The sequence below is a fragment of the Rhinatrema bivittatum genome, chromosome 3 (genome assembly GCF_901001135.1).
Source record: "Rhinatrema bivittatum chromosome 3, aRhiBiv1.1, whole genome shotgun sequence".
In the NCBI taxonomy this organism is placed as follows: domain Eukaryota; kingdom Metazoa; phylum Chordata; class Amphibia; order Gymnophiona; family Rhinatrematidae; genus Rhinatrema; species Rhinatrema bivittatum.
This window is the reverse complement of record NC_042617.1, coordinates 107,880,247-109,033,679: the sequence shown is the minus strand read 5'-3', so window position 1 is coordinate 109,033,679 and position 1,153,433 is coordinate 107,880,247. Positions and strand designations below refer to the sequence as shown.

General features: G+C 42.7%; 2 protein-coding genes, 1 long non-coding RNA gene and 1 pseudogene across 5 annotated transcripts; 2 read left to right on the top strand and 2 right to left on the bottom strand.

Annotated features, from left to right (window-relative positions):
- Nucleotides 1–95,951: 95,951 nt before the first annotated feature.
- Nucleotides 95,952–126,881, bottom strand: SNRPB2 (small nuclear ribonucleoprotein polypeptide B2). Of its 2 annotated transcripts, none has more exons than XM_029593576.1 (7): nt 126,729–126,881; nt 124,371–124,457; nt 120,179–120,351; nt 116,525–116,665; nt 106,689–106,736; nt 101,796–101,884; nt 95,952–96,336 (listed from the first exon to the last, which is right to left on the bottom strand). In XM_029593576.1, exons 2-7 carry the CDS (start codon nt 124,432–124,434, stop codon nt 96,177–96,179), a joined length of 675 nt encoding a protein of 224 aa, XP_029449436.1. In that variant the 5' UTR covers nt 124,435–124,457; nt 126,729–126,881; the 3' UTR covers nt 95,952–96,176. The 2 variants fall into 2 exon arrangements, with proteins under 2 accessions (XP_029449436.1, XP_029449435.1); XM_029593575.1 differs by having other exon boundaries at nt 126,642–126,865.
- LOC115086995 lies at nt 126,882–204,607 on the top strand. 2 transcript variants are annotated; one of them, XR_003855386.1, is made up of 5 exons: nt 126,882–127,325; nt 136,110–136,135; nt 136,280–136,448; nt 194,994–195,009; nt 203,291–204,607. It is a non-coding gene; the product is annotated as an uncharacterized LOC115086995 (long non-coding RNA). The 2 variants fall into 2 exon arrangements; XR_003855385.1 differs by lacking the exons at nt 194,994–195,009; nt 203,291–204,607 and adding an exon at nt 145,242–145,548.
- A 130,196-nt stretch (nt 204,608–334,803) lies between these two features.
- Nucleotides 334,804–1,076,864, top strand: KIF16B (kinesin family member 16B). Its single transcript, XM_029596778.1, is given in 29 exon segments — nt 334,804–335,171; nt 414,310–414,379; nt 430,507–430,620; nt 454,745–454,861; nt 483,659–483,756; nt 518,836–518,945; nt 539,073–539,215; nt 544,724–544,892; nt 545,018–545,149; nt 549,277–549,452; nt 560,666–560,731; nt 585,653–585,712; nt 609,119–609,299; nt 609,564–609,573; nt 729,877–729,973; nt 729,975–729,998; nt 739,022–739,073; nt 749,577–749,714; nt 792,083–792,165; nt 815,966–816,054; nt 882,370–882,423; nt 893,529–894,881; nt 906,050–906,208; nt 912,077–912,170; nt 921,182–921,232; nt 960,097–960,219; nt 966,604–966,693; nt 996,970–997,053; nt 1,072,506–1,076,864. Coding segments are annotated over 29 exon segments (4,143 nt in total). The 5' UTR covers nt 334,804–335,124; the 3' UTR covers nt 1,072,665–1,076,864.
- Nucleotides 564,694–566,654, bottom strand: LOC115088449 (annotated as a pseudogene).
- Nucleotides 1,076,865–1,153,433: the final 76,569 nt, after the last annotated feature.

Here is a 1,153,433-nt window from a genome sequence, read left to right as displayed (position 1 = left end):
TATTATTCATTTGTATATCTCTTTATAACCCATAATAAGGGGGAGAACACTAGAAATATAAAGATTACTCAGATATTAACATTCTGAATATAATATAGGAGGAGGAGTTATCATTATCTTTTTTTAGGCTTCAGTCTCTGATCTTGATACTTGATTTTTATCTAAAAGGAAAGTCTCTAACTGTAAAGGATCAATAAAACCAAATTTTTTTCCTTGGTAATTAATTAAACAGAGACAAGGGAACTTCAAAAAAAAAGTTGCACCCAATGCTAGAACTTTACTTTTCAGGGACAAAAAGCTTCTCCTCCTTACCTGAGTGGTCCTAGCCACATCAGGAAAGATTTGTACTTTGTGACCACAAAATAGTAAATCCTTAACAGCAAAGAATTTTTTAAACAATTTCTCTTTATCCTGTTCTGAAACACAAGAAATAATTAAAGTTGCTCTGTTATTAATCTGGTCCATCGACTCTTCTAAGAAGGTCGAAATACCAGGAGAGGAAGGGTTTTCCTGATCATTTACATTCCCTACTATTCTAGAGGGTTTTTTAGGTAAATAATATATCTTAGAAAGATTAGGTATCTCTTCCTCTTCATATGATAAATTTTCCTTTAAAAATTTCTTAAATAATTCCCAGGATGAGAGAAGTCTAGTTTGAGGAAAATTTATAATTCTCAAATTCCTTGCCCTAAACAAGTTCTCAATATATTCCATATCTTTATGTATACCCAAACTATCTCGAATAAATGCATTTTCTGAGTTTTGTACTAAATGTACTCTATTAGTCACAGCTATTAAATCTTTTTCACATTTCTCAATTTTTTTCCCCTGCTCTTCGATCATATTTCTATTTGACTTGATAACTGTTAACAGTGATTCATTCATTTTCAATATATTTCTATCAAGTTTCAAGATCATTTTCCCAAGATCACTTAAGGTGTAGTGGGGCTGTATTGCTACAGTACTACATGCACCTTTATCCCCTAGTGGTTGTATATCCTCCAAAATTGATATATAAGGTTTCTCAGTCCATTGAGATTCAGTCTGTATTTGCAGATCTAAGTCTCCATGGACTTCTCCTACCAGGTTCCTTGCCGCATCTGGTGTTGTAAATCCAGTCGGCTGTTGGGGAGACTTTGGGCCGTTGCCAGGACTAATGGAGGCATAGGATGTAGCCCCCAAACTGTCCTCTTTTGGCTCTTCCATCACTCTAATAACGTGATGGTCCATCGGTCCTAGATGTTGTTGTTGCGAGGGTGATGATGTAAACATCCTCGCCTTCCTTTTCCTGCCCATAGAAAACTTTTTCAAACACAAAACTCAAAATATCCTGCCGGCCAACGGCCTAACCGGTCTAAGCCGGTCCAAGCCGTGCACCCCTTCGACGTGCATGGCTTAGACGTGGCGCCGGCGGCAGCGGGGCGCCACCCCACCGCGGATTTAGTATCAGTGGGGGCGGGGTTTCCGTGATGTCACAGCTCTGCGACAGAGCTACTCACGAGTCCCAGGTGTTCCTCGAACCGGCAAGCAGCGAAACGGCAGGGTGAGTGGACCTCCTCCTCTCTCCTTCCTCACTCCCCGTTCTGCTTCAGTCCCACCGCGGATTTAGTAGTCAGTGGGGGCGGGGTTTCCGTGATGTCACAGCTCTGCGACAGAGCTACTCACGAGTCCCAGGTGTTCCTCGAACCAGCAAGCAGCGAAACAGCAGGGTGAGTGGACCTCCTCCTCTCTCCTTCCTCACTCCCCGTTCTGCTTCAGTCCCACCGCGGATTTAGTAGTCAGTGGGGGCGGGGTTTCCATGATGTCACAGCTCTGCAACAGAGCTACTCACGAGTCCCAGGTGTTCCTCGAACTGGCAAGCAGCGAAACGGCAGGGTGAGTGGACCTCATCCTCTCTCCTTCCTCACTCCCCGTTCTGCTTCAGACCCACCACGGATTTAGTAGTCAGTGGGGGCGGGGTTTCCATGATGTCACAGCTCTGCGACAGAGCTACTCACGAATCCCAGGTGTTCCTCGAACCGGCAAGCAGCGAAACGGCAGGGTGAGTGTACCTCCTCCTCTCTCCTTCCTCACTCCCCCTGCAGCATTTTCTATGTTGCAAATAAAGTGTTTCAGTGACTGAATACTAAATTAACTTGCAAAAATACCCAAAAACCACCATTGTTTAACATAGACTGAGATGCCGGCATCCATTATGAACACTGTTTAGAGAGATAAATAACTTTATCATGCCTTGCCCCTGAAGCAGTTGTCACAAATGAAACATTAGCTGATGTTGGGCTTTTGGATTTTGGGGTATTTTTGCAAATTTAGGGGTGGATTTATCAAAATGCGGTAAGTACTGCATGTGATAGCAAAAGGGGCCTGTTTTATGCTAATATAGCATTTATTGCAATTTGCACTAATTACCTGTGTGAAGAGCTAAGTTAGTGTGATACCATTTTCAGATTCTGTGATAAGTGCTGGACCTATGGTATTTCCTTCATTCAACTACCAGGGGACTATTGTTAATGGTCTGAGAGAGAGAGCAAGAGTGAGAGTGAGAGCCTGGCCATAATAGCATGGTCCATAGGTAGGTATTTGTATCCCTATGGTAGGCCCACCTAGTAACTCGAGGTGAGGATTAGGTAGAAGTGTAGGGGGTTAGGGGCCACTTTCACATTCTACGTGACACCTACGAACAGAACAGTGGTCTCTTGTGAAGATTTGCTGGCCTTCGGAGTGAGGAAACTCACTCCAAGATGAGATTTGGGCAAGGTTCTCTCAACCTAGCTTGATGTTACCCAGGTAGAGAGTCCATCAAGCTAGGTTGAGAGAACCTTGCCCAAATCTCATCTTGGAGTGAGTTTCCTCACTCCGAAGGCCAGCAAATCTTCACAAGAGACCACTGTTCTGTTCGTAGGTGTCACGTAGAATGTCAAAGTGGCCCCTAACCCCCTACACTCTTACCTAATCCCCACCTCGAGTTACTAGATGGGCCTACTATAGGGATACAAATACCTACCTATGGGCCATGATATTATGGCCACTCTCTCACTTTCTCTCACCTTACAGGAGACATCACAAATAGCAATGAAGTATAGTTAAAATCAGCATTATAGCTGTGCAATAGCCCTTCACAGACAGACTAACCCAGCCCACTCCCTGCCCCTAACTCCTCCTATTTTCTGAATTTGCATCGCACCATACTATGGTGCAATCACGTGCGTTAAACACATTTTCGCATGCATGAAAACGCCTTATCGCAATTTGATAAATGACCCCCTTATTTAGTATTCAGTCACTGAGATACTTTATTTGCAACATAGAAAACACTTCAAAAATTAGTATATGGGTGTATGATTGAGAAGACAGGCGGCAGCCAATGAAGGTCACACGTCTACTGGCTTGCTGACACCCTTCCATTATATACTAGTATGACATTGTAGATGTGTTTGAAGTTTGTATATCTGCAGCTCTTTTTGCCAAGAGATTTGATTGTATTGAGCTCAGTGCCAGCACTTTGTTTTCTAAGTGAATTATCTTTAATATATACAGATAGAAAATATACAGTATTTGCCTATTATAAATATTTGTTTTCTCACTGAAAAGGAATGAGGGAAAGTGTTTTATTTTACCTCATGATTTGCAAAGAAATGTTTTAACTGTTGACATCCCTCTCCTCACCCCAGAGGATAAACAGAGAATATACGGTATTATCTAGCTCAAAACAATTATATCTTACCTGCGCATCCAAAAATGTTTTTCTTTTTTTTTTCATTTCCATTTTTTTTCTTTTGATTGTGTCATCTCATTTTAGTGCATGTTAAACTGGGTTAATGTGCAATAAAATGATTTTAGTATTCATTAAAACCATTTAGTGTGCTTTAAAAGTTTTAACACATTCTAAAACTTTTAGGGATGAGTTTTCAAAGCACTTATGCACATAAAATTAGCATATTCATGCGTAAGTAGCCTATATACTCACATAACCGCTATTTTATAAACATTGAAAGTAAGAGTGCACATTACATTTCTCACACATATATAAATGCAACAAAAAAAAAGGGTGGTTTAGAGGCTTTCTGGGCAAGTTGCTATTTTATAAGAGATGTGCGTTCATTTGGCAATGAACGCACATAATTTTACACCTGCTGATTATCTTGCATTATTGATATCAGACTGGTTTATAGTGTATTATTGGCTGAATGGGTGGTCTGGGTGAACTGGAGGGGGAGTTCAGGCTGAAAAACCAAGAGGGTTTCAATGGCTTGGAGGAGGACTGGGAAAACTGGTGGAAGAATTGGAAAACTGGTAATTTCAATTACGTACATATGTTGTAAAATATGCCGACTTACCCACATAGATCAGGTTTTACACGAGAAAGCCCTACTTTAGTTTCACGCATAAAATATATGCATGCATATTTTTTTAAATTGGTAGAAAAAAATCCATGTGTTCAATGCATTGAAATATTTATTTATTTATTTGTTTATTTATTTATTTAAAGGCTTTTATATACCGATGTTCATGTACTAGTACATATCGCGTCAGTTTACATAGAACCAAAGTTGGAAATACTTGCTTTCGATGAATTGTATGTATTCACACATAAGCTTATATATGTGCATATGCTGCAGAGTAGACATTTGTGTATTTTATAACATGCACATATCTAATATGCACGAGTTACAAAATACTTTCATAGATCCCTGCACATCCATATATGCATGTATAGAGAGGCTCGTGAAATTGTTTGACAGTTACCCTCATTGTGAACACTAAATGGAACTAAAGAAATGACAGAACATCCCTATTATGAGTTTTATTTATGCCATACATAAATATCATATTGCTTAGTATTAAGTGAACTCCTAATGTGGTTTCAGACTGCAACTGACAAAGTGCAGTTGTAATGAACTGATACACTATCTGGAATAATAAGTGCCAATTTAGTTTCAAGTTCTCTGTGAAATAACAATATGTTTTAATTAGAGCTGATTAAAAGCAGGCTTACAAGACAACCAGATGAGTTTTCAGTCTGTGCTGCTAAAAGCAAGCTGATAGATTATGAGCCTGATATATCAAGGTAGGCACAGAATGGAAGAATACCTATGACAATTTAGACCCTACAGTGCCAGCCTCTAAAAGAAGCCAAAAATTCCTTGAGATTACTGCAGCAACCCACAGCAGCCTCACTGGTTTTGATAATGCCTGCCAAAATTGCTATAGCATTTTTAAGTAGCTGGCATATTATATTAGAAATAAACTAAAAAAAAAAAAAAAGCTGAAAGAAACCTAAATCTGTGGAGAAACTGACTGCCTCTGAACAGGGGCTGCATTAATATAACATCTGCCCTAATTCCTTAAGGTGCCATGCTACAGGAATGATAGCAGAGTGACAGCTGCAAGACTTGCTTAAAAAGGTGTCTACAGTAAGACGCAGTCGGTTTTAGCTTCTCCAAAGAAATCAGAGACGGTAAGATAAAGCAGTATGATGTGCAGCAGACTTGATTAACAGGGCAAGTATGATGCAAGTACTAGTACCATTTATTAAAAGGACATAATTTCCAAACTGCAATGGAATTAGATTATGATGCAAATAATTGCAATAACTAACTGATTATTATTATTTTGTAAGACAACGCAGATTGAAATGATACAGGGATCAATTCAACCTGTTATTTTGAGCCGCCACTTGGTGAAAAACACTGGATATTCTAGTTCTTCCGAATATTAATTGTTATGAAATGGTTCATTTCAGAAGATATTCAAGTATTGATAAAAAATATATGCAATATAACCAGAAAAAAAATTGCTGCTTTAGATACTCCTCCACTAATCCTCTGTTCTCTGTTCCTAGCTTGCCCACTGGGGTTAATCAACTTCACTCTTATGCACCATAATCACCCACTGGAGGTCTTCTCAGAGCAGGAGTAACATTTTGGGCTTCCATTTTGCTATGAAAGGAAAAAACCATGGAAGCTTTGCTATATAGCCATTTTTCTTTTACTCTACCATATTACATTGAAATGGAATACAAAAAAAAAAGTTAGGAATGAAATCTTAAATGTTCTGTTTTAAGGCCAGTTCTCAATGGGGTAGATTTTTTTTTTTTTTTAATTTATGCAGTTTACAATAATTACAAGAACAAATCTTGATGGGGAAAAAAAGAGGAGATTACACTTATTCAATACCATAATACACAATATTAATCTAAGAAATCAATAACAATTTCAATATCTCTTCATTTTTTAAAGTCCTCAGAGAGGGGGGTGGATCTCCATACCTTAAAGTAAAAGTATTTTTATAACTTATTAAAGAAATATACCGAATATAACAGCGACATATTGTTTATTTATGAGAGACTTATTGGAGCATCTAAACAGGATGTTTCAGTAGTTATGGGGACTTTCCCCACTAAGAATTGGGTTAACTGGGATGGATAAAAAAAAAACGTAAGTATTCTGAAGGTATTTAACCACGCATTTGCATGGGAATTTAAGGAAATATCTTGCCCCAATTAATAAGACCTGTGGTCTCAGCAGGAGGAAAGCTTTTCTCTTCCTCTGGGTCTCACGAGAGACATCCGGGAAAGCTCTTATGAGACTTCCCAAAAATCTTTCATTTCTATGCCTTATACTTAATTTCAACAACCATTCTCTATCAGTCTCTAATGCCAAAGTCATGATCAATGTTGCAGGTACTGCAAGATCCGTATTAGATGTTTCCAAAATTGCAGTTATGTTAAGAGGCTGGTCTCTCACTGGTCTCAAAGTCTCTAATTCACCTTCTTGATTAGAGGCCTCTCTTCTGGACTTAGGTAGATAGAATATCTTTATAATCGATGGTATCATTTCCTCTGAAACCTTGAGTATATCAGTCAGATACTTTTTAAAGACCTCTCTCGAGGATCTTAACGGTAATTGAGGAAAATTTATGAATCTTAGGTTTCTGCTTTTAACAGTGTTCTCGAGATTTTCTATCTTCAAAGCAGTGTTATTCTAATCTTTCAGCAACATTGCTTGTGATTGTTGAAACGTTTTTATCTCAGTCCTTATAGTAGCAACTTGCTGTTCCAACTCTAAATTCATATTTGAAAGCACTTCTATTTTCTCATCATGCCGTCTAACTTGCTCCATTGCTGGAGTTAGTTGCTGCAATATAGACAGTCTCATCTCATTAATAGCCTCCCAAATCGTCTCAAATGAGAAAACTTGCGGTCTTACCAATGATGGTATTTCTATAGCGTGGATTCCCCCAACAGCTCCCAAAACTTCTCCTTTTAATGCTCCTTTCTCGCCACTGCCTTGCCCCAGTTTTTCAAATGGGCTAGAAGTTGCCAACAATGCTGCTCCGGACCCCGTTGGGCTGAAATCCTTCACACTTTGGTCTCGGGTTTCTTCCCCCGGAGTAAACGCTGTTCTGCTGGCAGCCAGATTAAGCGGTGGGGTTCTCTCAGTGGGACTAAACGGTGAAACTGAGGCTGGTAGAGAGAGAAGATTAAATTCTCCTCCTCCTCTCTGCAGCAGCTGGTCTTCTGCTCCTCTGTCACTGCGCGTGACATGAGCGTCCATCGGACCGGTCAGAGTGCTCACCGAAGTTACTGCGGGGTACGGGGTCCTCGGCTTGCGCTTCCTCCCCATCAACAAAGGTAATCTTTCCGCAAGAAATCCAAAATTAAGAACTAGTCAGGAATGCTCAAACCACGCTAGAACATCCGGCGGCCATCTTGGATCCACCCCCACGCACGCCTGGGGTAGATTTTAAGATCTGCGCGCAGGCGTACATGTGTGCATGCTACCCGGCGAGCACTAGGGATGTGCATTCGTTGTGAACGAATGCGCAATCCGCAACGTATAGGTCCCTATTTGTTGCGTTCGTGGGTTCGCAAAACGTTTAGTTAACCCCCATGAATTCAACAAATCCTGAACAAATAAACCCCCCACCCTCCTGACCCCCCCAAGACTTGCCTAAAGTACCTGGTGGTCCAGCGGGGGTCCTGGATCAATCTCCTGCACTCGTGCCATCGGCTGCTGGTATTCAAAATGGCGCCGATAGCCTTTGACCTTACTATGTCACAGGGGATACCGGTGCCATTAGTCGGCCCCTATCACATGGTAGGAGCACAAGATGGCGCCGGCCGTCCATTGCTCCTACCATGTGACAGAGGCCGACCAATGGCACCGGTAGCCCCTGTGACATAGTAAGGTCAAAGGCTATCGGCGCCATTTTGAATACCGGCAGCTGACGGCGCGAGTGCAGGAGATGATCCAAGACCCCCGCTGGACCACCAGGGACCTTTCGCAAGACTTGGGGGGGTCAAGAGGGTTGGGGGTTGTAGTTAATTAAAATTTAAAGGGAACGAATGCCGAATTCAATGTATTAATGGATCGGACTGTTACGCTTGGGCTCCGGTCAGGAGTCGTGAACACCACCCAGCAGGGTGGCTCCAGGTGGAGAGAGACAGGAAGCTAGAAACAGTGTCAGGTTCCAGGCTGGGTCAGGGCAGGCAGCAAGTATCAGAGTCTGGGTTCAGGCTGGGTCAGGGCAGGCGGCAAGTAGCAGTGTCTAAGTACAGGCTGGGTCAGGGCAGGCGGCAGTCAGCAGTGTCTGGGTCCAGGCTGGGTCAAGGCACAGTAAGCAGGGCAAGGCAGGTCAGAAGGCCCGTAGGCCACACACACACACACACAGAAGGCCCGTAGGCCACACACTAATAGCGGGGCAAGGCAGGTCAGAAGGCCCGTAGGCCACACACACACAGAAGGCCCGTAGGCCACACACCATAAGCGGGGCAAGGCAGGTCAGAAGGCCCGTAGGCCACACACACACAGAAGGCCCGTAGGTCACACACCATAAGCGGGGCAAGGCAGGTCAGAAGGCCCGTAGGCCACACACACACAGAAGGCCCGTAGGCCACACACCATAAGCGGGGCAAGGCAGGTCAGAAGGCCCGTAGGCCACACACACACAGACAGAAGGCCCGTAGGCCACACACCGTAAGCAGAGCAGGCAGGTCAGAAGGCCCGTAGGCCACACATACACAGAAGGCCCGTAGGCCACACACCGTAGTCAGGGCAAGTAGGTCAGAAGGCCCGTAGGCCACACATACACAGAAGGCCCATAGGCCACACACCGTAAGCAGAGCAGGCAGGTCGGAAGGCCCGTAGGCCAGGTAAGAAAAGCGAGGAAGAAGGCCTGAAGGCCGTGCAGGGCAAGGCAAGGAAAGGCCCGAAGGCTGCGCAGGGCTAGAGCAGGGAGCCCAGGTGAGCTCAATGCCGAAGCACCGAGGCAACTGTCAGGCAGGGTTATAAGGGCACACCCAGAGCATAGAGTGGACAGAGGAGATGGACTGGGCCTGTCAGGAAAGCCAGCACTAGAGGGACCCCTGGTGGTGAGGCCGTTGCACAGCAGCCAAAACTGTAACAGTACCCCCTCCTCAAGGCCTCCCCCTCCTCCTGGGTCCAATCTTAGCAGGGGGTACTCAAAAATGAAATCCGACCCCTCCGAGGGCAGCAACAGCTGGAGCAATTCAACAGGCTCAGATGGCTGAGTCAGAAAGTCTTTTAGTGGTACCAGTTTGAGCCCCTCCGGGGGTGGCAGCAGGACTGGTTTAAGCCCCTCCGGGGGCGGCAGCAGGACCGGTTCAGCAGGCTCTTCTCGGGGTAGTGCAGCAGGCTCGGAGCCCTCTCGGGGTGAAACGGTAGGCTGGAACACCTGCCCGGGCGTTGTAGTAGGCTCGGACCCTTCTCGGGGCGTTGTAGTAGGCTCGGACACTTCTCGGGGCGATGAAGCAGGTTCGGACCCCTCTCGGGGCGATGAAGCAGGCTTGGACCCCTCTCGGGGCGATGAAGCAGGCTCGAACCCCTCTCGGGGCGATGAAGCAGGCTCGGACCCCTCTTGGGGCGATGAAGCAGGCTCGGACCCTTCTCGGGGCGTTGTAGTAGGCTCGGACACTTCTCGGGGCGATGAAGCAGGTTCGGACCCCTCTCGGGGCGATGAAGCAGGCTCGAACCCTTCTCGGGGCGATGAAGCAGGCTCGAACCCTTCTCGGGGCAATGAAGCAGACTCGAACCCCTTTCGGGGCGATGAAGCAGGCTCGGACCCCTCTCGGGGTGATGAAGCAGGCTCGGACCCCTCTCGGGGCGTTGTAGTAGGCTCGGACCCTTCTCGGGGCGTTGTAGCAGGTTCGGACCCCTCTCGGGGCGATGAAGCAGGTTCGGACCCCTCTCGGGGCGATGAAGCAGGCTCGGACCCTTCTTGGGGTGATGTAGCGGGCTCGGCCCCCTCTTGGGGTGATGTAGCGGGCTCGGCCCCCTCTTGTGGTGATGCAGCAGGCTTGGCCCCCTCTTGGGGTGATGAAACAGGCTCAGATGGCAGAGCAGCAAGGTTAGAAGCAGTGCACATAGAAGACACAGATTGCACTGCTGTGGGCTTGATACCCCGAGCCAAACTCTGAGGCTCCTTATTTTGTTTCTGGAGGAGCAGTTTAGAGAAGGCACAGGCAGTTCTAGGACGTCTAGGGAATGTGCTCGTTAGTGTCTCAACAGCAGCTGTGGGAAGCAGAGCCCTGCTAGAGTTAATCAACTCTCTCCGTTTGAGAGAAACCTGTTCCTGAGGCTCTAGCACTGGTGTCACAGAAACCTTCTTGGCCAGGTAAGTCCTGGGTTTTTCTATCCACAAACTGCCAGCTAAAATGTCTGTTTTAGTGGAGCCAGAAGCAGAATACCGGTTAGGAGAGCTGATTGTTTTTTCTAATGGAACAGCTGATCCTAAAGCAGAACAACGGGGGCAGGGTTTGCCTGGTGGTAACAGACACGGAAGACAGGAGCATTTCCACCACCCTGGTTTAGGATTTAAACAATTTAAACATTCCTGATAGACTGAGACGTTCCTCTTATGACAACCACTGCATACCCAGTGTTCTTGGTCTGAGAGTTGACATGCAAGACAGTTCTTGTAACTGAGATAGTTCAAAGTCTGGCAACAAGCACAGACATAAAAACTTGGAGGCTGAGGCATAATGTGAGTAGAGGTAAAAGAAAAATTGGCTCACCGGTAGTACCAAGACCTAGCTCTTCCCCTGGAAAATTGATGGCTTCGGCATACTGTTACGCTTGGGCTCCAGTCAGGAGTCGTGAACACCACCCAGCAGGGTGGCTCCAGGTGGAGAGAGACAGGAAGCTAGAAACAGTGTCAGGTTCCAGGCTGGGTCAGGGCAGGCAGCAAGTATCAGAGTCTGGGTTCAGGCTGGGTCAGGGCAGGCGGCAATCAGCAGTGTCTAAGTACAGGCTGGGTCAGGGCAGGCGGCAGTCAGCAGTGTCTGGGTCCAGGCTGGGTCAGGGCACAGTAAGCAGGGCAAGGCAGGTCAGAAGGCCCGTAGGCCACACACACACACACAGAAGGCCCGTAGGCCACACACCAATAGCGGGGCAAGGCAGGTCAGAAGGCCCGTAGGCCACACACACACAGAAGGCCCGTAGGCCACACACCATAAGCGGGGCAAGGCAGGTCAGAAGGCCCGTAGGCCACACACACACAGAAGGCCCGTAGGCCACACACCATAAGCGGGGCAAGGCAGGTCAGAAGGCCCGTAGGCCACACACACACAGAAGGCCCGTAGGCCACACACCATAAGCGGGGCAAGGCAGGTCAGAAGGCCCATAGGCCACACACACACAGACAGAAGGCCCGTAGGCCACACACCGTAAGCAGAGCAGGCAGGTCAGAAGGCCCGTAGGCCACACATACACAGAAGGCCCGTAGGCCACACACCGTAGTCAGGGCAAGTAGGTCAGAAGGCCCGTAGGCCACACATACACAGAAGGCCCGTAGGCCACACACCGTAAGCAGAGCAGGCAGGTCGGAAGGCCCGTAGGCCAGGTAAGAAAAGCGAGGAAGAAGGCCCGAAGGCCGCGCAGGGCAAGGCAAGGAAAGGCCCGAAGGCCGCGCAGGGCTAGAGCAGGGAGCCCAGGTGAGCTCGATGCCGAAGCACCGAGGCAACTGTCAGGCAGGGTTATAAGGGCACACCCAGAGCATAGAGTGGACAGAGAAGATGGACTGGGCCTGTCAGGAAAGCCAGCACTAGAGGGACCCCTGGTGGTGAGGCGGTTGCACAGCAGCCAAAACTGTAACACGGGCTTTCCCCCCCTTGACGAATGCAACGTATCTGGGCCCCGACGAATACGTATCCCGAATCCAATGTATACTTTCCGGCTGCACATCCCTAGCACACACACATTTACATCCGATTTTATAACTTGCATGTGCAGGCACGCGCAAGTTATAAAATCAGTGGTCGGTGTGTGACAGGGGGTGCACAGTTGTGTACCTTGCGTGCGCCGACGCCCACGAGCTTCCCCTGTTGACTTCCCCCTAACCTAACCTTCCCACCCACTGGATTTACATGTGTAGAGCTTTTAAAATCCGGCCCACAATGTACAATGCATCCGCATACCTGAACTACATGTTGCGTCCATCGCTGCTCGACGCCCTCACTCCACCCTCTTTACCTCTGTGGCGACTCCCTCCGGGTCTGATGGACGGTTAGCTGCAACAGCGTCTTCTTGCTGTCTCCCTCCGGTGTCCCCAGACCGGCTCGATGCTACGGATCCGCCATGTTCCTGATGATGTAGGGCATGCGCGTGCTCCGATTGATGTACCAGCAAGGGCGTGAACCTCGGGGGCATCACCCTGAGATGACATCATTCGCTTCCAATATAAAAGGTCTCAGTATTCGCTAAACGAATCGAGTTAGCAAAGGGGGATTGCTTCGGCTTTACTCCCAAGCTACTCTGCCTCCTCGGACTTACCAGGGGTACCCGCTCCTCGGGGGCCTTGCTCTCTTTTCTTTATTTCAGATTGCAGATAGGAACCAGTACTCACTCCTCGAGGGCCCATGTTCATGACCACTAGATTCTCTACTGCCTGGAAGCTATTGCAGATACAGACATTTGTGAGTTACCATCGCTCTCTCAGAGCTTTCCCTGGAACCAGGTACTCTCTCCTCGAGGGCCTAACCCTTTCCAGCTACTGAGCTTCATAAGGACCTTATGTGAGTTTTGTCATCCAGTTCTGGCTATGAACACAGCATACCCTGTCTACTCACTATCTATAGTTTCTCTACAGCTCAGCAATCCTGGGATCGCTGTTCCAGTACCTGAGGGACTTCAGCCCTGCCGGGCATATCAGCTCACTACTGCCACCTCTGGTGGTTCTACTAACCTGTCTAATAAAATAATTATTTGTGTCTGTCTCCGTACTCAAGCCTAGCCGGTGGTCCCTCTCAGGATATCCTCCTGGGGGCGCAGTCATCTGCCATCAGCCCAAGGATCCACCTATCTACATTCCTCTACAGCTGTGTGCCCTCTCCAAGCACTCCACTGGTAACAGATTGCTACTCCTTCCCCATCAGGAGTCTTCAGCAACAGATTCATAGCAGATTGCTACTCCGCAGTCTAAACCCTAACAGATTCTTTACTACTCCCTCTACAGGAGCTGAGCATATCAGATTGCTAACTCCTCCTTCCACAGGAGCAGATTCATTACAGATGGCTAACTCCTCCCTTCTTGAGGAGTAGATCATAACAGATTGCTAACTCCTCCCTTTCTCAGGTGTCGAAGCATAACAGATTGCTAACTCCTCCCTTCCTCAGGAGTCGAAGCATAACACTACAACTATAGCCTATGCAAAAAAACACCAAAGTTATCAAAAACCTATATTTTTTTTACTGGTTATAAAAAAGAATATAGAATGTCTTCTGCCTCTTCATAGTCAGTAAGTCCTTTCCACCTCTTTTTGTTATTTAAAGCTTCTTTCTCCTAAGGGACACAGATTCCTGGTACTCCTTGCTTCCTGAGCTAGAGGAGAGACATGTTGTGCTGGTTCTGAAAGAAAAAAAATATGCCAGTTAGTCAAGTTATGGAACATAGAATACACAAAGCAGAAAGAGCAAAAGAAGAAAGAAGACAGCTCATACAGCTGCATGCACTGGTTGGAAGCCTGATCAGGAGGACATTTAAATAAGCTGCTACACGCTCTGGGCAGTCGAGATGAAGAATAAGATATAAAAAATGTAATATGCAAGAGGAAAACAGTTACGCATGTGAGCATACAAAAGTAGTAAAAAGGGAGCATGCACAGGAAAAAAAGAAATTTAAGCTAACAAAAGAAAAAAACAGCTTGTAGCCTCAGGACAAACACTAGTGAGTAAACACAGAACAAGGAAGTGCTTTTTCTTTTGCACACAAATGAAATAGCACCAGAGCTCACACAGGCATGCACAGAGGACAGACACAAAAGCTGGGGGTATGAACTATGAAGAATCTGGACTAAATGGCACACAGAAAGAAATCACAGGAACACAGCACAGTTGCAGACACTACATGAAAATACAAGAAGCCACTCGAGCCGCCATGCTAGACAGTGAGAGACATATTAAGAGAAATACAGGTGAGGTAGCTTTCCAGCTCTTTCTCCTTTGATTGTTGAATGGCCTGGGCTCCCCCCCCCCCACTAACCCAAAGATTTAAAATGTTATTTTCCCCACCATTCATGTGGTCAGAAAGGGGCATTAGAGTTGGACATGACCAGGGTAACTTTTAAACAACCCACATAAAAAAGTACCAGCAGAGTTTAGCTTTAGTTCAGAATTTTTGAAGCAGATTAATGCGCATAAATCCACTTTGATAATTTGCAGGAGTGCATTGCACGCAGAAAGATATGCCTGCTCGAAAGTGCTAGGGAGCTGCCTTCGACGCAGTAACTTCCCATGGACTCTGTGTTGGGGACCCTAAAATTGAAAGCAGGCATGTAAATCCCAATCCCGCTCTAGCCCATCCCCCACAAAGTCATGTTCCACATGCTCTTTTATGCCCATATCCTCTGGGCCTATTTTCAAAGAGCCACTTACATGCATAAAAACAGATTTTATGTACCTGCATTTGAAAATTACCCCCAAATCAACTTTCTAGCTATTATTGCTACATCTGGATATTTTTAAATCCTGAATGTGAAGTTAGCAAGATGTTAGAAATTCAGAAAAATGATTCATAATGGGAAGCCCCCAATTCTTCCAACTTGAAATTGTTCTCATCCTCTTATGAAAGGACAGAAATATATGAATTGATAACAGTAATATACATAACATTACTTATATGATGTTCTTTTTGCTACTTCTTTTAGGTCTGTTGCATAATAACAAGTTGCCAAGGTACAAATATAGACCTGTAGTTTAGAGCTAATAACAATCAGTCTAATAACAAACTGATTTCAAGTGTGAAGATGATGTTCTAATATGTTAGATTTGAGGACACAGAGTTAGCTCATTGGCAGGTAAATAATTATTACTTAGAGGGGTCAATACACCAAGGTGCAATGAAGTGTTTATTATGCAGTAAACACTCCACCTTCTGCAATAACAATTTATTGTGTTTCTTTAGATGCTATCACAGCTGTGATAGATATTATCATGGTTGCCCAAATAAACAAGGAAATGGTCATGCTAATGAAGAATAATTTGTTCAACGGGCATTCCACTGGTATGTACTAAAATGTAATAAGTAGTATAGTATTTATCATGCGATATTTAAGTCAGAAAAAACCTGAAGGGTGGTATTCCGTGAAGATTACATGAGGGGAAAAATGCCTACACCTGATAGAATGGTTTGTTTTATTCTCAAGGAGCCTCTTTTAGTGTTTTGGCTACAGCAGCAGAGGCAAAGGGAGGAAAGGAACAGGGGAAAAAAAACAACACAAGGGGAAAGAGAGACAGAGAGACAGGGAGAGAGGACCACAGCAGCACCTGGATTTTTCTGGGCCATTCTTTTGGGCCTATTGGTTAATAAGTATGTTTTGGGGAAAGTCATGGTTTGCAGTCAGCTAAGTCAAGCCATAACTAATGAAGACCTCATGTTAACCAGGTATATGGAATAGAGGAGGTGTGAGTATTCATTCATATCTCCCAAACCCAAGAACAATCAGACAATATATAACCTTTCAAAAACATTATTTTGTTGCACAACATAGATGAAAAATTGTGGCAAAAGTCATACAAATAAAACAGATGCTAGAAAGTAAATTTTCAGTAGGGCATGTAATTGGGAATGTACTTTTCAGCCTGCACAAACTTAGCTGATTTTCTAGCACAGGGAACTTGCATACATTGAGTTTGAATATTGGCTTATTATACACATAAAAGCAGAAGTATACACTTACACAGTGTTAAGTAATGGCATAAGATACCCTTGTTAGTAGCATGATGCATTTCATAAGAAAAGAAAAGGGAAAAAAGGAAAATCCTAATTAATTCTTACTTGAATGTATTTTTCTAAACTAAAAATACTCTCGTGCTTTCTAAACATGCTTCTGAAACATTCATTGAACATCTATTTTCTATGCAGGTATAAAACTACATCTGTATTTTCTGCTGGCCAAAAATTCACTTAGTTGACTCATTTAAGCCAGTTAACTCTATGTTTATCCACATGAAAGGTGCCAACATCTTTGTAAATTTTCTCTGAAGTGTAAGAAATAAGGCATAGAAAAGCATGCATAAAGCACAATCAATAGGCATGGAATGATTGGGTTCTGTTTTCAGGAACCACTGATACAGGAAACACAACACATAATTTTCTAAGGATGGACATGGCAATGCATGGTATCAGAGCTCCATGCCAAGTAATTCTGAATTCTGAGAGGAAGATTCCCCAACACATACTCCATGGGAATTAACTCCATGTAAGGCAGGAAAAAGTGCTCCCTCATGGACCTGACCTTTTGTAGGATTGCTGACCCACCCAAGCCATCTCTGGTTTGTGGCAGATGGTGTCATGGCCTGATTCTTGGAATGGAAAGCATTTGGGTGGATTCACTAGAGTGTCTAGAAGGAGATTTCAGTGACATGTATGCTATACATTGCTTTATTGTTGATTTGGGCAAATGGATTTGTAAACCATTTTGAGCAAATTTCTGGGGGAAAAGGTCAAAAAAATGAAATAAATAAATAAATATGTGCCAGATCTTGAATGGATGAGATAATGTTTCCCCCGATGGTTTGAAGGTGGTCAAACATCTGGGGCTGGGTCATTTTGATTTAAATTCCTCATTTATTTTAGCAGATTGCAGATGTTTCTCCATTCTTTAGAGCCCACTTTTCCCCTAATCTGATGTTGTTCTGTGAGAATTTCATGCTTCTGGATATAACCTGGATATAACCCAGAAGGATTCCTCTTCTGCCTTTCTGGAGTCTTGTTCTCCTTCCTTTCTTCCACACCATGTGCCTTCCATTCTGCCCTTGTTAGAGCCATTAAAGTAGCTATCAGGAAGCACGGAGCAATACAAAGACAGACAGAAAGCAACCAGTAGCAAAGGTTTCAAAATGGTTCCAGAGGCAAGCCCTAGCAAGACCCAGCTCAGCCCAGTCAGCTAGGCCCAGGTCCCATAATTTTCTGTCAGGGACAGGAGGGTGTCGAGGAACTTAGGGAGGCCCAACAGAATGCCCAAATCCGCCCAGACATGTAGGCCCAGGTCCTGAAGCTTTCTTGGGACGTGAGAGAAGGGTTGGACAGCCTCATACAGGCCCATTTTGTTTTGTTTGGTTTTTTTTAATGTTTTTTCAGTTCAAGAAACAAAATGAACCAAAACAAAAAATGAAAAATCAACCCTGAAATGAAAAACAAGCTAAACTGAAATATTTTATGCTGCACATCAATATTTGTTTTCTAAGATATAAAGATGTAAAATTTAACTAGGAGTCAAGATATGAAGATTCAGAGGATTAGACACAGGAGCAACATCAGGGCATTTTTTTTTTAAAGAGGGTGTGGATGCTTAGAATGCCCTCCTAGAAGAGATGAAGGTAAGAATGGTAATGGTAATTGTATTCAAAAGGGAGTGGGATAAAAATGGAGATTCCCTAGTGGCTAGAGGATGGAAATGAAGAACTGGGGTAACCTATAGTAAATTTTGATTACACATTTCTGAATGCAGGCAATCTGCAAGGAGTGGCAGTTACATCCAGATGGGGCTTTCAAGTGATCTATCTGGGCATATCTTACCGTAAACATATAACTTTGCTTTCTGGCTTTTTACCTTACTTCAACAAAGTTTGATCAAGTTTATTCATGATGGCAGAGGGCAGGGGCAGTTCACTCTTCTGCTTCTACGGCTAGGGCAACGCAAGAAAAAATGAATAAATAAAGTTTGGAGGGGAATGCCTGGCCATCATCTGCTTTTATGGCTTGGGTGGGGCCTCCTTATCTTTAGAGTAACCTGTACAGACTGCAGTTACAATCCTAATCACTTTACTGGGAAAACTGGATGGACTATTTTTGTCTTTATCTGATGACATTTATTATGTTATTATGTTTATGGGGAAAGAGAGAGGTCTAAAAAAGGGTTAGAAAACTGAGGAAGACAAACAAAAATAGCAGAATTTAGGAACACTACAAAGAGCAGAGCCTTGATTATCATCTCCAGCCGAGTTTACCTGGGCAGCGATATGGTTCTTCTTTCACATGTTCCAAGCCTTCCGCTTGGACATTCGGGCTCCACAAGGCACAACTTTCATGCTTGTGGTCATAACGGGACCACAGGCAGCCTCCCGCCTTGTTCTGGAGTAGCTTTGGTTCATCCCACTTTTGGGGATTGACATGCCTGAGTGCAGAGGAAGGAGAACTTACTACTTACTTGATAATTTCCTTTCCTCTAAGGAAGGCAGGCCAATCCCTGACCCATCCTTGGTTGCCAATTGTTTGCCTTTGGTTCACTCTTTGGGTGCGAAAATTGCAAGGTGTTGTTCCTGCTACTCGTTGGAGGTCTGGTAAATGTTTTAACCGGGTCCTTGGTTTAGTGAACGTTAATTCTTTGATCTGCATGCAGTGTTCTCTATTGGTTGGAAGCATGAGTGATTGATTGTTAATAATCATTTTCAAGAATAATCAGTTTGTCCACAGTTTGGCTTTTCCAGAGAATACTGGTGGGTTGATGTGGGGGCAGAGCTATATATCCATGACATCAGCTTTCACTCCATCTCCTCCTACTGGATCGTCATGTAGAATGGATCCTTGTGTAATAGATCTGGCCAGGGTGGCCGTTTGAGAAGACTACCAACCAGTAGTCTCCACAGATCGACATACCACGGCCTCTGGGCCAAGCCTGATACATAAGTGCAGGTCTGTCTTGCAATCATTCGCATGACACTGCCAATAGCTGCACATCCAATGGTCCCTCTGGAATGAGAGCATCGGTATGCAGAGCTTCAGATCCTGCCTGCGACTGAAGGACCTTGGAACCTCGTATTGGCTGAAGTCACTAGCAAAGCCAAAAGAGTGACCCCAGCGTGCCACCATGAGTGGAAAGGCCTTGGCTGACACTGCTCATATCATGAGCGCATTCATTTGCTCTGACACCTCAGGGTTCTCAGTTCTGGCTTGAGGAAAGAAGTACACCACCATGGGTACATTGTCCGATATTATCCCGACCATCTGAACCTCTAGAAGCTCGATGATTCACAAGCATGCAAGCCAAACTGCATGTGTTTCCAATCGATTGAAGCTCCTTGGCGCTTCAGCTACCCATACTACCATTCCATCATCTCCAAGGAAACTCCCTTCCTGAGAAGATCTGCTTGCAACCACCACTTCAAGTGAACGCTCACTTCCAAAAGAAGCCTTACCCATGTAGTCCTGAGACTGAGGACCCCACCGGGAAGTTCCACTGAAGAGGCCGCATGTGCGCCCTTGCCCGGGGGAAACTCCCAACATGGCTGCCATCGGGCGCAGGACCTGTTAATAAGTTCACACAGTCGGGTGAATAGATCTTCCCAGGGTATGAACCTGAGCAATCAACTTTGGAATGTGATTCCCTGGCTGAAACAGCCCTGCTAGGAAATGACATGGTCACCAAGATACTCCAGTGTCAGAGGTGGCTATAAGGAGCTCCTGGCCAAGTTCACCACTGAGCCTAGCTCTTGCCATGCGAGAAGCCAATACAGATATGGGAAGCCAAGATATTGTCCCTGTGGAAAGACGCTGCTTTCACCAGTATCATCTTAGTGAAGGTCCTGGGCGCAGTGGCCATCCGGAACTGCAGGGCCTTAAACTGGTAAGGACATTCTAAAACAGCACATCTCACGAACATTTGATGTTCCAGATGAATGGGAATATGTAGAAATGCCTCCATCAGCTCTAGAGACAGAAGAATTCACCTGATTGCACAACCATTTTACGGTGCATAGGGTTTCCATACAGAAATGAGTCACCTGCAAATTTCACTTGTGGAACAGCATCCCGTATTTTCTTGTGATCTGAGAACAGGAATTACGACCCTCAAGTCCAACAGCCTCATTAAGGAAATCTCCACTGTCACCCTGTTCTGCAGGGAGTTGCAAGGTGAGACCACAAGGCATCTGTAGGAATATGAAGAAAACTGCAGAGCATAACCTTTTCATAACACTTCCAGGACCCATTGGACTGATTTAGCTCTGATAACAATGAGATAAATGAGGTGCTCCACTCGTGGAGCCAACCTTCTTCCCAGGTTTTCTGGATAAAAAGGACTGAGACTTACCAAGAGGACAAGAACTCTGAGTAATCACTCCCCTACAGCACTGCCTCTTTTCCAAAAGGATGTGATGCTGACTTCTTAGCCTCTGGCAAACAAGGGACCTGGATTCCCCTCAGGGACACCCACAATGAGTCGCTTTCAGCTCCATTTCCCCCTGATTGAGGTGATGGACCAGCAGTCACACAACACTGGAATAAATTTGCAGAAATTCTTGGCTGTATTGCCCTTATATGGCAAGCAGCACAGATTGCTAGGTGCTTAGACTTATTTGTCACTGGCAACTTAATACCTCGCTCAAATGAAACGTCAAAACCTTTTCGGCAACAAAAGGTACCATCTAGAACTGCTTTGCCCCTGGATAAGGAGCAAGGAAGCCAATGTCTCTAAGTCACTTTACTTAAATATATTAACTAGCAACTCTACCCATTCTACGCCTTGGTGGCGAGCCTTTTTATTGACACATCTGCTCTTGTTTTGAGCAGAATTTCCCTGGAAATTCACTGTAAGAGTGTCCCTTCCACATACACACACCCTCATACAGGCTCCCTCACTCTCTGGCACACACACACATCCCCTCATATAGGCTCCCTCTCTGAAACCCACACTCAAGCATCCCGTGCACTCCCCCTCTTACCAACCAAGCTGTCTCTCGCACTCCCCAACACCCCCTCTCCTCTCTCACACACACACATTCTCTCCCACCGGCATCCCCCTCGCCTCATATAGGCTCCCTGTCTCTGAAATCTACACTCAAGCATCCCCCCACCCACCCTCTCTTACCTTCCATGCTCTCTCTCACACCCTCCCCACCCCCCTCTCACTAACCATGCTCTCTGTCACCCCCCCTCTCTCACACACACATTCTCTCTCACCGGCATCCCCCCATGCTCTCTCTCACACCCCCCTGCTCTCTCTTACCCTCTCCTCCCCGAAACACATTCTCTCTCACCGACATGCCACGGGACCCGCACTGTTCGCGGCACTTGGGGGCCGCGAACAGTGAATGGAAGGCCTGGCGCACCGTTCGCGGCACTTGGGGGCCTTCCATTTTCACCGTGAGCAGAAAATAGCAGCGGAGACCCCGGCATGCCACAAACGGAGTGCATCCCGTGGCACATGCTCCGATTGCGGTGAAGATGAAGGCCCAGGTGCGCCGATCGCTGCACGCGGGGGCCTTCACTTTTCACCGCGAACGGTACACCGGGCCTTCATCCTCACCGTGAACGGAGCGTGTGCTGCGGGAAGCTCTCCGTTCGCGGCATGCCAGGGTCTCCTCTGCTATATTCTGCCTGTCCCGCGATGGCCGCTGTCCTTCATACGTGTTGTAGCTGGTGTTGTCACGTGGCCGCTGTACGGTGTGTTTGAGCCTCCAAGGCGGCCAGGGAACTGCCTGCACCATCTATCAGCAGGCTGAGGAACATGCGCGAGCACTGAAGGACACACTACCAAGCCCGATATATTATGGATATGCGATCATGCATTTACTACACTGGAAACACATCTATAAATAGGGCTATTTCGGTAGCTATAACTTTTATTGTACTTGCCATTGTAAATATTTTAATGGGAATGCTAATCATTCAGCATTCCATTGAGATATATATAAAGAAAACAAACAAATCAGGCAATATATAGACTAACCCGTGCTTAATAATTACAACAAAATACACTCTAACAAGAGTAGGAAACAGTGTTCTTCTTTTTTTGCTGTAATAATATCCCAATCATGGTTCATGGTTGTTAAAGAACAATACAAAGCTATTGTATTGTGGGGACATTATAATAGTAAAAAAAGAAGAACACCGTTTCCATGTCATGTTCGTTAAAGAATGATATTATAGTTATTGCATTGTGAGACATCACTGTGTTGACACAGTTTGAACAAGGGTTATTATATGTAAACTGGGAGTAATAGGTCAATGTGTAAGTTGGGCTAATTGATAGTATGTTTGGTACAGTGTGGGTTATGAATGGAGTCATGTATGAGTATGAATGAATTTTTTTGTAATACTACACAGTTATGAATATGTGTTTTTAGGTAAATTGCAATTTCTTGTATTGATAAGAGAATGGTGAATGTAAGTTATGTGTAATCTTGTGATATGATGTAATTACAAAGTTCTTTTGTAATTTTGGGGTAATATTTTTTGTAATAAAACAATCATTTGTGATAAATGTTTGTGTCATAATAATTCTTCATAACATGTAATGTGCTTGTATCCCACTCTTGTTAGAGTGTCTTTTGTTGTGTGTATATATATATATATATATATATATATATATATATATATATATATACTAAAATGCAATAAGTGATATTATCTTGCAATAATAAGCCAACCAAAAATCCCTCACGTGAAGGATGGTATTAATTGCAGATTGCATAACAGCACATACAAAGCAACTCTGTGGCAGTAACATGGAATATTTCGTTAAACAGTTGCTGCAACTGAAGAGGGAAAAACACAGGAAGAAAAGGAAAGGAAATAGACAGAGTGGAAGGACAGAAAGGATAAAGTGACAGGCAAAGACTGGAAGGAGACAGTGTGGAAAGAGCCCAGGAACAGCATGAGAGAGAGAAGAGACCACAGCAAGCACCATTTCAGAAATGCCATGCACACAGCTCAGAACTACCCACTGGGCTTTTCTGAAGTAAAGGTAGTCTCAGGTACAAATCAAACTCAACTACCTGATCTTATATGAGGAAATTAAAGATGACATAGATCTCCTGACAGCCAGGTTTCATGTCATAATTGGCCTTTTCAAGCTCTTGAACTCATTACATTTCCTGGTCTCCGGACCTTTTCAGTTGATTATGACTATAGTTGATGGAAGAGAGCAGTCTACCATCACCAGGTGTTATAAGTCCCGCTAAAACTAATTAGGGATTTTATCATTTTTCCTAATCAGAGGACAGAATGGTATGACCTCATAAGGGATTTCTTTGTAATGGATGCTATTGATTACACATGTGTGTTAAGATTTGTGACTCGCGGGTCAGTCCCACAAGCCACTGCATTTTTTCCTCTGACGCAACCATGACCATACAGGCCCCAGACTCCAATGCGACTCAGATGCTGCCAGCATGTCGTAATGTTGCTCCCCTCTGAGGCCCCATAGGTGCAAGTGCACACTGCACACTAGTACCAAAAGGGGCCGTGGCAGGAAAAGACCTTGCAACACCCTTTGATGACATCACAGGCTCTCAGTATATAAAGCTCCCCAGAACACTGCCTCAATGCCTCATCCAAGGGTCTCCTGCTATAGTAGTGTGGGCCTGATTTTTAAAAGGTTAAGCACGTAAATCCGGAGGGGCAGGGGCGGGATCAGCTCCTGGCACAGCGGCCATTTGCCAGCCTTCCTTGTCGAGCCTTGCATTGTCCCATCCATCTCATCCAGTGTTGTCTGTGCATCTTCGTCCTCCCTTGACCTGACTTTTGGATTCTGACCTCTTACTTGGACCTGACTACGAGTGCCTGCCACTGAGACCTGATCTCTTGGCTGCCCCTTGATCCAACTTTGATCTGTCTCCAACTCCTTCAGTCTGCTTCCTGCCCTGATCACGGTATGTCCTCAGATTCTTGCTCACCAGACTGCCCTAGGGACCCACCTAATCCTACTGGCTGCCAGAACCCAAGGGCTCATCCTGGGGGGAGGCGGTTGGCATAGATGAAGCTCTAGCCTTTTCCCCTATAGGGAGCATTTGCCAGCTGTCAGCATAGGCCTCGTAGGTTTGCCTACAAGGCTGCATCAGCTACTCCAGAGGAACAAGGGCTCACATCCATGCCACCCATCACAATGTCTTGTACTGGTACCACCTCATGAAATGGAAATGGCCAATCATAATTGGAAACATGATTTTTCTGAATGTGCAAGTGGTTTGGAATATACACATGAAAATTTGAAAGTGATGGCCAAGTTTCCTGGATTCTGCCATGATTTTTATATCCTGTGTCATTCTGCCTTGCCCAGGAAGGCATATATGGCCAAGGATGGCTACTAAGAGAGTACACTTCAAGGTCTATTTTCAAAAGCCATTTAGATGGATAATGTAATCGTTATCCGTCTAAATAGCTTACCCAGCTATAATCAGCCTTTATTTGGTTAAATTCTAGCTGTTTAATAAATTATGAAGCTAGAATTTAGCCGGATAAGTTAGGGGCAGTCCAGGGGCATAACTGAGAGGAGTTAAATTAGCCGGCTAAGTTAACCAGCCCACTCCAATATTCAGAGTTAGCCGGATGACTTAGCTGGTTAAGTCTGGTTGAGATAAACAGCTGCCTATAGGTAGCCAGCTAGTTAATAGGGTCATTTATCAAATTGCAATAGGGCCCTAACACCCACGAGAATGCCATAACATGTGCAATAAATACTGCATCACAAAATGCATATGCAAATTTAAAATTAGTATTTGAGTGGGCGGAGTAAATGGAAATGAGGTTGGTTAACATGTTGTTCGATAAAGTAATGCAGGTTTTAATGCCAGAAATAACTACACCTTTTTTCTGTTCATTATGTCTGCGTTAGCAGCTGAAACGAACAAGAAAGAGAGAGAGTGCCTCTGTGGATGCTCACATGTTAACTTTTTATACCACTGTAAGAGGGGGCATTATGAACTTGGGGTGAGGTTTGGGGGAGTGGGGTAGGTTTTGGAGGTTTAGCACAGTCATAGGTACAAACAGCACAGTTGCCATTAGTGAAGATGTTATGTGATTTGGAATGATGAATGGTAAAAGAAGAGTAGATTTGTACAATGTACTCTCTACCTAGCTTGATGCACTCTCTACCTAGCCTGTGGAAAATACCTATGTGATGCAGAAGCAGTTAAATTAGCCTAGCCACACCCCCTTTTTATCACGGGAACTCTTTCTGTGATATTTATAGCAATTTGATAAATCTAGGTCTAAGATAGCTGTCTATATTCAATAGTGTAGCTGCACTGTTGAATATGCCTCCAAAATTAGCCAGATAAGTTTATCCGGCTAAGGGGTGGATTTATCAAAATGCGGTAAGTACCGCATGCGATAGCAAAAGGGGTGTGTTTTATGCTAATATAGCATTTATCATAATTTGCACTAATTACCTGTGTGAAGAGCTAAGTTAGTGCAAATTGTGATACCATTTCAGATTCTGCAATAAGTGCCAGACCTGTTGTATTTCCATCATTCAACCACCAGGGGACCATTGTTGTGAGAGTGAGAGAGTGGCCATAATATCATGGCCCATAGGTAGGTATTTGTATCCCTATGGTAGGCCCACCTAGTAACTCGAGGTGGGGTTTAGGTAAGAGTGTAGGGGGTTAGGGGCCACTTTGACATTCTATGTGACACCTACGAACAGAACAGTGGTCTCTTGTGAAGATTTGCTGGCCTTTGGAGTGAGGAAACTCACTCCAAGATGAGATTTGGGCAATGTTCTCTCAACCTAGCTTGATGTTGAAGCTAGGTTGAGAGAACATTGCCCAAATCTCATCTTGGAGTGAGTTTCCTCACTCCAAAGGCCAGCAAATCTTCACAAGAGACCACTGTTCTGTTCGTAGGTGTCACGTAGAATGTCAAAGTGGCCCCTAACCCCCTACACTAATACTTAACCCTCACCTCGAGTTACTAGGTGGGCCTACCATAGGGATACAAATACCTACCTATGGGCCATGATATTATGGCCAGTCTCTCTCTCTCTCTCTCTCTCTCTCTCTCTCTCTCTCTCTCTCTCTCTCTCTCTCTCTCTCTCTCTCTCTCTCTCCCCACCTGAAATAGGAGAAACAAATGGCAATGAAACCTTACCACACAATCCAAAGAGGTATAGTTAAAATCAGCATTATGGCTGTGTGATAGCTCTTTGCTAACCTAGCCCTAACTCCATTGCACCATATGATATGGTGCAATTGCATGCAGTAAACACATTTTCGCATGTGTTAAGGGCTTATCGCATGCGAAAATGCCCTCATTTCTATTAGCACTTTACCTATAAACATGGTGAGAAACAGCTCTGAAATGGGACTTGTCCTCAACTCTTTCCTGACACATTTTTCCAATAGAATCGGATAATCTAAAAGAAAAAGGGTATCATGGATCAGCCCCCATGATTTTCCATAGCAGAAAATAAAGTCAAAATCAAAATAACATTTTTCTTCCATGGGAAATTATGAGAGCTGTGTGGGCAAAAGTGAGGCTACCAGGACTTACCCCTGCTTTGAAAAAGAGTAAATGTATTTGGAGTAGAAGCCTTAGGGAGGCAAATATCTAGGTGAGTACAGATTACTCCACCCTATTCTTCTTCTTCTATCAGTCATCTAAATTTAAGGATTAGAAAAAGAGCCATATCATTTCTGCACCATATTGTTTTTACACAAGCTTTCACTTGTTCAGGGTTTTTCCTTCCAAAAGTTACAGTATACTGTAATAAAATTTTGGAGAAAAGATATGCTATTTTCAAATTGTGCAAACAAAATCATTTGCAAAACTTTTGCCCTTCATAAATATGGCCATGAATCTGATCTGGTTTGCCCCTTCCCTTCAAAATTTGGCAATGTATTCAGGTTATATATTTTAATACATTGAAAATTGAATTTTGATATAAAAACATATTTAAACTTAAGTCCTAGCCATTATGGGCAACCTGAATCTAGCCGATAACTCCTTCCTCTTGTGCACATCAAGCAATAAAATCCAAAAGTAAATAAGACATATTTCCTTTACAAATTAAAAGGTTTTACTTGCAAACACAAGAAAAACAGACAACTGTATTTTTCAAAAATGTTTCGCAATAATTGTTGCTTTGATATTGAGCACTATAAGATATATCAACCATAAATATATTCATTTCAAAACTCTGATGTGAAGTTTTACCACTAGATGTCATTACAGCTCCATGAACCATCTGGAAAATTAAAATATTAAACTACTAGCATTAAATATAATCCCAGGAACAAACTCCTTAATAGGTGAAAGATGAATACCTATGTTATTTTCCTTCCTTGCTTCATATTCATCCGATATCAACAGCATTAGATCATTACTAACCATTTCTGAATAGAGGCCCTCAGCTGATAAGTCGTCTGTCATGCATGGTTTCGCCAGAAAACAGCATATAAGCAGTAAGGCATCATTTGTTCTTTAGTACAGACCCATTTAGTAGGGGTGTGCATTCGGATTGACCGCATTAGTAAAACGCAACTCATATTTTTTTTTAACTTAAAAAATTGATTCGACATAAACGATCGGATTTCCCACATATCGAACATAGATATGTTCGATATGTGGGAAATCGCGATTGTTGAGCCAAAATAAAAATATAAACCCCCTCACCCTCCTTAATCCCCCCCCCCCCGACTTACCACAACTCCCTGGTGATGGAGCGAGGAGTGAGGACGCCATTTCTGCAATCCTTGGCGAGAAGCATGTGACGGCGGCACGTCGAGTGACGCCGGCGTCACGTGATTCCCGGCTCGTTCGCGCCGGACGGCTCGTTCGGCCCAAAAAGAACTTTTGGCCAGCTTGGGGGGGTCAGGAGGCCCCCCCAAGCTGGCCAAAAGTTCTTTTTGGGCCGAACGAGCCGTCCGGCGCGAACGAGCCGGGAATCACGTGGCGCCGCGTCACTCAGACGCGACGTCACGTGATTCCCGGCAAGTTCACGCCGGACGGCTCGTTCGGCCCAAAAAGAACTTTTGGCCAGCTTGGGGGGGTCAGGAGGCCCCCCCAAGCTGGCCAAAAGTTCTTTTTGGGCCGAACGAGCCGTCCGGCGCGAACGAGCCGGGAATCACGTGGCGCCGCGTCACTCAGACGCGACGTCACGTGATTCCCGGCAAGTTCGCGCCAGACGGCTCGTTCGGCCCAAAAAGAACTTTTGGCCAGCTTGGGGGGGTCAGGAGGCCCCCCCAAGCTGGCCAAAAGTTCTTTTTGGGCCGAACGAGCCGTCCGGCGCGAACTCGCCGGGAATCACGTGACGCCGCGTCACTCGACGTGCCGCCGACGTCACATGCTTCTCGCCAAGGATTGCAGAAATGACGTCCTCACTCCTCGCTCGATCACCAGGGAGTTGTGGTAAGTCTGGGGGGGGGGATTAAGGAGGGTGAGGGGGTTTAAATTTTTTTTTTGCACATATGTACATATACCCAACTCATTGGATTTTTTTTATGTCCATATTGGCCGCAAGTGGGACCCCCTTTCGGACATAAGAAATATGAACATAAAATTTTGCTCTGCACATCCCTGCCATTTAGTGTTCTGGACCAGAATGGCATAGCCCCATGTCTTGAGTGCTAGTCTACAAAAATAGACATATTTAATTATATGTGGGCAGTTCAAACATTACCGTACTGCCCATGTTGTTTGATTCTAGTGGCAGATATTCACCTGCCTAGGCCCGCAGTCCCATCTCAATATCCTTTTGTGCTGCCTGAAATTGCATTTTCCAGAGTTCAAGTTGCATAAGCAAAATGATTTGGTATAGACGAGGAAACATGTGCAGGATTTCAGTAGTGTGTTGATGAGTACGGAGTGGAGAAGTAGCCTCGTGGTTAGAGCAGTGGGTTGTAAACCAGGGAAGCTAGAATTCAAATCCCACTGCCACTCCTTGTGATCTTGGGCAAATTACTTCACCCCAGTGATGTTACCTGAACTGATTTTTTGGGTTGGGGTCAAGGTTCACATGCGTGGGCACTAGGCATACAGTTCTGAGCCATGGCAGTTACACTCTTATTGATAAGTAATTCTTTAGAATGCACCTGAGAACAGATTTCTAGACAGTCAGCAACTGCTGTCATATTTCATAGGTGATACTTTAAATATTCTGAGGATAATTTTCAAACAAACTATATAGGATAAAATGTGTGGGTTCCTTTTACCACTGACTTTAGCCAGAATTTTCAAAGTGGATTTATGTGGCCTTGTTCCCTCTAGCTTCAATACCTCTTAAAAAATTTATCGTCCCGTGAGACCTTTAAGGTCTGCATCTCAGAATTTGTTGGAAGTCCCTTCTTTTAGTTTAGTAAGGATGGATGAATCCTGCTTTTACTTCTCACAAGCTTTTACTGAAGACTAAATTAGAGAATGAGGCATGTGCTAATTTGAATTTTGTTTTTAATCTGACTGATTTCATTTGTTTCTTGTTTTTATTTGGTAAAAGATTTTTATCTATTTCTTCTGTGAAACACCTGACTTGAGTTCCTGTTATCTGAGAGTTTATGGAAGGGGGAGGGAATGAACTGAAGACACAATATGCGATAATTTTGCAGAAACAAGATAGGCAGTTTTTATTTACCGCATGTTGCCGCTGTTTGGAGTATATTTGGAGGTAATGAAGACCCAACTGATTATATGAGTAGAGAAGGGATGCCAATATGTGATTGCTTGAATATTTGAACAAGAAAAGGAAGGTAATTAGTATCTTATGCAGGCAGGTAATGCTTTTTTTTAATGATTTTAACCAGCTATGGGCCAGATTCACTATGAATCTTTCCCATAGACACAGAATGGGAGAAAAGCCTTCATGAATAAGCCCCAAAATTTGTTTGGTTCTATGGATTGTATGAATGTTTTATTGTAAATGACATAGAAATTTTTGATCTGCAGTATATACTTTTTATATAAATAAATAAATGTCTGCGTAACTGCCACAAAGTTACACCTCCCCAGGAGCAGGTGTAACTTTGTGTATGTAAATTTATGTCTTTACTAAATAGTGTGTGTTTTGGCATGTTAACACAACACCTCTTTTTGAATAGAAGCTATAGTATTTGCTGTGAATTTTGCATTTTTATGACCTTAGGGATACACAAGACATCTAAAAATCTTGAAAGAAGTACAGTAGTCATGAAAGGTTGAGAATCACTTCCTTGTAACATAGAACACCCTCCAGATTAGAAAATCCCTACACGGAAACAACATACTAGCAGATTACTTCTCCTCACACATGCAGAACACAGACCCTCACCAAATGCAGAATGTATGACCACAAAGTAGAAATAGAAATATACAGACAAAAGTCAAACTGGAAACCCCAAGAAGCCAGAATGCCTGCAGTGCAACACAGGAAAAACAGAAATGCATTTCTTCCATACTGAACAAAATACAAAGGTATCAGAGATGTACATTTCCCAGAGCTGGTGGAGAAAGACAAATACTTCCCACAAATGAAAGAGCAGGAAAGGTTCCTGAGAGAATATAACATTCACATTTGTATATGCCTTCCTCACCTAAATGAAACCCTGGGGGATTTACAACAAGAACATAAGTAGAATAACAAGTATAAAACATCTAAAATTACATCATCAAAAAATAATCTAAGATACCATCCTCAATCTAAAAGTTAATTCCTTCCTCTACTGCAAAAACAGAGGAACAGCAGCTACAGCAACAAAAGTATGTTGTATCCTGCCACTAGTCTAGGCCAGAAACGTAATCTGACAAGGTGCAATATGGACCTTTATCAGAAATGGAGAATTTTCTTGCTATTGTTCCTGTTCTAAATTGTAATTTTATTTTACTGTTATCACAAAATGTAATTTGATCACATGTATTCCTTTTGTTTTTACCACTTGAATCTGTTATTTTGGTACAAGTTGTGAGAACAAGAATGTTTCCTGAATTGGAATCTCTAAATCTAAACCCTGTGCCCAGCAGTCTCCCTCTCTCTCTCTCTCTCTCTCTCTCTCAACACTTCTTCACCAGGGTCTCTCTCTCAGTGCCTGTCCTCCCATAATGAGAGAAAGAGAGAACCTGGTGGGGAGTAGGGGCAATGAAAGTAATAGATGATGAGGGGGTGAGAATTGAGAGACTACTGGAGTGCTGGGGATAGGGAGGGCATGGAGGACGAGAGTTTCATACTTGTCTCTTTTCTCCCCCTCCCTCAGCAATCTCCCCCTCGCCCTTCTTCTACCCTTCCATTCCTAACATTCTCACACTTGCCCTTATATTCCTCTCCTCCATCACCAGTAGTCTGATACTCATCCCTTTCCTCCTCCCCATCCCAGTATTCTCACACTCACCCCTCTGCCCGTACCCACCTGTCCTTGATAGTCTTTCAGTCACCTCTTGCAACCCATCTCGGGCAGTATCACACTTACCCCATATCTTCTCCTCCCCCATCCCCGGTAGTCTCACATTCACCTCTCTCCCCTTTCCCACCTATCCTTAACAGTCTCACACTCACCCCCTTCCCCTCGTCACTTGTCCCTGGCAGTATCGCACTCATCCGTCTCCTTCTTCCCCCCGGCCCCCACATCCCCAGCAGTCTATACTCAACCCACTCCCCCTCCCCATCTGTTCCCAGCAGTCTCACATGTATTCCTCTCCTCCCCCCCCTCCCATCCATTCTCAGCAATTTCTCACTCACCCCTCTCTTCCTCCCCCTGTTCCCAGTCTCCCACACTCAGCCCTTCACGCCTCCTCAAGCTGTCTTACATTGACCTTCCTGCTCCAACAGCCTAGTCTCCCACTTGGACTATCTTCTTGTTCTAACCAACAGCCGCATCTTCTTCACAATGATCACCTGTGGCAGGCCTCGGTTCCAGTATAAACAGCAGCACTGTTCAGATGAGCAACCTATGGTCAGGCTGCCTTTCCTCTGCAACGATGGGGAAGCCTGTTTTGCTGATCATCCTGCTAACGCTAGCTGGAAAAGCTCCCATGAGCTCCCATGAGCTTCTCTGATTCAGCTTTGGCCCCTGAGTGCAAGGATTCAACCTTCTGCCCTGTGGTGCTGAGTCCACCTCCTGGCTCCTTGCAATCGATCCCTCACTGATGCTAACAGCATTCGCTGGGGCCATGATGCTGCTTGCTGAAGCCACCACCAGGCACCCTGTTTGGCTGTATCATAATGCTGTCTGTTTGCCATTGGCCCCACAGCAAAACAATAGAAAAATTTGGATAAACCTGAGAAAAAGTGGGTGGGCCATGGCCTACCTGGGCCCACCTGTGGTTATGCCACTGCTTCATCCTCCATTGCCTCAAATGGCTTAACACAGGGATAACATGAGGTATTCTCCCGCTGGTACTGCATGTATTATATTGAGCTTATTAGCATACAAATACACGCTAATCAGCTCCTTAGTACCCTAAACCATGTAAATCAAATAACGTGGCTTCCTTCAAAAATAGCAAGATGCATTATTTGAATTGACGTCAACTACAACTCAAAAGTTATATCTAACTTCCCTTGGGAGCATCGGGACGCTAGCATATATCCTGATGTACCAAGGTCCATGTGTAAAATTGATTGACAGCCCCGAATAACCCCTCCAGGTTGAATAAAACCCTGGAAATTTCTATAGACCCCCATCACACCCTCCATCCCTGGAGGTGGCTGTAGCAAATAAAAAGATAATAAAATGTTTACAGGTCCAAGCCAGACCCTACACCTGACCCCAACCCCTCCTCTTCAAGTTAAAATTCAGCCCCACCTCCAAGCCCAAATAGCCTAGCTTACATAAATCCCCAGCACTTACATTTGAGCTTGGCAGTAGCCATTTTTCAAAATGGCACTGGCCGTCCGAGTCAGGCCTTTGCCCCAATCACGTAATAGGTCAGCGAACACCATTTTGCAAAATGGCTGCCACTGAGCCCAGAGCTTAGGGATTGCTCTAGCCCTCAGTACACCACTAGAGCTTCAAATGTAAGTTCTATGGGGATCTAGAAGCTGGAGGGTTTTGGTCTCAGGAGGCTGAATTTTAACTTAAAGAGGAGGAGTTGGGGGCTTAGGGGTGGGGACCTGTAAAAATTGTATTTTTTTTTTAACCACAGCCACCTCCAGGGGAAGCAAGGGAAGGTGGGACAGGTAATCTATGGAGACCCCCAAGTGTTTTTTCCACCTTGGGAGTATTCAGGATCATCAACTCTTTAACACATTGTGGACCCATTGCACAATGTTTTTGGGCCATATACTGCTGTGGTATTTTTCCCAGTAGTAGTTTTCCGCCAGAGAAAATTCTGTGGGATTCACAAAGCGGCAGTGTCATTTACTACCATTATGGAAATTCCACAGTATTTTCCCCTCCAGCAATATCACAGCTATATAAATGAGGGCCTTAGTTTATAAGCCCTCTGGGAACAGGGAAGAACCTACAGTGCCTCAATGTAATCTGATTCGAAGTGCCTGGAAGTTGGAATATAAATCAAATAAATGAAGAAAGAGTAGATGTTTTGGTTTCATGATTTAGCCAGTGTCATAGCCACGGGTGGGCCTGGGTGGGCAGCTGCCCACCTAATTTGGACCCAGGCCCACCCAACTGGAACCGGAAGTGGAGCACCAGACCTGCAAAGCCGTCATGGGATCCCATCTCTGCACGGTGAAGAGGAGGACCCAGGGCCAGTACGCCATTCCATGCATTTGCATGGCACACATAGGGAAGCGATCCTGTGGCTGTATGGCACACCAATCTTCCTATTTTTGGGGGGGAGGGAGCAGAAGCGCCACACACAGCTTCTGCTTCCTACCCCTCCCCCCCCCCTCAAGCAGAACGATCGGTGAGCTGTACGGCCCAAAGATAGCAGGAGGCTGATGGCAGCAGGAGAGGCCAACTGATCTTCCTGTTTGGGAGGGGGAGGAAGTGGAAGCTGTGGGCGAGCTTGAATATGTATTTGTGGGTGAGAATGGGAGCCTGGGTGTGTGTGTGTATGTGTGAGAATGGGAGCTTGAATATGTAGGTGAGAATGGGAGCCTGGGTTTGTGGGTGGGTGAGAATAGGTGAGAATGGGTGCTTGAAAGTGTGTATATATGGGTGAGAATGGGAGCCTGGGTTTGTGTGTGGGTGAGAATGGGAGCCTGGGTTTGTGTATGGGTGAGAATGGAACCTTGAATATGTGGGTAAGAATGGGTGCTTGAATGTGTGTATATGTGGGTGAGAATGGGACCTTAAATGTGTGTATGTGTGGGTGAGAATGGGAGTCTGGCTTTGTGAGTGGGTGAGAATGGGAGCTTGAATAAGTGTATGTGTGGGTGAGAATAGGAGTCTGGGTTTGTGGGTGTGGGTGAGAATGGGTGCTTGAATGTGTGTATATGTGGGTGAGAATGGGACTTTAAATGTGTGTATGTGTGGGTGAGAATGGGAGTCTGGCTTTGTGAGTGGGTGAGAATGGGTGCTTGAATGTTTGTATGTGTGGGTGAGAATAGGAGCATCAGTTTGTGGGTGAGAATGGGAGTCTGGGTTTGAGTGTTTGGGTGAGAATGGGTGCCTGGATGTGCGTCTGTGCATAAGTATGTAAGCCTGGGGAGGGGTGAGAAAGTGAGAGCTTGTATGTATGTCTGCAGAGAATGTGAGCTTGTGTGTAAGGGGGGGAGAGCATATGAGAGTGAGAGCTTGAGTGTGTGAGGGAGACTGTGAGAGAAAACATGTATGTGTGTGTGTGTGGAAGGGAAGAAGACAGCAGTAGAAGAAAGACACTGAAAAGGAATTAGGAAATGAGCGACAAGGGAAAAAATAGGAAAAAGAGAATAGGAACAACTGATTAGAAAAATACAAAGATCAGACGACAAACGTATAAAAATTATTTTGAGATGTTAGATATGCCATCTTTGAGAATGTGCATTTCTTATATTTTTGTATTTTGATCTTTCTTCAGTATTCCACTGTTCAGAGACTTTAGTTTCTCAGGCTTTCTATTTTGGATTTATCTGCATGTTTCTGTTTCTAATTTGTGGTCTCTTATTTCTATATTAGGTAAAGATCGGTCTCTGTTTTGCCTGTGTGTGTGACTGAAATGCAGTATTTCTGCTAGCGTGTAATTTCTCTGTAGAAGTAGTCCAGCTTGTTCTGTTATTCCCATAGGTGATGTATTAATGTTCTAGGGCCTGGTGTAGTATTTGCATTGCTGCTTTTTCATAAGGTTGCTGTTATTTGAATCCTGAGAGTCGGTGCTGTGACTGAATGGCAAGGTTCTAGATGCCTCTTTCTTTGCAAGAGTTTATGTTACTTCACAATATAGCAGTGGAGGGTTATTTTTTGCTGAGGTGACACCAGAATTTGAAATTTTTTTTTCATGTTAGTTGTAATGTTAATTGCCCTAGCTCTATGCTGCACCTGTTCTGATGAGTAATTATATTTTATTGTATTTATGAAGATTTCTGGTTTTCTGCAAAGATGGTTCATGAAAGAATACATTAATTTTTGTTTTATTACATGATTGGATCTGATTGTTTTCTATACTTGTGCATTTATAAACTGCAATAAATATAAAATAAATTCTGATTAATAAAGAATTTTTAATGCTGGTATGTGCATGAAATAATTGAGGTAAAATGTTTTAAAGTTTCATACATGATGCATAATGGCTGTTGCAAATTACTTAGAAAGCCATTCTAGGGTGCAGTATATGGCATTATTTATCAATAAGAAAACAACTAGTAGACCCGCATGCCTACAGCCCACCCATGTTAACCTTGAGTCCACCCAAAAAATCAATTCTGGCTACATCACTGGATTTAGCATAATCATTCTGCAATGTTGACCATGGTTCTTCAGATATCTGGGGCCAAAATACCAGCCAAAAGATAGAGGCTGTCTGAATTAGTGGTATCACTAATGACTATGCTCTATTCATTTAATAGTGGATTCATCTTTTTAGCAGTTATGAACCTTTCCTGTACTGGGCATTTGTACACTGCTGCTGCTTAGTAGAAAGCTAGCATAAATAATTTGAGTAAGGATGTTTTTTATTCCATACTTTGTGAAAGATGCTATATGAGCTCACCTTGGCCTTTGTCGTTTAAATAAATCATTCATTTTGATATTTTTTAATATGTCAGTGATTTATTGAAAGTAAATATAAAATAGATATGGTATGAGCAATCAGACAATTTTAAGGCATTCAAAATGTAGCTGAATCTAAACATCATTGGTATGCATGTTAAACAGCATATATGTCAGCATTTTGCTTTGATTGTGAAAAGCTATTCTTTAGTCAATGCCAGAAACTCCATTTCCCATTCCATTGGAATTTGGATGAAGTCAGATAGGTGTGAATAAGAATATTTGATCAAATCCAGGAACTCTGAGAGTAGCTTGCAGTGATAAATCACGTAGTAGGCTGCCAAAAGATCTATGAGCATAACTCCTGTTACAATGCCTTTCTCAAATCCATCTTAAATATGCTGTGCAAGACGGCGTATTTGGGGAAAATAAAGTTCCCAACACTTAGATGATCAGTAGAAAAACATCTGTCGAAAAGATAATGGATATAGTCACATGACTAGGTTAAATGACGTGTTCTAGGAACTCTCTCGTATTTACTACACATGGGAGATAGAAGTAATTCCATTTTAAATAATCTGTCAAGGGAAAAATATACTCCATTCAAAAATGTATAATGAATTAACCTTAGATTTTTGTTTATAGATATGGATTTAAATGATCACATACGTTTCAATTTATTCTCAGTCATGCCATCATTATTTCATTTCTCACTCACCTTCATTAGGAGCATATCCTTTAGAATATTACGGGTATAATAGAACATAAGGATAATTATATTTATTTTCACAATGCTGTCTATAATTTAACCAGCTGTAATTATACAAAAACCCCCACTGCTCTCATTACACCTCCTTTTGGCGACTCACTCCTTACATGACCTTCATAATAGGCATCATTGTGCAGCAACTAGTACCATTTTTTCACTCTGCCTTATTTTTAATCATCGGTCAGTCCATCTTTTTTTATGTTTTTCTGTGCTTAATAATTAAAGTGCTCCGTGCTTTTTCAACTGTTTCAACGAAGTAATATTCCTCATTAAATAATTAAATATCACTTAACTTGTAGTTCCAGTATGTAATGCTGTTAATGCCCAAGTTACACGACACTGTACGGTGTTTCGGACGGGATCGTCCTTCTTCAACATTGAAGAAGGACGATCCCGTTGAACATTGAAGAAGGTACTAGTCATGTAAGGTGCCTGCACAATGATGCCTATTATGAAGGTCATCGTCCTTCTTCAACATTGAAGAAGGACGATCCCGTCCGAAACACCGTACAGTGTCGTGTAACTTGGGCATTAACAGCATTACATACTGGAACTACAAGTTAAGTGATATTTAATTATTTAATGAGGAATATTACTTCGTTGAAACAGTTGAAAAAGCACGGAGCACTTTAATTATTAAGCACAGAAAAACATAAAAAAAGATGGACTGACCGATGATTAAAAATAAGGCAGAGTGAAAAAATGGTACTAGTTGCCGCACAATGATGCCTATTATGAAGGTCATGTAAGGAGTGAGTCGCCAAAAGGAGGTGTAATGAGAGCAGTGGGGGTTTTTGTATAATTACAGTGCGATGATCGATCCCTAGCTCGAACAGGAATTGTGTGTCGGTTGAAGGTCTTACGTCTGTTTGCACAATATAATTTAACCAGGCCAGAGGTATCAAACTGCAGTCCTGAAGGGCCATAGATAAGTCTGGCTTTTGAGATATCTTCAGGATATACAAACCAGGTAGATCTCTTTGCTTCTCCCAATGAGGTCTGCTGATTGTTGCCTCAATTCACCAAGCGCAACTATTAGACATGATAGATCAGGCTTTTTCTATAGCTGCAGCTGCATTATGGAACACATTACCTTATGACCTATGGCTCATGGAATGCACAAAAACGTTTAGGTATATGGCCAAAACATTCTTTTTCCAACATGAGCTGATTGTTGCGTTGACATCAATTATCTTTAATTTAAGTATCAACTTCATGGCTCAAGGTTTGCTGGAATGGACCACCTAGGCATTTGTTCTTTTTGTTATGTATGTATTTTTCTTTTTATCTATTTACTAATATTATTGTGTATGTTTTATTGTGCTCTGTTTAAGGCTTTGTGTAAGCAGTATATCAATAAATAAATATACCCAATGAATATTCATGGATATATTTGCATGCAATGGAGGCAGTGCATATAAAAATATTTCATGCATATTAATTGGGGATGTCCTGAAAGACTGATAGGTTTGTGGCCCTCCAGGATTGTAGTTTGACACTCCTGATATGTCTGAACTGTAAATATTTGAAAAAAATTAGACTTATGTAGTTGGAACTCCACTTTTAGTTGTTCAAATTTGCTAACAAAGAAGAGTTGAATAGGGTTATTAAAAGCTCTTTTCTTCCACAAAACAAAACCTTCCAAGTTTAAAAATTTCTGTGAAGAAATTATTGTTCCAGAAAGTAGTTTTTAAAGATAACTTTTAATTCCAACTTTTTTCAAGTTCCATTCCATTGGGCAATGTGGCATCTGGTGTTATTTCCCTTGTATTGCAACTTCTGACCTTTTTACAATAGTTATTTTCTCTTCTAAGTGTATACTACAGGGGTGGCCAACTCTGGTCTTCAAGAGCCTCAAATAGGTATGGTTTTCAGGGTATCCACAATGTTACACGCGCTGCCCATGGCAGCCCCGCAGTGCGGCCCTCTTACCTTGCTAAGCAGGTTCCAGCTTCCAGCTCCCCGTCGCTGGCGGCGGTGGGACGCCAGCCCTGACCTCGGACTCCCACCAGCGCCTCTGGCCCTGCCTCATTGCTGGGAACCTCCAACCAGGATGCCTCCATCCGTCGGGCCTCTCCGCGTCGATCACTCTTTTAAAGGGCTGCGGCGGGAACCTGGCCGCAAACCCGGATGCTGACGTCAGACCCTTCAGCTTTTAAAAGCTCAGGCCTCACTCTATAGCGTTGCCTTTGCAACAGATCTCCTCGTACTCCTCGTACTTATTGTTACCCTCGTTTGCCTTGCTCCGTGTTCCTGATTCTCCTTGTCCTGTTCTTCTGTTCATCTCATCTCTGTGTTGGATTGACTCTCCAGATTTGACCACTGCTACTCCTGACCTCGCCTGCCTTCTCCAAGCCTGACCTCTGCTACGTCTGACCTCGCCTGCCTTCTCCAAGCCTGACCATTGCTTCACCTGACCACGCCTGCTATCTGCGTGCCCTGACCATTGCTTTGCCTGACCATGCCTGCTATCTCCGTGCCCTGACCACTGCTACGAGTGACTATGACATAGACTTTTCCGAGTTGCTTGCTACAGCTTCCATTTGCCATCAGCCTTGACTCTTGTTCTTCAGTGACATCTCCGTTCCTATCCTCTGGACGTGGACTGCTAAGGCTCTAGCCTTTCATTGCTTGGGCACCCTCAGTCTCCTCTTGTTCCTTGGTGCCCGAGTTTCATTACTGAATCCCGTCCAGGATAGAACTATGCCATCTACCAGCTGCTGTCTCTGGGCTGAATCACCCACTATCTCCAACTAACCTTGAGGCCCGCCTAAGTCCTGCCGGCCCCGACACCCAAAGGCTCAACCCGAGGGGAATATGGGCTGGTATAGGTGAAGCTCCAGTGGCCTCTAGCTTCAGCTCACTCCACCAGCTGACAGTGGGGACCCATAGGTCTTCACCTATGGATTGTGTCAACCCCACCTCAGCCCAGGGGTGCACCTCATTCAGCCCAGAGTCAGCAGCCAGTAGATGGCGTAGTTCTATCCTGGATGGGATTTGGTATGGAAACCCGGGCACCAAGGAACAAGAGGAGACTGAGTATGCCTGAGCAATGAAAGGCTGGAGCCTTAGCAGTCCACGTCCAGAGGATAGGGACAGAGCGTCGCTGAAGAACAAGAGTCAAGGCTAACGGCTAATGAAAGCTGTAGCAAGCAACGAAAAACTGTGGACTTGGAAAAGTCTATGTCGTAGTCGCTCGTAGCAATGGTCAGGGCACAGAGATAGCAAACATAGTCAGGCAAAGCAATGGTCAGGGCACAGAGATAGCAGGTGTGGTCAGGCAAAGCAGAGGTCAGGCTTTGAGAAGGCAGGCGAGGTCAGACGTAGCAGAGGTCAGGCTTGGAGAAGGCAGGCGAAGCAGAGGTCAGGCTTGGAGAAGGCAGGCGAGGTCAGACGTAGCGGAGGTCAGGCTTGAAGCAGGCAGGCGAGTCAGACGTAGCAGAGGTCAGGCTTGAAGAAGGCAGGTGAGTTCAGACGTAGCAGAGGTCAAATCCGGGAAGTCAATCCAATACAGAGACGAGACGAACTGAGGAATAGGAACCAGGGACAAGGAGAATCAGGAGCTCAGAGCAAGGCAAACGAGGGTAGCAATGAGTATGAGGAGTACGAGAAGACCTGTTGCAAAGGCAACGTTATGGAGCGAGGCCTGAGCTTTTATATGGTGAAGGATCTGACGTCATCATCCAGGTCCATGGCCAGGTTCCCGCCGTGGGCCCTTTAAAGGAGTCATTGATGCGTGCACGTGTGCCTAGAGAGGGGCGCGGCGCTGCTGGTGGCGTCTCTCCGCGGCCCACACAGAGAGGCCCGATGGATGGAGGCATCCTGGCTGGAGGTCCCCGGCAATGAGGCAGGGCCAGAGGCACTGGCAGGAGTCTGAGGTTGGGGCTGGCAGCCCACCGCTGCCAGCGATGGAGAGCTGGAAGCTGGAATCTGCATTGCAAGGTGAGAGGGCCGTGCTGCGGGGCTGCCGCGGGCGGCAGGTGAAATACATTATTACCACATGAATCAATACTGCTGGAGCTTGATAGTAAATTAAAATATCAGCATACACTAAGATTTTTGTTTGTGCGGTACCATAATTATACCTTACTACATTATTATTCTTGATAATGTTTGCTAAAGGTTCCAGCACTAAAGAAAATAGTTAAGGTGGTAAGACACTCTCTATAAGTTTCTCTTTCTATTTTTAATTCCTCTGATAACAATCCATTTGTTTTGATCCTGGTTATCAGAGATCTATATAATAGTCTGATTCAGTGAACGAAATTGGGTGCAGAATTAAATGTTCTTACCACTTCATATAGATAAGAGCACTCAATTGAGTTAACAACATTTTGGCATTTAATATAAAAATTCCAATGGATTTTGTTCTCTCATCTGTCTTGTCCATCACATTCCATACTGAAATTTGTACTTCTGTGGTATAAATTGGGTATAATCTGGGTGAACTAGGTAGTCTATGAATTAGTTTGCCAATACCCTGGCCAAAATTTTAAGAACTGTATTTAATAGAGATATTGGATCATGTGATCTGTACTAATACTTGCTTACCTGGTTTAAATATTAATTATGCACATCTCATGAATACCAGAAGATCCCCTTTTTCAAAACAGTAATTAAACATTTCTTATCATTTGAGACTAGAAACTATTTTTTGTATAGTTCTATGGGTATTCTATCCAATCTGGGTAACTTTTCCTCATTAAGAAGATAAAGATACCTATGCAATAAACCTTCCAGTAAAAAGGTTTTAGCATGCAACACAATACAATTTTAATGTACATATTGACTTGGGATTTAACTTGCTATGCAATACATTTTACTGAGGGCATAAAAAACGTACCCTCAATAGTGTGACTTTAACACAGAAAAATGAAATGTCCACACAACCTGCCAGAAAATCTCCAGCGCTTACTGCCTTTTCTATTGTGGGATTCCTTCTCCCCTCTCCCCTTTGCAATGAAAACCTGCCTAGCCACCCCCCTCTAAGTACCATCACCCCACCCCTGCAGCTATCATACCCCTCCGAAAGGCGCTATCGCTCTGCCACCAGAATCTAATGAGCAAAAGGTCCCCCACCATAGCCATCAGCGCCCACAAATGAAAAGCAGCGGCACTCCTACTAGTAGCCATTACCTCCTAAGGCACATGGTCTTCCCAAGCCATCTCCGACCACCCATCCCAACATGAAGCACCCACTCACCCTTCTAGAATCAGGGCTTATCATTCCAGAAGGTCTGGAACAGGCAAGAGAGACATCAAAGCCCTTCTTCCCTTATTGCTGCTGCTAACTAGGCACACTATAACCATCACTTAAGCCATTATCCAGAAGGTTGGGGAGCTTAATGTAGAGGTGTGGATGAGAGGGAACTCAGGGAGTCTATCTGCTTTGGAGGATTTGGACTGAGGGTGAAAGTGTGTGCTCCTATCTCTCAGGTGGTTAGGAGTTAATGACTACCAATAAGGAGGAATGTTCTTTTGCCTATCAGAAGGATGTGATGGCTACTAGGAGGTGATGGTACCCTATTAGGGGAATGTGATTGCTACTGGTGGATGAGATACATGGGGGACGTTGGGGAGATGGGAAGGTTCTCATCACCAGGATTCAGAGGGAGAGGAAATCCTCTGTGTTAACCAGCCAAAAGTGAAAGGGCATGTTAGCATGGGGGATTTTGAGTCTCTCAGCTGTTCCTTTTGGCTTTCTTGAGCCCATGGTAAATAGCAAATAGAGGCCAGCATGTATTGTTATTTACTATGAGCTTGGTAAAGCCCCATTTGCATATGACACTCCTTTTACATTGATCTCACTGTTAGAGGTTTATCTATTTATTTGTTTATTTATTTAAAAACCCAGGTGGGAGGCACGGCTAATGGGGCCACAATGGCCCCCAGTGTAGCAAGTCTTTATGTTGGTCATTTTGAGACACAGTGGATTAAGAACTCTCCATATAAGAACAATATAGTGGTATGGTGCCGTTTTATCGATGACATCATTATTGTGTGGTGTGGGCATGAAAAAAATATTTTGGAGTTCATGGAGTGGCTGAATGCTTGTGATCCAGCGCTGCAGTTCACCCACACTTTCAGGCATTTATCTGTCTCATTTCTAGATATTCATGTCTCAATAATAGCAAGTAAATTCTTTTTTACCATTTATCAAAAACCAACTGATAGAAATACTATATTGAATAATAAGAGTTGCCATCCATTAAATCTAAGGAATAGTATTCCATCCTTTTGGACAATTCTTACCTTTAAGAAAATTGTGCTCAACGGTAGCAGAATATAAAGTGAAAGCTAGAGAAATGAGCCAGAAGTTTGTTGATAGAGATTATCCAGAGAATGTTGTGAGAAAGGCAAGTAAACGAGCGAGATGGAATCACAGAGAACATTTGTTAACACCGAGGCAAAGAGATCCTGCAAAGAGGTTAACATGCATATTGCCATTCTCCACAGGAGTGAATGAAGTTGTCCACAGTATTAGGAGACACTGGAATGTATTGCAGGTTCATGCAGTGTTTGCAGAACAACCTCTGATAGCATTCAAAAGAGGGACTAACATTAAAGATCAAGTCGTACATTCATGTTTTAAGGAGAGAATTAGGAGAGTTGAAGAAGATGCGGGGCATTTTCCATGTGATTCTTGTGTGATGTGCCTGCAAGCTTGTTCTAATATCAATTTACCGTTAAATAAATTTAAAAGATATAAACCGAATGTGAAAAAGACATGTACGTCAAAAAATGTAGTTTATGTGATAAGGTGTCTTTGCAGATTGTTGTACATAGGGAAGACAACGAGGCAACTGAAAACGCGCTTGATTGAACACAAGAACGCACTTAAACAGAATAAAATGGAAGCGCCATTAGTCCAACACTGTGTTGAACAAGCCCATTCGTTTGAGAGTTTATGCTGTACTGTCTTGGAAATCGTGGAACAGGATAAACAGGGAGGAGATTTAAATTTGAGGTTGTTACAACGCGAGCAAAATGGATTTTTAAATTGGATATGGTTGCTCCTGCGAGGCTGAACAAGGAAGTGGATTGGTCTGTGTATATGTAGGTTTAAGTTGATTGGACAACCTGGCATCCCTGACAAACATATAAATGTTAAGCTTCTGGTTAAGGTGGAGGTAAGCGTTTGGGCGCCATCTTTTCACCTGTGTGAGTTGCTGGGTAAAGCTGGGATCAGCTAAGACGTAAGTTCCTTGCGAGTGGCTTATTAAAAAGTTTTTTCTCTAATATTAATAAGAGAATTTAAAGTGTTTCTCATTGTAGGAATATCGCAAAGTGCCCCTGAAGCAGGCATGAGTTTCACGCCGAAACATTGCCAATGTCGGGCAGGCAATAAACAAGGAACAGCAAAAAAAAGACAGCGACAGCAAAACATAAGATAAGTTGGAAAAATTATCTAAGATCATTAAGAAGAGTTCAAATGTGACAAGCAGTCTTAAAATGGCAAATAGAGACAAAATTGTCTGAGATTATTAAGAGAATCACTGTAGGATATTTTAAAAGGGTGTTTTAAAAGGGTAACTTTCGAAGTAGTTTTCATTCACTATAAAAAAGAAAAAAATATTGAACAGGAAGAGGTAGATGACGTAAAAAAAGTGCAAATAAAGGAGAGGGGTTGCAACTCTTTGTGGGCAAGAGCCCATAAGACTGAAGCACTGAGTATTCTTATACTGATTCCCAGGATTTTAAGAAGTTTGAGAGTATAATTAACACTGTATTATACAGTTTCCCTCAAAAAACAAAAAAAAGTTTTTTGGTATTGAATATTGAGGGGGTATAGCCATTGACTTTTAATATATTCTATAATTAAAACATAAGGTTCTGGCTATTGGTGCTAATTTTTTTCTCTAAGTACCCGTGTAAGTGTCTTATAATATATAAAAAAAACAGTTTGTGTTTATGGATCCTCTTTATTTGGAGACATTTATTAAGGATAAGGCTAATGGGCAATATGCTGGGTAACATGTAAAAATTATGTTATGCTCAGGCTTGTGAACCCTTGGGCCGACGGGAGGATGGTATACCTTAGGAGGAAGATCCGTAGGTTTCCCGTTGGGTGGCGAGGCAGGAGCAGAAGATGTGACCAGCTGACCCTCGGCATTGGAGACTAAGGCGACTGTGGACGCAGATGAGGAGTCATGATGTCGAGGAACGGAACTGTGTCTTCGCCACTGGAAGCCTGCGGTCCCCCCAGGAGGAGCCCATAGGGACCCGGACCGCTGGGACTTAGGGTGGGCCCTTGGAGACGATGGTCAAGAAGAAGTCCAAGGTCAAGTGCCAGAGGGTCATCGCTTACCAGTCCGAGGTCACACTCTGTTGCAGATCTTAGTGTCATCCGCAAAAAGACAAATCTTACCTTCTATCCCGTCCGCAATGTCGCTCACAAAGATATTGAACAGGACTGGTCCCAACACCGATCCTTGCGGTACACCACTTAAAACCGCTCTCTCTTCAGAGAAAGTTCCATTTACCATCACACATTGTCTTCTGTCCGTCAACCAGTTTGCAATCCAGGTCACCAACTCAGCACTCACTCCTAAGCTTCTCGTTTTATTCACCAGTCTCCTATGCGGAACCGTATCAAAAGCTTTGCTGAAATCTAAGTAGATGACATCGAGCGCTCTTCCTCGATCCAATTCCTTGGTTACCCAGTCAAAAAGGTCAATCAGATTTGTCTGACAGGATCTTCCCCTGGTGAATCCATGCTGCCTCAGGTCCAGTAATTCTCCGGACTGTAGATAGTTCACTATTCTCACTTTCAACAATGACTCCATTACTTTTCCCACCACCGAAGTGAGGCTAACCGGTCTGTAGTTACCAGCCTCCTCTCTGTTCCCACTCTTGTGAAGCGGGACCACCACCGTTCTTCTCCAATCACTCGGCACCACTCCCGTTTCTAGGGATCTATTGAACAGGTCACACAGCGGACCCGCCAGCACATCTCTGAACTCCCTCAGTATCCTTGGATGAATCCCATCAGGTCCCATGGCTTTGTCCACTTTCAGATTCTTTAGCTCTTCCCATACATTTTCTACTGTAAAATGGTTTTCGTCTATTCCACTTCCTTCCAGTTTCTTGTTGTGAACACAGAACTGAAGTATTTGTTTAATATATCTGCCATTTCTTCATCTCTCTCCACGCATTGATCATTTCCACCTTTCAATTTCACTATACCGCTTTGAACTTTTCTCTTTTCACTGATGTATCTGAAAAATGTTTTGTTACCATTCTTTATCTCCTTGGCAATCCTCTCTTCCGCTTGACTTTTTCCGACTTGATTAATTTATTTGTCTCCCTCAGTTGAATCAAATATTGTTCTTTGTGCTCCTCCCTTTGGGATCTTTTATATTTCTTGAATGCTGTTCTTTTAGCCTTAATTTTGTCAGCCACCTCCTTTGAGAACCAGATAGGTTTCATTTTTCTTTTGCTTTTCTTTACACTTCTAACATATAGAGTAGTTGCCTTGGTAATTGCTCCTTTTAGATTGGTCCACTGCTGATCCACATCTCTCTCGTTCTCCCAGCCTTTTAGTTCTTCCTCTAGGTATTTCCCCATTTCTTCAAAGTCCGTGTTTTTGAACTGTAAAACTCGGGTCTTTGTGCTTCTTTTCCATATTCTTTTAGTGATACTCGACCTTCTTCACTCGACCTTCTCCACTCTTAATTCTCCAATTCAATTACATATAGGTCTCCCTGTTATCCTTCACACCCAGGTCCTTCATGGGGCACTCCTCCTTTCAGAATAACTTCCTCTATCCTTTCTCTCAGTCTTTGCCCTCTTGGGAAGAAAATGCTTCTTTTCCACACTTAGCTCCTGGATCTTTCCTTAGGAGCAAAACCTCCTACTCCATGGTCTCAGGCCTTTTCCTTTGAGGGGAAAAGCCCCTCCAGGGCCCCACACCATACTGGCATGGTCCCTGAGCCCACCAGCCCACAGGCTGGCTACTGCAGGCCATTACATCCTGGAGGTCCCTTTCTCTGCCAGCTCCATCTCAGAAAGAGCAAAAAAGAAGGGCCAGATACCAACAAATCCTCCTAAGTTTATACCTCCAGCTTAACCATTTCTCACCAATCACATACTCCAGATTCTTAAGGGGACCAACACACTACTCCTTAATCCAACCCATATTATCACATTACGTTGCAATGTTCTCCTTTTTCAATATGCTATCCAATGGTCACATACTATTACTAGAAGTTCAAATATTCAACAAATTCCCCAGATAGATCAACCATGATAAATCCCAGGTTTCCCCCACTCAAAATATCGTATGCTACTAGAAACCAAAGGCTTCAACTTAGAGGTCTTCCTATATTATCAAGATGCTCTCACCAGTTCTGGTCCACTTAGTGCGACATTCCTTGTTTTCACAAAATTATCTAACCCTCCACCACCTATTTCCAGATAACAAAATAAATTGTACATAGAACATATGTGTTATGGTTATTGATGTTTGGGTGGATCCTTGGACACTGTGGCAGCTGACCACACCCACAGGGGGCAGTCCCATGAGGGACCACAGTGTCAGGCTAGACTCTGGACACACAAATACAAATTTGAATCTTTTATTAAACAGTTTTGGAAACCATCAGAGGTGGCAGTAGTGAGTAGTGGATGTTGATCCCGGTTGGGCAGATCTCCCACATAATGCTGGAACAGCAAATCCTCTGCTAGGCTGTGCTGTAGTGTGAAGAGACTGAGAGTTATGAGTACATAATGGGAAGCATTCAGAGTCCCAGGTAGAATTAGGAAAAGCTCCAACACAGGTAGAGCAGGCCCTCGAGGAGCGAGTACCTGATCTCTTAGAGCAGAGAGACTCAGTTGTATTGTACTCATGTAGCAGCACAGAGATTCCACTAGACAAGAGGTCTGGCACCGGAACAGAGGGCAGGCCCTCGAGGAGCGAGTACCTGGTTCCAGTGAAGCAGTACTGTGGAATAGATGGTAGTTGTATTCACAGATGGAAACTGTTAGTGAAGTCGTCCAAGTAGTAAGGTTTGAAGATGCAGGCAGCAACTCAGGGAACATGGGCCCTCGAGGAGCGAGTACCGGTTTCCCGATAGCACCTGAAAGAAGCAGAAGAGGCCCCCAAGGAACGGGTACCCCGTTAGTAACCCCGAAGGGTGTAAGAGTTCCAGATAGCACTGGAGTGGCAGAGCAGCTTCGGTACGGAGAGCAAATCCCATCCATAATGTTACCGTTGCTAACTCGATGAGCTAGCAAATACTGTAGGCTTAAATATCTGGGCAGTGTGACGACATATCAGGAGGATGCCCCTGAGGTTTGCGCCAACATGGAAATAAAGATGAGGGCGGCGTGCGCACACGCGCCCTAAGGTACCTTGGAGGAGCATGGCGGGAAGCAGCACCAAAGCCGGTCCAGGGATGCCGGAGAGAATGGCAGACAGATGCCGCGGCAGCCAGTAGTCCGAGGTGAGCGGAAGGAGCCGCAACTAGTGAGAGGTAGACGGGGGAAAGCCGTCGAAGACCGACGGTCGCAACAATATGATATTCAAAAAAAGCAGCGTCTCTATATTTAGGCACCTAAATTAGGAGTTTCAGTTGTGTCTATTTTCAGCTGAACTTAAGGACCTAAGTTTTCAGCTGAAATTTCATCTAAATGTAGGACCCTAAACTTTAGTTACCTGAATTTGTCTAGATTTAATAGATTAGGTAAAGTGCACTGCCTAGTGCTGAAAATCAGCATTAAGCATCTAACCTTTTCCTCCCCTTAATTCTGCCCTTATAGCCACCCAATTTTTAGGTTCCTAAATTTAGGCACCTATTGAAACTAGGAGCCAAAAATTAGGAACTCAGGCCTAGTAAATTTTCAAGAGGGCCAATTTAAGAGACTATGGCCCAAAGTTAAGATCCTAAATCCTTTGAAAATTTGCCTCTAAGTTTTCAGCTGAAAATTCAGATACATTTAGAAGCTGAAAACTTAAGAATATAAGAACATAAGAACATGCCATACTGGGTCAGACCAATGGTCCATCAAGCCTAGCATCCTGTTTCCAACAGTGGCCAATCCAGGCCATAAGAACCTGGCAAGTACCCAAAAACTAAGTCTATCCCATGTAGATTTAGGCCTGCTATTTATTTTCCTAGATTTAGGACCCTAAGTTAAGTGCCTAGTACTGAAAATCAACAATTGGCTAGGCACACTTAAATTATTGTCAGAAGTGAGGTCTTTAGGCATATTATTTGATGCTGATTTGGACTTGGAATCTCAAGTCTCTCACATCGTTAAATTGTCTTTGCTAAATTGAAATGTAGGGAGCTACAACTGTTCCTACTCAGACAACTATGTAGAACACAGGTTCAGTCTTTGAGATTTCACATCTAGACTAATACAATTGCCTGTATGTGGACCTCCCTTTAAGGCTCACATGCAGGTTATAAAAAGTCCAAAACATTGCTCCAAGAACTATTTTTGAATACTTTAGTGGCACTTCTTCTGCTCCTTTGCTTAAATCATTCCATTGGTTTATGGTAGATCATTGAGCCTAGTTTAAGCTTTTTTGCCTCATCTTTTTCTCATTAAGAACAAATGGTCCATCTTATTTAAACAAAAGCTGAAACGGTACAATCCATGTAGCCTCCTTTGCTCAAGCCAAGTACCATTGCTTTCTATTCCATCTTTTAAAGAAATGGGAGTATCCCATATGCTTTTTGAGGTTGGTCTCAAACTCTAGAATCATCTGCTAGAGGTCCTTAGGCAAAAGTTGTCATTAGGGCTCTTCAGAAACACAGCAGCACAGTAAACAATGGCAATAAAGATCAAAATCAAGCATCCAGTCTGCCCAGCAAGGTGTTCATGGTTGTGACTGTAGCTCCATGCAGGTTACCCCCATTCCAGCTGAAAACATGTTTTCCATTCTTATTACAGGTCCTGGTTTTCTTTCACTGAGTTTTTTTTATTTCATTCTGTTACGGCAGAACCTTTTTGTGACTAGGTCAGCAGCTAGCCATTAGTCTGTTTATATGTTTTTTATGATATTGTTGTTTTTATGTCTTAATGGTTTGTACACTTCTTCGGACAACCTTTCAAAGGCTAAGGAAGCAGTATATAATGATAAGAATAAATAAATAAATAGATAAATAAATGCTAAGTATTTAACTTTTTTTCCCACCCTAACTCTACCCCCTGTATCCATACTGTTTTTAGGGTCCTAAATTTAGGAAGCTAGTGAAACCAAGGGCCTAAATTTAGAAACCAATCCCTAGTAAATTTTCAAAAAGGTCAATTTAGGAGCCAAACTCCCAAAATTAGGCACCTAAATTCTTTGAAAATCAGCCTCATAATAAATTAATACTGAAAATACATTTTCTAATCATGGGATTCTTGGAAGAATATGAAACCTTTTACTAGATTAGCATAAGAATTACCTAAAAATATTGTACATAAGCTTTAAAATAATATTCAGTGGGTCACTTTTTCAGATGTCACATCAGAAACATTTTTCACATCTGAAGACAGGACCTGTATTGTCTCGATAGCTGTTGTACAAACCTTTTGGATACAGCTTAGACAGATCCAATAAAAGCTATTGAAGGCTGCAGAGAATCAAGTTTACCCCAGGAGCCATGCAGCTACAAGATCTCTCTGTTATATATTTCAATCAGTAAACTAAAAATAAAATGCTCCCATGAAATTTCCAATACTGTAAAAGAGTGATAATATTATACTGATTGTATATTATCATTGTTCAATTTGTTCCACAGTTTTCACACAATATGTACTAGAAAAAAATGCAGATTAGAATATTACTTTACAAGTTTTCAGTTTAGCAAATGTAGAAACGTGTTTCTTCAAGTCAATGTTTGGTACAATTTCATGTTCTGTTGACAAGCACAACAAGTCTTTCTTGCATCATTGAGGACAAATATGTATTTTGATCAACTTTAACTGGAAAAGCTTCATTCACCATTGGCCACGGAAAATAGTAATACAGTAATGATGGCAGATTAAAGACCAAATGGTTCATCCAGTCTGCACAGCAATTTGCTTATGGTAGTAACTACCATGCCATTCAAGTTACCCCATGCATTCTGTTAAGGTTAGTAACAATCACTCTATGCAGGTTACCCCATGCAAAATGTTATACCACCCCCATTGTTCATTTTCAACCTCAAGCCTTTAGGGATCTGCAGTGTTTGCCTCATGCCCTTTTAAATTCATTTACTGTTCTCGTCTTCACCACCTCTTCTGGGAGGGTATTCCAGGCATCCACCACTCTTCTCTGTGAAGGCAGGGTCAAAAGGATGCGGAGAACAGGAAATGTGTTAGGGAAACTCTCCAGCTTAATTTTGCATAAAAAGTTCAATATATCCTGTAGTGATGCACGTTCTGGAACTCTTCTTGCAATGGATCACAATATACTGCGCCAAAACAACACTAACTGCCAGGACTCAAAGACCAACAAACCTACCTATGAAAAAGCAACACACTGGACTCTACAAAACTAATGTACTGTAACTCCTATTGAAAAAAATAAAAAAAAAGAATAAGCCAGACTGCTGTATGATAACAGAATACCTCACCTCTGTCATTTGCAGAACACTGATATTCACCTCACAAAATATAGAATAAGGGACTACAAATTAAAAAGAGAAATGTGCAGACAAAAATTAAATATCATAGGACCCCACAATTAACATGGGAAAGACATTCAACATAAGAGAACACTATTCATGCTCCTCTAATACGCTATATAATAGTGATATACATTAATTTGAAACAAATAGGTAAAATATGACAAATGAGTCCATTTTCAGTTTGGTTCATTGTTCCTGAAACAAATGAATGGTTAGTCCAAAATCTTTCATGTCTTTCATTTTCAGACACATTAAAGCATATGAGGCAAGGAAAACTGCTTTTTTTTTCTCTGTAAGTTAGATAGAGCAGAGCCAAAGAGGGAAGGGACAATGGAGGAGTAAGACCAATGAAATGGATGCATTGTTACGATTTTAGCTGCTATGCAGCCTTGCTGTACCCTAACGGGGTCTCCTCCCTACCAGCAGAGGCCTCCGGTAAGCCCCACTCAGAACTGTTCTCACCATCACGTCCCAGGTCTCATGCCTCAACCTGTCTTGCAGTCTCCACTCCACCAGAAGACGTCCATAAACATACTGGCCAGGCTCCTCCTTCCTGCCTGCACCACACCCAAACCTCAGCCGTACATAACCCTGCCTTGTCAGTCCTAAGATGCTTCCAAATTGAGTCACTCTTGGCTCCTTGCCTTAGCCACTTTTGCCTTGAGGCCTATCCTTGCCTTGCTTCATGGCCTCTGGGCCTTCCCACTCTTTGTTTTGCCTTGTGGTCTCCGGACCTTCTCACTCATTGTCTTGTCTTGTGGCTATTCAGCCTTCTGCTCCTAGCCTTGTGGCTATCTGGCCTTCTGCTCCTAGTCTTGCTTTGTGGCCTATGGGCCTTCCTGCTCTTTACCTTGCTCTGTGGCTTATCTAGGCCTCTTCCTGTCTTGCCCCTCAGGTTTCCTGTATCTCTGCCTTCGGGCTTTTTGTTCCATGTTCTGTGTTGTCCTTGTCTCGCCCTGCCTGTCTTATCATAGTCTGTTCCTGCCTAAGCCTCAGTTCCAGCCTTACCTGCACACTTTTCCAGTCCAGGCCTCAGTTCCATCCTCATTTGCATGCTATTCCTGTCTAAGCCTCAGTTCTAGTCTCATCTGCATACTGTTCCTGTCTAAGCCTCAATTCCAGCCTTACTTGCATGGTGTTCCTGTTTAAGCCTCAGTTACAATCCAAGACTTGGTTCTAGCCTTACCTGTGCTCTAGTCCAGTCCAAGCCTTGGTTCCTGTATTACCTATGCTCTATTCCAGTCCGAGCCTTGCACCAGCCTTACCAACATGTCCAAGCCTTGCTTCCGCTATACTAGTCTGTCCAGGTCTTGCTCCAGCTTTGCCAGACTGTCTAAGCCTTGCTCCAACTTTACCAGACTATCCAAGCCTTGCTCCAGCCTTACCAGACTGCCCAAGCCTTGCTTCAGCCTCTCCCGATCGCCCCATGTTACTCCAGGAGTAGTGTTCCCCAGGCTCCGCCCAGACCGGAGTCAAAACAAGCACTTTTTCAACCTATCCCAATGAGACTTCTTTAATATTTTAAGCCTGAAACTGAAAGCAAATTGTAATTTTGCGCAGTCACCATTTTATGCTGCAACTTTTCTCTGTTTAATTTCTGAAACACTTTCTAAAGTTCTTGTTTAGAAGTTAGAGTGAAAGGAAGTTTACAAAAACATAGAAAGAAAAAAGTAAACTATTGCCTCTTTATATCAACTTGTCACTCTGTCACTATAATCTCCCTGTTGACTACTACAGTGTTACTGTGTAATTTCACAGGCATAAGAGTTTGTCTATGTCTGTCTGTACTACAGCACAAAGAGATCTGTGTTTCACAGCAGTGATATAAAGCTGCAATGACTCTGTGACTGTCAGCTAGGAACAGAAGCCTTTTCTTTGATCTCTGACTTTCTGTATGGGAGAAAAAGGAGTCAGTGTTGTATTCAGTGTGTGTGTTTGACTCAAGCTATGTCATGAAGTAATTTACTAGTGTAAATTTATATTGTCAGCAAGCAGATAGTGTGTGGTATGCTTTGAAAGTGACTGTGTCGGTTTACTCTCTGAGTGTGTCTATCCACACTAGTATTAAAACCCCTAGCCACTACTAGAGACTTAGTGTTCAAATTCAATCATGCTACGGGAAGCAAAATGTAAATGTGGTACTGGCAACAATGGTAGAAGAAAAGTAAAAAAACAATTTTTCTTCAGAGGGACCCAGGGCAGGCACAAGTAGCACTACTGATGATAGTAGTGATAAGACCAGGAGCCATGTGCCCAGGATAAAGATATATTTTTTAGCAGGAAGAAACCAGCTAGAGAGCCAGGATCAGGCAAGGAGCTCAAAATGGGACAGCAGATGCTGCTTGCTCTCATCTCTGTTCCTATGGTGCAGGGGCAGAAGAAGGAAGAGTCAGTGGAGGGTGTTATCAGCAGTGGAAGGGCAAGGGCACTAGGAGAGGAGTATCTAAAAGCAGCACAGCACTCCCCCCCCCAATTCCTCCTGAGCAGTGTCTGCAGCAAATATTTAGAAAATGCACTGATTCAAATTAATGATGAGGGGTTGGCAGAATCTGAGAATACTGAACTTCTGGTAGCTCAGGATATTTTGAGGAGTCTAGTTACTAGTGTGCTATCTAGTGAGAAACTGCAGGAGGCAGCAAATGATACTGCCTGGGCCAAAAGCATCACTCAGGAAGAGCAGGTAGTGGAAAGCATGAGAGATACCCCTGGCCTTTTCCCCTCCTGCTCCATCTTCATCCCAGTCTTAGTAGTTGCACTCAGTGAGAGGGAGAAAGGATCCCAAAAAGAGGCATAGAGGCACTTTAGAGTTATAAATAAATGGCCAATATTTTGCAGAATGCATTTACTGTCAGAAGGCCAACAATAGTGCAAAGGTACTGGGCCATCTTTCAAGCAGTAGTATACTGCATCAATTACAAAAATACCGCCTATTAGTGCTGGTTTCAAGTGAGGCCACTGTACTTGTTTGGGGACACCATCTTCCACTCAAAGCAGCAGCAGCAGCAGGAATGCCAGAGAAAAGGAGAAGTCTGTGCCTGAAGTCAAGCCCCCAGCCCCTTCCCTCAGTGAAGTGGTAGGCAAGCAGCCCCCTTGTCCATGTCAGGGGCAAGCCACCATGGAGCAGATAGAATGGTGATCTGCATCAGTGTCCTGGGGTAAGAGGTAGGCAGCATCAAAGGTGTTAACATGGTTCACTGGGGAAATTACTGACCTGATGACTAGCTCCAGCAGGTGGTGGAGAATGTGGGATTTAAGCGGCTGCTGTACCTCTTATCCCCTAATTATAAAGTACTATCCAAGACAATATTCAGTAGGTGAGGGACCTTTACTCTGTAAACTTGGTGCCATACTGGGATGTATGCACAGCTGGCCAATGCCATCTATTTCACCAATGTCACCGGGACCAGCAAGAATGTTACGTATGCCTACCTCTCACTGATGGCGCATTGGTGGCAGCTGGATGAGGCAGAGGCAAGCAGCAACTCTAGTAGGAGCAGACTAGCAGCATACCAAAACTTGGACTATATCTTAATAGCAATAACTAGAACACAGAGGCACCACCTGGCAATAAGGGACACAGCCCTTATAATAAGGGCTGTGTCATGGTTTTGCCTGCTATGTAGCCTTCCTGTGCCATTGTTTTGCCTGCTGTGCAGTCTCCCTTCTACCAGAGATCCTCAGCGAACACCACTCTCAGCTGTACAAGTCACCACTTCACTGATCACATGATGCCTCAGCCCCAGGCCTACTTAACCCAGCCTGTCCAGTCTCTCGGTGACCCTTCATTGAGTCACCTCGGTTCCTTGACCTGGTCATCTCCTTCTCACTATTCTACCTTACCTTGTGGCCTACCCAGGCCTCCTGCCTTGCCTAATAGCCTCTCTTGGCCTCTTACCTTGCTCTGTGGCCTCTCTTGGCCTCTTGCCTTGCCCTGTGACCTATAATGACTCCCTGTCCTACTTTTTAGCCTTCAAGGCTTCCTTGCCTTGCTCTGTGGCTTTCTGGGCTTCTCTGTCTTCCCTTGCAAACTCCAGGCCTACTAGAGTTTCCTTGCCCATTTTCATGCCCTGTTGGGCTTTCTTGTTCCTTGTTGTCTGTCCAGACCTTTCCTTGTTTAATCCAGTCCTTGTCCATTCCTGTCCTTGTATGTTTTCCCAGGCCATGCCCTTGCCTCTGGTCCTGGCCTTGCCCTCAGCTCCAGCCTTGCCTCCAGCCCAGCCAGTACCTGGTTCCAGCTCACTACTAGTACCTGGATCCAACTCCCAGCCTGTACTTAGACCAAGCTTCTGGCCTATGCCTGACACCAGCTCTCAGCCTGTGCTTGATTCTGGCTATGATGTTCAACAGGCAATAAGTCCTACTGGCCTCCAGAACCCAAAGGTTCAACCTGTGGGGAAGGGGGCTGGTTAAGCAGGTGACCAGCTCCAGTCCTGCCCTGCTGTCCTATAACCACTTCTATAGCGGTGCTCCCTGACTCCAGCTTGCCAGACTGTGACAGGCTGGGGCCAAAGAATATATCATCTTAGTCCTGAAGGAACTGATAGAGAGGTGCAGGTAAATAGCAGGACACTTCACCAGAGCATGAAGAGTAGGCAGCAGTTCTGTGAAAAGCAGTATGCTGTGGGGATGCCCTATTCCAGTTTATTCATGATGTAGGCACCAGGTGAAATTCCACTTATCTGATGCTGCAGAGGTTAGTGAAGCAACAAACATTCCTTCATGAGTTGTCTCTAGAAACTGAGATAGGTGTGACTTGCCCAATGGTGCATCAAGATTGGTTACACATGATGCAGATAGTGCAAGTCCTGTGCCTTCAAGGATGCAACAAAGGATGTAAGTTCAACAAGAGTCACCCTGGACAAGGTCTCCCCATAGTGAATGTTTATTTATTTATTTATTTATTTGCCTTTTTTTTTTTTAATTTGGTTTCATTTTATTACCTTCTCTACTACAGAGTATCAGATCAAATTCCAACCTCACCCTAGTAAAGACTAGGGATGTGCAGAGCAAACGTTTATGTTCATAAGTCCATAAGTCGAAAGGGGGGGTCAATTTCGGTCAATATGGACATATGGAGAATTCCATAAGTTGAGTCTATGTCCATACGTCAGGGTCAGGAGGCCCCCCCAAGCTGGCCAAAAGTTCCTTTTGGGTGCAACAAGGGTCCCGGAGCGAACGCGCGGGGAATCACGTGACGCCGCGTCACTCCGACGTGACGCCGACGTCACGTGCTCCTCGCAAAGGAGTTCAGAAATGGCGTCCTGACTCCCTGCTGGACTACCAGGGAGTTTTGGTAAGTCTTGGGGGGGGGATTAAGGAGGGTGAGGGGTTTAAATTTTTATTTAGGATCAACAATCGTGATTTCCAACATATTCAACATAGCTATGTTGAATAAGTTGGAAATCCGATCGTTTTCGCCTCATCACTTTTTTAAGTTAAAAAACAAAAATAAGTTGCGTTTTACATTTAAGTTCAAAATGAATGCACACCCCTAGTAAAGACTGCAACTAGCAATCCAGTCCGTGCAAGCATAAAAAACATAATATACGTAACAGCACTGCAAGGCAGAAGACTGGCTGCTGAGGCAAGGAAGAGCAGAGTGGCTGGGTCTTAAATAGGGCGCCAGGTGAAGTCATCACTAGATGCCATGAAGTGGCTTTCCCATCGCAGGGCCTTTAAGGTGCACATGGTCGTGTGCGCTCGCAGCTAAAGTTGGTGCTGGAAGGAGGAGTAGCAGCGTCCTGGTGGTGACCCTGCTGTGCGACACTCTTGGGCAGCATCCAGTGCATCGGCATGCATGTGGTAAATGCGGCTGATTGTGGGGCCTATTTGCAGTCAGCCAAACGTAACAAGAAGGCTGAGGATATGCCCCCACCTGGAGAGCAGCTTGGAATTGCCATGCCTGAGAAGCTGATCAATATAGATCAGATCTAGAACTGTCACCACCATTCAAGGTTGAAGGTGTTAGGCACTGCCTATTGTCTGATGAGAAGAAGATGCAATAATGAGACTGGCAGTGCTTATCATGTGGCTTCCCTAGGCATTTCCGGCAAAATTGCTCCAGTCAACCGCAGACTGGGAACTGCTTCCTAATAGGGAAGCAGAAGTCCCTGACCCCTTTAGAGGGAAGGGGTCAAGATACTAATACCCTTCTAACTGTGAACATTTCTTGTGGACTTCGGTCTTCTCACCTTACCATTATGTTACAGCTTTTCTGAAGGATCGCTGAATTATCCACCATAGCTATTATTAATTTTGGTGCCTCCTCCTTTACTTTGCTAAACAACAGCAGGTTTTCATTTGCCAGAAAGGGGCAGGAGTTATAGTCAAGACAATTGACAGCTCCTGCCACCTGGCATCAAGTCCTGGATTTCTGAGACAGGACCCCTAGTTTTGACAATGGTTCATGGCCCTTAAGAGCTCATCCGGTTTGATTATATTCAAGCTCTGCACTTTTCTGTTATTTTGGGGCTACCTTGGTTAGACTGGCATGAGCCCCAAATCATATGGAAGTCCCAACACCTTACCTTTTCCTCAGTGTTCTTTCTGAAACAATATATGCCTAACATCAGACTCCAGGAGTTAGACTCTGGAGAAAGCCCTTAATAAGGAGCAGGTTCTCTTGCCCAAAAAGTACCGGAAATATTGGAATGTTGATTTCAAAGTGGCAGCCAATGTCTTACCTCTGCACAGATTATATGACTACCCAACTGACCTCCATCCTGGGGATGGATTTACTCCTTATCTGAATGTGAACTTCGAACTTTATGGGATTACTTACAGGACAATCTGAAAAAGGGTTCATTGGGCACTCCATTTTGCCAGAGGGTGCCTCCATAATTTTTCTGTAAAAAAGGATAGATCTCTTTCCCCCTGTATTGATTATCAGGTGCTGAATGTGGTAACAATCCTGAATCATTATGCCCTCTCTCTGAGCAGTGAGCTTTGAAGTACCTGCAGTAGTCCAGATCTTCACCAAACTGGATCTTTTGGGGCCCTTTAATCTCATCGTGAATGTTATTCATTTAAAACAGATTTTTGCATCTGCTATAGCCATGTTGAGTATTTAGTAATGCTTTTTGGATTGTGGACTACACCTGCAACTTTCCAAAATTTGGTAAATTAAATGTTTGGGACATGCTTGATCAGATTCTGGTCATTTATTTGGATGATATCCTAATTTTCTCAGAGGACCTAGCCTAGCATGATCTTACTTGTTTTGGACTCGTTCCTGAAAATGGCTCACTTGGTGCCCATCACCAGTCTTTCTTCCTCCTGAAAGACAATGGAACTCCTTGTCAAGAAAGTAATTCGGTTACATGGACTGCCATCCCATATTGTCTCAGATTGAGGATCACAATTTGTGGCCAAATTTTGGAGGGAAATCACCAGGCTCTAGGCATTCAACCTCACTTGTCATTGACCTACCACCTGCAATCTATGGGACAAATGGAGCACCTAAACCAAACCTTTAACAGCATCTGCATTGCTTTTGCAATTACCAGCAAACAAACTGGTTGTAAATGCTTCCTATGGCAGAGTTCATATACAACTCCAAACACTCATCCACTATAACCTTCACTAAGCAAGGTTTGCATCCACAATTCCATTCAGGAGAAACCAGTTAATTTCCAGTTTCTGCAGCAGCCAACTAGGAAAATAGCTTGGGCAATTTGCATATCCAAATTTGCAGGGAACTAGAAAAGGCTAAAGAAGTCCAGACAAGGTTTCCAGATAGGTGACAGAGACAGGCTTCATAGTTTGCGACTGGGGACAAAATCTGGATCGCCATTCACAGTGTACTTATCCCGCTAAGTGGCAGCTGCTGAACAGGACCAGATATTCAGCCACCGCCACTTAACCAACTAAGTAGCACCGAATATCGACCTCTGTGTTTTTATTTCTATTCTGACTCCTGGCGGCTGCCTCCAGAGTAACTGTAGCAATGTAAGCTCAGTGCATATTGTAAATTCTGAAAGAATCCAGCAAATTGGTTGTAATGACATTTTCTTTGGTTTCAAGCAGAGCCTGCTCCAGGTTAACTGGCACCTTTTACAAAAACTGATATTGGTACATTTCTCTTCACCCTTTTGGTGGAGGCAGCTCTGGCACCACCTGCCCTAATTCAGTAGTGGTGGTGGTGGTGGCGGCTCCAGGGCAGCATCCCCCCCCCCCCCCCCTTTCTCTTCTCCTACCCAGCCTCCCCAGCTGCCCCTTTGGACCTCCAGCTCAAATAAAACAAGCTTCTATTGGCCCCATGAGCCTTAATTTACAACTATCCTAACTATTTTCTCCTATTTTATAACAGCCGCCATGAAGCCCAGCAATTGCAGGAACAGACCTTGGACAAGGACCGCAGACTGCAGCTCCATTCCAGAGCTTGCTGGTATGTGTGCACTCTGAACGGGTTCCCCCAAGAGGCAGCCCCAACAGCCCAGAAAATAGAAGACTGACCCCAGGTCCGCTGCATGGCAGCATGCAGCACTGCAACTGAGCCTACAGACCAGCCCTCTTTTACTGCTTACATTCCCATACTTTTGAGCTGCAGCAGAAGGCGTGCACCTTCTGCTGCAGCTACATCCTGTTTGCAAACATTACCTTCCACAGCTATAGTGTTCAGCTGTTCATGCCTGATTCAGCTTTTACATAATGATGGGAATGGCACAGTTAGGGGCACTTTCAAATCTTAGAAGCCGATCTCCTTGGGAATGAAATGTACATCGTAAAGAAAAAAGGAGATCTTAACATTTCTATTTAATCGGCAACTTCTCTGTAAATTGCTGCCAATGCTGCAAAAGAAACTATCTCACAGGGTATCCTCCAGAATCAGATCTCTAAAGGAGCTATCCAAGTAAAATATCAAGTACAGTCACTATGAAGAAGCATTAAAGTTGCTAAAAGTTATTACTACTTATGCAGTCAATGTCCTTATGTTTATGACTGCTTTAAAGATGAAAACTTGGGCCTGCCTCTTGTTTTGTTTCTGCAGCTTATAGACCCTCCAAACCCAAACAGACCAAGTCTCCCAGCCTTTTTTTTTGGCTAAAATAGCTTCTTTTACCTCAACTTTTAACCATACCAGTAATTGTTTTGCCTTCCTTTCACCTTTCTTTATATATAAGGCTGCTAGATTTCCCTGAGCAGCAACAGCAGTAGGAGAAGTGGTGCTGCAATACATAAGAGCAGGGAGCATGTGTTATTGGTGTGGACTCTTGAACCAAGACAAGGTTGACGATACCTGCAGGGAGGAGCCTTGCAGGTTCTCGTTGATGGCAGGCGGAACTGGCCGGTGCAAACCCAACAAGACCTTCACCAATACCAGCCCTCGTTCCCCACAGGTTGATCCCATTGGTGTCCGGGCCAGCTGGACTTAGGTGTAGGTCTCCGATGATAAGGAATCCCATGATGGGCAGCAGGCGGAAACAGTCAAGACGTTCCAAGGGTCGGGGCAGGCAGCCAACAGCGGAGTCGAGAAGACGTACCAAGGGTTGAAGTGGGCAACGATCCAGCAAAGTCCGGAAAACGTGCCAAGGGTCAAGGTGGGCGGTGATCAAGCAAAGTCCAGAGGAGGTCCAAGATCAAGGCCAAAGAATCAATCCAAGGAAAGACAAGACGAAGGCCAAGAGTCAGGAACACGGAGTCAGGCAATCAACTACTCTTTAGGAGCTCGGCCTGTTGCTGAGGAACCAATAGCTAGTCTGGCCCGGCCTTATATAGGAAGGCCATGATGACATCATCAGGAGGCGCCACGGGAACCTTCTCGCCATGGGCCCTTTAATTTGGCTTGTTGCGCTCACATGTGCGCCTAAAGCCACTCGCTCAGCAGAGCAGCATTCCCTGCGCGGCGCGGCCTGCAGCATCTGCAGTCAGGGCACCCTTGCAGTGCCGGGCGATCCTTCCAGCAGTCCAGCATCTCAGGTAAGCGTTCCAGGACCGTTCCAGGACCGTTCCATGGCCAGCCAAGTACAACAGCATGCAATGCAAGGACATTGAAAGAACATGTACTAGTTGTCTCTCTTCTTCCTCTACCCACAATGTGTTTTTCTGGTTTCAAAAGGAAGTTTGTACTTGCTCTGAGATGATGAACAAAAAGGGCCTTTCTGGGGACAGCATGCATGTGCTTTCTCCATGCCCTCTTATTGTATGTTTCACAACACTGTACCTCCTACTGCTTTATTCAAGGCAGAAATAATAGTGAAAATGGAAGGCTGAGGTGCAGGCAGGATGTAGAACTGAGTAAGCCCTTTTAGGTTTGAGCCAAGCATCTTCCTCAGCTTGTCATCAACAAAGGTGATGAGTGAAGAGTGAGCTGAACCAGATAATTACACATATCCACTCATTCCTACTACCTCTCCCCCCCCAAAAAAAAACCCAACAACATTATGTATCTAATTTTCAGATTTTTATTATTTTCAAATCTAATGCTTCAATTTGAACTGAAAGTACAAATATTGCCTCTAACTCACAGGTGAAAAGATAAAAAATATAGCAGCCACTTTTTCTGATAGTGTCCACCCTCAAAGTCCTGCTTCAGCTGCGTAAGTGTAACTACATTTTGGATATGTTGAGATGACAGCACATATTTCTGATAATGAACGGTACAGCAGCATACTGAAATAGCATGCATTAACACAAAACAGCATGTGCTCTTTTGTTTTTAATGTGCACTATTTTGTTTTGGTGCTCATTATTACGAAATAGTGCACAATAAAACAAAACATGAAATGAAACGAAGCAAAGGAAAAAAAAAAAGGAACACAAGAAATGAAACAAAACAACATTTTTCTGCCTGCACAACCCTATCTTCCCAGCAGCCAGATTTTTAAAATCTTAACCTCTTTGCCTCACAAAGTACTTTTGCCACCCCCACCCCACCACTTTCTGGTTTTCTCTCCCCAGTCTTGTACTTGCCTGGGAAGAGTATTCTTTAAGTAGCACAAAAGATCAAGCGAAGAGCAGGTCATTAAGGTGGAGAGTGTTATGAGAATTTTTATCTCTGACCCAAAATAAATATGATTCATTCAATTACTTCTTACAGGCAATCTCAAATCCTCTCAGAATGTAAAGAAAACATCTGCTGAGATAAGTATACAAAAAAAACCCAAAACCAAACAATAGTAAGTTCATACTGTGCACTCTGTGCTATATAGGCTTTTTTTTAATGTTTTACAGAAGACAACCCATTAAATTGCACCTTTGGAAGAGGAACACAAAAGTCATGAGATGTAAATCCCAGCCCATGGGGATTCCTTTGATTATGCTGGATGGAATGCAGCCCTATTTATGTTCATACAGCATATGGAAATTAGGGAAACTGGAGCCACAGGTTTTGCCTGTGAGGCAGTCTGGGGAACTTGAATACAAAAGCATTACTAAGCAGGGATTTTAACCATAGGTACAACATGGGAAAAACTCATTGCTGAATAAGGCTTTTGCTATCGAACCTTCTTGTAAATAGGGTCCTATATTGTAGATCCTCAGCACAAAAGCTCCAATTCTAATGCTTTTGGCTAGTCAGTATTGTTCCTTGCAGAGGGGCTTTATACCCCTGCCCAAAGGTTTAAACAGGCGTCTGGAGGTTTGGGCAGACATACAGAATGAAGTGCAATTTATATTTAGATAACTAACAATTATGTTTTATTCATTGAGTGAATAAAGACAGCTATTCTTTAGTAAAGTGTTTGTAGAACAATGTAACAAAGATAAATCATCTTAATTTTTATGTAACACTCTTTATAGAGATATGAATTCTATTGTATATTGGATACAAAGAAGAGATTATTACTTGCAGAATAAGGAAAGAAACTGAATATCTAAGGGATTTTTTTTTAAGTGACAATGAAATTTTAAATACTACTTCTATGAAAAGCAACAATGACTTATCTAAAAAAAAACCACAACAATTACTGTTACACGAATGATCATTTTTTAATTTTGCTAAGCTTTTCAACTAACCAGTAACTAAAATGTATTGCAAAAATGGAAAAAGAGAAAGCACTACACTTTCAAAATGTGTAATAAGAATATATGAAATAGCCAGAATAAAATATACATCTGATTTTTTTATATTTTTTTTCTTCTTTTTAATCCTGTGGTTTGGTCTTTTCAATGACTGTCATCGATTTATTATGATATTATTCAAAGAAGAAGTCAATGTCCTAAAAAGAACAACAAATAAAGGTTATGTCTCATCCATGGAAACACCTTAGAATAAGAAGAGTCTTCCAGAAAAGCTTCAATGTATCCTAAAGTCCATTTGCTTTTGATGGAAAACATTTTGATATTTTTACATAAGCCACAAGAATTCACTTTAAATATTACTATAGAAACATAGAATATGACAGCTACAGGGCTCATCTAATCTGCCCATGTTCCCTTCCTATTGTAATACTACAGATTCTATATGATCTCAGTTCCCCATAGCTAAGCTTTCTGTGAGCTCATCCAATGCTCTCTTGAATTTTGATACTGCCTTGACTTCTTCTATGTCCATTGGGAGGCTATTCCATGTAGCAACCACCCTTTCTGTGAAGAAATATTTTCTTATGTTATCACTTTAACAGCTAACTACTTACCTATAACTCACCGCTCTATAATGAATTCAAGGCATCTGCATCACCATATAAATCTACAGGCTTACACTCTCTTTGTCACTTCACAATCTTTCAGGAAGGTTAAAAATTCCACAGAGGAGTGTGAAAGCATGAAATATACTCAAAATTTGTTTAAAAAAAAAAAAAGAAGCTACCCATATGCCTGCCTTATCTTCAAAAGACTAAACACTTGAACATGTTATCAAACACCCTGGATTTTCACTTTTACAAAAGTGTTATAAGGTATTTCAGTCATCAACTATTCACACTTCTTAACTATGGCATGAATTAGCATGACAGGCAGCATACATACATTTAAACATCTAAAATGTTTACTTCTTCACTCCATTTTTATAACACTATACAGGTCAGGCTTCTAACAAAAATGAGAGATTGCCTGATAAATAAAACCAGACAGTATTGTACAATCAAAAAAGGTTTTTATGTTTTTTTTAACAGATGGAATATTCTGGGTGCAAATGAGCTCTGGAAGCTTAAGTTACTAGTCATTAGACTCCAGAAAGAAAGCAAAAGCTACTGAAAGGCAATTTGAGTGTGGTGATTTTATTATCACTGCTAGAGCTGACATAGTACTTGTGAATGTCTGTCTCTGTCAAACTCACTCGTAACAAAACTATCTGCTAACAAAGTTTATTGTGTTAATAAATCTCACCCTCCCTCTCCCCCATCCCCAGTCTGTTCAAAACATTGAAAATAGAGTTAAAATGTACAACCCACTTTCCCCTACTGCCTACAGATGTCATCCAAATTATCTGATAGCACCTTAGCCACCACACCACATTAATTTGATCACAGTAACCCATGGGTGTAGCCAATATTTATTGGACCAACTGTATATACTGTAATTATTTATTTATTTATTTATTTACATTCTTTTAATATACCGATGCTCAAGACCAGGTCTTATCGTACCGGTTTACAATAAACTAGGGGGTAAACCAGTTAACAGAGAAAGCAAAAGTTACATTATAACAGGGAACGTGGAACTAGGCTGTTAGAGAAAAGATAGGTTAAACAAATTCTAACTGGAGAGAAGGGCAAAAAGCAGGAGAGGGTGCTTACGGGATAAGAATTATGTACACATTTACATAGTGTATATGTAAATTAAATGTGTATCTGTGTATTTATCTCACTCTTACCTTTCTATGATAAAATGATGGATTTTATATGTTACTCATTTCTTAAAGAAAAAGATATATAGATATATATATATATATATATATAAAGAAAGGTGAAAGGAAGGCAAAACAATTACTGGTATGGTTAAAAGTTGAGGTAAAAGAGGCTATTTTAGCCAAAAAAAAAATCCTTCAAAAATTGGAAGACGGATCCATCTGAAGAAAATAGGTAAAAAAACATAAGCATTGTCAAGTTAAGTGTTAAACATTGATAAGGCAGGTTAAGAGCGAATTTGAAATGAAGTTAGCTGAAGAGGCAAAAATTCATAATAAAAACTTTCTTAAGTATATCCAAAGCAAGAAATCTGTGAGAGAGTCAGTTGGACTGTTAGATTACCAAGGGGTTAAAGGGGCTCTTAGGGAAGATAAGGCCATTAAAGAAAGACTAAATGAATTCTTTGCTTCAGTGTTTACTAATTAGGATGTTGGGGAGATACCGGTTTCAAGGGAGATGAGTCAGATGAACTGAACCAAATCACTGTGAAACTGGAAGATGTAGTAGGCCAGATTGATAAACTAAGGAGTAGCAAATCACCTGGACTGGATGGTATGCACCTCAGGTTTCAGAAGGAACTTAAAATTAAATTTCAGATCTATTAGTTAAAGTTTGTAACCTATCATTAAAATTATCCATTATACCTGAAGACTGGAGGCTGGCCAATGTAAAGTCAATATTTAAAAAGGGCTCTGGGGAGATCCGGGAAACTATAGACCAGTGAGCCTGACTTCAGTGCTGGAAAAAATAGTGGAAACTATTCTAAAGATCAAAATCACAGAGCATATAGAAAGGCATGGTTTAATGGAACACAGTCAGCATGGATTCACCCAAGGAAAGTCTTACCTCAAAAATCTGTTTCTTTTTTTTTAAGGGGTTAATAAACATGTTGAAGGGTTAATAAACATGTGGATAAAGTGTATTTGGATTTTCAGAAGGTATTTGACAGAATCCCTCATGAGAGACTTCTAAGAAAACTAAAAAGTCATGGGATAGGAGATGTCTTTCAATGACTTTAAATTATAATCCCATAGACTGCCAACTTTCACTATTCCCCTTGGACAATCTCTCCTGATTCAAGCTACTGATGCCTCCTTTTATGAAGAACTCAGTTATCTCTGTCTATCTATTCAGTGTACCTACCCTGTGTACACCATGTTTCTGTTCATACTTCTTCTTTTTTATGCCATTTCTCACTATTGTTAAATTTAAAGTTTAAAAAATCTTTCAATGTAACAAGTTGTTCTATATGTAAACCGGAGTGAAGGCAACTATGCTATACCTCGGTATATAAAAAATGCTAAATAAATAAAATAAATAAATGATGTCCTTTCATGGATTACAAACTGGTTAAAAGACAGGAAACAAAGAGTAGGATTAAATGGTCAATTTTCTTAGTGGAAAAGAGTAAACAGTGGAGTGCCTCAGGGATCTGTACTTGGACCAGTGCTTTTCAATATATTTATAAATGATCTGGTAAGAAATACTTTGAACAAAACAATCAAATTTGCAGATGACAAAAAACTATTCAGAGTAGTTAAATAAAAAGGAGATTATGATAAATTGCAGGAGGACCTTGTGAGACAGGAATATTGGGCAACCAAATGGCAGATGAAATTTAATGTGGACAAGTGTAAGGTGATGCATATGAGGAAAAATAACCCATGCTATAGTTGCACGATGTTAGGTTCCATATTAGAAGCTACCAGCCAGAGAAAAGATCAAGGCGTCATAGTGGATAATACATTGAAATCGTTGATTCAGTGTGCTATGGCAGTCAAAAAAGCAAACAGAACGTTAGGAATTATTAGGAAGGGAATGGTGAATAAAATGGAAAATGTCATAATGCCTCAAAAGCAATCTACAAGCAAGTTTTTAACTGTATTGAATCTCTGTGCACAGCTAAAGCTGAGACCGACTATGGGACAGATTTTCAAAGCCCTACGCACGTAAATCCAGGAGGATTTACATGCGTAGGGGGGTTATGCGCACTGGGCCTATTTTCAAAAGGCCCGGTGGTACGCGGGAAAACCCGACTGCTCTGCCTTACCTCTTTTCTTCCCTTTTCCTCCTCCTTGGGCAAGATGGCTGCCTCCGGTGCTGAGTGCTGAGGGCCTCGGCGTCTCCAGCTCAGCATGGGCATCCCAGTCAGCCATGCTCATTTCCGTGGCCTCCTAGGGCGCATGCGAACACGTTGCCTACGCTCAAATACACGTCATGGCAGGAACCTCAGGGGCGTCCCCACTGCATGATGTCAATACTTTTAGGTATTTAAAGCCTCCACTTTGCTACCATCATTGAGTTAGCAAGGACTTTGGTTTAGCTACTCTGACCGCTCTAAGCTGCATGCTTAGATGCCTCGCTACCCTCCGGGGATCTCACGCCTTACGAAGCTCTAGGCACCCGCTCTTCGGGGGCCTTTCGCTTACAACCACCCTTCGGGGTTTCTACTAACTAGACAACTGCTCCTCGGGGGTCTCTCTCTCTTTCTATTTTATTCAGGATCTCCTGGACTCCTCGAGGGCCTATCAGTCTGTGTATCCTCCACCACGGACCTTCGGTCCTACCATCTCTACCGATTCCAAAACCGATAAACTCACCCGACACCTAAAATCATATTCTATAGGATCCCCCCACCCTCCTGGTGGTCCAGCAGCCCTCTTGACCCCCCCCCCCCAAACCTTTGTAAAGTATCTGGTGGTCTAGCGGGGATCCCGGGATCGATCTCCCACTCTCGGGCTGTCGACTGCCAGTAAACAAAATGGCGCCGATGGCCCTTTGCCCTTACCATGTGACAGGGGCTACCGGTTCCATTGGCCGGCCCTGTCACATGGTAGGAGCTATGGACGGCTGGCGCCATCTTTAAACATGGCACGGGCCATCCATTGCTCCTACCATGTGACAGGGGCCGGCCAATGGCACCTGTAGCCCCTGTCACATGGTAAGGGCAAAGAGCCATCGGCACCATTTTGTTTACTGGCAGTCGACAGCCCGAGAGTGGGAGATCGATCCCGGGATCCCCGCTAGACCACCAGGTACTTTAAAAAGGTTTTGGGGGGGTCAGGAGGGCTGCTGGACCACCAGGAGGGTGGGGGGATTCTATAGAATTTGATTTTAGGGGTCGGGTGACTTTATCGGTTTTGGGATCGGTCGCAGCCGATAAAAAAATGGCTACGATTCCGATTCCGATCACACGATTCCGATTGCGGACACGATTCACATCCCTATTTTCTTTATTTACAACCTCTAGCTTTTAGGGATCCAGTGTTTATCCCATGCCCCTTTGAATTCCTTGACTGTTTTCGTCTTCACCATCTCTTCCAAAAGGGGATTCTAGGCATTCACCACCCTCTCCATTAAGAAATGTTTCCTGACTTTGGTCCTGAATTGTGCTCCTTGGAGTTTCATTTCATGACCCCTAGTTCTATTGATTTCTTTCCAATGGAAAGGTTTGACGAATGTGCATCATTAAAACCGTTCAGATATCTGAAGGTCAGTATCATATCTCCCCTGCACCTTTCTTCCAGGGTGTACATATTCAGATCCTTCAGCCTCTCCTCATAAGTCTTCCAATGCTGACCTCTCACCATTTTGGTTACTCTTCTTTGGACTACCTCTATCCTGACGTTATCCTTTTTGAGATACTGGCACCAGTAATAAATGCAGTACTCCAGGTGAGGCCTCACCACAGACCTGTACAAGGGCATTATCTCCTCTTTTTTCTTACTGGTTATTCCTCTCTCTATGTAGCCCAGCATTCTTCTGGCTTTAGCTATCACCTTGTTGCATTGCTTCGCCATCTTCAGATCATCAGAAACTATCACACCAAGGTCCCTCTCTCAGTCCATGCACTTTAGCCTTTCACTGCCCATCACATTAAGCTCTTTTAGAATGCCGCATCCCAGATGCATAACTCTGCACTTCTTGGCATTGAATCCCAGCTGCCAAATCTTTGACCATTCTTCAAGTTTTCTTTAATCACTTTTCATTCTCTCTACTCCTCACAAAGATATTGAACAGAATCAGTCCCAAAACTGATCCCTGTGGCACTCCACTTAACAACTTTCTTTCTTCAGAGTAGGTTCTATTTACCATTACACACTGTCTCCTGTTGATCAACCAGTTTGCAATCCACGCTACTACTTAGGCACCCAATCCCAAGCTTCTCATTTTGTTCACGAGTCTCCTATATGGGATTGTATCAAAAGCTTTACTAAAATCCAAGTAAATCACATCGAGCACTCTTCCCTGATCCAATTCTCTAGCCACTCAATCAAAAAATCAATCAGATTTGTCTGACAGAACCTTCCCCTGGTGAATCCATGCTGCCTCGGGTTGCACAACTCACTGGATTGTACATAGTTCACAGTCCTTTCCTTCAGCAGAGTCTTCATTAATTTTACCACCACCAAAGTGAAGCTAATCGGCCTGTAGTTTCCAGCCTCCTCTCTGCTCCTACTCTTGTGAAGCGGGACCACCACCGCTCTTCTCCAATCTTGCAACACCACTCCCGTTTCCAGGGATTTATTGAACAGGTCCTTCAGAGGACCCACCAATACATCTCTGAGCTCCCTCCATATCCTGGGTTGTAACTTATCCAGCCCCATGGTCTTGTCCACTTTCAGTTTTTCAACTCTTCCCATACAGTTTCTTCTGTAAAGAGTGTTCTCTACTCCACCCCCATCCACAGTCTTGTTAACTAACACCAAACTGAAGCATTTGTTTAATATTTTGGTCATTTCTTCATCTCTCTCCACACATTGATCTTTATCACCTTTCAATTTCACTATATCACTTCGGACCGTTCTCCTTTCTCTGATATAGCTGAAAAATATATTTTGTCACCTCGCTTTACCTCTTTGGAAATCCTTTCTTCAGCCTGATTTTTTGCTTTCTTGATTTCTTTCTTTGTCTCCCTCAAGTTCACCAGATATTCTTCCCTGTGTTCCTCTTTTTGGGATCCTTTATATTTCTTGAACGCTGTTTTTTGCTTTGATTTTATCAACCACCTCCTTTGAGAACCAGATCGGTTTCTTATTTCTCTCACTTTTATTTACTTTTCTAACATATAGATTTGTTGCCTTTGTAATTGGGCCTTTTAGTTTGGCCCACTGTTGTTCTACCTCTCTCATTTTCTCCCAGTCTTCTAGTTCTACCTCCAGGTATGACCCCATTTCGACAAAGTCCGTATTTTTGAAATTCAAAACTCAGGTTTTCGTGTGACTTCTCTGTATCTTACTTGCAATATCAAACCATACCATGGAGAGTTACAGAGGCATTGTGACATCCTCCATTTTATTTGCCTTTCCCTTCCTAATAATTCCTAACATTTTGTTTGCTTTTTTGACTGCCACAGCACACTGAACCGACAATTTCAATGTAATATCAACTATGACACCCAGATCTTTTTCCTGGGTGGTAACTCCTAATAAGGAACTTAACATCGTTTAACTACAGCAAGGGTTATTTTGCCCTATATGCATCACCTTGCACTTGACCACATTAAATTTCATCTGCCATATGGATGCCCAATTTTCCAGTCTCACAAGGTCTTCCTGAATTTTATCACAATCCGCTTGTGATTTAACTACTCTGAAGAATTTTGTGTCATCTGCAAATTTGATCATCTCACTCTTCATACCCCTTTCAGATCATTTATAAATATATTAAAGCACCAGTCCAAGTACAGATCCCTGAGGCACTCCATTGTTTACCTTCTTCCACTGTGAAAACAGACCATATAACCCAACGATTCACATCCCTACAACAAGGGTGCGGATAGCTCAGCTCAGAGACAGCAGCCAGCAGGTGGTGTAGTATTATCCTGGATTGGTCCCAGTACAGGAACCTAAGCACCAAGGAACGAGGCTTGACTGAAGGTGCTTGAACAGAGAAAAGCTGGAGCCTTAGGAGTCCAAGTCCAGAGGATAGGGCAGAGGCATCACTGTCAAACTTGAATGAAGGCTGGTGGCAAATGGAAGATGTAGCAAGCAACGTAGAACTCTGGACACAAAGGAGTCTATAGCGTCGTCATCTGTAGTAATGGTCAGGGCACTGAGAAGGCAAGCATAGTCAGATGTAACAATGGTCAAGGCACGGAGAAGGCAAGCGTGGTCAGGCTTGGAGAAGGCAGGCAATGATTGGACATAGCAGAAGTCGGTACCAGGAGATCAGTCAAAGTATAGACAAGACGAACAAAGACACGGGAACTGGAAGACACTCAGGAACAAGGAACGAGGAAGCACGGAGGCATTGAGTACTCAGAACCAACAGGGAACCAAGGAGACCTGTTGCAAAGGCATAGCTTCAGTGCAGGGCTTGGGCTTTTATATGCTGAAGGATCTTACGTCAGCATACGGGTCCATGGCCAGGTTCCTGCCGCGGGCCCTTTAAAGGTTTTACTGATGCGCGCGCGCATGCCTAGGGAGGGACGCGGCGCTGCTGGCAGCGTCTCTCCGTGAACCCCGCGGAGAGGCCCGACGGATGGAGGCATCTTGATTGGAAGTCCCGGGAAGTGGAGCAGGGCCGGAGGCGCTGGCAGGAGCCCGAGGTCGGAGCCGGTGGCCCACTGCCGCAAGCGACGGGGAGCTGGAGGTTGCTTGGAAAGGTGAGCGGGCTGCACGGTGAGAGGGCTGCACCATGGGGCTGCTGCGGGCGGCGAGAGTAACAATTCTTAGTGGAGCACAAGATTTGGTGAGAGAGGTTACGCTGGTGGGGCTGCTTGGCAATAGTAATCATAACATGATCAAATTTGAATTAATGACTGGAAGGGAGACAACAAGTAAATCCACAGCACTAAACTTTCAAAAGTGAAACTTTGATAAAATGAGAAAAATAGAAAAGAAATTGAAAAGTACAGCTATAAAGGTTAAGGGACAGATTTCCAAAGGGGTACATGTGTAAGATACGCGCGTACCCCCCAAAAAACTGCCCCAAGCTCCCCCTGCGCATGCCAAGCTTATGTTGAATAGGCTTGGCAGCGCACGCCCAGGTATCTCTCCAACATCCTCATCAATGAACACAAAAGCAAAGAATTAATTTAGTCTTTCCGCGGTGGACTTATATTCCTTTAGTGTCCCCTTAATTCCTAGATCATCTAATGGTCCAACCAATTCACCTGCAGGCTTTCTGCTTCAGATATATTTTTTTTAAAAATGATTATGAGTTTTTGGCCAAATTATTTTTCAAATTCTCTCTTAGCCTGTTTTATCAATCTTTTACATTTAACTTATCTATGCTTATGCTTTTTCCTATTTTCTTCAGATGGATCCTTCTTCCAATTTTTGAAAGAAGATCTTTTGGTTAAACTAGTCTCTTCCACCGATGTTACCGATGCCTAGGAACAGATCACAATCGAGAAGATTGTGAATTTTGCTCAAAGATGTCACCCAGTGTTGCGATCCCCCCTGTTGCTGCGCTACAGGAGGTATCTTACCTTCCCTCCGGAGGCCGCTTCGAAGCCAGGGCCTCGCCTGTGCACCATCCGGGACTTGCTCCAGGGCCTGGGAGGCCTAGCTGTTCCTGAGGCCTGCCTGTGGCTTGCATGGCTGTTTGGACTTCCTGGTTTCCGGCCACGCCCTTTTCCCTAGGGGCTGACCCGCAGCTCTCCACCTTAGTTATAGGACCAGCGAGGGGCGGTCCAGGTAAACTCCTCCCAGGGAGTTACCCACTTTAGCTGTATAAAAGGACTTTATTGTCAGTTCCTGCTTGCCTTTGGATTGAGCACTACAGTCGTCTGTACCTCTGCCTTGATCCAGGTCCTCCGTGGTCGCCTATGCCTTGATGGCTCCCTGTCCAGTGTCTCTTCCTTGATGTCTGTTCCGGATGTGCCATGATGTCTGTTCCTGAACCCATGCCTGATCCAGTTCCCGCCGTTCCTACCTACTTGAGGCTGCCAGGAGTGCAGCAACCTTTCCTGCTTGAGGCTGCCAGGAGTGCAGCAACCCACCACTTCCTCTTCCCTGCGCGTGTCACGCTCCCGCGTTTGTGGGACAGGGTGGTCCATGACCAGTTCAGCTGTGCTGGCTGTGTAGGGCACCTTGAGAGACAGTGCCCATGTCTTGCTTCAGCCCTTGCCCTGATGTCTTCAATGTCTTGCTTCAGCCTGTCTTGGATGTCTTGCTTCAGCCCCCGTCTGTCATCTTCTGTGTAAGGACTCTGTCTGCCCTCGCCTCTGTCCGGCCTGCCGCCCATTGCCGTACCCAGTGGCAGGTCCGAAAGGGCCGGGAACAGTCGGAGGACCGTTCATCAATCAACATCCCCGTGTTGGTTGCCATGGGCGTGCAGGTCCGGCTTAGGGTCAGACTCCACTCCTTACTCCCTGCTTCTGTACCCGCCTGGCTCACCATGCCTGCTCGGCTCACCTCCCACAGTGTGGCTTGGGGCTCCCTAAGTCTTGCCGTGGCCCAAGGGCTCACCACCTGCTTGAGACGACCGTGCTCATAACACCCAGAACACTGAAGCAAAGGGCCTACAGGCTTCAGGAACGTTTTGCCTCAACAGAGCCATCGGAGGCTCATTCGTCGCCTGGCCCTGAGATTTTATCAGCTCCCTCAAAAAAGAGGGCATCATCGTAGGATTCTCAATCCTCCAATCTTGGAGGAAAGCAGGTGGCAAGCCGACAAAGGCCATCAGATTTCCAGAAATCCAAAGAGCCAGAATCACCGGCGCTGAACACAACGGCGCCAAAAATCTCGGCGCCTAAAACTTCTGGGCCTAAGGTGCCTTATGCGCACACAAAAGGATCGGCACCTCAAGAAATATCGGCGCACAACATTTCTATGCGCATGGCGCTGAAGACAATTGTGCGCACGACGCCGAAGGACCCTGCACGCACGGTGCAGAAGATTTCTGTGCACAGGGTGCCGAAGATGTCTGAGCGCACAACTAAAGAAAACTCTACGCGCACAGCGCCGTCTACATCTGCACGCATGGCACCGACACCACCTGTGCGCCTGGCACCAACCATATCTATGCGCACGGCACCGGAGACATCGGAGCCGATCAATCTTGCGCGTACAGAAACAGAAAGATATGCGCACAAGTCTAGATCCGCACATAAATCCAAATCCGCGCATAAGACACATGAGCACCTTTCTCATGAATTACAAAATGAGTTGAAACGAAGACGTGGAACCTCACACAGGTCTTCTTCAGCCTCTCCATCAATAACCTCACCTCGTTCGGGTACTTCCCTTTCTTCGAGAGATAATTCGACAGAGTTTATAATAAAACATAGAAAACTATCACCGTCTTCATGGAAAAGTCATACAGACGCGTCGTCCCACTATTATCATAAGCACTCACAACACTCCCACCACAAAAAGTCAGCAAAGAGGAGTGCTACATGGGAAGTAAGCCCTTCCACTTCAAAATCATCTTATAAACCAACTTCAAATACCTTCTCTCACAGAGAGGTAATACAAGTTGCTTCCTCTACTGCTTCTACAGCTTCAGAGGATTCGAGGGACATCACATTAGATGAGAAACAGAAGGACCATAAAGTATACACTACTTTACCTCAGAACACACCAATGAACCCTAAAGCATGTGGGTCACAAGAACCAGATGGTCGTACAATAATGCCCCCTCGTACAAAAGAGGCATTTTATCAGTTGTCCCAATCCTTAGCAGGTTTTTATGAAACTCTTCACTCATCATTCAAAATGACTAATATTGCTGCTGACAGTTCTCCGGAACATAAGCCGCAGACTAATAGGGAACTGTCGGTGGAGCCTCCGACATCTCCCATACCAAACCGACGAGCCTCAACAAATTATTAACAGGATACATCATTTGATGCTCCTTCACCGCAAACATCCCTATCATCATCTATGGGATTCCCATCGGATCCACAGGAACAGCCTCAGGAGCCGTATTCCCCTCCAGAAGACCTTACATACCCAAACTTTCTGGAAAAATTGGATATAATACTGCATCTAGAGGTCCAAAAAAAGACAGACCCTAGGTCAGAAACCCTTGGTCTCCTAAAAATGTTTGACACTCCAGGGGAACCAACATCTTTTCCACCACAAGAGCTCCTGCATGCAGTCTTACAGAAATCCTGGGAAACACCTTACGCAATTGCAGCAGTTTCCAGGAAAACGGACATAAAATTCCCTATGAGGAAAATATCACCGTACTCTGTACCACAATTACCTCATGCTTCAATTGTAGTAGAGTCGGCGATGCAAAGATTTAAGAAAACAAAGTCACATTCCTCATACTCACCAGGCAAAGACAACAAATATTTGGATGAGTTTGGAAGGAAAATATATCATAACCCAATGTTGAATGCCCGGATTATGCACCATCAATTCTACATGGTACAATACCTGTATGAGTGCATACAAGCCATAAAGGATATGCTTCCTTGACTGCGGATCAGATACCCCCGCCTCTTCATGACATGGAAGAGTGTTCTCGTCACCTTTTGAGGTCAATCTATGAAGCATATGAAACATCATCTAGGGCATCGGCAACAGCCATTGCAGCCTGCAGACTAGCATGGTTACGCTCAAGTTCCATACGTGAAGATTTACACGAGAAACTAACGAACCTCCCATGTACAGGAGATAACCTGTTCGGAAAACGATTTCAGGACACAGTGGGTAAACTAAAGGAAGAAGCTCTAGCAGTACAATCATTAACATCACATCCTAACTATTCGACCACACGTCATTATATTGGATCTACTCGTAGGCAATCCTATGCCAGGAGACCCTACAGATCTTACCAGTCCTTTCGTACACAGACTTACCCTGCATACCAGCGTCCTGCTTCACAACAGAATACCTCAAACCAACGTAGAGGTAAACCACGTAATCAGAGACAGCAGGCACAACAACCAGCTACTGCAGTGAAAGTGACTTCATCTTTTTAGTTACCCAGCCACCACCACAACATCAAGCACCACCCGGCAGGATTTATTCCTGCCTGACAGCTTGGGAAAGGATAACATCCGATCAATGGGTTTTGGAGATAGTACGTCACGGCTACCAACTCCAATTTGTCACAAAACCCATATTACCTCATTTTTCCACTTTCTAGATTCACACCTTTCAACCACAACTGGGGGAGGAAATTGCGTTGCTTCGCAAACAACAAGCAGTTTGACAAATTTACCCAGGGACCCAATCAGTAGGATTTTATTCCCCATACTTCCTCATACCCAAGAAGTCGGGTGGCCTTTGCCCCATCCTAGACCTAAGGGAATTGAACAAATTTCTCACCAAAGAGAAATTCAAAATGGTATCGTTGAAATCAATCCTTCCTCTGATCCAAACCAATGATTGGATGTGTTCCATCGACCTGAAGGATGCTTATATACACATTCCAATCCATCCATCCTCGTGGTGTTACCTATGCTTTCGCTACAGGCAACAACACTACCAGTACAAAGTTCTCCCCTTTGGACTATCGGCTGCACCCAGGGTATTCACCAAATGCATGGTAGTGGTGGTGGCTCATCTCAGACAACAAGGTATAACCATCTTTCCATATCTGGACGATTGGCTCATAATTGGCCCAACTCCAAACATCTTAATCGAACACCTCCATCGAGTGATACAATGCTTGCAAGAATTAGGATTGGTGATGAATTTTCAGAAATCACACCTACAACCAACACAACAGTTACAGTTCATAGGAGCATGCCTGGACACTACGTGCAACAGGGCATACCTACCAAGCGACAGAATATCACAATTCCGTCTTCTGTTACATACCTTGAACCATACTCAGAGACCTTCAGCGAGACAGGTTTTAGTAGTCCTCAGCCACATGGCAGCGGCGAATTTCATGGTTCCCAACACCAGGCTACACATGAGATGCCTGCAATGGGGCTTGAAACATCAGTGGAAACAACACTCACAACCATTGACACAGAAGGTATCGCTGACCGCCGAAATGAGGAAAGATTTAACATGGTGGCTTCTAAACTCCACCCTATTCAAGGGAGCATTGTTCAGTTCCCCTCCTCACAACGCAGTATTAACCACAGATGCATCTCGCAAGGGCTGGGGTGCACACCTCGAGATTTACAAAACACAAGGGTTATGGACAATCTCGGAACACAAACTGCAAATAAATTTATTGGAACTCAGAGCGATTCACAATGCATTACGAGTGCTCCAAGACCACCTGAAAGGACGTAGGGTCATGATCTACACAGACAACCAAGTCACGATGTTTTACATCAACAAACAAGGAGGGTCCGGTTCATGGTCCCTTTGCAAGGAGACCTTGACAATCGTCAAACATGCTCACCGAAATTGCATACATCTCCAGGCAACTTACCTACCAGGAGTTGCAAACACAAGAGCAGACAAGCTAAGCCGCATCTTTCATCCTCACGAATGGGCACTCAATACAGAAATAGCCCAAGACATATTCATGCAGTGGGGGACATCTTTGATAGATCTCTTTGCAACAGAGATCAATGCTCAAGTCCCCAAATTCTGCTCGATAAGACCAAGCCAATTCAGGATCGCTCAAGATGCCTTCCTCATCCCATGGACGACAGGCCTCTTATATGCCTTTCCTCCCATACCACTCATAACAAGGACAATTCAGAAATGCATAGCAGACAAAGCTCAACTGATACTCATCCCCCCGGCCTGGCCGAGGCAACCATGGTACAGTTTCCTTCTCCGACTATCCATCATGGATCCAATTCGATTACCGAATCGCCAGGATCTTCTCTGCCAAGATCAAGGGATGCTTCTACACCCGCTACACTCATCTGTCCACTTGACAGCATGGAGATTGAGAGGCTCCTTCTAACAGAACAAGGAGTTTCCACCTCAGCACAATTCATCTTGTTAGAATCCAGGAAACTCTCCACAAGGAAAATCACAGCTATAAATTGAAACGTTACTCTACCTGGTACACTTCCAAAGGTGTACCACCATTGGACTGCTCCCCTGAATTGCTCATTGATTATCTTCATAAACTATATGCAGCTGGTCTAGCAACATCATCCATCAGAGTTCATCTCAGTGCCATTTGGGCATATCATAGACCAGTTAATAATATCCCTATATCCAATCACCCCTTACTATCTTGCTTCATTAAGGGGCTAACTCACATTCGTCCTCCGATCTCTAAGCCTCCAGTTCCATGGAACCTCAACATAGTTCTAGAACAGCTCATGCTTTCCCCATTTAAACCCATGGACTCGGCACATATTAAATACCTCACATGGAAAGTTGTATTCCTGGTTGCAGTAACATCGGCACGAAGAGTTAGTGAATTACAGGCCTTGGTCCATTATTCTCCATATTTACAATTTCATCACCAAAAGGTAGTTCTCCGAACTCACCCATCCTTCCCACCAAAAGTGGTTTCCCAATTCCACCTCAATCAGACCATGGAATTACCCACCTTTTTCCCTAAACCTCATGCAAACGATAGCGAAAAATTACTGCACACACTAGATTGCAAAAGAGCTTTAGCATACTACAAAGAAAGGACAAACTCGGACTCCCGTGTTTCTCAACTTTTTGTCTCTTTTGACCCAAAGGCACCTGGACTACCAGTAGCTAAACGCACTGGGGTGGATTTTCAGAGCCCTGCTCGCGTAAATCCGCCCAAAATCGGGCGGATTTACGCGAGCAGGGCCCTGCGCGCCGGGAAGCCTATTTTACATAGGCCTACCGGCGCGCGCAGAGCCCCGGGACTCGCGTAAGTCCCGGGGTTTTCGGAGGGGGCGTGCCGGGGGGCATGTCGGGGGCGGGCCCGAACCGCGCGGCGTTTTCGGGGCGTTTCGGGAGCGTTCCGGGGGCGTGGCTACGGCCCGGGGCGGCCCGGGGGCGTGGCCGCGCCCTCCGGACCCGCCCCCAGGTCGCGTCCCGGCGCGCAGGAGGCCCGCTGACGCGCGGGGATTTACGCCTCTCTCCGGGAGGCGTAAATCCCCCGACAAAGGTAAGGGGGGGGGTTTAGACAGGGCCGGGCGGGGGGGTTAGGTAGGGGAAGGGAGGGGAAGGTGAGGGGAGGGCAAAGGAAAGTTCCCTCCGAGGCCGCTCCGATTTCGGAGCGGCCTCGGAGGGAACGGGGGTAGGCTGCGTGGCTCGGCGCGCGCCGGCTATACGAAATCGATAGCCTTGCGCGCGCCGATCCAGGATTTTAGCGGATACGCGCGGCTCCGCGCGTATCTACTAAAATCCAGCGTACTTTTGTTTGCGCCTGGAGCGCAAACAAAAGTAGGCTATTCGCGCTCGTTTTAAAATCCGCCCCACTATCTCTAGCTGAATAGCACAGTGCATCACATTCTGTTATGATAAACAGAATTTACAGCTACACTCTCATCCTAGAGCTCACAAAGTCAGAGCAGTGGCGGCCTCCTTGGCACATCTTAAGAATGTACAACCCATAGACATTTGTAAGGCAGCAACATGGTCATCGCTCCATACCTTCACATCTCACTACTGCCTTGATCAACAAGTAGCCATGGATGCGAAGATAGGGCAGGCAATCCTGCAGTCTCTATCCTCCTGTATACGGTGACTGCCACACTGTCAAAGATCACGTACAGACATATATATCAAAACAAGTGATCGGGAGCTTGGGACTCCCATGACAGCATAGCTAACTCAGTCCTGCTATCAACGGGAAAAACAAGTTTGCTGACCGTAAACAGTGTTTCCATAGATAGCAGGATGAATTAGCCATGCTGACCCACCCTCCTCCCTGACAGTCACCAAGTCTTCGACTACACAAAGGCTTAATCGCAGACTGAGGAGATTCCGTTACTTTCCTGCGCGGGAACACACGCACAGCCGCAGAGAGCAAAGCTCTGATCTCTGCTTTGACAAGCTCCGCCTCCCGGACCTGATTGACAGATCCCATGACAACATAGCTAATTCATCCTGCTATCTACGGAAACACCGTTTACGGTAAGCAAACTTGCTTTTCTGAGCCTGAAAATCCCTGTCATGATTCATCTGAATCGGTGCTCTCTCTAAATATCTGCTGTAAATTCTATAGTATTCAGAAGGAATCCAGGGTGAGGGCTGTGCTGCTTCTGAATGTTCCACTTCTGGTGCCCTTTCACTATCACTGCTGCTATCACCCTCCACCAACTCTGCCTTCTGCTGCCCTGGCACCAGTGCAGATGCAAGCAGACAGGTACTCTCCCAATCTTGGCTCTGATTTTCTCCTGCTAAAGGCTCAGTCTTAGGGGTGGGGCTCCTGGCATATCAGTAGTGCTGCTTGTTCTGGCTCTAGGTGCTGCTTTCCTCTTTGTTGCCAGTACCACATTTACCCTTTCCTCCCAATGGCATAATGGAATTTAAAATGCTCATTCACCAATAGGGGCTGGGGGGGGGGGGGGTTAGAATTACAATGTAGTGTACTGTATACCCAGTGCTAATGTGGACACACACACAGATAGAACAGACGCACTCATTTGCAAAGTATGCCATGCGCTGTCTGCTTGCTGAATATGTAGACACACTAATAACTAAGTAATACAGTTTATGGAAACTGTACACGGACTCCTTTTTCCGCAGACCGAGCATCAGAGAGAACAGAGAAGGCTGCTGTTGTATCTGGTCAGAGTCACTGCAGCTGTATACCACTGCTGTAAAATTAAGCTCTCTCTCTCTCTCTCTCTGTACTGCAGACAGATACGTACTCACACTCTTAGCCCTGCCTGCTGAATGAAACAGTAATTCTATAACATTCATACGGTGACACTGTGACAACAGGCAGCAGCCCAGCTCATCTTGCTTTTGCCTTCCTTTTCAAATCTTTTTTTTTTTAAACATTTTCTTTGATTCTGAGAAAGAGCTTCAGAATCAGAACCTGGCAGTCTGAAGTCCAAAAGTGAAATGAGGGAACACAATGGTGACTGCTGAAAATGTACACATTGCTTTTAGTTTCAGGTTTAAAACAATGAGGAAGAGGAGGAAGTCCTCGTCAATCCACGCAGCTGCAGGCTAGGAAGTGCTTGACCTTGACAAGTCCTCCTCCTTCCTTGTCCTTTCCCTTCCTGCTATCTACTGACTGGCTTGAAGAGAATTAAAAGGGCAGTTTTCCTTGGCTCAGAGACGGGGCTGAAAATGAATGTAAAGAACATTTTTGTTCATGTTCAGAAAAACCATCCATTCATGTCAGAAACAATGAACCCTACCTAAAATGAGCTCATTCATCATGTTGTACTCATTAGTTTCAAACGAATGCACATCTCTAATATCACGACCTGGGCCAAAAATTGCTTTTTCAGTAGAGACAATTACATCCCCTCTATAACTATTTTAATACACCTGATTTTACCAAGTTGGTCTATGCTTTAGTCATCTCCAAGCTAGTTCACATGTTGGACTGCCCTGTAAGTTCATGCTGCTGCTAGTGTACTTGCAAGAACCAGTTGGAGGGACAGCATCACTACCATGCTGAAATCCCTCCCCTGGCTCCCACTCATTTTCCAAGCATAATATTTAAAGCAATGCATGGGCAGGACTTTCAGTCCTTACAAGAGTTTTAATTAAATACATACCTGCTTAGGCTCTGTGATCCTCTGTCTGGTTTTTGCTAAAATATATATATATATATTCCTTCAGCTAAAGAGACTAAACTCACTAGAAATCACAATCGAGTGTTTTTCTCATGTGCATCAGTAAAATTCTGAAATGATCTGACCCTTGAAATACATGCATTGAAGGAATATAGGGTTGATTTTTGGACAATGGTAAAGATGGGACTTTTTAACCAAGCTTGTATAGGTTAATTTTTGGGCAGTTGTTTTGCTGTATCAGTTTTATCTGTTATTCTCATGTTATTTTTTTTTTCTGTATATACTAGAGTATTTAATTATTGTTGTTTTAATATGATTTTATTGCTATGGAATTTAAACTGTTGTACCATGCTTTCAGCATCAGATGGAAAAGCATGGAATTAAATAAAGTGCATTAGTAGTAGTAGTAGTAGTAAAATAACCTAAGCTGCAAGGGATTGCCACAGTCACTTTAAACAATAATTGTGACTTGAGGAAATGGTCACTTTATCAAGAAATATCAAGAAATTCACTGTAAGGAAAATAAGAATAGGAAACAGTATTTTTGTAGGCAGCTATACAGTCTTGTATAAACTTACTGTTGTAGGCAGTTCTTTTTTTGCTTTTTGGTAGACATAGTACTCCATAACTATACTGCTACAGAAATACCCAATAATGCCCATCTGGTCCATATACTGGTCACTCTAAACCTGTCCAGCATAATTATACTTAAAATGAATACAGCCTATATCCAGTTTAAACTAATCCACCTACTAGTGAAATCCAATCATTAGATCAATTCTTTTTTTTTTTTTTACATTTTCCTTTAAGCTTTAAGGGGGTACTTTTGTAACTGCCCACATTGGTATAAAATCTGTGGATACATTTTACCTTGTAGACTACACTAATTTTCAAAGTATGCACATGCTTTGCCTTTAAAAATGATCCCACCAAAACTATCTGCACACAATTACACCTGCTAATGTGTGGGGCTAGTTTGCTTGGGGAAAAATTACACACATACTTTTGAAAAAGCAAACCCCAGCCTCAGGAACACCTCCTTGCATTGCAAGTAAAAGTGCACATTTACAGGCCCTATGTGCATGTACTTTTATCTGCAGTAAGGGCAGGCAATTTTTTAAAAGCCCATTTACCCACAGAAATAGTTTTGAAAATTACCTCTCAGTGTTCTACCTAAATAACCAAATTACGATTGACAAATATGGCTGTTAGGCTACTAGTAGCACTAGACCACAATTCTATACACACTTTCAATGATGCACAAATTGCATCTAAACAGATTTCCAGACATGTTAGGTTAAAAATGCAACCATTCCTTATTTTATGAAACCTTAATCCAAAAGCCCTAATGTAATCAAAGGTTAATGCTTTCCTCAGACTACATGCATTTCAAAATCCTAATCATTACTGTATAGACAAATGTGAAGGGTTTTTAATATTGTACATATGTACATATTTTATGTTCTGTTTATGTTAATGTTATTTACAATATAATTGACTAGATTTAAATTTGCTATCCCTGTGGACAGAGCTAGCTGGCTAAGTCCTCTCTCACGTCCCTTGATCCAATCACGACTCTTGGCAATACCTGTTTTTTGAGCATTTATGTTTATCAGTTCTGTAGGGAGAAATTTTCACTAATTAGCCAACTAGATCGATTGGAAAATTGACTCCTAAATTGAGAAGTATTCTGCTTTCAAAAGACTTTTAACTAGAACTGCAAATGTTAAAGTGTCTGACAGTCAATAAAACTACTGAAATGTGCTCTAACGCTATGAAATTAATCTCTTCTTGTTGTATGTAACTTGCATTGTATGTTTTGTGTTATAAGACTTCAATAACAATGTTTTAAAAAAATGTGCAATTTGATTACATTTTAAAACAAAATCAAAAGACTGGTTGTTTTTTTAAATAAGATAGAAATGTGGATGAGGCAGGAAAATAAATGATATAGCGACTCATTCCCTTTGCTGCATGCAGCAGAAATTCATCTTGTTCTTCCAGCCCAGAATTCTCAGCTTCACTTTCCGCCACTAGTTTTGAACAAACATAGACCTGCTGACCCCTTTCAATGTTAATAAATCTGAAGTCTGGAGCATTGTAATCATCTTTAGCTCTGGCTAGGGAAACAGAGCCTGAAAAAAAGAAAGAAGTGGGTGTATTTAGAATCATGTACATTAGCACCTCTCAACAGACAACCAAGCAGCACAAAAAATAATAGCAGCAGAACCTGTCAACGATTCATTCTGTGGTGTTAGAAAATAATTTGGATAACATTTTGATTAAACTTTACTTGATAAAAAGAGAACCCTGCATTGTATTAGAGAGGGAAATGTCAAAAGATATTTAGCTTCATCATATTGATTTGTTAGAAAAGTTAATTTGCAATCACTGTTCTGCACATAACCTGCTCTTTGATATATTATAAAAATTCCAAACATGCTTTCTAGAGATCACATTTTTCTTGTATTTAAAAAATATACTTACAACAAGTAAAAGTCATAATACAAAGCTTTTTCACAGACTTTATCTAGATGAAGTCCACTAACAGCACCGCATATAATGTCAAGGCAGAAGCAAGGCACTGCAAAATAAAGAACTTATACCATTTTGGATGTTTATGTTGCAACAAGTTACAGTAGATTCTCAGTCTTTAATATTTGATGTCTTCCCCAATAGCAGATCAATATCTGAATTAAAATTATTTCTGCACATATTGATCCTTTCTCCACTTAGTCAACTGTAATACTGATAAAACAACAACCAAAATAACATAAAATTTGGTCTGAGGATAGAAAAGGAAAATCAGTCCCTGCTTAGCAAAAACTTGACTTGCAATACAAACTCTCTGAAGAAAATTCTTTAGATGAAAAACATTTTGGGAAAAAAAAACAAAAACCACCATGGGTCCAATTTAATAAAGCACAAAAACCCTTTAAGGTGAATTTTAAAAGCCCTGTACGCACATCAATTTGGGGATATGCACACAGGTCGGGTTCGCACTTGCCAAGCAAATTTTAAAAGCTGCCCAGATGCATGCGTATCTCCTGCTGGGCGCAGCTCTCAAACGTTTTCATAAAGGGGCAGAACACGGGCATGGTCTGGGTGGGACATGGGCTTTTCAGGGAATGGCCAAGAGATGTACGTGTAAATGCTTACGTGCCTGGGCGCACACCCAGATCCCCTGCGGCGTAAATTTATTTCTGCTAGGGATGAAGTATAAGTTGAAAAAAATAGAAAACTAGCCGTACCCGAGGGGTTTTTATGGGTCTGGGGTAACCGGGAGGAGTATAAGCTCAATCACACACACATGTCCATATGCTCAATGATGCACACACATACAGGCTCATATGCACTCTCACAGGCTTAATCACAAACACTCAAATGTTCTCCCTCACGTGTTCAAACACACACGTCATTGCTCATACTCTCTCACATTCTCAATCATACGCTCATATGCTCGCTTTCACGTGCTCAATCAGACACAAACACACACACAACCTTTATTTTCCCTCTCTAGAAGCATGAGGGGCAGTAGCAGCAGCAGCAGCGGTCTCCTCCTTCAGCCCCCAGAGACCATCAGACGCTTCAGCTTTCTTCTAGCCTTCATTTGTGCAGTGCTGCTCCTGCTTCTGACTTGGGGAGAGGGGTGGGGGTGGGGCTGGAGCATGCGGAGGGAGCCAATGCTTCTTGAACCCTATGGGCCGTGCTGCTTCTCACTGACAAAGCAGGGTGAGAGGGAGGAGGAGGCTAATGCATCTTGCGGCCCCCATGGGCCATGCTGCTCATACTGCCAGGGCGATGAGAGAGGCGGCAGCTGATAAATTTCACAGCCCATTTGGCTGCAACTGCACTGTTTCTCACTGCCGGGGTGGAGGAAGGAAAATGAACCTGCTGTTTTTTGTGGCCCTATGCTCCTCACTGCCAGGGCGGGGGGAGAGGGAGGAGGAGTCAGATACCTCTAACTGTCCTGTGGGCCACATTATTTCTCGCAGTGGAGGGAGGATACTGCCGATGCTTCAGCCCGATGATGCCTATGGCCGCAGCCATATCAGCCATAGGCTAACTATGGCTCTGAATTAGAAGAGGCCTCCCCTGAAACCAATGGCCTTTCAATAGTGAATGCATTCTGCAAACTGCTGATCCTCCCCAACTCTAAAGTGCCTCCACACTGTAAATGTCTTACAGGATCCCTTCTCTGGATCCCTGGATGCTGCTGGAGCTGGGGTTGAAAGGGATCAGAAGATATAAAGAAGGAATAGGCCAGTGGAATCTCTCACAGTTTACACTACCTGCTCATCATGAGGGGTGGAGGGAAAGGGGGAGGAGGCAGGGTCCTATTGGCCTAGTAGTATCACTTGCTGCCTCCAGCCACTGCTCACTAGTAGGTAGACTCCCAAAACACTCCTGAATTACTAGAAGTTCAGTGTCCTCTGATGCTGCCACATCCGCTCGCATGAATCATCTGAATCAGTGCTCTCTAAAAAATATCTGCTGCAGACACTGCTCAGGAGGAATGAGGAGGTGGAGTGGGGGTGGGGGTGGGGGTGGGTGCTGTACTGATCTGGAGGCTCCACTTCTAGTGCCCCTGCTAGTAATTCCTTCCACTAACTCAGCCTTCTTCTGCCCCTCCACTAATCTGAGCAGCTTTTTTCCTGGCGACTGTAGCTATCTTGTTGGGAGATTTCTGTTCCAATCAACTAGTATCATCTATGCTGCTTATACTGACACTTGTTCCCTCTACAGGAACAGGCTATCCCCTTACATCTTTTCCTGTCCCATTCTGTCACAGGCAATGGCATAATGCTATTTTATGTAGATAAATAGCAGCACAGACAGATCCCTAGGGTGAGAATGGCAATGTGGACAGACAATCACTTTTATTATGAAACAACACAGACTGCTGTATTGTGTACTCAGTACTTCCACTAAGCGACACACAAATGCTGAGCTAGGACAGACTATAGCATTGTCTACCTCCAAGTCAATTTTAAAAAAATGCACATCTCTCCTCTTATCTGCTGGAGATACTGAAGCACTCCCTTGCCCCAGCCCTCTACCATCTATTGATCTGACTGTAAATCAGAGAGATTATCACATCTCTTATCACACACTAACAAGCAGCAACAGCCTATACCTACTTTCCTCTCTCTCATCTAAATATTTTATTATTTATCATTGAATCACACATATCTACAAAAATTAGCTCCTCTCTCAATGAAATCCAATAGAAAAACAATTCAAAATGTGCACTGGCTCAAAGTTGTTTGCAATTTCAAAGGAAAAGAAGCCATGGTCAGCTAGAAGAGGCTTATTGAAAAGCAGAACCAATCAAGATTTACTTAAAAGCATTTATTTAAACATTCTTATATTCTGCTACTTCCTAGAATCTGTTCAGCGTGGATTAGGTGAAGTGCTATTTTTTCATCCCTTCCCATCCCAGTTCCTTTCAACTTGAATAGAAAAAAAATTGCAGATTTGTTTGCCCCATAGACTTTAAGGCAGGGCTACCCAAACTTTTAAGCAGATTTCAAATCACTAAAAAGGGCCAGGTGCAGGGTTGTCCCTTGGAGTCTTGCCGTTTCAGTGATTTGAAATGCTGCAGAAGAGGGAAGGTAGGCGGCATGGCTCCCACAGAAATAGAGCAGATTGGGTAAAAATATTCCTAGGAAGCTGGCAACCCCTAGCACTTGCCTCCTCCTTCTCTTTACCATCTCTGTCCCTACCCTGGAAATGGAGATAAATGGTAGGCACATAGATACATTTGTGGTATACTCTCTCCCACACACACTGCTTTTACACACTTACTTTCTTCTTCCCTCCCTTCCTCTTATACCCAACACACCCACCCCCAGGCTCTTGCTCAAGCAGACAGCCGGCCCCCCCAGGCTTTCACTCATATATACACACACACACACACACACACACACCAGTCACCGCCACCCCCCGTTCCTGCTTACGAACATATACGGACTCTCAGGGTCTAGGTTTCTTCTTCAGCCGCAAGCAGGAAAGAGTATACTGCTTCGCAGTGGCATGCCCAGCCTCTCTTCAATCACAAGGATGGGGATCTGCTACCAGCCACACCGTGCCCTCTCTTCAACCTGCTGGGTTCTGGTGTGGGCAGCAGGCTCTGCGTCAGCCAGAGATGATGTTCACTTCAACATGATGCCCACCTGCCGAGAAAAGGAAGGTTGATCACTTCTCCCGTTGGTGGGGGTTAGGGACCCCGTCCGCACTTCCAGCTTCCATTGGCATACATAGTTAAAAATAAAAAAAAAATAAAAAATGTAAACCAGTCACAGGCAGGAAAGTCTTTGGCAGGCCAGGCAAAACTGGCCATGGGCCATATTTAGGAGCTCTTGCTTTAATGGATCCAAATACAAATGAAAATTTTCATGGGCTTCGCAGCCCCTCTCCATTTATTTTATGTATAATTAAGCAAAAATCATCCAATTCAGTTTCCCATTTTTTTCCAGACACAAGCTTATCCCTAATGTCAACCAATAGCAGAGCTGCTTTAACAATGCTCGGCGACATCACAATGTGCTCTAATCTACCTGAAATTTGAATAAATCACTTGTTTCCCTGTAGGAAACAGAAGAGACTGTGTGTCAGAGGCAGTAAAGGAACATGGAAACAGTAAGTTGGGTGCCATGGAATACTCTTAGCTGTAGCAGAAATCTCAAAAGTTATTTTGGGAGGGGCAAGAAATATTAGAAGACAACTTTCCCTTAAAAAAAAAAAAAGGTTACTTATTCACTCCTTTGCAGAGGGAGTATGTGACAAACATTTACCACATATGAATATTCTTGTAACTTTAACAGCTCAGAGGCACACAATGCACTTTTCCACAGAGGTGAAAATCAGCATTATGAATTATTGAAACTTTGCTCAACTACATCAGAATTGGATTACCAAAATAACATGATCAGGGATTTTACAGTTTATTGCATTTGCTTTACATAAAAGCAGTTAAAATCAGTCTTTTATAGGTGCAGTCTAAATTAATGGTGAATTCAAATATATTGCTTCCTTAGGTGGGCATTTTCTTTGACATTGTAAAAGCCTGAATGTATCTAAGCAATATGGTGTGAGATGCTTGTATTATAAAAATCCTGGACATTACTAGCTAATTCTAATTTAGAAGTGCTGCTCTTTGTTGGAAAGTGATACTATTATTCACATTTCTTACTTACCCAACCATCCAGTTTACTAGTTAAAGGAGGGACAATTATTCTAAAAGGTAGATGAATATTTTAAACGTGTATTAAAGTGCTTTCGGATTTTCACCACATTTAGTTTTACCTCATCCCACTCGAGGAGCAAGTACCTGGTTCCAGGGAACAGCTCTGAGGTGAAGATGGTAGTACTCACTGGTGTTGAAGATAGCGAATCCTTCCAGGCAGAAGAGAAGGTAGGAGCAGGCAGTGAGTCAGGGACAATTGGTGCTACTGCTGAGATTTCAAATTTGTACCAATTCAAACTTTTTTGGGTGTTGCCATGTGTCTAATATATGTGCCTGTATATTACTTACCACAATCTGTAATTTATTGTAAAAGCAAAATAAATTTAACAATGAATGGCAGCGTAGCAGATATGCAGTAGCTCACAAAAAAAAAAAAAAGGGTGGGGGGGAACTAGCCATCATTTTTTAATAGGACATGGCCACCATCACCACCAGCTTATAAGTTATTTTCAGTACTCGGACCAGGAGTAAATATTAGAGAAATCTCTCAAAACAGCCAAAAAAAAAAAAATTATATTTGGCTGTTTTACTCCAAAATTTTCAACCAGAAATGTTCAGTATTTCTCTAATTACTGTTAACATTTTTATCCCATTATTACCAAAAACAGTTTAGCATTGCTCAGGTGACCTGCTCCACAACAGCTATACATTTTAAAATTGAACAAAAGTGGAAACAGTTTTATTATGTTAATTACTTAACAGAAAGCATAGTGTTCTGAATGTTACGGTGGACCCTTGGGTCGGCCTGACGGAGACAATGGAAGGGTGTCTCCGTGAGTGAGATACAGGCCGGGGGGGGCGAAACGAAGTGCAGGCTCTTCACCCTGGAAGCCCACAGTCCCCCAGGAGAAGCCTGTAGGAGTCGGACCGCTGGGACTTAAGAGATTGGAGGAGATGACTTCACCCTGGAAGCCCGAGACTCCCCTGGGAGCCCGGGCCGCTAGGACTTAGGCAAACGGCGATGGCAGTAGAGGTGATCCGGGGGTCGAGGCAGGTGACAAGCAAGAGACGTCAATAGCAGGCAAAGGTCAGGGCCGGAGAAGCAATACCTGGACAGGCAGGAAGGGTCTGAACTGGAACAAGGACGGAACTGAGCTACGGGGTTCAGGAACCTGGGCTGGAACTGAAGCAGGAGCTGAAGACAGGAATCCAGGAACCAGGACCGGAACTGAAGACAGTGACCAAGAGCCAAGCGAACACCAGGACACACAGCAACTAAGCACCCTGAGGTAACCTTGTTGCAAGGCATCTATCGGGGGCAGACGCCGGCCTTAAATATCTGCCGGCCGCTGAAAGGCCCTTTAAATTCAGCCCCTTCGCGCACGCGCCTAGGAGGGGAGTAGCTACCTTCAGCGACCCGGCGGCATCTCCCTCGTGGAGACGCCACTGCCAAACAGGCCGTGCCGGCCTGCCCGACCACCGCAACTGCCACCAGAGATCCGGCTCGGGACCCCGGCGGACCACCATGGAGCTCCCGGCCCTGAACCCCGGAGGAACGAAGTAAGGTCCCGGTCGCGAGTGCCGCAACCAGGGCCGCAACACATAGAGACACTTAAGGAATCTCTATAAATTACAATGCCGGTGTATTAGATGTTTCCTTGTTGCCCGATAGAGTGCAAACAACAGCAACAGCTATAAAGGATCATTAAATAAAAAGCTGTGTTTTCAGTACAGATACCTGCGCACGGCGTATTTACTGGCCCCTAATGAGAGACGTGACCAGTTAAGTCTTACTCTTTGTCTTTTAACCAGTTTGCAATCTGCAACAGTAGAGTACCCACAGGTGGGCCTGGGTGAGCCATGACCCACCTACTCAGAGCTCAGGCTCAAGCAATCTGGGCTACTCAACCCCAGAGGAAGAAGCCTGCAGGATGGCCACCGCAGTTACGATTCCATGGCACCAAAGAAGGAGAGTACTGCCATAGGACCCCCATCCTACCACAGCCAAAGGAGAAGGCCACTGCAGACCACATCCTGCGGTAGCTGAAGAAAGGATCTGGCGGTGCCTAAAGACGTGTACGTGTGTGTGCGTATCAGAGCATATTAGTGAAAAATACCCACCGTTCCTCAGGTTGTCTGACTCATAACTGATGTACATTTTCAAAACTAAAACAAAAAAGTAGAAAAGATAAATATTCTTTTAACGCATCGACCAATAAAGAGAAGAGCCTGAGAGGGGGCTTTGCAGACACTGTTCAGAGCACTACCTGGTGGCCATAGCCAGACATGACACTGTGACAGACCAACACAAGCTTTTTAAATATAGATAAATGGAAAAACAAACATTGTATTATAGCAGATCATGTCTTGGACTCATGATAATCCTCTTACCATTGTCTTAAATTATATAAAATTACACTTACATATTCTGACAATTCTTCATATTAAATAATGGTACAGGACTTTGAATAAAAGCATTTCACGTAAAAACATTTAAGCAAGTGCTTCGGGTTTTTTTTCTCTTTTTTACATACAAAGTATGAATCAAATAAGAAATATTATATAAGCCAAATATTAAGAAAAAACAATCACAAGAAGGGAAAAATACAATAAATTGGCTTAAAACAGTTAATAATTCAGCAAAGAGAGGAGGCAATTCTGAGGAGAAATAAGAAAAACAAAATTAGAAGAAAAGGCATAGTCCCGAAACAGAGCTACAAACCTATAATGACTAGAACATAAGACCTCTATGAATGCTATGGCTAAGTTAAAGAATCAAGAAAAGCTCTTAACTGTTCTGGAGCAAAAAAATATATAACAATGGTTTTTTTTGACAAGGGTATCTTAAAAAAAAAAAAAAAAAGTTGCACTTGAGGTAAGTTTCCTGTCTCATAGAAAGAATCCTTTTCTCCTTTCCTGAGTTATCTTAGAAATATCAGGAAACATATGAACATTGGAACCATGAAAAGGAGAATTGAGATGACAAAAGTAATGAGACATTAACTTACTGATATCTTGTTCAGATATCAGTGAAACAAGTAAAGTAGGACGATCGCTGTTTTCAAAACCAGAAGATTCAAGAAGAGTAGTGAGTTTCTGCCTATCCAAAAGAAGTCCCCCAGAATCCACAGGTGGATGTCTTTCAACTGAAGAAATAGGCAAAAATTACACTTTATTTATCAAAGGGAATTCAGTCTCAGGAATAAGAAGCACCTCCCGAAGATATCTTTTAAATATGGATAAAGGAAGTTCTCCCATAATTCTAGGAAAGTTGATTAATCTAAAGGTTCAGGCGACAATTCCAGTTCTCCAATAACTCAAGCCTTCTGGATAAAGCATTTCTATCTTGATAGTTGCCTCATTAAACCCATTAATTTGCTGAATGTCTCCTTCCAGCTTAACAATAGAGGACTTTAAAGATTGTAAGGTTTCCTCATGAGCTTTAATTTTGGAATCTAAAAGAGTTCGTAAATAAATCCATCTTGCTATTGCAAGATTTAATGGTGACTGACAAACTAGTGGTAAGCTCCCTCAGTGTACCTAATGTTACCACCGCGGGTTTAATCGGAGAGAAATTTAACTCACCCGGTGTTGGGGGGGGAGGGTCTCCATCAGGAATAGAGGACAAATGCAGAGGCGTCTCCTTCTTTCCCCAGCTGCAAAGATGCTGGCTCCTGAAACGCTCCAGGTGCCCCCTCCTGCAGTGACAAGACACTGACATCTTCATTCAGCGACATCAGCGTGCCCAAAGCCGAATCTCTCCAAGCAATCTGTCTAGTGCCAGGGGGACTGAGGGAAACCTCACCCCCAGGTGAAGATGGCTCTCATCCAAGCAGCTCCACAACAGGGTTCAGCCAACCAACCAATGTAACTCTGGGGGCCATGAAGGTAGTAATCAGCAGCTGCTCCACAAAGTGAGTAGGGATAGAGGAGAAAATCCTCACTTTGCCCTTGCGTTTAGGTAGCATAATAGTAGTGGAAACTCAGCACTAAGTAGAAAGGTTTAAGGAGCAGTGCTCAAACGTGGCTCCCATCAGGACGCCATCTTGCCTCCCTTGCTTAAAATGTTTTTAATTAAAAATCAGGAAGTAGAATTCTAACTCATAAATGAATAATAAATATTATGATTACTTTACTGCACAAATGCTATTATGAGTTTGTGAACTCAAATGCTATAAATACATAAAAACTGACAATTAAGCCCAAAGTACAGAGCAATGAAACCAGAAATCCCAAATCTTCCTAGTTACCTAACATTTGACCATGAGAAAGTCACTCTCTCTTTTTTTTTTTTTTTATTTATTATTATTATTTTTTGTTTCTTTTGCTTACTTAGGGGCAATTTTCAAACTGTTTACATTGGTGCAAAAGTCATACAGACTTTTTACTCACAACTTATACCAGTTCTCAAAGTGAAAGTACGTTCACTTTGAAACTTGTCACTGGTACAAAATGCACATGGTCACTTGCACCTGATTTTTCTGTGTGCAGAATTTTCCCTCTGAAGCTCCTTCTCGGAGATTGCTGATCTGAAAGTCAATGAGGATTTAGCAGGACAGCAGTCTTTCTTTAGGGTGTCTTGAGGCAACCTGAAAGCTCGAAGTTGGCCTTAGAGATCACTGTGATGAACATGTTTGATGGGAGATAAAGCTTCCCTCTGGGTAAAGCCACTTAGGTGGTGGGATCACACGCTCGTTTCCCCTTGGTCTGATACCAATTTCCTTCAACAGGTTCTTTGCACTGTTTCTCCTTGGATCTGTGCTTGAGTCCTCAGAGCCCAGTCTTTTCCTTTGGACATCAACATATCTGGGCCTCCAGTGGTCAACTTGTCTCCATTATCCATGTACTTCTTTGACGCCAACTCAAAGGAATCTGATATCTTCAAGATGTAACAGTCATATTGTAGATCTTAATGGCCCTCAGCAACCTCTAGAGTACATGTTGCAGTAGGCCACATCATGATTCTCACACAGACATTTCTAGCATGTCTTTAGTCTGCAAACTGGGCATGTCTTGAAGCTAGTCTGCCAAGTCCATGCCACTGACCATGTAAAATAACACATTTTTAAACAGATAGATGGCCCAAGCAGGAAAACAATGGGTCTAACAAGGCATGTCCAAAACTACCACAAAAGGGGCCTGATGGATAAAAAGAAAGAAAACGTTAAATCAAAAAAGTTGATAAACAAAAAGGAGTAAACTTGAAGGGAATAATGATCACAGCACACTCAGAAATGCAACCATCAACTCCAATCAAAAAAGATGAATCGAGGAATACCACAGAATTGCCACACATGCCCAGAGGGATCTTTGCTGGAAAGCTCTGGAATTATACTGCTGGTTTCCAAAGAAACTATAGCCACTTGAGTTTACTTCAGAGTGACAATGTTATTTTATTTATTTAAAAACATTTATATACCAGCATTAGTTTTGAACATCATGTCGGTTTACAGTAAACAGCTTAAGTTTGGAAAGTTACATTTTAACAGGGATATTTTAACATTTTAACATGTTATGCCTTTAGGTTATCAAAATAAGAATTTCTGGTTGTTGGAGTCATTTTTTTGTTACTTTTGCTGAGGATGCATATAGAGGATAGACCAAATGGATTCAGAGTTTTCACCCAGACACAAACTAGTTTGAAGCCAATGGCCAACCTTAGAGTGAACGCCTGTTTCCTGTCTTGCACTGTGAAATGTTTGCAAATAGGCAAGAGTTTATTTAGTTATTCCACTAAGTCTATGATGAGAAAACTAGCAATTAACTTTTACTAAATCCTGAGAGAGAGAATGAAGGCCACACAGCTGTGTCTGAAATCTGATAAGAGCTCCAAGGGAGGGAGCACCGCTGCTTTCACAAGCTTTTGTGGTGATTAAGAAGAGACAGTGAGAAAGAGAGGGGAGAGAGAAACCTGGACATGATGGTATGGCTGATCCTTTGGAAATGTAAGCTTTTTATATCTATGTAGCAATTATTTACCATAACTACTTCTATATGATCTGATTTTGTTTTATCCTCTTACTGCTCAAACTTTCTTTCTTGTACTGAATCAAAGTTTGTGTGTGGCCATTTGTGTAGGGAATAAGCTCCTGGGTTCAAGCCCCCAGATATAATTCCAGTAATTGTGTGTGGCCATTTGTGTAGGGGATAAGCTCCTGGGTTCAAGCCCCCAGATATAATTCCAGTAATTGTGTGTGGCCATTTGTGTAGGGGATAAGCTCCTGGGTTCAAGCCCCCAGATATAATTCCAGTAATTGTCTGTGTTTGTATGAGATTAGCTCCCCAGGTCAGAGCCCCTGGGCAGGTTACCAGTGTGCATGGTCTGAACCCATAACACTGTTGCAACAAGCAGCTTACATTGTATAAACACACGATCGCTATATATAGTGTGCAGCAAGTGCGACTTTTCTACCCTATTCTTATCCATGCATTCCCATTATGCTCATTGGCCTCCAGTTAATAAACCATTCTATTTCTCTCCAAGTACTTATCTTCCATTTGTAGCACTAGGAGGCAACATTTTTTCCCAGATCAAGACAATTGCCAGTTCATAGCTGAGAAGAACCAAGGTAGTCAATGTTTGGCAGAGCAGAATGGGCTCCCTAAAGTGGGTAGACATTTGAGTTTTCTGTTTGTTGATCATCATGGAAAATGTAGTTTAGAAACAATTTACCTGTAGTTTAAATCGGGCCCAAAATGTTCATATCTATTTGGGATATCTACCTCAATTGCTAGAACATGAATCAAGCCCATATTAGTTACGTATCCAGTTCATTAAACATGAATGCAAAATTGCTTAAGGCTTAAGCTAATTTTCCTAAATTAAATTCAGATGAATCAGACAAGCCAGAGCAGATGATTTGAATATTTATTGTACAAAACGAAAGACCACTGCATTAAAAATTATGAAATCAGCTGTGTAGTAATTCCACAGCATACTAAAACAAGACTTACTGCATCAGTCTTTTGACTCTTCTAGAAACAAAAATTACATTTTTCCAAAAGGAAAATATTAGGTAACAAAAAAATGCAAACATATAATTTCACAGAAGTACTCCTAAGAATATCTGTAAATGTTATTTCTTGGCATATGTGATTTTCATAGCATGGGATGGAGTGATCTTGAATCCCTGTAGGGCATCACGAGCAGTACCTGCTTGCCCCTCAGCTTCAAACTCCACAAAGGCAATGTCATGTCTTCCAGGTACCAAACGTACCTCTTTAAAGCCGGGAAACCTTAGAAAGGAGGGAGAAAAGAAGCAAAATTACAAGGAAAACTCAGTCAACTATTGATGTAAATCTACAGTTAAAATATATCGACACTGATTCGCTGGGGTAGACAAAGAGGAATCTAAGGATGTATTTCTTTACAGAAAGGATGGTGAATGCATGGAACAACCTCTCACTGGAGGTGGTGAAGACAAGGACAGTATCTGAATTCAAGAAAGCACAGGACAAGTGCAGGGGATCTCCTAGGGTGTGGTAGGGACTGTAGAGGTGAGCAGTTGTGTGGATGGGCAGAGTAGATAGGTCATGATCTTTCTGCCATCATGTTTCTATACAAAAAAACAAAACAAATACTCTTGGCAATTAAAGGTCAGTTATTCTGCATTGTTTCCAAACACAGAGAAAAAAATCACTAACAATAATAAAAGTAATAATATGAATCACTACTTTTGCTGTGTTCAGTAGTTCAAACAGACTCTACAGACATAAAATGAGTAATTCTCAACAATCTGTTGTCACTTTGCTAAAACTATAAAGAACATCTGAATCAGCACTACCTCTGAGCTGTCTGCACATTTATATAAAATTAAAAAAAAAAAAGAAAAACCATCCACCTTGCAGTTTTAAAGTTGTAGTCCAAAAAAAAAATCTAACAGAACTCATGCACTAGCTGAAATGAGAAAATGTTTTTGCCAGGTAAATTATAACACAGAGCCTCTGGTTTCCCACAATTTTGCGACCAATCCCACTATAAAATCAGCCACAGAACTGCAAGAAACGGGAACTTTGTTGTTGTCGTCGTTTTCTGCTGGACGGCTGCATAGTTTTCCTCTCCCGCTGAGCCTCTACTTGGCTACCTTTTCATTTCTCTACAGCTGTTTGTCACCTCATTTCTTCCATTCCCCCTCAGCTTCTTCACTCTCTCTTCTGCCCTACCCGAGTACTTCATTTTCTTGTGCATTGTTTTGCCAGATCATATGGCCCCATTGCCACAGTGGAACCACTTCACTTTTCTGATCTCTGCCAGACTGCCTTGATCTCATACTTTCCCCAGACTGCCTCCCTCATTCCCACTGTTGCCAGATCACTTGCTCTCTCCTAATCAGCTTTCTGCCACATTCTTTATCCTATTCAAATCGCCTTCTTTTCTCACTCTTCAACCCCGCCAACCTGCCTCCTCGCCTCATTCTTTCCCACTGCCAGCAATATCAAATTGTAAATCTCCCCCACCACGCCTCTTGCCAGACTCTCACTTGTCCCCAGCTATGGGGAATAAGACGTGAGCTTAGCAAATGAAAACTGCAAGGTGGAGGTGGATAATGGGAAATGGAATGCTGAGAGAAGCAGAGGGGGTAGAGGAGGAGGTGGTGTGGTTAGCTTGGTTCTACAAAACTGATGCACCAAATATAATACAAGGGACATGATTTCAGACAATTCTATAGGCTACATACATAGGCAAACTTCAGTGAACCAAGATGGAACGCTACAAAATAGCTGCTGCTAATGAAAAAGCCAAGATCAATATATTTGCTAAAACTGCTGAGAACTGTTTATAGCTCCTATGTGCATGCAATCACTGCAAGGCCTTCAGCCTGTTATTCATTAGTCTCCCAAAACACACCGGAGACCGCTGCTGCTGGCAAAGACATTCCCTCACAATGCACAATGCATATCCTGGGTGGAAAGTTACAGTGTCTCTCTGCCACAGTGCACACAATATGAGCCATTATTTGGCAGCTTCAGGAACGGTATAAGGCATGAAACAAGACAAGCCAGATTTGGATTCATCGTCATGAAGCAAATTTGGGTGCAGTCTGATCATCTGACCTCCCCACCCATCTAATCTACAGGAAGTACTTTGGACAACTCCCACTAAATCCTATTGTATTGCTTGCAAGGATAATAGGTAGCAGGCCACATGCCCCCACCTCAGAGAGAGACCCACACTCACTAACATACATACACCCATACAATCTCACACTACATTCTGTTCTCATTCTCAAAGATGCAAGTTTTCTTCTCAACCACAGTATGTCTCCTCTCCCATTTTCTTATTTTTGCCTCACCTCCAATGTCGTACTCCTTGTTCTCTCACTTTTACAATCCTCCCTTTTCTTATTCCATCTATCCTAAGAATCTTGTCCACTCACTGAGACAAATATCCATATCACCCACCCACCCAACCAACCAAACACATTAAGCTCCAGTTTTGGATGTCTTAAGGGACTGAGGTCCTCTGTTGTATTTACTGTTTCCTCTGTGCTGTGTACATGTGCACATGCACAAGTCGTGAAACGTGCAAACACAATAAAATGGCATAAAAACACATATGCACATATACAACCTACAAAAATACACCCCTCTACTACATAATTATGATTAACAATAAAAAAATAGGAAAGCAAATTTTATATTTTCTATTCAAAACAAATATGCTAAAACAATAATGCAGAATTATTTTTATTAAAACAATTACTGAAATAACACTTTCAATATCCTAATATTAGCATCATACTTGCTCAGGTGCATAAGTCTGAATTCAACTTATAAAAAGATGTACAAAAGAAAATATCTGCACACAGTGACAAAAATTGGAGAAAGCACTGGGGGGAGGAACCCTTTAGTATATAAGGGATACTACTGATGGTTTTGCAGAGTTGAGGTGTGTATTAGGCGTGGGGAGGCCTTACTGGCTGATAATGTTCAATGTGCATATAGGCAAGGGAAGAAAACCTTTCCAAACTGAAGGTACATGTTTTAAGGCCATTTGAGCCTCATTAATTTTGACAGACTTCTCTACTAGTATTAAAATATTAGCCTATTTGGGTGACATCTTGGTCTCCAAGATTTATCTGGATTAATTTGCAAGCCCAATGGCATATTTTGGCATTGTTAGCAAACTTACAACTAAATTTCCCTCATAAAACTGGTAACAAAGGAACTGAGCGTGCTATTGTGCTAAAGTCAGAAGATGGGAGAAGCAGAAGATAATACAGTGCTGAGCAGGGATATAGGGTAACTTCTGAAGTTGGTGGTGCATCAGAAAATGTGCTGCTGCCATGTAATTGACCCTCTGAGCTGCCTCCCTAAGCCTGACATCAACAGCAAAGGCTGGGTTGGAAATGTGTCTTTTGATATGCTAACGTGCAGCATTGAGCCAGCCTTTGATAAAGACATCAGGCTGTGGAGATAGTTCAGAGTGTCCTCAGCCCAAAGCAGGAGCAGAGCTTTACTTTATCTGTAACTGGTGCTTACAGTCAGGCACAGCAGTAACTGTACCTGGGAAGAGACAGCACTACACATATTACTAGGGGCCCTAGAACACCAATACACCTTCCACTGGAAAAACAAAACAATCCAGACACTATATGCCAGCAGAATCTCTCATCTCATTCACACGAACGGAACACCAACTGACCCTTGGCCAATACAAAATAAGGGACCACAAATTAAAAACAGAAAAATGCAGACAAAAACTGAAATGAAAACCCTGAGAAGGCCAACTCTGCATAGTTCTAATAGCAGATGTTTGAACCATGCTGTCCTCTGTAGATACAGAAGCCCATGTTTGAACAAAGAACGTTTTCACCACGGGGCTGCAGGAGGGTGAATGTGCCTGTATTTAAGCTGCAATGCGATGACTTAGAGATGCTGACTGGGATAGGGAAAAGCAGTGGATGAATGAGACTTGGGAGAGCACACAGAGGAAAACAGGATGCAGGGAACTGGCAACAGTATCTAGAGTTGGTAGTGCTCAGCACACCCCTTTTTAAAGCTGGTGGTGCCTGTGCCCCTGGTGCTGAGGGCGGAGGTGAGAGTGGTGCGATGCTGAAAGTGGAGGAAGGGGAAAGGACAAATGAACTGGAAAAGCAGTGCAGTGAGATGAAAAGGAGGGATAGCATGGGAGGTTGATATATGAACGAAAGGTAGTGAGCAGAGGTGTCATTAAATCTAAGGGATATCATTGGGAGAAAAATGAATCGATGAGAAGGGGATAGCTAGGGATTAAGATGGGGGTAAGAAATGTGTGAGATGAAATACTGTGGGAAATGGAGACAAGAAAATAAGATATTTGGGACAGATGAAATAAGGAAAGGGAGGGATGTAAAAATGAAAGAACAACAAGGAGTAAATACAAACACTGGAGGCGAAGGCAAAAAGAAAAAATGGGAGAGAAGATGTAACTGAGAGGAATGCTAGCATCTTTGAGAATGAGAAACCAAATGTACTGTGCACAAGACTGTAAAGTTAAGCAATAAGAAAACAGAAAAACCCCCCTAAAAATGCAAAAAAAAAAACCACACAAAAAAAAAACAAAAACTGCAAAAGGAAGAATACTATGATTCAGAAATATTTCAGTTTAAGAACATTTTTAAAATTCAAATGTTCCACAGAATTGCTGTGGATCTTTAAGATGGTCTCATAGAATTTACCCTGCCTTATCAGCAGAAACTGGGGATTGTGTTAGTGACTGACAAAGCTAGTATTACAAGTGTGTCTACATTTCCATTAATAGCACAGCTCTTCTAGCACCTTCTTTATGTTATTCTTCATCTTATATGCTGTCTGTCTGTCACAGCAGGTACAAATTTCATATAATAGAAATTGCACTAATATCTAATATATGTAATTTGTACCTGCTGTGAGGGGAGCTCAAGTGCCTTACATAGCTCTAACAAAAATGCTCCCTCCCAAATATCCCAAATTGTATTAAATCACATTTTAAGCTGTAGTCATAATTGTAGGTAGTTAGTCCATGCAAGTACAAAATAAAATGCAGATGCAAGGTGGGGGGTGGACCTCAACACCGAGTAAGAGGAGGAAATCAAATACAACAACTTTAGAGCTTCAAAAATGTCACTTAAACCAGCATTTCCCTCAGTTTCGTCTTTGCTGCAGTGAGACACTGCAGGACGTGTTTAATTAGGCTATCTAAACACTTCTCCAGTGATTGAATTCACTCTGTTTCCCACTTCCTGCCTAACAACACACATTCAAATAACTCGAAATTCACCCATCATGTTTTATTTCTTAATTAGTTGGCACATTAACTTTAAAGTGAATGCGATTCAACTTCAAGAAAAAATATATAATACCACTTCCTCTAACATGCACTTTAAAAGCTGAGCCTTCACAAACAAACCTCTCGTTAATTTAAGGCTAAGAAACTATTTCCACTCAATACGATGGAAGCACTCTGGCTGGCATATACATTTTAAATATTGAATGTTTCAGAGGCCAAGATATTTACTCCTCAGATGATTTGGAGGAATCTCTCTTAGGGTTTTCAAAACTGAACCATTAACCTGCAGAGTCATCTTTCCATTCTCTTTAAACAATATGGTTACTTAACCTTTTTTCTTGGCTTTCACTTCCTAGTCAAAGAAAATCAAGCATTTCACACAGAGGGAAAAGTCATCAGTAAAGCAGTCTGCTTGACAGATGTTTTCATGGGAAGTCTAACTTACTGGTTAAAGAGCATAGATAACATCATCTCATTGGTCTCTTCAGGCAAGTTATTTAGGAAAAGAATATAGTTGGGTGGATTATCAGGCACCTGCAATTTAAAAAAAAAAGTCAAGATTTATGTGCAAGCTACAGACAGCTGATCTGAAGAAACTGAGTAGGCAGATGCCCTTTTCAAAATCTGTTTAATTGGGTAGATACGTAAAGGTGTTGATTGGCTACTACATATATCATTTAGAGTACTTTATCCCACTTGTACCACTTGTAGTCATTTCAATTGAACTACAGAAATACCATGATGTGAATGCATATTAAACCTTCAATTTAGCATACTCAAAAGCTAAACAGAGTAAAATGTTGCCTGCAGGTGCCTAACACTAAAATATCTCACTATGTATCCAAAAATGAATCAAATAAGTTAAAAGAAAGCTGTGCTTATTGCACTCTTTCACAGGCAATGCTCCAACCATGTATAAAGCTCATCAGGGATTCACAGCTTCCTGATAGAGCCAACAGTGAGCTGCAAACAGAAGAAAACCTAAAGTAAGAAAGATTTTAAGTTTAAAAAGATGATTTTGTCCTTTTGCATGTGTTTAACACTACAATTTATCCATATACAGCCATGGGTGATATTTCAACCTGACAGTTTGCTGACTTGAAGCAGATGATGGGCACTGTAATCCCCCATTACAGTGTACTGTACAACATACCAGAATAGTGGGGGCAAACATGTTGGGAGAAAAGAAGAATTTTATGCACTGCAAATTACAAATGTCAGAGAAATGAAGAACAAAGGGAATAAGAAAAATCAATACTTGAATTATTCACATCTAATAATTAAACGTGAATAATGCAAGTTTAATTCTGTGAAAAATGTATCCCTATCCAGATTACTTATCTAAAAATCTAATCAGTAGTCCCTCTAAAACGTACGGAGAGGTACCACCACTTGGATACGAGTTTGGGGAAAAGGTGAAATTACTTCTTACCTGACATTTTCTTTCCTCTAGCACACTGAGGCCAGTCCATACAACTGGGTTTATGCACACCGACCAGCAGATGGAGACGGAGATCAACAGACTTGCTGATGTCACTCCCATATACTGATATCAGCCAGCATTCTTGGAAAAGCTAACTATGGACAACTGAACAAAAACTTCAACTGTTAAAACTTCAACCAGAACAATTTTTTTTTAAACACTTCCAATAGAACAAGATGCTCTTGACCAAGGAAGGAAGGAATTATAGAGGGGAATGGAAGGCACCAACGTACCATGTCCTCAAATGACCCAGGAATCACCACCAGCCTCCATCCCACATCTGAAAACATCTCTGCAAAAGGAATACAGATTAGGAATTCTGACAATGTATGCCAGTCACCAGACGCTCTCTCTCAGCAATATGCGCATAGAGAGCCCAGGGCAGGAGTGTGGACTGGCCTGCTTGTCCTAGAGGCAAGGAAGTTATCAGGTAAATAGTAATTTCACCTTCTCATCATCCTGGCAGGCCAGTCCACGTAACTGGGATGTACCAAAGTTACTTCCTCTTAGGGTAGAAGGCTGCCTGAGCTCCTGTCAACACAGCTTTCACAAGATGCATCCTCCCCAATCCTAACATCCAGACGACAATGTCTGGAAAAAAAAGTTTGCAAGGATGTCCACGTCGCTGCTTTACTTATCTCAGTCGCAGACACCACTTGCAATTCCACCTGCGCTCTCACAGAATGAGTTCTAATCTGTTTTGGCAACAGCATATCCACATCCATATAAGCCACTGTTACTTTCTCCTTAATCCAATGCGCCCTTCTCCTCACTTCTGTGAATGACAAAAAGATGATCCATCCTCAAACTCCTTAACCTTAAGGTATCACAAAAGATGCCACCTCGCATTCAAAGGCCATAACCTCACAAATTCCTGCTCATTCATACCCCTTATTTATACCGACATTTGATCTGAGATATCAACAATCTAAGTTTGTACCCGAGGCAATGGAGGGTTAAGTGACTTGCTCAAGGTCACAAGGAGCGACAGCAGGACTCGAACCCTGGTCTCCTGGTTTGTAGCCCACTGCTCTAACCACTGGGCTATTGCTCCTCCCTCCCTCCTCCAGCCAGAGATGGCAATGATATGGACTGATTCAAGTGAAACTCTGAAACAATCTTTGGTAAAAAGGAAGGTACCATTCTAATCTGCCTTCTATCCAGAGTAATCACTAGAAAAGGCTCTCTTGAAATCCACCGCACTGACCACATGGTGACTAGAAATACAGTCTCCATTGTTAAACACAAGGTAAGTTACTTGAGAGGAAGAAAGGTAGGGCCTGATAAAAATGCCAGTACCAAAATTAAGATTCAATAGAAGTAGGATATCCACAGAGGTTGTTGAATATGTTTAACACCCTTCAAGAACTTACAAACATCTGGATGTGAGGACAGAGTTCGACCATGAATGTGTCCCCTATAGCAAACCACAGCCACTACCTATACTTTCAGAGTATTACGGGTTAATCCCTTAATCAAGCCTTCTTGTAAAAATTCCAGAATGAAAGGAAAAGATGCCCAAGTGGGCTGACATGTCCACTCTAAGCATGAATTCTCAAAAATTCTCCAGGCCCGTACGTAAGCCAAGGAGGAAGAAAACTTTCAGGCTCATAAAGTGCTCACTACTGTCGAGGAATACCCAGTTTCAACAATTGAGCCCTTTCAAGGGCCAAACAGTAAGACAAAACTGATCAGGATTCTCAGGGAGGCTCAGACCCCAACATAGCTAATCCTTGCACATTGGCAGCCACTGAAGATCTACATACCAAGACCACCGAGGCCAATCCGGAGCCACCAAAAGAACCACTCCCGGGTGTTGAGCTATATCATTGTCCACTGAGGAAATATGTATATCCTGTCCTCTGGCCATGGGAGCATGAGAATGTTGATCCTGATTGCCCAAGGATTCAGTCTGTGATTGTAAAAGAGATGTACTTTTGCAATCACGTCGTTTGCCATAATAGGCCGACCCCATCAGGAGACAATGAGTTAGAAAATATTGTTTGCCAATTCCCTGGATCCAGAGCGTGGCGACAGATAATCTGCTTGTCTATGCCTGCTACGTGAGACACTGATACGGCCTGAAGAAACTGCTCTGCCCATGACAGAAGTAGATCCATTTCCAGAGAAACCTAATGACTCCAGTTTCCATCCTGATGATTTATGTAAGACATCACTCTCACCACCCTCCTTAAATACCGATCCATAAATCTCAAGAATGCCAGCTGAATCGCTCAAACCTCCAGCTAATTGATGGACCAACCCATATCCTCAGGAGACCACTGGCCTTGTGCTACCAGTTCCTGGCAGTGAGCTCCCTATCCTTGGAGGCTTGCATCTATGGTCATAGTTACCACTATCCAGTTGGGAACCTCCAAATCCATTCCCCCCCCCCACCGACTAGTAAAATGTTGGCAGTGAAAACTTGTGCCGCTGTATTCATCAGCACAGCTCTGTACTTCTCAGAGCTTCATGCAGTTGTGCAGTCAAGTCTTTTTTTTTCTTTTTAATTGATCCCCCTATCAGGGCACACATTTAAAGAAATACACTCCCCGATGCCTGACGAGCACAAGGGAAATAAACAGAGGAGGAGAAGAGATAAAACAGGAAATAAGTTGGAGGAGGCAGGACAGGAGATAGATCAAGGCTGCCTTACCCCTCTGGAAGTCTGCCCAGCTCCTTTCAGAAGGAGAGGGACCCTACCTTCACCTCATTAAACTTTCACAGCAAAGTTTCTCTTATCACTGGGTGCAGCTCAACTGAGGGAAGGAGACTCAACTGTCATCTCAGGAGTTCTCAAACCCATCCCAAACCTGACAGACCTATGTTCACAGAACCAAATGCATGTCCACCATCTGTTGGAGTCTGAAAAAGTGGCTGGCTGATATCAGTATATGGGAATATAGGAGTGACATCAGTGAATCTGTTGATCTGACTCCATTTGCTGGTTGGTATGCATAAACCCAGTTGTGTGGACTGGCCTGCCTGGATGAAAAGAAACAGGAAGTTAAAGTTATACAGAAATAAAAAAACTGTGTGGGGAAATAAGGCTTATTTAACCCTATGATCACTTGTAAATGTTCAATTAGATTGTAAACCCTCTGGGGATAGGGAAATACCTATACTATCTGAATGTAATCCACTTTGAAGTATCAAAAAGCAGAATACAAATCAAATAAATAAAAAAATTCCCAGAGAGGTACAGTTTTAAAATGAAAAAGGACAATTTAGGATTACATCCCCCTCATACTTATTAATCTTTATGCTAATAGTGATTGTGACTTCTAGCCAAAGTACTTAAACCAAGTTAGAGTTAAGACTAAAAAAGCTGTCAGGGAGAAAAATATCCAGAATGTGACATTTAATATTACTACATGTAATCTTTCATATGAAGACAAAAGCAAAAGGTCGGAAGGCTTTCTTATAGCATAGAAAGGAATACCAATGATGTCAAACCTTTTAAAAATTATACATCACAGTAATCAGATTAGAACAATCAAATCAGCTAGTTTAATCAGCAAGAAAAGTGCATGATGAGATTTGCATGCAAATCTCAAGTAACTGTTAAACAAGTTTCCAGTCAAATTAAAAAAATAATAATAATAATAATAATTTTAACTGTACAAGCATCCTTTTCAAATGAAAGGTGGTAGTTGAGCTGTTCAGTCTGTTTTGCATTTTTAAAATGTTAAGTTATAGGCCTTCCTGAACAAACAATTTTGCCACTGGCTTAACACAGTGGGGAAAACCTTTGCTGTACAAACTTTTAAAAAGAGATATTTACAAGTCAGAATTCCTAAATCAGTTAATTTGTGTGTTTTGTTTTTTTAAAACTTAATAGGAAAAAGGAATTACCTGTGGACTTGGTGAAGAACCTGCCTGGATAGGTAAATTCTGTATTGTCTAATAGATGAAAACACACAAAAACAGTGAAAGTCTGTTAGGAAACTCTGCATTTTCAGTAGTAACACACACACACACAGCTAGTTCACTTTTTATAAGCAAACAAATCTCATATCACTTACAAAAGCTGATGGGTTTTTAGCCTATTATTCAAAGGGAAAGCAACATATGAGATCATCATGTCTTTGTATCATGAGTCCTTGTCCTTCTCTCAATACTTTGTGTTTTGTACACAAATTGCCATGCTGGGTCAGGCAAAGTCCATCATGCCCAGCATCCTGTCCCCGACAGTGGCTAGTCCAGATCACAAGTATCCAGCAGATCTATTTCTTGTACCTCACTCCCAGGAATAAGTGCTGGCTTTTTTAAGTCTACCAGGCTAATAATTATTTCTGGACATTTCCTTCAGGAACTTGTCTAGCCCTCTTTTGAACTCCACATCCTTTGGCAAAAGATTCCATAGCTCAACTATGCATAGAATGAAAAATACTTCCTACAATTTGTTTTAAATCTACCAGTTGCTAGTTTCATGATACGTCCCCTACTCCTCAAATTGTTCGAAAGGGTAAATTACTGTTCCCCTATAGCAAGTTTGCTCACAGTAAAACTGGAGTTCTCCATAGAGAACAGGATTATTAAGCCATACACATGTGGGTGGTGTCATCCAATGGCACCAAACGGACCACTCTCTGAGCTCAGGAGAGCCCAAAGATCGAAGGCTCGGTGAGTCTGCAGCACAACCCATACCTCCGCAGCCTGAAGTTGTGAGGCCTGGCTGGGCCGTGGTGGAACCCATCCCATCATAGCCCAAAGAGAAGCCCTGTAGGTTGCTGCAGACCCATCCTGCAATGCCCAAAGAAGAGAGAGAGGGGCCCTGAGAGAAAGCAGAGTTGCTTACCTGTAACAGATGTTCTCCCAGGACAGTAGGATGTTAGTCCTCACAAATGGGTAACATCATCAGATGGAGCCCAGCATACAATACTTTTGTCAAAGTTTCTGGAAACTTTGACTGGCACACTGAGCATGCTCCAAGGTGGTAGTAGACAACTGGCGCAGGGTCTCATGGTCATCTTTTTGCTGGGCCACTGCATCCCAGATTTTGTCCCTAAACAGGTTCTCTCCTGTATAAGGGAGGTCAGCCAGTTTGTCTTGCACCTCCGGACAGAGGTTGGAGGCTTTCAGCCAAGCCCATCGTCAGGACCCATGCCTGCTGCTGAGACCCTTGCCGCCGATTCAAATATGTCGTAGGCTGCCCTCACTTCATGCTTATCAGCCTCAAATCCTTTTTGGACAATAGATTCCAGGCCCTCCTGGAACTGTTACGGGAGGCCCTTAGAGAATTCCTGGACCTGTTTCCCGAGGTTTCGATTGTACTGGTTCATGCATAACTGGTATGCCTCTATTCAGGCGATAAGAATGGCCCCTTGGAAAACTTTCTGGCCTAGAGCGTCTATGGCTCTGTGGTCCTTCCCCGGAGGGGCGGAGGAGTGAGGGCAGGCCCTCTTCATCTTTTTCTGGGCTGATTCTACTATCACTGACTGGTGAGGCAAGTGGCTCTTCTGGAAGCCCAGGTCCTGTTGCACTAAATAGATGGCATCCGTCTTTCTGTCGACCAGAGTCATGGAACCTGGATGCTCCCAGAGTTGGTAGAGGAGGTCTAGGAGAACCTCATGTACCGGGATGGCCACCATCTCCTTAGGGACATCCACAATTTAGAAAACCTCCAACATCTTGCGGCGAGCATCCTCTTCTGTTAAAAGTTGGAAGGGAATGGTTTCTGCCATTGCCCACAAAAAGCTCGTGAAAGATAAGTTCTCAGGAGGCAAGCACAGTCTCTCGCCTGGAGGAGAAGGCTCTGAAAAAAGGTCTTTGGAGGCCTCCAAGGAATGCTCGGAGGAGGCATCTCCCCACAGGTTGAAAGGGGCTTCCTCCTCACCACTAAACTGTCTGGGTCGAAGAGGAAAGCCAAAACCCAAATCACGGGGCGAAGGCACCAATGGTTGGCAAGAGGGAACCGACAGCGGTTGCGCCAGCATGGAGGGCACCGGGACCTGCGATGGATGGCGGGGACCCGGGAGGCCAGAGGGTCCAGGAACAGGATCTGGCACAGGCGGTACTGCTCATGGAGGTGGGCGTGGAGTCGCATCTTCCTTCTCCAAGGATCCCAGAATCAGGATCGTAATGGGGGGGGGGGGGGGGAGGGAGCCCGCCGGTATGGGCTGCATCGGTAAGGCACCGAGCAGCACATCCAGCCTTTCCAGCAGAGGTGCCAACATGGAGGGCACTGGTTCCAGTGCAGGTATGGGGGCCAGCGTCAGTGGTTGCTGGAGGGCATTTAGCACTGCCTGTTGAACCATGCAATCCAACTCCTCTCTAAATGCAGGTGTAGTGAACACAGACCCAGGAGGAGGAAGCAGGCTGGGCATCACCAAGTGTCCACGGGGGTCCACGACGACTCGGTGCCCGAGACTGAAAGCGGTGGGGTCGCCCTGGGATCCTGGGCTTGGAGGAGGACAAGGCCTCTTTGGAGGGGGTTCAGCTGAGGCCGATGTCCCTCCAGTGTCTGCCAGCACTGGACGGTGAAGACAGTCTGTGCTGGTGTCTATGCTTCCCACGGTGCTCGGCCTGGTCCTTCTCTGGCGCCGAGGAAGACAATCCAGAAGCCTTCAAATGTCCTGATGCCGGTGAGGGGCGATCTCCTGTCCCTTGATCATCGCGGCGGGGCACTGAAGGTGAAGGTCCCAAGTCAGATCGATCCCCGCAACTCGATGTACCCGGTACTGGAGTCGATGGAGATTGCTTGGAACCAAACAAGTGCTCCATCTTGTCCAGGTGGGCGCACCGGTCTTTGGGGGTCATCTAAGCACAGCTGGGACACCGACTGACATCGTAGGAAAGTCCTAGACACAGGACGCAAACGTCGTGTGAGTCCGTGAGACATAGTCCATGGACACTCGGGGCACTTCCTAAAACCGGTCGCCATTGAAAAAAAAAAAAATGCAGCGCGCGGACGGTGGCCGCTGGGAGGTAGACACTCGGGAACAGACCGTAACAACGCAAAAAAGTAGCTACCAAATTCCGGAGGAATCAATTTGCGATGAGGGACTCAGAGGCAGGGGAAAAAACCAAATTCTTCTGTGAGGGAAAAATGAGAGTTCCACAAACTGCAAGGCAACAGCACCGTGGAAAAAAGGAGATTGAAGGGGGACCCAGTGTGGCTGCGGGGTTAGTGCCATGCTCAGTGTGCCAATCAAAGTTTCTAGAAACTTTGACAAAAGTATTCCGTGCCGGGCTCCATCTGATGATGTCACCCATCTATGCATCTGCTTGACCTGGGAGAAAGTGTATAAGGGAGAGTGTGAGTGTATGTGTGTGTGTGTGTGTGAGCTTTTGCTTTACTGATCATGTGTGGAGGTTCCCACTGGAATGCTGCCTCATGAGCCCCTTAGTCAACTGTAGAGCTTAAGTCTAGTGAAGCAGTCATCTCTCCAGGGAGGTAGGTAGGAATTAAAAACAGTTAATTCATCTCATCCACGGAGATCCCCATCTACAGTAAGAATACTTGCTTTCTCTGTCGACAAGCAAAGATGAAGAGGAGAGAAGGCCCTTCATTCTTTGTACTGTAAGAGGGGCATATCTACAGTGTAACCTTCAGATTGTGAATCCCAATCTAAGGATCGCATCACAAAGCACTTACTGAATACACAATTCAGCTCCCTTGTGGAGACTACTGGCTGCACAAAACTATTTGTACAAAGTTACTGCCATTCCTTGAGAATTGCCCAGATGGAGTAGGACAAAAGGTACACAGTTAATCACATCGCAGCTTTGCAGAGGTCTTCAATCGAAACAGCTCTTAAATAAGCAATTAAAGTAGCCATAGCTCAAACTTTATGAGCTTTGACAGTCTGATTTGGAGGCCAGCACATAAAAAGTGTGAAATACTAGCCAATTGGAAATTATATATTTATCAACTACTATTCCCATTCTGTTAAGGTCATAGGAGACAAACAACTGGGAAGCTTGTCAATGCAGTTGAGTTCTTCACAAAACAGTAAGTAATGGCCTTCTTACAGTCCAAAGAATGAAGGGCCTTCTCACCTCTGTGCACATGTGGCTTTGGAAAAAATTCAGGCAAGACTGACTTCATTAATAAGAAACGCAGAGACAACTTTTTGTAGAAATTTCGGCTGAGTATGAAGCACCATCCTGTTGTGGAAAAACTACAGATAGGGTGAGTAAGAGACCAAGGCTTGTAATATGTTCACTCTATTCTTGCCAAAGTGATTGCCAGCAGAAATACCACTTTCCAGGTGATGAATTTCAATGAAAGAGTCCAATAGTTCAATTGGAGGTTTCATTAACTATGCAAGGACAATACAGAGATCCCAGGGCACAGCAGGCTTCAAGGCTGAAGGTTTTGTATACCACAACCACTTCCTGAATCTGGAAACCAGAGGATGAATATAGATTGGTTTCCTTCTACATGAGGGTAGTGCACTATAATGGCATTCAAATGTACCTTTACAGAAGTGGTGCAAAGACCCGACAAAAGGGCCGATTCAGTAAAGTCTGCGGGAGAGCGGACGAATGCCCGCGATACAGTATTTAAATTAGGTGGTGCGATAGAAACAGGAAAAAGGAGGCACTAGGGACACTAGTGCGTCCCTAGCACCTCCTTTTGACCCGGAGCAGCGGCTGTCAGCGGGTTTGACAGCCGACGCTCAATTTTGCCGGCGTCGGTTCTCGAGCCCGCTGACAGTCATGGGCTCGGAAACCGGACGCCGGCAAAATTGAGCGTCCGGTTTTCGGCCCATTTAAAAATTTTTTTTTTTAACTTTTTTTTACTCATCGGGACCTCCGACTTAATATCGCCATGATATTAAGTCGGAGGGTGCACAGAAAAGCAGTTTTTACTGCTTCTCTGTGCACTTTCCCGGTGCCAGCAGAAACTAGCGCCTACCTTTGGGTAGGCGCTAATTTCTTAAAGTAAAATGTGCGGCTTGGCTGCACATTTTACTTACTGTATCGCACGGGCATACCTAATAGGGCCATCAACATGCATTTGCATGTTGAGGGCACCATTAGGTGCATTGGATTGGATGCGCGTTTTCCTCCCCTTACTGAATAAGGGGTAAGGGAAAACATGCATCCAAAGGCAGGTTAACAGTGCGCTCCGTCGCAGGTTAACCTCTTTCAGGCCGATACAGTATACTGTATCGGCCTGAAAGAGAGGAAGAATACTTATTTTAGAAGATTCTTAGGGTGGCAAGCAGACAGAGCCAATGATACTGAATGGCACCAAGCTGAACTTCTTTTCCACTTAACTGCACATGATTTCCTAGTACATAGGTTTCTTGCAAAAGCTATCTTCCACTTACTTAGGCAGTGCCCAAGGAGATATTAATGAGCATTCAATCTCCAAGCAGTCAGGTTGAGAGGTGGCAGATTGAGATGGTATAGTCATCCTCTCTCTTGGGTGAGGAGGGAACAGCGAGGTCCCCAGCAGAATTGAAGGATCTACAGAGAGCTGAATGAGGTAGAAGTACCATACTTATTTCAGCCATGCTGGGGCAATGAGGAACATATCTGCTTAATTATGTATTACCTTTTCAACTGTCCTGGCTACCAGTGGTAGTCTTAGAAACACACAGTAGATTGTCATCCCAATTCAGCAGAAAAGCATCTTTTGCTAATCTGAAATCACTTGGAAGAATGTAGCAAAACTCTGATTGGCTTCAAAGCAAAACGTTCTATTGACAGTCAATCCACCTGAAGAATAGTTCATCTGCAACTCTCTGATCCAACTACTATTCCTGGAGTTGGAAAATCCAACTGAGATAATACACCAGCATGTTGGATAATCGTGGAAGGGTTGATGCTTGAAGGTAGGCTCCATGGCCGACAGCCCACCACCATAGGGATTTTTTCATCTTCTGGGTTACTTCAATAGGATTGACAGAGGTTGCCAAAGTTTATCCCACTGTGACCAAAATTCCCACTGAAGAGATTTGAGACAGCCGTGTGACGGAGGTTGAGCAGAGCTGAATGGGCTATGAACAGCTCAGGTTCATCATGCCTTGCAGTTGAACTCAAACATGCCCTGACCTCCAGCAGGGTTACCTTTGCCTTTATAGAGCCTTTCTAGGCTCCAATAAACTGGATTCTCTGAGTTGGTACTAGACGTGCCTTGGAAAAGTTAATGACAAACCCTAAAGACTGAAACAGTTGTAAAATTTAGTTCTGGGAATTCAAGACCCTGGCCTTGAAGAGTGCCTTAACTAGTCATCTACGTAGGGAAATACATATACCCTACTGATGAAGATATGTTGCTGCTACTGCCTGGGATTTCGTGAAAACCTTCAGAGCAGAACCTTGTATTGGTACTGCTGATCTACTATGAAACATATTTCCAATGGCTTGGGTGGTTAGTGCCTTGGGTATATGCATCATTCAGGTCCAAAATGCACATCCAGGGTCCCATCTGAATGAAAGGGAAGATGGTGTGGAGGGAATTTTTAATTTCTCTCTCTCCAGATGTTTGTTCAGCTTTCATATGGCCAAAATTAATCTCTACCAGCCCCCCCCCCCCAAATTACTTGGGGATAAATAAATACCACAATAAAAACTTCCATCATGCCCCAATAGATTAACTCGTTCTATAACCGAAAGGTAAAGTAAAATGTCTACTTCAAGATGGAGTTGGGATGAGCAAATGATCCAAATTGAAGACCAAACAGCTGTGTTGTACTGGTAGATGAAAGAAATGCATGCTGTAATCGCATTCCACAATCTTTAGCATCTACCAGCCTCTAGTGATAGCCTTCCATGTAGAGAGAAACTGCTGGATCCTCCATCCTCATAGGAGGCCTTACCTCCATCAAGAACTGGACCCCGCTTTTGCCTGGGGCTGTTTTGATGTTTCTCCCTTGGGTGTCCTCTGGCTGGATGCTGCTGTTGCGAAAGCGAGGCTCTGTACCATTGATAAGCATGGAAGGAGCATCACTGGAAGTGTGCCCTCATAGGTGAAGAAACCACGCCACTGAGCAAGGAGCTGGTTAGTAGCAGTTGACAACAACTGCAGCACCACATGCTGTTACTTGATCTGCTATGTCCCCTGGACCGGTGCTGGTAAAGAAACATCTTAGTTTGAAAACAGCATAGGGTCATCACTCTGGCATGCCTCCTCCAAACTCCATGAAAGAGCTCTGGCCATCCTAGCCTATACCACTGTGGAAAGTAATATCTGCACTATTAAGGAACTTAATGATCTCTGTATCGCCACCTGCAGGCTATGTATTGATAAACACCAGATCTAAATACTGCTCTGGCATCAAGAAAAATCAATACATCAATGATGCCTGGCCCTTCCATGCTGGCTTCTTGTGCTTCAATGGCACTGACCATGCCAGGTCTTCATGTTTCAAATGCGCTGACCGTGCCAGGCTCTTGCACTTTGCTAAAGACCCAAAGACCTTGCCTTCAGTAGATACGTCAGGGTCCTGCACCTGTGGCACTGAGGAAAGCCATGCCTGCTTACTTAAAACCCCGGAATCATAGCAGTTGGCAGTTATAAATAGGGGCCCAGATACTTGTAACAGATGTCGTGGCCATCAGTAGACATTTTGCATCTGCAGATGCCACAGACTGGCTTTTTCAGCTCTGGCAGCAAGACACAAAAACAATTAAGAGAGATGTGCACATCTGGACCTTAGCATGGACGCAAACTGATAGAGGCTCACGAGACATCATTCCAGTGGAACTCCTGCATATTCATCAGGGTGAAATCTGTGCCGAGTCAGACAGTGGTCCATTTAGCCCCATCAGATGACATCAGCTCTACTTGCTGATTAAGAATTCTCACGCCACCCACTCATGATTTTATAAATCTCAATCATAACCCCTCTTGTCATCTCTTCTCCAAGCTAAAAGGTCCCCAATCTGTTAGGCCTTTCTCCATAAGGGAGCTTTTCCATCCCCCTTTATCATTTTTCTCTGTACTTCTTGCCCTTCTCTGTACTTTTTCTATGTCCACTATGACTTTTGAGAAAGGGCGACCAGGACTGGGCAAAATACTCAAGATAAAGAAGCAACATGGATCTATACAAAGGCATTATGATATACTGTTTTATTCTCCAATATTCTATTTGTCTTTTTGATCACCACCACACATCGAGCTGAAGATTTCAAAGTATTGTCCACAAGGACTCAGAGGTCATTTTCCTGAGTGGTGACTCCCAACACGGAACACAGAATCGTATTACTTTGCACTTGTCCATGTTAAATTGCATCTTGCTTTCAGATGCGCAGTCTCTTAGTCTCATAAGGACCTTCTGCAGTTCCTCACAATCTGCTGCTGTTTTAACAAAACAAACAATTGTGCTCATCTTCAAATCTGGTCACCTCACTCGCTGTTCTCTTTTCCAGATCACTTATGAATATGCTAAACAGCACAAGTCTCACTACAGACTGTAAAGAGCAGCATGAAAGTGAGCCCTTTGTGCTGCAGTGTAGTTTATGCAGCCTCATAGGAGAACCTACAAGGACTACACTGGCAGCTGGCAAACGCACCCTGTAGTGGGACAGTCTGGAGCTTCACCTATACCAGCCACCTCCCCCATAGGTTCAGCCCTTGGGATCTAGCGGCTGGCAGGATTTAGAAGGGTCCCTGGGACGGTGAAGAGAGCAGGAATCCAGGGCTCGCCAAGGTCAAGACAGGCAGCAGACTGAGGAAGTCAGAGACAGGCCAAGGTCAGGGCAGGCTGCGGATAAAACATGGTCAGGTCCAAGCAAGAGGTCAAAATCCAGAGAAGTCAGACCAAGGGTAGACAAAGACCCACAGAAGACACTGAACGAGGCAAGGCTAGGCTCACTTATATAGCCCGATCGGGCTGATGTCAAAGGGTACTGCTCTGCTTTTCCTGCTGTGGAGCCTATAATATCCGCACCCTTGATGCACGTGCGCCTAGGGGCAGGCCTGAGAGTCAGAGAGTGTTGGGGGAAGGTTGGGGATGTCATGGAAGTACTCTGTTGGGGAGTGCTGCTCTTGGCGAGATCTGATGGCAACTCTCTGCCGCAGGAGGGATTGGTGGTGCCGGTCGCAGGCATCATGACAAAGTTTATTTTCAAAGGTTAATTCCAAAATGTCAAATTAGATTTGTCCCAAAGTCATGAAACTTTTAATCTAAAACTAGCTATTATTGACTTTCTGATGAAGTTAATGAGCATTTTCTGAGCCAGGTTTCACTAAAGAGAGTAATCCTCAACACTTCTGCAGTCAAGCAGCAGAAATATTTATGAAGTCAATTTCATGTAATATGAGAGCGTAATATGAGATAAATAATACCCAATATTCGCGACCACAATAAACAGACAAAGATGGAACAAACATTTCATCTACCAGTAAACCTTTGACTAAAATGTCAGAGAAAAGATTAAAAGTCAGCTGCATTTTTGGCACATTTTAGTGCTCCGATTGAATCTCCTTTTAATGGAATTATGGAGACCACATGACTCAGATTTTTTTCAAAAGTCATTCAGTTACAGACTTGCTGCATGTAGATAAACTGGTGTCTCGAAATATCTTTGTAATGTGAGAAACAAGTATGGCACAAGGCACTAGGACCATGAAAATTAAGTCATAAATCTTTCTTCTCAAGATGCCAGTGTTTGTTCTTAAATAAATAGGACAAAGAAAATTTCAGTCTACAGAGTTCAGTAAAAAGGACCACCACATTTCTAACCGAGCTCCCTTTTGAACATGAAAAAGACTCATTTAGCCAGCTTACCTGCCCAGGCTTTTTATTTGCTGCATTAGGAGCTTGCTCTTGAGCTTTTGCCTTCTTCTTGTCTTTTTTCTTCTCCTTGTCAGCAAAGGTGCCACGCATTTTGGAGATTACGTCAGAGTCTGTTTTTGCATACTGGATACGCTGTTTGAAATTAACATTTGATATTTCATTATGCTCTGCAAAGTATATTAGACCCATTACACCATTAAGTCAATAGTAGTAGGTAGATAGGTGAAATCCCTCATTTTGGACACAAAAATGCATTTCACACCAAAATGACTGTTCCAGATCTTTCAAATATGTTGCCTAGATTTTGTAAGGGAAAATTCTACTTTTGTGCAGAATGTGTCAAAGCGGAAGAACAAAATATCACGAAAATAAACTACAATGTATCTCTGGGGTTCTTCATGCTCCAGTCCCTACCTCTTATCCAACACAAGTGCACCTGCTGCACTGGTAGATTTCTCCTATCAGCCCTCGTTATGCATCAGAGGATATGTGTAGGGAAACTACAGTACTTTGAGACCTTTTAGTGTGAATCAGAATATACAAGGCCTTATGTGGCCAATGTAATGCAAGACTTATTGGGGGATGGTGCAGAAGCTCTGCAAAAAGCATTTTGTTTCAAGATGTAGTAGCTATGGTATCAGAAAACAGCTTTTATTCAAGCCTAACCTACAACAAAAACTGGACCCTTAATTCGCTAAATGCCAGTTTTAAAAAAAAGTTAGCATACGTTTCATGGAAGGGAGAGAGAATCTACTGCACAGAACTCCAGGTCTCTAAGATATTAAGTTGTTTTTAAATTAGTTTGACAGCTTTAAACCATCCATCTGCCCAAGTCCAAGTTAGGCACATTCATTAGGCAACCAAATTGCATCCAATACCACTTTGATTCTCACCTATAGGCTGGATATTATAAAGCACTGGCTCCCATGACTCTAGGTGGTCCTTCATGCAATATGTGAGGTTCCTGCCCTCTGCTCTGAGAAGCAGCTGACTTCAGGGGAGGGGAAAGCGGTGAAAATCTGTACTAAAATCAGACCATTGCACAGATGCATGCAAAATATGCAAATAGAGCAACAATGAGCTCACTAGCTCTTATCACTCAGTCATAAATCCCTACTAAAACTCATCAAGGTCATTAGGTCATGGTAAATTTAGCACCTATTTACATCTTAGTGTGCCACCAGGACCAGCATACTAACAGCATGAGAATTAGGTCTTGCCCTTGGAGCCACCCTTAAAAAAAAAAAAAACTTCAGACCTTCCAACCCCCAAACAATGTGAGTCTCCTCTCACTCCAACACTTAACCAAATGGTTCCTTCCCTCACCACTCTAAACCTGACCAGTAGGCTAAGAAAATGGGAAGGACTAATGAAAAACAGCAGACTGAGCTGTTTCCAGATCTTACCAAAAGCCCAAGAGTGGTATTTTGTCCTCGGCCTAGTTTTCTACAGGTGATTGGCTTCTTTTCACCTTCCCCCACTCCCAACTGCTTTTTTTGAGCCTAGAACTAGTAGGCTAACTGGGTACAAGGCAATTGTTATAATGCCTGCCCTTAGTCTAGACTAGCACACGTCTTTGGAACTAATACATTTGTGGTTTTGATGCAGCAAGGAGCATGACTGCTTTCAGATCTTGGGCAAAGTTACACCGTTATGGACTGTGTTGTGCTGTCCTTGAGTTGCAGCAGTTTCTGCCGCTCAACTCTTTTTTATGGATCAAATTGGTTTTATATTTCTGTGTAAGTGACCATTTTACAAACGTTACATGGTTACCTACCTAGATAGTTATTTATAAAATTTATATCCTGGCCTTTCACCACTTTCATCTGACCTCTTTTTGCATCTTATTACAACATGTCTTCTTCCCCTTGCTTGCCACCGTCTTCACCCTTCTATTCTCTATACTAATTTAATCCTCCCTCCAGTCTCTCAGCCCTATGCCTCCCTGTTCCACCTCCTGCCTTTCTTCCCATGCAGCCTCACCACCCAAAAATTCTCATCCCCCCCCCCCCCCACTGCTTTTCCATCATGCCAAGCGCCTCTCCCACCAATCCTCTCTCTCCATCCTCTCCCCCTTCTCCGTACCAATTATTTCCTTCCCTTCCCCCAAGATGGGGGAGAGCAGCGATTCATACCACCCCTCCTGGGACTAGGGAATTCTGTAACAAAAGCTGGATTTTCCAGCCTTTTCTGTGGCCACAGAAATGTAGGAGACCAACCAGAGGCCCTGGTTATAGCACAGCTAGCTAAGAGACAGCTCAGTGGGTTTTTGAAAAATTCTCCTAACAGCTGGGAAAATTATTAAAAGTTGTGAAAAAAAAGTTGTATTGGAACACAAGTAAAAGTAGTGGAAATAATGGTGCATGGTATAACGCAATGACTATGGGGAAGCAGTATTTAGAGAAAACTTTCAAGAACTTCAATCATCTAATAGCAACTGCTCAAACTTTATTTGCATGATATGCTGAAGTTATTCTCCAGATAGCCACCCGTGCCTCAAATACACCTCCCTCTGACCACGGCTATGCCAAAAGGCACACACTGCTCTAGGACAGGTACTGTATGAGTAGGGAGCACAGCTGGCAAGAGAATGCACTAAGCCTCTAAATCCTGTACTTCATTTATGGATATAAAGAATATTTTGGCATCTCAACCCTCAATGCATTCAGTTGCACTGACTGAATCGGTTCATTTTATTGACTTCTAAACTAGGTTTCCCAAGTGCCCAGATGGGTGTCTTCCACATATCTGCCCGTCACGGACAGGGGTAGGAAAAAATGTTTAAGCTTGGACACTAGCCAGGGATAAACTATGCCTTTATTTATAATGTACTGTTTTTGCTCTATTTGTTCATTTTAGGGAGACGTTCTTGTTTTTCATTTCAGTTTTTTTGCTCTTCTTCCACCCTACAGCTCCTCTATCCTTCCCTCCTCCAGCATCTTCTCCCACCCCCAACTCTTCTCCTTTCTCCATGTAACCTGGTCTCTTATCTGGGCCAGGCATGAAAATGGTTCTCTTTCCCCAGCTCAGTAACAGTGGCCTGCCCTGGACCACTATAGCAGAGGATCCCTCTCCTACCAGCCTGACACCAGAGGGCTGTCCTGGGCTGCAACAACAGCAACGCTTCCTCTTACCAGCAAGTTTTTCCCCATCTGCAAAACCATAAATGCTGCTCACATTTAAACAAGTTAGGGAGTGGGCTTCTCAAGGATTGTTTAGAGAGAATTATCTGGAGCCTACCATGTTGCTCTTTCCATGGACCAATTCTCTGGACAAGACAAAACTGGCCAGAATAAATAGGACATCAGTCCCATATTCAGTCTGACAAATGAGCCCCTGTTCCCACAAAGGATCCCAAAAATGAAGAGCAGACAGATTATGGAAGGGTCAGGTAGGATACAGAAAGTGACAGCATACCCCAAAGTAGTTCAGCAAATACTTTCAGTTCATAAATCTTAGAATTAGTGTAAACTGTCCCCTTAAATTTATATAGCAGCATATATATATAGCCACACACAAACATATACAGGCATATTATGTGTGTGTGTGTTTTTATATAGAAGATCTAATTTAAATAAAACTGTCAGATTACTGTTCAGATTGATCTAATTTGTACAGTTCCAAGACTTGTGTACAATCACTTACCATTGGCTTAGCATAAAATGGGAAACCTTGTAATTGTCTCAAAGCGTTAGTTGCAGAACCAAGCTCTTTAAATATGACAAAGGCCTGTCCTCTCATCTTCATGGTCTTTAATGCCACAATGCCCATAACATGACCAAACTGAGAGAACAGTGCATACAGAGATCTCTTCAGTTCTGTAGAAACAAATGGCAAAAGATTAGTACAGCAGGTTTGCATTTTTTTGGCCAGGCAATTTCCTTCTGATTTATCAGACCTCCAGCTCAATGAAAACCACCCTCCTATGGGGCTACGGTGCCACAAGTTTTCATTTGTAACTATCCAAGGTGCTCCTCCCCATTTTTAAATCTTCTCCTCACGTTCATTTAGCCCAGCCATTGCAGCCACAGTGCTCAGCCAGGGGCCATAGACTGCAGCTCCTGAATGAACCTGGTAAGCAGTCATCCTTAAATATGGCCACTAAGAGTTACTATTGTGCAATGTTCAAGACACCCTCCCCCAAAAGGGGTAGAGTGTTCCACATCTGAGCATTTCCAGCCCTGCTTAGCCCAGGAAACTAACCAAGATCTCCAGCATGACAGCATTGCTATTGAGTCAGTGGACCAACCCTAGTGCAATATATTATCAGATTACTTTTATCTGATCTCTAATCATGATTAATTTAACCCCACTTGGTAGGAAATATCCAGATCATGAAAAGGGTTTGCATTATGATCTCAGATAATCATATTCTGGCTCATTTCTGATTCAGGTTTCTATATTACTATAACCACACAAAAATATGAAATCAGATAAGGACCATAAGACATCTGATCTAGCCAACCAAGATGATTTCTGGTTTTCCCCCATGCTTTCTTGAATTCTATTATTGTTTTGGTTTCAACCACCTCCACTGGGAGATTGTTTCATGCACTCACCATGGTTTCTGTGAAAAATTACTTTCTTCTTTTTAAATGTATTTTGAAATATGTTCATAAAAAGAAATCACAAAAGAAGTTTTATAATATGTATTATACTGAAGAGCAATAAAAAAGTAGAAAGTTAGGAAAAATAAAACCCATATTGTAAATGTCCCAAGTCCACCAAACTGGTGAGGGTGGGGGAGAGGGGGAGTCACCTTAGGTTAATAAATTTGTAATGTTACCAAGAAAAATAAGATGATATCAATATAACTAATAAAACATTCATCTTAAAATCAACCTCCAACCACACCAATTCACTTAGTAGTGACTGGAACATCAGCAGAGATATTGATATACTTATCCTGAAGAAAGGCAAAAGCTCAAGATTAAAACTTTTTTTTTTTAATTCCATGAGATCAGCAAACATTTAGCAGGAAATTTAAGAAAATATTCAGCTCCAATATCTAAAGCTGGTTGACATTTCTAACAATTTTCTATGGATAACTTGAGCTGCTTTAGAAAGATCTGAAAACTTATTCTGGCCATGAAACAAGGAGACGGTTTTTGAAAAATAAACCCAAATCTGAATCCACATCTACAGCAAACAAAACCCATAAAATTATTCAGAAACCACCTCCTCTTGTAGTGTTTTCAATAAGCCCAATACATCTTGATCCCTGCAGACAAGGTATCCATATACCCTCAGCAATTTGATCAATTTGATGCTTGAGGAAGAACATAATAAATATTGGGTATGGAAACTAGAGAGATCTTAAGTACAGCCAACACATATTTTGTTGTAAAATGTATTTAATCTAAGGAAAATCAATGAACAGATTCTTGTAATGGGAAATGTTTTCCAAAGTCAGTTTTGAGGTGTAGCCATAGACTACAGTCCTTAATCAAAGGTATATTGGAAACTTGCAGAGCAGAAATCTTGATTTTGCCAATAAGTCAGTTTATAATTTTGTTCCAGTATCGATATATCCCAAGAATGGAACTTTTTAGTCAGCTTCAATTGTGAAATTACACAGCTGAGTAACTCAACCAGCCAACACAGTCAACTCAGGCCATCGTTTGCCATAGTTCCTTGAATGAAATACTCTCAGAACTGGTAAATGGCTCATTATGTACTTTGTCTTCCTATCATCCTACCTGTTTTTTTCTATTCCTTTCTCTCTATTCACTCTCCAACCTTCTCACCCTTGCTCCTGTTGTTACTTCTTCCACCACAATCCTTATTCCCACACTGAACTCTTCTCAAGTCCCCCATGCCCTTCTCTCCTCCACTTCTGCCTCCCTCATATCCCTCTTCCCCCACCTCTGCAGTCATCGTTCAACCACCACCACCACCATCCCTACTCTTCCTGGGCAAACCGTGGGCACATGGATATGATTTATAGCAAGTTGGTGCCTAGATTAGGAAACCAAAACATAAAACAATTAAGAATTTTAGGAAGATATCGTTCTATGGCTGGCAGATTGGCAACTGGGATATCTTAGGCAACATGGGCAGGAATGGCTGAGCAGATTGGATAGGCCTAGTGGTCTTTTTCTGTCATGCTACTATGTAATATAACAAAGTATAAATACATCCCAGGAGCTAACACTGCTACGGTACACAATTTCTGGAATGTGTGTAATTTTCTTGTATCTAACTGCTAAACTATGACACATAATATGATGCAGATGCTAGCACAACTCAAACAGCTAGCTAACAAGGGGTATGCTAACATTTTAAACTACTGCACCAGATGGTAGAATGGCCTGTAGCAAATGAATGCCAACCACCACTGGTGCTCCCATACCTCTAAACTTCAATCCATCATGGACTATGGAACTAGCTCTGATTTTTAAAAATCCATGCCTCTGCATATCCTGCTTTACTATATATGAGAAAACATTTGGTATTAGAAGTTGAAAAAATAGACAAGATATCTAGCAAGCATCTGCATCAGCTATTTATTGATTATTATCTATTCCATTAATCAAAATACATGTATATGGCTCATCTCCCCTCAAACAAATAACTAGTAAACTATAAACAGTGAAGTCACACGACTCCAAACACAGTACCACAAATGTTATGGCAATACCATTTGTACACCAAGTGCAGTACATATCAAATTATACTCATTTCAGGGCTGGAAATTTTCCAGAAACATGACCACCCTAGTGCCTAAAATTTTGTTGCTAGCATCCAAAGCTTTTCAGTCTAGTACTCTCCATTTTATGCTTGTAAGAAGTGTGTGTCTGGTAGAGTTCTCACATTAAGGCTCTTCTTTTGCAGCCACTGCTACCTTAGGATCTTCTCTTCCCCACTTGCCTCTTTATCAGGCTGCCACAGAAGTGAGTCAACAGTGCAGAAGACACAGCTTGAGTCCCCACAGCTGCTTCTCCTCCTGTCACTCCTATATACCGTACTTCCATTCTAAACAGGAAGTGTGTGGGGGGGGGGGGAGGAGGAAGAGGTACACCATATGGAAAGACAGAATAGGAATGTGGAGGGAGGAAGACGACAGTTTATCACAGGCTCAGAAACAGTGAACTCTGGTCCTCAAGTGCTGCAAAAAAAAGGCTGGCTTTTATGATTTCCACAATTAATATTTAAGATATTTACATTTATTTGAGCTAGGATCCAGGCTTATCTGTATAAGCTGGCTATCCTGAAATCAAAATATCCTTGCAGCAATTGACGACCAGAATTCACCACTCCTGCCTGGCTCTTAAAAATTACCTGCTGGCACCTAGAATTTTGTAATTTTTCAGCTTTGGTTCATTTACACAGAGTACTACACCTGTATACAGCTGGCCATTTTTTTTCCAGAGGGTTCTATCCTTCAATCACTACTTATGCAAAATAAATTCTTTAGAAAGTTAAGATTACCTGCACCATTACTGCTAAACATAATAAAAGGCATCAAGAAGCTGCAAGTCACTGTTATACACACTGTCTTATGATATTAGGGCCAGAGATATTTAAGTATTTTGCCCCATAGAAACAAAAAAGGGAAAACTCCTTAGCACAGGGGTGGTCAACTCCAGTTCTCAAGAGCCACCAACAAGCTTGGTTTTCAGGATATCCACATTGAATATGCATGAGACAAATCTGCACACAATGGACACAGTGCATGCAAAGCTATCATATTCATTATGGATATCCTGAAAACCAAGACTGTTTGTGGCTCTTGAGGACATTAGTTTTAGCACATCTGCCCTGGGGGAGATGAGAAAAGTATACATCACATTATCCCATATTCCCTAATGTATTCTAACACTTATAATGTACTTACCATCTTTTTTAATTTTGTCATTAATATTGTTGATGTAAATGGTATGGTTTGGCCGAATATCCATTTTAAAACATTCATAAAAAAAACCTGAAAAGCAATACAAAAAAAACTTAAGTATCCAAGTACAGACATGCTTACCCCAACTTCAACCTTTCCCGAAAATGTTACTAAGTATTGCAGCCAATTAATAATTTCATCCACCAAATATTAAAGAAAATCTCAGTAATAAAAACAATCATGACTAAATCAGAAACAAGAAAGTAAAAAGTATGTATATCCATAGATTTTCTAATTTTTTCAACTTGGAATGTATTGAAAATGATCTTACCCTTACTGGATGAAGGTCATTTTCCAAAGGGTAAGAACCAGGTCCACAAACTTCCCCCTGCCCCCTCCCAAATTTGGGCTCAACTGTTGAATTTTCACAGACATTATATAAGAGTTGCCAACCCTGAAAATTAAAAATGTCCCCTCCCCCAACTTCAGCTTTCCCTCTCCTTTACAACCAATTCTCCCACCCTTTTCCCCGTGGACCTTTGTGGTAACAGTACTGACAGATTGTGAAAGCATGTGGGCCAAGACAAAAGCATAAGAACATAAGAAATTGTCATGCTGGGTCAGACCAAGGGTCCATCAAGCCCAGCATCCTGTTCCCAAAGGAGGCCAAACCAGGCCACAAGAACCTGGCAATTACCCAAACACCAAAAAGATCCCATGCTACTGGTGCAATTAATAGCAGTGGCTATTCCCTAAGTAAACTTGATTAATAGCTGTTAATGCACTATGCTCCCAGGTCCTGTGGTGGCTCTGCTCCCTCTTGCTTTCCATGTTAGAGGCAAAGCCTGGAAACAGTATAATCTGTCCCTGCCACCACCATAGAAGAAAAGGGCCATGGGGAAAGGAAAGGAAAAGTATATGTGTATTATAATACTTAAGGGACTACTAGAAATTATTTGTAGTGTCAGTGTATCTCATCTGGATTGTAAACTCTATGGAGAAAGAACAAGAGAACAGCAATGGAATTCAAAAGGGCATGGGATAAATACAGAGAATGAAGAAACAGGGTAACCTCTTAAGATATACATATTTCTGCATTGGGGGGGGGGGGGGGCATTCAGCATGACAACAGTTACAACCAAACAAAATTTACTGGGCAGACTGGATGGCTCAGTTAGGTCTTTATCCATCATTATTTACTATATGTATCTATATACTACTGCATACCTCTACAACAGAAGTAGCAGTAATGAGAATTTCTGAGGGGATGGGCATACCTGGGAACTCTCCAGATTTGGACCAGAGACTCTAGAATTCTAAAAGAATTACCGGGACTCCAGGCCAATACCGGAAATCTCCAAGTGCTGCAGCAAAACCAATCTGCTTGGATTGGGAAAGAAGAAAGGAACGTCACTGGTGATGTCTACTATCTCTGGACCTTTTTAACTCTTAACTTCACTTCCTCGTGACAACACCTACTCCTGCACAGTCTGTTTCTTGTGTCCAGCCACTTGCCCACCCCATCATGTTTGCCTTGGCAGGTCAACATTGCGATTTTCTGCCCATGCATCAAACAAGGAGTAAGAAACAGGCAGCATCCACTTCCGCAGCACAGGAGAAGGAAGAGGCTGCTGCTGCTGCTCCAGGAGCCCAAGTTAGAGTTTGCTGTTGTTAGTGTGTTTTGAAAAGGGGGGGGGGGGGGGGGAGAGAATGAATGAGCATGTCTGTGAGAGTGAATGAGTGTGTATTTGTGTAGGAAGAAGAGATCTGAGAGTGTATGTATGTGAGTAGGAGAGAGCTGAGTACAAGTGAGTATGGGTGTGAAAGTGAGTGGGCATGTGTGTATGGAAGAGGGAGAGACATGTGTGTGTGTTGGAAGGAGTATGGCAGAAGTAAAAGTGTAAATGGACATGTGAGAGAATAAGCAGTGAAAGTATGAACATGTAAGAGTGTTTATGAGAGCAAATTTGTGAGCATCCGGTCCCACTGTACAGTTGCCCTCCCCTCCCCCTAATCCATGGTAATCTCAGGGTGACTGGAGTCAAAAGTTCCCAGGCACGGGAATGGGATGGATGTGGCTTTGCTGCTGCTAAGCCCATCAGCAGAATACCAACAATTGCGTTGCTGGTATAAAGCTCCTACAGCTGCCAGCCTCCCTTAATAAAAACCAGCCAGACGGGTCGGTAACATCTCCCTGGACTAACTGAATCATTGCACCAGTGCTTTCAACACTAGTTGCAAAGCGCTAAAAGTGGGACTCTTCTTTTCTCTTACCTCGCCTAACATATACACAAAGCATCAACTCTCCTGGTGTCATCTCATTTCTCAACAGTCACCCGCACAGCCCGCCCGGCATCTTACCTCTCGATTCACGGGAAAGGTAGAGATGCAGCCCCACCACCCACCACTTCACTTCTTTAAACACACTTCTCCTCCAAGAGACCTGAGCCGGAAGCCAGCGTCGTGCAACCAACCCAGGGCCACCCGATCGCGCTTTACGGCTACGGCACAGCACACGCACCCCCGCCTTTCCTTACAACCGTAAGTAAGCGCCTCCCCATCTGTCTATGACAGCGTTGCCAAGTGAGCGGTTTCCCGTTAGATTGGCCTGCTTTTTACATTTCTATGTGTTTTACTTTCTGGTGCTCCGACAACGAGCCACAACTTTCTTCTTCCACATTCAGCTCCCGTTAACTGGGGAGAAAGCGGGGGGAAATGACTACGCCGGACTTCCGAGACGTCATAGTCAGCCTACGGACCAGAGCCTGCCTGCAGCGATTCAACTACAGCTTCAGTCACGCAGCGACTAATGCTGCGCACGCACCTTGGAGGCTGCTGCTGCCGCTGCCGCCGCCGCTCTTATCAACGGTGCTGCATGCTGTAAATGCTGACAGCAAACAAGATTTGTGTTTTCAGACAACGTCGGGCTCAGATAAAATAACTTGAGGGTGGTAAAAGGTATTTAGCTATCTTTATTGCAGAAAAAATATATATATATATATATATTTTTTTTTTTTTTTTAAGTACACTATAGTTTGTCATGGTGTGACTGTGCGAACGAATTTGTTAGAAAGCGAAGGGGTGGGGCGGCTGACTGAGGCCGGTCGGAGATAGAAGGCCCGAGTACAGCGGGGTCAAGTCTGAGCGCTGTATCCGGGGTGGAAACCACTGTTCGGTTCTTGGCGCTGAGGATGATGGAAGGAACAGATCTCTACAGGGCTAGTGCCCTGCGGTTGTCATGGGAATTTGAAGCCCGATCATGCGCATTTGGCTCTTTGAGTCTAGCGGCACTGAAAATGTATGATGAAGGTACTGAACCTCAAAGAGGGCAGACGTAATAAACTCAGGTCCAGTACAAGCGCCTTTCACAATGCCTCCCACCGCCCCCCCCCCCCCCCCCAGCCCTCTGTACACACACACAAGAGTTATGCATTTATAATAACATTTTATATGAAAAACATTAAAGTACCATATTCTGAGGTAAAAATATCATGTACATTATATTTATATGCTCTGCTGTGATACTAATGAGAAATCCTGTAAAAACACACTTGGAACCCATATGGTGTTAGGCCTTTTGTAACATCTTGTGTATGTTTGAGCTTGACCCGTTAAAAGCCCCAAAACACTAATACACTTCCTATTATTTTTTTTTATTTTATTTGGTTTTTTTTATACTGACATTCAAAAAGGAATATCACATCCGTTTACATGATAACTTGTGGGATAATGTGACCACAGGCCATATTATCTTTACATTGCAGCAACAATGGTGTTGTATTATCTTAACAATATAACAGTTAACATTAATAAACAGTTTGGAAATTCAATTGGACTGTTATGTAGTACAGTAACAGCATTAGATCATTGAGGTGGTTGTGAGCTCTGGGTTTGAGGTATGCAGCTATTCTGGGGGGCAAGGGGACTTATTAGGATAATACCTCACCTCAGTCACACCTTTAGAACATAAATAGAACCTCACCAATACAGAATAGAGCAACCATAAAGTAGAAATATAAATGTGACCAAACCTGAACTGGAAACCACAAGAAGCCAGACTTTCTATGCAGTGGAACAATAAAAACCAGACGCATCACCATTCCTCAAACATCAAACAAAATAAATACATAATAATAATAGTAAAGACATGCTAATATTATTGCTATTACAGATGAGAAATAAAAGATCAAATTAATTAAAAACTCACAATTTTTTTAAATGCCTGAAACACCAATAAAATATTTCAAAACAACAGACACAATGAATAACAGCTACAAAATAAAACAAAAGTCTTGCAAAAATTCATGCTATCCATACCTGGGAACTTTTGATTCCCAGTCACCCTGATATTGACACAGACACACACACACACTCACACTCACACTCCATTCCCTATACATACCCAGATCAATTCCAGACTCCTGGGTGTGCCTCCCTACCAGCAAATGGACACAGATAAAGTTTTGCTGACACTGCTTTATAACCTGGTGTGCCACCTGCAGTCCTTCAGTATTGCTCTGTCTCCAGCAGATGGTAGATGTGTCAAACCTGCAGTCTGGAACTTAGTTTAAAAAAAGTTTCTTTTTCTTTGTTAGTGTCGGTCGACCTGGGGGGGGGGGGCAAAGCGGAAAGGCCGTCTTGCAGGGGCATGGCTATGGCGGCTCTTGCGTCGCTTGGAGTCTTCTGGGCGGTTGTCGGTGCATGTGGTTGAGCAGGCAGGAGTCGTGCCGCACGGCAGTAGGTGTTCCGCATGCGGTGATAACACGTTTGTTCCCGTTGTCTCTCTAGGGGAGAGGGTGGCTCGGTAACCGTGGAATAAAGGTTGGGGAGGCAGCTTGGAGGGCTCATGGGTGATGCAAGTGCAGCAGTGGGCCCCTTCCTGGTTAGCATGGGAACAGTGGCCATTTTGAATTCACTCTTGGCTGCTTCTGAGACCACAGGAAGGGAGGAGGATCTCCCTCCGCCACAGTTCCCAACTGATTAAAGCTCTGTGGAGGAACAGAGAGCCCAGGGGACTCTGTCGGGAAGGATGAGGCGCTCCTGGGGAAGGATCCTGATGATCCTGCAGTTTTTTTTTCTTTTTATTTTTATTAGACATTTTCATATTCCAAAGGATCTTACACAGCTTTATCGAAAATTCTTATTACAAGACAACTTATATAAGGCAAAACCTTAACAGATAATCGCTGTAAAACCTAGAATAATATCTTATTTAGAAATTAAAGATTCTGGTAGAATGAAAAAAAAGAGCAGATTGCTATAGGAATTCAAATATACAAGCATTTGTGTCCTGAACCATAAACTTCCATTCCTCCCCCTATTATTTACTAAGGAGACGGCTGGAGTTAGGAATCCAAATATGAGCGCAGTTGATCGGGCAAATTAAAGACATATCTCACATTTTGATGTAGTATTATACAACGACATGGAAAGCGCAAAATGAACTTAGCCCCTCGTTGTGTGACTCTATCTCTTATCGAAAGTATTGAAAGATATATCAGGGAAGATTCTAATAGGGTGACCATGAAAATTAACATTTTGATACTTAAAATATAATCTAAGTACTGAATCTCTCTGAGACATATATACTTAAATTGCACAATTAAAGTAGCCCTCATCTTAATCTCCATATCAGATGACTTCTCTAATAATTCTGATAAATTTGTATCTTCTTTTTGATCTCCCTGATTCTGATCTTCAATACCTGTAGAAATTGCAGGGTTAGAAATATAATACATCCTAGCTATTAGTGGTATTTGTGTTTCCGTATATTTCAATACATTAATAAGGTAGCTCCTAAGTAATTCCTTGAGGGATAGTAAATGAGTTTTAGTAAAGTTTAAAATCCTCAGATTAACTCTTCTGATTTGATTTTCTAATTGTTCTATTTTATCAGTATGTATCTTTTCTGATTTAATTAAGTTGACCTGGACATTTTCTATCTCATTAGTTTTAACTCCCAAGGTAGTTACTGAGCCCTCTATCTGTTCTATTTTTGTTTGCATTACTTTGTTATTACTCAAGCCATCCTGAACGAGTTTGGCTAATTCGTTAATGGATTTCTGCATGGAAAAAATCATGCTTCCAATTTCTTCTAAAGTGAATTTAGTGGGAGTAATTAATACAATATCCTGCTTTGCTCCTACTTGGGCTCCTTCTCCTTAGAAGCCATAACGAGATTGACTTCCCTCATTTGGTCTCTAAGAGACTGCAGATCTGGGTCAATCGGCAGGCAATCAAAACTGCCTGTTCCCCCTTGATCGCTAGATATTAAAGGGGTCAAGTCCAATTTGGGTTCCTCGAAGATAAAATCTGCTCCCCCTTTCCTCGTAAGCGGCTCAGGTGTTATTGGGGCACCAGGGCTCAATGATGTTTCCAAAGTCAAAGAGCTTGGGCCCTGCTCCTGGCCCAAGTCTCTAGCGACTTGATCTCCTGGTATTAATGTGGTTCTTACAAAGTGATCCGATATCCGTGGTTGATTGTTATTGGAAACTGGTGTAGAAGTAGATATTTTCCCTTTTCTCTTGGTGTGTGGCATCACCAAGAAAATTAAGACCAACAAAATTTAAAGAAAAAGTATAAAGTACCTCTAAATTAGGATCCTTTGTTACACAGTCATTAACTTCTGCCAGTGTCAAATGGCCGCTGAATCTTCAATAAAAATCCGGCTTCCAGCAGGCTCCAGTGAATCCCGGCGAAGCCCAGCAAAGCCGCGCGCCCCTTAGGCGCGCGGCTTTGGCGACGCGCCGACGGCGATTGCGCCATCAGGACGCCGATGATAAGGGCATCTGAAGTCGCTCCTCCCACTGACGTCAGAGCCCAGTGGGCCGGCGGGGAGACCAGGAAGTAATAGCAATGAGGCAGTGTCAGCCGCTCCAGCAAGTGGAAAACGCTTAAGTAAACACAGCAGGAAAAGTTCTCAAAGCGGAGCAGCGTCTGCTACCTCCCACAGGTAATTCCAACAGCGGCCCAGTTTTTTTTTTTTCTTCGGAATTTGTTCTTTTAATGCACAAAGCGTATCTCGCCAGGAATGCTACAGGGAGGCATTTTTCCAGGCCTTGGAGGATTCAGACGACAGGGAGCCTCCAGTGCAAGACCCTCCGGAGGTGAATTCTTCTCCAGAAGGACAGGCTATGGAGAAGGGGTGGGGACAAGCCCCAACTGTTGAGGGGCATGACCCGATAGCTGTTCTTCTTTTCCCTGTGGAAATAAGCTAGGTAGAGAGAGTACATTGTACAAATCAACTCCTCTTGAACCTTTCATCAATTGAAATGACAAGAAATCTTCAGTGATGTGTACTTTCCTGTTCGTACCTCCTACTGTTTACATAAAACCTACTCCCCCAAACCCCACTCTGAGTTAAAAATGCCCCCTCTTATAGTGGTATAAATAGTAGAGTGACATATTGATCTCTACAGAGTCTCTCTCTCTCTCATTTAATGCACATGTTAAGCATTATCACGTGTGTTAGGGAGTTAACACGTGCATTAAGGCCCTAACGCAAAATGATAAATGACCTAGAATGTTTGCTGCCCTAGGCACAGTTACAATGGGTGCCTATTGACTTATCCAGGGCTGATTTTTTAACTGGGACTTTTGATGATTCTCCTCAGTCTGTAAATTTTCCCCTACCTTGGCATCCAAGACGCTTTTGCCCTTGAATCTTCCAAAAGTGGCAGTTAACCCCATTTGAAATGAAAAGATTGTTGTGGCAATTTTTAAACAGCTCAATGTACTTGCAGGCTTGCAAATTTATTTTCAAAGGGAAAACCTATGCATGATTTCTCTTTGATCATGCAAGTCATTGGGGAACATGCACTCCGAGCATGTACATTTGCATTTGCTTTGAAGTAGGTGCAAGTGTACCCCTGAAAAATGTATTTATTTATTTAACGTGTTTTATATACCATCATTCGGTTTCGCCATCAGAACAGTTTACAGTAATCGTGAAATAGGTTAGTTAAACATCATCACAGCAAATTGTCGTGAAGTAGGATTATATTTTCGGGATCTTGTGTGTTTGTTGATTACATATAAAATTGTTATTCCATATAAGAATTATTATTACATATAACAAGTTATTACATACAAAAATGTTGCTACATATAGTATGGGGTTAAAAGTGAGGTAGAAAAGGAATGTGTATAGGTTGGATGAGTTATACAGTTAGGCTAGTAACAACAGGTGTTTAGAGGTTCAGGATATACTTTTATCTGCTGCCTTCGATACGGTCAATCACTCCATACTACTGGAACACTTAGCAGATATTGGCATTCTAGGAGAGGCACATGATTGGTTCAAATTGTTCCTTGAAGATAGGTACTATAAGGTCAAAATTAATAACAAAGAATCTCTCCCAATCAAATCAAACCGGGGAGTCCCACAAGGTTCATCCCTCTCTCCTACACTCTCTTCAACATTTATCTACTACCTCTCTGCCATCTACTCTCCAACCTCAAACTAACATACTACATTTTCGCTGATGACGTTCAAATTCTTCTTCCAATCACCAAATCCCTGCAAAAAACCTGGGCACACTGGAATTGCTGTTTACAATCCATCACTAACCTACTTAGCAGCCTGAACCTCATCCTTAACTCAAATAAGACCGAAATCCTCATCATCTCTCCAGATGAAAAACACAATCTCCTCAATTCACAAAGCGCATCCCAATTCGCAAACACATTCATCAAACACACCCCCTCCATCAGAGACCTTGGGGTTCGGCTCGACAACCTATTCAACTTAAAATCGTTCGTCCATAACACAACTAAGGAATGTTTTTTCAAACTACAAGTCCTAAAAAACCTGAAACCCCTTCTACACTTCAGTGACTTCCGGCTAGTAGTCCAATCTATCATCCTTACAAAGTTAGACTACTGCAATTCTCTCCTCCTAGGCCTCCCTGCAATAACCACCAAACCTTTACAGATGGTCCAGAATGCTGTGGCTAGGTTACTCACCAACTCAAACAAAAGAGCGCACATTACACCAATACTCCACGGTCTACACTGGCTTCCCATAAAATACAGGATCACCTTCAAAACACTAATGATGATTCACAAGGACATCCACGGCATCGCCCACCTCAAACTAAGGGGGTCATTTTTCAAAATGCGGTAAGGTGTTTTCGCATGCGTTAAGGGCTTATCGCATGCGAAAAGCCCCGTTTTCGCATGCGATAGGCCTTTAACGCATGCGAAAACGTGTTTACTGCATGCGATCGCACCATATCGTATGGTGCAATGCAAATTCCAAAAATGGGAGGAGTAGGGGCGGAGAGTGGGCTGGGTTAGGCTCCCTGCGAAGAGTATCGCACAGCCATAACGCAGCGTTTTAGCTACACCTTTTTCAAATGCATTAGGTGGTGCGATAGCGGCTGTGACCATGCGGAAAGGGTTTATCTCCATTTGCGATGTGTCCCGTACGGCGTATTTCAGAGGATTTGAAGGCCCCAGGGGAGGGAGAGAGAGAGAGAGACTGGCCATAATAGCATGGACCATACATAGGTATTTGTATCCCAACTCCGCACTCAAACATCAGCTAGACCAATCAGAAATGCCTATAAAGGATCCCTATACGCACCTCCGACCAAACCCACTTTAAGAAAATGTGCTATCTCCACAGCCGGGCCCAGCCTTTGGAACTCGCTACCACCCGAGCTTCGCCAAGAACCCTCTCTCCAAATTTTTAAAAAACACCTCAAAACATGGCTTTTCAGACAAGCCTTTCCAGAATCTCAACATTACTCGGACACTGGTCAATAGACTTAACAGGCCACCAGGGAACCCCCGGACTTAAGACATATCAGGACTCTAAAGAGATACTTGAGCACCCATTACTTCCTTAACAGAGTCCTCTGATCATGACTCTTTGCCCCATCTCCATCTCCTTCCCCCTCCCTTCCCCCCTTCCCCCCTTCCCTCTTTCCTCCACTCAAATTCCTCTTTGCACGCTATGCCTTAAGCTCCCGCCACGCCCTACCTATGAAGCAGTCCCACAATGATATTCCATTAAAAGTATTATAGTATGTTACGCCCACAGCCGCCCCAGTTGCTGTGGCTCTATAAATTATATTATTATATGGCTCTATTTATTATGTTATTCATTGAAGAATTATTTTACTGTTGCTTGTTATTGCTGATTTGTTCTATGTTCATTGCCCAGATGTTCTATGTAACGCCTTAGCCGCGACTGTTCCGTTATATGGAAACCGATATGATTTGATATTTGGTTCAAGAATGTCGGTATAGAAAAATCATAAATAAATAAATACTTAAGAGGTAGTTATATATACGATGTGGGGTCAATTGCACATTGTCTTAGGTATTCGAGTAGTATGCGTTATTTTGTTGATCGAGGGATGGAGAATTCTTCTTGCTGTTAGGTTGTGTGGGTATGGGTATGGGTATTGAGTGAGTTTGCGTAGGCTCTGGTGAACAGCCAGGTTTTCAGCTCTTTTTTGAAGGTTTTAGTGTTTGGTTGAGTTCTTATTTCAATTGGTTTTGAGTTCCATAGTGTGGGGCTGGTGATGGATATGGCCTCACATGGGTTGTGTTCAGTTGTGTGGTTCTGGCGTGAGGGATTTTGAGGAGGGCTTTATTCGTTGAGCGTAGGTTCCGTTTAGGAGTGTGAATTTCGATGGATTTGCTTAGTCAGTTGTTTTGATGTCCTATGATGATTTTATGCAGGATTGTAAGTACTTTGTAGTCTATTCGGTATTTTATTGGGAGCCAGTGTAATGAGATGAGGTTGGAGTGATGTGCTCATGGTTTTTTTGTTCCAGTCAGAATTCTAGCGGCTGTGTTCTGTAGGATTTGGAGAGGACGGATGGTAGCAAGTGGTATGCCAAGGCGTAGGGCGTTGCAGTAGTCTAGGTTTGAGAAGATGAGTAGTTGCAGGACTGTTCTGAAATCGTCCTGTGCAAGGAAAGGTTTGAGACGTAAGTAGTTTGTGATATCCTTCCTTTATCTGGTTGGTTATGTGGATTTTGAATGATAGTTCTTTGTCTATGGTGATTCCTAGATTTCGAGTATGGGTGACAAGGGAGATTAATGTTTTTGGGTTTTCTGTTTTGAGTGGTTTCGTGGGTGAGGTGATGTGTTTTTTTTTTTGTCGAATAAATTAATTCAGTTTTATCTATGTTTATTATGAGTTTCAAGTCGGTTAGTTGCTGTTTGATTTCTGTCTTTCCATCCTCTGACCTAGTCCTGTCCTTTTTACACTGTGAAAAGCATGGATAGTTTTACCTGCGGTGCAGGAAGAGCACTTTTAATGGGGGGCTTTTTCCATAAGTTATACAGCTGTTTACCTGCAGGAAAACATTTGAAAATATGCCCTCTGACTGTTTTCAATTATGATACCCTGTTTCTTACTGTCACTCAGTAGGAAACAGGGTATCAAAAAGTTTCCCCTTATTTGGTGCTATAGTATTAGTTTGTTCTATTTCCAGTCCTGTTAACCTGTTCTTAAGCAAGTAAGTTCATAAGACATTTCCACTCTGTGAAGTTATAATTTGCTTCACAATAGGTTTCCCCAGATACAGGGACAAGAGGAAGGCACATAAAAGAAACATTTTAAAATTAAACTTTCAATTAACAGTTGAGTTGAAGGAAGAATCATACTAATATAAAATAGTTTTATTAAAATTTAAAAAATTAAGCTGGTAAATAAGAGAAATTAGAAACATATTAACAGTTTTAAAAAAACAATACTTAACTGAATAATCTCTTCTCTCTACAGGGAAAATTCTCAAGAAATTTCAACAGGTAATTATTCACTTTTACTTTTTCCTGGTTTTTTGTTGTTTTTTTTTTGTCTTTATTTACAGGTTTCTTAAACAGATTTCTAGAACCTATCAGAAAGCTCAGCCTTTAAGCTTACATCTAATTATCTTTTTCTTTCTATTTCAGGATATCTGGAATTTTGGTTCACTTATTTTTATCAGATAAGTAAATATTCTACCAATGTTCAGAAATTGAAAATCACATTTTTCTTAAATGAGAATTTGATCTTTTTCTTAAATTATCTCCTCATTTTGTGTTTTTCAGAGGATTACTTACTTTATGACAACTTTTCCAGGTAAATAACTCTTGTTAAACTTATCTTCAGTTTGGATTATCCAGTGACTGTTATATGTATTTTAAAAATTCTGCTTTAGTGTGTGAATGTGTTCTCCATCAACAAGCAGGGCTGAATTAGCAATGACATGTGGATGATGTCATCCGACGGTGCTGAACAGAGTATACACATGCACACCATCTGTTTTAGCGCACCTACTATCCATTTATGAGATATGTGCATACCACTTAAACGAATGGAGCAATGAATGCATATCCTAGAACAGACCTATCTGTCTAGCTCAGTAAGGGCCAGATTTAAAAAACTTACGTGTGTAAAACCCAGGCCTTACGTGCGCCGGGCCAATTTTCAAAGGGCCCAGCCACACGCGTAAACCCCCGGGATGCATATAAGTCTCAGGGCTAGCCAAAGGAGCAGTCGGGGGACGGGGTGGACCGGGGGCAGGGCTAGAGGCGCCCGGCACAGCAGCCATTTGCTGCTGTACCAGGGGATCGCGCGCCAGCAGGGTGCCGGCGCGCTCAACTTGCTTCTGCTCGGAAGCAGGAGCAAAAGGTAAGACAAGAAATTTGGGGGTATTTAGGATAGGGATAGGGGGAGGGCAGGGAAGGGAGGTTAGGGTAGGGGGTTGGGAAGTTCCCTTCCAATCCGCTCCTTAATTGGAACATACTGGGAGGGAACTGGGGAAGGCCCCGATATGTTGCCCCGCATACTTGCATTAGACTACCCCCTTTGCGCACACCAATCCGAAATTTTATAACATGTGTGCGCGCATACAACGTTTTAAAATCTACCCCTAAGGTTTTTATTACTGAACATGTGCAGGAATTCCCCTGTGCAAGCTGCTTCGTGAGCCCCTCAGTCTTGTCTCTGTTTCAGTTTATACTCTGCCTTACTGTCTCAACATTCTGTTCTCTGTCAGTACCTTTTTAAAAACAGACTTTAAGTGACAGTTTATAATCTCAGTGTTGGTTCTGCTTAAATATTGACAGTCACTTTTCTCGCTATCATAATTCTAAATAAGAGCTGATTTTAAATATTTCCCGAGTTTCTGCTTAGTTTTTCCTTCAGAAATATTTTCCTTACCATTCTCTAAAGGTTCTCTTCTTAATCAAGACATTACCACTTTAAATATGATTTTGTCATAATACCCAATCTCAAATTGGAAACACACACATTCAGACAAATATAAAACTTAAATTTCAGGAGCTCTGGCAGCTCCCTGTTTCATCGCCTTCTGTGAGCTACTGACAGTTTTTTGTTCTTCTCCCGTAAAAGAAAACATTCCCTTCACATTCAGCTGTCAGCTTCAATCCCCTCTGAGTTTCAACTGTCAACTCAAATGGTCCCTTCAGAATTTCTGGAGCTTGAACCAGCTGGTTTGAGCCTCTCACTGCACTTCTCATACTAAAATGTATTTCCTTTAAATAGTTTCCCCCACTATGCCTGGAGCTTCCAGCTCCACATCTGTTCATCTGTTTCCAGGGGGGACCGGAAACATGGGAACCCCAGTAGCAGCCCTGGTATATCCAGGTGTATTCCTAGACTCTTGCACTCCCACTTTTACCTGTATGTGGGAGCCTAGTTAGGAATTTCCTGCTTCTTGCAGTGTCTCTGGTGCTCTTCCCATGGAGGCAGCCTCAGCAGTGCTACAACTCGGTCTCCACTTCTGGGTTTTCAGAGGTTACTAGTTTAAACACCCTGCTCTCCACATCCTCAGTGCAGCGGTAAGGGACAGCAGAACTGCTCCCTGCTGTCTCTTCAGACTGGTCCAAAGTTTCTTACAGCAGCCAGAAGCACTCCTGCCACCTCTTCTCTTCACTTCTGGCTCCGTCTTTTGTCTCCCTGCCACCATTGATCTGTTTGAAGTCTTTTGCTGCAGCAGAAATTAAAAAAAAAAAAAAAAAAAAAAAAGCAAAATAAATATAATATCCAGGCAACTTCAACCCCAAATGGCAGACCCTGCACTTAATTGCAGCCCTGACTTTCTGCTCCCCAGAGCCGTGACAGCCTCCCAGAAACATTCCAACTAAGGGGCACTAGTTCCCTGGCCACCTGGACTCCCTAAGGACACTACTCCCAAACAGCAAGTTGTAGAAACATATAAATATTTAGTTATCTGGGTACATATTGTTTATTGCACAGATAAGTAATTATCTTAAAAAACAGTATTGCAAGGTATATACCCAGGGACCATGGAACATCTTAAGAACAGCTTAGCTGTCTGGACCCAGTCTACCTTAAGACAGGGGATTCTGGGTACAGGCTGTCTCCTCTAACCCAGGGATATAATGTAGACTGAGAGGACAGCAAGGGAGGCCCCAGGACTCAGGAATATGAATAAGAAGGAAAAGGCAGCCCTGTGAGACTAGCTGACCTGTTTGATATGTAATATAGGAGAAGGCAGCCCCCCTGCGTAGCTGGCCAGTGTTCAGTGAGCTATGAACATTGATGTTTTTGTTGCACTATAAAATAAAGCACTTAAAAGAAGAAAAAGCTTTAACCGCTCATATCTATACCTCAAGCAAGTCATACCTTCTTTGCCATATCAAGAGGCTGTAATGCATAGCCTCTGACAATTTTTCTAGTTTCTCCAATACTCAACTTTCACATGCAGGTTGAGTGTGTCAACTCACATGAGTATGCCCCTAAAATAGATACTTGAGAAATATCTCTTGAAAAGATTTCAGTATTCCTCCTACTGTTAATTGATCCTGCAGCTGGTGCTCTGCAATCCACATGTGGTAGATTTAAGTTCCCCATTGATGGCACTTCTCCTTTGCATGATATCCACTGGCTGTCCATATCTATCATTTTCTCTTGTGATAGTGATATATAGATTCCACTGACATTAGACCCCTTAGATTTCTTCAAGGCATCCTACAGCAATTTAGCTGCTTCTTGTTATATGTTGGTGTTTATGTTTATCTCAATGACTTTTATTTTGACGCTAATATATAAAGCTACTCTTTCCTTTTTTTTTTTAACTGTCTTGCCCTTTCTGAAAAGATAATATCCTAGTATAATTAAGTGACTACAACTTTATTAGTGTCCTCTTCTACCATGGTAGCTTCTAGGTCAGTGGTTTTGTTAGATTAAAGGAGCTATGTAGACTTAATGCTGCATTTACTATATGTTATTGTTATAACCAATATATGTTATATATATCATATGTTATATCATATGTATATCGTATGTTATATATATATATATCATATGTATGTTACGACTATAGCTGCTATGCAGCCGCCTCACCACCAGAGGTCCCCCATGAGCATGTTCTCCTGGCTGGCCCAGTTCGCCCTCCTTGTCTACTCTATGTTACTGACTTCCTTTATAACCCTGTCTAGCATTTCCCTCAGTGCTTCGGCATCGAGCTCGTCTGGGCTCCCTGCTCTAGCCTACTGCCTCTATGTGGCCTTCGGGCCTTCTGTCTGCCTCTGTGTGGCCTTCGGGCTTCTGCCTTGCCCTTCTGCCTTTGGGTTTCTACCTTGCTCTGTTGCCTTCGGGCATTCAGCTTAGTTGTGCTGCCTTCGGGCTTGTGTGTTTTATGTTTAGTGTTGTAATGTTTGGTTAGTCTGTCTGGTCATTGTCAGTCTTGTTTTCCCCAAGTTCCCTTAGTCCAGTCACTCATACCAACAGTCAGTATTACCTTTAATTGCACGCAACCCTGAGTCCATCCTTACCAGCACCCAGCTCTAGTATTCTCATCACCTCTACATGCATTCACTTCCACACATACCTCCATGCTGTTCCTGTGTTTAAGTTCACCCTTACCTCCACACACCTTGTATTAGACTCCCTCCAGCCAACTCTCACTACCACAGGCACCCTTCTGTTAGTATTCAGCTCCATAAGCCCCAGCCAGTACCCAGCCTTACACACTCCTGCCTGCACCAGATTCTACTCCAGTCAGTATCAGAGGCTTTCCTGCAACCCCTGTCTCTCTCCACCTGAAGTCACCCCTGCAGGTGGTGTTTACCACACCTAACCGGTGCCCATTCGTAACAATGTATAACTATATCTTATGTTATATATATATATATATCATATGTATAACTATATCTTATAGTTATTGTTATAACCAATATCATTTATCTGTTCCTCTTACATCTGTTCAATATATACTACTACTCAATTGTTCCTTTCACCCCTTACCTTCTTCCTTCCTCCTAGTTCTAGTAACCCTCGTTTCATTGTAACTTACCTCTTCTCTTAACTCTACCAGTACCTTCCTAGCTACGACTACGATTAAGTTAATGTTAATATACCCTTGTTCGATGAAAACCGATGTAATATGATGTGCGTCATGAACGTCGGTATAGAAAAGAATTTAATGTGCCTTTAACTTGTGCATTGCCTTATGCTCATGTATAAGGTATATTATTTGCGTATGTGCTGGCATTACCGTGCAGTAAATTAACATCCATGTAAATAATGACCCCCAAAAATGTATTGTGCTAACAGACTTATTACAGGCTTACCATTCTTTGCTTAGGTATGCACACATGCAGTGCTCTCCTTTGGCTTCTGAGATATTTTGTTCTTATTTCAAAGAAGTATATCAATGTATTTTGTTTCTTGCAGATTTGTCATTTATTTTTTACGCCAGTGGTTCTCAACCTTTTTCCCATCGTGACACACTTGACAGACCACGCTCACATGTGTGACACACTGCTCATTACAATTCATGGCAGAAATAAAAAAAAATAAAGGTCCAGTATTATTTTTATTATTAAGAATGACATAAGGGAAAGACAAGTACTCTTTCTGAACAGAAATTGAATAAATAATAAACATCCCATACCAAAACACCAATTTCCAGCACTCAAACAGTAACCACCTTACCTAAGAAAAGGCAACACTGAAAATATTACACCAGGCCTTAAGACATCAATACATCTCCTATTAGGAAAATGGACCAAGTTCAAGCTGTTATAGAGCCCTACACAGAAACTACACGCCAGCAGAAAACCTCACCTGAATCACAAAAACTGAATTGGAAACCGCAACAAGCCAGGGTATCTGTATGCAGTGTAACAAAGGAAAAAAAAATCACCACCCATCCTTATAAAACAAATCAAGAAATATAAAATCAGTAGCAGTAAAACCATACTAACAAAAAGAACAGATTATTTCAAAACAGCTGATGAGTGGAATATCCAATAATCAAAAACTCATCAAAAATTTCTAGATACCAATAAAATATTTCAAAATAGCAGACACAAAGACCCAATAATGAAAAATAAGGATTAAAAAAATGCTTTGCTCTGCATACCTGGTAACATTTGATGTCCAGGTGCCCTGAGATTGTTTTGAATTCGCAAGAGGAGGGATGGTTTGCATGCAGCTTTCTCCTCTCTCTGTCACACACAAGGCTCTCTCTCTCACACTGGCTCTCGCACACATATACACATGCTCGCTCGCTCTCACTTACATAGGCTCTCAATCATACACATACACACATGCTTTTTCTCTCACTAGGCTCTTAATCACACATTTACACGCATGCTGTTTTGTCTTTTCACACTTAAACACACACAGGCTTTCAATCACACACATACATGCTGTCTTTCTATCACTTACACACAGGCTCTCTCACATACACTGGCTCTCAGTCACATACAGACACACATGCTCTCTCTCTTATACACAAATGAGCTTAATCATACATACACGTGATCTCTCTCACACCAAAGGATCTCAGTTACACACACACACGTACTCAAACAGGTTTTCAATCACACACTTACACATACAGGCTTTCATTCACTCACTTACATACATGCTATCACACACACAGAGACATGATCTCAAACACATGCTTACTCACTCACTCTCTCCCCATACCAAATTAGCGATGGCAGCAGCCACCTCCACTTCCAGCCCTCGCGACCTCGAGAAAGGACTCCCATCTGTTGCGGGGGTTGACATTGCTCCTCTTTTGCTCCACTCCGCGCTGCTCTTTTTCAGGCTGCGCCTCTCCGGCCTATGCTGCACGCACTAGCATGATCTCTTCTTCACGCGTGTGCAGCCGCTGCATATCACTTCCTCTTCTGGGCTGCTGGGGGCGGGAAGAAGAGACCCTGCTAGTGCCACTGACTCCAGCTTTCCTGCCGCATTCCGCCCGGGCTATCAGCATTTTAAGCCCGGGTGGAGGAAGAGTTCCATTCCGCTGGGGCAGGGGGAGCAGCTGGTTCAGTGGGGACCGGGAAGTGTGGTGAGACACCTGCTTGTGCTTGGCGACACACTGGTGTGTCGCTAGACACCGGTTGAGAACTGCTGGTTTACACTATTTCAGGGCTTCCCAAACTTTTAGCCAGTGTGACCCCCATGTTAGTGCTTGAAAATTTGACATGATCCCAGAGAACGACCAAAACAAATTAGCAGGGGGTTTGGTCCCCCTCTAACAATCATTCCCTTATCATCCTCACTGCACTCCAGCTGATCCCTTTTCAACCTTCACCTTCTATGATTGATAATTTTACTTAACCTCCACCCCCTCCAGAAGATCTTCTCTCTTAACCTTCTCCCCTCCAGCTGATCCCCTCTTACATCCCCCAGCTCTTCTTAGCTCCCCAGCTCCTCCTCTTCATCTCCTCTCACCCTTTTTGCATTCCCCCAACTGATCTTCCCTCATCCCAAGCTCCTCTTATAACCCAAAACCAATTCTTTCTCATTTCCTACTTCTCATCCCATCTCCTGTTCCCACATTACTCTCATCCCCTTTCCCTCAATCTCACCTCCCCCAATCCTTCTTTCACACACTCTCAACTGATCCTCTCACCCTAGCTCCTTTCTTGTATCTTCACTCAACCTTCTGTCATTTCCCCTCTCTCACGCTCCAGTCCCTTATCCACTTTATACAACCCTCAAGTCCCTCCTGCGTCTGATTCTTTTCTTCAAACAACCCCTCCTCAAAACATCCTCCTGGTTGGGGACAGCAGCTACATTATCCTTTGAACCCTTGGTCAAAGGTGGATGATAACTGGTGGGATGAGAGGGCAGGTTGTTGACAAGGGCAATATATTTCTCTTGGGTAGCTTCATTGGTGGGTGTGCACACTCATCCCTTTCCCTCATGGTGATCCCATGCCTGACAGTAATCTGCAAGCGGCAGTAGCATTAGTAATAAAAGTCAGAACAGGGCCTGTCAGGTATTGTAAGTGCCCTGTTCCTTCCTTATGCATGGCTTCCTGTTACCACAAACTCATGGAAGGGCAGTGCCACTGCAGGGCCTGTGAATGGATAATGCTCACAGGCCTCATGCTGACTTCCATTACAAATGCAGCTACTGCTGGCACCTGAAGAATGCAGCCATTAGATGCATCTGTGACCCCAACTGAAGATTTTGTGACCCCATTTAGGGTCCCAACCCACAGTTTGGGAAGCCTCGTACTGGGCATATATCTTGATGCAAACCTAGTTGCCAAAACATGGGCATGACTGGTTTAAATTGTTTTATGGTATACTTTCACTTTTATGTGATATTTATAATTGATATTTTTTCTGATATGTTTTCTTATAGTAAAGATTTGATTTTCTTACCCCAAATGTTTTTGTAATTACATTTTTAGTTTATATTTACACATTTAACTCCCACTCTTGTAATATTCACTAAAAACTATATAAAAATCAGTTCCCAGCATTGATGAAAATTATCTACAATAGTCTCACATGAACCTAATAAAAAAGAGGTTTATTGTCCAGTGATATTTATGGAACAGTGTTTGATCCTCTGAACTGAGTGCAAACAGTACACTGCATCCTGAAGAGGAATGGTTTCTTGGAGTTCATACTTTAAAATACTCAAGGAGATCTTTCTCTATTTGCGGATGATACTAAGATCAGCAGCAGAGTGGACACTGTGGATCCCTAAAGGTTAGAGATGGAAATGAAGAAAAGAGTGCTTGGGGATAACTTGCTGGTATGGGCGGGTACTACCCTTAACCAAGCCTGATACTTCTGATGCAACTCCAACATTGCTCTCTGCAAGAGGGAATGGGAAATTGGACTCAGACAGCAGCCAACAAGGGCCCTGACTTTGACGTTTTGGGAAACTAAATATGGGGGTGATCTGTATGGCACGGCAGATGCTAACATAAGGTTGAAGGGCAGACTGGATGGACCCATTGGTATTTTTCTGCCGTCATTGTTTGTGTTTCTATGTAGTGTACATAAAACAGGAGCATCGGACTTTCTCTTGAAATTGGGAAGTTTCTGTTGTCTTTTGATAATTTGTAGTTTATGAGGATTAAGAAGTATGTTTGATTTTTTTTTAATACTCACATTTATTGCAATTTATTATATAGCAACTCAGCTTAAGTGAAAATTTCAACTTGCTCAACTCCTAAATTTAGGTGCCTATTTTTGCTAGGTGCCCAGTGGGCAGGGCCTGAGGAAAGTCCTTTAAAGGCTGCACTGATGTCTAGCACTAGGCCCCTTCATTTAGGGAAAAAATAGCATGCTTGACAAATTTTCAGCCTAAAAATCTTAAGCGCCTTAACTACAGCTGAAATTTTCCAAAACTGAGGAGCCTAGGTCAGGTGCTCGACTTCCTTTAAAAATCAGCCTTCATCGACCAGGCAAACTTATAGAAACAGTCTTTCTTTATTCTATTTGTGTGTGTTACTGCACAGATAACAGTTCCTTCCTTGAGATAAAGACATATTTAATTCTTTTGAAGAAACTCATTTATTTTATGGTCAAGATAGCACTATTGTCCAAAATCATTTCATGCAATTTATTGAAAAAATATGACAAAAAAGGCTAAAGCTTCTGGAACTTTTTCTCTTAGAAACCCTAGGATTGGAAGTAACATTGTTCTCATTGCCACGGAAACATCAGAATTAGCTTATACATGCAACTGAAATCCTGAGTCACTTGTGAGGAAATCAAAGCCTTCTTGACACATTGTATGTGATATTTCTCCTTTTGATTGTATTCTGCTGGGATTTTTCCTTATTCATAATCATGAGTGAATTTTCTTTGGATGCACTTTTGTTAATGCTTTCATGCTTGCATGGTCAGTGTAAACTTTAAGAGTGTTTTGTTTTCGTGATTGATTTCCATGAACAATTAAAAGTCCTTACTCCTTTTTTACAGTTCGGTTTCACAATATGAAGGTTGAAATATATGGAAGAACAATATTATTTTAGATGTTTTAAGTTCAATTTTGTTATAAGTAATTTGGGTGGGGAGTTTCCTCCTCCCCTGTGCTGCTTTTCTCTTTCGGTCCCTTTTTTCCCTCCTCAGGCTGCCTGGGCCAGGGGTCATTAAGTAAGTTACTTTAACTTCTGACCAACTAATAAAATCTACTGTTAGTAAAGGTGGGCCTGGTACTTGTGTGCATGTGAAAAGTGCTTCTGGGTGAACTGCATAAAGCCATTTTATCCCAGGACAAGCAGGATGATAGTCCTCACATATGGGTGACATCATCAGATGGAGCCCTGATACGGAAAACTTCTGTCAAGAGTTTCTAGAAACCTTTGGCTGGCACTGTGGGCTTACTGAGCATGCCATGATATTCTCAGCCACAGGGGTCTCCCTTCAGTCTCTTTTTTTCCGCCTTGCTGTAGCAAAGCACATCAGGAGCTCTGGAAAAACAATTCCTTCACATTTATGAGGGAAGAAAACTTTCCAGTCACAATTTTCTCATAATTGGGTCTCCTTTCCACATAGTCTCGGTGAGTACCTTTTTCAGATACTTTTTGATCGATTCCGGTCACCTTAACGTCGATTTCCGCCGGTCATTGACCGTTATTAGGCCAAAGTTTCATCATGGCCTCGGGTTTCAAAAAGTGTCCGGATTGTAACCGGACTATGTCTATCACTGACCCACATTATGTTTGTGTTCTCAGGCCACGACGTCCGGGCTTGCCCAACTTGTGCCCAGATGACACCGAAGGGCAGACGTGCTCGGTTAGATAAGATGGAAGAGTTGTTTAAAAAGATTCCATCGTCATCACCGAGGATAACTCCTCCCTCGAACACTAAACACAGAGGTGAAAAAAGACCCAATGACCGTCCGTCACCGGCACCGTCCACAACCTCGATAGCATAGTCTTCGGCAAAGAAGAGCCATCAAGAAAAGAAGAGACATCGATCTGTAGTTCTAACGGATGATCAGGCATTGACATCAGGATCCAGATCCATCAGATCGATGCCAATGAAAGTCCGTGTACTAGAACCAACTCCACCGTCTGTACACGTGGAACCGTGGCACACTCCACCGGGCTCGGTGTCTGAGGAAGTGCCAACACGACTTATCGTGGAAGTGCCTATAGCGCCAGCAGTACCTTCCCCGGTGGCAGTGGATACTGTCCCGATTTCAAGGGAGGAAGTGACTTTTTTAGTCCAACAGGCGGTCGTCAAGGCTTTACGGAACCTGCAGCCTCCGACAATGACACCGGCATCGTTACCGGTACTAGTAGGGGATCAATCCATTTTTCAGCCTTTGCTGAATAGGCTCGATACCTTAATAGAGGCATTTCCTACGACACTGATTCCATCGACACAGCCATCGATGCCGCCGATGACGCCAACCATTCCGGTCCACAGATCATCGGAGGAGGAAGGAGGAGACTCCGATTCTGCCCCAGGTCCATCGGGACTCCATCGACCCAGATTTCCAAAGGAACCATCGATGCCTCCCTCGAGACCATCGAGGCCTATCGATTCCCCATCGATGCCCTCAGTGCCAAATCTTCCAAAAAACATTCCAGCAAAAGCCATGTTTAAGGCAAAACACCATCTGCCTTCAGATGTTCCTAACTCTCCTTATCATCCTGCATACACACCTTGGAAGGAATTGGATACAGTCACAGTCAGAGGAAATGCAATTGGAACTCTCTCCACCAAATGGGAGAAAGAAACCCCCGCCTGAAGATCTGTCATTTTCCAGTTTTATTAAAGAAATGGCAGAGACAATACCATTCCAATTACTAACAGAGGAAGACACCAGGCATAAAGCATTATAAGTACTACAGTTTGTAGATGCACCTAAGGAAATTATGGCTATTCCAATCCATGAAATTCTTTTGGAATTGCAGCAGCGAATGTGGAAACACCCCTGCTCAGTTCCTGCAGTAAATAAAAGAACAGATGCCACTTTTATATATTGCAGCACGCTCCAGGGTATCAAAAACCCCAACTACCTCACCAATCCGTAGCTGTGGAATCTGCTCAAAAGAGAGCCAGAAAACTGAAGCCTCATTCCTCTGTCCCACCAGGAAAGGACCAATGCTTCCTGGATACATTGGGGGAAAAGATTTACCAAGGTTCCATGCTGGTAGCACGCATAGCAGCATACCAGCTATATATTTTATTTATTTATTTATTTATTTATTTAACATTTTTCTATACCGACCTTCATGGTTAAATACCATATCAGGTCGGTTTACATCGAACAGGGGTAAAACTAAGGTAAAGGAAAAAAAACAAAGTTACATTAAACGAGGACCGTGAACTTGGAAGCTTAGGTAGCTGGAAGAAGAAAGATTAAGTTAAGTTAAAGGGAGACATAACAAATTCCAGACTAGAGTTAGTCCAGACTAGACTTAGTCCACATGTTAGAGTCATATGACACAATACCAGAGAAACTTGTGGAAACAAGTACAGGGTATTGTAGACAACCTTCCACAACAACATCAACAACCTTTGACGACGTTGGTGGACAAAGGACTAGAATCAGGGAAACACGAGGTAAGAGCAGCGTATGACGTATTTGAGACTTCAACTCGTCTCTCTGACTCTGCAATCAATGCAAGACATTGAGCCTGGCTCAAAGCCTCAGATCTCAGACAAGAAGTCCAAGAATGTCTAGCAGATCTACCTTGCGATGGAGACAACCTTTTTGGTGAAAAAATTCAAGCTATGGTATCTCAATTGAAAGACCACCATGAGACCCTTCGTCAGCTCTCCAAACTGCCAACGGATCAATCATCCTCTCTAAGGTGACCAGCCCGCAGAGATACGAGGTGCCCTTTCTACAGACCTAGGAGGTATTATCCACCTACCTCTTCAGGACGTCAATACCGTCCCTCGCAAAGAGGACGCCCACGTCAAACCAAGCAGCAGAAAACCCAGCCACCACCCCAAACTGGACCAGCAGCGGGTTTTTGAACCAAAGCAGAGAACAGAAGCCTCTTTCTCTAAATCCTATACCCTCCCTACCAGTCGGTGGTCGACTTCATTATTTTCAACACCAATGGAGTTGCATCACAACAGACCAATGGGTATTAGCCATACTAAATCAGGGTTATCGCTTAAAATTCAAAACAAAACCCCTGCATTCTCATCCCATTCCATTCTGGACAAACATAGTCATCACACCTCAACTCCAAGTAGAACTCTCTACTTTGCTGACCGCCAGGGCCATCGAACCAGTTCCCCGGTCTCAACAAGGGACACGGTTCTACTCCCGCTATTTCCTCATTCCAAAGAAAACAGGTGGCCTTCTCCTATCTTAGACCTCCGCAATCTCAACAAATTTCTTCACAAAGAAAAATTTCGGATGGTATCCCTGGGATCCATCATCCCATTGTTTCAAAAGGGAGATTGGCTCTGTTCTCTGGACCTTCAAGATGCTTATGCTCATATACCAATTTCCATACAACACCGCAAATACCTACGATTCGTGGTGGGAAGAAACCACTACCAGTATCGAGTTCTTCCATTCGGGCTGGCCTCTGCACCTAAAGTATTCACAAAATGTCTGGAGGTGGTAGCCGCACATCTAAGGAAACACTGTATTCACGTTTTTCCATACCTAGACGATTGGCTCATCAGACATCCATCCAAACAGGGAGTTCTCTCTGCCTTGGAAACCACTATAACCCTATTGCACCACCTAGGATTTCTCATCAGCTATCAAAAATCCCACATCGAACCGTCTCAACTCCTCACATTCATCGGAGCAGACCTTGACACCACAATAGGAAAAGCTTCCCTCCCAGGCGACCGTGCAGACAATCTAGCTCGCCTGGCAAACATCACAATTCATCACTAGTTTGCATCTGCTCATCAAATTCTGGTACTACTAGGACACATGGCCTCCACAGTACATGTTACTCCTATGGCGAAGTTAGCCATGAGAAGAACTCAGTGGACTTTGAAATCTCAATGGCTACAAGCTTTCCAACCATTGTCAAAAAACATTCAAATCACCCACCAGCTACGCCAATCACTTCACTGGTGGACAAATCAGACAGCATTGAAAACTGGTCTCCCATTCCAACCGGCAACTCCGCAGGTCATCCTGACTACAGATGCCTCCAACCTGGGATGGGGAGCTCACATCAACGATCTTCAAACACAAGGGACGTGGACCACGCTCGAGAAACAGTTTCAAATAAACTTCTTGGAACTTCAAGCGATACGATATGCCCTTTATGCCTTCAAAGACTGCCTCTCAAACAAGACTGTGCTGATTCAAACAGACAACACAGTAGCATTGTGGTACATAAACAAACAAGGAGGCACAGGCTCTTATCTCCTCTGCCAAGAAGCAATACAGATTTGGGCTTGGGCTCTAGAGCACTCAATACAGCTCCAAGCAAGTTATCTGGCGGGCATCAAAAACATCCTAGCGGACGATCTCAATCGACATTTCAATCCCCATGAATGGTCGCTGGACCCACGTGTAGCGAGCAAAATCTTTCAACGATAGGGTCGCCCAACCATAGACCTCTTTGCGTCCACACTGAACCACAAAGTAGAAAGGTTCTGCTCCCTCCACGGACGTCGACAAACAGTCCCCAGGGACGCATTTACTCGCCCCTGGAACACAGGACTTCTATATGCATATCCTCCAATTCCGCTCATAGCGAAAACTCTCGTGAAGCTACAACAAGACAGAGGGACAATGATCCTCATAGCCCCATACTGGCCCCGTCAAGTATGGTTTCCCATACTTCTCGACCTCTCGATCTCACAACCAATCAGACTGGGCATAGAGCCTACTCTCATGACCCAGAATCAAGGCAAGTTGCGTCATCCCAACCTGACAACTCTTCCCTAACAGCTTGGATGTTGAAAGCTTAATTTTCCAACCACTTAAATCTTTCAGCACAAGTCTCTCAAGTTCTAGTAGCTTCACGAAAGCCTTTCACACGTAAATCGTATTACTCTAAGTGGACCAGATTTACAAAATGGTGCCTTCAAAAGGGTATAGATCCTTTTTCCTGCCCCACTTCTTCCTTATTAGATTACCTATGCCACCTATCGGATTCTAGTCTCCAGACATCCTCTGTTAGGGTACACCTAAGTGCCATAGCGGCTTACCACAAGGGTGAACGCAATGCGCCTATAATGGCACAACCATTAGTAAGTAGATTCATGAGAGGTTTTCTTCACCTTAAACCTCCCATTAAACCACCGGTCACTGAATGGGACCTCAATTTACTACTAAAAAGGCTCATGCGTGCACCGTTTGAGCCTCTATTCGCTTGTGAAGAAGAATTCCTCACATGCGGGCCGATACAGTAAAGTCCGCGGGAGAGCGGATGAATGCCTGCTCTCCCAGCGCACGCACCGGCCCCTCACCGGTGCGTGCGATTCACTATGCAAATTAGGCGGCGCGGTAGAAACGGGGAAAAGGAGGCGCTAGGGACGCGATAGTGTCCCTAGCGCCTCCTTTTTGACAGGAGCAGCGGCTGTCAGCGGGTTTGACAGCTGACGCTTAATTTTGCCGGCATCTGTTCTCGAGCCCGCTGACAGCTACGGGCTCAGAAACCGGACGCCGGCAAAATTGAGCATCCGGTTTTCGGCCCAACAGCCACGGGCCGAATTCAAAATTTTTTTTTTTTTTTACTTTTTTTACTCTTCGGGACCTCCGACTTAATATCGCCATGATATTAAGTCGGAGGGTACACAGAAAAGCAGTTTTTACTGCTTTTCTGTGAACTTTCCCGGTGCTGGAAGAAATTAGCGCCGACCTTTGGTTCGGCGCTAATTTCTGAAAGTAAAATGTGCGGCTTGTCTGCACATTTTACTTTCTGTATCCCGCGCGCATACCTAATAGGGCCATCAACATGCATTTGCATATTGAGGGCGCTATTAGGTGCCGCGGGTTGGACGCGCGTTTTCCTCCCCTTACTGAATAAGGGGTAAGGGAAAACGCACATCCAATAGCAGGCTAACAGTGCGCTCGTTCGGAGCGCACTGTACTGTATTGGCCTGATGGAAAGTACTTTTCTTAGTAGCCATTACATCGGCTAGGAGGGTCAGTGAGTTGCAGGCTCTCGTCACATACTCACCTTACCACGATTCCTACATGACAGAGTAGTCCTTCGCACTCACCCAAAGTTCTTACCAAAAGTGGTTACAGACTTTCATATCAATCAGTCAATAGTCTTGCCTACTTTCTTTCCAAGACCATACGCTCATCCGGGAGAGAGAGTTTTACACACTTTAGACTGTAAACGTGCGCTAGCTTTCTACCTTGACCGCACAGAGGTCCATAGAAAATCCACCCAACTCTTTGTTTCCTTTGACAAAAATAAACCAGGAGTTGCGGTAGGGAACAGACTCTATCCAACTGGTTAGCAGACACTATAGAATTCTGTTACGAAAAAGCTAATATTTCTCTCCAGGGGCGAGTAAAAGCACACTCAGTAAGGGCCATGTCCACCTCAGTAGCACACTATTGGTCAGTGCCTATCCTTGACATCTGTAAAGCTGCAACATGGAGTTCCCTTCACACTTTTGCAGCTCATTATTGTCTAGATAAAGAAGGACGACGAGATTCAACCTTTGGACAATCTGTTTTAAAGAACTTATTTCCAGTATAACTCCAACTCCTTCTACATCCATCCTGCTGTGATTCAGGTTGCCTCATTCTTTCCAGCAGTACACCAGTTGTTGTGCTCGTTGCACAAGTTGTATGCTGTTGGTACAATATAAGAATGCCTCAGCCTGTAGCTTGCTAATCACCCATATGTGAGGGCTATCATCCTGCTTGTCCTGGGATAAAGCAAAATTGCTTTCCTTGTAATAGGTGTTATCCCAGGACAGCAGGATGTAGTCCTCACAGAACCCACCCACCTCCCCGCGGAGTTGGGTCAGATACGTTTTATTATTTTATTTTTTTAGCTCACGCAAATTGCTACAAACGAGACGGAAGGGAGACCCCCTGTGGCTGAGAATATCATGGCATGCTGGGCATGCTCAGTAGGCCCACAGTGCCAGCCAAAAGTTTCTAGAAACTCTTGACAGAAGTTTTCCCATACCAGGGCTCCATCTGATGATGTCATCCATATGTGAGGACTACATCCTGCTGTCCTGGGATAACACCTATTACAAGGTAAGCAATTTTGCTTTCTTTTCTGACATTTTCAGTATTTTCTGAAATTTCTTTGGCTAGTTAATTTAAAGAACAAAAAACATGGGATCTTAGAGGTTTGGTACTGAGGGGAAGGAATTTGGAGATGGTAAGAGAAAGAAAAAGGGGATCTCAGAAGAGTGAAACGAAAAATGTAGGAAGGGTAGAGGTAAAAGGGAAAGGAAGATAGAGATGGAGGGAGAAGAAGGAAAGGAGATCAAGGAAGGGGGGGATCTAGGGTCAGGCGAGGAAGGAATGATCTGCTCACACCTCTGCCTCAGACATCACTCCTCTCTCACATTCAACATCCCTTCTAGACCTCTCTGACTTTATTTTATTTATTTTAAAAATGTGTATGCTGTGGCTGAGATAAACAATAAGAAAACTAAAACATGCCAACATGAAAATTATTAAAATTAATCAAACACAGATAAGACAAGCAAAGCTAACAAAAGTACCGCCATAAAATTTAAACAATAATTGTACAATAAAATGCTAAACTTACATCTACAAAACAACATAAAAACAGTAAAATAAAAGAGACAAGCGCATCTAACAGTTGCTATCAATCATCAGAATTTTAACCTTCATAGAATGCCATCTCAAAAAATTAGTTTACATTGTTTCTTAAACGTTTTGCTGCCTGCTTGCTTATGCAACATTACAGGTTGTTTATTCCACAAGATTGTGCCAGTTACCACCAGAAGTCTGTCACACATCTCTGCTAGTCTGATTGACCGGTGACTAGCTATGTGTAAAAGGCTTTGACTTTCAGGCCTCAGGTTTCTTGTTGGGCAGTGAATTTTTGAAAGAGAATTAATGCAAAGTGGGGTGTTGTCACTTAAAGCATTATGGATAAGAAACTGCTATTAATCAATAGGGAATAGCCACTGCTTGTTGCCGGCATTAGTGGCATGGGATCTATTTAATGTTTGGGTACTTATTTAGAAACAGAAATGATGGCAGAAAAGGACCAAATGGTCCATCCAGTCTGCCCAGCAAGCTTATGATAGCATCAGCCGTGCCATACAGGTCCCAGATAATTGTGACTTGGATTGGCCAGATAACACATTGAAATTGTCTGTTCTGTGTGCTGCGGCAATCAAAAAAGCAAATAGAATGTTGGGAATTATTAGAAAGGAAAATTGGTTCTTACCTGCTAATTTTCGTTCCTGTAATACCACAGATCAGTCTAGACCAGTGGGTTATGCACTCCCCCAGTACCTGAAAATCAGGTTTGAACCATGGTTCATAACAAAAACCAAGAGGTGAGGGAAATTGGAGCTTAGAGGTCTCTCACTTTGCTGATGGCGATTGAGTGATCAGTGGTTTGAGGCCCTTTTTATTAGTGCCAGGTAGGTATTGGTGGTGGTTGGGAATTGGACCTCAGAGGCCCCTATTGTGCAAGGGCAATGTTGGGCCATCCTGTGTTAACCACCCTTTTCAATTTGGACCTGCTAGCACATGGGATTTTCTGGTACTTTAACACCTGGTCTGAAGCAGATGTTAAATTTTTGGTGTTAACAAACAATGGTAAATGCCATATGAAGAAAGCATACCCCACTATGTACCTTGCATATGTTATGGTTTCATTAGCATATGGCACTCCCTCATTTTACATTTGGTTATGCACGAATGTTAGCGTATATCTGTTATTGTATTAAGGGACCATCTTAATGTACACATTAAGTCAGAATCCATATGTGCGAGCATTTGTCTCACCCACATCCATTTTATAACATGCGCGCGTGTATACACCATGTTATAAAATTGGCTGGACACATGGACATGTGCATGCAATTTTAAAAGGACGCGTATATGTGCACGCAAATCTCATCTACCGCATAAGTTGGGAAATTTTACAGTTTAGGAGCAGGACTTGTACAATTGCCCCCCCCCCCCCCCCCCCCCAAATTTAATAGCCGTCCCTTAAAATCCCACTGAATTGTCTAAATTTTTTTGTTTTAAAAGCCATCAGTAGTAGAAGAAAATTTATGTGGCAGGGGACCCCAGCACACACAAGAACACACATGTATTTACGCGCACATTTCATGGCCAGGCCCTGACATGCACACGCCCCACCCAGACCATCCTGTTTCCTGTGGACCTCTTAATGCTACTTTTTACTTGTGCACACAGCGTGTGAGACACATGCATCCTCAGGGGTCTTTTAAAATCTGCTTGGCACTCAACAGCCCAACTTGTGCACATATCTCCCGATTTTGGTGCACGCAGGGCTTTTAAAATTTGCCTATAAAGAATTATGGCATACCATGCTGTTTTTAGCATGCATAAAAGGCATTTAACATTTTCATTTTTTATTTTATTTGTTCCTGGGAATTTATCAGTATTTATTATGAACAAAACAGTGGGAAAAAAATCAGTGGAAAAAAATTAACGGCTTGTTGAAAATGATATACATTTCAATCAGTTAAGTAACTTGAAAAGTATACAACATGAATCTTAATGGAAGAAACTTCCTGTGATTTTTTTTTTTTTTTTTGTCTGCAGGAGCCATCTATTGAAAGATGCAATTAGAAGAGTGAATGGTATTTCATTATATTTTGCTTATTCATTGTGTTGCTTTGCTCCCCGCCACCTGATTGAAATGACCAAAAACATGCCTTACACAGCTGTGAAAGCACGTTTTAATTTTGAAAGCTAATTCAGATTATAACTGACTTGGTTACAGGCGGTATATCCCCTTATCCATAGGCATATTAACTCTGAATTGACAGCTGTTTCAACATTCTCAGCTGGGAACCATGCCCAGAACCCCAAAAATTGATTCATATAGATAGTCTCTTGGCTACCAGAGCTCATGACCCATCTGTTCAGGTGGCATAATGCCTACTCACAAGTATGTTAGACCAAGCAATGACAGGGTTAGATGGACAACCAACACAACAATGCAAATTAAATCTCCTCTAGGAACTCATTTGTGTTGCATGCTGTGAAACATTAACACCATTGTTTCCTTACATTTATTCACACCAGTCAACACTTTTTTATAGCAGGTAGAAAAGTAGAACATGGGTTTCATAGATCCTCTAGTTGCTAACAAAACAGGCTTTATTGAATCATTGGCTTGCTTTGTGCATCAGGTGACACCAACTGAAGAGGGTGACATTTGGTTGTAAACTAGAATTTCAAGCTCATTATACATGTTCTGTGATTTGAGATGAAAAAAAAATAGCTGGCCAAAAAATACCACCTGGATTCATGGTAGGGTATTGAACTGTATGTATGTAGGAAATTGTTTATACACATAGGACCTGATTTAAAAAAGCATTTACCAGTACATGCTTAAAATTGGGTTTTACACTTGTTAATATACTTTACCCATGTAAGTGGGCTTTTGGAAATTTCTACAGTATATATCATTGAATTGTCTATAGGTTATACACATGTAAGTGCACGTTACACAGATAAATGGCTTTTTAAAATTGCTACGATAGTATGTTACATTTACACGTGTAATTCCTTTTAAAATTATCTCCATAATGAGAGCAGTGTTTTACCTGCAGAAATGGCCTTTTACAAAATTGCATGCCCAATATGCAAGCAAACATAGGGATGGTAACTTTCAAAGGAGAGCACAGACACACATTTGTATACGTGTGTGCATCAGCACAAGTCCAGGGACGAGCAATTTTATAACATACGTGCATATGTTCTAAAGTAGCCTGGGAACACGTATGTACGTGCCCAGTTTTGCAAGTGGATGCGCACAGCCATGAAAAGCTGTGCAAGTTGGGGAACTTTATAACAGGTGTGCAAACATGCCATGACCAGTTTCACCAGTTCTCCCAGTGTAGAGCTAGGTCCTCCAAACCCCCTAGTTCTTTAGCCTGCATCCCACCCCACCCCCTCCCCAGTTATCCCAGACCCCTTAAACCACTTGGTGATTTGTTTGTTTTTTAAGCTTTCCCTCCTCCATAACAGAAGTAAAATTAGGCAACATTGGGCCTGGGCATGCACCCAGGTGTGTAATTATTTCAGCGCACTTCTTTTGGTAACGTCCTGGAACTGCCATACCCTACCCACACCACACCCCCTTTTTCATCTGATGTGAGATATGCACGCATTGGCACATGCACGCACATCCCCCCCACTTTATAAAATCTAGTGGACATGCGCATCTCGTACATGCGCACATATCTCCCAATTTTTGGCATGCACCTGGCTTTTAAAATTCACTTCAATGTGCATATTGCCTGTTTGCGAGTAAGTTTACTGGACTCAGCGGAGGCATTTCCCGTCGATAGCAGGACTGAATTATCTATGCTGTCTAGGAAGCGTTGTGACCCCAAGTAGGCGGAGTTTCCTCAGCTAATCACAGAGCTTTGACTCTGTGCAGCTGCAGGGTGGTGTTCCCGCGCGGTTCCCTACCTCTTCAGTTTCTTTTTTTCCGCGAGCCGATCGCACACAGGGTTTTTCCTCTAGCTACTTTTTTCCTGACAGGAATTTTTTCGGTGATTTTTTTTTTTCATGCTTTTTTTCTCTCAAATTTTGATTCCAAGATGGCTCCGAAGCCATCCGGCTTCAAATACTGCCAATGTGGCAAAATTATGTCCATCACTGATGGACATAATTACTGCTACATTTGCTTGGGCCCAGATCTCGGCCAAGCGTCATGTAGAGACTGCGGCCGCATGTCTCCGTGGGCCCAATGTCAGCGGGCTGCCAAGATGGAGCGCCTAAGGATGGGCTCATATGCCCCACCGAAGTAGCGCACTCTTCGCCGGGACCGGTGAAGAAGGGTAAGGCCCACGCAAAACTGGCTTCCTCTTTGGGCCCCTCTGAATTGAAACGGGTCATCCCCAGTACCGGGCCAGGGTTTCACACACTCTTAGGGCCTTCTAAACAAGCTGGGGCTCCGGCGGCAGTACTACTGAAGGAAGGATCGGGAACTGCGTAGTCTGGCTCTCTGGCTTCAGGGTCCATTCGACCCCCATCCTTCAGCGTCGACAAAGCGGATACCCAACGCATCTAAGACGGACGGCACATCCACGGCACGTGGCTCGGTGCATGTTGCATGGCTTGGCGCATACATTTCCACACGAAGCATCATCGGCGCATGGCGCAAAAAATAAGCACAGTGCGCCACCGAAGCAAGGTGTTAGAGAAAAGGTCACCATCATACGACGCATCAAGCACATTCTTCGACGCACACCTCAGGGAAAAGAGCAGAAAAGAGAAAATATTCTCAGGATTCCCCACAAGTCTCCAATATCAGCCCGGATGTTGATGTGGAACATCTATCTGCACCAGAATCCCACTCCTCAGGTCAGACACCAGTGAGTGAGCGCTCCTTTTCTAGTCTCTCCTCCGTATCTCGGTCCAAGAGACACTCTCCATCATTACAGATCCCATTAACCAAACGTTTTTGTCCGTCTCCGATCATTCAACAACAGTGCCAGCTCAAAAGGACATCGCCTGAGGACATCTTGTTGGCTGCTATTCCAACTAAAGCCTCAAAGACTAGGCTGCACATCCCTCCGCAAGGTACCCTAGCAGCATCAGCGATGACTTAAGATTTCTGAAGTCTTAAGCTCCTTCTTTAAGGATCTAGAACAGTCAAAACAGTTACCACCAACATGGTCTCTTCAAGATTCCCCACCTCCATCACCGGGCATTGAACTACTGGACCTAAACATTGAACATAAGCCGATCCGACCAATAAGCCCTGTTTCTCAGATATCGACCTATTCCTCAAACTCTTCAACAGGAATGCCATTTGACCCGCCTACCGGAGCCATATTCTCCCCCAGAGGACCTGACCTATGCAAAATTTATTGAAAAAGTAGGTAACCTCCTTCAAGTTGAAACGGGGAAGGTTCCTGATCCCAGGGCGGAAATGATGGGGATCCTAAAGATCTTTGAAGCTCCCCCTGAGCCGACTGCTTTACCACCGCATTCAATCTTAGAGAACGTTCTGTTAAAAATCTGGAAAACACTTTTTTCGACACCGGCAACATCCAGGAAAATAGATATCAAATATAAAATGCGCAACTCAACCATTTATGAGACTTCTCAGCTTCCTCATCACTCCATTGTGGTTGAGTCAGCTTTATCAAAGGCAAAGCGTACTAAATTACATTCAAACGCCCCGCCGGGCCGTGAAAATAAATGCCTAGAGGACTCTAGATAATACTGCTGCTCTAAGAAGACATTATAGTGGGAAGGCTTGATCAGTCCATGGGCATATATGCTCTTCTACCATTACCCATCCATTGTATATTTACTTTTGATTGTTATGAAATATGTTTAGGATGGAAATCTATATTAGCATTTTGCAGTCATTTCATTTTTTTTTTTTTTTTTTTTTACAATTTGCTTCCCCCCCCCCCCCCCCCCAAGGATCTCTTTGTGGTTATTACTTCAGCTTTTCGCTCTTTATTATTATATCATTAGTTTGTATCTCTTGATAGCAGGCAGTTGCTGCTTTGTTACAAAATGAATGTAATTACTGTGGTTAAATGAACTGGAATTAATTAGTGTGGCTACTTGATATTCTGTAGTTAATTAGTCATATATCATAAGATGTAAACTAAGACCTTTTATTGTCTCTTTACCAATCCTGCTTAAAAGTAACATAGTTTTTACAGGTGCCATTATTTAGCAAGTGTGATACAACAGCTGATGAAAAACATGCTTAGACGCTCCTATAAAGGAATAAAATTAACAACACCTTTTTTTTTTCCTTTCCTTTTCAATTTCATTCTTTAAGAAAGGATAGAAGACATGCTTTAACTTTTATATCTAGTAGCTAAAACGTTTTGAGATGATATTTCAAAGACTTACACAGATATGTGCGTGTAAAATTGGCATATACATGTGTAAGTAACCTCTGCAGAGTAAGCACATTTTTGGAAGGGAAGGAGTATGTGCATGTTGTTGCCTTCTGGAAAAGTATGCATGCACAAAGAGGGTGTTGCAAGAGTGTTCAGGTTATGGCTAGAATGTATGCACACATTCACATATTTTTATAAGCAGTGTATGCGCATACGTCATCAAATGTGCGCATGCTTTTACATCTGCTAATCAAGTTATGGATATTAAATTTGACTTCTTGTCTGCAGTTTTTAGGGGAGGGTCTGGAGCAAGTGGTGGAGGTCTCAGTAAACTGGTGCTTGAAACTATGTGCCCAAGTACTGTATATTCATAATGAGATATACGTATGCATCAGCCCACTTTCTAAAATACCTGCCTCCATGCATAAACTGAGAATTATTACGTGCACGTTACAATTATTTAGCACATAAAATATATTTATTTATTAACCTTATATTCTGAAAATTCCAATCAAAAACTGTTCATCACAGATTTAAATTTCACATCCATAAAATAGATAAATGAATAGATATACATAAAAACCTAAAATATTAAAATACATGTGTGTATGTTTATTAAAAAATAGGTTTATGAACTATCCGGATCCCTGCATGACATGCGCGCACTTCCCGGCGCGCGCACATGGACGCGCCAATTTTATAACGTGCACACTGGCGCGCACATGGTGTTAAATCGGCGGGCCGCACGCAAGGGAAGGAGGACTTAGGCAATTCCTGTGCGGCGACACATCCCGGCCTTCCCCAGTTCCCTACCCCCTACCTCTCCTTCCCTACCCTTCCCCTCTCCTCCCCACCCCCTAAATCCGATATATTTTTTTTTTCTTCATTTGTTGAGCAACTTACTTCAGCTCCCAGCCTTTACTCGCATGGCCGGGCCTCTTAGAAAATTCACCTGTTGTGCGTAAGGCCCAGCCAAGTGCGTAAAGGCCGGAATTTACACATACCAGGCCTTTAAAATCTGCCCATATCTGCATATACCGAAACATACATAAATCTCTTTGGTGTGGATATACGTGTTATTTTATAGACTGTGCAACTGCCACTGCACAGTTTTTAAAATATAGGCATAACTTTAAGTATGTCTCCTTATGCATGTATATGTTGAGTTATACATACTATTGAAAATTACCACATTTATGCTGGAAAACCAAAACATGCTAAAATACTTGGTCATATATGTATTTGGGGGACCCATGTACAAAAAACATAGCATACCATGCACTAATAGGTTAGTATGCTGAAATGAGCGCATACCTTCGTGTAAAAGAAGGGATGTGATGTGCAAATTAGTATGTAATGGGCATATGGGAAATACCAAAGTATGTTCTCCATCTGCTACTTCGCATTTGCTCAATAGGGGCTGAAATGTTACACCTACCTCGGACCAGTTATTAATTGTTTAGTATGCATTCTATTTAAAGGCCTCAGCTTACAGCAGACGTTGTGGCTGAAATATAATGGTGATATACAAGCGAAGACACTGTAAAGTTTTTCCCACTTGCCCTTTTGAAAAAGACCATTACAACACACTCCTGAGTACTTCAAAACTAAATCTGCATGTATTTACACAATCCAAATCAATTTTCAAGCAAAAGGTTCACAGAAGACGACCAGTTTTGTAACATTGTTGTACCCTTCAAAATGTCTAAGGCACAGGGCTGTCACAAATTGAAATAAAGGGCAATTCCACAAGTTAGTCATTGCTATGATTGGGCACAAATATTTCACAGCATGTATTCCATGTCCTTCATGGTATCAAATCGTCTCTACAGACTGCATGACAGATGTCACAGCAGAGATATACCTGCAGCAGGTGATGGGTATGTTCCTTACAGAAGGCATAAAGGACGAATTATGAGAGATGGCTAGAAGGCATTCTGCACCCACCACAACTTGGATGTCTCTTTCTAAACTTTTGAATGGTTTCTGGGGCCCTCTAACAGGGTCATTCATTAAAGTGCTTTATGGTGTTAACGCCTGCGATAATTCCATAATTCATGTGATTAGTTATCACAGCGAGTGTGGGGATTGGGGAGGGGTTTGGGCAGGATTAATGACAATGAGGGGCATTATTGCACCATGCGATATGCTATTGCACGCTTTTAACACCAGAAATAACTACACCTTTTTTCCTGGCTTTAAGCTGTGTGATATGCCCAAAACGGCCGTAACGCAATTTGCAATAAATATTGCAAATTCCATTTCGGGCATTTTTGGGCATGGAGAGTAAGTGAGAGAGAGTGCACCTCTGGGCAGCATACATACTAGTCATCTGTTTATACTTAGGAGGGCCAATTAGAATCTTGAGGTGGTTGTATAGGGTTTGGGGGCCAGTTTCACATGCATAGTGAGTCGTATGAACAGCACAGTGTAGACCTCAGTGAAGATTTATCATCATTTGGAGTGAGGAAAGTCTCACAAAGATGAGATTTCTACAATGTTCTCTTGCCCTAGCTTGATTGATTCTCTCCAGGGTTCTATCAAGCTACCACCACCAGAACCTCACCTCAAGTTACTAGCTGGCTCTCCTATAGCAGTATAAATAGGTTACCAATATGAAGGCCTCATAAACAGTCTCTCTCTCTCTCCCCCCCCCCCCCCCAAAGAAAGGAAATGCGGGTACTTCGTGAGTAGCAAAGTACAAGTATCGCAGGGTGTGAAAACTTTAACGCATGTTGCTATAAACTACCTATGTGAAGCGCTAAGATAGCGTATGGTGCGGAAATTCTAAAGTTATAGCCACGCCCCTTTTATCCATGTGAAAATTATAGCATTTTGATGAATCTAGGGCTATCATGGTTACTCCTGCATGGCATGGATGAAGAAGACACTGCAGAAGGGGAAAGTAGCTTTAGGGGATGGGGCATGCATTTTATAACAATAGAAGCTCTTGTGCACAAAATTATAAATAGTCATACAAATAAACATCACATAACAACCTAATCATAAATCCAAAAATTAATATATAAAATTAAACATTTAAATAAAATCTGAAATATTGAAAACAAATCAGAAGGTTTTTCAGCAGAATATAACAAAGAAGCATCTATAAACCATTATTGGCCTAAATTAAAAGCCTGTTTGAAAAGCCATGCCTTTATGTGCTTCCTCAAAACTATTTGGTCCATATTCAAATGCTGGCCATTTAATAAACATATCTGGCTAACTTTGCTGGTATATTCAGTGGCACATCCATGCCACTGAATATACCCAGCTATATCAGAATTACCTAGATAAGTTTATCTGGCTAGCTTTAGGATTGTTTTTCTGCAGTCCTAAACTTATCTGGCTATGTAAGGTAGATAAAACTGAAAATAAGCTTTTATCTGGCTAATTTAGCCAGCTTAACCCCTCCTCGAACTAGCTGGATACCTTTATCAAATCCCACTGTTTGTCTTGCTAAGTCTGAACATAACCAAACAAATGGCTCTGAATGTGGACCTCCACATAGTCTGACATCAGTCTAAGATTTCTAGGCAGCATGTTCCAAAAAGAGGCCAGCAGCAGAAAAAAAGCCTTCCTCAGTTTATCAACTAGTTTAGTGTCTGCAAGCGTTGTGATCTGAAGAAGACAGTCTAAACTGTAAATTCCTAGTGGAATATAAAAAGATAAACGACTGTTCAAATATTTTGGCTTTCGCTTTGACTACCTTGTGAATCAAGGTTAGAATTTTGAATCTAATTCTACAGTCGTTGGTAACCAGTGAAGGCTTTCTAGGGAGCAAAGACATAATGTCTCATTTTTAGCCCTAGCAGCAAGTCACACAGCAGTGTTGTCTTCTAGCTGAAGACAATTGAACTGCTTTTGTGGCAATCCCACAAACCAGAGTTAAAATAATCACATATGGTCACTAAGGCATGAATTACTGTGGCCAGATCATTTTGTGTCAAGAATGGTCATAAGCTCCTAATAAACTTAAGCTGATAATAAGCTGCTTTGATGGTTGCTGAAAGATGACAGGCAGGTTTTCATATTTACCACCAAAATTTTTATTTCTGTTTGTAACTGGATGGGGAGTCATATTTAAAGGAAGGCCTAAATCTTTGAAGACAAAATTATAAACTTATATACCAAGGCAATCATTGAGATCTGAGGGAGTAAATTGGTTGTATGTTTCATCTATAGAAAGATACAAGTTCAAAACCACACAAGCATAAGCCTTTACTTATGCAGGGCCTGACCTGTGGAACAGACTTCTGGAGGAGATACATAGGGAAACAGATAGTAAAGTCTTTTCAAAAAAGCTTAAAGCATTTTCACTGAGGCATTTGTTTAATATTATACTATTGTTAATCCTGTACTTTAATGTGTTTTGCATTTTTTAATAAGTGTTTTATTCTTATTTTATTGTGAATGTTACGATTACAATCTGCCCTGTACATAAGATATGGAAGAGGTGGAATATAAAATGTTTTAAATAAAATAATCCATAAGGCCTTTGCCTTCATAGGATTTAACAATAATCGATTATGCCATCCAGTTGCTATCATCTATCCAACATGTCTCCATTTTCTCTAATTGCTTTTGGCAGCTGGTAGTCTGTATATATATAACTGTATTATTTGGTATCTGGTTTTTATGTTGGATTTCAAGTGTGTTAAATCTGTAAACCACTTCTACTGTAAATTTTACTGGATATGCAGTATATACATTTTTTTAAATAAATGCCAGTAAATCTGGATATCACCTCCATATATTTGGTATTTTAAGCCGGAATTTTTAATCACGTGTGTCAATGGCTACATGTAAATATTAAAAAAGAAAAGAAAATAGACCCCTGTAGAACTCCACATCTAACCTCCCAAGGATCTTAGAAAATTAATACACACACAGGGGTAGATTTTAAAACGTGCGCACAAACAGTTTCCAGCGCACGCACATAGATGCGGGTATTTTATAACATGCGCATGTCAGCGCGTGCCTGTTATAAAATATGGTTTTCGCACTCGTGCAGGCGAGTCAGGATTCACGCGCGCATGGGGGAAATTTAAATAGCTACACGCAGCGATGCGAGTAGGGCTTCCCCAGTTCCCTCCCAGTCCGCTCCAATTCAGGAGCGAACTGGGAAGGAACTTCTCTATACCCCTACCTAACCTTCCTATCCTTTCCCCTCTCCTTCCCGACCCCTAACCCCTTCCTAGCTATTATAATTTTTTTATTTACCTTGCTGCTCCTTTGTAGCAGCAGTAGACTCCGAATGCCGGCTGGCTGCCGACACGCGCTTCCCTGGTACAGCGGCTAATGGCGCTATCCTGTCCCGCCCCTTTCAGACAGGCTGGCACTTCGGCACATAACCCTTTATAAAATGTGTGCGGCACACGCAAGGCCTGGCAACGCGCGAAACCCCCGAAATTTATACACGCAGCCTTTTTAAAATCATGGCGAAAGGGTTCTATCTTGAAGAAAGAGTTCTGCCTTGGATCTCTAGGAGTAATTCTCTTAAGATACCTCTATAATGGCTGGTGTAGAAATACCTGTGAAGGTAATGATTAAAATTATAGGGGTCAAGCTTGACAGTGAATTTTATGTCTGGTCATATTTTATTTCATGTTCTCTCTTTTTACTGTAACAAACCCTACGGTTACATTACCCTAGGTAATTCCTGGTTCAGGTAGTCTTTATAAGCTAGTGCGTGAGGGAAGGCACCATTCTTTACAGCTCCTCTGAGGGTGCTGGAATGGCCATCCCCTTTAGAAGACTTTATAAGCAGTTCTGTCTTGGGAGCTCCAGAGGGCAGTGTGAGTTGCTAGTTGGAGTTTTGCCTGTGTTAGGTTTCTGGGCCTTAGGGCTAAAGCAAACCCTGCTTGGAGTCTATGAGACGGTCAGGGATCTGCCCTGCTTATACTCTCCTTAGTGGGTAGGGGCTGCATCCTGTGTTGATTTTTGAGTTTAAGACTTAAATTTGTAAAAAGTCTGGTGGAACCCCTGGAACCAGCCTGGGGAAGAGAGCACAGGGATCCTTCTCTCTGGGAATCCCAGGCTAGGGAAGATCTGCCCTCCTGCACCCTAAGAGAACAGGTTTCTGGTGGTGATCCGATGCCAGGACTTTCTGGTGTGTTCCTCATTTTTTGAGGAAGAATGATTCAGTTAAAATATCTGGAAGGAAGTGTTTGCTGCCTATGGGAAGGAACAAATCCTTTCGAAAAAACTTAAAAACCTGGCTATTTAAGCAAGCCTATCAAAGAGAGTAGGTGAGTAGTGAAGCCAGCAAAGTGCGAGGTAGGAACAAATGAAAATGAAAATCAAACTCACACACCATCACAATCAATACGTGTGTAGCTGTATTTTATTTTTATATTACTTTGTTTTATCATACATCACTATAAGATAAAGTAACACTTATAAAGTTAGCATTGCTTTTAATTCTGAAAAAAATACAATACTGTTCGGAGTTTTTTTTATCACATTCCAATTATTTTATTTTTAAAAAACTATGTACCGGACCGATATGGCATTTGTGTAAATTAATGTCTCAGCATCCTTATTTTTATGTGCCTGTTGTAAACCGTTGTGACGGAAGCTACTTAACGACGGTATAGAAAAGACTTAAATAAATAAATACTTGCTCCAGAATGGATCCCTTCCATCAGGGATTCATTTGAGAAAAAGTGAATAAGGAAGATCAACTAACAGTGATTAAAGAACCACTTTTAAAACCATTGAGGACATCCCTCCATAGTCTTCACCCCTGGGGACAGAGAAGAGTTGTGTAGGGTAATGGAGTAGTTGATTCTTGTGTTTGTTTGTTGTATTGACAATGCAAATATTGAAAATGACTGTTCAATAACAAAAAAGGGATGAAGACTTTTATTGAAGTTTCTGTATTTTTTTTTTTTTAAATACTCTACAATGGGCAGTGGTATGCTGAGATTGACAAGAACTGCTGAGGATATGAAATAGCATGCAATATGCTGTTTTTCATCAAAGAAGCAGTCAGTGACTATTTAAAAATACTGCAGATGGACATCTGTTGCTATGTACTACAAAGTAGCCATGCCTATAGCTATGATGTGGCCAGCATCATATGGCCTGACTCTTCTTATAGGATGTTGTACATGAAGTCCTTTTGTGAGAGAGAGAATTAGAACATACATCCAATCAGAAAGAGACATACATTATCAACTGCATTTTCAAGGCATTGAGAAATGATAAAAGGTGCTGTTAATATTGCCTCATCGGAGACAAAGAGAAGATCAATAAAATCAAAAGAAGATGACATCTCTGCATCCTGTCTCTCCATCAGGATGATTTGGAGTAAGTGTCAATGTAGAGATGAAAGACAGGAATTTAGAATTGCACCACATTACTACTATTTTACCCTTAAAAATCACTAGACAATATTATGAGAGAAGCTATTTATACAGCATACATTATGTAAACTATAATAATAATATAAGATTTGTTTACCACTTGGCATCTGTTATCCAGTTTGTTTAACAATATATTATCTAATGTCCAAATTGATAATTTTTTTTTAATTTTTATAATCAGAATACATCTAAATTTTTATATACAGAGTTACAAGTGGCTTCTTTCATTGTTATATTCCCTATAACAGTTGAACTCTCTGTGCAGCGACTGAGCATTACATTTTTTACCTGTCCAGCTAAACGATATCTTGCCCACCTGGGAATGCCACTTTGCCAAGCCCTGGAGGGTGGATGTTTCCCATCCCCTGGTAACAAACACTTGCACAGACAGAGGAAAAAGGATTGTAACAAAAGAGAAATTATGTGGTGCTGAGGACATTTTTGTGCCATATTTCATCTGATTTTCTAGCAGTAAAGACTTTTTTTTTTTTTTTTTGGACACTAAAGTCTCCAGTATATTTCTTTGGCACTTATAGCACACAGAACGAGTGAGATACAACCCTTCCCAAGGAACACAGAGAAAGAGGTAGAATGTGCAAAAAAAAGTCACCCCTGTTGCTCTGGGTCAAGAAAGGGAAACCTTCCCCCATCAGCCAACAAAGGATCTAGGGAAAGAAACAGTAAAAGAGCTAGCCTGGTGTGGTTCCAGCTCTGAAAACTTCTATGTCCCCATCGGAGTGCAGTCAGCTCCCTGGGATGGGGTTACATTACTATTTATGCCTCATTTCTAGTTTTACTATTTACACTATATTAGAAGCCTTGGACCATTTTTTAAGAAATGTGACTTATAAATCATAGCTCCTGCTTTCATACTTAGCAGATTACACTATTGTAACAGTTTATTACTTGGTCTCCCATTAACTTCATAGAGAAAATTATAAAATACAGATGCCAGAATTCTTTATGGACTAAAGAAATATGATGATGTAGCTCCTTGTCAGCTCGATACAGTAACATTCAGTTGAAGTTTTCTCGTCTGTAACGAGCTCCCTGCGCACAATTCGGACGCGTAAGGCAAATCAGCGATACAGTTTCCAGTTTCGCGCGTCCGTAGCGCTTCTTAAAACAGACGCGTAACCCTTCCCGCACCCGGCATGTAAATGAACGAATTAGCTGTATAATGAAGGAATTAGCTATTCCCCTCCGATACCGTAACGCGCGCTCAAGTTATCTCATTAGTAACGCACTGTTTTGCCGCGGCCGTAACGTGTTAGTTTACCGCCTCCCCCTAGTAGGAGTTAGGACTGTGAGTCTAGTAACAAATCCATCGACACCGCTTAAGACACTCAAAAACAATAAAACACAATTAAAAAAAAAAGCGATACAGAGATGATCGAGAAAATGTAATGATGGTGGGACACATAAAACCTGTCAGAAGAAAAAAAAAATTTTAAATACCTGTCTGAGGGCCGCGTCGGTCCAGGCTGCCGGCGGGATCCGGGGGGCCGGTGGTCGCGTGTTAAATCTAGGCCGCGGGCGGGTGGGCGCCTGTTCCAGGCGGCAGCGGGCGGCGGGGGGACACGCGTTAGTTCGAGACGGCCGGCGGGCGGTCGCGTGTTAAATCTAGGCCGGGTCGCACAGGCGCGCATTCATTCATTCACTGCCGGTGGGGGCTGCCGGAGAGGCAACCCCCACCTGCAGTGAATGAATTCATTCATCCAGGCGGAGGAGCCGGATGCTTTCGCCACCGGCTCCTCCGCCTGGATGAATGAATGCGCGCCTGTGCGACCCCTGCGTTTCGGCGCTCAAGGCAGTCACATGCCGTGACGTCACGCCTTGAGCGCCGAAACGCAGGGGTCGCACAGGCGCGCATTCATTCACTGCCGGTGGGGGCTGCCGGAGAGGCAACCCCCACTGGCAGTGAATGAATTCATTCATCCAGGCGGAGGAGCCGGCTGCTTTCGCCACCGGCTCCTCCGCCTGGATGAATGAATGCGCGCCTGTGCGACCCCTGCGTTTCGGCGCTCAAGGCAGTCACATGCCGTGACGTCACGCCTTGAGCGCCGAAACGCAGGGGTCGCACAGGCGCGCATTCATTCATTCACTGCCGGTGGGGGCTGCCGGAGAGGCAACCCCCACCGGCAGTGAATGAATTCATTCATCCAGGCGGAGGAGCCGGCTGCTTTCGCCACCGGCTCCTCCGCCTGGATGAATGAATGCGCGCCTGTGCGACCCCTGTGTTTCGGCGCTCAAGGCAGTCACATGCCGTAATGTCACGCCTTGAGCGCCGAAACGCAGGGGTCGCACAGGCGCGCATTCATTCATCCAGGCGGAGGAGCCGGTGGCGAAAGCATCCGGCTCCTCCGCCTGGATGAATGAATTCATTCACTGCAGGTGGGGGTTGCCTCTCCGGCAGCCCCCACCGGCAGTGAATGAATGAATGCGCGCCTGTGCGGACCCGGCCTAGATTTAACACGCGACCCGCCCGCCGGCCGTCTCGAACTAACGCGTGTCCCCCCGCCGCCGCTGCGCCCACCCGCCCGCGGCCTAGATTTAACACGCGACCACCGGCCCCCCGGATCCCGCCGGCCGCCTGGACCCAGGCGGCCCTCCGACAGGTATTTACAAATTTTGATTTTTACACTTCCTGGTGCCTGTCATTTCAAATGTCATTTGAAATGACAGGTGCCAGCGCACCCAGGTTACTGTATAGGCGCTGTATTAAGCGCCTATACAGTAAAATGGGTTACGCGGCCATAACCCTTCCCTACCGCTTTAAAGCCGCGGCATGCATTTGCATGCGATTAGAGGAGAGTATCGGGGAGTTAGTGAAGAGAACTGTGCGTGCGGGGAGGAAGGGTGCGCCTGACACTACCGCACTGTTTTTACCGCGGCCTTACTGGATCGAGCCGTGTGTGAGAGAACTTCATTGGGTTCTTGTTTCATATGGGGTTTGTTTTAATGTTCTCTAGACTAGTTGCCCAATATTGTATAAGTAACAGAACTTCCAGTACCTTGTTGTGCTGCTAAGATCTTACAATTATATTAGCGGGACCTGTTGGACCTTCCCGGACCTGGTTAAATGAATCTTAAATGAACACAAGTAGCTTGTAGCTACCAAGGCCTTTTCTTTTGGAATTCTTTTAGCATAGAGATCTGTAAGGAATTAAATACGCTAGAATTTTTAAGGCTGTTAAAGTGTGGCTTTTTAAATCTGCCTTTAATGTGAAGTTACTAATGATTTGAATGATAGCTATACTTATCTAATTTCAGCTTATTTTTTTTTTATTTATATTGTTTTAGCTCCATTTTATTGTTTTGTTTTATATGATTAAATTTGGCTTTATTTTACTTATTTAAGATTGACTGATATGTGTGGTTTTTTTTTATAATCTATGTTATTGTAAACCACTTTGATTTTCTCTGAAAGGTGATATAACAAATTGATAAACTAAAGTAACAGAACCAAATCAAGCCAGCATTTTGTCCAGCACCTAAGGCATCCAGCCTTTCTAATAAAATGTTGTCCACGGTGTCAAAGAGTAAATTTGGCATGCCTCCAGTTTTCCTACCATTTCCCGTAGGAGGAACATTTTATATTTGTTTTCCTTCCCATGGAAAATCATGGGAACCAGTCTCTGACTTAACTATTTTCTTTCACATTATCTAATTACAGTGAAGTAGAATCAGAAAAAACTATCTCAGGAAATTATTGGGAAAAAAAAGACCTGTCGAGTTATTTTTCAATATATTGAAATATACAATTCCACAATGGCTGCAGCACATCACAGGACTGTTGAATAAACCTCATAATTCCATTTCCAAATAGTACAAACAATGCCATTAATCCTTTATGTTGCTTCTCAGTGAAAGCAAAGGAAACAAAGATCTTTCCAGCAGGAGAAATCTTTACTATACTCATGGCCGGTGTCCACCGATATGTTTCATTTAATTTCCTTTATATTCCAAAATGCATCAAAACATATTTTGCTCGAAGTGAATTATAAGCAAATTTCCTACTAGGATTTCATCACACCAGAAACCTTTCTGCATCCAATGGCAAGAAGGCAATGTGTAGGGCCTATACTATCCATCTTCACTATGGCAAACATTTATCTGCGAAATGCAAAAGTCAGCTGTTGCATAACAAGGATATGTTTACAGCTGTATACAAAGGAGGTCAAACTTTTAGCTACAGCATGCTTAACATCTGCTCTCAGATATCTACCATGCATGATACAACACAACTTAGCTACCAATACAGGCCACTCAATAAATCCTTGGCATTACCTTATATTCAATGCATGAACTATCTGAAACAAATGAAAGTGAATGCACATCACTACTTCAGCATCAATTATAACTTCTTCTATTCCACTATCATAATGAATATGTCCTAAACAGATTATGAAATAAAACAAGTATCAGTCTCTATCATAAATTCAATTAAGGTTCTGAAAAGTTGCAGCCTCCTCATGTGCTACTCCCCCCCCCCCCCCCCCCCTTAGTACGCCTCTGAAGGAGACCCCAGCTGCACGGGGGAATTCTGCGCAGGTCCTGTGTTGTTTTGGCAGCAGTGTGAAGAAGCCGCTAAAGGAGTTTGGGTGGTTAACTTTTGCCGCTTCCAAAGTTTGCCGCCTGAATTGGCCGCCTCACCTAGCCTCATGATAGAACCGCCCCTGGCAGGAAGAATGCATTATTCTATTGCCATTCAAATGGTGATCCAGTATCTGGCACATGCTACTCAAATGTTATTCGAGCCACAATGAATATGCATATATTGAGTCTCCAATACATGCAAACATCAGGTGTTTCGAGGACCAGGTTAAGAACCACTGCTCTAGATGAGCCTGTTAATGTGCATCGCATCTCCTTTCTAGATCCAACAACTGTTACAGATTAAAGTATAGGACTACCTATTGCACAGGAGCCTCCTTAGGTTGTTGCCTGTCTCCTTGGACTAAAACAGGAGGAGAGAGTAGAGTTGTGAGCAAAAAGAGAGCCTGCCACTTAATAGAGAAGTGCATAGGCTGAACTACAGCTTCTCCATCTAGTAGCTGTGGTGGGGATGTCTTCCCTTGGACCCATATCTTTAATCCCATCATCTACTATCTGGGGTGTGAAAAAAAATGAATGCAAAGTAGAGGACACGTCTTATGCAGTAGATTAGTGATATTTAGAGAAAGAAGGAAGTAATCACAAAATAAGAGGACTCATTAACCATCCTGATGTCTTTTGTGGCCTCCTCCAAGTCAGGTGCACTAGTGATGTCCTCAGTGATTTGTTCATCAGTGTTATCTAGAAAGAAAAACACCTTTTATGCAGACCCTAGTTATACACCATTCAAATGTATGCTGGCAATTTGTCACAATCATAGACCTCTTTAATGTGACACTGTTACTTCCAGTGTGCTGTGCCTATCTCATGCTCCAAATTTCTTAGCCGTACAAGTAGATGTAAAGAATGCTTACCTCCATAATTCCTTATGGCTGTTGGAAATCTCACTGGAGATAGAACTATTGTAGTAGAGGTACTGGAAAATGGGATGGGTTCTGTGCTTCAGAGATTGGTGGTCTCAAAATTGCATGCTTGCAGAAGAAGAGGCCACCATTGTGAAAATTCTGACCCCAGTTGAGAGGTATGTGTATGGACAGATCTCTTTGCTGCTTTGCCTGTGGGTATCTGGTGGTGGAGCTAAATTACATGTTTAGTTCAGTTGTAGACTAGTACACTGTAAGGTTGCAATTATATATCTTCCGTCCTTGAATGCTTGTCTCATTGTTGATGGTTTTAGCAATCAGCTCTTCTAAGGTTGTGAGCAGTAAGGGAGGGATAAGCCCCCTCTAGTGTCTTTGGTATTCTTTCTGATACTATAGAGCTTACAGATCACTTATGCTCTTTTTCTTTTCACTTGTGTTAAAATTTCTCCACTTTTCTGGGTTCGTACTCTAGTGCTTTTGACAACAGGATGAATTTGGCTTCATCTGCTGTTTGATTGCATTATCAGTAGTTCAAAAGTGCTACCCTTAACAGAATGCATGGGAGTAATCTGGAAGGAGCGGCAGTTACTACCCTTAACAGAATGCATGGGAGTAATCTGGAAGGAGCGGCAGTTACTACCCTTAACAGAATGCATGGGGGTAATCTGGAAGGAGCAGCAGTTACTACCCTTAACAGAATGCATGGGGGTAATCTGGAAGCAGCGGCAGTTACTACCCTTAACAGAATGCATGGGGGTAATCTGGAAGGAGCGGCAGTTACTACCCTTAACAGAATGCATGGGGGTAATCTGGAAGCAGCAGCAGTTACTACCCTTAACAGAATGCATGGGGGTAATCTGGAAGCAGCAGCAGTTACTACCCTTAACAGAATGCATGGGGGTAATCTGGAAGGAGCGGCAGTTGCTATCATAAGCAAATTGCTGGGTAGATTAGATGGACCATTTGGCTTTTTTTTGCCATCATTACTATGTTACTATGCTAGCCATAGACCTATTGGAAACATGAAATCACTTTTTTCACCAAGACTTCCATTTCCCTAGGATGAAAATTTGGCTTGCAGGCATTTCTTTCCTTTCTATACTTGGAGGGTGAAATGATGGTCTTTGTTGCCTCAGTATTCCTCTGGTCCCTACAGCTTAAGGGTTTTTGTGGTCCTGGCTAGTGCAAGCAGTGGACCATTTTTGAAAGGCTGAGATTCCTGCATCCTAGAAGTGGGTTTTTGGTTTGCAGCATTATATTTTTGCCCATTGTTTAATGCATTGGAAAAAGGTGGGATATTTTAGTCCGCCAGCGCAGAATTTGGCAGGACCCAGTGTGCCGCGAGCGGACGGGCCGCCAATCGTGGTATGCCAGGGCCTGTTCCTTCTTCACTGCGTGTGGAAGCTGTCCTGCTCATGGCAAAAATGAAGCAGGCCCAGGCGTGCTGCGAGCAGAGGCCGCCCTGCTTGCGGCAAATAATGAGCAGGCTCAGGCATGCCATGAGGGGATGGCCTCTGCTCACAGCGAAGAAGGAGCAGTCCCCGGCATGTCGCAAATGGAGGCTGTCCTGCTCGTGACAAAGAAGGAGCAAGCCCAGGCGTTCCGTGAGCAGAGGCTGTCCCTCTCGCAGCGAAAATGGAGCAGGCCTTGTTGAGAGTGAGTGTGTGAGTGTAAGACTGCGAGCCTGGGGGGATGAGAGAGCATGTGTGAGGGTGCGTGGGTATGGGTGTCAGAGAGAGGGAGCCTATGTGAGGGGATTGTGAATGACTGTGTATGTGTATGCGAGATTGGGAGCTGGTGTGTGTGAAAACTGGATTGTGTATATGTGAGCATACTTGTTTGTGACGGAGCCTGTGTGAAGAGATCTGTGTGAGAGAGAGAAAAGGAGCCTTTGTGAAGGGATGTGTGTGTGAGAGAGAGAGGGAGCCTACGTTATAGGGGTGAGCAAGACAGGGAGCCAGTATGCATGGGTGTGTGAGCGAGAGACATAGGTAGCCTGTGGTGAGGGTGTATGCATGAGAGAGAAAGGGAGCCTGTGCAGGGGTGTATGCATGAGTGAGAAGAGTCTGTGTGGCGAAATGTGCAAGAGAGGGAGCCTGAATGAGGGTGTATGTATGTGTACAAGAGAGAGATAGGGAGTCCATATGTGTGTGAGAGAGAGGGGGAGTCTGTATGAGGGAATGTGTGCATGAGAGAGACTAAGGACTGTATGAGGGGGATGTGTGTGTGTGAGAGAGAGGGAGTCTGTATGAGGGGGTATGTGCAGTAGAGAGGGGGAGCCTATGTGTGAGACAGAGAGAGGGACAGGGAGCTTGTGTGAGGGGCAGTATTGAGAGGTGTCAAACTCTGGGAGTGGAGATAGAATGGAAGGGATTGAGCCTACAGGGGGAGGGGAGAGATAGTAGCAGGTGGAGGAGTTTGGGCCTGAGAAGGCAACGTGAAAGGAGATTAGCCAGGGAAGTAGGGAGAGGGGGTGGAAAAGACACTCTTACAGTGAACTTCTAGGGAAATTCTGCTCAAACTATTTAAAATTCTGCATCTTTAAGTGATGCAGAATTTTTCTGTATTTTCTGGCCTGTTTTTCCTCTCTTTGCTCGTTCTTTCTATCTTCCTAGCTGCTCCTCTCCCCCCACCTTGGTTTTTTGTACTTTCCTTCTTCAGTTATATTGTAAACCGACATGATGTACCCACGAATGTTGGTATAAAAAAGCTAATAAAATAAATAACATTTTCAATTAAGAACATAAGAAATTGCCATTCTGGGTCAGACCAAGGGTCCATCAAGCCCAGCATCCTGTTTCCAACAGTGGCCAATCCAGGCTGCAAGTACCCAAAAACTAATTATATCCCAAGCTACTGATGCTAGTAATAGCCATGGCTATTTTCTAAGTCAACTTGATTAATAGTAGGTAATGGACTTCTCCAAGAACTTATCCAAACCTTTTTTAAACCCAGCTATACTAACTGCACTAACCACATCCCCTGGCAACAAATTCCAGAGGTTAATTGAGCGTTGACTGAAAAAGAATTTTCTCCAATTAGTTTTAAATGGGCTACATGCTAACTTCATGGAGTTGCCCCCTAGTCCTTCTGTTATCCGAAAGAGTAAATAACCGATTCACATTTACCCATTCTAGACCTCTCATGATTTTAAAGACCTTTATCATATCCCCCCTCAGCCGTCTCTTCTCCAAGCTTGAACAGTCCTAATCTCTTTAGTCTTTCCTCATAGGGGAGCTGTTTCATCCCGTTTTTCATTTTGGTCGCCCTTCTCTTTACCTTCTCCATTGCAACTATATCTTTTTTGAGATGCGATGACCAGAATTGTACACAGTATTCAAGGTGACGTCTCATTATGGAGCGATACAGAGGCATTATGACATCCTCCGTTTTATTCACCATTCCCTTCCTAATAATTCCTAACATTCTGTATGCTTTTTTAACTGCCGCAGCACTTAAAGACAGTCATGTATATTGTGTTATTTTGACCAATATAAAGTATGCAGAATTTGTTTTTGTGTGCAGAATTTTAATTTTTTTGTGCAGAATTCCCCCAGGAGAAATATATGGAAGATCCTGTTATATACAGTCAGCATGCAGATTATGTGCTGAAATGTGTAAATTGTATTATGAGATACAGGTGCTCTTATCTGTGCAATTCTCCATCATTGCCATGTTGCTGCGCTATATGTCTAAAATAGCTTTCCTGAATCAGTGCATTATGGCCCTTCCCTGGCCATATTCAAATCCCATCTAAAAACCCACATTTTTTAGGCTACTTTTAAATCTTAAATCCTGATTAGGACTTTATTGATTTTTTAACCATATTTTCTATAACATAGTTCCTAAAATATCTTATTTGTAATGTCTGTGTATCTTGACTAGACTATAAGCACTATAGAGCAGGGACTATCTCTTATCTGTGTCTGTTCAATACTGGATACATCTGGTAGCACTACAGATTGCTAGTAGTAGCAGTAGTAGGATGTCCTGGCAGAGAGGCTGTGTTCCATGAAAGGTTTTCTAGAAGGGCCAGCAAAGAGAGGGGTCTGATATCAGCAGATATTCAGATGACAGTGAACAGAGAAAACAGCTAAAAATCACAGCCATAACAACTTTTTCTGTTAGTTATTATTTTATTGCTATAGCTCTAAAACGTATGTAGAACTACACATCACAATTACAAAATGCACTCATTGAGCATTTCATCATAGATCATTGTTGGCTATATAAAAATGACTACTGTGATACAACATACTTTTAAGATTTTACTTTCTGCAACTGTTGCTGTTCACCAGATCCTGCTGGTTTCTGGTTTGGAGTTTGAAAACATATGCTAAGCAAAGTACCAGATGTCCTTGATTAACATTCATAACCATTAGGTGCCTAGACTCATGAATTGTTCCTAAGCTCAGCTCCTAAATTTAGGTGCCTTTAATGGGGCATAATCAGGAAGGCAAGGTGAGGGTACAATTTTAGGAACTCTGTGCTAATTTCTAGGACCTAAACTTAGGAGAGACAACAATTTTAGGCAACTTAAAATCCATTTAAGCCACTTAAATGGCTGAATATAGGCAGCTAAATAGGGCTTCCAATTAAGGCTCCTTAAATCAGGCACTGAGCCCTCTTTGAATATTGTCCTCTATGCTGCTGCTACTACTACTACTACTTATTTCTATGGTAGATGTATACAGCGATAAAACAAGCAATTATTATGGTCCATACTATATGCTACTTGCTTCCTTTCTGTAAATGCATATGTGAAACTTGATTAAACATGGGAACACAGTAATTTTTATATCTGTTATTCATCTACTTAGTATTCTTGTCTAGTATAGTAGAATTCAATTGGGAAAATGATTATTACAGATATACTGTACTGCACAGTGTCAGCAATACCACATGCCCAGGAAGATGTCAAATAGGATGCATTCCCTTGAAGATTATCAGAGGCACTGAGTTATGGTGTTTACTGGAAAAATGCTGGATCTAACTGACTGCACACCCATATAAAACCACAGAGTTTGACGTTTTAAATCAGAATAGTGCATCTATGCACATACTTTGCTGTAATTTATTTCCTTTGCCATCCATAACCAGATGTCTCTGGACTTGTTAGAACTATTAATTTTAAAAGCATACTTAAAAAGCTTTTTGACTAGCAGTCCCATAACATAGGTATCAAACAACAAATAGCATAGATTGTTAAAGGAGCTGTTTCTGCTTTTCCAGAACCATTAAAATGATTTACAGAATCCTGGTGCCATCTAAATGGTACATAATGATTTAGAACTGCAAGTTTTGGATTCATCAATCTATCTGAACCATAAGTCCTTCGTTACAACAAAAGATAGACAAACTAGTTCAGATTACGAGGCTTATATGCTAAATTTCACCCTAAAATGTTTTAGCATTCATATTGCTAAAAATTTAACATCCACCATATGATAGTGTGGGGGCAGCACATAGCTTCAGAGAGGGTGCCAGAGGACAGAAAAACCAATATGGACTCCAGCATTTCTCATAAAAACTATTCTAATTATTTACAGAAAGAAAACAAAAGTCTGCTTACCTCAGCAGTTTGTGTTTCAAAAGTCATGGTATTCAGATATATAAGGTTTTAGCATAGTGTCTGGTGCTTTCTCCTTCTGTCATGGGCCTGTTTGTTTTCTCCTGGGCCTTGGCTTTTATTTTCCTCCCTGGGGAAATGCCCTGTGGCTAAGGTTTCCACTCTGGGGTTTAAGGTAGGCTGGGCTAGATAGATAATCTCAGTCTTTTAAGGGATTCCAGGGGTCTACCCTATATACCCCTTCACATACCCCCCCTCTTTTTTTTTTTCTCAACCTTCTTTGGTTGACTACTTACCTCTACAATATATACTTCCTGGTAAACGAAGTCAGCATTCCTAATTTCCCTTCCTGTGTAGTGGTGTAGCTGGTAGGTGAAGTGTTAGGACCATTACATTACCTGGGCATTCTTTGCCTTATTTCTAGCTATCCAGACCAGGAGTTGGTGGTCAGTCATTAAGTTGAATTTTTTTTCTAGTAAATAGTACTGGCATGCTTCTGAGGCTCATTTTACTGCCAGTACCTCCTCATTCACTGAGTAGAGTCTGTCCTTAAGCAGTAGCTTTCTACTGATGAAGGCATTGAATGTTCTTTTCCTTTTACTTGGGCAAAGGCTGCTCCCAAGCCAAATTTTGAGGTGTTTATCTCTTTAAATAACGGCCTATTAAAGTCAGGGCTCCTTAGAACTGGTTCCAAACATATAAATTCTTCATATTCTGGAAGGCTTATTGTGCCTCCAAGGACCAACTAACTATCTCCAGGGCTCTTTTTTTTTTTTTTTTTTTGCAGCAAATGGATCAGGCCTTCTCTACAAGGTTCAGGATAAACTTCCAATAGTCTCTGATGAAGCCTAAAAGATCTTTGTCTGAGGATCTGGCACGTATGAGATAGCTTCTGTTTCTGTGACTTGGGGTTGATCTACCCATTTCCAAAGGAGTATCCTAAGTACTGTATTTCTTGGCTCCTAGTAGGCATTTCTTAAAATTTTCCATCAGCTTGGCCTTTGTAGGCTTGTAAGAACTGTATGCAGTTGGGTTAAGTGGGTTCTCCAGTCCCCTCCACAGTTCATGATATCAGAGCCATAGCCTGGCCATTTAACATCTATGGCTTAGAGAAAAATGCATCCTCACACCAAACACAACATATAACAGCACAAGCCAGGAGACTCTGCTAAATGTAGAGGGCTTTGATTTTTATTTTGACCCAGCTATTTACTCCTGCTCCTTTGGGCCTCCAGCTCAGTTGGAACCAGTATAGAGATCCTGGTGCCATGAACGTTCATTCACAAATACTGAGAATCTTTTTTCCCCTTATTTTATATAAGGTACAAACTTGGATTGTGAGCTCTCTGGGGACAGAGAAATAACTACAGTACCTGAATATAATCCGCTTTGAAGTGCTGAAAAGCAGAATATAAATAAATGTTCAAATCAAATCAGATCTCCTCACAAGTTATTTACCTCAGTGACTGCAGTGTCAGCCTAGGCTGGGAATATACACCAGAGCTCCCTTCAGAACCCTGCAATCATTGGCCACTAGGTGCCAGCCCCCTCCCAGCCATGCCTTCCCAACACACAATTATAAATTATGCATTCATAATACCAGATTTTACATGAAAAAGGACATTCTGAGGTAAAAATAACAAAATGTATATTATATTTGCATGCAGAAAACCCTGCAAAAAATGTTAAAGAAAAAAGGCATTTGGAACCCATATGAAATTATGCCTATGGTAACACATGTTAGGTGTAGGCTTGGCCCTCAGAAAGCCAAGAGTAAACTGAATTACAATATAATAAATCTCCCATACCAAAACAATAGTACATGCCAGCTCTCAAACAGTAACAATCCTACCTACGAAAAGGCAACACTGTAAATATTACACCAGCCCCTAAAACTCCAATACACCTATTAGGAATAAAGAACAAGCCAAGCTACTATAGGCCCTAGACAAAACTATAAGAAATATGTTATATTAAAACCATGCTAATAAAATTGTATTAAAAAACTGACAAATAGAGCATCCAGTAATTAAAAATTAATATAAAACTTTTCCAAATGTCAATAAAGTATTTCAAAACAGCTGATACATACAATAACACTCAATAATTAAAACTAATAAGGATAAAATCAATCCTTTGCTTTCATACCTGGAAACTTGTGATTTCCAAATGCCCTGAGATTATCATGGATTAGCAGTTGGGGTGGGAAGGGGGTTTGTTGCACACAAACTTTCTCCATGTGCTCTATCTCACATGATCAATCATACACATACACTTACTCATGCGCGCTCTCCTACATGCTCAATCATATATACACAAACCATGCCCATTTGCACTTTCTCTCATGCTCAACTATATGCTTACACACATTTTTCCCCCCTCTGTTTCATATGCTGAACTATATACACACTCTCTCATGTTCTAACATAATACACATGTTCGGACATTTCCTTTTTCATGCTCAACCATAAACACATGCCCATTCACTCTCTCTCTCACATGCTCAATCACGCACATGCTCATATGCTCTTTCTCTCTCACATGTTCACACACACACAGGCTCATTTGTTCTGTCTCTCACTTGCTCAGTCTCACATGTTTCATATACACTTTCTCACATGCTCAATCACACACACACACTCATATGCTCTTGTTCACATGCTCACACACAAGATTTATATGCTCTCTCTCATTTGCTCAATCACACACACACTCCTATGCTTTCTTATGTGCTCAATAAAGCATACACCCCATTGCAGCCTTATTCTAGCCTTCATTTGTACAGTGCTGCTCCTGCTTCTGACTTGGAGAGAGGGCTGGGGGGCTGGAGTTTGCAGAAGGAGCCAATGCTTCTTGAATCCTATGGGCCATACTGCTTCTCAATGGCAAAGCAGGGTGAAGGAGAAGGAGGCCAATGCGTTTTGTGCATCATGGGACATGCTGCTCATACTGCCCGGGCAATTAGAGAGAGGAGGAGACTGATACTTTTCACAGCCCTGTGGGCTTCAGCTGCACTGTTTTTCACTGCCAGAGCAGGGGAAGAAAAATGAACCTGCTGCTTCTTGTAGTCCAATGCTCCTCACTGCCAGGGTAGAGAGAGGGAGGAAGAGTCCAATACTTGTAAGTGCCCCGTGAGCCGTGCTACTTCTCACTGCAGAAGGGAGGAGGAGGATACTGCCGATGCTTCAGCATGATGGTGCCCCTGTTAAATGGCGTCTATTGGACATAGGCTAGCTACAGATGTGCATGATGTCATCCAGTACACAGCTACATAACTGTTGTGAAAGTGCACGAGGCAATTGACTGCTGGAATGTGGCAAGTGCTAAATGTAGTCCAAATGGGAGGATAGTGATTAGAAAAAGTTATTTGTGGGTAGAGAAGGCTGTATTCTCTTTTGCTGCAAGAGTAGGGGCCACTGCTCTTCAACCTGCCATTGTGGATATAAATTGGGTGGCCTTCAGCATTTCAATAAGCTCATCCATTTGAGGCATCTGATACATCTCCAACTTTGAGACTTCATTGACTTTTTGTAAGTCGGTAAAAAAGCGGAGACTGACATCGGGTTTAGGAGCTAGCATGATGGAGTATGATAAGTTGCTGCTGGATTATTCAATCACACCTAGCTAGAGCATCTCCTTCACATTTGCCTCCACAGCATGATGCTTGTCTTCCAGTAAATGGTAAGGCAATTGTCGGACAACGATTCCCAGGGGGGTGTAATAATGTTGTGGCAGGTTAAGTGGGTCTATCCCGGTACACTAGAAAATATATCCTTATTTCAGCTCACCAAATAGTCCAAATACATCTTCTTTGAGGTGATTAGCTGATCATGGAAAAGGGACTCATAGCAGTTCTTAGGCACTCATAATTTCTTTGCAAAAATCTTCTCCCTGAAAGAGGATGCAGTTTGGGGTGACCCATGTCTTTAAACGATTTACATGAACCTTCTTCAATAAGTCTGGCTGGGCTGCCTTATAGGCTACAAAACCAACCTTTTCTATGGCCTCATAAGGGACTTGTCATTGGACTAGCAACTTGCTCTCAGAGGACAATAGATGCAGTCTCCTGGCTAGAAGACTTGGTGAACAGTAAATTGATTATACTCCTGAGCATGGACCTTCTCTAAACATAGGCAGGTGGCTTCTCTAGGCTTATGCAATCATTCCTGCATCTGGATTACATACTTGATCAGGTTCTGTTTTGAGCCAGGCCACATCTAGGAATCCTTGATATCTTCTCCCAAATAGTTCAGATGGGGAGAAGCTGGTCGCACTTTGAAGAACTTATCAGATCGCAAACAATCCATAGGGCAACAATGATTATCAGTTCTTGCGTCTGCTATAACTAACTTCCTCAGCATCTGATGGTGCAAGGAAGAGGGATTCAGTTTTATAAGGAACTGGGGAACCTTTTGGGAAAGGGGGAGTCTTTTTTTTCTGAAGGGATGGGCTCCACCTTAACCAGGGTGGAACCAGACTGCTGGCGCTAAACTTAAAAAGGAGATAGAGCAGCTTTTAAACTTATGTATGGCCTTGGAGGCCTTGAGAATGGTGTTTTTCGTGTGCCCATGGGCCTTAGCCCAACCCAGACCTTCAGGGCCGAGCCAAGGGTAGATGGTAGCCCCGCATGGCTGAACAATCTGCCCTCAGCCAGGCCGGCAAGCTCCCAAGGCCAACATCCGAGGATGTTGGAAGGTAAATGGTCGGAGGACCATTCCGGGCCCTTTCGGACCTGCTGCGAGCAGCATGGAGCAGCAGGCCTGGCCTGAGGTTGAGGGCAGATGGGCCTTGACATGAAGACATGACTGTGGAGTGATGCGACGGCATCTAGACGAAGTGGCTGATGCAACGGCCTCCAGGGACGAAGACACATGGCTGATGCAACGGCATCCAGGGACGAAGACACATGGCTGATGCAACGGCATCAATGGCGAAGACTTGGGTTGATGCGACGGCATCACATGGCACAAAGACTCTTGACATCCACAAAGGCAACACGAGGCATGGACATTGGCACTGTCTCTCAGGGCGCCCTACTCAGGCCACCCGCGGGACTGAGTCGCGGACCACCCTGTCCCAGCACACGCCCTACACAGCCCTTGCAGACTGGTCACGGACCACGAGGGGAGCGGGACAGCACAGGAACACACATCCGGGACATGACGGCTCAGGAGCACAGGACGACCGTCCACCGGCAGGCTAGTCCACCCAGGAGTACTGCATCTGAGGGACCCCCGGCCTACCGGACCAGAAGGCTCGAGAGCGAAGACAAGGCATGGCGTAGGAAAGAACATCAAGGAAGGCAGGAACACCAGGACGAAGGAGATCACGAAGACACCTGGACATGGTCCTCAGGCAACAAGACTTGGACATGGAACAGCTGAACGAAACAAGGAGCTCCTAGAAGACTGGAAGACCTTACAAGGACTCTGGCAGGCCGGAGCCTCCAGAGCAAAGACTCACAATGATGCAAGGCCTGGAACGACAGACGGAGCAGCCCTTTATAGGGCTGAGCAGGAAACAGTCATCAAGGTGGGGCTCAGACACTTCCTGTGTCTGGCCCTTTAAATACAGAAGAAAGACGTGGCCGCGCACCTAGGGAGAGTGCAGGAAGCTGTGCAGGACCGCGGATAGCGGCCTGCACCAACGTAGTTGCGTATGAGCGTAAACAGAGGCAGGACTGAGCCTGGACGCAGGCTCTAACGTTGGCAGCGGCTCCAGCCACTGCAGGAGGCCCCAGGGGCGGCTCCAGCCGCTACTCCAGCCCAGGGCTGCGGCCTGGACGCCGCGAAGAGGCAGATGACGTCGGGGGCACTCCCAGCCCCGAAGAGAAGCAGAAGGGCTGCGGCTCCGACCGCGGAGCAGAAGAGGATCGCAGGCGGCCTCCGGGCCGCGTGGGCAGGCCGACGGCGGCGTCCTGCCGCGTCAGTGAAGATAGCGTGGGGTGAGTGACCTGCTCGCGGGGGGACCCGCAGGCAGCGCAATTCATGACATAAACTAGAAAAAAGGGGAACGCCAACAGTCACTCAGCAGCACATGGTTTGGAGGGAGGTATCTTCAAAGGATACTAATGATGCATTAGAATTAAGGCATCCCAACAATGAGGTTCCAATAATAAGAAAAGTAGTCCAAGTGCCTGTAATTAAAAACTCACCTGAGCTAAAAAAAATTCCAATTTATCCCTATCTATTAAAAAGCAGAATGAAAATACAAACAAAAAAACAAACTTTGAAATGTTTGTATGCTAACGCCAGAAGTCTAAGAAGTAAAATGGGAGAATTAGAATGTATAACATTGAATGATGACATAGATTTAATTGGCATCTCAGAGACATGGTGGAATGAGGACAACCAATGGGACAGTGCTATACTGTGGTACAAATTATATCGCAATGACAGAGAGGAGCATGTGGGAGGTGGGGTGGTGCTTTATATCCAGGATGGCATAGAGTCCAACAGGATAAAGATCCTGCATAAGACTAAATGCACAAGCAAATCTATGAGTAGAAATCCCTTGTGTGTTGGAGAAGAATATAGTGATAGGAATATACTACCGTCCAGCTGGCCAAGATGGTGAGATGGACAGTGAAATGCTAAGAGAAATTAGGGAAGCTAACCAAATTGGTAGTGCAGTAATAGTGGGAGATTTTAAATACCCCAATATTGACTGGGTAAATGTAACATCGGGACATGCTAGAGAGATAAAGTTCCTGGATGGAATAAATGACAGTTTTATGGAGCAATTGGTTCAGGAACAGATGAGAGAGGGAGCAATTTTAGATCTAATTCTCAGTGGAACACAGGATTTCGAGAGAGTGGTAAAGGTGGTGGGGGCCGCTTGGCAATAGTGATCATAATAGGATCAAATTTGAATTAATGACTGGAAGGGGGACAATAAGCAAATCCATGGCTCTAGTGCTAAACTTTCAAAAGGGAAACTGTCAAAATGAGAAAAATAGAAAAAACTGAAAGGAGCAGCTATAAATGTAAAAAGCGTGCAAGAGGCTTGGACATTGTTAAAAAAAATACCATCCTAGAAGCACAGTCCAGATGTATTCCACACATTAAGAAAGATGGAAGGAAGGCAAAATGATTACCAGCATGGTTAAAAGGGGAGGTGAAAGAAGCTATTTTAGCCAAAAGATCTTCATTCAAAAATTGGAAGAAGGATCCAACAGAAGAAAATAGGATAATGCATAAGCTTTGGGAAGTTCAATGTAAGACATTGATAAGACAGGCTAAGAGAGAATTTGAAAAGAAGTTGGCCGAAGAGGCAAAAACTCACAGTAAAAACTGTTTTAAATATATCCAAAGCAGAAAGTCTGCGAATGAGTCAGACCGTTAGATGATCGAGAGTTTAAAGGGGCACTTAGAGAACATAAGGCCATCGCGGTAAGATTAAACGATTTCTTTGCTTCAGTGTTTACTGAAGAGGATGTTGGAGAGATACCTGTTCCGGAGAAGGTTTTCATGGGTAATGATTCAGATGGACTGAACCAAATCAAGGTAAACCTAGAAGATATGGTAGGCCTGATTGACCCACTGAAGAGTAGTAAATCACCTGGACTGGATGGTATACACCCTAGGGTTTTGTAGGAACTAAAAAATAAAATTTCAGATCTATTAGTAAAATTTTGTAACCTATCATTAAAATCATCCATTGTACCTGAAGACTAGAGGGTGACAAATGTAACCCCAATATTTAAAAAGGGCTCCAGGGGTGATCTGGGAAACTACAGACCAGTTAGCTGACTTCAGTGTCAGGAAAAATAGTGGAAAGTGTTCTAAAGATCAAAATCACAGAACATATAGAAAGGTATGGTTTAATGGAACAAAGTCAGCATGGCTTTACCCAGGGCAAGTCTTGCCTCACAAATCTGCTTCACTTTTTTGATGGGGTTATTATATATTTTTTTTTTTTAGATTTTTTTTTTTATATTCTGCTTTTTACACTTTTTTTTTTTTTTAGCTCTTCAAAGCAGGTATTTCCCTATCCCAAAATGGCTCACAGTGAGACAATGGAGGGCGAATTGACTTGCCCAAGGTCACAAGGAGCGTCAGTGGGACTTGAACCCTGGGTCTTCATATTTTCAGAGGCATTTGACAAAGTTCCTCATGAGAGGCTTCTAGCAAAAGTAAAACGTCATGAGATAGGTGGCAATGTCCTTTTGTGTATTACAAACTGGTTAAAAGACAGGAAACAGAGAGTTAGATTAAATGGACAATTTTCTCAGTGGAGGGGATGGGCAGTGGAGTGCCTCAGGGATCTGTACTGGGATCTGTGCTTTTCAATATATTTATAAATGATCTGGAAAGGAATAAGACGAGGTAATCATATTTGCAGATGATACAAAATTATTCAGAGTAGTTAAATCACAAGCATATTGTGATAAATTGCAGGAGGACCTTGTGAGACTGGAAAATTTGGCATCCAAATGGCAGATAAAATTTAATGTGAATAAGTGCAAGGTGATGCATATAGGGAAAAATAACCCAAGCTATAGTCACACGATGTTAATTCCATATTAGGAGCTACCACCCAGGAAAGAGATCTAGGCGTCATAGTGGATGATACATTGAAATCGTCGGCTCAGTGTGCTGTGGCAGTCAAAAAAGCAAACAGAATGTTAGGAATTATTAGGAAGGGAATGGTGAATAAAACAGAACATGTCATAATGCCTCTGTATTGCTCCATGGCAGGGGTGGGCAATTCCAGTCCTCGAGGGCCACAAACCTGTCGAGGTTTTAGGATATCCTAATGAATATGCATGACACAGATTTGCATACAACTGAGGCAGAGTGCATGCAAATCTCTCTCTTGCATATTCATTAGGGATATCCTGAAAACCAGACTGGTTTGTGGCCCTCGAGGACCGGAACTTCCCACCCCTGCTCCATGGTGAGACTGCACCTTGAATACTGTATATAATTCTGGTTGCCGCATCTCACAAAAGATATAGTTGCAATGGAGAAGGTACAGAGAAGGGCGGCCAAAATGATAAAGGGGATTAAATAGCACCCCTATGAGGAAAGACTAAAGAGGTTAGAACTGTTCAGCTTGGAGAAGAGACGGCTGAGGGGGGATATAATAGAGATGTTTAAAATCATGAGAGGTCTAGAACGGGAAAATGTGAATCGGTTATTTACTCTTTCGGATAATAGAAGTACTAGGGAGCACTCCATGAAGTTAGGATGTAGCACATTTAAAACTAATTGGAGAAAGTTCTTTTTCACTCAACGCGCAATTAAACTCTGGAATTTGTTGCCAAGGGATGTGGTTAGTGCAGTTAGCGCAGCTGGGTTTACAAAAGGTTTGGATAGGTTCTTGGAGGAGAAGTCCATTACCTGTTATTAATCAAGTTTACTTAGAAAATAGCCACTGCTATTACTAGCATCAGTAATATGGAATAGACTTAGATTTTGGGTACTTGCCAGGTACTTATAGCCTGTATTGGCCACTGTTGAAAACGGGATGCTGGGCTTGATGGACCCTTGGTCTGACCCAGTATGGCATGTTCTTATTTTCTTATGAGGCTTTTGAAGTGTTCCATGAGCTCTTGTGTTTGCAGGTGATAGACTGAACTCCAGAGGGTTTTTAGTCCCAGTAAGGCAAAAACTTGTTTCATTAGTCAGGACCTAAATGAGGTCCCATGGTTGGTCGACACCTCCTTGGGCAATCTGACCTGTGAGAAGACCTTCATCAAGGCAGTTACTACCATCTGGGTCTTCATATTTCATCGGGGTACAGCTTCTGCATATTAGGTGGCATAATTCAGGATGACTAAGATATATTTATTTCCACAGGTGAACCTCCAAAGGTTCCACCAAGTCCATAACAAGTCTTTCAAAGGGAGTCTCTCTGATGGGCTTTGGAACCGAGGGAGCTGCTCTAACCCTGTTGGGTTTGATTAACTATCATGTAGGTCAGAACTGACAATAGAATTGGCCAGGATATTCTCCTGGGTTTTGTCTTCCCCTAAGTGACCACCTAGAAGGTGACTGTAAGCTAACTGAAGTATTGATGGTGGTAAGGCTGGGGTACTAGTTATTGTTCATAGGTTTCCACTTTGAAATTTCCCTTTGACACCCAATACACTGGAATGGTAGCTTTCAAAACAGCGCGTGTGTGCATATATGCGCACACATGCCAGCACATGCCAAGATATGTGTTCATTTTTTTTAACATACGCATGCATATGTTATAAAACAGCATGGTCACGTGCACATGCGCACCAAATTTTAAGAAGACGCTTCCATATGCATATAAATCTCACTTCTACTGCGTAAGGCGGGAAATTTTAAAAGGGGCATGCGGCCATGCTATTGCCAGTTTAACCATTTTGTCCACCTGTTCACCCAGTTAACAGCTAGGTCCTCCAAACTCCTCTGGTTTGATAGCCTACACTCCCCCAGTTACCCCAGACCCTTTAAACCCCTCAGAAATGGCTCAATCCTTTAATTTTATTACTTACACATCCTTCATAGCAGAAGTAAAGTTACACAGCAGGAGACCTTGGTGCACGCCAGGGCACATAAGACTTTCTTTTTTTTTTTTTTTTAATTTATATTTTTTGGTGTTCCACTGTAACAATAGATTATACATAACAGTAAAAGAATACAAAGGTCATATTACATGGAATACCATAACAGTACATGTTATACATAATAAATGCATATAATTGGGTTGCAAACTATTTATTTTATTTATTTATTTATTTAGAGTTTTTATATACCGGCAATCATGAAAACATATCTTGCTGGTTTACATCGAACAGGAGTGCATTATAAACAAAAACTAGAACTGTGGTGTCCGAAAGTACAGTTACATTTAACAAGGGTAGCCGAACTTGGAGAAGGAAGAAGAGAGGAGAGAAAAGAGATGGTTAAACAATATACAATTTAAATATAGTATACAGAATAAATGTTATATACAAGAGGAGTGGTGTTTTAGGAGTCATTGGAATGTGTCATTGGGTTGTGTCCGGAAATGCTTGTTTGAATAGCCAAGTCTTAAGTTTTTTCCTAAAAGTTGGGAGGCAGGGCTCCTGTCTGAGGTCTGTAGGAATGGAATTCCACAAAAGAGGGCCAGCTGTGGAGGTGGCGCGATCTCTTATGGTGATGTGTCTGGTCGTTTTCGCTGGGGGAACTTGGAGGGAGCCTCTATAAGCATCTCTAGTAGGTCTGGTAGAATTATGTGTTTGGAGAGGAAATTGAAGATCGAGAGTGGTAAGTTGATGTATAGTTTTGTAGGTGATGGTTATGGCTTTGTGCATGATGCGGAAGTAGACTGGTAACCAGTGAAGCTCTTTCAGGACGGGGGATATGTGGTCTCTTTTCCTTGCGCCTGTCAAGATTCGGGCTGCTGAATTTTGAACCATCTGTAGGGGTTTGGAGTATGATGATGGTAGACCTAGCAATAGGGAATTGCAATAGTCTAGTTTCGAAAAAATGACTGCTTGGATGATCGTTCTGAAGTCTTGAGCGTGGAAAAGAGGTCTTATCCTTTTCAGGACCTGAAGTTTATAGAAGCAGTCTTTGGTTGTTTTGTTGATGTGTGCCTTGAAGTTCAGCCGGTTGTCTATTATTACTCCTAGGTCTCTAGCTTGTGTGGTAGGCAGATTGGTAGGAAGAGAACTGTTGGAGGTGTTGTTCTCAGGAGAGATGAGTAGGATTTCAGTCTTAGAGGAATTTAAGATGAGGTGTAGGCTGTTGAGTAGTTGTTTGATTTTTTTGTGGCATGATTCCCAGTAGTCAAGAGTATTAGAGTATGTGTCTTTGATAGGGATGATGATTTGAATATCATCTGCGTATAGGAAAAACTTTAGATTGAGGTCGGTGAGAAGTTGGCAGAGAGGAAGAAGGTAAATATTGAATAGAGTCGGAGATAAAGACGAACCTTGTGGGACTCCTATGGCAGAGTTGAATCTTGAGGATTCCTTGTTTTGGAGTTTAACTTTGTAACCTCTATTGTTGAGAAAGGTTTTAAACCAGGAAAGGACGGTGCCGCTGATTCCTATGGATGACAACTGGTTAAGGAGGATAGCGTGGTTGACCGTGTCGAACGCTGCGGACAGGTCCAGCAAGATCAATAGGTATGAATTTCCTTTGTCAAGGCCCAGTAGGATATGGTCTGTCAAAGAGATAAGGAGGGATTCTGTGCCTCGATTTTTTCGGAATCCGTGTTGTGGGGCGAAGAGAAGATTGTTGTCTTCGATGTAGTTTGAAAGTTGAGAGTTGACTAGTCTTTCCATGATCTTGGCGATGAATGGAAGGTTAGCTATGGGGCGGAAGTTGTTAGGGTCCTTCGGATCAAGGTTGGGTTTCTTTAGGAGTGGTGAGATTGAAGCCATTTTGAGATCATCTGGGAAGGATCCTTGGGCTAGAGAGCAGTTAATGATGTTTGTCAATGATGTGGCTATTGTGTCTGGAATAGATAGAAGTAGTTTGGTAGGGATGTGGTCTGCGGGGTGAGACGAAGGTTTCATTCTTCTCAAGATGGCATGTATCTCAGTGGAAGAGACGGGCTCAAAAGTGTTTAGGCTGGAGTTTTTGAAGGTTGGGTGTTGATATAATGGAAAGGCGTCAGCGGTATTGGAAGGCAGTTGAGTTAAAAGATTGTTGATTTTATTTTGGAAAAACTGAGCGAGTTCATCAGCTTTAGACTGTGCCATGTCGCAGGGGATTTCTCGCGGTATGGTTTGAGTGAGGCTGGAGACATAAGCGAAGAGAGCTTTAGCATCAAAGACCAGGTTGTGAATCTTAGATGCAAAATAATCTTTTTTTGATTTTGAGGTGAGGGCTTTGTACTGATATAGTGTGGATTTGTATGAAGAAATGGTGCTGTCACAAGGGGTTTTACGCCAAGTCGCTTCTTTCTTTCTTAAGCTTTGTTTTAGTTTTCTAAGTTCATTGGTGAACCAAGGCTGTCTGTTGGAGGCGTTGGTGTGAGATTTTTTTATAGTTGAAGGGCAGAGCTAGTTAGCTATGTTTTCTGTTATGTTGTTCCAGGAACGAATGGCAGTGTTCGGGTCGGTGAAATCTAATAGAGGGAGCTGTGAATCCAGCTGGTTGTGAAGGTCTTCTGGGGGGCATCGCCTCCTGTATTGGAATGAAGGTGAGCGGATATTAGGAGAGTTGGTTTCTTTCAGAGCGAAAGAGGTAGAGATGAGAGTGTGATCCGACCATGGGACCTTTATGTTCTTCAAATTGGATGTAGTAGTAATGCCTTTGTTGATGAAAATCAAGTCCAGAGTGTGACCCGCTTTGTGTGTGGGTTCGTTGACTAGTTGTTGGAATCCCATTGCTGACAGGGCTGTGAGGAGGGTTACGCAGCTGTTAGAAGGTGAAGGATTGTCTATGTGCAGATTGAAATCTCCTAAGATGATTGCTGGAGAATCCAGGTTGATGAGCGTAGTGGTGATTTCAAGGATGGGGGAGACATCGGATTCTAGGAGCCCTGGGGGGGCGTAGACAAGAAGGATTTGAAGATGTTGTGATGTGAAGAGACCGACTTCCAGTTTTGTGTTAGAACTGAATGGGTGTTGGGAGAAGTTAAGGCTTTTTTTGGTAGCCAGAAGGATTCCCCCTCCTCTTTTTTTCAGTCTTGGGAGTGAGAAGAAGTCATAGGTCAGCGTAGGGAGTTGGTTTATTAAAGCTGTATCTGAGGGCTTGAGCCATGTTTCGGTTACAGCGCAAATATCTGGCTTGGCGTCGGTGAGGTAATCATTGAAAATTAGAGATTTTTTAGTTAGGGATTGTGCATTGAAGAGTGAAAGTGAAAAGAGGGTGAGGCCTAAAAGCTGGGTGATTGGTGCAATCAGAATAGGGGTGAGTGTTTTCAAGTTGTAGTGAAGGGCTTGTCTGGCAGATGGTCTTTTAGGTAGGAGGTGGTGTTGCAAAATTGGTATTGGAAGAGCTGGATACATTTTGGATGGTTAGCTGGGTGGTTGCTAGCAGGCTGAGCGCTGGGTGGTTGCTGCAGGATGAGCGCTGGATGGTTGTTGCAGGATGAGCGCTGGGTGGTTGTTGCAGGATGAGCGCTGGGTGGTTGTTGCAGGATGAGCGCTGGGTGGTTGCTGCAGGATGAGTGCTGGGTGGCACCAAACCAAGGCACCCAGGATGAGCGCTGGGTGGCACCAAACCAAGGCACCCAGGATGAGCGCTGGGTGGCACCAAACCAAGGCATAAACTATCCTGTCCAGGTCTATGGAAGCTTAAGACTTTCTGTGCACTTTTATTGGCCCAGTCCCAAAATGCCCATGCGCCACCCCTTTTGGAAACTTTTCAAATGTGCATGCAGTGGGTTTTACATGCATATCTGGGTGATTTTTAAAATAGGATCAGCATATGTAAGCTTGATTTACTCGCACATTCCCTATTGATACACACGCCAGGCTTTTAAAATCCACCTTTAAGTCTCTCCACATTATAAAGAAGGGTGGGGCGAAGACTACAGGTCTGTAAATCCAGGACTAGCCTTCCATCTATCATCTGGACATGTTCCCTGGAAAATCTAGGTTACTCATCTTCATTTTGAACACGTCTACAATTCTCAGGATTATCCTTCTCGTCTTACTCCAGGAGAAAAACTAAAAGTTCTTAGGGTTTTTCCCTAGGGGGAAGACTTCCAGGAATACCGCCTCATCATGTGCCAAGCTGGCCACTCCAGCAATAATCTGGACCCAGAGAGTCCCAAAATTCAGACAATCACATCCCAGGATTAAAGCATGGAAATACTCCTATGTTGGTTTGTCCAGCCAGGGTCTTCAGTGATACCTGGCTAGTCAGATATTACTGCTGGTCTCAATGAATATAGATGAGTGTCACTGTCTTCTCATAATCAAACTGTATTCTCTTGACCAGTTCTATCCATATAGTAGTCTGTATGTTTCCTTAGTCTACTAGAGCTTGCATAGGGGAGCCATCCAGTTCCACCAAAACCTTGAAAGTGGTGAATCCCATGCAAGGAGTATCCACAAAGCTGCAAAAGTGTGGGGTCATCAGCTTGACATCCAATGGTTTGTTTTCTGTCCAGTGAAATTCACAGGTGAAATGGCCTTTCTCTCCACATCTGAAGCAGGGCAGAGGGCCTGGGTCCATGGCTGAGCTGGTCCTTCCCTGAGATCCATGGTGGGCATTTTGCTTTTGAAATGCAGCATCTGGTATAGAGTGATGACTATCTCTCTGGCAGTCTGATGTGCTCTGGCATCGACTGGGCTTGGTGGAAGGCATTGACCACTTCCAAGGCAGCCTCCAGGGTGAACTTCAGGTGTTGGCATACTGACTGTTGCATAGGTTCTAAGGTATTGTGTTGGTTCGTAAATGATTTTTAGATACATACGATATCACTATTGTATATAAAACATTATATTAATTTATGGTTTACTGTCTGTTCTGCCTGTTATCATACATACCTGTTATCTGTAAAGCCTGTTGCTAATTATTGTTTATTGTAAACCGCGGTGATGTATCTTTTTACGTACTGCGGTATATAAAAATCCCTAAATAAATAAATAAATAAATAAATAAATAAATAGGTAGCAAAGACTCTGTGGACTTTCTCCAGGCTGCAGAATTCCCAGCCAGAACTTCTGCCAGTATACTTCTGGGATACACCCAGTCTGTTCAAGGATAGTGGCTCAAATCTCCATGTAGCTGGCCCTTCCATCTGGATTTGCAGCCTGGAAGGCAGCCTGTCAGCAAGTAGTCTAGACAGGTGCTTCATGTGGACTCTGGCCATCCTGCCAACTGGGTGGGTCATTCAAAGTTGAAAACAGTTTGGGTCCTCAACTTAAGCCAGCTTGGGTAACACAGGAACTAGTAAAGTAGGCCAAATTGTAGTATCTGTATCAGTGAAGTTTGTTGTTGGTCAATATGCTCCTGTAGCACTTGCTGCCCAGCTCACTGGCCCCCTCTGTGAGGGCCTGAAGTAAACACTTCGAGGAGGGTGAGTAAGTGCTCAGGTGTAGCTAGTGCCTTTCTGCTCCCATCCTGTTCAAAAATATATACAAAAGAACCCTCTCTTCTTTTTTTTTTTTCTTTGGGGAAAAAGGAAAATGAAAAACCTAGGCTGTATGCCTGTGACTCATTATACTTCCTTCTCTATTCGGGCAGGGCTAGGCCCTTTAGCCCAGTTGATTCAACTCATGGGGCTGCCACAGTAGCTAGATCTAGAAGCCAAAAATCAGTAGCGTGGGTCCCTGGTCAGTGCTGGGCTTAGACCAGAAAATCCCACCATTACTATCATATGTGATAACATGGGAGTGGCCATTGGCTTCAGGTCAGGTACTGAAGGACAGAAAAACCACTCTGTAGTTGTCTTTCTCATAAAATTATTAATGATAGAAAATAAAAGCAGCAAAAATATGATTACCTCAGCAGTTTCTGTCTCGAGTTAGGGTATTTAGACATATAAGATTTTAACATAGTATCTGTTGCTTCCTCCTCCTGTCCAAGGTCTGTTTGTTCTCTCCTGGGCGTGGAAAAATGTCCTGTGGCCAGGATTCTCACTCTAGGTGTTAATATGGACAGGGCTAGATAGTCTCAGTCTTTTAAGGGGTTCCAAGGTTCAACCCTATATACCTCTTCATTCGGTTGGGGACACAAGTTAATGAGCAATGCATTAAATATTAGCAAATATGCACAAAAAAATTACCTCGATAGCATATACACATTATTAGCATGCAAGTAAACCCCAAAATATAAAGCATCTAATTACTTTATCTGCCTGAGTGCTAAATAGTTTATGGAAGCTAAAGATAATATGCATGCATCAAACTGAGCATGCACAGCCCTTTTTTTCAACATTCCTCCTCCTGCTTACTTTAAAATTTTATGAAAAGAAGCCCACCATGGGAATGATTGTCAGTGCTGATTGTAGGAGAGAAAGTGTACCTCAGGTCAATGTAAAGAGATTTGAAAAGCCAGAGAGCAAAAAAATCCCATCCGAATGGCTTGTCTTTGTTTTTTACACTTTTTGTGTAATACTTTTCTATTGTTTATGCTTTGTTACAGGTCTGTGGTTGAGAAGGTAAGTGAGTGAAGGACTGAGTGTGTGCATAACACTTTTTTAAAGGATTTCACTATATCCTGAGAGTCCATAAAAATAATTTATTTCTGGGGCTAACTCATCTGCCACTTCCCCAAACTGTTAGGGTCTCAAGGAGTGGGTTCTTTAAATGGGGGGAGGGAAGGCTTCTAGGTCCAGGCATTAGGAGATTTTCCTTTCCTCTATGTGTTAGTACTATATTAATTGATAGTGTTGCAGGAACAGGCAGGACACGGTGTTCAACATAAATTTTATTTGGATTATTCAGATTTAAATAAATGTCCAATCATGAAGATAACTGCTCCACTGTTCTTTGTGTATGTGACCCTGGTACTACTCTCTGGGAGGCTGCTTACCCACTCCTGCATGTAAATGGGCAAGAGTTCCAGCATGACATTAAGAGTTCTTAATGTTTTATCTCTTAATGTTTTATGCAATTTAATTTAATTCAATTAATTATTCACCCAGTTCTTCATTTCCTTGTTCTATGTAAGACATTTGTGTTATGTCATCCCAAAGTTATATGTAAACCGAAGTGATTGGTAACATTGTTACCAGAACCTCGGTATATAAAAAATGTTAAATAAAATAAATGGCACAGAAATCCTATATGGGAGAATTCCCAAAATTCGTACCCTAATTCCAACAGAGTCCAGATCGTCTTTGCCTATGTCATGGGTTCCCAAAAGTAGAGATCCAGTTATGAATCTCTCATATGCTACTTCTTCTATTTTGGACTCCTCTGAGTGTGACCTCTCTTGAGGAGGGGTATGAGGTTAACCAGGAACCTGGCTATTACAGCCCAGTTCCCAACGTAAGGAGGGGTGATACAAAAACCTCCTCACAACCAAAAAGGGAGAACACTTCCACAGACTCAGCTCTTTCACTGATGGTGAAAGCAGTCACTGTAACCCCGTCACTGGAATGGAGAAGAACTCTCAGATTTTCTACTCCCTTGCCTCTGGATCCAAGTCATGTCCCTCACCAGGGATGAGCCAAGGTCTCACTCTCAGTCAAAATCAGAAACTAACCTAAGTCCAAACAAAAAGCTCTTCTCAAAACTGGAGGCAGAAGCTCACAGGCAGGGAGTGCACTGCAAAGATTCTCCTCTTTGTCAAAACACCAAGTTAGGTTGTTATGCCTTAACATAGACAGGGATGACCAAACCCAGCTCCTCACTCTCTGAAAGCCAACTCAAAAGACCATCCCGTTCCCTGACCTATCCCTCTCTTCTAGGTAGGTATCCAACCATCTCAGACACTCCTCAGGGAGAGGTGCTGCTCTCTGTCTAAGACAAGGATCTAGGGCCACCTAGTAGAGACCCAGGGTACTGTGTACTGTGTAAGTTTGAATCTTTAAAGAGCAAAGTGAAAGGATGTAATTGGGGTAGAATAGAGAGTGGAAGGATTTGAGCAACTATGTTCGCATGGGGAATGGAAAGCATGTGAAAGTTGAATATGTAGATAGGTCTAGTAGGGAGGAGAGAGGAAGCCACAAGAAGGTCTACATTGCAATAGTGAAGGGAGAATCAGAGGAGGGAATGCTGAGGCAGGGGTTGTAACCATTACAGTCAGGCCATAGTGGTTATTAGGTCAGAGCCAGTGGTGGCCTCCATTCCATTCAGACATAGGAAGCATCACCAGGACAGTGTACAAAAGAGAGGTCCTGCTTATCAATAACTTCAGTCTACTTGATATGGACTGGAGCCTACCTGCTGTGAGAGACATGAAGTTCTGAAGGGCTTACAATGGGTTGGGGGTTCCTCAGGGACAGTGGAAGAGCCCATAATAGGGGATATACTAAAGCAGTAGTAATTTGGAAGTCATTTAAAATACTAGATGGAAATTGAAAGACTGGGAATTGGGGAAAACAAGTGAAGGCTGGTCAAATGGTAAGTGATGCAGTTTCTAATAAAGAACAGATAAGATGTAAGAGAATGGGAGTTATAAAAACAACTTGAAAGTCATGGGCCAGTATTCAATGCTGCCTGGATAAGTAACTTAGCCGAATATACCTTATCCAGCTAAGTTACAAGGGATATTCAGCATGGCTATGCTGTTGAATATCTGCATATATCTCACTACTTAGCTGGATAAGTTATATCCAGCTAAATTAGACCAGCTCTATAGCTGGTCTAACTTAACCAGATAAGAGTGAATATCGCTACTTATCCGGGTAATTTAACTGGATAAGGAGCACTGCCCTGATCTGCACACTGCCCGCCCACAAATTGACTGGCTAAAAAGATAGCCAGAGAAGTGACTTATCCGGCTACCTAGTGGCCGCTGAATATAACTGGATTTTCAGCAGCCCGCTAGAAAGCCAAATACGGTAAGTCCTTCTTATCAGACTATCGCGCACTGAACGCGGTTTGAATATTGGGACCATATATGCAAATGCTCATAGTCTGCCCAATATTATCATTGACCTACAAACATTCATGATAGAAGAAGACATTGATGTGATTGCAGTCACTGAATTACGATTCACAGATAACCAGGACTGGGAATGAACGTACCATACTCTTCCCCCTTCTTCAGTCAGTGCATATTGCAATGTACTACCAGAATGGTCCAAGCAAAGAAACCAGCTCTTTAATATGCGAAACTATGATCAGTAAAGTGTGCTACAAATCGTGCACTTATATGCAAATAAGCATGTCAATGACTTCTAAAACACAAATTAGGTATTTCTGATGCAGAAACGTGTTAAAACTTGCTTATGTTAACAGTAACACACAGGGGGAAGAGGAGGTGTGCAACATGCATGCAATTGATGGCACCCATCACATTTGGTATGCTGGCAATGTTAAAAAAAAAAAAAAAAAGCTTCAGGTCTGCCCATTGTGTCCTCCATTTAAGGCAAAGTTTCACAACCCTCTCCTGGAGGCACATCTATCCTATCAGGTTTTCAGGATTGCCACAATGAATATGCTTAAGATCAGTTTGTAAATATTGGATACAAATCTCTCTCATGCATATTCATTACAGATATCCTGAAAATCCAACTGGCTAGATGTTCCTCCAGGAAAGGGATGGGAAGCACTGGCTTACGGTATTGCATGTACTTCCTTATATGTTTTTCTATGGTCTGTACAACCTAGATGACATATCTTGAGAAAGTTGAAAAGTTGACTAGTCCATTTTATCAACCCTAACCACTGAATTATGAAATGATTCTAAGGTCAATGTAACGAGCTAAATAACTTCACTAGCCCAGGTGTGGAAGGTCCTACAAGCTGCCAGAAGATCTATGTAATTTGAATGTCCTCATAGAAGACCAGAATTATTCTGGAACTCATTCCGAATCTGTACAGGGCATTCACATCTGTATTATTTCACTGGGCCAAAATTTGCACTGCCTGCATGGCCTCATGACAGTTAGAGCTCAGGCAGCCTAACCTTCTCTGCCTTGTTGCACTTCATTGGCCCTTTCTATTTTTTTTCTCACTATCAAGTAGTACCATGAAGACTTGTAAGTAAAACATTCTGGCACAAAGCAGCTGCAAACATGACACAACAGTCTAACATCTCCTTGTACTGTAAACTGTTCTGCCAAACGCAAACATTTAACAGAAGCAAACACCTCTCAAATAGTCACTCACACAGCAAAGTGTAACACTCTAGAGAGGGAAATAGTCTTATAGCTATTTACCACCAAAACATATCAAAGACTAGACTAGAGACAATATCATAGGCATTTGCTCACGGTAAACCTTTAATCCGCTGTCTCTCGCCCTCAATGGGCCGCAGGCAGTAGTCAGCCTGTGAGCTCGAAGGTTTTTAATCATCTATTGTCTCATGTCTACCCAACCAACAATCCAAACTTTTTTTTGATAATTTTATATATGTGAAACATTAAAGTACAAATTGTTAAAGCATCTCTTCAAAAATCACTCGACCGGCTGGTAACCCACAATTATTAATCAAAAATACTTAGCTACAAAATGGTCAATCAATCATTTGGAGTAATTCAGTTATTCAACCCCGACATGGTCCATGTTTCGACTCTAAACGAGTCTTTTTCAAGGTGAATGAATGTCACGGCTCTCTGTATCACCGGTAAGGAAAAATTTTTCATTTAGTTCCGGGACGCCAGAAAAATTTTTAATTTAGTTCCAGGACGCCAGAATCACATTTCTCCGGTTTGCAACATGGCGATTCACGCCTTTGACGTGAATCGCCATGTTGCAAACCGGAGAAATGTGATTCTGGCGTCCTGGAACTAAATTAAAAATTTTTCCTTACCGGTGATACAGAGAGCCGTGACATTCATTCCCCTTGAAAAAGACTCGTTTAGAGTCGAAACATGGACCATGTCGGGGTTGAATAACTGAATTACTCCAAATGATTGATTGACCATTTTGTGGCTAAGTATTTTTGATTAATAATTGTGGGTTACGAGCCGGTCGAGTGATTTTTGAAGAGATGCTTTAACAATTTGTACTTTAATGTTTCACATATATAAAATTATCAAAAAAAAGTTTGGATTGTTGGTTGGGTAGACATGAGACAATAGATGATTAAAAACCTTCGAGCTCACAGGCTGACTACTGCCTGCGGCCCATTGAGGGCGAGAGACAGCGAATTAAAGGTTTACCGTGAGCAAATGCCTATGATATTGGGGTAGATTTTCAAACAAGGCGCGTTGGCGTACTTTTGTTGGCGCTCCAGGCGCAAACAAAAGTACGCGGGATTTTAGTAGATACGTGCGGAGCCGCGCGTATCCGCTAAAATCCTGGATCGGCGTGCGCAAGGCTATCAATTACGTATAGCCAGCGCGCGCCGAGCCGCGCAGCCTACCCCCGTTCCCTCCAAGGCCGCTTCGAAATCGGAGCGGCCTCGGAGGGAATCCTCTAACGCCCTCCCCTCACCTTCCCCTCCCTTCCTCTACCTAACCCACCCCCCCGGCCCTGTCTAAACCCCCCCTTACCTTTGTCGGGGGATTTACGCCTCCCGGAGGGAGACGTAAATCCCCGCGCGCCAGCGGGCCGCTAGCGCGCCGGGACGCGACCTGGGGGCGGGTACGGAGGGCGCGGCCACGCCCCCGGACCGCCTTGGGCCGTAACCATGCCCCCGGACCCGCCCCCAAAATGCTGCAGACACGCCCCTAAACGCCGTGACGACCGGGCCCGCCCCCTGACACGCCCCCGACACGCCCCCCTCGGAGAACCCAGGACTTACGTGAGTCCCGGGGTCTGCGCGCGCCAGTGAGCCTATGTAAAATAGGCTCACCGGCGCGCAGGGCCCTGCTCGCCTAAATCCGCCCGGATTTGGGCGGATTTAGGTGAGCAGGTCTCTTAAAATCCGCCCCATTGTCTCTAGTCTAGTCTTTGATATGTTTTGGTGGTAAATAGCTATAAGACTATTTCCCTCTCTAGAGTGTTACACTTTGCTGTGTGAGAAACGCAAATATTTGCCATAGTACAGTAAGCTAACATTATTTCACCTCTAATCCTGAAATTAAATTTTCTATGTAATGACCCTTTGGGAATCATTATGAAATGGCCCTAGTTCTAAAATGCTTTTGAGTTAGGAGTAAGAAGTTAGGTAGTAGAGAGAGGGATGTGCCAATGTGGAATCGCTCCTCCAGTGAGATTGCTGGAATGGCCAGCCCCCCTGCTGTTATAAAAGCAACTTACAGTATAGCTAGGAGTGGGATTTTTTTAATAGAAGTTGAAGGTGAAGGAGCTATTTTCTGAATTAAAATGTGTTTCCCTACTTTTTGTACTAGGCCTCATGGCTCAGAACACTATCTGGAGTAAGAAGGGTTCCAGTATCCCTTTTGGTAATAGTTTTCAGGGGTTATTTAAAGATTTTGGACTTATTATTTTGGAATGTTCTTCCTACAAGAGCCCTGGTAACCCTGGCTGGAGGATTTCAGAGAGTCCACTGGCTAGGTTAGATCAGGAAGTAGGGAAGATTCTGCTGCTTTATATCCCACATAAAGTGGACTGGATCAGGGATGACTCACTGCCGGAGATTTCCAGATTTTTGCCATTTTTGTGGAGTTTTTGCTTTGAGTGTCCTGGGGGGGAGTTTACTGCCACCCTTCCTGCTCTGAAGAGGGGACATCTAAGACAGCTGCAGTGTTCCCTCTATCTAGACCTTTCCAAAGAAAGACCTTATTTGTCATCTGAAGAAGAGAACTGTAAGTAAAATCTTTTTGATATACTTGGAGGCCCCCCCCATCCTGGGGAGAGGAGATAAAAGTGGGAGTTTGTGCAAGAGACTGTTAACTTGCATTTCTGTCCTCAGTAATTTTGAAGGGGATTTTTCCACCCAACTAGAATATCCCTGTCCACCTGGGAATCTTGCTTGTTCAAAACCTGGAGGGTGAGTGTTTTCCCTGGCCCAACTACTGAGAGACACTTGAACAGATAGGGAAAATTTGGAGATCTGTGATTTCCAGCTGATTGTATCAAGAACTGATGTGAAAAATGCCATTTTTGCCAGCCAATAATTTTTACAGTAAAGTTTAGAATAATTGTTGATCTTTAAGTAATACCCCAGGTTAAAGGAATTGAGAATCACCCCTGCCATCTTAAGCTTTGGAAGATTTATTCCTCTCAAACCCCTCCTCTACTCTGTCAGATATAACCTGACCCCCAGGGCCTTGAACAGCGAATGAAAGAGAGAGAGACGTGGCAAGGTGGCCCTGGGACCCTTATGTGCCCCTGCCTTCTAGGCTCACAAACCAAAACGGGTTATATCTACATTTAAAAAAACTGTTAACATAAGTAGGGTTTAATGTGCTCTATATCAGAAGTGATACCCAATTTATGTGTTAGAAGTCATTAATATGTTCATTTGCATGTAAGTATACTATTTTAACACTAAAACCCAATATTACATTAAGAATTAATTTAGTACACATTAAAAATGTGTGCTAAGCATATGCTAAAAAATGCACTGTTAAAATAATTTATTGGCATTTCTTTTTTTTCAGCAGGAATAAAGCCTGAAAATATACATTTGCATTCCTAAGTGGGGGTAGTTATGTCAGATCTACCAATAAATTAGTTATTAGAAAGAAAACAACTGGGGCATATGGCCCAACAAAAGCAAGAGAATAACTACCTACTGAATGTAATCCATTTTGAAATGCAGAAAAGCAAAATAACAATAAAAAGGAATTTGAGGTACAGCTAAAAACAAGAAAAGAGATGTGATTGGTACATGGTATCCATTCCGTCTAATATGGAAAAAATTGACTTGAAGCCAAAGGCCTTCTATAAGGCCTTTCTATAAGGTCATTCATGAACCTCTTCTAAAGAGGTTTGTACATCTCTAGTTATCTCTACTGCCCATCTTAAGGGCCTCTGTTCCCACTGCTATTACTGTTATAGGTCATCTGAAATCCTGGTTAGGAGATGAAGGTCCAAAGACTCAGATTCAACTAAGGAACTGAGGTTAAATTAGCAATTTTGACACCACTAGTAAATTAAGAATGTAGGGCAATGATAAAACAGAAAGAACAGTGAGCTAGAGAAGGAGGGGCAGGGATGAGCCCAGAAAGATAGAAGGGTGAAGGATTCTAAAGGGGCAGGAAGGAAACGGGATGAGGGAAGGAAAAATGTTTAAGAAGGGACAGAAAGCTGAGGAGAGGAAAAGGAAACTGGGGAGGGGGAAATATCGGGGTGTTGAAGAAGGGGCAGAGTTGAGAGAGGAAAAGGCAAGCAAGGAGAGAGCAGATCAGAGGAAATGATCCAAAGCAAACAAAAATAAGAAGAGGGATAGGAACAGCAGTGAGGTTACCAGGAATTAGGACAGGTGACAAAAATGAAAAAGAGGAAGAGTAGAAACTGAAAAATATAGTAAAACAGAAAATCATAGAGAGAAAGACAAATTCAGACTGTGATAACCCATGTGGGGAAAAAAACAAATTTTCTGATGAGTAGAAACAAAGCTTAAGTATCTATTATAAAAAAAATTGTTTTATGAATTTATGTATTATATGGATTGTCCTTACTGATTTATACTATGCATTATTTATATTGGTTGCCACTTTAAGCCTGATTGGAAATTGTTGCATATAAATCAAAATAAATCAAAATAAGTAAATGAATGAATGAATAAATAAACAAAAAATGTTAAAGAAGTCAAGGGCAAGAGTCTGCTTCTGCTTCTCCTCTTCTGCCCTGCAGGCTGGGTGTGTAATATGGCCCATGGGCTGAGGAATTAGGAAAATGCAAATAGAAAGTGAAAGAACTCACCCTTGGTTCAAAAAGGTCATAATGCTTTCATTTTGTTTGTGCTTTCAGCCTCCAGTTTAACGTCCCTCACTTCAAAATTTTGAAATCTGTTATACCCCCAACTCTCCAGACCAGGACATAAACCTGCATCCAAGAAGGTTAATTTCTATTGGAATATTCTGCCCAGCTCTTATATAGAGAGAAATAGCTGTTTGTTCTCTAGCTGTCGTCTTACTGGAAATAATTAGATCAAATGGCTATATAAACCACAGGAGAAAATATATAAATTCAGGAAGCCTTGGTGCTTTCTGTATCTTCTTTCTAGTCACATACAGCTGATAGCATTGGATCTTTTTGAATGCAAATTTGCTGCTGACACTGGGTTTCCGATTTTTTTGTCGTCCTGATAAGGTCTGTGTAAAAGATAAATGTATCTCATTTATTGTGTTCGTTGATACATCATTTACCATACAATCCCTGAAAATGCAGCAGAGCTGTAACTCACTGTTAAAAAGATAGATCATTCTTTCTCAGCTTGATTAATTTTATCTAGTGAAAAAAGGCTGCCAAAACTTGCAGCTTCTAACTCAATCTGCATAATTATTCATTTCAGCATTACAATGATGTGATACCTCTTATCAGACCAGTATAAAAATAATCCAAATATGATATACATGATTTTTTGAGAACATAAAGGTCCCATTTTCAGATGTGATAGAACTATGAAAAGATAAATAAGACTGAATATAAGAGCTTCCTGAACAGAAGGTATTTTATTCCAGACTAGAAGATTTAGTCAGTCTGTATGAATTATCAACAAAGGGCAAACTGACCCAAAGAGTCTTGGTTTGGATTTGATAGAATTAATAGTGCAAACCCGGTGGAAGAATGGGTAAGGGATGAATTGCATTTTGGAAAAAGAAAGATGGAGATTGCAATTCCAAGAGGCTATCAAATAGCAAAGATTCTCTTTTCTAAATCGATATCTGGAGCCTTAGGGCCTGATCCATTAAGAGGTACATATTAAACAACAAAAAGCTGAGCTAAATTTAGACACTTATTTTTACCCTAAATTAGGAGCCTCAGTTGAAAATTTGCTTTCATTTAGGATTCTAATATTTAGAGCCCTAATTTTAAGCTGGCTATTCATGTGTTTAGATTTAGGACCCTAAGATGTCGATACTGAGCAGTATTCCAATTGAACAAGTTAGATGGATAAATATATCTGGCTAACTTGTCTGGGAAATTCAGTAGTAAAACCGTACTGCTGATTAAACCCAAATAATTTTGAGTTAGCCAGATAAACTTATCTAGCTAACTTTAGACCTGCTCAACAGCAGATCTAACTTATCTGGCTATTGGCTAACATAGCCAAATAAGTCTGAATATCGCCATTTATCCAGCTAAGTTAGCCATATAAGTGTCCCTCACAGAACACCTCATCCCACCCACCACTTAGACAGTTAACTACTTAGCTGGAAAACTGTCCAACTAAATAGCAGCAGCTGACTGTGGCTGAATATTCAAATGCCGCCACTTAGCCAGATAAGTCCCAACTTATCTGGCTACGAGGCGCTGAATATCATGCCCTAACCCAGGAGCCTCATGCTGAAAAACAGTGCTAAACACCTATCTTTTTTCCCCTGCTTTAAATTTAGCAATTCAGCCCTAGTCAGTTTTCAAAGGAGCCAATTTAGGCCTCTAACTCCCAAAGTTAGGCTCCTAAACTGTTTGAAAATTGGCTTATAAGGCTTTTCTCCTATCCTGTGTCGATGGCAAAAGATTTTGATGAATCAGGTCCTTAGTAGGTTATGATTGCTTTAAAAGCACCAGCAAAAAAAATATTGTAATATTTTGAGCTTGCAAGATCACACAGCTCCTTTCTTCAGATATCACATAATTCCAAGCATTCCCAACCTAGTCATGTTTTGGCACATAATGGTGCTTCAAGGAGGAATACATTTTTGTCAGCTTGATGAATTAATAGCTTCAATACATGCAAATCCTCTATTGTACTATCCAACCTCTGCCAATATCTATGGCTACGTTTTCAGATTAATTTGGTACCTTGTTGCAGGAAAACGTATGATGGAACCTTGTGGATCATAATGGGAAAACTCTTTGAAAGCTAAGTGCTAATAATTTTTGTCTACAAACTATTAGCATCTGCATTTAGGGGGATCCCTGTTTTTGGTTCAATATATGAAGATGTGCCTTGAATTAACTTAATTTATGCATTTGTTTTGCAGATCAACGGGATATAAATGCTTTTAAATAAATAAGTAAATACATACATTTGTCTGAAAGTGTTTTTAATATAAAATGAAATTGATTGAAAATTGATTTTTGAAACAATAAAGAAAGGAATTTGTGCAGGAGATTATATGATTATTTATTTATTTATTTATTTTATTTATTTAGCATTTTTTATATACCGAGGTAGAGCAGAGTAGCCTTCACTCCGGTTTACAGATTATAACAACATGTTACATAAAACTAATTGAAGACATTGAAGAGAAAACAACAATTAACAATCTGAGAACTGTCATGTCAAACATAAGAACAGGGCAAGATATCCCAAAGGATAAACACATTGAGCATAGCAGATAAGATGTACCAAAGGATAGGTACATTAAATAGACTGAGTTCAAGTATAATGAAAAAATAGACTTAGATATCTGTAGGAAACAGGGAGATTAGACAGAGGGGGGAATAAATGACAAAATATGGGAAGCTGTGGGATTAAGTTTTGAGATTGTTGTGCAGGCTGTCAGTATGAGATTGGCAGAGGAGCCAGGCTTTTAGTTCTTTCTTAAAAGATTTTGGGTTTTCTTGGGAGGTGAGGAACTGAGGTAAGGAGTTCCATAGTTTTGGGCCGATGATAGAAATGGCTCTGTTTCTGGTGGACGAGAGTTTAGCATGAGGGAGTGATGGAATCACTAGCTGTAGTTTACTAGTTGATCTTGTTGTGCGTGGAGAGTACTGGATATGAATGATGTCATCATTATAAGTTGTCACAGTGATCAACCCAATATGATGTCCCCCTTATTATACTTGAAAGGGATCCAAAGGTTCCTTACCAGGATACACTTGTCCCAACCAGAGTGCACGTATGGTAGGAGGTGAGGTGCTGTGGGAACAACCCAATGAGCAATGCTTGGGAAGTTGAGGAGTAATAAAAGCAGGCACTCAGAATGTTCTAGGGCTCTTTAACCCATTATGTCCCAAATTTTTAAAGAAGCTGTCCTCTAAATAGGACACTGGGATACAATGGGTTAAGGTTGGTTCCATATTTCCAGGAGGGAACCACAGAGTTTATCAAAGCATAAGTTACTGAAACACCCATGAAGGGGTTTTGGGTGGAATATTGAAGCATTCCTGGAGAGAGGGAGTGTACGAGGCTCCTTGCTGTGTTGGGGGTTTGTCTTTTCAAGTGAATTGTGTAAATGGAAGGGACACAAGGGATCTGTGTGTATCCAGTGTGTCTTGGACAAGGCATTAGAACTCTTTTCCAGTCAGTGTTTCTGCATTTCAAGTGCGAAAAAGAATCATGTAGAAAAGAGTCAAGGAGATTCAGAGAAAAGGGAATCCAAAGGTGTCAAAGATAGATCCCTGGAGTAGCCTGAAGGGATATTGAGAGTCAGGAAAGGCCCCTATATGTTTAATATGTGTATGTGACTTTGTAAATATGCTTCATGTATATCACAAAAAGTGTATATTTTTGGCAACTTATCACTTTTCCCTAAGCCAAACATCAGAAAACTCGACATACTTTTGGAATAACAAATTCTTGTGTGGCTTATCCTTATTGCAAAACCATTGAAGTGTCACAAAATCCCAAAGGACCCTAACCCTTCCTTCCTCCCCCCCCCCCCCCCACTCCACCGCTGGAGGAATCCCAGAGAGTTCCAAGGGTTGCACCATGGCCCAGCAGTTATCAGATGTGCCCCCTTCTCCAGTGAGAATTTGGAAGGTGATTACATTATTATGTTTTATTTTTCTTATAGAGTTGACTCTTGTAAAATTATTTTTGAACTACATAGGATCACTGTACATATCCATATGACTTTTGGTGATTCATATCCTCCTTCTGTTTACTTTGAATTATATGGTGACCTTAGTAACTGGCACTACATCACTCAGAGTAAATTGATCCAAATGATGGCAACTTGGGGGGGGGGGGGCCAACACAGGCGGCAGTGGCAACCAGTAGCTGGAGGGGGAGGTATGAGATGTGGCTGCAGTTAGTGCCTGAGATTACAGATAAAAGTGGTAATAACAGTTGGCTGGAGGAAGGTGCAGGAGGCAGTGGCCAGGAAATGGAAAAGACAGAGGAAGAAGCAGGCATCATTGAGCAGAAATGGCAGTAGAGTGGGTTTTCACGTAGATAAGCAGCTGAATTAGCCATGCTGTCTGGGATGTTCTCCCGTCCTGTAGGTGGTGGAGCTCTCAAAGCCAAGTTCTAAGTCTTGCTACAGTGTGTGCCTGCTTGGCACCTCCCCCTCCCCTGTGTAGAGTCTCCTCAGTCCGTTTTTTTCCGCAAGCCTGACAGCACGCAGAGTTCTCGGTCTCCTCGAGCTTTTTTCTCTGAGAGAAAAGTTTGTTTTTCAAAAGAAGATTTCTGAAGTTTTAATTACTTCTTAGTAGTTAGGCTTAACTACTTTTCAACATTTTCTTTAAATCACTTCAAAAATGCCTCGTCCAGGATCCAAATTCTGTGACTGTAGAAAAATAATGTCTGTCACAGCCAGACATCTTAAATGTTATATTTGTCTGGGGCCCCAGCATGAACAGAGTGCAGACACATGTCCCCTAGAGCACAACGTCAAAGAAAAGCCAAAATGGAGGAGTTGAGAAAATTAAGGGTAGGATATGCCCCCTCAGAGGAATCAGCAAAATCCTCCCCAGGGCCGCAGTGCACCCCGAAAGAGTCAGAACGGCTGCGTGCAGCATCGCTGAGTCATGCTGCGTCGATTGCTCCGCATAAAACATCATACTCCGGAACGGGCGACGCACCCAGACCAAAGCCTTCAGCTGCGTCGACCGGAGCGAGTGTATCGACCGGAGCAAGTGCATCGATCGACACAGGAGAGTCGACCATCATCTCATCGATGCAACCCAGACGCTCCAGCGCATCTGGCACATTGAAGCACCGGCGCCTCGATGCACCTCATACATCTAAGTCAAGCCATGCTTCGGGCTAGAAGCAGCTTCAGCATTCCTCGACGCATAGACACAGTTTAGAGCCAATGCACCGCAAAAAACATGTGCATTCGACTCAAGCGACTCATAAGGCCTCTCAATCCCCCAAAAAGCACATATCAGGACATAAAAGGAGAAGTAAACCTTCCCCACTCCTAGTTTTGGAGGATGACCTCGCATTCTCTCCTCCAGGACACTCTTCCTCATCAATTCAGTCTGAACTAGAGGAATCATTGCCAAAGAAACTGCATAAATCATCAAAAGATAGACCCAGTCTGGCTGGACACCTTGTACCGACCCCTGTGGAAACACCGCCGACTACTTCCACACAACAGGTACTAGCATCTCAGGTAATGTCTGAAATTTCCATGATCTTAGCAAATTGTTTAGCATCTTTGGCTAATCCGGAGCAACCTACTGGTCACCATTAGAGACACCCCAGTTGCCTTCAGGTAACCCTATTCTGGACACTGAACCATCTCTCCCTTCTCTACCACCACTGGCATTTTTGCCACTAACATCCTCCCCTGGATCTTCTATGGGATACCCATCTGACCAGCCAGAGCCAATTTCACCTCCGGAAGATCTTACATATTCGAAATTCCTGGAGAAGGTAGGAAACATCCTGGGAATAGAAACCAGAAAATTACCAGATCCCAGATCAGAGGTCCTTGGACTACTGAAGGTTTTCGAGACACCATCAGAACCAATAGCTCTGCCTTCCCATGAGGTACTTGACACCTCATGAAAAGAGCTTGGGAAACACCTCTCACAGGACTGGTTACTTCAAGAAAATCTGAGCTAAAGTACAGGATGCGAAAATCTTCCTGCTACACCCATCTACAACTACCACACACATCAGTGGTGGTAGAATCCGCCATGCAAAAGGCGCACAAAACACGACTTCAAGCCAACACCCCTCCAGGTCATGAAAACAAGCTTATGGATGACTTCGGAAAAAGAGCCTTTCAATCAGGCATGTTAAATGCCCGAATTCAACAGCTTCAATTCGCAATAACCCAATACCTGTTTGAATGCTTACAATAATTAAAACCAAAACTACAGGAATCATCTGATGCTCAGCTGCCAACCAAATTCCACAATATGGAGGAGGGACTGCACCACCTTATACGCACAGTTTATGAAGGCTTTGAAACTTCATCAAAGTCTACAGCTAATGCGATTGCCACAAGAAGACTTGCTTGGTTAAGAGCTAGTGTGATAAGGGAAGACATACAGGAAAAACTAGTGAATCTCCCTTGTCTCCCAGACAATTTATTCGGAAATCATTTCAAAGACACCGTATCGCAACTAAAAGAACAAAAGCTGGCGGTCCAATCTTTGACCACTCCAACTACCTTCCAATATTATAGAGGATATTTCCCCTCTTACAGGCGATTTCAATATCAACGGTGACATTTCAGACCTTATCCACCTTCCAGGCCGGCCTATTATACTCCACACGCTTCTTTGTCGCAAACTCAAACATCCCATCAGCGACAAAGAACTCCTAGGCAGACAAAAACCCCTCAGGATCAGGCACAGCTTGCGACTTCTAAAAGTTTTTAGACCATCGGAAACCACCGCTACATCCTTTAGTCGGCGGCAGATTAACTCAATTCTTGTCTGCATGGACATCCGTAACAACAGACAGCTGGATATTAAGCATTATAAAACAGGATTATGCATTAAATTTCAAAACCCCTCCCATACTACCACATTGGATACCCAAAAGAAATCAACACAAGCATTCTTAAAACTTACACCTAGAGATCAATAACCTCCTACAACAACAATGCAAACAGGAACTCCTGGTGTTGCATCCCCGCACCGGTTTCTATTCCCCATACTTCCTCATTCTAAAGAAATCAGGAGGACTTTATCCAATCCTTGATCTCAGGTCACTCAACAAACATCTCAAAACAGAGAAATTCAACATGACTTCTCTCAAGTCTATTCTGCCCTTCATTTAACCCGGAGACTGGATGTGTTCCATCGTACTCAAAACGCATATTCACACATACCGATGCACAAAGCCTCCTGGCGGTACCTTTGTTTCACGGCAATGAATCATCATTTCCAATACAAGGTCCTTCCATTTGGCCTCTCATCGGCACCCAGAGTGTTTACAAAATGCCTAGCGATAGCGGTGGCCCATCTACGTCGTCAGGATATTCAAATATTCCCTTACATGGAAGACTGGCTTCTAGTAGCACCCAGCCCCTCCATCCTACAGAACAATCTTCTAAAGACAATCCAATGTCTAGACACGTTAGGACTACTAGTCAACTATGAAAAATCAAATCTACACCTAACACAGGTGTTACAATTCATAGGTGCCATCATAGACTCTACAAAAGACCAGGCTTTCCTTCCTCAACCAAGAGCAATAGCTCTAACAACTCTGGCACAACATCTATCCCACTCATTAAAGGCACAAGCCCATCAGATTTTGATCATACTTGGCCATATGGCGGCTTCGTTATATGTAGTCCCACAAACACGACTACACATGAGATGATTGCAGTGGGGCTTAAAAGCCCAATGGAAACAATACTCCAACCATCTCTCCACTCCAGTTTCAGTGACAAACAGCATGAAACAGGATTTGAATTGGTGACTGCACTCACCAGCCCTTACTATGGGAGCTTCCTTAAGACCTCCGGTTCATCAGATAATACTCACAACAGATGCCTCCCCAAAAGGCTGGGGAGCCCATCTTACCGCCTAGAAACTCAGGGCCTCTGGAACGCATGGGAGAGGAAGCAACAAATAAGCCTCTTAGAACTTCGCACGATTCGGAACGCACTCCAAGCCTTCCTTCCTCAACTACAAGGAAAAATAGTCATGATTCACACCAACAACCAGGTAGCGATGTTCTACATCAACAAAGAAGGCGGGTCAGGTTCCTGGACACTGTGCCAGGAAGCGGTATCAATTTGGGAATGGGCAACAGCCAACTCCATCATTCTGCAATCAACATACCTCCCAGGGATAGACAACACCAGAGCAGACAAACTCAGCAGAATTTTTCCATCCCCACAATTGGGAACTCCAAAACAATGTGACATTACAAATCTTCCGTGCCTGAGGATGGCCACAAGTGGACCTATTCGCCACGGAATACAATTGGAAAGTCCACCATTTTTGTTCCATTTATCCCAGCCCACATCGGATGTCACAAGATGCATTCCTCATGGACTGGTCAAATGACCTACTTTACGCTTTTCCCCCTATACCACTAATTTCACGCACAGTACAGAAATGCATCAGGGACAAAGCAAATCTCATTCTCATAGCTCCAGCATGGCCCAGACAGCCACGGTAGGCATATCTAGTTCAACTTTCGATAGACACTCCAATGCCACTGGGAAACAACCCTCATCTACTTACACAAGCTGGAGGAACGCTTCTCCATCCACTCCATTCTGCGTTGAAACTAACAGCATGGAGGTTGAGCGGCTGCTATTTCAAGACCTAAACCTCCCATCTCAAGTAGAAGATATCCTACTTTCCTCCAGAAAACTTTCCACCAGGAGAAATTATAGAAGAAAGTGGTTTAACTATGCTTCATGTTGCTCCGTTGTGAATATCGACCCATTCACTTGCCCACCGGACACCCTGCTCACGTATCTCCACATACTGTATCAGAAAGGATTAGTGATGGCTTCCCTCAATCCACCTCAGTGCCATAGCTGCTTTTCATGCACTGCACGATAATGCACCAATTTCCACTCATCTTCTCATCTCTAGATTTATGAAGGGCGTTTTAAGACTCCACCCACCGGTCTCAAAACCACCTGTACCATGGCACTTAAATTTAGTTTTGGAGCAACTAATGCTTCCCCCTTTCGAACCATTAGACAACTGTTACCCCAGATACCTGGCGTGGAAAGTACTCTTTCTCACAGTCCTCACCTCAGCAAGACATGTCAGCAAGATACTAGGGGTGTGCATTCGGATTGACCGCATTAGTGAAACGCAACTCATTTTTTTTTTTTACTTAAAAAATTGATTCGACATAAACGATCGGATTTCCCACATATCGAACATAGATATGTTCGATATGTGGGAAATCGCGATTGTTGAGCCAAAATAAAAATATAAACCCCCTCACCCTCCTTAACCCCCCCCCCCCCCCCGACTTACCACAACTCCATGGTGATGGAGCGGAGTGAGGACGCCATTTCTGCAATCCTTGGCGAGAAGCATGTGACGGCGGCACGTCGAGTGACGCCGGCGTCACGTGATTCCCGGCTCGTTCGCGCCGGACGGCTCGTTCGGCCCAAAAAGAACTTTTGGCCAGCTTGGGGGGGCCTCCTGACCCCCTCAAGCTGGCCAAAAGTTCTTTTTGGGCCGAACGAGCCGTCCGGCGCGAACTTGCCGGGAATCACGTGACGTCGCGTCTGAGTGACGCGGCGCCACGTGATTCCCGGCGAGTTCGCGCCGGACGGCTCGTTCGGCCCAAAAAGAACTTTTGGCCAGCTTGGGGGGGTCAGGAGGCCCCCCCAAGCTGGCCAAAAGTTCTTTTTGGGCCGAACGAGCCGTCCGGCGCGAACTCGCCGGGAATCACGTGACGCCGCGTCACTCGACGTGCCACCGACGTCACATGCTTCTCGCCAAGGATTGCAGAAATGACGTCCTCACTCCTCGCTCGATCACCAGGGAGTTGTGGTAAGTCTGGGGGGGGGATTAAGGAGGGTGAGGGGGTTTACATTTTTTTTTTGCACATATGTACATATACCCAACTCATTGGATTTTTTTTATGTCCATATTGGCCGCAAGTGGGACCCCCTTTCGGTCATAAAAAATATGAACATAAAATTTTGCTCTGCACATCCCTACAAGATACAAGCGCTAGCCCATTACCCACCTTACCTAATATTTCATCTCGACAAAGTGGTTCTACGACCACACCCATCTTTCCTTCCCAAGGTGGTTTCATCGTTTCAGCTCAATCAATCCATCACTCTACCAACCTTCCACCCTCGTCCTCACACGGATGAAGCTCAACGATGTTTGCACACGTTAGACTGTAAGCGAGCGCTGGCATATTATAAACAATGAACGGCCTCTCCTTCAAGACCTTTGCAACTATTTATATCATTTAATCTGAATGCACCAGGAGTACCAGTCTCCAAAAGAACTTTGTCAACCTGGATAACAAATTGCATCCATTTCTGCTATGAGACGAAGTAGGCACAACTTTCGTCCAACCCTAAAGCACACCAAGTCAGAGCAGTAGCAGCTTCTGTTGACCATCTGCGTGAGGTTCCAATCCTGGACAAGGCGGCCACTTGGTCCTCACTGCATACTTTTACCACTCACTACTGTTAAACAAATGCACATCTCTAGTTTGTCTAATCACGAATTAGGCAATTTCATTGAAATTTGTCGTGGTTCAGGGGACGCAAACCACGAAACAGATTTTCCTCAAACTTCAGGGAAGATTCATTTTTCGGGTTAGTGTGGGGGGGCACATTTATTAAAAAAAAACAACCCACCCCAACCCTTCACATTTACTGTATTACAACCCCCCCCCCCCCACCATCCCGATCCCTCCCCAAGGCTTCCTAAAAGCCCTGGTGGTCCAGTGGGGTCCCTCAAGCAATCTTTCCCTCCGGGCCGTCGGGCTGTTGGCCCTGCTACAAATCAAAATGTTGCCGATGGCCCTTTGCCCTTACGATGTCACAGGGGCTACCGGTGCCATTGGTTGGCCCCTGTCACATGGTAGGAGCAATGGACGACCGGCGCCATCTTGTGCTCCTACCATGTGACAGGGGCGGACCAATGGCACCGGTAGCCCCTGTGACATAGTAAGGGCAAAGGCTATCGGTGCCATTTTGAATACTGGCAGCCGACGGCCCGAGAGCAGGAGATCGCTCCAGGACCCCCACTGGACCACCAGGGATTCAGATTTTTTTTTTTATTATTCGTTTTTTCGGGTTCGGGTTCTACTTTGTCCGCACTCTACCTCAGCTTTGTTTTTGCTGAAAAAGGATCCATGGGAAAACGAGTTTTCCCACGAAGTGCCCGAACTGAAACCCGACCTGAGCCAGAAAAACAAAGCTCATCTCTAAGACAAACTGGCTTCATCAGATGCTTCCATGGGTAAACAGATTTTGCAAGCGGGCACCTCAAACACCACAAGAGACTGTCCGCACTCTACCTCAGCAATTTGAGCACCCACATTAAGAACAACAACAAACAGCTCAAATTGCTAGCTGGGGACTCCCAGACAGCATGGCTAATTCAGCTGCTTATCTACGTGAAAAGAGCAAGTTTGCTTATCGTAAACGGTGTTTTCCGTAGATTACAGATGAATTAGCCATGCTGACCCTCCCGCCTCCCCGGACAGTCTTGCACTATATACTTGCTTAATTACGAACTGAAGAGACTCTACACAGGAGAGGGGGAGGTGCCAAGTAGGCACACATTGTAGCAAGACTTAGAACTTTGCTTTGAGAGCTCTGCCAGCTACAGGTCGGGAGGACGTCCCAGACAGCATGGCTAATTCATCTGCTATCTACAGAAAACACCGTTTACAGTAAGCAAACTTCCTCTTCCTGTGACTCCACAAAAAGAAAATTCTGCAGCAGTTTCCAGGCCTGTGGAATCATGGAAAACTTTGGGTTCTGCTCATATTTGTTCTGGCATACATAGCGCTACACAAAACAAGTCATACAAAAACTGATAATGTACACTATATTTATAAACAATATAAAACATTTATGAACCTAACATTGAACAAATGGCATCCTCAGCTTTAATCTTGCAGATTTGTGTTGCCTAAGGACTACTAATTTGACACAGCAAAGTCACATTTCCTCTGGAAATGTGTGAACAATAAAATTGCATTTTCCCTGTAAGTGCTATTTTGCATAAGACAAGGCAATTTGACGAGCCACTTAGATTCAAACCACATGCAGGCATCCCAAATATTTTTTCAATACAGATGTCTGTTCATGTTCTCATGAGAAGTAATTAATCAAGTACACTGCTGAAACATCATGTTTACAGATCGTGATACAGAAGGATAGTATGTAAGTATTAGTTTTAAAAATATATATATTCTTGTGGGAGCAGTTAGTCAAAACTTATAGACAAAAATATTTTGCTTGTACAGTAGGTGCATTTTGAGTTTCATCTTCTGGGAGCTTCTAATGGGATTCTAGTATTTCCAGCAGCAGATTGTGTTTGCTAAAGGATTTTTTTTTTTTTTTTTACAGGGGGGACCAGAAAGAGAGGGTGTTTTGTTTTAGCATTTAATTGCTTCTCATGCAGCTACAGTGCAGGTTTAACCTTGACATTTATGTTCTTGATGAAAACACCAAACAAACCGCTAGAGGGAGAAGTAGGTTGCAAATTTATCTTTGAAATATATTTTCTGCCTTTCTCTTCCTGCAGTTATTGGCAAGTGCAAACTGTATTTTAGGGATTTGAGTGATCTCCAATTGTTTTTCTATTGTTGAAGATCCACACTGCATATGAAGATAGAAATATACAATTTCCAATCTCTAATGTTGAAACAAATGCATAGATTATTTTCTGTTAGAAGCATCATTAAAGTACACAAACATTAATGTGGTTTTTTTTTTCATGTGCAGCTGTGCTTTTGACAGTTGTTAGAGCTTGGCAGTGGGAAATAGCATTACATTCTGCCATTTGATATATGGAATCGGTGATTGAATCTTATTTCAGGCAGCATCAGGGTTGAAATTTAAAACAATGACTATAGGGAGAGCAGTTTGGATAGCCATTTAAAAAGGTAAACAGGGATTTGCCTGCATGAATTGGGTGTTTGAAAGTTGCCTTACCTCAATTTACCTAAAGGTATGTATGTTTATAGCTGGATTTCGCAAAGGCATTTCCAGGGACATTTTGTGTGTGTGTATGTGGCAGGATGGGAAAAATAATGCCTGTTCATTGAATTTTCAAATGCTACGTGTTTTGTTTTCCATGGAAAATCTACTCACAAAAAGCAGGTTCACGAGTCCATGGATTCTGTGTACCCATAGCAAGTTTCACAGGGAAAGCAGTCAGTGTGTGAATATTTCCCCCAGTATCTTTAGAGGGAGAGTAACTTCAAAAGCATTTCCATGGATTAAACAGTGTTTTACCCACAGAAATGGTTTTTTACAAAATGGGCTTTCTGGTATGCGGTAAACTTTCATGCATTCTGCTCATTTGCATGTACATGCACCCAAACGGAATGGAGGTGCTCCCAGGATTGGAGTCGGGGAGGGGTTTGGACTTGCACACAAACAAGTGAATTTTCAAAGGAATTACATATCTAAATGTAACATACTATCGTATAAATTTTCAAAAGCCATTTACTCATGTAAAGTTTACATATGTGGGTAAATCCTATAGACAATTCAATTGCATATTTTGTAGCTATTTTCAAAAGTCCACTTACTTGGGTAAAGTGCATTTACACGTGTAAATCCCAGTTTTGAGTGTGTAATGCTTTTGAAAATCAGGCCCATAGTTTGGGATTTTCAAAAGTATGAGTGTAAATTTTCTTTAAAATATTCTGCGCACATAATAGCAATGATTATTTTCAAAGTCATTTTATATTAAATCTGCTTTGAAAATTGGCGTAACTTGCGTGCCTATTTGCCTCAGGTTGTTATAAACCCTCCCCTAAAAGACACATAATAATCAAGGTCAACAAAAATGTTATAAACAATAACATTTTATTGGACTAACTTAATCTGTTTCTGACTAGCTTTTGAGAGCTACAGTATACGCTCTTCATCAGATCAAAGCAAAATGAGCATAAAATGGGACACAAAAGAAACCACTCAGAAAAAAGGGATGCAAGCTTCCCCAAAAAATGTTTACAGTTTAAACTCAAAAAGGATCTAATATGTCTGTGGAAGTACAAATTATTTTACCTCAGAGCTTCTGTTCTAATTCTTGCTCTAGATCAGAGGTGATTAGAAGTCATTACCATCTGACGTTAAGCCAGTAGAAAATCTGTAAAGTGAGTTCATATTGAGCAGGTGTCTACACCTCTAAAGTAAAAGAAGGGATTATCACACAGACTCCACTTTTGGCAGAAAAAGAAGAGAGAATTTTGGTGAAAAGAAAAGCTACAAGCTGGCAGATGGTGACTGCGCAGATGCAGACTTCCAAAACAAAAGAAGTCCAGAGAACTGCAGATGGAAGATGAGCATGCACAAAACTCTCAAACTTGAACTGAATTGAAACATTAATAAGAATGGCTTGCTATTTTAAAGTGAAGCCAATTAGTAACTTTATGGAACCTGAACATAATTCAGTAGATAAGCTGTATATTATGATTATAATTTAGAGGGTTAAACAGTAAGACAGTCATTTTAAAACAAGTGTGTGGGCTTCTGTATATGTGTGTCTGCATGCGCGATCACATACACGCTGGAATTTTAAATCGTGCATGCAATTACGTGCCCAAGATTTTAAATACACCCATTGCACATATGCGTGCTTCTAATTATAAGTGGTTACATGAGCTAACATAGTTCATGCATCGCTCTTAGGACTTTGTCAGCTTTAATGAGCTCAGGTAAGCGAATTTTAAAATATGTTCACGAGAAAGATGGTCCCAGTTTTAACTGTTAGTCCACCAGTTTGCCTAGCCTCCCTGAAGGTCATCCAAGCCCCTCTGTTTCAGCTTCACTCCCCTCTATTTACCCAGACTCCTCACTCAGTAGTTTTTATCCTAAAACAAGTTCTCTTCAGACTTACACCTCTTCAAGAGTACAAGTAAATATGCGCAGCTAACAGCCCACCGTGGACTGCGGCTCTGGATTTAAAATATGGATTTGTAGGCGTAAATGTTGGCCTCACCCCGTTTTTGTTGCTAACACACGTACACGTGTGCACATAATTGGGCCGTTATACGAGTCCCTTGCAGTCAGCCCAGATACTTGCATATATGGGCCTTTTAATGTGAGGCAACTCTTTTAAAATTCACCCTTAAGAATTTAGTATGGTATTAAAATATGTAAATAGGCAAGTTGCTTTTCAGGATTAAAATATGGCTTTAAGTTTAGTAATTTTAAACAAGTTAAAATTTTGAGAGGACAGAATGTGATGTAGTTGGCCTTGAACCAAGGTCTGCTCAGTTCATTGCTGATGGGCTGTAAGTAGAGCCACATAATGGCTCCAAGAAACCCACCCCCAGATTACAGATTGATCCTCATCGGATTCAAAAAGTATGCTGAGACACCTGGAAGGTACTCCTGGTATTTAGATGGCTTGGAGGCCATGTGACAATCAAGGCCAGTATAAATATTTGGCACCCTAAGTGAACCTTTGGTCATGTACCCCCTCCAACTTTAGGGTTGCCAATTGGCTCCAGATTTTCAGGACAGGTTGATCTAGACCTGCTTTTACCCCATTGCATGGCATGCAGGGATGTGCAGTCTTGCTTTTCTAAAGAGCTGGAATAGGGAAGTCAGAACTACAAGTCCCTGCATGCAATGGGGTAAAAGGAGGATTGCATCAACCTGTTCTGAAAACCTGGAGCCAGTTGGCAACCCTATCCAACTTACCTCTAGCACAGTGCTCCATTTTGCCAGTGGCAGTGGCTCCAGAACAGTGTTCCCTGGCAGTGTTAGCTCTAGCACAGCACCCCTCTGGCTCTCTTGCTAGCAGGATTTTGCTGCCCCCTAAACTTTGGCACTCTAGGTGACTAATGGAAGTACTGTCCCTGGTGACAGTGTGGGACCCCAGTAAAAGACTCATGAATCCTAAGTATATTGATGTTATGTGAAACTCTGTATTAGTCCTGTCAATAGAAGCTATGCTTCAAATAGTTACTGTCTGTCCCTGGAAAGGAATTAACAGTGGGAAATGACCTGGATTACATAAGTAGATTGGATTTAAGTGTAGCCCCAATCATTAATATTGTGCATTTCATGACTGATCAGCCACTTCAAACAGGATTACATTCAGATACCATAGCTATTTCCTTGTCTCCAGAGTGCACTCTATTTAATAAGCACTTTTCCCATAGTCACAAAATTGAAGAAAACCTTTCGAGGCCAATATTTATTTATTTGATTTATTTGTTTAATGTATATCCTCCTTTCAAACTGGATTACATTAAGGTACTGTAGGTATTCAAAGCAATGAACTAATCATGGCAACTATTTTTAGTTGAACTTAGGAGCCAAAGGAGTGAATTTTCAAAGGAGTTATGTGCGTAACAGTAATTTTCAAAAGACCATTTCTGCCTGTAAAATCTTTTGAAAATTCAATGAAATTTCAAAGGAGTTACATACATAAAAGTAGCAATTTTCAAAACTAATTTATGTGCATAAAACTCAGTTTTATAAACATAAATCCTTTTGAAAATTGCCTCCATAATTTTCATTGAAAATTCACATAAATTTAGGTACCTAAATTTTATGTACCTAAATTTAAATCTGTTATTCAGTTGCCTAGGTTTAGGCCCTACATTAGGTGCCTAGTTCTGAAAATCTGTACTAAGTTCCTAACTTTGTTTCCCCACTCTAATTCCATCCACTGTTGTAGACACCTACTTTTTAGGTTCTTAAATTTAGGGGCCTAGTGAAACTAGGAGCATAAATTATGTAACTCAGTGCTGGTCAATTTTCAAAAGTGCCTAACCCATTTGAAAACTGACCCCTAAGTTTGTACTTGAGGCAATGGAGGGTGAACTAATTTACCCAAGGTCACACACAGTGTCAGCAGGATTTGAACCATAGCTTCCTTGGTTTGTAGCTTACTGCTTTACCTACTAGGCTGCTATTTCACTGAGCTGTAACCTGTTTGAGTTTGACTGCAGAACATCTTAGGTCAGTGAATATTTATGTTCTCTAATATCTAATTAATATCTCAATGTGGTTTGTACTGCAGGGGCTTGCACCCTATTAAATTTATGTAGATGAGACTGACCCAATGGTTCAGTGCTATGTACTACCAAGGAGAAAGTCCCGGGTTCAATCCCTGACTTGGGCCTTTTGCTTCCAGGGTCAGCTGGAGCTGAGGAGGCAGAGTTCACAGTCCTTAGGTGCCGAGAGGGTCATAATTATTATTCAAGAATGGCACCTAGTGGCCAGATTTAGGGGTAGATTTTTAAACCTACATGTCGATTTTATAACATGTGCACAAATGTTATAAAATCCGGGGGCCGCACACACATGCACACCAGATTTTATAATCCATGCGTGAATGTGCGGGCGGTGCGCACAAGGGGGGGTATTTATGCAATTTTCACGCGGCAACGCATCCCGGCCTTCCCCAGTTCACTACCCCCCTACCTAACCTCCCTTACCCTTACCCTCTCCTATCCTCCCCACCCCTAAACCCTTTCTCCTACCTTTTTTTTCTATTTATTTATTTATTTATTTATTTGATGAGTTTTATATACTGTTATTCGGTAGAGCCATCATAACGGTTTACAAAGTGAATATTATTTTCTTAACAGTATTGAAACATTATAACAGAATGACCATATATAGAAATAAGCAAGTCAGGTCAAATAACTATTCTTGGGTTGGAAGTTGGGTTGTTGCTTACTGCTCCATTGGAGCAGTAGCAACTTTTGCGCGCCAGCAGTCCCTTCCCTGGTGCAGCGGCAAATGCCCACACACATAACCTCCATTTTTTATGCATGCAACTGATTTAAAATCTACCCGTTAGTTGGCCTTGAACCCGTTAGGGCTTAGGAGGTGGGTCATCTTTGTCCTTTCTTTATAGGGGGAGAGAGGTAACTCAGGAAGTAGGTTTTGTCAGGGCCGGTGGAAGCACTAGGCGAACTAGGCCTGGGCTTAGGGTACCGAGCATTAGGGGGCACCGAGCAGTGGTATACAGAGGGGAGGTCAAGGGGAGGCAATGCGGCCGCCGGTGGACCTCATCCCACTGGCAGCTGAGCAGTGAACTACCGCTGTGCTGTGCTGTGTGCCGGACACACACAGCAGGAAGATTGGCAGGGCCGTGGTGGAGCTCATGTCACCACGGCCAGAAGAAAAAGATCACGTCCAAACCTACAAGTGCTCCTCCTCCTTCCTGCCGCGCGGCCCCGGAAGAAAAATTTGCCGGAGCTGCACAGGCAGGAAGGAGGAGGAGCAGCATTTATAGTCATCTGCAAATCTCAAGATGCAGCAGGCTGAGAAGAGGAGGAGGCCTGGTAGCAGGGCTGCCGCCATGGATCCCACATTGCGAGCTGCCCGAGAAGATCAGGGCCGCTGCAGAGTCCATCCTGCGACGACCTGTGAAGAGGCCCAGAGGCAAGAGAGAGGCTGAGGGCCTGTAGAGTGTGTGTGTGTGTGTGTGTGTGTGTGAGATGAGTTGAGAGATTGTGTGTGTGTGAAAGTGAGTTAAGAGACTGTGTGAGGGAGTGAGGACCTGAATGTTTGCAGAGACAGCTGTTGCGTCCTTCGGTGCTAGACGGCTTCGCCCCGTTTGCCTCACCTTGTTCACGGCTCCTCCCACTTACCTAGGAAAGATGGCTACCGCCACATCTACAAGCCGACCTCTCTGGCATCCCTGGAACGGCTATGGTGCAGCCTCCCGCCATGCTCCTCCCAGGTACCTACTAGGGTGCGCGCGCGCCACCCACGTCTTTATTCCAACCTTGGCGCGAACCTCCAGGGGCATTCCCCTTTGCTAACGTCACACCATCCAGGTATATAACCTATTCTAATTTGCTAGCTCGTTGAGTTAGCAAGGACTCGAATCCGTTCCTGTCTACGATACTGCTGGAAGCTCTCTCTCTGCCCTTCAGGGTAACTGCTAACCTAGGTACCCACTCCTTGGGGGCCCTCTTCTTTATTTCAGATGCCTTACAGGAAACAGGTTCTCTCTCCTCGAGGGCCTGCTCTCTCTGCCTCGGTGCCTGCACTATCTTCTTCAACCTGGTGGAATTGCATACCTACAGCAAACACCTACATTACTACCTTGCTAGGAAACCTGCTTCAGAACCTCCCTATACCAACGGGGTGAGAAGGGCTCCCTCTGCCAAGGTCCCTGAGACTGCTACTACCAGACTGCCTCACTACTGCCACCTCTGGTGGTACTCTTCGTATAATAAAGAACTAACTGTTTGTGCGTTCTGAGTCTAGCCCAGTACTGTGGCTCCTCACGGGGCTCCTCCCTGTGGCTGTGGTCATCTGCCACGGTGCCCAAGGATCCACCCAAAAACAGCTTAACCACAACAACAGCATGTGAGAGCCTCTGTGTGTGTGAGAGACAGCATGTGACAATGAGAGCCTGTGCTTGAGCAGACAGCTTGTGGGAGTGAGAGAGAGCCTGTGTGTGTGAGAGTCAGACAGCATGTGCCAGTGAGAGACTGTGTGTATGAGAGAGAGCATGTGACAGTAAGAGCCTGTGCTTGAGCAGACAACTTGTGGGAGTGAGAGAGAGCCTGTGTGTGTAAGACTCAGACAGCATGTGCAAGAGAGAGACTGTGTGTATGGATGATTGAGAGAGAGCATGTGAGAGTGAGAGCCTGTGTGTGTGTGAGAGAGAGAAAGCATGTGAGAATGAGAACCTGATTGTGTGTTTGAGGGAAGAAGATAGATGGAGAGAAAAGAAATAGAAAAAAAGACAATATAAAAGGAATTGGCAAAAAAATAAAAAAGGGAAGGTGGAACAAAAAAGCCTGTGACCAACTGATTAGAAAACTAAGATCAGACAGCAAAGGTAAAAAAAAAAAAAATACTTTTTACTGATTGGCACATGTAATCTTTGATAATGTGCAAGAGTAGCACTTTCTCTATGCGGTTCTCACAATGTACGAGATCAGCATGGAGGAAATGGAAACCCACGGGGCCTGCACAGAGGAGGCAGCAGAATGGGCTTCAGTGCCAGTAGCAGCAATCAGCGCCACCCAAATAGCCATGCAGCAGCAGTTGCAGTGGCAGCAGAGGAATGAGAGAGGCTCTGAGGCTGCTGGCAAAAGAAAGAGAGGGGGGTTTGCCTTTAGTGTGGGCATGTGTATGAATGGGAGTCTACCTGGGGGGTGTATGTGTGTGAATGCATAGGGGCCTGCCTGAGGGTGTGTCTGTGTATGAGAATAAATGGGTGTCTTCCTGGGGTTTGTATGTGTGAGAATAGGTGTCTGCTGGTGTGTGGTGTATGTGTGTGTGTGAGAATGAATGTGTGCATGCCTGGGGAATGGTGAGGGAGTGGTATGAAAATTAATGGGAGCCTGCCTGGGGGTCAGTGTGTGTGTGTGTGTGTGAGAATGACTGGGAGCTTGCCTGAGTGTGTGTGTTTGTGTGTATGTAAGGGAGCCAGTGAGAGTGAGGAGAGCATGAGTGTGTAAGAAAATCCAGGGGAGTTAGAGTTTGTGTGGAGGGGTGTGTGTGTTACGAATGAGCTCCGGTCAGGAGCCGTGAACACCACTAACAGGGGTGTCTTAGGGTGGAGAAAGGCAGAACTGCAGGAGAGTCTAGATCAGCGGTTCTTAACCTGTGGGTCGCGACCCCGGCGGGGGTCGAACGACCAAAACACAGGGGTCGCCTGTGTTTTGGTCGAACGACCTGTGTTTTGGTCGACCAAAACACAGGTCGTTTGACCAAAACTGATCTGCGGACCGACCCCAACGGCCCGGTCCGCAGACCAGTACCGGGCCGTTGGGGTTTTTTGCCGGTCCGTGGCGCCGCGGCTGCTGCGGGGAGGCGGGGCGAAGCTGGAGACCTGCCTCCTCCAACCCCAAAAGGGAGCGCGTCGCGGTGCTCCTCCTACTTACTTCCTGCCCGCCCTGCCCCGGAAGACAAATGTTGCCGGAGCCGCACGGGCAGGAAGGAGGAGGCGCGTCAGCCGCGTGCAGAAGAGGAGCAGCGGGGCCGGGAAGACTAGGGCCGCTGCAGAGCCCATCCTGTGGTAACCCGTAAAGAAGAGGCCCAGAGGTGAGAGAGAGGTGTGTGCGAGTATGAGATGAGTTGAGAGATTGTGTGTGAGAGTGAATTGAGAGACTGTGTGTGTTTGCAGAGACAGCATGTGAGAGCCTCTGTGTGTGTGTGAAAGAGACAGCATGTGACAGTGAGAGCCTGTGCTTGAGCAAGGCAGCATGTGGGGGTGTGAGAGAGCCTGTGTGTGAGACTCAGACAGCCTGTGCCAGTGAGAGACTGTGTGTATGAATGATTGCATGACAGAAAGAGCATGTGACAGTGAGATCCTGTGTGTGTATGTGTGTTTGAGAGAGAAATGCATGTGAGAATGAGATCCTGACTGTGTGTTTGAGGGAAGAAGACAGGTGGAGAGAAAAGAAACAGAAAAAAAGGCAATATAAAAGGAAATGGAAAAAAAATAAAGGGAAGCAGATGTAAAAAAAAATAAATTACTTTTTACTGATTGGTACATGTAATCTTTGGGAATGTGCAAGAGTAGCACTTTCTCTATGGCGGATCTCACAATGTACGAGATCAACATGGAGGAAGTGGAAACCCAGGGGGCCTGCACAGAGGAGGCAGCAGAATGGGCTTCAGTGCCAATAGCAGCAATCAGCGCCTCCCCAATAGCCACGTGGCAGCAGTGGCAGTAATTAGATTAATTGTTTGACTCAGCTGGAGGTGACAAAGTATGAAATGGGATGTGAAATCACCTTGATCTGGTGGAGAATTAGGATTGCTGTTACACATGAACTGTATTTGGCAAACATTAAATTAAAGGGAGCCAGGATAATCAATTGAAGCCTGCAGCTGAGGACTGATTCATTATGACTCATGTAGAAATTAGTGCATTTTCCAGATTAGTCTGCATAACACAATTCTCAACATTCAGCATTATTTCTGCTGCATAGAGTTTTATCTGAGAGGCTCTGAGGTTGTGAGGGAGCCAGTAAGAGTGAGAGCATGAGTGTGTATGAGAAAATCCAGGGGAGTAAGAGTGTGTGTGAGTGGGGGGGGGGGGGGGGGGTGGGGGGGGAGAGTGTCTTACACCCTGAGAGTGTATCAGTGTCTGTGAGAGCGAGAGGTTATGGTTGGGTATAAGAGCATGAATGTGTATGTATGTGACAGTGTATGTGTGAGAGAGAATGGACATGTGAGAGTATGTGTGAGAGAGAGAGGATAACCTCCTAATCCTCGACAATATCAGGGTGACTGGAAATCAAGAGCTCCCATGTATGGACAGCAGGGGCTTTTTAAAATCCTTATTAGTTTTAATTATTGTGTGTTATTTGATATATGTGCTGTTTTGAAATATTTTATTGGTGTTTGGGAAATTATAAAAATGTATATGATTTTAATTAATAGAAATTCTATTTATCAGTAATTTTAAAATATTCTTTTATTAGTATGGTTTTACTATTATAACTGATGCTTTATGTTTCTTAATTTTATTGTTTTATGAGGAATGGTGGTTCTGTTTATAAATGTCATAATAAATAAGTATGCACTAAAATCCAACCCCATCCATAACCCCGCCCCATATGACCAAAGCCCCGCCCTCGCCCCGCCCTCGCAGGGTGAGGGCGGGGCGAGGGGTCACCGCAACATGAGGAACTGTATTACGGGGTCACGGCATTAGAAAGGTTGAGAACCACTGGTCTAGATGCTGGCTGGTGCAGGCAGGAATGAGTAAACCCTATGGGCAAGTGGGAAGGTGGAATAGGCAGACTGAGTCTAATACTGGCTGGAGATACCTGATACCAGATGCATGAAGGTAAGGGTGAACTTGAATGCTGGAACAGCATGGAGGTATGTGTGAGCGTGAATGTAGGTAAAGGTGTACAGGAAACTGGAACTGGGTGCTGGTAAGGATGAATTCAGGAAGCGTGCAGGTAAGAGTGATACTGGCTAGAGGTATAAGTGACTGGTTTGAGGAAACAAGACTGACAGAGAACTGAACAGACAAACCAGGACAGCACTAACATTGAACATGAAACACATAAGCCCGAAGGCAGCAGAGTGGAGAAAGCCCGTAGGCCACAGACAGCAGGCAGAGAGCCCGTAGGCCACAGACGGCAGGCAGAGAGCCCATAGGCCACACACACACAGAAGGCAGAGGGCCCGTAGGCCACACACACACAGTAGGCAGAGGGCCCGTAGGCCACACACACACAGTAAGCAGGGTGCCGTAGGCCAGACACACAATAGCAAGGCAAGGCAGGTCAGAAGGCCCGTAGGCCACACACACACAGAAGGCCCGTAGGCCAGATACACAATAGCAAGGCAAGGCAGGTCAGAAGGCCCGTAGGCCAGATACACAATAGCAAGGCAAGGCAGGTCAGAAGGCCCATAGGCCACACACACACAGAAGGCCTGTAGGCCAGATACACAATAGCAAGGCAGGTCAGAAGGCCCGTAGGCCACACACACACAGAAGGCCCGTAGGCCAGATTACACAATAGCAAGGCAGGTCAGAAGGCCCGTAGGCCACACACACACAGAATGCCCGTAGGCCAGATACACAATAGCAAGGCAGGTCAGAAGGCCCGTAGGCCACACACACCCAGAAGGCCCGTAGGCCAGATACACAAGCACGGAAGGCTAGAGCAGAGAGCCCAGGCGAGCTCGATGCTGAAGCCCCGATGGAACTGCTAGGCAGGGTTATAAAGGAAATTCTGGGGTATAGAGTAGACAGGAAAGAAGGAGTGGGCCAGCCAGAAGAACATGCTCGTGGGGGACTCTGGTGGTGAGGCGGCTGCATAGAAGCCATGGTCGTAACAGTGTGGAGGGGGAGAGAGTGTCTTAGAGTCTGAGAGTGTGTCAGTGTCTGTGAGAGCAAGAGGTTATGGTAGGTATCAGATCATGAATGTGTATATGTGACAGTGTATGTGTGAGAGAGATTGGACATGTGAGTATGTGAGAGAGAGAGGATAACCTCCTAATCCTCAACAATATCAAGGTGACTGGAAATCAAGAGCTCCCATGTATGGATAGCAAGGGCTTTTTAAAATCCTTATTAGTTTTAATTATTGGGTGTTATTTGATATATGCACTGTTTTGAAATATTTTATTGGTGTTTGGGAAATTGTAAAAAATGTATATGATTTTAATTAATAGAAATTCTATTTATCAGTAGTTTTAAAATATTCTTTTATTAGTATGGTTTTACTATTATAACTGATGCTTTCTGTTTCTTGATTTTATTTGTTTTATGAAGAATGGTGGTTCTGGTTTTCTGTTTTTCCATTGTTAATACACAGAGTCTGGCTTCTTGGGGTTTCCATTTCAGTTTTTGTCTAATTTGTGCTCCTTTATTTTGTATTCTGTATTTGGTGAGAGTCTGTCTCTGCACTGTGTGTGTGACCGTGATGAGAGATTCTGCTAGCATATAGTGTCTGTATAGGGATCTATAGCAATCGGGTTTGTTTTGTTTCCTCAGTAGGTGGTATATTAGTATTTCCCGTCAATAGCAGGGCTAAATTAGCCATGCTGTCATGGGATCTGTCAATCAAGTCCGGGAGGCGGAGCTTTACCAAGCAGAGATTTAGATTTTAGCTCTCTGCGGCTGCACGTGTGTTACCGCGCAGGAAAGTAACAGATTGTCCTCAGTCTGTTCTTTCCGCGAGTGGGATCACACGAGGGGCTGATATCTCCTCAGCGTTTTATTATTTTTTTCTTACAATGTCAAAAAAGTCGGGGTTTAAACCCGATGTTACCGATGCCTGGGGCCAGAGCATAATTTAAAAAATTGTGAATTTTGTGCCAGAATGTCCCCAAGAGCCCAAAAGCAGTGGGCTTATAAGATACGGGAACTTTTCAGTTTTTCGGAGCCATTGGAGGCTCATTCTTTGCCTGGCCCCTCGACAATCACAGCTCCATCTCAAAAACGAGCGTCGTCATGGGATCTCAACCCTCCAAGCTTGGAGGTAAGGACTTGCTGAGTCAACATAGGCCATCGGATCCGATAGGACCGAGAGAGCCTCAACGATTGGCGCAGGAAACAACGGCGCCTGCAACATCTGCGCCTACAACTTATGCGCCCAAAGTACCTTCTGTGCCCAAATCACCGTTGGCGCATAAAAGTTCTGTGCCCAAAACGACATCGGCACACAAGACATCGGCGCACACAGCACCGAACACATCCGCGCACAAGGCGCCGAAGACATCTGCGTGCATGGCACCGAAGATGTCTGCGCATATGGCGCCGAAGACATCTGCACGCACATCGCCGGACACTTCTGTGTGCTCGGCGCCGGAAACAACGGCGCCGAAGACATCTGCATGTACAGCGCCAAAGACTTATGCGCACAAGTCACCATATGCGCACAACTTACAGAAAACATCGGCGCACATGACACTGAAGACATCGGCGCACACGGCAATAAAGAAATCGACGCATAGTGGACTACAACAGTCCACTCATATCATTCAATACCACATGATTTAAAATGAAGACATCAGTCTCCAGATGTACCTAATTCCACCTCTTCAGATTCCAATTCTACAGAGATGAAATCAAAACGTATGAAACGATCACCATCGGGACTTGGAATCCATACAGGATCATCATCACGCCATCACCATAAGCGATCACGTCACTCATATCAAAAGGCGGTGAAGAAGAGAGACACATGGGAAGTGAGCCCTTCTACTTCTAGGTCATCTCACCCACGAAGTGCAAACAACTTATCTCATAGAGACATAATACAAATCACTTCCTCTGCTGCATCTATATCCTCAGACAATTCTGTTAGGACCACAGAGGGCAAGATAGGGAAGAAGCATGATGTGACAATTGCTTCCCCTCAAATTCCTCCGGTGCAACCTAAAGCATGTGGGTTACCAAAACAATCCGGTCATTCAACAATGCCTCCTCAAACAAAAGAGGCATTTTTTCAATTATCTCAATCGTTGGCAGGGTTTTACGAAACCCTTCAATCATCCTTTAAGATGTCTAACGAGCTATCTGTGAGTTCCCCAGAACACAGTATACATACCTCTAGAGAACAGTCAGTGGAGCCTCCGGCACCCCCGATAGCAAAACGACCAATTTCACCAATTCAACAGCCAGATACACCTATCGATTCTCTGTCTCCGCAAACATCCCCATCGTCATCTATCGGATTTTTATTGGATCCACAGGAACAACCGCACGAACCGTATTCCCCTCCAGAGGACATGACATACCCAAAATGTTTAGAAAAATTGGGCAAGATATTACACCTGGAGGTACAAAAGGAGACAGACCTTAGATCAGAAACCTTTGGTCTCCTAAAGATTTTCGATACTCCGGGAGAACCAACATCTCTCCCACCACAGGATCTATTACATACCATCTTACAGAAATCTTGGGAAACACCTTACTCTCTGTCAGCAGTTTCAAAGAAAACGGATATAAAATTTCGCATACAGAAAACATCGCCTTACTCTACGCCACAACTACCACATGCTTCAATTGTGGTAGAGTCTGCAATGCAAAGATTCAAAAAAGCAAAGTCGCATACCTCATATCCACCAGGCAAAGACAATCGATTTTTAGATGAGTTTGGCAAAAAGATGTACCACAACTCAATGTTGAATGCCCGCATTATGCACCATCAATTCTACATGGTACAATACCTATATGAGTGCATACAAGCCAAAAAAGGTATGCTTTCCTCAACGGCAGATCAGATACCACCGCCTCTTCATGACATGGAGGAGTGTTGTCGAAACTTTCTGCGATCAATATATGAGGGATTTGAAACATCTTCTAGAGCATCTGTAACAGCCATCGCGGCCCGTAGAATGGCATGGTTATGTTCTAGTACGATACGAGAAGATTTACACGAGAAATTAATGAACCTCCCGTGTACAGGAGACAACCTGTTCAGAGAACGATTTCAAGACACAGTCGGCAAATTAAAAGAGGAAGCTCTAGTAGTCCAATCCTTAACATCACAACCTCACGCGTCGTTATGTAGCATCTACTAGTAGACAATCCTATGCCCGTAGGCCTTACAGGTCTTATCAATCCTTTCGTACACAGACGTATCCATCTTACCAGTGTCCTCCACCGCAGCAACACAACCCAACTCAATGTAGGGGTAAACCACAAAACCAAAGACAGCAGACACAGTAACCAGCTGCTGCAGTAAAATCAATGCCATCTTTTTAATAACCCAGCCACTACCACTACATCAAGCACCACCGGGCAGAATTCATTCTTGCCTGGCAGCCTGGGAGAGAATAACAACCGATCAATGGGTTTTAGAGATAGTACGACATGGCTACCAACTCCAATTTACTACAAAACCCATACTACCTCACCTTTCCACTCTAAAAAGTCAAAGCTTCCAACCACAACTGGAGGAGGAAATTGCTTTGCTTCGCAAACTTCCTCTCACTAGCACTAACTCGTATGCAATAATGGAATGTAAACACGAATCAACCATCCTCAAACCCTCTCTCACTAATTCCTGCTGAATATTTATCATACTATTACCATTCACAACTGTGTCATATTTATTCATTTGATTACCTATGTACCATTTTATAGTCTTATTTTTTCACTTGCTATTCTAATGTATCAATAGGCTGAAATGTAAATATTGTGCTGTTCAATTTCTCCCCTTCCATCCCAAGTTTATTTTCCTTGTTTTTTGTAACTTTCCCTCTCCCTTTTTCTGATTCACTGTATTTAAAGTTCAAGGTTCTTATTGAAAATATTGTTTTTTTACGTTACGTTATGCTTTACACTCCTTGTTATTTGTAAACCGGGTTGATGTGATGCCTATCATGAAACTCGGTATAACAAAAACAATAAATAATTAAAATAAATAAATAAACAGCAGGTCATTCGACGGATTTTCCTGAAAACCCGACAGACAGGGTTTTATTCCCCATACTTCCTCATACCCAAAATGTCGGGTGTCCTTTGCCCCATATTAGATCTACGGGAATTAAACAAATTCCTGACCAAAGAGAAATTCAAAATCGTATCATTGAAATCGATCCTACCTCTGATTCATCCCAACGACTGGATGTGTTCCATCGATCTGAAGGATGCCTACACACATATTCCAATCCATCCATCCTCTTGGTGTTACCTATGCTTTTGCTACGGCCATCAACACTACCAGTACAAGGTTCTTTGCTTTGGACTATCAGCTGCACCCAGGGTTTTCACCAATTGCATGGTTGTGGTGGTGGCTCATCTCAGACAACAGGGTATGGCCATCTTTCCATATCTGGACGTTGGCTAATAATAGCCTCGACCCCGGACATCTTACTCAATCACCTTCGACGGGTGATACAGTGTTTACACAAATTGGGGCTAGTGATCAATTTTCAGAAATCACATCTCCAACCAACACAAAGACTACAGTTTATAGGAGCAGGCCTGGACACCATTCACAACCTGGCATATCTACCAACAGAAAGAATAACACAACTACGTCAACTTCTCTACTTGTTGAACAACACTCAAAGGCCATCGGCGAGACAAATTTTGGTAGTCCTCGGCCACATGGCGGCGGCTATTTTCACGGTTCCCAATACCAGGCTACACATGAGACGCTTGCAATGGGGACTAAAACGTCAATGGAAACAACACTCACAACCATTGACACAGAAGTTATCGTTAACCTCCGAGATGAAACAGGACATAACATGGTGGCTCCTAGACTCCACCCTGTCCAAAGGAGCATTATTCAGTCCTCCTCCTCACAACACAGTCTTTACCACAGATGCGTCTCACAAGGGATGGGGAGCACATCTCGAGATTTACGAAATCCAAGGGTTATGGACAATCTCTGAGCAGACCCTACAGATAAATTTATTGGAGCTCAGAGCAATTCGAAATGCGTTACAAGTGTTTCAAGATCACTTAAAGGGCCACAGGGTCATGATCTACACAGACAATCAAGTGGCAATGTTTTATATCAATAAGCAAGGAGGGTCCGGTTCATGGTCCCTTTGCAAGGAGACCCTGACAATCTTCAAACATGCTCACCAACATTGCATACATCTGCAAGCAACTTACCTACCAGGAGTAGCAAATACAAGAGCGGACAGGCTAAGTCGCATCTTTCATCCTCATGAATGGACACTCAATTCGGAGGTAGCCCAAGACATCTTCATTCAGTGGGGGAACCTGCAATAGATCTCTTTGCAACAGAGATCAATGCTCAAGTTCCCAAATTCTGCTCGATAAGACCAAGTCAGTTCAGGATCGCTCAGGATGCCTTCCTCATTCCGTGGACGACAGGCCTTCTGTATGCCTTTCCTCGCATAACACTCATAATAAGGACAATTCAAAAGTGCATAGCAGACAAGGCTCCACTGATACTCGTAGCTCCAGCCTGGCCAAGGCAACCGTGGTACAGTTTCCTTCTCCAACTGTCCAACTCGGACCCAATTCGGTTACCAAATCACCCAGATCTTCTCTTCCAAGATCAAGGAACGCTTCTACACCTGCTACACTCACCTCTCTATTTGACAGCATGGAGATTGAGAGGCTTCTTTTAACAGAACAGGGAGTTTCCACTTCGGCACAGTCCATTTTGTTAGAATCCAGGAAACTCTCAACAAGGAAAAACTATAGCTATGAATGGAAATGATACTCGACCTGGTGCACTTCTAACGGTGTACCACCATTAGACTGTTCATCTGAGTTACTCATGGATTATCTACATACACTGTACACAGCTGGTCTTGCAACATCATCCATTAGGGTTCATCTCAGTGCCATAGCGGCATATCACAGACCACTTAACAATATTCCTATTTCTAATCACCCCTTACTATCTCATTTCATCAAGGGGTTAAATCATCTTTGTCCTCCGATCTCCAAACCTCCAGTTCCATGGAACCTCAACATAGTTCTTGAACAGCTTATGCTTCCCCCGTTTGAGCCCATGGACTCAGCACACATTAAATACCTCACTTGGAAGGTGGTATTACTGGTTGCAGTAACATCAGCACGATGAGTCAATGAATTACAGGCCTTGGTCCATTATTCTCCATATTTACAGTTTCATCACCAAAAGGTGGTTCTCCGAATTCACCCGTCCTTCCTACCAAAAGTGGTTTCTCAATTCCATCTCAATCAGAGCATAGAATTACCCATCTTTTTCCCTAAGCCTCATACAAATGACAGGGAAAAATTACTGCATACACTAGATTGCAAAAGAGCTTTAGCATACTACAAAGAAAGAACAAACTCGGACTTCTGAGTTTCTCAACTCTTTGTCTCTTTCGACCCGAAGGCGCATGGACTACCGGTGGTTAAATGCACCATCTCCAGCTGGATAGCACAGTACATCAAATTTTGTTATGACAAACAGAAGCTACAGCTGCATTCTGTTCCCAAAGCTCATCAAGTTAGAGCAGTGGCGGCCTCTTTGGCACACCTTAAACATGTACAACCCATAGACATTTGTAAGGCAGCTACATGGCTTCGCTCCATACCTTCACATCGCACTACTGCCTTAATCAACAAGCAGCCGCTGATGCAAAGATAGGGCACACAATCTTCCACTCTCTATCCTCTGGTACACAGTGACTGCCACACTGTTCATGATCACGTACAAACATACATAGCATAACCAACGTGATCGGGAGCTTGGGACTCCCATGACAACATGGCTAATTCAGCCCTGCTATCGACGGGAAAAAGCAAGTTTGCTTACCATAAACAGTGTTTCCGTAGATAGCAGGATGAATTAGCCATGCTGACCCACCCTCCTCCCTGGCAGTCACTGTCTTTCGACTACAATACAGCTTAATCACAGACTGAGGAGAATCTGTTACTTTCCTGCGCGGGAACACACGCACAGCCGCAGAGAGCTAAAATCTAAATCTCTGCTTGGTAAAGCTCTGCCTCTCGGACCTGATTGACAGATCCCATGACAGCATGGCTAATTCATCCTGCTATCTACGGAAACACCATTTACGGTAAGCAAACTTGCTTTCCTAGGACCCAGTGTAATATTTACCCTTGCTTTTTCACAGGTAGGGTTATTATTTTTTGAGTCCTTGGTGTTATTACTGTTATGTAACGATGGGATTGCAATATAGATTTTGAGTGTCTTTTTTGCGGGGTTTTGTGTTAGTTCACAATGTGTCTGGCAGTGGAGAGTGGCCTAAGCAAATTAGGGCCTGCGGTAAAATGAGGCGCTAGGGACACTAGCATGTCCCTAGTGCCTCCTTTTTGACAGGAGCGGCAGCTGTCAGTGAGTTTGACAGCCGACGCTCAATTTTGCCGGCATCGGTTCTCAAACCCGCTGACAGCCACGGGTTCGGAAACCGATTTACATTTTTTTTTTTTTTACTATTTTTAACTTTTGGGACCTCCGATTTAATATCGCCATGATATTAATTTGGAGGGTGCACAGAAAAGCAGTTTTTACTGCTTTTCTGTGCACTTTCCTGGTGCCGGCAGAAATTAGGGCCTACCTTTGGGTAGGCCCTAATTTCTGAAAGTAAAATGTGCGGCTTGGCTGCACATTTTACTTTCTGTATCGCGTGGGAATGACTAATAGGGCCATCAACATGCATTTGCTTGTTGCGGGCGCTATTAGTCTCGGGGGGGGGGGGTTGGACGTGTGTTTACTGAATAAGGGGTAAAGCTAGCACGTCGAAAATGCGCGTCCGGTGGAGCGCACTGTACTATATCGGCCTGATTGGGAGGGAAGACTCTGCACTCGATTCCCATCCAGGTACGTCCCAATAAATACATGACTATCTGTTGGCTTTTAAAACAGGCTGCAGTTTAATAAGAAACTAACCCAAGCCCTTACATCAACTTTAACTATAACAAAATCCCCTCCTTCACACACCCTCTTCCTCCACCCTTTCCATGTCCTCCATCACCTTAAACCCCAATGGTGGAGCTCCCTTCCCCCCTTTCCACTTGCTTCGCCTCATACCAGCGAGAGCAAGCTATACCGGGAACCTTAGCCCCACGGTTCTCCGGTCCTTCCGTGTAGCAGCCCCCCCAACTACACGAGGCATATCCCCCCTTCCACCAACCAAATCCCCCCCCCCCCCCCCCCCCGCACATTACAACATAACATGGGCTCGGGTTTTATGCCACTGCAGCCTACCTACCATTCGCTAACTTCTTTACTAAACCCTCTTCTATCGCATTGTTAAACAAGTCCATTCCCATCTCGGAGAGGTGAACACCAACCCCGCAAAATAATCCCACCTCTATTTCCCAAGACCATGAGTGTCTTACCCTGAATCCCTCTGTCCATCCTGTCCACTTCCCCATTTGTTGGTTTAATTGTTTAACCTCGAATTCCAAAGTACCTCATCCCTATTCTTTAAACGGACTATAATGTCCAACCACCCTATATGTATCCGAAGCCACCTAATCAAGACTTGCACCAAATCCTTCTTAATACATGTCAAATTAACAACAGATCATCCCAATGTATGCCTCTGCGACTGAACCACTCCAGCCACCAGCCCAGTCGATCCAATTCCAGATGTGTCCCATAAGGACGTTTTAAGGCTCTTCTCTGGGCTCTGTGTATAAACGAATGGCCCACGATCCAGGCGCATCCTGCCCAACAGTTCTGAAACAAAAGGTATAACATTAGTTTTGTGATTCCTCTCTACCCCCCGTCCTCCATCCTATGCCCCCCTTTTTTTTTTTTATTGTCCTTTCCCATCCGAATGTACTCCCTAAAAGCCTCTGACCTCCGTCTTCCTATGCTTTGAATGCCGGTGGCCAGGAGACCAGCCTCTGCTGCTGAAGTCGCTGCCCCTATACGAAAGGAATGCAAATTCTACCTTAATGTATCCCTGCCGTCCGCCCTCACCACCCTACTCAAAACCTGGCATCTTGTCAATGTTGCACCATCGGCTTGCACTAAGAAAGTGCCTTTTGCCGGTCTTATCCGTGAGCAATGTATCACAGTCCATGCTGTACTTGCTACCTCACTGTCTACTAGTAACAGTGTGATGAACAAGCCATTCCCTGATTGTTCCATCTTAGATTTTGGGAGGAACAAAGTTACCACCTCTGCTGTAATCTGAGTTCCTTGTGATGTGATTCCCTTGTCCTTCGTGCTCCTGCGGGACTGGGCTATTAGCTAGCTGCTTCTCATGACGCCAAGGCAGGTCCTCGAGAAAGCCAACTGCAATAACACTACCTCAAACCCCAACCAACATACCTGTACTAACATTACCGAAAATCTTTTTTTTTGTGTGCGTCTTCCCGCCTTTTTTTTTTTTTTTTTGCCATCCCCAAGAACTTTACGTAACAAAAAACCTTGCATCGAATTTCCCCAACCCTTTAACTTTTGAAAAAATGAGGAATCCGCCAAGTGCGTTGGAACTGTGGTGACTGAATAACTGGCTTGTTATACCCAAATGACAATACTAACGAACCGTCAGGCACCTTCCCCCCCTACCCAACCTCCATAGTGCAAATAATTTGCCAGTGCTGCGCTTCCTTTTAAATACGCTGGCCATGTACTAGGGGCTACTAAACCCTGAATTAACGCCCATTCATCTTCGTCCCGTGTCTCCCGTAAGTATTCTTCATCAATCCTGTACAGTGAGTCTAGGCGACCTTCATGGAAAAGAAATCATCAACCACCGTATTACGTGCCATACCTCATCCTCCCCAACCTGTTTCCCTTATAAGCTTGCCTCAAACTCTTTATCCCTGGGTTCCCCCTTTTTTTTTTGTTGTGGGGGCCACTAAACTCTTACCTTTGCCTGTGACCGCACCCACTCGCACCCCCCAGGCAATCTGTGCCCCATCACTTGGTGCCCCGCTTCCATTCGACCCCCACCCCTTATTGAATGCTCCTCTTCCTCCCAGCTACAGATCTCCCTCCTCAGCCCCCATTGCTATCCCCCTCCCTATTCTTGCTTATTATTATTATTATTATAGGTTGGGGTTTTTTTGGTATATCCCTCCCCTTTTAGGGTTTACCGCCCTTTATGGGTACTTTAGCATTGCCTGTAGAACACTTAATACTAGGATGGGCTCCGGTGCATGTCGAGCAAGCGTGTCTAAACTTACACTCCGAAAATAGGCAAGTGGCCCTGTTAATTTCCAAAAGACTTCACTGCTGGCCACTCCCGCAGCTGGCTCTCTACTCTACTTACTACCACCTCACGCTCCCTGGTCCCCCAACGCTGTGCCTCTGGAAATTCCCCCCCCCCCCCCCCGCTGTCCCCTCACCGACCTTTCCTGACCTGGCGCTCTTGTTGGTCATCTGGGTAAGCCATAAATTGATGTCCTGAGGGCACCAAGACATGAATTTATTCCCTCCATCTTTTCCCTAAATTTTTCATCCTAGTTAAACCATGTTCCAACCTTCGTAATCCTTAAATGCACCCAGAATACTGTCACAATACGTTAACAAGCCGCATGGTGTTCCAGCACGAAATGTCCCACCACTCTAGCTAAGTGGAGGAGACCCCTCGTCCAATTTAAATATTCTTAGGTGCTTTGGACCCTTTCTCCCCTAAACTCCACTTTTTGCCTCCCTTTCTCCTTTGTCTCTAACCTCCCCTCCTGCCATCCAGAAGTTGAAAAATGTTAAATATCTTATGCGCCCAATTCTCTTACGCAGTTTGCTGGGTACCCCAATTCTGTTAAAGATGCCAGTGCCAGGTGTCCCTTGCCCTGACTCGGATCTGTGCTGCTATACCTGGCTACCCTCTCTCATTCACTAGAATCCATAGAGGACTCCGTATAGGAACTGCTATCTGTGGAGCAGGCACCCTTTCTTTCCCCGCAGAGTTTCTCCTTTGATGATGAGGGCCTTCACTCCGACCGTGTCCTGCAGCTCTTCGCTCCATGCCTGCAAAACCACTCACCTGCAGCTCTCCCCTCCCCCGGTTGGTGCTGAGCTCTCGCCGCAGTGCAGGCCCCCTCCCACGCTGTTCGGTTTTTCAGCCTCCTTGTTCCGCCTCCCTCGACCTCCCTCACTGGCGCGACTGTTCGGGCGCCCCCTGTCTGCGACGCTGTTCCTGGATCCTCGGCCCCCACCAGGCCTGACTCCCTCCCTGCCGCACCGGGCCCTAGCCCCTCCCGCTCCCACCATATCGCTGCTTCCATTACAGATTCTGAGGCGTGCAGGGACAAACCCAGGGGACGGACCCCACTTCCCTCCAGTGGCCCACTCCGCATCCCAACCGGCTCCCGCACTCGCCTCAGGACCGCGCTCTCCACAGCTGGCTGCAGAAGGCCCGGCTGCTGGCGCTATGTGTGCGGGGGAAGGGGGGAGGGGTGCTACCCCTCTCCACAGCTGACCGTATGAATCGCGCTGCAACGGCGTCTTGACGGCCATTCCCTTCCATGGCTCTCCCACTCATCCCCGACCTGCAATCACGCTCTCCGCTCCCCTCATGTCGCGAAAATCACTTACGAAAGGCCCTTAATGGAAGCTGTTCTGTGGAACAAATTCTGGTGCTCCTCTCTCCTTGCTTGCCGCCCGATTCTGGTGCCTGCCTCCTGACGTCATCAGCTGCAGCCCAATCAGTGCCTCCTATTCAATACTTTGCTCCCAACTACCTGTCTCCCTTCCCCCCCCTCCCTTCCCCTTCCTTGCTCGTTCTTCCCGCCTTTCCTAATCTTACTTTCCCCTCCCCCTTTAACTCCTTCCCATCCTTCTCGCGCGCCTCCCCCATGTTATACTCGCTGCGCTGCATACGCAGCACAGCTTGTCTTTTGTCATAAAGATATTCGTACACACAAAGCTACCTTGGCAGCTTAATTTGGAAATGAGATATGAAGTATCTTGTATTTAGCTGTTTGTTTTAGTAAATTGGCATCATCATCAGTTTGATAGCTGTGCTAGAATTATACTGATTATTAAACAGGCCTTGAAGGAGGAGACAAGAAAGGAATTCTCTGGATAAGCAAAATTATGGAGGCAACTGGGAGGAGGGGGAGGGGGAACCGACAATGATTTGAGGATTAATCAGAATCGTTACATATGCTCATTTAATCAATATCTAGTAATAAAAAAAAAGTGAAGATCATGTTAATTAATGTTAAGGATTTAAATTTGCCATGCAAAAGAAACATTTTGCTAAATGAAGCAAAAAATACAAAAACAGACATAATCTTTATGCAAGACAGACACCTAAGGTGAATTGATAGAAAATTACTTAAGCATAAAACATTTCCTCAGATCTTTCTTGCTTCAGTTGAACAAAATAAAAAAGTAGCAAGAGTGGGAGTTCTGATCTCTTCACAAATATCATTTCAACTAGAAATTATTAAATATGACAAGCTATGGAGATATATATTTGTTAAGAGAACACTTCAAGGATAAAAAGTTACTTTGGTATCTGTTTGTGAACCAAACCAAAATCAAGCAACTTTTCTGGATAAGATTTCCTCAACATTAGCTGAATGTGCAGAGGGACATCTCATTTCTGCAGACGAGTTCAATACAGTGATTCATCCACACTTGATTTGTTCTTAACTGTGTGGACGATCGAAAAAAGAGAGTGAAATTGACACTTCAGTGATATTTAAAAGAAATAGGTTTAACTAATGTATGGAGATCAGTTATCCCCAAGCCAAAGAATATTCCTTTTATTTGCACCCACATTGATTTTATTTGGATCCAGAGGGAAGCTAGAGGGAATTTACTCAAGACACATATTGAATCAATAACACAGTTGGGTCATGTCCTGGTATGGATTGAACTCTGTAGTTGCCAAGGAAACAGAGTTCAAAAGCTTTGGACATTGAATGATAACGTATTTACGGACCAAATGGTGACAAAAGGTTATTAGGAAGAAAACATCTGATTACTTTGTTCTAAACAATAATGGGGAGGTATTACAGGGCCTTGTATGTGAATCATTTAAAACAGTGATTGGGAGCCGTGACTGAACCTTCATTTAGAAAGAAAGAATTGCCACAAATGGCTATAGAAGAGTTATAAATTGTAATAAAAAAAAATTTTAGAATCAGATTACAAAGTATGTAACAGCAAGAAAGTGCTGAAAGAATAAATAGCTACTAGATGGAAATAGCAGAGCCTAGAGATGGACAAAATTCAATGTACATTATTAAAATGGTAAAAAAAAAAAAACTTTTATGAAAAAATGAAATAAGGCCAACAGATTGCTAGCCTTACGTTTGAAAATTAAATACATAAAGATAATATTCTGGGAATTAAAGTGGAAGAGGGAGAGTGTTGTATTTGAGTAAAAAATCCCTCAGAAATTTGTAGAGCTTTATAAACAATTCTGTACCCCTGCAGAGGGCGCCAAGAAGGAACAAAAGAGGGTCTACCTGAGAAAGGTAAAAGTTCTAAAAATAAGTCAATAATTATTAGTTTGCAATGAGATATAGCAACTCAAGAAGAACTATTTGCTTTTGATTTGTTTAAAATGTGTAAATCTCCTGGACCAGACAAATTGACAGCTAAGTTTTATAAAATGCTTAAAGGTGAAATAATGGATCATTCGGTAAATTTGGGGGTTTGGGACTAAAAATAGAGAAAGTTTGCCAGAACAATTGAAAAAAGTTGTAATTAAGATCAGTACAAAACCAGAAAAAGATATTACTGTTTCTGGGGTTTATAGACCTATTTTTTAAAAATGGAACACTGTTAAGAATCTATGCAAAACTTCTAGCACATAAATGGAATAATATTTTTCCTAGTTTAATCCATATTATTATTACTTTACATTTCTATAGTGCTACATGATGTATGCAGCACTATACAAACAACATACAAAAAAGACAGTCTTTGCTCAATAGAGCTTTCAGTCTAATAATACAAACATACAGGGTGAAAGACTTGGGGCATTTCATGAAATATAGGGATGTGAATCGTTTTTTGATGATTTAAAATATCGTCCGATATATTTTAAATCGTTAAAAATCGTTAGAGCCACGATACAATAACAATTCCCCCGATTTATCGTCAAAAAATCGTAAATCGGGGGAAGGGGGAGGGGAAGGGGGAGGGCGGGAAAACCGGCACACTAAAACACCCTAAAACCCACCCCGACCCTTTCAAATAAATCCCCCACCCTCCCGAACCCCCCCCAAATGCCTTAAATTACCTGGGGGTCCAGCGGGGGTCCGGAACGACCTCCTGCAATCGAATCATGTTGTCTTCATCCGGCGCCATTTTGCGCCGCCATTTTGCAAAATGGCGCCGGCTGAAGACAACACGATTCGATTGCAGGAGGTCGTTCCGGACCCCCGCTGAACCCCCAGGTAATTTAAGGCATTTTGGGGGGGTTCGGGAGGGTGGGGGATTTATTTGAAAGGGTCGGGGTGGGTTTTAGGGTGTTTTAGTGTGCCGGTTCACAATTTTAACGATTTTCACGATAATTTAAACTTCCAAACGGCGACAATACGATTCCCTCCCCCTCCCAGCCGAAATCGATCGTTAAGACGATCGATGACACGATTCACATCTCTATGAAATAAGGCATTGGTTAAAAAGTTAGTTAATGAGGCTAAAAGCAGACAATCAGACCTAACATTTAAAAGAAGCCTCAAAAAAGTGTTTTTAGATGGGATTTAAACAAGGTGAGAAAGAGAGCATGACGCACCTGTTCAGGAAGTCTATTCTCAGCTCATGGTGCAGCCAGGTGGAAAGCACAGAGTCGGGAATTGGTGGTTGAGGAGAAGGGCATAGATAGGAGTGACTTTTCTCATGAGCGGAATGCACAAGGAGGGATGTAAAGAGAAGTAAGGGAGAAGAGGTAGTGAGATACTGCAGAGTAAAGGCACTTGTAGATGAGAAAGAGGAACTTGAATTGTATGTAGGAGCAGATAAAGAGCCAATGCAGTGACTTCAGAAGAGGGGTTATACAGGTGTAGTGGCTTTAACAAAAGATACATTGTGCAGCTGAATTAGGTTAGATTGTAGTGGAGAGATGGCTCGCTGGGATGAGGAGCAGGTTTATTTATTTAAGCAGGAGGTTATGAGAGAGTGGATAAGGGTTCTGGTAGTGTGGTACCAGGATTTTGGCGATGTTATAGAAAAAAAGAGAGCATGTTTTAGCAGAGTTTTCAATATGTGCAGAAAAGGAGAGGGAGAAGTCAAAGATAACTCCTAGGTTATGGGTTGAAGGGACTGGAGGATGATCATGTTATCCACAGAAATTAATAAAAAAAGAAGGGAAGTGGGCTTGGGGGAAAATATAAGGAGCTCTGTCTTGGGCCATATTGAGTATAAGGTGACGATGGGGCATCCAGGCAGCAATGTCAGACAAGAAGGATGAGATCTTGGATTGGATTTCTGATTAAATGTCTGGTGTAGAGAGGTAAATCTGGGTGTCATCAGAATAAAAATGGTATTGAAAGCCATGAGAGGAAATCTGAGTACCAAAGGAATTAGTATATAGAGACAAGAGAAAAGGGCCCAGGACAGAACCCTGACAGACTCCAGTTGATAGTGGAATGGCAGTAGAGAAAGAACAGCCAGAGGAAACACTAAAAGTGCAATGGAAGAGGTGAGAAGAGAACCAAGACAAGATAGAGTCCCAATAGTAAGTGAGGACAGAGTTTCAAGGAGTAAATGGTGATCAACAGTGTCAAAATTAGCAGATAGCTCAAGGAGGATAAGAACTGAGTAAAAGCCTTTGGCTTTAGCCACAAACAGGTCACTGGATAATTTGGCAATCACTATTTCATTGAATGTAAAGGGCGAAAACCAAACTAGAGTGGCTTCAGATGTAAGAAAGTCAAGACTGTGGTGATGAACAGCCACGTTCAGGTAACTTGGAGACAAAAGGGAGGAGGGAGATGGGACCATAGTTTGCAGGACAGGTAGGGTCCAGTGAGGGTTTTTTAGAGTGGTATGATCACTGCATGTTTAAAGGCAGCAGGAACAGTAGCAGTGAAGAGTGATAGATTAAGAATGTGACAGATGGAAGGGATGACTGCAGTGGAGATAGAGCTGAGGAATTGGATGGGAATAGGGTCAGAGGAACAAACTGTGAGTTTGGAGGGAGAGAGAAGATGGGCAATTTCCTCCACTGTGACTTCAGGAAAGGAGGAGAGAGTAGTGGAGGCTAGGGAATGGGTAGAGGAAAGAAGTGGAGGAGAGGCAGGTAAAAGTGCTCTGGTTGAGAACTCAAGACTGATTTTGTAAATCTTGCAATGGAAGTAGTCAGTCATAGTCTGGGCAGAAAATGAAGGGGAGGAGGGAGATGAGAGAAATTTAAAGAAGGAAGTGAGTCCATAATGACCAGACAGGCTCTATTATAGGAAGACATACCCAAGACAATATATGGAAGCTTTTAAATGTAAGTAGTCCAGCAGCAAGAGGGGGGCTTCCCAGTCTTTTGCATCGAGTGACACATGTATGATTTTTTTGCCTTCCGGTGAGAAATTGTACATGTGCATGCAATGCAAAGAGCTCCTGGCTCTCAGAGAATGAGTCTGATCTCTGGAGGCTAGAGTGGAAGACCTGGAAAAGCTGAGGCAGACAGAGAGGTATATAGATGAGACCTTCTGGGACATAGTAGCCAAGTCCCAACTTCAGACTGGCAGCCTGGTGCTGCCTTGGAGGAAGAAGGTCTCATGATTGGAGATCATCAACCTGGTGCAGCAGGAAAGGATCCTGTAGCAAGGACCTGCTCTCCAGGTGGTGCATTGTCTTTTCGTACCGAGGATGTCTCCCCAAGGCCTACTGCCCAGGAGGGAAGGGTTAGGTCAGCTGTCATAGTTGGTGATTCAATTATTAGGAATGTAGACAGCCGGGTGGCTGGTGGGCATGAGGATCACCTGGTAACATGCCTACCTGGTGTGAAGGTGGTGGACCTCATGTGTCACCTAGATAGGATTTTATACAGTGCTGGGGAGAAGCCGGCTGTCGTGGTACATGTGGGCACCAACAACATAGGTGGGAGGGAGGTTCTGAAAGCCAAATTTAGACTCTTAGGTAGAAAGCTTAAATCCAGAACCTCCAGGATAGCATTCTCTGAAATGCTCCCTGTTCCACGTGCAAGTCCCCAGAGGCAGACAGAGCTCTGGAGTCTCAATGCGTGGATGATGGTGCAAGGAAGAGGGATTCAGTTTTGTAAGGAACTGGGGAACCTTTTGGGGAAGCGGGAGTCTCTTCTGAAGGGATGGGCTCCACCTTAACAAGGGTGGAACCAGACTGCTGGCGCTAACCTTTATAAAGGAGATAGAGCAGCTTTTAAACTAGAACAAAGGGGAAAGCCGACAGTCGCTCAGCAGCGCATGGTTCTGAGATACTAATGATGTATTAGAATTAGGGCATCCCGACAGTGAGGTTCCAATAATAAGAATAGTAGTCCAAGTGTCTGTAACTAAAAACTCACCTGAGCTCAAAAATTCTAACTTATCCCTATCAATTAAAAAGCAGAATGAAAATACAAACAAAAAACAAACTTTGAAATGTTTGTATGTTAATGGCAAAAGTCTAAGAAGTAAGATGGGAGAATTAGAATGTATAGCAGTGAAGGATGACATAAACTTAATTGGCATCTCAGAGACATGGTGGAAGGAGGACAACCAATGTGTTATGATTATGATGTAAGTTGTAAACCCCGGGCCGAGATGAGAGATGTCTCCACCCAGAGGGAGGAGCCCCATGGGCCTCACCGTTGGTGGGCGTGGTTGCAGCGACGTAGAACACAGCTGTGAGAAAGACTTTATTAGGGAGAAAAGATAATGCATAACTCGAGGAGCGGGAAATGCAATAACTCAGTCTTTGAGCAAATACTTAGTCAAGATGGTATTGTAGATGAGAAGATCCGGTAGTGGCCCGCAGCGCGGGGTACACCAGGAGACTCCTGCAGGCTGATGGAAATACCTCTTAGTGCAGATCCGGTAGTAGCCCGCAGCACGGGGTATGCCGAGGAAACTGTACTGTAGATGCCTAGGAGGCAGAGGTCTATGATACAGGAATCAGGCAGAGGATCTTGTGTAGACGGAGTGATACCCTGTAGCACAGGATGTGTAGAGTAGATATGCTGAAAAGCGGTAGTGGCCCAAGGCATGGGATACACCGTGGAGACTTCAGCAGTGTTAAAGGAAATAGATGAATGTACTCAAACAGGGCAGTTCCAGCAGATATACAGGATAAGTCCAAGGCAGAAGGCCCTGCAAGGAGTAGATAGCCAAGACGGGGAAGGGCCCCCAAGGAGCAGGTACCCAGAGCGTCCGAATGCCGAAAAGAGAATCTGGAACAGAAGATCCAAGGTAGAGTAGATTTAACAACAAGAGAACTCCTTGCTAACTCGTCTTAGCAATGGGCCAGTCGGTTTAAGTACACCAGCAGGCTGACGTCATCGGGAGGGGATGCCCCCGAGGTTCATGCCACGAAGTATACATAAGGAGGCCCTGTGGGGTAGATTTTAAAAAAAAAGCGCGTTCACGTACTTTTGTTTGCGCACCAGGCGCAAACAAAAGTACGCTGGATTTTATAAGATACATAGCTGCACGTATCTTCTAAAATCCTGGATCGGCGCGCGCAAGGCTGCCGATTTTGGGCAGCCGGCACGTGCCGAGCCGCGCAGCCTGTTTCCGTTCCCTGCGAGGCCCTCTTTCGCCCTCCCCTCACCTTCCCTTCCCTTCCTCTACCTAACCCACCCCCCCTTACCTTTGTCCGTAGATTTACACCTGCGAGAAGCAGATGTAAATCTACGTGCGCCAGCGGAGTGCTGGTGCGCCGTGCTCCGACCCGGGGGCTGGTCCGAAGGCCTGGACCACGCCCCCGGGCCGGCGCCATGCCCCTGGTCCCGCCCCCGAAATGCAGCACCCTGCCCCCGAAACGCCGTGTCATCGGGTCCCGCCCCCCGACATGCCCCCGACACACCCCCTTCCGAAAACCCCGGGACCTACGGGACCTACGCGCGTCCTGGGGTTCTGTGCGCGCCAGCAGCCTATGGAAAATTGGTGCGCCAGCGCGCAAGGCCCTGCTCGCGTAAATCCGGGCGGATTTACGCGAGCAGGGCTTTGAAAATCCGCCTGTGTGCGCGCACCTATGTGATGTCAGAAGTAAGATGGTGGTTGGCAGCACCCATGCCATCCTGCGGACGCCGGGGAGGTCGGCGTTGGATGGCGGAGGCTGGCATTCTCCCAATGATTGACGGTGCAGGGGAAAAAAAGGTGAGCATAAGAGGTTGCAGCCATCTGTGACTGACGGACGCACACAATGGGACAGTGCTAAACCAGGGTACAAATTATATCTCAATGACAGGGAGGAGCACCCAGGAGGCGGTGTAGCGCTTTATGTCCGGGATGGCATAGAGTCCAACAGGATAAAGATCCTGCTTAAGACTAAATGCACAATCAAATCTTTATGGGTAGAAATCCTTTGTCTTTTGGGGAAGACTGTAGTGATAGGAGTATACTACCGTCCACCTGGTCAAGGAGGTGAGACAGACAGAGAAATGCTAAGAGAAATTAGGGAAGCTAACCAAATTGGTAGTGTGGTAATAATGGGAGATTTCAATTACCCTCCAAATCTCGGCAGATCCGTCCCTACTGTGGCCATAGACAGACCTCAATAGAAAAGGTTCCACTCAATTTCTTTATTAAGACCATGGGGGGCCACCGTGTTGAGCATGAAGATCCATTCTGCTCCCTGCGGGAGGATCGAGGGGTAGTCCCCGCCCCGGGAAGGGCGGCCCACCACCTCGAGAACCGTGAAGCAGAGCTCAGAAATGGAGTGGCCACATTCTGTCCAGTGGGTGACTAAGGGCTCATCTACTCTATGTAACGGATGTTAGAACAATGTTCTATCATGCGAGTTTTTCAGCATACGCGTGGTTTTACCCACAAGAGTAGAGGGCAAGGACATTTCACAGCATATACCACGCCTTTAGTAAGGCAATCTGATGTTGCCCGTAATTGAAAACAGGCACCCTGTATTGGGATTGTACAAAAGATGATGTTCTTTCCATGTGACTTGCACATCGTGCAGTGGCACAAGGGCCGTGTGTACCCTTGCTGTATATTGAGTCAGCCGGTGAAGATGAATGTACCAGATGATCACGCAGATTTCTGCCGCGTTTAAAAGTAAAACGCAGCGGGCTGTGTAAGAGGTCCGTGAGTGCGAGAGCTGCCCAGTGTCATCTTATCATCGAGGGAGATGGCTCCCCCCCACAATTGAGAAAGGTAGTATACAATTGTTAGTCTCATCCTCCGAGTGCACAGTGGGTAAGAATAGCCAATCCTATGAGTGTACAATGCCCTTTTAAAGGCTCTCTTGACCACTCTGTACGGATAGCCACGCTCCAGGAACCGGTTCATCATAATCCGTGCTTGCATTAAAAATTCTGGACGGGAGGAGCACAGGCGACGCAAGCGTAAAAACTGCCCAGTGGGGATATTATCTCGTAATGCACGGGGATGGCAGCTCTGATACTGCAAGAGTGTATTACGATCAGTTTCCTTACGGTAAAGCGTGGTTTCAAACCTGCCATCCCCCGCTATGATCATAATGTCCAAAAATGCTATTGCTCGGGGGTGAATACAAAAATTAAATTGAATATGTGCATTCAAAGAATTAAGCCAGTCAAGAAAACAGTAAAATTGTATGTCAGTCCCGGTCCAAATTAAAAGGACATCATCAATATAGCGGCGCCAGACATGGATGAATCTAGACCATTCCGAAGGGTAGATAGACTGGGTCTCAAAATTATCCATAAATAGGCAAGCCAAGCTGGGGGCCATAGTTGCCCCCATGGCTGTGCCTTTAATCTGTTGAAAATATGTGTTCTGAAATTGGAAAAATTTTTTGGTAAGTGGCTAATTCTGACAAACCTAGTGATAAACGTAGTAGACACCCGATGTGGGCGGGGGCGCTTGTCCAAGGTGCGTGAAATAACCTGCAAGCCTCATCTTGATATATATTTGAATATAGCGAGACAACATCTAGCGTAAAAGAAAAAATGGGTGTGAAGGGAAAAGCCAATCTCGGAGAGAAGAGAGATCAAATGCATCGAATCCCTACGTCAATATTGACTGGATAAATGTATCATCGGGACATGCTAGGGAGATAAAGTTCCTAGATGGAATAAATGATATTTTTTGGAGCAATTGGTTCAGGAACCGACAAGAGAGGGAGCAATTTTAGATCTAATTCTCAGTGTTGCACAGGATTTGGTGAGAGAGGTAACAGTGGTTGGGGCCGCTTGGCAATAGTGATCATAATATGATCAAATTTGAATTAATGACTGGAAGGGGGACAGTAAGCAAATCTACGGCTCTCATGCTAAACTTTCAAAAGGGAAACTTTGATAAAATGAGAAAAATAGAAAAAAACTGAAAGGAGCAGCTACAAAGATAAAAAGTGTGCAAGAGGTGTGGTCGTTGTTAAAAAATAACATCCTAGAAGCACAGTCCAGATGTATTCCACACATTAAGAAAGATGGAAAGAAGGCAAAATGATTATCGGCATGGTTAAAAGGGGAGGTGAAAGAAGCTATTTTAGCCAAAAGATCTTCATTCAAAAATTGGAAGAAGGATCCAACAGAAGAAAATAGGATAATGCATAAGCGTTGGGAAGTTCAATGTAAGACATTGATAAGACAGGCTAAGAGAAAAGAAGTTGGCCGAAGAGGCAAAAACTCACAGTAAAAACTGTTTTAAATATATCCAAAGCAGAAAGTCTGTGAGGGAGTCAGTTGGACCGTTAGATGATCGAGAGGTCACTTTGAAAAGATAAGGCCATCGCGGAAAGATTAAATGATTTCTTTGCTTCTGTGTTTACTGAAGAGGATGTTGGGAAGGTACCCGTACCGGAGAAGGTTTTCATGGGTAATGATTCAGATGGACTGAACCAAATCACGGTGAACCTAGAAGATGTGGTAGGCCTGACTGACAAACTGAAGAGTAGTAAATCACCTGGACCAGATCGTATACACCCCAGTGTTCTAAAGGAACTAAAAAATGAAATTTCAGACCTATTAGTAAAGGTTTGTAACCTATCATTAAAATCATCCATTGTAACTGAAAACTGGAGGGTGACTAATGTAACCCCAATATTTAAAAAGGGCTCCAGGGGTGATCCGGGAAATACAGACCAGTTAGCCTGACTTCAGTGCCAGGAAAAATAGTGGAAAGTGTTCTAAACATCAAAATCACAGAACATATAGAAAGACATGGTTTAATGGAACAAAGCCAGCATGGCTTTACCCAGGGTAAGTCTTGCCTCACAAATCTGCTTCACTTTTTTGAAGGAGTTAATAAACATGTGGATAAAGGTGAACCAGTAGATGTAGTATACTTGGATTTTCAGAAGGCATTTGACAAAGTTCCTCATGAGAGGCTTCTAGGAAAAGTAAAAAGTCATGGGATAGGTGGCGATGTCCTTTCATGGATTGCAAACTGGCTAAAAGACAGGAAACAGAGAGTAGGATTAAATGGACAATTTTCTCAGTGGAAGGGAGTGGACAGTGGAGTGCCTCGGTGATCTGTATTGGGACCCTTACTTTTCAATATATTTATAAATGATCTGGAAAGAAATACGATGAGTGAGATAATCAAATTTGCAGATGACACAAAATTGTTCAGAGTAGTTAAATCACAAGCAGATTGTGATAAATTGCAGGAAGAACTTGTGAGACTGGAAAATTGGGCATCCAAATGGCAGATGAAATTTAATGTGGATAAGTGCAAGGTGATGCATATAGGGAAAAATAACCCATGCTATAATTACACAATGTTGGGTTCCATATTAGGTGCTACAACCCAAGAAAGAGATCTAGGTGTCATAGTGGATAACACATTGAAATCGTCGGTTCAGTGTGCTGCGGCAGTCAAAAAAGCAAACAGAATGTTGGGAATTATTAGAAAGGGAATGGTGAATAAAACGGAAAATGTCATAATGCCTCTGTATCGCTCCATGGTGAGACCACACCTTGAATACTATGTACAATTCTGGTCGCCGCATCGCAAAAAAGATATAATTGTGATGGAGAAGGTACAGAGAAGGGCTACCAAAATGATATGGGGAAATGAACAACTCCCCTATGAGGAAAGACTAAAGAGGTTAGGACTTTTCAGCTTGGAGAAGAGACGACTGAGGGGGGATATGATAGAGGTGTTTAAAATCATGAGAGGTCTAGAACGGGTAGATGTGAATTGGTTATTTACTCTTTCGGATAGTAGAAAGACTAGGGGGCACTCCATGAAGTTAGCATGGGGCACATTTAAAACTAATCGGAGAAAGTTCTTTTTTACTCAACGCACAATTAAACTCTGGAATTTGTTGCCAGAGGATGTGGTTAGTGCAGTTAGTATAGCTGTGTTTAAAAAAGGATTGGATAAGTTCTTGGAGGAGAAGTCCATTACCTGCTATTAAGTTCACCTAGAGAATAGTCACTGCCATTAGCAATGGTAACATGGAATAGACTTAGTTTTTGGGTACTTGCCAGGTTCTTGTGGCCTGGATTGGCCACTGTTGGAAGCTGTATGCTGGGCTTGATGGACCCTTGGTCTGACCCAGTATGGCATTTTCTTATGTTCTTATGTTCTTACTGGATAGTAATTGGGATATATCAGTTTATACTGGGGTTATCTGAAACAGATGGGGGGACAGGGTCATTCAGGTCATTAAAGGGGGGATGGGAGTGTGTGTTACTCGGATATACCTGGGAAAGAAAGTAAATAGTGGAGAGTTTCCTTTTCAAGATGACTCTAATGGCCCTATGGATACTCAGGTCACAACAGCTGAGAGAACAGAGGAGGAGAAAGAGGAAGGGGAATCCTAGGATACAGTTATGGGATCTGAGGAGCAAGTAATGTGCAGGTTCAGGTGCTACAAGAAAACCATACTGTACCTATGCCAGCAGTTAAAGCAGGACCTACAACCAATCACCCACAGGAGCCATGACTTGCCAGTACATATCAAGGTCACTACCAGCCAGGCATTTGTTATCACTAACACCTCCCAAACACCTCTAAGGATCACATCTGGAACCTATGTGTAAAGATCAGGTCCTGGCTGCATTCCATAGGAAAAAACAACACTATATTTCCTTCCCTTGGAGAACACAACAACAACATGAAATAATGACTGATTTCTATCAAATAGCATGTTTCCCCTCTGTCTTGGGGCTATCAATTGCACTCACATTCCTGTAAGAGAACCAGAGGCCAATGAGGCCACCTACTGCAAATGTAAGGGCTTCCACACCCTCAATATGCAGGTGGTCTGCAACACCAAAGGCATCATCCTGGATGCTGAGCCCAAGTTTCTGGGATCCAATCACAATGCCTACATTCTCTCACAGACTTGAATTCATGACCACTTCCAGGAAGGCCACATCACCTGTGGCTGGCTTCTATGTAGGAATACACTATCACTACACTGCTACTAACCTCCTATAACTGTCTCCCTCATAGCTAGGTGAACTGACAGCATTAGACCAAGAGGACCACTCTAACTTTGCCCTGTCAAATGCCCTGCTGCCCACTCCAAAATAATATCTAACTCTGATCTTCTCTGCATTCTTTCCTACAGGTCAAAGAGGTTATCCACTAAAAAACCTGGCTCATGATCCTGCTGGCTAACCCACAGACCACTGCAGATGCTTGAATCAGCAGGGCCCACCAACAGACCAGAGAAGTCATCGAGAGAATCTTTGGCTTACTCAAAACACGTTTCCACTGTCTGAATAGATCTAGGGGATGCCTTCTCTACAACCCACCTAAAGTCTGTGAGATCTTTCTAGCCTTCCAGAGGGACTGGAAGATAATTCAGATGAAGAGGAAGAGGAGCCGAGACAATAGGACTTGCAAGAGATACGTACATCGCATGCGTCAATGACCTGTTATAGAGGAAAGGAACACTCTGATACAAAGATTGGGCATCCAAATGCCAGATGAAATTTAATGTGGACAAGTGCAAGGTGATGCATATAGGAAAATATAACCCATGCTGTAGTTACACAATGTTAGGTTTCATATTAGGAGTGAACACCCAGGAAAAAGATCTAGGCGTCATAATAGATAATACATAGAAATTGTTGGCTAAGTGTGCTGCTGCAGTCAAAAAAGCAAACAGAATGTTAGGAATTATTAAGGGAATGGCGAATAAAATGGAAAATGTCATAATGGTGAGACTGCACCTTGAGTAATGTATACAATTCTGGTCACCGCATCTCAAAAAATATATAATTGCACTGGAGAAGGTACAGAGTAGGGCGAACAAAATGAAAAAGGGGATGGAACAGCTCCCCTATGAGGAAAGGCTAAAAAGGTTAGGGCTGTTCAACTTGGAGAAGAGATGGCTGAGGGGGGATATGATAGAGGTCTTTAAAATCATGGGAGGTCTAGAATAGGTAGATGTGAATCAGTTATTTACTCTTGCGGATAATAGAAGGAGTAGGGGGCATTCCATGAAGTTAGCAAGTAGCATATTTAAAATTAATCAGAGAAAATTCTTTTTCACTCAACATACAATTAAGCTCTGGAATTTGTTGCCAGAAGATGTGGATAGTGCGGTTAGTGTAGCTGGGTTTAAAAAAGGTTTGGATAAGTTCCTGGAGAAGAAGTCCATTAACTGCTATTAATCAAGTTGACTAAGGGAATAGCCACTGCTATCACTGGCATCAGTGGCATGGGATCCACTTAGTGTTTGGGTATTTACCAGGTACTTGTAGCCTGGATGGCCACTGTTGGAAACAGAATGTTGGGTTTGATGGACCCTTAGTGTTATGGTTTCGAGGTATTTGAGTGGATTCTTGGGTACTGTGGGAGATGACCACGCCCAATCTTGTAGTGTCTCAGATATCATCTTGTTAAGGAGTAGTAATCTGTAATGAATCTGATATAGTAGTAGGAGAGTCCCTGGGCTATGGCAGATGACCACGCCCCCGGGAGGATATCCCGAGCGGGACCATCGGCTAGGCTTGAGTATGGAGACAGACACACATTAGTTCTTTTATTAAACAGGTTTTTGAAACCACCAGAGGTGGCAGTAGTGAGCTGATATGCCTGGTAGGGCTGTAGTCCCACAAGTACTAAAACAGCAATCCAGAATGGCTGAGCTGTTGAGAAACTGTAGAAAGTGAGTAGGCAGAGTAGGCAGAGTTTATGAACAGAACTAGATGACAAAACTCACATAAGGTCTCAAGGAAGCTCAGGAGCTGGAAAGGTTTAGGCCCTCGAGGAGCGAGTACCTGGTTCCATAGAAAGCTCTGAGAGAGCGATGGTAACTCACAATTGTTTGTAGCAGTGATAGCTTCCAAGCAGTAGAGAATCTTCAGAGTGTCCAGGAACATGGGCTCTCGAGGAGCGAGTACTGGTTCCTATCTGTAATCTGAAAAAAAGAAAAAGAGCGAGGCTCCCGAGGAGCGGGTACCTCTGGTAAGTTCGAGGAGGCAGAGTAGCTTGGGAGGTGTAGCCGAAGCAATCCCCCACCTTGCTAACTCAGTTAGATGTTGAAATAGAGTCCTTTAAATATTGGAAGCGGATGACGTCATCTCAGGAGGATGCCCCTGAGGTTCGCGCTCTTGCTGGTACTTCAATCAGAGCACGCACGCATGCCCTAGGTTCAGCTTCAGGTAACATGGCGGATCTGCAATGTCGAGCCGGTCCGGGGACGCCAGAGGGAGACGGCATGGAGTTGCCACAGCAGCCAGCTGTCCATCAGACCTGGAGGGAGTCGCCACAGAGGTAAAGAGGGCGGAGTGAGAACGTCAAGCAGCGACGGTCGCAACAGTCACCAGGCTGGAATTCTGGAGCCTGCAGTGATGAGCATCATAGCCTTTCTTTGCTCATTGTCCTGCTCTATGGAGCATCTCTTTAGTTTTAGTCCCTAGTTGTTGGATATCTTTGGAAGTAGATTGGGCTGCCTGGGACGACACTGAAAGTGGAAGTGGTAAGGGTGGTAATGGTAGTCGTTCATAGACTACTTCAAATAGTGTTGATCTAGTTGATGTTGCTGGATGAGAGTTGATGGCGAATTCAGCCCAGGGCAACAGTTCAGCTCAGTCATTTTGATGAGTACCTACATAGGCACGAATGAACTGCTTGGGTCTCCTTTTCATTCTCTCCGTTTTCCCGTTAGACTGAGGATGGTATGCAGAGGTGAAATCGAGAAAGATATCAACCATTGATCCAACCAAAGATCCAACCATTGTAGGGTGTCACGAATAGCTTGACACTTAACTTCTTACACGTACTTGCTTATTCGCAATGCCTATTTAACATTTAACTATTTAAAATTGCCTACTTAACAGTCATTTAACAGAGGACATATTATATAACCGTTGCAGTCGATATACGCTACTAAAGTCCATTGTAAAAAGGGGAACACACACATACTATTCAAAACACGAACAAGGTTATTTATTATTTGTTAAATATTATTGATATTTCACTGTTCCTTGTAATAATGTTCATTGGTTGATTGTTATTGTTCAATGTTCTATGTAAAAAACCCTGGTCTAACCTCCCAGACCAGGGCAACCTTTTTGTTACTTGTAAACCGGATTGATTTGTATTGCATACAGGAATTCCGGTATATAAAAATTAAAAATAAATAAATAATAAATATCAAACTTCTTGCACAGTGCTTTCCAGAACTGGCTTCCTCTGTGAGAGACGATATGCTTTGGCATGCCGTGTAGGCAAAATATGTGGGTGATGAAAAGCTTTGCAAGCTCCATGGCTGAGAGCAACCCAGGGAGAGTCATGAAGTGAGCCATCTTCGAGAAACGATCCACTGTTACCCAGATGGTGTTGTTACCTCCCGAGAGTGGTAAGTCTACCACAAAGTCTGTAGCGATGTGTGTCCAGGCTCATCTGGCACTGGCAAGGGTTGGAGAAGGCCCCAAGGATGACCAGATGGCGGTTTCTGTCTGGCACAATTGGAACAAGAAGCAACGTAGGAGAACGTGTCTTCCTTCATGGTGGGCCACCAGTAGTACTTCTATAGTTTTGCCAGAGTTCTGCGTTAACCAGGGTGTTCAGCCAGTTTAGAATCGTGAGACCATGCTAACAGCTTTTTCCTTAGGTTCTTGGGTACAACGGTCTTACCCGCAGGTACTGGGTGAGTAGCTGTCAAGGTAACTCTTTTCGGGTCGATGATATGTTGGGGTTCATCAGGTACGTCCTCAGAGAGAAATGAGTGAGATAGGGCATCTGCTCTAACTTTCTTATATCCAGGGCGGTATTTCAGCACAAAGTCAAATCTGTTAAAGAACAGGGACCATCTTGCCTGCCTATGGTTTAGGCGCTGTGCATGGCAGGGGTTCTCCAGATTTTTATGATCTGTAAAAACTATGATCTGATGTTGTGCACCTTCAAACCAGGGGCGCCACTCCTTGAATGCCATCTTTATTGCCAGGAGTTCTTTATCCCCATGCCGTAGTTCTTCTCTGCTGGCGAGAAGCGACGGGAGAAAAATGAGCATGGGTGTAAGGTCTTAGAGTCACCTATCTGGCTTAGCACGGCCCCTATACCTACGTCTGAGGCATCGACCTCAACGAGGAAGGGCCTGGTTGGATCCGGATGTCGGAGGCATGGCTTGCTCTAGAAGGCGTCTTTAAGTTTCTGAAATGCTGTTACTGCCTTCGTAGACCAATTGGCGACGTTGGCATCTTTCTTAGTCATTGCTGTAAGCGAAACAGTTAGTGAGGAATAGTTCTTGATGAATGTTCTGTAGTAGTTAGTAAATCCCAGAAATTGTCTAAGAGCCATTTCTGAATGCTCTCCAGCTTCTGTGGGTCCATCTGGAAACCTTGGTTGGAAACAATGTACCCTAAGAAAGGCACTGATTCCTTGTGGAACTTGGATTTTGACAACTTGGCATATAGACGGTTCTCGCGGAGTCTAAGCAGTACTCTTTTGACATCTTCCAGATGAGTGTTCAAGTCCTGGGAAAATATCAAGATGTCATCCAAATACACGACGACACATTTGTACAGTAGATCATGCAGAATGTCGTTCATCATGGTTTGGAAGACAGCCAGGGCATTGCACAAGCCGAAGGGCATCACTAGATATTCAAAATGCCCATCCCGGGTATTGAAGGCTGTCTTCCATTCATCATCAGCGCGAATGCGAACTAGATTGTAGGCTCCCTTGAGGTCAAGCTTGGAGAATATCTTGGCTCCCTATAGTCTATCAAATAGCTCTGAGATGAGTATTAAGGGATAGAAGTCTTTCACAGTGATCTCATTTAGACCTCTGTAGTCAATGCATGGACGCAATGTCCCATCTTTCTTCTCCACAAAGAAGAAGTCTGCGCCAGCAGGAGACTTGGAGGGTCTTATGAAGTCTTTCTGAAGATTCTCATGTATGTATTCAGACATAGCTTTATTTCTACCATGGAGAGAGGGTAAACCCTGCCTTTAGATGGTTCAGTGTTAGGCTTCAAATTGATGGCGCAGTCATAGGATCTGTGTGGAGGGAGTATGTCCGCGGCTTCTTTGGAAAATACCTTGAAAAGATGCATACTGAGGCAGCAACCCAGGCATCAATGGGGTAGTTGGAATGCAGGGTATAGGAAAGACCTCCATCAGACATTTACCATGGCAATCTGGACCCCAACGTGAATACTATGCTATAGGGTGCATGGCCTTCTCTAGGACAAAGAATGGAGAGCACCGGTCCTTAAATTCATGGGTTCGGTGAGCTAGGTAACTTCGCCCAGTAAGGGCTCCCCGTGAATTGAAGACAGGAGTAGTGGAGTTGTCATAGTGGTGGTAGGGATCCGCAAGTGCTCCACTAATCATTTCAAAATAAAATTGCCTCCTGCCCCCGAATCCACTAGGACAAGAGTCTGGTGTTCTAAGGGTCCGCAGATCAAGGATACAGGAAGAGAGAGTAGAGGAGAGGGTGCAGTTAGACCTAGTCCCGCAGGACTTAGGTATGCCAGTTTCCCGGACATATAGGGCATGTTTGTACAGCATGGCCAGCTTGTCCACATTACATACATAGGCCCAACCTCTTCCACATTCTTCTCTCTTTTGACATCAGGTGACTGTGGCCTAATTGCATAGGTTCTTCTTTGCCAGCAACTGGACCCAAGGAAACAGATCTGGGTGTAGTTTTAACTCGGGTTTCACCCAGACGGGGTCTTCTGGGAGTCTTGGTCTCTTGAACCTTGTCACTAAGTCGGCAATCAATCCTTGTTGCCAACTTCTCCAGTTCAGCCAAGGTCTCAGGCATCTCGCGAGCTGCCAGCTCATCTTTCAAATGAGAGTTCAATCCCTCAAAGAAGAGGGTCCTCAGGCATTTTGGGTCCCAATGTAATTCAGACGCCAGTGTCTTGAATTCTATGGCAAAGTCTGATAAAGTTTTACTACCTTGCTTCAGGTGAACCAACGAAGATCCTGCAGTAGTATGCCGGGCAGGGTCATCAAAAACTGTTCTGAACAGTTCAAGGAATCCGGCAAGATCATGTAGAATAGGATCATCGCGCTCCCACAGCGAAGAGGTCCAAGCCAATGCTCTTCCGTGCCAAGGCCACCTACAAGATGTAGGTGGCCTTGGCATTTCCAAACTTCCCCGGAGAAGTTAGTTGGAGCAGATAGAGGAACAATGGTCTTGACAGTCATTTCTGGCGGTGTGACTTCTTTACCTGTGGTGGTTGGTGAATTCATCTGTGCGTGCAGCTGGTTAAATGCAGCAGTCAAATTCTCCAGCACGTTCTGCTGTTCGGAGATTCGCTAGGCCAGGCCTGGAATGGCCTGCAATGTGGTGACCTGAACCAAATCCAGGAGTTAGCAATCTGTTATGGTTTCGAGGTGTTTGGAGTGGATTCTTGGGTACTGTGGGAGATGGCCACGCCCATGGAGAGCAGCCCCATGGGGAGCCACAGTACTGGGCTAGACTCAGGACGCACAAACACAGAGTTTAGACTTTTATTGTACAGCTTGTGTAAACCACCAGAGGTGGCAGTAGTGAGTTGATCCAGAGGTAGCAGTCTAGGGACCCTCAGCAGAGGGAACCCGTTTCAACAAGATGGTATAGGGATATCCAGGTGTAGGTTTCCCAGCACAGAAGAGCTGTTGATGAGACAGACTGAGAATTAGATTACTCACTAGATGGTAGCTGTAAAGTTGATGATTCCACCAGGCAGAAGTTGATGGTAACAGGGACCGAGACAGGGAGAGCAGGCCCTCGAGGAGTGAGTACCTGATCCCAGTAAGGCACTTGAAAGAAAGCAGAGGGCCCCCGAGGAGCAGGTACCCAAGTTAGAGTATACCCCGAAGGGCAGAGAGGGCTTCCAGCGGCAGCAAGGAAGCGGCAGAGTAGCTTAGACCGGACTAGTCCAATCCAATCCAATCCTTGCTAACTCAACGAGCTAGCAAACAAGTGTAGGCTAAATACCCGGATGGCATGACGTCACTCGAGGGCGACGTCCCCAAGGTTCCCACCATGATGTGGATAAAGACGTGGGTGGCATGCGTGCGCCCTCCTAGGTGGCCCTTAGGAGAAACATGGCATGAGGCTTTGCCATAGCTGTTCCAGGGACGCTGAAGGATGCAGTTTGCTGACGCTGCGGCAGCCATCTTCCCAAGGCTAATGGGGAGAGCAGAGAAAAAGGTGAGGCACAAGGGTTGAAGCCATCTGAGACCAACGGACGCAACACTTGGTCTGACCCAGTATGGTAATTTCTTATATTTATTTATTGAAATATAGTGCTCTATGTGATGATATTAGGTAACAGAAATTTATTGCTTCTTTGGCTGCCCTCTTTTTTGGGTTGGGAAAGCTCAGCAGTCTTTGTCTGTACAAATCTGGAGCTCCTTCTCAGTGGTGTCCTGTCATTGCTGATGCTGTCTCAGGGGGTACGGGACCAAGGAGCAGTGGTATATCTACATGGCTGCTGGAGGGACCTGCTCGGCTTTCCATTAGCTGGGAAGAGTGGCTTCCAGCTGTGTTGGGCCTTGTCGCCTCTGCCACTTGTTCCATCAGCAAGGTGGGACCATTTCTCGGTGGTTGTGGCTGTGGTGATGCTGCAGAATGAATGAGTGGAGGTTGTCATGGTAGCATTAGAGGTCCTGGTAGCATAATGGGTGCTTATGAAGGACCAGATGGAGCCTGCAATGGTGCAGATAGAGCTCTGGCCTGGGGAGGGCCATCCAGCCTGGTAGTGGCTGAATCCAGTGAGCCATCCTGTAGTAAGGAGCTGGTGGGTGCAGCAGCTGCCAGGGAAGCATCCTCTGCAGCTCCGTCCACACTGCATTCTGTGCATCCACTGTCTGGGAAAAGCCCTTAGCTCTAGCTGCATGTCATGCATCTCCTCCCTCACTACCTCCCAGATGCCTTGCACTTCCTTTCTTATCACATCCTAGACCCCATGCATTTCTGTTCAGAGTGCAGCTATCTCCTCCACTAACCTGGCATGCATATCTATGATTTGCCTCTTTCCTGGAGTGGCCTGCATCATCTCCTCTTGAGGAGAGACTAGCTACTCCTCTGACGAGTTGGTCTCCTGCTGGCTACCTGTAAGCTGCCTAATATCAGGTGTCTCTGAAAGAGGAGCAGCTGCTGGTACTCCGCTTCCTATTTCTCCTCTTCCTATTCTTCCTCCATTACAACATATTGTTGCTCCTCTGTGGGTCCCTCTGCTACCTCCGTATCCTTCTTCAAGCTATTTGTCAGCACCCTGGAGCACTGCCATGCCCTTCGGTGACCACTTGGTCCAGGCCCATCAGCATCTTCAATACCTTGCTACACTGCAACAACATAGAATTGTGTGCATACTTTAAATAGACATGGTATTTTGGGCTTCACAGTTGACCTTCCTTTCTGTCTATTAGAGCAGCTCTTTGATCCCTCTTGGAGTACCTCCTGATACATCACAAACTGTATAGAAAGAATTCCAATGGTACTGAGCTATATTTTGGAATCACTTGTTAAGCACCAGCATGCAAAGGCATACCGAGGACTCAGTAAATGATGTGGATATTGCAAAGAGTTACTGGCTGTAGGTGTGGAGAACTGAAAGATCCGATCCTGGAATGTAGTCATAGGGTGGAAGTGGTTCCTGTCTAAAAGACTGATCCAGTGTGGTGGCTCTGGAGGTGACAGGAAAGTGATTTCTAGTAGGTACTGTATTCATACAGATACTGAGGCAACATGAAACAGAAAGGGTGCCTGGCCAAACATTCATTTTCAAGACATCTGTCAATAAAGTTTCATCCCTGCTATAGATGTGTAGATTGTTTATTGGGAGAATTTAACTAAGTAGGAGGAAAAGACTCATAGCTACAAGTGCATTATAGCTATTATAATACTCTGCTTTTTATCCTGTCCAGAAATCCCAGGCGATCAGGAGGTCTAGCATGCTCGTTGGCAATCCCTGTGTGCTAAAGTGCACAGGACCTTCAAAGGATGATGACGGGGTATATCAGAAAATGGTACAATACATATTAGTAATTACCGTATTTCATACACACACTATTTCAGATTTTCCTATATACAGTGCTCTCCTTGCTGGTGTTCAGGTTGGAGGGTGTCCAATCAGCCAACCCCTCCCACAACAGTTTCCAAAATGGTGCTCAGCACTAACATTTCAGCTAAAGTAAAGCTGATTTGGCTGTCAGGCTGTTGTGATTCTGCTCGTGGGAGGGCTCCATGAGCGGCTCATTCACCTCCCTGGATATGGCTGATGCTGCCAAGCATGCTGCTGCTCCCAAGCAATGCTGATTCTCCTCTATTGGCTCTGCTCCTGTGCGACCCCCATCCTCCACACTGCCGCTGTCACTGCAGACCCATGCTTTCACTCTGCAGCAGGAGAGACGCCACCTCTACCTTCTTCACGGCCTGAGAGCCGCCAACTTCTGCCTCGCCTTTGCTCCTGCCCCAGCGTTCTTCTAGGTGCGCATGCACCCACCTCTCTTGAACATTTAAAGGGACAGCAGTGGGAAAAGCCCCGTGACCTTTCCTGATGATGTCATCCAACCAGCCCTATAAAGGACTCTTTGGTCAGTTCCTCATTGCCTTTGTAATGGTTTGATAGTACCTTCAAATTCTTCCTGGTCCATGTTCTTCGTTCCATATTCCTGGTCTCTCATCGGTTCCTGGTTGCTGTCTTCAGTGACTTTGTTCCTGAATCCAAGTCTTCACCTTGTTCTGGAATCCATATCTTTCTTCCTGGTCTCATCATGTTCCTGGTTCTTGAGTTTTTGGAGTCCTGTTCATAGTCCATGTCCTGTTCAGAGTCTTCATTGCTGGTTCAAACCTTTGGAAGTCCTTCCTTGTTTTTAAAGCTTGAGTCTAAATCTGAGTTCCTGAATCCTCCTCCCAGTCTTCAGAGTCTTGTTCCAGCTTCTGCCTTGTTGTTGAGACTAGTGCCTGCACTGCTATTGTCGTTATCCGCGACCAGCCCATGGGTTGTGTAAGGCGTGCAGCAGTGCAGGGCTCACCCAGTGCCTTCGTCTAGTCCCAAGTCTTCAGTGCCTTCATCTAGTTCCAAGTCTTCAGAACCTTCATCTTTTCCAAGCCTTCAGAGCCTTTGTCATGTCCTCGTCTCAAGTCAACAGTCCTTGCCTTCATCTGTCCTGACACTCAAGCCATTCTCAAGTGGAAAGTCTGAAATGGCTTTTGAGTGGCCAGAGGGCTACCCCAGAGACCAGCATTGCATTTCTGGGTCTCACTTCCTATGTGTGAAGGTTCAGCAAGGCCTTCAAGCCTTGTTCCAAGACAAGAGTGCTCCATTTCCAGTCAGCCTTTGCCCAGTTGCGTTCGGCTGTCAGCAGCAAGGATCGCAGCCAGCCCTCAGGTTGAGCAGGCTGTGCCATGGCTCACACTCTTGAGCATCTGTCCATGCTCACAACACAGGCCCGTCAGATAGCATCCTGATTTGCTTCTTCTTCACTAGTTGTCAAAGGTCCTGCCATTTATGGCTCGGTTCATTGATATTATGGTTGTTGTGAAATACTGTATTCACCTTCTGGTGGATCTTCTCTCACATGATCTCTGATCTCCTTCCTGTAGGATCCTACTCTCCTGGACCAGGAGCCATACAGGAGATGCTGGACCTTCATCATTTGATGGACCAGAATGTCCACCTCCCTGATTAGGAAGTCAGGCTCTCTGATAAGTGTTCCACTCTATCAGTCCATGCCACAGGAAATCCTGGGAACTGGCCCTATAAAGCTGGTGAGTTGCTATGGGCTTTACTCAGAGCAGCAAGATGCAGCAGAGGAGCAGGATGCTGGGAGCCATGGGAGGTTCCAGCAGATCACAGGACACAGCACTGGGCCCATGATCATAAGGTACAGGATGCTGACTGCGTTGTAGCACCCCGTGGTCAGCAGCATGTTACACATCATCAGAGGTCTCTTTGAAAGCTATAATAGACTTGCCTTTATTCCCTGTGAACCAGTATTTCACACCATCTGGAAATGAACCTTATGTTTGGCTATATGTATCGCATAGTCTTTTATCTGTATCATGTGTCTTACAATATATCCTGATTAGATTTACTTTAGACCCTCAGTTTTTTCTTCTAGCCTTTGAACCCTTTGTGCTGTGAAATGAGTATGAATGTGAAATTGCTGATGAAAAGTATGCTTCAGATCAAGCTCCAGGTGCTAGACCAGATCTGATGATTGTCTTAAATTTGTTCAGTGTTTTAGTACATGCCAATTACCTGGGGAAGAAGTGGGTGAGGGAGGCCAGCTAATTTAATCATCAAGGACTGATTGACTACTCTCAGCTTGGGCCTTTGGTCTATGAATTCTCTAAAAGCACTGGATCCTAGAATTCCTGTACAACAAAAGGAGAGCAGCCTTTGAGCAGGCAGAGTACCTTTGAAAGATACTGTGGGTAAGTCTTAGAAGGTCTTGATAGACAGGAGCTGGGTGGCAGCTGAAAAAAATCATGGCTCTACCTGTAATGATAGCCATTATATGCATGAAGGATAGGCTGAGTGTTGGCCATAAATCAGACATCAATTTTAAGGCTGTTACATCTCTGTAGTTTTTGATTTATTGATTCTTTTTTCTGTTATATCAGAAGTCTGTGGGACATGGAGGTAACTTTATAGACCTTTAAGCAGCAGCCTACTTTACGTTAATACAGCTCCTCGCCAGAACACCTATATCATAAATCTTCTCTGTTCTCAAATGTTAGGATTCTGAAAGGAACACCTCATGTGTGCTCCTAATCATCCTATGCTGAGATTTTATTTAAGGAGATACCTCAAATACTAGAAACGTTATACACATAACTCCTACTTGTGGCTTGGTTGCGCTCAAATCAGGTTCCCTTAGGGGAGATCAGTGATTCCTGTGGATATATACCTTTTGATTACTAGTCTCCTTTACTGTTAGTTTTAGGGGTACAAGGTTCACATAACTAAACCAACTACATAGGCTGATATAAGGTTGGATAAGAGCAATCTAAGAAATATTAGATAAACCAACATGGTAATGTTGTTATTACCTGTGTTTTAGTGGATCCTTGGGTGCTGTGGAGATGACCACGTCCACGGGAAGGAGCCCCATGAGGAGCCACAGCACTGGGCTAGACTCTATGCACAAAAACACCGGTTATTGAACTCTTTATTTATACAGCTTGAAGTAGCCACCAGGTGGCAGTGGTGAGTTGTAGTCTCACGGACCTCGGCAGAGGGAGCCTTTCTCTCCAAGATGACGCCAGGAGGTTCCACAGCAGGAACTACTGTGGATGAGACAGACAAGATGTTAATGTACTCACTTAGTGTTAGCTATTATGGTTGCGATTCCACCAGATAGTCGTAAATGGTACAGGCACTGAGGCAGGGAGAGCAGGCCCTCGAGGAGCGAGTGCCTGATCCCTGAAAATAGAAAAGAGGGCCCCCGAGGAGTGGGTACCCAAGTTAGTAGTCAAACCCCGAAGGGCAGAAGGAGAGCTTCCCACAGGCAGCAGGGAAGTGGCAGAGTAGCGCAGTTTTACCTGTTTCATCAGACTATTTGAGCCTTTGCCAACTCAATGAGCTAGCAATCTTGAGAAGTGGATATACCCGGATGGGCGTGACGTCAGATGAGGGAACGCCCTCAACATTCGCGCCACTGGGCGTACTTAGACTGGGTTGCGCGCGCGCGAGCGAGCGCACCCTAGCAGGTACCTGGGAGAAGCAATGGCGTACGGCTGCACCATAGCCATTCCGGGGACGCCAGAGAAGTTGGCTTGATGACGCTGTGGTAGCCATCTTGCTCAGGTAAGCGGGAGGAGCTGAGATAGGGGTGCAACAAGCGAGGCAAAGCCATCGAAGACCGACGGACGAAACAGGTAAATGGCATGCAAGGCTATGTGTGAGGTAGAACTATGTCTAAATATCCTTAAAGGGTCTTGACTGTTGTACAAAACCAACCATAGTATGTAGAGAATAAATGAGACACACACCTATAGTTTGGAGAAACATAGAAAACTTTTATAACAATTAAGATAAATTTAAATTTTCCAAAACTATTTACAATTTGTAAAAATAAAAGGGGATGGGGGTGGGGTAAACTAGGGAGCAAACTTTTTGCACAAACAAAAAAAGGCCCAGGGAAGTAGTGAGGCCAGGTCCTGCAGACTTAGGATTCTGGATGATATAGTGGGAGGTGGAAGCCTCTTGGGTATGAGCTGGGCTGCCACAGTGAGGCATCCCACCATACCGAGCCTACTCCTGAGGTCTGCTTGGATCCCTCTCATCTCCTCCACCAGTGTCTACATATCCTCCCCAAAAAGGAACTGAGATACAAGCTCATTGTCTGGAGCGGGTGCTCCAGACAATGATCCTGGCTTATGAGCCCTTGGCAGGGCAGCAGATGATGATGGGAGAGGTAGAAGGGAATATGGGGATCCAAGCCTCCTTCACACAGCAAGAGCTGCCCAGTCTACGTTCCGGCATTTCTACATACCTGGGCAGAATGAAGAGGAGGCTGAACTGGGATGGGAAGAGGGAGCTCTGGTTCTTTGGGCCTGGGGCCCACCTGTTGGTGGTGGAGGAGCTGTACTGCCATCGCTGAGTCCCATGGTGGTAGGAGGGGTGGGGAGGAGCATACTGCTTTTCCGAAGCAGTGGCATCAGCTGGGACCAGGGGTTCATCACCATCTCCTCCTCCTCTTCTCCTCAAACGATGGTGAGTTGTCACCTGTGAAGAGAACAACAATTGTGTTTCATGTCATGTAGTCACATGCTGCAGTGGATGATCATAGAGGCAGTTAGAGGACATTCCTTTTCTGAGAGAGATGTAGGCATAGGGAAGTGCTCCTAGCTATGGAACATCCATATCATATAGATGATGGCAAGGCCAAGAATGATACTTTGACATACAAAAGTTTATTTTCAGTGGTATTTTATTTGATGGTGACTTGCTTGTGATATAGGCTCAAAGTTAGATTTACTGTCAGGGTTAGAAGCATTAGTAGCCTACATAGCAAGGCATCTAGGGGCATGAGGCAGTAAATAGTTGTACATATACTTTCAATGGGAATAAATATAGGAGTGGGTGCGAAGCCCCTGAAGAGTTTACAACTAGGCCTGAGAATGTCTTCCAAGTAAAGCTTCATGACAATGCTGCCCATGTCCCAGATAATTGCCAAGGTGTAACTTTGTTTGCATGAGGGTTTGTTTAATCTCAAGGCAGAGACAAGGTCAAACTGAGTAGTCAGCCTATAGTGTGACTGGTGAAACAGGACATAGACAGACATTGTGAAAATGTCCCTGATTGTCATGTCATGAACTTACATCCAGCCACATCCTGCCTAGCTTTCAGTTGGAAATAGGATGACAAAGCTGACTGTACACTGTAGCTGTTAATGTGACCTCCATACTATTATGTATCAATGTATTCTGATGTCTGAAGTAAGTAGCGTGCTTCTTTGTACTACCTTAATGCACCTAAAGTGGTGATCTGCCACCAGGCCCAAAAGTACCTCTGAACAGGGACACTCCACGAATCGCCATTGTACACCTTTTCATGAGGGAACAAGCTGGACAGTCTAGACAGTGGGAATGAGCTGTTGTGATGGAAAATCATGCAAAGCATTTCATTAGAGAGTGAATTTGCAAAAATGTGTAGGTGAATAAGGCTTTCCTAGGCCATTTTTTGCAAAAAAAAAACCCCGAAAAACCCTCAAAGATATATAATTTTTTTGTCAGCCCAAGAGGAGTGTGGTTCTGTACGAAATGGTGTGCAACCATAAATAGGGTATGTGGTCCATGTGAGCAGGGCCTGTGGAAGCACTAGGCAAGCTAGGTCTGGGCCTAGGGCGCTGACCATTAGGGGGCATGAGTGGCTTGCAAAAGGTAGGAGTTGGGGCTATGACTGGGGAAGAAGTTGCGACCCGGGGGGGGGGGGGGGGGGGGGGGATTGTCAGCGTGACCGGGGGGTGGCATAAGGTAGAAGGTGTCTAGGGCGCTTAATCCCCTTGCACCGGCCCTGCATGTAAGGCCCTCCCTGGTGGATCAGTGGCTTCTCCCACCTGATTTAAAAGTCCCATAATGGTAGGCTTTTAGAAGCCCTGCCATCAAGCCCTGCCCCCTGTGGTCCTTTAAATAATATTTGCTATAAATGCAGCCTTCCCAAACGTATACAATAGCTGGGGATGTGATAGTTGAACTTGGATAACAGTTTCAGAGGCCATATCTCACACTTTATTTTTAGACACTGTTACTATACACAAGATGTCAAGTTTCCTTTCAGGGCCCTTACATTACTCTTGCATTTCTCACTTTCAAGTCCTTGTACACAGCACAGATATTCACAGTTAAAGAATAATGCAGTCACTAATCAATGAATCACAAGGAGAGTTGTTTGGTGGCTTCCAACATTTCTCTTTTTCTGATAAGATGTAAGTGATGATTTACAGCTGTGTGATACCTTTACAGCTGTGTGATACCTTTTTCTCCTCATCTCTCAATCATTAGTAGAAATTCATGGGCCATTGATGTGGTCCATCTCTTCTCCTTCCCACCCCTTTTCTCCTTTTTCCTCTAACAGGATGGCTGGAAGTCATTCTCTCCTTGGATATTGATGATCTCAGATTCCTCTTGCTGGAAGGGAACCTCTCCCATCTGAAGAGCAAAATTAAGTAAGCTTAACAAAATCCAAAAGGATTTGGCACTCCAAACTGAAATACTTAACAAAAATTAAAGAATGGAATGAGAGCATGGAAAGAAACTCTCATCCAAAATAAAGAACTCCATGGAGGTTTAAATTAAGTCAGAGATCAGCACAAAACATGGTAATGCCTCCAAAGCAAAAGGGATCCACATGGGTAAAATGGTGCTCTCTCAATATAAGCAATAGGATAGTTCCATTGCAAGCATTCCACAGGGGGAAACTACAAACTCTTTATCCCTAAATTGTCTCTCCTCACACCAATTGGTATATTCTTTTACCAAACGCCAGTAGGGGGACTAACAGGATCCATACATGTATTTCTTTCTGAATCCAATGTATAATAAGATCTGATATACTCAAATTTAATGTAGCTTTTGTTTTTGATTGCAAAAGTTTTATTCTTATTTAAAATATGAAACAAAGAGAATATTAAAAAAAAAAAAAGAAAAGAAATGCCATATTGGATCACACCAATGGTTCACTGAGCCCAACATCATGTCTCTGACAATGGCCAATCTGTATCACTTAAAGAAGTACCCAGCACAACCTAATTGGGTGATCCATTCCCTGTTGTTCAATCCTAGTTAGAAATGGTGTTCCTCAAACTTACCTGGAAATAGTTATTAATGCAAGGGACCTGTCTTTTAGAGACTTGTCAAAACCTTTTATTAAACTCAACAAATATGTTTTCTAGTGACAGCTAGATTGTAAGCCACATTGATCATTTTTTAATTTGCCAGCAATCAAGATGAAAATAAACTAGACTAGACTAGCTGAAAATAATTTGTTTCATTGAAATTATTATAATTTATTATTGAACCTGTATAATGGACTATGTCTGATTAATCTTGTTGCCATGTGCCCTGGATATAGATGTCCTATAATTAGTTAATTAATCATACACATTTAACATTTTCAAAGAAAGAAACATTTTTAAAGGGTAGATGCTTTACATTTTTATAAAAACCAGGATGAAGAGATAAAACACTAATAAATGCATGATATAAAGTGAACTTTATATAATGTGTGTTTAGTTCATTTTATTTACATAACAGTTACAGATAATGACAATATTATATTAGCTGTACAAAAATAGGGAAAGTACATCATGATAACAGAAAAAGAGAGAAAAGCAGGATGAAAACAGATAAAATGTCAACATTGTGCTTGACAGAAACATTAGTTTATCAGTAGTGAATATAAATCAGCAAGATCCCAGACCCTGCAAAATTGTTTGGCTTTTTCAGCTTCTGTCACCTCATATCTTTAAGTAATCATACAATGTTCCACCATAGGTGAATATCAATTAGACTCTCACTTTTCCAGTTACTTAAGATAATTTGCTGAGCAAACAAAAGTAGCAAATTCAAAAGTTTCTTTGAATATTTTGAAAAGGAGTTCAGCAAGCAAGTTGATGTAAAAACAACAAAAGAAAAGAAAAGGACAAGAACAATAGATAAGCTAATTCTTACTCTTGCCCATACATTAACCAAGAATCTCTCTGTATAACATGCTTAGGCTTTAGAAGTGGTGTCTGTCTGTCGGGGTCAGCACTGTGCACATATGCACCAATGTGACTCTGATGGGTGCATGGCTGGACAAAGGCTCCCCACAGTGAAAAAGCATTGAGCCTCACAGGCTGGTTGGAGGCCTATTGCAGTCAGCAGTAAACGGGCCACGCTGGCAGGAAGGAGTCTCCTACAGTTGGTGAAGATGGGGAAAGTTTCACCAGCAACAGCTCTACATTTATAATTCATCAGTAAAATATCACTTGACCAAAATAGCCAGTAGGATTCTTTTAAAACCAATATTTATTTGAATTCCTTGCTTCAATTTTAAACCATTTAATAGGGGGGATCTAGATTGCTCTGTGTGCAATATAATGAAAAGACTATGTAAAAAATACCAACAGAAAGAGGGATTCTAAGATGGCATCGGAGTGGATGGATGTACTTGGACCCGTCTCCCTTGTTAAGACTACTTTTCCTTAATTACTTACTTTGTGCTCCTATTCTTTTGGAACTGACCATAAGAAAAGGGAAAGTTCTTGTATTCTCAAACGAGGATTCTCAAGTCAGTACCATTGTCACCTTTCTGGTATGGGGGGCAACTTGCTGGGAATTCAATGTAACAATCCAGATGTGATGAGTGGCATTGGAGTGAGCCCTTAATGCTATGGCATAGTTGTCACTGCCTTGTAGGTGAGCCTATGAGGCCTACACCAACAGCTGGCGAATGTGCCCTTAAGCAAGATAGACTAGAGCTTCACCTATACCGGCTGTCTCCCCTGCAGGTTGAGCCTTTGGGTTCTGATGGCTGACAGGGTTTAGGTGGGTTTCTATGGAGGTAGCAAAAGAAAAAGTTCAAGGGCATGCTGGAGTCAAGTCAGGCAGCGGGCAGGTGATAATGGGCACAGGCCAGAGGTCAGGGCATGAGGAAAGCAAAATGGTCTGGTCCAGGCAAGAGGTCAGGTCCAGGCAGCAGGCAAACATGGTCAGGTCCAACCCAAGAGGTCAATACCAGAAGATCAGGCCAGAGGTGGATGAAGACACACGAAGAGACACTGGATGAGACTGGAAGGACAAGACGAGGCAGGCAGGGCAAGGCAAGGCTGGATGAGACAAGACTGAGCAAAGAAGGCAAGACAAGTCTAGGCAGGAACCAGGAACACAGAAGTAACATACACTGAACACCAAAGGCTGAGGTATCTGATGCTCCTCCACAGGAGCCTTAAATAGGAAAATGCTGGTGATGTCATCATAGGACACTGTGGCTGCCTTCCCACCACTTTCCCTTTAAGAATGTGGGCGTTGGGCACATGTACATCTAGAGAATGCTGGAAGAGACAGTAGCAAGTCATCGTGGGGACCGCACGAAGCAGCTTGCACAGTCTGAAGTGGCGTCCCGGCCACAGGAGGCCTCAGGTGACACCAGGGGTGAGTGAGTCAGCTTGCGTGACTGTCCCGCAAGCCGGCAATTCTACATCAGAGGTATAGGCCTCAGATTCTGTCCAGACTCCCAGCCTCTAGTTTACCTTGCAATAGAAGATCTCTCAGCAATTTTCTCTCAGTCATCATGTGTAGTGTAGAATTAGTCCTGAGGATATGGCAAGTTTGAGTGTGTTGGGAGTGTCTGTAGCTGCAGGCAGTCATTTGGATTCACTGAGGCTTAAGCGTTGCCTCGCAGTATCAGCGTAAAGGAAGTGCTAGCCTTGTGATTTTTGAATACCGCAGGGCTGGCACAGGAAAAGAAGCAGCAGCTGAACAGGCTCTCTCCTGCTCCTGGTCAGATCATGCAGGGGCCTCTTCTTGTCTTCACCACCGGTGGGATGGGGTCCATGGGCGGCCCTCTTCTTTCTTTTTTGGACCATCATCGCCCCCCCAGGTGTGCTTTCCCACTGCAATTACATGGTCTGCACACCTGCAAACACCAGGCCTGGGCAGGAGGAAGAAAAAGGCTTCATGGCCGCCAGTGGAGCACAGCCCACTGGTGGCAGGAGGAAAGAAGAGGCCTAGCAGTGGCAGAAGAAAATAAGAGGCCACCGTCTACCTGTTGAGCTCATCCCTCTCTCCACCACAACAGAAAAGGAAGACTGAGCCTGATGGACAGCATATGTGGGTGTGTATATGACAGAGCATGGATTTGTGTAAGCAAGAGCATCTCTATGTGTATGAATGAGAGAGCATCTGTGAGTGTGTGTGTGTGTGTGTGTGTGCATGTGTGTATGAGAGCATGTGCATGTGTGAGCATGTGTGAGAGCATCTATTTGTGTGGTGAAAGCAAGTGTATGTATATGTATGAGAGAACATCTGTGTGTGCATGAGAGAGTGTCTATTCATGTACCTGAGAAAATGTGTATGTATGAGAGGGCATGTGTTATGTGTGTGAAAGAGCAAGTGTTAGAGCATTGTGTGTGTGACAGCATCTGTGTGTGTGTTTGAAAGAACAAGTGTGAGAGCGGGTGTGTGGGTGAGAGCCATGTGTATGTATGAGAGAGCATGTATTAGAGCATCTATGTGTATGTGAGCACATGTATGAACATGAAAGAACTCATGTGAGAGAGAGGAAGGAGAAAGTTCCCCTGATTATATAGGGCAGTGTTGGTGAAATCATAACTAGAGGCCGTGGGGACATTCCTGCCGCAGTCCCTTTAAATAGGCCGACGTCGGGGGTGCATGCGCCTAAAGAGAGGTGCAGCATATTGAGGCTGGTGGCATTTTGCCGCGTGGTGTTTGGCACCGTGTCCGCGGTGTATTGCCGCATTAGGAGGCAGAGTAGCCAGCCTGGCCATAAAAGTAAAGGCGACGGTTTGCGGGGGCAGTCTGCGATCTGCCGAACACAACAGAAACATGTAACACCTAGTACCCCACCAACTTTGGCCACGACAATGGGAGAAGGTCTCTGCCACAGGAAGGTTCTGTTTAGAGTAAGATCAAAAATTCAGAAAATATTTTGTAAAATAAAAATTTGTTAGATTAATTTTTTTACATTGGCAAATAACTCTCATTTAGATATGTTTAAAAGTTACCTGAAGAAAATAGATTTGATTCTGAAATCTTTTTTGCATCCAATTGTTAAAGCATTTTATTTATTTTATTTATTGTATAGACTGAAATTGCAATTCTCAGCAAATTTCCTTTGCGGGATGTTCCCAATAGGTTTCATTTTCAAAATAACATCATTTCTATCAGTCAACAGGTCTAGAACCTGGGCATGACATCGACACTCACCTCTCTTTGATCCCACAAATTAAAGCTTCAGTAAAATCTTCTTTTTTCAAACTTCGGATAGTTAGAGGTTTATGCCCCTTCCTTGATCCATATGAATTTCATATTGTCAAAATTAGGCTACTGCAATGCACTTTATAATGGGCTTCTACTCAGTACATTACAGCCCATGCAATTAGTGTAGAGAATACTGCAGCTCACATAATAACAGGCACTTCACTCTAAGAGCATATTCCACTAGCACTACCTGCATTACACTGGCTTCCAATAAAATACAAGTGTAAATTCAAATTAGCATCATTAATACACAAAAGATTGGCTTGTGAATTCAGTGTTGTGGGTTTATAAACCATCTTGCTTTCTAAGATCAGAGAATAAAATGTATGCTGCAAATTCCATCAGATAAAAATTGCACACCATGAAATTACAAGAGAAAGAACATTCCCTGTCACTGGACCATTATTCTGGAATTCTTTACCAGATCAGATAAGATCTAGTACGGAGTGCCATAGCTCTTTCAAAAAGATGTTGAAAACGTTCCTGTTCAATCTAGCATTTAATCATGGCACTTATGCCTAAGTTTCTGGATTCAGCTGCTTTAGAACTTCAGGTTACCCCTGCAGCATTTATGAATATGCTTCTAGGTGTTTCTCTATTTATGTTCTTAATTTTATATATGCTTTGTAATCCACCTCAAACTCTTGCTGCTGTGACGAAGCAGACAATAAATTTGAATACATTCAAATTAAAAATTCACGTAGAAGCTTTATTTATTTATTTTTTGTTGAAGATAAAACCTTTTGGAAGAATCTACCAAGTCTAGTATTGGAAGGAGTTAGCGACTCTTTGAGTGAATTATCTGGGGGTTTATAGTTTGGGTCTTTGAATAAAGGCTACATTGTTTGTTTCTTTCCTTTTAGAAAGCTCATGATTGAACTTTGAAATTATTTTTTCGAATGCAGACAAGAAATGTATGGATCTGTCTATAAGAATTTATCCTGATATTGTGCGTTCAACCCAGTTGCAGAGATGGAAATTTCTGTCCTTTAGACAAGAAGTGCTTGATATGCGAGCTATCTTCCATCTCAATTACCCTTGTAAGTGGAAGGTTATTTACAATTATAAATCTTACTTTTTTATTTGTTACCTTGTCAAAAATGTTTTTTTTTAAATCATGATGAAGTCAACTTGCATTAGTCTGTGCTGTGTCTTTGTTCTCTTCATACCCCTCCTATTATTAAAATCTACTTCTGTTAAGAGGCTTTTCTGTTCATGATTTTGTAATTTTTTCCTCAGTTTGAGTTGGAATTTTAGTCCAAATAATTCCATTTGCTTTATGCCTAATGAATAATTTTGATAATAGTTTTTGCAGTTTTCCTGGTAGAGATATGCATTTGTTTTGAAACGACATGAAAACTGCAATGAAACAAGCAATTTCATATTGTATCATTTCAAAACAAATTAAAAAAAAAATCAACAACGAAATTTGTTTTTATATTGTTTCATTTTGTCTCTCATTTTTGTGCTATTTTCATTTAGTGTGCGCTAGTTTCAAATAGTGCACTCTGAAATGGAAAATAAAATGAAATAAAATTAATAAAAAAATGGAATCCCACCGCAAAATGAGATAAAAAATATATATATGCACATCCCTATTCCTTTGTGAATCCCCTTTATTTTTATGATCCACACTTTATTGGGAAATGTGGTAGTTGGTATTCTAATGTTGTAGTACATTTTCATGAATATTATTTTTGTTTTTCCTGTACAGGAAGCTATCAACATAAGGCATTTTAGGTTACAATAAATCATTGTTAAATGTTTCGAAATTTACACCCATCATCCAATTTACAATACTTGTTTCAACTTTAAGACACCCAAGCATCATCCAATAGGCATACATTGGTGTGCTGATGACTATGAGGCTTGGCGAGGTAACTTCAGTGAGATGAGTACCATGGACTTTCTCTCCTCAAAACAGTATCAATTAATGTCCTGTAGGCATGTCTTAGCATGTTCTTCATACAAAAAAGTAGTGCTTTAAATGTGTCTATACTTTTCATAGTAGTATATATTAATAAATTCCGGGTTATTTTAGTGAAACTAGGGCATTGAGCCCTGATGCTGGAACCAGTCCCTCACTTATAGCATTGCTCTTATGGAACAATAAGTTTTGACTTGCAATGTTTTTTCTTAGGACACAGTGTTTAGGAACCAATTGTGTCTTAAGTCTGAGGACTTTCTATATATTAAAAATAAGACTTTCAACAAGGAGGGAAAGCATGCAGAGGAATGGCTTTGGGATCTCCTTACAGATGGGATTTGTTCTCCGTACCTAGCTACTCTGCCTCTCCAACTTTTGGACTTATCCTAACGGGGTACCCGCTCCTCGGGGGCCTCTCTCATTTCTTTCAGGTCGCTATCAGGAACCGGTACTCACTCCTCAAGGGCCCATGTTCCCTGACTCGCTGCCTGAACTTCTCTTCCGCTTGGAAGAAATCGCTGCCTACATCATCAGTGAGTTACCAACTTTATTTCCTTAGAGCTGTTCCCTGGAACCAGGTACTCACTCCTCGAGGGCTTGCCTCTATTCCAGCTTCTGTGTCACCTTCCGGGAGAAACCACTGTGTGAGTAACTTTACCATCGAGGCTCAATACCAGAACTCTGTGTATGTTCCACTGTACTCACTATCTCAGTTTTCTCCACCACAGCACAGCCATAGATGGAATCGCTGTTCCAGTATCCTGAGGAACCCTAGCCCAGCCGGGCTTCATCTCTACTCTCTACTGCCTAATAAAATATATAACTCTGTGTTTGTGTGTTCCAAAGCTGAGCCTGACCTGTGGCCCTCACGAGACTTCCCCCCGTGGGCATGGTCAGCTGCCACAGTGTCCAAGGGTCCACCCATAACCTTACAAACAATAAGATCTTGTTATGGTTGAGGACCCAGTAAGGCTGGGGAACCCCCACAGGAACAGTCCAGGGCTACAGGGCAAGACGGAACTAAGCTAGGGAATCTTCTGCCTATGCCAGCCACCTCCCCTGCAGGTTGAGCCCTTGGGTTCTGGTGGCTGGCGGAACTTAGACAGGGACTGAATTCTGAGGTCAGGCTGAACTGGAGACTGGAGCTGAGGCAAGGCTGGAACCAAAGGCAGGTGTAGAACTGGAGTCTCAAACCAGGTGCAGGGAAGCGTGATGTACTGAAGCAGACTGGAACACTGGGGCAGGCTGGACTGGAGATACAGGCTGAGGCTAGGCAGGACTGGAGACAGAGGCTGAGGCTGAACAGGACTGAAGAAAGAGGCTGAAGCTGAGTAGGACTGTAACTGAAACAAGACTGGCTGAGGAACAATAGCTGAATACTGGCACAGGACAAGACAGATAAGACAAAGACTAGACCAGACAGATAACATAAAAGGCCTAGGGAGGCCCCTGAGCAAGGCAAAAGCAGAAGCCCTAAGGAGGCCGCTGAGCAAAACCAGAGCAGAAGGCTTAGGGAGGCCAGTGAGCAATACTAGAGCAGAAGGCTTTGGAAAGCCACAGAGCATTCAGAAACATGGGGCCAAGCAGAGATCCAAGTAGACTCAATGACAAGGTCCTGAGCATAACAAGAGGTAGGGTTAAATAGTTTGTACCCTGCTGAGTCATGGAATCACGGTGCCTATAACTGGAGAAAAGGGTAAGAGTAGCTCCCCAAGGGCCTCTGGTGGTTGGGAGGCTGCATAACATGCAGAATCTCAACATCTTTACATCTATAAAATCACAAAGCCTCAGATTTTCTGGGGTTGACTTTGAATCTGTGAAAGGAAAGTCAATTGGAGACTTCGGTCAAACAGTCATTAAAACTGGACAAAGATTTCATAGACTTATAATCAAAGGAAGCTAAAATCTGTATATCATTTGCATAAAAATATCACCCAAAGCCCATGCTTTGTATCAAAGTAGCCAGAAGGACAAAATACTGTAGATATTAAAAAACATGGGAGATAAAATATCTCCCTCTGGGACACCACAGGACAAATGATGTGTCAAGGACAGTTTAGCATCCCAGTATACATGAAAAGTTCTATTGGAAAAAAATGAAATAAACCAATTTAAAACCTCATATTTAATACAAATACCAGCCAGATGTTGAAGTAAAAGAATGCAGATGACATGTCAGGAAAGACAGCTAAAACATCCCTATATTTGTCCAAATTAAGACTAATCTCATTTAAAAAGGCAGTGAGTGCTGCATCCATACTAAATGGTATTGTACTGAATGTTTTCCTCTCTATAATTTCCTGTTCTGTGTTCCATTTCTTTCTCTTAGTCTGGAAATGGTGTAGTCCCAAAATCTTGTGTACCGTAACATGTACTCTATGTACTTTATTTATATAAGGCTACTAAAATATATCACAATCTCCAACAAATATAATTTCATTAAAACAATTATACAAAATTGTAAGTGATAATAGAATAAAACATAAAAAGCGTAAGCAGATGTTCTTTTGTCCTTTGAGTCAGCTTTTAGTGAAGGATATGAAGAAATTATAGGAAGCTTGGGTTTCAAACAGTTACCCAGTTCATTTTTTACAGTAACAATTTGTACCATTAATAATAGGCATTGTACACTTGGTGTTTGTTGGCAGTGTGGCAGACTGTGCATGTATGGCCTGCACGTAGTGCATACTATTGCATGCAGTCTGCAACTCCAACACATAGCAACACTTGGAGCACTGAGTGATATAGCTTGGAGGGGTGAGGAGGTCCTGAGCAGCTGAAGACAAGCAGCAGGTACTGATTGCCAATGAGGGTCTTTGACAAATTTATTTATTTTATTTATTTAAAATCTTTTCTATACCGTCATTAAGCTAGTTGCCATCACAACGGTTCACAATAAGGCACATAATTTAAAACTTAAATGAGTTGAGTTATATTAAACAGGTGCCATCAAATACTGTAACATAGTTTCATATTAAATAGTATTCAGTGGTTGTGATAAGTCATGTCTACTTTAAGTATATCAGCTGTAATATAAATTAACACTTAAGTCTGGTCCTCTGTTGTTGCAATCTAATAGAGGTAAAGTAAAATAAAAATATACACACACACACCATTCGAATAAGCTGATGTGTGTGTGTGTGGGAGTTCTTCGGACTGCATCGTACAATTCCCTGGATTCTACTCTTCATTCCCTTTGTGGTATGCTTGCTTAAATAGCCATGTTTTAAAACTTTTTTTGAATGCTTTGATGTCTCTTTGTGTTCTGATTTCTAAAGGCATTGTGTTCCATATTATAGGTCCAGCCAGGGATAGGGCCCTATCCCTCACTTGAGTTAGTCTGGCTGTTTTTACTGAGGGAATAGTTAGTAGGGCTTTGTTTGCTGATCTCAAGTTTCTATTAGGGACGTGTACGTGAAGGGCTGTGTTCAGCCATTCTGCCTTTTCGTCGTGTATTAATTTATGTATGGTGCAAAGAGTCTTGTATTGAATTCTTTGTTCAATGGGTAGCCAGTGTAGTTCAATCAGGGTTTTGGTGATATGGTCTCTTTTACTTTTACCAGTTAAAATTCTTGCGGCTGTGTTTTGTAATACCTGTAGTGGTCTTATCTTGGTGTGGGGTAATCCTAGTAGAAGGGCAGTACAGTAATCAGTGCTTGAAAAAATTAATGCTTGTAGTACTGACCGGAAGTCATTTGGTGTTAGTAGTGGTTTAAGTCTTCTGAGAGTCATAAGTTTGGCGTAACCTTCTCAGAACTTAGCTGAGAGGAACAGGGGGCTTCCTTCACTAGATGGCTTAGGAAGCCACCTCATTACTGGAAACAACTTCCTGGTTCACAGTAACCTGTTTTAACTAAGCTTTGGCCATTCTAGCTCACCAAAGGGAGTGCCCAGCAGGCTCACATTTGGTCTCTCATGATCCCTGGCCTTGTTTGCTTTTGACTTGCTGGTTAGCTCTGTCACTAGGGCTTCTTCATTTCCAGAACTGCCCACAGTTCAAATCCAATGACACCATTCATTGACAAAGATTTCCTGTTGGCCAACAAATGGCACTGAGTGTGCATATCAGTGGAGATGCCCTTTGAGCTGGGAAGACTCCCCGAATTATTTAGGCATTCTTGCTGAAGATTGCAGATCAAACATGAAAGTCATAGAGGGGAAAATACAAAAAAATTCCAAAGCATATATGCTATTTTTGTATATGTGATGCCCTTTGAAAAAAAATTCCTCACATCTATAGGAAGAAAAAATTGAGCTGTTATATCAGACAAAAAAGGAAAGAATAAGAAGCAATATTAAAGAGTGACAGTCAAAAAAGAATTAAATGTGGAGCATAGAGACACATTATTTGATAAGGTGTGCTCATAAGAAAAGGATGTAAAAGAACCTCTTGTATTTCTAGAAAAGTATGAAATAGACTGAGCCAAGGATTTACATCTGTAACCACTTCATATCCTATAAGGTGGAAATGGAAATGGCCTTAAAGACATAACACTGCCATTCCACTTTCAATTTCTAGTATTTCTTTAAAATTACAAACTATTTAAAAATTGCCAAAATTGTTCAAGCAATTGACAAACTGTCAGACCATGCATTATAAATTGCAACTGCTCAAGGAAGAATACAAAAATGTTCATTTAAAGTGGTGAATCCTTGCTATACAAGCACAGAGCCCCGAGAAGTTTCCTTTTTAGGCTTACACATCATAAATGAGCAGTCTGGGACAGGCTGTCAGGATGTATTAATCAAAGTTAATGTGCATTTTTTCCTATTCACTTTGTAGGCAGATGCATTAGTAGTCTCCTTAGCAGGAAACTTTCATTAATTCACATATATGGGAACTAAGAGTAATTGTAAATTTAATTTAGAAATTATTTTATACTGCTAGTTTGCTTTTTCATTGTTCTTGCTATAATTACATGAAAACAGAGACTTAAAAAGAATATTGTATTTGAGTGAACATATATTGATCTTTTAGACAAAAGGTATGTGCTATAGCGCCAACTCTAAAACATGTAAAAGGATAATTCTAGTAGCAGGAGGCTAAACAAGGTTTGCTTCCCCTGCTTTGAGACCAGCTACAGTAACAGAGTAATGTGGCAGGAAGGAGGAGCCAGCAGCCTTTAAGAGTTTGTCTCCCAGAAGCATAGAGCAATGAGTGTGGAGGAAGATGCAAGCAGAAGAGATGGAAGTTTCTACTGGAAAAATAAATTTGCAATGAACTATTTAAAGAGCTATACTGAATGGCCCCTGGGCCACAAAATAAACAGTGAAAAATAAACCTTCACTGATATTTGGATACCAAAGCAATGCATTGCAAAGTGTTCCTTGGCCATTTCAAAGTGTCTCCAGTGACCACAGAAAATGGAAGCTGAAGCAGTCAGAAAGGAATCCCATCACATTATTCATCTTATTCCCACTAACTGAGTTTGGTGTTCAATAAAGAACTAACCTCATCCAGTATAAGGTTGAAAATCTATTGTTTAAAACAGGAAACATGCCTGAATGTCTGAGAATATAATTTACTAGATGTTTAAAGTCCTTCAGTTTATACAAGTTGTGAATTCTGAGAAATAATGACTTTGCACATAAACTGAAAGTATTATTATTAATAAAAGTCAGTAAAAATTAAAAAATATATCTGTAGACTATAAAACAAAGGGGAACAATAAAACATGTTTGATTACAAACAGCTGAAATATATTTCTGTGATTGGAGGATATCTATTGGTCAAAATAAATATACTTTTACAGCAGCTAAACTGAACAACAAGTTTGTATCTATTTGCATATATAGGTATTCAGAGTAATTTGAACTATGGTAAAGTATGAAGCTATTTTATATGCTAATTTGCTTTTTAGTATTATATTTTATATTTACATTTGTGATTAGGTATTTCAAAGGTTTTTAAATGTAAAAAGGTTTTACATTTTAAAATGGTTCTTGGTTTCAAGATGGCTACATGATAGTTGGATGTGGCCAGACTGCTCCATCATGTTGGAGTTTAAAACTAGTGCCTTTCCTGCACTTTTGGTATATGGAATGTTATTTTGCTGAAGAATGAATAAGAGGAAAGGGAAGACATGTATCCCATGGATGACTTGCAATCATCTCCCTTTTGTATTTTAGCTAAGGGAGTTATTCCAGGAATGAAGTGCTGGTCCTTCCATTCCAGCATCCAAACTGTATAAAACTCCCAGAACAGAAATTGCATTGCCACCAAAGATGTCTAGACAGTTCTCCCCAGATATTTTGTTGCAGTCTGATGCTGATTTTGAAATAACAGTAGATCTACCTGTTATTGCAATCTGTAAGGAGGTTCCAGGAGGTTTGGTAGATACCAATGGAGCTACAGTATTGCCAGAGGACCTGAGAAACAAGGAAGTGCCACTGCTTATATTGGGACCCCTCACATGAGTGCATTTTCTTAGCTAGCTGTGTCCACAGTTTCTCCAAGACCTCTGCTGTTGGGTGCAGGAGTCCCCCATACAATATTTCAAGTTCGCTCATTTGCAAAGGTTAATCAGGCCACACTCAATCAACTAGCAACCTAGGAGGATTTAAAGCGACTTGCAAGTACCTCTTCTGAGGGAAAGATGTCTGCTTTAAGTAACACAAGAGCTGCGGTTTTAGAAAAAGGTGGTGAGTCTACAGATTGGGTTGCCAGGAAGAACTCTGCTATTTTGGGAAGAAAAATTGACATTTATAGTGAGGGATGCTCCTAGGGAAGTTACATTGGAACTGCTATGGAAAGCATTTTCAAGATTAGAGATAGTGATATTAACTAAAATTGAATTGCAACACTAAAACTCAGTCCAAATACAAGAAAGTGTCTGAAAATCTGATGTTTCAGGCTTATATAAAAAGTAACCATGACTCCCTCTTGCTTAGGGGGGCTGTAAATACTATCTTCACAACTTACCCAACCCAGAAGAAGACTTGAGTTGAAGGTCATACCAGGGACCTTCTACATGGCTATGCACAGTACTGGGCTGGCGCCTGTTGATATTTCATTCAATTTAGTATCAGAATCACTAGTGAAAGCCAGTTTATTAGTTACCTTTGCATTACAAATAGATTGGGATTCGATTCTGAAATGTTTTTCTTTCAGACAGGGATAAGAGGTTTCTTAAGCATAAAATTAGAACTTATCCCAATTTTGTTCAAGCAAAATTCTGACATAGATGGAACGTTTTGGATTTCAATCGAGATGTTCTTGTCCTGGGATACTCTTTTCTAATTACCTTTGTAAATGTAAGTGTGAGGGAATCTCTAGGAAACTCCCTCAGACCATCTTAAGGGACCAGGCACAGATATCTTGTCTGGTCTTCCTTGAGATCCAGAACTACATGGAATCCTGGGTGAAGGAAGAACTCCTCACCAGTGTACAATAACTCAGGGCCTAGAAGGGAGTAGACAGGAACCAGTGGTGTATGATCAGGGCCTTCAAGAGATTCAGTGAAACTCCAGCCCATAGGTGTCGCTACAGTGTGGCAAGTGCCACCCCAAATTTATACATCGGATTGGGCAGGGATAAACCAAACCCCTGCCTGATCCGATCATTGGCATCACACCTCACTACATTCCCCACCCCTCCCCCACCCCAAATGGGCAGCAGGAGTAGCATTTATCCAAACATCATCTCCTGCTACCATCAAGCCAGTCTCACAGCTCTTACCATGAGACCAGCCCCGCAACAGCAGGAGATGACATTTGAATAGACGTGATTCCTGCTCCTACACACCCCACAGCTTGGCAGGCCACTGCAGAGCCTGTCCCGCTGGCAGCCAAAGAGAGGAGAAAGGCGCAATGGCCTCCAGTGGATCCTATGCCACTGATGGCTACAAAGAGAGATTGGATGCAGTGGCCGCCAGTGGACCCCATCCCGCTGGCAGCTGAAGAGAGAATGATGTTGTGGTTCCCAACAGACCCCATCTGGCTGGTGGCCGAAGAAAGAAGGACACGGTGGCCACCAGTGGACCTCGTGCCACTGGTGGCCAAAGAGAGAAGAGGGACATGTTGGCCACCAGCAGACCCTATCCCATTGACGGCTGAGGAAGAGACCCAGGCCCTATGTGTATGTGTGGCTGGGTGTATGGGTGACTGCCTATGTATGTGTGGAGGGGTGACAGCTTGTGTGGGTGGGTGGGTGGTTGGATGAGTGCGGCTGGGTGAGAGCCTGTATGTGGGGGTGGGGGTGTTTGTGTATATATGACTGCCTGTGTGTGTGTGTGACTACCTGGGTGGGTGAGAGAGAATCTGGGTGTGTATGAGTGGATGAGATCTGTGAATGTGTGGGTAAGCCGCTATGTGGTTGTGTGTGTGAGAGCGGCTGTATGTGTAGGGATGGGTGGGTGACTGCTTGTGTGGGTGACTACCTGTGTGATTGTGTGGGTAACTGCTTTTGTGTGGGTGGGGGATGAGGCCTAGGTGGGTGAGAGGCTGAGTGCGTGTGTGTGGCTGGGTGAGAGGCTGAGTGTGTGTGTGTATGTGTGACTGTGTGGGTATGGGTGTGGGTGGGTGACTGCTTGTGTGTGTTTGTGGATGACTACCTAGGTGGGTGGGTGAGAGCCTGCATGCATGTTTGTGGGTGAGATCCTGTGTATGTGTGGATGAAAGTCTCTGTGGGTGAAGTTGAAAGCCTGTGGGGGGGGGGGGGAGGTGTGAGTGGATGACAGCATGGGTGTATGGGGAATGGGAAAGAGCCTGTGTGTGCATTTGTGACTGCCAGTGGTGGGTGTGGGTAGATAACTCTGTGTGTGTGTGTGGGGGGGGGGGGGTTGTGTGTGGGTGGGTGTCTGCCTATGTGGTTATGGGAGTGAGAACCCATGCATGTGTGTGGGGGGAGTGAGAGCCAGTGTGTGTGTGTGACTGTGTGCGTGTGTGTGTGTATGTGTGGGGAGACTGTGTGTGGATGTATGCGTGTGAGTGAGCGAATAAAGTTTATATAGCTCTCCATTCCCCAATCCACAATAGTTTCACAGTGGTTGGAAATCAAAACATCCCAGGTATGAAGAGAGGGAGATGTTTTTTAATCCTTATTAGTTTAATTATTGGATGTTGTTTGATATGTTTGCTCTTTAGAAATATTGTATTGGTATTTTGGGGAATTTTATAAACATTTTTTATGAGGTTTAAATTATTGGATGTTCTATTCATCAGTTTTTAAATATTTATTCCCTTTATTAGTATGGTTTTACTTTTATGATTGTTTATTTATTTATTTATTTATTTATTTATTTATAGATTCTTTTATACCGAGGTACGTATAGCTATACATCACCTCGGTTTACAGGGAAACAATAAATTAGCAACAGGCTTTACATATAACAGTTGTTTTATATTTCTTTATTTTGTTGTTTGTTGGTCTCTTATTTTGCCTTTGGTAAGGGTCTATCGGTGTTCTGTATGGTGATTGAGATGAGGGATTCCGCTAGTTTATAGTTTCTAGGTTCTATAGCAGTCTGTCTTGTTCTGTTTTCAATAGAAGTGTAGTGGTCTTCTAGAGCCTGTTGTAATGTTTGCAATGCTGCTCTTTCCAGGGTAGGGTTGTTGCTGTTGAGTCCTGGGAGTTAGTGTTGTGTTAAAATGGCAGATTTGTCTCTTGGGGTAAACTGTATTCTTGGCTGGCTATGATAGTTTATTTATTTATTTATTTATTTGATGAGTTTTATATACCGTTATTCGGTTGAGCCATCATAACGGTTTACAAAAGTGTACAATATCTTGTAACAGAGCATTAGAAAGAACAGTACTTAACAGATGGGTAGCAGTACAGAACCATTTGAACTATTAAACAATATCAGAGAAATAGATATCAAGTCCAGAAAGATTTAAGATTATTGGAGCTATGTAAGTATTTTCCAGAAATACTGTATGTGAGTTACCGAGACAATATAAGAGCCATCTTTAGATGTGAATGTCTCTGATATGACATCTGAAGAAGGGACATATGTAGTTTTAAATATGTTTGTACAATATTTTTAGGTATATGTGTTTTTTTATTTTACAGGTATTTTAGGCAGTCTGGCTTGTTTTGTTTTCTAAATTGGAGGTATATTGGTGTTTTAGAGCCTGATATAATATTTGTAGTGTTGCCTTTTCATAGGTAAGATTATAGTTTGATTGCTGACATTTAGTGCTGTTTTTTTTATATTTAGAAGGTTTACTATATTGTAACTGTTTATTCATAGCTTTCTGAGGGCCAAGCCCACACCCGTTATGTTACAACAGGCCTAATGCCATATGGGTTCCATGTGTCTTTTGGATCTATGAGAGAGGGGATTGAGGGAGTGAGACTGCTGTAGACCAGGGAGGGAGGGAGGACAGACAGGTGGAATGTGAGGGAGGGGAGAGGGAACTGAGGGAGCGAGACTGTATCCCCTGATAAAAATGTCACTGCACACCACTGACAAGAACCCATTCAATGCAAAGACATGCTATGTGTGATATCTGTATGCTACCTGAACTTAAGGTGAGCTGTATTTGTTTGTTTGACTTTTCTTTCACTGTAAATAAATTGCACATAAAAGAAACAGCCAGAGTCTGTCTCCTTATTCCTTATGGCTGTTTCCTAAGCCGCTATCGCCAAGCTATCAGATATGGTGACAGTAGTAGGATCTCCTGCATTAGCGGGAAGCACAGGCTGTGTCCCAATCCGCTATCACCAAGTTACAACAGTAAGACTGTATTTAAGAAAAACGTGTATTTTTTTGAGCCAAAACATCCAAGGTTTCCTTGCCATCCTTGTAAGCTCCACAACAGATGTAGAAGTTCTATAGGTGTAATTTATAGTTATTACATTATAGGGGTGAAATTCTTCTAAGCACGAAAAAAGAGCAGGATCTGCAGGTATCTGATGATCTTAAGATAGACAAACAGATGGATAAGGCAGCAGCAAAAGCCAGAAAGATACCAGGCTGCATAGGGAGAGAATGGTCAGCAGAAAAAAGGAGGTGATATTGTACCTGTATAGGTCCCTAGTGAGATTTAATTTGGAATATTTATTATTTATTTGGCATTTATATGCTGGCCTGCACCAAGGCTGTAGGCGGGTACAATACAATGTACATAATCATAAATACTGTATATAATTCTGGAGTCAACATCTTCAAAAGGATATAAACCAATTGGAGTTAGTCTTGAGTGTGGCTACTGAAATGATCAGTGGTCTTTATCCTAAAGCATATGAGACAGATTTAAAGATCTGAACATGTATACCCTATAGATGATAGGGGAGATGTTTAAATACCTCCAAGGTTTCCATGGAAACCACTTTCAACACAAGGAGACTCTAGAATGAGGGTCCATGGATGATTGTGAAAGGAGGTACACATAGGAGTAATATAAGGAAATATTTCTTTACAGTCAGGCAGATGAATGTTCAATTCGGAGTTAGCAGTTCGCTTGGAGATTAGCAATCTGTTCAATTCGGAGTTAACAGTCTGCTTGAGATTAGCAATCTGTTGTTATTTAGGAGAGTTGTGGGTGGATCCTTGCACCAGTGGCAGATGACCACGCCCCCAGGGGAAGATCCCGAGAGGGACTACCGGTCAGGCTCAGAGTTAGGAGACAGACACACACTCGTTCTTTTATTAGACAGTATACTGAACCACCAGAGGTGGCAGTAGTGAGCTGGAATGCCCGGCTGGGCTGTAGTCCCTCAGATACTGGAACAGCGATCCCTGGAGGCTGAGCTGTAGAGAAACTGAAATATAGTGAGGTGGCAGGGTATGCAGAGTTCATGTACTGAACCAGATGGTAACACTCACACAATGTCTCATAGAAGTCCAGGAGCTGGAATGTATAGGCCCTCGAGGAGCGAGTACCTGGTTCCAGGGAAAGCTCTGAGAGAGCGATGGTAACTCACTGATGTAGTTGGCAGTGATGACTTCCAGGCAGAAGAGAGTACCAAGTAAGTCTGGGAACGAGGGCCCTCAAGGAGCGAGTACCGGTTCCAGACTGTCACCTGAAAAACAAAGAAGAGAGCGAGGCCCCCGAGGAATGGGTACCCCTAGTAAGTCCAAGGAGGCAGAGTAGCTTGGAAAGTCGAAGCGAGTCCGTAGACCATCCCATTCCTTGCTAATTCGATCTGTTAGCAAATTCCAAGACCTTATATATCCGTCGCGGGTGACGTCATCTTCGGGGGACACCCCCGAGGTTCGCGCCATCGCCGGTACTTCAGTCGGGGCTGCGCCGCGCGCGCTCCCCTAGACCTCCAGGAAACATGGCAGGTTGCAGCATCTAGCCGGTCCGGGGACGCCGGAGGACCTCGGCAGAAGGACGCCACGGCAGCCAATCTTCCCGCGGACGACGAGGGAGGTGCCAAAGAGGTAAGGAGGGCGGAGAGAGGGCATCAGGAACCGACGGACACAACAATGAAATATAGTGTGCTCGGCTGAGCGCATGGATTTGCACATGCTTGGCACATGTTTTGGACATGCATGTTGTTATGATCCTGTCCGCGGACCCCATCCCACGGACAGGCCCTCCATCTACCGCTTCATGCAGCCCTGCCAGCCCGACACTGCTACCTCCTTCGCGGCCTGGTCACCGCTGCTGCAGCCAGTGACCCTCCTTTGCGGCTGGGTCCGCCGCTGCACTCAGCATTTCTCATTCACGGCTGCAATCTGCGCTGCTGACTCCGCCCTCAGTACCGGGGAAATCCCCGCTGGGATCCTCGTCTGTGACATGGAGCTGCTGCCATCTTCTCCTCCTCTTCGGAACTAGAACCGCCCTCAGCGAGGCTCCTCTTCGTGGCAGGAAGCCGCTGCCAGCCTGTCCTTTCACCTCCATGCGGCAGGACACCGCCGCAGGCCTCAGCTCCGCCTTCCTTTGTCCAGGGTACCTCTAGGCGTGGACGCGCGCCTCTTTATCTCTTTTAAAGGGCCAGTAGCAGGAAGCACTCCTCGGCCCCACCAGATGATGTCTTCTGAGCACTTCCTGGACCTGCCCTATATAAAGGCCCTGCTTCAGTTCCTCAGGGCCTTCGAATAGAGTTCCAACACTCCTAGAGTTCCAATGGAGTTACACCAGCTTCCAATGTGTTCCACAGAGTTCCATCGGGTTCCATCTAGCTGCTCCTGACCAGATGACTTAATGTACAATGTTCTTCTTGTTCCTGATGTCTCCATCCGATGTTCTGGGTCTCGTCCCTCGTCGGACCTTCTTCGTGGTATGTTCCAGTCCTCGGCTTTCCCTTCCTGAAACCCTTGAATTTCCTCATTTATACCTAGATGTCCCAGATATCCCCGATGTCCCCGATGTTCTTGCGTTCGTAGGTACCATTCTCTTGTGTACCGATGTCCTTCGTTCCTATTCCGATCCTGAAGAACCCGCTAGCAGCTTTGCCACCCACTGGTCTTCATCTCCAGCTGACCTTCATGGGAGTAAATCTGTCTCATTTGGTGTCCATCTTCGGGTGACTGAAGTCCCCGTCCGGCTGGGTCTCCCTTCAAGCGTTGTCTGGATCCATTACTCCATCCTGTGCATGTCCTGCTCTCTGCGTGGTCCACAATCAGCCTCTCAGGTTGTGTAGCACATGCAGTGGGACAGGGTGATCTGTGACCAGTCCACGTCGGGCTGTTTAGGGCGCCCTGAGGGACAGTGCCTTCCAAGTTCCAAGAGTCTCGTCTCTTCCATGTCCCAAGAGTCTCGTCTCTTCCAAGTCTCCAGTGTCTCGTCTCGTCCAAGTCCCCAGAGTCTTGTCTCGTCCAAGTTCCAGGAGTTCTCGTTCCCTCTATGTATTCTGACTCTTTTCATGTTTTCTAGGATCCGGAGTCTTCATTTCCAGCCCTCTGCCTCCGTCTGACCTCACCGTACATGGTGGCTCAGCGGGGGGCTGACCCTGTTTCATCCCAGCTCTTGTGTACTTGCTCCGCCCGTGTCTGTACTCACTCACCTCCCTCGAGGCGTGTCTTGGGGCTCCTCCCTGAGTTACTCCATGGGCCAAGGGTTCACTCTCTCCCAGGAGTAGGCGATCGCGCCTCTCTGTCCCTTCTCAGGGCCCGCTGGGTGCGTTCGTAACACATCCAAAACCCCTCATGCAATAAGGGGATTAGTGCAGGCAAAACGTGTGTCCAAACGAGCATGTAGCCTATAACACTCATCACATGTAAATTCATGTTCATGAGGATATTAGCTATTACCCCCGATACAAAAAAATTGCCGCGCGGCTACAGTGCCCATTTTAATGCTGGAAATTTAGGGGTAGATTTTAAAAAGAGTGCACATGCGTTCATGTGTGCAAGGTTCCTGGTGCGAGCACATGGACGTGCCAATTTTATAATATGCGTGCGCTGGCACACACATGTTATAAAATCTGTTGGCTGCGCACACATACGTGCCAGATTTTAAAATTCGCACATGCATTTGTGGGGGTTGCACATGGGGGGGGTGAATTTTAGTAAATTACACGCAGTGACGCAATCGAGCTTTCCCCTGTTCCCTATCCCCCTACCTAAACTCCCTCCCTCTTCCCTTCTCCTCCCCACCCCTTAAACCCTTCTTTTGAATTTACGTAGTTTTTGGTTTATTATTTACTGCTCCTCTGGAGCTGAAGTAACCTGCGCACACCAGCCGGCTGCCAGCACATGATTCCCCGGGACAGCAGCTAATGGCCACTGTCCCGGCTGGCCTCCATCCTGCACCGCCCAGACCATGTCCCCAGCCCACCCCTTTTTCAGGGCCTGGCACTTATGCACATATCGAGACTTATGAGTGTGGCCGGGTCCTTTTATAAAACCGCACAGCGTGCATAGGGCCTGGCCACGCATGTCAGTCCTGATTTTCATGTGCGTGGCTGTTTGAAAATTCAGCCTTTAATGAATGCTCGGGAGAAGGTGTTAAAGCATGCACGCTCAAGGGCTGACAAAAAAAAAAATCCTGCTTTCTGTAATTCCTCCTATTTAGTATCCTAGCGCAGTGGTTCTCAACCTTTTTTCTGTAGGGACACACCTGACAGATGGTTCTCACATGCGTGACACACTGACCCATGATCATCACGGGGCTAGATGTAAAAGTACAGTTTGCATCCACGGGAACCCCCCTGACCCACAATAATGGATGTAAAGCAGAATTATGACATTCCCCATATAACTCACCCTACAAAAAAGATATTCTGGTTCTGGTGTCATCTCAGTAACAGCAACTCAAACTCCTTCTACTTCCAGGCTCAATAGCCCTACTTATGAAAAGACAGTAGTTTACCACCAATGCATGTCCTGTTGAGAAAATACAACAAATAAGACTGATAAAACTCTTACATGCTAGTAAAATATCTCATCTCGGTAACAGACACAGAACCGACCTAACATACTCCCAGGATCTGTAGTAATGCACATAAACTAATCCGCACACAGTTACACCTGTATTATGGAATACACTCAAACAGGAGCAACCATATCTATGAAATGGCAACACTATAAATATTAAATTAGGCCCTAAAAACCAATACACCTCTTATTAGGAAACAGAACTAGCAAGCAGCTATAGATCCCCACACAGAAATAATTGTAAAACTATACTAATAAGCAGAATAAATGTTTCAAAACAGCTATGAACAGAATAACATCCAACAATTAAAAACTCATAAAAACTATTTAAAAATTTCCAAACACCAATAAAATATTTCAAAAAAAGCAGACACATCACATAATATTAAATAATTAAAATGGCAGTCAATCAAGAAAAATAAACTTAAAAAGCCACCTTTACTTACCCCCTCCAGCAGCTCTCCTACTCCTCTTCCATGCAGGCCGTAGCACACAGCAGAAGCAGCAGTAGAGGCTAAGCTCTATACTCATGGTCCTCTTCCTTAGTGCCCATGTCTCTCACACACACACCATACCAGTCATGCCCCCATGACCAGTTTCTGTCTCTCACACACCAATCATCTCCCAGTCTTTGACACACACACTAGTCACCTTCCTGAACAGTTTCTCTCATGCCATACACACACACAGGCTTCCCACTCCCGTGTTCTACTTACATATACGGGCTTCTCACTCTCATAATCACTTTCTCTATCTCACACACACTCACCAGTCTCTCACTCCTATGCTTGTTCTCTCCACATGCACAGGCTTCTCATTCCCATAATCACTTTCTTTCTCTCACACACACACACACACACACACACACACACAAACACACACCAGTCACCTGATCTCTCTCATGCATACACACACACACAGGCTTCCCACTCCCATGTTCTTTCAGATATACAGGCTTCTCACTACCATGCTGTGTCTCACACACACCCAGGTTTCTCACTCCCATACTCACTCTTCACATGCACAAGCTTCTCATTCCCATAATCACTTTCTTTCTCACACACACACACCAGTCACCTGATCTCTCTCATGCATACATACACAGACACACACACACAGGCTTCCCACTCCCATGTTCTGTCTTACATATACAAGCTTCTCCCTCACATGCTGTGTCTCACACACACTGAGGTTTCTCACTCCCATGCTCACTCTCTCCACATGCACAGGCTTCTCATTCCCATAATCACTTTCTCTCTGTTACACACACACATACATACACATACACCAGTCTCTCTCTCATTTCCATGCTCGCTCTCCACTGCACAGGCTTCTCATTTCCTGAATCACATTCTTTCTCTCACATTCACACACACCAGTCTCTTTCTCTCACACTCACCGTCACCTTACCAACCAGTCTCTTGCTCTCATGCATGCACACATGCACACACACACAGGCTTCCCACTCCCATGCTCTCTCTCTCTCACATAATCAGGCTTCTCACTCCCATGCTTTCTTTCACACACATCCCCCCCCACACACATCCCACACAACACCAGGCTTCTTACGCCCATGCTTTCTCACATACCCAGATTTCTCACTTCCATGCATTTTCTCTCTCTCACACACACACATCAGTCACCTCCCTGACTAATGTCTCACACTCTCACATACACATCAGTCATCTCCTTGAGCAGTCACTTTCATTGTCTCTCACATATACACACACATCAGCTCTCTGACCAGTTTCTCTCAATCACACACATGCTCTCAATCACACCCAGGCAGGCAGGCTGCTTCTCTCGCTTTCTCTCACTCACTTCCTCTCCCCCCCCACCGCACAAATGGTAGCTGCAGCAGCCTCCTCCTCCAGCCCCCGCAAGCCAAGAAAGTAGAATCCCATCGGCCGCGGGAGGCTCAAGCTGCTGTCTCCTTTCCCGATTACCGTCTGCTTCAATTGCGCGGGGGCAGATGCTGAAGCCGCTGCTGCTATTTTATCACGCGGCACGGCTCTTTCTCCTTCCCGCGCATCACGTATCACTTCCTGTTCCGGGTCACGGGGAGGGGGGGGGGGGGGTGAGGCGCGGGTAGAAGAAAAGGCCAGCCACGGGTGCCACAGCTTTTTTTAGCACTGCTGCCATTTCCACTGGGCTTGAACGTGTTGATAGCCCGGCGGCAACGGTAGCAGGGAAGAAAGAGCAGTGGGAGAGACAGGGATCACGCAACACACCTGCTGGTGCTTGGCGACACACTAGTGTGTCGTGACACACCGGTTGAGAACCGCTGTCCTAGCGATGCTAAATAGGAGAAACCACAGAAAGCAGACTCATGTCCTGCTCAAATGCTCAACAAAAAAAAAATTCTGCTTTTGGTGGTTCCTCATAGGGGGAACCTCAGAAAGCGGCATCCCCAAGGTATGGTCCAATCGGAACACCTGCCAGCAGTGAGTGAAGGAGTGAATACATTAGGTGTCGGACACTTGATATTAATTTATTCACTCCTTCACTGGTCCGTTCACTGTCACATGTCAATGAAAGGACCAATCCTCTTTCAGAAGGCTGTGCTGAAAGGGGATTGATCCTTTCACTGACAAGTGCCACTGAAAAGGTCCAATTAGGAGCAGCCCTGCTGGTGGTGGGGAGGGAGCTCTGGCCAGGCTGTTTTAGACATACAGCCACTTCTCCTGGGCACCTGATGCAGAGCACTAGGGACGCATAAATTACCCATTGTGCGTCCTTTTAGCGCGGCAGCTCATTTGCTTATTGCATCAAGCGCCCAGGACAGGTGGATGTGCACACATTCAAAAAACGTGCACCCAGGTTGGGCGCGCTTTTTTTACACGCTGATAGTGCATCGGCCTGAGAGAGAGTAGTGGATGCATGAAACAGCCTCCCCGTGGAGTGATGGAGCCTTGAACAGTTTCTGAATTCAAAAAAGCATGTGATAAACACAGGGATCTTTGAGGGAGTGGTAGTGATTGTGACATAGAATTAGTTGGTGTGGATGATCAGACTAGATAGACTGTATGGTCTTTTATTGCCGTTACGTTTCTGTTTCTACGTTACAACAATATTATATTTTATCACCCCTGTGCTGAAACCAATAATGGTACAGTCCATGTGGTTGATGTACTTATCTGTTACTCTTGGCCCTTAGTAACCTTTTGGTTCTATTTCCCTTCCATCCCCACCATTAATGTAGAGAGCAGTGTTGGAAATGCATCTACGTGAAATATCTAGCTTAATTAGTTAGGGGTAGTAACCACCGCAATAAGCAAGCTACACCCATTCTTATTTGTTTACCCAGACTATGTAATTCAGTCCTTGTTGGTTGTTGTCTGTATATAGATCCACTTTTCTTCATTTCCCCCTGCCATTGAAGCAGAGTGCTATGCTGGATATGCATTGAAAGTGAAGTATCAGGCTTATTTGGTTTGGGGTAGTAACCGCCGTAACAAGCAAGCTACTCCCCACTTTTTTGTGAATGCAAATCCTTTTTTCCACATTTTCTCTTGCCGTTGAAGCTTAGAGCAATGTTGGAGTTGCATTAATCGTGTGTATGTTTATTGAATAAGGGTATTATCTCCAGGTAGTAGCCGTCCTTCCCATGAGCCACCCACTCTTCATTCACGTCCTCTAGACTTTATGGATCCACAGTGTTTATCCCACGCCCCTTTGAAGTCCTTCCCAGTTCTGGTCTTCACCAGTTCCTCTGGAAGGGCATTCCAGGCATCTACCACCCTCTCCGTGAAGAAATACTTCCTGATATTGGTTCTGAGTCTTCCTCCCTGGAGCCTCAAATCGTGGCCCCTGGTTCTGCTGATTTTTTTCCGACGGAAAAGGTTTGTCATTGACTTTGGATTCATTAAAACCCCAGACTACTGGGGATGATGTGGTAGTGGCCTGAGGCATGGGGTACACCGAAGAGGATCCCACAATGAGGCTTGAATAGGTGAAATCCGAAGTAGAATGGACTCACAGGAGATGGTTCCAGGAGCGGTCCCGGGGAGCGGGATAGGTAGTAGTCCAAGGCAGGAAGGCCCTCCAAGGAGCGGATAGCCAGAGATGGAAAAGGCTCCCGAGGAGTGGATACCCAGAGAGTCTCACGCCGAGAGTAGGTTCTGGAACCGGAAGAGCAATGGTAGAGCGGAACTCAGCAATGAGGAGACTCCTTGCTAACTCACTGGAGAGAAGCAGAAGAGAGTTTAAATAGCCCACCCTGTAGTGACATCATCAATAGTGCTGGCCCAGGGTTCCCGCCCTGAGCCCTTTAAATAGTTTCCTGGTGGTGCATGCGCGCGCCTATGGAGGTCCAGGGGGCAGAGCTTAGCGTGCAGCAATGTCCCTGCCGTGAATCAAGGCCTCTTGCCCGCGGTGTAGGCCGCAAAATGGAGCGGTGAGTTGAGAGCCACTCTGACAGCCCGCGACAGAGCTAGGAGTTGGCCCAGCTGGGAGGTGAGCGAGGTCGGCTGCGGCTTCCTCGGTCGACCGGCATAACAATTGAGTGTTTCTATAGAGGAAATTTTCTCAGTAGAGAGAGAGTTTTCCAGTTCATATAAAAGAAGGATGTGCTGCCTTTACTCTAACATCATGCAGAGCAAATATATGACATAGAGTAAGTGTAAACTCCAGGAAGATTATGACAGAAATCCCCAATTGGATTCCTCCTGAGTTGGAGATCTTTAGTCAAAATGCCTGAAATGAATACTATGTTGGGAATTAATGTGTTAATAAGGAACCTTAGCAAATGAGATTGCCTGGGGCCAGTAGAGCTTAAGCCCCAGGGATGATTTCTATCTAACCAGGGTATTGACTGTAAATAATTTAATTGGTGGACTCTCATAAGAACATAAGAAATTGCCATGCTGGGTCTGACCAAGGGTCCTTCAAGCCCAGCATCCTGTTTCCAACAGAGGCCAAACCAGGCCACAAGAACCTGACAAGTACCAAACACCAAGAATATCACATGCTACTGATGCAATTAATAGCAGTGGTTATTCCCTAAGTCTCCCCTGCTGTCCTTCTGTTATTATGTTTGATTGTGGTCAATAAGCAAGATGATTTGGTATCACCTAGAATGGCCTACATGATTAATGGAAGCACACACATGTACTGTATGTGAGGTACATAGTTGACAGGGAGAGGGAGATCACCTGAGATCCACCCCTTGAACGCTGCGAGCCCTAATGAAAATAGAGAGTTGTGCAGGTTACATAATCTGGCTTGTTCTGGATAGTCATTATTTCTATTTTTTTTATTTTGGATTGAGTTTTAAGTAGTATTTGCTATATTAATTCTGTTTTTGGTGTATTTTGTATACATATATCTCATCATTAATAAAAGCCAGGCGTTTATGCACTGGTATTTGTTGATGGCATGGTGGACTATGCATGTACAACCCTCACATAACATACATCATCACCTACACATAGTAACACCAGGGGCTGCTGTGAACCATGTAGCTACTGGAGAGCCAGGAGCACACTAGCTGACATGAAGACAATGCCAGCAGAGAGGCCAGGCCCTGCAAGCTGAGCATGCAGTGGTGCAGCTGGCAGAGAGCAGAGGCCCTACTAGTCAACGTGGAGACATTGACAGAGGACTAGAGCAGAACAACTTGCAGAGAGGCCAGGCTCTGCCAGCCAGGGAAGAGGAGAAGCTATCACTGGACCAAGTGGAAATATACATGAGTGGAGAAGGCATGGAAGAAGAGATGGGAAGCAGTTTCCACTTTCCACTACATATTATGCAGTCATTTGTTACAAACTCTTTTACTCTTTTATTATATTTGTGACTTCTTAGACCCTGTTGTAGAATTACCAGATAGCAAATTGCTGAGTTTTTCCCTTTCTTAATTTGTATTATACAGTTTCTGCATATTCCTTTTTTCCTTTTTAAAATTTAGAAATACATTACTAAAAAAAAACAAACTTAAATGGTTAAGGTTTTAAATTTAAAAAATAAACATGTATCTTATCCTGTTTTGGGTTTGTTTTGTTTTTTTGCTGTGGAATAAAAAGTCATGCTTAGTCAACATGAGGTCCTGCAGAGCTATCCTTGCTGCCTCCTTTATAATAAATAGCTAAAATGATACATGTACTTTAAAGGACCGCGGCAGGATCAACAGGAGCCAGCCAGAACTGAGTGGTGTATTCCTCCTTGGTTTATTCTTCCTACTGGTAGATCTACTTGGATCCTGCTTCATATCACTTTTATTTATTTATTTATTTATTATTTATTTATTTACTTATTTATTTATTTAAGTGTTTTTATATACCGGTATTCGTACATACATCATATCGGTTTACATCGAACTTAACAAGGTACAATGAAACAGGGTGGAACATATTTAGAACAATATAAGAGAACTTAAGACGGTTTAAAAAACCAGGGAAAATAACAAGGTACAGGGAAACAGGTTGGAACATGTTTAGAACAATTTAAGGCAGTATAATACAATTTAATACAATTTAAAGTCGTTTAAAACAATTTGAATAGATATCACTTACTTTATTCTGATTCCAGTTCCAGTTTTCTTTGATCCCTTCTTGTTTTTGTCCTCATTCTGTTCTTGCTTTTTTTCCTGCCGGCCCTTGTCTGCTTCTGACAGGTTAACTCCCTAGTTCTGATCTTCACCCTGAGCCAAAACATGTGTTAGGTCTCTGTCTGTATGACTGTCTGTGGTAATTGATTTGTTTTAGTGGCATTCTGTGAATTAAAGCTGGACTGATGATTAACGTTCAGCACATGATCTAATTTTAGATGTGGGGGAGTGTATTATATGATGGTCTATTTAATTATGTTTTCTTAACCTGTCTTGTCCTAATTATATGCTGTTTGATATAAATATTTAGCTTATTTCAAAGGCTTTTTTTTTTTACCTGCATACCATAGCTTGACTCTATGGAGACAATTTTCAAAGATTTTACATGAGTAAATGTCCTCCCTGAATGCATGTAAAATAATGCTCTCTGTAAAATAGTGAGTGAAAACTTTTAGCTGTGCTGAAAAGGGGTTGGTAAGGGGTGGAGTTGGAGTAGACATCGTATTTTACACACAGAAATTTCATTTTCAAATCTTCACAAGTGCTTTACCCAGCATACTTTGCACCTGCAAAATATGTGACTATATTTGAAAATTACATCCTAAACTCAGAAGTATGTGTATTTTTTCAAAATTTGATCTAGCTTTGCTAATCTCTAATACAATCAACTGGGCTGTGTGAAGCTATATTCATGTTGTAATGCCCAAGTAAAACCACTGCTTTGACATAAACTTAAAATTAGCAAGCATTATCTGTGTTCTAATTGCATTAAGATAAAATATGAAATACTTTGCTTGATTTTTATGCCATATCTTTGCTTTTGACCTTGAACTCCCATAACTTATTCTACAGGTTAGCCCATTTAAGCTTCATTGTGTAACCGTCTCTTTTTAGTCAGTAAGGAGGTCCAGACAACTGATCCGTAAAGATAGACTTTTATTGCCAGCAAGATGCAGCTAAGACAAAGGCTCAGTACAACTGCATGCCCCTCCCCTCCAGGAGCAGACTCTTATGCACTTTACAGTTCTTATCTTTTACACATGCGTTCTAAGCATTGCTGAGCAAGCATATTCCGGCTGAAGGGGCTACTGACCCCCTCCCTAGACACCCTGGAACTTTCGTGAAACTTCTCCCATGTTCTGCAGGAGAGGCTGCTGGGACTTGCAGTTCTGGAAAGGAATTTGCGAGTCTGCAGTAATACAGCCCATCACATAATACATCCATTGTTCTAATCTAGGTTACAGCAGTGAAAGCTTATCAGAGAATAAGAGCAGCGAAGCCAAAAAATGAAAATGTGCAATGTGCTGACAGAGAGTTTCTCAATGTCCTAATTACAGCTGTATTGCAGACTGTAAGTAAACCCGTCATGAAGCAGGGAATTCTGGTACATGAAGTCCTTTGTCAGGTTGAAGTGTTCAGACCCCTTCATTCCCCCCTTTGATACTTATCATTCTTTATGAAAAGTATCACACCATCACAACGCAACTGTGGAGCTGAAAGAAACAGAAACAAGAAAAATTAGCAATTTGAGTTCTCAGGGGGCCCTAATTTCCCAAACAGTCCGATGGTTTCTTCACGGGTTTGAGACGGATGGGCCCTATTGGCTCCACCCCCCTTTGTAGCCCGAACTTGTCATGTATGGGAAGATGGCCCAGGATAAAACATGAGGATGGTTAAACAGGTTCTATAGGCTCAGAGGAATACATGTACAGTGACAGAAGCTGCGTGGCTGTTTTGCGTTCAGCAATGTCCTTCATCACCTGACGAAGGCGGTTTGAGCAAGAAAGGAATAATTCAGGGTCCTAAAAAACAAAACAGAATTAAACTGGCTGGGATAACAAACAAGCTCTTAAATCCACCGATCATGGAAAACCAACCACGGAATCCATTGGTCCAGTCCCAAGCACTATTCCATTGCTGGACAGGGACGTGTGCCATCTTGACCATGCGATCAGTGATGTCTTGGATAACCTTGTTTTGGTCATCTACCTGTAAACAACAATTGGAGAGGTTAAATGTTCCACAAACCCTCCTTCCTGGGCCAGAGGGTAATCTAAAACCAATCTATTCTGGTACACTGCAGTCATAATTTTGGTATTTTGTTTTGCCCAGAGTTTAAGAGCGAAAGCAGTCGTTGGTGATGAGCTCCAGGACTGCCTGAAGCCTGATGATTCGATGCAATTAATACTGCTTGGAAGGGTTCCCGAGTTGCCCCTTTTTGCTGCTTCATCTGCTCTCTGATTTCCTTGACAATAGGGTTTGATTTCCTGGTGTGTGCTTTGCAATGCATTACAGCCACCTTGCGAGGCAGCCAAACTGCGTCTAGTAATTCACGTACTTCTGATGCATTGTTCAATTGTTTTCCCTCTATAATGCTCCATGCACTTGAATTGTAAGGAAGGCATATTTAGAGTCTGTATAGATATTTACAGTTTGTCCTTCTGCCAACTGCAGAGCTCGAGTAAGGGCAATTAGTTCAGCTTTTTGTGCAGACGTTCCTGGGGGAAGAGGTTGAGCCTCAATGATTTCATCTTCGGATACAACAGCATATCCAGCAGAACGTATCTCATGAATGATTTGGCTGCTCCCATCAGTGAATAAAGTCCAAGCTCCTTGCCAGGGTTGATCCCTCAGGTCTGGTCTACTGGAATGTATTGTCATGACTTCTTCACAGTCATGGGCAACTGGTTCAGGTGCCGGCATAAGAGTGGCCGGGTTCAAGTTTTTGCTGTCTTGTATTTGAATTTCAGGAGTTTCACATAACAGAGCTTGATACTTTACAAGACGTGAATTAGTCATCCATTTTGGCCCATGAGTTTCTAGTAGTCCTTGGATAGTATGAGGAGTTGTTACGTTCAAGGTTTGTCCAAAAGTTAATTTGACTGCTTCTGGAATTAGTAAGCATGCAGCCGCAATGCTTCGAAGACAACCTGGCCATCCTTTTGACACATTGTCCATTCCTTTTGACAGATATGCAACAGGTCGTTCCTATGATTCTAGAGTTTGAGTCAATACCCCAATGGCCATTCCTTTCTTTTCATCGACGAATAGATGGAATGGTTTCATTACATCTGGCAATCCTAAAGCAGGTGGTTCAATTAAGGCTTCTTTTAGTCGACGTAAGCTTGCCAGCTCGTTTCCTTCCCACTGGAAGGGTTGAGATTCTGCTTCTTTACCCCGCAGCTTGTCGTATAGGGGTTGGGCAATAACTGCATAGTTAGCAATCCACAGCCTACAGTATCCTGCAGCTCCAAGGAACACCCGGAGCTCTTTCTTGCAAGTGGGTACAGGTTGATCTCTTATAGAACTGGTGCGAGAAATCCCCAGACATCGGGTTCCTCCACGTATTTGGAAGCCTAAATACTCTACTTCCAATTCACAGATTTGCGCTTTCTTTTTACTTGCACGATACCCTTTTGAGTACAACGTCTTTAGCAGCTGAAGAGTGGATACCGCACATTCGAGGTACGTCTCTCGAAACAACAGAAGGTCATCCACGTATTGTATGACTGGCCCATACTTTACTTGATACATCTTTAAGTCTTTTGCCAGTTGCTCACCGAACAGCGTAGGTGAGTGCCTAAACCCTTGAGGCAACCGAGTCCATGTGTACTGCTGCTTTACTCCAGTATCTGCATCTTCCCATGTGAAAGCAAAAATCTTCTGACATTCCTCCGCCACCGGGACGGAGAAGAAGGCATCTTTGAGATCAATGACACTGTACCACTTTGATGCAGGAGAGACTTGAGCCAAGATTGAATATGAATTTGGCACGAGGGCTACTAGATCTTCTACTTGACTATTCACTTTTCTTAAGTCTTGTACTGGTCGATAGTCATTAGATCCAGGCTTCTTTACTGGCAACAAAGGGGTGTTCCAAGCAGATCAGATTCGCCGAAGAATGCCCAAATCATACAGTCTTTGCAGGTGTATCTGGATTCCTTGTCTGGCCATATATGGAATGGGGTATTGAGGTTGATTAATCACCTGTGCATTCTGTTTCATCTCTATCCATATGGGGGTAGCGTCGATAGCTATTCCTCCCGGGTTCTGTTCGGACCATACTTGGGGTACACTATCCATCAGTTGTCTTCGTTTTTCGTTGAGGGGGGTGTTGTTTTCATATCGATGTTCGATGGTTCGTTCGACTATGGGAAGATGTAGTCTCCATTCTTCTTGGAGGGGACAGATGAGTATCACTGGATGGTCCCCGAAGGAGGCTTTAACTTCCCCTGTTGGTTGAAATCTCAATGTGGTCTGAGGCTTACACAGCAGGTTCCATCCGATAAGGGATACCATGGTCCCGCCTACTTGTATACTTCATTCTTTCTGCAGAGGGGCAGTGAGTACCTGACCTGAGGCACCCACTATAGAAACAGTCTCTTTCGTCGGGGGGGCCGATTGGTGCAGTCATGACAGATCGTTGGCCTCTGAGTCCAACAGGCCCCTGATTTTTGTTGTGTTACCTCGTGGATCTCCACCAGAGGGTCAGTGGGGATTCTTCCCTCCCGGTCTCTTCAGGCTGTATGCTCCTTGTCGCCTCCCCCGCCATCTGCCAGTGGGGGTTGTCCGATCTCCTTCCTCCTCGGCCCCTTTGTGTCGGTGCAGGTCCATTTTTGTCGTTAGTATTCACTGCAGGGCTCCCGTATTTCTTTTGCCATTCTTCACAGTCTCTCTTCCAATGGCCTTCATTTTTGCAGTACGCACACTGATTCTTTCCCAAAGGGGGTCTTGTTCCCCCTCCTCTTCGCGGTCTGCCATTGTCTTGGCTCCTTCCCGTCCGCGTGTCCTCGAGAGCGGCGGCTAACAGTCACTTTCTCCTTCATGTCTCTACTTGCTTCTCTCTTTTCTCTTCCACTTCTCTATTTCCACATACCTGGTCTGCTATAGCTTTTAACTGGCTGAGGCTCATGCCCTCAAAGCCTTCGGCCTTCTGCAGCTTCTTTCGGATGTCGGGTCTCTATTATTAAGTTCCTGGTTGCAGGGACGGGCCCTTTTCTTCTCTTCCTGATCCCTGTTCCCATACATCTCAAAATACGATGAAAAGATCACAGTCCATCTGGAAATTGAATAGGTGACTTGCGCCTGGAGGCAAATCAGTTCTGACGAGGCTGAGAAGCTGCAAAACATTGCTTCCTTCATACTTGTAAGTTTGGCATTGGGTTAATTCAATAAAGTAAACCTGGATCTGCAGGCAAGGATCCAAGGGGGGCGCTTTAGGTGTGCAGGAGTGATGATCAAACCCTTGGAAGCCTTGTATCAATTACATTGCAAACACTAAGAACATATGGTAATAGCCAGAGCCCAGCCCCCACCAGTGGTAAAAGAACATAATTGCAATATATATATATATGTGTGTGGGGGCCACTACTTTATCATTTGGGCCGACTCATATTTGCTCTTGTTCCTAATCTTGCATAGTGGCCCCTTCTCTTGCCCACAACTTCCAATAATCCTTATCTTGCGCCTGCCACTGAATCAAAATTTTTAATATTAAGTCTTTGTTTTCTCCGGTTTTTTTTTTTTTTTTTTTTTTACAAACGGCATCCTGTAATTCTCACAGTCAGCGCTGCACATGCTTGGCTGTCTTATCTTGCCAGTTCCTTAAAACAGGGAGTAGCTCTGCATATTTAACTACTGCTAGCCAAAGAAGCAACAAGAAAAACTTTAACAAAGAACCCATTCTTAATCATTTCTCTAAATTTCCCAGAGACAGCTTCAAAATAAACTGCGTCAGCAAAAGAGAGTTCATACTTTATCATGCGTTCCAATGTAACTTTTAAATAACAGATAATATATAGGAGACAAGTAAGAACAATAATTAACATGGTATTAGAGAATAGAAAGATAAGCATAGGGAGGACACTGGGATAGAAGATATGAGAAAACTGAAAGCTTCTGATTAATAACGTCAGCATTGAAACGCACAGCCATATTGAATGCACTACGCACTGGCTCAACGTCTTTTTTTTTTTTTTTCCTCTGGCTCGATTCCCTCCTCTCTCCTGTAATTATCTCTGCCGTTAACCCTTAACTGCCATCAAGTTCTAAACTTCAACACCAGTAAATGCATTCTCCAGCAATCAAATCAGTATTTTAACTTAACACTGTAAATTAATTTGTTGTATAGTAGTCTTGTGCAGCATCTGTAAACCAAAATCTCTTCTTATTAGGGTTTAAAACAATTAAAACAATAAAAAAAATCCCTGGTACATGTGCTTGCAATTCACAGATAGCAGTTACATACATTACAATCCTTAATTAATAATGGGGACTTCCAGTTCCCCATTTTGTGCGCCTGAGCCACCATTACGAGGGCAGCTCCCTCCACTAACTTCTTTGCCCACGACGGAGGATTCTCAATGACTGCAATCCAAGCAGTTATGTACGGTATATCCTCAGGGCAACCCGGATTCCCTTCTTCACTAACTATTTTCTGGACCCTCGTGGCCGTTTGGAAATCGAAAGTTCCTACCGGAGGCCAATTTACACACAAACTGGGCCACCTATGGGTGCATCGTTGAATCATTCCGGGTTTAGTACATTTATGTCTATCGAACACTTCCCTATAGTGTTCCGTCATGACTTTTAATGGAGTCGAACCGCCCCCTCCCATCAGGATAGAATTCACAGACAAAGGAGGGAAGGGAAGACGGATAGGTAAGGGGTCCGTATCCGTCAGACACAAAAGGGTCACTTTCACACAACAAGAAACCTATTCCCACTATCGTATGCGTTACTTCTTTTTCCTCTTTTTATGCGCGTGGCTTTCGGAATGCAATTCCTACCAAACCACCGCTTGGGGTGTGATCAAAGCCCCCTCGGTCCCCTCACGGATGGACCGGTTATTTGCTACTCTTTTAGCTATTCTTCACTTTTCCCATCATTCCCATAATACTCGCCTGCAGGGTTCTTCCGAACGTCATGAAAGCCTTCTTCCCGGATCACCAGCCCAAAGGTCTCAGAGGATCTCCGTGGAATGACCCCCTCAGATACCTGATCACTGAACTCAGCGGTGGCCACTCACCAGGCAAGTCTGGGGGATCACTCCGCCACAAAATCCCCTGGACCAACTGGGGGGCTAAAATAGCGTCCCCGGTACCTCCTGGCTGGCTCGCCAAATGTAACCGTCTCTTTTTAGTCAGTAAGGAGGTCCAGACAACTGATCCGTAAAGATAGACTTTTATTGCCAGCAAGATGCAGCTAAGACAAAGGCTCAGTACAACTGCATGCCCCTCCCCTCCAGGAGCAGACTCTTATGCACTTTACAGTTCTTATCTTTTACACATGCGTTCTAAGCATTGCTGAGCAAGCATATTCCGGCTGAAGGGGCTACTGACCCCCTCCCTAGACACCCTGGAACTTTCGTGAAACTTCTCCCATGTTCTGCAGGAGAGGCTGCTGGGACTTGCAGTTCTGGAAAGGAATTCGCGAGTCTGCAGTAATACAGCCCATCACATAATACATCCATTGTTCTAATCTAGGTTACAGCAGTGAAAGCTTATCAGAGAATAAGAGCAGCGAAGCCAAAAAATGAAAATGTGCAATGTGCTGACAGAGAGTTTCTCAATGTCCTAATTACAGCTGTATTGCAGACTGTAAGTAAACCCGTCATGAAGCAGGGAATTCTGGTACATGAAGTCCTTTGTCAGGTTGAAGTGTTCAGACCCCTTCAATTGTATTGTGTTCTAATTAAGGAGGAGGAATAGCCTAATGGCTAGAGCAGTGGGCTTCAAACCAGGAGAGCAGGGTTCAAGTCCCACTGTCGCTCCTTGTGACCTTGGGCAAGTCACTTTACCCTCCATTGCCTCAGGTACAAAACTTAGTTCGTAAGCCCTCTGGGGATAGGGAAATACCTACAGTACCTGAATGTGATATCTCAGATGGAATGTCGGTATATAAAAATAATAAATAATTATCTGCATTTGACTAGAAAAGCCAGATTAAGACAAAAGTCTGGGGTCCTGGCATTTAGGAGGGTAAGTAATTTGAATCATCATCAAGTTGTCACAATATGTTTCTAAATCATTATAGAAAAATAATGGACTGAGGCGGAGTTGGCACAACTTGCAAGGATGAGCCCTGCAGGTACCCACCATTGGCTAGTAGAGCTGGCTGTGGCAAATGCCCAACTAAAGCTTCACCTATACCAGCTCTCGTTCCCCTTAGCTTGAGCCCTCAGTGCTGGGGTTGGCAGATCTTAAGTGGGGGCCTCTGCTGATGAGTTGGATCTCCATGGAGATGATTGGGTCACAGGCCAATTGATGAGTTGGATCTCCATGGAGATGATTGGGTCACAGGCCAGTGTCTGGGGCAGGCTGGGTTCAAGTGTAGTCAGAAGCAGATGATGGTCAAGGTAGGCAGCATTCAGACATGGCCAGGAGTCCGGCAGTGGTTGGTGGCAGGTGGAATTCAAGAATCGTCGAGAGTCAGGCAGGGGTCAGTGGCAGATGGAGTTCAAGTGCAATTGAGTGTCCAGCAAGCCAAAGTTAGAACCAGAGATCAATCTGAGGGAAGGCGGGACGGATAGGCAGACAGGGAGGGAAGGAATGGCACAGGCAGGCAGGAATACACAGAAAACACTGAAGAACTGAAGACTGACCACAAGATGAAGACAAAGACCAGGGACTGCCAAAAGAAAGACCAGGAACTCAGGAACGAAGATTAGGAATACAGGAACATGCTGAGGGCTACTTGTTCTACTCAAGGTAGTGGACCTATTGCCAAGGCATCATGCTGCAGGGTTGCTGCCCTTAAATAGGGCAGCATTGATGACATCATCAGCAGGGGCTGCAGAGACTTCACGCTACAGCCCCTTTAAGTTCCCTGAAGTGGCGCGCACGCCTAGGAATGGCGCTGCACGTGAGGGACGGTGTTGCAGGCAAGTTGAGCATGGTGGCCTGCTGCACGTTCTTTTGGGGCCTTCCTCGGCATCAGCGCTCTTTCCCTCGGGCTCAGTGCTGGAGGTAAGTGTGGCGGTCCGCAGTCCTGTCCCGTGGACTGCCGAATACAAGGACTCATTTCTTTAGTCTTGTATTCAAGAAAGTTGTTTTTTAGTTTCTAAAGAATTTCCTATTAGTCAATGCAGCTGTACTCTTCTCTTGCTATAATTAAACCGATTTAAAAGTCAAAACATTTCAAAATTAAAATAATAATTTAAAGCTCTAAGTCAGCATAATTAACAATGTATTTCTGATTAGATTTTTACATATGTTGGAATAAAAATGTAAAACTGAAGAGGGTTATTTTCACGATTTTGGTTGTCAGTTTTCTGTTTGATGAATTCATTTATGTCATTGGTTTGTAAGCAAATAAAATCTTGATTCTTTCATTTTTATGACTTTATGAAACTTAAAATTGTCAGTTTGACCTCATTATTTTTGTTGTAAGTCTTCATGCATTGATCAGTGCTGTTACTTGGTCAAATCTATCAAATGTTGTCTCCCGCTTGTTCTTGTGAAAAAATCCTTAGGGGCCAATTCATATCCTTCCAGCCTGCAAGTATCCTCTACATAAAGAGGATTTATGCATCAGAAAAGGTCAAGTCAGTCAATCCAATAGGCTAAATCAGTTATGTAGAGGATAAATCTCTACATGTGGGTGAGTGAGACAACAAGGTTAAATGCAGTCCACTAAGCATTCAAGGCCCTGCTATTTTTTGCATCCTTTAATCTGTGGTATTATTGTGGTATTATTTGAAAAGTGTGTGAACAGAACTTTCTTCACACCTGCTTTCTTTACCAATGTCACCTGCTAAACCAATATAGAATGCAATAATAGTCTGTATCTAAGAAGCAATATTTTCAAGGATCCCTCAACCCTTTTCCAGAGTCAAATTTCATTACACTCAATTTTAACTTAGCATTTGTCGGAAATAAAGATGAAAACGCTGAAGAAAACTTTATTTATTTAAATAATACAGCAGGCAGTTAGAAAGCACTGAAATCACACCCTTTTCTAAATGATTTTTAATTAATGCCAGCAGAGAAACTAGTGTTCATAAATGTACACAACGCTTTTGCTACTTAGCCACTCACATCGTTTTTGTTTTTTTTACAGCCATGCCCCAATCTGGTCCTGGGTAAGGGGGCACACAGGGAGGTCCACGCAAAGCCCCATGACTGTTCCGAGTTTCCTGCATGGGGGTGGGCGTGGGGGTTGGGGGGAGCAAGTCTTTTCAAGGCCAATAGGGTTTGGCACATCAGTAAGACAAAATTTCACTCTTCACTCTCAACCTGTTGTTCAAAATAAAGTCTTTACTGAAAGGAACTGGAGGCAAAACACAAATCCAAGCAGCACACATAGAAGGACAGTGCACCAATAATGTAACAAAATTCCACAGCACAAAAACAATAATCACAGTTCTTTCCACCTCTCCTTCAAACCGGTCAGCAGCACATCAAGAATAGTATTCTTCTCCACCTTGGGCCTTTCCCAGTACCTTTTTGGCAGATGAAATCTGTTTCTCCAATGTCCTTTTCTCTTCCTCTCACTCTCCTGTGAGCCTTGGGCTGATTTCAGCTCTGATTCTGGTAAACTTTCCTAGGCAGGTTGCCCTTGCCCCTGGCACCTCCCAGAACACTGGTCCGTCAACTGTTCCAATCTCTCTCTCTCTTTCTCTTCTGGAACTCCCAAGAGCTTTCACCCTGGCCTTCTTCTCCCCACCATCCTCTTGGGACCTGTCTTGGGAGACAGATTCTATGGAGGCCCTAAGTGGGAGACGGCTCTATGAAATAGTTTGACTCCAGAGCTTGGAATCCGATTTCTGCTCACTCTCAGTAATCCACTCTTGATAACTCCGCCCACTCACATGGGAGCAAGGCTGTTTATACCACTATTTTGCCCCTCCTAGTGGGGAGTGGTGCTCCTCGGTGGCACACTGACACTCACCTAACATCACCAACAGGCAGGGTCTGTCATGCTGAGGGCATTCAGAGCAGCTGAAGCCACTTACTGCATGCTTGTAAAGGGCAGAGACACTTTCCTGAGGCCAAAAGGGGCACCCCTTTACAATGTATATTGGGGAGCTCTTGTCCTGATGCCGGTCAACACTTGTATGCAGACTGTTAAATGTAAAGCATGACTGCTTCATAAACCATCATTTACACTTAGGCCATTATTTTAAAAAGGGAGTTTGGCCATAATAAATAGGATACATATTTTGTTCCAAAAATGTGTAAATCTATGGAATTAAATATATAAGAACAATATAAAAGGGCATTTAGAAATAAGACCAAAAGAGGAAACAATACAGGTAAAAAGCATGCAAGCTATTTTTATTGCCTTTATGATGCAGCACAATCTGCTGGAGTAAAATTATAATTTGCTGCAGGCAGAAAAGAAGTCCCTACTGTGGTAAAACTAAAGAACTTCCAAAACTTTTATTATTATTTTAGATCCAAATGTGATTTTAGGGGATTTAAATGAAAACCAAGATATAGCCTCTAACTGGCAAATGTGTGTGGCTTCAAAATTGTAACAAATTATAAATTGTGAATTAACCCTCTACCCCTGGTATTTCTGAATGGCTTCAAAGTGCTCATCCCAAGAATGCTGAACAGGGGGCCATTTAGGACTCATATGTCCTCTAGGAATTTTAATAAATACTATCCAACCCTTCCTATAGCATCGAAACAACCCTAAAATAGAATAAACCCCAAGAACAACATTATCCTCCAATCCTTTCTCAAAGAGAGACACAGATATATAATATCAAACCTCCCACACAAACCTAAACAATATCCTTCACTCTCAGTAACTCCCAAAGAGGTGAATCCCCTTTGGACCAGAGGTGAGCAGCCTTCTCAACGGACTGCAGTTAAGTCGGTCTTCCGGTGTTGTCACGGGGCAGGGCCAATCAAGCCTCCAGTCTTTGGCTGGAATAAGGACATCAGAGGCTCAGAAACAGCAACAGGGCTGTGACTGCAGGCAGAAAGCTGCTCAGTTCAGTTGCATTCATCTAACCAGTCCTGTCCTGGACAGGGGAAGACTCGTTGACATAATGTCTTCGGGTTCCATTTTCTGGCCTCCCCCGGCACCAGTGCACCACATCCAAAAGCAACATCACAACCAGCACCATCTCTGAACACCATCACATTCCCCTGCCATCCTGCATTTCCAAAGGGAAACTCTTTGGGGCCAGCAAGAACATAAGAACATAAGAAAATGCCATACTGGGTTAGACCAAGGGTCCATCAAGCCCAGCATCCTGTTTCCAACAGTGGCCAATCCAGGCCATAAGAACCTGGCAAGTACCCAAAAACTAAGTCTATTCCATGTAACCATTGCTAATAGCAGTGGCTATTCTCTAAGTGAACTTAATAGCAGGTAATGGACTTCTCCTCCAAGAACTTATCCAATCCTTTTTTAAACACAGCTATACTAACTGCACTAACCACATTCTCTGGCAACAAATTCCAGAGTTTAATTGTGCGTTGAGTAAAAAAGAACTTTCTCTGATTAGTTTTAAATGTGCCCCATGCTAACTTCATGGAGTGCCCTCTAGTCTTTCTACTATCCGAAAGAGTAAATAACCGATTCACATCTACCCGTTCTACACCTCTCATGATTTTAAACACCTCTATCATATCCCCCCTCAGTCGTCTCTTCTAGAAGCTGAAAAGTCCTAACCTCTTTAGTCTTTCCTCATAGGGGAGTTGTTCCATTCCCCTTATCATTTTGGTAGCCCTTCTCTGTACCTTCTCCATCGCAATTATATCTTTTTTGAGATGCGGCGGCCAGAATTGTACACAGTATTCAAGGTGTGGTCTCACCATGGAGCGATACAGAGGCATTATGACATTTTCCGTTTTATTCACCATTCCTTTTCTAATAATTCCCAACATTCTGTTTGCTTTTTTGACTGCCGCAGCACACTGTACCGACGATTTCAATGTGTTATCCACTATGACACCTAGATCTCTTTCTTGGGTTGTAGCACCTAATATGGAACCCAACATTGTGTAATTATAGCATGGGTTATTTTTCCCTATATGCATCACCTTGCACTTATCCACATTAAATTTAATCTGCCATTTGGATGCCCAATTTTCCAGTCTCACAAGGTCTTTCTGCAATTTATCACAATCTGCTTGTGATTTAACTACTCTGAACAATTTTGTGTCATCTGCAAATTTGATTATCTCACTCGTTGTATTTCTTTCCAGATCATTTATAAATATATTGAACAGTAAGGGTCCCAATACAGATCCCTGAGGCACTCCACTGTCCACTCCCTTCCACTGAGAAAATTGCCCATTTAATCCTACTCTCTGTTTCCTGTCTTTTAGCCAGTTTGCAATCCACAAAAGGACATCGCCACCTATCCCATGACTTTTTACTTTTCCTAGAAGCCTCTCATGAGGAACTTTGTCAAACGCCTTCTGAAAATCCAAGTATACTATATCTACCGGTTCACCTTTATCCACATGTTTATTAACTCCTTCAAAAAAGTGAAGCAGATTTGTGAGGCAAGACTTGCCCTGGGTAAAGCCATGCTGACTTTGTTCTATTAAACCATGTCTTTCTATATGTTCTGTGATTTTGATGTTTAGAACACTTTCCACTATTTTTCCTGGCACTGAAGTCAGGCTAACCAGTCTGTAGTTTCCCGGATCGCCCCTGGAGCCCTTTTTAAATATTGGGGTTACATTTGCTATCCTCCAGTCTTCAGGTACAATGGATGATTTTAATGATAAGTTACAAATTTTTACTAATAGGTCTGAAATTTCATTTTTTAGTTCCTTCAGAACTCTGGGGTGTATACCATCCGGTCCAGGTGATTTACTACTCTTCAGTTTGTCAATCAGGCCTACCACATCTTCTAGGTTCACCGTGATTTGATTCAGTCCATCTGAATCATTACCCATGAAAACCTTCTCCATTACGGGTACCTTCCCATCATCCTCTTCAGTAAACACTAAAGCAAAGAAATCATTTAATCTTTCCACAATGGCCTTATCTTCTCTAAGTGCCCCTTTAACCCCTCGATCATCTAACGGTCCAACTGATTCCCTCACAGGCTTTCTGCTTCGGATATATTTTAAAAAGTTTTTACTGTGAGTTTTTGCCTCTACAGCCAACTTCTTTTCAAATTCTCTCTTAGCCTGTCTTATCAATGTCTTACATTTAACTTGCCAATGTTTATGCTTTATCCTATTTTCTTCTGTTGGATCCTTCTTCCAATTTTTGAATGAAGATCTTTTGGCTAAAATAGCTTCTTTCACCTCCCCTTTTAACCATGCCGGTAATCGTTTTGCCTTCTTTCCACCTTTCTTAATGTGTGGAATACATCTGGATTGTGCTTCTAGGACGGTATTTTTTAACAATGACCACGCCTCTTGGCAGAGTATTTCTGAGCATGCAACCTTGGAAGTTCAGGATTTCAATTTCCTTCTGTAAAGTCTGTTTGACTTCCATAACTTCCCTTCTGTACCTCTTGTCATTAGTATCCACATGTACCATGGCAGCTGATTCTTCCCCAGAACTCTAACATACTATCTTTATCTTGATGATGTGTGGAGTCTGCTGCCTCAACACCAGGTGGGCAAGCTACCAAGCAATCCTCAAGCCTATGAACCACCCAGCTAGCTACATTTTTAATGATCAAATTGCCAATTACAACAGTAGTCCTAACCCTTCCCTCCTGAAGACAGAACTTTGGCGTGAGAGTATAATGTATATCAGGGAGGGCAGGACCTAATCACGGAATCACTTCTGCCCTAGTAAGTTGGTGCTTTCTTTCCAGTTGAACACACCTGTTGAGAACCGCTGTGTTAGATTATTGAAAGCCTCTAGAAACATGGATGAAAGAGCTGTACTATTTCCTGGAGCTGGATATCTCTTGGATCCTCTCTTATTGCCATGCTTCCTTTCACAAGCTGCTAGGAATGCCTAAGCTGTGGCATGGGCAGTGGAAGGAGTATGCACAGAAATACACCTGATGTAGGATACAAACCTTCCTCAACAAACATGGGGGTAGCTCAAATGCTCTTTATAGTCACCTGTAGCTCCCAGACACTTTAACCTGTACTGAGGCACTGTGCTTATTTTCCCAGAATGAGAAGTTAAGCCTTAAATATATTGTAGGCCAATTTTTCCCAACCAGTGTACCATGACACACTACCTGATCAGATGTGCCTTGGAAAAGTCACTGCTGCCTGATGCACAGATCCAGGCCAGCACTTGGGCTCTACTCTGACCATCTCGCAGCAAAGATGGAAGGCCCCGGTTAGAGAGAATGTGTGAGTGTGTGTGTGTGTATGAGAGGAGAGGGAGAGGAGTGTGAGAAAGGGGAGGGGGTGTGAGAGAGGAGAGGGGAGGGGGTGTGAGAGAGGTTGAGAGCTGGGAGAGGGGTGTGAGAAAGGAGAGGGGGTGTGAGGGAGAAGAGGGGAGGGGAGGGAGGGGGGTGTGGGGGAGGGGAATGTGAGAGCAGGGAGAGGGGTGTAAGAGAGGGGAGGGTGAGAGAGAGCATGGGTGTAAGAGAGCGCTGGGGGATGCTTGAGTGTGGGTTTCAGAGAGAGGAAGCCTATATGAGGAGATTGTGAGGGAGTGTGTATGTGTGTGAGAGATTGGAGCTCGTGTGTATGAAAAAGGGATCGTGTTTATGTGAGGGTGCAAGCCTGTGTGAAGGGATTGTGTATGTGTGAGACAGAGCCTGTGTGAAGGGCTGCTTGAGAGAGAGACTTAGGTACCCTGTGTGAGGATGTATGTTTGAGAGAGAAAGGGAGCTTGTGTGGGTGTGTATGCAAGAGAGAGGGCCCTGTATGAGGGGATGTGTGTGTGTGCGAGAGAGTGAGGGAGCCTGTATGAGGGTGTGTGTATGTGTACTAGAGAGAGGGAGCCTGTGTGAGGGGCAGTACTGAGAATGGGGTCAAACTCTGGGACTGGCGATAGAGTGGAAGGGGTTGAGCCTAGAGGTGGAGGGGAAAGATACTGGCAGGTGGAGGAGTTGGGGCCTGAGAGGGCAAAGTGGCCAGGGAAGTAGGGAGAGCGAGTGGAAGGGACACTCTTACAATGAATTTCTAAGGAAATTCTTCTCAAAATATTTAAAATTCTGCATCTTTAAGTAATAACTTTTTTTCTGTATTAATTTAAAATGTAAATACTTAAAGACTGTCATGTAAATTGTGTTATTTTGACCAATATAAAGTTTGCAGAATTTTACAGAATTTTAATTTTTTTTGCGCAGAATTCCCCAAGGAGTAAACACCAGTGGTGGTTGTGAAACATGCAGGAGCTCCTGTCTGAAAATCTGTAATTATGCATGCTAGCTACAGCAGGAGTCTCAGAGTGAGGTAATTAATGGGAAGCATGTGAGGCATGGATAGCTGGGCACACCTCACTTCCTCATCTTCCAATTCCTGAGCCATCTCCTCTGATTCCTTCCAGACTGTGTCCTATCCCGAGGCTGAACTAGATAGGGAGAGCGGGAAGTGAGCACTGGATGTGACTTGCTCTGAGTGTTAAGAGCAGCAGTAGTGAAGGAGCTCTAGCAGTCACATTTGGCAGCCAAGGTAACTGACTGAGCCAGCTGGCCGCACCACACCAACCTTTCCCTTATCTGCACTTGTATGGCCCATTTTGATGGGTTCATATGTGTTTCCAACCCCTCTCTTTCTTTATTTTAAAATTTAGAAGAGAGACTGCTCGTGTTTTCTTTCAGTGCGTCCCTAGCTCTTCTTTTGGTCATATGAGTCCTCTCCATGTCTGCACGGCCTGCTCCAGGGAGGCTGGTGTGCCACATAACATTTTTGCTAATACAGGTGTGCTTTGGGCTTGAAAAGATTGAGAAACACTGCCGTGGGCTGCTCAGAGAGACATAAGCCTTTATTTTTAAAATGTATTTAAAATATTTTTTACCCGCACCCTCCAGCATACATATACAAGGCCTTGTGGTCCATATCTTACCTAGTCTGCCCAAGTTCCTTCTGTTGCTGTGCCATAGAGCACAAATGATCGCTGTCTTTCTCTTTGCTTTTCTCCAAATAAGGACCCTCTGCATCCCATGCTCTCTTGAATCTTGTTACCGTTCTTGCCTTACTCTCCACTGTTCATGCATCCATAACTCATTCTGTGGAAAATCTTTCCTCTTGTTACTCCGGCGTCCTACCCTCCAAAGCTCTCATATGACCTGTGTGTAGAACTTGCTTTCCGCTGAAAGGTTTGCTTCTTGTGCCTTATTTTATACCTTTGAGTTATTTGAATGTCTTTACCATGCTGCACTCTGTCCTCTCCTCTCCTTTGGGGAGCACATATTTAGGCCCCTATGTCTCATTGCATTGGTCTTTTGGTGCAGGCTGTGCACCAATTTATTAGCTCTTTTCTGGTCTTCTTATTGCTAATTACTGTTCTTTTATACTATACAAGCCGTTAAGCCCGTTAAAACGGGCAACATTAATTTTTTTTTCAGTCCATTTTCGAACACAGCACCCTTCTACACTTTTTCTCCCTCACTCCCCCTTCCCCTCGTTCACTCACCCCCTTCCCTCCACTCAGTCTTACTCACCCTCTGTCTCCCACTGCCTCCCTCCCCTCACTCTCACCTCCCTCCCCTTCCCTCAGTCACTCCCCACCCTCTCTCAATCCCATCCCCTCTCCCTCAGCCCTCCTCCACTCCCTTTTTCTCTGCTCCACAACTTCTTACCCTTCCACTTACTCACATCCCTCTCTCACCTCCCCCTCATTCTCCCCCCTCTTCCCCCTCATACCTCGATCCCTCTCACTCTCTCCTTCCTCGCTACTGGCCGCCGTTCCTCATCGCCGCCGCCATGTTGATATCCAGCTGACACTCGCCGATGCCGCTCCTCGTCGCTGCCGCTCGACGCCGCCATGTTGATATCCAGCTGACGCTCGCTGAGACCGACGCGCTTGCCCGCATATGCGCAGTAGAGCTGTTCTCTACTGCGCATTTGCGGCACATCGGTCAAGCTTCGTTTATTAGGATAGATTCCCTGTTATCTTCCCTTTCCTTTCCCTGTCACCTTATCCACATCCACTTCCGTCTCCCTCAGTCCTACTCCTCTTCCTTTTTTTTTTCTTCAGCAAAACTTCTGAGTCATTCCACTTCCATTCACTGTCATCTTCTGTTTCTTTCCTCTGAGACCTAATCCACAACCCCTTCCCGCTTTCTCAACCCTTCTAAACTGTTTTTGTTTTGACTATCACCCAGGGGCATGCGCGGAGGGGGGGGGGGGAAGGGGACTAAAGCAGTGCATAAACTTAATTACTTGCAGGGATCCCGGTTCTCGCTGTGGCTGTCATTTTTTTCCAGCCTTCTGATGCATGTGCTGGCGGCAGTGGTGTCATTTAGGGCCACAGAATGCAGAAACAGATCGCGCGAGGCAGCAGCGTAACTCAGGAAGAGTCAGAGCAGGGAGAGATTGAACACGCAACGCGGGCACAGAGTCAGAGCAGGAATTTCTCCCTGCGAGAACCGGGATCCCTGCAAGTAAGTATGTTTATGCACTGCTTTAGTCCCCTTCCCCCCCCCCCCCCCCGCGCATGCCCCTGGGTGATAGTCAAAACAAAAACAGTTTAGAAGGGTTGAGAAAGCGGGAAGGGGTTGTGGATTAGGTCTCAGAGGAATTTCTCCCTGCTCTGACTCTGTGCCCGCGTCGCGCGTTCAATTTCTCCCTGCTCTGACTCTTTCTGAGTTATGCTGCTGCCTCGCGCGATGAGAGACCTCTGGCTGATGTGCCCTGCCTGAGCTCTCTATGCCACACATGCGCAGTAGAGCTGCTCTCTACTGCGCATTTGCGGCACGTCGGTCAAGCTTCGCTTATTAGGATAGATTTTAAAAGAGTTTCTTTATTTTCTCCAGTTCAAACTTTTTTATTTTAATATTATACAAAAAAAAAGGGAAACAAAGAAATTAGAGCTTCTGTTACGCGCCCCGCCCATGGCCGTCCCACACACGGGACCGTTCACTGCATAGTTCCTCGGCGGGTCCTGGGCAAACCTCCCTCGCAGTATTTGCTAGCCCAGCTATGCCCCGGCATCCCAAGGTCGCCGAGCCTTCTACTGTGCGCCAAGCCTCACGCCGAGATTCGGCGTCTCTCTCCATGCTAGCCATGTCCATACGCGCGCGCGTGTGGCCTGCCCCGACCCTTTTAGGGCCGAGGGCGGGCCTGGGTTCCGCACCGCGCCCTGATTGATCTACAATATAAGGACGTTCCTGACTTCACTTCTTGCCTTGGCAATCGAGTTGGCTTATGCTAGATTGTCTCCGCATTTGTTACTGTTTGTTCCTAGTCTTGTTCCAGGATCCTTCTGTTCCAGATCTGTTCCTGACTTGTTCCTGCATCCTCGTTCCTGATTCCTGCCTGTTTCTGTGTTCGTCTAACTGCCTTCCCAGGTAGTACCCTTGGACTGTCTTACCGGTATTGACCTTGGCTTGTTCCTGACCTGCCTGCCTGTCTGCCGCCTGTCTATGATCCCAGTTAGTTCCTGACTTGTACGTCTGTCTGCCACCTGCCTCAAAGACCTCAGCCTGTTCCTGACCTGCTCATCTGTCTGCCGCCTGCCTCAAGACCTCATATAGAAAGACATGGTTTAATGGAACAAAGTCAGCATGGCTTTACCCAAGGCAAGTCTTGCCTCACAAATTGCTTCACTTTTTTAAAAGGGGTTAATACACATGCAGATATAGGTGAACCGGTAGATGTAATGTATTTGAATTTTCAGAAGGCATTTGACAAATTTCCTTATGAGAGGTTTCTAAGAAAAGTAAAAAGTCATGGAATAGATGATGATGTCCTTTCATGGATTTCAAACTGGCTAAAAGACAAAAAACAGATAGTAGGATTAAATGGACAATTTTCTCAGTATTGGGAGCTGGGCAATGGAGTGCCTCAGGGATCTGTATTGGGACCCATTCTTTTCAATCTATTTATAAATGATCTGGAAAGGAATACGATGAGTGAGGTTATCAAATTTGCAGATAATACAAAATTATTCAGAGTAGTTAAATCACAAGCATATTGTGATAAATTGCAGGAGGACCTTGTGAGATTGGAAAATTGGGCATCCAAATGGTAGATGAAATTTAATATGGATAAGTGCAAGGTGATGCATATAGGGAAAAAGAACCCTTGCTGTGGATACACGATGTTAGGTTCCATATTAGGAGCTACCACCCAGGAAAGAGATCTAGGCGTCATATTGGATAATACATTGAAGTCAGCTCAGTGTGCTGCAGCAGTCAAAAAAGCAAACAGAATGTTAGGAATTGTTAGGAAGAGAATGGTTGCCGCATCTCAAAAAATATATAGTTGCGATGGAGAATGTACAGAGAAGAGCGACCAAAATGATAAAGGGGATGGAACAGCTCACTTTTGAGGAAAGACTAAAGAGGGTAGGGCTGTTCAGCTTGGAGAAGAGATGGTTGAGGGGGGATATGATAGAGGTGTTTAAAATCATGAGAGGTCTAGAACGGGTAAATATGAATCGGTTATTTATTCTTTCGGATAATAGAAGGACTAGGGGGCACTCCATGAAGTTAGCAAGTAGCACATTTAAAACTAATCGGAGAAAATTCTTTTTTCACTCAACGCACAATTAAACTCTGGAATTTGTTGCCAGGGGATGTGGTTAGTGCAGTTAGTGTAGCTGGGTTCAAAAAAGGTTTGGATAAGTTCTTGGTGGAGAAGTCCATTACCTGTTATTAATCAAGTTGACTTAGAAAATAGCCACTGCTATTACTAGCATCAGTAGCATAGGATATACTTTGTTTTTGGGTACTTGCCAGGTACTTGTAGCCTGGATTGGCCATTGTTGGAAACAGGATGTTGAGCTTGATGGATCCTTGGTCTGACCCAGTATGGCATGTTCATATGTACTAAACAGATTTTCAATGACTGTCATTCCCCCGTCCCCTACCCAGTTACCTGCAACTTGTTAGTGCTTGTGGAATTTGAATATATATTTATATTGTAAATTGTAAGAGGGAAGGTCTTATTTCTGCTCCTCATGCATTGTTTGGAAAGTTTTTGTGGTTGCAGAGTGTTTACATTGTTATAAAAACATGTGTTTTGTGGTTCCTTGGGTGCTGTGGAGATGACCACGCCCACGGGGAGAAGCCCCATGAGGAGCCACAGCACTGTGCTAGACTCGTACACACGAAACACAAAATAGTTCTTTATTGTACAGCTTGAAGATCTCCACCAGAGGTGGCAGTAGTGAGGTAGTCTGTGGTTGTATTCTCAGGGACTGCGGCAGAGGGAGCCCTTCTCTCCTTGGTGACGTCAGGAGGTTCCACAGCAGGTCTCCCAGTGAGGAGATACCGTGGATGAGATAGAGTGAGAGTTAGGGTACTCACTAGATGTAGCTGTTGGTATGTGATTCCACCAGGTCTATTGTAGAATGTACAGGCACCGAAGCAGGGAGAGTAGGCCCTCGAGGAGCGAGTACCTGTTCCCTGTAAGGCACCTGAAATAAAGCAGAGGGCCCCCGAGGAGCGGGTACCCAGGTTAGCGATTACCCCGAAGGGCAGAGAAAGAGCTTCCTCTGGTAGCATGGAAGCGGAAGAGTAGCGTAGACAGGAACGGATTCGAGTTCTTGCTAACTCAGGGAGCTAGCAAATGAATGAAGGTAATATACTCGGATGGCGTGACGTCAGCATGAGGGAACGCCCTCGAGGTTCGCGCCAAGGGTGGTACAAAGACGTGGGTTGCGCGCACACGCGCACCCTAGTAGGTACCTGGGTGGAACAAAGGTGGGAGGCTGCACCATAGCCATACTGGGGACGCCAGAGAAGTCGGCTTGTCGACGCTGCAGTAGCCAGCAGCAGCAGGAGCCAGCAGCAGCAGGAGCTGAGAATAAGGTGAGGCAAGCGGGGCAAAGCCGTCGAAGACCAACGGACGCAACATACATAAGTAGATGCAATTGTTTTATATTGAGATTCTGTCCCATCCTGACTTCACTTTCATCTAGAATTTGTTGCACTGGAGATGGACCCTTGGCCTGTTGCAGGATTGGTATGACCCTCTGGTCGGACCCAGAGAGCGCCGCCACCAGGAGGCGGAGCACACAAGGAGACAGAGCCTAACTGGAGCTTCACCAATAACAGTCCGGGGTTTCCGCAGGTTGAGCCCTTGGGTACCCAGTCCGCCTGGATTTAGGTGGGCCTCGGGTGGTCTCCTGGAGAGATAGCGGAGGGATGTGCCCACCACGAGCAAGGGTGCGTGGTTGATGCAGAATGGATGGACTAAACCTGAACTGGAAGCTCCGGAGGCCTCAGGGAGATAGCAGTTCAGGGAGGTTCTCTGGGCGAGACAGGCAGCACCTGCGGGTCTAGTCAAGTGGAAGCTGCAGTTAGTTTCCAAGCAGGTTGGTCTGGCAGTCACAGTAGGCCAGAAGAGAGTGTCCGAGTGAAGCGCAAGGGTCAGAGCCAGAATATCAGTCCAAGAATAGTCAGCCAAAGCAAGGGTCAATACCAGAGTCAGTTCCAGGTGGCTGACAGGAAAATGGTCAGCAGGCAGTGGTCAGATCCAGGCAGCAGACAGAAGAATGGTCAGGCAGGCAGAGGTCAGTACCAGAGGTCAGTCCGAGGAGGTACTACCTGAGAAGGATACAGGAACACACAGAGAAACAGGGAACGAAGAGACGCTGGAACGAGGAGACGCTGGAACAGGAGACACTGGAACGATGGAACACACGAGGCAAACTTGTACACCAACGGTGTTGACCCGATTGCCAAGGCGAGGCTTTGGGGACTGGGCCTCGCCTTATATACTGATATCATGTGAGGTCATCAGCGGGCGCCGTAGACTGGCTTCCTGCGCTGGGCCCTTTAAACAGCTGCGTGGTCCGCGTGCCCAAGGAGTGGGGGACGACATCATGGAGGACGCCGAACACCGACGTGAGGAGCGTTGTGAGACTGAAGGCCTCGATGGGCCTGGAGATGCCCAGGGGTGCCGTGGATGAGAGGCACTGGCGGTGGCTGCGAGTGAGGGGGAACCGGAGCTGGTAGACAGAAGCGCTAGGTAAGCAGGCCCGGTCGCAGCACCAAAGTGGCCGGGATGCGCAACAGTAGCCCCCCCCCCCCCTTCTAGGCCTCCCCCTTACCGGTTTGGGCTTCTCAGGATGGTCATGATGGAAGTTTTGTAGGAGAGTCTTGTCATAGATGTGGTGAGAAGGCTCCCAGGAGTTTTCTTCGGGGCTGAAGCCCTCCCATGACAGGAGGTACTCCCAGTGGCCTCGACGGCATCGCACGTCTAGGACCTCCTTAACATGCAGGGTGTTTTCAGGTTCTGCGGTATGCTGTGTAGGAGGAGGAAGCCTACGGTTAGGCCAAGACAGAACCAAAGGCTTAAGTAACGACACGTGGAACGTGTTGTGAATTCCCATGGAGGCTGGGAGTTGTAGCTGGAGGTGACTGTTCCTATGCTTTGAAGGATGGGAAATGGACTGATGAATCTAGGGGCTAGCCGTTGAGATGGAAATCGTAGTCGGATATGCTTTGTACTGAGCCAGACTTTCTGGCCAGGCCGGAATAATGGTGTGGCTCGACGATGTATGTCTATGAAGCATTTGGCCCGATCAGCTGCTTGGCAGAGTCTTTCCTTTAACTGATTCCAGAGCCTGCGTATGGTTTGTGCTGTAGACTAAGCTGCAGGTGAGGATACACTGAGTGGAACTAGTAGAGGTAAGCGTAATTAGCGGCCAAAGACTACCACAAAGGGCAAAACATCAGTGGCAGAGGCGATATGGGTGTTATGGGATAACTCTGCCCACAGCAGAAGGTTGGCCCAGTTATCTTGCTGGTCATTGACATATGATCGCAGGAATGTTTTCAAGGCGCGATTAGTCCTTTTGGCTTGGCCATTTGCTTGCGGTTGGTAGGCTGATGTTAAGTTTAACGCAATATTGAACTTTTTACAAAGAGACCTCCAATATTTAGCAGCAAATTGAGATCTACGATCGGAGACGATTTCTTGTGGTAGTCCATGTAAACGAAATACGTTGGTCAAGAAGAGTCTAGCTAGTTCTGGAGCTGAAGGGAGACCAGGTAATGCGACAAAGTGGGCCATTTTTGGGAAGCGGTCAATGATGACCTAGATTACAGTATTTCCTTTTGAAGGAGGCAGATCCATGATAAAATCAGTGGAAAGGCTTGATCAGAGTTCAGTGGGTGTAGGAAGCGGTTGGAGAAGCCCCCATGGGTGGCCAGTCGGGGTTTTTTTGCTGTGCGCAAACTGGACAGGAGTCCATGTATTCGCAGGAGTCCTTTATCATACTGGGCCACCAATAGTGCCTTCGAAGCATTTCGAGAGTCCGGGCTCGACCGGGATGGCCAGCCAGCTTAGAGTCGTGAGCCCAACGAAGCACGTCCTCACGGAGATGGCGGGGGACCACCATCTTCCCAGCTGGTACTGTGGTGGTGACTGCAACCGATATGCAAACTGGATTGATGATGTGCTTAGGAGTCTCGGGTGTGTCTTCTGGCTCGATGGAGCGAGAGAGTACATCTGCATGGAGGTTTTTAGCTGCAGGGTGATAGCGGAGCTCGAAGTTGAAGCATTCAAAGAGCAGGGCCCAGTGGGCTTGTCTTGGGTTAAGTAATTGGGCTTCCTTTAGGTGTTCTAGATTCTTGTGGTCAGTAAATATTGTGAATTTGTTTTGCGCTCCTTCCAGCCAGGGATGCCATTCCTGGAGGGCAAGTTTTATTGCTAGGAGTTCACGATCCCCTATAGTATAATTTTGTTCTGTGGAGGAGAATTTATGTGAGTAGAAGGAACATGGTACTAGAGTTCCCTTAGTGGAGTATTGGCTCAAGACTGCCCCTGCTCCGATGGTGGATGCATCGACCTTGACGATAAAGGGGTGGTTAGGATCCGGATGTCGTAGACATGGTCTGGTATAGAAGGCTTCTTTCAAGGCGTGAAATGCTGACTGGGCCTTGGGGCTCCACACTCAAAGGTCACATCCCTTCCTAGTCATGGCGGTGGGTGGAGTGGCCAGAGTGGAGTAATTAGCGATGAAGCTTCGATAGTAATTTGTGAATCCAAGGAATCTTTGTAGGGCGCGGAGGCCCACTGGTTGAGGCCAATCTCGAATACCCTGGAGTTTGTCGGAGTCCATGGTGAAGCCACGGTTGGAAATGATTAGCCTAAGAATGGAAGACTGGGTGCATCTTACTGCGAAGCTCAGCGTGGCGCAGGTCAAACATCGGCTGTTTGAACCGCGTGCGCTACGGAGTCTCCTCCAGTTCAAACAGCTCCCTGTTGGTCTGCTGTTCCCGGGGTGCCGCGGGGTGCATCTTACTGTGAAGGTCGGCGGTACCCTGGGAACAGCAGACCGGCAGGGAGCTGTTTGAACTGGAGGGGCCTCCGTAGTGCACACGGTTCAAACAGCTGTTTGACCTGCGCCATACTGATTGGGCTGAGTTGGGAGGAGGAGGAGGGGGACGGCGCGCGCGAGAGAGAGAGATGCTACATTTGCTCCATAAGATGCACAGACATTTTTCCCCCACTTTTGGGGAAAAAAAAGTGCATCTTATGGAGCGAAAAATACGGTATATGTTTTTTCAGGCTTCCTCTCGGAAGGGTTATGCAATCATATATGCTCAGTTTAATTATCAACATCTCAGAATGGGAGGGAGGGGGAGATCCAATAGGCCCATGCTCCTGTTTTTTTAAGTACCTACAAATGGCTCTGGCTCAACTGAGTGCTGGGCAGCCAAGTTTCTCTGTCCCTCCATTCTCTTGACATACTTGCTACATTCTCCACATCCACCTCAGTAAACTCATCTAATGGTAATATCAAGGAATATCTCAGACTGCCCTTTCTCTGGACTCCCGAACTGAAGCTAAGGAAAAGAAGGGCTGGAGATTAGATTGGTCAGAGATGGGTGAAGCTTTTGCCTCTAGAAGGAAGTAGAACTTCAGGTCTAAGATTTCATCTTTGCAAAGACGAGCTTTCCAGCTGAGGAGCAACAATAAGGGCCAATTTACTAGAGATTAAAGTTGTGTATAGGCCGCTTCACATGCTAAAGGGGCTAACAGTGCACATTATTTGCAATAGTGCACACTATTTGCCCTTGTGGTGTGCAAAATTAACTATTTGCTTAGCAAAAAGTTATTTTTTATATTTAGTTTTATGAATGCAAAATTCTATTCATAGAATGATTACAATACAAATTATGCAAAGCAGCTCATTAGCTATGAACACATGAAATTACGCATGAAAACAGCATTGCAAATCCATTTTTTACAAAAAAGATGAACTATTAGTCAAAAGGTTTTGCAAAAGTTCCATAGAAAAAATATGTGCGCTATTTTGCTACCAAGCTTATTTGCATATAAGTCCCAGTAGCAAAATAGTGGATGCTATACAAAAAGTAGCATGTGAAATTAGGTACATATTAGTGCACTGGTCTCTAAGACTGAAATAACTTTGCTAACTCAGAAAAAAACATTAAATATCCAACATTCTCTGAAATTAATCAGTGATTTTTCTGCTCAGAAAGAGACTCTCTTTCCAGTTGAGTTCCTGAAACCCTGCTTAGTTTTAAATAACGAAAATGATTATTTTTGGCACTAGGAATTACTTTACATGGAATGATTCATAACTCCAAAAAAACTCCCTAATGAACTGGTAACAAAGCGATGAAGTCTTATGTACATATATTTCTTTTTTTTTTTTTACACTGAAGGAATTAAAAGGATATTAGAGTGATTTTGCACGCAAGTAAGAATTTTAGAAATACGCACCATAAATATATATCTCCCAGGAAGCATTTTAATCAGCATAATTTTTGAAAATTAAGAAAGTGACTTGTATTAGTTATGTGAAATTATTTGGCTTCCATTAATTTTCATGCAAAAAAGTTATGCATATAGAAATTGAACTTAAATTTAGTTCGCCCCCTGAATGTTAAACCTCATAATTTAATTTTACTGTCTTGCAGTAGGGTGATATTACATTTTGAAACATTCTTTAACTTGTTCAGAAATTATAGCTAGAAACACAACAGTTCTTGTAATTTGCTTTTAAAGGGTGGCCCTGATTTGCTTATTGGTGCCTGATGTACATTAAGTGCTTTTTCCATAATTCATTTCATTGCAGTGACTTGTGACAAAGAAAGAGAAGGCTTGAGGTACATTAATTTGCATATGCTAATACATTTTCTTGGTTCTGCAGTACATGTCACTGCTACTGGCTGGCCAGTAATTTACTCTCTTCAACAGATTAAAGAAGCAACATTAGCTAGATTACTTGTACACTTGCTTCTTTCTTCACTCTTATGTCTTCTTCTTGTCTCAATTCTTAGGTATTCTTCCTTTTAAGTCCAAATGCATTTTTCCAATTGTTTGAAATAAAAGGTGCACATGTTATAGGCACATTCCCTGCTTTAAAAAAGGTCATTTACTCAGACTTTCTTTTTAATTTGTCCCTGCTATATTTATATTTAAAAAATATTGGCATATCTGGGAACTGTTTGGTTTTCACCTGAAGACTCTTGGATTTTCTCGAAATTGCCAGGTCTGGACGGTTGCACCTGCAGCTGATCGATTGTGTGGACTGCAAAAGGCGGAGGCATTGACCCACATGAAAGAAAATGGAGTCACTAGCCTGTGCAGGTTGGAAGATGGAGGAAGCAAAGGATCAAGGAGCAAATGACAGCTATAAATCAGCAAAGGTGGGACAGAGGAAATGATGGAGGTGGCAGCTAAATCAGCCTGTGATAGCCACAGCATCAGAAGTGGGAGGGTTAGAGGTTGATGGGATCAGGTGTGTGTGTGTGTGTGTGTGTGTGTGTGTGTGTGTGTGTGTGTGAGAGAGAGAGAGAGAGAGAGAGAGAGAGAGGGTCTGCTGGTGGAGGGAAGAGAGAAAGTTCCTATGCGCTCATTCCCCACCCCTATTCCACATTAATCTGAGAGATCCGAACTCACAAGTTTGCTAGTGTGTGTATATCTGATATGCATGCAGCAGGCAGGGCTGGCACAAGAAAATTTGGAGCCCTAGGCAAACCTTTGGTGATGCACTCCCTCCCCCAACTTACCTCTAGCACTCTCTCCTACAAGCAGAAGTGACTACAGAACAGTGCTCCTTTCTTTGGCACAGTAGCTCTCTGGGCCTCGTACTGCCAGGATTTGCTGCCCCCAAAACTTTGGTGCTCTAAGGGCCAGATTTTAAAAACTTTGCGCGGGCGTAATTTGTGTGCGCAACCCGGCGCGCACAAATCTACGCCCGATTTTATAACATGCACGCGCAGGGGAGTGAACAATTGTGCAATAAGCGTGCGTCGAGCCGCGCAGCCTTCCTCCGTACCCTCCGAGGCCGCTCCAAAATTGGAACGGCCTCGGAGGGAACTTTCCTTCCGCTCCCACCACCTTCCCCTCCCTTCCCCTACCTAACTTGCCCTCCAGCCCTACCTAAAACACCCACCCTTATCTTTAACTTTTAAGTTGCGCCTGCCTCTGGGCAGGTTAAGGTTGCGCGTGCTGGCAATGGCCGGTGCGCAATCCCGGGAACAGCAGCAAATGGCTGCTGTGCCTGTAGGCTCCGGCCCTGCCCTGCCCCGGACCGCGTGTAACCCTTTGAAAATCCGCCTCTTCGCGTTTACCTAGTTTGCCTAATGGAAACACCAGTCCTGGCAGCAAAGGGTGCTCTAGTTGTAAGTATAACCTCAATTGCTGAACTTTGCTGGAGCCAGAATAAAACCTAGGGCTAAATCGTTTTGCCCTGGGTGTGGGTGCTTGGTCTCAGGGGGGAGGGGGGATGGGGGATGGGGGGGGAGGGAAGGGAGGAAGGGGGGAGGCTGTCCAAGGTAGTCCTAGGCCCAGGGCATTTAAGTGGAGTCCATGTGTTACTCTCAGCTGTTTGGGAAGAGTACACCATACAGTGGACTCATTGGTGGGGTATTTCAAATTAAGTTTACTGTGATTTGGTTCAAAATGATCAATTAAAATAAAAACCGTGAATTCCAGGTACATCTATGTTCAAAGTGTTCGCTTGAATCAAAGGTTTTTCCTCTCTCTGTCTCTCTGTGGAGGTGTCTCTTGGTATTGTGCCTTGAGATTGTCTTACCCTGCCAAAAGTGAATAGATAAGCATCCTAGGTGGGTTTGGGGGGGATCCAAGATGTGCGGGATCCCTTCCCCAAAAGTATCTGAGGTCCAAATGAAATCCAGATCTTCATAAAACAGTCGGTGTCCCATGGCCCGAGTGAAGACTCCAGTGGGGTCGTAGAGATTGTTCTTAAACATAAGAACATAAGAAATTGCTGTACTGGGTCAGACCAAGGGTCCATCAAGCCCAGCATCCTATTGCCAACACTGGCTAATCCAGGCTGCAAGTACCTGGCAAGTACCCAAACACTAAGTAGATCCCATGCTACTGATGCCAGTAACAGCAGTGGCTATTCCCTAAGACCACGATTCACAGCAGTTAATTGACTTCTCCTCCATGAACTTATCCAAACCTTTTTTAAACCCAGCCACTCTAACTGCAGTAACCACATCCTCTGGCAACAAATTCCAGAACTTAACTGTGCATTGAGTGAAAAAGAATTTTCTCCAATTAGTTTTAAATTTGCTACTTGCTAACTTTATGGAGTACCCCCTAGTCCTTCTATTATCCGAAGGAGTAAATAACCAATTCACATTTACCCGTTCTAGAGCTCTCATGATTTTAAAGACCTCTATCATATCTCCCCTCAGCCGTCTCTTCTCCAGGCTGAACAGCCCTTACCTCTTTAGCATTTCCTCAGAGGGGAGCTGTTCCATCCCCTTTGTCATTTTGGTCACCCTTCTCTGTACCTTCTCCATCGCAACTATATGTTTTTTCAGATGAGGCGACCAGAACTGTACACAGTACTGAAGTTGCGGTCTCACCATGAAGCAATACAGAGGCATTATGACATTTTCTGTTTTATTCACCATTCCCTTCCTAATAATTCCTAACATTCTGTTTGATTTTTTGACTGCTGCAGCAAACTTTGCTGACGATTTCATTATCCACTATGACGCCTAGATCTTTTTCCTGGGAGGTTGCTCCTAATATGGAACCTAAGATAGTGTAACTACAGCATGGATTATTTTCCCTATATGCATCACCTTGCACTTATCCACATTAAATTTCATCTGCCATTTGGATGCCAAATCTTCCAGTCTCACAAGATCCTCCTGCAATTTATTATAATCTGCTTGTGATTTAACTACCGGTACTCTGAATAATTTTGTATCATCTGCAAATTTGATTACCTCACTCGTCATATTCCTTTCCAGATCATTTATATATATATTGAAAAGCACTGGTCCAATTACAGATCCCAGAAGCACTCTACTGTTTATTCTTTTCCACTGAGAAAATTGACCATTTAATACTACTCTCTGTTTCCTGGCTTTCAACCAGTTTGTAATTCACGAAAGGACACTGCCTCCTATCCCATGACTTTTTAGTTTCCTCAGAAGCCTTTCATGAGGGACTTTCTCAAAAGCCTTCTGAAAATACAAATGCACTACATCTACTGGCTCACTTTTATCCACATGTTTATTAACCCCTTCAAAAAAAAAAATGAAGCAGATTTGTGAGGCAAGAATTCCCTTGGGTAAATTCATGTTGAATGTATTCCATTAAACCATATCTTTATATATGCTCTGTGATTTTGATCTTTAGAATAGCTTCCACTATTTTTCCTGGCACTGAGTTCAGGCTCATTGGTCTATAGTTTCCTGGATCACCCCCAGGGCCCTTTTTAAATATTGGGGCTATATTGGCCACCCTCCAGTCTTCATGGGCAATGGATGATTTTAATGATACATCTGAAATTTCATTTTTTAGTTCCTTCTGAATCCTGTGGTATATAACATCTGGTCCAGGTGATTTGCTGTTCTTTATTTTGTCAATCTGGCCTACTACATCTTCCAGGTTCACAGTGATTTGGTTCAGTTCATCTGAATCATCACCCTTGAAAACCATCTCTGGAACGGGTATCTCCCCATCATCCTCATTAGTAAACACAGAAGCAAAGAATTCATTTAATCTTTCTGCCATGGCCTTATCTTCCCTAAGAGCCCCTTTAACCCCTCGATCATCTAACGGTCCAACTGACGCCCTCACAGGCTTTCTACATCTCCCCTTAGACAACAGGGAAATTTCCAAATTCTCTCTCCCCTGCCTTTCTCTGAAAGCTTAAAAAACACCCCTTCTTGAGTCAGTCCTTCCTGGAGTTAGTGAGTCAGGAGAAGGGGCATACCAGTCTGAACAGCACCTCTCCTGAGGCTTGCTGGAGTGGTGAGCTCCTGTGTAACTAAGGGAGGGGGAGCAGAAGGAGTAGTGAGGCAGTCTTGAGTTGCTGTTGGGAGATTCAGGATTGTTTTTGTGTGCTCACCATGTATCGGCCTGAACCAAATCACGGTGAACCTAGAAGATGTGGTAGGCTGGTTGACAAATTGAAGAGTAGTAATTCACCTGGACCAGATGGTATACACCCCAGGGTTCTGAAGGAACTAAAAAATGAAATTTCAAATCTGTTAGTAAAAATTTGTAAACTATCATTCAAATCATCCATTGTACCTGAAGACTGGAGAGTGGCTAATGTAACACCAATATTTAAAAAGGGCTCCAGGGGCGATCCGGGAAACTACAGCCCAGTTAGCCCGACTTCAGTGCCAGGAAAAATAGTGGAAAGTGTTCTAAATATCAAAATCACAGAACATATAGAAAGACATGGTTTAATGGAACACAGTCAGCATGGCTTTACCCAAGGCAAGTCTTGCCTCACAAATCTGCTTCACTTTTTTGAAGGAGTTAAACATGTAGATAAAGCTGAACCGGTAGATGTAGTGTATTTGGATTTTTAGAAGGCTTTAGACAAAGTTCCTTATGAGAGGCTTCTAGGAAAAGTAAAAAGTTATGGGATAGGTGGCGATGTCCTTTTGTGGATTACAAACTGGCTCCAAGACAGGAAACAGAGAGTAGGATTAAATGGACAATTTTCTCAATGGAAGGGAGTGGGCAGTGGAGTGCCTCAAGGATCTGTATTGGGACCCATACTTTTCAATATATTTATAAATGATCTGGAAAGAAATAGGATGAGTGAGGTAATCAAATTTGCAGATGATACAAAATTGTTCAGAGTAGTTAAATCACAAGCAGATTGTGATAAATTGCAGGAAGACCTTGTGAGACTGGAAAACTGTGCATCAAAATGGCAGATTAAATTTAATGTGGATAAGTGCAAGGTGATGCATATAGGGAAAAATAACCCTTGCTAAAGTTATTTATTTATTTATTTAACAATTTTATATACCGACCTTCATAGTAGATTACCATATCGGATCGGTTTACAGTTTAACAAAGGGAAAAAACTAGAGTAACAAATTCACGTAAACGAAAGATAACCAAAGCAGGAATAAGTCAAAGTTACAATCAACAGGGGGCGAGAACTTGGAAGCTTGCAACAAGCTGGAAAGAAGAAAAGGCCAGTAAAGTAATTTTACCGTAGAGTGTACAAGTTACAAACTTAAGAACGGTGCTTTAATCTGAAGTCTAAGAGTCCATTTATTTTTTTTCTTTGAGAAACGGAGTGACAGACTGGGTAAGAAAGAAGGCCAGCTAGTGATTGTCTGGTGGTTCAGGGAAGGCTTGGAGAAAGAGCCAGGTTTTAAGATTTTTCCTGAAAGTTAATAGGCATGGCTCCAGTCTGAGGTTTGATGGGATACTATTCCAGATGGAAGGGCCTGCTGTCGAAAAGGCTCTGTCTTTGGTCGTAGCGAGGCGTGTAGCTTTAGTGGGTGGAACATTAAGAGTGCCTTTGTAAATGTCTCTAGTTGGTCTGTTAGAGGAGTAAAGTTTGAAAGGTATTTCTAGGTCAAGTTGAAGTTGATGATGGATGGTTTTATGGATTAAGGTGATTGATTTGTATAGAATTCTGTAATTTACTGGTAACCAGTGTAGGTTCCTGAGAATTGGTGATATGTGTTCATAGCGGCTGGTGCTGGTCAACAATCTTGCTGCCGCATTTTGAATCATCTGAAGAGGTTTGGTAGTGGATTTGGGGAGTCCTAGTAGAAGGGCGCTGCAGTAGTCTATTTTGGCGAACAGTAGCGCTTGGAGGACTGTCCTGAAGTCGTGGAAGAATAAGAGAGGTTTAAGTCGTTTTAAGACCTGTAATCTGTAAAAGCAATCTTTCGTTGTTGAATTGACCATTTTCCTTAGGTTTAGACGATTGTCTAGAATCACCCCAAGATCTCTAACCTGCTTACATGTGATGTGGGGGTTGAGTGGTGTTGGTTGGTGGATATTGATATCATTTGAGGAGATGAGGAGAAGCTCTGTCTTAGAAGCGTTGAGGACCAAGTTTAAGCTGTTGAGTAGGTTGGTGATGGATAAAAGGCAGTTATTCCAATGGGTGAGCGCTTTTGAGAGTGATTCTGTTATGGGGATTAGAATCTGTACGTCGTCTGCGTACAGATAATGAGTTAGATTGAGATCTGTTAACAATTGGCTGAGGGGGAGGAGGTATATGTTAAAGAGGGTTGGGGATAAAGAAGATCCTTGTGGTACGCCCAGATTAGATTTTGTTAGAGGTGACTCTTTATTATTGATTTTGACTTTGTAAGTCCTATTGCTGAGGAAGGACTTGAACCAGTTGTACACAGTACCAGAGATGCCAATATCTGCTAGGCGATCCAACAAGATGGAGTGATTGACGGTGTCGAAAGCCGCCGAGATGTCTAATAAGACTAGTAAGAAGGAGTGTCCTTTATCTAACCCTATAATAATATGGTCTGTTAGTGAGATGAGGAGGGTTTCAGTATTGCGTGATTTACGGAAACCATATTGCGAAGAGTGTAAGATCTTGTGGTCTTCCAGATAGTCAGAAAGCTGTGTGTTTACCAGTTTCTCCGTTAGTTTAGCGACGAATGGGAGGTTAGAGATGGGTCTGAAATTTGCTGGTACATTTGGGTCTAGATTGTGTTTCTTGAGGAGGGGCTTGAGTGAAGCTGTTTTTAGGATGTCTGGGTAGCTTCCTTGGGATAGGAGGCTGTTTATTATGTTGGTCAGGGGTCCTGAGATCAAGTTTGGGATGAGAAGCAGGAGTCTCGATGGGATATTGTCAGCTGGATGGCTAGAAGGTTTCTGTCTTTTTAGAAGAGATTCAATCTCTTTGGTGGAGATTGATTCGAAACAGTCAAATTTGGGTCTGTTTAGAGAATTGGAATTCTCACCTGACTTGATGGGAGTTGTATTTGTAGGAAGGAGGGCGAGGGTATTTAAGATCTTCTGTTGGAAGTAGGAAGCAAGTTCTATGGCTTTGGTGAGAGCTTGTTCATCAGGAATAGGTGGTGGGGTTGATTTGGTGATTTGTGATACGTAAGAGAAAAGGGCCTGCGCATCATATTGAAAGTGGTGTATTTTGTTTGCATAGTATTCCTTTTTTTTCTGTAGAATGGCGGTCCTGTAATGATTTAAGAAACCCTTGTATGATGCGAGGGTTGTATTGTTTGGGGTTTTGCACCATCTATTTTCTTTCTGGCGTAAATCCTGTTTCATTTGTTTCAGTTCTGAGCATAACCAAGGTTGGTTTCCCTTTTTTGTTGGGTTGAGTGACTTGGAGATTATTGGGCACCATTTGTTTGCGACTGTTTCTGTAATCTTTTGCCAGGAGGATAGGGCTGAGTCAGGATTAGCTAGGTCTAGGTTGGAGAGTTCTTTGGATAGCTGATCGCCGAGTATGTCGGAAGGACATGTTTTCCTGAATTGAATGGTAGATGTGTGAGGAGAGGTGTGTGTCTGTCTGTGAGTGGAAAATGAAGATTCTATTAAGAAATGATCTGACCAAGGGATTGGGGTACAGGAAGGTTCTGATGTGCAGGTGAAGTTAGCATTAATGAATATTTGATCCAGGGTGTGACCAGCTTTATGCGTGGGGCTGTTTATGGTCTGAGTGAATCCCATCGCGCCAAGAGTGGTGAGGAGAGTTTCACAGTTGGTAGAGCGAGGTATTGCGTTTGTGTGGAGGTTGAAATCCCCCATAATTATTGTTGGAAGGTCTGAATTAATATGTTTCACGATGGATTCTACGAGGGGTGATGGGTCCGTTTCTAGAACTCCCGGGGGAGCGTAGACTAACAGAATTTGTAAGTGTTTCGATTTGACTAGACCCAGTTCTAATTTGGATTCTGTCTTGATAGAATGTGCGGTCAGTCTGAGTTCTTTCTTAGTGGCTAGGAGAAGTCCGCCTCCTCTTTTTTTGAGTCTATGAAAAGTGAAGATGTCGTATGTCTGAATTGGTAGTTGATTGGTTAAGGCAATGTCAGAGTTTTTGAACCAGGTTTCTGTGATGGCACAGATGTCTGGGTTGCTATCCAAGAGGTAATCGTTGAGGATGTGTGTCTTCTTAGTTAAGGATTGCGCATTGATAAGGGTTACTGAGAGTAGCGTGAGGCCTAGAAGTTGGTTCAATGGTGATGTTGTGATAGGGATGATTCTTTTTTGTATGACATTGGTGAAGTTAGATATGGGGGTTCTCCTAAGGTTGTGGATGATTGGGATGTTATATGTGAGCATGGTGAGGATGGTTTTGGTGGAGGTTTATTTTGAGATGCGCTTGAATGGGTCTGGGTTTGGAAGCCCAATGGTGTGCGTCTGTATGAATTCAAGAGGTGACTGAGGATGGGTGAGAGAGGGTGTCTGTCTGTATGAGTTAATTTGGATGAATTGCTGAAGGTGTTAGTAATTTAGTTGGTTCGGCTGGATAGGTGCTCTGTCCTCTGTAAGCTTGATTGGTTGTCTGAGTGGTTGCTGGGATGATTCTGGTCACAGCAGTTATATCGAGGACTATTATATTTCTGGGCTCCGATGATTGGGTTGAAAGATAACATGCTAGAATGGTGGTTAGGTAGCATCGGTTCCTTTGCTCTGTTAAAGGTCTCCCGTTGGGGGATTGGGTCCCGGGCGGGTTCCACAAATAGGGAGTGCACTAAGGAGCGCACAAAGGAGCAGGCTCCTTTGTCGAGCTCCTTAGGCACGCGACGCTAGGCGCGCGACGCCTGGGTGTCTCTCAATTTAAATTAGGAGGCCAAATCAGGGCTGTCCCCTGATTGGCTGAAGGTGTTCGGCGTGCCCCTCGGAGGCGGAGGAAGGTGAGCCGGATGTCGTCAGCGTCTCGCTTCGAAGGAGGCCGGCAGGGGCTGCCTCGTGGTCGGGGTCGGAGGCGGCCGTGGGTAAGTGAAAAATATCGGGCCTTACCCCGGCGGGTCTCCGGCGCCGATCGCGCAGGCCCTGCTTCTCTGCTCCGCCGTGCTGCGTCCGGAGGAAGAGGGCTCAGTCCGGGAGATCTTCAGATTTAAAGGCCAATCAGGGCTGTCCCCTGATTGGCTGAAGGTGTTCGGCGTGCCCCTCGGAGGCGGAGGAAGGTGAGCCGGATGTCGTCAGCGTCTCGCTTCGAAGGAGGCCGGCAGGGGCTGCCTCGTGGTCGGGGTCGGAGGCGGCCGTGGGTAAGTGAAAAATATCGGGCCTTACCCCGGCGGGTCTCCGGCGCCGATCGCGCAGGCCCTGCTTCTCTGCTCCGCCGTGCTGCGTCCGTGAGCTACCACCCAAGAAAGATCTAGCCGACATAGTGGATAACACATTGAAATCATTGGTTCAGTGTGCTGCGGCAATCAAAAAAGCAAACAGAATGTTGGGAATTATTAGAAAGGGAATGGTGAATAAAACAGAAAATGTCATAATGCCTCTGTATTGCTCCATGGTGAGACCTCACCTTGAAAACTGTGTACAATTCTGGTCACCGCATCTCAAAAAAGATATAGTTGTGATGGAGAAGGTATAGAGAAGGGCAACCAAAATGATAACGGGAATGGAACAGCTCCCCTATGAGGAAAGACTAGAGGTTGGGACTTTTCAGCTTGGAGAAGAGACGGCTGAGGGGGGATATGATAGAGGTGTTTAAAATCATGAGAGGTCTAGAATGGGTAAATGTGAATTTGTTATTTACTTTTTCGGATAATATAAAGACTAGGGGGCACTCCATGAAGTTAGCATGTGGCACATTTAACACTAATTGGAGAAATTTCTTTTTCACTCAATGCACAATTAAAGTCTGGAATTTGTTGCCAGAGGATGTGGTTAGTGCAGTTAGTGTAGCTGGGTTTAAAAAAGGATTGGATAAGTTCTTGGAGAATTCTATTACCTGCTATTAATTAAGTTGACTTAGAAAATAGCCACTGCTATTACTAGCAACAGTAACATGGAATAGACTTAGTTGTTGGGTACTTGCCAGGTTCTTATAGCCTGGATTGGCCACTGTTGGAAACAGGATGCTGGGCTTGATGGAGCCCTGGTCTGACCCAGTATGGCATGTTCTTATGTTCTTAAGGTAGCATAGCAATTGTTTTCTGCTTTGCTGTATCTGCTGCAGTCTCACCCCTCCCCTCCTGCCTGACTCCATGCCAAAAGACAGCATGTGGGGAGAAACAGGAGGGGAGGGGGCTGGAGAAAGAAGCAGAGAAATGTTCTGCCCTACTGTATCCCACTCCAACCACACCCTCTCCTCTCTTGTTGTTTTGTCAGTAGGTATCATGGGGGGGGAAAGGAGGAGATGGGTTGGTGCAGCAATCTGGAAACCTAGGACTAAGACTTAGTTGAGGGCAGTATGAGAGATAAGAAATGAGACTCCTGGGAGCAAAAGTCAAAAGATTATGACTGATTTATGGGGAGGAAGAGGAGGAAGTAAACGCTGAAAGGGGGAGAGTGCTTGAGGGAGGGGGGATTCTGCGAGAGGGGATGAATGTTGAGGAAGGTGAAGACAGGCTGAATTCTTGGGAGTGGGGGTAGCACAAAAAGGGGTGAATTTTGGGAGCTGAGGAGGGTTTTAAATGCATGAGAAAGGGGTGAATTTCATCTCCTTCCCAATCTTCCTGAAGTCAGCAAAGCAAACATGGCACCTCTTTCCTTCCCCCCAATGTCTGTTGTGTCATGTGTTTTCCAGCAGATGAGAGAAGACTAGGGCTAGGGTGGGGGGAATAGAGGGGTGAAGAGAGTCGGAGTAGAAGGCTGCATAAGAATCATGGGGGAGTTATTGGTGGAGAGGTAGTGTCAATTGCTCTAGGATTGGGGTATATGTGAATTGCTCCAGGGTGTGTGTGTGTGTGTTGCTGGGAGTGGGGTTGTATTTTTCTGAAATGCCCAGGGTTGAGAGAGGAGTTCTGTGTGTAGAATGAAAGTCTGCCTCATAAATATTGCTTCCCCTTGGCAGCTTTGGGAGAGGAGATACAGGGAGTACAGGAATAAAAATATCTCAAAGGTATAAATAATGCACAAGAAACAAACCTTTTTCACAGAAAAGAATGTTAGAACAAAAGCTCTACAGTATGAGGCATCAGGGGAGTAAACTCAGGAGCAACATCATAAAATATTTCTTCACAGAAAGGGAGGTGAATGCATAGAATGGCTTCTCATGGGAGGTGCAGTGGAAGAGACCAGAACAGAGAAATTCAGGAAGGCACGGGATAAACACAGGGGTCTCTTCTTGCCAAGAAGTGAGAGGAAAATCATAGATCAACTGGAGTTCATTATACTGCCTCGCGTGAAATAAGGACATCTAGATTCATCATGAAGTCCTTATGTGCCATCATATGCTGTTTTTATGTTAAATGAAATTCATACTCATATATGAAATCCCATTGATTATTTTTAGTTGCCTACTAAATGACAGGCGCTTTTTTTTTTTTTTTAATAGTGTGGCTGCTAGAGGTAAGTAAGCTGCTTTGGTCACGTCTAGACTATCAGGACACCTTATAAATGTGGGCCTACACAGTAAAACTACGATACACGACAACATTATTTTCTTGGTTTTCTTTCATGAGTATTCACGTTTTCTTTTTGGTACTTAACGTGAAGATCACAAGCCAACATTTGTGCTGATGAAAAATGTTGACATTTTGATTTTTTCATGTTTATGTTTTGAGAGGAGATGGTAGTTAGAAGAAAGGAAAAAAATGGGTCAGAGCAGCGGTCGCACTAATCGCTTTGCTCGCATAAGTCCGAGGCACAAGGCGTTGCTGCTGGCTAGTGTTGGCGAGGTTGTTTGTCCCCGGGCAGCCGCCGTCCAGGACGCTTCCTCGACTGACGAGGTGACAGGAGGAAGCTCCCCGTGCCGGGAAGGCTGCGTGTCCGGGTCTCCGACTCCCAGGCTCCCCCTCTCCTCCGCGAGCCGCGGAACCACGCCCACGTGCCCGCTTCTCCTTTCTCTGGGCGGCCACAGCGCCCCCCCCCCCCCCCCCCCAGTATGAGCTAACAGGAGAATTCCCGAGGAAGGGGAGGGACAGAAAGTGAGGTCCCCAGCCGGGGCTGCAGGTAGAGAGCACCTGAGCCGGGCGGGCCGAGCATGAGTCATGGCATCCGTAAAGGTGGCGGTGAGAGTCCGGCCCATGAACCGCAGGTAAGGTGGCGCTTCCTCCGCGGCCACAAGACACACGGGCGTGTGTCTTCCTGCCTTCCGAAAAAACTTAGCCGCTCAGTTGTCCGCTCTCCCGTCGCAGGCAGGGAGTCGGTCCCTCCACGGGGTTTCAGTTTTAACACTGTTCTTTCTTCAGAGCTTGCCTGTGGCTCTGTCAGTCCTCTGAGCACTTGAAGTTTTCGTATGGAGTGGGATAGTGAACTATTAGATGGGATGCCTTTAGGGATATATAGTGCAACCTTTGCTGTTTATCCTTTTTATTTTTTATTATTGGGCTGCACCCTTTGTTTTTATGCTCTCTGCTTATGAGCATCATAATAAACATCGTTCTCCTAGCCAACAGGGATCTTACGTACATGATTTCAGACAGTTTTTCATTTTTAATACTTGATCATGAGCTGTATTTGTATTGCAGCGTACTTTGCTTATGCCTTAAAGTCTAAACATTCACAGAGTAAAAGTGGTGGGCCATATTTAAGTTGTAGACAAAAGTATGCGAAAATTATGAAAAACTTGTAAATCAGTTTGTTTGTACAGTTTTCAAATAGCTTATCTTTTCCCCAAGTTAATTTCATGTAACTTCAGAAAGGAAAAGAAAGCCAGTGAAATATTGGGCTAGTATATTATGGGGCTTTATGGCTTTTATGTACCCAGGTTTTGACTTTACATTGCTTTTTGCATAAGATTTTCACGTGTGACTATCATAGCTATTCATAATTTGAAAATACTCTAATACTCAATGTGACAAAGAAGCTGGAATATATCTCTGATACATCAGTTCCATAGGTGATTAAGTAGGTATGTGGTGGAAATATTAGTAGTGTAGGGATTTAGGATGACAGCTTCTGGAGCAGTATGTATGTTTATAGGATCAGTGACTTTGCCATTTGTTGTGAATCTCATTATGCTCTAGTAAACCTCACATGCAGGAAAATCTCAGTGATTATAAATGGGGGTTTATGGTATGCTATTTACTTTATATCCACATACACATTTACTTATGAGTAGGTTGTGTTTGAAGAAACTTGGACTTGGTGACAACATCTGCTAGCCAATTGTGTATTTATTTACACCTAATTGGTTTGGATCTGGTTTTTACAGTTGCATATAATTTCTATGGACTAGATGCACTAACCCCGATTTATATGTGAGGCAAGTATTTTATAAAGTGAAATGAATTGAGCAATAAAGAAAGAGCCTGGCGAAAAACCCCATCCCCAGCTCACGCAGCTGCCTACAAATCTTCTCTTCACTCATACAGACAATCCACCCTAAAAGCAAAATGAGACTACCATTCCCCCAAAATACACAACTACCAATTCAACTCCAATGCGCTCTTCTCTTATGTCTCTGAACTTACCACTCCCTCCCCCCTCCCTCCACTGAAGAAAATGCCAGCGCTAAATGCAAGGAACTTGCCATGTTTTCTAGAAACAAAATCACTAATATCCTTCAGTGCTTCCCTGGTAAGCCCTCCCCAGTCAATCCCCTCCCCAAAAACTCGAGCGCTAACCTTGAGTCCCTTGAACTCACCTCTCCTAAACAGATTGAACGAATCCTCCAAAAGGCTAAACCCGCCACACATTCATCCGATATAATCCCCACTAAGACTCTTCTTTCCATCCCCGCCACCATTTCAAAACTACTAGCTGACATAATAAACTGCTCCCTCTCACATAGCAAAGTACCCGACCCCCTTAAACATGCAGTTGTCAAACCCCTCCTAAAAAAACCTAACCTCGACCCCAGTATCCCAGCTAACTATCGCCCTATTTCTAACTTGCCTTTCATACAAAAATAATGGAGAAAATAAGAGCACAACACCCTTCACCCGGCTCAATTTGGCTTTCGTAAAGCCCGTAACACTGAAAGCCTCCTTCTTACCCATTCTGACACTATATTCAAGGGATTGGACCATGGTCAATCATACATACTGGCCCTACTTGATATATCTGCTGCCTTTGACACCGTCAATCATACCATTCTCCTCACCCGCCTAGCAGAAATAGGTGTCACAGGTTCTGCACTGCAATGGTTCACTTCTTATCTCGACAACAGAAATTACACCGTAAAAATAGCCAATTGCGAATCATCCCACATTCCCCTCTCTCAGGGCGTCCCGCAGGGCTCCTCCCTCTCTTCCATGCTCTTCAATATCTATCTCCTCCCCCTCTGCTATCTCCTCTCTGATCTTGACCTAAAGTTCTTCATGTATGCTGACGACGTTCAAATCCTCATCCCGCTTCAAGAATCCCTCCCGAAAACATTACAGTTTTGGGATTCCTGCCTTACTTCAATTAACACCCTCCTCTCAAACCTACATCTTGCTTTAAATGTAACAAAATCGGAGCTCCTCACAATCACCAGTCCACCAGCTCGCTTGCTCCCTGCCTTAAGCAACACCAACCCTCCACCTGATACATTCACCTGAAATGTGAGAGATCTCGGCGTCTATCTTGACCAACATTTAAATTTCAAATCTCACATCCACAATACCATAAAAACAGTCTTCTTCAAATTGCACATCCTAAAGAAACTTAAACCCCTGCTATATACCCAAGACCTTCGCACAGTCCTACAGGCAACTATTTTAACTAAACTGGACTATTGCAATTCTTTATTGCTGGGCCTCCCTCTCTCCACTATCAAACACCTCCGACTTTTACAGAATGCCATGGCCAGAATCCTAACAAACGCACGTAAATCGGATCACATTACCCCTATCCTAAAAGACCTCCACTGGTTACCCATAACCTCACACATAAAATACAAAACACTCACCATCCTCCACAATTTATTGTACAATCATAATCACACTTGGCTCGAGAATGCACCTCTTTTCCGATCATCTACCCACCCCTCCAGATCCAACCTTGCTGGTACCCTATACACCCCCTCCCTAAAAACTGCTCACCACACCTCAACCAGAGAAAGGGCTTTATCTATTGCCGGCCCTTCCCTATGGAACACCTTGCCCACGGCCCTCCGTCTAGAACCTAACCTGTCTAAATTTAAAAAAGGGCTCAAAACCTGGCTCTTTACATTAGCATACACAGATGTTGACCAAACTTAGCTTGCACTCTAACCCCGCAGCCCACCCTTTCTCCTCTCCTCCTCTCTGCCTCTCCTTTTCTCCCCCTTTCTTCACCCCAAGCAAAGACTCCAAAATATAGTGTTTCTCCCCCCTAAGCAATGACGCCTAAATTCTGTTATTAGTTTCCCTTCACCCTCCTTTAAGCCTACCCTACCGTTCCCTCCCCCCCACCTCTCCCTATCACTGGTCTGGTACCTACCAGCCCACCTGTACATAGTGTCTATTGTTAATTCTATTTTCTTCAAATGTTCCTATCAAATTTCTCTCTTTCCCTATCCTTCCTACTGCTGTCTTCTCTTCTTTTTCATTACTGCTCCCCGCTTCCCTTATTGTATTTCTCTCTCTTGTTAATTTGTTACAATTTATTTATTTATTTATTTATTTATTGTTTTTGTTATACCGAGTTTCATGACTGGCATCACATCAACCCGGTTTACAATTAACAATGTGTGAAACGCATAAGGTAACGTGATAACAATATTCCCAATAGAACTGTGAACTTTAAATACAGAGAATCAATTGAAGGGTGTGAGAAAGTTACAATAAAACAGGGAAAATTAACTTGGAGCTGGAAGAGGGGAGAGATTGAACAATGCAATATTTACATTTCAGCCAATTAGTGTAGTAGTATAGCGGAGTGAATAAATAAGCCTATGTGAATAAATGAGACGGTACATAAATATGAAACGGTAAAATAAGTAACCAAGAGAATAAATATGACACAGTAATGAATGATAATGATATGATAAAACTCAGCAGGTAATGATGTGCGTAAGTTTATGGTAGTTGGATTCTTATTTAGATCCAGTTATTGCATGCGAGTTTGTGTTGAAGAGTGGAGGTTTTATTCAAGGCTTGGAAATGCTTTTTTGAAAAGCCAAGTTTTTAGTCTTTTTCTAAATGTTAGAGAGCATGGTTCCTGTCTCAAATCCGGTGGGATAGAGTTCCAAAGAGATGGACCTGCTGAAGAGAAGGCTCTGAGACTCAAGGATTTATGTTGGAAGGTTTTGGCATTTGGAATTTGGAGTGACTCTTTGTAGTATTCCCTGATGGGTCTGGCGGAAGTGTATTTTTTAAGTGGTATTTGTAGATCGAGTTGTGTGTGTTGGTTAATGGTCTTGTATATGATGTTGATGGATTTGTACATGATTCTATAGTGGATCGGTAACCAATGGAGGTTTTTGAGGTTGGGGGAGATGTGGTCAATTTTCCTGGAATTTGTAAGCACTCTGGCTGCAGAGTTCTGAACCATTTGAAGGGGTTTGGTATAAGAAGCTGGGAGGCCTAGTAGTAATGAGTTGCAATAATCTAGTTTAGAAAAGATTATTGCTTGCAAGATTGTTCTAAAGTCTTGAGCGTGGAAAAGTGGTTTAATTCTTTTCAGAATATGTAATTTGTAGAAGCAATCTTTGGTGGTTTGGTTAATGAATGTTTTGAGGTTGAGACGATTGTCTAAGATAGCTCCTAGATCTCTTACGTGGGTTGTTTGAAGGAGTGTGGGTGGTTTTGGAAGTGAGTTATTGTTTTCCGGTGATATGAGCAGGAATTCCGTTTTCGAAGCATTGAGTACGAGGTTTAGGCTGGTGAGGAGAAGTTTAATTTCTAATAAGCAACTGTCCCAGAATTCCATTGTTTTTGAGATTGTTTCTTTTATGGGAATCACGATCTGTACATCGTCTGCGAACAGGAAGTGTTTCAGGCTTAATTTTGTAAGAAGTTGACATAGTGGTAACAGGTAGACATTAAAGAGCGTGGGTGAAAGTGATGAACCTTGCGGCACTCCTCTGTTAGAAGGGTGGTATTGGGATTCTTTATTGTGGATTTTGACTCTATATCCTCTGTTTTCTAGGAATGTTTTGAACCAGTTTAGTGTAGCACCTGTCAATCCAATGTTTGCCAGTTGTTTTAGAAGGAGGGCGTGATTGACGGTGTCGAAGGCCGCCGAGAAGTCAAGGAGGATTAGTAAAAATGTTTGGCCTTTATCAATTCCAGAAATGAGGTAGTCCGATGTAATGTAAACAATGTAAACCGGCTTGATGTTCCGATGAATGTTGGTATATAAAAATCAACAAATAAATAAATAAATAAAGTTTGTGCATATACTGTTTTGAAAATAGTTGCATGCATACTCGAAATCACTTGCTGATACCTCTACTAGTTCACCCAGTCCCTCTCCAGTTCACCAAGACCTTCTAGCACTTCACCCTGATTCCCCCCCCCTACCAGTTCACTAGGTCTCCTAGCCAAAAAAATTGCAGACAACAGACAACTCTGATTCACTTGTGCTAGTCAATAAGCAGGTGTAAAATTGCACAAATAAATGTGATCATTTATATGCATATCTCCCTTTTAAAATAGCAACTTCTATGCATACTTCTTGATCCCACCCTGGAATGTCTCTAGATAGCTCCTTTTTTCCACCGGTAAAATATGCTCAAAACAAAAAATACATATGTATTTTGGATGTATTAATAGCATATATACAAATGCATGATACATGTGAATATGTTGCTTTTCTGCATGGAACGCTTTTGAAAATTACTCATAAGTTTGTTCCTCAGGCAGTGGAGGGTGAAGTGACTTGCCCAAGGTCACAAGAATTGTCAGTGGGATTTGAACCCCTGGCTTTCCTGGTTCTCAGCTTGCTGTTCTAACCACTAAGAACATAAGAACATGCCATACTGGGTCAGACTAAGGGTTCATCAAGCCTAGCATCCTATTTCCAACAGTGGCCAATCCACTAGAGCAGTAAAAGGTGTTTTTTTTTTTCTCCCATTTTTTATCTGTGGGAAAAGTGCTTAGTATATGTGGAAAGGAATTATATACAACTGTGAAAACTCAATCCGAACACAATAGTTGTCAATATGCACACAAATAGGTCAGGAGATTTTGTCAGTCAGTTAGTCCCTAATGTAGTGGAGGAGTCAAACTAGTCCTTGGGCACCCTATAGACTGGGGTGGCCAACTCCAGAAATCAGAAGCCACAAACGGGCATGGTTTTCAGGATATACATAATGAATATGATTAATACATATGATTCATAGGTTCAAAAGGATTATATAAAGTGCAAAAACTAGATTCAAACTGAACAATTACAAGTATGTGCTCAAATAGGTCCTTGGGGCCTCTCTTCCTCACCAGCCAGTTGGGTTATCAGAATATACCTGATGAATCTGCATGAAATATATTTTCATTAGGGATATCCTGAAAACCTGACTGCCTAGCACAGGGGTGGCCAACTCTGATCCTAAAGAGCCACAAACAAGCCTAGTTTTTAGGATATCAGCAATGAATATGCATGAGCTTTATTTGCATACAATAGAGGTAGTGCTTGCAAATCGTATCTCATGCATTTTTCCCTTAAAAACAAGATGGGAGAAAACTCTGTATGTGGCCCACAGTTTGTTTTGTGATTAAGCCGTGAAAGGAGGAAGAGGTGAAGGTTCATTTCAACACTTAGATATTACAGTTTAGGGCTAAGGTAATTAATTTACTCTTCAGCAAAATCATAAACTATATAGCAGTGGAAAACTGTTTAGAGGCAGCTTCACATTTAAAGGTGGCTTTAGATTCTGCTCTTAAGATTTGTAGGGAGTAATAATCAAACCAATTTATATGAATACAGTTATGCACTGATTATTGCCCTTCCCTTCTCCCCACTCTCTATGGGTTAAAATACCTTTGCACAGTTTAACCCATTAAAATAAATGGGTGGAGACAGGCCGAGGAAGGGGAAATTCCATGCAGTCATTGTATAATCCAATCTCTGCATGCAATTTCTGGCGCAAACTCTGATCTCTTTCAATGCATGCACAAAGTATGCAGGTACTTTGCACTTGCATGTCTACATCAGCCAGTTTTTCAAAGGGAAACTCCGCAGGGAGATTTCCTTTCAAGAGGAGTTTTCAGTGCTGCGGTCACTTTTATTATTGCCCTCATTAATTCCTAAGACTCTGAGCTCTAAGAGAAGTGGAACTACATGTCTTTTACCTCCATTCTCAGGCTGAAGATGTAGGGCTTTTGGGTCTCAAAGTTTCTAGGAGTTTGAAAACTTGACTACATTCAGATCAGGGCCCCTCGATCTCCTAATGCTGTGGCAACTGCTGCAGAATTGGCGTTGGCCAATTTCCCGTGATGCTGCAGCCTGTGATCAGTTGTTGCTGTTTCAGGGTTACATATTTCTCTCCCTCTTTCCCTCTCTCCCATTGCTGCTGCAGACTGGGCTTCTTTCTGTTCCTACTTGTGGATCAGGCTGTCTCTTTCCTGCCACAGAACAGGTCACTTCTCTCCTTCCCTTCCTACTATCCCTACCATCCTTCTTTCCACCTCCTTCATTATTCCTGCAGCTGCTAGCATGAGATGAACTATCTTTCTCTGTATTGCTGCTGCTGCTGCTTTTGTGGGCTGGGCTGCTGTCTTCATTGTTATTCCTGCAGCTGCTAGCATGAGATGAACTATCTTTCTCTGTGCTACTGCTGCTGCTGCTTTTGTGGGCTGGGCTGCTGTCTTCATTGTTATTCCTGCAGCTGCTTCTCTCTGTCCTTTTACTTCTACCACTACCTCAGATGGTTGGCCTCTCTTCTTTCCTTCCTCCTGTCACAGATGTGAACTGTGCCACACTGGCATTAATGCTTATAAATAAAATTTAGGAACAGTTTAAAGTACGCAAACGTTTAATTATTCTGAACTGCTTAGATATGACTTCAAATGTTTTTTTTTTCTCCATAAAATGTACCAAACTTCTGTGATTCTCCACTCCCAGTTAGCCTCTTACCTTTGATGGATTCTGCTGAAGAAATTGATGCCAGTGACGTATTTTCTAATAGAGGTACAATGAGGGGGATGAATGGGGGGTGTCAGTGAGTCACAGGGGTGATAGAACTGAAATGTCAGAGTATACTAAAGCAACAGCTATGATGAAAATAACTTAAAATGACTTCAAAGCTTCATTATGACACATTTATACATCTACAAACTATTTCTTTCTTAAAGCAGCAGAACCTCCTACCCGCAGCAAAGTTAAAATTGCCACAAGCAGGAGGACAGTACTTAATATAACCAAAGTGTATGAGCTATGGGGAATGCTAAACCAAGGATTGTTCTACTACTTACATCAGATTTTAATATTGCACAAGTATAAGGCATTGCTGCTTTTAGAATCAATTTATACCTGTTCAGCTTTTGATTTTATAAGAAGTATTTTCATTTTGTTGTCCTGCCATTTGTTTGATAATTTGTTTGATAATTTGCCTGATAATTTGTTTTCCAATATTCTTATTCTAGCAATTGTATGTTCTATTTCAAAGAAATTTTAAATTTGATTAGAACAGGAGTGGAAAATTCCTGAGCACCAGATTGCCCAGATATCTAGAAACTGGTGCCTGGTGTTCGTCACTAGCTTTGGCCCCAGAAGAGTTGCCTCCTTTGCAGTGGGTTAGACCGGAAGAGTAACTGCTATTGGCTTTTGGCCAGAAGAAGAAATGTCATCGGGCCTACAAAGAGCAGTCGCCACCATGGAAAAGAAGCTAGAAGGGAGAAAAAAACTAAATAAAAGAAGCAAAATATATACCAGACAAACAAAATTAAAAAAATTCAAGCAGAAAATAAATCCTAAAGTAACAAAACTAACTAAAAAGCACGGAAGTGAAAAAATAAAAGAGCAAAACTGAAAAAAAATACTGATACGGCAACAAAAAGACCCAAAAAAATAGGATCAAAAAAAGAGCTAAAAGGGTTACAAGTTAAAATATACATTTTGACCTTGGTACCTAAAACTAATTTTGACTGGTACCTAAGTTCTAAATATGGCTTTGGTGTGAATTTTACCCATATGTAAATATGAAAGATGAGTAAAACTGTATTGTATTTTGAATTTATTGAAATGATACTTTGATTGGAATGGTAGTTAATTTTATAACATTTTTCTGAAGGTAGTAGATTTCAAGACATTTGATTAAAAGCAAACTTCTCATCAGAAGCAGGGAAAAGCTTGGAGTTTTGTGTGTTTGTTTTTCCCTCCCTCCCATCCCTCGCCCATCAACCCCTAGCTCATACTTTGATTTATAGGCAGGAGACACTTTCAATTTAAAAAAAAAAAAAAAATCATCCTCTTAACCTAAACTCGGGATTGCCCCAGGCCTTATCAAGAGTTTAATCTTCCAATTTTAGGTCACTATAAGATAAATAGTGAATATACTAATACATTTAAAGGACTTTAATTGTATGCATTCCAACTCCCATAACAACCTAAACTTAACTAGGAACTGAACAACATTAAAATATGAAGGCAGCAGTCCAGCAGCAAGAGGGGGGCCTTCCAGTCTTTTCAGTCTTTTGCATAGAGTGTCACATGTATGATTTTTGACCTGCTGGTGAGAGGTTGTATGTGTGCACCCTATGCAAAGAGCTCCTGTCTCTCAGAGAAGAAGTCCAATCTCTGGAGAGTAGAATGGCAGACCTGGAGAAGCTGAGGCAGACAGAAGTACATTGATGAGGCCTTCAGGGACAAAGTAACCAAGTCCCAACTCTAGTCTGGCAGCTGTGGTACTGCCTTGGAGGAGGAAGGTCTCCTGGTCGGAGATCATCAACCTGGTATAGCAGGAAATGATCTTGTAGTAAGGACCTGCTCTCCACGTGATGCGTTGTCCTCTTGCACCAAGGATTTGTCTCCCAAGGTACTTCCCAGGAGGGAAGAGTTAGGATGGACGTTATAGCTGGTGATTCGATTATTAGGAATGTAGATGGCTGGTGGGTGTGAGGATCGCCTGGTAACATGCCTACCTGGTGTGAAGTTGGCAGACCTCATGCGGCACCTAGATAGGATTTTAGACAGTGCTGGGGAGGAGCCGGCTGTCGTGGTACATGTGGGCACCAGCAACATAGGAAAATGTGGGAGGGAGGGTCTGGAAGCCAAATTCAGGCTGTTAGGTAGAAAGCTGAAATCCAGAACCTCCAGGGTAATATTCTCTGAAATGCTCCCTGTTCCATGCGCAGGTCCTCAGAGGCAGGCAGAGCTCCGGAGTCTCAATCTGTGGATGAGATGATGGTGCAAGGAAGAGGCATTCAGTTTTGTAAGGAACTGGTGATCCTTTTGGGGAAGGGGGAGTCTTTCCTGAAGGGATGGGTTCCACCTTAACCAGGGTGGAACCAGGCTGCTGACGCTAACCTTTAAAAAGGAGATAAAGCAGTTTTTAAATTAGAACAAAGGGGAAAGCCGACAGTTGTTAAGCAGCGCATGGTTCAGAGGGGAGTATCTTAGAAGAATATTAATGAAGCATTAGACTTAGGGCATCCTAACAGAGAGGTTCCAGTAATAAGAATGTAGTACATGTAGTATAAGTAAAGAATCACCTGAGCTAAAAGATTCCAAATTATTCCTGCTAACTGAAAAGCAGAATGTAAATACACACAAAAACACACTTTGAAATGTCTGTATGCCAATGCCAGAAGTCTAAGAAGTAAGATGGGAGAGTTAGAGCATATAGCAGTGAATGATAACGTACACTTAATTGGCATTTCAGAGACATGGTGGAAAGAGGATAACCAATGGGACAGTGCTATACCGGGGTACAAATTATATTGCAATGATAAAGGGTAAATTTAGTGGTGGGATGGCATAGAGTCCAACAGGCTAAAGATCCTGCAAAAGACTAAATGTACAATTGAATCTTTAGGGGTAGAAATCCCTTGTGAGTTGGGGAAGAATATAGTGATAGGGGTATACTACCATCCATCTGGCCAAAATGACAAGACGGACAGTGAAATGGTAAGAGAAATTAGTGAAGCTAACCAAATTGGTAGTGTAATAATAATAGGAGATTTTAATTACCCCAGTATTGACTGAGTAAATGTAACATCAAGAAATGGTAGAGAGATAAAGTTTCTGGATGAATAAATGACAGTTTTGTGGAGCAATTGGTTCAGGAATCGACAAGAGAGGGAACAATTTTAGATCTAATTCTCTGGAGCGCAGGATTAGGACTGCTTGGCAGTAGTGATCATAATATGATCAAATTTGAATTAATGACTGGAAAGAGCATAGAAAGTAAATCCATGGCTCTTGTACTAAGCTTTCAAATGGGAAACTTTGATAAAATGAAAAAAATAGTTTAAAAAAAAAAAAGTGAAAGATGCAGCTAAAAAGATTGAATGTGGAACAGACATAGACATTGTCTGAAGCACAGTTCAGAATTCCATGCATTAAGAAAGGTGGAAGGAAGGCCAAATGATTGCTGGCATGGTTAAAAATTGTGAAAACTGTTATAAAGATTAAAATCACAGAACATTTAGATAGACATGGTTTAATGGGACACAGCTAGCATGGATTTACCCAAGGGAAGTCTTGCCTCACAAATCTACATTTTTATGAAAGGGTGAATAAACATGTGGACAAAGGTGAACTGGTACATGTGGTGTATTTGGATTTTAAGAAGGTGTTTGACAAAGTCCCTCATGAGAGAGGCTTCTAAGAAAACTAAAAAGTCATGTAATAGGAGGTGATGTACTTTTGTGGATTGCAAACTAGTTGAAAGATAGGAAACAGAGAGTAGGATTAAATGGTCGGTTTTCTCAGTGGTAAAAGGTAAACAGTGGAGTGCCTCAGGGACCGGTACTTTTTAATATATGTAATGTAATGATCTGGAAAGGGGTATAACGAGTGAGGTGATCAAATTTGTGGATGACATAAAATTATACAGAGTAGTTAAATCTCAAGTGGATTGTGATAAACTGCAGGAGGACCTTGTGAGGCTGGAAGATTGGGCGTCCAAATGGCAGATGAAATTTAATGTGGACAAGTGCAAGGTGATGCATATACTATAGTTACATGATGTAGGCTCCATTTTAGGAGTCACCACCCAGGAAAGAGATCTAGGCATCATAGTGGATAATACATTGAAATTGTCGGCTCAGTGTGCTGTGGCGGTCAAAAAGCAAACAATGTTAGAAATTATTAGGAAAGGAATGGCGAATAAAATGGTGGATGTCTTAATGCCTTTGTATCGCTCTGTGGTGAGACTGTACCTTGAATACAGTGTGTAGTTCTGATTGCCGCATCTCAAAAAAGATATAGTTGTACTGGAGAAAAAGTACAAAGAAGGGTGATGAAAATGATAAAGGGGATGCAATGGTTCCCTTATGAGGAAAGGCTAAAGAGATTAGGGCTGTTCAGCTTGGAGAAGAGACCCCTGGGAGGGAATATTGTAGGGAATCAAGAAAGGATTTGAACAGGTAAATGTAAATCGGTTGTTTACTCTCTAACAGCAAAAGGATTAGGGAGCATTCCTTGAAGTTTGCAAGTAGCTCATTTAAAACAAATTGGAGAAATTTCTTTTTCACTCAATGCATAATTAAGCTCCGGAATTCACTGCCAGAGGATGTGGTTACGGCAGTTAGTGTAATTAGGTTTAAAAAAGGTTTGGATAAGCTCTTAGAGGAGAAGGCCATAAACTGCTTTTAATCAATAAGGAATAGTAGCTTGGGATCTATTTAATGTTTGGGTACTTGCCAGGTTCTTGTGACTTGGATTGGCCACTGTTGAAAACAGGATGCTGGGCTTGATGGATCCTTGGTCTGACCCAGTATGGTATGTTTTAAGTTCTTATAAAATCTGAATGTAATGTACCGATGTTTTCCTGCCCCTGCACAAGACAGTGTTTCCCAAAGTCTTTTTTGGGTTCTCAATGGATTATATGGGATATTTCCTATTTCTCCTCTTTGTACCCTGTGATTTTCCTGTGATTTACCCTTATCCCTCTTACTACCATTTAAAAAATATATCTTGGAGGTAAGATGTCTTGAGGTAGTAATAGCACCTCTGTTAAATATTTTTTAAATTAACATAAGGGAAATTCATAATTCTTAAATTTCTATATCTTAACTCATTTTCAAGATTTCCTAATTTTCTTGAATTAACTCATCTTGGACAACAGTATTCTGAACTTTTTGAAGCTGAGACACCTTTTTTTCTAACTCATTTATTTTACTTGTATGAGAATTCACTACTGGATCTATTTGATGGATATGCTTCTTAGTCTCAAACATTATATTAGATAGAGTGGAAATTGAAGACTCTAGGGAGACTAAGGCCTCCACATATTCTCTTTCATGCTTTTTTACCGAGCCCAACCCTGATAAGTGTGTGCCTAGCATAGTTTCCTGATGGGGATCTTGCCCTTTCAGGGTGATCACAGTCCGGTCTACTCGACCCAAAGGTGTAGAAGTCCTCTGTATAGGTTCTAAGTTTTCCCCTCCAATTGCACCCAACTCTTGCTGCCGCAACTGGAGCGGTTTTCCCGAACTTCCGACAGACTGAATGTCAGTGATCTCTTCCTTGGTAATCGCCTCAACTGGCACTACTTCACTCACTGACTTCCGATGGTTAGATATCCCAGATTGCCTAGGTTGTTCACTGCATGGGTGAGAAGGTGTCTCTGGAGCTCTGGGGCTTAAAGATGTTTGAAGGTCCAACATTACTGGCGTGTGCTCCTCGCCAAGTAGTGTAACGGACAGCTCTCCTGAAGATATTTTGTTCACAGGAGAAAAAAACCCTTCAATTGTAGGCTGCAAGGGGACTGGAACTTGAGCTGTCGAGGCATCTACTCATATCCTGCCCTTACGTTTAGTATGTGGCATTTCCATGAAGGCTTTAACTTCCAATTCTTTCTGTAAAATTTTCATTTATTAAACCCACTAAAAGGCGGCATGGGTGAGAAACCCAAATCTTGGCAATAGTCTCAATCACATTGCTGAGGTTAACTTATTTTATATGAAAAAGAAACTTCACCCAACGAGAAAAAGCCGTGTGCCCCTTTGGCGCATGTGGCTTCAGCAGTGCGCCAGCGGTGGCTGCGCGCCGCAGGAAGGGCATTTTTAAGGCCTTCCTGCATCTCTAGTAGATGACATCAATCAAGCTTTCAGGTAATGTCCAATAGAGCGCTGTCGGGGCCGGGTAAGGCCACCTCACCCCGGAGATATTCAAATACAGCAATTTTATCTCACCGCTCCACCTCCATCAGCTCTTTTTTAACATAGGCAAACAATATTTACAAATCCCACCCTTCATGGAAATTTCTTACCCACAAGCTGGAAACTGGGAATTGCCAGCAGCCATCTGTCTCTTCCCAGATGTCCTGACATTCTCTCATGCGGGGTCTCGCTCTCTCTGTTGTGACTGATGATAATGAGGCTGCTACGAATGCTGCAGCATTTTTGTGTATGTTGCTGTTAGCCTAGGGCTGTGAATCTCTCTTTCAGCTGTTTTGTAACTGCAGTGGTATTACAGTAACTTAGTACTGGAGTTATGCATAGCTGGTTTTGGGTAAGTGAATTGGTTAGTAAGAAGTTTTTTCAAGAATGAGTAAGTGTACTCAGCAACTGTCTCCTAGTGGCTTATACTTTTTTCAAAATCAATTAGTGGAAATCTTGCTGTGACATCATACCAGTATTGTTCATGGAAAATATTGAAAACCTTTCCCAATTCAGCAGAGGTTACTTGTCATCCGATAGTTGGTACTTCCGATATCCAGGATTTGAAACAGTTTGCTTACTAAAGTCACACATTCAGCACTTTGTAAGACCAACAGGTTATTTTGCATTTTTTTTGCAATTTCAAATGTCCATCTTTGATGAGTTGATGACCACTGATATATACTTCTGATAGTTCAGTTTGTGATTGCTATTTAACCCACCATTTGCCTTAAGAAAACTGGTCTTTTCCCCTCTTCCTTAACACACAGAACAGCAAAGTAGCAGGAAACTTAAGATAATAGACATGTAACACAGTAACCTCTTTTCCCCCCTTTGCTTTATATGCAGGACGCATTTAGAGGCCTGGTCCACCTTAAATCCCACAATGGGAGATAGCTCTGTGCGCCTGATCCTACGGGGCAGGAAAGAGGCCTGAGGGCAAGACTAGTTGGGGAGCATAAGAATGTAAGCCCATCTAGGTTCAAGAGGTCCCTGCATCTCTAGGAGAGGCAGCTCCTGTAAAACTATCCTCACCAAATCAGAGGTAGTGCATGTACAGTTGTCCAGATGGAAGGCAGCCTATAAATCCTGTGTGTGTAACTTGAATATTGCTAAGGTAGGCAGTCCAGTGTTAAAGTGCAGTGTTTACTAAATAAAGTGAAAATTGCATTTGAAAAGGCTTGAGTCCATGTTGCTTTGTGCCTCTAGTGTGGAAAACACTGCTAGGTGTCATGGTAGAGATTTTTTTTTCTCTACACTGGGCACAGGAAGGACTGTGAAGGTTGTTGTGTGGCCTGACAAAGAAGTTGGAGGGAAAGCAGTGCTGTAGAGAAAAAGGTGTGGCTCTAGGAGCATGCTGAAGTAAGGCAGACTGCAAGAAGAACATTTGTCTAACCTTGCCTAAGGAAGAGGGCCGGGACAGAAAAAGAATAGTGCTTCTTAGGTTTCAGAGCACTGGAAGTTAGAGGCTTGCTGGCTCATAGAGGATCACAAAAGAAAAAAAACAACAACCTGAAAACAGCCTTTAAATAGGGGTCTGTGGGGCCTGCAGGCAGGGTAGGTTTTTCTTTACAGACTAAGGAGACAAGCCCGTTTGAAGTCGGTGCTGGTAAGGCAGGTTTTTGTTTTTTTTTCTTTTATCCTTTTAAAGAAAAAAAAAAAAGAAAAGTTGTGCACTGCATCTAGAGCAGGGCGTGGCTCAGACTGAAAGTGAAACTGCTAGTGCAGAAACTATACAACTTAAAGGCTTGGGCAGTATTTCCGAAAACCTGGACTGAATACTGCAGCTGCATCGCAGTACACCCACTGGAGAGTGGAAGCATGTCGAGAGTTAATGGGCAAGCATTGGTTCAAAGCCTCCTAGAAGGGCAGAAGCAGATGCAGGCAAGTCTCATGAAGTCCCAGAGTCTCTGGACAAAACCCCTGGGAAAGTTGAATGTAGAGAGAGTGCCACAGCTACCCAAGTCAGCTGTCTGACCTCCCCTGGAGAGGGACATTGCTTCAAAGGGAATGGAAAGCAACAACAGCGCTGAAGTCAGTATGGGTCCTGAGTGGCAAGACCCTGCAAAGGGGAATGCAACTGAGTGGGAGAAGAGCCAACGTAATGGTTCTGCAATGGCTGCATTACCCAAGAGCTCATGGTGGAACTTGGGGGACTGGGGTAAAAAAGGCGTGCAGAGACCCCTGAGAGAAGTCTCACAGAGAGCCAGGAGTGCAGAGGGAAGAAGCCTGAGAGGGGCACTGTAGGAAGGCCTGAGGTTGGTGCTACAGGAGGTCCCAAGGAAGGCCCTGTAGGGTGACTCCGACTGCCCAGAAGGGGGGCAGAACCAGGTGGCATGCGAGAGGCAGTATCGAGGAGCCTGAGAGAGGCACTGCCAAGGGGCCAGTTGAAGAGGCTGCAGAGGCCATAGAGTCCCTACGAAAGGGAATAGGGAGATGCCAGATGGAGGTGCTGCTTTGGAGAGCCCAGAAGAAAGGCGAAAAGGAGCATGGAGACCCTAGTGAGAGGGTCTGCACAGAGGAACCAATGCATGGCACTGCGATGGAGTGTACGGGTAGGTGAAAATTGTTTTTGAAAAGGCTGGAGTCTGTGTGGCTTTGTGCCTCAAGCCTGGGAAACACTGCCCAGTTTACCAAAAGACCAAGGTGAAAGATCAGCAGGACAGAGGAAATCAGGACTTCTACTACAAGTCAGCAGAATTCAAAGTAAGAAATACGAGAAAAACAAGATTACATTATATATCTAAAAAATGAATTTAATGTCTATATAAAAATTAAGCCAAAAAGAAACAAAAAGGGCACTCAGAGTCCAGACAAATCTCACATGGAGTTGGTAGAGGTACTTCTATATGAAGATGAAAGTTACTTAGTACCAATGTTGACATAGCATTCAGATTACAGTCAGCCAATAAATACATTTATGGGGAGATGATATATTCAAATAAGCCTGGAGGGCAGTAGACTAAGCACTTGAGATGACAGCACTAAAACTTCAAATGGACACTTTAATTGGAGATAAACCTAGGAGGTAGTGCATGCAAATCATTCTCATGCATATTTATTAGTAGTATCCTGAAAACTTGAATGGCTGGGAGTACCTTTGGCCTAGGGTGCCTAATCGCCTTGTAATGGCCCTGGATATATACTGTATCTGTATATCCAAAAGGCTTATTTTGTGTCAGTCAGTCTGTCACACTGTTGTATCTGTGTTTAGCCACCAGGTGGCACCCAGAACAATGGAAGGTGCAGGGTACAAAGGCAATCTGCTCCATCTGGAAAGCCCTTAGGGCCCCATGCACGTAGGTGCACACACATACAGATGACCAGATAACCCAACTACCGCCGATTACTGTTTGTTAATATGCTCTCTTTTCGAAGCCTTCTCTCACGCTCTCACACCTAGGGATAGGCAGGTATGGACATACACACACAGGCATGCACAAGCTCGCATAAGTGCACACACTAGCTCACATAGAGGCATGCCCAAAAACAGAGACATCCCCCCTCCCCAACCCCCCCAAGAGGCATAGGCAGAGAGAGTCATGTAGGCAGAGGCACATGGGATGTTATAGACCAGACTACTCGAGCAATGCCAGGCACTTTTTGCTAGTAATTTATATAAAAAAAATCTCTTAACGGCCAATAATTATATCTTCATATATAGAGGGTGGAGGTGGGGTTCTTTGAGATCTTACAGGATAAATGTGACTAATTCTGGTCTTCAAGAGTCACACACCGGTCTGGTTTTCAGAATATCCACAATGAATATGCATGAGATAGATTTGAATGCACTGCCTCTATTGTATGCAGATATCCTGAAAACCAGGCCAGTTTGTGGCTCTTGAGAACTGGAGTTGGGCAGCTTTGTCATAGAAGACAAAACATTTTTTGAATTCTGTAACAATTTTGTTTCTCTGTTTATTTATTTTTATTTAAAAACTTTTCTATACCATCGTTAAGCTAGTTGCCGTCACAATAAGGCACATTGATTTCAAACTTAAATGTGTTAAATTATATTAACTAAACAGGTGCCATCCAATACTGTAACATAGTTTCATATTAAATATTATTTAGTGGTTGTGATAAGTCATGTCTACTTTTAACTATATCAGCTAATAAGATAAATTAATACTTAAGTCTGATCCTCTGTTGTTGCAATCTAATAAAAGTAAAATAAAATAAAATACACAAACACACGCAATTCAAGTAAGCTGATGTGTGTGTGTGGGAGTTCTTCTAACCGCATCGTACAATTCCCTGGATTCTACTCTCCATTCACTTTGTGGTATGCTTGCTTAAATAGCCATGTTTTTAAACTTTTTCTGAATGTTTTGATGTCTCTTTGCATTCTGATTTCTAATGGCATGGTGTTCCATATTATAGGTCCAGCCAGGGATAGGGCCCTATCCCTTACTTGAGTTAATCTGGCTGTTTTTACTGAGGGAATAGTTAGTAGGGCTTTGTTTGCTGATCTCAAGTTTCTATTAGGGACGTGTACGTGAAGGGCTGTGTTCAGCCATTCTGCCTTTTCGTCGTGTATTAATTTATGTATGGTGCATAGAGTTTCTTGTATTGAATTCTTTGTTCAATGGGTAGCCAGTGTAGTTCAATTAGGGTTTCGGTGATATGGTCTCTTTTACTTTTACCAGTTAGAATTCTTGCAGCTGTGTTTTGTAATACCTGTAGTGGTCTTATCGTGGTATGGGGTAATCCTAGTAGAAGGGCATTACAGGAGTCTGTGCTTGAAAAAATTAATGCTTGTAGTACTGATCGGAAGTCATTTGTTATTAGTAGTTGTTTAACTCTTCTGAGAGTCATAAGTTTGGCGTAACCTTCCCTTACTTTTAGAGATATATGTTGTTTCATACTTAGTTCCGTATCGATAATCACTCCAAGGTTTTGTACTTTCTCAGCTAGTTGTATTTTTTGGTTGTTATTGATTGTGATTGGGTTTTGAATGATTGTGATTTTTTTTGTTCTAGATGTAGGAATTCTGTTTTCTCTATATTAATAACTAATTCCATTTGGTTTAGGAGCTGTTTTATTATATCTAGAATAGTCTCAAGTGCCAATAGTGTATCACAATTATAGTAGAGATGCAAAATATTAATGACCTGTCATAATAGGCTTCATCATATGCATAAATCTGCCAGATGAGTGGCCTTATATTTAAACATCGGTCAAGATCCAATATTTTTTTGGTATTTTTTCTTATGCAGTGTGCAAATCATGCAATTATTTTGAATCCGGTTACTTAGCTTAAAAACTGCGCTGAAGCCAGGAACAGTAAACATGCCCGACATGGAACCATGTTTCGAACTCCCGTTGTTCTTTCTCAAGGGCTTAATTCAGCGTTGTAGTTGTAGTCCGTCTTGATTTCAAATTCAGAGGTATGTGACGCCATTACACATACCTCTGAATTTGAAATCAAGACGGACTACAACTACGACGCTGAATTAAGCCCTTGAGAAAGAACAACGGGAGTTCGAAACATGGTTCCATGTCGGGCATGTTTACTGTTCCTGGCTTCAGCGCAGTTTTTAAGCTAAGTAACCGGATTCAAAATAATTGCATGATTTGCACACTGCATAAGAAAAAATACCAAAAAAATATTGGATCTTGACCGATGATTAAATATAAGGCCACTCATCTGGCAGATTTATGCATATGATGAAGCCTATTATGACAGGTCATTAATATTTTGCGTCTCTACTATAATTGTGATACACTATTGGCACTTGAGACTATTTTTGACGTTTAGCCATAGTATTTAAATTTGCCATTATTCGGGATTCACGTGAATTGTTGTTTATTATATCTAGATACATGTTGGCTAAAGTTAATGTTTTCTCAATTGAGTCATTAATTGGAAGTATTAATTGAATATCATCAGCGTATATGTAGTGTGAGATGCCCAAACCAGCTAGCAGGTGGCATAACGGCAGCATGTATATGCTGAATAGTGTGGCAGATAGGGCTGATCCCTGTAGAACTCCTGTTTGAAGGTTTATTCATTCTGACATTACAATTAATATATGTTAATTAGGTATGATTTGAACTATTTGATTGTTGTGTTGCATAATCCTATTTCTTCTAATCTATTTAATAGGATGTCATGATTTACTGTATCGAATGCCGCTGATAGGTCCAGCATCACTAAAATGTAATGTTTACTGCTGTCGAAACCTCTCATGATGTTGTCTGTTAGCGCAAGTTGTAGTGATTCAGTACTATAGTTTTTGCGAAATCCATGTTGTGATGGGTACAGAATATTATTGTCCTCTAAGTGTTCTGCTAATTGATTTTGTACGTTTTTTTTCTGTTAATTTTGCAATTAGCGGTAGGTTTAATACTGGTCTATAATTGCTCAAGATGAGTGGATCGCTGTTCTTTTTTTTTTTTAAATTGGTTTTACTATTGCTCCTTTTAGTGAATCTGGCATGTTTCCTTCATTTAATGATAGATTAATGATTTTTGTTAAAGTCTGAGAGGTTGTGGTGGCTAGTTCTTTTATATCTGTGGTTGGTATTGTGTCATAAGCATGTGGGACAGGGTTTATTTATTTATTTTTTTTTAGCATCGATTCAACTTCTATTTCGGATATTTCACTGAATGTCTCCCATTGTTTAACATCTCTTTTTTGTATTTGATATTTTGTTTAGTTATTTTTGGAATGTTTGTTTTTAGGTTTGTCATTTTGTCATTAAAAAATGTAGTTATTTCATTACATCTATTTACTGGAAGGTTTTGTGAAGTCAGATGTATCATTTGTGAGATTTTTTACTATGGTAAACAAGGCTCTTGGGTTGTTTGCGAATTTCTCTATTTTCATGCTATAATATTGTTTCTTTGCATTGAGTATTATTTGTTTATAGTAAGCTAGTTGCTTCCTGTATTTAGTCAGGTTTTCAGTTGTTTTATTTTTTTTTCCCATTCTTTTTTTTCCCTCAGATTTCTTTTGACTACCTTTATCTTTTCAATATGCAAGGGGTTTGTTTCTTTGAGTTCCCTGATGCTCATGTATTTAATTGGGTTTATCTCATCTGCTAATTTTTTGGTTGTTTGCATCCATGCTGTTGTGGCAGAATCGTAGTTGGTGCAATCTAATTCAGCTAATTTTTCTTCTAGTTTGTCTTTCAGGGTGTCTATGTTAAAAGGTGGGCGATATTCAAATTCAGAGGGTTCTCTTTTTTGAGTCACTTGTTGTTCCGTATCTTTGATAGAGGATTCTATTAGGAAGTGGTCTGACCACAGTATCGGTGGATATTCTGTTTTAATGTGTTCTAGGTGGCTGTGTTTGATAAATGATGTTGAAAGTTGTGTAACACATTTGTGGTCGGAACTCTGAAATTATAGCTAACAAATGAGAAACTGTGATAAACTGTGGATTTTTTTTTTTTTTGCAGTTTAGCTTATTGCTTGTTTTCCCACTCCTAAAAGTATGTTGTGGGGATCCTCTGGCTATGGCCGTCATACCCCAGTCTTGTTTTCTCCTTCTTGTCAGGATGCTAGGTGAGAAGGAACAGAGAAAAGATGCATGGACTGCAGAGGATGCTTGGCTTTAAATACTCCTTATGGCCAAGGATGCCTTCATTACTCTCTTCCTCTGTTTTTTCTTTGGGTTTTTGCCACTTCCTCATTTCCCCCAGGTTTTTCTCTTGTCTCCTCCCTGCTACCCCTGTTACCCCTGCTAGCTCCCAATTTCTCTACTTAGTGTTAATGTCGTATTCAGTGTCATATACTGCCATACCCACTGCTGTTAGTTGGCGAGGGGAAAGGGAAAGACTTTATTTCAAATTATACCTTTTTTCAAACTATTTTTATTGTTTTCTATTAAATGACAAAACAGTAAATACCAACATATGTAAACAATCCCAGGGAAAAGTCCATCTCTTTCCCCCTTTCCTTCCCATCCAAGAGAGAAACATAACACAGAAAGAACGGAGAGAGAAGAAAAAGATGGCAATCCCTATAAACTTATCATTTATTTTTATTTATTTATTTAAAATATTTTTATATACCGACTTTCACAGACAAAGTCTGACCAAGACGGTTCACAACTTCAAAATATAAAAACTAAAAGAAATAACGAAACAAAAAACTGCATAACAAAAACAAAATCAATAAATGTAAATAAAAATAAGTAAAGTAATAGATGGAAAAAAATACAATGTATAATTATAATCCCTAATTCTTTAACATAACTATACTAAGTTTATAACTAAAACAAGAAAAGTCAGAAAAGGTTAAGAAACCGGAGACCAGTGTTATCACATGGTTAGTAAAAACAAACTATTACCTCTATGTTTAACATACATCCACTAATATTATAAAGGTCTTTGAGGAAATATATTCGTTTCCTCAATTCCTGCAAAAGCCATTTTAAATAGGTAGGTTTTCAATACCTTCTTAAATTCATTGTGATCAGAATTAATCTTAATGTATTTGGAATCGAGTTCCAAAGTATGGGTCCCGCCACCGAGAACGCTCTCTCTCTGGTTATATTCAATCTGGCCAGCCTAACCGTGGGAACATCAAGTAGGTACTTGGTGGTAGATCTAAGATTTCTAGTAGGTTTATATAACCGTAATGAGGTACAGAGCCAAGTTGAATCTGGATCATGTATTAATGAATGGATTAGTGACAGTATTTTATATTTCACCCTAAACTTAATAGGCAACCAGTGTAAGCCAAATAAGATGGGGGAAATATGATGACTCATGGGTGCTCCTGTTAGTAATCGGGCAGCAGAATTCTGAATCGGTTGCAAAGGTCTTAAAGTAGAATCCGACAAACCCAAAAAAAGACTATTACAATAGTCTAATCCTGAGAAAACGAGAGATTGAAGAACCATTTGAAAATCGGATTTAAATAGTAGTGGTTTTAATCTTTTTATTGTCTGTAATTTGAAAAATTACAGACAATAAGATTTTTTATATTTTTGCAAATGTACACCTTATTACTAATAAATATTCTTAGGCTTTAAAGTGATAATATAATTGAGTATACGGTAAGTATAATTCCATTAAAATGTGAATCCATTCTTTCCTTAGTATTTGGATAAAATAATTTTAATACTTCTGATTCATCATACTTGTTACTTTTTTGATGTTTGCCTTTGATATGAATGACTAAGGGAAACCTGGTCATTGCAGATAAAGTGTCCTAATGTAGCACCAAAAATCACTTACATTTTTTTTTCACAGTAAAATCTCTTCTGGATTTCTAGAAGGTCAAAGTTTTATTGCAGAAAATTGGATCAGCAGTTTATAACTTTTAAGTATAAGAGTTTGGGGGTTTAGTTAACATAGCACTTAAATCTAATGTTAGTAATGCAATAGCTGGAAATACCCTGGATTTTGTTAAACCCACTTCTTTACTCCTATATTCTGCAGAAAAATATTGTGATGATACTTTCATTAAGGAGATGCTAGAGCTCCTAGATCATCATGCCACATACCATTAAATCACACAACTAGTAATGTAAAGAATATCTAATCTTTAGCTCATCACCAAAGAAAGTTTGTCACTTGAGATTAGTGTGATGGGGTAAATAAGTCGCACACATGGATTGGTAGCCCTAATGAGTTCCAAAGGAGAACTACAAGCAGAAAGTCTGTGCTTACTGCAGAGAGACGGTTAAACCACAGTTAGAAACCATGAACAGGCGAAATAGGCAGGATCTCCCTAAATCAGGGTGGGGGAACTTAGTTCCTTGAGGGCCGTACACCTATTGGTTTTTCAGGCTATAATAATGAATATGCATGAGGGAGAGTTACACGCACTGCCTTGTGTATACAAATCCATCTCATGATTGTTCATCAGGGATTTCCTGAACACCCAACAGGTGTGTGTCTCTGAAGGATTGGAGGATCCCCACTACTGCAATAAAACCCTAGCAGGGGAACAGGAGCTGGAGTTGTGGTAATGGATTTCTTATAATGTTATGCAATACCTATTTGGCACTGCATGGTCCAAGACCCTCTTACATCAAGCAGTGGCTGATTAGATATGCACCAAATCTAACCTTGAAATCCTCTACAGATTGCCTTCTTTCTGTGCCTTAACTGCTAAATTTTAAAACTGGCTAAAATATAACATAGTAATGACAGCAGATAAAGATCAAATGGTCCATCCATTCTACCCAGCAAGTGGCCCATGTGCATTCTTTTTCACTGAACTACACATCTGGAACTTGGTTACAAAACAGATCCGATTAGCAAATAACGTATTGCTGTTCCAGTGCCTAGTAAAAATCAAGGCTTCCTAATGCAGTTTTTACTTCTTATTGCTGAGTATAACTGTATCTGGTTTAACCAATCTGGTTCTTAACTATCCCTGTTTACTCTGCCATTTAATTTGACTTTTTGTTGTCTGTTTTATTAAATAAGGTATTGTTATATGATGTTATTTGTTATGCATTAATCATTAGGAATACAACTTCTTTGCTCTTATACAGGGGTTGTTTTGATCCATGAATTATTCTTACATCGCTTTGAGGCTGGTTAAAAATGTGTTTAAATAATAAATAAAAGTATACATAATTTGGTTTTCACAAACAATTTAGGGGTAATTTTGTAACTGCCCACATTGGTGTAAAGTCTCCGGGTACTTTTTACCTGCAGACTCTCACGAGTTTTCAAAGGAATATTAAAACCCTGCGTGTACTCTACCTTTGAAAATTATCCCACCAAAACTATCCAAACACATATTTATATTTGTTACTGTGGGCACATAGTTTTTGAGGAAATGTATACACACATTTTTGAATATGCAAATCCCACTCCAGTTCTGATCCCGGAGAATGTCTCTTCAAACTGGAGGTAAAAGTACATAAATATATGCCTTATGTGGGTACGTTTTATCCACACAATCAGGCAGGCAATTTTGTAAAAAGCCCATTCTGGCAGGTAAAAAGCATTGCTTTACCTGAAGAAATGGCTTTCACTATATACAGTATAGACTCTGACACTGCAGTTTACAAACTTAAATTTAATAAATAAGGAGAACTAACTCAAAAGTACCTCCTTTTTTGGCCAGGTTTAGCTTATTATGTTTCAACCAAATAATTACAGAGTTCAAGGAATTCAGTTTCTGCAATTTACTTAGAGAGATCCTCTTTCCTGGAAACAAAACTGTAAATCATCAGCTTACATCTGAAACTGAACATCAAAACTCTCGATAACCAGGTAAATATGAAGACTTCCATTTCTGAGAATAAGCAACAGAGAACAGACTTCCCCATTAGGATCTGCTGGTTATTTCCAAGTGACCTGGACTGGCCGCTGTCAGACAGGATGTTGGCTTGATGCCATCATCCTGTCTGAACCAGCATGGCACTGTTTATGTTTGACAAACAATATTGATTTATTCTTTATACTTTTCCTAATTTTTGTTCATGAACCCTCTGGGGACAGGGAAAATATCTGTACCTGTACCGGCTCAGTGTGCTGCAGCAGTAAAAAAAAAAAAAAAAAAAAGCAAGGAGAATGTTAGGAATTATTAGGAAGGGAATGGTTAATAGAACGGAACATGTCATAATGCCTCTGTATCGCTCCATGGTGAGACCGCACCTTGAATACTGTGTACAATTCTAGTCGCCGCATCTCAAAAAAGATATAGTTGCGATGGAGAAGGTACAGAGAAGGGCAACCAAAATGATAAAGGGGATGGAACAGCTCCCCTATGAGGAAAGGCTGAAGAGGTTAGGGCTGTTCAGCTTGGAGAAGAGATGGCTGAGGGGGGATATGATAGAGGTCTTTAAGATCATGAGAGGTCTTGAATGAGTAGATGTGACTCGATTATTTACACTTTCGAATAATAGAAGGACTAGGGGGCATTCCATGAAGTTAGCAAGTAGCACATTTAAGACTAATCGGAGAAAATTCTTTTTCACTCAACGCACAATAAAGCTCTGGAATTTGTTGCCAGAGGATGTGGTTAGTGCAGTTAGTGTAGCTGGGTTCAAAAAAGGTTTGGATAAGTTCTTGGAGGAGAAGTCCATTAATGGCTATTAATCAATTATGCTTAGGGAATAGCCACTGCTATTAATTGCATCAGTAGCATGGGTTCTTCTTAGTGTTTTGGTAATTGCCAGGTTCTTGTGGCCTGGTTTTGGCCTCTGTTGGAAACAGTATGCTGGGCTTGATGGACCCTTGGTCTGACCCAGCATGGCAATTTCTTATGCTCTTATGTTGAGCTACAATGAAAAGGCATGAACTAAATACACAAAATAAACTCTTTTGGGTTGTTTCTTCCTTTTGATATTCTAGGGAAGGGGTGGCCAATTCCAGTCCTCAAGAGCCACAAACAGACCAAGTTTTCAGGATATCCACAATAAATATGTATAAGATGGATTTGCATGCACTTGTGGATATCCTGAAAACTTGGTCTGTTTGTGGCTCTTGAGGACTGGAATTTGTCAACCCCACTCTATAAGGGAATTTTGGATTATGAATAACCTCATTCTTCTTTTTCCACTGCATATCTAAATAGTTTGAGCATGGTTCCAAATCTTATTTTTATTCATTACCGAAAACAATTTTTTTTTGTCCGACTTCAATTTCAAACAAAATTTAGAACTATTCTTTTATTATTGATACTGGTCAAATAGCCATTAACAGAAATGAAACAAGGCTAACAGCATTAAGCTCAAGAAAATGTAGCCCTCCTGTGTGCAAGTTGAATGCAGAGTTAGATGCCTGTTTCAGTTGCAGACCATCTGTAAAGACAAACACCTCATTGTGATAGGCCACCAGGTCTGGACAGAGGCATCTGCATGCACCATACATTGACAAGAGTTATCTCTGCCTGTCACAGGCATCTTGGCCACTGAAGTCCCTTTCTTTAGGGATATGATTAGGCTTACATGCACAGTCTTTCACCAAGTCCAATTTTTCTCTTAATAGAAGCAGGACATCCTTTCCTGAATCAGAGCACGGCTTTCACTTAGGCTACCACCAAAAAAGAAAGTTCTTGCAGGTAGCAACCAGGAAGAGTCCATGCAGCAATTTAAAGTCCAATAATTTGAATATCAGCAGATATACCTGTAGTATTTATCTTTCAGTCAGTTTAAACACATGGGAAATCTCACTCTAAATAATGCAGGCAGCAAAGAAGCACCTGTAAGACTAAAGAAATATGATCTCTATATCTATAGCCCGAGATTAGACATGCCTCCGCATTTTGTATGGTCAGAAGTCTAAGAATAGACTTATTTGGTAGATGTATTACAAGAGAGGCAAGCATTTATGAAATTTTAAAAAGTTATCTAAAAGTTAAATTCCTTGCATGAATTAACATAAATTAAAATTAGATCCAGTACAAGTCTATAACCATCTGATGGCAGCAGAAGATTAATTTAAAGGAACAAACTTATTTTTTTTTAAATCACGACTTTTATAGAAGAGTAACGAAAAGTGCTTAGCATTGCTTGGGAAGTGTTGTCTATCACAGCCTCTGTGTGTGTGTTTGCATGTGCGCTTATGTAAGCTTGTGTATGCATGCATGAACCTCTGTGTGCTTATGTGTGTGCCTAATCCTGCCTGTTGTGTGTGGGAGAGAGAGAGATAGAGACAGGCTTTGCAGACATAGCACATTATCAAATAGTAACCAGCGTTACTTGGGTTGTCTGGTCAATAACAGCTTGTGCCTGTGTGTGTGACAGGGCTTTGCAAACAGAACATACTGTCTTTGCACAGTGCAACTTCCACTGTTCCTGGTGACACTTGGTGGCCACAGACTGACATGTCAGAGTGACCGACCCTCACAAAAATATTATATATATATATATATGCGCATTTAACCTTTTATCTATCTATCTATATCTATATATATATATATCAAGAGAGATTATAGGTTGTGTTCCATCAGAAATTTACTGGAACAATTACTTTCATAATTGTATATAGCACAATTTCTTTTACAAGTTTAACACTTATTTTTTCAATTCTTTTTATTAACTGTTAAATATTTTATGATGTAAAAATAAAGAAAAGGGGACTCTCCCAGGGAGAGATCCAAGATGGCTGATGGGTCCGGACATGTGTAACCAGGGCTCTAGAATTGTGTTTAAGGAAAACATGCCTCCTACCGCTAGAAAAAGGGAGAGAAAAAGAAAATGTAGGAGAACTTACAGTGGGTCGAACTCAGGGCCCTATGGATTCGCATTTGATACGGGAGCAGAAGCTGGAGGAGAGCGGGTGGAAGAGGAAACCGCCTCCTCACATGAGCTCCAGACAACATTATCCCCGGCAAATCGAATGCCCTCAGGAAATCCTGCGGCCTTACAAAAGGCAAGCGGGAGCGATTTCTTCCTCTGTAGTGGGAGTGAAATCGCCGGAGCGTCTTGGCTGCACGATGAAGGTGGTGGAGAGGAACAACGATAGCCACACCCTGAGGAAGAGACTGGCCTGGGAGATGCTGCAGGCTGGTCGACACAGCCTCCGACTGAAAAGAAAGTACTTTTAATTTTACCTAAAAAGAAGGAATTAACAAAACCGGATACCTTTTCTTTAGAGAAGATCTGGGAAGCTGTACAAACTGTAACTGATAGCCTTTTCAATCAGATAAATCCTTTGGCTTCTATGATAAATACAACTTTAGAGAGAATGGGAAAATTAGAGGAGGATTTAAAGATTCAAATGGATAAATCTGAAAAGGCTGAGATGGAAATGATGGAAATGAGAAACCTGCAATGCAATATCATAAAAGAGAATTATTTATTAGTGAAACGTTTAGAAAATATGGAGAATCAAATAAAAGGAAAAAACTTGCAGTTAATTATTTTCCCCAGAGACCCAATGGTGACCCCACGTGATATGTGGAGACAATGTTTCCCCCTATATCTAAGGTGTACTACATACCAACTTTTTAAAAAGTTGAGGAAGAAGGAAAAGAATCTCAAGTCCTAATTCTTGTGACTCCAGTGATAGCAGTATTGGAGCCCTCGGTTTTGGACATAACAAAGTTATTAGAAACTACTCAAAGTGAGCAAGTCAAGCTAGCCACGCTCATTGTGATGCTTCTTTTGGAATCCGATAGAGACTTGGTCCTAAGATCATATTTCCCTAACAGGATTGAGTTATTTTGGGGACTAAAAGTAGGAATGTTTCCAGACTTACCAAGAAGCACCCAGATCAGAAGAAAATTATTCCTGAATTTGAGACCTCAAGTACAAAAATTGGGTGCAATGTATATTCTAAAATATCCGTGCAACGGTTGCATAAAATATAAAAATGCTTCATATATTTTTTATTTTCCTGAGCAGTTGGAGAAATTCTTAAAAAAGCATTCAATATAGTTAATAACATCCTCTCCTGTGTTGGAAAGCTAGTACGAGTAGTCTGCAGTTGGATCCGATGTAATAAAGGTCTCCTGTATAGGACTCGGTAATTTCGTAAATGTTAAAGATTTTTCCCAAGGTTGAGTTAGGATCTCTCCCCGGTATTGTGGACTTTAAAGCAGATTGAATAAGAAAGAGTAGTTTGTGTTATTGTGTTATAATTGTTTATTTGAAAACTGCTATCTACACAAGATGTTTCTTGATGTATTTTTGAAAATTGATAAATAAAATAAAAAAAAATAAAGAAATAAAGAAAAGGTGAATCATACAGATATAAAGAAGCAAGCAATTTGCCCAAATGAATACACAGTTTCAAAAGAAAATATTTCACAATATGAACTCCAAAAGTTCCTATAATAAAGCGGGGGAAAAGAAATACCTAATAAGGAAATTACTAAATTACCATTCAGTGCCACCAATTACATTTTATAAATGCCTGATCAACCTATGTTTATTCAGTCTTACTCATCTTGTCACAAGAAATGTCTGTAAGTGAGCTGGATCAATAAATATAAACTTATTCCCTTGGAAGCCAACAATACATTTACAAATGTGTTTCAAATAAAAAGTAGCTCCCAAATCTGTAACTCACTGTTTTGGTTACAAGAAAGACCTCCTCCTCATCTGTATGTCTTGATCTACATCAGGGAATACTTGAATACATGCAAAAGGACTAATTTTTGTATTTAAAATACTACTTAAGCACCAAGTCTCTAACAGAGTCCAAAGAAAACCTAACTAACAAGGTAGACCTTGTAGCAATAATATCATGAGTCTTCCCATCTACAGAATTAGAAGAAATCTTTTTAATTAGGAACATAACATTTTGAGATTACAAGCTCTTTCTGAGAGGAAAATTGGAGAATTACCACAACATATTTTTAAGCAATTTAGTAGCTAAAATCCATCTTGTCTTAAGAAAATTCAATAATCATAGATTCTGAGCTCTTAAAATATACTCCAGAGATTCATTTTTACAATAAAAGAACAGGTTGTCTTTGATGGTTGCCATCACAGATGCCTGAATAGTAGTCACTGCTGTTCAGTCTCGGCCACTCTGGTCTCCAAATCAGAGAACTTGGCTGTTACTCCAGCAGAAAAGGAACACGTTCAACAGAATGAACTAGAGATGATTCAGATCATGTTACCACCTGCCAAATGTCCCTTAGAGTTATTTCTGTTGGCTGTAATACTATACTAGAATCCCTTTTTCCATGGACATCAGGAAAGAGCAAAACAGGCTTTGGGATCACTACCTCTGCCCCCACAGGGTTGATTCCATTAGTGGAAGTTGTCTTAATAAACTCATGGGTCATTATTCTCCACAGAAACAGGTCTCAGGGATTCAGTATCTGGGGAACAGATTACCTGCTCATTAGATAGTAAACGAGCATCACTATTCAATGTGTGCACCCAGACTCTTGTTTTCCTGTGGAAGACATATGAGGTAGACAAAGCGGTATTCTTTCTCTGGGCCTAAAGTTGTTTCAGACATCTTCCTACTTGAGTATATTGGGTTAGACATGGCAGTTCTTAAAACATGTTAGTCCTTGGGACCTCTTACTCAAGTTGATGCAGAGGGGATAGCTGCAGATGTTCCTTTTTCACTTCCTGCCCATGTTAAAGTAAAGGAATTCTTTAATCTTCTTTTGGTGCTCAGCTTCGGGGATGCGCACTGGTGGCTGCACGCCACTGGATACGGCTGATATAGCCCTGATGACGCCAGCGCTTCCCTCCGATGTACACCAGCTGATGGTAAGTTGGGGCCTTCACAGGAGAGAAGCAGCAGCACTTTCAACAAGGATTCTCCGAAGACGAGCAGGATGGCAGTCCTCACACATAGGTGACATTATCAGATGGAGCCCGGCGAGGAAAACTTATGTCAAAGTTTCTGTAACTTTGACTGAGCCTCAATGAGCATGCTCATGCATGCAATCTAGCATGCGTCCACATGGGGTCCGCTCAGTCTTTTTTTTTTTTTTTCCATGGAGCCTCATGTCTTGTGGATGGGTGAGCCTCCAAATATTTCAAAAGTTTGGCACAGTTTAAAAGTGCTTTTTTCTCAGTAATTCCTTCTTGTGTTCCTTGCATGGTCGATGTGAGATTGCCCCCGTTCTTCTGTTAGCATCCTAGATAGGATTCTCGACATTTTTGGGTAAGTTTATTTTCATTGTTGATGCTCCTGGGCAATGGTGTGCTCAGTGTCTGCTGGCCAGTGGCCGGTTTCCATTGATTTTGATCTCGTGTTTCTTTTGTTTCATGATGGTATGTCCACTTCTGGTTTCACATGATGCTCCAGGTGTACGAGGGCCATGTCAATCACAGATAGCCAGGATAGATGTGTCCTCTGCCTTGGGGCATGACATGACATCTGGGGTTGCAGCAAGTGCACCATGATAAGCCCAAAGGGATGTAAGATCTGGTTCAATTAGATGGAGTGCTTCTTCCAGCCGGAGAAGACCAATCCATCAGCATTGGAGGCATTGGTATCGAGAGCCTCTGAGCCACACCAATGAACACTAAGCCATTGACATTGGCAGGGCTGCCAGTTCTGTCAAGGTCTTTTGCAGAGAGGGATGCCAGAGACTGGCCATTATCAAGCTCTTCAAGGTCCTCGTCGTCCTCAACCTTGGCACTGGGGAAGGATGGATCCAAGCACTGAGGAAAGCTGAAGAAGCATAGGGATCGGTCCCCGTCGTTGCACAGTGCTGGACATGGGGATATACCAGCTTCTGCTGTGATGATCCCGAAGTGACTTCATGGTGAGAAGAGCCAGTCTTCCATTGATGCCAGGGGTACACCAGTCTCCACCAGTTTCTATACCCACCACCAATCCTTCTCTTGGTTCCAAAGAGCATCTGGTTACACCTCCTGGGTCCTAGCCTGTCTTGGCATCGGTGATATTTGAGGAGGAATTGGAGAGGCGCATGCAGTTGGCTGTAGAGAGGGTGAGGTGAGGCCTCGGTGTCTGAGCACTGGCACAGGTGCTCTTCGAGCCTCTGCTTGAATCCCAGCACGCACTTTTCGGTATGTTACCAGCCAAGTCCCCGGTATCTGTTCCTGTAGTGGTATTGATGCCCTGCAGGGCACTGGTGCCACCACCAGATCCACTTGTCATCCTCGGTTCCTCGGAGGAGGAAGCCTCTCCAATACCAGAGACCGCAAGGGGTCCCAGGCCAAAACAGCCAGTAGAACCAGTGCCTACACTGCTGGCCAGGGCTGAATGCCTAGGACCCTGTCTCCAGTTGATGACAGCGAAGACCAGGGCACCTATGACCCTGGGTGTATGACTCCTCCTTGGCTTCTGATGGTCTCACCTTAGAATCATCTCCTACAGATGATTGAAGGAAGGTTTTGTTCAGGTGATAGCAGAGGCCATCCCATTTCAGTTGATGATGGAAGAAGATACCAGGCACAAAATGCTAGATAACCACTAGCACATGGAGCCTCCCAAGGAGATCGTGGCAGTCCCAATGCATGAAATCTTTGTGGAGTTACTAATGAGGATGTGGGAAAACTCCCTCACAGTACCTCTCGTGAACAGGAAGGCGGATGCGATTTATCTCGTCTAAAAGGCTTGTGGGTTCGACAAGTATCAGCTGCCCCATCAATCAGTGGTCATCGAATCTGCTGTCAAGAAGGCCAAGCGCTCTCTGTCCCATTCTTCAGCACCCCTGGAGAAAGATCAGAGAACGATGGATGGTATTGGGAGGAAGGTGTTCCAGGGCACTATGCTTATTGCCCGCATAGTGCCCAACAAGTCTACATGAGCCAGTATATGTGTGTCATCCTGAAGCAGATGCAGAAGATTGCCAAGCACCTGCCTCAGTAGCAGCAAGACACTCTCCAATCACTGGTGCATAAGGGTCTGGAGTGTGGAAAACACGGGGTCCAATCAACCTACAGTATTTTCGAAATGGCATTGAGGGTCTCTGTAGCGGGAATGGCATGACTGCAGGCCTCTGATCTCAGACTGGAGGTGCAGGAATAACTTGCTGATGTGTCTTGTACAGGAGAGAATCTCTTTGGAGATAAAATGGATGTGGTGGTCCAGTTCTGGACAACCATGTGACACTTAAGCATCTCTCCACTGGCACTCAGAACCTGCTCTCCTCAGCCAGGAAGACATCGAGATTTGGGCTCAGGAAGTCCTCCTCCTGCTCAAAGAGGTACTACCCTCCACCACCTCGCTCCTGTCAGCAACACCAGGGCCCTTGTGGCTGTCCCAGGCAGGGAGGGCCCCGAAGCCCCAGCCAGTGCCTTGTTTACTCTAGGGATGGGGTTTTGACTGAATTACAGGGAAAATAGCCAAATTGCCCATTCCCGGAGCGATGGACCTGCTGGTCCTTTGCGAAATGGTGGCCCAGTAAATCCTTGGACCAGTCAGTTTCTTTCCATTGTTTACAAGGGGTACAAAGTGAACCTATTGGGTACCCTGCCAGACTGCCCCCCCCCCTCGAGCCCATTCTGGGGTCCAGTAGCACATCAGGAAATACTAGTAGCTGAGCTCTCTTCCCTCTTAATAGCCATAACAGTCAAATCCGTTTCACCTGGGCAAAGAGGGTGAGGATTTTACTCTCGGTGATTCCTGATACCAAAATAACAGGGGGATTCCATCCCATCCTGGACTTAAGGGCCTTGAAAAAATTAATCAAAAGAGAAAAGTTCATGATGGTTTCCCTGGGCACCCTGATTCCCTTTTTGCAAAAAGGGGATTGGCTGTGCTCCCTGCTAGACACGGCTCAGGCCAAGGCCTTCCTGTCCTGGCAATGAGCCATCAAACTGATGACCGCGAGGCATGAATTCAGTAGAGGCAGCAAGTGTCAGCATGGCACATGTTGAGACTGTTGGGCCATATAGCCGCGACAGTACATGTCACACCCTTGGAATGTTTGCATATGCAAAAGACCCAGTGGACCTTGAGATCACAGTTGCAACAAGCCACTCAAGACTTCCATTATCGCATCAGAGTCACGCCATCTCTCCGGGATGCTCTGGAATTTGTTGCCAGAAGATGTAAATAGTGCAGTTAGTGTAACTGGGTTCAAAAACGTTTTGGATAAATTCTTGGAGGAGAAGTCTATTAACTGTTATTAATCAAGTTTACTTAGGAAATAGCCACTGCTATTAATTGCATCAGTAGCGTGGGATCTTCTCGGTGTTTGGGTAATTTGCAGGTTCTTGTGACCTGGTTTGGTCTCTGTTGGAAACAGGATGCTGGTCTTGCTGGACCCTTGGTTTGACCCAGCAAGGCAATTTCTTATGTTCCTATGTCGTTATGAATATGCCTGAGATAGATTTGCATGCACTGCTTCTGTTATATGCAAATATATCTCATGCATATTCATTGTGGATATCCTGAAAACCAGCCAATGTGTGGCTCTCAAGGACCAGAGTTGGCCTCCCCTGGAGTTTCATCAATATAATTAATTAATAATTCAGCACACAAATCATTCATTCCTACAGACCAAGATACATGGTATTGCAATAGCTCAACCTGCTTAAAACCAGTGCCTAAAGGATCAGTTACAGGTAATTAACAGATAAAAATGTTTTAACCTCTTTTACCAGATATAATTTATAATAGGCACTGGTGTCCACTATTGCATTTATCTTCATAGACAGGGAAGAATCCAGTAGCATACCCAGGCTTTAATGTTTGATTTTAATGAGTGTACAGTACCAGCCAAAAACACCTGAGATATATCCATTCTGCTCCTCCACAAAACTTCAGATTTGTCAGTGTTCAGTTTAATCTTATTCATGCTAATTTGTTCTGTAATGGCCCATAAACAGCTGTTTAAAGTGATAACAGAATCACTAGGGTTTTTCTTCAAAGGACAACAGATTTGAATGTCATCAGCCTATATTTGAAAACGAAATGCAGCATATAACACGAGCTAATGGGTGCAAGAATAGTGTCTTATAAAGTCTTCATAACCTTGTACATTTTTCAGATTGTGCTATCTAAAAAATACGAATAACTTTAATGCATGTTTAGTTTGTTTCACTGATCTACACAATATAATGTACACTATGCTGAAACAGGCCCCTCTTCAACACCAAGAAACAAGATAGCCTTGTCAGTTTAGACCCCATCTTCCTTCATGGTGTGGAAATTTTCCATGTTGCTGAGTCATTTGGTTTACTTGGACTCTGGTCTCTTCAGAACTCTGTATCCTCAAAAAGAGCAGTCAACTAACTTGGCGGCATGCCAAGAAACATCAGTCATATTGGATCAGAGAGCTTTAGCATATAATCTCCAGAATCCCACTGTGGAGTCTAGGACATGGTAGAAGGTGCGGCCACTGCTGTCAATTGACCAGGCTGCTGATTGAGAAGTGTCTATGCAACCAGCGAGGAGAGCATCTGAGTTGAATGTTACCATGGTAGAGATGACTGCCATGGTGCAGATTTCTTCCTTGGCTATGTAAATGGTCCTTAGTGATAATGAGCCAATCTGGATTTATGAAGAAATGGTGTCTCTTCCAACTCCAGTGCAGAAGGTCCCCAGCCCATTAGCTAGTAAAGAATGCCTTTGCCTCTGAAAGCCCTGGAGATCAGAGAGGAAAATTGAAACCTCTTCTGTCCAAGATGGAGGGAATTTTCTTGTATAGTGGGGTCGCGCAAAGTCATGCGCTAGTGCGTTCCTCTCCTCTAGAGCTTCTGGAGTTGGGAGTAAGATCTCACCATAGGATCATGTAGTTGCCTCATCCAGGGGAATGAAATGGACTATGTTCATTCTGCATTCTTACCAGAACAGCGGAAGTCTCCTCCTCAGTTGCCTTCATCCTGTTTGGGATCATGATTTGGTGTTCCCCTGTGGTCAGGAGAGAAGGACAGATTCTACAAGATTCCTTCAGATCCCCTATAATACTTGTCTCAGAATTATCCTCCTTTGGAGGATCTCTGCTACTCCAAGTTCTTTGATAAGTTAGCAAAGATGCTATCCATTAGGAAGGAAAAGGATCTGAGAAGAGATGACTTCAGGCTTCTTCAGTTTCTTCAACTGCCAGAGGACTCCATAGTTATCCCAGTTCATAAGCTCTTTAAAGACCTTCAAATGAGGATGTGGCAGAATTTGACAACATGCTTGCTGGTGATCCAGAAGCTGGATCTAAAATACAGGGTCTAAGCTTCCCCTGGTTTCGGGGTTGTCCACTATCACACCATCAGTGGTGGAGTCCATGATGATATGTGCTAAGCACATTTGTAAATGCTACCACATGCCTCCTGGGAAGGACCCATAGGCGATGGATGAGTTTGAAAAAAAGGGCTGAGGTGAGTGCCTGAATTGTGGCTTACCAGCTCTACATGGTGTAATATGTACACAGATGCATACACAAACTAAAGCCTGTAATGGGTTTGACAAATCCAGAACAGGTGGATTTCCACCGAGCATAGAGGAATGTGAGAAGCACCTCATTCATTCCACATATGAAGCCTTTGACACTGTGGCTAGGACTTTAGTTGCTTCTATAGGAGCCTGGCAGCTTGCAAGATTGCAAATGAGTGGCTTCAGAGAGGATGTGCATAGTGACATTTACTATGTTATCAGAAAAAGACCCAAGTGGACCATTCAGTCTGCCCAGCAAGCCTTGGGGTTTTTTAATTTAAAAAAATTTTTTTTTTTTTGGGTAGCTATTGATCTGTACAAGTTACCCTAATCAGCACAGGTTACCCTTTTCTTTATCTTCATCATTTAATCCTCAATGCTTAACTCAATGCTTAACTCATGCCCTTTTGAATTTCATTACCATCCTTGTACTTGTTACTTCTCCTGGGAGGGCATTTCATGCATCCACCACAGTTTCCATGAAGAAAAACTTCCTGACTCAACCTCCTTGGAGCTTCATATTATGATTCCTTGTTTTACAGTTTTCTTTCCATCGAAAAAGGTTTGATTTCTGTACATTAATACCTTTCAGGTATTTTAAGTCTGCGCCATATCTCATCGTTTCTTCTCTCTTCCATCGTATACATATTTAGGTCTTTCAATTTCATCTCATAACTCTTCTGCTGCAGGCCATACTTTTCTCTGGATTACTTCAATTCTGTCTGTATCCTTTTTGAGATATGGTCTCCAGAACTGAACACAGTACTCCAGATGAGCCCCCATCATTGACCTGTACAGGGGCATTATCAAGTTCCTTTTTTTCTGCTGGTTTTGCCTCTCTATACAGCCCAACATCTCTCTGGCCTTAGCCACCATCTTGTCACATTGCTTCACTGTCTTCAGATTGTCAGACATTATTACCCCAAGTTTCTCTCTCCCAGTCCATGCACAGCAGACTTTCGCTACCCCATCACATACAGTTCGTTTGGATTCCTGCACCCCAAATGCATGACCCTGCTTCTTGGCATTGAATCCCAGCTGCCAAATCTTTGACCATTTCTCAAGTTTTTAGATTGCTTTTCATTTTCTCTGCTCCTTCAAGCATATCCACTCTGTTGCAGATCTTAATGTCATCCGTAAAATGCCAAACGTTTTTTCTTCTAACCCTCTCGCAATATTGCTTATTAAGATATTGAATAGAACTGATCCTTAGATTAAGTTGCATTTATGACTACTTGCTGCTGTCTGTCAGTCAACCAATTTCTGATCCATTCCACCACCAGGCTTTTTGAGTTGTTCATGATCCTCCTGTGCAAGACCATATCAAAGGCTTTGCTGAAACACAGGTAAATCACATTAGGTGCTCTTCCTTGATCTAATTCTTTAGTCACCCAATCAAAAAAATCAATCAGATTTGTCTGGCATGATCTTCCTCTGGTAAAACCTTGTTGCCTCAGATCATGCAACCCACTGTATTACAGATAATTTACGATCCTTTCCTTCAGAACTATCTCCATTGATTTTCCCACCACTGAGGCAAGGCTAACAATCTGTAGTTTCCAGGCTCCTCCCTGCTACCAGTTTTGCAATCGCCCTTCTCCAATCCTGTGGACGCCTTCCATTTCCAGTGATCTATTGAACAAGTCTTTCAGTGGACTCTTCAACACCTCTCTGAACTCTTTCAGTACTCTGGGATGTAACTCATCCAATCCCATGGCTTTCAGTTTTGTTAGTTCTAATCATGCACATACTACCATAAATGGAGTAATATCCTATCCTTTCCCCATCCATGCTCTTACCAACTAGTAATTGTCCTTCCCCAAGGCTTTCCTTAGTGAGCACGAAATAGTGTTTGTTTAATGTTTCTGCTTTTTCCTCCTCTTTCTCTACACAGTGACCCATGTCTTCTTTCAGTCTTACAGTATAATATCTGGCCTTCTTCCTTTTTCTGATATATCTGAAAAATGTTTTGTCACCTTGCTTTACTGCGTTACCTCTCTTGCAATCATTTCTTCCACTTGAGCTTTCACAATCCTGATTTCTTTTCCCGTTTCATCTTTACCAGATCTTCTTTCCTGTGTGCCTCTTTTTGATTTCCTATGTACTTTTTGAATGCTGATCTTTTTGCCTTTATTTTTCCTTCCACCTCTTGCACATGTACCCTGTACATTTATTTGGGGACAAAGTTCAAGAGAGAGCTCTGATTTTAAAGAACATTAATTCACCTTGCAGTCTCTATCAGCTGTGGCAGGCTTCCAGCAGTCCCTCGCCGTATACAATTTTTTCTTTATAAGCATTCATTCTACCAAAGATGCCCCTTCCATTCCTTGCAGCTCCAATCTCTCTTCAGCAGCAGCAGCTGCCCGCCTGGGGCATCAGATGGAAAGGTATCAGCCAGAATCTCAGCAGCAGACACAGCCAAGTCTGGGACTGGTTCTGGGACCCAGCTTCTACCTTCTCTGGTGGTAAGGGAGAAGGGTTCAGGCCTTCCTTCTGGAATGGCTCTGGACCACCAAAGGAACTGGTAGATCCTGAAAATTGTGGAATATGGCTACTGCTTATGCTTATCTTGCCCTTTCTGACCCAGCAGGTTAGTCTTCTACTCCAACCCTTCTTAATCTGCTTAATTGCAACTGGAGTTAGTCGCTTCTTCAGAAGAAGGCAGTCAAATCTATCCCTCCTCAGGAGTGTGGCAAGTGATTCTATTTCAGGTATTTCCTGATCCCCTAAAAAGTCTGTGGGAATAAGACCTTTACTGGACTTGCAGAAGCTAAATAAGTTGTTAGTGCAGGACAGGTTTAAGATGAACTCCCTCCAGATGATTCTTCCTTTCATTCATCCAGAGGATTGAAAGATGCTTATGCATGCATTCCCATTCACTCCACCCATTGAACATTCCTCAGATTTGTGGTGAAAGTTGCATGCTTACAAAACAAGGTGCTTTCCTTTGGCCTTTCTGCAGCTCTAAGAGTGTTTACATAATGACTTGCAGTGGTGATGGCGCAGCTTTGTCATCTAGACAATTGATTGGTGATGGGTCCATCCCTGTCGAGTTCTTGAGTCCCGCAAAGACATATGACTCCTCCAGTCTCTGGAGTTCCTGGTCAACTCTGCCAAGTTAAACATGGTTCCGGTTTAAAGAATTCAGACTCGAATCGGGATCCTCCTGTGCTTCTCTCCTTTGAAAAAGTCATGTTGCTGATGGGCCTGATAGGATATTTTTTTCAACAGGACCAAAGGTCAGCAAGGTTAATCCTAGTCCTGCTTGGTCATATGGTGACTGTGGTGCATATGATTCCTCTAACTCTTCTGCACATGCAGGGATCAACTCTATCAGCCTTCTTCCCACAAGATCTCAGAGATGATAGCATTCCTTCAGTGGTGGAGGAATCGTGAAGTTTTAAATGTGGGCCTCTAGTTAAGAATTCCTTTAAATTCAAGTTATTCTAATGGTGCCTCAACCAAGGGGTGGGGAGCATATATTGGAGTGACAGAAAGGTTGAGGTTCTGCTCCATGCATCCAAACAGGTCTTGATGCTTTTGTACTGGACTGGACTGTCAGTTTTCTCTATGCATACCCACCAATTCCTTTAATTGCCAGGACCCATTTACAAGATTCTTAAGGACGAGGAGAGAATAATTCTCCCAGCACCATTCTGGCCACGTCAAGTGTGGTATCAATATTTCACCAAACTGTCAATTCAGTCACCGTTTCTTTTGGGAATATCTATGGTTCTTATTACAGAGGAGGGAGGGACACTCTGCCGTCCAAACCTGCCATTGGTGGCCCTCATTGCATGTGTAGCACTCTATTCCTTACTCTTTCCAAGGGAGGATATTCTGATTTTTGCCAGGAATCCTTCAACCAGAAGATCCTTGTGGCTTCAAATGGAAGATATTATCAGAGACTTGCATCAGTATTTATTTTGCCTCTCATCCTCACCTGTTAGCACTTCAATCGCGGTTCATTTCAGTGCCATTATGACATATCAACAGCAGGTAGAAAGGGCTCCAATCTTTCTCCACCCTTTGTATGTCAAATTCATGTCAGGATTGTGGCATTCCAAAACTCCAGTCAGTAAACCTTCAATGCCTTGGGACCTCAGTGTAGTCCTAGCTCAATAAAAACTTCCTTTCGAGCTCCTTGAATTGGTGCACTTGAAAGTTATTTCTTGTGGCCATCACTTCAGTACAAAGAGTAAATGAACTACAGTCTATGGTTTCATATTCATCATACATGCAGTTTTTTTTTTTCTTCAAAATATGGTGGTTCCATGAACTTGCCTGTAAGTTCCTTTTGTGTTCCACATTAATCAAAATATTGTACTACCTATGTTTTTTCCAAGACCTCATGTGCAGAAAAGAGAACAGGCTTTTCACTCCTTGGACTGTAAAAGAGCCCTAGCATGTTACGTAAAGACAACGCAACATCACTGCCAAGCTTTTCAACAGTTTGTATTCTTTGATTCTAATATATTGGGTGGCAAGGGTAATTGCCAAACAAACTCTAGCTAATTGGCTAGTAGACTATATTATATATTGTTGTGCTTGCTGGCTTACAAATAGACTTTGTTGGCTCATCAGGTGAGAGCTATGGTGACTTCAGTGGCTCATCTCAGGACCACTTTTGTTGAGGACATTTGCAAAGCACTTATTTGGTCATTTGTTCACACCTTCATGTCCCACTACTGTATGGGCAGCATGTCCCGAGTGGACAGTAACTTTATTCGGCAGCTCTGAACATCCTATTTACACAGTTGTCCATTCTTCACCTGGTAGAACCGGGTTGTTTTCTGCAGTGCAACCCACAAGTAATGGCTAAATTATGCCTGTTTATTGACAGAGAAAACAAATTTGCTTACCTACAGATCACAGGATGAATAGGCCATTCTTAATGCTTGCCCACCTTTCTGGAGAGTCAACTACCTTGTTGAAGCTTAAGCTCTGAAAGAGACTGAGTTCATGAGGCAACGTGCGTGCTGGAACTCCTGCGCAAGCTCTGAGAGCTGGGTCTTTGTCGATACCATTGGATGACATCACCTACACATAATGGCTATGGAGAGCTCTGTTTATAAGTAAGCAAACTTGCTTTCTCGCAGAACTTACAAACAGGCCAATACAGAAAAACGCTCGGGAGAGCTGGCGAGCGCAGGCCACTCTCCTGGGTGCGCGATTCAGGAGGGTGGCCTATGCAAATTAGGGCCCGCGGTAAAAAGAGGCGCTAGGGACACTAGCACATCCCTAGCGCCTCCTTTTTGACAAGAACGTCTGCTGTCAGTTGGTTTGACAGCCGACGCTCAAACCGTTGATAGCCACGGGTTCAGAAAACGGACGCCGACATAGTTAAGTGTCCGTTTTCCGACCCATGGGCCGATTTTAAAATTTTTATTTATTTTTTTTATTTTTATTTTTGGGGCCTCCGACTTAATATCGGTATGATATTAAGTCGGAGAGTGTACAGAAAAGCAGTTTTTTCTGCTTTTCTGTACACTTCCCTGTCGCCGTCAGAAATTAACGCCAGCCTTTGGGCAGGTGTTAATTTGCTGCACATTTTGCTTTCTGGATCATGCGGGAATAACTAGTAGGGCCATCAACATGCATTTGCATGTTGCGGGTGCTATTAGTTTCGGGGGGGTTGGCTGCGCGTTTCGACACACTATTACCCCTTACTGAATAAGGGGTAAACTAGCGCGTCGAAAACGTGCAGCCAAATCCTGGCTAACATCCCTCCCTCTTCCCCTCCTCCACAGACATCTCATTCTCATTTCACCCTACCCAAACCCCTTGTATAAGCAGTCCTTCCTTCTATTACTAAATATTCTGTTGGTAATGGCTTTTCAATATAGATTATAAATGTAAGAAAACATACTAAAGTGCATCATAAATTTTTTAAATGTACAGTAATGCTTAGGAAACTCATCCAGGGATGGAGTGAAATTCTTTATGTAAGCAAACAACAAAAGGTATATATATATATATGTTTTTTTTTTTTGCAACTTTATGAACCCATAGATAATTTTCATTTGTTCTTTTAACAGTGGATACTACGTAATCAAAAAGTGTTTTAAAAGGGGATTTTTTTCACTAATTTGATATGTAAAAAGAAAGTATAGAAGAGCCCAATCAGAGACAAATCATTTTTAATTATGCTTATGGGACAACATTCAAATTACCTAGGGATGTTGCAGTTCTGGCGGTTCTTCTACTTTGAAAATGAGCTTGCAGGTCCATGGATGCGAAGGGAAGCTCTTTATTGAGTTGCTCTTTGAAAATCTGGGCTGGTGTGCGGACTGTGGATTCAGAGTACCTATGGACTTTGTACCTGCATTGAAGCAGATGAAAGTACATGCCCAAAAATATGCACAGTAATTTTAGAATTAATTCACTATATGTACTTTCCCTCTCCTAAACTAATTGTGCATATATTTTAAGACGAGGAGTGTGATGATGAGAGGCTTGGGCTGTAGAGGGGGAGAGAGCATGAGGCTGAAGGGGTAGGATATCTTGGTGCATGGGGTGGGAAGATGGTGAGTGAAAGTCCTTTTAACCACAGTAAAGGTAGCAAATCACTTTTTTCTCCGTGGATGAAATCCAGCCACACCAAGTGAGTGATGATATATTATGGCATCAGCACGGAATGTGCTCTCTCAGAGCTCAGAAAGATCTAGAAGCCTTTATAAGCATGTGTTGGCATTCCTGCACAGCTGCTGTCATACAAGTCTCTCTATTCATTTTTTTCCTGCTAAAATGGTAGAAGGGTTGCTCTCTCTTTGGCTGCGTGCCATTGTCTTTTCGCAGATTTGTGACACTCTTGTTTCTCTTCAGTGTTTTGTTTTTTGGTAGTTTTTCTGAGTATCCTATTAAAACGTTTTTCTTTTGTCATGCTAGAGAAATGTTCCAGGGCAGGTAAAATACCTTTTAGGCCCTATGAAAAATATAAGGAAGGCTATCTAACAAAGCCGTGAGGGCAACAAAATGTGGATTAGACTAACAACGCCCGACTGTCGGGCGTTGTTAGTTTTAAATCTTCAATAAAGGATCGAATTTTGGACATATTGGCTTCTAATCCACATTTTGTTGCCCCTATGAAAAATATAGACACAAAATATCGAGCCTTGACCTTCATGACGTTTGTCTTTGCTGTTTGGGCCCTGCGAATGATATGGCTAATGGTGCTGCTTGTGACAGAATGTCCTCCCTCGAGCTTCTTATCTGAAGGAGACAACATTTGATACTTAAGTTTAAGCTTAGAGAGAGGAGTACCTAAAATGAAAAGGTTAGTAAGCACTGTAGCCACAGCCTCCCAAGTATAAGAAAGATAGGAGGAGTTCTCACAGGACAAGCAGGATGGTTGTCCTCACAAATGGGTGACATCGAGGATGGAGCCCACCACGGAAAACTTCTGTCAAAGTTTAAACAGAACTTTGACTGGCCCCTACTGGGCATGCCCAGCAAGGCACTGACCCTGCAGCCAGCAGGGGTCTCCCTTCAGTCTTCTTTTTTCCGCGCAGCAGTTGCCACGCGGTGAAAGGAGCTCTCTAACCACGTTCCTGACAGGAATTCGGTATTTTTCTATCCGAAGAAAATTTGCCCCTCAGGGGTCTCCCTTCGACAAATTTTTGTCACTTTCGCGGAAACCGGTAAGTTTTTTCCCTTTTTTAATCGGCGGCCGTCGATTTTGGCCCTTGAGGCCTGTGGGAACTTACTGAGCCCGCGCCTAAATTTGGCCTTAAGCCATGGCGACGGGGTTCCGTCGATGTCCGGATTGTACCCGGACTATGTCCATCACTGACCCCCATAGGGTTTGTGTTTTATGTTTGGGTAGTGAGCATGATGTCCTGACTTGCACCAAATGTGCCTTAATGACACCTAAGGGTCGCAAGGCCAGGATGGAGAAGATGGGGCTCCTCTTCCATGCACCCACCCCAACGCCATCGATAGCATCGACGTCATCGGAACCGGCACCGTCGAAGTTGCACCACCATCGCCAACCCGCCGGTGACCGTCCACCATCGATGACTTCTCGGCCGTCGACTCCTGTCCCCTCCCCGGATGACCGAGGAGATCGGAAGGATAAGCATCGCCATCGACGGCACAAGTCTCGGCCCGTCGAGGATCCGCAACCATCGACCTCTGAACAGGCCGAGCCACCGAAGAAAAAGCCTCGGTCGGACCTGGCACCGTCCACGTCTCGTTCGCAGGCATCGAGGAAACCCTCACCCTCCCGGGGTGCGGGGGCCGTGATCCCACCGGTTACGGTGGTCCCTCCGGCCCTGCCTCAGCCTCCCTCTCCCGTCGAGCCGGGTATGCTTACCCCTGGTCTCCGGGCAGAACTGGACCGGCTGGTCCAGGAGGCCATCGAGAATGCGATGCGAAGATTCCAGCCTCCACCGGCACCGCCTCCGGCACCGATTCCGGCACCGCCTCAGGCACCGACCTCAGCACCGACTCTGCCACCGAGGATGGAACCGACCACCGAGCCTATAGTGGAAGCGTTGGCACCGATACTAAATCGTATGGAGGCACTTATGCGCGCCCTTCCATCGGTGATTTCATTAGCACCGACTACACCATCATCTCCGGAAGGACATTCATCGACAGGAGAAACACCGTTCCGGATTCCTCCGTCCGGTGTCGTTCCATCGGTGCCTTCACATACCTTTCCACCGATTTATCCTTCGGCTCCATCGATTCCAAGATCGGCACCGATTCCATCGGTGGCCCCGAAGCCCTCGATGCCGTTCACTGTTCCGCTTGCAGCACCGGTTCCATCGATGCCTTTGGATCCTCTACCAGGTCCTTCAGGACAGCAAACCTTACATGATCCTTATGATACCTGGGGTGATGATTCATCTTCAGATACAGATTTACCATCCCCACCATCTCCTACAGAGAGTAGAAAACGATCTCCTCCTGAAGATCTCTCCTTTATAAATTTTGTAAAGGAGATGTCAGAAGTTGTGCCTTTTCAGCTGCAATCTGAGACCGATGACAGGCACCAAATGATGGAGCTGCTCCAATTTCTGGATGCCCCCAAGATCATCGCTTCCATCCCCATTCACCAAGTATTTCTGGATCTTTTAAAGAAAAACTGGGAATCACCTTCATCTGTGTCACCAGTCAATAAAAAAGCTGACTCAACCTACCTCGTTCAGTCAGCACCAGGATTTCAGAAGTCTCAACTGGATCATCGCTCTGTTGTAGTTGAGTCTGCGCAAAAGAAAGCCAAGCGTTTAAAGCCACACTCTTCCACTCCCCCTATCAAGGACAACCAATTTCTTGATAGTGTGGGAAGGAAAGTGTATCATGGGGCTATGTTGATATCTCGTATAGCTTCATACCAACTTTATATGACTCAGTACAACAGAGCTATCCTTAAACAAATGCAGGACTACGCTGACACCTTACCGGACCAATACCAGCCACAGCTTCAAGCCCTCCTTCACAAAGGATTTGAAGCTGGGAAGCACGAGATCCGAACGGCCTACGATATCTTCGATGCTTCCACGAAAGTCTCAGCTACTGCCATCTCAGCCAGACGTTGGGCTTGGTTAAAATCATCCAACCTTCGCCCAGAGGTTCAGGATCGTCTAGCCGATTTACCCTGCTTAGGGGATAATCTGTTCGGAGAACAGATTCAACAAATTGTGGCGGAATTGAAGGATCACCACGAGACGTTGAAACAACTTTCGTCTGTTCCATCTGAGGTATCCTCCAAACCACCACCTAAGAAGGACTCCAAAAAGTCATTCTTTCGGCCACGTCGTTATTACCCTCCGTCGACTAGGCCTCGTCCGGCTCGATCCTCCACCAGACCTCAGCCACGCCAACCTCGGAAACAAAGACCTGCTGTAGCCCCACCCCCCGGGCCTGCGGCAGGCCTTTGACTTCCCGACTCGGAGCACATGCCATATCCCACTCCCCCACATCCCTGTAGGGGGTCGTCTGTGCCACTTTCTACAGCATTGGATACGGATTACCTCAGACCAGTGGGTACTGGCGATTATCGCACAGGGTTACCACCTCAATTTCATAACTCTTCCGGCAGACTCCCCGCCGCTTCAAGCGTGGAGTCTATCCAGCCATTTGGCTCAATTACAACAGGAAGTATCTCTTCTTCTGCAATCAAATGCTATAGAACTCGTTCCTCCCTCTCAACGAGGCAAGGGATTCTATTCCAGATACTTCCTAATTCCAAAGAAATCAGGAGGGCTACGTCCAATTTTAGACCTTCGAGCCCTCAACAAGTACCTTCAAAAAGAAAAATTCAAGATGGTAACCCTGGGCACGTTACTCCCTCTGCTGCAGAAAGGGGATTGGCTATGCTCCCTCGACCTCAAGGAAGCTTATACCCATATTGCGATAACACAATCCCATCGCAAATATCTGCGGTTTCTCGTAGGCCGCGACCATTATCAATACCGAGTACTGCCTTTCGGTCTGGCATCTGCTCCACGGGTCTTCACCAAATGCCTCGTAGTTGTAGCAGCATTCCTCAGGAAGGAAGGTGTCCACGTATACCCCTATCTGGACGACTGGCTGATCAGGGCCTCCACCCCTCAGATTGCCCGGTCCTCCCTACAATTGACAATCAACACACTCCTTTCCTTAGGGTTTCTTGTCAATTACGAGAAATCTTGCTTCGTCCCATCTCAAACCTTATCTTTCATTGGGGCAGACTTGGACACCTTACAGGCAAAGGCCTACCTTCCGCTACAACGGGTCCAAACTCTCATGTCCCTAGCTCACCAGCTCCAGTCTCAAGACACTGCCACAGCTCGCCAATTCCTAGTTCTCCTAGGACACATGGCATCCTCGGTTCAAGTCACTCCCATGACCAGACTAGCCATGAGGGTAACACAATGGACTCTACGACAACAATGGATTCAAGCTTTTCAGCCTCTGTCCTCCATAATCACAGTCACACAAGCGCTGCGCCTATCCTTAACTTGGTGGACGACTCAGGTCAACCTCCTTCAGGGCTTACCCTTTCTTCCACCGGATCCGCAAGTTATCCTAACCACCGACGCTTCCCACATCGGTTGGGGGGCCCATGTGGACAATTTTCAAACCCAAGGGTTATGGTCCAACGAGGAAGCCGAACACCAGATCAATTTCCTGGAACTTCGAGCAATCCGCTATGCGCTCCGCACTTTCAAAGATCATCTCTTTCATCAGATAATCTTAATCCAGACGGACAACCAAGTGGCCATGTGGTACATAAACAAGCAGGGAGGCACAGGCTCCTTCCTTCTGTGTCAGGAAGCTGCGCAGATCTGGGCGGAAGCCCTCTCCCACTCTATGTACCTCAGGGCCACTTACCTGCCGGGAGTAGACAATGTATTGGCAGACCGGCTGAGCCGTGTCTTCCGACCGCACGAGTGGTCACTCGATCCTCTGGTAGCGACCTCTCTGTTTCACAAGTGGGGTTCTCCCCGCATAGACCTCTTTGCGTCCCCTCAGAACCACAAAGTGGACGATTACTGCTCTCTCATTCGGAGCCAGAACTCTCGGCCGAGGGATGCATTCTCCCTCAAGTGGACAACCGGTCTGCTCTATGCATTCCCTCCACTTCCTCTTGTGTCAAAGACTCTCGTGAAGCTACGCCAGGACGGAGGAACCATGATCCTGATAGCACCTTACTGGCCACGCCAAGTATGGTTTCCAATACTCCAGGATCTCTCCATCCGCAGGCACATTCCTCTGGGAAAGGACCCGCATCTGCTCACTCAAAACGACGGATGCCTCCTCCATCCCAACCTCCAAGCCTTGTCCCTGACGGCATGGATGTTGAAAGGTTAGTCCTTCAGCCTTTCAACCTTTCAGATTCCGTTTCTCGAGTCCTGATAGCTTCACGAAAGCCTTCCACAAGAAAGTCTTACTCATACAAATGGAAAAGGTACACATCATGGTGCACTTCTCAGTCCCTTGATCCCCTTTCCTGTCCAATTTCCAAATTCTTGGACTATTTATGGCATCTCTCTGAATCAGGTCTTAAAACCTCTTCCATTAGGATGCATGTCAGTGCGGTAGCCGCCTTCCATAAAGGTGTACAGGGTGTCCCTATTTCAGTACAACCCCTAGTAACACGTTTTCTTAAAGGCTTGCTCCATCTGAAGCCACCCTTACGGCCTCCGGCCCCATCCTGGGACCTTAATCTGGTTCTTGGTCGTCTAATGAAACCTCCTTTCGAACCTCTGCACTCCTGTGAGTTAAAGTATCTCACATGGAAAGTGTTATTCCTTTTGGCTATCACTTCAGCTCGCAGGGTTAGTGAATTACAGGCCCTAGTTACCTATCCGCCTTACACTAAACTCCTGCAGGACCGGGCGGTACTCCGCACTCACCCTAAATTTTTACCTAAGGTAGTTTCTGAGTTTCATATCAATCAATCCATCATACTACCTATCTTTTTTCCCAGGCCCCACTCCAACTCTGGAGAACAGACCCTGCATACCCTAGACTGTAAACGAGCTCTAGCCTTTTACCTAGACCGTACAGTTTCTCACAGGAAGAGCACTCAATTATTCGTCTCTTTCCATCCTAACAAGTTAGGACAACCTGTGGGTAAGCAGGCTCTTTCCTCCTGGTTGGCGGACTGCATTTCTTTCTGCTATGAGCAGGCTGGCATTCCTTTCCAAGACCGTGTCAAAGCACACTCTGTGAGGGCCATGGCTACGTCAGTGGCACACCTTCGATCGGTGCCGCTTCCTGACATCTGCAGGGCTGCAACCTGGAGTTCTCTCCATACCTTTGCAGCCCACTATTGTTTGGACAAAGCTGGAAGACAGGACTCCATCTTCGGCCAATCTGTCTTGCGTAACCTTTTTCCAACCTGATGTACCAACACCCTTCCACCTTCCCGGTAGGGTGCGGATGCCCTTTCCCAAATTCCACCCCACTTGTACTGCCTGTTGCACGTCGTTGGGTGCATTTGGTGCAAGTCAGGACATCCTCAGCTCGGTACTCACCCATTTGTGAGGACAACCATCCTGCTTGTCCTGTGAGAAAGCAAATGTTGCTTACCTGATGTAACAGGTGTTCTCACAGGACAGCAGGATGTTAGTCCTCACGAAACCCGCCCGCCACCCCGCGGTGTTGGTTTCGTTTTGTTTTTACTTTCTAGGCACTGCCTGTAGCTTTGAAAATCAGACTGAAGGGAGACCCCTGCTGGCTGCAGGGTCAGTGCCTTGCTGGGCATGCCCAGTAGGGGCCAGTCAAAGTTCTGTTTAAACTTTGACAGAAGTTTTCCGTGGTGGGCTCCATCCTCGATGTCACCCATTTGTGAGGACTAACATCCTGCTGTCCTGTGAGAACACCTGTTACATCAGGTAAGCAACATTTGCTATCTCCATTTGAGCTATCGATATCAGAGGCATTGTGCTGGCATTAGCACCAAAAAAACCCTCATCATCATCATTTACCTCTAGTTCTGACATCTCAGCACCAAAGATAAAGGGGCACATAGCACCATATCCATCATCACTTAGTTTTTGGGTACTTGCCAGGTTCTTGTGGCCTGGATTGGCCACTGATGGAAGCAGGATGCTGGGCTTGATGGACCCTTGGTCTGACCCAGTATGGCATTTTCTTATGTTCTTATATACTTCAGTGCAGAAAGTGACAGTGCTATCAACTTCTGGCTTCGGTATCTCTCTTCAGCACCAAAAAAATATTTTTACATGTCTGCACAACCTAATTTATTACCAGAGTTTGATACTTCTTCTGTGGTACTTTCCACTACCACATCATCCTTTCATATAAAAATTGTGGTTGGATATCATTAATAATTATATGACTGTTCCATTTAGCTCTCCTTCATCTTTTGTAAATGAGGCTATTTTGATAAGATTAAGAAGAGAATTACAGTCTATATCATGAATTCTTCCTTACCTAGAACCTCAAAAGACACAAGGGAAAAAGCTTACAGTTCAGTATCTTTGAGGAATAAACTATCTTTGAAGTAACCAACAGTTTGATATCTGATTTGGATGAAGATTAGCTATCCTATTTTCAAATGGTTTCTTTTTAATCTCTTGAAGCATCTCCAGAACCACCTGGAAGTACCTTGACAAATCCTACCCAGCTTTTATTCAGAAAATGGAAGATTCTGTTTTGTTCAATTTGGAGGAAGAAAAATTATTTAAAGAGTATTTTCCAAGAGGGCTAATGTTTTTATACAAGCATCCAAACAAGCCATGGCCATTCCTATATAAAGAGTAAGACTTGCAATCAAAGATTTGACAAATATCCCGTATCATACTGCCAGTGGCAAGGAAAATAGACTTGAAATATAAAGTTCAACAATGTCCTGGACAAAGAAAAATTCAGCTCTTATGATCTGAATTGTGGAAGTGGCATGTAAGAAGTCAGACACATTCCAGTGCACCTCCTTGAAAAGATGTAAAGTTATTGGATGATGTTCCAGTAAGCCATGCTGCAATCCAGAATATTAGCACAGCTGTTTTAAATGGTTCAATATTCGAACAACATTTTACAAAAAATGAGCAAGTTCTCAAATGCTCCATCATCAGACAAATTTATGCCACACCTTAATTAAGGCAAAGAATATTTAAATCAATTTGTGTTGCCTTTGATACATCATCCAGGTCATCAGCGATAACCATAGGTTCCAGAAGACTTGCATGACTAAAGGTATTAGGTCTAAGAGAAAATGTGCATCATAAATAGGCTGATACTCCATGCACAGGAGAAAATCTTTTTGGTGACAAAGTAAAAGAGGCTATAGAAGATCATTGCTCTACTTTGCAGGCCTTAACAGTAGTTACTACAGAAAATTCTTCACCAAAGAAATTCCAGTAGAAATTCTTTAGGAGATAGCCTTATCCTTAGCAAATGCAACAACAATAGACAACACCTATTTCCAGGGATTGGACTTACCAAAGATCTTCACAGCAATCCTTACAAAAATCTGGTCTGCAATTTGGCTATTAGAGTTATGGGCAGAAACTCCAGTGGGTTGCTCATTACTTCAGACTTTTAGGAGCCAAAGATACTTCATTAGGGTTATTGCCTGAATTTTCATAAAGTACCAGCAGCTGATACATTACATCCTCAATGAATACCCTTAAATCAGTCAGATACTAAAAGAATTTGCCTCCTTGTTAGCCTTGAATAAAATAGGATCAGCTCCTCTCACAGAAAGAGTGGGAAAGAATTCTATTTAAGATATTTTTGAATCTCAAAGAAGTTGAGAGGTCTTTGTCCCATTCTGGACCTGAACAAATTATTTAAAAAGGATATCTTTAAGATAAATTCCCTTATACCATATTCCCACATCTAGAGATCGGGGATTAGTGAGAAACCTAGATCTGAAGGATTTTAAATGCGTATAACCAGCCATTCACCAGAATCACAAGAAATACCTGTAAGGTGTCAGGCTAAATGATAAAACATGGTACTATCAGCAGTTCCAAGATTATTCAGAAAGTGCCTGGCAGTAGTAGTTGAACATGCCAAGATAAACAATGTATTAGGCTTTCTATATCTTGATGATTGGCTAATATCGAATAGATCCTCAAAAGAAGGAAAGCAAGCCACATCCTAGACACTTGACATCCTCCACTCATTGGGGTTTTATAGTGAACTTCCAAAAGTCCCACTTTACTCCAACACATTAATTGGAGTTCATAGGAACACCACAGAAGAGAGAGCGTTTCTTTCCCTGCAAAAGATGAAGAATCTAATTCATATGGTGTACAAATTGTTCAACCAAACATAAGAGCATAAAAATTGCCATGCTGGGTCAGACCAAGGCCCATGGAGTCCACCATCCTTGCTCTAACAGTGGCCAGACCAGGTTCCAAGTACCTTGCAGATCCCAAAGTCAATGTATTTCTTGCTACTCATTCCCAGAGATCAGAATACCTTTCTCTAATCTGCCAGGCTAATAATATTTTATGGACTTTTTCCTCCAAGAGCTTATCCAAATCTCTTTTAAATTCCACTATGCTAGTTGCCTTGACCACTTTTTCTGGCAACAGATTCCATAGCTTGATTGTGTGCTGACTGAAAAAGTATTGTTCTCTGGTTTGTTTTAAATGTTAGTTGTTTCATGGAGTGTCCCCTTGTTTTAGTATTATTTGAAGGGTAAATAACTATCCATAACCATTTACCTGCTCCACTCCACTCATGGTTTTATAAACTTCTATCAGTCCCCTCTTAGCTATCTCTTTTCCAAACTGAAGAGACTTAACCTGTGTAGCCCCTTATCATAGGGGAGAAGTTCCATCCTTTTTTATTAATTATTTTGCCCTCTGCACATTTTCTAGTACTGCTATGCTTTTTTTTTTTTTCTTGAGAAGGGGCAAATAGAACTGTGCACAATACTCATAGTGTGATCACACCATGGATTTATGCAGGGGTGATATATTTTCACTTTTATTCTCCATTCCTTTTTGGATTATTCTTAATGTTCTGTTTGCTTTTTTGACCACTGCTGCACACTGAGCTGAGGATTTCAATGTATTGTCCACAAGGACTCCCAAGGTCCTTTTTCTGGGTGGTGATTTCCAGTATGGAACCTAACGTTGTGTACTGGTAGTTGGGATTAGTTTTCTCTATGTGCATCACTTTGCAATTTTCTACATTAAATTTCATCTGCTATTCAGATGCCCAGTCTCCAAAAGTCACAAAGTCCTTCTATAGTTTCTTGCAATCTGCTGCTGTTTCAACAACTTTGAATAATTTTTTTGGTTATCTGCAGTTTTCATCATCTTACTACTCATTTCCTTTTTCAGATCATTTAGGAAAACTGTACTGTAGTATCAGCTGGAACCTTCATGAGAACGTTAGGCCATATGGCAGTCACTCTCTGTCATTCCCTTTGCAGATCTACATATGAGGCAAGCTCAGTGGCATTTAAGATCTTGGAACCAACTTACTGAGCTAATGTTTTACAGAATAAATATCACAAGATCGCTCATTTGTTCTTTAAACTGGTAGACTCATCCTTCAGATTTCTGTTGTGGTCAATGTTTCCATCCTTAGCAGACTCAATATCTGTTGCCTCCATGTAAGGCAATTCTATATCCTCAAAGAAACTTGGCGTAATCAAGAGAAACATTGTCACCTAAGCTTTCTGGACTTAAGAGCTATATTGTTAGCAATGTATTACATAACTTAAGGAAACGAGGAGGAATGGGATCTGCAAAAATTTGCAAAGATTGGATATGGAATTGGGCAAAAATAAAGAAACTACAGTTAAATGCAATATATCTACCAGGAAAGCTCAGTGTCTTATCAAATTCCTTTTAACACTAGGGAAATGTGATCTCTAGATTTCAGTCCCTGGAGAATATGAGCAGCCTTGTATTGGATCAATTGTAATTTGTTGCTGCAGTTTAGTCATTCCAGCATATGGAGGGTTACATTAATCTTGTTGGTTTGTTATAGTTGCATGAATGTAAATTGCCAAGTTTCCTAGAGAGAGAGAGAGTCATAAACTCTGAATATCTCAACTGTAAAAAGCAAAAATGGCCCACTTTTAAAATTTGGGAATGTTAATTAAAATCGGAGTCTAACACTACCCCTAAAATCCATATTTTTTGTTGTGAAGAGAGAAAAGTATCATTAAAGGTTGATTTCTTAATCCATAAAATATCAATTTTTAGTGGATTAACCTTTAGTTTATTAGCCCTCAACCACTGAGAAATTTCATCTGGACCTTAATTCAGTTTTTTCAACTGATCATATTGAGAGGAACCTAATTAGCGAAAAACTTTGTAAATCATCTGCATACATATTAAATCTCATGTCATGTTTTCTAATTAAATTAACTAGTGGTTGAACATAATTCCCATGGGTCAGAAAAAGAGGAACCTAACTTTCTTCTTAACATAGGCCTGCCCAAAAAAGATTCAAACCAAACCAAAGCTGTTCCCAGAATATCCAGCTTCATCAAAAGACATATTATGGTTAAGGGTATTGAAAGTGGATGATAATTCCAAAGAGACTATCAATGAGCCAACTCTTTCTAAAGCCCTAAAATCATCCACCAGAGCAATTAAAGCTGTCTCAGAGCTGAAATATTTTTGAAATCCAGATTGATTATTATCTAAAATACTGGATTTCTCAAGCCATAAATTAAGTTAGGAGGCCACTACATTTTCTATAATTTTCCCCAAAAAGCGAAGATTGGAAACTGGATGATAATTCTCCACCTGCAAGACATTTGAACCTGATTTCTTTAACAGAGGTTACATTTTTTTTTTTTAAATTGATGAGAATTCTCCTATCTGTCAGGAGGAATTAGCAATCAATAGTAATGGATCAACTAATACATCTAAGCTTTCTCTTTTGATTAAAGATGGATAAGGATCTACATTACTATTGGCCTTCATTTGATTAAACATCTTAATTTCATTGCTTGAAACCATGTCAAAAGAGGTCACATCTAACTGCCCAGGATCAGAGCCCGAAATATTCAATACTTGCTGATGGTTCTGAATATCCTTTTGAAAAACGAGAACCTTACGTCTGTAAAAACTAGCAAATTCCTCACAATTGGGCATTTGTTCTGGAGAAATGTTTGGTTGATTTTTAAATTCTGTCCAGTCTTTTACTAGACTAAACAATGTCTTAGGTTAATTATCTGTTTGACTAATATATTTGTTATAATTATATTTGGCCCCCTGAATCTTTTCACTGTAACATTTTAGGTGTTCTTTATACTGTCTCTTATAAATAAATAAATAAAATAAATAAATATCTATCTCTGCCCCATACCATTGCTTGCCTTTCTCTAACTTCCTCCCCTTTCTTTTTAACATCCAAAGTTCAGAAATATAACATGGGATTGATTTAATCTCACTCCCATATCTCTTTCATTGGAGAGATTTCTTCCGCAACTGTAGAAAGGGTCTTGTTTCAAACATTAACTAGTTCTTCTAACTTTAAATCCCCTGACCTTATGTTCTCAGAAATTTCAAGCTTAGCTACTACAACATTCTAAAATGTTTCCCTATTTGAATCATTCTTGCTCCTATCTTTAAAAACTGAATGCATACTAGTACTACTGGATACTGCAATTTAATAGCAAACGAAAGCAAAAATTGATCTGACCAGCTCATTTGCTTAGTAACCAAATTCCTTGTTTGCCAAGAATTCTGGATCACTTCCAGAATAAAGATTAAATCTAAATTATTACCCTTTTTATGAGTAGCAGTATATACAATGTACTTGTAACCTTGTAGAATTGAATTAAATAAAAATACAGTCACAAAATCACTAGACTCCTGTTGAGGGTAAATTAAAATACCCAAGCAAAATAAGATTATGCCTTTCTAAACCTAAGGAAATAATACATTTGATAAGTCTTCAAGTGAAGTCTAAGCATCTCTTAGAGCTTGGTACACCACTAAAAAAGAGATTTTTATATGTCCCTCCTAATTTAAAAAACATTTTAATCCTGATAACTGTGGGATTAAACCCTGGTATACAAATAGGGGCGGATTTTAAAAGGGTTATGCGTGCAACTGCGAAAACCTGCTCCTGCCGAGCCTATTTTGCATAGGCCCGGCGACGCGCGCAAGCCCCGGGACGCCCCTATGTCCCGGGGCTTGAACAAAAGGGCGGGGAGTGGGTGGGGTCGGAGCCTCTAGGCACAGCGGCCATCGGCCGCGCAACCTATGCCTGCCCAGAGGCAGGTGCAACTTATAAGATAAAGGTAAAGGTTTTTTTTAGGTAGGGCTGGGGGATGGGTTATGGAGGGGAAGGTGGGGGGGAAGGTGGGGGGGTGGGCAGAAGAAAGTTCCCTCCGAGGCTGCTCTGATTTCGGAGCGGCCTCTGAGGAAACGGAGGAAGGCTGCATGGCTCGGCACGCGCAAGTTGCACAACCGTGCACCCCCCTTGCGCGTGCTGACCCTGGATTTTATAACATGTGCTCGGCTGCGTGTGCATGTTATAAAATTGGGCATACATTTGTGCGCACCGGGTTGCGCGCACAAATGTACGCCCGCGCGTACCTCTTAAAATCCGGCCCATAGTTTCTAATCCCCCAGGTTAATTCTCCTCCTTTTCCCGGTGGATACATATGAGAATGAGCAACATTTTCATCTTTAACCAATTATTTTTCAGCAATAACTAATACAATATTATTGATGAGGTTATTTATTTGATTTATAAACCACTTAGGCAGATATCCTAAGGATTGTATGATAAAATACACACAATCTTAGATTAACAAACAACCGTAGTAACAGCATTGCTAAGCCAATATACGATTAGGAAAATCTAACTCAGGAAACTTCAGGATGTATCAGATCTTACAAAACAAGTAAACCTGCCCAGCATAGTTCAGAATAGCTGGATACTAGTGCTCATAGCAAAAATGTCTGCTGAAAAAAAATCTCAGCAATGGTCATAAAGATAATTTGTTTTATACCTCAAAGTGCATTATTTGATCAAAGAGATATTTTAAACTCAATCCCTTTGTTCTTACAGTCTTATTCAGATCTATTGTAGAAACATAAATCAAATCACAATTAATATCTCCTCAAATCTTCCTTTTCAAAGTTTCCCCACTCAGGGGTAGATTTTAAAAAGATGCGCACGCGGGTCCATGTGCGCGTGCTACCCGGCGCGCACACATGGAAGCGATTTTATAACACGCGCGTGCATGCTATAAAATCGGGGGTCAGCGTGCGCAAGGGGGTGCACAATTGTGCACCTTGCACGCACCGAGCTCGTGCTGCCTTCCCCCGTTCCCTACCCCCTCATCCGCCCTTTCTCCCCTACCTTTTTCTTTTTTGATTTTTTTTGTTTTAAAACTTACTTCAGCCCTGGGGCTGAAGTAAGTTGTGCGCGCCGGCCGACTGCTGGGATCCTCTGATGCTGCCCCGCCCCGACCACTCCCCGCCCCTTTTTGCAAGCCCCGGGAGTTACAAGCGTTCTGGGGCTTTACGTGCGTCGCCGAACCTTTTGAAAATAGGCCCGGCGCGTGTAACCTTTTGAAAATCTGCCCCAGAATTTTCAATAACCCCAAAACACATAAGGACACTAAAGAACACAAAGGAGCAAGGTCCTTTAACATGCTCCTTTGGCTTGCACCAACAGCTAATGCTGCTTTGCAGTCTGTTTTAATTAGTCTGGGTTCAATGATGGGAATAAGCAGAGCTAACCTCTTACAGTTCGTGGTTTGTTAAAGTGCTTAGTACTGGACACTCAACCATTTGAGCAGTTGTACATACCCCAATGTTAAGCAAGAATTGGAGTGAAATACTGGTAGTACAGGATAAAATAAAAGAAAGTCCAAAGTCAGCTGTTTCATGAGGACAACAAAGGGGCTCACTGCCTCTGGTGTTCAGCATCTTTTCAGGTCTTTGCTGGTGAGGTCATTAAGTGGCTGAGGCTTGAGTAGCATGTATGGAGACACCAAAAGCAAGGAACACTCTCACAATGTCTATTGGTTAATGGCAGCAGTTCTATCAATGCAGAAAAGCAGAATGCTGGCTCAAAGCATAAATAGCACACATATCTAAGACATTTTTCTTTTTACTTTTCTTCTGTCTCTCACCATTTACCATCATATATAGCCTACAACATTTTTCATTTTTCATTTCATTTTTATTAAAATGTTTTGATCGCCTATCACAAAAAGGTCTAGGCGATTCACAATAAAACATACACAATAGGGTAGATTTTTAAAGAAGCGCGTGCGGGGTATATTTGTGCACGCTACCCGGCGCGCACAAATGTACACCCAGTTTTATTACATGCGTGCGCTGCTGCATGCATGTTATAAAATCAGGGTTGGCGCAATCAAGGGGGTGCACACTTGTGCACCTTGCACGAGCCGAGCCCTAGGGGAGCCCCGATGACTTTCCCCGTTCCGCTACCCCCCCACCTTCCCCTCCCTACCTCTGCATAACCTTTTGAAAATCTACCCCAATGTGTAATTGAAACATACAATCAAGAACAACCTCTCAAAAGTAATATCGAGTGGAAACAGTTGACACTGATGACTTCAAAAGAAACTGTATAACCACATAAATTATCAACAAAAATCAACACCCACAGGTGAAACGGAATTTTTTTGTACTCATAGAAAAGCCTCTTTCACCAAAGAGCATGGTGTTTCTTCACGCTAATGAAAGCTAAGTCAAATCAGTGTTTAAACAATTTGAAATAATTTTTGCATGTGATACTTTGATTATCCTGGGAATCTTCCTGGACTATTTCACGAAGCATAATAAAAATGCTCATTTACAGCTGTCCTATGAGCATATAGAGTTGTACGCCAATCAATATAATATCTAGCATTACATAGCATGCCTATATATGAGGTCATTTATATGAGTACAAAAAAATTCCGTTTCACCTGTGGGTGTTGATTTTTGTTGATAATTTAATGTGGCTATACAGTTTAATTGAAACATACAACATGAAAAAAGACATACCATAAATTTCATGGAAACATTTGTCAATAGCTAATAGTATTACTCATATTCACCTGTCACCAGAATCCATAATTAATCTTCTGAACAAAAATCATAGACATCCTAATGGAGAAGAATTAAGTTCAGTACGCATGCAGTTATTTTTAAGACATATCAAAGGCACAATGAAACAGAAGTTCTTTCAGTGATCACCTAAATTTTTTTAATTTATCGAGTGTTCGTAATTCAAATGGAAGATGATTCCAGACTGCTGACGCAGCTACCAAGAATGATGTCTTTCTTGTAGAAGATAGATGTGCTAAGCGAACAGAGAGTACTTCAAGTAAACCAAGTTGGGAAGATCTTAACCCTCGCGTGGGTTTATAAACACGTAGTAATGCGTTAGACCATATAGGTGAAACTGGACTAAGTAATTTGAAAATGATCATAGCGATCTTATAATCAATTTGTTCAGGAACGGGTAACCAGTTCAAGCTAGATAAAACCGGTCTAATATGTTCATAACGTTTAGTGTTCAAAACCAGCCTAGCTGCTGCATTAAGTAGTGATTGGAGAAGAACTTTAGGTACGTCTATTAACAAACTATTACAGTAGTCCAAATGGGGGAACATTATCGCACGTATAACAGTGTGTAAATCGTGTTCAAAGAGTAAATGATGAAGGCTCAAAATCAGACTAAGTTTAAAAAAATCCTGATTTTACAATCGCTTTAATTTGAGGTTTGAATGATAAAGTTTCATCAAGCAAAACTCGAAGGCTCTTAACAGGTTTAATAAAGGAAAAGAGAGATTGTCCATTAAAATGGTGTCATTTAGGGGAACAGAATGAGGATGATCAATTAATAAAAATTCTGTTTTATTTGTATTGAGGGAAAGTTTATTTTCATGTAACCATTTCCTAATTGTAGTCATGCAAAGTTGAAGATGATCAATAGTTTCTTGCCAAGAAGTTTGAATTTTGATATAGACCTGAATATCATCAGCATAGATCTTAAAACCATCAGTAATAGCTGTTAATAATTTAGCAATGGGAGCAAGGTATAAGTTAAAGAGCATTGCTGGCAACGTGGACCCTTGCGTTACTCCGGATTTCAATGGTTGTAGACATGTATGCTGATGATTAAATTTGAAAAATTGAAAATGACTATTAAGATAGTCAGTGAACCATGCAAGAACCATTCCCCATACTCCACACTCATGAAGACACACTCTTCTTGTCTCATTCATTCCCTTCTCACAAGCCAATCTCTACAGTAACTTTGCATGGTGAGTTCTTCTGAGGGAGTTCTACACCACTGCAAAATGTAGAATTGGTGCAAAATTACCCAGCCCCCACAGACTTTAAAGGTTTTGCACAGAATTAGTTTGCAACTGGGCACCAATGGTAATGGTAATTTTATTTTTGTTATACTGATTTTCACAGACCAAAACAGTTTACAAATTAGTCAAATTATAAAATGATTTAAAACATCATAAAATACTCAACGTTAATCAAAACCTTGTGTTAAACAGCCAGGATTTTACAATGTTGCAGGCCAGTGGGAGAAAGAGGAAGGACAGTGTTCACAGCATTAGCACAGGTAGGAGAGGACAGTGGTATAATCAGCCTGCAGGCTTGTGGGAAGCAGTGGCAGAGACAAAATTGACCTTCTGAACCAAGACAAAACAGCAGCAGAAAAATTGGCCAGCAATTACTGACAGCTCTGACCTGGAATTATGCAGTGATTACGTGACTGGTGAGGGGGTGCTGGGGCAGGGGAGAAACACTTGTTGTTGGGTGGGATAGAGAGAAGTGTTGGAGGATGGATTTGGAGAGAGAAAGAGGTTGTGGGGAGAGAGAGGCATGGGGATGGTTTGAATTGAGAGAGGCTGGGAATTTGGAGCTAGCGGAGAGTGAGAAGCTGGGGATGCTTGGTGAAAGTGGCTGGTAGTGAGAACTTGGAGGGGAGATGTTTGAGAGAAAGTGGCAAAGGCTGGTGGGAATGGCTTACATTACTCCTGGGGAAATATTTTTTCCTGTGTATTTAAATTACTACTGAAAGGCAGTGATTATATTGTGTTATTTTGATAAATAAAATATGCAGAATTGTAAAATATTGTGCACAGAATTTGTAATTTTTTTGTCACAGAATTTCCATAGGAATATGATCAAGAGAACTGAATGCTGCTTTTTATAGAGCTGTTTTCAGTGGTGTTTTGCTAGTCATTGTCACTATATGATCACAGCCCATGATGTTTTGTCAGATTTTTCAAAATTCTATGGCAGATCTGTGATACGTTTGCATAACTTTGCATAAAGTTTCATATCTTTCGCTGTGTGAAATAGAAATAAGAACATAAGAAATTGCCATGCTGGGTCAGACCAAGGGTCCATCAAGCCCAGCATCCTGTTTCCAACAGAGGCCAAACCAGGCCACAAGAACCTGGCAATTACCCAAACACTAAGAAGATCCCATGCTACTGATGCAATTAATAGCAGTGGCTATTCCCTAAGTAAACTTGATTAATAGCCATTAATGGACTTCTCCTCCAAGAACTTATCCAAACCATTTTTGAACCCAGCTACACTAACTGCACTAACTACATCCTCTGGCAACAAATTCCAGATCTTTATTGTGCGTTGAGTGAAAAAGAATTTTCTCCGATTAGTCTTAAATGTGTTACTTGCTAACCTAGTCCTTCTATTATCCGAAAGTGTAAATAACCGATTCACATCTACTCATTCAAGACCTCTCATGATCTTAAAGACCTCGATCATATTCCCCCTCAGCCATCTCTTCTCCAAGCTGAACAGCCCTAACCTCTTCAGCCTTTCCTCATAGGGGAGAGCTGTTCCTTTCCCTTTATCATTTTGGTTGCCCTTCTCTGTACCTTCTCCATCACAGCCATATCTTTTTTGAGATGCGGCAACCAGAATTGTACACAGTATTCAAGGTGCGGTCTCACCATGGAGCGATATAGAGGCATTATGACATTTTCCGTTTTATTAACCATTCCCTTCCTAATAATTCCTAATATTGTTTGCTTTTTGTTTGCCTTTGTGTGGATAACTTTTCAATTTAGGCTCTTACAAAATGAGCTTTTAATATTCTTTTCTTGCTGACCCTGTAAATTTTGTGTGCCCAACATTTATTCAAACAAAAAGGGATACCAGTGGAGGTGTTCTGGAGTGGGGCATTCTCCAGCTAAAGTTATGTGCAAAGATTTGGTTGAAAAAATTCACAGTCCTAACTTTACCTGGGTAAAGTTATGTGCATAAATTTATCCAAGTATATTTAGTGGGACACGTGTGCAAAAGTCCCATTGAATATCCCAGGAAAAATTAATGCACATGCATTTCCCTGGAAACTTTGCTGCTTGCTGGCTCTTTGAATATTGAACTTTCAGTATTTTATTGAAAGCCTTTCATGCGGAGGAGCGTGTACAGACTTCTCTCAGACTGGCACTACTCCCCGAACATCAGCAGGGTGAGCCAGGGAACCCTTGAAATGCTGTTGCATTGTGAATCCTCCTTGGGAGGAGTGTGGAAACTCTTCTCAGATCAGCGCTACTCCATGAACGTCATCAGGATGAGTCAAGGAATCCTTGAAAAGCCACCACACGGATATATGCCACTGCCAGCACACCCAAGGGGCACGCTCCTGGAAATAGGTTTCTCTCCGAGCTTCATGAGTGTGTTTGCTCCTCAATATGGGGAAGAAAAGAAAAGGGAGTGCTAGAAATTATCCATCGCTGCCTTCCCCTTCTACTACTACTTCTTTGCAGCCAACCTTGGAGAGATTTTTTGCACAAGGTATGTTAGGGCAAGCGGAACTTGGAGGTTCGTTCTCTGTTCAAAACGAGACTTTACTTTCACTGAGCCGTGCTGGGCCTTCACCCGCACTGGCTGGTAGTGTGGCAGTTGGCGGGCCTATTACTATGTATTTATTTATTTATTTAACATTTTTATATACCGAAATTCATGTAGCAAAGTTACATATCATTTCGGTTTACATTATAACAGAAACAAGCATGTAAGAATGCGATTACATCAAACTGGGAGAATAAACTTGGATCAAGGAACTGGGGAGTAACTTACAAAGATAACGATTAGGTAGTGAGATTCTATAACTGAAACCTGGCTGAGTATCTGGAAGTCATGTTACTATGAGTAAAGAAGTTTGTTGTTCTATCCCATTCTATCCCATCTATCTGGAAGTCATATTACTATGAGTAAAGAAGTTTGTTGTTCTATCCCATTGGAGGGTCCCATGGGAGGGTCCTGTTTTGCAGGTTATTTCCTTGAGTCATTTAGGTCATCTGGCTAATCTGTGTTTAACATCAAAACCTGATTTAATAACTTTAGAAAGTCTATGGAACACAATTTCCAAGCTGGATCAGTCACTCTCTATGAAGTTAGATTCCTTGACCAACTCTCTACAAAATGTTTCTGTTTCATTAAATGAGCACAGAAAATTATGTATCTGTCAACTAAGATGGGGGACTTGGAAATGAAAATTAAAAAGATTCAAGATTTTGAGCTGGCTACTATTAAAGATTACCAAATTTTACATATGAAACTAGAAAATATGGTTAGTCATATAAGAAGATGTAACCTTATATGTCTTACATAGAAATGACCGCAGAAAAAGACCAATGAGTCCATCCAGTCTGCCCAGCAAGCTCCCACACTTTATTTTCCCATACTTATTTGTTTCACCGACCACCAAGTTCAGAGCCCTTGTTGGTAACTGTTTGATTCCAATTTCCTGCCACCCCCTGCAGTTGATGCAGAGAGTAATGTTGGAGTTGCATCAAAGGTGAAGCCTAAGGCTTAATGGTTATGGGTAGTAATTGCCGCATCAAGCAAGTTACCCCGATGCTTGTTTATCCAGACTGTGCAGATCAATGCCTTGTTGGATGTTGTCTGAATGTAAATCCTCTTTTCCACATTTCTCCCTGCTGTTGAAGCAGATAGCAATGCTGTATATGCATTCAAAGTGAAGTATCAGGCTTAATTGGTTTAGGGTATTAACCGCCGCAATAAGCAAGCTACCCCCACACTTATTTGTTTACCCAGACTGTGCAGTTCAGTCATTGTTGGTTATTGTCTTAATTTTCCCGAAAGTCCTATGGTAACACCCTTTGAGGTGCTAAGAAAGTTCTGTTTGAACTTCTTCAGGGTCTCTGAGAAGTTATTCCTGTTTGTCTAAGCTTAATAGATCAGATTCCTTGGGGGAAAATAATCAGCAACCATCCATAAATTCTACTGTTGATATTTCTGCTTTTGTTGCAACAATCCAGATTGGAAAATTTAGAGCGTGCCATCTTACTAGTCACTTTTGCTGAAGAGAAGGATAAGCATTGGACATTGACATTTTTTTTTCAAGTTCGTAATAGTTGCTTTTTAGGTCATAATATTTCCCTATTTACGGATGTCACAAAAGAGACATTGTCAAGGAGGGAGGGCTTTCCTTCAGTTGAAACCTAGAGTTTTGGCATTGACCGCTATATTTACTTTGCATTTTCCACATAAATGTTTACTTAAGTTTCAAGGTATCCAATATGTTTTCTTCGAGCTTTTTAAACTTGAAAATTTTTGATGAGTAGATAACAATGAATGGCATTATGTTCTTGGTTTTTTTTTTTTGCTTAGTATATTACCATGTTTTTTTCAAAGCATATTATACTTGTATTAGTTATTTTGTAAAACCTACAATATTAAAAAAAGAAAACCTTTCACATTGGTTTTATCAGTATTTAAGCTATATGCAAATACAAATTTTGCAATGATAGACTTTTTGAACAATGAAATGTTACATTTTGTATGTGACTGAAATATTTATAACTCAAATTTTATACTGCCTGTCTTTAAAATAACTTGGGACTGTGTACAGCATAAATAATATGTGCAACTATCCTTTATATATTTTCTTGAGAAAGGCCTTGTCCTCTTTCTATTTGAGCTTATATATTCTGAAGCTGTGCTCAGCATCAGCAGTTTGTCAAGCTATTAACAGAAATTAATACCGTCTCTGCCAGTTGCAGACTTCCGAAATACAGCCTGGTCTTTCTCAGCTGGCATATGGGTGGCCACATATGTAGTAATGAGAATCTTTGTGTGAAGATGACATTATTCAAAAGGGGCAAACTTTATTTAGGAATTATATCAAAACCAGCTTTTGGCTGGACTTAAAATAAATAAATAAATAAAAATAAAAGTTAGGGGATCAAACATTGACTGCCTGCTCTGTCTATTCCAACTTCACCCTTTCCTCTCCAGTTCTCTTCAGGGAGGGGAGGGAATGGATTAGGGAGCAGAGTGGCTTGGCTCTGGTCTGCTCCATCCTCAGCCCTCCTCTCATGTTCTTTGCAAACTTCCTGGAAGGGGAAGATCCAGAGTATCCAGAGTAAGAAGCAAAGAGATTATTTACAGAGATCTGAGAAGGAAGGTTTTTGAACCGGCTCTGCAGGCACTGTAGCTTCTTTCAAAAGAAATTTGCATGAAGGAGCTTCAAATTTGTTGATCATGCAGTTGTAAATTATTAATATATTTATTTATTTATTTATTTATTTATTTAAAAACTTTTATATACCGGTATTAGTATGCATACATCATACCGGTTTACAATGTAACTTTAAAGGTAGAAATTACAATGAACAGGGAGGGCGAACAAGGAGGAGTATACAAAGAGCAGGAGGTGGAGGAATTAAAGCAATAAATAAAAACTGCAACGGACTATTTACAGGAATATACAAGGCGTAGGCAAGATACTTGCAGAAGTCGGTGTACTTAATCAGGGTAGGCTTGTCGGAAGAGCCATGTTTTAAGTTTTTTTTCTGAACTTGGCGTAACATGGCTCTAGCCTGAGAGTGGTAGGGAGGGTGTTCCATTGTTTAGGGCCTGCAATGGATAGTGCACGGTCCCTAGTAGAGGAGAGGTGGGCTTTTTTCAAAGGGGGAATGGAGAGGGTGCCTTTGTTGACAGTGCGAGTGGGTCGTTCAGTGCGTATAGGACGAAAGGGTTCATCCAACCAATTGGAATTGTGCGAGTGGATGGACTTGTGCACTATGGTTAGAATTTTGAAGAGAATTATACATTTTGTTTGCTTTTGAGCATTGTTTGCTTTTGAGCATTGAGTTACTATAGCATTTGCTGTAGTGAGCATTATTTTTCTGCTACCAGCACTATTAAGAAAGCATCTTGCTATGGTAGTCTTTATCATTGGCAGTCTGTTACAGTCGAGGTTGATTGTCTTCCATGATTATTCTATCTATGGAATTATTATTATTATTGCTGCTGAGTCTATAAATCCTAGATAAGCCTCTGCTGTACCCATTCCACTCCATTTATGGTTTTATAAATCTCAATCAGATCTCCTCTCAGTCTTCTCTTTTCCAAGCTAAAGTACCCTAATCTGGTTAGCTTTTCTCTGTGAGAGAGTTTTTTCCATTCCCTTTATCATTTTTATCACTCTTCTCTGTACCTTTTCAATGTCTTTATACAGATGGGTGACCAGAACATAAGTTGCCATACTGGTCCATAACACCCAGCATCCTGTTTCCAACAGTGGCCAATCCAGGTCACAAGTACCTGGAAAATACCCAAACATTAAGTAGAACCCATGCTACTATTGCCAGTAATAGTAGTGGCTATTTCTTAAGTCAATTTGATTACTAGCATTTAATGGACTTCTCCTCCAGCTACATATCCAAACATTTTTTTAAGCCCAGCTACACTAATTGCCCTAACTACATCCTCTGGCAACAAATTCCAGAGCTCAATTGTGCATTGAGTAGAAAATAATTGTGTCCAATTTGTTTTAAATGTGCTAGTTGCTGACTTCATAGCGTGCCCCATATTCCTTCTATTATCTGAAAGAAAGAATAAATAACCAATTCACATTTACCTGTTCTAGTCCTCTCATGATTTTATAGACCTCTATGATATCCCCCCTCAGCCATCTCTTCTCCAAGCTGAATAGCCCTATGCTCTTTAGCCTTTCCTCATAGAGGAGCTGTTTTATCCCCTTTATCATTTTGGTCACATTACTCTATACCTTTTCCAGTGCAACTATATCTTTTTTGAGATGCAGTGGCCAGAATTGCACACAGTACTCAAGGTGTGTTCTCACCATGGAGCAATACAAAAGCATTATGACATTTCCGTTTTATTCACCATTCCCTTCTTAATAATTCCTAACATTCTGCTTTCTTTTTTGACCGCTGCAGCACACTGAGCTGATGAGTTGAATGTATTCTCACAGGACAAGCAGGATGGTAGTCCTCACATATGGGTGACATCATAGGATGGAGCCCAATCACGGAACACTTTTGTCAAAGTTTCTAGAACTTTGACTGGCCCCATCCTGGGCATGCCCTGCAACCAGCAGGGCTCCCCCTTCAGTCTTCTTTTTTCTGCGCAGCAGTAGCCACGCGGGTTAAGGAGCTCTACACAGATTCCTGACAGGAATTTTCCTCATGGAATTACTTCATAATTTAATACCCCACAGGGATCCCCCTATTCAATTTTTGCGTCTGCGGTGATCCGGTAAGTTTTTTACCCGATTCCCGTCTAGTTCAGCCTTCGCGGCCTACTGGCCGTTGACCGCACTGTGTCTAAATTTTTTGAGAGGCCATGGCATCGGGGTTCCGTCGATGCCCCGACTGCACTCACACAATGTCCATTACTGACCCTCACAAGGTCTGTGTAATGTGTCTAGGGAGCGAGCATGATGTCCTTACTTGCACCAAATGTGCCCTTATGACACCAAAAGGTCGCAAGGCTAGAATGGAGAAGATGGAACTTCTCTTTCGGTCACAAACTTCGCCACCGTCCATAGCCTCCACATCATCTGAGCCGACACAGTCTATGTTGCGCCAATATCGTGCACTGACCGGTGTCCGACCGGCATTGACGACTCCGTGGCCATCGACTCCCTCTGTTCCTCCTCAGCATAAGGACCGAGGAGATCATCGAGAAAAGCATCAACATCGACACCGTAGGTCTCAGACCATCGATGCAGGCAAGTCCTCAACGTTGCCACTGTCTGAGCCACCGCCGAAGAAAGCCCGTCCAGAAAGGCACCGTCCCTATCTGGCTCCGAGTCACCGAGGCAACCTTCACCGGGACCGGTGATAGGAGCCGCAATTCCACCTCCAACGGTGGTCCCTCCGGCCACACCTCTGCCGCCTCCTCCGGCATCGGGGCTCCATGCTCCAGGTTTTCGAGAGGAGTTGGATCACATGATTCAAGAGGCCATCGGCAGAGCGATGCAAGGCTTCAAGATTCCTCCGATGCCGGTGCTGATTCCTGAACCAGCTACCGATCCCATTCCCATAGCGCTGGAGGATGGAAGCACTGCTCGCCGCTTTTCCTCCGATGGATCCGGGGGCACCGATGGGCCCGGTACCCTCCTCCCCAATTCCTCTTTCATCGACAGAAGGAGAAACACCGTTACTTCCTCCATCGGGAGCCCTACCGATGCCTCGGCCATTGATGTCACCGATAGTGTCTTTGCTACCATCGATTCCACCCATCGATGCCTCCGGTGACTCCCTCGATGCCTTCGTTGCCTCAACCAGGACCTTCAGGAATACGTTCATTCTGTCCCTCTAAGGATCTTAGGGGTGCTGGTGATGAATCTTATGACACATGGACCGATGATTCGTCCCAGGATACCGATGACTTACCATCACCACCCTCTCCTACTGAAAGCAGGAAGCATTCTCATCCAGAGGACTTGTCTTTCATTAATGTTGAGAAGGAAATGTCTGAATTGGTTTCATTTCAAATTCAGATAGAACAAGATGATAGACACCAGATGATGGAACTTCTGCAATTTCTGGGTGCTCCTAAAGAAATCACCTCTATCCTTATCCATGATGTCCTCTTGGATCTTCTGAAGAGGAATTGGGAGCATCCTGGTTCGGTGGCACCAGTTAACCGAAAGGTGGACACCACATACCTAGTCCAGTCAACTCCAGGTTTCCAAAAAACCCAATTGGATCACTATTCAGTGGTGGTTGAGTCAGCCCAAAAGAAAGCCCGACGCTCCAAGCCTCACTCTTCTTTCCTTCTAGGGAAGGAACAAAAGTTCCTAGATGCCATAGGTCGGCGTGTCTTTCAGGGGTCAATGCTTATATCTTGCATTGCCTCTTACCAACTCTATATGACCCAGTACAACAGGGTCCTCTTTAAACAAATACAGGACTCTGCTGAATCCCTGCCTCAGCAATCTCAAGAGCAATTACATGCCCTGACTCAAAAAGGATTAGAAGCGGGCAAACATGAAATAAGATCAGCATATGATATTTTTGACACCACTTCCATGGTATCAGCAACAGCTATTTCTGCGAGGAGGTGGGCCTGGCTAAAGTCTTCGGACCTACGACCTGAGGTCCAGGACAGACTATCTGACTTACCTTGCACTGGTGACAATCTTTTTGGTGAACAGATACAACAAGCAGTGGCACAGCTCAAAGATCACCATGAGACTCTTCGCCAACTCTCCTTGTTGCCTTCTGAATATCCTGCTAAGCAAACATTCAGAAAGGATCCCCAAAAGTCTACCACCAAAGGAAATCTTATCCTCACCGTCCAAAGGTCACTCTACCAAACCTTACCAGAAAGGCCAGTCCAGGCAACCTCACAGGCAAAAACCACAGACAACCCCTCAGCCAGGCCCAGCATCTGGTTTTTGACTCTTTTCTAGAGAGCAGCATTCAGTCTCCACTACTGCATATACCAGTGGGAGGTCGATTGTGCCACTTCAGGAACATCTGGCACACAATCACCTCAGACCAGTAGGTTCTTGCCATAATCACTCAAGGTTATCATCTCAACTTTCTCACCATTCCGCTGGACTCCCCACCTTGGCTGACATGGGGAACATCCGATCACTCACCACTCCTGGATCAGAAGGTCTCCCTCCTCCTTTGATCCAGAGCAATCGAACCAGTGCCCTACTCTCAACAGGGCCTCGGCTTCTATTCCCGGTACTTTCTAATCCCAAAAAGGTTAGGTAACGTTCTCCCAATACTAGACCTTTGTGCCTTAAACAAGTACCTACAAAGAGAAAAGTTCAAGATGGTAACCTTGGGTTCCCTCCTTCCCCTTCTGCAAAGGGAAGTCTGGCTCTGCTCTCTAGACCTCCAGGACGCTTACACACACATCGCAATAACTCCATCTCATCGCAAATTTCTGCGATTCCTGGTAGGCCCAAAGCACTATTAATACCGAGTGCTACCATTCAGCCTGGCATCTGCACCACGAGTCTTCACCAAGTGCCTCATAGTGGTAGCAGCATTCTTCAGAACTCAAGGTGTCCATGTCTACCCCTACCTCGACAATTGGCTGATAAGGGCTCCCACACAGCAAGCTGCTCTGATGTCCCTATGTCTCACCTTGCATACCCTGATCTCTCTAGGGTTTCTCATCAATTACCCAAAGTCCAATTTAGTCCCATCATAAACCCTGTCGTTCATAGGAGCAGACTCGGATACCTTCAAAGCAAAAGCATTTCTTCCTCAAGAACGAGCTCTCACTCTCATTTCTTTCGCCCATCAACTGCAGTCTCGAAAACGCTCAACTGCACGTCACTTCCTAGTGTTGCTAGGACACATGGCATCCTCTGTACATGACACTACAATGGCTCATCTAGTCATGAGAGACATGCAGTGGACTCTAAGATCACAGTGGATACAATCATCTCAACCACTGTCAGCCATTGTCCACATCACCAACCCACTTCGCTTATCTCTGGCTTGGTGGAAGAATCAGTCCAGTCTCCTCCAAGGCCTTCCGTTCCAGGCTCCAGATCCTCAAATAACCCTTACAACTGATGCCTCCAACCTTGGCTGGGGAACACGTGTTGCCAATTTGCAGACTCATGGCACCTGGTCTCCAGAGGAAGCCAAACACCAAATAAATTTCCTGGAGCTACGAGCAATCAGATATGCTCTCAGGGTGTTTCAGGATCGCCTTTCCAACCAGGTCATCCTGATTCAGACAGATAACTAGGTAGCCATGTGGTATATCAACAAACAAGGAGGAACAGGCTCCTACCTCCTGTGTCAGGAAGCTGCATAGATATGGGCGGAAGCCCTTTCCCACTCGATGTACCTCAAGGCAACCTACTTGCCGGGAGTGGACAATGTGTTGGCAGACAAGCTGAGTTGCACCTTTCAGCCGCACGAGTGGTCCTTCAACCCCTCAGTAGCAGACTCAATATTCCAACGTTAGGGTTATCCTCACATAGACCTCTTTGCGTCACCTCAAAACCGCAAAGTAGAGAACTTTTGTTCTCTCACTCACAGCCAACACTCGCTACCAAGAGATGCGTTCTCCCTCTCATGGGCAACTGGTCTCCTATATGCATTCCCTCCACTTCTCTCAAAGACTGTCGTGAAGGTACGTCAGGACAAGGGAAGCATGATCCTGATAGCCCCTCACTGGCCACGCCAAGTGTGGTTTCCGATTCTTCAGGACCTCTCCATTCGTAGGCACATTCCACTGGGAAAGGACCCGCTTCTGATTACTCAAAACAACGGGTGCCTATGCCACACCAATCTTCAAGCCTTGTCCCTGACTGCCTGGATGTTGAAAGGTTAATTCTTCAGCCTCTCAACCTTTCGGAACCAGTTTCCCGTGTCCTGATTGCTTCACGACAGCCTTTCACGAGAAAATCTTATTATTACAAATGGAACAGGTTTAAGTCATGGTGTTCCTCTCTGTCCCTTGATCCTTTCACTTGTTCCACCATGAAGTTTCTAGACTATCTCTGGCACTTGTCAGAAGCAGGTCTAAAAACGTCTTCCATCAGGATGCATGTCAGTGGGTAGCTGCCTTCCATAAAGGTGTTGGGGATGTTCCCATTTCAGTACAACCCCTTGTAACACATTTTCTGAAGGGCTTGCTCCACCTTAAACCTCCATTGCGCCCTCCGGCCTCTTCTTGGGACCTCAACCTGATTTTGGGTCGGCTCATGAAACCACCATTCGAGCATCTCCAATCCAGTGATCTCTGCTATCTCACTTGGAAAGTGATTTTTCTTTTGGCGATCACATCCGCTCGCAGAGTTAGGGAGTTACAGGCCTTAGTCACCTATCTGCCTTACACTAAACTTCTGCATGATAGGGTAGTACTCTGCACTCACCCTAAGTTTTTGCCTAAGGTAGTATCGGAGTTTCATATCAATCAATCCATCATACTACCCACCTTCTTTCCCATGCCCCATTCAAATCCAGGAGAACGGGTTCTGCATACCCTTGACTGTAAACATGCTCTAGCATTCTATCTAGACCGTACAGCTGGCCACAGGAAATCCTCTCAATTGTTTGTTTCCTTCGATTCCATCAAATTGGGTAAACCTGTGGGTAAGCAGACTCTCTCCTCCTGGTTAGCGGACTGCATATTCTTTTGCTATCAGCAAGCAGGCATTCCACTTCAAGACCGTGTTAAAGCACACTTTGTCAGGGCCATGGCAACTTCAGTAGCACACCTACGCTCTGTGCCGCTTCCTGATATTTGTAGGGTTGCTACCTGGAGTTCTCTCCATACCTTTGCAGCCTATTATTGTTTAGACAAGGCTGGAAGACAAGATTCCATCTTCGGCAAGTCTGTCTTGCGCAACCTATTTGCAACTTGATGTACCAATACCCTTCTGCCTGCCCGTTAGGGTTCAGGATGCCCTCTACCAAATTCCACCCCAGTCCTTGTGCCTGTTGCACATCTTGGGTACATTTGGTGCATTTCTCGGACATCCTCAGCTCGGTACTCACCCATATGTGAGGACTACCATCCAGCTTGTCCTGTGAGAAAGCAGAAGTTGCTTACCTGTAACAGGTGTTCTCACAGGACAGCAGGATGTTAGTCCTCACGAAACCCACCCGCCACCCCGCGGTGTTGGGTTTGTTACATTTTTTTATTTTATTTTTTTGGCACTCACTATAGCTTTTAAACAAGACTGAAGGGGGACCCCTGCTGGTTGCAGGGTTAGTGCCATCCTGGGCATGCCCAGTAGGTGCTAGTCAAAGTTCTAGAAACTTTGACAAAAGTGTTCCATGATTGGGCTCCATCCTGTGATGTCATCCATATGTGAGGATTAACATCCTGCTGTCCTGTGAGAACACCTGTTACAGGTAAGCAACTTCTGCTTTATCCACTATGGTGTCTAGATCTTTTTCCTGGGTGGTAGCTTCTAATATGGAACCTGACATCGTGTAACTACAGCATGGGTTATTTTTCTCTGTATGTATCATCTTTCACTTGTCCACATTAACTTTCATCTGCTATTTGGACACTCAAATCTTCCAATCTTGCAAGATCCTCCTGCAATTTATCACATTACGCATGTGAATTAATTACTATGAATAATTTTATATTGTCTGAAAATTTGATCACCTTACTTATCGTATCCCTTTGTAGATAATTTATAAATATATTGAAAAGCACTGGTGCAAGTTACAGATCCCTTACGCACTCCACTGTTTACCTTTTTTCACTGAGAAATCTGACCATTTAATCATACTGTTTCCTGTCTTTTAACCAGTTTGCAATCCATGAAAGTACATTGCCTACTATTCCATGACTCTTTAGTTTTTTTAGAAGCCACTCATGAGGGACTTTGTCAAATGCCTTCTGAAAATCCAAATATACTGCATTTACCAGTTCACTTTTATCCTCATGTTTATTAATGACTTCAAAAAAATGTAGCAGATTTGTAAGGCAAGACTTCCTTTGGGTAAATTCATGCTGGCTGTGTTCCATTAAACCACATCTTTCTATATGTTCTGTGATTTTGATCTTTAGAATAGTTTCCACTATTTTTCCTGGCACTGAAGTCAGGCTCACCGGACTATAGTTTTCTGTATCACCCCCGGAGCCCTTTTTAAATATTGGGGTTACATTGGCTACCTTCCCGTCATCAGGTAAAATGGATGATTTTAATGATAGGTTACAAATTTTTACTAATAGATCTGAAATTTCATTTTTTAGTGTTTAGAACCCTGGGGTGCATATCATTCAGCCAGGTGATTTGCTACTCTTTAGTTTGTCAATCTGGCTTACTGCTACTTCCAGGTTCACCGTGATTTGGTTTAGTTCATCAGAAACACCCTTGAAAACTGTCTCTGAAACAGATATCTCCCCAACATCCTCAATAGTAAACACAGAAGAAGATAATTCATTTAGCCTTTCTGCAATGGCCTTATCTTCACAAACTTTGCATAGGAACTTAGCATAAGAGGTTGTAATAATCCACAAAATTTCAGGCCCCTAACAGGGGTTCTTTGGCTGTATCCCCTGGACAAATTGGCTGTTTTGTGTTGTGCGGCGAACAGTACTGTAATAGTGACTTTTATTCAGCTGTCTCTAGCTCTTGAACCAATAGAGATCCAGCCAAAAAAAGTTTCCATAGTTTTGTTAGAGGCCCTAGCGAACATCTACACAATTTTATTCAAATTGAAGAGGGTTGAGCATGGATTATTTTCTAACTTGGTCCACTTGACATGGAATGTCCCTTCTTCCAATTTTTGAAGGACTTTTTTTTTGCTAAAATAGCCTTTTTCACCTCACCTTTTAACCATGTTGGTAATCGTTTGGCCTTCTTTCCACCTTTCTTAATGCATGGAATATATCTGGACTGCACTTCTAAGATGGTATTTTTAAACAATGGCCATGCCTGTTGCACACTTATAACATTTGCAGCTGCACCTTGCAGTTTTTTCTATTTTCTTCATTTTATCAAAGTTTCCCTTTTGAAAATTTAGTGTTAGAGCTGTAGATTTACATATTGTCTCCTTCCAGTCATTAGTTCAAATTTGATCATGATATGATCACTGTTGCCAAGTGGCCCCTCCACCGTTACCTCTCTCACTAAATCCTTCATTCCACTAAGAATTAGATCTTAAATAGCTCTCTCTCTCTTTGGTTCCTGAACCAATTGCTCAATGAAGCAGTTGTTTATTCCATCCAGGAACTTTACGTTCTAGCATGTCCTAATGTTACATTTACCTAGTCGATATTGGGTAATTGAAATCTCCCATTATTACTGCACTTTATATTTTTATTAAGTTTTAATCAATTTTCAGAACATAAGTTCAAGATATCAGAAATACAAGTAACTCTTCATTACACATTTTATATAACATATAATACTCCTTCTGTATCTGGAAAATTATAAGAAATAGGGAGTCCAATGTATACATGAGTAGTTATTTAAAAGAAACTTCCCTGATTTCTCTTAGCATTTCATCATCCGTCTCATCATTTTGGCAAGTGGACTGAGTACACTCCTATGACTGTACTCATACCCAACACACACCCAACACACACGGGATTTCTACCCATAAAGTTTCTACTGTGGATTTAGTTTCTTGTATGATCTTTATCCTGTTGGACTCCATGCGCTACCCACCACCAAGTTAATCCTTCCTATCATTGTGATTTAATTTGTACCTGATATAGCACAGCCCCATTGGTTATCCTCCTTCCACCAGGTCTCTGAGGTATCAATTATGTCTGTCTCATCATTCACTGCTATACACTCAAAAGTGCACTTAGGGGGTAGATTTAAAAAATAAACTTGCGTGCGTCCATGTGCGTGCGGTTCCTAGCATGCATACATGGATGCAGCTATTTTATAACATGTGTGTGTTGGCGTGCGCATGTTATAAAATAGGATTCCTGAGCACATATGCATGCTGGGTTTTAATATCCACGTGCATATGTGTGGGCGGGTGGACTCTTCCATGTGTAGAGGAGGGTATATTTTAATGTATGCATGGCGACGCGATTTCCGTTTTTTTCCAGTTCCCTCCCAGTCCGCTCCAATAAAGGAACGGACTGGGAGGGAACTTCCCTAACCCTATCCTTCCTCCCTATTCCCCTTTCCTCCTGACCCCTAAACTACCCCTACCTTTCCCCAATTTTAAAATTTTTCTACTTACTGCTCCTCTGGAGCAGAAGAATCTTCCGCACACGGGCCAGCTGCCAACGCGTGCTTGCTCGGGACAGCGTCTAATGGTGTTGTCCCAGCCGGCCCCCTGCTCACCCCTTTACAAGGGCCCAGCACTTCTGTGCGTACCAGGGGTTATGAGCGTGGCCAGGCCCTTTCGAAAACGTGCGTGGCGCGCGCAGGGCTCAGCCACACATGTAACCCCTGCTATTTGTGTGCGTGTTCTAAAATTCGCCCGACAATGCTCAAGGTTCGGTTGCACCATGGATCTATACAAGGGCATTATATTCTTAATTTTATTCTCTATTCCTTTCCAAATAATACTTTAAATTGCTTGCCTTTTTGACCATCGCTGCACACTGAGCCGAAGATTTCAAGGTATTGCTCCTTTTTGTGATTGGTGACTCCTAATATAGAACCCAGCATCATGTACTTGTAGATGGGGTTATTTTACCCTAAGTGCATTACTTTGCACTTGTCTACGTTAAATTACTTCTGCCATAGAAGCCCAGTCTCCTAGACGCACAAGGTATTTCTACAGTTCTTCATGATCCATTGCTGTTTTAATGATTTGAAACATTTTGTCTCATCTGCAAATTTAGTCACTCTTCCTCCAGATAATTTATGAATATGTTAAACAGCATAAGTCCCAATACAGACCCCTGATACACTCCAGTAATGACTTTTCTCCATTTGGAAAACTGAACATTTAGTCCTAACCTTTGTCTTTTATCCAGTTATCATTCCACAATAGGACACTGCCTCCAATTCTGTGATCTCCCAGTTTCCTGAGGAGTCTCTCATGTGGGACTTTGTCAGATGTCTTCTGAAAATCCAAATACACTATATTAATCGGCTCACCTTTGTCCGCATGTTTATTTTATAGTTTCAAAAAAATTTAGTAAAATGGAAAGGCAAGACTTCCTGTTAAAAAAAAAAAAAAATAAAAAATGTTGACTTTTCCCTATTAAACCATATATGTTTTTGTGGTCAGTAATTTTGTTTTTAGAATAGCTTTGACTATTTTGCCTGGCACAGACATCAGGCTCACCAGTCTATAGTTTCTAGAGCCCTTTTTAAAAATTGGTGTCACATTGGTCACCACCCAGACTTCTGGTACCATGACTGTTTTAAATGATAGGTTGCAAATCACCAGAAACAGGTCTGCAGTTTCATTTTTTTAATTCCTTCAGAATTTTGGGGTGAATACCAACTGGTCCTAGTAATTTGTTATTTTTCAGTCTGTCAGTCTGAGTTATGTCTTAATTTCAGCATCATCATCAAAAGATGTTTCCCGTGTGGGTATGACCCCCCCCCCCCCCCCCCCCAACATCCTCCTCAGTAAAGGCAGAAGCAAAGAATTCATTTAGTTTTTCTACTATTTTCTTGTCCTCCCTGTCCACCCCTTTTATTCCTCTGTCATCTAGCGGCCCAACTGACTCTCTCACCCAGGCTTTTTACTTTGAATGTACTTGGAAAAGGTTTTTATTAACTTTATGACCTCTGTGACAAGCTTCTTTTCATATTCTCTCTTAGTCTGCTTAATGACTAAAATCTAATTTATCATTGCTTATGCTCTTCCCTATTTTCTTTTTTCAGGTCTGCTTTCCATCTTTTGAATGATGCCCTTTTGGCTTTAATTATCTCTTTCAACTCGCTATTAAACCATGCCGGCAGACGTTTTGGTTGTCCTTCAACCTTTTTTGTTGCATGGAATACATGTTATCTGGGCCTCAAGGATAGTAATTTTAAAACAGTGTCCATGCCTCCTGCAAGTTTTTAACCTTGTGGATGGCTCCTTTCAGTTTTTTTCTAACAAATTTTCACATCTTATCATAGTCTCCCTTTTTAAAGTTAAATGCTACTGCAATAATTTTCCTTAGTATTCGCCCTCTAGTGATTGTCAAATTTTATTACATTTCTAGTGAAAGTTGTCCAGTGTTGATCAGATAGTCTGATCTAGAATAGCTTGTGTGTATGTAGGGGCCTGTAACTGTGTGTGTGTGAGTGTGTGTATGCCTCTGCCTGTCTGTAAATGTGTGTGTGCATGTATGCGTATGAATATGTGAATCTATGTGCATGTGTGAGTCAGTAGGTGCATATGTGGGAACCTATGCGCATTTTTGTGAGCTTGTATGCACATCTGCCTGCCTGTATGAGCCTGAGTGCACTTTTGTGTACTTATGAATTGTCTGTGTGCTTCTGCTTGCTAGTATGAGCTTGTGTGCACTTGGGTGCCAGCCTGTGTGGGTGTGCCTATGACTGCCTGTCCTGTATGTGGGAGTATGAGAGCAAGAGCATATTAGCGAATATTACATGGTGTTGCTCAGATTGTTTGGTCAGTAACAACCTATGTGTGGGTGCCTCTGCCTGTGTGGGTGGGGGACATGTGCCTGTATGTGTGTCTGATTGTGTATCTGCCTGTGTGTTTGTACCTGTGTCTGCCTGTGTGTTTGTATCTGTGTCTGCCTGTGTGTGTGTGTGTGTGTATGTGTATGGGGGAGCCTGTGTATGCATGCGTGAGTGCCTGCATATTTTTTCGACTGTGCTTTGCAGACAGAGTATATTATCTTTGCACATTGCATCTTCTACTGGTCCAGGTGCCACTTGGTGGGTACAAACATATATGACAATGTGACTGATACGACTGACCAACACAAAATTTATATATATATATATATATATATATATATATATATCTATGACCTGCAGCAAAAGTGGGCAAAAGATTTGAACATTGAGGTGTTGGTAGAGCAATTGGGTAAAGCATTTCAGGGAGTCCTTTACCTAATGGAGAATATGGTGTAAAGAGAAGTAGAATTTAAATTATTACATAGAGACTTTATCTCACAATATAGGCCTTTTAAAGCTAAGATAGCAGAGGCAATTTATTAATTAGCTTCTCTGAATGTATAATGACTGATGCAACCATTCTCCCCTCATTTGAATACTTTTTTGGAAAGTAAGATTGATTATGAATAGTCCCTTTATTTTCACATAACTAAAACTTCTTCACTTGTTTTTACAGAGAGAAGGATTTGGAGGCTAAATTTATTATTGACATGGAAGGAAAGAAAACAATAATCACTAATCTGAAGGTAATTGTGTTCATTTTTAATCCCTTCTTTCTAACACAGATTCAGGGAAATTGATAATGGCACCATAGCAAGGGAAACGTAGCTTGTATCTCACTCTCCAGGTGAGAGTGCATATTGAGTATGTTGAGTAATGCACTTGGGTTAATGATACCTAGATATGGCCTCTACATGGGTAAATTGTGCCAAAAACATAAAAATTATGTACACAATTTTTTAAAATGCTTTATATTTTTCCCCAAAATAATACAATTTAGTCGCTGTTTCTTCATAATAATCTAAATTACAATACAGGCAAAATTCATTACTCCATAGCTGCAGAATTTTTTTATTTTTTTGGTCAGACCTTTCCCCAAAGAAGTACTGTAACAGTCATTCTTACCAGCCTCTTTTTTCCACATCTTCATCAGCCTCTCCTATGTCAAATCCCACCAGCCTCTGTCGCGCTCACCTTTTCTTCTCTAACTCTCCCTACCAACATCTCCTCTCTTCTACCCTCCTTAGTACCACCACACATACTCTCTCTCTTTCTGTTTTCCAAGCCTCCCTGTCTTTTTCTCTCTCACTTACCTTGCCAGCCTCTCAGATACATGACAGCTTGTACATGTGTTGCTAAAGTAATATATAAAATGATTAAAGAAAATTGTAGTACAGAAAGTTATGAATTAAAAAAAATTACAAAATACAGAAAGAGCAATTACAAGGATAATTCCAAGATTCTAATGCTTATCAGTATTGTCATTAAGAACATAAGAATTGCCATGCTGGGTCAGACCAAATTCCATCAAGCCCAGCATCCTGTTTCTGACAGTATCCAGTCCAGGTCACAAGTTATCCAGCAGATCCCCAATAGTCTATCTTTTTCTTGTATCTCATTCCCAGGGATAAGTACTGGCTTTCCCAAGTCTGACTAATAACTGTTCATGGAATTTTCCTTAGGAACTTGTCCATTCCTCATCTGAACCCCATTGTTAGTTGCCTTAACCATGCACTCTGGCAATAGATTCTATAGAGTTTATGCTGCATGAAAAAATACTTCCTCTGATTTGTTTTAAATCTAGCAGTTGCTAATTTCATGGAGTATCCCCTAGCATTAATGCTGTTTGAAAGGGTAAATAGGGAATGCTTATTTACATATTCTACCCCACCATTGATTTTATAAATCTCAATCATATCATTTCTCTGTCATCCAAGCTAAAGAGCCCTAATTTGCTTAGCCTTTCCCCATGTTGTTGTCCTCTGTATTGTGTACCAGAACTGTACACAATACTCAAGATACGGTTGCACTATGGATCTATAGCAAGGCAATATGATATGAGTTTTATTCTCTATTCCTTTCTAAATAATTTCTAACATTTTTTCCTTATCTTCCTGCTAGACCAGACCTTACTCGAGATTTTCCCCTCCACAGCTACTAGAGAGAGAGGGCACATCTTTTTCCCTTGTGACATTATGTCCAGCTATAAGGGGTGTGTCTTAGACAGTAGGCTCTGTCTCCAGCAGTTGCAAACTAATGAAGATACCTTTAAAATCAGGTCTCAGAGTCCTGATTAGTCCTTGACCTGGTTTGAACTTACTGGCAACTGGGGCAGCAGTCGTTAAGGACCAGTTGAAAGTCGCTCCTAGAAGAAGGAGGAAAAAAAAAACCCTTTTTGTCCTCTGGCTTTGCTCCCAATACCCTTAGGGGTCTGGTAGAGCAGCACTAGTAAAGGCTACTATCCCTTGAATAAAAAAAAGAAAGAGGCAGGGGAACTGATGGGTGTTGAAAGTTAGGAACTGGACTCCATGTCCACCCCTATTTGCTGCTTATTCTGTCACCCTGTTTGCTCCCTTTGCTGCATGACCCATAAAGGTACAAAAACCCCCAAAAAACCAGGAGGAGGAAAAGAACCTGGAAAGGGAGGTAGAAAGGAGAAGACCCTGTGTTGTCTGGTGTAGGTGCAATCTTCTAGCCACTTGGAGGAGGTGGGTATCGCTGTCTTCGCCGCAAGAAACATTTGAATGTGCTGATGATTTTGTTTTCCTAAAAAGCATGGTGACGTAGAGCCTGCAGGACCCAATCAGTGGCACATTTTTTTTTGTTAAAAAATAAATAGAGGAAGTGGGGAAGCAACTGCAGTTGTCAAGGGCAATGACTCTGCAGGCCATAGCCGCCCACGCCAGTGACATTCAGTAAGTATGGCTTGTGATAGTTCTGGTAGGCATCAATCTTGTTTGGAGATAGCGGACATCTTTATCATTTTTACATGGGAGGAACCCATATCACTTTAGACCAGTGGGTATTAGAGATCATTCAAAGAGGGTACTCATTGGAACCTGAGGCCCTAGTCCCACAAGCCTTTATAGTCTCCTCTTGTTCTTCTCTGGCCAAGAGAGAGGCAGTAAGGGCCATATTGTTTAATCTCCAAGATCTTCAAGCCATCATTCGAGTGTCACCAAGGGGACAAGATGCGTACTCATTCTATTTTGCAATCCCAACAAAAGACAGGTAACACACGTTTGAATGGAGTCATTCCTTTCCAAGGAAAGGAAAATTTCTGGCTTCCTGCCATCTGGTGGAAGCCTATTTTCATATTCCAATAAGGGACTCTCACTAAAATCTGTTTCATTTCTGCATCTTGGACAAACACTCTCAATTTCAAGCCCTTCTTTTTGGTCATGTGATTGTCCCAAGAGTTTTCACCAAGGTGATGGTAGTGGCATCGGCTGTATTATGCAGATAAGGCATATTGGTTCACCCCTCCCTGGACAACTAGTTTATAAGGCCAAATAGTCTCAAACATAGCTGATGTAACAACTAGGATGGGTGGTGAACTATTTGACAAGCAGCCTACATCCATATCAATTCCTGAAGATTTTGGGGACACTTTGACACAGTTGTCCCTTTCTCCATAAAGGATGTTGAAACTAATAACAGAGAGGTACAAAGTTTCCAGACTCAAGGAACACCCAGTGATTGATTACCTGCATCTGTGGGTGTTATTATTTGTGATATTTGTGAGTGGATCCTTGGGCCGGTGGCAGATGACCACGCCCCCCGGGGGAAGATCCTGAGAGGGGCTACCAGTCAGGCTCAGAGTTGGGAGACAGACACACCATACATCTTTTATTAGACTGTATAGTGAACCACCAGAGGTGGCAGTAGTGAGCTGGAAGAGCCCGGCTGGCTTGCAGTCCCTCAAGCACTGGAAAAGCGATCCCAGAATGGCTGAGCTGTGGAGAAACTGAATATAGTGAGTAGGCAGAGTAAGCAGAGTTCAGGAACAGAACCTGCATGGTAACACTCACACAATAGTCTCTTGAAGCAGCTCAGAGGCTGGAATGAATTAGGCCCTCGAGGAGCGAGTACCTGGTTCCAGGGAAAGCTCTGAGAGAGAGAGAGATGTAACTCACTGGTGTTGTAGGCAGTGGTGATTTCCTGGCAGAAGTTGTATTCGGTAGCAGCTCCGGGAACGTGGGCCCTCGAGGAATGAGTACCGGTTCCAGACTGCGACCTGAAAAGCAAGAAAGAGAGTGAGGCCCCCGAGGAGCGGGTACCCCTGGTAAAGTCTGAGGAGGCAGAGTAGCAAGGTATGCAGAGAGCGAATCCCATCCACAGCGATACCTGGAGGAAGCCCTTGCTAACTTGAATAGCTAGCAAAAATGAAGACCTTAAGTATTCGGTGAGGATGACGTCATCTCAGGGGGACGCCCCTAAGGTTCGCGCCACAGCTGGTACTTGAGTCGGGGCTGCGCGCATGCCCTTAGGCCTCAGGAGAACATGGCGGAAGGCAGCGTCTAGCTGGTCCGGGGATGCCGGAGGAGGTCAGCAAGATGACGCCGCGGCAGCCAAACTTCCATCAACCAAAGATGGAGTCGCCAAAGAGGTAAGGTGGGTGGAGTGGAGACGTCGGGCAGCGACGGTCGCAACAGTACCCCCCTTCAAAGGGCGATCTCTTCGGGTACCAGGCTTGGGTTTGGAAGGATGCGTGATGTGGAACTGACGAAGCATCTCTTTGTCAAGGATATTGGTCTGAGGCTCCCAAGAGTTTTCTTCAGGGCCAAAACCTTCCCAGGAGAGAAGATATTTGAAAGTATTGCCTCTTTTTCGAACATGCAGAATCTCTTCGACTTTGAACTCTGTCATATTCTGCATTGATGACAGGTTGGTCCTGAGATTTGGAAGAAAATTCACTGAGTTTGAGCGGTTTCAGAAGTGAAACGTGGAAAGCATTATGGATGTTGAGACCAGGTGGTAGCTTCAGACAGTAGGTGACTTTGCCAATACGTTGAAGGACTGGGAATGGTCCCACGTAGTGAGGAGAAACCGAGAGGAGGGTAGTTTAAGTCTGAGGTGCTTGGTTGACAACCAGACCTTGTCTCCTGGCTTCAAGACTGGAGCTTGCGAATGGTGCGCATCGTAGTACTTCTTAGCACGGTTACTCGCGTTGATTAGCATGTCCTTTGTCTGAACCCACAGATTATGGATATCATCAGCAGTTTATTGAGCTGCTGGGGATGCCACGGAGAGCTTCAGTGGAAGTGGCGGTGTTGGGGAACGTCCAAAAACCACTTCAAAAGGTGACAATCCAGTAGATGTTGCTGGATGAGAGTTGATAGCAAATTCGGCCCAGTTATTCTGTCGGGACGTGACATAAACTGCTTCATTGTTCGATTCATCCGTTCCGTCTGGCCATTCGACTGCGGATGATAGGCTGAGGTGTAGTCTAGAGAGATGTCAAACAACTTGCACAAGGCCCTCCAGAATCGTGCCGTGAATTGGGACCCACGGTCGAATACGGTGTGAGAAGGTAGTCCGTGGAAGCGGAATATGTGCGTTATGAAGAGCTTTGCAAGCTCTAAGGCTGAAGGTATGCTAGGGAGCGCCATGAAGTGTGCCATCTTGCTAAATCGATCCACTGTCACCCAGATGGTATTCATTCCTCCGGAAGTGGGTAAATTGACTACAAAGTCAGTAGCGATGTGCGACCAGGGCCGTTCCGGAACTGGCAGTGGTTGCATCTGACCCCATGGTTGTCCAGAAGTGGGTTTGTTCTTGGCACAATTGGTGCAGGATGCCACGTAGGAATAGGTATCCTTTTTGATGGTAGGCCACCAATACAACTTCTGTATCTTGAGCAGGGTACGGCTTTGGCCAGGATGGCCAGCCAGCTTGGAATCATACACCCAAAAAAGCACTTTCTTCCGGAGTCTTTTAGGAACGATTGTTTTACCAGCGGGTACAGACTGGGTGGATGCCAAGAGGATCTTCTTTGGGTCAATTATGTGCTGTGGCTCATCAGGCACATCATCCGAATGAAAAGAGCGTGACAGAGCGTCTGCTCTGGTGTTTCTATCTCCAGGGCGGAACTTCAACACAGAATCGAAACTATTAAAAAAATAAGGACCATCTTGCCTGTCTGTAATTCAGATGTTGTGAGTGGTGGAGATACTCTAGATTTTTATGATCCGTGAATACGGTTATTTGATGTTGAGCGCCTTCGAGCCAAGGCCGCCATTCCTCGAATGCAAGCTTTATTGCCAAGAGCTCTTTATCGCCAATCCCATAGTTTTTCTCGGCTGGAGAAAATCTTCATGAGAAGAAGGAACAGGGACGTAAGGCTTTCGAGTCTCCTGTTTGGCTCAACACAGCCCCTACACCCACATCTGAAGCATCAACTTCGACGCTAAAGGGCTTGTTCGGGTCTGGATGCCGCAAGCATGGTTCTGTGGAGAAGGCAGTCTTCAATTTCTCGAATGCGGAAATGGCCTCCGCTGACCATTTTGAAGCGTTGGCACCCTTGCGAGTCATCGCGTCAAGGGTATGGTTAAAGAAGAATAGTTCTTTATAAAGCTTCGATAATAGTTGGTGAACCCCAGGAATCTCATGGCTGGAAGCTGAGCCTTGAATCTTCTATGTGTGTAGCTTAAGGAACGCTGAAGTAAGTTTCTCCAAGGTGTCTTGCTGCTCCGAAATACTTTCAAGTTTGTGAGGGGCCATTTGGAAGCCTTCTTTCAACACTATGTAGCCTAGAAAAGGCACTGAGTCTTTGTGAAATTCACACTTAGAGAGTTTGGCATTCAGCCGGTGTTCACGAAGACAGTGGAGTACTTGCTTGACATCTGCAATGTGGGTATCTAAATCCTGGGAGAAGATTAATATGTCGTCCAGGTAGACCACAACATTCTTGTACAGCAGATCCCGCAAGATGTCATTCATATTTTGGAAAATGGTGGGTGCATTGCACAACCCGAACGGCATTACTAGATACTCGAAGTGGACGTCTCGCGTATTGAAGGCCGTTTTCCATTCATCGCCGCTCCGAATGCGAATGAGGTTGTAGGCCCCCTTCAGGTTGAGCTTTGAAAATATTTTGGCCCCTTGCAGCGGGTCAAACAGCTCCGAGATTAACGGCAAGGGGTAACGGTCTTTGATCGTGATTTCGTTTAGAACTCTGTAATCGATACAAGGACGTAGGGTACTGTCCTTCTTCCCCACAAAGAAAAAGCCTGTGCCGGCTGGTGACTTTGATGGTCTGATAAAGCCCTTCTGGAGATTTTCTTCAATGTATTCTGACATTACTTTATTCTCAATGGCTGAGAGGGTACACCCGTCCATTCGGTGGCTCAGCATTGGGCTTCAGTCTTATGGCACAGTCATAGGTCCTATGTGGAGGAAGAATATCAGCCGCTTCTTTGGAAAATACATCCCCGAAGGATGCATATTGGGCGGCAGTCCTGGCATCACTGGAGTCGTAGGCATGCAAATGATAGGCGAGATTTCCTTAAGGCACCTCCCGTGACATTCTGGGCCCCAGCGGGAGAGATCCAAAGATGCCCAGTCAGATTGGGGTTGGTGCACTTGCAACCAGGGTAACCCCAGGATGATAGGGTGCATGGCCCTTTCCAGTACAAAGAAGGAGAGCAATTCCATATGGAGAGCTCCGGTGCGGAGGGTAACTGGTACGTTTTGGCAAGTCCTATCACCCGGTAAGGGCTCTCCATGAATGGAGGATAACAGTAGTGGATCTTTCAACTTGATGAGGGGAATCCTCAAGTATTCCACTAGACGTCTGAGAATGAAGTTGCCTCCTGGCCCTGAATCCACCAGGGCAGGAGTCTGAACCGTGACTGGTTCATAGGTCAAGGAGACTGGGAGAGAGAGCGGAAGACAGGGCATAGTGAGGCCTAGGAACAGTCCTCCTGCTGGACTTAGGCCCGTCCATTTTCTGGATGAATGGAGCATGTAGAGACATCGTGGCCGGGCTGACCACAGTACATGCAAAGGCCGCACCTCTTTCGAAGTCTTCTCTCTTTGGAAGTCAAACGTCCATGACCAAGTTGCATCGGTTCATCTTTATCAGCAGCAGGGATTACCGGAACCATCCGAGGTGCAGGTATAGCACTAGCCTGTTTCAACCCAGGTAACACCTTAGGCCGGAGTTCCTTCACCTTGTCCCGAAGCCGGTGATCAATCTGAGTGGCCAAGGCTACTAATTCGTCCAGCGAGTCAGATGTTTCATGAGCAGCCAGCTCGTCCTTTATACGGTTATCCAGGCCTCTGAAAAAGAGAGTCTTGAGACATTTGGGGTCCCATCAGAGTTCTGCCACAAGAGTTTTAAACTCTATGGCAAATTCAGCCACTGATCTGTTGCCTTGCTTCAATTCAACCAAAGCAGAACCAGCGACAGAAGTTCAAGCAGGGCCATCGAAAACGGATTTAAATAAGTCCATAAATCCTTCTATGTACTGAAAAATTGGGTCCTTGCGTTCCCATGCATCACCATAACAATAGACGGCATAATCAAAACTTCCACCCTATTGTACAAGTCCCAGTACGAATGTGGAGGGATTATTACATACTGCACATACAACTCCACACGATACGGCGTATGCACAGCTGGAAATACAATTACTTGTTTTGACCCCACTGAAAAGCCTATCCAGCAATGGATACAATTCCATAAAGGAGATACTCCTCAGGGTCTACTTATAGCATCTGCCCCTTTGCTCCCCACTGACGAGCCGGAATCCCTTAATTTTGAAGTATGTACCCTACCCGCATCTTGGGATGTGTCCTATAGATGTGGCAACGATCTGGCTTGGCACCATACCTACATGCATAACCACAAGTATGTATGCCCCAAAAGATGGCCATACACTGGCTCTCCTACGTCTCACTGTGCCAAAAGTAAGGCTGACTCTTATTGTGCCTATTGGGATTGCGTTGCCTTTACCACGTGGGATCGTAAATGGGATCAATGGGCCTCCCTAACACTTACACCGAGCATGTCAAACTGTGAACTCAACACTTGTAATAAGGTAAACTTCACCCTCCTAGCACCCTCAAAATTCCTCCAAACCTGGGGAAATGTTTTTGGTATGCGAATCTATGCCATAGGAACTGATCCCAGTGGCCTTTTTTATGTCCACAAGGTAACTACTTGCAGAAGCCCATTAGATCATTCTGCTATTTTTAAAGAGTTTTACCAACATGTCCAAGTACCTTTTCCTGTGTCCCCTACTGCCTGAAACCTTTTCATTGACCTTGCCAATGCTATTACCACCTCTCTGAATGTTTCTAATTGCTGTGTTTGTGGGGGAACCAATATGGGAGATAATTGGCCTTGGGAAGAAAAAGAATGAGATTGGAAAGCACCCTATAACATCTCCAGTATTCAGCTACCACCCAGATATGGGAGAGTACAAGGGATATTAGCCCACCCCATTGTCGCAACATGGTGCATTCATAGATCATATACAGTATTACATACTATAGCTGTGGGTAACTCCTCTTGCTTGTCGCAATCTTCCCTTATTCATACTGCAAAAGCTCACATGGTTATTTCTCATTGGCCTAATTCTTCTGTAACCCCGAACTTTACTGGTTGGGAAATTGAACCTTTCCGTTCCCTCAGAAAAGGACTAACTCCCCAAAGCTGGTATGCTCCAAATGGCCTATACTGGATATGTGGCACCTATGCACATACTTCCCTACCTAAAGGATGGTTTGGCACCTGTACTATGGGCACCATTCGCCCCTCATTCTTCTTGATTCCCCTAAAGATGGGTCAACAACTAGGGATGCCCCTGTACAGTACTTATTCAGAACGATGCAAGAGAGAACTTAAGATAGGCAATTGGAAAGATGACGAATGGCCCCCAGAACGAATCATAGCGTACTACGATCCTGCCTCTTGGGCTCAGGATGGCTCTTGGGGTTATAGAACTCCAATTTACATGTTAAATCGTATTATAAGATTACAAGCTGTTGTTGAAATAATTACTAATGAAACTGCTAAAGCGCTGAGAATACTAGCTGCACAGCAAAAGGGTTTCCGGAATGCCATTTATCAGAATCGTCTAGCGTTAGATTACAGATTAGCTTCAGAAGGAGGACTATGTAGAAAATTCAATCCCAGTAACTGCTGCTTACAAATTGACGACAAAGGTGAAGTAATTGAAGAAATCACCCGAAACATGGTGTCTCTTGCTCATGTGCCCGCACAAACTTGGAAAGGACTGGATGTCACTGATCCTTTTGGATCCCTTGGATCATGGTTCTCGAGATTAGGCTCCGGTTTGAAAATTCTAATTGGCTCAGTATGTACCATTGCCTTACTAGGACTCAGTGTCTGCTTGTGTTTACCTTGCCTCTGCATTTGCCTACAAAGATATCAAGATCGAGTGTCTGAAATGTTGGTTACCCAAATGAGTGCACGAATTATGTTGAATCAAGCTGAGACTTTGAATTTACTGTTTATGGATTCCAATAATACTGATGTATAGCTTCCCCACCGAAAATGAGGTCCATTTGTGAAAATTGAGCACATTGGTACGAGGACGGGTAAGTCTTAGCCACTAAGGAATAGCCTTGGTAAGGCAGGATAAACTAAGACAGGCAATGTGCGACGCAGATAGGTGCGAAGGGTTCCTAGGCGAAACCCTTCAAGGGGGGGAATGTATGGATAGCAATATAATGAAAATTGCTAGAAGGTACGAGAATGTAAAGAAGATACTGGAATGTGAAAACGATACTTAAAAACAGACAAAGGAATGGATCCAGCTTCTGCACATGTCACAAGCTACACAAGGAACAGTGTTAAAACCCCTAGTAACAAGGCAGGTACATGTGTGAAAAATGTACTAATTGGTCAAGGGATAAGGGGTGAGTATACGCAGACACCTGATTGGCTGAAGGCAAACCCTTAAAACGTTGTGCACAGACGATAGAACAATTGAGTAGAGTCTGAGCTTACACTGCTTGATTATAACCTCACTGCTCCTAAAGAAACCACGCCTTTCTTTATAATAAATTTATTAGATTGACTCTTAAAGCTGGCCTTTACTGGTCTTTCTTTACTGAGGTATTAAACAATAGAGAAAGGAATTTCAAGTAAGAAAAGGGAAGTAATTATTCCCTTGTTACAGGTCCTTGGTGAGGCCTCACCTGGAGTACTGTGCTCAGTTCTGGAGACCGTATCTCCGAAGGGACAGAGACACGATGGAGGTGGACCAGAGAAGGGCGACCAAAAAGGTGGATGGTCTTCAGCGAATGACTTATGAGGAGAGACTGAAGAATCTAAATATGTATACCCTGGAGGAAAGGAGGAGCAGGGGTGATATGATACAGACGTTCAGATACTTGAAATGTTTTAATGATCCGAAGTCAACAACAAACCTTTTCTGTTGGAAAAAAAATCAGCAGAACCAGGGGTCATGATTTAAAACTCCAGGGAGGAAGACTCAGAACCAATGTCAGGAAGTATTTCTTCTCGGAGAGGGTGGTGGATGCCTGGAACGCCCTTCCGGAGGAAGTGGTGAAGACCAAAACTGTGAAGGATTTCAAAGGGGCGTGGCATAAACACTGTGGATCCATGAAGCCTGGAGGATGGGAATGAAGGGAAGAGGTATGGGGGTGGCTTGAGGGAATGATGGCTACTACCTGGTGATTAATACCTTATTCAATAAACATTCAAACGGTTAATGAGACTCCAACATTGCTCTATGCTTTAATGGCAAGAGGAAATGTGGAAAATAGGATTTGCATTCAGGCAACAACCAACATTGCTCTATGCTTCAACAACCAACATTGCTCTATGCTTCAACGGCAAGAGGAAATATGAAAAACAGGATTTCATTCAGGCAACAACCAACAAGGTAGCTCAGTTTGGGTAAACAAATAAGCGTGGGTGTAGCTTACTTGTTGCGGCGGGTTACTACCCCAAATGATTTAAGCCTGATACTTCATTTTCAATGCATATCCAGCGTAAATCTCTGCTTCAACGTTATCTCTCCTTCAACGGCAGGGGGAATGAAGAAATAGGATTTACATCCAGCCAGCATCTAACAAGGCATTGATCTGAGCAGTATGGGGTAGATTTACAAAAAATGCGCGTTCGCGTACTTTTGTTGGCGCACCAGTCGCAAACAAAAGTACGCTGGATTTTAGTAGATACGCGCGTAGCTGCGCGTATCTGCTAAAATCCAGGATCGGCGCGCGCAAGGCTGCCTATTTTGTGCAGCCGGTGCGCGCTGAGCCGCGCAGCCTACCTCCGTTCCCTCCGAGGCCGCTCCAAAATCGGAGCGGCCTCGGAGGGAACTCGCTTTCGCCCTCCCCTCACCTTCCCCTCCCTTCCTCTATCTAACCCACCCCCACCTTTGTCCAGGGATTTACGCCTCCCGGAGGGAGAATTAAATCCCCGCGCGCCAGCGGGCCGCTAGCGCGCCGAGACGCGACCTGGGGGCGGTTCCGGAGGGCGCGGCCACGCCCCCGACACGCCCCCCTCGAAAAACCCCGGGACTTACGCGAGTCCCGGGGCTCTGCGCGCGCCGGCAGGCCTATGGAAAATAGGCACGCCGGCGCGCAAGGCCCTGCTCGCGTAAATCCGGGCGGATTTATGCGAGCAGGGCTCTTAAAATCAGCCCCTATGAGTATACAAACATCGGGGTTACTTGCTCGATACGACGGTTACTACCCTCAAACATTAAGTCTTATGCATCACTTTGATACAGCTCCAACACTGCCCTCTGCATCAATGGCGGGGGTGGAAGGAAATTAGAATCAAAAAGCTACCAATAAGGGCCCTGAACTCAGTGGTTGGAGTAACAGATAAGTATGAGAAAATAAGTGTGAAAGCTTGCTGGGCAGACTGCATAGGCCTATTGATCTTCTTCTGCCGTCATTTCTATGTTTCTATACAAATGACAGTCAACAACACATTTATATCTTGCAATATGACATTCATACTGTGTGTTACCCAAATACTTATAAATGACAAAAGACAACACATTTATTTCCCACAATATTATATTCATTCAATATGTAACCCAAACATTTACAAAAAAGGAAATACCTTGTAACAATTTGTTAGCATTCTATACAATTGCCACATATCAATACCAATGACCTAAACCAAGGTGTTCCTCTTGAATAAGTAGTTACAAAATCCTATTGTAATGAAGGTGTTCCTCGTATATGCTGTTATAATATATTACGATGGAAGATTGTATATTACTCCAATATAAATAGACATTCCATTCCCTCCTTGTTAGATTAACCTACAGTGCCACCTCCTTGCCTTGTAAGCCCTGCAATTCTGTTGCTTTAATAATAATCAATATATATATTTGAGCTCTGACCGACGTGCCGCAAATGCGCAGAAGAGAGCAGCTCTGACCGACGTGCTGTGCATGTGCGGATGAGAGAGCTCTGACCGACATGCTGTGCCGTGCATGCGTGGACGAGAGAGCTCTGACCGACGTGCTTCGATCTCGCCTGTTTTAATGAGCTCAAGCAGCTCTGACCGACATGCCGCGCATATGCGGACGAGAGCTCTGACGACGTGCTACGATCTCGCCCGTTTTAACGGGCTCAATGGCTTGTATTTATATATAGGATCACTCTTTCTCTCTTTCTTCCTACCCAGTAGATTGTAGCTCAGTATAACTATATCCTAGTCTTGGTTTTCCATTTAGGAAGACATTTGACAAAATCTCCCATGTCAGATTCCTCAGGAAATTAAAAAGTCATGGGATAGGAGCCAGTGTCCTATTGTGGATTGGTAACTGGTGACAAGACAGGAAACAGATATTAGAACTATATAGCCAGTTTTCCAAATGGAGAAAGGTCATTAGTGGAGTACCACAGGGATTTGTTCTGGGTCCTGGTCTGTTTAACATATTAAGAACATAAGAACCGTGCCATACTGGGTCAGACCAAGGGTCCATCAAGCCCAGCATCCTGTTTCTAACAGTGGCCAATCCAGGCCATAAGAACCTGGCAAGTACCCAAAAACTAAGCCTATTCCATGTTAATGTTGCTAGTAAAAGCAGTGGCTATTTTCTAAGTCAACTTAATAGCAGGTAATGGACTTCTCCTTCAAGAACTTATCCAATCCTTTTTTAAACACAGCTACACTAACTGCACTAACCACATCCTCTGGCAACAAATTCCAGAGTTTAATTGTGCGTTGAGTGAAAAAGAACTTTCTCTTATTAGTTTTAAATGTGCCACATACTAACTTCATGGAGTGCCCCCTAGTCTTTCTATTATCCGAAAGAGTAAATAACTGATTCACATTAACCCGTTCTAGACCTTTCATGATTTTAAACACCTCTATCATATTTCCCCTTGGCCGTCACTTCTCCAAGCTGAAATATCCTAATCTCTTTAGTCTTTCCTCATAGGGGAGCTGTTCCATTCCCTTTATTATTTTGGTCACCCTACTCATAAATGATGTGGAAATGGGAGCAGAGAGTGAGGTGATCAAATGTGTAGGTAACACAAAATTATTCAAAGTTTTTAAACCAGCAGTGAATTTTGAGGAACCATAGAAGCACTTTGTGAGACTAGGAGACTGGGCTTTTGTATGGCAAATGAAATTTAATGCGGAAAAGTGTAAAGTGATGCACATGGAGCAAAATAATTCCAGCTATAGGTACACAATGCATGGTTCCTTATTAGGATCCACTACCTAGAAAAAGAACTTTGGAGTCCTTGTGAACAATATATTGAAATCCTCAGCTCAGTATTCGGCAGCAGTCAAAAAAAGCAAATAGAATGTAGGCAATAATCTGAAAATGAATGGAGAATAAAGCATAAAATATCATATTTGCCCTGTATCTTATCCAACGACACCTTTCACAGGGACTCTGTCTTTCAGGTGTGGTAGTGAGACTACTTCAGGGTATCCGACCACAACTATAGCAGATGTATCATGATCTGGGCCCCAGCAATGATAGCAGACAGAATGAGTGTTTGTGATGGACATATGGTACCCACAAATGCAGGCCTTAAACCCCACTGATCGCACCTTGAGCATTGTGTTCAGTTCTTATCACCCCATATCTCAAAAAAGACATAGAACTAGAAAAGGCACAGAGAAGGGCTATAAAAATAAAGAAGATGGACCATCCCCACCCCCCTATAATTAGAGATTACACAGATTAGGTTCTTTACTTTTGAAAAGAGATGGCTGAAAGAGGATATGATTGAAAAAGATAAAATCATGAATGGAATGGAATGAGTAAATAAAAGATGGTTATTTACCCTTTCAAATAATCCAAAAAAAGGGGCACACTCCATGAAACTAACAATCAGCAGATTTAAAAAAAATCATAGAAAGTATTTTTCACTCAGTGTTGTCAAGCTGTGGAATCTGTTGCCAGAGGATGTGGTCAAGGTGACTAACATAGTGGGGTTAGAAAAAGGTTTGAACAGTTTCCTGGAGGAAAAATGCATAAAAATATTATTAGCCAGGTAGACTAGAGAAAACCATTGCTTTCCCTTGGGGTGTGAGAGAAGAAATAAATCTGCTTTTTGGGATCTGCTGTGTACTTCTGACCCAATCTGGCCAATGTTGAAGACAGGATGGTGGGCTTGATGGACTTCAACCTAATCTAGCATGACATTTATTATGTTATGTTCTTAATCAGTGCTGCTGTCAAGTGAGAATAGTGGGGCCCAAGTGAGGGAACATTATGACTGGGAAAGGGGGCAGTTGGAGGACGGGCCAAAAGGTGGCAGCGTGGAATGTTGCATTTGCTGTCAGGGCTGGATTTCCTTTTAGACAGCATAGGCAATATCTTGTGTCTAAGTGATCTGTATGCAATTGATGCATCTGCCAGTAGGAGCCCTCTGTGGACCTTGATTTTGGCTGTTCAGTCCTCTATACCCTATGGCTTGGAATTCATGTTTGCAGCCATATTTGTAGTACTACAACATTCTTATAAACCTGCCTCACACTCTGCTTCCTGCCTCAGCTAGGAGTCTCCTGCTCCATGATGTGGCCATCATTGTTGTTGTTTCTCAGTCCTAGCTTTGCTTTGAATTTGGCCCCTTTATAGTAGCCTTTTGGTTTAGTCTGTGTTTGTTCTTTTTTGTTCCCTGCTGTTGGCCTGACTAATGTGGCCTTTGGTTTTCTGTATTTTGCCTTAATCTTGTTCTTGTTTCTGTTTTGCCTTGCCTATGGTCTCTGTTCTTGTTCTGTTTGTGATGCACTGTATTCTTTGTTTGTCTATGGGCACCTTTCTACTTTCTTTCCTTAGTATCTGCCCAGTCCATTCCTAATGGGTGTTCCCCTCTATGTTCCGTATGCACCACCTGTTAAGTCCTCCCAGCCACCAGAACCTAAGGGCTCGACACAAGGTGGTGGTGGGCTGTCCAGACAGAAGAACCTGAAGCCTTACCAGCTCTGTTCCTGAGTTCAACCTGCTCCTGCCCTGGGGGTTATCCATAACCAACTGTAGTCTGACAATGTCTGGTGGACACTGCATCTTTAATGCAACAGATTTGAAGTGAGATGGAGTTGCCCAGAGCAAAGAGGAGGCACCTATTGATTGTGGAGCAGCTTTGGTGGAGTTGAACCCCTTGTCTCATCCTGATGATGCATTTTAAAATAGTGCTTCCACTCCCCATCCACCTCTTGTGCCTAGGAGCATACCAGAGGTTAATCTGATCATGGTGTAATCATGGGAGAAGGGGACCCTGAACGGAACAGTGGAAGAGGCTGTTTTAATGGAAGCATTGTTTATAAGTTGTAGAAATGCTCATTCACTCTAGCAACTCATTTTTTAAAAATGTTTTGTGTGGTTTTTTTGGTTAACATGAGCCTCTAAATAAAATGATTGTTTTCTTATTTTCATTGTAGATATCAGATGGAATAACAGGAGACTTGGGAAGAGAACGAACCAAAATATTTACATATGACTATTCATATTTTTCAGCTGACAGTAAAAGCCCTAACTATGTTTCTCAGGAAATGGTATGTTTTATGCCTACACTATGGATTTCTAGAATTTGAGATGCATAACTTAAAACAACTGTTTAAAAAATTTGTCTTATAAGATCCTTTTGAATTCTTCCAGGAATGGATGTTATTGACTTGAAAGTTTCTGAATCATTGGTAATATAGCTGATTAAGAGTACATTTAATATTTCTAGCTAAAAATATTGAAGCCATAGTAGCATAGTTGAAATCACCACTGATAGGTAAATGTACTCATAAGAATGTTCAAAATAATTAGAAGAGAAATGCTATGATATTACCCCTTGATCATGCATGAATTTCTAATATCAAATGATGCAATATAAAAACAAATGGCTTTTTCTGGAAGATTTTGCCCTTTTATTTTTTATCATTATTTAATTTGATTTCTCTGAGGACAAGCGGGATATCAGACCTTGCACATGAGGATGAAATCATTAGATGAAGCATGGTGTAGAAGTTTGACTTCAAAGTTTCTACAAACTTTGAGGATGCCCTAACCGAGCATGCATAGCATGCTATATCTCCATGCATTCATGTGGGGCATGATCAGTCTCATTTTTTCTAGAGAGCCCACTGGTCGCAGACCTTTTTTTCTTTCCTGCATACCAGGGATCTTTAGTTTCCCAGGAGCACAGGATTAGTTGTTTGATCTTCTCTCATCCCTTTAGTCAACTTTAGGTAGGTTTTCCAGAATTTGTTTTCTTCCTTTTTTGAAGCCTGCATGATGCATCAAGGTGGTGTCTGTCCTGGTTTTTTCTAGCATAGAATCATTTGATTTTGCTGCACTGATTTTTATGATCCATGCCCCAGAAGGAGAAGAAAGTCAGTGGTTTTGAAAAGTGCCCCATGTTCGAAAGCATCATGTTTATCATGGATTGCCAGGGGGCTGACCATGACATTCAGGGTTATGCTCTCTGCATGACTATGACCCTGGGAGGGTGTTTTCTCAACTTCATTTCATGGAAAAGCACTTCAAGTATTGTAAATCTGGCCCAGTGACATTGGGGAACCCAGGAACTGTACTGTTCAGAATGGTTTCTCTAGGTACCATGATTCTCTTTCTGGAAAAGGGGAATGGCTATTCTTTCTAGTTCTGAAGGCTGCCTATTTCCACTTTACAGAAAGTATTTCAGATTTGTAGCAGAGAACCATCATCTCCAATATTGTCTGGCAGCACCTCAACATTGGTAGGTGCATCTATCCCCCTTGACATCGAGCACCAGACAGGAAGAGAGAGGTAGGCTGTTATATGGTTCCTTCCAGCCAAAGAGAGAAAACGGTTAAACTTCTTCGGTGCGAGAATTGCAGAGCTCCAATGGCATGTATCGGGCAAAAGCCAAGAAGCATTGACATTGATGTGCGATGGTGAGAGCAGGGACATTCTGGTAACAGCTTTGAATCCCCCAAAGCAGGGGGAGGAGAGATCATCCTCCATGCATTCCCGGGAATTGTGTCAGTCTCTGAGGGTCCAAATATCAGCTAATACACTTGTGGCATCCCTGAAGTCATGGCTTCTTTTCCTGTTTCCCAGGCCATTTTGGCATTGGCAGTGTTTGTGGAGGAGCAGTATGGGAAGATCCAAAAGGCATTGACTTGCAAGATGCAGAACATCTGTGCACTGGCATTGACTGCATTAGTGTGTCTGCAGACAGACTTCCAACCCCTGGCGGAATTCATCTTGGCACAGAGTGGAAGGGCCCTAATTCCAGTTCCTGGAGGGGAATTGTCACTGGAAACTGTTGAACCAAAATTTATCTCCAGCCTGTCAAGAGAGGAAGCTTTACTGAGGCACAGGAGTTTATCAGGATCTAGACCCCAACAGACAAGGGTTGCCTTCTCTGCTAGCCAGGTGGGCTCCAAGTTCACATCCCTGACATACCAATCAGGCTTGATCTAGGAATACTCTTGGGGGCACAGCTATATATCTGAGGATTTCTCTGATTAGGAGGAATAAACAGGTCTCCCTTTGGAACTCTCTCCTCCACAGAAAAGATCATTTCCCCTGTAGGATTTCTCTTTTGCCAATATTGTTAAGAGAATGTTGGAGGCCTTTTCATTTACATTGAAAACAGAGGAAAAGTCAGGGGCAAAAATGCTTTGTAACTCCCCCCCCCCCCCAAAGGATGTCATGGTTATGCCCTTCCATGACATCTTTCAGGAAGCACCGATGAAAATGTGGGAGAGCCCCCTCTCTATGGCTTCAGTTAATAAGAAGGTAGACACGATATATCATGTTCAGAAAGCTCGATTTGAGAAGCAGCAGCTACCTCACCAATTAGTGGTGGTTGAATCCACTCTCAAGAAGGCCAAAAGGTCTAGAACCCATTCCTCTGTGCCCTGAGAAAGGACTGTCATACCCTAGAGCTGCTTGGGAGAAAGGTTTTCAGGGGGTTATGCTCAGTGCCTGTATAGCATCCTAACTTTTCATGAACTAATGTATGCAAGACATACTGAAGAGAAGTTTCCTCAAAAGTAATGTGACTCTTTGGACTGTCAAGTGGACAAGGGTATGGCATACAGAAAATACATGGTTCAATTGACCTTTAATGTTTTAAGATGGCACAGGAGTCTCTGATTAGCTATTGATGCCTGAAGACTTACCTACATTCCTGGACATCCTATGACAAGATGTTCAGGAATGTAGAGAATATCTCTGGAGATAAGATAAAGGAAGTGGTGGTTCAAATTAAAGACTACTGTGTGATGCTTTAGACTTTCTTCACTGCAACTCCAGACCCACTGTCCTCAACCAGGTCATATCCAAGTGGAGTGCTGAGGAAATATTTTTCTCTGACCCCCTTGGTCTGGTCAGCAGCAGGGTCCTCTTGCTCATTTTAGGCAGTAGAAGGCCTCAAAGCCACAGTCAATATCCCAGCCAAAATCTGGGATGGAGTTTTATCTAGATCAGGGAGAACATAGCTGGGATAACAGTATCTGTCTGTGCTAGAGAACCTTCCTATCGGAGGGAGTCTAAAATTTTATGTAAACCATTGAGTCAGAATAACTTAAGACCCTTGGGTTCTTATTATAGTCCGAAGAGGATACAAGACCACTGGGATACAAATTGCGCCTATTTGGTATCTCACCAAAGCGCATATTAAAACCTTCTTGGTTGGTATCTCAACATCAGTAATCACTGCAAAAAGAGCTCTCATCCTTCTTAGAGGCCAGTGGGAATGAATCCATTCATAGGAAAGAGAGTGAGGATTTCACTCCAAGTACTTTCTGTTCCCCCAAAAAACGGGGGACTTCATCCCATCAAGACTTATGGGATTTTATGTTGATGAGGGAAATGTTCAGGATGGTTTCTCTAGGTACCATGATTCTCTTTCTGGAAAAGGGGAATGGCTATTTTTTCTAGTTCTGAAGGCTGCCTATTTCCACTTTACAGAAAGTATTTCAGATTTGTAGCAGAGAACCATCATCTCCAATATTGTCTATTTTCCTTTGACTTGGAGTCAGTGCCCTATGTATTCATAAAATATCTTGCAGTAGTGGTGGAATACCTATGTAAATTGGGGATGCATGTGCTATTTCCCTATTTGATTGGCTGGTCAAGAGCACATTTCAAGGCAGTGTTACAGAATCAATGTGCAAAGCTATCTGGATATTGGAGTTATCAACTACCCCACGTTCTATTTGAGCCCATCATCTCAATTAAAGTTTATCAGAGCTCTGCCAGACATGACTCAGACAAAAACCTTCCTTTCATAACAGAGTGCTGTCACCTTGATATTTGCAGTGAAAAAAGATCAAAATGAGAGTCAGCAGATATCAGCATGGGACATATAGAGTATGTTGGGTCTTATGGAATCAACTGTACATGTCACTTTCTCAGCAAATCTCAGGAATGCCCTTTTCTAGTGGTGGTACGATTTCAGGGTATACTCTTCCAAATTTCTTCAGTTAAAGTTATCTTCACCATGGATGCATCCAACTTGGGTTGGGATGTTCATATAGAAGAACTCTGCACTCGGGGTGTTCAAGAAATCAGATAAACTTCCTGGAGCTGCAGGCAATTGAATACATGCTAAAGGTATTCAGAGATTGGTTAGCCAACAAAGTAGTCCTGGTCCAAATGGACAACCAAGTTGCAATATTCTACATCAGAAAACAGGGAAATATGGGATCGTTCCTGCTGTGTCAGGAGACTGTTCAAGTTTTGGGACAGGGCCATGTATCTGGCAGGCATAGAGAATAAATATCCTGGTGGACAAATTGAGGCAGATCTTGTAACCACTTGAATGGTCCCTAGACCGAGACGTAGAAACCAGATATTCTACAAGTGTAGCACACCTGTAGTGGATTTGTTTGCATCTCCTCAGAAAAGGAAGGTTCCATTCTTCTGTTCCAGGAAAAGGGAATAGGGCAAGTAGTCTCAGATACATTTGCCCTTGATTGGAGTAAGGGCCTGCTGTATGCAAACTTTTTGATATTGCTAGTTGCAAAGATACTTTTGATGCTGAAAGAAGACCATGGGACCATGTTTCATAGCTCCCTTTTGACTGAGACAGACTTGGTTCCCACTCCTCAGAGAGATGTCCATCAGTGAGCCAATCAAGCTGGGTAATTCTCCAGACCTCATCATGGGGGATCAAGGCATGTTGCATCACCCCAACATCAGGTTCCTGACTTTCACTACCTGTATGTTGAGAGGCTGACCTTGTAACCTGATCTTTCAGAGGATGTGTCTTATTTTCTTTTAGCTTCAAAAATTATTCCCCTAGGAAGTCCTATGGGTTGAAATGGAAGAGGTTTGCCTTGTGAAATGAGCAAAAGACCTTATATCTGTTCTCCTGTTCACAAAAATTGCTTGATTATCTTCTTTGTTTATCAGGGTCAAGTCTCAAGACCAACTCAGGGAGAGTTCACCTCAGTGCAGTTGGTGCTTTATCACCAGCATGTAGAAGATAGGCCCATCTCTATACAGCTTTTGGTTGTTCAATTCATGTGAGTCCTACTTTGTTTGAAGTCTCCCATCAGGCCTCTAGCTGTGTCTTGGACCTTAGTGAGGTTCTGTCCCAGCCAATGAAAGATCTTTTTAAGCCACTGTAAACTATGATTTGAAGTACCTGACCCGAAATGTCAAATTTTTTATGGCAGTCACTTCAGTATGCAGGGTCAATGAGCTCCAGGCTTTAGTAACTTATCAGTCTTGCAACAAATTTCATCATGGTAGAGTGGTTCCACATATCCGTCTTAAGTTCCTGCCTAAGATAGTGTCTGAATTCCATCTTAACCAGTCAATAGTTCTTCCATCATTTTTTCCCAGGCCACATGTCCACCGAGGTGAACAAGCACTGCCAGGTTTGGACTGCAAGAGAGCTTTGGCCTTCTACCTGGAGTAGACTGAAGCACATAGAAAGTCCACTCTTCTTTTTATTTCTTTTAACACCAACAAACTGGGGATTGCTGTTTTCAAACCGACATTATCTAATTGGCTAGGAGATTGCATCTCCTTTTGTTATGCACAGATGTATTTATTTATTTAGTAATTTTCTATACCGATATTAATGGGGACATCATATCGGTTTACATCAAACGTGCAGGATGGAAAAATACATAGAACAGGGTCAAGGGGGGGGGGGGGGCCTAAAGGAACTGCTAGGTCAAAGGTGAGAAAAATACAATGGAGAGAGGCAACTCGAGAACAACTTAAGAGTTAACAAGAAAAACCAATGGGTTAAATATAAGTAACCAAGATTTTGTACAAGAGAAAATTGGCCGGGAGAGGGGAAATTACTGCTGATAGGCTTGTTTGAAGAGCCAGGTTTTTAAGTTGGCTCTGAATTTAGTGGTGCATGTCTCAAGCCGTAGGTTGTGGGGTAGGGAGTTCCAGAGTGTGGGACCAGCAATGGACAAGGCTTGTTCCCTTGTGGAGGAGAGGTGGGCCTTTTTTAGTGAGGGCATGTGGAGGGTCCCATTGTTGGAAGCTCTGGTAGGTTTGTTAGATTGTGAGGGGCAGAAAGGATCAACGAGCCAGTTAGAGTTGTGCGTATGTAAAGCTTTGTGGGTCAAAGATAGGGTTTTATATAAGCTACGAGAGGGGATCGGCAGCCAGTGCAAGTTTTGAGGAGGGGCGTGATGTGGTCATATTTACGGGCGTTAGATATGGTTCTTGCTACTGCATTCTGCAGCATTTGAAGGGGTTTTATTGAAGAGTAGGGGACGCCTAGGAAGAGGGAGTTGCAGTAATACATTTTTGCTGAGAGGGTGGCTTGAATGACAGTGCGAAAGTCGCTGGCATGAAGTAGTGGTTTTAATTTTTTCATGACATTGAGTTTAAAGAAACCTTCCTTGAGGATTAGGTTGATATGTTTTTTTAGGTTCAGTTGTTGGTCAATTTGAACCCCGAGGTTTCGTGCACTGGGTTGCCTGCTGAAGAAGTCATAAGCAGGATCATTTGCGATGGCGGGTTTAGGGGGTGAGTGTTGAGAGAAGAGGAGTAGTTCCATTTTGGATGTGTTTAGAACAAGGTGAAGGTTAAAGAGGAGAGCATTGATGGACTCAAGGCAATTTTTCCAGTGATCCAGCGCGTTTGTGAGGGTGTCATGGATAGGTATGATGATTTGTACATCGTCAGCGTATAGGAAGAATTTGAGGCCGAGGTCTGATAGGAGTTGACAGAGGGGGGTAAGGTATATGTTGAAAAGGGTGGAGGAGAGGGAGGAGCCTTGTGGGACTCCCTGGGAGAGGGCGTGGTAGGCGGATTCAGAGTTACCAATTTTGACTGAGAATTTTCTATTGGTGAGGTATGATGTGAACCAAAGGAGTGCGGTGCCTGAGAGGCCAATGTGGGCTAGACGAGTGAGGAGGAGATTACGGCTTACAGTGTCAAAGGCAGCAGAGATGTCCAAAAGGGTTAGTATGTAGCAACAACCATGGTCCATGCCTCTGAGAAGGAAGTCAGTGAGGGAGAGAAAGAGGGTTTCTGTGTTGAGGTGCTTGCGGAAGCCGAATTGGGAGGAGTGTAAGATCATGTTTTCTTCCAGGTAGTCTGTAAGTTGAGTATTGACTACCTTTTCCATAATTTTTGATATGAGGGGGAGATTGGATATGGGGCGAAAGTTGGCTGGGTCTTTCGGGTCTAAGGAAGGTTTTTTTAGGAGGGGTTTGACAGTGGCAGAGGGAGCGGCAGAGGGAGTCGGGGACTATGCCTGAGGATAGGGAGCTGTTGATGATATCAGCCAAGGGTTTGGCTATGGTATCAGGAATTGTAAGGAGGGCTTTAGTGGGGACGGTGTCTGGGTGGGTGGCAGGGCTAATTTTTTTGAGGATTGAGGTTATTTCGAAGGAGGATGTGAGGTCAAGGGAATTGAGGTAAGTGGTGGTGAGGCGTGGGCCTAGGGAGGGGGGGTTGGAGATCTGGGGAGAATCTTAGAAGTATGTTTGATATTTTTTTATGAAAGTATAGTGCCAGTTCTTCGCATTTACTGCTTGCCTCTTTGTCTGGGATGACTGGCAGTGCTGGTTTTGTAAGTTCAGAGAAATAGGAGAAGAGGGCTTTAGGGTTGTATATGTAATTGTGAATCTTTTTAGCGTGAAAGTCGTATTTGGCATTGAGAGTGGAGGTTCTGTAATGATGTAATGCTGATTTGAATGAGGATGTCTTATGGGGTGAAGGGTCCTTACGCCATGCTCTTTCTTTTTGTCTGAGATTATTTTTTAAGCGTTTAAGATCCGAAGTGTACCATGGTTTTAGATCTTTGGTGGAAGAGTTCAGGTTGCGTGTGGCGATGGGGCATAATTTGTTTGCTATGTCAAGGGTAATGGTGCTCCAGGAGTTTATTGCATCCTCAGGATTGGAGCAGTCGAGGTTGGAGAGGGCTTTGGATAGGGCGGAGCTGAGGTCCTCACTGGGGCAGGGTTTTCTGAATGTGATGGTGTTGGTGATGTGAAGGTGCGATGGGGGTGTCTTGATGGAGATGGAGGTTTTGATGAGGGTGTGGTCTGACCAGGGAACTGGGGTGCATAAGGGGGTGTTGGAGGAGTGGATTAAGGAGTTAATGAATAGCAGGTCTTGGGTGTGGCCTGCTTTGTGGGTGGGGGAGGAGATGATTTTTTTTGTAGCCAATGGCATCAAGTGAGTTGAGCAAGGCTTCGCAGGAAGAGGAAGGGGGTGTTACGTCAACATGGAGGTTGAAATCCCCTAGAATAATGGCTGGGGCATGAATGCTGATGTTGTCATTGATAAATTCAATAAGGGGAGAAGGGTTTAGCTCTAGGAGACTGGGAGGAGCGTAAACAAGGCAGACCTGTAATTCTTGTGACCATGATGCTCTGGTGGGCCATGCAAAGGCTCACTCTGTCCGTGCCATGGCAGTGTTGGGGGCTTACCTATGATTGGTCTCTGAGGAGATCTTGCAAGCCTGTGACATAGAATTCTCTCCATACATTCACATCTCACTACTGTTTGGACAAGGACTTTTGATACAACATTAAGTTTGGCCAGACTGTCTTGCAGAATTTGTTTGAGATATAGAACCCAACTCTATTTTCTCCAAAGGCCTGTTATGTTTTTTTTTTTAACCAGGCTGTCTCTCATAGATCAGATAAAGGCACTTGTTTGCCTTTTTTTGTTTGGGGCCCTGTTTAGCTAGGGATTCTCCACATATGAGGACTGCCATTCTGCTTGAACTCAGAGAAAGCAGAGTTGCTTACCTGTAACAGGTGTTCTCAGAAGACAGGATGTCAGTTGTCATGAAACCTGCCCATCTCCTCTTGCTGTTGGCTTCTACTTATAATGCTAAAGAACAAGACTGAAGGGGCCATGTGGTATAGTGGCATGCTGGGCATGCCCAGTGAGGGACAGTCAAAGTTCTAGAAAACTTGTCATAAAAGTTCCAGGCTGGGCTTCATTGGATGATGTCATCCACATGTGAGGACTGACATTCTGCTATCCTTGGAGAATACCTGTTACAGATAAGCAAAATTGCTGTATTTTATTTGTAAATAGGGAATTTTCATAAGCAAACTTTTCATGTACTGCAAATATTCTTGTTGTACTTATGTAAAATTCTATAAATAAAAATAAAAAAATAGGGAATTTTAACCTCCTCCAATACATTGATACCTTAAAAAATTGTATGTATTTCATAGTTTTTAACTGGCTCTGTTTCAAACTAGTTAACAAAAGTAATATCATTCAGTACTTGTTCATGTAAATAGCAGACTATTGAATACACCTTTAAGTTTGAATAATGATTTTACACCCATACACATATTATTGACACTTTTGTCTGCCTATTGTGTAACACAGTCTGTTAGTTTATTGTTGCAATTGAATAGCAATCTATTTTGAATGCTATTGATTATTGAATAGAAATATAGGGGCCCATTTTTAAAGGGTCTATGCTTATAACTTTTGCAATTAAGCCCCTAAATTGGCTCTTTTGAAAATGTACTAGGGCGGAGTGCCTCAATTCAGGATCTAAAAAGTGGATGGCTACAGTGGCGGAGTTAAGCATTGATTTTAAGAAGCAAACGCCTAATATAGGAGCTTAAATCTAGGCAAATGAATAGTAATCCCAAATTTAGGGGCCTAACGTTTAAGGACCTAAATTTTCTTAGCATTCAGACAGGGGAATCCAGAACCAGTGGGTTATGCACCTCTACCAGCAGATGGAGATGGAGCAAAGCTGACATCATGGTATATATAACTCTGCAGTGACATCAGCCCGCCAGTATTCTCCATCTCCAGCAGATGGTGGTTGTGCATCTCCCTACTGGAGATTGCTTAAAAAAACAAAACAAAAAAAAAATTTTTTTTCAAAGGAGAACAGAAGAATTATTCGCCCCACTCTTCTGTCGTGATACCTTATGATCCCTCCCTCAGTTGAGAATTCCTGAGGTGATTTCTTTGGCTCCTTCCCTCAGATGAGTGCCTTGGTCTGGTAGCTGGTTTTTCAGCCGGTGTAGACGTAGCCATAAAAAGTAAATAAATAGCTGAAAGGCAAGCGGGTGCAGGAGGTCGAGAGTAGCAGTGAAGGTCCTTACCTTCTCCTCCCACAGCCGGGATGGGCTGAGCTCAGGTAAAGAGGTAATAAAAAAAAAAAAAAAAGAGAGAGAGGAAAGGGAATTAAGTAGGGATTCCTTCCCCTCCTCCCCGGGTCTCCATGTTTGGCACGCTGATCTGACAGTCGTTCCTGCCTCCGGGGGAGCTTAGGGAACATGAGCAACTTGGTGGGTTGAGCAGTCATTTTTGGCTAGGCCCCACTCTTAAGCTTTTCTTGTTCACTGTGTGGTAGGTCACAGTGGCATTTTCACATGTTTTTCTGGTGCAAGACTGCCCTCTTCAGTTCCATCAGTTCGAGCTTATGCCCTCGGCTGTGTTTTTTTTTTTTTTTTTTTTTGCTGCACAAACACAGCTGGGTGCAGATGCCTGTTAGATGCCTGTTAGAGCATATTGACAGAATGGTGCCCATTGCAAAGAAGCCTAAGCGCCTTGCCCTATATGTTGCTTGTCATATTCGGGCATCCCAATCTGGCGTTTCCTTTAACTTGTGTCAGTGCTGTTTGTAGGCTCATGGAGAATTGCCTCCATTTGATTTTACTAAACCCGATTCTTCCCAGCCTGGTATGGGAATGGAGAAAGAGCTGCCAGATAGTATCGCATGATTTTGGGACTCCCCTAACTGGTTCATCAGTGGGGGAAGGTAGTTCAGTGGGGGAAGGTCCAATGCCCCCTGGTTTTGGCATGGATCCCTCTGCCTTTTCTTGGGTAGAATTTTTTCAAGGATTGCAGTCTTGTCTTCAGGTGCGGGCCCCGGCCAGTCTTGACAAGTCAGGCTCGCAGGCTACAGATTCCCGTATGCCTGGTGCTGTGGGTAAGTGTCAGAGTAAACCTAGATCTGCTGCGGGCCTCCCTGACAAGGACCCAGATGGCATGGATGATGAAGCTGATCCTTTCTCCCTGCAAGATGGGGAATTTCCTCCGGGTTTACAGCCGAATAGAACTATGTTGCGTTTCTTTCATAGAGATGAGTTACTGGCTCTAATTTCCCAGACATTGAAGATGCTGGGAGCTCCGGGGGCTGAATCTGTGTTTGAACCAAAGAAAGATCCCATTTTGATTTCTTTGCGTAAAGCCAGAAGATTACTGGGATGCATAGAGAGAGAGGAATAACCAGTAAGAAAAAGGAGGTTATAATCCCCTTGTACAGGTCCTTGGTGAGGCCTCACCTGGAGTATTGTGTTTAGTTCTGGAGACCGTATCTCAAAAGAGACAGAGACAGGATGGAGGCGATCCAGAGAAGGGTGACAAAAATGATTGGGGGGGTCTCCATCAAATGACTTATGAAGAGAGGTCGAAGGACCTAAATATGTATACCCTGGTGGAGAGGAGGTGCAGGGGAGATGTGATACAGACCTTCAGATACCTGAAAGGTTTTAATGATGCACAATCGACAAACCTTTTCCATTGGAAAGAAATCAGTAGAACTAGGGGTCACGTAATGAAACTCCAGGGAGGACGACTCAGAACTAAGTCAGAAAATATTTCTTCACGGAGAGGATGGTGGATGCCTAGAATGCCCTTCCAGAGGAGGTGAAGACAAAAACAGTGCAAGATTTCAAAGGGGCATGGGATAAACACTGTGGATCCTTAAAGGCTAGAGGATGGAAATGAAGAAAAGCATGCATGGGGGTTAACTTGCTGGTATGGTGGTTACTACTCTAAATCAATAAGTCTTCATACTATTGATGCAACTCCATTATTGCTCTCTGCTTTATTGGCAGGGGGAGAAGGGGAATTAGATTCAGACAGCAACCAACAAGGGCATTGAATTTTACGATCTGAGAAAACAAGTAACTTGCTGATGCAGCTGTTACTGCCCTTGACCAATAAGCCTGGTACTTTTGATGCAACTACAACATTGTTCTCTGCTTCAATAGCAAGAGGTAACGGGGAATTGGATTGAGAGAGCAACCAACAAGGGCCCTGACTTTGACGGTTTGGGAAACTAAGGATGGAGGTGATATGTATGGCGCGGCAGATGCTACCATTGGCTTGCTGGGCAAACTGGATGGACCGTTTGGTTCTTTTCTGCTGTAATATTCTATGTTTCTATGTTTCCCTATTTTGCAGGCCATTCAAAAATTGATTGATCTTGAATGGGGCGCCCCAGAAGCTAGTTTTAAAGGGGGACAAGTCTTGAAAGGACTGTACCCCCTGGATCCAGCTGCGAGAGAGCAATTACGCTTTCTGAAGGTGGATGCGCTTGTGTGCCCTCTTACCAAGTGGACGACTATCCTCGTAGAAAGGGGACTGGCCTTGAAGGATGTAAAGGATTGGAGAATTGAGGTTATTCTTAAGCAGGCTTTTGAAGCAATGACATTGAATTTGCAGATAACTTCCTGTTATTCCTTGGTGGCTCGCTCTTGTTTACTTCACTCTCAGGAGGTCAATGAATCTGATGTAAATTCCAGGGCAATGATGGAACTAGCAGTCACCTTTTTTGGCAGATGTGTGCTGCGATTTGGTCCGCACTTAGGCCAGAGAAGTGGCTTCGGTAATAGCAGCTAGGTGTCAGCTATAACTGAGAAATTGGTCAGCTGATGCAATCTCAAATTCTTTTTTTTTTTTTTATTCTTTATTAATTTTCAGATTACATAAACAGCAAAAACAGTTTAAACAAAAACTGTGCATGCCAATGCAATAATTCATATAATCATAATCTGAAGTAATTAACATCCTTAGGCACCATTTGCATATAAAGATAATACAGATTATTGATTATACATCCAATTTATAAAGAAATAGGAGATCCAGAATTTCAAAATTAGGCAAGCAGGAAATAATTATAAAAAGAAAAACAGAGGCACATCAAATTATCCCTATATCCCGTGGGAAGTTCAAGTAGCATTGTTTAAGGCAATTCGTGAATCAAGAAAATTACGTAAATCTTGCGGGTCAAAATACACAAGGATCGGTGTTGGGACCGGTCCTGTTCAATATCTTTGTGAGCGACATTGCGGACGGGATAGAAGGTAAGGTTTGTCTTTTTGCGGACGACACTAAGATCTGCAACAGAGTGGACACGCCGGAAGGAGTGGAGAGAATGAGACGGGATTTAAGGAAGCTGGAAGAGTGGTCGAAGATATGGCAGCTGAAATTCAATGCCAAGAAGTGCAAAGTCATGCATTTGGGGAGTGGAAATCCGAATGAACTGTATTCGATGGGGGGGGAAAGGCTGATGTGCACGGAGCAGGAGAGAGACCTTGGGGTGATAGTGTCTAATGATATGAAGTCGGCGAAACAATGCGACAAGGCGATTGCAAAAGCCAGAAGAATGCTGGGATGCATAGAGAGAGGAATATCGAGTAAGAAAAGGGAAGTGATAATCCCCTTGTACAGGTCCTTGGTGAGGCCTCACCTGGAGTACTGTGTTCAGTTCTGGAGACCGTATCTACAAAGAGACAAGGACAAGTTGGAGGCGGTACAGAGAAGGGCGACCAGGAAGGTGGAGGGTCTTCATCGGTTGACATACGAGGAGAGATTGAAGAATCTAAATATGTACACCCTGGAGGAAAGGAGGAGCAGGGGTGATATGATTCAAACTTTCAGATACTTGAAAAACTTTAACGATCCAAAGACAATGACAAACCTTTTCCAACAGAAAAAAATCAGCAGAACCAGAGGTCACGAGCTGAGGCTCCAAGGAGGAAGACTAAGAACCAATGTCAGGAAGAATTTCTTCACGGAGAGAGTGGTGGATGCCTGGAATGCCCTTCCGGAGGAAGTGGTGAAGTCCAAAACTGTGAAGCACTTCAAAGGGGCATGGGATAAATATTGTGGATCCATCAGGTCCAGAGGACGCATATAAAGAGCAGGTAGTAAAATACTGCACGGAGCGGCAGTAGCCACAGAGGCATTCACGGAGCGGGATGCCAGTGGCCAGTGGTAGGTGTCCATATAAAGAGCAGGTAGTAAAATACTGCACAGAGCGGCAGTAGCCACAGAGGCATTCACGGAGCGGGATGCCAGTGGCCAGTGGTAGGTGTCCACCTTCACGGAGCGGAAGGATGGAGGGCTGTCATCTCCCAATTAAATAAATAATAAAAAAAACCCAGGGATGGGATCCATCAGTTCTAGAGGACGCATATAAAGAGCAGGTAGTAAAACACTGCATGGAGCGGCAGTAGCCACAGAGGCATTAACGGAGCGGGATGCCAGTGGCCGGTGGTAGGTGTCCACCTTCACAGAGTAGAAGGATGAAGGGCATCCATCTCCCAATTAAAAAAAGAAAAGAAAAAAAGAAAAAAAAAACAGGGATGGGTTCATGGGCTTATAGGTATTACCAATTATTAGGCTTTTCAATATTTGATGATAGTTAATGTGACTTTCAAGGCATTCTTCACTTTCGGTGCATGTCCGGCATGACTCCTTGCTTCAATGACAGGGGAAAAGAAAAACTGATACTTCACACATTTCCAGCATTGCCCTCTGCTTCATGGCAGAGAGCTATGCTGCCGCTTACCCAACTAATCAAACTTAATATTTCACTTGGAAGCAGCTCCAGCACTGCTCTCTACATTAATGGTGGGGGTGAAAAGGGAATTAGAACATAAGGTTACTAAGAGCCAAGAGAAACAGTTAAGTATGAGAACAAATGTGTGAAGCTTGCTGGGCAGACTGGATGGACCGGTTGGTCTTCTTCTGCCGTCATTTCTATGTTTCTATGTTTCTATGTTTGAGTATTTATTTTAAATCGCATTTACTAGGATATCGGATCACCATATATGCACCCAGGTTTTTGACTTCCTGGGCCATTTGAAGAAATTGCTTTCTATGCATTTGTGTATCTCTTGTTATGGCCGGATAAACCCATACTTTTTCACCAAGATAAAGTTTATCCCTATTTCGAAGAAATAGCCTCAAAATAGTGTCGCTATCCGAAGAAAAAACAAATCTTATACAAAGAGTTACCCGGAATTCTATTTGTTCTTCCATAGACTGTTCCAGAAAGCCTGTTAGATTTTCCAGATCTTGGGGCTGTATCTCTATATTCTGTTGGCCTTTTCCTGCCATCTTCCCAGTATTTATATAGAAAATTGTTTTTATAGGAGGAATACCATCTGAAGATATTTGCAAATTTTTCTGTAGGAACTTTTTAAGTTGTTCCAAAGGTGAAATCAACTTTACTCGTGGAAAATTCAATATTCTCAGGTTTTTATACCTAGCTTGATTTTCTATGTTCTCAATTTTTCTTATATTCTTCTTCTCAGATTTTATTAATCCAACCTGGACTTCTTTTATTTGAACTATTTGTTCTTGTATGCTTTCAATCTTTTCAGTATGTTGAATCACAACAGGGTCCAATCTTTGTATTTGAGTCTGTGTAGATGAAATCAAACTGGACAGGTTCACTATTGAGGTTTTTAGCTCTAATAGTACAGTCCAAACATTCTCCAAAGTTATTTTTTGCACTTGATCCACAAGAGAAGGTAAAATAATGCTTACCGGAGCTTCTTGGCGGCGTTCATGCCTAACTTCCAAGGCCGCTGCCATTTCCTCCTGCCCCTCTGTCGTTGATGTCATTGGTGAGGCGATTAGAGCTTTTCCTCTGGCCTCTCTCAGCTGTTGCTGCCGAGGGTTCCCGGGTGTCACCAAAACCAAGCCTGACTCCACATTATTCTCCCCTTTTTCCGCTCTGAATGAGCCTTCTGCTACAGCCTCTTTAGGCTGGGCATTTTGACCCGGAAGCAGGAGTTGTAAATGGATCGGCGGCAGGGGAGCCACGGGAGCTCCGGGGCTTAAAGTTGTATTCAGGTCTAAAGCCGCTGGGATTCGCTCCAAACCAGCGGCTACCGCAGACTCGTCTCCCGGAGGTCTATTGACCGGCGTGAAGAAGCCTTCTATCACAGGTTGAGATAGGGCAGAGATCGGGGTTGTCGGAGTTTCTACCCGAACTCTCCCTTTTCTCTTTGTATGAGGCATTTTCTTTGAAGGAATTTTTTCAACTCAGGAGCGCTTCCTCACGCAGTCTTCTTTCAAGATACCATTTTGGATCTACCCTGAACTGTCACAATCTCAAATTCTAACTTTATAAAGTTGCCCTTTAAAGGCTTGCTCTTGTTTGGGAGTGAGCTGGAGAAAATGGCCAGTAAGTGGGGTGAGTCCCAGGTTCCTGGATTACCAGAGGATAAGAAACAAGCACCACGCTCCTTCAGCATGAGAGGTCATACTAGGGGGTTGGATGTTTTCGACCCTGCAGAGGAGTGGCTTTTCAGAGGACGTGACCTTGGGTAGGTCTTAGTCCTTTTGTCCCAGGCAGCTCAGATGGGGCGCAGGCTCATGTAGTGGACCTCCCCGAGTCTCCCAATGAAGGTGTGCCAACCCACCCCCTGGAATAGGAGATAGGTCGCCTCGCTCTATTTTTATCGGAGGTGGGTCGAGATCATGTCAGACCAGTGGGTTCTGGAGGTCATAAGTGATGGCTATGCGTTGGAGTTCCACACTGTTCCTCGGGACGTGTTTATGGTGTTTCCCTGCAACTTTCCATAGAAGAGAAATGCAGTGGAGTGTATTTTCCTAGCGTGTAGCAGATAGACTCAGGACCAATGGGTATAGTGTGCTCCTGATAGCAGTTGGAGACTGAGTCAGATTTCAATCTGACGTCGGCCTACATATACCCGTGCAAGAAGTGCAGCTTTTCAGTATTTCTCCGTCTCCATAGCAGTTTGGGACTCTATACATGCTTGCACAGCATTAGAAAATCCAAACCAAAGAAGAAAATCTTACCTCTACAGATGAGTCCCGCTCTCCTGTGGTGATACCTAAGAGTCCCTCCCCCAGTTGAGAATTCCTGAGATGATTTCCGAGATCCCTAAGAGGTAAGCCCCGGTCAGATAGCCGGTTCCCGGCATGGACTTAGCCCCCAGGAATGGGAGTGGCTGAGAGGCAGTGGGTGCAATACCTAACGCGGCGGTGAAGGTATATTCCCTCTCCCCCAGCAGCCGGAGACCGGGAAGCGCCAAGACAAGGTAAGGTAGAAAACTTTCTTAAAGTCTCCAGTCTCCGAGGCTCGGCTAGCCGCACAGATCGTCCATCTGTTAAATCGTCCAGGCTAGACCCCGATCCGGTGCGAGGGTCCTCCCTCGTGGAGACCCTCCAGGGGGGTCACCATCTTGCCTGCATGGACATCGGTGCCATTTCCACCCCCACTTGAATGCCGTATTGTCTGCACAACTGAACCGTGCGCACAGTGGCGAGCCGGGCAAATGAAAGTCTTATGCTCACAGCGGCGTTTGCACCTGTGCCGTGCGCACAGTGACGCGCACAACGGTGCCGGGTGCACAAACTGACCTGTGCGCACAGCGGCGCGCGCATCCCCACTAAATGCACAGATAGTGGCGTGCACGCACGCACATCATCGACACACCCGGAGCCCACAACTAAGTCTCCCGACACATGCACATACACGCGTTTTGAGCCACTCCACGCGCACAAACCATGGCACCGCCAGCCAAGTAAGCCAAGGGACAAGTCCTCTACCCAGCCTGCCACCGGAGAGCTGCGCAACCCGAAGTGGCCCCTGCCCTATGCCTGCAGTGCGAAGAGACTCGGGGAACCGAAACTAAGCCCCCCAGCCAGTAGAGGAATCCGGCTTCACCAGTGATAGTCCGGACCTCTATACCTCCGGTTCAGCCCCTTCTCAAATGGGTGCCTCAGGGAATCCCGCTGGAGTCAATAGGGACCCAGGGATCTCTTCCTGGGTGGAATTCTTCAAAGGGCTGCAAACCCTTTGTCCAGGCGCAAGCGGAAGAGCAAGACCTTCCAAACCCATCTCGGACCACTCCCGCGATGTGCCACATCCGAGCAAAAGCCTCTTCTGTTCTTTGTATTTTCCATCTAGAGTTTTAATGTAAACCAATATGATGTGCCTACTAATGTCGGTATAGAAAAACTGTTAAATAAAATAAATAAATAAATAAATAAAATGATGGGCCCGATGTCCCAGAAGTACTCCGTTCGTCTCTAGCTACCGGCAGAGGTTCGGAGCCAGCTCCAGTGGTGGCTACAAGAAGCCCATCGGAGCAAGGGAGTAAGACTATCCCCACTGATCCGCGCCTTACTCCCCATGGATGCAAGCCTGCGGGGGTGGGGATCCCACTGCCAGGAACTGACGGTCCAGGTGCAATGGGACAAGAAAGAGTCAGGATGGAACATAAACCGACTAGAAGCCCGAAAAGTCAGAGTAGCCGGCCTACGATTCAGTCACAAACTTCGGAGCGAATCTATCGGTCATGTCAGACAACGCCACGACAGTTGACTGCATCAACTGCCAGGGAGGAACCAGAAGCTAACAGGTTTCCCTGAAAATAGAATCCCTAATGGCGTGGGCGAAAGCAAACCTACAAGGGATCTCAGCCGCCCACATTGCAGGAGAAGTCAACCTCACTGCAAATTACCTCATCAGAGAGAGTCTAGACTTAGGGGAATAGACACTGTCGAACACAGCCTTCCAGTTGATAGTAAACCGCTGGGGAACCCCAGCCCTGGATCTTCTGGCAACCTGGTCCAAAGTCCAAGTTCCCAAGTTCTTCAGCCGCAGACGAGATCCACAATCCCAGGGAATCGATGCCCTCGTCCAGATCTGGCCACAGGAAGACCTGCTGTACACTTCCCCCATGGCCACTACTGAGCGGAATCATCCGCAAGATAGAACACCACAGGGGACCAGTACTTCTAGTGGCCCTGGACGCCAGGAAAGCCATGGTACGCAGACATGCGAAGTCTTCTGGCGGGGGAACCCTCTGTGTCTACCTCAACACAGGGACCTGCTCCAGCAAGGACAGATTCTCTACGAAGACCCAACTTGATTCTCTTTTACGGTCTGGCCATTAGAGGACTCGCCTGAAGAAGAGCAGATACTCTGGGGCAGCGATTGACACCTTGCTTCGAGCACGCAAGTTTTCCACGTCTCTAACTTACATACGAATATGGAGAATATTCGAAGCCTGGCGTGAGGAACGCGTCATCCTTCTGAGGACTATCAAAATTCCCATGGTCCTGGAATTCCTGCAGGATGACTTGAAGAAGGGGTTGTTCCTCAACTCCATCAAGGTTCAGGTGGCCAATGCGGCCTGCTTCAGAGCCAAAGTGGATGGCATCAGTCTACATTTCCCGCTTCCGGAGAGGGGTCAAGCAACTCTGACCACCACTAAAGGGGCCGGGGCCCCTATGGAATCTCAATCTAGTATTGGGCTTCCTAGCGGGAGCTTCCTTCCGAACAACATGCAGTCTGCACTACGTCTCCTGACCTTGAAAACTGCATTCCTAATGACAATATGTTCAGCCTGTCGCATCTCCGAGCTTCAAGCGCTATCTGGTAGGGAACTGTTCCTTAGATCCACACTGGGATCCAGCTCCGCACTGTACCCTCCTTCCCTCCGAAGGTGGTTTCTCATTTCCACCTAAACCAAACCATTTTGCTGCCATCACCAGACGAGCACAAGGACTCGGAAGACTCATGCTTTCTTCGCCATCTTAACGTTGGCAGATTTCTAGTCCGATACCTGGACTGATCGGAATTCATACGAAAGACGGACTACCTGTCCGTCCTTCACAACGGGAAGAAACAAGGGGAAGCGGCCTCATGAGCAACCAATGCCCGCTGGATCAAAGAAGTAAACAAAGCGGTCTATGTAGAGGCAGGGAAGCCTCCACCTCTACAAGTCAAGGCCCATTCCACAAGGGTCCAGGCAGTGTCCTGGGCAGAAACCAGGATGCTGTCACCCGCAGAGATATGTCTGGTGGCGATGTGGTCCTCCATTCACACCTTCTCGAGGTTCTATTGCCTGGATGTTCAGGCCTGGGAGGACACTGTATTTGCAAGAGCAACACTAAGTGGGCCACGGGCAGCCTCCCACACTGTTCAGGAGTAGCTTTTGTACATCCCATTGGTCCTGAGTCCATCTGCTACATGCTAGGAAATGGAGAAATTATTTACCTGATAATTTTGTTTTCCTTAATGTAGACAGTTGGACTCAGCATCCCGCCCACGGCTGCTCCAAAATCCGGAAACCTCGGGTGACAATCCTCGAGAGCAAGACAAGCACGGGTAAGCCAAACTTTACTCCTAGTTTACGACACCCATAGTTGCCGGGTGTCAGCGTCTTTCGATTGAATGCACTGGAGGTCCCCAGTTAGAAATCAGTTCAACCAGTCCAAGTTAATCAAGTTAATCAAGTTATTAATACACATATATATCCACAATTGCTTTTGGAGGAGAATATTGAAGAGCTGCACTTCCTGCTCGGGTATATGTAGGCTGACGTCAGATTGAAATCTGACTCCGTCTCCAACCGCTATCTGGAGCCGGCTATACCCATTGGTGCTGAGTCCATCTGTCTACACTAAGGAAAACAAAATTATCAGGTAAGTAATTTCTCCCATTGTCAAGACCCCTCAGCCTGTGGGCTGTGGTTCCATTGCCCATGTCCAAGAAAATATGGGACGATGTTCCATTTATTTCGTTGAGCCCAAGAAGGAGGGCTCTTTTCATCTCGTCCTGGATATCAAGGGCATCAACTGTCATTTGCATGTGACTTGATTTCGCATGGAAACCTTGCGCTCATGTTAATAGCAGTATAGTCGGGAGAGTTCCTGATGTCTCTGGATTTGTTCGAGGCATCCCTGCATATTCCCATCCGGCTAGAGCATTAAAGTTTTCTGCATTTTGCGGTTTTGGGTGTCATTATAAGTTTTGAGTGCTACCTTTTGGTTTGGCCACCATGCATAGAACCTTTTCCAATATTGTGGTGGTGGTGGTGGTAGAATTGAGAGAGGCTGGGATCTTGGTACACCCGTATTTGGATGACTGGCTGATTTGGGCCAAGTCTGGAAGAGGGCCTCCAGGTCTCTTGCAAGGTGATCTCCTTGCTGCAGGAGTTAGGTTGTGTGGTGAACTTGGTCAAGAGCAATCTTCAGCTATTAAAATCGCTAGAGCATCTTGGTATTTAGTTCGAGACAGAACAGGGCAGGGAGTTCCTGCCGGAGGGCTGTATTCAGAAACTGATAGCACAGGTGCGTCTGTTGACGAACACAATACACTGATAGTCTGGTCCTATCTACAGGTACTTGGATTGATGGTGGTGTGGGTGAGGGCGCATATGGATCCTCTTCGGTGCACACTGTGGTCTCGGAGCCCACAATCTCAGGATTATTCGATTTGACTTCATCTGCCAGTGGAAGTCTTCACTCAACTGCAGTGGTGGTTAAAGGTGGATCATCTAAGAAAGGGAGTTTCCCTAAGATCACCGGACTAGCTAGTACTCACGTCATATGCGAACCTCCAGGGTTGGGAAGCTGACTGTCAGGAGTTGACAGCGCAAGGCTGTTGGAGTACAGAAGAGTCTCTCTGGAACATCAATCGGCTGGAAGCTCATGCAGTTCAGTTGGCATGCTTTGAGGTTCAGCAACCGATTGCAGGGTCGAGCGGTCTGGATAATGTTGGACAATGCAACGACAGTGGCTTACATCAATCGGCAGGGAGGAACCAAGAGTCAGCAACTATTGCAAGAAATAGCCCAACTTATGGAATAGGCGGAAGTGCATCTTCAGGAGATCTCAGCCTCGTACATTGCAGGAAAAGACAAAGTAAGAGTCGATTTTCACAGCAGACAGAATCTGGATCCAGGAGAATGGGAATTGTCAAACAGGGCATTTCAGCTAATAGTGGTTCGTTGGGGCGTTCCTTTTCTGGACCTGCTCGAGACTTCTGGCAATGCAAAGGTTCCTCGCTTCTTCAGTCACAGGAGAGATCCAAAGTCCTTGGGTATCGATGCCCTCATGCTGGAGTGGCTGAAGGGCAAGCTGCTGTATACCTTTCCCCCTTAGCCCATGTTGGGCGGAATGATTCGGAAGATCGAGAGACCGAGCGGAATGTTGCTTCTGGTGGCACCAGAGTGGCTCAGTAGACCATTTATTTATTTTTTATTTATTTATTTAAGTTTTTTTTATATACCAACATTCAAGACAGTAGTCCCATCATGCTGGTTCACAAGAAACAGGGGTGCAATAAACTTTACAATTTGAACAATGGTGCAGAAAAGCAGTTACATGTAACAGGGAATCAATAACTAGGAGTAAGAAGGAAAATGAAGATTAAATAATTATATATATATATATATATATAATAACATTATAAGAGGTGGCTATTAATGCTAATACTGGTATGCAGACCATGGTATGCAGATTTGCGAAGACTCCTGGTGGACTCTCCTGGTTTCCAGTGCACAGGGATCTTTTATGGCAGGGGCCTGTTCTTCACAAAGATCTGACTCAATTTTGTTTTATGGCATGGCCCTTGAGAGAGCTCAGTTGCTGAAGCGTGGATATTCTACTGTGGTGAATGCCACCATGCTATGAGCGAGAAAGTTCTCCACTTCCTTAGCCTGTGCACAGATTTGGTGAGTGTTTGAGGCTTGATGTGATGATCAAGGGGTTCTTCCTTGTTTGATTAAGATCCCACTCATTTTGGAATTTTTGCAGGATGGATTGTGTAAAGGGTTAGTCCTTAATTCATTAAAGGTATAAGTGGTGGCTCTTGCCTGTTTTTGTGGGTAGGTAGATGGTGGACCCTTGACGGCTCATCCAGATATGGCTCATTTCTTGAAAGGCGTGAAGCATCTTCGTCCTCTCTTGCAGTTACCGGTGCCCTTGTGGAGTCTTAATCTAGTTTTGGATTTTTAAGTGGGCCCCACTTTTCAGCCAAAGCGTAACCTTTACTTGAGGTTACTGACCTTGAAAACGGTGTTTCTTGTGGCAATTTGTTCTGCGCATCGAGTATCTGAACTGCAGGCCTTAGTCTTGCTGGGAGCTGCTTCTACGAGTGACTCAAGGGTGATACTGCTGCATACTGTTCCTTCCTTTTTTGCTAAAAGTGGTCCTGGATTTTTACTTGAATCAGTCCATTTCCCTGCCATCTCTGGGCAGAGAAAGAGATGCAAAGGAATATATCCTGTTACAGCTCTTGGATGTCAAGAAGCATATTTTGAGGTATTTGAAGGTTTCTAAACCTCTCAGGAAGATGGATCGCCTGTTTGTTTTCCATGGTGGAAGTAAACAGGACAAACCGGTGTTGTGGGCTACAGTAGCTTGCTGGATTAAGGAGGTAGGCACGGCTGCGTATGTGGATGCTGAGCAGCCGTTACCTAGTCAGGTTAGGGCTCATTCCACTAGGGCTCAGGGAGTGTCATGGGCAGAGGTTAGATTGTTGTCTCTCATTGACATTTGCCAAGCTGTGATGTGGTCCACTTTACAGACCTTTTCCAGGCATTATCGCCTGGATGTGCAGGCCCACACGCAGCCTTTGCACGTGCGGTTTTCACTGGGCCACAGGCAGCCTCCTGCCTTGTTCGGGAGTAACATTGGTACATCCCAGTGGTTCTGGATTCACCTGTCTGAGCGCTAAGAAAGGAGAAATTACTATTTACCTGATAATTTCCTTTTCTTTAGGTGAATCCACCTTCCCGCCCTTGGCAGCCAAATGGTTGTGCTATGGTCCTCCTGCATGGCTGTGTATTTCAAGGAGTACTTGTAAGTGTCAATCCACTCTCTGTTATTGCACTCCTTGTCTGGGCTCAGTGGTTTCCTGTTAGCTAAGTGCTGGAGTGGTTATCTATTAATAATCAAGTTTTTGTTAATTTGTCCACAGTTGGCTTTTGCAGAGAATATTGGCGGGTTGATGCCACTGCAGGAGAATATATATACCGTGATGTTAACTTTGTTCCATCTCCATCTGCTGGTAGATGTGCTTAACCCACTGGTTCTGGATTTACCTGTCTGTACTAAAGAAAATTAAATGATCATGTAAGTAGTAATTTCTCCTTATGTGAATTTTCACCTGAAAACTTAGGCTCCTAAAATCAGTTGAAAATAGATGCCAAACTTAGGAGCCTAGCTTAGGAGCCTAAATTTAGGAGCTCAGCTTTTTTTGTATATCAACCTCATAGTGTCTGGGTTCATATTCCTTATTAATGCCCTCTTGTGTTAAAGCTGTTGTCACAGTGACTCCAAAATGTGAATGGTTTCATATTGTGCAAGTATAATATGATCATGTTTTCTGCATGACTATGATTGAATAACTATGTTGTGGCTTTGTTTTCTTTTTAGGTTTTTAAAGATCTTGGTACTGATGTCCTTAAAGCTGCTTTCGAAGGTTATAATGCCTGCATATTTGCATATGGACAAACTGGATCTGGAAAATCATATACTATGATGGGCAATCCTGTATGTTACTTTTTAAAGTATTCTGTGTTGTCATTAAGATCACATGACCGCTTCTGTTTGGTACTAATTCTGTTTTAGTTTCTTATTTCGCCTTTCTAAGTAAATCCAAACAGCTCACAACTGCAGGACACGCTTTTTTAAAGAAGTCTCACAAATTTCAAAACAATAAAAAAAAAAAAAAAGTAGCCTACACTTCAGTGTTTTCAGCTTTTTAAGTTTTTTGACAAAACCTTTTTTAATTTAAAGAATAAAACAATGTGGAAAGGAGGGTGGCCATCTTAGTTTTCAAAGCCTCAGACTCCAGTGATACATTAGAAATAATTATGTATCTGCTCAGAACTGCTGGCTGTATGTATGAATGTCAGCCTCAAGAAGTACAAATATTGAAGACACTATGGTAAGTGTGTGTGTGTGTAATAATGTATAAAGTATGTGTCAAGACTCCACTGTTCTGTTAGAGGTGATAGGAATGTTAAATAAAATAAAAATACCTCTGTTTCTATGGAAACAATAAAGATGACATATATATGGAATGGCATTATTAAAGGCAGGCCTTTACTGTTGCCAGCATAATTTAGGATATGACCAAAATGAGACATAATTTATTTACTGAACTCAGTATTCTTCAATTTCAAACAACCTGCTGTGGATTGCACAAATGGCACAAATAAAATGCCTTTTACGTGAAATGCTGTTGGTACAGTCTTTCGTAAATTTCACAACAATATCTGTTGCCCCATAGCCATCCCTGAAGAGGCACAGTAACCTTTCGGGTCGGTACGGGGTTCCTCACCAATCCCCGCCTTTGAGCTTGATGCCGACATTTATTTAATTTTTGAAATTTCACTATGGAATCCCACTGCAACTAATATTGAATTATCCCCTGAAGCTTGTCTTCACCCAATGTTGTGTCTGATACCGGCACTCAATCTCTGAAGCCCCCTTTTTCTTTTGACATTCTCGCTACCACTAGAACTAATATACTCCCCAAGGTTTTCTTGTATGGAAGTTTCACTTGTAATCTCTGCATCAAGATTTCGGAAGCTAGAGCTCTAGTTTTTCTCAGTAGCTGAGCCTTAGTATGTATACACTTGTGCTTTCACCTTGCTTGATGTGAACACCCTATAGATACCGACCCTGACACAGCCTTGACGCGAAACATGGCCGTCTTGGGGCTTCCTTGGATAACAGGTGTGCAGTGCATTAATGGATTTTTATGTTTTTCTTATGAAATTTATAAATTTATGGAGATATATTGAACAGTGATGTACTTTTTGCCACACATTCTTTGTCGAATACAAATAAAATGCACCCACCCCATCCCCAAAAACCACCCAATAGTTTAAATAAATAGTTTATATGTTGTTAATAAAAAAAAAAAAAAGCAAACAAAACCCACTGCTTTCTACCATCATGAGATCCCACCCAAATTCTTATCTAATATCGAAAATAAACTTATTTTCTAAACTAATCTAATATCGAAACTTCTCAACTAATCTAATATCTAAAATAAATTTAATAAATAAACTTAATTTAATAATAAATTTCATTATTTAAATTTATTAATTTATTAAAATTTATTAAAATAACTTATTAATAATACATTTCATAATTTCATAAACTTAATTTCATAATTTAATAAAATAAATTTAATAAATAAACCTAATTTCTAAACTAATCTAATATCTAAACTTCTAAACTAATCTAATTTCTAAACTTATCTAATATCTAAAATAAACTTAATTTCCTCTTCAGCGGCGATCGGCGAGAGGGAAAGGCCTGCGCAGTCGGCGCCGGAGACCCACTGGGGTAAGGCCTTCTAATTTTAACACTTACCCTCGGTCTCTCACGGCACCGACCACGAGGCAGCCTCCCGATCCAGGCCAACGATAACGCCGGGCTCCCTCTTCACTTCCGGGCCCAGCCCCGAGTCAGCAGCCAATTGTAGAGGCAGGCGCAGAAAAGCCAATCGGGGGACAGCCCCGATTGGACTTTAAATCCTGGCGCAGCTAGGCTCTGCCTTCTCTTCTTCAACGGCGATCGGCGAGAGGAAAATGCCTGCGCAGTCGGCGCCGGAGACCCACCGGGGTAAGGCCTTCTAATTTTAACACTTACCCTCGGTCTCTCGCGGCACCGACCACGAGGTAGCCTCCCGATCCAGGCCAATGATAACGCCGGGCTCCCTCTTCACTTCCGGGCCCAGCCCCGAGTCAGCAGCCAATTGTAGAGGCAGGCACAGAGCAGCCAATCGGGGGACAGCCCCAATTGGACTTTAAATCCCTGCGCAGCTAGGCGCCGCACGCCGAGCGTCGCGCACCAAAGGTGCGCAACAAAGGGGCAGGCCCCTTTGTGTGCCCCTTAGTGCAGCACCGCAGTGCAGCATTAGCCCCCTTCTAACTGAGTTTCTATCCCCACTAAGGCATCCCACCTATTTGCTGCGATTCAGTGAACCTATCAAGACCTACGTAGGACACTCAACTCAGAACGGAGGAGGACACCCGCAGCAAGAACAGGTGCTCAGAGTAAGGATAGCACAGTCGGCGCCTGAGCACAACGGGGTAAGGCCCCTTCTATTTTGCACCTACATCTGAGGGCCCCCGCTCCGACCAAGTGACCATCTACAGCTCACTGCCCCATTGGGCACAGCTCCCTCATCTCAGTCAGACACCGCCTACAAGACACAGCTGAGCAACAACCTCTACCTCACCGGCTGTCTTCACCAGTCCCTCAGCAACAGCCCCTACATTACCCTCCGCTCTCAACTGCATCTCCTCCACAAAGATGCACATAATCACTATCCCTATTATCAGCAAACAAAGCAGAATTCAAGCTAAACCTGCCTCACCTCCCAGCATCCGTCAACAAAGACTAGTTCCAATAATGATCTCTCCTATTACTCAATTTCTGGGCCTCTCTCTATTCTCTCTTACCCTCTTTAATGCACAATCTTACGAAGAAAACTCACATCCTAAATGACTATCTTACAGAAATCAAGCCAGACATCTGTGCAATCACAGAAACATGGCTGAAACCCACAGATACAGTACTAACAATCAACTTCCCACCCAGCTTTATGACCTTTTCTCAATCCCCAGACTCAAAAAAAAGGGGCGGAGGGCTTCTATTAGCGGTAAAAAAAAGGACTAGGCCTAACCATACAACAATCTAATACAACAACCAACCTTGAACTCTCTTTCTTCAAATCCGATCACCTACAAATTGGTCTAATCTATGCCCCGCCAGGAACCCTAGATTTGGACCCCTCACCCTCGCTGCCAAATATATCAACCCTGACAAACCTGCTATAATAATGGGAGATTTCAACATGCACGTTGACGCTTCACCACAGTCCCCGAACTGCATTGCATTACTTTCTTCACTCAGTTACATGGGATTCACACAAATTATTAAAAGCCCAACTCATAAAGCAGGCCACACTCTGGACCTTATTTTCATCAATAAAGGCATCACTCTCCCCACCACTCCCACATGCTCGCCGGTCCCTTGGACTGATCAGCAGATCATCAACACGACTCTTGAGATCAAAGAGCACCCTCCCCAATCTTTCCCGAAAATCACAATACAATTCAGGAAACCGTGCTCCACAGACCTCCTCAGCAAGCAGCTCTCTAAAGAATTAACACAACTCGATCTTTCTGATGCAAGCGCAGCCACCTCCTCCTGGATCAATATCACTAAAAACATTGCGGACCAAACCTGCCCATCCATCACAAAAATTCTACAACCCACACCAGACAACAGGAAACCTTGGTTCACCCCAGAACTGAAGGCCCTCAAACAAGATTTAAGAAGTAAAGAACACAGTTGGCGAAAAACCCCATCCACCACAACTCTAGCTACATACAAATCCCTCCTCAATGCCTACAGGAATGCTATACTTAGAATAAAGAAAGACTTCTTCTAAAAAAAAATCCACCATTTCATCTTCGATTCGAGAGCACTATTCTCTCATGTCTCAGCACTCAGTAAACCTTCCCCTCCCACTATTCCAGATGCCCAAGCACTCAACAAAGCCATTGAATTAGCAGATTACTTCAAGAAAAAAATCACCGACTTGACCGACCCCTCATGACATCCAATCCCATGCCCCCTCTTTCTCTCTCTACTTTACCTCAACGAAACACGAGCTTCGAATTCTTTGAGACCACATCAGCGCTTGAGATAGAAAATATCCTCAAGAAACTGAAACCTTCATCTCATCCATTGGATACTATTCCGACCAATCTGCTCATTTCCATAAGGAATACCATCTCTAAGCCAATTGCAGACATCATAAATTGCTCGCTAACTCAAGGTCTAGTCCCTGACCAGCTTAAGCTAGCAATTCTAAAACCTTTACTAAAAAACCTAATCTGTCACCAACTGACCCAGCCAACTTCCGCCCAATAGCTAACCTCCCTCTGATTGCTAAACTTATGGAAAAGGTAGTCAACAAGCAACTATCTGATTACTTGGAAGAAAATACCATTCTCGCATCATCACAGTTCGGCTTTTGCAAGTCATTAAGCACAGAATCCCTCCTTATATCTCTTACAGACACCATACTAACAAACCTGGAGAAAAAACAACCCTATCTCCTGGTTCTTCTAGATCTCTCCGCGGCTTTTGACACGGTGAACCACTCAACACTATTAGAACGTCTTGCAGACATAGGCATCAAGGGAACGGTCCTCAGCTGGTTCAAGTCCTTCCTGTCTAACAGACGATTCAAGGTAAAGATAAATAACAAGGAATCACATCCTCTCCTCACTTTCACCGACCCTTTTCAACCCTTCTCCCGCTCTGCCATCTACTCAACCAATCTAAAGCTCACTCATTACCTATATGCGGACAACGTTCAAATCCTCATCCCGATTACAGAATCTTTACACAAAAGTATGACTCATTGGAACAACTGCCTGCATTCAATCAATCAACTGCTCTCCAGCCTCAACTTAGTCCTTAACAAGAACAAGACGGAGATCCTAATCATCACACAAGATGATAACTGGCTTCTCAACCCGTCTGGCACCCCCCTATCAGGCATCCCAAAATTAAATCAATCTCCTTATGTGAGAGATCTAGGAGTCACCCTTGACAACCAGCTGAACTTAAAAAAAATTGTAAACACCACCACCAAGAATTGTTTCTACAAACTGCAAGTCCTTCGAAAACTTAAACCATTACTTCACTTCAACGATTTCCGCATGGTACTACAATCCATCATGCTATCTAAAATTGACTATTGCAACTCCCTCCTGCTTGGGCTCCCTACCAACACCATTAAACCATTCCAGATGGTTCAGAATTCCGCAGCCAGAATTCTCACTAACACCAACAAAAGAGAACACATCACCCCCATCCTTAAGAACCTCCACTGGCTGCCCATTAAACACAGGATCCTCTTTAAAGTTCTAACAGCTATCCATAAAGCCATGCACAACATCTCCCCACTCTACCTAAGCTCCCAACTGCGTCCACATACATCATCCAGACCTATCAGAGGAGCATACAAAGGCACACTCTATGCCCCCCCAGCAAAATGTTCCCTAAGGAAACGTGCCCTATCTACAGCAGGCCCTACACAGTGGAACATGCTCCCTCCAGACATCCGACAAGAACCTTGCCACTCGACTTTCAGAAAGAAACTCAAAACTTGGCTGTTCGGCCAATCTTATCCAGGAATATAAGCCCCTTATTCTTATTCTTGGCCTTTCTGCCAAGATTATCCAGGAATATAAGCCCTTCGCTTCACATCTTGCCTGCTCGTTTCTCCATATATCCTCATTGTCCGATTCATTTAAGATTGTTCTGGGCACGATGTACCCTACTAGTATTCTCCGCTGCAGGTCACTGTTGTTTACTCTGACAAGCTGTAATTGGCCCTACTCCCCATTAATATTCATTGTACTGACTACTTGATATAGTTAACTGTTTATTTGTTGATTTGTTTAGTTGTTTACCGGTTTTCGGGACCATTCCATAACTTAACTACAATAGTCTCCCTTATCCCAATTTTGTATTCCTTGTTCCATGTACCGCCTTCGAGCGAATTTCTTTTGCTTTATTTCAATGTTTCACTGTAAACCGATGTGATTTGTATGTCATACAGGAACACCGGTATATAAAAATTAAAAATAAATAAATAATAAATAAACTAAACACAGTAAACAAATGAATACCAGAGGACACTTCTAACCAAAAGCCTGACCAAAAAGCCAAGATTTAGATGTTTCCTGAAGGACAAATAACTAGTTGCCATGGCACATTTCCATTGGAAGTTAATTCCACAATACAGGATTGGCATAACTAAAGTTCCACTGCCTAATTACTGACAGCTTGGATGAGTCTGATGAGGGGTGACCAAAAATGCATGCTGTAATCTCAGGATATTGCTCTTTCGGTGGTGGGTCCCATATTTTTAACACACTTCCAGAGTATTTGTAAACAGTGACTTGCAGTGGAATCCTTAAAAAGTCACTGAAGTCCTTACTTTTTAAACAGGCCTTTGATTTATAATTAAGGGTAATTTCTAGGTTCTATTGAGACATTGTTTTTGGATGGCAGTGTTTTGTTTTGTTCAAATCTGTTTATTAGATATCATATCAAATATACATGCAACAAAATATAAAAGACAATGACAATAAGAAAGATAGAAAAATGACAGTGTGACAAAATACAAAGATGCTGCTCAAATCTAGAATATATAGACAATCAAATGAGTGGATAGAAATAGCTGTGCATTAAATGGGTAAATCCAACGAGTTAAGGTTGGCATCCAGTGGTTTCCACACCCTAACCCAGGAGGTCAAGTGAAGGCTTTTAATGGCAACTGCATTCTCATACTTGGAGGATAAACAAATTGAATTCCACCAATAATGTTCATTGAGTAATTCACTGTGCTTCCAGAAAGATAAAATAAGATGCATTGTGATGGTAAGAAAAAAGCACAGGAGATTACGGTGAGAAGAGGGAAGCTAAGACTGGAGGGTGGACAATGTAACTAACTTTTTAAAAGGGCTCTGGGGTGATCTATGAAACTATAGCCTGATGTCTGTACTAGGCAGACTGATAGAAGCTATTCTTAAAAATGAAATTAGTGGCCATGTGGATAGACATGGCCTAATGGAGAAAATCCAACATGGATTTAACAAACAGAAATATTGACTTACAAGTTACTGAAATATTTCAAAGGTGTTAATAAACACATGGATTTCTAGAAGGTATTTGACAAAGCCCCTCTTGAGAGACTCCTTAGGAAATTAAGTCATGGGATAGGAGATGATATCCTATGGTGGACTGGTAATTGGTTAAAAGACAGGAACGAGAACAAGAATAAATGCTCAGTTTTCCCAAAGGAGTAAGGTAAAGAGTAGAGAAAAATAACTAGAAAGTAATGGAAAAAAAGTAGAGACTCTCATAATACTTTTGTACTGATTCATGGTGCAACTGCATCTTTAGTATTTTGTGCAGTTGTGGTTGCTCAATATCAAAAAAGATAAAGTGGAACTAGAAGAAGTACACAGGCAGGAAAAATAATAAAGGTAATGAAACAACTGCTTTATGAAGAAAAGTTATGCAGGTTAGGACTCTTAGCTTGGAGAAGAGGTGACTGAAAAGGAATATGACAGAGGTTTATTAAATTATGAGTGGTATATAGGGGATGTTTTTTTTACCCTTTTAAATTATACTAATACTCAGAACACTCCATAGAACTAACATTTAAAATCAGTGAAAGTATTTTTTCACTTAATGTACAATCAAGCTTTAGAATTTTTTTGCCAGAGGACATGGCCAAGGTATCTAGCATAGCAGGTTGGAACAAGTTTTTGGAAGAAAAGTTCATTATTTGCTAGGTAGATTTGGGGAAAGCCACTATTTAGGCCTTTATTTATTATTTATTTATCTATGTATCTATTTATTTATTTATTTATCTATCTGTTTTATGTACCAACAATCCTTGTGAGAATCGCTAGTTCCTAACTGTGTACAGGTTTGACATTCAAAATAAATGATGAAATACAGTGGGAGGCATGCATACATACATACATACATACATACATACAGGTAGTAAACTAGGTAAGAATTGAAAGGCAAGGGTGCTCTTCAAGGCAGCTACAATATATAGGGTAGCATAAAAGGGTTAAAAAGGGGATTAGGATTATGGGGGGTATTGTTCAAGATATATTTTGGATAACTGACTCAAGCTGAATTGGAGATTTCTGTGTAGTTTCTGTCAAACAGTAGGCATTTTTGAATAGCCAGGTTTTCAACTCGTTCTTAAATTTTCGAGTAAGCAACAAAAAATGGATCTAGTCTTTGGGATCTATTGGGCAACTTGTGACTCATATTATCTACTGTCAGAGATTGGATGCTGGGCTAGATGGACCTTTGGTCTGACTCATATGTTCTTATAGCTTGTAGCACGGTGTCTTGCAGAGAATTTCTTTGTTTTGAGTTTTTATTTCATTTGCTCTTTGCAGTCTTTATCTGCTATCATATTTAATGAATTTACGTAACAATTTTTAGACATGTCTAAAACTTTGTGAATTAGACTGTTGACATCTATGCCTTCAAGCAGTTTTCTATTTCTCATCATTAAGTTCCTTTCTTCTTAAAGTGCAAAGTAGTTCACTCATGCTTTTTATATACCTGTGAGGCCTGCACTTTCATTACAGATTCCTCTATGATTTTAATTGGCTTTGATTTGATTTAGATCAAGTAGCTGTTAGTGAAGAGTAAATTATAGAAGAATTATGGCACCACACGTAATCTTCTTCCTATTGCTTTGAAGAAATATGTACTTATGGCTCTTATTAGCAAGTCTAAAAGGTATTAACAGCGTTAAGAGATGAATGAGGTTCATGGAATGAAATATGTCAGATTGGATCAGGCAATTGGTTGCTGCTTGTGCTGTAAAAGATTGATGGGACCAGCAATTTATGAAACAAGCTAGACCAGTAATTGGTGTTCAATTTTGTCTTAATTTGGAATCTGCTTCTTAGATTGTGTTTCTGTGGATGTGTAGTAACAGTGAAAGTCTAGAATATTCTTTAGTGTAAGGCGACTATACAGTGCATTTCTCTTTAAAATGTCTGCTTAATTTACAGCACTTTCTCATGGTAGTCACAAGACCCAGGGGTATAGCAAAGATGCTGATTTTACCACACTTGCTGGAGGTCTTTAAAACTTTAGACCCCTCTCTGAATAGAGGTGTATTGATAAAGATTGTATAAGTCTTCAGAGCGAAGAGGAGACCCATCATATTGTCACACTCCTGAAGTAGAAGATCTTTGAAACGTGGATCCACGTCGTGTTTTGAAAAAGCTGTTTTGGACAAAGTTTGGGAATGCAACGAAGAAGATTTGGCAACTAGTTTTAAGCCAAAAGTACATTTATGTATAATTTTTGCAAATTACAAAAAAACTTTATTGAATGATTTATAGATGTTACCATTCACTATTGTTGAGGTCTATGATTATAAGGGATCACTGGTTGCAATTTAGCAAGCTTTCTGGTAGCCATGTATGAAGACTATTAAAAAAAAATTTCAAATTTGAGTGCTTTGTTTAGACCTATTTATAAACTATTTTGAACGTGGTCTTTTTTTTCTTGATCATATTTTTCCACTTTCTTGTATTCGGGTTTTTTTAAGCTAGAAATTTACACACATGTACATGGTTCTTAAATTCTGCATATGGAAGAATGAGTCAATATTATAGTTTTATGGAAGGTAATCTATCAATAAATGTAAATATAGGTAAATATTGTCCAGAGAAAACAAAAATAAGAACAAGTGTAATCACCAGGTTATTTAAATTTGATACCCTGTCTATTGCCAATAATAATAATGTTTTAATTATATTCCACCTTTTGTGACTCTTCACAGGTACTTGGCACACCAAGGTGGCTTATAATAAAAATCAGAGAAAATAAATATATAAAATAGCACTTAAAAGCAACCATTACCCCTAACCCTTTAATATTTTCAATATACTTATCAATAAATGTTCAATTCTTTCCTGGCCCGATTTATATGACCAACCCTTATAATCACAAAACTCTAATTCTCCTGACATCTGGGATTCTCTGTTTATTTCCCCAAATGCTTGTGTGAAGAGCCACGATTTGGTTTTCTTTCTAAATCACAAGTTTTTCAGCAGCTCACAGAAATTTTGGGTGATTGCATTCCAGATGGCTGGACCAAAATAATTAAATGCAAGACATAGGGCCTCATTTTCTAAAGTATTGCATTTAGAAAAATGCAGTAATGAGTCCATTGAGCCCAGCATTCTGTCTCTGGCAGTGACCAATTCAGGTCACAAATTACCCAGCAATTCTAAAGAGTAAATGCATTTCTTGTTGCTCACTCCCAGAGATAAGCGATGGCTTTCCCAAATCTACCTGGCTAATGATTATTTCTCGAGAAACCTTTTCAAATCTATTTTAAAGCCTGCTATGCTCATCACCTTGATTATATCCTCTGGCAACAAATTCCATAGCTTGAGTGAAAAAAATACTTTTTGTGATTGTTTTAAATCTTCTGGTTATTAGTTTCATGGCGTGTCCTATTGTTTTAATTTTATTTGAAAGAGTAAATGACTGTCTATCTGTTCTAAACCATTCATTATTTTATAAATCTTATTATATTCCCTTTGTTGTCTCTTGTAAGCTAAAGAGCCCTAACCTGTTTATTCTTTATAAGGCAACTTGACCAGGGCGATGAAATAGTCTGTGAAATGCTAACGGAGATTAAACAGGCAACACAATAATGGAGGATTTCAATTACCTCAGTATTAATTGAGCGAATATACTCCTGGGGGAATTCTGCGCAAAAAATTGAAAATTCTGCAACAAAAAATTGAAAATTCTGCGTGCACATTTTCTAAATTCTGCAAAATTCTGCACATTTAATTGTCAAAATAATACAATATGTTTTGCAAATTATTCCTCATTTCAGTGCAATCCAGTATTTTCATGAGAGGAGGTAAACAGGAACAGAAGCAGAGGTCAAAGGAGGATTCACATCTTCACCTGCTTTAGGCCAAGGGCAGCAACGCATGGCACTGGACAGCTGAGCAGACAATGACAGCCATCGCTACCTGAATCAGAAAGCTAGCTCCAAGCCTCACATGCAGCAGCAGGAGTCGCATTTAACCAAACATCTCCCGCTGCTGTGGGACTGGTCTTGCGCAGCAGGAGATGATGTTTGTTAAACGCAACCTCTGCGGCAGAAGTCAGAATCCGCTCAACTGTCCAGTGCCAGGGCACAAAGTCAAAGGCTGCAAACCTCTGGCTCAGAACAAATGGAAATATGAATCCCCTTGGCCTCTGCCCCTATCCCTATTCTGTTTTCCCTCATACCTCGAGCCCCTACTAGAAACATTCTCCCCCCTCCCCTCACTCTCCTCTCTCTCTCCCTCCCTCCCCCCTCCCCTCTCTCTCTCCCTCTCACTCCTCCCTTCCCCCCCCCCCCCCCCCCGATTGAGGGTCCTGGCTTTTGCACAGTGCAGCTTGCTAACCTCACCCCTGCTGCGCTGCCTCTGCTCTTCATGTGGAAACTTTGCCTGCGATGCCTCTGATTTCCGATGCCTCTGATTTCCGTGCACCCGCCTGTGCCACGATGCTTCCGCTCTCTGTGCATGGCGAACTTGCTCGTGCCGTGATGCTTCTGCTCTCCGTGCGCGGCGAGCTCGCTCGTGCCGTGATTCTTCCGGATTTGCTTCCTCTTCTGACAGATCATTTGGAAGGGAGAAGCATTCAGCTGCGGTGGATTCTGCGAGGCATGGGAGGGAAATCTGCGTGAAGGTAGAGGCTGCGGTGGATTCTGCGAGGTGAGGGATGAAATCTGCGGGAAGGGAGAATTCTGCGCAAATCCTACAGTAACGCAGAATTCCCCCAGGACTAGGCGAATGTCTCATCAGGACATGCAAGGGAAGTAACATTTTTAGTCACCATAAATGACAGCATCTTGGAGCAGCTAGAGCTGAAACCCATGAGGGGGGTGAACTGCTTTAGGCTTAGTTCTTAATGGACTGCAGCACCTGGTGCAAGGGAAAATAGTGGTGTGGCCGCTTTTCAATTGTGATTATAATGCAATCAATTTGATATGATCACCAAAGGGAGAATATTTGGTAAAACTCTGCGGTAACTTTCAACTTCAAAAAGGGGAACTTTGGTAGAATGAGGAAATTAGAAAAAAATCTTAGAGGGGAAGTTGCCAGGGTAAAAAAAAGTCTGCATGAGGTGCGGAGATTGTTTAAAAATACCATATTGAAAGCCCAAATAACATGTATTCCATACGATAAAGGTTGAAGGAAGACCAGAAACTGCCATCATGTTTAAATGTTGCTGTGAAAGAGGTTATTAAAGTCAAACAGGCATCTTTTAAAAAATGGAAAGCAATCCAAATAAGGAGAATAGGCAAGATCATAGGCACTGGCAAAGTAGATGTAAAACATCAAGACGATAACTTTAAACCCAGTGTGCATGCACCCACATATGCTGGAATTTTAAATCGTCCACACAAATGATTTAAGTGATTTAAAATACACCTAATGCTCATATGTGTGCTCCTAATTTTAAGTGATTATGTGAGGAATCTTTTTTTGCCTATCTTTCCTTAGGACCTGTCGGCTTTTACACAAACAAGAGAGCAAATTTTAAAGCATGCACTCATGAAGAAAATAACTGGTTTGACCACTTAGTCCACCAGTTCCCCAGTTTATCTTTAGGTCTCTAGGTCCTTAAGAAACCCAGCCTGCACTCCCCTCAGTTTACCTAGGTCACTCACCCAGTCAGTTTTTGGCTATGACTATTTTTTTTTAGACTTACCCTTGAACAAGAGCAGAACTAAATACCTGTAGGTATGAGCCTAACGTGTTTGCTGGTTTTAAAATCGGGATTTACGTGTGTAAATGTTGGCCCCATCCCAGAATGCCTCTGACTCACTCCTTTATAATAGCGTATTCTGTTGTGTGTGCATGTGCATATAAGCGCAAAATTTGCTGGTTTTAAAATACAAGTTACTTATGCTCGGCCCATATATTTGCGCATATAGGCCTTTTAAGGCGAGCAACTCTTTTAAAATTCACCCTAAGGCAGGCAAAAACAAATCTGAGAGGAAGCTTGCTACAAAGGCAAAAAAGTAATTACATCTTTTTCAAATACATCAAAAGCAAGGAACCTGCAAGGAAATCATTTGGATCACTAGATGACAGGGAGTAAAAAGGCACTCAAAGAAGGCAAAGCTGTCACAGAAAAGCTAATGAATTATTTACTTTGCTGAAGAAGATGTTTGGGAGATAACTGTTATTATTTGTAAGGGTTTTTGGGTGGATCCCCTGGACCTGTGGCAGATGACCACGCCCACAGGGGAAGTCCCGTGAGGGGCCACAGGTCAAGCTCAGAGTAGGAGACACACCACACACTAGTTATTTTATTATACAGGATTGGTGAACCACCAGAGGGTGGCAGTATGAGCTGGAAAGTAGCCCGGTTGGGCTTGTAGTCTCTCAGGCTCTGGAACAGTGATCCCAGTATGGCTGTGCTGTAATAGAGAGAGAACTGATATTGTGAGTAGTAGCAGGATATGCAGAGTTCAGGAATAGAGCCTCGTTGGTAATGCACTCACGCAGCGGTCTCTCGGTGTGGAGCACAGGAGCTGGAGTAAAGGCAGGCCCTCGAGGAGCGAAGTACCTGGTTCCAGGGAATAGCTCTGAGAGATAGAGATGGTAACTCACAGATGTTATAGGCAGCAGTGTCTTCTTGGCAGAAGTGGAGTCCAAGTAGCGAGTCCAGGAACATAGGCCCTCGAGGAGCGAGTACCGGTTCCAGACTGCGACCTGAAAGATAAGAAAGAGAGAGAGGCCCCCGAGGAGCGGGGTACCCCAAAAAGAGTTAGGTCCAAAGGAGGCAGAGTTGCAAGGTACAGAGAGCGAATCCCATCCGTTAGGAAGCCTTTGCTAACTCGATTAGCTAGCAATCGCCTAGGCCTTTTGTATCCTGGATACATGACATCATCACAGGGGGATGCCCCTGAGGTTCGCGCCACTGAAGATGCTTGAAGCAGGGCCGCACGCGCCCTAAGGCAGCTGAACAGCATGGCGGGAGGCAGCACCCAAGCCAGTCCGGAGGGGACGGCAGGCAGACGCCGCGGCAGCCAAACGTCCGTCAACCGCAGGAGGAGTCTCCAGAGGGTTAAGGAGGGCGGAGTGGAGACGTCGGGCAGCGACAGTCGTAACAATAACCATACCGGAACTGTTGGTGAAGGTAATAAGTTGGAGGAAATGAAGAAAATTACCGTAAATTGGAGAATGTGTTGAAACAAATTGACAGGCTAAATAAAAACAATCACTAGGACTGATAATATTCACCCAGCGTTGTGAAAGAACTCAAATATAAAACTGCAGATCTGCTCCTGTTAATCTTACATATTAAAATCTGCCACATTATCTGAAAATTGGGGTGTGACCAGTGTAACACCAATTTCTAAAACAGACTCTGAGGTGGTCTAGGAAACTACAGATCACCTCAGAGTCATTGGTTAAAAAGATAGAAACTATAGTTAATAACAGAATTACTGGGTATATGGATAGGCATGACTTAATAGGAAAAGCCAACATGGTTTTAGGAAAAGCAAGTCGTGCTTTACCAATCTATTAGAATTATTTGAAGGTATAAAAAAGATGTGGATAAGAGTGAGCTGGTCAATATAGTGTACTTGGATTTTCATAAGGCAATTGAGAATGTCCCACATGAAAATCATCAGAAAATAACAAAGTTATTGGATAGGACACAGTGTCTTATTGTGGTTTGGTAACTGGTTAAGGGAGAGGATAAAGAGAGTAGGTCTAAATGTACAATTTTCTCAATGGGGAGAAGTGAATAGTGGTGTGCCCCCAGAGATCTATACTGGGACCAGTGATTAACATATTCCTAAATGGTCTAGAAATAGAAGCAATGAGTAAGCTAATTAGATTTGCTGATGTGACAAAATTATTTAATATAGTTAAAATTTGAGCTGATTGAGGAATTGCAGGAGGACTGGGTAACTAGTCATTTAAATGGCAGATGAAATATAATGTGGATAAGTGCAAAGTGATGCACATAGTGGAAAATAATCCTAACTATATATACACAATATTGAGTTCCATTTTATGAATTACCATCCAGGAAAAGGATCTTGGAGTTATTGTGGGCAAATTGTTGAAATCTTCACCGCAGTTTGTGACTCTAAACAAAAAAACGAATAGAATTTTAGAAATAGTTCAGAAAGGAATAGAAAGCAAAGCTGTGAACATAATGCATCTGTATCTATCCATGGTGTGGCCACATCTTGAGTACTGTGTGAATTTCAGGTTGCCATACTTAAAAAAAAAAAAAAAAAAAAAAAAAAAAGCAGAACTAGAAAAAGTACAGAAAAGAGCAACAAAAATGATTACGATGGTGGATTAGCTCCCTTATGAAAGGCTGAACAGATTGTCTCTTCAGCTTGGAGAAGAGGTAACTTAGATAAATATGAGAGAGGTTTATACAGTTGTGTGGTATGGAACAGGTTAATAGAGAATAGAATTTTCACTATCAAGTACTGCTTGAGCTACAGAACATTACCTGAAACTAACTGGTGGTAGATTTAAAACACATTTAAGAAAACATGTTTTCTTTCAATACACAGTAAGCTGTGAAACATGTTGCCAGAAAATGGGCTAATGGTACAAGTGAGTTTGAAAAACGTTTAGATACATTTCTGGACGATAAGTCCAATATATAATTATTACCCCGATAGACTTTGGTTTCTTCATCTCTTAATTCGTGTGGAGAGCAACATTAAAAAAAAGTTAACATTGCAATGTGCTTTGTATTTCAGGTGATCTGCCCTGGCCACTTTCAGAGACAGGATGCTGGATTTGATGGATCATTGGTTTTGACTCAGCATGGCATTTAAGTTCATAATATATGCCATACTGGGTTAGACCAAGTGTCCATTAAGCCCAGCATTCTATGTCCAACAGTGGCCAATCCAAGTCACAATTACCCACACATTAAATAAATCCCAAGCTATTATTCCTTATTGATTAATAGCAGTTTATGGACTTCTCCTCTAGGAACTTATCTAAACCTTTTATAAACCTAGTTACGCTAACTGTCATAACCATATCCTCTGGCAATGAATTCCAGAGCTTAACTATGCGTTGAGTGAAAAAGAATTTTTTCTGATTTGTTTTAATGAGCTACTTGCTAACTACATGGTGTGCCCCCTTGTCCTTCTATTATTTGAGAGAATACATTTTGTAGACCTCTATCATATCCCCCCCTCAGCTGTCTCTTCTCCAAGCTGAGAGGGGATATGATAGAGGATGATGATTTCATTGCACTCAGGACTTGACTAACGGGTAGGTTTTAAAAATGCGCCGAAGCGCCGGGCCCAGAGAAAGGGGAGGTCCGGGGGTGGGGCTGGAGGCGGCTGGTAAGCGGCTATTTGTCACTGTGCTGTGGAAACACCTGCCGGCGCGAGCAAGTTGCTTCTGCTCCAACGAAGCAGTAAACAATGAAACAAAAAATAGGAAAGGTAGGAGAAAGGGTTTAGGGGGTGGGGAGGAGAAGGGAAGAGGGAGGGAGTTATGGTAGGGGGATAGGGAACTGGAAAAAGGGACCATTGCATTGCCGTGCGTAAATTAAAAATTTACCCCCACGGGTGCAAGTTGTGGGCCATGCGCACATGCGCGCGCGGTTATAAAATAGCCGTGTCCATGTGTGTGTGCTGGGAAGGACGTGCACATGGATGTGTGCGCGTAAGTTTAAAAATCTACCCCTTAGGGAGTAGCCACTGCTTATTACCAGCATTAGTAGCATAGGATCTATTTAATGTTTGGGTACTTGCCAGTTGCTTGTAACCTGAATTGGCCACTGTTGGAAATGGCAGGCTGGGTAGGCTTGATGGCTCTTCGGTTTGACCCAGTACTTCAATATCTGTAACCTCTGTAAAGGAAGAAAAAATTCCATCTTTTGTATTAACAGCAAAGAAGTCATTAGTGGTAGTTTGCTCTTTCATATATAATACTGAACAAATTGAAGTATTTGCTTGTACTTTTTTTTTTTTTCGGTTGGTATCTTCCATATTAATTACACATTCAGGAATTTTATTATGCATTAGGATATTTCACCTACCCACCTGCAAATGTGTATTTATACTCTTAGGCACTTTGACCTGCATTCTTAAACAGCAAAGTGGAGAATTCAGTCCTTCAAAGGATAATTTGATTTTATTAATTTTTTCTTCTAAACGATACACAAAATCATCAGCTGTAAGGGAGAATGATTTAACTAAATCAGCTCTCTTTTGAATATCAGTAAGTTGACTGATCAATTAGTAGGGAAATTCTGCTTTAAAAATATTTTTGCCCCTCTAATTATCTGATGGTATTGTTTTGCATGAACCTTACAGTAATTCTTATCCCTTTTCTCTCTACTGTTTTGCTACTTTCTCTCTTAACTGCCATGACTGATCACTCATCAGTCATAGGTGCCGTTATGAAACTAAGGAGCGCTTCTTTGGCAACTGATTGTTGCAACTGAGTGTTGCTACCTCACAGGCCGATACAGTACAATACAGTGCGCACTGTTAACCGGCATTTGGATGCGCGTTTTCGACACGCTAGCTTTACCCCTTATTCAGTAAGGGGAAATAGCGCGTCAAAAACGCGCGCGTCCAACCCCCCCCCCCCCCCCCGAGACTAATAGCGCCCGCAACATGCAAATGCATGTTGATGGCCCTATTAATCATTCCCGCGCGATACAGTAAGTAAAATGTGCAGCCAAGCCGCACATTTTACTTTAAGAAATTAGCGCCTACCCAAAGGTAAGCGTTAATTTCTGCCGGTGCCAGGGAAGTGCACAGAAAAGCAGTAAAAACTGTTTTTCTGTGCACCCTCCGACTTAATATCATGGCGATATTCGATATTAAGTTGGAGGTCCCAAAAGTTAAAAAAAAAAAGTTAAAAATAATAAAAAAAAAAAAATTTAAAATGGGCTCGCGGGTTGAAAACAGGACGCTCGATTTTGCCAGCGTCCGATTTCCGAACCCGTGGCTGTCAGGGGGTTTGAGAACCGATGCCGGCAAAATTGAGCATCGGCTGTCAAACTCGCTGACAGCCGCCTCTCCTGTCAAAAAAGAGGCGCTAGGGACGTGCTAGTGTCCCTAGCATCTCTTTTTACCGCGGGCCCTAATTTGAATAAATTAACTTACTGAATCGCGCGCACAGGAGCGTGGCCTGCTCTCCTGCGATTTTTACTGTATCAACTCGTCAGTTAATAGGGTTTCTAATGCTTGGTTCTACTCCTGGATTTCACTTTCCAAAGACAGTCTCAAAGTCAGGAATAATCATTTTGAACTTCATTTGCACATTTTTAATACTTGTGAACTTATGAATCACAACAATCACTCAGATGGGTTATATCATTGCTTGGTGCTGATTAGACTTTTTCCAAAGCTTTATAGAAAATTATTACAGATCCTTCTGAGAATATAAAGTAGTTCCCATATATCCTGCATTCCGTCAGTGTGCCTCAGTTTGTCTTTTTTTCAGCAAGGTAGTACAGATGTTTTCTTCTAAGAGCTGTGTTCCCCTGCTAACTTTACCTTTTTCTGACCGGCCATTTTTTCTTGTCAGTGAGCTTCAGAAAACCCTTTGTGTCCTGCTTGTTCCCTAGTAGGTTTATTTTACATCGTTCTGTTAACAGGCCTGCTGTAGTTTGCAACTTATGTGAAGCCTCCTGATTGTGCATTTGTTTTCAGGTCAACTTTTTGCATTTTGTCTAAGAAAATCGGTAGGTTTAAGTTTAACCCCAGTTGCAGGCAGAAAATGTCCATCATGGGCCATCACCAGTCCTGCCATAAGTATTTGGAGAAGGGTCATGAATCATTTCTAACATGATAAAGCATGTCACCAAGAGCAATCAAGATCAGACAGTTTTATCATGAATAATAGGTCCATTGACCCTCATGCAAGGTCATGGTCGTGCAAGCAGCATGACCATGGAGCTGCTTGCATCATTTACTGGTGGCATGGAAGTTCATAAGGAGGCATCGACCCCTTTGGCGTCAAAGCCAGAGGGAATGTACTAAAGTTGAGATTCTTGTTACTCTCTGAATTCACACTGAACATCAGGCTCTGAGCACTTAAACATGTAGATGAAGGGTCAGTCATGTTGTTGAGGATCGATCAAAGTAGCTGAAGCATTGATGTTGATCCCCTTCAACACACTGGTTCTGAGCCTGAGATCTTGTAGGCTGTGCTCTGACCCCTAGTGCGACTTGCCTGGTGTTAAGTTTTGCCTTCCATCTAGGAAAGTTGCTGTGACAGTATCCAGCTTCAGTATCTAGCTTCAGGGTTTTGACAATCCTTAAGAGGCTACAGAGAAAGTCAGTCCATCTTCTGAGGTCTATAATTTCTTTGGCTCAGTGTTCTTTGAGGAGGAGCTCCAGAAAAGCATCGCAGAAGCAATTGCTCAGCATGTTAAGACTGCTGAAAAGCAGGCATCAACTAACTCAATTCCACTTGGAGCATCAAGTGCCCTGCCTACTGATGCCTTCTTTTAGGTGCTGTTGTGTTGCTAACTCTCAGCTTTTGGCATTGAAACTCTGTTTTGACACTGATAGCTCTATCAGCTTTGTAAGCTTCAGAGTTCATCATTATGAGGTTAAAAAAGTCATCAGAAACTGCTTCACAGGGAGGATGGATTAAAAATACAGGTAAGTGCTTTACATGATAAACTTGTGCAATCCTGCTGAGAACAACATGTTGTAAATGTCATCATCAGGAAAGAATTTATCAGCTCTGTAAGTTACAGGAACACACCAAGTACTATGTTCAGGTGGCTAAATGATTGACTGGTCCAAATTGCTACATCTGTTGATGGTAATTAAATATACCATGAAAAGCTGCAAGAAGTCTAAGATGATCACCTTAATACACCCATGAAGCAAATATCAGATTTTGGACGGTTTGGTTTTTTTTAATCAAAACTATCAGAATACTATAATCTGGGGCTACATAGTATCCTATCAGATATAAATAGTTAAACATTGGAGTCCCATTGAGAAAAGGCACAGAAATTTATTGATAATCTTTAAGGCATTTTCATTCCCTTTTGGATGAAGTTGAGTATTACCAGCATCTGTTCTGATGACCTACAGTGATTTTAAGATGCATCAAGAGCTCTGTGATGGCCACTGCTGGATACAAGCTTGTATAGCTATGAGCATCTGGTCTCTGAGGATGTGCAGGAAAGGCTTGCATAAAAGGCATTTACTGGTAAGATGTTTATTTTCAAAAGGCTGATTCTATTTGCCCATGATATGGGCAGGTCCCCCCAAGTCTGCAGATTCCTCTTAATCCTGCTAATCAATCCATAATTTTTTTAGAACAAATATCAAGCATCTGTAGGAAAATAAATGCCCAAATATAAAAAATTTCTTCCTCAACCTGGAACTCTGACACTCAATCAGGAATAGGCAACCTGTGTGTAATTCTGGTTGCCGCATCTCAAAAAAGATACAGTTGCACTGAAGAAAATGCAGAGGAAGGTGACCAAAATAAGTGGCATGGAATGGCTGCCCTATGAGGAAAAGGCTAAGGAAGTTAGGGCTGTTCAGTTTGGAGAAGAGACGAATGAGGGAGGGATATGATAGAGGTCTACAAAATCATGAAAGGACTTGAACAGGTTAATATAAATCGGTTAATCTCAAAGTCATGCAGACTGCTCTGGTTCTTCATCCTGCATGCCTCCCAGTTGACCCGGACCCCTCACTCTGTCGTGTAAGGCCAAAAATGAAAGATCTACAGACTTGCTCCTCATCAGAAGCAGCAGTAAAGTTACTTGGCTAACAAGCTGCCATGCACTGTGGCCCTGGTTTTAAAATATGAAGTTATACGCATAATAGTTGGCCCCTGCCCTGGAACGCCCATGCCCTGCCCCGGAACGCCCATGCCCTGCCCCAACTCCTTCCTTTTCGCCCCTTTTTGTTACTCGCACCCATGTATGTATGCATGTAACATCTGGCTTTTAAAATATGCATTGCTTGCATGCAGCCCGTTTCGATAGATTTTTGAGCGACGGTATATAAAATGTTAAATAAAATAAATAAAATACTAGTGTATATGGGCATTTTAGCATGAGCTCATTCTCGACTTGAGGGCCTTGAAAAGGTTTCTCAAAAGAAAAAAAGTTCAAGATGGTCTCCCTGGGCACCCTGATTTCCCTCTTACAAAGAGGAGATTGGTTTTGCTCCTTTGATCTAAAAGATTTAAACTTTACTCTGCCAATTTTCCTTCCATCATTTTTTGGAAGATAGCATTCCAATAAAGGTGAACAAGCCTTACATGCTTTGAATTGCAAAAGAACATTTGTCTTCCTTCTGGATCAGGCTTGAGATGGTAGAAAATGCACCCAGTTTTTAATTTCTCCAAGGACAAGCAGGATGGTAGTCCTCACACATGGGGTGATATCAGATGGAGCCCGGCATGGAAAACGTATTTCAAAGTTTCTAGAAACTTTGACTGGCACACTGAGCATGCCACTATCCATGTGTCCATGTAGGGTCCCTCTTCAGTCTCTTCTTTGTCGCGGAGCTGTCATCTTGTGGCTGTGGAGCTCATGTTTATTTTCTTTAGAAAGTGTGTTTTCCCCGCGCCGGGGTCCCTCTTCTTTACCCCAGCCTTAGTTAGTCAGCGGCATGACAAGTTTTTCCCTTCTGTACGGTCGATTCCCAGTAGCAACGTCCATCGGTGTCCACTGGTCCTCGATTGCCTCCAGCGCCTTTTTTCGTTATGGCATCATCGGGTTTTTGTTGATGCACCCAGTGCCCTCAGACTTTGTCCATCACGGATCCGCACGAGGTGTGCATCCTTTGCCTGGGGGTATCGCACGATGTCCGGGGTTGTTGTTTCTGTGACCAGATGATCCCCAAGGGCCGGCATGCCCACCTAAACAAGATGGAGAAGCTGTTAGGATCCAGGAAGTCTGAACGCTCCATGCTGGCATCAGGAGCATCAATGCCCAAAGGGTGGGGAGAGCATCTGTCCACCCTTCCTCCAGGGCCGCCGGTGAAGAGAGGCACCAGAGATAGGCCTTTGTCAGCTTCCTCCCGCTTGAGGACTTCAGGGTTGTCTTTGGAACCAGGGAAAGACCGGCTGAGCATTGTGGGAAATCCTGGAAGCATCGCTACTAGTCTCTGTCCTCGCATGGTACCGGGTTGGGGTTGCCACCAGCGTCCACTATGATGTCACAAAAGCAACCCTTTGGCGTGGAAGTACTGTCCTCCATCAAGGCCGGGGGTCCGAGGTGATCCCCTCTGATTACAGTGCCAGATGCTGATTCCTCTCGGGGCTCCGAGGGGCATCTGGCTACGCCGACACCTCAGGCTGTCCTGTCCTTGGCGGCCTTTGAGGAGGAGCTTGAGCGTAGAGTGCTGTTGGCAGTTGTTCGAGTCCTGCAGGGTATCAAGCCGCTGGCCCTGCTGGTTCCTCCTCCAGCACTGGCGCTGGAGCCTACCCCTTCAGTGCTGGCACTGCTCTTGGAACGCCTTGACGTTCTGCTTGGTGTTCTGTCTATGCATCGATTCTGGTGGCTAGGGTGCTGTTGGTGCCACCTCCTCCCGATACTATCCTCATTGTGGGGTACTCTGAGGAGGAGAGGCCTTCGATGCCAGAGGGGCCATCAAGACCCTCGGTTTCATGGCTAGCGTTACCTGGCCCATCGGTGCCCAAGCCGTTGGGTCTGAGAAGGCCTCACCCATGGGCAACTCCCGGCGATCTTGGTGATTATGACACACCTTATGACCTGTGGGGGGATGATGCCTCAGAGTCTTCTTCCGATGATTCCGGTGGCCTTCCCTCGGACCCGTCTTCTCCAGAGGAGTGACACCGGTCCCTGCCTGAAGACTTAACCTTTGTGGGTTTTGTCTGGGCCATGGCTGAGGCCAGTTCATTCCATCTTCTTATGGAGGACGATGCCAGGCACAAGATGCTGGATGTTCTCCAGTTTGTGGGTGCCCCACAGGAGGTGGTGGCAGTTCCAGTCCATGAGATTTTTAAGGAGTTTCCTCTTAGGATTTGGCAACACCCTATCTCTGTCCCTCCAGTGAATAGGAAGTCTAATGCTGTGTATTTGGTTTAGCATACTACAGGGTTTGAGAGACATCAGCTCCCTTACCAGTCAGTGGTGGTGGAGTCAGCCCTTAAGAGGGCCACATCCTCTCATACCACATCTCTGTCCCTCCAGGGCAAGAGCACAGGGCACTGGATGCATTAGATAGGAAGGTGTTTCAGGGCGCCATGTTGATCGCCCAGATTGCCTCCTACCAGCTTTATATGAAGCAGTGTTCTCAGAACCTCTGGAAGCAGATCCAGGAGCTGACTGAGTGCCTGCCTCAGCAGCAGCAGGACACCTTCTCAGTGGTCATCCAACAGGGTCTGGAATGCGGCAAGCATGAGGTGCGTTCCACCTATGACATCTTTGAGATAGTAATGAGGGTGGCGGCCGTAGGCACCTGTGTCCACTGGATGGCCTGGCTTCAAGCCTTAGACCTCCGTTTGAAGGTCCAGGAAAGGCTTGCGGACCTGCCTTGTACTGGAGATAATTTCTTTGGTGACAAGGTGAGGGATGCTATAGCTCAGCTAAAGGATCACCATGAGACCTTCCAGCATCTCTCGGCCAGTACACCTGACCCTCCATCTTTGGCCAGGAAGTCCTTGTGTCAGGGTCCTAGGAGGTCCTTCTAACACCAGAGGAAATATTATCCTCACTACTTCTTGCGCCCAGACCCAGTATCAGGCTCTAGGGGCTGCTGTAGGCAGCAATGGACCCCTAGACCTCAGTTGGTGCCTCAGACCAGTCCTCCTACAGGTTTTTGACTGGCTGTGAGGGAGCATAAGCCTATCGCCTGTACCCTTGATGCAAGACACTTTGGTTGGGAGCCTGTTGCAATTCTTTGTAGACTGGTGGACCACTGTTACAGAGGACCGGTGGGTTCTCTCCATCGTGCATCGAGGGTACTGGCTGAACTTCCTGAATGTCCTTCCGGACTCTCCCCTGTGCCTCTCCTGGGGATAGTCCTCACATCAGGAAATAATGTTGGCAGAGCTCGCTGCCCTGCTGATAGTCTGTACCGTCGAACCCGTCCCACTGGGTCAGCAGTGGCAGGGGTTCTACTCCCAATATTTCCTGATACTGAAATGAACAGGGGGACTCCATCTCATTCTCGACTTGAGGGCCTTGAAAAGGTTTCTCAAAAGAAAAAAAGTTCAAGATGGTCTCCCTGGGCACCCTGATTTCCCTCTTACAAAGAGGAGATTGGTTTTGCTCCTTTGATCTAAAAGGCACCTACACTCACATCGAGATCTTCCCTGGTCACCGGAAGTATCTGAAGTTTGTAGTCAGCAAGCAATATTTTCAGTTCCAGATGCTGCCGTTCATCCTGGCCATGGTTGGTACATACCTTCACGAGTCAGAGGTGCATGTGTTCCCCTACCTGGATGATTGGCTCTTCAAGAGCCCCACCCAAGAGGGAGTGGTATGGTCTCTGTACTTGACCATTCGGGTATTAGAGTCCCTGGAGTTTATTATCAATTACCTGAAGTCCCATCTCGACCTGTCACCTCAGTTGCATTTCATTGGCGCCAGGTTGGACACTGCTCAGGGCCGGGCATATGTTCCCCATGTTCGGGCTCACACGTTGGTGTCCATTGTGAGAGTGGTCCATCGGAGTTGACGGGTTTTGGCGCACCATATGCTGCATATCTTGGGACACATGGTCCAACCGTCCATGTCACTCTCTGGCTCGCTTGCATATGTGCAGAGCTCAATGGACCTTGAGGTCCCAGTGGTGGAAGGCCACCCAGGACCTCCTTGTCTGCATCCAAGTTACTCCATCTCTCCGGGACTCCTTGTCTTGGTGGGAGAGTCTGGCTAGCTTGGAGCAAGGGGTGCCCTTTCAAAGTCCCCCTGCTCAGATTGTGTTCACTAAGAATGCACCCAATCTGGTGCCCGTGTGAAGGGGTTCTGCACCCAGGGCTTGTGGTCCTTCCTGGAAGCACAATGTCAGATCAACTTCCTGGAGCTCCGTGGGATCTGGTACATGCTCTGGGCATTCGGGATTGGCTGATTCTCACCGTGGTTTTGAGCCAGCCCGCCAACCAAGTAGTGATGTGGTACATCACAAACAGATAGGTACGAGGTCATTCCTCCTGTGCCAGGAAGCTGCTCAGATCTGGTCTTGGGCTCTTCGAGCCATATACCTGGCCGGGACAGAGAATGTGGTAGCAGACAGGCTGAGTAGAGCCTTCCCCCCCCCAAGAGTGGTCCCTAAAGCAAGAAGTGGCGGATCAGAACTCACGCCTCTGGGGGACTCCAGATTTGGATCTGTTTGCATACCCCTGCAACAGGAAGGTAGTCAGTTCTACTCCCTGTACAGGGGGGATGGTATACCAGCCTTGGATGCCTTTGCCTGCCATTGTGACAAGGGCTTTCGGTACATGAATCCCCTGCTTCCCCGGGTGATGAAGACTCTCCTGAAGCTATGACAGGACACGGAACTATGATTCTCATATCCCCCCATTGACCGAGACAGATCTGGTTCCCACTCTTGCAAGATCTTGCCCTTTGGGAGCCTATCAGTCTGGGGACCTCCTCAGACCTCATCATGCAGGATTGGGGGATGCTGTGCCGCCCCAACTTTTAGGCCTTGTCCCTGACGGCCTGGATGTTGAGCGATTGATTTTGCAGCTCCCTCAACCTCTCTGGTGTCTTGAGTCCTGATGGTTTCCAGAAAGCCTTCCACTAGGGAGTCTTTTGGCTTGTAGTGGAAGATGTTTTCCATCTGGTGTGAGCACCGTGCCCTGGACCTGTTCTCCTGCTCTACACCAAAGCTGTTGGATTACCTCCTGCACCTTTAGGATGCAAGCTTGAAAACCAACTCTGTTTGGGTGCACCTGAGTGTGATTGGAGCCTACCACCGGGTGCGGATGGTTCGCCAATCTCTGCATCCAATGATGGGTCACTTTATGCGGGTTTTGCTTCAGTTGAAGCCTCCTCTGTGGTGTCCTGGGATCTTTAATGTGGTGCTGGCTCAGTTCATAAAAGTTCCTTTCGAGCCGCCGAGTTCTTGTGAGCTCAAGTACCTGACCTGGAAGGTCATCTTTTTGGTAACGGTCACATCTGTGCACAAAGTCAGTGAACTTCAAGTCTTGGTTACGTATCCACCCTACCCGAAGTTCTTCCACGATAGGGTGGTTCTGCGCACACCCCCTGAGTTCCTGCCTAAAGAGGTGACGGATTTATATCTTAACCATTAATCGTCCTCCCCAGCTTTTTTCCCAGGCCTCATTCTCACCTCATTCTGCACAGTCTGAATTGAAAAAGAGCATTACCCTTTTTCTTGGAGCTTTTGGCAGGCCAAAGGCAGTCTGTGCAACTCTTCATCTCTTTTGACGGGAATAGATTAGGAGTTGTGGTGGCTAAGCAGACTCTGACCAGCTGGCTGGAAGATTGCATTTCCTTCTGCTATACTCAGGTGGGACTACAGCTTGGGGGCCATGCCAAGTGTCGGAGCCATGGCAGCTTCAGTGGCCCACTTGAGAGTGGTCCCCTTGGATGAGATCTGCAAAACTGCAATGTGGATTTCTCTCTACACTTTTGCTTCTCACTTCTGTCTGTACAGGGATGGCCGATACGATAGCAATTTTGGCGAGACTGACTTTTGGAATCTCTTTCAGCTGTAGAACCCAACTCTTCCTGCCTTGGGCCCATTTTTCGGGTTCAGGCTTTTTCCCTCTGTTACCAACAGTATCACTGTTGTTGTGCCCGTTGGCACCTGTTTGGGTACCTGTTGGTCTTGTTTCTTGTTTGGGAGCAGCTAGGGGTTCACCCAGGTTCACCCATGTGCTTGTCCTAGGAGAAGGCAGAGTTGCTTACCTGTAACAGGTGTTCTCCTAGGACCACAGGATGTTAGTCCTCACAAAACTCACCCACCACCCCGTGGAGTTGAGTTTCTTCTCTGTCATTTTATTTTTTGTAATTCTGTTATGAGACTGAAGAGGGACCCTGCATGGATGCATGGATAGTGGTTTGCTGTGCATGCTCAGTGTGCCAGTCAGACCTAAGATTTACTTGCCGGGCTCCATCCGATGATGTTACCCATGTGTGAGGACTAGCATCCTGCTGTCCTAGGAGAACACCTGTTACAGGTAAGCAACTCTGCTTTCTCTTTGTCCCAAGAAGCCTGGGATTGCTGTGCCAATGAGAGCTTTAATTTGATAGCAGATTGGGCAAAAGTGAAGGATATGCAATCTGGTCTAATCTTAGGGAACATGTTCATGGCCCATAACAGCCGGATTATAACTGCATCACTAGCCCTTCTAAAATTGTAGGAGATATGCAAGGCTTCTCTATGCACTTCTGCTCAGACCATCACATCCAGTTGCTATCTAGATAAGAAGGTCACAAGCAAGTTGTTTTTTGGGATTTCTACAAGGAATATGCAAGAATTCTATTGCTATACAATGGAATCAGGGCATGCAAATAAATCTCAATATTCAATGTGTAACTCCTGAAAATCAGACTGGATTGCCATATTTGAGGGCTGAGTTTGGGGACATCTGATCTAGAGGCAGTCTCTCTGTGACAGCAGGTTTGGATTGGTCCGGTGCTAGACCATTCTCCAAGGTCTTTTTGAGGTTTAGAGCCCAATTGTTAGTCAGATTGTTATGATTAATTGTCTTGGGTAAAAAAGGCAGCAAGACTAGGGGAGTTTAAACCTACCAATGACAGTTTATTGCCCTGTTGGTGAAATGCTGGTGGTTGTTTTCCTCTTATTTGTTGAAGACAACAGTTATCTAGGCAGTCCCATCTGTATGACTGGTGATTCTCCATGTCTTCAGAGAAAACAAAGTTGATTATCTGGGGTGTTCTCTGAAAACAGGGGAATTACCAGTTATTCTTGCACTCCTTCTCTCTTTCTTATCCCCTTCTGCAACAAAGATTTTTCTCAGCTCTGGAGTTGGACTAAGGTATGCTGTGGGAGCTGAGGAACTATTTATTAATTTATTTAAAACATTTATTCTGCCTACAGCAGACCAGCCAAGCAGATTACATAGTTAAATTCATAATCCTATATGACAAAACACAAACACTGAATAAAAATTGAAATATTCTACAGCTACATTAAAACATTCAAATCAAATTATTGCAAAATGCTTCTATAAACAAGAACACTTTCAGATGCTTCCAAAAAGGGCAAGATCAGTGATTGATCAAAGGTCTTTTGGCAACTACCTAGAAGGTTACTTTGGATTGTTGCTGACCTTTTTAAGGAAACTTGAGAGGTTTAGCCTTATTAATATCCTTTAGTAAATGCAACATTAATGGCAAGCACATGTTTTTAACATAGTTTAATTTTTGTAACAGGTTTTGGCCTCTGTTTTCTAAAGTTAATATTTTCACATTTATTTCAGCAACTTGTGTGTTTTAGCTGGAATCTGCTCCTTGCCTTTCATTCTTTCTCTATTATGTAATCACACATTGTTCATTTACTGAATGTTTAAAGTTCCATGTTTTAGATGTATCATTTTTCATGTAAATTCAATAGATATGTGCTAACAGTTTTCCATCTAAAAATAATTTGGTCAAAAGACAAGTTCTTTCATTTAGACCTATTTTTTCTGCATAGAAAATGTGTAATGTAAAGTCCTTGTCACTGGTGAATTTTTTTTAATGAGTGTAAAACATGCATTTTGACAGGGTGATTCTGGCTTAATACCTCGCATTTGTGAAGGATTATTCAGCAGAATATCTGAAATAACAAGAAGGGGTGATGCATCATTTCGCACTGAAGTCAGGTATGGTTTGCTTTACATGAAACAAACACTGTGTATGTCTCTTGTTTCTGATAATTGTGTTGTAAAAAGAATCAGAGCAGTAGTATTAAGAAAAAAAATGGGCACAGCCAATTTGCCTAACAGAGATGGAGAGTTTAATAATTACAAACCCCAAAAAGTTAATAATTAAACAGTTCTTGCCTGTAGCACAACTTTATTTTATTTTTGAGTTCTTTTATACTGCACCTGCAGGGAATTCCTGATCAGTGCATTGTACAACAATGAAAACACACAACTAATTGCAAAAATCATAATACTGCATAAAATAAAATACTGAAATAATAAAATAGCAATATAAATATAAAACAATCCCATCACAGACAATCGAAAAGGCCCAGCAAACCCAGAGCTTCCAAATTGATAAGTAGCCACTTCTTTGCCAGTTCTGACACCCAAGACCCCCAAGGCGTACAAGCTGGTAAATAGCCATGCCGTCACTTTTTTTTCTGAATGCCAGATAATTTGGCTCCAACCTAATACCCAGAGGAGTCAGGTTCCAAACTTTTCATTAGAAAAATGCGGTATTATTTAAATATATATGTATATGTATGTAGAGAGATACTGGATTATTAATATGTAAATGTATATATGCAGAGATATAGATATAACTACTGTATTTTCCGGCGTATAAGACGAGTTTTTAACCCCTGAAAATCTTCTCAAAAGTCGGGGGTCGTCTTATACGCCGGGGGTCGTCTTATAGGGCGAATAATTACCGTATTTTTCGCTCCATAAGACGCACTTTTTCCCCCCAAAAGTGGGGGGGAAAATGTCTGCGTCTTATGGAGCGAATATAAAAAAAAAAAATAAAAATCTAACAAAACCCCCCACCCTCCTGACTCCCCCAGACCTACCAAATTAATTTACTACAACCCCCCCCTCCTGACCCCCCCTCCCCAAGACCTGCCAAAAGTCCCTGGTGGTCCAGCGGGGGTCCAGGAGCCGTCTGGGAGCGATCTCCTGGACTTGGGCCGTTGGCTGCCAGCAATCAAAATGGCGCCGACGGCCCTTTGCCCTTACAATGTCACTGGGGTCGACCAATGGCAGCGGTAGCCCCTGTGACACACAAGATCTTCCTGAAATGTATCACAATCTGCTTGTGATTTAACTACTCTGAATAATTTTGTATCATCCGTAAATTTACAGCAAACCATTTTTTATAATACCGTATTTTCCGGCGTATAAGACGACTGGGCATATAAGATGACCCCCAACTTTTCCAGTTAAAATATAGAGTTTGGGATATACTCGCCGTATAAGACTACCCTTCTGTGTCACTACATAACCATACTGTATGTGGTACCCAGTATACAACAACCAGCCAATCACGGCAAGCGATGTACCTTACCAGCGATTGGCTGGTTGTTGTATACAAATCCTGCTTGGATTGGTCAGCTCTCCCTGCTTGCCCAGCCCTCCCTGTCTCCAAGACTATCAGAGCGGTAATGCATCCCTCTGGCCCACCCTTGTATCCTATTACCGGTACCTCCTTCTCTGCCTCTCAGATCTTGCACATGCACGTCTGGAGCGAGATCTGAAAGGCAGAGAAGGAGGTACCGGTAATAGGATACAAGGGTGGGCCAGAGGGATGCGTTACCGCTCTGATAGTCTTGGAGACAGGGAGGGCTGGGCAAGCAGGGAGAGCTGACCAATCCAAGCAGGATTTGTATACAACAACCAGCCAATCGCCGGTAAGGTACATCGCTTGCCGTGATTGGCTGGTTGTTGTATACTGGGTACCACATACAGTATGGTTATGTAGTGACACAGAAGGGTAGTCTTATACGGTGAGTATATCCCAAACTCTATATTTTAAATGGAAAAGTTGGGGGTCGTCTTATGCGCCCAGTCGTCTTATACGCCAGAAAATACGGTATTATAAAAAATAGTTTGCTGTAAATTTACGGATGATACAAAATTATTCAGAGTAGTTAAATCACAAGCGGATTGTGATACATTTCAGGATGATCTTACAAGACTGGAAGATTAGGCATCCAAATGGCAGATGAAATTCAATATGGACAAGTGCAAGGTGTTACATATAGGAAAAAATAACCCTTGCTGTAGTTACATGATAAAGGGAATGGAACAGCTTCCCTACGAGGAAAGACTAAAGAGGTTAGGACTTTTCAGCTTGGAGAAGAGACGACTGAGGGGAGATATGATAGAGGTGTTTAAAATCATGAGAGGTCTAGAACGGGTAGATGTGAATCGGTTATTTACTCTTTCGGATAGTAGAAAGACTAGGGGGCACTCCATGAAGTTAGCATGGGGCACATTTAAAACTAATCGGAGAAAGTTCTTTTTTACTCAACGCACAATTAAACTCTGGAATTTGTTGCCAGAGGATGTGGTCAGTGCAGTTAGTATAGCTGTGTTTAAAAAAGGATTGGATAAGTTCTTGGAGGAGAAGTCCATTACCTGCTATTAAGTTCACTTAGAGAATAGCCACTGCCATTAGCAATGGTTACATGGAATAGACTTAGTTTTTGGGTACTTGCCAGGCTCTTATGGCCTGGATTGGCCACTGTTGGAAACAGGATGCTGGGCTTGATGGACCCTTGGTCTGACCCAGTATGGCATTTTCTTATATTCTTACATGATGTTAGGTTCCATATTAGGAGCTACCACCCAGGAAAAAGATCTAGGTATCATAGTGGATATTACTTTGAAATCGTCAGCTCAGTATGCTACAGCAGTCAAAAAAGCAAACAATGTTAGGAATTATTAGGAAGGGAATGGTTAATAAAACAGAAAATGTCATAATGCCTCTGTATTGCTCCATGGTGAGACCGCACCTTGAATAATGTGAACAATTCTGGTTGCCGCATCTCAAAAAAGATATAGTTGCGATGGAGAAGGTACAGAGAGAGGCAACCAAAATGATAAAGGGGATGGAACAGCTCCCCTATGAGGAAAGGCTGAAGAGGTTAGGGCTGTTCAGCTTGGAGAAGAGACGGCTGAGGGGGGATATGATAGAGGTCTTTAAGATCATGAGAGGTCTTGAACGAGTAGATGTGAATCGGTTATTTACACTTTCAGATAGAAGGACTTGGGGGCATTCCATGAAGTAACAAGACGCAAATTTAAGACTAATTGGAGAAAATTCTTTTTTGCTCAGCGCACAATTAAGCTCTGGAATTTGTTGCCAGAGGATGTGGTTAGTGGAGTTCGTATAGCTGGGTTCAAAAAAGGTTTGGATAAGTTCTTGGTGGAGAAGTCCATTAACTGCTATTAATCAAGTTTACTTAGGGAATAGCCACTGCTATTAATTGTATCAGTAGCATGGGATCTTCTTGGTATTTGGGTACTTGCCAGGTTCTTGTGGCCTGGTTTGGCCTCTGTTGGAACAGGATGCTGGGCTTGATGGACCCTTGGTCTGACCCAGCATGGCAATTTCTTATGTTCTTATGTTCTTAATCTGTAGCTGGGAGAGTTACTTGTTGTCTGCAACATGTGTTATTCTTTGAATGCTCTTTGATATCATAGTTAGCTTTGGAAAAGCTATGTGCATACTAATTCAAGCCAGTTTACTCTTCACTCCTTCCTTTCCCTCGAGCTTCTATAACAGAGTGGGTGTTGAGGGGGCACAAACTAGCTTTGATTAGTATTCACATTGTGCTTGTAAACTTCATCATGGTATAATAGTGAATGAACAGGCCGATGCAGTAATTTGGGTGCTAAGAAACTGTCTGCTGGTTTCAACACACTTTTTTAGCACCCAGATTATTATTATTTTTGAACTCCCGATGTAGTAAGCTAATGGTATGCTAATGCATTGGGAATTAGAAAACCTGCCAAAACTTTAAAATATTAATTTACAGAGGCCAAACTCACATTTTAACTTGGGATGGAGGATGGAGGCATCCCTGACAGGCTATTGCCACCTCTATTTAGCCGGATAAATACAGACTTATCCTTCCGTCTGTCTGGCAGCGGCAAGCAGCTGCTAGATAGCCGCATAAATCAGTACTTACCCAACTATCTAGTGTGGGTTGCCGCTACTTAACCGGATAAGTAATTATGTAGCTAAGTAGCGGTGAACTGCGCCAGATAAGTATTGATTTATGTGGATATCTGGCAGCTGCTTCTCGCTGCTAGATAGGTTCATAAATCAGTAATTATCCGGTTAAGCGGCAGAGGCTGCTGGCACTTACCCAGAGAGTTCCTGACAATTTTTTTTCTTGTTTTCTCAGTTTTTTTTATTGTGCTGGAAACTTAACTCCAGCCCTGACCCAGGAGTTAAGTTTCCAGTGTTAAAAAAGGTATGTTGACCAGATGCAGTCTCTCTGTATTGGGGAGAATAGCTTAATGCCTTCATTTGCATGGGATTTCCATGTGAGGGTGCTAAGCAGTACTCCCATTTAGGAATGCACTTCTGCTACCTGCAAAACTCCTTTCTGCATCGGCACAAGTTTTGCACCCAGAAAATGCGCATTGAGATGCAGGCAGAAAGATTGTTAGACTGAACATACCTTTCTGCATTGGCCTGTGAGAGCATACTACTACCTATATACATTACAGAGAAAAAGATCCACAAGCCTTCCTGTGGGTCCTTGGTGCTTGCCTTGAGAGAGCCAAGTCTTGCTGCAGCCTTCAATGTTGTATCCATAGAGCTCTTAATTAAGAAAAAATGGTCCTTGCCTACAATGGGGACCTCTAGGTGTCCTCTAACCCAGATGAAGAGTGGCTATTTCTGCTGGTAGTTATATGTATTTTTCTCTCCAGACATAGGTCTTAGGGCTGACTTCAGCCATAATTTTCAAAGAGGACTCGTGCTCGTAAGTCCGCTTTGATGATTAACATTTGAACATAAGCCCTTGTGTGACATGCTCGTGCACATTTATATCAGCATGGGAGCAGGTGTAAATGTTCATATGTATATTTATGTGCCTAGTTTTGACTTTAGAAAGATTTCTTATAAATGGTTTCCCTGCCCTGAGTCTGCCACTGGGAATACTTCTTTCAAGTACATGTAAAAGTACATGTGAAATTGTATCTCTATGTACTTTTGTGTGTTCACACTCCAGACTCATTTTCAAAAAGCCTATATACATATATAAAATGGTGTTTTATGCAAGAATATGCTTTTGAAAATTCATTCCACAGTGCCTTGTAAAATTCTTCACACACTGAACATTTTTTACATTCTGCTGTCTAAAAAATCCAAATCAAAATGCATTAAAATAGGAATTTGTTTTATCGATCTATACAACATACTTTATCCTTTCCTTATGAAAGAACAATTATAGAAAAGTGTTGACTGCGTAAGTCTTCACAGCCTTTATCATAGCAAACCCAAATTAGCTCCAGTTCAACAAATTACCTTAAGGCCCATCATAAGTTAAATACAGCCCACCTGTGTCCAGCCATAGTAGTTAAACTGATTCAAATATTCCTGGCTGAATAATCAAGCTGGATTTTATTCTGGCTGTTTGTATAATGAGAAGTATTATTGCATTTTAAAGTGGGTTTAACCTTTTTCAGAAAAGCTTTATAAGTAGGACACAACATACCATGAACTTAGAGTTCAGTATTAGAGTTCCCAGAGATTTGCCTGTGGATTAGTAAATACTAAAGAAGACCACTCTACCCACTAGAACTCAATGATTAATCTAGAAGATTCCATGAAGCATCTCTCTGGTAGTTTTACTTTCATTCCTGAAATTGGATTTGTGTCTCCAGAGAGAAAATCCTTGTTAAGATATTATGTGAAGCTTAGAAATGAAAGACTTGAGGACCTAACCATTATCCCTGTAGTTTCCCTTCAAATATGTGTACAGAGAGCCAAATGTTTACCTCTTTAAAAGTGTGAAATGTTAAGCGAATTACAGTAAATGAATAGAGGATTGCTGGAGGTGGAGTGGATCTGAGGAAGGATGTGAAAATTATCAAAACATATCACTTCTTTTAAATATATACTGTGTGTTTTGTAAAACTGAAACCTTACATTTGTTTTAGTTCTGAATAGAGATGATAACTTTCAAAGTCATTTCTGTGCATAAAATGGTGGGCTGTATACATTAAATTTTGGTGTTTACCTGTGTAGAATAAGGATGGATGCCGGTGATACTTTTTCTATTCCTGTGATTTTTGAGTGTGAAAGATATGGTGCTTAATCTATAATTAAAAATCATGTTTATCAGCAATGTTTGCTTTATCCTATTAATTGTGAAGATATAATTATTTTTGGTATTCAGTTATCTATGGTATATGCACGATCAGCTAGGAAGAAAGAAATTGAGATAACAGTTTTGTTCCATTTAGACATTTTATTCATAACTAAATCATGGCGTAAAAGGATTGATTTAGTACTAATAAATAATTTGTGTCCAGGCAACACATAGGGAGGTAAAAGATGGTGTTTGGGTATTAGTTATCTTTAAGCAAGATCTTGAGGTGAAGAAACTGCCCTTTGATGCTATTGATTGTTTTGATGGAATGTTAATAGATGGATTGTTTGCTTTCTATATATGCTACTAGGTCAGAGTGTTAGATATTAACAATGTTGTGTCTCTTCTTCTCTTCGTATCTTCAACACTTAATGTTAGTAGTTAGGAGACTTTTTAATTTACACTCTGATCTTCATGTTTCTAATGTTTATAACTTTGTAACTGCTGTGGAGCTATTAGGTTTTTATCAGCTTGTCTAGAAGGCCATTCATTGCTCGGGGCAAATCCTAGATTTAATTATGGGGCCTGGACAAGTTGTTGAAAATGAGGATATTAGTTATCTTCAGAATATATTTGTTCCATGGTCTGACCATTGTTGTTTGAACTGAGAGTGGATACAGTGAATCAAAATTATGTGAGTTCATTGAAGCAAGTTAATGAAAGTTTTGAACCGGAGAAATCTTTAGATATTTGGGCTCATGTACATCAGAATATTTTTTTTTTCCTTTTTAGAACAAACAATTGAGTGGTGAAATGAATTTTTGATGGACATTTATGATCGATATTAAGAGGAGGAAGCATAGTAAAATAGCTCGTGGTTTAACACTGAATTAAGTAAATTGAGAAGATTTTTAAATTGAGAAGAATTTTATGAAAGATTGAAAGAAACTGGTATCGAGTACAATCAGATGTTAAATTGTTAAGATGATGCTCTCAGGATGTATGGATGTTCTTTATTTGAGACAAAGAGAAAATATTATTTGAGACAAAGAGAAAATATTATTCTGGATTATTCAATAAATCTATAAATAGATCATTAGAACCTTTGTTTAGTTAGAACTGCCATAGGTCACCCTAACTGTAATAGGAATAGGGCTTTACCTGCTTGTAATGATTTAGCCCATTATTTTGAATAAAAGATATGGAAGTTGCTGGCTAGTTCAGGGATGGATGTGACTTATATGAGTGAAAGAATAGTGGAGAGTACTGTGCGATGGGATCATTTCAGTTAATTTCTAAGAGACTGTTAGTAAACAGAAAAAGACCGTATGGCCCATCTAGTCTGCCTATCGCCAAATTAATTTAGCTTTGTAATTTCCATCACTCCCTTAGAGATCCCTGTATTTATACCTTGATTTCTTAAATTCAAATACAGTTTTGTCTTCACCACATCTAGTGGGAGGCTGTTCTATGCATCTATCACCCTCTCTGTAAAGAAATATTTCCTAAGATTACTCTTGAGTATACTGCCTTTTACCCTCATCCCATGACCCCTTATTCTAGGCCTCCTTTCCAATGAAAGAGGCTTGCCTCCTGTACATGGATACCTTTGAGATATTTAAATGTCTCTAACATATCTCCCTTATCTCACTTTTCCTGTAGGGTGTATATGTTTAGATCGTTGTCTGTCCCCATATGCTTTTGAATGGAGACTACTGACCATTTTAGTACTCACCTTCTGGACAGATTCCATCCTGTTTATGTTCTTTTGAAGGACCTATACAAGGGCAGTATCATCTTTCTTTTTTCTGCTGACTGTTCATCTCCCTGTTCAGCCAAGCATCCTTCTGGCTTTTACTGTCCCTATATCAACCTGTTTAGCAACCTTAAGATCATCAGATTCAATCATCCCCAGATCCCGCTCTTCTTTTGCTCTTAGAAGAATTTCACCTCAAAAATTGTTTCTCTCCATGGTTTTTTGCAGCCTAAATGCATTGCTCTGCATTATTTGGCATTACATTTTAGCTGCCAGACCTAGACCATTCCTCAAGCTTCATTAGAGCCCTCCTCAGGTGTTGCACACCTTGCTGTCTGTCTACCCTGTTGCAGATTTTGGTATCCTTGGCAAAAAGACAAACCTTTCCTAACAGTCCTTCTGCTGTGTTTCATGAAAATGTTGAAAATAATTGGCCAAGGACCAGTCCCTGAGGCACAGCACTAATAATGCCCCCCTCCTCATAGTAAACTCCATTTACCCATACATTTTGTTGCCGCCCACTCAACCAATTTCTAACTCAGTCTGTCAGTCTAGGTCCTATACCAAGGACATTCAATTTATTTATACGTCTCCTATGTGGAATCAGGTCAAAGGCCTTACTGAAATCCAAGTACATTATATATAGCTCTCTCCCTTGATCCAATTTTCCGGTCACCAAATCAAAGCAATTGATCAGATTCCTCTGACAAAATTTACCTCTGGTAAAACCATGGTGCCTCGGATCTTGCAATCCATTGGATTCCAAAAACTGCAGGTCAGACTAACCGGTCTGAAGTTCCAAGCCTCCTTACTTCCACTTTTATGAATAGGAACCATATCCGCCCATCTCCAGTCCTCTAGAACTACTCCCAGCTCTAAAGAAGCATTGAAAAAGTCAGTCAGCGAAGCTTCCAGGACTTCTCTAAGTTCCCTTAGTACCTTTTGTTTACTTTAGTTCCTCCTGAACACACTATTCTGAAAATCGATTGAGGTTTACCTCACTTCCAATCTTATTTATGCTCGTTTATGCGGTCCTGCTCTAGGCCCTTCCACAGTGAATACTGAACAGAAATATATGTTAAGCAATTTTGCTTTTTTCCTCATCAGCCTCTACATATTCCTCCCCTTCACCTCTGAATCTCACAATGCCACTTTTGCACTTCCTGCTATCACTAATATATAAATAATTGTGTCCCCTTGTTTCACCGTATTTGGTATTTTTCTTCTATTTGAATTTTTGCATTCCTGACTAATTTCCCAGCTTTTCTTAATTTTTCCAGATATTGTCGACAGTCTTCCTTTTTCTGCAATCTGTAGTTTATGAACGCTATCCTTTTTTTTTTCCCATACCTTTTCAGCTACTTCAGAAATTGTTTAGTGGCTTCTTTTTCTACTTTCCTTTATTTATTTTCCTAACAAAAAGGTTGATTGCTCTTATAATATCTACTTTTAGTTTTGCCACTGCTCTTCTACTTCCCTTAGATTTTCTCTTCCAGCTAACAATTCTTTGAGGTACTCCCCATTTTAAGAAAGTTAGTTTTCTTGACGTCTAGGACCCTCGCCTTTGAATTAACCTTCATATCTTGTGCTCTAATACTGAACCACACCATTCAGTGATCACTGAATCCCCAGATGATCATCCACTAGAACATCAGAGATACTGTCTCTGTAGGTAAGCACCAGGTCCAGTATTGCCCTCTCCCATATGGGTTCTGTTACCAGTTGACAGAACACTTCTCCTTGCAGAGAATCCAGGATCTCTGTGCTTCTAGAAGTCATACAGCTGGGATGTCCCAATCAACATCCGGTAGATTGAAATCCCCCAGCAATAGCACATCCCCTTTCATAGCAATTCTGTGGACATCCTCCATTAAATCTCTACCCATTTCTTTTGTTTGTGATGTAGGTCTGTATATTACACCAATATAGATAGATGTTCCATTCCCCCTTTCCATATTAACCTACAGTGTAGCCTTCTTACCTTGTAAGCCCAGCAGTGCTGTTGCTTTAATATTGTTTTTTTTTAATATGTCCTTCTTAAGTAGATTTTAGTTCTGTATAACTATATCCCAGTCATGGCTTTCCAGGTGGCATGTCTCCATGAAAGCCTTTATATCTAAATCAGCCTCTTCTATGACTGTCTCTAGATCCAGGACTTTATTTCCCATACTATGAGCATTAGTGTACATGGCTTTCCAAATTTTGCTCTTTTTTTCCAATTTCTATACAAGTATTTAATATTCTACTTACCTTAGTGCTTTATTAAGCCATCCTAGATGATTCTAGTTTAAATCCCTCCTCATATTCTTCAACAATATGTCTAGTATATGGATTACAACATGTAGTTTACACCATGTCCATTTGATTAAAAATAAGGTTAAGTATTTTCTTATTATTTGTTATAAATAATAAATAATAAATCTATCTTGAACTAGTGGTGAAGTTCATTTGTTTTTGAAAGAAGCAGTTGTTAGACTGCTGCAGAAGAACTTGGGGAGTTGCTTCAGATGTATTATCTAATTATTGACCTATATCTAATTTACCTTCTGTCGCAAAATTGCTTGAAAAGTGGGTATTGGGATGACTAAATGATTTCTTGTATAAATTTAATATATTGGATAAAGCGTAATTTGGTTTTAGGAAGAAATGTGGTCTGAAACAGTTTCATTATTAGATGAGATTCATTGTAGTCTGTACATTAATAAATCTGGAATTCTGGTACAGCTTGACATTGCACCTGCCTTTGATAGTGTTAATCATGGTAGGTTCCTTGAAAGATTATGGTTTATTGGAATTGGAGGAACTGTATCACAGTGGTTTAGATCTTATTTAAGTGATAGGAGTGAGAAAGCAAATGGAGAAGGAGATTGCTCAAACTAGTATTCCAGTCTGATTGGGGTGCCTTAGGGTTCTGCACTTTCTGCAGTGCTTTCTAAAATTTTTATGCAACCATTTGTGCAGATCATATTATCTTTGCATGTTGTATATAAAATCTATGCAGATGAGCTGCAGTTTTACTTACCTAGTGAAAGAAATGCTGAATTTCCTGCAGAGTGGTTTTGAGTAATTTTAAGATTATAAAAAGGTGGTTTTTAGATAATGGTTTAGTTTTAAATTGTGTTAAAACAACTGCAATAATAATTGGTAGACTGCCATCTCCTATGGTTCCTCCATCGGTGCTAATTGATGATATTCCAGTCAGACTTTGATGAAGCACGGAATTTAGGTGTGCTGTTGGGTTCAAAGTTATCCATGAAGTCTCAGATAAAAAAGGTTGTGCATGTTGCATTTTATAAATTGCGGCTTATAAGACTCCTTAGGAGGATATGTCCAATTCGTTTAATAGTCCAGGCTCTAGTATTGAGCAATTTAGACTACTGTAATGTTCTGTATGCTGGGCTTCTGCAACAAGTCTACAGGTTTTACAGTTGGTTCAGAACATTACTGTATATGTTATTATTGGATTATAATGGAATTATAGTGTTACTCTAGGGTCAAAGGAGCTGCACTGGCTTCCTATTGCTCAGAAGAAACAATTAAAAATAATTTTTATTACATAAATCACTTTTAAAAAAAAACATTTTGTTTGCCTGTTAAGGTTTCTTGGCATGTTGCTTCTTGATCCATTATCTCAGTCTTTACTAGGTGTTCCAGCTGTTTGGAAGTATAAATTAAGTGCAATTAGAAAAAAGGCATTTTCTGTAATAGGTCTGGATGTGTGGAACTCTGTTCCAGAGGAGGTTTGCAGTCAGTTAGATTACTTGGTATTCTGTAAGATATTGAAAGCTGTTCTTTTTAAACAAGCTTTTACTAGCTAATTTTAACTCCTTCATTATTTTATTTTTTAATTGATATTGTTTGTATTTGGTTTGTATGCATGTTTTATTGTATCACTGTATATGTAAAGTGCATTCCACAAAACATATGTTTAGAATTGCAAAATATAAATAATAATCATAAAAGGAGGTGGATCATCTGTTATATAGGGGTGGAATGGCCTTGATGGTGCCCTACCTCTGAAGCTCCCAAACTAAGGGATTGGGGTATAGGCTGGAGGGTGAACCAGAAACCACAATATAAGTGCAGGTTGGTCTGCCCTCTAGCCTCTTCTTTTAACAAGTTTCTAATAATAATGAAGGCTCTCTGAGGCTAGTGCAGACATCCCTATACAGCCTTAGCAGTCATGCAAGCTGAGATGAGACCTAGAGCCGTAGCTAGGCCATTTGGGACCTATGGCCAAGTGAAAAAGTGCGCCCTCACTATGAACATAACATACATCACCACAAGGCAAGAGCCTCTGTTAAATGTAGGGGACTTTAACTTCTATTTTTAATTTTGACACAGAAGGTTCTTCCTGCTTCTTTGGGTTTCCAGCTCAGTTGGACCCAGTAAGGGGATCCTGGCACCATGAGCTTTATTTATAAAAATGTCTGCAGTTTTAGGTGGAATACAAAATGACATACAGATTACAAATCATAACTATCAAAAGATTCACAAATAAAATGAACAAAAATATTTATATATCCATGTATCAAATATTCACTTTATTTAAATTAGTTAGGTTTCTAATGTTGGAATAACGTGGATGGAAAATAATTTTATCTGTATCTTACGGATAGATCAGAAGATTCAATATCATCAGATATATATGGATTGTACCTAATGTAAGAGGCTGGAAAATTGCCCATGAAGTTTCTTTTTGAAAATCTGGGAGCCAGCCAGAAACATGGGTCCTTGCACCCTCACAGACTTTGAACCTGTTATCATAAAGCTCATGCAGGAATTTCAAAATTAAATCCCAGAATGTTGCATGCTGGTTCCACCCTCCCCCTGAAAGTCTTGCACTCCACCCCAGTCACCCCCCCCCCCCCCCCCCCCCGAAAAATACAAATAAAAATTATGCATTTAGAATATATGAAAAGGAAGATTCAAAGTACGGTCTGCTGAGGCAAAAATATTACTTATAACATGTCTTACATTTGCACTTTCTGCTGTGGTGCCAACCCTGCAAAAAATACTCTTGGAACTCATACAGTGTTAAGCCTATCATAACGCTTGTTGGGTATGGGCTTGGCTCTGAGAACGCTATGAGTAAACTGAATTACAATTACAGTACATTAAACCTACCATACCAAAACAGCACTAACTGCCAGCACTCAAAAAGTAACAACCCTTCCTGTGAAAACAGAACACTGCAAAATATTACACCATTAAACAGAACAAGCCAAGCTACTACAGATCCTTGCACAGAAAACAACAAGCTGGAAGAATCCCTCGCCTCGGTCATACATTCAGAACTTAGAGACTCTCAAATTCAGAATAAAGAGACCATAAAATATAAATAGAAACATGCAGACAAAAACTAAACTGGAAACCACAACAAGCAAGATTCTGTATGCAGTGCAACAATGGAAAAACAAAATCACCATTTATCATAAAACAAACAAAAAAAAATCAAGAAATATAAAGCATCAATCATAATAGTAAAGCCATGCTAATAAAAAGGAGAAATATTTCAAAACAGCTGGTGAATAGAACATCCAGTAATTAAAAACTCATAACATTTTTCCAAAAGTCAATAACATAGCAATACATCAAATAACACCCAATAATTAAAATAAATAAATAAATAAATAAATAAATAAAAATCCGCTTTCCATACCTGGGAACTTGATTTCCATACGACCTGATTATTGTCATGGATTAACAGGAGAAAGTAGATTGGTTAGTCTTATGGTGCTACTTGACTCCTGCCATTTTTTGCTACACCAGACTAACACAGCTATCCCTCTGAAGATTTTCAGGGGAAAGTAGGGGATTGTTGCACCTAAATTTTCTCCTCTGTCTCTCATGCTTAATCTCATGCACACATGCACTCAAACTCTGCTATGCTCATGCGCACGCAAGCACACATACTCACATACATACAGATGCGTGAGCAGTCGCTTTCTACCACATTCATTCTCATGCACGTATACCCATACAGGCACTTTATCTCTGCCTTGCTCAATCTTATGCATATACACACACATTTGCTCTCTGCTGTGATCAATCTCACACACACACATTCGCACACTCATTCTCTGCCATGCTCAATCAATTGCGCACACACATAGACACTCTTGCTCTCTGCCAATCTCAATCACACACAGACACATGCACTCAATCTCTGCCATGCTTAATCACACACACACATGCTCTCTGCCATGTTCAGTCACAGTTGCACATGTCTCTGTCATGCTCACACACACACACCTTTCTCTGTGATATTCAATCGCACAAATGCATTTCTATGCATGCTTAATCACACATGCATACAGACCTTTCACTTTTGTTTCCCCCCTCTGGAAGCACAAGGAGCAGCGGCTGTAGTCTCCAGTCCCAGGGCCTACCAGACTCTCTTCCTAGCCTCAGGTTGTCGCTGCTCCTGCTCCTGAATGAAGCTGCATGTTTTGGCTGGTGGACCATGCTTCTCCTCCTGCTTCTGACTGTGGGAGGAGAGTAGAAAACTGCTCCTTCTACTGCTGGGTGCTGGGTGGGAGAGGCATGCAACTGATTGCAGGGGGAGGTGTGTCCTGTGCAGGCTGCATTGGCTGAGCAGCAGCGTTTGTACTTTTGTCATCTTCATGGTGGTTGGTGCCTATGGCCATGGCCATATCAGCCATAGGCTAGCTACAGCTCTGATAAGACCAATGAAATCCAGTAGGATTTTGGTAAGGAGAAGCAGAATTAAGAACCCTCCTTTTGTTCTGTCCAGGTTTTGGGCTGTTTAAACAGCTCTCTGTATGGGGAAGGCAGCAGATTTTTATTTCTTGTGTTGCATCTCTTTGTTGAGATTGTCTGTCATCTCCTCCTTTTGACTTAGCAGTCTACTCCATTGTCTTATAGGTTACTCATTCCTGTCTGTTGTTTGCTCTGCCATCACAAAAGTGTTCTTATCAGCAGCAACATTCGTTACTGCAGCTTTAGCCCTGTTAGTATCAGAGGCAATAATGGATTGTTCCATGACCCTACCAAAGGCAATATCGCTTTTGCTATCGCTTTATCTTTACCCACAGGACAAAGATTCCTTTGCAGGACAAAGGTTTCCTTATGAAAGTCACACTCAGAGTTATTATCATGGGTTTAATTCTAGATAGTAAGAGTCTATTATTCCCAGTCTCAACCGCTGTATCCCTATAAGCTTTCCCTCTCTGGTTCTGTCAGCTGCATTAAAGTGTTTCCTGTTCAGGGCATGCAGCTAAATGCCATCATTTTATTCATGCAAACATTTTCTGGGTAACTACTCATGTAGATTTATGGTGCACTTGCATGTAGGGCATTAGGTAGCATATTTCTTGTCATCTCCTTCAGCATGCTGCTCTTCCTCTCAGATACATTGTTATGATATATTGCATAGGTTATGGTGATCAGATGTTCTATGCAGCGTCATATGAGGTGCACCATAGCTGTCTTGCTCATATATTTTACCCATTCATAGCCCATGTGTAGATAAAAGGGTGTTTGAGAACTTGTCAATAATTGGTATTCCTTGAGTTCTTTCAGTGTTCTTATTTTGTGTCTCTAGAGATAAGTCTGTATGTACCTTCTGTAATCAGTAATGGAGGTCAAGAGTAGCCCTTTTCCAGATTCTGGCAGATAGCTGTGAGTTACCACCTATGGCTGACTTCTGGCTGCAATGCATGTGTTGTTTCGGTATTGTGACATAATTGTGTCTCTGCACATGCTTTATGTCATGAATCTGCCATCATTTTAATCACAAGTCATGTATTGCATCTGGCTATAAGGGTATATGTATCAATAGGATGCTTGGGCTATTTCCAATGCTAAATGAGGGAGTAGCCCATATGAATTACCCACCTCCACATAGGACATACATTTCCATCTGCTAGGCTCATGTTATCCCGCACATCTTTGTCAATATTATAATTTTCTTTCTTGTTTGTTAGGTGGCTTCTTACTTCTGATTCATTTTTAGTATGCTTCATTCTTTATCCCTTGAAGTTAAGCAAATTTTCCTGACTTTCTTGGACTGCTTGCACATTTAGTTGCTTCTAGTGTTTCAGCTGATAACTAAAACTAGCTTTTCAATTTCTGATTCAGGGAATCCCAGACAAGATTCTTCCTTAGAATCAGTTGTTAAAAATACTACATCCATTGCCATAGAAGCAGCAGCCAATGTAGAGGAGCGATCTGATTTTAGTTGTTGCACTTCTGCTGCCCCAGTCTCTGTCCCTGCCTTGCTACTGCCAGTCTTGTATAGCTCTCCCACATTTTCACTCAGCACCAAAACAAGAAGGTGAAGATGTAATATTTGTAGTCTATGGGTTGCCCCAGAAGTGAATGGCCTAGTCTCATGAGAGTCAAATTCTGGTAGATGGACTTTTGCCTAGGCCAGCTACCTTCCCTTCGGGTTGAGCCCTCTGGTGCTTGTGGCCAGTGAAGCATGAGAAACAGGGGTAGCCCCGATTTGGACAGGAAGCGAGAGGTTGGATCACAGGATAAGGAGCAGGAATTAACCAGAAATCCAGGAGGCCAGAAAGGAGCACAACAGGAGCACTGGATGTAGAAGCTGAATGTGGAAGCTGACAAAACTAAAGTCTTCTGGAAGCAGAAGAGGAGGCAGAGTACAAAGACTGGAAGGTAGGACCAAGCTTTGGCAACTGACTGCTGAAGCTGCTCAGTATAAGTTCAGGGCTATACACGAAACAAGATGGCTGCTGGGGTGGGAGGATGTGAGAAACACAGGTCTAGGAGGACTAGAAAGACTGTTCTGGTGGCTTACAGCACCATCTGCAGGCCAGAGCAACACTCTGCAATGGATCCTTCTCTACCAACTACTAGAAAGAAAATAGAGAGCTTCTTGCTCATGCTCAGATCTTTTTTTTTTTTTTTTTTGAAACTTTCTTTATTAGCATTTTCATCATTTTCCAACAAAACATTATACTTTCAAACCGAGCACTTTCTTCGGAAACAATCTCTGCACCCCTACCCCCCCACCTCCCCCACCCCCTCCCCTCTCCCCCCCTCCGGACACACCATCCCTACTATCCCCAATACTACTATGTACTCATTCAACCCGGAAATAGTCATACAAGGATATTGGCGGTCATTTACCAGCCGCTCTCGTGCGACATACCCGCTTTGCTCCCCAGCAACATACGAAGATATCCCCAGTCCCGAGCAGGGACTCGACCCTAGAGTCTCATACTGTGGTTTTGAGCCCTCTCCGGAATGCCTGTAGTTATAGCCCGTTACAGTCAATATAAGGTCTCGTCTGGTATCCGTAAGAGTCCACCAAAGTCTGTTCCAGACTGCCATGCACCGAGCCTGGTGTGCTGGAGGTTTAAACTGCGCCGTCCATAGTTCATGTTGCAATAACGCTATTAGGCGGGAATGCCATTGTCCCCTTGTGGGTCGCTCAGATGAGATCCATTGTAATAGAATGGTCTGGACCGCAATCAGTAAGGCTTTTTCCACAAAGGACCACTCCCCATCCGACAAGTCCTGTAATGGAAGTATATCTGGAAGACGAAACAGGCACACCTTAATGTCCCTAGGAATCGTAATTTGAGTAATGTCCCCTAGGTTCTGTAACACTTCCGTCCAAAACAGTACAATTTGAGGGCATTCCCACAGACTATGTATAAACGTACCCATTTCCCCATGACATTTAATACATATAGCAGAGTCACATAATTTCGCAGCAAATCTCTGAGCCTGTGATACATACATTTATTTATTTATTTATTTATTTAACACTTTTTTTATACCGGCATTCGTAGGACACATCATGTCGGTTTACAAGTAACTGAGAAGGGAAATTACAATGAACAAGGGAGGGGCTAACTGGGTAATATGCAAAATACAAAGGAAGAGAGTCAACAGCAGAATTACAACTTTTTGCATGCCATGCAATACCTTATACCCTATACCTTATACCTTATACCCTATCTCTTGAAGGATAACATTTTCTGATACCTTGGCGCTTTTTTCTAAAATTTCCCCTATATCCGTGAGAGCCAGATATACATTCGCCAATCTTACCCATTTATTTTGTATCTCCACTTTGGCCGACAGGACCGGGATTTCCCGTAGGGCTTGGGATATCGAAGAGCAAGAATGCCCCGTCTTGGCTCTCGGCCCAAAGAAAGCCCGCAAAGGGTCCCACCTTGTGTCTAACACATTAGGCCCCCAGGAGTGCGTGCACATAATGTCTGGCTTGCAAAAAAGCGAAAAAATCTTGTTTCGGGAGCTCATACATAACCTGCAACTCCTGAAAGGACCACATACTCCCAGTTCCAGGAGCAAATAACTGAAAGATATTCCGTATCCCTTTTGTATACCACCTCTGGAATACAGGTCCCATCAAGCCACTGGGAAACATAGGGTTGCCCCATAACGTGATATAGGGCGTACTGACCCCTCCTAGGCGTAACTTTTGAAGGCATAGATACCGCCACACCTTCCGCCCTACATTAACTATCATGCTGTTTTTAAAGGAACCTGGTACTAGAGCCCCCGGGATCTGTATCAGAGTCTCTGGACTATAGGGATAAAGCCAACTCAGTAGAAACGTTCTGGGTGTATACTTCCCCGTGTTTTCCAACCAGTCCTGTACGTGTCGCAGTATGCATGCTAAGTTATATTCCCTCCAGTTTGGACATGCGAGCCCTCCTTGTTCTCGAGTCAGCTGCAATGTTTTTAAAGATAGTTCAGATTTGCGCCCTCCCCATAAGAAGGTACGTAATGCTCTATTCACAGAATCTATCTCCTTCTTTTTTAACCACAGGGGAACTTGTTGTAATACATATAACCAACGCGGTAATTCCAACATTTTAAGTAGAGCAATTCTCCCTTTCAGAGATAACGGTAAGGATCCCCATGTGGCAAGTTTTTTAGTCATGTGTTGGAGTAAGGGAAGAATATTCACTTCATAAAGTTTAGTAATATCCCTGGTAAGTAGTATGCCTAAGTATCGCATGGTTTTGTCCACCCAGCGCAGACGGAAATCCCCCACCCAGGTATCCCGAACTTTGGATCCGAGGTCCATAGCCTCCGATTTATCAACATTAATTTTAAGCCCAGCAAACGCCCCGAACAAGTGTTGGTGGGCTAATACCCTTTCCAGGGAGCTCTGCGGGTTAGTCAGAAAGACCAGGACGTCATCCGCAAAGGCTGACACTTTAAATTCCTGCCGCCCCCATATAAAACCTGAGATCTGCTGGTCTGCTTCTATCTTCCGTAGTAAGGGATCTATAGACAAAATGTATAACAGGGGAGACAGAGGGCACCCCTGCCGGGTACCCCTATATAGCTGAAAGTCCTCCGAAAGCTGGCCATTAGCTCTTATGGCTGACTTTGGTGACTGATAAAGCATTCGAATAGCTTGCACTATCTCCCCCTGAAACCCATATCTCTTTAGCACGGAGAAGAGATACTCCCAAGAAACCCTATCGAACGCCTTTTCCGAATCGAAGCCCACCAGGACTGCCTCGGTACCCTTCTTTGTACATTCTTCCATCGCTATTATTAATTTAGTGATATTGGTACTGATTGCTCTGCCTTTTACAAAACCCACCTGATTTTGAGTAATAATGTCAGGGAAAACCCCACTCATCCTGTCCGCCATAATTTTGGCAAATAGCTTGGCCTCAAAGTTTAACAAAGAAATCGGCCTATACGCCGCTGGCTTGGATAAATCCTTTCCCGGTTTCTCCAAAACCGTGATAAAGGCCCTGGTGGTATCATTTGGGAATTTACCCCTCCTCTGCGCTTCTCTGTAAAATGCCAGTAGATCTTCCCCCGCCCGAGCATGCAAACTTTTATAGTATTCGGCAGTAAGTCCATCGGGCCCCGGGGCCTTGTTAACTTTGCTATCCAGTATAGCCCCTCGCAATTCTTCCAATTGAATAGGCTTATTCAGATACTCCAATTGTTGGGCTGTAACCTGTGGGAGATGCAACCCCGTGAAAAACTCTTCCTCTTGAGAGCTGCCCCCTGTCCTGTCCTCTGTATATAGCTTCTCATAAAAAGAACAAAATTCTGCACATATCTCCACCCCCATTACCAGTGGGGTCCCGTCCGCCCTTCGGAGCTTATCAATCAGAGCACTGCCTCTAGCTAAACGGACCATGTTTGCCAGTACCCTACCAGATTTATTGCCAAATCTAAAGAATTTGTGTGTTCCCCGTTGTATCCCCCACTGTGCCCTTTCGTGTAATAAAGTATTAAGCGATCGTAAAACATCATTATAGTGTGTTTGTGCCTGGGGAGATTTCTGGCGGGCTAATTCCAGTTTGGCCTGGCTTAATTTCCGTTCCAGGTTCAAAATACTCCGGACCATCGCTTTCGATTTTGCTATTGTATAGGATAAGATTTCACCTCTCATAACTGCCTTACTGGTCTCCCAGTAAAGCCAAGGGTCTGCTTTATGGGCTGCGTTATTTATAGCAAACTCATCCCATTTACTGGACAGAAAATCCTGAAACCTAGAATCCCCATATAGGCTACTCGGAAACTTCCACTGATTGGCCATGGGCATTCCCGCCCTATCCCCTACATCCACCCAAATTATCGCATGGTCCGAAATTTCTATAGGTCCTATCCTGGCCTTTCCAATTTTGTGGAGCAGGCTGGTCGAGAGCAACACATAATCAATGCGTGATAGAGTCGCATGTGCTTCAGAGACGTGCGTATAGTCCCGTTCGGTTGGGTTTAGGGTACGCCAAATATCTATCAGCTGTAGTTCTTCACACATATAAGCAACTCCTTTTCCCCTCATATTTTGCGTAGATAAAGCCGTATGGGACCTATCCACCGTCGGATCATGGACACAATTGAAATCCCCTAAGATCACTATCTGGCCCCGCAGATTCTCCACCAGCCTGCTCACCACTTCCTGAAAAAAGGTGTGAGTATACGCATTCGGGGCATACACATTGCACAATGTAAATTCCGTGCCATTCACCTTAGCAATCAAGATGAGAAATCTGCCCTTATCATCCGATATTTGTCGTATTAATTCAAACTTTACGTTCTTGTGGATTAATATCGCAACCCCGGCCTTCCTCCCCACCGCCGGCGTTGCATAGCACTCGCCCACCCATTGTTTTTTTAATTTCAAGCTTTCAACCAGAGACAAGTGAGTCTCTTGAAGAGCTGCAATCCCCACTTTTTGCCGCTGGAGCGCACTCAGAATTTTTTGTCTCTTAACCGGCGTACTTATGCCTCCCACATTCCACGATATAAACCTTAGCTGACCTATCCTGTATTTAATGCCGTCTCATACCCCACTATCCAATAGTTCCATAGCCGGGCGGGCAGTTCCCCAGCCTGAACCGCCCCCCTACTCACTAACCTACCGCTATCCCGACGACTACCCCCTCCTAGGGTATAATGTGTCCATCCCCTCCCACCAATAACCTACTCCCCCTCCCCCTAATCATCCCTCCTAGAAATAGAATCACAAATAGAACGGCCCACATGCGTGTGAGCTAGAGGTCCGCTTATAATGCGTCCGGGTGTGGACCCACCTGTCACTGTTCTAATCCCCATACACAGTGCCCAAAACAGTAAGCCAAACATACACTTGAGGAACAGTTAGTGAAATAGTATTGCATTTGTTTTGGTAATGTTTTCTTTACCAACACCAGTAAACGAAAGAAAGAAACTCTTGTCCTCCGGGCAATGTTTTTGTATCCAAACAGGGACCCAGGCCATATTGGAGGGGCCTACTCTTCCGTGCATCAAGTGCCGGAGAGCCATATCCCTGGATCAACTCCCATGGGCCGCCATGCTGCTCCCAGCAAATACCTGCCACGCTCTCTGGTAGGACGGCCCATCCACGCTTTGTAAGATCCCCAAACATAAAGTCCCAAATGCAACTTGAAAACAGGTAACTTGTATTGGTAGTCGTCTTGTCTGAAGAAATCCTTCCCCTCTTATCCAGCTCTGACTGAGATGTTGGCAATTTGACCAGCGAATTCGGACCACAAAATAAAAGTCCAACCGGCCTTCGTCTGCAGGAGATTACTTCACCCCAGCTGAGTTCTGAAGCCATTCCTTCGCCTTATCCGGGGAATCAAAGGACAGCACTTTGCCATCCCGCCATACCTTTAACAGCGCAGGAAACTGCAGCGCAAAGCGGACATTGCTATTGTAAAAATCATTGCATATGGGGGCAAATAGCTTCCTTTTAGCTGCCACCGCCACTGAAAAGTCCTGAAAAAGGACGATTTTATGGTCCTTATATCTGAGGTCTCTCTTCTTCCGGAACGCTGTCAATATAGCAGCTCTTTGTGCCCAGTTCATGAATTTAGCGATTACTAAACGAGGACGAGTGTCGGCATCCCTTCTAGGCCCCAGCCTATGGGCCCTTTCAATAACCAGCTTGCCCGCCATGTTATCTAAATTTAGAGCGCCTGGTAACCACGTTTCTATCAAGGCCTGCAGTTCACTCTCCAGAATCTCCTCTGGGAGCCCCAGAAATTTTAGATTATTCCTTCTTGCTCTGTTCTCTAGATCTTCCAACTTATTATCTGCAGTGCTCACCGCTTGTTCCAGGGCCTTGACTCGTGCCGTGAGCGCCTGCTGCTCCTCCTCCACCGCTGCCACGCGGCTCTCAGCACCCTCTATCTGCCGTCCAATATCTCCCAGAGAGTCCTTAAGGGTCGTGAAGTTCTCAGCAATGCCGGCAAAGTTAGGTTCCAACGCCTCCACCACGGCTGCAGTCATTTTGGAGATCGCCACTTCATCAAACCCTGCAGAGTCAGTGTCTTTCGCGCCGTCGGCCATTTTGGAATCACCAATGCCGCACTTCGGTTTTTCTTTTTCTTTTCTGGGCGGTTTTGCCGACATGCCCTCCGATTTGCCACTCGCCCTGCCTGATCGCCAAATTTTCCGCTGCGCCCCGGTTCTCTTAAGCCGCTTTTTGGATCAGCTTGACTCGTCCGATTTGCAGTTTTTTGCGGGCCCACACCTGGAGCTCTGGAGAGCGCGACTCACCAGGCTAGCGCATCACGTGACCCCATCATGCTCAGATCTTTCAGTAGGAGGATGTCTGCATAACTTGATCGAGATAGCAGCTGTAGGCTGGCTAAAAAGATGCTTCACTTGATTTGGCATCTGTCTGGTCTCCTTGTCAACTTGTCCCATTTCGGTTCCCAGGAGGCTGTGATGTCACTCAGGCTACAATTGGTTGATATAGTTTCCAGTTAGACCTTATACCTGTTTTGGGTTGCTTAGCACAGCCATAGTCTTGAATGGGAAACATAAATTAATGAGACAATTTTTGTTCAAATTCATGGGACCCATCCATTTGTTTCATAGGTCCACATAGGAAACAAAAATGGACTCATTTGTTGTATTTTACCCATTTGTTTAACATGTATGCATATCCCTATTAGTTTTAGCTGCATCAGATTTCAAAGATAACTGGGGTAACTTACAAGATGCAGCCTTGGTTACACTTCTAACATCAATGCTCATGACGGTGGTGAGCGAATGTTTTGGACAACGACTCACTTGTTTTGTTTGCTGTTTGGATTATAACAAGGCTTAATGGTAAGACATAAGAGGGGGCCTGGGGAGGGCTGGCAGGGGGAGAGGGGAGATGACACGCCTCTGCTGCTGTCACTTAGGAATGCTCCTGTGTGACCAGTCTTGTATTGCATCATCACTGTCTCAGGAGTTGGCTGCTCTTCATCAGAGGAATCTCCCATCTGGGCCTCCTGCAGCATTGGATGGGAAAATCACCCCCAACAGTCTGGGTATCATGTAGCCTGGGACCAGTCCTGGGCATAGGTTGTGAATTAAATATAAGACTTGTAAGAACCGAAGAGGAAGCTTGAAATAAACTACCAGCAGAGGTGGTAGGGGCCAACATTGTAAGGGAGTTTAAACATTCTTCTGTAAGAGTGTTAAGAGTTTGTTTCCAAGCCCTCATCATTGTCATAGGATGTGAGTCCTTGGGCTGTGGTGGGGTTGTTTCTACCCAGCATGTGGCATGGGCTGGGTTCATGCTGACAGCATTCAGACATGCTACTACCTGGGACTAGGAGGGCTTCACCTATGTTAGCCTTTTCCCCTGCATATTGAACCCTTTGGTTGTGAGGCTGGCAGGACTTAGGCATGGGTTCTCATCAAGGAGAGTGGTCCGAGGGACTGGGCAGGCAGCAGTTAGATGGCATCGAAATCCAGGCAAGATCAGGTCAGGTGGCAATCAGGTGGAGTCTATATCCAGGCAGGAGTCAGGCCAGGCTGCAAACAGCTAGAGTCTATATCCAGGCACGGGTGAGGCACTAGAGATCAGTCGGAGAGGGCAAGAAGACCAAGGCAAGGACACACGAGAACCAAAACAAAGTGGGGGAACTGAAGCTAAAAAGGAGAGAAGAAGGTCAGAGGCAGTGCAAGGAAGGAAGGAAGGAAGGAGAGCAGAAAATGGACAAGACAGGCAGGAACTGGACAAGATGGGGATGTGCAAGATTGGGTTCAATCAAGGCAAGAGCAAGAAGGGGCAGGAACGGGATCAGGAACAAGTGCAATGAACAGCTGCAGAATTGCAGGAGGATCTGTTGCTGAGGCATTGACTAAGATCAGCTGGGGGTTTAAAAAGCCAATTGCTGTGATGTCCTCCAGAAGCGCTACAGGAGGGTTCCCGCCTCAGGGCCTATTCAGGTGATCAGGTGCACATGCGTGCGTGTCGATGACAGGGTCAGCTGGTGATGGCAGTGTTCTGGAGTTAGTCAGGCAGCCCAGGGAGGCCAAACATTACAATCATTTGGGACAGATAGAAAGCAGTGGTAGGAATAGGGATGAGAAACTGGATTAAAGATATGAGGGAAGATCTGATATTTAAGTACAAAAATGCATATGCTTATTTATCCAAAGTGGTATACAGCAAAGAGGAAGACACCTATTTATCTTATTGATTTCTAAACTCTTATTTACCACACACCTAGAAGTCTGATCAGTGTGGTGTATTTGATAACTGAGTGGTCTAATTGGTTCTTATCTATCATCATCTACTATGTTGTGTTTCTTTATCTGCCAGGGTTGCAGCTGGGGAAGTAAATTCTGAGGTGTGCTGAATCAGGGATTTTTAAGTTGAATGATGTTTGTTTGGTAGAAAGTGCCAGCAGAATTGAGGCCCATATTAAAAATAAAATATATTGCAAAGTTTGTGTTAGTTTTCTCATTGTGTTATAGTGGTAGCAAATTTCCTTTCTAACTTTTCCTCCTTTTAAGTGTGTGGCTTTAAACTGTTTATCCTTTTTTATTAGCATTTTGGGCGGTACAGAAGATCAGTAAACAATAATATTAGACAAAAGTTCTCTATGCAGTTTTTGATACTGATAAAATATCTCTTTTTTACTAAAAGGTCTAGAACAAGGGGGTCATGATATTAGACTGAAGGATTAATCTCAGGTGAAACATCGGGGAGTATTTTTTCACAGAAAAGGTAGTGGATGTGTGGAATGTCCTCGTGGAGCAGTTGCTGAAGTTTAAAACGTTGGACTTCAAGAAGGCATAGAAATAGCACAGAAGATTCTCACTTGCAAAAGAAAAAAAAGAAAAAGTGGACAGAGGAAGCTCAATCTAGTGGCCCGTGTTTAAAGTGTCCCACTCTAATGATTCAACCACAAGTATTGAGGCTGCCAGAATGAATTGCAAGTGAGTAATATGACATGTTAGAAATTCTAGCAGAAATGCTTACAGCCAGGTCTGCAATGATAGGTAGATAGCCAGGTCTGCGGCGCTAGAATTAGCTAGTAACTATGTCTGTCTAGTAGACTGTAAGCACAGTAATAACTAAAAGCCCTAGTGGAAACAGAAGTGCTCACATTGCTGGGTCTGGCAGGCTACACAGGGGACTTCGGAGGCTTGATGCTTGTGCAACAGCCATGCTAGTATTAGTAAGTATTTCGAATATTATGAAGCCCCGTGTTTAGATATAGGAAGGGAGTGGTGCGCGATATGAAGTAAATGGGAGCATCATTTTGTATGGTCATTTACCCATGGTGGTAGAGTAGAAAGGAGGACGATAACAAAATAGTATTGGATAAGGATTCATATCTTACAAGCAGTCATGCTCTATAAATGGCAGCTGGAATATATCCTTAGCAGTATGGACAGGAATAACTGGGCAGAGTAAGTGTGTAGGGTGGTCTTTCCTGCTGTTGTCTACTGTACTACTGTATTTGCATTTGGATTTTGGATTTACGTAGTTGCCTTTCCTAATATGTGCTCAAGGCGAGTCACAGTCAGGGACAACCGATGTGAGGTTACTAAACAAATGTCGGTATATAAAAACAACAAATAAATAAATAAATAAAAAATCTTCCTGCCCCAAAAGGCTTACAGTCTTTACCTAAGGCACTTGGAGGGTGTAGTGACTTTCCCAAGGTACATCAGTGGGAGAAGTGGTATTTGAACCCTGGCATTCCTAGTTCTCAGGCTGCTGCTCTTCCACTAGGTGGCTTCTTCTCATGATTTGTACAAATTTTTGTTTTTAAGATCATTATGGGGCGGATTTTAAAACCCCTGTGCGCTGGCAGCCTATTTTGCATAGGCTGCCGGCGCGCGCAGAGCCCCGGGACGCATGTAAGTCCCGGGGCTTTTTAAAAGGGGCGTGTCGGAGGCGCGCCTAAAATGACGCGGCTTTTCGGGGGCATGACGCATCATTTGGGGGGCGGGCCCGGGGGCGTGGCGCCGGCCCGGGGCGTGGTCGAGGCCTCCGGACCAGCCCCCGGGTCGGATGATGGCGCGCCAGCAGTCCGCTGGCGCGCGTAGATTTACGTCTGCTTCTGGCAGGCGTAAATCGTGAAATAAAGGTGGGGGGGGGGGGGGGGTTTAGATAGGGCCGGGGGGGGGTGGGTTAGATAGGGGAAGGTGGGGGGAGGGCGAAGGAAAGTTCCCTCCGAGGCCGCTCCGAAATCGGAGCGGCCTCGGAGGGAACAGACAGCGCGCGCTGGGCTCAGCGCGCACAGGTTGCACAAATGTGCACCCCCTTGCGCGCGCCGACCCCGGATTTTATAAGATACGCGCGGCTACGCGCGTATCTTATAAAATCCAGCGTACTTTTGTTTGCGCCTGGTGCTCGAACAAAAGTACGCGATCGCATATTTTTTGAAGATCTACCTCTATATGAGAAAATGTTACTTAATATTGAATTTTTTCTGAGGTATTTTAAGGAATCATGAGCATGTAGGGGTGTGAAGTTCATAGAAAATGTTACTATCATGATACAATGTTGCTGTTCCTGATCTGCATCAGCCTAATGCCACATCTCCCCTCTGTGCAGAAATCAGCAAGAGCTGAGAACTCAGAGAATGGAGATAGGGTGTTTGCAGTAAGTCAGTTATTTGACTGAGTAAACTTTCCCAGCAAATAGAACCAAGATGCATACATGTCTATTGATCTTTCAATTTGAATCTGTTCCCTGTTTTGTTGTATTTTTTTTTCCTGTTTAACTTTTATTACATTTTACAAACTAAAACTTATATGATACAGCTGAGCACACAAACATTGAAAGGAATAATAAATTGTATTAATTAATTCCATTTCAACTGTCTTCATATTCAGTATCAGTTCCATTCAGTTTATTGGAGTGGCGAAACAAAGGCTACAAGGAAAAAAAACATGTCAAACATAAAAGTTTATTTTGAGCTTCACCAAAGTGATAGTTTGCTACTTTCAGTTTTAATTTCCTTGTACTGATGCAGTACAGTTTTAGACCTAGACCTAGATTCATCATTTTGCTATATATTTTGCATGAATAGCGTCTGCGCTTAAAAAAAAAAAAAAAAAAAAAAAAGGGGGGGGGGCATGGTTAGGGTAATTTTTGGGCTGCTCCTGGGGAGAGAGAAAGAGAGAGAGAGAGAGAGCCTCTTTATAAGACTCTCATATAAGTAAACTATTTATACCACTTATTCGAGGGGCAACTAGTAACCCGAAGTGAGGTTTTGGGTGGTGGCCTAGGTTTTGGGGCAGTTTTACATGCACAGTCACAGGTACGAACAGCACATTACACGTCAGTGAAGACTGGATGTGATTTGGAGTAAAGAAAGGTACACAAAGATGAGATTTGTACAATGTACTCGCGACCTAGCGTGATATCAGCTAGGTAGAGAGTGCATCAAACTAGGTCGAGAGTACAATGCATAAATCCTATCTTTGTGTACCTTTCCTCACTCCAAATCACACCCAGTCTTTGCTAATGTGTACTGTGCTGTTCGTACTTGTGACTATGCATATAAAACTGCCCCCAAAGCCTAGACCACCACTAAAACCTCACCTCGAGTTACTAGTTGCTCCGCCTACAGTGGTATAAAAATTTGACTAATTTGTGTGCCTCCCCAGAGTCAGTCTCTCTCTCTCTCTTTCTCTCCCCCCCCCCCCCCTTGAAACGGGATTTGTGATTTTTAGCTCAAATCCCTTTTCGGCATATTGTATAGCATAACACTATGAAAAAGGTGTAGTTATTTCCAGTGTTAAAACCTGTGATAACCTGCATTAAGCTATCGCACACAACGCTAAGCACCCCTCATTTCAATTTTCTCCGCCCTAAATCCATCCAAACTCCTCCAATTCTGGAAAAATTGTTAAATTTGCATACATATCTCGCAATGTGTTATTTATCATGGGCGTTAGGGCGTTATCATGGGCTAACTAACGTGATTTGATGAATGACCCCCTTAAATAAAATTAGAAAACCTTAATGGGAACCTGTGAAAGATGAATCATTATAAAGTAAAAATCTCCAGCTTGGAGAAGAGACGACTGAGGGGGGGATATGATAGAGGTGTTTAAAATCATGAGAGGTCTAGAACGGGTAGATGTGAATCGGTTATTTACTCTTTCGGATAGTAGAAGGACTAGGGGACACTCCATGAAGTTAGCATGGGGCACATTTAAAACTAATCGGAGAAAGTTCTTTTTTACTCAACGCACAATTAAACTCTGGAATTTGTTGCCAGAGAATGTGGTTAGTGCAGTTAGTATAGCTGTGTTTAAAAAAGGATTGGATAAGTTCTTGGAGGAGAAGTCCATTACCTGCTATTAAGTTCACTTAGAGAATAGCCACTGCCATTAGCAATGGTTACATGGAATAGACTTAGTTTTTGGGTACTTGCCAGGTTCTTATGGCCTGGATTGGCCACTGTTGGAAACAGGATGCTGGGCTTGATGGACCCTTGGTCTGACCCAGTATGGCATTTTCTTATGTTCTTATGTTCTCCATTGTCTGGCACCCAACCAATTAGAAAGTTCAACTAACCAGCATCTAGCAGCACACCCCTTTTTTTTAAACATTGTGAAACTGTATTAGGGCGGGGTCCTTTGAGAGCTAGAACAAGGGAGAGCTTTAGGGATGGGGAGAGAAAGTAAAAATGTTCCTACTTGGGCACACACCCTTGGAAGAGAGATCATCAGTGCGGGAGGGTAAGGCATGAACTGGAGGACAGGTCCCTGCTTCAGGATCACTTCTGCCACAACAAAGTGATGGTTTCCATCCAGTTGACCTTGCTCCTCCAAAGCAGCACAGGGGCTCTCAGACTGACTTCTCTACTATATCTCTGAACATCTCTGGTATATAACTTCTCTGCCTTAGTTCCTCCAAGTCTGCTATTTTGGCTGCCAGAGATCAAACTGGTTTTCTGAGAGCCAGAAGTTCTTTGCACTGGGTGCACAAAATCATACAAGCGGCACCCAGTGCAAAGAAGAATGGATAGCTCCACCTTGCTGCTAGACCTCTGATTGAATTTAATGTTGTTGAGGTATTAGTTATTTAAAGCTGTTTAAGAAATGGATATGCTTAATAAAATTTAGATTATTCTATGCTATCTTATGAATGATGTACAGTAGGATTAAAATTAGTTAATTACTAAAGCAGATAAGATGTAATAGATCAAATTGATAAACTAAAGAGTAACAAATCACCAAGACCAGATGGTATTCACAAGAGAGTTCAAAGATGAAATTGTAAACCTGTTACTAGTAATCTATAACCTATCATTTAAAACAGCCACTGTATCTGAAGACTGGACAGTAGCCAGTATATTGCCAAATTCAGAAAAAAAAGGGGTCTCTAGGGGTGATCCAGACCAGTGAGCTTGATGTTGGTGATGGGTAAAGTGGTAGAAGCTATTCTTAAAAACATTACTGGCAATATAGATAGACATGGCTTAATGGGGAAGGAGTCAACATGGTTTTAGCAAGGGGAAGTCTTACCTTACCAGTATTTTATGTTTTGAAAGTATAAGCATGAAAATAAAAGTGAGTCAATTGATAGTCTTTTTGGATTTTCAGAAGGCATTTGATAAAGTCCCTCTTCAGAATTTCCTTAAGAAATTAGTCATGGAATAGGAGATAGTGTCCTATTTTGGATTTGTAACTGGTTTAAAGAGAGGAAACGGAGAATGTCTAAATGGTCAGTCTTTTAAATAGAGAAAAGTGAATAGTGGAATGCTTAGGGATTTGTACTGGGACCAGTGTTTCACATTTTCATTAATGAGTTGGAAAATAGAGCAATGAGTGAGTTGGTCAAATCTGCAACTGACATACAATTATTCAAAGTTAAAACAGCAGTGGATTGTGAGGAACTGCAGAAAGACTGTACATGACTCAGAGGCTGAACATCCGAATCGCAGATGAAATTTAATGTGGACAAGTGCAAAAGGATGCACATAGGGAAAAATAATCCCAACTATAGGAGCACAATGCTGGTTTCTGTATTAGGATTTGCCACCCAGGACCTGTGAGTCCTTGTGGATAAATCATTGAAATCCTCAGCTCAGTGTGCAGAGGTGGTCAGAAAGGCAAATAGAATGTTAAGAATTATTCAGAGAAGAATGAAGAATAAAAAGGGCAATATAATGCCTCTATATCGATTGATGATGCTACTGTACATTGAGTATTGTGTGCAGTTCTGGTCACCCCCATCTCAAAAAAGACATAATGGAAAGAGAAAAGGGTCTGAGCAGGGCAGCAAAAATGATAAAGGGAATGGAGCAGCTTCCTTATAAATAGGGACATTCATTTCAGTTTTTATTTTATTCTTCCTGGGAATTTCAATGTTTTAACAAAAAAAACAAAAAAACAATTGGTGGAAATATTGTTGCGCTGGAGGTGGACCCTTGGCCTGGCGCAGGATTGGTCCGGCCCTCTGTGGGATCCCAGAGGGCGCCTGCCGCCAGGAGGCGGAGCACACTACGAGACAGAGGCTGACAGGAACTTCACCGATAATGGTCCGGGGGTTGAGCCTTTGGATTCCCGGACTGCCTGGGCTTAGGTGGGGGTCTCCTGGAGAGATGACGGAGAAGTGTGCCCACCAAGAGAAGAGGTGCACGGCTGTCAGTAAACAGGCGAGCTAGACCGGAACCGAGAATACCGAAAACCACTGGAACAAGACAGGAACTGAAGGTTTTCCGGGTAGGATAGGCAGCGCCTAGTGGTCCAGCTCGAAGAAGGCCATGGGTAGTGTCAAAGCAGGCAGGCCTGGTGATCACGGGAGGAGCGAAGAGAGTGTCCAAATGGAGTGCAAGGGTCAAAGCCAGGGTATCTGTCCGAGAATGGTCAGCCAAAGCGAGGGTCAGTTCCAGGTATCAGTTCGAGCGTGGTCAAAGGCAAGCAGAGGTCAGTACCAGGTATCAGTCCGAGAACGTACTACCTGGGTAGCAAGATGAGGAACAGAACTCAGGAAGGACCACTAGAACACAGGAGCAAGGCAGGAACACTGGAACAGGCACAGGAATGAGAACGGCAAACTAGCTCACACAGAAGTGATGATCCGATTGCCAAGGCGAGGGACCGAGGAGCGGGCCCTCGCTTAAATACTAGAGCTAGGTGATATTATCACTGTGTGCCGCAGAGCGGTTTCCCGCCCCGGCCCTTTAAAGGGCTGGGCGGTCCGCATGCCTAGGGGTGGATCTGACACCGAAGAGGACGCCGAGCCTCGTCGTGAGGAAAGCTGGGAGGTAGAAGTCCCGGAAGGGCCTGGGGACACCGCCGCACTGTGTCGTGGTCGCAGGAAACTAGCTGCGGCAGCGGGAGAGGTCGGACTGGGTCCCGCTGGAGCATGAGCGAGGTGAGCAGGTCCGGGCGCGGGCCTAGCATGGCTGGGACGCGCAACAAATATGACTTTGTTATAACAGACAGGAGAAAAATTCTTGCAAAAGTCATTTTGAAATTCCCAGGGAACGTAAAATAAAAACTTTAAATGAAGTTCCCTATTTGTGAAGAAAGGTGAATCAGGTTAGGACTCTTCAGCTTGGAAAAGAGATGACTGAGAGGGGGGATATGATAGAGGTTTATAAAATAATGAGTTGATGAAGGGTGAGAGACTGGTTGGAGACATCTTACCGTTCGTGCTGAGGGATTCCGGGGCAAGCGGTTACCTGCCTGACTCAATAGCGACCCGTCAGCTGTCAATCCGGTGACGTCAAGGGGCGGAGTCGGAGGTGGAACCAGGAAGCCCCATAAAATCAGGCCGTGAGCGGCGCGCTGTCGATGCCGGCGTGCCGCTTAAGGGGCGAGCGGTGTGTCAGGCTTAGCCTGGCTTTTGCCTTTTTGCCTGAAATTTCAACTTTGACGGACTGCACTTTTTAAGGTACTAACTTTCTCCTACCAGATTTCCCTGAGGGTTCATCTTGCGGGTTTGACTTGGCTATATAGTATAGAGTTGAAGCAGAGTAGATTTGTTGTTGTTAAGGGAATAGATTTCTTACTATGCCTCCTAAAAGGAAGGGGAAGGTGAGGGTGTTCCCCTCTCTCCCATTACCCTTACCCATACAGCAACAAATCAACCGCTTTATGATCTCGCCTATACCGAATAAGGTAGGAACTGGAGATCCTGATGTGCTAGTCCGTCAGGGAGAGCTGACTATGCCAGCAGAGGAGGCCTCCCTAAGTCCAAACACTGGACTACCACCTGTGCAGAGAATCGGGGAAGGGCTTATTGGAGAAGCTTCAGGAGTGTCCATCTCTTCCACCTCTGTAGCGGGAATATATGAAACCCGCAACATGGGTTTGGAATCACAGATAGCTGTGGGTATTGAAAATGAAACTCCAATAGGAGCAGTGGGTGGATTGGAGTTATCATCTCCCTCAACAGGGATTGAAAATCAACTGGCCAATGGAATACCCCCAATATCACTGACTAGTCCTGTGGTGGTAACATTAGACACTTTATGGGAGATGATGGCAGGAATGTTAAATAATATAAAAGGATTAGAGACTAAAGTGGATGTGCTTAGGTCTGGTAGCCAACAAGAATTTTATCAAATGCAAAAACAAATAAAGGATTCGTCAGATAGAATTAAAGCATTGGAATTAAGTAAAAAACAGAATCAAGAATTTCAACTAGCTGTGGTCAAGGAAAGGGAAAGTATAACTAAAAGAATTGAGAATCTCAAACAATGCCAAATGTTTAAATTTAAGATTTCAAAACTTCCCCAGAATAATTGGAGAAGTTCCATTAATTACCTTGAAAAAGTTTCTCATTGAAAACCTTGGCTTTGTAATCGAGGATTCTCCTGTGGTAATAAATTATTTTTTTTTACCTAAACCTAAGAATTTAGTGCTAGACGGATCAAATCAGATGTTTCAAGGAGACCTAACAAATTTTCTTGAAGATTCTTTAGCACAGGTGATTGATAGGGGAACTTTGCTGGTAACATTTTCAACGATAAATGATATTAGCATAACTATGAAAAGATATTTCAGTAAATACCCCATCAATTTCCTGGGAAAAGAAATAAAAGTGTTCCCAGACCTCGCACCATCCACTCAAGTCAGGCGGAAATCCTTTTTGGCTCTCTGCCAAGATGTTATTGCTTTAGTTTTTTCTTTTATGTTAAGATTTCCCTGTAAGTGTTTAATAAAAAAGCAAGATGAATTTTTTATGTTTTTCTAACCCGAGCAGTTAAAAAATTTCCTTGAGCAACGGAAGCCAACAACCTCATCCCCAGTGTCTAATAACAATAGTTAGAGATTAGGTTCTATGTATTAGCCCTTTATTTGGTAAAAATTATGGATGTATGCTCCCCTTGAATCTGTCATCCCGCACTCCTCTCATTATTGTTTTGATATGGTAATGGTTTAGATAAATATGTATTATATCTTACTTTATTTATATGTAGCATTATATGTTAAGATTTGTTATTTACTAAGCCATAATCTTTTCCTTTCTGTAAATCATTTGATTTTTTTTTTTTGATTTATTAGAAAAAACTCTATAAATAAAGAATTAAAAAAAATAAAATAATGAGTTAATGAAATGGGCAAATAGAGGATGGTTATTTACTTTTTCAAATAATTTTAAAGCAAGTGGAAGCTCTATGAAACTTAACAACCAGCAGATTTCAAACAAATTGTAGAAAGTATGTTTTCACTCCATGCACCATCAAGCTATGCAAGATAACTAGCATAACAGGGTTTAAAAGAGGTTTGGACTAGTTCCTGTCTCTGAGACAGGATGCTGGGCTCAGTGGACTGGCCTGACCCAGCAAAGCACATAGCTTATGTTCTTATGCATAGTCTTAACATAGCAGTGCCCTCAGTAAAGCTGCTATTTAAGTGGGCAGTAAGATATTTTCCTCTTCCACCTGTTAACTCAGTGGAACATAAACCATTGAGTGAAATTCCAGCATGAAAACTTGTAAAGTTTAGTGTGCAGGTTAGATAGCATAGCTCATAGGGGTGTTGACAGAGTTTTCAAAGTAACCAAAGTTGCACTTGTAAAAAAACAGTAACTGATTCTTTCTGGTTCTAGAAGGTTTTGAGAGATTATCAATATGTTGTTTGTATAATACAATACAGTCTTGATGTAATGGTATCATCAGTTATTAGGTCTGCCAGATTGCTTTCGTTATTAACCAGGAAAAGTGAACTGCCTGGAATAATGGCAACACAGGTAGGCTGGTACAGTGGAGTAGTGGAAGAGAAGAGTCATGGTAAAGGGATGAAGAAAAAAGATAATTCTGATTATGGAAGAGTACAACATTTTTTTTACTACTCTTCCATTTTATACCTGGAGTTTGATTTATCAAAGATTTCTTCCATTCTATGTCCATGGCAAAAATCTTGGATTAACTGTGCTCCTAGTTATGAGGTTTTATATGTTTTCATTATTTTGACAGTTTATAAATTTAAAACTTTTCCTTATGCTTACAGCTACCTGGAAATCTATAATGAACGAGTAAGAGACTTACTTAGGAGAAAGTCATCAAAAACATTTAATTTAAGAGTTCGAGAACATCCAAAAGAAGGACCTTATGTTGAGGGTAAGTATTTGAGCAATGTGTTTCTGTATAATGTGCATCTCAACTATTTTATTACGATTTTATTGTCTTTACCTATTGTTTTTATTTCCTTTGAAGGTCTGTCTTTATGCTTTAACTTAGCTGATTCTAATTATGACTTCTCCCATTATGTTCATTGCCTTAGGACATGGCGCAGGGCCAGTGTGCAGACACGACCATTAACCTGGCACTGTGTCCGGAGCTCTGCAGGCAGGCAGAGAGCGGTGGCGCACTTACCTGCAGTTAGCAGCAGCAATGCTTAATGCCGCGGTGATGGCGCCACGTGGTGTCGCGTCTGTTTGCGCTGCTGTGCGGTGACGTCATAACCACGGGACGGTGCGGGCCGATGACGTGGCGGGAAGACCCAAATGCTCGGGAGGTCATCCTGAAGGGAGGATTGGAGGGGGCACCCTGGAGAATGGGGGCGGCTCCAGCTCTAGGATGAATCCCATTGGGGGATTCAAAGTCCAGGGGTGGGCAAGTGCGTGGTTCTGGTGGCACTGGGAAAGTGAGCCTGGGACGCCGACGTTACATTCCCCTTTTCGGCTCCTGCTCCCAGTCCTGCGGCTGCTGCCTCATTGTTCTCCATCTTGCTGCGGTTGCTCAGATTCAATTAAATGTAACTTAATAGATTTAGTGATCCAGTCTGATTTGGTAATTTATCTAATTTAAAAAAAATAAAATAATAATTTTAATGAGAAACTTATATTTCTTGAATTCGGTGACAGTCTTAGGGAGATTCTTTAATATACCTAGCCTACCTTCCTTATCGATGCCCGGAGGCAGAGGAAAATCCTGGAAAGCCATTGCTCAAAGCCATCACTCACTCCAGCAAGGAGGGGCCGGGAGTGCTGCTCAACTGCCTGATGAATCAGGAGGTGCACGGCTAATGCTACCCTCTGGGGGGGGGAGGGTGGAGTATTGGAGGGGGCATGGTGGGTGACAGGTAAAAGGCAAGATGGGCAAGAAAGCTCCTGCAGCTGCATTGGACATGGGTGGGGCACAGCCAGATCTACTTATCCGAAAAGGGGGATTGGGATAAGGGCATGAAGCTGTGCGGGTTTCTGTTACCAGTGGTGGCCCAAATTTCCAGCAGCTAGCCCACCAGCTGGATGGCTGGGCACCTGGGGAGTCCCCTCTGGATAGCCGTGGCAGTTTCACCACATGGGGGGGGGGGGGAGGGTGGAGTCTAACTGGGGGAGCCCAGCACAGCTGCTATCCATCCCCCCTTTACCCCTGTACCACCATGAGAGCCCCCAGTGTGGAGGTGGGCGAGCCCACGCAGCAAGGATGGCAACCCTGGTGTTACAGTAGCGCACCCAATTTTTTCCCCAATATGCCAACGCAGAATTGACAGTTTGGGGGAAGTAGATTGAAATGGAATCGTTATGGTAACAGTAACCCAGTTTGGCATCCACGTAATATTCCTTCTAAAACTACGGTACAGCCATCGTGTGCTTACAACTATGGGCAGCTGAATGAGGCATGTTCAAAAATTACAACTGAAGTGTGCACAGACTCAAAACACGAGGGAAGCCTCTAGTTTAAGTACATTTTTATGGATTTATTTGTGAAATATGTGTGCGAGGAAGACTGTAGATCCTCCTCCTGTTTTTTGTTTTTTTTTTTAACTCCCAGAATAATGGTTCCAGTTTTGGAAGCTGTTTTTAAGACCCAAACCCTACTTTCATGTGATCCAAGTTCTGTTGATTGGCTTTGATGGGTTCTTTAGGTTTAATTTTTAAATATGCAGATGGTTAAAGCTGTTTTCAGTAAGTTGTCTTCTTAACAAGAAAATGATAGCTTTTGTCTATTAGTGGCAACTAATCAAATGGAAAATTGCTTTGTATTGGATCTGTATTTACATCTAACTAAAATACCTCTTATCTCTTTAAGTAGTAATTATATAAAAAGACTTTGTTGTACAATTTTTTTATCTGCAATTCATGGAATTTTCTTTTTCACATTCTCTCTCACACACATCGTATATATCTTACTATATACTCTCTTCCCTGAGCTCCTTGCTAAAAAGCTTCTGCATTTTTCAGAAAACTTTTCTGGAGGTAGGATCCCACATCACTTTATAACTAATCCAGACTAATCCCCATCAAAATTAGTAATGAGGATAATATTGTTAGAATGGTAGTTTTTCCTACTACTTTTTACATTTGGGTACTGAATTTGAACTCATTGTATGAAAGTTTGAATTGAAACCTTAAACATTACTGACATTAATTTAAAAGCAAATGCTTTTGCCTCACAAAGTGATACAATAATTTGCTCATCTACATGATCAATTTTATAAAACTGTACATTAAATCTCTTTATAAGCTATCAGCGAGCCAGGTTCTTTTAGAGGAATTTATACTATTTATTTATAACTTAATAAATAAAGATACAATCATACACATGCAGGACAAACAGCAACCGTAAAAAAAAGAAAAGAAAATACCGTACATACAAATTAAAAAAAAAAGAAAGAATTAGTTGCTACAGAGACCACAGTATAGTTGAAGGGCCCAGAAAACTAAGGAGAAAAAATAGACAAAACAAACTTAGTACTCTTTCTTATAGAACAACTATCTCCTCAAAATACAAAGTCAGCTAATACACTGCTAAACTCCACCATCTTCCAAATCACATTCAAAGCAAAGAAAAAGGAAAATCAATCATTACTAGTAGCTCTGGAATCAATAAAAGTGTGAAGTTGAGAAGGGTCAAAAAGCCAAATTTCTCTGTAGGAAATACAATCATAAATTTGCCGGGAAAATGTAAGAAAAAAAAAAAGCTCCCAGAGCCACAACCTCCTGACGTTTAAGAAGAAATCTTCTCTTCCTTTTTTGGGTAGCCCTACAAAAGTAAAAAAAATCCACATTTTAAAGCCCATGAACAGAATATGAGCAGAACGAAAATACTATCTGAGGACCAAATCTTGATCTTGCAGAGAGGCAAGGATCACTAGCAGTGTGGTTCTATGTGCCTCATCCCTAACATATGTCATGAAAGATACCAGACTTAAAACAAGAATAACTTATCTTTTATAATTTGCTAACCAAAGCATCATTCTTGTCCAAGCTTATTTCCCTCCACTTTTATCAAGTACACACATCATGACATGGCTATGTTTCAATGGTGCCCAGGACGCCTGTTTCTGGGGAAATATCTGGCAAACAATGCTATCAAAGAATTATCCATTGTGCTCCAATCCTGGGAATTTCAACCAGATAATTTTGCACTTACAGTTCCAAACCAAGTGAATCTTTCAACCAATCCAGAAAAAGATTGGCATGCAGTCACTCAAAAGGAAAACATCTTTGATGAAGGATGTGGCCATATAAGGAGTTCACATGATGGCAGAAAAAGACCATTATGGCCTGACTGATCTGCCTATCCACATCAATTATTCAGTTTTACTATCCCTACAACTCCCTCAGATCCTCTGTTTATCCCATGCCTTCTTGATTTCAGATCTAGTCTCCACCACCTCCACCGGGAGGCTTTCATGCATCCAGTACCCTCTCTGAAAAGAAATATTTCATTAGATTACTCTTGAGTCTACTGCCTTTCAGCCTCATCCCATGACCCTTCGTTCTAGAGCCTCCTTTCCTACAAAAGAGGCTCACCTCCTGTACATGGAATCCTTGGAGATATTTAAATGTCTGTATCATATCTGTCCCATTTCTCCTTTTCTCTAGGGTATACAAGTTTAGATCTTTAAATCTGTCCCCATATGCCTTAGGATGAAGACCATTAGCCATTTTAGTAGCCGCTGTCTGGACTGACGCCAACTGGTTAATATCCTTTTGAAGATGCGGTCTCCAGAACTGTATATAGGATTTCAATTGAGGACTTATGCAAGGTCAATATTACCTTCTTTTTTTTTTTTTTGCTTATCATTCCTCTCATTATGTACCCCAACATCTTTCTGGCTTTAGCCATCACCTCATCCAACCTTTTGACCATCTTGAGATCATAAGATATGATTGCTCCTATTTTCCACACTTCTTTCATGCTTAGAACATTTCACCCACTATACTGTACTTGCTTCTTGGGTTTTAGCACCCTAAATGCATAACTCTGCATTATTTTAGCATTACATTTTCACTGCCAGAATCTAGACCATTCTTTGAGCTTTATTTCTCTTCTCATGTTTTTCACACCTTCCTGGCTGTCTCCCTTGTTGCAGATTTTATCATTATCAGCAAAATGTCAAAGTTTTCCTGATAATGCTTGTGTAATGTTGTTCACAAAAATATTGAACAGAACTGATACAAGGACCGATCACTGTGGCATACTGTTAGTAACATCCCTTTCCTTGAGTGAACTCTATCGCTACTCTTTTTCATCTCCTAGTTGATCAGTTTCTAACTCAGTCAGTCAATTTAGGGCTCATACCAAAGGCACTCAGTTTATTTATAAATCACTTATGCAGAACTATGTCAAAGGCTTCACTGAAATCCAAGTACACTACATCTAGTGCTCTCCCTGATCCAACTCTCTGGTCATCCAATCAAAGAAGTTGGTCGTATTCATCTGATAATGCTACCTCTAATAAAACTATGCTGCCTCAGATCTTGTAATCCATTGGATTCAGGAAACTTCACTGTCCTCTATTTTAGCAATGATGTTTTTTTACTCACCACAAAGATAAGACTAACTGGCTTGTAGGTCCCCGTCTCCTCCTTATTTACACTTTTTTAAATAGGAACTACATTCCTCTGTTCCCACTCCTCTGGAACGTTTCCTGACTCTAAAGAAGCATTGAAAAGGTCAGTCAGCGGAGTTGCCAGAACTTTTCTAAGTTCCCTTAAAACCCTTGAATGTATCCCATCCACCCCAATCGTATAGTTGGCTCCTCATGAGCACAGTTTTGTGAAAACTGATTGAGATTTCTTTCCTTTTCAGTCCTATTTGTGTTCATTATATTTGATCCTGCTCCTGGCCCTTTACAGTGAGTGCCAAACAGAAATATTTATTAAGCAGTTTTTCTTTTTTTCTCATTAGTTTCTATATATGCTACTGCTTTCCCACTTTTGCATTTCCTCCGATCACTAACATATCTAAAAAAATGTTTTAAAAAAGGTGTTGCTCATTTTTCTTCCATTTGCTTCTTTGCATTCTTGACTATTTATTTATTTATTTATTTATTTATTTAATTTAAATAATGTTTCTATACTGCTTTTCCAAACAAGGTTTCCCAGCTCCTCTTAGCTTTTCCAGATATTGTCGCCTGTCTTCCTCTTTCTGTGATCTCCTGTAGTTTATGAATGATACTTTTTATCCTTATATTTTCATCTGCTACTTTAGAAAACCACAGTGGCCTCTCTTTCTTCTATCCTTTATTTACTTTCCCAACAAAAAGGTTGGTTGCCCTTACAATATTTTCTTTTAGTTTTGCCACTGCTCTTCTTCTTCCCTTATATTTTCCTACCCAGCTAATGACTGCTTAAGTTACCCCCCCATTTTATCAAAGTTAGTTTTCCGGAAGTTTAGTTCTAAGGGGCGTGACAAAGGGGTACTCCCCTTTGTGCACCCCTTAGTGCAATCCGGAGTGCCAGATCTATTTGGAAACTTAAAATATGTGCAAAAATGTCTGTTTCTTTAACATGTCTGTAACCTTCCCATGTTTGTAAACCATTGTGATGGCTTTATTTGAAAGCCAAATGACGGTATATAAAACCTTCTAAATAAATAAAATAAAAATAATAGCAGGTAATGGACTTCTCCAAGAACGTATCCAATCCTTCTTTAAACACAGCTACTGTAACTGCACTAACCACATCCTCTGGCAACAAATTCCAAAGTTTAATTGTGCGTTGAATGAAAAAGAACTTTCTCCGATTAGTTTTAAATGTGCCACATGCTAACTTCATGGAGTGCCCCCTAGTCATTCTATTATCTGAAAGAGCAAATAACCGATTCACATTAACCCATTCTAGACCTCTCATGATTTTAAATACCTCTATCATATCCCCCTCAGCCGTCTCTTCTCCAAGCTGAAAAGTCCAAACCTCTTTAGTCTTTCCTAATAGGGGAGCTATTCCATTCCCTTTATCATTTTGGTCGCCCTTCTCTGTACCTTCTCCATCGCAACTATGTCTTTTTTGAGATGCGGCGACCAGAATTGTACACAGTATTCAAGGTGTGGTCTCACCATGGAGCGATAGAGAGGCATTATGACATTTTCCGTTTTATTCACCATTCCCTTTCTAATAATTCCCAACATTCTGTTTGCTTTTTTGACTGCTGCAGCACACTGAACCAATGATTTCAATGTGTTATCTACTATGTTGCCTAGATCTCTTTCTTGGGTGGTAGCTCATACTATGGAACCTGACATTGTGTAACTATAGCATGGGTTATTTTTCCTTATATGCATCACCTTGCACTTATCCACATTAAATTTCATCTGCCATTTCGATGCCCAATTTTCCAGTCTCAGAAGGTGTTCCTGCAATTTATCACAATCTGCTTGTGATTTAACTACTCTGAACAATTTTGTATCATCTGCAAATTTGATTATCTCACTTGTTGTATTTCTTTCCAGATCATTTATAAATATATTGAAAAGTATGGGTCCCAATACAGTTCCCTGAGGCACTCCACTACCCACTCCCTTCCACTGAGAAAATTGTCCATTTAATCCTACTCTCTGTTTCCTGTCTTTTAGCCAGTTTGTAATCCACAAAAGGACATCACCACCTATCCCATGACTTTTTACTTTTCCTAGAAGCCTCTCATGAGGAACTTTGTCAAACGCCTTCTGAAAATCCAAATATTCTATATTTACCGGTTCACCTTTATCTACATGTTTATTAACTCCTTGAAAAAAGTGAAGCAGATTTGTGAGGCAAGACATGCCTTGGGTAAAGCCATGCTGACTTTGTTCCATGTCTTTCTATGTGTTCTGTGATTTTGATATTTAGAACACTTTCCACTATTTTTACTTGGATTTGAAATCAGGCTAACCGGTCTGTAGTTTCCCGGATCGCCCCTGGAGCCCTTTTTAAATATTGGGGTTACATTAGCCTCTCTCCAGTCTTCAGGTACAAGGGATGATTTTATTGATAGGGCACAAATTGTAACTAATAGATCTGAAATTTCATTTTTGAGTTCCTTCAGAACCCTGGGGTGTATAACATCTGGTCCAGGTGATTTACTACTCTTCCGTTTGTCAATTAGGCCTACCACATCTTTTAGGTTCACCGTGATTTGGTTCAATCCATCTGAATCATTACCCATGAAAACCTTCTCTGATACGGGTATTTCCCCAACATCCTCTTCAGTAAACACTGAAGCAAAAAAATCATTTAATCTTTTTGTGATGGCCTTATCTTCTCTAATTGCCCCTTTAACCCCTCTATCATCTAACGGTCCAACTGACTCCCTCACAGGCTTTCTGCTTCGGATATATTTAAAAAGTTTTTACTGTGAGTTTTTGCCTCTACGGTCAACTTCTTTTCAAATTCTCTCTTAGCCTGTCTTATCAATGTCGTATATTTAACTTGCCAACGCTTATGCTATTTTCTTCTGTTGGATCTTTCTTCCAATTTTTAAATGAAGATTTTCTGGCTAAAATAGCCTCTTCCACCTCATCTTTTAACCATGGCAGTAATCATTTCGCCTTTCTTCCACCTTTCTTAATGCGTGGAATACATCTGGACTGTGCTTCAAGGATGGTATTTTTTAACAATGTCCATGCCTCTTGCACAATTTTTACCTTTTTAGCTTCTCCTTTCAGTTTTTTCTAACTATTTTTCTCATTTTCTCAAATTTTCCCTTTTGAAAGTTTAGCACTAGAGCTGTGGATTTGCTTACTGTCCCCTATCCAGTCATTAATTCAAATTTGATCATATTGGGGCGGATTTTCAGAGCCCTGCTCGCCTAAATCCGCCCAAAATCGGGCGGATTTAGGCGAGCAGGGCCCTGCGCGCCGGAAAGCCTATTTTACATAGGCCTACCGGCGCGCGCAGAGCCCCGGGACTCGCGTAAGTCCCGGGGTTTTCGGAGGGGGCGTGTCGGGGGGCGTGTCGGGGGCGAGCCCGAACCGCGCGGCGTTTTCGGGGCGTGTCGGGAGCGTTCCGGGGGCGGGCCCGGGGGCGTGGCCGCGCCCTCCGGACCCGCCCCCAGGTCGCGTCCCGGCGCGCAGGAGGCCCGCTGACGCGCGGGGATTTACGCCTCCCTCTGGGAGGCGTAAATCCCCCGACAAAGGTAAGGGGGGGGTTTAGACAGGGCCGGGCGGGTGGGTTAGGTAGGGGAAGGGAGGGGAAGGTGAGGGGAGGGCAAAGGAAAGTTCCCTCCGAGGCCGCTCCGATTTCGAAGCGGCCTTGGAGGGAACGGGGGTAGGCTGCGCGGCTCGGCGCGCGCCGGCTATACAAAATCCATAGCCTTGCGCGCGCCGATCCAGGTTTTTAGCAGATACGCGCGGCTCCGCGCGTATCTACTAAAATCCAGCGTACTTTTGTTTGCGCCTGGAGCGCAAACAAAAGTAGGCTATTCGCGCTCCTTTTAAAATCCGCCCCATTATGATCACTATTGCCAAGCAGCCCCACCACCTCTCTCACCAAATCCTGTGCTCCACTTATATTTAGATCTGAAATTGCTTCCTCTCTCATCAGTTCCTGAACCAGTTGCTCCATAAAACTGTCATTTATTCCATCCAGGGACTTTATCTCTCTGTTATCTGAAAGAGTAAATAATGTCCTGATGTTACATTTACCCAGTCAGTATTGGAATAATTGAAATCTCCCATTATTACTGCATACCAATTTGTTTAGCTTCCCTAATTTCTCTTAGTATTTCACTGTCCGTCTCACCATCTTGGCCAGGTGGACGGTAGTATACTCCTATCACTATACTCTTCCCCAACACACAAGGGATTTCTACCCATAAAGATTCGATTGTGCATTTAGCCTCATGCAGAATCTTTATCCTGTTGGACTCTATGCCATCCCGGACATAAAGCGCCACCTCGCCTCCCAGATGCTACTCTCTGTCATTGAGATATAATTTGTACCCTGGTATGGTACTGTCCCATTGGTTATCCTCCTTCCACCATGTCTCTGAGATGCCAATTAAGTCTGTCATTCACTGCTATACATTCTAATTCTCCCATTTTACTTAGACTTCTGGCATTAGTATTCAAACATTTCAAAGTGTGTTTTTGTTTGTATTTTCATTCTGCTTTTTAATTGATAGGGATAAATTGGAATTTTTTTTAGCTCAGCTGAGTTTTTAATTACAGGCTCTAGGACTACTTTTCTTATTATTGGAACCTCACTGTTTGGATGCCCTAATTCTAATACATCAATAGTATCATTTGAAGATAACTCCGTCCATACCATGCGCTGCTGAGCGACTGTCTGTTTTCCCCTTTGTTCTAGTTTAAAAGCTGCTCTATTTCCTTTTCAAAGGTTAGCGCCAACAGTCTGGTTCCACCCTGGTTAAGGTGGAACCCATCCCTTCAGAAAAGACTCCTCCTTCCTCAAAAGGTTCCCCAGTTCGTTACAAAACTGAATCCCTCTTCCTTGCACCATTGTCTCATCCACGCATTGAGACTCCGGAGCTCTTCCTGCCTCTGGGGTCCTGCGCATGAAACAGGGAGCATTTCAGAGAATGCTACCCTGGAGGTTCTGGATTTCAGCTGTCTACGTAAGAGCCTAAATTTGGCTTCCAGAACATCCCTCCCACACTTTCCTATATCATTGGTGCCCACATGTACCATGACAGCTGGCTCCTCCCCAGCACCGTCTAAAATCCTATCTAGGTGATGCATGAGGTCCACCACCTTCGCACCAGGTAGGCATGTTACCAGGCGATCCTCACGCCCACCAGCCACCCAGCTCTCTACATTCCTAATAATCAAATCACTAACTATGACGGCCAACCTAACCCTTCCCTCCTGGGCAGTAGCACTGGGAGATATATTGTCGGTGCGAAAGGACAATGCACCACCTGGAGAGCAGGTCCTTGCTACAGAATACTTTCCTGCTGCACCAGGTTGATGCTCTTCGATCATGAGACCTTCTTCCTCCAAGGCAGCACCAGGGCTGCTGGTTTGAAGTTGGGACTTGGCTACTATGTCCCTGAAGGTCTCATCTATATACCTCTGTGTCTACCTCAGCTCCTCCAGGTCTGCTACTCTAGCTTCCAGAGATCGGACTCATTCTCTGAGAGACAGGATGTCTTTGCATCTGATGCACATGTACAACTTCTCACTGAGGGTAAAAAATCATACATGTGACACTCAATGCAAAAGACTGGGAGGCGCCCCTCTTTCTGCTGGACTGCTATACTTAACTTTTTTTTTTTTTCCCCAAGCAAAACTTACTGATTCCTTTCAGCCACCAGCAAGGTGATCCTCTCTTCTCAGTGCTTCCACTGGAAAGGTGTACTTCACCGAGAGCAGGCTAAAGAAGGTTCAGGAACAGATAAGGGACCTGTTAACCATTGCGTACCCCTTTGCGAGAAGTATCTCCAGTTGTTAGGCTCAATGATCTCAACAATTGGAGTAGTACCATAGGCAAGAGCCCGGATGAGGCTTCTGTAGGCCCAGCTGCTGGAGAATTTGTTACCTCAGAGCCAAGAATACAGCAGGGAGGATCCAGTTACCACATCAGGTCAGAAGGAGCATGCACTGGTGGTTCTCAGTGTACAACCGAGTTGGAGGAACTAGCCTGCAGACCCAACTGTGGACAGCAGTGACAACGGATGCAAGTTGCTAGAGGTGGGGGTGCACATTGTCAGGGGCAGGTAGCACAAAGAATTTGGTCCCAACAGGAATCGGCATACTCCAAGAATTGTCTCCTTAATCCACCTGGCAATGGAGCCATTGGTTGCTGCCTCACCTAATAAGATGAGGGCCATCTTATTAGCACTGGGCCACTTTCAGAGATAGCTGCAAGGCAAAGCAGTACAGATCCATTCAGACAATGCCATGGCATTGGCTTACATCAACAAGCAAGAAGGAACAGAGCAAGCCACTGGCAAAGGATACAGCCCTGATAATAGCAATGGCTGAGGCAGAGTTCCAGGAGGTCTCAGCAGTGCAATTAGTAGGAAAAGACTATATCCAGGCAGACGTTCTCAGCAGTCAATTGCTAGACCCAGGGAATCGAACTAGTGGAGGAGGTCTTCGGCTTAGTGATAAGGTCTTGGGGGCACCACAGTGGGATGGAAAGAATAAAAAATGCAAAGGCAAGAAATTCCTTCAGCCGCTGGAAGGAAGTGGGCTCCAGGGGCATAGATGTACTGGTATAGCAATGGCCAAAGAAAGAATTGCTGTATGTTTCCACCCTGGCCAATGGTAGGCATCATGATCAGAAGGATAGCATGATTCCTGAGCCTAGTCATCTTGGTGGTGCCAGATTGGCCAAGGAGACCATTGTATGTGGCCCTGGTAAGAAGGATGGTGCCAGAATCTATCAGCTTCAAGGTGGTCCCAGCACATCTCAAGCAGAGGCCAGTAGTTATGGAAAATCCACACAGGTTTTCGCTTATGACCTGGCTATTGAAAAGAAAATATTCAGGCAAAGGGGATAATCGAGCCAAGTAATTGTGACATTACTGAAAGCCAGGAAAAGAACCACATCATTAACATAAGGTGAATCTGGAAAATATTTAAAAATTGGTACAGTGGAAGAAGCATAGCCCCAGGAAAGGCAGAAGTGCCAGAGATACTGCAATTCCTATAGGAGGGCCTAGAAAAGGGCCTGGCAGTAAATACACTAAGAGTCCTAGTGGCAGCAATACCATGCTTTAGAGGTTAACTCAGAGGCAGGTCGGTGGCAGCTTATCCAGATGTGGCATGTTTTCTAATGGGGACAAAGCAGGTTCATCCGCTGTGCAAGAAGTGGTGCCGCCTTGGGACCTGAACCTTGCCCTGAGAACCGTGACCAGACTACCATTCGAACCACTGAGGGAAATTTCTCTGAAAGATCTAATGCTCAAAACAGTGATGCTGGTGGCAGTAGGCTCAGCCAGAAGGATATCTGAGTTACAAGTATGGTCATGCAGGGGCCTGTACTTGTCCCTCTCCAAGGAAAAAGTTACAATTAGGCCAGTGCTGGCCTTACCACCGAAGGTGGTATTAGAGTTCCACATTAATCAGCCCATTACATTGCCAGGCTTTAAGAAGACAAAGATTGTAGGGAAACTCAGAGACCTGAGACATTCTTAGACATTTGCAGAACTTTGCTACGATACCTGAAAGTGACCAATATGTTCAGAAGGTTAGGCTATTTATAGTATGCTCAGTTAAGAGGAAAAGTGAGGCAGCAACCAATGGCTCCATTGCCAGGTGGATTAAGGAGACAATAGCAACAGCCTACAGAATGAAACTGAAACCAGTACTAATTGGGCTAAGAGCTCACACCACAAGAGCACAGTTGGTGTTGTGGGTGGAATATAAGGCAATAGCTCCAATAGACATTTGCAAGGTAGCTACCTGGGCATTAGTGCATACACTCACAAGGCATAGATTGCACCTCCATGAGAGAAGAGAGACGAGATTTGTCACGGGGTCCTCAAACAGCTCTGGGTATCCCCACCTGAAAGAGAGGGCTTTGGTACATCCCATGAGTATAGTGGTAGGGCAGGATGATCAGGAAGGTTCAATTTGCTTCTTTCTTGCTAATTGCCTTTCCTGGAGTCCTGATAGACAAGTCTAAATCCCACCTGAGGAAAAAAATAAAGGGGGTGGGGGGGGGTAGGAGAAATATTAATAACTAATTGCACCTGCAGAACAAGGGCACAGTAGAGGGGGAACCCTGGGAAGTTTGGATGGAGGGGCACTCTCCTTATTTTACCATTTACTTTGTTTTGTTCATTTCTTTTTGTTAGAGACCAGCAGACAAACTTTTTAGTTGACTGATTTATTTGGCAGAGTGAGGACTCACCTAAGCAGCTGAAGAATTACAGGTGCTTTGGTGTGTCCCCACTGAAATAGGGAAAGGAGGGAGGCCTGGGAACCAGAAGGTAATGAGCCCTAGAGAGGGAAGCCAGGGAGAGGCTACAGGAGGAATAGCCTCAGATGACGTAGGTAGACATGTGAATAGCCAAAAAAAAAAAAGTGAAACGAATACATGAGAGTAATAAAAAAAAAAAAAAAAAACCCCAAAAAAACCCCCCAAGCTTGGGCAAAAGACTACTGACATTCTCCCTGCTGGGCTAGTCTATATATTGCCGATATCATGAGAAGAAGTGAAATGTTCTTCCCCTATTTGCTGGTAGGAGGGAGAATCCCATTAGTACACTGGTCTGTCAGGACTCCAGGAAAGGCAATTAGCAGGTAAGAACCTAATTGAACCTTTGATCTGATCTATGTGGAACCTAGTAGTATCATTCATGTCAGCATAGATGAGCAGCATCAGACAGTAGTCAATAGACTTGAGGATTTTTGCCAATTTCTCCATACTATCTTAGATTTTGGCACCCGGCAGATAACAGGTTTCCTGTGGAAACATGTCTGATCATGTCACCAACCACCAGTACTCTCTGCCTTCAAGGTGCAATGGTTTTTGAGCCTGCAGCTTTGGGGTTTGCATGCTTTGGTTCCTCATACTGGGTTGGTTTCTCCACCTCTATTTTCAGGCCTACATATCAGTTCTTCATCTCGAGAGACATCAGAGTTAGGGTGTAGAGTCTAATGACTAGTAATCTGGGTCCAGCAGTCATCTTCTGGTCTAGTTTCACCTTTCTCTTTCTCTGAGTTTTCCATCTTTGATGCTTCAGTAAGCATTTCATCAGTGTAGTCCTCATTCTCCCTGATGCGTCTCAATCTTGCGACCTTCTCTGAATTCCACCACCAGTTTCGTGAGGGAGTTGATCTGCAGACATCTTTTACAGTGAAGTGGTTCCTTCCTGTGGATCAGGACTTCAGTTTGGACAGCAATAGAAGTAATAATAAACTCAAACCGGTGAACATAGACATTCCCCCCAGATTTGAGATTGGTCTGTTCAAATCCCCGGATCTACAAATCTGCCTTGTTTACACCCCCCCCCCACCCCCGGCCTACTTGAACCCCTGTCCCCTGGTCCACTGCCCCAACCATTTGCAACCCTGCTCAAAAAACTACCATTGTCTTCAGGAAATCATGCTCCAGCGATGACCTAACCTTAGCTCTATCCAACTCCCTGTCCAAACTCGACTGCACCAATCCCGAAGATGCTCTTGCGTCGTGGAGCAGCCTCACCCACGACATTGCAAACAAGTTGTGTCCGATCACCAGTTGCGACTTGCACCCTTCTTCTAAAAACCTAAAACCTTGGTATATTGCTGAGTTAAAAACAATGAAAAATAAACTCAGACAGAGAGAGAGAATCTGGCGTAAAGACCCCTCTCCTCAACATGCCGCCAACTACAAATCTGCCCTTCACTGCTATAGACTCGCCACCCTCAAGTCCAAACGTGACTTTTACGCCTCTAAAATACATGCATATATGTTCAACCCCAAAGCCCTTTTCTCCTACGTTGCAAATCTCACCAAATCCGCCCCTCCCCTCCATCCCTGACAATGAAGCGAGCAATAAATGTGAATAGCTAGCACGCTACTTCCACAAAAAAAATAGCAAATATCCTCCTCAGATTCCCTCCTCCCACTCCCTCCGGCACAAGCATAACCTCTGCCATCCTTAACTCCCTTGACCTCACCTCCTCCAAGGAAATCAAATCAATTCTTAAAAAGATCAAACCCGCATCCCACCCAACAGATTCCATCCCCACTAAATCCCTCCTAACTATTCCGAACATCATTGCAAAACCACTCACCGACATCATCAACTGCTCCCTCTCCTCAGGCATAGTACCAAACACACTCAAGCATGCAGTGGTCAAACCCCTGCTCAAAAAACCTTCACTGGACCCCAATGATCCATCCAATTTCCGTCCTATTTCAAACCTCCCATTTATCTCCAAAATCATGGAAAAGGTTGTCAACTCCCAATTCATGGACTACCTTGAAATTAACAATATTCTACACCCTTCACAATTCGGATTCCGCAAGAACTTCAACACTGAAACTCTTCTACTCACTGTCACCGACCACCTCCTCAGAGGCATGGACCATGGCCACTGCTACATAATTGCCCTCCTTGACATCTCCTTGGCTTTCGATACAATAAGCCACAACCACCTCCTCTCCCGCCTATCGGACATAGACATTTCTGGTTCTGCCCTCCAATGGTTCACATCCTACCTATCCAACAGACAATTCTCAGTCAAAGTAGGCAACGCTGAATCCAATCACTACGCCCTCTCTCAAGAAGTACACCAAGGTTCCTCCTTCTCATCCACTTTATTCAATATCTATCTCACACCCCTCTGCCAGCTTCTATCCACCCTTGGTCTCAAATTCTACCTATACGCCGATGATGTCCAAATCATCATACCCATTCATGAATCTATCTCTGAATCTCTAAAATTCTGGGAGAAATGCCTAGCTTCCATTAATATCCTTCTCACAAATCTCCACCTTGCCTTAAACACCACCAAGACTGAACTGCTCTTCATGTCCCAACACCAAAGCCCCAGACCTGCCCTTACAAACAACTCGGCATTTAGCTCCATCTCCGCTCAGCACCATGTAAGAGACCTTGGTGTTCTGATTGACCAGCAACTGAACCTAAAAAAATACATCAGTGCAATTCTCAAGGAAGGTTTCTTCAAGCTCAAAGTCATGAAAAAACTAAAACCCCTACTCCATACCCATGATTTCCGTACCATCATTCAGGCCACCCTCTCATCCAAAATGGACTACTGCAACTCCCTACTCCTAGGTCTCCCCTATTCCACCTTAAAACTGCTCCAAATGCTCCAGAATGCGGTAGCAAGGACCATCACTAATGCCCGCAAATCTGATCACATCACCCCCATTCTGAAAGACCTTCATTGGCTCCCGATCCCCTCACGCATCCTCTATAAAACCCTCACTATTATGCACAAATCCATCTACCGTCACAACTCCAACTGGCTTGATGACCTGTTTCGCCTCGTAACCTCTAACCACTCCACTAGAGCAGCCAATAAAGGAACCTTCCACGTACCATCCCTCAAGAAGGCACACCTCACTTCTATGAGGGACAGAGCCTTCTCCATTGCTGGTCCTACCTGCTGGAACTCACTACCAACAAACCTCTGACTTGAACCCTGTACTTTCAAATTCAAAAATAAACTAAAGACCTGGCTCTTCAAACAGGCCTACCCTGATTATATCCCCTTTACCTTCAACCTCTCGATACAGCAATACCTGATCTGAACTCTTATATATAGGCTTGTATAAAGTTATGTTCTCACTGTTTACCTTTCTCCTTTCTTGTTGCCTTTTGCCGGCAAATTTCTCTTCATTGTACTATGTAGCTCCCTCCCATGTACCTGTTTGATGTAATTTCCACCTCAGTTCTGATGTAAACCGGAATGATGTACCACTAATACCGGTATAGAAAAGTTTTTAAATAAATAAATAACAACGGTGAGAGCTTTGGCAATACGATGTTGGGTGCTTCTGGTACCTGTTGAATATATAACATATATATTAAAGAATACAATCACTACCAAAGAAGTAAAGTGCTTCATAAATTAAGGTAATCAAAAGGTAGAAATAAATTTAATGCAATATATATATATGTATATATATATATATCTATATAGATATAGATATATATATATATATATATGCAATATATATATATATATATATAAAATATAGGACTCCCATTCTGGGTTCACTCTTCTATGCAATTAAAAGATCATTCTTGGTCACCAAGAGGTTTGAAGCTCCATATCCTAGGTAGTAGAGATGTGAATCGTGTCCTCGATCGTCTTAACGATCGATTTCGGCTGGGAGGGGGATGGAATCGTATTGTTGCCGTTTGGGTGTTTAAAATATCGTGAAAATCGTTAAAATCGTGAGCCGGCACACTAAAACCCCCTAAAACCCACCCCCGACCCTTTAAATTAAATCCCCCACCCCAAATGCATTAATACTTCATCAACTTTGGGAGGGAAGTACTTACTTGCCCTAAACCAATGGCAGGAAAACCGGCACACTAAAACCCCCTAAAACCCACCCCCGACCCTTTAAATTAAATCCCCCACCCTCCCGAACCCCCCCCAAATGCCTTAAATTACCTGGGGGTCCAGCGGTGGTCCGGAACGGGCTCCTGCAATTGAATTGTGTTGTCTTCAGCCGGCGCCATTTTGTAAAATGGCGGCTGCAAAATGGCGGCGGCCATAGATCAACACGATTCGACTGCAGGAGGTCGTTCCGGACCCCCGCTGGACTTTTGGCAAGTCTTGTGGGGGTCAGGAGGCCCCCCCAAGCTGGCCAAAAGTCCCTGGGGGTCCAGCGGGGGTCCGGGAGCGATCTCCTGCCTTGAATCGTTTTCCGTACGGAAAATGGTGCCGGCAGGAGATCGACTGCAGGAGGTCGTTCAGCGGCGGTCCGGAACCCCCGCTGAACGACCTCCTGCAGTCGATCTCCTGCCGGCGCCATTTTCCGTACGGAAAACGATTCGCGGCAGGAGATCGCTCCCGGACTCCTGCTGGACCCCCAGGGACTTTTGTCCAGCTTGGGGGGGCCTCCTGACCCTCACAAGACTTGCCAAAAGTCCAGCGGGGGTCCGGAACGACCTCCTGCAGTCGAATCGTGTTGGTCTATGGCCGCCGCCATTTTGCGGCCGCCATTTTGCAAAATGGCGCCGGCTGAAGACAACACAATTCAATTGCAGGAGCCCGTTCCGGACCGCCGCTGGACCCCCAGGTAATTTAAGGCATTTGGGGGGGGGTTCGGGAGGGTGGGGGATTTAATTTAAAGGGTCGGGGGTGGGTTTTAGGGGGTTTTAGTGTGCCGGTTTTCCTGCCATTGGTTTAGGGCAAGTAAGTAAGTTCCTGCCCTTCCCCTTCCCCCGATTTACGATTTTTTAACGATAAATTGGGGGAATTGGTATTGTATCATGGCCCTAACGATTTTTGACGATTTAAAATATATCGGACGATATTTTAAATCGTCAAAAAACGATTCACATCCCTACTAGGTAGTGTAAGCCATAACATAGATATATAGAATATGATTGGAAAATAAAATCGGCAAGGCTCATTCAGTTTGCCCCTGTTCCTTTCATCTTGCAGTATTGCAGACCCTACTTGATTTCTGCCTTAACGTTCACTTTCCCGCAACGTTTTCATCTGTGCTCATCTAGTGCATTTTGATGCTGTATTTGCTGCCTCTACCTCCACTAAAAAGGCTGTTCCAATTCATTTACCACCTTTTCTGTGAAGAAACATTTCCTTGTTACTCCTCAGTCATCTCCCTTTGAATCTTTATCATGTCTCCTCCTTTTTAACTCATCCCTCTAGAGGAGAATAATCTTATTAACACATATACCCTACTGTATATTTGACATTGTAAGCTTTTATTTATATATTTAATCTTAATATTACATCTTTCCTGGTATGCTACACCTTGGCTAACAATATTAACATGTAGATTAGAGGAAAGGAGATAGGGAGATATCATAGAGTCATTTAAATATGTTTAGGGTTTCCATGCACAGGAGACAGGCCTCTTTTAATGGAAAGGAGGCTCTAGAATGAGGGGTCATGGATAGTCAGGAGTAATGTAAGGAAATATTTCTTTACAAAGAGGGTAGTGGATGCATGTAACAGCCTCTTTGTGGAGACGGTGGAGACTAGATCAGTGTCGGAATCAAGAAAACTTGGGGATCTCTGTGGGAGAGGTAGGGATTTTAAAGCTGAATTAGTTGGTGTGGATGGGTAGATTAGATAGGCTATTTTCTGCCCTCACATTTCTTTTTCTAAATTACAATCCATACAAAATTCAATTTAAAATAATCAATAATATTCCCACCCACCCTTCCCAATCATTGTTCCCATCCAACCCTTCCCAATCCTGTAAAATGACTTTAGTTTTCCCAGTACCTGCTCTGACCATCTCATAAAGAGCCTTTTAAAAGTCTTTCCTTGAAATGCCACTTCATGTTACAAGCAATGCTTTCATAATAATATATTCCATGACACTTTCAAATCTCAGATATATTTGTCCCCCAACCAATAGCTTATCCTCTGCTCACTTTGGGCAGACTTAACCAGTAAATCATTATGAACCTTAGTCAGTGATCTAATATCTACCCTATGTCTTCTCAAACTCTGTTTTGGGACCCCATATGAGGTCACAAAACCTTCAGCCGGGGACACAAGTGCCTCAAATAGCTGCACTTTTCAGGTTCCAGCTGCAGTATTAGGAAATCAGTGTGGGGCCTGTGAGCCAGCATGTGCTCCCAGGTCCTGCAATAGCACTGCCCTTGCATGAGTTTCTGTAGTGACAGGAAGCTCTGTGGAAGGATGGATCAGGGCCACTGCAGGACCTGTGAGCTTGCACCAGCTTACAGGTCTGTGCTGACTTTCGTTAGTAATGCTGCTTGCAGATAACTGTACGGCTTGGGACCAGCCACGAGTGGAGGGGAGCGCTAAGTGAGCACGAGTTAATGGAGATTGTTCCTGCTCTTCTGTCCTCAGACACTATTGATCCTACCCAGGAGAAAAATGTCCCTGTTACCAGCCTGCTCTTTATTCTAACCAGTTATTATCCTCTAGCTTGGGGCCCAAAGGAAAATGCTGCTGCTGACCTTGGCAAGGGGGGATGTTTGGAGGAAAAGCTGTTTGAAGGGAGGGCACAGAATAGGATCAAGTGGACAGGGATTGGTTGTGAAGTGTAAGATAGTGGGAGTGATAGAAGATTGATTGGGGGATGAGAGAGGGTCAGTTGGGAGTGAGTGAGAGAAGAGTTGGAAGAGAGGCGGGGAGAGAGAGGATGGGGGATGAGTGAAAGACCATTAAGTGTTGCCATAAAAGCAATATTTTGTTTCATGGTTTAACTCTTTTGGGTTGCACGTGTACATTAAGTAGTATTTGCAGCTAGAGAAATACGAGCTTGATTTGTGAAATCAAAGGATAGAATGCAGTTTGGATGAGAATGGTTTGATTGTGACCTCATCATTTATTTACAAGTTTTATAGAAGTTTGTGGTAATTATGCTTCCTATATTGTTTTCTCTCTCTAACTTTTTTATTTGTTCATTTTGATGTTTCTCCAAGATTTGTCAAAACATCTTGTCCAAAATTATGGCGATGTAGAGGAACTTATGGATGCAGGAAACATTAATCGAACCACAGCTGCAACAGGAATGAATGATGTGAGCAGCAGGTCCCATGCCATTTTCACTATCAACTTCACTCAGGTAGACAAAGTGAAAGAGACTTTATTGTTTACACTGAAATGTTTTATTGTTAATTGAAATATGTGGGCTGTCAATCAGATTCCTTTGAGATATAATTACTGGCTTTGTCATTAAAAGAATAGGAAGACCAACATGTTTTGAGTGTTTTTTTGTGCTAATGAGAGCTGCACATGAATTTATTTTGAAGTCCTAGTTGCAGCAATTTGCAGTTGTTTAATTGATTTTATTTATAGGAAGCAGGGAAAAGAGATAAATAACTGTTTTCTGAACCTCTGTTCACCTGGAATTACTGTAATGAAACTGTCCTCCTTCCACCATCGTCATGATTAACACATTTTGTTCATACTTGGCTTTTGAATTATCTCATCAGTAATTTTGGCAGTAAAAAGAGGGTATCACATAATTTTCTGGTTTTATTTGCTCTGTGTACCATTAAGCTAATAGACATTGATAGATTTTGTTGAGGATACTATCCCTGTGCAGGTGTGCTAGCAGGTATGAAGTCGGAGGCCTCATGAGGCATGATGATATTGAACGTGAAGTTTTATTAGAACACTGTATTGTTTAAAATAAGACGTTCCGTCCAGAACTCATCTGGCCTACTTTCCGGGACGCATCCAAGTGAGTCCATGAGAGGTGACTCAAGGCAATCTGTTGCCTGAGGTGTGGGATGAAATGGTGCGCCTTCCCCCCCCCCTCAAGGTGCAATGCAGGTAAATTCACCAAGAGTGCCAGGTGGTGGGGGGAGTCTGGTTCTTTTATTTATTTTATTTATTTAACAGTTTTATATACCGAAATTCTTGTAAAAGGTTACAAATCAGTTCGGTTTACATTGAACAGTAACAGTGCTTCCGAATATGAAAGCAATTACATTGAACAGTAACAGAGCTTCAGAAGCGAACAATTACCAAGAACTAGGGATTACAGTAAAATAATTCAAGCCGATAACATTGATACGGACACCTTGTATCGGCGAGAGTAAATATAATACACACTTGAAAGCATAGGCTAAGATCTTCAAAACTACGAAACAGCAAACTAGGGATTGACGATAACAATGGATAGCAAAGACAATATCAAGGAAATTGAGGGCATATCAGGGTGTCACTCTACAAAATAATAAGAGGCAGGTGGGGTTAAGATTAGGTATGAGAACCGTAGTGAAAGGCAAACAGAAACTTAGTAGTGGAGCTAAGTCTGGACATGAGTTTTTAGACTAAAGTGATATAAATGATAGTAAGAGTCAAAAGTACTACTCATGATCGGGCAGGTTTTAGTTCAGAAGATTATTTGAATAGGAAAAGGCCTGCTTAAACAACCAGGTTTTGAGTCTTTTCTTAAAAGTGACCGGGCAGTGTTCAAGCCGAAGGTCTGGGGGAAGAGAGTTCCAGTGTTTTGGACCAGACACTGAGAGGGCTCTCATTCCTAAATTTGTTTTTAGAAAAGGTCATTTGCAATGCTGGGGAAGGGCGGGGGGGGGGGGGGGGTGGTAGGAGTCAGGGGTCAGGGTTCCCAAAGGAGTGGCAGATATATGATCACTGTTTCTCTTTCTAGGAATCCGGCAACCCTGCCATACTCCTGGAAACCCCATCACCTGCTTTCTACCCTTCCCCCAGCATCTGCACCCTGGAAATATGGGAGACTGGGAGTGGTGGGAGTCTGTGTGTGGCACAGTCTCTTAGGGCTGGTGCAAGGGTGATAGATGCCATAGACTAGGAATGGCCAGTTTCGGTTTTCGAGAGCCACAAACAGGCCAGATTTTCAAAATATGCACAATAAATATGCATATGCTAGGTTTGCAAGTGCTGCCACTATTGTACGCAAATCTTTCTCATGCATATTCATTGTAGATATCCTAAAAATATGGCCTATTTGTGGATCTCGAGAACCAGAGTTGGCCATCCCTGCCCTTCACCCCTTCCCTTGTCTCTATATACAATTATAAATTATGAATTGCTTTTCATTTTAAAATGTTTTTATTAACCACTTCCCCAACCTAAAAATTGAGATTTTATATGGAAAAGGGACATTCAAGTACACATACACACACACACATAGGCAGGTACTCTCACACAGGTGCTTTCACACTCAGGCAGGCACTTACTAACACACCGACCCAAGGCAGAGGCCGTCTCACACTGGCACTCTTTCTCTTTCTCTCTCTCTCTCTCTATCTCACACATACACACACATTCTCTCTTTCTCTTACACAGAGAGGCAGGCACTCTCACACGCAGAGGCACTCACATACACACATACAAGTTCTTTCACACACACGCACACAGGCACTCTCACAGATTTACATATAGGCACACAAGCACACAGGAGCTGTCACATACATATACACACAGAGGTGTAGGCACTCACACTTGCAGGCACTCACTCACACACACACACACACACTGGCAGGCACTCACACACACACACACACACACACACACACACACACACACACACTGGCAGGCACTCACACAAACACCCAAGCTCACTGTCACACACATAAGCACACTGTCACATACACATAGACAAGCACGCATACATACACTCTGTCACACTCACACATAACCATGGTCTTGCACAGTCTCTCTCTCACACACACACACACATGTTCTCTCTCACACACAGGCACACACACACAGAGGAGATAATTTTCAAAGGAGTTATGTATGTAAATATAACATACTATTATAGCAATTTTCAAAAGCCATTTACTTGAGTATAGTGCACTTACTTGAGTAAATCTTATGGACAATTCAATGGCATATATTATAGTAATTTTCAAAAGTCCACTTACTCAAGTAAAGTGAATTTACTCTAGTAAAACCCAGATTTACTCAAGTAAATGTTTTTAAAATCAGGCCCACAGGTGTTTGTTCTCTCTCTCTCTCTCTCACACACTCATAGATGCTTTCTTTCACACTCACAGGCACTCACACACATAGAAAGGCAGGAACTCACAAAAGGCAGGCAGGCTCTCATACACACACTGCAGGCTCTCACATACATATGCACATACAGATTCTCTCACAGGCACACACTCATACACACAGGCAGGCACTCTCACACACACATTCAACACTGTCATATACAGTCTCTCACACATACAGGCACACTCACAAATATACCCAGTCTTTCATACACAGGTGCTCTCTCTCTCATACATACAGGCACTCTTACACAGTCTCTCCCTCTCACACGCACTCACACATACACACACACACAGAGGCAGGCACTCTCTCGCTCTCTTATAGACACCTACAGGCACTCTCTCTCTGTCTCATACACAGACACTCTCTCTTTCTCTCTCTCTGACATATACATACACCCACTCTGGACCTCTCCCTATTTGGCCACCTGCTGCATGGGAAATATCGGTGGCCCGGCTTGGCCTTTTTTTCTACCACAGGTTCTTCTGTTGCTGGCAGGGAGTGGGAGCTCCAGCAGCATATCATCTTGCAGCGCCACAGATTTTCCTGTCAGCAGGGTGTGGAAACCCTGCTACCATTAGAATTTAAAAGGCAAAGTGAGGCAACTGCTGCAGAGGTATTTTTTTTAGGGGTGAGAGGACCCTTGCTTTTGCTCCAAAAATGTTGCTGCTTGAGGTGATTGTCTCACCCTACCTCATAGAATCACCCCTGGAATCCATGTTTCTTATATATGCAAGGTTCTAGATAAAATCTTCAGGTGACCCAACACATTCTCCAAATTTCTGTCATTCATATACATACATACTGCCCTCCTTCTCTTTCCTTTTGGAAAGTGGGTTAAAAATCGTTATGAAGCTTATAAGCTCTGGGTAATAGTCTGATGATGTCATGAGTAGTTAGAACGCAAGGGTGGCTGCCATGCCAGAGTGCGTGTGTGCTATAAGTAATGGAATGCTTGTACACCCAGTGGAGCATGCTGTCAGGAACTCATTTTTTCATTGATCCTGGAGTTTGGGGATGGGAAAGCTCAGAGATAGCTGTGTCTGGGCCTGGGATAAGCCACAGCATAATGGTGCCTGGCCTTGTGGTTCTCATGCTGCCTCTGGGTACCTAGTGATGACGAGGGGGCCAGTATGCCCTATTGGCTGCCATAGTGCACTCCAGCATCATCGGGTGTTGACACTGCCGTGGCCATTGTGTTGATGCCGAGAGAGGGGGGTGGCAGGACTGATTCAGAGATTTAAATGCAGCCTGCTCCCATATTCCTTCCTCTTTGGGACCCAGATAAATTCCCACCCATCAATTCCTGTATGGTCCCATAATTGTTAGTGACTGGCATGTCAACAAGGTATTCTTGTTTGCATAAGAATTCAGTTTGTCACTTCTGTTAACGACGCTTGTGCTTGTTATGGGGAGTGGGAGGTTTAGATTAGTGGAGCGGCTAAAGGATTCAAGCAGTAAGGTGTCACTAGATTCACAACCTAGGCCATAGTGTGGGCAATCCAGGAATGTGACAGTCAATGGGCTCAGCGATTTGGCCAGGAAGACACCATGATGGGTCAGTTCCACAGACAATAGGATGAGGGGTCAGTGGTTTTGCTGTGTGTAGCGGTCTGCCTGGTCAGGCCTCTCTCAGTTACATCTCAGCTTCATGAAGACACTATTGTGTGGAGACAAGGCCTCGAGAGACCAATGTGGTGGTCCCTTTAAAGTGCATGTGGCACCTCTCGTGGAGGTAAATGGATAGGCTATAGGTAGGCTCTTGCACCAAATTAGATTCCCTTGTTAGGTATGTAATAAAAGGCTGCAACCACTAATATCCAATGTATGGTCTGTTATTTGTCTCTATATTAGTAGAGGGCAGCCCACCAAGGTGTCATGCTTGCTCCAGTATGAGTTTCCTTAGCCAATTTTGTGCTGCTGAGAATTTGTAAGCATGGTTTTTCTAGTAAACAAAGCAATTTTATATAACCAGGAAGCCACTGAGCAGAACACATGTAACCAAATGGCTCGTCGTTCCAAAATGACAGAAACAAACAGTGAAATATTTTGTAAAATTAATTCCTGCAGTTAATTTTTATGGATATAATTAGATATACAGATGTTAAAACAACATTTTACACTTTAACATTCTAGAGCATTTATGCCTAGAATGTCATATTTCATATGCATAGTACAGAATAGAAATAGATAACTAATTTGTCAACATTCCAAGTCCTACACAAGCAATTCCTTAGACAGCAATATACATTTGACATTGCTATCATAAGAATGTGTTGCCATCCCATGTGAGAAAAAATCAGAAATTTTTAAGGTAGGAAAATTTTGTATTTAACGCAAAGCAACTACTTTTAATTATTTATACCAAAAGCAATAATGTACCTCTACATTATATTACATGAAAACATATTTGGAAATGATTTTCCATTTACATTTCTTTCCACATAGCATTCTTCTTAATTGTTCTCTTTGAAGAGAAAAGGATGTTAGGAAGACAAACATGCAGCTAATTACTGAAATTTATTCAATGAGTTTGTGTAGCTTTACATGTTAATTGTGATTTTTTAAAATGTTCCCATAGGCTAAATTTGATGCTGAAATGCCTTGTGAAACAGTTAGCAAGATCCATTTGGTGGATCTTGCTGGAAGTGAGAGAGCAGATGCCAGTGGTGCTACAGGGGCGAGATTAAAGGAAGGAGGGAATATAAACAAATCTCTGGTTACTCTTGGAAATGTCATTTCTGCCTTAGGTATGTTACTAAATTCATTCTTTCATGTTTTAGAATTTTTGTTGCAAAAAATTCTGCCCTGAAGGTGTTTTCCATTTTTATAGAAAATAAATTGAAGTTTAGCAATTTTTTTTCTCCCTCCACAGCTGATTTGAGTCAGGATGCAACAAACCCACTTGCAAAGAAAAAGCAAGTTTTTGTGCCTTACAGGGATTCTGTTTTGACGTGGCTGTTGAAAGATAGCTTGGGTGGAAACTCCAAAACCATCATGATTGCCAGTAAGTGTCTGGGTGCCTTTTCTTTATAGTTGGCATGTTGCTAATGTTGAATTTTGGGGTGAGCTGACTGTTTTAGTTCTAAAATGTCTTTTTAAGAAAAATGAAATGTACTGTTTTAAAATTAATCATCATTCTGATAGAAATAAAAGCACTGTAATTCAATCCACTGCCAATAGCTATAGTGTCCTCTTTGTTATGGATATTTATCAGAGATTTTGTAAATGTACAGATGATGAGGGCAATGCAAAGTAATTGGTAGCTGCTCTTTATCTTTCTACTTTTACTTTTCAGGCTTCTGGTCATTCTCCATCTTAAATTCCACTGAACATTCTCCAAGAATTTCTAGCAGTTTATAAATGCATGATTCTCCATCTTTTCCTAGTTACAATACAGAAAAAAAGCCTGTTCTCAGTGCTGCTACTGTTTAGATTTGTTTAGTTATTTTCATTGGGTTTTTTTTAAATGTTTGTGTTATGCTGCTCATTTTTATTATTGTATTGTTTGTTGTATGTATTGTGCCCACCTGGAGCTATATATTAGACAGTACATACATTTATTTATTTATTAAATTTCAATACCGATATTAGTGGGGACATCATATCGGTTTACATCAAACAAAAAAACATAAGGAATGGAAATAGAAGTTACATAGGAGGTGGGAAGGGAGAAATAGGAACTGAGAGAAAGCAGATTGAAAGTACATAGGAATCAGGCTACCCTGAAACAAATGAGAGCCAAAAAGTTAACATTGAGTATAATATTTGTAAAACAAAAAGGACTTTGCATGGAGGGTTCAGGTGTGTTTGCATGGTTCAGGTGAGTAGGGGTATTATTGTTGATAGGCTTGTTTGAAAAGCCAGGTTTTCAAGTTGGCTCTGAATTTAGAGGTGCAAGTCTCGAGCCTGAGATTGGGGGGTAAAGAATTCCAGAGCTTTATTAGCATTCACGGCACTTTAACACCACTGTAGACTTCCTTAACTCTGGACTGTGTACATAACACAATAGTGGATGGCCTACCTTCACAATACACTTCCCAATCCTGGTTTGGGTCAGAATAGATTTACAGGTGCTGCCTCAACTGGAGACATGGGGCCTCCTGTCCCAGCTGGTCCTGCCCTCCAAACTCTCCCTTGCCCCGCAGGGTCCCAGCCACAGAGCTCTCTCCCTCTGTGGGATTTACGGTGGGCCAGGCATCTAGCCTGGTCCTGCATACACAAAAGGAGAGAAAACAGGGTCACTCTGTTATACAAGGTTTTGCTTGTGTAAATGCCTTTGAAAATTATTCTGTAAGAGGGTACTTTTTAAAGCATTTTCACAGGTAAAACTGTGCTTTTCCCCCTCAAAATACACTTGCAAAATTGCCTGCCTGAAATGCAGGTAAAAGTATATACACAGGGCTTGTATGCTTATACTTTAACTGCAGTTTGAAGAGATTTGTGGGCGGGGTAAAGGTCGGGTTTGTGTTCAGATTATTAGATGTAATTGTCTGCTAGAAGTTTTGATGAGATAATTTTCAATGGGAAAGTATGCACATCCTTTCTCTTTGTGGATTAAAAGTGCCCTCAGATTTTACATCAATGCAGGCAGTGATAAAATTAGCTCTAAGGGGAGCAATTTTTGTACTACCTGCATATGTGCAAAGTCCCTGGGTACTTTTTTGCTTGCAGTCTTTACACCAGTTTTCAAAGAATAAATACATGTGTACTTTTACTTTGAAAATTTTGCAAGGAAAAAATACCAGCTATGATTTTCACTTGCCTTTTCCCATGCTGAGAGTGCCTGTACTACATTGCAAGCAAAAGTAGTAATGATTATAGTAATTTATCTTATTATATGCCTCACCACTCTAAGTAGTCAGTGTGTTTGAAATATAAACAATTTAGTAGATAACACTTGTACAATAATTAAACAATATATAGTATCAATCAATCACAAAATAAAACATAAACTAATACAAGCAAAAACGTCACAGAACCAATTGGTGTTGGCAATGGCAATCTTTGAGGAGGAGCTGGCCAGTGAAATCCAACAGGATCTGGACAAGGCAATGAGGAACATTTTTGCCACGGCATCAAGAGCATCTATGTCGATACAAACCATTGTCCAGTTCCTGCTGGAGTTCCTTTGGCAGCTTTTTACCAACATCGATAGTGATGTAGGTTCCCAGAAGGGAATCAGCGTCAGTGTCTGCTGCACCTATGGTCATCTCTAGCCAATTGCAGAGAAACTTCCCAAAGGCACAGGAGTTCCTCAGTTCAAGGCCCCAGCAGACTAGGGCACCCCTCTCTGTTGGGTCCTCGCTCTCCAGTGTAACATTCAGGTTCAGTCTCTGAATATTGATTTGGAGATAACTCTGAAGACAAGGAATTGACCGGCCTACCAGATCAAAGGAAGAGTCCACCAGAGGACCTCTTCTTCGCTGGCTTTATACTAAAAATAATGAGAGCCATTCCATTTCGTTTGTAAGAAGAGCATGAGACCAGAAACAAAATTCTGGAAATACTCCATTTTGTGGAGCCTCTTAAGGAGATTTTGGAAGTCCCAGTTCATGAAATCCTTTAGGAAGTATAGATGAGGATGTGGGAGAACCACCTCTGTGACTCCTGTGAATAAGAAGGTGTATGCGATATATCTTGTCCAAAAGGACCATGGATTTGAAAAACGGTAGCTACCACACCAGTCTATGGTGGCTGAATCCACCCTCAAGAGAGGTATGAGAACTAGGACCCGTTCCTTGCAGCCTCAGGGGAAGGGTTCCAGATGCTTGGACACTCCTGGTAGCGAGGTTTTTCAGGGAGCTATGCTCAATGCAAAGTTTTTTTATCAGTTAATCGTGGGTTAAAACATGTAAGACTTACTGAAGCTGATGCAGGAAGCAACAGAGCATTAGAGGTAGCATGACAACTTCCAATTACTAGTAGACAAGGATACAGAGTCCAGAAAATTCATGATCAGGTTCATCTTTCATATTTTTGAAACTGTATTGAGAGTCTACCATGGAGATTGGTGCCCACAGATTCACCTTTATGCAGGGCTCAGATCTCTGGTGTGAGGTCCAGGAAAGCCTCGCTGACATACTGTGTACTAGAGGGAATCTTTGGAAATAGGGTCAAGGAAATGGCACAGAACAGAGAGTACTATGCGATACTTTGGCAGTTCTCCACAGCCACTCCAAACCCACCCTCCTCAGTAAGGAGAAATGGGATAGATGAGATATTTTAAACTAGGAAGCCGTTTTCCTTCACCTTCTATGTGCTGAGTACAGCAGGCCCCTTGTACTGGTCCGAGGCAGCAGAGGGCCCTGAAGCCAAAGCCAGCACCCCAGTCAAAACCTGGGATGGGATTTTTACTGGCTCACATATCTCGGATCCTGGTATATGTGAGCCAGATAACTTGTGAGTTATCTGGCTAAATGACTGTGATTATTGATACCTTTGTGTGTGAAAGAGCATAAACAAAGGGATAAAGACTTTTGTCATTTATTAAGTGAAAAGACTTTTAGATCTTAATTGACAGGTGTTTTAGAAAGCTACCTGATTTGTAAAGCAAATTCACTGTTTTTTTTCATACACTGAAAGGTGTGGAATAAATGCAGTAGACAGGAGGAATTTTGTTAGAATATCAATTGATTATATGTTTTTTGCTGAAAAATACTAAATTATTTAAATTAGCTTAGTTATACTTTTTAAATTTATTTTGGATTTGTTTGTGTCCATTTTAGTGTCTGTGCAACAGTAGTATAGTCACATGTAAAATAGACTCAAATTTACAAAATCATATCAAAATCAGCAAGATCTGAAAATCCAAATCAAGTGCCAAACTATCTTATTTTTTGAGAAAATGAATCTTTGATTCCATCCTTGTGCTTTAAAATAAACTTGTTTTTTTGCTTTATGATGAATATCTAGTATTCCTGTCATTTCATATTGTTACTGTATGTTGAATAAAACCAGTGTTTCTCCTAAATCGTCTTTTGAAATATATTATAAAAAAAATAAACATTACACCTTTTCTCTAGTTTCACCTCAACTATACCCGCAACAGAAACTAATCTTACTTTCAAATTATGAACTTACTGCTAAATGAAGCATAGGGTGCTAATTTCTCTATGAATTCATTCTTCACAGCTCTTTCACCTGCTGATATCAATTATGGAGAAACCTTAAGTACACTTCGCTATGCAAATAGAGCCAAAAACATCATCAACAAGCCTACCATTAATGAGGATGCTAACGTCAAACTAATCCGTGAGCTTCGAGCTGAAATAGCTCGACTAAAAGCTTTACTTGCTCAAGGGAATCAGGTTAGTATTTTATCCTAGATTTATGATTAATTTTCTTTGAGTAATAGCATTCATTTCTAGATCTTAATGAGATAATTATCTCTTTCATTACATTGATTTTAGATTCGAGTAAACAAGTGCCACTTGAAGCTATGAATTAATAAGTTAACTTTCTGCTTTCCATTAACTTTCACGTGACCTTTGTTTTCATTCTCTTTTAATGTAAAGTTTGAGCAGCTGAGTTGTAGTATTATTTTGGATCACATTTCACAGCAATATATTTAATTTAGGATTTCTATTCTGCTCTTTGCAACTGGTTGGTTATTTCAAAGAAATTATAATGCACTTTGGAGGTTGCCACTATATGGAAGCTTGCATTAAGATTTCAGGGAGGGTGTTACATAGCTTATTCATTTCGAGGGCAGTGAGGTTACAATAAGAGATAAGTAGGCTGTTTTCATAGGTTAATTTAGTGTTTGGGGATAGAGGTTCCATATGCAATAAGGAGGTTAAGATGTGGCATACATAGTTATTGAATGTTGGGAGTAGAGTGTTGTCTTTATGGCTTTCTCAGTTGGACCATTTCTCTTGTCTGGGCGGCTGGCCTTTTGGGCTGGGCTGTTAGTTTAGAGGTTTTGTTAGCTGACTAACCATTTTTTCAACTGGCGGTGAAAGGCCATTGATAGTTTGCAGGGTTGGGAGAGACAGTTCTATAGGTCAGGTTATCTGCTAAACAATCTGGATTTATTATTTTATTGGCAAAGAGCCTTCAAGGAGGTAGTGACCTTTGGTTTTTTTTGTAGGTTTTGGGTAGAAAGACACTCCTTTAGTTTTTCTGTACCCTTCATTCCCTTGAATGTAAGGGAGGAAGTTTGTAAGTTAATATATTGTCAAATTGGGAGCTATTATAGTGAAAGATAGAGGAGGAACTAAATTACCAATTTTCATTAAAAACAATAGGAGAAGGGAGGAGAAAGTTTGGTCTTCTGGCTAGTAGAAGTGTTCTAAAACAGGAATCCTAAGTCTGCTTTCCTGTATTTCAGGGTTGGCTAACTATTTTAGCATTGCTAGATTGACCTGTGAATAAGCTTTCCATCCCAGGATGGGAAATGTAATGTGAACCATGAAAAGAAGGATGGAATGAATAAAAGGGGATATTTTTTTTTAATTAATTAATTTTTTTTTTTACTTGCCAGGGTCAAGCTTGAGGTAAGGTCTGGATGATATATTAATTAGATATATTAATTTTTTTAAAAACAATGTTCCCAATTGCAGCAAAATTTAAATTTAAAAATAAATTGGTAGTTTTAATATGTAGATCTCAACAGTATGCCTTCCCACAGTGCTTATTAGTTTGTTCTCTTTCCCTTGAAAGGGGATTGCACTGCAACTTATTGTATACAAGATCAAAGACTAACATTTGGAGTCTGGAGTTAATTACTCACTTTTTCAAACTTTTGCTTGAGACCAGTTACCATTCAGGTACAGTATGTAGTTCAGTCCCCAAAGGGTTTATAATCTAATTAGTATCCGAAGCAGTCGAAAGTTAGGGACGTGTCATGGTCACAAGGAACATCCGTGGCTCTCTGCCAGTTGCCTTAACTACTTGTTTACTCTTCTGGTAATTCATTTGAAAGGAATTAAAACTGATATTTTCGTGACACATTAACTGGCCAATATTAAAACTTTGAAGTAAAGGCCCTGATGAATAGGCATGTGTTAATGGAATCCACAAGATAGGGGGCAATACAGGATCTGTTACTTACAAATGGAGAAAATGTTTCTATTGAAAATAGCTGGTCATCTGAGCTCCAGCGATCATCAAAGAATGTAGCTTTAATATAAGAGCTAAGGCAGACATGGATCACAAAAATCAGGGTCCTAATTTTCAAGGGTACCGTTTTTGTTAAGATGGGAGAGTCCCTCAGTGAGGCGCTGGCAGTTTGGGAAAATCTAGGTGAAGAAGAAGAATGTAAGAGCATCAAATCTTTGTTAGGAAAGTAAATTTAAAAGAAAACTATCATTGTTTTAAAAAAATGTGATAACAAGAAAAAGCGAAACTATTAGTATTCAAAAGGTTCAAGAGATCTCAGAAAGAGGAGGACAGAAAAGAATATTTGAAAAAGCTGAAGGAAGCAGGAAACATAGTTAAGATAAAAAGGCTTGAACAGAGAAAAAATTCATTACTACAGTGAACATAAGATATTTTTCAAATATATCTGTGAAAGAAAGAGATAAAAAAGACTACTGATGTTTGATAGAACACACATGGTAGATATCATTCTATTTACAGAAGAGAAGGTTCATACGGAACTAGCAAAATTGAAAGTAGATAACGCAATGAGGATAGATGTGTGATACACACCCTAGGTTATTAAGGGAGGGCAAAGAGGTTCTGGCATCTCTCCACCAATGGTTCTTTTCAATAACTCTTTGGAGACTAGATTTGCTGTAGAGGACTGAAATCAGGAAGAGATTGTCATTCTTCATAAAAATGAAAGAGAAGACTGGTATCTCCAGGCCCATAGATTGATCTCAGTGGTGCATTAACTCATGAATTCACCACTAAAGGATAGGACAACGGAGTGTCTTATGTTCTGTGGGTTGCAAGATCTAAGGCAGCATGGTTGCAGTAGAAGGAAATCATATTGGGCAAATCTGATCAATTTCTTTGACTAGGGAAAGGACAGAAAAAAGTGAAGGTAAAAACAGAGACCAAGTGGGATCTCCGTTGACAAGCAGGATTAAATCAGCCATAACAAGTAGGTAACATTATCTGATTGTGCTGACACATACACAGCTCTTGGAGCTCAGAAGTCTTTCTGAGTATGCATGGGAATTCCTGCATGCGGTTGCTGCCTTGTGAGTCTCACAGACTTTATTTATTTGAGCTACAGATGAACAGATTCTCAGTCTAGCTCTCACATTTTTCTAACTTTTTGTTTCTTTTTGATTGGAATTTGCTAGTTTGTTAATTCTTTTTCAACACTGCTTTGGCAGCCCCTCAAAAGAACTTTTTAAGTTAAAATAAATAAATAAAAAAATTGTGGTTTGGAATAAAGCAATGTAAGGTGAAGAAATCCATGGTTAGTGGGTTCAAGGTCTGCCGGAGTGGGAGCTGTGCATCCATCACAGACACCAACACTAAGTGCAGCCTAGGCCCAGACCATGATGGTTCAAATTGCCCCAGTTATGGCAGAATGTCTCCATGGGCATTTGAGATTTGTATCTGAAGATGGAAGATCTGTGAAAATCAGCCTTGAGTAAGGCCTTGAAGCCTCGGAATGAGAGCAGGTAGCACAGCTTCTCCACCTCCCAGAGTGAAGCTTTTCAGACTCCTGGAACCATAAGAAGCATTGGAAATTGCAGCAGGAGTTGCCCTCCCCCCTTGTTGGCACCAGTTTCCTGATCTGTCACATGTCAGGGTGTGAGCTTGGCACAGAAGCCTAAAGTACTGTAAGAGATGCAAATAAGAATGTCTAAGCAGCCCAAGGGATTCCCTCTGGGGCCATCTCCCTTGGCACCGAAAAAGCCAGTGTCATCAGCACAGGACTTCACTAGGGTGGGCTCCCAACTCAACACCATGAACACCTTCAGGTCTCCTTGATTAAGAGCTGTTTGGTGCAGGTAGCATCATATTCCACAATGCAGAATACCTCTCTGGAGCTGGATGATTTATTCTTCCTTGATGCCCTGGCCCAATACTCAGCTGATGCAACTGTTTGCTAATTTCATGGCATGCCCCTTAGTCCTTGTATTATCTGAAAGAGTAAATAAATGATTCACATTTACCTGTTCAAGTCCTTTCATGATGGTTCGGAGAAATGTATGTTTGAAGGACACTAATGAAACAGGAGAGTTAGGGCGTCCCAACAGAGAGGTTCCAATAAAAGCAAAAGTAGCGCATATGCCTATAAGTAAAGAATCACATGAGCTAAAGAATTCCAAATTATCCCTATCAACAGAAAAGCAGGTTGTTAATACAAACAAAAAACACACTTTGAAATGTCTGTATGCTAGTGCCAGAAGTCTAAGAAGTAAGATGGGAGAGTTAGAATGTATAGCAGTAAATGATGAGATAGACATAATTAGCATCTCAGAGACCTGGTGGAAGGAGGATAACCAAGGGGTAGTGCTATATCAGAGTACAAATTATAGTGCAATGATAGGGAGGATCAACTTGGTGGAGGTGTACGATTTTATGTCCAGGAGGGTATATAATCCAACAGGATAAAGATGATATAAGAGACTAAATGCTAAATAGAATCTATTTGGGTAGAAATCCCATGTGTGTTAGGTAAGAGTATAGTGATAGTATACTTCTATTGTCCACCTGGCAAAATGATCAGACAGATGATGAAATGCTAAGAGATATCAGGAAAGCTAACCAATTTGGCAGTAATAATGGGAGATTTCAATTACCCCAATATTGACTGGGTAAATGTAACATCAGGACATACTAGAGACATAAAATTCCTGGATGGAATAAATGACTGCTTCATGGAGCAATTGGTTCAGGAACCAACAAGAGGGGGAGCTATTTTAGATTTAATTCTTAGTGAAATGCAAGATTTAGTGAGAGAGGTAACAGTAGTGAAGCCATTTGGCAATAGTGATCATAACGTGATCAAATTTGAACAAATGACTGAAGGGAACAATATTTATTTATTTATTTATTTATTGGGTTTTATATACCGTCACTCGGATTCCATCGTAACGGTTTACAACAATAAATAATATACACCAAAAACAATAAAACAGCTTAATAAACTAAAACATTTAAAAAAAACCTAGATTTGTAAATCTACAGCTCTAAAATAATTTTCAAAATTGAAATTTTGATAAAATGAGGAAAATAGAAAAAACTGAAAGGAGCAACTGCAAAGGTTAAAAGTATACAACAGGTGTGGATATTGTTTAAAAATACAATCTTAGAAGTGCAGACCAGATGTATTCCATGCATTAAGAAAGGTGGGAGGAAGGCAAAACGATTACCGGCAAGGTTAAAAGGTGCGGTGAAAGAGGCTATTTTAGCCAAAAAAAATCCTTCAAAAATTGGAAGAAGGATCCATCTGAAGAAAATAGGAAAAAGCATAAGAATTATCAAGTTAAGTGTAAAATATTAAGGCAGGGTAAGAGAGAATTTGAAATGAAGTTGGCTGTAGAGGCAAAAACTCATAATAAAAGCTTTTTAAAATATATCCGAAGCAGGAAACCTCTGAGGGAGCCGGTTGGACCGTTGGATGACTGAGGGGTTAAAGGGGCTCTTAGGTAAGATAAGGCCGTTGCAGAAAGACTAAATTAATTCTTTGCTTCTGTGTTTACTAATGATGATATTTGAGAGATACTGATTTGGGAGATGATTCAGAAGAACTGAGCCAAATCACTGTGAACCTGGAAGATGTAGTAGGCCAGATTGACAAACTAAAGAGTTACAAATCACATGGACCGGATGGTGTGTACCCCAGGATTCTGAAGAAACTCAAAAATGAAATTTCAGATCTATTAGTTAAAATTTGTAACCTATCATTAAAATCATCCATTGCACCTGAAGACTGGAGGGTGGCCAATGTAACCCCAATATTTAAAAGGGCTCCAGGGGCGATTCAGGAAACTATATACCAGTGAGCCTGACTTCATTGCAGGGAAAAATAGTGGAAACTATTTTAAAGATCAAAATCACAGAGCATATAGAACAACATGGTTTAATGGAACACAGTCATCATGGATTTACTCAAGGCAAGTCTTGCCTTACAAATCTGCTACATTTTTTTGTAGGGGTTAATAAACATGTGGATAAAGGTGAACCAGTAGATGAGTGTATTTGGATTTTCAGAAGGCGTTTGACAAAGTCCCTTATGAGAGGCTTCTACGAAAACTAAAAAGTCATAGGATAGGAGGCGATGTCCTTTCATGGATTACAAACTGGTTAAAGACAGGAAACAGAGTAGGATATGGTGAGTTTTCTCAGTGGAAAAAGGTAAACAGTGGAGTGCATCAGGGATCTGCTCTTGGACTGGTGCTTTTCAATATATTTATAAATCTGGAAAGGAAGACGACAAGTGAGGTAATCAGATTTGCAGATGATACAAAATTATTCAGAGTAGTTAAATCTCAAGCGGATTGCGATAAATTGCTGGAGGACCTTGCAAGACTGAAAGATTGGGCATCCAAATGGCAGATGAAATTTAATGAGAACAAGTGCAAGGTGATGTATATAGGGGAAAAAAATCCATGCTGTAGTTACACGTTAGGTTCCATATTAGGAGCTACCTCCCAGGAAAAAGATGTAGGTGTCATAGTAGATAACACATTGAAATTGTTTACTCAGTGTGCTGCGGCAATCAAAAAAAGCAAACAATGTTAGGAATTATTAGGAAGGAAATGGTGAATAAAATGGAAAATTTCATAATGCCTCTCTATCACTCCATGGTGAGACTGCACCTTTAGTAGTGTGTAGTATTCTGGTCACCGTATCTCAAAAAAGATATAGTTGCGATGGAGAAGGTACAGAGAAGGGCGACTAAAATAATAAAGGGTGTGGAGCAACTTCCCTATGAGGAAAGGCTAGGGCTGTTGAGCTTGGAGAAGAGATGGCTCTGGGGGGGATATAATTGAGGTCGTTAAAATCATGAAAGGTCTAGAATAGGTAAATGTGAATCGGTTATTTACTCTTTCGGATAATAGAAGGAATAGGGAGCACTCCATGAAGTTAGCAAGTAGCATATTTAAAACTAATTGAAAACATTATTTTTCACTCAATGCACAATTAAGCTCTGTAATTTGTTGCCAGAGGATGTGGTTAGTGCAGTTAGTGTAGCTGTGTTTAAAAAAGGTTTGGATAAGTTCTTGGAGGAGAAGTCCATTAACTTAGAGAATAGCCACTACTATTACTGGCACCAGTAGCATGGGATTTACTTAGTGTTTGGGTATTTTCCAGGTACTTGTATCCTGAATTGGCCACTGTTGGAAACAGGATGCTGGGCTTGATGGACCCTTGGTGTGACCCAGAATGGCAATTTCTTACTTTATGTTCATATGTTCTTATCTTTTACCTGAGTGGTAACTCATAATATGGAACCAAACATCTTGTAACTACAGCATGGGTTATTTTTCCCTATATGCATCACCTTGTACTTGTCCACATTAAATTTCATCTGCCATTTGGATTCCCATTCTTCCAGTCTCGCAAGGTCTTCCTTCAATTTATCATAGTCCGCATGTAATTTAACTACTTTGAATAATTTTGTGTCATCTGCAAATTTGATCACTTCACTCATCATATCCCTTTCCAGATCATTTATAAATATATGGAAAATCATCAGTCCAAGAACAGATCCCTGAGGCACTCCACTATTTACCTTTTTCCACTGAGAACATTGACCATATCCTACTCTGTTTCCTGCTTTAACCAGCTTGCAGTCCATGAAAGGACATTGCCTCCTATCCCATGACTTTTTAGTTTTCTTAGAATCCTCTCATGAGGATTCTAAGAAAACACAATCTGAAAATCCAAGAATACTACATCTACTGGTTCACCTTTACCCACCTGTTTATCTACTCTTTCAAAAAAGTGTAGCAGATTTGTGAGTCAAAACTTCCCTTAAGTAAATCCATGCTGGCTGTGTCCAATTAAACCATGTCTATCTACAGTATATGTTCGTGTGCTTTTATTCTGTAGAATAGTTTCTATGATTTTTCCCAGCACTGAAGTCAGTCTCACCTTCCTCAGTGCAAATGCCAGAAGGCCTATATACACAGTAACAGTAGTCCAAAAGAGGTAGTATAAAAAATGGAACAACTGACCAAAACTCTGATTGGCCTAGAAGAGGTTTGAAGCCACGCAAAATTCAAAATGTAAAGAAACTAGTCCTTACTACAGATTTAATTTGAGGGAGAATGGTCAGATTGGAATTAATCACTATGTCTAAACTTTTTATGTGCACATCTACCAGCAATACAATTTTCTCAGTGATCAGAGATCAAAGGGCAGTCACTGCATTGTCACATTGCAATACCAAAATTTCATTTTTTCCCCAAATTTAAGGCAAGTTTATTATGCACAAGACAGCGACTGATGGCTGAAAAACACATTGACATAGTGGCAGCTGTTTCTGCCCAAGATATTTGTAGGGGAAAAAGGAACTGGCTATCAACTGCATATATTCTGTAACCAGCACAGAGTCCAGTGAGCAGTTTTGAAATTGGTTTTATATAGATGTTAAATAGTAGAACTGACATGGCTGAACCCTGGAGGATTCCAGAACATATCTGATGCCACTGAGAGCTGTCGTTAAGCCTCAGTTTTTGAGATTGTCCATTAAAGTATGATTTAAACCAATCCAGGACTGTACCCAAGATCCCACACACTGTAGGACGGAAGAGAAAAATCTGGTGGTCAAGCTTATCAAGCGCTGCTGTGATGTCAATAAAATAAGGACATGTTGGTGGTCAGCAATAAGTCCTCTTCTGATTGTAGCTAAGGTAGAGAGCAAGAGGAGCTCTGTACTGAGTGATATTCTATATCCAAATTGGAAATGGTCAAGGACTTGATGGGTCTTGGGAATAACTGGGAATCTAGAACAGCACAAACTGGGGACAAATTCTGTTTTGTTTGGTTGTAGGATACCACTCAAAATGGTTCTTGTGGTCTGATACCAGCATCTTTTATTGATTAATAAAAGACTGCTTTATTTGTTTCAATAAATTTGGCCTGTCAAGGATTCAACAGTATGGGATTTATGCCAGTGGTGCTCCAGATGTCATAATGGAGCCTTAGCAGACCATAGATCAGATGAAAACTAGGGTACTGTATTATTCCTTATAATTTTCACTGATCTTAATGGGGAACTATATTTACAACTAGTTCTAAAGATTCATGCTATAAGGTTGTTGCTTCATCCATATTACTAGGTGACATGTCAATTAGTGGCAATCAATTGGTACATAGTTGATCAGGAACAGTATGACCTCACTTCAAAGGAGGAGGATTGGAACACCTCTTGGAAATGCTTCCAAGATGCACAACTGTCTCTAAGGATATTAAATAGGTGATCACTCCAAGATACTTCACATACATCAGTAACAGAGGACAGAGGAGAAATAGATCTTCCACTTAGAAAAATGAGATCTAAAGTGTTTCCATGTCGATAGGTGCGTGTATGGATAAATTGATCCCAACCCAGAGCAGACATAGCTGATAAAAAATCGGTACAGCATGAAGGCGGAAGGAGAGACAACATGAAGATTAAAATAACCTACGACAATATTGTTGCTCAAATTGAATTTAATCTCCTTAAGAGTTTCAATAACTGGAGAATAATTATGGGTCATCACCCCTGGAGGTCAATAAAATAGATTCCAAATAATGTTTTCCATACCATCAATACTACAGATCCTCCTGATGTGGAAAACTCTACTGGGGATAAAGAGAGGCTATCTTTGACTATAATCAATAGACTCCCTCCCTATCTCTGTTTCTGGGATTTAGAGAATGCTGAATAATTGGTTGGGCATAACTGTGAAAGTAGAACTTGATCTGTGTCTAAGAGCCATGATTCATTTATACACAAGATATTAGGCTGTTTTCTTTCAGTAAGTCAAAATATACAGCAATCCTGTTTCTCACAGATCTAGCATTAATTAGTAAATCACCAGACTGGATGGCATAACAGAAGAAGAAATATTCTTCAATGGTATAAATATTTAACCTAGAGCTAGGTTTAACAGTATTTCTGTTCTAATGGATGTCAGCATATCGACTTTGACCTAATATGACAATTATAACGAAACAACAAAAAAACAACTAGTCGTAAGGAAATACAATCATATCTGGCCAGCATGGAAACCTTAAGCATGAATGAAGAGTTGCACAAAGGGGCAAACCCCTTTGTTGTGCTCTTTTGTGCACAACAAAAGTGTGTGATGCACCAGTGTGCAGCGCCTCCGGCATCCACTCCGTCCTTATGCAGCCCTGCATGTAGATGAGCTCAGAAGGGTTGGGGCTGATCAGTCTTTAGGGAGTGGGAGGAGATGGTTAATTACAGGACCTCAGCGGCAGATGGACACGCGTAGCAGACCTCCACTTTCCCTTTTTATTTGAGGTTACTCTGCAGAGTACTGGTTTGTGGCAGTGGGTCTTTGAATGCTATCTGACTCTTCATTAATGTTGCTGTTGCAGTTCTGTTGGTTTCTTGTTGTCAAGAATGAGTTTGTTGAAAAAGCACCTGCAGACATTTTGGAAGGGGTAGAGGGAGTTAATGGACAAATATTGAGGCCATATGCAACACATTTTTCCCCTTAGGTACAAATGTTGGAAGAATGCCACTGACTAGAGACTTCTCTGTTTTTCTAGGAAATATATGATTATTCAGAACATTTTTAGAATACATGGTTATAAAATTAATTTAAATTTGCTTTGACTTTGCCAATATAATTTAAAAAAATGTGAAAGTATAACAGCATAATATTTTCTTGGTGAAAAATACATAACCGAAATATTTGACTCTAAGAAATAATCGAGAAACTCACAGCATTTGTTCAAAAACATCTGTGGGGAGGCAGCTCAGTTCTAATTCAAATAACCCTAATAGGATTTCTGAGGTTTAATAGGTTACCAGATGTTTTTAAAATGCGTGACAGAATCTAAATCCATGAATAATCTCTGCTCTGGATTGTCTGATGTTCCCAGAATATTGTATTGCAGATGCCATCATGCCTCAGAGAGACCATAAGTTGCTCAAAGCTCTGTCACTTGATTCCAGTTTGAAGGGCAGTGTTACAATGAGGCAGAAAATTAAGATGAGTTTTGCCTACTTTGCAGTCATTAGTTATTCCATTCTGTCCTTTGTTTTATTCAAACTAGTTATATGTATGTTAGCATATTTCAAATATAATACGTAGGATGTCTCTGTACTTGAACAGCCATTGACCTGTACACTATAAAATGTGGCAGTAAATAACTGTCATCTTTTATTCATTAGAAAGAAAAAAAAAGGTGCACAAATACTACTTGTGATCTGTGATTTTTATCTGATGTAAAAAAGTGATATTTTTTTAGGACTCCTGCCAGTTATGTCCATTTTATATAATTCATTGTAAGCTCATCAATAACTGAAATCAATATAAAACATTGTATGCTTGGTCAATATCAATAAGACTTTATTTTCTTTTTATTATGATTTTGAATGACTGCATGCTGTATGTCACTAATAGTTCTTTCTTTGGTTATTTAGAATGCCTTATTGGATTCCCCGACTGCTTTAAGCATGGAAGAGAAACTTCAACAAAATGAAGCCAGAGTACGTATGTTTTGTGTTTTTGTTCTGGAATTTAATGTACCCTTGTTGCAGGAATTGCAATTCAGTAGACTTTTGCATTTAAACATGGTCTTTATCTTTTGGAAAGCCATAGCTGGAATAATGATTTCATCCAGTAGAAATTCATAGGTTCTAAAGAAAGCACCTTTTTTGGAGGGAAAGAGGATTATCTCATGTAAAGTATATTTAAGTGATAGGGCATGCTTATTTGATCATGTACTTTCAGCAACACCTCTAAGCTTCATATCTGAAGTTAACAAGTACCCTCTTTCTGGTATAGCGGAACAGTATGCTGTTCTGTTGTGTAAGAAAATGTGCATTTGTAAGAAGACATAAAGGAGGCAATATTCAGTAGCCCACATAGTTGTAAAGTATGTAAGTACCGTATTTTTCGCACCTGACCATAAGATGCACCTAGGATTCAGAGGGGGAAAATTTAAAAAAAAATGGTATGCTAAACCGGCTCTGTTCCCGGGCGTCTGTGTGTCTTAGGGAGCAAATTAGGGGCGTGCATACAATTTTTTTTTTGTCCCCGTTTTGTTTTCGGGTCTGGGGAGGGCCATTTCGGTCCACTCCCCGGATCAGAAAACTTTTATCATTCTCTTTTGTGGAAAAAAAAAAAATAAAAAACAAAACCCCACCCCAAGCCTTCAAATTTAATTAATTACAACCCCCCACCCTCCTGACCCCCCCCCAAGACTTGCCAAAAGTCCCTGGTGGTCCAGCGGGGGTCCCGGGAGCAATCTCCTGCTCTTGGGCCGTCGGCTGCCAGTAATCAAAATGGCGCCGTTGGCCCTTTGCCCTTACTATGTGACAGGGGCTACTGGTGCCATTGGTTGGCCCCCTGTCACATGGTAGGAGCAATGGACGGCTGGCACCATCACTATTGGCAAGAGTTGGGGGGGTTCAGGAGGGTGGGGGGTTGTAGTTCATTTTTTTTTTTTTTTTTAATATTTGCTCCATAAGATGCACAGACATTTTCCCCCCACTTTTGGGGGAAAAAAAGTGCGTCTTACGGAGTGAAAAATACGGTACTTTTGTACCCTTGGTCCTTGTAGCCAGTTTTCAAAGGGGCACAAAATTGTTCATATAATTTGCATTTTCTGGTTTCTGCGGATGGAGGAATGGTATCAAAATAATGCATGTATATCCAGATGTCCACAATTGGCTTACCACCGACTTAAACACATTCTGGGACTACCTCTGTTTAAAGTTAAAAGTATGGATGTTGTAAAAGCCTTGCACATATCTTTAGCTGCTTCCTTGGAGGGTAGTTTTCAGGTGTCCTTGATATTGTCAGTCCAGCTCTGAATGCTTTCTGATACTTGTGGGGTCATTTTCATACTACCCAGATATCTGCAAAGTCCACAGGTATTTTTTACCTGTGGACTTTGCAGTTTTCAAAGAAAATGGATGCATCTACTTTCACTTTGAAAATTATCTAAGGAAAAAGCACATACATTTGCATCTTCTTTTTCTATGGATACTTTTTCCACCCAAAACTAGTTATGTAGTTTTGAGAAACCAAAACTATACATGTACCGTATTTTTCGCTCCATAAGACGCACTTGACCATAAGACACACCTAGGATTCAGAGCGGGAAAATTAAAAAAAAAATAAAAAATGGTATGCTAAACCGGCTCTGTTCCCGGGTGTCTGTGCGTCTTATAGAGCAAATTAGGGTAGGGCATAAAATGTTTTTTTTGGCTCCATTCCCCATCCCAACCCTTTAAATTTAATTAACTACAACCCCCACCCTCCTGACCCCCCCCCCCCAAGACTTGCCAAAATTCTCTGGTGGTCCAGCGGGCTCCAGAGCGATCTCCTGCACTCGGGCCTAAATAAATAAAATAAATACTGCTTATTTTGTATAGTGCTACTACATGTACGCTGCACTGTACAAATACACAGAGCAAATATAAGACATGTTTTGGCCTTGGCCCTGGAAAACGTCTGTGGGTACAAGCGAAAATAAAGGTGACACTAGCTCAGAAATCAATTAAATTTGTCAGGTTTGCCATCATTATTTCTCTAGCAGTGGAGGGGTGACAGATTTCACAGCAAGCAAAGCTGTTGCCTGGCATAAGGCAGTATTCTCAGATTCTAATTGCACAACTTCTTGCCATAAGGCCTGATTTTCTGCTGCCGGTACAGAACGTTGCCTCTGCTGGTCCATGATGGCCTGGACTGCACTGTCCTTCCATCATGGTCAACAAGGTGCACTAGGAGTAGAATAAAGTTCATGGCTATGTGTAAGGTTCCCTGCTGCAGAGTACTCGTGTTGTGAGAAGGCAGGCACTGAAACCAGGTAGGGTAGTACCAGAATGTATCCTGAGGCTGGTGCAGGTTGAAGCCAGATAGAACAGGAGTGGAGTGCTGAGTGAGGCCTGTTACAATTTGGAGTAAGAGAGGGCTGAAGTTAAAGCACAGCTGGAGCAGTTTGCAGCAAGGCAGGCAGTAGTGGAGCCCTTGATTGGAATAGATTTCCAGACTGCGTGAAGTCCGAGTCAGCAAACTGTGAGGGTTTTCCAAACAGAGACTTGGTGGCCTTTTAATTGCCAAAAATACTATTTTCCCATTAATTTTTTTAAAATCTGGCCCATGACCAATCCCCGTGTCTCAAGGGTGCGGCAACCTTGTTTTCTGGATGAGTCTTTATCCCTGTGGATCCAGCTTTGTTTGTACAGCCAGTATGCCTGGTGGTTAAAGCTGCTGCCCTTCCTTCCCAGTTGACTCTTGTTTGAATCCCTGCTTAATTTTTTATCTTGACTTATGTAGAGTATTTAGATTTTTATCTCCTTTTGTTAATTGTGTATACTATATGTAGTTTTCTGGACAGATTATCATTGGAAATGTATAGAATGTGATTGCTTTTATTTGACACACTTTAAAAAAATAAAAATAGCACATTATTGCTTTTTATTTCATGCATAACTCCTAATCTTTAATAGGGTAGCATTCTGGATAGAACATAATGATTGAGAACCTGATCAATAGATTTAAAATAAGATATACGGTACATTTGTATGTAATAATCAACTTACCAATCAGTAACCTTCATGACCTCTTCCCCCAGCAGAAAAAAGCAATCATTTTAATACTGACATAGACGATAATGGCGATGTGTCTGTGCTAGTAGTTTGAGTCAGAAATGGGGTTAATGGCTCAAAATTATAAAGGCAGTGCTCCAGTGCACTACTGTAAGGAATGGAGTCACTGATAAAGCTATATGAGCACTTTAACACTTATTTGTTCTGTTTGTTGTGAATGTTCATCTAGATCATGGAAATTTCAGTTTATAGCCAGAGAATGTTATTCATAACATTTTGTAAGAAAAAACAGAGTTATTACTGTCACAACATGAATGACAGTAAAAACTCATTATCTCTTCTTTCAAATGTCATTGCTTGATCACTGTATCTGAACCATTTAGCAGTCTTTTTCTTAAGCTTTTTAGTATGTTATGCGATCCCTCATTAGCTAAAGATTTTCCTTAATTATTCTGAATATAAATTATCATTTTTTTCTCCATGGACCAACAAAATAAAATCAGCCACACCTATATGGGTGATGTCATCTGATGAAGTAGAGGACAGAATATTTATTGGTAATAGCTAGAAAGAATGAGAAGTTCTTTCTGCTCCTGCTTAGCTGGCATTATGCTGCCACATGCTGTGAGGTGCCCTCAGTAAATCTTTTTCCATGGAATAAGAATGATATATTTTTTCCCACTTCAGGAAAGTTTCTTCAATTTGGTCATATGGCTCCCTCATATTTCTCTGTCTCTTTTTTTTTTTTTATGCCAAATATTTTATTTGTCTAACAATTGAGACATATTTAGGTCTCTTACAGCACAGATAGCATCTGTCACTTCTTCACATCAATATTTACAGATATTTTGTTTCATGGTTGTAGATTTCAGGATACAAATAGCACCTGCTCTTCATTCCTCAACTTGCTGAAATATTCCTTTCTGAGTCATAGATGCCAGCCAAGAATTTTCAGATAGCTTTGTTCTTGACATGGTGCCCTGCTGGATCAAGGCAGCAGAATTTGATACTTAGTCAGTGTCCTTACCTTCAAAAACCAGCTCATCCTTCTGAGCTTGAGACAATGAACATACAGTACCCGGTCTCATGCATATCCTGCAGGCACACTTTTCACCCACGAAGTTCTGTATTTCCACAATTGAATCAGTCTCCTTTATAACTACATTGATTGGATAAGGAGCATACATGCACCTTATCTTTTATAGAATACCCAGTGTGACAACTTAATCATATGACTTCAAATTGTATGGCCTGTGGCCAGCTTCTTCCTGTTGCTTCCACCATTTGTCTACATGGAACTTCTTGCTCAAAAGAGAGAGTTCCCCAAGTTGATGTGATTAAAGTCTCTCCTCAGAGTGTCTTCACAGTAACTCTAGCAGACTTAAATTGGTTACCCATCGAATACAGGATAAAATACAAGGCCTTATGTACCTTACATAAACTAATATATGATAAAGATGCAGACTGGCTAAACACAGCTTTACAAGTACACGTCCCACAAAGAAACCTTCACTCAGCAAACAAAGCACTACTAACAGTTCCTTCAGTAAAATCAGCAAAACTAACTCAAGTGAGAGAAAGGGCCTTATCATTAGCAGGGCCCATACTATGGAACAGAATGCCCCCTGAAATCAGATTACAGAGTGATCTCAAAACTTTTAAGAAAAACGTAAAAACATGGCTCTTTAAACAAGCCTTTCCTAAAGAGACTGGAGGATAAAGAAAGTACAGGGAAACGCAGAAGAGAAGGAATACAAAACCACTACTATAAAATGCATGATATTAATTTATTCAATCTTACAACTAAAAAGTAAAACTACATATGGAGAGTAACTTTATAGTACACCCGGACAAGACCAACATTACTCAAATACTGATTCTATTTATGAAAATTGTAACCAAACTTTTTTGGTACCTGTTAGAATGTACGATAAACTACATTTACATACCTTATTTTATGTGCCTATTTGTAAAACGTTGCGATGGTATATAACTTAGCGACGGTATAGAAAAGTTTTTAAGTAAATAAATAAATAAAATAAATAAATAATGAATATAAGAATTTGCATGCAGGATCAGACCAAGGTCCATCGAGCTCAGCATACTGGCTCTCAACAGTAGCCAATCCAGGTCAAAAGTATCTGGCAGATCCCAGTCTATTTTATTTATTTATTTGGCTTATATTCCACCTTTCAGGCATTTCAAAATGATTTACATTCAGTTACTATAAGTTATTTCTTTGTCCTTAGAGGTCTCACAATCTAAAGGGCCATTCATCAAATCGCATTAGGGCCTTTTCACGCACGTAAGATCATTATTGCATGCATTAGAGCGCTAACGCAAGCGATAAATACTGCAGCGCAAATTGCGTATGCAAATTCAAAATTAGTAGTCAAGTGGGAGGAGTTTGGGCGGGGTTAATAGAAATGAGGGTCTGCTAGTATGGCGTGCGAAATAGTATCGCATGCTATCGCAGGATTTAACACAGGAAATAACTACACTTATTTTTTTTGTGGTAGGGTGAAAAAAATAGATATCTCGTTTGCGGTATTATCGCAGTGACGATCACATGTGATAAAAAGTCCAGTTGAATGGAACACACCTACCAGGCCTTCATGGCCTAATAAAAACACCTGTTCTTACCTAGTCTAGCTTCCTAAAGCCATTATGTTTGTGGCAAATGTAATGATTGTGGCATACTGGATGCGTCGGCAGGCTTGACACAGACATCGACAACTGGAACAACAAGCTGAAGAACCAGCAAGGGCAGTTCCAAGCCCTCCTAGAGAAGTCCCTGTACCGCAGCCAGAGCCATGAGCCACATAGGGTGGGGGCCCGGCATGCAGGCGGCCATGGCGCAAGAGATACAAGGAGTGTATCTTTCCTACACGAACATCGTTGCTGGGAATGCCAGAGGGCTATGTGGTTTGCAGGTATCGCCTCAGCTCTTGGGCTATCCTAGAATTATAAAAAGAAATTCGAGGGGATCTGGATCCCGACACAGAAAGATCCCATGCTGTGTAATTAAAAAAAAAAAGTTTTCACCAATTTTCTGAATTTCAAATAATTACCTTCCAAGCGAATATCAAGAGGCAAGGAGTTCCAGAGTACAGATGCCTGACATTGGAATACAGATTGCCAGGTGCCCTCTAGATAAATTTCCTTCAGAGAGGGCAACCTAAGAAAACCTTTCTGGTATGATCTCAGAAAATGTGATGGTTGGTAAGGAATCAGCAAGTTAAATATTCAGGAAAACCCTTAGAGAGTGCTTTATGGGCCAAATTATTTTGAACAAACTTTGACAATTATGAGGAAGATAATGTAGGTTTTTGAGAACAGGAAGATGTGTTCAAATTTAGATAAACCTTTAATGATCCTAGCTGAAGTGTTCTGTAACAACTGTAATCTTTTAAATTTACATTCAGCAATTCCTAAATACAAATAATTACAGTAATCAATTTTAGAATGTACTAATGCACAAGATAGCAAGGTAAGATCACATATGGATAAATAAGATTTTAATTGACAAATCATTTGAAGGTTGAAGAAAACTGACCTAAAAAGTGTAGACACCTGTTTATTCATAGTTTGAACCCAGAAAACAAAACGGAAGCCGATCCAAATTGCTGATAAGCGAAGAAACAGAGAGTGATCGGTGTAAAGCAGCCTTTATTGGAAAGAGCCTGACTCTGGCCGAGTTTCGCTCCCTCAGGAGCTGCCTCAGGGGCTATCATTGTAAATTGTCTTCAATTATGATTAATCAATGTACTGTCAAAAAACATGTATAGTCCAGGCTGAGCAACTTGGTGTGATAATCTTCAACATTTGTTGAGTAAACATGTAGAATGGTGTAGCAACAATACTTAGTGTATAGACCGGTATAAATGCATTCCTTTGGAAACCGTGTTTAGGAACACATTTACTGCTAAATGTTGCTACACCATTCTACATGTTTACTCAACAAATGTTGAAGATTATCACACCAAGTTGCTCAGCCTGGACTATACATGTTTTTTGACAGTACATTGATTAATCATAATTGAAGACAATTTACAACAATAGCCCCTGAGGCAGCTCTTGAGGGAGTGAAACTTGGCCAGAGTCGGGCTCTTTCCAATAAAGGCTGCTTTACACCGATCACTCTGTTTCTTCGCTTATTCATAGTTTGATCCAAGTGTATTCCAAGAATCTTAATGTGCTCCATCAAAATTATATTGCAATTATTCATAGAGGGTGGCAGCTTAATGTTGGACTTGCGGCAACCAAACCAAATTATCTCAGATGTTTGTGGGTTCACCAGTAATTTATGTGAACTAAGCCAGTCAGCAATCTTATTCAGTCATTAAACCTAGACATGTCCAAAACTGTATCAGAGTTAAAAGAAGCAGCAACTTGTACATCATCTGCATAAACATAATAGCTGTAACCCTGCTCATGAATGATTTTTGGAAGATGAACCAAAAAAAAGGTTAAAGAGCAGGGGAGATAAAATAGACTCTTTCCTGGCGTGTAGCCAGATGGACTCAGGACAAATGGGTATAGTATGCTCGTGCTTGCAGTTGGAGACGGATCTGACGTCAGCACGGGTATATATACCCCCACAGGAAGCGTAGCAACTTAGTAATTTCCGTCTCCAAAGCAGTTTGGAGAGCCTGCACGCTCGCTGAGCGTGTTTCCAATCTACTTTCTATTTTCTACTTTCTTCTTACTAAACTTCTACAGCACCATCGAGCCCCGCACTCCTGCGGTGATACCCTTAGGGTCCCTCCCCCAGTTGAGTTTCCCGGGGTGATTTCCGTGATCCCCCGGAGGTTTAAGTCCTCGGTCCGGTGGCCGAATCGCGGCAGGGACGTAGCCCCCGGGCGAGGCTCGGGCGGGGCGAACGAGGCGCCTCGGTCCCGGCGTGGACGAGGCAGCGGGTGCATTTCCTCAAAGCGCGGCGGTGAAGGTACTTGCCCTCTCCCCCCGCAGCCGGAGACCGCCTGGGTTCCAGCCAGGAAGCGCCGAGGATCAGGTAAGGCATACATCTTTTACTGTTTGGTCTCCGAGGAACGAGGATTGGAGGTGTGGCCTGGAGGAGGCATGCCGTGGAAGGGCGTCATTTTGTTGGCCTTGCTCAGGTATTGAGCGCCCATGATAGGCGCCTGTCTCTGTCTACGCGCATATTGTGTATTGCTGAGAGCATATTGCATATTATTAAGCGTACATTGCTAAGCCGCATATTGCTGTGAGCATATTGGATTACCATGAGCGTATATTGCTAGCCGCATATTGCTGAGAGCATATTGGATATCATTGAGCGTATATTGCTGCCGCATATTGCTGAACAGCATATTGGATAACCATGAGCGTATATTGCTAGCCGCATATTGCTGAGAGCATATTGGATATCATTGAGCGTATAAGGACTGCCGCATATTATTGAGCGCCTGTTGTATTAAGCGTATATTGCTACCGCATATTATTATTATTAAGCGCCTGTTATATTGAGCATATATTGCTGCCGCATATTATTATTGAGCGCCTGTTATATTGAGCGTATATTGCTGCCGCATATTATTATTAAGCGCCTGTTGTATTAAGCGTATATTGATGCCGCATATTATTATTAAGCGCCTGTTATATTAAGCGTATATTGCTGCCGCATATTATTATTAAGCGCCTGTTATATTGAGCGCATATTGCTGCCGCTTATCATTACGCGCCTGTTATATTAAGCGCATATTTTTCAATGGAACAGAATGCCTCAGCGTCTTCAGCAGGGGCGCCTCCTGCCTCCGGCATTAAAGCCCTCGGCCTCTGCTCTGTATGCCAGCTTAGAGCCACGCACAGTGAAGAGCCAGACTCCCTATGTGCCCAATGTGAGGAGGCCGTGGGACCCTCGGGCCAGGACCAGTCTCAGCCACGATTGGCTGACAGTTCCCCAGGGGCTACCCCGGATTTAGCGGGCAGTCTCGACCAACCTGGAATCCCGGGGGATCTCGTACCCTGGCGATTAGAGACCGCCTCCATTTCCTGGGTGGATCTCTTTAAGGGGATTCATGCCTTTGTACAGATGCAAACGGCTTCCCGCCCAGGCCCTACACTTGCTGCTGTTCCTGCGGTTCCTGCTGCTGCTGCTGCTACCGCAGTTGCGGCACCAGCGGATCCTGTTCCTGGACCCTCACGCCCTTATCGTGAGCAGGACCTCCCACCTCCAGACAGTCCGGGTCAGACGGACCCTGATGTTTCACTGGACGAGTCCGAACTCCCGGACGAGGGGGAACTTCCCTCTGGGATTGAGCCATATAGAACCATGCGGCGGTTCTTCCCTAAAGAGGATCTCTCCGACCTGGTATCTCAGTGCCTGGCGGAGTTGGATATTACAGGTCCCAGCGCTACGGTACCCTCTGCGCAGAACCCCCTGCTGGAAGGTCTTCGTCCTACAGCCCGCCATTTTCCATTCTTGCAAGCGGCACAACAACTAATAGATTTAGAATGGGCTGCACCAGCGGCCTCATTCAAAGGGGGTTGGGCCCTGACAGGCATGTACCCCCTGGCACCGGCTATTCAGGACCTGCTGGCGTGCCCTCAGGTGGACGCCTTGATTAGCGCTGTGGTCAAGCGCACTACTATTCCAGTTGAGGGGGGGTGGCCCTCAAGGAGCCTCATGACCGGCGACTGGACGCCATTCTGAAACAGACTTTTGAGGTGGCAGCTCTATCTTTGCGGATCGCAACCTGCTGCACAGTGGTGACGCGTTCCTGTTTGTCATAGGTCAGGAACAATGCTCCAGCAGCAGACATGGAGTCAGCTCTCTCGTTCCTCACGGATGCTGCATCAGACCTAGCCCGGACAACAGCCAAGGGGATCTCATCCTCCGTAGCCGCCAGGAAGCAGCTCTGGATCCGGAATTGGTCAGCCGATGCTCCTTCGAAGACACGCCTCACCAGATTGCCCTTTAAGGGCTCTTTCCTGTTTGGCAGTGACCTTGATAGACTGGCCAGCACCTGGGGCGCCTCTCCAGTACCTCGACTGCTGGAAGATCGGTTCAGAAGAAACCAGCGCGCCTTTCTAAGGCCCTCCAGGGGTAGAGGCTCCCAGCGCTTCACTCCCTACTGGAGTTGCTACCAGGCGCCTCGTCCTCAGGCCCGGAATCAGTCCTTTCGGACCAAGCAGCGCAAGAGGGGAGCCGGCCCGGGCTCAGGTCCCGGCCGCGCCTCACAATGAGAATCCACCGACTCATCTGGGGGACGGAGCCATAGGGGGCAGGTTAACCCTCTTCTACCCCAGATGGGTCGAGATTACGTCGGACCAGTGGGTCCTCGCCATCATCCGAGAGGGGTATTATCTGGACTTTCATCATCTCCCTCCGGACAAGTTTGTGGAATCTTCGTGTCCCATACACAAGAAGGCAGCATTGGAAGCTACCCTGGCGAGGCTCCTGTCCCTGAAAGCCATCATCCCTGTACCTGCATGGGAAGTGAATTCTGGACACTATTCTATTTATTTCATGGTACCCAAGAAAGGGGGCACCTTTCGGCCCGTACTGGACCTCAAGTCAGTCAATCGATACTTAAGGGTCCCGAGGTTTCTCATGGAAACTCTGCGCTCAGTTAAGAACGCAGTACAGCCAGGAGAATTCCTCACGGCCCTAGACTTGTCAGAAGCCTACCTGCATATCCCGATCCATCCGGAGCATCAGCGCTACCTACGCTTCAAGGTTCTAGGACGCCACTGCCAATTCCGGGCTCTGCCCTTCAGGTTAGCCACGTCACCGCGGACCTTCACCAAGGTGGTCGTAGTGGTAGCAGCGGCGCTCAGACGGGAAGGAATCCTTGTCCATCCCTACCTAGACGATTGGCTGATCAGGGTGAAATCACGAGAGGAGAGCCATCGGGCGACCGACAGGGTGATCGCCCTTCTGGAAAGCTTGGGCTGGGTAGTCAACCTCAGCAAGAGTTGCCTACTGCCTTCCCAGTCACTGGAATACCTGGGAGTCCAGTTCGACACCCAGGCAGACACAGTCAGTCTCACGGCCAAAAGAAGGTTAAAACTTCAGGTGCGTCTCCGGTACTTGATGGGAACCAGTCGACCCATAGCTTGTGATTATCTGCAGGTTCTTGGCCTTATGGCATCCACTCTGGAAGTGGTACCTTGGGCAAGGGCCCATATGAGACCTCTGCAACGCTCCCTGCTCTCTCGCTGGAGCCCCTGCGTTCGGAACTAGTCCACGCACCTACCTCTGCCAGCCAGAGTACGGACCCAGTTACGGTGGTGGTTGCAGCCCAACCTCACGAGCAGGGGGTCGAAGATGTCCTCCCCCACGTGGACTCTGCTCACCACAGATGCCAGCCTGAGCGGCTGGGGAGCACACTGCTAAGAACTCACCGCGCAAGGGCGGTGGAACAGAGAAGAGTCAGCGTGGAACATCAACCGTCTAGAGGCCCAGGCAGTCCGATTGGCATGCCTACGATTTGCTCACAGACTGAAGAACAGAGCAGTCAGAGTAATGTCCGACAACGCCACCACGGTGGCATACATCAACCGTCAGGGCAGAACCAGAAGCCAACAGGTATCTCTGGAGATAGCCCCGCTGATGGCTTGGGCAGAGGCGAATCTTTAGGACATCTCCGCCGTCCACATTGCCGGAAAGGACAACACCACGGCAGACTTCCTCAGCAGAGAAAGCCTAAATCCGGGAGAGTGGCAGCTGTCACCCACAGCCTTCCAGATGATTGTGGATCACTGGGGGATTCCGGACATGGACTTACTAGCGGACAAGTCCAATGCTCAAGTACCCAGTTACTTCAGCCGCAAGTGAGATCCATTCTCACACGGGATCGACGCCCTGGTTCAGCCATGGCCTCCAGGGACTCTGCTATATGCCTTTCCTCCGTGGCCTCTGCTGGGCGCCATCATCCACAAGATTCAGAAGCACCAGGGCCTAGTTCTTCTAGTGGCACCAGACTGGCCAAAAAGACCCTGGTACGCGGACATGAGAAGACTACTGGCAGGGGAGCCCCTTCCTCTGCCTCCTCTCAGGGACCTGCTTCATCAAGGTCCCATCCTCCACGAGGATCTGGCTCAATTCTCTCTTACGGTCTGGCCATTGAGAGGGCTAGACTGAAGAAAAGAGGTTACTCGGAGCCGGTGATAGATACACTCCTCCGAGCTCACAAGTTTTCCACATCCCTCACCTACGTAAGGATCTGGAGAGTATTCGAAGCCTGGTGCGACACTCATGGCACCAACCTACATGCGACCACAATCCCGATTGTTCTGGATTTCCTGCAGGAGGGGCTTCAGAAGGGTCTCTCCCTCAGCTCCATCAAGGTTCAGGCGGCTGCACTGTCTTGCTACCGTCCCAGGAGGGACGGCAAGACTATTGCTAAGCACCCAGATGTTTCTCGCTTCCTGAAAGGAGTCAAGCACCTTCGTCCGCCACTGAAGTGGCCAGTGCCTCTGTGGAACCTCAACCTTGTTTTGGATTTCCTCGCGGGATCCACCTTCAGACCCCTTCGGGGCTTGTCTCTCCGTTCTCTAACCTTGAAGATGGTATTCTTGCTGGCAGTATGTTCCGCACGCCGCATCTCGGAGCTGCAAGCACTGTCCTGTCGTGATCCCTTTCTCAGAATCACTCAGGAGGCTATCCATCTTCGCACGGTTCCTTCCTATCTACCTAAAGTGGTCTCACAGTTTCACCCTAACCAGACTATATCCTTGCCTACCACGGCGGGTTTGAAGAAATCTGAAGAAGGGCGTTTACTCCGCCATCTTGACATAGGCAGATTGCTGCCCAGACATCTGGAAATGACATAAGAAGTACGAAAGAAGGACCATCTGTTCGTCCTGCACAGAGGGAAAAGACAAGGTGAAGCGGCCTCTCGGCCCACCATCGCCCGCTGGATTAAAGAAGTTATCAGAGCAGCTTACATAGAGGCCGGGAAGTCTCCACCTCTACAAGTCAAGGCTCATTCTACCAGAGCACAAGCGGCATCTTGGGCAGAATCCAGGATGCTGTCGCCTGCAGAAATATGTAAAGCGGCGACGTGGTCCTCCCTCCATACCTTCTCCAGATTCTACCGTCTGGATGTCCAGGCCAGGGAGGACACAGCATTTGCGAGGGCGGCTCTACACGGTCCTCAGGCAGCCTCCCGCCCAGGCTGGGAGTAAAGCTTTTGTACATCCCATTTGTCCTGAGTCCATCTGGCTACACGCCAGGAAATGTTGAGATTACTTACCTGATAATCTCCTTTTCCTTAGTGTAGACAGATGGACTCAGCATCCCGCCCAGCTGCCTGTCTATATTGGTTTCACCGATTCAAGGGAAATCATGTCATTCTTCTTACATAAGAGCTTCTCCTTTGCCAGGTGTCGACGCCTTCCGGTTGGGAATGCTGGCGATCTCCAGCTACTATCAATCTGTCAGGGGAATCCTGTTACACTATTTCACTGAGCGTCAGTACACACATCCATAACAGCTTTTGCAAGGAAGATTACTAAGTTGCTACGCTTCCTGTGGGGGTATATATACCCGTGCTGACGTCGGATCCGTCTCCAACTGCTAGCACGAGCATACTATACCCATTTGTCCTGAGTCCTTCTGTCTACACTAAGGAAAAGGAGATTATCAGGTAAGTAATCTCAACATTGTGGGACACCACTATTCACGTCCTTTAAGTTTTACTTAATGTTCTTCCCCCCCAGTGATTGTTAAATTTGTTTGCATTATGATCATTATTGCTTAGCGGCTCTACCACAGTAGCCCCTCGTACCAGGTCATGTGTTCTACTGAGGACTAGATTTAAAGTAGCTGCTCCTTTAGTCTGTTCTAGAACCAGCTGCTCAATGAAACAGCTATTTATGGCATCTAGAAACTTTACCTCTCTAGCATGTCCCAATGAGACATTGACCCAATCAATACCGGGTATTTGAAATCTCCGGTTATTATGTTGCCAAATTTATTTGCTTTTTTAATTTTAGCTAACATTTCAAAGTCTGTTTCTTCATGTTTGCCAGGTGGCTGGTAGTATATATACCCACTGCTATACGCTCTCCTGTCACATATAGAATTTCTATTCATAAGGATTCCACAGCACATTTTGTTTCCTGTAGGAGTTTTTACCATGCTTGACTGCCGTCTTTTACATATAGTGCCACCCCTCCACTAATTCGATCTGCCCTATCACGTCAATATAATTCACGTCAATATAATTCATACCCTGATATCAGTATGTCCTCTTTTCACCACGTCTCTAAAATGCCTATAATGTCTATATTCTTGTATAATGTCATATATTCTAACTCACTAATCTTATTGTTCAGATTTCTGGCATTGGCATGCAAACATTTTAAAATGTTTTTTATTTGTATTTTCATGTCTCTATATATTCACAATTTGCTTGTTAGCAAATGATACAGGTATAGTGCTTTCAGAAACTATTCAGACCCCTTCAGTTTTTCACATTTTGTTATGTTACAGCTTTATTCTAAAATGGATAATGTGCATTTTTCCCTCCTTAATCTAAACATAATACCTCATAATGACAAAGTAGAATCAGGTTTGTACAAATGTGTGCACATTAATTAAAAAAAAAATGCCAGCTGTGCATGTGCCGATAAAACTTTAAGTCCTTTCTAACTCTAACTAGTAAATTTTTCATCCTCAATAATGTTGAATAATGTTATACACGTGTGACTGATTTTTCCTGCTGTCCATAGAGAACACTGGTTACAGATTAATAGCTTTGCTTTACAGCGTTTCCACTAATTACATTGTTGTATGTGCTGGTCATTGTCTTGTTTTTTTTATTACACTATGGGGTAGATTTTTAAACTTGCGCAAGCGCGTCCATGTGCTTGCGCTCCCTGGCTCGCACACGTGGACACAAGATTTTATAACATGAGTGCGCAGGCACCTCATGTTATAAAATCGGGGGTTGGCGTGCGCAAGGGGGTGCACAATTGTGCACCTTGCGCGCGCCGAGCCCGCACCGAGCCGCGCTGCCTTCCCCCGTTCCCTACGCCCCTACCCCACCTTCCCCTACCTCCCCCGCCCTTTCCCCTCTACCTTTTTCTTTTTTTTTTCTTTTGTTCTAAAACTTATTTCAGCCCTGGGGACTGGGAGGGAACTTTTCCTACTCCCCTACCTACCCTCCCTCTCTCTTCCCCGACCCCTTGGAAGGCCCTACCTTTTTTATTTTCTTTATTTCCGAACAGGCAGCCTGCTCATGCACGCAACTTACGCCAGCTCGTGGCGTAAGTTGCGTGCATGAGCAGGCTGCCGACACAGCAACAAATGGCCACTGCACCGGCAGTCTCCAGCTCCACCCCGACCCCCCTGGACCAGCTCTTCACCCCCGGGACCACCCCTTGATAGAGGCCTGGCTCTTGTGCGCATAACAGGGGATTACGTGCACAGCTGGGCCTCTTCTAAAATGCTTGCAGCACGCATAAGGCCTGGCCGCTTATGTAACCCCCGTCTTCCCCGTGCACAGGGGAATTAAAATTTAGCTGATAGTGTTCTGTAAACAAAACAAAATTCTGATTTTGAGATCATACTCTTAACAAGACTAATAGCATAACATGTCACTGTTTGGTCAAATGTTAAGAAAAAAGTGAAGTTTAGGTAAAAATTAGATCTTGATGGAAATACAGATTGCAGGGCAAGTAAGTTAATGTTCTTCATGCTGTCAACCAATCAGAGTGGAGTTGGGGGGGGGGGGGGTCCTAAAAAACTCCTGTTTTCTGCTATATTGGTAGTGTATACTTTGTATGTGCTTGCATAAGTTAATTAATCCCTTCACTGCACATAGAAATTTGATGCGATTTTCTGTTAACGCTAGCAGCCACCACTTTTACCCACGTGGTCGTCATCCCTAATGTTGCCTCTTTACAGTACCTTAGACAAATTTTGCATTCACTTTTGTAAACATGGAAAACAAAGAAACTGTTGTTGGTATAATAAGGCCGCAGCTTTTATTTAATACATCAAGAAAAAACTTTCTTGGGTACCCGAGCCGGTGTGATGTCTCCACTGCTGCTTGCCATAGGGACCAAGCAAGGCAGCCTTACTCCATGGGCCCCCCTGCCTTGTCCGCAAGCAAGGGGGCCCCGACCATCGGTACATTCTGTGCCCCTACCTTTTTGCGCTGCCCAAGGTGCTGATCGGCTACCACGCCATCTTGTGATGTCACCAGCACCACTTGCAATATGCCCAATCGGCCCGGGTAACCGCCAAGATATGAGGTAAGGTGGACCCTTGCCTCGTGTCCCCCCAATTAATGAATAAGCTGCGGCCTATGTCTTTTTCTTGTCATACTATGCCCTGCTGGCATCCTGTAAAGCATTGTTAAATATGCTGCAACCGTCAAAGAGCACCGGTCCTTGTCCACAGGTCCTTGCCCCCAGATGTATTATTATTACCTCCAGAGCATGCCTCGAGCCCCTCGAGTGCCGAGGTAGGGGCAATAACTGTGCCTGCCGCATGCCGAGCTATCCCATCCATGTGATGACCCACTCTGGCGGTGTCAGTCCTAAGTGTGGTCCATAGGTTCATCTGTGTGCTCTCTTCTCCGCCACCCATATATAGGAGTGCCAAATGATCCATGCTAAACGCTTAGCACTCGGCGTATCTGCAAGATATAATTAAGCATTTTGTATAGATGTGGTCACTTTATCCAACCAAATTTCCGTGGGATACCCCCTCCAGGAATCAAACCCAGACCGCCTGAATATGAACCACGTATCCTCACCCCTAGACCATAAGGTCTATCGTATTGTCCGCGTTGGATCGCCATCATCCAATTTTCTTTATCATGATTGCTTGAAGCCCAGCTTGTGCCACGCTTGTAGCCGCACCAATTCTGAAAGAGTGCTTAGTGAATTTCAATTCCTTTTCTTAACTGCTGCTTTAAGTCCCGTTGCAAATTGATATCTGGCTACGGGGGTTCTGACTGCATGACTCCGCAGATGCACCCCCCATATGGCCTCACTGCCAAATACTATTGCGTATTGTGCAGCTGTCACACCCCGCCTTGCGTTTGTGACAGCGTGGCTATTCTTCCGGCTTGGTCCTCCTTGGATTTGTGTATGGTGGTAGTTAACGCCTCTGGCGTCCAACACGTTCCTCCGAAGTAATACACTATCACCTGTGCCCTCATTGTTGGCCAATTCGCTCAATCTCAATGCTCTGAAGAAAGCGAGTGAGAGGTCATACGAAATAGCTCAGTTTCCAATTTAGACGAGCAAGTCGATTCTAATAGAGTCCTGAGAGTGCTTAACTCGTGTGTCATTGATGGTAGGCCCCACTTTCTTTAACCATCCTGTCGTTATCTTCTTCATAATGAAGGACTTAGTGGTGTCACCCTTCTCGCGCGCTTTGTCAGGAGTGACAGGCCTAGCCTGGCGTTTTTCCGCGGCATTCCTAGAGACACTGATCTCTTTTGCCGTGGTGACGTATTTGACAATTAAGACGTCTGTAATGTGGCCTTGCCTCCATCCGTTTTCTCCCAGGAACTCATTCACATAGTAGCTCCGTCCCTGTGACGTCTATGTAGCTAGTGCCACAGATCTGCATACTAACTCGGAGGTGGTTGGCAATCCTCCATTGGTGTGCTCCCCCCTTTTGCCACTGTGAAATCTGCACGTAGATCCTTTGCAACTCTTAGTAAATGATGCGGGCGATGTATCCCAACTGTGGCTGCTAGTCTTCTCGTGAAGGCTCTTCCATGGCCATAACCCAACATGCAACGTTCTAGGTACCCAGGATGGATTGCACAACCCGTAGCATTATCCCTTTCGATGCTGTTTGTTGTATTATCCTGTCTAGTTTTTGACCTGTTGCTGGACCTTCAGTTTTGCTGTGTGCCGATGGCACACTGAAATCCTCTGTGATGGACTGGAATTCTCTTAGCAGGTGGAACTTCCTTTTCCCACTTTCTCTGGTCATTAACCTCCTATGTCACATCAAGGTTCCCATCCAAGGAAACTACTTGGATATACTGGAAGGAGTCTGAAGGCCGCTTCTATGTCAGCTTTTGCCGTCCGAGCACCTGCGCCGTATGTACTGAGTAGTGCTACTGCCGAATCGAATGATGCATATTGATCTGAGCACTTCTCTGGTGGCATGCTCCTGCGAGGATATAACAGATTCTGTATGAGCTGAACTCTGCCTTTTTCTCTCTTTTATAACTGGTTGCCCATGGCGAAAGGAACATGTTATGGAAAGGTTGCCATGGGAAAGGACCGGCTATTCTTCCGAGTGTCGTTTTGATCTCTAACCTCTTTTGCACTATGTGTGTATGTTGGGTTGCTGATGATGCCTTACTTATCACGTCAGTATGCATTGCCCTGTGACAGCGCCTGCCTGACTGAATGCCTGCTGGGAGATGATCTTTTTAGATTTCTTGAGCGTATGGGAGATGACCTTCTTATATTTCTGGAGCGTATTTGTTGATCCGCCATTTTGCGTGTCCTCTGCTGCATTCGAAGTCTGACCTTGTGTTCCTTAAGCCATGAACCGATTTTTTTTTTCTTTGGAATTTTTCCCCCATAGTTGAGCCATGCCCAGTCCTCGTGGTCTTGGTACGCTTGCAGGATGTTGGCTTCGCAGCTTAACCTAGGTCCGTTTTCTGAATCTGACGATGATGTAGAAGAAGAACAGTCAAAGCTGGAACTTGTCCTGCGCTTGCACTCTGTTCCTTTTACAGCTGGGACCGTGCTGTTTTTGCATCAGTGGAGCCTGTCTTCTGGCCCCTCCCCCATCATTATTCCCACTCACCAGCATTGCTGTCTTCCGTGTGTGAAGGTCGCTCTGCTTGACTGGTGTTTAGTCTTTTTTTCTGTGTTTCGATTCTCGCTGCCCTGCTTGTCGCTCTGTGTCCCTGTACTGTCAGCTCCGCCCGAAGAAGATGCTGGTACGCTAGTGTGGGCTTCCGATACGTCTCTTACGTTATCTCCTTCCCATGTCCTTGGTCTTTTTTCGTTAGCCATTGCTGCTGCTCGCTGCACCTGTCCTCCTTCTTGATTAGCAAAGGCTCCTTCTGGCGGTACTGGCCAGGCGCACCAAGTTGGCTGATAGCTGTGTTGGCTACATCATTATGTCATACAGTGCACAATCCCCATGGCCTCCCTGCCTTGTTTCATCCCGGGAATGGGCAGTGAGCGCTGCATCCCCATGTCGCTCTCGAATGCCAGTTATCGCTGTCCGAGTTCTGCCATGAAGGGTATGTGTGACTGCTGTATGCCCCTGTCAACCCCTCCCCGGCCATCCTCTCAGTATAATGCAAAGTGACCAGCCCTCAGTCCCAAGGGGAATAGGGGGACCCGCCTGTAGACCGCAGCTCCAATCCCTGGTCTACTCCTCTACCTCGCACAGTGTTCTCTTTCCTTTTTAAATTACTCTTGCTAAAGATTAAAAGTCTCATGCTTTACCAATTGAGCCACTCAGGCTGGATCGGCACTTGCCAAAGGCTATCTGACTCAGATGCCGGGTTCGGGGACACATCCTCGCGTTCCTTTCCACCTGCAGATTACTGGGGCATAACCGCTCCCACCCCTGTATGCTCGCCACAAGATCCCTTTTTTTTTTTTTTTTAATCTGAAAATGCCTCCGCACCCACCAACCCCCCCATTCTCGGTGCAGGGTGTCAGTGCTGATTCCCTGCTTGCACGCCCTCCAATGCCCGCCCACGCATCGAATTCCCCTCTATTCACCCCAATACAATATTTTGCTGCAGCGACCATGCTGCACTTGCCTCTCTGTGCGCCGAGCCTTCTACTGCCCCGAGCGCCTCCCAGCCCACCGCGAAGCCTGCCGGCTGTCCCCCCCACCCCCTGGCTGGGAATCCACTCCCTTCCCTTCTGAACCCCCTTTAGTCTGTTTGAGATGGAAAGAGCACATAGCCTGCCTCAACCTCTCCCGCCTGGGACAAACCCTCCCACCGGGTCCCTCCCCCCAGGCCCCCGGTGTTCCGAGCACATGTGTGCCCGGGGAAGGGAACTTCTGGGCCATCCCGCTGCGCCAACCCCCCCCCCCCCCCCCTTGCTCCAAATGTGGATCGGGGGGATCCCCACGCTGTCCCTTCTCTCCTGCTGCCGATCGGGTTGGCGGGCAATGGCGCGCGATCCCTCTATACCCCTACCGTGCTGCTGCCTGCCTGTGCTCATCCGGATGTCGGCTTTTTCACTGCTTGCTGCCTCCCTTCTAAACCCCTTTTTCCCATAGCCTGCCTCTACCTCTTCCGCCCGGGACCAACCCTCTCACCGGGTCCGTCCCCCCAGGCCACTGGTGCTCCCTGCAGGGCCACTGGCGCTCCCTGCCACGTGTGGCCGGGCGGGGGACCCATGGGCCATCCCTCAGTGCCGACCAACCCATCGCTCCCACTGTGGGAGATCCCAGCGCTGTCCCTCCCCTCCCGCTGCCCGTCTTGGGCCCCCCAAGAAAGATGCCCTGGATGTGCATCGGGACTCAGCCGAAAAACGCCAGCAACCTCAGTCATGTGGAGCCACCGTGCAAACAGTGTTGGCAGACACATCCTGCGATCCCTCCATCGCGATCCCTCCATCTCCCTACTGCGTTGCTGCCGGCTGTGGTTGGCTGGGGAGCAATTTTTCCAGTGTGAGCTAGGAAGAAAAGGGGTTCCCGGGCCTCCGTCATGGCCCTTTAAAGGGCTGACGACGTCATCGGCCTGCATCGCCAATGCATGATATAGGCACCGACGCCCGGGACGTGGCTTAACAGCTACGTTATCGCGCTCGCGCGGGGGGTGGGGGTAAGGGCCTGATCGCGCACTGACGGCTGCCACCTGCGTCGCCGCGCGTTTCTCCCCCCTTCCCCTTTCCGTCGTGCCGCTGTCCTTCGTGGGGGAGGGCGGCACGTCTGTTAATTTACCTGTTCATTTACCTGGTTCAGCTCAAATGAAAAGCAAACAGCTGCAACAGCTATCTGCTCCTTTTCTTGATTCTGGTTCTGTGACTTTTTTTAGTTCTTAACCCTGACAGAGAGGAAACTGAAACTGGTTCTGTTTGGGGATCCAGGCAAAATATCATTGTTCAGCATCACAGGAGTAGATTGATGATTAAACTGTAAGAGGAGAGAGAACAGTACAACAACTTTGAAGATCTGACCTGGAGATGCAATGGGAGTCTTGTCAGGTGGCCAGGAGGTAATAATAGGGGAAGAAAATAATTTAAGAAAACTGAGTAAAATAGAGACAGGAACAGATAGTAAAAAGAAGTTATGGGAAGGCAGGAAGTTATGGGAAGGCAGGAAGAGTCTTGGGAAGGGAGCCATGTATGTAGGGTAAAGAGCAGGGCTTGGAAGGAAGCTAGACAGGTTAAAGGAGGGTATAGTATTGAAAGGGGAAAAACAAGAGTAGAAAAGAGTGATAAGCAGAGAGCATATAAAGTTAAAGAATACGAATGTTAGAAGGGAAATGGGGTGAGATGAAAGGATAAAAAAATCAGAGAAAAACATGAAAAATTAGACTGTAAGACAGTGTTTCCCAATCCTCTCCTGGAGACACAACTATCCACAATAGGATTGCCACAGTGAATATGCGTGAGATAGATCTGTATACATTGGACATCAAGCATATGTAAATTTGTCAAATCATATGTAGAATCTCTCTACCCCTTGGGATCCTGCCAGTTCCTTGTGACCTGGATTGATCACTGTTGAAACAGGATATTGGGCTTGATGGACCTTTGGTTTGACCTAATATGGCAAGTCTTAGGTAGGTCTAATGATGATTGAAGAGGGCGCCCTTAGTTTGCACTTGGTTTGCCACAAGTTTTCTGCATGCATGTCCTTTACTCTGTTTTGGATATTGCTGGCATTAGCAGAGCAACTTTGCATGTCTGAAAACAGATAATTAGTCTCATGTATATTGTTTTTAAGCTGCTAATGAATTATGCACCAAAGAGCCGGAACTAGCCTAAAACTCTAAATAAAGTGAATGGTATTTTCAAGATAGGCATGCAGGACCTTTTAGCGCGTTTTTCAGAGCATAGGATACATATACATTTATTTTCCTATGGCAATAAACAATTTTTGGTAGTTTATTTTTTTGAGTGCCTTGTTGGGGGTGATTCAAGCCCTTTGGGCACAGTACAAGAGAAAATCCTTACTACACCTTGCTCTTAGTCTTTGTACTCTCATATAACTATGTGAAAATAGTAATAATAAAAAAGATTGAACAATTTTATAAGAAAGTAAATTGCATCTCAGGGCCATTTATTCAATCTAAATAAATTGGTTTTCAAAATGAAGAATATAGATTTGTATATAAACTTGGTATTATTTTATGTGCAAAGAGTTATAGTATTCCCATTAATCTTGTTTGTTCATAATGTAAAACTTAGATTTTGTAGTAGCCCAGTAAAAATATTTGCCTTCATCTATAGAAGCAATCCCAAAGATATTAAAGAATGACGTGGGGGTTTTAACCATATTTTAGTTTTATATATATTTTAAGAATTGCATTTGTTCTTGTTTGTTATGTATATCAATGTTTTTTTACTTATTGTGAATGTTGCTTTGTAATCCACTCTGGACAGAACCTTCATGGAAGATGTGGACTATATAAGCCCTTTAAATAAATAAATAAATAAATAAATAAATAGATAAATAAATAATGACTTTGTTTAAGAGGTGAAATAAAAATAGAAAAAGGAGAGGAATGCAGGACAATAAAAGGCAAGGAAAAAGTAGTGAATCATTTTTTGCAAGTTGTAAGTCTAATTACTTATCTTTACTTAGTGTTTTACATAATTCTGTGCTGTCATGGTCACAGATGAGTTTTGACCAGTTATCCCACTGAAAATTATGTTTGTGTTTTTTATGTCTGTCTTTTTTTGGTTGTATGTTTGTACACTGGCTACAGAAAGGCATCACTCTTTTTCAGTGTGTTCACCTTTTGTTGCCTTATAGCCTAGAAATAAAGTGAATTAAAATAGTATTTGTTCTATTTATCCTCACATCTACCTGGCAAGTGAAAAACATATTTTAAAACACATTCTAACATATTCTATAATAATTTTGAATAAATATAGGGATTATGTGGAAAGATGTCCTTAACAAACATATGTAATTTTATGCCCGGTTAATTTATGTATGTTATTTTGTAAACTGACATGGGAGCTTTGGCTAATTTGAACAGTATATAAAATGTTTTTAAAAATAAATTAAATATAATTCCTTAGAAAATGAAGTAGAAATAAAAACTTGGAATAGCTTGATTGGATAATTGTTCATCCCCCTTGTACTTCTTAGTAATTCTATATACTTAACAGCTTGGGTGAAACCAATTGCCTTTAAAAGCATGTATCAAGTGAATTCTACTGAGTCATGTATGTTAAATTGCATCGCATCACATGATAACAGAATAAATTCAGCAGTTCCTGTTGGTTCTCCCTGCACAAACATGAACACCAAGGAGCTGTAAAAAGAAAACCAACAAACAAAAAAACTCCGTAACAGTTATGGAAAGGAACAGATCTGGGGATGGGTATAAAAGAATTGCTATAATAGCCTTTGGAACATAGTCAAAACAAAATGTGGAAGGTATATAGCACCTGTAGGCCATCACTCCAAAATGGATGACCAAGCAAAGAGGAGACTTATCAAGAAGGCAACCAAGAGGCCAATGGCAATTTTGAAAGAGCTACAGACTTCCATAGCCCAGACTAGTCGAAGTGTGCATGTGACAATATCTCAGGCACTCCATAAATCTGGCCTGAATGGTAGGGTGGTAAGAGGAACCCATTGCTTAAGAAAGCCCACCTTAAACCTCATTTGAAGTATGCAAAGGAAGACTTGAGGAATACTGTAGCCATGTGGCTAAAGTTTTGCGGTATGATAAAACCAAAATAAAGCTTTGATTTAAATACAAAGTGTTTTATTTGGCGCAAACCCAACACAGCGCATCATAATAGAAAATACCATCCCTACTGTGAAGCATGATGTGGCAGCCTCATGTTATGGCGATGTTTCTCATTGGTGGGGAATGGTGCACTTGTCAGGATAAAAGTATATAAAAATCTTTGAGCTTGAACAGTTTGGAAAGGAAGAATATTCTAATATTGACAAATCTTGGTATGTAAAGTTGGCAGAAACCTATCCCAACAGGCCCACAACTGTAATTGCTGCCAAAGATGTTTATTGCAGTTGATTTATATTCCACCTTTTGGGCACTGCAAAGCTGATTATATTCTGGTACAGTAGGTATTTTCCTGTCCTTACAGAGTTCACAATCTAAATTTGTACCTGTGGCAATGGAGAGTGAAGGGACTTGCCCAAGGTCTCAAAGCATGGCGGCAGGATTTGAACCCTGCCTTATCTGGTTTGCAGCCTTCTGCTCTATCCACTAGGCTATTCTTTCACTCAAGGAGTGGTCTAGTGGTTTCCCCCAAGTATTGACTCAGGTAGGTGCAGACTTATCCAACTGTTGGAGTTCACTTTTTTTTTTGTACATATATGCTTTGCCTCCCAATGAAACAGTTTTTTACGTTGAGCTATGTGGAGTTCGGTTTGTTGATGAATGGGGTAAAAACTAATTTCAATGCATGCAAGTCTGATGCACTGTTTGATTTTTCAATGACTCTCAACTTTTGTGTTTGAGACCAGTTTGAGAGCTGGAAAATCACAGAACCTAACACAACAGGAAATTATTTGTCATGTTTTTAACATTTTTTTATTTTTAACATTTTAATTCTGAAACTCCATAGAATTTTTAGTTCTACTACTTGTATGTCTTTCAGCAGAAGTTTATAAATATAAATATTAAGACTGCAGCCTTCGCAAACATTTTCTATAAGCAGTTAAAAATGGAAGGCTATGTTAACTTATGTCTGTGACTTTTTTTGCAGGTAGAAGAGCTAACTAAAGAGTGGACAAATAAATGGAATGAAACCCAAAATATTCTGAAAGTAAGTATTATTGAAGTCAACAGTTTGTGTAGTACATGCAATTATACTGTCATTGCTTTGCAGTAGTAAGTTTATACTCTTGAAATATCTCTTTAATTTTCTGGGTTTTATAAGGCACATTTCAAAACAAATGAAACGTGTCTAATGTTTTTTCCTTGCCTATCTGTCCATTGATATACTTGTTTCAGATTTGCATACATATGGACAAATGGACAGATACAGGGTCTGGAGGTTAGCACTATGTGCTGCTGAAAGCAGGAAACCTAAAATCTAGGACAAACTGCAACAAACATAACTTGTACTATGCAGCCAGCTTGCACTTCCCTCATCTTATCTTTCTAACTTTTTGCTAGTGCTGATTCCAAAGTAACATGTATAGCAGCTCACAAAAAGATCAGGAACCACATAAAGTAAAGATCAAATGTTCTCTCTAGTGATTTATTGAGCTCTATATTGAATAAGCTGTGAGCGGCCAAGTTATGTGGATTAAAGGTACCCAGATAACTGTAACTGTGTATTCAGTGGGATGCATCTTCTCCTGAATATATTCAGCTAAAGTGATTCAGGTAACTTTGCTGTTCAGAGACTTACTCAATATTGCTTAAAATAATGTATTATTTATTTATTTTTATTTATAGATTTTTTCTATACCGGGGTACGTAAGTAACATCACCTCGGTTTACATTCAAACAGTAATTCAGCATTGCGCTTTACAATATAACATAGTAACTGAACGAATGCAATACCATGTATAACTTTGCATTAATAGAATATAAGCAATATATTTATTTATTTATTTAAGGTTTTTCTATACCGAATTTCTTGATGTAGATCAAATCAACTTGGTTTACATCGAACAAAAGTTTTAACAATAACATAGCCAATAAACATATTACAAGAGGCAGATATTTGCAGAGTCAAAAGTTACATTATAACAAGGGCGAGCAACTGGGGATTAGGAAAAGAGAGGGGGGAAAACAAGAATATACAACAATCAGAAACTTTATACAGAGAGTGAGGGTGGCTAGTATAGCCAATCTCTAAGGATACTTCTAAAAATTAAGACATCTATGCGATATAATGAGTGATTATGTGAAGCGTAGCAAAAAACAGTACATTAAAAGTTCAGTGATGTAAAATTTGGTCTAGGCGCACGGAAAGGCTCGGCCGAACAACCATGTTTTGAGTTTCTTTTTAAAGGTCTGAAGGCAGGTTTCCTGTCGGAGGTCAGAGGGCAAGGCATTCCAAATGGAGGAGCCTGCTGTTGAAAAAGCCCGGTCTCTGAAGTTTAATCTGTGTACCATTTTATTCGGGGGAACGTAGAGTGATCCCTTATAAACGTCCCTTGTCGGTCTGGTCGTAGTGTGTAGTTTGAGCGGTTGTATCAGGTCGAGAGGGGTCTGATGGTATATGCATTTGTGAATAATTGTGAGTGATTTGTGGAGTATTCTAAAGTTGACTGGGAGCCAGTTTAGAACTTTTAAAATGGGTGTGATGTGCTCTCTCCGATTGGTGTTAGTTAGTATTCTTGCTGCCGTATTTTGAAGCAATTGGAGGGGTTTAGTAGTAGCAGCAGGCAGACCTTGCAGTATAGAATTGCAATAATCGACCTTGGAGAAAAGGATGGCTTGGAGAACAGTTCTAAAATCATGGTGGTATAGAAGGGGTTTAAGTTTTTTGAGCACCTGTAATTTATAAAAACACTCCTTGGTAGTATGGCTTACAAATTTCTTTAAGCTCAAGTGACTGTCAATGATGACTCCGAGGTCTCTAGTGTGAGAAGTTTGGATATTAGCGCACATCTGTTGTTGGGGATGACTGATTTCTGGAGTGATAAGCAGAAGTTCTGTTTTGGAGGTGTTAAGCACCAGGTTGAGATCTGTAAGGTGATGGTTGATTGTTTGTAAGTGAGAATCCCATAACTTGATTGCGGAATCCAAAGGGCCAGTGATGGGAATCAAAATTTGAACGTCGTCTGCGTAAATATAGAACTTCAATTTTAATGTTGTGAGAAGATGGCAGAGGGGGAGGAGGTAGATGTTAAACAGAGTAGGGGATAGAGAGGAGCCCTGGGGTACTCCGAATGGAGAATTAGTGTGGGGAGATTCCTTATTATTGATTTTAACCTTATAGCCTCTGTTACTTAGGAATGAATTAAACCAACTGAGGGCGGCTCCTGTGATTCCTATATCTGATAGACTGTTTAGTAGACAGGCGTGATTTACAGTATCAAACGCAGCGGAGATATCGAGAAGAGCTAGCAGGAAGGAGCGTCCTTTATCAAGGCCCAGGTATGCCTGATCTAAAAGTGAGATGAGGAGGGATTCAGTGTTGTGTTCTTTCCGGAATCCATATTGCGACGGGTGGAGAATTTTATGTTCTTCCAGGTAGTTTGTTAATTGATTGTTTACGACTTTCTCCATGATCTTGGCTAAGAATGGGAGGTTGGATATTGGTCGATAATTATTGGGGTCGTCTGGGTCCAGATTTGGTTTTTTAAGTATGGGTTTAAGGGTGGCCAGTTTGAGAGCGTCTGGGAAGATTCCCTGTGAGAGAGAGCAGTTGAAGATGTCTGCTAGATGTTTGGAAATGGACTCCGGTACTTGAAGCAGTAATTTGGATGGAATTTGGTCTAGCGGGTGAGTGGATGGTTTCATTCTTTTTAGCAGGGTTTCAAGAGTCCAACACTGCATCCGAATTGTGGTGGTGGGCAGAAACTGAAGAAGGTGTGTTAGGTTTAGAGGGTAATTTAGCCAGTGTATTGGAGATTTTTTTCTGGAAGAAGATGGCCAACTCATTTGCTTTTGATTGGGCTAGATCATCCGGGATTGATGAGGTGGTAGATTTAGTGAGATCCGAGACGAAAGAGAAGAGTGCTTTGGCATAAAAAATCATATCGTGGATACGGTGGGCGTAGAAGTCTCTCTTCGATCGTAGAGTCGCAGTCCTGTAGTGGTGGAGCGCGGTTTTGTATATGGCTAGAGAATGGGGGTTGGGGGAGATCCGCCATAACTTACACAAGCCGCCATGATCACATCACTCCAGCACTTCAGTCTTTGCACTGGCTACCCGTGAGAGACTGGCTACCCATGAGAGAGCGTGTGTAGCTTAAAGAAACCATTTTTGACCGTATCCGCGATGAATTTTTTAAACGTGAGATTGCTGTCGATGATACCAAGGCTGTGTACTTGCTGTGAAATAGTGGAGTTGTCTTGTGAAATACCAGAGTTGATCAATGTTGTATTTTTTGGAGGTGAAATTATGATAAGCTCAGTTTTATTGGTATTGATAGCCAATTGGTTGTCTGTGAGGATTGTTTTAATTTCTAATAAAGCTGTCTTCCAAGTACTCAGGGCATTTGTGATTGTGCTGGTAATAGGTATGAGTATTTGAACATCATCTGCGTAGATGAAGTGTTGAAGACCCAGTTTTGAAAGTAACCGGCATAGTGGTGTAAGGTAAACATTGAATAATGTGGAGGAGAGAGAGGATCCTTGGGGGACTCCTTGAGAGAGGTTTCTTGGCTTGGATTCACTTCGTCCACATCTAACGCTGTATGTTCTGTTGCTCAGGAATGACTGAAACCATAGTAAAGCCGATCCAGAGATACCTATTTCAGAGAGGCGGATAATAAGGGTGTTGTGGTTTACCGTGTCGAAAGCAGCTGATATATCAAGAAGGGCGATGAGGTATGATTTGCCAGCATCTAAAGCTTTTAGTAGCACCTCAGAAAGTGATATCAAAAGTGTTTCCGTGCTGTGGTACTTTCTGAACCCATACTGGGATGGGAAGAGTATTTGATGATCATCTAAATAATCAGTTAGTTGTTTGTTGATGACTCTTTCCATAATTTTTGAAAGGAAGGGTAGGTTTGATACTGGTCGAAAGTTTGCTGGATCAGATGAATCTAGGTTAGATTTTTTTATCAGTGGAGTTATGATAGCATGCTTAAGTATAGAAGGAACTATGCCTGTGGTGATGGATTTGTTAAGAATCTTTGCAATAGGTTTTGCTATTGTAGAATGTATTGAAAGAAGAGTCTTAGTGGGTAAGATGTCTGTGGGGTGGAAAGCTGGTTTCATTTTCTTTAGAATTGACTCAACTTCAATACCAGTAGTGATCTCAAGATTAGTTAGCTTTGTTTCAAATTTATTTTGAGCGGCTGATGTAGCTTGGTTGGTGTGTGAAGGAGCAGGAAATGACTTAAATCGCGTTAAAATAGAATGTATTTTATTATAAAAGAACGTAGCTAGTTCTTCACATTTTGAATCATCGTTGTTGTTTGGATTGTTGTGAGCTGGAGCAGTAACAAGGCTTTTGACATATTGGAAGAGTGCTTGAGGGTTGAATTGATATTGGTGAATTCTGGCAGCATAGAAATCTTTTTTTGTTTTATCGGTGGTTTGGCGATATTTGTGTAGCAATGATTTGAATTTTAATAATGTCGTAGAATTTTGGTTTCTGCGTCATTCTTTTTCTGTCTTACATAGCTCCATTTTCATAGCTTTATGTAGTTAACGTGGGCTACCCTCTGTGAGATCTTCATTTCTTTACAGTCAAAAGATATAAGAAAATGTATGATGATGGGGCCCTCTCCTATGTTGCACAAAAAGCTTTTGCCCTGTCTAATTCTAAACCCTCCGGCTACCCATCCTCCTGACATACCCAGAACCCCCAACCCAAGCAGGAGGTAGTAGAGTCTTACTGTAGTTCTGGCATCCAATTATGCTTCCAGCATTGCTGTTAGAGCAGTGTCGAATACCACTGGGAGCTTTCCTGTCCTGGGAAATGGTTACCTGGCTTGCTTTAGGCGTGTGATTTATCTGATCAGACCTAACTGGCGGGCCGATGCAGTAAAGTGCACTCAGGCCAAGCGCACTGTTAGCCCCCAGTTGAACGCGCGTTTTTGATGCGCTATTTTTACCCCTTATACAGTAAGGGGTAATAGCGCATGGAAAACGTGCGGCCAACCCCCCCGAAACTAATAACGCCCGCAACATGCAAATGCATGTTGATGGGCCTATTGGTTATTCCCGCGCGATACAGAAAGTAAAATGTGCAGCCAAGCCGCACATTTTACTTTCAGAAATTAACGCCTCCCAAAGGCAGGCATTAATTTTGGCCAGCACCAGGAAAGTGTACAGAAAAGCAGAAAACATTGCTTTTCTGTACACCCTCTGACTTAATATCATAGCGATATTAAGTCGGAGGCCCCCAAAAAAAAAATAAATGTAAAATTAAAAAAAAAAAATTAAAATCTGCCTGCGGGTTGGAAGACGGATGCTCAATTTTGCCAGGGTCCGTTTTCCGAACCTGTGACTGTCAGCAGGTTCGATAACCAATGCCTGTAAAATTGAGCATCGGCTGTCAAACCCGCTGACAGCTGCCACTTCTGTCAAAAAGGAGTCACCTCCTTTTACCGTGGGCCCTCATTTGCATATTTTTTCTTTCTGAATCGCATGCTCAGGAGAGTGGCCTGGGCGCGCGCCGGGAGAGCAGGCGCTCGCCGGCTCTCCCGCGGGTTTTTCTGTATCGGCCTGTGGGTAAGTTACCTAGCTAGTGCTGTATATATGCCTCACCCTGAAATGAATCCCCACTCCGGAAAAGAACCTCTGAAATCCTCAGCTCACGGTATGACAGTGGTCAGAAAAAGCAAATAGAATTTTAGGAATTATTGGGAGAATAAAACAGATGATAGCATAATGCCTCTGGATTGATCCATGGTGCAACTGCATGCAGTTCTGGTTGCCTCATCTCAAAAAAGATGTAGTAGAACTAGAAAAAGTACAAAGAAGGTCAACAAAAATGATAAAGGAGATGAAAAGACTAAACAGATTAGGCTTTTCAGCTTGGAAAAGAGGTGACTGAGATGAGACATGATAGAAGTTTATAAAATCATGATTGTGGTGGAATGAGTAAACAAGGATGGTTATTTATCCTTTCAAGTAATACTAAAACAAGGGACACTCCATAAGATTAACAATCAGCAGGTTTAAACCAAATCATAGAAAGCTTTTTTTTAATTCAATGGGTTTTCAAAGATATTTGAATGACTTCCATGTGGAAAAATGCCATAAACAGTTATTAGCTACATTTGGTACTTGAAACTCGAACTAACTACTGTCAGAGGCAGGTTGATTGGGCTTAATGGACCTTGGGTCTGACCCAGCATAGCATATTTTATGCTCTTATGTTCTAATATCTTTGCACTGTCTCCCTTTTTATTTGGTTAAACTGTAACTGGTTAATGACTTGGTTAAAATTTCAGCCACTGAAAGGGGCAAGAAATTCAGAACTTGGAGTTTGTTGGAAGACAATAGTGAGCTTGCTTCAAGATGGAGGTGTAGTGGAAGAGCTTCTGTAGGCATTTACGGGTACATTTTTAAACCCCTGTGTGCGTAAATCCCGGGGTTTGCGCACTCCGGGTGAATTTTCAAATAGGCCCGGCCATGTGCAAAAAACCCCGGTACGCAAGTAAGTGCCGGGCCCAGAGAAAGGGGCAGTCCGGGGGGGCAGGGAGGGGCAGGGCTGGAAGCGGCCGGTACAGCGGCTATTTGCTGCTGTGCTGGGGAAGTGTGCGCTGGCAGTTGGCCGGTATGCGTAAGTTGCTTCTGCTCCAACGGAGCAGTAAACAATATAAAAAATGGGGAAGGTAGGAAAAAGGGTTTAGGGGGTGGGAAGGACAGGAGAAGAGGGAGGGAGAATGGACGGGAGGGTAGGGGACTGGGAGAGGCCCGATCTTGTTGCCACCTTACCTTTATAAAATTAGGCTCCCCTGCGTGCACTGCCCGCACATGCGTGTGCACGTCCCTTAGGTTTTATAACGTGTGCGCCAGTGCGCACACACAATTACTGGGATTATACCTGGGGGCTTTAACCCAGGAGCTTATTCCCTGCACAAACTTTGATTCGGTATATCACGGTTCCAGGTACTTAGGATAGTAAGTTTATTTGAGCACTAATAGGATAGAACAAATAAAGTCAGATCATACAAAAGAAGTAATGGTAGATAATAACAATTTGTACATATATATAAAAAGCTTACATGTTTCTCACAGGACAAGCAGGATGGTAGTCCTCACATATAGGTGACATCATCAGGATGGAGCCCGAATACGGAACACTTTTTTCAAAGTTTCCAGAACTTTGACTGGCACCTACTGGGCATGCCCAGCATAGCACCAACCTCAGCCAGCAGGGGTCCCCCTTCAGTCTTCTTTATTCCGCGCAGCAGTAGCCACGCGGGTTAAGGAGCTCTTCAGAGATTCCTGACAGGAATTTTCCTCACAGAACTTTGAAAGATTTCAAACATTTTACCCCACAGGGGTCCCCTTATCGATTTCTTTGGTCCGTGGTCGAACGGTAAGTTTTTTGCCCATTTGCGGTCAATTCCCGTCGAGTTTTTCACTCGCGGCCTTCCGGCCATCGACTGCACCGCGATTAAATTTTGTCGGAGCCATGACGTCGGGTTTCCGTCCGTGCCCCGACTGCACTCGAACATTGTCCATCACCGACCCTCGCACGGTCTGTGTGATGTGTTTGGGGTCCGGCCACGATGTTCTTACTTGCACCAAATGTGCCCAAATGACACCAAAAGGTTGCAAGGCTCAGCTCGATAAGATGGGTCTCCTCTTTCGGCCAAAAACCCCGATGCCATCGATAGCTTTGACGTCACCTAATCAGTGCCAGCTACATTGCGCCGGCACTGGGAATCCGCTGCTACCCGACCAGCCTCGATGATTCCACGGGCGTCGACTCCTTCTGTTCCCCCTCAAGGAAAACACTGGGGTGAACATAAAGAAAAACATCGACACCGTCATCGTAAGGCTTAGGACATCGATACCGGTAAACCATCGGCATCGACATAGTCTGAGCCTCCGACAAAGAAGCCCCATACAGAAAAGGCTTCGTCCTCTTCTGTCTCTGGATCACCGAGGCATTCCCCACCTGGACAGGTGCCGGGATCCTACGCCAGTGCTGCCTCCTACTCTGGAACCGGGTATCCATGCCCCAGGTTTCCATGAGGAATTGGATTGGATGATCCAAGAGGCGATCGGCAAAGCACTTCAGGGCTTCCAACTTCCATCGATGCTGGTGTGCCGATTCCTCCTCCGGTCACTGATCTGATACCCATGGCGTTGGCACCACTATTGGCTAGAATGTACCACATAATCGGTGCCCTTCCACCGGTGGATCTGAGGGAACTGAGGGACACGACTACTTCCTAGCCGATTCCCTTGTCATCGGAGGAAGTTGATGAAACACCGTTCTTCATTCCACCATCAGGAGTGCCGCCACTAACGCTTCCATCGGTGCCTTCGTCGATGCCTTCCTCGATGCCAGCCATACTGCAATCGATGCCCTCGATGCCTCCATCGATGCTTTAGATTCCTCCTTCGGGACCATCGATGCCCAGTCCAGGAGATAGAGCAGCTTTTAAACTAGGACAAAGGGGAAAGCAGACAGTCGCTCAGCAGCGCATGGTTCGGAGAAAGGTATCTTCAAAGGATACTAATGATGCATTAGAATTAGGGCATCCCGACAGTGAGGTTCCAATAATTAGAAAAATAGTCCAAGTGCCTGTAACTAAAAACTCACCTAAGCTAAAAAATTCTAACTTATCCCTATCAATTAAAAAGCAGAATGAAAATACAAACAAAAAACAAACTTTGAAATGTTTGATGCTAATGCCAGAAGTCTAAGAAGTAAGATGGGAGAATTAGAATGTCTAGCAGTGAATGACATAGACTTAATTGGCATCTCAGAGACATGGTGGAAAGAGGATAACCAATGGGACAGTGCTATACCGGGGTACAAATTATATTGCAATGACAGAGAGGAGCACCCGGTAGGAGGTGTGGCGCTTTATGTCCGGGATGGCATAGAGTCCAACAGGATAAACATCCTGCATGAGACTAAATACAAAATTGAATCTTTATGGGTAGAAATCCCTTGTGTGTCAGGGAAGAATATAGTGATAGGGGTATACTACCGTCCACCTGGTCAAGATGGTGAGACGGACAGTGAAATGCTAAGAGAAATTAGGGAAGCTAACCAAATTGGTAGTGCGGTAATAATGGGAGACTTCAATTACCAAATCCAAAAATTCTCTTACTATGTAGTCCCACGATTAGCACAATCCATAAACAAAAGACGTGGTACTGAAAGATTCTTCAACTTGCAAAGTTGTATATAACAATGCTTGTATATATTTAGAATGTAAATGTAAGGACCATCATACCACCCATTGTGCTCACAAGTTAGAACTTGTATCTCATGCACTTCATTTGGGTCATTTTTAATCATTGGTCCGAATCAGCTAGCATCCAGTATATTAATTTTCAATGTTCAAAAAATGTTTTTGATTTTTTTTAAACGTATATATTTAAAAGATATAAACTTCCCTTCTGTAGCTGTTGGGGTTAATCGTTCGACGCGCGCGTTTTTCACAACACTGCTGCTTCAGAGAAATCAATTCAAACTCTCCTGATCCAGCACTCCCCTTCTGATTCTTTAATGGGGGTGTACTTCAACGATGCGAGTTTATGCGATGCTGCAGGTCCATCAATTTTTCAGACCCGACGCCATTTCCCCGCTTGAAAATTGAAATTTTATCTAGACCGTACAGCTGCCCACAGGAAGGGCACTCAACTATTTGTTTCCTTTGATCCCATCAAATTGGGTAAACCTGTGGGTAAGCAGACTCTCTCCTCCTGGTTAGTGGACTGTATTTCCTTTTGTTACCAACAGGCAGGCATTCCGCTTCAAGACGTGTTAAAGCACACTCTGTCAGGGCCATGGCAACATCAGTAGCGCACGTACGCTCTGTGCCACTTCCTGACATCTGTAAGGCTGCTACCTGGAGCTCTCTCCACACCTTCGCAGCCCATTATTGTTTAGACAAGGCTGGCAGACAAGATTCCATCTTCAGCCAGTCTGTGCTACACAACTTATTTACGAACTGAGTTACCAACATCCTTCTGCCAACCCGGTAGGGTTCAGGATGCCCTCTACCAAATTCCACCCCAGTTCTTGTGCCTGTTGCACGTCTTTGGGAACATTTGGTGCATTGTTCGGGCATCCTCAGCTCGGTACTCACCCATATGTGAGGACTACCATCCTGCTTGTCCTGTGAGAAAGCAGAGTTGCTTACCTGTAACAGGTGTTCTCACAGGACAGCAGGATGTTAGTCCTCACGAAACCCACCCGCCACCCCACGGAGTTGGGTTCGCTTATGATTTATTATTTTATTTTTCGCATGTACTTTTACTATAAGACGAGACTGAAGGGGGACCCCTGCTGGCTGCAGGGTTGGTGCTATGCTGGGCAAGCCCAGTAGGTGTCAGTTAAAGTTCTGGAAACTTTGACAAAAGTGTTCTGTGATTGGGCTCCATCCTGATAATGTCACCCATATGTGAGGACTAACATCCTGCTGTCCTGTGAGAACACCTGTTACAGGTAAGCAACTCTGCTTTCCGAAGGATCAGCCAGTGTTATGTCCAAAAGCACGCTCTTCTCTCTCTCTCTCTCTCTCCCCTTGTTATTTCTACAATAAATGCTTGGGAAAAGCAGCAATGTGTGGCCTTCACTCTTTCTCAGGGTTTAGTATAAGTTAGTTGCTTGCTTTCTCATCATAGACCCACTGGAATAACTAAAATTAACAGTCTGATTATAAGCATTATACAGTGCAAAACAGTAAATATGAGTTCTCTCAGAGGTTGGCCTGTGACCTTCAAACTAGTCTGTGTCTGGGTGAGAACTCTGAATCCATACATCCTAACCTCTACATATATCCAAAAAATGACTCCAACAGCAACAGATTCCATAGCTTGATTATGCACTGAATTAAAAAAAACAACAACCTTCCTGATTTGCTAGTTTTATGGAATGTCCCATAGACCTAGTGTTGTTTGAATGGGTAAATAACAGTTCTCTATTTACCCGTTCCATCTTGCTCTTGATTTTATAAATTTCAATCGTATTGCCTCCATCGTTTATTTTCCAAACTAAAGAGTCCTAATCTGTTTAGCCTTTCTTCCTAAGTGAGCTTTTTCATCCCATCATTTTAGTCACCCTTCTCTATACCTTTTCCATGTTCGCTATGTCTTTTTTGAGATGGGGTGATCAGAACTGCACACAATACTCAAGATTCAATTGCATAATGGATCTATACATAGGCATTATGATATTCTAAATTTTATTCACTATTTGCAAATAATTCTTAGCATTCTCGTTTCCTTTTTTACACCTGGGTGGTGATTCCTAACATGGAACCCAGCATTTATATCTGTAGTTTGGATTATTTTTCCCTATGTTCATTACTTTTCATTTGTCCACATTAAATTGTATGTGTCTGTTAAAAGCCCAGTCTCCTAGTCTCACAAGGTCCTTGTGCAGTTCTTCACAATCTGCTGCTGTTTTAACAACTCAAAATAATTTTGTGTCATCTGCAAATTTGGTTACCTACTCGTTGTTAATGTCTCCAGGACATTTATGAATATGCTAAATACTACGGATTCCAATACAGAGTCCATCTGGAAAACTGACCATTTTGTCCTACCCTCTGTTTCCTGATTTTTTAGCCAGTTACCAATCCACAATAGGACACTGCCTCCTGTCTCATGATCTCCCAATTTCCTGAGGAGTCTCTTATGAGGGACTTTGTCAAATGCGTTCTGAAAATCCAAATACACTATAACAACTGGCTCACATTTATCCACATGTTTATTTATACCCTCAAAATAAATCTAGTAAATTGGTAACGCAAGACTTTCCTTGCAGAAACCATGTTGACTCTTCTCCATTAAACTTGGTCTATTTATGTGGTCGGTAATTTTGTTTTTAAGCATAAGCTTTGTCTAGTTTGCCTAGCACCAATGTCAGGCTTGCTGGTCTACATTTGCCTGGATCTCCCCTGGAGCCCTTTCTAAAATTGGCATCACATTGGCCACCCTTAAGTCTTCAGGTACCATGGCTATTTTAAATTGTATGTTGCAAATCATCAGAAACATGTCTGCAATTTCATTTTTTAGTTCCTTCAGAGCTCTGGGAGAATATCATCTATTCACAGTGATTTGTTATTCTTTACTTTGTCAATCTGAGTTATTTCCTCAAATTTCACAGTGATTCCATCTATACACTCAGAATCATCACTTATCAAAACATTTTCTAGTGTGGATATGATCCCAACAACCTCCTCAGTAAAGACAGAGGCAAAGAATTCATTTGGGGGTAGATTTTAAAAGGAACGCACGCGTCGTACATGTGCGCGCGCTACCTGGCGCACACATGTACGTCTGATTTTATAACTTGCGCGCCCAAGTTATAAAATCAGGAGTCTGCATGCGCAAGGGGTGCACAATTATGCACCTTGTGCGTGCCGAGCCGTGCTGCCTTCCCCCATTCCCTTCCCCCTAACCTAACCTTCCCACCCCTTCCCCCCAGCACTACTGTAAACCCCCCCCCAAAAATTGTTATCTTATGTTTTGCGACTGCCTCCAGGCAATGGCCGTTGTGTCAGAGGGCTTTGGCCCCGCCCCTGCTCTGCCCCAGACTGCCCCTTTAGTCAAGCCCTGGGACTTACATGCGTCACCGGGCCTTTTTAAAATAGGCCCGGTGACGCATGAAAATGTTTTTACTTGTATAGCATATTCCTTTTCAAATTATCTTAGTCTGCTTAATTACTTTTTTTACATCTAATTTGCTAGTGCTTTTGCTCTTGCATATTTTTCTCATTTGGGTCTGCTTTCCATTTCTGGAATGATGCCTTTTTGGCTTTAAGTGCCTCTTTTACCTCATTATTAAACCGCCAGCAGTCGTTTGGTTTTCCTTTGACCTTCAGTTTGAATGAGAAGACATGGAAGTGTGATTAATCCTCTCTTCAGAGAGTCCTGAAGATGGCTGCATCAACATCTGGGAAGATTGAAACTGATTTTGCTGCTGCTTAGGGACTGAAAACATCCAAGCCAGAACCTTCTTCTGCTATGATAGCTCCTAGCAAGGATCCAGAGAGATCTCTCACATTAGAGAACTCTGGGTTTATCTAGCTAACTTCAGTTAGTCAGACAAGTCCTTTTAAATACTGACTTTATTTTTGAATTGATAATGAACAGAAGGTGATTTTTTTTTTTCAATTTGATTTTAGATTTCAATATTAGTGTTCTAATTGGGTACAGCATTTTCTTTTAGAACCTGCTGTAATGTTTTACTGTAGTTTATTATATTTTTGGCAGAGATATACTAAATTTTCAATTGCAAGGAAAACAAAATAGAGCCTGGTTTTCCAGAAACAAGGTCTATTTTTCTTTTGTAATATATAATTGGGTTTTAATGTTCTGTATAATACAGATTAAAAAGTCCCTTTACGCAATTACCTGGTTGCATTTTGGCATATTAAAACTGAATCACAATCAAAAACTGGCTTCAACTCTAGAAAGTACCCAGATTGGCTGTTGCTTATTTTATCTGTCCTTGAAATTTAAAAATCATTCTATCTTTAGTTGTATTTTTCTTTGGTGCAGGAGCTTTTGCACTATTCAAAGAAATTGTCATCTTTCAATGGAAAGGAAGCTCTAGAATTGAGGGGTCATGGAATAAGGGTGAAAGGAGGAGAATCAGAAGTAATAGAAGGAAATGTTTCTTTACAGAGAGGATGGTTGATGCATAGTACATCCTCCCTGTAGAAGTGGTGGTGACAAGGACAGTATCTGAATTCCAGAAAGCATGGGATAAGCACAGAGGAATTGGTAGAGATTATAAAGCTGAATAATTGGTGTGGATGGGCAGACTAGATAGGCCATATGGTCTTTTTCTGCCATCATGTTTCTATCGTGAAGGTACACAATGACATTAGAAGACAGGAGTTGAATATTTATGCAAGAGTGTTTTTCAGTTTTTAATTTTATTTTACAAGAAATGCAGAGAAATAAAGGACTGTGGCCTTGAAAATTGACTTTAAGAGCATACTGGTTTGCAATAAATATGCTGTCTGGAACAATCTGTGTAAGTGTTATTTGTAATCCATACAATATGCTGACTTTTTAGAGGGTTGAATACTTTTGCAAACCACTGTATACAAGCCGACTCTACCATAGATCAGCAGTTTAAAATATTAGTCTAGTTACAGCTGTATACTATAATCCCTATTTCTATTAACTTAAGGACTATAAATTTCAAGGGCTTTTATCTCTTTTGTGTAGTTTCCTTAACTCAAGCTGAATTACATGTGAATTAACTTAGAAAACATATGAATCAACAATTTAACAAATAATTTAACAGTGCTCTAGTGTCGCATATCTTACTTTCTCTCTGTAGAATACATATGCCAAGTATATTGGTGTATCTGAATTTGAGTAGGTGATGAATTTTGATGTTTTGTGTCTTCATTTGTTTCCCCCAGTCAATATGAGCCTCATACATATTGATTTTTCTGTACATCATTTTTTAATATTACCACTTTGTCTTTTCATAAACAGTTAAAGACATAGGGGTATACTATCTGGCTTCCAAATAAATCAGTAGCTCCATGTTTCAGAATAAATCACAAATAGTTCAAAGTGAGACATAGACATTGAAGCTACCTGGCAGATGGCATGACAGAATAGACTGATTTTGTTTAATGTTTGTCCAGAGATTGAATTGAAAATTAGTAGCAACCGATTCTTTTGAGATTTCGTTCCAATTTTACATGGTATCTGTTCCCTACTAGAAAAACATTGACTTTAATTACTCCCTTGTTTAGCATGATTTCTTTTTTTTCTTTGTCACATAGAAGTTGACAGTTGCTTGTGTGAAGCAGGAATGGTATGACATATTGAATGTTGGAATTTTAATTATATAGCACAGAGAGGAATTGCACTGAAGTCCTCAATATTACTTCTATAGAAAATGTTAAAAGTTGGTGAGAACAAATTAGAAGGAACTCAAATAGTTATGACATATTTTCAATTTTGTCAGTCATAGCTGTCAGAAAGTCTTGAGTAGTAGGATGCAAAAGAATAAAGCTTCAATAAAGTTTTTCTGGTAGAATGTGCATATCCTTTATCAGATGAATTCTTTCTATGATATTCTTCTGTGGAATGTCTCAGCTAGCTAGGTATTTCAGTTTAAGGAATGCTTAGAGAAATCAGGGAAGCTAACCAATTTGGCAATTACCCCAATATTGACTGGGTAAATGTAACATCAGGACTTGCTAGAGACATAAAGTTCCTGGATGTAATAAATGACTGCTTCATGGAGCAATTGGTTCAGGAAACCAACAAGAGAGGGAGCTATTTTAGATTTAATTCTTAGTGGAACACAGGATTTGGTGAGGGTGGTGGTGGTGGTGGTGAGAGAGGTGGTGAGACTGGTGGGGCCACTTGGCAACAGTGATCATAACATGATCAAATTTAAACTAATAACTGGAAGGGGGACAATAAGTAAATCTGCAGCTCTAACATTAAACTTTCAAAAGGGAAACTTTGATAAAATGAGGAAAATAGTTAGAAAAAAACTGAAAGGTGCAGCTGCAAAGGTTAAAAGTGTTCAACAGGCATGGACATTGTTTAAAAATACAATCCTAGAGGCACAGTCCATATGTGTTCCACACATTAAGAAAGGTGGAAGGAAGGCAAAACGATAACCGTCATGGTTAAAAGGTGAGGTGAAAGATGCTATTTTAGCCAAAAAAAATCCTTCAAAAATTGGAAGAAGGATTCATCTGAAGAAAATAGGCTAAAACATAAGCATTATCAAGTTAAGTGTAAAACATGGATAAGACAGGCGAAGAGAAAATTTGAATTGAAGTTGGCCATAGAGGCAAAAACTCATAATAAAAACTTTTTAAAATATATCCGAAGCAAGAAACCTGTGACGGAGTCAGTTGGACCAATAGATGACAGAGGGGTAAAAGGGGCCCTTAGGGAAGATAAGGCCATTGCAGAAAGACTAAATTAATTCTTTGCTTCTATGTTTACTAATGAGGATGTTGGGGAGATACCAGTTCTGGAGATGGTTTTCAGGGGTGATGAGTCAAACGAACTGAACGAAATCACTATGAATCTAGAACATGTAATAGGCCAGCTTGACAAACTAAAGATTAGCAAATCACCTGGACCGGATGGTATACATCCTAGGGTACTGAAGGAACTCAAAAATGAAATTTCCGATCTATTAGTTAATGTTGACTGTGTCGGTACCCGACGCCCTCTCTCCGCCCTCCTTACCTCTTTGGCACCTCCCTCTTCACCCGCGGGAAGATTGGCTGCTGCGGCGTCCTTCTGCCGAAGTCCTCCGGCGTTCCCGGACCGGCTAGATGCTGCAGCCCGCCATGTTTCCTGGAGGCCTAGGGGCGCGCGGCGCTGCCCCGACTGAAGTACTGGCGATGGCGCGAACCTCAGGGGCATCCCCCTGAGATGATGTCACCTGCGATGGATGTATAAGGTCTGAGAATTTGCTAACAGATTGATTTAGCAAGGGTTCGGGTTACTCTACCTAAGCTACTCTTCCTCCTCGGACTTACCAGGGGTACCTGCTCCTCGGGGGCCTTGCTTCCTCCTTTGTTTTTCAGGTGACAGTCTGGAATCGGTACTTGCTCCTCGAGGGCCCTCATTCCCAGACTTGCTCCGTATTCTCTTCTGCCTGCAAGTCATCACTGCCAACTACATCAGTGAGTTACCATCGCACTCTCAGAGCTTTCCCTGGAACCAGGTACTCGCTCCTAGAGGGCCTATATATTCTAGCTCCTGGGCTTCCATGAGACATTGTGTGAGTGTTACCATCAGGTTCGGTACATGAACTCTGCATACCCTGCCTACTCACTATATTTCAGTTTCTCTACAGCCCAGCCTCCAGGGATCGCTGTTCCAGTATCTGAAGGACTACAGCCCAGCCGGGCATTCCAGTTCACTACTGCCACCTCTGGTGGTTCAGTATACTGTCTAATAAAAGAGCTGGTGAGTGTTTGTCTCCTAACTCTGAGCCTGACCAGTGGTCCCTCTCAGGATCTTCCCCGGGGGCGTGGTCATCTGCCACTGGTCCAAGGATCCACCCACAACTCTCCTAAATAACAACAAATTGCTAACTCCATGGATCCGACACAATTTAATGCCTTGCAGGCCATAGCAGGCCTGGCCCAGCGCATTGTGGAGCAGCAAGATGCCTTGGAGAAACTTACTGCAGCATTTCATCAGCTACACACACAGAAGGTTCAAGGCACAGCCTCCAACCAAGAAGGTCAGTCACCAGAGGTAACTTTGAAGATGCTGTACCACTGGCAGCTCCAATCCGCTTCTCTGGAGAAATCCAGAAGACCCGGGGCTTTTTGAACCAGTGCTGCATGCACTTTGCCTTACAGCCGTCTCTATTTCCTTCAGCTGTCTCCAAGACTACATACATCCTTTCATACCTGGATGGTAGGGCCCTGTCTTGGGCATCCACCTTGTGGGAACGCAAGGACTCAATTTGCAGGACATAGAAGGATTTATGGACTTGTTTAAATCCGTTTTTGATGACCCTGCTCGAACTTCTGTAGCCGGTTCTGCTTTAGTGGATTTGAAGCAAGGCAACAGATCATTGGCTGAATTCGCTATAGAGTTCAAAACTCTTGCGGCAGAACTTCTCTGGGACCCCAAATGTCTCAAGACTCTCTTTTGCAGAGGCCTGGATAACCATTTGAAGGACGAGCTGGCCGCTCGCCAAACACCTGACTTGCTGGACGAATTAATAGCCTTGGCTACTCGGATTGATCACCGGCTCCGGGACAAGGTGAAGGAACTCTGGCGTAGGTTGTTACCCGGGTTGAAACAGGCCAGTGGTGTCTCTACAACTTGGATGGTTCCAGTAATCCCTGCTGCTGATACAGATGAACCTATGCAACTTGGTCACGGTCGCTTGACCTCCAAATAGAGAAGATTTCGGAAGAAGCGCGGCCTTTGCATGTACTGAGGTCAGCCCAGCCATAATGTCTCCACATGCTCCATTCGTCTGGAAAAAGGACGGGCCTAATTCCTGCAGGAGGACTGTTCTTAGGCCATACTGTGACATCTCCTCCGCGCTCTCTCCCAGTCTGTTTGACCTATGGGACCGATCACGGTTCAGACTCCTGCCCTGGTGGACTCTCAGGGGCAGGAGACAACTTCATTCTCAGACATCTAGTGGAAGACCTGAAGATTCCCCTCATCAAGTTGAAAGATCCATTACTGTTATCCTCCATTCATGGGGAGCCCTTACCAGGCAACGTGGCTTGCAAAACCGTACCAGTTACTCTTCGCACTAGGGCGCTCCATACGGAATCAATTTCCTTCTTTGTAACTGGAGAGGGCTATGCACTCTATCGTCCTGGGGTTACCCTGGCTGCAAGTGCACCAACCCCAATTTGACTGGACATCCCTGGATCTCTCCTGCTGGGGCCCAGAATGTCAGGAGATCTCTCCTATTGTATGCATGCCTACGACTCCAGTGCTGCCAGGACTGTTGCCTCAATACGTATCCTTCGGGGATGTATTCTCCAAAGAAGCGGCTGATATTCTTCCTCCACATAGACCCTATGACTGTGCCATAAGGCTGAAGCCAGTTGTTCTTGCTGGCTGTGTGTTCAGCACGCCGCATCCCAGAGCTACAAGCATTATCCTGCCATAATCCATTTCTCAGAATCACTCCAGACGCTATCCATCTTCGCACAGTTCCATCCTTTTTACCCAAAGTGGTCTCACACTTTCACCTTAACCAAACCATATCCTTGCCTACCATGGAAGGTTTGAAGAAGTCGGAAGAAGGTCAAATGCTACGCCATCTCGACATCGGCAGACTGCTGTCCAGATATCTGGAAATGTTAGAAGCAGTACGAAAGACGGACCACCTGTTCGTCCTGCACAGCGGGAAGAAGCAAGGGGAAGCGGCCTCACGGCCAACCATCGCCCACTGGATTAAAGAAGTTATCAAGGCAGCCTACATAGAGGCGGGAAAACCACCGCCTCTACAGGTCAAGGCTCATTCTACCAGAGCACAATCGGCCTCTTGGGCAGAAACTAAGCTGCTGTCGCCTGCAGAGATATGTAAAGCGGCGACGTGGTCCTCCCTCCATACCTTCTCCAGATTCTCCAGATTCTGGACGTCCAGGCCCGGGAGGACAGAGCATTTGCGAGGGCAATCCTAAACGGTCCTCAGGCAGCCTCCCGCCCAGTCCGGGAGTAGCTTTTGTACATCCCATTTGTTTTGAGTCCATCTGCTACACGCTAGGAAATGTTGAGATTACTTACCTGATAATCTCCTTTTCCTTAGTGTATGCAGATGGACTCAGCATCCCGCCCGGCTGCAGGTATACATGGGGATTCGCCGAGTCACGGTAAGCCATGTTTTCTTATATAGGGCATCCACCCTGCTGGGTGTCGACGCCTTCCCGCTGAGTACACTGGCGGTCTCCAGCTACCATCAATTGGTCAGGGTAATCCTGTTGATTAATCGATCGGTCAGTCACACATATATCCATAAAAGCTTTTGCAAGGAAGATTACTGATTTGCTACACTTCCTGTGGGGGTATATGTACCCCTGCTGATGTCAGATCCGTCTCCAACTGCTAGCACGAGCACACTATACCCATTTGTTTTGAGTCCATCTACATACACTAAGGAAAAGGAGATTATCAGGTAAGTAATCTCAACAATATGTGTGTATATATATATAGATATAGATACAAATAGATATCCCTACACATATTTAAAATATCTCTTTTGAAGCTCTGCATTCATTTGTTGAGAGGAGAGCGGGTTTTGGAGGTGGAGGGTATGACATGGTGGGAGTGATGTGGGTGGTTTGAGTGGAGGGATTGTTTTGGGCAGGATAGGCTTTCTAGCTGTTGGGAGTTTATCTTGTTACTTCTCGTGTAGATTTGGTAGGATTTTATGGATTGTAAGGGAATGTATTTTATCTTTATGTATTAAGTGCACTGATGCATTTTATAAATAATAAATATTACTTTGGTTAGGCTGGTTGGTTGATTATAGACAGTTTATACGTGAATAAATTAAATTTAAAAAATGAAATTGTGGGTATCCTATAAAAACAGATTGGTTGTGGGATTCCCCAGACAGGTTTAGGAATTCCTGATATATGCTTTTTTTTTTTTTTTTAAAGTGTTCTGTGGCCTGTGCTGCCTGTTTGTTTGATGGCATCACCTTCTGGGAGATTTGGGCTCAGGGCACCCACTAAAATGAGAAAGTCAGATGGATGATTGTGGATTAGGGATGATGTAGTTAGTGTCTGAGGAGAGAGATTGCATGAATGGGGCTAAAACAAGATGTGAGATGGAAGCTGAGAACAGGAGAGGATTGGGGGACTGAGAGGGAAATAAGAGAGGAGAAGGATAGTTAAGCACAGATGAATGTTTTGATTTTAAGTTTAAAAGAGGAAAATGTTTTTTATAGCTAATCCTATTACAGTTTACATTCAGCACTTTTGATCAGAAGACTGGCCATACTTTGTATGTGTTACTTTATATGTTATTGACTGCTTTTTTTTGTAGCACTAGATGTCACTGCAGAGTGATAGAAACAATGGCTAACCTACTGCTGCAGTTTTTATACTACAGGCATTCAGTGTCTATGGAAAGAAGTTGAAATGTCACATGTGTTTATTGGGCTCTCAATGTATTATACTTTAACAATTGAATGTTTTTGGCACTGTACTGGGAGAAGCTCATGGAGATGTGCACTTGGTAGAAAGTTTCCTTTTAGTTTATTTGCTTATGTTTTTCTTTCATTAAGTATTGCTAATGATCCATGCATTGTAACTGAAACTAGAAAATGCTATTTAGTTAAACTATATAACTTGTCTCTTACATAATTATATATGGTAATCAACTATATAAAAGATAGTGTTTTCATTGTGATTCAAACAAAATAGGAGAATCCACTTATGTGTGAATATGCCGAAACACAATAAAAATATCAAAAGGGAAAATTCATCCTTCTCACACCTAAGCTATGAGGAGGAGCTTTATTCTCCAAACCTGACACAGCCAATGGATTTTGAAAGATCCCATTTAATGAGGGAGAATTCCAAGCTGACTATACCTATTACTCCATGGGGAAGTTATTACTTCCAAGGACTCCCATTTGGCATGATTTCATCCCAGATGATATTACAGTGCAAGATGGCTGAAATTCTTGAAGGTGACAATGGCAGTGACTTACATGGATGAAAGAAATGATAGTTTATTGTATAACACCCAAGCAACATGACACACTGTGCTCTTACTTGCTCTGATCCCCAGATCGTTCATTAACTAGGTGTAATCAGTGGCATATTAGCCATTACCTTATGAAGTAGGGCAGCAGCACGTTACAAAAACCCCCCAAATCCTCATCCAGAGTCCCCTCCAAGACTTCTTTTATTAGGTTTATGGGAAAAAAGGTGTTGAAATCTCTTGATCAGCAACAGAGCAATTGATTCCCACAACATTTGGTTAGGGCCATAACCCTTTGAATAGACCAATTAGTAAAGTTTGTTTCTCACCACTTGAAGTCTGTGATTTCTCTGATCTCAAATTCTGCATCAGGAGCAAACAGAATGTTAGGAATTATTAGGAAGGGGATGGTTAATAAAATCGAAAATGTCATAATGCCTCTGTATCGCTCCTTGGTGAGACCACACCTTGAATGCTGTGTACAATTCTGGTCGCCGCATCTCAAAAAAGATATAGTTGCGATGGAGAAGGTACAGAGAAGGGCTACCAAAATGATAAAGGGTGTGGAACAGCTTCCCTATGAGGAAAGGCTGAAGAGGTTAGAGCTGTTCAGCTTGGAGAAGAGACGGTTGAGGAGGGATATGATAGAGGTCTTTAAAATCATGAAAGGTCTTGAATGAGTAGATGTGAATCGGTTATTTACACTTTTGGATAATAGAAGGACTAGGGGACACTCCATGAAGTTAGTAAGTAGCACATTTAAGACTAGTCGGAGAAAATTCTTTTTCACTCAGTGCACAATTAAGCTCTGGAATTTGTTGCCAGAGGATGTGGTTATTGCAGTTAGTGTAGCTGGGGTTAAAAAAGGATTGGATAAGGTCTTGCAAGAGAAGTCCATTAACTGCTATTAATCAAGTTGACTTAGGGAATAGCCACTGCTATTAATTGCACCAGTAGCATGAGATCTTCTTAGTGTTTGGGTAATTGCCAGTTTCATGTGGCCTGGTTTGGCCTCTGTTGGGAACAGGATGCTGGGCTTGATGGACCCTTGGTCTGACCCAGCATGGCAATTTCTTATGTTCTTATGTTCTGTCCTTTTTGCTCAGTTTGTTGAGATTTGTGACCTGGCATTTTTAGTTCAGTTTGAAAAGGATTGTACATCCTGGACTCTCCTTAGAAGTCCAGGATTAGGCATTTAGCCTGGTCCAACTTAAGACAGCCACAAGGGAATCATGGTTGCAGGGTGTTTCCCCTGCGGAGAGGGATGAGATGCCAGGGCTCAGAGGGAAAGGGAAACACCAATGAGATTAGGAAAAAAATAGGAAATTTACTAAAAGACTTGTGTAAGTAAAACGTACCAACTTGGAAGCAGAAATTCAGCAGTTTAGGTACATAAGTTTTTTTTTTTTTTTTAGCAATTACAAATGGATCAGAACATCCTGCTGATATTTTTACATTCTCTTCATATGCTTCACTTGGTCCTGGGATGGACTAAGAATGTTCTAGTTCGGGATCTATTGATTTAACAAAAGGTACTTTAATGCCTCAGGTAGTGAATTCACCGTCAGATCTAGGTAGTATGAGGGTCACAAGAAGCACTTCTGACTCTTGAGATTACACTAAAAGACATCAGACTGAGTCTTCTTGATTCAAACAGCTTATCAATTGTGTTCTTTTTCTCTGGGTACTGTCTCTAAACTAACTGAATTAGACCATAGAATTGATAATCTTGAGAAGCAGTGTGTCATCTTGTATAATTCAGTCACTAATCTTCAATCCTGCTTAACTGCTAACATGAAGGATTGCTTATTTCTGCATATTATAAAATATAGTTTCTTGAGAATAATATGAGAGCTAAGAATCTCCATATTTTAAATATTCCTAAATCCAACTTATTTCCAGTCGTGAATTCTTTTAAGAAATATACTAGTGAGATTCTACATATTTCTCAGGATGGGGATGTTTTTATATCCCTGATTCGAATAAAGACATCAAAGAGGAGGGCAGTATATGGTTATCCTGATTTTATTTGATAGCTCTAACCTGATGACCTTTTTACAAGACTCTCAGGATAATATTCCTACTAGAGCTACTTTGGTTATTGCATTTAAATCAGAATTAGATAGAGACCTAGCATTATGACAGTCTTTTATTAGAAAGATGCTATTTTCTATGTTAATAAGGTACAGATCTTTCTGATGTTTCTCAGAAAGCACACTCATGTAGAAGACCTTTTTTTCAGGTAAAGTCTTTCCTTAGGAGCATATTGTTTCTTGAAGTTTCACAAGAACATAAGAACATAAGAAATTGCCATGCTGGGTCAGACCAAGGGTCCATCAAGCCCAGCATCCTGTTTCCAACAGAAGCCAAACCAGGCCACAAGAACCTGGCAATTACCCATGCAAATGTCAACTCACCTGGATAACACAAATATGTCTTCATCGACTCTGCTCACTTGGAAACCTTTATTTTAGATAAATCCTCAGTTCTATAATACTTTTGGGAGTGTGCAAAAGATTGGCTAGGGGATATTAATAGAAATAGTAATAGTAGGCATATTAGCAAACCTGTATATTAGGATAATTTCTATTTTCTTTAGTTTTTGTTTATTCTAAGTGCTCCACTGTGAAGTGGGCTAGAGTGTGAGAGTATTTGATTTTGTAATTTTCTTGTTTATTTCTTTATAGGTTTGTTATGGTAAACTCCTCTTTTCTTGGTTTTTATTCATGTAATGTTCAAATGCCAATAAAGTATTTTTAAAAAAACCCAGTAAAATACATGCAATACTTGCCTATTAACTTTAATTGACATTTTGGCCTTGTTTGGTCACTATAGTTCAAATAAATCTTAGATTTATTTTATTTTTGTTCAATGTTTGTAACTTTTAATATCATTTTATAATGGCCTAATACTTGATCCTGTAACAATGTTTAGTACGGCCTGCAGAAAAATTCTGCTGCTTTGATTCTGTAAATCCACTTTTATGCTGCTTTTCTCTTTAAGAGATTCAAAATATATATTAAGCACACACATACATTTCATGGCACTGAGGAAAACGTTGATAATGCATGTTGCTTAATAAATGTTTAATTAGCTGTATGTGTGCAGTTTAAAGTCTGAATTCACTCAGGCTTTTTGCTTAGTACAAGTGAATACAGAAATAATTTAAAAAATAGTTTAAAATCTGTGCAACTAGCTTACAGTTTACCATTGTTTTCAGGTGTTGACATTTTACTAATTGTGAGGCAAAACTTGATAGGTGATAGTGTTTATGAATTATACTATCTATCTCTCAAGAGAAGCTGGAATTTCTTCATTGATTTATATTAGAAACACGATAGAAAACATGGTATCTTTAGGCTTTCAGAACTGGATACAAACTCTTCCAGCAACAAGAGAGTGTGCACTTTAAAACAGGTGAAGAAAAATGCTCTCTACTTTTATCTGTCAGGCAGAAAATGATTAACTTTATTTCTTAGAGGGAGAGGAAAGAGAAATCGTGTTGTGCAAGTGGTAAAGGTTATTCCATTCTAGCTTTTGTATGGATTTGACCATTTGTCATTCTATATGTCAGCTTTGTCAAAATATCCGGTTGTGAAAGGGAGTTGCTTCTTTTTGGGGGTAACAAACTATATGATGGATTAGCCATCTAGTCTTAAATTGTTACTTCATTTTTAAAATTATAAACCATGCCTTGTGGATAATCTGAACTGATTGTTAAGGGCCAGTATGGGATAGTGAGGGAAGAAGAATAATACTATGGGTTTGCATATAATTCTAGAGTTACGGTATATACAAAGCACCGTTTCTCTGAGAGGAATTAATGCCACAGTTTTTATTTATGGGTAATATGTAAATTTGCCAGCAAAGCTTTACCTCAGACAAAACTTCTTAATTTAGTATCTCACCAGCACCAGAGGGTACTGTATCCATTTGAAGACGGAGCTTGACTTTGTGATCAAACCTTAGAGATGGTGGTATGGCCTGCCTCAGACCATTTTGTGTGCGAGAAAGTGGCACATTTCTCAAGAATAACATTGCATTATGTAGTTACCTCTCCATCTTGATTCTATTGCCTCAGCTGCCCATATTTTATGGAGTTGCATGCCTTTTTTTTTTTTATAACCCAGTCCACCTATATTGTGTGAAGCTTAATGCCTTTTCTTTATTCAACCCTTCCTTATCCAAGGGCTGTGTCTGAACCATACCATACTTTAAATAGGCCTACATTCTCAATGTGTGCCAGTGCCTGTGCCACTCTTAACAGAAAGCTTGGGTGTAGCCTGCATAGAGCGACAGTTGCTACTACACACAAAAAAGCAAAAAGCAGAAAACAAACTTGCTGGGCAGACTAGATGGACCATATTGGTCTTTATCTGCCTTCATTCACTATGTTACTATGTTTTACCAAACCCAAACACCACATGTCTCAGTACCTGAGTATCACTGCCTTAGGTGATCCAATGATATCAGCACCTTAATACTACTTTTTTAGGCAAAACAATGTTACCTGCCAGTACCAGCTCCTACCACCAGGAGGATCCAGTGACACCTCTTTGACCCAGGTACCTCACTACCCGATTCCCGAATTAGGCATCTTCTGCAAACCCATATTGAAATGTGTAAACACGTCTGTTAAATGCATTCTGTGTGCCAATAGTGACCTATACCCTGGTGTTTCCCTATCCACCACCCAGGGCTCTCTTGAAATCACCCACCTCATTGATTTTTTTTTAAATTCCTTTTAAGCTTCTGGCTTTCTTCCATCTTAACTCAGACATTATTAGGGACCAGATAATATCTGTGTGCTTCCCTGACACCTTTAATAAAGTCAAATCCTTCTTAATTTGATAAGTTCAGTGTTGTTGGTGCCACTAAATTATTACCCCAGATACAGACAAAAACAGCAGCAGAAGAGTACCGGAGACTCGTCTGCATACACTACCCAGCTGCCCCTGGGAGAGAACTCCATAGGTCACCATGAGTGAATCCAGGCATCAGGTTCCACAGATCTAGTTTCCAGAGGCTCCCGCAGCACTTGCAGCAGATGAGGACCAGAAGTGCCTGCCATTAGGTGTGCACTCCTCAAAGCGCCTTAGTATAAATTTGCTTATGTATTTTATACAGAAGGTATTTAATTCAAAACAAGAGTCAATAAGGTAGGTAACTGGGTAGATATAAGTAAATTAATTGTAGTATTCCCTGACCGGACCCGCAGACGAAAGAGATGGAGACAGCAGTCGAGGCCTGCGCAACCGGCGCTTAAGCCCGTCGGGGTAAGGCCATTCCAAATTTGCTGCACTTACCTCAGACTGCTCCTGCACCGGCCACGAGGCTGCTCCTCTCTCTGCCTCCCCTCAGCAGCAGCCAATCAGGGAGGGCACGCGTCTTACATCGACTAAGAGCATCGAGCGGGGGGTTTAAACCCCAGCCCGTCTACCCGGCGTCCTTATTCCCATCGCTGAGCCCTGACTGGACCCGCAGACGAAAGAGACGGAGACCGCAGCCGAGGCCTGCGCAACCGGTGCTTAAGCCCGTCAGGGTAAGGCCATTTCAAATTTGCTGCACTTACCTCAGACAGCTCCTGCGCCGGCCATGAGGCTGCTCCTCTCTCCACCTCCCCTCAGCAGCAGCCAATCAGGGAGGGCACGCGTCTTACATCGACTAAGAGCGTCGAGCGGGGGATTTAAACCCCAGCCCGTCTACCTGGCGTCACGCACCGAAGGAGCGCAACAAAGGGGCCTGCCCCTTTGTGCACCCCTTAGTGCAGCACCTTAGGACAGTAGTAAGTAGCCTGACTCTAAAACCTGCACTTGGGCGCCCTCCCTCTATACTTAAGTCCGGTTTCATTAATTCTCTTCCTTCTTTCATCTCAGCCTGGTCCCCCCTCTCCCTCTCCCCCCCCTGCTATCAACACTTACACTAAGACCCAAGTATGCGCACCTTCTCAATCCCAATCATCAGCAGCCATCGCAGAAACCAATTCAAAAAACACCTGAAACTTGCCATTCTCAAACCGCTACTGAAAAAACCCAATTTGTCACCTGACGACCCGGCCAACCTCCGCCCTATAGCCAACCTTCCATTCATCTCTAAACTCTTGGAAAAGAAAGTCAATAAGCAACTTTCGGAATATCTGAACGAAAACAAAATCTTAGTTCCAGCTCAGTTCGGCTTCCGTAAGTCTTTAAACACATAAGCCCTCTTAATTTCACTATCAGACACCATACTCCTGAGTCTGGAAAAAAAACAACCTTGTCTTCTCATTCTACTCGACTTATCAGCCGCCTTCGACAAGGTGAACCACACAATTCTCGTGGATCGGCTAGCAGACATCGGCATCAAGGGCACCGCACTTAGTTGGTTCAAGTCTTTCCTCAACAACAGAGTCTACAAGGTCAAAATCAACAACAAAGAATCATAACCCTTCAGCTCAAACTTGGGAGTCCCTCAAGGCTCCTCCCTATCCCCTACCCTCTTCAACATTTACCTGCTCCCGCTCTGCCAGCTCCTTTCCAAGCTAAAGTTAACTCACTACATATATGCCGATGATGTGCAAATACTCATCCCGATTACTGACTCTCTACACAAAACCCTCTACTTCTGGAACAACTGCCTTCTATCTATCAACCACCTTCTCTCAAGCCTCAATTTAATTCTTAACACCAACAAGACTGAACTCCTCATTTCCCAGAATGACAACTATGTAGTTTCCAACAATCATCCCACCGTTCAACCATCCCTCTCTTCCCATGTGAGAACCTCGGAGTCGTCATGGACAATCAACTTAACTTAAAAAAAATTATCAATAATACCACAAAGGATTGCTTTTTTAAATTACAAGTCCTAAAAAGGCTGAGACCACTCCTCCACTTCCAAGACTACCGCACAGTTCTTCAATCCATTATTTTTTCAAAAATAGACTACTGCAACTCGCTTCTTCTCAGTCTCCCAGCAAACACCATCAAACCCTTGCAGATGTTGCAGAACGCTACAGCCAGGATTTTGACTAAGACCAATAAAAGAGAACATACTATACCTATCCTGCGGAACCTTCATTGGCTTCCAATCAAATTTAGAGTTATGTACAAAGTCCTAATGGTTCTACACAAAGCCATTCACAATCTCACTCCTCTTGATCTTAATATCCCTCTTCATCCCACATACCCTCTAGACCGGTGAGATCTGCCTATAGAGACATTCTCTATGCCCCCCCCTGCCAAAACCACACTAAGGAAACGAGCTCTTTCCACAGCTGGCCCTCCGCAGTGGAACGCTCTCCCACCAGATCTCCGGCTAGAACGACGCCCGATAACCTTCAAAAAAATACTCAAAACTTGGCTGTTCGGTCAAGCCTTTCCTTAATTTTAGATGATCCATCCAGCATTCTACCACTTTAATAATTGGACTAGCTCTCAGTTTAACCCTCCTTAGTGCAGATGATCAATCCATTAATCCACCACGCTTATTATCTGGACTAGCTCTCAGTTTAGCATCTCCTTCCCCGAACCAGGCACAGCGTTGCAGGCAGATTACGCTTTTAATTGTCTCCCTCCTTTTGGTTTATTGTCTCCACCCTTTATCCCATCCCCCGGGTACTCTGGGCTTTGGCCCATTAGTACCCTGTTCTCCGGTTTTGTCCCTTCCTGACATTATCTTCCTAGCAATGTTAGCTTTTATCTCCCCCTGTTATGTCCCTTAGTAACACGACACTGTGTTAATCTTGTAGTAACATGACACGGCGGTTTTTATTCTCTTGCTCTCAGGAAGAGCCTAGTATTTTTGCACCGTTGATCCCAATTACCAGTATCCTTTGTTTTGATGTAATGCATTCGTTTTATGCTTTTCTCGTTTTGCTGTAAACTGAAGTGATATGTAATTTTTTACATGAATATCGGTATATAAAACTTCTAAATAAATAAATAGTATTTTGAGAGACAAATATAAATCAATAAACTAAAAGTACTTTAGCTTTACATCCCTACTCCCTTAGAAATTTTAACTCTTTAACAAATCAACATAATTAAGATGGAGACAGTAGTCCAACAGTGATAGGGTGGTTTTCCAGTCTTTTGTACTGAGTGCTATTTGTGTTATCTCCCAGCTGGGATACTGAGTGCTATTTGTGTTATCTCCCAGCTGGGGACAAGTATGTGTGTACTAGGTGCAAAGAACTCCTAGCCCTCAGAAAATGAGGGCTAGGATCTGCAGGCTAGGTTGGCAGACCTTGATTAACTAAGGGATGCAGAGAGGTATAGAAAGGAGATCTTCAGGGACAGAGTAGTGCAGTCCTACCCCCAATCTGGCAATCTCTGTGGTGTCTTGGAGGAGAAAGGTCACCTGGAAGGAGAGCATCACATTGGTGAGGCAGGAAGCAATTCTGTAGCTAAGACCTGCCCTAAAGGCACCAAGGATATGTCTCCAGGGGCATGTGCTCAGGAGAGAAGGGTTAGGACGGAAGTTGTAGTTGGTGATTTATTAGGAAGGCAAATAGCTGGGTGGCTGGTGGATGTGATGATCGCCTGATAACATGTCTCCCTGGTGGCAGTCCTCATCCATCACATAGATAGGATTTTAGATAGTACTGGCGAAGAGCCGGCTGTCTTGGTATATTTGGGTACCAGTGACATAGGAAAGTGAAGGAGGGATGTTCTGGAATCCAAATTTAGGATTTTAAGTAAAAAGTTGAAATCCAGAACCTCCAGGGTAATAATCTCAGAAATGATACCTGTTCCACGTGCAGGACCCCAGAGACAGGCAGAGCTCCAGAGTCTCAATGTGTGGATGAGATGATGGTACAGGGAAGAGGGTTTTAGGTTTGTTATGAACTGGGCATCATTTTGGGGAAGAGGGGGCCTTTTCCGAAAAGATGGGCTTCTCCTTAACCAGAGTAGAACCAGGCTGCTGGCACTAACCTTTAAAAAGATAGCACAGCTTTTATACTAGATGATGGGGGAAGGTTGACAGTCACTCAGAAGTGCATGGTTCAGAATGATGTATCTTTGAAGGGATACCAAGAGAACAGGAAAATTAGGGCATCCCAGTAGAGAAGTTGCAATAAATGCTAAAATGGACAAAGTGCCTTTAAGTAAAGAGCTGATAGAGCAGAAAGATTCCAAATCACTCCTATCAACTGATAAGAAGGTTTTTTTTTCTCTGTTAGTTATATGAAAATGAGATATGGAACATTACAGCTTTAACGTAAAAAAGCCACAAAGTATAATACAGATACAATTATGCCAGCTTAATGTGTGATACAATACAGCTCATCCCGATTTCAAGCTTATATGCAACTCACATTTTTATTTCCTTTCATGATCATTGCTTACAGGCGAAGTAAATTTTGGAAGAATAATCATCCACAAAACATGGTGTAGAGCAGTTTGATTTGTGCATCCTGCATGTTCTATATGTGCTGCAGAGACATCTAGGCACAGTATACCTGTAAAGTATACCCCAACATAAATGTAATCCAAGAAAAATTGGGGGGGGGGGGGGCTTAAGGGAGACAAACCTTGGGCATTTATTTAGAGGTGCAGACCAAGATAAGGTTTTTAATACAAACCAAAACATACTTTGAAATGTCTGTATACAAATGCTAGAAGTCTAAAAACTAAGATGAGAGAGAGAGTGTATAGCACTAGATGAAGTAGATATAATTGGCATCACAGAGACTTGGTGGAAGGAGGACAACCAATGGGACACTGTGATACCAAACAAGATGGAAATGATAGGATGGATCAAATTGGTGGAGGAGTGGCACTATATATTAGAGAGATCATTGAGTTAAACAGGATAAAACCTCTTGAAGAAACAAACTGCATGTTGAATCTTTATAGACAGAAGTTCTAGGTGAAAAGGGGAATACAATAGCAATGGGTGTGTATTACTGTCTTCCTGGCCAGAATGAAGAAACAGAAAAGAAAATAGGGAAACTAACAAAATCAGCAGCACAGTAATAATGACTGATTTCAGTTACCCCAATATTGATTGGGTGAATGTCACATCAGGATATGTTAATGAAGTAAAGTTCCTAGATTAAATAAATGACTGCTTCATAGAGCAGCTAGTACAAGAACCAAAAAGAGGGGAAATTATTTTAGACCTAGTTCTTAGTGGAGCACAGGATTTGGTATGAGAGGTAACAGTGTTGGGGGCTACTTGGCAATAGTGCTCACAACATAATCAAATTTGTCTTAACAATTAAAGGGAATACATTAAAGAAATCTTCTGCACCAGCATTTAACTTTTAAAAAATGAGGAAAATGGTGTTGCGTCTATGGACCCTTCAACTGAGACGAGATTGACTCTACTTGCAGGGAAGAGACCTGTAGATTCCTGTCATCGGCAGATGGACCCAGGTGAGGCGAGACCCATGAGGACCTTCACCTGTACCAGCCCTCGCCCCCCTCGGGTTGAGTCTTTGGGTGCCGGGGCTGGCAGGATTTAGGAGGGGGTCTCTGCTGGTGACAGAAGAGAAGATCTGTGGTTAGCTAGGGTCATAGACAAGCAGCAGTCAGGTGTATCCAAGGTCCAGGATTTGGTCAGTGGCAGGTAGCAGACAAGCGTATCCATGGTTCAAGCTGAGGTCAAACTGTGTATCCATTTGAGGGAAGAGAAGGAGGATGGATATGCAGGGCAGGCAGGGACAGGAACAAGTGGACAATGAAGGTGAAGGCAAACTGGAGCAGAAATGAAGACAAGCTGGACAAGGCTGGAGCGAAGACAAGACACTGGGAAGCAACATGCACTACAAAGTGTAGCTGGACCTGTTGCTAAGGTGGAGATGGAGAGACAGCAAAGGCCTTTTTTAGTCCAGAGCATGTTGAAGTCATCAGTGGGTGCCGTGGGGGTTTTCCCATCATTTGCCCTTTAAATGGAATGACATAGGGCATGTGCACAGCTAAGGAGAGCATTGCTCATCAGCGACTCGCCACGTCAGAGTGGAGCATCCTGCTGCAAGGAGGGCTGAAGAGCTTGGCAGCGATGAGAGCCAGAGGGACAGTCCGGCCAGGAGGGTGAGTGCGGCAGTTTGTGGGAGCTGCCCATGGACTGCCAGGTGTAACAGTACCCCCCTCTTAAGTCCCCTCCCTGAGGCTCTGGGTTTTCTAGCTACTGTTGATGAAAGTCCTTCAAGAAATTGGTGTCCAAGATATTGGAGGATGCCTCCCATGAATTTTCTTCTGGCCCATAATTTTTCCAAGAAATTAGGTTCTCAAACTTTTTTCCCCTCTGCGGGGAATCCAGTACTTCTTGGACTTCGTATATATCTCTAACAGCAACAATTTCTTGGAGCTCAGGCAGCACTTGGAAACCCATGAAAATACATTGGCTTAAGCAGTGAAATGTGGCGCATGTTATGGATTTTTAATATGGGTGGTAGCCTTACTTGATAAGTGACCGGGCTCACTTGCTACAGCACAGAAAAAGGCCCAATTAAGCATGGTGCCAAGCACATTGATAGAAGTTGTAGATGTAAGTGGCGGGTACTGAGCCAAATCGTTTCCCTTATCTTGAATTGGGGAGCTGGCCCCCTATGGTTATCTGCCATTCTCTTGACCCAGGTGGTGGTTTTCTCAATCAGTTGATTAGTCCAGTCCCATAGTTCATGCAATTCCTGTGTGGAGAGCTGAATTGTTGGTGATGGAACCATCACAAGCAATGGCAGAGGAAGCAGAGGCTATTTCCCGTAAACCAGCTGGAAGGGTGTGGAGCCCATGGTTGTTTTGACATAGTTATTATGGGAGAACTCAACCCAAGGTAAAAGAGTGGCCCAGTTGTCCTGGCATTCGTTAACATATCAGCGAAGTAAGGTTTTGAGGGTACAGTTGATTTGCTCTGCTTGTTTGTTGCGTTACAGGTGGTAGGCCATTGTGTAGTCGAGGGTAATGCAAAACATTATGCAGAGAGAATGCCAGTACCGTTCAGTGAACTGTACTCCTCTATCTAAGAATATGTGCTTCAGTAACAGAGAGGTTTTTGGATTTCTTTCTCTGGAGTCTAGGTTTTGTATTAGATTTTCTTTGAATTTCTCATTTTACATGGCCATAGGTCATGGATTTTATCAGTTGAGACAGACTTGTTGGAAACTTCCTGAGTGGAAGTTCATCAGGGAGTTAGTACAGTTGCCCAACATTGAGCTCTACAGCTTAGGGGTTGCTTCTCTATCCCTGCAATCCAGAATCCAAATCTGTCTACTTATATATCTTCTATTCCTCTGGCATCCAGAAAGTATTTCAGGGGAGAAGCCATGATGTGAGAAGAAATAGTCTTAACATATGGCTTTAAGAAAAGGTCTACAAACATTTTCCCTGTTTTGTCAGAATCATGTTCGCATTTTCACATGTCCATTGGTTGGCTGATGAGTTGCATTTTCACTTAAGTGAAATTGGTGTTTATCCTACCATGTGGTAGTTAGGTCTGTCAAAGGATGGCCTCACATGTGCATTAAATGGGGTGGGCTGCACTCTAATATCACTGCTGACACATTCTACTGTGTCGTGGGTACTGAGCATGATGATGCCAATGGTTGGTAGTCTTGCGTGCTTGGACAATCTTGTTACCTTAATATCTGACCTGGAAGGTCAGGTTCTTATTAATGGTTACTCAACAAGTGGAGTAGGTGACCCTGGTGTCTTTCTCAACTTCTTTGAAGTTTTTCCAAGTACATTGGATATACATGTTGCTCGTCACTGACTAGCATCATGCATGTCTGTACAGGAAATCTGTTGTTAATCTTTGGATACTAGTAATCTGCAGCTTCCTGCTGGGGGGCTCTAAAGTCCCAGATAGTCTACTCAGATTTCTTCTCTGTATCAAAAAATTCATAAGGTCTGTTGCCAAGAGCTCTATTTTTCTTTCTAATTACTTATGCACTTTCCTTTATCCAGGAGGACCTGGGTATAGTGGAGCATGTCAAAATCCACTTTGCTGGACATCTGATTGTGTTTGTTTTGAAGCAGTGAAGCAGGATTTTTGCTACACATTCACAACACCCCCCCCCTGTTTTGGCAAGGGTTCCTGAGGTAAAACTGTATTTTAAATCAGACTGTCCTACAGAGTCTTTTTGAGGTGTAGAATCCAAATCCATTTTCTCATAGGACCAGTTATTAGTCAGACTATCTAAAAAAAAAAAAAGAGAGAGAGAGAAGGGGAGGGGGGTTTAAAAACAGATTATATAAGGTTGGCCTTTTGCCAACCAAAACACTAGGGCCTTTGGCACTGTTATGTTTTTCCCCTTTTTGTCTGAGGCAGCCTATAGCTTGAGAGTCACCTATATGGTAAGGTCTTCCAACCTGCTGGTCTTCAGAGAAAATGAAGTTAGTCTGTAAGAGAGGCTCTCTTACGGACAGTAGAATGTCAGTCCTCATGACCGCCTCCTTCCCTCCCCCTTGGAGTTGGTTTTCCCAAGTTTCATCATGGACTGAGGGGCCCTGCTTAGGAGGCAGGGAGGTGGCTACAGCTGCACATGCTTAGTAGAGTGTGCTCAAAACGTTTAGAATCTGAAATCAAAGTTCCATGCCAGGCTCTGTTGGATGACATCATCCATATATGAGAACTGACATCTTGCTGTCCATCAAACAACTCCTTTTACAGGTAAGTAACTTCATTTTTTGAGATATGATCTCCAGAACTGAACAAGGTACTGCAGGTGAGGCCTCACCAAAGACCTGTATAGGGCATTATCACTTCCTTTTTCCTGCTAGTTATGCCATCTCTACATGTAACCCAGCAACCCTCTGGCCTTAGCCACCACTTTGTCACATTGCTTTGCTACCTTCAGATTGTTGAACCCTATCATATCGAAGTCTCTCTCATACTTGGTGCACATCAGTCTTTCACCACCCATCACACACAGCTCCTTTGAATTGCTATACCCCAAATGCATTTCTTGGCATTGAATCCCAGCTGCCAAACCTTCAACCACTTCTCGAGCTTTTCTAGATCATTTCTTGTTTTCTTTACTGCTTCTGTTGCAGATGTTAGTATCATCTACAAAAAGACAAACTTTACATTCTAATCCTTTGGCAATATTGCTCACAAAGTTATTGAACAGTACTGATCCTTGAGGAACTCCACTTATTCACTTTTCTCTCTTCAGACTAGGTTCTATTTACCGCTACCTGATGACATTTGTCATTTAGCCAATTTATAATCCGTTCCACCACCTTGGGGCACACTCTTAGCTTCTCAATTTGTTGATGAACCTTCTATGCAGGACCATATCAAAAGCTTTGCTGAAATCCACGTAAATCACACTGAATGCTATTCCATGAGTCAATTCTCCAATCATCAATAAAAAAAATTAATCGGATTCAATCACATTTTTTGAGAGAACCTTCCTCTTCTAAAACCATGTTGCTCTGAACCCTGCAACTCGATTGTAGTTAGTTCATTATCCTTTCCTTTACAAGTCTCGCCATTAATATTTCCACCACCAAGGAAAGGCTAATTGGCCTGCAGTTTCCATCCTCCTCCCTGCTACTGCTTTTGCGAAGTGGGACCACAATCACTTTAAACAGTTGAAATCATCAGCTAAAAATAATTTTTCCCTGATATTCACTTATTTGGAGCTTTTCTTTTCCATTGTGGAGCTGTACTCCAAAATGTGCTTGGTGGCCAAACTAGCTGAAAATCACATCTTAATGCATTTCAGTTGCTATAATCAGCCCCAACCAAGAAACGTGGCCAATTAACAATGTTTTCTCTCTTTTTATAAAAGGCATTAACTCTAGACAAAAGTGTATAGAGTTAATGCCTTTGGCCCCTTTTTATTTATTTATTTATTTATTTATTTAAAGGCTTTTATATACCGGAGTTCATGCACTAGTGCATACCACTTCGGTTTACACAGAACAAGGAACAGAAAATTACATCAAACAGATTGAACAATTAAACAAATATACAATTACATCCAACGATTGGGTATAAATAACATGGCTAACTTAGTAGGAACTTAGAGTTTGAGGTAAAGGAGAGAAATAGTACCAAGTGGTAACAGAACAATGTTAATAGCTAAATAATAAATATAAATAGTAAATACAAATTCTTATAATAAATACAGGTGCTTACAGATTACAGTCTTCATGAAAAGTTTACGTCTACAGAATAGGGTTAAGTAAATAAGAACTGGCGGTTATTTCTTTAGGAGTGAAGACTTCAAAAACTGAGGTTACATCTGGATTAAGAGGTATTGGTGTAGCATGCTCAAATATTTAATGACTTGGAATTGTGAGACCAAGGTTAAAGCAGCCTCCCCTAAAAAGGCACACAATAATCCAAATATAGACAAGTTTTATACTTGGCCTCAGATAACTTAAAAAACAAAGATTTTCACTTAGTGAGTCAGAAGCCTCTCCTTCACAGGAAAACCTGTAAGCTACTGATGATCTATTCTCCACTGAAAAAAAAAGGTAACACGGTAAGGAAACCTTAAATTAAATCTAGTCTTGCATTTTCACCCTTCTATGATAACCCAAGTACCTCATTGACTTCCCTTTCACTGTACTTTGATTTTGATCCCTTTTATTCCTAGGCCGTCCGCTAATGCAGAACTATTTGTCCTTTTTTATATGAAGGCACACTTTCAAGTTTGCTTGATGCTCATTGCACACTGAACCAAATTTTACAATGTCACATACATTCTTATTCGCTGATGTCATGTGATTGTGAAAATAGGAAATCTGCTTTTAACTAAATTTAATAGTCTAAATAGCTTAAAATATAATTAGACAAGTTTAGAAATATAGGAAGGGTATCATGGCAGAATCAAAGGCAGAATACGCATTTATAATATTTTTGTGATTTTAGTTTTTTTCCCCAACCCAGCTTTCCATTTTTTTATGTTTATATTATGGTTTATTCAGTAATCAGTTTAATCATTAAAATGTGCTTCTGCATTCCCCTGCAGGCTTCCAGGCTTCATTGATATTTAAATTTCTTAACATCTGGCTTTAGAAACTCCAAACATAATGAGTGAGGTGAATGTTTGTAAGATTTAGTTTTATATAACTTTTTTTTTTTTTTTTAAGTATGAAAGGTAACTAAATTATGAGTGTTTATGAAAGTTGTGTGAATGGACAGTATCCATGGTTGTAACCCTGATGATTAGAGCTACTGCACACAAGATTCAAATATGTGCTAATTCAGCTCTTGGTTGGCCACTCACTGACTGGTCAATGAATGAAAAACTAAAATCCACATTTTCTCATATGTATAATAGCAAATTATAACTAATTTAGGGCTGGATTTTCTAATGTCGCAAAGGTTTGTGAATCACGCTGTAATGGGTGGGGGGGGGGGGGTCGAAGCGGGGGAGCGGGCCTGCGAAAGCCAGCAGCAATCGCACCACCGCGGTGTTATCGCTGCCGGCTTTCGCACCCAATAGCGCCACTGTGAAAGGTGGTGCTATTGGGTGCGCTACTGGCGGCGATAAGGGGTCTTACCTTTTCGCCGCCAGCGAAGTTTCTGCGGCGTCCGCCCCGACGCTGCCCCGACTCCTCCTCCGGTCCTGACGCCGCCCCGACTCCGCCCCTATCTAGCTATTGCACGCGAAAAGGGATGGAAAATGACCCCCTAAGTATATAGTGCTTTTAAAATAATTTACCGATTTAAACTGGTTTACCAAATATTTGAAACGAATACAGAAATTTAAAGTTTTATTATGAAAAATAACACTCATATCCAGCTTATAAAAGAGATTATAAACCTTTTATTCCAAACACCTGTCAAATATATCAAAACATCACAGGGCAGTCAAACAGTTTATTTTAAACTGTTCCTAGAAGAAGGGATTGCTGAGGGAAGTCTATGAAATCTTGAGTGGGATGGAAGGGGAAATAGAGAATTATTTACCCCTTTAACTGGCTGAACCTCAGCACTACGTACACCTTCACCCATCAAGCTGGATCCCAGCATTGCCCCCCTCCTTTTTCTCCCCTTACTCTTCAGGCTAGACCCCAGCACTCACCTCTCCCCCACAGGCTGGGGCAGCCAGTATTTTCCTCCCCCTTCTCCATGCTGCATTCTTCCAATATCTTCCCTCTCCAAGGGCCAACCCCAACAGCATTCTTTTTCTCTCTAAATCCAACCCTCATCAAGATCTAATCCCAATCGCCTTCTCCCCAATGTCTAGTGTTTCCTCTAAGGATTGGTTTGCTGTATACAAAAGGTTTTGCTCGGGAGCAAAATAATTTCGTTACATTACTCTGTGAGCACTACTTTCTTTAATGAAAAAGCTTTACAAATTATATTCTCACAGCAGCCCAATCCTTAGAGGGAACATTGGCTGAGTCCATCTCTTGCTTAAAATAATCGCCTAATGTCTACTAACAGTAGTTAAAATAAAATGTGTATGAAAATCTATTTTCTGCAATAACATTCAAACCACTTTATGCATGCAAGTGAAATTAATAAAGAGCAAACTTTTGTTACAATACAAATGAAGGGGACAACCATAAAAGTCATCAAAGCCAGTGATAAGTACCATCATTTTCACAACAAGAATTAAAGTTACACAAGACAGACCATCACCAAAACAAAATAGAAAGGCCATAAAGTATAAATAAAAACATGCCAACAAAAAAACTGAACTGGAAACCACAAATCTGACTGTATTATACAATGGAAAAACCGAAACATCATTATTCTTCACAAAACATCAAGCAATTAAATCAAGACAATAATACATTCATAATATTAGAACCATAGTAATAAATAATAAAAAGAATAAATGTCAAAACAACTGACAAGCATCCAATAATTTAAAAAACTTGTATAAATTTGTTTTATTTCCCAAACATCAATAAAATATTTCGAAACATTTGGGGGCGCGAACAAATCTACTCCCGATTTATAACATGCTGCCCCGCGCATGTTATAAAATACAGGGTTGGCGCGCGCAAGGCTGTGCAAAATCAGCAGCCTGTGCACGCCGAGCCACGCAGCCATCCTCCATCCCCTACGAGGCCGCTCTGAAATCAGAATTGCCTCGGAGGGAACTTTCCTTCTTGCTCCCCCCCCCCACCTTCCCCTCCCTTCCCCTATCTAACCCACCCTCCAGCCCTAACTAATTCCCCCCTACCTTTTTTTAACAAGTTACACCTGCCCGAGGCAGGTGTAACTTGCGCGCGCCGACCGGCTGCCGGCCCGGAGGCCGCGGCCTCGCCCCCGGAACACCCCTGGGCTTTGCTGGTGGCCCACAGGACCTTCTCTTTTCTTCACTGCCGGCAGTTCCTATTCTATTTTTTAGCCAAGACTACTGATCCTCTTCACATCTACAGCCTCATGGGCACATCATTTCTGTGCTCCCCTGCAAGTCTCCTCTTCTGGCCCACAGGGCTTGGGTACCCCACGGGCATGTGATAGCAAGGTGAGTGGCCATTGGAAGAGCGTTTTAGAGTCACTTTTTTGCTTCTCCAAAATGTTGCCTCACCCTGCCTCATTATAGAACCATCCCTGGAAGAGAGACCACTCTGGCACAGTAGGAATCCTGCTGTGGTACAACAGTGTGCTATGGCACTGTGGTTGAGAAGCTCTGGACTAATTTTGCTGTTGCAATTTGAAAAAAGAACTTTAGGAAATCTTTGGTGTTGAAGTTTGATGTTCTGTAACCCATTACCAGCACCTTTGAAAATTGAAAGCATGGTAAGCAGCTGCTTCTTGTCTAAGTGTTTATTTTGAATTCTTAGACATTGACCCTGCTCCATTTTTCTTGAGTTAGAACATACCATGGGTTCCAGCAAGAGGGAATATTTGCACTTGCTTGCCCCCCACTCTGGAATTTTAATGATTAGTTGTTTTGTGATTATTTCTCTGGTTTTATTTTTGTACATCAGTATTTTTTTGTTTTGCCACCCCCTGAAAGTTCTTTTTGCAGGCACTCTTGCACCTCACCTAACCCGAAAGAAGTGAAAATATTTAATTTTCATTTCATAGCACCGATAATATAAATCCTATCAAATCCATTCCAGGTTCAAATCTCCATCAATATGAATGCTGCTCTTAACAATGAGACCTCATAAATGCCCTTTAATTTATTTTGTACTGCTCTTAACTACATAGCTTGTATGACAGAGGAAGAGAGTTACAGAGCTACAATGATCTTTTCTTTTTGAGGCCTGCCCAATCATACAGACTACATTTTGCTACTGCTGTTAATGTTTCCACTGAGATTTCTATGTTTAAAGTTTACACCTACCTGTCATCATGGTCCTTATGCTAACACTCTATTAGTAGTTTAGGTAATTTTTTGTGAAAACACCTTTAGTTAGTGATGTGACAAAGACACATTAATAGTTTAACACATTTAATTATACCCCATATATAGTTGGCATTGATTCAGTGAAGAACCAATATGCAATCTGTTTTTCTCTTTGAATAGCAAGGAAACTTTTCTGCTCTTGTCTCCCCTGGCCACTAAGCATAGTATTTTTTTATATAATCTGAATGTTTTCATTTTTCCTGTTATATCCTTACTTCTTACTTTTCGGGGAAAAAAAGGGGTCATGCTAACCATGTGAGATTTGCCTTGCTTCCTTAATATCACACTTTTCTTCAATGATATTAAGAGTTTTGCTATATTCTTAAAGATGAGTTTTCAAAGACTTGCAATCATACAAATTAGCAGATGTGAGTTCACATAGCACATATTCATGTAAATGCTATTTTATAAGCCTCTAACTTACACATGCAAGTAATGGTACGTGAATACATTTGCTTGTATAAAAAAGGAGTGGGTTGGGGCATTCCTGGGTGGGGTAATTATTTACGTATATAAGTTGCTATTTTATAATCTGCAAAAGTGACTTGCATATGTATATTACTTGTGTATATTTACATCTGCTAATTATCTGGTGTAATTAAGAATAACATTCTTTATAATCAAATACTGACTGGATGAGGGGTCGGGGGAGTTCAGGCTGAAGAACCAGGAGTGTCTTGATGACCTAGAAAGAGGCTGGTAAAACTGGTAATTTCCTTCACGCGTGCATGTTACAAAATTTGCTGATTTACACACGTAAAAGCCAACAAGTGCTAAGGAAACTGGGATTAAATCTCCGCATGTAAATGATAAAATTTCGGAACACAAATACTTATGTATAGTTGATTTGTGCCACTTACCTGGTTACATTTTGACTTTTCTGCTTTTCATTCTGCTGTGTTGAAAATGTATGCCATGTATCATTTAAATACTCAAGCATGTGTTGCGTCCGTCGGTCGCAGACGGCTGCGACCGCTCTGCCTCACCTCTCTTCTACCCTTTTCCTCCTCTCTGGGAAGGATGGCTGCCTCCGCTGCTGTTTGCCGAAACCCTTGGCATCTCCGAGCCAGCATGGACGTCCCCGTCCGCCATGCTTCTTCCTCAGACCTCCTAAGGCACGCACGCACACGCTGCCTACGTTTTAGTATACGTCATGGCGGGAACCTCGGGGGAGGCCTATGACGTCAGTACCTCCGGGTATTTAAACCTCTGCTCCGCTCCAATTCAACAAGTTAGCAAAGGACTTCGGTTTTGCTACTCTGACCACTTCTAAGCTGCTCGCTTGGACTCCACATGACCCTCCGGGTTCTCTCGCTCCTACGGAAGCTCTGGATACCTGCTCCTCGGGGGCCTCTCGCTTCTACTCGCCCTCGGGGTTGCTCTACCTAACCTTAAGGACACCCGCTCTTCGGGGGTCCTGTCTACTCTCTTACAGGAAACCTTGGTGCTCCTAGGTACTCGCTCCTCGAGGGCCTATACTGCCTATGGTAACCTGCATCTCGGACCTCGGGTCTCTTTCTCCAATCATCTACCAAGGAAGTTATCAGCACTGCTACTCTGTGAGTATCACTACGCTTCAATTCTCCTTATTCCACCCTTCAGGTTCACGGCCTATCCCGCTCTGCAGAACACCACTGGACCTTTGCTACATCTGGGTGAGATCATCAACTACAAAGATGTTCTGAGGTGTACAATGATATCGTGGGACTACATTCCTGAGGCAAGCTTCTATTTCATCAACAAGCAGTATAATAAAGCTTTCTTTCCTCAGTGTCTGCTTACTAGAGTCTAGCCAATCATTGTGGTTCCCCACGGGGACCCTCCTCGTGGGAGGAGTCATCGCCACTTCGGCCAAGAGTCCACAATATGCCACAAACCCAACAGCATGTTGTTGGGTAGATTTAAATGTATTTTATATAGTGTGCACACTTAGGGGGCAATGATATTGGATTAAGGACATGCCGAGCTCTGCTCACATGTATCAAAAAAGACCTTGCACAGGTGATGATTAGATGTCCCCATATACGAATCGGGTGGTCATTTAAAGAATAAAGATATGGAATACAGGGGTAAAAAAACTGAACCGTCAAATGGGAAAATGGATGGGTTGGGAAGGGGGGTTTTGGATAAGGCATCCGTGGTCATGGCAGTGCGAGGCGGGCCTCTTTAGTGGGGACGGCATACATTTGTCCGAGATCGGCATGGACTTATTTAATAACATGTTACAGGAGGGATTAGAAAAAGAAATTGCGAAATGGTAGAAGGTTTAGTGGAGAAAGCTGAAGCAGCTGGTTGGGCCGCAATGGGGGAAACAAACCGACTACGTTGGTTGTTTTGTGGCGGTAAACCCGAGCCCAGTTCATGTTTACTGGTAAAGGGGGAGTTGGGTTAGGGTAAAGGGGGGGGGGGGTGCCCCGTGTAGTTGGGGGGGGGGCTGCTACACGGGATGACCGCAGAACCGTGGGGCAGAGGTTCGAGGTCGAGCTTGCTCTCGCTGGTACGAGGCGGAACAGGCGGGGGAAAGGGTGAGGGGGCGGTTCCACCATTGGGGTTAAGCTGGTGGAGAAACAGGGCAGGGATGGGGGAGAGGGGAAAAGGGGGGGCATGGGAAGGGGGGTTAATTGTTCTTGTTATTGTTAGGGCTAGGGTTATGTTGGTAATAAACTGCGGCCAATTTAAAAGCCAAACAGTGTTGAGATTTTATTAGGGTACTGGGGGGCAGTTAATCGAGCGCCAATGTTTCATCCCTATGATAAGTATTAGTATGAATTTCCTTTTCCAAAATCCTAGCCACTTTATTGTCAGATGTAACTTTTAAACAGGTGCACGGTTGCACATGAACATAAGAACATAAGATATGCCATACTGGGTCAGACCAAGGGTCCATTAAGCCCAGTATCCTGTTTCCAACAGTGGCCAAGCCAAGTCACAAGTAGCTGGCAAGTACTCAAACAAATAAATCTCAAGCTTCTATTGCTTATTAATTAATAGCAGTTTATGGATTTTCCTCAAGGAACTTATCTAAATCTTTTTTAAACCGGATACACTAACTGCTGTAACCACATCCCTGGCAATGAATTCCAGAGCTTAACTTTATGCTGAGTGAAAAAGAATTTTCTTCGATTTGTTTTAAATGAGCTACTTGCTAACTTCATGGACTGCCCGCTAGTCCTTCTATTATCTGAGAGAGTAAATAACCAATTTACATTAACTTGTTCAAGCCTTTCATGATTTTCTAGACCTCTGTCATATCCCCCATCAATTCTTCTCCAAACTGAACAGCCTTAACTTCCTTAGCCTTTCCTTATAGGGCAGCCGTTCCATGCCCCTTATCATTTTGCTTGCCCTTCTCTACACTTTCTCCAGTGCAATTATATCTTTTTTGAGACGCGGTGACCAGAATTGCATACAGTATTCACGATGCAGTCTCACCATGGCACGATACAGAGGCATTATGACATCCATCATTTTATTTGCCATTCCCTTCCTAATAATTCCTAACATTGTTTGCTTTTTTGATCGCCATAGCACACTGAGCCAATGATTTCAATGTATTATCCACTATGACACCTAGATCTCTTTCCTGGGTGGTAATTCCTAAGATAGAATCTAACATTGTGTAACTATAGCATGGGTTATTTTTCCCTATATGCATCACCTTGCACTTGTCCTTGTTAAATTTCATCTGCCATTCAGAAGCCCAATCTTCCAGTCTTGCAAGGTTCTCCTGCAATTTATCACAATTCACTTAAGATTTAACTACTCTGCATAATTTTGTGCCATCCGCAAATTTGACCATTAGCCCATGCCCAGGGACTCAGCCATTTCATAACATATGCGCTTATGTTGTAAAATAGCCTGAACATGCACACATGTGCTTGCAATTTTAAGTGGACATGCGCTTATGTGTGCAAATGCCGCTTCTACCGTGTAACTGGGAGAATTTTACTAGACACACATGCCGACACCATTACGAGTTTTTCCAGTTAGTTCACAGTTCGCCTAGGTAAGGGACTTCCAAACTCCTCTAGTTTAATAGCCTCTCTTTTCCCCTGTTAGCTGTTACCTTTAAAACCTTGCTGATCTGCTTATATATTTTTGTTTTATTTCTTACACGCCATCCATAGCAGAAGTAAAGTTACGCGGTAGTGTGCCCTGATGTGTGCCTGTGCGCATAAGTATTTACATGCAAATTTCAAGGTGAAATCCAGGAACGGCCAGACCATGCCCATGCCCCACCCTTTTTTCAGAACTTTTGATTTGTGCATGTGATGGCAGGTATGTGTATGAGGATTTAAAATCCGCTCACATGTGGTGGCCCAACTTGTTCACATATCTCCCAATTTTGGTGCGCGCTGGACTTTTAAAGTTCACCTTAAAGTGCGTAGCAAACTACTTGCAGGCCTCCAAGGAAGGATACTTGGATGAGTACAGAGGCAGGCCATTAGTGGCTTGACCACCTCAAATAGCTCTTTCACTTTATTAAGAACTTGATCTGTTTGCCTAGAAATTGGTTTTTTTTTTGTCTCCTTAATAGCCAAAGAATAATTAATTCCATTAATTTTAAGTTCCTTTTCTGAATCAGATTTTAGTTTTTGCTATCTATGCTCCATTACTTTCACTTCTTGTTTCAGCACTTAAAGGATAGTAGTAAACTATTGTGCAGTCGTTTTCCCATTTTTACACCATCTGTGTTTCACAAGGGCTAAATCATCTAGAAGCCTTGTTATTGTCCTATCCCAAAACAGTGGTTCAGGTCATGTCCCCCTCTAGACTCCTTTCAGAAAAGTCCTAGTTGGTCATTTAATTTGGACCCAATGGGTAATGACAACTTCTGTAAACTCAAAATTTCCAGGTCTTTGGGCTTGCTTCTTGGTGAAGCTCACAAAGAAACTGATCGGACTAGGGGTTTGGAGATAGCCAAACATCATGAAACAATGGTTTGTTATTAGTCACATTAGAAAGACCAGATCCAAAATATGGCCTGCTTGACTAGATGGGTAGGAGATTTAATCATTTATATAAACCCCATGATTACCATTTTCTCCATAAATATCTGAGCCTGTCCCTTCTTGGAATCAATATGGAGATTAAAATTACCCATAATAATTAGTTCAGGAAAGTCCAAAGAAAGATCCACTATAAGGAAGAGGATTTCCTTAGTTTCCTCCTGTTATTTGTAGTCCTATAAATCACTTAATCTGTCCATACTAGCAGATGTTTCACTCTTCCATTTACTGATAAGAACCCAGAGGTATCTGAAATGATGCTTTGTAAATCAAAATAACCCTACTCAACATGTCATAAGAGAAGCTTACAGATATAGCTGGTTTAATCTTTCAAAATATTGGTCTTTTAACAATGACTCTGTAATAACCCCCAATTCTATCTTGTGATCTAATATTAAGTCTCAAAGAATGGCTTATCTTGCATTAGTAATCATGCATTGTGTCTTTTTTGATAATTTGATTTCTCAGTGGTTATGCAGGACAGTAATCAGCCACACAAGTGGGGCAATGTCATCTGATGTGCCAAGGTGGAAAAGCGCAGTCAGAGTTCAGAAAATGAGAAGGTTTTCTAAGCATGTTCAGGTGTTCTTGTGCAGCTTTTGTCTCATGAGTCTCCTTGGTCTTTTCTTCTGCTTGTTTTCGCTTTCTTTCTCAACTAGTTTATTTTTTCTTATTGTAGCTGGTGGTTTAGTCACATCCATGGGTGCTCTGGGTCCAGTTCCAAGTCCAGATGGAGGGGAAGCTATCTTCCCGGGCCCCTGGCACAGTCAGTTACAATGACAGTCAACAGCTCACACTCTAGAATGATCACTACCTTGTGCAAGAGTGTCAAGGATAAGATAAAAAAACCCCAAAGTATTACAAGAGGTAAAATTAAAAGATCACACCACTCCATTCAACCAGGGTGCTGGATAACCAAAGAAAAAACCAAGTGAAGTCCAAAAGTGGTGTTCAAAATAAAGTCTTTACTGTAACTTAAATTGCAGTATCCAAGCCAAAATTGTAAAAATCAAAAAGAGCATAAAAAATATCAATACAATAAAAAATGTGACTTCCTTGTTCATCTTAGATCTTCTCAACACTCTCCTTTCCCTTGCACCTTCATCCATAACTATAATACACTCCTACTGCAGGGTAGGATAGCTAGAGTGCAGTTCCCAAACTTGGATCAAAACTCTTAACTTGTAATCCAAAAACCAAACAAAATATCCAGATGTCGCCAATACAAGAGCCCACCCTTTTTTCTCAGATGTCTCTAGTACAAGAGTCTACTTGAAATTCTCTTTACCCTTGCTTCTGCTTAGTGCAGACAAAAAGATCTTTCTGGATTCAGTCCTTCAGGATAGCAGGACATCGCCTTTCCATCCAGACTGAACCAGTCTTCTTCAAAAAAATAATTTCTCTAGTTCCAAAATCCAAAAATGCCCCAACTGCAGATCCCAACCTCCAGGAATGAGGAATTAAGATCCCACAGCTAAGCTCCAACTCCTACTCAGTTGCTTGAGACCTAGGGATGATCTCCAGCCTCTCCTTCTGTTATGACTGTCGGTCGCAGACAGCTGCGACCACATCTACTCACATCTTGCATCGTTCTCCTTCCCTTCCTAGGTCTGCTTGTGGCGTAGGCTAGTCTCCACCGCCGCGTTCCCCATGGCTCCTCGTGGCGGCCGAGACACCGCCACCATCCACATCGACTCTGGGCCTTCCTAGGCACACGCGTGCGCCACCGGGCCCTCTTTTGAAGCCTCTTCGGTGGGCCTCTTCGGTGGGCCTCTTCGGTGGGCCTCTTTTGAAGCCTCTCCGGGGCGTCCCTGATTGATGATGTCATTGGATCAAGGTACCCGCTAGCCGACTTGGCAACGAGTTCCATATGTCCCTATAAGCTCCTACCTCCGTGTTCCTGTGGCTATTCTATCGGACTCCTTGGACTTTGGACTCTGTCTGGTACCCACTCCTCGGGGGCCAGTGTGCACATTCTATGGGGACTTGGTCTCCTGGCCTCCCCCGCTCCTCGGGCTGGCCCTGTGTCTCCTGAAGTCCTACCCTGCAAGGCTCCCCGCTCCTCGGGGCTGCCTCCTGGAACACCTTTACTACTTGGGAGTTCTACGTCGGTGCTTCCCCGCTCCTCGGGGTTGTGCCTACGTGCTGTACAAAGACTGTCAGCACTTCCCTGCTCCTCAGGGCTGCACCTACGTGCTATACAAGAGACTATCAGTGCTTTCCTGCTCCTCAGGGCCATGATCTCGTTCTTTACTGAGACTGTCTGCGCTTCCCTGCTCCTCGGGGCAGTGCTTCCATGCTATACAGAGACTGTCAGTGCTTCCTGCTCCTCAGGGTTGAGCATATGTCATCCTTGGAGACCTGACTCAGGCTTCCCTGCTCCGCGGGATGGCCTACGTCATTGCATCTGCCCTCCTTCGCTGCACAGCTCTGCCCCTCGGGGTTGTCTCTCCAGAATACCTCCTGCACGGCCAGTCTTGCACCTCCCGCTCTGTGTCCTGCCTAGCGCCTTCCCTCTCGGGGGTCTCTGCCCAGGTATTTTCTCCAGCCTGTATACCTACTGTGAGAATTCCTTTTGGCTCCTTGGGACCCCTCCACAGTCTCACTCAGAGCTCCCTGCTGTGCCTGACCTCGCCTCCCGATGGTGTGGACCTGTGGGGCTCCTCCCCACAGGTGGTAACAACTCTCATCTCGGGCTAAGGGTCCACATACCCCCAAACCATAACACCTTCCTTCTCTGTCCAGTTGTCTTCCCACTCCTTGTCATCTAACCTTCTAAAGAATGAATATGCTTCAAGGGATTCTAAACCCTAGAAGGCTTTCCCTCCAAAAGGTGGGGCTCTGATCAGTGGAGGATCAAAAATTTGTAAAACCCTTCCCATTATCCACTGATGGAAAATTGTACATGGGAGCATTTCTTATGACTGGCAAAGCCCTGTCACATTATTTTACTAAAGTGTTTTTTTTTTCCTTTTTTCGTGAATCTCTGAAAAACAAAGGAAAAGAAGAAAAATAATTTTAATTTGGTTACTATAAAGTTTCATCTCAAATTTGAGTTTGACCTGGAGGAAGTGACAACATGCTATTGAATGGCTGCCTGATTCTGGAACTCCTGACAAACTCATATACAATCCTTGTTTTTTATAGCAATCCTGATGTTGTAGGAGCATGAGGTACAGATTCCGGATTACAATAGACTAACTATGTCAGTTTGCAAAATTTCTGTGGATTTAAAAACAGTGTTCTACCTCTTGAGTGCATTGCCAATAGGGAGAGCCCAGCTGAGGGAGGGAAGGAAAAGGAGAGAGGCGAATAGGTAGGCTATGATAATACAGTTGCATCACAACTGGGCAGCACTGAAGTTTTAACTAATGCTGACTTCAGAATTGGTTTAGTGAACTTTGTCATGATATGGGGGCCATTAAGAAAGAAAGTTTGGAGAATGTTGGTGAGCTATAGAGAGATCATTATGAATGGGCTTGCAAATAGAAATGGAGGCAAGGCTGGATGAGCAAGATACAGCTCTCACACACAGCCAAAAACTAGTTTCTGAGATCGCGGATGCATCATCTTTGCTTTGCGAATGCCTTGAGGATCTGGAAAATAGGTCAAGAAGGGGCAGTTTGAGAATTTGATGGGTGCCAGAGGGCCCAGAATTTTCAAATTGCACATAGCCATACACACACTTATTATGACCTATTTTAGCCCAACATGAGGATTTGGCTAAAATTCCAACGATTGAACTGGATAGAGTGCACAGATCTTTGGCACAGCCCAGAGGTAACTGGCCAAGAGACATAATAGCATATTTCCATATATTTTTCTTAAAAAGAAAAGTGCTGATGCAGGCAAGGAAAATAAAAATGATGTAGAAGGGAATTTTTGTTTGCTGTTTTGGAAAAAGTGGAGTTAAGTGGAATTGTTTTTTACAGTGGGTTAGGAAGTTGTATACAGGACCTTCAGCGTGTATTAAGATAAATGGAGGATATTCCACTTTTTTTCAGGTGGGTTGGGAAACTAGGCAAGAGTGCCTGCTATCCTTATTTGCTTTATACCTTGAATTTTTGGTGAAAAGAATCAGAGGACTGGATGGTATTTCGGGGATAAAAGTAGGAGATGAGTATAAATTATCGCTGTTTGCAGACTATGCCCTCTTCAGTGTGGCAGAGCCTATAGAGTCCTTGGATCCTGTTTTGGGGAACTAATCCGGTTTGGGAGGGTTTCAGTGAAGATATGATGTGATTTGGAATGAGGAAAGGTTCACAAAGATGAGATCTGTTCAGTGTAATTTTGCCCTAGCTTGATAGCAGCTAGGTAGACAGTAGATCAAGCTAGGGCGAGAGTACATTGTACAAATCTCATCTTTGTGTACCTTTGCTCATTCCAAATCACATATTTTCACTGATGTGTACTATGCTGTTCGTACCTCTGATTGTGCATGTAAAACTGCCCCCTAAAACCTAGCCCACTACCAAAACCTCACCTCGAGTTACTAGTTGACACTCCTACAGTGGTATAGATGACAAATATGTGTACCACCCCAGAGGCTTTTTCTCTCTGTACTCCATTCCACTCTACTCCTCTCCCTCCTCTTTCCCCTCTCCCCTTTCCTGCCTGAAACAGGACTTACGATAAATATCACAAATCCAGGTTCGGGCATATCGCACAGCATAACGCCAGGAAAAAAGGTGTAGCTATTTCCGACATTATAATGTGCATTATGCTATCGCATGCAACATTAAACACCCCTCATTTTCATAAACTCCGCCCAAACTCATCCCCTTTGACTAAATTTTGAAAATTTGCATATGCATCTTGTGATTTGAAACATATTTGAAGCATGTGTTATGGTGTTGTCGTGGGCATTAGGGCCCTAATGAACGTGATAATGCCCTAACGCATTTTGATGAATGACCCGGTTGATTAGGATGTATTGTGGTTATCAAGATGAATGTATTGCCTAGGTTTTGTTGTTATTTTCAAACACTTCCAATACAAATCCCTCATAATTCTTTTCAGAGGTGGCAGAAACAACTTTTCTGCTTTACATGGAAAAGGAGACCGCCAAGGTTTACAGGGAGAGTTCAGTATCAACCAAAAAATAGAGGAGAATTAGGGGTTCCATATCTTCTGTGGTACTATATAGCTTCTCAATTACATACTGTAATTGATTGGCATAGGAAGAAGGAAGTAAAGAGATCTTATTGAGAATTCCCTAGAAGGTATGGATTGGGTTACCCAGATGAGTGAGGATTATCTAGAATTTGGTTTCTCCTGTCCCTGCTTTAAGGTTTAGAATAGGTGGGAATGTGCTACTAGGAGATAATTATTGTTATAGGTCATCTTTTCATTATAATAAGTTTAGACCAGGAGTTATGATGAGAGCTTTCATAAGATGGAGAAACAAAGGATGCTATAAATTGTAACAGATTTGGGAAGGTAAGGGAATAATACCATTTTCTAAGCTACAACAGATCTTTTAGTTCCCAGATGAAGATGTATATTACTGTCTCTACTCTCACTTTGTGCAGCAACAGAAGATTTGGGGTGATTTAGTAAAGGGTAACTCTGTTAGAAGGGCTTCATGTTAATGTTGATAAAATGAGTAGAGTGATTTCTAGTATATATTCCTTGTTAAATGTAGAATTGAAGGATAAACCCAGTTGTTTCAACTTGTCGGAAAGGGATTTGGGCCAAGTATTAGAAGAGCCCACCTGGGACATATACTTTCTGTATACCAAGAAAAACTATATCTTCCAGTATTGTTGAAAATGGTTACAAACTTTTGTTTTGCTGGTATTTACCACCAGAATGATTATTTATTTATTTATTTATTTATTTTAGAGATTTTATATACCGACAACCGTTTGCACATCGTATCGGTTTACAGATAACTTAGAACAATAAATATCAATTAGGCATGGCCTTTACAAAGAACAAAAGGAGTACAACAAGAAACCTAAGAACCTAGTTAACTGGGAGTAGCATAAATTGGGGGAGGAGAATACAACAAAGTGAAAAGAGGGAGGCTATGTACAAAGGTACAGAAAATACTTTCGTTGAAATTGCTGAGTTTTTTCGGGGGAAAAACAGGAGAATTTGAAAGGCCTAAGAAGGGTACTGCTTAGAATTAAAGGAGTTGTCATTAGGAATAGTTTATCTACGAAAAACTAGACATTTGGAGAGATTGTAAAGTTTCTGGAGTGCTTTTCGTTTTTTCAAACACGACATAATGCGATGAGATTTTTATCAGTAGGTCACAGAAGGAGTAGGGTTAGTGTGGGTGGATAAAGAGGGGTAGGCTTGTAGGAAGTATTACCCCATTGTAGAAGATGTTTGCTGGAGGGAGTGTTATGGTAGGGGAATTTTCTTTTATTTATGGTGGGATTACCCGATGGTAGGGGAATTCTGGGATATTATTTTGAAAATGATGCATAATATGACTGGGATATTAATCCCAAAAGACCCCAAGTTCTTGTTTTTGAATATTCCTATATAGAATAATAATAGAAAGACTAGGGGGCACTCCATGAAGTTAGCATGGGGCACATTTAAAACTAATCGGAGAAAGTTCTTTTTTACTCAATGCACAATTAAACTCTGGAATTTGTTGCCAGAGGATGTGGTTAGTATAGCTGTGTTTAAAAAAGGATTGGATAAGTTCTTGGAGGAGAAGTCCATTATCTGTTATTAAGTTCACTTAGAGAATAGCCACTGCCATTAGCAATGGTAACATGGAATAGACTTAGTTTTTGGGTACTTGCCAGGTTCTTATGGCCTGGATTGGCCACTGTTGGAAACAGGATGCTGGGCTTGATGGACCCCTGGTCTGACCCAGTATGGCATTTTCTTATGTTCTTATGTTCTTAGATTGTGATATTCAATTGATGTCCCTATTGAGACAAATTGGAGAAAGGCTATTGTTCCATCAGAGGAGAAAGTATGCATTTGACTGGCGATTTCTCACAACTTTTCCTCACGGAAATACTTGAAGTTTTACTTCACAAATAATTTTTCCCTACACGCGTACATTTAATTGACGCTCTGTGAGTACTATGCCCTGTTTTTTGGTTGGTTCCTGTCACCTCACTAACAGTTTCCCCAGCTTACCAACCGAATTGTGGCCTCCCTTCTCCCTATGTTTTCATCCTTAGTTAGCCCCACAAAGCCTGCGAGTGTCCTCCTGCGATCCTCCTCCGGGTTATTGGGGCTAGTAGGATGGGGACATCCACGGTTACATTGCCGCCAGGGACGCTGTCAAGGCCATCGATGCTCTTATCAATTTCATCCATGCCTCCGTTGATTCCCTCGGTGCTTTCATTGTGGTCGATGCCCCCATCGATGCTGTCTGTGCCTCCATCTATGCCGTCCTGCCTCCATCGATGCCCCCTTCAGTTCCATAGATGCCATCGGTGCCCGCATCGATTCTGTCAGTGCCATTGGTGTTTACATCGATGCCATTGATCCCTCCATGAATTCCATCAATGCCCACATTGATACCCTTAACAAAAACAAGGGGTAACCTGCAAGGAGCAGCAGTTACTAACCTTAAGAGAAGCATGGGGTAACCTGCACAGAGTGGCAGTTACTACCATAAGGAATTTGCTAGGCAGATTGGATGGACCATTTGTTTTTTTTTTCTGCTGGGATTACTAGGTTATTACGTGAAAAGGTTCAAGCATTTCTGGGTCTCTCTTCTCCACCTGCATATGTTGTGGAAGTTTTCCCCCTTTTGATTGTAGAATCTTTCAGGGCTGGACAGTTTTAATGAGATGAGATGAAAAAACTGTGATCTTTAACCATTCACAATTACATTTTCAGTGTTGCACACTGAGTTCAATCTCACTGAACACTTGTCTAGATCTAAAACTGATGGCTAGTGGCAATAGTTGATACACAGCAGAATTCTAAACTGTAGAACTCTAACCTTATAGTAAGCAAGAGAACAGGTGATTAGCTGACCTATCTTCTACTTCACTTGGGAAATAAACAAGTAGAGATATGTAAATTATTCTTTAACAAGTGTCAAGTAACTCATCTGGGAGCTTCTTATTGATGGTTATGGTTTAAAAACTTATAAATATATTTTATTGCTATGGCTAAATCAGATTGAAGAGTGCAGTTATTTCTTTTGCCTTGCATGTATGTATTTTATGTTTGTCTTACATATTACTAAATTTGGTGAATCTATTTAGAATCTTTCCTCTTTTGTTAGTCATTCGGTGATGGGTTTATAGAAGTGTTTATGGTCTCACTATGACAATAACTTTAAAACATGTGATCATGTACCCATATACACGTGTATGAGTGCGCGAGTGCACATTTATGCTAGAATTAGAAATCATCTGCACAAGTGCACGTGTATGATTTAAAGTTTATTTAATGCATATATATGTAGCAAGCTACTATAAACCAGGTTCCTGCTCCCACAAGATTATGGGTTGGAGCCTTACAATGTGGACTGAGCTGTGTCTGGATCTGAGTGATGTGTTTTGGACCTGTCAAAAAAGGGTTTTCAATCCTGCAGCGATTGCAAGCCGCTGCAGGCAAGGTGAAGGAATATAAAAATACGTAAAAAAAACCTTGTGCACTCTGACAAATGTTCATCAAGAACCAGCATCCGGCACTCACAGTGTTAAGTTGGCAAAAGGGCTATACGGTTTAGCCTGCACAGAGAACAGCACTATGTAACCATAAGAACATTAGAAATTGCCATACTGGGTCAGAGCAAGGGTTCATCAAGCCCAGCATTCTGTTCCCAACAGTGGCCAATCCAGGTTACAAGTACCTGGCAAGAGGCCAAACATTAAGTAGATCCCATGCTAATGATGCAAGTAATAGCAGTGGCTATTCTCTAAGACAACTTGATTAATAGCAGTTAACGGAATTCTCTTCCATGAACTTTATCCAAACCTTTTTTAAACCCAGCTACACTAACTGCACTGACCACATCCTCCGGCAACCAATTCCAGAGCTTAATTGTGCGTTGAGTGAAAAATAATTTTCTCTGATTAGTTTTAAATGTGCCCCCTGCTCCTTCTATTATCTGAAAGAGTAAATAACCAATTCACGTTTACCCGTTCTAGACCTCTCATGATTTTAAAGACCTCTGTCATAACCACCCTCAGCCGTTTCTTCTCCAAGCTGAACAGTCCTAACCTCTTTAGTCTTTCCTCATAGGGGAGCTGTTTCATCCCCTTTATCATTTTGGTCACCCTTCTCTGTACCTTTACCTTCACCTTCACATTTATATCTTTTTTGAGATGCGGCGACCAGAATTGTACACAGTACTCATGGTGCGATCTTACCATGTAGCGATACAGAGGCATTATGACATTTTCCATTTTATTCACCATTCCCTCCTAATAATTCCTAACATTCTGTTTGCTTTTTTGACTGCTGCAGCACACTGAGCTGACAATTTCAATGTATTATCCACTATGACTCCTAGATCTTTTTTCCTGGGTGATAGCTCCTAATATGAAACCTAACATCGTGTAACTACAGCATTGATTATTTTTCCCTATATGCATTACCTTGTACTTGTCCACATTAAATTTTATCTACCATTTGGATGCCCAATCTTCCAGTCTTGCAAAGTCCTTCTGCAATTTAACATAATCCGCTTGTGATTTAACCACTCTGAATAATTTTATATCATCTGCAAATGTGATTACCTCATTCGTTGTATTCCTTTCCAGATCATTTATAAATATATTGAAAAGCACCGGTCCAAGTACAGATCCCTGAGGCACTCCACTGTTTAGCCTTTTCCACTGAGAAAATTGACCATTTAATCCTACTCTCTGTTTCCTGTCTTTCAACCAGTTTATAATCCACAAAAGGACACCACCTCCTATCCCATGACTTTTTAGTTTTCTTAGAAGCTTCTCATGAGGGCTTTGTCAAACGCCTTCTGAAAATCCAAATACACTACATCTATTGGCTCTCCTTAATCCGTATATTTATTAACCTCTTCAAAAAAATAAAGCTGATTTGAGAGGCAAGACTTGCTTTGGGTAAATCCTTGCTGACTGTGTTCCATTAAACCATGTCTTTCTATATGCTCTGTGATTTTGATCTTTAGAATAGTTTCACTGTTTATCCCGGCACTGAAGTCAGCTTCACTGTTCTATTACTTCCTGGATCGTCCCAGAGCCCTTTTTAAATATTGGGGTTACATTAGCCACTGTTCAGTCTCCAGCAGATGAGGAAGCCAAAGGTATGCTTGGAGACCATTTAAGGTAGAAAAGGCACAATTTGGCTTGCTCTCTGTGTGAGGAATTGGGACAGCCAGGAGTTAGAGCCAGGAAGAAAGAAGTGCGTATGGCAGCCCTGCAATCAGTTCTTCTCCTGAAGAACTAATTATCGAGTGTGAGAGAGAGAAATCTGTCCTCTGAGGAAATAGAGAGACAGACAACTGTTCTTGATCCATAGCCGAGCTACATGTAAAATCCCAATAAGGGACAGAGGAGCCAGGAGCCGAGATACAGAGAGACTTTCTTTCCAGATGTATTCAGGCTGAGGAGTGCATGGCTGGATGACCCTCCTAAGACACTGAGTTAAGTAATCTAAATTTTGCATAGAGAGTTTATAAGCAGAGGAGTAAGAAGATTTCTTTCCTTGTCTTTTGTCATAAATTAAGTATCTCAATTGCTTCAGCCTTTCATCCTAAGTCAAGTATAAACTCTTGCTAATAGGTACTGGAAAAGAAAAATTGTGGACCATGGTCTTTCTGTAAGAGACAGAAACCAGGCGTGCTTTCCGTTTAGTACCAGGTACACCATTTGGTGAATTTCCCCAGGAGAGAGAGACCTTTCACACACTACAGTGCTCATATATTTGGTTTGTCATTTAGCTAGCTCCACCATCAAGAAGGACTTCTTCATTTTTTTGATTTTGTGTTTGGGACAGGGTGCACCCTTTACAAACTGGTGACATTGAGATGGATCTGTCCCCCCACCCCCCTTTTTTGAGTACTCAGGGATAAAAACAGTTTTTGAAAGCTGTGTATTTCACTGCTTTTCCCCCCAACCTTTCTCTATTAGCGTTCATTATTATTTTAGTTTTTTACTATCCATATGAGTATGTTGGTTGCCTTGACTAACAGGCCATACCCAGTGTTATTTTTACATTGCTTGATTTAAAATAAGAAAAATGCAAGCTTATATTATACTTCACTAATGTACTTTTCCCATTTAATGTGCTGATTGGATTTACTGTCTACTTATACAATATTAGTAAAAAGGTTAATTAGTGTTTTAGTCTAGTGTGATGATTTTATTTGGTCTGTAGTACCACAATTGAGAGGTTGTTTGGGATGAGCAATGGATTGTGGTATCAAGGCGACTGGGACCATGTCTCATCCCCCACCCAAGTTATGAACTCGAAGATAAATCATATTAAAGAATATAATTTCTCATATGGTACTCCCTACCCCAAGCATAAGGGTAATTCATAGTCCGGATCAAGGCAGAGGCCACATGTATGCTCCTAATTTTAAGTGGTTACGTGAGGAAACATTCTTTGTGTATCTTTCTTAGGAATTTGTCAGCTTTAACGCATGCAACTAGGCATATTTTAAAACGTGCTCATGTGAAGGAAATAGCCAGTTTGACCCATTAGCCCATGAGTTTGCCAAGTCTATTTCTAACTCATTCAGACCCCTCTGGTTCTTTAGCCTCTACTCAGATCCCTCACCCAGTCGTCATAGGCCTAAAACAAATTTTCACCAGACTTACACCTCATCAAGACCAGAAGTAAATAAGCACAGATAACAGTCTGCCATGTGCTGTGGGCATGAGATTTAAAATTCATATTTACATGTGTAAATGTTGGCCCCACTTTGGAACATCCCTGACATGTCTTAACTCTGCCCCTTTTTCACGCATGTTAGGTTGCTTGCACATTTACACACATAATTGGGCTGTTTTAAAATACAAGTTGCTTGCGCGCAGCCCAGATACTTGTGTATATGGGCCTTTCAGTGTGAGCTACTCTTTTAAAATTCACCCCATGCTTTTTGTTATGAAACTGATTGCTATAAATCAGGCAAAAAAGCTTCTTAAAAAGAAACATTTTCTTTTATGTGAGATATCTTCAATAATTCTTGCACATTTCTTCTTCAGCTATCATTGTCATACCCAGATATCTTTGGAAATAGTCAGTAATATATCAAATCCTAATTTGCAGCTGTGTTCTGAAAAATAGCACAAACATTTCTAATTATCTGACTTTTGATGGATTTATGTTCACAGGTTGTTACTAAAGACATTTTTGAATGAAATGCATATGCATCTATTGCAGTACTTGATGATGCAAATAACTATGCTTACACAATACTTCCTTGTTTTTACACTCCAGATTTATTATTTAATAAAATCCTTTATTTTGGCTCATAGAGTTGAAAAACATAGATAATACATAATAAAGCCATTCTTTTGGCATTTTATAATTGGTTCTCTTCATACTCCTTTTAGAAACATAATTAATATTCTATGACTTTACTTTCAGTTTACCCATTTTACTTGTTCATTTGAACTAGATGTACATGCTGCATCTGTCTTTTTAATTGACATTCATTTTAGAGAATTATTGATGCTTGTGTGGGCTGCTGGCGCAGCACCTGTTTTTTTGGCAGTTAGCTATTCACAGCAAAACTGCAATTTTCTCTTCTTGGTTACTGTGGAATCTTTAATGGGTTTTCTTGATTGATGATGGTGCTGTGGCCTAAAGCATTGGGAAAGAAAAAAACATCTGATTAGAAAAGTTCCCGTGTTATTTTATGCGCTGTGTCTTGTTGGTTTCTTAAACATAGTATTTGAGGGCTACAGGTGTGTAATAAAATTTAAAGTCCTCTGTTGTCTATGAAACCTTAATATATGCTTTAGGAATCTTCCATTTGCTATTTTTTTGTGTACCTCTGCCTTTTAATTTTTTGACACAGGATTATTTTTTTCTGAATGATGCAGTTCTGTTACGTCACAATATTGCAGTGAAAGCTATTCTTTACGGAGTACTTGGTCACATTTCAAAGTTTGCAAGGCATGCTGTAATTTAAGAATTATAAATAAGATGCTGTGCTTGCTATCCACAATCAGTTTAGGCGTGCTTTTAGATTTAACAGACGTAGAATATGCAAGGTGCCCAAGCCATGTCTAAGGCAGAAAAGCATAGTACCATATTTTTTTTATTTCCTTCCAAAATGTTCTTCCCAACTCTCACATAAACTTATTTTATTTTAACTGTGCCCTATCACCATCATATGCACACTGTATGGAAAAAATTTCTGAAACTATTGGATATGCACTAAACATATTTAGAGGTTTATTCAGCATGCATTTCTCTCTCCTAGGTTACAACAGATTTTATTCCCAGTAACTTTACAACCACTTCAGAAGAATCGAGCTGGGTAAAGACCAATCCTGTTTAAGGATATATAATTGTTTTAGTCTTGCTGTAATGTGGATAGGGACCTTCATTTTCAGTTTATATTTTATTTTTTCCTGAGAATTTCTCTGTATTTGTTATAATTAACAAAAATGGAAGAAAATCAGTAAAAAAAAAAAAAAAAAGGGGTTGTCTTTTTCCCAATGGTTTTCTCCCATTTTTGTTTCTTATAATAAATACTGAGAAATTCCCAGGAAAAATAAAATATAAACTGAAATTGAAGGTCCCTAGGAATCAGGATGGGATTAAGACCCTAAACATACATTTTAAAAGTCAGTATGCCCTTGATCTGCAGATATTTAAAAATAGGTATGCTTTCTACAATAGACTAAGCTGAAGCAGTCTCCAGGAGTCCATGTCACTACCATCGTTATATTCTCTTTGGTTACTCAGGAGGAGATTCTCTCCTATAATGTCACAAGTTTTAACATATGAGCCTTGAGGATCCTCCTGTCCAGCAGGAGCTGGACAGGAGGATCCTCAAGGCTCTTTCATGGCACCACGAGCATGCTGAGATGTCAGCATCAAGCACATTGACATTAATTGTCATACTGATAGAATCAATGCTTGAGACCTATGCCCTTACATTGAACAAAATTAGCTCAGACATTGAAGCCATGAAATCATGGTTTGACTTTGATTCTGAATATGCCAAGTGATTCTTGAATGACCTTGGACAGGGACAACTCTCCAACAGCTCAATAGCCTTTGACCCTAAGGCTGCAATCATCTCAGCTAAACCATCTGAGGGTAAGACTGTAGGGTAAGTGCCACCTCAGCTTTTTGAGGCATTTGTTATATTGGAGTCATAATCTGAGGATTTCTGGGATCTGACCTTTGGGTCTGCAGACTATAACTCTAAATCGGAGTAGTTTCTAGAACTCCTCTCAGATCTTTCTCCAACAACAGGTTAAGAGTAAAGATTTCCTCTTGGAAAACCTTCCTCACCCAGCTTTTGTGTAAGAAATGACTAAGGTCATTTCTTTTGTAAAGAAGACATTGTATCTAGTAAACTCCCGGATTTAATAAGGTCGAACTATTGCATCAGTCTGTTTTTCTGAATCTTATCTGAAAACGGTCATGAAGTCTAGGAATCATTCCTGGTAGCCCCACCATGAGTTGAAAACCTTTTAGGGAGAAGATTTATTCAGCATGCAATGCTTAGCTTCTGCACAGTTTATCAGATCTACATGGTTAATATATACATGCCATTCTGAGACTAGCTGAATTTCTTCTTTTAGAGAATCAGGGGGATTTTATTCACCCTCTAAAGCAAGGAGAAGAAAGTAGAAAGCACTTGGTCAGAGTGACATATAATGTTTTGAAATACCAAATATGAAAAAGCACCCAAAACAATTTTTGGGGGAATCACACTATGTAATCTGATTCACATTCAAAAAACCCCCTTTTTTTAATTATTTTTCATAAGATATTAAATCATTTGATAGCTCACAATCTGTGAATCTTGTCAATAAACCTTGTTCAAGCAGGAGGTCAGCGGATCTATTGTCTGAGGTTGGTTCGGGTCAGACAATAGATCCGCTGACCTCCTGCTTGAACAAGGTTTATTGACAAGATTCACAGATTGTGAGCTATCAAATGATTTAATATCTTATGAAAAATAATTAAAAAAAGGGGGTTTTTTGAATGTGAATCAGATATAATGTTTTGAGACATTGTTGATAGTCTCTGCCATGGGCTGAATACCTCAGATAGTAAAGTAAGGCTACAGATAAGAATTGTGGAAAGCCCCAACAAATTGCCCTCTGAAAGGATTATTTCCTTTCCCTTCTCACCAAGAAATGCTAAAGAAAGTGCTCTCACCCCTCTTGTTGATCAAAACAATCGGACTGTACCACCACAGGAGAGAGGACAGAGATTTTACTACACAATTTTTCCAGTGCACAGAAAACTGGGCAATACCATGTCATCTTGGCAATAGTTTTGGCATTATTATGCTTACTAGTGTGGGGCAGGAGAGGGGTACCACATGCTTTCCTGCTTGGACAATTGGCTAGTCAAGAACAAGTCTCAGGCAGAAGCAGATTAATCCATATGTAACACCATCTTAGTGCAGAAGTTCCTAAGAATTGTAATAAAATTCCCTAAATCAAATCTGAATCCTTCACCTTATTTGGAATTCATAGAGCAGAGGTGGTCAACTCTGATCCTCAAGAGCCACGAATAGGCCTGGTTTTCAGGATATCCACATCGAGTATGTATGAGATAGATTTGCATACAGTGGAGCCAGTACATGTAAATATACCTCAAGCATATCCATTATGGAAATCCTAAAAACCAGGGTTGTTTGTGGCTTTTGAGGACTGGAGTTGGCCACCCCTGTCATAGGGGCTCTGCTAAACATGACTAAAGTCATGGCTTTCTTCCCGTGCCCTCAAGACTTCGGGTATAATGTCAACAGTGGAGAAAGACATTATACCCAATGGCAATCTCCTTATAAAACAAGTCTAATGGATCTTAAATTCCCAGAGGAATCAAGCCATTCATAAACTTCTGAAATGTATTCGTGTTGTTTTAAATAAAAAAACCCCAAAAATAAATGTGTACTTGAGAAGCCTAGAGACTCCATGGCTTGGAGGTTTTCCTACGCCTGTTTGTCCAAAGGCATGCCCTTCCAAATTCATCCTCATTCAGCTGTATCCAAGCAGGGACTGGGGAGCTTCCTTAAAATGACTTAATGCTCAGGGCCTCTGGTCTCTCTGATAGAAGAGATTATACATTGACCTTCTGGAGTGAAGTGCAGTATGTTACACTGTAAAGGTTTACAGAAATTAGATGACCAGTTAAAGTAACATAATTCAGACTGATATTCAAGTAGCTGTGTTCTACCTCAACAATTAGAAATGAACTAGATCTTATCTCCTAATTTGGGAAGCTGTCAGATTTTGGAATTGATTATTCTCCAAGGACAAGCAGGATGGTAATCCTCACAAACGAGTGACATCAGATGGAGCTCTGATGCGGAAAACTTATGTCAGCGTTAATAGAATGTTGACGAGGCACACTGAGCATGCCCAGCATGCCCTATGCCATGCGTCCATATGGGGTGCCTCTTCAGTCTCTTCTTTTTTGCAGAGCTCTAAGCCTTGCGGTGTGATTGAGCTTACTTTGGATGTTTTTAACCTTGTGGAAAACTTTTTACTACTTCATGTTTTTTTGCGGGTTTTCCTTTGATTCCGTCACCGGATCCCTCTTGTTGCCTTCCCATAGTGTCTCTAGTCAGGGTTTTCGTCGATTTTGTGGTCAATTTTCCCCTCCCCCCCTTCGTGGTGGCGGTGACTCGGTCCCACCGGCCATTGCTTTCAATTTTGCAGCCCTTTTGTTTCACCCTATCATGGCCACATCCAGTTTTTGCTGATGCCCCTGGTACACTAATACCATATCAATCACTGATCCTCATGAGGTATGTATACTCTGTCTGTGAGCATCGCATGATGTCTGGGATTGCTGCTGATAAGCACAGATGACCTCAAAGGGATGTCTGCTTTGACTCGACAAGTTGGGTCAGCTCTTCGGGTCGATGAAGTCCACCATCGACTTCATCAGGACTGTCTGTTCTGTTGATAGGGGCACCAGAGACTGACCATTGTTGGCCATGGACACTGGATTTGTCGCCTTTGACCTTGGCACTGGGAAAGACTGGGCCGAACATTGAGGGTAGCCTAGTAAGCATCAACACCGGTCCCCGTTAATGCACAGTGCTGGGTGCGGGGATGCATGGCTAGGAAAGCCCATTCTCTATTGGTGGCAGGGGTCCAAGATGGTCTCCACCGGTCCTGGTGCCAGTCACTGATCCCCCTCGTAGGTCCAAAGAATATCTGGCCACTCTTCCTTCCTCCCAGCTGGTGTTGGCATCAGCAATTTTTGAGGAGGAGCTGAAGTGCCGAGGTCAGCAGGGCACTGCAGTACTTCGGTCTGCTGTCATCTGTTCTTGAACCGCTTCTGGAGAAACTCAATGTGCTCATTGTTGTGTTTCTGACCCAGCTGGCATCGGTTCCCGGGACAGTGTCAGTGCCCAATAGGGCACTGAGACCTCCCCCTACCAATATGGTGGCTGTTGCCGGTTCCTCTGAGGAGGAAGCTCCACCGAGGCTGGCAGAGATGCCGAAGATTGTAGCTCCCTGTCCAATTCTACTGGTGCCTGCACCTTTGGACAAAGGCCGAGCACCTAGGGCCCCATCCCCTGTAGCATACAGTGAGGGTAAGGGTCCCTATGACCCCTGGGGGGATGATCTGATGGAGTTCTCCTCCAAGGACTCTGATGGTCTCCTGTCAGACCCTTCTCCTCCAGATGAGCGAAGGAAGTCCCACCTGAGAACTTGACCTTCGCAGGGTTTGTGAGGGTGATAGCAAGGTCATTCCATTTCAACTTTTGATAGAGGAGGATGCCAGGCACAAACTGCTTGAGATCCTCCAGTTCGTGGAGCCTCCTAAGGAGACCATTGCGGTCCCAGAAGATATGTCTCAGGTCCTGGTGGCTTCTAGAAAGCCTTCCACTATAAAGTCCTATGGATTGAAGCAGAGGAGGTTTGAACAAAAGACTCTAGATCCATTCTCCTGCTCCAGAGAAAAACTGCTTGATTACCTTCTATACCTATTGGAGGCTGGCTTGAAAACCAGCTCTCTTCACGTTCATCTGAGTGCAATTGGTGCATATCACGAAGGTGTAGCTGGTATGCCCATCTCTGTGTAGTCTATAGTTGTACATTTCATGTGGGGCCTGCTTCAGTTGTAGCATCCCGTAAGGCCTCCTGCTGTGTCTTGGGACCTCAATATGATGTTAGCTCAGCTGATGTAAGCTCCTTTTGAGCCGCTGTACACCTGTGACCTGTACACCTGTACACCTGTGACCATTACCTCCCACAGTAGTGCAAAACTACAATCCCCTCCAGAGGATTGCCCTGTGTGATTATCAAAGAGTAATCCACATGGTGTCAAGGCTACCACCTGGAATCTCTGTACTCGGGATGAACTCAGCAACAATAATTATCTACCTATACCTCCAGTGGCTAGAATACAAGAAAACACTTAAGAGAGCTGACCGTTAATCTTTCTACTACTGTCATTTGGTCACATCAAAATATCACCCCTGTTGCTTAAGTTGATGCTCCCTCATGCATGGCCATAACAATTGAAAAGAGATTCGGGAAGGAAATACTGCAATTCATGCCCAAAATACCCAATCTGCTGACTATGTGGCTGGGTACCATGCACAAAGTAAGAGCTCAGACCCGTTTTCCAGAAGCATCTGAATACAGTTACGAGTCATCACTGGTCATGTTTTGGTGGGGATGGGAGGTAGTGAGGGAGCAACCACAGACAATCCCTATTAAATCTTGACCAGATGTTCCCTAGCTGGCCAAATCCACCTGCAAAGAGGCAGCCATCCATATTCAGAGGCAAGTTATTTGTTACCTCAATCAATGCCATCACCATTTTGCACAAATGTACGCTCTGAGGGTATAACACTTTATGCAAGTGCGTGGATTCTGTGAGCGACTGCGACTGGCATAGTGGGATGTCCTCCTTTGGAGTTAGGGTCTTGTAGACTATGGCGATTAGTTTATTCAGATGCAGCCCTGCTACTGTCTTCCAGGAGTCAAAGTCAAAACCTAGGAACATGCAGCATCTACCTGGGCCTTCAGATTTGTCCCCATCCAGCAATACTCCCAATTTATGGCCTGATACCTGGAACTTTGGAAAATGTCTGCACCAAATTGAGATGCCACAGCTCCTGTATGCAACATCCCATAGACATGCATTTGCCAAAATAGGATGCACTCTCAAACAGGCCGATACAGTAAAGTGCGCTCTAGCAGAGCGCACTGTTAGCCCGCATTTGGCTGCGCATTTTTGACGCGCTAGTTTTACCCCTTATACATGCTCGGACTGTGCGACTGGCATCCAGGTAACACTGAATCATTCTAGCAGCTCCTGGTTATGCTGTCTTTTCCACTGCTTGAATTCCTATACAGATGGCACCCTGATGGCCAAATCAGTCATTGAGTTGGCATTCTGGTTATTCCTGGTGCATCCTGACAGTTTCTCCACAGCTAGGATTCCAGTTTCGGGCAGATACAGAAAGAAAGCATTTTGCTTTCTGTATCGTGCGGGAATAACTAATAGGCCCATCAACATGCATTTGCATGTTGCGGGCGCTATTAGTTTACTGTATAAGGGGTAAAAATAGCGCATCGAAAACATGCGGCCAACCCCCCCCCCCCCCCCCCGCCGAAACTAATAGCGCCCGCAACATGCAAATGCATGTGCTATTACCTCTTACTGTATAAGGGGTAAAAATAGCGTGATGCCACCTGGTTCTTTCTAAGCTCCACTATCAGACTGTGCAGATGTGCTTGTATTCACACTTACCTGGCATTTAACTGGTTGGTTGAACTGCAAGCACATTAATTGTGCAGGGTTAGAACAGCTTCTTGTGGAAGCCATCAATTTGTCTAGGAAGTAGTGGATGTATAATTACCCCATGCCTTCCTGGAGAAGTTGATGGCTTCCACAAGGAGCTATGTGACCCTGCCCTATTAATGCTCCAGAATTCAAATGTATGAATCACTAATCTAAATTGAAGTGTCCCTCAAGATGTCTGGGGGCATCGATAATGTGCATTCTAGATTTTTATTTATTTATTTTTTTGTGGGCTGTGTGTGCCAAAAAGTTCTCATGTACAATATATTGTAGAAATTTGTGCACAGTATTCTTTTCATGCGCATGTTATGTTTTCCTGTGTGCACTTGTTTCATGATCTGTGTGCATGTACGCAGGCCTACAATTTACAGGGAACATTGAGCATCAACCATCTTTATTTTTTAAGACTTCATTATAGCCTGACCATATGGCTTCTTCATACTTATTGTATATGTAAAGGACTGTGTCCAGATACTTCACAGTGCATGTACTTGTGAGGGTTCTGCCTTAGTGGCAATGGTTGCCAATCTGTTAAATGACCACACTCAGAAGAATATATTTCATGGACTGTTGTGCTCATGCTGAAGTGGCTCATGCCTCCTTTCATCTGCCTTGTGACATCCCTTGAGCATAGAGACGATATGCCTATACTGGTATTGCCTGATGGGTGTCCCCTGCACCAACAAGCTTGGCTTTCTGTCTTCTATGCAACCAAGATCTCCACAGAGCTGAATTGTAACACTTGACAAACCCTTTATTATGTCTGATACCTGCTGATCAGTCATATCTCGCAGTTGAGTTGATCATTGCTGTGAGCACTACCAACTGCTCCTGTTGGACAGAAAAGTTGCTTGACTATTATTTGGAAAACCTGTCTTTGTCACCTGCAGTCTCCCCTCTGGTCCATATGACCCTAACCCAAGGGAATTGCCAGGTAGCACTGTCCCCAGAGGGCATCCATCGTCACTTGTTACGATCTCAAACCCAGTATCTCTGACATGCTTAATCTGTGCTGGGCCTCATGTTGAGATAGCTCCCTAGCCCAGGATGTTGGTTTTTTTTTTGTTTTTTTTTTTAACTGACCTCTGGTTTGAACCTGCACAACTCCTATCACCTGACCACTGGGAGCACCAGAATTTCTGCTGGCTAAAAGACATACAGTGCTCTGGGGTCACCTTCCTGAAGCCTGGAATGGCAATCCTTGTGCATTGTGTGTGTGTATCTATCTATCTATATCTATGGGTCTGTATATATAAATATATCAGGGGTAGGTAATATTTTTAAAGTGGTGTGCCAAAATTTAAATCGGGAGTGGGGAACTCTGGTTCTCGAGTGCCACAAGGCGGTCAGCATCTTTCTCCACCAGATTCCTTTCAGACAGCTCTTGAATATGAATATTCATTTATATTTTCAGTTAATATACTTGAGATATGTAATAATATGATTGAAACTGATATGTTTCTCCTCACATAAAAACAAAATTTTAAAAAAGGAGAAAAGAAAGATCTCTCCCTTTCTCCCTCCTCTTTGCCAATATATCTCATATTAGGAAAACAGAACAGGCCAGGCTGCTCTAGATCCTTACATAGAAATTACATGCTAGCTAGTAGAATACCTCACCTCAGGCACACAAGCAGAATGTCACCAAATACAAAATAAAGTGACCACGTAAATGTATACATGCAATCAGAAACTGGAAACTGCAACAAACGAAACTCTGTATGCCGTGCAACAATGGAAAAACAGAAACATTACCATGCTTCATAAATCAACAAAATGAAGAAATGTATAACATCAGTCATAATAGTAACACAATACTAATAAAAGGAATATATATTTGAAAGCAACTGATGAATAGAATAAAATCCAATAATTAAAAACTGATACACACATTTTTTAAAATTTTTCCAAACACCATTAAATATTTTGAAATAGCACACATCAAATAACACCCAATAATTAAAAATTTTAAGAATAAAAAAAAATCAGCTCTCCATACCTAGAAACCTTTGATTTCTAGTCATCCTGAGATTGTCGCAAATTAGTTGGGATGAGGGAGGGTTCACACAAACTTTCTCCATTTCTCTCTCTTACATAAATACACTCTCCGACACACATGCATGCTTTCTTTCTCCCACATACAATCTCACACACACATGCTCTCTTTCTCTCCTACATGCAATCACACACATGCTCTCTCTCTCTCTCCCACATGAAATCACATTCTCTCTTTTCCACATGTAATTACACATGCTCTTTCACTCTTCCACATGCAATCACACACACATACTCTTTATTTCCCACATGCAGACACACACACACACGCTGTCATTCTCTCTCTTCCACACGCAATTTCACACACACAGGCTCTCGCCCAGGCAGACACTGCATCTCATTCATCCTCCCATCCCCCCACATAGGATCTCACCCATCCACAAACACATCTACGCCTGCAAAGACATGCTCTCTCTCTAATATGACCACACACATACCAGCGGGATGAAGTCTTCTGATGACTGCTTGGTCCTCCCGTCTTCTTAGTCTTTGGCTACCAGCGGAATGATGTCCTCTCTTCCACTGAGCAGTGGCCTGGTATGTTGGGTGTGCTGCAGAAGGAGTCATGTTTAACCATATGTCATCTGCTGTTGCTGCAGGCCAGCCTCACAATAAGAGCTGCAAAACTGGCTCACAGCATCAGGAGATGATGCTCAGTTAAACTCTCGCTGTTGGCGTGAGGAGGTGGAGAAGTATCATCACTCAGTAGCAAAGCATATATGGCTTGGGGCTAACTGCTTATATCGTAGCAGCAGTTTCCAGATTTTTTTGCTCAGCTACTATTCATTGCTGTGTCACCGCTGCCATGCCTCTCAAAATAGCTTGGTATATAATTCATGGCAAACATACCATAGGTTGTCGACCCCTGATATATCTCTAACTACTGTCTATCTGACTATCTATATACAGTGCTTTTTTCTGGAAATAAAGGTTCTGGTACTCAAATGCAGGAACCTCTCTGGGTGTGAGATGGGAAGTGGCAACCACCCATGGTCCCACTCACTCAATTGGTTGCAGAGCTAATGAAGTAACAGCATTGCAAATGTTACAAAACATCAGTACACCTCCTATGGAGAAATTAAGCCGGATTGCTACAGATCGCTATTCTATAATCTAGCAGAATACCTCTCCTTGATCACATAGACAAAATCCTAAATAGACCCTCACCAAATACAAAATAAATGAACCCAAATATAAATAGAAATGTGCTGACAAAAAATGAACTGGAACCCCCCCCCCCCCGAAACCAAACTCCACATGTAATCAGTACTGGAGAAATAGGGACAGAAATTAATTTGCTTCTGTACCATGCAATATACAAAGATATCAGAGATGCTGCACATTCAAATTCCCAAAGCTAACATATTCGAATCACTAAACTAAAAATAAGGCTTTTTTCCCTACTTTTATTGTCTGAACATTTTCGACCCTAACAACATACTTCAGTCTCACATCACCCAAGGGCTCAGCAGCATCAACATAATACCTCCCTCCCCCCATACATATATCTGGACAATGACACTCCCCCCCACCCCCACACACACTCACACTGTATATGATGGGGGTGCTTAGTGGCCTCAACATAGCACTTCACACCTCCATTTTCCTAACACCTGCATGTGCACTGGTTAGGAAAATGGGACGCTGGTAAATTCAGCATCCGTTTTCTTAACCGGCGGACAGCCGCCAACAGCGGACCTCTCTCCGGCTTGCGCTGTCAAGGAGGAGCTAGGGGCAGGCAATCGCCCCTAGTGCCGCCTCGACAGCGCGAGCCCTAATTTAAATATTGCATCGTGTCCCCAGGAGAGGTGCCTGGAGGCACGTTATGAAAGTGGGCGCTGAATACACAGTGCCCGCTTTCAGCGCACGTTTTTTGCATCGGCCCCATAATGGGGCTGCTCTGGTTACATGCCACGTCTGTACATTCTTTCTTTACTATTACTTTAATTTCTTTCTTTGTAACATGGAGCACAATAGCAAATGTATGTGTCTCTGGATAAATCATTACGCTCTAGCCTTCCATTTGCTCCTAGCTATTTTGACCATTCCTCAAGTCTTCATAGTATCCTGTTAACTTATTTTTTATGTTGGTATGCTCTCTTAAGTATATCTTGATGCACATGCTGTTCTTTACTAGCAGTTATGTTTATGCCTGTATCTATCAACATTGATATTAAACAAAATGGAGAATTCTGTGTTAGTAGTTTGTTCCCAAAAGATGCTTCAAATTCTATTTCTAAAAATAAACTGCAAATCTCTTTGAAATAAAACCCCTTTGTTAAAACACTTTTAGAAATAAAATTCAGATATAAGATGATGAATTAAAATGCAGAAAAGAAAGCCAAGTGTATAGCTTTGAATCACTTTGAAATTAGCATTTTTGTAATGACAGCACTGAGTTTAATTATCAGCCGAATTGTAGTGCTTTCATCTGCTAACCTCAGACGAGAGAGGTTTTGCTTGAGCTTGATTAAAATATTCTCACAGAAAAAAAAAGAAATGGCCTTTATAGAATTTGACAGCCAGAAATTTGATGCAAATATAGTGGCGATATCAAATTTGGAAGTCTAAAAACTGCTTTCATGCTTTTGTTAGATTATTTCTAATTTCTCCATTTAAATTATACTGGCAATGATCCATGCTAAGCTTGCATTTCATATTCAGTTCAGATTGATGCATGCTTAACTGGCAACTCTGTTTTTTCCATTAGAGGTTAGGTTATTTTTTAAAAAGTATATTTTCATATTTGATACTACATCTTTATGCTTTGATCAGTCTGTTTTCCAGGAAATCATGACTGAACTCTAATTGATGTAATCCTAATATCATATTTCCTTTATTTTAAGATCACTTCCTTGACCTTGTTGACTTGCAGCTGGTGTATCTTAATTATATTTGTATTGCTTTCAACAGCTTGCCGCCTCTTTAATGACATAGATTGTTTTCTTTATTATACTAATTCTAGAGGCAGGAAAAAACGGAGACTTTAAAATGTACATCTGTTCTATTTTTATAGATTCTTGCAAGGAATTGCAAAAGAGAAATGCCCTATTAATGAGCTTTTCTCTTTCTCTCCGTGTCCTTGTCACAAATCAGTACACCTTATCACAAATTAGGGCCAAAATGCGCAGCAGAATTCAAAGATTTGAAGGAATCTGGCAGGGTCTGTTATGGCAGAACTGGATTGAGACCACCAATTTATTTCACATAAACTACCTTATTAAGTCCCTATCGACTTAACCTAGAAGTGAAAGGCTCTGTAACATAATGTCATTAACCTTGAGCCACCCAGTCCTCATGCTGATGTATTAAAGGTACCTGCCTGGACTGTCGACTGTGGCTAAGATTTTAACCACTAATTTTTGTCTTTCTAGTCTTGACTTGGAATTTTCTCATAGATTTAGCTCTCCAGACTAATTGTGTTAGCACTTTTGTGATACCTAATTATGGTGGTTGTTTTTGTTTAATTTAGAAAGGGCTAAGTGTGCATGCAGTTAAGAAAAGTGTGTGTGTGTGTGGTGGCAGGGGGAGGGGGTTTCAAGGAGAGCCAGAAGCACTTAGAATTGGCAAGCTGGGGCCAAGAACAGGTAGTTTGCTGTTTTCAATTTCTGCATAAAGTTTTGTGCTTAATTATGCTCACTTTTGGTTGCACTCACAGCAACAATAGTACTCTTGATACTCTGGATTTCAGTTGAAACATCTTGTTTTGAGTATAAGCTGGCAAAGCTTTTATTTATGCTGTTTCCAGACAAAACACTTGGAAGGGAGAAGGTATTGCAGGGAGGATATAGGGAAAGGAGAGAATATTACCGAACCAATACCTAGCCTCCAGGCCCCACTACATCAGTGAAATTTAACTCAGAATGGAAGCTTAGAATTTGATTTATGGAGGAACCTGTATTGTATGACTATGTTTGATTGTAGTCTCTGTATGTGACTGGGGATAGGTGTGTATTCATTGTGAAGATTTGGCGTCAGGATATGGGTATGCATGGTCTGTGTTATAGATACTGTGTCATAGATACTGCATGTTACCAAGATTCTGTGTGCATGTTTGATCCCATCGGTGATTTTCTAGGTGCGTGCGCGCGGCTATCCACTATTCTTAAAGGGAATGCAGTGGGAAAGTTCCCATGCTTCAGTACTTCTGCCTACTAAAGCCCACTCCTGCCTGCAATGCCCTGCCTCAGCAACAGGTTGTGCTCCTTGTGGGTAGCTAGTTGTTTGTCACATCTCCTTCTGGATTGCTTCTCTGGTCTTGGATTGTTCTGGACTTCGCTGGAGTGCCTCCTGCCCTGACTTCTGGTTCATTCTGGACTCTGTTGCCTTGCTGCCACATGGAGCTGCTGTTCTTCTTCAGAGACCTGCTCCTAAGTACCACCGGCCCCGGTACCTACAGGCTCAACCTGCATGGAACGAGGGCTGGTATTGGTGAAGGTCCTGATGGGTCTCCACATTGGCTAGCTCCGCCTACTGATGACGAGAACCTGCAAGGCCTCCTTCCTGCAGGTAGTGACAACCTCATCTCGGACCCAGGGTCCATCTTCATAACATTACAACTTCTAGAATGGCTACAAGGCAACTCACTTCCTCTTCTTTAGATGGAATGAAGCTCCCCAACCCTGTTCAGAGACTCCTATCAAGCACAGGCTTCCTTCTGGTCCTGAAGGCCCTCCTTACAGTTCCTTTATTCGCTCTTTAACTCCCATATTAAATTCTTCAGTGGTCTTTCCATTTTACTCGGCTCAACTCCTTTTCCTTTCCCCTGTAACCCCGCAAGAAGGTCACAGCTTCCTTCTCCTGCTGGTTTGGTGATGTGAGGGATCTCCAGCCTGTATTCTAACCATGGTAATATACCCTTTCCAAGAACCCTGCTTCTAGGGGCTGAACCATTCTGCTGTCTAGGATTTCAGGAACACTACTTGACTAACAGATAACCTTTTGTTAACTGAAACCTTCCTTGCTCTTCTTCTCACTCTAGTATTTTCCATGAGAAAATTTACAATAAACAAAACAGACTTTGTTTTACACGTTTTAATCTTCCAATAACACAGGTGTAACATCTATCTATCTATCATAGTAACATAGTAATGATGGCAGAAAAGGTCCAAATGATCCACCCAGTCTGTCCAGAAAGCTTATGGCAGTATCTGTTTCACTGTGCAGGTTCCCCCCCCCCCCCCTTCCCCAAATGCTTAACAGTTTACCAGACTGTAAACGTCAGGGCCCGCGGATGCTGTTTGAAAGCAGAGAGCAATGTTGAAATTGTGTCAAAAGTATCAGGCTTAGTAAATAAGGGTAGGTAAGCTCTGCATCAGCTAATTGCCCCCATGTTTATTTGTTCCCCAAACCGTAAAAGTCAGGGCTCTCGTTGGTTGCTGTCTGAATCCAATTTCCCTTTTCTCACTGCCGTTGAAACAGAGAGCAATGATGGAGTTGAATTAACAGTATCAAGGCTTAATTGTTAAGGTTAGTAACTGCCACACTAGCAAGTTACTCCGCTCCTCGGGGGCCTCTTGCTTCCAACTAGCCCTTCAGGGTCTTCTACTACTAACTGAGACAACCGCTCCTCGGGGGTCTTTTCTTCTCTTACAGGATCAGCTGTGCTTCCTGGTTCTCGCTCCTCAAGGGCCTATCCAGCTCAGTGGTATCCTGCATCACGGACCGCTGGTCCCACCTTTACCAACCACAAGGATGATTCCTGCACTACTCTTCAGTGAGTACCTCTATGATCCAGCTCTCCATTTCCACCCACCAGGTTTGGGTTATCCCGCTCTGTGGAACACTACCAACCTTGTACATCTGGGTGAGACTTTCCATCTGAGGCTGTCTGAACGTATTGGCACCTTGGTGGACTTCAGTGCCATCTCTTCCTGCATTATTAACATCTGTCTATGGTAGTACAATAAAGCTTTCCATCTCCAGTGTCTGCTCTGAGTCTAGCCTATCGCTGTGGTTCCCTACGGGGCCCCTCCCCATGGGAGGAGTCATCTCCACAGTGACTAAGAGTCCACTCTATGCCTCAAACCCAACAGATTGCTAACTCCATGGACATTGCTCAGCTTGCGGCCTTGCAGGCCATTCCTGGCCTTGCCCAGCGGATCACTGGGCAACAGAAGTCTCTGGAAAGCCTAGCTACTGCATTCAATCAGTTGCATACTCAACTGAGTACTTCAGCAACTCCAGTGAAAGAATCACTGTCTCCAGTGGTGACCATCAAGACCACTGTTCCTTTATCCACACCTACCCACTTCACAGGCGAAGCTAAGATTTGTAGAGGGTTTGTTAATCGATGCAGTATGCATTTTTCTTTACAGCCTACCCTCTTTCCCACAGAAGATTCCCAGACCACTTTACATCCTATCTTTTCTAGAAGGAAGAGCCTTGGCTTGGGCTTCACCGTTATGGGAACATGATGATCCTATCCTGAATGACCTACCAGGATTTCTAAAAATTTTCAAGTCTGTATTTGATGACCCAGCTCGCCAGACTGTCACTGGATCTGCCTTGCTTAATCTCCAGCAAGGTAATAAGCTGCTCACAGACTATGTGATCGAATTCAAGACTTTAGCATCCGAACTACATTGGGACACTGGATGTCTACGTGCTGTCTTTATGGAGGGCCTCAACTCTTGCTTAAAGGATGAATTGGTGGCTCGTGATTTGCCTTATACTCTTGAGTCTCTGATGGAACGGGCTGGGAGAATTGACTGCCGTTTACGAGACTGAACTCAAGAGTCCATGGAAAACCACTGCAGGGTCTAACCGTCCTAAACTTGTACCTATTGCTTCAAGCAATAGGTACAAGTTTTCTTCCTTTAGAAGAGGAAGAACCTATGCAACCAGGCCGAAGCCATTTAAATTCCAAGGAGAGACGTTTTCGCAAACACATGGGGTTATGCATGTACTGTGGCCAATCAGGCCATGCCGTCCAAACCTGTCCCGGAAACTGACAGGCCTAGGATCTGCAGGAGGACTTCTCCTAGGCCTCACCTCTCCTACTCCTTCATTATCACTACCAGTCTCTTTGCTCTGCAGAGGTCTTGAATTTCAGACTCTCGCTGTCATTGACTAAGGAGCCGGAGGTAATTTTATCTTGAAATGCTTAGTAGAACATCTATGGATCCTTACCACACCTATAGCAAAGCCCTTGCTATTATCCTCTATCCATGGGGAACCACTTCCTGGAGAAGTTTCATTAAGTACCCAGGCCATTGGCCTGCACACTGGAGCACTACACTCTGAATCTATCTCATTTCTCATTTTGGAAAAGGCCATGCACCCGGTGGTTCTTGGACTGCCGTGGCTACAAGATCATATGCCACAGTTTAATTGGGCCACATTGGAATTGTCCCGGTGGGGGCCTGACTGTCATGGTCGGTGCCTTGCGGAAGTTTCACCACTCATCTGCATGCCCACTACACCATTGCTACTGGCCTACCTCCTCAATACGCCTCTTTCCAGGATGTTTTCTCAAAACAAGCAGCAGATATACTTCCACCACACAGGGTTTTTGACTGCGCCATAAACCTGAAACCCAATTCGGAACTTCCCAAAAGAAGAGTTTACCCTCTTTCTGTAGCTGAGACTGAGGCCATGTCTGCCTACATACAAGAGAACCTTCAGAAGGGATTCATCAGACCTTCCAAATCCCCTGCTGGTGCAGGCTGCTTCTTTGTAGGAAAGAAGGGTGGCACCTTACGCTCCTGCATCGACTACAAGGATCTGAATGAGATTACCATCAAGGACCGATATCCCCTGCCCTTAATTTCTGAACAGTTTGACAGGCTCCAAGGAGCTAAGATATTCTCCAAACTGGACTTGAAAGGAGCTTAAAACTTGGTGCGTATTCGTGAAGGAGCGAATGGAAGACTGTTTTTAACACCTGTGATGGACACTTCGAATATCTCGTCATGCTTTTCTGTTTGAGTAACGCACCTGCAGTCTTTCAAAATATGATGAAAGACATCTTACGGGATTTACTATATCAATGCGTAGTAGTATAACTCTATGATACACTGATCTTTTCTCAAGATCTGCAAACTCATCAAGAGGATGTCAAGAAAGTCTTAAGACATCTGTGTGAGTACCACCTATACGCAAAGCTTGAAAAGTGTGAATTTCACAAGGAGTCTGTACCTTTCCTGGGCTACATTGTTTCTAAGAACGGGTTTCAGATGGACCCCAAGAAATTAAAAAGTATCCAGGATTGGCCCCAACCTACAGGCTTGAAGGCACTGCGACGCTTCTTGGGCTTCACCAATTACTATCGTTCCTTTATCAAAAGCTATTCTTCATTGACAGTCCCTCTAACTGCTATGACCAAAAAGGGAAAGCCAAACCCACCAATTGGTCTCCAGAAGCCATATCAGCCTTTCTGATGCTCAAAGAGGCTTTTCAAAAGAAGCTGTGCCTCTGTCATCCTGACCCACATCGCCCATTCATCGTCAACACATCAGATGTTGGTGTGGGAGCGGTTTTAAGCCAGTACAGTGAATCTAATATGCTCCATCCTTGCTCCTTCTTTTCAAGGTGGTTCTCACCTGCCAAAAAAAATTATGGAATCAGAGACAGAGTTACTCACAATCAAGCTGGCCTTTGAGGAGTGGCGTCCTTGGCTAAAAGGCGCACAACACCAAATAGTTGTGTATACCGATCACAAGAATCTGGAGTACCTCGGACATGCTCAACGACTCAGTCACCGTCAAGCCAGATGGTCTCTGTTCTTTAACAGATTTGACTTCCTTTTAAAGTATAATCCGAGAGAGAAGAACACTTGAGCTGATTCCCTGTTGTGATCATTCTCCCCTCAGGATGTGCCAGATGAACCCCGTCACATCATTGACCCCGGGAGAGTGGTTCTTGCAGCCACTCATGTGGTGCCCGCTGTGAAGACGGTTGTGGCAAGAAATCAAAGGAAGAAGCTGTTGAAGTGGGCGCACGATTTCCGTCTGGCTGGCCATCTAGGACAGAGTCGCACTTTGGCTATGCTACAGCGGTACTATTGATGGCCAACCATGAAAAAAGACGTACAAGCTTATGTGGGTTCCTGTACTGTTTGCGCCAAGTAAAAACCACCAGCCGGACATCCTTGGGGTTTGTTACAACCTCTACCAGCACCAGATGAATCCTGGACACACATAGCAACCAACTTTGTGGTAGACCTGCCACCATCTAATGGAAACAACACCATTTGAGTCACAGTTGACCGCTTCTCCAAAATGGCACATTTTGTAGCGTTACCAGGATTATCCTCTGCTGTGGAGCTTTTCAAGCTTTGTGAAACTCTTTATCAGACACATCTTCCGCCTTCATGGGATGCCTAAGCATATTCTATCCAACAGAGGAGTACAATTTACTGCTAAATTTTGGAGAGCTTTATGCCAAAAGTTTGACATCGCATTAGACTTAACCTCTGCCTAATGATCAGACTGAGAGATTGAATAGGACATTGAAACAATTTCTGTGATCTTATGTCAACTCAAGGCAGAGCGTCTGGGCTGAACTTTTGCCGTGGGCTGAATTTGCTATAAACTCACATCCTGCTACTTACACGGGTTCATCCCCCTTCCAACTCATCTATGGAAGACAACCGCTTTCTCATCTCCATAGCAACTAAGACTCCACACTATGCCTCAAACCCAACACATTCTAGGCATTTACCACCCGCTCCATGAAGAAATATTTCCTGACATTGGTTCTGAGTCGTCCTCCCTGGAGTTTCATTTCATGAGCCTTAGTTCTGTTGATTTCTTTACAACAGAAAAGGTTTGATTGTGCGTCATTAAAACTTTTCAGATATCTGTCTATATATATGCATGTGTCTGCACATATACCTGTATGACCATGGCTGTGTTTGTGTGTGAAACACTGAGGCTATTTATGTCTGCATATGGATGAGTGAAGTTGTACATGGATTTCTGAATATTGTATGTCCTGCAATAGGCACACTGAAGCTGAGCCACTAAAGGCCGCTAACAACTTGTACACTAAGACTTTTTAGCATACAGCATTCTATACACAGTTATGGGATTTTGTACAGGCAATTGCAAAATATTAAGAGGTAAGAACTCAAGGACTGTGCTTTTAGTAGCAGTGGGATGTCACAGTGCATAGGGTAAGTTGCTTTCCCTCACATTCCTTTAATGGTGCTATGGGGTGGTTGAGTAAAATGGCTGATGCTTTCAGTGGAGAAGGCAGGGGGGGCCACAGGCTTGTGAGAGAGGCCACGGTGAATAAGCTGGATTCTCATCAGGAACAAATGGCAGTGACTGTGAGGGAGCAGATTAAAAGCAGATGACAAAATCACTGGATTAAAAAGAGCTAAATGGCAACCCCACAAGGTCAGGAGAGCACAGGATTCTACACAGTGTATCTAGGAGCAGTAGATTAAGGCAGCAATAGGAAAAGCAAGTAGAAGAAATTCTAGATGCTGGTTTATCAAGGTTTCCTCCAAGAATGTATTAGACTGAATCATGAGATAGCTTGATGATAAGGATCTGGAGAGGCAAGTGTAAAGGTGGTGAGTTAGGCAAGGCTCAGTAGATAGAACAGTAGAATCTCTATCACAGCATCAGGAAGAGTTCACAAGCAGCATGGCAGAGGCCAGGACAATAGTGCAGTCATTCTAGGATGATGAATGTGAGTACGAGTTCTTATCTTTCAACTGCTGTGAAAAGCATAGCAGGAGCAGGTCTGCTTTATGTCTAGGGAGAAGGCGGGGTGGGGGGGGGGGGGGGGGTGCGGGAGGGAAATTAAAGCACAAAGGTCAAAGTTTGTAAAAAGGTCTAAAGTGTTGATGAAGCTGATGGATAAAAAGGAGAAGGGAAAGAAGGACCATTAAAAGCCCCAACCTGGCTAGTACATGGGGACAGTCTAACTCAGAGGTAGATGACTCCTCTGAGTCCACTTTTTTAAGAGAACAAGATGAGGCTTGAGAACATAAAGAAGATAAAAAGAAAAATGAGGAAAAAGAAAAAAGTGTTGAAATCAATACATAATTGGATTTTAGCATTTAAAGCTCTCTCCAGTTTAATAGGCAAAAAGAAACCTAAATTATTCCTGGGCTTAATGAAATATTCAAGTATGATAATATGGCCCCTTAAAACATATCGGGGATGGATGTAGCTAAATTATGATGAGAAGTTTAGGTAAAAAACTTTTTTTAGCAAAAAAAATCAAACAGCTTGGATTTAAAACCAGATTTATGGTTAAATGAAATGACACCACACAGACCATTTGTTACATGTGCCGGCCACGGGCCAGCCCCCTCACCTCTCTCTGATGAATCCAGTCCCTGGTTCCTCTTCCCTGGCGGCGGTAGGCTGCCGGCTCTGTCCTCAGACCGCCTCCGGTGCCTCAGCTTCAGCTACAGATTCCTGTGCTCCGCGTCGGGCTTCTCCGTGTGGCCAATGGAGAGATGCCACCATCCAGTGCTGCGCCCCTCCCTAGGCGCACATTTGCGCATCACTGATCCTTATGAAGTGCCCACGGCGGGAACTTGACCACAGCCCTGGATGATGACGTCGCTGGAGCTCCAGTACTTAAGGCCGGGCTCAGCTTCCAATGATTGCCTGTGCCACAGGTTTCCACGCTGGTCGTGTACGCGTTGCCTCCTGGTGATCCTTCTACGTTCCTGGTTCCTGATCCTCGCAAGTTCCTGTTCCTGATCTCCTTTTTTCCTGCGTTCCTGATTCCTAACCTTTCATCAGATTGCTTACTCGGATACGACCTCTGCATTTCCTCACTATGCTATTAACCCTCTCCAAGCCTGGACTTCTGCATTGCCTGACTACGTCATTGACTCTCTCCAAGCCTGGACCTCTGCATTGCCTGACTACGTTATTGACTCTCTCCAAGCCCGGACTCTGCATTGCCTGACTACGCTATTGACTCTCTCCAAGCCTGGACCTCTGCATTGCCTGACTACGCTATTGACTCTCTCCAAGCCTGGACCTCTGCATTGCCTGACTACACTATTGACTCTCTCCAAGCCCGGACCTCTGCATTACCTGACTAGTCTACCGACTCTCTCCTCGTCCAGATCTCAGCCTTATCTTGCCACTGCTTCTTGATTGCTGCTGGCCCTCACTCCAGCTTGCTCTACGACGCCTCTTCAGTCTCATCCTGGACTTGGCCTAATCAGGCTTTGGCCTGTTCTTGCTCGGGTGCCCCCTGTCTGACTTTGGTTCTGTTGGCGCCCGGGTCTCCGGGACTCCACCTCATCCAGTACAGACTTCTCTATTCCACTGTTGCTGCCTCTGGGCTGACCTCTCAGTTCTTCCATTGATGTCGATATATGGAGGCCCACTTAAGTCCAGCCGGCCCCGGTATCCAAAGGCTCAACTTGTGGGGAACGAGGGCTGGTAGTGGTGAAGTGCCTGTCAGCCTCAATCCTTCAGTCCACTTCGCCTGCCTACGGTGGGGCCCCGTAGGATCCCTCCTACGGGTTGCATCAACCCCACCTCGGCCCAAGGGTCCACCTCCGGCGCAACAGGTTGCAAAGGCGATGGACTCGGCGGAGCCGTGTGCCCTCCAGGCTATTCCTGGCCTGACTTCAAAGGTACAAGAACAGCAACAGTTTCTTGAGGCACTGTCTTCCTCCCTTGAGCGTCTGCTCACCCGGCTTGATGCCCTGTTCGGTAGTTCCGTTCCAGTACCAGCTTCCTCTCACCAACAGCTGTCTCTCTCCGCTCCTAGCGCCGTGCTGGCTGTCCCAGCTCTGCCTCTTTTCAATGGTGACTCCAAGCTCTGTAGAGGGTTTATCAACCAATGCTACATGCAGTTCACTTTGCAACCCTTCATCTTTCAAGATGAACTCATGAAAGTCACCTTTATCTTGTCTCAACTGGAAGGGAAGGCATTGGCTTGGGCTTCGCACTTATGGGAGTGATCGGATTCGCTCTTACAAGAACTGTCTTGATTTGTGGCCGTGTTCTGGCGGACCTTTGACGATCCTGGGCAGCATGCCATGGCAAGCACCAATTTGCTATACCTTCGACAAGGCCAAAGAAGCCTATTTGATTATACGATTGAATTTTGGACCTTAGCTACAGAACTCTTCTGGTAGGAAGACTGCCTACGAGCTATCTACCTGGATGGACTATCCCCACAACTGAAGGATGAATTGGCAGCGCAGGAGCTCCCTTCCTCGCTTGAGGATCTCATCGATCATCATCTCCAAGAGTACCACCGGAAGAATTGAATGCCCAGAAGGCCCTCCCGGGTTCACTCCCACTCCACCCGCCACTCACCCTGCCTCTGATAGGGTCTCCATAATGGCCAAGACAGAAGAACCCATACCGTTGGGCCGTGGGTGGCTGTCCCCGGAAGAGCGCTTCCGGCGGAGACAAACTGGCCTGTGTCTGTACTGCGGAGCACCTGGCCATCTCCTGCAGGCCTGCCCAGTCCGTCCGGTAAACTCAGCCTAAGTTCAGTAGGGGTCCTGAACTTGGGCGCAACATCACCGGCCACTCAACTGTCTTTGCCAGTTACTCTGATTTGGGACTCTTGGTCCTTTCCAGTCCTTGTTCTGATAGATTCTGGAGCAGGAGGAAATTTTATCCTCAAGGATCTAGTTCAACTTTTGGGTGTAAATACCCATCCTCTGGAGACTTCCTTATGCATTGCTTTGATTTACGGGGAACTGTTACCCGGTCGAATTTCCCTGACCACGGAGCCAGTTCAACTTCTTACTGGCGCTCTTCATACTGAAGAAATCGAATTACTGGTTTTGGAGAAATCTATCCACCCAGTAGTTTTGAGCTTCCCTGGCTCTAATGTCATTCCCCCCAATTTGATTGGGGGCTCACCAGCTGGTGGAATGGGGTTCCACCTGCCCCCAGTCTTGTTTAGAAAAAGTGGTACCATCTCCTGTGATTCCTTTGGCGACCACCTCCTCAGGCATATCAGCTCCTTATGCAGACTTTGAAGATGTTTTTCAAAGCAGAAGGAGGACCTTCTACCACCTCTTCGGAGGTTCCACTGTCCTATCGAACTTCTGCCTGGGACCACGCCTCCCCGAGGGCGTACTTATCTTTTGCCCCTTCCTGAGACCAAGGCTATGATGGAGTACATCCAAGAAAACCTTGCTAAAGGGTTCATTCGTCCCTCAACATCTCCTGCCGGTGCAGGATGTTTTCTTCGTTACGAAAAAAGACAGATCTCTAAGGCCGTGTATCGATTACCATGGCTTAAATGCCATCATTCGCAAAGATAAATATCCGTTGCCCTTGATCTCTGAGTTATTTGATCGATTACACAGAGCTTCCATTTTCACTAAGTTGGATCTACGCGTAGCTTACAACTTGGTTCGTATCCGCCCCAATGACATCTGGAAGACCGCTTTCAACACCAGAGATGGGCATTACGAATATCTGGTGATACCCTTTGACCTCTGAAGTGCTGCCGCAGTATTTCAACAAATGATTAATGAAATCTGCAGAGCTCTGTTGTTTGTTAAGGTTATGGCATACCTTGATGACATCCTTGTCTTCTCCAAAGATCTGGCTACACACCGCACCGATGTCCTCAAGGTTCTCCAGCGTCTCCGCGAAAACCATCTTTTCTCGAAGTTGGATAAATACCTGTTTGAAAAATCCAGCTTGCCCTTTCTTGGGTACATAATTTAGCAATGGGGATTCTCTATGGACCCCGAAAATCTCAAAGGAATCTAAGATTGGCCTCAGCTTGGTCTTAAAGCTCTAGAATGATTTCTGAAATTCACGGATTAATTATTACCGCCATTTCATCCTTCATTACTCAACGCTGGCGGCTCCTCTTATCGCATTGACTCATAAGGGACAAGATACCTGGAATTGGCCCTGGAAGCTATTACAGCCTTTCAATGCCTCAAACAGGCCTTCCTAGTATGACCATGTCTCCACCATCCAGACCCAAACCGCCCCTTCCAGCTTGAGGTAGATGCCTCTGCTATCGGGGCTGGGGGGGTCTTGAGCCAACATTCAACTTCTGGATCCCTAGTTCTGTGGTCATTCTACTCATGCAAATTCTCCTCTGCGGAACAGAACTACAGCATTGGAGATCGTGAATTGCTCGCCATCAAATTGGCTCTAGAAGAATGACGCCCGTGGTTAGAGGGCGCTCAACATAAATTCACCATATTTACAGACCACAAGAATCTGGAACACTTGAACCGTGCCCGTCAAGCTCGATGGGCCCCATTTTTCTCTAGATCAAACTTCGAACTTTGCTATCGCCCAGCTGGAAAAGATCTTTGGGCAGACGCCCTGTCACGTTCTTTTGAACAAGAGGATACTCCTGAAGAACCCGGTCACATCGTTGACCCTGCCTGCATTTGTTTGTCTGCGACTCACCCGGTTCTGACTGGGAAGACGGTTGTGCCCCATCGCCTTCATGAAAGAATCCTCCGGTGGGCACATGACTCTGAGTTTGCCGGTCACCCAGGGCAAGCTCAAACCCTAGCGTTGCTCCAGCGGTTCTTCTGGTGGCCAACTATGGTCTCTGACACTAAAGCGTATGTCGATTCCTGCAATACTTGCGCTTAACAGAATACCCCCGTCGACCATGGGGTTTGCTCCAACCACTTCCAGCTCCTGAAAAACCGTGAACGCATCTCTCCACGGATTTTATTGTGGATTACCACCATCTAAGGGTCACACGGTCATAAGGGTTACCATAGATAGATTTTCTAAAATGGCCCATTTTGTTCCACTAGCGGGCCTTATCATCTGCTCCCAAATTGGCACGCCTGTTCTTTCTCTATATATTCAGGCTACACGGCTTGCCCAATGACATTGTCTCCGACAGGGGCCCACAATTTGTTGCCCGATACTGGTGCGCCGTCTGCAGTAAATTTGGCATCAACATCGGTTTAACAACAGCATACCATCTGCAGGCCAATGTACAAGCTGAGCGAATGAATCACTCTTTAAAATCCTTCCTCCGTGCCTACATAAATGACCGCCAAGACAACTGATCTGAACTCCTTCCTTGGGCGGAGTTTTCACACATCTCCCATATTGTCGCTGCCACAGGTACATCACCCTTTTCTATTGTTTACAGGAAGCAACCACGACCAGCACTACCCATACCATTATTGGTACCCTCTCCTGCTGCGCATGCCACTGCCGATGCCCTCAAGGCATTTTGGAACCATTCGAACCTTTGCTTACGCCAAGCCGCATCCCAGGCCAAGAAGTCTTTGGACATCCATCGACGCTTGGCTCCTGAGTTCCTTCCTGGCCAGAAAGTCTGGTTAAGCACTCAGTATATTTGGCTTAAGATACCTTCCCAAAGGTTTGCACCAAGGAATATTGGACCTTTTCCCATCACTCGTCGTGTTGGACCATAATACGTTCCATGTATCACTTCTGAAGGCAGTGGTCCTATCGTGGCCTTCACAAAAGGCTCATGAACCATCTCCACTGGTTGTGGAGACCGACACTACCTACAAGATTCATGAAGTCCTTGATGTTTGCTGTAAGGGTCGCTGGAGGGAATACCTCCTTTCCTGGAAGGCTTATGGCCCCGAAGAGAATTCATGGGAACCAGCTTGCAACATCCTGGATAAAAACCTCCTCCACCAATTTCATCTTGCCCATCCAGGCAAACCCAGACCTCGGGGCGGGGGGGGGGATGTAAGGGGGGGTACTGTTACGCGTGTCAGCCGTGGCAGACCTGTAGCCCAGCCCCCTCACCTCTCTCTGGCGAATCCAGTCCCTGGTTCCTTTTCCCTGGTGATGGTAGGCCACCGACTCTGTCCTCGGGCCGCCCCCGGTGCCTCAGCTTCAGCTACGGATTCCTGTGCTCAGTGTCGGGCTTCTCCGCGTGGCCCGTGGAGAGACGCCGCTATCCAGCACCGGCGTGCACGCATCACTGATCCTTATGAAGGGCCCACGGCGGGAACTTGGCCGCAGCCCTGGATGATGTCATTGCCGGATCTCCGGTACTTAAGGCTGGGCTCGGCTTCCAATGATTGCCTTTGCAACAGGTTTCCACACTGGTCGTGTTCTCGTTGCCTTCTGGTGATCCTCCGACCTTCCTGGTTCCTGATCTCCTTTGTTTCCTGCATTCCTCATTTCTAATCTTTCATCAGATTGCTTACTCGGACACAACCTCTGCATCGCCTGACTACGCTATTGACCCTCTCCAAGCCCGGACCTCTGCATTGCCTGACTACGCTGTTGACTCTCTCCAAGCCCGGACCTCTGCATTGCCTTGCCTCGTCCAGACCCCAACCTTATCTTGCCACTGTTTCTTGATTGCCACCGGCTTTACGACGCCTCTTCAGTCTCATCCTGGACTTGGCCTAATCAGGCTTCGGCCTGTTCTTGCTCGGGTGCCCCCTGTCTGACTTTGGTTCTTTTGGTGGCTGGGTCTCTGGGACTCTGCCTCATCCAGTACAGACTTATCTATTCCACTGTTGCTGCCTCTGGGCTGACTTCTCAGTTCTTCCATCGACGTCAACATATGAAGGCCCACCTAAGTCCAGCTGGCCCCAGTACCCAAAGGCTCAACCCATGGGGAACAAGGGCTGGTAGTGGTGAAGCACCAGTTGGCCTCTGTCCTTCAGCCCATTCTGCCTGCCGATGGTGGGGACCCGTAGGATCCCTCCTATGGGTTGTGTCAACCACACCTTGGCCCAAGGGTCCACCTTCGGCTCAACACTATTGTCCTTTTGGTTGCACATAGGGATTAGTATTTTACTCTCAAATCATGTGACCATCCTTACAGGGTCAGTGGTGCTAGTTTTAGACATGGTAGACTGGCAGGACATATATTTCAGGCAGTGGTGGAGAGAGGGTAGTTTTAGTTGATGTGCTTAGCAAACTTCATGCTAATTTGGCCATAATTGCTTCATGTGTGAAGACTGCCACCCAGCAGAGGGGACAGAGGCGATTCCACACAGTCAAGTTTTAAGGATATCCATGATGATATTGCATGGGACAAATTTACATACACTGGGGATCGAGTATAAGCAGATTTGTTTCTTGCATATTCATAATGGATATCCTGAAAACCTGACTGGCTATAATCAGGATCAGGGCAACACCTGGAGTAGAAAAGAAGAGTCCCCAGTTTCCATTGAGAATATCATCATGGATAGATAAATACATGAAAGTAGCAGAATAGCTATATTGCGAGAAGGTTTCCTATTTGGTTTTAAAATTCATTATGAAGGCTCCTGGGCCATTCATGTGGTAAAAATGAAGGAACAAGCCTCTTTAAAATGAGGAAAGGAATTAGATTTGGGTACAGTTTGAGGCTTGTTCCTGCTCCTTCCAATTGACAATCTTTGAATTTTACCACTGGGCATTATTCCCTAAAACAATAAAGGGAAATTAAAGCTGATCCATAATTTTGTCATGAAAAGGGGCAAACAATTTCTTTGACCTGTCTGTTCAGTGTCCATCTTTTGACAGATGTTGTGGCAGGAGAGGGCCAATGGAAAATACTGGTATAGAAATAGTATGTAGGTGGTTTCCATACATTCTGACTCATTTAAGTTGTTAACATTGTCCTTCAAATTTAAATCTTATTCCAGCAAATGTATGCCTACTGTTTATGTATCAGGTGCATATTTTGAGACATTTGGTTTGTTTGCACACTGGTTCACTACCAAAAGAACAGACAAGTTTTATCTACTACTTAAATTATTTCTTATTTGTAGATCCAGAAAAATCAACAGCATGTTTGCTCAGTAGACAGCAGATTTGGTATCCTGCTAATGGAGGATTACAAGGGTCCAGCACAAAGTTTATTTTTCTTGGCAATAAATTAAACTCAGAGGTCCATATTAGTCATTGACAAGATTGCTAAATTAGCCAGATAAGTTTACTCGGCTAACTTTGGAGGGATATTTAATGGTGTAGTTGCACCATTGAATAAATTGAGTTAACTTTAGGACTGCTCTGTGGCATGGATATCAAAAGTTAGCTGGATAACTTATCCAGCTAACCTACTTCCACCCAGAAACCTATGTTAACCGGGTAAATTTTAGCCAGATTATGAGATATCTTGCTAAATTTTAGCCAGATAAGTACCTGACATATTCAATAATTGGCATTTAGCCAGGTACCCTAGAAGTTTATATATCCAGGCTACCAAGGGAGCTAAGCTAGCAAGAGTCCCAGCCAGAATTACACACAGTATTCAAGCTGGGGTCTCACCATGGAGCGATACAGAGGCATTATGACATCCTCCATTTTATTTTCCTTTCCCTTCTTAATAATTCCTAACATTCTGTTTGCTTTTTTGATCACCACAGCACACTGGGCCGGCAATTTCAATGTATTATCCACCATGACACCTAGATCTCTTTTTTGGGTGGTAACTGCTAAGATAGAACCTAACATTGTAGAACTACAGCAAGGGTTATTTTTCCCTATATGTATCACTTTGCACTTGTCCACGTTAAATTTCATCTTCCATTTGGAAGCTCAGTCTTCCAGTCTTGCAAGGTCCTCCTGCAATTCATCACATAGTAATCCGCTTGAGATTTAATGACTCTGCCTAATTTTGTGTCATCCACAGATTTGATCACCTCGCTCGTCATACCCCTTTTCCAGATCATTTATAAATATATTAAAAAGCACCGGTCCAAGTACAGATGCCTGAGGCACTCCACAGTTTACCTTTTTCCACTGTGAAAACTGACCATTTCATCCTACTCTCTGTTTGCTGTCTTTTAATCAGCTTGCAATCCACAAAAGGACATCGCCTCTATCTTATGACTTTTTAGTTTTCGTAGAAGCCTCGTATGCATAACTTTATTTTATAAATAAATAAATAAATGCCTTCTAAAAATCCAAATACACCACATCTACCAGTTCACCTTTGTCCAAGTATCTGGCAAGTTGTTAAGGATAGAAACTGCTGCTGCATGGAGTTAGCCTCATGCCTTCTGTTAAGGGTAGTAACTGACATTCTGTGCAGGTAACCCCATGTAGAAATGTAATATCTAAAGTTAACTCAGGTTACCCTGTTTCTTCATTTCTATCCTTTATGCACTAGGAATAGTCTGTGTTTATCCCATGCTCTTTTAATTTCCATTGCTGTTCTCGTCTTCACCACTTCTTCTGAGTGGAGAAGAGACGGCTGAGGGGGGATATGATAGAGATGTTTAAAATTTTGAGAGGTCTAGAACGGGTAGATGTGAATCGGTTATTTACTGTTTTGGATAATAGAAAGACTAGGGGGCACTCCATGAAGTTAGCATGGGGCACATTTAAAACTAATTGGAGAAAGTTCTTTTTCACTGAACGCACAATTAAACTCTGGAATTTGTTGCCAGAGGATGTGGTTAGTGCAGTTAGTATAGCGGTGTTTAAAAAAGGATTGGATAAGTTCTTGGAGGAGAAGTCCATTACCTGCTATTAAGTTCACATAGAGAATAGCCACTGCCATTAGCAATGGTAACATGGAACAGACTTAGTTTTTGGGTACTTGCCAGGTTCTTATAGCCTGGATTGGCCACTGTTGGAAACAGGATGCTGGGCTTGATGGACCCTTGGTCTGACCCAGTATGGCATTTTCTTATGTTCTTAAGATAAGAACAGCACTTACTACCCTTAAGAGATGGCATGTGGATAACATGCATGAAGCGGCAGTTACTACACGACACATTTTTAACTGTGTGCCAGGCAATTTGCATATCCAAAACAAGATGTCTTTTTTGAGGAACATTCTCATTGGCATTTTTTGTGGCCATCAGGATTAGTGAAGTAGCCTCAGCAAATCTTAAGAATGCAAAAAAAAAAAAAAGGCTGTTGTACACGAATGTAATACTAGGGGATTGAACAGTTGCATCTGAATCAGAAAATGCAAAACATATTAGGCGGGCAGGGTAAATGGATGTAGCTGTGGGAGGTAGCAACATATAAATTCATTTGGATTGAATTGGATCCACATGTGCAGTAGCACACTTGCAGATCCTTATGCAAGTGAGACCAAATAAAGGCAATTCCTTCTTAGTTTATAAGTGTAGACAACTGTTTCCAATACACAGTGGTTATGAAGAAGTACTTAAATCATTTGAGAGTTAATGCAGTTATTTAGCAGTCGCTCATTTTGGATTGTCGCCACTACTAGGCAGTGTCATGGGACTTGTCTGAGAAGGATGTAAAGAGAATAGAATGGTGGAGATCATTATACTAAGCTGCAGATGGTGGAACCTAACAATTGACCACAAAATATGTGTGAGTTTTTGTGGAATATTTTATAGGATGTCATAAGTCACTATATAAAATGTTTCTCATGGTATTTTAATCTCTTCCTTGGGCACTACAGAATAGTATGGCTAAGTGGTTCCTTGAACATTTTTTGGACAAAGAAATGGGAGTGCCAAGCCTGCAGGGAGAGCATGTAGGAAAGGCAACAAATGAGTTACATTACAATGAATAGGAACATAAGGGCTTAGACCAATCAATTTCAGTGCCTGCTGCATGCAAGAAAACCAGCACCAGAACCCTGAGTAATACTTACTCAATTGAGAGACAAAGATCTAGCAGTATATGAGTATCAAGCTCATTATCAGAATTGAAAAAGACATAATATAGATAATGTTACAAAGCAAGAAATCTGGAGGTAAAGAATCTGAACAGAAGAAGAAAAAGAGTAAATTGGGAGATTTAGCAAATGAATTAATGCCTGTGTAGATATAGCTATAAAGCATGAGCGATTGATGCAAAATTGTACTGGGTTATATAGGCCAATGGAGTCCATTTGTTTGATTCAGGTAAATACATTCTGTCTTGAATTTGACTGCTCATGCATAGCCAAGGTGCACATTGGTTGAGCAGGCTACATATACAAAGTATCAACTGGATCTGTCTGGCAGGCTTAAAAAATTAGTAGCAGTACTAACAATATATTTCTTCAAGGGTTACATTGATTATGTAGTAAATAAAGATGGTTGAACCTCGAGGGTGAGGTCCTAACCAATGCAAAATTATATCTGCTATGACATTTGGTTAAGGTGTACACTGAAGCTAATTGTTTTTCTGTCAGCTGTTACCTCCTAGTGAAATTTCTTAGGGGTGGGAATAAAAAGAAAAGAGGACAGGCAGGCTGCAAGTGCCCATGTTTTAAGAGTGTTAATACCCTGTTCCTAACAAGTGCTAAATTTACCTAGACCGTAGTGTTAAAGGTTAGTAATATTTAATGAGGGGTGTCTTTTGGGCTGCCAAAAACCAATAGCTTATATTGTGTCTCTCCTTCCCTCTTTCTCATCCTTTCCCCAGCAACAAATAATGCCTTCCCCTCCCTCTCTTTATTATTTCAATCCATGTGCAAAATACTATTACAAGAATATGTCATAAGGGTAAGACAAACACATAGTGATGGTGTGAAGTCCTGATAGACAGTTCTTTCCTCCCAGCAGCAGGGGTCTCTCTGGGCTTTGAGGACTATCATGTTAGTCCTTCCTGCTGGTGGCCATCTTATTTCTTGTCTGGGCATATATAAATTCCAGGCTTCCAGCCAGCCGGTTGCCAGATTTGGTTCTCATTCTCTGGCCTCTCATTGGAGTCCTACTTCTAGAGTGTGTCTCACTGTGTTGACTCCAGCTTATTTGTCACTTGTCCGGATTAGCTGATTTGTTTCACCTAGTCTTCCTGGTTTTGTCTTTGCTTATGTTTCTCACTGCATTCCTGCTTAGTCCTGGTTTTGGGCCTATTGCCACCAGCACCTTAGAACTAAACCCAAGGAGAAGGTGGCCATCACAAGCAGAAGACGCTCCACCATCATTGTGGTTGAACCTTGTCTGTCTTGCTTTGCTAGTGTACTAGCTACTTGGGCCTAAGGGTCACACCTCTGGAGAGCATGGTGTTACAAATAAGGACAAAATGCCAACAAGGAGGAGCTATGCCAATAAAGTTAAAAAAAAAAAAAAAAATCACTTAAAACTTAGAAACATGATGGCAGAAAACCACATTTCAGCCTAATAAATCTGCCCATTCACATCAACTATACAATTCTACAATCCCTACTACTCCTTCAGAGATCATCTGTTTATTCTCTGCTTTCTTGAATTCAGATAGTTTCCTTGTCTCCAAGACCTCGGGGGGAGGGGGGGGGGAGGAGGAGGAAGGGGGTGTTCTTCTATGCATCTTCTACCTTCCCTGTAAAGAAATATTTCCTTAAATTGAGTCTACCCCCTTTCACTATCATCCCAAGACCTCATCATTCTTGAGCCTCCCTTCTTTTGAAAGAGTTGAACTTCCTTGGCATAGATATTTTGGAGGTATTTAAATGTCTCCATCATATCTCTCCCATCCTGCCTTTTCTCTAGGGTATATATGCCTTTTCTCTAGGGTATATATGTTTAGATATTTAAGTTTGTCCCCATGTGCTTTAGAGCGAAGACCACTGACCACTTTAGTAGCCACCTTCTGGATTGATTCCAACTGGTTTATATTCTTTTGAAGATGTCTCCAGAACTGTATACAGTATTCCAATTGAGGTCTCATCAGGGACTTATACATCATCTCCTTTTTTCTGCTGACTATTCTTTTCCCTTTGCATCCAAGAATCTTTCTGTCACATTTGTTACATATGACTACAAATAAAATGGATACACAGCAAACAAGGAATATTTTTTTTTATTTTATATTTATGCAATTTACAATAATTTCAAGAACAAATCTTGATAAGGAAAAAGAAGAGAATACATTCAATCAGTATACAGATACTGTAAATATACACAATATCATCAAAATTTAAGCAAAGGAAAGAAAACTTGTAGTATCTCTTCATATTTGAGATCCACAATAATGGGGGTGGATCTTTCCAAACCTAGAGGAAAACAAACTATTCAAGGAAATAAACTAGATAATTACAGTGACACTCTTTTAACTTATGAGGGACTAGGAGCCTCCAAACAGGGTGCTTCAGCAGTTAAAGGAGTCTTTCCCACTAAGAACTGAGTTAACTGGGGTGGATCAAAAAACACATAAGTGTTCTGTAAATATTTAACCACACACTTACATGGGAATTTGAGGAAATATCTCGCCCCAATTAGTAAGACCTGTGATCTCAAGAGGAGGAAAGCTTTTCTCCTTCTCTGTGTCTCATGAGAGACATCAGGGAAGGCTCTAACTAGATTTCCCAGGAATCTTTCATTCCTATGTTTTATACTTAATTTCAACAGCCATTCCCTATCAGTCTCTAGTGCAAAAGTCACAATCAAAGTTGCAGGAATAGCCAGTTCCGTATCAGATGTTTCCAAAATTGTTGTTATATTGAGAGGCTGATCACTTGCTGGTCTCAAAATCACCTTCTTGATTTACTGCTTCTGCTCTAGACTTTGATATATAAAATATCTTCGTAATCGATGGAATCAATTCTTCTGAAATTTTAAGTATATCAAACATATACTTATTAAAAACCTCTCTCTGCGATCTCATAGGTAGTTGAGGGAAGTTTATATATCTTAAATTTCGGTTTTTTGCAATGTTCTCAAGATTTTCTATTTTTTGAGCAGTGCACTTTTTATCTTTCATCAACGCTAATTGCGATTGTTGTAACACCTTTATCACAGTCCAAATAGAAGCAGTCTGTTGTTCCAATTCTAAATTCAGATTCCCAAACGTTTCCATTTTCTTTTCATGCAGTCTTACTTGTTCTGTTACCGGTGTTAACTACTGCTGCAATATATCCGTTCTCATCTCATTTATGGCTTCCCACAATGTTTCAAAGGAAAAGACTTGTGGTCTTACCATTGATGGTATTTCTATCACGGGAAAAAACCCAGCAGCTCCCGAAGCTTCTCCTCCTGAGGCTCCTCTTTCATCACCGCCTTGCCCCTGCACTCCTAGGGGGCTGGAAGCTGCCGTCGGTACTGCTCCGGGCCCTGCTGGAAAGAAGTCCTGGACTCTTTGGTCTCGGGTTTCCTCCCCCGGAGTAAGTGCAACTCTTTTGGCAGCTGGATTTAAGCGGTGGAGTCCTCTTGGTGGGACTCAAAGGTGATATTGAGCCTGGTAGAGAGGGGGGCTCAAATTCCCCTCCCCCTCTCTGCAGCGGCTGGGTCTCCCGCTCCTCTGTCACTGCGCGTGACATGGGCGTCCATCGGGCCGGTCGAACTGCTCCCCGAAGCTGCTACAGGGTAAGGAGTCCTTGGCTTGCGCTTCCTTCCATCATAAAAGGCAAAGTTTTCGCAGGAAAAGTAAAACTTTTAGAGATTACACGAGGATGCTCAGAACACAGCAGCTCATCCGGTAGCCATCTTGGATCCCGCAAACAAGGAATATTAATCAGAGTTGTATGCAAAATTTTCAGCACCCTGATTAATTTATATGTTGCAATAAATCTTTAAGTGAACAGAAACTGACACATATCTTTACATAGTACAAAGTTAAACATGACAGCTTTCTGCAATTTTTAATGCAAAAATATTATTTACTTGCTGATTTTACCAGCTTGAAATAATTAAAAAGTGAATATGGCATGTGCAAAAGTTTCAACACCCTTCCACTTGATTCATTACTCCAGAACAAAACTATTTTTAAAACACATGAAATTCATATTAAGAGTAACTTTCTAATGCAGTGGTTCCCAAGTCTGCCCCTGGTCTCAGTATGCTAGCTGGGTTTTAAGGATATCCACAATTAAATATGTATGAGACAAATTTGAATATACCGAGTCTCAAATGTATATAATTAACAGTTGTTGTTTTTTAATGAAAATAACTTTTTGACACATTTTACTTTCATTTGCTTTTGATTGCAGAAATTGTTTTTTTTAATATTGAATAGTTAATTGTTGGCACACACATTTTAGAGAACACTCTCAATACATTTTTCCAGTAAAATAAAATATTAACACAGAGATTGCCCAGATGTCTGTTAAAATTATGGAAACATGCATAATACAAAATTAAAGAAATATGCTAATTTATGCAAGGGTATACAAACTTTCTTTTGATATGTTCATGCAAACTCTCAGGGCCACCCTCTCCTTACCATCTGTTGGTTTATATTTTGCACCTCTCTTTTTAGTACTCTCTTCTCCTATTTCTCTCTTACCCTGTCTTCTCTTGTCCCTTTCTTTCCTTTTCTCCTTTCTATCTTTCCCTCGATCTCCTCTTAACCTGCTTCTCTTACCTCATAGAAGCATAGTAAAAGATGACAAAGTCCAGTTGGCCCATCTGTACTGCCCAGATTGAAAATATTTCTCTCTTGCTATCACTATGAGTAGATAAGAATACATTCCCATTCTATAAACATCTACCCCCAAAGTAACATCTACTGACCTGTCAATCCAGCTTACATCACTCAATTAAAGTATCCCCTCACTGTCATACATGCTCACACTTGCAATAACATGGATACACATACATGAAGAGAGAGACACGTGTATTTTAAATATATTTATAGCGCACATGTGAGCTCAACAACTGTAAAGTAAAAACCCATTATTTGAGCACTATTAACTTCCAGAAAGCACATAATTCTCTCTTAGTTTAGAACTAGGCATTCCTCTGTAATTGAATGTCATGATACTACAGGCCATCTATAGCCTATTACACATGAATGAAATCAGAAAATTAACTGGAACAGCCCAAGTGCCCCATTTTTTTTCCAGAAGAACCCATGGATATCTACTATTTGTACAATTGCACCCCTAGCTCTCCTAGTTTAGCTGAGACTGATACACTGGCGCTTCAGATGTTAGAGACAGTATTTTTTTTTTTTGAGGAAATATTTATTTGAAAGACTGTTACATTTAAAATATATGGATGGGGGGTGGGGGATGGAGGCAGAAATTATTTGTAAATATCCTTGTATATCTGCAGAGAAGCGCCGTTGTACAAAGTCAAATAATATATACAGTATCTTTCTTTTCTGTGGCAGTGAGAGGACACAACAGATGTGTGCTCATATTTCCTGCACTGCCTCTCCTACTTACTATGAGCTTCTTATTTAGGGAGATTAAGATTGGGGGAGACTGTTGAAGGAAAGGTTCACAGAGAAGGGAGACACTCAGTGAAAATGGAGAAGATGGGAAAACGGAAGGTTATTTGTGGAAAGGAAAGATTTAAGGTACGTGAAATGGATCAGACTTAAGATTAATCAAGCTCCAGTATTCTGTTTCCAACAGTGGTCAATCCAGGTCACAAGTACCTGGCAGGATCTCAAAAGGTTGATAGACTCCATCCTGCTTAACCCAGGGATAAGCAGTATCTTTTGCCAAGTCTACCTTAATTGTTTATGGACTTGTCTTCCAGGAACTTGTCCACAACTTTTTTAAACCCAGCAACACTAACAGCTTTCACCACATCCTTTGGCAAAAAAATCCAGAGATTAATTTTGTGTTGAGTAAAAAAAAAAAGTATCCTATTTGTCTTAAATGTATCACCTATTAACTTCATTGAATGTTCTACTAGTGTTTATACTTTTTGAAAGCGTAAACAACCAATTTGTGTTTATCGGCTCCATTTCACTCACACACATTATAGACCTCTGTGTGGTAACTTGGGCGGTTATGGCTTGGGAAACAGCCAGTGGGATAAAGGAGGCAGACTCTGGCTGTTGCCTTATATACAATTTTATTTACAGTGAAAGCAAAACAGGAAATAATGCAGCTCGCCTTGCAGTTCTGGTACCAATCAAACATTAAACATAGCAGGTCTTTGCATATTCCGGGTTCCTGCCTGCTCCCCAGGGCCTCTTTGACCCTTTTGGGCCCTGGCTTCTTATAATTATAGTAAGGGAAGCCTCCCTTCACCCATAATCCCTTGCGGGGCTGATCCTTAAGGAGGACGGGGTCAGATAGTTGTGGCTGGTCCCTTAAGGTGGTTTGAGGGAGTTTACTGTACGCTCCTTCGTATACCCTCCCCCTCAGCTCATTCTTATTCGTGTGAGTGCCTGCCTGTACCAGGGACACCTTTCTTGACAGGAAATCCACATTGATGTTTTCCTTTTCTCCCCTTTGTATTTTATAAGTGAAGGGTGGTAGGACCAGAATCCCATCTCAACACTCTCAAATTGGACTCCTTAATTCTATTTATCTATAGGAGCGGTTGGTGGTCCGTTACAAGCTTGAACTGTCATCCCAGTAGGTAGAACCGCAAGGCCTGTAAAGCCCATTTGACTGCTAAGGCTGCCTTCTCGACTAATACTTCTCCCATGGCATCAGCATCTGGCTAATGTATGCGACAGGATGTTCTTGGCTATCCTTCTCTTGGGCTAAGACTGCTCCCAAGCCTATTTCTGAGGTATAGGTTTGCATTGTGAAGGGTTCAGTGAAGTTTGGACTTATCAGGACCTATTTGGAGCATAATGCCTCTTCCAGAGTTTGGAAGGCCTCTTCTGCTTCAGCTGACCACTGGACCTTCTCTGGTGCTTTCTTCAACAGCCACCTTGTGAGAGGCTCTGCCTTCTCTGAGTAATTGAGGAAAATCATTCTGTAGTACCCTGTGAGGCCTAGGAACTCTCTCACTTTTGCTTTTGTTTGCGGGACTGGAACCTGGGTGATCACCTTGATCTTTCAGGTCTGCATATGGATCTTGCCCTCTTGCATGGTGTAGCCCAAGATACTGGACTTCTCACCTGCCAAGCAAGCACTTTTTAAGGTTGACTGCAGTCCTGCTTTCTTCAGACTGGTTAATATGGCCTGGAATTGGCTTAGATGTGTCTTCCAATCTGGACTGTTCACCACAATGTTATCCAAGTAGGCGGCTGCGTACACTTGATGTGCGCGGAGCAGGCAGTCAACCAAGCGCTGAAACATTGTGTGGAAGCCAAGGAGTCCAAAAGGGAGGATGGTGAACTGGAAAAGTCCCCCTTGTTTTGAGAACACAGTCTTCTCCTTCACCGCTGATGTGAGAGGCACCTGCCAATACCTTTTTTTAAGGTCCAGGGTAGAAATTAACCTGGCTGATCCAAGATCCTGAATCAGTTCCTCCACTCAAGGTATCTGGTACGTGTCGAATTTTGAGACCTCGATCTTTTTAAAGTCAATACAAAATCTTATGCTCCCATCTGACTTCGGCACCAGCACTATGGGTGAGTACTAATCACTGTTGGACTCCTCTATAATTTCGAGCTGGAGTATCTCTTTCACTTCAGTCTCAATGATGCAGTATCTGACCTCAGGAAGACGATAGGGTCATTGCCACAGAACAATTCCAGGAGGTGTAATGATGTTATGCTGCATCAGATGGATACAACCTGGTAGATTCGTGAAGATTTCATTGTTTTGCTCCACCAGCTCATTTAATGCTCTCCGAAAGGAATCGAACTCTGGACCAAACTCGTCTCTTTATACCACTCTGCACACCTGTGCAACCCACTTCTCCAGAAGGTTTATGTGGCAAATTTGAGTTTTCTTTCATTTATTTCTGGGCTATTTTGTAATCCACAGGCCCTGTTTCCTCCAAAATGTCATAGGGTCCTTGCTAACGGGCTAACAAATTGCTTTCTGAAGATGGGAAGAGGACAAGGAAATGATCTTTCAGCCGTGGGGGAATTGTTACCTCAGGCTTGGGTTGGCTGAACTTTCGCTAGGCATAGGCGGGCCACCTCCCCAGCTTTCTATAGGTGATTCTGCACTCAGAGAATGTAGTCAAGAGGTTCTGCCCAGGGTGCCCTTTGTTTTCCCAAGTTTCTCAAGCTATGTCCAAGAATCACCTCAGCCTTCTCCCTAACTGAAAAAGGGAAAACCCCATCAAGCTCTGTGGTACTTTTTATATTGCGAACAGCACATAGAGTAGCAATGAATCCCAATTCTTGCTGTCTTCATTCACAAATTTCCTCCACATTTGCTTGAGCATCTGATTGAAGCACTCAACAAGGCCATCAGTCTGCAGGTGATAACACCAAGATGTACAGAGTTGTTTCATTTCCTTGAACATGAATGGGGACCCCTTATCCATCAGAATCTCCTTGGGCAGCCCAAGTCATGAAATATCTTCCATTAGGGTGGCCGCAACTATCTGGGTCTTCATATTCCTTACCGGAATTGCCTCTGGATACCTTACAGTATAGCCAAGAATGATGAGGATGTATTTATTTCCTTGAGTTGATCTCTCTCATGGCTCCACTAGGGCTATACCCACCCTTTCAAAAGAGGTCTCAAAGATGGGCAATGATAGTCAGGCTTTGTGAGTTGGCAGATAGGGCAGGACCAGCAATACAACTGGACCTGTTTATGTTGGCTGGCCAATAGCACTGAGCCAATATTTTCTCTCTGGTCTTTTTATCCTCCATGTGACCTTCTAGAAAGTGGCTGTGCGCTAGTTGCATAAGCATCTGGCAGTTTGGTTTGGGAACTAGGAGTTGTTCTATCAATTCTATTTCTACACTTCCCTTTCTGTCTTTGTAAAGTAGGTCCTCTTTCAAAAACTAATTGAGGTGAGTGAGAATCAAACTAGTGGCTAGTTGCCCAGGAAGCAGAACTCCCATCTTTTCAGATCATATTTATTTATTTATTTATTTATTTATTTATTGTTTTTGTTATACCGAGTTTCATGACAGGCATCACATCAACCCGGTTTACAATTAACAAAGTGTGAAAGGCATAACGTAGCGTAATAAACAATATTCTCAATAAAAACCTTGAACTTTAAATACAGGGAATCAGAAAAGGATGTGAGAAAGTTACAAAAAACAGGGAAAATTAACTTGGAACTGGAAGAGGGGAGATAAAGGAACAGAGCAATATTTACATTTCAGCCAATTAATGTAAAAGAGTAACAAGATGAGTAAATAAGACTATGCGAATAAATGTGGCGGTATATCACTGTGAGATGGAACCTATGTATCTAGAAGGCTAAGTATGACACAGAATATGAATAAATATAACACAGAATTTAGATCCAGTTGTGCTGTTGCGTGAAGGTTTTATTCAGGGCTTGGAAATGCTTTTTTGAAAAGCCAAGTTTTTAGTCTTTTCCTAAATGTTAGAGAGCATGGCTCCTGTCTTAAGTCTGGTGGGATAGAGTTCCAGAGAGCTGGACCTGCTGAAGAGAAGGCTCTGAGACTCAGGGATTTATGTTGGAAGGTTTTGGCCTTTGGAATTTGGAGAGACTCTTTGTAGTATTCCCTGATGGGTCTGACGGAAGTGTATTTTTTAAGTGGTATTTGTAGGTCGATTTGCGTGTGTTGGTTGATAGTTTTGTAAATGATGTTGATGGTTTTGTACATGATTCTATAATGGATTGGTAGCCAATGGAGGTTTTTGAGGATAGGGGAAATGTGGTCGATTTTCCTGGAATTTGTAAGGACTCTGGCTGCAGAGTTCTGAACCATTTGTAGAGGTTTAGTATAAGAGGCTGGGAGGCCTAGTAGTAACGAGTTGCAATAATCTAGTTTGGAAAAGATTATAGCTTGCAAGATTGTTCTAAAGTCCTGAGCGTGGAAGAGTGGTTTAATTCTTTTCAGAATATGCAATTTGTAGAAGCAATCCTTTGTGGTTTGATTAATGAATGGTTTGAGGTTGAGACGATTGTCTAGTATGGCTCCTAGATCTCTTACATGGGCTGTTTGAAGGAGTGTGGGTGGTTTTAGAAGTATGTTATTGTTTTCCGGTGATATGAGCAGGAATTCTGTTTTCGAAGCATTGAGCACAAGATTTAGACTGTTGAGGAGAAGTTTAATTTCTAATAAGCAAGTGTCCCAGTATTCCATTGTTTTTGAGATTGATTCTTTTATGGGGATCACGATCTGTACGTCGTCTGCGAAAAGGAAGTGTTTCAGGCTTAATTTTGTAAGTAATTGACATAGTGGTAGCAGGTAGACATTGAAGAGTGTGGGTGAAAGTGATGAACCTTGCGGCACCCCTCTATTAGATGGGTGGTATTGGGATTCTTTGTTGTGAATTTTGACTCTATATCCTCTGTTTCCTAGAAATGTTTTGAACCAGTTTAATGTGGCACCTGTTAAACCAATGTTTGCCAGTTGTTTTAGAAGGAGGGAGTGGTTGACGGTGTCGAAGGCCGCCGAGAAGTCGAGGAGGATTAGTAAATATGCTTGGCCTTTATCTATACCAGAGAGGAGGAAGTCCGTGAGTGAGAGTAGTAGCGTTTCTGTGCTTGCGGCTTTGCGAAAACCATATTGGTTTGGGGACAGAATACTGTGGTCTTCTAAGTAGTTGGATAGTTGGGTGTTTACCAATTTTTCCATGATTTTGGCTATGAAAGGGAGGTTGGAAATAGGGCGGAAGTTGTTGGGATCACATTCATTTAGATTTGGTTCTTTTAGTAGTGGCTTGATTGAGGCAGTTTTTAGGTCATCTGGGTAGATACCATGTGCTAGAGAGCAGTTTATGATATCTGCTAGGGTTTTTGCTATTGTGTCAGGGATGAGAAGAAGCATTTTAGAAGGGATTTGATCAAATGGGTGAGATGACGGTTTCATTCTCCTTAACGTCGTTTGTATCTCTGTGATTGTTATGGGTTCGAAAGCATTAAGCTGGATGTCTTTGTTTTGGGGGAAAAATGTGTTATCTGGAGAAGTAGAGTTTGGAATCTGCTGATTGAGAAGATCCGATATTTTTTTGTTGAAATGAAGGGCCAGTTCATCTGCTTTAGTCTGGGCTTGTTCGGGTGGGATATCTGGAGTGATAGGTTTGGTTAGGCTTGAAACAAAGGCGAATAGGGCTTTTGAGTCAAAGATGAGATGATGAACCTTCCGGGCATAATAGTCTCTTTTGGTTTTCAATGTGGTACTTTTGTATAGATGGAGTGATCGTTTGTAATCAGAGAGAGAGGCTGGTGAAGGGGCTTTGCGCCATTTTCTTTCTTTTTGCCGAAGTAGTTGTTTGAGCTTTCGTAGTTCATCATTAAACCAGGGTTGTTGTTTAGATGTATTAGAAGACCTTAATTTGGTTGTCAGTGGGCAGTAAGTGTTTGCTATAGATTTTGTTATTTTGGACCAGGATTGGAGGGCAGAGTTAGGTGTAGAGACATCAATGAGTGGTAGCTCTGAGGTTAGAAGTTTGCTGAGTTGTTCCGAGGTGCAAGGTTTTCTGTATAGGAAAGCGGGTCTTGAGTTGAGGTTAGAGTCTGATCGAGGTAAAGAAAAGCTGGTGGAGATTAGAGAGTGGTCTGACCATGGGACTTTTTTGCAATTTGGTTGTTTTGTAAGAGAAATACCGGAGTTTGTAAATAGGAGATCGAGCGTGTGGCCTGCTTTATGAGTGGGTTTGTTGATTTGTTGGCTGAAACCCATCGCTGACAGTGCGGTGAGGAGAGCTTCACAGTTTGTTGAAAGGGGGACTTTGTCAACATGTAAGTTAAAGTCACCCAGGATTATAGCAGGGGAGTCCAGATTGAGATGCAAAGTTATAGTTTCGATAATAGGTGAGGAGTCTGACTCTAGTAAGCCTGGAGGGGCATAGACTAGCAGGATTTGGAGATGTTCTGATTTGAACAATCCTAGTTCTAGTTTAGTAGCAGTACTGATGGGGTGGTATGTGAACCTTAAGGATTTTTTAGCAGCTAGGAAGATACCCCCTCCTCTTTTTTTTTGTCTTGGGATGGAGAAGAAATCGTAAGTCTGTGTTGGTAGTTGGTTAATGAGTGCGATGTCTGTGGATTTGAGCCATGTTTCTGTTATGGCGCAAAAGTCTGGGGTTGTGTCCTGTAGTATGTCGTTGAGTATCAGAGATTTGTTGGTGAGCGATTGGGCGTTGAATAGGATTAAGGTGAATAGGGAGAGACCTAGGAACTGTGTAGTGGGGGAAATCATGATTGGGATGAGTGATTTGTAGGTGCGTGGGCGGTATTGCATTATTGTTAAAGGATGGATTGGTGCTGGATGAGAGCTGTTGAACTGGAAGTGTTGTTAGAGATTGAATGAGTGTCGCTGGAGATTGGATGAATGCTGCTGAAGACTGAATGAATGCCTCTGGAGACTGAATGAGTGCCTCTGGAGATAGGACTGAATGAGTGCCTCTGGAGATAGGACTGAATGAATGTCTCTGGAGATTGAAAGAGTGCCTCTTGAGACTGGATGAGTGCTTCTGGAGGCTGGGTGAGTGCTGCTGGAGGCTGGTTGAGTGCTGCTGGAGACTGGATGGGTGCTGCTGGAGACTGGATGGGTGCTGCTGGAGACTGGATGAGTGCTGATGGAGGCTGGGTGAGTGCTGATGGAGACTGGATGAGTGCTGCTGGAGGCTGGTTGAGTGCTGCTGGAGACTGGATGGGTGCTGCTGGAGACTGGATGAGTGCTGATGGAGGCTGGGTGAGTGCTGATGGAGACTGGATGAGTGCCTCTTGAGCCTGGATGAGTGCTGCTGGAGACTGGATGAGTGCCTCTTGAGCCTGGATGAGTGCTGCTGGAGACTGGATGAGTGCCTCTTGAGCCTGGATGATTGCCTCTTGAGCCTGGATGAGTGCCTCTTGAGCCTGGATGAGTGCTGTTGGGGACTGGATGAGTGCCTCTTGAGCCTGGATGAGTGCTGTTGGGGACTGAATGAGTGCCTCTTGAGCCTGGATGAGTGCCTCTTGAGCCTGGATGATTGCCTCTTGAGCCTGGATGAGTGCTGCTGGAGACTGGATGAGTGCCTCTTGAGCCTGGATGAGTGCTGTTGGGGACTGAATGAGTGCTGCTGGAGGCTGGGTGAGTGCTGCTGGAGACTGGATGAGTGGACGGGTGGTCGCTGTATAAATGGATAGGGATGAGTAACGGCCCTGGCTCTGGGACGCTCCAAGGGGCGCGCTAAGGGGCAGGCCCCTTAGGGCGCGCTCCTTCGGGCGCGCGACGCCGCCGGTATGCGCCGGGGTTTAAAGGGAGCAGTAGCCGCCCTCTGATTGGCCTGATGCCTGCTTAGGGGCGCGGCTCACTCACCACGTTGTGTCCTGCGGGCTTGGTTCTCGGCTCGGGAGCGGCAATAGTTTTAGTTTCGCTTTCGTTTCTCCTTTGCCTCTTGTCTCTCCTGCACGGCTCACCTCGCGGAGGCTAGTGAGCAGGCTCTTGCCCCGGATGGGCCGCGCCGATCGCGCAAGCCTCGGCAGGGAGGAGGCGGCGGTTGGGTGCGGGTGGTCGCCGAGCTGTGGGCCGCCGAAAAGGATGCCGCCGGGATGCGCCGGGGTTTAAAGGGAGCAGTAGCCGCCCTCTGATTGGCCTGATGCCTGCTTAGGGGCGCGGCTCACTCACCACGTTGTGTCCTGCGGGCTTGGTTCTCGGCTCGGGAGCGGCAATAGTTTTAGTTTCGCTTTCGTTTCTCCTTTGCCTCTTGTCTCTCCTGCACGGCTCACCTCGCGGAGGCTAGTGAGCAGGCTCTTGCCCCGGATGGGCCGCGCCGATCGCGCAAGCCTCGGCAGGGAGGAGGTGGCGGTTGGGTGCGGGTGGTCGCCGAGCTGTGGGCCGCCGAAAAGGATGCCGCCGGGATGCGCCGGGGTTTAAAGGGAGCAGTAGCCGCCCTCTGATTGGCCTGATGCCTGCTTAGGGGCGCGGCTCACTCACCACGTTGTGTCCTGCGGGCTTGGTTCTCGGCTCGGGAGCGGCAATAGTTTTAGTTTCGCTTTCGTTTCTCCTTTGCCTCTTGTTTCTCCTGCACGGCTCACCTCGCGGAGGCTAGTGAGCAGGCTCTTGCCCCGGATGGGCCGCGCCGATCGCGCAAGCCTCGGCAGGGAGGAGGCGGCGGTTGGGTGCGGGTGGTCGCCGAGCTGTGGGCCGCCGAAAAGGATGCCGCCGGTATGCGCCGGGGTTTAAAGGGAGCAGTAGCCGCCCTCTGATTGGCCTGATGCCTGCTTAGGGGCGCGGCTCACTCACCACGTTGTGTCCTGCGGGCTTGGTTCTCGGCTCGGGAGCGGCAATAGTTTTAGTTTCGCTTTCGTTTCTCCTTTGCCTCTTGTCTCTCCTGCACGGCTCACCTCGCGGAGGCTAGTGAGCAGGCTCTTGCCCCGGATGGGCCGCGCCGATCGCGCAAGCCTCGGCAGGGAGGAGGCGGCGGTTGGGTGCGGGTGGTCGCCGAGCTGTGGGCCGCCGAAAATTTATTTATTATTTATTTAACGCTTTTCTATACCAACCTTCATGGCTGGATGACCATATCAGATCGGTTTACATCGAACAGGGGAACAGTAACCAAAAAAAACAGTAAAAAAAATTAGTAAAAACCGGAAGAATAAAGTTACATTTAACAAGGTCGGTAAACTTGGAGGTAAATGCTGCTGGAAGGAAAAGGCATAGGAACGCAGTGAACCAGAAGAGTAAACAATATGATAAGGGTCTTATTAAATACTGGAGTAGGTACAGAGAATCATAGTTCAAGATTCATAGTTCAATAAGATGTTCAGTCGTCTAGTGTGTATATATATATGTGCTTAATGTGCATGCTTTAACATATGCTTTAATATGCATGCTTTAATATGTGTGCTTAATGTGCATGCTTTAATACAGATGCTTTAATGTGCATGCTTTCATATATATGCTTTAATGTGCATGCTTTAACACATATGCTTTAATACACATGCTTTAATGCATGCTTTAATACATATGCTTTATTGCACAGATTTATTGTGTGTTCTAATATGCATACATTAATACATATGTATTAATACACATTCTTTAATATGTGTGTTTTAATATGCATGCTTTAATATGTATGCTTTAATATGCATGCTTTAATATGTGTGCTTAACGTGCATACTTTAATACAGATGCTTTAATGTGCAAGCTTTCATATATATGCTTTAATGTGCAAGCTTTAACACATATGCTTTAATACACATGCTTTATTGCACATATTTATTATGTGTTCTAATATGCATACATTAATACATATGTCTTAATACACATTCTTTAATACGTGTGTTTTGATGTGCATGCTTTAATATGCATACTTCAATATGTAAATTTTAATATACACACTTTATAGCATCTATTTTAATACGTGTTTTAATATGTACATTTTAATGCATGTGATTTAATATATGTAGTTTAATATGTGTACATTATATACATATTTGAATATACACACATTAATAAATGTCTTTAATAAGCATGCTTTAATATATGTGCTTTCATATTCATACTTTAGTAGGTGTGCTTTAATATGCTTGTTCGATATCGTGTTTTAATATGTGTGCTTTAATCCATGTTCTTTATTATGCATGCTTTAATACTTGTGCATACTTTATCATATTAAGTATTAAGTATATTAATATTAAGTATATTAATATTAATATTAATATATATATTAATATTAATATATAGTAATATATATATTATATATATATATATATATATATATTTAATATATATTAATATTAATATTAAGTATATTAAATATATTAAGTATATATTAAGTGACCGTTGCAAACTCTGAATTCTAATTCTTACAAATACTAATCTTTACTAACTCACGGAATTAATCCAAAGTCTGTTATCCTTAAATACACACACTTCTTTACACTTGCAAAGAAATACTAACCTTCACTATTTCACAAATCTAATCTAAAGTCTTTTTCCCTAAACACACACAATTCTTAATACTTGCAAGTAAATATTATTATTAAAAACTATCACTCAATGTAGTCAGTCAGTAATAGTTTAACTCTTTAAAAATGTATGAGATTTCCATGTACGGCCTCTCTATTTCATGCATAATCATTGTGAATATTCTGAAAAAAAAGGACTGGCAGGGTGTGTCCGGGGGATTGGATTGAAAATCCTTGTACTAGAGGAAAGAGGCAGACAGCAGAATAGAATAAAGTTTCATTTTCTATAGAAAAACAAACTCAAGACAAGATGGTATGATATAAAGTTGAAGGGGAGGGAGAATCAGAGAAAATACTTTAACAAGACAGATTACAGCAATAAATAATAGTCTTTAAAATATTACAACATATTAACACCATGAATCTTAAAAAAAAAAAAAAAAAAAAAGTACAATTAATATAAAAGATCAAAAAACATTTACTTAAAAAATATCCAAATACATGTTGTATATAAACAATAAAAACCTACATAAAATCAGAATGAAAATGTTTAATAGTAGTTCTTTTAACAGTTTGCTTGTATAGCCATTGTAGAACAAAATACAGGGGGCAATCCCAAATTGCATGGGTCAGTTTGAAGAAAATGCACTATATGGAACAATCTAATATATTGCAGAATTATTTATCCCTCTCTTCCACCAGTCTTTGTTACAAGTTTCAAATCTTTTTTAAAAATCCTGGAGTTAGTATTCCCCATATCTTTAATGTATTTTTGAAGATCATAAGACTCTCAGCCAGATGTATTTCCCTAGGAAGCCTATTCCACAACTCTGGAATTGAACAGGAAAAATATTAATCCTGGGTCGTAACTAATCTTATCCTGCTTAATGAGGGAACCATTTAAAGACTTTCATTTTCTGAACAAAAATAAAAAAAAAAACAACCAGGGACATATTTAGCTAACTTTTTGACCAGTGTCAGGGCTTATACTGTGCAGAGTTTAAAAGGTCAAAATAAGCAAGTTAAACTTTATTTGTGCTACAATTGGCATCCAGTGTAATAATCTTACAACAAAGGACATATACTTTATGATATGATAACAAGCTAGTTGAATTCTGGATGTTCTGGAGCTGTTATGTAGTTTTCTTTTGCTGTACCAGATATAACATCACAATAATCAATCAATGCTGTTAATACAACATGACTAATAGAAGCAGCATTTTTCTGGTCAAATAAGGGGAAAAACTGATGTGGTAGTTTCAGATGTAATCAACAAGTTCCTCACTACCCTCACAATATTTACCTCCAAAGTTAGGTCTGTGTCAGTTAGGACCACTATACTGCAAGCTTGCTGTTTAACTTGCAGTATGATTTCATCAGAAATAAGAATTGGGCTAGGATATTCCATTTTATCTTTCCATACCCATATAGCTTTTGGTTTTAATGCATACCCATAAAGCTTTTGGTTTTAATGCATTTGAGCTTAATTACATTCATCCTTCTGTTTTCTATACTACTTGATTTGGTTGGACACTAACTTCCTGCGCACAGCGAGCCGGTTCCGACTGGCTATGCCCCTTTTTTTTTTTTAATTTTGCGTTTTCAAAATATAATACAATATCCATTGATTTAGAATTAAAGAGATTATAACAACTTATATTTAAAGGTAAACATAATATTTGAAAGAACATAGCTTACATCTCTCATATTAAGGAAATATTTAGGGACCAAGATATAAGGAAATTAGAACTAAGTAAATATTTCAATCAACTAATATAACAGCTTCCCTGTAAGAACAAAAACTTCCCAACTTTTACACACTTCCAGATTTCCCATCCAAGAAGCCCCTTAATTGTCCTGGTTCTAGAAATATGTATGTCTCCTTCTGGTACTTCAGAACACATCTGCAGGGATATTTCAAAATCATAATTGCCCCACGATTTACCACTTCTGTTCTCATACGCAAGAAGACCTTCCTGCGCTCTTGAGTGGATTTTACAATGTCAGGATAAATCCAGATATTCTGTCCATAATATTTAATTGATCTATTTCTGAAGAAAAACTTCAGGACCATATTCCTGTCATGCTCAAAGGCAAAAGAAACCAATAAAGTTCCTCTTACTTTAATCTCTGTCTGAGATGAAAGTTCAATAATTTCGGTTAAATTCATAGACTGTTGTTCCCATCCATCCATATCTTCAGCACTTAATGGCTTTCATGAGATAATAAATGCTTTAGTAATTACAGGCATTAATTCTTTAGGAAATTTGAGAGCCTCCAACAAATAATCCTTAAATGATTCAACAGGTGAAATTTTTTCTAACACCGGAAAATTTACCACTCTTAAATTCATAAACCTTAAGGAATTTTCAACAAACTCAAACTTCTTTTCCATCAAATTTTCAGATTTAATTAAATTGGTTTGGATTTTCTCCATAGATATTACTTTAGTTTCAATTTTCTCAATTCTTCCCTGCTGTAAATTTGTAATCTTCTCGATATTCATTTCTTTCTTACTGAGTTCTAGAAATGCCTTAGTTAAAGATGTTATAGCAGTTTCAATTAATGTTAAAGCACTCCATACAGATTCTAGGGTGACAACTTGAGGCTTTCTTAGTGCAAAAACAGTTCCAGGAATAATTTTTACCACTGCTTCTTGTGTGTCTTCGATGGTTGATTCCGGTGGAGCCTTAATGGGGGTACAGGGGGAAAGGATCATTTCTCCGATAGGAGTACTCTCACCCTGATCAGACTGCCTTCCTCCATTTTCAACACCCGGGTCTGTGGGTTCGAGCCGCCTCCTTTCTTCCCTTACAAGGCTCGGCAGATTTTCTCCTTCAGTCCCTCTCCGTCTCCGGGGCGGGGATGGCGTCATTGGAGCCCCCGGGCTCAGCGAGATCGTCTCGGCCAACGGGTTGGACCCAAGCTCCAAGGCCTCACCCTCAGCGGCCCTCGCTTCCGGTAGTTTGGGTGTTGAAGCGAAAAAACTCTCAATTCTCGCTTGTTGGGAGTCGTCATCTTTTTCTAAAGGAATATTTTTAAGCCTTGCTTTGCGCTTGATGTGCGGCATCCCTCCAAGCATACAAACGCTGAATAAACACAGCAGGAAATCTTCAAAAGGTACTACGCAATACCAGAGAGCTCTTCTGCGGCGTCTTACAGGTCAGCCATCTTGGTCCCTCTGCCAAGCCCCCTTTCTGCCTACATCATCAAGGGGCGATGCTGGTATATAACTGCGGCGACACCAGAGATGTCGCGCACCGAAGGAGCTTGACAAAGGGGCATGCCCCCTTGTTAGCCCCTTCGTTAGAACCTGCGTTACAACTACAGATTTTCCTTCTGAAAAATATGGACATCACTACTATCATGGGTAAAGGGAACTACAGTAAGTCTTCATGCTACTTTGATAAAAGAAAGTATGTATCAAAAGACATATCAAGGAATTTTCTCACTAAAATATCACCTGTTTTAGCTACTGCTACAATACTACTTTCATCTTTATCTATTCTCTATTGTAATGCTCAATCTATATGACAAAAAACACCTATTATTGCTGATTTAATTAATGACAAAAAACCCGACCTTATGTTAATCACGGAGTCATGGTTAACAGAGACTGATTCAGTGATTATAAATAATATATGTCCTCCAGAATATAGTGCTTTTTCTGTACCTAGGTTAAAATGGAGAGGAGGAGGAGTTTTAGCAATAATTAAATCCACCCTTTGCCCTATATTGAAGCCATGCACGTATATGGATCCTTTTGAAGTTCTAATTTTAACTGACATCACTAAACAGTGTTATTATACTGATCTCCTAAAGCATTACAATATAACATATCTTCTTTTCTGGAATTTATCACATCTTTACCATTAAATCTAGAAAAAACAATTATACTAGGGGACTTTAATGTGCATGCAAACACGCCAAATCCCTCCAACATTACTACCTCTTGATTAGATGCTATGGCTGGTCTAGGCTGGCAACAGTTAATTAAGGATCCGACACATTTGTGAGGAAAAACCCTAGACTTTTTTTTAAATTTATAGTTTATTAGAGTTTTCACAAATCATATAAAATGCAAAAAATCGAAGAACAAATTTGTATATAACAAAAACAAATCAAGTAACATTTCACAAGTAATTACTATACTACAAATGTATAGTCCACTAAATGGGAGGAACCCTTACAAAAACTTAAAAGAAATTGTAATTCTAAATAATTATATTTAGCTGGATACAATTTTTAGCAGCAAATATAACTCAACCTCTTTCTTTATCTACCAAAAATGCTTCCAGATGTGATGGATCTTGAAAAATAAATTTATTTCTTTGATGTACTACCAAGCATTTACAGGGGAATTTAAGAAAATATGTTGCCCCAAGGGACAAAACTCTAGTCTTCAACAAAAGAAATTGCTTCCTCCTGTAGAGTGTAGATCGTGACACATCTGGAAATACCTGGACTTTATGTCCACAAAATAAAAGGTCCTAAAGTATTTTTGTAAAATATTAACCTTATCTTTCTCTCTACAGAATGTTACTAGTAGTGTGGCTCTTTGTGGTATATCATCAATAGATGATTCTAGGAAAGAGGTTAAGTTAGGGGACTTTTGTTAAATACTATCCATTCCTTCCTCTCCTTCCTGGCCCTTAATTCTAGAATTTAGTACATAATATATTTTTTAAATCGATTGATCATCAACATTTAATATTGACAAATTTTCAATTAAATACTTTTTTAGTAACTCAGTGGCAGAGAGGAGTCTGGTTATAGGAAAATTAAAAAACCATAAGTTTTTTACCCTGTTTTCATTCTCCAGACTCTCCAACTGCCTATGAGTAACCAGGCTATCCTTAATAAAGGAATTATTAGCTGTTTGTAAAGTTGCTATCTGCACAGTGGCCGTCCTTCCTAGCTCCTCTAATTGCTTCAAACGATTATCATGTATCTCTAAAAGATTTTTAACTTCAACATTTCCTTTATTAGTCTGAGCCATAAAACCAGCTATTACTTTCTGTAGATCATTAATTGCCTAGACTTAATGTTCTTCAACCCTTTCTACATATCTATACCATTAGAAAATTATTCAATTCAACCAATCCCCTGATCAGACCACTACATGATAGCTATGTCAATTGATTTCATAGAAACCAAAAACAATAAGAATACTACTATTTACACAAAGAAAAGGAAATATGTAAAAATGGAAGACTTTTTCAATGTATTGGCCCCAAAATTACCTATTCCTCTGTCGGAAACATAAATAAATACATCTGTAGAACATTGGAACCAGACCTTAATGGAGACTTTAGATCAGATTACTCCCATGAAATTAATTCCCATTAGGAATAAAATCAGTAAACCATGGTACTCCAGTAAATTACGTCATCTAAAAGCTATACTTAGGAGGAAGGAATGCTCATGGCAGAAAAATAAAAGTAACATTACAAAAAATTCCTATTACTGTTTACTAAGGATATATAAAAAAGAAGTAAATAAAAAAACTTTTTTACAAATAAAATTTTACTTGGAAAAAATAATCCGGCTATACTATTTAACATAGTTAAATTCTTAACTATACCTGCGCAAAATAAAAACCAAAATGTTGTTAATGACATGTGTAATCAAACTGCATCACACTTTCAAAGTAAGGTAGTCAAAATAACTCAAGAAGTTTTGCATCTATCCTATCCAAATTATAAAGAACAAACATCAGTATATAAATGGTCGTCCTTTGAAAAAATCATGAATGCTGTTATAAAACAGATTATAAATAAACAAAAAATATCAAATTCTCCATTGAATCCATATCCTGGGATAATTTTCAAAGGTTTAGCAGAAATTTTTTCAGAACACATTTGTAATATGATAAATCAATCCCTGGAATCAGGGGTGTTCCCAGATTGTTTAAAACAAATATCAATACTACCGATACAAAAAAGCAAAACTTCTGCCTTCACTGAGTTTTCAAATTTCAGACCAATAGCCTCCTTAACCTCCTTATCTAAAACCTTAGAGTCAGTGGTCTTGCATCAACTAAATGACTATCTTACTGACTATGAAATATTGCACCCAAACCAACATGGTTTTCGAAAAGGACATTCAATTGAAACTCTTCTATTGTCCTCCTTCGACTTCTACTTTAGGGGGTTTGACTCTAATACAGACTTTATACTAATTTTTTTAGACATCTCTGCAGCGTTTGATATGCTAGATCACAAAATTCTACTGTCTAGTTTGCAATCCATAGGAATCCAATCTACTGTACTAGAATGGTTCTGTAGTTTTCTCTCCAACCGTTCTTGTCAGATCAATATTGGATCTTACTCATCATTTTCGTATCCATTGCCGACGGGTCCCCCAAGGCTCATCACTTTCCCCAATATTGTCCAATATCTACTTACTACCTTATGCAAATCTACATCAAAACTATAGAAAAATGGATGGCTCACAGCCGTCTAAAATTAAATGTGAAAAAAAACAGAAGTTGTAATTCTAAGCTTCATTGAGAACCCAATCAATAGTCCACCATCGCATATTTTGATAGATAATGAACATATCCCAATCACTAAGCAAGCACTTAGGGCCTCATTTTCCAAGCACTTTACCGCGTGCGATAAATTCGCAAATCGCGTTAACAGCTGTTAACGCGAATGCAAATTAGTCATTTGGTATTCAGGGGGCGGAGTTGGGGCGGAGCATGTGTAAAGCGGGAACCTGTGTATCGTGCGCGGCTGCTATCGCGGCTAATAACTACAACCTCAACCTCGCGTTATGGACTGCGCTACGGGCCAGAAAAGGATTATCGCCATCCACGATAGTCCCACACAGCCTGTTTCAGGCTCCCGGGGGAGGGAGGGAGGGAGGGAGAGAGAGAGAGAGAGAGAGAGAGAGAGAGAGAGAGAGAGAGAGAGAGAGAGAGAGAGACTTACTATAGTGCCTATGCCCTACATAGGTATTTGAATCCCTATGGGAGGGCTACCTACTAACTCGGGGTGGGGATTAGGTATGAGCGTCGGGGGTTGGGGGCCACTTTCGCATTCCACATGAGACCTACGGACAGAACAGTGGTCTCTAGTGCAGATTTGCTGGCCGTCGGAGTGAGGACGCTCACTCCAAGAAGTGGTTTGGGCAACGTTCTCTCTACCTAGCTTGATGGACACTCTACCTGGGCAACAACATGCTAGGTGGAGAGAATGTTGCCCAAATCTCCTCTTGGAGTGAGCGTCCTCACTCCGACGTAGGGCATAGGCACTATAGTAAGTCTCTCTCTCTCTCTCTCTCTCTCTCTCTCTCTCCCCCCCCCCCCCCCCCCCCCCCCCCCCCCCCCACCCCCCCCCCCCGGAGCCTGAAACAGGCTGTGTGGGACTATCGTGGCCCGCGATGATTGAAGTCCAAAAACCGGCAAATATCGTGCACCGCGATAAAAGACTGAAAGAATCATCGCACACTGGGAAAACATCGTGTGCGGCGCTAATGTTTTCGCGAATGGCGAAAACATCGCCGCACGCGATGTTTCCCCACTGCATGAAAGAAGCCTCATTTGCATTGGTAACGCCCCCTAATGTGTTACCAATGCGATATTGGAAAATGAGGCCCTTAGTTTGGGAGTTACATTGAATTGAAACCTCTCTCTGTCCTGTCACATTTCTAAAACTGTTAAAAATGCTTTCTCCAAACTACACTTACTAAAATGTTTAAAACCATTACTGTATGCTCAAGATTTTCATCTGGTCCTTCAGTCATTAGTATTTTCAGGTCTTGATTACTGTAATGGTTTATATTTAGGTTTACCAAGAGTCAAGAATTAAACCGCTACAGTTAATACAAAATAATGCAGCTCGTATTATTACAGGTACACCTTTAAAACCGCACAGTACTCTGTTTTTATGTAAATTGCATTGGCTGCCTATCAAATATCAAATTTTGTACAAAATACTGACATTCACTCACTATTAAATAACCCTAACTCTTCCTGGCTTTGCTCTATTTTGAGAATATACAAACCCTCTAGAGAGCTTTGATCCTCAAATATGAGCCTTTTGGATGTTCCTGCTGTCAGATTAGCAAGACTAAACGTTACCCGTCAAAGAGCTTTTTCTGTAGCAGGGCCCATACATTGGAATGCCTTACCAAATGCCCTTATCCAAATCTCAAATAGTAAGGATTTCAAAAAATCATTAAAAACATATCTCTTTAGAGAAGCATTCAGAACCACTGAATAAGTGACCAGGCAGTCTCCCTTGTTTCTATTATGCTGTGCTTATTATGATTTATATTCTTCCTATTTTTTCTATCTTTTATGTTTGTTAAATTTAAAGTTAATTTTATTTTAATATCTTTAGGTATAAGGTTATTAGTAATATTGATATTGATATGTTACTGTGTAATTTTATTTATACTTTTTTATTATTTTATTTTACTTTCACTTTATTAAAGTTTAGTATTTATTATTTTTATGCTCAATGTTGTAAACTGTTTTTGTTCAAATGTATTTGCTAAAGAAGGTATATAAAAAGTCTTAAATAAATAAAATAAATTGTTGGTAAAAATTTGCTGACTTATGTTGACCACAACAACTTTAATTTGGATATGGTCTATTAAAAAATAAAAGTAATATTCCAAAATTCTTAATTATTTTGGTCAATGGCTCTGCATAGATGCTGAACATCATCAACCAAAGCAAGGTGCCCTGTGACGCACCTCAAAATAGGGGTGAGGACAAGAAAATTATTAGATTATGTTTATTGTATTTTAATTAGTTATTTGTTTAATGTATATGAGGTACTGATATTTATTTCTGTACTGTAAACCGACTTGATGTCTCGTGAGGAAGGTCGGTATACAAAAATGTCTAAATAAATATAAATAAATAAATAAAATACACCTTGACATTAACATATCATGATTTATGTAAGATAAAGAGTACAATCATTTAATTGTTTTATCCCCTATACTCATGTTGGATGGTTAACTAAGATCTTGTGATTGCCGTTTAAAAGCTGTGTTCGGGTCAAGTGGTAAATGCCTAGAGTAGCCTAACAACAGAAGTGGTGGAAACCAAAACTCTGCCAGACTTTAAGCTTGATTGAGATAAGTACAGAAGACAATGGTTAGAAAGGGGTAGAGAGAGACTGAATGAAAGGGAGCCTGGTTGCTGCTTTAGACATGTAGAACAGTAGAGGACCAAAAAGGGAAGAGTAACAAAAGCAACTTGGTTAGAGAGTTAGTGCCTATAGAGGTGATCAAGCTTTTATGGTTGAGATCTAAGAGATATCCTTACCTAAAGCAGTGTAGACAGGGACAGCTTTGCTGACTGAGTGGACCACTGCTATTTGCCTGCTGAATATACTATATTTATATTATGTTACATTTATAGACTGCTTTCCTTCAACAAAGTTCATCTCAAACAAAGTGGTGTACCTCTGAAAATAATACAATAAATACAATGGATGCATAATAAAATAAATAATATGACTACTATTATCATTTATGGAGCACTATTAGACATATGCAGCACTGCACAAACAAATGTAAGAGACACTCCTTGCTCCAAGGTACTCACAACCTAGTCAAGACAAACATACATGACAAACAAGAATTTGTAAGAAATATATTGTAGACACATACTTAAGATTAAAAAAAATGTTTGAAAAAGGTGAATTTTAAAACTGGATTTGATTATAGACAGAGAGGGAGCATGACACGGATTGTATTCCAGGCATATGTGTTAGGGAGTCAGCCCTCTGGCTACCCTGGGAGCCCTTTTGGACTACTATTGGTGATGTGGACCCGTGTGTGGAGAGGTAATGGAATGCACTGGCATGGGTGGAAGTGCCTGGGAGGAACCAATGAGGGCTTCACTTGTACCAGCCATCATTTCCGCAGGTTGAGCCTTTGGTGTGGACAGTCAGCAGGACTTAGGCAGTTCTCAGCACACAGCAGAAGAGTACAAGTTGGGGCAGGCGGCAAATAAGCAGAATCCAGAAGGTGATGCTAAATCAGGGCAAGTGGAAGTCAGGTTCAGAACTGGGATTAAAACCAGGAAGGCAGAGGCAGAAGATACAAATTAGCAACACACACTGAGAAGCAGGCTATTGGGAGACTTGTTGCCAAGGTTCTGGCTGGTTGCAAGAGACTTCCTTATATACCCTTGGAAGATATAATATCATCAGCCAGTGCTTCAGGAAGTCCTCTCCAGTGGACCTATAAAGGCCATCCAGGTTTACAGAAAGTTTCATCTTGGGTCCTTGGAATAGCATGCTGCAGGAGGCTATGGCAGAGTTGCTTCGAATTAGAGGTGAGGGCTTAGCACGGGGAGGCTACTGGAGTCTAACAGTACCTTCCTTCCAAAATCCCCTCCCCAAACTCTTGGGCCTGGGCTTAGTGGAGAATTGGAGGTAAAAGTCTTGGAGTAACTGTGGAGCCTGTAGATTGAAAGCTGGTTCCCAGGAGTTCTCCTCGGCGCAGAAACCCTTCCAGGCAATGAGATATTGCAGTTTATTATGAAGTCTCCTTGAATCCAAAATTTCTGTAAGCTCATATTGCGTATTCTCTTCTACTGCAACATCCCTGGCTTGAGGTAAGGGTCTTGAGGGCCATAAGAGGGTAGCAGGTTTGAGGAGTACCACATGAAAGACATCATGGATGTGCAACGAGGGGGGTAACTTCAGCTTATAGGCTACTGGGCCTATATGACCGACAATGGGAAAAGGTCCCACAATGCATGGTGCGATCTTGAAGGATAGCAGATGGAGTCTCAGGTTGCAGGTGCTCAACCAAGCTAAGTCCCCCCGTTGAAGTTGTGGGGCAGGCTGACATTTTTATCTGACTCTGCTTTGGAACATGCTGCCAACTGTTTCAGGAGTTGATGAATAGAATACCAAAGATTCAATAGATATTGTCCCTTAATATCAGCCTCCAGACATTTTGTAGTAGTGGGTACTGATACTGGGATCCGAGAATGTTGACAATATACAAAAAAAAAAAAAAAAAGGAGAGGAGCCGGTGGATTTACTAACGTGGTTGTTATGGCAAGCCTCCACCCATGGGAGAAGTGAGGACCAGTTATCCTGTCACTGATTGAGGTAGAACTGGAGGAAGGTTTTAAATGATTGGCTGGTCTGTTTGGTCTGACTGTTAGTTGAGAATGGAATGCAGATAAAAAATTCAGGGTGATAGCAAATTTCTTGCATAAGCTTTGCCAGTAATGGGTGGTGAAGTGAACACCTCGATCAGATACAATGTGAGTGGGGAGGCCATGTAGGCAAAAGGTGTGCTGTATGAAGAGTTGGGTTTATTTGGCTGCTGATGGTAGTCTTAGGAAGGGCACAAAGTGGTCTGTCTTCTAGAAATTGTCTATCATACAGATGGTAGTATTGTCTGCTGATAGCGGTAGATTGGTGATAAAATCTGTAGCCAGTTGGGCCCAAGATTCCTTGGGAACCAGTAATAGCTGAAATAGTCCCCAAGGCTGACTCCGGAGTTTTATTTGCAGCACGAGTCTATGTATCATTTCAGATCTTGCCACAGTTGAGGCCACCAATAGTAGTGGCTAAGGAATTCTAAGATCCTAGCAAAGCCTGGATGCCCTGCAATGTGTGAGTCATGGGCCTATTTTAGCACCCATTCTCGAAGACTCAAAGGATCCACAGGCTTCCCTGGAGGTACGATCAGAGCAATTGCTAACAGGATCCTGGTCAAATTGATAATGGCCTTCAGAGTGTCCAGGAGGTTCTCTTCCTCGAAAGGACAGGACAGGGCATCAGTGCTTTGTTTCTTATCTGCTGGTTGATATCTCAGTTCAAAATCAAAGTGATTAAAGAATAGGGACAAACAGGCCTGGCAGGGATTCAGTCGTTGGGCCTGCGCCAATTATTCAAGATTTCTGTGGTTGGTGTAAATTGCTACTGGATATTGGGCACCTTCCAGCAGGAGACGCTGCTCTTCTAGGGCTAACTTAACTGCTAGCAGTTCTCATTCGTCGATGGTGTAATCTCTCTCCACCAGGGAGAATTTTCTCGAGAAGAAGGCGCAGGGTACCAGGGCACCCTAGGGTCATGTTATAGCAAGATGGCTTCCACTCCAAGTGTGGAGGTGTAGACCTCTAGGATAAATGGCTTGGTGGTGGTCCGGGTGGCAAAATCATGAAGCACGTGTAAATTCCTGTTTGAGGCAGTTGAAAGCTTGGAGGGCTTCCTGATTTCAGACCCTTGGGTCAGCCCCCTTCTTAGTGAGGACCGTGAATGTAGCCACTAGTGAGGAGTAGTTATGGGCAGATTGGCGGTGATAATTGAATTGAAAAAGCCCAAGAGCTGCTGAAATGCATTGAGTCCTACCATTGCATTCAGTTTCCCAGGATCCATCTGGAGTCCAGTCGTGGACATGATATACCCCTGGAAGGGGAGTTCTTTCTGATCAAAGGAGCATTTTTCTATCTTGGCATATAACTGATGTTGTAGATGTTGTTGCTCTTGCCTGACATGCATGCAGTGATGGTCCAGAGTTCTCGAGTGAAGGAGAATATCATCTGCATGTAGCAGATCTCGAAATATCTCATTTACCATCATCTGAAAACTGCAGGCACGTTGGTATAAGCCATTGAGTGTATTAAGTGTCAGGAGGCCATCTAGTTGTGGAGCTGGGCCCTCTCTTAGGGGATGGTTCTCAGAGCCACTTCTGGCCAGAGTGGAAAATGTGCTAGTGAATAAACTGAGATAAGTGTTTATCCATCTTAGTAGATAGCTGGATATCTTGGGGGCGGGCAACTTATCCGATTATCTTAATTGGATAAGTGCCTATATTCAGCCTTATCCAATTAAGTTAACTGAATAAGTTAGACCTGCTCAGTAGCAGGTGTAATGTTATCCAGCTATAACTTAACTGGATAACTGGAACTTATCCCATCATGTTCAGCCACATAGCCATAATGCTGACTATCCCTTTTAAGTTATCCAGATAAGATTTTTATAAATATTTTATTTTTATTTATTTGGTGCTTTTCTATACCGGCATTCATGATACAATCATATCATGCCGGTTTACAATGAACAGGGGAACAATAAAACCTTAAATATTAACATAGCGAAGAGAAGTAGAAGTTACAATAAAACAGGGATGCTGGAACTGGGGGAAGAAGAAGACAAAGCATAAGTAACAACGTTATGAACAGCAATTATTTACATTGTGCTGAATGTGTAGTGGATATGTATATAGATTTAAATAGATATAGATAGATAGATTATATATATCTTGATGCAATAGTGTTAATCCAGACGGAGGCGTTTTCGGCATATCAGCCTTATCTAGCTGAGGTAGTTACTAATAGCTATTCTTCCACAAGGTCTTCCCCCATAATTTAGCAGGAAACAATCCACAAACAAGATTCTTAGGACAAATGTAAAAAGGAGACACACATGTCTTCAGATCCGAAGCAGTTTTAAATTGGGGAAAATGAGTACAGATCCAACAGTTAGTTAGTTTTAGCTCTTTTTGCTTATATGTCAAATTAATGAAGCTGTTAAATGAAAACAGAAGGACCAGGAACAGTAGCTGGAGTCGCATCATCCTGACTCCAGGGGACACCCGGCTGTGTCAGGGATCTTATTGAGGACAAGAAGATGCCTTTGTATTAGTAGGACTTGTTTGATTTTTCCTAGATGACCCCATGAGTTCCTCACTTCGATCGATCAGTATTGCTGGTCCTAGACTATAGACCTTTTTATAATGGTTGACACCCACTCAATGATCAATTCCTTGTAATTTCAAAGCAGATTGGTTTACTAACAGTATTTAATAAGGACCTTTCCTCCTAAGCTGTAAACAGTTTTGTTGAAATACTTTGAAGTATGCAGAGTCACCAGGTTGTATATCTAGAGTAACTTGGTTAAGGGACTCTTGAAATACTGGAGAGATCTTCTGATGAATCTTTGTAGCTTGTTGGTATATCTGGGAAGCAAAATGTAGACTCAGTTTGTCTTGAGCAAAGTCTATGTCAATTGATAATTTTTGCATAGAAGGTACTACCTTGAGACTTCCCATGAGAATTTTGTGAGAAGTTAGTCCATGCTTGTGATTGGGCATATTTCTAATGCTCATAAGGACCAAGAGAAGGGCATCAGGCTATTTCAATTATATTTCTTGTATAAGTTTAACTACCGTATTTTCCGGCGTATAAGACGACTGGGCGTATAAGACGACCCCCAACTTTTCCAGTTAAAATATAGAGTTTGGGATATACTCGCCATATAAGACTACCCTTCTGTGTCACTACATAACCATACTGTATGTGGTACCCAGTATACAACAACCAGCCAATCACGGCAAGCGATGTACCTTACCGGCGATTGGCTGGTTGTTGTATACAAATCCTGCTTGAATTGGTCAGCTCTCCCTGCTTGCCCAGCCCTCCCTGTCTCCAAGACTATCAGAGCGGTAACGCATCCCTCTGGCCCACCCTTGTATCCTATTACCGGTACCTCCTTCTCTGCCTCTCAGATCTCGCTCCTGAGGACTGCAGTGAAGTGGCGCAGACGTGCATGTGTGAGATCTGAGAGGCAGAGAAGGAGGTACCAGTAATAGAGATGTGAATCGTAACCGGAATCGGTTCTGATTCCGGTTCCATCGTGTTTTTTTTTTCGTCCGGCCCGCTTGGGTTTTTTTTTTTATCGGCTGCGCCCGAGCTGATAAACAAAAAAACCCACCCCGACCCTTTAAAACTAATCCCTCAGCTTCCCCCACCCTCCTGACCACCCCCCCACAAGACCTGCCAAATTAATTAAATACAAACCCCCACCCTCCTAACTCCTCCAAAACCTGCCAAATTAATTAAATACAACCCCCCACCCTCCTGACCCCTCCACAAGATCTGCCAAATTAGTTTTCTACAACCCCCCCACCCTCCTGACCCCTCCAAGACCTGCCAAAAGTCCCTGGTGGTCCAGCGGGGGTCCGGGAGTGGTGATCTGGACATGGGCAGTCGGCTGCCAACAATCAAAATGGCGCCGACGGCCCTTTGCCCTTACTATGTCACTGGGGTCGACCAATGGCAGCGGTAGCCCCTGTGACATAGTAAGGGCAAAGGGCCGTCAGCTGCCAGTAATCAAAATGGCGCCAACGGCCCTTTGCCCTTACTATGTCACAGGGGCTACCGCTGCCATTGGTCAACCCCAGTGACATAGTAAGGGCAAAGGGCCATCGGCGCCATTTTGATTGCTGGCAGCCAACGGCCCAAGTCCAAGAGATTGCTCCCGGACCGCTCCTGGATCCCCGCTGGACCACCAGGGACTTTTGGCAGGTCTTGGGGGGGTCAGGAGGGTGGGGGGGTTTGTTAGATTTTTTTTTTTTTTTTTTAATATTCACTCCATAAGACGCAGACATTCTCCCCCCCCCCCCCCCCCACACACACACACCTTTGGGGGAAAAAAGTGCATCTTATGGAGCGAAAAATACGGTAATTATTCTCCCTATAAGACGACCCCCGGCGTATAAGACGACCCCTGACATTTGAGAAGATTTTCAGGGGTTAAAAACTCGTCTTATACGCCGGAAAATACGGTAGTTTATTTTTCAAAACTTAATTTAAGCACTCAACAAAATCAAAGGCTTGGGAGTCTATAAAAGTAATAATGCAATTTAATTTCCAAAACTTTCCCAACTTCTTGTGTTACTTAAAATGCGTATCCCTATCACTTTCAATACTTTTGGTATCCCAAACCTTGGTATGACCTCTTTGAATAGTTTCTTTGCAATAATGACAGCATCATCTTTAACTGTAGGCAACGCTTCAAGCTAATAAGGCAACATATGTGCAATAGTTAAAATATATTTCCATTGTAACACCTGTGGCATTACAATAAAGTCAATTTGCAGTCTCACAAATGGTCCCCGGGGGGCATGAGATGTGAGAGTGCAACCCACAAATCTTTCCCTATTATATCGACTGTGCAGATAGTATACCTCTGTATAATACTTAAGAAAATAGGGCCTAGATTTGGTGCCCACCATTATGACTTGAATTTTTTCATCATCTGCTCCCCCGTGCTTGAACATGAGCCTTTGTGAAGCAGACCAGCAAGAAAGGATAATATGGTAGACAGGGCCACTAGAAGTCTTTTAGGCCTTTGCCAGAATTCATCAGGGGAGACCACATAATTCTGATATCTTTACAAAGAGTGTTCTTTTGTAGCCTTGTTTTGTAAAGAAAGACAATCTGAGAAAGAAATCTGATCTGGTATCTGAAAAAGAAACAGTGTCTCAAAAGAGGGACCGCTTGGCGGATCACAGCATCAGTGAAGGAGTTTCCCCACAAAGTTCAAAGATATCAGTTGTGATACATACTGAACATTTCACCAGTGCAATCTGTGAAGGAGAAAACAAAGATTGTTAAAAGGGCTGAATGAGCTCATAATGTTTAATAGGAGATCCAGAGGAGGTAAAAAAACAGAAAAAAGCCTCTACTCTTTCAAATGGTGCCAAAATGATGGACTATACCAAAATCTTGCTGGGAATCAGTGTAAATAGTAACAGTGTGGGAATTAGCCAAACAAAAGGCCCAAGTGAGGGCAACTGCAACTTGGGTTGAAACCACCTATGTGCAAAGCTGGGCTGCCTTAATGATGGTAGAGGAAGAACAAATGGCATACTTAGCTTGCAGGGAATCTGTAGGGCCTCTGAGAGAAGAATCATCATTGTCAGGATTGGGTTAGGGAATTTCAGACTCGTCTGGATGGAATCGGGCATCAATATTAGCAATAGCTTCACAGTCGTGGGGATCTCCATCATTAGGCAAAGACAGAACAGAAGCTGGAAGAATTTATAAAAAAAAAAAAAAAAGAAATTGAAGACTTATTACCAACAGTCTCCAACTTCTCAACCAAATCAACCATAGTACCAGAGTATTGGAGGGTGGCCAATGCAACACCCATATTTAAAAAGGGTTCCAGGAGTGATCCAATATACTATAGAATGATGAGCCTTAATGGTAAAATGATAGAAGATATTCTGAAGAACCAAATTTCTGACTACTTGGATAGTCTCAAATGGGGTAGAGGCAGCATGGGTTAGCAAAGATAGGAAAAACAGTAGGACTGAATGTTCAATTTTCTCAGTGGAGAAAGTTAAAAGGGACCTGTACTGGGACCAGTGCTTCCTAATATATTTACAAATGATCTGGAAAGGGAGTAATAAGTGTGAAATGATCATATTCACTGATGACATAAAATTATTCAAATTGTTAAATCATGAGCCAATTTCAAATTTAACTGTGACATCTAGTGATTGATCAATATATCTTTGTTAATGATTGCTTTGTATAGTGACATGTATTTATTTACTTTGATTTATTACCTGCTGGATCATTAACAATAACACTCCTGGTGTGTTACAACAAAGAACAAACATTATAAACTGATGGTGAAATCAAACATAGTCAAATAAAATCAGCAGTAGTGTTAAAAGAATAACAGTATATAAATTAAACTACAAATAGACCAACAGAAAAATCAGGAAAAAGGTAAAAAATAAATAAAATAACTATGTAGGTTCAAAGCCAAATATTAACTGGTCAGACGCCCCAATTTATAAACCAGTACTGAGTTTGCAACGAGAGAATGGAATAAATGGATAAATAAAATTTGGGAAAATATCAGATGGTCTACCCTTGACATGTTCTGGCTGTGTGTCCTGCATTTTACATAAAAGAAATCCTCAATACCACAAATTTTTTTTTACCGACTTAGGGCCTCATTTTCCAAGCCATTCGCATGCGATAAGGGACCTTTTGCACGCGAAAAGTCCCTTATCGCGTGCGATACTAGGATGGGGGCGGAGTCAGCCCCGGAAGAGGAGGAGTCTGGGCCATCACCGGGGCCAACTCTGCGCCGACGCTGCGGACAGCGAAAAGGTAGGTGCCTTTTCACTGCCTATTTCGCTCCCAATAGCTACACCTCCTGTGGTGACGCTATTGGGTGTGAAACCGGCAGTGATCGCACCGCGATGGTGCAATCGCTGCCGGATAGCGCAGGCCCGCTCCCCCTGCCCCTCATCTTCTAAAGTATTGCAGGCCTGCAATACTTTAGAAAATGAGGGCTCTTAGAGACAGTTCAGATTGCTGATCAAGCATTGGAATTCTGGATAGTGTCCTATCATGGATACATACTGTGGCTGTATTTCCAGTTTTTTTCTCAACTTTATTTTTCTTTCCATTCTTGCCTGTTATTTCTATAAGTGCAATGGGTTTGCTGTTACTGTTCATAGGAACATAAGAACATGCCATACTGGGTCAGACCAAGGGTCCATGAAGTCCAGTATCCTGTTTCCAACAGTGGCCAATCCAGACTATAAGAACCTGGCAAGTACCCAAAAACAAAGTCTATCCCATGCTACTGATGCTAGTAATAGCAGTGGCTATTTTCTAAGTCAACTTGATTAATAGCAGGTAATAGACTTCTTCAAGAACTTATCCAAAGTTTTTTTTAAACTCAGTTACACTAACTGCACTAACCACATCCCCTGGCAACAAATTCCAGAGTTTATTTATTTTATTTATTTATTTAAAAGCTCTGTTTACAGCAAGGCACGATAATGCATAAAGTAAGTGGTATAGATTACAGTTAGTCATGTGCCATCATAGTGCGGTAACAATTCACTTCAATAAACAATGTGTGTACATTAAGTTTGTCTGTAGGGAGCATATTAGACGGAAAGAATTTAACCTTAATGTGCATTTGTAGGTTACAAATAACAATTTCTAGTTTGGTGGCATCCTAATCAATCAACTGTTTTTTTCCTTCTCTTTATCTTTATAAAAGCTTGTTTAAATAGCCAGATTTTCAGATTGGATTTGAATATTTGAAGTTTCTCTGCAGCCTTATTTCGAGTGGCATGGTGTTCCATAGCACGGGGCCAGCCAGTGATAGTGCTCTCTCCCTAACTTGTGTGAGGCGTGCTGTTTTGACAGAGGGAACAGTTAGTAGAGCCTTATTAGCAGATCTTAGGTTCTTTGTGGGACATGTACGCGCAGAGCAGTGTTAAGCCAGTCAGCTTTTTCATCATGGATTAGTTTATGAATTATGCATAAAACCTTATATTGAATCCTTTGTTCAATTGGGAGCCAGTGTAGATCGGCAAGCGTTCCTGTAATGTGATCATTCTTTTTTGCCGGTCAAAATTCTAGCGGCTGAATTTTGTAATATTGTAGTGGCCGATGTGGATTGGTGGTAGTCCCTAAAAGTAGGGAGTTGCAGTAGTCTGTACTTGCGAATATCATTGCCTACAAAACTGTGCGGAAATTGTTTAGTGTTAGTAGAGGTTTAAGTCGTCTTAGGATCATTAGTTTCGCATATCCTCCTTTATTTTCAAGGAGATGTGTTGTTTCATGTTTAGCTCAGGGTCAATTATTACTCCTAGATTTCGTACTTAGTTGCTAGCTCAATGGTTTGGTTATTTTTAGTTGTGAGTGTTGGTTGGATGTGGTGTATGTTTTTACGTTCAAGGTGTAGGAATTCCGTTTTGTCGATGTTTGTTACCAGTTCCATCTGATTTAAGAGCTGTTTAATTATCTCAAGATACATATTAGCAAGTTTCATTGTTTCTTCAATGGTGTTTACAATTGGTAGCAGTAGCTGTATATCATCTGCGTATAAGTAGTGTATGATTCCAAGTCCTGCTAGTAGGTGACATACCGGGAGGAGATAAATGTTAGAGTGTTGCCGACAGGGCCGATCCCTGTGGGGACACCGGTTAGTAGTGTGACTTTGTCCGAAAGTGTATTTTTTATTTGTACTTGGAAACATCTGTTTTTAAGTTATGACTCAAACCATTTTATTGTTTTATTAGTGAGACCTATTTCTTTCAGTCTATTGAGTAGTGTTTTGTGATTTACTGTGTCGAATGCTGCGGAGAGATCTAATAGAACTAGAAAGTAGTGTATTCCAGTATCAAATCCTCTTAGATATTATCTGATAAAGCTAATAGAGTTTCAGTGCTGTAGTGTTTGCGAAACCCATGTTGCGCTGGGTAAAATATGTTGTTACATTCAATGTGGTTTGACAATTGTTGTTGTACTGTTTTTTCAATTAGTTTGGCTAGTAAGGGTAAGTTAGAGACTGGTCTATAGTTATTGAGAACTAGTGGGTCAAGGTTCTTTTTTTTAATTATTGGTTTAATAATGGCTCCTTTCAAGGTATCTGGCATTATTCCTTCATCAAGTGAGAGATTGATGATTTTAGTGAGGGTTGGGGCTATTGTGGTTGGTGAGTTTTTTAGTTCAGTAATGGGAATGGTGTCAATTACGTGGTGGCAGGGTTCATTTGATTTATCATTTTCTCGACTTCGTCTTGTGATACTTCTTCAAATTCTGACCCAGTTACTAACATCTTAATGGGCATTTTAATCTCTTGTTTGGTCTTGTTAGGGATTTTTTTTCTCAGTTTAATTGTGCGTTGTGTGAAAAAGAACTTTCTCCGATTAGTTTAAATGTGCTATATGCTAACTTCATGGAGTGCATCCTAGTCCTTCTATTATCCGAAAGAGTAAATAACCGATTCACATTTACCCGTTCTAGACCTCTCATGATTTTAAACACTTTTATCACATCCCCCCTCCACCATGTCTTCTCCAAGCTGAACAGTCCTAACCTCTTTAGTCTTTCCTAATAGAAGAGCTGTTCCATCGCCTTTATCATTTTGGTCGCCCTTCTCTGTACCCTTCTCCATCATAATTATATCTTTTTTGAGATGCGGCGACCTGAATTGTACACAGTATTCGAGGTGCGGGGTCTCACCATGGAGCGATACAGAGGCATTATGACATTTTCCATTTTATTCACCATTCCCTTTCTAATAATTCCTAACATTCTGTTCGCTGTTTTGACTGTCGCAGCACACTGAACTGACGATTTGAATGTATTATCCACTATGACGCCTAGATCTCTTTCCTGGGTGGTAGCTCCTAATATGGAACTTAACATCGTGTAACTATAGCATGGGTTATTTTTCCCTATATGCATCATCTTGCACTTATGCAAATTACATTTCATCTGCCATTTGGATGCCCAATTCCTTCTGCAATTTATCACAATCTGCTTGTGATTTAACTACTCTGAATAATTTTGTGTCATCCGCAAATTTGATTACCTCACTCGTCTTATTCCTTTCCAGTTCACTTCTTTATGACTCTCAGAGGAAAGAGGGAGTAGAGATTATGTATTAGAGCAGGCTAAAAGATTGAAAATTGTGCAAGTAGACACTAATAGAGAATCAGCAAGAAATAAAATAGCTAATGAAACTACGGAAGGTCTGGATAGGTGAAGCAAACTAGAACCAGATAGGAATACAAGATACACAAAATAATTTAAACATACAAAAAAAGCAAAACATAGGACCAAGTCTGGGACCTCAAGACCAAGCTCTGTCAAAGTACAAGACTGTGTCTGGAATATAACTGTCTAAACAAGAATAGCTAAAGTGCAGGAGGCTGAGAGGGGTGGAGTTAAATCAGGTAAAGAATGAAAAAAAGCCTCTCAAGTTGATCAAAGCAAGCTTGATCAAGTTGATCAAAGCACAGACTTTAGAAGAAGTTCTGGATAAAAAAAAAAAAGCAGCCTTTCAGTTTCAGAGGAAAATATTTCTTCATCTGCCTTAAATGAAACTTTCCGTTTTGCAATAATGACATTCTGGAAATTCAATACATGAGTATTGTTTTTCTCTTGTTCCTGGGATAACTTTTTTTTTTAGCTCAGTAAGAGTGCATTGCATAAAAATTCCATTTCTTAAGATAATTCATGATAGAATAATTGTGTTTATCCTATATCAAATGGACTGAAATATTCAATAAAAGTTCATAGATAGAAGAACCAGACCCCATGATAAAATCTCTCATAACACCTAGTGTCTTTAGCATAGTCTCCTTCAATGAAAACTAGCACAAGGCACCACACTAAAGCCGAAATAGGCACAAGTAAGCGCGACCTCCCCTCTAGCTTTAGAACTTCTTTCTCCTTTCTTTACCAACTAAATAAGACCACAAGGAAACAGAACCAGTTTAAAATACCAAGCTTGGGACTTTAAACCTCAAGCCCCTCTCCCCCTTCTGCCAGAGTGGACTCAAATCACCTTATAATGGTAGAAGAGAGGTACAAATAAGTGTACCAAAGCTAAATCAGAAAGACCTTGAACCTCAATTAAATAAACCAGACACTCTCCCTTGGCCACGGCAAGGGCCAAAACCCCTAGCCGGAGCCACAAGAGAAAAATTTTCTCTTCAAGCAGGGTTTCGAGCACCATAATTATGAAAATCTGTTTTATATAGATTTCCATGGTTCATTTTTACTCCTGCATTAGACTGAAAAAATGATAGCCAATGCCCAAGGTGCTGCAGTTATAAGTTACTCTTTTTATTATTATAATTGTGCACAATGAAAACCAGATAGATAAAAAAAAAGTTCTGTTCAAAACAGAAACATGTCAATTATTTATACTCTATTTTTTGCAAAGCCAATTAATCTCCATAATAGGTTGATCATGATGATTATGCCTATCACTTTTATCAAAGAAAACTAATCACAATACATGAATAATAATTCTGCCATGGTTCCTTATTTCTCACCAATCAAACTTTTGTCACAGTTCCTCTTACTTAAAACATACATTAATCATTAGTTCATTATCTTATTACCTTCTACCAATAATTTGCAATACCTAGCAAATTAAATTTTAGACGTAAGCAACTTTGTCATAACACCAAGTCACAGATCTCACTTCTCCCATTTTCTGTTATCTTTTCACCTCCTCTTGAACAATACTGTCTACAACTTACATTTTTGTTGTTTGCTTCTGTATAGTATTGCAGTAAGCATTTTTCTGCATTGACCTATAAGCTACTACACAGTTTCCAATGTTAGCCTGTCATGATATCTGAAACACATAGGTCTTAAATCTGTTAGGTCCTTCTAATCATCACAGTATCTGCCAATACTACTAGCAGCGAAGACTTTGTTGAAGCTTAAAGAAGACAAAGGGACTATGATCGCCATAGCCCTTTTTTGGCAGAGGCACATCTGGTTCCTGCCCCTGTGAGAGATGTCCATTAGGAATCCAATCAAGCTGGGGGATGTCCCAGATTTCATTACTCAGGATCAACACAGGTTGCGCTATCCCAACCTTAAGTCTCTGCTACTCACTGCTTGGATGGTGAGAGGTTAATTCTGCAACTCCTTGATTTGTTTGAAGAGCTGCTGTGTGATGGTGGCAAAGGCCAAGTAAATGCCATTTTGGAAAATGGTCTGCTCGCCCAGAGGCTGGGGGACGCTCCAGGCCTCCACTAGAATACCAGGGACTTCTTGGTGAGTAAGAAGGTCCCGGTAGTGTGGGCTAAAGTGGGGTTCCACTAGACTACCAGGGATAATTTTATCTGTAAGTGAGGGAGTCTGGGTGAGGTGGGCTAGTGTGGGGAGAGGATTTTATGGAGAAAGGGGTTAAGGTAGGGGCAGGGCATGCACCGAAGTGACAGGATTTGTTTTTATTTCATCACTGGACCACCTGCAAGGGTGGTGTGGGTAGGTAGGAAAGGGGTCCATGTAGACCCCCACTCAGGTATTCACAACTTGGCGGGAGAGGGGGCATATTTGAGGATGAGCAACCTTTTTAAGACAGGGCCTTGGGAGTATCAAGATGTGCTTTGACATCCAGAGGCTTGGGAGAAGTTAGCAACAACTATTGAACTGTAGCTAACTTCAAATTAAATAATGGAGCTTGCCAACGTTTGGTAAGGCCACTTTATTTGTTTTGTATAGTTTCAGATATTAATGAGCTGGTTAGCAAGCTAATCAACTCATTTAAATACGCACAATGCTTGGCTGGAAGAACATGAGATATTTCAAATATCTCAGATTATTGTGGAATTAGGCTATTAACTGTGAAAAAAAAATGGCTTAATGTGGTGCAGTGAATAAGCTCTTATGTCAGAGAAAATTACCAGCAGCTTCAAAACTTTGTCCAGAATACAGATAGAAGATGTCCACCACAGACCATGAGACCTGCTATAAATGCCTGAGCAAGGGTCATGAAGGATCTGTACAAGAATGTCTCCAAGATCCATTAATATCTGAATATGAGACTATTGTTTCATATTGGAGATTTAAAGAATAAGTCAATTGACCTGGTACCAAAAGATGATGAAGAAGCTCATGGACAATAGAGCTGTACCAACTGTTTTATGCTTAGGAATGCTGAAAAAGGGTGTAGTGAATTATGCAGATCTCATTCACCTCAGTTTTTCTGAGCCATGCCTCTGAACATAGAGCCAAAAGAAATTAGTTCAAAGGACTCATCAAAGGAAATGGTCCATCCATGCTGATTCCCTTTGCAAGTCAGAGAATCTTGGAATGTGCTCTTGGACCCCTTAAGTGACAGCACATGTAGGAAAACTCTTATTTCTATCACAATGTATCTGCTGCTACAAAGGTTTTTGGCTTCCTTTGAGACACTTTGAGGAAAGAAGATTCTCTGCTGAGTCCCATTATATTTTCAGCTTCACAGTCTTTGAGGAGGAGTTGTGGAAGCATACAGCAGAAGCAATGACTCAAGAGCATGATGCTTAGATTAGCTCAACCTTTCTTAAGACATTGAGCAACCTACTAACTGCTGTTGTGCTGTTCATTTTAGTGCCTAGTTTTTTACCCGTACAAATAAGAGGCTGTCTGTTCTTTCTAAATATGAAGGAAGAGTATATCAGTACAGACTATAGATTCAACCAGATAATAGGAATTATCTTAGATCTATTGTAAGGAAACCCTACCTCCAGTATCATGTACTGTCTTTCAGCCTCCATTTGGATCCATGAATTGTCACTAAATGTTGGGTTGTGGTAGTAGTCTTCTTACATAAGCTGGAAGAGTGTATGTGTTTGTCTATATGGAAGACAAATCAGGGGCACATTTGAGATAGAGGCAGACAAATCTATAGGCAACACTATTTGGGTGCTGGTGTTACTAGGATATATCATCAATTACCCCAAGTCCAATCCCAGCCCAGCATCTCAATTGCAATTTATAGGGGCTCTGATAGACAACTCAAGCCATGGCTTTTTTCCCTGCCAGCAGAGTCTCATAGTTGATTCTTCATGATTTGCTCAGTCATGAAGTGGAGGCACTAAATGTAAGCTTCTGCCTGTGTAATGACACCCTCTGCCTGGCTAGAGAATGCTTTATAAACTATCCGATTTATTGCAGGGATTTACAGAATTCCGTTTGTCTCAGATAAGGAATTTCAGGTTGTTACCATAACAAATCGGCAGTGTCAGATAAAGAATCTATTGCTAAAAAGTATTACAAAAGAATACTCTTGGTAGATAGGAATTTAGCAATTAGAAAATTAGCAAGACAATAATACATCACATTAGTGCATTTAAGTTGCTAAACATCCTACATGGCTATCCAAAGTATGAGCTAGGAAAAAAAACCCCAAATCTCATCTCTGATGTGCAGGGAGCTGGCTTTTGCAAAAGCTTGACTGTAGCAGAAGTTTTTTGTGCTGCAAAACTCTCACCTGCTTCTCTCGAGACCTTTTGCTTAGCCAAGTGGGGACTCACATTGTCCCTGGAGAGAAGCAAAGTTAGTTCAACCTTAGGCTAAGTTGTAGCAGGGATGGGATACTTCAGTTCTGCTGACCTCAGTCTGTGCTGGCTCTGGAGCCTGTAGCCCTGCAGGGAGGTAGTGAAAGTTTTGGCCTCTGATAAGGATGTTTTTCTTGCCTTTTGATGGTAGTTTGTTTCTGTGATAGTGAAGCCCTGGAGCTTGTTCTCCCTGCTGTTTTAAGGGCTTTGATATGCATATTAAAGTGTATCCAGGATTAAAGGTATGATTGGCTCTTTTTTCCTGCTTCAGACAGTTCCTTTCTTCTGGGTCACCTACAGGCCACAGTAACACTAACCAGAGATGCTGATAACTATTCCACTTCTGTTGCAGAGTGGACACGCAAGAAAAAGGTTCAACAGAAAAAAAGCCATAACAAAAAATACCAATAAATATTCAAAGTGAAACAAAACCTCATGAAACAGAGCTCTGCAATAAAAGAGAGAAGGCAACAGAAACATATAAAGAAAACAAAAATGAACATTTCTGGGGCATCAAGTCACAAGCTGTTATAAAGTACTATCCTGAAGAAAATAAACAAAATAGAAAAGAAAGGAGACATGAGAAAGAGATCATCTTAAGAATTAATTTCTTCAGATGAAATTGAACTAAACTCCACAGGCATGACAGTGATCCATAAGAATTTCCAGTCTTGGCTACCTGAAGTGGAACAAAAGTCCTTAGAAAGCCCAGCCAGTTTTTGTTTCCTTTTGCCCAACAAATCTGAGATTGCTGTGGTCAAAGTTTTTCTAATTGGATAGTAGATTGCATCTCTTTCACATACTCCCAAGCAGGTTTGACTTTTGAGGACCATATCGGGGCACATAATGGCTACATCTAAGATCAGCTACTAAGGAAAAGATATGCAAGGCTCAAATGTAGAATTAAGGTCTACATAATCACATCACACAGTTTATATAGATATGAACTCATGGTGTACAGCAGGTTTGGGCAGTTTTATTCTTCAGGTTTTGTTTTTTTTTAGTTGTAGCCCCCAACTTCAGCCTTTCCAAGGGTTCATTTAAAGTTTGTCTTCATGTTGATTAAAAAAAAAAAAAAATGGAAGAGCTCTACCCCACGAAAATTAGGTGTGCCCTCCTGTTGACGGGTTTTTGCTGTTTCATTCATTATTGGTTGCAACACACAATCCTTATCTAGGGAGTACCATCTGTGTGATTATTGAGGTTGTTTTATAAAAACATATTTTCCCGCTAGCTCCAAAGTTCGCAGCAAGTTACACCAGAAACATCCATAATAACAGCAATCAATGCATACAGAAGGTAAAAATTAATAGTATTAGGATTGATGCATGCACCTGTCACACGTGATGGCATTACCTGTAATAGATGTTATCTGAAGATAGAGGAATCACTAGTTCACATATTATGAGATCCAAGAGTGTTAGGATTATATGCAAATAAGGAGGGTAAAGGCATATTAGCGCAGATAGAAATGTAAAGATGCAATTGTAGAATAATAGGAAAAGCAGTGTAAATAAGGTGAAAAAGGAAAATATTCTGGGTATCTATTATAGATTAACAACTTTGCTTTCTCAAACTGTTTGTCATGTTTGTAGTTTGTCATTATTTGTGACTGTATCAAAGCATATGTTGGAAAAACTGAGAAGTCTTTGAAAACAAAGATAATCGAACGTAGTGTATTTTGAAGCATTGTGGCTGAGTCCCCTTTAGTCCTCTGTGTCCCGCCACCCAACTAGTTCCTCTAGCAATTTATACTTTCTGGCCTACTCTGATACCATCTACCTTATTTACCAGTCTTTTAGTGAACAGTGTAAGACCCCTAGTGAAATCCAGATAGACAATATCTACTGCACCTTCGTAATCCATCAATTTTGTCATCTAAAAAAACATAATCGATTGTCTAATAGGATTTTCCCTTTATAAAACTGTTGTCTGAGGTCCTGCTCTAATTTTTCAAGGTTCTGCTCTTTATTATCTTTAGTAGTGTTTCCATAGGTTTTCTTACTATTTAAGTTAGATTAGCAAGTCTGTTGACTGTTTTCCTTTTGTGTACTGAGATCAAGTCTGCTCTCCTCGAATCCCTCAGAAGTGTCTTCTTTTTCAGGAGTTTAAATTAGCTTCAGGGGGTATGGTCAGCACACTCCTGTGTTCTTTTAGCACTCTCATTTAGGTACTTCATGTAGCTCAATCCACTTGTAGTTTGATTTGTATTCATTTCTCATATTTCAGTATATTTTCTCATTTTAAATCCATCTTCCCCTTTTTTCTGTGAATTCTATGCAGAACTTATTTAAAACTTCTGCCTTTTACCAGTTATCCTCTTGACAAATCCTGGGTTCTCTTTTTATCTTTCCTATTCCCCCTTTTGTTTTTCTGCCTCTTTATATATTGAAGGAAGATGGTCTCCTCCTTTAATTGATTGGGCACTTTTTTTCGCCTGTTTGGCTTCTAACTAATCTCCATGCCTCGCTTTTTTATTTCTAATTATTTTGCCAGTTCTCCTCTCCTCAAGGATTCAAAACAAGGCCCTGTTGGGACATGGACACTAGTTAAAGTCAACTAAGACAGATAAGTTGAAGGGAAGTTGTTTCGCTTAACAGCTCTTGATAGTTTGACCAAATAAGTCTGTCGGCGTTTTTGGCAATAATTCGGCGTTCACATCATTTCAACGAGAGGAGTTGAAGAAATATTAATTTAATGAGAGGAGTTGAAGCATAATAGATATTCTAAAATTTGCACGCACACATATACACATAAAAAAATTCACAATGGGTGGGAGGAGGTTGGTTTGATGATTAAATGACCATACACTGCTGGATGCAGTGATACAAGGAAATTATATGAAACCTTCATATCATTTGTTGTTAATCGATCAGTGAGTTAAATTCAAAAGATTAACCAGATGAATGGGTTAGAGATTTTTTCCTTCAAGAAAATATTGAGTGATACAAATATGGTACAATCTTTTTATTAGAGGTGATATTTTGTTGATTCATTTATACTAAACCTGAACGTAGTGCAAATCTTCAAATTTAAAACATGATAAACATATGGAGGTCCACATTCAAAAGCGTTTAGCTGACTAACTCAGAATTAGCTTGCGAAATGAATATTTGTTTACTTTTCTGAGTAAATCCTTGCTGGCTAATCAGCTAACTGGCTAGAATTTAGCCGGCTAACTTAGGGGCGTTCCAGCTGGCTATGTTGAATAGTGTGGTTTCATCACTATTGAATAACCTCCAAAGTTAGCCAGATAAGTTTATCTGGCTAACTTTGCTAGCTGGACTATGTCTGAATATGGACCCTCATTAATAACATGCTAATGATTATATTAATCATTAGCATGTGATATCGTAAGGCCCTAGTAGTAATTGCTAAATTTAACATGCACTTTTTATGGTAAAAGTTAGCTCCTGTTTTGGGACATAGCAAACTGGTACTGCAAACAATTCAACATGGGTAGCAGTTTAAAAATATGCGAGAATGTGTGTGTTGGTAGGGAATGTTCTGGACATTCTCTCCAACAACTTTGCTTCCCCCTCCACCCTTAGAGACCTTTTCACCCACATCCCTGCACTTTACCAGATTGGCATTAGAAGATGTGTTTGTAGCAGGTTAGTAAACTCTCCTGCTGCTAATTTGTCCTTGTTATCCTTTTAGAAGAGTTAAATGGGGAAGGAGGGAGGGGTTTCTTTCAGGGTGGATCCCATGACAGAGATTAATAGGAGAGTGGAGGTAGAAGGGTAAGAGAGATGGGTAAGGACAAGGAAAGGGAGAGAGTGATGGATAGGGGGAAGCAATGAGAGGGCGAGAAAGAGACTTGTGAGCATAAGCACTACATATATGAGACTAAACCTCCCAAGAAATTATTTGTCCAGAATGACTTAAGACCACCTAAGATTCTCAACTTGTGCTAGCTGGTCTGGAACACTTAGTGAATGTCAGTGTGGCCTCACTGTTGCTTTAACATGAGTCACTGTTGGAAAGCGCAGAAGAGAAGACAATGGGGAGGTTTTGAGGATTAGGACACAGGGAGGTTTTGAGGATAGGACATGGGGTGATGGTGTATCACCAACTTAGTCACCCTATACCCTTGTTCAGAATGGAATACATTTAATCCTGAGCCCTGGTGAAATTGAAGACTGGGCATTGATTCTATTTGGTGTATGGATTTGTAAAATAGGTATGTTCACTATAGTTCAATTCAAATATTAGCACTGGTTGCTTTTGAGTAGTTGAAACTGCATAAACAATATTTCTCCTAAGACAAGCGTGGGTGACATCATCGGATGGAGCCCAGCACAGAACTTTGATGTCAAAGATTAGAACTCTGAAACATGCCCTACTGAGCATGTGCAGCTGTAGTCATCACCCTGCCCCCTAGGCAGTTTCCTTTAGTCTCTTTTTTTCCGAGGAGCCGTGTTGTTGCGGAAGCCATGTATTCAGCCAAGTATTCAGCTTTGCTTGCTTCTCATGGTCTTTGTAAGTGATTTTTTCTTGAGCTGCATCTGCATGCTTTTCTTTTTCCTATAGTTTTAGTTGTTACTCTATAACCTAATTCTGTTGTTATCTTTATCTAATACTACTGCTACTTTATTACCGTAAAACATACACTGTTATCCTACATTACTGTTCCAAACTATTATATTGTTTAATCTCAGTTTATTGTAAAGCCATGTTACGCTACATTAATGTTCCATGTAAACCGATATGATGTTCCCAACGAATGTCAGTCTATAAAAATGTTTAATAAATAAATAAATAAATAAATATATAGAGTTCTTCTCTTTTTCCTCTTCTTTCCAACTGTCGGCCAGCCACATGGGAGCTCCCCTGTGCAGCCTGGTAGAGTCATATTAATTAAAAAAAAAAAAAAAAAGAAAATAAAGAGAGAAGGATATCTGTTTTGCAGTTTTGTTTCTGTGTCCTGTCCTTACTCTGTCTTGTTTTTTTCCCTGATGTTGAGAGGACTGACTTATGCAGTCCATCGGTGACCCATGTAGGCCACTGTGCTTGGGGACTTGCCTGAATTCTGCTCGGGCTGGAGTTTTATGTAGTTTCACCGATCGATCAGCATCGATAGATTAGGATAGTGGAGGGATCGAGGACCATGCAGTTCCTGTGGGGGGAGAGCTTATCTTCCCCACATTCCAAGGAATTAGTCTCCATGGGCGGGAGCACTGGATGACGTAGCCTCCCCTCCTGCTTGCCAGTCTTGGCAGTGCAGTCTCCTTGAGATAGGGTGAGCTGGAGCTTGGGTTAGCAGCTTGCTGCCGCACCTCAGTGCCATGCCTAGTAACAGTTGCCCATGCACATCTGTGAGAGCACACTGTTAGTCCAACACATTGATGTCAGGACTGCCATGGAGCACCATAGTTACCTTTGACACCATCGAGGTGCCGGAATGCCCTCAATGTTATTGAGGGTGCTTGACCGTCCTAGATACCACAAGGGCTTGATGCACTGGAGACATCGACGCCTTGGGCCTGGAGGGTGGTGGAGCATACTAACCTCTAGCATTGGGGACCAGGTCTGCCATTGAGCACCGTGGTCACCCTTGATGACGCCGAGGTGCAGGGACACTTGATGCCATTGAGGTGCATGACCACCCGCGATGCTGTAGGAGGCCTTCTGTGCCATCGCCATCGGTGGAAGTGGAGTCTTGCTGCACCAGCTTCGGCATCGAGCTAGCAGAGTAGCAGCGCAATTCGATATCCTCGATGCCATTGATGCTTCGAGGCCGTGCTGCCCTCATTACTTCGGTGCCATCAGTGCTGCGGCCACCATTGATGCCGTGGTACCCTCTGTGCCATGGTGCCATCGATACGGTAGCCCCTCGGTGCCCTTGGTGCCATGAAACCCTCACACTCAATGCCACAGTACAATCGATGCTGCTGTGCCCATGGTACCATCGATACCGCTGTGCCCTTGATGCCCGCAGTGCTCTCAACGCCCTCAGGGCCCTCGACACCCACAGTGCTATCATTGCCATCAACAACCTCAAATTCATCAAAATGCATGTGTGGCCACCCTCGAGGTTATCAAGGTTGAAGCGGTGGCAGACTCTAGATGCTGTCAAGATGCGCACCCTTGATGCCGCAGCCGCTCACTAGGTTGTCATGATGCGGGGTCTCAATGCCATTGCAATGTGGTGCCCTGATATCATTGTCACCCTCAAGGTCATCAAGATGCGAGGCCACTGTGGAGGCTCTCAGGCCACCGATGCCTCTCGTTATCACCTCAACTGCGTCAAGCACCACAGCAACCAATGCCGACCAGGCACTGGGTTCATCATTGAGCGCCCTGGTTGTCCCTGAGGTCACTGATCGCCAGGGAGTTTGGAGGCCCCTGCGTGACCCTGCAGCCCTTGGTTGGCAGGGGGTTTTGCCCTTGAATGGATCGAGTGCAGGGGTCACCATTTGCTCGAGGCACCCTGCTGTGCTGGGGCATCTGAGCGCAGTTGTCCCATGCCCTTGAGGCTCCTTTGTGGTGTACGCTACGAGGCACTGAGGAGCTCTGTGCTGTGTCTTCATGGCCTATAGCTATTGGACCACGGCTGCCAATGGTCTCAGCATTGGATGCCCCACCAGGATGCATGTACAATTGGTGTTAATAGTTGCTAGCGAGGTTTTCGTCACCTTAGTACTGGCGAAGGCATCGAGCTCATAGCATCGCTGCCCTCGGGCGAATAAGTAAGCTGAGGGGAACAGTTGATGGTGCTAGTGGTCATTGATTCCTTTGGGCCAGTGTCCATGGGCACCTGTGGCACTTGGAATGATGCAATATGCCGTCAAACTGATTATGGCTTGGTCAAGCGCCATCGAAGTCCTGGGTTCAGAGTTGTTGGATGCCCTCGCTATGGCTTTGCATTGTTGAGCCCAAAAGCACCATGGGCCTTATGGGCACTGTCACTGCTCTGGGCTGCTGTCGCAGGCCACAGGACATGTCCGCAGAACCCCATGGGCACTTTTGGTCACCAGGGACTTCTCTGCTACTGTTCCTTGAGGAACTTGGAGGAGAACCATTTCCGATGCAGTTTCAAGGGCTTGCCTCTGAAAGCATTATCAGGTACTGGAGGGGGTGACACCATAGACCATTGCCCTGCACCTTATATTGCTTATTGATATACAATAAAAACATTAATAATTGTTTGTCCAAAAATTTTGGTGTGGTATCCTTGTGTCCGCGGAGAAGCGCCTTAAGCATACTTTAGCGCTTAACATACCTTACCCAGAGCACCAATGGTTCTGGGGATGCCATCATCACACTGTTCTTCACTCCGCTGGGGCTTCTCCGTGGATTACGGTGGCAATCTCCCCCATATGAGGCCTGCCTGTGGGGGTTGGTCGCTTTGGCACTGCAGCGATCAGTGTTTATGTCTCATCTCTCCTGTAGGGAGTTAAAGGTCTTTCAGGTTCGGGAGACCCCGATCCCATTGCTCCCTCTCCCCTATGGAAGGGATGCCCGACTCCCTCTCCCCTTGAAGGGGTGTCCCTCTTTTCTCCATTCCCGGAGAAGAGATGGTACTGCTCTGGCTGGTGCCAGCCCTGAGAAGCGGTCGAGGGTAACACTCCCTCTCAGTTGCTATAAGATGCAGCAGGTCTGTTCACAAGGGAGTCTGTCCAGTATTGCTCCCTGGTGACCCTCCAGGGTTTCCCTGTTCAGGAGTCACTTTGATAACTGCTGGTCTCTGTGGACGTCTTTTCTTAGGGACTGCTATTGCTAGTCATTCTTGCCTGCAGGACCCTCCTCTGTGAGGAGAGTTCTAGTCTATCAAATGGGCGAGCATGCCTTTCAGCCTTTCACCATGTCCATGGCTGAACGTGTTGGGGGCCAAGTGACCCTGCAACAGAGGTGCTACTCTTTGCTCATGGTAGTGTGCTAGCTATTCTTCCCTTTTTTTGGGATCACCCTGTCTGCAGACAGCGGAGTCCTGGGTCATGCAGCGATTATCCATCGCTGGACCACATGCTTCTTTGGGGAGAAGTCTATGCACTCATGGTTAGGGTAGTGATACCTCAGCTGGGTGCTTGACAGTGTTCCAAGATTGCCCTGGGCCTGCCCTGGTGCTCTTCTGGTGGGCTGTCAGGCTCCAGTTGTTTTTTGGTGTCTTTAACACCGAAGGAAATTGTGTAGTCTCTGTCCAAGAGTCCTTTGTCCAAGAGTCCTCTTCCTATATCCAGAAAGTTCTATACCTTCTGTTATTAGGGTTTACTTTTCAGGAACCCTGTTTATACTGTTTTCTGTGACGAGGAGTCTGCTTCTGCTTGCACTTACATCACTTATCTGCCTTAGGCATCCCTGCTGCGCAAGAGGGTTTGTGTCTCAGTCATTTCTATGGCTTTTCTTTGTAGAACCCAACTCTTCTCCAGCCTGGACCCCTGGTGGGTCGGCTGCCTCTCAGGGAAAGGATGGAGGTAGTGCTTCAGCACTATGCAGTTTCCTGCTTTGCCTGCTCGGACAGCCTATAGCTAGGGATTCACCCATGGGGGTAGGACTACCATCCTGCTTGTCCTAGGAGAAAGCAGAGTTGCTTACCTGTAACAGGTAATCTCCTAGGACAGCAGGATGGTAGTCCTCACGAAACCTGCCCTCCTCCCCTGGGATTTGGTTTCTCTATGTATTAACTATATCATGGTCTGAGGGACTCTGTCTAGGGGGTAGGGTGATGACTACAGCTGCACATGCTCAGTAGAGCATGTTCGAGAGTTCTAGAATCTTTGAGATTATTCTGTACCTGGCTCCATCCGATGATGTCGCCCATATGTGAGGACTAGCATCCTGCTGTTAGGAAAGCACCTGTTACAGGTAGGCAACTCTGCTTTCTTCCATTAAAAATGGTCTATTTCTCAAATATAAAGTCCAGTTTTGCAGATTTTTTTTTTTAAAGATTTTCACCAGTAATACTCAGCTCTTGACACAGCCTGATCAGCAGCAAGGCAAGACTCAGAAGCAGAGCCAGATTTAAATGTTATCGTTTATCAGATTTATCTACATTTTTATTCAATGATATTCTGTAAGTTGTGTGGTATAAAAACAATATATGTGACTCATGAGCTTTAGATTTAAATTCTACCAATTATTTTCTTTGATGTAAGTTCCCATTTTTATTTATTTATTAAAAAAAAAAATCCGCTGCTTCCAGATTGCAGATCTGTCCCAGCGTGGATTACATGTGACATACATAAGCATATAACATACATATAATAAAATCTTACATAACAATTTATAAAAACACATTCATCAGTTTTTGGTTCCACTAAAGGAAAGTCAAAAGAAGCCTATGCTGTATTTCTGTGTTGTGTTTGCATTTGTTTTTGTTTGTTGCAGATATTGTTCAGTTTAAGATAGAACACTTCCTTTTTTTGAAGATGTTAAAAATAATTGACACATGTAGAAGGATGATTATAATATGAATATTGTTTGTTTTTGTTTTTCATAATAGAATTTTTGTGTAGTAATTTGTTTTAAACCTCGGAAACCTATTTTTTGTAGTAAATGAGTCTGGCAAATGCAATTTTCCTGCTGCTAATTGTGGTTGGCTGTGATAATTTCATCTTTTCCATGGAGCTAAAAGTGCCAGCAATTATGTCTAGATTATACTGCTTTTAAGTATTCTGTCTTGTCATATATGAGCTATCTACATTATGCATGAAGCTAGGTGCCACTCAGTAATATTTAATGTGATAGGTTATTTTGTCTGAAATTACTTTATCACTTGAACAGTGATTTAAATCCCATTTTAGTTTTATAAGGTAACACCTAAGAACATAAGAAATTGCCATGCTAGGTCAGACCAAGGGTCCATCAAGCCCAGCATCCTGTTTCCAACAGAGGCCAAACCTGGCCACAAGAACCTTTAATAATATGAAAGCATAGTTGAATGTGGGATAGCATTAATCACACAATTATTTATTTCTCTAAATACATAAATGGAGCAATAGCCTAGTCGTTAGAGCAGCAGACTGAGAACCAGGGAAGCAAAGGTTTTCAGTTTCCACTACCACTCTTTGTGAGCTTGGGCAAATCACTTCATTCTTTCATTGCCTCAGATATAAAGTTAAAAGCTCATTCACTAAACTGTGGTATTTTTCCCTGAGAGAGAAATACAACAGGAGTCACAAAACCATGGTAAATGATCCTGCTGCTTTGTGACTCATGTGGAATTGAAAAATGGCCGCTGTCCTGGAGCCTAGGGAGCACACTGGGCCCTCACTGGACCAACAGAGATTTATTTGTAAGTAAGGGGAGAGGGGTGGGGGTCCTGTCCTCTGGGGGCTGGAATTTTGTATTGCAGAGGAGAGGTAGAGGGTAGGAGGTGGGGCGGTATGGGTGGGTGGCACAGAAGGATCTATGGAGACCTCCAGGTTTATTACTACTTTCGGAGGGGGGGGGGAGTGGGGCTTGCTTATTTATTTATTTGTTTTTATATACCGACATTCAATACGTTATCACATCGGTTTACATAGAACAAGTAGAAAAAATGTTACAATGGAACAGGGTGTGGTAAATGGGATAGCAAAACAGGGGGAGAGAGATTTAACAGATAAGGCAAGTAACGAAAAATTTAAGAAGCAAATAAATCAGGTAAGGGAAAATTTGAAGGGGGGGGGTTCTCTTGTGTTCTTTTAGGTATGTGGAGGATAACCATTCTGTGTTATTTTAGTAACATAGGATTGTTGTAAGAGTGCGTTGGATGGATAGGGGAGGATTGGAGATTGGGTATTTCGTGGAGGAGAAAGGTTGGTGAGTGTAGTAGAGGGTTAATGGGTGAGTGAAAAGGGAGGGAGGATAGGATAGGGGGTGAGGGAGGATTGGGTGTGAGTGAGTTGAGTGGTGATTGTTCTCATGATGTTGTGAATGCCTTTTGAATGAAAGTTTGTGTTGTTGGTTCAAGTTTTAGGTCGGTGGGAAGGGGGTTCCATAGGGGGCGTCCTGCTATGGAGAAAGCACATTTTCTGGTTGAGTTGTGGCGGTCTCAGGCGCATTGGGATGTGTGTTAGTGTCCAGTGCTCTCAGGGAAAGTTAGCTACACAGCTCAAATTGTAGCTAACTTCAGATCAAGTACTGCAGCTTGCCATTTTTAAGCAAGCTGCGTTGTTGCTTTTGCATTGTTAAGGGTAATAGTGAGTTGATTTGCATGCTAATCATTTCTTTATAATACGTGCGGTGCCAAAGCTTAAAGAAACACAAGGTATTTCATATACCTCGTGTTATCCTTATGTTGTGATCACATAGCAAATGGCCTAACACAGCTTTGTGAATGAGCCCCTTAGACCTTAAGCTCCTTGACCTGTTTAACCTATGTCAGAGCTGGAGTTAAGTTTCCAGCACTATGAAAGAATAGTTAAAAAGTTGAAAGAATAGTCAGAAACTCTCCGGGTAACTGCCGGCAACCATCGTTACTTATCCAGATAAATACCACACCACTTACCCAGATAAATGCTGATTTATCCATCTATCTGGTAGCGGAAGCACTACCAGATAGCTGCATAAGTCCAGTACTTTCATGGCTATCTGGCGTGGGTTGCCACGGCTTAGTTGGATAAAGTAATTATTCCGCTACTGTAAGTAGCGGTGACCTGCGGCAGATAGCCATATAAGTACTGATTTCTGCTTTTAGCTGGCAACTGTGTCCCGCTGCTAGATAGATAAAACAGTATTTATTTGCTGCCACTCTCATGGCTAGCGTGTCAGGGATGCCTCCTCCCCTTCACTAATTAAAATGGGCCTTCAGCCTGTGCTAAATGCACATTTTACAGTTTGTATGCATTTTTTTAACACTATATGCATCAGCTTACTGCATCGGGAGTTAAATAAGAAACCTTGGAGTTAAAAATGTGTGCTATAAATCAACGCACATTTTATTACCACCAAGATTATTGCATTGGCCAGTTAGATTGTAAGCCCTGTGGGATAGGGAATTACCTACAGTACCTAAATGTAATCTGCTTTAAAGCGCTGAAAAGTGAATGTAAATAATATGATTTTGAATTAACCATAAGCTACTAGTTCACAATATATTTTCACTAAGTGGGCTGCAGTCTCCAAAACGGATATTCATTTATTAAATTGCATGTTTGGCACACATAATATACAGTTGCAAACATTCAGAACAATTTGGAATACAAGCTAACCTTTAAGAATAGAGAAGAAGTATTGTTGGCTTTACATGGATTTTTTTCATGACTTACATAAAGAAATATACATTACAAGTATAATTGCATACATAAATCTTTCATTTCTAAAGACACTCCTCTGTGCTGACTTTAGAAGGTTATACAGTGAGTAAATGATTCATTTTTTGCTCTCACTTGCTTTATGATTACTGCTTTATTGCCTGGATGGATCTAAAGTGGGAATAGACAGAATTAGAAAACATGGAAGGAATTACATATGAATCCAATTTAGATAATATTTTCTCCCATTTTGAGTTTTTAGCAAAATTTCTCGGTGAATAAGATCTGTATTATTTAAATACATTTTTAGCTGATTTACCACCTATTATAATTGTCAATGTAGTGTATGAATGTTTGTGTGATGTATATTTGTGTGGGGGCCTATAGGGAAAAGAGGAGAATCTGCAATGGTTGACGAAGAACGAGAACAGTGATGGTGCAGGGGGAAAGGAGAAATGCATGACAGCATGAAGTGTGCACGGGGGAAGAGGTAAGGGGGAGAGTGGCAGCACTGAGTGGTGGAGGGAAGAGGGGAAAAGGGTAGTGATACTAGGTAAGGGTTGGGTGGGGGGGGGGGAAAGGTTGGCAACACATGAGGGAAAATCGTGGGGGTATTGTGTGGTTGTGAGCAGGACTTTGGTGGGTGGAAGGAGGGAAAGACAAGAATGGTGGCATTGCATTTGGAAAAAAGACCATGGCAAGCATTCGGAAAGGTAGGAGACAGCGGCAGCATTTAGTGAGAATAAGACAGCGTGGTGGTACTGGTTGGTGAGGAGGAGAGAGTGTAATTTGGAGGAAGAGGAGAGAGAAATGTGGTACAAAATTGAATGGGGACAGGAAATAGATGAATTCCACTCAGCAGGAAGACATGGAAAAGTGGCAAGTGGGGGTGATTTGGCTGGAGGAGCAGAGAGGTTGTTCCAGTAAATATGACTTTTCCTTTGAAAGATGTTAACTATTTCAGTTTGACATTGGGGGAATCGTTGAGCCCAAGTTCTTCACCTTCTGCTTGTTCCAAATGTCTTTGTTCAGTTTCTAGCAAATTGCTTTGGAGATTTTGAAAAAAATATAAATAGCAGTGAGACATTTTCCTTTTTACAAAGCAGATATTCAGGAAAACCCACTGTTTAGCTACTGTTTGCCTATGGGAAGCTAAAACTGCCAGACAAAGTTGACTTTATGTTGCTAGAATATGTATCAACCCTTCTTTACATATGACTCATCGTTATCATGTAGCCTTTGTTGCTTTATTTCTTACCTGTAAGTGATAAATAATCTCCGTGTAAACTAGTCTACGACAACTGTCAATCCGTTATCAGTAATTACTGGAGTATGGTTGCTGACTATACTTTATCACCTTTGTATAAAAGAGGCAGTTCTTCAGCAGCTGCTTTTCCTTTACTGCAAGATTAAATCAGAATACTGTATTGATTTGAACATGAAAGCCAAAGGTTTAACTAAAATCATTTTTTTTTATTTGGGCTTAGTTCTTCTGTATTCCCCAAAACAACAAGCTTCCTCGGCTGTTATGTAAAAAATGTATCTGTAATTGGATGGCCTTTGACATATGGTATAGCATGAGTTTGTTTTAGCATTACATTATGCTCTTATTTCATGTCATTTCAGGAGCAAAACATTAGCTCTTAGGAAGGAAGGAATTGGAGTCATTTTGGATTCAGAATTGCCTCATCTCATTGGCATTGATGATGACCTACTCAGTACCCGGCATTATTTTGTATCACTTGAAGGTAAAACAAATTCCTGTAGTAGGTTTTCCATGCTAGGATAAATATTTTAGAAATTAACGGATAATTTGATTTACAGTTACTTTTACAGTTTAGTTATTTTATTTCAAGGCTATAAAATCAATTACAATTCTGTTACAAACTGCACATATATATTCTTTAAAAACCTAAGGTAAACTAATTAGCAAATATAGGGGTCGAAGGAACGCTAACATTAGCGCAGGTTTGTACTCCTGTTTTAGTGCACATTTTCCGGAGTAAGTTAACTCTGGTAATGTAACAGTTTTAAACCTCTAAAAATGTGCACTAAATAGGCGTAAAAACCTGTGCTAAGATTAGCGAGGGTGCATGCATATTTATTTATTTATTTATTTAGCACTTTTATATACCGACTTTCCAATAACAGAATTACTGATCAATTCGGTTTACATTCTAAACAATAACAATGACAGTTGATGTCTTACAATAAACAGTTAGATAGAACTTGGAAACAGATATATGGGGTTAATAACAAAACGTAAAAGTTACGGAGCCTAATGTAGGCTGGAGACACAGGTGTTAGGCATAAGGCTAGGTTTTTTGATTTTCGACTGCATAAGGATACGTAGATATCCCAGGTAAAAGAAGGCATTAGCTATTCCCCAGGAATGCAGAGAGGTGCATTAAAGGGCAGACAGCTTAAAGCATATTTTATTAACACTGGAAATTTAATTCCTGGGTGAGAGCAGGAGTAAAACTTAACTCACATTTCTGGTTGCCATATTATACAGTTGCTGTGCCCAGTGTGGTAATGTCTAGCTGCTTCTACCACACTGGGCACAGCAAGGAATAACTCTGGCCACTAGAAATGTGAGTTTACTCCACCTCAGACCCAGGAGTTTAGTTTCCGCTGCTGTTGGGTAGGGCCACCTACACTTAAACAGTACACCAGCACTGTGCATCCAGCTTTGGCGTACTGTTTTAACTGAGATGCTCACCCCAGGGAGCTTACACTTTGCTCAGCTAGCTGTAAGTGCCCACTACAAAGAGCAAATTTTTTAATCTAAGGCCCTTTTGGCAGGTCAAGTAAAATCAAAGCATTTGGGGTGAGCAACTACAGCTAGTTTAAAGCATAAATGTTCGGGGGGGGGGGCACCTAAAGCTGAACAGGATGCCAAAGTTGGAGCGCCAAAGTGCATACTGTTGAGCTGAAAGTGCCCACTCCAGAGAGTTTATACTTTGATTTTACTTGCCATGCCTTTTGGCATTGCATGTAAGATTGGTGTCATGCATCCCAACTTTTGGGTACATTCTTTCATTCAATGACAAAGTAAAATAAAAGAATAAGCTCTCTGGGGAATGTAGCTACAGCTAGATGAACAAAGCATAGGCTGGCTGGGTGGGCACCAAAGCCGAACAGTTCATGCTTTTGCACTACATGTGCTTGTGCTGTCCAGCTGTTCAGGAAAACAAAACCTGTGACTGGGTGCCTGCCTTAGAGAGCTTACATTGGAAATGGAACTCCCTGAATCTGAAATGGAGTAAGGTCACATTTCTGGTGGCAAAATATTGTCTAATGTTGTGCCCAGTGTGGTATTCTATCGCAGACCCATTAGATTTACATTTCCACTGTAAGCTCTCTGGATGTGCACTTACAGCTGAGCAGTTCTTCAAAGTCAGGATGCACAACACCAGTGCACATCATTCAGCTGGAGGGTACCTTCCTAAAAAAGCTTATATTTTGCTCAGCTAAAGGTGCAAGCCCCAGAGAGCTTACACCTTCTTGATCTGAGGTGACGGTAAACTCACACTTTGGGTAGCTAAAGTTATTCTATTGCTGCGGTACCACATGGGCAACAGCAATAGAATATCATGACCACTTGAAATGAGAGTTAATGTTTGTTCCACCTCAGGTCAACAATTAACCTGAAAATCTTCTCAAATGCATTAAACCAGGAGTACTGAGATAAGCACTTGAAGTTAGAAGTGTGACAAAAATGGACTTGCCTGAAAGATTGTATCCAGGTTTGGATACCCAGTACTAATCTTGCATATAAGACCATTTTGCAAGTGAAATCAAAGGATACGCTCTCTGGAGCAAGCAGTTAAAGCCATTTAAGAAATACAGCACCAAAGTGCATACTGTTTAGCTGTAGGTGCCTGTAAGGCATGCCTTTGATTTCACTTGGCATGCCTTACCCAAAAGGTCTTTCATGTGAGATTGTGCCCAACTGGGGATGCCCAGAGTAATTTTGCATGCAAGTTCATTTTGGACGCACTCCTTCTAACATCAAGTACTTCCATCCTTATTCCTGTTTAAGAGCCCTTTTAAAGCCCTTTTCCTGCCTTATTGCAGATTTTTCACTTTAAACTCGCATTTTAGTGCACATTTTTTGTTTATCACGTATTTTTTACTCTTATTTGATTTGTATGTCATTAATTTACTGCATCCCATGGGGACCTCTTTTTTAAATGTGCATGTTAAGTAAAACCCAAACTAAAATATAACTCCATGGGTTTTATTACATCAGCCCCATAGGGACTGATTTACTAAGACTTTTCTCCCATTCTATGGGGAAAAAGCTAAAAATCAGACTTAGAAAGTCTTCAGGTTATACAGAGTACTATACAGAGTAGCCCTATTCAAAGGTTATGAAAGAAAAAAAATGATTCAGGTCTTGTTCCTTTCAAGCTTTCTAATCTCAATGTCCTTCCCTCTCTATTACTCATTCAGTCCTCCCACCCATATTTCATTAATATTTCACTTTTGTCATGTCATCTCTCATCACCGGTTTTATTCTCTCCCCTTTTAATTTCCTCTCCAACCATATCCTACTTCAGCCTTCCTCTATTTTCTCCTCTCTTCCTTAGAAATTTTCTCCCCTTGCCTCCCTTCTACTTTCCTTTCTCCCTTCAGTTTCTCCTTTCACTTTTCTCTACCCATCATCTTTTCCCCCGTCTTTATCCCTTTTAATGACTAGAAGTTGCCTCTCTGTCTTGGGTTATATTTTTCTAACAGGTCAGTTTCCAAAGTGTTCAGGTGCCTAACTTTGGAAGGTTTGCTTCTAAATTAGCCCTTTTAAAAATGTAATAGGGTTGTGTTTCTAAATTTAGGGTCCTTGTTTCACTAGTCTTCTAAAGTAGGACCCTTAAAAGTGAGTGGCTTCAGGGGTGGAGTTCCTCTGGGGAAAGAAAATAGGTACTTAGCACTGATTTTTAGCACTAAGCATCTAACTTAGGGCCTTAAATATAGGCAAATGTGAAGCAGTCCTAAATGAAGGGAAACTACAGACCGGTTAGCCTGACTTCAGTGCCAGGAAAAATAGTGGAAAGTGTTCTAAATATCAAAATCACAGAACATATAGAAAGACCTGGTATAATGCAGTGCTTCTCAACCGGTGTGTCGCGACACACTAGTGTGTGGTGTCTCCCGGTGTCCCACTGCCCCGTTGTACTTTCCTTTTCCCTTTTTTCAGCCCCCTCGGGCCAACTGGAAGCCTCCTTTCTTTCTACCCCCATTTCCCAATGGGAAGCCGCCTTCATTCTGCTTGCCGCCACGCAGGCCAATCATAAACCTCCTCCCTTCTACCTGCCAGTGGGAGTAGGAAGAAGGGAGGAAGGCTTTGATTGGCCAGTGAGGCAGGCATCAGAATGCCTGGGGGTGGGGTGGGAGGAATAGAAGTGTTGAACTCCGACGAAGCAAGGCCGCCACGGGACCGTGGCGGTGAAGAGGAAACCCGACCCTGACGAAGCAAGGCTGCCACAGCCCATGGCAGTGAAGAGGAAACACGATCCCGACCAAGGCCACCATGGGAGCCCATCCCTGTGGTGGCGAAGAGGAAACCCGACCCCGACCAATGAAGGCTGCCACAGCCCGTGGCGGCGAAGAGGAAACCCGACCGAAGCCACCACGGGAGCGCATTCCCGTGGTGGCGCAAAAAGAAGGCCCGCCGGAGTAAAGCCGCGGCAGAACTGAAGCCCATCCCAGCAGTGAAGGAAGAGTAAGTTTTTTCGTGAGAGCTAGTGTTTCTGTGTGTGAATGAGTGCCTGGGTGAGAGCTTGTGTGTCTGTGTGTGAATGAGTACCTGGATGAGATTTTGTGTGTCTGTGTGTGAATGAGTGCCGGGGTGAGAGCTTGTGTGTCTGTGTGTGACTGGATGCATGGGTGAGAGCTGGTGTGTCTGAGTGCCTGGGTGAGAGCTTGTGTGTCTGTGTGTGACTGGATGCATGGGTGAGAGCTTGTGTGTGGGTGTGAATGGAAACCTGGGTGAGACCTTGTGCCTGTGAGTGTGAATGGATGCCTGGGTGAGAGCTTGTGTCTGTGGGTGTGAATGGAAGCCTGGGTGAGAGCTTGTGTCTGTGGGTGTGAATGGAAGCCTGGATGAGAGCTTGTGTCTGTGGATGTGAATGGAAGCCTGGATGAGAGCTTGTGTCTGTGGGTGTGAATGGACGCATAGGTGAGAGCTTGTGTCTGTAGGTGTGAATGGGTGCCTGGGTGAGAGCTGGTGTGTCTGTGGGTGTGAATGGAAGCCTGGATGAGAGCTGGTGTCTGTAGGTGTGAATGGAAGCCTGGGTAAGAGCTGGTGTGAATGGTTTCGAGAACATTTGTGTATGATTGAGAGCTTGTATATAACAGACCATGAGTGTGATTGAGAGAGAGACTGGTCAGGGAGGTGATGTGTTTCTGTGTGAGAGAGACCAAGACTGGTCGTGGGGTCTAATTGGGGGTGTATGTGTGAGTGACTGGTTGTGGGTGCTAAGGAAGAGGACTGTGAGGACAGAGCTTCAGCAGCCCTTGCTGCTTCTGGTGAGTGCTATTGGCCTGGAAGGGAAAGGAGTAGGAGAATTGCTGGAGAGGGTAAGCAAAGGTGGCTTTTTAAATTTATTTTTCTTGACTGACTGCCATTTTATTATTGGGTATTATGCAATGTCTGCTGTTTTGAAATATTTTATTGATATTTGGACATGTTTTAATAATTTTTATGAGTTTTTAATTGTGGATATTCTGTTCAGCAGCTGTTTTGTAACATTTTTAGTATAGCTTTACAATTATTTCTGTGTGGGGCTCTATAGCAGCTTGGCTTATTCTGTTTTCCCAATAGGAAATGTATTAGTGTTTAGGGCCTGGTTTAATAGTTGTATTTCTTAGATAGGATTGTTACTGTTTGCGTGTGTTCCATAATACAGGTGTAACTTTGTGCGGGTTAGTTTGTGTGCATTATTGCAAATCCTGAGAGACTGTTAGGTGCTATATTTCTCTTTCCATTTCTGCAGGTTCGCACTGCACGCAGAGTGGCTTTTTTGGTTTTCCATTCCAGTTTCTGTCTTCATATTTATAATTTGTGGTTTTTCTGTACATGGTGAAGGGTGTGTGACCGAGGTGAGGTATTTTAACTAGCATGTAGGCATTTGTATCAATCTTATTTGCTGTGTTTTCTCAATAGGATATGCATTAGTGGTAAATTACTGTCTTTTCATAAGGAAGGCTATTTTGCCTGGTAGTAAAAGGAGTTTGTTTTGCTTTTACTGGGATGTCATCAGAACCAGAATATCTTTTTTTGTATGGCGAGTTATACAGGCTAATGCCCTAGATCTGCTCTGCACTCATTGCTGGGGGTTGAGGAGATTCCTGTGGATGCAGAGTTCATGTTTGCATTTAGCCCCATGATGGTCACATGTTCAGTGTGTCATGCATGTGAGAACCATCTGTCAGATGTGTCCCGGCCAAAAAATGGTTGAGAACCACTGGTTTAATGGAACAAAGTCAGCATGGCTTTACCCAAGACAAGTCTTGCCTCACAAATGTGCTTCACTTTTTTGAAAGAGTTAATAAACATGTAGATAAAGGTGAACCGGTAGATGTAGTATATTTGGATTTTCAGAAGGTGTTTGCAAAGTTCCTCATTAGAAGCTTCTAGGAAAAGTAAAAAGTTGTGGGATTAGGTGGCGATGTCCTTTCATGGTTTACAAACTGGCTAAAAGACAGGAAACAAAGAATAGGATTAAATGGACAATTTTCTCAGTGGAAGGGAGTGGGCAGTGGAATGCCTCAGGGATCTCTATTGGGACCTGTACTTTTCAATATATTTATAAATAATCTGGAAAGAAATAGGATGAGTGAGGTAATCAAATTTGCAGATGATACAAAATTGTTCAGAGTAGTTAAATCACAAGCAGATTGTGATAAATTGCAGGAAGACCTTGTAATACTGAAAAATTGGGCATCTAAATGGCAGATGAAGTTTAATGTGGATAAGTGCAAGATGATGCATATAGGGAAAAATAACCCATGCTATAGTTACACAATGTTAGGTTCCATATTAGGAGCTACCATCCAAGAAAGAGATCTAGGCGTCATAGTGGATAACACATTGAAATCATTGGTTCAGTGTGCTGCGGCAGTCAAAAAAGCAAACAGAATGTTGGGAATTATTAGAAAGGGAATGGTGAATAAAATGGAAAATGTCATAATGCCTCTGCATCGCTCCATGGTGAGACCGCACCTTGAATACTGTGTACGATTCTGGTCGCCACATCTCAAAAAAGATATATTTGCGATGGAGAAAGTACAGAGAAGGGCAACCAAAATGATAAAGGGAATGGAACAGCTCCCCTATGAGGAAAGACTAAAGAGGTTAGGACTTTTCAGCTTGGAGAAGAGACGGCTGAGGGGGGGATATGATAGAGGTGTTTAAAATCACGAGAGGTCTAGAACGGGTTAATGAGAATCAGTTATTTACTCTTTCAGATAATAGAAAGACTAGGGGGCACTCCTTGAAGTTAGCACGTGGCACATTTAAAACTAATCGGAGAAAGTTCTTTTTCACTCAACGCACAATTAAACTCTGGAATTTGTTGCCAGAGGATGTGGTTAGTGCAGTTAGTGTAGCTGTGTTTAAAAAAAGGATTGAATAAGTTCTTGGAGGAGAAATCCATTACCTGCTATTAATTAAGTTGTCTTAGAGAATAGCCACTGCTATTATTAGCAACAGTAGCATGGGATAGATTTACTTTTTGGGTACTTGCCAGGTTCTTATGGCCTGGATTGGCCACTGTTGGAAACAGGCTGCTGGGCTTGATGGACCCTTGGTCTGACCCAGTATGGCATGCTCTTATGTTAGGTTGACTTTCAGCTGAAAGCTTATGCTCCTAAATTCAGCTACAAAAAGGTGCCTAACTTAGATGCCAAAATTTAGGAAGCTCAGACATTTGGAATATATGCCTCTTAGTCATTATTGATGTATTTCTCTAACTTCCTCTCATACAAAATGTTCGGTTTCATACACTGGAGTTTATTTTCAAATGTTTTTATGCACATAAAATGAGTTTTTTGAAAATTACCCCTGGGGTTGTACGTGTAAAAATATGTATGGAAGCAATTTGACATGTACTTTTACATGTACTCAAAGAGGCTTTCCTGGAGTTGGGGTGGAAAAATCATTTACATGCGTATTTTTGAAAGTATGTACATAAATGTTTGCAAGGACATTTATGCCTGCTTTCTAACAGGTGTAAATGTGCGTGTCTATATTGTGCGAATGTATGCGTGGTCTTGATAAATTTTCAAAGCGGATATACATTTGTAAATCCACTTTGAGAATTTGAGGTGAAGTCTAAACGCGGACTTCAGCCTTATATGGTCTGTTAGAAAATTTCTCTCACCAGTGAGTGGATTCTTCTATCATGAATATTCTGTTCAACCAGGTCAAAAGTAAAAGAATCTAAAAATGTTAATGTATTATGTTGTTTTAGTGATGTAGACTTGGGCATACATTGGGGTAGATATTCAAAACTGGCCGTGAAAGTAACTTAGGCCTAGATTTATCAAAAAGCAGTAAATATTGCATGCGATATAAAAAGGGGTGTGTTTTATGGTAATAACCTATTTATCGCTATGTGCGTTATCTTAGCATTTCACATAGGTATTACCTCAAATTGTGTTAACTTTCACACTTTGCGGTAATACCACAATAATGCTGCAAAGTGCTCATTTCACTACTGGGGGTGGGGGGAGGGAGAGAGAGAGGTGGGCCTTCTATAGTAGCATAAATAGCTGCTTACTATGGTGCCACTCTCTCTCTCTCTCGCCTCTCCTCACCTCTCCCCTCTCCTCCCAAATCTCAGGCACTTCCCAGCCTAAAAATGCCCAAAATGGAATTTGCGAAAAAATCGCAATTTGCGTTATGAGCATATCGCATGACATTGCACAGCTTAACACTAATGAAAAAGGTGTAGTTATTTTCGGTGTTAAAACTGTATGATATGCGTTATGGCTTCGCAAAGTGTGAAGCCAGCCCACCTTTACAACATTCCCGCCCCCAACTCCGCCCCAATCCCTCCCCTTTTAAAAATTGGCATTGCATCATGCGCTATAGTGCTTTTCACATGCGTTAAGGCATTTTTGCATGCGAAAAATGCCTTAACGCATGCAAAAATGCCATAACGCGAGTTGATAAGTTCTAACCAACTAATAGGGTCATTTATCTGGCTAAGTTACAATGTATATTCAGTGCCACAGAGAGGCTGCTGAATATACACTTAAATGTATGGACTTAGTAAAGTAAGTCTGCCCAGCTAAGTTTAGACCTGCTCTATGACACATCTAAACTTACATGTATACTTATGTGTCTAACGCCGAATATCGGTAGTTAGCTGTATAAGTTATACAGCTAACTCACTCCATCCCCAATCATCCTAATACACACCTACTTTTTGTGCGTGTAACTTCTAGCCGAATGAGGAACCTCTATGGCTAAGTGGTGGCTGCTGAATGTAGCGCATATTCAGCGGCTGCTACTTAGCTGCATAACTCATGCTTATCTAGCTAAATAGCTCTGAACGTGCTTTGAATACTGGGCCCACCATGTCAATTAACTTTTTAAAGCAAGTTTTCGCTGTTACAGATTAGAACTACTCTTTAAATGCTAATTTTGGTTTCTACAGTTGTTTTAATTCTACATTTTATTAAACTAAAATTAAACTTGCCAGTCTTGAAGCCTTTGGGATAGTTTCACTTCGTTAAAAAGTAACACTGGTTTTCTGTTCAGGAAGGTAGAACACATGTTGGTAGAGAAGATGCTGCAACAGAGCAAGATATTGGTAAGTGTATCTGTAATTGTTTCTTGCATCAAACTTTTTATACTGACATGAAAACAATGAAAAGCTTTCACATGAAAAATGTGGATGGTATTTTGTTTTTCTTTCTTCCCTTTTTAATTTTTTTCTTTCTGTATTTTAAACCTATCCAGGGTGCCTTGCTATCAGAGGCCTAGAAGGGAAGTCTTCTCTAAGCCTTGACTATTATGATTGTATAAGTTGAGTTCCCCTCTAACAGCAGACTTTCTCTCTCTCAATGCCATCTTAACAACCAAGCATCATATCTGCAGAGTACACAAATCCCACCTTACTTGTTGAACAGAAGTCTCAAATACTGAGTTCCTACATTAAAATGCACAGCATTGATATGGAGTTATAGCCAAAAGATTTTACTTTGTATAGCTGAGGCTTGTGTCAAGACGTGAATAATGGATAGATTTTAAGATGGTTAAGTCAGAGCAGTGCTTTAAAGTTGTATGTTTTGTTAGTCTGTGCTCCAGTACTGTCATGTTTGGTAGTACTATATCAGGTTCTAAATTTAATTAGAATAAAAATCTTAGATGTTTCAGTAAATGAAAAGTGCTTGATATAGTTACCAAAATTGAGTGCATTACTCCATATATTAAATAAAATATTCAACTTATATTTCCAAATACCATCAAAACATGAAATATCTCCTATTTTTATGCTGGCTATAGTTTGTTATTGGAATTTGGCTTCCCTTTATTAAAAATCAGAGAGAAATGTTAGATATTTCATTTATCACTACTTGCTGCCTGATTAGTGCTCTGATTTTGACTGAACCGTCTCCTTGAGATTTCTGATATTTTAGTGCCTTAGTTACTTATTTGTTTGGGGGCTTGCAAAACATTACGCTTTGCTTTTCAGTTCTTTTTGTACACTTAGGTAATTTTCAAAAGGATTTATATGCTTAAAACTGGCTTTTACACTTGTAAATGTAGTTTACGCATGCAAGTTGGCTTTTGAAAATTGCTACAGTATATGTTTTTGACTTTTCAATAGATTTTACACACGTAAGTGCACTTTAAATCCATTAATGAGGTTTTGAAAATTGCTATTATATTTTATATTTATATTTTATATTTGAAATTACCACTATACTGTACATCACTATTTTATTTTCTATGCATCTTATATATGTATTTATACAAGAATATTGCAGTAGATAATTTTCCATCACAGATTATTTAGAATATATGTATTTCATGGGCCCCTGTAGTAGTTACTGGCTCTCTGTTGATAAATAGGATGGCAGTTCTTACACATAGTGACCTCATCCTGTGGAGCCTGGTAAGGAACCTTTATGTCAAAGTTTTTAGCGTCCAGTCAGATGAATCCAGAACAAGTGGGTTATGCACCTCTATCAGCAGGTGGAGACGTTAATGCGCGCTAAACCGAAAAATGAATTTTCATGAAAAAACGGGAAGATCCTGATCGTTTTTCAGGCTCCCTGAAACATACCGAATTGGACAACTTCGTTGAAATTTTCCAATTTGGCGAAAACGAATGCACATCTCTAGTATCTATTGCGTCATACATTATTTCAAATCAACGAACCCCAATCTAATTCTTCATTTAAACCCTCTGGTGCCTGCATCCGCAATGTAAATATCCAGTAAGCTTCTCGCCGATTCAATGTGGCAATACGATTGCCTCCTCGTGATGACAATACAATCTATTCCACAATCGTCCAACGCATCTGAGAAAACAAATGTTTATATTGTATACAATGTGAAACTATCTGTGCAGCCACCGTTTCTGTGTGAAGTTTTGATTTGTGTTCATTGAGTCTAATCCTAATTTTGCGAGTAGTTCTGCCTATATATAACAACTAACACTTTTAGATACCAGTATGAAGTCCCTTTGCCTAAAACTTGTTTTGTTTAATTATTATGTTAAGTTTGTTTTAATTATGTTCGTAAGATTGTAAACCACCTAGACGGGCATGTAAATGTCCAAATGTGTGGTATATAAAAACTTTTAAATGAATAAATATATATAATTTAGGACAGGGGCAAACAAGAGTGTACACCACATACTCTGAATTGCATGTAGTCTCCGTCATCCGTGCAATTCTGTATCCAGTGGTCGGTACTGTCCATGATGGACCATCAATGCTATTATTGCAGTGTGCACACTGGCCACATTTATGGTGGCCAAGTTCAGATCTAAACATTTCAAGATGGGGTTGTGCATGAATCAATTTATCCCTAATATTTATTTATTTTTATTTAAACTCTTTTCTATACAGTCGTTAAGCTAGAAGCTGTCACAACGGTTAACAATATCCCTAATATGCAGGGATTTGTGCACTGTGACATCAGTTTGCTCCATCTCCATCTGCTGGTAGAGGTACATAACCCACTTGTTCTGGATTCATCGGACAGTCTTAAAGAAAAGGAAATTATCAGGTAAGTAGTAATTTCTCATTTGTAGAGCTTTAACTTTGCCTCACTGAGCATGTCCAGTTATGCTAACATACCAAACATCCATGCAGGGACCCCCTTCTGTCTTTTTGAGGACCCTCCGGGCACAGCTTTCCTCACTGCTCCTGCTTTAGGCATCTCTCTAATTTTTTAAAAGTAGGATCTTTTATTTCAGGGTCCCGTGGTCTTGTTTCTGCCATCTAACCTGATAGTCTTTTAGGTAAGCTATATGATGATTCTTTTGTTGTTGTCTTGGTGCCATCTGTGCCTGGCAAGAATCGATTGCCACCGCCATAGTTAGATTTTGCTTTTCTTATTTTTCAGTCGAGCATATCTAGTGAATTCCAGTGATTCCCCTGGTGTGCCAAGAACATATCTACCACTAATCCTCACAATAGATGTGCCTGGGGCATTTCATGATGTCCATGGGTATCACAAGTACACACGCATGACTCTGAAAGAACGACAATCCTGAATGGAACTGAATGGTAAGCACTCTGGGCCCTGGAAGTCTGATTTACCATCACCATTGAGAGACCTCGGAGCTGCATCGTTGTCATATGCATAAGGGAAGCTGTCAGTTCCCTTGGTGCCGAGAGCCAATAGGGAACCCAGGGGCAGGCAGTAGTCTGACTTTTCATGATCAAAGAAGGCAATAGGTTCTATCTGTTAGACTCTGACATTGAGGAGTTCCCATGCCGGGCATTGAGGGAAGCCAAAGAAGCACTGATATTGGTCTCCATCTATGTGCAATGCTGGGAGTGGGAATGGTCCAGCGGCTGCTGAGAACCCCTAAACAATCTCAGGGGAAGGAGAGCTCATCCTTTCAGAAAATCCGCCTCCACCAGTACAGTTGTTTGCCACCGTTACACCTCTTGGTTCCAAGGTGAACTTGGCTACCTTGCTACCTCCCAGACTTCCCCGATTATTGTTGGTGATTCTTCCGGCGATCGTTAGAGGGAGATCGCCAAGTGGCAGAGACAGTCAGCATTTCAAGAACTGCTAAGAGAAGAGTTGCAGACCCCGTGAAGTTGGTTTCCAGGATTCATCTAAGCCCCTGAGGAAAGGCTTTCACGTCTGAAACATGCAACGTGCATGTCGGGATCATCACTAAAGGACGGACACACCAACAATAATCGGGGAAGTCTGTTTTTTTACTCTTCATTTACATCTTTTTTAAGTCTCATAGAGTTAACAACGCAGAACACGCATAAAACAACATTCCATTGCCACGGAAGAGTCTTCAGGTTTATTGGGACATTACAAATTCCAAAAAACCTTTAAAAAGAACTCAAGGAGGAGGAGGAAGGTTAATGATTATAATACCACTAAGTAGTGGTGCTGGGCACCTACACATTATATATGAAACCTTTCTCTAACTCCATATATTATTTAAAGAATCCATCTTTATATATTATAATATAAACATATACCACTTGTTGTGTAGGGACACACTTCACATTTAAAACAATTAAAAAATAGTATAATCAATTTTGAAGTTGATACTGTTGACAGCGACAGAGCATAGCTCTAGATTGTTTTGTTTAGTTCATTAGTTTGCTGTATTGAGTGGTGTATTTTTGATAGATTATGATTGCAAGTTTAGCCAGTCTGTCCTATGGAATTTGTTAGAGGTGTAGAACCCAACTCCACTCCCTCCTAGGTCCCATTGTTTGTTTTTGTTCCAGGCTACCCTTCATAGAATAAGTATAAAATGGAAAAAATGTTTGTTGCCAATCAAAATAATTTTGTATCTTTTGGCACTATTGTTGTTCCTCCTTTTTTTGTTCAGAGTAGTCTGTATTTAAGGATTCCTTATGCATGAGGGCTGCCATCCTACTTATCCTCAGAGAAAGCAGAGTTGCTTACCTGTGCCAGATATTCTCAGAGGACAGCAGGATGTCAGTCCTCATGAAACCAGCCAGCCTCTCCTTGGAGTTATTTTCAGTTATATATGCTAATATACAAGACTGACACATGGTTTGTTAGAGAATGATTTTCAATTGTGATGATTCAGATGAACTGAACAAATCATCGTGAACCTGGAAGGTGTGGTAGGCCAGATTGACAAACTGAAGAGTAGTAAATCACCTGGACCGGATGGCATACATCCCAGGGTTTTGAAAGAACTAAAACATAAAATTTCATATCTATTTCAATTAATTGGTAACCTATCATCAAAATCATCTGTTTTACCTAAAAGTTGGAAGATGGCCAATGTAACCTCGATATTTAAATAGGGCTCCAGAGGTGATCTGGGAAACTATAGACCGGTGAGCCTGACATCTTTAATGGAAAAAATCATAGAAACGGTTATAAAGAATAAAATCACAAATCATTTAGATAGACCTGGTTTAATGGGACACAGCCAGCATGGATTTACCCAAGGGAAATCTTGCCTCACAAATCTACATTTTTTTGAAGGGGTGAATAAACATGTGGACAAGGATGAACCAGACACCAGTAGATGTGGTGTATTTGGATTTTCTGAAGGTGTTTGACAAAGTCCCACATGAGAGGCTTCTAAGAAAACTAAAAAGTCATGGGATAGGAGGCAATGTCCTTCTGTGGATTGCAAGCTGGTTAAAAGACAGGAAACAGAGTAGATTAAATGGTCTGTTTTCACAGTGGAAAAAGGTGAACAGTGGATGCCTCAAGGATCTGTACTTGGACTGGTGCTTTTTAATATATTTATAAATGATCTGGAAAGGGGTATGATGAGGGAGGTGATCAAATTTGCAGGAGACAAAAAATTAGGCAGAGTAGTTAAATCTCAAGTGGATTGTGATAAATTGCAGGAAGACCTTCAACACTGGAAGATGCATATAGAGAAAAATAACCCTTGCTGTAGTTACATAACATTAGGTTCTATCTTAGGAGTTACTACCCAGTTCAGTGTGCTGTGGTGATCAAAAAAGCAAATAGAATGTTAGGAATTATTAGGAAGGGAATGGCAAATAAAACGATGGATGTTATAATGCCTCTGTATTGCTCTATGATGAGACCGCATCTTGAATAAGAACATAAGAAGAACATAAGAAAATGCCATACTGGGTCAGACCAAGGGTCTATCAAGCCCAGCATCCTGTTTCCAACAGTGGCCAATCCAGGCCATAAGAACCTGGCAAGTACCCAAAAACTAAGTCTATTCCATGTAACCATTGCTAATGGCAGTGGCTATTCTCTAAGTGAACTTAATAGCAGGTAATGGACTTCTCCTCCAAGAACTTATCCAATCCTTTTTTAAACACAGTTATACTAACTGCACTAACCACATCCTCTGGCAACAAATTCCAGAGTTTAATTGTGCGTTTAGTAAAAAAGAACTTTCTCCGATTCGTTTTAAATGTGCCCCATGCTAACTTCATGGAGTGCCCCCTAGTCTTTCTATTATCCGAAAGAGTAAATAACCGATTCACAGCTACCCGTTCTAGACCTCTCATGATTTTAAACATCTCTATCATATTCCCCCCCTCAGTCGTCTCTTCTCCAAGCTGAAAAGTCCTAACCTCTTTAGTCTTTCCTCATAGGAGAGCTGTTCCATTCCCCTTATCATTTTGGTAGCCCTTCTCTGTACCTTCTCCATCGCAATTATATCTTTTTTGAGTTGCGGCGACCGGAATCGTACACAGTATTCAAGGTGCGGTCTCACCATGGAGCGATACAGAGGCATTATGACATTTTCCGTTTTATTCACCATTCCCTTTCTAATAATTCCCAACATTCTGTTTGCTTTTTTGACTGCCGCAGCACACTGAACCGACTATTTCAATGTGTTATCCACTGTGACACCTAGATCTCTTTCTTGGGTTGTAGCACCTAATATGGAAACCAACATTGTGTAATTATAGCATGGGTTATTTTTCCCTATATGCATCACCTTGCACTTATCCACATTAAATTTCATCTGCCATTTGGATGCCCAATTTTCCAGTCTCACAAGGTCTTCCTGCAATTTATCACAATCTGCTTGTGATTTAACTACTCTGAACAATTTTGTGTCATCTGCAAATTTGATTATCTCACTCGTCGTATTTCTTTCCAGATCATTTATAAATATATTGAAAAGTAAGGGTCCCAATACAGATCCCTGAGGCACTCCACTGTCCACTCCCTTCCACTGAGAAAATTGTCCATTTAATCCTACTCTCTGTTTCCTGTCTTTTAGCCAGTTTGCAATCCACGAAAGGACATCGCCACCTATCCCATGACTTTTTACTTTTCCTAGAAGCCTCTCATGAGGAACTTTGTCAAACGCCTTCTGAAAATCCAAGTATACTATATCTACCAGTTCACCTTTATCCACAGGTTTATTAACTCCTTCAAAAAAGTGAAGTAGATTTGTGAGGCAAGACTTGCCCCTGGGTAAAGCCATGCTGACTTTGTTCCATTAAACCATGTCTTTCTATATGTTCTGTGATTTTGATGTTTAGAACACTTTCCACTATTTTTCCTGGCACTGAAGTCAGGCTAGCCGGTGTGCAATTCTGTGCCGCATCTCAAAAAAGATGGAAAGTGCAGAGAAGGGCGACCAAAATAAGTGGCATGGAATGACTGCCCTATGAGGAAAGGCTAAGGAAGTTAGGGCTGTTCAGTTTGGGGAAGAGATGACTGAGGGGACATATGATAGAATACTATAAAAAATCATGAAAGGACTTGAAAAAGTTAATGTAAATCAGTTATTTACTCTCTCATATAATAGAAGGGCTAGGGGCACTCCATAAAGTTAGCAAGTAGCTCATTTAAAACAAACGAAGAAAATTATTTTTCGCTCAGTGCATAGTTAAACTCTGGAATTCATTGCCAGAGGATGTGGTTAAAGAAGTTAGTGTAACTGGGTTTAAAAAATGTTTGAATACGTTCCAGAGAACAAATCCATAAACTGCTATTAATTAATAAGCAATGATAGCTTGAGATTTATTTAATGTTTGGATACTTGCCAGGTTCTTGTGACTTGGATTGGCCACTGTTGGAAACAGGATATTGGACTTGATGGACCCAGTATGGCAATTCTTTTGTTCTTATGTTCATGGGCATGCTCATTGAGGCACAGTCAAAGTTCTGGAAACTTTGAGATAAAGGTTCCATGCCGGACTTGTTGCAGATTCACTCTGTGGGTGTGCTAAAACAAAGGCACAAAAGGCCAATATCCCGCGAGCAACTCCCCTGGCGAAATCCACCATATCAAGACACAAAGAGGTATCCTGCAGGCTCCTTTCCTGCTATTTAAGAAAACACAAAACCACACTCACACTTTGAGTTAGCACATAATAGATCCCAGTATAAGCAGGGCCCTCAATTTCCTGAGTTGCCATGGCCACGATAAGGGCTGCAAAACTTGTTCCTTGCCGCAGATTTGGTCAATCTTGGTAAAATTGCTGCGAGAGACCGGGGACTCTCTCAGAACAGAAGCATTGGTGGTATTGGGATGGCATATGACTCCTCTAAGCATTCTCTCTCCCTTCTCGGGGAAAAAAAGCATTGATGACAGTGTGATGGTGCAATATTTCCCTTCTGCCTCCTCCCCCTCCCTGGAACCCTTTAGTCACCCGCTCCTATTGTAAAATTGGTGGACAAGGACAGGGAGGCTTGTAGCGTCTCTGATGCTTCCTTCTTTCCACTGCCGGGGCCTGACTGTCACTCAGACCCTGGAGAAAGTGTTGGAGGAGCTTCAAGGCCCCTATCCTCCTTCACCTGTTTTACATTAGAAGCATGTGAGTGCAGAGATTTGGGGGGGGGGGGAGAGACAGAGAGGGTGTGAGTGAGTGAACTGGAGATTGTCATAGGGGAGTAAGGGAGAAGGAATGAACTGGGGATCGCAGTCGGTGGTTGAGGGTAAGGGAAAAGTCAGTGATACGAAGTGGGGATCACCATGGGAGAGAGAATGGAGAAGTGAATGAACCAGGGATGACTTGGGAGAGGGGGAAGGAGGGAGTGAAAGAACCTGGGGGGATCGCCTTGGGGAGTGGAAGGGATGGAGGGAATGAATGAAATGTGGATCTCCGTGGGGACAGAGGGAGGGAATAAATGAACTGGGGATTACCATGGAGGGGGGTGAGAGGGAGTGAATGAAACTGGGGTCATCGTGGGGGAGAGGAGAAGGGAGTGAATGAACCATGTTATGTTGGAGGGAACCATGGTGATTGGGTTGGGTTGAGGGGGAGAAGGAGAGAAACGGAACCATAGTTTGTGAAGAGTGTGGGAAGAAACCAAGATGAGTGAGGAGTTCATGGTGGGGAGTGAACCAGGATTAGGGAGGGGAGGGGGAGGAAGTGAAATGAGGGAGAGAGAAGAATCAATAGGAAAGGGAAGTAAAAGGGAGAGAGTGAGGTGATCAAAGAGGCTTTGAAAAGGGAGATAAGGGAAAGAAGGAATGGGTGTATGATTTAGGGGGCCTGTGACTTCCTTCTTCCCAATTTTTCCTCTTTCTACTTCTCCTCCACTCCATCCCTAGTCCTCCCTCTTTCCTTCTCTTCATCTCAATCTTCCCACTCCTCTTCTACTCCCTCTCCCAATATTCTCTTTATTCCTGCCTTTCCACTATAGATTCCTCTTCCTTCCCCTCCCCACTCACTTTCTCCTCTCCTTTCTTTCTCCTCCCTGAATCCCTCATCATCTTTTCACTCTGTTCTCCTCCATCCTTTGACCCTCAACCCTTTCTGCCTAAGATTCCTTCGTCATTTTCCACTCTGTGATCTCTCCTCTCTTCCCATTTTCAGACCCATTCCACTTCTCCCTCCCCACCTCCAATCAGTAAGATTCCTTTTACTCTAACAAAGGACTAAATAAATTAACTAGATACATAAATGTCAGAAAAGGACTTTATTTTTTTTAAGTAAAAAAAAAAAAGTATATTATTTTAAATTGCAAATATATGCAAATTTATGGAATTTTGCCACATTTTGAAAAATCTGCCACAGAATTTTCCAGCTCTTGCTGCAGAATCTTGAAAAATCTGCTGCAGTATAAGCAGAATATTCAGGTATAGCAAAGGCAATAGTTGCAGTGATGAGAATGTAGTACAAATACTTTCTTATGGTTGTTGGGGCAGCTGAGTTACTTCTGTTGGTGAAGACTCTCTCTCATTGTCTGTCCCTCTGGCATCCCCCTCCCCTGCCTTTGTTAGTTATACCCTTTTCGTCTTTGCATCTGAAACTGTGTTTTGAGAAATGTATGTGGTTTTCAGGTTGAGAACTCCTTCCCCTACAGAGGGAGTTGTTTTTTCCTTTTTTTCTCATAGTGGTTATAGTCATGTAATGTGTATCAGTGGGAGAACCCTGAGTCTACTAAAGGCCTAGTTTCTGAATGCATCCTTCGCCAAGTTTATCAGACTAATTCCATTCAGAGCTCCATCGGATGATGTTACCCATCTGTGAGAATAGATAGCCTCCTGTCCTTGTAGAACACCTGTTAGAAGTAAGCAACTCTGCTTTATCCAACACAGGAGATCATCTTGCTACAGAATTAGAATTAAAAACAAATAACGTGTTTTATGACTTGTTATAATTTTATAAGCAAGTATTTTATTATGACCTAATGAGAATTTTTGTGTCTGTTTATCAAAAATGAAAATCATATTGCATTCTATTTTCTTTATTTTGTATTCATAGCATTCTGTAGCTATAACTGTTTAAAATGTTTCAACATGATATCCATTACATTTGCATATATTTACATTACCCTGTCTCCTTATGTTAAATGGAAAACAGTTGTCCTTGAATTTAAATGTGGGACTGCATGTTCATTCTGAAGGCCATCTGTTAGGTTTTCTTTAGAAGTGGTCTGCTTAGAACTCAAAGTGAGCATATGAACCTTTCTCTTTTCTGTGACTTCTAGTAATTAAAATACATGGTTGCATTAGAGAAAAATGATTCTATATCCAGGTCTTGAGTTTGGAAGCATAGTGGTGGCAGCAACTTCTACAAAACATAGATATATTCTCTGTGATGCCAGCATATTGAAAAGTGCTCATTTTCAAATAATAAGTAAAGGAACAGAATAAAAAGCTTCACTAGTTACTATGTAATCTGACCTTTCTTATTTTGCCTATGTATTATAGTTCTTCACGGCCTTGATTTGGGAAGTGAGCATTGCATCTTTGAAAATATCAATGGCACAGTGACCTTAATACCTTTGAATGAAGCCCAGTGTTCTGTGAATGGAATTCAAGTGCTGGAGGCAGCACACCTTAACCAAGGTATTCAATTGTTTTAAGGACAATATTCTTATATTTGTTGTGTTATTTAGCATGACTCCTCTCAGTAGGAATGTATTTTGGCCACTTTGAAGTAGTTGTACATTTTTTTAAACCCTATTTATCCTTTAGAGTAAATAAGGATAGGTTGTTTTTGGGATGCTTCAGTTATAGACAGCCAATTTACAAAATGATTTAACTTATAACCTTAAGTGTTATCATCAAATGTTGTTAGATTACAATTTGAATACCATAAAAAGAAAAAATATTGCTTATTCAGTCTAATGATTGATGGTGCTAAATGGATAGCCATAAATCATCTTATGATCTGTAAAACGTGATGATATAGTGGTTAATTGGCACACAAGATTAATCAAATAGTTCCTTTTTGCTTATGGGATCCTTGTAAATTGTTTTACTGCTAGGGCATTGTACTTTTAGCATTACATTAAATAGCTGAAAAACATACTCATATAGCAGAAATGATATGAATTCTCTGTTAGAATATTAGTAATATGGAAGGAATTAACAAAACCCTAGGCTTTGTGATATAATTGGCAGATAGTAGTGATATCATTGGAAAACTTAAATAGAAGAGTGATTTACTGCTTTCCAAAAAATGTAGCTCCTGAATGTTTTTCAATGGCATTTGTTTTAAAGGTAGAAAAATTATTAAACAGTTATTGCTTGAATACAACAAAAATAGAATTAAATTTCTCTTAAATCTTTCAAATTTGAATGCCTATCCTTCCAGTTTTTCAGTGTGCCCATTGAAACTGAACTGATTAGCATGTATTATACAATGCAATTCCATGTTAGCAGCATATTTGTGTATATCTGTTTGATTTGAAATAGCTAACTTATAATTATAGTATATGTTGAAAATGAACAGTTAAATTGTTTATAATTTCAGATATAGTATGAAATATACTTGAATTCAAAGTGTAAGAAGAAAGATAGAATTAAGTAGAGATGTGAATCGGAACCAGAATCGGATCCAATTTCAGTTCCGATTCACATCTCTATAGATGTGAATCGGAACCAGAATCGGATCCAATTTCAGTTCCGATTCACATCTCTAGAATTAAGTAATTAGGTAGTGGGAAAATCCATTTGGCTCTACTACAACACATTTGCTGTGTTATGTTTGAAAGTTGAGAGTATTTATTAGTATGAAAACATTAGCAGTGCTGTAGTGGTGAAAACCTCAAACATTAGAATTTGTACTTTTGTAACATGTCATTCCATACCATGGCTTGTTAATTTCTTCCTATTATGTTCATTGACTCAAAAAGAACAGTATTTTTGCTGACTTTTAAATAGCCTTATTTACAGTAAAATCAAATTGATTTATAAAAAACATATCATAATACAAGATAAACTCACAAATACATATCAAAATACCATTTCACAATAGAAACAGAGACATGATGTCAGAAAAAGACCATATGGCCCATCTAGTCTGTCCATCCATCCAATTTATGTAGCCCTTACAGTTCCCATCACTCTCTTGGAGATGCTGTATTTATTCCATGCTTTCTTGAATTCAGATACCATTTTCATATCCACCACCTCCAAAGGGAGGCTGTTCAATGTATTCACTACTCTCTCTGTAAAGAAATGTTTCCTAAGATTACTCCAGAGTCTACCTCCTATCACCCTCATGCCATGACCCCCCTTGTTCTAGAACCTCCTTACCATTGAAAGAGGCTAGCCTCCCATTTATGGAACCTTTGAGATATTTAAATATCGATATCATATCTCCCCTATCTCCCCTTTCCTCTAGGGTATATAAGAACAAAAACCACTGATCATTTTAGTAGCTGCCCTCCAGACCAGCTCCAACCAGTCTATATCCTTTTGGAGATATGGTCTCCAGAATTGTACACATACATAATTCGAAAAAATCCCAGGTCACATTTTGCCATATAGCCAGTGCCTCTAGTCTCCCAGAATTGTGAAGCCATGGGGGGAAACTACATAATTAGCTTGTTGCTGCATAATTGACAACCTACTAAAGAAGGAACATACCTGAAGCTTTCCCACTTCCTAATTCAATCTTTTAAAGAAAACTACAAGATGTCTGCTTTCAGTCTCAGCTCTCTCTCTGCTCCTGCTCTAGCCCTCTCATTGTAAACAGCCTGAAGGGTACAAGACAGGGATGAAGCTGGGGCTCTAGCACTTTGCCCTTTTCCTTTCTTCTATCCCACCATCCTGAATGGAACAGGAGGCAAGTGGTAACACTGGAATAGAACAAGAAAACATAATGCTTGATCCCTCAAAAATCTCTTGAATCAAACCAAAGATTATTTTGATGATATTCCTGGATGGAGTGATGTCCCTTTAAAAAGATGTCATCTTTATACAAAGATTCTTGCATCTGCATGTTTGGCCAGTCACATACCATTTACAAAGGTCTGCATGAGTTTTTGGAAATCTGCATCTACTGGTGTCTCTCAGCTGTCAGAGAGGGCATTAATTTCAATTCATAGAAGTCTTGATGACTGACTAACACTACTGCTGAAATGTTTGAAACTTGTGCTAATCTAACCTCTTTGTATATCTGTTACCATGGGTCCAATGATGTGTACATTCTTTTTGTGCAATTAACAGCATGATAAACTGGTGATGTACAAGATATTTTTAGCATACATATGTTCATATATTCGGAAAGATGAAAAGGACCTTCTTAAAAATATAAAAAGGATGGTAGCACTATTTCAATTCAAAATAAAAGTAACATTTCACAGTTAAAAGTTCGTAACTTGTGTGTTAAAAATAGTAAATTATGAATTTTGTATTGGTACATTTTTTAAATCTTTTATAGTCTGGGACCTTCATTTTTAGCTTTTATTTTATTTTTTCTGGGAATTTTAAGGTTTGTTGCAACAAATAAAAAAATGAGAGAAATCAGCAGAACAATGCTGTTGCTTTTCTATATAAATACCTTTTTGTTATTGTAACAAATGCTAATACATTCCCAATAGAAATAAAATAAAAACTGAAAGCAAAAATCCCTATATATAGTTTAAATATTGTTTAAAAACAATGTGAATGTTTTTCAGTAAAAAATTTACTCTCTTGCATAGTCAGAGCTGTAAATATTTATGCAAGATTATGCAAATTACCACAGAAATTTGTAATCACTGCCACAGAATTTACTAATTCTTGCTGCAGAATTTTGAAAAATCTGTTGCAGTAAACCTGGGGGCTGTGCATATAGCTTTAAAGACATGCACGAAACCACCTCCTGAGGAAATAAAATGCCATGCCCAAGATGAAAAAAGCCACTGATTGTGAGGTTTCAAACTGAAAGTTCCTGAATTATCATCCTCACCATTAACCACTAAACCTTGCCTTGTATTGTATGAAATTGCCATTTTTTATTTTGCCTGTACTAGTTTTGAATAATTTACTCAGAGAGACTATAATCAAATTAGCTAATCTAGTACTGCATATTAAAGGGCAAAGCAGAGAAGAAAACAGAGCAATTTGAGGTGGTTATAGAAAAATATAGACAGGATCTCGAAACCCAAGCAAATAGAATGGTTGCACCATAGTTGCCAACCTTCCTAATAGATGATAGCATCTGATGATGTGGAATTTAAAATTTTTGCACCTGGGCATATAACTTCCTTTCTAAAAATTTTAATGTTTTTCATTTGTTGTCAAATGAAGTATTTTGCTTAAATTAACAGTTTTACCATAGTTTGACTTTATACCACAAGCTATGGAATCCTTTTGGAATTTTTTTGACAGCTCTAGTTTGCTGATAAACCTATCTCAAATGAAGAATCTCTCTCCATTAAAATAGAAGGAAAATGAAAACCATAAAGTACCACTTTTTAAATGTTATTTTACTTTGCTGCTTTTTTTGCCCTTCTGTCGGTTCCTGCCCCTGCCTTTGTTTGAATTTGTCAGAGGGAGCTGATATATAAAACAGCCTCTGTATCTCCATGGTGAGACTGCACTTTGAATACTGTCTACAGTTCTGGTCGCCACATCTCAAAAAAGATATAGTTGTGATGAAGAAGGTACAGAGAAGGGCGACCAAAATGATAACGGGGATGGAACAGCTCCCCTATGAAGAAAGGCTGAAGAGGTTAGGGCTGTTCAGCTTGGAGAAGAGACAGTTCAGAGGGGATATGATAGAGGTCTTTAAAATCATGAGAGGTCTTGAACGAGTAGATGTGAATTGGTTATTTATGCTTTAGGATAATAGAAGGACTAGGGGGCACTCCATGAAGTTAGCAAGTAACACATTTAAGACTAATTGGAGAAAATTATTTTTCTCTCAACACACATTAAATTGGAGGATATTTTTCTCTTTGGGTGGTTATTTCATTATAAAGATGTCTTTCTGTTGATATGCAGGGTTGAATTAACCATGACATGTGGGTGACATCATCTGTTGGCACCAAACTGACCTCTCGGCTACTGAGCATTTGCGAGAATTCCCATGCAGGCGTTGCCTCATGAGTCCCCTTAGTCTTTTTTTTGTCCAAGCACCAGCATGGACATGTACGTTATCTCTCTTTCTCGCTCTACTGTTTTTCCTCAAAAAGCAATACTTTTCTCTTTAATAGTTGCCTTGGTGCCTTAGTGGCCTGCAAACTGCACTTTTCGCTGCTACTTAAAAAAAAAAAAAAAAAAAGAGGAAAAACAATTAAGAACTTTTTTTTCCTCACAATGTCTGGGAAGAAGAAATACACAGTCAGTGGATTCAAAAACTGTTTGTGACAGAGGAATGTCCATAATCAATTCGAACTCTGTTACTACTGCCTTGGACCGGACCATGACCAAGCCAGTTGTTACAACTGTGGATGGATGTCCCCGCATACTCCAAAATCAAGAGCCTAGAAAATGGATGAATTGTGTAAGTCTCTTAGAAGGAGCAGTCTGTCCTCCTGCAGCAGTGCAGAATTGAGCAGGAGCTCTTCAAAACTATCTCCCATTTTGGGACTATATACAATGGGGTAGATTTTAAAAAAGAGCACGATCGCGTACTTTTGTTCGCTGGATTTTATAAGATACGCGCATATCTTATAAAATCCTGGATCGGCGCATGCAAGGCTGCCGATTTTGGGCAGCCTGCGTGCGCCGAGCCGCGCAGCCTGCCTCCGTTCCCGCCGAGGCCGCTTCGAAATCGGAGCGGTCTTGGAGGAAACTTTCTTTCGCCCTCCCCTCACCTTCCCCTCCCTTCCCCTACCTAACCCACCCCCCCGGCCCTATCTAACCCCCCCCCTTACCTTTGTCCCTCGATTTACGCCTGCTAGAAGCAGACGTAAATCTACGCGCGCCAGCGGACTGCTGGCGCGCCGTCATCCGACCCGGGGGCTGGTCCGGAGACCTCGACCACGCCCCCGGGCCGGCGCCACGCCCCCGAAACGCCGCATCATTCGGCCCCACCCCCGACACGCCCCCTTAAAAAACCCCAGGACTTATGCGCGTCCTGGGGCTCTGCGCGCGCCGGTGACCTATGCAAAATAGGTGCGCCGGCGCGCGAGGGCCCTACTCGCGAAAATACGGGCGGATTTACGCGAGCAGGGCATTTAAAATCCGCCCGTCAGGGTGGAGTAAGCACCATGGCTTGAAAAAGTAGAGGCACGACTCTGTGGAGCTGCTGGAGCAGCCAGCAGACAAAAAGCACAGAGTCTCAGGTGCATCATTGCCATTACATAATAGATTGGCACCATTGATACAATATGCTAATGAATTGTCAATAGCTTTTATGCGGGTAAATGGGCTTTTGAAAATTACCTCCTTTGAGAGTAACTAATACTTGATTAAATGTATGTTGATAGAATTTTGGCAGCATCTCAAATATTAAATATAAACAAAGGAGGAAACGAATTCATGTTCTGAAGCATTTTTGCAACATGAATAAAAATGGAATGAAGCCTGCTGCTCCTTCTGACCTTGCCCAAGTTACTTCATGCTCTGCCTAAGGTACAAATTTAGGGAGTCATTCACTTAACTACATTAGGCATTTCATGTGTAGTAAACCCCTTAATTCAGCATTAAACATGCAATATTTTAAATACCATGCGTTATTCACCCTGATAGCAAAGGTATGGTAATGAGCTGCTTTGCAAATGCATGCAGAGCCAGCTCATTACTATTCTAAAACATGTAAATCAAATAGGCCTTGCCTCAAAAATCGCAAGCTGCTTTAAGCTGCAACTCTTGAGTTGTAGCTTACTTTCCCCATGAGTATTGGGGAAAGTACATTAAATAGAACAGTATTTGAACATTCTTAGAAATATGTGCAGATACTTGTACACCCTGGGGAATTATGTGCAGAAGAGCATAGGAAGAAAATAATAGACAAAATTGCTTTTATTTTTATTCAATATGAGGGCAATTTTAAAATAAGGTGGTTGTTTGTAAGAAGGACCTATAGGCTTGCAAGCAGATTTAAAGGAAACTCCCTATGTAGGGTTTCAGATGCCGCTTCAGGCATTTCCTGCAGGTGCAAAAAGCAACAGATTCAAAGTCAACACAGTAAAACATGCGTATTAGTTCCTGTATAAGGTTTCCAGTTCTTTCATCGCTTACTTTATGAGTAAGCACTTTGTTGTTGTCTTTTACCTGGAGAGTGGGAAAGCTTTTTTCAACTCAATTTTACCCTGGTAATTGCTTAGTTTCCTTAGTAAAATCATTTGATATTTGCCCTCCCCATACGTTTTTTTGACCATCCTCTCTGTTTGGTGTGGTGTTTTCTGTTTGATTCTCTCTCTAGCCCCTTCTCACGCTCCCTTCCTCTAACTCACTCTTTCTCCTTTTTGTTGCTGCCCCATCTTTAGCTTCAGAATTCCTCCCTCTCAGCAAGTGTCTGTCTCCGCCTGCCAGTCTCCACCATCCCTGTCAGTTTCTCTGCCCTCTCCATTTTCCAAACAAGTGTTCACTACATCTCCAGCCCAGCTTCGGTATTCAGTCTCCTGCTTTACAACCATCTCTGTTCCCCTTCTCTTCTTTTTCTTGTATTATGACTGCATCACCTGTCTCCAACTGCAAAGAAACAGATTCAGTGTTGCGAAGTAGCACAGAAGGGAAGTACGTCATGGAGGATTGCTGAACAGAAGATCATCTAGTTGGCTGACTCCACTGAAGCTTTCATCCTCCTCCTCCTCCTCTCACCCAGTCACTGATTGGTCCTGCAGCATCTTCTCCTCTTCCTGTCTCCCAAGCACTGTTTGGCCCTGCAGATGCTATTCTCCTTCCTTTTCCCCAATGACAAATCCGTGCTTGGGAAATGGGAGGTGAAGAGTTGCAGAGTGGCAAATTATTACCCGGCTTTTATTGTTTCAACAGCAGATCCTTTTCTGTGCTGAATTGGCCTGAAGGCCCTCTCCAGGGAATTATGCAAATTAGATTGTGCTGATATAAATGATGCTAAAATATGTGGGTGCATAATTGCATAATTCCCCAGAGTGCAATATACACACACCTATGGTGACCAAGACTATAATATCCTTAAGGCACTTGAAAGAGTGAGACTGTGTTAATTACATGCACACTCACAAACATCATGTATCTTCATCTTGTGACTTTGATGCTGGGGTTATGAATAAGTCACATTTCTCACACCCACTGCTGTACTATAAGAATTAAATAATCCAAAACTGAATACTGAAACATCTAAACCTGATACCAAGGATTTGTGTTTGAAAACAGTATTAGAATTCAACCAGCATTCTCTCTTGTCTCATTCCTTGTGGTAATATGCTCTTAATTGATGCTTTTACTCCTAATATGTTTAGAATATTATCATGAGCACTACTGCAATACTGTAATTTTTTCATATTCAATTAAATTTCTGGTTTCCTTTTTTTTTTTATTTTTGTAGCTGATATCCTTCATTATAATCAAAATGTGTTGGAATGACCCATTTATTATGGCAGTAATAAGTCAATTCTAAGATGAGGAAAAATGAAAATAGCCAGAAAAGAAATCGCTGTATCATATCATAACATTATGTTGAACGTTTTTGTCATTTGTAAGAAGGGAACAAAATTGACTAGATATATCAAAGTAGAGTATTGTTTCCCTGGGGATACAATCCATTAAAAAGAAAAATTAGCCAGTTTCTTTCTTTTCTGCCAGATGCTGTACTTGGTTTAATTTTTCATACTGTGTGATACATAATCAGTTTGTACAATGCTGCACAGAATGACAGAGGGTCTGCTATATAGCAAGAAGGTAGTAGAAGTAAAGTGATAAATGAATTTTTAAACATGCGTTCGGTGATGTGGCTTGTTTTTATTGTGATTTTCAGATCATACCTGTTCAGGTTACAGATTATAATCTACTTTTATATATGCCCAGAGACTGTACAGTAAGAGGAATGCAGAGTTTTTAATATAATATAACATAAACTTAGTAACATAGTAGTGATAACAGAAAAAGACCAAATGGTCGATACAGTCTGCCTAGCCAAGCTTAAGGTAATAACCTACATGCTGTGTAGGTTACTCTCATATTTCTCTTAAGGGTAATAACTGTTGCTCTGTGCAGTTATCCCCAAATCTTTTGATACCATAAAAATTTAAGCTAGTAACATGTTTAATGGGTGATGAACTTTCTTGAAAATTCATAGTGTTGCTTGACGTGCTTTGCTTATGGACTTGGGCCATAGAAGTAGCCCTGTGCTTTTTACTTTGTCTGCATATCAGTACCCCAGACCGTAAAACACGAGGCTCTCTTAGTTGTTGTCTGAATCCAGTTTCCCTTTTCCCCCTGCCGTTGAAGCAGGGAGCATTGTTTCAGTTGCATTTAAAGCATCAAGGATTGTTTAAGGGTAGAAATCTCCATGCTTTCTGCTAAAGGTAGTAACTGCCGCACCAGCAAGTTACCCCCATTCACACTATCTTCACTTCCTTTAGGACTTGGCAGTAGAAGCAGTTCCATGCTTTTTCCCCTTATATCTGTGTATCATTATCCCAAACCATAGAAGTCGGGGCCCTAGGTTATTGTCTGAAACCAGTTTCTCTTTTCCCTTCTGCCATCTGAGCGGTTATGATCTTTTTCTATCTTATACCATTTACTGATCTGACATCTTTAGATAATGACTTTCTGTCAAATAACATTTAAAAAAATGTAAAAAACTGAATGTATAAAAAATTGCTCAGACTGGGTCTCACCAACCATAAATTGAGTCAATGCTCAAATAATGTGAATACACTTAGTAATGACTCATTGGTTTATATACAACCAAACTGCCGCAGTCTCAAATCAATCATTGTGATCCACCAATGATAGCGCCCAGTCTTCAAGTCTTGCAAGATCCGAATGTAAGTTAATTACTCTGAATAATTTTGTCATGTGCAAATTTGATCAACTCACTCATCATATCCCTTTCTAGATTATTTATAAATATATTGAAAAACACTGGTTAAAGTTCAGATCCCTGAGGCACTCCACTGTTTACCTTTTTCCACTGAGAAAACTGACCATTTAATCCTACTTCCTGTTTCCTGTCCTTTAACCAGTTTACAATCCACAAAAGGATGTTGTCTCCTATCCCATGACTTTTTAGTTTTCTTAGAAGCCTCTCATGAGATACTCTGTCAAACGCCTTCTGAAAACCAAAATACACTACATCATCTGGTTCACCTTTATACACATGTTTATTAACCCATTCAAAAAAATGTAGCAGGATTGTGAAGCAAGCCTTCCCTTGGTTAAATCCATGCTGACTGTGTTCCATTAAACCATGTTTTTCTAAATGATTTGTGATTTTGTTCTTTAGAATAGTTTCTACTATTTTTCCTGGCACTGACGTTAGGCTCCACCAGTCTATAGGTTCCCAGATTACTCCTAGAGCCCTTTTTGAATATTGGGGTTACATTGGCCACCCTCCAGTCTTCAGGTACAATGGATGACTTTAATGATAGGTTACAAATTTTTACTAGTAGATCTGAAATTTTCTTTTTGAGTTCTTTCAGAACCCTGGGGTGTATGTATCCATTCCCAGAGATTTGCTACTCTTTAGTTTGTCAGTCTGATTTACTACATTTTCCAGGTTTACTGTATTTCTAGAGATTAATAGTATTTTCCAAGGACAAGCAGGATGGCAGCCCTCACATGTGAGCAAAATCATCAGATGGATCCTGGCATAGAAATTTGATCTTACATTTTCTAGAAACTTTGAGCATACCCAGCTGGGCATGTGCAGCATGCTATACTGCCATGCATCCACGTAGTTGGCCCCTCCAGTCTTATCTTTTCCACAGAGCCCACAGATCATAGTTTTTATCTCCTGCTTTTAGGGAACCTTTTTTTTCCTGAGAATGCAGGAATTGTTTTGTGTTGTCTTGTTTGTTTTCCCTAAAGTTACATAGGTGTTTCGGTCTTGTTTTATAAGTTTCTTTTCTTTTTCATCAGCTGCATAATGCACTGGAACTGCATTGGTCATATTGGTGCACTGGAAGTGGCATTGGTCAAATTTTGTCCCTGAGTCATTGGATTTCGCTATGTTTATTTTTCATCCTATCCCCCCTAAATAAAAGTAGACCAGCAGCTTCAACAAATGCCCCTTGTACGAAAGAATCATGTTTATGACAAATCCCCCATGATAGATGTTCCCTTTGCCAGGTGGCCAACCAGAGTTCGAAAATGACACCTGTGGAGTGTCTATGCTGGCTTGATGTCATGCTAAAGCACTTCAGAATGCATAAGTCCAGTCTATCGGTATCTGAATTAGAGAATTGACATCAAAGGACCCGGGAGCTGCATCGATCGTTGGCAAACATCAACATCAGGAGGGCATCAAGTGCCAGGAAGGACCAGGTAAATGGACCATTGTCAATTTTCTTCAGGTGGAAGAGAACCAAGGGCTTAGCTGCTTTAGTTCCAGCATCATGTAGCTTTAATGATATGCATTGCGTGAGGGCCAAGAAGCATCGGCATCAGTCTCAGTTGATTAACTAGAAGCAGGGACTTTCTGAGAGCAGCCCTGAAGCATTCCTGCAGTGAAGAGAGGTCATCCTTACTGCAATCCTAAGAATTACATCAGTCTCAGAGAGTCCAGATGTGACCCACCTATCCAGCTTTTGTATCCCAGGAAGACGTGGGGTTTCTCTCCTTCCTGTCAGGACTTATTGGCATCAACAATATTTCAGGAGGAGCTGAACAGGAAAGTAAAGGAAGCCTTGGACTGGAAAACACAGACCATTGATGCTGCTGTGAATGGATGTCCATCTGATACTGGAATCCCTGTTGACACCCGGCAGAATGGCACCAGTTCCCAAAGGGGAATTGTGAGTATTTAGTGTTGCACCAATAGTAATTTCCAGCCCATTGGGGAAGAAAGTTTCCTTGAAATCCAGGAGCTCATCAGGGTCTAGGACCCAAAAGATGTCCTTCCCTTTCAACTCTGCTAGTTGAGTGAGATCTAGGTCCACACCCCCAATCTACCAGTTTGGCTCTGACTCTGAATATACCTGGGGTTATGGCTATGGATCTGAGGACGTCTCTGATTAGAAGAGGTCAGCAGCTCCCCTCTTCCACAGGAAAGGAGAAAGTCTTTTCCAGAGGACCTCTCCTTTTCTAGGTTTATCCATATAATGGCAGATTACATTCCATATACTTTGCAAGAGGAGGAGGAATCCAAAACAAAGATGTTAGACAATTTGTGGAGGCCCCTAAGGATATTGTGGCAATCTGTCCATGAGACCATTTAGGAGGTGCAGATGAGGATGTTCTCAACTGGTTAGAGACTTAATTTTTACATGGAGGAATTCTGCAATGTACTTTTCTCTTATTCAACATTATGTCTTTGGTCTCTTCTTTTCAGGTCATATCTCTTAATGTTAATGGGTTAGCACACCCGATTAAAAGGAAGAAAAATTTGTCTTATTTACATTCTCTTCATCCAGATGTGGTCATGCTTCCAGAGACTCATCTCTCTCCTTCAGAGCCTCGGAAACTGAAGCAGGCTTGGGTAGGGTAGGTATATTTTAGCCCTCATTGCATAAGAAAAGGAGGGTGGCCATTGCATTTCATAAGAAATTAGGGGTTCTTGCCTCTAGTTCCACAGCAGACCTTGAGGGATGTTGGGTCTCGGTAAAGGTTTCCTTTGGGACGGACCATTTCCTCTTCTTTAATTTGTATGCTCTCAATGCAGATGATCTATCCTTTTTTCATACAATCTCTTCACACCTCTTAAATGAAAATGCTTCTCATTTGATTATGTGGGGAGACTTCAATCAGCCTTTCAATCTCATTTTGGATAAACAGATTTGGTGGACCCATGTTGTTTACTGCACCCCCAGTGCCAAGGATTATAATATTTTTTCCACCCCTCACCTTACATACTTCCATATTGATTATTTTTTAGTTTCTGGCTCTCTGACCCCAAATGTTCTTTTGGCCTCCATGCGGTGGTCTCCATTTCTTTTGTTTTGCCTTCCTCCTCTACAGGGGGATTTAACTCTGTGTTGTTGGAGGATACAGCTTTTCAGGATTATCTTCGGGAGAAAATTGAGGAATATTGAGGAATATTTTCAGCATGATGAGACATCTGATGCCGCTCTTTCTTCTGTGTGGGCTGCCTTTAAGGCTACCATCAGGGGTGAGATTATTAGTTACAACATCAAGATTAAAAGAGAGGAGAGGGCTAAGCTTCTAGAATTACAGGATTCTGTGTTGGCTTGCTTGGAAAAGGAGCATATATCTCATTCTTCTCCTATCTCCCTCCTATTATAGAAAGCACAATATGGGCCAGATTTTCAAAGGGGTAAGCACGTGAGATACGCGCGTACCCCCTGAAAACCTGGCCCAAACACCCACTGCGCGCACCGAGCCTATGTTGCATAGGCTTCCGGCGCGCGCAAAGCCCCGGGACGCGCGTAAGTCCCAGGGCTTTCCTGGGGGGGGGGGGGCGTGTCGCGATCCGCGTGTCATCGGGGGGCGCGTCGAGTGGGTGTGACACATTCAGCGTGTTATCCGGGGGTGGCGCCGCAGGCGTGGTTTCAGCCCGGGGGCGTTTCGGGGGCATGGCCGCGGCCTCTGGACCAGCCCCCAGACCGGAACATGGAGCGCGGCAGCCGGCCCGGCGTGCACAAAGTTACGCCTGCTTCGAGCAGGTGTAACTTTTGTGATAGAGGTGGGGGGGGGTTTAGATAGGGCCGGGGGGTAGCTTAGGTAGGGGAAGGTGGGGGGAGGGTGAAGGAAAGTTTACTCCGAGGCCGCTCTGATTTCGGAGGCTGAGCGGCTCGGCGCGCGCAGGCTGCCGATTTTTGGCAGCCTTGTGCGCGCCGACCCCAGATTTTAATGATACGCGAGGCTAGGCGCGTATCTATTGAAATCCCGCATGCTCTTGTTCGCGCCTGGTGCGCAGATTTATAAAATCTGCCCCTATGAGTATAACAAGCTTTTAAGTCATCATGCTGGGAAAGACATTTTTTCTCAGAAAGCACTGTATTATGCTGAGAATAATAAATGTGGGCATTTATTGGCTAATTACCTGAAAAAGAAACAAGAAAAGAAATGGATAGCCGTGATCTGATCTCAGCATGATATTCCTTTGCTAACTGATACTAATATTGTACAGTCTTTTTGTGACTTTTATGCTGATTTCTATAACTCTGAATCTACCTCGCCTGTTTCTGTTAGGCCTTTCTTTCAAGTTGTCTCACCCTACTTTCATGCCGGAGCAGAGAGAGTCACTCGACCACCCCATCACTCAGGAAGACGTCTTATCTGCACTGGCTACTCTCCAAAGAGAGAAGGCTCCAGAGCCTGATGGCTGTACAGCGGACTTTTATCGTACATTTTAGAAATTACTGGTTCCCAAACTTCTCTCTTTTTTTGGCACATTGACCTGCTATCCTGATGCTTTCTCTTCTTTCTCGGAAGCTTGTGTTATGGTGCTCCCTAAACCTGGGAGAAATCCTCAGTTAATTTCTATCATCCAATTTCATTTCTCAATTCTGATTATAAACCTTTTGCTAAGGTCTTGGCCACTAGGGCAGCGCGATCATGGTGGGGTGTTTAATTCATTCTGACCAATCTGGCTTTATTAAAAATAGGCTCATTTCTAACAGCGTGCAGACGATGTGTCATATCCTAGACATGGCAAAGTCCTCTTCTTCCCCGATTATTCCTCTGTCTCTGGATGCTGAATTGAATGGCCCTATATATTAGAAGCCTTAAAATGGTTTGGTTTTAGTGACTCTTTTTAACCTGGATTCAATTACTGTACTATCACCCTTCATCTTTTCTCTATCTTAACAATTGGATGTCTTCTTGGTTTGCCCTCCAGAGGAGTACTAGGCAGGGATGCCCTCTATCCCCTTTCCTTTATAATTTGGCATTGGAACCATTACTGTTAGCTATCCGCTTTGACCCTGCTATTGAAGGTCTGCTGTTAGGTACAACCTCTTATAAACTTTCTGCTTATGCAGCTGTTCTCCTTTATCTTTCTAATACCCTTATTTCTCTGCCTCCACTGTTCTCTTTTATCTCTCATTACTCCCACTGGCTATAGGGTGAACTGGCATAAAACTGAGTTGCTTCCTCTCAACTCTTTAGGTGCCTGCGTGGATCTCTCCAAGTTCCCATTTCACGTGTCCACTAAGGGTCTCAAATATTTGGGTGCTCTTTTCTTTTTAGACATTTCCACTACTGTCTCTCATTGTGAGTCTGCTTTACTACAAATGCTACAATATGCTGTTCTACAATGGTCCCTGCTTCATTTGACAAGGTGGGGCCGCCTCAACACTATTAAAATGGTGCTAGCCCTGCTTCTCAATTTTGTTTATTCCATGGTTCCTATTTTTTTTTTTTCGCATGATTTTTATCAACATGTGGACTGTGTCCTCATGTGGTTCTTATTGGACCAGAAGTCCCCCTCGTATCGCACTGTCCAAATTGAAAGCTAATAAAAGTCGCAGAGGGGTTAATTTCCCAGACTTTTATCATTACCATAAAGCTTTTATTTTACAATAAGATAATTATCGGATATCTTGACTTTTTCCAATATCCCTCACTTGTTTCAAATAGAGCGTGATTTACTTTGTCTTTTTCCATTAGAGGCTGTTGATGGGATGTCCTCTGTTGGTCTTCTCAAAACCCATCCTATTCTCTCTTCTACACATAGGGCTTTTTGTAATATGACCATTTGGTGCCCTCTTCCTATCTGATCTGGGATTCTTCCAAGTTTGCCTTGCCATGGTTAAATCCTCATTTTCACGTTGGGGGTTCTCTCCTCAATTGGAAATTATGGCAATATCAAGGTCGTGATGTCAATCACGACGTTGCAACATGTGATTGACGTTATGTGGATGCCAGCTCGATTTACAGATGTATGCTTTGACATACCCAGTATGTAAATTGTGGTATAAAAGAATTTTCGGGAATTTCGTGTGATGATGAAATTGGAGAAAAAGCGGATGTATATACGCCATTGAAGTTTTGGATATCAGTAGTCTACGCTTGATTATATTGGAGAATTACATTGGGAAATTCAACTTTCGCGCATTTATAACACAAGTCCCTGAGGAAGCCCCATGAGGGGAGAAACAAAGATCTTTTGTTGGATAATGATGTAATTTGGTTTGGGAACGGAACAACGATCATGGCGAATATGATAAAATGAAAATGAAATTACTGTAATCTGGCACATGCAAAGTACTGTATTTTGTTATTGATTGTTAAAAATTTAATAAGCATTTCTTGCAATCACTATGTTCTGGAACTGTTTTTAACATGTTTTTAGGTGAGTGTGAATGGGTCTGAATGTGATAGTGAGTATTTTATTGTCTAGATACAGTAAAGAATTAATAAAGTTTGCGCACTATTCTAAAAGTGTAGTATTCTTTGTTAAATATAATTGTGTACTTAAAAGGATACATTGTGATTTCATTACCCTGTGTGTATATTTACCTTGATCTGATGCTGCGGCAGAATTTGTGTGTTTAAAAAGTTTTGGGTAGTTCGCTGCTGCTTTCTCTGTTGCCTACCTCCCTGCCTGTGAGCTGCCTTGTGGGAGCTTGTTTCTTTCTTGGATATTTGCTGCGGTCCCTGTTTGGAGCTGGTAGGCTGCATAGCTGACGGCGTTCTGGTGGACTGTCTTCCGGGCTCTGACGTCAGAGGGAGGAGCCCATTCAGACACCCATAAGATCGGCGTCTGAAGGGAGAGTTTTTGCTGCTGCTTTCTCTGTTGCCTACCTCCCTGCCTGCGAGTTGCCTTGTGGGAGCTTGTTTCTTTATTGGATATTTGCTGCGGTCCCTGTTTGGAGCTGGTAGGCTGCACAGCTGACGGCGTTCTGGTGGGCTGTCTTCCGGGCTCTGATGTCAGAGGGAGGAGCCCATTCAGACGCCCATAAGATCAGCATCTGAACGTCACGCTCGCCGTCGGCGCATCGCCAAAGCCGCGCTTTGCCGGCGTTCGTCAGAGTATCGTTGGGACAAGTCGGAGGAGTTTTTGATTTCTGGATAGCAGCAGTCAACAGAACCTGGCTGAACCGACATTGTGTCTCCAAAGAATCTCATTCTTGAAGAGGTACAATTTTCTTTATTTTATTGTGATCCCCGTTCCTCTTGGTAATGCCACATTCCAAGAGGAAAGGGAAAACAGTTACTTCAACACCGGTTGTGAGTAACAATCAACCACGAATTCAACATCTTTTTGGTAGAGCCATAACTATAACACCAGGAGCAGAAGTCGCTGGAGCGGTAGTCCAGGAGCAGGGACTTAACTCCTTGACTTATGAAACATCTTTAAGCCCTGGTGCCCCCCTAACACCGGAACCACCAACAGGAAGAGGAGGAGGAGAATTTTTATTCGAGGATCCGAACCTGAACTTGGTCTCTTTGTCATTTCCTGATAATCAGGTTTTAGAAGATCAAATTCAGGAACCCAGTACCGTATTGGACTCTAAGGTGAAAGGGATGGAAGAAGGGCAAGGGGGAGCAGTAGCTGGTATACCTGTAATAGTACCCACTAAGTTTACGTTGGAAGAAATTGGTGGTATGATTTTTTCAATGCAAAAGTCAATTAATGATTTGGCAAAACTGGTTCAAGAAGGTTTGAGTAATAATAAAACATTACAAATAAGAATGGAAAAGTTAGAAGGTTCAGTAAACAATTTAGGTTCTAAAACTAGTGAGATGGAAAAAGTTCAATTAAACCTAATAAAATCAGAAAAAATGCATTTAAACAAATTGGAGCAATTAGAAAATCAAATTAGGAGATTTAACCTAAGAATTCTAAATTTCCCTAGGACTCATGTATTGTCTCCTAGAGAATTATTTAGAAGTTATCTAGTAAAGGTTTTGAAATATACAGATACAACATTACCTGTAATATCTTTGAGTAATATATATATATATATTACTCAAAGAGCTGCAAGAGGTGATTTACCGGAACAGAAGCAGGAAGATCAAAAAGATGATACAAATCTATCAGAACTTCTTGAGAAATCATCTGATATGGAAATAAAAACTCGAGCCACACTAATTGTTCAATTTGCAGATGTTTCTCAGCGGGATCTTATTCTCAGATTATATTTCAAATATCAGAATTGTCATTTTCATGGTTTTCCAATTAGAATTTTTCCTGATGTTTCTCTTAATACACAATTAAGAAGAAAAGAGTTTTTGACAATGAGAGAAAGAGGAGCCAAATTTATATTACAATTTCCCTGTAAGTGTGTTCTTTTATATCAGAACACGAGATATGTGTTTAATTATCCAGAACAACTGCGTACATACCTAGACTCCTAATTTCATCCTTTACCTTAGTTATTGTGAGGAATTGAAAATATTATGGTTCAGACACAATATTAGCCAAATGTATCTAGTTATACACTGCTCTCTTTCGTACTAGCCAGCTTCTGTAATTACTAATGTTGTTAATTTCTTGGTTTCACAGAATGTAAATGTAATTAATCTTGGAAGTTATATGTCTAATTATTACTGACTATACAAACTGTGTAATATCTTTTTGAAAATGAAAAGTTTAATAAAAATAAAATTTAAAAAAAAAAAGTTTTGGGTAGCAAAAAGGTTTGTTGGGGAGAAGACAGTGCCAGAGCCTCAGTCACACACAGCCATCCCGTTTCGCAGCGAGTAGTGCCCCCAGTCTTAAATTCTGTAAGCGGGGATATATCTGGTGGAAAGACTGCCATCTTGGCAACACCACACTGAGAGTGCTGGATGGATTACGCCAATTTCTAACGTTTTATTGGCCCCAAAGCGCTCATTTTACCACCAAATGTGGCAATCCGGCAGCCCCAAGCGTCTATTATGTCCCCCTCAGTTCAGAAGAGCAAATGTAAAAATAGATAGGGAGGATGGCGGCCGATGCAAATGGAGGAAAACCTGGTCTGACCTGCTGACACTGCGGGGAGGTTCGCACCTGTCAGTGCTGCTTTACCGGCGATGGAGAGCTCGTTTTTGCCACAAATCACGGCGAAATGATAGCCCCAGAAGTCCTCTTCACTCTTCTAGTAGAAGAAAAAAAATTCATGAATTTGAAATGCGGATGGTGGCTGATTGGGGGGGGGGGGGGGGGGAGGGGTCCGGAGCAAGCTGACTATGCTGCCAACCCCAGTGACGGCATCCCCCTAGGACAGTATTTTTAAACAATGTCCTTGACTATTGAACACTTTTAACCTCTGTGGCTGAACCTTTCAGTTTTATTTTCCTTATTTTATCAAAGTTTCCTTTTTGAAAGTTTAGTGTTAGAGCTGTAGATTTACTTATGGTCCCCTTCCAGTTATTAGTTTAAATTTGATCATGTTATGATCACTGTTGCCAAGTGGCCCCACTACCGTTACATCTCTCTCACCAAATCCTGCATTCCACTAAGAATTAAATCTAAAATAGTTCCTTCTCTTGTTGGTTCCTAAACCAATTGCTCCATGAAGCAGTCATTTATTACATCCAGGAACTTTATATCTCTAGCAAGTCCTGCTGTTACATTTACCCAGTCAATATTGGGGAGTTGAAATCTCCCATTATTATTGCACTGCCAAATTTGTTAGCTTCCCTGAGTTCTCTTAGCATTTCATCATCTGTCTGACCATTTTGTCCAGGTGGACGATAGTATACTCCTATCACTGTACTCTTACCCGACACACATGGGATTTCTATCCATATAGATTCTACTGAGCATTTAGTCTCTTGTATGATCTTTATCCTGTTGGACTCTATACCCTCCCGGACATAAAGTGCCACACCCCCACCAAGTTGATCCTCCCTATCATTGCGATATAATTTGTACCCTGATATAGCACTGTCCCATTGGTTATCCTCCTTCCACCAAGTCTCGGTGATGCCAATTATGTCAATCTCATCATTTGCTGCTATACACTCTAACTCTCCCATCTTATTTCTTAGACTTCTGGCATTGGCATACAGACATTTCAAAGTGTGTTTTTTGTTTGTATTAACAACCTGCTTTTCAGTTGTTAGGAATAATTTGGAAATCATTAGCTTAGGTGATTTTTTACATATAGGCACATGGACTACGTTTGCTTTTGATGGAACCTCTCTGTTGGGATGCCCTAACTCTCCTGTTTCATTAATATCCTTCAAGGATACATTTCTCCGAACCATGCACTGCTGAGTGACTGTTGGCTTTCCCTCTTGTTCTAGTTTAAAAGCTGCTCTATCTCTGAGCATGTATAGCACACTGTTAAAGCAGACTTACTCTATAGAACATGTATCTTGAGGGAATGAAGTCATTCATCGAACCCTTAGCTGAGTGAAAGAGATTGTGTATCAACCTGTATTTTACCTGGCTCTTTCCTGGAACAAGTACCAGTGGCAACAGGATCATCCAGAGGAAAAGTGCCTTTCAAAAAGATCCTGCTATACACTGCAGTTTCAACTCAGACAGCTTATTTCAGATAACCCTAGGACATCAAGAGGCTAAGCAGGCATTAGTGCTATAGGTCAAAGTTAGTGAATCCAAATACAGTTTTTTAAAACTGCCCTTGAAACCTTTTAACAATGTGGCTGTTGCCTTTTTGCAGGGTATGCATCGAGACTTGCCTCCGGCAGAGTCCACAGTACTGGGATAGGAACCCAGGCGTATATGAGTCTATTATTTGGCCCTCCCACTCAGCCTTTTCTTAGGACACTTTGTAGTCAGATGATTGGCTGCACAAGTTGTGTCTGTGTTTGTATTTGTACTCATGAGAAGAACAGCCAGCATGCCTTGGATTGGGCAGATCCTACTGTTGATTGGCTTGCGATGTTGGAGTTATTCCAAATGCGGTGATTGTGTACTTGTGAATCAGTAAACTTGGCAGTCATGTGAGTGAGGAAGGATAAGACCTATGACCCACAGGCACCCATTCTTGACAGCTATGCAACCCACAAGTCTACCCCCCCATTCACACAGGGCATTAAGGAACTCAATAAACAACAAGATTACAGAGGGCTCTGGTAGAATTGAACCTCTGATGCAGAGACACACACTGTATCAAGTACAACAAGTACAAAAAGCCTTCTCTGTATTAAATACTGAAGAGGCTCTTGAGAAAAAGATTGAAGTGTTATCTGAAAAGAGAGAAGAAACCCATTGCATGCAGGAATTCCAGATCAGTAACCAAAGGAAAAAGCTCATTGTGCTAGATGAATCTGTCATCCAAAGGCACTAATCTTTCCCCTTGCACAAATGCAAAGGGAAAGGGAATAGTGGATAGCAAAACTCAATAAAGTCACAAAAGGAGTCCAGGAACAGCAATAACCTGAACGAAGAAAGCTGGAAAGCTATGAGCACAAATGCTCGTAGTTTGGGCAATAACATCCCAGATCTGCAAGCCCTAATGTGGAGGCAGACTTGGACATTGTTGCTGACACGGAGACGTGGTTCACGGAATCTCACGATTGGGATACGGCAATACCGGGCTATAACTTGTTAAGGAAGGACAGAGAAGATAGGAAAGGGGGAGGAGTGGCTCTTTATATCAGAAACAATATCCAAGCATCTGAGCTGCAAGGAAGATGGGGCAATGAAGAAGCACTATGCGCCAACCTAAAAAAAGATGGGACATCCATTTTTATTGGAGTGGTTTACAGGCCTCCAAACCAAAAGGAAGAGCTTGACAGAGATCTGGTTGAAGACATCCAAAAGATGGGAAAGAAGGGAGAAGTGGTGACTGTTGGAGACTTTAATTTGCCAGATGTGGACTGGAATCCCATCTGCAGAATCTAACAATAGTAGAGAAATAGTGGATGCTCTGCAAGGAGCTTTGTTCAAACAAATGGTAATGGAACCCACAAGAGAGGGAGTTATACTCGATTTAGTGCTCACTAATGGAGATAATGTCTCTGATGTGCAGGTGGGCGCCCACCTCAGCACCAGTGATCATCAAACGGTATGGTTTAATATCACAAAAAGGATACGGAAAAGAAGCACAGGAATCCAAGTTTTGCAGTTCAAAAACACAGACTTTGATGAAATGGGGAAGTACCTGGAGGAAGAACTAGTAGGCTGGAAGAACGAGAGAGATGTGGAACAGGGACCAATCTAAAAGGAGCAATTACCAAGGCAACTAATCTATATGTTAGAAAAGTAAAGAAAAGCAAAAGAAAAATGAAACCTATCTGGTTCTCCAAGGAGGTGGCTGACCAAATAAAGGCTAAAAGAACAGCGTTCAAGAAATACAAAGGATCCCAAAGTGAGGAGCACAAAGAAGAAAATCTGGTAGAACTGAGGGAGACAAAGAAAGTAATCAAGACGGCAAAAAGTCAAGCGGAAGAAAGGATTGCAAAAGAGGTAAAGAGAGGTGACAAAACATTTTTCAGATACATCAGTGAACGGAGAAAAGTTCAAAGTGGTATAGTGAAATTGAAAGGTGAAAAGGATCAATGTGTGGAGAGAGACGAAGAAATGGCAGAAATATTAAACACATACTTCAGTGCTGTGTTCACTAAAGAAGACCCTGGAGAAGGACTGTCGCTAGTTAACAAGAAAATGGAGGGGAATGGAGTAGATGTAACTCCATTTACAGTAGAGAATGTATGGAAAGAGCTGAGGAAACTGAAAGTGGACAAAGCCATGGGGCCTGATGAGGTTCATCCCAGGATACTGAGGGAGCTCAGAGATGTGCTGGCGGGTCCACTGTATGACCTGTTCAATAGATCCCTAGAAACGGGAGTGGTGCCGAGTGACTGGAGAAGAGCGATGGTGATCCCGCTTCACAAGAGTGGAAACAGAGAAGAGGCTGGTAATTACAGACCGGTTAGCCTCACCTCGGTGGTGGGAAAAGTAATGGAGTCACTGTTGAAAGAGAGAATAGTGAACTATCTACAGTCAGAAGAATTGCTGGACCAGAGGCAGCATGGATTCACCAGGGGAAGATCCTGTCAGACAAATCTGGGTAACTAAGGAATTGGATAAAGGAAGAGTACTCGATGTCATCTACTTGGATTTCAGCAAAGCTTTTGATACAGTCCCGCACAGGAGACTGGTGAATAAAATGAGTAGCTTAGGAGTGAGTGCCGAGGTGGTGGCCTGGATTGCAAACTGGTTGACGGACAGAAGACAATGTGTGATGGTAAATGGAACTCTCTCTGAAGAGAAGAGCGGTTTTAAGCGGTGTACTGCAAGGATCGGTGTTGGGACCGGTCCTATTCAAAATCTTTGTGAGTGACATTGCGGACAGGATAGAAGGTAAGGTTTTGTCTTTTTGCGGATGACACTAACATCTGCAACAGAGTGGACATGCTGGAAGGAGTGGAGAGAATGAGACGGGATTTAAGGAAGCTGGAAGAGTGGTCGAAGATATGGCAGCTGAGATTCAATGCCAAGAAGTGCAGAGTCATGCATATGGGGAGTGGAAATCCGAATGAACTGTATTCGATGGGGGGAGAAAGGCTGATGTGCACTGAGCAGGAGAGAGACCTTGGGGTGATTGTTTCGTCGCCTTCAGATCATTAGACACTATGTGACAAGGCGATTGCTAAAGCCAGAAGAATGCTGGGCTGCATAGAGAGAGGAATATCGAGTAAGAAAAGAGAAGTGATTATCCCCTTGTACAGGTGATTATCCCCTTGTACAGTACTCCAGGTGAGGCCTCACCTGGAGTACTGTGTTCAGTTCTGGAGACCGCATCTCCAAAGAGACAGATACAAGATGGAGGCGGTCCAGAGAAGGGCGACCAAAACGTTGGATGGCCTTCATCAAATGACTTATGAGGAGAGATTGAAGAATCTAAATATGTACACCCTGGAGGAAAGGAGGAGCAGAGGTGATATGATACAGACTTCCAGATACTTGAAAGGTTTTAATGATCCAAAGACAACGACAAACTTTTTCCGTCGGAAAAAAATCAGCAGAACCAGGTGTCACGATTTGAAGCTCCAGGGAGGAAGACTCAGAACCAATGTCAGGAAGTATTTCTTCACGGAGAGGGTGGTGGATGCCTGGAATGCCCTTCCAGAGGAAGTGGTGAAGACCAGAACTGTGAAGGACTTCAAAGGGGCGTGGAATAAACACTGTGGATCCATAAAGTCTAGAGGACTTGAATGAAGAGTGGGTGGCTCGCGGGAAAGATGGCTACTGCCTGGAGATAATACCCTTATTCAATAAACATGCACATGGTTAATGCGACTCCAACATTGCTCTAAGCTTCAACAGCAAGAGGAAATGTGGAAAAAAGTATTTGCATTCACAAAAAAGCGGGGAGTAGCTTACTTGTTACCGCACCTACTACCCCAAACCAAATAATCCTGATACTTCACTTTCAATGCATAGCTCTCTGCTTCAACGGCAGGGAAGAAAGTCTGATACTTCACTTTCAATGCATATCCAGCATAACTCTCTGCTTCAACAGCAGGGGGAATGAAGAAAAGTGGATCTATATACAAACGACCAACAAGGACTGGATTATTTAGTCTGGGTAAACAAATAAGCATGAGTGTAGCTTGCTTATCACGGCAGTTACTACCCCTAACTAATTAAGCTAGATATTTCACTTAGATGCAGTTCCAACACTGCTCTCTCATTAATGGTGGGTGTGGAAGGGAAATAGAACCAAAAGGTAACTAAGAGCCAAGAGAAACAGATAAGTTTGAGAAAAAAAAAAGTGTGAAGCTTGCTGGGCAGACTAGATGGACCGTTTGGTCTTCTTCTGCCGTCATTTGTATGTTTCTATATCAGTAAACCAACAAACAATAGTGGTACAGAATATGGTATATGCTCATTTATTTTTCAATTTGGCATTTTAATTTTGATTTTTACTTGTCATTGTAACTTTATTTTTGTATTTTCAATTTTAGTATTGGTTTTTGATTCTTATACTTTCTTGAGATAACTGGTGCAGGGTTTCCACTTTTCCCCTTGACTCAGAAGTTATTTTTTTTTTGTCTATGTATACCTTTATATATCTCTCTTTCTATGTGGTGATTTTATTTATGTATTTTAATTTTTTCCTCATTTTTCTTTTATTTTTTTTTATGTGTATATTTTTTATGTTCACAGGTAGAAGAGAAGATATATATTTTCTACCCTTGATGCAGACTTGTATGTCGAAACATGGCCATGTCGAGTTTCTAGTATTTTGATGATATTGCAATATTGTTTTTATCTTCTTGTGTTTTAAAATAATAAAGTTTGGTGTGGCCAAGATGGCCCCCGAAAAGGAAAGGTCGGGTTCGCGTGTATCCTGCAGCGTTACCCCTGCCACCCAGGCAGCGCACGATAGCGGAGCTGACTGCAAACTATTCAAAATTGGAGGCGACATGCTCCGCGGAGGTTGCCACGGGAGTCGCCGTGGCAGACCCAGGAGAAACCACTCTGAGTCCTCCAGACCCCAGGATGCCTCCAGTGCCGGTCCCCAGAGACTCCTCGAGCCCGGTGAGTGCTTTATCGATCCCTATCGGGGAATTGGGTACAGCAGCAGGAACCACCGCGGGGAGTGGGAGAGAAAATGCAGGCCTGGAGGAGACAGGAGAAGGGATGGCAGGGCCGCAGACGGCAAGCTTGAATTTGGACTTTGCTTCCACAATGAGTGCCTTTAATGGTGAAGATTTCTTTAACTTCGAGCCCGAAGCAGGAAATGCTTTATTCCCTAAACCTGAGGTTGTATCCATGGATGCTCTCTGGGAGCTGATAACCAAAATGGGGATGGCATTATATAAAGTAGCTCAACAACAATCAAATGTGACCCAGAAAATTGGAGGTTTTACCCAGGAATACAATGCAAGATACTTAGAACATCAACAAAAGATTATCAGGCTGGAAGAGCAAGTAAAGAAGTTTCAGGAATTGCAAGCAGCTATGTTGAAAGATCGTATCGCCATTAATAGGAAATTGGAACAGCTTGAAAATAAATCAAGGAATTTAAACCTTAGGTTTATAAATTTCCCAAAGGTTATGGGCGAACAACCGAGAGTAACTTTGAGGAAATACATGGTGGAAATTTTGAAGATTGCACCTGAAAATATTCCAGCTTTGAATAAGGTGTATTTTATGCCTCATGCAAGGCCTAGAGGTGAAGAAGCTGCTCCAGAGCTTGATCTTGCTAACTTAACAACTTTTCTGGAGACTTCTATGCCAGAAGTAATAGAGAGATCTACTCTCTTAGTTTCTTTTATTTATTCTCAAGACCTCAGTCTGGTAATGAGGAATTACTTTACTAATATGAGAGCAGAATTCATGGGTAAATCGGTGCAAGTCTTCCCTGATTTGGCACAGGCTACCCAGGAGAGAAGGCGAGGGTTCCTGTCAATGAGACAGAAAGCCCGCTTGATGGGGGCAAGCTTTGTACTCAGGTATCCTTGTCGATGTATATTAAAGCTAGACAATGTTACTTATGTTTTCTTTGTACCTGAACAAATGAAAGAATTATTAGAGAATAGGAAAAGATTGCCTTGTAATCCCCCAGTTCAGGATGCTTCAAATGTGGAGTCATAGAAAAGGAAGAATAGTTGTTATTGACCGTTAAGCTTTTTCTTTAGTAAGAATTTCTAAAGAATATCTCCTCTTTTATTTCTGGCTGTACACCCTCTGTTATATATTTGAGGCCAAGATATTTGAAAATGTTATTCTTCTTCTTAATGTAACTGTAAAGTTGCAAAAATGGAGAAAGTTATGTTTCTTTGTTTCTGTACAAAGTGATAATCCTTTGTAAATTTTGTTTAATCCCTCTTCCTTGCACCATCATCTCATCCACGCATTGAGACTCCAGAGCTCTGCCTGCCCCTGGGGACCTGCGCGTGGAACAGGGAGCATTTCGGAGGATGCTACCTGGAGGTTTTGGATTTCAGCTTTCTACCTAAGAGCCTAAATTTGGCTTCTAGTACCTTCCTTCCACATTTTCCTATGTCGTTGATGCCCACATGTACCATGACAGCCAGCTCCTCCCCAGCACTGTGTAAAATCCTATCTAGGTGATGTGTGAGGTCCGCTATGTTTGCACCAGGTAGCATGACACCAGGCGATCCTCACGCCCACCAGCCACCCAGCTGTCTACATTTCTAATAATCGAATCACTAGCTATGATGGCCAACCTAACCCTTCCCTCCTGTGCAAGTAGCCCTGGGAGACACATCCTCGGTGCAAGAGGACAGTGCACCACATGGAGAGCAGGTCCTTACTACGGGATCATTTCCTGCTGTACCAGTTTGATGTTCTCTGATCATGAGACCTTCCTTCTCCAAGGCAGCACCAGAGTTGTCAGACTGGATATGTGGCTTGGCAACTATGTCCCTGAAGGTCTCATCTATATACCTCTCTCCCTCAGCTCCTCCAGGTCTGCCACTCCAGCCTCCAGAGATCAGAATCATTCTCTGAGAGACAGGAGCTCTTTGCATTGGATTGCACATGTACAATTTCTCACTAGCAGGTAAAAAATCATACATGTGAAACTTGTTGCAAAAGACTGAGAGTCCCCCCTCTTGCTGATGAACTGCTGCCTTCATCAAATTTGTAGTTTTAGGTTTGCTATGAGAGTAGGATTGCATACAATTAGGGACCTTTAAATGTATTAGTGTATTCACTATATATCTGGTAGTGACCTACAAAGGAATGATTGAACTCTTGATAAGGTGTGGGGAATTTCTGAATTTGTTAAAAGGCTGATTAATTATTTATTTTTATTTGTTTATTTATGTATTTAATGTGCCAGTGTCACCTGCCTATAAATTAAAGAATGAGCTAGGGGTGGGAAATACAAACACACAAACTTCTGTTTTTTGTCTGCCGTCTGTCTAGCTATTCAATACAGATACGCAAACACACTAAATTATATATTCCGATAGTTTACTTCTCCCCAATACTTTTAAGTGTTAAACATTTCCCCAAGCAGTACTTACTGATTCTTTTCAGCCACCAGCAAAGGTGATTCGCTCCCCTCAGTGCTCCCACTAAGCCTGACTAGTTTTAGTATTCAACAATTGTGTATAACTGTCAACATTTCCGAAACACTCCTATTGAAATTAAACTCTAATTCAGAATATTTCAAGAACTATATAATTCCATTGATGAAAGAACCCTATTGATATAACTTCACAGGGATTATTGCAACCGGAAAAATTTAAAACACATTTTTTAACTGTAATCAAGTGCATCAGTTAAAAATTAAAAAGAAAAATCTCTTCAGCTGGAATTTTAAAATTGGCCACTGCTGAGCAACTGGAACACGTTCTGGCAGAACTCCACAAATGAGGCAAATAATTGAAAACTGTTTGCTGGCCAAAATATATTTCAGCCTTCCAGAATCCAAGCATCGACTGTTCTCAGCATTGGAATTTGTAGAAGTTCATCCAAAGAATCTGAACCAAAGTTATTAAGGCCTTACAGGTTTACCCAGATTTATTAAAATCAATTTCTGCCAAAACCGAAAGCCAGTGTAGAAATATCTGAACTGGTGAAATGTGCTTGCTTGTATTCATGCCATACATCATTCCCAGTCACTTTCTATTTTTATAACAAGTTTAAATATATTGATCTCTCTCATTCAGTTATATCATGCATAGAAATATCCTTTTAGCCTTCAAAATGTTTGGCACCTTTATATTCAATTTAAGGAAACTTGAAGAAAGTAAAACCTTAGCATTGCACCACAGCAGGACTCTTCCATTGACTCACATTTTTCCTCTCCACTCCCCTTTAAAACCCTCCTTAGATTCTACCTGTCAATAACCAGACTATTCTCCAACCTTTCTTTTCTTTCCAAATTGATTTAGAGGGCTGTTTTGATTCAGTTGAATGATTTCTTGAAGACCAGTAATGGCTTATATGTATTTCAGTCTGGCTTTCATGCTGGTTTCAGCACTTAAACTACACTATTGGTAGATGACTTCAGGGTGCATGATTCAGGGATATATTGTTAATATTGTTGGTTCTCTTGGATGCTTTTGACACTTTGGACCAAGGTATTCTAGTAGACATACTCTAGGTTCTCTGTGGCAGAGGTGGCATACTCAAATGTTTTAAAGCTTTCTTACCAAAGGTGAATCTTATCAATTAGTAATGTAGATTATGGAGTACCACCAAAGCTGATTTTATCTCCATTTTATTTAACCTTTATTTGCATCTTTTTTCTGAATTTGGTAAGATCCTACAGTTTGAGATTGCATGGTTGCACATATGATATATAGATATGCTGTATCTTGGAGGCAGATGTAACAGTTTCTGCCTAACCTAGGTCTTCATTTGAGCCTAGGCAATACTTGTCTTGCTGCTACTTTTCAAATTAAAAGTCTAGGTATTCATTTTGATTCATATCTTAAATTGAATAAACAAATCATAAAAATAAGCACAGAAACTTAATTCAGACTTTGTTTAGTCTATCTTTGAAAAGCGTTCCTCCTGTACCCAACTTAAAATAGTTATTCACACTTTGGATTTGAACCTGTTGGATTATTGCAACTTTCACTCAGTACATAGTTAAGCCCTGGAATACATTGCCAGAGGATGTGCTTAAGGCAGTTCATGTAAGTAGGTTTAAAAAAGGTTTGGATAACTTCCAAGTGGAAAAGTTCATAAACTGTGATTAATCAATAAGGAACAGTAACTTGAGATCTATTTAGGCGTAGATTTTAAAAGAATCACACGTGGCCTACATGTGCGCGCGCTACCCTGGTGCGTGCACATGTAAGCCCGATTTTATAACATGTGCGCGCAGGTGCGCACATGTTATAAAATCCTGGGTCGACGTGCGCAAGGCGGTGCACATTTATGCACCTTGCGTGTGCCGAGCCACACTGCCTTCCCCCATTCCCTCCCAGGCCGCTCTGAAATCGGAACAGCCTGAGAGGGAATTTCCCTTCCCCCTAGCCTGACCTTCCCACCCTTTCCCCTAACCTTCCCCCCCCCCAGCCTTACTCTAACCCCCCCCCAAACCTTTACCTTTTGCGCCTGCCGGCCGACTGCCAAGGCACAATCCCAAGCACAGCGGCAAATGGCCGCTGTGCCTGGAGCCTCTGACCCCGCCCCAGGACCGCCCCGCCCACACACTGCCCCTTCCAGCCCCTTTTTGCAAGCCCCGGGACTTACACACGTCCCAGGGGTTTAAGCGTGTCGCCGGGCCTTTTTAAAATCCAGCCCACAGTGTTTGGATACTAGCCAGCAGGGCCGGCACTAGCTTCTGCACTGCCCTGTGCATAGAGGCTCCGCCCTCTCCCCCCCCCCCCCCTGCGATGGCCCTCTGTTTCTTCAGCCACAGGAGGATATGAGCTCATATCCTCTTCTGGGGGCTGAAAAAGGAGAGAGCACCATGCTGCTGACCTGTGGACAGGCTCGCCCACCGCCTCCCCGGGTGTGCCACTCCGTGCAATTGCTCAGTTTGCACACCCGGTTGTGCCAAGCCTACTTGCCAGGTACTTGTGACTGAATTGGCCACTGTTGGAAACAGGATGCTATGCTTGATGACCCTTGGTCTGACCCTGTATGCATTATCTTATGTTCATATATATTTGCAGGATTGCTCGAGATATTTGAATAGGTTGCAATTGATCCAGAATTCAGCAGCCCAATTAATTTCTGGCCAATATATCTCTTTTATTAGCTAAGTTAGTTTGGCTCCCATTTCTCTCAAGATCTTAATTTTGAAATTAACTGTTTGACAATTAAAGCTTTGCATGACTTGGGTCCCCAATATCCAGAGCCTCCAGTTTTCTGCAGTAGATTTTTCAAGATTCTGTGGCAAGAGTTAATATATTCTGTGGCAGATTTTTCAAAATTCTCTGCCAATTAAATGACAATTTGCTTAATTTTTTATATAGATTCACACCTCTATGTGTAAAAAAAAAAAAAAGTCTTGAAACTTTTTTTGAAAACCATTCACATTGTTTTTAAATAATATTTAAACTATGAACAAATAAAAAATGTTCCATGTAAAAACATCAATAATTTATCAAGCTAAGACATATAAATTCAAACTTTTAACTGTGAAAAATGCTATTTATTTTTAATTAAAATAGTGCAACCATCTTTCTAATATTTTCCTGAGAATGTCCTTGCCATTTTTTGAAGTATATGTTAAAAATACCCTTGGCATCAGCAGTTTGTCAAGTTGTTAAGTGCATAGAAATATATGTGCACATATATTGGACCCACATTAACAGGTACAAAAAGGGGTTGAATTAGCACAAGTTTGAAACTTGTCAGGTAGTGTTGTCAGTCATCACGACTTCTATGTATTGAAATGAATGCCCTCTCCACCAGCTGTGAGACACAAGCAGTTCCAAAAACACAGGTAGGTCTTTGTAAATGATGTATGATTGGTCACACATGCAGCTGCAAAGACCTTTGTATAAAGATGAAATTCTTCAAAAAAGACATCATGCCATCCAGGAATAATATCAAAATAACTTTTGGTTTGATTTAAGAGATCTTTGAAGGATCAAACATTCTGACTTCTTTGTCTATTCCAACTTCATCTCTCCCTTCCTGTTCATTTCAGGACAGGAGAAGAGGGTGGAGGGAATCAATAGAAAGAAAGAGGCTGGATTATGGAAGAGAGCACCTCTTTTTTTCATCTGTTATAGCCTCAGCCTCACAACACCCCTCCCCATATGCTGTATAAAAGGGGGAAGGGCTGGAGCAGGAACAGAGAGAGCCGAGACAGAAGGAAGGTGCACTATAGCTTTCTTGAAAAGATTGAAATAGGAGGTGGGAAAATTTCAGGTATGTTGATTCTGTTGCAGGTTGCCGATTATGTGGCAGAAAGCTAATTGAGCAGTTTCTCCTGTGAGCCACACAATTGGGGGAGGCTAGGAGCACTGCCAATATCTTATGGATAAATTGTATAGATATTTCTCAGACCATAGTTTAAAATTTGAAAATTGTGTATTTTTGATGTGCCTTTGTTTAGGACTTTTAAATTGGCAAGTACTAGATTGCATGCACATGCATATATGGATTATCCTGTGGAGATCTTTGGCTGGATGGAGAATTTCTTAGGTTAAAGAGAGGTTTTGATCTGGCTACTGAGTTTAGTCCTAGTATGGAATTATTATTAGAAACTCCAGGTGTAAACATTCTGAGTCATGGATTTTTAATGATTCTTAAAAGATATTTAGCATGTTGGGGGGCTTTATTTTTTATTTTGGAGCTTTATTAAATGCTGATGATTAAATTGTACCTTAAATTTATTGTAATTATTTGAAATATAATTGTTGATGTTTTTGTATAATTCTATTCTACGTGGATTTTGTACATCGCATTGTGCCACATGGATAGGCAAGACGTCAAATTGAAGTAAATAAAATGAAATAAGGGGATGTGAAAGTGTGGGAATGTACAGGAAGGAGGACAAAAACATAAATTAAATTTCAACAGATATTTAGCATTTCCCATTTTCCAAACTTGGGATGTTTTCACCAATTTTAGTCCAGAAAGGAAACTGTAGTGAAAAGCAATTTGCAAAGGCCATCACACACAAAAAAAATAAAAAAAATCAACATTCAACGCTAGAGCTGAGACTGCGAAGGAGATTGAGTAGCAATGAATTGGGCAATAATGAACATATATTGAAGTATTTGGGGCTGTCTGGCTTAGAGGTACAAAATTCAGAGGTTGCCTAATTACCCCATATATGACCCTGATTGTCCTATTTTTGGGCATGCATTTTCACTCATTTGAAGTTTGACCTTGTACAGAAAAGGGGATAGGGAACCACACTGAGGATACATGAGCTACATCCACATCAGTGCCAACTAAAGTTAAATTAAAAAAAGCCTGCCCACACTTGAATCTCTACAGCATTTCATTTGTATTGTCACTAAAACATTTAATCATTTGGGCTTCATATGTGTCAGTGGGGAAAAATCATCAATCCAAGCCATCTTCCACCTTCTGCAACATAATTATAAATATTGATTGGTATAGTGCCTTTTAGGCTTGAATGCCAAGCATACTTCCTGTTGTCATTGATCAGGAGCAGGGATGTTGGTCAGTTGTCATGGAGATAACTAAAGAGCTGGAGGTGGATGGATGTGGTTGCTATTCAAAAAAGTGAAAGTAAGGAGGAGGCTGGAAACTAGACTGGTTAGTCTGATCTCTGTGGCGAGCAAATAAATAGAATTGCTGCAAAAACAGAGGATAGTGCTTTTTCTTGAATTGCGAGAGGCCAGTATTCAGTGTTACTTAGCTGGATAATAGAGACTTATCCAGCTAAGACGTGATGACTGAATATCTGTCACATTAGGTGGACATTCTTAGCTGGATACCTACTTATCCAGCTAAATAGTTAGCCATATAAGTAGTGGGTAGGATATGGGCATTCTGGAGAAGAGCTACTTATTTGACTAGCTTAGCTGGATAAGATTTGATATTCAAATTTCTCCAGTTAAGTTAACCAGATAAGTTAGAGTTAGCCAGATAAGACTTATCCAGCTAATTAGCAACTTATTCAAGCATATTAAGCAGCATAGCCGTGCTGCTGAATATCCTCTGTAAGCTAACCAGATAAGTCTTATCTGGCTAAATCACTTAGGGGTCACTTTTCAAAGGAGCGCGACCCCGACCCTGCGTGTGCAGTTATTTTCTAACACATGCATGTTGATGCGCGTGTGTTATAAAATACGATATCTGCATGCACATGTGCGGCGGACTTTAACATCCGCGCACGCATGTGCAGGCAAATGGCCTCCTCTGCGTGCAGGGGGGTCATTTTAAAAGCCCATGTGCGGCAAAGCAATCGGGCCTCCCCCAGTTCCCTCCTAGTCTGCTCCAATTAAGGAGCGAACTAGGAGGGAACTTTCCTATGCCTAACCATACCCTTCCTACCTCTTACCCTCCCCTCCCCAACACCTACCACCTATCTAATTCTTACATTTTTTATTTTTTTTTACCTTTCTACTCCTCTGGAAGGGGAAGGTGGACAGAATGTAAATCCATGGCTCTAGCAATAAACTTTCAAAAGGGAAACTTAGAAAATATGAGAAAAATAGAAAAAAACCTGAAAGATGCAACTACAAAAGTAAAAGGTGTGCAACAGGTATGGACATTGTTAAAAAATACCATCCTAGAAGCACAGACCAGATGTATTCCATGCATTAAGAAAGGTGGAAGGAAGGCAAAACGATTACCGGTATGGTTAAAAGGTGAGGTGAAAGAGGTCATTTTAGCCAAAAGATCTTCATTCAGAAATTAGAAGAAGGATCCATCAGAAGAAAATAGGATAAAGCTTAAGCATTGGCAAGTTAAATATAAGACATTGATAAGACAGGCTAAGAGAAAATTTGAAAAGAAGTTGGCCATAGAGGCAAAAACTCACAATAAAAACTTTTTAAAATATATACAAAGCAGAAAGCATGCAAGGGAGTCGGTTGAACCGTTGGATGATCAAGGGGTTAAAGGGGCACTTAGAGAAAATAAGGCCATCGCGGAAAGATTAAACAATTTCTTTGCTTCAGTTTTTACTGAAGAGGATATTGGAGAGATACCCGTTCCAGAGAAGGTTTTCATAGGTGATGATTCAGATCAACTGAACCAAATCACAGTGACCCTGGAAGATGTGGTAGGCCTGATTGACAAAATGAAGAGTAGTAAATCACCTGGTCCGGATGGTATATACCCCAGAGTTCTGAAAGAACTAAAAAATGAAATTTAAGACCTATTAGTAAAAATTTGTAAACTATCATTAAAATCATCCAATGTACCTGAAGACTGGAAGATGGCCAATGTAACTCCTATATTTAATAAGGGATCCAGGGATGATACATGAAACTATAGACCGGTGAGCATGACATCAGTGCCGGGAAAAATTGTGGAAACTGTTATAAAAAATAAAATCGCAAAACATTTAGATAGACATGGTTTGATGGGACACAGCCAGTATGAATTTACCCAAGGGAAGTCTTGCCTCACATCTCCTACATTTTTTTGAAGGTGTGAATAAACATGTGGACAAAGGTGAACTGGTAGATATGGTGTATTTGGATTTTCAGAAGGTGTTCGACAAAGTCCCACATGAGAGGCTTCTAGGAAAACTAACAAGTCATGGGATAGGAGGTGATGTCATTATTTTTAGAACATTGTTGGGGTTTTCTTATCTGAGACTAAGAGAGTTTCCATCATTCACAGGATATGTCAGCATTACTCGAGGGATGGGTCGACTATAGGACACATTTTTTGTTTACTCAAGATTTGACCACCTCAGCATTCATTTATTATTCAGTTGATTACTTTTTTATCTGTTTCATGGGTTTAATCTGTTAACCCTATCACTCCTGGGTTATGTGCACTCTTCATTCTGCTCTCTTGTGTATGATGATGCATCATGGAAAGACTTTTGTTTAATTGTCTGCAACCCCTGATTGTGATTTGTAATTGTGGTAGGATTAACCCTTTTTGTTATAGTTTCAATGTGCACATTGTTTTTGTTTTTTTTCTCTTAGCTTCTCACACTAAAGCAAAATGATAAAGAGACTAAGCAGAGAAATCAATGAGCTAGTGTGTATAAGGCAAACATTTTTCTCAGGCTGAGCAATTAACCATTGAAGATGTATAGCTTTGAGTGTTGATTCCAAGATTTTATCCAGTATGTAGTTGTATTAAAATTTAAGCCAGTCATTTCATTTTGACAAAGAGGATTTATTGCCTATGAAAGAAAAATATTTTCAGCCAGCCAAGAACATACACACCCTACCCTTCTCCTCTCCCTTCCCTTATACTTTATCAAGAACATGTTAATGTAAAAACCAAGACTGAGATGGTAGACTGATGAGGAACAACAAACAAAGTAATTTCCATAACTATTATTAAACCTGTACCCATCCTGCCCTGACAATTCATATCTAAACCAGTGGAAGAGAAATGAAAGAAAGAAAAACAGTGCAACAGAGGTTATTCTGATTTCCTCTCTCAAAGCAAACTATTTAACCCTCATCTATCCTTACAATAATTCTGAGTAGGTTTTTTTAGCTGCATTAAATGAATTTAAATTTATTTAGGTATAGGTTCATTTTGAATACTGATGTAACTTGAATATTACTTATAACGAGAGCAGTTTTCAAAGCCATTTATCAGGGTAAATTGCCGACTTAAAATTGCCCTATTCTGCCCAGCTAAAAGTATTTGTAAGCTTCTAAGAGGCTTTCTAATGAATCCCTTAGGGTCAGGGAAGGAAAAAAATATTCATGCATGGGATTTTCAAAAGTACATGTGCTATTTTACTCTCCTCAATCTATCTTTCAACCATCCTTACAAATAACTGTTGCAAAGTATGCATGTCCTCTGTATATGCCTACATTATTTTTTAAAACTGCTTAGGTAGTTTCCCTTTGAAATTTATCCACATGGTAAGTGTGTTAAGTGCCCCTGATATGACTGAATGAGAACAATGCTTCTAGCTTTACTACAGAGCAAAACAATTGAAAATGAGAAGAGTAATTGGTGTGGATGCACAAACTTTTTCTGCCCTCATGTTCCTCTGTTTCTAAGATTTTTCCAATGTTTGAAAATGTATATTTTATTTCCTTAATTTAGAGTCAGATGTACTAAGCTTTTTTCCCATAGACACAAAATGGGAAAACCCCTTGAGTATATTGGGCACTAGTTATGTTATATTTAGAGCTTCTGATTTTAGGTTTTAACTATTCTCACAGGTCAAGCAGGATGGTAGTCCTCACATATGGGTGACGTCCGTGGACAGAGCCCTGCTATGGAAAACTTTGCTGTCAAAGCTTCTATAAAGCTTTGACTGACACTGGCACACTGAGTGCATTGAGCATGCTCAGCCTGCAAGTATCCCTGCGATCACAGGTGTCTCCCCTGAGTCTTCTTTTTTCTGCTCTGCAGTAAGTATAGCGGTTAGGAGCTCTGTGAGAAATTCTCACAATTTTTTTCTTCGCGGAAACACTTAAACTTTTACGTCACAAACACTTTTTCCCTGTGCAGGTCTCCCTTCGCGTACTTTTAATCGACGCTCGGTGAGTACTATGCCCTGTTTTTCGGTCAGTTCCTGTCACCTCACTACGGTTTTCCCGGCCTACCAACAAAATTGTGGCCTTCCCTCTCCCTATGTTTTTACAGTTAGCCCCACATAGCCTGCAAGTGTCCTACCGTGACCCTCTGCCTGGTTATTAGCTCTAGTGAGATAGGGATTCCCACAGTTACCGTTGCCGCCAGGTCCTCTGTTGAATTCATATCTCGGTACCTTCGTGCATTTGATGCCCCCCTCACTACCGTCGGTACCCCCTACCAGGCCGTCTTGCCTTTTTCGACACCATCGACACCCCTCTCCCCGCGGTCCGTCAATGTCATCAATCCCCGCATCGATTCTTTCAGTGCCATCAATGTTTTCATCCATGGCGCTGATTTTTTCCATTGGTGTCATCGATGCTCGGGCAGATGCCATCAATGCACACCTTGGTGTCGTCGGTGCCATAGTTGCCTGGGTCGATGCAATCAATGCCCGGGTCGATTCCATCAATGCCATCATCGCCCAGGTCGGTTCCACCGATGCCATCGTCTATTCCATCAATGCCCGGGTCGCTTCCATAAACACCTTGGTCGATGCCATATCGATGCCTACGTCGATGCCATCGATGGCCATGTCGATGCCATCGAGCCCATTGCCTATGGCCATGCTGTTGATGCCCATGGCCATGCCACTGATGCTGTCAGTGCCCGTCTTCATCCATTGATGCCGTCGATACCCAAGTCGTTTCCATTGGTGTCCTTGTCGTTCCTATCGATGCGACCATTGATTCCATCAATGCCGAAATCAATTTCTCGATGCCATCGATGTCTATTCGATCCTTCGATGCCACATAGTTTCCATCGAGACCTATACTGATGCCGTCCATGCCTCCATCATTGTTATCGTTGCTCTGCCCAGGCCATCAACAATTTTTCATATATATTTTTGACGATACCCTTGAGGCCGCTCCATGCCGTCATCGATACCGTCAATACTGACATAGCACCTACAGGCAATGCCCTCGCCTAAACACAGTGCTTCATGCTTTGGGTTCTTTACTAAAGCTCTGTATTAGCCTACGACACTACATAGTGCCAGGAGCAATGCAGGCATGCTGACACTCCGTCATCATTCACCATCCAAGACAGTGAGGGCATCCACCTTGGCGCTGGGGAAAGACCGGGCCGAGCACCGTGGCACTCATTGTCACCGGCACTGTGACCATCCACCACCGACAGCATCCAGCACATCAGTGCTATCCTACTTGGTGCTGGAGAATGCCCGGGCCGAGGAACATCGCTACTGCCACCGCCACTGTTCCACACGGTGCTGGCAGTCCTTGGTGCTTCAGAATAACCGGACCGAGTTCCAAGGAATTCTGCACTGGCGTCACGATACATTGAGCCGCTGCAAAGAGGGCCAGGTTAATGAGTCATAATGGCTCCCCTGTACCCGAGGCATTCCCCACTGACAGCGGTGCGGGGTTCTGAACCTCCACAAATTACTGTGGTAGCACCAGACACGCTCAGCCTGTCTCCTCTGTACCTGTGCTACCATACCAGGTTACAAAGTTGAGTCTGACGTTTATGTCCTTCAGGCTATCCCTTGATGACTCATGAAATCCATAAGAACATAAGAAAATGCCATACTGGGTCAGACCAAGGGTCCATCAAGCCCAGCAGCCTGTTTCCAACAGTGGCCAATCCAGGCCACAAGAACCTGGCAAGTACCCAAAAACTAAGTCTATTCCATGTAACCATTGCTAATGGCAGTGGCTATTCTCTAAGTGAACTTAATAGCAGGTAATGGACTTCTCCTCCAAGAATTTATCCAATCCTTTTTTAAACACAGCTATACTAACTGCACGAACCACATTCTCTGGCAACAAATTCCAGAGTTTAATTGTGCGTTGAGTAAAAAAGAACTTTCTCCGATTAGTTTTAAATGTGCCCCATGCTAACTTCATGGAGTGCCCCCTAGTCTTTCTACTATCCGAAAGAGTAAATAACCGATTCACATCTACCCGTTCTAGACCTCTAGAGCCATCAATCTTCGCCTCCTCGTCCTTCTGCGATCCACGACAGATGGTAAGTACTCTACTCTAATCCTGCTTCAGCGACAATCCCATTGAGACCTGTTCTCTAAATCGGGCCATATGGTTCGAAAAGTTCTAGGTCGTCTGATCTTCCAATAACCGTATTAGTGTCCCATATCGCTATTGCCAGCTATGTCACAATACCAAGAGAACCTCTCTACCAATCATTTGGGATTACATCAGGACATCCTCCCGTTGTCAGCAACGGGACTCTGTACTGATTAATACTCTGATTTCTGGTTCCTAATTAAGGACCGAAATTCCAGATGCATTCGTTGATCTGCTAAACACAAGATTCAGCAAACACTGTCTCAATTGTAAGTCCACCTCGAGACCTGGCGATAGGTCTCAACGTTTTCTTGTATAGCACACAGAATTGCGGGTAAGACTTTTACCGCTCACGCTCTCGTGGGAGATTACATGATATCCAGATTATGTCAGCCCCGCCAGTTGGACACCTCCCGGTCTCTCAACTTGCTGGATATCCGAGCGGCCACCCCACTTTGTACCAAGGTTCAGGGTACAGTCATCCGGACGCTACAAAGCGCAGGGGTGGGTGGGGGGTGGGGGAGTTTTAATTTCACTATTCTTTCTTTCAACAGAAAGTAGTTACTCTCCGCCCATCCTGGACCTCAGAAATATCAATTTTCTTCAGAAGGCACAGGTAAAATGGTATCTCTCGTCACCATGCTTCCATACCGCAGTAAGTAGGTTTCCTCTCTCCTCTAATCTTCCTATGTGCTTCATGGTAAATCAACAATATTACCTTCCCAAGCTCTGCCGGTTGCACCAGCTTCGGCAACTTAGGTATTTCATTAAATCACTAGCAGTGACTGCTCTTTCTCTACGGAGTAAAACATCATTCAGACTTTTCCTTGCATGGACAGCTGCATAACAACAGTCAATCCAAGCAAGGAGCTCTATGTTCTTCATGACTCACTATAAATCTACTACCTGGGATTGCTGTTAACTACCATAAATCCCATATTGCACACTTCTGGACACCACAGTCACAACGAACTTCCTGTCCAACAACTGCGCAGACATTCTGACAAATTCCTGTATGTCTCTGCACGCATACAACATAACCTCAGCCCCTCAATTCTTTCATTGTTGGGCCACGGCATTTTTTTCACCATGCACTTGCTCATAGGTCCAAAATTTGCTATGAGTCAGATTCAGTGAAATTCAATTATCAGTGGACCTAAGCTGTTCAACCACTTTCGTCTTTGATCCATATTGCAGATCTAGAACCAAAACCTAGACTGGTCCTGCTCATGCTCGCATTTACTCAGGGTTGCAGAGTTCGCACTAACATCTTCTCACCCCAATATGCGTCTATTCCGCTCCATGCAGAGTTTCACATCAACTTCCTGGAGCTTTGAGCCATGAGTTATGCCTTTATGCCTTACAATACTGCCTATGCAACAAACCTTTGTGCATGCAGACAGCATAGTGACATTGTGGTATTTCCAACACACAAGCACGCACAACCTCTTAGCTGCTCAGCTAGGAAGCTGTGCAGCATGCATCCCCAGGCCACTTATCTAACAGACTTACTGAATGCACTAGCAGACCTTCTCCACATAAGTTTCCATCCTCTCGGATGGTCTCGGATTATATGTGTAGCGAGGAAAATCTTCTAGCACTGAGGTCAACCGAACTTGCCCTCTGCGTCTGAATCAAACCATACGGTGGACAGATTCTACTCCCTACACATGTCTCCAAGGCGTTCCCATAGACGCCTTTGCTGCAACAAAGGCCTCTTATATGTGTCTCTTTTGATGCCTCTCATAGCCAGAACCCTTATTATGCTGCACCAGGTCGGGGTTCACTGTTCTCAGACCCACGTCCTGGCCGAGACCAGTATGCTTTCCCATACTTCTCAATCTATCACACCAGTACCCAATTCGCCTTCTCACAAGTCAGTCTCATATCATGAACTCACTGATATTCTCAGGTACTGGTAGCGTCTCAAAAACCTTCTACACACAAATCCTACCATTCAAAATGGCATGATTTACCTAGTGTCGTAAAAAAAAAAAAAAGGGTTTTACCCCCTTTATTTCTACACCACTCTTTTCTCTTACTCCCTTGGATTCTGCTTCCCAGACATCCTCTACATGGGTACGCCTCGATTCCAATTGGCATACCACTTGGGAGTGGGGATACCTGATTAACGGTTCAACCCTTCCGAGTCAGCTTACCATGGGTTATCCATTGATTAAGCCGCCTCTATTTTTTACTGGTTATGGAATGGGGCCTATATATTAGTGCTTACAAGACTCATGCGTTCCCCATTCGAGCCTTGCCATTCCTCTCACTTAACAGTCTACAATGGGAAATTCTTTCCCTCGTAGTCATCACTTCTGCCAACAGGGTCAGTGAGTTCCACACCATGTTACATACTCACCCGACCGTCCGTTCCTCCATGACCGAGTGGTTTTATGTACTCAACTTCATATCCTTCTTAAGGTAGACGCAGCATCTCACCTTACTCAGAATATACTCTGCCCACTTTTTCCCAATACCTCTCTCTCACCAGAGCGAGAGGGTTTTCCACTCCTTGGACTGTAAAACTGCACTTGCATTCTATCCAGACCGCACTACACTCCATAGGAATTCCACCTAACTCTTTCCTCCTGTGGCAAAAGCCAAGCTGCGAGTTCCAGTGGTCAAACAGACCTATTCCTCCTAATTGACGGTGTGTATCTCTTTTTCCTACTAACAAGCAGGCATTTCACTCCAACACCGTGTGTAACCACACTCTGTTAGGGCCGTAGCAGCCTCAATAACTCATCTTCGGCTGGTGCCGCTTGTACATATTTGTAAAGCTGCGACCTGGAGCTCTCTCCATACCTTTGCAGCCCATTATTGCTTAGATAAGACTGGCCGCCATGCTTCCATGTTTGGCCAGTCCGTCTACTCCTCTTCTGTTCGGTTTAACTACCCAACATCCTTCCACCAACCCGTTAAGGGTTTCAGGATGCCCTCCTTACCAAACCCCCCCCCCCCCGACGTTGCGCCTTTTGCACGTCTTGGGTGCATTGGGTACACTCTTGGGCACCCTCAGCTCGGTACTCACCCATATGTGAGGACTACCATCCTGCTTGTCCTGTGAGAAAGCAAATGTTGCTTACCTGTAACAGGTGTTCTCACAGGACAGCAGGATGTTAGTCTTCACGAAACCCACCCGCCACCCCGCGGAGTTGGGTCTACATACATTTTATTATTTTAGTTTTGCTTGCGCTTTTTGCTATAAGACGAGACTGAGGGGAGACACCTGTGGTCACAGGGATAATTGCAGGCTGAGCATGCTCAGTGCACTCAGTGTGCCAGCGTCAGTCAAAGCTTTATAGAAACTTTGACAGAAAGTTTTCCATAGCAGGGCTCCGCCCACTGACGTCACCCATATGTAAGGACTAACATCCTGCTATGTGAGAACACCTGTTACAGGAAAGCAACACTTGCTATACAATGCAAAAAAAAATATTTTAAAAAGTGTTTATTAGATAAACACCGGAAAAACGCCACTTCCCCTAGTACTCTCTCTCCTGTCCTTTGCCTACCCTGGATCCTCCACTTTATTTTTGTGCCTTTTCCATTTTATCAATGACTCAGCTGCACAAATGTATTTATTTCGTCCAACTGGAAAAGATACCAATAGTACCTGTGCCGCAAAAACACCAAAAAACACTGATTATTGGTACCCCCAATGAACTCCTAATTAGCTGGAAAATAAACACCTAAATTTACAATTTATAAACACCTAAAATCAAAAGCCCTATTTATATTATAATTTCCTCTGAAAACTGATTTGCAGACCCATGGGTATAAAATTCATACAGACACCACAGCCCAGTTTCAAAATTGCCCTCAAACTGAGCAGTTCCTTTAGTAAATGTGATAAGATGCCAATAAAACTACACATTTTCTTGCAGGTGCAGTAATACTTCTTGGAAGAACCAATATGTTTCGCTTTAATCATCCGAAGGAAGCTGCTAAACTGAGGGAAAAGAGAAAGGTAATCTAGATTGAAGGTTGATTTGGAAATCTAAATATTTTTTCGAATTTCATATTTAACATATCTATGAGTATTGTAAATGTGTAGAATCAGTTGATTTGTGGTAGAATAAGGTTAGATTTTTCTTTCCAAAGCTATTAGCTATGGGAAATATGTTGTCAGTTTTATAATTATAATTTTCAGCATCTAATTAAATTTTGCAGCAAATGCAAATGTAACATATCTTCCTGATATCACCATCCACTCAAGTTTACACTAATTGACCACTTCTTTCTCCTCTTCCTGTGCTCTGCTACTGGCTTCTGTACTGCCAGAAATTACATGTCCGTGGTTTGTAAACACATACTAGCTCTGTGGCTGGAAACCTTACTGTGTGCATGTCTGTGTCCAGAGAAAAATTTTGTGGGGTTTTTAAGAGGAAAATAGTAGCTTTTAAAAAAAATTGACATCTGGTCTCCTGGCCATTTAGCAGATAATGAAGTCAGTGCTGTCATACACATTTCCAACACTGAACACTGGGACATCACTACCCCAGTCCTCCAATTGCATACAGAATGTTATCATTTTGAATATTAATTGAAAGTTCTCTAATTTTTTAAGATAACATATAATACATGTTTATTCAGACATATCACATTAAGTAAACTATTACATATTTTTGCACATTTAGCAATGCTAGTTAACAAAAGGACCAAAACACTATAACTCAGTTAAACACCGAAATATTTCAGAATGTGTTCATCAGTAGAGAAACTATGGAATTTACAGAAGGGTCCACAAAAGTCTTTTGTTACTTGACAAACAAAGTTCTTCAGGAACTGATGATGTGAAAGACATCTCTGGTTTGCTACCCTAAGCATTATTATTGCAAAATCCTTCATAGCACTCAGTATAGAAAACATATAAATATTCATCTCCAAGCTGTCTTATCAAGAACTGCTTAATCACTCTAATAGTGCAGCTTGTCAGTGCCTTTTCTGCCATAATTCAAAAGTCAGTACAGGTCCAACCTTCACCTACTTGTAGTTTTAGCTGAAACTCATTCAAGATAGATAGCAGTACTTCATCACAAGAAGTTGTCCCGGATTCTTCAGTTGGTGTTCCCTTATCTGCTGCATGTTCGTACTTCAATATGTATTTATTTATTTTAAAACATTTCTTACACTCAGAAAATTCTAATAGATTGGTAGGGCAAGGCTTCCCTTTTCTAAATCCATGTTGGCTCTTTCCCATTAAGCCATGTCTATCTTTATGATCAGTAATTCTGTTCTTAAGAATAGCTTCTACTATTTTGTCCAGCATTGATTGAAGGCTCACCGGTCTGTCGTAACCTGGATCACCCCGGCGCCCTTTTAAAATTTGGTGTTTCATTGGCCACCCTCCAGTCTTCAGGTACTGTAGCTATTTTAAATGATAGGTTATAGATTACTAGTAACAGGTCTGTAGTTTCATATTTCAGTTCTTTTAGAACTCTGGAGTGAATACCAACCAAGCCTGGATTTGTTAATCTTTAGTTGTCAAGTTGCTCTATTACATCTTCCAGTTTCAGTTATTTGTTTCAGTTCCTCTAAATTACCACTGTCAAAGATTACCAATGTGGCTATATCCTATCAAAACAACACTAAGTAGAAGAGCCCTTTCCACCGCAGGCCCTTTACATTGGAATTCACTCCCTCCAGACCTCAGGCTCGAACAATCGACACCCACCTTCAAAAAAAGACTTAAGACCTGGTTGTTCAACCAAGCATTTTCATAACTCATTTATCCTCTCACAGATCACTACGGAAGAATTCCTCCCCTTGACACTTTCACAACTTCCTTTCAACACTAATCTCCCATGCGCACTTTCTTCTCCGAATGAATGTCATGACAGTGGCTCTAGGTCATGACAATGGCTCTAGGTCTCTCCAAGACAGCTCCAGTGACTTCACATTCTGTTCCACTAAGCTATTTGTATATAATTTGTATTCTTCCTGTTCATTGTAAGTTATTATCCAAGTTTCACTCTCCCTGTTCTATGTAAGACATTATAAATTATTCTTTATATTGTCAATGTAATTGTTGAGATGTGAACCGAAGTGATTAGTAACATTGTTACCTGAACTGCGGTATATAAAACTGTTAAATAAATAAAATATATCCCTAATATCTTCCTCAGTAAAGACCAAAGCAAAGTACTCATTTAAGCCCAAATTTTAAAAGCCTGGCATGCAAAAACCTGGGGATATACACGTGGCCAGGCCGTGTGCACGCCAAGCGCATTTTAAAAATGGCCTGGCCACGTGTATATCCCCTGGTATGCGTGGAGGTGCCAGGCTTCTTGAAAAGGGGAGGGGATGGGCCGACCGGGACAGCAGCCATTAGGCCCGGGTGAAAACAAAAAGGTAGGAAAACGGGTTTTAGAGGTCGGGGAAGGGAGGAGAGGAGAAAAGGGAGACAGAATAGGAAGAGGGATAGAAAAGTTCCCTCCCAGTCGTCTTCTTAATTGGAGCGAACTGGGAGGGACTGGAGTAGGCCCAATCGCGTCGCTGTGAGTATTTTTTTTTAAACCCCCTTGCACACACGAGACACTATCCGCCCGCACATGCACACGCAGATATAAAAATTGGGCATGCATGCGCATGTGGGAATCATATTTTATAACATGCGCGCGCCAACACATCCATACATCACTATACCACACATCCATGTTAGAGGTCCCTTCAATGTCTTCTTTTCCAGGGAGCCCACCAGTCATGGTTCCTCATTCTCCTACTTCCCCTGCTCTCAGATTAATTTGTTGAAAGATTGTTCATTGCAGGGCCCTGCAAGCTTGTTTCTTCTCCCTGTAATTCAGTAGGTAGGTTTTTCAGTCGCTTTTCTAAATTTTTGTTACTTTATCAGTGTCAGGTCAGTACACTGTTGGTGCCCATTGGGCATCAGTCATCTATTGCCATCAAATTCAATTTTGCCTCCTTTATTTTTCTGGTCATCCATATTGCATGGTTCAAATCCTGTGCTTGCTGCTCCAGTATTATGTCTGTCACGAATTCCCATGATATATGTTTCATGTGCCTGGGGACATTGCATGACATCCAGAGTTGTCATCTATACATGACCATGACCTGGAAGGGACAACGGACTCAGCCGGATATCATTGAAAAGTATTTCGGGCACTGGAAAACCAATCCATCAGCATTGGAAATATCAAGATTGAAGGACCAAGGAGCTTCACCAGAGACTGTCCACTCCCTCAACATTAGGCATCAGTAGAGACCTGAAAGAATGTATGACACCTGGTTTTTCTCATTTGAAGAAGGCACCGGGTTCCACCTCTTCAACACCAGCATCAAAGAGCTCCAATGTTGGGCACTGAGCAAAGGCAAAGAAGCATCAGCATGGGTCTTTATTGGTGTGCATTGTCTAGTGTTTGCTGAGAATCCCCCAAAGTGACCCTGTGGAGAGGAGAGCTTATCCTCACCAATCGCCCAAGAACTGCATCAATCTCCAAGGGTTCCCAGGAGGATGTGGCCACCCTTCTTGCATCCCAGTCAATGTTGTATTGGTTGGCTAAGAGGAATTAGACCAATAGATCCAGCAAGCCTTAGAGAAGATACTGCAAGGCCTCAGTGCTCTGGTATTTAGGGTATTGGAACTAGTATGAGCCAGAGTTGAGCCTCTGCTCAAGTTCCTCCATGCCTGGCGACCTTATGTGATTCCCAGTGAGGAATCTGAGTTGATGGCAGCTGCCCCTCTGATTATCTGCAGTCCATCAGGGAAGGTAGTCTCCCCAAGGAGCAGGAGCTCTTCTGGTTCCAAGTCCAAGCAGAATAGTCACCCCTCTCTGAGGTCTTGTCTGTAGGACAGACACCGTCAGGGTCTTCATCATCAGCCTACCAGCAGTGGTCTGATTTTTTTAGTTTTCCTAGGGGTATGGCTATAGATCCTAGTATGTCTATGAAGAAGAGGGATTGAAGAGTCTCCCCTCTGACCCTTTGCTCCTCCAGAAAAAAAAAAAGTCCTCTCTTGAGGATCTCTCCACTAGTTTTGTTAGAATGACAGAGGCCATTTCCTTTTCTTTGTTGATGGAGGATGAAACCAGAAACAAGATGCTGGACATCTTCCAGTTCATGGAGCCCTCTAAGGAGGTCATAGTAGTCCCAGTTCATGAAATCCTTTAGGAGGTACAGATGAGGATGTTGCAAAAAAACCTTCTGTGGCTTCCATCAACAAAAAGGCAGGTGTGGTTTGTCTTGTCTAGAAGGTTCCCAGATTTGAAAAGAGGCAGCTACTGCACCAATCTCTAGTTGAATATACTCACAAGAAAGCCAAGAGGCCTAGGACAGATTCCTCAGTGCTTCCAGAAAAAAAGTCTAGAGCCATTGACATTCTTTGGAGAAAGGTATTTCAGGGAGGTATGCTAAATGCCTGCATAGCCTCCTACCAGTTCTTCATGAGCCAATATTTGTGGGATTTTGTGAAGCAGATGCAAAGGGTGGCGGAGAGCATTCTCAAATGTATCAGAACACCCTCCAGTTACTGGTGGAAAATGAAATGGAGTGTGGAAAATACATGGTTCGCTCGACTCATGATGTTTTCAAGATGGCATCGAGAGTCTCTGTAATGGGGATTGGTTCCTGCAGATTTTCCTGGCTGCAGCCTCAGACTGCCAACCTGAGGTGCAAGAAAGACATGCAGATGTGTGCTGTGCACTGGAGAGATTCTCTTCAGAAATAGAGTTAAGGAAGCAATGGTGCAGGTATATGAACACTGTGCCATGCTTCAGCAGCTCTTCACAGTCACTCCAAATCTGCTCTCCTCTTCTAGGAGGCATCCAAGAATGGGACAGAGAAGGCACTATCCTCTGCTTTCTCAATTCCATACACAGCGGCCCTTTTGAGCCCATCTGATGCAGCAGAATGCCCCTAAGCCACAGCCAACACCCCAGTCAACACCTGGCATGGGGTTTTGAATAAATTGTATAGCCTGCATCCCAGTACCCATGCTGGAGGACATTCCCTTTAGAGGCACTGAACCATTGGCTCTGGGTAACTTCAAACATGGGAGTCTTCAGCATCATAAGGAAAAGTTACAAATTACATCTATTGGGTCTATTGCCACATCAACCCCCGCACACAAGTTGGGGTCACTAGCCACATCAAGAATTGCTTCAAAAGGATCTCTCTTCTCTTTTGGAGACCAATGTGCTTGAATCTTTTCTACCAGGGAAAAATGGGTGGGGATTCTTTTTTTTTTTTTTCATTCATCTTTATTGGGTCAAAGATTCCTGATTCCAAAGAAAGCAGGGTGATTCCATCCCATCCCATCCTAGCCTAATGAGCTTGAACAAATTTCTAGAAAGAGAAAAATTCAAGATGGTTTACTTGGGCACCTTGATTCCCTTTCTTCATAAAGGGGACTTGCTATGCTCTCTTGATCTTAAAGATAGTACACCCATATAGAGATATTCCACCATCACAGGAAGTATCTCAGATTTGTTGAGGGAGATCATCACCTCCAGTATTGTCAGCTCTGCTTATCTTTACCAAATGTCTTGCCATGGTGGTGGCACACCTGTGCAAACTGGGGGTGCATGTGTTTCCTTATCAGGGTGATTAGCTGGTCAAGAGCTCATCACAGATCGCAGATAGGTGCCACAAAATCGATGCACCAGACCATGCAAGTGTTCCTAGATTTCATCCATCAATTATCCCTAATTCTACTTGAGCCCATCATCTCAATTGGAGTTTATCAGAACTCTGTTAGTCACAATTCAGGCAAGAGTCTTCCTTCTGCAATAGAGGGCTATTGTCCCAATATTCAGAGTGGAAAAGAGTCAGCAGACATCAGCATGGGAACAATTATAGATGTTGGGCTTTATGGCCTCAACTGTTAATGTCACTCCCTTGGCACATCTCCACATGAAGAGAGCATAATGGACCCTCAGATTACAATGGCTACAGGCCACTCAGGATTTTCAGGGACACACAACCACTCAGGGACTCGCTGTCCTAGTGGCAAGACAATACCAGTCTGAGCAGGGATATACCCTTTTAGATTTCTATGATCAAAATTGTCCTTATCATAGATGAATCCAACCTGGGTTAGGGAGCTCGCGAGAGGGGTTCTACACCTAGGATCTCTGGTTTGATCAGGAAAAGCTTCATCAGATAAACTTCCTGGAGCTAAGAGTAATCTGGTATGATATAAAGGCTTTCAGAAATAAGCTAGCCAACAAAGTAACAATCAAATGGTCCAAATGAACAATCAAATTTCAGTGTTCTACATCAGCAAGAAGGAAGGCATGGGTTTGTACCATCTTTGACAGGAAACCGTATAATTGTGGGACTGGCCCTTCTCTCAAGGGAATGTTTCCAAGGCCACATATCTGGTAGATGTGGTAAATGTCCTAGTGGACATATCGAATTGGTCTCTGGAACCCCACAAATGGTCCTTGGAACAGGGATTGCAATCCAGATATTCCATGAGTGGGGCACACTCATGGTGGATCTGTTTGTATACACTCAGAACAAGAAGGTTCTATTTTCGTCTGTTCCAAGAAACAGGCACAGGTCAAACTAGCCTCAGATGCCTTCACCCTCACTTGGGGTTGGGATCCATATTATCCAATACTGCTAGTCACAAAGACTCTGTTGAAACTGAAAGAAGTCAGAGGAACCATGATACTCATAACTCCATTTTGACTGAGAAAGATTTGGTGCCCATTCCTTGGGGAGATATTCATTGGAGATTGCCCCAGATCTCAACATCAGAATCAAGGCAGATTGTGCCATCCCAGCATCATGTCCCTAATTCTCACTGCCTGGATGTTGAGAGATTGACTTTGCAACCACTTGTCCTGTTAGAGGATAAGTGTCTATTTCCTTTAGCTTTAAGAAAGGCTTCCATTAGAATATCCAATGGATTTAAATGAAGCAAGTTTGGCTTGTGATGTCAGCAAAAGGCCCTAGATCCTTTCTCCTCCTTCACGTAAAAACTGCTTGATTATCTTCTACATTTATCTGATATTTATCATATCTCAAGCCCAACTCAGTAAGAGTTCACCTCAGTGTGATTGGCACCCATCATCAGAATGTAGAAGGTAGATGGGGGGGGGGGGGGCAAGATGGCGGGTTAGTCAGAAGTCATATGCTCTACTGCTCCGGCTCTGTTTTCTTTCTTACCCAGTTTCTCATTCCTATACATCCAAAGCGGAAAGGAAGGTGAGGGTCTTCACTCCAGACCCTTCCTTCTCTTTGGGTCATGAAATCATCCCTGCATAAACAACCTCTTTAGCAGTTTCTCAGGGAACCAAGGAACCTGATTCATTGTGCGGCGAGGGAATGCCACATCTTCCTGCAGATGAGCTGTCCCTGAGCCCAGTTTCAAAAGCTGCTCCGGCATAGATGAGTGTTGCAGCAAATGTTTCTGCAACACATGTTGAAAATGCATTGGACTTGCCCATTGTGGAGGAGGTCGTTTGATTGCTCCATATCGTTACCACAGGATTCCAGTCTGTTGGAAACCAGCAGTCTGGGTGTTGAGAGTGTTCTCTTTCCCTCTTCTTCAGCTGGTATATCAGCTTTGGAGTCAGTGGCAATTCCTCCTCTGGTGGGTCCATCCCAGGAAAACCAAGCTACTGTGAATGAGTTTTTGGTCATGCACTCACGGCCAGAGGTGGTGACATTGGAAGCTATATGGGATCTGGTTGTTTGCTTTGGGTCATCTCTAAACTTGCTTAACGCTAAAATAGACCTTTTTTCCTCAAATTGCCATAAAAAATCTTCAGAGTTGCAAGAGCAATTAACTTCTAATCTAAAAATAGCCAAAATTAAGAATACCATTCAATGTCTTCAGGAGTTTTAATGTTTCTGCTATAAAGGTCCAAAATGCTCTTGAATACCTGGAAAATAATATGAGACATTTAAATTTGTGCTTCCTGAATTTTCCAAAGTTATTAGGGGAAATACCATATGTGACTATAAAGAGATATTTCCAGGATGTTTTAAGTTTTACAGTTGAATCCATGCCATCTGTTAATACTTGTTTTTTTTCTCCCTAAAATGTCCTCAGGTCTTCCCCAAAATGTTGAACATCAACTTTCCAATTTGACAATTTTTTTGGGAAAATCCTACATTAGGAAGTTTCTGACCGCTGTACTTTTTTGTTTTCCTTTATTTCTTCTGCTGATTTGAGTATTGTAATGCATAAATTCTTTAGAAATCTTTTTTTTCTCAGTTTTATGGTCAATCTATCAGGAGTTTTCCTGATTTAGCTCAAGTCACTCAATTTAGAAGGAAAGGTTTCTTAGCTTTAAGGCATAAAATTGAGTCTTTAGTCTTTTTTTTTTTTTTCCTACTACACTATCCTTGTAAGTGTTGTTAAGCACAGCAATTAATGTTTCATTTTTTTCCTCCCTGAACAATTGAAAGCCTTTTTGGAAACCTGAAGACTTTTAACCTCTTATCCAGTGTCTACTAACTAAATTTTTGGCCCTTGTATTACAGTACTGCTATTTACATCTGTGTTAAAGCCATTTATCGTGTGATGTATTTTTTCCTTTATTCTCCATTTAGTTTCGTGGTCCCCCTTTCATGCTAAAATACATATATTTCTGTGACAAAGGTAATTCTTTGTTTTTGTAAATTGATAAACTTATAAATAAATAAATTAAAAAAAAAAAGAATATAGAAGGTAGACCCAGCTCTGCACAGCCTTTGGTTGTCTGGTTTATGCAAGGCTTGCTTAATTTGAAGCCTCCCATCAGGGAGCTCAGTGTGGTTCTATCCCAACTTATGAAAGCTCTCTTTGAGCCATTTTGCTCCTGAGACCTGAAGTGCGTGACGTAAAATGTTGAATTTTTGGTGGCAGTCATTTCAGCATGTAAGATCAGTGAGCCCCGGGATCTGGTAACTTATTCACTTTATACCAAGTTTCACAATATGGTGGTTCTGCACACCCATCCTAAGTTCCTGTCCTATGTGGTATCAGAATTTCATTTTAACCAATCAATTATCCTTCCAACATTTATTCTCAGGCCACACAACCACCAAGGTGATCAATCACTGCACAGTTTGAACTGCAAGAGAGCCTTGGTCTTCTACCTGGAACAGACTGAAGCCCATAGAAATTCCACCCAACTTTTTGTTTCTTTTGATTCCAACAAACTGAGGCTTGCCATTGCCAAACAGACTTTATCCAATTGGCTAGCAGATTGCATCTCCTTCTGTAACTGGTGGGCTATGTCAAACTCACTCACTCCGAGCTATGGCAGAGTCAGTGGCTCACCTAAGATTGGTCTCCATGGAGGGAGATCTCCATGGAGTTCTCTCCACACATTCTTATCACACTACTGTTTGAACATGGATTCTTGATGTGAGAGTAGTTTTTCCCAATCTCTCTTAAGGAATCTCAGGTGTAGAACCCAACTCTACTCCCTCCTAGGGCCCATTTTTTTGTTCCAGACGGCTCTTCATAGATGAGAAATAAAATGGAAAAAAAGGCCTGCTGCCAAAAAAATGTTTGTGGTGCCTGTTGGCACTTGTTGTTTCCCCCCTTGTTTGTTTGGAGCAGTCTGAAGCTAGGGATTCCCCACATGTAAGGACTGCCATCCTGTTTGTCCTCTGAGAAAGCAGAGTTGCTAATCTTTAACAGTTCTTCTTGGAGGACAGCAGGATATCAGTCCTCAAGAAGCCTGTCTGCCTCCCCATGGAGTTGGCAGCTTCTTATAATGCTAAGGAATAAGACTAAAGGGGCCCCCACCTGGACACACAGTGAAGTGGCATGCTGGGCATGCTCAGTGAGGCAAAGTCAAAATTCTAGAAACTTTAACATAACATTTCTGGTTCAGACTCCATTTGATCATGCCACCTACATTTGAGTACTTACATCCTTCTGTTACAGGTAAGCAACTCTGCTTTATTTAACTTTGCAATTTCGATAAATAAACTTGTTAAGTAAAATGAAGCCACAAAATGAAAAAAAAGAATACACACAATATTCAATAACTGTAATTGATATTACAAATCTATTTTTAATATTACCAGAAAGGAAAAATTTACCCAACTAACCCTAATAGCTCCCATTCATCCCCAATCATACTCATAGTGAGGGGTGGAAAAAAGAAATCCAGAGACAAAAAAACCCAGTAGTAAATTAAAAAAAAAAAAAAAAAAAGTAAAGACTTTTAATGTGAATTGGATTCTGTCTAATGACTACCAAGTTCACAGAACCAGCACCAGTGTATTTCTTCTGATCTAGGAAATAATGTAACTAATCAGGGGAAAAAATCTAACACGAACATACTTCACAATTCATTTACAAGGGTAACAAAACAAAGTGTAGCACCAAGAGCACGTCGCTTGGCATATAGTAAGGAACAGCTTTTTCATATCTTGTTACCTTAGTAACGTCAAGATAGATTCATATTTTTCCCATAGAACAAAACTTGACTCGTACATAACAGATTTTCATAACCATATTTTAATCCTGCTCAAACATGAAGGTGGCTAATAAAGTCCCTCTTCCATTTGTGTAAATCTCTCCAGTAACTCTGAATATCCAAACTATCTGAGGAAACTGGGCTTTCCATAGTTAATCCCATTTGACCTACACTGCATTTTCTTCCAGGTTTAAAAAAAAAAAAAAAAAAAAAAAGTTTTGTTAAAGGTTGGACAGTCCCCAGCTGAGAATCTCAGAATGTTCACAAAGTATTTTATCAAGTCTCTCACAGATATTTCAGACAATTTACAGAAATTCAGGATCTGTAATTCCTTTTAATGATATTTATCTTCCCCTCACGTTCTCGAGAGACTTCTAATTTATTTTGATAGAGTCCCAGCACAAGCTAATATTTTAAAACCTTAAGCAATCGCTACCCACCAACAGACAATCTACCTTACAACTTAAGCACAGTCCTCTCAGGAAACAGAATATTCTTGAATATAGAGAAATCTCAACACTTCCCAGTGCAAAGTTCTGTTGGGACCAGCTGCAACTCCCTCAGCATCAAGGGACTACACATGCAAACAATCTACATGTGAAGAGGATATCTGTAATTGTTTTGCAAACAGACCCTATGCAGATAAAAACACACACATGCCAGCAAAGTCAGTGTTTTTACGTGCCCACATCTGTGAAAACGTTCACAGCTTAGTACACGTTATCAGAGGCATGGATCAGGGTAACTGCTTTCTTCTTGCCCTGCTCGACATCTCCGTCGCCTTTGACACCATCAACCATACCCACCTCCTCACACGGCTGCCAGAAATAGGCATCTCAGGTTTAGCCCTCCTATGGTTTAAATCAAACATCCAACAGGAAATTTGCTGTCAAAATAGGTAATGCAGAATCCTCACTCTACTCCCTGTCCCAAGGCGTCCCGCAAGGTTCCTCTCTATCCTCCACCTTATTCAACATATACCTCACTCCCCTATGTCAGCTACTAATGAACCTCGGCCTCAAATTCTACCTTTATGCTGATGATGTACAAATCATTATCCCCATTCGTACCTCCCTTTCTGATGCCCTGGCATTTTGGGATACTTTCCTTTCCTCCATAAACAATTTTCTCACAAATATTCACCTCGCATTAAACACATCCAAAACTGAACTCCTCCTTATATCCCAACACCAACCCCCCCCAATCCTTTGATCTCTAATGACCCAGCTTTCAAAGTCATATCATCCCAGCCATGTGTAAGAGACCTGGGAGTCATTCTGGACCAACAACTAAACCTAAAAAAATATATTAGTTCTATCCTTAAAGAGGGCTTCTTTAAGCTCAATGTCCTAAAAAAACTCAGACCTCTTCTCCACTATCATGATTTCCGGACTGTCATCCAGGCCACACTATCCTCCAAGCTCGATTACTGTAACTCCCTCCTACTTGGTCTCCCCTCCTCTACTATCAAACCCTTACAAATGTTCCAGAACACTGTAGCCAGGGTCATTACAAACACAGGGAAATCCGACCATATCACCCCCATACTCAAAGACCTCCATTGGCTCCCCATCTCAGCATGCATCCTCTTTAAAACACTTTCCATAATTCATAAATCCATCTACTGTCATAACTCCAACTGGCTAGACGAACCCTTCCACCTCACACTCTCTGACCGACCCACCAGGGCTGTCAACAGAGGAACCCTCAAAGTACCATCTCTTAAAAAAGCCCACCTCTCCTCCACAAGGGATCGCGCAATTTCCGTTGCAGGTCCCAGGCAATGGAACTCCCTCCCTACTTTGCTCAGACTCGAACAATGCTACTCTAAATTTAGAAAGAAACTAAAGACATGGCTCTTTCGACAAGCCTACCCAGACTAGACCCTACCCTTCGCCCTCCCATGCTCTCTTGCTACTCGCTTACAGGTTAATGGCTAACTGGTGCCCTTACTTACCCTTTTATAAGTCCCATGTATATAAGTTACTTCCTTGTATATAAGTTTCTGCCAATCCTCTTGCTCCACCACAGCATATTACTTGTTATGTTTATTGTTAGTTACGCTTTATTTCCTCCTGCTCTGCATTTTTCTAGTTACAACTACTTGTTCCCCCGCCCTTCCCTGTTCATTGTACTTTTCCTGCTGTCAGTTACAATGTAAACCGGTATGATGTTTGTACACTAATGTCTGTATATAAAAGCCTCAAATAAATAAATTAGCCTTTCAGAGTAAAGGCGAATATAGTCAGGGTTCTTTAAAACTGCCAATAATGTGTAGTCAGTTTCATATTTGTAGTCATTTCTGAAGTTTACTATTGACGAAAGAAGCAATGTTTGCAACTTATTGAAAAAACCTTTGGGCTTACCAAACAATTTGAGTAGTTTTATTTAATGAGTAGGCATTATACATTACATTGAAGGGAGTTCAAGAAAACTGGCTTTATAGTCATTTATAGTCATTTGTTAATGTTCCTTCTCAAGCATGGGACATGTCCTCCTTGTATAGTATATCTCTATTGTCAAGAAGCAAGCGAAGGCAGCTTAAGCATTCATGGCAATCAACTGTACAACAGTTAGCATAGAATATGTTTGGGTGGTAGTATCTGGTAAAAAGCTACAGTATTTGAAAGGCATCAGTAAGACTGGAGGTTCTAGGGCTACTTGATAGAAGGATAATTTCTGTAAAGTGGCATGGAGAGGACTCTTGGACCAATGTGAGGAGAAAGTGTGAAGTGGTTGTCTCCCATGTGGCAGACTACAGGCCAGTGGCAGAGGGAGAGTGGTCAGAGTACAAGTTGGGGTCATGGCAAGCAGCAGGCAAAGATGTAGTCCATGTCTGGTCCGAGGTCAAGGTTGGCAGCAAACAAGGCACAGTTGAAGACCAAGTAAAGGTTGTGGCAGGCGGCAGTCAAGACAAGGTCAATGTCTGGACTGAGGTCAGCAATTGAAGATTAAAGCCATGGAGATAAAGACCAAGGAGACACAGATGAGGTAGGAGTGCAGGACTGGAAGAGAAGACTGGTACATGCCAAGGCAGTAAAAAGGCAGGAGGACTGGAACATGGCAAGGCAGGAACAAGACGGGAACACAAAACAACTAGCACTGCAGGCAGGAGTATGGCAAAAGACCTTTTGCTGAGGCGCTGGGTTGCTGTGCTGAGATTCCTTTTATACTAGAGCAGAGATTACCTCATCAGTCTGCACCCCCAGGAAATGCTGACTGCCTGCCTATAAAAGGGCTTCAGGTGGTTGTAGCCAGACCCAAGGATGCAGCATACTGTGGGAAGCTATGCCCAAAGTGTCTGGAGGTAAGGGGCATTACAGTACTAGCTCCTCTTAAGCCTCCCCTCCATAGGCCCCTGGGTTTGAGCTTATAGGGAAAGAGGCGGTGAAATCTTCTGGTCAGCTGAGGGGTTTTCACGTTATGGGCTGGCTCCCACAAGTTTTCTTCAGGTCCAAAGACTTTCCATGAAATAAGATAATGCAGTTTACCCCTGATGAATTTAGTGTCCAAAATGTCCCATTCTTTATATTCAGGATCAGAATTCACTGTGGTAACAGTAGCTACGGGAGGTTTCCTGTCCCTGAAGATCAAGTGCTTGAGCAAGGATATGTATAAGGCATTGTGAATATGCATGGACAATGGCAATTACAGGTGATAGGTTATTAATTGTTGTAGTATGGTATAGGAGCAGATGAATCGTGGGGCAGATTTCAGAGATAGCATGTTCAATTGGAGGATCTAGGTGCTTAGCCAGTCTTTATATCTGGTAACATTGTGGAGCTGAGCAACACTTAGGTCTGCTTTCCTTTTATAAGCCTTAGAGGCCTTGGTTAAAAGGATTTGAATTTTCTCCCAGATCTGTTGCAGGGTTCTAGTTGAAGTTTCTACTGCTGCTGGTACTTGAGATAAAAGCTGTACTGGCACTGGAACTTGAGGATGCTGTCCATATACAATGAAGAACAGAGAGAAGCCAGCTGGCTCCCTGGAGTGGTGGTTATAGATGAGTTCAGTCCAGGATAATAAGAGAGCTCAGTTGTTGTGACGCTTATTTACATATCCTCAGACAAACATCTTCAAGGTTTGGTTAAGACTTTCTGTCTTTCTATTGGATTGAAGGTGGTAAGAGGAGGAAAATTTAGGTTTGCTTTCAGATTTTTACACAGGGACCTCCAGAATCGTGAAGTAATCTGGACTCCTTGGTCAGAGACAATATGATCTGGAAGACCAAGGAGATAAAAATGTGTTCGAAGAAGGCATGAGCCAGAGTAGTTGTGCAGATGGAAGTGATTTCATGGGAATGAAATGTGCCATCTTTGAGAAATGAACAACAATGACCCATATCATCATATTGCCATTAGAGGAAGGAAAATCTATGATAAAGTCCACGGATATGTCAGACCAAGGTTTGTTGAGAACCGGCTGAGGTTGAAGAAACCCCCATTGGCAGGAATTTATTGGTTTGATTTGAGCACATTTGGTGCAAGATGTAACACATAGTCAGACATCCCAGGAAATTTGGGGCCACCAATAGTGTCTAGAGATCAGGTCTAAGGTCTTCTTATGCCAGACTGACCTGCCAATTTGGAATCATGGATTCATTGAAGCACTTTCTGAGTCTTTTGGGGGACTAATGTCTTCCCAGGAGGTACAGAAAAGTGAGAGTCTGCAAGGATTTTTGCAGAATCTATGATGGTCTGAGGATCTGAAAGAGCTTCAGAGGCGTCAAAGGATCAGGAAAGTGCATCTACCCAGACGTTCTTCGGTATTCACTCTCTTAGCTTCCTTTAATTATGATCCGTTATAATAGTGAAGGGGTGAATAGCCCTCTTCCAAGAGGTGTCTGCATTCTTCCAGGTCCAATTTGATTGCTAAATGTTTTCGATCATCTATAGTATAGTTTTTTTTTTTCTGCTGGAGAGAAATTCCTGGATTAGAATGAGCATGGTAACAATTTCCCATTAAGGGCCACCTGGGATAATACAGCCCACATACCAATATAAAATGCATCTACCTTTGCAAAGAATGGCTTGGAGGTGTCCAGATGTTGAAGTACGGGAGCAGACAAGAAGGCATATTTGGAAGTACTTTTCATATTTTCTCCTTGTCCAGCAAGTGCAAGATTTCAGGGCTTTTGGTGGAATTGGTTGCTGAGAAGGCCGTCGACAAGGTGTATTGGTCCTTTATGTTCGAGATGCTTAATAAATGTAATGTGGACCCGGGCTTTGTATACACACCCAATGGCCAAGGTCCTGACCAACGGCTCCCTGTATGAAGCCTTTCCCATCCGACAGGGATGGGAAAGGCTTCCCCACTTCTGTTTGATTTGTCTATTGAAATGTTGGCTCAAGTTATTAGATCAGATCAGGAGATCATGGGATTCGGGGTTAACGGAAGGAATCATGAGATTTCTTTTTTATGTGGACGATGTGCTGTGAAACCTCACTGAGTTTAAAAAATCGGTGCCTAGAGTCTTGGAAATTCTGGAAGAATATGGTAAGGTTTCGGGTTACATGATTATCAAAAATAGGAGTTGTTTCTTCTGAGGGGCAACTGCGCACTTCCTGCCGCAGTGTATTCATCGGCTTCAGGTGTCCAAAGAAGGCTTGAAATATCTGTGTATTTTCCTGCCTAGCAAATGGCCTACGCCAAGATACTTGAGGATATATGAAATTGGACAGGGTTGATGATCACATGGGCGGGAAGAATTGGAGCGCTCAAAATGAACATTTTGCCTAGGCTTATGTATCTCTTTCAACATATTCCCATAGGATTACCTACAAAATTTGGCTCAAACTTAAATGGTCTAATCTCAAAATTCATCTGGCAGGAATGGAATCCCAGAGTGAAACTGAGCAGCCTATGGAGAATGAAGAGTAGAGGGGGAATGGTACTACTGGATCTCCAGGGGTACTATAGAGCTGCTCTCTTGACATGTATTAGAAGCTGGCTGAGCAGGAGATTTTTTGCAACCTTGGCTCTCCCTTGAGGCTGGGGTGGCCGGAGGGATAGATCTGGCACTTCTGCCTTTTATGCATCCCACCTCTCTGCAGGCTAGGTTGGCCAGTAGATCATGCCCAATCATAGCGCACACTACTCAGGTTTGAAGAGCAGTATACAAACATTGCTAGGGGGAACTCTGACTCCAATGGCGGTGTTGAGAGATAATCCACACATATCAACTGCCACCTTCCATAATGTCATGAAAGACTAGTGGAGAGCATGTTTGCACTTCCTGGGCTAGTTATGGGATGAAGAAGGTTGGATCTCTTTTGAGGATTTACAGGAGGAATTTGAACTGCAGGATGGAACAAGGGAAGTTTTTGATAGCATTAAGGAGCACATTGGTGGGACTGAAGGAGTGACATGGATGAGGAGAATGCCCATTGGAGTTTAGAAGGTGCTTGTGTTACAGGGGTCAGAGAGGAAGATAATTTCCTTACTTTATAAAGCCCACATCTCTATATTAGAGGAGAAGGACCCAATGGGCAGATTGAGGGATAGGTGAAACTGTGGTCTGGGGTTCCGACTGAGGGAGAGAGACTGGGACAGAATTTGGAAAAAGGTTCACAAAATTTCCATATGCAGTCACAGATAGAACTTGTATACAAGCTGATTAGGAGAACCTATAGATACCCTTATTTATTTATTTAACAGTTTTATATACCGAAATTCTTGTAAGGGGTTACAAATCAGTTCGGTTTACATTGAACAGAAACAGTGCTTCAGTAAATGAAAGCAATTACATTGAACATTAACAGAGCTTCAAAAAAGAACAATTACAAAGAACTAAGGATTCCAATAAGAATAATATATTATTAACCAATAAAACAAGCAGATAACATTTAACATTTATACAGAAAACAGTGTCTCGGAGAGAGTAAATATAATACACACGTGATAGCAGAGGCTAAGATCTTGAATTACGAAACAGAAAACTAGGGATTGACGCAACAATGGATTGCACCAAACTAATATCATGGAACAGAGGGGCATATAAGGGTGACACTGTACAATATAATAAAAGGCTAGTGGGGTAATGATTAGGTATGCGAACCGTAGTGAAGGCAACAGGGACTAAGTAGAGGAGCTAAATCTGGACATGAAATTTTTAGATTAAGGCGATATAAATGATAGGAAGAGTCAAAATACTACTCATGAACGGGCAGGTTTAATTCAGAGGATTATCTGAATAGGAAAAGGCCTGATTGAACAACCAGGTTTTGAGTCTTTTCTTAAAAGTGACTGGGCAGTGTTCTAGCCGTAGGTCTGGAGGGAGAGAGTTCCAGTGTTTTGGACCAGACACTGAGAGGGCTCTCATTCCTGAAGTTGTTTTTAGAAAGGGAACCTGGAGGGTGTCTTTATATGCTGCTCTTATCGGCCTGGATGGTAAGTGCAGTCTAAGAGGGTACTTGAGATCCAAAGGTGTGATGTTGAATATCGCTTTGTGGGTGATGGTTAGAGCTTTGAACAGGATTCTGTAATTGATAGGGAGCCAGTGGAGGATCTTCAGGATGGGGGTGATGTGGTCCCGTTTTTTGGATCTGGTTAGAATCCTGGCAGTGGCATTTTGCACCATCTGTAATGGCTTGATAGTATTTGCAGGGAGGCCGATCAGAAGAGAGTTGCAATAGTCTATTTTTGAGAAAATGATTGCCTGAAGTACTGTACGGAAGTCGTGGAAGTGGAGGAGAGGTCTAAATCATTTTAAAACTTGGAGTTTTCTTTTATCTTTTATGAAGTTCTCTCTCTCTCTTCTTCCCCTAGTTGTTGGAGGGGGTGCATGTATGGTGGGACAATCCGCTAGTGAGGAGCTTCTGGAAGAAGATGGGACAGAGGATTATGGACTTTTTGCAGTGCCAAATAAACTTCAAACCAGTTACCTGTTTGCTCGGGCTATGAGTTGATGTGTCTATCTCAGGGGAGCAGCATACACTCTGACCAATTAATACATGCAGCTAAGTTTACCATAGCTACACACTGGAAATTGGAGCCACATATATCATACTGGCATAAATGGGTTCACGAAGTAGCGGTGATAGAGAAACTGACATACTCTCTTTGAAAGAAGTTTTTTTTTTTTATGACAGAATATGGAGGCCCTACTGGAAACTTTTCAGCTCTAGGAATTCGAGCTCCTAGGCACTGTGGGGGCAGCAGAGCTAAAGCAAAAGAAGGCTGGGGAACATGTAAAACTGTTTTTATGGAGGTTAAATCTGTTCCCATAGAATGGTTATAATGTACCAGTCAATTTAATGTTGTTGATTTAATGTATCTGTCCTCCCTTAGTTTAAAATAAAAAGTTAAAAAAAAGAAGGCAGCTTTGAGCTTGAATCATTTCTGGCTTCCAGATTTGAGTATCTGCTCCTTTCCTGGTGAGAGCTAAAAGAGGAGCAGTGATAAACGAATAATTATGTATAAACTAGCTATAATAGTTGGAGGGCTTTAAGACCCCCACCAGTCTGGGTCAGACTTGAATGGTCGTAGTCTTGTCAGGATCCATTCTGAGCCCATTTGCAGAAATTATATACGGTAACCCAGAAACGGGAGCTACTTCTGCTCAAAGAAGTATTTTTCAAATTTGGCATGGAGTCCATTCTCCTTTAGAGGTTGAAGAACAGTCTTTACTTGGATTCAGTTGTTGAGCAGAGATGTGGAATAAATGAAGATATAGCCCAAGTATACCAATATGCATGAATACAGAAGATCTCTGCAGAAATCATTGACAAACTGTTGGAATGCAGCATGGCATTACAGAGGATAAAAGGACATTACAAGATATTCATAATGACCATCACATAAGAACATAAGAAATTGCCATGCTGGGTCAGACCAAGGGTCCATCAAGCCCAGCATTCTGTTTCCAACAGAGGCCAAACCAGGCCACAAGAACCTGCAATTACCCAAACACTAAAAAGATCCCATGCTACTGATGCAATTAATAGCAGTGGCTATTCCCTAAGTCAGCTTGATTAATAGCAGTTAATGGACTTCTCCAAGAACTTATCCAAACCTGTTTTGAACCCAGCTACACCAATTGCACTAACCACATCCTCTGGCAACAAATTCCAGAGCTTTATTGTTCGTTGAGTGAAAAAGAATTTTCTCCAATTAGTCTTAAATGTGCTACTTGCTAACTTCATGGAATGCCCCCTAGTCCTTCTATTATTCGAAAGTGTAAATAACCGAGTAACATCTACTGGTTCAAGACCTCTCATGATCTTAAAGACCTCTATCATATCCCCCCTCAGCCATCTCTTCTTCAAGCTGAACAGCCCTAACCTCTTCAGCCTTTCCTCATAGGGGAACTGTTCCATCCCCTTTATCATTTTGGTTGCCCTTCTCTGTACCTTCTCCATTGCAACTATATCTTTTTTGAGATGTGGCAACCAGAATTGGTGTGGTCTCACCATGGGTCGATATAGAGGCATTTTCTGTTTTATTAACCATTCCCTTCCTGATAATTCCTAACATTCTGTTTGCTTTTTTGACTGCTGCAGAACACTGAGCAGACGATTTTAAAGTATTATCCACTATGATTCCTAGATCTTTTTCCTGGGTGGTAGCTCCTAATATGGAACCTAACATCATATAACTACAGCAAGGGTTATTTTTCCCTATATGCAACACCTTGCACTTGTCCACATTAAATTTCATCTGCCATTTGGATGCCCAATCTTCTAGTCTTGCAAGTTCCTCCTGTAATGTATCAAAAGTATTGAAGGTTGTTTTCCATTCATCTCCTGCTTGGATGCAAATTAAATTGTAATTTTGCAAATATGGTTGCACCCTGTAGGTAATAATTCAGATATGAAGGGTAATGGATATTAATTATTGATTATTATAGCATTTAACCCACAGTAATCAATACAAGATCTTAGGATCCGTCTTTTTCCCCCAATAAAAAGAACCCAGCCCCTGCAGGGGGACAAAGACAGCCGGATGAAGTCTTGCTCTAAGTTTTCTTTAATATATTTCGACATGACCTTGGTTTCTGGAATTGAGAGTGGATATACCCTTCCCTTGGGTGGCATCTTGCCTGACATAAGGTCTATTGGGCAGTAATAAGGACGGTATGGAGATAACGTCTCTGCATGTCCTTTACTGAACACATCAATGAAATTAGCATAGGATCAGGGAAAGCCTGGTGGAAACTGGAGATCAGAGGATACAAGAGTCAGGGGTGGTAACATGGACTGAAGACAATGCTGAAAGCAGCTAGTTCCCCAGGAAGTGATGTGTGCCAGTCAGGACTAGGGTTATGAAGCTGGAGTCAGGGCAACTCTAATATAATGGGGATAATGATCTCGGTGGCTCGTAAAATGTGGCTCGTTCTTGGTAAGTGCATCAAACCTAAGGGTGAGAAGTACGGTAATAGAAGGCTTTCTGGCAGGGGCTCCCTGTAAATGGATGAAATAGTGACTGGGGATTCCAGACAGGTCACTAGTATGCTAAGCTGCTGGATCAACCTCTCATCAATGAAGTTTCCTGCTGCTCCCAAGTCAAGGAAGGCTTCAGAAGAGAATTCCTGGGAATTTACTTCCTGGAGTACTGGCAGAATCTGGGAGGGGGGGGGGATTGGAACGAGGAAGGTCTAGGCCTGCCTCCTCAATCTGCCTTAGGCTTTGAGGTTTCCTGGCTTCTTGGGGCATTTGAAGACTTAATGTCCTGAGCCATCGCAGTAAAGCAATGGTTCTGAGGGCCTGCATTGGTGTTTCTTCTCCTCAGATATTCTAGCTCTCCCGAGCTGCATAGGCTCCTCATCTGTGGAGGTTCATGGAGGAGAATGGGCAGGAGACAAGACAGGTCACTGAAAGTGAGGGGCCAACCTTTCTGGGTGTCTAATGGATTATTGTTATCATGAACATTCTTGAAATCAGACGTCAATCCATAGACACAGGGATATCAGGTCATCCAGGTGACTAGGGAGGTCATGGCCAGCCAGCTAGCTTGACCTTGATGTGCTCTGGAAGTCCCTAGCAGAAGACGGCCATCTGTGTCTCTTTGTTCTAGTCCAGTTCTGTTGCCAAGGTGTGGAATTGCACTGTGTATCTTCCCACAGACATGGAAGCCTATCTGAGACAGAGTTCTGCAGCAGAGGAGAGGCTCAAGCCAGTTCATCAGACTGTATGGAATGCCATCAAAAACTGGTGAAAGGAGGCATGCAGGGGGCCTTTCTTTCCCATAAGGGGGATGCTCAAGCTAACACAGGTTCGGTGAACAAGGAGAGGACATAGGCAATCTTGGATCTCTCAGAAGCAAAGTTGGCCGGTTGTAATTCAAAATGAATTTCGCACTGGCTGAAAAAAATCCCAGCAGGCCTTAGGGTTTCCATCATACAACTGTAGCAAAGATAGGTGGAATGAGCTCGTGGCTTGGGAAGTAGGCCCAGAGGCAGACCAGTGGAGGTGGAGGCTGAGGTGGTTTGGCTAGTGTTACCTGGGTCTGAAGACGATCCAGTCAAGTTGAGAGCTCCTTGAATGTCTGCATGATCTGAGCCTGGTTGGACTATAGTTGCTGAACTACTTGGGAGAGATCCCACATGAAATCTGGCAGAGACCATCTGCTGAGTCCATGGCCTCAGCAATCTGTAACATGGCATGGACTAGATCCTTCAGGCCAGTGTGGGGAGAGAGTACTGTGAGGTGGCTTTCTCCCATGTAGCAAGCTGCAGGCCAATGACAGAGCAAGAGTGGTCGAGCTGAAGTTATGGCAGACAGCAGGTAAAGATGTAGTCTGTGTCCTGGCCAAGGCAGGCAACAGGTAAAGACATATTCAGAGTCAAGGCAAGGGTCATAGCAGGCAATGCAGGATTCATGCCTGGTCCAAGGTCAGCAACTGAAGATCAAAGCCAAGAAGACGAAGACCAAGGTGAGGGAGGAGGGCAGGACTGGACAGAAAGATTGGTACACGACAAGCAGGAAAAAAGACTGGAACATGAAGAAACTAACACTGCAGTCAGGAGCATGGCTGGGGACCTGTTGCTTATGCACTGGGTTGCTATGCTGAGCTTCCTTTTTTACTAAAACAGAGATGACATAATCAGTCAGCACCCCCTTCAGGCTCTAGGATGCAGCACACTGTGGGAAGCTATGCTGGGAGTATCTGGAGGTAAGGGGCGTTAGAATTTCATGGCAAGTTATTGCAGTGAAAGGGATCTCTCTGGTCTTAGCTATGTATTTATTTTTATGTATTTCAAATATTTATAAGCTATCTATATCATAGCTCTGTTCAGCTTACAGAGTTAACATACATAATATTAGAAACAGACAAAAGCAATACAGGAACGATATATTATCTGTTGTAGTTTTATTTCTGTCTGTGGCCTTGTTAGGACCAATATATTTGATTGTTTTATTTATATTTTGTTCAGATATTATGTACACTGCTTTGTTTATATTTCTTAATTTATAATTGTGATTTATTAATGGAAATACGTGCAATGAAAAAATGAAAGCCAATATAGCGCAATAACAATTAGCTAGAACTTTCACTGATTATTCTTTGATGAGGAGCATAGGGATTCCAGTTAGGAGGTTCATTGTATTCTTAGAAAAATTAATTACACAGTTGTAAATAGGAAAATACCCTGTAAAATGTTGTCTCTTCCATTAATTCATAAGCCACAATAATTTTAGGGTGAATCGTGCAAAGGAAACAGTGGATCAAATTAGTAGGGGAAAAAATAATCATAGATTGAGTTGGAAATCACTTTTTTTTGCTTGCCAGCATACTTTCCATGTGGGTGCAGGTGCTTGCATTGCCTATGGATGATTTCAAGGCTATTTTTCAAGAGAAATGAGAAAATCCATTATTAACATGACATTTCTCCTGTCTCCCTCCCAACACAGAGTTATCATGTTGGTAGTACAAATAGGAAACAAGCGAAGTCATTTACTGGAAAACATCTCATCTGATCTGACATGATTAGGAAGGACATCAACATGTACCATACCTGAATGAGATATAGCCAAGTGAAATAAATTACCATCTTAGTATACATTATCTTCTTATGAATTCTTCACTGTTGAACTGTTATACAAGTAGCAAGAGGTGGTCATGGATACTGGAAGAAAAGCACTAGGCAGAGACAAGCATACTCGAGTGGGAAAGCATGTCTGTATCCAAGGTACTCAAGCAAGTTGAAAGACAGCAAAGCAATGCCTTATACATAGTGTGTCCTCATTAAGCCATCAGTGTATGAAATTTATGTACAAAACTAACATATATCTGAAGAAAAATGCTCTAATACGTTTTGCAGTTACTATGTGGGGATAACTGAATAGTTAGCACAAAAAAGCTTGGCTAATTCATATTTGTTAACCATGAGATCCATTTTTTGTTTATTGAATATATTATGCATATGGTTCATTTTTACAGAGTGGACTGCTATCCTCCTTCAGTTTATCTATGACAGACCTTTCAAAATCTTGTGAGAACCTTTCAGCTGTTATGCTGTACAATCCAGGGTAAGGAATATAAGACTGTTCTTTTGTTTTGGCATTTATTTAAAAAATAAACTAAATGGTTTTTGCAGTGGTAGTTATAATAGTCACTGTAAAAATGGCAACTGGGCTGAATTTTAGCACAATCAAAATCATCGAACATAAGGGCCCTGGGGATTCTTTCTACCAGCCCTCAGAGAATTGCAACAGTGAATGAGTGCAAAACCTAGGATATCCTCCTGTGGACCCCTCCTTAGGGTGAGTTATAAAAGTTGGTGGCTGCCCAAGATAGGAACAAGGAGTCCACATGGATTCATGGTCCTTTACCTAAGTCCAGGAGATTAGAAAGAAAGGTTAGTACCAAACCCGAAATCCCTTCTGCAATTTTTTTATAGGTCAACACTGTGTGTGTGTGTTTTTATTTATTTATTTATCTGGCCTACAAGACACTCAAAGGCTGGGCACTTCCTTATCTAAACAGGTGCCTCACCCCATATACACCTTCCCATCTCCTACATTCACTATCACAAGCTCGGCTTGTCATGTCAGCCCCTAATGAAATGTGCCTCACCAGCACCAGAAACAAATCCTTTTCAGGAGTAGTCCTATCTGTTTGAAACTCTGTACCTCCCCAGGCTAGCTCAAGACTTCCTAGTTTACAGGAAGCTACTAAAAACATGGCTCTTTGAAGCCACCTTAAATCCAACATTGAAACTCCCCTCCCCTATGGCTGCATACCCTAAAGCACCAGAAAGCACCCATGTCAACAAATGTATGCCCTTACTGCAAAAACTACTACTTAAGCTTGCTCTGCTTGCTATAACTATAGCATCATACTTCTCTCGCTGTAAGTAAGACTAGTGTCTCTATTTCTCACCAAAAAGTCTTTTGCTCCACTTACTATATTTATATATTTTTTTATTATTATTGGCCACATTTTTGTTTGTATTTGATATTTTGTGTAACAATCCTATAATACATTGTGTAATATAGCCGGTCCAAGCTCAATCTATCTACAGCGTGCTTTGATACTGCTCTGGTTAGATACTGACCACTACCATATCACAATATCGATAGATTGTGCTTGACTACTTGTATTATATAAATTTATTGTGCCATGTACCATTGTAAACCTAATAATCTACCATAGCATGCATTGAACGCTCAGGCTGGAAAAGCATGATATAAATAAAACTATAGTGGTAGGTATAGATTTATACAGATAGATGAATGAAGCTGTATCTATGTATAAAAAATATATATAACAATATTGCAAAAAAAAGGCCACATAGCACCACACCAATATGCAATGAAATACAAAGTGGTACTCAAAATAATGCTTATTGGTCATTCTGGAAAAATAAAGTGGAATGTCATTGAAATTTGAGGGTACATATCCATTCAGTCATATATGCATAGTTTTTAGCACTTGTCCCAAGATATATATTGTGTAAAAAGTTTTTTTAATTGTATAAGTGGAAACCATGAGAAAAAAAATCCTTGTTAAGGACTAAAAAAGTTTTCAGAATAAAGGATATACTTCCGAAAGGAGCTCAATGAGTATATGGGTGTCCATATCCACACTAAGCCTCAAGGTATAGAATGGAGTTGAGGAAAAGTGTACATAAATTTATTTCCCCATGGTTGAAGAAAATCATGTGAGAGATTATCTGACATGATTTGCTTTTTGCATCACTTTGTCGCATCATCCAATAAACTTCATTTGAGATGACCTATCTTATCTTTCAGTTGCTAAACTGCATACGCAATATTCAGGGTATAAAACACAGCAAGGAATAGAAAGGCAAGAGCTTTATATGTAATTGATTCACAGCCACTAATCAGAATGCAGTATATAATCAAACATACTAACATAGTAAATGACAGCAGATAAAGACCCAAATGGTCCATCCATTCTACCCATCAATTTGCTTGGGTAGTAACTGCCACTAAATAGAGATTATTCCCCTCATACCTTCTGTTAAGGGTAGTAACTGCCACTCCGTGCAGATTACAGAAATGTTACATCTAAAGTTAACTAAAAGGTAACCATTTATCTTCATTTTCATCCATTAAGGATCCTCTGAGACCGAAGGGGCCCAGGGAGCAGATTCCCAGGACTCTGGGCCTGGGCCTGTTTATTTCATTCTCTTTTGAATTCCTTTATTGTTCTGATCTTCGCCACCTTTTTCAAGAGGGCATGCCATGCAACCACCACCCTTTCCATGAAAAAATATTCTCTGGCATTGGGCTGAGTTTTCTCCCTTGAAGTTTCATTTCATGACCCCAAGTTTTCCACAACTTTCTTTCCAGAAAAGGTTTGATTTTTGTGCATCATTTTAATTTCTTTCAGGTATTTGAAAGTCTGTATCATATGTCCCCTGCTCTTCTCCAAGGTATACATATTTAGTTCTTCCAGTCTCCTCTTATAAGTCTTCCGGTGCAGACCCCACACTCTTTTGAATGCCTTTCTCTGGACCGCTTGCAATTCATCCTTATCCTTTTTGAGATACAGTCTCTAGAACTGTACACTGGTGAGGCCTCATCAATGACCTGTACAGGAGCACTATCACTTCATTATTTCTGCTGATCATGCCTCGCTCTATGCAACCCACCATCCTTCTGGCCTCCCAACCATTTGGGGAATTGATAATATGGATATACTAGTACATCTGTCCAATTTAATGTCAGAGAGTAAAAGTAATGAATGTAAATTTGAGAGGTCCTAACAAGTTCCATATTGACATCAGCTTTTTTTTTAATGATGCTCTAAGTTTAAAAAGCCTTATCCTCCAACAGTCACTTTTAAGATACAGTCTCCGGAACTGAACATAGTACTCCAGGTGAGGCCTCACCAACGAAATGTACAGGGGAATTATCACCTTCTTTTTCATACTGATTATGCCTCTCTATGCAACCTGGCATCTCCCTGGTCTTAGCCACTACTTTGTCATACTGCTTCACTACCTTCAAACTGATGAACATTATCACCCCAAGGTCTTTCTCCTTGTCCATGCACATCAGTCTTTCTCCCCCTCCTCACCCCATCATGTACAGCTTCTTTGGATTACCATACCCCAAATGCATGACCCTGCATGTCTTGATATTGAGTCCCAGCTACCAAACCTTCAACTACTCCTTAAGCTTTCTTTGAACGCTTCTCATTTTCTCTCTTCCTTTAGGTGTGTTCACTCTGTTTCAGATCTTAGTGTCATCTATGAAAAGAAACCTTTTCTTCTAATCCCTCTACAATATCATTCACAAAGATATTGAACAGAACCGGTTCCACAACTGATCCTTCAGGACTTCCACTTATCTCTCTCTTTCTTCAGAATAGATTCCATTTACCACTACACACAGACATCTGTCAATCAACCAACTCATGATTCTTTCTACCACCGTATTTTATTTACCTATTTTATTTATTTAAACAAATTTGTAGTCCGCTAATCTGAAAATTTTAGTGGATAACAATAAACACACATTATACAATCAGCAAAATATGTAAAAGTACAGAATACAAACAAATTAAACATTACAAAAAAATTACAAAGGTAGGTTCCAAACAACAGGTAAAGCAGCATAGAAACCCACAGTAAATCTGCAGTGAATCTACCAAACAGAAGGCACAGTACCTGGCGCCCAGACCATGCCAGTTCCTAGCTCTCATTGATCTGGGAAAGCTTGGGAGAAAAGATAGGTTTTGAGCTGCTTCCAGAAATGAAGCAGGTCATTTTCTGATCTGATTGTCACGGGTAATTCGTTCCATAAGCTTGGACCTGCTATACCGAAAATTATTTTACAAAGAGTGGTTTGGTCTGACCCAATATGGCATATCTTATGTTCCTTAATGTAGAGTCCGGAGTTTAAAGAAGGCAGAGTGACCCACTGAGTTAATGTGTGGATGCATTGATAGAAAGGAGTCAACTATGACCCCCCCAGGTTATAAGCACTTAAAAGAAACCTTACTTTCAAATGCTTTTAGAAAAATGCATATTGATGAAAAAGAAGCTAATCTGATGCTTTTGAAATAGAACAGAGTTATTATGATGGACATGAAAGTAACCTTTTCTTCAATTGACTGAGATTTATGTGTTACAAATCGTACATCCCAGATAGCTTTCCCAAATTCCATTGTACATGTAATATAGTAATGTCCTATTCAGAGTTCACTGTCTACTTCCTTTTCTTGAAATTTGTGAGATGGTACTTGGACTACACTCAAACTTTTCATTTCCTCTATGGACTAGACACAGTTTTTTGGAGTAAGGACTTTCTGGCTGTAATACCTAAGGCACTTTGTACTACTTTTCCTCTACCTCCCTTTTGTAATGCTCTTACCTCCCAGCACGCCTAGCATAGTTTCCTGCACTGTACAGATCTTACTTATTGGTTTGAACTTCTGCTACCAGGGCTACCTCTTATAGGCCATGCCACCAGGACTTCCTGGGGCATTGGCTGATGACATTACATCCTGTCATAGTATATAAAGACTTCGTCTGCCTCAGCAACAGGTCTCCTGCTGTGCTTTTGCCAGCAGTGTGTGTTGCTGTGTTCCAACCCTTGTCTCCAGCTCCTGTCATGTCTTCTTGCCCTGCCTGTTCCCACTTCTGGTCATGCCTCTTTGGACTGTCTTCTCTGTACTGACTTGGAATAGACCTTGATCTTGGCTGATTGTTGCCTGCCCTGACCCTCACTTGTTTCTCAGCCACCACTTGTTTATGCTCTACTCAACCTGGCCTGAACTCAACTTCTCCACAAGCCACCTGCCCTGACTTCAGACTGTCCCTGGAGTTTGCTCTCTCCCCATCTTGTCTCAGCTGCCGCCTGCCAGTACCTGAGCTGTGCTTGCACTACTCAAGTAGCATCAACTCTACAGTGGCCCAGTTCACCTCTCCAGCTCATGACAGATTACTGAGGTCATGAACTCAGCTGAGACTCCCACACTTCAGTTCCTGCAGGGCCTGGCCTACTGGGTCCAACAGCAGCAGACACAGATAGAACAGATAACAGGGCTTCTTCAGGATCTTTCCAGCCATTTCAACCAGCTGTCACGGGACAGACCACCGACCTCGTCAGCACCTCTGGCATCTACAACTCCAGTCTCAGCACCAGCCCCACTGGGTCCTGTCCCTCACCCACCTCCGCCACCACGCTATGACGGGGATGCTAAGGCCTGCCAAGGCTTCCTGAACCAGTGCTTAATTCAATTCAAGCTACAGGCACCCAGCTTTACGAGGACCAAGGTCACTTATATTATCTCCTTACTGACTGGTCAGGCTTTGGTATCAGCATCCTCGTTCTGAAAGAAGAGTGACCTGATACAGGATGACCGTACCCAGTTTCTGGCTCAATTTTGATGGGTCTTTCATAAAGCAGGTCACTACTCCTCTTCAACAGCAGAACTACTAGGTTTATGCCAGGGTACTAAAACCATAGGGCAGTATGCTCTCCAATTCAGGACCCAAGTTTCAAAACTCTCTTGGAATGAGGCCAGCCAAACCACAGTATTCTGGCAAGGCCTTTCCGAGAGGATTAAAGATGAACTGGCTGGCTTTGAGGTGGACCTAATTACACTGGGAGAGGGACCTCATTACACTAGGAGAGGGACCTCATTACACTGGGAGAGGGACCCCAAAGGAAGCCCGTTCGCCTCCCCTCAAGCTTGCAAAAAAACCCAATAACTTCCTCCTAAAGGCCAGACTCCAGCCCCTACTTTGGAGGAGCCCATGCAGCTAGTTCAGTCTCAGTTGTTTGAAGAAGGGAAGCACTGAAGACGGCTTCTTAACCTCTGCCTATATTGTGCAGCCTCTAGGCACTATCGATGAAGTGTTCTGTGAAGTCATAAAACTCACAGAGTGAGTTGAAGAGCCTACCCTAGGCCCCATGGATACTTCTCTCCCCCCCCCCCCTGCAGAATTGTTCTGATAGCGCAACTGGAGTTGGGCTTGAAGCTCATCCTTGCTGAAGCCTTCATCAACTCTGAAGCAGGAGGCAACTTCATCGAGGAAGCATTGGCCAGACACCACAATATTCCTGTTGTACCCCTCAAGAATTGTGTCATTATCTTGTCTGTATATGGAGAAACTCTTCTGGGTGCATCCTGGCCATAACTGAACTTTGTGGCTCTACAGATTGGCCTCCCACACCGACAGCTGATAGCTTTCTGCATATTGCCCAGATCTATCATCTTGCATCTTCCTTGGCTGCAGAAGCATGCTCTTACCATTGATTGGACCTCAAAGATATCACTGCCTGGGGTCCCTCCTGCATCCACTGCTGCCTCCAGGTATTATGACCTCTCTTGGTTTTCGCACAGTCGGACCTCCCACAAGTACAGTCCTCCCTCCATCTTACGCTGTCTTCGCTGATGTTTTCAGCAAAAAACGGGCTGATACATTGCCACCTCATTGGTCGTACAACTGTCCTATAAACCTACTTCCGGCGAAGATGTCGCCAAGGGGAAAAGGTTTATGTCCTATCACTTCCTGAGACTCAGGCTATGTCCTCCTATATAACAGAACACCTGGAATGAGACTTCATCAGGCTCTCAATCTCCCCAGCCAGGAAAAGTGGTTTTATTTGTAGGGAAGAAGGATGGGTCACTCTGCCCCGGCATCAAATATCAAGCCTTGAATGTCATCACGGTTGAAAACAAATGCCCACTACCACTTATCTCTGAACACTTTGACTATCTGCAAGAAGAAAACATCTTGAATGAAACTGGATCTCCAAGTGGGCCTACAACCTAATCCACATCTGGGAGGGGGCCAAATGTAAGTCAGCTTTTAACATCAGAGATGGACATTATGGATGTTTAGTTATGATGTTTGGTCTCTGCAATGCCCCAGCTGTTTTCCATAACTTTGTGAATGATATCTTTCGAGACCTAAATTCCTGTCTTCTTGTCTATCTAGATGACATACTAACCTATTCCAAATCATTACCTAAACATTATGATCAAGTAAAACCATTTTTATACGTCTTAGACAACATGTATGCCAAACTGGAGAAGTGCTCCTTCAGGCAAGCCAAACTTCCCTTCTTGGGATGCATAGTGTTTGCTTGGGGATTGAGAATGGACCCTGCCATGCTCTTGTCCATTTTGAACTGGCCTCAACCCAAAGGCCTCAAAGCCATACAATGCTCCTCACCTAGAAGGGGGCTGATACACGAAATTGGCCTCCTGAAGCATCTCAATGTTTCTGCAAACTCAAGTCCTCCTTCTTGCTCCCATTCTTAGAAATCCAGACACCTCTTAACAGTTCTTTGTGAAAGTAGTTATCTTGTCAATTGGGGCTGGAACCGTAAATTGAGACGGTAAATTGAGACCATGTTCAATCTTTTAGAAACAATTTTCTCCAGCCAAGCAGAACTACACCTTTGGAGACCAATAACTCTTAGGCATTAAGTTGGCCTTGGAGGATTGGTGGCACCTCCTGAAGGGATCACCACAGATCAAAGATATTTGCTGTACCTACAAGAGGCTCATTGACTCAACCCCCGCCAGGCTAGGTGGTCCCTGTTTTTCAGCAGATTTAACTTGGTGTTTTGGCCTGCAGGAAAAAACACCTGGGCTGATGCCCTCTATTGTCCTTTGACTCAGCTCCCAACATACAATCCATCATTGATCCAGTGAAGATCTTGGTTACCACCATGCTCTGTTCCCTTGGGGAAGACTGTGGTCTCCAATCACTTGAGGGAGCAAGTCCTCAAGTGAGCACACTAATCAAAGCTCGCCGGGCATCCTGGCATAAAGTTGACCTTTTGATTTAATTTGCTGTTACTACTGGTAGCCCCAACTAACCCAAGAACCATGTATCGTCTTCTGAGAATTGTCCTTGGAATAAAATGTCTCATCTTCGACCCTGGGGATTTCTACAGCCTCTGTGCCCAATTGTATATGGCCCACGTCGCTATGGATTTTGTCATGGAACTCCCAGAGTCCATGTGTCACACCATGATCTGGGTCACAGTATACCAATTTTCAAAAATAGAACATTTCATCGCACTGATGTATTTGCCATCTGTTCCCGCATTCGCACAGTTATTCTTCAAACATGTCTTCAGACTCCACGGCTTGCTGGATCACATTGTAAGTGACTGTAAGTTACAGTTTACCTTCAGATTTTGGGGGAAACTCTGCAAAAAGCTAAATGTGACACTTGATTTCTCGTCAGTCTACCACCCACAGTCCAATGGCCAAACTGAATGAATAAATCAAATCCTCAAAGATTTCCTTCAAGCTCACGTCTCCACACAGCACTAAAACTGGTGCATGCTGCTTCCATGGGCAGAAACTTTTCATCATAAGCATGTAAGTGAATCCTTTGGATCATCCCCTTTCTTCACCTTTTTTGGTCAACACCCCAAAATTCCACTTCCAGGCCCACTGATAACTTTATCTCCTTCTGTCAAACTTATTTCCCGAAGGGTATTGGATTTTGGCAAAGCAACCAAACACATCCTAGAAAAGGCTATGGAAAAATTCAAGGCCAGTGCTGACAGGAGACAGCGCCTTATGGCTCAGTTTCAGCTGAGGGCTAAAAGTGTGGTTGAGCACAAAGAACATGTATTTGAAACAGCCCTCCACAAAGTTCAGGCCCCGCTTCATAGGACCTTACCCTGTCACGCAAAGGTTGGGACCTGTGACTTACAAGTTATATCTACCTCTATCTCTCTGGCTACAGAATTCCTTTCATGTATCACTCCTAAAACCTGTCAGGTAAATTTTAAAAAGAGCGTGTGTGTACCCATAAACACGCGTATTGGACACGCAAGCAAAAATAAGCTTAATTTTATATCTTGCGTGCAAATATCTCTACTGCGCATATGTGTGTGCAGCCTTTACGCGCGTACTCACACAAGTGACGAGAGAACGAGAGACAATCTGACATTCTATATATCTCCCACTGTAAGAGTGGCAGTTTCAATTAAGGGTGGGTTTGGGGGGGGGGGTTAGATTGGTCTGCCTAGGGTACAAGGGTGTAGACACTTGTAACACCTCCCCCACCCAAAACCCATCCTGAATTGAAATTGCACCTCTTAAAGTGGGCGATAGATAGAGTGTCAGAATGTATCTCTAACAGAGTCTCTTTGTCTCTCTCCCCCCCCCCCCCCCCCCCCCCCCCCCCACACACACCCAGCGTTCAGGATCCCTCTGGCCCAAAATCTCCAGATTTATGCCTCATCAGGACCAGTAGTAAAGTTATGCAGATAACATGGCATGTGTTGCCATGTTCAGCCTTGCAAAATTTGGGGGCTACTCACATAGTCTTGTCCCCACCCCGGAACCTCCACTCCTACTCCTGTAACCACAGAGGAGACAACAGAATACGAAGTACAGGAAATCCTGGATCCAAGCGTTCCCTGTGGGGGGTGTGGGAGAATCTTGTACTTGATACCTTAGAAGGGCTATGGCCCTGAAAAGAGGTCCTGGGAGCCAGTCAAAAATTTCCACTTACCCAGATTCCTCTGCAAATTGCACCGTTTCTTTCCCCATAAGCCCAAACCTAGAGCCGGAGGAAAGTTCTATAATGCTCTTATCTCCCAGCATGCCTGGCATAGCATCCTGCATTGTACAGCATTCTTATTTCCTCGCTAGAACTTCCTGCCACTAGGACTACCTCTTAGTCCCTGTCACCAGGTTTTACTGGAGCACTGGTGATGACATTACATCCTGTCTTAGTATATAAGAACTTAATCTGCTTCCAGCCAGTGCCTTAGCAATAGCTGTCCTGCCGTGCTCTTGCCTGCAGTGTGTGCTGCCCTGTTCCAGCCCTTGTCTGCTGCTCTTGCCTTACCTAACTTGCCTTCCTGCACTGTCCGTTCCAACTTCCTGACAGCCTCTTTGGACTGTCTTCTTGGTACTGACTTGCAATGAACCTCAACCTTGCCTGATTTTTGCCTGCCTTGACTCTCACTGGTTTCTTAGCCCCTGCTTCTTCACTGCCTGCCTCAACCTTCATCTGAACCTCTACTTCTCCTCTAATCCCCGGACTGCTCTCACCTCATCTTTTCTCAGCTGGCACCTGCTGGGACCTGAGCTGTGCTAGCACTGCTCAGATAGCGTCAACGCCACAGCGACCTATGGGCTCACCCCTCCAGCTCATGACATCTTTCTTTTACTTATTTCCATATTGATTACACTACTTTAGTAAATCCTCTGCATAGGCTTTAATAGAGACGAGAAAAATGTTTGATTTTGCTGATTCTCACTCCTTAGTGAGAACAGAGATGGAATTTAGTTGGGTGTTAAGATTTTGTTATTTTTTGGTTTTGAGTTGTAATGAGATTGTTTTAAGCATTGTATTTTGTTATTTATCAATTGCATTTAAATTATAATTATATAATATAGATTTCTGAAATTTATTACAAATGTAAGGTTACTTATTTTTAAAATTTCTAACCTGCACCATCTTGCATTCTTGGCAGGGAACAATATAGACATACATAATTATAGATTAGAATAAAAAATAACAAGTAATTGCTTGTTAGAAATAGTTTTTCATCAAGTTAAATAAGTTGCCATGCTGTGTCAGACCGAGGGTCCATTAAGTCCAGCATCCTGTTTCCAACAGTGGTCAATCCAGGTTACAATCACCTGGCAAGTATTCAAACATTAACTAGATCCACTCTACTAATGCCAGTAATAGCAGTGGCTATTCCCTAAGTCAACTTGTTTAATAGCAATTTACGGACTTCTCCTCCAGGAACAATTAAACCTTTTTTAAACCCAGCTACATTAACTGCTCTCTACATCCTCTGTCAATGAATTCCAAATCTTAATTGTGCTTTGAGTGAAAAATACTTTTCTCTGAGATGTTTTAAATGTGCTACTTGCTACCTTAATGGAGTGCCACCTAGTCTTTCTATTATCTGAAAGAGTAAATGACTAATTCACGTTTACCTTTTCTAGTCCTCTCAAGATTTTATAAACTTCTATTGTATCCCCCTCTCAGCCATCTCTTCTCCAAGCTGAGCAGCCCTAACCTCTTTAGCCTTTCCTCAAAGGGGAGCTATTCCATTCCCTTTATCATTTTGATCGCCCTTCTTTGTACCTTATCTAATGCAACTATAATCTTTTTTGAGATGCGGTGACCAGAATTGCACACAGTACTCAAGGTTTGGTCTCACCATGGAACAATACAGAGGCATTATGACATTCTCCATTTTATTCACCATTCCCTTCCTAATAATTCCCAACATTCTGTTTGCTTTTTTGACCGCTGCAGTACACAGAGCCGCCGATTTCAATGTATTATTTACTATGATGCATATATCTTTTTCCTGGGTGGTAATATGGAACCTCTATTTTATGTTAATTTCTTTTATTTTTTATTATGTTATTTTAAATTGTGAATATGAGCTTAGGATTGTAGATAAGTAAATCATAAAGTTTTAAATAAATAAACCTAACGTCATGTAACTACAGCACAGGTTATTTTTCTCTATATATGCATCACTTTGAACTTGTCCACATTTAATTTTATCTGCTATTTGGATGTCCAATATTCCAGTCTTACAAAGTCCTCCCACAATTTATCATAATCTGCTTGTGATTTAACTACTCTGAATAATTTTGTATCATCTACAAATTTGATCACCTTACTTGTCATATCCCTTTCCAGACCATTTATAAATATATTGAAAAGCACCAGTCCAGGTACAGATCCCTGAGGCATTCCACTGTCTACCTTTTTGCATTGAGAAAATTAGCCATTTAATCCTACTCTCTGTTATCTGTCTTTTAACCAATTTGCAACACATGAAAGGACATGGCCTCTTATCCCATGACTTTTTAGTTTTCTTAGAAGCCTCTCATGAGGGACTTTGTCAAATGCTGTTGGAAAACCCAAATATACAACATCTATTGGTTCACCCATATCCACATGTCTATTAACCCCTTCAAAAAATGTAGCAGATTTGTAAGGCAAAACTTCCTTTGGCTAAATCTATACTGGCTGTGTTCCATTAAACCATGTCTTTCTATATGTTCTGAGATTTTGTTCTTCAGAAGAGTTTCCACTATTTTTCCTGATACTGAAGTCAGGCTCACCAGTCTGTAGTTTCCCAGATGACCCATTCGAGCCCTTTTTAAATATCTGGGTTACATTGTCCCCCCTCCAGTCTTCAGGTTCAATGGACAATTTTAGTAATAGGGTAAAAATTTTTACTAATAGATCTGAAATTTTATTTTTGAGTTTTTTTTAGAACCCTGGGGTGTATCTCGTCTGATTCCAGGTGATTTGCTACTCTTTAGTTTGTCAATCTAAACCCCCTACCTTTGTTTTAAAAGTTACGCCTACGCCGGCCAGACACCGGCGCGCGATTCCCCGGCCCAGGAGCAGTTTCGGAGGCCTCGGCCATGCCCCCGGATCACCCCCGGGCCGTGACACGCCCCCGACGCGCCCCCTCAGGAAAGCCCCGGGACTTACGCACGTCCTGGGGCTTGCACGCGCCGCCAAGCCTATTCAACATAGGCTCGGCGCGCGCAGGGGGAACTTGGGGCAGGTTTTTGGGGGGTACGTGCGTATCTTACACGTGTACCCCTTTGAAAATCTGCCCCATGTGAACGAGTCTCCCACTGATTATATTCAGGTAAAGTCAGGACTATGATTTTTCTGACCAGACTTATGCGTGTACCTTTAGCTGGAGGGTACTCAAAATGTGCACTCACTGGCTAAAATTTAGCTCCACCTGCAATGATGCCTCTTTTTGTCTGGATAAAATTTATGCACACAAAGTGCATACAAAATGTATGCAGTTGGCAGGGGAAAATATTAAATGCTCAGTTTTTGCTGCATTTTTTTTTTTTAATTAAAGTTTTTATTGTGGGATTAATGATTTTAGGGGAAGGATAACCATGTAGTGAATTGTTAGTTTCCCTTTGAAAAATTATCCTTATTGTAGTATGATAACCAATATTAATAACAAAACTTTCTTTAGTTTTTAATTTTTCCTAGAAATGTATCTATAATAAACATGAATTTGTTATAATAATGAACAAAAATAAGAGAAAATCAGTGGAAAAATGACTAATTTTATATCCACTGATTTTTGCCTATTTTTGTTCATTATAAAAAAATAAAAATGAAAGTTCCTAAATTCAATTTATGTATATTAGAGCTAACACTAATTTTCTTTATTGTTGTATTTTCAACATATACATTGACTTAATGTAAAATTTCATTATCCAGAATAAGCTTGATCCCAATCATTTCTGATAAAAGGTGCTCTGCGGTATAATTTCATACTGTTTTCTTTTGTATGTTGACCTCAAGAGAACCTTAAAGGTGAATTTCAAAAAACCCAGTGCGCACATTAATTAGAGAATGCACAAATAGTTGGTCTTGTGCACACCAAGCAGATTTTAAAAGCCAGCAAGATACGCATGTATCTCCCACAGCGTATAGATCTAGAAAGTTGTCAAAAAGTGGCGCGTGGCTGGGCATTTTGGGGCATGAATCAGAGATGTGTGCATAAATATGGGGGAATTTAAAATTTCCGGCGCACACATGTGGCCAGGCCGATCATGCACCAAGCACATTTTCAAAATGGCCCAGGCACGAGCATATCTCCCGGTATGCATGGAAGAGCCGGGTTTTTGAACAGGGGTGGGGAGGGGGCTGGCTGGGACAGCGCGCGCTAGCAGCCAGCTGTCATGTGGAACGTACTGCTGATCCATTGAGCAGGTAAGTTCCGAAACAAAAAAATTTCGGTTAGGTAAGTGGGGTTTAGGGTTCAGGGAGGAGAGGGGAAAGGGAACTGGGGAAGGCCCAAATGCATCGCCACATGCTTTTAAACAAAATACACCCCCTTGTGTGCATGAGTGGGAACCTGCACGCACATGCGTGCACCAATATAAAATTGGGCGCACATGTGTGCGTGGATACTGGATTTTATAACATGCAAAGTGCCGCGCGGCCCTTTTAAAATTTACCCCTTGTGATCTGGTGCTTGTTGAGGCCCTCTGCCACGTAATTTTACTTCTGCTATGGATGATGTGTAAGTTAAAAAATAAAGAAAACTAGGAAGGTCTGTGGGGTTTTAAGGGTCGAGGCTAAGTGGGGGGGGACTGAAGGCTATCAAACCGGGGGGGTTTGAGAACCTGCCTATTAACTGGGTGAACTGGGGATGAACTGGTAAAACTGGGAATGGCGTCAGTGCATGCCCCTTCTAAAATCCCCTGATATGCGCGGTAAAAGCAGGATTTGCACGCACTTGTTTACGCCCACTTAAAAATTTGCTGTGCATGTGCACATGGCCAGGATATTTTATAACATATATGCATATGTCATAAAATGTGTGCTCATGTGCCAGTTTGAAAGTTACCATTTTATGCCCCATACCTCCCCTTCTCAGAATCTAGATATTAGTGTTATCTTTCTGTATCCTTTATAGATGATTGATTGAGAAGACTGAGTTCAGAATGTGGGTAGACCTATATGCCTCTAGTCACTTAGCATACACACAGATAAAATGAATAGAAGAAATTGGTTTAACAAAAAAAGGACTCTTGTAGTTTTCAAATTAAGCCATTACGGCTTTGGTTGACACATGAAACACCTTTACCTTCTATTATAACTAATTTCATGTTGAATATGGTATTTTTCCAATGATTCTTTGATGTATTTGTATTAAATAGTGAACTGAAATTTTCATGTAAGAAGATAAGTGCCATGCTGGGGTCTGATCAACGTCCATTGAGCCCATCATTTTGCATCCAACAGTGGACAGGTCACAAGTATGTGTCAGATCTCCAATAGCTGATATATTTCTTATATTTCACTTAGCTTTCCCAAGTCTACCCAGCTAACTGATTATCGACTTCCTCCTGGAACTTGTCCTATCCTCTTTTGATCCCCTCTGTATTAATTGCCTTGACCACATCCTCTGGCAACAGATTCCATAACTTGATTGTGCAATGAGTGAAAAAAATACTTCTTGTAATTTTTTTAAAATTTGCCGGTTGTTAGTTTCATGAGTGTCCCCTAATCCTAATGTTTGAAAGAGTAAATAACCATTCCCTATTTACCCATTCCACCCCACTCATGATTTTATACATTTTAATGATATACATACTCAGCCATCTCTTTTGCAAGCTAAAGATCCCTAATCTCTTTAGCCTTTCTGCATAAGGAAGCTTTTCTATCCTCTATTATTTTTGTTGCCCGTTTCTGTACCTTTTGAGCTGGAGTGTCCCGAACTGCACAGAATACTCAAGGTGCAGTGGCACCATGGATCTATAAAAGTATTGCTCTGTACTTCTTTCCAAATAATTCCTAATATTCTAATTACCTTTTTGAACTGAGATTTCAGAATATTATCTACAAGGATGCCAAGGTCCTTTTCTTAATTGAATTATAGAAAAAGATTTTTTCAAGTTTAGAAATGAGAGAAGTTTAAAAAATAGGTTATTTATTACAAAAACAATATTGTATGACACAGCACACAACTGCTAACAATATAGAATGTAGCTACAATTATCCGAGTTTTTGCAAACATCAGCTGTTAAATATGCTACTTTCTGTTTGAGCTCCACAAACTCACTTACAGATAAGGCAAAATGCTAAAGATTGCTTGCTTCTCATGTTCCCTAAATCCTACAAATGACACATCAAGAAAGCTTCCTGCATTGATATAGCAGATTATTTGAAAAGTATGTTAGGTCTGAAACATTATTCATGAAGCTTTCTTATTCATCTTGAAAACATGCTATAGCAATCTGTACCAAAATGCAAACTTCAAATTTGAGAAATTAAAAGATGCTTTCTTCAGATTGTTTTATTGAGTGTTCAAGAGATGATGGAAACGTTAGCAACAATGCCTGTAGCAAAACAGCAACTACCACCAAAAATACTTCAGGAATAAGTAGTAAGATTAGAGTGTTTGACATTTGTGACTGAACCTGTGGTATATGGCAATAAAATAACATGTTTTGTAACTTTAAACTGAGAACTGCTAGCCTCTTAGAATAGATCTCAATGACAGCATTCTATTATAGCCCTACTTTAACAATTGGTGTTGCTATAGTATAAATAAGCTTTGCTTTAGCTGCTGAAAAATTGTCATTTTTTAACGTATCCTATAATATGTTCTGAATTTCCCAGTGCTCATCTTAAACAATCCAGTGTTTTCATTCTAGGTCTCCTAGAATTTTATGCACTGTGTTTAATATATTTTATTTCATATAAAATCTTGTGGGTATTTCAACTTTTATTCTCACTGAAGGATATAGTTCTTAGTCTTTTTTTTTTTTATTGATCTGTGCCTCTAAAGTGCTTTTAGCACACAGAATGAAAGAAAAATACATTAATCTGTAGTATTCTTTTGACTCAGAATTTTTCTCTCTTACAGTTGCAACAGATGGCTTAAACATTTTATAAAGTCTTACAGTTGCTAAATAGCTTCTGGATATAGACTTTCTTTGACTGAATGTTAGCATACATATTTATTTCTGCACTTATCTCACACCCTTGTCCAGGGGTGCCTTACAATATAGTAGTCTATAGCACTACATAAAAAACTGAGTATAATAGCAAAACTATTCAATTTAGTTAGCAAGAGTTAAGGCTGAAGCAGTAGGTTTTGAGTTTAATTGGAAAGTTTTCAGGATGGATTCGTTCTGGAATGTCACATGGCAGTTGTTTCCAAAGATAAGGAGCAAAGAGAAAAACATGAAACCCACAAAGATATATGTCTGTTATTTTTTAATTTATTTAACTCATTTATTTAATGCACTTGTTTTCCTCACGTCAATAAAATTGAGCAGTGCAGATTGCAAGTGGCACAGAAAGAAGAGTTCAGTGGGAGCAGTGGAATAGAGAGAGATTAAAGTGGCTACATAGGAAAGAATCAAATCTGTGGGTATATTTATAAGTAAAATCAGGAATTTTGAAGCAAAACGGTTTTACTAGGAGCCAGTGTATAGCAGCAAAGAGAAGAATCAACATTTCAATATATTTGTTAAGGAAGGCTGCTGAGTGTTTAAGAGGATGAAGAGTAGAATTGGGTGGACCAGCTAATAGGCTATTGTATTAGCCAAGATAGGAGAGGTTTGTATATCATCAGTAAAGCAGAGATAAACACCTGTGAAAAAAATAAGGTTCAAGACTAATATAGATAGAGAATAGTAAGAGTTCCAAACATAGTCTTGTCCGACAGCAAGGATTGGATGAGGAGTCATTAACTAGAACACTGAAGGGATGAAGAGAAACCAGTAACAATGGAAAAGAAATGTTTATTAAGTAGAATGCAATAATCACAAGGGTGAAAATTGAAGAGGAACCAGATAATCATGATCCTAGGAGGTGTTCTAGAGACAGAGTTGAATGAGCAAAACAAAAAGAGATCCAGAAAGAATGAAACGATGGGATACAACAGTGATCAGCTTGCTTGAAGATTTCAGAACAGTTTGGAAAGAGAAAGGTAGGTGAATAGAACAAAGGAATCTAAGGAAAGTTGCTTAATAATCAGATAAACCCAGCTTACTTTGAGACTTGTGTTTAATAATGCAGAGTCAATGCATATGAGTTATATCATGAACCGGCTACAAAAGTGACACATGATATACTTTAAATGTGACTAGTCTGCTGTACAGCATGATCAGGAATAGATACACATTTCTTTTCTTTTACATGCAACAGGACATAGCTAAACAATGTTATAGGACAATGTTTTTATAATGTTTTATACTGTGCCCTCTTCAGGAAAATTTCAGAAATACAAAAAGAAAAAAATATGCAATTTTATTACTGAAATTATTAAACTGACCTTTTTCTACAATCCCTTATCCCCTCCCCCCTTCAGTTGAAGGCATCTCGACTTCAACAGTCATTTTGCTGGCTAACCAACTTCTCCTGGTGAGTTTCATTAAGGTCCCGGTTCAGTGTGTGGTGAGAGTGTCTGCGGTGTTTTGTTAGCTTAGCACAAACTTCAGTTCTGAAGTCTCCCCTCTCACCTTCTCCCTCATGAAGTGATGTTTTTTGGGAATGTTTTTTGTTCTAGATTTGTCCACTTAGTTCATTGGCATGAGCAATGGCTGCTTGATTGTCATACCTTGTGTTGTGTGTTGGTCTGATGACACACTGTGCCTGGTCTAGATAAAGCAAGAGCTCTATCATTCAGGTTACCCCTCTCAGATGTGCTGATATGGCCATATACTTGGGTTCCATTGTGACAAGTGTAATTGCTATCTGCTTTTTCCTTCTGCCTTTTACAGAGAACAGGTACTCCTGTGAACCTCACTATATAACTAGTGGTAAGTGTGATGGGTCTTGGAACATCTCACCCAATACACATTTGTGTTTTCTGTTAGTGGCTCATCCGTTTGTCACTATGTAATACCAACATCCCTTGTGCCAGGACCAGGCATAGCATTCTTTGTAGTATCCCAGTGCTACCATGTGAATCCGTTTAAATATTTTGCCAGTTTACTGACTGACTATAAGCAATGACTGATCTGGTCCACTGTAACAAATAGTGTGGGAAGATTGGTCATACATCCATCAGCATCATAGCTCCCTTGACGTTTTGAAGTTCAAAGTGTTTGAGGATGTAGGCTTCCTGCATCATTTTCATACCATTATCTTTGCAGCTGGCAAACCTCATACCTAGCAAATACAACAATGGTCCAACTTAATTACTTTTGAAGTACTTTCCCAAGAACTGGTTGGTGTGCCCTCTGATAGCTTCATTGTATGACATGGAGAAAATATCATCAACAAATACTGAGAGAATTAAGTCCCTCCTTCCATATCAGTTTGTAGACACAAGGACCATTGGACTGTGTTTAAATCCAACTTTTTTCTAAGCACTCATCCAGATGCTCATTCCAGCATTTCCACTATGCTTCAGTCTAGAGAGACTTCAGCTTGCAATAGAAATGTTCCTGTCCTTGTCTCATGAATCCATCAAATTGTTCTATATAGATCACCTGCTTGAATCATCCTTGCAGGCATGTATCTTGACGACATTCTGGTCAGGATCTAGACTCCTTGGACTTAAACTGCAGTAAGTGTTATCATGGTTTGGTAGTTTGAAACTGATGCCTAAACTTTATCTTAGTGATGCATTTGCATTAGGTAACTCCTGTGGATACCAGGCATGCCTTGTATCATACTTCACTTATTGTATTGGAATTTTTCACAGTAACCACTGGTACTTGATAATAGTCATCTCGTTTGGCAGTAATGCAATTCCACATGCTGTATTTATTCAGTGTATCTATGCCTTCTTCCAAAGCTGCAAGCCATTGTGCCATGCCAGGACTTTTGATGACTTCACAATCTGAGGTAGGATCATCTGCTTCACTCTTCTATGAGCTGTGTGCTTGTAGTTCATTAGAATTCCTAGTTTTTGGAGGCTGATTTATAGTCTTTCTAGTATACTATGTGTCTGAATGTAGATGGTCCCTTAAGGTTATTAAATAGCTTCTGTATGAATTGGGTTCCTTGAATTTTGAGGGGTCTCTCTTCGGTCTCCCTCTCTTCTTTGAAAAGGTGATCACTACGTAGACTCCTAAATATTCCTGGGTGGCATCATCTCCTGACTTATTTTTGTTCAAATGAGCTTCTCCATATGACTCGATATGTGGGAGAGCATCCTCATCTTGGTCAAAACTGCTCTGGGTATCCCACAGGGGTTACTGCTTTCATCCATGTTCAGTTATTTTCTTGAATCTTAAGTCACTTAATGGACTGCTTCTCTGTGATCAGTAATTAATGTGGGCAAGCAGATTAATGTTAAACACAGACAAAATGGAATAATTGTGGGTTGGTAGGTCTGCTATACTCATGTCTACTTTCTGCGCAAAGATAAGGGATGTGACCTTGATCCCAGTATAGCAGATTTGCAGCCTCTGAGTCATTTTGAACTCCACATTATCAATGGAGGCCCAAATGATATCTGTAACCAGAGCTTTGTAGCAAATGTGTTCATATTTGCATCGGTTCAATCATAGAACTGTTACGAAAGTGGTGATCCTGTCCCATCTTGATTACTGTAATGCATTCTATCTTGGCCTCCTGAAGTGAACTGTAGGAAAGCTTCAAATCATGTAAAATGCTGCTGCCAGAGTGATCACTGGACACACGAAATAGGACAGGGCTAAAACCCTGATGATTTATTTGCATTGGCTACCTTGAAAACTATGCATTTATTTCAGAATCCTGAGTCTGACTTTCAGTGTTCAGAGGAAATGTCCTAGATATTTAGCTTACTTGTTGCAAAGGTGGACCCTTGGACTGAGACGAGGTGATGCTACCTGCAGGGAGGAGCCCTGGAGGCCCTCGTCGTCGGCTGGTGGCACTGGACGGTGCGGATACCCAACAGGATCTTCACCAAATACAGCCTTCGTTCCCCGCAGGTTGAACCCTTGAGTACCGGGGCTGGCTGGACTTAGGTACAGGTCTCCGAAGTTGAACAACTTCACGAAGGGTAAAGGCACGAGCTGAGTCAAAGTTCCTTGGGTCGGGACAGAGCGATCCAACGAAGTCCAGAAGCATACCAGGAGTTGGGGCAGGCGTCAATCCAATGAAGTCCAGATGTGTACCAGAAGTCAGGGCAGGTGGTAATCCAACGAAGACTAGAAGTGTACTAGGAGTCAAGGCCAGCAGCAATCCAATGAATTTCAGAATGATCCAATGTCAAGTCGAGAGAAGCAATCCAGTAAGGGACAAGGACAGAGACACGGAGTCAAGAACATGGCGTCAGGCCACTAGCTACTCACAAGGAGCTCGACTGTTGCTGAGGCAAAACACTGCAGGCAGAGACGGGCTTAAGTAGTCTTAAGGACTGATGTCATCAGAGGGAGCCACGGGAACTTTCCCGCCACGGCCCCCTTAATTCTGTGGGGAAGGCGCACGCACACCTAGGGAGTTGCTGGTGGGGCTGGATGTCAGCAGCGTGAGCAGAAGCTCCGGGCCGCGAGAAAGCTCGGCGATGGCAGTGCCTCCCAGCCACTGCAAGGGAAGTCGGGGCTGAAAGAGGCAGCACCGGGTAAGTGTGGCTGGCCATGGAGCTCCGCATATTGCGACCATCGCTGCTCGATGTCTCCACTCCGCCCTCCTCACCTCTTTGGTGACTCCATCTTGCTCAAGTGGAAGGTTGGCCGCTGCAGTGTCTCTCTGCCGTCTTCCTCCAGCGTCCCTGGAGCGGCTCGACACTGCGATCCGCCATGATTCACAAGGGCCTAAGGGTGCGCGTGCGGCCCCGACTGATGTACCAGCAGTGACGCGAACCTCAGTACCGGATATATAAGGTCTTAGAAATTGCTAACTAATCGAGTTAGCAAGGATTTGAATAGGAGTTGGTTACGGACCAGTTTTGCTCTCTCCAAGCTATTATGCCTCCTCAGACTTACCAGGGGTACCCACTCCTCGGGGGCCTCGCTCTCTCTTTGTTTTTCAGGTCACAGTCAGGAACCGACACTCGCTCCTCGAGGGTCCATGTTCCCGGATTGATTGCTCAATACTCTTTCTGCCTGGAAGTCATCGCTGCCTACTACACCAGTGAGTTATCTTCTCTCTCTCAGAGCTTTCCCTGGAACCAGGTACTCGCTCCTCGAGGGCCTAACCTATTCCAACACCTGAACTACTTCTAGAGACTATTGTGTGAGTGTTACTATCAAGGCTCTGTTCCTGAACTCTGCATACCCTGCCTACTCACTATATTTAGTTTCTCTACAGCTCAGTTATCCAGGATCGCTGTTCCAGTACCTGAGGGACTGCAGCCCTGCTGGGCACTTCCAGCTCACCACTGCCACCTCTGGTGGTTCAATATACTGTTTAATAAAAGAACTAGTGTGTCTCTGTCTCCATACTCTGAGCATGACTGGTGGTCCCTCTCGGGATCTTCCCCTGGGGGCGTGGTCATCTGCCACCAGCCCAAGGATCCACCACAACTACCTCAAACACCAACACCGCAGCCGGCACACGCAACAGTACCCCCTCCTCTAAGCCCCCCCTCCTGAAGTTTAGGCTTCTTGGGATGAAAGTCATGGAACCATTTGAGCAGACTTATGTCTAGTATATTGAAGGCAGATTCCCAGGTATTTTACTCCAGGATATCAGATACTCCCACTTCTTATTTCGTCCCTGGACGTCCAGTATTTCTTTTACTTGATAAACCTGATCCTCCTCGGAGGATACCTCCTGGGGTTCCAACGCCTTCTGGGAGGGCCATGACAGTACTAGCAGTTTGAGGAGAGAAACATGAAATGTGCTGTGGATCTTCAGAGATGCGGGTAGACGTAAGTGATATGTTATGGGCCCTATTTGCCGGACAAGGGGAAAAGGTCCAATATAGCAGGTGCGAGTCTCATAGAAGGGCACCCTAAGTCAGATATAGCAGGTGCTTAACCAGACCTTATCTCCCGGCTTGAATTGGAGGGCTGGTTATCGATGGATGTCAGTGGCTTTCTTAGCCCTCCGGGCGGCTTTCTGAATCATCGCCTCAGTTAGTGTCCATAGTTCTTGAAGCTCTTGTGCTGTTAATTGGGCCGCTGGAGAGGATATGGACAAGGGAAATGGTAGTGGCGGAAGAGGCTGTCTCCCATAAACAATCAGAAATGGGGACGATCCCATGGCGTCGTTGCTATGATCGTTGTGAGAAAATTCTGCCCATGGGAGGAAGAATGCCCAGATGTCCTGATGCTCATTGACAATCGCCTAATGGGATCGGGTGTATCCTTAGCTTCGAAAGACCAGGAGAGGGCATCAGCTCGGGTGTTCTTGGTGGCAGGTCTGTATTTTACCACGAAATCAAAGCAAGTAAAGAACAATGACCATTGGGCCTGATGGGCATTCAGCCGCTGGGTGTGACGGAGGTGCTCCAGGTTTTTATGGTCTGTATATACAGAGATACGATGTGCTCCCTTCAGCCACTGTTGTCACTCTTCCTGGGCCATTTTAATGGCTAGTAACTCTTTATCCTCAATGGCATAGTTACGCTCAGTGGGCGAGAACTTACTGGAGAAGGAGGAGCATGGGCGGAGTACCCCTGTGTCAGAATGTTGGCCTAACACGGCTCCTACCCCCATGAAAGAGACGCCAACTTCCAGAATGAATGGATGCGTGGAATCTGGGTGGCGAAAGCATGGTCCCTAGAGGAAAGTCTGTTTCAATTTACTGACGGTAATGACCACTTCCAGAGGCCATTCTTTGGTATTTGCCCCTTTCCTGGTTAGGGCGGTGAGGGGAGCCACAATCTGTGAGTAATTAGGAATAAAATGACGATAGAAATTTGCAAACCTCAGGATAAACTCTGATTTATCCATGAAAAACCATATATCTGCTCTTACAAAAAAATCCTTCTTTAAACTTCATCTTTTAAAAAGACTACGTGCACTACTTTTCACTCAAGACTTCTGTACCGTTTTGCAAGCCCTGATTTTCTCAGGGTTGGACTATTGCAATGCACTTTACCTAGGATTACCGGACACTACAATTCATCCATTACAATTAGTCCAAAATTCAGCAGCTCATGTTCTTTCTGGTTCTTCCCGTAGAAATTATATTACACCCATTCTCTATTCTCTTCATTGGCTTCCAGTAAAATTCAGAATACTCTATAAAAGCCTGTCTATTAATCATTCTCTTATTCACAATCCTACTTCTACATGGCTATGCACTACGCTACGTATATACAAACCAGTAAGACAACTGAGATCCTTATCAAAAAATCTTCTAGATCTACCCTCTGTAAGAATTGCTAAACTAGATTTAACTCGTAAAAGAGCTTTCTCAGTGGCGGGCCCCTCCCTTTGGAATTCCTTACCCGATTCACTCTGTCTCATAGCACACAGACAAGAGTTTAAAAAAGCTCTAAAAACTCATTTAATGTATATTTTGTAAACTGTTATGGTGGCTCTACCGAATGACGATATATAAAACTCAACAAATAAATAATAAATAAATAAATTTATTTCAAATAGCATTTCAACACTTAACGAGACAATAATTTTGTATCCTTATTGATCCATACTCTACCCTTCATTTGTTTGTCTTCCCTTCCCTCCACCCCTCCCTCCCTCCGGTTTTATTATGGCACTTATGTTAAAGTCTTTTTATAGTGTATAACTGTCATTCCTTTTGTCAATTTGTTATTTTAGATGTATTTATTCTTTTAATTGTTTCACAAATTATGTCTGTTTTAGTTGTGAACCGTTTTGATCAAAAAAAATTTTTAAAAGCGGTATACAAACAATTTTAAATAAATAAAATAATATAAAACCTCTGTAAGGGGGGGCCTGAATCGCTGTGGAGAGAGGGAGCGAAGGAGCCGACGCAGGCAACCCGGTGAGAGGAGGCGGAGACGAACGTGAGATCTGTCACAGCTGTGGACCCTCTGCCTGTGACATCACTCCTGCGCCCGTGTGTTGAAAAGACCGCGGGAGTGCAGTGGAAAACGGGGCCTGAATCGCTGTGGAGAGAGGGCGAGAAGGAGCCGACGCAGGCAACCCGGAGAGAGGAGGCAGAGACGAACGTGAGGTCTGTCACAGCTGTGGACCCTCTGCCTGTGACATCACTCCTGCGCCCGTGTGTTGAAAAGACCATGGGACTGCGGCGCACCGAGCCGCCGTGGCACCATCTAAGCCGTGCACGCCAAAGGGGCGTGCGCGCGACTTAGATCGACTTTGATCGCTTTGATTGTTTTGATTGAATCTCTTGGAATTTTATGGGGTGTAAAAGGAAGGCTAAAATTGTTATATCCTCTCCAGCTCCATTGGGACCAGGGCCTATGGACACTCACATCTACAAGATATCACCTCAAGGGGACTGTGATAGGGATTCTTTGGAAGTTTCCCTAAGTCCCGGCACAGGGCCAACACCTCTTCAGCCCCCACCGGGAACATCAGGAGAAACCAGCAAAAGGTCTGCAATAGTAAGTGATGTTGAAGTTGTTTCTCAACCGCTGAACACTGCAGGTTCCCCCTGTTCAGAGCTAATACAGCAAGGAACAGATGTGGGAGCCTTGATACCTAACATTGATAGCGCTAGGCTTGAGGCCGTGGACGCAACCAATGTGACTTTGGGGGATCTTTGGAGGATGATGATTAAATTGGACTCCAATGTATCACAGATTAATATCTCTCTAGGTACAGTAGTTAATAAAAATAAGATTCTTATACAGGAGCAAGGAAAGCATTTGAATAATATAGAAACATCTGTTCAGAATGTGACTATGGAAATGGAGAATGTAAAAAAGTTGGAAGTTATGCATACATCTGATAATATTGTTTTACATTCTAATTTGGAAAATTTAGAAAATTTAATGCGTATAAAAAATCTGCGTATTGTAAACTTTCCATTAACAAGATTATTATCTCCATTCGAGATGTTTGCTAAATATGTAAAAGAAGTTTTAGATTGGAATGAGGTTCCTGCTATTTCTAAGATTTATTACTTTCCATCTCAAATTGGAGATATTCCTGGGAAGGAAGGAGGAAGTTCGCCAGGAATATCCACCTTTTTAGAGGAATCAGTGGATTTGATAAATAAGAGAGCAACTATGTTTGTGTCTTTTATTTCAGAAAGAGATAAAGAAATTGTTATGGAAAGATTTTTCAAAAATAAGGATATATTATTTTGTGTGCATAAGGTTTTTATTTTTCCTGATGTCTCCAGACCAACTCAGGTCAGGAGAAGACAGTTCTTAGCCCTTAAAAATAGAGCATTAGAACTTGGGGCAACTTTTTTTCTAAAGTACCCCAGTAAATGCTTTATTAATTATCAAGGGAAAAAATTTATTTTTTCCCAACCATCCCATTTGGAAAATTTCTTGAGAGATAAGAGACATGTTCAATTGGAAAACGAGGTATCATCTATGTTAGCCCAATAAGATAGTAGAATTTCTCTCCCTCTCTCTTTATATTTTTGATTAGTAGTGTTACTATTATTGATTGAAGGGCCCCCACATTATAAGATAATTATAGCAGTATTTTTCTTGTGTTTATTGAATTATTTGTTATATCCATTTGGAATTTCCTTGTATTATGCATAATAAATGTGATTTTATTTTGTAAATGACATGAAAAACCAATAAAGAACAAATTATAAAAAAAAAACCCCTCTTTAAGGGATGTAGTCCAGAGGGCTGGGACCCAGTTCAAGATACAGGTCATCTTCTCTGGATCCATGCGGAAGCCAACACTAGAGACTATATATCCCAGGAAAGGTAAATGAGATATTCGTAGTGGCCATCCCGCATATTGAAGGCGATCTTCCATTCATCACCAAGCCTGATTTGGATAAGGTATGCTCCCCGAAGATCTAACTTTGTAAAAATCTTAGTTCCTTGAAGCCAGTCCAGAAGTTCAAAAATAAGTGGCAAAGGGTAGCGATCTTTTTTAGTTATTGCTTTTAAACCTCGGTAGTCTATACAAGGCCGTAGCGTGCCATCCTTCTTGGCCACAAAGAAGAATCCAGCCCCAGCTGGAGACGTGGAAGGCCGGATGAATCCTCTCTCTAGATTCTCCTGGATATATTGAGACATGACCTTACTCTCAGGAAGGGACAAGCGGTACTGGCAGGGTAGTACCAGACAGTAGATTGATGGTGCAGTCAAAGGTACGGTGCTCGGGTAAGGTCTCCATCTTCCTCTTAGAGAACACATCTACATAGTCTGCTTACTGTGGCGGTAATCCCAAGGATGTCAAAGCTAGAGGAACCAGCAAAGAAGGACTGACCTGGAGGAGACATGAGGTACAGCAGTGCAGGCCCCCAACTCGTTAATTGAAGGTTTCCCCAGTCGATGGGGTGGACTGCCTTTTCAATGATGAAGAAAGTTATCTCCTCCACATGTAAAATGCTGGTACGAAGACATAAAGGAGCAGTAGTCATGGTGATCCGGCCAGGGAAAGGTTCTCTGTAATTGGAAGAAATAGTTAAAAGCAGGACCCTGGGAATTGCAGGCAGCTTTAGGTGAGTGACTAGGTCCTTCAAGATAATGTTTCCCCCAGCACTGGAATCAACGCAAGAGTGGAGAATTCATGCTGCTCCATAGCAATTGCTACTGGCAGAGTAAGTTGGGGAGCAGAAGTGGCGTAGCCTAGGTCATCTCCCCGCTGACTCCTAGGCTTGGTAGTTTGCCTGTTTCACAGGACATTGTGCTAGCAGATGGCCCTTCCCAGCGCAATAGAAACAAAGCCCTTGGGTGCGACGTCTGTGCTTCTTTTCGGATGTGAGGCGACTCCGTCCCAGTTGATTTGGTTCTTCAGGTCGCAAAGAACTGGGCTCTGTCACTGGGCTCGGGATCAGGGGATGGAGCGAGCGTGACTGGCCTTCATGGAGTCCATAATTCCTGGGACCATTGCTGGAGACTGTGATCGATCCTCCCGGCGAAGTTGATGAGGGTGTCGAGGGATTCTGGGAGCTCCCTCACTGCTAACTCATCCTTTATTCAGGAGGATAGTCCTTCCAGGAAAATGTTCCGAAGACTGTCTTCCCGCCTGTCCAATTCGGTAGCCAGAGTCCAAAACTCGATGACATAGTCTATCAGCAATCTAGTGCCTGCCGAAGATGCAGTAACTCGTATCCAGTGGTGGTCAGCGTACCTGGCTCATCAAATACTTCCTTGAAAGCTTGAACAAACTGCTGAAGGTCCTGAAGGAGAGTGTCTATTCACTCACATAAGGGGGAGGCCAAGGCCTTCCCACCAAGAAGGGAGAGGATGAACGTGGTTTTAGTAGTGTCATTGGAGAATTGCGCCAGCTAAATGTGAAATGCCTGAAGCATTGATTCAAGAAATCCTGACATTGTCTGGGATCCCCCGCATATCGGGGTGGTACCTGGAAGACGAAGGGTGGATGCGGTAGGCACATTGCTGGAGTCTCAGGAGGTGCTGGACTAGTTGTGGTAGTTGCATCCAGACAGGCGCTAAGGCATTCCAACTTGTCTGCCAACAACTCCAAGAAGGGCTGCTGCTGTTGGATTTTCTGAGCCAAGCCCGGAATGGCCTGGAGCCCTGAAAGATCTGCCAGGTCCATGGCCTCAGCAAACTGTTGCAAAGGTGAACCCTTGGACCGAGATAAGGTTGACACTACCTGCAGGTCCTTGTCATCAGTTGACGGCGCTGACCGGTGCAGAGACCCAACAGGACCTTCACCAATACCAGCCCTCATTCCACGTAGGTTGAGCCCTTTGGTACCAGGGCCGGCTGGACTTAGGGTGCAGGACTCTGGAGATAAACAGTTCCACAAAAGGCGAAAGTACGAGCTGAGTCAAAGTTCCTTGGGTCGGGACAGGCAGCTACCCAACCAAGTCCAGAAATGTACCAGGAGTCAAGGCTGGCGGCAATCCAACAAAGTCCAGAACGATCCAATGTCAAGGCTAGAGAAGCAATCCAGTAAAGGACAAGGACAGGGACACAGAGTCAGGAACATGGTGTCGGGTAACTAGCTACTCACAAGGAGCTTGACCTGTTGCTGAGGCAAAGCACTGCAGACAGGGATGGGCTTAAGTAGTCTGGAGGGCTGACGTCATCAGAGGGAGCCACGGGAACTTTCCCGCCATGGCCCCTTTAAGTTCTATGGGTAGGTGTGCATGTCCCTAGGGAGTTTATGGTGGGGCAGAACGTCAATGGCATGAGCGGGGGCTGTGGGCCGTGAGGAAGCTTGACGTTGGCAGCTATCGATGCCCGTAGCCATCAGTTTTGATTTAGTTCCTGTTTATTTTGTCCCATCCTAGCCACATCTGGATTTAAGCAATGCAGTCTGTGCCCAAGAACCATGTCTTTCATGGACCCCCATGATGAATGTGTCCTCTGCCTGGGGGCAACAGATGACATCCATGGTTGCCGCAAATGTGCCCAGATGATCCCTAAAGGACATCATCTTCAGCTCAATTAGATGGTGCACCTTTTTGGGTTAGAGAAGACCAAGCCATCAGCATAAGCATCAAAGCACCACAGAGCCGCACCAATGGACACCAAGCTATCAACATCAACGGGACCTACTGTTGTATGGGTGCCGTTGGCTGATAGGGGTGCCAGAGACCAGCCAATGTCAGGCTCCTCCAGGCTTGCCTTATCAAAGGGCCATCACTGATGACCATTGCTGTAGATATTCAGCAGAGCCAGCAAATGTCAGCTTGGCACAGGTTGACGTTATTGGGCAATATTGCTGCAACCGTCCACGTCACTCTCTTGGCACGATCGCACATGCAAATGGCCCAGTGGACTCTGAGGTCACAGTGGCACCAGGCAACACAGAACCTCCAGGATTGCATCTCGCCCCTCTGGGACTGTTTGTCCTGGTAGTGGGTGCTTTTGAAACTGCAACAGGGAATTTCTTTCCAAGGGCCTCCTATCCAAATCGTCCTAACTACGGGTGCATCCACCCTGGGCTGGTGAGCTCATGTATAGATGGGTTCAGCACCTAGGGTATCTGGACTGCCCAGGAAAGCTGTTGCCAAATCAATTTCCTGGAGCTCCAGATGATCAGATATGCACTATGAGCTTTCAGAGATCAGCTGTTCAACAAAGTCATCCTGATTCAAACAGACAACCAAGTGGTGATATGGTATGTCAACAAGCAGGGAGGTACGGTGTTGTACCTCCTGTGTCAGTAAGCGGTTCACATCTGGTCATGGACCCTATCCCTTGGGATGGTGCTCAGGGCCGAAATGGAGAACAGACTGAGTCATGCCTTCAGATCCCACAGTGGTCCCTGGATCAGAGGGTTGCGAATCTGATATTCCAGTCTGGGGGAGCCCAAACATGGATCTCTTTGCATCCCTTGCAACAGAAAGGTGCCTTGGTTCTGCTCCCGGTACAGGACAGACAGCAAACTAGCCTCAGATGCCCTTGCCCAACATTGGGGCAAAGGTCTTCTGTATGCGTATCCTTCGATTCCCTTAGTAGCAAAGATTCTCTTGAAGCTTTGTGAGGACAAAGGGACTATGATCCTCATCACTCCTTATTGGCCGAGACAAGTCTGGCTTCCATTCCTGTGGGAGTTGTCCATTCAGAGGTCAATCAGTCTGGGGACTTGCCCAGATATCATCATGCAAGATTGAGGCAAGATGAGACATCCGAATCTCCAGGCCCTGTCGTTCACAGTCTGGATGTTGAGGTTAATATTACACTAGCACAATCTCTTGGAAAATGTATCTTGGGTCCTGGTTGTTTCTAGAAAGCCTTTCACAAGAAAGTAAGAGTAGCCTAGTGGTTAGAGCAGTGGGCTATGAATCAGGAGACCAGGGTTCGAGTCCTGCTGTCACTCCTTGTAACCTTGGGCAAGTCACTTTACCCTCCATTGCCTCGGGTACAAACTTTTATTGTAAGCCCTCTGAGGATAGGAAAATGCCTATAGTACCTGAATGTAATCCACTTTGAAGCACTGAAAAAAGTGTGAAAAGCTGAATATAAATCTAAAATAAATTAATGAAGTGGAGGAAGTTTTCCGTGTGGTGTAAGCAGAAGACCCTAGATCCATTCTCCTCCCCCACACAAAAACTGCTTGATTACCTTCTACACTTATCGTAAGCTGGCTTGAAAACCAACTTTGTTAGAGTTCATCTGAGTGCAATTGGTGCATACCACCATGATGTAAATGGTACGCCCATTTCTGTACAGCCTATAGTTATACATTTCATGGAGGACCTGCTTCAATTGAAGCCTCCCGTAAGGTCTCCTGGTGTGTCTTGGGACCTCAAGTTGTTGTTAACTCAGCTGATGAAAGTTCCTTTTGAGCTGCTGCCTACCTGTGACCTGAAGTACCTCACCTGGAAGATCATATTTTTGGTGGCGGTCACCTCAGTGCGCACGGTCAGCGAGCTCCAGACCTTATTGACTTATCCACCTTATCATAAGAACATAAGAAAATGCCATACTGGGTCAGACCAAGGGTCCATCAAGCCCAGCATCCTGTTTCCAACAGTGGCCAATCCAGGCCATAAGAACCTGGCAAGTACCCAAAAACTAAGTCTATTCCATGTAACCATTGCTAATGGCAGTGGCTATTCTCTAAGTGAACTTAATAGCAGGTAATGGACTTCTCCTCCAAGAACTTATCCAATCCTTTTTTAAACACAGCTATACTAACTGCACGAACCACATTCTCTGGCAACAAATTCCAGAGTTTAATTGTGCGTTGAGTAAAAAAGAACTTTCTCCGATTAGTTTTAAATGTGCCCCACGCTAACTTCATGGAGTGTCCCCTAGTCTTTCTACTATCCGAAAGAGTAAATAACCGATTCACATCTACCCGTTCTAGACCTCTCATGATTTTAAACACCTCTATCATATCCCCCCTCAGTCGTCTCTTCTCCAAGCTGAAAAGTCCTAACCTCTTTAGTCTTTCCTCATAGGGGAGTTGTTCCATTCCCCTTATCATTTTGGTAGCCCTTCTCTGTACCTTCTCCATCGCAATTATATCTTTTTTGAGATCGGCGACCAGAATTGTACACAGTATTCAAGGTGCGGTCTCACCATGGAGCGATACAGAGGCATTATGATATTTTCCGTTTTATTCATCATTCCTTTTCTAATAATTCCCAACATTATGTTTGCTTTTTTGACTGCCGCAGCACACTGAACCGATGATTTCAATGTGTTATCCACTATGACACCTAGATCTCTTTCTTGGGTTGTAGCACTAATAAGGAACCCAACATCGTGTAATTATAGCATGGGTTATTTTTCCCTATATGCATCACCTTGCATTTATCCACATTAAATTTCATCTGCCATTGTGGTCTTGCATACACACCACCTGCCTAAGGTGGTGATGGACTTCCATCTTAATCAGTCCATCATCCTGCCAGCAGGACTAAGGACTAAGGCACCAAGGCGAACTAGCCCTATACAGTTTGGACTGCAAGCAAGCTTTAGCCTTCTGTCTAGCGTGGACAGAAGCCCATAGACAGTGCACCCACATTTTTGTTTCATTTAATTGGAATAGGTTGGGCATTACTGTTGCCAGACACTATCAAATTGGCTAGCAGATTGCATCTTCTTCTGTTATGCCCAGGCAGGGCTACATCTTGGGGTCATGTCAAGGATCATTCTGACCAAGTCATGGCAGCGTCTGTGGCCCACTTGCAAGCAGTTCCAGTATAGGAGATCTGTAAGGTGGTGATGTGGAGTTCCCTCCACACATTCACATCTCACTATTGCTTAGATAGGGATGGCTGACGTGACAATAGGTTTGCCCAGTCTGTCCTTCAGAATCTGTTTGAGGTGTAGAGCCCAACTCTCTCCCAACCTAGGACCCGTTGTTTGGGTTCAGACTGTCTCCCCCTCTGTTACCTACAACACCATTGTTGTGCATATTCACACCTGGTTTAGTGTCTCTTGGCCCCCTTTTATGTTGGGGAGCAGCCTGTAGTTAGGGATTCACCCATGTATGAGGACTACCATCCTGTTTGTCCTCAGAGAAAGCAGACTTGCTTAGCTGTAACAGGTGTTCTCCGAGGACAACAAGACGTTAATCCTCATGGAGCCCACCTGCTACCCCGCAAAGTTGGGTTTCTCCTATTTTTGGTTTATATCTTATTCTATGTTATAAGACTGAAGAGGGACCCCACATAGATGTGTGGTATAGGCCATGCTGGGCATGCTCATTGTGGCAAATCAAAATTCTAGAAACTGTGACATAAGTTTTTCGTGTTGGGGCTCCATCTGATTATGTCACCCATGTGTGAGGACTGCCATCCATGTGTGAGGACTATCATACTGCTGTCCTCAGAGAAGATCTGTTACAGGTAAGCAACTCAGATTTACTCGTTAATGAAATATGTGAAGGGAATTATCTTGTACCTGGATTTGTCTGTTTATATTGCTAATTAAGAAGATGATACAGTCTTGATTTTAGAAATAGGTTTGACATTTTTTTATTCTTTCCTTCAATTTAACTTTTTTAAAAATTATTATTATATATTTATATAGTATGACTTGCAGGGTTTTGTACAAAAAAGCAAACAGAATGTTGGGAATTATTAGAAAGGGAATGGTGAATAAAACGGAAAATGTCATAATGCCTCTGTATCGCTCCATGGTGAAGACCGCACCTTGAATATTGTGTACAATTCTGGTCGCCGCATCTCAAAAAAGATATAATTGCGATGGAGAAGGTACAGAGAAGGGCTATCAAAATGATAAAGGGAATGGAACAGCTCCCCTAAGAGGAAAGACTAAAGAGGTTAGGACTTTTCAGCTTGGAGAAGAGACGGCTGAGGGGGGATATGATAGAGGTGTTTAAAATCATGAGAGGTCTAGAACGGGTAGATGTGAATCTTTTTTTTTACTCTTTCAGATAATAGAAAGACTAGGGGGCACTCCATGAAGTTAGCATGTGGCACATTTAAAACTAATCGAAGAAAGTTCTTTTTCACTCAATGCACAATTAAACTCTGGAATTTGTTGCCAGAGGATGTGGTTAGTGCAGTAAGTATAGCTGTGTTTAAAAAAGGATTGGATAAGTTCTTGGATGAGAAGTCCATTACCTGCTATTAATTAAGTTGACTTAGATAATAACCACCGCTATTACTAGCAACGGTAATATGGAATAGACTTAGTTTTTGGGTACTTGCCAGGTTCTTATGGCCTGGATTGGCCACTGTTGGAAACAGGATGCTGGGCTTGATGGACCCTTGGTCTGACCCAGTATGGCATGTTCTTATGTTCCTTGACACTGGAACAAATAATAGCCTTTTCATTGCAAGTGCCATTGCCCTTCATGGTATGGAAGACCCTCCTAGCATGGAGCCACCTATTCTACACAGATTCTATGCCATCTGTTTAGTGTAGAGCACACACAAGGCAGTATCAGTCTAGTCAGAGCGCTTCAGTACTCCTGAGGTGGCACAGCCCAAAAAACATGGCATAGTTTATAGTTGATGTGGTTCAACCAGCATGCAACTAAGATTTGGTTTTGGTGGAGGCAGCAGTCACTGTGCCAAGTTCAACATTGGCCTTTCCAGTGGTCTTTAGTATGGATGAACCCACATTAGTTTCAGAGGATGTCTCTTACCCACCTGTAGTGCAGAGTGTTCCTCAAAGTGCAGCTGGTGAAAAATTTCTTTGCCTCCTGTAGCCCTGCAGACAGAGTGAGGTTGGAACCTCTCCTTATCTATGATGGAGGGAATATTTCCACATAGTGGAGCTGCTGAAGCTCCCCTGCAGAAACATGTCTCCTTAAGGACCTCTGAGATTGGAAATCAGCTCTCACCACGTGATAGTCATTCTTCTCCCCAGGGGAGTCTCTCTAAGAGTTAGAGGATGAAAAGGGGGTTTGGCCCAACTGGAGTTTCTACTAGACTTTTCCCCTGGGGACTAGTGGAGGCTCCCTCCTCAGTTGCCACCTTCCTTGTCGGGGTCCTGGCTTAGTGTCCTCCTGTGATTGGGGAGGATGACAATGACTATAAGACCTTCTTGTGGAATTGTCTAAGCATACTTCTCCAGAGGATCTCTGCTGTTAACCATTTCTGGATAATCTGGTAAAGACGCTGTCTATTGTGATCAGAAAGGAAAAAGACCTGAGACCAGATGTCTTCAGACTCCTTCAGTTTCAAGACTTCCCTTGGGTAAATGCATGCTGGCTGTGTCCCTTTAAACCACGTCTATCTGTACATTTTGTGATTCTGTTTTTTAGAACAGTTTCCAAGATTTTTCCCAACACCGAAGTCAGGCATACCTGCCTATAGTTTTCCGGATCACATCTAGTGCCCTTTTTAAATATCAGGTTTATATTGGCCACCCTCCAATCTTTAGGTACAATGGATCATTTTAATGATAGGTAACAAATTACTAGTAATATATCTGAAATTTCATTTTGTATACCATCTGGTCTGGGTGATTTGCCACTCTTCAGTTTTTCAATCTGGCCTACTAGAAGTTCCAAGTTCACGGTGATTTGGCTCCGTTCGTCTAAATCAGCATCCTTGAAAAACGTTACTGGAATGGGTTTCTCCCCAACATCCTCATTAGTATACACCAAACAAAGAATTCATTTAGTCTTTCCACAATGGTCTTATCTTCCATAGGTGCCCCTTTAACTGCTTGATCATCTAACGGTCCAACTCACTCCCTTGCAGGCTTCTTGCTTCAGATATATTTTAAAAAAATGTTATGAGTTTTTACCTCCTCGGCCAGCTTCTTTTCAAATTCCCTCTTAGCCTGTTTTATCAGTGTTTTACATTTAAATTGCCAATGCTTATGCTTTTTCCTACTTTTTTCAGATGGATCCAATTTTTGAAGGTAATTTTCTCAGCTCTTCATAAGAACATAAGAAATTGCCATGCTGGGTCAAACCAAGGGTCCATCAAGCCCAGCATCCTGTTTCCAACAGAGGCCAAACCAGGCCACAAGAACCTGGCAATTACCCAAACACCAAGAAGATCCCATGCTACTGATGCAATTAATAGCAGTGGTTATTCCCTAAGTAAACTTTATTAGTAGCAGTTAATGGAATTCTCCTCCAAGAACTTATCCAAACCTTTTTTGAACCCATCTACACTATCTGCACTAACCACATCCTCTGGCAACAAATTCCAGAGCTTAATTGTGCGTTGAGTGAAAAAGAATATCTAATGGGACACATTTGGTAATCAGCACTGGTGCTGTGGGCTGAACCAAATGGTGGGCTAAGTCACCTGAAGTGAATGTTCATCAGAAGCCATAAAAGGTGTTGGTTAATATAAGGACATTATCCATGCCAGCAGTCCTTCCACTTTTCTTAATGTATAGAATACATCTGGACTGCATTTCTAAGATGGTATTTTCAAATCCATGCCTATTGTATACTCTGAACCTTTGAAGCTATTCTTTCAGTTTTTACAGTTTTCCTCATTTTATCAAAGTCTCCCTTTTGAAAGTTTAGTGCTAGAGCTGTAGATTTACATATTGTTCCCCTTCTAGTCATTAATTCAAATTTGATCATGTTATGGTCACTTTTGCCAAGTGGCCCCACCACTGTTACCTCTAGCACCAAATCCTGTATTCCAATAAGATCCAGAATGGCTCCCTTTCTTGCTGGGTCCTGAATCAATTGTTCCAAGAAAAAGTCATTTATTCCATCCAGAAATGTTACCTCTCTAGCATGTCATGATGTTACATTTACCCAGTCAATATTAGGGTTATGGAAATCTTCCATTATAATTGCACTAACAAATGTATTAGCTTCTCTAATTTCTCTTAGCATTTTATCATCCATCTGATCATTTGGCCAGGTGGACATTAGAATATCTTTATTGCTATACTCTTCCCCAACACACTTGAGATTTCTACCCATAAAGAGTCTACTGTGTATTTAGGGGCGGATTTTAAAAGGGTTACGCACGTAACCCTTTTAAACCTGCTCCTGTGCGCACAAGCCCCGGGACAAGTGTAAGTCCCGAGGCTTGAAAAATGGGTGGGGCAGTCCGGGGGCATGGGCATGGCCAGAGGCCTCTCCACTGCTGCTGGGCCCGGGAATCGCATGCCGGCACCTGTCCACCAGGCCAAAATGATCAGATGGATGATAAAATGCTAAGAGAAATTAGAGAAGCTAACAAATTTGTTAGTGCTATTATAATGAAAGATTTCCATTTCCTAATATTGACTAGGTAAATATAACATCATGACATGCTAGAGAGGTAAAGTTTCTGGATGGAATAAATGTCTTTTTCATGCTGCGCGCGCATGTTATAAAATCGGGCGTAGATTTGTGCACGCCGGGTTGCGCGCACAAATCTATGCCCGCGCATAGGTATGAATATCTGGCCCTTAGTCTCCTTCAGGATCTTTATTCTTTTAGACTCTGTGCCATTTCAAACATAAAGTGCCACCCCCAATCAAGTTAATCCACCCTATCACTGCGATATAGGAGTAGTTTATACCCTGGCATAGCACTGTCCCATAAGTAACCAGGTCTCTGAGATGCCAGTTTTTTCTACCTCTTCATTCATTGCTTTACTCAATAATGCTCCCATTTTACTTCTAAGATTTCTGGCATTGGCATACAGACATTTCAAAGTATGTTTTTTGTTTGTATTAACAACCTGCTTATCAGTTGACAGGTATAATTTGGAATCTTTTAACTCAGCTGATTCTTTACTTATAGGTGCATGGACTATTTTTTGCTTTTATTGGAATGTCTCTTTTGAGATTCCCTATCTCACCTGTTTCATTAGTATCTTTTGAAGTTACCTCCCCCTGAACTGCTGAGCATTTATCAGTTTTCCTCCTTGTTCAAATTTAAAAGCTGCTGTATCTCATTTTTAAAGATTAGTGCCAGCAGCCTGGTTACGTTGGAGCCTGTCCTTCAGAAGAGATACCTCCATTCCCAAAAGGATTCCCAGTTCCTTACAAAACTGAATCCTCTGGCAACAAATTCCAGAGTTTAATTGTGCGTTGAGTAAAAAAGAACTTTCTCCGATTAGTTTTAAATGTGCCCCACGCTAACTTCATGGAGTGCCCCCTAGTCTTTCTACTGCTGGACACTCCACAGAGATGCTCCCGAACAGGTGTACAAGAGACAAGCAAAGAAATCTAAGACGTAGTCTATGACTTCATTTTTCAAATGGTATTAACCGTAGGTCTCCTACTATTGGCATACAATTCAAGATGTAATTATATTATTGCATATTACAAAAAAACTAGAGTCAATTTTGCATTTTCACAGTCACATTCATGTTTAGCACATGGAAATTTATAAGAATTGACTAATTTCATTTCAGTAACATGACTTTTGTGAAAATTTGTTGCCCGGTGAGCTATTGGCATACAGTTCAAGATGTAATTATATTATTGCATATTACAAAAAAGCTAGAGCCAATTTTGCATTTTCACAGTCACATTCGTGTTTAGCACATGGAAATTTATAATAATTGACTAATTTCATTTCCGTAACATGACTTTTGTGAAAATTTGTTGCCCTGTGATATCATCAATAACAGACACTAGTACTATCGCCATACTGTAACTCTTCCTAAAGTCAGCCTGATTAGGATATAATCTTTGTTTCCTCCAAAAAAGACAATTAATAGGTAACTGCTTTCTCTAAGATCTTAGCTAGAAAAGGGATATTTGCCACCAGTTTATAGCTAGAGCATTCAGCAACATCCATAAAAGATTTCTTCAGAATTGGACTAGTAATTGATGGTTCTCAAACCCAAAGGAACCTCCTCTTCACGCAAAGAATGGTTTACTATGCTTAAAAGAAAAAGAAAACAATGTCAGAGTAGCCCTTTACAAATTTTTCTGCAAAGGGTCCAGCCAGCAAAACGTAGCTTTTTCATCAATCAAATTGTTTTTTAGCTCAAAAATGTTAGACTTAAAACTGTTCAAGTGAGCGAATCTATCTTCAATTTTATTTAACCCCTTTCCGGTCCACCTCGATTATATTCGTCAGTGAGCCTATTGTATTGTGTTTTCTCATCCTAAAAGGGGTTAAGGAATAGGCAGAAAAAATCCTAATTACCTAATAAAACTTGCATATTTTCTAACTGCAAAAATAAACCTAGAATCTTAGAAGATAAAAGTTTAGCAAACTCTTCACTTTCTGGCATGTCCAAGCTACATATCTCTCTAGCTACCTCTGTCCTAAACAACTTCTTAACTATGAAAAACATCTCCCTAGATCTCTTACCTGCCTGTTCAATATCCACATAAAAATAACTTTTTTTTAATTTTAAAATCTCCTTTTCATAGTGATTAGACTTAGTCTGCCATTATTTTTTTTAACAACTGGGTTTCTGTATTTTATCCCTATTCTCCCTAAACTTCTAAAACTTTTTTTTAATAACACAGAGATTTTCTGTAAACCAAGGAGACAATTTACTTTTCTTATTTCCCACTAACATCTTAAGAGCAATCTTAAGAACATTAGAACATAAGAAATTGCCATGCTGGGTCAGACCAAGGTCCATCAAGCCCGGCATCCTGTTTCCAACAGAGGCCAAACCAGGCCACAAGAACCTGGCAAGTAACCAAACACCAAGAAGATCCCATGCTACTGATGCCAGTAATAGCAGAGGCCATTCCCTAAGTCAACTTTATTAATAGCAGTTAGTGGACTTCTCCAAGAACTTATCCAATCCTTTTTTGAACCCAGCTACACTAACTGCACTAACCACATCCTCTGGCAACAAATTCAAGAGCTTAATTGTGCGTTGAGTGAAAAATAATTTTGTCCGAGTAGTCTTAAATGTGCTACTTGCTAATTTCATGGACTGCCCCCTAGTTCTTCTATTATCCGAAAGTGTAAATAACCGAGTCACATCTACTCGTTCAAGACCTCTCATGATTTTAAAGACCTCTATCATATCCCCCCTCAGCCATTGCTTTTTCAAGCTGAACAGCCCTAACCTCTTCAGCCTTTCCTCATAGGGGAGTTGTTCCCTCCCCTTTATCATTTGGGTTACCCTTCTCTGTACCTTCCCCATTGCAACTATATCTTTTTTGAGATGCGGCGACCAGAATTGTCTGAAACATGCTTTACTGTCTGATACCAAAATTCAGTGACTCAAAAAGATAGCATTCATAAAAAACATAACAATTTCTTTTTAATTAAACATCAAGGCACTGTATATCAAAAAGACCCTCATAACACCTGAAATGGTGGAATATTTATTGCTGCTTCCCCTAAAGAAACTTAAACCCCTGCTATATACTGAAGACCTCCGCACAGTCCTACAGGCAACTATCTTAACTAAACTGGACTACTGCAGTTCTTTATTTCTGGGCCTCCCTCTCTCTACTATCAAACCCCTCCAACTATTACAGAATGCCATGGCCAGAATTCTCACAAACACACGTAAATCCAATCACATTACCCCTATCCTAAAAGACCTCCACTGGTTACCTATAGCCTCCCGCATAAAATACAAAACTCTCACCATTCTCCTCAATCTATATTACAACCAAAATCACACTTGGCTCGAGAATGCACCACTTTTCCAATCATCAACCCGCCCCTCCAGATCCAGCCTTGCTGGAACTCTATACACCCCCTCCCTAAAAACTGCACACCACACCTCACCCAGAGAAAGGGCCTTCTCCATTGCCGGCCCCTCCCTCTGGAACACCCTGCCCACAGCCCTCCGCCTAGAACCTAACCTTTCTAAATTTAAAAAAGGGCTCAAAACCTGGCTCTTCACATTATCGTATCCAGATGTTGACCGAACTTAGCTTGCACTCTAACCCCTCAGCCCTCTCACCTTCCCCTCCTATCTGCCTCTCCTCTTTCTCCTCTTTTCTTCCCCCCCCCAAGCAAAGTCTCCAAAATACAGTTTTTCTTCCCCCTAGCAAAGACCCCTAAATACTGTGTTATTAGTTTCCCTCCCCCCCCCCCCTTCTATCCCTTTTACTGACATCAATGGTCTCGTACCTACCAGCCCACCTGTACATATATTCTCTATGGTTAATTTATATTTTTTTCAAACATCCACCTGTACATATAGGGGTGGATTTTAAATGCCCTGCGCGCGTAAATCCGGCCGGATTTACACGCGCAGGGCCCTTGCGCGCCGGCGCGCCTATTTGCATAGGCCGCCGGCGCGTGCAGAGCCCCGGGACGCATGTAAGTCCCGGGCCTTTGTAAAAGGGGCGTGTCGGGGGAGTGTCCAAAATGACGTGGCGTTTCGAGGGCGTGACGTGGCACCGGCCCGGACCAACCCCCGGGTCAGGTGATGGCGCACGTAGATTTACGTCTGCTTTTAGCAGGCGTAAATCCTGAAACAAAGGTAAGGGGGGGGTTTAGATAGGGCCGGGGGGGTGGGTTAGGTAGTGGAAGGGAAGGGGAAGGTGGGGGGAGGGCGAAGGAAAGTTCCCTCCGAGGCCGCTCCGAAATCGGAGCGGCCTCGGAGGGAACAGGCAGCGCGCGCTGGGCTCGGCGCGCGCAGGTTGCACAAATGTGCACCGCCTTGCGCGCACCGACTCCGGATTTTATAAGATACGCGCGGCTACGCGCGTATCTTATAAAATTCAGCGTACTTTTGTTTGCGCACCAGGCGCGAACAAAAGTACGCGATCGCGCAAATTTAGAAAATCTACCCCATATTGTTTATTGTTAATTTATATTTCGAATGTTCCTATAAAATCTCTCTTTCTCTATCCTTCCTACTGCTGTCCTCTCTCCTCCTTCTTTGCTGCTCCCCCTTCCCCATCCCTGTTTATTGTATTTCACTCTCTTGTTAATTTGTTACAATGTAAACCGGCATGATGTTCCGACGAATGCTGGTATATAAAAATCAAATAAATAAATAAATAAGAAACGGATCATATGTAATCATCTATTTTGTAAAGCATTACACAGTCCAAAAAACGTTTTTAAAATTGTTATGAATGCAAATAAAAGATTCATTTCCCTTAGAATAGAATGTTGAAGCTGTGCTGACCCGACATAACGTTGTGTTTTGAGGCAAGAGAAGCTCTGCATCAGGGGTTCCATACTGCAATGATGTTTCACAATTAAAGTTTATTGGTAGTTGGAAACTTTCATTAGCAGTCGATATAGCACAAAATATTCAGTGAAACAGCAGCATTATTGAATATATATCCAGCTATCTTAAATTTAGCCGGATACGTTTAACTGGCTAACTTTAGGACTACTCTACAGCATGACCAGAGTTAGCCGGATAACTTATCTAGCTAACAACTCAGTCCTAGAATGCCCCAAGTTATCCAGCTAAAATTTAGCTGGCTAATGAGTTAACCAGCTAAAATTTATCTGATTAAGTGGTGGAAATATTGAAAAGTTTACATTTAGCCAGGTATCTCACAGGTTGGCTAAATGCCAATGAATATGGACCCATATCTATCTATCTCTATATCTATATATATATAATAAATTACTAATAAGAACATAAGAAAATGCCATACTGGGTCAGACCAAGGGTCCATCAAGCCCAGCATCCTGTTTCCAAAAGTGGCCAATCCAAGCCATAAGAACCTGGCAAGTACCCAAAAACTAAGTCTATTCCATGTAACCATTGCTAATGGCAGTGGCTATTCTCTAAGTGAACTTAATAGCAGGTAATGGACTTCTCCTCCAAGAACTTATCCAATCCTTTTTTAAGCACAGCTATACTAACTGCACTAACCACATTCTCTGGCAACAAATTCCAGAGTTTAATTGTGCGTTGAGTAAAAAAGAACTTTCTCCGATTAGTTTTAAATGTGCCCCACGCTAACTTCATGGAGTGCCCCCTAGCCTTTCTACTATCCGAAAGAGTAAATAACCGATTCACATCTACCCATTCTAGACCTCTCATGATTTTAAACACCTCTATCATATCCCCCTCAGTCGTCTCTTCTCCAAGCTGAAAAGTCCTAACCTCTTTAGTCTTTCCTCATAGGGGAGTTGTTCCATTCCCCTTATCATTTTTGTAGCCCTTCTCTGTACCTTCTCCATCGCAATTATATCTTTTTTGAGATGCGGCGACCAGAATTGTACACAGTATTCAAGGTGCGATCTCACCATGGAGCGATACAGAGGCATTATGACATTTTCCGTTTTATTCACCATTCCTTTTCTAATAATTCCCAACATTCTGTTTGCTTTTTTGAGTGCCGCAGCACACTGTACTGACGATTTCAATGTGTTATCCACTATGACACCTAGATCTCTTTCTTGGGTTGTAGCACCTAATATGGAACCCAACATTGTGTAAATATAGCATGGGTTATTTTTCCCTCTATGCATCACCTTGCACTTATCCACCTTAAATTTCATCTGCCATTTGGATGCCCAATTTTCCAGTCTCACAAGGTCTTCCTGCAATTTATCACAATCTGCTTGTGATTTAACTACTCTGAACACTTTTGTGTCATCTGCAAATTTGATTATCTCACTCGTATTTCTTTCCAGATCATTTATAAATATATTGAACAGTAAGGGTCCCAATACATATCCCTGAGGCACTCCACTGTCCACTCCCTTCCACTGAGAAAATTGCCCATTTAAACCTACTCTCTGTTTCCTGTCTTTTAGCCAGTTTGCAATCCACGAAAGGACATCGCCACCTATCCCATGACTTTTTACTTTTCCTAGAAGCCTCTCATGAGGAACTTTGTCAAACGCCTTCTGAAAATCCAAGTATACTATATCTACCGGTTCACCTTTATCCACATGTTTATTAACTCCTTCAAAAAAGTGAAGCAGATTTGTGAGGCAAGACTTGCCCTGGGTAAAGCCATGCTGACTTTGTTCCATTAAACCATGTCTTTCTATATGTTCTGTGATTTTGATGTTTAGAACACTTTCCACTATTTTTCCTGGCACTGAAGTCAGGCTAACCGGTCTGTAGTTTCCCGGATCGCCCCTGGAGCCCTTTTTAAATATTGGGGTTACATTTGCTATCCTCCAGTCTTCAGGTACAATGGATGATTTTAATGATAAGTTACAAATTTTTACTAATAGGTCTGAAATTTCATTTTTTAGTTCCTTCAGAACTCTGGGGTGTATACCATCCGGTCCAGGTGATTTACTACTCTTCAGTTTGTCAATCAGGCCTACCACATCTTCTAGGTTCACCGTGATTTGATTCAGTCCATCTGAATCATTACCCATGAAAACCTTCTCCATTACGGGTACCTCCCCAACATCCTCTTCAGTAAACACTGAAGCAAAGAAATCATTTAATCTTTCCACGATGGCCTTATCTTCTCTAAGTGCCCCTTTAACCCCTCGATCATCTAACGGTCCAACTGACTCCCTCACAGGCTTTCTGCTTCGGATATATTTTAAAAAGTTTTTACTGTGAGTTTTTGCCTCTACAGCCAACTTCTTTTCAAATTCTCTCTTAGCCTGTCTTATCAATGTCTTACATTTAACTTGCCAATGTTTATGCTTTACCCTATTTTCTTCTGTTGGATCCTTCTTCCAATTTTTGAATGAAGATCTTTTAGCTAAAATAGCTTCTTTCACCTCCCCTTTTAACCATGCCGGTAATCGTTTTGCCTTCTTGCCAACCTTTCTTAATGTTTGGAATACATCTGGACTGTGCTTCTAGAATGGTATTTTTTAACAATGACCACGCCTCTTGGACATTTTTTTACTTTTGTAGCTGCTCCTTTCAGTTTTTTTCTAACAATTTTTCTCATTTTATCAAAGTTTCCCTTTTGAAAGTTTAGCACGAGAGCCTTGGATTTGCACACTGTTCCTTTTCCAGTCATTAAATCAAATTTGATCATATTATGATCACTATTGCCAAGCGGCCCCACCACCGTTACCTCTCTCACCAAGTCCTGTGCTCCACTGAGAATTAGATCTAAAATTGCTCCCTCTCTCGTCGGTTCCTGAACCAATTGCTCCATAAAGCTATCATTTATTCCATCCAGGAACGTTATCTCTCTAGCGTGACCCGATGATACATTTACCCAGTCTATATTGGGGTAATTGAAGTCTCCCATTATTACTTCTCTACCAATTTGGTTAGCTTCCCTAATTTCTCTTAGCATTTCACTGTCCATCTCACCATCTTGACCAGGTGGATGGTAGTATACCCCTATCACTGTAGTCGTCCCTGACACACAAGGGATTTCTACCCATAAAGATTCAATTTTGTATTTAGTCTCATGCAGGATGTTTATCCTGTTGGACTCTATGCCATCCCGGACATAAAGTGCCACACCTCCTCCCGAGTGCTCCTCTCTGTCATTGCGATATAATTTGTACCCCGGTATAGCACTGTCCCATTGGTTATCCTCTTTCCACCATGTCTCTGAGATGCCAATTAAGTCTATGTCATCATTTACTGCTATACATTCTAATTCTCCCATCTTACTTCTTAGACATCTGGCATTAGCATACATTAATATTACTTCTAGAACACTTGATTATTTATCTCTACTGCCTCATTAGCTTATATATAGTCAAAACAAAGACAGAAAAAATTATTTTTAATTTAATAGTCCCACCTAATTGTAAAATACACTCCTATTTATGAGGAACAAAATAATTTTCTAATAATCTAAAAATATCTTTTATTCTCTTACTATTTATTCCACCATTTTAGTACAAAAATACAAAAGTACATACAGTAGTATCAATTCACAATTCATTAAAACCACCTTTAAAAAAAAAAAGGTTTTTTGAGCAGAACCAAGAATCTCAATAATGTCCATTTCATTCTTCCAGGACAATATCATAAGAATATCAATCTTCAAACTCTGACTATTCCAAACCTTCTTCTATTGTACTTGAGGTTTATCTTCAAAACCTTTTTGAAGTTACCGTAATCTTCAAACCCCGACATGGAGGCCCTGATGTTTCACTGCCAAATGGCTTCATCAGGGGGAGAGTAAGATCAAATCACATAAAACTGATAGTCATTCATTCCCCATAGATTCAAAACTCGTTCACATTGTATATTTCAAAGACTGACATCGTTTCATGAATCCCAGCCTTCCTCTTCATTCCATGTTACCAAAAGAATTTTTTCAAATGGAGGTTTGAAGATTAACTTCAAAAAGGTTTTGAAGATAAACCTCAAGTACAATAGAAGAAGGTTTGGAATAGTCATCAGAGTCTAAAGATTGATGTTCTTATGATATTGTCCTGGAAGAATGAAATGGACATTATTGAGATTATTGGTTCTACTCCAAAAAAAAATTTTTTTTGAAAGGTGGTTTTAATGAATTATGAATTTATACTATTGTATGTACTTTTGTATTTTTGTACTAAAATGATGGAATAAATAGTAAGAGACTAAGACATTTTTTGAGTATTAGAAAATGTTTTTTGTTCCTCATAAATAGTGTGTGTGTATATATATACATATATATATATATGTGTGTGTGTGTATAAAATATACAACAGCTTGAGATTGTGTTGCTTTATCAAGGGGGAAAAAAGTGTATGCATCCAATTTCAGGAGAATCATTGGTAATTATCGATAGCCTTATTGAGAGTTCATTGTTGTCTACTATTACTTTTTATTTGGCAGTGTACTGTTGGATTTATTACATACATTCTACATGCATATATATATGTTCTGAAAAGAATTGAAAGATTGCATAACAGGATACAATATTATCAATGTGTTCCAGTCTCTGAATCACAGTAGATTTCAACATCTATTCATCCATACCAGACGAGAACATCTTTAATAGGTAATATAAGTTAATGTATCCCATCTGTCTTTTCACTCACATATACGATCCAGTAGCAAACTAGCATATTCGATAACTGCTCACTAATAGCCCTTTCAGTGATATTAATCAGCAGGTAATTTAGCATTGCAGTGATCTGAGAGTGCAGTATTAGACTTCAGGGTGTTTTTTATTTGGTTGAAATCTGGCTTTTTATAGCTGTGTGCATGTATATTATATAGATGGAAAAAATAAAACTGATGTTACATCTGCTAATGAACAAGAAAAATGTGACTGCAAGGTGTGTGATCTCTGTATGTTTTAGCATGTATTTATTTTAAGATGTGCTTTTGTGTCTATTATATACTTAATATGTGAGTTGAAACATTTTTCAAAGACTCAGACTTTGCAAACTATATCAGTTATGGTACAGTTATTTCAGATTCTTTCTAAACTGCTTGGTTGACGCTGGTAGCAGAGAAAAAATACTGCATAATCTAGCCATGGAGGGTTGTCATGAGTTTTAGTCATAGCTAATCAAAGTAGACAAATCAAATTAGTAAAATATGTGTGACTGCAGAGTCATACAGGTGAATCATGTGACCCCTATCACATGTGCTAACTGAGAGATTCCAGAGCTTTTAGCAAAATCTTCTAGGCATATGTGGAATTTTCCAGGCACTTATAACCTCTGTTGCTGAAACTGCCTCACTACTTTCAAGAATTTAGTTAGCTCAAATTATTTTTTCCCTCTTAGTTACTCTTACGGGCCTATCTATTAAGCAGTTTTCCATACATACAAAATAGGAAACAACCCCTTTAAATGCATCAGGCTGTTTTTTATGTTTTCAACATGTTCAAATTTGTATTTAAATTTTTTTTTTTTTTTTGTGAACTAGTGCATTACCTGCAAAAATAACCATTTTCTTCTAGTGGTTCTGCAGTGTCTTTGGCCCAAATAGACCCACTTTTTCATCACAAAGTCTCTCCCTCAAAATTTCTTTTTACTACATCAATTTTTCTTACAATGGCAGAACAGCAAACTGAGGGGATCATTCTCTAATGCTATCACACACGATAGCTCGGGGCGGCACCGGGGGCCGACGCTGCGGACACATCGCTGGTGGCGAAAGGTAAGAATCCTTATTGCCGCCAGTGATCGCACTGCAGAGGTGCGATCGCTGCCGGCTATCGCAGGACCTCCCCCCCCCCCCTGTCCCCTGCGACCTTAGAGAATCCAGACCTGTAGTTCCTAGGAGGCTGTGGCTATCTTCTCATGATAAGACTGTCCTTCTCTTGAGCTCTTCTCCTGCCTGAAGCAGTGAGAATTTTTCTCATACTTAAACTGTTTCTTTCCTCAGATCTTCCCATGGTGGAATGCTTCCTTTCCTTAGGTCCTGTGAGATTCTCCATTTTTTTCTCTTTTTGCAGGACCTGAAGCAGTGAGACACTGCTGAAGTTGGCTGTACCCACTGCTGATGTCATCAGCTAGCTGGCTGCTAAAATAGCAGCCTGACATAGGAACTAAACCAGCTGAAGCTTAGTTTCCAAATGTTTCTATGATTCTATGCTTTTTATAGCTGTGTGCATGTATATTATATAGATGGAAAAAATAAAACAGAAAAAAACAAAACAAACAATTCACAGACTTTCTTTTGTTAGATTGACTTCTATTAAACACAAGACTTTTACTTATTTGCACCTGCATTGTGGAATTCAAACCTTATCAAAATACATTTGTAAGAAAATTGTCTTGCATTGGAAAATGTTTTAAAAACCTGGTTATTTTCACAGGTTTTTAGATAATTGTTTTTATTGAGCATTTGTCTTAGACTGGAGATGCTTAGTAGTTTAGGGGATCTTGGTTTATCTTTATTTTTTATCTAGAAATAGGTTTAACATCTATTCATTTATTTCCTATTTGGAAATAAGCTAACAATTAAGCCTATTCTATAATATTTTAATTTGGGATTTTATTTATGTATTTAAGAAACTTATACCGCAAACTTCCAAGTAATTTAGTGTTCAGAGCACTTTACAAGATATGTACAAAAAATATATAAAATACCATAAAAATAACTAAATATGCATTTCAAGCATTATCCTAGCCAAATGTCTCCTGAAAAAGTATCTCCTTCAATTCTTTTCTAAACATCCTGATATCTGCTTCTTTACGCATTTGTAATGGGAGTGCATTCCAACCAGTGGGGTAATATAGGAGAATGCCCTAGCTCTTGTTTTCTGTAATATGTACTCTTTGTGGTAGGGAACTATTAATAATTCTTGATCTATTGATCTTAAAAAACATACTGGCATGTATTTAACTAATTTAGCTTGAAGGAGACATGGTGACGCTCCATGTATCAATTTAAAAACTATTACTATTAATCAAAATTGCATTCTAAACCTAATAGGTTTGATAATTACTGTTATGTTGTTATTTTTGTATTCATTATAATTATTTGCTTGTTTTATACTTTGTGACTCATGATGGGCTTTTTTTGAAAGTGTGTTTGGTAAAATTTAATAAATAATTTTAAACTGTATCCAAAGGGCTCGCAGAAAATCTTTCTCACAGGTCATCATATCAAGTGTTACAAGTGCTTGGATGAAGGCCATAACATTTCTGAGAGCCAGATCTGTGCAAAGAAAACAGTTCAAATCTGGGAGGAAATGCCTATTTCTCTATTATGAGTAAATCTAACTCAAACTCGCCTCAAAGCCCAAGGCAATAACCCAGGATGCTAACTATGGTTGCACTGTTAGCCAGGATCTGTACATTATGCAGATTTTATGCAGAGGAGGATCTGTGCATTAAAAACAGTTCAAGCCTGTGAAGAAATGCTTTGCGTCTACTTCTCTGTTATGAGTAAGTCCAGCACAAGCTGGCCTTAATGCCTAAGGCAATGGCCTAGGATGCTGACCACAGTTACACTGGTGGTAACCATATCTCACCAGAGATGGGTCCTCATCCTCTTTGTCACCTTGCTTTCAGGATAAGCCCAGGAGCCAAGACAAATCTCATTCTCCAGTCATAAAGGCTCAAAGTAACAGACATGTGAAATGAGAAAACATCAAGTCTTGATTGTGTGTACAACTCCAAAGGCCTCAGATGGGACAGTTACCCTACCCTTAAAATAGCCTCCATGTCTTCCTATATTAAGGATGAGCTGCACCAGTCTCCCAAGAGTTAACATCAGGGCTTCTAGATTTGCCTCCAAATGGCCATCAAGGATTTCTAATCCTCAACTAGTCCTACTCTGATGATATCTCTATTAAAGTTCACGGCACAAATAGATAAGATGTTTTTTCAGGCTTTAGACCTAAGATACATTAAGCCTCATGTCAGTGACTTCCCTAGGGCATGAGCTCAAGACTGTATTGGGAAGTATAAGTATCAGAACATTTTCCAGTTCTGCATAGCTGACTTGCACACCCTTTGAATGGAAGTGTCTTAGGGCTCAATACTTTGACCATAAAATCAAAGTAGTAGCTCTAAACCCCCACTGCTTTCAGCCAAATACAGAGTCAAGTTTTTGACTGGTCCAGATAACATAGTCTTCAGTTCATGTGCTAGAAACTGTGGGGCAGATTTTCAAAGCCCTACGCGCGTAAATCCAGGAGGATTTACTCACGTAGTGGGTTCGAGCGCCGGGCCTATTTTCAAAAGCCCCGGTGGTGCACATAAAGCCTCGGGACATCTGTATGTCCCTGGGCTTTTCTGAATGGGCAGGCAGGGAGCGTGTTGGGGTGGGGCAGATGGTCCAGGGGCGTGGCTGGGCGGTCCGGGGAATGGTCTGGGAGGCGTGGCCGAGGACTCTGGCACAGCGGCCCTTTGCTGCTGTGCTGGGGGATCGTGCGCCGGCATTTGGCCGGCGCGCGCAAGTTACGCCTGCCTCTGGCAGGCCTAACTTCCACAACAAAGGTACGGGGGGGTTCGGGCTGGTGGGGGCGGGACAGGTAGGGGAAGGGAGGGTAAGGTGGGGGGGAGGAAAGTTACCTCCCTCGTTGAAAGCCAGATGGTCTCCCCGAGGGCTCAGCACACAAGGTGCACTAGTGTGCACCCCCTTGCGCGCGCCTACCCCTGCGCGCACATGTTATAAAATCAGGCGTACATTTGTGTGTGTCGGGTAGCGTGCACAAATGTAGGCCACGCGCATAACTTTTAAAATCTGCCCCTGTGTGTTCTTGTGGGGTAGGTTTAGCTAAGGTTTTATTGGTCACTTAAAATCTAAGATAGCTGGGTCCTCTGGATTGTCAAGGATGGTTCCAAATCAAAGCTTTGTGAAATTATTCCAGATTATCTACCCTAATATGCATTCAAGTTATCATAGCACAGGAGTTACTCAGCTCAGAAAGATCTACCTCTTTCAGGCCTGAGAGATCAAACGTGCGATAACAGGAAAAAGTTAGCTTATACTCCAAATATTTTCTGCTTCATTTGAAGCCTAGTGGGTTCAGACCCATCATAGGCTGTGGAACCTAAACACATTCATAATAGGGGAGAGGTTCAATATTATTTCCTTAAGCATCTTCTTCCCAATTCTACATCAAAGAGCTATTAGAAAGACTTATATAAACACCCAGAGATACATCCAAACCACAAGAAGTATTTCAGATTTGTGCTAGTAGCTCAACACTTCCATAATAGTGTTCTGCCTTTTGGCCTAACTTCAGCTCTGTGGTTCTTCACCAAATGTCTATCATCATAAGTTACTTACACAGTCTGTATTTACTTACACACAGTGTAAGTGTTTTCCCCTATTTGGGCTAATCAAGGGAACATCTCAGACCAGGATGATCAAATTGATTAAGATCAGCATTCAGGTGCTGTAATCACTAGGATTAATCATCAACCTACACAAGTATATTCTGAGCCCGGTTCCTTGATGAGTTAATACAGGCTATTCTAGACATAACTCAGCCTAAGGATTCCTGCCTGATAGTGTTTATGACAATGTGGCTGCAGCAGGGAAAATAACTCAGCATCAGTAGATGACATAGTCCATGTTCAGAATGCTGAACCTCATGACCAAGACTGTCATATGACTCGCATGGCATGTCTGCAAATGAAACAAGTCCAGTGGATATTAAGAGGTCAATATTTAGTAAGCTGGCAAGCGGGAAAGTTAAGCACACAGTTATGCATTGAACTTCATCCAAATATTCAACTGAACTTATTTATTTATTTAGTTATTTATTTCGGATTTTTATATACCGACATTCTCAATACAAGTATCGAATCAGGTCGGTTTACATAGAACAATAACTGTCGCAATAAAGGCGTTACATTAAACAGCGTTTCTTAACATATATTTTCTTAACATATCACATATAAATATAACTATAAATACAACTTAAATATAAGTATAAATACAACTTAACTTAAATATAAATACAACTTGAATATTACATAAACAATAATAATAATGATGATAATAACTCGTCGACAGGACGAAGATCAATATCAGGAATGTTTAAAGCGTGAATAAATATCTTGAATAATTGGAGGGATAGTCTAAATTGTGATGTGAGGGTACATATACCTTGTTGAAATGCAACATGTCCCGCGTGACATGCTCCTTTCGCTGCGAAGATGAAGGCCTGTTGCAAGCTGTTCGCGGCCAAAAGGGAAGGCCCTCATGTGCGGTGAACGGCACACGCAGGACGCGCTACGTTCACGGCATGCTGGTGAGAGAGAATGTGTGACTGAGAGAGGGGAGGGGAGGGTGAGAGCATGGGAGGTAAGAGAGCGTGGGGGGATGTCGGTGAGAGAGAATGTGTGTGTGAGAGAGGGGAGGGTGAGAGCATGGGAGGTAAGAGAGCGTGGGGGAGATGTCGGTGAGAGCGAATGTGTGTGTGAGAGAGGGGAGGGGGGGTGAGAGACAGCATGGTTGGTAAGAGGGTGTGGGGGATGCTTGAGTGTAGATTTCAGAGAGGGAGCCTATATGAGGGGAGGGAAGGGTGAGAGAGCAGGAGGGTGTAAGAGAGGGAGGTGGGGGGGGATGCTTGAGTGTGGGTTTCAGAGAGAGGGAGCCTATATAAGGAGATTGTGAAGGAGTGTGTATGTATGTGTGAGATTGGGAGCTCGTGTGTATGAAAAAGGCATTGTGTGTATGTGAGGGTGCTAGCCTGTGTGAAGGGATTGTGTGTATGTGTGAGACAGAACCTGTGTGAAGGGGTGCGTGAGAGAGAGACAGGTAGCCTGTGTGGGGATGTATGTGTGAGAGAGAAAGGGAGCTTGTGTGGGTGTGTATGCAAGAGAGAGGGAGCCTGTATGAGGGGATGTGTGTGTGTGTGTGTATTAGAGGGAGCATGTGTGTAAGAGAGGTAGGGACAGAGGGAGCCTGTGTGAGGGGCAGTGCCTAGAACGGGGTCAAACTCTGGGACTGGCAATGGAGTGGAAGGGGTTGAGCCTAGAGGTGGAGGGGGAGAGAATCTGGCAGGTAGGGGAGTTAGAGCCTGAGAGGGAAAGTGGCCAGGGGAGTAGGGAGAGCGAGTGGAAGGGACACTCTTACAGTGAATTTCTAGGGAAATTCTGCTCAAAATATTTAAAATTCTGCATCTTTAAATAATAACTTTTTTCTGTATTAATTTAAAATGTAATTACTTAAAGACAATCATGTAAATTGTGTTATTTTGACTAATATAAAGTTTGCAGAATTTTCAGTTTTTATGCGCAGAAATTTCAGTTTTTGTGCGCAGAATTCCCCCAGGAGTAAATATCATAGAAACATAGAAATGGCAGCAGAAAAGGACCAAATGGCCCATCCAGTCTGCCCAGCAAGCTTATGGTAGTATCTGCCACGCCATACAAGTCACTCCTATACTTATCAGTTTCCCAGACCATCAAGTCAGGACCCTTGTTGGGTGCTGTTTGGGTCCAATTTCCTGTCACTTCTTGCCATTGAAGCAGAGATCAATGTTGGAGTTACATCAAAAGTTTCAGGCTTATTGGTTAAGGGTAATAGCCACATCAGCAAGTTTACCCCCATGCTTATTTGGTTTCCCAGATGAAAAATTCAGTGTTCTTGTTGGTTGCTGTCCGAATCTAATTCCTTTTTTCTTTTTTTCTCCCTGCTGTTGAAGCAGAGTGCAATGATGGGGTTGCATCAACAGTATGAAGAATTACTGGTTAAGGGTAGTAACCACCGTACCAGCAAGTTCCCTCCATGCACTCTTTTCTTCATTTCTGTTTTCTAGCCTTTAGGGATCCACAGTGTTTATCCCATGTCTCTTTGAATTCTTTCACTGTTTTTGTTTTCATCACCTCTTCTGGAAGGGCATTCCAGGCATCCATCACCCTCTCCATGAAGAAATATTTCCTGATGTTGGTTCTGAGTCGTCTTCCATGGAGTTTCGTTTGGTGAACCGTTTTTCTACTGATTACTTTCCAATGGAAAAGGTTTGTTGTTGACTGCGTATCATTAAAACCTTTCAGGTATCTGAGGGTCTGTATCATATCTCCCCTGTACCTCCTGTCCTCCAGGGTATACATATTTAGATCCTTCAACCTCTTCTCATATGTCATTTGATAGAGATCACACCCCCCCCCCCCCCCCCATCATTTTGGTCGTCCTTCTCTGGACTGCCTCCATCCTGTCTCTGTCCCTTGTGAGGTACGGTCTCCAGAACTGAACATATAGGATTCCAGGTGAGGCCTCACCAAGGACCTGTACAAGGGGATTATCACCTACTTTTTCTTACTGGTTATTCTTCTCTCCATGCAGCCCAGCATTCTTCTGGCTTTAGCTATCGCCTTGTCATTGCTTCACCATTTTCAGATCACTAGACTCCATCACCCCAAGGGCTCTCTTCGTCTGTGCACAACAGCCCTTTGCCACCCCATCACATACTGCTCTTTTAGCTTACCGCACCCAGATGCATGACTCTGCACTTCTTGGCATAGAATCCCAGCTGCCATATTTTCGACCATTGTTAAAGCTTCCTTAAATCGTGTCTCATTCTCTCTACTCCTTCTAGCGTGTCCACTCTGTTGCCAATCTTAGTATCATCCACAAATAGACAAACTTTACCTTCTATCCCTTCCGCAATGTCGCTCACAAAAGACATTGAACACAGCCGGTCTCAACACCGATCCTTGGGGCACTCCTCTTAACACTGTTCTCTCTTCACAGAAGGTTCCATTTACCATCTCATGCTGTCTTCTATCCTTCCACCAGTTTGTAATCCATGCCAGCATCTTGGCCTTCACCCCCAAGCTTCTCATTTTATTCACAAGCCTCCTATGCTGGACCGTATCAAAAGCTTTGCTGAAATCCAAGTAGATTACATCGAGCGCTCTTCATCGATTCAATTCTTTAGTCACCCAATTAAAAGAATCAATCAGATTTATCTGACAGGACTTCCCCTAGTAAATCCATGCTGCCTCGGGCGCAGCAATCCTCATGACTGTAGATAGTTCACTATCCTTTCCTTCAGCAGAGTCTCTTTAATTTTCCCACCACCGAGGTGAGGATAATCAGCCTGTAGTTTCCAGCTTCCTCTCTGCTACCACTCTTGTGGAGAGGGACCACCATCGCTCTTCTCCAATCTCTCAGCACCACACCTGTTTCCAGGGATCTATTGAACAGGTCATGCAGTGGGCCTGCCAGCACATTTCTGAGTTCCCTCAGTATCCTGGGATGAATCTCATCCGGCTCCATGGTCTTGTCCATTTTCAGTTTGCCTAGCTCTTCCCATACATTCTCTTCTGTAAATGGAATTTCATCTACCCCATCTCCATCTATGGTCAACTAGGACTGGTCCTTCTCCAGGGTCTTCTTTAGTGAATACCAAACTGAAGTATTTAATATTTCCACCATTTCTTCATCTCTCTCCACACATTGCTCCTTGTCACCTTTTAATTTCACTATACCACTTCGGGCCTCTTCTTTCTCTGATATATCTGAAAAATGTTTTGTCTTCTCTCTTTACCTCTTTGGCAATTTTCTCTTCCACTTGACTTTTTTGCTTTCCTGATTTCTTTTTTTGTCTCCCTCATTGTTAACAGATTTCTTCCTTGTGTTCCTTTTTTTGAGATCCTTTATACTTCTCGAATGCTGTTCTTTTTGCCTTAATTTTTTCAGCCAGCTCCTTAGAGAACCAGATCGGTTTCTTTTTCCTCTTACTTTTCTTTACTTTCCTAACATATAGATTTGTTGCCTTTGTAATAGCTCATTTTAATTTGGCCCACTGTTGTTCCACCTCATCCATTTTCTCCCAGTTTTCCAGCTTTTCATACAGGTACATTCCCATTTTGACAAAATCCGTATTTGTGAAATTCAAAACTCGGATATTTGTATGGCTTCCCTGTATTCTATTCGCAATATTGAACCATACTGTCTGATGATCACAACGGCACAGGTGAGCCCCTACCTGTACATCATAGACATTATCCTTATTAATGAGCACTAGATCAAGGATCTCACCCTCCCTCGTGGGTTCCATTACCATTTATTTGAGCAAAGCACCTTGAAAAGGCATCCACTATCTCTATTTTTTGTAGATTCTGCAGATGGGATGCTCCAATCTACATCCAGCAGATTAAAATCTCCAACAAGCAACAATTCTCCCTTCTTTCCCAAGTTTTGGGTTTAGAACATAAGAAATTGCCATGCTGGGTCAGACCAAGGGTCCATCAAGCCCAGCATCCTGTTTCCAACAGAGGCCAAAACCAGGCCACAAGAACCTGGCAATTTCCCAAACACTAAGAAGAACCCATGCTACTGATACAATTAATAGCAGTGGCTATTCCCTAAGTATAATTGATTAATAGCCATTAATGGACTTCTCCTCCAAGAACTTATCCAAACTTTTTTTGAACCCAGCTACACTAACTGCACTAACCACATCCTCTGGCAACAAATTCCAGAGCTTTATTGTGCATTGCGTGAAAAAGAATTTTCTCCGATTAGTCTTAAATGTGCTACTTGCTAACTTCATGGAATGCCCCCTAGTCCTTCTATTATTTGAAAGTGTAAATAACCGAGTCACATCTATTCGTTCAAGACCTCTCATGATCTTAAAGACCTCTATCATATCCCCCCCTCAGCCGTCTCTTCTCCAAGCTGAACAGCCCTAACCTCTTCAGCCTTTCCTCATAGGGGACCTGTTCCATCCCATTTATCATTTTGGTTCCCCTTCTCTGTACCTTCTCCATCGCAACTATATCTTTTTTGAGATGTGGCAACCAGAATTGTACACAGTATTCAAGGTGCGGTCTCACCATGGAGCGATACAGAGGCATTATGACATCTTCCGTTCTATTAACCATTCCCTTCCTAATAATTCTTAACATTCTATTTGCTTTTTTGACTGCTGCAGCACACTGAGCCGACAATGTTAAAGTATTATCCACTATGATGCCTAGTTCTTTTTCCTGGGTGGTAGCTCCTAATATGGAACCTAACATCGTGTAACTACAGCAAGGGTTATTTTTCCCTATATGCAACACCTTGCACTTGTCCACATTAAATTTCATCTGCCATTTGGATGCCCAATCTTCCAGTCTTGCAAGGTCCTCCTGTAACTTATCACAGTCTGCTTGTGATTTAACTACTGTGAATAGTTTTGTATCATCCGCAAATTTGATAGCCTCACTCGTCGTATTCCTTTCCAGATCATTTATATATATATTGAAAAGCACCGGTCCAAGTACAGATCCCTGAGGCACTCCACTATTTACCCTTTTCCACTGAGAAAATTGACCATTTAATCCTACTCTCTGTTTCCTGTCTTCTTTTTTTTTTTTTTCTCTTTTAATTTACTATTGCTTAAAATAAAAACTAAATTCAAAATTCAAGTTTTATTTGCTGTTACATAAAGCCACAAAAGTTTTACAATTTTAAGTTAAAAGATTTGACTCTCAAAGCATAGTAAATATGTACACAATATACAAAAATTTCTGCCTTTAAAGAAATCTCTCTCCAGACTTAGGCCCCCTCTTGTGTTTGAGTAAAAAAGTTTCCTGTCTTTTAACCAGTTTGTAATCCATGAAAGGACATCGCCTCCTATCCCATGACTTTTTAGTTTTCGTAGAAGCCTCTCATGAGGGACTTTGTCAAACGCCTTCTGAAAATCCAAATACACTACATCTATCGGTTCACCTTTATCCATATGTTTATTAACCTCTTCAAAAAAATGAAGCAGATTTGTTAAGCAAGACTTCCCTTGGGTAAATCCATGTTGACTGTGTCCCATTAAATCATGTCTTTCTATATGCTGTACGATTTTGATCTTGAGAATGGTTTCCACTATTTTTCTTGGCACTGAAGTCAGGCTCACTGGTCTATAATCGCCCCTGGAGCCTTTTTTAAATATTGAGGTTACATTGGCCACCCTCCAGTCTTCAGGTATAATGGATGATTTTAATGATAGGTTACAAATTTTAACTAATAGATCAGAAATTTCATTTTTTAGTTCCTTCAGAATCCTAGGATGCATACCATCCGGTCCAAGTGATTTGCTACTCTTTAGTTTGTCAATCTGGCCTACTACATCTTCCAGGTTCACAGTGATTTTGTTCAGTTCGTCTGACTCATCACCCCTGAAAACCATCTTCGGAACTGACATCCCAACATCCTCATTAGTAAACGCGGAGGCAAAGAATTCATTTAGTCTTTCTGCAATGGCCTTATCTTTCCTAAGAGCCCCTTTAACCCCTCTGTCATCTAATGGTCCAACCGACTCCCTCACAGGTTTCTTGCTTTGGATATATTTAAAAAAGTTTTTATTATGAGTTTTTACCTCTATGGCCAACTTCATTTCAAATTCTCTCTTCACCTGTCTTATCAATGTTTTACACTTACCTTGACAATGCTTATGTTTTATCCTATTTTCTTCAGATGGATCCTTCTTCCAATTTTTGAAGGATGTTTTTTTGGCTAAAATAGCCTCTTTCACCTCACCTTTTAACCATGATGGTTATCGTTTTGCCTTCCTTCCACCTTTCTTAATGCGCGGAATAAATATGGACTGCGCCTCTAGGATTGTATTTTTAAACAATGTCCAAGCCTGTTGAACACTTTTAACCTTTGCAGCTGCACCTTTCAGATTTTTTCTAACTATTTTCCTCATTTTATCAAAGTTTCCCTTTTTAAAATTTAGTGTGAGAGCTGCAGATTTACTTATTGTCCCCCTTCCAGTTATTAGTTTAAATTTGATCATGTTATGATCACTGTTGCCAAGTGGCCCCACCACCGTTACTTCTCTCACCAAATCTTGCGTTCCACTAAGAATTAAATCTAAAATAGCTCCCTCTCTTGTTGGTTCCTGAACCAATTGCTCCATGAAGCAATCATTTATTACATCCAGGAACTTTGTCTCTAGCAAGTCCTGATGTTACATTTACCCAGTCAGTATTGGGGTAATTGAAATCTCCCATTATTATTGCACTGCCAAATTGCTTTCCTGATTTCTCTTAGCATTTCATCATCTGTCTGACCATTTTGTCCAGGTGGACGGTAGTATACTTTTATCACTATACTCTTATCACTCGATATATATACTCTATCACGTCTCTGTCCAGTTCATCCGTTTGGATTAGAGGCCTGTAGATCACACCAGTAAAAATGGAAGCACCATCTTCTCTTTTTCAGATGGTCCATAAAGCTTCTTCTTTACCCCACATCCCTTGCAAGTCAGTTGCTTGGATATTGTTTTGACATACAGAGCTACTCCTCCCCCTTTTCTGTCTTCTCTGTCCTTAACAAGTTATAGCCTGGGATGGTTGCATCCAAATTTATGAGACTCCGTGAACCATGTCTCCGTAACAGCAACAGTGCCTAAGTCCGCCTCCATCTTTAGGGCCTGCAGGTCTAGGATCTTATTGTCCAATCTACGAGCATTTGTTGTCATAGCTTTCCAATTTTTCTCCCCTGATTTGTTGCACTTCCTAGACATCTGTTCTGCTTTTCTGAGCTGATTGATTTTATTTTCTCCTCCCACTTCAATTTCATTGGCCATCTCCTGTCACCCCCATTCTTTAGTTTAAATGACTGATAATATATTGTCTTAATTTATCACTTATCATTTCCTCCTGCTACAGACAAATGTAGGCCATCCTTATCATATAGCCTTTTACTATTCCATACATGACCCCAGCCTCCAATGTATCCAAAACCACATTCTGTACACCAGATTTTGAACCAGGATTTGAAATTATTTATATGGCATAGCTTTTCTTTTCCCTTTCTATGATCAGGCAATACTTCTGAAAAGGCAATAGTCTTTGCAGTGTGTCTTGTCTTATCTATCCTAGATTTTGGAAATCTGTTTGTAATTCATGGAAATAATTTCTGTTGAGATCATTGAACCCCAGATGGATAATAACACTGATATCAAAGTTCCTACTTTCTTCTTCAATGACTTGGACTATCTGGTTTGAATTTCTGTTAGCTGAGGATCCTGGAAGTCATTTAACTGTTGTAAGAACATAAGAACATGCCATACTGGGTCAGACCAAGGGTCCATCAAGCCCAGCATCCTGTCTCCAACAGTGGCCAATCAAGGCCATAAGAACCTGACAAGTACCCAAAAACTAAGTCTATCCCATGCTACTGATGCTAGAAATAGCAGTGACTATTTTCTAAGTCAACTTAATTAATAGTAGATAATGGATTTCTCCTCCAAGAACTTACCCAATCCTTTTTTTAAACCCAGCTACACTAACTGCACTAACCACATCCCCTAGCAACAAATTCCAGAGTTTAATTGTGCGTTGAGTGAAAAAGAACTTTCTCCGATTAGTTTTAAATGTGCCACATGCTAACTTTGAGTGTCCCCTATTCCTTCTATTATCCAAAAGAGTAAATAACCGATTCACATTTACCCATTCTAGACCTCTCATGATTTTAAACACCTCTATCATATCCCCCCTCAGCCATCTCTTCTTCAAGCTTGAACAGTCCTAACCTTTTTAGTCTTTCCTCATAAGGGAGCTGTTCCATCCCCTTTATCATTTTGGTCGCCCTTCTCCATCGCAACTATATCTTTTTTGAGAAAATGTGTTCCCAAATTGGTGCCTTTGATTGAGTTTCCCAGCAGAATCAGTTTTCTTTTATGACATTTGATTCTGTTGTAGGGCTTCTGGGTGCATTGGGAGACTTCACTTTTAGAAATCACTTCAAAATCTATTGTTGTGGTTTCTTCATTCTCCAATGCAGAAAAAGCATTTTTAGGCGTAACAGTGGGGAGAATGGTTATCTCTTCATCACAGACCCTATTCTGCCAGAACCCATTGTTATCCAATTGTTCCTGAGCTTTTGAATCTTGGATTTCTGACAAATCTGTGGGAATGGGGGTTGATGCACAGGATGTTGTAAAGTTGGGGAAGGTAGATGTCTATTTGTCACATTTTTGTTCTCCAAATATGTGGATGATTTATTACAACCAAGCGTCTTACAGATTCCATCATATATTAAGGATTCAGTGGATTTCATTAGATTGTTGACACAGATTGGAACAGTAGAAGAGGATTGGTAACTGCGGATATTGCCTCTCTTTATACTAAAATACAACAGGAGTCAGCAGTTCAGATTTTTCAGGGGGTGTTATCTCAATTAGATCTATCAGATAGCAAGAAGGATTTATTGGTTCAGTTGTCAGCTATAGTATTGAAAAACATTTTTTTCACTTTGGAGATAAATATTTTCATTAGGTAAAAGGAATTCTGATGGGGTTGCAATGACCTCATCAGTGGCCTGTCTATATGTGGCAGATTTTGAAGACCAATATATATATATATATATATATATATATATTGTCGTGGGCTCCTCCGGCTGGCTCCCCGGCGGGGCTTATTTTCTTCCTCCCAAGCTTTGCAGGCCCTCCAAGCCCGATAGCACGGCTGCAACTGCTGGTGTCCGCTGTAATCCTAGTGGCTCTGACAACCCTCCAATGTGGTTATTTGCAAGCCTTTCAAAACAGGCCCGGTTCCTTAACAGGGCTAGTCACTCTAGCCAGTACCCTTTTCAAGGTCCACACAAGTGGGGGAATAACAGTTTTCCCCCTCCCCCACAGGGCATGGTTAACAAACAAAACAAAACAACAAAGAATAGTTTAGTATTAGTTCCAGCTTATTCCTCTCTCTCTGTGTTGTGCAGTAATCCTTCTTCTATAGTCCCGTGACAGAAAAACTGCAACCTGGAACCTCTTTATCCAAATGTCTGCTGTCCGGCTTCCATCCTAGCCATGACAGCCCTGTTTGGGGATCCAGCACAACTCGCCACTTCTCCCCTACAGCTGTGCTATAAGTAATGTTTTACCTCTACCACACAGTCAGCACCTTCTTTAGTTAGTGCCTTTTTGGAGAAACAGGAGAGACAAACAATTTCCCCCCAACAGGTTTTTTTCTCAGTTCGGTGTCACATTACTTCTCCACTTACTCTATCTCCATGCTGGATAAAGAAGAGTCTTCTGTAGGCAGCTCCCAGTCCATCTCCTCCTCCTCCTCAGAGCAACTGCTCTCTTCCGTTTCCTCCTCACTCAGGGACACACCCTCTCCTTCCCACAGCATGGACTCAGCTGAATCTAATTCCCCCAGATCACCCTCAGCAGCCACCTCAGCCTCCTTCTGGTCACGAGCCTTCCCCTGCTGCTCTGGAACTCTGGGTATTGTAGTCCGTACAGGTTGTCTCAACACCTCCTGCTGTTTCCCCTTGGGATAGTTAGACAACTGTTTAATTTGGACCCTCTTACTGTCCTGCCGGGATAGGAGCTTGTTGCTCTTATCCTTACAATATATATATATATATATATATATATATATATATATATATATACATATATATCCTTCTAGTTTTTGGAGTGAGGTGGAGTGAGGTGGTCATGTGGAAATGATTCATCATGATGTTTTTTGTATTTTTTCAGGTACAACGTCACGTTTACAACAGTTTATTGTGTGGATTAATTCCTTGGATAGGAATCTTCAATTTGAGTTTCAAATCCAACAATCTCAGATACCTTTTTTGGATATGATATTGTATAAAAATGAAGGGGAGTTACAGACCACAATATATAGAAAGCAAACTGATAAAAATACTACATTGGATTTTTCAAATTTTCACCCCAGAAAAATAAAAGAAAATATTCCATCTGGTCAATTTTTAAGATTGCATTATTTATGTATTACTGTGGATGAGTATAAATTGCGGTCGCAAGAACTTTGATTGATTTTTGGAGCGAGTATATAAATATAAGGTTATCAGAAAAGCATACAAGAGAGCGTTGTATGCTAATCGGGAGAACCTTTAATTTACAGGCAATAAAGACCCATTGACAAGGTTTATTGGTGCATTACCTTTTTCCTGTCATTCTAATAACATTAAATCTATAGTTTTGCGCCATTGGTCCATTTTGGAAGGTAATGGATTGTTTAAGAGCTCACAAGTTTTTGCATTTAAAAAAATCGCTCATTACGGGATATGTTGATTTCCACAACTATTCCTATGGCAGAAGCTGAACAGCAGAATTTGGGCCAGCATAAATGTGGAAAATGTGGTGTTTGTTTGTATATGAGTCCAGTTCCTTACAAATTCCATTGACCAATTGCACATACGTATTACTGGATAGGTTTGATTGCTATACAACACAGGTAATATATGTGATTATTTGCCCATGCAAATGTATATTGGCCAGATGAGGCAGCCAGTTAGAGTAAGGATATTAGAACATCTTAGCTGTGTACAACATACAAGTAAGGAAAATGCACCACTGGTACAGCATTGGAAAACAGTTGGTCATGCGATTGAGGATTTGAGGTTTTGTGTCTTACTTAGGGTAAAATTGAATTGGAAGTAACATTTCCTGAGTCCTATTACAATGGTATATCTTTAATTGGAACACTGTAGAACCATGGGGTTTAAATCAGGATGTCGAATGGGGTTCATATTTATAGGAAATGACAGAAATACAAACCCTGCACTCTGGATAAAATCAGATCAGATGTAGTGATCAATACAAGGAGCAGTTGCTGAGCTATGCACAGCCGTAGCGTTTTCTGACTGCAGGAGAACGTCGGTATTAAATCATTTCAAGATTCTGTATTTGATCAGTTTGGCAATTTTGTCTTTTAGTTTGTTGGGTGAGTATTTCTCATGATAAAGCTGTCTATCTAAAAGGGTACACAATTTATGATATAATACTGATGTTGAGTTTTTAAGTATTGTGCAGTCAGAAATGGAGTGAGCAGCGAAAGTGGGCACCAGAGAGGGTCAGTGAGAAATAATAGTATTTGCCTTGAATAGGAGGCATGTATCAGAGTTTTCTATCAAGGTAAGCCCAGTGTTGGAAGCGGTACATTTTGCTGGCTATTTAGGATTAGGTTGTAACTAATGCTTGTATTTAATAAGAAGTGATTGGAACATGTGGCTTAGCAGACTACACATTGTGAGGTTTCAATGTAATGTGTTAATGATCCCCTAGATAGTTATCTGATATCCCCTGACAAAGCCATTGGTGAAACAAAGGCCTTTTGTTGGGTATACAAAAAGAACTGAGAGAGGGACATATGTAGAAATTTGTATGCTTGATGTGACCTCATTGAGATTCTTTGTTTTTTATATTGTTTTGTGATCTGAGAAGTGATATAATGTTTCAATGTTTGTTTTGAAACATAGGAGTGATACAATGTATTAGTGGAGGGTAATTTTGTGTTTTGAGCAATGATACAATGTATGTTGGTAACTATATTAAGGATATATTGTATTAGTATAGGTTATGCACCTTGGAAATTTAAGATGTGATTGTTTTAGGTACATGTATACTTTTATATTAATATTTTTTAATATTTGTAATACTTTAATGATTGATACAGGTATATTGTTTGTCACTTGTTCATACAATACCTGTTTTACCTTCTTTTTGTATAATTTACATGTCTTGTTCTACCAGAGCCCATTGTAAACCATTTTTTTCTGGGTTTCTGAAACTTCTGTGGGAGATGGGTGAGAGATACTGGGTGGGTCAAGGTTAATTCAAACCTGGAAAATTCCTCCCTTGGATGAATCAACTCCATTTTAATTGCAGACAGCTTAAGGCAAAAGGGACACCCTTTGATTCTCCAAACGATAGGCCTTGGGACATAAGCACCACAATTGTTGCATTGAATAAAAGACATTTTGTTAAATTATCTCTAAGTACGTAAAATCATATAGATAAGGTAAGGTAAAATGTAGGCTCTAGAAAGATTTTAATAGGTAATTGAAGTAAAATCTAACAGTATTAGTGTTAGGCAGTAAAGATTAATAGGTAGAATATCCTGAGATTGAGGACTAGATTTATATCAAGGAAGAGCTGATAGACTGTGAAATTACTTCATATTACCAAGAGTCCAGTTTGTTCTTACCATGGACCTCTCATTGTTAGTTTAAACAAATGAGCTCCTCTTGTTAACAGTCCATCTTTCAGTTCCCCTACTGACAAATTGTTCAATCTTGAAAGAGTCACTTTGAAGATTGAATGTCATTTGCATATGACACACCCTTCATCAAAATAAATGATTCATTGATGTGTGTGTGAGTAGATATGTATATCAGTTTTTAATTTTTAAAAATTCTGAAACAGACCTATTTGAGGTGCTTGAGGACTGTATTTTAGAACCATCAATCTGAATATAGAGAGGGGTATACATAGATAACTATGGTATATGATTTTAATCTCATTCAGCTTTTTCTCAGTTGCATTTGAAATTAATTTCTTTTAAAGTGCTTGAAAAAAGTGTGAAAAGCAGAATCTAAATGAAAAAAATAAAACTTCAAGCACATTTTATGTTTGGAACTGAATATGTTTGGAAATTCATTCACAGAAAAGCTGAATGACGTTTATACTGTTTTTACACATTTTATAGGTATGCTCTGCTGGGGCATGTATTCTTTATTGGCATATAAAGAAATGTAAGTCTTTCAAGTTGTGCTTTTATGATTTTTCAGTTGATCCCAGCATGATAGAGAGACATCTATTAAAGAAAGACATCTAACACATAACTATGAACTTCTGCTTACTCAATAGGAACAGCAGTTAGTTTTTATGCTGGGTATGCTGCAGTGGTAGCTCGCAGTTTCAAAATTTCAGCTGCATTAGTCTGTCAAAATGTATATTTTCAATCATGGGGAGCAAGTGTCTGTAATTCATAATATACACTGAAGCAGTAAAATGTGAAAGGTCAGTACAAATGAAGTACATTTTGCACAGTACCATCCACTAGAATGCATCGCACATGCATCTCTGTATTTGTTTGCATTTCTTTATTAACATTTAATTGCTGGGAACATAGCAAATCATATGACAACTTGGTAGTGATTATCACAGTATGGGTAATCAGCTCATGATTTTACATACTGTTCGGCTAAACAAAAAAGCCAGTATAGAATTTATACTGTATTACTACCTTAATTGTTTTTTCTATGTATATAACACTGTTCACTCAGTAAAAAAAATAAAATAAAAATTAGAAAGCTTTCTGACAGTGTCATCTCTTGCTCTGACCATACTCTTTCTGTTTGGACCTGAGGAAGGGAATGTTAATTTTTTAAAGGTAGTCAAGAAATGTACCACATTATACGTTTGTCTAACTTTTATTTCAAATGAACTAACATGACAATCATACTTCTTTATAAAATAAGGTTGGAAGGTCCTTGTCGTAAAGATCTTATACATTAAGTGAAAATTGATTACAGCAAAAAGAAAAGGGTACAGACAGGTTGCACTAAAGTATGTGAAGCTGTCTCATACAGTCACTGCATATGAAAGCTAACATTTTGAATGGGTTTAATAGCTTGTTAAGATCTTAACATTTTGCTGTTACAAGGTTTGTTGGCTTTAATACATTCTGTATTGCTTACCTTGTCATGTTTTTTATTTTCCTATTAATTATTTTCCTTAATTGATCCCTTTGCTTTCTCTCTACCTCCTGTGGCAGTCTTTTCCCTGTAAAAGGACCAATTTGTCTAAGGTAGAGAAACTCAATTTCTATATATTGATTGCCATGTCTGCATGTAGTTAACTTGCAGAGTCTGTGCTAATCATTTACATGTCTTATATATAACCCTCATATTTAAATAGTTTCTTCAGTAAAATTCATTTGTGTTTCAGATGTAATAAGATGTGCCCAGCAGCATAAAATCTCATTTGAGCAATGGTCAAGGGAACTATTTTCAGTTCTACAAAATTAAATTAAACTTTTTAAACTTGTATTAATCTAAAATATTCATAATGTCATCTAATGTAATATCTTTTCAAATGGGTTTCTTGATTTGTAGAATGAATTCCATTTTTTTCACTGTTCTTGAAGCATTAAACCTTTTTTTTTCCTTCTGGGATTTTTAGGCTTGAATTTGAAAGACAACAGCGAGAAGAACTGGAAAAATTGGAAAATAAAAGGTAAGGTTTAAAGATGACATACTAGTACAAACAGTATAGCAACATATTTTATATAATTTTCCTCAGCAGCTTCTGTTTGCAAAAACTATCAACTTGTACATACAGAGGGTCATTTTCAAAAAGATTTCTGTGGATAAAACAATGCTTTACCCATGGAAAGGGGCCTTTTGAAAATTGCCACCCTCTATGTCAGTAAAAGTACGTACATAATCTGACTACATGCCTACTTTTACCTGCAGTAGAAGGGAGTCATTTTGGAGAGTGGGGTTGTTGTGGCATTTTTAAATGCACACATACTTTTGCATTTTCAAAACTGTTCGGGTATGTTTACTTAGAAAAGTTACCCACACAAAATAGCAGGTGTGGGTACTTTCCTTTGGCAGTTTTCAAAGTGAAAGTATGTGCATACTTTCACTTTGAAAATTATTGGTCTAGAGCTTCCATTCTAGTGGAAAATGCTTGTGTGGATTATCTTATACCTTTGAAGTATTTTCATGTTTCTCTCATATCACCCCATCTTCTTCCTCTCATCTAAAATATACATGTGTAAGTGTTTAAGTCTCATCCTATGGCTTATGATGTACACATTGCATTATTTTAGTAGCCCTTCTCTGAACTACCTGTAAGCAGTCTGTAACCTTTTAGAGATATGGCCTCCAGAACTTGATAAACAACAGCTGGGTTTGATATGATAGAAACTTTCAAATACATCAAAGTTACTATCATTACATAAAAAGTAAATGTGGTGAGGGACAAGATGGCTGCTGACTGAGAAGCACACTTAGAGCCTCTCTCTTCGTTTTTCCTCTTTTCTTGAATTACCTTCTTTTCTAATGCCTCACACCAAGAGGAAAGCCAAATTGAGGGAGAATATTACCAGTTCTCCCTTGCTAGACTTGCTCTAACCCCGGATTGAGGGGTTCTTCGCCACACCACCAACATTAACTGGCCGTTGCAGAAGATAACAGTGAGTGGAAATCTCCTCTGCTGGCCAAAGAAATCTTTCTTAGCCCTGGAGCGCTGGCCATACCATTTCCCTCTCACCATGGAGTGCTGCTACCGTTGGACTTATTGTCGGCTCCCCGTGAGGTGAGTCGGGGAGCTTCGACTTTGTCATGGGAAGCCCTGTGTTTTTTTACACAATAGTGGCTTCGTTAATTGCTGAAAAGAACACCCCTGGCCCAGGGGTTATTGGAGTGAGCGTTTCTTTGCCTTTGACCCCTAACATCGGCCCCTCCTAATGGAAGGTGTGTTCCAGAGTAGAAGCAATGTGATGAACGTCTCAGTTGTTAAGCTTGAACTGAGTAAACCATCCGTGATTTCCTTAGAAGTTTTATGGAATGCTTTAGTGATTTTCGAAACTTCCATTTCTTCACTATCCAAGGTTATTTTGGATACCCATAACCGAGTTTGACTTAATTCCAATACGGTTTTGTGTCAGGAAACCAAGCTTTTAGCATTGGATACTCAGGTTCTTTCCCTGGAGAAAACTCAGCAAAATCTGGTTCAATCCGATTTGATATACTCCAAGAAGCTTGAGAATATTGAAAATACTTTGCAATCTCTTAACTGGAGAGTTCTAAATTTTCCTGTTATTAAATTGATTTCTCCTGCAGATTTGTTTAGAAATTATATTTCTCATATTCTGAAAATTCCAAATGCTGCGATGCCTATAATAACTAAGGCATATTATTTGCCTCAGGCTGAAGAAGTTCCCAGCGATAATTTGCCTTTGGATACTTCCTTGAACATTACGAATCTTTTGAAAATTCTCAGTCAACAGATATCTTGCAACAAGGAGCTTTGCTTGTGTCATTTGCCTTTTCCTCTGCTCGAAACTCTGTACAAGGTTTTCTTGTATTTATTTTGAAATGCACAATAAAAAAAGGTGGCAAAATGTTTTTGATGCATCTCTTTAGCCCAGTAGCCCAAGTTTCCTTTATAAGAGAAGGCTAAATTACACATTTCTAAAAAAAAAAAAAAAATTAAAAAAGGAAAGGGGGGGGGGGGGTTGTTCTTTTCACGTCTTTGGGGCAGCTCTTGTCCAGCTCATAGTTAATATGTTTCATGCCTATATTTTCCTGATGGACTTTTCCCCATGGGTTCTTGGTGGTTCAGCTGATCTTTCGGTCATACATTTTATATTTTGTTTGTTATAGGTTAAGCAATTGGCAATACTTGTAAAACAAAAGTTTTATTAAATGTTTACTGGTAGCTTTTTTCGATCTTTTTCAAAATGCTAAATCTCAACTTTTGCCTACAGTAAATAAAAAAGAATTACTTTTGGTAGAGAGAAAATACAGTCTACATAACCATTCAGTTAGAAAATGATTTTATGAAATTAAATAATAGTTACCCATCTTGTTAAGCATTAAAATATTATCCCAGACATTTGTAACACATTTTATGAAATTAAAAAGACGCTTCTGTTTTTGGATTGCCTGTTTAAGTTGCCATGCAGTTCTAGGCTTGTTTTGTTATTGCTTCTGGCAACCCTTTTCACTCTTATCAAAAGTTTCAATGCAGCAATTCCAAGTCTATCATTTTTTCATCTGATATTTTTTGAGAAAAAAGTTGAAAGAGACAAATTTACAAAAAATATTTAACAAGGTTTTAGTTATAGCTCATTGGAATGGGTATGGTTAGGGCAAAGCCAGGAGGCATAGACCAGCTTGTACAGGTAAATATAGGGGCATTCTGTCACTTGAGTTCCCATTTGGAGCAAAAGACTGCAGTGAAAGAGGTAATGATTATTCTTTTCATCTGTGACTGGCCTGGCCACTCTTCACATATCTGGACCAGCTTGTTTCCCATCAGCTGCTTCTGGGGATACTTGGTAATAAATGAGTACATTTTAAAAGGGCCGCACATGCGCCCATAAACGTGCGTATCTTGCCGCACGCAAAGGTATGCGCTATTTTATAAAGTATACGCATAGGTTATAAAATACTCTTCACACACATATGTCTGCATCTTTACACTTATATCTTATGCGCGCTGAAAGAGAGAGAGTAAGCACCTCTTTATAAGGCTCAACCTGACACTCAATATATGGACCATTGTAAGGGGACACTTTGAATCGAGATGGGTTGGGGTAAGGGTGGTGGTATTATAGACACACTCAGAGGTATTCATTGAAAAATTGACATCATTAAAGAATTTTAGACCTTATAAGTGATGAAAAGTAGTTGATTTGTACAATGCAGCTAGCAGAGACTGCAGTATACAAATCAACTTCGCTTATAAGGTCTAAAATTCTTTAATGATGTCAATTTTACAATGAATACCTCTGAATGTGTCTGTAAATTCAACCCCCCTAACCCTAAGCCACCTCCAAAAAATCCACTTGGATTCAAAGTGCCCCCTTACAATGGTCTATATATTTGAGTGTCAGGCTGAGCCTTATAAAGAGTCTCTCTCTTTCCTTCCCTCTCCCTCTCTCCCCCTTCTCTATGTTCACCAGATTCTTACACCTACTGAGGAGCTGTAGCAAAGTTACATGTGTAACATATGCGTGCTGGCTGAGGAAAATTAGGGGTTACGCTCATCAGTGCTGGCCCCGCCTCTTGAACGCCCATGCCCTGCTGCTTTTCCACCTATTTTTTCTGGGCGTGAGTGCATTAATGTTCATGCGCCCTTCCTGGCTATTTAAAATTCACGTAGCTCCCACGTGGCCACTTATGTGCATATGTGGCTCTTTTGTGTGTGCAATGCTTTTAAAATATACTTCATAATGTTCAGATGCCCCACAATGCAGGAGAAAACCATAGTTGACCCATTGCCAATTACATAGGTTCAGGCAACAGGCATGCCTGAGGTATTTGGCAGTCAACAACAGCGTTCTGTGAATTCTGTCTCATTTCTTGTTGTTCACTCAATTCTGATGCAAAGGTTCTGAAACAATTCTAATGCACAGATTGATGAAGGCAATGTCTGCCTCTAGAGAATCAATCTGCCAACTTATCCTTTATTTACTTCCCTTGTCCACTAAGAAATGGATGCCACTGGACAGACTCATTCAATTCTGATTCAGCGGCCAGTTATCAGAAGTGGGAGATATAGGCTGTACCCAGTTCAAACCCATCTCAGTGGTATGGATCTGTTGGAGTTTGTCAAAGTTTCCTGAGAAATAGTACAGAAACACCTCCCAGTTTCCTTAAGTTTTCATGCTCTAACGGGGGAAAACCCTTGTGCATCGTTTTCCCTGTAAGAAGGATCAGTTCTGGACCCACCTTTGCCCCATTACTGGGGTAGTCATAGGAAGGTCCATATTCAAAAGCATTTAGCCGGCTAACTCAGAAGTTAGCCGGCTAAATGAATTTTTGGGGATTTATCCAGCTAAATTCTATCTAGTTAATAAAATAACCGATTAGAATTTGGCCAGCTAAGTTAGGGGCATTCCAAAGGCATAATTGGGAGGAGTTAAGTTAGATGGTTAAGTTAGCCAGCTAACTCTGATATTCAGAGATGGCTAAGTCTGGTTGGGCCAAAAAGCTGTCCTAAAGTTAGGCGACTGTAGTTAGCCGGCTATCTTTAAGATGGCTGGCTGTATTCAATAATGTGATTTCAGTATTTGAATATACCTCCAAAGTTTATTCAATTAACTTTGCTAGCCAGACTGTGTCTAAATATGGACCTCAGGGTGTATAAGCTGAAGTAAAGTGGTCAGCAGTGGTTGATAAATCCTTGTGAGAGTCCAGGTCTACCACTGAAACACTCTGACAGAGGTAGGGTGATGTCTTCCTGCCAGTATTGGGTCCATGGGGACTCAGTTACTTGTATAGGACTGAGGTCTGCCGTGTTCTTGTTTCCTGGGTCACCAGGAGCAAAAGGAATTTCGCAAAAAACTGTCAGATTCCTGCCCAAGAAAGGAAAGTATTCCTAGAAGGAATCTGGTCAGGGCTAGAGTTAGTAGCAAGGTGTCTCTGGTATTCCATTGTTTGGCAGGGCGTAAAGTAGTTGGTGAAAGAGCAGGAGCCCATAAACAGGATTACGGCTGACTGGGGTCCAGGAGCTTATGACAGCATGGTGGTAGTGAGATTGGGCTCCCCTACTGACAGCAAGGCTGCAGCAGGACCTAATTCAAGGGCTAGAGGCAAGGCAGTGATAACACAGACTTCAGAGTAACTTGCCAGGCTGCTGAAGATCACCAGGCTGAGCTGGAGCAAGAGTAAGATCCAGATTGGCATAGAAGCTGGAAGAAGGTTCAGAGCCTGGCTCTTAAGACACAGATGGTTCACTTGAACAAGTGGGCTAAGCAGCCTTCTGGTTGCTGGAAATGACTTCCCCTTTTAGCTGGGCTTTAGCCAATCCAGACTACTAAGGGAGTGGTTGGAAGATGCCTCCTTTGGCTCCTTATTTTCTTCAGTCCTGTTTCCCTATGTCTTGCTGAGTGGTAGAGCAGCTAGGGCTTTGACCCTGCTTCTTGTGATCAGAATTCTGAAGATTAGATGGAACGACATATTTATTTATAATTAAGTTTTACACAAAGAAATGGGTTATTTAATTATTGCCCACCCTGCATGAGGGTAAAAATATGCTCATATTTCAGCAATTTGTGTACTCTTATCCACATACTGCAGAGGTAGTCCTAGGGGTGGGGGGAGAGCAGAGAATGCAATTGTTTGGTTATACTAAACTCCCCACATAGAAAGCAGACATACATTTCTGCATATAGGTTTTCCATAGGCAATAATCAAAGCAAAATGACTAGTGTAGTTTTGCTTTGATTATTGGTGGAGACTCCACTGGTAAAAATTCCAGTGGAGTTGGATTCCCTTATAGACCATTGATCGCCATCTACGTGAGCGTTTGCATGAAGCCAGGGGATCCAAGAGAATGTCTTCAGGTGCTCCACGCATTCGCCCAACGCCATCCACCCAGACTGCTCCTACACCTAGCATCGAGGAAGAGGAACCGATGCAAATGGGTCACAGTCATCTATCCGCAAAGGAGAAGCGATATCGTCAAAGATCCGGCCTTTGCATGTGTTGTGATCAACCGGGGCATGCGGTACCCTCCTGTCCACTCTGTCCGGGAAACTCCCAGGCCTAGGATCTGCCGGAGGACTCCTCCTAGGCCTGACCACGCCCTCTCCTCTGCTGACTTTATTAATTCAGACGCTCAGGAATTTCACACCCTGGCACTGGTAGACTCTGGGGCCAGTGGAAATGTTATCCTCAGACATCTCATGGAACACCTTCGGATTCCCATCATCTGGACACCAACGCCGTTACTACTTTCTTCTATCCATGGTGAACCATTACCAGGCGAAGTTACCTTCTCCACGGTCCCCATTCACCTTCATACTGGATCACTGCACACGGAGACCATTTCTTTTTTGGTACTGGATAAGGCTATACACCCTGTGGTCCTTGGGCTGCCATGGTTAAAACTACACACTCCACAATTCGATTGGGGTACTCTACAATTGCCCCATTGGGGCAACTCCTGCCATGCTACTACAACATCCATTCTGGGTCTTCCGCTGCAGTACTCCTCCTTCAAGGACGTGTTTTGTAAAAAAGCCGCGGACACTCTACTGCCTCACCGCTCATTTGATTTCGCAATAAATCTTTTGCCTAACACTGAGCCTCCCCGATGAAGGGTCTACCCACTTTCTCTGACTGAGACAAAGGCCATGTCTGAATATATACAAGAAAATTTGGCGAAAGGCTTCATTCAGCCTTCCAAATCTCCTGCTGGAGCAGGTTTCTTTTTTGTGGGAAAAAAGGACGGCTCCCTCCGGCTGTCCATAGATTACTCCGGCAAATGAGATTACCCAGAAGGACCGCTACCCCTTGCCATTAATCTCTGAACTTTTTGACAGGCTCCAAGGGGCCAAGATTTTTACCAAGTTGGACCTCAGAGGAGCATATAATTTGGTCATTATATACCAGGGCGACGAATGGAAAAACGCATTTATTTATTTATTTTATTTATTTATTTATTTAATTTTATATACCGGCAACCGTTTGCACATCGTGCCGGTTTACAAGTAACTTACAACCAAAAGATATATAGGCAAAGCCTTTACAGAAAACAGTATGTAACATAAACGCAGTAATAGAGCAAGTAACTAAATAACTGGGGGAGGGATGGATAGGGGTAGTCGAGACAAAGGAGGGGGCGGGGGAAGGGTGAAAACAGATACATAAGGATAAGATATGTACAGGGATTCGATGTCCATTTTGAATATCTGGTAATGCCATTTTGAATATCTGGTAATGCCATTTGGCCTCTGCAATGCCCCAGTGGTATTTCAGAATATGATGAATGAAATCTTCAGAGATATGCTCTACAGTTGTGTCGTGGTCTGTCTGGACGACATCCTGGAATTTTCACAAGACCTCCAGAGCCATCACCAGGACGTGCCAAAGTTCTGCAACGCTTATGGGATAACCAGTTATACATCAAACTGGAGAAATGTTCCTTCCACCAGGAGTCTGTCCCTTTTCTGGGCTATGTGGTCTCCAGCCAGGGGTTCCAGATGGACCCACAAAAGACCAAGAGTATTCGGGATTGGCCTCAACCAACAGGCCTTAAGGCACTCCGAAGATTTCCGGGCTTTACTAATTACTACAGGTCATTCATCCACCATTATTCAACACTGACTGCTCCTCTCACAACTATGACTCGAAAGGGAGCCAATCCCTCCCAGTGGTCACCAGAAGCTATAACCTCCTTCCAGGAGCTCAAGGAGGCGTTCCTACAAGAACCATGCTTGCGTCATCCCGATCCCCGATGACCCTTCATCGTCAAAGTGGATGCTTCAGACGTCGGTGTTGGTGCAGTCTTCAGCCAGCATTCAGCCAATCACACCTTGCACCCGTGCTCATTCTTCTCCCGACGCTTCTCCCCGGCTGAGCATAATTATGGAATCGGGGACAAGGAATTACTGGCGATTAAATTGGTCTTTGAGGAGTGGCACCCCTGGCTCGAGGGAGAGCAGCACCAAATCACGGTATGTACTGACCACAAGAACCTCAAGTATCTACACCATGCTCAACACCTTACTCACAGGCAGGCCCGCTGGTCTCTTTTTTTGACTCGGTTCAATTTCCTACTACGATACTGGCTAGCCAATAAGAGTGCCAGAGCCGATGCACTCTCTTGTTCTTTCACCACTGAAGATGTTCCACGGCACATCATATATCCAACAAAAGTTCTCCTCTCTGCCACACTCACAGTGCCATTGGGGAAGACGGTGGTCCCCCGACCACTTCGAAGGAAAATCCTCCGCTGGGCGCATGATTCCTTGCTCGCAGGCCACCCCGAACAAGCTAGAACTCTTTCCACTCTCCAGAGATTCTACTGGTGGCCCAACATGAAAAAAAGACGCTCGAGCGTATGTAGAATCATGTCCCACTTGCGCTCATCAGAAGCCGCCGGCAGGCCGTCCTTGGGATCTCCTTCAACCCCTTCCTGTATCTAATGAGCCGTGGACACACATAGCCAGGGATTTCATTGTGGACTTACCCCCTTCCAGTAGCAACAACACCATTTGGGTCACCGTGGACCGATTTTCGAAGATGGCTCACTTCATGGCATTACCTGGTCTTCCTTCCACTCCAGAGTTGGCAAAACTATTCATCCGTCATATCTTTTGCCTCCACGGACTCCCGAGACATATACTCTCTGAACGAGGTGTTCAATTTACAGTGAGATTTTGGAAGTCATTGTGTACAAAATTCGACATAACCTTGGACCTCACATCAGCCTATCACCCGCAGGCCAATGGTCAGACAGAGAGAATGAACTGTACCCTGAAACAGTTTCTTCTGGCGTATGTGAACTCTTGGCAGAATGACTGGTTCGACTTGCTTCCCTGAGCGGAATTTGTCTTAAACACCCATCAATCTGCATCTACCGGGTCATCACCCTTCCAAATAGTATACGGACGCCAGCCTCTGCCTCCTCTTTCATTACCTCTGTCTGTGTCATCTCCAGCTATTCTGTGCAAGAGTTACACCAACTTTGGAAACACACCAAATAACTGCTACAGCAGGCCGCTCAGAAGGCAAAGAAATTCTACGATGCCCATCATTGAGCAGCTCCACAATTTAACCCTGGAGACAAGGTGGTGCTCAGCACTCGCTTTATTCGCTTGAAACTGCCCTCAGCCCGCTTCGCTCCCAGATACATCAGGCCTTTTCGCCGGCTGGGTCCGGTCACTTACAATCTCCGCCTACCCACATTGCTCAAGATTCATAACACCTTCCACATCTCACTACTGAAGCCTCTCATCTTGTCCTCTAAGAAACCACCAGAACCACAACCTCTGGCATTAGAAGAGGACAATTACGTATCAGGTACAGAATGTTCTGGATATCAGGAAGCGCGGGAAGCGATGGGAATATCTGATCTCATGGGAAGGATTTGGTCCCGAAGAGAACAGTTGGGAGCCTGCAGTCAATATCCTTGACAAAGAACTGATCAAGCAGTTTCTGCTTCTCATCTGAGAAAGCCCAAACCCCTGGGGAGGGGCCCTAAGCAGGGAGGTATTGTTATGCCCGTCGGTCGCAGACAGTTGCGACCGCTGATGCTCACCTCTTGCTTCTCTGCTTTGACTTCGTTGGGTGGATTAGCGGCCTCTGCCAGCTATCGTCGGCCTGTTCGCCTCTGTTCCCGGGCCTCCCTGGTCGGCGTGGATGCTACCGACCGCCATCTTGCCCTTGGAGTTCCTAAGGCACACATGCTCTCGGGCCAGTCTTAAGCACGTCATGGCGGGAACCTCAGGGGCATCCCCCCCCCCCCCCGGATGACGTCAGTCTTCACGGACTCTTAAGTCAGCTGGTCCTGTCTGCCTACGACTTGGCAATGAGTTCTCTCATTGCTGAATCCGCTTTGCTCACTACAGACGTCCGTTCCAGTTCCCGCTTCTTCGGTGTGAGGCGTCCCGGGTTCCCGCTCCTCGGGGACCCTTCCTCGTCTCTGGCTATCTGCTCCTCGGCGGGCCTTACGCCTTGGACTGCTGTTTACCCCGTTCCCTGGGGCTTCCCCTGGAACCACCCCTACTGTGAGTACTTCGTCTATGGACCCCTACCGTATCATCTCTAGTGAGGAACCTCATCAGTGTACCCCGCTCTGTGGACCACTACCATATCATCTCTAGTGAGGAACCCTTATTGGTGTACCCTGCTCCGCGGACCACTATCGTATCATCTCTCCTGAGGAGCCTCTTCTGTGTACCCCGCTCTGCGGACCATTGCCATATCTTCTCTACTGAGGTAACCTCCTTGGGTATTCCCCACTTCACTGACTCTGTGGCACCTCTGTGTCTGTGTGACTTTCTCCTGCACTCCCCGCTCCGCAGGCAGTGCCATTCTACTACTTTAATAAAGAATCTAGTCATCTCCCTGTGTCTGACGTCAGCTGAGACCTTGCCTCCTGACAGTGAGGCCCAAAGGGCTCCTCCTTGTGGGCAGTACCATCTCTCACCTCAGCCCAGGGCCCACATACCTACAAATCCTAACACCCTCTTTCTATCTGACTAAATTTACAATGGTAAAATTTAGGGGGGCAGAGGAAGGGAATGTTTAATTATAGGTTTTTGTCCAGGTAGCTGAAAAATTACCAAGGTATACCCCTTTGAATATTGACCTCTTTATTGCTGTTGCCCATCCTGCACCTATAAATGGAAGATTTCAGTTTCTTTATTCAAATTTGATTCCTTGCCTTTTCTTCTTGAATTAAAGGCAGGAAATAATACTGATTTGGACAATTTCATGGGAACATACTGATTTCAAAACAATATCATATTAATTCATAATGAACTGTGAATTTTTATCAGACATTTGTTTTATTTGAGTAATGTATGATGCTGACTTTACTTTTATTGTACATGCAGTATGTAGATAATGCATTTATTTTTCAATTGAGTAAGAATACAGTAAACAGGAGAGAGATGTTAATAACTGAACTAAATTAATATAAGGACCAACATGGTTTCTATAAAACAGCTAAGAACTACAATAGAAAATTATTCAGAGGAGTGTTAACCATTTTAAGACTTATGTTAAGCTGTAAAAAACCTGTATGGTTGCAACAGTGGAAAATCCATAATTAAGATGGAAACCTAATAAATGTACTTTATTTTTCCATAGGAGACTGATAAAAGAAATGGAAGAGAAACAAAGATGTGAAAAGGCAGAACTGGAAAAAATTCAACAAGAGGTGGAATCTCAGCGTAAAGAAACTGAAATAGTGCAGCTTCAAATCAGGAAACAAGAAGAGAGCCTGAAGCGGCGAAGTTTGGACATTGAAAGCAGGTTAAAAGATTTGCTGGCTGAAAAAGAAAAATTTGAAGAAGAACGGCTAAGGGAGCAGCAAGAAATTGAAATGCAAAAAAAAAAGCAAGAAGAAGAATGTTTTATCCGTGTTCAGGAAGAGCTGCACAGACTGCATGAACTTCATAGCTCAGAGAAAGCCAAGAAAATGGAAATATTTAGAGATCTAGAAAAACTTAAAAGGGAGAAGGATGAACAGTATATCAAGCTGGAGTCTGAAAAAAAAAGACTTGAAGAACAAGAAAAGGAACAAAAATCACTTGTGGGTCGTCTTGAAGAACAGCTTCGAGAAAAACAGGAGATGATAAACTTAGTCAAGAGAGGTGATGTTGAGTGGGTTGAGGAAGAGAAAAGGATTCTTGAAAGCATCAGAGAAGAGCTCTTGGAAGCTAAGGAAGCCAGATCTGAAGGCGAAGAGGATCATGAAGAGGTCGAAAAGGCAACACAAAATTACACGGATTTTAAAAAGAAACAGCAGGAGCAATTGTCTAGTTTGGAGAGGGACCTGGTTCAACAAAGAAAACTCCTGGAAAAGGAAATAGATGAGGATAGCGAAACACTGGATGATTTAAGACTTTCACTTGAAAAGCACTCAAATCTGCTCCATGGAGATAATGAAAGTGCCCTAGATGCACAAATAGCTGAAGAGTCTGACCAGATAAAGCAAGCAGAAAACAGGTTACAATATAAGCTACGTCAGCTTCATTATATAAAAGAGATTAATTTGCCAGCTTTGTTGGAAGAGAAACAAAGAACTGCTGAGATCCTTGATAGTGGTCTGCTAGGTTTGGACAATACTCTTTATCAAATTGAGAAAGAAATTGAGGAAAAAGAAGAACATCTTGCGCAGTATAGAGATAACACAAACCAACTGCAGCAGCTTCAAGAAACATTTGAATTCACAGCTAATATTGCACGACAGGAAGAAAAAGTTCGTAAGAAAGAAAAAGAAATTCTTGAATCAAAGGAGAAACAGCAGAGAGAAGCCTTAGAACAAGCTGTAGCTAAACTGGAGAGAAGGCACTCTGCTCTTCAGCGCCAGTCCACCATAGATCTTGAAATCAAAGAGCAGAAAAGAAAACTTGCTACTCTGAATAGTAGTGAAGAGCAGGCAGGACTACAAGAAAGTATAGAGGCTGAACAGAAGACTTTAGAACAAGAGAGAGAACGGTGAGTATAATGTTTAATATTTTTGTTTCTGACATTGTTTGCTAAACTCAACTAATGGATAAATTGTTGTAAAAATCAAAACAAACAAAATATATATTTTTATTTTTTTCCATCCCGATTAAGGCTGATTGAGCAGTAAGTTATTGACCCAATCATTTGTCCAGCAATCCTGCCTTGAATGTAAGATTCTTAGTGCTGAGGAGCATCTATAGTACAGTCCTTACTTTCTCAAACTGCATTGGAAACCATCTTCAAACCAATAATATATACATTCCTTGATGGCTGAAGACAGTTTAGTTTGTTGTTGGTAATCACTTGAAAATATGTGCTTTGCTGGATTTCAAACTCATTGGGTAAGAGAGTTAAATGAGGATTGGATTGGATTTTATGCCAGCAGTAGTAAAATAGAGATATTATCTTGTTTTTCCCTTTTGGGAGTTGGGACAGCAATAAAATTTGCTGATAGCTACACTGATAGTGCTAGGCACATGGTAGATATGCTCAGCAAGCAGGACCCTCATATTTGAAAAAGAATCGTGTAGAACAGACTGGGTTTAAAATTTTAGTCTAGCAGGTAGATAAGTTTCCCTGACTGGACAATAAGATTTCCTTTATTTTCTCATTAAAATTGTTCTATTTGCATACCATTCAGCAGGACATGATAGATTTTTAAGTTTTTATTTTTAGTTCTATTTACTCTGTATTTGTGGTAGATCTCTAGGGAACTGAAATCAATTTGGCTGGCTTGATCTTGCTCTAGCTAAGTGTCACTGATTAGAAATATCAAATAGGTTGGCAGCAATATATTTATCTTTGCAATGAAATCTCTGAATACTAAAGAAATATCCCTGCATTTTATACTCATTGATATTTTAGTATGTAGCTAAAGATTTTGATTGAAAGGAAAAGAAAAAAAACATATATCTGTGAGTTGTCAGAATCTTACAGTCTGTGCTTATTTATAGAAATAAAATATGATGGTAGATAAGAATATTAGATTTAGTCCTCCCAATTTCATTCCTGGTGCAATGCCATAGACCCCTGTTAATATCTGATTTTTCCTTCACAAGAAGAAATCCTCTGGGCTTATGACAACCTTTCTTGATTTTCTTTATCACTTTTTGTCTCTACCACCTATCTACTCTGCACTGGGAGGCCTTTCCATGTGCCTGCTACCCTTTCTGTCAAGAAATATTTCATGATTTTTTCCTCAGTCTACTCTCCATAGAGTCAAATACCATGACCTCTTTTTCTAGAGCATTCTTTTATCTGAAAATACATTTGATTTTATATTTGATTTATACTCTTGAGGTATTTGATTCCCACTATCATATCCCTACCCATGCCATCTCTTTTCCATTGTATACATATTTTAATCATTAAATCTCATCTCAGTAGTCTGGAATAAGTAATGGGTCTATTGTGCATATGGATAGGTGTTGATGGACTTGCTGGCTACTTATTATCTATGGTGATATATATAAGAACGTAAGAAATTGCCATGCTGGGTCAGACCAGTTTTAAAGGGTCAGGGTGGGTTTTTTGTTTATCGGATCAGGCACAGCCGATAAACAAAAATCGGGCCGTACGATAAAAATTATAGGATTTGAATCGGAACCGAACCGATTCCGGTTCCGATTCACATCTCTACTAACTATCCCTAATTTTTTTATTTTAATACTTACTGCTCCTCCAAAGCAGAAGTAGTTTCCCGGGACAACAGCTAATGTCACTGTCCCGTCCTGCTCATGCCCCCAGGTCGACCCTTTTCCCTCGGCCGGCACTTCTGCGCGTACTGGGGTTTACGTGCGTGGCTGGGCTCATTGTAAAGTGCGCACGGCGCGTGCAAGGCCTGGCTATTCAAGTAAACCCCCAAATTTATGCACATAGCCCTTTTAAAATCCAGGCTTTAGATTTTTATACTCCAGATGCAGGCTTCTGCACTTTTTTTTCCATTGTTTTTAACTGCCAAGCACTGAAATGCTCTTCGAAATTTCTCAGATCACTTCTTATTTTATCTACTCCCTCACAGGTATCCATTTTGCTGTGGATCTTCGTGCTGTCTGTTAAAAAGGCAAACTTTTTCTTTTAATCCCTCTGTAATATTGCTCACAGGGAAGATAAATTTAAACATGCATGCATGTATTTTATATCGTGCATGCAAGTACCCATACATGATATAAAATATGTGTAAATCTACAGCATGCTCACTTAACTAAAAGACACGTGACGTTCAACATAGCTGGAAAAGTTTTGACTTATCCAGCTAAGTGGCGCCACTTAGCCAGATAAGAAAAAAGAGAACATAAGCCTTGCCATACTTGGTCACACCTAGGGTCCATCAATCCCTGTATCATGTTTCCAATAGTGGCCAAGCCAGGTCACAAGTACCTGGCAGGGATCCCAAGAGGTAGATTGATTCCAAGCTGCTTATCCCAAGCGTAAGCAGTGGATTTCTGCAAGTCTTCCTTAATAATGGCTAATGAACTTTTCCTTCAGGAACTTGTTCAAACCTTTTTTAAACTCAGCTATACTAATTGCTTTCACCACATCCTCTGGCAATGAATTTCAGAGCTTGACTAAAAAAATATTTTCTCTTATTAGTTTTTAATATATTACCCAGTAAATTCATTGGGGCAGATTTTCAAAGGGTTACGCGCGTAAGAGACGCTATGGCTGCCAGTCCATAGTTGTAAGCTAAGACCACACTGGCATTAATCAAACTGCTATCTCACCAGGGCAGTTCAGACCCTGACAGCCTAACTCCTAGCCGTGTCCGTTCTGGGATGCAAAATGCAAATTTAAGAAAAACTTTCTGTGAGCTGAAAATTGAGGTTTTTGTCATAATCTGCCAGAAATATCAACTGGTCTTTAAAGTATAGGCATAAAAACACTTAAGACAGCTCACGTGGAGTGCTAGATAGAAAATCTCCAGGCAGCTGTTCGGCCATTACTGGAGCTGGGCTTGAGAACATAAATATTATGCAGGCTCAGACCAAGGGCCATCAAGTCCAGCATCTTGTCTCTGAAGTGAACAATCCAAGTTACAAATACCTAACAGATCCCATAAAGTAGAACTATTTCTTGTTACTCGCTTCCAAGAATAGCAATAGCAATAGCTCTCCTTAGTCTACCTGGCTAACATTGTGCTATAGACTTTTCCTCTAGGAACTTGAAGAAACTTCTTTTAAACCCTGCTATGCTAATCGCCTCTACAAATCCTCTGGCAACAGATTCCACAGCTTAATTAGGCACTGAGTAAAAAAGTACTTCCGATTACGTCTGCATCAGGAGTGAGTCCAGCAGCTTGCGGGAGCTTCCTACGAGCTTCGCATCTTAACACATTCCTAAGATTCTATTTCCATTTTTGACCACCTCCACACACACAGCCAAGGATTTCAATGTACTATTCACAAGGACTCCAGGGTCCCAATACAGGACCCAACATTGTGTACCTATAGCTGGGATTTGTTTTCTCTGTGTGCATTGATTTGAACTTTTCCACATTAAATTTCTTCTGTCATTCAATTGGTATTCAGTTCACCTAATCTCCTGGTCTCACAAGGTCCTTCTGTAGTACCTTGCAATCTGCTGCTAGTTTAACAACTTTGAATAATTTAGTGTCATCTGTAGATTTGATCATCTCACTCATCACCCCTTTTCCAGATCATTTAGGAATAGGTTAACCAGCACAGGTCCTAGTATTGATCCCTGAGGTACTTTACTAATGACCTTTCTCCATTTGGAAAACTGACCATTTAGTCCTACTTTCTGTTTCCTGTATTTTAACCAATTACTAATCCACAGGACATTGTCTCCTATCCAATGAATTTGCAATCTCCTGAGGAATCTCTCATGTGGGACTTTGTCAGATGCCTTTTAAAAATCTAAATATGCTATAACAACCAGCTGACCTATATCTACATGTTTGTTTACACCTTCACAAAATCTAATAAATTGGTAAGGCTATGCTTCCCTTTACTAAAACCGTGTTTATTATTCCCCATTAAGCCATATCTGTCTATTTAAGCAGAGGTTTTGTTTCTAAGAATGGTTTTAATCATTTTGCCTGGCACTGATGTTGGGCTTACCGTCTTTACGGAGCTCCTCTAATTGCAGAGGCAGAAAAGCAGCATCCATGAGGGAATACCTTTAAAATGCACTTTAATATGTCTTCAAGACCAGAGAACCAAGCACAAAACACCTAAGTTCTTGAGGGGAAGAGGAGAGATTACTATGGGCTTCATATTACTCAGTGTGGGCTGGATGGTGGACCCCAAGTGGTACCAGATGTGACAAGAGGAGATGTTCAAGGGAGTCCCCACATCAGATGCCTTGGGATCCTGCCTTAAGAGGTAAATTTTTTTTCTTGGGTGCATAAGTATCACAAGCCACATAGTGCAACACAATAGCAATTGCCACATTGTGAACAGTGAAAATAGACTGTGGTATCTCAAGTCTTGCCTAACATTGAACTGTTAAAGTTTGAGCACCCAGGTTTCATTACAGTGTTTATCAGCTTTCTCATGAGATGACAGAAAAACAGAATACCCACATTCTTGTTTGTTGCAAGAAAGCTCCCTCCCTTCCCCACAATCCAGGGCAAAAGTAAGATATGTCATTCTGGGTCCAACCAAGGTTCATTGAGACCAGTATCCTGTTTCCAACAGTAGCTAGTTTGGGTACTTTTGCCTGTCCCTTCTCTGTGAAGTTTGCTGGAACCATTGTAGGGAGGTTTACTTTTACTTTTTTTTTTTTTTAGTTTAGTCATTATTATGGGTTTTTACAATATTTCTGTGATCACCAACAGGGGATGTTACATCTTTGCTGCTGTTTTAGTACAGAAACCTGTGGCATGTAATCTGGTGAATATTCCAATAAATGTTGTGTCTTTACAGGCTGCTACTCCTGAATCTTTTACTTTAACCATGCTTAAAGTTAATGATTTATCTTTAAGACAACAATTGGATATTATCTTATCATTTTTTACTAAAGTATCTCTTTTACTAAAGAAAATAATATAGATTTTCTTTTTTATCAGAAACTTGGTTAAAAGAAACAGACTCTCCATTATTAAATCTAAATTTCTCAGATGGCTATTCCTTCCTATAACATAATAGAATGGGGAGAAATGGTGGAGGTGTCTTGATATTTTATAAAGCCTGTTTTGTCTTAAAATCTTTGACGTTCTCAATTGATCACGATTGTGAGAATACAGTTTTCAAGCTTGGCGATCTAGTTTTTGCATTAGTTTACTGCCCTCCTGAATTTTTAGCTAGAGATTTGACAACAAAAGAGAATTTTTTTAATTCTCTTTTGATACATTATTCTAAGATTAATCTCTTAGGTGATTTAAATCGTCATTTAGATTGTAAATTTAGGGAAGTTTTTAATGATTTTCTGGAGTTTATAAACTCTGTTTTAATACTACAGATTTCATCCCTGACTCATAAGGAAGGGTCATATACTTGATCAAATGATTTCTCCCAAACAACTTGCCTCTAAAAATATGATTGCTATTACCAATCTTTTGCCTGTTTTGTGACAGATCATTATTTTGTAAAGTGGCAAGTTTCCATTGTTAAGAAAGGAATTAAACATGCTAATAATTTAGTACAGCAGTAGGTGAGATCATTTACAGATTTAGATGGGTTTAAGACCGAATGGTTAATAACTAAAGATCTTTTGAGTTCTGCCTTTGCTGATAGTATGGCTACTTCATTGATAGAAACTTTAGGAATTGTTTATGATGACAATCCACCACTAGTACAGAGATGGCAGAGATCTGCAAATAGCAGAGAGCCTTGGTATGACAGTTCATTGGTTCGATACAAAACGATAATGAGGTGTCATGAGAGGGCTTGGAGGAAAAATAGGTTTGAGTCTACTCATTAATTGTTTTTCTCTGCTAGACAGGAATATAAAAAAGTGTTTCAAGCAGTCAGAAAAAATTATTATACCTTGCATTTTCAGTCCTCTCTCAACCGACCATCTGAATTATTTGGCATTGTAAAATGGATAAATGAGCATGCTTCTAAAGAAGTGATCTCTTGCAGTTTTTCATCAGAAGACAATGCAAGTCATTTAAAAAATAAAGTCGCTTCTATATGCGACCAGATTGCTTAACTGCCATTCACATTAACTTAAATTTTGAGTCCCTCTATATCCACAGTTGAATCGATGGCTATTTGGAACTCATTTGAGGAGGTTGGTGTTACCAAGGTAGAAAAAAATGAGTCAAATTAAAAAGTCATTTTGTCCTCTTGACCCTTGTCCATTCTCCGTTATCTACGTTTTAAAAGATAATTTTGGAGCAATTTTGGCCTCAAATAATCATTAAAAGAGGGTCTTGTTCCATCAGAATTTAAGCAAGCATCTATCAAACCAGTATTGAAAAAAGGAAGCTTACCCTTAGATCTTCCCTCAAGTTATCGTCCCATTTTAAACATATTAACAATGGGTAAATTATTGGAAAAAGCAATTTATTCACAATTCTCTTACTTTCTTTTAGAAAATCAGATACTGCATCAATATCAATGTGGTTTTAGGAAGGGTCATAGTACCGAAATCCTCCTCCAGACAGTTTTAGATTTTTTGGTTCAAGCTTTTGATAGAGGCGAAGCTGTTATTGCTCTATTTTTAGATGTAGCATCAGCTTTTGATACGGTTTTGCATGATGTATTGTTGGACAGATTAAATCAATAGGGATTTGTGGGACAGTTCTTGCTTGGTTTTGGTCCTATTTTGGATCAAGAAAGCAGCGAGTATTGATGGGTGGGAATCAGTCTGATTGGTTCAATATTTCTTGTGGGGCTCCCCAAGGCTCTATGTTGGCTTCTGCATTATTCAATGTTTATTTAAGGCCATCTTGCTCTTTATTGGATAAGCTAGGAATTCCTTTTAGAATGTATGCACATGATCGTCAGCTGTTCTTTGTTATAAATGGTGATCCTCGAGCTTATTTTAATCAGATTGCTACAAATGTTCAAGTTAAAAATGAATGAATGAAGCAGAACCATGTGATCCTTAATGTTCAGTGCCATTGTAAGGGGAGTGCCACATTGCCCATTTTGTTTGAGTTGGTGACAATGCAAGATGAGACCAAGGAAAAGGGGGTGCTGAATGAAACACTGCCCAGGGCAACTTCTGTCCAGTAACTGCTCTGCTCAACCCAACTGGTGGGACTGCAGCAGACATGATGCCTACACTGAGGGAGGAGCTGGACAGGCAGAGGGGAGAGGTGTTTCTCATGGTACCACAGGGACCAGTTCTATACATTTTCATAATTGATATTGGGGAAGAACGGTCAGGAAAGGTTTGTCCTTTTGATAATGATACCAAAATCTAGGGTAGGTGTGAAAAATATGAGGAGGGATCTAGCAAACATTGAGGGATGCTCTATATCAGTGATGGCGAACTCCAGACCTCGAGTGCTACATCAGGCCAGGTTTTCAGGATATCTACAATGAATATGCATGAGAAAGATGTGCATGCACTGCCTCCTTTATATATAAATCTGTCTCGTGCATATTCATGGTGGATATCCTGGAAACCTGGCCTGTTTGTGGTAGTCAGGGTCTGGAGTTAACCATCACTGGACTAGAAACTGCAGCTAAGATTTAAAACTAAAAAATGCAGCATCATATATTTGGATGCAAAAACCCAAGGATGTGGTACAGTATAGGGGTGAAATTCTTCTATCCATGAATGAAGAGCAGGATCTGGGGGAAAATTATATCTGATAATCATAAGGTGGCCAAACAGGTGGTTAAGGTGATGGTTAAAGTCAAAAAGATGCTTGGGTGCTCAAGGAGAGGAATGATCAGCAGACAAAAGGAATGATATTTTTCATGTAGAAGTCTCTGCTGAAACCTTATGTGGAATACTGTGTACAATTCTGGAGACCGCACCTGCACAAGGATATAAACCGAATGGAGCCAGTCCAAAGGGTGGCTACTAAAATGGTCAATGATATTCCTTGTAAAGCATATGGGGATAGACTTAGAAATGTAAACATATATCCCCTAGAGGAAAGTCAGGATAGGACAGATAATATAGTGACATTTAAATACCTCCAAGGTATCAATGCACAGGAGGAGGGCATCTTTCAATAGAAAGAAGACTCTGGAATGAGGAGTCATGGGATGTGAGCAAAAGGAAGTAGACTCAGGAGTAATCTAAGGAAATATTCTTTACAGAGAGGGTGATGCATGTATGGAACAGCCTTCCCAGTGGAGGTGGTGAAGACAAGATCAGTATCTGAATTGAAAAGTGTGGGACAAGCATAGGGGAATTTTAAAGGAGTGGTAGGGATTGTAGAGATGGGCAGACTAGATAGGCCCTATAGTCTTTTTTTGCTGTCATGTTTCTATGTTCCTGTAATAGGAAATGCAATTAAAAAGCCATGGATATTGACATACAGCTTTGTTGCAGTACAGTGCCTCAAGTCAGATTCAAATTGATTGCAATAATACCAAATATTAATTCAAAGGTTGCTGAAGAAACTCCCATGACACATCACAGTAGTGGTTATATTAAGTAATATTATACGACACATGGTATATCACAGTGTATCTCTACAATAATTTTGATGTTAACTCATTTCAGAATTGCACTTTTGGTTTAAGTACTACCATCAAGCTCCATTCCATGAATGTGTCAGTCAGATGGAAAACTGTATATAGGTGATTGTTGGGTGGTTAGTGGCATGCTTTATGTGTAAGCTAAAGCTAGAGATCAAATAGGATCTGCAGTATTATATGAGGGTGCAAAATTGAAAGACTGCATGGACTTGGAAGTCTTTATCTCTTGTCAGTTTCTTTGATTCTAAACTATTGATAGTTAGACCTTAAGTGGACTTGTGCATCATTAAATTTATTTATTTTATTTTGATTTTTTCTATACCGGCATTCGTGATAACATCACATCAAGCCGGTTTACAGTAAACAATGGGGTAATAACTGGAACATAGAACCAAATATGTAATATACATATTATAAATACAGTTACAATAAACAAGGATACGTACAACTAGGAGTAAGAAGAAGAAAAGATAGGAACTTTAACATGTTGTATTAACCTGTAGAATGGTAAAGTTTCCAAAGATGGAAGTGAATGATTTACAATGAATTGTTCAGTTCAAAAATGCAGTTTTTAACAATGAGGAAGAAAACATAAGTAATGAAGATTCTGGATGTTTATAAAGTGTAGGGGAAGATTATCAGGATGGTTATAAAAGAGAATTGTTGCTTGGAATTTGAATATCGGAGAGAATTGTTTTTAGTCTGAGTCTGGGAAGGCTTGTTTGAAAAGCCATGTTTTGAGTCTTTTTCTAAATGTCAATAAGCAGGGTTCTTGTCTAAGTTCCGTTGGTATGGTAAATGATATCAAAGCTTGGGGGGGGGGGGGGAGAGTTGCCAAGATGGCAGCATAAGGAGGGAAGCTATTTTGAGAGCTCCCTGGATTCTTTTTGCCATTTCCAATGAGCCATTGTTATTATGGGTAAACACAAGGGCTCAACTAGGAGGAAATCTTCAGAGCTTTTTCAACAAGTATCTGTCAGGGTTTATGGCCACTATACCTGTTGCTCCTTCAGATGTCTCCCCTGTTGGATTAAGTGCAGAAGCCACTGACCGCTGGACTTGGAGGTTTCTCTTATCCCTAATGGTCAAACTGACCTCAACCCCAGCTCTCAACGATGAGTTTTAGCTGCAGGAGCTGGCTATGTTTTTCCCAGTAGGAGGGTCTGAGGTAGCATATAAGGCTGCACTGATCTCAGGCCTCACAAGAGGAAGCAGACCCTCCATGTAGCAGCTGCAGCAACAAGCATTGGGAGGAAATGGAGGATCTGAAATTTTGACACTTCTGGCCATGGCAGTTATAAGAATTGAATGGACTGCTGGACAGGTTATTGGGGTAAAAGACGGCACCCCACTCGGAGATAACTGAGGCAGTCAGTGGACTATCCTCTCAGGCTTCTTTAATGAAACCAGATACCATCATTTTAGACAGTATATGGAATGCCCTTGTTTGAGATGAAAAAACTATGACTTTTTTTTTTTTTTAGCATCCCTTATCTTAGATATGTATTCTAGAATGCAGTCTCAGGAATCGAGCATGAGCTCCCAAGTGGAAAGGATTGAAAAATTGGAGCATATCACTGAACAAATAACATCTGTGAAGTTTAATACAGGATAAAAATGTACATTGGAAAGTTGGAAAAACTGGAAAATTCTGCTAAGTTTTTAAACCTTATAATAATAAATTTTTCCTAAATCTCCTTTTTTATCCTCATGGGAACTATTTACAAAATGTCTGAAGGAAGAATTCCTGATGAAGGTGTGCCTCTTGTGAGAAAATCTTTCTTTTTACCTTTTTGGAAAATGACTGAAAGTGAAGCTACAGCAGATGGGATTGAGGATGCATTGGTGAACTTCTGTGCTGGTAGTCTTGATTTGACAAAATTTCTTGGAAAATATAAGTTACAATAAATACTAGTGCTGAACTTTTGGTCATCTTTGTGTTTCTCTAAGGTCAGGACACTATTCTTGGACTTTTTTTTAGAAATCTTCAAGTTTAGTTCACCAGCAATAAGGTATGAATTTCTCAGATCTGTGCCAAAAAAATTAATCTGTGTATGTGCCAGGAGGCTGTGGCCTCAGACACAGCTTTCATTATTTGATTTGCTTGTGAATATATTATTCTGTGTTCTCGTGTTGGATACATATTTTTCAGTCATCTTAATTGAAGTTTTTATTGGATAATAAGCAGAATAGGCCTAGTGCTGGTACTGTAACTATTATTGGTCATATTAGGAAGCTTAATGAAGTGTTTAGTAGTTCATAAATTAGTTTAGGTATTTACTTTCCTGTCAACAGATTGCTTTATTTTATTTTCTGATCTAAATACCTTGTTCCAAGGTTTTTCTATTGGTTTCCTCTCTTTTTGTGAATCTCTGTAGAAGCTGATAATTGTTTATTTTGTCTTTTTATTATTTTGGATAATATAATTATCAATGTTTTTCTTTGATTTGTCAAGTTATACTTAAATTTAAAATGTAGATAAATATGAACAAATTATCATCTCACAATAGATATTATTGAAATTTTCTAAGGAAGTGATATTTTTAAAGCCTTAGTAATACATTTCATTTTAAAATCTACAAACAGGTTATCACAGGAAATTCAACAACTGAAGCAGAAGATATGCGAGAGTGATATTATGCAAAAAGGACATCACGTAACAGTGGAAGAGAAAACCACTCATACCAGTACTCCTTCCAGCCCTATAAAATTGCAATCACACATCCTTCCATTGAATGATGACAGGTACATATTGAACTCTTATGTGTACACTAAACTTAATGGACCCAATATTCAAAGGTAAATGTCTATGTAAGTTAGCCAGATAAACTTATCTGACTAACTTATATGGGATATTCGGTAGCATGACTATGCTGCTGAATAGACCTGTAGAATTCGGCATTTAGCCAGATAAGTCTTATCCAGATAAGTTAAACTTGCTGTATGGCAGGTCTAACTAATCCGGTTAACTTAACTTGATAAGTCCAAATATTGGCACTTATCCAGCTAAGTTAACAATTGCCTGCCTCCCAAGGTATCCAGCTGTCTACGTAGCCGGATAAGTACTTACCCGGCCTAAGTGGTAACCACTAAAAATAGCCAGAGAAGAAGCTCTGAATATCGGCCTCATGAAATACATTTATCTTACTATGGTAGCTAGGTAATTCTGTAAGCATTTATTGTCCATCAGCTATGAAATGTGGTTATCATCACACTCTCCAGGCCTGTTTTCACTTCTAAAATATTAGAGTATGAAAGAAAAAATATATTACCTTTCTTATCTGCCTCCTCAACCACCACAAGCAAACACTTTTCTAACCCTCTCTCCAGATGGCATAGTCAAGAAACACAAGATCCTTTGCTGACTGAAAGCTGGAGGGAAGCCTTCTCTAAGGCTAGCCTTCAACATCATGCTTGAGCCAACAGAGTTTGCTGCAGTAGTGGCATCTGTCTTCCCTTCCCTTCTGCATGTCACCTTCTTGGCCTACTCCTGCTCTGCTTACCCTGGTGGTCAGGAGATAAAATTAAGGGTCTCCCTAGACACTGGCTGACCCAGAGTATTTTCTACTAATATAAACATTTAAATTTTATTTCTAATCTGTTTTTCTCTGAGGACAAGCAGGATGTTAGTCCTCACACATGGGTGACATCAGATGGAGCCCCGATGCAGAAAACTTATGTCAAAGTTTCTAAAACTTTGATTAGGCACACTGAGTATGCCCAGCATGCCCTATACCATGCGTCCATGCAGGGGTCCCTCTTCAGTCTCTCTCTTTCTGTGGAGCTGTAAGTCATGTGGTGTAAGTGAGCTCATTCCTCAGCACCTCAGGGGAAGGACCATAGAGCGATGGATGCTCTTGGGAGGAAGGTGTTTCAGGCACCATGCTCATTGCCCGCAACACTGCCTACCAGCTCTACATGCGCCAGTGCTCGTGGGACATCTGGAAGCTGGTACAGGCTGAGCAGCTGCCTCAACAGCAGCAGGACACCCTCATGTCGCTGGTGCATAAGGGCCTGGCGTGCGGAAAACACAAAATCTGTGCGAACTAAAATGTTTTTGAGATAGCATTGAGAGTCTCTGCAGTAGGAATCAGCACCTGCAGAATGGCATGGCTGTAAGCCTCGGATCTCTGAGGGTGGGGATTCTATTCCAGGTACTTCCTGATTGCAAAGAGACCTAAGGGCCTTGAACAAGTTTCTAAGAAAAGAAAAGCTCAAGATGGTTTCCCTGAGCATCTTGATCCCCCTTTTGCAAAAAGGGTCTAGCTATACTTCCTTGATCTAAAGGATGCATACACTCAGATTGAGATCGATTTATTTATTTTATTTATTTAAATTTCTTATATACCGGCATTCGCGATGGGAGTCGCATCATGCCGGTTTACAAATAACAAGGTGTGACAAAAGAATAAATACTTAATAACTTAAAACATTAACATGTGATAGAAGAATAAGGTAGCAGTTACAATAAAACAGGGATAAATGCAACTTGGAATGTAGAGAAGGCAAAAGAGAGATTAACAATGAGATAACAAAAGAATAAAACAAGGTAAATAAAACCTGCCAAATTAAAAAAGAAAGAACATTATTGAGTTGTCAAAGGTTGTTGATTACCCTGACGGGTACCTGATCTCGGTTACAGGAAGTATCTCCGTTTTATCATCAGAAAACAGCACTTTCAGTTACTGGGTGTTGCTGTTCGTGCTCGCGTCAGCCTAACGGGTCTTCACAAAATGCCGCACCTCTGCAGGCTGGGATTGCATATTTTCCTGTATCTGGCTGATTAGCTGGTTAAAAGCACATGTCAGGCAGAGGAACCCCTGTCCATACGCTTGACCATCCAGGTGTTGGAGTCACTAGGGTTCGATATCAACTACCCAAAGTCCCATCTCAGCCCGTCACTTCACTTGAACTTCATAGGAGCCCTGCTAGATACGGCTCAGGGTTGGCCTTCCTCCCTCACCGGAGGTTAGTCACCTTGACAACCATCGTGGCAGAGATCCAACAAAGCCAGCAGGTGTCATCCTGGCACATGTTGAGATTATTTAGGTCATATGGGCACAACCGTCCATGTCACTCCCTTAGCACACTTGCACATATGCAGATCCCAATAGACATTGAGGTTACAGTGGTGCCAGGCCACTCAGAGCCTCCAGGATTGCATCTGAGTCACCCCGTCTCTCCAGGACTCATTGTTCCCATGGCGGGTACTTTCAAATCTGGAATGGGGGATCTCATTTTGAAGTCCCCCCTACCAAAATTGTCCTAATCATAGATGCTTCCACCCTGGGTGGGAAGCTGATGTAGATGGGCTTAGCACTCAGGGTCAATGGTCCCCCCAGGAACGCTCTTGTCAAATCAACTTCCTGGAACTTCGGGCAATCAGGTACGCACTATGGGCTGTCCAACAAAGTTGTCCTGATCAACACCAACAACCAAGTAACTATGTGGTATGTCAACAAGCAGAGAGGCACAGGATCATACCTCCTATGTCAGGAAGCAGTCCAGATCTGATCGTGGGCCCTGTCCCATGGAATGGTGCTCAGGGCCATGTACTTGGCTGGGATGGAGAACATGTTAGTGGACAGGCTGAGTCTAGCCTTCAGACCCCACGAGTGGTCCCTGAACCAGAGGGTAGTGAATCGTATATTCTGCCTCTGAGGGAGCCCAGACATAGATCTGTTCGCACACCCCTGCAACTGGAATGTGCCTCTGTTCTGTTCCCTGTACAGGTCAGATGGCAAGCCAGCTTCGAATGCCCTCGTCCTTCATTGGAATAAGGCTCTTCTATATGTGTATCCTCCAGTTCTCTTAGTGGTGAGAACTCTCTTGAAGCTTCACAAGCACAGGGGGAATATGATCCTTATAGCCCCTTTTTGGCCGATTCAGGTCTGTTTTCCACTCCTGCAGGAGTTTTCCATCCAGAGACCGATCAGTATGGGGACTTCCCCAGATCTCATCATGCAAGATCAAGGCAGGCTGCGGTATCCCAACCTCCAGACCCTGTCACTCATAAGCCTGTATGTTGAGAGATTAATCCTGCAGCTGCTTGATCTTTCAGAGGAAGTCTTTGGTCCTGGTGGCTTCTAGAAACCTTCAACTAGAAAATCCTATAGACTGAAGTGGAGGAGGCTTTCTGAGTAGTATGAGCAGAAGACCCTAGATTCATTATCCTGCCCCTCACATAAACTGCTTGTCTATCACCTATACCTATCGGAGGATGGCTTAAAGACCAACTCTGTTAAGAGTTCATCTCAGTGCAATTGGTGCATACCACCAAGTTGTAGTTGGTACTCCCATCTGTGTACAGCCTATAGTTGTGCACTAACATATGGAGTCTGCTTCAATTGAAGCCTCCCTTAAGGCCTCCTGCTGTATCTTGGGACCTCAACATGGGGTTAGCTCAGATGATGAAAGCTCCTTTTGAGCCACTGCACATCTGTGACCTGAAGTACCTGACCTGGAAGGTCATATTTTTGGTGGTGGTCACCTCAGTGTGCAGAGTCAGTGAGCTCCAGGCCTTAGTGACTTATCCACCTTATACTAAGTTTTATCATGACAGAGTGGTCTTGCGTATGCACCCTAAGTTCCTGCCTAAGATGTGAAGGATTTCCATCTTAACCAGTCAATCGTTCTGCCAATATTGTTACCCAGGCCTTATTCTCACCAAGGCGAATGACCACTGCACAGTTTGGACTGCATCAAGCCTTAACCTTCTATCTGGAGAGGACAGAAGCCCATAGATAGTCTACCCAACTTTTTATTTCTTTTTACAAGAATAGGTTGGACATTACTGCTGCTGAACAGACACTGTCGAATTGCCTAGCAAATTGCATCACCTTCTGTAATGCCCAGGCAGGACTGCATCTTGAGGGTCATGTCAAGGCTCATTCTGTCAGAGCCATGGCAGCGTCTGTGGCCCAATTGCGAGCAATTCCTGTGTAGGAGATCTGCAAGGCTGCAACATGGAGTTCTCTCCACACATTCACATCCCATTACTGACTGGATAGGGATGGCCGACGCGACAATAGGTTCAGCCAGTCTATCCTCAGGAACCTGTTCAAGGTGTAGAACCCAACTCTCCCAACCTAGGGCCCGTTGTTTGGATTCAAGATATCTCCCCCTTTGTTACCAACAGCACCAATGTTGTTGTGCCTGTTGGCACCTAGTTAGCTGTCTGTTGGTCCCCTTTTTATGTTGGGGGTCAGCCTGTAGCTAGGGATTCACCCATGTGTGAGGACTACCATCCTGCTTGTCCTTAGAGAAAGCAGAGTTGCTTACCTGTAACAGGTGTTCTCCGAGGAAATCAGGATGTTAGTCCTCATGAAACCCACCTGCCACCCTGCAGAGTTAGGTTTCTCCTATTTTTTTATTTTAATTATAATTCTGTGATACAAGACTGGAGAGGACCCCTGTGTGGACATGTGTAGAATAAGACATGCTGTGCACGCTTAGTGTGCCTAATCAAAGTTCTAGAAACTTTGACATGTTTTCCGCATCGGGGCTATATCTGATGATGTGAAGACTAACATCCTGTTGTTCTCTGAGAACACCTGTTACAGGTAAACAACTCTGTTTATTTAACATTCAAGTATTTCAGTTTGAATGTAGCGTAGCTGCAATATGAAGTCAATAAGAACAGTTAAATCTACTTTTTAATTCGAGGATTCCCTGGCTTGAAGTGATCCTGTCCAGTTCTATAAAGCTGATTCTTCTAAGTTGATTAATTTGGTGCTTCTTAGTGTAGGCATCTACATTTCTTTCTAGAGATTGTATAATTATGTGTTCCAAGGTCTGCAGAGTAATTAGTTTCATAAAAAATGAGCAGTGATTGGAAAACTTGAGGTGAGCTGAATGCATCAGTTTCTTCCCCAGTTAATTCTCCTGCAATGCCTAAATGATCCGTATTCAACCTGGAATGTCAGATCCAAAAGCCCTCTCTGTATGTACCTAGGGATAATTGTTACCTCCATTGTCCTACTTACTATTCTGGGTCACATTCTTTCTGATTCTTGTGTTTGGATACTACTATTGGGGGGACAATATTCAAAATGATTTTGGCAGAAAATCATTGGGGGGAAAAACCCTTTGAAAATTGCCCTTTCCTCTCAGTGGGGAAAAGAGGTGGATCTGGGGGTGTGCTCGGTGTGGTCCAGCTCAGGTATGTACAAAGGTCTTATTTTTAACTTGTATACTGTAAAACCTACAAAGAAAGGTTTAAAAAAAAACATCCTGACGGCCCTGCAGCTAGCGAAATTTTCAAAGAAAAACTCTGTGAGGAGTTTCCCTTTGAAATTAAACATTCAAACTCACCTGTATAAAGTACTCATAGCCCTACAAGCTCCCTGTGCTCTCTGAAATTACCTTCATTATTTATTAGAGAGCACACTGGTGCCTCTTCTGTGAAGCCTTGAGAATTCTGGTCTTATTACTGATCTTGATCATCAGTTTTATGAAAGCTATTGAAGAGATCAACAAGACCACTCTACTCTGATTACCGTTAGATAGGCGAAAGTACAAATGGAATATGCAAACTACGTACTTGGCAAAAAATATATTTTTCTACAGAGTTTGAAAAATATTTTATCTAACCCCGACTGTAAATGTTTTCAGGATAAATGCTTATATTGAAGAAGAGGTACAGAGGCGACTTCAGACTATTCACCCCCTTCATGAAGACAGTAGCAGTCTCTGTTTGTCTCTACAGGTGGGCTAAGTTTGCATGGAGATGCAACTCTCAAAAGATTTGTGAGATTTACACCTTGATTTCTTTTTATCTCTCCATAATATTTTTTCTAATAGTTTTGGGTAGGTTTTTTTCAATATATACATAGAGTTTTATAGCACCTCTGCTGTTTCATTAAATAACTTTTTCTATAAATAAACTTCAAAAATTGTGTATTATATAATCTGAATCTGAAAATAGACATTATAAATGAATCTCATTTTAAAGCATGGTTCCAGCCAGTTGTGAGTTGTCAGCAGGTTGATGACAGCACTAAGGCCACATAAGAGATTGTGTGTCAGATTATACATTGTTTTTAACTGTAAAAAAAAAAAAAATACAGGCTCCAGTAGTGATAAAAAAAAAAAATCATCATAAAATTGCAATCTACGAATGAATTCTTGTGAAAGCTATTCAGGTACATTTTTGCTATGATTGGGATTTTCTGTTAGGATTATCTGTCCACTCTTTTTCAGTATATGGAGCCAAATTGTGACTGATTAAGGTTTTATTAATGTGTGTTAAACATGATCTGATGCTTGTTTTTGTCATTGCATAATTTTTAATGCTTTCATGGTTTGCATTAAAACAATGAAAGGGCTATTTTTATTTTACAGTCAACACAGTAATTTGACCTATCTTGCTTATCTGAAGTTCCTTTGGTTTCATCAACCCACAGATACACTCCTATGCCTGGGGCTGAGCCCTAGCATAATATTTGTTGTTTTAGGAAAGCAATGTTCCTCTCATATTCATAGTGCAAAGATAATGAGCAGGCGTATTAAAGTTAATCATCTGACTCATGCTGAAGCAGGGCTCCCCCATTTGTTGTGATTCCATTGCTGCAGCAACTGCCACAGAGTGTCAATACATTTTTTTGTTCACATTAGGCATTGGACAGCTGTATACAAATTAATGCAAATGTACTGCAATACAGACACCACATTTTCTAACTCCTGCAGAATTTACCCTTGAGCTATTGCAGAAACCCCAGGGCCTTAAGCTAGAATAAGATGGTTGAATAAGTTTAATTCTTCAGCTTAAAACATACTGTGAAAGTTCAGAAGTAAAAATGAGGATTTAAAAGTTATTGTTAGAAAAAATAGAGGCATTCAATGTTCTTTCACAATACCCCACTGGAAATCTGTCTACAACATAATTGTTTTATCAGCAGTAGAGCTCAATCAAGTATCAGCTAAATGATACCATGATAATTAACTTTTGAAGAAATTTACATTCTGTTTTACAAACCAAATTTCAATGGAAGATGAGATTTTGATAAAAAGCATTAGGTTGCATTCGTCAAGGAAATGCATACAGGTTGTGTTATAAAAAAAAACATTCTTTTCAAAGTTACCATTTTCTTCTTTGACAAGGAATCAACCATTATACCAGACTGCTTAATTGTCCTTTAGTGATTATTTAGTAAACAATGTCATGTTTTAAATGTGTAAATCCACACTTTTTAACAACCCCACCCCTCCAAATTACTAACCCCAAAGGGGCCTATGCAATACAGTGCGCTCAGCCAAGCGCACTGTATAACATGCAGTTGGTCGCAGATTGTACAGGTGCTAACTAATACCCTTATGCAATAAGGGGATTAGCGCCTCTACAAAGCACGTCCAACACGGAGTGAAACTAATAGCGCTTATCACATGCAAATGCATGTGAATGAGGCTATTAGCTATTCACTCCCAATGCAAAAACAGAATGTGCGTCTAGGACGCACATTTTAGCAAGCAGAAATTAATGTCTACTCGAAGCAGGCGTTAATTGCTGAGCGCTACTAAAACTAGTACAGAACTGCTTTTCTGTACTGCCTCCTGCTTAATATAATTGGGATATTAAGTATAAGGAACAACTCTTTTAAAAAATAATAATAATAAAAAAATTTTAAAAACCGCTGGCAGTCGGTGCAGGAAGTGAACGCTCACTTGACAAGCGTCTGTTTCCTGAACCCCTGGCACATGCACGGGTTAGGATAATGGATGCTGATAAATTCAGCGTCCATTCTCCAAACCTGACTATGGGCACCAGAAGGAGTGTATAAATCAATTTTAAAGTTTCGGGCACGTAATATTAATTTATTCACTCCCTCACTTATTGCTAGGAGTTTGCATTCGTTTCCTACGTATTTGTAATCCGCAACGTATAGGGCCATATTCGTTGTATTCGTGGGGAAGCAAAACGTATCACGATTCCCCCACGAATACAACGAATGTTCGCCGAATTATTCAGCCGTCTAAAGGAGCGAATCTAAGAAACCACCCCCACCCCACCCTCCTGACCCCCCTAAGATGGCGCCGGCCATCCATTGCTCCTACCATGTGACAGGGGCTGACCAATGGCACCGGTAGCCCCTGTGACATAGTAAGGTCAAAGGCTATCGGTGACATTTTGAATACCAGCAGCCGAGGGTGAGAGTGCAGGAGATGGCTCCCGGACCCCCTGCTGGACCACCAGGGAGTTTTGGTAAGTCTTGGGGGGGTCAGGAGGGTGGAGGGTTGTAGTTAATTCAATTTTAGCTGGGAAACAAATAAGAATTAACGCATGAAAGTATTGGGGGCTCCTCTTGCCGAATGCAACGTATCTGCCCCCCGACGAATACGAATCCTGAATGCAGCGTATGGCATCCCTCTGCACATCCCTACTTATTGCCTATTGGTCCTTTTCTCTGACATTTGTCAGTGAAAGGACCAATCCCTTTTCAGGACAGCCTTCTGAAAGGTGATTGGTCCTTTCACTGACATGTGAAAGTGAAGGGACCAATCAGCAATAAGTGAAGGAGTGAATAAATTAATATTAAGTGCCCAACACTTTAATATTGATTTTATACACTCCTTGTGGTGCTGGTAAACAGGTTGGGAGAATGGACGCTGAATTTATCAGCGTCCATTTTCCTAACCCGTGAATGAGCATGAGCCCTTCGTGCTGCGGACCAGTTGATGCTGCCTGTCAGGCAGGCCTGGAGGCCTGCTCCGACAGCTAGAGAATACGCTATGACATGAGCCAAGCTAAGGCTTCACCTGAGCCAGCTGCCTCACCCGCGAGTTGGGCCGTTGGGTTCCGGTGGCTGGCAGGATTTAGGAGTTTCAAGGGGTAAGGTAGAGTCCAGGGGGCAGTTCAAGAATCGAGGCTGTCAGTAGACAAGGTGCAGTTAAAGTTCAAGCCTAAGGTCAGGTCCAGGCAGCAAGCAAGGGGTAGGTCTAAATCCAAGACTGAAGTCAGAACCAGAGAGATTGGCCAAGACAGACAAAACACAGATGGATAGACAGGACATATAAGACAATGCACAGCAAGACTACAAAAACAAGGGTAACACAGACAGACAAGACAAGGACACAGAGATATGGGAAGGCTGGAAGCCAGTCTGGACGAAGCAAGGCTGGCAGGCAGTCTCGATGAAGCATGGCAGGCTGGATGAGGCAAGGGACCTTTTGCTGAGCTAAGGTAAATGTGTCTGCTGGGCCCCTTTTATAGGGCTGAAGAGAATGACATCACCTCTGGGCGCCGCAGCATTTTCCCATCACAGACCTTTTAAATATTGATTCGTCGGGTGCACATGCACCTAGGCGGGGTGAAGGCTGGCAGCGTGTTCCATGAAGGTGGATGTTGGCAGTGATGAGGTGACTATGGCGGCTCCTGGAGCCAATGTAGGCTTATCGATCGAAGGCTGGTGGAGTCTAAACCAGGATAATCCAAGAATGAGAGAGTTGACTGCTTTAGGTAGCATATAGAATTCAATGCTTTCTAGATGTGAACCAGTCTGCATGGTGATGGGCAAAGTAGCCAAGGTCACGCAGCCAGATAGGGGGTCACCATAGACTGAAGAAATGGTGCAGTCAAGGTGGTGGTAGGCCAGCCATACTGGCGTAATAGCAATTCCTGAATAAAATTGCCCCCGGCTTTGGAATCGAGTAGGGTGTCAGCCCTCACTGTGTGTTCCCCAAAGGTGAGACACACTGGTACCACAGGCTGTAGGGAGGGAGCTGATGGCTTAGCATTGTCCTCCCGATCATGGCCCCATTCTTAGGATTTCCTGGCTTTTCAGGGCAGTGGCTAGCGAAATGCCCCATACCGCGCAACAGAGACAGAGATTATGCTGTCTTCACCTTTGTTTCTCAGTTTCCAAGAACTAAGTCCTCCCCAACTGCATCGTTTCTTCAGAAGCAATCGTAGGCTATGTGGCAGGGGTTCTGGAAGACTGGAAGTCAGGAGCCAAATGAGGAGATTGGTGAAACATCTTCCTCTCCTGAGCCTGTTCCTTAAACCTTAAGTCCACATGATAGCCAGGGCAATGAGTGCTTCCAGAGAGGGATGCATCTTAAATTCTCCCAGCTAGACCTTGCCAGAAAATGGCTGTTTGACTACCTTCTCCCCAGCCAAACTCGGAGACCAGGGTATGGAAATCTATTGCATAATCGCTCACTGTGCAAGTGCCTTGGTGAATAAGTAATAATTCTGTGGCTGCAGAAGAGGCTTAACCAGGTTTATCAAAAACAAGTTGAAATTATCATACGAAGTTGTCCAAACTTCCAAGCAGCAGATCATCTTATTCCCTCAAGGGAGAGGCCCAGGCAGGGCCATCCAACAAGGAGAGTATATAAGTTAACGTAATACTGTCAGAAAAATTAACGAGCCGCCTGTAACTCAAAATGCATTTTACAGATATTGAGGGAAACCTCTGCATTCTTTGGGATTGCCACTGTACATAGGAGGTGATGGAAGCTGCATCATGGATTCCACAGTCCGAACAGACATGAGTGCAGGGTTCACCAGGGCTGGTTCTGGGACTTGAACTGGAAGTTGGTCCTTTACAGTGTCCAATCACTGTGTCAGAGCCTGAAGTAATCTGGTCAAGTGATCGTTGCTGCTGGGCTTGTTGGATAAATCCATGCAGGAGACCAGCCAAGGAATTCAACTCAACGTTTTGCTCCTGAACTTGGGTGCTCAAGCCAGCAGTGGCCTGTCATGGAAACATGTTCGCCGAGCTCATGGCCTCATCTTTCTATAAGGAATGGTGTGAGCTTTGGCCCTTTGTGCTGCAGCCCAGTTAACACTGCCTCACAGGCGGGCCCATGAGTCCTGCTCCAACAACTGAAGAATGCGCTTTGGCACAAGACCGGCTAAGGCTTATCCTGAACCAGCTACCTCCCCTGTGGGTTAGGCCTTTGGGTTCCAGCAGCTGGCAGGAAATTCAAGGGGCAAGGCAGAGTCCGGGGCAGTCCAGGAGTCAAGGCTGGCAGCAGACATGTTGTGGTCCAGGTTCAAGGCTAAGGCCAGATCCAGGCAGCAAGCAAGGGTTAGGTCTAAATCCAAGGCTGAGGTCAGAACCGAAGAGATTGGCCCGACAGAATAGATGAGACAAGGCACAGCAAGACTCCAAAGACAAAGGTAACATAGAAAGACAAGGACACAGAGATAGGGCAAGGCTGGAAGGCAGGCTGGATGAAGAAAGGCTGGAAGAGGCAAGGGACCTGTTGATGGGGCAAGGTAAAAGTTTCTGCTGGCCCCTTTTATATGGTGCTGAAGAGAATGATGTCACCTCTAAGCTCCGCTGTGTTTTCCCACCGTGGGCCTTTTAATTGTTGATTCGTCAAGCTTGCACATGCCTAGGCAGAGGCAAAAATCAGCGGTGTCCTGCCATGCATGGGAAAATCAGCAGAATGTGTCACAAAAGAGGATGCTGGCAGCAGCATTGTCTAAACTATCAAGAAGGATACTCACGCTGTAAAAAAGGTTGTTTATTAGTAATTTTGTTATAGGTTTGACAGTGCTTGATTGCTACTTGGCTTTGGGGGTAATGGGCACAGAGCAGCAGTTACTACCAAAAGAAACTTGCTGGGCAGACTGGATGAACCATTTGGTCTTTTTCTGCCATTGTTACTGTGAGGGAAAGTAGCAGCAGTAAGCCAGGCGCCCAGTGTAGTAGGGGGGAGGGGAAGCAACAGCATCATCAATGGGGCCAATGCAATGGAAAGGAGGCAGTTACAGGCCAACACCACAGTCATGAAGCAAGAGAACAGGGAGGCTAGAGCAGCATTGTTAAGCTATGGAAATGCTGGAGAGCGGTTTTACTGCATTCTGCAAAAAAAGGTAAATTCTACACTGGTTGCTATATCCAGAGAAATTGGGGATTCACACTTTTTTGGTAAATCAAATTGAAAAGCAAGGTAGCTAAACATGCTGTTTGTTGATTTTCATATTTAGGATATTTAGCTGTGGTATAATTTTAGGAGTTTTGCAGCACTTTAAAGTATTAAAACTGTCAACACTGCTTGCTAATGTAGGTATCTATGATGGGACAGATGTACTAAAGGGTTTTTCTCAGTTTGGATCTATACAGAAAAATGCTTAGTGTATCCAGTACGATGTCAGCCATCTATGTAATGCATTATGCAACTGATATGCCTTTTGTAACAGTGTCATTATGAGCTGCTGGCTAATTTTTATTTATTTTATTTTATACCATCATTCTAATTCACAATCACGGTGGTTTACAAAATAAATATACATAATAAAAACAAAATACATAGGTATTTAAAATGGTAAAACAAAGCAAATATATACACTTCTTCAATGAAAGCTCTGCTTCAAATAATTTATGGACTTAGTCAAAAGGATTACAAATTATTCTTACCTTTTGGATAACTCCTCTATATTTATTTATTGTTTATTTAGATTTTTATATTCTGTTTTTTGGCACTTCAAAGCGGATTACATCCAGGTACTGTAGGTATTTCCTACCCCGGGGGCTTACAATCTAACCCCTAAATTCATCAAAATGCTATAATTTTGCATGGATAACATCAGCGGTAAGAAAAAGGGGTGTTTGTGATAATTTTAGACTTACCACACCACATGCTAACATAGCACTTCACATAGGTAGTGTATCACGGAGTGCGTTAAAGTTTTCGCACCCCATGATACTTGTATTTTGCAGAGAGAGAGAGAGAGACTCTTTATAAGGCCTTCATTGTAGTCAACTATTTATATCACTATAGGAGGGCCAGCTAATAACTCGAGGTGAGGTTTTGGTGGTGGTTTAGGGGCCAGTTTGACATGAGGAGTGAGACGTATGAATAGCACAGTACACCTCAGTGAAGATTTAAAATCATTTGGAGTGAGAAAAGTCTCAGAAAGATGAGATTTCTACAATGTTCTCTCGCCCTAACTTGATGGACTCTATAACAGGGTACCATCAAGCTACGGCGAGAGAACATTGTAGAAATTTCATCTTTCTAAGGCTTTTTTCACTCCAACTGATGTCAAATCTTCACTGAAGTGTACTCTGCTGTTCGTATGTCTCACTCCGCATGTGAAACTCACCCCAAAACCTCACCTCAAGTTATTAGCTGGCCTTTTTATAATGTTTATAGTCCCGAGGGTGGCTATCTCGGGGACTATTTAGTTATTACCTGCCTTACCAGCAGGGCAAGGATTTTACTAGTTGTTACCTTTCTTACCTCACAAGAAGTTCCCAATTTACTAACTGAGGCTTATGGCACTCAGAGGTTTCGCTGTGCAGGCTGGTTTGTTATAGAAAACACTCACAGTTTTTATATTTCTCAATAATACTATTTATTATAGTAAGCAAAGGAAAGCCAGAAGAAGAATTCAGGAAAGGTACAGCGTTTCCTAGGGGTGACTTGTAGCGTCTTAACAGTGACGCATCAAAGCCTTCTCCGTTTTCAAGTTACACATTAAATTCTTATATACAGATTTTGCTAACAGTGTCTGTTTTTTGTTTTGGGATGACTTCCTTATTTGGACTAAATCTTTTACCTAAACTAATGATGTAAAAGTACCGTTATCTTGGTACACTAGGCCTTGAGCTGGCTCCACACAAACTGCTTGCATCTCTCATGCAAAGCCTGTTAAAAACAAATACACATTCCTTCTCTTGTGCAAAACTGTTCCACTAATTTCATCATTTAGTTATTTAATCCAGGTTATCTTCATTCCCCTCTTGAAGAATTAGAGCTACTAATTCTTCATCCCGAATGGCCCGTACCTGGCTGTCTTAGGTTGCCCAGCGCTGCCCATCCTAGTGGTGGGCTCACCAGATTCTTACCCGTCTTTGCCTTAGCATACTATTTTTACCACCGGGTTTGCATAGGGGATTCTGGATTTAGGAGCACATGGCTCTGCATATTGGGTTTGCACAACAGTATTCTGAGAGATAATGAAAGGCATCCTTAGTTGGAGTTACAGGCATGAGCAAAGGCATGAGACACAGAAACATAAAAAAAAATATATATATATAAATAGTTGACTTCTCCCTCTCCCTTCCCCAAGCCCAGAACTGGCCAAAATGCAATTTGCAATCTTTATCATAAATTGTGTTATGGCCAGTTGGGAAATATCACACAGTTTAACACCAGAAAAAAAGGTGTAGTTATTTCCGGCATTAAAACATGCAATAGCATGCATTATGCTATCGCATGGTGAGATATTGCCCCTCATTTTCATTAATCCTGCCCAAACCCCTCCCCCATCCCACTCCTTCAAAAAATTTGCATTTGCGCCATTCGGTAATATAACTATTGCATGTGTTATGACCATAAAGCATTTTGATGAATAACCCTATTAGTTTGTACCTGAGGCAATGGAGGAAAAAGTGACTTGCTGAAGGACACAAGGAGCAACAATGGGACTTGAACCCTGGTCTCCCCAGTGTGTAGCCTGCTGCTCTAACCATTAGGCTGCTCCTCCACTCTGTATTGTACTCCATATGTTTAAATAACCTCAAAAGCCAGTTTAAAGAGCCATGTTTTTAAATCTTTTTTAAAATTCTTAAAATCTCTTTGTACTCAGAGTTCTTCAGTTCTTTTATTAGTATTTTAATCAGAGCTGATAATGTATATCTGTATTGCACTGATGGTAATCCAGTTTGCATTTAATCTTTGTTGCCCTAAATTTATTCAATAAATTAATTCTTGTCTTTAAATATGTATAGTACATAATAAATGTACACTCCTGTTTCTCAGGAAAATGAAAAGTTTCAAAGTGGCACAGATCAACGAAAGCTTAAATATGAGGTAAGTAATCATGTCTGATGGCATGTTTGGGAATTCAAATTAAGGGCCATATGCATTAAAGCATTCTTCCCATTATGCAGGTAATTTTCTAACTGCCCATATTGCTCCAAAGATCTGTGGACATTGCAAGGGTTTTCAAAGGGAAAGTATAAACCTATTTTCACTTTGAAAATTATCCCACATAAAATACTAACATAGTTACATCTTTAATTTGTAGAAGTAGTTTTCATGAGAAAAAATAAGCACACGCTTTTAAAAATTCAAAAGTATACTGCAAGTCCCTCATTAACCCTGGGACTGCTTCTCATTGTGAGTAAAGTTCATCATTTAGTGGCCCTGTTCCCATCAGTTAACCTACACACAGGGAGGCTAATTTTCTAAAAGCTCATTTCTTCTCTGCTTTACCTACAGTATTGACTAAAAATCACCCATCCAACGTTTAAGGGAAAAATGCTTAGTACATAGGCCCCTAAGTATTAAATATACAGCAAAGTAAAATCGATAGAGGCATTAATACTGATAGGATTACAATTAACTTTGATTCCTACAAATTATATTTTTCTGTTTCTCTGAATGGCATGCTTTTGTGATGGAGGTTATTTTAAGATATCTCTGCATTTTCAACAGTATCCTTTTCCTGGGTCTATACTGTATTTTAAATAACGCACGGCAATCCTACTGTCTGTGTGAACAAATCAAAATAAAATTCATATGCTGTTTTTCTAATTAATCCATGTTATCAGTCTTAAATTACCAACATGCATTCTCTATTATAGAAATAAGGAACAGTCATATTCTGAACATAGCAACTCCTTATGGCTGAAATTCTGACTTATAATCATCCTTTTATCCCATATATACAGTATATACCACATAAAAATTTTAGCATGAAAAATGGAGTCATTCTTCAGGCGCTCTTCATAGTACAAGCAGTTATGTAAGTGCGATCTGATGAACGAATACACCTACAGTACTTTATGTAAGACTATCATGTTCTTGTGAATGTCACAGTGTTAATTAAATTTCTGCTTTGCATTGGTTATGCATTAGATTTCTATTTTTTTGTGATATATATATATAGAGAGAGAGTCAAAAATATTTATTTCTTATTTAGTCATTGTATACAAACAAATACAAAACATAACAAGTAAATTTTCATAGGACAGCGCACATAAAAATCAGGGGTTACACACGTGGCCGGGCCTTGCACATGCCGCGCACATTTTCGAATGGGCCCACGCGGAAGTGCCGGGCCCTGGGGGGTGTGGTCTGGGTGGAGAGAGGTGGGGCAGGACGGAGGCCGGTCGGGACAGCAGCCATTAGCCGCTGTCCAAGGGAAGCATGCACCGGCAGCCAGCCAGCGCACGGAAAATACTTCTGCTCCAGAGAAGCAGTAAGTAATGAAATTAAAAAAAATTGGGGTGGGGAGGGGAAAGGGAAGGAAGGTTAGGCAGGGGGGTAGGGAATTTTCCTCTCAGTCCGCTCCAATTAAGGAAAAAAGGCCCATTGCGTCACCGCACGTAATTTGAAAATCCCTCCCCCGCCCCCGCATGCGCAAGTCATGGTCCTCCTCACATGCACACACTTATGTTAAAATCCAGCATGCATGTGCATGTGGACATTGGATTTTATAACGTACGCGCTGGAGCAGGCGTTAATATGTAAAAAATAAATAATTAAATAACTCAGCGTCGGTTTTCATAACTGGCAGCTGCAGCGGGGTCGCGTTAGCAAGGAGGCGCTAAGGTCGCGCATGCGACCCTAGCGCCTCCTTGCTAGCGCGACCCCCTAATTTAGATATTGCATGGCGCCCCCCCTCCCCTTGCGGGCACCATGTGCACATTAGGAAAGCAGGCGCTGACTTTTCAGCGCTCGCTTTCTGTGAAAATATATTGCATGGGCCCCAAAGTGTGTAAATCCCTAAAAGGGGGTACAGGTAGCCATGAGTTTAGATTTCTTAAAACGCCACCATCTATATAGATGTTGTTTATCTCAACTTATACAAAAGTTCAGCAATCCAAAGCGATTCCTCATGCCCCGACAAATGGCTTATTGTTTCTCCAGAGATGGCTTCTTCAGGGGGAAGAAATCCATATGCCCCGAAGCTCTCAACACTATTAATCACGTTTTGTATACTAATTAGAAGTTAATGTCATACAAAATTTTCCATGTACAGCAAAATCAATTATACTGCATGATGTATATAGGAACACTTTTGCTATTTATTTCGGCTGTATACTTTTGTACTAACATTTGTATATTTGTATATAACATTTATACATAACTGCCCTGTGAGTTTCAACCTTAAACAATGCATAGTCATTTCCACTATGTTGCTGGAATTTTTTACTTCTCTTCCTTATAGCTAACTCCTGATGAGCCATAATAGTATATCTGTGTTGATGCCCATGCCTTCAGCTTTGTCAGACACTAACAGCTAATGCAAAATCTAGAAAAAATTTCAGACAGTATGGTTTAAAACTAGAATTTCCACACACAACTAATAGAACCTACTTTTCGGATTGCACATGCACACCTGCGTGGATCCTGGTCCAACTCCTCTCAGCTCCCACCTGACATCTCCTAAAAATTTGGTATGGATCAAATGCAAACCCAAAAAAGTATTAGGTGATGTAATTGTGCACATGTATTTCTGAAATTCATGAATTCCTTCCACAAAATATCCCTTCCATGATCCTTGTAGTCCCCTTGTCATACCAAAACATTTGGTGTGGATATGTGGCAAAACCAGCTATTTATTAGTGTAATTGCACATATATATTCATGCAATATGTGAATTCCCTCTCCCCCCATAAATACCCCATCATGATCCTTGTGCAATCCCTGAAATGGTAAAAAAAACTTAAGCCTCGATATAATAAGGAAAACTGTGTTTGCACAGTTTTGTGCACAAACTTTACTCTGGATTTAAAGAGATGTTTTGCACACAAAAGAATGTGTTCATACATTAGTGCTCCTTCATGCAGATCCAATCTTATTCAAGCCATTAGCCATTACCCCCTTGATGCTGAGAGGTGCATAAGCTTTGCAAATGTTTACTTAGTACTCAAAATTTAACTCCTAATCAGAAGTGGAGTAAAGTTTCTGGGGCTAGTGTTAGTCTATGGCAAGTTTGTGGTGCCAGTGGTGCTTATACTCTTTTGGGAAAATTTTAAATCCCCAGCGTGCGTAAATACTGGAAGATACACACATGGCCTGGCTGCGTGCGTTTTCTAAGCAGCTCGGCCTGTGCTTATCTCCTGGTACATGTAAAAAAACTGGCTGCAACCAAAAGGGGCGGGGTGGAGGCTGGCCAGGACAGCGCCATTAGGCGCTGTGTCCCACTGAAGCGCACGCCTGCTGGCACTACTGCTCCAGAGAGCAAGTAAATAGCAAAAATATGTAAAATAGTTAGTTGGGGGGGGGTTAGGGTTTAGAGGTTGGGGAAGAGGGAGGAAGGATGGTTAGGGAACTGAGGAAGGCCCGATCACGTCGCTGCTTGCTTTTAATAAAATCACCCCCTTGCATGCATGAGTAGGCACCCGCGAGCACCCACATGCACCGATATAAAATCGGGAATGCATATGCATGCGGGTATCGGATTTTATAATGTGTATGGCAACGTGTATATGTTATAAAAAAAAAAAAAAGGTGCAGCTATGTGCACGTGCCGGGAACCGTGCACACATGGATGCCCATGCATACTTTTTAAAATATACCCCTATGTGCACATTGGACATCTTTTGTACACAGAAAATAGGATTTGTTTTCTGAGCAGAAAACATGTTTTGTACCATTACTTACTGCATCAGCCATGTCAGTCAAAAAATGTGAACTAAAATGTAGCTCATATTTTTTACTAACATATTATTTAGTGTGGCTCTTGGTATGGATCAGATGCAGAACAGATTCCAAACAAAAAAAAATAAGGAATAATATTTGCAGCCTCATATTCATGGAAATATGGATTCAGACATTCGAAATAGGGTGCACTGCTCTGACTCCCAGACCAGAAGCAACTGTATTGCAGTATCTGGTTCAGTCAGAAAATATGCATAATAAAGAAGACATTCATAATGGACTAAGTCCAACAAGTGGAAGGCAAGTATTAGTCTGAAAAAAAAGACGTGTTCTCATTGTAACAGCAGAATGAAGCCATCAACGATGTATTCAAACCATACCGTTCTCATACAAAAAGATAATTCAAGATATGCCAGACTTTATGGAGCTAGCAGGAGGGTTGGTTCTGAAGGACCACATACAGGAATGCAAGTCATAGCTCAGGGTTACTGGCTTCCATCTTGTCTCTTACTTCCTGATTCACTAAGGCTTTTTCCCATTCTCTGTCTATGGGAAAATACCTTGATGAATCTGGCCCTTAGGCAATTAGCTTGAAGACATTATGTCTATATGTGTATACTGTTCAGCACCACTGTTAGGGCAGTGCATTATCAGTACTTAAGGGCACCACATCTGTTTGTGTTGCCTAGGTACAGTCAAGAAGCATTTTATGGTTTTTGGTGATTCTAAACTATAAACTTGAGAGCAGGAAGAGTGAGTGGCAACAGATATTCTTTGGTCAACAGATATAACTGTTTGTGCATGGTGTGATTACCGCAATGAGTACAGACATACATTCCTGCTCAGAGCTTGTGGTGTGCCTAGCATCCTAGCCTTGAAGGCACTAGGCCAACCTATATATATCATGGCTGTATTGTAGACAGTGGCAAGGTACTTGCAGAAATGGGTTATATGGAGGAAGAACCAACTTTATTGTGGTATAATTATTGGGAAAGCAGAATATGTGGTACAATGATCGATCCCTTGTGTCTAACAGATGAGATTTTGGTGGCCAGTGCCCCTAATCTTGCTGGCTAATGCAGAAGATGGCTGTGAAATTGAGTTTATAACATTAATCAGGACTTGAAGACTGCATGCCTATATATAAGGGAAAGGTGTGCAGGTAGCGTCCTTTCAAGGGGAGGATTGTTGTGAATGAAAGACATAGAATAAAGATTGTGTAGGGGAGATTTTTTGTTTGTTTTTTCTACACATTTGAATGTGAAGTAGTCTTGCATGATAGCTGTTTTTCATGCCCTTCAGTTTGATAAGGCATTAGCAATTTGTTTTCTGACTGTAATAAATATTTTTTTTGGGGGGGTGGGGGGGAGGAGGGTTGGAGAGTGCATGTGGATTCCAAAGTTTTTTCCCCATCAATTTCTATGGATATGGGGCAAAGCATGCAAATTAGATGGTGTGGCAACTGAAGTTTAGGAAGGCATTTATTTTGTTTTCTGCCCTTCCATCATGCATAGGGAAATAAATCAACTAAAGTATAATCCTCTTTTCTAACTATGAATAGTAAGTAAATGTATTTCATCTGCCTGCCCAAATAGCTATCCACATTAACCTCCTTGCCACCCTCAAAATATGTGAATCTACAAAAAAAAAAAAAGATCTGACTCTACCATATATAAAGATCTCTCAGGCTAAAAGAAATGGATACTGTGTGAAATAATGAGCAAAGGATTATGTTTCATTCTTGAATCAAATATCAATCACTTAATCAAATTAAATTAATTTTCTCTCTGTTCTGATTTTTTTTAAAAATTTAAACCTGAAGTGAAATCCTTGATAAGCAAAAACAATGAATTGCAAGAAATGAAAAAAAATGGGTTCTTCCCTTCTTTGTCTTTTTGACATTTTAAACAGAGAATACAACTATGGCAGACATGTATTCCCAAAACGCCTGTCTGCTGTGCTAACTTGGCTGGGACAGAAACAAGAATTCCAGGCCTTAATAAATACTGCTGCTCTTCAAAGAGTCAGACTCAGTATGCTTGTTCTAGGGGAGCTTTTATACATGATGGAGATTCAGAGGAAAAAAAAGATAAAGAATGCAGTATATTATCCAGTAAGAAATATGACTGTACCTCTAATGCAGAATGTCAACTGAATCACTTTCGGAATGCAAATGTTTTTAACAGAAGAAGTGTCCATTATCAAAATTTCACATGTTCCTTTTTGCAAGATTATCACAAGGATAAGGATGAACTTTTAAAAAATACTGTGGAGAATGGCAAGCATTCCAAATGCAGTTCAAATCTAAAAGTTAGTGCTGAAAGCAAACATATCCCACAGAGTGAATGTGACTGGGCCTTGTTACAACATATGTCTACCTCAGAGCAGATAGCCACTGATAATGAGCAGGCAAAAGCTGGAAATACATTTTGCTTTAGTCTCTCTGAGACCAATATGCTTTCTGAAACAACATCCATAAAGAATGTATCTAGTGAAATCCACCAGAGGATCTTATGTCAGGGTAATGTTGCTGAGCAGCGAGTTGAAGCACATAAAGATGTTAAAAAAAGAAGTTTCTCAACATCCAGGATTGAATCTTCAGACATGGGAGCACAGCAAAGCTATGGCTTGGGGCACCTTTTTAGTAAGCTTTCTCATCTTTGTGTAGAAACTAGTAATCAATTGCTGAACAGAGTAAAGGTCATTAAGCAAGTAAAGGACTTGGGAAATCTGTGTGACAGAAATGGAAAGTGTGCACAAGTACTATCATTAATTAAAGACATAACATTTCTCAACAACTCACAGTTGGATGTGTCCTCTGACAAGAAGGAAATTGAGCACTCTTTCTCTGACGAGACTAAAATTAATATTTACAGCATCAGTCAGCCAGTAGGCCTTCTACCAACAAAGGAAACTTTGCCATATGTATTTTCTAAAATATCATTAAATATGGACTTGCAAGATAAAATTGAAGATAAAGAATTGAAAAATAGCCCTGTGTTAACACAAAAATTTGTACATTTTCCAAATGAACTTATGCAATTACAGGAATATTCAGCACAAAGCTTTTTAGAGTATGCCATATGTCACTTACCAGAAATATTTGACAGAATGGATAAATTAAGGGGAGTATACTGGCTTGCTGTTGCCAGTTGCAAACAGCCTGATCCCCAGCCTTCTTGTCTGCTGTTGGTTAACTCCATTTTGTATGCTTTTGTGTTACCACCCCAGCAAGAAAACAATTCACTGGCACTGTTTCATGTTCTTCATTTGACCACATTAAGGAAGATTGAGGTTAGTTTTGGAGGACAGAGTATTCAACTTTTTGGCCCTTCTGAAGAGTCTTTACTCACAGTATTTACTTACAACAAGTACTTTTCTCAGAGGATATGCCATGACATAGTAACCATTTTGATTTCTTCATCAGATGATTACCTTTGCTTAAATCATCCCTTACTAAAGGGCGATTTGATGCAGCTTTCGCTTGACTGGAAGACCGAGGTTATTGACTTTGTTTTTGCAAACAGAATGCAATTGTCTTGCAATTTCAGAAGCACCTTAGCTGATTTGGTATACCTACTTCACGAAAATATGACAGAAACTAAACCCACCTTAGGAGATACTCACCTGTTGCTGTACACTATGATAAAGAGAGAAGGTGATTTAAAATCCAACAGATCACTCGTTCTTCTCAATACTCACATAGCACTAGTTCAAGAAGACTGTGTTTTCTACCCAGCCTCTAGATATTGGCACACCATTCCTCCTTGCTCACAATTTGACAAAATTCAACTGTACTCTCTCAGAAACCTTAGGTGTATAGTTGTCACAGATAGGAAAAGATTAACAAAAATTGAGCTTGTCTTTTCTAAACAGAAAAGAATCGGACTTAATTCAAGCCCTGTTTTATTCAAGCATTATCAAGAGGAATTATCCCAACCACTAGTACTTCCTTCATGTCTTAAAGACGGCTTTGATTTTCAAGTTGACATTTGGAAACTTACACTAAATTCAACAGAAGACACCATTTTGCTAATTAAATACTTAACCCAGAATTAAAACAATAAAAGAACTGAAACATTACAGAATTAAAAAAAAGACAAACCCTTCCTTTTTAAAGTCTAGATTTTATGTATGATCAAAATGTGTTCATTTACAACTAAAATAGAAATGGATTATATAGCAAGATAAAAATGCTGAATTGTGCTATTACACCGGAACAATCACCAACTTAAAGACAGCAAACGTTATTGTTTGTATTGAGGTTGACTGTAAAAATTTATTAAATGTATATCATGTTCTTTCATTTTGGGGGATTTAGGTTTGGTGGTGTAATTGTAGGGGATGTGATAAATATGTGTAGACCAAAATGGTAGCTTTAAGTAATAACATAAATTACCTGGGAGTATAAAGAACAGCAGTTGCTGTCATAATAATTAACTGTCATATTGAAATATTGACTCTTCCATGAGCACTGTTTATTATATTTTTGAGACTATAACTTTGTTAGCATTTTTATATATAGGAATCATTTACATATCACAGCAACGGATGATGGTTAGAGATCAGCACTGTGGACCTGAAGATCCCAATTTAAATTCTTTATCTACTCACTGTTTAACCTTGAGCATATTGCTTAACTTCCCTTTCACAAACTCCATCTGAACACATTGGAGAAAGAGAATTGTGACCATACACATTTTCTATTCTTACTTAATGCACATATAAATGTATGAGATGATATATGTTCTTTCTGAAACTATGAGAAGTATTTTTTCAAGATAATTGTAACATAAAAAGTGGTATTGTAGAGATCATAGCTAATGAATACAAATCCTGTATGTATTATATTTTTCATGAATTCATGTAGTGTTTGATATATTGTATAAACCCACTATATATTAGGCAGTATTACTGATTTAAAGTGCTCGATTAATGACTGAAAAAAGGAAAAAGAGCACAAATGTTGAATTTTCATCAATAAAAATTTTTCTTTATTAACTAGTTGTATAAAATAAATGAGCACTTATATATTGTAAATCTTGACTATACACGAACATTTATATTGATATTTTTTCAAACACATGCTATATTACACAAATGATGCTACAAATAAGTACAGATGCATAAACATACTCACATGTCTACAAATTCACAATGTTGTTATATACTGTTCAAACAAGACAAAAGGAATACACAGAATAGTAGCACTTACATTAATTCAGTATCACAAATTTAAATATGTGAAATAATTCTGAAAAGACTAGCAGGTACAAAGATTGATGTTACATTGTTTACTATCACAAGGTCTCAGTTTGTTCCCATTTCTCACAGATACCGAATGGGAGGAAGGTAAAATTTGAATCTCAATAAGTAACAATTGTTAGTTCTGCAGCACAAAGGTATAATGCTCAGTTGCAGTTTCCCTGCAGTGTAACTACTTTCATTTTGAAAAAAAAATAGATGGAGGTTTTCATCAAGAGCATGGTGGGTGTTCAGTCTAAGCCACTCAGGGACGGTAACTTTCAAACAGCCGCGCAAGTGTACATGTACGCGTGTTTACTGGCTCGCGCAAATGGACGTGGCCATTTTATAACATAAGCGTGTATAAGCACATGTGTTATAAAATCGGTTATATGTGAGTTCATGTGCGCACAATTTTATATGGACGTTCGCATATCTGTGCAAATGTCGGCTCTACCATGTAAGTGGGGAGGATTTTAAAAACAAGGCACGTCGATGCAATAGCTCTTTTTCCCAGTTCATTCCCAGTTTGCCCAGTTAACGGATCGAACTTCCTCACCACCCCTGTTATGTAGCCTCCCTTTAAACTCCATCCCGTAAAACCCTGTTGACATGCCTAGTTTTTATTTTAATACTTACACACCATAGCAGAAGTAAAGTTATGTGGTAGGGGACCCCGGCATGCACTTGTGCACGTAAATACTTTCTCGCACATTTCACAGCAACTTTCCAGATGCCTGTGGCCCTCCAAGCTTTGCCCAGACCATGCCCATGCCCTGCCACTTTTTTAACTTTTTTGATTTGTTCGCGTACCAGGAGATATGCACATAATTGCACGCTTCTTAAAATCAGTGCAGCACGCGCCGGTCCGAGATACTTGTGTATCGCCTACTTTGGTGCACATAGGGCTTTTAAATGTCACCTTTAATTGTGCAACGTCACATATGACATCAGCACTGTGACTCTTTGAATCTTGACCACGACCTCCATCATGTTAAGTGAAAGTACAACAACCTTCAAGCTTCTAGCATATTAAGAACATAAAAAGTTGCCATACTGGGTCAGACTGAGTATCCATCAAGCCTGGGATACTGTTTCCAAAAGTGGCCAATCAAGGTTTACAAGTACCTGGCAAGAACCCAAACATTAAATAGATCCCATGCTACTTATGCCAGTAATAGCAGTGGCTATTCCCTAAGTCAGCTTGATTAATAGCAGTTTATGGACTTTTCCTCCAGGAAGTTATCCAAACGTTTTTTAAACCCAGCTACATTAACTGCCCTAACCACAACCTGCGGCAACGAATTCCAGAGCTTACTTGTGTGGTGAGTGAAAAAGAATTTGCTCTGATTAGTTTTAAATGTGCTACTTGCTAACCTCATGGAGTGCCCTCTAGTCCTGTTATCTGAAAGAATAAATAACCAATTCAGATTTACCTGTGCTAGTTTTCTCATGATTTTATAAATCCCCTGTCATATCCCCCATCAGCTGTCTCTTCTATAAGCTGAAAAGCTCTAACCTATTTAGCTTTTCCTCATAGGGGACTATTCCATCCCCTTTATTATTTTGGTCGCTCTTCTCTGTACCTTCTCCAGTGCAGTTATTTTTTTTTTTTTAGATGCGGCAATTAGAATTGCACACAGTACTCTTGGTGGGTCTCATCATGGAGCTATACAGAGGAATTATGACATTCTCTGTTTTATTCATCATTTCCTTCCTAATAATTCCTAACTTTGGCCTGGATTCATCATTCCTCGCAGAATGATGAGTCCTGTGAAAACAGGGAGTGGGGGGCCAAAGCGGGGGGGGTGGGCCTGCGAAAGCCCGCAGCCTTCGCACCACAGCGGTGCGCCGGCTTTCGCACCGAATAGCGCCACCATACTGCCAACGATAATGTTAGTAACATTATCGCCTGTAGCGAAGACACCGCTGACTCTGTCCCTCCCCACCCGACTCCTTCCCCCACTGACTCCTCCCCTCTCCCTAATTTGCATTCTATTGCATGCGATACGCATTTGATAAATGACCCCCTTTGTTTGCTTTTTTTTTTTGTTTTTGTTTTGTTTTTTTAATATTTTTTATTGGTAAATGATACAACAATGTACAATGACAATAAACAAATACAAGTACCAACGGTATGCATTTTGTGTTTTCCATTCCCCCAGAAGACCCCCTCCCCCTGAAACCAAGTAGTATTTAAAAAATACATATGATACATAAGATACCTAACAATGCAGCATAAAAAATGAATAAACATAAAAATCATTAGATAGAGGGTGTTTACGCTCTGTAACAAAAACAATCAGAACATTGAGGGGATCTGTGTAACCATAACTATTGAAAAGAGGTAGATATAGGATTACCAAGCATGTGCTCAACCCCTGGCAAGTCACTACTAGCCAAAGGTTGTTGAAAACAGTATTTAACAATTTCATTAAAGGGGTTCAAAAGGGGTGAGACCCCAATCAGCAACCTTGAGAAGTGCACCATGTTATAAATGGTCCCCAAACTTCATGGTATGCAGATAATCTATTGTGGCGTAATGCCATTATATGTTCCAGTGCCCGGGTGCTGTGCAGGCATTGCAATATGGTTTGAGTGGAGGGAAGATCCGGGCTCTTCCAGTGACAAGCCAGCTCAATGCAGGCTACAATATAAAACTGCTGGCATAAACGTTGCTGATGTTGAATCAAGCTCCCTATGGGCGTTCCCAGAAAAGCAATAAGGGGTCCTTGGGTAGTATCTATCCCCAACACCTGATCTATCCAATCTTTCAAACTTTTCCAGAAGGGGGTAAGTATCGTACAAGTCTACCATATGTGTAGATATGTACCAACCTGCCCACAATTCCTCCAGTATCTGTCCATTAAGGCAGGGTACATTCTATGTAAGCGAGTAGGGACTAAATGCCATCTATATATCATTTTTATACAGTGTTCCTGTAAATTAGCCAAGATAGAACATTTGCGGGCACGAAGAAATATCTCTTCCCAATCATCCTGGGTTATCATCAAGTTAAGTTCCATTTCCAAAACTATCATAAATTCAGGCTTCTTGGGATGATGACTTTGGAGGAGTTCATAAATTTTGGAAATTGCCCCCTTAACACCAGTGATTGACGTGCAGTAATACTCAAACATAGATTTGCCTGGGTAATGCTGGAGGAGGATAATAAGGAGCGTATATAGTGAGAAATCTGAGCATATTCCAAGAAAATGAGGGGGGATACAGTATGATTTTCCAAGAGAGAGGCTAACGGGATTATCTTCCCTTGTTGCAAGAATTGTCCCAACATTGTTAAACCCAGTGATTTCCATACAGTAAACGCATGTTTAGGCAAGCCTGCGGGGAATTGAAGATTATGAAACAGAGAAGAAAGAGACAATATGATTTATCACCCACAAGATGCCTCTGCCGTTTTTTCCAGACTCTCAAGGTAGTCTGTAGAGCCAAAGGAATATTCTGGGTGGGTCTCCAAGTATGACATGGTTGCCAGGGCACCGCTCCCAATGACATTACCCCCAGAATATGTTGTTTAATTAATTGCCATGGGAGGAGTTGCCGGCGGTGATTATGAATGCTCAAAAGAGCCTTCAGTTGGGCAGCTGTGAAGTACCAGTCTAAATTCAGCACCCCCAAATCTCCACATTCTTTGGAGCAGTAGAGGATGGAGCGGGCAACTCTTGGCGGTCGCTTTTTCCAGAGGAAGTCAAAAATTTTTTCTGGAATCTCTTTAAAATACTAGGCGAGAGATATACTGGGAGTGTAATAAACAGGTACAATAGTCATGGAAGTATGTTCATCTTGCTTATGGCTATTTGCCCTAGCCAGGAGTGTGAATCCCTATACCATCTCAGAAGATCCTTATCAATAGCTTTCAGTAGGGGATCATAGTTTATTGTGAATAGTTTGTCGATGTCAAGACCCAGATGAACACCTAGATACTTCAGAAGCTTAGTCGTCCACCTAAATGGTAGGACCGCCCTCAATTGACAAACTATTACCTCCGGCACATTGATATTGAGAATTTCTGATTTTTCGCAGTTTACCCTAAAACCTGATACTGCGCTAAATTTTCTCAGCTCTTCCAAAACAGCTGGTAATGAGAGCTGAGGATGGGTTAAAGTAAACAAAATGTTGTCGGCGACTAATGACATTTTGTATTGTGATTGGTCCAGTTGAACCCCAGTAACAGTAGTCGACTTTCTAATTGTAGCCGTGAAGGGCTCAAGAAAGAGGGCAAATAAAAGTGGGAAAAGAGGGCAACCTTGTCTAGTGCCTCGTGCTATGGTAAAGCTCTCGCCATACTCTCCATTTACCTTAACTTGGGCTTTGGGTTTGACTGTACAATTGTTGCAACCAGGTGAAAAAGTAGTCTCCAAATCCCATTTTAGCAAGCGTCTTAAATAGAAATGGCTAGTGCACCATATCGAACACCTTCTCTGTGTCAACAGATAATAATACACTAGGGAGCGATTCCCGTTGGACCCACCAAACAAGGTCTATAATCCTACGCACATTATCTGTTGCCGACCTACCTGGGATAAATCCAGCTTGGTCAGGATGGACTAGATCTGGCAAGATATTATTAAGACGCTCCGCCAGGATCCTTGCTAATAATTTAAGATCTAGATTTATCAAAGATATTGGGCGATAGGAACCGCATAAAGTGGGATCCTTCCCTGGTTTAGCAATAACCAATATTACTGCAGTGTTGGAATGAGGCCCTAAACGTCCCCCTTCTCGCAAGCTGTTAAAGACATCCGTCAACGGGGCTACTAGAGTAGCAGAAAATGTCTTATAGTATTGGCTAGATAGGCCGCCAAGGCCCGGGGCCTTTCCGCCTTTAAGCATCTTAATCGCTTGAAGGACTTCTGCAGTGGATATAGGACTATCTAGTAGTTGCCGTTGCGTGGAAGTTAAAGAAGGGACCTGAATGGATTCTAGATATTGGTCTATTTCAAACTCTGTTATATTAGAATTAGTGCTATAGAGCATGGCATAAAAATTGATAAGGCATTGCCTGATCTCTACAGTTTGGGTCACTATCTCCCCTCATTCATTTTTTATCTTTGCTATATTATTCAGCGTTTGCTTCTCCTTCAGGCGTCTGGCCAGTTGGCATCCCGCCTTATTTCCACCTTCAAAATAGCTTTGTTTAATAATATTCATTTGATGAACGATAAGTGCATGATCAAGAGTTTGAAGGTCCCTGCGAATATTATTTATTTGAGTGAGGAGTATCCCTGTTTGCTGGACCATGTGCTGGCGGGATACGTTTTGTAGGTCCCTGAGTAATTGAGATCGCTTGCTTTCCTTTAGGTTTTTGCAATAGGCAGCTCTAGAGATAAAGAGGCCCCTTACATATGCCTTGGAGCATTCCCATATAATGGCAGGGGAAGAGGTCGAAGCGTTTTGGGACCAAAAACATTCCAATATTTTAGGTTCAACACTATGGACATAATCGGGGTCGGCAAGCAGGCTCTCATTTAGACGCCAGTATTGTACTCCCCCATCTATATCTATAAAGGAAACTTCCATCCAGGTAGGGGCATAGGGGCATGATCGGACCATGTTGGTATCCCTATTTCCACTTGTCTTACTTTATTTTGTATTAATTTATCTACTAGGTGTAATGAAACTGCTATCAGATGGGAGGAGCAATCAGATAGGAGTTAGCAATCTGATGTGTTCTCCGTGAGTAGTTAGCAATCTGTAGTATTTAGGAGAGTTGTGGGTGGATCCTTGGACCAGGGGCAGATGACCACGCCCCCGGGGAAGACCCCGAGAGGGACCACCGGTCAGGCTCAGAGTATGGACACAGACACACACTAGTTCTTTTATTAGACAGTATACTGAACCACCAGAGGTGGCAGTAGTGAGCTGGAATGCCCGGCTGGGCTGTAGTCCCTCAGAAGCTGGAACAGCGATCCCTGGAGGCTGAACTGTAGAGAAACTGAAATATAGTGAGTAGGCAGGGTAAACAGAGTTCATATACCGAACCTGATGGTAACACTCACACAATGTCTCATAGAAGCCCAGAAGCTGGAATGTATAGGCCCTCGAGGAGCGAGTACCCGGTTCCAAGGAAAGCTCTGAGAGAGCGATGGTAACTCACTGATGTAGTTGGCAGTGATGACTTCCAGGCAGAAGAGAGTACTGAGTAAGTCTGGGAACAAGGGCCCTCGAGGAGCGAGTACCGGTTCCAGACTGCAATCTACAAAGTAAGAGAGAGAGCGAGGCCCCCGAGGAGCGGGTACCCCTGGTTAGTCCTAGGAGGCAGAGTAGCTTAGATAGAATGAATCCAAATCCATTGTCATTCCTTATCCTTGCTAACTCGTTGTGTTAGCAAATTGTAAGATCTTAAATATCCGTCACAGGTGACCTCATCTTCGGGGGATGCCCCCGAGGTTCACGCCATCACCAGTACTTCAGTCGGGGCCGTGCCGCACGCGCGCCCCCCTAGGCCTCCAGGAAACATGGCGGTTAGCAGCGTGGAGCCAGTCCGGGGACGCCGGAGGACCACTGCAGGAAGACGCTGCAGCAGCCAATCTTCCCGTGGACAAAGAGGGAGGCGCCAAAGAGGTGAGGAGGTCGGAAAGGGGGCGTCGGGAACTGACGGACACACAGTACCCCCCTTCAAAGGGCAAATTCCTCTTCGGGTACCAGGCTTAGGTTTTGAAGGATGCGCGAGGTGGAACTGACGAAGCATCTTTGTCCAGGATTTTGGTCTGAGGCTCCCAAGAGATCACTTCGTGGCCAAAACCTTCCCACTTTAGAAGGTATTCAAAAGTCTTGTCTCTTTTACGAACATCCAGAATCTCTGTGATTTTGAGTTCTATTTCATCTTCTGTACTGAAGATCAGTGAGTCTTGAGAAATAGAGGATAGTTCATTAGGAGTTGAATCATCTTCGTCCTGATATATTGAAGAACATTCACTGGTTAGTACATTGTCTTCATCTCGAGGTATTGCAAAACCTTCACTGGTTAGTGCAATGTCTTCGACTCGAGGTACTGAAGAACATTCGCTGGTTATTGCATTGTCTTCTTTTTCCCCAAGGCAAATGTCCATATCAGCTGGTGACTCTGATGGTTGAGTAAAGCCCTTCTGGAGATTTTCTTCCATATTTCCTGACATTGCCTTATTCTCAAAAGCTGTAAGAATGTTCACCTGTCCTTTTGTATGGCACAGTCATAGGGCTCCAATGGAGGAAGAATATCAAACTTCTTTGGAGAAGATATCCCCGAAGGGGGTGTTCTGGAATGGCAGGCCCGGTACTGCTGGAGTTACAGGTCTGACAATAATAGATGATATCTCCTTAAGGCATTTCCCATGACATTCTGGGCCCCAGTGGGAGAGATCCAGAGATGCCCAGTCGAATTGGGGCTGGTGTACTTGCAACCAGGGTAACCCCAGGACGACGGGGTGCACAGCCTTTTCCAGTACGAAGAAGGAGAGCGATTCCGTATGAAGAGCTCCGGTGCGGAGATTAACTGATTCAGTTTGGCAAGTAACATCTCCCGGTAAGGGCTCTCCCTTACCGGGAGATTAAGAACATAAGAAAATGCCATACTGGGTCAGACCAAGGGTACATCAAGCCCAGCACCCTGGGCTTGATGGGCTTGCCTCCTGCCCCCGAGTCCACCAGGGCATGGGTCTGAACCGTGACTGGTCCATAGGTCAAGGAGACGGGGAAAGAGAGTGAAGGAGAGGGCGCAGTAAGGCCTAAGAATCGTCCTTCTGTAGGACTTTGGCCCGTTCATGCTTTCGGACGAATAGAGCATGTAGAGACATCGTGGCCGGGCCAACCACAGTACATGCAAAGGCCACTCTTCTTCCGAAATCTTCTCTCTTTGGAAGTCAAGTGTCCACGACCAAGTTGCATAGGTTCATCTGTATTGGCAGCAGGGACTACTGGAACCATCGAGGTGTAGAGACAACACTGGCCTGTTTCAACCCGGGTAACACCCTAGGCTGGAGTTCCTTCACCTTGTCCCGGAGTCATTGATCAATCCAAGTGGCCAAGGCTATTAATTCGTCCAGCGAGTCAGGTGTCTGGCGAGCGGCCAGCTTGTCCTTCAAACGGTTATCCAGGCCTCTGCAAAAGAGAGTCTTGAGACATCTGGGGTCCCAGCGGAGTTCTGCCACAAGAGTTTTGAACTCTATGGCAAATTCAGCCAAAGATCTGCTGCCTTGCTTCAAATCTACTAAAGCAGAACCAGCAACAGAAGTTTGAGCAGGGTCATCAAAAACGGATTTAAACAAGTCCATAAATCCTTCTATGTCCTGCAAAAGAGAATCCTTGCGTTTCCACAAGGTGGATGCCCAAGACAGGGCCCTACCATCCAGGTATGAAAGGATGTAGGTAGTCTTGGAGAGATCTGTAGGAAATAGAGACGGCTATAAGGCAAAGTGCATGCAGCACTGGTTCAAAAAGCCCCGGGTCTTCTGGATTTCTCCAGAAAAGCAGATTGGAGCCGCCAGTGGTACAGCAGTCTTCAAAGTTACCTCCGGTGACTGACCTTCTAGGTTGGAGGCTGTGCCTTGAACCTTCGGTGTGTGTAGCTGATGAAATGCTGCAGTAAGTTTCTCCAAGGCGTGTTGCTGCTGTACAATGCGCTGGGCCAGGCCCGGTATGGCCTGGCCCAGCGGCGTGCCGGATCTATGGAGTTAGCAATCTGATGTGTTCTCTGTGAGTAGTTAGCAATCTGTCGTATTTAAGAGAGTTGTGGGTGGATCCTTGAACCAGTGGCAGATGACCACGCCCCCGGGGAAGACCCCGAGAGGGACCACCGGTCAGCTCGGAGTATGGAGACAGACACACACTAGTTCTTTTATTAGACAGTATACTGAACTACCAGACGTCCTATTAGAACGTCTTAGCAGCATTGGCATCTCAGGCCTGGCTCTACAATGGTTCCACTCATACCTAGCTGATAGACAATTTAGCGTACAAATGGGAAACTCCACCTCCAAGCCACACAACCTCGCTCAAGGAGTACCGCAAGGCTCATCTCTATCCTCTACGCTTTTCAATATATATCTCCTCCCCCTCTGCCATCTCCTTGCTAAACTTGACCTTCCGCACTTCATATATGCCGATGATGTGCAGATACTTATTCCTATTCAAGACTCAATACACAAAGCTATGGAAATTTGGAAATCCGCCCTCTCTGAAATTAGCAGCCTCCTATCCAACAACTTTCTCGCCCTCAACGCCACTAAAACGGAACTTATCCTCATATCAACCCCCAACATCACCCCCACCCTCCTTATGACCCCCCCTCTCACACACAACAATGTCCCTACCACTGACCTCACCTTTCCCACCCATGTTCGGAGCCTCGGCGTATCCATTGACTGTCACCTTAACTGCAAGAAATTCATCAATAATACCCTCAAAGACTGCTTCTACAAACTGCACACCCTAAAAAGACTCAAACCCCTCCTACATCTCAATGACTTTCGTACCATATTACAAGCCCTCATATTAACAAAAATAGATTACTGCAACTCCTTGTTATTAGGCTTGCCTAAAAACACCATACAGCCTTTACAACTCCTCCAGAATGCAGCCGCCCGGATACTCACCAACACCCACAAAAATGATCACATAACCCCAGTTCTCAAACATCTACATTGGTTACCCGTAGCATCTAGAGTTGCCTTCAAAGCCCTCACCCTAATACACAAATCTCTTCACAACCAGAACATGCACTGGTACAAAGAACACTTCTCATTTCACAACAGCAATAGACCTACTAGAAAACAATATCTAGCTACACTTCACACCCCCTCACCTAAGCTTACTAAACTCCGCACCACAAACGAAAGGGCCCTATCTCTAGCAGGCCCGCTTCTTTGGAACAAGCTACCCACCTCCCTCCGCCAAGAAACTTGCCCAAAAATATTCAGGCAAAACCTGAAGACCTGGTTCTTCAAACACTCCTACACCTAATATTCACACATTCACCCCCCCCCCCCCCCCCCGTAGACCTGGGTCACCTAACCTGGTTCTTCAAATACTCCTACCCCTTATATTCACACATCCACTCTCACTCCACCCCCTCCAACTCCTAACCTCTCCCCCTCCCTCTCCCCCCACCTACTTTCCACCTCCTTTCTACCCCCTCCCTCTACTTAAAACTCCCATAAAGTGAATTTTATCAGGACAACATATTGTATATAAAAAATTTGTTCCCAATCACGTGTATATATACCTCCTTTAAGTGTGGATACCCTCCTATATATCAGAATCTCCCCCCCCCCCCCCCCCCCCCCCCCCCCCGTTTAGATAACCTCTTGCTCGTATCCCACTTTGCTAAGTTCTACTTGTATAATCTAATCTGTTATTTGTATGTATCTTGCTCGTATCCCACTTTGCTAAGTTCTACTTGTATAATCTAATCTGTTATTTGTATGTTCTTAATGTTCCTTATTTAATTATGCAATAATTGTAAAGCCTGTTGCTAAGTTCTGTTCTATGTAAACCGACAAGATGTTCCCAACGTTCATCGGTATATAAAAGTTATTAAATAAATAAATAAATAAATAAATAAATAAATAAATAGTGAGCCGGTCTGCCCGGTTGGGCTGTAGTCCCTCAGAAGTTGGAACAGCGATCCCTGGAGGCTGAGCTGTAGAGAAACTGAAATATAGTGAGTAGGCAGGGTAAGCAGAGTTCATGTACCGAACCTGATGGTAACACTCACACAATGTCTCATAGAAGCCCAGAAGCTGGAATGTATAGGCCCTCGAGGAGCGAGTACCTGGTTTCAGGGAAAGCTCTGAGAGAGTGATGATAACTCACAGATGTAGTAGGCAGTGCTGACTTCCAGGCAGACGTGAATTCGAAGAAGTCTGGGAACAAGGGCCCTCGAGGAGCGAGTACCGGTTCCAGACTGCAATCTACAAAGTGAGAGCGAGGCCCCCGAGGAGCGGGTACCCCTGGTTAGTCCGAGGAGGCAGAGTAGCTTAGATAGAACGAATCCAAATCCGTTGTCATTCCTTATCCTTGCTACCGTAACTCGATGTGTTAGCAAATTCTAAGATCTTAAAATCCATCGCGGGTGATGTCATCTTCGGGGGACGCCCCCGATGTTCGCGCCATTGCCGGTAGTTCAGTCGGGGCTGCGCAAGCTCGCAACCCTAGGCCTCCAGAAATCATGGCGGTTAGCAACATGGAGCTGGTCCGGGGACGCCGGAGGACCACGGCAGGAAGATGCTGCAGCAGCCAATCTTCCCGTGGACGAAGAGGGAGGTGCCAAAGAGGTGAGGAGGGCGGAAAGGGGGCGTCGGGAACTGACGGACACAATACTAGGAAGTAATCAATATGGGAGTATGAATTGTAAGCAAGTGAATAAAAGGTATATTGACGGGAACTGGGATGCCTTTGACGCCATACATCAACTAATCCCCAGTTTTCCATCAGTCTTATCAATTGTTTGCGAGGTTCCCTTAGTGTGTTGGTTCCCACTCTGGTGTTATCCAAGGTAGGTTTCAATGTAAGGTGGAAATCACTCCCCAGTATGATCAGTTTGCCCTCACAAAGAGATAGTTGATCTTCTAATACCTGTATAAAATGACCCTGGTCTGAATTGGAGCATAAACATTCACCAGTGTAATCACCCCCATCCCTATTCTAATAGTAATTATTAGAAATTGACCTGTAGGCTCCACATAATGATATAGAACCTCATGCACTAATGTAGACGAAATTAAAATAGCTACCCCAGTATATTTAGATTGTGCCGTACTAGATGTAAAATATTGTGTGGGATAATCTTTTTGTTTAAGCAAGCCTTCATACCGTTTACGCAAGTGTGTTTCCTGTAAAAAAGCTATCGCCACCCTTTGATGGCACAGCACCTGGAACATTAGCTGGCATTTTCTGTACGTGTTGAGCCCCTTTACATTGAGTGAAAAATGTTTTACCATTTATGCTAAAATAAACCAAGTAATCCTTTGTACACAGAATGCTCAACAGTTCCTAAGAACACCCATGGTTTTCGCAAGAGGTAGGTAAGGAATGTTCCCATGAGAATTTGGTTTGTCACCCCCTTAGTGTCCCAACCCTTCCAAAGAGCTGCAGGATCTTTCCCAAAGATCCGCCACATTGTGGGGGTAGCATCAAGAACAAAACTAAATGTGGAGCCACTAACAGTATCCCCCTGGATCCCACCCCCCCCCCCACCCCTATCTTCTCAAAATAAGACCAACTTAGTAAGCTAATATAGCAGGCCTCTGTATATAATGAATATGGCTTTGAACAGCGTTTAATATTACGTAGCCAGAAAAGAAGCAGTAGTCAGTCCGCCGTCGCACGTGGCTGAACGCTAAACCAAGTCCCTGGGCCAAGGTAACTGTCCTAAGAGAAGGAAAATCTGTAAAAATTAACAATAACCATCTCTCACACAAACTCAGCCTTGGTCCGAAAGATGAGATTCGGAGTCATCAGCTTGGCGACGAAGTCTGCGACGTCATCCTGCCACTCTCTGCCACCTGAGATAATTATCCTTCTTCAGCAGGGCCTCTGATTTTTCCGGCACAGTAAAGTTAACAGGGAGCCCTGCCGCCTTGAAGGCTTCTGCCGTTTCCGCCAGAGTTTTTATGCAGTGCGAGGTACCCTGATATGTGAAATACAAGTCAAATGGAAATGACCAGCAATATCTGACCTGAGCACCTCGTAAGACTCGTGTGGCTTCCCTTAGCTCGAAGCGTTTGTGGAGCGTTGTGGGCGCTAAATCCTGGAAGATGGATATCTTATGGCCTTCCCATAGCCATTCAAATTGCTTCTGAGCTGTGTTGTATATTTGTATCTTCTGCTGGAAACTACATAAGCGGAGCACAATGTCTCTGGTTTTATTTTCCATCCTAGGCCCTAATGCCCGATGTGCCCTTTCAATTTCCACCAAGATAGGGGCCTCACCTGCCTGCAGAGCGTCCTCGAGATTTGCCTTGGCCAGAACAAATTTGCAAACTTGCTCCGCCACCGCTGCTGCGTCTTTGTAGGCGTCCGACTCAGGAACTCCCTTGAACCTTAAATTGCATCTCCTCGAATGATTTTCTAAATCCTCTAATTTTTCAGCAAATAACTGGTTCTCATTTTTCAGGAGCTGGCATTGTGATGACAAAGCAACCATGCTCACCGCATGTCCGTCCACTCGGGTGTCCAGGTCATCAACTCGGTGTCCCAGGGTCGCAAGGTCTTCTCTAATGTCTGCGATGGATGCCAGAAGTTCTGTTTTATGTGCTTTTAAGTCGGACTGCAGCTCCTGGAACCATCCCCGCAGTTCATCCCTGCCCGGGAAGGTCCCTCGATTGCGTCTCCTGTGCCATTAGTAAGGACTCCTCCCCGGTGGTAGTTTCATCATTTGCGCCTGCAGCCTGCACAGTCTCCCCTGATGGTGGCTCTGTACCTTGTTTCTGGAAGCCGAAATGTTTCAAGTCCACCGTTTTTCATTTGGAAACCATCCCGGTATGTAGTTGAGCTGGCTCGTTGCAGATTCAGGTCTTAAGGCGAATTTTTGCAGTCAGGGGCGAGAGAGGTAGAGCACGAGTTTGGGAGCTGTGAGATCACGCGTCCATCTTTGTCTCGCACCGAACAGCACCCCCCCCCCCCCTTTTTTTTTTTTTGCTTTTTTAATCGTCGCAGCCCACTGGGCTGACAATTTCAATGTATTATCCACTCTGGCATCTGGGTGGTAATTCCAAATGTGGAACCTAACATCATGTAACTACAGCATGAGTTATTTTTCCCTATATGTATTATCTTACACTTGTCCACATTAAATTTCATCTGCCATTTGGATGCCAAATCTTCCAGTCTCGCAAGGTCCTCCTGCAATTTATCACAATCTGCTTGCAATTTAACTACACTGAATAATTTTGTGTCTTCTGCAAATTTGATCACCTCACTCATTTATAAATATATCAAAAGACACCAGTCTAAGTACAGATCCCTGAGGCACTTCACTGTTTACCTTTTTCCACTGAGAAAACTGACCATTTAATCCTTCTCTGTTTCCTGTCTTTTAACCAGTTTGCAATCCACAAAAGAATATCTTAGAAGCCTCTCATGAGGGACTTTGTCAAACGCCTTCTCAAAATCCAAATACACCACATCTACCGGCTCACCTTTGTCCACATATTTATTCACTCTTTCAAAAAATAAAAATGTAGGAGATTTGTGAGGCAAGACTTCCCTTCGGTAAATTCATGCTGACTATGTTCCATTAAACCATGTATTTTTATATACTCTGTGATTTTGTTCTTTAGAATAGTTTCCACTATTTTTCCCAGGACTGAAATCAGACTCACTGGTCTATAGTTTCCTGGATCACCCCTGGAGCCCTTTTTAAATATCAGGGTTGCATTGGCCACCATCCATTCTTCATGTACAATGGACGATTTTAATGATAGATTACAAATTTTACTAATAGATCTGAAATTTAATTTTTGAGTTCTTTCAGAATCCTGGGGTATATACTATCTGATCCAGTAATTTATTGCTCTTAGTTTGTCCATCTGGCCTACTACGTTTTCCAGATTCACTGTGGTTTGATTCAGTTCATCTGAATCATCACCCTTGAAAACATTCTCCAGAGCCAGAATCTCTCCAACATCCTCATTAGTAAACATGGAAGCAAAGAATTCATGTTGTCTTTACACAATGGCCCTGTCTTCCCCAAGAGATCCTTTAACCCCTCGATCAACTAACGGTATAAGCAACTCCCTCACAGCTTTCCTGCTTCAGATATATTTTTTAAAGTTTTTATTATGAGGTTTTGTCTCTGCAGCCAACTTCATTTCACATTCTCTCTTAGCCTGTCTTAATGTTTTACATTTAATTTGACAAACTTATGCTTTTCCTATTTTCTTCAGATAGATCCTTCTTCCAATTTTGAAGGACATTTTTTTGGCTAAAATAACCTCTTTCACCTCTTCTTTTAACCATGCCGGTAATCATTTGGCCTCCCTTCCACCTTTCTTAATGCATGGAATACATCTAGACTGAGCTTCTAAGATTATTTTTAAACAATGTCCATTCCTGTTGTATACGCTTAACTTTTACAGATGCACCTTTCAGTTTTTTCTAACTATTTTCCTAATTTTATCAAAGTTTTCCTTTTGAAAGTTTAGTATTAGAGCTGTAGATTTGCATACTTCCCCTTTCCAGTTTTTAGTTAAAATTTGATCATTATGATCTCTATTGCCAAGTGGCCCCACCATCGTTACCTCTTGCACCAAATTCTGTGTTCCACTAAGAATTAGTTCTAAAATAGCTCCCTCTCTCATAAGTTCCTGAACCAGTTGCTCCGTGAAGCAGTCATTTATTCTATCCAGAAACTTTACCTATCTAGCATGTCTTGGTGTTACATTTACCCAGCTAGTATTGGGGTAATTGAAATCTCCCAAAAATATCCAAATTTTGTACTAAATACAACGATAAAGTAAACACTACTATCAAAAACGTTGTATGAATAATATTTCAAAATTAATGTGTGTATTTTTTCATAATTCTTTTACTACATTATTATGGACCATCATACCACCCGTGACATGCATGCATTTGATGCCTGTGTTTTCAGTCACATTGGGTCATCTTTAATCATCGGTCCTGTAAAAGTTTTGAATATAAGCAGTTTTTTTGCTTTTTTTAACTTTTTTTCTCAAATTAGTGTGTGGAGTAATTGAAATCTCCCATTATCACTGCACACAAAATTGGTTAGTTTCCCTTATTTCTCTTAGCATTTCATTATTTTGGCCAAGCAGACTGTAGTATACTCCTATCACTATACTCTTACCCAACACACATGGGATTTCTACCCATAGATATTCTACTGTGCATTTAGGGATCGATTTCTTTAAAAAGTGCACGGGCGTCCATGTGCACACAGTTCCCGGGATGCACACATGGACGCGGCTATTTTATAACGCGCGCATTGGCGTGTGCATCTGATAAAATATGATATCTGCGCGCACATGTCCGCTCGTTTTTCTGTTCGGCACGCGAATGTGTGGGTCGATCTGTCACTGCGCGCAACAGGAGGTGATCTTAAAAAAATATACACAACAACACAGGTAGGCCTTTCCCATTTTCCTCCCAGTCCACTTCAATTAAGGAGCGGACTGGGAGGGACTTCCCTAACCCTATCCTTCCTTCCTGCTTCTTCCCCTCCTCCCCAACCCCTAAACTATCACTATATAACCCCCCTTTTTTTAATCATATTTACTTCTTCTCTGGAGCAGTATATTCCACATGCTGGCCAGCTGCCAATGCATACTTCCCCGGGGCAGCGGCTAATGGCGCTGTCCCAGCCTACCCCCCACCCCCCAATCCGCCCCTTTGGAGAGGCCCGGAACTTCGGCACATAGCAACGGTTACGGGCATTGGCCGGGCCCTTCTGAAAATGCGCACAGCACGTGCAAGGCCCAGCCACACATAACCCTTGTTATTTACGCACATGGGTCTTTTGAAATCAGGCCGTAAGTTTCTTGCATGATGTTTATCCTGTTGGACTCTATGCTCTCCTGGACATAATGTGCCATCAAAGTTGTGTAAACTTTGTCAGAAGTTTTCCGTGCTGGGCTCCATCTGATGATGTCACCCTTGTGTGAGGACTAACATCCTGCTGTCCTCGGAGAACATCTGTTACAGGTAAGCAACTCTGCTATCCATAGCTCCTTATTGCTTTTTGCAATGCACATTAGGGATGTGCAATCGTTTTTCCTGAATTAGGCAATGTCAACGAAATTGCCTAATTCGGAATGGTTCGGGAGAACTGAAAAACGATTGATTTTTTTTTTCCAAAATTTTGGGAAAAATTCATTTTTGAGTTAGTGCACGCTAACTCTGCCAGGTTAGTGCGCACTGTCGGGAGTTAGTCGATAGTGCGCACTAACCCGAAAATCGGAGCCCCCGAAAAAAAATAAAAACCCTCGAACCACAGGAAAAACAAAATTCCCGCGGGGAGGGCCTGTAACGAAGCCCGACACACAATTTTTACCGGAAGCACATCTCTAGTGCACATACTTTTAACTACATTTAGAAGAGGCATTATGCGGGCATCTCCGACGAGGAAGGAAAATAAAGTCCATAGATTACATATTCAACTCTGAGGACAACTTTCAAACAAGTGTGTATGGCAGCATATACACCTGTAAGAGGCCATGAGCAGATTAATTATAATATCTTTCAAAATGCATATATGATATATGCAAGTTTTATAAAATACACGTATATCTACCCTGCAACATATGCGCATATGTAGGCTTACCTGTGGATGTACTGAGCGTGCATACTTTTCCCAACTGTTTTAAAAGCATATGCACATACATTTTATGCATGCTAATAAAATAGGACTTATGTAAATTGGGTTTTACGCACGTAAGTTGGTGTATTTGATAACAAATAATGCAATGGGATGTAAGTCCACACTCTATGTTTAGTAGAAGAATAGAAGAGTGCAGAAAAGTATAAGTCCTTACACTTTCATAAGGCTTTTCATATTTATCCAGAGGAACTCCTCAATCTCAGAATCATTCTTATTTAACAAGTCAAAATGATTTGTTAAATAAGAAGTCACTTTGACTTGTTAAATAAGAATGATTCTGAGATTGAGGAGTTCCTCTGAATAAATATGAAAATCATGAGAAGTCTAGAATGAGTAAATGTGAATTGGTTATTTACTCTTTCGGATAATAGAAGGACTGGGGGCACTCCATGAAGTTGGCAAGTGGCACATTTAAAACTAATAGGAGAAAATTCTTTTTCACTCAATGCCCAATTAAGCTCTGGAGTTTGTTGCCAGAGGATATGGTTAGTGCTGTTAGGGGCAGATTTTTTAAAAGTATGCACAACCGGCGCAAACAAAATTACGCCGGATTTTAAAAGGTACGCATGTAGCCTTTAAAATCCGGGATCAGCGCGCACAAGGCTGCACAAAATCGGCAGACTGCACACGCCGAGCCGCGCAGCCTGCCTCTGTTCCATCCGAGGCCGCTCCGAAATCGGAGCAGCCTCAGAGGGAACTTTTTTTTTTGTCCTCCCCACCTTTCCCTCCCTTCCCCTATCTAACCCACCCCCCAGCCCTAACTAAATCCCCCTCCCCTACCTTATTTTGTTGAGGTATGCCTGCCTCTGGCAGGCGAAACTTGCACGCGTCGCCGGCTCCCTGCCCTGGCACAGGCTGCTGTGCCGGAGCACTCGACCCTGCCCCCGGACAGCCGCGCCGCCCCCGACACGCCCCCCAAGCAAAGCCCTGGGACTTACGCGCATCCCAGGGCTTTGCGTGCGCCGGCGGCCTATGCAAAATAGGCGCGCCAGCGCACAGGGCTTGTAAAATCTACCCCTTAGTGTGGCTGGGTTTATAAAAGGTTTGGATAAGTTCCTGGAGGAGCTGCTGCTATTACTGTCATCAGTAGCATGGGATCTACTTAGGGCCAGATTTTCTAACATGCACGCGGGCGCAGATTTGTGCGCGCAACCCGGCACACAAAAATCTACGCCCAATTTTATAATATGCGCGCGCAGCCACGCGCATGTTAAAAATCCGGGGTCGGCGTGCGCAAGGAGGTGCACACTTGTGCACCTTGCGCGCGCCGAGCCCTAGGAGAGCCCCTATGGCTTTCCCCATTCCCTCCGAGGCCGCTCCGAAATCCCACTCCCCCCACCTTCCCCTCCCTTCCACTATCTAACCCGCCCCCCCAGCCCTACCTAAATCCCCCCCCCTACCTTTGTTGTCTTAGTTATGCCTGCCGGCACACGATCCTCCGGCACGGCCACCATGCCGGAGGCCTCGGTCCAGCCCCCGCCCCCTTCCCGCCCCTTTTTCAAAGCCCTGAGACGTACGCGCGTCCCGGGGTTTGCGCACGTCGCCGAGCCTATGCAAAATAGGCTCGGCGCGCGCAGGGGCACTTTCTCGTAGTTATGCGCGTAAGTTATGTGCATAACCCTTTGAAAATCTGCCCCTTAGTGTTTTAGTACTTGCCAGGTACTTGTAGCCTGGGTTGGCCACTGTTGGAAACAGTATCCTGGGCTTGATGGACCCTTGGTCTGACCCAGTATTGCAATTTTTTATGTTCTGTAACTGATACTCTGATTATTTCTCATTGTTATGCTCTGGCAGATATGAGCCTGGAAGTGAAAGTCACAGCCCATGTGCACAGTAGCAGTGTTGATAGTCAACCTCAGGTTTATTTATGTTTTGTGTTTATTTTATTTATTAAACTTGATATACCATTTATATGAAACAAACAAGCAGTTTACAAAATCAAATTACAGTGAACAGGTTAGAGCCACTGACAAGATCTGCAAGACTGCAAAATAATATTTAGTCCAGACCTTCACCAAACAATGTTGCCTAAACAAGAAATCTCAAACACTGTTGCCCAAGGTTCACAAACAGGTTTGCTTTTTTTTAGAGCATGCATAATGAATTTCTATGAGATTTATTTTCATTCCACTGTGTGGAAATAATTCTTATAAATTTTCATTGTATGTATCCTGAAAAAGAAACCTGTTTGAGTCCCTGTTCTAGTTTTGATCTGTCGGTGTTTCTGGTGATGTTTTTGGGATGCTGTCCAACTCCCATTTCTTTAGGTCTGCCAGTTTTATTTTTTATCTTTGTTAAAAAATATGGCTAATTTGCTTTGTGTTCTCTTTCTCACATTTGTGCCTGTGGCGAGCTAATCTAGTCGCTGTGACCACACTAGACATGCTTATCTTTGGAGAAAGAGTAAATACTTCTAATTGTCGTCCTGAGAAAATATAATTTTAATATTCAAATAAGTTACTTACCTTTCTTTTGTGAAAGTGGCTAAAAAAGAAACTACATACTAGATGAAGGCAGATAAAGACCAAATTGGTCCAACCATTCTGCCAGGTCAGATTCTTTCACTTTGAGTCGATGAACTTATAAATTCCCATATGCAACCTAATATCAATTTCCACCCTCTCTCTTCATGCATCTAGTCTTTTACCTAGCCTGTCAATCCTAAATCCACCACTGGCCTCCATATCTGTCACGGGAGTATCCAAAAAATGTTTTTAAAGTACTGCCCTCCTCCACTTCCGCTGTTAACATAGAAGCATAGAACTTGGCACAGATAAAAACCATATGGCCTACCCATGCTACTTATATGCATCTCCTACTCAGCTTTACAATCTCTCCTCTTCAGAGGTCCTCGGTGCTTGTCACATGCTCTTTGAATTATGATAGTGTCCTTGCTCCACCACCTCCTCCATCCACCATGTTCTCTCTAAACAACATTTCCTTAAATTACTCCTGAATCTGCTTCCTTTCACCTTTATCCTATGACACCTCATTCCAGAACCTCCCTTCTGTTGAAAGAGACCTGCTTCCTTGGCATTTATTCCAAGGAGATATTTAGATGTCTCTGCTATATTGCCCCTTTTCCTCCAGACTTCTAAAGGAGATTCCAAATTCAGACAAACTCTTCTCTGCACTAGGAAGGAATGGGGTATTTTGAAAGAGTGACTGGAAAAATAATGAAAATAGAAAGGATGAGAAAGGACCAGTAGTTAAGGACAATTGCTTATCCTTTTATTTTATTAGTTAAAATTTCAGTACTTGGTAGGTTCCTGTTGCATTGTTAGATTTCTGGAAGATATACAGTGAAAGACAGTTTCTCTTTTTGATTTTCTTAAAGTCAGGCCAATAGGTTGTTCTTGCAGTACCTGGAAGAGGACCAGATCCACAAAACCAGGAGTACTTCGCTCTCAGTCAGCACCACAAGCACCTATTTGGAGCATTAGAGACAAAACACCCTGCATTCTACTGCTAGGTTTGCACTCTCACAACAGCTTAGGTCTGGCCAGACACTTATGACATTAACTCAAAAACAAAAGAAATACCTAACAGAATTATAGGAAGAAAGTTATACTTACATAAGAAAAAATATTCAAAGATATTGTAAGCTAGAGAGCAATCCAAAGCATCAAGTTCAGAGAATGCATTGGTGTTAAATAAAATACAGTATAAAGAAAAAGAGTGGACAATATTGTGACTTGCCTGAATAACTGTTTTGAATGCATCTTGCTTCTTTTGAGAGAGACTTAGAAGAAAATGCTAATAACCATAGTGACTTAGTTGGTAAAGATTGTTCTGTTAACTGTTCTGATACCTCAATTGCAAAAGATTTAACGTGAATTACATTTACTGTTGGTACACAATAGTTGTTGAACCTGGTTTTAACATTATTGCCATAATTTATACCACAGTAAAGCTTTTGTTAATTTTAAACAATTCTTTCCTACATAATATTTTTCTTACTCCCTGCTTCCCCTCCCAACTTCTGGGAGCTCCATTGGTTGACTGGGATTTCCCATTTCTTTTAAAATACGCAGTCGGGAAGAGGGTAACGTGTGGAACCCCTTTAGTTGCAACTCGACTTCAGTACCATCGACCTACCCCACCGCCACTCGGAAACTCCAACCACCATAGTGGAAGAGAATCGCCATTTCCATCAGTTGCAGCTAGGGGGTGATACACTTATTTTCCCCTGTCATCATTAATGGGCCCTTTATACTAGTGAAGAATAAAAGTCGAAGGGGATTACAAGGTTTGAAAATGTCTATTTTATTTAAATTATGAATTTATTATATTATACATCAGGTGGGTGAGAAGAGCAGGTATAGTATGTGCATGTGAAAGGATACTGTGATCTTTGTGTCTTCTCCCAGATAGACTGCTGCATCCTATTGAGTGTAGTCCCTGTAAACCCTGGGCTGAGAGCATTTATAAAATGCTCAATATAAGTGGATCTCCTTGATAGCATTTGATACATTTTATGGGGGAATCAAAATAAAAAAAATACTTGTGATTAGGTCACATATCACTCTTATGTGCGTGTTAAATACATCTTTGGTATAAAAGACATATTTTTGAAATGCGGGCCTAATTTAGGCCCCCTGTCATTGGATTATGGCCCTTAGAGAAACTCAGGGAAGGGAGTGGGGGATACACTTGATATCTACTTGGTGTTTTGGTATGGGTGATGGTGTTAAAGTTGTTTGGAGATACTGGAAAAGTGCAGTATTTAGACCAGGAATGTTAGAGATGATGGAAAAATGAGTATAAGGCCCAAGATCATTAGAGGTGACCTTGTTAAGTTAATAAATGACATTCACACTAACTTCAAATGTATTAATATTGAGAAAAGATATTTAGAGTGTCACTTAATTTCTAGGTGTATGTTAACTTATGGGAGAGTCATATTGGAAATGTATATTGTGTGTTCTTTAGAGTGTCTCCTTTAAGTGGCAACTGGAAGAGGTTCATCATGGAGAAAGCTCTGCATGGGTTTCCCTGTCAAAGGGAAAGGCCTAAGGCTGGAGGGGTGTTTCTCCCCAAGGGAAAACATCTAGGAGTTTATGATTTGGTCCTGAAGATTCATGTGGGACTTCACAGTTCATGGAGGGTTCACGAGTATAATTGTATTCCACAAGTGTTAAAGCTAGGGGATGCCCGGGATCCCTTACTTCTACCCCAAGGAGGGGAGGATACAATGTGTCCCTGGGTAAAGAGAAAAGGAGTATAAAATCATTGGGAGATGCATGATGATGGGACTATGTCTGAGAAGAATTATGAGGATGAATGTGCATATTGAATATTAATTGTATTGCGGAAGAAAGCGGAGCAATTTTTATACTGTTAGTTAATTGATGATTTGGAGGGAAAACGTTTTGTTGTTGGATTTCCTGATGCTGCTACAACATCTGCTGTGCTAGCCTGTGAACCCTGATTGAATCAGTGACTTTTAATATTTTTGTAAACTCACATGAAGATCTCAGTGAAGGTGTGGGATACATAACTTTCCAGAGTAGGAACAAGGAACAAATAAGGGTGACGTCAGAGGGGATCACAGAGGGGAAAGTCTTTTTCAAGATGGTTTCCCTATCCAACGTGAATGTACCACCCATTCCTCTGACTGTGGTCCATTATACCATTTGCATGACCATTTTGGTTTTTAAACCTACAGACACTGGGGCTTAGTGCTTAAAAAAAAAAAAAGTCATCAGACCACATATCATTTTATGTCCCCCATCAAAGAGTTACAAAAATGTTTTAACATTTTTATACATTTTAAAAACATTTTTTTACTTTACACTGATATATGAATTAATTGCAAACAACACAAAGAAAGGAATTGATAATTCAACCAATGTACAAAAACATTTTCAAAAAATGTATCCTGCAATAGGATTTAAGATACTATAATTTATGTCAAGATATTCTATAATGCAGAACTTGCAACCTAATAACTGCCATTGGATACAATTAGAAACTTATAACCTGTAAACCTTTCCAGTCTAGACTAAGAGATTTTGGGGGAAAAAATTAAAATTGAAAATAATTGTATTGCTAGCCCACAATGCATGCCACCATGTTTTGTGATAGATCAACATATATTTTCATAGCATAGCCCCTGTTTCACCAGTTAACACAGTGGTTCCCAGCCCTGTCCTGGGGACCCCCCAGCCAGTCAAGGTTTCAGGATATCCACAATGAATATGAATGAGAGAAAATGTGCATGCACTGCCTCCATAACATGCAAATTTTCTCTCATGCATATTCATTGTGGATATCCTGAGAACCTGACTGGCTGGGGGGTCCCCAGGACAGGGTTCGGAACCACTGGGTTAGAAGGACTTAAGGGCTATCTTGGGAATGCTGGGGCCAAGTTGTTACCCATGTTTCTGGGTTGTTTCCTGACAGGATGGAATGTCATAGTCTTTTAAGGTCCTTAGGCTCTTAAGAAATCTTCTGATACCTTCCATTAATAACAACTCATTGCCACACAGTCTGGTATTCAAAATAAATCCTTTACTGGAGTAACTAAAGCAGATGAAAAATATTAGTAGAGTGTATACTGAAGAATAGTATAATCCATATAGCAAAAGGCAGTGCATAACCCAGTGTCCTAGGGTATTCACCTGTAGTAGAGCAGAGTCTTCTCTTTATGCAGCCCAGTCTTCAGTGAGCAGTTCCACTCTGCAGTATTCTCAAACAAGAGTGTCAGATGCACAGTTCCTTTAGTCAAGATGTGGGGACCCAACTTGATTAGAAAATAGTCCGTCCTGGTAAAGCTCCCCTCCTAGCAGTCCTCCAGAAAGCCAGCTTCCCAGGAGCATAAGAACAGCAAAACAATAACAACAAAAGAAAGGGTAAAATACACTAATTCAGTCTTTCAGACATTCACTGGGGAATAATGTTTCTAATAGATTGCAAATGTCATGGTCCCTTGTCCAGCAGGCAAACAGTTTTGCTCCCACTCTTGAGCCCATTCTCGCTCCAATTTACCAAACATGTAATGAAAAAATTGCCCAAATAAAAGCTTGGGCTACAGTTCACAGGAGGCCGAAGAAAACAAAGTTTCTGTTCCCTTAGGAGACCTCTTGGGCTGAAGCACAACTTATCCCTACGCCCCCACCATTGTGCTTGGAGTCAACAAACTTCTCCATTCTCTTTTAAAAGGAAAACAACCCCAAAAACCAGTAACAGGTTGTCTTCCCCTAGCTCTAGGTAGCCAGCAAGCTCTGGGACAGCAGCACATAAAGATATTTGCAATTGAAGCCAAAGAACTATATCCTTAGTCCAGTTCCATATCGGCCTGGGTCTCTGGCTCTGGGCAATGCACTTCCATGCCCTCCTCCTCCTCCCCCCCCCCCCTTTTGTGGAGATGGTTGGAGGTTTAATCTCTTCAAAACCTGGGTGTGGCCCCCTCCTCCTCTACTCTTTCTTCCTTCTTCAGGTACTCAGGCAGTAAAAATGATAAAATACATAACAGAAACGAGCACTTTACAGTGTACTATAAGCCTCTGGGAAGAAGTGTGTCTTCAGCTGCTTATGAAACTGCTTAATGAAACTAAGTAATTCATAAACACTGTGGATCCCTAAAGGTTAGAGGATGGAAATGAAGAAAAGGGTGCTTGGGGGTAACTTGCTGGTACGGCGGTTACTACACTTAACCAAGAAACCTTGATGCTTTTGATGTAACTCCAACATTGCTCTCCACTTCAATGGCAGTGGGAAAAAGGGAATTGGATTCAGACAGCAATCAATGATAGGGCCCTGACTTTTATGGTCTGGGAAACTAATAAGCATGGGGGTAACCTACACGGAGTAGCAGTTACTAGCCTTTACAGAAGGCAGGGGATTACTACCCGTAACCAATAAACTTTGATGTTTTCAACGCAACTGCAGCATCGCAAGACTCATTGCCCAGTAAAAATGTTGCTAGCAGTACATTTTTTTTAATGGGTTATCATAGGGTTTGGAGATAACTGCACGGAGTGGGGTAACCTGCAGATACTACCATAAGAAGCTTGCTGGGCAAACTGGATAGACCATTTGGTCCTTTTCCGCCATCATTAATGTTACTATGTTAACTGTAATTTAATAGGAAGAGAGTTCCATAAAATTGGGCAGCAGTGGAAAGGCTTGAGAGCAAGTTTTGACAAGCTGAATTTGCTTAGGCAAAGGGACAGGTAAAGCAAAATCACTGGAAGACCAAAAGATATGGGTGGTCTGTTATAGATTGGAAAGATTAGGTAGCTATAAAGGTCCATCACTTTTAAGTGTTTTGTATGCCAACAGTAAAATTTAAAATGTTATTCTCTGTTCGATTAGGAGCCAGTGAAGCTGAGTGAGAACTGGAGATATATATGTCCCCTTCATTTAGTGGGTATACTAAGGAAAGCAGCAGTGTTTTGTAATAATTGTATTGCCCATAAATGATATTTGGATAAACCTAAGAACATAGAGTTTCCATAATCTATTGTGGTTAAAAGAAAGGCTTGAATTAAGATTCTAAAATCTTTGGTCCATAAAAAATAACTTAAATGTCATAGTAGGTGAAATTTATAGTGTCCTGATTGCAACACTCTTCAAGGATGTGTAACACAGGACATCATTGAGTCAAAATAGAACCCTAAATTGCAGATGGAGTTCACAAAAGTATGAAGGTGTTATCAAAAGAGAAGTCAGTACATATGGAAAGTGGAAGGGTATCTGAGATCCACATTGTCTTGGTCTTTTGGAAGCAGTAGAGTAGACAAAATGAGGAGCAATCTAAGGCAGCATAAGGAGTGGTCAAGTTCTTGTCAGCTAAGATTCAGTGTTCAGAAATGCAGAATCATGCATTTGGTGTGCAGAAATCCGAGGAATGAGTTACTGATATACAATCCACATTGAGATTTTAGTAGGACAAAGCACTGTAGGGCAGAGGAATGTACCATCTTGCCACATCAGCTCCACTGAAGGTTGCTGCAATAGAAGTTTCTTGCCGGCATTTTAATTAGGTTCAGTGTGGCATTTTGTTTTTGAAGTTGAAGGAAGAGGTTTACTTTTGTAGTTCTTCTGTTCTTACTCTGTATTGACTAAACACCTTTGCTGAGAGGTTTAGGAAGCACAGAGATCAACTTGCTAACCTGCATCCAATAGTTGGTAAAAAGGGTCTCTGTAATATTTTAGTGCATTTAGAGTGAATGTGGATTCTTGTTGGGAGAAAGTTTTTCTCCATCCTTCCCGCCTGGGAGAAGCAAGTGAAAGGAAAGGATTTTTCCCTGACTGCGATGTTTTTGGATCCTCCAGACTGAAGGTTCCCTGTGTCATCTAAAAGAAATGTGTAGAAAATGTTGTATCCTGCTGGAATTCAGAGCTGGGAGGAGAAAGGAAACTGAGACCACACACCAGAGTTTCTGCCAGGAAAATAGGAAAGGAGAGTTTTGGAGAAGGAAGAATCAAGCAGTAGACCCCAGGTATTGTCCAAGGGAGACCCTTAAGGGATAAGAAAACCATTTCCATTGCAAACCAGGCATTCAGTATTCTAATCAAGGGAAGTCAAGGGACCACAGACACTGATCAGTTTGGATTTTATTGATGTGATTATGGCTATGACAAAGAGCAAATGTATTTGGTGTCAATTTTCATTAAACAAACTGAACAGTAAGCTTTTATTTTTGGAACACACTATTTGTATGTCCATCCTGTTTATTGACATTGATCAATGCAGAGACATAGAGTTTAAGCGAACACCCACAGAAACATGAGACTTACAACATACCCCATGCCAGATTTTTAATAGGACTGTATAGACTAAGCCCTATACTGAGTGTGCCCTCTGCCTTCATAACTACCACTAGAAAAGGGGACTACACTGATATTGTATCAGTAAACAATGTGGAAAAAATGGTAACCAGCACAGCAGATGATTATGGTATATATAGGGAAAGGTATAATACCTTTCTTTATATAGTGGAATTGAATGTACTTATTAAGAACATAAGAACTCGCCATGCTGGGTCAGACCAAGGGTCCATCAAGCCCAGCATCCTGTTTCCAACAGAGGCCAAACCAGGCCACAAGAACAATGTTGAGATTGAGGTATGATAAACCCCTGCTCAAAAAACCTACCATCAGTAGAAATGAAGAAGTATACAATTGTAGTGTAACAAAAAGTCGATATGTTTCTTAATCTTTTATAAGAACATAAGATATACTGTACTGGGTCAGCCAAGGGTCCATCAAGCCCAGTATCCTGTTTCCAATAGTGGCCAATCCAAGTCACAAGTACCTAGCAAGTACCCAAACATTAGATAAACCACAAGCTACTATTGCTTATTAATTACCGTAATAGTTTATGGATTTTTCCTCTAGGAACGTATCCAAACCTTTTTTAAACAAAGTTACACTAATTGCTCTAACTGCATCCTCTGACAATGAATTCCAGAGCTTAACTATGTACTGAGTGAAAAAGAATTTTCTTCAATTTGTTTTAAATGAGCTACTTGCTAACTTCATGGAGTGCCCCCTGGTCCTTCTATTATCTGAGAGAGTAAATAACCAATTTACATTAACTTGTTCATGTCCTTTCATTATTTTGTAGACTTCTATTATATCCCCCCTCGGTCATCTCTTTTCCAAATTGAACAGCCCTAACTTCTTTAGCCTTTCCGCATAGGGTAGCCATTTCATGCTCCTTGTCATTTTGGTCGCCCTTCTGTGCACTTTCTCCAGTACAGCTATAACTTTTTTTCAGATGCGGTAACCAGAATTGCACACAGTATTCAAGGTTCGGTCTCACCATGGAGCGATACAGAGGCATTATGACATCCTCCGTTTTATTTTCCATTCCCTTCCTAATAATTCCTAACATTGTTTGCTTTTTTGATCACCACAGCACACTGAGCCAACGATTTCAATGTATTATCCTCTACGACACCTAGATCTCTTTCCTGGGTGGTAACTTCTAGGATAGAACCTAACATTGTGTAACTACAGCAAGGGTTATTTATCCCTATATGCATCACTTTAAACTTGTTGACATTAAGTTTCATCTTACATTTGGAAGCCCAATCTTCCAGTCTCACAAGGTCCTGCAATTCATCACAATCCGCTTGAGTTTTAACTACTCTACATAATTTTGTGTCATCCGTAAATGTGATCACCTCACTCGTCATACCCCTTTCCAGATCATTTATAAATATATTAGAAAGCACCAGTCCAAATTCAGTTTTCAAATATACTTTTACGATGGGTAAGTGGCAGCTGCTGCTCACTCCTTTGGGTTCTGTTCTTGTATTACTTTGGCTGAATTTTGCAAGAGCTCTCCCATTTCAGGAAGAGAGTTTCTTTCCAAATGTCATCAAAATCTTTCCACGGAAAGAGCCACCAATGCATGCATGCAGATAGACAGCCACTGCAAGAGCAGTGTGTGCACTTTACACTGACAAAATGCAGTAATAACACCTCTGAACAGGTCACCGGTGAGACGTCATCTATATTATTGTGTTCATTTCTTGATAGCCCTATCTCTGAAAGAATGTAGACAGAGTAAGGCAAGCCAGAGTAAGGCTTCCAAAATGATGCAGAGTCGACAACAAAAACCCTGTGAAATAACACTTAAGGAACTGATCATACATAACCTCGAGGAGAAGGATACGATTAACACGTTCAAATATCTCAAAAGAAGCAATAATGCACAAGAATTAAATATTTTTCAATAGAAATAGTTCTAAAACAAGTGTTCATAATACAAGGCAAAAAGAAGGTAGACGGGATAGCATTAGAAAATATTTCTACACAGAAAGAGTGAGGGATAGAGGCGGTGATAGAAACAAGTCCCACAGGTTTTTTTAAATCATCCCTGAGTGTCACATATGATGACATCTGGTAGGGCTCTAAATGCTGACCCTGGATACAGTTTTATCACATTTCTAGCCAATTTTGTCAAAAAGGGCATCTTTTCAGTTTTACTTTTTGTGGCTTTACAATATATAAATCCCTCCTCTGTTCCTTACTTTATGATCTGCCACCTCCTTCTTTCCTAGTCCTGATATGCTATTACTGTGAAACCTCCTCACTCCCTCCCTCCCAGGCCCTGACCCACTGCTGCCTCTATCCTTTTCCCATGCCATGCCCTGATCATCCACTGCAGTCACCACCATCTCTTCCCTCCTGGGCCCAATCTACTGCAGCCTCCTCACATTCCCTATTCCCATTCTGACATAGCGAACAATAATTTGTCATTGTGCTGGCAGATACTGGTGATTTATTGCACTCTCGATAAATTCTATTTCCTGTTTATTGGCTGAGTAAAGGAAAAGAAGTCAGATTTATTTTTTTCTGTAAATATTTTTTATGCTCTGGTTTTTCTGCTTTGTGTCAATTAAAAGCTGTTTTGTTGCAAAAGAGATATGTTTCTTTCAAAGGTTTCATCCATGTTCTTTGTTTTGTTAATATTTTTTATGGTGGTTTCCTTTTTTCTCTTTGTCTGGTATGTGTTTATTAGCGAATGATCTCACGTTCTTTGGGAGCTAATCCAGATGACTTCAAGGACCCTATTAAAATTAGTATCCCACGCTATGTCCTCTGCGGGCAGGGAAAAGATGAGCACTTTGAGTTTGAGATAAAAGTAAGTATGTCTCTTATAGCCATCATTGAGTATTTTGACACATTTATGTTGTTTTGCAATACTATTGATAAACTAGAGCTCATTTAAAAATGAACATTTTAAGGAACACAAATTCTTAATGGTATTTAGAGCCAAACTATATATCCTCATGAGATTTCAGCCTCAACCTAGCTTTCCATCCCATATATTTCAGCTTCTAGTACAGAAGATATATTACCTTTTTCCTATCTCAGTGCAAGTGAAAACAAGGACCCATTAAGGATGAGACATAATTTTTGTTTTTTAAAGGCAACCAAAAATCTTCTAAGGACATAGATTGATCCCAGTGCTCCAAAAATAACATTATTTACCACAAACCGAAATATGTAAAGAAATACAATAAAAGTAACTTAAAGTAACAAATAATCTAGGTCTAGTTAACAAAAAATTGCAATAGAACTGAACTGTCAAAATATCTATTAAATGAATACATTCTGAAAATTGTATTGTGCATTTTGCTTATAACAATCAAGCTATATACATTTCTGAAGCAATACAACTCGAACTTATTTTTCTGTGCATGAAAAGTTGATTTAAATAGTTTCTGCTATCTACAATGTATGAATTAGAAAACTGGCATAAGTAGCCACTGAGTCATAAATTCTAGTTATTTAAGTGCTGAGATGCTCAAACAAGTAGAGATGTCAAAATAAAAGAGGTTTTCTACTTGATTTTGACAAACCCTGCATATATCTCTGGGTTCATCAAGTAAGTTCAGTATGCCTTTTTTTTTTTTTTTTTTTTTTTAAGGAAAAAATACATTTCCAGCAAAACTCTAAGTGGATCAGAGGAAATTAAATGTGGATTTCCTTGGGTTGGCAGATGCACTTTAAATTTGCCCCAGACTAGACATGAAAAATCCAATATATTTCCCCCAGCAAATCTTGAGGAATTCACATTTCCTGTCACTCTCAAATCAGGCTGCAATCTGCTTGGTTCAAGTTTGATTTACAGTTGCTCATGCATACTTACAACGAAAGTCTTGAAAACACTGTGAGGCTGAATGAGGAAAAATTATTCAGCATAGCAAATGGTTTGTTGAATTCTCCATTTTTCCTTCCAGTTTAAAATAAATACTGAAAGCCTGCAGGTTTTTATAAAACCCTAAGACATTAGGGAAATAAAATAGTATAGTGAACAATCAGGTGCAAATAGTTTGTAAGAAAATGCAATCTGTCATGTAGAAATGTTATACTTAAGAAGATATTAATCATTTTTTTGTGACACTAAACATATTTTGTCAGAAAAAGCATTTGGAGAAGGAATTTGTTCTTAAAAATTTGCAGCAACAAAACATGACGAGGTCCATATTCAAAAGCCATTTAGATGGATAACGTAATAGTTGTCAGTGTAAATGGCTTACCTGGCTAAATTCTAGCTGGCTAATAAATTAGGAGACTAGAATTTAGCCGAATAAGTTAGGGACAGTCCAGAGGCATAACTGGGAGGAGTTGAGTTAGCTGGCTAAGTTAACCGGCTAACTCCGATATTAGTCGAATGACGTAGCCAGCTAAGTATGGTTGCATCAAAGAGCTGTCCTAAAGTTAGCCAATTATAGTTAGCCAGCAAATTAATTAAAATAGCTGTCTATATTCAATAGTGTGGCTATACTGTTGAGCATGCCTCCAAAGTTAATCAGATAAGTTTATCTGGCTAGCTTTGCTATCCTGTGTCTGAATATAGACTTCTATGTTTTTAACATCTAAGAGAAGTGGGAAAATCGAATATTTGTTGAAGATTAGTTTGTTTTGTTAACCTTTCTTATATTTTTCCACTACATGTGTCGTCACAAATCGTATACTCATTATTATATAGTCATCAAAAGCTTTGAGGTCTTTTTCAGCTCTTCTCTCTTGCTTAATTAAAACGTATAACACTAAACAAAAATGTTATGGTTACATTTAAGGCCCTATCTAAATTGCAGAATGAACTTTAAATAGCTGTATCTATATACAGTGGACCCTTGACTTACAAACGCAGTTTGTTCCAGAGGGCTGGTTGTAACTCAAGTTGGTTGTAAGTCAAGACTTTTTTCCATAAGAAATAATGGAAATACACTTAGGGGCAGATTTTAAATACTTGCGCGAGCGCGTACTTTTGTTCGCGCAGCAGGCACGAACAAAAGTACGCTGGATTTTATAAGATACGCGCGTAGCCGTGCGTATCTTATAAAATCCGGGGTCGGCGCGCGAAAGGGGGTGCACATTTGTGCAACCTGCGCACGCCGAGCCCAGCGCGCGCTGCCTGTTCCCTCCGAGGCCGCTCCGATTTCGGAGCGGCCTCGGAGGGAACTTTCCTTCGCCCTCCCCCCACCTTCCCCTCCCTTCCCCTACCTAACCCCCCCCCCCTTAACTTTGCGCGTGTCGGCCGGCTGCCCCGCACCGTGGTCCAGTCCCGGGGGCTGTTAAAGGAGGCCGCGGCCACGCCCCCGTGGTTTCGGCCCCCGGGCCGAAACCACGCCCACATCGCCGCTCCCTAAACGCCGCGCCCCGCTCCCTAAACGCCGCGTCATCCCGCCACGCCCCCGATAGGAAGCCCCGCGACTTACGCGCGTCCCGGGGCTCTGCGCGCGCCGGCGACCTATGCAAAATAGGCGCGCGAGGGCCCTGCGCGCGTAAATCCTTCCGGATTTACGCGCGCAGGGGTTTTAAAATCCGCCCCATAATGTGTTCCAAACCTCCCAAAGCACCCCTTACCTAATATTTTCATAATAAAAAAGGGTTGTATAATGTGCTTAATTACCAGAAACACCTGTACCTTTCCTAGTGTACTCACCAAAAAGTTATAAAATGTGCCTAGCCTACAAGAAACAACAATTTCATACTGTACTCACCATTCAAGTTGACATCTTTGGCTTGCAGTAAGGGAGGAGGGGGAGGATTCCCCCCTCAGAGCACACCTCTGGCCCCCAAACACTCATTTCCCCCTCCCAGCATACTCATTCTTCCCCTCCTGATAACTTGCTGTAGCCAGCTGAATGCTACACTCCTTTCTGCTGCTGCACAGAAGCTTCCTTGGTCACCAGTGATGCTGTTGCTTGCTGCAATGCCGTGCCTGGTCTGCCTATGTGCTCCTGTGAACATTTGCAGCTCTGGGTGCGCCTGAGATGGACAGGCCTCATCAGCAGCAGCCAATCACTGCAACAACAGAGCAGAAGTCCCACCCACCAAGCCCAAAAAAACGCGTTTGACAGGAAAAAACGCCCAATTAGAAGCAACCGCACGCACAAGCGGATACACATGGCCTTGGCCGGCATTCAGGTTGTAACTCAAGACTTTGGTTGTAACTCAAAACTAAAATTTTGGTTGTAACCCAAGTTGTTTGTATGTCAAGCTGGTTGTAACTCGAGGGTCCACTGTAGTAGACAAGACAAATAAAATTGTGGGAAACAGCTAATCGGAAAAGCCCTACTTTTAATTATTGTTGGAGGTAATAGATTAGCCCAGCGGTATAAGTATTTTGTATTAACAGGTCTCTTTACAGTTGTGCATTTTTCACGTTATTTTTCTGTGTGCTAATAGATAGTGAGCTATTCTGCATAGGTTTGCATCTCATTAGCATAGGTCTTTGAGTTATGTCTTGTGAGCTAATTAATGTATGTTAAAAGCGTTGTTAATGTGCATAAACTAAATTGCGTTTTAAGGTGTGTTAATGCTTACGAAAACATTAGCATACTTTAGTAGATTGGCTCCTTTCTGTGTTAAAGCAACCTTAAATGAAAAATATAAGACCTGACCCAGAGTGCTTTATGCATGCATAAATTCTTAATTGGGCAATTGAATTATGTAATTTTAGCTTACTGTACACTGCATATATTGCCATGGAAATGAGAGCAAGTAAAGGAAGTAAGAGAAGATAGAATAAATCACAGAGGAGATTGACAACAGTATGTTAAGGGAAAACAAAACAAAGATAGGAAAATTTTATTTTCAGTCTGGAAATTCTCCCCACCTCCCCTCCCCTCAATATGCAAACATGGGCCCTTGTGAGCCCCTTTTCCTGCCCTCAGAATGATTAAATATAGTCTCCAGTGGCCAATTCCCCTCCCCATCAAGGGAACAAAGATGGAACTCCATAGACTGATCTCCCCACCCACTTCCCACCAGGACACCTCCCATCACCTGCTCCATCTGATTATTCCTAATTGAAGATGGCAGCAGGAATGAGGACAACTTCATCCTGCCACTCTGGTTGCTGTGGTCAGAATGGTACAGACTAACCTGACAAGGTCTTTTGCCGTGCACTGGGGAGGGGTAAGAGGTTTGGGCTCCAAAGGCCTACTTTTTCACAGTGGGATAGGTTGCAAGAATGCCTCTTTAAAGCCCAATTTTGCTCACTTGAAGGAGTGGAAGGATCATCCCACAGGGATCCATTTTGCTTACTCCCTGAGTAAGGGGGGGGGGGGGATAAGGGTGCAAGAACCCATCTCTGCATACTAGGGGATGAAGGTGAGGGGATCAGATTGTGAAGGCCCATCTTTGCTCACACACAAGTAAATTTTAAAAGGAGCGCACGTGTGCCCATATATGTGCACACTGGGCAAGTGAACAAAAAATGCTCAATTTTATATCATGCATACAAGCACAAGCATACCACTTAAAATATCCCTACTGCCAGTATGTGTTGGAGCCTTTACACGCATACTCACAAGTGAGAAAGAGAGAGAGAGAGCCTATTTTAAAGAGACAATCTGTGACACTATGGGGTAGATTTTAAAAACCCTGCGCGCGTAAATCCTCCTGGATTTATGTGCGTAGGACACTCGCGCGCCAGCGCGGCTATTTTGCATAGGCCGCCAGCGCGCGCAAGTCCCGGGGCTTCGTAAAAGGGACGGGAGGGGGCGTGCCCGTGGGGCGTGGCAGGGGGCGGTCTGGGGCGGGTCCGGGGGCGTGGCGACAGTTCGGGGGCGGGCCAGGAGGGCGGTCCCGAGTCCCCCGGCACTGCGCGTGCAAGTTACACCTGCTTCAAGCAGGCGTAACTTGCCCAACAAAGGTAGGGGGGGGATTTAGGTAGGGCTGGGGGGTGGGGTAGATAGGGGAAGGGAGGGGAAGGTGGGGGGACGCGGAGGGAACGGAGGCAGGCTGCGCGGCTCGGCGCGCGCAGGCTGCCGATTTTGCACAGCCTTGCGCGCGCCGACCCCGGATTTTATAAGATACGCGCGGCTACACGCGCGCATGTTATAAAATCTGGTGTACTTTTGTTCGCGCGCGTATGTTTTGAAGATCTACCTCTATATATCTCCCATTGTAAGGGAGATTCAACTCAGGGTGGGTTTTAGGGAGAGCAGTGTTACAAGGGTCTACAGAACCTTGCAACACTGGGAGGGGGCAGACAAATATAACACCTGCCCCCTCCCATAACCCACCCTGAGTTGAAAGTGCACCTCTTACAGTGGAAGATATGTAGAGTGTCATACTCCCTCCCTTTCCCTCCCCCCCAGTGTTCTGGATCCCTCTGGCCCAAAATCTCCAGACTTGCGCCTTATCAGGACCAGTAGTAAAGTTAATATGGCATGTGTTGCTATGGTCAGCCTTACAAGATTCAGGGGTTACGTGCATAAGTCTTGGCCCCAAATCGGAATGCCCATGCGCTGCCCCTTTTCTGCCTCCTTCTTCTTGATGTGTATGCAGGTATCTACACGGGTACTTCCCGGCTTTTTAAAAATTGCCTTGCTCAAGTGCGGCCCACAAACACGTGTATGGGGCCATTTTTGTGCAAACAATGCTTTTAAAATCTACCTATTAGGGTGGGAGGTAGAGGGATTGAGCCAAGGGGGGCCCTTAGTATTGATCTTGAGGAGAGGATAAAACCAACTATCTTGGCAAACACAGTAACCTAATGATCCAACTAAAACAATTTAATTGTACCACAAGAGGTATAATGGTCCCAGTGTAGCTTTAGCAAGATTTGCACTGACCGGCATTAATTATTCATGAGCTGCTTTGCATGCTAAGCGGTTTATTTGAATCATTTTTGCATTAGATCATATTAAGTCTTCATTAACAGAGATTACTGCAGTAAATTATGCTAAATAATGCAAGCATCAACGCGCATGTTTACTATGAGTTAATGTTTGCATTAGCATCCAATCACTTTAGTAAATAGAGCCCTATTTCAAATAGAGCTGATAAATAGACAAAGTATAACAAAGGAAACACATCAACTGAAATGCTGAACACATACCCCTTTCCAGAACTTCCCTATTGCTAAATTCATCAGTTTTCCAATATGTACATTAGTCAGTGAATGCTTCCAAAGTGACTGTTCTTGGAGTTTGACAGTTTGGGGTTTTTCTATTTTTGTTATGCCTATATTATTCCTTGAATGTTTTCTTTGTTCCTGTAGATAACGGTCCTAGAAGAAACATGGACGATTTTCAGGCGATACAGTCGTTTCAGAGAAATGCATAAATCTTTGAGACTAAAGCACCCAGAGGTAAAATATTAGGTATTTTGCATTTCCTTTTCAAACTTTGGCCTAGATTTATCAAAATGCTATAAATTTCATATGAATAATGCCCACGATTATAAAAAGGGGCATTGTTAGGGTAATTTTTGAATTACCACAACATGCACTATTTTTTATGCACTCTCTACCTGGGTCCCATCAAGCTAGGGCAAGAGTATGTTGTAGAAATCTCATCCTTGTATAGCTTTCCTCATTCCAAATCACATCAAATCATCATTGATGTGTACTGTCTCATACGTCTGACTGTGCATGTAAAACTGGCCCCAAAACCCTAGACCACCACCAAAACCTCACCTCGAGGTACTAATTGACCCTCCTACAGTAGTATAAATAGATGCCTAATATATGTGCCATCCCAGAGGCATTCTCTCTCCACTCCACTCCACTCTTCCTCTCCCCCCTCCCCCTACGAGATTTGCGATAAATATCACAAATCCCGTTTTGGGCATATCGCACAGCTTAATGCCAGGAAAAAAGGTGTAGTTATTTCCAGCATTAAAACGTGTGATACCATGCATTACGCTATCACATGCAATGCTAAATGTCCCTCATTTTCATAAACCCTACCCAAACTCCTCCCTTTTGACAACATTTAAAAAATTTGATTACACATCATACGATGCAATAAATAACGCCCTAAATTCCGCAATAACACCATAACACATTTTGATGAATGGCCCTGTTTCAGACCAATGCAATAAGAGGTGCAGGAGAGCCGGCGCTCCGAGTCAAGCGCCAGCTCTCCCGACGTGCACCCAGGCACCTCTCCTGGGTGCACGATTTTTGTATTCAAATGAGGCTGCGCGTTAATAAAGAGGCGCTAGGGAAACTAGCACGTCACTAGAGCCTTCTTATTAGCGGAAGCGCAGTGGTCAGCGGGTTCAAAAACAGACACTGGCAAAATTCAGTGTCCATTTTCGAACCCGCCAACCAGCGGGCAGATTATTTTTTTTTTTTGGTATTTTTTTTTTTTATTATTATATTTGGTGCCTCCAACTTAATATCGCTATGATATAAAGATGGTGTACAGAAAAGCAGTTTTTTCTGCTTTTCTGTACACTTTTCCCAGTGCTTTCAAAGTTAACGCCTACCCTTGGGCAGGTGTTAATTTCTGAGAGTAAAATGTGCGGCTTGGCACCCCTGTTGTTGTGCCTGTTGCACGTCTTTGGGTGCATTTGGTGCATTGCTAGGGCATCCTCAGCTCGGTACTCACCCATATGTGAGGACTATCATCCTGCTTGTCCTGTGAGAAAGCAGAGTTGCTTACCTGTAACAGGTGTTCTCACAGGACAGCAGGATGTTAGTCCTCATGAAACCCACCCGCCACCCCGCGGAGTCGGGTTCGTTTACGTTTTCTTATTTTATTTTTCCCACATACTTTTTGCTATATAACGAGACTACTAGTATGTAGGGAGCAATAATCAAATGTGCTTCTGTTGGTGTGAACGCTGCAGCTACTTTTAGCCACAAGATTTCCATCAATAAAGCAAAACTGCGCCAGTAGTTATCCTTTGATTATTGCCTAAGGAAAAATTACCTACAGAGATTTGTACCTGCTTTCTCTGTGGGTAATTTTTCGGAACGAAACAGCATTATAGTTTTATATAATCAAAACTACATGTGATGTTGCATTTTCAGCCCTAAGGACTACTTCCGCAATGTGTAGATAAAGTACCCGCATTGTTGAAAATTACACAGACCTTGCATACAAAGTGAACAATAATCAAAGAGCTCATTTCTATGGGGAAAACACTGTTTTATACATGAGAAAATGTCTTTGATTATTGCTCTCAAAAATTTGAAACTGAATTTTATTTTCAACAATTGCTTATATAAATGTTAGCTTGTAAAAGCACAATGGTATGCTTTTCCAGTGCTTAATTTTGATTTCATAATGTAGATTTATCATATTTCTCACAGTATGACTCTTTATTATGAAGCTTTCAATGAGAGGATGATGCACTGAACAAATGCAGCATATTATATTATTGATGATACTTCAGAAATGCTGTAGAAAATTATCAGTAATTCCATAGATCAGTCTGTACTGTACCTCATCATCTTACCAGCAGCATGGAAACAAAAGCAAGGAAATTTAAACAGAGAAATTGTTTAAGAAAAAGAAAACAAAACAGAATCTTAAAGCACTCCTTGGTTTTCTTTTCCTAAGAAAAGCAGGCTCCATAATTCTGATGGTCTTGCTTTTATATATTTAACATTTTCTTTTGTAAGTAAAACAGTGGTAGAACAGATTGGAATCATAGACAAGCACCTAAACATAGGATATAGTAAAAAAAGCTTGGAGCTCAAAAATTAAATAGTGTCAGTTTTTAGTATCCATAAATCAATAGATCAAGCACTTCTGTTAGTGCAAATCCTTATCCCCAGATCAATAAGGAACAAAGCAAAAAATCTGATCAAGGTACGCTCATATAGTTTAGAAGAGAGACTGAATGCACCACTTGCATAATTTGTTTTAAAGGAGGTTTATCATGTATTCTTTTTACTAATATTTCTGTAAATGAACATGCAGAAGGCTGTGATTTTGCAAATTCCATCTGTTGTAAAAATCTGTCCTCCTTTGGGGGGGGGGGGGGAGGCGGAGGGTTTACACTGCATCTGTAATTGATTCTAGCAGTACTGCAATAGTAAAAGCATGAGGTATAACGTCTGCTGTGTTTCTTCAATTTACTTAGTCTACAACCATCACCGATGCCCATCTCCTTTATGCCTCCCTTTATACACTAGGTTATATGGTGGTGATCTTCTCCTTTGTGTCATTCCCCCATTAACTTCTGTTCAGTAAGTGCCAGCTCTGAGGGCACAGTGGATGCTTGAGCACACCCAATACTGAGCAAAAGGAGAAAGAGCCAGGTCCAAGATAATAGACATGTTCCAATTTCTGGAACCCCCAAATCTATGCCTATCCATAAGATCCTTCAGGAGGTACAGATGAGGATGTGGGAGAATCCCCTCTCTGTAACTCCAGTTAATAAGATGGTGGATGCAATATATTGTGTTTTTGAGAAGGCACAGTCTCATAAATGCTGATGGTTGAATCTACTCTCAAGAAAGGTAAGAGGTCTAGGACTTATTCCTCGTTGACCCCAGGGAAGGATTCTTGTACCATGTACGTGCCTGGGAGAAAGGATTTTCAGGAAGATATGCTCATTGCCTACAAAGGATCCTATCAGCTAGCTCTTCATGGACTAGTATGTACAGAATATTTAGAAGAAAGAGTGTGAAAGGGACTACAGGGCATCTTGGAATTACTAGTGGATAAGGATATGGAGTGTGGAAAGTACATAGGCACCTCCACCTTTGTTGTCTTCAACACAGCATCGAATCTCTGCAGTGAGTATTGGCATCCATAGACTTGCCTGGCTATAGGTCTCAGACTTCCAACCTGATTTTCAGGAAAGACTCGCTGAAATGTCTTGCAATGGAGAGAATCTCTTTGGAGATAAGGTCAAGAAAGCAGTGTACAAAGCTTCAGACCCTGTCCACTGCCACTCTAGACCCACTCTCTTCAACTATGAGGAACTTATGTTGGGGTGCTGAGAAGACATTTCTGTCTGCTGAGGAAATGTTTTCCTCTACCCTCCTCATTCCCATCAGCAACAGGGTCCTTGTACTCACCCCAAAAGTACAGCCAGCACCCCCTATCAAAACCTGGGATGGGGTTTTGACTGGATCACAGGGAGCATACCCAAGATATTGGTATCCATGCCAGAGGACCTTTCATATGGTGTCAGCCTAAGGTTTTACATGATCCATTGACCCAGAATAACAGATGCTTGGATCTTCAGAATAGTTCAAAAAAGGATAAGATTGTCTGTTGGTTGTACCTCCAAATCATCCACCAAAATCTGCTTGATCAGTGTTTTAGCATTAGGAATTGCTCCAAAAGAAACTGTCCTCCATCTTACAGGCCAATGCGGTTGAGCCCATTCCACCATGGAAAAGTGGGCAGGGATTTTACTCCAAGTACTTCCTAGCTAGCAGATTGTATCTCCTAGGCAGGCTTGAATCTAATGAGTCACATCAAAGCTCATAGTGCCAGAACCATGGCAGGATGAACAGTCCACCTAAAATCAGGCTTCATGGATGAGATCTGCAATGCTATGAAAAGGGAGTTCTCGCCACACATTCACATTGCACCGTTTCATGGACAGGGACTCCTGATGCAATAGTAGGTCTGCTAGTCTATCATGATGAGTGTCTTTGAAGTATAAAACCCAACTCCACCTCCCGCCCCCCTTGGGCCCGTTGTTTTGGTTCTAGGCTGCCCTTATAAAAAGACAGAAAATACAAAAATGGGTGTTTGCTTCTTTGTACTGTTTCTGGTTTTTTCCTTTTTCATTCGTGGTAGCCTGTAACTAGGGATTCTTCATGCATGAAGACTGACATCCTACTTATTCTCAGGGAAAGCAGAGCTGCTTACCCTGTAATAGGTGTTCTCTGAAGACAGCAGGATGTCTGTCTTCACAGAGCCCAACCACCTCTCCTTGGAGTTGGTTTCTCTAAATCTAAGCTAAATTAAATACTGAAGGGGGCCCCCTTGTGGACATGTAGCAGAATAGAATGCTCAAAGTTTTTAGAACTGTTGAAATCAAATTTCTGTGCTGGGCTCCATCTGATGATGTCACCCATGAGTAAAGACTGACATATTATTGTTCTCAGAGAAGACCTGTTACAGGTAAGCAATTCTGCTACCTTGGGAACTTTGTTATCAGAAAAATCACTCAGTGACTAGTCAGAGAATAAAGTGAAGGGAGATTTGCAGAGAGAGGCAAGTATGGTGAACAGACAGTGAGGTTTGGAGGCAAAGGTGTCAGACAATTATAGCATAGTTGCATAAAGGGTAGCTTTCAAAAATCGTTATGCTGTCCCATTTACATGTGTATATGGGCATGCGGAGATCTACTATAGTATTTTATAATCTGTGTGTATCTGGTCCACACAGATAAAATACACTTATATATGCCCTCCAATATATGCACATATGTTTTAGTATGTGCAAATATTTGCAATGCATTGAAAGTGCATACTTTCTCCACCTATTTTATAAACATGGTGAATTTTAAAAGCCTTGCACGTGCCAAATCCGGAAGATACAAGCACAAGTCAGGCTGGTGTGCACCATGCAGATTTTAAAAGTCCCCTGAGGATGCGCTTATCTCCCACTGCGTGCACAAATGAAAAGTTTCCGAAAAGAGCCAGAGTGTGGGCGTGGTCAGGGCGTGGGCATGTTGGAGCCTGGCCAAGAAATGTGCTTGTAAATACTTGCTCATCCTTGTGCGCACCATGGTCCCCTGCTGCATAAATGTACTTCTGCTATGGATGGTGTATAAGTATTAAAACAAAAAAACCTAGGCTAATCAGCAGAGTTGCTCAAAAAAACGTTGAAAAGAACCTGTCCAAGAACCAGTCTCTAAGGCATACTGCTAGTAATGCCCCCCCCCCCCCGTCCTCAGAATAAATTCCATTTACTGCTACCCTTTATCATCTCCCACTCAGCCAACCCACTAACCCAGTCAGTCACTCTAAGTCCCAATACTCTAGGTTCCAATACTTAATTTATTTAAAAGTCATGTATGTAGAATGGTATGAAAAGCCTTACTGAAATCAAGGTATAATTTATTTATTTATTTATTTATTTTGAATTTTTATATACCGACATTCTTGTACCAGATACAAATCATACCGGTTTACATTAAAAACAGACTATGCAGGAAAATAGGTTTCCTAAGTCAAATACATTGAACATATTTAATAAACAAGGGATTACTAAACACTATGAAAAAGGTTAATTAACAAAGGAAAACTTAAGGGAATTAAAATAAGCGTAGCACAAAAGATTGCACGAAGGGTTGCACAAAGGGGAGTGCCCCTTTGGCGCATCCCTTCGGCGCGCGATACCTGGTGGAATGTGGCCATTTACCGGCTCGCCACTGAGCGTGATGACGTCAGTGGGGGTGGGTCTCTTCATCCCTGAGATCACAGCATTCTTATTTATTTATTTTATTTTATTTGATGTGATCCATGTCATTTCATGACATGGATCACATCAAACCGGTTTACATTTAACAAAGTGTGCAAGATAAGAGATAACTCAAACAACTGTAACAAGAGCATTGAAAGGAGAGTGACAGTTACAATAAAACAGGGAAATAAATAACTGGGTCTTGGAGGTGAGAAGAGGGGGATTAAACTTACAGCAACTTATTTACAAATAATACATCTAACGCGCTTCTTGATTCAACTCTCTGGTCCCCCAGTCAAAGAAATTGGTCAGATTCATTTGACAAGATCTACTGGTAAAACTAATCTGCCTCTGTTCTTGCAATTCCAAAAACTGCACTATTTTAGCAGTAATTCTATTAATTTGCTTACCACAGAGGTCAGACTAACTGGCCTGTAGTTCCCAGATTCCTCCTTACTTCCACATCCACCCATTTCCAGTCCTCCAGACCTGTTCCCAACTCTAAAAAAGCATTGAAAATGTTAGCCAGTGAAGCTGCCAGAACTTCTTTATGTTCCTTTAGTACCCTCAGATATATCCCATCTGGCCACATAACTTTATCAATGTTAAGCTTAGTTAGCTCCTCATGAAAACACTTTTCTGAAAATCTATTTAAGTTCACCTGGCTTTCAATCTTATCTATGTTTCTTTTATGTTGTCCTGCTCCTGGCCCTTCCACAGTGAATACCGAACAGAAATATTTGTTAAGCAATTTTGCTATTTGCTCATCAGCCTCTACAAATTCCTCTCCTTCACCTCTGAGTCTCACCATGCCACTTTTGTACTTCCTTCTATCACATCTAAAAAAAAAAAAAATGTGTCCCCTCTTTTACTATATTGGCTATTTTTTCTTCTATTTGAATTTTTGCTTTCCTGACTACTTTTCCAGCTCAGTAGCCCTTTAAATGTCATCCCATGGTCCAGAAAGCCAAACCGCTTACATAGACACCATCTATGCAGTCATTTATTTACCTACAGAATGTGAGCTTCTCTGTCTAGGCCCTTTTCCTTGACTGGTAGGGTGGAGGAGAATTCCTGTGCACCTATCTCCTTTATTCTCTCTCCCAAAGCCATGAAGGCACTTTTGGTACAATCTGTCTGGTACCCAGCAGTATCATTTGTACCAACACGGATGAACTGTATTGGACAGTAGTCAGTAGGCTTGAAGATTTTGAGCAATTTCTCCAAAATGGCTTGGATTTTGGTACCCAGCAGACGGTATGCTTCCCGGATCAACATGTCTGGTTGGCAGTTGGATGCCTCTGTGCCCTTCAGAAGCGAGTCACCAACCACTCCTAACTACCCTCCGCCTCCTAGGTGCAATGGTTGTTGAGCCCACAGCTTTGGGGTTTGCATATTTTGGTTCCTCATCCTGGTATTGTTTCTCCTCCTCCACTTTCAGGACCAATAGCCACTGCTATTACTAGCAAAGGTAACATGAAATAGACTTAGCTTTTGTGTACCTGCCAGGTTCTTATGGCCTGGATTGGCCACTGTTGGAAACACAATGCTGGGCTTGATGGACCCTTGGTCTGACCCTGTATGGCATGTTCTTATGTTTTTACATACTGGTTCTTTAGCTCAAGGGAGATCAAAGTCATGGTGTAGGGTCTAGAAACTGTAGTAATCTGGATCTAGCTGTCATCTCACATCACCTTCCCCTCTGCTTGATTTTTCCATCATTGATGCTTTGATAAGCACTTCAACAATGTAGTCCTAATTTTTTCTGATGCTTCTCAGTCTCACTACCTCTTCTCTTAGTTTTGTCACCTATTTCCTGAGGAGGTCAATCTGGAGTTATCTTTTACACTGAACCATTTCCTTACTATGGAACAGGAAATCTGTCTGAACAGCAATAGAAGTGATAATGGCAGCAATAACTTTGGCAGTGTAATGTTTCCCAGCCATCCTTCAGTTATTGGTATGTTCTAGTACCTATTGAAAGAAAAGAGAAAGACCTGCCTTTTTCTCAACTGTCCTGCAAGTACAAATAGTTGGCTTGTAGAATCTAACTTCCACCTCTATACTCAGAATCCCTGCTTGTGGTCCTGTTTGAGTTTGATACTTAGTAATATGAATTATCTTGTCTTATTCTTTTAGACTACCAAATATATTTATACATCTATAAGGGACATAGTTTTGTGTTGTTCCCTTTGTAGACTCTTATTACTGAGGGTATAAAGGTAAACCAGAGCAACTAGAAATTACCACAGAAATCAAATATGATGCTGTTAACCAAACTCAGAAAAGAATTACTTGATTTGTTCTATTTGTAGAAGACACAGAATGACCTAAATGCTACCCAATCCACATTTTGCAGAGATGGGACAATCCTAGAGAAATTCAAATTTCAGTTTGTTTTCAGTGAATTGAATTAAAACAGAAAGATTCTTGTCAACAAGATACTCAAGCCTGTGAGAGATCCTTAGTCATTAATAAGATCATCTTATCGACACTTTGAATTGATAGCATCATTGTTATACCCTACTGGGTTATAATATACAATAACTCCCAATTGTTGCATCCACACTTGGGAGAGCACCAGTAGCTTCATGCAGTATGAATATATAGATCTCCATTGGTTCCCTATAACCCACAGAATTCAATACAAAGCCCTTACCCTAATGCTCAAATCCCTTAACAATGAAAAGACAGACTGGCTAAAGGCCACCCTTCATCCATACACCTCCCAAAGAAACCTACGATCCAATAACTCCGGAGTACTCTCCATCCCCTCCAACAAACAGGCCCACCGCACCTCATCACGAGAACGAGCAATTTCAGTAGGACACAAAATGACCTAAATGCAACCCAATCCAAAGGAGAACAAACTACCAGCAAATCTCAGAACGGAACCCTCATCACAGATCTTCAAGAAATCACTAAAAACATGGCTATTCCAAAAAGCTTATCCAGCCAACAGATAATGCCACGTCATCCTCAATAACCACTACCTAACAGATCTCCAACCCCGCACATAACCTACAATGAGAACACTTAATAGTCAAATCAAACGTTAGCTGTTGTATTGTCATGAAAATAAGCCGTTTATGTTTTTACAATGTTATAAATCTATCCTTTACAAAACTATACTTCGCTGTAGTTTTACAATGTCTCAATGTAAAGATAGCATGACCTGTTATCACACTATCTCACTAGACATTATGTAAACTGATGTGATACTCTTGGGTGAAAATCGGTATATAAAAACAAACAAATTAATTAATTAAATAACCTCTGTAATGAAGCGACAGCCTTTTAAATCGTATCTGAAACTTCCCTTTCATTTCCAATTAAGCTGACCTTTTTTTTTCCCCCATCTGGTCAAACGTATTTGGAAAGATGGTGGAAAGAAAACACAAAAGAAAAACTGATAGGAGGTATTACTGTTTAAATATCTTGCAGATTTTTCTTGTGAGAACTCTATGCCTTTCTGTTGCCCAAAGAGCCTCAGGAGACCTCTTTTCATGGCCATAAAGATGTTTGTTTGCCTAATTAAATACTTTTAAATTAAATAGTAAGAAAATGAGTATGTATAGTGCATTATAAATGAGCATAAGTCAGAATGAATACATTAAGATTATAGTGACATGTTGGTATACAGCAGTAATTTATCACATCTACCAGCTGTTTCCCTCCCACACATAAAGATGCATGTTCACCTACGTTTTTAAAAACAAAATTCAAACGTATCTTCATCCTCGTCTATTATTATTGGGTGCGTTTTGCTGAATTAAAAACACCTGTTGTCATAGGACGTCCATCTCTCGTCGTCTGTACACATGGTGGCAGTCAGAAATCACTAAGTGTATGTTGTTGAAATTCATCATGGGAATTGGAAGAGAAAGTTGTCATGGAACTGTAATTTTGATTTGAATTTGTATAAAATTACAATTGCCTGACAACTTTTAATATTGATCCCCCATGCTGGCATTCAAATGGGATAAGAAGGGGAAATATGCCTTTGTGTAACACTTGTGGTGTGCACTTTTCAACTTGTAATTACTTATTTTGCACATATTATTAATGCTTTGACCCCTATTCTCTGGAATTTTGATTATGTCAGTTACATCCCTAAACAACTGGCTGAGCAGATTAGATAGGCCACTTTGGTCTTTATCTGCTGCCATTTATTTATTTAAGGTTTTTTTTTTATATACCGATAGCTGTTGCACATGGTATCGGTTTACAAGGAACATTGCGCTTAAAAAATGAAGCATATCAGTTACAAGGAACAAATTAGGGTCAATTAGGGATAACAGATGTAAGAGATAAATAAATTAAATTAATCAACTATATACAAGTATATAATATGGTGATATAGGGGTGACAGAAATATGATATAATTAAAAGCTATTTACAGGATCAATATAAGGTAATAGAAGAGGAAAAACTTGTCAGAAACCTACTATACAGGTAAATCTGTAGGGGGAGGTAAAGAGAATTATGACATGGAGTCACAGTGGAGAATAAGGAGAGAGGTGTTAGTCAAAGGCCTGTTTGAATAGCCATGTTTTTAATTTTTTAAATTTCTGAGTGCATGGCTCTATGCGGAGGTCGGGGGGCATTGAGTTCCACATTGTGGGACCTGCAAGGGAGAATGCGCTGACCCTTGTGGAGGAGAGGTGTGTGAGTTTGGGAGAGGGTATATATAACGTTCCTTGGTAAGCTGATCTAGTAGGTCTGTTAGATGTATGAAAGAGGAGTGAGTCGTGTAGCCATTTTATGCTTTCCGTTGAACAATGTCTTATATATGAGGGATAAGCATTTGTATTGAATTCTCAAGGCAATTGGGAGCCAGTGGAGCTCTCTTAATATAGGGGTAATGTGGTCTTTCCTGCGTGTATTGGTGAGAATTCTAGCTGTGGCATTCTGTAGCAGTTGCAGGGGTTTGATGAGGTAAGGAGTCCAAGGAGGAGCGAGTTACAGTACTCAGTTTTGGAGAAAATGATGGTTTGAAGCACAGTTCGAAAGTCGGAGTTATGAAGGAGAGGTCTCATTTTCTTTAAAACATGTAGTTTAAAATAGCATTCTTTTAAGGTGGATTTAATGAATGGTTTTTAAGTTCAATTGATTGTCAATTGTGCACCTAGGTTTTGTGCATGTAAGGAGATGAGTTTGAGGGGGGGTGAGGAGTTGAAGTAAATGTGGGCGTTGGGGGATATGATGAGGAGTTCTGTTTTGGCGGTGTTAAGAACTAGGTTCATATTTGTGAGGAGATGGTTGATGGTGGTGAGGCAATTGTCCCATGTCTTTAGGGCCTTGGGTAAGGAGTCAGTAAAGAGGATGAGAATTTGGATATCATCCACATATATGTAGTGGGTGATGCTTAGGTTAGTTATGAGTTTGCAGAGGGGGTAGCATGTAGATGTTGAAGAGGGTAGAGGAAAGAGAGGATCCTTGGGGAACACCACAGGTAATGTTAATTGGATCAGATTCGTAGTTACCCAGCTTAACTTTGTAGTGTCTGTTTTCAAGGTAGGATTTCAACCAGAGTAGGGCTGTTCCTGTTATGCCAATGTCAGCGAGTAGTTTTAAAAGAGTGTTGTGGCTGATGGTATCAAAAGCAGATGATATGTCGAGCATTGCCAGGAGGTAGGAGTGACCATTGTCCATTCCTTTAATTATGTTGTCAGTAAGTGATATAAGAAGTGTCTCCATACTAAGGAATTTACGGAAGCCAAATTGGGAGGGGGACAGTATCTTGTGGTTGTCAAGGTATTCAGAGAGGTGGAGATTGACTATTTGTTCTGTGATTTTGGCAAGAAAAGGCAGGTTTGAGATGGGTTGGAAATTGGAGGGATCTTTGGGGTCAAGGATGGGTTTTTTGAGTATAGGTTTGACAACTGCCTGTTTTAGGGTGGAGGGGATGATACCTTGTGAGAGGGAGCAATTGATTATCTCAGAAATGGGTTTTGCTATTATGTTGGGTATAGATAGTAGGAGTTTGGTAGGGATGGTGTCAGAGGGATGAGAGGAGGGTTTGGCTTTCTTTAGAGTGGTTTCTATTTCATTTGACAAGGGTGCTTCGAAGGAGTCAAGGCTGGTAATCGTGTTATTGGGGGGGGGGGATGATGTTGGAGGTGCGGGTGGGAAAGTTAGCTATGATGGTGGAAATTTTGTTTTGGAAGACATGGGCAAGGTCATTACATTTGCTTTTGGAGCCAAAGTCTGAAGAGAGTGTGCTGGACGTTTTGGTGAGTTCAGAAATAATGGAAAAGAGGGCCTTGGCATTGTACTGGAAATCATGATTTTTAAGGGCATAGAAGTCCCGTTTTGTTTTTTGAATGAAGGTCCTATATTCATGCATGGAAGCAATGTTCGAGGCGTGTGATGTAGGTGAAGGGTATTTTCACCAATGCCTTTCCTTGTTTCTTAGGCTGTTTTTTAGATTTTTTAATTCAGGAGAGTACCATGGCTTTTTGCTGTTGAGGGCTGGGTTTATGGATTATGTGGTGAGAGGGCATATTTTGTCAGCAATATCTTGAGTAATGTTGGACCAGGAAGACAGGGCAGATTCAGGGTTTACCAAGTCAATTTTGTTGGGAATATCTATGCAAGCAGCGATCAGGTCATCTCTGGTGCAGGTTTTTCGGAATTGGAAGGAGAGAATGTGGGGGGGGGGGGGGAAATGGACACAGATTTTTTTATAGAAAGAGTGGTGTTTATGAGGGAGTGGTCAGACCATGGGACTGGTGAGCAGGATGGGGATTCAGTGATGTGGATGCTGGAGTTTGTAAAGATTAAGTCTAGAGTGTGGCCTGCTTTGTGGGTGGGGTGGTTTATAATTTGTTTAAAACCCATAGCATCAAGTGATGAGATGAAAGCTTCGCATGAAGGCGATTGTGGGTGGGCATCTACATGGAGATTGAAATCGCCGAGAAGGATGGTAGGTATGTCGAGGTCTAGATTTTCAGCAAAATATTCGATGAGGGGGGAGGCATTGCTTTCTAGGAGGCCTGTGGGGGGGTATAGATGAGATATATTTGGAGGTGAGATGTTTTGAAGAAGCCGAATTCATATTTAGTGGGAATGTTGACTGTTTGTGAGATAAGTTTGAGATCTCGTTTGACCACGAGGAGTATCCCACCTCCTCTTTTTTTTGGGTCTAGGAATGGAAAAGATGTCGTAAGAGAGTGTTGGTAAATGATTTAGGAGAGTAATGTCGGTGTGTTTGAGCCATGTTTCTGTGACTGCACAGATGTCTGGTTTAGAATCAGAGAGGATATCGTTAAGAATGTGGGTCTTTTTCACAAGGGATTGGGCATTGAAAAGAATTAGGGAGACCAGAGCGAGTCTCATAAATTGCGTGAGGGGGATGTCATGATGGGGATCAGTCATCTGGTGTAGTAGGGAGGAGGGGTTGCAAGGGAATTTCTGTGGTGGCATGTGTGGTATTGAAGAGTGGGGATGGGTTGGGGAGGCAGCATTGTGATAGTGTGGAGAGGAGAAGAGCGTGGGTGGGTGTGGTGGGTAGTAGTCAGAATTTACTATGTTACTAAATCATTTTCAAGCACTCTTAGATAATCTAGTTTAAACAATCAATGGGCTGATGCCTCCTTCCCCTGCTGCATACATAGGCACTACAGAAAGATGCAAGTAGCTTGTAAAGGAAGGGAAGGAGGGTTCCACTATTTTAATGGACCCAATTTCCTCCTTTTCTTCAACTCCCTGCAAATTTAATGAACAATTAGTTCTCTATTTGAAAGCCAAGACTCTATATCACTAAATTCTTTATTCTTTTCAAATGATTGAGATTTCCATCTATAGAGAATGCTGCCAAAACTTTATTCACCCACTATACCTTCTTACTAGCAATCTGAGTCTGTCAAAGAGTTATACCAGGCCGTTTGTCTCAGATAAGCAAATGTTTTATTTTAGGGATATTTAGGTTTATTACCAGGAATTATCACAACAATTTGGTAATTGTCAGGGAAGGAATTTATTACTAGAATATGTTACAAATGAATATGCCTGGCAGGTATTAGGAAATTAGTAAGACAATAACGTATCACATTACATCTAAAAGCTAAAAAGCCTATCTGACTGCCCATGGATAAGACCCCCAAATCTTAACACTGCATGTACAGAAGGTCTCTGGTCTATGAAGGGAGTCTTGGCTGTAACGGAAGCGGTATCTGCTGCTGGGACCCACACGCTGCTTGTCTTACGGCACGTCGCTTAGCCAGATGGAGACTCACTTTGTCCTGTGAGGGGGACAAAACAGATTCAGTCCTAGGCTAAGATGGAGCAGGGAAGGGAGACCTCAGTTTGGTGCCATGCCCTGATACAGTGAGGTGCTGAGGGCATTGGGCTCTAATAATGGGGATGATGTTCTTGATGGTGATGAGGATGATAATTTTCTAATGGTGAAGCCCCTGCTTTCTCTTCTCCCTATTGTTTTAAGGGCTTAGATTTGTATTATTCAGTGAGCTAATGCATATTTAAGCAGGTCCACGATTAGAGGTGCAGTTGCTCCATTTTTCCACACTGGACACCTTCTTTGTCCTCTCTGGTGGGTCAGCTCCAGGCCATGTAACATTGAACAGGTGTCTATGGCAAACACCTTACTGATAAATCCTGCGCTGTGGATGGGCTGGCTTGGTTATTAGGCCATAGCGTTTGCAGTGTCGGGGGCGTAAAGATGTCTGTTTCTCCACACCCACACACAAACCTTTCATTGTCTTTGTGTATTCTCTGTGTGTACAGAGAATAGTCTTCTTTATTTGCAGTTGGCCTTGCAAATGGTCTGTCTTTGCAGAACAGATAAGCCAGGCATATATCCGCTCTGCATACAGAGTGCAGGAAAAAAACAGGCAGAGTATCTGTTTTGTTCTAATGTCAGAGAATCCTTTTTGGTGCCGCAAATAGTTAATGAAGATTCAGGACTTACCCCTACATTTCATTTCTTAGAGATGCCTTGGATCATTTTATGCTCCTCTAAGTGACATATTGGGACCTTCATTTTCAGATGTTATTGTTCTTTATTTTTCCCAGTAATTAATCAGGGTCTTTTATGAAAAGAATGAAAACAGGAGAAAATCAAATGAAAAAAAATGATTATTTTTCTGGGCAAATATCAGTTTATTTTGGTGGACAGAAGGCAGGGCAATAAAATATCAAGTAGATTCTCCCACCCACCCACTTAGCAGCACTCCCATGTCTACCCTAATCCCTGCCTAGCATTTCCCTCCTTTCCCCTGACCCCCAGCAACAGCATTCTTCCTCACTGTATAGCGTCTCTCTCCTTCGGCAGCCTGCTTACTGAGGCTTCCATGCTCCGCAGCACTACGCTTATGCTTTTGGGCAGGCCCGGGGACCCTGCTGAGAAGTGCTTTTGGTAGACCGGGCCTGCTTCAAATGCATTTGCAGCATCAGACAGCAGATACTTTGGCTGCTAGGGTTGAGGAGGCGGGACTTGAAAAACAGCATGGATGGCACTGGAGAGTGAGCGCTTTCATTTATGGGAGGTGGGACATGAAACACAGCATGCACTTTTGCCCACACTGGCTGGAGGCCTTGAAACATAATCTGCAACTCAGGAGCAGATTTTTAATCAGCCTAAAATGAGGGTGACTATCAGTTTAAACAGATTGTCACTTTTGGAGAATTCCAGGAATTTATGAGTGAATATCTGTTTAATCTGAAAATGAAGGACCCTAGAAACAAATTATGCTCCTTTAATTAAACAAAGTTCTTCAGTGCCTAGGTACTAACAATTTGCATGTGCCATGGTCTTCAAAATGTTTCTATAGCTTTTTATTAAGATCTTGTGTTTACACACATGCTGTTTAATTCATTTTCTAGTGCTTGAGTCCTACCATAAAATATATGCATTCTTTTTATGTGTGTTAGTCATCTGTATGAAGGGATTCAGTTTGTGTTCATTCTGCTTGTGCATACACTGCAGAAAGCTCACTTATTTCACTCTCAATAATCAATCTAATTTGTCCTAAAGAGCTGCTGCTCTCTGGCCGCAACAAATCAAAATTGGAGTATTACTTATTTGTTTGCAGGCATATTTCCCTGTGACAGCTGTTTGAATGAGGATCTGGGATGTGCCATTAATTTTGAGTAGTCAGAAATGCATCCATCTACTCAGCAGCAAGAATTACTGCTGCCCTTTGAGTTTTCATTATTAGCATTTCTCAAAGTCGGGCTGGATGAAATATTTACAGCATTAGTCAGACATATATGACAAGGATGTTTCATGAACTCTGCCAGATAGATGTATTCCAGGTAAATTTGCCTGGAATAAGCAAATCATTTCTAATTGGAAGGCAAAGACTGCTACCATATTTTTTCATGAAACAGAAATTTAATAGTACAAGTCAGAATATTAGCCTGTACTGTATATAGAGGAGTTGATGTAATTTATTTACATAGATTAGTAGCTCTTAGCAAAAATATTGCATATGCTATATCAGGGATTCTTAACCTGGGGTCTGTAGGGTAGGTCCAGCGAATCCATGGAGGGCCTTGGAAAATTAAATACAATTAAAGGTAACTAAAAAAAAAAAAAGAAGGTAGATATTCAGCAGGCCAGTGAGCAGGAAAAATACTTGGATGTTTTTACCCAGATATTTAGAGGCCCTTATATGGATAAGTCCACTGCTAAATATACCTGGATAAAAGTATCTGTGTAATTCTAGGATGGATATTTTTCTGACCAGATTTTCCTGGCTAATTTTAGCTCACCAGGTAAAATGAAACTTTGTCCTTGGAACTCCTCCATCACCACCTCTTTTTAGCGGGCTCCATTTTGTCCAGGAAATGAGTTATTCAGACAAAATACAGCTGGGAAGTGGGAAGAAATGTTTAATTCTCAGATTTTGTCAGGAAGTGCCAAAAATTATCTGGACAAAGCCTTTCAATTTATAATCAAATATGGTACATCCTGTATTTTTCTTAAATTGTAATTATACTTTTGCTGTTGACAAGAGACACCTAGTGGAATCCTCTTCAATTACTTGTCCCTATTTTTCCTTTCCACCCCAAGTTGCACTAATCATAACTGATGCTGTCTTTTCCCAGCATTCATTTACTGCATCCCTCTGGCTTGTTTCTGTTTGCATAGCTTCTCTCTCAGCATTTGCTGCTGCTCTGTAACAGGTCGATACAGTAAAGTGTGCTCCGTCGGAGCGCACTGTCAGCCTGCTCTGGACGCGTGTTTTCCCTTACTCCTTATTCAGTAAGGGGAGGAAAACACGCGGCCCACCTGCGGCACCTAATAGCGCCCTCAACATGCAAATGCATGTTGATGGCCCTATTAGGTATGCTGCGCGCGATTTCAGTAAGTAAAATGTGCAGCCAAGCCGCACATTTTACTCTAAGAAATTAGCGCCGACCCAAAGGTCGGCGCTAATTTCTTCCGGCGCCAGGAAAGTGCACAGAAAAGCAGTAAAAACTGATTTTCTGTGCACCCTCCGACTTAATATCATGGCGATATTAAGTCCGAGGTCCCCAAAAGTAAAAAAAAGTTAAAAAAAAATAAATAAATTTGAATTCGGCCCGCGGCTGTCGGGCCGAAAACCGGACGCTCAATTTTGCCGGCGTCCGGTTTCCGAGCCCGTGGCTGTCAGCGGGCTCGAGAACCGACGCCGGCAAAATTGAGCCTCGGCTGTCAAACCCGCTGACAGCTACCGCTCCTGATAAAAAGGAGGCGCTAGGGACGCGCTAGCGTCCCTAGCGCCTCCTTTTCCCCGTTTTTCCCGCGTCACCTCATTTAAATACTGAATCGCCCGCACCGGCGAGGGGCCGGTGCGCGCGCCGGGAGAGCGGGCGTTCGTCCGCTCTCCCGCGGTCTTACAGTATCGACCTGTAAGTTCTCATCTTTATAAGCTAAAAAAAAAAAACCCCACCCTGAATCCAAGTACCAATGCATCTCAGCAGTAAAGTAATTAGAATAAATTATATCCTTGATTGAATTAATCATTCAATATGTTAAACATGTCCAGAAAAAATGGAGATATGCTGAGAGCTACATCAGATTTGTATTTACCTTCACCATTGATCATGATGGAACTCAGTACTTCCTGTGTGGGAAGTTTCTCTGTAATCAGAGCATGAAGCTTGCAAAGCTATGAGAGAATGTGATAAAAATTCACTTTGAAAACATTGCAGATGTGTTGGATATTTTCAAGCAGAAGGCAGCTTGATTTATCTGGCACTTTACCCAAACTTGGATTTTCTTCAACTCAGAAACCTCCTTTGAAAGCATCATATAAAGTGGCCTGCTTGATTGCCAAAAACAAAAAGCAATGCACTATTGAAGAAACCTTGATCAAGCCATGTACTTGTAGCAAGCTACTATAAAACAGGTTCCTTCCCCCATGAACTTATGATATGTTGGAGCCTTACAATTTGGACCAAGCTGCATCTGGATCTGAGTGATGTGTTTGGGCATCCCAAAAGGGTTTTTCAACCCAGCAGAGATTACGAGTCACCATAGCCAAGGTAAAGAAATATAAAAATACGTCAAAACCCTGTGTGCTCTCTTGTGAATGATAAAAGTTCTGCAAGAGCCAGCATCCAGCACTCAAGTGTTAACAAGTTGGGAAAAGGGCTGAACTGTTTAGCCTGCCCAGAGAAAAGCAGGTCATAACCAACAGAGAAGAAAGCCAAAAGAATTCTGGAAGACCATTTAAGGAAGAAAAGGTGCAATTTGGCTGGCTTTGTCTGTGTGTGAGAGGTGGGTACAGCCAGAAGACAGGAAGAGAGTAGTATATCTGGCAGCTCTGCAATCATTTCTTCTCCTGAAGAACTAATTACCAAGAGGGGAGAGACAGAAGTCTTTGCTCTGAGGAAATAGACAGAAAGTTGTTCTTGTTTCATAACCAAGCTACATGTAAACTCCCAAAAAAGGACAGAGGAACCAGGAGCTAAGAGACTTCTTTTCCAGAGATATCCAGGCCCTGAAGCACATGGCTGGATCACCCTCCTATGAGACTGAGTTAAGTAATCTAAACTTTGCAGAGAGTATCTTAGCAGAAGAGGGAGAAGGTTTATTTCCTTGCCTTTTGTCCAAATTCAGTATCTCATCTTAACTGCTTCAGCCTTTCAGCTTAAGTCAAGCATAAACCCTTGCCACAGCCACACGAGATAGACCATAGTCTTTATGTAAGAGACTGAAAGTAGGCCTGTTTTCTGATTAGAACCAAATAAACCATTTAGGGAAGCTCCCCAGGAGAGAGAGACCTTCCATACTGCAGTGCTCATCTGTTTGGTTTGTCATCTAGCCAGTTCCACCATCAAGAGGAACTTCTTCATTTTCTTGATTGTTTTTTTCTACACAATGTTGTGCTTGGGACAGGGTACACTCTTTACAAACTGGTAACATTGGGATCGATCTGTCCCCCCCTTCTCTTTTTTGAGTATTCAGGGGTAAAGACAATTTTTGAAAGCTGTGTACCTCACTGCTTTCCTCCCCCCCCCCCCCCCCAACTATTCTCTATTAGTGTTCCTTATTGGGGTTTTTTGGTTTTTTTATTATCCATATGAGTATGTTGTTTGCCCTGGCTAAACAGTCCCAATGTTATTTTTGCCCTGGCTAAACAGCCCCAATGTTATTTTTGCATTGTTGATTTGAAATAAAAAAAACTGCAAGTTTATATTATACTTCACTACTGTACTTTTCCCATTTGATGTTCTGGTTGGATATACTGTCTACTTACATAATACTAGTAAATTGGTTCATTACTGATTTATTCTGGTTTGATGATTTTATCTGGTTGGTGATGCCACAAGTGAGAAGTTGTTTGAGAAGGGCACAGAATTATAGTATTGGGGTGACCAGGACCCTGTCTCATCCCCCACTCAGGCTACAATCCTGAAGATAAATCATATTATTAAATATTATTTCTCATGTGGTCCTCCCTACCCCAAGCATAGGGGTAATTCATAGTTCGGACCAAGGGGGGTGGAGCGCCCACATATTGTTGAGCTGGTATGTGGCAAAAACCATCAGAAGGAAATTGAAAAAATACTGCTGTCAAATGTATTTAACATTATTCATTAACACTCACTCTAAATGATTGTGGGAACTTTCAATATTAAAGGTATGCATAACCATTTAAAATGTGACATAAAAACACTACAAGAGACTGAATATATCAAACAACAAATAAAAACAAAACTGAGCATGTAACATTTGGCTAATCGTGGGATAGCTCAGCAACTGACCTCACTCACCCCTGGAACATTGCTGGTCTCTTTGTGGCAGGAGGCTGCAATGGTGCTCTGCTTAGGTGAGCGCACATATTAAATTAGAGGCTCTGTGGCAGGGACTTGGTGCAGTGCCTGGAAATGATGATGATGACAGTTGGCTTTGTTGAGGTATGTGTTGTGCATTCCTGTCTGCCTTGCCTTATTCATGCCCAGCCTTATCCAACCCACCCAGCCTCATCCTTCCTGCCTTGCTCCATTCCTGCTTTACGTTGTTCCTGTCTTTTTTTGCTCTCTCCTTGCTTTGTTCCAGTCTTTTTCTCTACTTGTACTGATCTCTCGTGTTCTGGCCTGATGCTGCTTGCTATCTGCCTGCCCTGACCATTGCCTGGATCTGATGCCGCTTGCTATCTGCCTGCCAAACCACTGCTTAGAACCTGGTACCACCTGATCTCCACCTGCCCTGACCATTGCCTGGAGCTGACACTGCTTGCTATCAGCCTGCCTCGACCATTGCTTGGTAACTGACACTACTGTCTGCCACCTGCCCTGACCTTGACCTGTTTCTTGCCTACGTCTATCCGGTATCCACAGGACCCTTGCCTAAGTTCTTCCAGCCTCTGATACCAAGGGCTCAACCTGCAGAGGAGGAGGCTGGTGTACGTGAGGAAAGACTAAAGAGGTTAGGACTTTTCAGCTTGGAGAAGAGATGGCTGAGGGGGAATATGATAGAGGTGTTTAAAATCATGAGAGGTCTAGAATGGGTAGATGTGAATCTGTTATTTACTCTTTCAGATAATAGAAAGACTAGGGGGTACTCCATGAAGTTAGCATGTGGCACAATTAAAATTAATAAGAGAAAGTTCTTTTTCACTCAACGCACAATTAAACTCTGGAATTTGTTGCCAGGGGATATGGTTAGTGCAGTTAGTATAGCTGTGTTTAAAAAAGGATTGGATAAGTTCTTGGAGGAGAAGTCCATTACCTGCTGTTAATTAAGATGACTTAGAAAATAGTCATTGCTATTACTAGCAACAGTAACATGGAATAGACTTAGTTTTGGGGTACTTGCCAGGTTCTTATGGCCTGGATTGGCTACTGTTAGAAACAGGATGCTGGGCTTGATGGACCCTTGGTCTGACCCAGTATGGCATGTTCTTAATTAACTGACCTGGCCCCAGTCTCTGCGAGTCTGCCTACTGACGGTGGGAGCCCAGCTGGGTCACTGGTTGGGCAGCGCCAATCTTACCTCAGTGCAAGATCTCACACTCTGTGACAGAGCGTTTAAAATAATAAATATGTGCTCAGATAAGAACGTGCCACAAGAAACTAAGCATTAAAATCCTAAAGTGATGCTCAAACAATTGCAGTGAGAACAGCATATAATCTATTCAAATGCTTAAAAACAAGTTTTTAAGATCTTTTAAAAGCTTTAGAGTCTGACATCATCTGTAATGCTCAGCAATGAGTTCCATAAAAATGGGGCCAGCAACAGAAAAGCACGTTCCCTAGTTTCCACAAAATGTGCTTGGTGTCTGACGGAGCTTCTAGGAGGACCTTTATTAGCCATCTGAAGGACTATGCAAGAATAAATACATGCAGTATAGATAGTGCCCAACCATGGAACAGGTTCATGCACCAATTCAAGATATATCTTCAGATATTCTTCAACAAGTGATGGGAAGCTGAAAGCCAGCCCTCTCTTATTCAGCATGTAATTAGGTGATCTTTATATGGACTGATGGTATATAAAATATCTAAATAAAATAAATAAATAAAATCACTGGTATAGCTAGGCCCAGATTTGTCAATTGACACATTAGTCCTATGCCTAGAGCGAAAACATCTGGAGGGCAGAAGGCTGGTTGAAGATTTTGCTGCCTTCCAGCCTTGCTGAATCTCATTCAGCACAAAACAGCCCTCTGCATCCTGATCCAGCCCCTCCCCTCCATGGCAGCATGCAAAACAACAGAAGGGGGAGGGTTGAGCCTAGAGCAGATGTAGAGAAAAGAAGAGCTTTCTAATCCAATCCTTTCTGTCCTGTCATTCACGGACAGGATGGGTAGTGGTAAGCATAATGTAGACAGAGCAAAATTTGATCATTTTAGGGAGGTTTAATTTAATTATAATCTAATTTAGTATTTCTGTTCCTCCTATTGTTTCCTCCTTTTGTGGCTGGTCAGCTAATTCAAAGCAGATTACAATGTGATGATTAGATCAGAAACTGAGGGATTACGTTGGCAATTTCAAAACAGATTACAGAGTGTGAGGTTAGGTCAAAGATCGGGGGGGGGGGGGGGGGTGTTACATTACCATTAGGTAGATTATATTGAGGTACTGTATATTGTGGTGGCGTAGATTAGGTCAGTAGCTTGAGAGGTATTGCAGTAAAGGCATTACATTTCAAGGCAAATAGGCAGTTACATTGCTAGCAAATTGTATGCAATGTAGTGGGTACATAAATCAAGGTCTTTGCAAAGGTCAATTATTTTTAGCCTATCTGTATCCTGGTTTTTGGGTGTTGCAATTTCTTTCGGGCCGATACAGTAAAGTGCAGTCGAGCTTGCGCGCTTTTGAACGCGAATTAGACGCGCGTTTTAGGCGCGTAAGACGGACGCGTGATTTAGAATATGTTCTAACGCGTCCTTAGCACATGCTGAAAACAACGCGTAACATTTAGCGCCTGCCGCATGTAGATGCTATGTTAATGGTATGTAATGACCGGATTAGCTATTCTGCTCGATACAGTAACGCGCGCCCAAAATAATGCGTCTTTAAACTGCACATTTTCCACGTCTGTACCCTCTATTTTTACCGCATACCCTGACCCTGGCGTTAGTGTGGTGCTGTGTTCTTGACAGACAGTGAATATCCAATGAACAGCGTCATGGACTACATGTATATATTGGCTTTGGCAATCTTTTTTCTACGGGTAAGAACGAGATTAAGAAATGCTCTGCGAGCGAATTCTAGATGGCCTATTGGAGACAACAGCCAAGAGGAGAACCCGGCACAAAGACCGGAGGAGGTATGTATTGTTTTTGAATATCCAACAGTAGAATTTTTCTGTCTGGGCGTCTCTGAGGCTCCGCGGGTCCAGCAGAGACACGGACGCCGGGAGAAGGAAGCTGCACCGGACCTTCCTCCGGCGTCTAAAATTAGGCGTCTCTGGAGCTCCGCAAGTCCAGCGGAGACACAGACGCATGTACGGACGCCAGGAGAAGGATGCTGCACCCGACCTTACTCGGGCATCTAGAATAAGGCGTCCCTGATTAGACAGTGGTAATCAAAGGAATAAAAATATCAGAATGCATCTGTCTGTTGTGTAAACAGCCAAGGTTTTTGTTTGGCACCAGAAATAGTCATTGATTCCTTGTAGATTAGGAGAGGACGAGCGAAGGATTATTGGGGTATGAAGGAGGATTGGCTGGCCGGAACATATGTCTGTGTGTGAGATAGAGAGGAAGGGAGAAAGTGTTTCTGTATATAACAGAGAAAGGATTGGTGCCGGGATGTGTATGTGTATGCCAGATTGGATGATTGGAAGGGAGGTTAGAAAAGGGATGCAAGGGGAACAGAATTACAGCATGATAGAAAATCTCCTTCCTGTCTCCTCTCCTCCACCCCCACTGCATTTCATAGCCTCCCTCCCTTGATCTCAGATTATATCCCCCCAAATCCTGGAACCTCCGTTGCTTCCTACTTCTTCCCAGATCCTAGGACTCCACCAACCCCTGATCCAAGTCCTTCTATCCCACCCACTCCTCTTTTTCCATCCCAGATTCCTGATCCTCCCCTTCTTATCTTCCCCCTCCCATCCTGGATCCTCTCTCCCTCTCCTCCCCCACCCCACCCTATATTCTAACTATATTTCTGATTATTTTTCCTCTTCTCTCCCCAATCCCCAGCCATCCCTTTCCTTTCCCTATCTAATGGTCCTCTTTCTATTCTCAAGATTTTCTCCTTGAGATCCCTTGTTCTCACCAAATAAAAAGAAAATACATTAAACAAACATAAGCAAAATTCTTCAGAATTTTCTAATTCTTGCTGCAGAATCTGTGGGACTATATCTTAGACCTTCTGATCTTTGTTGTCCAACATTATGAGTGGAGGATCGGGGTAGGTAACAGTACCAATAGTGCCTAGGGGCGGAAAAACTTATCTATGTCACTGGCGTCATCAATGCTTGAGAACAAATTAGGATTTGCAGGCCTGGTGAAAGCAGAATCTCTTGACATTCCTTTCTATTAGTGTATCCTCCATGGATAAGCACTTGCCACAAAAATACTATGCCAAAATATGAAGGACATCATGTCCACAGCAATGTAGCTTGTGAACTCCACATAAACTTCATACCAGAAATCATCTTCTCTTCAAATTCCCTGCCACTAAGTTAGTTCAGAGTCTGATGTTCTCCTGTATAACACAAAAATTTACAGATTCTCATAAGGTCATGTTGTCACTTGAGTCAGAACTTCATATAAAGGTTGCCATGTTTCTCCAAGAAAAAGCTAGCAATCTTTGTGGAAAATATGAGATTTTGTGCAAGGCCTGGCTTACTTGTCAAATATTTGTATCTCATTTGAATGACCTGAATCATTTGATTCAGAGTCCAAATGGGATGATCGTGGAAGCTGGAGAGAAGTTGAAAGCATTTTTATACTTCTGGAAAATGCATTTGGAGAAAGACAATACATATTTCTCAAGGGTGCTAGGGCTGCTTCTGTTACATGAAGAGGCTGAAGAAATCTTTACAAATCATATCGGACAAAATTTTATCTCATGACAACCCTGAAGAATTCATTTCAAAATTATTTTAGCTCGGAAATGCTAAATCCTAATGCATAGATTCATAATCCATTCATCATTTACCTGGACAGAGTTATTTATTTATTTAAAAAACATTTATTACCCGCCCTTCCTAAGTTCAGGATAGGATACATTAAGAGCACACATAAATGAAAAGAAACATAATAATAACTATTAGCTGATAAAAATAACAATAAGTAAATTATAATTAAAGAGTATGAAAGAAAACCAAACATAATATAAATTAGGCATTAACCTCATCAGAAAAAGGACTTACAGACAAACCAATAGAGGCTAGCAAGGATTCCAAAAAGGAGTAGTGCTGGGGATTATAAATTATCACTTAGATTTGAGAAATCTTTTTTTAAAGAAAGCTGTTTCGCAGAGGCATCTCCCTTCGTTCCAGACAAAGAATTTGATGGAATTCTAGTATTCAGTGATGGAAGGATATCCTGTTCTTGCCACAATCCTGTTATTATCCTATTTGCCACAGTTTATCTGTGTGAAGCAGGATTTTAAAAATTGCAACCGTCAAAACTCAGTCCTGAAACTGAATTGGATGTAGCAGGTGTGATATGCATGTTGCCATATTAAAGATAGCCCCTTAGTTTTATGACCTGATTGTTTTGAAGCTGAAGCAACCATTTCATTAATCGCTGCACTTGTATTTTATGCACATTCCTTGCTGCACTGAATTTGATTTGGCTCCTGGTGAACCACAATAAAGTTGTTGAAAACAACTAGCCTGAGAACTTACTAATTTTTCTACTTTTTACTGGAGCCTTAAAAATAATTTAAGGGTCGATTTTTAAAGCAGCATCGCACGGTTCCCGGCGCACACACATGGACACACCTATTTTATAACATGCGTGTACTGGCGCACACATTATAAAATCCGATGGGCGCGCGCTCACGCAAGCGCCCATCGGATTTTAAAATCCACGCTCGCAGGGGGAGAATTTTCACAAAATACGTGCAACCACCACACAATCGGGCCTACCCCAGTTCCCTCCCAGTCCGCTCTAATTAAGGAATGGACTGGGAGGGAACTTTCTACCCCCCTACCTAACCTTCCTCCCTCTCTACTTCGCCCCATAAGCCTAACCACACTCCCCCAATTTTTTTTTTTTTTTTGGTACTTACTGCTCCTTTGGAGCAGAAGTAATCTCCCCACACTTTCCCGGCCCAGACCACGACCCTGTCCCACCCCTTTCTTTGGGCCCGGCACCTCTGCGCGTGACCGGGCCTGTTGTAAAATGCGTGCCGTTACGCACAAGGCCCAGCCATGCGCGTAACCTTTATAAAATCAGGCCATTATTATATAATTGGAGGGGTTGAATTACAAACAAAGGTATTTTTTCTGGCTTTAGATTTAAGTGCTGTGACTTAATTTCGAAAAAGGGATTTTTTTTTTCATTTTTTTTATTTTTGAAATGGGATTTTTTTACATCACCTTTCTGTTTGCAGGGTTATTTTTGCTTTTTAGATTACAGAGAGGAATTTTAGAAGGGACATAGCTTATGTACTATTGTGCGATTTCCCCCCTCCCCCTCACCTTTAGGTTGCTCCTTCCTATCTCATCTCTCACCTACCTCATCTTTGATTCCTACTTTATAGACTAACCCACTAATTAACACAGTATACATTTATAATGGTTAGCAAAAAGACGTAAGGAAGTTATATAGATTAATTGTTATCCTCTTCCTTTTGCTTATTAATTGAAGTTTGATTATTAGTTTGACAGTATTTTGCTGTTTTTTAAATCTCCCTACTCTCTATTTTTGCATAAGGAATTTCTCCCTTTTAGCCCTTATAGAGAAACTGTTTATTGCATTCTTTTGATATTTTTCATATTGAATCTGCTGTTTAAAAACAAAGTTTTTAAATATTTATTTTTCCCCTTCTGTTTATTTCTTGCTATATAAATTGAAAACAATCTCTCATTGTTTTGAATTTGCTTGTTACTAATGTCAACCTGTTTTGCTTCTTTATACTCTTAACTTTTGCTTATTAATTGAAGTTTGATAAGAACTTTGGGTTAGCGCTCAATTAGTTTTGGATCTGAAGTATCCTTGACATTTAATAGCTTCCCACCCTATCACATCTCCCACCCACCGCAGACCTTACGTTTTACATAGTCTAGGGGACATTAGCAAGGTTACTTAAACTTGAATGGTAAACAAGGTATTTAGAAAATTCTTATCACAATATAGTTTCTTCTATTTCTAAGCAAATTTGTATAATGACCTTTACTCAATGTAATAATTGAAGTGACTTAGTCTTAAGGCAGACCATCTGGAGGCTCAAGGCATCACATTTGCTTTCAACTATCTGCAATAAATAAAGAAGCTGACTCATCTGAAAGAGGAATTTTCTATGATTTAAAAAGCCTCCCAAATTGTACAGCATCCAGAAGATCTAAGAGCATAAGAAAATGCCATACTGGGTCAGACCAAGGGTCCATCAAGCCCAGCATCCTGTTTGTAACAGTGGCCAATCCAGGCAATAAGAACCTGGCAAGTACCCAAAAACTAAGTCTATTCCATGTAACCATTGCTAATGGCAGTGGCTATTCTCTAAGTGAACTTAATAGCAGGTAATGAACTTCTCCTCCAAGAACTTATCCAATCCTTTTTTAAACACAGCTATACTAACTGCACGAACCACATTCTCTGGCAACAAATTCCAGAGTTTGATTGTGCGTTGAGTAAAAAAGAACTTTCTCCGATTAGTTTTAAATGTGCTCCATGCTAACTTCATGGAGTGCCCCCTAGTCTTTCTACTATCCGAAAGAGTAAATAACCCCCCATTCCAAAAGAGGATTCAGAAACCCAGGAATACATGTAATACAGCGGGCTCTGGAAGGATTAAGACTGGTGACACACTTACACCCTCTCTCTCCAACTGTGTAGTATCCATAATATCTGCACCATTCCCACAGGAATACATGTTTTATTTATTTATTTAAAAATTCTTATTATCCGCAGAAATGCAACTTTGTTTTTCAGGGCAGATTACAAATTTGATATCCACAACCAACAACCTCACATAACATGTACAAAAATAAAATTACATAACATACTGTAAATCTTAAATAAATGGATTGCATTGGACTCTGGAAGGGTAAGATCTGTGACACAGAGACACATTCTTCCAAATGATACTCATCCAGATTGTCTTTTCTGCATTGGAAAATGGAGATGCTCCAGAAATGAAAACTGAAGTAGTGCACAGTCCCATGGCAGGGGACTGAAATCACTTTATAACCTGTTCTGATTTACAATATTGAACCATTAATGTCAACCCACTTGGGTGATTAGAATCGCCTTACAATCAGTGCTGATTTACAATTGTCAATCATTTACTGAACAACAATAAATAAAAATGTATATTCTTTGAATTATAGGCCATCTGGTCTCCTGCTGACATATGACAGGATTATTAACAATGATCCATTTACCTACTCTGGCAACACACAATTTTTTGATCATAACTTATTATACCACGTAAACTCGCCCTGGGTTAATAGCTCCCTTAAATTCTATGTACCACCTAAAACACTTAGATCATCCTCCCAAGTTTTACTGGAAACATACCCCCCCCCCTCGTACAAACTGTAAGATTGTCATCTACACGTGAGAAAGTATTTTCACTGACTGCACCAAGACTCTGGAATTATCTCCTGCAAAACATATAGCTATTAACAAACAAAAAAGATTTCAAAACTGCTTTAAAAACACATTTTTTTCACAGTTGCTTTTTCCTTAACTCCATCTTAAATCTCCCCTCCTTGAGGCAGTTGCCCTACAGAATTAAATGAATTTCTTTCTCCCTGATGTTATGTTTATGAATAAGGCTTGAATGTAAGCAGAAAATATAGCTGTCATCTTAATTTAATTTTTGATCGCACCATCATAAGATCCATGTGCCTGCAAGTGTTGTTGATGTTTGCTTTATAGATTATGTATGTGTGTGCTTGCTTTTATGCTAGTAACATTGTAACCCACCCCAAACATTGGAGAACATAGGACGAAAATAATTTTAAATAAATACATAACCCATGAGGGGAGAAGCAATACAAGACCTGGTATTTACAAATGGAAATAGTATCTCTGATGTCCAGGTAGATACTCATCTAATCACCAGTGATCACTAGACAGTATGGTTTAATATAGCAATCAAGAGAGAGAGAAGTCACACAAAGCTCAAAAGTCCAAGATTTCAAAAATATGAATTTTGGTAAAGTGTGGATGTATTTTGAGGAGGAGCTAAAGGGTGAACAGTAGGACTTTGGCAAATCTTTTTTCTCATGTCCTTATTCCTTGAGGGCTTACAATGTAAGTTTGTATTTGAGGCACTGGAGGGTGAAATGAATTGCCCAAGGTCACAGTGAGTGTAAATGGGATTTGAACCTTGTCTTCCCTGGTTAGCAGCCCACAGCTCTAATTTAGGTTTCTCTAAATTCCAAGAGGCATGAAGTACTATTGCGCAAGTGCTACATGAATGATATTAGTAAATATTTTGCCTATTATATCTTTAAATAAGCATTGGAAAAGTAATTCAAACTGGCTTTTCTTTTAGCTTCCTTTTCTCCTCTGTTATTCTTTTACTATAGTATATCCCATATGCCCTCTACTAGGTTGAAGACCTATTTTCTGCCCAGAACTTGCCATGTGTGATAACTACATGACAGTTCTTAGCAGATGGTCATACATCGGGGTTGCATCCTGTGCCCTGCAATCACATGTCCTAAATCAGGCCACTGAGTATGACTGTTAGACAATGACTATGATTCCCTCCTCCTCTAGGGACTGTTAATGTTGCCACCGCAGCTTTTCCAGCCACTGCCGACCCAGGGAGCACAAGATTGGACACAGGAATCAAACTCAGTTTCTCCACATGGCAGTGCCCAGTATTGCACTGAGCTGTCAGGCCAGCCCATCCCTGTCTTTTTCTACAGCGTCTGACATCATTTGAGCAACTTTATATGTTCAATGAGGGATACTGAGGCTTATGCATAGGGAAGTGAGATAGTTAATGCATTCATTAACACAGAGGAAACTGGGGCCAGCATATTATATACTTATTATTGCCCTGTTCAGCCTCCCTCACAGCCTCTGTTCCACCTTTAAATATTTCTTTTTCCTTGATCAGCTCAAACAGCTATTCACATTAGCTTCCTTTATGACCACAAAATGGGTGCATCAACTTTTTGGAGTTTTCACTGTCTTTTCCATCTGTTACAGCTTGCTGCCTTGGAATTTCCACCTAAGAAGCTCTTTGGAAACAAGGACGAAAGAATAATTGCAGAACGGCGTAGTCACTTAGAGGTAACTGGCTTGGGTTTTAGCTGATGTACATTATGTTTATTTCTGAAAAGTTCTAGCTGATTGACCAACAGAAAATGATAACATTAACTACAATAAAGGAAATAATAGTAGTGGATTTTAAATTAATACAATACGCCAAAAACAAAATGTCTTAGACAGTAACTTTAAAATGAGCACATGAGTGTCCATACATGCGTGTATTGGTGCACAAGCCCACATACACTATAATTTGAAATCATGCACGCAGTTACACACGTATGATTTAAAATATGCCTACCATGTGTATATGTGCTCCTACTTTTAAGCAGTTACTCGAGCAAACGTATTTCGCATATCTTCCTTAGGACTTTGTCAGCTATAACGCACGCAGGTAAGCAGATTTTAAAACATGCCCACGTGAATGATATTCCCAGTTTTACCAATTAGTCCACCAGTTTGCCCAGTCCATCTTGAGGTCATGCAGACCCCTCTTTTTCTTCAGCCTGCAAACCCCCTGTTGACCCAGACCCCTTACCCAGTCTTCAGAATTACAGCTCATCAAGAGCAGAAGTAAACATGCGCACTGTGTGCTGCAGCCACAGCCACCGGATTTAAAATACTTTTGGCATCACCCCAGAGCGTTTCCAATGCCCCAGCTTCACCCATTTTTTTAATACTCGCGCACGCATAAATACGCACATAATTTAAGGTTTTTAAAATATGCATTGCTCAGTGTGACCCTTATGCTCATGTATATGGACCTTTTAACACGAGCAATGCTTTTAAAATTCACCCCTTACTGGACAAGAAAAGAAAGCATAGAAGGATTGGCATTATTTAGTATTTCTGAGACAATGCATTTATACAATAGAGAATGAAAGGGAATGAGACAAAAATGTTTATTGCAGAGAGATGCTCTGTGCTCATGAGTGAAATTTAAAGGTGTTAGCTATTATAAACTCACGAGTTCATAAACTGGTGGATTTTAAAACCCTCCGCGTACCACAGCCGGGAGATACACGAATGTCTCGGGCTGGCACACGCCAAGTGGATTTTAAGAAGCGCCTGTGTACGCGCGTAAATCCAAAGTTCAAAAAGGGGCATGGTCTGGGTGTGAGTGTTTTTGGGGAAGACCAAGAGATGTGCGTGTAAATATTTATGTGCACAAGCACGTGCCAGGGGTCCCCCATGCAAACTTTACTTCTGTATGTTGGGCCATGTAAGTCAAAGAATAAATCAGGGCTAATCAGCGGAGTTTTAAGGGTCGGGACTAGCAGGGGAGAAGGGGGTTAGTAAGTCCTATCCCTACACTGGATGAACTAGGAGAAGGGTAAGTAGCCTTGGCGCACTCTTCTTATAAAATTCCACCCCTTAAGTAGTCGATGCGGCATTTGCACTTCTATATAAAACTGAGCGCTCATATGCCTGTACAGCCGATTTTATAATATGCAGAAGCCAGCACGCGGGTCTTAAAATTCACCTCTAAGCATACATTTATGGCACCCCATTAAGGAAGCTGTTTTGAAAGTCTGTGGGTAGTTTGCCGTAATCATGGACTTGCAAGCTATTTTTCAATATGAAACACCCTGCAGGGTTTCTCTGTGAATATTCAATCTGGAGGGAACCATGGGTACAAAAGTACCTGATTTCTGTGTGGGTGAATTTTGTAAGCAAAATAAGCAGGTAGACTTGAAAATGCAGTCTACTTGCATTATTTTCCAACCCCATCCAAAACCACCCCCTCCCCCCCCCCCAGCAATACCTCCTCTATATGTGGCTAGAAAGTTATATATGTTGTGGAACACTACACATGCTATTTTTTAGTCATATTGGGGGAGAGCAATATTCAGACAGTCAATTTAAGAGGGTAAATGGCAATTTACATATGTAAACAGCTTGAAAATTGTCTTAAGGATATTCTAGAACAGTCAATAAATATTTCATCATTTCATGTATTGAATGGATCTGGATAAATATATATATATATATATATATATATATATATATATATATAATGGTTTTGTAGTTTGCATGTTTAGGATTCACAAAGAGAATTAAAATCCTATTATATGTTATCTTGGTTTAGTATTTGGGGATTGAAACGTCTACTGGAATTGTTACTAGATCGGTACAAAACTGCAGGGCAGTAGTTGACTGGCATTATAGCAAACTTCATAAAACATGTAAGGGTATAACTTTCAAAGCATATTTTTCACAGATAGACAAAGGAAATATGGTTTCATAAACTGTCGAAAGTAATTAAACTCAGTTGTGCTTCTATTTTTTGGTAACTTGATTCATATATTTATATTATTCAAAACTTCTGGAAAAAAATCATTGGATGATCTATGGACTGCAAAATAGAATAGCATTTTTGCATTGCTGTAGACATAAATGATCAGGTTTGCTTTTGAATTTGAATGTGCATGTAAAATAAACATGCTGTGGAATTTCGTAGACTATTTTTTCAGAAGAATAATATTCTTCAAACAACCTATTATTAATTGATTTGTGATATTTTATTTGTAAGAAAAGATCTACTGGTCTTCAAGTTCTGAACCCATTACAACTATTGTATATTTCCTGTATAAATCATGCTTATTTTATTTATACACAAAGGGCCAGATTTTAGTACCTACACGCAGGCGTAGATTTGTGTGCGCAACTCAGCGCGCACAAATCTACACCCGATTTTATAACATGCACGCGCAGCCGTGCGCATGTTATAAAATACGGGGTTGGCACGCGCAAGGGGGTGCACACTTGTGAACCTTGCTCACGCCGAGCCCTAGGGGAACCCCAATGGCTTTCCCTGCCCCAAAAGGTGAATCTGCCAATAATTTACAGCACATAAAGCCCAACTTGCAAGGTACAAATATAGGAGATATGTGCCAACTGCAAGTTTTTGAATTACATCTGAGATCTGAAAAGCTTGTTGAATGTCAGTGAACCAACTTCAGGATATATTGAATTACAATAATCTAATCTGAAAATTATGAGTGTCTGTAAACCTGTCCTAAAGTCAGCTAATTCCAAGAAAGTTTTAGCCTGGAAAGCATAGGCAGCTTCCGGTATGATTTTTATACTAGCGTTTTTGGGTATACTTTGAAAGATAGATCAGAATAAATGATAACCCTCAGGTTTCTTATGCAATGATTAATGGGGATATATTGCCCTTGAAAAATATATAATGATTGAAAAGAGTTTTATGCATTGCTTGATAAATAAATAATTTCGGTCTTAGAGAGATTTAATGAGAGTCTATTCTGTTATAACCAACATTCTACTGGCGACAAATATGTTGATATCTGCAGCACAAGGGGAAAAAACCTGGATGTCATCTGCATATAGACAATATTGTAAACCTAAACCAGTGAGAAGTTTACACAGGGGCCTCAGATAGATATTAAACAGCATCATTACCAAAAGATAACCCCTCTAGTACCCCCTTATTTAATGGATACCTTTTTGCCTTATCAATTTTTATTGCAAATAGTTAAGTACAACCTCCAGAGGTGCAGTTAAGTTTTTGCCTTATCAATTTAATACTGAGCACAATTTGTATTAATCTATAATCAGCACATTTAAATGTTTTGTGTTAGGCCATGTTGTGACCATGTTAATGCTTATGCAGACTAATGCACAACTTCATAGATCTTTGCAAATTTGTACATGCATTAATGCTTGCATTACGATTAACGCACCTTGCTTCTTAGACTCCCTTGTATCTTTTCATAGCAACTGTCAGAATGAAATAGCCATAGGATGATACTGTTTGCAAGAAATGCAAAAAAAAAAATTAATGAATGAATAAATAATTTTGAAAATACGTAAAATAGAAATTGAAGGCAATTTTGAAACCTCACCTGGAACTTCAAGTATCCGCAAGATTGTAAACTCATTTTCTAAGGGAAACTCTTCATGGTAAATTCCAGTACTGTTTCTAGTCTAAAACAGATTGGCACCCTATCTACACTCTATTTGCCACCTTTGAAACTAGATTCCAAAAATGTCTGCATCTTAGAAAATGTCTGCCATTCTGGAATATAATTGTTTTGATACAAAACTCAACCAAATCCTTGTTTGAATCATGTGTTTTGGTAAATTGTACTGTAAATAAACACTTTATATCAATGACTTTTGTGAGATGGGCAATGTTTAGTGCATAAAACTGCTTTTAAGTTTAACCCAGAAAGCTTATAGACTGTTTATTTTGGTACTTATATCATTCCTAAACCAGATTGCAGTACAAAAGGTTTAAATCTGTACCGCAGTGAGTTTGCACTTCAAGTGGGTAGCCAAGTAACAAGAGAGAGTGACTAGACAAGGGTCACAAATGTCACTAGTTAAAAGTAGGATGCCTTAATGTGCATAACATTATTGCAAGTTGAACTGTTTCAAGCTGGTTGATACATACTTATAGGGATGTACATTTGTTATTTTTTTGATTTTGTTTTTATTGCACACTAAATAAATTTACTGCGCAATTATGCAAAAACAAACTGAAGAAAATCTAAACCAAATATTTTCCGGCTGCACATCCCTACATACTTATGCTTTACATGACATTTTTGTTACAGACATCCAGATCATAAGATTGACAGCCTTGTCTTCACTTAGCATTGACTAGAAAAATATTAAGAACCTGCATTAATCTGATTGTTAATTGCAATCACCTGCTAAACAGCATTCACCGAAAAAACAAGAAATCTATTTTAGTACCAAAAAAGCATATCAAATTTAACAAAATTGATTTTCTGAGAGGTCTGTTGGCTGTAATAGCCGGCAGGCCAATGTAATGCAGGCCCAGGCACACTCGAGAGCTGGCCCGATCCGGGAAAGGGCGCCTTAGAGAGGGGAGGGGGCGCTAGGAGGGAGTGAGGTCAGGCAAGGGTCGGGAGGTGGAGAGGAGTCAGGGTTAGGAGGGGTCAGTCCAGGTGAAGGGGATAAGGGGATTGGCTGCTCTTATGGTGCTGGCCGGCCAGGATTGGTCGGCGAGCATCAAGGGGCTGTGCTGCTGGGTAGAGCAGGAGCAGTGTGACGCGACCGGTATTTCGGCGCGCCTGCTCCGGGGATAGAGACGGCAGTTTTTTCCCTCCCACCCGCCCTTATTCTTTTATTGTTGTGTTGTAGTGAGTTATTTGTCGCAGCAGATGGCCCGAGCCAGTGCTGCTTATACACTGGTTACCTGTTTAGATGGATTTACCTGGCAATTGGGGGAATGTTGGACAACGTGGAGTTGTTGGTTGTGGACTTCTTGCTGGCAGGCGGCGGGGGTCATCTGGCAGGCCTGGCTTCTTGCTGGTTGGCGACGGTGGCCCACCGGGTTGGCTCCTTTGCTGGCAGGTGGTGGGAGTCTGAACTCGGTGCGGGGGCCAAATGGACGAGCCACGTGGCTGGAAAGGATCATCTTGCTGGAGAAGCAGCGGACGGTTGGAAGTGGTTGATTGAACTTGTAATGTTAATTAAATGGGGCTCGGGCCTCCAGGTTGTATTAAAGCTGCGGCCCTGTTAACCCAAAAGTTGTTGTTCGTTGTATTAATATGGAAATGTGAAAGGACGGATGCGAGTGAGTGATGTCCTGGATGCCTGTATTAAGATCAAGTTACTTTTCAGCTGAACTCAATTTGAATGAAGCATCAACATTACTGATTAATTGGCAGTTCAGAAAAAAAAAGTGTTGTAGGAAAAATTTCTGAAAGTTTTACCACTGATCTTTTTTCACACAGCCCCTTAAGCCATTTGAATTTCTTGTAAGATTTCATGAGGTGGTGTTTAATAAATCTGACTGTAGTTCTCAGAACAGTAACTTTAAAATGACTCATAATTCTATTTAAAAAATTGTGCTAATTAGAGCACTTCCTGGTATATTTTCATAACAGACATAGAGGTTAACTTACAGACACCTGCATGAGGTGACATAATCGTGTGTATATGGCAGTATGGAGCAATACAATAGTGTTAATAATCGTAAAATATGTACATCTCTATCCAACAACATATGTATGTATGTGTACATGTGAATATATACAAGGGCATACTTTTCCGATCAGTTTAAAAAATGTACATGCCTATTCTATAAAAATAAATATAAATATATTTATATAAATATAGATGCCATACTCATCTAATTCTAATAAAAAGAATTAGATGAGTATGGAAAAGCACAAGGCCAAGAAGTCTGTGGTCATTGGCTTCAAGTCCTGCATCTATGAGCATCGGATATTCATCATGGATTCACACTAAGACCTAGATTCATCAAATCGCTATAAATATAGCAATAAATAGCACCCATGTTAAAAAAAAAAAAAGGACGTGGTTAGGTAATTTGCAGCCTGCCGCATAGGTTAATAATGCACGCGGCATTGTGTCAGCACATGCGGTATTGTGTCAGCATGTTGTGTCGGCACACTGCACATTGTGTCACCGCGTGATTTGTCATTTTACACGGCTAGCGTTAATTAGTACATAGTGGTTATTTTTTCAGTTTATATATTCCGGCTTCCTGCAGCTGCCTTCTTGAGGGTGTGTCAGGACTTTGGAGAGAGAGGGTAGGTAGGTGTTGATGGTGGCTAGTTGGAGGATCTTTATAGTGATTATTGAGTGAGTTGTCTTGTTTTCTTTTGCCATCTTTTTCCCTTTACCTTGGTCTTTTGTCTTCTTTGTTGGAGTGAAAGTTTTTGTTAGTCCAGTCTGTCTGTCTGTCTGTCTTCTGGTGTGGGGGAGTGAGGAGGAGTGTTGGTGGATAAGTTCGTGTTTGTGGTGAGGAGGAATGAGGAGGATGGAGCATGAGAGGCATGGGGAGAGAGGAGAGGTGAGAGGAGGGGGAGGAGGGAGGACAAGGGTAGGAGTGCTAGGGGAAGAAGAAATAGGAATAGGAACACCAGTAGAGATAGGCAGGAAGGAAAGAATAGGAGGAGGTGGGAGGCAGGAGGGGGAAGGGGATAGGCAGGCGAGGACGGAGGGCAGACGATGTCAGGCTAGGGATAGACAGAGAGGGCAGAGGGGAAGGCAGTTGGCAGGGCAGGGGTGGGGGGTTGGGAGGGAGGGGAGTGGGAGGGAGAGTGAGGAAAGAGAGGACACCTCTCTGGAAGCAGAAGTGGCACCCCCTTCTGGCAGCCAGGCAGCAGGACATCCTTCTCTCAGGGCTTTCAAGTTCAGCATCCAGGATAATGAGATGGTCATTGCAGGGATCCTGGAGCATTATGTCATGCTGTTTGGCAACCGGGCGGTCAAAACTTCAAAGGAATCCAAGGGCCAGATCTGGCACAATATAGCCCCTGGCATCTTCAGGTGCAGCAGAGTCCAACAAAGTGGGGAACAGGTGGCTCACAGGTATCGGGACATCGAGGTGCAGCTGAAAGCCAAGGTGGCAACCAGAAATAAATATATGTGGTAGACCAGAGGAGGAGCCCTTTATCCCCTCGTCCTCACCCCCATGGAGGAGCGCATCATGCAAAAGCTGGGACCGGTTATATTCAAGAGTATGGCTGAGCGGCTGAACACCACACAAGCTGCAGCCGGTAAGTTCACCTCACCTGTAAATGGGCGGGCAGCAATGGATGTACACATCATTTGGCATAAGATGCTCACAATGCTAAGAAGCAAAGTGCATTTCTGATGCCAAATAAAAAAAAGATACTTGCTGCCATTGGTACTTACATCTTATGTTTTGTTTCCACAGCTCTCACCCACGAAGCAGTAGTCCTGACCAGCAGTGCAGCAGCCCTTTTGCACAGGCCCTTCCTGATGAATGCCCAGACCCAGGTGAGCGAGGAGGAGGAGGAGGAGCAGCAGCAGCCACAGGCTCAGGAGTCATTGCAGATGCTGCAAACCCTGAGTTCACCCAGCTCACTCAATGTCTCCCTCAACCTCTCTGGCTTCATGGAGGAACAGAGACTGAGTGGGAGCCTATAGAATTGTCACAACCTAGAACCAGCACACCACAGTACCAGCCTGAAGCACCACACCCTTGGCAGGAGCAGCCCAGAAGCCTCGTCATGCCACATTTGTAGACCCAAATTCCTGCACTCCACCCCACCATCACAGCACCTCCACCAGCACCGATACCAGGCCAAACACCAATAACATCCCTGACACCAACAGAGGAGTCCATACATGAGCAGCTGAACCTCCGACACATACAAGCAGAACTTGTTCGCCTCAGGAGGGCTGTCAAAAGGCAGAGCCAGATCCTGCAATATCAGACTGCCGCAGACACGCAGAATGTTAGAAAGCTTGCCACAGCAGTCAATAGAATGCAGAACATGCTGATGCAGATCCTGCAAAGGACGCTCGAGTAGCCATCTGAGTCTTCCCTAGCATCACTGGAGTCCATACCCCACAGCAGTCCCCAGACTGACAGACACCTGAGGGGTAGGCCCCCAAAAGAGATGCCCCGCCCCAAGTGGCAAGCCACAACATGGCAAGGGGCTATAAAGGACCAAAGGTTGTAGCATCAAATGCAAATAAGAAGAGTTGTACCAGCAATCCTGGTAGGTCCCCTCTACAGAGTTCTTGTGCTGGCTAGATGGAAAAAGCCTGCTGGGCCCGTCCTCATTACAGAATTCCTGTGCCAGCACACAGAAGGGATGGTCTACTGTCAGTCATTGTAGTCCAGCAGTCTAACTCTAAAGCCCTCCTCAATGCTCTTCCCGTATTCCATCCTACTTGATGCAGCCTTCAGTCACAGTCCAGCTGCTGCCTCTTTCATTATGCCTCATCTCCTGCTCCGGATGCTGGTGTCTCATCTCAGCTCATGCTGCTGCTGCCTCCATGCTGCTATGTTTTCTCTTGGGCCTCCTGCCTCCATGCTGCTGTGCCTTCTCCTGGACCTCCTGCCTCCATGCTGCTGTGTCTTCTCCTGTGCCTCCTGCCTCCAAGCTGTGCTCTTTGGTCCTGGTCCTGCTGCCTTTACTTGAATGCTGCTTTGGCCCTTTGGCTGTCCCCTTGAGTGCACTCTTTTAACATGGACTGTCTGGGGCCTTCACTTGAACTCTGCTGCCTTGGCCCTTAGGCTGTCTCCTTGAGTGCACTCTTTCAACGTGGACTGTCTGGGGCCTTCACTTGAACTCTGCTGCCTTGGCCCTTAGGCTGTCCCCTTGAGTGCACCCTTTCAACATGGACTGTCTAGGGCCTTTTCCTAGCCATCACATAGCAAGGCTGCTATCAGCTCCAATATTAGAGCGGTACTATAGCTATTGGGGGTGCTGCTTCTGCCTTCTATGGTCTTTGTTGTAATCATGATTGTGTCAAAAGGATAAGATGCTAAGCCTGTATATGTATTGATGCCATTTCAAACAATGTATGTATAGGTCTACACAGAATGTGCTGTGCATATAATTTACAATGTTTTGGTCTATTTGCTATCTTGTCCTTGTAGATTGTGATTACCTAAGACTTTGACTTGATTTCAAACAGTAGCCTACATCTCTTCCCTATTAAAGATGTCACTGGTTTGAAAAATACACTTCCTGGTTGGCTCGTTCATTGTGTGATTTTTGTGTAAAGGGTTCATTAGCTACAAGGTTTTGCCTCCACATGACCTTGCATGCTAGAATGCCTTTGCACATTCAAAGTAGCCACTTATCTAGCAGGCAAGACCATATAGGTTAGGCCATACAACTGAAAGCCAGTGTATGCTCCGAAGGAAGACAGCAAGAGGTAAAGAGGTTTATTACTGGGGACCTTCAATATTGCCTCTTGTTGCCTTCTTCATACTGCAAGAAAACAAAGAGGTAGGCGATCTATGGTACCGTCAGGTGAACACAAAAGGAATAGATGCCGTTATTTTTTTCAAATACTTTATTGATGCAGAGACGTTCCACATAAATTGCCCGACTCTGGCCGAGTTTCGCGGCAAACAAGGACCAGTGGAAAGGCAAGGCTGAGGTCTGAGCGAGGAGATCAATGGCGTAGTCAGGCAAAGCGGAGGTCTGGGCTTGGAGAGGATCAGTAGCGTAGTTAGGCTATTCAGAAGTCTGGCTTAAGGAGGATCAGTAGCGTAGTCAGGCTATGCAGAAGTCCGGGCTTGGAGAGGATCAGTAGCGTAGTCAGGCAATGCAGAGGTCCGGGTTTGGAGAGGATCAGTAGCGTAGTCAAGCAATGCAGAGGTCGTGTCCAAGAAGTCAATCCGAAGAAGGGCTAGGAATCAGGAACGCAAGAACGAAGGAAAACAGGAACTGGAACTTGCAGGGATCAGGAATGCAGGAGAATCACCAGGAGGCAACGAAGTACACAACCAATGTGGAGACCTGTTGCAAAGTCGACTATCAGGAGCCGAGCCCAGCCTTAAGTATCGGAGCTTCGGCGATATCATCATCCGGCGCTGCGGCCAAGTTCCCGCTGCGGGCCCCTCATAAGTGATTGTGATGTGCGCAGGCCTAGGGAGGGGCAGGGGCATTGCACTGAACAGCGACGTCTCTCTGCGGACCATGCAGAGAGGCCTGTTGAGGGGCACAGAGGCCTGTAGCAGAAGATCGAGCAGCGGGGATGGCCGAGGACAGAACCAGCGGTCCACCGCCACCAGAGACGTGGAATTAGACGCTGGATTTGGCAAAGAGAGGTGAGGGGGCCAGGTCGCAGGTCTGCCACAGCCGCACATGCAACAGTACCCTCCCTTACCCCCCCCCCCTTGGAGGTCTGGGTTTGCCCGGATGGGCATGATGAAACTGAAGGAGGAGGTTTTTATCCAGGATGTTACGACCTTGTTCCCATGAATTCTCTTCTGGGCCGTAACCCTCCCAGAAAAGGAGGTATTCCCACTGGCAGCCCCTACAGCGAACATCTAGGACTTCATGGACCTTATAGGTAGTGTCGGATTCCGCAACCAGCGGAGATGGTTTGGGAACTTTTCGTGAAGGTCAAGATAGAACCACTGGCTTCAGAAGTGATACGTGGAACGTATTATGGATTCCTAAAGTTGGTAGCAGCCGAAGCTGGTATGCAACTGGTCCAACACGAGGAATGAGTAGAAAAGATCCGATGTATCTCAGTGCAAAACTTTGGGAAGGTATCTTAAGCTGAATGTATCGTGTGCTTAACCAGACTTTCTGGCCAGGAAGAAACTCAAGAGCAGAGCGTCGATGGATGTCCGCAGACTTCTTGGCCCAGGATGCGGCTTGGCCTAGGCGAAGATTCGTCTGATTCCAGAGTGCCTTGAAGGCATCTGCAGTAGCTTGCGTTGTCAGGAGAGGGCACAGATAATGGTATGGATGGTGGTGGTCGAGGTTGCTTTCCATAAATGATAGAGAAGGGCGATGTGCCTGTGGAAGCAGCAATTTGGGAGATGGGGGAGAACTCCGCCCAAGTAAGGAGTTCAGGCCAGTTGTCTTGATGGTCATTGATAAAGGAGCAAAGGAAGGATTTTAAAGAGCAATTCATTCGCTCAGCTTGCCCGTTGGCTTGCAGATGGTACGCTGTGGTTAAACTGATGTTAATGCCAAATTTATTTCAGAGAGCGCGCCAGTATTGGGCAACAAATTGTGGACCTCTGTCAGAAACAATGTCCTTGGGTAAGCCGTGCAGCTGAAATATATGGAGGAAGAACAGGCGTGCCAATTTGGGAGCGGATGGTAGGCCCGGTAATGGAACAAAATGGGCCATTTTGGAAAATCTATCTATAGTAACCCATATGACCGTGTGACCCTTGGATGGTGGCAAGTCCACAATGAAATCCGTGGAGAGATGTGTCCATGGTTCTTCAGGAGCTGGAAGTAGCTGGAGCAACCCCATGGTCAACCGATCGGGGGTTTCTGTTGAGCGCAAGTGTTGCAGGAATGGACGTATGCTTTTGTGTCAGAAACCATAGTGGGCCACCAGAAGACCGGCGAACTTAGAATTATATGCCCACCGGAGGACTCTTTAACGGAGGTGATGGGGCACAACAGTCTCCCCAGCTGGGACTGGGTGAGTTGCAGACAAGCAAATACAAGCTGAGTCAGTGATATGACCGGGTTCTTCAGGAGTATCTTCTGGTTTGAAGGAATGTGACAGGGCATCTGCTCAAAGATTTTTTCCAGCTGGACAATAGCGAAGTTTGAAGTTGAACCTAGAAAAAAACAGGGCCCATCGAGCTTGACGGGCGTTGAGATGCTGGGCATGATTCATGTGTTCCAGGTTCTTGTGATCGGTAAATATTGTGAATTTATGCTGAGCGCCCTTTAGACACGGGCACCATTCCTCTAGGGCTAATTTGATAGCAAACAATTCACGGTCTCCAATGCTATAGTTTTGTTCCACAGAAGAGAACTTGCGTGAGTAAAATGAACACAGAACCAGGGATCCAGAGGTTGAATGTTGGCTCAGAACCGCCCCGGCCCCAATAGCAGAGGCATCTACTTCAACCTGAAAGGGGTGGTTTGGGTCTGGATGGTGAAGACAGGGTCCAGCAAGGAAGGCCTCTATGAGGCACTGGAAGGCTGTATTGACTTCCGGGGGTCCAGTTCCGGGTATCCTGGCCCTTGCGGGTTAATGCTGTGAGAGGAGCCACCAGTGTCGAGTAATGGGAAATAAAATGGAGGTAATAATTCGTGAATCCAAGGAATCGTTGCAGTGCTTTGAGGCCCACGGGCAGAGGCCAGTCTTGGATTCCTTTGAGCTTTTCAGGATCCATGGAGAATCTTGCTGCGAGATTATATACCCTAGGAAGGGCAAACTAGATTTTTCAAACAGGCATTTATCCAACTTTGTGAAAAGATGGTTTTCGAGGAGATGTTGAAATACTGTGCGAACATCGGTGCAGTATGTAGCTAGATTCTTGGAGAAGACAAGGATGTCATCAAGGTATGCTACAACCTTAACGTATAGTAGATCTCTGAAGATTTCATTAATCATCCGTTGAAATACTCTGGGAGTGTTAGAGACCAAAGGGCATCACCAGATATTCGTAGTGCCCATCTCTGGTGTTGAAGGCTATTTTCCAGATATCTTCGGGGCGGATACGCACCAATTGTAAGTTCCGCGCAGATCCAATTTGATAAAAATGGAGGCTCCATGTAATTGATCAAATAACTCGGAGATTAAGGGCAATGGATATTTGTCTTTGTGGATAATGGCATTTAAGCAGCGGTAATCGATACACGGCCTTAGGGATCCGTCTTTCTTCGTAATGAAGATAAATCCTGCTCTGGCAGGAGATGTTGATGGTCGAATGTACTCCCTCAGAGGGTAAGTACGCCCTCAGGGAGGAGTAGTCCCAGGCAGAAGTTCAATAGGACAGTCAAACCTTCGAAGAGGTGGTAGAAGGTCCGCTTTCTGTTTCGAAAAGGCATCTTCAAAGTCAGCATAAGGAGCTGGTATACCTGAGGAGTTGGTCGCCGAAGGAACTGTAGTAGGTGGCACCACCTTTTGTAAACTAGTCTAATGGCAAGTGGAACCCCATTCCACCAGCTGAAGCAACCCCCAATCAGATTGAAGGGAATGACGTTAGAGCCAAGATAACCATAGGACTACCGGGTGAATGGATTTTTCTAAGACCAGAAGTTCAATTTCTTCAACATGGAGGATGCCAGTGAGGAGTTTGACTGGCTCAGTAGTCAAGGAGATTCGGCCAGGTAATGGCTCACCATAAATCAAAGCAATGCACAAGGAGGTTTCCAAAGGATGGGTAATTATACCCAGAAGTTGAACTAGATCCTTAAGAATAAAATTTCCTCCTGCTCCAGAATCCACCAGAGTGAAGACTGGAAAGGACCGGGAGTCCCATATCAGGGTAACCGGTAAGGACAGTTCAGGGGCCGGTGACGTTGCACCCAAGTTCAGGACCCCTACTGAACTTAGGCCGGGTAGTTTCCCGGACGGACTGGGCAGACCTGAAGGTGATGGCCTGGTGCTCCACAATACAGACATAGGCCTGATTGTCTAGGCCAGAGGCGCTCTTCCGGGGACAGCCACCTATGGCCCAACTGCATGGGTTCTTCCATTTTGGCCTCAAGGGGAACCTTCCAGGAGTCAGTGCTAGTGGCTGGTGGAGAGTGGGAGCGAACCTGAGAGGGCCTTCTGGGTATCCAATTCTCCCGGTGGTGCTCTTGGAGACTATCAAATCGGCCAGTCAGATCAATAAGATCCTTGAGCGAGGGAGGGAGCTCCCGAGCTGCCAATTCGTCCTTCAGCTGCGGGGATAGTCCATCCAGGTAGATAGCACACAGACAGTCTTCCTGCTAGGAGAGTTCTGTGGCTAAAGGCTGGAATTCAATCGTATAATCAAATAGGCTCCTTTGGCCTTGTTGAAGGTGTAGCAGATTAGTGCTTGCCACGGCATGCTGCCCAAGATTGTCAAAGTCCGCCAAAACATGGCCACAAATCGAGATAGTTCTTGCAGGAGCAAATCCGATCGCCCCCATAAGGGCGAGGCCCAAGCCAACACCTTCCCCTCCAGACAGGACAAGATAAAGGTGACTTTCGTAAGTTCAACTTGGAAGATGGAGGACTGCAGAGCGAACTGCATGTAGCATTGGTTGATGAACCCTCTGCAGAGCGTGGAGTCACCATTGAAGCGAAGCGGAACTGGTAGAGCCAACAAGGCTCTAGGAGTGGAGGGAGATGGTTGTTGCTGGGAGGAACCCAGTACTGGAACTGAATTACCGGATTGGGCATCAAGCCAGCGGTGCAAACACTCGATGGAGGAGGTCAGTGCCTCCAGAAATTGTTGCTGTTCTTGTACCTTTGAAGCCAGGCCAGGAATAGCCTGGAGGGCACGCGGCTCCGCCGAGTCCATGGCCTTTGCAACCTGTTGCGCCGGAGGTGGACCCTTGGGCCGAGGTGGGGTTGATCCTAAGGGTCGCCACCATCGGCAGGCGGAGTGGGCTGATGGATGGAGGCCGGCTGGCGCTTCATCAATACAAGCCCTCGATCCCAGTGGGTTGAGCCTTTGGTTCCTGGGGCCGGCGGACTTAGGTGGGCCTCTGTATGTCGTCGTTGATGGAAGGGTAAAAAGGTCAGCCCAGAGGCAGCAACAGCAAAGCTGGGAAGTCTGTACTGGACGAGGTGAAATCCCGGAGACCTGGGCGTCAATAGAACCAAAGTCAGACAGGGGGCGCCCGAGTAAGAACAGGCCAAAGCCTGAATAGGCCAAGTCCAGGACATAGATTGAAAAGGCTTCATAGAGCAAACTGGAGTCAGGGCCAGCGGCAATCAAGGAGCAGTGGCAAGTCAAGGCTGAGGTCTGAGCGAGGAGAAGATCAATGGCGTAGTCAGGCAAAGCGGAGGTCTGGGCTTGGAGAAGACCAGTAGCGTGGTCAGGCAAAGCAGAGGTCTGGGCATGGAGAAGACCAGTAGCGTGGTCAGGCAAAGCAGAGGTACAGGCTTGGAGAGGTTCAGTAGCATAGTCAGACAATGCAGAGGTCCAGGCTTGGAGAGGATCAATAGCGTAGTCAGGCAATGCAGAGGTCCGGGCTTGAAGAATATCAGTAGTATAATCAGGCAATGCAGAGGTCCGGGCTTGGAGAGGATCAGTAGCGTAGTCAGGCAATGCAGAGGTCCGGGCTTGGAGAGGATCAGTAGCATAGTCAGGCAATGCAGAGAGTTCTTGTCCAAGAAGTCAATCCGAAGAAGGGCTAGAAATTAGGAACGCAGGAATGAAGGAAAACAGGAACTGGAACTTGCTGGGATCAGGAACCAGGAACGCAGGAGAATCACCAGGCGACAACGAAGTACACGACCAGCGTGGAGACCTGTTGCAAAGAGGACTATCAGGAGCTGAGCCCGGCCTTAAGTACCGGAGCTTCGGCGACGTCATCATCTGGGGCCACGGCCAAGTTCCCATAGCGGGCCCCTCATAAGCAACAGTGGTGCGCAAGTTCCTAGGGAGGGGCTCAGCGCTGAACGGTGGCCTCTCTCCGCGGACCACAGAGGCCTGTAGCAGACGCTGGAGCACTGGGGGTGGCCCGAGGACTGAGCCGGCGGCCCACCGCCACCAGAGACATGGAACTAGACGCTGGATTTGGCAAAGAGAGGTGAGGGGGCCGGGCCGCGGGTCTGCCACGGCCAGCAGATGCAATAGCGGCCACTAAACCCTCATCCAAACCATTCATCTGAACTCGGCCAACATCCGTGCTATTAGGTGGTCCTTACCACTCCACATTCCTGCCATTCCAGCATACTTACATTCAGTGGACAGCTTCTTACACCTGCTTCCTCCCTCCATAAAGTGGCAAGCCTCAGTGACAGCTTAAGTTCTGAATAGCCTGCACCCCCCCAAATCATTGGGCTATTAGGCCCACTCCAAGTACTGGGTGGAAAAGCCTCCATGATGGGGGTTGCACGGTTACATTACAGACAAATGTCAACTAATACACACACTTATAAGACTACATATTTGATGTGTTATGCTGTGAAGTTTTACATCTCTGCCCCTCTCTTCCTAGTCCACAATGAAATGAACTCTCAGAGGCGCCCCTTCTCGAGAGTGGAAGCACTCTATCACTGCTGCTTAAAAGCAGTGTGTGCAAAATGAATGTGCACATACTGCCTGATCTGGGGTATGGATTACTGTGGTAAGGGAGGGACCTCCTAGTGCAAAAGCACACCCAGAGACAAAGATTGACGGAGGGTAAGTACATGACTCACCGAGTCATGTACTGACACTCTTATCTTTTGAGTACAGACTACCTGCAGCACTTTGTACACCCTACACATGGGCAATGCGTATGTTCCTGGAATGTTTGTCATCAAACAACATTGATGTGTGTGACAGCTTGTCTATAACTGCTAGTGAGGTATTGCTGGTTCTTCCTCGGCAATGATTATGAATACCTGGCCCCATAAAACACATCTGTCAGAGGTATATATGACATCTACTTTGTCGGATGTACTGACATGGGCCCTTCAAGGCCTTAGGTGGCACTAAATGCAAGTCTGACAAGAGAACAACCCAGAAAGGTCATCATGCCAACCACATGAGACCTCTGGGAGCAGTAGGCCTATACATTCAGCACAGTGGGCCGTGTACTACTGAGGCAGCTTGCAGGCTCATGAAGTCATCAGCTGACAACAGTTTCTCTAGCCTTAATGCTTTACACAGAGCAGATCATTGAGAGTGTAGGAGCATACCTGCCCTGCTCACCACTAATTATAAAAGTGATTTACACCACATGAGACACAGCGTAGAGGACAGCAGCTCTTCCTGATTCCTCACAAGTCATGACAGGCATGTGGATGAGCAAGGGCCTGCAACCATTAAACCACGGAAACGTGTGGAGTGATGTTACAACGGATCTATCTGCAAGCTGTTTGGCACAGAACTGCTCAGCCTATGTGCTTTAAGAGTGGTAACAGATCATACCAGGACTGTAAGATACACTAGCTATTGCTCAAAGCAAAATACTCTACATATTTTCTGGGTTCATACATATGTACATACAGCTGCATCACATGACTATCAGTGAGCATAACCATCAAGGGCTTTACAGCACCCAGACATCTCAATATCTCTATAAGGCTAGCTGTGACAGGTGATTTGGAGGCAGGAGGTTCAAACACACCTAACCAACGGCTTCTATGACGTCAACCTTTGTTCAAGAGAGATCTGTGTGCTCTTAGAGTCATTAGATACTATACGGTGAATGAGATATCTCCAAGCTCATAGGAAAATACAGGTGAAGGCAGGACATCATCTGATTCCCAATCCTGCCTTCACACAGCCGGACGTGAATCCTGGTGTAGGCTCGCCGAGAAGCTAACCAAACCTAAATGACATCACAGTGGTCAAGGTCCTCACCTTCTGCACATTATCATTTACAATTTGCATAGGTAGGTGTAGTACGGTGCATGTGTGTTGGGGTGCATGCAACCACCAAGCGGTATGCTACTTTGGAAGGACCTGTGTGCATTGTGGGAATGGCACCAGGTAGCAAAAGTCATTTACCCAAGGCTGTAAGAGAAGGCATATACTGCTAGAGCACTCTGATATCAGCAAAAGGGTTGCCAAGTGGCTCCAATTTTCAGGACAGGTAAATACTGTCCTGGTTTTGAACAAATTGCATGCAGGGATTCCATCAGATTTCCCTATAGATTTTCTGAGCAAAACCAATACTAGAACTAGTAGATGTGAATCAATTATTTACACTTTCAGATAATAGAAGGACCAGGGGGCATTCCATGAAATTAGCAAGTAGCACATTTAAGACTAATCGGAGAAAATTCTTTTTCACTCATAGCACAATTAAGCTCTGGAATTTGTTGCCAGAGGACGTAGGTTTGGATACATTCTTGCAGAAGTCCATTAACTGCTATTAATCAAGTTTACTTAGCTAATAGCCACAGCTATTAATTGCATCAGTAGCATGGGATCTTCAATACCTGCATGCATGAGAGTAAAACCAGGACTGGATCAACATATCCAGGAAATCTGAATCCAGTTGGAAAACCAAATCAGCAGTGGCTCTAAAACTGGTGATGCAGGGTGTCAGCTGTGTCTTAGCACACCCATATGATAGTAAGCAGACCCAGTACAGGTGTATAAGTTCACATGCACACGTTTGTCAGCTACAGAATGAGGCAGTGAAATGAGAACTTTGTCACTGAAACCTTTAACTGTCTACCTGTAACTTTAGGCTGTGCCTTTAAGCTTCAGAGCCATTAAATATTCACAGCATTTCTAGAGCTGTAGCTGTCCATGCTTGAGGACCAGCTGGGGTGGCATCACACTTGTGCCACTATCTCATCCACATGTGAGTGCTAGGATGGGGGTCCTCAGGGGAGGGCCAGAAAGCTAGACAGCACTTGCTAGGCCAAACTATGAACTCTGTGTTGGCAGTCATTCACAAAGTCACGTGTCACGCATGCCTCTTCTAGTATCACTATGAGGCAAAACACATTATGGCAGCCACATTCATTTTATGTCATCTATATTTCACAACTGTTTTTCCAGTACACTGTATGGCTCCATTGTCAAGATGAATCCAGAGCAGTCATATGTGTTTTCTATTACACAGTGACCCAGACAGAGAAGCAGTGTGAGAAAGAAAGATGATAGCTAGGAGAGAAACAGCTAAGTCTACTGGCCTCCCGTCCATGAAAGGGGATATGATAGGTGAGGCCTATCAGGCAAAGTAGCATTGTATAAGGTTTTGGCAAAGCTGGCTGCCACTCAGCATAGTGTCTTCAGCTCATGTGGGGACACATGGAAGATCTGGGGGGAGATCAGGAGCTATATCCATTCATAGTCCATGGCGTAGAGCAAGATTATGGAAGACCCAGCAGAGCAGCACTAAATCTCCAACTTTGGATGGGGCATACATGAAAGCTCCACCCATCTTGTCCAAACAGCGAAATCAACTTTTGAGAACTCCGAAGGGGCGTTCAGTGACACAGCGGATAGCACATAAGGCCTTATTGTACCTAGACTCTGTCAGACGTGTTGGGAATGGTCCTGAAAACATACCCCGAATTTCCTGTGGCAAAGATAGATTTAAGCCTTCAATCATGGCATTAAGAACAAAAGAACATAAGAAATTGCCATGCTGGGTCAGACCAAGGGTCCATCAAGCCCAGCATCCTGTTTCCAACGGAAGCCAAACCAGGTCACAAGAACCTGGCAAGTATCCAAACACCAAGAAGATCCCATGCTACTGATGCAATTAATAGCTGTGGCTATTAGCTAAGTAAACTTGATTAATAGCAGTTAATGGACTTCTGCAAGAACTTATCCAAACCTACATCCTCTGGCAACAAATTCCAGAGCTTAATTGTGCGATGAGTGAAAAAGAATTTTCTCCGATTAGTCTTAAATGTGCTACTTGCTAATTTCATGGAATGCCCCCTGGTCCTTCTATTATCGTTCAAGACCTCTATCATATCCCCCCTCAGCCGTCTCTTCTCCAAGCTGAACAGCCCCAACTTCTTCAGCATTTCCTCATAGGGGAGATGTTCCATTCCCTTTATCATTTTGGTTGCCCTTCTCTGTATCTTCTCCATCTCAAATATATCTTTTTTGAGATGCGGTGACCAGAATTGTACTCAGTATTCAAGGTGCGGTCTCACCATGGAGCAATACAGAGGCATTATGACATTTTCCGTTTTATTAACCATTACCTTCCTAATAATTCCAGACATTCTGTTTGCTTTTTTGACTGCTGCAGCATACTGAGCCGATGATTTCAAAGTATTATGATGCCTAGATCTTTTTCTTGGGTGGCAGCTCCTAATATGGAACCTAACTTTGTGTAACTACAGCAAGGGTTATTTTTTCCTATATGCAACACCTTGCACTTGTCCACATTACATTTTATCTGCCATTTGGATGTCCAATCTTCCATTCTGCAAGGTCCTCCTGTAATGTATCACAATCCTCTTGTGATTTAACTACTCTGAATAATTTTGTATCATCCGCAAATTTGATATCCTCACTCGTCGTATTCCTTTCCAGATCATTTATAAATATATAGAAAAGCACCAGTCCAAGTACAGATCTCTGAGGTACTCCACTGTTTACCCTTTTCCACTGAGAAAATTGACCATTTAATCCTACTCTCTGTTTCCTGTCTTTTAACCAGTTTGTAATCCACAAAAGGACATCGCCTCCTATCCCATGACTTTTTAGTTTTCTTAGAAGCCTCTCATGAGGGACTTTGTCAAACGCCTTCTGAAAATCCAAGTACACTACATCTACTGGTTCACCTTTGTCCACATGTTTATTAACCCCTTCAAAAAAATGAAGCAGATTTGTTAGGCAAGACTTCCCATGAGTAAATCCATGTTGACTGTGTTCCATTAAACCATGTCTTTCTATATGCTCTACGATTTTGATCTTTAGAATAGTTTCCATTATTTTTCCTGGCATTGAAGTCAGGCTCACTGGTCTATAGTTTCCCAGCTCGCCCCGGAGCCTTTTATAAATATTGGAGTTGCATTGGCAACTCTCCAGTCTTCAGGTACAATAGATGATTTTAATGATAGGTTACAAATTTGCAGATATGGCTTGCAAACCACAGCATTCTATAAAACACTATAAGGTAGACTGTACCTTTCCCTGAGCCTTAAAGGCCAATTTGCCTAGCCTAAGTGCATGTCACATTATAGTGGGCCAGTATATATGCATAATAGCAGTAGCCAAATGTAGCTCTGCTCTTCCAGACTACTAAATTGCATCTGGGTATTCCAATAATTGCATGCCAGGCCCTCTCAACTGAGCTAGGTGTGTGTAGCAGGCTTCCAACCTTGAAGCAATACATAAGAGCTACCACACCTGTGTTAGCTGAAAAACGGTAGCTCATGATGTGATTGTGAATGTCCCTGCTGGCTCTACAGTATGTTCTCCATATAAACCAATTTGTGAGGCCCGACACAGGAAATATGCCAGGCCACCAACATGCACAGGACACTGCATCTGGCAGAGGGCCGGTGCATTGTTTGCCTTCACAAGATTGGCAGGCCTTTGCAGCATGGGGAGAAAAAGCCGGGCCTTGGGGCAATGGCCTGCAGATGTAACTGTCCGAGCCACTTGTCATGGCAGCGATGCTTTTCCTCTCCCCCAGCAACCCCCCATGTCCGTGCCATTTGCCACAAACACATAGCCAGAGATGGCATATAGAAAGAAGTGCCTCTCTTACCTATGAGCCAACCATCACCATATAGGCCGTCCTCAAAATTTTCACACAGGCTCAATTGCCTAAGGTTAAAGGAATCATGTGTGGCTCTCAGGTACTTGGCCACCACGTCAAGGTTTCACATTTCAGCATCACAGACCACTTTCACATTGATGGAGTGGAAGAGCTTTCTGTTATGGTACATCTCCTCCCTGTCATGGAGTGAAATGATTATTTATTTTATTATTTAAGTTTTTTATATACCAACATTCAAGACAATAGTCCCATCATGCTGGTTCACATGAAACAGGAGTGCAAAATAAACTTAAACTTGAACAAATAGTGCGGAAAAAGCAGTTACATTTAACAAGGAAAAATTTAACAAGGAAAAATAGAACTTGGAGTAAGAAGGAAAAGGAAGACCAGATAATTACATATAATTACATTGTAAGAGGTAACTAATAATGATGTTGCTGGTGATGTGTATTGATTGTTAGGAGTTAGATAGTATTGGAGTTAGGAAAGGCCTGCAAGAACAGCCAGGTCTTGAGTCTTTTCTTGAAGGTTGAGAGGCTGGGTTCCATTCTAAGGTCTGGGGGGATGGAGTTCCATAGGGTTGGACCGGCTGTGGAGAAGGCCCGATTTCTTAGTGTAATGTGTCTAGTAGTTTTGGCTGGGGGTACTTGAAGTGATCCTTTGTAAGCATCTCTTGTCGGTCTTGTTGAGGTGTGTAGTCGGAGGGGGAAAAGAAGGTCAATTGGGGCAAGTTGATGGATGTTTTTGTATATGGTGAGGATGGCCTTGTAGATTATTCTGAAGTGGATGGGTAGCCAGTGGAGGCCCATTAGTATGGGGGTTATATGGTCTCTTCTCCTAGTGTTAGTGAGTATACGGGCAGAGGCATTTTGAACCATTTACAGTGGTTTGGTGTATGATGAGGGGAGACCAAGCAAGATGGTGTTACAATAGTCCAGCTTTGCGAAGATGATTGATTGTAGAATCGTTCTAAAGTCATGGGTGTGGAACAGAGGTCTTATTCTTTTCAGCACTTGGAGTTTATAAAAGCAGTCTCTGGTGGTTTTGTTGATGGTAGCTTTCAGGTTCAGGCGATTGTCAATTAGAACTCCTAGGTCTCTCACTTGTGTAGTTTTTGGTATGGCTGTATGAGTGGGGGTGAAGGAGCTGTTCTCTGGTGTGATGAGTAGTAGTTCCGTTTTGGATGAATTAAGTACCAGGTTGAGGCTTGTGAGAAGTTGTTTGATATTTTGGAGGCATGTTTCCCAGTGAGACAGTGTTTTTGCGAGTGACTTCTTGATGGGGATCAGGACCTGGATATCATCAGCGTAGAGGAAGTGTTTGAGATTGAGGTCAGTGAGAAGTTGGCATAAGGGTAACAGGTATATGTTAAATAAGGTAGGAGATAGGGATGAGCCCTGAGGGACTCCTACTGATGCGGGGTAAAGTGAGGATTCTTTGTTATGAATCTTAACCTTGTATCCTCTGTTGCTGAGGAAGGTTCTGAACCACGAGAGGGCAGTGCCTGAGATACCTATGGCTATTAGTTGGTTGATGAGAAGGGAGTGATTGACGGTGTCAAATGCTGACGAAAGGTCCAGTAGAATCAAAAGGAAGGCTTGTCCTTTGTCGAGGCCTAGGATGATGTGGTCTGTCATGGAGATGAGGAGGGCTTCCGTACTTAGTGTTTTGCGGAATCCGTATTGTGATGGGAATAGGAGGTTGTTGTGTTCAATGTAGTTTGAGAGTCGTGTGTTTACCAATTTTTCCATAATCTTGGCTATGAAGGGGAGGTTAGCGATCGGTCTAAAGTTGTTGGGATCGTTGGGGTCGAGATTTGGGTTTTTGAGGAGGGGTTTGAGTGAGGCTAGTTTGAGGTTGTCAGGGTAGAATCCTTGTGTGATGGAGCAATTTATGATGTCTGCCAGGATTTTGGAGATAGAATCTGGAATTGATAATAGTAGTTTAGCTGGAATGTGATCCGAAGGGTGAGAGGACGGTTTCATTTTCCTTAGAATTCCTTGGATCTCAATGGATGAAGTTGAATCAAGTTCTTCTAATCGAGTTTTGTTGATTGCGGATTGAGGAGTGGTTATTGGTACAGTGGCGTTAGTAGGGAGCTGAGATAGAAGACTGCTGATTTTGTTGCTGAAGAATAGTGCTAATTCTTCAGCTTTTGATTGAGCTTGGTCATGTGCAATCTCTGTCTGGTTTAATTGTGTGAGGTTGGCTACATAGCTGAAGAGGGCTTTGGCATCGAAGACAAGGTCGTGTATCTTAGAAGCGTAATAGTCCCATGATATGTAAAATGATACGTAAAATGATAGCCACATGAGTGCAGTTGATAGCTCCCAGAACATTGGGAAAGTTTGTGAAGGCATAAAAACCTCTCTTCAAGTCCTGCCTGTCCTGAGGAAATGCTATGTAGCGATTAATGCGGTCAGAGACAGCTTGAAAATGTGGTTTGGGACATTCCCCCACAACCCCTGCTTGGAAAGAGCCATTTGCCATGAAATTCAGGGTGGACAACAGTTTGGTGAGGCCAGGCACAGTGTGGACCTTTCTGTGACTGGATCCAAATCCCCTCGGATTTCTTCATATAATTCCAGGATAGCCCAAGAGCTGAGGTGATACCTGCAAACCACATAGTCCTCTGGCATGCCCAGCAAGGATGTTCGTGGAAGAAAGATGAGCTCCCTGTATCTCCTCCACCGGTGTGCCAGGTGCTGCCCTGGGCCTCTGCCTCTGGTGCAGGGACTTCCCTAGGAGGGCTTAGAACAGGCCTTGCCTGTTCTTGAGGTTGTTGTTGTTGTTGTTCTGCTTGTTGTTGTCTGCAGCAAGCCTCCTGAAGCATCCAGTATCCCCCAACAATTAAACTTACCACAAACATTATGGCTTTAGGAAGCTAGACCAGGGAAGAACAGGTGTTTTTATTGGGGCAGGAAGGCCTGGTAGGTGTGTCCTTTATAATTCCTCTTTTTATTGAGCGCAGTAATTGCTGCAATAATACCCACGATCTGCGATATTGGCCACAGGAGCACGATAGTTTTTTCACCATACCACAAAAAAAATTTAAAAAACCAGTGTAGTTATTTCTGGCTTAAATCCCGCAATAGTGTGCATTGCTCTATCGCACTCCATGCTAGCAGACCCTCAATTCCATTTACTCTGCCCAAACTCCTCCCACTCAAATACTCAATGTTTAATTTGCATACTCATTTTGCGTTGCATTATTTATCAGGCGCGATAAGGCCCTAATGCGAAATGATAAATACCCAGTAAGTCTGCTATCGCTGCCTGGACCTGGACCATGACTCCTCCAACTGCTACAGCTGTGGATGGATGTCTTCTTGGGTACAGGAGTACCACACCTGAAAGATGGAAGCCACAAGGAAGATGCCAGCAGGTAAGAATCCAAAGTCTCAGCATGAAGCTGAGCAGCAGACCCTCTCCTTGTCCAGACATAAGGCACCATCAAACTCTTGGCACAAAAAATCAAAACAGAAGTCTTCCCTGTCATTCCCGCAAATACTCCCCTTCCTGGTGCCAGTACTTTGAAGTTAAGAAGGAACACATTTAGCCACACAAGTGATGGGGTAATGTCATAGACTGGTACTGACACAGACATGTTCTCTCAAAGCTCAGAAAGATGACATTTTCATGCAGCCGTAATGCCTGAGTCTCCTCATCACAAGCTATCAAGATATCTTTTTCCTGCTGTCTCTTGCATTGCCATGATTTTACATGATTTCTTGTATATTTTCCATTCCAATAATTAATTTTCTTCATTTTTTCTTTGTTTCTTTGAATATCCACACTTTTTTTTATTTGACTGGGAGGCAGCCCTTCATAGCACATGTGGAAGGATGTCTTGGTGGGTACTACAATTCACAGAATAAAACTAAAGTAGGAGGCTTCTCCTACTCCTAGAAAAAAGAGAGCCAAATCTTCAGATGGACCAGTATCTCATACAAGAAATATAGGAGTCTCCAAAACACCAAGGCCATGAGTCTTCATCTACCAGTGACCATCAGAGTAAGGATAGAGGAAAATCCCACTTGGCACAAAGGTCCAAACACCGCACACACAGATCAACACACAAAATCTCTGCACCAAAGAAATCCAGCAACTCTGTACTTCAGATTCATCAACACAGAAAGAGTTTGATGCCATCTACTTTGGTGCCAACACTCTTTATATTATCACCATCAGTGCAGAAAAAACAAACATTGCCAGTATTAGTGCCTAAGTCAGACACATCTTCTTGATCCTGCCTTGCCCTGCTTTTCTGTTGTCTTGCCCTGTCCACCATGCCTTGTCTTCTGTCTTAACCTGGTTCTGACCTCTGCTACAAATTCTGACTACTTTTGCCTGCCACTTGGTTCTGAACCTTGCTTCGGATCTGACTACTGTCTTGCCTGCCGCCTGAATCTGATCTCTGCTACAGACTTCAACTATTCCTCTGTACTTCTGCTACCCCAACCTTGGCCTGGACCCAGACCCTGCCTACTCACTGCCAGCCCTGACCTCTGCCTGTATCCTGACTTGCTGACCACTCCTTACAGAACACCCACCTAGTCCAAGGATTCAAACTATAAGCAACGGGGCTGGTAAAAATGAAATTCCAACTCTAGTCCCAGTAGGGGATGTATCCACCAGCTGTTGGCATGGGCCTAGTGGGTTTGCTTACTAGCTGCTTCAACCGTGCCACAGCCCAAGGGCTCACATGCATGATAGTTGTGCTGAACGTATGTCAAATTTGCCAGACATGCGTCACCTTTAAATCATCACACTTTTTCGTCATGGTTCCCTTTATATTTGAGAATTTAAAAAAGGCCAAGAAAGCAGCTAAAAGTTGCCTTCCTTTGAAAATGTTAACAATTTTATTGAAATCTTTAAGGTGAATTTTAAAAGCCAGGCACGCGCATGTGGCACATGTGCGAGTCCACCTGATTTTGTAAGCTTCCTGCATGTGCATGCAAGTCCTAATGCGTGGATATCTTGCATTGGGGGGGGGGGAAGGGGTGGATTTATGAGCATGGTGGCATTAAGAGATGTGTGCCTGGGCACGCGTACAGGTATAGTTGAGCAAGAAGTTATTTCTGCTATGGAGGAGATGTAAGTCTCAAAACTATTTTCAGGCATCTCTGACATGTTTGAAGGGTCTGGGTTAAGGGGGGAGGGGGGGATGCAGAATAAAGAACCAGGGGGATTTAGAGGACCTAGCTCTATACAGGGCAAACTGGTGGATGAACTAGTGAAACCGGTCATGATGTGGATGCACCCCTGTTGTAAAATTCCCTGCCTTGCGTGCTCAGAGCCAACATTACGCAGCTGTGTGCACACAAACGTAAAATTAGGAGAACATATAAGCGTGCCAAGGCTATTTTATAAAGTGAGTGCAGGATATAAAATTGCCACGTATCTGGCCGTGCGCCCATATACACATGTATATGTGCACCCGTTTGAAAGTTACTGTCCCTGTTTTTAACAGTTTATATATTTACATTTCACTATCCAGCTTTTAAGAACAAAAAACCTATTGATCTTAAAACATGTGGTGACAAATTTCCATAGGAAACCTCTAATATGTTGAAGCCAATCCCATTTGACCAGCAATGCACCAGTGATCAAGAGCACAGAAAGTTTGTAAAGAAACAAAATTTGTTAAACTTTCCATTTAACAGCAGAAAGTGATCTTTAGAGCAACTTTTTTATTAAAGAAAGGGAGATTGTTTTTTTTGTTCGAACAGCAAGGTATTAAATACAGTGATGTCATAATGTCACTTTGGAAATGAGCAAACTAGGCTAAAATAGATATGGTTCTTCTATTGGTTCAGCTAGGAGAACAGCTCCTTTAACTCAGCGGTAGAGTCCATGGTGTTGGGACCATTTGGTTGAAAGTTCATACCCAAGGTCCCCAGTTAGAAAACAAGCTACAGTATCTGTCTTTTGAAAATGTCTTGCCTGGCATGCATGTACCTGCAGAGTTTGCAGGTACTAATTCCTTGTCAGGAAGTACACTTGCACAGTTTAAATAAATACATAAATAAACTCTCCATGTGTACAGGACAGTTCCACCTCTGGCGGTGCCCTTATTCTCTGCAGAAAAATATGCATATGTAAACAGTGTGCATACTTTTCCCCACACTGGAGGGACGGGGAATTATGAAAAGTACATTCTCCTATTTACCAACAAAGTATCCCTTTGAAAATTTCCCCTATAAAGAAGAAAGTGGGAATGTAATAGAAATTGTTAATCAGTGTTAAATGTTTTTAGAGTTTGAAGAATGAATACTCAAATAGCAATGGAACCTACTCACTGCAAAATTTTTATTTGCCATAAAACTCTGGCAGAGTGGTGGGAAATAAAAAATATGTCCATTAGGCATGTGCAAGGGCAACATTTTTGTTTGTTTGTTACTTTGTTTAGTAGACCACCTCCATTTGTTTCATTAGTTTCAAACAAAAAAAATTTGTCATTTGTTTAATTTTTGTCCCATTAAAATCAATGCGGGAAGCAATACAGCCTATTCTGAGGTTATCTAATCAATTCAAATGAAACTTGTAGGTAGAAAACATCAGAAGGGGGGAAGAGATCTCCAAGACACCAAGATTATGGCAAACTGCCACCAAAAGTGGCACAAATAGACTAAGGGGTCGATTTTAAAAGGCACGTGCAGGCGTCCATGTGCGCGCGGTTCCCGGCATGTGCACATAGACACGGCTATTTTATAACATGCTCGTTGGCGTGCGCATGTTATAAAATACATTTCCCACGCGCACATGTGTGTCTGATTTTAAATTCCGTGCAGTCAGGTCAGGACTCGTGCACGGGGGGAGATCCTAAAAAACAACACCCTGCCTGCCCCTATTCCCTCCCAGTCCACTCCAATTAAGGAGTGCACTGGGAGGGAACTTTCCTATATCCCTACCTAACCTTCTTACCTTTTCCCCTCTCCTCCTCTACCGCTAACCTCTACCTAGCTACTTACGTTTTTTTTTTTGTTTCATTACTTACTGCTCCTCTGGAGCAGAAGTAACTTCCGCGTGCCAGCCAGCTGCCGGTGTGTGCTTCCCCGGGAAAGGACCTAATGGTGCTGTCCCAGCCTGCCCCTCCCCACTCAGACCACATCACCTGGCCCACACCTTTTAGGTGGCCCAGCACTTCTGTGCATATTGGGGGTTATGTGCATGGCCAGCCCTTTCAAAAATGAGTGCAGCGCACGCAGGGCCCAGCCATGTATGTAACCCCTGAATTTTACACGCATAGGGCTTGTAATATTCGGGCGTATGGCACCATAAAAGGGTATCAGTGGCAGTAGTTCTCCAAGGCATCATCGAAGGAGCAAAGCATCAGCAAGAGTGGCATAAACCTCCAGAGGCAGCATAAGAGGGGAAAAGTGGTACCAAGAGTTACATGAATATCCTAAAGTACCATGAAGGGGGGACAAAGCATCAAATGTGCAGGAAAAAAATCCAGGCACTGGTAGAGGGACAAAGCAGTTGAAAGGGTGGCATGAAGACCCCCAAAGCACCATGAGAAGTGCAAAGCAACCACCCACAGTGGCAAGAATAGCCTAAGGTGTAGAGTCTGGGGTATGACAGCAAAGAAGAGTGGCATAAAGACCCCCAAGGTGTAAAGTTTTTGGTATGGCAGCAAGGCTGAGTATCAGAAAGATCTCCAAGGTGTAGCATAAGAGGTATAGCAGTAATGCAGAGTGTCAGCAAGGGCCTTATGTGTAGCATCAGGGTTATGGCAACCAGGCAGAGTAGCAGCAAGACCCCCATATGTAGCATAAGGGGTATAACAGCAAAGCAGAGTAGCATCAAAAGTGGTCTCAGCTGTGACCTGGCTATTTATTACCTCACTCAGGAATTTAAGAACATAAGAAATTGCCATGCTGGGTCAGACCAAGGGTTCATCAAGCCCAGCATCCTGTTTCCAACAGGGGCCAAAACCAGGCCACAAGAACCTGGCAATTACCCAAACACTAAGAAGATCCCATGCTACTGATGCAATCAATAGCAGTGGCTATTCCCTAAGTAAAATTGATTAATAGCCATTAATGGACTTCTCCTCCAAGAACGTATCCAAACCTTTTTTGAACCCAGCTACACTAACTGCACTAATCACATCCTCTGGCAACAAATTCCAGAGCTTTATTGTGCGTTGAGTGAAAAAGAATTTTCTCCGATTAGTCTTTAATGTGCTACTTGCTAACTTCATGGAATGTCCCCTAGTCCTTCTATTATTCGAAAGTGAAAATAACCGAGTCACATCTACTCATTCAAGACCTCTCATGATCTTAAAGACCTCTATCATATCCCCCCTCAGCCATCTCTTCTCCAAGCTGAACAGCCCTAACCTCTTCAGCCTTTCCTCATAGGGAAGCTGTTCCATCCCCTTTATCATTTTGGTTGCCCTTCTCTGTACCTTCTCCATCGCAACTATATCTTTTTTGAGATGCGGCGACCAGAATTGTACACAGTATTCAAGGTGTGCTCTCACCATGTAGCGATATAGAGGCATTATGACATTTTCCGTTCTATTAACCATTCCCTTCCTAATAATTCCTAACATTCTATTTGCTTTTTTGACTGCTGCAGCACACTGAGCCGACGATTTTAAAGTATTATCCACTATGATGCCTAGATCTTTTTCCTGGGTGGTAGCTCCTAATATGGAACCCAACATCGTGTAACTACAGCTGTACTTTCTAGTCTCACTGCAGCACTTTTCAATGGGTCATAGACTTGAATGGGAAACAGAAACGAATGAAAATAATTTTTGTGTTTAATTTGTGGGCACCCCACACAATTATAAATATTTGTTCATAAGTAAATATCATTCTACTTAAGAATTACATCTCAGAAGAGAGAAAACTTTTATTGAGGCCTTTTACTATTTTTTCATAAACTTTCCCACCCCAAAGCCTACACATGAGGCATGACTCGATTACCAAAGTTAAAGATATTTTGCATTATTTCAGACAATAGTGTCAAACCTGATAAGATTTGCTTTAAATAAAACTGCTTTCCATTATAAATATATGTATATGTGTGTGTGTGTGTAGATAAGAGACTTAAGAATCATAGTGCATGCTTTTGCAAGAAAAGAGAAGATAGCTGGACTCCAAATTTGCCAACATTTTTCGACATCCTCTGGGTTCATTAATTTACCCATCATCTTTTCCATAATCATCATTTGATGCTGATTAATTCTCCATATAGGTTCATCTGCATTACAGATTTTAAAAACTCACTGTGAAAGTAAAAAGTGCTACTTCAGTTAATGAATTAACTGGCAGTGAAAAAATGCTGAGCAGCCAGCCATAGCATCCTTCCCTCCCTGCAAGCTTTTCTATGGCTTTTCAGAGGCTAAACTACTAGTTGTTGGATGTTTTTGAAACCATGCTCAATTTGTTGGGTAGAAAAGAGTTGAAAAGTGCTGCAGTCAGACACGTTTTTTTTCGTTTGTTTTTTTTTAGTAAATTAATTTCTTATACTTTGTTTTTACTAGTTCATTTGGAAAAAAAAACAATTTGGCCAATGTTTTATATATATACTTAGCCAGTAGTGAAAAAATATAATATGCTTCTGATGTGGAAGAGATCTTAAGGTTTAGGAAGGAGTTTTAACTTTATGCTAGTGCTGTTACAGAAGAATTTACAACACATTGACCATTGAGTATTTGAGTGTTTGCTATTACTGGAGTGAAAGAACACTGGTTCTAATCATAACCATATGCAACATACTTGCTGATTTTTCTTTCCCAGTACAAATCTGCTGGAACTAGTACTGATATCATATTGTTAAAATTGGCTATATAGAAAAGAACTGAACTATGCATTTTATATGTGTGTACTTAATATGGATACTTCCATTTTATGAATTTAAAATCTATTCAGTCTTGGTTCTCATGAAAAAAAATACACCATCTCTGTATTTAAAATTCATAAAATGGAGGATCCATATTAAATACACACAGCTAAAATGCAAAGCTCAGTTTGAATAAATATAACAATTATACATAAACAGAATTCTAGCAATTTAAAGTAACATTTTTGTGCATATTATGTAACATACTATACTGAATTTGTAGGATATACATAATTTTTCAGCTAAACACTTGTTTTCCAGAAGGATCTAGACCAGTGGTTCCCAACCCTGTCCTGGGGACCTCCCAGCCAGTCAGGTTTTCAGGAACCACTGAGGTAGACCATTTTTTTTTTTCTGTTGGAAAATATCTATTAATTTTTTAAGCAATAAAAGTTTGTTTCAGAAATTGAGGAAGAGGAACTGCCCAGATATTCTTCATTTCAAAGGCTTAGTAGGAATAAATACACTTCATATTGGAAACTGTATCAGTATCCCATCGTTATGGACATCCTGTATGTCTTCTTTTCCTTGAAAATGATTTCTCTTTTCTGCATTGAAATGTGATGCCTTCATAATATGCATGTGAGCAGTGTATACCAAAATGGCTTTTTAATTGAACTACATATTCAATTTATCACTAAAACAAAAGAGGTAAACCACCTTTTGTTTTGTATTTCATTCCATTTTGTTCTTCCTACTACAACATCAAATCCTTTTCCCTCTGTCTTATTTACTAGCTGTGATTTGATCATACTTCAGTGTTTGATTTATCTTTGCTGATCTCTGTTCCAACTGTAGATCCAAGTCTTATTCTTGTCTGACACTCTCGCGCATTCATTATTCACTGTGATGTTAGTTTCCGAGCATATTCTACCTTTCCCTGATCATAAACCATTTGCATTTAAAATTTTCAAATTTGCTAAATCAAAAAGTTCTGTTGTATATACTTTTGAACATATTTCTTTAGTTCTTCAATTTTTTCTTGGAAAGAAATTTCTGTAGTTTTACACCTGCCTAGATTTTGTGTATTGACTTGCTAGAAACTTGACCAATGTGTGTATATATAAGCAGAAAGCACTGAACCAAGAATACTAGACACAGACTGGTGTTTTCCTTATCCAAAGCAAGCCTGTCAGTCAACCTCCAGTTTTTTTATTTTGCCAAGGTAAGTTGAGGGTGATGCGTGTCAAACACTTTGGTAGCTGTTTGCCAAAACTACTCCAGCAGATGACAGGCTATCACTTCTGGCCCAGGGATGCATAGAGAATTCAATTCCTTTGTTGTCGCTTTGTGAATAGATTTTGACAGCACTTGTTTTGACTTGTGCTCTGGAGAAAAGATTGATTTCCTTCACTAGCCAGACTAGATTGATCTTAAATACAGCCTTTTACTTTCACAAGTAGATTCTCTAGGAGGAGCAGCTAATATAAATCACATTTGGTTTTATTTGAAAAAATGCTGTGTGTGGAAAAATAGGAAACCTTAAAGGTCAACAGATTTTTCTGTGAGATATCTCTTTGTTTAAACGCATTCATTTCACTTTCAAAATAAAATGATAGAACTGTACCATCAAACAACAATGAAAACAGTTATATAACAAATGACAGTTTTATTATGCTGTGGTTTAAATTCACATTTAAAATGTGCATCCTTAGTCATATGAGAACAGTTAAACAGAAAATATGTATTTTTTTCCTTCTTTAAACAGTGATGGCCGATAACGATCTGTCGTGGGACCAGTACTGTTCAATTATGTTCTATTATGGATTGCGAACTGGTTAAAGAATAAGAAACAAAGAATAAGACTAAAGAGTTAGTTTTCTCAGCAGAGAGAGATTAATGGTGAGGAGGGTCCCAGAGATCAGTACTAGGACCAGTATTGTTTAACATTCCTTAATGATCTAGAAAAGGGAGGCGTGAGCAAGGTGATCAGATTTACAGGTGACACAAAATTATTCATTCTGTTTTGTTCTTCCTACCATAAAAGAGAAGTCCTTCTATCTCTGTCTTATTTTCTAGCCTTGATTTGATCATGCCTCAGTGTTTGTTTTATCTTTGCTGGTCTCTCTTCCCAAACTAGTTAAAACATGAGACTGTGAGAACTTGCAAGAGCTGGCGCAAAATTTACTGCTTTGCAATGGGTGCATTGTTTGCGCAGAAATGTTTTGCATCGCAGGGATTAGCTAATAGTCTCATCTACATGGAATTTACATGTGATGAGCGCTATTAGCTAGGCAGTGGTTTGGATGCATGTTTTGGACGCTCTAATCTCCGTATTGATTCGAGGGTTATGGACACGCATCCAATCGTGTTAAACTGTGCGCTGGCCCCTGCGCACTGTATTTCATTGACCCCTATGTGTAGGTCATCTAAAAACAAATGTAGGAAAATTAGAAAAATTACAGAGAAGGGTAAAAAAAAATTTTTTTTTAATGTGGAATTGCCCCTTTTGAAGAATGGCTAAACAGGTTGGAGCTCTTCAGATTGGGGAAGAGATAAATGAGAATGGATATGATAACATTTTCTAAAATCATGAGAAGTGTGCAACAAGTTAATAGTTAACAGTTATTTACTCTTTACTAGGACTAATGGGCATTCCATGAAATTAACCAGCACCAGATTTTAAACAAATTTAAGAAAGTATTTTTTTAAGTCGGCGCAGAATCAAACTGTTGAATTTGATGCCAGAGGATGTGATCATCTCTAGTAGTATTGCTGAGTTTAAAGAAAGGTTTGGACAGATTTCTTTATTTTATTTATTTCTTTATTTATTTATTTATAGATTCTTCTATATCGTGGTACGTATAGATATACATCACCTCGGTTTACAGTGAAACAATAAATTAGCAACAGGCTTTACATATAACAGTTTAAACAGTAAAACATATAACAGCAACAGGCTTTACAGAAAACATTGAGTTTCGAGGGTAATATGCTAACATCATTAACTATAATAACCATAAAATATTAATAATCAAGTATTACGCAGGAGTAAATTAACTGTCCAAGGCAAGACCAAAGTCACATTAAAGTCAATAGCTAGAATTGCATAACCGAGGGGGGGTAAGTATTAGGGGAATGATAAATACAAATGGCTAGGAAAATAACCAGGAAAAATAACCTAGATAAGGTAAGTAATTATATGGGATAGATGAATTTTTAGGTTAGATATGATTCATAGAGTAAAAGCTTGTTCAAACAACCAAGTTTAAACAACTTTAGGACAAGTCAATTAAAATAGTGCCAGCCTTCAAGTAGAGCAAGCTAATGTGGTTGCCTGGGATGCTGTGACATGATGGTTGGGATAATTTTAATAAATAAATACAATACAAATAAACGGGAACCCCAGGCACTACCAGTATTGCCCATTGAGCTGCTCCAGGGTGCCAGAGAAAACAAAGAACTGGCAAGGAGCCCAGTGCCATAGAAAATGAAGACAGCCTAGCAGGGATCTCGGGCCCTGTCAGCCAAAAAAATGGAGCCCCAGAAAAGAAAGGAAAGTGTCAGCCTGGATCCCCTTACCCCACCAGCACAGACCCGGAGGAGCTGCGGCCATGAAGCAAAGAGTCAGCAGGGTTCCCCAGATCCCACCGGCAAAGGCCCAGGGAGGTCACATCTTTCCATTCTGTTCAGCATTTAGCTGACACCACTGTTTGTCCTGAAGCCTCTTTCTGGCTGCTGACTGCATTATCCACAGTATGATTAGCAGTGGATGTAGGAGGGGGAGAAAGAATGGGGATATGAGAGAGGACAGAATTAATGGGGAGAAACGGGCAAAGTGAGAGCAGAAGGTAAGTCAGGGAGAGAATTTATTTATTTATTTAACAGTTTTATATACCGAATTTCTTGTAACAGGATTACAAATCAAAACGGTTTACATAATAACATTAACAGTGCCTCAAATAGTGCAATTACATAAAACAGAGGAATACAGAACTAGGATCATGAAACTGTTGAAACAAACCAGGGTAGAGAGTGGGGTATGGATAGAGCACGGGTGGGGGAAGAGAAAGCATAGGATGTGAGTGAGTAGCGGGGTGATTGTGGTGGGAGGGAGGGTAGAGATAAGCTAATGGACAGATGGTGGATTATGGGGGAAGGAACATGGTTGAGAAAGCCAGTGGGGAGGAGGGAGAGTGTGTAGGCTTGGGAGAGAGATCATGGGGAAAAGGGAGTGTGGGATATCCTATAGTGCTTCCCCCAAACCCCCAAGAAAATCCTTTACACACACTAAAGAAAATCCCCTTGCACCCTACCCACAAGCAACTGCAAGTCATACACATGCAGGTCATGGAGTCATAAAATATGCTTTTTCAAGTTGCCATGTAATTCTAGACATGGTTGGTGAGTTGTAAGGGAAATAGCTCCATTTTTAAAGAATGTGGTAATACTATGGAACTAGAGGTGCAGAGTTTATACTGAGATTCTTTCTCACCTTGTATAGATGCCAGATTTCACTCCCAAATAGAAGAATTAGTTAAATAATGCTATTAAATCATTTTAATAGTAGTTTAAATGGGTGATTGAAACTGGTTGGGTTTTTTTTATGCATAGAAGGGCCTTGGGACTTTTGCTAGTAGTGTCTTTTATAGCAATTTTAAAGGCAGTGGCAGGGGTTGTGCTGTGGAGGTTGGCGTGATGTGTAGAAATGTCACTTTGGCTTGCCCTCTTTCATATTTAGCTTGCCCTCCCAATATTTCTCTGTAGAGAAACCACTGATCATGTCTAGAATTACATGGTAACTCAAACTCAGGAATGTGCGATTGCTTGGGAAACAGGAGAAAGAACATGTATGACAGAGAATATGAGAGTCTTGATGGGGGATGGGGAGAAGGTCCATCCCCTGCCCCTTGTCTCATGCCAATTTTGGGGAGGGTAGAGAGAGCCATTATGATCCCCCCCCCCCCTACTAGTCCATGCCAAAGATTTGGGGGGCACCATTAATTATTTTCACCCAAGGTGCTATTTACCCTAGAGCTGGCCCTGCCTGTAGATTTAGAGATCACTATGTTTTATTTCTGGGAAAGAGCAACAGGAAATGGATCTTCCCATCTGGAAATGTTGGATACTGCCAAGGGACCCAATAGGCCACCATCAAAGATAAGGATGGTGGTGCTCAGTGGACCAGTAACAGTCTTGAAATGTTTGCAAAAAGTAAGGTAGCAAAGTTTGTATAAAATGATTCTAGATAATTAGATCCAAAGCTCACGGTGAAGTGCTAGAAAAGAATCTCTCCAAACTGAGTCAATAGATAATAAAGTGGCAAATGAGTTTCAATGCTGATAAATGCATAGTAATGCTCATGGGGAAAAAAATCAAGACGAGCTTCTCAAATACAATAATTATCTTTGGTTTATTACACAGGAAAGAGATTGTGAAGTCACTGTGGACTATTCTCTAAATATACTGGCCTAATGTGCAACAGCAGTTTAAAATGCTAATTTAATCTTTGGAATTATTAAGAAAGGATTTGCAAACAAAACTTTAAAAAATCATTATGCCATTATATGAATCCCACATCTTAAATGATCTATATACAGTAATGCTAGGCAGCCCATTTCAAACAGAACACAGTATACTTACAAAAACAAAGAAGCCTAGATGATTAGAGGTAAAAAAAACAACCATCATACAAAGAGAGAGATACATAATTTGGATTTTCAGCATGGAAATGAGGCAGCTGAGGGAAGATACGATAGAAATATATAACATGATGAAAGGTGTGAAGATAAAGTATCGTAGCAAATAACAGTAGGAAAATACCATCTGGCTAGTCCAATCTGCCCAGTTATTCTGTCCGGAGTGCTAAGGATACATTCCAGCTGCCAGCCACAGAATGTGACCACCTACAAGATTTCTCTTTATCTAGGACTATCTTTTTTTGTTTCCTCCTTTGTATTTCACTATCTTGAATAGAAGAATATATAAGATTCAATCTGTTTTCCTCCAGACCCTACCTTTCCTATGTATAAGCACAAAGCTCTGCAATAATCCAAACAATCAGCAATACCAGCATAGCTGTTACCCAAACATCCAGCTTCCTAGCTGCCCCATGTAGCCTACCAGAGAATCCTGGCTACTTGAGTGCCTGCATTTATGCTGGGACCTCTAGTTAATTACAGAACTTGCATCTGCCAGACAGACCTAGCTGCTGTTACTTTTGAGCCTCCCAGATGCCTTGCATAGCCTGCCATAAAGATCTGGCTGTATAATTGTAACCTCCCCCATCATGGGTTGCACTGGATTAAGGGGGTAACATAATTCCCAGAGCACCTCCTCAATGTCCAGCTCTCCTCTCACACATTGTTCATACCACCCTCTGGGAATGCCAGGTTTCATCCAGCAGGATGGACCTCTTGGGTCCCTGGTGCAGTAGAGGTTAATCTTAGTATCTGAGTCACTAAAATGGGAAAATGATTCTGGCCCTTAGTCATGAATTCACACCCCAAATCTCGTTCTCTGTTATTGGTTGCAAATACAATAGAGGAGGTTTCTTTGAGAACATGGAGCCCAAGGATGATGTTCAATTGACATTTACTTTAACTTAGAATAATCCAGGATAAGATCACAAAAATCATGAATAGCAAAATAAAAAGCAAACAACAAAAGCAGTGGTCTCCTTGTCAATTGCACCTCCTCTATTCATTTTTCTCTAACTAACTGCCTGATTCACTAAGGCTTTCCCGTCGATAGCAGGCTGATTTAGCCATGCTGTATGGGAGCGCGTCGCGATCCTGGTAGGCGGAGCTTCCCTCAGTGAGTCACAGAGTTTTTACCTCTGTGCAGCTATGCGGTGTGTTCCTGCGCGAATCAGCCATCTTCCCTTCAGTCTGTCTTTTTTCCGCAAGCCGAATGCACGCGGGCTTTTGTTCTCTCAGTGAAGAAAATATTTTCGTTGGAATTTTTTCAAAATTTTTAAATCTTTCCCTGTATAATGGCATCCAAACTGTCCGGGTTTAAATATTGCCAATGCGGGAAGATTTTGTCCCTCATGGACAGGCATAATTATTTTTACTTGTGCCTCGGGCCCGATCACAACCAGGGATCTTGTCATGATTGTGGCAAAATGTCACCACGAGCGCCTCAAAACTTCAGGTGCTCATGCCCCGACGCCATCGGCACAATCTTCAACATCCCACAGGAAATGGGTCTCCTCCCTGGGACCACGGGAGAAGCCACGACACTCATCAGGAGCTGGGCCCAGGTACATTATACCTACAGAGCCCAACAAATTGCACCAGGGGTCGAGAATCCCTCTCCCTGCTACTCTAAAGGCCCCAGCTGCATCGTCCAAGGCACAGGGATCTGTTCCCGGCACTTCGCGGCCTAGAGCATCGTCTGCGTTGAAGCATACGGTGCATGACCGACGCTCATTGTCTACGACGCAAGCGCCGTCCTCGACACAATCGAAGCATCTTGAGACGCATACGACACCCACGATGCATACGAAGCAACCTGCTCCGCTCACGATGCCTTCGCAGGATGTGCCATGCACGACGCCACCAAGGCGTACGAAGCTATCAAAGCCAGCTCCGCAGTTCACAGCGCCATCGAAGCATACTGCACACTCTCCAGCGCCATCCACGCATAAGGACCCTTTACCCCATCTGCCTTCTAAAAAATGTAAAATTAAGACAGACTCCGGGTCCAGACACAAACACCGAAGGTCTAAAGAAAAACTGGCTTCATCCCCGATGCACTCGGGCCACTCCTCTCATTCCAGAGCAACCCTTTCGGATATAGGTGTGGAAGGTTTTTCTAACCTTTCGTCTCCTTCATCTAAGTCGACTTCCAGTAATGCATACTCAATATCTTCAGACATATCTTTAGCATCCAAACGTAAAAGCCATTCGCTGGCCTTACATCCACCTTCTCCTAAAAGATCAAAACCATCAGGTCTTTCTTCTCAAGAATTTCCACATCCCCGTCCACGTCCAGGGACAGGTCAAACCAGAACACCGCAGGGCGCACTAGCATCAAAAGCTATGTCAACAATTTCTCAAGCATTATCGACTTTCTTTCATGATTTAGAATCCATGGAAGTACCACAATCACCCCATAAGGATTCTCCACTACCAGCTTCTCCTAAGGAAAATATTCCTGAACCCCTAAAAGGAGTTTCAAGGACCGGATCACCCCCTGTAGCCCCGAATCACCAATTACATCGGCCTCGTCTCCCTCTTCCTCCACAGGCATGCCATCTGACCCACCAGACACCCTACCAAAACCCTATTCTCCGCCTGAGGATCTCTCATACTCTAAATTTATTGAGAAAATGGGAACATTCCTCAATGTGGAGACTGGAAAAGTGGCTGACCCACACTCAGAGACACTCGGTATACTCAAACTTTTTGACATGCCGCACGAACCCACTGCGCTACCACCTCATGCAGTTCTTCAGGGAGTTCTTGAAAAGATGTGGGAAGCCCCCTTTTACACTCCTTCAACATCTAGAAAAACAGACTTAAAATTCCGAATGCGAAACTCAGCAATTTATAACTCAGCTCAGCTTCCACATAACTCAATTGTAGTGGAGTCTGCAATGTCCAAGGCAAAGCGACCAAAATTACATGCCGACACTTCGCCAGGTAAAGACAACAGGTATCTGGATGAGTTTGTGCGAAAGACTTACCATGCTGCAATGCTGTCGTCAAAGATAAGAAAACACCAATTTTATATGACTCAGTATTTATTTGAGTTGCTGCAAAAGTTAAGACCCCTCTGCACAGCAGATGACAATTCCTTACTGCAACCCTTCACAGATTTGGAGGAAGGCGTGCATCATTTGCTAAGTTCTATATACGAGAACTTCGAGACATCTGCCAGGACATCGTCCGCGGCAATCGCAGCGAAGCCACATAGCTTGGTTAAGAGCTAGCGCTATATGGGACGATGTCCATGAAAAAATAGCTACCAGTTGGGGGACGCCTACAATTCTTCCACGAACATTGGGAATCCATCACTTCAGATCAGTGGGTACTACAAATTAAAAAGGAGGGTTACCAGTTAAATTTCATAACCAATCCCCTACTGCCGCATATACCACCTCTACTGGGGTTCCAACATCAGATACCCTCATTACAAATAGAGGTCTCAAAACTCCTTCTAAACGAATCCATTCAGCTTCTTCCATCTCATCAAATGGATCAGGGATTCTACTCCCAATATTTCCTCATTCCCCAGAAATCAGGAGGTTCTCGGCCCATTCTCGATCTGTGAGATCTAAACAAACATATTCAGAAAGAGAAATTCAAAATGACCTCTCTCAAAAACATTCTTCCTCTTCTACAAAAGAACGATTGGATGTGTTCCATCGATCTGAAGGATGCTTACTCACACATTCCCATGCACCCATCCTCCTGGCGTTTCCTATGTTTCCGAGTCCAGAACACTCATTACCAATACAAGGTCCTTTCGTTTGGCCTTTCCTCAGCACCCAGGTTGTTCACAAAGTGTCTAGCGGTGGTGGTGGCTCACCTACGACTACAGTCAATCCAAATTTTTCCTTACCTGGATGACTGGCTTCTAGAAGCCTCAGACCCACTTATGCTCCAGACCCATACAACCACCACATTGCAATGCCTCCAGAATTTGGGATTCATCATCAATTACAAAAAATCCCATCTCCAACCCACACAACTTCTGCAGTTTATTGGAGCAGTGATACACACTGTACACAACAGAGCTTATCTGCCTTGAGACAGAGCTCTAACCCTCTCCAACCTAGCACAACGTATGCACCTGCAAACATGCTCTTCTGCACGATGTGTTCTTCAATTACTCGGCCACATGGCAGCTTCAATCCATGAAGTCCCACACACGAGACTCCATATGAGACAACTTCAATGGGGCCTCAAACGTCAGTGGTGCCAGTACAAACAATCTTTATCAAAAAGAGTCCACATTACGGTGACAATGAAAATGGACATTCTATGGTGGCTTTCCCATTCCAATCTCTCCATTGGTTTCCCATTCAGGACTCCTCCTTATCAGTTGATTCACACCACAGATGCCTCCCGGAAAGGGTGGGGAGCACACTTGACCACCCTGAAGACTCTGGTTGTGATCCCCAGGGAATCAACACTACACATAAATCTTCTAGAACTTCGAGCAATTTGGAAAGCACTTCAAACTTTCTCAGCTCAAGTAGTGGGGGAGCGACTCATGATTTATACGGACGATCACGTCGCCATGTTCTATATAAACAAAGAAGGTGCGTCAGGTTCATGGACCCTTTGCCGAGAAGCTCTCCAAATTCTTCGTTGGGCGGAGTCCATGCAGATATCCCTTCAAGCAACCTACTTGCCGGATTAGACAACACCACAGTGGACCGCCTCCGCAGGATTTTCCATCCACATGAGTGGATGCTCAACCCGGAAGTGGCAACATATCTCTTCCAGGAATGGGGCTATCCCACTCTCGACTTATTTGCGACAGAGGAAAATTGACAAGTCCCCCGCTTTTGTTCAATTTATCCAAGCACGCTTTGTTACGCGCCAGATGCGTTTCTCATTCCATGGACGGAAGGTCTGCTTTACGCTTACCCTCCAATTCCACTAATTTCCAGGACAATTAAAAAATGTTTACAAGACGTATCAGACATGATTTTAGTAGCGCCAGCGTGGCCAAGACAACCATGGTATCCATATCTACTCCAGCTATCCATAGCCCGCCCAATTCCTCTGGAATCCCTCCTAAACCTTCTCACGCAGGAAGGAGGAAATCTACTCCACCCAATGCACCACTCCCTTCACTTGACAGCATGGAGATTGAGAGGTAAATATTAAGTCACCTGGCACTTATGACTCCTGTTGAAGATGTCCTTATAGCTTCCAGAAAAGCCTCCACCAGACGTAATTACAAAGGAAAATTGTTTCGTTATTCGCAATGGTGCGCTCACCGAAAACTTGATCCTTTCTCAACAATCGTAGCAGAGTTGCTTCAATATCTACATCACCTCTACAACTCTGGTCTTGCCACTGCATCTGTACGAGTACATATCAGTGCGATTGCAGCTTTCCACGATACGGATGGAGGTCTTCCGATTTCACACCACCCCCTAATCTCCAGATTCATTCATGGCCTAATCCGCCTCCATCCACCAACAATGAAACCTCCAATTCCCTGGGATTTAAATATCGTTCTGGAGCAGTTATTGTTACCCCCCTTCGAATCTCTGAACACCTCACACATTAAAAACTTGACATGGAAAACAGTGTTCTTGGTGGCAGTTACATCTGCAAGGAGAGTCAGTGAGCTTCAAGTGCTAGTTCACTACCCTCCATATCTAGAGTTCTTCCATGACAAAGTCACTCTTTGACCTCATCCAACCTTTCTACCGAAAGTAATCTCTCCATTACATTTAAATCAAACAATTATACTACCAGTATTCAAACCGAAACCGCAAACAAGCTCTGGCATACTACAAGCAGAGAACTGAATCGCAGTCTAGACCATCCCAACTTTTCCTTTCTTTCAATCCTAATGCTCCGGGACAACCAGTCTCGAAAAGAACTGTTGCCAGCTGGTTATCTCAATGCATCCAATTCTGTTATAACAAACGTTCCATACAATTGGACTCTAAACCTCGAGCACACCAGATCAGAGCCACAGCAGCATCGGTAGCACACCTCAAAAAGGTTCCGATAATAGATATTTGCAAAGCTGCAACGTGGTCCTCCTTACATACATTTACGTTGCATTACTGCTTACAGCTACAATCCACTTCAGATGTTGCACTAGGTTCAGCAGTCTTGTCCAACCTTCCACAGCGATAAGACTGTCTACCTTTATAAAGATGGATGTCCTACACCAAAGTACACAAAGCTGGACACCATCTATAGCTTGGGACTCCCATACAGCATGGCTAAATCAGCCTGCTATCGACTGGAAAAAGCAAGTTTGCTTACCGTAAACGGTGTTTCCGTAGATAGCAGATGATTTAGCCATGCGTTCCTGCCCTCCTCCCTAGACAGTCAAAAAATTAAAAAAGGCATTTGCTAATGCATTCCATCTTGGATACAAACAGACTGAAGGGAAGATGGCTGATTTGCGTGGGAACACACTGCGCAGCTGCACAGAGTTAAAAACTCTATGACTCACTGAGGGAAGCTCTGCCTACCAGGATCACGACGTGCGCCCATATACAGCATAGCTAAATCATCTGCTATCTACGGAAACACCGTTTATAGTAAGCAAACTTGCTTTTTTCTCCCATTCTGTGTCTATGGAAAAAGACCTTAATGTATCAGGCCCTGCAGAAATCCACTTCCTATCCCTGGGATAAGCAGCATGGAATCTATTTACCCTTTGGGATCCTGCCAGGTACTTGTGACCTGGACTGGCCACTGCTGGAAACAGGATACTGGCCCTGATGGACCTTTGGTCTGACCAAGTATGGCAATCTTATATTCTTATGTAACAGCCAACTTCCAGTTACTTCAGCAAGTTAATACTGGCCTTCCTGTGAAATTAATCTCAAAAATCTCCCGCTTACTATCTTCACTCCCCAGAGTCTAAACCTTGCTGTTTGCTGGGCACTGGTAAAAAAATAAAGCACAGATTACATCCAGTTCTTCTAGAGAGGGAGTAATTAGCCCTCTTAGCAGAGCCTGGACAAAAATATCTCCTAAGATCTTCAAAAACTCCTTCCAAAAACTCACACGACTCAAAACCTCCAGATCAATCCACCAGGGAGCAGAAAGACCTCTCAATCAATCCTTTGTAGCAGAAGAAATACCCTTTGCACATGCTCAGGAGGTAATTTATACCCCCTTAAGACCAGTGTTCAATGCTGCTCCCCCAAGGGGAAGAACTAGCAATATGTAATACTCCGTAGATGGAGCTAATGGTCTGTAATGGGTTGGCTCCCACAGAGTGGCGGTCTGTAAGATACCACTCGTAGTTGAATTGGTGAATCCCTGGGCCGATGGCAGATGACAGCGCCCCCAGGAGGGGATCCTGAGAGGGACCACCGGCTAGGCTGGAGTATAGACAACACACAGATAGATCTTTTATTAGACTGGAAGTGAACCACCAATGGTGGCAGTAGTGAGTCAATGTGTCCAGTAGGGCTGAAGTCTTCTGATACTGGAATGTAATCTCTGGGTCGCTGAGCTGTAGAGAGAGACTAGAAGGAGTGAGTAGACAGGGTATACTGGATACAAGATGGTACACTCACAGTAGTAGATGTCTGCAATGGTCTCTATGCCACAGAGAGTCTTCAGTATATTCAGGAGCAGGAGCCATAGACAAGCAGTGGTTCCTCTAAACAGTCTGTAATAAGAACTCACAATAGCTGTATATGAATTGGCTTCTAGAGTAGAAGAGAGTCTGTAAAAGATTCTAGGAACATGGGCCCTCGTGGAGCGAGTACCGGTTCCTATCTGCAATCTTGCCAATGTAACTCTCGATCTCCATACCTGCGATAGCTTCTTGGACAGAAGGGAGTCTTCAGAGCTATAGGAATGTAGGCCCTCGAGAAGCGAGTACCGATTCCTATGTACAATAGAACTCACTGTGTTCACGTCCGCGAGCGTTTCCAGGCAAAGAGGAGTCTTCTGAGTATTCTGGCAATCTGAAATCAAGAAGAGAGAGCGGAGCCCCCGTGGAGCGGGTACTCCTGGTAAGTAAGAAAGCAGAGTAGCTTGGCGAATCGTAACCAAGAAGAATGGTTCGAGTCCTTGCTAACTCGTTAGAGGTTACCTTTTAAAGTGGAATTTGATGACGTCACTACGGGGGGACACCCCCGAGGTTCGCACCCTTGCTGGTTCAAGTCTGGAGCGCGCGTGCCCTTACATCATCAGGAACTTGGTGGATCCGTAGCATCAAGCCAGCCCGGGGATGCCGGAGAAACGCGGCAGGGAGCTTCCGTGGTTGCAAGCGGTCCTTCAGACCCGGAGGGAGTCACCACAGAGGTGGAGAGGGTGGAGCAAGGGCGTAGAGTAGGCATGAACGCAACAACCAGTCCCAAAAAAGGGAAGGACAAAACAGGTGAGAGGACACCAAAAATGTAAAACTCTTCTTTAGACTGAAAACTGGGATAAACCTAGTGGCAGAGATAAATCCATGCTACATAATTGTCTGTGTTGCCACTATTACGTCTAGTTATTACAGAACTTGCAGCCTTCCGAACAGACCCAGCTGCTAGTTGATTCTTCCATCACAGTTTGACTGACAATTTGGCCATGTGGTTACCTGTGTTACCACTAAGACTTCTAACATTTTAGATTAATCTGTTTGCCATTCATTTTGCCAGCCCCAATATCCATTATTTAATCAAGTATAGCACTATGAAGATTTAATCACTTGCCCCTTTGTATAATGCATTCTGTTTTCTCTAGTTTTAGCAACTAAAGATCCTCTGTACTTATCCCATACCCTTTTAAACTTTGCCATTCTAACTACCGCCATCCATCAAGAACATTTCAAGCTTCCACCACCTTTCTAGGAAAAAAATATTTTAATTTTTTTCATCAGTCTATCCCTTCTGAGCCTCATATCATGCCCCCCTTATTCTAGAAATTCTTTTCCCTTGAAACAAGTTAGCTTTATGTATTTTAATTATACATTTCAGGTACTTGAATGCCTCTTATCTCTGCAGTTATGCCTGTATCCTGCAGAATGCATGTTTAGAATTCAAAGTCTCATCTCTTACGACTTTGAGTGCAGAGCTTGCACCATTTCAGTAGCTGTTTTCTGGACTGCCTCAGTTCTGTCTATATCCTTCAGAACGGAACATAAAATTCCAGGAGAGAGATCTCACCAATTACTATACAGTGTCCTAATCACCCCCTCTTTTCCACTATTTATAACCCCCTTATGCACCCTAGCATCCTCTGGCCACTGCCTTGTCACATGATGTAAAAGCTAGGGGTACCCATTGAAACTCAGGTGACAGATTTAAAGCAAACAGAAATTTCTACTTCATACAACTTATTAAAAAATTTTCCAAGGTCGCAAAAACAATAGGGAAAAATAACCCATGCTATAGTTACACAATGGTTAGGTTCCATATTAGGTGCTACTACCCAAGAAAGAGATCCAGGCGTCATAGTGGATGATAACACATTGAAATCGTCGGTTCAGTGTGCTGCGGCAGTCAAAAAAGCAAACAAAATGTTGGGAATTATTAGAAAGGGAATGGTGAATAAAAGGGAAAATGTCATAATGCCTCTGTATCACTCCATGGTGAGACCGCACCTTGAATACTGTGTACAATTCTGGTCGCTGCATCTCAAAAAAGATATAATTGCAATGGAGAAGGTACAGAGAAGGGCTACCAAAATGATAAGGGGAATGGAACAGCTCCCCTATGAGGAAAGACTAAAGAGGTTAGGACTTTTCAGCTTGGAGAAGAGACGGCTGAGGGGGGATATGATAGAGGTGTTTAAAATCATGAGAGGTCTAGAATGGGTAGATGTGAATCGGTTTTTTACTCTTTCGGATAATAGAAATACTAGGAGGCACTCCATGAAGTTAGCATGGGGCACATTTAAAACTAATCAGAGAAAGTTCTTTTTCAATCAACGCACAATTAAACTCTGGAATTTGTTGCCAGAAGATGTGGTTAGTGCAGTTAGTATAGCTCTGTTTAAGAAAGGATTGGATAAATTCTTGGAGGAGAAGTCCATTACCTGCTTATTAATTAAGTTGACTTAGATAATAACCACCGCTATTACTAGCAACTGTAACATGGAATAGACTTAGTTTTTGGGGTACTTGCCAGGTTCTTATGGCCTGGATTGGGCACTGTTGGAAACAGGATGCTGGGCTTGATGGACCCTTGGTCTGACCCAGTATGGAGTAAATTTAAAAAAAAAAAAAAACTGGGTTCAAAAAGAGGTTAGAGAAATTTATGGAAGACAGCTCAGTTACAGCCTGCTTAAATTAATAATCAAATATGTTACTCCAGGTTCAATGCATCCCTAAACCATGTCTTCTAGTAACTAGAAAAATATGATCAGGAGTCCCCCCAGAAACATAGAGGAAAATATCTTTACAAATAACATGGTTTTTAAATTAGTTGTGTGTACTTTGAACTGAATGTACATTGGTACAGAATGTTAATGGCATGAACATATCACAATGACTTATATTATGAATTAAAGGAACTTAACATCATATTGCACTTACGCTATTACCTTTCCAAGAAAAAGACAATCTCTGAATACCAATCATAATGGTTCTGCTTTGCTTCTGCAGTCCTAGAAACGTGCTCTGACATTTGTTGCATTTTGAACCAGTAGCTAGCAGCCATCAGAATATTATGTAACTGTGATCATAAATATTTCAACTTTTAAACTAATACTGGACAATTTTTGTGTGTAAGCTTAAAAAAATGGGGAACCAGCCTCATGGTCTAACAATATCTCATCCTTGAAATTCTACGCCATCTTAAATGTCAGTGAGTGTTGGTGCAGATTACAAATATAGTGGATTCCCAAAGCTAGATGACCAAAATATTGAATGCACAGAAATAAAGGTTAAAAAATAAAATCAAACTATATATATATATATATATATATATATAATACAAACTAACGCTCCTTTCGGAATGGGGTAAAGGCACATTAATTGTTTAACAATTACCTCTTTTATTAAATTCTTGTGAAAGAACATACAACAAGTGTCAGCAAAAGTTACAAACACTCACATAAAATAGCTTACGTTTTACATACTTCCTTAACATTCTATTAAAATCCACATTCATTCATACTCATCCATACCACCCTTTTCAACATTCATACTCATACTTTGTGCAAAATTAGCCTTTAAATAACTTTTATATCTTCGAAGCGCAAAATTACATAGTATCCCTTACAGGATTTTCCAATGGTTAACATAAATAATACATATTACCTTACATTTTCATTATATCCACAATCTTAGCAAAACATTACATAGTACCAGCAATTGTATTTGTATATTGAATCTATCCCACCAGTAGTTATATTTGTATATTAAATCTGTCCCAACCGGGCACTCGTTTCACCTTGCGGCTTCTTCAGGGGAACTCTAATGATATAGAATGAATGATCTATGTCTACGACAGTCATAAATTCCTTGCCGTTCGTCTTGTTAATCCTTATCTACTTTGATGTACCGCTGTTTTAACATCTGCTACTGTGTATTATGCTTAACCATTTTCTGCGTCTTGTTAATCTGTGTTAAAAAAACAAATCAATGACACAAAAACCTTCTAATGATTTGTATTACATATTGGATATTACATTAAAGCTATTGTAATTCATTAAATAAATGCAAGAAAAACATAATTATAATTTGTATACCAGATACTACCTTTATCTACTTTGATGTACCGCTGTTTTTACTGCTCCCAATACTGATCACTCTAATGCCGTCTCAATTTCCTTAACCTAAACATAAGTCAATAACATGCTAACCTCTATCATCATCCTTAAATTAACTTGCTGAGGGAACCATTTAGGTCCCTCATCTTTACCGGACTCTTGATTGCTCCAGAGAAATGCTATCCCAACCCACTCTCTTCACCACCAATCCTGTATCCCACACGGGACATAATCTTTCATATTTATTCCTCACCTATTAATTCTCACGCCTCAACAGCGCTAAAAATAATCTCCCTACAAGATCCCCTCTCTTTTCCAATTATAGACACATATTTCAAACAAAGTCTGTAGTCAAAATCTCAAAATTTCAAATATCTCTTACTCATTCTGTTGTCTCACCTCCAAACTTTCAAATTATGGTGGCGCCAAAATTATACTTTCCCACAAGAATCCTTTATCTGTTGTGTTCCGCGGCCGTGGCAGACCACGACTGTGGCCCCCTACCTTGTCCGCGTCGTTCCTTCGCCGCGGGAGCCCCGGGGGAGGGCTCTGATTCAGGCCGCCGCTCCTGCGCGGTCCCCGGTGCTGCTCGCTGCAGGGGGAGCCGGCCTGTTCCCCCCTCGCGGCATCCAGCCCTGCCATAAACTCCAAAAGATGTGCTCTCATGGATGATTACTTGAGAAAGATGTCATCTATGGACCTGTGCCACAATATAATGTGTGAAAAAAATTTAGAGGGACAAAGGAATGTATTTTCAAAGTGTGCCACGTACAGATTGGCAATACTTGGGGCCATTGTGGTACCCACAGATGTGCCATGTTTCTGAAGATAAAAATTATCCCATGCAAAAAATTACTGTGGCACAAAGCCAATTCAGCCATCCGAACTATGAAAGATGATGGTATATGATGGGTGCAAGGATGGTCCTCTACCATGGTTTGAACTATCTTCAAAACTGCAGATTGTGGAACGTTGATATACACAGATTTAATATCCAATTTCACAAATAAAACTGAAGGAGATGGTAAAACAAACCTGTCTAAAATATTGAGCATGTGCATAGTATTCTTCACATAAGACCTGGCCTTAAGTACTTCACTGCTTAAAAACACATCAACAAATTGAGACAGTGGTTCCAAAATAGAGCTGATAGCTGCTACAATAGGACAACCCAGTGGCCTTTCAAAATTCTTATGGATCTTGGGGAGAGTATACAGTACCGGGATAACAGGATCCTTAAGAATTAGAAATTATACTTCCTGCTTAGTTAGGAACCCATTATCACAAGCAATGGCAAGTTCAGCTAAAATAGATCTCTCCAGAGAAGATGTGGGGTCTGATTTGAGTCTTTTGTAGTAGGAAAATTCACTGAGCTGCGCATGAATCTCCTCAATATACTGATGGCGATTTTGAATAACAATAGTCCCACCCTTGTCTGCCAGTTTTATAACCAATCTGTGCTCTACTCAGATTATTGTGTATTCTTGGAGTTTGTAATTCTGCCACTTGGATCACACGCAATACCATGTAGGACTTGATGAGGGATTCACTGGCCCAGGTGGAATCCACTGAGATTTCTTGTGAACTATTGAAATGACTGGACATGAACCGGGTTGTTTAGCAAAAATACAGTTTAATCTTTGAATAAATTTGGTCATATAATAAAGGGGTGGGCCAGGAGCGTTCCAGGGTGGGGCCAACTTTTACACCTATAAATTGGTATTTTATAACTTGCTAAAGGAACACGTGTACGGCTGTGATCTGCCCATGTTGTCTAACTTCAATTTTAAACATTTGTTAAATATTTTTTTTTAAAAAGGGATTATAATTTTCTTTAATTTTTAGTTTTTAAATTATTTATCAGATTAATTCAAATTATATTTGTTGTTTTACAGCCCCTGATGCAGCACATGTTCTTGTCCTGTTTTTGTTTGCCAACAGCATTGGCAACCAGGCTTCCCTCGTGGTGCTGGCCAATGGAACTCTGATTACACCACATGCCCTGCAGCCTGTGGGCACCAGTGTGCCGGAGCCGCAAGAGCCTGTGACATTGGTCTACCCTCCGCTTGAAAGTTTCAGTACCCTGAACCAGCCAGATTCACAAAGGGCCACAGATGAGAGTCTGGGCCATGCCCCCAGTGTGCAGCCCGTGGCGCCACCAACTGCTGGAGGTGAGTCCAGCAGGGTCACATCGGCGCAAGGGACTGGGGAATCCGCTGAGCAAACGCCAGGTGTCCCCCACGGCAGAGGCCAAAAGGGCCCTGCCCCCGGCGGAGCACAGCAAAAGCAAGGGGAGGCATAAGTGGAAGAGCAGGAGGCACTCCTGTCGCTCTGATTCCTCAGGCAACACGAGTCCCTCGCCAGCTTCTTCCTTGAGCTCTCGGGTGTCATCAGTAGCAGAGGACTTACAGAGAGCCATCGCCAGCTTGCCAGTGCAAAACACAACAAAGCAGTTGTGGCAGGGCGTTCTGCGGTCACTCCAGCACTGCATACACCATCGACAGTATGTCAATATCTTTAGTTTACTGGAGGAGCAAAGGAAAGCGGAAGGGTCGCACAAAGATTGCAAATGGCATGATGCTCCTTCAGGTCCCAAGCAGGTTTCCAGAAACATAAACAACTGGGTGCATTCCTTTGCACTACTAGCATCAATAGTCCGTCAAGCCAATTCCTCGCAGCATTTAGCATTGTGATCTTATTTAGACACCACTATCCGTGCCCATTCCACCTACGAGGGATTTGCTTGGCTTAACTACGACGAGCGACTCAGGGGAAAGGATGGCTGATATAACATCCATGTCATGGGGTTTGCAAGATGTCAAGCTGTAGCTGACACACAAGACTGCACACAATTCAGAAGTGCAAGCTTGTAATTGCTCCTTTCATGCTCAGGGCGGCTCCCAAGGGTGAGTGCGAGCAGCTGACCCCATGGCAGAAGCATGTTGGAGGTTCAGCAAAGAGGGTTGCATGACACAGGATGCAAGTACAAGCATATCTGCTCTACCTGCGTGGCTAGTCACCCTGCCACCAAGTATACTAAGAAAACCCCAAACAGCAGGGGCAAGTAGCCCTTTCATGCGAGCCCTGACCCCAGTCAGCTGGGAGCAATTGGCGTGGAGTCTTAGCCTGTATCCAAACAGACATGCTGCCATTATTGTATATCAAGGTTTCAAGAAGGGCTTCAGAATCCCATATGAAGGACTTCTGAACCCCGCCCAGTACTCAAATGCATACTCCGCAACCAGGTTCGCTGACATGGTGAGGGAGAAGCTGCGGGTGGAGATTAGTTTTGGGAGGGTAGCAGGTCCCTTCAGTCTCCCACCCTTCGACAGAATGATCCTGTCAACCTTAGCGGTAGTGCCTAAGAAGGAACAGGGTAAATTCAGATTGATACACAACCTCTCAGTATCCAGCGGGCCAGGCTGTGAATAATTACATCCCAAGGGAGGCATGCACAGTCCAATTTGCTTTCTTTGACAGTGCGCTCGACCTCCTTAGGGATTGTGGGAAAAGGCCTCTGATGGTGAAGGTCAACACAGAGTCCACTTTTCAGCATTCAACCTGCTGCAGCAATCGGTTATATCATTCACTTGGCGAGCATATCTGAGGGGATACAGCGATGTCATGGAGTTCCTGGAAACCACCTCCCTGACCAAGAACCTGGATCTTTCACACAAACTGGTAGAATACGTCGTGCAGGCCAAGCGGCGCAGCACGTCCCGAGGCTCAGTGCATTCCAATTTGGCGGGTTACGCATTCTTCATGAAGGCATAGGGGCTGCCCAACCCGACAAGGGACTTTGCCATCAGGCACATCCTAGCTGGTTGGGCCAAACGCATTCCGTGACCTCCAGATGCATGCCGTTCTATTCTACATGATCACTTGCTGGCTCTATGGCGTTTTCTGCCCTCGGTCATTATGGACCACATCAAACTGGTCCTCTTTCGTGCATTCTTTGCCGCATATTGGGTGAGTGAGCTAGTTGCCCCAGCCAGCACCCAACACGACTGTTCTGACCTGTGAGCCTGCGATGTTCCATCACAAATGGAAAGCTATGTATCAGGATTCAGAAATGCAAGACCGATCAATTCGGCAAGGGGCAATTGGTCACGTTAGCACAAGTGCCGGGATTGCCCACATGCCCAGTGGCTAATGCGGCGTGAGATAGGATGGTCAAACCCTCCAGGGGGGTACAATTTTTATTGCATGCTAACTCACTCCCATTGAGCAAATACTAGTTCAGTGCCGTCCTCAAGTGCACCCTGGAAGTGGCCAGTTTGAAGCCAGAGCAGCTTGGGATCTCTCCTTCTGATTCGGGGCGGCCTCAAGCGCAGTGGCATCAGGTTTGCCGGGCACCACCATTCAGTGCATCGGTAGATGGCATTCTCCAGCATGCATATCCTCATCAGGCAAGCGAGGGAATTCCCTCATCCGATTGCACCTTAGACGCTGGCAGTGACCCACGTATCCTACCAGTATGCTCCCCTTCCCATGCCCCTATGATGTTGCCACTAATGCTTATGTCTTTCAGGCCCTCGTCAGCGGTGTCAAGCAATATGGATCAAGGGGAATTCTTTTGTATTTTGGATATAACAGCAGACCAAGAGAAATACCCTCAGTTGACAGCTGGGCATTACGCCTAGAGAGGGAGCTGTGTGATGGCTGGGTCACAGGGGCATGAGTTGGCATCAGCTGGTTCCCCTGATTTGGCAGCAGTTGCTGAAGTCTGCCCTGCCCAGAGGTTCTGGTCATACACCTTGGAGGTAATGACTTGGGAGTAATTCCCGGATGCCTGCTATTAAATAATATGAGCGGTAACATTGCTGTCATCTTGTCATTAATGCCCAGTACTACACTCCTCTGGTTGGAGATCATCCCTCATCATCAGAGCACTGGGGTGGAGTGTACATAAGACACCGCATCTGGATGTGCGCTTATTGCTCGGCCTTGTTTCACAACGACGGAGTACACCTTTCAGATTTGGGTCAGGATCTGCTCTTGGCCAACTGGAAAAGTGCCATACATGGAGCACTTGAGGATGGCGTTGAACTGGTATTTGCTCAATGGGAGTGAGTTAGCATGCGATAAGAATTGTACACCGTTTGACCATCCTATCTCGCGTGATGAAAGGGCAGCAAGATAGTTAGTTCTTTATGTTAGTAAGAGATCTTTATATTTATTGCAGCCGGGCGAGGGGGTGTGCGAAGGGGGCTGTCTGTCTCCAAGGCCCGCTGCAACAAACCAGATGCCCATACTCTTCCTGGGGCAGTCATCTTACTTGAATGCAGCAGGTGACCAAAGCGCCCTATGATTTCCTCCCGGGTGGCGAAGGGCCTTTCTTGGTTGCGGCGAGCCTGGGGCCAGAGGTGATGTGCTGCCTGCCTGCACAGTGACAACCCTCAGATAATAGGATTGTTTACCTCTGTTATGGCTCAGGTATGAAGCTTGTAATACCATTATTGTAATAAAGCTGTGGCCAATTTTATCCATACCTGGTCTGCCAAGTTTGTAATTGTAATATGTATGTGAGATATGTTACAGCGTCCTCCCCCCCTTCCTTCCTCCAAGGCGACGGGCAGTCACGGCTGCCCAGGTTATTACTGGATAATTCTATAAAGTTTGGTTTCTCTGGCTGTCTTTCAAAAATGTTCTACTTCAGAATTTTATGTTTTGTTAGAGTGTAATTCTGTAACAGTCTGCATACATTTTAAATTATATGCACATAAATTACACCAATTTTAAAAGAGAAAGCATGTGTATATTTTCCCTTTGAAAATTAGCCCACCAAAACAACTCACACACATTTATCTATTAATTTGTTAAGAACATAAGAACATAAGAAAATGCCATACTGGGTCAGACCAAGGGTCCATCAAGCCCAGCATCCTGTTTCCAACAGTGGCCAATCCAGGCCATAAGAACCTGGCAAGTACCCAAAAATTAAGTCTTCATAGAGTTTTCTCAGGAAAATGTACATTTGTACTTTTGAAAAATCAGCCCCACTCCTGGGAATGTTTCTGTTCACCATGGGTAAAGTTATATGTGTATAGTCTGTATACATGTAAGTCTACAAGCATATGAGGCAGGCAGTTTTATAAAAGGCCATTTCCACTGGTAAAGCACCATTTTAACCACATAAATGGCTTTGAAAATTACCCAACCCCATACATTTATTCTAGGTTACTATTATGTAGATTCGATTGTTTTAATGCTTTTTAATCTTTGATATGTCTTATATTAGTTGATAGATTTGAATTATGTTTTTATGTTTTTTGTGTTTTTTACTTTATGTTATAATAATCTGTTTGGTAATTTATATATTTGTATTAATGATTAATTGTATTCTGCTTTGGATGAAGTATTTTTTTGTGGGGAGGTGATAGGTAATACAAATTTATAAATAAATGAAATATTCATTGGTATCAGTCCAGAAAATGCAAGTCTCTGCAGTGGCCTTAAGATGTCAGTGTCCTGTTATTACATGGGGCAGTTTTCAGACTGTCTGCTTTGGAGCAAAGTCTCTGGGTACATTTTACCCACAGACTTTTTCATTCGCTTTATGTGCTGGTAGATTTTGTAAGGAAAATGATGCGCCTAGACAAAAATACAGTCTTTGCACATTGTTTTCCGATCCCGCCCAAAATACACTCCATTAAACACAACCAAAAGTGTTCATAGGTAAATCACATTTTATCCACATAGGGCCTGATTTGCTAAGGCTTTTTCCCATTCCGTGTCTATGGGGAAAATGCTTAGTAAATGAGGCCCATAAATTGCTATGTAATTTGTCTCATAAGATAATCACATAGAAGCCACTGCTGATACTGCAACTTCTAGTAGACAGATAACATAAGCATATTATATAGAAATGACAAATAAAAATACTACTATATCTTTCAAAGACTAAGTTGTGTACTAATAAACAAGGTTTATAACACGAGTTACAGACCTGCTAGAAAATGATTTAAAAGACTAAGCAATGTCCAATGACATCTCACTACCTTGTTAGATACCATTATACATATTGCTGTGAGGAATTAAATGATTAATTATAAAATAATATAAAATGTAATGAAAAATCAAAATCTTGTTGGCATCCAGTATTGGTTTCCCAGGTTGTTTACTGTGTATAATTCATCATGATAACAATACTATTGAGTTATATGCTATGTTAAGATGACATCAGCTAAAATACCAATTAATATCCTTTGTACTTCTGAAAGCTGTTCAATTTTAATAATTTTAAATTAAATATGATCCTACATAGTGAGGCTGAACCAGTTCTTTAGCATGGCATTGCTGTTCTGAAATTCATCATGCAGAGTTGGCATTCATATAGAATTACAGCAATATACTGTGTCAAAGGTAATTAGAAATACATTTTTAAGTATTTTATAACATTAGAGCTACATTCATTAGTGAATATAAGAAGGAATATTTTATGGACCTAGGATTCAAGAATATTCAGTTTAAAGCTTTTAGATCTACTCGGGTCATTCATCAAAATGCATTGTGTGTTAATGCCTGGAATGACAACATAACGCATGCGTTAACGCCATAACACATGCGATAGCAATGGTATCGCAAATTTTTCATAGGGGCGAATTTGGGGAGAGAATTGGGTGGGATTCATGAAAATGAATAGCATTTTCACACTGTGCGATAATGTACCACACGCTATCGCACTTTTCCTGGCATTAAGCTGTGAGAAATGCCCAAAACGGCCATAACGCAAAAGATTGCAAATAGCATTTTGGGCTGAGAGAGAGCCTCTGGGGAAGCCTTCACATTATTCAACTATTTATATCACTGTGGGGTAGATTTTAAAAGAAGCGCGCACAGCCTACATGTTCACGCGCTACCCAGCGCGTGTGCGCATATACGCCCGATTTTATAACATGCGCGCTCAGGCGTATGCATGTTATAAAATCCGGGGTCGGCGCGTGCAAGGGAGTGCACAATTGTGCACATTGTGCATGCCGAGCCGCGCTACCTTCCCCCATTCCCTCCCCCCTATCCTGACCTTACCACCCCTTCCCCTAACCTTTCCCCCTCCAGCCCTACTCTAACCCTGCCAGCAGCCTGCTGGCACACAATCCTCCAACAGATTAGCAATGGCCGCTCTGTTGGAGGCCTCTGGCCCTGCCCCCTCCCCCTCCCCACCCCTTTTTGCAAGCCCCGGGGCTTTACGCGCATCGCTGGGCCTTTTTAAAATAGGCCCAGCGCGCTAGCCCTTTTAAAATCTGGCCCTATATGAGGGTAGCTAATAACTCGAGGTGAGGTGGTTTAGGGTTTTGGAGCCAGTTTTACATGCAGAGTGAGACGTACGAACAGCACATTACACCTCAGTGAAGATTTGACGTCATTTGGAGTGAGGAAAGTATCACAAAGATGAGATTTCTACAAAGTTCTCTCGCCCTAGCTTGATAGTACCCTGGTATAGAGCCCATGCAGCTCTCTCTCTCTCTCAGTCATGCCCCTTTTTCTTATTGCTGGCGTTAATCCATGCAAAATTATAGCATATTCTTGAATCTAGGGGTGAGTGACTGTTTATTTGTGGGGGTCAATTTTCAAAATTCTGTTGCAAAATCCACGGGTTCATTTCCTCACTGAGTTTGCACTAATTCTCAAAGGGGCTGATGCAATAAATTTTGCGGAAAATGAGCGCTGACTTTTCAGCGCCTGCTTTATTAGCGCACACATGGCGCCCGCAAGGGGGGGTGCCATGCAATATGCAAATTAGGGGGTCATGCTAGCAAGGAGGCACTAGGGTCGCTTGCGCGACCTTAGCGCCTCTTTGCTAACGCGACCCTGCGGCGGCTGCCGCTTATGAAGACCGGCGCCGGTAAACTCGGCATCGGTTTTTATAACCGGTCGTCTGCCAGTAATGAAAACGGACACCGGTCGGTCTTCATAACTCCGGTGGTCTGCCGAGGGTTTGTTTTTTTGGGTTTTTTTTATTGAAGAATTACCTAAAAGCAGTTTTTTCTGCTTTTCTGTACTACATCTATGTGCGCTCAGCTATTAAGCCTGCTCCAGGCAGGCGTTAATACCTGAGCGATAAATGTGCGTCTGAGACGCGTATTTATTTTTGTGAATGAGTAAGCCTCATTCACATGCATTTGCATGTGATGAGTTCTAACTCATTCACTCTGCATCAGACGTGCGTTAAATAGGCGCTAATCCCCCATTGCATTAGGGGGTGGATTAGCGCCTATTTAACCCGCGTCCGACAGCGGGTTAAACAGTGCGCTCGTGTGAGCGTACTGTATTGCATTGGCCCCATAGAAATTACACAAAGAAAAAAGTGTTCACAGAGGATTGCACCTGCTTTTTTCTTTGGATACTTTTCTCCTGAAAACCAACATGCATTCTTGCCTCCCCCAACCTAACCCTGCCTCTTTTTCCAAAGGTAAAAGTAGGAGCATTGTTGATCCCCACGTATTCTCTTACCCATATACAGGGCAGGCAGTTTTCAGACAGACTCTTTATCTGGTAAATGGCTTTTGAAAATTCCCTCTTGCTGACTTGGTTTTTAAGATTATGGGTCTTATTTACTATGCTTTCTTTCCCATAGATACAGAATTTAAGAAAAGCCTTAGTAGATGAAGCTCTATTTCAGTTTAAAAAAATGCATGTAGGAAGGAATAAAAGAGCAAGTGCCATCACTAGCCATATATTGAATACAATGCTGTAAAGCACTAGTTTGAATCTGAGGCCAGTTCTTGTTGTATTTTCCCATACATCATTATGTATTCATAATTGTATTCTTCCTTCAAAATAAATATGATTGAATTGTATTACAGTTCAGTACTAAGGTTACAGAATTATATATTTTACCAGTATGTATTCATTTCTTATGTAGTTAATGCATCGTTTTTTTATGTAATCTGCCCTGGGCCTACCTTTAGGGAAAAATGGAATATCAAATGCTTATAAATAAATCCTGAATCCTCCAACCATACAAATAGTTTATTCAGGGCTATTTGTTGTGAAAGTGGCCATACTAGAATTCCTGGCTATTTAGATTATTGTAGATATTTGTGATTAGGCATGGGAAAGGTGGCATTGGAGGGAACTAAGTGGGGATCGTGAATTCTCTTCTGTACAAGATGAAGGAGCACAAATGAAGAGAAAAAAGATTGTCCTGGATAAGGAGAAATCTTGCAGGTGGTCGGAATCTTGCTAGCAGCTGGGATGTGTCCTTAGCAGTATAGACAGAATGACTGACAGACTGCATATGACAATTAGTCTTTTTCTGCCATCATCTACTAGAAATATAGCCAGCTAAGTTTTTACTTAACTGGCTAGATCAAAGCCTTTGAAAACTGATAGGGTTAAGTGGCTAAATACAGCAACATACATTTCACTGTGCATCTAAAGCTAGTTGGCCAAATTAAGGATAAGCCTGGGCATGGGGTTAGGTTGAGTTGGGGAAGGGTGTTAAGTGACAAAATCCAGGCTCTGTGATTGCATTCTTAAATATAGCTAGCCAACCTTCTTCCTTACCATTAATTGGATACAAAAAATGTGTTCCCTGCCATTGGACCTCCCCTTACTCCCATAAGGGCAGATTTTCAAAGGGGTACGCATGTACCCCCCGAAAACCTGCCCCAAGCTCCCCCTGCGCGTGCCGAGCCTATGTTGAATAGGCACGGTGACGCGCGTAAGTCCCAGGGCTTTCCTGGGGGGGGGGGGGGGGGGGGCATGTCATGTTGGCGCGTCGTCCGGGGGTGGGGCCGCGAGTGTGGTTCTGGCCTGGGGGCGTTTCAGGGGCATGGCCGAGGCCTCCGAAACTGCTCCCAGGCTGGGGAATCGCGCGCCGGCGGCTGGACAGGCGCGCGCGAGTTACGCCTGTCTGGGGCAGGCATAACTTTTCGAACAAAGGTAGGGGGTTAGATAGGGCTGGGGGGGTGGGTTAGGTTGGGGAAGGGAGGGGAAGGTGCGGGGGAGTGGAAGGAAAGTTCCCTCCTAGGCTGCTCCAATTTCGGAGTGGCCTAGGAGGGAACAGAGGCAGGCTGCGCGGCTCGGCGTGCGCAGGCTGCCAATTTTGCGCAGCCTTGCACGCGCCAACCGCGTAGCTGGCGTACTTTTGTTTGCGCGGGCATAGTTTTTTAAAATCTACCCCATAATTTGTAAAAAAAAAAAAAAAAAAAAGTGGCCTGATTTTTTTATTCCCTCCCCATACTCCATGTTTTTTTCTAAGTCCCCATCCTGCAATCCCCATACACTCCCTCTCATATATAAAACCTTTTTTTATAATTCCTCCACAGATCCTCAAGATTCAATCTCCACATTCACCCTCATGTAAAAAGGTTTTGTTTTGTTTTATTTTTTTTAAGTTCCTGCAATGTGATCCTCCTGCTTTCCCCTCCCTCTCTCCCACTGCAGTTTTGTTAAGCGTCCCCTTGGTCCATCTCCTCTCTGGGAATCCCCATCTCTTCTGTCCAAAAAAGGATAGCGGCAATCTGTGAATCCCACCTCCTCTCCCTGCAGTCCTTTTTGCTTGAAACGAGATTCTAAGCCAGAAGTGAACAGAATATGTTAAAGGACAATAGTGACTGTGTGACAGTTCTAGAAGACCAGTTGATGTCAATATGGGTTTTGATTGTGCTTTCTTAAAAACAGATTTGGTCTTTTACAAAAAAAGTGGAAACGTGAGAACAGTGTTAGAAGAAATAATCTGCATCTGATTAATTTTCCTCACATGTAAAGGGTGCTCTTATTAGTAATGTTTGAAAGATACTTTAATGAAATGCTCAGGATCCCTGAAAAAGCTATGTTCCCCATCACCAAGGTGTTTTATTTACCCTCAGCTAAAAGCTAGATATGTAAGTGTGCAGCAATAAACTGGCAGAGAGTGCTGTCATTAAACAGCCTGGACTTTACCTATCTCCTGAAATCCTCACAGGGTGAGGAGATTGTTTGGACAACCCTAGTTATGTATGTTTTTGAAAAAGATAACGACTTTGAGGTAGATTTTAAAAGCCTTGCGCGCACGAAAACGGCCATGTACGTGCGTAAGTGGGCCACGCGGGAGCCATACAAATGTTTAATAGCTGGGAAGAACATGTGTACAGAAAAAGTAGGTGGAAAAGGAGCAGGGCATGGGCGTTCCAGAGGCAGGGCCAGCAATGGCGCATGTAACCCCTTTCCCTGTACGTACCAGGATCAGTCCAGGACACCTGGGTTGTGACTCCGCACCAGTAGATGGAGACAGACTAAAACTTGTGGGCGGAGCCATATATGCCCCTGTGCCAGTCACAGCCCCTCAGTCTTACTCTGTCTCCAGTAGGTGGTGCAGGTCTAGTCACAGCCTCTGAGTGGCCTGAGGACTGATAGTTAGTCAGGGTCTTTGTGGTTTTATTGGTTTCGGTTTATTGCTTTTTATTGGTTTTCGGCTCACCCATTGGTTTTGGCTTCGCAACGGGGCAGCGGATGGATCCTCCAAGGCTCTCCTTGGGGCACGGCCCTTCAGGGGAAAGCTGTTGTTCGGTAAAGAGTTGGATGCTGGAGGTTTTTCCCTGGGTGAGAACCGGGTTTTCAAGCTCCCAGAAGACAGGTCCGGAACTCGGTCCTCCTATTCTGCTACGTCCCGTTTCCACGGTAGCAAGAGATCTCGTCCCCAGAGGTCCTCTGGGCCTTCTTATCGCTCGACGTCTTCACTGGCCTCCCCGTGGCCGCAGTCCTTCCGGGGGAAGCGTTACGGCAGCCAGGGAGGAACCCCGTCCGGCACGGGGCCCAAGACCTCGCAATGAGATACTGCTGGGCCATTCCTTAAGGCAGCCATAGCCCTTCGTTCCAAACGTAGGGGCGAGGTTGACTTTGCTTTTCATGGACTGGGCCAAAATAACGTCCGCCCTGTGGGTCCTCAACTTATTGCAGCACAGTTCCGAGTTACGTTTTGCACGAACTCCACCGGATAATTTTCCTGATGTCGCTCTGCACAGATCCAAGGAAAACGGGGGCGGTGCACTGCACCCTCCAGCGCCTAGAGACCTTAGGAGCAGTCCTCCCCGTACCTCCCAATCAGCGAGGCACAGGTCGTTGTTCCATTTACTTCATTGTCCCGAGGAAGGACGGCACGTCCCGGCCCATTTTGGTTCTCAAAGGGGTAATCAAATGGCAACGTCCCTCGGACTTGGCCCGAATCAGCCAATCGTCCAAGTAGGGGTGTACCAGGAACCTTTCCAGTCGAAGTTGTATCCGCTACGACTACCATTACCTTCGTACACGTGCAAGGAGCCGTGGCGAGTCCGAAGGGGAGAACCCGGAATTGGTAGTGCCTGCCTAAGATGCACAATCTGAGGAGCCGCTGGAAAAACGGTGGGATGCCAACATGGAGGTACGCCTCTGTGAGATCCAAGGAGGCTAGGATTTCGCCTGGACGCACCGCAGCAATCACTGGCCGAATCATTTCTATCTTGAAGGTTGGACCGCGCAGGCTTCGTGCACGCAAGCTTCAGCCTAAAGTGCGTCGATTATGGAGTCTTTAGCTGCCGCTGGTTGCGATTCTCTGACGGTTCTGGGGTCTATGGTGTCCACCCTGGCGTTGGTTCCTTGGGCTTTGCTCATCTACGCCCAGACGTTTTCACCTACTGCTTCCGCTCACGGCCCGGACGAGGGCCAGTCTTCACTGGTGGCTCGATTTCGACCATCTCACTTGCGGTATATCCCGGCTGGTTCCCAACTGGACAGTGGTGACGACGGATACCAGCCCTCTCCGGTTTGGGCAGCGGTCTGCCTAAGCAAGTCAGTGCAGGGCCGGTGGTCCTCCGGCCAGTCGCAGTGGTCCATCAACCGTCTGGAAACCTGAGCGTTACGCCTGGCCCGGCAGGCCTCCCTCCCTGTGGTCCCGTCCCCCCCCCCCCGTGGTCCGGGGGAAGGCGGTCCGCGTGTTGTCGGACAATGCAACAGCGGTATCGTACATCGATCGCCAAGGGGGGACAAGGAGTCCACTAGTGGTGGAGAAGGCGCACCTGCTGATGAGCTGGGCAGAGCGCCATCTCGGCTCCATCGCCGCGTCCCACATTGCCATCTCGGCTCCATCGCCGCGTCCCACATTGCCGGGGTCGACAATGTCCAACCGGACTTCCTCAGCCGCCACCATCTAGATCCCGGGGAATGGGAGTTGGCGGACGATGTTTTTCCGTGGGGGGCTGCCCCACATGGACCTGATGGCCACATGGAACAATGCGAAGGCTCCGCGTTTCTACAGTCGGCGTCGAAAACGGGGAGCAGAAGGCGTCGACGCGCTGGTCCTTCCTTGGCCGGTTTTTGCCCCTGTACAGGTTTTCCCCGTGGTTGATGGTCGGCAAGTTTCTGCGGCGCATAGATTGCACCCATTCCACGTGCTCATGGGGGCACCGGAGTGGCCACGTCGTCCGTGGCTCGCAGGTTTCATCCAGTTGTCGGTGACGTCTCCTATTCGTCTCCATGGGTTCGCGGGGCTCCTACATCAGGACCCGGGCTGCCTGGAGGTGGCGGATCACGTCTATCTCGCGGCATGGGTTTTGAGAGGAGTCGCCCGAGGAGAAAAGGTTACTCAGATGCAGTGATGGCCTCGTTGCTGTGGTACAGGACGCGGTCTACGTCTCTGGCTTTTGTCTGGGTCTGGGCGGTTTTTGAGGATTGGTGCGTGCAGCGAGCGATGGATTCATTTTCTGCTTCAGTCTCAGAGATTCTAACGTTTCTTCAAGCCGGTCTGGTCAAAGGCTTGCCGTGCAGTTCGCTACGGGTCCAGGTGGCGGCGCTTGCACGTTTGCGGGGTAAGGTCCGGGGAGCCTTCTTGGCTCTTCCTCCGGATATCTCCCGTTTTCTTCGGGGGGCTGAACGTCTCCGTCCTCCATTGCGTCCACCTTGTCCGTCTTGGAACTTCTACTGGGTTCTTCCGCCCTAGGCTCGGCTCCGTTGGCGCCATTGAAGCGCGCAACTCCGAAGGCCCTTCCTTTGAAGACGGGCGGAGTTGCGGGCGCTGTCCTGTAGGGAACCGTTCTTGCGGATTTCCGATCCTGGAGTGTCCTGGCGGCCGATCCTTTTCTTCCTTCCTAAGGTTGGGTCGTCTTTTCACGTGAATTAGTCAGTGGAGTTAACGGCGTTTTCGGGTCGGGGAGTCCTCTGATCCCCAGTCGGTAGCTGGACGTGCGGAGGTCTCTTCTTCATTTAGAGGTTACTAATCCGTTCCGGGTAACCGACCATCTGTTCGTTTTGTTCTCGGGACCAAAGAAATGGGCCGCTGCGTTCCGCCCGACGTTCGTGCGTTGGCTTAAGGAGGCCATTGGCTCCAGGCCGCATCCTGGGCGGAAACATCTCAGGTATCGCCTCAAGAGATTGGCAGGGCGGCTACCTGGAAGTCGAGGTATCGCCTCAAGAGATTGGCAGGGCGGCTGCCTGGAGGTCGATGCATACCTTTATCAGGCATTATCGGTTGGATGTCCGGGCTCCCGATTCCGGGGGATTTGGAGAAAGGGTACTCCGAGCGGGCCTCTCTGCTTCCCACCCTAGGTAACTTTTGCTCTGGTACATCCCAGGTGTCCTGGACTGATCCTGGTACGTACAGGGAAAGGAAAATTAGTTTCTTACCTGATAATTTTCGTTCCTGTAGTACCAAGGATCAGTCCAGGATCCCGCCCGCAGAGCTTCGCCACAGTAACGGAGAGTCCGCTCATAATTGTTCTTAGTCCTGCTGATCGCTTGTTTAGCTCTCCCGGTTGGGGAGTCCGGTTAGGAGTTTGCTGCTAAGTTTTGGGTTAGTAGTGAATTTTCTAGCCAGTTTTGTTGATTGGTTGCATTGCTACTTTGACATTACGTATGACTGAGGGGCTGTGACTGGCACAGGGGCATATATGGCTCCGCCCACAAGTTTTAGTCTGTCTCCATCTACTGGTGCGGAGTCACAACCCAGGTGTCCTGGACTGATCCTTGGTACTACAGGAACGAAAATTATCAGGTAAGAAACTAATTTTCCTTATTTTCCTCTGCCGGTGCGCATATGTTTCGTGCGCCACTTTGCTACAGATCCTCGGTAGGAGCAGGAGTCCAGTGAACATTGGGGGGGGAGAGAGAGACTCTTTATAAGGCTCAGTCTGTTACTCTATATATGAATCATTGTAAGGGGGCACTTTGATTCGGGGTGGGGTCACACACATTCAGAAGTATTCATTGTAAAATTGATATCATTAAAGAATTTTAAACCTTATAAGTGATGAAAATTCTAACAAAAGGCGTTGATCTGTACACCGCAGTCTCTGCTAGCTGCATTGTACAAATTAACTCCTTTTCTTCACTTATAAGGTCTAAAATTCTTTAATGATGTCAATTTTACAGTGGATACCTCTGAATGTGTCTGTAACACTACCCCTCCCCTAACCCCAACCCACCTGAAAACCCATCCCGAATCAAAGTGCCACCTTACAATGGTCCATATATAGAGTATCAGACTGAGCCTTATAAAGAGTCTCTCTCTCTCTATCTCTCCTGATGTTGACTGGACTCCTGTGCCTACCAAGGAGCTGTAGCAAAGTGGTGTGTGTAACAACTATGCACGTAAGTTATAAAATAGCATGTATCTTTGTGCATGGTGACATACACGCATTTATGGGTGTACATGCAGCCCTTTAAAATATTTTTTTTATTAGACATAATCTTTTTCTGGGATATGAAGTACATATATTTCTAGATCAGGGGTCGGGAACCCATGGCTCGCGAGCCAGATATGGCTCTTTTGAGGGCTGCATCTGGCTCGCAGACACGTGTCGCCATACTTCGCGGTTCCCCGCTGACCCAGCTGCTCCCCGGTCCTCCGCCGCCCGGGCTTAAAATGCTGTCAGCCCGGGCGGAACGCGGCAGGACAGCTGGAGTCAGCGGCACCGGCGTGCTCTCTTCTCCTCCCCCCCCGCGGCCCGGAAGAGGAAGTGGAGAGCATCGGGTGCCTGCGCGGGAAGAAGAGACCACACTAGCGTGGTCTCTTCTTCCGCGCAGGCACCCGATGCTCACCACTTCCTCTTCCGGGCCGCGGGGGGGAGGAGAAGAGAGCACGCCGACTGGAGTCATCCGGGTGCCTGCGCGGGAGTCAACGGGTGTCAGCCGGGTGCCAGCGCTGGAGTCATCGGGTGCCTGCGCGGGTCTTCCCGCGCAGGCACCCGATGCTCTCCACTTCCTCTTCCGGGCCGCGGGAAGAAGAGAGCACGCCGGTGCTTTCTTCTTCCCGCGGCCCGGAAGAGGAAGTGGAGAGCATCGGGTGCCTGCGCGGGAAGAAGACTGCAGCGCGGCTCGGAGGAAAATGAAAATCTTCAACCGCGGCCGATGGGACTCCGCCTTCGCCTCCGCGAGGGCTGAAAATGAAGGAGGTTAGCGTTGGGAGGTGGCTGCTGCTGCCGCGAGTTCCCGGGGGGGGGGGGGTGGGGGAGAGAGAGAGTGAGTGAATGAGCGAGCAAGCATGTGTGTTTGAGATCCTGTGTGTGTGAGTGAGAGATTGCATGTATGTGAATGATTGAGAGCCTGTATATGTGAAAGAGAGTATGTCTGTGATTGAGATCCTGCCTGTGAGAGAGAGAGCATGAATGTAAGTTTACCATTGGGAACCTGTATGTGTAAGTTTGTAATTGAAAACCTGTTTGTTTGAAAGAGTATGTGTGTATGATTGAGATCCTTTGTGTGTGAGAGAGATCATGTGTATGTATGATTAAGAGCCTGGGTGTATAAGTAAGAGAGAGATCATGTGTGTCTGTGTCTGATTGACAGCTGGTTTAGGTGATGGAGCATGTGAGTATGTGATTGAGAGCCTGTGTTTAAATGAGAGAGAGAGACCATGTGTGTCTGTGTGATTGAGAGCTGATTTAGGTGAGGGAGCATGTGAGTATGTGATTGAGAGCCTGTGTTTAAATGAGAGAGAGAGACCATGTGTGTCTGTGTGATTGAGAGCTGATTTAGGTGAGGGAGCATGTGAGTATGTGATTGAGAGCCTGTGTTTAAATGAGAGAGAGAGACCATGTGTGTCTGTGTGTGATTGAGAGCTGATTTAGGTGAGGGAGCATGTGAGTATGTGATTGAGAGCCTGTGTGTAAATGAGAGAAAGAGAGGACATGTTTGTAAGCATGTGAATGAGAGTCTGTGTGTGAGAGAAAAAGACAGCATGTATTTATGTGATTGAAAGCCTGTGTGTGTGTAAGCGTGAAAAGATAGACAGCATGTGTGTAAATGTGTAATTAAGAGCCTATATAAGTGAGAGAGAAAAAACATTTGTATATGTGAGTGACTGAGAGCATGTGTGTATAGGTGTGTCATTGAGAGCCAGTGTGAGAGAGAGCGCTGGTATGTGACTGAGAGAGGAGAAAGTTCCAAGCAAACCACCCCACCTTCTGCTAATTCAGAACAATCTCAGGACACCTGGATATCAAACGTTCCCAGGTATGCAGAGCAAAAAAATTTTTGTATCCTTATTATTTTTCATTACTGGATCTTTGTGTCTGCTATTTTGAAATATTTTGTTGGTATCTGGAAATGTTTTATATGAGTTTTTAATTATTGGATATTCCACTCATCAGCTGTTTCGAAATATGTTCTTTTTGTTAGTACAGTTTTACTGCTGATGATTTTATATTTCTTGATTTGTTTTATAAGGATGTGTGATGTTTCTTTTTTCCTTTGTTACACTGCATACAGAGACTCTGGCTTGTTGCAGTTTCCAATTCAGTTTTGTCTGCATGCTTCTTGTTATGCGTTTTGGTCTCTTTATTCTATGTTAGGTGAGGGACAGCACGTGATTCAGGTGAGGTTTTCTGCTGGCGTGTAGTTTCTGTGTAGGACTCTATAGCAGCCTGACTTGGTCCGTTTTCCTAATAGGAGATGTATTGGTGTCTTAAGGCCTGGTGTAATATTTTCAGAGACTTATTGTACTTTAAAAGTGTGATCTTACATAAAATGCACACATTTACTTGTATTTAGTTTTAAACATATTGTATGGCTCTCATGGAATTACATTTTAAAATATGTGGCGTTTATGGCTCTCTCAGCCAAAAAGGTTCCTGACCCCTGTTCTAGATAGAAGAAGGTTGATATGTTATACAGGTGGGCAGTACTGTAATTTGATTTTATTTTTGTTTTATTGTATGAGATTTGATAAAAATTGTCATGCGATTAAATTGTACATCACTTAGAGAGATTATATCAGTTAAGCAATTAACAAATAATTTTAAATAAATACAAGTTTGCAAGTCAACTTAGTTGAGATGGAAGTTTTTCTTGTTCTGCAACATGAAGTTCTCTTCCTAGGTGCAGAATATGTTTATAAAGTTTCCATGCAAATTTTTAGTCACACCACAATGAATGAGTATATATTTTTCACCTTGACCATTTATTGACTTTTTTTGTAAGAAAATATAAATATGATTTCTCCTTGTTCCTGATAATAAGTCTCATATTCTGGATTAACATAGTTGTTTCATCTTAAGATACAGGAAGAGCTTAAGAACCACATTAATTTGTTTGAGCTTGGTTAGGCTTCTTTTCCCCTTTTTTGTTTGTATTTTACCTTTAAATGCAATGAAGATCTTCATCTCCCTATAATGAAGGACTTGAGTTAACAAAGTACATTAGGTATTTGATGTGTTTATGAAGATATTTTTTCTTGGTTTATTTATGATTGCTTTGCTGTTTAGCGTATTAGCCTATATTATGTATGCAAGAAAGCATTTTGTTTTGTTTTTTTTTAATTCATAAATAAAATAGTTTTGAAAATATTAGATGTGCGAATTGTATGTCATTTTCTGATATCAAAAACCTAACTATAAAATTATAAGCTAATTCAGTGCCTTAGTATTGTGATTTTTGTTTTACATTTAGTTTTGTTTACTCAAGCCTATAATTAAAGTGCACAATCACAACCTCACCCCTCCTCCATCGTTGCCCACCAAACTTCTTCATCCCCTCTTCCCTTCACAGACTATCACAATCACTCCTACCTTACTTTCCACAGATCATCTCAACTTCTTCTCTTCCCTCCTTCAATGGACTGCCTTAACCATTCTTGCTTTTCTCTCCTTTCCCCATGGAGACCATGACCTCTCCTTTCTCATTCTCCTCCTCACTCATCGAGGATTACCATGATGTCTCCCCCTCCCCGAGCATTTTCTTCCTTACTCTCGACCACCCCACTCCTCCCCATTCACTTCTCTCCTTCTCCACTTCCATAGACCTGAACTCCTCAGACTCTCTACCCACTCAAAATGGCTGGCCAGTAGAAGATTTTGACAGTGATAACTGATAACAGTATCCGGTGACGCTAACCGTCACAGAATATAGTGCCTGTAGGTAATGCCTTGTAAAGACATTGAAAGGGTGAAATAAATGTAGAGAAGGGCTGGCAAAGTTTTATAGGTCCTATAACACAAACCCTTCACAGAGATGATTAACACAATCAAAATGGAGGAAAGGGGAATATGATAGAAGCATTCAAATATTTAACAGGCTTCAATAAATTACAAGATGAATTTTAGAACACTGGTTCCTGAGGATTTTACTTTGGGGGCTTTGCTTTCTTACTCTGCTGCTTTACCTTCTTAGTCTCCTGCTTTTGCCTGTTGAGCCTAGCTCCTTTTTTAAGTGTGTGATATCATTGTGTTGCCACTGTTGCCTATAAGAGGAAGGCCTGTGGGCAGGTCCCTGTTATAGGTTTCGCCAAAGGGCCTTTCTGAGCACTGAGTGACTTATTGAATTGAATAATTATGTTGGGTTGGTGTTTAACTTCAATATTTATATCTGTATATATGATCATGACTCAGGTCCAGTATCAGATCCTGGTAGTGATAGTTAAGAGGCAGTATGATGACCTGCAGAAGACACTAATGCCCACATTTTCAAAGGCCCGCACATGGCTGTGCCTTGCGCATGCTGCGCACATTTTAAAACAGGCCCAGCCACGTGTGTAAACCCCACCTCACGCACAAGTGCCAGGCCCCTCCAGGGGGATGGGGCGGGCCAGGACAGCGCCATTGTACGCTGTCCCAGTGAAGCACACGCCGGCTTGCTTCTGTTCCAAAGGGCAGTAAGTAGAACTTATTTTTTTAAATTGGGTAGCTAGGTAGGTGTTGGGGTCGGGGTGGAGAAGGGAAGGAAGGTTAGGCAGGAGGTTAGGGAAATTCCCTCCCAGTCCACTCCTTAATTGGAGCAGCCTGGGAGGGAACTGGGAAGGCCCAATTACGTGTCTGTGCATATTTTGGGAAAATTCACCGCCTGTACATGTGTGAACATAAGAACATGCCATATTGCGTCAGACTAAGGGTTCATCAAGCCCAGCATCCTGTTTCCAACAATGGCCAATCCAGGCCATAAGAACCTGGCAAGTACCCAAAAACTAAGTCTATTTCATGTTACCGTTGCTAGTAATAGCAGTGGCTATTTTCTAAGTCAACTTAATTAATAGCAGGTAATGGACTTCTTCAAGAACTTATCCAATCCTTTTTTAAACACAGCTATACTAACTGCACTAACCACATCCTCTGGCAACAAATTCCAGAGTTTAATTGTGAGTTGAGTGAAAAAGAACTTTCTAAGATTAGTTTTAAATGTGCCACATGCTAATTTCATAGAGTGCCTCCTAGTCTTTCTATTATCCGAAAGAGTAAATAACCGATTCACATCTACCCGTTCTAGACCTCTCATGATTTTAAACACCTCTATCATATCCCCTCCTCAGCCGTCTCTTCTCCAAGCTGAAAAGTCCTAACCTCTTTAGTCTTTCCTCATAGGGGAGCTGTTTCATTCCCCTTATCATTTTGGTAGCCCTTCTCTGTACCTTCTTCATCGCAATGGGTAAATGTGAATTGGTTATTTACTCTTTCAGATAATAGAAGGAGCAAGTAGCAATTTAAAATAACTCAGAGAAAAATCTTTTTCACTCAGTGTACAATTAAGCACTGGAATTTGTTGCCAGAGGATGTGGTTAGGGTAGTTATTAAAGCTGGGTTTAAAAAAGGTTTGGATAAGTTCTTAGAGGAGAAGTCCATTAACTGCTATTAATCAAATTGACTTAGGGAATCGCCACTGCTATTACTGGCATCAATAGCATGGGATCTATTTAATGTTTGGATATTTGCCAGGTACTTGTAACCTGGATTGGCCACTTGTTGGAAACAGGATGCTGGGCTTGATGGACCTTCGGTCTGACCCAGTGTGGTAACGTCTTATGTTCTTAAATTGCATTTACAGTACTCATGTAAACGCTATTTTATAAACCTCAAATATGTATGCGTAAATAGGGTTTGCATGTAAATATATGTGTGCAAAAAAGCGGTGGTTTAGGGCATTTTCAAGTCGAGGCTTGCATTTACATATGTAAATTGCTATTTTATTAGAGACTTATACATGTAGATTTGATAACTTACACGCCTATATTTATACCTGCTCATTATCTGGTATAAGCGATATTAGACATGTTTATTGTGAAGCACTGACTGGATGGGAGGTCTGGGTGAACTGAGGGAGAGTTCAAGCTGAAGAACCAGGAGAGTCTCGAGGACTGGGCAAACTGATGGACTGATTGGTATTTTATTTATTTATTTAACTTTTCTTCTATCCCATTTTAAACCAAAGCGGTTTACGATAAAACATTCAGGTAATTAAAAATAACAAACAAAACATAACTCATTAATATCAATCAATGTCAAAACATCACAATTAACACCTCAATAAATCTTTCAAAAAATGCTTGCCAGCTGAGCAGTTTAGATGTGCTCACCTCTTAAAACATATTTACTAGTAAGTTCACTCACAATCACATGATAGAAAATTTGTAGACTTACATGCATAAAAAGCTACTTAGGGTAAATGCTGCTTAAATTTTGTATGTTAAATCTACATGTGTATATATTTTTAAAATAGAAAGTTAAAAACCGTGGAGCCAATTTTCAAAGAGGTTAAGCTCCTAGCTTTTGGAGTTAGGCTCCTAAATTAGCCCTTTAAAAATGTACTAGTGCTGAGTACCTAAATTTAGGCCCCTAGTTTCATTAGGCTCTGAAATTTAGGGGGACTAAAAAGCAGGTGGCTATGGATGCAGCATTAGGGCAGGGAAACAAAGTTAAGAGCTTAGTACTGATTTTCAGAACTAGGCACCTAATTTTGGATCTTAAATCTAGGCAAATAAATAGCAGTCCTAAATTTAGGATCCTAACTTTTAGACCCCTAAATTTATACAGATTTTCAGCTGAAAACAGGCACCTAAGTTTGACTGAAAATAGGTACCTAATTTAGAAGCTTAAATTTAGGTTCTCAGCTTTTTTTGAATATCTGTCCCTGCACTTACAGCGCCATTTAACCAGCTAATTCTTAAAAGTGCTACTTATCCAGCTAAGAAAGGTAGCTGAATGTCTTAAAAGCACTGTTTAGCCAGTTAAGTAAGATAGCCGGATAAGTCTTAAAAAGCATTATTTATCTGGCTAAATTGCACTTTTTAAGACATATCCAGCTATCTTACTTAGTCAGATAAGTTGGAGCTTATCCGGCTAATTTGAATATCTATTCACACACATATTTTACAGACTCATGAATGTTGCAGGGAAGAATTACACTTATTTTATAACCCGCATGTATATGATACGCATGGGTTATAAAATACTGGGGTAATTCTGCACGCAGTCATATACTCATGCATATGAGTGCACACAGGTCTTTTGTCCTCAATAGGTATAGGTTATATCATCTATGCAGATTAATTGATCTCCCATGTGACCCAAGAGGGTTGTTACCGTTATAGATGTTGTTAGAAAGTTTTGTATGGATAAATGACTAGATGTGCGATAATGGGTTAGTTTTAAATTTGCAAAAGATTATGTTAGCATGGTTTGGAAGGCAGAGTCCTCCAGTAACTGAGATAGAGATAAAGAAGCCTTTTGCTAATATTACACTGCCAGTGTGACTCAAGCTCAGAATTTAGTTTCCATATTGGGCTCACAATTGAATATGAAGTCCCAGGCAAAGTTAATTGCAAAGACAGCATTTTATAAATTGCATTATTTCAGATATTTGGGGTACATAATTCCCTTTCAGAATTTTATGGAGGTCATACAGGCAATAATATCACCAGCTTATCACTATTGTATCTCACTGTTTATGGGGTGCTCAAAATCATTGTTGAAATCATTACAAATTCTGCAAATTGCAACCACTAGATTAATCATGGATACTTGTCATTGGGAAAGCATTACGCCCAAACTAAAAGAATTACTTTGGTTGCCATTTGTACAATGAGTTTTATGTGATATTCCATAAGACCTTATTCTGTGAGGATACTCATTGCATACATAAGTTGATTAAGAAATATGTGCCATCTCAGATTGTTATACTCTCTTGATAAATAGTGTAAAGTCCCCAAGCTGAAGGAGAATAGATTGCAGGGTACAAGGAGATAGGCATTCTCTGTTGCTGCACTACTTTTATGGCATGCCCTGCTGAGTATTTTAAGAATGGAGCCTAATTTCTTGAATTTTCGGAGAGAAATTAAGACTTGTTTTGGCAGGCCTTTTCATAATGTTTAATAGATCAGTACTGTTGTTTGAAGAATACATTTAATATCATTATATGTCTCTTTTTTCTGGTTATAAAATTGTAATGCACATTGGACATTTTTCATGGAGCTTGTGGAATATATTAAATAAATAAGGAGACATTTTCATAAAATTTCAAGTGAAATGGAACTTAATATGAAATTGGTGGGAAGGAGGGTGAGAGGAAATATGACAATATTTCTTTAATGAGTGAGTGGTAGATGACTGGAATAGCCTACCAACAATGGTGGTAGTAACCAAAATTGGGACAGAAGTTAACAGAGTAATTTTCAAAGGAAAAGGTAACATACTATCATAGCAGTTTTCAAAATTGCTATAATTAATATCCTAGCAATTTTGAATGCTGCAAGTCAGTATGTTCAATATTTGAAAATTACCCTATATGCATGTTTTCGACAGATTAGAGGGCAAGAGCAGATGGGAAGAGGATAGGGTATAAGAAATGGGCAGGTGTTAGTCTAGGAATGTAAACTTGTATGCTTATGTTCCCGGAATGTGGAGTGCCAAAAATGGGCAGTGACCAAACTGACTTAAAGAGTCAGGGGTAGATTTTTAAAAACGGCGCGTTCGCGTACTTTTGTTCGCGCTCCAGGCGCAAACAAAAGTACGCTGGATTTTAGCAGATACGCGCGTATCTGCCCAAAATCGGCAGCCTTGTGCGCGCCGAGCCGCGCAGCCTGCCTCCGTTCCCTCCGAGGCCGCTCCGAAATCGAAGCGGCCTCGGAGGGAACTCTCTTTCGCCCTCCCCTCACCTTCCCCTCCCTTCCTCTACCTAACCCCCCCCTACCTTTGTCCGGGGATTTACGCCTCCTGGAGGGAGAAGTAAATCCCCGCGCGCCAGCGGGCCGCTGGCGCGCCGAGACGCAACCTGGGGGCGGTTCCAGAGGGTGCGGCCATGCCCCCAGACCGCCCCGGGCCGAAACCACGCCCCAGGACCCGCCCCCGAAACGCTGCGTCCCGCCCCAAAAACGCCGCGTCGATCGGCCCTGCCCCCGACAAAAAGCCCCGGGACTTACACGAGTCCCGGGGCTCTGCGCGCGCCGGCAGGCCTATGGAAAATAGGCGCGCCGGCGAGCAGGGCTTTTAAAATCCGCCCCTAACAGTACAACTGCTAACATTTGTTGTGTTGCATATATTACTATCTTGCTTTTATTTGAAACTTCTATTACTTTTGGGTGACTAAAAGGGCAACATTGAAATTGTTCAGGTATTGCATCCTTCTCTTTAAGCCACAAAGGTGTTGTGGAGCTTTGGTTATACAAATGTGATAGAAGAGATGACCAAGAAAATACTGGAGCCTATTCATAATGAATCTTCTTTATCGTCAGCAACTTTTGCAGGTTAGGAAAATTACAACAAATGAGTAGAGAGCCTGTTGCAACATAATAGGTGGGAATAATGAAAAAAGCAAAGCTACAACCCAGCCTTCACCCTGTACTTCCAAAGCCCTCCCCCAAAACAGATCTCCATCTGGCTACTCCTCTACCCATGCGCAGTTGCCAACAAATATAAAAAATGTAGCTATAGCCCCACCTAATATTTGCAAAATGGGCCCCCATACTGCCAACCCCCAGACATACCCCCCCCCCCTTTTACCCTAATGTGAAGCCTTCTCATCCCTCTGGGGGGCAGGAGCAATCCCCAGTTGCATTAGTGCTATCATTCAAAATAGCACTGGCTAACCTTTGGCTCTCTTTTGCCCCACATGAGGGCCAAAGGGAACCATGGGTCAGCCTGTGCCATTCTGCATGATGGTGCTGGTGGAGCAGGAGTAACTGGGAATCATTTCTGCTCTCGGGAAGACCAAAAGCCTTCAGGGTGGGGGCTAGACAGGGATTTTTTGAGTGTGGGAGGGATAAGGACAGTGGAGGAAAGTGTTGCCCCCTCTATGGTGTGTCCTGAGCTTACATCACCACACCACAACCACAGTTGTAGGCCAAAACAACACAATGGACACCATTTATTTTTTTATGTAAAGATATTTAGAATATTAAAAATGTGCTTATAAAATATGTATATTAAATATAGGTTTCTTCTTTATGGGTTGTTGTAGTGAGACTGACAAATTTACATAGAACAGATTTGCTACATGTTACGTGATGAGCAATTGTTGTACATTTACACAAATGTAAATGGCGTGTTAATCATAAAATCATATTGTGATTATTTTCTTTCCTCAGAAATACCTCAGGGACTTTTTCTTTGTAATGCTCAAGTCTTCAGCATCTCCACTGCACATCGATAAAGTGGAACGAATCTTGTCCAAGCATACTATTTGTGAATTTTCGCCCTTCTTCAAGAAAGGAGTATTTGATTATAGCAGTCATGGAACTGGTTAATTGTTGTGCCATTTTTAGCATGCAACAGAACCAGCTGTAGTGCCTTCCTGTCCATGGCTCCTGAAGAATGCTAATAAACATCTCAAATATTGCATCATTCTTCTGTCACAAAAGTTTCTGTTAAACAGTCTACACAGACTAACCGTTGTTCTTCAGCAATTCTCAGACTGCTAGTTCTTCCTGGAATTTTAACATTCAAGGACATTCTTGCACTCTATATGGACATATTGTTCTGCAGGCAAATTGCTTTTTCTTTGCTAAAACTCCTCATTTTCTTATTTCAAAGATTAATTCAGCCAGGTTATCTGAGCCTCCTGAACCACCGGTCCCTGCATTTAGTTGCTTTTCAAATGTCTGAGCAGTAATACACATCCAAACTATTGTTTCCTGATACACTTCACCTGTATGTATTCATTGCGAGGAGTTCATTTGTAGCCATGTGATTGTCATGTTTTCTTCACACAGTCAGGAGGTCTGCATAATACCTGAACTGGAATGTTTACAAAATGTGCAGTACGTAGAATATAAATTGAAGCCACTAATAAGTCTTCCATACTTGATCACACAAAGATGGGACTATTTGCCATAGAAGAAATGGTTATTCAGGAAAGAAGCCTACATTTTTCAGAGTTTTAAATTAAGTGAAATATTGTTGTGTTAAATATCATGACCTAGCTTGTAACTGTTTCTGGTATGTACAAAATAAACACACAAATGAATAATTTTGCTACAGTGATTCCACAGTTTCCATATTATCTGAAATAAAACTGGAACAGCAGTTACAATATTTTACAGATTCCTTAAAAATTACTCAGGACCGATTTATAATTAGACATTGATTTGTACAATGTACTTTCTGATTTCTTATAGAATACAGAAAAATGTATGTGTATATATTAGATACCTACTTGGTTGCATTCACACAGAGGGATATAATTAGCACAGGTTTAAAACTTGCAAGCAGCAGTAGCCAAAGTTTCAGCCCCAGCTACATCTATTTGAGCTTCTCTTGTAATCATTCATAATTCACTTATCTTAAAGTACAAAAAAATCAATCAAAAGGTGAGGTAATTGAGTTATGAATACTTGTGAGAGATGCACAAATGGACAGTAGATAGGATTGAAGCCTTGACATTTCAAACTTGTAAGCAGCAGTGGCAGACTTGTGCCACTTCAACTCTTCTGTGTGTTTATAATACTGTGAAAAAAATATGGAGTGGATATCAATGAAAATAGATTGACAATATAATCCATGCTGCAGGCTTTATAAACGGTAGCCATGTGTAACTTCTAGCTAATACAGATTGTGTAAGTAGTTAAGTAAAATAACAGTTCATTTGGACTTCACACTTTGTTGCTTCCAGTATCTAACCACATAACACATATCAGGTTAAATTACCTGTGTTGAAGCCTGAGCCTACAAAGATGCAAAACAAAATATTTTGCAGCCAGAGTAGTGACTCTCATCAGGATATCAACTCTACATCAGAATCTTGGTCAGGAATTGTTGAGAACAATATAAGGTACTGAAGTAGGTAAGATGGTTACAGTCTATATCACTAAAGAGTAGTTACTGATTATCTTTGTCACTAATGAGTAGTTATTGATTATCTTTGTAGTTGCTTCTGTTCTTGCCTGTAGAGTGAATGCCATGTTAATGCAGAGCTATAGTAGCCCAAATCCCAAAATATACGTGAGTGGAAATCATGAATCTTCAAAAATGCAAGATCACATTTCTGAATACGATATAAGGGCTCCTTGTGCAACTTTTAGTCAGTGTCAAAATGGGCAAGTAAAACTGCACATTAAAATGTCCTAGCTCTTATGCTGAAATGGATTTGTATAGACATAACAGACGCAAAGAATATCTGTAGTCAGTCTTCATTTGTGTTCTAAGTTTACAAAACTACCAGAGCTTAAATACACTATTTACATTAAACTTTTAGTAACTGAGATGCATCCATCACTGCACATTTTAAATGCTGTAGAAGAGAGTTGATTCTAGGTTTTTTTTAGGTTAAATTGTTTTTCTCTGCAATAAATTATTTGATTAGTGTTATAGGCAATTACTATAAGAGAATTTAACCAACAGTATTAAAGGCCAACAGATGTGAAGATCATTATCTACTGCATGTCATTTACTTTTCAAGGAACCCATGATACTCCATTTTGTTTGCTCTGTAAACTAAACACACTGTGCAAAGTGACCATGCAGGCTATCTGCTTAACTTATTGTTTATTTAAATTTACATATAAAAACTGATAATACTGCCATTGGCCTCCTGGGTAAAATTGCTATTTGTATCACAAAACAGTTGGTCAACAAGAAAAAATTCTGAAAGAAAACTCCCATAGATGAATAACATATATTATATTTTGAATTTCCAGAGATATTAAACCATTAAAATAAATGCTTTAAATCATAACACACTTCATGCAACTTGGGTCTTGAATTTTAATAGATATAGATAGTATAGTAAATGTTTATTAGGTTAGATATGTATTTTTCTAATGTGAACCCCAATAATGTAGAGCCTTATGGTAATCTTCCTAATACAGTGATGTCCTGTTTCCTTTTCTTTATTCAACAAAGACTTTATGTTGTTCAAAATAAAAAGGTAAATAATCACAGAGCAGCATGAGATGTATATATTTCTTTATTTGATGTGTTTTGGGCCTGGCAGACTCCTCCTGGTGCTTTGGTCTTCCAGCTTATTTGGAACTGAGGCCCTAATGAGCTACCATGCTAGGAACATTCATATGCACCTGCCCCTTATTTTAGCCACTTTCTGTTTGATATTGCACACACTGTGGGCCCAAACCACCTGTTGGGGACGCACTAGACAATCGTAAATAAATCCCACAGTAATAATGGTTTCTCGTTAATATAGCATGTCCCCAGAGAAGTACAGACTGCGGTTCCTTCTGGAACTCAACTCAAGTGAGCAGTTCTCTAGCCATTGCTACCAGATGACTGAAACGTTCTCCTCCTGGGAGCTTTGAATACTGCCTCCATATCATCTCCAGTCCAACAGGAGCAGAAACTTTGAAATCAAACCTAGGTCTCCGTCAGCAACAGCACTGGTGCTGAATCACAGAGCTGGCTTTTCCAAAAGTTATTTTAATGGAGGATTAATGTATATCAAAATATTCAATAGACTTAGTCTTAACAATAAATGCAAAACAATATATGTTGCAATAGCAACATAAATAGGACGACCATATAGTTCTTTGTCTGGAGGGGGCAAGAGCAACGGAGTCTGTTCTTGGTTTACTCAATAGGCCCTGCTTTATTTAGGAAGCTTAATAAGGAAAGCAGAACTACATTTCCTTGTATGCAGTGCAGGCAGTAAAACCAGGACTGGCTCAGCTTGACTCCTGGGTCATAGAGCTATTTGGTCACCCTAATCATAACAATAAGATACATGTAATATAAAGGCCTGTATGTGTTCTTTAATCTGTCCTTCTCTTATAATTTTGCACAATAGTTGTCCCAGAGATGTGTGATCTCTGCTTTGCCTTGTTAGGGTAAACTTCCTGATGTTGTGATTCTTTTCATGAAGAATAGAAAAGAGTTCACCACAAAGTCCTACTGTATTCCACCTCAGATATGGTAACATTATGCCTTTCATAATAAAAATGTCACTCATTCCTCTTTGTGCTAATGATGACCCACAGTACCTCAATCTTTAATTGGTACCACAGAATTATCTTATGTAAGCTTGCAGAAACCATGTCTGTTGGGATTCATTAGCAACATATTTCAAAATTAGATCTGAAGGAGTTTTCTCCAGTTCACATTGTTTCAGTTTGTGGATCTGTATATATATAATTTTTACTATGTTGGTTATGATACTTGGACAATCAGTCTTCCACTTTTTACCAAAAATGTATGAATGTATATGTGAAGTTCAGGGAGCAACTTATCAATAACATAACACTAAACAACTAGGGCTAGAAGCGAAAAAGGCGCTTAGGTAAAATGGCTGTTACCTGAAAATGAATGCGTTTTATGGGGCAAAGAATGCTTTAAGTTCAGCCAGTGCAAAATGTACAGTGTATGTAGTCAAACCGAGAATTGTGTGAAAATATCTATAGGTCTTTTCAAAAATATACTTTTATTTGACAAATTTGTTTCAATATATGTACAAATAAAACTTTGTAAAAATTTTCATTCATGTTAAATAAAACCGCAGCAATGATGCAAAAAAAAATGTGTGAGATTTAATTTTTAATGCCTAAGAAAAATTAGATAATATGATGGGCGTGTTCCTTATAATTCACCAAAGAAAATTCAAGAATCTTTATATACTTGTTTTTAATAGTCGTATCTGTCTCTTTTTCAATTACTTTCTGTCTTTCAGTGTTTTACATCATTCTTCCCAGAAACACATAGGGCAGGATTTTAAGAATTGTGCATAGGCGTAGATTTGTGCGCGCAACTCGGCACGCAGAAATCTACGCCCGATTTTATAACATGCGTGCGCAACCGCGTGCATGTTATAAAATCCAGGGTCGGCGCATGCAAGTGGGTGCACAATTGTGCAACTTGCGCGCACCAAGCTGCGCAGCCTTCCTCCATTCCCTCTGCTCCCCCCCACCTTCCCCTACCTAACCCGCCCCCCAGCCCTACCTAAACCCCCCCCCTTACCTTTAACCTATAAGTTGTGCCTGCCTCCGGGGAGGCATAGGTTGCACACGCCGGCCAACGATCTGCCCACGATCCCGAGCACAGTGGCAAATGGCCGCTGTGCCTGAAGGCTCTGGCCCCACCCCGCCTACACCCCGCCCCCTTTTTCAAGCCCCGGGACATATGTGCATCCCGGGGCTTGTGCACGTCAACGAGCCTATGCAAAATAGGCTCGGCGCACACAGGAGCAGGTTTTCGGGGTTACGCACGTAACCCTTTGAAAATCCACTTCATACAGCATTTCATGTGTAATTTTTAAATAGTGGTGGTGTGGAGTTAGGAATTAGGGAAAAAAGGATACAGAGACTCAGGTTGCCCCTATGTAAAATGGATCACAATGAATCACTGCCAAGGACAACACACATATAGGCTACTTGCTTATACACAATAAAATGCTATTACTGATTGTTTTATTTGGTGAGAAACAGCACATTGCTTCCATTAGAATTGAGATAGTATACTAGATACTTTATAGTTAGTGTTTGCAAATACAGTTTCATATGGCTATCTTAAAATAATATAGAGGCATTTTCCCCTGACAGAAAAGACAAGTGTCATTATCTCTGCTACCATCTCAGAACTCTTAGAGTAGACACATTCAGGTGGATTTTAAAAGCCCTACATGTGCCTGCACGTACTGCAAGCCTGCACGTACTGCATGGATTTTAGGAGGCACCCGAGTACATACATATCCCTCAGTATACGCACAAATTATGAAGTCAAAAAAGGGTGCGGAGCATGGGTGAAGTCTGAATGGAACATGGGCATTCTGGGTCTGTAATATGAAATAAGCACATAAGAATTTTCATGCACAAGTACGCACCAGAGTCCCTTACCTCATAACTTTACTTCTGTTATAGATAGCATATAAGTTTTAAAATAAAAAGTCAGGGATAGATAGCAAATTTTGAAGGGTTGGGGCTAATAGGGTAGCAGGGAGGCTATTTAGCTAGTGGGGATTAGGAAGGCCCTGTCTTTACTAGGGAGAACTGGGAACAAACCATGGACATGGATATTTACTTCGGCATGCAAGCCTAGCAAAAATCCTCTTGTTTACACGGTAGAGGCGGCATTTGCATGCACATGTGCGCGTCCATATAAAATTGTGCAAACATGTACGTGCGTACAGCCAATTTTATAACATGGGCTTATATTATAAAATGGCCATATCCATTTGCGCAAGCCAGCATATGCACATACATGTACACCCACATGGCTATTTAAAAGTTACATCCCTGGCATTAGAACCAGTCAGCCATGTGATAGCTAAGCTTATAGTATTGCATCTGTTTCTGTAAGATACAAAAGTTAGTCTCAGGAAAATACATATGTCACTTTAAGATAAAGGAAGTAGATCATCTTTGGCTTTATGCCCAGAACTGAACTGTTGCCAAGGACTGCTAAAGATTAAGGAAGTAGATCAACCAGATTAGGAAAGTAGATCATCCCTGGCCCTGCACCCGAAATGGCCTTCTGCCCAGAACAGCTAAGGCTGCAAAAAGAGGAACTACCTGCCTGTAGTTGAACACATGCCCAGATAGGCAGGAAGAGACTTTTTGTATCTTAAAATATACTGACTTATAATATTCACAGTTAAAATAAGGAACTATTCTGAAATTATAGTTAATACTTTAATTGCATTTCTTTCAAGTATTTAACAAGAATGAAATATTCCCCTTACAATAAGAAGATACTGAAATATTTCCCTTACATTTAAAATAGACATTAAGATGGTAACTTTCAAACAGCTGCATGGGCATACTTTTATGCACGTGGACGCTTGGGCAGGCTAGAGTGTATGGAAGATTCACTGAAGGAAGGCCTGCAGTGATACACATAGCCGGGAGGCAGTACTGAACCAGGAGACTGGACAGGACCTTCACCTTTACCAGTCCATGTTCCCCGCAGGTTGAGCCCTTGGGTGCCGGGGCCAGCAGGACTTAGGCGAGGGTCTCCTGGCAAGGAGGAATACGTAAGACAGTTCAAGTTGAGGCAGGCTGAAGACTGGAGAGGTCGAGAACAAGCCAAAGGTCTGGGCAGGCAGCTGAGATGCAAGACGAGAAGGCAGGCCAGAAGTCAGGGCAGTTGGAAGACAGACTGAGCCAGAAGACAAACAGAGATCAGGTCGGGCAGCAGATGAAGGTTATTTATTTATTTATTTAACACTTTTTTATACCGACCTTCATAGTAATAACCATATCGGATCGGTTTACATTTAACAAGGGTATAACTGAAGCGCCAACTAAAGTAATTAAACAATAGAGGTGAATAAGGCAAAGTTACATTCAACAAGGAGTAAAGAACTTGGAAGCTTAAATAGCTGGAAAGAAGGTAAAGGCAGGTAATAATTATGAAATACAATAGAGAATACGGGTTAAAGCTTAAAGTGCTTTAACCTGGAAGTGCCAGGCAGAGGTCAAACTGAGGAATCAATCAAGGAGCAGGAGCAGAGCTGGAGAAGGCAGAGGCAGGAGGGCAGGAACACAGGAACGAACTGGAACAGGCAGGTTGGCAGGAACGAAGCTGGAACAAACAGGTAGGCAGGAACAACAGCAACTAGCACTCACAGAGTAGACCTGTTGCAAAGGCAAGGCAGGAAGGACAGGAGGAGCCTTATATAGGCCCTAGCTGCTGACATGGGATTTGGGGCCGGGCCGAGGTTTCCCGCCGCGGCCCCTTTAAATCCCAACATGCGCGCGCGTCTAGGGAGCAGGACCGTCCGATGCAGCTGGCGGCATCCTCCTTGTGGAGAGGGCAATGAAGGTAGGCCTCGACACAGAGCCAGACGCAACAGAGCAGGCCACTTTGCTGGGGGCGAGCCCAAAGGTAAGGGGAAGCCCAGCCGTGGCCAACCACGGCCAGGAATCCCAACACAAACATTTACATGCGTATGCCGGCTCGCGTCCAGAGTATGATATAAAATCAGCTGTACGTGCAATTTTATACAATTGCACATGCATGTAAATGCCGGGTGTACCACGTAAGGGGTGATTTCATTAGAATCACGAGCTGACGCAATGGTCCTTTTTCTCAGTTCATCTAGTTAACGGATTGGATTTCCCAGCCCCACTTGTTATTTAGCCTCCCTTTTATCCCTGACCCTTAAAACCCTGCTGACTCTCCTAGTTTTTTAAATTTTAATACTTACACGCCATCCATAGCAGAAGTAAAGTTATGCAGTAGGGACTCCAGAGTGAGCATGTGCGCATGAATACTTAAGCTCACATTTCAAGATAACTTCCAGGAACACCCATGCCCCACCCATGCTCTGCCCAGTTCACACACCGCCCATTTTTTAAACTTTTTAATTTGTGCACATATCTTCACGCTTTTTAAAATCCACGCGGCACACATTGGCCCGAAACACATGTATCTCCTGGCTTTGGTGCACATAGGGCTTTTAAAATCGACCTTTAAGAAGATAAGATAGTGAAATTAAAGATACTGCAGTATCTAAAAGAGGAAGTAACTTCAGCAAGTTCAGACAGCCCAGGACTAAGAAAGTGTCTTTCTGTAAGAGCTGAGACGTACTTGTGTGAGAGATAGCTAACATGCAACTTGTAGACCCCACATAGAGAGATGGCAAGAACAAGGAACCAAACTATTTTCATTCAGGCAGAGAGCTCTGGATTGTAGTCCAGACTTGGCTGTTGACCCATAAGTGAGTGGTAACCCACTGTTAGTTCCGCAATTAGGTGTATATAAGAGGGAGGTTTGGAAGCATTTCTTTACATTGATTGGGCAACCGACCCAATATTTGCCCACGATGACCAAGGTGCGCGACGCGTTATGATCTCCCCCACCGAGACACTTCTTCATAGACATTGCTGAGAATGAAATGGACGAGTCATCGCTCAGAGAAGTGCCTACTATAAATATTCTTTTAGACCATTCTCTTGCATGGTTTTATATACATGCTCTTTCATATTGTATTGTTTCATATATTTAGTTATTTGCTAGGGTAAGATATTGAATGCTCTGCTGCTTCATTGCTGATTTTATTGCCTATAATTTTTTTGAGAAGTGTTTGTTGTGAGTTATATTACTGTTAGATCTTGTATAGGAATTAAAGCTCACATATATTCTCTGTCTTTGGGTCATTCAGAACAAATTTGACAAACATTTTCATTGAGTTTACAAACTGAAGGGGATTTGCTAGTCCTTCAGAATCTGGAGCATTTTTAAATCCATATTTTGCAAAAATCACAAAAAAAAATGTATATTCTGTTTTAATAAGATGCTGCCAAGTATTTTTCTTTTATAATTACATATGTTTAATACTTTGTGATCCATGCCGTTAACCATTTTGTGTCTAAACCACAATGTGGGCAGAGCAGAATAGGCTACACCCAGTTACACCCCTCTTCCCAGCTTCCCCCCCCCCTTCCACCCTTACCATACCCATATTAATCCACTCTCACGCTGCTTAAGTTCAAAGATTGCTTTTATTGTTGGACAAAGAATGGCCGCAGCCCAAAACAGAACATTGCAAGCTTTTGCACAGTAATATAACATCATAATGTAACCCAATCAAACAACGTTCCTTAACTCATACCATTTGCGGAATTAAAGGATATTTATGCTCTCCCTGCTACAGAGGTGTTCCCGTATTTATAACTCCAACATTATATTGCCACCATACCACAGACGTTTCGACAAGCTGCATCATTTCAAGCCATAGCAGCGAACTTGTTATTGGAGCAGACAAAGCCTCCATCTCTTGCATTACACTATCGTTTGCTCAAGCAATTAACTTCCTTGGATACTTGTTCTATTTTGGTAGAAAGGTGGAATCGGGATGGGGTATTTTTGTTAACACGTGCTATTATTAACGCCTGTTTCCGGTGTATCTCTCAACTCTCAGTCAATATGTATTACCGCGAAATGCAGTATAAATTTATCCACAGTGGTTATATATCTGCTCAAGATGCCTTTAACTCTAAAATTGCATCTTCGCCCAATTGCCAACATTGTGGCTCAGCATCGGGTTCTTTATCCCATGCCTTTTGGGCGTGTCCACTGATTCAATCCTTTTGGCAAAAGGTGGTTCGTTATTTGGAATTAATATTAGAGTTACCTATTCCCTTCTCCTATTATTGGTTACTCTTTGACTGCATTTCGCCCCTGCGGGTGAGAGTTCTGGGATCCCACTTGTTCATTCAAAAAGATTGCTTAGTCGCCAAAAAGATTATACTCATCCATTGGAGAGATGTTAGTCCACCTTACTGGGCCTGGCGTAATAGTCTACACCATATGATGCAAATGGAAGCTTCTATTATGCGATACTCACCGAGGCAGAAGAAGAAATTTCTGGACATTTGGGGTCCGTATCTACAGAGACTTCCTCATCGTGTACGCAGCTTGATTGTAAATGAGTGACAGTGCACACCGTGAATTCCCAAACTTTCTGTTTTTGTGTTGTTTTGACTTTGACATAGGCAGCTGACTTCAGGATAAAAGACTCAATGGGTTACGGACTGCGGGGTGGGGGTGGAACTGTTGGGATTTGTCATTCCAATTTGCCTTTTACATCTTGTTTTGTCAGCGGGCATCTCAGGAACTCGATGTTCTCTGTATGTTGTAATTTTACATGCAAAATGAATAAAAATTGTTTTACAAAAAAACAACAACGATCCTTAACCTAAGACTATACAGGGTTAACTCCCAGTGACCAGCGCCCCAACTAGCAAGTGATGAGCTAACACCACCACTGGTGAACATGGATACCCCGGCCGTAGAAGCTGGGATACCGCAGCAGGCACCTGGCCATAGTAGCCACAGCGTCACAGGATGGGCTTAACACGACCCGACCGTGGAAGTCAGGGTCTTTTGGTTGAAACGCACTCAGTGCTCCCCTTCTCACGCCCCCCCCCCTCCTCCACCCTCTTGGCCGTTGAAGCGTCGAGGGTCTGGGTCATAACCTGTTAGACTGCCGGTCCGCTCAGAGCATGCCTGCTCACATGCTCCAGGGCCGCTGGCCCAGGCAAAGGCCTGAGGTATAATCCATGCGGTCCCTGTTAACAAGCTGGTCACCCGCCATGGGCCCTGGTTGTGGACCCGCTTACCATGGGACCCCCCCCCCCAACAAGCTCCACTGCGGCCATTTTCTTAAAATGACTTCAATAACGTCCTGCAGATTGGTGTTAAATATATTCCATCCTATATCTGTCAAATGGGCTCCATCTGGTCTGAACAAACCTGGGCTCTCATCCAGCAATTCGTGTTTCGCACACAGCCCTTTTATAGTGGGCATAAATTTGCTGACCCATCTATTGGTTTTCTTTCTAGCTCTTTCTACTGCTTGATGAGACCTCTCGCCCCTCCAGACCCTCCTGGGGGTAATACAGGATCGAACGATTACAGGCTGTGGGAACATGTTAGCCAAACTGACCAGATCTTTTTGTATTTTTTGTGTGAGACGTACACTACAAGTTGACATCATGTCGTTGCCTCCCAGATGCATGATTATTGCTGAAGGGGGGCGTTGTATTTCCCCATGTCGAGGACAGTCGACATCAGTTGGTCCCATCTCATCCCCAGGATCCCTTTCCATACCAGCGAGATCCGATGAGCCACCATGCCAAGGGGTCCTCCCTTGGGCCGCTCAAGGGCCCTCCTATGTGCCCATCAAACATAAGAGTGCCCTATTATCCATATGAAGCGCATTTGTGATCCCTGATCTGCCAACAGATAAAGGATGTTACCAACTATTGCATAAAGTACTCTTCCGGCCTCACATACAACCTGAACCTCCCAGTTCACCATCTGCCAATGGACATTATCTCTCTCGCCTGCAGACCTAACTCAGCCGCTGTGGTGGCAGCTCCTATGTGGAATGAGTGTATCGCGTAGCCTGCGACATCAGCTCCCACCATCTGAAGGGACAAGCGCAGCAGCTTACTATACTGGTACCTTGTTACCGGGCTACCATCAGCGTGTGCCAATAATTGCCCACCTCAAGGTGGGTGCCATTCCAAGTAAGTTCTTGTGAAACAGACTGGGCATGAGGCCTCACTGCATCATTCCCAAAGGATTATCCTAGCCCTGGTTCCCATTTTGTCCGTTTTTGACCTGCGGATGCATAGCCTTAGCTTATTGCATTTGATAACTATATCCACCCTCTGTAGACTGGAACCGCCTGGCCTGGTGCCTGAGTGCGCCGACAGCTCGCTGACACGCAATGCCCCATAAAATGCCAAAGAGAAAGTGCAGAGGAACAGGATGCCTTTGAAGCTATTGAAACTCGCAGTAAACACTGGTAATATGTTGGAAGAATCCGGCAATTATATTAATATATACCTCTCAACCAGACCTCATACACTTTAACCAGAGCTATAAATTATACTGCTCTGGGTAGATACCACATATCTTGGAAAACTTTATGTGCGTTGTGGTTTTAATCATTGGTCATTGGTTGTGAAGCTCAATTACATTGCATTCGTCATTATTCATTTTTTTTCCTTTTTTTTCTTTTTTATAATGAATTATTTTTAGAGGAAATATAACCTACTGTGGACAGTACTTATCTTAAATGTCACTTGTTGTTATATAGGAAGTACTGCGAGTTTGAATGAATGACACACATGGTTGGAGCAGTTGATTTGAAGCTATTGAAGCAGACTGATTCGAGGGCTGACAGTAAACATCTTAGCAGGCTGCATTTTATGGGTCCTAGAGTCCTTGAGCCTGCCTACCTCCTTCGCCCAATCCACCATAACCCTTTTAAAAGAGAAAAGCTCAGTGCAACTAGGGGAATGACAAGCCCGTTAATCGTTTTGCCTCTGATGCCCTGGATTTTCCTTGCCCTTTGCAGTGTAGGATGTATCTTATTAGCAAGGTTACAGATATGGGCCAAATTTCATTCCTTTCTTCGATCCCAAGGAAGTTCTGGAACTCGAGCAGCACTTGGTCGGCCCCTGTGATATTGTGAGGGCAAAGGTAGCGCCAGCGCCATTTTGAGTACTGGCAATACGGCCGGAGTGCAGGAGGTCGCTCCTGGACCCCCACTGGACTTTTGGCAAGTCTTGTGGGGGTCAGCTGGCCAAAAGTCCCTGGGGATCTGGGAGCGATCTCCTGCACGCGGGCCATATTGCCAATATTCAAAATGGCGCCGGCGCTACCTTTGCCCTGTCATATGGTAAGGGCAAAGGGCCATCAGCGCCATTTTTTTTAGTGCAGCTGATAGCGTGGGAATGGGAGATCGCTGCCCGCGGCCCCCCTAGACTACCAGGTATGTGTAAAAAGTTTTGGGGGGTGTCGGGAGAGTGGGGGAGGCTAAGGGGGTAATTTTAAAGGGTCGGGTGGGGGGGGTTATCAGGCCATCGGCGCCATTTATATTAGTGCCAGCCAAAATGGCGCCGATGGCCCGAGAGCGGGAGATCGTGCTGGGACTCCCCCCCCCCCCCCCCCCCCACTGGACCACCAGGTAATTTAAAACATTTTGGGGGGGTTTGGGAGGGTGGGGGATTTGTTTTAAAGGGTCGGGGTGGGTTTTAGGGTTGTTTTGGTGTGCCGGTTTTCCCGCCCTCCCCCTCCCCCAATTTACGATTTTTCACGATAAATCGGGGGAATTTCTATTGTATCGTGACTCTAACGATTTTTGACAATTTAAAAAATATCTGTCGATTTTTTTAAATCGTCAAAAAATGATTCACATCCCTACTTTTTAATGCAAGGGAGCATGAATTAAGAAATGAATCCAAAATATCATAGAAACAATGTAGATCTTGCAACAAAGTTAGGAATTATTGGGAAGGGAATGGTTAGTAAAACGAAAAATATCATAATGCCTCTGTATCGTTCCATGGTGATGGACCAACAAAGCAGGAGGGTAGACTATCTAAAAAAGCTGTGAGGGCAACAAAATAGATTAGAAGCCAAAGGTGTCTGATTAGAACTTTTTATTAATGGCGACGTGTTCTTTGTAAAATGATCCCGACTCAGGCCGAGTTGCCCGCTTTCCGCACATTTTATTGCATCAGCCCCTATGGCATTGAATTGATATTTGCTCGGTGGCAGTAAATTAGAGTGTATCAAGAACTACAGCCCCCTCCAGATGGCCCAATGGAAGAGTAATGCGCTGCATTTGCCACGGGGACACATAGGGAGCCCCCGTACTGCAGCCAGTATGATTGCCGTATCACACCCCAACTGCTCTCTTTTTGACCTCCTGATTTGAAGAGTCAGCCGTCCATTGGAAACTGAGACATCTGAGGCCAGAAGACTGGAATTGTTGTGTTCAGAACTTGATGCGGCCACTAACCTGCTCTCTCTGAATGTGCCGAAGAATGCAATGGTGAACGTGGCACAGAATAGGACAAGCTTGAAACAGCATGACACTACCACTGGCAAAGCGTGTCATAACTGCAGCAGGTGAAAATGGAGTATTGGTCTGCGATCATCAGGACTGCTGGTTTGGATCTGTCCCAATCTGCCAGGACTCTCTTAATAGTGAAGTCCTAGAAAGGGTTAGGCCAGCCCTGAGTTTTGGCAAAGAATTTGAGGCCAACTAGATTAGCCTGCATGATGTCCCTAAATGTTCCATCCCTTCAAGCCTGGACCACATAATCCACTATCTGGAGGGGATGACACAGATCCTTGTGGTTAGTCCAAAGCACCTAGAACACTGCAAGACAGCATTGTAGCCCCTCACATAAGCTCGCCTTGAGGAAGGATAATGGACTGATGCAGCAGATTGAGTGTGTCCTTGCTCCAAAGGTCCAAAGATGTTCCAGTATGGGTGCTCCCAACTCCTCTGCATGTGCTGCCAGCCTCCGGAACTCTTCCTACTTGCAACAAGAAAGACAATCAGCAATCTCACTGTGCAGACTGAGAATGTGCCAAGCATGTGCTACTATATTAACTGCAGACACTTCAAGACCATCTCCCTCAAAAGTTTGGAAACTTGTGGTTAGTCCAAAGCACCTAGACACTGCAAGACAGCATTGTAGCCCCTCACATAAGCTCACCTTGTGGAAGGATAATGGACTGATGCAGCAGATTGAGTGTGTCCTTGCTCCAAAGGTCCAAAACTTTCTCAGCTGGTCTCTTCAATTCGCCCTTAATTCCAATAAAACTGAGCTCCTCCTCATACATAACCAACAGTCCCTCTCGCTGACCCCCCTCAATGTTCCCGCGTCCACCCATCTCAGCCCACAACCCTCCATAAGAAATCTAGGTGTCCTCATTGACCCTCATCTGAACCTCAAGAGCCACATAAACTCTGTCATAAAAGGAGGTTTTTACAAACTCATGGTCATAAAAAAGCTCAAACCATTACTCCACACCCATGATCTCAAAACTGTTATACAAGCTACCCTAACATCTAAGTTAGATTACTGTAATTCCTTGTACCTTGGCCTCCCCTTCTCCACCATCAGACCTCTCCAGATACTTCAAAATGCCACTGCAAGGATAATCAGTAACATACGTAAATCCGACCACATAACCCCGATCCTCAAAGACCTACACTGGCTCCCCATATCCTCCCGCATCCTCTTCAAGACTCTTACCATTATACATAAAGCCATCTACACCCATAACTCCCTCTGGCTCAATGAACCTTTGCTACCGACTCAATCTACCCGCTCCACAAGAGCAAACCTTAAAGGCACCCTCCAAGTCCCTACTCTGAGGAAAGCCCGACTCTCAGTAACAAGGACCCGTGCCCTATCCATTGCGGGCCCCACTCTTTGGAATTCCCTCCCTCCTGACCTCCGTCTGGAGCAATGTCCTCTTAAATTCCGTAAAATGTTAAAAACTTGGCTTTTCCACCAGGCCTTTCCGGATTAACTTTCTCAGCTGATCTCGTCAGCCCTAATTTGTAAATGTGTAAATCAAGTAAGCTGTAAACTGTAAATGTGTATACCAAATATTTTGTAAATCAAGTAATCTTGTATTATTTCAGTTATTCTTGTTACTCCTATCCCATCTCTCCTTCTTTCAGCCTGCTCAGTTTCCGCTGTTGGAACTCTTTCAGTTGTCCTCCCCCCTTCTCCCTGTTAATTGTATTTTCCACCTTTTTGTTACTATGTAAACTGATATGATGTGTACTTTAATGTCGGTATAAAAAAAACTGTTAAATAAATTAAATAAATAAATAAATAAATAAATAAATAAATAAAAATAAAAGTTTGGAAACAGAGGTGTTTTTAGTAGACTGGCAATCAATGATATGAACTACTGCCAACTTGTCACACCATACTATTTCCTTTTAGCTAAGTGGTCATCCAGAATTTGCAGGTCTACAACAACAAGTAAAAGTTCCAGGAATGTCATATTCATTCAATGTGATGCTTGATCAAGGCCTAGCCCATCAGCCATGCTTCAGCACACCATGATCCCTGGCAGTACTGGTCAAACCCAACACCCCCAGAGGCATCAGAGAATAGTTACAGGTCTGAATTACATATGGGTGGGGACAACCAAACCACGGTGCCTTTAAACTTGGCCAGGACAGCTCCCATACAGTCAGATCCTCTCGTAAAGAGCATGTGATCCTTGTTCTGTGATGCCTCTTCTTGGCTGCCATAGCTACTCTTATCAATCTGCGCAGGAACACCTGCCCAATGGGAATGACCCTGTACACAAAAGCAAGGCTTCCTATGAGGGACTGAGTGCATGCCAGGGTGATCTTACAGCTTTAGCACTTTATCAGCCAGGAGTCTGTAGACCATCTGTGTGGAGTCCAACTCAATGCTGAGTAACTTAATACCATGGTCGGTAGCTCCAACTTGTCAGTGGCATGAAGGACCCCAAGAGAAAGTGCCAGCTTCTGGAAACCTTTGAATAGTTGGAAACCCTTGCCCAAATTGTGGGGCCGACAAATAGGAAGTCATCTAGGTAGTGGGTAACACTCATCAAACCTGTACATCTCAACAGTTCCCAGTGCAGAAAGGCACTGAATGCCTTGAAATAAGTGCATGTTATGAAACAGTCCATCAGGGTGCACTTATCAAAGTAGAAAGCACCATCAAATGAGAAACCAAGCAGGGGGAAACTATCTGGGTATATGGGGAGGAGCTGGAAGGTGGACTCTGTCAGCATTTGCCATGAGTGACCCTTCTCCACACTCCATAAGCAGGTCTTAATGTGCTATCAAATGACGTGTACTGAACTGTGCATGACTCCTGAGGGATAAAGTCATTACTAGAATTGCCATCTGGGTAAGATAGGTTTTGGATCAGCCTATATTTACCCAGCTCTTTTGTTGCCACTACAGCAAGGGGTTACACAATTATGTCTGGAAAAGGCGGATGTGAGAATGGGCCTGCAATCCTACCTAAAAACTGCTCTGTTGCCAACTTTTTACTAATGGGAGTGAAGTGAGTTGCAGAAGGCGTGTTCTTGTAATTAATTGTAAACAGAGGGCCCAGGTATGGGATTTTAGAACCCTCTTTAAAGCCCCTTATAGAAAAATAGCAGCATACTGGTTAGGGTAGAGCTTCAAGCGTCTCTCCAGCACCAGCCATATCACTGGAGTTGAAGCTTTATTGAAGACTTCATTTGCTCTCACACCAGGGCCCTTCCTAGGGCATTTGGTAGCTGGATGTCCTGCCACACAGATGGTACAAATGTGCTTGTACTTACACTGCGGTGCAGCAAAACCCCTTTGCTAAATCTCCAGCATGCCTCTGATGCAATTTTTCCTGCTCGCCCCTGGCTTTGCAAATTGCCTTGGTTTGAAATGACTGGTTGTTTGTAGGCACATCCGAGCTTCTACCGGACATGCTGATGAGCCACAACTCGACGTTGTGGGAACCCCATGACATGCTCGGAGTATCGGCTATTCACTCTCTAAACTGCTTATTATAGTTGAGCCAGGCAAATCCTCCATATTTCACGTGCACACTAATAATGGTGTCCAAATAGGACCACAAAGCCATATGCTGCGAAGGATCTGCGTGCTCAACTATGGATGCTAGTCATGCAAAAGAACAAACCCAATTATTGATGTTTTTTATGACTCCCTTAGTGGCTGTTGGTGGCTCATGCCACCAGTGCCCTTTTTGGGATCTGTTTCTCCTTCTGTGCCCTTCTAAAATACTAAAGATGTCAACGTACCATGCCTGACATGATGCTGGAGGGTGCACAAAACTCCCTGCCAGAGCTGCTTAATATTACCCATAGCAGGTAACTCTTCTCCCACTGTGGCAGAGCCTCCAGCCTCCTCTGCAACTGAAAAGCCCCAGGAGCCAGCATAAGACACTGAGGAGGAACTTCTGCTGCTGGATGTAGCAGAGCTACGTGAGTGCCTCCTGCTTCTGTACTTATGCTTATGCCCGGAGGCCCTTCAAGCTTTCAGCACCCTGAGTATCCCCCTTGCACCTCCGTATCTTCTACTCCAGACGAAATAATATTAGACTCACCCTCTGGTGCCTATACTGCTACTGATGGGTCACCGATGGGATCTGGAGAGGTATCTAAGTGCAAGGATGTCACAGCTCCTGCCGGTGCTCTTGCTGATAGAGGCTGACCTGGGTCAGAGAAAGCCTCTGCGCAAGATGCAGGAATGGCCAGGGCTGCAGCAGCTGATCCCAAAATGTGCTGCGCAACAGGAATCTGGGGACTCCCCCGCAAGGAGAGCCAGGGGTGATGTAGAGATCCCCAAAGGTTGCGGAGTGGTTAACCACTGGTCACTGCCGTGTGGCTGAGGTTATGGTGTCTGAGCCAGGAACCAGGAAACAGGTGCAGGCATGCCTACCAACTGCCAGCTCTGCGTTGGCATGTTGGGGTAGAAACAGGGAGAACCACCACAACCCCAGGCTTGCCATCCAGGCAGCAACAACTCGGCTGGTCTCCAATGCGGAACCTGGCATGGTGGTGGGGGAAAGGAGGGGGGCAGGCCCCCCCCCCATGGTAAAACTGTCTGGGTAAGCCAGGGAGAATTCCTCAGGTACCCATCCAACTGCCTGATGGGCCAGCTGCTGGAGCCTGGAGCTGCCACTAGCACCTGCAAGATTCCACTCTTCGCCGTGCCGTTGTTCCACTCCCTCTGCTGAGCTGCTCACATCTGGCTGCATCCCTTGCAGGGTCCTTGTGCACTGCCGTGCCTTTTCCTCATTGGCCTCTGAGCCCTACCCTCTCCCCCCCCCCCCCCCCCCCCGGGGTGCTTACAGCCGTGCACCCCTTGACTCCTCAAGTGGTGGAATGAAGCAATTAGCCCCCTTCCCCAGGCCAGGTTGAGTGACGGGCTTGGCCAGCTGCCAAGTGGTTTTGATCCTGGCCTCTGGGCATCATTGCAGTGCCTGAGACTTTGAAAAAGGGGAACCGGGCAATCAAAAGCCTTTGCACCCTGCTTGCTGCTGGATTTTTGGTTTTTTCTTCTGTGAATTTTTGTTTGTGTGCCAATCCATGCCAAATAAACTGGTCTCCGATTTGAACTAATGCAGGGCCGGCAGCTAATTGGGGATTAAAAGCTTACCCTCTTAGGAGCACTGGTAATGAGGTAGCAGCTAATGTGCTGGGAGCAGGAGCGAAGGGGGCGGTCAGAATTGCCGCCCTGGGCTCACCCTCCCAGCGCAGATCCATGGGGGGTTGCCGCATCTTCCCGGAACCAAGCCTGATGCTCCCCTTGTGCCTCGTACTGGTCAGCTTCCTTACAATTGGGGCTTTTGCATCCGTGGCCCGCATTGTTGCACGATGATGTCACCATCGCCTGGACACTGAGGAGACCTCGGATCCAGCCCCGGCCAGGTACTTGTACAGCCGTTCCCCCCCCCCCCCCCCCTCCCCCCTTCTCGCTATGGCTCCGGACATACATGTCTTCCAAGTACTATGGGCCGGATTTTTAAACATACACGCGCGGGGTACATTTATGCGCGCTACCCAGCACGCACAAATGTAGGCCCGATTTTATAACATGCGCGCGCAGCCGTGCACATGTTATAAAATCCGGGGTCTGCGCGCGCAAGGGGGTGCACACTAGTGCACCTTGCGCGTGCAGAATCCTAGAGGAGCCCCGATGGCTTTCCCCGTTCCTTTCCTTCAGCCCCCCCCCCCCCATCTTCCCCTCCGTTCCCCTATCTAACTCGCTCCCCAGCCCTACCTAAATCCCCCCCACCTTTATTTTGTAAATTACGCCTGCCAGTGCTTGCGCAATCCCCCGGCATGGCCGCTGTGCTGGAGGCCCTGGTCCCGCCCACACCCCGCCCCTTTCAAAAAGCCCCGTGACATACGCGTGTCGCCGGGCCTATGCAAAATAGGCTCGGCGTGCGCAGGAGCAGTTATGCGCATAAATCTTTTTTTTTTAATTTACTCTTTATTAAATTATTAAATCAAACATTTACAAAGATTACTTTGTTACAGAAACATGTTGCATTAACTCAAGATTGAAAATTTTCAGCAAATAAACAATTTCAAATAAAGGACCTTGATTAATACATCCGTTAGCCCACTATAATGAGTGGGGGGTGATGTACTGCACAAAATAGGGAGATAAAGGAAAACAATTGTAAAATGAAAATAACAGACATCATGCTTCAGGTTTTTAATGTGGATAAGTGCAAGGTGATGCATATAGGGAAAAATAACCCATGCTATAATTACACAATGTTGGGTTCCATATTAGGTGGTACAACCCAAGAAAGAGATCTAGGTGTCATAGTGGATAACACATTGAAATCGTCGGTGCAGTGTTCTGCGGCAATCAAAAAAGCAAACAGAATGTTGGGAATTATTAGAAAGGGAATGGTGAATAAAACGGAAAATGTCATAATGCCTCTGTATCGCTCCATGGTGAGACCGCACCTTGAATACTGTGTACAATTCTGGTCGCCGCATCTCAAAAAAGATATAATTGCGATGGAGAAGGTACAGAGAAGGGCTACCAAAATGATAAGGGGAATGGAACAACTCCCCTATGAGAAAAGACTAAAGAGGTTAGGACTTTTCAGCTTGGAGAAGAGACGACTGAGGGGGGGATATGATAGAGGTGTTTAAAATCATGAGAGGTCTAGAACGGGTAGATGTGAATCGGTTATTTACTCTTTTGGATAGAAAGACTAGGGGGCACTCCATGAAGTTAGCATGGGGCACATTTAAAACTAATCGGAGAAAGTTCTTTTTTACTCAACACACAATTAAACTCTGGAATTTGTTGCCAGAGAATGTGGTTCGTGCAGTTAGTATAGCTGTGTTTAAAAAAGGATTGGATAAGTTCTTGGAGGAGAAGTCCATTACCTGCTATTAAGTTCACTTAGAGAATAGCCACTGCCATTAGCAATGGTTACATGGAATAGACTTAGTTTTTGGGTACTTGCCAGGTTCTTATGGCCTGGATTGGCCACTGTTGGAAACAGGATGCTGGGCTTGATGGACCCTTGGTCTGACCCAGTATGGCATTTTCTTATGTTCTTATGTTCTATTTAGACTATTTGAGTCACCACTCATCTGTTGTTCCAGCTTCTTAGCATCAACAAAGGCCTTCAGCTGCTCTGATTGAGAAAAAATATAACTCTCCCTTCTATACTTAAGGACACATTTGCATGGGAACCTAAGTATGAAGAAAGCCCCAAGATCTAAAACTTCCTGTCTTAAAGCTAGAAAACTTTTTCTTTTTTGTTGAGTATCTTTTGTCAAGTCTGGAAATATACGCAGACAGGATCCCATAAAAGGTACATTAATCTTTTTAAAATATGCCCTCATAAGTATACCCATATCGTTTTCATTGAAAAAGGAAATCAATCATAGGTGGATGATTCCAAAAACTCAGTCAAATTTTCAAACATGTTCTGGGCTGGTGGTACATGCTGATTCTTTCGTATAGGGAAAAAGTATACCTTTTCCAGGGGTGGAATCTTATCCGCGGGAATCTCCAAAATATCACATATATACCGATTCACGGTTATCCTAGGCAACTCTCTTACAACCCTGGGAAAATTGATAATTCTCAAATTTAAATGTCTTAGTGTATTCTCAATTTTCTCCATTTTTCTTTTAATCATCCCACAATCCTGTATCAATACAGTCTGTACGTCTTTAACTTGTTTCAGTCCTGTCTCCACTTCAGTTATTTTTCCAGAAAATTCTTTTTTATAGCCATCAAAGCTGTTATTTAAAGTGTCTAGCTGACTGGATACCGAATTAATTTTAAGGGAGCAGTCTGTTATGGCCTTTGCCATGGCCAATGATAAATTCCACAAGCAGTCTAAAGTGACTACTTGTGGCTTCTCCTCTATTACCTCTCTCAAGATGAGGGGGAGGGTGTCCTGTCCCGAGGTCTCACCTCCGGTAACCGGCAGCTCTTCTCTCCTTCCTGAAACACTCTCACCCAGCGAGGTCTCTCCGCGTTCCTCGGAGGTCTGCACACGCTCTTCCAAAGGCACCGCCCCCTCAAGCTACACACCGGGAGTTAACCCTTCAGGGCTCTCAGGCAGCCGCGGCGTCGATGTTGCTCGTGCCGCTGGTGGTGGTCGATCGTCTAGCGGACTGAGGGAAACCTCTGAGGTCGAGTCCCCAGCTCCCCTCTGGGACTTGCGCATAAATCTTTTAAAATCCGCCCCTGTATTGAATAATATACTAGGTTATCAGATCAACTAGCAAAAATAGTACTTACCAGTATGGTGGTACTTTATCTAACTACTTGAATAAATGCAGTCCTGGCAATAAAATACAAATTGTGTTTTTAAACAAATTAGCAAGTCTTTATCCTTTCTTGTTGAGCCACAATGATGACATTAATGAAGTTGTGCTTTTTAAAATTCTCACCCATTTGATAGTTGAAATAATTCCTTAGCCTGAGAGAAACAATACAAAACAAATGATCTGTAGTTCCACAGTCTTTGCTCCTTTTGAGCACATTTTATATTTGGATTTGGATTTTAGACCTAATTATTTGCCTTTTCCAAATTCAATCTCAAGGCAAGTTATAATTCAGGAATTGTAGTTATTCCCCTGCCCCAGAAGATTTACAATCTAAGTTGAACCCTAGGAAGTTCTTAAGTGATTGGTTTGTCCATCCGCTGGTGGAGTTCCCCAAGCCCCGCCAGCTGAAGAGTTGAAGGAGCTGTGGGAGGAATCGGAATAGGTAGTGTGTTTCCCAGGCCCTTCCATTGCCATATGCTGCCCGCCCATATGCTTCTGCTTCTGACTGTGCTGTCAGCTGTTTTGGGAGTGATGAAGGGGTAGGCAGGGGGGGGAGGGGGGAGGGGGAGAGGGGGAGAGGGATCATGGGGGAGAAAGTTAGGAAGAAAGGAGTATTCAGAAGAGATGAACGTTGGGGGAGAATTGGGGATGAAAAAATGGAGAGGGAAAGAGTGAGTGAAGGAAAAGGTGTGAGTATGAGGGAGAGGAGATGGGGAGAGAAAGTTAGGGAATCAAAAGAGAGTAGAGGATTGGATTGGGAAGGAGAAAGAGTTTGGGGATTCTTGAATGGAGAGAGTGTGTGGAACTACCTGTAACGTACCTCCCCCACCTGGCACATATAAACACATATCCCACAGAGCAACTGTAACTGACACATAGGGCTGAATTTTCAAAGCATTGCTCACACTCAAAGGCCCATATATGCAGATTTTAAAAGCCATTAATCATATGCAGGAGCTAACAAAAAGGAGATGGAAAAGGGGCGAGACAAGGGTGTTCCAGGGCGGGGCCAACATTTATGCACGTAAATCCATATTTTAAAACTGAAGGCTTGAGCATGTGGCAGCTTGTTAGTAATGTGTATTTACTGCTGCTCCTGATGAATAAGACTGCAGAAATCACTTTTTAGGGTGAGAGGTCCGGGTCAACTGGGGGGAGTGCAGGATGAAGAATCAGAGGGATCTTGATGGCCTCGAGATTGGGCAAACTGGTGGAATAGCTGGAAAAACTGGGAATGTCCTTTGCATGAGCATGTTTTAAAATCTGCTTACCTACATGCTTTAAAGCCAATAAAGACCTAAGGAAGATACGCATAGTTTGTTTACTCGAGTAACCACTTAAAAGTAAGAACATACTTACTTGCAGTAGGTATATTTTAAGTTACACACTCGCAAGTGTGCACATAATTTAAAATTCCAGTGTATATCCACTCGCACGCACATACATGAATGCACTCATTTTAAAATTGGCCTGATACATACAAACATGCCCCTCACCTATACCCTGTTATCCACACACACACCTCTATACATAGCACTTACAACACACACAACTACTCTTCACCACCCACACACAATATTCCTCAGCCATCTACACATCTCACTCACCCTCACAGCCCTCTCAACCACTCCTATTTCTCACAACCACCCCACTAACCTCCCTTATACCCCCCATTTCTCCACATATACACAAAGCCCTATACATACCCATATATCCTACACCCCTCCTCCCCCAGATTCCCAGGAACAATTGAAAGACAAACACACACTCAGGTCCTGGAGTTATAAATCACACACTTTTAAGTTGCCATAAAATTCTAGACTTGCTTCTTCTATATTCATTTACACTCTTGTAGGCAGTCTTGTTTCCTGATTTTAGCCTATTAATAATTGCTGTTAGTAGTTTCCAATTTTGCTTTGCTAACTTAAATATTGATTTAGTTATTGTCTTTTTTTTTTTTTTTTACAAGGATGGGCAAATGATACAGCTGGGTGCAAATGTCTAGGCACCTTTGGTCAAATTGTATATTTCAATGAATCTCTACAAGAACAGAATCTGACACAAACTCTGCATAGTACAAAGTTAAACATGATATCTTTCTGTAATTTTTAATGCAAAATTGCTATTTGATGATTTTAACATTCGAAATAATTTAAAAAATATATGTGCAAAATTTTGGATACCCTTCCAGTTGAGTCATTACTACTTATTTTAAAAGGTATTAATAAGGCCAAAAAAGTTGATTGACTCATTAAGCCTTCAGTTAGTCAGGTGAAGACAATGCCAAGATTTAACAAATACTCTGACCTTTCTAACCTCTAAACTTGTGATTGTTGTTCTGGACTATTTTCATTTTTTCCCAGTCAATTTAAGTTATAATTGTTTCCTTTTTGCCGTTAAGGTATACCTTGTTACTATTTTTAGTGTTTTATGTACTAGTTTTCAACTATTATTCTCTTGTTTTATGTATAACGCTATAACGTATGTTGTTTTTGTTCTCTGTACACCGACGCGATATCTCTGATGAGCGGCGGTATATAAAAACCAATAAATAAATAAATAAAATGGGCTTCTCAAAGCAGCTGTTTGAACATTTGAAAATGAAGATAATTCACTGAAGCTATAAAAAAAAAATCTCCAAATGCTTCCAACTAGTAATTTCAACTGTAAGAAACATTGTTAAGAAATCGAAGTTGCATGAAACTGTTCAAGTCAAGGTAAGATCTGGAAGACCAAGAAAAAATTCTGTTAGAACTGCCCAAAAACTTGTCAGATCTGCAAAACAGACCTTATCGATCACTACAAATACCCTGAAAATTTAGCTGACACTAGAGTTCTTATCCACAGTACAGCTTTGCTTATTCAACATTGTTCTGCATGGGAGAATTGTCTGAAAGAAACCTTTTCTCTGAGCCCATCACAAAACTCATCTAAATTAAAGTAAAACCATGATGGGGAGAATGTGGCATCATCACATTGAATAGCAGCCTAACTTACGGACTCCCAATTTGATCTCTCTAAATCTCAATTTTTGCATTCTAAGCATACTTCAGCAGTGTATCTTGTTGGCTAACAACAGTGTAGTCTCCACTGATGGCCACTAGAAAGAAATCTGTTGACTTGAAGAACTTTTTATATGTTGGCGGCAGTGCAGTTCTGAATGAAGGCCTCGATATGGATGAGTAGGTAGACTGCAAACTATTGGAGGTAGATTGCAGCAACAATTGTTATACACTTACCTTATGCAGAGGTGAGACATTTACTCAAAATGATTTTCAAGCTTGATTTCAAGAGATCAAAAAGTACTTGATCTCCATCAAGAAAGAAATTCTTGAGGCAGTGTCCAACTTGTGCTGTGATTTGTTAGAGATTGGACTGTGTGTAAAGGAAGTGGACATGAGGATGGATGAGCAGGTGTCAACCTCGACCCACTTGAAAAATTAAATTATAGAGCTGGAGAAGGCTAACTTGGAATGTCATGAAAAGTTGGAAGATCTAAAGAATATATCCTGCTGCAGAAACTTAAGAATCGTGGCAATCCCGGAGAGCCCTGAATTTTGTGACTGCAGTAAAGTGGTTATAAGCATTAGCAAAGCGATCTTTGCTTCCGGAGAGGGCATGAAGGGGGATTTTTTACATCAAGATTAATAGAGCATATCGTTCTTTGGGCTCCCTATAGTGAAACATTCCGCATGACATAATTGCCTGTTTTCATAATTTTAATGTTAAGGAACAAGTGTTTACTCAATCAAGGATGATGGGGACTTTAAACTGGCAAGGACATACTGTGGAAATTTACAATGATCTTTCCCCCATTACTATTCATAAGTAGAGGTAATCAAGAGAATTCATTACAATCTTGTGCAAGAAAAATATTAGATGCAGATGGATGTTTCCATTCAGATTATACTTCAATATAAGCAGAGTTAGCTTCAGGATCGAAAGCTTTACGGAAGCAGCTAAAATACTGTGAGTGGCAGGATTAAATGTAAAACTGTCTGAGGAATCTACAACTAATATCTCTCTCAAAAGATGACCATCTAAAGTGGTTGTTGCGTCAGAGGTGGACCCTTGGGCTGAGGTGGGGTTGATGCAACCCGTAGGCAAGGACCTATGGGTCCCCACCATCAGCAGGTGGAGTGGGCTGAAGCTAGAAGCCGCTGGAGCTTCACCTATACCAGCCCACGTTCCCCTCAGGTTGAGCCTTTGGGTGCCGGGGCTGGCAGGACTTAGGTGGGCCTCAAGGTTAGGTAGAGATGAAAGGTGATTCAGCCCAGAGATAGCCAGTAGATGGCGTAGTCCTACCCTGGACTGGATTCGGTACTGAAACTCGGGCAGCAAAGGAATAATGAGTAAGTGGAGGCGCTCAAGCAAAGGAAGGTCTAAGCCTTGTAAGTCCATGTCCAGAGGATAGGCGAGAGGAGGCGGCAAGTGAAAGTTGTGGCAAGCAACATAGAACTCTGGACATAGGAAAGTCTGTAGCGTAGTCTTTAAAGCAAGGGTCAGGGCATGGAGAAGGCAGGCGTAGTCAATCTAGGCAATGGTCAGGACACAAAGAAGGCAGGCGTAGTCAATCAAGGCAATGGCCAGGACATGAAGAAGGCAGGCGTAGTCAATCAAGGCAATGGTGTCAGGGCATGGAGAAGGCAGGCGTGGGCAGGCGTAGTGGAGGTTTGGGGCTGGAGAGAAGCTGAAGAGTAGTCAGGCGTAGCGGTGGTCAAATCCAAATAGTCAGTCCAACATATAGATGAAACAAGGAGTACAAGAACCGGGAGCCACAGAAAAACAGGAACACAATGAATAGACGATTCTAGGATCAGCAAGGAGTATGAGGAGACCTGTTGCAAAGGCAATGCTATGGAGCGAGGCCTGAGCTTTTATATGCTGAAGAGTCTGACGTTAGCATTCGGGTCCGCGGCCAGGTTCCTGCCGCGGGCCCTTTAAAGGAACTAAAGATGCGTGCACATCTAGGAAGGGGCGCGGCATCTCTCTGCGGGCCATGCGGAGAGGCACGACGAACAAGGACATCTTGGCTGGCAACACTGGGTAGCGTGGTAGGATCAGAGGCACCAGAGGGAACCCGAGGTAGGAGCTGGCAGCCCACCGCCGCCAGCGACGAAGAGCCAGGAGCTGGACTCCGTGTGAATAGGTGAGAGGACCGCGCCGTGGGGCTGCCACGGGTGGCACGAGTAACAGTGGCAATAGGTATCAAAATGAGAAATGGTTACAATGGCATACTGAAGGTTCCACATTTTCTAAAGAAACTATTTGATTACAGCTGGTGAACGTTTTTTGTTATTTTTTTCTTTTTTCCAGTTTGTGAGTTGGTTTTATTTGGTTTAATATGACTATTACTTTTTGTTTTTGTTGGTTGCTCATTTTATATAGGGTCTTGAATTGAAAGATCTCTCTCTTTTTTTTTTTTTTTGATAATTTTTTCACAGACTTGTGGGATGTGACACGATGCCATTTCTCATGGAGGAACTGGTCCATCTGGTTGAGGGTATAGACCTTGGTCGAGGGAGGTAGGGGTGGAGGAAGGAGGTTTTTGTGGGCTTTATGGGGTTAGGAGGATCAGGTGTAGAAGCTTTTTTCCTTAATATTTGTAGATAGCAGGATTTGGCTTATTGTTATTTTCTGGGGTTTGTTCTCCAGCCTTATTGTATGTATGTGGCTATTTATTTCCCTATCTTAACAATGCTATGATGGCAACTTTTAAAATTGCCTCAAATGTTAAAGGGTTAAATTCTCCCATGAAAAGGCAATTTGTGCTGAAAGAAGCTGTTCTTTTAAGAGCTACCATTTTCTTCAATCAGGAAACTCACCTAAAAAAACAGAATGAAGATCTAAGTGTTACGATGCTGCTCACGGACCTAGCCACGAGCAGCCTCTCACATTCACCACCAGTCTCCCGACACCGTCTCCCATGCTCCGCGGCAGTCAGAGCCACCACCTGTGTCCCGCAGAGTCAGAGCCGTTGCTGTTCAATCTTCCTGCATGGCGGGCTGTGCCACCGTGTTTCCATGCGACCCAGTGGCTACCGATGTCCTCCCCTCTCGGCTTTAGGGATCCACCGCCAAGCCACCATGCAACCTGGGGTCTGCTGCAGATGCTGTTCTGCTTCTGCTTTCTTCTTTGCGGCATGGCCGCCGCTGTCCCTGGTCCTGCCTCCTAGGCACGCAGCCGCGCCTCTTTCAGCTTCTTAAAGGGCCCATAGTGGGAGTAGCCCTGCAGTCCCTCTTGATGATGTCATCCAGGCATTTCCACTTCAGCCCTATAAAAGGGCCCTTCACCAGTCTTCCAGCGCCTTCGCAAGGAGCCAGTCTACTCCTGGGCTTCTCATCGATTTCAGCTTCTTCAAGGCACTCCATTCTTCATGGGAATTTCCTTGTTGTCTTTGTCCATGGTTCCTGTTCCTTCATCTTGTCTTCGTCTATGGTTCCTGGTCTTTCGTCAGATCCCGTGTCTTCGTCTTCAGATGTCCCTGCTGTCTTCACCTTCAGATGTTTCTGATGTCCTCATTGTTAAATGCCCCTGACATCCTCATCTCTAGATGTTCCAGATGATCCTGCCTTCAGATTTCCTTGTCTTCAGATGTCCCTGATGCCATTGTCTTCAGATGATCCTGATGTCCGTGTCTTCAGATGATCCTGATGTCTTTGTCTTCAGATGTTCCACTTCCAGGCATCCATTCCTTCTGGCTCCTCTCTTAAGTAACCTTGTCCTTGGATGTCCTTGGTTCCGGGTCTGCCCTAGCCTCCTGCCAGCAGATCATGCTGTCAGTGGATCTGCCAGGGCGCCGCTGTGCCAGATCACTGATGTCTCTACTCTGGCAGGAACCTGCTATGAGTGTTACCTGGACTCCACTTCATCCTGAGTTTTAACCTTGCTGTCGTCTTTCTACTCAGCAAGAGTCTTCGTTCACTCAGTTCCCTTTGCCTGTCCTTATTCGGATGTTTCAGGTTCTGGGGGTCCACCCTAGCCACCCACCAGCGGATCTTGCTTGCAGAGGACATGCCAGGCTGCTGCCGTGCCGAGTCACTGAAGCCTCTACTCCAGCTGGAACCTACTAGGAGAACCGCCCAGATTCCCTCTTCATCCAAAGTCTCAGCCTTGCCTTAGCCTTGCCTTTTTGCCTAGTGTCTTTGCCCGACCATGTCTCCAAGTATCTTCTCCCAACCATGTCTCCAAGTACCTTTGCCTCGACCATGTCTTCAAGTGTCTTCTTCTTGTTCCAGTACCATCGCTTGTCCTCGACCTCTGTCCGTCCTGTTGCAACTACCATTTCCAGGCGGTAGGTCTGAAAGGGCTATCGAGTGGCTGAGGGCTACCCCAAAGACCAGCATTGCATTGATGGGTCTCTCCCAATATGCTCAGGTGCAGCAGAGGTCAGAGCTCCTGGTCTTCTTCAGCCTGTCCGCCTGTGCTTGGACACGTCTTGCCTGCCTCGGCGCTTCCTTGGAGCTCCTCTGCAGTCAAGCCATGGTCCAAGGGCACACTAACCTCTCCGGAATTAGGACCACTCCCTAGTGCACTAAGATATTCACTCTTTAGTTATTTGCTTCATGTTCTGTTAAAAATAAATATTGTGGGGTGAGGGTTTTGTTCTCTAAAGACCTTAACACAGAGGTAAAAGAAGTTAGAAGGAACGTGGTGGGTAGATACATTGTGATTACATTTTATTCACTTTTAATCTTTATACCCCCAATTCTAATCAAGATTCCTTTTCTGATTTACTATCTGAAGTCCTATTGGATTGTGTGGAAGGACACTTAATGATTGGAGGGAATTTCAATGTATCTATATTCTCTCTTCTTGATAATTCTTCAGGAGGAGGCATTGGAGCTAGACACCATAGAATAAAATTTAAATATTTTATAGATAGGTGGGATTTAATTAATATTTAGAGAATATTAAATCCATCTCATTATAATTATTTTTTCTTCTCTGAACTGCACAATTCTTATTCCAGAATGTATTATTTTTTGATAGATAAATCTCTGGTCACTAGTACAAAAGATGCTGCGCTTGGCAACATTGCATGGTCAGATCGTACTCCTGTTTGGATAGATTTATTTTTCATACAAAATAACAAAATCAGATGGTTTTGGAGAATTCATTATGGTTTATTGAATGATGCAGATTTCTATGATCAGTTAACAAAGGGCATTGAAAAATATTTACACTTTAATGATAGGGTGAATATATCTCCTATGGTATGGTGGGACTGCCTTAAAGGATTTGTTAGAGAAAAATTGATTTCTCAAGCAGAACTTGAGAAAAGAGAGAGAAAACTCTAGATCTGACTTGATTCAGTTGATTAACAAATTGGACCTTATAAAAAGAAACCTGATTCAGGTTTTCTTGCTAAACTGGAGGTCAGTAGGAATAGGAATAATCTGTATTCACCTGATGTAGATACCATTTATTTTAAGATGGCGCTTGTTAAGCAGGAATACTTTGAATTGGACAATAAGACCAATAGACTTTTTGCCAGAAGACAGAAGAATACATTTATACAAAATCACATTGTTAAAATTAAAAGGGTGGTCAATTGTGTTACAGATAATATCAGTATTCGGGAATCCTCTCAGTTTTATTAAGATCTCTAGTATCAGGGTGGTTCTATTAGTGAGGGTGATATAGATTCCTATTGGATAGAAGTAAATCTCCCATTTCTCCCACTGGATTGCCAAGCTATGTTGAACAAGGAAATTGCATAATTAGAAGTCATCCAGGTTATAAATAGCTTAAAAGTGGGAAAATCACTGGGTCAGAATATTTTTGTGGCTAGGTTTTATAAGAAATTTGATATGGTACTAGTGGGGCTATTAGTTCATATGTTTAATTACTTTTTATCAAATAGTTGTTCCTTCACATGATCTAATTTAGCTAGTATTACTGTAATAGCAAAACGGGATAAGGATGCTGCTTTGTATAATTCTTATAGGCACATTTCTCTTCTTAACTTAGATTTTAAAACGTTAGCAAAAGTGTTAGCGATTAAATTAAGTAGGTCTGTCGTTATTTTGATATATAGATGAATTTATTCCTGATCGTTCAGCCTTAGATAATGTGCACAGGATATTAAATTTCATTTGGTGGGCTAACAGAGAGCAATTACCCTTTCTGTGACTCATGGTAGATACTAAGAAGTCATCTGTCAATTGGCTTTTTTTTTTTTTTTTTTAAACATTGAGAAGGCAGGTTAGGGCCTATCTTTCTAAATTGGATAAGAAAACTTTACAATGCACCAATAGTCTGCATAAAGGTGAATGGGGAATACTCCAGCAACTTTAGAGTTGGTTGTGGGTATAGGCAGGGACACCCAATCTTCCCTCTCATTTTTGTGATTGTTTTAGAGACTTTTACTGAAAAAGTGCAGCATTCTGCTGTGTTTAAGGATGTCACAGTAGGAAAGGTAAATTATAAGTTATTCCTATTAGCTGACAATGTCATGTTTACATTGACTGATACTGATCTCTGCTTTATTATTAGAGTTGGAGAGGTTTGGGTTTTGAGGTGAATGTGGCTAAACCAGAGATTTTGAATATTACATTTGAGAGGGAAATGAGTAGCTTCTGAGATTGAAAATTCTATTTAAATGAGCTAAGAATTGTACTAAATCCTTAGGGGTTCACTTTGGGGATGCACTGGACCAACTGTTTTGGCTAAACTACACTATTAATTAATAATATTTCACAAGACTTGGAGAAATGGGAGAGCTATAAAGCGCAGGCCTCCTCGTGTTGCATGTGCTGTTTTGTACCAGTCCAAAATACAGGGAAGGTTTAGTGTGCCCAATAGTAAATGGTTTTATGTATCCTCCCAGTTAAGGGCTATTATTGACTGGCATCGTGAAAGATGAATTAAGCAATGCATGCAAATATAGCAAACGTCTGTGGGACAGGTTTCCTCTCAGTTCGTTTGTGTAGCTACCTAAAAGGGCATGGCAGTCTGATTTAATCAAATCTCCCTTTACTCATCTTATTCTTAATTTGTGGGTTAAATTTATTTATTTATTTATTTATTTATTTCAAGATTCTTATATACCGCGGTATGTATAATTATACATCACCTCGGTTTACAGACAACATTAATTTTAGCAACAGGCTTTACATAAAACAGTTTATACAAATTTAAACAGCATAAATATATTAATAACAGATTTTACAATTAACCGTTTTAAAGAATATGTAAACAATTCGCATCTTTAAGCTTTACATTAATCAAGTTTCCATAAACCAAAATATAACTACTGTAACTATAATAAACCAAATAGTTTAACATAATGGACTAAACCAGAATGTAATTTAAGCCATTAATCTGTTGGAGGGAACATTAAAGACAAGTTTAGGTTGCTTCACAGAATTTACAAACATGAGAAGTAGGGGGATGGAGAACAGTGGGATTATTAATGTGAAACAAGCAGAGGGAGTGGGAAGAACATGACGATAACATGGATCAGATGAGAATTAAAACAATAAAACTGAATTTTACTGTTAGTCCTTGATCATTGATAGAAAGCTTGTTCAAACAGCCATGTTTGAGATTTTGTTTGAAAGTTTTGTGGCAGGAGTCGAGACGCAAGTCCAACGGCATATTGTTCCAGATTTTAATACCAGCAATGGTAAAAGACCGTTCTCTTGTAGATACGTGTTTGATGTGTTTGAGGGAATGGGGGGTTAGTTTTGCTTGGTTGATATTTCTTATTGGTCTATTAGAGGTGCGTAATATGAACTGATCAGAGAACCATTGCATCTCATGGTTGTGGATTGCTTTATGGATGAGTGAGAGTATTTAAAAGTGATTCTGAAAGATACAGGGAGCCAATGTAGGTACATGAGAGCTGGGGTGATGTGTTTGTGACGTCGAGTATTAGTGATTAGGCGAGCAGCAGCATTTTGCAGCATCTGTAATGGTTGAATTGAGGTTTTTGGGAGCCCTAGCAGTATTGCATTACAGTAGTCAATTTTTGGTAAAATTGTTGCTTGCAACACTGTCCAGAAGTCTTGAGCATGTAGAAGGGGTTTAATTCTTTTCAGGGTATGTAATTTAAAGAAGCCGTTTTTGATTGTGGCCGAGATGAACTTCTTTAAAGAGAAGTGATTATCTATCATGACTCCAAGGCTGCGTACATGCTGTAGATGTGGATGGGCTGCTGTTATAATTGGTGAAGTGTTGGCGACAGTATTCTTGTGTGGCGAGATCATGAGGAGTTCAGTCTTGTTAGTGTTAATTGCCAGAAAGTTTTCCATGAGGAGATTTTTTATTTCTGCAAGAGCAGAATCCCAAGTTTTTATTGCATTATCCAGCGAATCATTAATGGGAATTAGGATCTGTACGTCATCGGCGTATATGAAATGACGGAGATCTAATTTCATCAGCAGTTTACAGAGAGGTGAAAGATAAACATTGAATAGAGTTGATGAAAGTGAGGATCCTTGAGGGACCCCTTGTGATAGATTTCTGGGTTCTGATATTTGGTGACCCATCTTGACACTGTATGTCCTATCTTTCAGGAAAGAATGGATCCAGCATAATGCCGTGCCAGTAATGCCAATTTGAGAGAGGAGGGAGAGGAGGGTATTGTGGTTAACAGTGTCAAAGGCCGATGAGATATCAAGCAGGGCCAGGAGATAAGAGTGACCCGAATCAATGGTTTTTAGTATGGAGTCAGAGAGGGAAACCAGCAGGGTTTCGGTGCTATGGTTCTTCCGGAATCCATATTGTGATGGGAAGAGCAACTGATTTTCGTCTAGATAGTCAGTGAGTTGCTTGTTTATGACTTTTTCTAGGATTTTTGACAGCAACGGGAGGTTCGAGACTGGCCGATAGTTAGCGGGCTCAGAGGGATCTAGGTCAGATTTCTTGAGTGTGGGCTTTATTATGGCGTGTTTGAGTTGAGTAGGAAAAACCCCATCTGTTATGGATTTGTTGACAATGTTAGATATCGCCGGGGCAATCCTAGTAGGAATGGCAAGAAGTGTTTTCGTTGGCATAATATCAATAGGGTGTAATGCAGGTTTGATTTTTTTTAGTATTGCTTCAATTTCTGATGCATCTGATGTATCAAAATTTGTGAGACTGGGAGAAGAGCTTGTTGTGCTTGTGGGCGAAATGTTTACTGGCAGTGAAGGAGAGTTAAATCCCGCCATGATTTTGGAAATTTTGTCCTGGAAGTAGGAGGCTAATTTTTCACTTTTATTTTTGTCTTCATTTTCAGGGTAGATGTTATTTGATGGAGAGATAATGTTAGAAACATATTGGAAGAGGGCACGTGGATTGAATTGATATTGATGAATTTTTTTAGTGTAATAGTTTTTCTTGGCTTCATCTGTTGATTTGTGATACTTGTGGAGTAGTAACTTGAATTTTTGAAGATGAGTTGAGTCATGGTTTCTAATCCATTTTTTTTTCTTGTTTACGGATTTCACGTTTCATATTTCTGAGTTCTGGGGTGTACCATGGTTTTTTATCTTTCTTCTCTGAGTTGATCTCTTTAGTTGTTAGAGGAAGAAATGGAAGAAAAAACATTGTTGGTAGAAGAGAATTTTTCTTTCACTCATCATTATTGTATAACAATGCTTTCATGCCTGGGGTCCTCTTTGGAGATTGTAAGTATTGGATGGCCCTCGGAATCTTCAGATTTGAAAATGTTTGGGATGAGTGAGAGATGATTTCTTTTGAATTGCTATAAAGGACGTTCTCTTTAGCATCTTGAAATAGACTTCCTTATTTCAAATAAAACATTTTGTTGGTCAAATGGGGGTCAAATGAAACCTTCTAAAAGGCAAGACTCTGAGGATTTCTGTGATCAGTCTGATAGTATTAAGGGGTCAATTAAAAAAAATGTATGCTTTCTTAAAAGAGGAACTGCATGCTAAACCTAGCCATGTTCTAGCCTGGAAGAGAGATTTAGGGGAGACTAAAACTGAGACTTCTTGGGATCATTGTTTCTGACTGTGAATAAATGTTCACTATTGATTGAAAATGGTTATAAGGTGCTTTTTCATTGGTATCTCTCTCCTGAACATCTTTATAATGTTTACCCGAATATGAATTTTAAGGACTGGCACCTTTTTTTCATATCTAATGGGAATGCCCAGTAGTTTGTAAATTCTGGCCAATGGTTCAGGGCCTGATCACTGGTGTTTTTTTTCATAGAGATCCTAAATTCTTCCTTTTCGAGCTTCCAATCCCTAATGATGGAGCAACTACACAGACTCTGATTTTACAAATAATTATAGTTGTATGTTGCAAATTGATATTTTGGTGGAAGATAGTATCCATACCTTTGTCATCTTCAGTATGCTCACATATTGGGAAATATACTACACGGGAAAACTTACTGTCTGTAAAAACAATACATGGAATAGATTTGTAAAGATTTAGAACCCCTTCTTATCATGGTTAAATACTGTGGTTCTTAATGTGTGAAAACTTTGCTGACCTTTGACCCTAGATATGGCTTGGAAATGCAAAAGTGGCATTGTGAGACTCAGAGGTGAAGGGAAGGAATATATAGAGGCTGATGAGGAAAAAGAAAATTGCTTAACTATTCCTGTTTGGTGTTCACTGTGAAAGGGCAAGAGCAGAACCACATTAAAAATACTCAAGTTAGATCTGAGGTAAAATTCAATCAATTTTCAGAACAGTGTGTTCATGATGAGCTAACTAAATCTTTTCAATGCTTCTTTCAAGTTGGTAGTAGTTCTGGAGGACTGGAAAGGGGCAGATGTGATTCCTATTCATAGAAGTGGAAGTAAGTAGGAGGGTGGGAACAATAAGCCAGTGAGTCTGACCTCTATGGTGAGAAAATTCAGAGAATAAGTGCTAAAACAGAGGATAGTGCAGTTTCTAGAATCCAATGGATTGCAAGATTTGAGGCAGCACGGTTTTACTAGAGGTAAATCTTGTCAGCTGAATCTTATAAATTTCTTTGATTAGGTGATCTGAGAGTTGGATCTCAGGAGAGCGCTAGACATAGTGTACTTGGATTTCAGTAAGGTCTTTGACATGGTTCCACACAGGCGACATAAATTGGGTGCCCTTAGTATGGAACCTGACTGAGTTAGAAACTGGCTGAGTGGAATGTGACAAAGGGTAGTGGTAAATGAAGCTAACTCTGAGGAAAAGAGGGCATTACAAGTGGTGTGCCTCAGGGATCACTTCTGAGACTGGTTCTTTTCAACTCTATCTTAATAATGGTTTATGGACTTTTCCTCCAGGAACTTGCCAAACCTTTTTTAAACACAGCTATACTAATAGCTTTCACCACATCCTCTGGCAACGAATTCCAGAGCTTAATTATGTATTGAGTAAAAAATTATTTTCTCTTATTAGTTTTAAATGTATTACCTAGTAACTTCATTGTGTGTCCTCTGGTCTTTGTACTTTTTGAAAGAGTAAACAACTGATTAACATTTACTTGTTCCATTCCACTCATAATTTTATAGACCTCTGTCATATCTCTCCTCAGCCGTATCTTCTACAAGCTGAAGAGTCCTAACCTCTTTAGCCTTTCTTCATAGGGGAATTGTTCCATCCCCTTTATCATTTTGGTTGCCCTCCTCTGTACCTTTTCTAATTCTGCTATATCTTTTTGTAGATGATGTTGTTAGGATTTGTAAGTATGTGGACCCTTTGGCCGAGATGAGAGGTGGTACCGCCCAGGGGAGGAGCCCCACTGGGCCTCACCGTCGGGAGGCCCAGTGGGGCTCCTCCCCTGGGGGGTATACTATATTGTATACTATACCACAGCTGAGGTGGAGTCTCAGCTGAGGGATAGTATACAGCAGATCTAGAGAAGGAAATAATGACCCCAAGAGGCGGGCCACGGAGCATCAGCACAGGTGCTGACGTCAGACTCAGCTCGGATGACTGGAGTCCAGCAATAGCCATGGCACTAACCGAGGAGCGGGGGGTGCCGGGAGATGGTTACAGTCTCAGAAGTACACTGGTCCGTAGAGATGGTACACAAGAGGGTTCCTCGGTGGGAGGTCACGGTAGTGGTCCGCAGAGTGGGGTATACCGGAAAGAGGGTTCCCATGTAGATATCACAACAAGGGTCACAGCGTGGTACTCACAGCGACTGAAGACAATTAGAAGTTCCGTAGAAAGCCTCAGGAAGCGAGGCAGGTAGGAGTCCGGGTGAAAGGCCCTCCAAGGAGCGGATAGCCAAGAGATGAGGCAGGGCCCCCGAGGAGCGGGTACCCAATTGTCTCACACCATGGAAGCAGGAACTGGAACAACGCTGAAGTGAAAGTAGGTAGATACAGCAAATGAACTCGTTGCCAAGTCACCAGCTGTCTGGGCTGGCGAGTTTAAATATTGGAGTTGAGTGACATCATCTGATGGGGACGCCCCCGAGGTTCCTGTCATGATGTGGTTAAAGCAGGTTGGAGAGCGCACGCCTAGGGAACCCCAAGGGTAAGATGGCGGTCGGCAGCGTCCATGCTGATCGGGTAGGCACGGGAACGGAGGCCGGAAGGCCGGTGGTAGCTGGCAGAGACCGCGAGTTCACCCAATGGAGCCAAAGCAGTAAAAAGAGAGGTGAGCAGAAGTGGTCACAGCCGTCTGCGGCCACGGAGCATAACAGTTGTTACAGAACTGCACACAATACTCAAGATGAGGTCACACAATGGAGCGCTATAGAGGCTTTATGATATTCTCTGTTTATTTTAAATTCCTTTCCTAATAATCCCTAGCATTCTATTTGCTTTCTTGGCTGCTGCTGCACACCGAACAGAAGAATTCAACGTATTTTCAACGATGACACATAGATCCTTTTCCTGAGTGGTGACTCCTAATGTGGAACCTTGCATTATGTAGCTATAACTTGGGGTTACTCTTCCCTTAGGGGTAGATTTTCAAAAACAGCGCGTTGGCGTACTTTTGTTGGCGCTCCAGGCGCAAACAAAAGTACGCGGGATTTTAGTAGATACGCGCATAGGGGCGGATTTTCAGAGCCCTGCTCGCGTAAATCCGCCCAAAACCGGGCGGATTTACGCGAGCAGGGCCCTGCGCGCCGGGAAGCCTATTTTACATAGGCCTCCCGGCGCGCGCAGAGCCCCGGGACTCGCGTACGTCCCGGGGTTCTCGGAGGGGGGGCGTGTCGGGGGGCGGGGCCGGAGCGCGCGGCGTTGCGGGGGCGTGTCGGCAGCGTTTTGGGGGCGGGTACGGGGCGTGGCCACGGCCCGGGGGCGTGGCCGCGCCCTCCGTACCCGCCCCCAGGTCGCGGCCCGGCGCGCAGCAGGCCCGCTGGCGCGCGGGGATTTACGTCTCCCTCCGGGAGGCGTAAATCCCCCGACAAAGGTAAGGGGGGGGGTGTAGACAGGGCCGGGTGGGTGGGTTAGGTAGGGGAAGGGAGGGTAAGGTGAGGGGAGGGCAAAGGAAAGTTCCCTCCGAGGCCGCTCCGATTTCGGAGCGGCCTTGGAGGGAACGGGGGGAGGCAGCGCGGCTCGGCGCGCGCAGGCTATACAAAATCGATAGCCTTGCGCGCGCCGATCCAGGATTTTAGTGGATACGCGCGCCTCCGCGCGTATCTACTAAAATCCAGCGTACTTTTGCTTGAGTCTGATGCGCAAGCAAAAGTAGGCTGTTCGCGCGCCTCTTAAAATCTACCCCATAGCCGCTAAAATCCTGGATCGGCGCGTGCAAGGCTACCGATTTCGTGTAGCCGGTGCGCGCCGAGCCGCGCAGCCTACCTCCGTTCCCTCCAAAGCCGCTCCGAAATCGGAGCGGCCTCGGAGGGAATTCGCTAACGCCCTCCCCTCACCTTCCCCCCCCTTCCTCTACCTAACCCACCCCCCCGGCCCTGTCTAAACCCCCCCCCCCTACCTTTGTTGGGAGATTTACGCCTCCCAGAGGGAGAAGTAAATCCCCGCGCGCCAGCAGGCCGCTGGCGCGCCTAGACGCAACCCGGGGGCGGTTCCGGAGGGCGCGGCCACGCCCCCGGACCGCCCCGGGCCGAAACCACACCCCCGGGCCCGCCCCCGAAACGCCGCGTCCCGCCCCAAAAACGGCGCACCGCTCGGCCCCGCCCCCGACACGCCCCCCTCGGAAAATCCCGGGACTTACGCGAGTCCCGGGGCTCTGCGCGCGCCGGTAGGCCTATTGAACATAGGCGCACCGGCGCGCAGGGCCCTGCTCGCGTAAATCCGCCTGGATTTACGCGAGCAGGGCTCTTAAAATCCGCCCCTAAGTGCATCACTTTTGTGATGTAGTGCAGCACTGCCGAGAGCAGGAACTGACAAGACACCATAAGGCGGCAGGTAATACCAGAGCCAGACAGCAGGGGGCCCAGGTGAAGATGAGAAAGACTACACTTCCCAGGTTCCCTGAACCGGCACCTGACCCCTGGCTGGAAAGTGAGCAGGAACAGGTGGAGAAAATAGGGACTGATCCCTATGACTCAGCAGAGTCCATGGAAGCTGAGGAAGAGGGCGTGCCGCCGTGGTGGAGCTGGCCACAAAAGCTCGGCGCCTCAGAGTCAAGGAGGAGGGGGAGATGGAGGTAGCTGGGGAGAGGAAAGCTCCAGCTGTTCCTCTATGGAGGTGGAATAACCAGGAGGTTGGGGGATGGTAAATCCTGTGTTAGTAAATGGATGTATGAGAAAGGTTGGAAGGGAATTGTGGTTTTAAAAGCTGTTTAACTCTGGGCTTGTTAAAGAGAACCCAAGTGGTTAGGCTTGGGGCTTGAAAAGACAACTAGGCATTAGTACAGGACTGCAGCCGGTGAGGCTACAGGATCACATTAAACCCTTTTGTGATAAAGACCTTTTTCTGTGTACTGTTTGGGAGTGCCAGGACTAGGCCTGGCACTCTGACTAGAGACTGGAAGGAGTCCACAGCAGCAGTACAGGAGCTGTGCGAGTGGACAGACAGTGGTATGTGAGCAGAGAGGGATTCCCGAAGCCCAGCAAAGCCCACACAGAGTGCTGAGTGGAGGGGGCGTGATCGTGACACTTTGCACTTGTCTACATCAAATTTCATTTGCCAAATACATGTCCAGTCTCCCAGTTTTGCAAGGTCCTCTTGCAATTTCTTACAATCCTCTTGCGGTTTAACAACTTTGAATAATTTTGTGTCATCAGCAAATTTGATCACCTCACTTGTTGTTCCCATTTCCAGGTCATTTATAAATGTATTAAAAAGCAGTGGACCCAAAACAGATCTCTGGGGCATCAGACAAACTAGCGTCCTACATGTTTGTGTAATATTAATATGAATAACATAAAATAGGCTTTATTGATCAGTTCCAATACTTACAGGAATGAATTTCCACCAATAAAAGCAAAATAGGTGAGGGAACAACTAAGCACAAGTGATGCAAATATTAGCAGAGTTGCCAGCAAAGGGACCAGCAAAGGAAAACAGCCCTTTGCCATGGCCCTTCACCAGCCACGTGGCATGTTAATGAGCCCCATGGACCTCAGATGATGATGTTGCTGAAAAGGGGGTGGAGTTACCCAGCCACTTCGCACTCCCAGCATCAGACAATGTCCAGGTAAAAGTTCAATAGAGACATCCAGCAAGCAGTTGAAGGCAATAATAACGTGCAAAGTGCTCAGAGCAGCAGAAATAAGGCAATTCAGGCAGGCCCGGTGTTTTAATGAGCCCCACGGACCTCACTAAAAATGGGGTGGAGTTACCAAGCTCCTTAACTTTCCCAGTGTCAGACAATGTCCAAATAAAAGTTCAATAGAGGCATCTAGCAAGCAGCAAACAGTTCAAGGCAATAATAAAGTGCAAAGTGCTATATATATCTGTAATGCCCCTTTGACCGCTTACCTCGCGGGGCTTTCCTGGGTTCGGGACCGACAGGAGCCGCCCCTAGGGCAGACTCCATCGGTCCTCACATTCTTAGTGCTTGGTGCCTCCATCTGGAGAAGAAGGTGTTAGTGGGTGGGATTTCTCTCCCTTCACCCCAGAAAAACAAATGGGACTGTGAACAAGGCTGGCAGTATATACAAATAAATACAGGTTTATTAGACTATACAAGTATATGCATTTCTATACGACTATATACATTGCTAATAGGATGTCAAGCAGCACACTTATCTACTCATGGTTAGTAGTCTCAGTCTACACAATTATATACATTTCTACAAGGTAGCAAGAACATTTAATATTTGGCAATTTGAGGTTGTTGGCCTCCATAGTATACCACCCTATAGAATAGAAGGGATCTTTGCGTGCCCACTTACTCATGTATTATTATTATCCTCCCCTCCTTATCCCAAGTCTCACTCATGTGAAAAGATGTAAATGGGCTGGTAGGCAGTGTTGGCCTGGAGTGATCCATTGTATCTAAACCATCTCCTTCCACTCCACTGATAGATCTGACTCCTCCTCCTGGTCTGTCGCTGGGGTCCATGCCTTCCTGGGAGACCCAACTCCTCCTCCCAGACTGATGCTGGGGTCCCCACTCTCTAGGGTGACCCGATTCTGCTTCCTGGACTTCCGCTGGGGTCCATACCTTCCTGGGGGACCAGACTCTACCTCCAGGACTGCTGCTGGTATCCATGCACTCCTGGGGGACCCACTCTGCCTCCTGGTCTGCTGCTGGGGTCCTCACCATCTTGGGGGATCCAACTCCTTCTCCCAAACTTATGGTTAGGTCCACACCATCCTGGGGGACCCAACTACTCCTTCCGGACTGCCGGTGGGGGTCCACACCCTCCTGGGGCACCCAACTCCACCTCCTGGACTGCCACTGAGGTCCATACCCTTCTGGGGGACCCAACTCCACCTTCCAGACTGCCAATGGGGTCCACTTGCTCAAGGAGGGATCACTCCACCTCAAGATATGCTGCTGGGGTCCCATGTCCTTCTGGGCGATCCAAATCTGTGCTGGGGTCCCCACCTTCCTGGGGGACCTGACTGCCTCCTGGAATGCCGCTGGGGTCCCTGCCCTCCTGGAAGAAACTGACTCCACCTCCAGGACTGTAGCTGGGGTTCCCACCCTCCTGGGAGACCCAACTCCTTCTCCCGGACTGCTGCTGGGGTCCTTGCTCCCAGGGGACTGCTTGATTTCCAGATCTGATGCTGGGGTCCCCTCACACAAGGGGGAGGGGGATGACAACTCCAGGCTTGCTTCTGTCCTTCAGTTCTCCTCCCTCAGTAGGAAGGTTTTTCATGGCTTTGGTTTACAGCTCCACTAGGCTCATGGCTGTTTTAGGCTTCAGTGGTTCCAGCCCTCCTTAGTCTCTGTTTTTAGTGATTTTAGCTCCACTAAGCTCATGGCTAGTCATGTGCTGTTACCCAGCCTGGATAAGTCCCCTTCTCTCAGCCTGGCTTTTGTTTTATCTGTTGTCTGACCCTGTGTGAGCCAAGCTCCAGGCAGGACCACAGAGAGAGTCCATAGGCACACCCCTCTATCCTGCCTGGCCAATCCCTTGTTGTCTGGGAACTTGGCACCCAAGTGCCTGAATACTCTTGTTAGTCAGGGTGAAAATCTGTTTGCTTCATAGGACTGTTTTCCAGTATATTTGTCTCATAAATCCCTTCCCCAGTCATGGTTCTGTAATTTAGGAATTTGAATCCTCTGATATTTTAGTGATATTTCCTACAAAACTTTCCAGCAGAAGTCCAGGGGGCTCTGTTATGCAAATCCCCTACCTGAATATCTAACTAATCTATTCAATGGTCAGTTAAGTGCCTTCACACTAAGGGGTCTGATGACATTTCAATTTCCTGTGTTTCCTGGGCTGGAGGCTCATGTTAAACGGCTGCATTGTCCTCCCCCCCTTTTTTTTCTACAGTTCACGTAAATGGTAGCATGCTAAAACCTCCGTCTCTTGTGTATATGTGTGTGTGTGTGTGCGGGGGGGGGGGGGGTTCATATTAATAGTATCATGCATTAGTTTATCAGATATTAATAGGACATGTTAAAGAGGAAACCAAAGTGAGATACTGGAAGTCTGGTCTATGATCAACACATCCAGGTTTCGTAGATCTTGAGCTGCCAATTGTTCTTCTCTTTAAAATCCCATTTTTAGCTAAAATTATAACTTTTCACTGGATAGTAACTAACTGCCTAGTGTTAGCTTATAAAGGAATATCGAAATTAAATGTATTCAAAATGAATTACCCCTTTAAATTCATGTACTTTTTGCCTTTGGCAAAACTTTACTATTTCTCATAAGATATAATTATTTATTTTCCTATGGAATCAGCTTAGAGATGAATTTTAAAGCCACACACATGCCAAAATCATGAGTTATGTGTGTACGTAGGACTTGCACGTGTCTACCCAATTTTAAAAGTCGTGCACATCTCTTGATACACGAATATCTCACTTTCAATGAAAAAGAGATGTGATATGGGTGGGGCAGGGCAGGGCCAGGAGATGTGCATGCAAGTACCTACATGCCTGGGCATGCACCCAGGTCCAGTGTTTTGGAGAAGGTGAAAGTTAAAGAAAATAAAACACTGGCATCCCTGAGGGGGGAGGGGTTTGGAGGACCTAACTCTAGACTGGGTGAACTTGTGGATGAACTGGTAAAACTGGTCATGGCATGGACATGTACCTGTTATAAAATTCCCCCATTGTGCGGCTCAAATCCATCTTTTCATGGCTGTGTGTGCCCACTTGCAAAACTGGGTGCACCTAGGCTATTTTATAACATACGTGCATTATAAAATTGCCCAATCTTTGGGAGTGCACTGATGTACATGTGCGCCTGCACGCCCATTTGAAAGTTATCGTCTTAATGTTTCTGATTTCTTTAGGAAAACTGCATTGTTTAAATTCTTAAATAATGAAAGTGTCTAAATCAAATCTCACCAAATTTACTATGTTTGATCAAAAAGACTGTATGTGATGTCATCTCCTTATTCTTAGAATTTTAAGCTTAGTCAAATGAACTGCACACACAATCCAACTTTAATAATATATATTTTACCTAGAGAGAGCTGCAGAGAATTGAAAATAAATTAATGACTAAAATATGACCCTGTGCAGGGGAAACTGGTATAATACTGTCCTAATTTACTACTATGTGCTCCCCTGTTTGATCTGCCTTCCTTGGTTGTTGAATTATATTTTGAAGCTTCCTTTCCACTGTTAATAATTTCCAAAATCATTGATTTGAAAGTGATTTTTGGCACATACTCCCATGAAAAACAGCTTGCTAAGGGTCCTTCATCATTCTCATGACATTTTCTTACAGACAAGGCCCTGCTGCTTTGAGAATGCACATAGATTTCAATCTGGCAGCAGATGAAAAGGATTTGACATTTCAGTAAACAGTCTGGAAAAATAAGCACTTTTCCTAAGGACTTTATTTGATAAAATTACTGGTTTGCTTTTTATACCAGCTCAAATTATATACACATTCTCACAGTCATACCCAAATGTCATGAAAATTATGTAATTTAAACATTTAGCTAAAAAGGTAATAAGGAGTATACATTATTAAATTTTTAATTATTTGGGAGTCTACTGAAGCCTATGAAAATTGGCGGGTAATACATTACCTACCAATTTTAAGACTCATCTAAAACTTCTGTTTAACAAAGTTTACAGTTAAGTTATTTTATTAATTTTTCCCTTTTCTGTCTTACAATCTCATTTTTGTCAATTCTGGGGTCCGGTCAAAACTGCCACTTGGAATCTGATGCTTAATCTTTCTTCCCACTCACCCCACAGTCTATTCTTCATATATTCACTCCCTTTCATGTGGTAGGCAGATAATTAAATCACAAGTATGACTATGTACCAATAAGAATCCTCATTCGCACATAGTCATATTTGTGCCTAAATTATCTGTGTTCCTTCAAAGATTACTAGATCTCTCTTTGTTTCAGTTTAGACCAAATCCAATATAATCTTAAATTGCTTAGAAGTTTGCAATCCCTCAGTTAAAAATAAAATAAAAATGCAGGCAGCAATCCAGCAGCAAGATGGGGGATACCTGCCTTTTGCGGTGAGTGTCACATGTATGATTATCTTCCACCCAGTGCAAAGAACTCCTCGCAGTCAGAGAAAGAGTGCGGTCTCTGGAAGCTAGAGTGGCTGATCTGGAGGATCTGAAACAGACAAAGACGTAAATTGAAAAGGCATTTGTGGATATTATAGAGCAGTCTTGCCTTCATGTTGGAAGCCACTGTGCTGGGATAGAGGAGCAAGGGAGACAGAGGACCATGGAGGACACTTTCAACAACATTGTAAAGATTTTCTACTTCCATTCTGGCAGCCTCTGTGCTGCTATGAAGGAGAAGGGATACAAGGAAGGAGAGCTTAACCTTGCAATGGCAGGAAGTATTCCTGTAACTGTGCTCAGGGACGCACACATGTGCACTGAATTTTAAGTGGGCCTGTGCCTGTGTGCACAAATCCCACTTCTACCACTTAAGCAGGGGGATTTTAAAAGGGATAGATACACCGACGCATTTGCCAGTTTCACCAGTTTGTTCCCAGTTTTTCCAGTTAACAGGTCCTCCAATCCCCCTAGTTTGAAAGCCTGCACCCCCCCCCAGTAACCCCATACATTTTAAATCTCTCCAAAATGGCTTTCTTTTTTTTTTTTTTTTACTTACACACTATTCATAGGAGAAGTAAAATTATGTGACAGAGGGCCTCAGTGCATGCCAAATTGCATAAGTATTTACACGTAAATTTCTGGTTAAAGTGCTGAAACCCCCATATACCGTCCATGCCCTGCCTATATCCTGCCTAGACCATCCCACACCCGTCCCATTTTTTTGAAGTTCTGAGATGTGCGCAGCAGCATTTACTTGTGTATCTGGGCGGCTTTAAAAATCCACTCGGCGCTCGTGAGCCAAACATATTCGCGCATCCCCTAATTAATGCATGCGTTGAGCTTTTAAAATTCACCTTTAAGTGATGTGTTATCCTCTCACACCAAGGATGCATCTTCACAGCACTGTGTCCTGGATGGCAGGAATAGGACTGCCGTTGGTGATTTATTCATTAGGAATATATTTAGCTGGGTGGCTGGTGAATGTGAGAATGGCTTGGTAACATGCTTGCCAGGTGCAAAAGTAGCAGACCTTACGCATTCAGAATAACTTTTTTATTTTATTTATTTTATTTTATATACCGGCAGCCGTTTGCACATCGTGCCGGTTTACAGATAACTTACAACCAAGGATATATAGGCAAAGCCTTTACAAGGAACAGTTTGTAACATAAACTCAGTAACATAGCAAAAAACAAGATAAATAAATAGGGGAGGGATGGATATGGGTAGACGAGACAAAGGAGGGGGAGGGTGAAAAGGATACATAAGGAAAAGATATGTACAGGGGTTTGAGGAAAAAGTGATATAACTGTCAAACAATTCCGTGCAGCCTCATATACATGTATATATGGGCACACGGAGATCTACCATAGTATTTTATGATCTGCATTTATCTGGTCTGTGCAGATTACAAAATACACGTATGTTTCATTACCCTTTAATAACAATACATTGAAAGTACCCTCTTTTCTAGCTATTTTACAAAGATAAGTGCGCATATTTTCTATGCAAAAAACTATAGAACTTGCTCGCATAAAACTGATTTATACACAGAAATAGGTATATTTAAAAAAAAAAAAAATGCATATAATTGAAATCAACAGTTTGCTGATAACTCCACCAGTTTACCCAGTCCAGTTCTTTCACACAGACCTCTCACACAACAATAGCAGAAAACAGACAAGTCTAATATCAATTGTGCTAGATAATTAGCAGGTGTAAAATTGTATGAATAAGTTGTTTAATGCAGTCACATAAATCTCTTATAAAATAGCAATGTACGTGCATTCCTCTTGGCCCTGCCTTGAAATACCCCAGACATCACCTTTTTTGCACAGGTAAAAGTGCAAGTGAAACAAAAAATGTACTTTTAATATTTATAAAATAGCAATTATGCAAATACAAGCTATTTACGTTCATATATGCTAATTTTATGTGTGTAATATCTGATATCTGAAAGGGATGTAGTCACCCTATGTACCCAGAAACCCTTAAACATCAAAGGTCATGAAAGGAAGCTTCTTCTGCTGGGAGACTCAGTCATCAGAGACATCATGTTATTTGGGTACTAATTTTGATGGGGACACAACCCGATCCTCCACAATCCTCAGCTAGTAGAAATGCCAAACAGATAGTCAACACATTTACAGAAGAAAGTAGAGGCTCCAGTATCAATGTTATCATCCATCTGGGGACCAATAACCTTGCTAGACATGGTATCCTTGCAGTACAGAAAGATTTCCCAAACCTAGGGACGAATATTAGACACATGGCAAAGACCATTGCCTTTTCAGAAGTATTTTCTATTCATGGAAAGGGGAAGGAAAGGCTCTGCCATTTAGATAATTTTAATGTTTGGCTCAAAGTATGGTGTAAATCAAGTGGTTTTGGTTACATTGGTGGATGCGGCCGTGTATGAAACAGTAAAAGGTTATACTGTAAGTGTGGTCTACATTTGTCCTTGGTAGAAAAGAGGATGCTAAGTGAGAAATTCAGAGCATACACCATGAGGCATTTAAACTAGAAGGTGGGGGTGGCAGGAGGTGGCCAATTAAATTGTCATGACACCTCCAAGCAAGACAGGAATTAGGAGAAGAAAACAACAAAGTCAATCAGCTCAAAATAGAAGAAAAGATGACTAAGAAGAGCGGAAATCCTAGGGAGATGAGCTAGAAAGCTATGACCACAAATGCTCGAACTCTGGGCAATAAAATCCCAGTCAAGCAGACTTGGTCATAGTTGCTGTTACAGAGACATGGTTCACCGAGTCTCATGATTGGGATACGGCCATACTGGGCTATAACTTGTTAAGGAAGGACAGCTAGGACAGAAAAGGGGGAGGAGTAGCACTTTTTATCAAAAAACAATATCCAAGCAACTGAACTGCAAGGAATGTGGGGTAGAGAAGATGCATCATGGCCCATCCTTAAAAAGATGATGGTGCATCCATTTTTACTGGAATAGTTTACAGTCCTCCAACTCAAATGCAAGAACTAGACAGAAGACATCCAAAAGGTGGGAAAGAAGGGAGAAGTGTTTATTGTTGGAGATTTTAATCTGCCAGACATAGACTGGAGAATCCCTTCTTTGGAATCTACAAGAAGCAGAGAGATAGTGGATGCCCTTCAAGAGGCTCTGTTCAAACAAATGGGAATGGACCACACAAAGGAGGGAGTTATACTCAACCTAGTGCTCACTAACGGGGATAATGTCTCTAATGTTCGGGTAGGTGCCCACCTGAGTTCCAGTGATCATCAAACAATATGGTTTGATACCACAAACATGATACAGAGAGGTCACAGAAAGACCCGAGACTTGAATTTCAAAAATACGGACTTTGTCAAAATGGGGATGTACCTGGAAGTAGAAGACTCGGAGAAAATGAGAGAGGTGAAACAAAGTGGGCCAGTCTAAAAGGAGCAATTACAAGGGCAACAAATTTATATGTTAGAAAAGTAAGCAAAAGTAAAAGAAATAAGAAAGTTGTACCTATATACATCACCTCAGGGGCACATGAATATTAAAACTGATGTGACAGTTGAAGAACCCATTTGATCTATGTATGAATCTACTCATATCCAGGTGATCTGTCTTTAACATAAAAGCAAAATACCTACTATCAAAGTGACTCATTAGGCACACATTACAAATAATTATCCATTTGGTAAACCTATTCCTAGTTCCATCATACACACTATGATGGTAACTTTCAAACAGACAAACATTGACGCATGTGTGTTGGCACACATCCAGGGACGTAGTGATTTTCTAACTTGCACCACATAAGCAAACGTTATAAAATAGCCTGAGCGTAAATCTTATTTCTACCACGTAAATCAGGGTATTTTAGAACCGGCACACGTCTACGCCCTGACCAGTTTAACTAGTTTATCACCTGTGTACACCCAGTGTTGCGCTAGGTCCTCTGACACCCCCCCCCCCCCCCCCCCCCTGGTTTAATAGATTGCACTCCCAGCAGTTATCTCATACCCTTTAAACCCCTCCAAAATGGCTGCTATATTTGTTTTTACAACTTACACCTCCTCCATTGCAGAAGTCAACTTAAATAGCAGTGGGCCTGGGCGCACGCTGGGTTGTATAAGTACGCACACATTTCTTGGCCATGCCCAAAATGCCCATGCATCGCCCAGACCATGCCCCTTTTTGAAATTAAGTGATACGTGTGTGCAGTAGGACATATGTGCACATCTGGGCGGCTTTTAAAATTCAATGAGCATGCCCCCATCTCCCGATTGTGGCCTGCGCCAGGCTTTTAAAATCTACTTCTATATACCAAATTGATTATTTCTCTAAATGAACATTTCACACCAGAACTCTGCATGTTTCAAAAATCTTATATTTTATAATCCACATTATACTATTCTTTTTTTTTTTTTTTTTTTACAGAAGCTGAGATATTCCCCCAACATTATAATAATCAATGTGAAATAAATAAGAATTAGGTGTTTAATACAAGCATTACCATTTATACCACAGTAAATACATAAAAAATGGAGAATACACAAAATAATGTATTCTATAACTGCATTTTCCCCAGAGATCCAAATGTACATTATAAATGATTTTACAGTATTTATATGAAGAAAATTTAAAATAGCCAATTCATAACAATGGTTTTTCATGAAACCATGGGTTTTTTTGTTGCATAGTATAATTACAGCATACATCAATATTGCTGCAACAAGATATACTGCTTTCCTGCCTCATACACTTTTAATGACTTTTGCTTAGAGTACAGCGTTTAAATTAAAAAATTAAAAATTTAAAAGTGAATTGTTTCCCTAACCACAGAGAGGACAGCATTAATTTCCTTCTCTCTCATTTGTAAATAAATACAGATCTGATACTTGTCAGATAACCTGCCTACAGCAAATTGTGTCATACAGAAATGTTGAGTCTGAATCTAATAAAGCTGACTGTGTAGCTTAAAAATGTGTGAACTGATTCAATATCACCTTTCCATTACTTCCAAATGCTGAACTCTTATACCAAAGGAGTCCACTGAGCTTCCCCAGTGTAACTGCATACTACTACATTCAAAAGTATGTTCTGGAGTCATTGGTCCATAAGATGCTGGTTTTCCTGAAGAATAAAAATGTGGAATTCAATTACTTCCTGGTCTATTTGGGAGATTATTTAACTGCTAAAAAAAGAAAAGAACAAATAATGCCAAACAAAAGTGAAGGCCTTCGAAAACATTTCAGTATCAAATGAAATAACTTCTCTACCTTTGTTCTTTCTTTTTACGGTGATAACTTCCTTTTATTTTACAAACTTAGCACTATGCAGGAAGCAGATGCAGAGTCTAATTGCCTTGAAAATATAAAAAGTTTTATATATGTACAGTTAAAATTAGTTTTCTATATATGTATATACTGTATATATAAATTAGGACAAATAAGTACATTTTGAGAAGAAAAACAAGCAGCATCACAGTACGGATGGTGTTTACTGGTTTATGCACAAAATAATATCCTCACATCACCAGGCTCACAGCATGGGGAGATTTAGGTTTTTAGGATATCTGTATTGAATATGCATGAGATAGATTTACATACATTGAAGAGACAGTACATGCAAATCAGTCTCATGCATATTCATTATGACAATCCTGAAAATCCGACTGAATAGTTGTGCCTTCAGAAGAGGGTTGGGAAACACTGGTATAAGGTATGACTTTGAGCTTGGTAGGTGTCAGTTGTTTGAATCAGAGAGAGAGGCCTCAGTGGTGTATCTGATTATCTGGAATTAAGGATTCTGCTTTTTCTATGCCATACATCTATAGTAGATTTCCATAACCCGTTACATGTAAAAGGTTTTTAAACAGAAGGTACAATACACTAGCAAAAAGGATATGGAAATCTGTAATACAAATATTAATCTGATGAAAATGAACCCAAACCTCCCTCAGTCCCTTTCCTGCCATAAACATTGCAATTAGTGCTACTTTATGAAAAGAATATTGAAATGCTTTAAGTACAAAGGGATCTTAAAATGCAATCAGGTACACTATATGAACTTAGTACTGGGTGATAGGTGCTTTATTGAAACAAATGGTAAAGCACAGAAAAAATAATAAAAGGGCATCTACCACGAGATACATATATGTGCAATGGATTCTTTTTTTTGTTGTTTCAGCCATTTCATCCTACAAATTTAGGGCCGGATATTCAGAATTACGCAAGTGGGTAGATTTGTGCGCACAACCTGGTGCGCACAAGGGGGTGCACACTTGTGCACCTTGCGCGCACTGAGCCCTAGGGGAGCCACGATGGCTTTCCCCGTTCCTTCCGAGGCTGCTCCAAAATCGAAGCGGCCTCGGAGGGAACTTTCCTTCCGCTCTCCCCACCTTCCCCTCCCTTCCCCTATCTAACCCGCCTCCCAGCCCTACCTAAATCCCCCCTACCTTTGTTATCTTATTTATGCCTGCTTCTGGCAGGCGTAACTTGCACGCACCGACCGGCTGCCAGCGCGCAATTCCCCCAGCACGACTGCCGTGCCAGAGGCCTCGGTCCTGCCCCCGGATCGGCACCCCGCCCCTTTTTCAAAGCCCCGGGACATACGCGCGTCCCGGGGCTTGCGCGCGTCGCTGAGCCTATGCAAAATAGGCTCGGCGTGCGCAGAGGCACTTTCTCGAGGTTATGCGCATAAGTTACGCGCGTAACCCTTTGAAAAATCTGCCCCTTAGCCTTCTACTTCATTCAGAACTAGCCTTTCTTGGGGTATGATGGTTTAAGCCTCCATTTTGAATTATCCAGGTATGATCCCCAATTTTTTACTCAACCCCTTCTCTCCACCACCACCCCATTCCCCTCCTCCTCCCCTCATTTAGCCCTTGAAGCAAGAATCCTTGGCCAGGGAGCCTGATTTTCTCCAGATATTAATACACCCTGAATCTAGGCATTAAATCATTGTGGTTGGGACTGCTCCCATCACATACTGCCCACCCCTAGCCATCCCAAGGAGCAGACGTGTGGGCTTGGGCATCAAACCCAGATCTTCTACATAGCAGCATGCAACACTACCACCCTACTATCAACATTCCCAAGGCATTAGAATCTTAAATTAGATATTTTTAAAAGAGAACATTATATGACTTACATAGTTGAAACTACTTAACTTTAAAATCAAGATTGTATTATATGATATTACATTACAGTTGGCATTAGACTTCTAGCTGTGAGCAGCCATCTTCAGGGTCATAGCAGTCAGCACATTTTAGTGGAGGGTCCAACATAAATATGATCACTCTCACCAGCTCTGGCACATAGTTTAGCACAAAAATGAACCAATCCACAGCTTCTTCACGTTCACAGCAAGAGAATCGCCTATTATTGAAATGATCATTTACCTAGAAATGTATTTGTCGTCTGTAGTCTCTGTGTTATTGCGCTTTTTATATCTATTATGTAAATTTGTGGCATATTCTGCACACCACCCAGAGCCTTTCTGGATTGCTGGTTAATAAATTTGAATAAATTGGTGAAGTTTGGGAGGTGGGGTATGAGGGGCGGTGCCTCCCTCAAATGATCCAGGTGCTAGTTATGAATTGGGCGCCCTCTGCCACCCCCTCCCCCTCCCCCCAATTTAGCCTCCCAATCCTCCAAAACTAGTGTTGAACCTGCATACTAGAGCTGTCCTGTCCAGAGATTCTAGCAGTGAGTTATCCTGCTAGCTAGTGCTAGTGTTTCTCATTGCTATCATGTTGTCAGTGTGGAATTACTTGCTTCCAACCCTCCATTACTGTCAACCCATTGCAAGGGCCAGCACAGATTGACTGGGCTGTTTAATTTCCATCCCTGATTTTTTACCAGCACAATGAAAATCAGATTTCTGCATTGATAGCCAGCTTTCTTCCTGTTTACCTTGCTCTGCTGCTTGCTCCTCCTGCCTGCTTGCTCCTGTGTTTGCCTTCCCATCTTTATCATGCTTCCTGGTTTAGATCTTGGCCTGGTCCTTGACTTCATCTCTACCTACCTGATTAGACTGTTACGATTTTTTTAGACTGCTCTTCTAGGGCGTCAATTTTCAAACTGCCCACGTTGGTGCGGTCTTTGCACCAATTTTGAAAGGGAAAATATGCCAGGACTTTGTCTTTGAAAATTGCTGAGACTAAAAAGCACACACAGTCATTTTTCCCTACCTTTTTTTTTGCTTGAAAAGTACACACACACATTTGACACTGCCGTCGACTTTTCCTCCCCATCCTAAATGCTCCCCTAGGATAATCTCCTCTCAGAGCAGCTGAAAGTCTGTGCATTGTACAACAACCAGCAAACTTTTAGAAGCAGTGAGAATGAACAATTTTCAGATAGCTGATATATTCTGGTAAAACACTTTCTGCCTGTGTAAATTGCTTAGAAAATTGTCCTCAAAGTGCATAAAACAGCTTGTTTTTAACTACATTTTTGGAAATATGTGTTTTATCATAGGACCTTGCTTTTTTTAACCAAATCAAAACCTAACAAAAGCCTTATTTTCCACTGAGTCACTGGATAGATTTCATTATAATGTATCTCAAGGCTACCAGCTTTCCTTGTCTTTTGGTGGTTTGGATGGTGGTTTGGATGGTTTTAACACTGTCTGCATCCAGACAACATATGCTTCTCTCCAGAATATTTGTGGGCTGCTCGAAACCACGATTATTTCAGAAAAAGTCATTCCAAGCTATAGTGTATAGTCACAGAACTATTTTCCCCCAGTTATTCAGCATTTGTTCCCTTAATCCTTGAAAATGTTATAGGGACCATGTTCACAGCAGTCTCCTATCAATCATATAAATACATTCAGCATAAATCATTTCATTGATGATTAAACCACTTTATTAAGCTGTCTCCACTGTATGGAAATCTATCTCATGAATCTTCATTGTGGATATCCTGAAAACCTGGCCAATTTGTGGCTCTCGAGAACTGGAGTTGGCCACCCCTGCACCGTGCATTGACTCTTTAAACCCAAACCAGTCTAACTACTAAGAACATAAGAACATAAGAACATACCATACTGGGTCAGACCAAGGGTCTATCAAGCCCAGCATACTGTTTCCAACAGTGACCAATCCAGGCCATAAGAACCTGGCAAGTACCCAAAAACTAAGTCTATTCCATGTTACCATTGCTAGTAATAGCAGTGGCTATTTTCTAAGTCAACTTAATTAATAGCAGGTAATGGACTTCTCCTCCAAGAACTTATCCAATCCTTTTTTAAACACAGCTATACTAACTGCACTAACTACATCCTCTGGCAACAAATTCCAGAGTTTAATTGTGTGTTGAGTAAAAAAGAACTTTCTCCGATTAGTTTTAAATGTGCCACATGCTAACTTCATGGAGTGCCCGCTAGTCTTTCTATTATCTGAAAGAGTAAATAACCGATTCACATCTACCCGTTTTAGACCTCTCATGATTTTAAACACCTCTATCATATCCCCCCTCAGTCGTCTCTTCTCCAAGCTGAAAAGTCCTAACCTCTTTAGTCTTTCCACATAGGGGAGCTGTTCCATTCCCCTTATCATTTTGGTAGCCCTTTTCTGTACCTTCTCCATCACAATTATATCTTTTTTGAGATGCGGCGACCAGAATTGTACACAGTATTCAAGGTGCGGTCTCACCATGGAGCGATACAGAGGCATTATGACATTTTCCGTTTTATTCACCATTCCCTTTCTAATAATTCTCAACATTCTGTTTGCTTTTTTGACTGCCGCAGCACACTGAACTGACAATTTCAATATGTTATCCACTATGACGCCTAGATCTCTTTCTTGGGTTGTAGCACTGTTTGAGTCCAATTTAGATACTAATAAAAATAAATGTTAAGAACATTGCAGCAAGATAATTAGTATTGTCAGAAAACATTTTCCTGAATTATCTGCTTGCACAATAAGGGGCGGATTTTAAAAGCCCTGCTCGCGTAAATCCGCCCGGATTTACGCGAGCAGGGCCTTGCGCGCCGGCACGCCTATTTTCCATAGGCCTGCCAGCGCGCGCAGAGCCCCGGGACTCGCGTAAGTCCCGGGGTTTTTCGAGGGGGGCGTGTCGGGGGCGGGGCCGATCAGCGCGGCGTTTTGGGGGTGGGATGCGGCGTTTCGGGGGCGGGCCCGGGGGCGTGGTTTCGGCCCGGGGCGGTCTGGGGGCGTGGCCGCGCCCTCCGGAACCGCCCCCAGGTCGCGTCTCGGCGCGCTAGCGGCCCGCTGGCGCGTGGGGATTTACTTCTCCCTCCGGGAGGCGTAAGATTAGATAGAGGAAGGGAGGGAAAGGTGAGGGGAGGGCAAAAGCGAGTTCCCTCCGAGGCCGCTCCGATTTTGGAGGGAACGGAGGCAGGCTGCGCGGCTTGGCGCGCGCCGGCTGCACAAAATCGACAGCTTTGCGCGCGCCGATCCTGGATTTTAGCGGCTACGCGCGTATCTACTAAAATCCAGCATACTTTTGTTTGCGCCTGGTGCGCCAACAAAAGTACGCGAAGGTGCACTTTTTTAAAATCTACCCCTAAATGTTTTTTCAGCATGCTTATCTTTAAGCTGTTGGAGAATATGGAGAATATGGCAAGCATGGAAAGAATCCAACAATCTGCTGACTATATATATATATATATATATATATATATATATACACATACACACATCCCAGGGCTTCCCAAACCTGTCCTAAGGCCCCCACAATCAGTCAGGTTTTTAGGAGATGCACAATGAATATGCATGAGAATAACTGGCATATACTTGAGACTCCATGATATGCAAATTCATCTCATTCATATTCATTGTGGTTATCCTAAAAACCCGACTAACTGTGGAGTCCCCAGGACAGGTTTGGGATGTCCTGATATAGGCATTCTTTTCTAAACTTCTTGCTTGTATTAATACCTAATGCTGAATTGTTCAACCAAGGGATTTCACACTAGTGAATTCTACTCTCTGTTTCAGTAAGTAAATATCTGCTGAGCAATGTCTTTATTTATTAACTTGAGTTTGTCTGATGTCCATCCAGTAGAATGCTAACCAGAATGACATATTTCATAAAAATATAAAACAAGCATTATATCTAAGCATAAGAACATAAGATTTGCCATACCGGGCCAGACCAAGAGTCCATCAAGCCCAATATCCTGTGTCCCACAGTGGCCAACCAAGTCACAAGTACCTGGCAAGTCAGGTAGATTTTTAAAGATGTGCGTGGCACCTGGCGCACACACATGGACATGCATATTTTATTTTTTTATACTTCCAAAAAGGAAAACCTCAAAAAATCTTTTCGGTCTCTCAACAACACTCACAGTAGTTTCTATAATGAACACTATAGTGATTATTGTTTATCAGTATTATAATTATGCCGCATCATCAAGCCTGACAACTTGCCTACCCGATATTCAAAAGGAGGCTGTCCGGTCTTTTAATCATTTGCAGTCAAGATCATTGGACAGTCACGTATTGTAGTGCACGTATTGTAGTGGTATTTGAAATGATGAATATTTCAGAAGTGTAATGTTACAACAACTCTTATTAAACCAATCACAGGGATGTCGGTAATGTATGTTGTTTAAATGAATTTCGATTATTTCAACCCATGTGTTTCTTCATTAACTCTGTTCAAAACCCGATATATTTAACTCATATAGTTTTCCATCAGCTCGACACCTGGCTGATGTTTCACAAAACAGCTTCATCAGGCGCTACTGATATTAACCCATTCCTGCCATTCAGGTTTTGAACAGAGTTAATGAAGAAACACGTGGGTTGAAATAATCGAAATTCATTTAAACAACATACATTACCGACATCCCTGTGATTGGTTTAATAAGAGTTGTTGTAACATTACACTTCTGAAATATTCATCATTTGAAATACCACTACAATACGTGCACTACAATACGTGACTGTCCAATGATCTTGACCGCAAATGATTAAAAGACCGGACGGCCTCCTTTTAAATATTGGGTATGCATGTTGTCAGGCTTGATGATTTATCATAATTATAATACTGATAAACAATAATCACTATAGTGTTCATTATAGAATCTACTGTGAGTGTTGTTGAGAGACCGAAAATATTTTTAGAGGTTTTCCTTTTTGAAAGTAGATTTCTCGAGTGGAAAACACAAAAAGCTCCTTCTTGTTTCATGCGTATTTTATAACATGTATGTACGGCGCATGCAAGGGGGAATAGAGAATTGCAATTTCCACGCAGCGGCGCATGGAGGCCTTCCCCAGTTCCCTCCCAATCTGCTCCAATTAAGGACCGGACTGGGAGGAAATTGTCTTACTCCCTACCCTAATCTCCCTTCCTTTTCCCTTCTCCACTCCACCTCCTAAACCCTTTCTCTTACCTCTCTTTTTTTTTGTTTTCTTGCTTACTGCTCCAACCAGTTTGCAGTCCACAAAAGGATATCACCTCCTATCTCATGACTTTTTAGTTTTCTTAGAAACCTCTCATGAGGGACTTTGGCAAACACCTTCTGAAAATCCAAATACATCACATGTCCACATGTTTATTCACCCTTTCATAAAATGTAGATTTGTGAGGTAATACTTCCCTTGGGTAAATCCATGCTAGCTGTGTCCCATTAAACCATGTCTATCTAAATGTACTGTGATTTTATTCTTTATAACAGTTTCCACAATTTTTCCCGGCACTAAAGTCAGGCTCACAGGTCTATAGTTTCCTGGATCTCCCCTGGAACCCTTTGTAAATACCGGGGTTATATTGCCATCTTCTAGTCTTCAGTTACAATAGTCGATTTTAATGATAGGTTGCATATCAGCAATAAAATAATAAAAATTATAGCTAGCTAAACTAGACACAATCCAACGTCTCTACAGCTTGGAGAAGAGATGGCTGAAGGGAGATATATAGAGGTTTATAAAATAGTGAGTGGAATGAAATGAGTAAACAATCAGTTTTTACTTTTTAAAAAAATACAAACACTAGGAGATACACAATAAAGTCACTAGGAGATACACAATGAAGTCATTTAAAACTAATGAGAAAAGTCATTTTAAACTAATGAGAAAATATTAATTTACTCAACGCATAATTAAGCTCTCTAATTCATTGCCAGAGGGTGTGGTAAAAGCTGTTAGTGTAGCTACATTTAAAAAACGTATGGACAAGTCCATAAACCATTATTAGGGTGGAGTTGCAGATATCAACTGCTTATTCTTGGGATAAGCAGTTTGGAATATACCTATCCCTTGGGATTCTTCCAGGTACTTGTGACCTAGATTGGCCACTGTTAGAAACAGGATATTGGGCTTGTTGGATTTTTGGTCAGACCCAGTATGGCAAAACTTATGTTCTTAAAACAGCTCGTACTATAATAATCATGTATTTTTAAACAATTTTCTAAGATCCCTGTGGTTCAATTATACTTCAATCATCTATGATTGTCATTAGGATATTTTTTACTGTGGTTGCTCACAAACATGGGCCATCTGGATAACTTACTCAACTTCATGTTGTAATGCTTTTCATTTCCCTTCCAATCAGTACTAACTATAGCTATCTAGGGAACTCTCAATTAGCAATAAAAGTTCTACAAACAAGCATTATGTACACTTTTCATGGGTCCCTCGGTGCTGTTCAAAGTAGTACAATAATGCCCATGGTTAAAAATTGTGTGGGTCCTAATTTTGCATCTTCATTAATAATATTGGTTCATTTCTCTTTTAAGCTACTTTTTTTGTGAAACTGAAATGGCACATAGTCTTGTACATTAACATATTAAAATACTTTTTTTGGTGTATTAGATTTTAGACATTTTTAGAACAGTCCTGGTTCACTTTATACCTGAAAAACTAACAGTGCTACTATTATTTTGAGAATCTTTGGAAGGGCCATTTTGTTCGTACTGGTAAGAAGTCCATATTCAAAAGCCATTTAGATGGGTTATGTAATAGTTATCTGTTTAATAGAGTCATTCATCAAAATGTATTATGGCGTTAATACATGCGATAACGCCATAACGCATGCGATAAAAACATTAATGCATGGCACGAGTGCAAATTTTTGGGAGGGGTGGGATCAGGGAAGAGTTTGGGTTGGATTTAGGAAATGAGGGGCACTATCGCATGGTTTTAACACTGGAAATAACTACACCTTTTTTCCTGGTGTTAGGCTGTGTGATATGCCTGAAATGGCCATAACGCAATTCGCGATAAATTTTTTGAATTGCATTTTGGCCATTTCTGGACTTGTTAGTACCTTTTCAAAGACCGTGAAATACATGAATTTTTTTTATTATTATAGATAACAATTGCCAGCTTTGATCACGTGTGTGATTGATAAAACTTAATGAAATCTTTAACTCTAGACAAACAAAATAAATCCCTTGTTCTTATGAAATGAATTTTAATAACTTTGATATTTAATTTCTTAAAACCATTATAATTAATCCAACAATCCTTGTTATAGCTCTTGCTAATCTCCACATAAATTACCCTACCCACTGGGATAACTTTAGATGACCTATAAGTGACTTTCTTCACTATGCTTCTTATTATTCAGGCGAGCTACAGTCCTGCATAAGTCTAGCAGCACTATAGAAATAGTGAGTAGGAAAGGGTCACGTCATGAAGCTCGAGCCAAGCTGATGCTAAAAAGCAAGTTCCCTGAAACCTCTTAAATATGTTTTATAAAGAGATGAAAACCTGGTGAAATATCATCAGTGGAATATGGAAACCTAACAAAAAGAGCATTAACTTAAACTATACCTGAAATATCAGCCAAATCACAGAGAACAACTTGGGAAAAAATTAAGCTGCAGGACAGCAAGATGGTGACAGAGACCTAAATCACTAACTGCACCAGACATAGAGCAAGACATTTTAAAAAGTTGCTGAAATGCTAGAGATGAAGCTTAAAAAAATACAGACATCCGTAGAGGAGGCAAGAAAAGATTTAATTGTGCAAAACAATAGGATTGCATACCAAGAATAGAATATTGGAGAGTGACAACATAGTGGATGAGATTAAAAAATATTGAAACATTAGTAGAAAGAAAAATATTGTTGAAGGACCACCTTGATGACCAGGAAATAGAATGTGAAGCACCAATATATGAATCATTAGTCTACCATAAAGTGTAAAAATATAGACTTTGGGGTAGATTTTAAAAGCCCTGCGCACGTAAATCCTACTGGATTTACACATGCAGAGCACTTGTATGCCGGCGTGCCTATTTTGCATAGGCCGCCGGCGCGCGCAAGTCCCGGGGCTTTGCTTGGGGGGCATGTCGGGGTCGTGTCTGGGGGGCGTGACAGCAGTCCGTGGGCGGGGCCGGAGGCATGACGGCAGTCCAGGGGTGGGGGCAAGTGCTCCGGAACAGCAGCCTGTGTCGGGGCAGGGAGCCGGCGACAGGCGTAACTCAACGGAATAAGGTAGGGGAGGGGGATTTAGTTAGGGCTGGGGGGTGGGTTAGATAGGGGAAGGGAGGGAAAGGTGGGGGGGGGGGGGGGGGAGGGACAAAAAAAAAGTTCCCTTCGATTTTGGAGCGGCCTCGGAGGGAACGGAGGCAGGCTGCCGATTTTGCGCAGCCTTTCGCGCGCCGACCTCGGATTTTAAAAGATACGCGCAGCTATGCGTGCCATCTTTTAAAAACTGGCATACTTTTGTTTGCGCCAGTTGTGTGAACAAAAGTACGCACGCGCATACGTTTTTGAAATCTGCCCCTTTATGAGAGTAATATGCAGCACTATTTAGCTGGATAAGTTAGGACTTATCTGACTAAGTAGTGGGGGCTGAATATCTGGTCCTGCTAAATGGCCACCACTTAGCCAGATAACTAGTTATCCAGCTAAACAGTTAGCTGGCTAAGTGACCGGCAAGGCGAGGACATTCAGGGGAGGAGCTGACTTATCCAGCTAACTCAAATCAGCCCATAGGTCTATCCTAAAGTTAGCTGGATAAACTTATCCAACTAACTTTAAGATAACTGAATATATTCAGAGGCATAGCTGCACCGCTGAATATATGGGCTAAGTTAGTCGGATAAGTTTATCCAGCTAACTAGCCAATTGCACAGCAGCTCAATATCTACCTCTATGCATGTTATGGAAGGATAGCTCCCAAAGACTTTATAGACATGGAATCTGGTATGTGAATAAGCTGGGGATTTATAAATATAACAATGGGAAATTACAGCCAGCAATAATGAGAATATTGACCTCCATGGAGAAGGTCAAAATTATATCTGTATATAGGGAAGTGAAATTGTTTGAGTATAAGGTTTTTTCAAGACTACTCAGCATGTACCATGGCAAACTAAGGAGTGCCCTCTTTTTTTTTTCTTTCTTATGCTTTTGCGTTTAGGCCTTTAGGTTTCATATTTGGGTGTTTTAGAGTTATATTCAAAAGATCTAGGCACCTAACTAACAGGCCGATACAGTAAAGTCCGCGGGAGAGCGGACGAACGCCCGCTCTCCCGACGCACGTGCGATTCTCTATTTAAATTAGGTGACGCGGTAGATCCGGGTAAAAGGAGGCGCTAGGGACACTAGCGCGTCCCTAGCACCTGCTTTTTGTCAGGAGCGGCGGCTGTCAGCGAGTTTGACAGCCGACACTCAATTTTGCCTGCGTTGGTTCTCAAGCCCGCTGACATCCACGGGCTCGGAAACCGGACGCCAGCAAAATTGAGCGTCCGGTTTTCAGCCCGACAGCCGCGGGCCGAATTAAAAAATTTTTTTTTTAAACTTTTTTTACTTTTCGGGACCTCCGACTTAATATCGCAATGATATTAAGTTGGAGGGTGCACTTTCCTGGCGCCGGAAGAAATTAGCGCCGACCTTTGGGTTGGCGCTAATTTCTGAAAGTAAAATGTGCGGCTTGGCTGCACATTTTACTTTCTGTATCCCGCATGCATACCTAATAGGGCCATCAACATGCATTTGCATGTTGATGGCCCTATTAGGTGCCGCGGGTTGGACGCGCGTTTTCCTCCCCTTACTGAATAAGGGGTAAGGGAAAACGTGCGTCCAAGAGCAGGCTGACAGTACTGTATCGGCCTGTTTAAGAGTTAAGGGGTCCAGGTTCCAAGGGTTTGTCTGACTAAGTTCAGAACTTATATTTTTAATAAAGCCACCCGGGTCTTCAGGCACAATACCCCAGCCCCCCACCCTTCCTAAAGACTTAAAGGTAAGTGCAAGTGGGCACATATCTCCCAAGATGCAGGCCATAGAGACCCAAAGTAGCCCCCCCCCCCCCCATGATACTTAATGCAAAGGTACTGAGCTCCCTCCTGTCCCTCACCCCCATTCTCCCCACCCACTGCAGCCTCTATCCCACCCCCATGAATCCCTCTTATCTTCGCCTGGCCACATCCAGCATTGCTCTGACAGCAGTGCTGGAAGCATACACTAACAATGTACTGGCATTCAAAAAGGACTTTTTAATATTTTGTTGCCTAACTTTAGCTAGATCTGTAACTTTAACTATATCATTTTAGCCTGATACTTTTGACTGTTTAAAGTTAGACATATAGGGATAGATTTTTAAAAAGTACGCCCGCGCGTACTTTTGTTCGCGCACCAGGCGCAAACAAGAGTATGCCGGATTTTAATAGATACGCGCGTAGCCTTTAAAATCCGGGGTCAGCACTCGCAAGGCTGTGCAAAATCGGCAGCCTGCACGCGCCGAGCCGCGCAGCCTGCCTCCGTTCCCTCTGAGGCCGCTCCGACATTGAAACGGCCTCAGAGGGAACTTTCCTTCCACCCCCCCCCTTCCTTCCCCTACCTAACCCACCCCCCAGCCCTATCTAAACCCCCCCTACCTTTGTTCGAAAAGTTACGCCTACCTGAGGCCGGCGCATGATTCCCCAGCCCGGGAGTGGTTTGGAAGCCTCGGCCACGCCCCCAAAACACCCCCGGGCCGGAACCATGCCCGGGGCCCCGCCCCCGGATGACATGCCACCGCGACCCCCCCATACGTCCCAGACACGCCTCCCCCAGGAAAGCTTCAGGACTTATGCACGTCCCGGGGCTTGCGCGCACCGCCGAGCCTATTCAACATAGGCTCGGAGGTGCGCGCAGGGGGAGCTTGGGGCAGGTTTTTTTGGGGGGGTACACGCATATCTTATGCGCGTACCCCTTTGAAAATCTGCCCCATAACTTTCATTTCTTAAAGTTAGCCAATTAGTTACTCACTTCTGACCAAGGATTGGTCCCATTACTGAAGGGACCAAGTATTGGTCTTTTCACTTGGAGTGAAGTGAAAAAATTGATACTATTGTGCCAGGAGCTGTCAACTCTATCACACTTAGAGGTACAAAAATTAAGGGTTGTGCATGCGTGTAGGACGTGCATGGGTCCACCAAGTTTTATAAGTCATCAACATGCACACACACCTTCCGATATGCAAATAACTCACGTCGAACGAAAAAGTGATTTGTATGCAAGTACCTATGTACCTGGGTGTGTGCCTAGGTCCAGGGCTGCATAAGTTTACTTCTGCTATGGAGGAGGTATAAGTTTAAAGTTAAATAAAACAAAACCAAAAACAGGTATCTGAGGGGTCTGGGATAACTGGATGGAGTGCAGGTAAAGAACCAGGGGGGTTTCAAGGATCTAGCTCTAGACTGGGAGAACTGATGAAACTGATCATTTATTTATTTTATTTATTTATTTAATAACTTTTATATACCGTCGTTCGAGAACCATCACAATGGTTTACAGAGATTTAGAGTAACAGATAGTAAAAAATAACAGAGTACAAAAAAACAGTAAAATAAAGTAGCTTGGATATATGTCTGTTATAAAATTCCCTCACACGTGTGGCTCAAATCTGACTTTCTGCAACTGTGTGTGCCCACTTGCAAAACTGGGTGCATACATACATGCGCACAGGAGCACACGCGATAATGTGCTCCTGTACGCCCCTTTGAAAGCTCCTGTCCTGTATTCAGCCAGGATGGCCATTTTTGGGGGTTCAGAAGGTGGGGATTTGGGCAGTACCTTTCTTAAGGTAGGGAATTTGGGGGAAGGTAGGGAGAGAAGGATCATCACTCAGTCAGCACACAAGGTAGTTTTGTTTAGCTATCTGGCTAACTTTAGACCTGCTATTTTTTCTAATATTCAGCATCAGCTAAGTGAATTTAAGTCTTGCCCCAAGAATACCCCTGCCCTATTTCTTTTTTATCCAGTTACATTTTAGCCATGTAATGACTCCCCATTTGAAGCTTATCCATTCAGCAGAGCAGTATATTTAAAACTATGCTTTTCTCTAAATCCAGAACTTGGCCGTAAAAATCATTTTAAATATTGACCTCTATATTATTGGCAAAATGTCATGGTCAGTCTTAACATGAATGAAATCCAGGTATTATTTTGCTTTTACAGATTACCTGAAATGTGCAGTAAAGAACAAGCTTCAGAAGGACCTAAGCAGGCACACGATTAACATAGCACTGGCCCCGGCAGCCCTCTCCCACCTTCATAAAGCCCACCAGAGAAAACATTGGTAACTAATTGGCTAACTGTTAATTTCACTACCGTACACATTATAAAATCACCTGACTTATCATGGCTAAGCCATTTAGATGGATAACCTTTCTGTTATCCATCTAAATGGCTTTTGAATATCTACCCCCAATATGTCTTACAAGTAAGAAATGATATCAGATAAATCCCAAAGCAGCCTCCAAAAAAGATTAGCTTTCTTTCCATAGAAGGAAAATGAAATATCCTTTTCCTTTGTTTCCTCTGAATATAGAAATTGCTTTGGGAAACAGAAATAATTTTGGAAACAGAATAATTTGTTTCTATAAGCTGATGCTATGAAAATAAAGAAGTTATAGAAAAATTGATAAGTGAATAGAGAGAAACAAGGAGTGAATGTATTGGTGATTGTATGCAGGGACATTACTATTGTCAGTAACAGTATAGTAACATTTGTCACAAGTCACAGCATCTCAAGTCTCAATTCACAAGTCTCAGCTCCCTTACTGTATCTTTAGTTAGTGTATTAATTATCCTTTGATTTTATTAGCTAGTGAATAAGTACAATAAGTGGGATATACACCTAATAATTAGTAGTTGTCATAGTCTTTGTATAAGTATGTTTCAAATATGTTTTAAAATTTGGATTATTGTATTAATTATCCATGTTTTTATGTATCTCGCTTAGGGCCTTGGTACAAGCGATAAATACATTTTAATAAATACAAAAAAATACAAATACACTTACCTGGCAGAATTGTCAGGTATAGGAAGAAAGTATCTCTTTTTATTTTAGTTAAAGATAAAATAGTAGGTGGAGAGTCTGTGTTTGGATTCAAGAGAGATGACATGGTCAACATTCAAGAATTCCTGCCTCCAGTCTCTAGCCACAAACACTAGCTTTATTAGCTAGCTCCTAAAGCTTAAATGTTTCAATTTACCATTCTCAGTCTGTGCTTGCTAGCTCCATCTACTAGCTGCTGTTTTGGGGGATGTGAAAGTTAAGTGTGTACACCATCAAATTGAGACTTTAAAGGAAAGGGTTTTATCTGAAAAATATTTATTACAAACACAGTAGAAGAGAGTGTTGGCATCTTGACATAAACTGGGGTCCCCTGGCCTGAGTTAGGATTGATACAACCCAGGAGGGAGACCTACCGCAGGTTCCTAATGTCAGGAGACGAGGCTGGAGGAAGACAGGGGCCAGCTGAAGCTTCACCACTACCAACCCCATTCCCCATAGGTTGAGCCCTTGGGTGCCGGGGCCGGCTGGACTTAGGTGGCCCCTGTGTGGAAGCTCCGACGCAGTATCAGAAGCGAGGTCCAAGGGACAGCTGTGACCAGGCAGGAAGAAGTCCGATCCGAAGTCCTGGGCAGGTCGCAAGCAAGCAAGGTGGAGTCTGATCCGAAGTCCTGGGCAGGCGGCATGCAAGCAAGGTGAAGTCCGATCCGAAGTCCTAAGCCAGGGAGGTCCATCCGATGGAAGAAGGAACAAGGAGCGAGGAGCCGGAGGCAGGAACAGGAATGGGTACTGGAACTGAAGGCAGGTACTGGGCAGAAGAAGCACTGGGAACCACCACTAGAGAGGCAGGAGACTCGTTGCCAAGTCGTGGGATTCCTGCAGAACTAGGCCTAAAGTAGGCCAGGACTGGTGACGTCATCCAGCGGGGCCCATGGAATTTCCCGCCGTTGGTCCTTTAAATTGCGGCCATAGCCGCGCACACATAGGGGAAAGGCCCAGCAGGCTGAAAAGCAGGCGGCGTCCTGCGCGCCAGGGAAGGCCCGGCGCAGGGGAGGCAAACAGAACAGCTAGAGGTGTCAGAGAGGACCTGGAGGCCGGCGGCCCAGCAGTGCAGCGTTAGGAAATGTGGGGAGCCGGTCTGGGGCAGTCGGTAATTGAAACAGAGAGAGAGAGAATATACACAAGACTAAGGTAATTTGGACATAGCAGTAAAGCATAAAAACACGAGAGTACTTCTCTGTAGGAAGTTCTTAAACCTTTGAAGATATTCAGAGAAACACAAAGAATCAATTCTTAGTGTTAAAGCCAAAATAGTAACACAGATCATAATAATAAAAATTATAAAGATAACAAAGTAATACTTATCTAACAGTGATCTGTTTATTTAATTGAAAACCAGTTTTAGAATAGTATGCCTGCAAAATAAAAGAGATTTAGAGATACCAAATGTTGTTTGATTTTTTTGAGAAAAATTACTTTGTGTTGATAACATAACTGCAATACAAAGCTATTATGCATATTAACTAAACATTATTTACAAAGGCCTCCCAGGATAGATGTTGCGGACCTGTTAGATGGTCTTTTCTTCAGCTGTTAAAGGATGAAGCTTGGGAAGAGTATGTGATGGCCAAGATAGGACCAGAGGTTTCAAAAGGGAAGCATGAAAGGAATTGTGGATCCTCAGGGATGGAGGTAGTCGTAGCTGGTAGGTGACGGGTCCCAGTTGACAGAGCATGGGAAAGGGACTGATATAGCGAGGTGCCAGGCGCATGGACGGGAGTTTCAGTTGGATGTATTTGGTGCTGATCCAGACCCTTTTACTGGTTCTGAAGTGTGGAGCAGGTCTTCGGCGGGCAACCGTGGTTTTCTTGGCTCTCTGACTGGCATTCTGTAGAAGGAGCTGAGTGCGTTTCCAAAGATGGGGTAATTCACACACCGTTAACTGGGCAGCGGGAGAGGTACAGTTAAAGGTAAAGGCAGCACCAACTCAAGAGGTGATGGGGTATTGGGAGGGCTCTCAAAAGACCCCCGGGGAGGAAATTTAATATTTATAGAGGGGCAATTTCTCTGCCCCAGGGCCTTTAAACCAATGGCAACCCTGTGAGACGTGGGCTGCGATCACGAGGTTTTGGACCCCTGCCATGATATTTTATCTCACAGAGTTTTACCCTGAGCAGTCGCCATGATATTTTGTCTGGGAGGGGCTAAATTCACAGGGACAGACAACCCCTCAATATTTTGCCCATCCCACAACTTCATTAATCTCCCCCTTAGCTGCCTAAGGGGGTTATTTTCTAATCCTATCGCACGCGAAAAGGGACTTTTCGCACGCAATAGCTAGATTGGAGCGGAGTCGGCACCAGAAGATGAGGAGTTGAGGCGGCATCGGGGTGGACGCTGCGGAAACTTCGCTGGCGGCGATAAGGTAAGACCCCTTATCGCTGCCAGTAGCGCGCCCAATAGCACCACCTTTCATGATGGCGCTATTGGGTGCGAAAGCCGGCAGCGATCACACTGCGGTGGTGTGATCGCTGCCGGCTTTCGCAGGCCCACCCCCCATTACTGCTCGATTCACAAAGCCCTGCAATTTTAGAAAATCCAGGCCTAAATTTGGGAGCTCATCTTTTTTGGAATATTGGCCTCTCAGAGTTTAATGCTGCAGTGCTAGTCTTCCAGAGATTATAGGTCATTGACCACTATGAAATGAAGATGGGATTTTTCTTGAGCTATACCCCAGTCTTATGTATTCACTCAGATTTTTGGTTGGACTGATGGTTTAGAAATGGAATAAATAGATAAATAAACAACAAAAAATAGACAATCAGGTTTGGTGATTTCATTTGACCAAAGGGATGTGCATGATGCCATAGTCAGGAAAATATTTAAAATAATTTTAATGTGTTCATGTTTTGAAGTTCTATGGACTTTATGGGGCAGATTTTCGAATCGGCGCACACGGAGTACATTTGTGAGCGCTACCCGGCGCGCACAAATGTACACCCGATATTGTAACAATTGCGCGCTGCCACGCGCATGTTACAAAATCCAGGGTTGGCGCGCGCAAGGGGGTGCACACTTGTGCATCTTGCGTGCGCCGAGCCCTAGGGGAGCCCCGATGACTTTCCCCGTTCCCTCCAAGGCTGCTTCTAAATTGAGGCTGCTCCGAAATTGGAGCGTCCTCGGAGGGAACTTTTCTTCCGCTCCCCCCCCCACCTTCCCCTCCCTTCCCCTATGTAACCCACCCCCCAGCCCTACCTTAATCCCTCCTACTTTGTTTCACTTTTTACGCCTGCCTCTGGTAGGCGTATCTTGCGCGCGCCGGCCAGCTGCCGGCGCGCCATCCCCCCGGCACAGCCACTGTGCCAGAGGCCTCAGTTCCGCCCCCAGACGGGCGCCATGCCCCCGTCCTCGCTCCCTTCCCGCCCCTTTTTCAAAGCACCAGGACATACACTTGTACCAGGGCTTGTGCACGCCACCGAGCCTATGCAAAATAGGCTCGGCGTGCGCAGGAGCAGGTTTTCAGGGTTACACATGTAACTCTTTGAAAATCTATCCCTATGTGTAACACTTTGACATTGGCACTGGTTTTTTTTTAATTGTATTAAAAAAAATTAAAAATGGCTTTGCAAGGTGGCCAATGATTTAACAAGTTTTTCTGGTGGAGTGCTTCTCCAGTCCAGAGGTTTTTATAAGCATCCCTCTTATAATCGCTTATGAGCTGTTAAAAACATCGTTTTGTTATGCAGATCAGCAAGACATCACATATTACCAAAGAATTAGAAAAATTCACCCGGTACCATCAAATTCTGAATGTATCTATCATAATTTTAAAAAAAGGTAGTAATCTGAAACTTTGTTAAAAAATAAAAGTTAAAAACTTCAAACAAAAGAAAATGTCTTATTGAGATTTTCTTCTAAGCATGTCAAAGTCATGTGCCGGACCTCGGCTGTTATTATTTCTTCCTGGATTATTTTGATATCATTGTCAATTTGATATGCTGTTTCCTCCCTAAATTCTGCAGTCTTGCTGTGAACAGGTTCTCACATTTTTGGCCTAGCTTCTAATGATGTTCCCCTAGGTCTGAGAACAGGAGATTCAGCACGTTCTCCACTTCTCATAGGTTTCCTGATTTTTGGATTCGCAGTTGCAACATGCACTCTGTGTTGCTGTTATCATCCTGGCTTGTGACTTGGTTGAGAAATAACTGAGCTGAGATCTGTTTTGTGAAGCTTTTATATAATATGCATATGCTGACATTTTTTCCTTGCCATGGCATCTGGTGTGCAAAGCTGCTTCAATTTTTTTTTTAATAGTGTCTCTGCTAACCATCCTTTATTTGATATGCACAAAACCATGTTTGCTGGCTGATATGTTTGCCAGATTAGGATGACTTTGTGGTTGGTGGTGTGTTATAATGAGATTTCTCAATAGGAAGCAAAACAGTCTGCAGAAGCTGCTTCATAGACACATGACAAGTTTGTCTGCAATGGCGGCTGAAATCTTACCAGAATTTTGAAATGTACTTCCTCCTGTTTTATAATTGCCTTTAGATTTCTCATTATAAATTGTCATTAGTATTTATAATGTTTAGAATTATAGCTATAATATTATTTAATGAAAACCTAGGGCCTCATTTTCTAAAGTATCGCAGGCCTGCGATACTTTAGAAAACTGCGCTAATGGGGGGCGTGGCTTGAAGCCGGGGGGGGCGGTCCTGCGCTAGCCGGCAGCGATCGCACCGCTGCGGTGCGATCGCTGCCGGTTTCGCACCCAATAGCGCCACCATAGAAGGTGGCGCTATTGGGCGCGAAGTAGGACGCGAAAAGGCCCTTACCTTTTTGCCATCTGCGGCGTCTTCGCGGAGTCGGCCCCGGTGACGCCCCGACTCCTCCTCTTCCCGGGCCGACTCTGCCCCAATTTAGGTAGCGCAGGCGTGCGCTACCTTCGCAGGCTATCGCAGGCTTGCGCTGACAGCGCAAGCCTGCGATAACCATGGTAAATAAGGCCCCTAGTGCTCAACCTTCATTATTAATCAATTTGTCTTTGGATAGTAACTGCTGCTATGGTGTACTGTGCCTGCTGCTCCCACTTTGTATAAAAATAAGATGAAACACAAGGCTTGCCTGTTTACCCACCATTAATAATAAAGTTGATCTATTTTTCTTAGTGAACAATACTAGGATTTACTATTTAAATATGCCTGATAGTTCAAATTACAGATGAGAATTCTGTGAAGCAGCTACCACATCACAAAATAAGACATATAATTGAACCATTGGCAGGTATTGAGAATTGATCGACCTCTGACTAATTTTTATAATGAAACCTCTGTCAGTACTTAAGGGCATAGTCTGAAGCGACAGTTGATGAAAGTGGATCCTTTTGATAAATACTTGAGTAAACAGTTTTGAAGTATGTAAGGTTGTGACACTTATTTATTATATAAGAACTTAAGATTTGCCATGATGGGTCAGATAAAATGTCCATTAAGTCCTAAATCCTGTTTCTAACAGGGACCAATCCAAGTCACAAGTCCCTGGCAGGATCCCAAAAGATCAATAAATTCCATGTTGCTTATCCCAGGGATAAGCAGAGGATTTCCCAAAGTCACCTTAATAATAATTACATAAGAAGAGGGAGTATTGGTGTTTGATAATGGGAGATGTCTTATCATGATAGCATAGTCCATATATCAGAAAGGCCCAGTGGGTCTTTTGTTCTTTCTTGATTTCTTTTTGAGCTCTTATCCAGGCAAAATGGCTGCAGCTGATGCTCAGAACCCTCAGGCCTTCCAGGAGAGTGAGTAAGCTCGGGATCCCACTGGAACCCAAAGGAAATATTTTGGTAAAAGAGTAATATACACACAACAAAGAACACAGTATACTAATTCAAACTAGTTTATATCAAATATATCTCACAGTAGTTTATCTCTCTTAATATTCTTTTTAATCTCAAAATGCAGAATACTCAACTATTAAATTTCAAGTGCCTATACATGAATCACACTACCTCATTCACACTATACTCAAGCACTCCTTCATAATATATTAGACATCATGTTCAAATTACAAATAATTAAAAGAAGCCACTTCAATCCCCTATGCCCGTCATGAAGCACCATAGAGAGTACCTTGAAAACAGTCTCTTAAAATGGAACAAGTCTTCAAATTCATATATCATAGCAAATTTGTAAATCCCAACCATATATGTGGATTTTGGAGTCAATATCATAGAAGAGTGATGTTCAAGTTCATGTACCATATGTTCAAAATCTTGAGTCAAAAACACCATTATGATTCTCAACGTCACTTCTCTAAAGCAGATATAAATCTGAGTCCAAGCATGTACACCTACAATGCTTTGGAGAGGCTTAGGATTCTTATCAATAATATTGCATAAAAGTAAAATTGACTTCATCATCACAGAAATTACTTTTTTATGGCTTCAAAATTCAATTACTACAAATAGTTGATCCCGACTGTGCAGCATTTCAGCATCTGAAATGCATGCGTCAGGGGAATGATATCATCAATCTGTAAAAGAAGTAATATTTTCATAGCACTCATGTACTTATTATTAATCCTATCAAACTTTTCTTTAAAAAACAAAGAATACAATTCAATTGCTTACTGCCCTGTGGACTATTCTACATTGGTAAAACCATTCAGAAAATAAAAGTAAGGATTCACAAACATATTAGCTGTATGAATCGTGTGAACTGGGAGGCACCTCTAGTTACACAGTGGATAGACGGAAGTTCAAGTATTGATGATTTAAAGTTCATGGTGTTAGAAAAACCAGAGTGACACTGTCGAGGTGGTGATTTTGGAAACTTTTTGTTACAGAAGAATAAACCTATATCTTTAAATGAGATATATGTGCCCCTCGGGGTTTAAAGAGGTGGAGTGGGTAGTTATTTTCTAACATTTTTCAATCTGAATCATGTGAGTATTAGTGCATATGTAAAATGTGATATATGATTGGGTGGTAGATCTTTAAATAACAAAGTGACGTTGAATATTGTGATTTAAAGCACCATGTTGGAATGGGAGAAATGCTGTTTGAATTGTATTTGTTGTTTCTTAATTAAAAGTTTGATAGTTAGGATTAATAAAAAATACATTAGTACTATGAATATAGAATTTCTCTTTACAGATTGATGATTCAGATGCCAAAATGCTGCAGCATCGGGATCAACTATTTATTAATTGAATTTGAAGTCATAGAAAGTAATTTCTGTGATGATGAAGTTAGTTTTATTTAGGCAATGTTATTGATAAGAATTCAAAGCCTCTGCGAAGAACTGCAAGTGTAAATGTTTGATTTAAAGTTGGAGTCAGAGTTACATCTGCTTTAGAGAAGTGACGTTGAAAATTGTAACGGTGTTTTTGATACATGATTTTGTACATCTGATACATGAACTTTTATTTTATGAGATTGACTCCAAAATCCACATCTATGCTTGGGATTTACAAAGTTGCTCTGATATATGACTGTTTTCAAGGTTTTCTCTATGGTGTTTCATGACAGAAATATGGGATTGAAGTGGCTTCTTTTAATTATTTGTAATTTGAACATGATGCCTAATATAGTATGAAAGTGTTTGAGTATAGTGTGAATGGGGTGGTGTGATTCATGTATAGGCACTTGGGATTTAATAGTTGTGCATTTTGCATTTTAGATTAAAAAGAATATAAAGCGATATAAGCTACAGTGAAATATATGATATAAACTGGTTTGAATTAGTATATTTTTTCTTTGTTGTGTGGATGCTTCTAGATATGTAAGAACAGGTTTTTCTGTTAATGTTAAAAGAGGAGTAGTGACTAAGCTCCTTGTTCTGCAAGGAGGATCTCAAGTTTTATTACAAGAGGTGGCTTTTCAGTCTGGAGCAAAGGACAGTTACCAAGACCAATGGATTTACCCCAAAGGTTTCTGCCCCAAGAATTGGTGGCAGAGGCTCACAAAGTGTGTATTTCAGAGGATTCTCTAAACTGAAGAATCCTCAACCAGAGGAGGATTTCACTATCAACCACAACAAGACAGTTCAATTTCCTGCTTGGAGAGGAAGTCTGCAGACTTAAAGGTTTATTTACTAAAGATGTTCTCTTTTGTGTCCATGGGAAAAACGATTAATAAGTAAGATCTTAAGTCAAGTCCTAGTGCAGGGAATTTTATAACATGTGTCCATCCAGGACATGACCAGTTTCACCAGTTCATCCACCAGTTTGCCCAGACTACAGCTAGGCCCTCAAGACCCCCGGTACTTTGGCCTGCACACTTCCCCCCCCAGTTAACCCAGACACCTCAAGCACTTCATAGATGGCTGGAAATAGTTGTAGTCAGACTTACACCTCATCCATAGCAGAAGTAACTTTCAACTGCAAGGGACCTGGACGCGCGCCCAGCTGCATACGCACGTACATAATATTGTATCTCTTGGCCCCGTCCCAGAACACCCATGCTCCACTCGCATTCCGCCCCTTTTTTCCCCCAATGTGAGGTAGCTAAATCGCAACTCTACCCCAGAATGCCTCTTCTCAATGCACATAAAAATATGTGGGAAACTGACTGACTTACTTTCTGCTACATGCACATGGCAGTATCACCGCGTTTTTGTCTCACAGAAAAAGTCTGCAAGACAAAAGAATGCAGCTGGGGACTAAAACACGCACAATGGCAACCCCCAATGTATGGGACCGCCATTGCTTTAAAAGGCCATGTACCCCAGCATGACCCCTCCCCCAAAATAGTAATGAATTGACACCAGGGGGGTCTTACCAGACTTCTCTGCCCACTCCAGGACTGCCAAGATAGAGATTTACAGAATCAGAGCATTGCCTAGTTGAGGGTCCTATTGTGGCTTGCCAACTGATTAAAAGAAAAGAGAGGGTAATGCTAAATGGTAAATTTTCCCATTGCAGAAAGGTGAATAGTGGAGTGCCCCAGGGATGTGTTCTGTGACCACTGCTTTTTAATATATTTATAAACAACCTGGAAATGGGAACCAGTGAGGTGATCAAATTTGCCAATGACACAAAATTATTCAAAGCTGTTAAATCATAAGAATATTGTGAGAAATTGCAAGAGGACCTGGCAAAACTGGGAGACTAGGTATGCAAATGGCAAATTAAATTTAATGTGGGCAAGTTCAAAGTGATGCACTTAGGGAAGAGTAATCCAAATTAAAGCTACACAATGCAAAGTTCCACATTAGAAGTCACCACTCAGGAAAAGAATCTAGGTATCATCACTGAAAATACATTAAAATCATCTGCTCAGTATGCAGCAGCAGTCAAAAAAACAAATAGAATGCTAGGGATTTTTAGGAAAGGAATGGAGAATAAAACAGAGAATATCATAATGCCTCGGTAATCGCTTCATGGTGCAATTTCATCTTGAGTGTCGTGTGCAATTCTGGTCATCACATCTCATAAGATATAGTAGAATTAGAAAAAGTACAGAGAAGAACATCCAAAATGATAAAGGGGATGGAACAATCCTCTTATGAAGAAGGCTAAAAGATTAGGACTCTTCAGCTTGTAGAAGAGATGGCTGTTGAGAGATATGATAGAGGACTACAAAATAATGAATGGAATGGAACAAGTAAATGTTAATCAGTTGTCTACTCTTTCAAAAAGTACAAAGACCAGGGAACATACCTTGTAGATACTAAGTAATACATTTAATACTAATAAGAGAGAATACTTTTTTTACTCAGTGCATAATTAAGATCTGGAATTCATAGCCAGAGGATGTGGTGAAAGCTATTAGTGTAGCTGCATTAAAAAAATGGTTTGGACAAGTTTTTGGAGGAAAATTCCATTAACCATTATAAAGTTAGAGTTGCAGAAATCCACTGCTTATTCTTGGGATAAGCAGCTTGGAATCTATCTACTCCTTGTGAACCTGCCAGGTACTTGTGACTTGGATTGGCCACTGTTGGAAGCAGGATACTGGGCTTGATGGATCTTTGGTCTGACCCTGTGGTGTACATCAATCACCAAGGAGGGATGAAGAGTCACATGGTGGCTCTGGAGGCTCAGCAACTCATCTCAAGGGAATAGCAGCATCTCACATTGCGGGAATGGACAGCATGTAGGCAGATTTCCTCAGCAGGCAACAATTAGATCCAGGGAAATGGGAGTTGTCCCCGGAAGCCTAGGATTGCATTTGTGCCAGGTGGGGTGTTCCCCAGTTGGATCTCATGGCAGTGCATGCCAGTGCAAAGGTGGCAGGATCTTTCAGTCTCAGAAAGGAGATCAGCTTGGAAGGGCTGGATGCGTTAGTGTGCCCATGGCCGACGGGGGTTCTTCTGTATGTTTCCTCATTGGCCACTCATAGGTCGCATTTTGCAGCACATAATCGCATCTAGGGAAGGTGGTGCTGGTGGTGCTAGAGTGGCCTGGTCTGCTTTGGTTCGTGGATCTGGTGTCTCTTGCAATAGAAGGGCGCCTCAGGTTGTCCTTTCTACAGCAGGGGTTGTCTAAGGACCTAGCCTATAGTTCATTGTGCGTCCAGGTTCCAGCCTCGGGTTATCTTAGGGGCAAGTTGCAGAGGAGGTATTTGGCCTCTCATCCAGATGTGGTTCGATTCTTGAAGGGGGTTAAGCATTTGTGGCCTCTGGTTCAGAAAGTATGCCTAGATTGGAACCTCAACTTAGTTTTGCGGGTGCTCTGTGGGGCACCATTTGAGCCCTTAAGATAAATGTCTTTGAAGGATCTGACTTTGAAGACAGTTTTCTGGTGGCCATATGTTCAGCCAGGTGGACTTTGGACTTCTTGGAGAAGAAGTCCATTACCTGCTATTAATTAAGTTGACTTAGAAAATAGCCACTGCTATTACTAGCAACAGTAACATGGAATAGACTTAGTTTTTGGGTACTTGCCAGGTTCTTATGGCCTGGATTGGCCACTGTTGGAAACAGGATGCTGGGCTTGATGGACCCTTGGTCTGACCCAGTATGGCATGTTCTTATGTTCTTATGACCCAGTGGCAAGTCTTATTTCCTTTTGTCCTGAAGTGATTGGTAAATGAACAAAAGACAAGAAACAGAGGGTTAAACTGAATGGTCAGTTTTATGAATGGAGAAAGGTTGTTAGTGGAGTGCCTTAGGGGTTTCTATTGGGACCTGCACTATTTAGCATATTCATAAATTATCTGGAAAAAGGTAAGGTGACCAGAATTGCAGATGACCCAAAACAGCGGATTGTGAGGAAATGCAGAAGGACCTTGTGAAACTAGGAGACTGGACTTCTGAATGACAGATACAATTTAATGTGCACAAACGCATAGTAATGCATGTAGGGAAAAATAATTCCAATTATAGGTACTCAATGCTGGGTTCCATGTTAGGAGTCACCACCCAAGAAAAGGACTTTGGAGTCTTTGTGGACAATACCTTGAAATCTTCGGCTCAGTGTGCATCAGCGGTCAAAAAGACAAATAGAATGTTAGGAATTAATTGGAAACGAATAGAGAAAAAAATCTGAAAATATCATAATGTGATCGCACTGTTGTGGGTCTGTCCCACGGACTGCCACTCTTACCTCCAGCCCCGGATCCAATTCGGCTCCAACAGACACCGAGGGAGATTTCCCGACTCTCACATGATACCTGCCACAAGCTGCCAGACTTCCCCGCTCCTGGGACCTCCAATGTTGCTCTTCCCCATCAGCATGGCAGATCGCCGTGCTCAGCCAACTTCTAACACCGCCTCTGGCCCTGGCTGATCTTGCTCTTCTTAAAGGGCCAGTGGCGGGAAACCATGGCTGGCAGTGCTTGATGACATAACTGGGACTTTGGTATATAAAGTCAGCCAGAACCACCTCCTCAATGCCTTGGCAATAGGTTGACTCCATTAGAGAAGTGCTTTGCATCTACGTTCCTGGTTCCTGATTTCCCTTTGTGTCCTTCCTGAGTTCCTGTGTCCTGTTCCTGGTTCTTTTGAGATCTTGCCTTCGTGATCAGTCTCCCCTTTGTCTGTCTCCAGTGTCTCATCTTGCTCCTTTGGTTCCTCATCCTCCTCTTTTCTCTTTGTTCCTCATCTCATTTGGATTGGCCTTGACCTTGCATTGGTCTTCTCACTTTGACTTTGGATTGGACTTCTAGCTTGACTTCTGATTGGACCTCAACACTGCTTGACCTCCACCTACCTCTGACCACTGCCTGCTCACTGTTACTGCTTGAATTCTGCCTGTCCTGACCTCTGCTTGAACCACGATACTGAGTGAACTCTGCCCACCTCTGACCATAGTGTTTCGACCGTTGCTGCTCGACGCCCTCATTCTGCCCTCTTTCCCTCTGTGGCGACTCCCTCCAGGTCTGATGGATGGCTGGCTGCCACGGTGTCTCCATGCCATCTCACTCCAGCATCGCCGGACCGGCTCGAAGTTGCAGATCCATCATGTTTGCCTGATGACCTAGGGCATGCGCACGCTCTGACTGAAGTACCAGCAAGGGTGCGAACTTTAGCAGCGTCCCCCTGAGATGACATCATCCGCTTCCAATATTTAAAGTCTCTATTTTCACTATCGAATTGAGTTAGCAAGGAGTGGAGAAGTTATGGATACGGATCCGTCTACGATTCCTCCAAGCTACTCTGCCTCCTCGGACTTACCAGAGGTACCCGCTCCTCGCGGGCCTCGCACTTTCTTTACTTTCAGATTATAAATAGGAACCGGTACTCGCTCCTCGAGGGTCCATGTTCCTGGACACTCTGAAGATTCTATACTCCCCGGAAGATATCGCTACTATAAACAATTGTGAATTACCATTGCTCTCTCAGAGCTTTCCCTGGAACCAAGTACTCGTTCCTCGAGGGCCTAAACCTCTCCAGCTCCTGAGCTTCCTTGAGACCTTATGTGAGTTTTGTCATCTAGTTCTGTTCATGAACCCTGTCTACTCTGCCTACTCATGTTCTACAGTTTCTCAACAGCTCAGCCATCCTGGATCGCTGTTCCAGTACCTGAGGGACTACAGCCCTGCCGGGCATATCAGCTCATTACTGCCACCTCTGGTGGTTTCTAAAATCCTGTTTAATAAAAGAATTATGTGTATCTGTCTCCATACTCAAGCCTAGCCGGTGGTCCCTCTCAGGATATCCCCCTGAGGGCGTGGTCATCTGCCACCGGGCCAGGGATCCTCCCACAACTATATATATCTCCTCATGGAGACTCATAACAGATTGCTAACTCCTTGCAACAGATCACAACAGATTGCTAACTCCTCCTTCCTTAGGAGTCATCATTAACTACTATCTGATTGCTCTTCCCATCAGCATAGCAGATCCTAACACACAGCCTGAACCTGCCTCCGTTTGCCTGCTGCCTGTCCTGATTCCACTTTCTTCACCGTGCTGGTCTGCAACCTCTTCTATGTGACAGATCTTCATCTCCACAGAGGCCCACACCTAAGTCCAGCCAGCTCTGGCACCCGGGGGCTCATCATAAGGGGAACGAGGGATGGAATTGGTAAAGCTCCAGTTGTCCTCTGTTCCAGCCAGCTCCTTTTGCCGATGGTGGGAACCTGCAGGGTTTCTCCCTGCAGGTTGCGCCAACAACACCTCAGCCTAAGGGTCCACTTCCATATCACGCACTTTGAGTATTAGTGTAGTTTGGGTCACCCCATCTCAAAAAAGATAAACGGCACAGAACAGCTATAGAGAAGGGTGATTCATAAAGGGAATGAAAAAGCTCCTTTATGGAAAAAGATTAAACAGATGAGAGCTTTTTAACTTGGAAAAGAGATGACTCAGAGGGGACATGATTGAAATTTATAAAATCGTGAGTGGGGTGGGATGGGTAAATAAGGAAAGGTTATTTACCCTTTCATACAATGCCAGGGCTAAAGGACATCTCATGAAACTAGCAACTGGCAAATTTAAAACAGATCATCAGAAATATTTTTTCACTCAGCACACAATTATGCTATGGAATCTACTGCCAGAGTATAGGCAGTATAGGCAGAGTATAGGCCAGGCTTCATCATTCAACGCAGAATGATAAATCCTGTGAAAATGGGGGGCGGGGGAGTGACGGGGGGAGCGGGCCTGCAAAAGCCCACAGCGAAAACACCGCCGACTCCGCCCCTCCCCGCCCTGACTCCTCCCCGCCCCGACTCTTCCCCTCCCCCTAATTTGCATCATATCACATGCATTAGGTCCCTAATGCATGCGATAAGGGTTTAGAAAATAACCCCTATAGTGGGGTTTAAAAGAGAACTGGACAAGTTTCTGAAGGAAAAGTTTATAAATAGTTATAAGCCAGGTAGACTTCGGAAAGCCAGGACTTATCCCTGGGAGTGAGATATAAGAAATAGATCAACTATTGGGGATTTGACAGATACTTGTGATCCAGACTGGCCACTGTCAGACAGGATGCTGGGCTTGAGGGACCTTGGTTTGACTCAGGATGGCACTTCTTATGTTCTTAAGCTCTTAAGCATTTTCAATTTGGTCTTTAGATAGAGAAAATTCAGCTCAAATATCTCTCTTCTTCTTAATAATTGAAATGAAAATTGTTTACAAAGTTTAAAATTATCTATGTTCATGTGCATTGGTGACATTTCAGATTTTATTATGTTGAACTTTTTCAATTAATATAACAAACAATTTTAAAACAATTATGGAAAAGTAGATACCTTGATTTATGTTGGTTAGGCATTGTCTCTTAGAACTGATGTCAGAGCTAAACAGATTTGTCTGGGGATTTGAGGGCAAAATGTCAGTAATTAAACATCTGCATATGCTGTAAGTAATTTGTCTTCCCATGGTTCTAAATAGATTTGCCTGAATTGCGGTACATGTGATTGAAATGATATGCCATCTGTTTAGTACAAAGGAACTGTAAAATGATAACTCAGCAAGTTCACTCTCCTTCTGACCTTTTGAGTCTGACTTTGATTGTGTAAGCTATCCCATTACATTATTCAAAATTCTTCCCCACAGCAGTTTTACCTCTGGTCTCAGAAAATAGGGTTCTCCTTTGTTATTTTGCTTAGTCAAGTTAATAATTCTTTTTATGCAAGACAATACTATTCATGTTGATACCACAATTTATCTATATTATACTGGCAATTTACATACAGCAGAATCAGCAGATGGTGAAAGGAAAAGCTGGAAATAAAATCATACTCTTTAAAGGACTCTGCTCATAACAAATTATTTTGAATCGGTGAAATAAATAAATATTTCTCCTTCCATAATCCACAAATTAATAAAGATTAAAATCTTGATCCACCACAGTTAGAGCAATACACCACTGCATGAATATAGTGTGCACCTGATAAACCAGCTGAAAAATACAGTTCTAAGGGGAGATTT

Coding starts and splice junctions, on each gene's coding strand:
- SNRPB2 (XM_029593575.1), bottom strand. CDS start 126,684: ATGACACCAGGAGAGTTGATGCTTTGTGTATATGTTAGGCGAG. Junction 116,666..120,178: donor CATTTTATGCTAAGCCAATG/GTAAGTGATTGT, acceptor AATTTCAAACAG/CGTATCCAGTATGCAAAAAC. Junction 106,737..116,524: donor CAAATAAAAAGCCTGGGCAG/GTAAGCTGGCTA, acceptor TTCATCTATTAG/ACAATACAGAATTTACCTAT.